This window comes from Carcharodon carcharias, chromosome 8 (assembly GCF_017639515.1).
Source record: "Carcharodon carcharias isolate sCarCar2 chromosome 8, sCarCar2.pri, whole genome shotgun sequence".
Taxonomy (NCBI): domain Eukaryota; kingdom Metazoa; phylum Chordata; class Chondrichthyes; order Lamniformes; family Lamnidae; genus Carcharodon; species Carcharodon carcharias.
In genome coordinates, this window is record NC_054474.1 from 127,124,437 (window position 1) to 128,277,869 (window position 1,153,433).

At 43.7% G+C, this 1,153,433-nt stretch overlaps 4 protein-coding genes and 2 long non-coding RNA genes across 21 annotated transcripts; 2 read left to right on the forward strand and 4 right to left on the reverse strand.

Annotated features, from left to right (window-relative positions):
• Positions 1-11,163: 11,163 nt before the first annotated feature.
• Positions 11,164-58,193, reverse strand: fut7 (fucosyltransferase 7). 2 transcript variants are annotated; one of them, XM_041193953.1, is made up of 2 exons: positions 58,062-58,193; positions 11,164-13,212 (listed from the first exon to the last, which is right to left on the reverse strand). In XM_041193953.1, exons 1-2 carry the CDS (start codon positions 58,096-58,098, stop codon positions 12,059-12,061), a joined length of 1,191 nt encoding a protein of 396 aa, XP_041049887.1. In that variant the 5' UTR covers positions 58,099-58,193; the 3' UTR covers positions 11,164-12,058. The 2 variants fall into 2 exon arrangements, with proteins under 2 accessions (XP_041049887.1, XP_041049884.1); XM_041193950.1 differs by lacking the exon at positions 58,062-58,193 and adding an exon at positions 44,686-44,797.
• A 195,201-nt stretch (positions 58,194-253,394) lies between these two features.
• abca2 (ATP-binding cassette, sub-family A (ABC1), member 2) lies at positions 253,395-845,698 on the forward strand. Of its 11 annotated transcripts, none has more exons than XM_041193236.1 (50): positions 253,395-253,716; positions 432,986-433,079; positions 433,241-433,243; positions 448,549-448,660; positions 478,169-478,332; positions 494,171-494,292; positions 533,850-533,954; positions 550,858-551,040; positions 571,445-571,663; positions 575,077-575,393; positions 585,753-585,912; positions 616,736-616,864; positions 624,327-624,494; positions 626,534-626,630; positions 638,544-638,717; positions 642,140-642,242; positions 649,121-649,235; positions 655,978-656,168; positions 659,246-659,396; positions 662,811-663,015; positions 684,100-684,264; positions 692,756-692,936; positions 693,302-693,514; positions 696,268-696,464; positions 703,205-703,387; positions 708,086-708,261; positions 712,227-712,347; positions 713,523-713,804; positions 733,261-733,476; positions 733,637-733,739; positions 736,092-736,420; positions 740,858-741,071; positions 753,220-753,325; positions 756,411-756,522; positions 769,468-769,528; positions 771,009-771,183; positions 772,825-772,940; positions 784,230-784,377; positions 789,037-789,160; positions 792,977-793,109; positions 794,713-794,833; positions 795,878-796,056; positions 796,239-796,380; positions 798,315-798,449; positions 803,315-803,418; positions 810,123-810,215; positions 811,104-811,206; positions 828,445-828,582; positions 830,997-831,203; positions 843,176-845,698. In XM_041193236.1, exons 1-50 carry the CDS (start codon positions 253,651-253,653, stop codon positions 843,209-843,211), a joined length of 7,491 nt encoding a protein of 2,496 aa, XP_041049170.1. In that variant the 5' UTR covers positions 253,395-253,650; the 3' UTR covers positions 843,212-845,698. The 11 variants fall into 11 exon arrangements, 10 of the variants coding, with proteins under 10 accessions (XP_041049170.1, XP_041049177.1, XP_041049171.1 ...); XM_041193243.1 differs by having other exon boundaries at positions 733,264-733,476; XR_005943747.1 differs by lacking the exon at positions 253,395-253,716 and adding an exon at positions 429,355-430,458 and having other exon boundaries at positions 828,429-828,582.
• LOC121280890 lies at positions 325,372-330,207 on the reverse strand. The gene is made up of 2 exons (XR_005943749.1): positions 330,103-330,207; positions 325,372-326,641 (listed from the first exon to the last, which is right to left on the reverse strand). It is a non-coding gene; the product is annotated as an uncharacterized LOC121280890 (long non-coding RNA).
• On the reverse strand, positions 427,279-441,130 carry LOC121280889. The gene is made up of 3 exons (XR_005943748.1): positions 441,056-441,130; positions 440,776-440,879; positions 427,279-428,319 (listed from the first exon to the last, which is right to left on the reverse strand). It is a non-coding gene; the product is annotated as an uncharacterized LOC121280889 (long non-coding RNA).
• A 30,739-nt stretch (positions 845,699-876,437) lies between the features above and the next one.
• Positions 876,438-905,823, forward strand: LOC121281223 (chloride intracellular channel protein 4-like). Its single transcript, XM_041194014.1, has 6 exons — positions 876,438-876,769; positions 884,931-885,040; positions 891,815-891,940; positions 896,712-896,818; positions 897,162-897,325; positions 901,962-905,823. Exons 1-6 carry the CDS (start codon positions 876,734-876,736, stop codon positions 902,121-902,123), a joined length of 705 nt encoding a protein of 234 aa, XP_041049948.1. The 5' UTR covers positions 876,438-876,733; the 3' UTR covers positions 902,124-905,823.
• Positions 905,824-908,413: 2,590 nt separating this feature from the next.
• On the reverse strand, positions 908,414-943,884 carry paxx (PAXX non-homologous end joining factor). 5 transcript variants are annotated; one of them, XM_041192936.1, is made up of 8 exons: positions 943,615-943,884; positions 941,128-941,271; positions 933,177-933,237; positions 932,092-932,141; positions 927,305-927,495; positions 920,042-920,110; positions 912,592-912,688; positions 908,414-908,680 (listed from the first exon to the last, which is right to left on the reverse strand). In XM_041192936.1, exons 2-8 carry the CDS (start codon positions 941,241-941,243, stop codon positions 908,620-908,622), a joined length of 645 nt encoding a protein of 214 aa, XP_041048870.1. In that variant the 5' UTR covers positions 941,244-941,271; positions 943,615-943,884; the 3' UTR covers positions 908,414-908,619. The 5 variants fall into 5 exon arrangements, with proteins under 5 accessions (XP_041048870.1, XP_041048875.1, XP_041048871.1 ...); XM_041192941.1 differs by having other exon boundaries at positions 941,173-941,271; positions 943,603-943,884; XM_041192937.1 differs by having other exon boundaries at positions 943,603-943,884.
• Between the last annotated feature and the right edge of the window lie 209,549 nt (positions 943,885-1,153,433).

Consider the following 1,153,433-nt stretch of genomic DNA (forward strand, 5'->3'; position numbering starts at 1 on the left):
ACATTTCCTCAAATTAGTCTTGTTGTACTTTGACCTAAATAAGCTTTAGAATTGAGTTCCCATAGTGCTGGAAAAGGCACATGTGGAGAGGCTGAAGAGCAGGTGCAAATCATGCATTCTGGTTATTGTGTCTGTAAATCTTCCTTTAATACGTCATGGACAAAAGTAAGTCTGAATCAGAGTTGCTATCAATCTTTGTGTGGGCGTAAATGTACACACAGGCACAGTTGGTATTTTAACATTTTAGCATAACATTTAACCGTCCTTTCACTCAGCGTACCAAAGGTCAAGCGGGGCGATGTTCCTAAATTGAGTGCTCTAGATTGGTCCCTAACAGATCCAGTTAGTGAGAGGGACCTATTCTTTGGTCCACTGCACAGACATAGCTGCACTCTACATTTACTAGCTAAATGGCCTCTCTTCCCTGGCTTGTGTGTGCTATTGCCTTGATATTGAGATGAAATGTACTTGGAACCTTAGACTGTTGGCTTTGTGCTCTCTGCAGACACACATTTTTGGAACATATGCCACAGAAATAGTGTGATAAGCCAAAGCAGGGGCAGCATGGCACAAAATCAATGAAATGGCACATTATTAACTGTGAAGACTGGCTTGATACAATTTATAGGCCATCAATGGCTGCCCTGATAACTCATAACCAAAAAATATCATAATTAAGTCAATAATATCCATTTAAGTTCAGAAATGTCAATGTGAACTTCAATGGCAAGGAAAGGCAGGAGGTAAAATGGCTGCTGACTCACTGCTGCTTGCTTTATACTAGGACATTATTAAGCCATCCTCAGAATCTTTCACATTTAACCATGCAAGAATAATTATCAGCCTGAGTTACCCATTCATGTCTTAGATTCTGCAGACTAACAATGTTATAACTATGGCGTTTATCTTTCAGCAATGAGGAACTGCAACTAAATGATCTCTACACTTGAACCACACTGGTCACTGCAATAACATGATTTTAGATGGGTTGTGGTTTTGGAAAGCAGGTCGTAATTGCTCTGTGTTGCTGACAAGCAGCAATCAGTAGCATTACCCTTACAACAAGAACATTTTATCTTTTGCTTGAAAGGCAGAATGAGACGAGGGTCCAAAATATTAGAAATTGCATCTAAAAAAGTCAAAAATCAAAAAACAGTTGGACTTGAGAGGCTTTTAATGTTTTCAGATTCCACAGTGAAATAAATAAATAACAAAATAACTCCTGTGTCTGCTCTACTCATCTAATTTCTAAATTACTAAATTTCTAAAGGGAGTGCAGGAGCAGAGGGACAGGGATGTATATGTGCTTAACTCATAGGAGGACAGGTTGAGAGAGAAGTTAATAAAGCGTACGGCATCCTGGGCTTTATCAATAGGAGCATAGAATAAAAACCAAGGACAATGCCCTTTAGGAAAGATGTGAAGGCATTAGAGAGAATGTAGAAAAAGATTCACGAGAATGGTTCCGGGGAACTTCAGTTACATAAGGCAACATTTTCTCCCTGTTGGGGGGTATGTGCGGGAGTGGGAGCGGGCGTAGGCGAGTGGGTTACCAATCGGTGCCCCCAATTGGGGGCGCACCGCCATTTTACGTGGGTGGGCCATTTTACGTGGGTGAGCTGTACGCTCCCTGTGCGGGCGGGTGGGGTGGGATTCCCTGAGCTGGAAGTGCACTCTTTCACACATGCATATGAAAGAGTGCACAGGTCTCCCTGAGGCAAAGTGCCACCTCAGGGAGATCACTGGAAGTTTTAATAATTTGTGGAAGTGTGAAAAAAAATTCCTGACATGTCCCCTCATGTGACACTGTCACATGAGCTGAGACATGTCAATTTCTTTTAATTCAACATCTCATAAACATTTTAATGCCCTCATGAAACATCAACCTGCCTGTGGATGAAGTTTCATGTTTTTCCAAAGGCCGCCTGGGCTCTTCGCCTGCCCACCAACCTTAAGGTTGGATGGGCAGGTCCATTCATTGGCTTAATTGCTTTTTTAAAGGCCTTAAGTGGCCTTTGACAGTTTGGTGGGCGCGCAGCCGACTCGGCTGTGCGCCCTCCAAACTAAAAACCTAAATGACATGGGGGGATGTCGGGCGTGCGTCCCAATGTTACCCTGTGTCATTTTACGCATCAGCAAGTGGGCTCTTGTTGACCGGAAGGTGCAGCCCATATACAGATTGGAGAAGTTGGGACTGTTTTCCTTGGAGAAGAGAACTTTGAGAGGAGATCTGATAAAGGTGTTCAAAATCATGAGGGCTCAGGACAGAGTAGATAGAAAGTGTTCCCACTGGTGGGAACGAGAATGAGAGGGCACATATTTAAGCTAATTGGCAAAAGGAGCAATGGAGAAATGAGGGGAAACTTTTCTCATGCAACAAATGGGTAGGATCTGCAATGCACTGCCTGAAAGTGTGGTGGAGACAGGCTCAACTGAGACATTCAAGAGGGATTAGGTTATTATCTGAAAGGGAAGGATGTGCAGGGCTATGGGGAGAAGGCAGGAGAATGGCACTAGGTGCATTGTTCATTTGAGAGCCAGCGCAGACACAATGGGCTGAATGGCCCCCTTCTGTGCTGTTACAATTCTGTGATTCTGTGAAACTAATTCTACCAGAACTCCCAGGACATGGCTGCAAGGTTGAAAGAAATTCAAGCACCTGACTAGAATTGTCAAGGTAAGAATACAGCTCTCCTACTCTCTGTGCACACCTGCACAATCTCCACATGCTACACATAAACTGTTGCAAATAGTGTTGTTGTATCACATGGGAACAATGATGGAAAGTTGGGGCTGAGTTTCTGAATTTAAGATAACTGACATAAAAACAATAGGGCAGATGAGCGAATTTTTTTAATGCAGTGAGTTGTTATGATTTGGAATGACAATTTGGTGATGGAAAGCATTTTCAATATTAACTTTCACAAGCTGATTGAATATATACATGGAAATGAAAGAGCTGGCAAGCACACGATGGGCCAAATGGTCTGCTCCTGTGCTGGAAGATTCTATGAAAATTGCTTGGTGCTGTCAGTGCTAGTGGGCCTTTGCAAGCTGGTGATGAGGCAATCCAATCCTGCTGGATTCTGTAGGCTCAAGTGGTTTAAATGGTCTGCGTACATTTGCTACACATTATGCCTTGTGCAGGCAGGGGTAGGAAGGGATGTCCACAGCAAGGGCTGATGCTCTAAACTAAAGGGATGTTCCATAGGTGCAAGATAGCGATACAACATTGCGCTTATGTTGAAAGTAGACTCTTCCACTCACATTGCTACCTGCTACATGTTGCTTGAAGCAATCGCTAGTGACCACACCACTCTTTCATGCTCATACATACCAGCATACAAAATTGGGCAGGAAGGGGTCCATCAACCCAGCTAAATGCATCCTCACCTCCCTCAAGTCTATTATCTTGTGGGAAATCCCCAGAGGAAAAAAGCCATGCTGATAGCGGGAAAAAAGTAACAGGGAAAGATTTGCCCTAACCTCTCCAGGTGATCAGAACCAGTCCAGGAGGTCACATTGATCATACACATGTTAACTGTTAATCCGCTTACCTTGAAATGGCGTGATCTCTTTCCCAGTCAAAAGAGCCAATCCAGTCTCCTCTTGAAGATATGCAGAGTCAACACCCACCACACAAGCCAGAGGGGGCATTCCAGAGTCTCACTAGTCCCTGGGAACAGAAGAATGGCCTAACATCCAGTCTATTTCTATCTTTGCATCATATAAATGCATTTTTCCCTGGTCTTCCCTAATCTGTCAAACTCGATTAATCCACTGCTAGCTAAGCAATTCATTATTTCATTATTTTGTATGTCTCCATCCAGGTCTTCTCTAATTGTTAGCTCCTCTTCTTTGAGCCTATCTGGTAGTGGTAATGTCAATGGACTAGCAACCCAGAGACCCGAGCGAATTCTCTGATGACATGGGTTTAAATCCCACCATGGCAGCTGGCGGAATTTGAATTCATTTAATGAAACCTGGAATTGAAAGCTAGTCTCAGTAATGCTAGCAGTGGATTAATTGAGTTTGACAGATTAGGGAAGACCAGGGAAAAATGTATTTATATGATGCAAAGATAGAAATAGACTGGATGTTAGGCCATTCTTCTCTTCCCAGGGACTAGTGAGACTCTGGAATGCCCCCTCTGGCTTGTGTGGTGGGTGTTGACTCTCTGCAGATCTTCAAGAGGAGACTGGACTGGCTCTTTTGACTGGGAAAGAGATCACGCCATTTCAAGGTAAGCGGATTAACTCAGTAATGATTGTCATTAAGAACCCATCTGGTTCACTAACTCCCAAGAGGCAAGGAAATCTGCCATCCCTACCTGGTCTGGCCTACATGTGACTCCAGATCCACAGCAATGTGGTTGACTCTTAACTACCCTCTGAAATGCCCTGGCAAGCCACTCAGTTCAAGGGCAATTAGGGATAGGCAATAAATGCCTGTCTTGCAGTGATGTCATGAAAGAATACATTTTTAATAAATCTGAGTAACTAAGATTATTTAAGCTAGGAATTATTATTGTAGTTCCTCTCGAAACCTTGCACAAGTGCATTGTATCATATGAGGGAACTAAATCTGAGCACAATACTTTAGATATACAGGGATGGAATAGCTTTTGACTTGTATTTGATAGTTCTATTAATAAAACCCAATATCCTGTTTACTCCACAAAGCATCCAGCTGCTAAATACAGGCCTTGTGATGTCTAAATGCACAGATTTATCAACAGGAGTAAAGCACAAGCTGACCCTCAAGAAATCAATACAGTCCCTCTGCTATTCCACTGGCTCCTTCTCCTGTATGCTTTTTTGCTCAGTGCACTCTTGTCAATTGACTCTCTAAATCTCCTTGGATTAACAGGCTTGAGTTGGTGCTTGCCAGGGGCAGAGCATTTGGAATGGGCCCTTGGCTGAGGTTTCTCTGAAGTGCCGGGAGACATAGAAATGCAATGGAGGTTCCGCTGAACAGTCTTCATGTGTAGCTTACAGGAACAAAATTGACAAGATAAAATGTTTCTGTATATGCTTTGTCAGCATTGATGGAATAATAGAATAGGGTGAAAAGAATTAACAGAAGCTGACTTTGAATGTCTTTAAGGTTAGACAGCAGCACCTGATTTCCCATTCTGTGTTCCCAATCGCAGGTAGTTTCAATATGTCAATAAGAATGATCTTGAGCAAACGTGAGCACACTGAGTCTCAGCTGGGGGTTCTTCCTGCTTTACCCAACCTCTAATCGAGCTAGTGCCAATGGAAAATTTAGGCTGGTGTCTTCTGTGGTTAACATGAACTCACTCTTCTCTTTCTGGAATAGAATGTACACTTAAAAAGGATAAAGGTATAGGGTCATGGGAATAAGGTGGGGTGGGGGGGGTGGGGGGAGGGTGGGACTAATTGAATAGCTCTTTCAAAGAGCCAGTATAGGCAGGATGGGCCAAATAGCCACCTGACAATTGGAATTGAAAGCTAGTCTCAGTAATGGTAACCATGAAACTATCATTGATTGTCATTAAGAACCCATCTGGTTCACTAACTTCCAGTAGGGAAGGAAATCTACCATCCCTACCTGGTCTGGCCTACATGTGACTCCAGATCCACAGCAATGTGGTTGACTCTTAACTGTCCTCCGAAATGGCCCAGCAAGTCACTCAGTTCAAGGGCAATTAGGGATGGGCAATAAATGCCACCATTTAGCCACCTCTGTACTGTTTGAGTCTATGAATCTTAATGTATCATACAAACATACGAATTAGGAGAGGAGTAGGTCATTCAGCCCTTGAGCCTGTTCCCCCATTTGATAAGATCATGGCTGATCTGATTGTGGCCTCAATGCCACTATCCTGCCTACTCCCGATAATCTTTGACTCTCTTGTTAGTCAAGAATCTATCAGCCTCTGCCTTAAAATATTCAATGACCCAGGCTTCACCACTCTCTGGGGAAAAGAGTTCCATATGACCCTGAGAGAAAAATTCTCTTCATCACTGTCTTAAATGGGAGGCCATTATTTTTTAAACTGTGTCCCTTAGTTCCAGTATCTCCCACAAGGGGAAATATCTTTTCAGCACCAACCCTGTCAAATTCACTCAGAATCTTATATTTTTCAATAAGATCACCTCTCATTTTTTCTAAACTCCAGTGCATACAGGCCTAACCTGTCCAACCTTATAAGATAACGCCTTCATCCCAGTCATGTGAATTAACATTCTCTGCACTGTTTCTAATGCAATTATGTCCTTTCTTAAATAAGTTGTCTCACCAATGATCTGTACAACTGTGGCAAAACATCCCTATTTTTATATTCCATTCCCCTTGCAATGAACAACAGCATTCCATTTGCCTTGCTAATCACTTGCTGTACCTTCATACTAACATTTTGTTTCATGTACAGGACACCCAGATCCCCCTGTCATCAGAGTGCTGCAATCTCTCTCCATTTAAATAATATGCTGTTTTTCTATTCTTCCTGCAAAGTGGACAAGTTCAGATTTTCCCACATTATAATCCATCTGTCAATTTTTTGCCCACTCACTTAACCTATTTATGTCACTTTGCAGACTTCTTACGTCCTCTGCTCAACATACTTTCCTTTGTGTCATCAGCAAATTTAGCATCACGCGGTATCACAATATCACATGCTGAGACTAAAAAGGGGGGCGGTGGGAATGGCGCTGACAAGCCCCAAAGCAGTGATGCATTGGGATAGCCAGGGGTCACAGAGATCAGGGCTCATTAACATCAAATATTCCAGAATCCTGCCCGTCACCTGATCGGATCCTCCACCTGGCCAGTGGAATGGATGCATGTATTTAGTGGCAGGAGCTGTGTGCTTGGTTCCTGGCAGTCAGCGTCAGAGGTGATCAAGGAGAAGGCACAGATGTCAGCACGGATCAGAGTTTTAACAAAAGCACTTTTAAAAACTTACTGTGGTCTCTTCTGGCCAGTCAGCACATCTGCATGGTGATGCTGCTGCTGGGCTGCAGTGTGGGGCTCCTCCAATGTTTAGTTTAGATCATGTCACAGTGCCCATGGCGTTAACAGACTGTGACTTTGTGGCTGTGACGTAGTCGCTCCATCTGCTTGTAGTGAGACCCTCAGCCGACTTGACAATAGGTAAAGACAAGATAGTGCCAGATGGGAATGGAGCAGCCTCAGGGTGGTGCGTCAGCTCAGCCTAGCTTTAACTGCTCCCACACTCCATTCTGAAGGGTGAAGGGGGTTAAAATCCTGTGCCAGCTTCAGCACAAGTGGAATGCCAATTATGGTTGATTTACGCTGAGTGGCCATATGACAGGCCCGATTGGGTGGTCAGTTTGGGAAGTGCTTAATTTGCGAGTAGGTTTAGTTGTGGTGGACAGGTTGCTATAGGAGCAGTGACTGCCTGGAGAGGTGATTCTGTGACCCAGCAGCCGCAGAGGGAAACACATCTCAGGAAATTCATGTAGGAAAATCATGAACTACGTCTGAGATTTCCTGAGAATCAGTTCTTGCAAACATTGGTTGACAGAATCACACTGCAAAGCACAACTGCCAAAACGACTGCCTCGTACTCTTACGCTAATGTGTTAGAGGTGGATCCTCAGCTGGCAGGTGTCAGTGTTGTATTCGCACTTCAAGCTGCAGATGTTCATTTCTATTTTTAAAAAAAACATCTTATGTTTTGTGAATACTGGGGTTTTTAAGGCAAGGGATGGAAATGCCAGTGGACTGCGTCAATTTACAATTCAAGCACCCCAGAGTCAGCCGTCCCAGGGATCCATGATCGGGCTTCCTCTACTTTGTCCCATTATTGTGTCTCAGCTCCAACGTCTGAGGAGAATCACCTACAGTACAAACGTGTCACTTTACAGCAGGACAAACAGGAGGCCCAACTCTGACGCCCACTGTGGTTGACTAGCTGGCTTTCATGGTGTACGTTGACACATGAAGAATGGCCAGTTGTGGGGGAGGGAGGTGAGGTGTCCAGTTCCCACAGAGTGATGAGTGCTGGGGAGTGAGGGAGAGGGAGAATTAATGCAAATGAAAGGGGGATATTGTTCTCTGACTCAAGTTGAATGTTCACTATTGAATTAACACCAAAAAAAGACACAAGAAGTAAAAACTCTTCCAAAAATATAATTTGTATATTTATTTATATGTATATGTATTTTTTTTATTCAGTACAACTTTCATCCTAAATAAGATACTGTTGGTTTAGCACTGAGTGAAACAATTGCACCATAAACATAGGCCAAAACATTCCGAATGTGTCAGTGAGGGATCTCGACTATGTGTACCACAAAACGGTAAGCACACAGCCAGAGAGCCCCAGGCAAGTGCAGACAACGGATCAGATTCATCGCTAGTAACGCAAACTCAGAAACCTCCCCTCCATTAGCAGACTCGGAAAAATTATCAGTTTTAGCATTGGGTTCTGCATTTAGCTCCCCCAGTTTCCCTGCTAGGAATGGTTGCTGGGCATCGGCTGCTGGACCATGGGTCTTAAGCCATAGGTGCAGGCAATAGATGCTGGGCATTGGTGTTGGGCAATGAATGATGAGCATTGGGTGCTGGGGAGGGTGGTGGCACATGGGTGCTAAACCAGGAGTGTTGGGTGTCTCTTGGTACCCTGAGTGGGCATTCTACATGAATGATAATGGTTAAATTCTAAGGACAAGTTGCATAGTCCAGGCTTGTGTTGTTTTGAGTATAGAAGATTGAGGCGTGATCTAATTGAGGTATTTAAGGTGATTAAATGATTTGATAGGGTGGAAAGAGAGAAACTATTTCCGTTGGTCAAGGAGCATTCAGGTAGACCGTTCGGAAGGAATTTAGGAAGGAACCACCTCTTCACACAAATAACTCTCTCCCCTAAATCCTGTTGAGGCAGGGAGTCATTGAAAATTGCAAAACTAAGATTGATAGCTTTTAGTTAGATGAGGATAATAAGGGTTATGGAACCAAGGTGGAGAAATTGGGTTAAGATACAGGCTTGAGGGCCTACTCCTGTTCCTATGACCATTGACCAAACATTTTGGGGGCAGTGATGTGGGGCTTCGTTCTGAACTCCTATCCTGGTTTCCCCATGGTCCACATGTATGTTTTTACAGCATTGGGTTTGCAGGGGTGTGTGGCATGTTGGGGGCAGGAGTGCAGTCACTGCAGAGCAATAAGGAGCGATAAGATTGGTTGCTTTCTTTTTTAACCAGTCCCAGGAGGCCCATGCATAATTGTAGCATTTCTATCCTGACTAAGACCAGCACATGGTGGAGCCTTCCTCTTCTGTGTAGATCAACACTGTACAGGGTAGTGCTTTTAATCATTGGCGGGGAGGGGGGAGGGGGGGGCGCAATGGAGTGGGGGGGTGGGGGTGGGGGCAGGAGTGGGAACATTCATGACGGCAGTCAAATTCAAAGGAATGGTTGGAAGGTCAAGGGCTGACGTCAGTTAGGTCCTGAACCACACCCTCTGCAAAGAACGCTCCTCGCTGGGAAAGACTATGGAGGAATTGACCCTGGTACACCTTGGAGTTTAGTATTCTTTGAAAAGTGACCATTTTGTGCTCATTAGGTTAGCAGGGAATGCCAACAGAGGAATGTGCCACTTCCCTATTTTGATTAGTGCCAAGAGCTCTTAGGTTAGGTATATTAGCAGCTAGAAGCTGAGTAAAACTCCCTGGACCGAGCCTCAGTTAAGTGCCTTGAGCCCAAGTATCCCCACTTTGACGCTTCCGTTCCCTGTTCTTGTCACCTCCATCTTGAGACTGTGTGACATGGCCGGCATTGAACATGTTGTCATTCACGCCAACAGAGCCCAGGGTAGATCAGATAAACAAGATCGCCCAATAAGGACTCTTACACAAGAGGTCTCAATGGGAGTTCTCTCACAGAGGCCAGGGTGGCCTATGCGGTGTTCATCCATTAATGGACAGAGAGGATGTGGGGTCTTAGGAGAGCATTCTCATAGTGTGAAGCTCAGCGGGGAGCACTACTTTGTACAATCTATCCTCCATAAATCTCAGCCCAAAGAGGACATGAATGCTGCCATGTTGGTTTCATTCCAAAGCCCAATTGCAGAGGTAAGAGGGAAGATTTCTTTGGACATCCCTTCACAACATCTTGGCTCATATCAGAGAATCTAGCAAGCACCCAAAGTACATCTTCATCAATTTTCATGAGAAAAAGTTGCAGAAAATATTTAAAATACAGGTTCAAGTTTGAAAAGCAACTCCATCTTCAAAACAAGAAAGATTCTCCCAGTCAGTTCTATATAACATGATATATATATATATACATATATATATTAAAAGTGCTTTAGCACACCTAAGAAAACATTGTTAGAATTTGTTAAATTTCTTCAGCTATATTAACCTAAGTGAGATGTTAAATATTGTACATATTGATTATATTACCTGTTAATGCTTTGATATGATGATGATTTTATTAATACGATATTGTATTAAGGCAGAGGAAGTGTAGCAACAAATATGCCATTGCTACCTTTTCTTCTTCCAAAGCAGGATTTCAGTCTCCTCTCCCTCACCCTCACCTGCTTCCCCTAAATTGAACCATCCATCCCCGCCGCACCCCGGCCCCACCCCAACCCCAGTGCTTCTCCCTTTGTCTCCTGCAAGTGCTGATTCACCCTGAGTTCTGGTTCTATGTTGGGTGTTAAAGTCTGGCAGTTTCATACATTAACATTTCATTGTGAGTGTAGTCAGGTTACTTTTCCCACCTATTTCCATTATTTTTAAATGTATTTCCATCCATTGTTTTATCTCTACCTTTTAGCCTATTTCGATCCCTTCCCTTCACCCCACCCCACCCCCACTAGGGCTATCTGTACCTTGCTTGTCCTGCTTTCTATCCTTAACTAGCACATTCTTTAGATAATATCACTACCTTCAACACCTCTTTGTCCTTTTGTCTGTGACATCTTTTGGCTATCTCTACCTATCACTGGCCTTCTATCCCGCTCTACCTGTCCTACTCCGCCTTAAACCAGTTTATATTTCACCTCTTTTCTATTTTTACTTAGTTCTGTTGAAGAGTCATTCGGACTCGAAACTTTAACTGTGTTCCTCTCCGCAGATGCTGCCAGACCTGCTGAGTTTTTCCAGGTATTTTTATTCTTGTTTTGGATTTTCAGCATCCGCAGTTTTTTGTTTTTATCTTTTTTGTGGCCAGGCGTGAAATTGGGCGTAATGTGATAACTCAGTGTGATCAGGATCAGTGTCCAACCACAAGCACTTATCAGGAAAGATCACTGGATAGTAGCCCAGGTTGGGAAACCTGGCTGATTTACTACAGACAATCGCATTTAAATGCTACGTGCTCAATCTGGCATCTAATTTGCATCAGTTTCTACAAATTCACTGGAAGGATCTCCAGCTTTCAAACACTGACCAAAACACTGCATAAATTCCAGCAGTTGTTGGTTTAACTGCCAAACATGGGGTTCTTGTTAGACTCATAGAATCTTACAAGACATTTGGCCCATTCTGACTGGCCTGCCCCTTTGAGAGAGCTATCCAATTAGTCCCATCTGCTCTTTCCCCTGTCCTGTAATTTTTGTCTTTAAACAGACATTTCCGCTTTTGAAAGTCACTGTTGAACCTGCTTCCAGCGCCCTTTCAAGCAGTGCATTCTAGATCATCATGATTCGCTGCATAAAAAACATTCCCCTCATCTCCATTGGCTCTTTAGTCAATTACCTTAGGTCTGTGTCCTTTAGTTACTGACCCTCCTGCTGACTGAAACTGTTCCTCCCAATCTACTCCTACCAAAGCCACATATAATTTTGAACACTTCTATTAAATCTCCCAGTAACCTTTTCTGCTCTAAGGAGAACAATCCCAAATTTGCCACTCACTGAAATCCCTCAGCCCTGCTATACATCTAGTAAATCTCCTTTCCCCCCTCTCCAAAGTGACAATCTTGAGAGATTCCTGCTTAAGCAAAATATCAAAATAGTGACATTTCAGAATAGCAACAGTAATTTTGCATTAAGTATATAAATCTACTGATTTAAAGGAACAAAATTTTATTCTATGAGGTAGATTAAAAACAAATCTCTACTGATGAAACCATGCATGTAAATTACGATATACTTTTGGCTGAGGAAGGCTATGAAATTTAGTGCAAATGTTACAAAACCTCTCTGTCCAGTCAGTGGAAACCTTGACCACATACTTTCTCCTCCAGTTGAAATACTGCTCGTATTGAGTGCTGTTCTCCCAGAGACCCATAAGGAAATTGGTCAGTTCTTTCTCGGAGGCAAAGTCATTCACGTGAATGAAGGAATCCGGTGGGACAAACTGTTCATAGTTAGCCCGCTGGGGCCCCAACACCACGGGAACAGACCCTGCCATGAAAGCATTTCTCCAGATCTTCTCTGTGATGTAGTCTTTGTGTATGGAGTTCTCAAAAGCCAGGTAAAAGGCATAGTGAGAGATGGTTGGCAGTAGCATTTCATCAGGGAGGAATTTTCTGGCTGCTTTTCCATAAATGTCTATTTTCATGTGCTTGGATAGGTTGGCATGCACCTTTGCCCTCAGACTAGTTTTGCGGTAATTGCTAACAACCCATGTTGAAATGCCAGATTTCTTAGGGATGGTGAAATTAGATGGTTGGTCACTTTCTATGAGTGTCCCATAAGGGAGGAAGATATCAGAATCTGTCCTGTAGGTCATAGTCCAGTTGAAGTAGCCATTGAGCTGATGAATCCTTTTTGTGTTAGTTGGTGACTCCAAAGATACCCAGAGCCACTTCTGGTTGGGAGGTCTTGTCCGCTTTGGCAGGTTGGAGCTTTTGACCTGAAGCTCCCTATGGTGGAACACGACGACATCTGCACGATCAAACATGGACCTGTTGCGCGTGAGAATACAATTGTCAATCGCATATAACTCCAGGCAAATGTCTTCTCTCGGAGTGAAGTCTGCACGAAATGGCCAATGCCAAACCAACACGACTAGAGACTCTTGAACCTTTATGTAGTTTTTCACTGGCCAGATCACTTGGCTGACATAACAGTTAATCACAAATTGCATGAAATATACAGACACTAATAGCAGTACCAGGATTTTGCCAGTCTTTAACATTGATAGTAAGTATACATGCACGACTGCCATGTGTTGGCTTGCCAGCGATTGAAAAGAAACTGCAGTCAAAAATTTGTAGAGGTCTTTGTACAGATATCTGTTGAATGTGAACCGCTCGTGAGCTGTCTCTGTAAGAACACATCAGGGAGATGGTGGTTAATTTGTTGTGCCACATGCGGCCTTTGAAAGTGCCAGTTTATCAGCGCTTTGAATATGTAAAGGAAGCACCTATATTTTGCACAGTTCAGCCAGAGTTCAGACTGACATGAAGATTAATCAATCACCGTATGCAAAAACATCTTTAGTTTTGCTTGCCTGTTTCAAGCTACACCCTTCAAGCTACACCCTTCACAAGGTCAATCAGGAGTATGTTAGAAAGTTAGGATTAACAAACAATCGAATTATGGAAAAAAAGCGTTTAGTTTCAAAATCAATTGAGAATGGATGTAGAAAGTTGCAGCAAAATATAAACAGAGGATGGATAATAATGCAGATTCTCCCACTGCCTGACAAATTAATTCCCTCTTCCACCCCACACCCTTACCCGAATGAGACTGGGATACAGTTCCTAACATGCCAGCTGTCCTCACCCAAGACATCAATCTTCATATCAAAGCTGAAGCTGAGGGTGTCAGCTAGATATTCCATTACGGAGGCATCACAGCTGAGTTCAATTCTGTCCTGCTGAGACCGGAGTAGGGATGCTGAGTGGAATCTCTGGTTCATTTTATTTCCTCTTTCCCACTCACACCCCTGTGCTCTCCCTCTATGGTCCAAGGTAGTGAATGGAGCTGAATGCACTGGCTGAGATCAATATACTTGTGACATATGGTAGATTGAATGCAGAACCTGGACAGTACTATCAGTGACTGAGCCTTTGAAACAGCATTGCTGTCATCCAACATGCTCAAACCAGCTTAAGATTACAATTGGTGGTGATGATTACTTTTTTAACCTTTCTCTTTAACATTCTTACTCCAGATTATGTCAGTTTTTGTATCTCAGACTGCTCTTACAGGCAAGCTCTAACACCCTGGGGCTGAAGTTGGTTGAGGTTAGTAGAAAAGTGGGCTGTTAATTCACCATAAACCCAAGTGGCAGATTGCAATGCCGGTTTAGACCAAGTTCACCCCTAGCATAGTGTTGAGTGGCTATTTTCCCCTTGAGATCTAGGTCACATCTCAGTAATGTGTGCAGGAGAATGATCAAATCTTGACTGGCAATTGTATTTAATTTAATTGTAACTGCAACTCATCTTGTTCTTTAGGCACTCTTGCTGTAAGTGCCAGCTGTAGCTATAGTTGGAGCCTCTGACTCAGAAAGTTGAGAGTTTAAGCCCCAGTCCAGTGTGTTGAGAACATAATTCAGGCTGACATTCCAGTGCAGCACTGAGGGAATGCTCCTCATTTTTGGAGGTGTTGTCCTTCAGGTGAGATCCTAAACTGAGGCCCTGTCTGTCCTTTAGGCGGATATAGAAAATCTCCTGGCATTCTTTTGAAGAATAGCAGTGGAATTTTCCCTGGCTTCACTTCAATAATTATCACTAAAACAGATTGCCCGGTCATTATCATGTTGCTGTTTGTGGAAACTTGCTGTGCACAAATTGGCTGCCACATCTCCTACAGTACGACAGTGACCACACATCAAAAAGTACTTCATTGGCTTTAAAGCTTTACACTTTTGGGGTGTCTTGAGGCCATGAAAGGCTCTATATAAATGTGGTTTCATGCTTGTTTCCAGCATTTAACAGTCACAGCATCACAATAGACCGCATTATAAGCTTAAAATATTATGCAAGTGAACAAGTGATATATTGAAACACTTATGTACTCCTTAAGGGAAAGCAAACAAAAGCAGTTAGATGTAACACGGAGCTAATCCTTTGGGATAATTTTTATCTTTATATACATGTATCACCTGTCTTTCTTGTAATTTTGACCGACTTGCGGGGCTAACTATTCTATCTTGTCTTTCCTGTGAAGTTTCCAATCCATTGGCCTCTGCAATCACCTACCCCACCCATCTCCTCCCAGGATGTGTTGTGACCAGATTTAAAGGGGCAGCGCTGCTGGTGAATACTAGACAAAACAAGAACATTTTTGGAACTGTGATCTGGGGACAGAGCCTGGACTGGGCTGCTGATTAGAAACTGCCTCAGTGAGACCCATAGTAAGAGAGAGAACACACGCCAAAGAAATATTAAATTTGTAAAAAACTGCCTACATCTGACCTTCCTTGCCTGTGTGTCTCAGTGCAATGCTAAGAGTGGCATTTACCATTTGACCTGTTAGCTATTGAACTGTACTAGAAATGACTGTGACAGTACACAGTGCCCAGCAACCATTATTTGTCTTTCAGCCCTACCTTGGTCTCACACTCTGGCATCTCTTTACCTCAGTTTGTAAAGCAAAAAAAATAGTCCAGGCTAGTTGGCAGCCACCCAAAGAGTTGTCAGGGTTGAGTCCACTCCTCATCCTTTGGGGTAACTATTGTCTTCGCTTTGTTCCAATGACCTTGTATATTCGGAAGTGGAAGGATGTTGGCAATTTCTCCCACGGGGATTGAGATTGTTCTGTGCGATATCAGTACTTAAAACATTAACTTACTTATTCTAAATGGGTCAATACCTCTGTTAAAGTGTCTGGTATGGCACAGCTGATTATGGACCTCGTGTTGAGTTGTCTAGTTCTGAGAGAAGCATAGCACTGAAGCACAAAAACTGAGCCTGTCCACATTGCTTTCATAAATATTGAGCTCCTAATTGGGGCGTTGATTTCCCAAAGTCTTGCACCACTGCTGACCATTAGAGAATTGGGACATTGAGCATCGGATACACGCTTTGTTTCATTTTCTAAATACAAATCTGGAGTCTTTTTTCGCTATTCTGTGCTACTGATCAACCTAAATCTTATTTAAATAAAGGCTTAATGAGTTCACACTGGATCTTCTGACACCAAGGGCTGAATCTTCGGTTCGGCAAGCAGGGGAGGGCCCTGCACGCCGACGGGTAAAATGACGCGTGATGGTGTCGGGTGTGCGTCCCAACATCACCGCGCATCATTCTGATCTTCAGTTTGGTAGGTGCGCACCAGAGTTGGCTGCGCACCCGCTGAACTGTCAAAGGCTTGTTCAGGCCATTAATCATCTAATTAAAATCATTGTCAGGGCTGCCTGTCTGACCTTAAGGTTGGTGGGCAGGCAAAGAGCCCAGGCAGCCTTCGCATTTCTCATGAAACCTCATCCACGGGCGGGCTGCAGTTTCATGAAGGGTTTATAAATTAAATAAAATTTTTTATTAAAATTCATAAACATGTCCCAGCTCATGTGACATTGTCACATGAGGGGACGTGTCTGCATAATTTTGTTTCTTTATTTCAAATATGTTTTGAGCTGAACTTAATCTCCCTGAGGTATGCAGCTGCCTCAGGGAGATTTCTTTCACATGCATGCGCAAAAGAGCGCAGGCCCCGACTCTCCCTCCTCCCCCCCGCCCACAAGGTGTGATGAGCGCTTCCGGTTGCGTGTCACACTGGGTGAGCCTTAATTGGCTCAACATAAAATGGCGGCAAGCAGCCGATCGCCGGTGGCTACCGGCTGTGCGCCTGCCTGTGCCTGCTCCCGCTCAACCCACCCGATGGGGAGAAAATTCTCCCCCAGGTGTGACTTGTGTTGACATTCTGAACCTCACCCTTTAAATCTAATGGAAACCAATGGAGCCTGCTTAGTAGGCCTCAAAGAGATTTATGTTAACTTCTTTCTTGCTTTGTTCTCTCAGTTGCATTTTGCTCCATGCATCCATTGGTTTTGTTGAGAAGAATGCTATTTTTGCATTTTTTTCCCTTTCCAACACTTCACCTCATTATAGGTAGTTCCTGTTTTGCTTTGATATGGCACCTTTCAAAGGGTCAAGACTGGGTTTGTGGTTCAGAGTTGAGGAAGCTCAATGAGGAAGAGGGGAATCAAGGCCCAACTATGCAGGCGTAAAGACTCCTGAAATGTTGTGGTCAGGCTTGTCGCTCACGTTGGACCTGCACATTCACCAGCCCTACAGCTGTCCCCTCAAATTCTCCATTTCTCTGTCTTTGGCCTTGTGTATCCCAACTTGCCTTCATCCCACCATTGGACTCGTGCCTTCAGCTGCGTAGAATTGCTCTGTAATTCCCTCCCTGAACCCCTTTGTCTTGCTATCTTCATTCTTAAAACCATCCTTGTTCACTAAACTTTAGGCCACCTCTCCTAATATCTTGTTTTTTGGCTTGGTATCCAGAAGGCTCTATGGAGAGAAATGATTTCTGCTGGCTATGGATTCTAGGATTACAGGGCACAGACTCAAAATTAGGGCCAGGCCTTTCAGGAGTGAAATTAGGAAACACTTTGACACAAAATTAAGGGATGATAGAAATTTGAAACTCTTGTTTGCAAATGCCAATTAATGCTCAATCAATTGTTAATTTCAAAACTGAGATTGATGGATTTTTGTTAACCAAAGGTATTAAGAGATATGGGGCAAAGAAGTTAGGTTGCAGATGAGCCATGATTTCATTAAATGGCAGAAGAAGCTCAAGGGGCTGAATGGCCTCCTGCTGTTCATATGGTCCTGTCTCTTTTTTTTAAACTACCCACCTCTGTGGGGGAATTTCTACATTTAAGTCATAGGCCTGAATTTTACGCTTCGCGCTTATGCCAAATCAGCGGGCCCAGAAGCGGACGCGGGATGTGCTTCTACACACGATCAGCCCCTGAATGCAATTCCACATTGGTTTGCCAATTAATGGCCAGCCAGCATGAAACGCAGGCTAAGAAAGCCTCCGTGCTGCTGAGGGCGGTGGTGGTGGTGGTGGTGGTGGTGGTGGTGGTGGGGGGGGGGGGGGTTGGTGTGGAGGGTGGTGGTGGTGGTGGTGTTGGTGGGAAGAGGGCAAACAATGACAAAAGTGGGGGTGCGGTGGGCGCTTCTAGCAAGCTCCCTGAAGGCAGACAGCTGCTGTGGAGCTGCCTCAGGAAGCCGCAGACCTGCTCAGATTAAATGGAAAGAAAAAAATGCACCAAACTGTGTCCATGCAGCACATTCAAGCACCTAACAGCAGAACTCAAAAAACCACAGTTCCCAGATATCCTTTTCTATTATATTTCACCATGGACTTTTTGTCCCACCCTCAGATAAAGTTTCGTTAAAATCGGGCTGCCCACCTGCCCGTTTTGTCCATGTGACAAGTGCAAAATTGCACGGGCAACGTAAAATTATGGACAACAGGGTTTTTAATGGCCTTAATTCGCCCTTTACTTGTCGGTGGGCACGGCTGTGACTACCATGTGCACCTGCCGACCTCAATATTGTTTGTGTGCGCAATGATGTTGGGACGCACACCTAACATCATTTCGCTTAATTTCACGGGCGTTCAGGTCGGACATCTGCCTGCCCAATCAACGTAAGATTCTGGCCATAATATAAATGGAAGCTGTCGTTGTGTGTGATTCCATCAGAGGACCACTGTCTAAAACACCTTCCGTTCACAAGGCGGATTGTCACATGTGCCACATGGCAGTCAGTGCACATGTACCTGGATCAGAGGTGGCTCTGCCTGTAGGAGTGATGGTTACTACAGCATGAAGCTTCCCTTTCAAACCACCCCAGGAAGTGACTGTCAGGTCAGGCAGTCTGTGCTGTTTGGTTCATAGGCAACTTGACGTTAGTCTGAAGCAACACCCTCCTCACCTATCCTCTGTTTTCAATGAGTTGCTGGTTACTTGGAGGGCAAAGCATCAGAGATGGTAGCCATGTGGGCGTGAAGGATCTTCTGATATCAGCCCTCACTGGTCTTTAAGCAGAGAAAACATTTGTGATTGCTTGAGTAGGCACACCATTTTGCCATCATCGCCACACTGCCCACATTCTGGGTAGATGGCTGTTGAGAGAACCAGGTTACCCCCTGCAGATCACACTGAGAAGCCACTGAATGGTAGATGAGGGCCTCAAGCTGGAAGCCTAAGCATTTGTACACATTTCCTCTTCCACCTCCTCTACTGCAAGGGAAGCAAGCTGTGCAACTTGTGCACAATGGAGCACGTGGGAAAGGCAATGGCTGTGCACAATGCTCAAAATGGTATCTCCCACCAAGTCAGGGAATTTTCAACTTAGGTTTGAGTTTAGCATGTATACCCCCTTAAGAAACACATGCCACAGGGAGCAGCACACTCATCTTTGCTATGTACCTTCTTCATTGGATGACAGGTACATGCCTTTACCCAACACTGACTGGTCTACAGATACCTGTTTGATTCCCCTTACTTGTTGAACTAGAGATCAATAGTTGTTCATCCTTTGTCTCTTTTAGCAATAATCTCTGGAGGTTACTAGGGCTTTGCTCTCTGTCCTGCCCTGATATTTTTTTCATGCTATTAAATGTGTGAATAAGGGGCCCAAGGCCTATTTGAGGTCTCTTCTACCAAATGAGATTGCAGTGAGTGGAACACATCCACAACAAAAGAAAATGTTAAAAAAGGGAACAATTAGAAAACATTTCTTTCAAGGTAAAATACTGCAGATCCTAGAAATCTAAAGCATAAACAGAAAAGACTGCAAATGCTTGGCAGGTCTGGCAGCATCTATGGAGAGAGAAACAGAGTTAACATTTCAGGTCAATGATCTTTCATGAGAACCTGGAAATGTTAGAGATGTTTCAGTTTTTAAGCAAATACAAAAGTACAAAGGTGGAAGGGGAGGAAAGGACAAAAGAGAAGGTAGGGTAAAAGGACAAGGCAAAATGGGGATAGTGATGGGACAAATAAAGGAACATAAGATGGGACTAGAGGAGGTCTAAAAAGCAATAGCAGAGTCATCACTAATATCTGTTGTATGAAAAAATTGGGAACAGAGGTTATGGTCCGAAATTGTTGAACTCAGTGTTGAGTCCAGAAGTGCCTTCAGTGATGGATTCTGGAAATCAAGGGTCATCCACTAAAGAGATGGTCACTTACTCCTCTGAGAAACCCAAGCAAGGATGCAGAGGAGAGGTACCACACCTGCCACAGGGCAACTCGAGTGACTACTGAGCAGGACATTGGCTTGAAGATGTGATTCAGGTGCCTGGATTGATTCCTTGGCCCCAAAGAGGGTCTCGTGCATCATGGTGGTCACAACCTGGCATTGCAGAATGAGGATGGTTGGGGGGGGGCGGGGGCGGGGAGGTGTGGAGGCTGGCCTTGAACAGCCAGGATAGAGTGGAGTGTGATGCCCCCTTGGGATAGGATATGTCCTGCTTTTTGTGTACAGGACGTACCTAGGTAATTTTCCACATTGTTGAGTAGATGCCAGTGTTGTAGCTTCATGAAACAGCTTGGCTAGGGTTGCAACTATTTCTGGAGCACAAGGCTTCAGTACTATTGCCAGAATGTTGTCAGGGCCCATAGACTTTTCAGGGTCAGTGCCTTCAGCCATTTCTTGATATCACGTGAAGTGAATTGAATTGGCTGAAGAATATCATCTGTGATGCTGGGGACCTCCAGATGAGGCTGAGATAGGTAATCCACTCGGCACTTCTTGCTAAAGATTCTTGCAAATGCTTCAGCCTTATCTTTTGCACTGATGTGCTGGGCTCCACCATCATTTAGGATGGGGATATTTGTGGAGCCTCCTCCACCTGTTAGTTGTTAAATTGTCCACCACCATTCACAATTAGGTGTGTCAAGACTGCAGAGCTTAGATCTGATCCATTGATTGTGAAATCGCTTAGTTCTGTCTATCTTTTGATGCTTATGCTTTTTGGCACGCAACTAATCCTGTGTTATAGCTTCAGCAGGTTGGGACCTCATTTTTAAGCATGCCAAATATCGCTCCTGGCATACCCTCCTACACCCTGAACCAGTGTTGATCCCCTAGCTTGGCATGGGATGTGGGTGTCACTGGCCAGGCCAGAATTTATTGCCCTTGTTCAAAGGGCATTTAAGAGTCAACCACATTGCTGTGGTTCTGGAGTCACATGTAGGATAGACCAGGTAAGGATGACAGATTTCCTTCCCTAAAGGACATTAGTAAACCAGATGGGTTTTTACGACAATCAGTAATGGTCTCATGGTTGCCATCAGACTCTGAATTTCAGATTTTTATTGAATTCAAATTTCACCATCTGCAGTGGTGGGTTTCAAACTCAGAGCAATACCCTGGGTCTCTGAAATGCTAATCAGTGACAATACCACTATGCCACCACCTCCCCAGAGTGAGGGATATGCCAGGCCATGAGGTTACAGGATGTGGTTGAGTACAATTCTGCTGCTGCTGATGGCCCACAGTGCCTCATGGATGCACAGTTTTAAGTTGCTAGATCTGAATGATTTGACAGTGGCCCCTCTGAGGATCGCTCCTCCTCAGAAGCGGGTAACTGTTCCTTGATTACAGCAGCACTCTGGTCTTGTTGCTGACCTACATAAAAGAGAAGGCAGATTCAAGGATTCTGGGCTTCCACAATGTCCTTACAACTACAGCCAGTGTAGAGATCCATGTGTCCAGTGGAGTTCACTGTAACCTGGTAGCCAAAAAATAACTTGTGCTCACAATGAGGCTACTCACTCTCTTGTGAATGCATTCTGGTCTCACCACCTGTGATGGAGCAGCTGGCATGCTGCTTTGTCAATTCTAATGCACCCTCCTCCATTGGTGTCAGGATAGCCAGATAGAGAACGCCAGCCCCAGTGTGGGCTCCTTCCTTGGCATTCTGAGCCCTTTTCTCCTGTAGCCACAGAGATTAACAATGTTAGTTGACCAGCAAATAGTAGAACAAGACATAAGCCTAGCAGCCCATGAAGGGGTTCACCCCAATGCCTCCTGCATGCGGGCACTCTGAAGCCATCCTGCCACAGTCACTACTAACAAACAAATGCCCATTGCCGGGGTTCAGCTATGCCTTTGACAGGATATGCTGCTGCCTAGCCCCATTGTCATTAAATGGATGGGCACTGCTCCCCCACCAACCTCAACCTCAGCCCCTAAGAGAAATGAGGTTGGTGGTGGGGGGGTGGGGGGGCGGGCACCTTGGCTAAACAAACAAGGTCACTCACCCACTTGCAGCACTGCAGCCAAGCTCTAGGGACAACCCCATGGGTACTGACCTCCTCTGTGACCTGCTTGGTCAGGCAGGCCAGCCTCTTCCTCCCAACCCCAGGGAAGAGGACCTCCTGTCTTTCCTGAGTAGACTGGAGGAGAGTCTGCAGGGAGGTGTCCCTGAACCATGGGGCCATTCAGGATCTTCCTTCTGTGACACTTCCAATCTCCTTATTCCTCAGGCCTTCACTGGGGCTACTATTGGTGGGACTTTGGCTCTCCAAGGTCACAGGCTTGTTCTGGGACAGCAGGGGTCTTTCCAGGGACCATTAACAGTGAGGGGAGCAGACACATTTAAAGCGGCCTGGCAAACCTAGAAATATGACATCACCTGCACCACAACCACCATCTCACTGCCTGCCTCCATTCCCTGATTGGTCATTTGCTAGGGCTGCGAATCCTTCCGGATTGGCCTGGAGTCTCCAGTAATTGAAGATCAATCTCCAAGACACTGTTGTGTGAAACCCTGGAGTAAAATCATCAGGGCGTTAAAAAAGATTTTATTTTGTCATTTTCTTTGAACATTATTCTTTACCAGATATAAATATTGAAAATGAGGGAAAAAAGGCTGTTTGGCTGACAGTCAAGCATCATCCAATTGGGCAATGAGTCTTTTTGCTTTCCAATTGGTGTAGGAAGACAGTACATCACAAGGATGGATGTCTGGACCAACTAATGGCTGGAGTGTGGGGGAAAGTCATGTGATGAAAACTCCAGGAATACATTTAATCACAGTTGACGACCTTATCGTTCCCTGCATCTTCCACTAGTAAATTGACTGGCTGGCTAAAGATTGCTTCTCCCCTGTCACTTGCTTAGCAAGCGGCAGCACCACCCACTTCTGCTCCTGCCGGTGGGACTTCAGGCTTATCCACAAAATCCAGCAGACAGAGTCATAATGGCACAGAAGGCAGCTATTTGGCCCATCAAGTCCATGCCAGCTCTCTGTAGAGTAACCCCATTTGTCCCACTCTCCTGCTCTCTCCCCTTAGCCCTGTAAGTTCTGATGTAGAGTCACCGACCTGCAACATTCACTCTGTTTCTCTTGCCTCTAATGCTGCCAGACCTGCTGAGTATTTCCAGCATTTTCCTCCTTATATCCTAAATGAAAAAGACATTGCTTTGGGCTGCCCTGGGTGCTGTATGATTCTGTGGCTGCAATCTGCACTGTGCAACTTAGCCCTGCCCTTACAAATCTCTCAACGAAAAGAAAAGCTCAACTGCAACTCAGCAAAGATTCAGGCAACTTCATAAGCATAGGGAAGAAAGATTAAATAAAAGCTATAAATGAAGAAAACTGCAGCTTGCTCTTCTCCAGAGATCATTGGGATGCCCAGAAATCTCCTGCAGCACTGAAATGCAGATCAGAACCTGAGGATGTTATTTTCCTGTTTTGTCTGAAAACGCAATCGTGGTATTTGATTAGATCTGTTATCAGTCTTCTTTGTAGGAAAAAGTAAGCGTTTAAACTCCACCCTTAACAAGCAGATCACCTCTGGCAATGTTGATGTTGGGTAAGATGTTACCTGTTGCTGACTTGCATGTGGATGGGCCAGGGCGTTCCTTCACATATTAGACTCAGGTAAACAAGTAAATGCATAAATCTCCTTTTACTGTTTGCAGCATGGATTTTGATACCAAAAAGCCAAATAATGTATGAACTAAAGAAAAGATTAAACTAATGTGCACCCTTTCCAATCTTTATCACATTGCTGCAACAATGCTTAGTGTTATCAAAATAAACTAACATAAACATTTCCATTCAGAGCTTTAATTCAAAACCTTCCTCCAGGGGGATAAATATTGGCCAGGACACAGGGCAAAACTCCCCCGTTCTTCTTTGAAATAGTGCCGTGAAATCATTTGCATCCACCTGAGAGAGCAAAGGAGCCCCAGTTAAATTATCTAATTTAAAAGATGGCTTTGACAAGATCCCACTTGGGAGGCTTATAAAGAAGGCAAATACACATGGGATGCAGGGTAATTTGATAAGGTGGATTCAAAATTGGCTTAGTTGTAGGAGACAGAGGGTGATGACAGAAGGATGCTTTAGTGACTGGAAGCCAGTGTCCAGTGGCGTACCACAGGGATCTGTGCTGGGTCCCCTACTGTTCGTCATTTATATAAACAACATAGATGACTATGTGGGGGGTAGGATTAGTAAGTTTTCGGATGACACAAAGATTGGCCGGGTGGTCAACGGTGAGGTTGAGTGTTTTGGGCTACAGGAAGATATAGACGGGATTGTCAAATGGGCAGATAAGTGACAGATGGAATTTAACCCCAAAAAGTGTGAGGAAGGAGTAATTTGACAAGGAAGTATTTAATAAACAGCATAACACTAGGAAGTTCTGAGGAATAAAGGGACCTTAGTGTGTGTGCCCATAGATCTCTGAAGGCAGAGGCGGGGGGCGGGGAGACATGTTAGTGGGGTGGTGAAAAAGGCATACAATTCAGTTCACTTGCCTTTATCAATCGAGGCATAGATTACAAAAGTAGGGAGGCCTTGTTGGAGTTGTATAGAACATTGGTGAGGCCACAGCTGGAGTACTGTGTGCGGTTCTGGTCGCCACATTATAGGAAGGATGTGATTGCACTGGAGGGGTTGCAGAGGAGATTCACCAGGATGTTGCCTGATGGCCATCTTGCTCTCTCAGGTGGATGTAAATGATTTCACGGCACTATTTCAAAGAAGAACAGGGGAGTTTTGCCCTGTGTCCTGGCAAATATTTATCCCCCTGGAGGAAGGTTTTGAATAAAAGCTCTGAATGGAAATGTTTATTTTAGTTTATTTTGATAAACGATTTAAGTTATAAAGAGAGGTCGGATAGACTTGGGTTGTTTTTGTTGGAGCAGAGAAGACTGAGGGGCAACCTGATCGAGGTGTACAAGATTATGAGGGGCATGGACAGGGTGGATAGGGAGCAGCTGTTCCCATTAGTGGAAGGGTCAGTCATGAGGGGGCACAAGGGTAAGGGGCAGGAGATTTAACGGGGATGTGAGGAAAAACTTTTTACCCAGAGGATGGTGATGGTCTGGAATGCGCTGCCTGGAAGGGTGGTGGAGGTGGATTGCCTCACATCCTTTAAAAAGTACCTGGATGCACTAGGCATGTCATAACATTCAAAGCTATGGGCCAAGTGCTGGTAAATGGGATTAGGTAGGTAGGTCAGGTGTTGCTCACATGTCAGAGCAGACTCGATGGGCCGAAGGGCCTCTTCTGCACTGTGTGATTCTGTGATTCCTCTGACAGTACAGTGCTCCCACAGTCCTGCATTGGAGTGTTAGCATAGATTTGCTGTGAGAACTTGAACCCTCAAACCTTCTGACTCATTGATGAGAATGCCCCAATGAACCAAGGCCATCAGCTTACATCTATCAGCCTTTATGCTGCCACTCAGCAGTGCCAAATTCTTTTCAATACTTAACTTTCCGTATCCTACTTTTCTCTCAAACATTTTACGACACCCTGTCACTCAACCTTCACCATCCTCCCCCCATGAACTCACCTTCTTAAGCTCTCCAAAGACTAATCATTTCTCCCCCTATGCTCCCCTCAAGTTTTATACTTCCCCAAACTATACCCTCTGCCATAACATATTGAACATCACACTCACATAACAAGGCCACCATGGTAGAGGTGTTCAAAATCATAAGGTGTCTGGACAGAGTAGATAGGGAGAAATTGCTCCCATTGGCAAAAGGATTAAAAAACAGAGGACACAAATTTAAGGTGATTGGCAAAAGCGTCAAAGGTGACATGAGGAAAAACATTTTTGTGGAGCGAGTGTTAAGGATCTGGAATGCACTGCTTGAGGGTCTAGTGGAGGCAGATTTAATCATGCCTTTCAAAAGGGAATTGATTAATTATTTGAAAAGAAAAAAATTGCAGGGTTATGGGGGAAAGGCAGGGAAGTGGGACTTGCTCAGTTGCACTTACAGAGAGCTGGCACAGATACAATGGGCCAAATGTCTGCTCCCTGTGCAACAATTCTATGAACTTAGCCACTTTGAAAATAACAAGTCTTCCACTTAAGTTCCAACTTCCTACAGAGACACACCCAGTTTGGCACACCAACCACACAAGCTTCATAAACAACCTCCTCACCCCCTCCACCCCCCCCCCCCCACCCCCACCAATACACACAAATGATGATGGGAAGATAACCTTACATAATTAGATAAAATCTTTCAGTGTACAAATTCATCTAATTATCTCCATTAAAAAACATTTCTGTTTCTTTCTGAACATTTAACCTACTTTACTTTCAATCTTTTAGTTTTCACCAATATTTCTTTGATTTTCAAGAACTGCAATATTTTCCTGCAAATCACACTTGTTTTAACTGTGGGTCAGTAATCTGCGCCCTTGCCTCTGAGTCAGAAGGATGTGGGTTCAAGTCAGACTCCAGAGACCTGAGCAAAAATAATGATTTTTTTTGTATTTTTTTCTGAAACTGACTATTGTACACCGATGTAGCTGCAAAATAGTTCTGTTTAGTTTTTCTAAAATAATTTTCAGTTACTTAAGACAGGTGATGGACTAGAGACTCATTAAAAATGCATATATTTTCTGATTTTCAGCTGTAATATGAAAATTACACCGGATTACCATTCTTAAATAGATCAAGGAATATGCTTAGACTTAGACAGCTTCCCACATCAAGCAGACACATCTGTGACCATAGCTTGCATTTCCAAGAACAGGGTATTAGTCTAAAGCCAGATGCTATAGCTTGAGGAGTACCACTGCACATCAAGTACACCTGAACAGGAGACTCTCCTGCTCTTACCACCCAACATATTGGACAGAGTTACAGGTTGCAACTCAACTTGTTTGTTTATGTTGTGAACACACTTTCCGTGACCATTAAGTCCTGGTACCAGACTTGAACCCAGAACTTCTAGCTCCACAGTAGGGACACTACCCCACTGCGCCACAAGAGCAACATACTCAATTGAAATTTAATTTAAAAATATGTTCTAAAATATTGTCTGATTTCATTCAGCAATATTCAAATGAGATTGAGCAGAAACTTGAGAAGAAAAAGAACTCGATCAATCCTGAACAAGCTTTGAACCCAAATTGAAACCTCTATGCCACATTGCTTCCCCATTGTGGGGTGGTTTATACCATAGTACTCATCTATAATAGACAGTTATACTTTGCTCTGTTATTAACACTGAAGCATTGATATCCTCCACTTATTCCTACATTCAGTGAGGCTTTGATAGAATTAAAGTAGGGCCACTTTGTAATTCTGTAGGATGTGTTCACTGACAGGTCATTCTTTATCTTTCAGCGAGGAAGCCCTGAATGAGCTGCAGCTACACTTCTCGAGTTGCTGTGACTGTTGGCCTGTCTGCTTCCTCTTCCTGCAGCTGATGCTCAGTCTCCATGGTGCTACCATTTTGGTCTCATCTCCCCCATCTCTGCTATCAAGCTGCACACCTTTCTATATTGCAAAATTGAGCAACTAGCTATGACAATGCATGTTATCATGCTGGGAGATTTTGGAAGGTCAGCCCGTTCACCTTTTCCTGTCTGCCCCACACCAACTTATCCAGGAAACTGTTTTATGCTCAATGCAGATTCTTTTTCTTGTTGTATCTCTCTCTATTGCACAATAGCGTCATGAGCTATGTAGGAAAGAGTGGTCTCCATGAAACAATCCCAGGATTTAAACACTATCTCGAAAGGTAGGAGCAATATTGGACTGTCTGAGTATAAATGGAGCATGGCAACTGGTAACAATCAGTAGAAGTAACAAGTGCCTGGAATAACTTCTGGAGCAATTTCCTTTTCCATTCATGATGAGGAGCGTCAGTGTATAAAAAGAAAGTGAGACTTGCCTGTATATAACAAAGTTCATGACGTCAGGAAGCCCAAAGCACTTTACAGCCAATTAAATATTTTTGAAGTGTAACCACTGCTGTACTGGTGAAAATGCAGCAGCCAAATAGTGCACAGCAAGATCCCTCAAACAGCAGTGTGATAAATGACCAGGTAATTTGGTTTCATTGATGTTGATTGAGGGATAAATATGTGACTACAGCTCCACACTAACGTGGTTGATCCTCCAATGACTTCTGAAGTGGCTAAGCAAACAATCCAATTGCATCAAATTGCTTCAAGAAGAAAATTCATCACCCGCCTTCTTAAGGCAATGAGGGGTCATAGGATTGTAACAAATAGGAGCAGGAGTAGGTCATTCAGCCCCTCGAGCCTGCTCTGCCATTCAATAAGATCACGGCTGATCTGATTGTGACCTTGATGCCACTCTCCCCACATAACTGTTGACGCTTTTGTCAATCAAAAATCTGTTTAACCCATCCTAGAATATATTCAATGACCCAGCCTCCACTGCTCCCCGCAGAAGAAAATTCCAAAGTCCAATGACCCCCTGAGAGAAAGAAATTCTTCTCACCTCCATCTTAAATAGGAGACCTCTTATTTTTATACTGTGCCCTCTAGTTCTGGATACCCGCACAAGGGAACACATCCTCTCAGCATCTATCCTGTCAAGTCCCTTCAGAACCTTATCTGTTTCAATAAGATCACTTCTCGTTCTTCTAAACTCCAATGAGTATAGACCTAACCTGCTCAACATTTCCTCATAAGACAACACCTTCTTCCCAGGAATCAGTCGAGCGAACCTTCTTTGAACTGCTTCCAATGCAGTTATATCCCTTCTTAAGTAAGGAGACCAAAACTGTGCACAGTACTCCATATGTGGTCTCACTAAGGTCCTGTAAAGCTGCAGCAACACTTCCTTACTTTTATTTTCCATTCCCCCTGCAAGGATGGGCAATAAGTGCCAACATCATCACAAAGCCCATATTCTGAGAAGGAATTTGAAAAAACAAAGTGCTGCATATATATATTTGCACACTGTCCAGCCAAGAGAGCCTTGGCAGTCTAATTGACTTTAATACTGCCAAAGAACTTCACTGAGCAATCAGGGTAACTGTGACAATTCGAAAATGGAAGAGGGTATTATTTCAAAACTAAATAACTGTATGCCACAAGACACTTGTAGGAGAATCCAAAACAAAGAGTCATAAAACCAAGAGACTTAATAATAAGTCTGATGGGGCAATAAGGAGAAATTTCTTTACTCAGAGAGTGGTTACAATGTGGAACTTGCTATCACAGAATGTGGTTGAGGAAAACATGCTTAGATGCTTTCAAAGGGGAAACAGAGTACAGGAGAGAAAACAGAAATTTAGTTATGGTTCCAAAGTCTCTGCACTGCATAGATCTCAGGACAATCCTAAGGCTGATCCTCAGTCTGACTTATAGGATAAGTCACCGTGGATGCTGCAATTGTCCCAGGCCTTTGAGTTACAAAGGTCACTACAGTGACCTCAGATGGAATCCATGCAGGTGAGATAATTGAATGAGGATGTCATTTGGTTGGGATGAGACTGCAACATTTACCTTAAATGTCCACTCCCTCCACAATTAGCGCCCTCTGGCTGCAGTGTATATTATCTACAGGATGCACTGCAGCAACCTGCCTAGTTGCCTGCAGCAGAAACTCCAAAACCCCCAACCTCAGCCCCCTAGAAAGACAAGTGTGGGTCATGGGAACATTATCACCTTCAGATTCTCTTCCATGCCACACACCATCCAAACTTGGAAATAATCGTTACCCTTCATCATCACTGAGTCAAGATCTTGGAACTCATTTCCAAACAACACTACTGGAACTGCAACGGTTCAAGTTGGCTGCTCACTGCCACCTTCTCATGTACAATGTGAGATGGGCAACAAATGCCACTTTTGCCAGTAATACCCATATCCCCAGAATACATTTTTAGAACAAGATGATCTCCACGGTTGGATCATCTAGCCAGCCCTCAATGCCAAAGATCACACATGAAGAATGACCATGTCTAGGTACAGAGAGTGATCTGTGCCCAGGGTACTGTATCCCATTATGGGTCAGTACCTTCAGGTGAGGTGTGATAAGGAACATGGCTGAGACTCAGCAATGAATTTGTCCTCACATAATTATGAAACTCTCTGATGTAGAAGGAAAAAAAAACAAAGTCCAGCTGAACTATACAAAGGTATAATTGTGTAGAAATAGGATGTGTCATAATTGCAGTTTCACATAATGTAAGAATGAATATTGGATTTGGCCTAGGAGACATGGGGGTTAATGAAAGAAGAAACAAATCCAGAAATACATTCCTTAATGTGACAAAGTCCCAAACCCTTGAATAATGGCAGAATTTTATACATAGTGAAGAGATTTCCTTCAGCCATTAGCTCTCAGTGACATTGTAAACATTGTGTAAAGATTTCCAGTCATTGTTATTTCAAGTAAAATTTTGCGTTCATCTAGAATATGTTATTGAATTTGCTCAGAAAAGTCAACATAAGGTCTTGTTATATTTGCAATGTTGCTGGCACATAACAGTCTTGGGAACCTTTCTCCAAGAGATGATGGTGCCATGCAATAGATATGAAACACAAGATAGCTGTCTAAGTATTTGATATATATATATATTTCTGGTAGGCACAGCATTTTCCCAATAACCCCCTTCTCCCTCTAGGACTTAAGTGCATTACTTAGGCTGATATTTCAGTCCTAAAGTGAGGATTTGAAACATAAGGTGGCCAACTCGGAATCAAGAGTGTTCCTAGCTGAGCCAAGTAAGCATTTGCAGATGCTTCATTTAATAAATAAGGGAAGTTCATTTATGCACAGACAGTGCTCAGCAGCCAAATGACCTGTTGCAAGTTGTGACGCCACTTGTTAGTCAATGCTGATCTCGCCAGCCAACTTTCATGAGGAAAGGCAAGAGATCCACCAAGCACTGTGCTGTTGAGTGGAAATTCTGGGGTAGCTGTAGGATTTAAATTCATGGAATGAGTATCCTTCATTGGAGGAGGAATGAACCAAATAGAATGGCTGTAAAAGTGAAAGGGACACAATGTTCAGCCAATTTTGGGAATGGGGAGCTGGAGATACGCTGCAGAAGGATGGAAGGAGGATGGAGAGCCTGTTTGGGGGAAGAGGGACAAAGGCCTCTCGAGGGGTGCTTGTAGCATGGTGAGAGGTGTTGGCAGTGGCTTTATGCGCTACCTATACGATCCTCCTCTGCCTTAAAATATATTTGGGCCTGTTTGCATTTAATTCTTATTATTGATCCACCATCTATCTTCAATGCCTCCCCAGGACCTATGGGATCTTGGAACACAGCTCAATCCTCCTTCAGTGTGCTTTCAATTCAAAGTACTGATTTCACAACATTCTTTGCTCTGCTTACCAATGAGCAAGGGCATCTGCTGTGCCTGACAGTCATGTGCCAGAAGAAGACAGGTCATGATGCGAGCCTGAGGGGAAACAGTGCGGGAAGCTAACAGGCCAAAGTGGCAACGAAGAGTCAGTGGGTGTCAGAGAGAGAGGGCCCGAGGAAAAACAATGCCGCAGGCCAACAGGTAAAAACAGCATATCTGAAGAAGTTCAGGGTCAGAACCCAAGTGTCAGGGATTGAGGCAAACCTATCTAAAAGTGATTTCAATACAGGGGAAGGTGCTAATTGGTGACTAGCCAATTTTTTTAGAAGTAAGTACAAGTCTTTAGTTTGTTTCTCTTAAGCCTTACTAGTCGGATAAATAGAAGCATGGTAGGATACCTCAGTCCTGTGGAGTGCATCCTATTTCATGTGAGAACTCCAGGATGCTTTTCATATCTAGGGGAACAATATTTGCAGGAAGTGTTGTCAGATGGAGCAGCTTGAGCTCTGGGTTTTGCAGCTTGAGTAGCAGTTGGCATCACTAAGGTGCATCCGCAAGGCTGAGAAGTACACGGATAGCATAATTCTGAGGTGGTCACCCCACAGCTTAAGGATGTGCAGACAAAGAGGGAATAGATGACTGCCAGACAGTTGAGGAGGAATAGACCATTAGAGCAGGAGTTCCTTGGGTGCATCTCTTAATCCAACAGGTAATCAGTTCTGAACATTGGTGGGAGCGACTGGTCATCTGGAGAGTTCAGCCAGAACCAAGTTGATGGCACCATGGGTAGCTCAGCTATATAAGGGGGCAGCAGGAATATTGAGAAAGCAATAGTGATGGATGATTCTATAGTTAAGAGGGCAGATAGGTGTTTCTGCAGCAGCAGATTTGAATCCAGGATGGTATGTTGCCTGAGAAACTGAACTGGACCAGCAATATAAATACTGTGGCTACAAGAGCAGGTCAGAGGCTAGGAATTCTTACCTCCTGACTCCCCAAAGCCTGTCCACCATCTACAAGGCACAAGTTAGGAGTGTGATGGAATACTCCCCACTTGCCTGGATGAGTGCTTCTCCAACAATACTCATGAAGCTTGACATCATCCAGGACAAAGCAGCACACTTGATTGGCACTCCATAAACAAACATTCACTCCCTTCACCACTGAGGTACTATGGCAGCAGTATGTACCATCTACAAGTTGCTGCAGCAACTCATCAAGACTCCTTCAACAGCACCTTCCGAACCTGTGACCTCTACCACCTAGAAGGACAAGGACAGCAGATGCATGGGAACATCACCACACTGGAAGTTCCCCTTCAAGCCACCATCCTAACTTGAAACTATATTGCCGTTCCTTCACTGTCGCTAGATCAAAATCCAGGAAGTCCCTCCCTAACAGCACTGTGGGTGTACCTCACGGTGCCACATGGACTGCAGCTGTTCAAGAAGGCAGCTCACCACCATCCTCTCAATGGCAATTAAGGATGGACAATAAATGCTGACCTAACCAGCAATCCCCATAAAGCATGAAATAATAAAAAACAAAAGCTAACCTTTCAGGTCAATGATGGTTCATCAGAACTGGGAAAAGTTGTTAATGTAATAGTTTTTAAACACGAGAAAGGGATAATGGAGGGTGAAAAAGAACAAAAGGGAAGGTCTGCTGTAGAGTCAAAGAACGTATTGTGTGGCACTACCACCACGCTAAATGGAATAGATTTCGAACAGACCTAGCAACTCAAGACTGGGCATCCATGAGGCACAGTGGGCCATCAGCAGCAGCAGAATTGTACTCAAATACAGTCTGTAACTTCATGGCCTGGCAAATCCCCCACTCTACCATTATCATCAAGCCAGGGGATCAACCCTGGTTCAAAGAAGAGTGCAGGAGGGCATGCCAGGAGCAGCACCAGGCATACCTAAAAAATGAGGTGTCAACCTGCTGAAGCTACAACACAGGACTACTTGTGTGCAAAACAGCAAGTAACATTCACAGCACACGTGCCAGGCAATAGCCATCTCCAACAAGAGACAATCCAGCCATCGCCCTTTAATGTTTAATGGCATTACCATCACTGAATCCCCCATTTAATCAACATCCCGGGGGTTACTATTGACCAGAAACTGAACTGGACTAGCTATATAAATACTGTGGCTACAAGAGCAGGTCAGAGGCTAGGAATCCTGCGGCAAGTAACTCACCTCCTGACTCCCCAAAGCCTGTCCACCTACTTCTACAAGGCATAAGTTAGGAGTGTGATGGAACATTCCCCACTTGCTTGGATGAGTGCAGCTCCCATAACACTCAAGAAGCTTGATACCATCCAGGACAAAGCAGCCTGCTTGACTGGCATCACATCCACAAACATTCACCCTCCACCAACGATGCACAGTAGCAGTGGTGTGTACCATTACAGGATGCACTGCAGGAATTCACCAAGGCTCCTTTGACAGCACCTTCCAAACCCACAACCACTACACCTAGAAGGCCAAGGGCAGCAGATAGATGGGAATACTACCATCTGGAAGTTCCCCTCCAAGTCACACACCATCCTGACTTGGAAATATATCGCTGTTCCTTCACTGTCGCTAGGTCAAAATCCTGGAACTCCCTCCCTAACAGCACTGTGGGTGTACCTACACCACATGGACTGCAGCGGTTCAAGAAGGCAGCTCACCACCACCTTCTCAAGGTCAACTAGGGATGGGCAAGAAATGCTGGCCCAGCCAGTGAATCCCACATCCTGTGAATTAATTTTTAAAAATGACAATGGAGTTTGTGGTGCAGGACCAAATGGAATGGTAATAGGACAAGTCATGAAACAAAAGATGTGTCTGGAGGAGTTATAAATGCCGCATGATGAACTGCTGCCGTCCAAAAGCAAAAAAAAAGGAAAATCAGAACACAAACAATTTCTGCAAAGAAAAAGGAAACAAAATGGGGCAGAGATTACAGTCTGAAATTGTTGAACTCATTACTGAATCCAGAGGGCTGTAAATAATCCTAAAAGAAAGATGAGATCCTGTTCCTCAAGCTTACTTTGAGCTTCATTGGAACACTGCAGGAGGTTGAGGTTAGAGAGGTCAGTGTGAACAAAAGGTGGAGAATTAAAATGAGAGGACACTAGGAGTTCAGGGTCATCCAGGAGATATGAACAGAGGTGCTGTCAATAAGCTGCTGCAGGTCACTCTGAGAGGAGCCAGCCGTCCTGGCCCACATTGGTACCAATAGCATAGAGAAAAAGAGAGATGAGACCTTGCAGGCAGATTTTAGAGAGCTAGGAGAGATATTAAGAAGCAAGACATCAAAGGTAGCAATTTACAGATTAATCTTGGTACCACCCACTAGTAAGTGTAAAAGTTAAAAGGCTAGTTCAGATGAATGCATGGCTGAAGAGATGGTGCAGGAGGGAGGGCTTTGGACAGAGACTTTCTTGCCAATGTCCACATTATAGTGGCCTAGAGCCTCTGGTTCTAATGGTCCCTGACCCTGTCACAGGGAAGCCGCCTCCATTGAACTGGCAGCCTCTGCGTATAGTTGGCAGGGGCGAAGGAGTGGCGGTCACATCGTCAGTAATAAAATGCCAGCGAGCTTACAAGATCATCACTAACTGTGAACTTAACAGCTTAACCGGCTAGATGCCATGGCGCAGGCAGCCAATCCTAACGCAAGCCCATCCCTGGGAACCTTCCCTGGTATTGGAAATCCGTTTAGGAGCCATGTCATTGTGGCCCCCGACCTCTGCCTCCCCTAATTTCTCAGGCTCCCAGCCCCTAATCCTGGTACGATGGGCCCAGGAAAATCCAACTCAGTAAGATGAAGCAGGAAAAGGGAATGTATGACATTTGTCGGGTTAATAATACAAGTGAGAATCAGGCATTTCAAAGGGAAAGTGAAAAAAGTAATAAGAGAGGCAAAGAGAGAGTAGAGACTGTCAATTGACAGAAAGAGTTATCTAAAAGCCTTCTATTGGCATATATATAGTAAAAGGGTAGTAAAAGGTCAGATAGGTCGCTAAGGAAACAGAAGGGGGATTTACACATGGAGGCAAAGGGCATGGTAAAGGTACTAAATGAGTGCTTTGCATCTGTCTTTACTAAGGAAGAAGGCGCTGCAAAATCATAGTGAAGGAGGAGGTAATTAAGACACTGAGTGGACTAAAATTTGACACAGCAAATGAATTAGAAAGGCTGGCTGTATTTAAAGTTGGTAAACTGCAAGGACCAGTTGAGACCTATGAGAAGATATTGAGGGAAGCAAGGGCAGAAATTGTAAAGGTACTGGCCATAATCTTCACATCCTCTTAGATACAAGGAGGGTGCCAGAGAATTGGAGAATTGCAATGCTACACCCTGGTTCAAAAAACCACGTAACAATAAACCCAGCAACTACAGGCCAGTAGGTTTAACCTCAGTGGCGGGAAAAATAATCCAGGACAAAATTAACAATCACTTGGGCAAATGTGGATAAATTAAGGAAAGCCAGCACAGATCTGTTAAAGGCAAATCGTGTTTAACTAATTCGCTTAACTTTTTGATGAGGTAGCAGAGAGGATTGATGAGAGTAATATAGTTGTTGTGGTGTGCATGGACTTCCAAAAGGCATTTGATAAAGTGCCACATAAAAGTCTTGTCAGCAAAGTTGATGCCCATGGAATAAAAGGGACAGCAGCAGCATGGATACAAAGTTTGCTGAGTGACAGGAAACAGTAGTGGTGAATGAACATTTTTCCAACTAGTGGAAGGTATATAGTGGGGTTGTCCAGTGGTCAGTACCAGGACCACTGCTCTTCTTGATCTATGTTAATGACCTGGACTTGGGAATACAGGGCACAATATCAAATTTTGCAGATGACACAAAAATTGAACATATTGTGAATTGTGAGAAAGATAGAGATAAAGTTCAAGAGGACAGAGACTGATGGAATGGGCAGACATGTGGCAGATGAAATTTAATGCAGAGAAATGTGAAGTGATACATTTTGGTTGGAAAAACATGGAGAGGCAATGTAAAATAAAAGATACAATTCTAAAGGAGGTGCAGGAAGAATGAGACCTGGGCTATTTGTGCACAAATCATTGAAGGCATAAGTGATCTTGGACTTTATAAACCAAGGCATAGAGTACAAGAGCAAAGATGTGATGACGAAACTTTATGAAGCACTGGTTTGGCCTCAAGTAGAGTATTGTAACTGACACTGGGAACCACAATTCAGGAAGGATGTGAGGGCTTTTGAAAGATCGCAGAAATGATTTATGAAAATGGTTCTAGGAGTGGGCGACTTCAGTTACAAGGATTGGATGGAGAAGTTGGTACTGTTCTCATTAGAGAAGAGAAGGTTGAGAGGAGATTTGATAGAGGTGTTCAACATCATGAGGGGGTTGGGGTGTCTGGACACCATAGATAGAGAGTCACAGAACCATAGAATTGTAGAAATGTTATGGTGCAGAACGAGGCCATTCAGCCCATCAGATCTGCGCCGGCCAAAAAGAGAAAAAAGAAACTTTCCAGCACCTGATCTGTAGCCTTGAAGGATACAACACTTCAGACACCATCCAGGTACCTTTCAAATGAGTTGAGTGTTTCAGCCTCAACCACTTGCTTAGGCAGTGAACTCCAGATACCCACCATCTTCTGGGTGAAAGAGTGTTTTCTCATGTCCCCTCTAATCCTTCTACCAATCACCTTAAATCTAAGCCCCCTGGTAATTGACCCCTCAGGTAGGGGAAACAAATCTTTCCTGTCTACCCTACCTAGGCCCCTCATAGTTTTGTGCACTTCAGTTAGGTCACTCCTTAGCCTCTCCTGTTCTAAGGAAAACAACCTCAGCCTATCCAATCTCTCCTCATAGCTGCAATTTTCAAACCCTGGCAACGTTCTTGTAAATCTCCTCTGTACCCTCTCCAGATTAATTATGTCCTTCCTGTAATATGATGACCAGAACTGTACACAAAATTGCAGCTGTGGCCTAACCAGCATTTTATACAGTTCCATCATTACATCCCTGCTTTTGTATTCAATGCCTCACCCAGTAAAGGAAAGCATTCCACATACTTTCTTGACCACCTTGTCCACCTGTCCTGCCACCTTCAAGGATCTGCGGGCATGCACTCCAAGGTCTCTCACTTCCTCGACCCCTTTCAATATCAACACATTTATTAAGCATTCCCTTGCTTTGTTTGCCCTCCCCAAATGCATTCCCTGACATTTTTCTGGATAGAATTCTATTTACCACTTCTTCGCCCACTCACCCAAACCATTGATATTATTCTGCAGTTGACAGCTATCCTCTTCACTATCATCCACATGGTCAATTTTTGTGTCATCTGCAAATTTCCCAATCATTCCTCTCATATTTAAGTCTAAATCATTAATATATACAACAAACAGCAAGGGCCCCAATCCTGAGCCCTGTGGAATGCCACTGGAAACTGTTTTCAATTCACAAAAACATCCATCAACCATTACCCTTTGTTTCCTGTCACTGAGCCAGCTTTGGATCCAACTTGCCACCTTCCCCTGTATCCCATGCGATCTCACTTCTCTGACCAGTCTGCCATGTGGGACCTTGCCAAATGCCTTACTGAAATCCATGTAGACAACATCCACTGCAATACCCTCATCAATCCTCCTTGTTACTTCCTCAAAAAATTCTATTAAGCTAGTAAGACGCGATCTTCCCCTAACAAAACCATGCTGACTATCCCTGATCAACCCGTGCCTTTATAAGTGACAGTTTATTCTGTCTCTCAGAATTGTTTCCAATAATTTGCCATCACCGATATCGGACTGACTGGCCTATAATTTTCTGGCCTATCCCTTGCACCCTTTTTAATTAATGGTACAACATTCGCAGGCCTCCAATCCTCTTGGACCTTGCCTATATATAGTAAGGATTGGAAAATTATCCTCAGAGCATCCATTATTTCCTCCCTGGCTTCCTTCAACAGCCTGGGATATAATCCATCTGACCCTGGTGACTTATCCACCTTCAAGGATGCCAGTCCCTCCAGTACACCCTCTCTCACTATGCTTATTGTATCTATTATTTCAAACTTCTCTTTAACCAGAATGTCTACATCATCCCTCTCCTTAGTGAAGACACAGAAAAAGTACTCATTGAGAACCTTGGCCACATCTTCTGCATCAGCCCACAGGTTACCATGTACATCTCTGATAGGCCCTGCCTTCTCATTAGTTATTCTCTTGCTCTTAATGTACTGGTGAAACATCTTAGGATTTTCTTTGATTTTACCTGCTAATATTTTTAGTATCCTCTCTTTGCTTTCCTAATTTCCATTTTTACTTCATCTATGTACTTTCTATACTCCTCTAGGCTTTCTGCAGCATGTCCTGTCAGTAATTTTCTTTTTCTTCTTTATCTTGGTCTGTATGCTTCTGGATAACCAGGGGGCTCTAGCTTTGGCAGTACCACCCTTTTTTGTGGGAATGTGTCTACACTGTGCCTGTAGAATCTCACTTTTGAATGCCTCCCACTGATTGGTCACAGTTTTTCCTTCTAATAGCTGTATCCAGTCCACTCTCACCAGCTCACCTCTCAGTTTTGTAAAACTTGTCTTCCCCCAATTTAGAAATTATACTCCTGTTCTATCTTTGTCCTTTTCCATAATGATTCTAAATTTAACTATATTATGGTCACTATCTCCAAAATGGTCTCCCACTGCTACTTCATCCACTTGCCCAGCTTCATTTCCTAAGTCTAAATTTGGAATTGCACCCCCTCTCATTGGGCTTTTTGCACACAGAAATCTGCCTACATATTTGCTCTTCTAATTCTCTTCCACTATTTGGGGGTCTTTGGTACACTCCTAGCAGTGTGGCTGCCCCTTTTTATTTCTGAGCTCAACTCATATGGCCTCATTTGATGCTTCATTTAGTATATCATCCCTCCTCACAGCTGTAATTGATTCCTTAACCAATAATGCCATACCCCCACATTATTTCATCCCCTTCCCTGTCCTGTCTGAAAACTCTATATCCAGGCATGTTGAGCTGCCATTTTTGCCCCTCCTTAAGCCAAGTTTCCGTTATAGCAATGATATCATGCTGCCATGTGTCTATTTGTTCCCTCAGCTCATCGGCTTTATTTACTATGCTCTTTGCACTTACATATATACCTTTTAACACTGCCAAATTCCTGTGCTGTGCACTTTTTAACCTGTGCTGCTGCTGTCTTTCAGAGTCACTCACTATTTCTCCATCTCCTATCTCCTGCTCTGAATTTCTCTCAGATTCCCAGCCCCCTGCCAATCTCGTTTAAACCTCCCCCAACAGCACTAGCAAATCTCCCTGTGAGGATATTCATCCTAGACCTGTTCAGGTGTAAACCGTCTGGCTTATACAAGTCCTATCTTATGCACAGCCAGTCCCAATGCCTCAGAAATCTGATGCCCTCCCTCCTACACCAGCTTTCCATACATGTGTTTATTCGTTCAATTCTCCTGGGGGTAATCCTGAGATTACTGCTTTAGAGGTCGTTCTTTTCAATCTCCTTCCTAGCTCCCTAAAGTCTGCTTTCAGGACCTCATCCCCTTTCCGACATAAGTCATTGCTACTGACATGGACCATGACCTCTGGCTGATCACTCTCCCCAGAAGAATGTCCTGCAGCCGCTCAGTGACATCCTTGACCCTGGCACCAGGGAGGCAACATACCATCCTGGAGTCATGTCTACAGCCACAGAAGTGCATGTTTGTTCCACTAACTAACAAATCTAACAAATCCCCTATTACTACTGCTCTTCCTCTCATCTTTCTCCTCTCTGTACAGCAGAGCTGCCTGTGGTGCCCCAAACTTGGCTCTGTCTGCACTCCTCAAAGGAGCCAACACCCTCACCGGTATCCAAAATGGAAAGCCGATTGGTGAATGGGACCTTAGGGTCTCCTGCATTAGCTGCTTAATTTTCTTGGACTGCCTGGTGGTCACCCATTCCCTTTCTGCCTCCAGGCTCCTAAGGCGCAGTGTGACCACCTCTCTGAATGTGCTATCCATGTAGCTCTCAGCCTCATGGATGCACCACAGTGACTCTAGCCGCAGCTTGAGTTCAGAAACCCGGAGCTAAGGTTCTGCAGCTGGTGACATGTCATGCGCGTGGTCATCTAGGACATTGGTAGCATCCACAACTTCCCACATATTACAGGGCACGCATTCCACATGAACGAGCTGTCCTGACATGGCTTCAATTTACTTCCCTTATGTTAACTTTATTTTACTTTGGTTTACTTATGCAACTTTATTTTACTTGGTCTCAACTTAACTTTCTTTCCCTATTGCTTGTGTTTCTTACTGAAATGTAAGTAGCCCCTTCCTTTAAAAATAATGTGTTTTTCTAATTCTCAGCTACTTGATGAGACTCCCTAACATTAGTTTCTCACCAACCAATGATCTAATGTTTCTCCTGTGAGGTTAGGTGCTAGGTGCTGCTGACTGCCTGTCCCAGGGTCCTCCTCTCACACTCTCCTCTGGGTGCTGCTTACAGCCTGTCCCAGGGTCCTCCTCTCACACTCTAGGTGCTGCTGACTTTTTTTTGGAAAAAGATACTTTTTTCATAAAATATCTGAAAGAACATTACAAAACATTTCAAAATGGTCATCACAAAAAGCACCATCATATTCAAGTTTTCCACATAGATCATGAGGTGCTTCAGTACAATCAATGAACATTACAGACATTTCAACATGGTCATTACAGACAGTCAGACAGTGCAATGGTAATTAAGTTATCTACACAAATCATGTTACACTCTGAAGTGCTTCAATACAATTGTGATACATATAGTATTCACTGCATATATTCACTGTGAGTCATACAGCCCAAGGGTTCTAAACAATTCCCAGCCCCTCAGTGCACTATGGCAGAAAGGTCTTAGACAGTGACCTTTCCCCATTGTGCCTTTGTGGCGGCTGCCCCAAGCTTTACTGTGTCCCTCAGCACGTAGTCCTGGACCTTGGAATATGCGAGTCTGCAACACTTAGTCGGGGTCAATTCTTTGCATTGGAAGACCAACAAATTTCGGGCAGACCAAAGGCCGTCTTTCACCGAGTTGATGATCCTCCAGCTGCAGTTGGTGTTGTTTCAGTGTGTATCCCTGGGAACAGCCCATAGAGCACAGAGCCCTGTGTCACAGCACTGCTTGGGATAAACCTCGACAAAAACCACTGCATCTCCCTCCAGGCCTTCTTTGAGAAGGCACAATCTACAAGGAAGTGAACAAAGGCCTCTTCCCCACCACAGCCACCTGGAAGGCAACATGTAGAGGGGGTGAGACTCCTGGTGTGTAGGAAGGATCTGACGGAGAGGGCCTTTCCCGCCACCAGCCAAGCGACTTCTTGGTGCTTGTTGGAAAGTTCTGGTGATGAGGCATTCTGTCAAATGACTTTGACAGTCTGCTTTGGGAACCATCCGACAAGATCTACCATCTCCTTTTCCCGCAGGGCCTCTAGGATGTTACATGCCAACCACTGCCTGATAGACTTGTGGTCAAGGGTGTTTTTCTGCATAATTTTTTCCATGAGGGACAGGTGGTACGGCACAGTCCAACTACTTGGAGCGTTCCGCGGCAGCGTGGCCAGACTCATCCTTCACAACACTGGGGACAGGTAGAATCTCAGCACGTAGTGACACTTGGAGTTTGCGTACCGAGGGTCTGTGCACAGCTTGATGCAGTCACATACAAATGTGGCCATCAGGATGAGGGCAATGTTGGGTATGTTCTTTCCCCCTTTATCTAGAGGCTTGTACATTGTGTCCCTGTGGACATGATCCATTTTCGACCTTCAGATAAAGTGAAAGATGGCCCGGGTGATTGCCACAGTGCAGGAGTGAGGAATGGGCCAGACCTGCGCCATGTACAGCAACAGCGAGAGTGCCTCACACCTGATGACCAGGTTCTTACCCACAAGCCCAGTTTTCTTTCCTCCATAGACACTCGCTCCTTCCAGTTTCTAACGTATGCCCCGGTCCCTCCGAACCTTATCCCCAGCACCTTGAGACAGTCTGACCTGACGGTGAAGAGGATAAAGGCTCGGTCAGCCCAGTTTCCAAAGAACATGGCCTCACTCTTGCTATGATTTACCTTGGCTCCTGAGGCCATTTTGAACTGGTCACAGATGTTGATCAGTCTGCACACCGACAGCGGATCTGAGCCGAAGACAGTGACATCGTCCATGTACAGGGAGGCTTTGGCCTGAGTGCCTCCACTGCCTGGGATCGTCACTCCGCTTATGCCTGGATCCTTCCTGATGGACTTAGCAAAGGGTTCTATGCAACACACAAACAGGACAGAGGAGAGAGACCAGCACTGCCTGATTCTAGACATAATTGGAAAGCTTTCTGATTCCCACCCATTGATTGAAACAGTGCTACTGATGTTTGTGTAGAGTAGTTGGATCCAGTTGCGGATTCCCTCCCCAAACTCTGTTTTGGACAGCACATCCACCATGTAGGTGTGTGATACTCTGTCAAAAGCCTTCTCCTGGTCCAGGCTGATGAGGCAGGTGTCCACACCCCTGTCCCGTACATAGACAACTGTAACCCTGGGTAGCGCAAGGCTGTCAGAGGTCTTCCTGCCGGGTAGAGTGCAGGTCTGGTCAGGGTGGATAAGCAACTCCAGATTAGACTTGATCCAATTGGTGATGATCTTGGACAGAATCTTATAGTCCACATTCAACAGTCGCCAATTTCTAATTTCCTCCCTTTCCCCCTTTCGCTTATAGATGTGGGTGATGATGCCTTTCCTCATGGATTCTGACATACTGCCTGTCAGAAGCATACTCTTGTACACTTCTAGCAGGTCTGGGTCAATCCAGTCCCACAGAGCTGAATACAACTTAGCCAGTAAGTCGTCGCTTCTGGGAGTCTTACTCTGCTTGAAGGACTCAAGGCCATCGTCAGTTCATCAGGAGTTAGCGATTTGTCCAGACTCTCCTGTGTACTGTCATCTAAGACCTCTGTGATAGAGGACAGGAAGGATGGGGAGGCCGTGCTGCCTGTGAGCTTCATGTCATACAATCTGGCATAAAAGGATTTGCTGATCCTCAAAATGTCAGACTGCGATGACTTTACTGAGCCATTTTCTTCCTTCAGGCTGCTGGTCACAGAGCTCTCTGTGTGTACCTTTTGGAAGAAGAAACGTGACCACGTCTCATCCTGCTCCACGGAGCGGACCTGGACTGGAAGATGATCTTGGATGCCTCCAAGGCAAAGAGTGAGGCTTGCTGGCTCTTCACTTCTTGAAGTTCCTCCTTGACATCGACCCCCATCAATTGCAGTCGGAGCAGGTTCTGCACGTTTTTCTGGAGTTGGGACATTTCCCTCTGTACCTTTCTAGCCTTCTGGAAGCCTTTAAGGTTGAAAAACTTCTTGATGTTCTCATTGATTGCTTCCCACCCATGTGTTAGGGACTCAAAGAGTTTTTGCACGGTTCCCCAATCTTTGAAAACCCTCTTGAGTTCCTCAATGCTCTCTGGGTCAGCAGTTGCATGTTCAGTTTCCATGCCCCCCTGCCAACCCTCTGGCTTTCCTGTAAGTGACAGTCAGCCAGTAGGAGGCGGTGATCAGTGAAGAACGCCGGCTTGGCGTCGATGGATCTGTCTGTGAATGCATGGGCCACAAACAGGAAGTCTATCCTGGAATGGCTAGACCCATCTGGCTATGACCAGGTGTATCTACTGGTGTGGTCTGTCTGCAGGGTTGCTGAAGATGTCATGCAGCTTGGCATCCTTTACTGTTTCCATCAGGAAATCAGGAGTCTGGACGTGGTGTCCAGTCTGCTGTAGGCCCTGCCAGACTGTCCAGCTGCATTGATGATGCAGTTGAAGTCACCACCCAGAATGACCAGCCTGGAGGTCGACAGAAGTAGTGGGAGCTACTGAAGGACCTCCAGCTGCTCGCTGTTTTGTACCGGGACATACACGTTAATTAACCGGAGTGAAGCATTCTGCTACTAGGAGGCACCCGCCCACCACCTCCTTAACCTCGAAGATGGTGAAGTTGCCTCCCCACAGCAGAATACCCAGGCTGGAGGAACGTGAGTTGTTTCCTCTTGACCATATCAGTGGCCCAAGGGGCCACCATCGTGACCATTGCCTGTAGGAGCTGAGGTGCGGCACACTCCTGCAGGAACAGCAGGTAATCCAAGGTCACAACGCATTGCATAGTAGATTTAATGCTACGCACATTAATAGATAGATCTTTATCTCTATTTTTAAAGCATTTTGTGGCTTACCAGACCTGTTAACTTTGACAGTTCCAGCCCTTTGGTCTGCTCCTGAGTAATCATAGTGTTCTCAAATTGTCTCACTTTGGATGGGCTGAGGAAACTGTCCTGAACCATGCGGTTGGAGATGTTCCACTCAAGTGACCTCGGGGGGATTCATGCAAGGAGTGAGGTTTGAATTGTTCTCTGCTGGAGAAGTCTCTCCGATCCACTCCCCCTCCGGGGTGTTGCTGTTCCCGGCTTCCCGGAGCTAGGGTGCACTGTGCGCTTCACTGCTCCCAGCTTCCTGGGGCTGGGGTGTGCTGGCCTCTTCAAGTTGAGGGCAAAGTTGGGGTACGCTGGTCTCTTTATTGTCTCCAATGTGCTGGAGCTTGGGTGCTTCCTCCTTCAGCTCCCTAGAGCTTTGCTGCTTCTTCTGTAGGTGCCGCCCTTGCCCTTCCTCACCCGAAGAGCAGCAGCCCTCGTTATCCATGTCAGATGGGAGTCACCTCTTGCCACTCATCTGTGAAGTGGCCTGTCCCTTCTTAGCCCATTCTTCTTTTTGACCCTTTTCACCAACTGCCACTCCTCCGGTTGATCGTCTGTTGGTTCCTCCTCCATTGATATGCTCTGATGAGGACTGGGAGATTCAGCAAAGGATGCAGTTGTTTGGCTGTCTGCTGCCTCAACCTTTTCCTTTGTCTTGTCTCTCTCTCTGTCTCCACCTTTATCCCATTGTGCTCGCTGGAGGCCTTGGTGGGTGGAGGGTTGCAAGAGTCCTTGGCGGTTGTGACACTCACCATTTTGCCTGCTTGCTCCTTGTTGGTTTTGGCCACCTGTGCATAAGTGAGGCAGCGTTTGGGGCAGGTCTGGTAGAGGTGGCCTGCGTTGCCACACAGGTTGCAGCACTTAGTCTGTTTGCAGTCCTTCGTCTGGTGCCCTTCCTCCCAGAGGATTGTTCCTCTGCTTACAATTCTTGCAGAGGACAGTTCTGTAGTTGGCCACCACGTGACCAGATTTGCCACATGAGCAACAAAGTTTGGGCTGCTCAGCATAGACAAGGTAGACATGGCTTCCCCCAATAGCAAATCTGGAAGGAGGATGGAGGATTGCTCCCTCACCATTCATCTTGAATATGACCTTGACCTGGCGTTTGCTGGTCCAAATCCCGAAGGCGTCTTTGACCTTGGTGCAGTTCCCAATCTTGTCAATGTACCTGGCAAGGAAGGTGAGCACATCGGCAACAGGAACATGGGGGTTGTAGAGGTGCACAGTCACCACATGGTCATGTTGTGACAGCAGAGCAAAGAGTGGCTCCACCATGAGGATTCTCATCTGTGGCTGTCTCTCTTCTCCTTGAACACCTTCAGGAATATGACACAAGCAACAACAATTTTGAAGGTCACATCGAAGTATTCAGAGCTGGGGAAGTCCAGCAGGCAGTAGATCTCCGCAGCTTCGAATCCACAGGATTCCAAAAGGATTCTCTTAATGAAGAAGGCACAGTCCATTGGTGTACCTCCTTTGCTGTCTTTCACTGTCACCCTAACGGTATTATGTACCCCTTGGTTTGGGGCTCGACAGGTTGCAGCCATCACCTCTTGAAGTTCCTGATGTTCGGCACTAAAGCTCCTTCAAAGGAGAACAACACCAAAGGGCAAAGGACTGATTCAAAAGTCTTTTTAGCTTTTCTTTTTGGACTCAATTTTCTCATTTCTAATCTGTGTGTATGTGCATTGTGTTTTTATTATTTTTTCTTGCATTAAGTAACTAATAAACTCACTCTTTCTTTGACTCAAGACAATCTGGTTAAATTGGCTCCTTTTAGAACATAAATACATTTGGACTGGGTAAAGGTATCCATGAGGGAAGGGATCCTTTTTAAATTAATCTTGTTGCAACCAACCGATGATATTGAGCAAAGAAAGGGAGCCAGTTCGTCCCTCCTCATCTGCGAGCATAACAATTTGGGGTACCTAATCTGCGAACATAACAAATTGGGAGAACCCTGCCTGGGGCCCAGTCGTACCAACAGTCAGCTGCCAAGCTTTCAATTATATTCAAAGCAGGCAAGTTGTTTCTGATTGGCCAAGGCGTTGTCATTGGGAATGAACAAGGGAATGAATGTCCCCAATCTTCTGTTAGTTGAAAAGGTGAAATTCATGAACATGTTCTTTCTACTTGCAAAGGACAAGGCTCTGCGTATGAATACATGTAGCTTCTAGCATGCATAAGTGAGCCATACTGCGAGCCAACTGATAATCTTATATTAGTTGTTCGTGTAATTCTTAGCAGAATTGGGATTGTTTAGTAAGTGCTGTCCAATTGTAGAATCTAAAGTTGGGCACTATATTCTGAGTTTTGCACGCACAGGCTGTTTGAGAAAAGTCAGTACTTTGTCTGTTACAAATAGCTGAAGGGACATGCTATTTGATTGTATCAAACCGGTGGATTGTATTCTTGTAATTCCGTCCTGATGGCTGCAAGATGAAAAGCTTCAACAGCCTGTCTCTTTTTTCAGCAATATCTCCTTATGTGGCTTGGTGTAAGGTAGAGGCAGCAGTTATTGTGAAGGATAATTAGCAATGCCACAAAGAACTTCTTCTGCCCTTCAAGCGCCCAGCATCACTTCTGAGAAACTCAAATTCCCAAATCCCCTCCCACAGGACTCTGAGCAGACAGCCTGGGTTGATCTGCGTGGAATGACAGGGCAAAGAACATATCTTATCATCCATGGCGTGGCCTCAAATTAAAAAGCATTTTCACTTCTTATTCTCATGTTAAATACTTATCGCAATGCATTTCAAAGAAAATGCGTTGTTACAGAACTGCAGTGCAACAAGACAGATGGTAAAATGTGTTGGCATTACTGGAAGAGTCAGCTCACTGTAGCAGTGAGTTTATGTTCAGCCTTGTGAGTTCATACTTAGTAAGATCTGTACCGACAAGATGTATGATTAGGAGTTGGTCGTGGATGGGGGCAAGAGGGCTAGTCAGACATTCAATAGCCTTCTGGAACATTGGAACATTCCCTCAAGTGGCTATTACTGAGCCTGCAACCTAGCTAATATTTGCTACCCAATAATGGAGGGCATCACAGCTAAGGGCGATGCCAATATCTGCACTCATTTCCTTTTTAATGAGAATGATTAGAAGATGAAACTCTTGCCCCATTTCTTCCTCCAACCCACGTATCTCTCAGCCCGGGGCTATTGAGTGAAGCTGACAGCACAGATCGACAATTTCCACTGGAATTGGATCAATGCAATGAGGACCAGGAATTGATAGCACGCAACTATCTGGTGGGACATGATTGTGCCGCACACCATTGCTTTGTTCAATAAACTATGCCACCTGGGGAACCCTTCTATTGCACTTTGATCCTCTGTACCATCTTGACTACTTATTGGCACAGAAAATCTTACAGAGTGCAGAATAAAGAACAAAGCAAGAAAGAGAGAGAATTTGTTGACCTACCACATTCACTGCCAATTGGCGACACGCGGGCATGGCCAGCAGTTCAGGCAATGCTTGCTAGCGTTTTCTGTTGCCAATATGTTGCAGCTTCTTGTCAAGTGAGAGTGAGATGCCAATCGTGCATCTCTGGCTGGCTGACGTGGCAATATCTTGCAACATTTTTCGGTGAGGAGAAAGGCAATGTGTCGAAATCATGCAGAACTGCAATATATCAAAAGGGGATTTGGGCTACAGCAGAATCAACAGGGAGTGGTGGGGGAGGGGCAGTAGTTAGCGTATGATCCAGCCAATCAGGCACCTAGATAAAAATGGGCTGTTGCCATAACATTTATGGATGAACTGCCTCTTTTAATTCTTTTTTCATTTTTATAGTTGGAAGTGACACTGAGAGTGTGAAGTTAGGCAAAGGGACAGTAGCAGGGGGTAGGGGGTTAAGGGTGACACAAACCTGAATTGAACTGGCATCTATTGGACAACCCACTGAGCTCTATTAAAGTTAAGCAAACTGAATATTGAGCACAGTTCATAACAGGCATCCATTGGAATAACAGCTTTGTGCTACTGCCCAACTCTGTTTTCTACTGCGATGTGAATTGGTTTCCACGTGTTTTACATTTATGACGGTTCCATGATGGTTTCTTTTAAGCTGTTATGACTCACCTGTGTAATGAAATGTGGAGCAGTCTTACACTGATGAGAGACAGACTTTTCAGGGTAACTGGATGATAAATCATATCATGCACACTTTCCAATGGCTGCTTTTCAAACAACATTCACAGCCTTTTTGTCCATGGTAGTCTGGCCATTGACCTCTCAGGCCATCGACCCAGCTGAATAGCTTACAGTGACACAGTGGCTTAGCAGCAATGAGTTATGGATCTCAACATAATAAGTTGGAAAATGTTGCACCAGCTTCAGTAGCATATAGCCTCTTACCGTTTTCCTGAACTGTAACACTAGGAATATGAAGCAGCCTTTAGTCTTTGCAAAATCAAACAGGAGGTGCTCTAGAATGAGAGATGCTCAAGGTCAGATTCTCCTATTGAAAAAAGACAAGGTGTCTTGCTGCCATAATGAACTAATGGTGATTGAATATCAGTCTGTAGTGGGATATAAGCTTGCGAGTACAAGGTAGTGAAGGAAAAATTTTAACCTTTACTCCCTTGACTGGGAAACCAATTAGGGCATCTTTTCTGTCTTAGGCAGTCCCTTGGGGTCAAGGATGACTTGCTTCCATTCTGGTTTGATGGGTTCTGAGATGATTGATAAATCCAATGCATGATCTGCAGACTCTGCCACATGTGGGGCAGATGGTGCCTGAAGGGTTGGGTAAATTGGTTGTATGGAGGTTTGTGCACTCTCTCCAATGCCTCGGCTTTGCCTCTGCAAGGCACTGGAGCATATACTACAATATATAACATAATACCAGAGTATAACATAGTTTTTGTAACTTGTGTTATCTTACAAATCTGTATATATCTGCAAAGTTATAGGTGTGGGTGAAGGAGTATTTTAATATAGTTCATCTTTTCTTGTTAAATAAATGTTTTATTCTTTAGTTAAAAGTTTATCAGCTGACTTCTGTGACTCTGTTCAGTAGCTACTCTCCACGTATCTAAAATAAAATAAAAGTTAGGATCTATCAAGCTGGATTCCAATCTGGGATGAGGCTTGCCCAGTAGTGACATAGCTGGGATTATAACAAAGTGGGCACTCTTGTAGGATTAGAAACACAGACAGCAGGTGATTGGGCGTGGAATAGTAATTGGTCTGGGATTATCATTCATAAAGTGGGATCTGTATACCTTATAAAGTCAGTAGGTGGTGGCACAGAGGCACTGGACATAGGAATTGGAATCGCTGTGAAGTATATTATACTGACTGGAATTTGAAAAAGCTTTGGAGGTTGCTAAGGCATTTTTACAGATGGAAGATGTAATCCTGATTGGTTCACAGAAATTATCCAAGAGTAAACTAATGGAATTGGTGGACAAACTGGGGTTAGAAGTACCTAAAGTGGTGAAAAAAGCAGACATAGTTGAGATAATAGCACAGCATTTAAAACTGGAAGGGATACTAGAGAGTTCGCATTCTCCATGGGGTGAGTCAATTGAGTTAGCTAAGATCCAGTTGTAAATGAAGCACCTTGAACATGAAAAGGAACTGAAAAAGCTTCTTGAATTAGAGGCAAAAGAAAAAGAACAAGAAAAAGAAAGAGAAGAAAAGGAAAGGGAAAGGGCATTTAGGAATATCAGGCAAGGGAGAAGGATACAGAAAGAGCGGCAAGGGAAAGAGAGAAGGAACAAGAAAGGGAATACCCGTTTAGAAGGCTGGAAGTTAAAAAGGAGATCTCCGGTGCTGAGGAAAGTTCTGATGATGAAAAATCTCAGACCCAAAGCCTAGTGTTGAGAAGTTTAAGTTTGTGCAAGCTCTCCCAAAGCTTGAGGAAAGGGATGTAGAGGCGTTCTTTATCTCATTTGAGAAGGTGGCTAAGCAAATGAAGTGGCCAAAAGAAATCTGGACATTGCTCTTACAGAGTAGGTTGGTAGGTAGAGCTCATGAGGTTTATGCTTCACTTTTGGAAGAGGTATCAGTGGATTATGATGCAGTTAAAAAAATGCTTTTCCGAGGGCATATGAATTTGATCCCTGAGGCAGACAGGCAGAAATTTCGTAATGTAAGGAAACAGCCTGGGAAAACCTATACTGCATTTGAGAGAGTAAAGCAAAATAATTTTGACCATTGGATAAGTGCATAAAAGGTAGAGACAGCGTATGAAGCTCTTAGAGAAATAATCCTCTTGGAGGAATTTAAAGATTCACTTCCTCTTGTAGTTAGAACCCATGTTGAAGACCGGAAGGTTGAAACAGCTAGACAGGCAGCAGAGATGGCAGACGATTATGGGCTGGTCCATAAATCTAAACCCTTTTTCTGTCACCTCTATAAACTAGAGAAGGATAGAAAGTGGGAAGGTGAAAGGAAGGCATGTAGCCAGGGAAGAAAAGGGACAGCTGGGAATATCCCAGCAACTCCTCCTCAGGCCAGGAATGAAGGTGCTGAGTGTGGAAGTGATATTCGGAAGCCTAAGTGTTTCCCTTGTAACAAAATGGGACATGTTTGGGCAGATTTCTGGAGATTAAATGGTAAATCTACTACAGTGGTAGCATTGCCAAAAGAATCCTCAGGAAAGGAAATGGTTGTTAAAACTGTAGCAATAGTACAGGTGAAACATGTCCCCTCAAGAACATACAGGAAAGCAGGATATGGTTCAAGGTAGTCCAGAGAATTCTTCTTTGATTACCAGTGAAGGAAGTCAGGCTATTAGAGGTTCTGGATGTTTTGTTTCAAAGGGAGAAGTCTTCCCTTACTCCTCCAACAAAATAAGTAAACAAATTAAAACTTTGAAAGATATTGGGGCAGACCAATCATTGATGATGGCTGATGATACAATTTGTATTCCAGGTAGTTTTATGAAAGAAAAGGTATTGATAAGGGATATTGATGGAATTTATGAACCTGTTTCTTTGTTTCAAGTCAATTTACAAAGCCACTTTGTAAATGGAATTGTTAGAGTGGGAATTACTCCTAAATCGCCTGTTGAAGGGGTGGATTTTATTCTGGGTAATGATTTGGCTAGTGAAAACAGTAATGTGGTGACGACTGTATTGCAGCAGGTGGTTGATCATGCTGATCAACTTCAGAAAACTACTGTCGCCAAAAATGAAATGCTTATTGCTGATAGCAAGCAATTAAAGGAAAACCTGATTAAAGTAGAAAACCAACTTTCGAGTACGAAAGAGGGGTTTGTTAATGAAAGATGAGAATTGGTGAGAGAAACTGAGAATCTGTCATGGAAAGTAAAATGCTTGACTGAGGACTTGAAACATCTAAATTATAAATTTGTAGAAGCAAACTTAACAAAGGTCAATCTTCAGTTAAAACTTGATGAACTGCAAGCATCAGAAGTCTCTATGAAATATCAGGGAAAATGCCTTGAACAAGAAAAGGAATTGTTGGTAAATCAGAATAATTGGTTGAATGCAGAATTAAAAACCAAGACTAATGAATTGTTAGAGCTTCATCATCAAAAGAGCAATGAGATTCTTGAGCTTCAATGCAAGCTGGAGAAAATGAAGGAGAAACCGTGTGGTATGGGGTGCCACAGTTGCAAAGTTGTTCCTGTGGATAAAAATTGCTTGCTGCATTGTGGTCCAGTTGAACAAAGAACTAATCCAAGTAACACCTCTGGTGTGTGAACCTCAGTAATAGGTAGTACAAAAACAACTAAAGTGCTAGCAGAATTGGAAATCAAGAATTGTCACCAATAAGGACTGAAATCGCAAAATGACTCTTCTAGGTCAATGACCAGAGATATTGACTTATAAGTGCTTGTCAGTGTTAATACACAAAGTACAGTATTGGACAGTTTGCAAAGCCTGTAGAGGAGGGGCACGATGTTTGCGGATGATGTAAGAGAGTTGAAGGGTTAGAACGTAGTATGAAATTCTACAGGGAGAACATGATTGGCATTGCTCAAAAAGAAGTGGCAAAGACCTGTTCGAAATGGGATCGTGAGAAACAACAAGATCGCAAAATGTTTAAAGATCAAACCAAGCGGGAATGCAAAACCCTTTTGTGTGAACATGGAAAACATCTCAATAACATCCTTGAAATGGCAAAAATAGATTTTGACCGGAGAAGAAATAAGATGTTAATGCAAAAAAGTACCGCGTTGGCTTTGCTAAAACAAGATTAAAATTTACTGCATTGAGTTTGGAAAACGAGCTTGAAGATGGAATTACGTCTACAGGATGATTGGGCTGTGGACTTAACTGAAACATTCTTTGCTGAGTTAAAGACTGGGAATAAGAGGAACAAAAATACTTAAGAGTTGAGTTATGATAATGCTATGATGTACAAATCCTACTAATTTTATTACATTGATTGACTTTGTTGTGCTTAAATCTTTGTAAGTGTGCAATATAACATGTAATTGTGAAAGGAGATGGAAAATTTTGTATAGTATGTAATAAGCTATTGTTAGAGGTTTATGATGATAAGTTTGTGTGAGACAGATATAAGGCTATTGTAAAGAAACCTTCACTGTTATCAAGCTTCCTTTCTTTCAAAGAAGAGGTGTTCAGAAATAGAGACAGTTTAAGTAAGTTATATTTGTATTTGTGGATGTTAGGAATGAGTTTTAGCTTTAATGTTTAAGTTTGTTTTGTACTTCTGTATTTGTGTGTTAAGAAAAGGTTAAGTTGAGTTTTAGTTTCACTTTAAAAGGTGAAACCTGGGATCGAGTTTTATTTGAGGGAGGCAGCAGGTCTAAAGCTATTTGTATGCCTGCATTTCTAATGAGTTTTACAACTCTAAGAGAAGTTAAAGCAAACATAAGAGTAGAAAAAACTGTGCTGTTACCTAGCAACAGGGGTCCAGAGAGGGAGACCCTCCCAACAGAAAAACTAAAGAGAAAGCAGTTTGAGTTCAGTTGTAAACAACTGCCAGGTAGAGACTGGAGCAGAGGGGCAGATAGCATGCCCCAAACTGAAGTTGAAGCCAAGACTCAAGAGAAGTGGGACAGGAGAGGAAACTGCAGAAACAGGAGAAAGTTGCAAGATGATCTTCTAGTCAAAGGATGGATAGGGACCTGGAAAAGGCCCTGTTAAGTGGAGTTAAGAGTGAGGAGCAGAGAAAGGTTCCAAGCTTCAACTTAAAGAAAGAAAAGCTGCAGAATGCAGATTTAAAGTGAGAAGCTGGAAGTTCCAAAGAGACAGCTGAAGGACTATAACTCTGTGCTATGGGCATGTGAAGCAGTGGTGTACTGTTGACACGGCTGAATCAGTGAGGGAGAGTGTGTGGAAGAAAGCTTGAATGCATTTGGTAACCCAGGGGAGAGGAACATTGGCAGAAGATTTCAAAGCCCTGGAGGTGGACCATTGCGGAAGACATCTGAGAGAAAGTTTCGGTTTGGGATATGATTCCAAAGCGAGTTTTTGGAGAGTGGAGATTGGAAACCCTGGTATGAAAGATGGAGTTCTGTGAGACTGATCATTGTGTAACAAGCATCTGGGGGAATTGATAAGAGATCCTTAGCATCTGTTTGGAATGGTATCTGTCACTTGGTTTCAGAGTGTGGTGCCTGACCGCAGGTTGCCAATTGGTTTACATGGACTGTGTACTTACTGTGAATATTTGAGTATAGTATAGTTTTTGTAACTTGTGCTATCCTTACAAATCTGTATATATATCTGTAAAGGTATAGGTGTAGGTGAAGGAGTATTGTAGTATAGTTCATCTTTTCTTGTTTACTAAATGTTTTATTCTTTTGTTAAAAGTTCATCAGCTGACTTCTGTGACTGTTCAGTAGCTACTCTCCACATATCTAAACAAAAAATGAAAGTTAGAATCTATCAAGTTGGGTTCCAATCTGGGACCTGGATCGTCCAGTAGTAACATCAGCTGGGATCATAGCAAAGCGGTGGGTACTCTGTAGTTTATTTTTTTTATCAGCAGAAACCTTTTGCAGAGAAAGTGAGGAGTGAATCAGGTTTTTCTGAATGTTGCCTGAAACACAGCCATTGGAAAGTACGCATGGTCTGGCTCGTCATCCAGTTACCCTGACACTCAGCCAAACAAAATAAGAACATAGGAACAGGAGCAGGCCAGTTAGCTCCTTGAGCCAGTTCCACCATTCAATGAGATCATGGCTAATCGGAAATCCCCCACTGTTCAATGGGATAATATACTGACACAAAGGGGCACTGTTCCAATGCTGGCAAAACTAAAATTTAAGCATCTGAGGATAAAGTAAAGTCATTGAATCTCGATGGTGATGTATATGCAGTAATTACGCAAACCGGTGCAATCATAGGATTTTACAGCACAGAAAGAGGCCACTCAGCCCATTGTACATGTGCCAGCTCTTTGAAAAAGCACTCTAATTTGTGCCACCCCCCTGCTTCTTCCCTAGGGTGCTGACGTTTTTTTTCCTTTTGAAGTATATCTCAAGTTTCCTTTTGAAAATTACGCTTTCCATCATGCTCTTAGATGATGCATCCCAGATGATAGCAACCTGCTGAACAAAAACTTCTCTCTTCATCTGCTCACTGGTTTAATTGCCAATTATCTTAAATCTATGTTCTGTGGTTATTGACATTCCTTCAAATAGAAACTGTTTTTCCTTATTTAGATCACATTGTGTGTTCTCATTAAGCCTCTCAAAATGTATCATTGCAGATGACTCTGGACTAAATTTAGCCTGCCATTATCCGCCCATTTCACCATTTCTGCCTATGCCCTGAAATATCACCCTCACTGCCTACTACATTTCCCAGTTTTCTGTTATAGGATCATGTAGTGTCGTAGATTACGGTACAGAAGGAGGCCATTGTCCTCTATGTCCATCGAGTCCATGTCGGTTTGCTGTAGACCAATCCAGCCAGTCCATTTCCCTGCTCTATCCCCATCGCCCTGCAAGTCTATTTCCCTCAAATACCTATTAAATTTCTTTTTGAAATCATTCATCACCTCTGCTTCACCAAGCTTGTAGTCAAAGAGCCCCAGGTCATTACCAATAGCTGCAAAGAAAGTTCTTCCCCACATCCCCACTGCATCTCTTGCTTAAAACCTTAAGTCTGAGTGCCCTCTTCCTTGTGCCTTCAAATAATGTGAACAGGTTTTCCTTGTCTATCTGGTCTACCTCTACACCACTATCAAAGCTCACCTCAATCCCCTTTGCTCCAAAGAGAACAACCCCAGCTTCTCCAATCTAACCTTGCAGCTAAAATCCTTCATCCCCAGAACCATTCCTGGTAAAATTCCTCTGCACTCTCTCAAAGCCCTTCTTAAAGAGTGGAGACCAGAACTGGACTCAATACTCTCATTGTGGCCTCACTGGTGCTTTATATAGGTTCAATATAACTTTCCTGCTTTTGTGTTCACTACTTATATTTCTGAAGTCAAAGATCCCATATGCTTTGCTAATTACTTTCTCAATATGTCCTTCCACCTTCAAAGATCTATGCACATGCACCCCCAGATCCCTCTGGCCCTGCACACTATAACACTGTGACATTAAGTCTATATTGTTTCTCCCTATCCCTTCTGCCAAAATGCTTTGCCTCACACTCCTCTGTAATAAATGCCATCTGCCACTTTTCTGCCCATTCCACCAGCCTTTCTACACCCTGTTGCAGTCACTTGGTATCATCTTCACTGTTTTCCACTTTAACAAGTTTGGTATCAATAGCAAATTTTGAAATTTTACTCTACATTCCAATATTCAAGTCACTTATATATAGCACAAAAAATAGTGGTGCTAGCACTGAACTTTGGGGAACACCGCTGTCCATCATCATCCAGTCTGAAAAATGACCATTTACTATGACTCGCTGTTTTCTGTTCTTAATTCCTTTTATGCAAGGTGACACTGAACCTCCTAGTTCATGAGCTCCAACTTTGTTAACCAGCTTTTTATGTGGTACTTTGTGAAATGATTTCTTAAAATCCACATAGACAATATCCATTGCTTTTCCTTCATCAACATTCTCTGTTACTTCATCAAAAAATTCAATGAGATTACTCAAATCCATGCTGGCTCTTCTTAATTAGCTCGAACCTCTCCAAACGCCTGCTAATTTTTCTCTCTTGGTTATTGTTTCTAAACCCTTACCCACCATTGATGTTAAAATGACCAGCCTGTGGTTACTTGAAATGTCCTTTCACCCTTTGGATGCAAGTCATCTGAACCAGGTGATATGTCCATTCTAAACATAGCCAACGTTTCCTGTACATTCTGCCTTTCTGTTTTCACCCCATTCATCTCCTCAACCGTCTCCTCAACCATCTCCACTTCTACTGATGTTTTGTCAACAGCCTCTTCCTTAGTAAATACAAAGTACCCATTAAATATTTTGGCCTTGCCCTGCACCTCTAAATATATATCACCCTCTTTTTCAGTAATAGGCTCCACTGCCCTCTTACGATTGGTTTACTATTTATATGCCGGTAGAAGATTTCTGGATTCCCCTTTGTGTTAATTGCCATTCTATTCTCATATTCTCTCTTTGCCAGTCTTATTTTCTTCTTTACTTCCCCTCTCAAATTACATTCGGCCTGGCTCTCACTTGAAGAATTCACCTGATATGTTTCATCATATTCCCTATTTTCCTCGGCATCCAATGATCCTGGCTCTAGCTCTACTTTTGTATCCACATTACTACTGCTCCTTTAATCTCCTTCACTTCAAATTTGCTAAGCAATCTATTACATGGCAATTTGTCAAACACCTCTGAAATTCCTTGTACAAAATATCAAACATATTACCCTCATCAACCTTCTCCATTATTTCTTCAGCAACAATATCAAGCTGGATTTATATAGCATCTTTGACATGGCACTAAGGCAATGCACAGGAGCATTATCAAATAACATTTGACTTTGAGCCATCTTAGATATCAGAACAGGCAATCGAAACATTGGTCAGAGGAGGTAGGTTTTAAAATGTGTCTCAAAGGAGGAGAGAAAAGTAGAGAGGTGGGTAGCTTTAGAAAGGTAATTCCAGACTTTAGGGCTTAAGAACCGAAGACACGACCACCAATGGTGGAGTCATGAAAATCAGATGAGCAAGCAACCAGAATTGGAGGTGTTCAAATATCTCAAAGGTTAGTAGGGTTGGAGGAGATTACAGAGATATGGAGGGCTGAGGCTACAGACGGATTTGAAAACCAGGATGAGAATTTTAAAATAGAGGTATTGCCAGACCAGGAGTCAATGTAGGCTCTGCCTCCATAAATAAGGCCATTGATTAGTTCCTTATTTTACTGCCCCCCACCGCTGCCCCCCCCCACCCCCACCAAACCCCTGCCCCCCCCACCCCAAAATGGTAATTTAACTGTGGTCCCTCTTGATGAGGGGTTAAATCGAGACTCACCTGCCCTTTCAGGTTGGTGTAAAAGGTTCCATGGCATTATTCAAAATTCTCTACCAGTGTCCTGGCCAACATTTATCCCTCAGTCAACCAACAAAATGGGTTAAGTATTTGTTTTCATTGCTGGTTTCCTGTGCCGAAACTGGCTTCCCCGTTCCAACAGCGACTACACTACATAAGTCCTTCATTGGCTGTTAAACACGTTATGAAAGACGCTACATAAACACACGTTTTTTCTCTTTTTCAGGGGTGTTGCAATTTCCTTTTTATTTCAAGTCATCATTAAGTACTGTACATATAATTTCATAATTGTTGAAACATGACTTTCAAGATCCTGAAACAAATTTATGTGTAACTATGATAAGTGTGCCCACAAACATCCTGTCCCTAACTACACAGCTGACTGTGCCTCCTAACTTAGTATCATCTGCAAACTTGGACATACAATTCTCTATTCCTTCAGCCAAGTTATTACTATGTATGATGGGGGCTCTTGTGTCTCAGTGGGTAGTATTCCTGCCTGTGAGCCAGAAGTTTTGGGTTCAAGTCCCACCCCAAGACTTGTTGGTTATGGGAGAAGTTTTTATGATGCAGTTCAAACAGGTTAATAATCAGCTTACTAATCCTTCTAATAAAACACATGAAATATATATCTAGTGGAAAAACTAAGCTCCCTGTGCAGATCTTGAATGAACACCACTTGTCACACCCTCCCAATCAGCATATCACTACTCTATGTTGTCTACCTTCCAAGCAATGCTATTAAGTTATGTTCAATTCCATGTGCCTTTCCTTTTGCTAATAATCTTCTGTGCAACACAATATCAAATGCTTTCTGGGAGCCAATATAAACAATTCCAGTTAACACTCCCCTGTCATAAATACACCTGTGCTGTGCTATTCTCTGCCACGTCCCTTAATATTTTATTAAAAGGAAAATAAAGACTTACATTTATATAGCACTCTTACAGCCTCAGGTCTTCCCAAAGCACTTTGGGCCTTGTGACATGGGAAAACATGGAATCTGTGCACAGCAAGTTCCCAAAATCAGCAATGAGATAATGATCACAAAATTTGTTTCAGTGATGACTGTTGAAGGATAAATGCCAGTCAGGACACCAAGAAAACTCTCTGCTCTTCTTGGAAGTAATGCCAAGGGATCTTTAACATTCACCTGAGAGGACAAATGAAGCCTCGTGTTAATGTCTCATCCTAAAGGCAGCTCCTCTGACAGCGCAGCGCTTCACACTCAGGCTTCCAGGATGGGATTAAAAACCCACAAGCTTCTGGCTCAGGCACTACAATGCTACCACTGGGCCACAGCTGATACCTATGAAGCCAATGAATGGTAGAGAAGCAAGATAATTCATTCTTTTTTAACAGACTTACCTCTTCCGGCTTGTTCAGTGGTTATCAGGATGATTAAGTTGGATATTCATCAACGATGAGCTCAGCTGTGAAGCTGGTCATGTACAGGCACACTGCACATGAGAGTAGCCCTGTTTGAAAATAAAAGCAGCAAAAGTAAAACCATCAGTGGATCTTCACTGTGAAACAGAAATAACCCTGACAAAATGACTAGGCTCACTTAACAGTGAGATAGATTGCAGCACTTAAAGCACTGAGCTGATTTAAAAGCAAAGTTAGATTCTCAACTAAACTGATAAATAGATTCTAAGTGACTACCTATTTTAATTTCAATTGGCACAGAGTGGGGAGTACTTCAGAGTTTCACTGGGGAAGCTTATATTCTGCTATTGCCTCAGGAAATGCAACACATCAAACTCCTTGAGTCTGTCAAGTACAGACTGTAGAACCGCTGCAGGTTTTATAAGCTCTGAGTGACTGCCTCCATACGTACAGCCTCCCTCCCTCATCCTAAGTCCCTGATCATCTGAGCAATGAACGTACACGCAGATGTTCAGAGCATGAAGAGAGGGTGTGTGGAGGGAAATCTCTAAAGTGCAAAACACGACTTCACAACTTTCCAGCCAAGAAGGATCCACTTCCATCCAGCCTGTTGCTGTAAAACAGATGGCTTTCAGAAGAGACTCATTTTTACAAATTAAACTGCTAGAAATGTTTCAGCTAACAGAATAGTAAAACAAGGCTTTGTGCTTTCTATAACCTGAGGATATAAAGCGCTTTACAGCCAATAAAGTGCCACTGAGGTGTAGCTGCTGTTGTAACGTAGGGAAACATGGCTGTCAAATTATACACAGCAAGATCTCTCACAATCAGATGTGAAATAAATGATCAGGCCATTTTTTTTGGTGTCGTTGGAGGGCTATATGGGTTTTGACCAGAAGACGAGGGAGGACACCCTTAGCTTTTCTTTGAATGGTAGCATGGAGCCTTTTACGTGCACTTGAGAGAGGCAGGACCTCAGTTTAACATTGAAAAGGTAGGCCTGAGTTTTTCGGATGGCAGGGTCTCCCTCGCTGCCACATCCGCAGGGAACGCATCCCCGCTGACTCCGTGCGCCCCGCAGCCATTTCACGCTCGAATGACCGTCAAGTGGTTGCAGGCGGGACGTCTGCTCCTCACCCAGGAAGCAGCCCCACCTTAGACAGCTGCCGGCCAATCCGACTGGCTGACAGCTCTCCAGCCCCTGCAGCAACAGGAGCAGCAGTGGACTGAAGAGGAACTTCAGAAAGGAGCCTGAGCCTAAGTCCCGGGCCCGGAGGACAAGATAAGTTTAAGGAGTCCCAGGCCGGGGAGGGTAGGGAAGGCCTGGGGTTACAAAAGGAGCAATCAGGATGTCAGGTAGAGGCCTGGGGGGAGGGGGAGGGGGAGGGAGAGGTCCAGCAGCCACCGGACCTTAAGGGTGGGCACCCAAAGTCTGAAGGGGGCTTCTGTTGGAGGCACCCCCCACCCCTTTCCCCCCAAGATCTTTGCCCGTTCATTTTCAGGTCTCCCCCATTCCTGGCTGATCCTCCCGCTAGCCTAAAATTTGAGGCTGTGTGGGAAATGACCCTAAATGAAGCCAATAATTGGCCAATTAGGGACACCCAGTGGGGCAAGGGTGGGTGTCCCATCTGAGGCCTTGCCCGCCCCAGCATAAAATTGCTGTGTGGTCAGCGTGGGCAGAAACCTGGAGGGGACCCTGTCCCTTTAATTTCATGCTCCCTGCTCCCCCCAAAAGCCCACCAGCGGGGGAAGCATGAAATTCAGGCCATGGTGTTTCTGGCAATGCAGCACTCCCTCAATACTACAGCAAGGTGTCAGCTTGGATTTTATGCTCAATCCTCCACAGTGGGGCCTGAACTGACAATCTTCCAACTCAACAACAACCTGCATTTAAACAGCACCTTTAATGGAGTATGATATCCAAGGTGCTTCCCAAGAGCATTATCAAACGCAATTTGAAACACAGCTACATAAGGAGATCTTAGGTCAGGTAGCCAAAAGCTTGGATGAAGAGGTAGCTTTCAAAGAGCGTCTTAAAAAGACAAAATTGTGATAGAGAAGTTGAGAGGTATAGGGAGGGAATTCCAGAACTTAGGACCTCGGCAGCTAAAGGCACAGTCACCAATGGTGGAGCGATTAAAATCAGGGATGCAGGAAAGACCAGATTTGGAGGAGCACAGATACCTCGGTAACTGTAGGGCAGGAGGAGGTCACAGAGATAGGGAGGGGTGAGGTTATGGGGAGATTTAGAAACACGGATGAGAGTAATTGGTTAGTAGTACAGAACTTGAGTATTGCTAAAAAGAGATATTTTATCAAAGCTTTTCTTCTTGCACTTGTCAGGCCAATCACAAAAATACCAATGTCAGGGGATGCAGCAACTTTATACTGCATGAGAATAGAGGGAAGGTGGTGAGAAACAGGGGCGGGGGTGGGGAGGTGGTGGGGAACAGGGGTGGGGGTGGGGTGGTGGTGGGGAACAGGGACGGGGGTGGGGGAGTGGTGGGGTGCGGGGACCTTTAGAACCAAGACCCAGCCTCAGGAAATTTCACATATGGCAGGACTGGAATCGGACAGGCTGTCCGCTCCAAGGAGCTGGGCAACCAATTTGCATATGCAAAGGCCCTATTAACGTGCATTTTATTGTGCCATTAATTGATCCCGTAGGGAGGCTGCCAGTTAAATGGAGGCGGCCCACCAGCTGCACCCCATGGGGTGGCAGGGTTTAGGGGAGGGTTGTGGTTTACAGCAAAGAGGGAGCCATGGAAGGCAGGAGCCACTGCCCCAATGATTTCCCCGGAGGATTTTCCCCTCCAGCACTCGGTCCCTCCAATGTTACAAATTTTTTCCTGCTGCTGAGTAAGTTGGGCTTGTTTTCTCTGGAGTTTAGAAGAATGAGAGGCAATCTCATTGAATATGAGAATCTGAAGGGACCAGATAGAGTAGGCACTGAAAGGTTGTTTCCATTGGTCGGGGAATCAAGAACGCAGGGGCCACACTGTCAGGGTAAGGGGCCAATCATTTAGGACTGAGATGAGGAGAAATTACTTCACTCAAAGTGTTGTGAATCTTTGGAATTCTCTACCCCAGAGGGTTGTGGATGCTTCATCGTTGTATATATTTAAAGCTGGGATAGACAGATTTTTGGTCTCTTGGGGATTTAAGGGATATGGGGAGAGGGCCGGAAAATGGAGTTGAAGCCAAAGGTCAGCCATGATCTCACTGGATGACGGAGCGGGCTTAATAGACATGTGGTCTATTGCTGCCCCCTGTTTCTTATGTTCTTGTGTTCTTCTGAAGGCCTCAAGTCTCCAGCCTGTCACAGCAATTGCCACTGGTCCTGATGATGCTGCTGAGCTACTGGTCCTCTGATTGGCCTAAACATGATGGCAACGCTGGCAGTAGCCACTTAATTGGTTGCTGCCTGTAAAAGTCAGGTGACATGCACTTCCTGCCAATCTGGAGCTGTCCTCCTGTTTGCTAAAGTTTTGCTGAAAACTGCCAAACTGGTTGCAATAAGTGTATTTCTCACAAAGCTTGCTCTTATTCAAATGGGCTCCACAAAGTTTCCTGAGTTACCTGCCTGACTACTGAAATTGTTGCTATATTGCCACTACTCGGTTATACCCAAAACATTTCACTCCTTAATGCATTTCCTTCTATTCCCACTTCCCAATCTTCAGTTTCCGCCATCCCCTGATTGAGAAGATGTAACTGTACCCTAGGACCAGGCAGTGGAGGTTTCCAACCAGCTGCTCAGCAGTGAGCCTGAATCAGAGGTTCATATGCTGTCAACTCGCACCCCACCACGGCCCAGTGAATAAGGACACCACTCCACCAGGGTCTGCTTCACTGTTTTTGAAGCGAGTCATCATAGTTGCCCAGGTCAATCAAGGTTTATAGAATGAGAAAACAGTGTCTCAAGCTTTACCTTGTGCAGGCATTGCACAATATATACTTTATGGATCTAAACAGCTGTTGAACTACCTGAGCGAAAGTCTAATAACAATACTCCCCAATCCCCTAAAGACAATAGACAAAGTTAGAGGTATCCATCTCCACAGCTGGACTGTTTAACCCTGGTCAATTCCCCTTCATATGGAATGTACACCTCAGAAACAGACTATTCAGCCCAACTGTGTTTATGCTCCATATGATTACACAGTTGGTTTTAATCACTCCCATTTCATCCAATCCCATCATCAGAAATTTCTATTCCTTTCCCCCTCATGTGTTTACCTAGTTCCCACTTAATTACTGATGATATAGTGCTCTCTACCCTATCACAAACTCACAGCTTAGAATCTCTCATGCCCTGGGGTGTACTTGATTGCCTGAATCTATCTATTCTCAGAGCCCTTACTCAAATTTACTTTGAATGAGTTATTATGCTATATGTGGAAGTTATAGTCAAAACCTCTGATTTCTTGATTTGTATAAATATGTAAGGGAAGGATCCAGAATGCAGCACCCCCAAGGTTGATAGTAAAAGGAAAGGTGCAGTATCATTTTATGATGCAGCACTGAAGGAGGCCATTTGGCCCATCATGCTGGCTCCTTGGTAGGCTCTTTGTCCAATTCATCCCATACACCTGTTCTTTATCCATATCCCTATTATATTACCCCTTCAAAGAGTCATCCAATTCCCTTTTGAATTAACCATTGAAATGCTTCCACCAGCTCTTCAGATCGTGCCTTCCAGATCATGCCGCATTAAGAAATACTTTTGCACGTTGCTTCTGGTTCTTTTGCCAATCAGTTTAAATCTCCATCCTTTATTATTGATCCTTCTGCCACTGGAAAGAGTTTCTCCTTATTTACTCTATCAAAACCATTCATGATGTGAAGATCTCAAACAAGTCTCCTCTTAACCTTTTCTGTACTGTGAACCATTCACCATTACTCTCTGTTTCTGTCCCTTACTCAGAGCCCCGTATCTAAGGCAAATTGTAAGATTGTGGCCAGAGCTTCTGCAATTTCCACCCTCACTTCCTCCAGTAATCTGGGATGCGTTCCATCAGTACCAAGTGACCTTTCTACTTTGAGAACCACCAACCTTTTAAGTACCTCCTCATTGTTTTGATCCTATCCAAAATGGCTACTACCTCCTCCTTTACTGCTATGTTGGCAGTATCATTTTCTCCAGTAAAGACAGATGTAAAGTATGAACCTAGTACCTCAGCCATGCCTCGTGCCACCACCGGAAGATCTCCATTTTTGTGCCGATTTGACCCCACCGTCCCTTTTACTGTTTACGTGTTTATAAAAGAATTCTGGATCCCCTTAGCTGCTAATCTATTGTCATTCTCTCTTTTTGTCCCTCTTGTTCCCTTTTGTGGATCTTCTATGTATAGATAAATCAGAAAATCATGATTAGATGCTTGGACTTTAATGACTTTTTTAAATTCATTCATGGGATGTAGGCTTCATTGGCTGGGCCAGCATTTATTGCCCATCCCTAATTGCCCTTGAGAAGGTGGTGGTGAGCTGTCTTCTTGAACCGCTGCAGTCCATGTGGTGTAGGTGCACCCACAGTGCTGTTAGGGAGGGAGTTCCAGGATTTTGGCCCAGCAACAGTGAAGGAACGGCGATATATTTCCAGGTCAGGATGGTGTGTGGCTTGGAGGGGAACTTCCAGGCAGTGGTGTTCCCATCTATCTGCTGCCCTTGTCCTTCTAGATGGTAACGATCATGGATTTGGAAGGTGCTGTCTAAGGATCCTTGGTGAGTTCTGAGACTGAGGGGGACAAAGAGGTTCACAGTTTTGAGGTTCTGGGAATTAATGAGTTAGAGTAAAATGAGCCTTGGTTTCAATGCGGTGAAGGTGTAGGGCCATAAGGTACTGTCTAGGCCAATAATTGACACTAACAACAAAACAGGAACTGTGATTAAAATGATGGAAAATTTTTCCATGGGAGTCTTCTTCTGAATTATTTTACGACAAAATATTTATGGTTCACCGTTTTGCTTATAGATTGTAGACATGGAAAGGGATAAGGAATTTAGTCAGTGTTTAGGGACACATTGCACATTCAACACTACTTCAGGGAGCACTCCAGAGTTCAACCTGCATTAAACCAAATTTAGATGTAGCTACAATAAACCTGTTATGTTACTTGTAAATTTGGCTATCTGTTTGGCACTAAAAACGTGTTTGTCTTCCAGTGCAAAGAATTGTCCTCAACCGAGTGTTGCAGTCTGGCACATTCCAAAGTCCAGGCCTACATGCTGAGGGATGCACCAAAGCCTAGGGTCACCAATGCAGAGGTCGCTGTCAAAGACCTTTCAGCACCAAGGGGATGGGAATTGAAAAGGCCCCTCGGGCTATATGACTGACATTAAATGTATGCAGTGAATATTACATGTATCGCAATTATATTGAAGCATCTCAGGGTGCAACATAATCTATATAGACAACTTAAATATCATTGCACTTTCTGTAACGACCATTTTGAAATGATTGTAATGTTCCTTTGATTGTATTGAATCACCTCAGTGTGCAACATGGGCCTGAATTTTTAGGTTGGTGGGTGGGGGCGATCGGTGGACCCAGGAGCAGCCGGGAAATGGACCATCAGCCGTGATTGGCCCCCAACCGCGATTTCGCACTGGCTGGCCAATTAACAGCCAGCGTGAAACGCACACTGAAAAGCTCAGCACTGCCGAGGTGGGGGCAGATGGAGGGCAGCCGTTGACATCAGCGCAGTCCCAGGCGAGAACTGACAGAAAGCTCCCCGACGGCAGAGAGCTGAAGACCTGGAAAGCGTGAAATGAAGTTTTCAAAATCAGGAAAAAAAAGTGCAAGCTTCACAATCACCCACCTCTATATATATATATATATATATTATCAAAACGCTGTCCATAGATTTTAATTTTTCTTTCATTTAATAACAGAAACCTCGCCCATGGCCTTGGATGAGGTTTCATGATAAATGCAAAGTCTGCCTGGCCGATTTGCCAACCATATGGTTGGATGGGCAACGTAAAATTAAAGACAACTGCAACTTTAATGACCTTAATTGGCCTTTTAATTTTTCCAAATTTTGTGCACACCCGCTGACCAAAACACCGCGCGAACATGGGATGACGTCGGGACACTTGTCTGACGTCATCTCGTGCAATTTTGTGTCCAGTGAGGTCGGGTGCACGCCCGCCAACCTAAAAATTCTGCCCATGGTCTAGGTAGAAAATTTGAATATTATTGCGCTTTCTGTTACGGCCAGTTTGAAATGTTTTGGAACGTTCTTTCAGGTACTTTACGGATAAAATGTATTTTTGGAAAAATATATAGTTTACTGTTTGGCCCTAAGAAGGATGACTGTAAACTGTGCATCATTGTGGTCCACACACTAAGCAACATGAACAAATGTCAAGGCTGACTGAAGTCATAACTCGGTCTGGTCTGCATTCCAGTTAACCAAGCAATTAAACTGACAATGTGTTTCCCCTTCAGAGCTTATCCATTTTGACCCCAAAGAAATGTTATTTACTTGTCCGACCACTTCCTTTAGTAAGCTATCCCAAGAATGGAGAAGACAGCGTCAGCCATTCTTGGAATGCCCATTGCTCAGGCTGTTGCTAGCGGATGTCCTGAAACCATTGAAGGTGATATTCTCACGCACCACCCTCCTTCTCACATTTTCTTCCCCCTGCATCACACAATCTCTTCTGATTTACGAGCTGCAGAAGCTGTAATTGTTCACTTCTTACAACCCTATCTCTCTGCACCACAACCCTACAGCTTTTCACCTATTTAGATATCCGAGAACTGCAGCTGAGCAGTGGTGCTGTGGAAGGAAATGGGAGAGCAGGAACACAGTCATGAGGAAGAAACACCACTAACTGTTCGCACACTTCCAGTCACCAGCTCAGACATTGTGTGTACTTTAGAGGGTAGTTAAGTGGTGGGATCAGCACTTGATGAGACACTGGGCACAAGTGGCCTGCAGCCAGAGCAGGGCAGGGTTGGGGAGGGGGGTGATGGGGAAGGAGCAAGGATACCACAGGTGCCAGCTCACTAGAGGGTGATGTCACACACGAGTTTCCTCTGGAGGTTTGAAATGAGGATTTCAGTGGGACAGCCTACAGAAGAACGGTGATGGGTTTACTTGGTGCATTAGGAAGCCTGCCAAAAAACCTGTGTTCATTATCAAGTAGCTTGGAGGTGCCTGGCACTAACAGAGCACAGGGCTATGTGCAGAGCTATGAACCCATTCTTTTCAGCATGGAAGGGGCAGCCAATATCTGGTGGACCAAACTATGATGCAGCATCAGGTGGCCAATGTCACAGCTTCCATTGCAGAATGAGGAGCAGCACCCAACGTCTGAGTGCTGCAGGGGAAGATCAGGTTGCTGTCATACAAAGTCAGATTGCTGCCACCGTGCCTGTGGATTCCTGTATGCAAAGGGACTTGCAGGATGTCACAGCAAAACCAGAAATCCAGCTGTCCTCTAACAGACTATTGGGATTGCTGAGGCCTCACCCACGAGTGCGACAGCAGCTCCACAGAGCATGAGCCTGCTGTCCTCTCTCAGGGACACAACATTGGTCCCCCAACACCTACCACTCCACCAGCGCTCTGATTGTGACCTGTCAGCTGGCCTGCCCAGACAGCATCTGCTTGGCCACGATGCAAAAATAAACATTCCAAACCAAATTTATAAAGCAAATCATTCCATATTGCATATAAAAATCAACTAATCATCCACGGGACAGGGAAAGGCACATGGAAGGCAGGCATTGAGGGGATGCACTCGGATGATTAGTTGATTTTTATATGCAATATGGAATGATTTGCTTTATAAATTTGGTTTGGAATGTTTATTTTTGCTGCTGCCTATGTTCTTATGGTGCAGTCCACAGCCGGGCCTTCCTGGGCTAGAGCCACTTGAGGTCATCCCCTGAGGTCATGAGCAGTCTCTCCCACTGAAATTCAACAGCCTTCTGCAAGCAATCCTGCAACTTCGGAGGTGGCACTGAACAGGAGCATAAGGACAGGGAAAGGCACATGGAAGACAGGCATTGAAGGGATGCACGTGGATGATTTGTTGATTTTTATATGCAATATGGAAAGATTTACTTTATAAATTTGGTTAGGAATGTTTATTTTTGCATTGTGGCCAAGCAGATGCTGCATAGTCAGTGACAGAGGAAAGGGCAGGTTGTGGGACTGTTAGCAAATGGGGAACTGGCCTTGTGGTTTCTGGTGTTGTGCTTGGTTGGATTCTTCACGTGCAGCCTGGCCAGTAAGTCTAGGCCGCTTCCTCTTCCTCCTGTTCATTGTCCCTCTCTTTCAGCTTCTCTTCCTCCTCGTCCTTCTCATATTCCTGTTCCTCAGTTGCTCACTACATAGCTGGAGACGGTGATGGTGAGGTTGTGCAGCATGCAGCAGTGCACGGAGAATCTTGACACCTGTTTTGCTGAGTGCTGCAGGGCCTCCTCTGGAGTGATCCAGGCAGCAGAAGCATTGTTTCAGCACACCAGTGTCTGCTCTAACCCGCTGCATGTAGCAGCCCAGTTTTCACTGTATGCCTGCACATGTGAGTCAATCGACCATGTCATCAATGGAAAGCCTTTGTCACCAAGTAGTCACCTTTTGGTGTGCCAAGGTCACTCAAATTCAGTGGGCACAGCGGACTGCTGCAGAACAAAGGCACCAGGACTGATGCCAGGACATGGGCATTGACCTGCATGATCCTCTACCTATTGTCACATCACCAGCTGGGCACTGAGGGGGTGAAATCCCTTTCAATTCCGGCATAGAGTTGAGTTGATGAGTGACATTGGCAGAGTGATGGGCACGCAGTCAATAGCGAGCCTGCAGTCCTGGTCGATCTGCATGGCTCGCTCCACTTGCTCCTCTCTGGCAAGAAAGGATGAAAGGTAATTAGCTCACAATGTATAGAGAGCATCAGTGACCTCCCTTACACAACAGTGGAACGCAAACTGCAAATATCTCCAGCTCCAGCCTGGGAGGAGCCAAATGCTGAAAAGTTCATCGATGTGGTTGCCTTCACTGTCACTGGCAATACAGCCTTCACCCTGCTCTAAAGTTATGGTTATGACTGCAGCAGATGACAGATTTCAGTGAGGATATCCTTACTAAAGCACAGTCCCCTCACATGATGTCCCTCTCTCAGGTTCAGATGGGAGGATTGCTCTCTGAACGTCCTGGGATGATATAGCATCCTACTGAGAGCCCTTCTCCCCTTCCTCCTTCCCTCTCTTCCTTTTTTTATTCCTTTCATGGGATGTGTGTGTCACTGGTTAGGCTGGTATTTTTATTGCCCATCCCTAATTGCCCTTGAAAAGGTGGTGGTGAGCCACCTTCTTGAACCACTGCAGTCCATGTGGCGTAGGTACACCCACAGTGCGAGTGGTTTTGATACAACTGAGTGGTTTGCTAGACCATTTCAGAGGGCAGTTAAGAGTCAACGACATTGCTGTGGTTCTGGAGTTACATGTAGGCCAGACCAGATAAGGACAGCAGATTTCCTTCCCTGAAGGACATTAGTGAACCAGATGGGCTTTTACGGCAATGGCAATGGCTTCATGGTCACTATTACCGAGATTAGCTGTTTAATTCCACATTTATTAACTGAATTTAAATTCCACCAGCTGCCATTCAAACCCATGTGCCTAGACCATTGGCCTGGGCCTCTGGATTATTAGTCCAGTGGCATTACCACTACACCACCTCCTCCCCTTGTCCTGCTCAGTGTGGCCTCTGTTCATTCTCCCATTTAAGCTGTTATCCAAGAGGAATAGATGCTAGTGCAAGAACATGTGGGAACGACAACTGAATTGGCCATAATACCAGTTTGGCTTGACCAGTTTGGATGGACCTGGACCACAATGCTGATTAACAAAGTTTATTTCCTTGGCTGTGGGACTTGTGTAATGTTGATTCAGGTATGGCTGTTGGAATGTATCTCTCAATGTTGTGAATCCTTTATACCTTTTCAATTGACTGGATGGCACCAAAATTTCATGATGTCTGCAATAAATATAGTGCAGCTTGAAAGAACTGATCTTTATAAAACTGACATTTTTATTGTTATTCAGAAACTCCTACAAATCTCTCCTGTGGCTTGCTATTTCTTTTTCTCATGTCACTGAGGTGGAATCTAGTATAAAACTGTAGGTTTGGTAGGTTAGCGCTTCTAGGAATGTTGACATTTTTCTTGAATAGATGCTGGGCATCTTCCAGCCTCCCACCAATCTTCACGTGCTAGCCTAGGCAGTGAAGGTCTGAGATAGAATCTCGCGTGACAGGAAGGCAGATTAGAGAATTAGCCATGATGACAGATGTCAGGTGGATACAACAAGAACCAGGCTGAATATAGAAGGTTCAGAGGTGAGATGAAAAAGCAAGAAAGAGAGAGACAAAGGGAGAGTATGAGAAGGGACTGGCAGCTCACATAAAAGGGAATCCAAAAGTTCTCTATAGGTATATAAATAGTAAAACAGTGGAATAAGAGGAGTGGGGCTGATTAGGGACCAAAAAAAGGCACATGGAGGCAGGGGGCATGGCTGAGGTATTAAATGAATACTTTGCATGCGTACTCTTCTTCCCTCTCTAGTGGCATGTTTGGAGGCAGGGTGGACATTTAATTAGGCACGAGGTTGCCAGGTGAACACCTTGCCACCTTCCTGCCTCCACTTCTGACTAAATTAAGTCCAGCTGGGAAGGCCCATGGTTGGCCTTCACACCCGCCACCAATTGAGACCCTTAAGTGGACAATTAATGACCATTTAAGGGCCTTATCCTGCTGCCGGTAATATTAAACCAGATACGGGCGGGCCTGATGCCAGGCAAGGAACATGACAAGTAAACCTGTGTAGGCTGTTTGTCATCTCATGGCAGGGTGGGGATGGCCCCTCCTTCAAAGGCACTCAGTGCCTGATTGAGGGACTCTGCATCTGGAAGCGTGGTGACAGTGAGAACCAGCTCTCTGCACTTGCTGCCGACCCCCTACATTCAACTATCCTGTTACCCACTCCTCACCACCCTGCTAAACCCCGCCTGGCCAACACCTAGCTTTGGCCTGGTCACTCCATGGTCCTAGGGCTCTGGTGGGTGTCATTCCATCAGCAGCCACCACTTCCCCATTGGTGCTGTTGAGCAAAGGATATGCTGGCCTTTGATTGGTCGGCAGCTGTCAGCAGGTGGAAATTTCCGCTTCCCCAGGGTTCTGATGTTGGAGAAGGCCTGGTGGGCCTTCACAAAAGGAGGCAATGCAGGTCTCTCGTCGACAAGCTAGACCCCCTCAGTTGCCTCCAGAAGTTTCCATGCACCTCGGTCTTCACCAAGAGAAAAATTGCTGCGCAGGTCACAGTGAAAGAGGAGGTAGCTCAGACATTTGAAGAGTTTAAAATTGATGAGGATGAGGTATCGGATAGGCTGCCTGTATTTACAATTGATAAGGCACAAAGACCGGATGAGATGCATCCAAGGATAGTGAGGGAAGTGAAACTGGAAATTACGGAAGCACTGGCCATAATTTTCCAGGTTTCCTTAGTGATGGGGTGGTGCTAGAGGACTGGAGGATTGAAAATTATACACCCTTGTTCAAGAAGCAACTACAGGTCTATCAGGTTAACCTCAGTGGCAGTGAAGGGCAAGGAGAGAGTGGATGAGAAACCGTACAACATCCTGGCCTTTATAGATAGGGGTATAGAGAATAAAAGCAAGAAAGTTATGTTGAACTTGAATAAAACACTGGCAGGGCCTCAATGGGAGTATTGTGTCTAGAAACGATAATTCAAGACAAGTTAATAGTCACTTGAGCAATTAAGAAAAGCCAGCATGGGTTTGTTAAGGGCAAATTGTATTTAACTAACTTGCTGGAGTTTTTTGATGAAGTAACAGAGAGGCTTGATGAGGCTAATACTGTTAAGTGGTGAACAGCATGGACGTCCAAAAGGCATTTGATACAGTGCCACACAACAGACCTGTGAGAAAAGTTACAGCTCGTGGAAAAACAGGGACAGTAGCAACATGGATTAAAAATTGTGACAGGAAACAGAATAGTACTTACTGGCTGTTTTTCAGATTGGAGGAAGGTTCCTTCCCCACTTGTGTTCGGACCTCATGCTGAATGAAACACACTGTTTGCTGCTCCTCCAATCACAGACTGTTTCCCTCACTAGTAAGCCTATCAGCTGCAAACATGGGAGAGAAAGGGCCTGTGATTGGAGGAGCAGCTCCTTGTTGAATCTTTCACTTCACTTACTGGCATTCTCAACACTGGGTTTATGGGTCGGATAGGAGGGCATGGTGGGCCAGACTGTGGACTGCGCGCCGTAGGTTGGACAAGCCTGGTGTACATGGACTTCCAAAAGGCATTTGATAAAGTGCCGCACAACAGACTTGTGAGCAAAGCTAGAGCTCATGGAATAAAACGGACAGTAACAACATGGATACACAATTGTCTGAGTAACAGGAAACAGGGAGTGATGGTTAATGGATGCTTTTAGGACAGGAGGAAAGTTTAAGTGGAGTTCTGCAGGGGTCAGTGTTAGGACCCATGTTCTTCCTGATATATATTAATGATCTAGACCCTAGTTTACAGGGAACAATTTCAAGATTTGCAAACGATATGAAACTTGGAATTATTGTGAACTGTGTGGAGGATACAATAGAACTTCAAAACGACAATGACAGGTTGGTGGAATGGGTGGACAAGAGGCCGATGAAATTTAACGCAGCAAAATGTGATATGATTCATTTCAGTAGGAAAAACATGGAGAGACAATATAAAATAAAAGATAATTTTGAAAGGGCATAGGAACAGAGGGACCTGGTGTATGTGTGCATAAACCATTGATCGTGACAGGGCAAGGAGAGAGTGGATGAGAAACTGTATAACATTCTAGCCTTTATAGATAGGGGTATAGAGAATAAAAGCATGAAAGTTATGTCAAACTTGAATAAAACACTGGTAGGGCCTCAATTAGAGTATTGTGTCCAATTCCGGGCACTCTACCACAGGAACGATGTGAAGGCATTGGGAATGGTGCAAAGATTCACAAGAATAGTTTCAGGGATGAGGAACTTCAGTTACGTAGATTGATGGATAAGTTGGGACTGTCTTCCTTGGAAAGAGAATTGAGAGAAGATTTGATAAAGATGTTCAAAGTCATGAGGGGTCAGAACAAAGTAGACAGGGAGAAACTGCTCCCATTGGTGGAAGGATTGAGAACAAAAGGGCACAGATTTAAGGTGATTAGCAAAAGAAACAAAGACAACATGAGGAAAAACTTTTTCACACAGCGAGTGGTTAGGACCTGGAATGTGCCGCCTGAGAGTGTGGTGGAAGCAGATTGAATTGAGGCATTCAGGAGGAAATTGGATCACGGTCTGACAAAGAAGAATGTGCAAGGCTACGGGGAGAAAATGGGGAGTGGAACCAAGTGAACTGCTCTTTCAGAGACCCAGCACAGACATGATGGGCCAAATGGCCTCCTTCTGTGCTGTAAACATTCTATGATTCTATGGTCAGCTCTACACAACAACCCTGATGATTCTGCTTTCTCTGCCATAACTGTGTTATTGCATTTTCAATATCTCTTTTCTTGAATTTTCTCTGTTATGTGAGTCGCCTCCACATGCTCAAATCCATGGGCTTTAGGCTGGAATGCACATGGCAAACAACCCACCTGGCTGTCCACTGTCAATATCTAGATCAGCCACTGTTGTATCACCTTCATGGCCAGATCTTCATGCATCATCATCATCACTGAGGAGGTCAAGAATAATTCCAAAATCCATTTCTCCACTGTAACCTGTCTCTTCAAATCTTCCTGTACAACACCCTAAATTCTTCTCTCAAATAGTAAATAATAGGAAATTCAGGGCCTTATTGTGTCCAAAATCAAGGCATCTACTCATTGTCTCTGACCCCTCCCTACTTTACTTAGTTTGTTCATTCCCATCCTGGCCCCGAAAACCTTGCACTCCTCAGTTTTGCCCATATCTCCTGACCTCTTATTCCAATCCATGACTGCCTCCAGTGCTGGGTTGAGAGCACACCCAGCGATACCGCACCATCCATGTTTGTCAAGATTATCAACCTCATTCTATCCACCACCTACTTCAGTAAAAGGTGTTATTTCTCCTCAAAAGGGAACACCCTGAGCCCCACCATCCTCTCTGAACAGCCAAGCCTTGATGTGCTGCAGGGATTCCCCAAGTTTCCTATTGTAACTACAGTGGGAGACCAACAGAACAGCAAGGAAAAGACTGGAGAGTTGGTATATTCGGGGAACATGAGGGCTAGAATCATCCAGCCCCATTGGCGGCAGGCGTCATGGAGGGCGGAGGGGGGGGTGGTGGTGGGGGAACAATTCGGCAGGAAGGGCAGAAATTGGTTTCATGCCAGTGTGTAATGACAGTGGGGTCATCCGATGGTGTCCGCCATGGCAGAGCAGGAATCCCGCTGAAAGCCGGCTTGAATCAGATTTGCATCCCGGTAATGGGATGCAAAGTGAGGCCTGACCGGAATCATCTCCACCCCACCATGCCCAATTTACCATTACGCCGATGTGAAAACACGCCAGCACAGAACACATCGGGGCAAGTGTGACGTTTTGAAGTCCGGGCTTACTGTTAGGGCCTTGCTCAGATAACTGACATCTGAGGAGAAGAAGATGCTAGAGTCCTACAGCTACCAGACCCTGGGGGAACACATGTGTCGCATGCTCGGTGGATTCTCATGGACATGGCTCCACCGTAAAGCAGCTCACTGAGGATGGGAGGTTTCTGTTGATGCTTCAGGTCTGCTTCAGAACATCATGGTCTTGACCATGGGCTGCTTCAGATGATTGATGAGGTGGGGGGTGTGGAAGGTCCAGCTATGAGTGGGATAGGAAGGTGTACCAGGGGTGTGAGTTTGGGAAGGGGGGGCAACGAAGTGTTGGTGGGGGTGAGGCTGGGAGGGGAGGGACAAAGGTGTCGGTGGTGGGGGGGGTGTTGAAGTTGGGAAGGAGGGACAAAGGTGTCGGCAGGGTGAGCTTGGGAGGTGGAGGAGGGAGTACGGGGGGGGAAGGGTGTAACAGGGGAGAATGCTGAAAGTGGGGAGGTAGGTATAAGGGGGGAGGAAGGTGTAAGGGAGGGAGTTTGGAGGGGGGATCATGTCTGGGGGATGGAGGGAGTTTGGAAGGGGGAAGATGTCTGGGGATGAAGGGAGTTCAGAAGGGGGAAAATGCTGGGGGAAGGTGTCTGGAGAGGGTGGGTGGGGAATTCAGAGGGTGGAAGGTGTTCAGAGGGCTGAGGTGTTTGGGGGAGAAAGGAGTGAGGATGGAGGAAAGAGTAAGGAGGGGATGACCAGGCAAGGGAGGGTCTGTGGAGTCAATGACTGCCTCCTGGGGAGCAAATTGTGTTTGGGCTTGGTAAGAGGGCATGGTGAATGTGAGAGGGGTAAGAGGGAGCTGGCAGGGTTGGAAGGCGAGTGTGTGTCAGTAATGGCTGACGGGACGGCGAGGGTGATTGGTGGGGACTGGGAGGCAGCCACGGTCCCTGGGGGTGGGAGTGGGGAGGACGGGGAGGTCAATGTGGATGGGGGTGAGTCCTCAGGAAGGTAGGGAATGTACACTTTAACTTGGACATCCTGGAAAGTCAAGGGTTCAGGTTGGTAGGTGAGGGTGGGGAGGTGGAATGTGATGTCAACGGAGCCACAGTGATGGGGGAAAGAACATGGGTGACTGGGGGAGGGGAAAGGATGGGAGAGCTGATAAGCTGCTTGATCACAACCATGGCTGTTGAAATCAAAAATGGGCAAAGCCTTGTGTTGGACAGGCACAGGCGCTGCATGGGAGTGTGGTCGGTGGGTGGGCGAAGATGCAGATCAGCTCAGATAGACAACTGAAAGGGAATCCCAGCAGGCAGCATTGAAAATGGTCGGGACAGTGAGATAAGTGTGACAGAAGAAGGCTCCATGTGTGTGGGAGAGTGCTTGTCTGAGGCTCCAAAAGACCCTGCCCCCCACAAACACACTTCTCTCTCCAGAATCACTCGTGGTCCGGCTGCGTACAACTGAACGGCTAGTCGGGGGGATGCAGTGGGAGGACCTGTGAAGCCTGTAAGTGAAGCTTAAAGACAACATTACACAATAATCAGTGACAGTGAATATATTTTGAGATTATTAAGTGACAAAATGTGTTCACCTGTGCAGCTACATATGATCAGAATTTCTTAACTTTTCTAGGCCTACCACTTCTTCTAGGTGCTGCCCTGACATCTGCAGCAGGGGTAGAGACAGCCTGTGCAATGGTTGGCTCTGTTGCCTTTGATGGCTTTGGTGTGCATCCTCTGGAGAGCCAAGACCTTGAGGCCTGGCTTGCATTGGCTGCCTTCCTGAGGGCTAGCTGCTTCCTCTGTAGTGACAGTGGACAAGGTTGAGGAGGTCACAGGCAAAGGAGCTTGGAGGGAGCGGACATCCTCTGAGATTCATGAGCGGATGACCCAGGAGCGTCCAGCTTTCTGCTCCTCCTCCCTTCAGGTGTCTGACTCCTTGAGGGGAAGGAGCACTTGGGGGGTGTCGAGGTACCCTGTTTCCCATTTGCTTTGCCACTGCAGGAACTCCCCCATGGCTACCGTGATGGAATGGAGGTCTGTGTACATCTCTGTGTTCTGCTGGACCAGGGTCTCCTTCCCATGGAGATCTGCATACACGCGCATGTGGGCACCACTTCATCAGAGAGCAGGCGGATGCACTCCTCCAACTTGTGTACCACTCCGTTAAAGGCTTCCAACAGCTCTCGGTGATGTTTCCCCTTCTTCTGCTGACTCTCCGCGATGAGTTGGAAGGCCAAATCCAGAGGTCCATCTTCTGAATCAGACCTCACAGATGTCTGTTCTCCAGCAGTTCTCTGAGTGCTGGGGAGCTCAGCTGAACCTGCTGCGGGCACATATCCATGTGGTGACCACCAGATTGTGAACCCGAGCCTGCTCTATATCTAAGCCTGACCAAGGTGTGTGCCTCTGCGCTGATGGAGGGTGTGGGTAAGCGCTGTGATGGGTCTTCCAGCTGCTTATTTCTGGCTCTTGAATGGAGGACATGTCCTCATGGCTGGAGGTGAGGACATGGATGGAGCTTAAGGACTGGCTGGCTGAGGACATCAGTCACTTGGCAGAGCTCCCAGTGATCCAAAGTAGAGATAATTAGTGCATGGCAGCAGAGTCACAAGCAGGAGAGAGAGCACTCACAGTTGCATTGAGAGAGGGGTGATGTGATGCAGGATCCTCATGTTCACCGCTGACCTCACCATCACCGCAGACACGGTCCACATCCTCACCTGTCAGCACAATGACACGTTCCTCAAATTGAATGAGGGGCCTAATTTGGGCCACTCCAGCCCTGGTCTGGGACCTCTCTGCTGATGTCAGCAGGCTTCTCCTACATGAAAACAGATGGGGAGAGTGTGAGCAGGACACATGACACTGTGTGGAATGTTTGTGTGATGAGTGGAGCCACGGACGGGATGAGGACATGAGCTTGAGAGGATATGAGCCTGATGGAGATGTGAGGGTGTGTGTGAGAGTTAGTGGTGTTGTCCCTTGAGGTGTGAGATCCCTATGGATGTGTGATGGGTTTGTGAGTGTGTGAGTTGAGTGTGATGCAGTGGTTGACTTACCGTGGCAGAAAGGATGAGAACATTCACCCTCTTCCTGCGCTGGATCGCTGACCTCCCCTGTGCTCTGGTGGTGCTGACCTCTGGTGCCACCACCTCAAAGGCCAGATTGGTGATTCTGGTGGACCTCCTGCGGGCAGAGATGGGGTAGCGGACATTGTGGCAGCCTTCACTGCATCTAGCAGGCATCCCAGAGAGACATCACTAAATTTAAGGCTGCCATCTTATTTGTTTTCAGGGCCATTTGTCGCCTGGAGCAGTCCTGGTCTGAGGACATGCAGTAGGCTGCACTCTGGTGCAATTCAAATATGGCACCTGGAGCGAGGAAGCGCTGAGCTCATGGTGCGCTGAGCAAGTTCGAGCCCGCCCACCAGTGATCTGAATGCATTATTCATGAGGCAGCACCTGTCAGGAATGGGACAATATGGCACGAAATCTGCATTGTGGCTGGCAGGAAAAAACATCATTTATCATGGCTGCTACTGCACTTTATGCAAATTTGGGGCGATTCTGTCCAAGGTCTTCACCATGTTCTTCGGTGGGTTGGGGATGATGGAGGGAGTGGGCTCCACGATCACCTACCAGCCTTGCAACTGGAAACTGGAAGAATCCTCACAGAATTTCATTATCCCTACCATCAAACGTCCTATCTAGGGCATGCCATTAACCCATAGCTTTATCCCTTCTGTGATTTATTCAAAATCCTGCCTTGTGCATAGTTAAAGCCATAAATGGCAACCTGTGTGAAGTGCTCATGAACCATGGTCTCTCCTCATTCTCCTTGCCCCCTTTGCAGTTCTCCCTTCATCAGTCACCTCCAGGGAACCAGTCTCATCAGGTTCTACACATTCTAGTTGTATCATAGATGTCACACCATAAATTTGACAGAGATGCACTCTCTGTGTGAGTTTTGCCCATCTTGAGTCGCAGTTCAAACCATTCACTCGACCTTCAGTCCATTAGCCCCCCTGTTGTCACCTTGGAGCCCGAGAAAGAAAATGGGAAATCAACATTTAGCATGGGTGAAGACCTAATCTGTGCTGTCTAAATGAGTTATGGTTTGTGGATCGCCTTTGTTGTGGTAGCTTTGACAAACTTACCACAGGAGGCTCAGGTACAGGTAACGATCGTTTATTCGAGCAATTGCAAAGGGAGAGCCATCTCAAGCAGCTTGAGGTAGCATCTACCAAATCACAAGTATACAGCTGATGTTATACACTACTGATCATGTACAAGAACATTGTTCAAATTCCAATCTTGTCAGCAGATAGGTTACATCATACATCTTCATTTACGCCGGCAGAGAGCTCTCCCCCTATCTAGGCTGGGACCATCTGTCCTTTCCTTATCTATTGAAGAGCACACTTAATCTATGTTGCTGTCATCTTCTGACTCCAATCCAGCTCCCAAGGCCTTTCTGTTGTTTGCAGGCCCTAAGGCTGTGCAAGGTTCATCTGGTAACCTTTAACTGTTAATGTGCTTGGTAGCACTGTCTGCCTGGAGATTTTAAGTGATTCACTCTGTTTCAATAAATTCTTACTGTACTTCCCCTAACACCTTCATCCTCTCTCAATGGTCTCCTCAATGGTCATACATCCACACATGGCTCCTCAGCACCAACTTATTCCTAGATTCCAGCATCGGTGGCTGTTTCCTCAGTGGGACACCCTCACTAATTTCAGCTGCCTTACTACATCAATGCCTGTTTTGAAAATCCTCCTAAATCCCACTCTCCCCTAATACTTGACCCCCACACCCCCACCAGGGCCTTGCCTTCTCAGTGTCCATTCTTGCGCACTGCCTTGGAGGTATTTTGAGACCTATTTGCACGTGTACAATATTCTCATCTTTACTCCCCTGCTCTCTGGGTTAGCACTGACCCCCAGGAGTGAGTTGAAGGAATTGGAATGTGGAAGAACAGTATCCCCTGTTATCATGGACTGTATTTGAATAGTAACAAATCACAGCTATCACGCCTCGGGACTCAGACCAATAATTTTCTTCAAGCACAGCAAAAATTAGAGAGAGATCATGTTTATTCTAGGTGTGACCACAAGTATTTACGAAAATTATTGGCAAGTGCATAACACAACACTTCCTCCTTATTTCAAATTAAAAACAGATAGTCCATCTCCAACACTTACTGGGGGAACCCAAAGTATATTCTATTCCCCTTAATCGGAGATTGTGCACTTTAAGGATAATTTTGTTTACGGGACAATCAATTGTCTTTTGTTTCTCGCTCATGGCATGCTTCTTATTGTGCAAATTATTGCTTCCTGCAATCCTCTGTTTCTGGGAACTTAAGAAACTTTGTTTCTCTGACTGTGCTGACCTCAGGCCTCCTGATGCCATGTTTCCGCTGAAAAGCAGTTTTACGCATTATTGCTTCATTCCCACTGAAGCCCTGGTTTCTGGTGTGGTTCCTCTTCATGTTATCTGCTCCCTAACAGATAGATTCCATCACACCCAGCCAAGGTGCCTCACTTTAGATTGTTAAGTATGCTCAATTTGAATCACCTTGAGCATAAGAGTATCACAGTGATTATTAGAAATCTTTTTCTCGGAACATGGATGTTGTGGGAAATTGGTAGTTATCATTTATCACCCATCGCTAGTTGCCCTAAAAAGATAGTGGTCAGTATTCTTCTTAAACCACTGTAGCCCTTTGTAGTGATGTGTTTCTACAATGCTTTTAGATAGTAAGTTCCAAGATATTGATTCAACATCAATGAAGTAATGGTGGTAAATGTATAGATCGGAACGGAATGTGACTTAGAGGGGATGTTGCAGGTAATGGTGTTTCCAATACATTGCTGCTCTTGTCTTTCCTGGTGACAGAGGTTACAGGGGATAGAGGAGCTGTTGAAGTAATCTTCGTGAGTGCTGCAGTGCATCCTGTAGATTGTACTTACTGCAGCCACAAATGGATTGTGTGGAGGGATAGGGCATTGAATTCACTGCCAGGGCTACCAGTCCAGCAAACTGCTCTATCCTAGATGATGCCAAGGTTTCTTGAGTATTGTTGCAGCTGCATCTATCCAGGCAACCAATAAACATTCCATCACATTCCTTGAGTCTGGTAGATAGTGAATAGGCTTTGGAGGTTAAAGGTAAAATACTGCAGATTCTGGAAATCTGAAACAAAAGCAGAAAATGCTGGAAAAACTCAGCAGGTCTAACAGCATCTGTGGAAAGGAAGACAGAGTTAACATTTTGAGTTTGTATGACTCTTGTTCAGAGTTAAGGAGAAGTAATAATGTGTTGAAATTTATACTGTTTAAGGGGGGTGGAGCCAGTGAAGCTGGATAGAGAGCCAGCAATAGGTGGGAGTAAAGAAGAGATGTTTCCAGCATTTTCTGTTTTTGCTTCAGATTTCCAGCATCTGCAGTATTTTGCTTGATCTTAGTGTTTAACTCACTGCCACTTCTCTTCAGGAATGCCTAACTTGAAGAAGTACCGCTCTTCTCTCTGATAGGATTTCTGTTTGTCTCTTTTGCCCTGTTCACCTTCATTGCTTTCCATTTCCCTCTTGATGTTTGACAAGGTGTTTACCAAAACTTGCTTTCACAGCCATGTTTCCTTCCTCAGTAGCTGTCTCTGTCTCTGACTTAGCCCACGTGGATTCCAACTGAAGTTCCATTCCTCATGTTTCGAACTCACCCAGGATTACAGGTATCTCTGGGACATACAATGTTCCTCGGACTGCTGTTTTCTCCGCATCCTGAGATCCACGCTCAGTGCCATCCACCACCATATGAGCACACCCGACCTCTCCCTCCAGCTGCACTGACTCACCCTATCTCAAAGCTGTCCTTATCCCCAGTTTCATTTTATTCTTTGTCTCATCCGATGCCTTAACAAGAAACTTTGTCTTTTTCTTTCAGCTGCTAAGGAACGCAAGCTCCAACAACTTATCGACTCCAACGCCCATCCAGGACCCTCCACTCCTTCCCCTCCCTCTGACCCCAATCCATCTTCTAATCCCAGCCCTTGCCGTGTATTCACCACACCTTCTAACCTTTCCCTCTCTGATGTTGAACGCTTAGTACTCAGCAAAGGACTCAGTTTCACACCCTTACGCCCTCATGTCAATGAATTCCGGGCTCTGCATGATGCTGAACTCTTGTTCCGCTGCCTTCATCTCTGTTCTCACTTCTTTAGGCAGGAGTCCTCCCTCCGCCTCCAATATTCTCCCTCCAGCTGGACCCCTCCTTCTGGCCTCTTACCTGCTCATGATCCTTTCATTGAGAACTGTTAGCGTGACATCAGCAGTCTCAATTTCTATGCACCTGTCACTCACTCTAACCTGTCTCCTTCTGAACTTGCTGCACTCCGTTCTCTTAGGTCCAACTCTGACTTTGTTATCAAACCTGCTGACAAGGGTGGTGCTGTTGTTGTCTGGTGTACTGACCTCTACCTCGCAGAGGCTGAGTGTCAACTCTCAGACACTTGCTCCTACCTCCCCCTGGACCATGACCCCACCACTGAACATCAAGCTGTTGTTTCCAGGACTGTCACTGACCTCATGTCCTCTAGAGATCTTCCCTCCACAGCTTCCAACGTCATAGTCTCCCAACCCTGGACAGCCCACTTCTATCTCCTACCCATCATCCATAAACAGGACTGATTGTGTCAACCTGTTCCTGCCCCACGGAACTCATTTCTTCCTATCTTGACTCCGTTCTCTCTCCCCTTGTCCAGTCTCTTCCCACCAACATCCACGATTCCCCTGGTACCCTACATCATATCAACAATTTCCAGTTCCCCAGCCCTAACCACCTCCTCTCATGAACCTCTAGTCCCTCTATACCTCCATCCCCCACCAGGATGGTCTGAGGGCTCTCCGCTTCTTCCTTGAACAGAGCCCCGAACAATCCCCATCCATCACCAGTCTCCTCCATTTGGCTGAACTTGTTCTCTCATTGAACAATTTCTCCTTAAACTTGTCTCACTTCCTCCAAATAAAAGGTGTGGCCATGGGTACGACACGGGCCCCAGTTATGCCTGTCTCTTTATGGGGTGTGTGGAACATTCCTTGTTCCAGTCCTACTCAGGCCCTCTCCCACAACTCTTTCTCTGGTACATCGATGTTTCAGTGCTTCTTCATGCTCTCATCTGGATCTGGAAAAATTTATAAACTTTGCTTCCAATTTCCACCCCTCCATCATTTTCACATGGTCCATCTCCAACACTTCCCTTTCCTTCCTTGACCCCTCTATCTCAATTTCTGATGATAGACTATCCACCAATATTCATTACAAACCTACTGACTCCCACAGCTACCTCTACTACAGCTCCTTACACCCTGCTTCCCCGTAAGCACTCCATCCCATTCTCTCAGTTCCTTCGCCTCCGTCGCATCTGTTCTGATGATGCCACTTGCCAAAACAGTTCCTCTGACATGTCTTCCTTCTTGTGGTTGACAGGGCCCTCAACCATGTCTGACCCATCTCCCTTGCCTCTGTCCTCACACCTTCCTCTCCCTCCCAGAACCATGATAGGGTCTCCCTTGTCCTCACTTTTCACCCCACCAGCCTCCGCATTCAAAGGATCATCCTCCGCCATTTCCGCCAACTCCAACATGATGCCACCATCAAACGCATCTTCCCTTCACCACAACCACCCACCCCCGCTGTCGGCATTCTATAGGGACCATTCCCTTCGGGACACCCTGGCCCACTCCTCCATCACCTAAAACACCTCATGCCCCTCCCACAGCACCTTCCCATGCAACCACAGAAGGTGCAGCACCTGCCCCTTTACTTCCTCTCTCCTCACCGTCCAAGGGCCCAAACATTCCTTTCAAGAGAAGCAGCATTTCACTTGCACCTCCCTCAATTTAGTCTACTGCATTCGCTGCTCCCAATGCGGTTTCCTCTACATTGGAGAGACCAAAAGCAGACTGGGTGACCGCTTTGCGGAACACCTTCGGTCTGTCCGCAAGCATGACCCAGACCTCCCTGTCGCTTGCCATTTCAACACACTACCCTGCTCTCACGCCCACATGTCCGTTCTTGGCCTGCTGCATTGCTCCAGTGAAGCTCAACGCAAACTGGAGGAACAGCACCTCATCTTCCGATTAGGCACTTTACAGCCTTCCAGGCTTAACATTGAGTTCAACAACTTCAGACCATGAATTCTGTCCTCCACCCTCCCCCCTTTTTTAATCTCTTTTTCAATATTTATTTTTATTTTCTCATTTTTACTTTTTATCCACGTATTTTTATTTTTATTTATTTTCATTTTTATTCATCATTTTATCCCCCACCTTTTATCCTATTTTCCATCTTTTTCCCCACCACCGTCCCCTCCCCCCACCTCACCCCCACAAGGACCATCTGTCACTTGTTCATGTTGTTCTTTTCAGAATGCTTACCCTTGTCCTGCTATTATCACATTCTGCTTTCTGACCTTAATGTCACCATCAGCACTTCCTTTAGCCCATACCACTACCATTAACACCTCCTTGTCCTTCAGTTCATGATATTTTTGTCAATTTCTCCTTTGCCCCCACCTATCACTGGCCTTCTATCCAGCTTCACCTGATCCACCCTCCTTAAACAGTATAAATTTCATCACATTTTTACTTCTCTTTAGCTCTGAAGAAGGTTATAGAGCCTCGAAATATTAACTCTGTTCATCTCTCCATAGGTGCTGTTAGACCTGCTGAGTTTTTCCAGCATTTTCTGATTTTGTTTCAGGCCATGGGGGTTAATCATTGAGTACACAGCACCTATCCTACTTTTGTAGTTACAGTGTCACTATGGCCATTCCAGCCTCTGCTGTAGTATAAGGGTGGTCGGCATAGCAAGGGTCAATGTGGGACTGGAGAACAGTCCCGCCCACAGTGTGATGTAAAGAGTCACATGACAAGAGACCTGAGAGAGAACAGGTTAGCACATGGAGCAGGCATGATCCAGAGACTTGTGTCAAAGTAAGCATGGAGTTAGCTCCTAGTCTGGGTTATACTCTGTACATATTTATGTAGTTAAATGTTACTAATAAACAGTTAATGTTTCAACCTTACAGGCCTCTGAACCTCTTTGTATCTGCAAGATGCCGATGGGGTGGGGTTTAGTAATGGTGGCATTGTTGAAGGTCAAGGGGTGATAGGTAGACTTTTTCTTGCCTGAGGTGACCATTACCTGATATTGGAAGCTAAGATCTGGGTATTATCCAGGTGCTGTTGTCAAGTGGCGTGGGCTGCTTCACTAACAGAGATATCATGAATGAAGCTGAATCATCAGTGAACTCCTGCTGCAAGGATGGTCTTCAATGAAGCAGCCGCTGAAGTTTGTTGGGCCAAAGACATTTCTCCAAGGAATGCCCACGTGATGCAGGAGAGCCATGCTGACTGACCTCTACAGGTCTTCTTTTGTGTCTGACCCCAATTCTTTCCTCATCCATCTGCATAGCTCTACATATCCAAGGAATAAGGTTAACAGAAAGGTCTTCACGCTGCTTGCTGCTGAATTATAAAACACTTTGCCACAAGAACGGTATAAGGCAATGACCATTATAGCTTTGAAGATGAAATGTGATAGCTAGTTGAAGCCGAGGAAGACGCAGTGCTCAGGAAAGAGCAGATGGCAAACAGCCTGCCAAAATGGTACGGGTAGAATGGTCTCCATCTATGTTATGGCTCTACACCCAGAAAGCACTCGCTTCACATTAGAGTGCTGCCAATTTCCAGAGTCCCAACTCTAGATGCATTGTAAGTGAAGGGGTCATGCTGCAGAATACAATTGCACAAGAGGGGTTTTCCTAAACTCACAGGCACAAGAGCTGACGCAGTAAGTAAAAGGGTGTGGTAACCTGTTGATGATAGCACTGTGGTCCTAATTCAGAGATCCATTACTACAAATCAATGAATCTGGTCATTTATGGGCTGGCACCAGGAGAAATGACTATGAAAGTTACTACCTTGTTTTAATTGCTTCATTAAAGTCCTGCAAGGGGTGACTGCAGACCCACAAAACTTAACTCTTGCTGCCCTTAGGGTGAGTAGTGTTGGAAAACGAATGCTGCCTTGCAGTGTGGTCAATATTAAAATAGAATTGTTGGTGTTATCCTTCTCATTAACTGACCAAATACCACCCTGTGCCCGCTGGCTGTTTCACTCCAGGATTTGAATACATAATCCAGGCCGACACTCCAGTACAGTAATGAAGGAGTGCTGCTGTGTCAGAGGTGCCAATCTTTAGGTGAAACACTAGGCTGAGGTCCTGTGTATTTCTTTCATGGAATGTGAACAGTGCTGGCAAGGACAGCGTTTATCACCCATACCTAATTTCCCTTGAGGAAAACAATGATAGTTCTTCTAGATGCTGAATATCCTGTGGCGGATGTATCAATGCATTTCTTCTGCAGTCCTAAATACACAGGAGTTCCTGAAAATATATATGTAAATGCATATCAGTGGAGAACAGCCCTCTGAGTCACATCTTCACAGGAACAGCAATCTGAAAGAGTCACACAAGGAAGTTATAAGTCAGCACAAATATAAATGGGAAATTATAACATAAACTTTGTATCACAGTTCCTGCCTTTGAACCAGACCGCCAGGAGCTAAAGAAAGAGAGTAAGTCCTGGTTTTTGTCCATTTAACATATCTCAAATAGGAAACTGACATTAGCAATATTAATAATCAAAGACAATGGAAAAGCAATTGGCGCTTTCTGGGAAGGTTTCTGTTGTAAGATGTTGCATGTTCTGTTCATTAGGTCTCACTAGGAGGTTTAGAGGCCTGTAAGATCAAACATTAACTGTTTATTGGTAACACATAATTTTCAACATATGTACAGGGCATAGCCCAAACTATGAGCTAACTCCATGCTTACTTCTACACAGGTCTCTGCATTCTCTGAGACTGACTTTGGTTTCTTATAATGTGATTCTTTACATCACAATGTGGATGGTACTGTTCTCCAGTCCCTCATTGACCCTTGCTATGCCACACCTCCTCCCAAGCTTTTTCCCAACATATTTACAGTACAATCATGCTACCCTTTCTTCCCTACTCAAGTCTCTGGCTTTATAAACTCAGACAGTCTGGAGGTTTGACAATCTTCCTGGATCTCTTTCTGGCCATGTTTGGAAGAGTGGTAGGCTCAGTTGCTTTGGGTAAGTTTTGTTGAGTTGGAGTTTAAATCTAGTATTCTGTGTTTCTGGCACTTGGTTGTCTTCATCTGATTTGCTTAAATGTATAGTAGGAGGTTTGCTTCTAGGGGTGAGAAGGAAGCTCCCCCTGTTCCGCCTGATTGTGCCTTCTGGGGTATACATCAGTATGATCTTGGCAGGTCATCATCTCTCCAGACAATCAAGCCCTCTCTTTTAGGTCCCTGATCCACAGCTTTTCACCATTGTAACTGGAGCTAGTTTCTAGCGCGGTATCTGCTATTGTAGGTGGTCACCTGCCTCTTCTGTAGGACTGTTCTCAGTCCTGGACCTTCCAGTTGTCCTTGGCTGCCAACTCTGGGATTAGTTTCTTTGGTAGCACTGGGGGTTGGGTGTGAAGTTTCTGGCCCATCAGGCCCTCTAATGGGGCCAATCCACATTGCAGCAGGGTGGGTTTATATGTTAAAAGTGCCGTTGGGAAATTTTTTCTCAAAAGGGCTTTCATGGCGCCTCTTTCTGCCTCACTGTTAGATTAACTGGTAAGGTGTTGATAAATGTAACTGATGGCAAATATTCACTTGCAAATTGTGGGCTGTGAACGGACACCACCTGGTCCATGATGCCTTGGCTCGCAAACATTTTCTTCAAGGGTCTCATGACTGCCTCTTTGGTCATCATGTGTAATTGCTTCATCTCAATCCATTGGGTGAAGTAATCTACCACGATAATTAAACACAAATAAATCCATTCCCAGCCATTCCCATGGCTTGGCAGTGAGGCTGTGAGCCATGAGGGAAGGAAAGGCTGTGAGGGCCTCAGGGGAAGGAGGGGCTGTGGGGGCCATGTGCGAAGGAGAGGCTGTGGGGCCATGAGGGGGGGAGAGGCTGTGCGGCCTAGGGGGAAGGAGAGGCTATGGGGGCTACGGGGGAAGGAGAGGCTGTGTGACCATGCGTAAAGCCATTGCTAGGATTGTTCAGCAAGGACAAGGCTATACCACCCATAGCCTCAGCAAGAATACAATGATGGACGTAGATCCTTGCAGCACGCAAGTATACTTTTGTCCGTAGGCCTGGAAATCAAATTGCAAATGCTGATGCTTGTTTGTCCTTACAAGAAAAAGATAAGGATGCCCCAGTTCCACAAGAACTAGTTTTATTGCTAAATTTCTTAGATTCTTCGCCAGTAGGTGCTCGACAGATCAGAGACTGGACACGTTGAGACCCAATCCAAAGTACGAGAACAAGTGTTTCATGGTTGGTCACAAGAGCCCAGATCTGATGAAATGAAACCATACTTTAACAGAAGACATTAAATAAGCAGCCAAGATGGTAGCTGATTGTGGGGTGCACGAGTGATTGTTCCTCCAAAGGGAAGAAAGCCATTGTTAATTAAACTACATAGTGCACATTCAGGAATTTTCCGAATGAAGACCATAGCACGCAGCTATCAATGGTGGCCTGGAATGGATGGAGAAATAGAGAGCTTGGTGAAGAATTGTGTGCAGTGTCAGTAATTGCAAAAGTTACCTTCAACAGTTCCGTTACACCCTTGCAAGTGGCCAGGAAGACCATGGGTGCGGTTATACATTGACTAAGTTGGACCTCTCATGGGAACATTGTTGTTCATTGTTGAATGCCCAATCAAAATGGATGGACATATATGAGGTGAAGTCACCAAAGTCGGCTGCTACAATTGAGAAACCAAGTCAAAGTTTTGCCATTAACGTACTACTAGAAATAGTCGTACCTGATAATAGCACAGCATTTACGAGTGCTGATGCTTTATCAGCCTCAACACTGTCACTCATGTAAAAATTTCGCCATACCACCTTCCTCAAATGGACTGGCTGAAAAAGCGATTCAAATGTTCAAGTGAGGCATGAAAAAGTTAACTGGAGATTCCATAGCAACCAAGCTAGCACGCTTTCTTTTCCATTATAAGACAACCCCTCACACAGTAACAGGTGTCACACCTGCAGTTTTTGTTTAAATGCTGTCTCAGGACGGGATTGAGCTTAATAATGCTGTATTTAGAAGGGAAGGTGGAAAGGAGACAGGGAAGTCAGAAAACTAGACACGACTGGCATAGACATGTCAGGAAACTTACTGTGGGAGACACTGTATATGTGAAGAGCTTTGGAGAAGGACCAAAGTGGTTACCGGATGAAACAAGTGCTGTATCTTACCACATGGAGGTGGAAGGCCGAATCATATGGAGACTTGTAGATCATCTAAGGAGGAGAGAAACAAATCACCAAGAATTGATTTCACCAGTGATCATGACTGGGTCAGCATTTCCTGTAGAGAGAACTCAACACAGCACAGACAAGTCTGATGTGTCAGATGTGTCTATTATACCTGCAAGAGTTGAGAAAACAGATTTTCAGGTGCCCACCAAAGAACCTGATGTTCAGACAACACCAAAAAGGGAGGTTCCTGACAAAGCATCTGAAGTTGGAGAGCTGAGGCGTTTTGTATGTATAAGGAATCCCCCAGAAAGACTGAATTTGTAAATTACTTACATGTGTAAATAATTTGCTATTTTGTGAAAATTGTGCTTGTAAATGTAAAATGTGTTTCCCAGTAAAGGGGGAGGAATGTGGTAATTATGGTTTTATGTAATGTGTAGTATACCTTTAAGAAGGATGTTATAAAGGAAGGTCACATGATCTTATGTAACCAACAGGGAGTAGCATGGGCTACCTCTGTAATCAGTAGCCTGTAGTTAGTAACCTGAAGAATGGAGATAGGGTTTGAGTTGAAAGCACACAAGTGTAGCTGCTGAATGCCATTGTAAATAAACAGAATTTGTTCTACCGAAGAAGTGTCTGCTGATCAACTCTGTCAGTTGTACCAACTCGACCATCCCACAACAAACGTGCAACCAGGATCCATAAGTCCCAACAAATTGGTGACAAGGATCTAACAGAAGATGAGGCTGCAGGTCTACAGGGGAAGGAGAGGCTGTGGAGCCATGGGGAAAGTAGGGGCTGCCGGGGCGATGGGGAAAGGGGTCTGGGTGGCCATGGGGGAAGGAGAGAGAGACTTTGGGGCCATGGGACAAGGAGAGGCCGCCAGGACCTCAGGGGAAGGAGAGAGAGAGGCTGGCGGGACCACAGATGAAGGAGAGAGAGAGAGAGATGCTACAGGGGACATAGGGGAGGGAGACATTGCGTGGGTCATGAGGCCTTGGGGAAAGAGTGAGAGAGATCATGGGACCATGGGGAGGAGAGACTGAACGTCCACAGGGAAAAGAGGCTGCTGGGTCACAAGGGAAGGAGAGGCTATGGGCCACGGGGGAAGGAGAGTTGTCATAGGTCCTGAGGGAAAACAGACTGCGGGGCCATGGGGAGTAGAGACTGTGGGGCCATGGGGTAGAGAGGTGACAGGGACCACAGGAGAATAAGAGGCTACAGGGGCCATGGTGGAATGAGAGACGGCAGGGGCCACGCCCTGAGACGCTGGCTACAAGCTCTGGCTGACAGACGCTGTGGGGCCATGGTCAGGGGCTGGGGGGTGCTGGCTGGTGTGTGAGTGAGAGGAGAGGCAGAGTGTGGGAGAGAGTGAGTGCCTGAGAGGGAGAGATTAAGTGTGTGTGAGGGAGATTTTTTTTATTCATTCACGGGATGTGGGCTTTGCTGGCTTGGGAGCAGTTATTGCCCATCCCTAATTACCCTTGAGAAGGTGGTGGTGAGCTGCCTCCTTGAGCTGCTGCAGTCCATGCAGTGTAGGTACACCCACAGTGCTGTTAGGAAGGGAGTTCCAGGATTTTGACCCAGCAACAGTGAACGAACAACGATATATTTCCAAGTCAGGATAGTTAGAGACTTGGAGAGGAACTTCCAGGTGGTGGTGTTCTAATCTATCTGCTGCCCTTGTCCTTCTAGATGGTAGTGGTCGTGGGTTTGGAAGGTGCTGTAGAAGGAGCCTTGGTGAATTCCTGCAGTGCATCTTGTAGATGGTACACACTGCAGCTACTGTGCGGTGGAGGGAATGAATGTTTGTGGATGTGATGCCAATCAAGTGGGCTGCTTTGTCCTGGACGGTGTCCAGATTCTTGAGTGTAGTAGGAGCAGCACTCATCCAGGTAAGTGGAGATTATTCCATCAAACTCCAGACTTGTGCCTTGTAGATAGTGGACAGGCTTTGGGCAGTCAGGAAGTGAGTTACTTGTCACAGGATCCCTAGCGTCTGACCTGCTCTTATAGCCACATTATTTATATGGCTAGTCCAGTTCAGTTTCTGGCCAATGGTAACCTCAGGATAAAAACAGAATTACCTGGAAAAACTCAGCAGGTCTGGCAGCATCGGCGGAGAAGAAAAGAGTTGACGTTTCGAGTCCTCATGACCCTTCGACAGTTCTGTCGAAGGGTCATGAGGACTCGAAACGTCAACTCTTTTCTTCTCCGCCGATGCTGCCAGACCTGCTGAGTTTTTCCAGGTAATTCTGTTTTTGTTTTGGATTTCCAGCATCCGCAGTTTTTTTGTTTTTATTTGGTAACCTCAGGATGTTGATTGTAGGGATTCAGTGATGATAATGCCATTCAACATCAAGGGGTGATGGTTAGCTTCCCTATTGTTGGAGATGATCTTTGCCTGACAGTTGTGTGGCGCAAATGTTACTTGCCACTTGTCAGGCAAGCCTGGATATCATCCAGGTTTTGCTGCATTTAGACATGGACTGCTTCAGTATCTAAGGAGTCGTGAATGGTGCTGAACATTGTGCAATCATCAGCGAACATTCCCACTTCTGACCTTATGATGGAAGGAAGGTCATTGATGAAGCAGCTGAAAATGGTTGGCCCCAGGACACTACCCTGAAGAACCCTTACAGCGATGTCCTGGAGCTGAGATGACTGACCCCCAACAACCACAACCATCTTCCTTTGTGCTAGGTATGACTCCAACTAGTGGAGAGTTTTCCCCCTGATTCCCAATGACTCCAGTTTTGCTAGGGCTCCTTGATGCTACACTCAGTCAAATGCAGCCTTGATGTCAAGGGCAGTCACTCTCACCTCACCTCGCGAGTTCACTTTTTTTGTCCAAGTTTGAATCAAGGCTGCAATGAAATCAGGAGCTGAATGGCCCTGGCAGAACCTAAACTGAGCATCAGTGAGCAAGTTATTGCAAAGCAAGTGCTGCTTGATAGCAGTGTTGATGACCCATTCCATTACTTTATTGATGATGAAGAGTAGACTGATGGGGCAATAATTGTTCGGGTTGGATTTGTCCTGCCTTTTTTGTACTGGACATACCTGGGCAATTTTCCACATAGACGGTTGGGAACCACTGTTGTAGCTGTACTGGAACAGCTTGGCTGGGGGCGTGGCAAGTTCTGGAGCACAAATCTTCAGTACTATTGCCGGAATATTGTCAGGGTCCATAGCCTTTGCAATATGCAGTGCCTTCAGCCGTTTCTTGATATCACGTGGAGTGAATCGAATGGGCTGAAGACTGAAGGTTGTGATGCTGGGGACTACCGGAGGAAGCCAAGATGGATCATCCACTCGGCACTTCTGGCCGAAGATTGTAGCAAATGTTTCGGCCTTATCTTTTCCACTGATGTTCTGGGCTCCTCCATCATTGAAGGTGGGGATGTTTATGGAGCCTCCTCCCCCAGTGAGTTGTTTAATTGTCCACGACTGTTCACGACTGGAAGTGGCAGGACTGCAGAGCTTAGATCTAATCCATTGGTTGTGGGATCCTTTAGCCCTGTCTACCACTTGTTGTTATGCTGTTCGGCACCTAAGTAGCCCCGTGTTATAACTTCACCAGATTGACACCTCATTTTTAGGTATGCCTGGTGCTACTCCTGTCATACCCTCCAGCACTCTTCATTGAACCAGGGTTGATCCCCTGGCTTAATGGTAATGGTAGAGTGGGACACATGCCAGGCCATGAGGTTACAGATTGTGTTTGAGTACAATTCTGCTGCCTCTGATGCCTACAGCACCTCATGGATGCCCAGTCTTGAGTTGCTAGATCTGTTCGAAACCTATCCCATTTAGCACGGTGGTTGTGCCACACAACATGATGGAGGGTATCATCAATGTGAAGGCGGGACTTTGTGTCCACAATGACTGTGCAGTGGTCACTCCTACCAATACAGTAATTTATGGTGCCTAGGTCTATGCCAGGTGGTCCGTTTGGTTTCATTCTTTATTTTGTGCCTTTGTAGCAGTTTGTTACAACTGAGTAGCTTGCTAGTCATTTCAGAGGGCAGTTAAGTGTCAACCACATTGCTGTGGGTCTGGAGTCACATGTAGGCCAGACCATGTAAGTACGATAGATTTCCTTTCCTAAAGGATTTTAGTGAATGAGATGGGTTTTTACAACAGTCAACAATGATTCCATGGTCAGCATTAGGCTTTTGATTCCAGATTTTTATTGAATTAAAATTCCACTACCTGCTGTGGTGGGATTTGAACCCAGGTCCCAAGAACATTATCCTGGGTCTCTGGATTACTAGTCCAGTGAGAATACCACAGCACATTTGCTTCCTCCCCGGAGAAAGAGAGAGTGAGTGTATGCGAGAGAGTGTGTGAAAGGTAATGTGTGTGTGCGAGAGAGAGTGTGTGTATGAGAGCAAGAGAGTATATGTAAGAGAGAGTGAGACAGCGAGAGAGTAAGTGTGGGAGAGTGGGAGAGAGAGAAAGAGTGTGTGTGAAAGAGAGAGAGAGTGTGTGTGAGAGTGAGAGTATGTATGAGAGTGAAAGTATGTGAGAGAAAGTATGTGTGTGTCTGGCTTACTCCCAGTCTCAGAATTCTCACTCACCCTCACCTCTCTACACACAAACAGATATTCACATCCACTCACACAGTGGGTGAGTTTAAATGTGTGAGCAACCTGAAACTGGGAGTGAGCCAGTCACACATACTCTGACGCATTCACTCTCTAATTTAATTTTTATTAATTACTCTTTTTTAAATTATCAATTTATTGCTTTGACATTATTTTGTTTTTGCTCAGCAAGTTTCTTTTCTTCACGCTCAAATTTTTTTGAAATTCATGTATCTTTCTGAAATATGCTCATCAGCCCCTTGAATGAGAAAAAAATGGAAATGTGCCCCCTGCCATGCAAAAATGTTGGGCAAGCCTGCTCTATACCATGGCTTAACTCCATCTTGTAAAATGGATCGATGTTGTTGGTGGATTTTGCACAGCCTGAATATTTGAATGGCCTTTTCTGGAGTCAGATCTTCTTTGGCCTGTAGTATATCTGAAAGAGCATTGTCAGCCACTCCATCTACAATTCTGCCTCTTAGGCGTTCTGACTTAAGGCCACCATTGTCACAGGCCTTCAGCCAATCTATATAATTAGTTTATAAAAGAGTCAAGTGGTTTTCCAGGCTGTTGGAAACATTTGTTGCATTTTGCTCGATCTAAAATCTTCTTGCTTAAATTAAAATATTTATCCCAGATGTATTTCAGAACATCTTCAAATTTATCTGAAGATTAATTTATTCCATGCCTCTCAATGATATCATCTGCTATTAGACCTATTGAATAAAGTAATGCATTCATTTGTTCAACTTGTGTCTTTTCATCTGAAGCTATGATGTATCTTAAAAATCTTTTTCACCAAAGTCTCCAATTTTGTTTGTTCTGGCCTTTGGATCAGTCTAATTTGGTCTGGTGATGTTGATTGGTTGTCCACGTTTGCTTTTAAGTTCAGGGGAGTACAGATTAAAAAGTTCAACTTTTAAAGATGGGACCGTAGTAGCTGTTTTTTCAAAGGTTCTTTCCATGATTTTTGGGTTTTGGCACAATGATTGCAGTCCCGACACTAAGATGATCGATTTCCTGCGGCAATTTTTAAAGTCAAGGACTTGGGCCTTTTATAGCATTATCAGGGAATTTTCAGGCAAATGATTCATGGCTTTGGCTGAGGTTTTTAAACCTTAGTGTTGTTTTTCCTCTTTCAGTGAGCTCAGCTGCCAAGTGACATGGCACTGACTCTGAACCTGGTGATTTTTGAAATGGGCTGCTCTGATTGTTTAAAGCCCTGAAGACTTTTAAAAGCTCCTTCTGGCTTCAAACTGAATTTATGCTCACCCTTGCTAAGTCCTTTAACTCTGCGATTGATGGGGATTCACAATGGGCCTCCATGTGGAGGTGGTGGTGGAGGCTATGGTGGAGTCATTAGCTGCACTGTGGATTTTTCTTCTGCCTTTCAGCTCCCAAGTCTGCAATGGAGCTTCTTTTCAGGCAATCTGCCGCTGTGTCTTCACTTCAGATACTCTTCAGTCAGGTCAGAATGCTGTTCCTTTCAGTTTTTCAGGTTTTGGATTTCTTCACTAGCTTCTCGGGGGCTCTGGGTTCTTCCATTAGCTGCCACCATGTTGTAAGATGTTATATGTTCTCTTCAGCAGGACTCACATAGAGATTCAGAGGCTTGTAAGATTGAATATTAACTGTCTATTTGTAACACATAACTATATACATATGTACACGTAATAGCCCTTCACTGTCGCTGGGTCAAAATCCTCCCTCCCTAACAGCACTGTCGGTATACCTACACCACATGGACTGCAATGGTTCAAGAAGGCAGCTCATCACCACCTTCTCAAAGGCAATTAGGGATGGGCAATAAATGCTGGCCCAGCCAGTGAAGCCCACATCCCACAAATGAATAAAAAAAAATGAGTTAACTATGCTTACTTCTACATGGGTCCTTGCATTCTCCTAGACTGACCCAGGTCTCTTGCCATGTGACTCTTTACATCACACTTTGGGCAATAATTTGTTCCAGTCCCAAATTAACCCTCGCAATGCCAAACACCCTTATACTACAATTACTGACTGTCATTTTTAACACATAGCCACAACAGAATTACAATAGAGGCTGGCGTTATAGAATGACAACATTCATATAAACCAGGCTTGCCCAACATATGGCCCATGGACCTAATGCGGTCCGCGAAGCCCCTCTACACAGGCCCCCGAGCTAATTTTCAAAATGCCAGTCAAACAGGTAAGCTGCTTCTCCAATCACAGGCTGTGTCTCTCCAAAGTTTGCTGCTGATAGGCTCACTAGTAAATGTGGGATAGAAACAATCTGTGATTGAAGGAGCAGTGATGAGTTCGGAGCCCAGGAGATGGAGGTTTGGAGGAGAGTGGACAAGGGAATGGAGGTTTATTTTAATTCATTCATGGGATGTGGGCGTTGTTGGCTAGGCCAGCATTTATTGCCAATCCCTAATTGCCCTTGTTCAGAGATGGCCCAGAGCTGGGCTCAGGCAAGTTCCTATGGAGCCCAGGCAGGCTGAAGTGGAACACAAGACAACAGGGGCAGTACCCATTGGCACTGAGTGAGTGACTGGAAACTGTGTGAGGGAGACAGAGTGTTGGTTGGGGAGGGTAGTGTTGGCAGAGAGTGTGAGGGAGAGTGGGGAGGCGTGAGAGAGTTTGTAGGGGTGTGAGATAGCATGGGGGTTGGGTGTGAGAGATTGGGAGGGGTATGAGAGAGTGTTTGGGGTGTGAGAGTGTGGGCGGGTGGGGTGTGAGAGAGTGTGGTGGTATGTGGGAGAGTGTGGGGTGGTTGTAGGAGAGTGTGGGGAGTGTGAGAGTGTAGGGGATGTGGCAGAGTATTGGAGGGGGTTTGAGAGAGTGTGGGGGGTCGTGAGAGAGACTGAGGGTGCATGAGAGAGTGTGGGGGTGTGTGAGAGAGTGTGGGGTGTGTGAGAGAGTGTGCGGGTGTGAGATTGTGGGGAGGATGTGGGAGAGTGTGGGCGGGGATGTGTGAGAGAGCGTGGGAGGGTTGTGTGAAAGTGTGGGGGTGTGTGAAAGAGTGTGGGGGGTTGTGAGAGAGTGTGGGTGGGTTGTGGGAAGGTGTGGGGGTTATGGGAGGGAGTGTGGAAGGTTGGGGTTTGAGAGATTGTGAGGGGTGTGAGAGAGTGTGAGGGAGTCTGAGAGAGTGTGGAGCGGTCTGAAGGAGTGTGGAGGGCTCTGAGGGAATGTGGGAGTGTGAGAGAGTGTGGTGGTGTGAGATAGTGTGGGGGGTGTGGAAGAGTATGGGGTGGCTTTGGGAGAGTGTGGTGGTGTGAGAATGTGGGGGTTGGTGGGAGGGGATGTGAGAGGGTGTGAGGGTTTGTGAGAGTGTGGGTGGGTTGTGGGAAGGTTTGGGGATTGTGGGAGGGAGTGTGGGGGGTTGGGGTTTGAGAGATTGTGATGGGTGTGAGAGAGTGTGAGGGAGTCTGGGAGAGTGTGGAGCGGTCTGAAGGAGTGTGGAGCGGTCTCAGGGAATATGAGGGTGTGAGAGAGTGTGGGGGGGTTTGCGAGGGAGGGAAAAAGTGTGTGGGGGAGTGTACCTACAAGGACAGAGTGTGTCCGCAAGTCTGTCTCACTTCTGGTATCAGGGTTCTCATTCACCCTCATCACCACACACCATCCTGCACTCTCATCCATTGTCACAGTGGGTGAGGGTGGCTGGGTAAGCACCCAGAGACTGAGAGTGAGCCACATATGCATACACACACACTCACCCTATTATTACTTATTGGGTAAACTCTTTGGCTCAGCGAGCAGGGGGTGGGGTCCACTCATCGAGGTGTAAAATGACGTGGGGTGATGCTGGGTTTGCGTCCTGATGCCACCGCAGGTCATTCAGATTTTCAGCCCGCCAAACTGTCAAAGGCCATTTAACAAGCAATTAAATCATTGACCTGAGCTGCCCGTCCAACCTTAAGGTTGGCGGGCAGGTGAAGAGCCCAGGCGGCCTTCGCAATTTTCGTGGAACCACATCCACAGGGAGGATTAGGTTTCATGAAAGCCTTCAAAGTGTTGGAAATTTTTTTAATTAACATTAATGGACATGTCCCAGCTCATGGGACAGTTTCACATGAGGGGACTTGTCCTTAAAAGCTTTTTTTCCCTTCATTCAATGTTTTATATGTGAAACTAATCTCCCTAAGGCAGCTCCATGCCTCAGGGAGATTTCTGTGCTCTTTCACTTGCATGCACGAAAGAGAGCACTCCCCGACTCAGCCTACTCCCCTCACCCGCGCAGGGAGCGTTCAGCACTTCCGGCACACGTCATGCTGGGCGGGCTGTCATTGGTCTGTCCATGTAAAATGGTGGCAATCAGCCTAAAGGGGGGGCCAATCGGCTGCCCGCCTGTGCCCACCCCTGCCCACGCACAAACCCCCCCGACAGGGAGAAAATTCTTCCCATTGTTATCTGGCTCAGCAATGAGTTTTTTTTCATTAAATATAAAAGCAAAATACTGTGGATGCTGGAAATCTGAGACAAAAGACAGAATTCTGAAGAAGAGTCATACGGACTCAAAACGTTAACTCCGTCTTTCTGTCCACAGATCCTGTTAGACCTGCTGAGTTTTTCCAGCATTTTCTGTTTTGTGTTTCTTTTCATACCTCAGTTTTATTTTGCATTTCATGTTCATTGTTGTGCCAAAATTTATCCGTCTGAAATCTGCTCATCAGTCCCTTGAGTGTGAAAAATTTTGAAATGTGGCTCCCAATGCAAAAAGGTTGGACAAGGCTGAAATAAACAATTCCTGACTTCTGGATTAAATTCCAGGGAGATTTGTTAGATGAGCTTCTTATTTGAGATGTGCCAGAGTAAAAGATGTGATAATGCCACTGAACTCACTCATTGTACGACTCACTATCTGCTACCGAGCATAACTAATAGAGAGAGGGCTGTAATGGATATGGAGGGGGAGTAGGACTGGAGTACAAAATCATGGCCAGTTCTCCAATGCATTACAAGGCCTCCTAATTGGCCACCTCAGCTTTTTGCTGTCCTATTAAGGATGGAAAGTGGGCTCCCGATGCTGCTGGCCCAGTCAGAGAGCTGGCAAGCTTAGAGCCTTAGCAGCCCCAAGGTGAGTGGCAGGTCAGGGATCTCCAGCGCATCTCAAGCTGGAGCTGTTCTCGGAGAAGTCAAAATTATTTGGGTCATGGCCCTGTGGCATCTTGAAGCAGAGGGGAAGTCCCTGGGGCTCATTGTTCGGGACACAAGTCCGGCCTTTCCTGATCACAGCCCCTGTGAGGGGGCACAGAAGCCTCTGGCTCTGATGGCCCCTATTACTCCTCCCTCCCTCCCTTCCCCACCCTCCACCTTAGCCTGGTGCAGGGAGGCTACCTCCATTGACCTGGAGGCCTTCGCATGTGGCAGGGGTCTTCTTCGCCAGTGACAAAGTACCAGGGCACCCCCAAAAGCAGACCTCAATGGGTTTGAAATCAACTTAATCCATGGCCTCAGCAGCTGATCTGGATTCCCGCCCACCTATGAGAAACTGCCCTGGCAGCGGGAGTGAGTCAGGGAGCCTTCCCAACCTGAATCCCCCATTATTTTCCTGGCCCCTTCTCCACCTCCAAACCCATCATTACAGGGCCAGGAACATTCAGCCCTAAGACTTCAATGTTTTCTTTAAGCTTATTGATCAGTTGACAATTTATACATCTTTTAGCCCAGATGCTCCAGGCGGCCACGCCCCTTAGGATAGGGTTTTCTGATTTGTACCATGGTCAGGAAGCTGTTACTGTGTGAGGCAGATACGAGGATTGAGAAGGTAGAAGTGGGCAAGCCTCAGCCCTTGCAATTGTCCTGCGGGTTCGAGGTTCTTGCAGCCTGTATAGATGAAAGGGAGAGCTGTAGGCTGAATGAGCAAACTGACCATGGCACTGTGGTACAGGAAGCAATTCAAGTAGGCTGAGTTGATGGGAATCTAGTCCTAGTAGGAGACAGTATGGTCAGGAGGATAAACACAGTTCTCTGCAGCTGAGAGAGTGAGTCCAGAATGTTGTGCCAACATTTGGGACATCTGCTCTGGGTTGGAGAGGAACTTGCATTGGGAAGGGGGATGATCTAGTTGTTGTGATCCATGTAGGTACCAACAACATAGGTAGGATTAGGAAAGAAGTTCTACTTAGAGAGCATGAGCAGTTAAGGACTAAATTAAAAAACAGAGCCTCAAAAGTAATAATCTCTGGATCACTACCTAAATCATGAGCAAATTGGAGTAGGATAAATAAGGTTAGAGAGTTGAATGCAGGTCTCGAAGATTGATGGGAGAAAAATGAGTTTTGATTCATGGGGCACTGTCTCCAGTATTGGGGAAAGTGGGAGCTGTACTGTGGGATGGTCTTCACCTGAACTGTTCTGGGACCAGCATTCTGGGAATTGTATAACTAGGGAGGTTGAGAGGGGTTTAAGCTAAATAGTGAGGGCGAAGGATCAAGTGAGGGAAGAAGTGATAAATTGAAGAGAGAGGGCAAGGCAAGAGAACAAGGTAGCAATAAAGGAATTGATAACCTGAGTGTGGCAGAAAGGTACAGACTTAAGATTGTGTCAGCAGATAAGGCTAGGGGTTGCGAAAATAATAAAAAGGCAGAATTAGAGGCACTCTAACTACATGCACACAGCATTTAAAACAAGGTAGATAAATTGATGGCACAAATGGAAGTAAACATGAATGATCTTGTTGCTATTATGGAGATGTGGCTGCAGGGTGACCAAGACTGGGAATTGAATGTTCAAGGGTATTCAACATTTAGGAAGGATGGGCAAAAAGGAAAAGGAGGTGGGGTAGCATGGTTAATAAAGGATGAGATCGGTACTTTAGTGAGACAGGATCTTAGGTCAGAAGATCAAGATGTAGAATCAGTTTGGATGGAGCTTAGAAACAGCTAAGTGGCACTAAACATTTGTAAGAGTTGTTTATAGGTCACCAAACAGTAATGGTAATGTAGGGCACGGTATAAATCAGGGAAATAGAGGTGCAGTTAACAAGAGCAATACAGTAATCATGGGAGTCTTCAATCTACATATAGATTAGGTAAACCTAATTAGCACTTGTGCTGTGGAAGACAAATTCCTGAGATCAATACGTGATGGTTTTCTAGAACAGAATGTTGAGAAACTAACTAGAGAACGGGTTATTTTAGATCTAGTGTTGTGCAATGAAAAAGGCCTAATTAATAACCTTGTTGAAAAACAACCACTATGGAAAAGTGACCATAATATGACAGAAATTTTCTCAAGAGTATTCCCTGGGGTTTAGAAGGATAACAGGTGACCTCTTTTAAACATACAAAATTCTTAGAGGGCTCAGCAGGGTCGATGTAGGAAGGATGTTTCACCTGTTTTCAGAATAACAGGCAGGACATTTAGGACCAAGATGAGGAAGAATTTCTTCACTCAGAGGGTGGTGAACCTTTGGAATTCTCTACCCTGAAGGGCTGTGGAAGTTCAGTCATTGAGTATATTCAGAACAGAGATGGATAGATTTCTAGTTATTAAAGATATCAAGAGATACGGGAACAGTGCAGGAAAATGCCATTGAGATAGAAGATCAGCCATGATCTATTTGAATGGCAGAGCAAGCTTGATGGGCCAAATGGCCTAGTCTTGCTCCTATTTCCTGTGTTCCTATCCAACACTAGGGTCTTAAATCTAAACAAAGGAACCAAGAAGGTATGAGGGGTAAATTAGCAGTGGTAGATTGGGAAACTACATTAAAATGTATGATGGTAGACAGGCAATGGTTAGCCTTTAAAGAATTAGTACCTGGTTTACAACAAATTTACATCTCTTTGAGGCACAAAAACCCAGCAGGAAAGGTGATCCAACCATGGCTAACAAAAGAAGTTAAAGATTGTGTTAGATCAAAGGAAGAGGTTTATATGGTTGCCAAAAAGACATAAGCCTGATGATTTTAGAATTCAGCAAAACAGAACCAAGAAACAGACAAATAAAGTAAACTAGCGAAAATATAAAACAGACTGTAAAAGCTGCTATAGTTATGTAAAAAGGGAAAAGATTAACAAAGAGAATCGTGGGCCTATTACAGGCAGAGACAGGAGAATTTATAATGGGGAACACGGAAATGGCAGAGAAACTAAATACATACTTTGTGCCTGTCTTCATAGAGGAAGATACAAAAAACTTCTTAGGAATAGTAGAGAATCCAGGGACTAGTGAGAGTGAGGAACTGAAAGAAACTAGTATTCGTAAAAAAAGTAATTAATGGGACTGAAATTCTCTCCTGAACCTGATGATTGACATCACAGGGTGTTGAAAAAGGTGACTGTAAAGATAATAGAAGCATTGGTGATTATCTTCCAAAATTCTATAGATTCTGAAACAGTTCCTGCAGATTGGAAAGTAACAAGTGTGACCCCACTGTCTAAGAAAGGAGTGAGAGAGAAAATGAGAAACTACAGACCTAGTAGCCTGATGTCAGTAGTAGGGAAAATGCTAGAATCTATTATAAAGGATGTAATAACTGGACATTTAGAAAATAATGGTCAGATTGGCTAGAGTCAATATGGATTTATGAAAAGGAAATCATGTTTGACAAATCTGTCAGAGTTTTTGAGAATGTAACTAGTAGAATAGACAAGACGGAACCAGTGGATTAGGTGACTTGGGTTTTCTGAAGGCTTTCAATAAGGTCCCACACAGGAGGTTAATAAACAAAATTAGAGCACATGGGATAGGGGGTAATATACTGGCATGGACTGAGAATTGGTTAATAGACAGAAAACAGAGACCAGGAATAAACAGGTCGTTCTCAGGTTGGCAGGCTGTGATGAATGGGGTACTGCAAGGATCATTGCTTGGGCCCTGGCTATTCAGGTGAGGTGAGAGTGACTGCCCTTGGCATCAAGGCAGCATTTGACAGAGTGTGGCATCAAGGAGCCCCAGCAAAAATGGAGTCAATGGGAATCAGGGGGAAAACTTTCCACCAGCACAAAGGAAGATGGTTATGGTTGTTGGAGGTCAGTTATCTCAGCTCCAAGACATCACTGCAGGAGTTCCTCAGGGTAGTGTCCTGGGCCCAACCATCTTCAGCTGCTTCATCAATGAGATTTCAGTTCCTTCCATCATAAGGTCAGAAGTGGGGATGTTCGCTGATTGCACAATGCTCAGCACCATGCGCGACTCCTCAGGTTCTGAAGCAGCCCATGTCCAAATGTAACAAGATCTGGGCAACATCCAGGCTTGGGCTGACAAGTGGCAAGTAACATTCACATCACACAAGTGTCAGGCAATGACCATTTCCAGCAAGAGAGAATCCAAATATCGCCCCTTGATGTTCAATGGAATTACCATCACTGAAAGCCCCACTATCAATATCCTGGGGTTACCATTGACTAGAAACTGAACTGGACTAGCCATATAAATACTGTGGCTACAAGAGCAGGTCAGAGGCTAGGAATAGTGCGATAAGTAACCCACCTCCTGACTCCCCAAAGCCTGTCCACATAAATCTACAAGGTACAAGTCAGGAGTGTGATGAAATACTCCCCACTTGCCTGGATGAGCACAGCTCCCACAACACTCAAGAAGCTGGACACCATCCAGGACAAAGTAGCCCACTTGATTGGCACAACATCCACAAATGTTCACTCCCTGCACCACCGATGCACAATAGCAGCAGTGTGTACCATCTACAAGATGCACTGCAGGAATTCACCAAGGCTGCTTAGACAGCGCCTTCCAAACCCATGACCACTGCCATCTAGAAGGACAAGGGCAGCAGATAGATGGGAACACCACTACCTAGAAGTTCCCCTCCAGGTTACTCACCATCCTGACTTGGAAATATATCGCCATTCCTTCACTGTCACTGGGTCAAAATCCTGGAATTCATTTCCCAACAGCACTGTGAGTGTAACCACACCACATGGACTGCAGCGGTTCAAGAAGGCAGCTCACTACCACCTTCTCAAGGACAACTAGGGATGGCCCAGCCAGCAAAACCCACATCCCATGAACGAATTAAAAAATATACATATAGTCAATGATTTGGATGTGGGGACCTAATGTAATATTTTTAAAGTTGCTGATGACACAAAACTAAGTGGGAATGTGAGTTGTGAGGATGATGCTAAGAGTCTTCAAGGGGATTTAGGCAGACTAAGTAAGTGGGTAAGAATATGGCAGACAGAATCTCATGTGGAAAAATGTGAAGTTACCCACTTTGGTAGGAAAAATAAAAATGTAGAGTATTTCTTAAATGGTGAGAGATTGGGAAGAGTTGATGTCCAAAGAGACCTAGATGTCCTTGTTCATAAGTCACTGAAAACTAACATGCAGGTGCAGTAAGCAATTAGGAAGCCAAGTGTAAATGGTATGTTGGCCTTTATTACAAGAGGATTTGAGTAAAGGAGTAAAGAATTATTCCTGTAATTGCATAGCGCCTTGGTGAGACTGCACCTAGAGTATTGTCTCTTTACCTGAGGAAGGATATACTCAGTGTAGAGGGAGTGCAACAAGGGTTTACCAGACTGATCCCTAGGATGGCAGGATTGTCCAATGAGAAGAGATTGAGGACTCTAGGTTGATATTCCCCAGAATTTAGAAGAATAAGAGGTGATCTCATTGAATCATGCTGGACCTGGCTCTCCAAGGTGGCCACCACCCGTCCTATGGAGACATCAGTGAGCTTGGATGTCGGAGCCATGACATCAGAGCGAATGTGGACAGACTCCTCCATCTCTCGTCCCGTTCCACTGATGGCCTCTGGCTACTCTTTTTAAGTTTGATATTCCCTTTCCTCTCTTTGAATCTCCAACATCTGTCTTTGGGACAATTACTCTGCAGGGTCCTGGTCTCCAGCAGTCCTCAGAACACCAGAGACCTCAGCTGTCACTGCCTCCGCCTGCTGTGGCCATGTGTTGGTGAGATGATCACCAGATTGTGAACCTGAGCTTACTCTAGATCTAGGACATAGCGAGACATGTGTCTCTGCACTGGTGGAGGGTGCAGATGAACACAATGATGTCGGTAGAGGGTGCAGGGCCCTCTTCCTGCTCTGAGGTGGCTGGGGGCTGGGGCTTTCTCTTATGGAGGGTGATGTTGATCTCCTCTTCTTGCTGGTGCATGGAATGAAGAAAAGAGAGAAATAATGATTGACTAGGCTGGGTCAAACATTACATATCACTAACATTCATTGTCCACATGTAGTCGCTATATAATGGATCCTTCTTCACTGGGTTGTTAGGGATGCCTGATCTTGCCTTCCACATAGGCATGGTCTGTGTCCTCCCCTGCCAGCTCTGCAGCCTGCTCCTACCTCTGGCCTTGTTTCTCTCCTTCTTGTTGTGGGCTATCTTGTTCTGCATAAAGACAAATGGACTGAATGTGAGCACTATGGATGAAAGAGAATTTCAGAAGTTTGCTTGCCTGCTGTGTGTGCTGGGCCTTTCCCAGTAAGGCATTTAGATGCCTTTTGTGCAGGATCTTAGATGAGATTGTGATGTCAAAATGACTGTCAGACTTGTCCACAAAAACTAGGACAAATCCAACCCTGCCAATTACCGTCCCATCAGTCGACCAATCATCAGCAAAGTGATGGAAGGTATTGTCAACAATGCTATCAAGCAGCATGTACTCAACAATAAACTGCTCACTGACACACAACTTGGGTTCTGCCAGGACCACTCAGCTCTTGACCTCATTACAGCCTTAGTCCGATCATGGGCAAAAGAGCAGAACTCAAGAGGTGAAGTTGAATTTAAAAACAAATTCATTCATGGGATCTGGGCTTCGCTGGCTGGGCCAGCATTTATTCCCCATCCCTAGTTGCCCTTGAGAAATTGATGGTGAGCTCTGCAGTCCATGTCTTGTAGATACAACCGCAGTGCTGTTCGGAAGGGAGTTCCAGGATTTTGACGCAGCGACAGTGAAGGAACAGTAATATATTTCCAAGTCAGGTTGTTGAGTGACTTGGAGGGGAATGTCCAGGTGGTGGTGTTCCCATCTATCTGCTGCCCTTGTTCTTCTAGATGGCCGTGGTCATGGGCTTGGAAGGTGCTGTCTAAGGAGCCTTGGTAAATCCCTGCAGTGCATCATGTAGATGGTACACACTGCTGCTACTGTGCGTCGATGGTGGAGGGAGTGAATGTTTGTGGATGGGGTGTCAGTCAAGCAGGCTGCTTTGTCCTGGCGGTGTCAAGCTTCTTGCAGGCTGTAAGAGCTACATTCATCCAGGTAAGTGGGGAATATTCCATCACACTCCTGACTTGTGCCTTGTAGATGGTGAATAGGCTTTGGGGAGACAGGAGGTGTGTTACTCATCGCAGGATTCCCAGCCTTTGACCTGCTGTTGTAGCCACAGTTTTTATATGGCTAGTCCAGTTCAGTTTCTGGTTAATGGTAACCTCCAGGATGTTGATAGTGAGGATTCAGTGTTGGTAATGCCATTGAACATCAAGGGGCGAAGGTTAGATTCTTTCTTATTGGAGATGGTCATTGCCTGACACTTGTGTGATGCAAATGTTACTTACCATGTGTCAGCCCAAGCCTGGATTTTGTCCAGGTCTTGCTGCATTTGGACATGGACTGCTTCAGTATCTGAGGAGTTATGAATGGTGCTGAACATTGTACAAACATCAGTGAACATTCCCACTTATGACCTTATGATGGAAGGAAGGTCATTGATGAAGCAGCTGAAGATGGTCACGACCCTGAGGAACTCCTGCAGTGATGTCCTGGAGCTGAGATGACTGACCTCCAACAACCACAACCATCTTCCTTTCTGCTAGGTATGATTCCAACCAATGGAGAATTTTCCCCTGATTCCCATTGACTCCAGTTTTGCTAGGGCTCCTTGATTAGTCAAATGCAGCCTTGATGTCAAGGGCAGTCACTCTCACCTCACCTCAGGAGTTCCGCTCTTTTGTCCATATACGAATCAAGGCTTTAATGAGGTCAGGAGCTGAGTGGCCCTGGCAGAACCCAAACTGGTTGCTAAGCAAGTGCTGCTTGGTAACACTGTTGATGAACCCTTCCATTACTTTACTGATGATCAAGAGTAGACTGGTGGGGCGGTAATTGGCCAGGTTGGATTTGCTCTGCTTTTTGTGTACAGGTCATACCTGGGCAATTTTCCACAAAGTCGTATAGTTGTCAGTGTTATTGCTGTATTGGAACAGATTGGCTAGGGGCACAGCAAGTTCTGGAGTACAAGTCTTCAGTACTTTTGCCGGAATATTGTCAGGGCCCATAGCCTTTGCAGTATCCAGTGCCTTCAGCCATTTCTTGATATCATGTGGAGTGAATCAAATTAGCTGAAGACTGGCATCTGTGACTTGGGGGCCTCTGCTGCAAAGTCTCAAAAAAGGCTTGAAACCGGACGGACCACATGGCATCAACCTAAGTACCAGAAACAACAATGGCAAACCTTGTCGACACTGCAAAATCTTCCTTCCTAACATATGGGGACTAGTGCCAAAATTGGGAGAGCTGTCTCACAGACTAGACAAGCAACAGCGTGAGATACTCATCCTCACGGAATCATATCTTACAGATAATGTCCCAGACACCACCATCACTGGCTATGTCCTGCCTCACCAGCAATAGGAACTGAATGTCTTGCTAGGGCATGTTCAGAGTCAACCACATTGCTGTGGGACTGGAGTCACACATAGGCCACACCAGGTAAGGTTGTGTTTTTACAACAATAGATTCATGGTCATCATTAGCCTTTTAATTCCAGATTTTTTAAAAATCAAATTCAAATTCCACCACCTGGAATCCACCAGATTCAAACCCAGGGCCCAAGAGCATTGCCCTGGGTATTTAGATTACTAGTCCAGCGATAATACCACTATGCCATTGCCTCCCCCTCAGAGTGACTGCCCTTGACATCAAGGCAACATTTGACTGATTGTGGCATCAAGGAGCCCGAGCAAAACTGGAGTCAATGGGAATTGGCAAAACTATCCACTAGGTGGAGTCATACCTAGCACAAAGGAAGACAATTGGAGGTCATTCATCTCAGTCCCAGGACATAGCTGCAGGAGCTCATCAGGTTAGTGTCCTAGGCCAAACCATCTTCAGCTGCTTCATCAATAGCCTTCCCTCCAACATAAGGTTAGAAGTAGGAATATTCGCTGATGATTGCACAATGTTCAGCACCATTCGCGGCTCCTCAGATACTGAACCAGTCCATGTCTAAATGCAGCAAGACCTGGACAACATCCAGGCTTGAGCTGATACATGGCAAGTAACATTCACGCCACACATGTGTCAGGCAATGACCATCTCCAACAACAGAGAATCTAATTATCCCCCCTTGACATTCAATGGCATTACCATTCTTGGATCCCCCACTATCAACATCCTGGGGTTACCATTGACCAGAAACTGAACTGGAACAGCCACATACATACTTGGCTAAAAGAGTAGGTCAGAGACTGGGAATTCTGTAGAGAGTAACTTACTTCCTGACTGCCCAAAGCCTGTCCACCAACAAAAGACACAAGTCTGGAGTGTGATGGAATACTTCCCACTTGCCTGGATGAGTGCCACTCCAACAACACTCAAGAAGCTTGACACTGTACAGGACCAAGCAGCCCACTTGATTGGCACTCCATCCACAAACATTCATTCCCTCCACCACTGATGCACAGTGACAGCAGTGTGTACCATCTACAAGATGCATTGCAGCAACTCACCAAGGCTCCTTCGACAGTACCATCCAAACCCATGACCTCAACTATCTAGAAGGACAAAGGCATCAGGCGCATAGGAACACCACCTCCTGGAAGTTCCCCTCCAAGCCACACACCATCCTGACTTGGAACTGTATCGCCATTCCTTCACTGTCGCTGGGAAAATGGTGGACCTCCCTCCCACCATAGCACTGTGGGTGTACCTACACCACATGGACTGCAGTGGTTCAAGAAGGCAGCTCACCACCATGCTCTCACGGGCAACTAGAAATGGGCAATAAATGCTGGCCTGGCCAGTGACATCAGGTTGTGTGAAAGAATTAAAAAACAATGCTAATGTCCCATTTGCTGATTGTGTGTGACATCCCTGTGGACTTTTAACCCTGAGAGTGCCTGATGCCCTTATGAGAGTGTGAGTTTTCAGTGAGTAGAATTTTGACATACCCTGGCAGAATGGACAAGATCATTCATCTGTTTCCTGCACTTCTTTGGACTACATGGGCTCTCACCACCTGCCTCACCCCCACCCACACCCCCAACTGGTGACCTCCTTCCAGGCTGCTGTGGTCAGAAGTGAGGGCTTCCTGCTCCCATCCTGCAGAAAGGGGACCTTTTTCTTGCCTTCCCTTGACCGCCTGGAGGAGATTCTCCAGGGAGCTATCACTGAACCGTAGGGCCGAAGATTGCTGCCTCCTCCTGGACATTTTCTTAATGGATTCTGGAGCTCCTCGCCTGCAGTGGGTGAATGGTTGTCTGGCTGCCATTTAAATCTGGCACCCGGATGTTGGAGCCTATGAGGTGATAGTGGGACGGGCCAATTCCTGCCCAACCAAGGTTTTGCATGCTCCTTGTAGATGCATAATTAATGAGCTGAACTGCGCAAGATCTCACGCTCAGCCGTCCGGCTCTCCAGTGGCGGTCATTCGAATTCCATTCCCACCACATAACTTACAGCGGAATTGTCCCAGATTTGGACTAAGTGTAGCAGCGGTGTGAGAAAGGATGTTTTACCCGCCGGCTGCAATGGCAGCTTTTCGAGCCGTATTGTCCACTTCCTGCCTCATTAACTATGCAGCCGCCGGAAACACACAAACTCGCTGGTGGGTGGCCTCTGAATCATGTGCCAAGCCATTACCTCACCGTTTCCTCACTCCATATCTAAACTGCAGCCGTGCACACAGTTCTGAATGTTTGCAGCTCAGGTCTGCACCAGTGAAGGCATGGCCCTGAAAGCCAGGAAGAGTTCAGTGACCTGTCATTGGAATGCCTTTTGGATGCCCACTGTGATGTCCTTCACCCCCACTGTGCCCGCAGGAAGTCCAGCAATCTCACCACTGTGGCTTGGGAGGTGGTGGCAGTGATGCCAATGCTGCACAGAAGAGGTTGGCCATCCAGTGCAGAAAAAGGATGAATGATCTCATCTGTGCTGCCAGGGTAAGGAAACCATCTCATCGCTCTAAACTCACACACTCACAAGCCCATCGCACATCCACTGGCATCTCACTCACTGCCAGCTCAAAGGACATCACCACTCACTTTCTCTCACACACACCCTCACATCACCACCTGGCTTCATCTCCTCTGGAGACTGCCTCCTCAGCCCTCACCACCTCGAGGCCACTTGCACAGATCAACATGTGACCTCACACACTCCCTGGGACACCCTCCTTCCCCAGTACAGCCCTTACCCTGCAGCCCCTTCCCTTGCCTGAGGCCACTTCTCCCCTTTCCCCTAGCAAGTCATAGCATTGCAGCTGATGAAAAACCACTCCCGCCATATGGTTGGTCTGGTCGGTAGGGACCTGCCCGTGAGCCCCCTAAAAGTGATGTGGTGCTGCCTGTGAAGCCTGGTGCTGATGGCCGCAAGTGCTGCCTGAAGCAAGGTAGGCAAAGAAACCTCGAAGTCCCGAGCAGAGTGCATCTTGCTGGGTGCACATTGCTTATGTACAGATATGAAACCTGCCAGCATGCAATGACGCTGACATGCCAGGATGATCCATCTTGGGGAGATGATTCCAGTGAGCAGGGCTTAAAATGAGATGCAGATGTGTGAAAATGAAGTTCCGAATTTCGGTGGCAGGAAACATGGCCTGATATTGGTAGGCAGAGCGGACGATCGCAAATTGGTTTCACGATGGCGTGAAACCTGCTTTTGGCTTTCCCACCATATTGTCTGCTCAAGCCCGCCAAGGCACCAATGACAATGGGGGTGGAAAATTCTGCCTTTAGTCTCCAGAATGGAAAATTCAGGCACTTGTTAAATTCAGGCTGAGGTCTAACTAAAATAAGAATGCAAATAGAAAACACAAAAGCAGAAATGTTTCTGATTTCTAAAGGTGTTTAAGGAAATATGCAAGTGAACGATGATAAGCTGAATGAATTTTATAAAGTTCGTCGTCACATAACAGTTCAGAAGATTCACAGTTTCTGTCCTGTCTGCGTTATGAGAGTTTAACATACAGAAGATACACATAATTTTATTGGAATAGATATTGTTAGAAACACAAATGATTTTACTATTGCACAAAGTAATACAGAAGGAGTCCGTATTGAGCAACATTATTATATTTACATACTGCAACCTGACTGAGGAAATTTATTTTATGTGTAATTGTATTTGTAAAAAAAAATCTACACTTCTCCTACTTGAATATATGTTATGGTGCACATTTTACAATACTTGCAGGTTAGTGAAAATGCTTTGAACTCCGGTTTTATACAAGATGAATGGTACTCATTGAGTGGGCTGGTTATTTGGTGCAATAGTGGTGGGTGGGGGCTAGTGGGCAGGGAGATTATTGAGGTTCTGCAATGGGTCCTAGTTAGCTTTACACAGAATATGCATTACTGTCCTGGAAAGCTGAGTGGCCTTGTTGCTTCCTTGACTTTTCATTGGTTTTCATGTGGCCTGCAAGATGCATCAACCTTTCTGCACAGGCAGCACCCATCTAGGGACAACAGGCACACACTCAGTCAGTCATAGCTGCCCAATGTGCCTTGGCTCCAGAAAGCTGACTGTTGGGGAACCAAAAATGGGTCCTGCTAAAGCAGGTTGCCTTGCCTGGGCTGGAGTCTGAAATCTCCAGCCTTAAGCATGAGAAGCATGGGGCTGCAAGTTGCTGTGGTTGTGCTGGCCTCTGAAACTACTTGCTGCTTGGATCTTGGCACCTTTAGTTGTACATGGCTTTGCAGCTAAACTCAATAGTTCCTGTTAGTCATTGACCTTTAGACCTGAAGGCTGCATAAATTACTTTAGGTGCATGTGTCTTTAAATGGTTATTCATCCTAACCCTTGTATCCCAGACATAAAGGCATCCAGTACCAGCAGCGGACAGACCAACTAAAAACTGGACTCTACAATATAAAGCTAGGCAAATGGCCAGACGATTTCTGTCATAATTATGAGAAGCCTGGGGCCGGAGGTTACTGTGGACGTGCTGGTCTCTGAAGCTACTTGCTGCTTGGACTTTGGCACCTTTGGTTGTACTTTGCTTTGCAAGTGTTACGATCCCAGCTGATGATAATACTGCACAAGTCAGATTCCAGAGTGAAGCCTGGCTTAATAGATCCTAACTTTCGTTTTAGAAACGGTGGAGGAACACACTGTGATTCAGTTTGCTGTTCTCATCAAGCTTTTTCACTTGAAATTCAACATCCTGCTCACAAACACAGGGCATTCTTGTGTGTTTTTCAGTCATGGGCTTGTGGATGAGAGGCCCCTGATGAGGTCATTTCCCTGCACGATGAGCACAGAGCGTGCTCTTTGGATGAATGTGAGCCCTGCAGCCTGCAAATTATACTTCCCCAAACAAACTATTGGGGGCGTCTTGTCCTCCAAGGGGACCAATCAGAAACCTGTCCAAAGCACTTGTGTTGCAAATTGCCACAACATTTTGTGTGCAAAATGGGAAGTCCGCCCAACCGTGTTTCATTTTAGAGCTGAGCTCCCATCAGAGGACATGTTCGTCCCATTAGTTAGTCCAAAAGCACTTTGCTGAACCACTGATTTACCTTGCACCAGCTCAACCACTGGATGGGAGTTTGCTGTGCACAAGTTAGCTGCCATGTTTCCAACATTACAACAGTGACTACACTTCAAAAAGACGATAGATACTTCATTGGCTGTAAAATGCTCTGTGACATCCAATGGTCATGAAAAATGCTATATACATGTAAGTCTGTCTTTCTTTCTAAACCTTTGTGCTGATGCAAGGTAATTCAGTGGTTTAGCAAAGTGCTTTTGGACTAACTAATGGGACGAACATGTCCTCTGACGGGAGTTCAGCTCCAAAATGAAACACGGTTGGGCGGACTTCCCATTTCTCTGGGCAGTGTGGGTGTTAGAGCGCATGAATTGCTGAAAGCCAATGACCAGTGCTGTGAGGCTATTAGACAAGACAGTGGAATTAGGCGATACTGCTGGGAATATTAAGCACAAAGTAAGAAATATTAATATGCCTCCATACAAGGCCTTTGATCAGACATCAGCCATTATTGCTCCCTCATATGGTCCTGGAAAAGGTTCGAGGGAGGGCTGCTAAGCTGAGGCCTAGTTTACCATGATAGGCTCTTTACTTTGGGACAGTGTAGAATGTGTAGTTTGATTGAGGTCTTTGATTTAATGAAAAGATTGGACTCAATCCATGTGGCTGGGCAATTTGAGTTTGAGGTTAGGCCAGTAAAATATAAAACTAAGGTAGATGTTAGGAAGTGATTCTTTCCTCAGAGAACCATCAACCTCTGTGACATGCTGCTAGCATGTGCAGCGAATGGGGATTCACTGTAAGCAATCAACCATTCCTGTATGCGGTCAACGTAACATAGGAACAGGAGTAGGCCACTCAGCCCATAAAGCTTGCATTGCCATTCAATTAGATCCTGGATGATCATCGACTTCAATGCCACTCTCCTGCACCATCTTCACATCCCTTGATACCATTGGTCTCCAGAAATCTATCAATTTCTGCCTTGAGCACGCTCAACGATTGAGCTTCCACAGTTCTTTGAGGTAGAGAATTCCAAAGATTCACCACCTTCCTCACCTCAGTCTTAAATGGCCTCCCTGTTATCCTGAGATTATGTCTGCTGGTTTTAGGCTCAGTAGCCAGGGCAAACATCTTATCTACAACCACCCTGTCACACCCTGTAAGAATTTTGTAAGCTTTAATGTGGTCACCTCTCATTCTTTGAAACTCTAGGAAATACAGACCCAGTATTCTCAATTTCTCCTTATATGGCAATCCCACCATCCCAGGGATTAACCTGGTGAACCCTTGTTGCACTCCCTCTATGGCAAGTATATCCTTTCTTAGATAAGGGGATCAAAATTCTGCACAATACCCCAGGTGAGGTCTCACCAAGGTTCTATACAATTGCAGCAAGACATTCTTACTCCTGTACTCAAATCCCCTTACAATGAAGGCCAGCATACCATTTGCCTTCCTAATTGCTTGCTGCACACTTCCCAACTTCTCACCGTTTAAGAAATACTCTGCCTTCCTGTTTTTTTTTCTCCACCAAAGTGAATAACTTCACACTTATTTACATTATATTCCATCTGCCATGTTCTAGCCCAATTCACTTAGTCTGCCCAGGTCCTCCTGACGCCTCCTTGCATCCTCCTCACAACTTACATTTCCATCCAGCTTCATATCTTCAGCAAATTTTGGAATATTACAATTGGTCTCCACATCCAAATCACTTATACGGATTGTGAACAGCCATGGACCTAGCACTGATCCTTGCGGTACCCCACTAGTAACAGCCTGCCATCCTGAGAATGATCCATTTATTCCTACTCTCTGCTTCTATAACCATTTAAAGAACATAAGAATATAATAAATCGGACCAGGAGTAGGGCCATTTAGCCCTTCAAACCCCCTCTGCCATTCAATGAGTTCATGGCTGATCTTCTACTCCAACACCATTTTCTTGCACTGTAACCCTTGAAGTTTTTAATACATAGAAATCTATCAATTCTCAGTCTTGAACTTACTCAACAATTGAGCCTCCGCAGCTCTCTGGGGCAGAGAATTCCAAATATTCGCCAGTCTCTGAGTGAAGGAATTCCTCCTCATCTCAATCTTGAATGACCTGCCCCTTATTCTGAGACTGTGTCCCCTGGCTCTAGACTCCCCCCCCCCGGCAAGGGAAACATCCTTCCTGCATCTATCCTGTTGAGCCCTGTAAGAACTTTGTATGTTTGAATGAGATCACCTCTCATCCTTCCCAACTCTAGAGAATAAAGGCCCAATCTATTTAATCTTTCCTCATAGGACAATCCCTCCATCCTTGCAATTATTTTGGTGAACATTCGTTGTGCTCTGTCTATGGCAAGTATGTTCTTCCCTAGGTAAGGAGACCAAAACTGTACACAATACACCAATTGCAGTCTCACCAAGGCTATATACAATTGAAGTAAAACATCTTTTCTCCTGTACTCAAATCCTCTTGTAATAAAGACCAAGAAGGCAAGTGGGCACTGGGGGAAATATCTTCTTGTTACTGTGGTCTCTGTTTGGGTTTTGAAATGTAATCAGTCAGATGCCACATCTGGCTTTCCATAGTCATGTGACAATGCCATGATGCTGTCTCTCTGGAAGCAGACATTTTCAGTTCAGTTCAATAAAGACCTCATATGGAGACTGACACTGAGAAGCACTATTGCCCTTAAACATGAAAAATACTGTCAGAAGTGGAGAACAAAAATTTAAGATTTAAAATCCTGCAAATGCTGCAGAGAAGACACTGAGAAACCAGACACACAGAAATGTTCAAATCTGCAAAAAGCTGCTAAAAAGGACAAAAGGAAAGCAAATACATGCCGAAGGCTGCAAGGAAAATATTCAATGTGTAACATGGCTGCATTAAACTTTCCAATCCCATCTGCCGTAGAAATGAAAGGGAATACATGGCTAAATTGGCTGTTTTTTGACTTGTAATGGCAAAACTATGAGATTGCAACAGACTTAATTAATAAGCCTGACCAATAAGAGTAACCACACTTCTAACACTGCTGGGGAGGGATGTTACAAATTGTATACCACCCTCAATCTAACCGACGATCAAAGAAAACAGATGGCAGAGATTTTGACAGTCTTGAACAAACGTTTTGAACCCCAAGTGAACATAACTTATGAACATCATTATTTCAACACTGAGGCCAGTATTTTATGACCCCACCGCAGCGTGTCTGCCCCCAGCAGATGCGCTGAGCCATTCAAATCTCCATTCAGTTTGGTGGAACTGTAATATCCCGCCAGGCAGGAGGGGCCATAAAACCCTGGCCTAGAGATCAAGGTGAAAACAAGACCATTGTGACGACATTAATGCAGTTTGCAGAATCATGTGAAATCGGACAGCTAAAAGATGATCCAGTTAAAGATCAAATAGTCTTCGACCTACAAGTCCTCTCAGTGAGAGAAAGTCTAATGAAACAGGAGAAACTTCGCTCAGGAAAGCAGTAGACGTGGGTAGAAATGCAGAGCTTGTAAAACATCAGTTAGAGCACATGGATGGCAGAGCAGAGCAGGAGATACATTATGCCGAGAGACACTCCAGGCCGTGGGAGCAGAGCAATCACAAATAAAGGGCAGGATGCAAATACCACAGAGAACATCATACAAAGGAAAAGAAGGGTTGCCCAGCGTGGGGAAAGCAGTATGTTAACTACATGAAGCAGAATCATTCTGCACACAAGTGTTTGGTGAGAAAAAAGCAAAATAAACCAATACAGATGGCCACTGGAGGGATAGCAGCAGAATTTTCCTCATTCCTCTTCATCCTACTTCACTTCACAAGTTTGCTGAAGCCGATTGTTTCTGCCCTTATTGCTGGCTGCGATAAGGTAATTCATAACATTCAGGAATCAATGCTGGACCTTTGCTGTCTGTGCATCTTCATCAAATGTGGCATGGTGCATTTATCCACTGATCTTTCAGGGGAGCTGTACTATTAACCATTCACTGACCCTGTGACGATCATCGAAGGTACTGCAACTGTGCACTCTTCTCCTCCTATAGTGCAATGTACAAGGGTGGAAGTATTGACTGACTGACAACAGATCTGATCAACATTGATAGAAAAGCAGACCTAGGCTGCTCTAGTTGCTGCATTTAGTATTGTGAGTACTGGGAGCTGACTCCCCAGCCAGACTTAATGATGTCAGCCATGGCTCAGTTGCCAGCACACTCAGGCAGAAAGCTGTGGGTTCTGAGGGAGCGTTATACTGTCAGAGGTGCCATCCCCCGAATCTGCTCTTGGATGGATGTGAAAGACCCCCAAGACACTGTTCCAAGAGCAGGAGAGTTAGCCCCAGTGCCTCGACTAACATTCATCTCTCAACCAACATCACTAAAGCAGATTATCTGCTTATTACTGCATTGCTGTTTGTGGGAGCTTGCTGTGTGTAAATTGGCTGCCACATTTCCTACATTGCAACAGTGACTACAGTTCAGAAAGCACTTCGTTGACTGTAAAAACTGCTTTGGGATGTCTGGTGGTCGTGAAGGGTACTACCTAAATACAAGTCCTTTCGCTTAAATCAGTAGTAGTATAAAAACCCCAGAAGGGAGCACATAGAGACAGACAGTTCGAAATATAGTTGAAAACGTTAATATTTCTATGTATCTGCTCAGGCAAAATGCTCACATTGTGGGCTTCGCTGCCAACTCTGGTGTTTATTGCCTATCCCTTGTTGCCCTTCAGGTGATTGTCCGCCACCACCTTGAAACAACTGCAGTCTGTGTGGGGGAGATGCTTCCACAAGGACTTTCCTGATGATTCGGTAGATTAATATGTGGCGGGGGAACAACATTGAGTCACAAGGACTAGGAACATCTCACATTTGATCCCTTCCATATACAAATTGGCCAGTCAGTCAAAATTGCCTCTCCATCTCCCATTCCAGTGCGAGTAAAATATGGTTTCAGCTCCTCTCCTGAGATGGTACCTGGTGACTTAACAGCAGCAACCACTTGCATTTATAGAGTACCTGTTAATGTAGCAAACCATCCCAAGGAAGGATATCAAACGAACAGTTTTAACACTGAGCCACATGAGATATTAGGTCATAGCTTGGTTATGTAGGCCTCCTGGGAATCGTGTGCTCACTCAGCCAGGATGAAACAGGGCTATAATGCCCACTTCTGCACCCTCTACCAGTCCAGTAATCTTTCCAATACTAGGCAGACTGGAAGCTCACTCAGATGGATGAGGTTTTGCAAAGCTAACAACTGAGCCCAAAGAACCGGACAACCTGTTTTCGCTAGTCTGCAGTGGTTTACGTTACCTTCGGTGCAGAGCCGTCTTTTACTTGGCTTGAAGCTCTTGAGGGAGGAAGCCAGCTATTGTTGGTCAGTATTTTTGTTGCCCTCTGAAGTTGCTCTGCACAGTCGAGTTTCTCTGGAAGGCATATTGGAGTTCTGCCACCACTCGAATTGCAGCTTTAAAATCTGCTGTCACAGGAGCTGAGGGCCGGCCAGCCTTGTCCTCTCTCTCCTTCATTTCTTACAATGCAGACAGTTGGCAACATGTCCAGGAAGCCCAGAGTTCACCCATACCTCCCCAGAAGTGACCACTTCCCATCTGAGACTTTCATAACCAAATATTCACCAGGCGATTGAGTTTGAAGAGCTCAAATCTTGAGCTCTTGCTGGATCCTGAGGAGTGACAGGTCCAAACTCATTTCCTCACACTACCCCCCCCCCACCCCAACTTATTCCTCCTTCCTTAACCTAGAGGTGTCAATAACCATTGTACTCTCATCACTGCCCCGACCTGTAAAGCGCTTTGGGACATCCTGACGTCATCCTCATTTGGATATAAGTACAAATCAATCTTTTCTCGAATACCTTGCTGTAATTTTCCTTTTGGGACTTTAGACATTTTCTTTTTTTTTTGCAATGTGACCTTGATCCTGCAATAACTGTTCAATTTTTTCTTGCAGTGGGTTCTGGACCTCGATGCCAAATAATCTCTTGATTTTCTCTTTCTTCGTGCATTCACTCTCCGACAACCCACATTCCCCACCCTAAAAATACAAAAGCCTCATGAGCTGGTTGGCAGGCTGGCACTGAAGCATCAGGCACATGGCACGCATGCATTCTAACCAGCTTTAATAAGCAGTAATGAACGCTGGCATGTAACAGTCTGACTGCAAACATGTAGGAAAGCATGAAACGTCTTTGTGAATGCAGCCGCTCTGAAAAGGAAGGGTGCAACGATTAGTGGCATTCTCCAGTCAGTTGTAAAAGAATGGGAACTGTTGTTTGGGTTTGGAACAGTCTTTCCCATTAACCTCAGACGGTAATGCAATCTAGTCCAATAGAATAAAGGCCTATCATTTGTATTTGTCTGACAGCCATCAAAGATCAGAGGTAGAATGAGTTGAGAGATGGTAAATATTGTTGCGTGTTGAGCTTTAATAGTGAGAGATCGCTGCTTTAATCCCGACTGCATCCTCAGCGGGTGATCCTGGTCATGGAGTGCGAATTGGTTGTCATATTCTCTCTGAGCAAACTAAGGGTTGGAATAGATCTGTCCGGCTTCTGATCCATTGCCCTCCAGAGTTTGATAGCCTGTGTATGCTTACTTTTCAAATTCACATAAGGAAGGATGGACATTTGGGTGAGATACCAATAGCTTGATCATGCTGCTGGAATGACATCTTAGCAAGAACCTATTCTTTCCGTGGAGGAGGGATAAAATGGGAGGAAATAGCCAAATGAAATAGTCACTCTCCCCTAAGTAACAAAATTAGCACTCACCTCAAACTGGGCTCATGCAGAAGCTCTTACGCAGACACTCTCAAAATAGGTGTTCAAGTAACGTTTTTCCCAAGTTTATTTTCTTATATGGATTAAACACACAAGACACAAGTCACCGCCAGTTGCACATTGTCACAGTATCTAGTGTAACAATGGAATGTAGACTCAGACCTGTGTAAAGACAGGAATACAAAATGTGCCAGACGACTTCAAAGGCCCAAAATGAGTTGCTTCACTTTGTTTTAAGCTCATGGCAGCCATGAGCAGTGCAAACCACCCCAACCTTTAACACTAATCAATGCTCTGCACCCCTCAATTTACACTTTTTAAAAATTCATTTATGGGATGTAGGCACCCTGGCTAGGCCAGCATTTATTGCCTATTGCCCTTAGGACATTTAGGAGTGAACCACATTGCTGTGGGTCTGGAGTCACATGTAGGTTAGACTGGGTAAGGATGGCAGATTTCCTTCCCCCAAAGGGGCTTAGTGAACCAGATTGGTTTTACTGACAATCAGCAATGGTTTTGTGGTCTTGTAATTCAAGATTTTTATTGAATTCAAATTTCATCATCTGCCATGGTGGGATTTGAACCCAGTTCATTACACTGGGTCTCTAGAACACTAGCGGAGTGGCAATACCACTATGCCACCACATCCCCTGAAACATGCAATGAAAAATCTATAATATTCCTCTCTTTCTCCCAGCTTTCATGGCTTCCCTGCATTTGCAATGACAAATGAGAGTGTGGATGAGTTTATAGTGCCAGCTGCAATTTAGAATGCCCCCCTCCCCTACCTCCCCATCCATCCATCTCTTTTCCACCCACCCCCAGACCCATCGCGACCTGCACAATTAATCGTCATGGGATCTCCGAATGTGACAAAAGTCTTAACTTTCCACTTATGCCTGTCACTCTACTCTTCACTTCAATTGTTGGGTCACACCCTCCATTGCCTTGTTTGGGCCAAGCTTTCTGTCATGAATAAACACACACTTTTAAGCCAGTTGCCAGAAAACAATTATCCTCTATTTTCCATCAACCAAATCACATAAGTTCGTTCTCTGCTGTTGGGCAGCTAAATTTGAGTGGTCCTCAATGGTTTGATATGGTTTTTAATACACCATGCAGGTGGAAATGTTTCAGGCCCAATCCATAGTTGGTGTTGAATCTCAGCGAGAGCAACAAGTTGGATTATAGAAATCTGCAACATGGAAGGAGGCCATTTGGCTTGTCATGCTGTGCTGGCTCTTTGAAAGAGTAGCTGTGCTTAGTCCCCTGATTTTTGTCCATAACCCTGTAAAAATTCTCGGGAACTTGTCCAACATACTTTTAAAATTATTGATGGAATCAGCTTCCAGCACTGATTCAGGTAGAACATTCTAGATTCTGACAACTCTGAGTGAAAATATTTCTCCTCGTCTCCCCTCGAGAATTTTTACCAATGATTTGGAAACCTCTGGATATTGACCCAGCAGAGCAAAGCGGCTCATCACCTTTATTCTCCCTTAGGCGCCATCTTAACTTTCTCTGCTCCAGTCCCAACTTTTCCAACCTCTCCTCATAACTGAAATCTGTTATCCCTGGCTGTTAGCTTTGCTTCTCTTGAGCCAGATTGGGGATGTAATGGGTGGAGGGGGGTGGTGGGGGGGTGGTGTGGTTGGGGAACCATTCTGAATTCCTGCTCCCAGTTCCTAGCCAGTGGCTCATTTATTCCATTGTACCTGTGTTTTTAACTAGCAGGGGGACAGGGTTGGACAGAACCTGTTGACTCATTGCCTTGGGCTCACAACAGGGAATGACTCAACGGAGCCAGATACCAGAGACCTACCATGACTAATCCAGCTCTATCCCTGCAGGAGCCAGCATCAGTGAGAGGAGGGCAGGAAATTAATTATAGATTAAGGTTGGGGGTAGGGGAGGAGAATGTATTTTTGGATGTCAGAGCGATCAAGGACCTGCTAGTGCTAAGTGCTTCCTGTAATTGTTGCACCCTTCAATACGTTTGATTTGACACAGCTCGCTACAACGAGCTGCAGTACAGAACTGTAGGCTGTGAGGCAAACAAACTACACTGATTACATCGGAGTAGACCAATGTGTTTGTAAAATCCCCAGAAATTTATAACTGGAGAACTTTTAACATGAGGAAAACGCTTGAAAAGTCACAGCAGCACTAACTGGTTGAATGATGATGTTGAGTGAGTTTATTTTACCACACTTCAGTAGCTAACAGGCCTGTCTTGTTTTTACTAACAGGAATTCCTTTTGTCCTTTTTTAAAAAGGCCTCTGGTTTTCTGTTTCTCAATATGATTGCCTAAGTATCCCATTATCTTTTGACACTCTTAATGATGTCCTCTAACCCAATGCCCAAGAAAAGTACTTTGCTGGATCCAAATGCTACACATCAATAGCTTTATCTGATCTCCTCCTCCTCCTCAATGTTTTTGTCTTGTTGAGGGAGTGATGTTCAAAAATAGACAAATTTTCATTGTAATGCAGCCCTCCAAGAATCAGCCTCTGATGTATCATCATTCATTGGCCTTCCCGCTGAATCTCATGACTTTACACTTAACTAGCCTGTCTAAGTCCCTTTAACATATTGGTCATTGACCATTACTGCCACTTATGGTTTTATACTGCTTCGACCATCTGTCCATATTGATCCTTTCCTAGTTCAACCACTTTAGCCAACATTAAAACACAGCATCAACTACACTTCACAAGTACTTCATTGGCTGTCAAGCACCTTGGGGCAAATTGATGTAGTGGTAGGCGCTATATAAATGCAAATCTTTCTATCTTCCCTCCCTCCTATGTTTCTATGGTGATGAAGAGAAATTCCTTCTTGGTTCCTAATTTTAAAAAAAGAGTGTCTATAATTAATAAAACCTTTCCAGAGCTCCTTCCTAGGATTTCCCTTTTTTGGAGTTCTGATTAGGTCAGGAAGGAATTTCATATGATAGAAGGGGAAGTGATTAAGCATGTTGGAATTCTGTGTTGTTGCCCATCCCTAATTTCCCATGAACTGAGTGGCTTGCTCAGTCATTTCAGAGTCAACCATATTGCTGTGGGCCTGGGGTCACATGTAGGCCAGACCAGGTAAAGACAGCAGATTTCCTTCCCTAAAGGAAACCCAGATGGGTTTTTGCATTAATTGATGATGGTTGTCGTGGTCACCACCTCTGGCTTCAATTCCAGATTTATTAACTGAATTCAAATTCCACCTGCTGCCGTAGTGGGATTTGAACCCACATCCTCCGAGCTTTAGCCTGGGCCTCTGGATGACAAGTGCAGTGACATCACTACTACACCACCATCTCCTTCTGTGTACAATTAGCGAACTGTGTTGGCAGGCACTAGGACCAGGAGGAAGATGTTGATGCTATTCTAGTCTTTCTAACAGTTTCCTGCCAGATGGTATATCTGGGGTTACAAGTGATTGGATAGCAATCCAAGAAGAAGAAAAGATAAAATTTCTGGGCAACTCTGAGGCAAAACAAGTTAACAATGATATAATGGGGGAGGGGCTTGCTGCCAATTGCCAGTTTCAAATTACCCTGTGATACTTGGCTTTATAAACTATGGTACAAGCAAGGAAGTTATGCTGAACCTTTATAAATCACCAGTTAGGCCACAGCTGGAGTATTGTGTCTGATTCTGGGCACCACACTTCAGGAAGGATGACAAGGCCTTGGACAGAGTGCAGAGAGCATTTACAAAAATTATACCAGGAATTCAAGACTTCAGTTGTGTTTGCAGGGGGACTGGTGTCAGGGGCATGAGAGGAGCTGAGCAGAGCAGATCAGAGAAGGTTCAAGGTAGATTGAATAAAGGTGTTCATGTTCATGAAAGGTTTTGACAGAGTAAATAAGGAGAAACTGTTTCCAATGGCAGAAGCTCAATAACAAGAGGACATAAGATTTAATGTCATTGGCAAAGGCACCAGATGATTTTTTTTTACATTAAGTTATGATTTGGAATGCGCTACCCGAAAGGGTGATGGAAACAAATTTAATAGTTATTTTCGAAAGATCTTGAACAAGTTGATGGAATGGGCTGACGTGGCAGATGAAGTTCAATGCAGAGGAATGTAAAGTGATTCATTTTGGTAGGAAGACCATGGAGAGACAATATAAAGTAAAGGGCACAGTTCTAAAGCAGTTGCAATAGCGGTATACAGTACAAGAACAAGGAGGTTATGTTGAAATAAAAACAGAAAATGCTGGAAAAACTCAGCAGCCCTGGTAGCATCTGTGGAAAGAGAAACAGAGTTAACGTTTCGAGTTCTTATGACTCCAGATCTAAAGAGAAGTAGAAATGTGCTGGATATTATACTGTTTAAGATTGGGCGGAGCAGGTGGAGCAAAATAGGTCAGCGGTAGGTGGGAGCTCAGGAGCGATGGACATCAGACAAAGGGAATGTTAATGGTAGTGGTAAGGACTAAAGAAAGTGCTGATAGTGGCATAAAGGTAAGATAGCAGAATGTGATAATAGCAGAACAAGGGTCAGCACTCTGTGAAAGAACAACATGGAACAAGTAACAGATAGCCCTGTGGAGTTGGGATGGGGGGAGGCACTGGGGGAAGAATTTTTTAAAAAAGGATTAAAAATTATTTTAAAATTATTTTAAAAAATGAATAAATAAATAAAAATAAATAATTTTTTTAAAAAAATTTTGGATTAAAATGGGGGTAAAGATGGAGGAGAGAGTTCATAGTCTGAAGTTGTTGAACTCAATGTTCAGTCTGGAAGGCTGTAAAGTGCCTAACTGGAAGATGAGGCGCTGTTCCTCCAGTTTGCGTTGAGCTTCACTGGAACATTGCAGCAGGCCAAGGATGGACATGTGGCATGAGAGCAGGGTGGTGTGTTGAAATGGCAAGCGACAGGAAGGTCTGGGACATGCTTGTGGACTGAGCGAAGGTCCTCTGTAAGTGGTCACCCAGTCGACGTTTAGTCTCCCAGCGTAGAGGAGACTGCATTGTGAGCAGCAAATACAGTAGACCAAATTGAAAGAGGTGCAAGTGGATGAAAAGTGAGGAGTGTTTGGGGCCTTGGACAGTAAGGAGGGAGGAGGTAAAGGGGCGGGTACTGCACCTACTACAATTGCATGGGAAGGGGATGAGGAGTTGGGGTGATGGAGGAGTGGACCATGGTATCACAGAGGGAATATAGTCCTTATGGAATACTGACAGGGTGAGGGGAAGATGTATTTGGTGGTGGCATCATGCTGGAGTTGGCGGAAATGTCAGAGGATGATCCTTTGAATGCGGAGACTGGTGGATGAAAAGTGAGTAAAAAGGGGACCTATTCTTGGAGGGAGGAGAAGGCATGAGGGCAGAGGTGCGGGAGGTGGGTTGGACACAGTTGAGGGCCCTGTCAACCACAGAAGGTGGGAAACCTTGGTTAAGAAAAAAGGAAGGCATGTCAGAAGCACCGTTTTGGAAGGTAGCATCATTGGAACAGATGCGGCGAAGGAACTGAGAGAATGAAATGCAGCCCTTGCAGGAAGCAGGGTGTGAGGAGCTGTAGTTGAGGTAGCTGTGGGAGTCAGTGGGCTTGTAATGAATATTGGTGGACAGTCTATCACCAGAAATGGAAACAGAGGTCCGGGAAGGGAATGTCGGAGATGGACCATGTGAAGGTGAGAGAGGGGTGGAAATTGGAAGGAAGGTAATGTTTAATTTGCATAAGACACTCATTCAGCCTCAGCTGGAGTATTGCATCCAGTTTTGGCACCGCACTTTAGGAACGATGTTAAAGCATTGGAGAGGGAACAGAAAGATTCACAAGGATGGTTCCAGGGATGAGGAACTTCAGTTAAGAAGACAGATTAGAGAAGTTAGAACTGTTTTCCTTAGAGAAAAGAAGCCTGAGAGGAGATTTGATAGAAGTATTCAAAATCATGAAGGTTCTGGACAGTGTAGATAGGGAGAAACTGTTCCTGCTTGTGAAAGGATCGAGAACGAGAGGGCACAGATTTAAAGCAGTTGGTTAAAAAGAAAGCAAAAGTAACATGAGAAAAAATCTTTTTCACACAGCAAGTGGTTACGGTTTGGAATGCACTGCCTGAGAGTGTGGTGGAGGCAGGTTCAGTTGAAGCATTCAAAAGAGAATTAGACTGTTATCTGAAAAGGAAGAATGTGCAGGGTAATGGAGGCAAGGTGGGAGAATGGCACTAGGGGAATTGCTCATTTCGAGAGCAGGTGCAGACACAATGGGCTGAATGGCCTCCTGCGCTGTAACAATTCTGTGATTCTGTGATAAGAGCCTGATGAAGAACTATATATGATGTAACAGGTTGATTCTTTCAAGTCTACAGGCGACAAATGTTCTGTGACTGTTACAATGAGACCACAGAGGGAGAGTATCAAGCAAACAAGAAATGTTGGATAGACACAGGTGCATCATGCAACATATTGACCTTCACAGACCTGTGAGAAATGGCACAACATGGCGATCTGAAAATGAAGCCTTCAAAAGTGAGTTTGAGGCTATATGATGGCATGATACCCATACTGAGAGCCCAATGCAATGGCAAGAAGAAAGATCTAGAGTTCCAGATCATAGATGGGATGGAATGGCTACTCATCTCAGCTGAAGCAAGCCTAAAGCTTGAGCTGGTAATCCTAAATGTGCCAACAGAGAAAGGGTAACAAAAGACTCTAGAGAAAGGGCAGCAAAAGGCCCCAGAGAGAAGGCAACAGAAAACCCCAGAGAGAGGAAAACAAAAGATTCCAGAGCAAGGGAAACAATATTTAAGTAAACCACAAGATGATTTGCGACCACATCAGTGCAATCAAATGCACGAGCTGAAGGTAAATGAAGCAGTTCTATAGGAAAATGTTCACATCAGAGCTGAACTGGACGATTTGAAGTGCAAGGTTCAAGCTGAGTATATATCGTTGAAAACGTACGATAAACTGAGTCTTCAATGAACCAAACTGTGCAAGGTCTGAACAAACAAATTTCAGAGACAACACAAAGGTGGAGGAGATAATGACCCTCAATTCTACAGTTGGCAACCCAAAGCGGGGATTGATAAAACTCAACCAGATGTACATCCAGGCAAAACGGCAGGCAGAAAAGGCATGCAAATAAATTGTAAACTTGAAAGACTCCTTGAAGAATCAATATGTAGCCATTGAAAAACATAAGGAGCCACTCAAAATACAAACCCTCAAAGCTTTCAACAGGAGTCAGCCCATGTGTAAACTTGGGACATATGTAAAGGAATTGCCACCTTGATCACATGTGGTAGAAATGAACAACCAAATATACTTAGATAACCGCAGGCATATGTGATCAACTAGTGAAGCTGTTCCTTCACTGCAATTAGACAGTCAGGGAAAAGGGATCTCACCAGCTGTACTGAGTACACCACCACCATCAATCCCAGAGGTCCAAGTGTCCCCAACAACCACAGTGGAACAACAGCAGTCACGAAGGCAACTTGGGCCACAGGATAAGGAACATCACCCTGATGAACAGCCAATGTCAAAGTGCATGCATTCCATTAAGAGACCTGGATGACTTAAAGACTATGTGTGCAAACCATGTGCAATAACTCACTAGTAGAACAAACAGTTGTTAATACATGAGAACAGTGGGTGTAGAGTGGTTAACCTGGGTAACTCACAGCCACACAGGATCATGCATGCAAATATGTCTTCTGTTCACTAGGAAAAGGGGGATGTCTGTATTTTTTGTTTGATACAAGAAAGAGAATGTTTGGGTTTTGAAATGTAATCTGTCTGTTGTCACATCTGGCTTTCAATTGTCATGTGACTATGCTATGAGGCTGTCTCTCTGGAAGCAGACATCTTAAGTTCAGTTCAATAAAGACCTCTCACTGAGACAGAAACTGAGAAGCACTGCTATCCTTAAACACAAAACAGTCTCCAGCAACTTGAATGGCTGCATTTGGAGACAGAGAGAAATCCTCCACAGTTTTTTTCCTAAATTAGTCTATGGTTTTACTCATTTTTTAAACTTCTCCTAGAAGATGCTCTATCTGGTGTATGGGGACGTGGATGGAGGTCAAATGCCCTCAGTTCCTATATGTCCATAATAATTATGAAAGGAAGTGAGCATAAGGGAATAATCCAAGTGAGATGGGTGTGGAGGAGAAAGCAGGATATCTCCTGCACCATTTACGGATTCCACTGCATTTCTGAAGTTATGGTGGTGGAACAGGAGAAGTTCCAAGGAAATTCAGCCCTTACAGTGTCTGAACTAGGAAGTAAGAAAAATTCAGGGGATTTACGCTGATAGCTAACCACCCAAATAATGGCTCCTGATACTTTGTGCTGGATATTGGTGTGATTGAGTCATTCACAGGCTGATTCCAAACGAGGATTTCTGATCAATAAATTTAAAATCATCCACTGCCAATGTGAATTGGAAATTCAGATGCATGAACTGTTGGTGGGTGTTGCCTATGAGTTATCAATAAGTGAAAAGGGTCACACAAAAATTAATATCAAGTGCCAACCTTTGAAGCACCAAACTGGTGTGCAGCTTCTGTGTTTTTAATCTGAGATGATTCGTCTCTCTTACTTTACTGGCTCAAAACATCCAGGTATTCGGGGGTTTAAAAGGTGTAGTGGATTTATGATGAAGTGGATATTAAAGACAAGGCATTTCACATTTCACACTTGAGGACTCTCATCAGTTGAAGCTTTAATCTAATCAGACTTTAATTAAGTCTTAAGAGAACAGCTACTTAAATTTCAACTGATTAAGTAAACCTGAATATTGAGGGCTGTTCACGGGCTGATGTGATTCAAAGGCTTATTACTGTTATTCATTTTGATTACATTTTCTTGGTGGGTTTTGATTTTCAGTTTACAAAAGTCGAAGATGAATATTCCAGTGAAAAGACTGGATGACTCATTGCCTCTGACTGCTTTTAAGCATGATGCTATTATGCTATCAGCCAATTTTAAAATCTCTTCTCACCCAGCAAACTGATTGTAGCAACTGTCAATTAGGGTAACCGTGCAATACCATTGCTTTAACTTGCATTGCACGTTAATAAGTGTGGTAACTGATTGGTTTTCAACAGTAGGATTAAAATGAATTTCTCTCCTGTCTTTGTCATCTTATTTTGGTAGTCTTTCGACCTGAAGGTTGAGATCAGTCTTTATCATGGACTACCTTGGCAATCGCTGATGGGAATATGTTTAAGAGACAATTATGGAGTGCGACTGTCCCCTGGATCTTTGCCAACTGAGTTCAACACTCATTGGCAAGCTGCCCCTTCTATTTGCATTTAGAAAACTTTAACTGCAATATTTTACTGGTGAAGGTGGATATTAATTGTGCAGTTGAGGTGGAAATATGGCTAATATTTCCTTCCATAATCTAGGAATTTTAACTTATGGTGCCCCGCCTAAGGTAAACTAAATTAGCACAACAATTTACAGTTATATAACATTTGTAACATAGAGAAATATCTCAAGGTACTTTACAGAAGAATAAAGGAACAAACACCAAATCTTAGTGAGATAGGAGAGATTTTTTGTACTTTTTCATGGGGTGTGGGCGTTGCTGGCAAGGCCAGCCTATCCCTAATTGCCATGAACTGATGGCTTGTGTTAGGGCATTTCCCAGGGCTGGTTGGCGTCAACCACATTGCTGTGGATCTGGAATCACATGTAGGCCAGACTGGGTAAGGAAGGCAGATTTCCTTCCCAAAAGGATATCAGTGAACCAGGTGGGTTTTTACATCAACCAATGATTGTTTCATGGTCACCATTGCTGATGCCTAAAGAGGTCATGACTGAAATCTGTCAACTGCTGCAGTCCTCAGAGCAGGGCAAGGATTGCATTGCCAGTGCACGTGAAGTTGAATGTGGCCTGAACATTAATGCATCTTATTCCTTCCAGTTGCTGCTGGAGTTATAAGCAATGTCTCACAGTTTGCAGTACACCACTTCATAAGGGAAGCCACTCAGGATCTCTATGGAAAGAGCGACAATATTATCTCATTCTCACTTGTCAGGACAAGTAGGCGGAGTGGCATGAGGATTTGCAAAGGTTGCAAGCTTCCACAGGGTTGAGGGTGACTTTGACTGTATGCACATTGCTTTGCATGCACCTCAGGATCTTTGCCATTTTTCTGAAGCAAATAGGATTCCACTTCCTCAATGGGCAGCTGGTGCATGACCACAGGCAGTGCATCCTGAAGGTCAATGCCCAGTATCCTGGCAGCAGTCACAATTTGTTCATTGTGTGACAATCCTCTATTTGAGCCACCATGGCAAATCAAACAGTGGCCACTGGGGGATGAAGGTTATCTACTCGTCATGGATCATGACTCTTGTCCATAACCCACAAACAATTGTATGACTGGCATGCAGTAAGAGCCATGCTGCCACAAGGAACATTATAAAGCAGACCATCATCATCCTCAAACAATGCTTTTGCTGCCTGGACCCTCCAGAGGAGCCATGAAGTACTTTGCTGAGCAGATGTCAAGGTTTCTTGTGGTCTGCTACATGTTACCCTAATGAGGGAACTGCCCTTGCCACCACCTACCAGTTGAGGAAGTGGAGAAACCAGATGAGGAAAGAAAGCTACAGGTTAGAAAGCCCTTTACTGCCCAGGTTCTACGTGATGAAATAGTGTTAATAATGAGTGATACCAGTAACCTCAGTCACACCTCCCCAACAGTCTTTAACTTTCCTCCATCACTGACCATCACATTGTCCTCGGTCCCATATTGCATAAATAAAAACTAACACAAAGTACACATTACAAACCAAATTCATAAATTAAATCATACCATGTTCCATACAAGGATTTTCAAAATTCTTTCATGGGATGTGGCTGGCGCTGCCAAGGCAGTATTTATTGCTCATCCCTAATTGCCCTGGAGAAGTTGGTAGTGAGCTGCCTTCTTGAACTACTGCAGTCCATGTGGTGCAGGTCCACCCACAGTGGTGTTAGGAAGGGAGTTCCAGGATTTTGGCCTAACGACAGTGAAGGAATGGCAATATATTTCCAAGTCAGGATGGCGAATGACTTGGAGGGGAATTTCTTTATTAAACTAACCTTATTTAACTAAAAAATTAAACTAACCACCCTTGTGCATTCCCTTACTGCCTATATTATGTGTACCTTTGCCTGTCTTATTGTTCCTATACAGTGCTACCCCTAGTGTACACAGCTGCCTTTCAGTGGTGGAGACTGCAGATGGTCTTGGAGAAGGACATTGAGCAGCTCTGGGCTTACAGATTGTGTGTAATGGAAGACAATGGCCATCAGACACTGCATCATTTTTGGCTTCCACAGATTTACTGATGGATGTAATCACTTGTTCTATGTTAGAAAGGATGGGCTCCATGTTCTGCACCAAGCTCTGTGCCAAGTTAATGGTGGACTCCTCCACACTCCTTGACATTGAATTCGAGCTTTCTGGCACGTTTCCCAGTGCAACAAACATTTGGGCATCGACACCTTCTTCTGTAGCCTGGAACATTGAAGCCCACATCCGAGTCCTCTGCAGCTGGACTAGTGTATGGCCTCACCATTCAATAAATTGGCTTCTGCTCTAATGGCTTCCCCTTGCCCTGGCTGCAGGTCATTGGTGACTGCTTTCTCATCGTGTGCAGATCCTCCCTCTATTCTGTCCTCTAATAAATGCATAGTGTCAGTATCTGAGCTGGTGGCTGCAAGAGTGAGATCAAGTGACTGTCTTCATGTTCATTGTCCTCTTCCTCTTTCTCCACTGCCTGGGCAGGTTCCAGTCCTTGAGTATCTGAAATGAAAAAGGGACAAGAACATAGCAAGAGTTGACCATACAGCCTGTCGATCCTGCTCCGCCATTCAATACCATCGTGGCTGATCTTGAGCTTCAACTCTAAGGGTTAGGTTGTGATGAGGGGAAAATAAGAAAACAGTCATAAAGATTGAGGGATGAGGGAGAAGTGGGATGGGAGAAGGAGGGTTAGGTATGTGAATGCTCTCACCATCGAATACTCCAGTGCCATTGCTGGCCACAGTCTCAGCACTGTCTTTCCCATGATTACCAGCACCATCTCCTCTTGCGGGGGTTGGATGGTGTGGGGTTAAAACATGCAGGCATGTCTCTCCCCTCCAGTTAATTCTTGCTGCCTCCTGTTGTGCAGCATTTTGTCCTGCATACGTGTCATGCAATATGTTTCGGTGTTATGGTTGGTTGAATAGTGTTACAATCCTGAACCAGACCCCCAAATTTTGGTATGATCCAGTTAGGGATCAGTAACTTTTTTGTTTAAAGTAGACAAAATTCAAAATCCCAGCTACTTACTAAGTGAATAAAGCCACAAGATTCCATGGTTTTTAATCAAACCAAAATAAACGTTACTACACAAAGTCATAACAGTAAAACAATTTACAATGTCGATCTTATGCTCTAATGTTCAGGATTAATATGAGGTAAATTTGAATTAACAAGCAAACTGTGGTCAACCACACCAGGTTGCACAGGTTGTGACCAAGACAGATCCCACAGATTTCTCAGTAACGCACTCAGACATCAGAGACTATTGTGAGTTACACAATCTTGTTAAAACTCTGCATCCCTCATGAGGGATTTCAAGTCATTTTTGAAGATCTAGCCTCTGAATTCCCTCAAAAGTCATTCCGACTTGGACTGCCTCAATGATTGCTCACATCCTTATGGTTTAATTTCTTCTCCTGAGACTGCGTTCAGCTGGCTTCCTGAGGCTGCACTCCAACACTGACTTACAGGCACAATTCCACCTCTTCAGCCACACCAAGCAGAATATCACTGCTCCGAAGGATTATTTTTGCTCCAACGGCCCACAGCATGGAGTCAACAATCTTCTGCTGGCTTTTCAGCTCTTCAGGGCTTTTCCGAGCCCTACCTGTATGGAGCCAGCACACAGCATCTACTTTGCTGCCTGGAGCCTCTTCCTTTGCTCCTCTCCCAGTCGTTCCTGTCCTCAACTGTTCCTACCAATGGTCTCATAAGACCATAAGACCAAAGAAGCAGAAATCCAGCCATTCAGCCCATCGATTCTGCTCCGCCATTCAATCATGGCTGATAAGTTTCTCAACCCCATTCTTCCCATAACCTTTGATCCCCTTAACAATCAAGAACCTATCTATCGCGTTCTTAATACACTCAGTGACCTGGCCTCCACAGCCTTCTGTGGCAATGAATTCCATGGATTCACCACTCTCTGGCTAAAGAAGTTTCTCCTCATCTCTGTTCTAAAAGGTCTTCCCTTTACTCTGAGGCTGTGCCCTCGGGTCCTAGTCTCTCCTACTAATGGAAGCATCTTCCGCACATCCACTCTATCCAGGCCTTTCAGTATTCTGTAAGTTTCAATCAGATCCCCCCTCATCCTTCTAAACTCCATAAAGTATTGACCCAGAGTCCTCAAACGTTCCTCATATGTTAAGCCTTTCATTCCTGGGATCGTTCTCGTGAACCTCCTCTGGACACTCTCCAGGGCCAGAACATCCTTCCTGAGATACGGGGCCCAAAATTGATCACAATGTTCTAAATGTGGTCTGACCAGAACCTTGTAAAGCCTCAGCAGCACATCCCTGCTTTTATATTCTAGTCCTCACGAAATAAATGCCAACATTGCATTTGCCTTCCTAACTACCGACTCAACCTGCAAGTTAACCTTAAGAGAATTCTGGACTAGGACTCCCAAGTCCCTTTGCACTCCAGATTTCTGAATTCTCTCCCCATTTAGAAAATAGTCTATGCCTCTATTCTTCCTACCAAAGTGCATGAACTCACACTTCCCCACATTGTATTCCATCTGCCACTTCTTTGCCAATTCTCCTAACCTGTCCAAATCCTTCTGCAGCCGCCCTGCCTCCTCAATACTACCTGTCCCTCCCCCTATCTTTGTATCATCTGCAAACTTAGCCAGGATGCCCTCAGTTCCTTCATCTAGATCATTAATGTATAAAATGAAAAGTTGTGGTCCTAACACTGACCACTGCGGAACTCAACTAGTCACCAGCCGCCATCCTGAGAAGGACTCCCTTATCCCCACTCTCTGCCTCCTGCCAGACAGCCAATCTTCCATCCATGCTAGCACCCTGCCTCTAACACCATGGGCTCTAATCTTACTGAGCAGCCTCCTGTGCGGCACCTTGTCAAAGGCCTTCTGGAAGTCCAAGTAGATAACATCCATTGGCTCTCCTTTGTCTAATCTACTTGTTACCTCCTCAAAGAATTCTAACAGATTTGTCAGGCATGACCTCCCCTTGATGAAACCATGCTGACTTTGCCCGATTTTACCATGCACTTCCAAGTATTCTGAAATCTCATCCTTAATAATGGTCTCTAAAATCTTACCAACGACCAAGATCAGGCTAATTGGCCTGTAATCCCTCAGACCTTTCAGTTTTCCTAGCACCTTCTCCTTGATAATGGCCTCCATACTCACCTCCGCCCCCGGACTCTCTTGAACTTTGGGGATGTTACTCGTGTCTTCCACCGTAAAGACTGACGCAAAGTACCTATTCAGTTCCTCCGCCATTTCTTTGTTCCCCACTACTACTTCTCCAGTGTCATTTTCCAGCGGCCCAATGTCCACTTTTGCCTCTCTCTTACCCTTTATATATCTAAAAAAAATTCTTGCAATCTTCTTTTATATGACTGGCTAGTTTACCCTCATATTTAATCCTCTCCCTCCTTATTTCTTTTTTAGTTGTCCTCTGTTGGTCTTTGTAGGCTTCCCAATCCCCTGGTTTCCCACTGCTCTTCACCGCATTGTATGCTTTCTCTTTAGCTTTTATGCTGTCTCTGACCTCCCTTGTCCGCCATGGTTACCTTGTCCTCCCTTTAGTATGCTCTTCTCTCGGAGGTCTCCTCCTAGTGGTTCCTTCCCCAGTGGTCTCTCTCTCCATGGGTCTTCTCCTAGGTTCTCTTTCTCTCTGTAACAGGACTCCCCTTTTTATGGTGTCAAATTTGGTCCCATGACTGCTGTTTTCACACCACACGGGTGTACTACCAATGTCCCACATGACCAAGCCCTTTAACTACAAAAAAAAACCTAGAAAGGAGCATGTGTGGCCTGTCACCCCACTGTGCTTCACACATGCCCTGGACGTCCTGGACAAACCAAGAAATGGAGTCCTCGGCTGCCACCTGGAACAATGTCAGTTAATGTTTAGTAGCAATACCTGTCAGTGTATGTCAGCTGTGAGATATGGAAGTGAGGTTTGCAACTTTGCTTAAGTGTGGTAAAGCGTATAAATGGTTACGACTGAATCTGAATTGGTAGAGATTGTTTTGGATGGGTGGTGGGCTGCAAGAATTGTGCAGTCTGTGAGGCTAGCAGTGCAGTTGGTAAGATATGGCATTTGAAGATACACTCACTGACCATGACCAATTGTGTGAGATCATTAAACTTCTTCCTTCACTGCATCCATTTTCTTGCAGATATAACCCTGGCATTGACCGTCTCCTGATTGTCTTGCTACTGCCTTTGGCAGGTGTATTTGAAGGACCTCCTCACCACCATCACCATGTCCCCCATCCTGAGGAGACAGGGTATCTCTCTCATATTCCATCTCTTCCTCCAAAACCTCCAGTGCAGTGTCTGAAAATCTTGCTGGCTGCACTCCCATTGTTGAATTTTCTCCAGCACATTTTTTGAAAATGCTCTCAGCACCTTTTCGAGCCACACTTCACCTCCCTGGTTCAGGCTGGCTTTAAGTAGCACTAGACACTTGCGATATTATTCCCCAGCTGACGCTTGCAGCCAATGATCAGTACAGGGAGTGCTGGCTGCGCACAATAATCATTCATTAAAGCGGCAGCATAAACTGAACATCCTGCCTGCATCACAGTGAGCTAGATCCTGCATCGCAATCCCTGCTTCCATTTTCAAGGGTTATTCTAGTATAATGGGTTAATAGTATGGGAATGAGTTATTGACGTGTCTCATGATGTAACAGTGACATCAGCCGTCACGTGCTGTGGACTTGATAGAGCAGCTGGAATAGTCTGTATTCAAGAGAGACGTACCTGCTCTGCAGCCCATCTTACATACAGTGTTAAGTAGTTTTGAATAACCTACCTGAGTTAGACCAGTGTTGCTCAAAATAAGATAGGCCACAAAACCACCACTCTAAACATGGTAGTGGCAGTGGTGACACCAATCTAATGACGGGTTGGTGCCATTAACAGAACACCCACAGCAAGAAAATGAAAGAAGACCTGTTAGAAGCAAGAATCTGAAAACTTACCTACTAAGGAGGTGCACTGAGATGCCCAAGGAGGCACAGGACCCAGAACTAAGGTCAATGTGATATTGGCCAGAGACATGTTAAGACCTTGAGATGGAGATAGCTCCTTGCCGGTACCCTTTACTGTATATCTGTATATAGTTACAAATAGTTAATAAAGACTTGCTGTTATCACACAGAAGACTACAAAGACTTCCTTAACATACACATTCTGTAACCAACACCATTACTACAAGCTCTTCCAAGATTGGAAGGAAGAGGATAGCCTCTCCAGCCAAGCAGGTGTGGGTGGAAGTGACCAAGGAAGCAGCAGGAGGGTGTTCCTTCCCAGCTGGAGACAGTGCACCGAGAGGATCCAGGACCTCAGGAGGCCATGACAGGTGAGTGGCATAACGCTTTCAGATGTCAAGCCCCACACTCTGACCTTCCCAGCATTCTCCTGCACCGCACCTCTCAGAACAACACACCTGGCAGCTCCACTCATTCCTCTCTCCAGGCACCTCACATTCCCAAGTGAAAAATCAACATTCATACTCATCCTCGGCCTATTGTCCTCTCCACACAAACCTTTACGAGCAACCACACCTTTCTCCTTTCTCACACTGCAGGAGAAGAGAGCACACAATTTGGCGAGAGACTGAGACCCAGGGTGGGGTTGGGAGACCCTTCCAGTGATAGACATCTGGATGGTTATTGGCACTGTGTGTCCACGTGTCCCACTGGACAGGAAGTCTTGTTCCAGGAGGTTGCAGATGTCAGCAGTGACCTTCCACAAGAGCCGGAGTCTCCTAAGGCACTGCTGCTCAGACATGTCGCGAGAGCTGATCCTCTGCCTGTAGACCCTGGGCTGGATTTTCCCATTGAAGACAGGAAACAGGGAGTAGTGTATATTTTTGTGTCAGAAACACAAAAGAAACGGTGAGAACCTGACTGAGTTTCTGATTTTACCAGGGTGAGCCCTTTACTGAGTTGGAGACAGGGTCCAATTAAATCCATTTCCAGCTACACCATTCCTGGTATTCAGGTGGAATCTAAACAGCCCAGCTCACGGCTCCGATGCCCACATAATGCCAGGCAATGCCAGGAGGTTGCACACGCTGTGAATTAGCAAGGTTCATAATGTTGTCTCCTCCCATGATCTATAACGGATTAACTTTCTTTTAATACGCTCATGGGGGGATGCGGGCATTACTGGCTAGGCCAGTGTTTATTTCCAAGATGGGCAATAAATGCTGACCTTGTTCAGAGGGCATTTAAGAATCAACCACATTGCTGTGGGTTGGAGTCACATGTAGGCCAGACCAGGTAAGGACAGCAGATTTCCTTCCCTAAAGGGCATTAGTGAACCAGATGGGTTTTTACAACAATCAGTGATAGTTTCAGGGCCATCATCAGACTTTTAATTCCAGTTTTTTTTTTGGTGAATTCAAATTTCACCACCATGGTTGGGTTTGAACACAGGTTCCCAGTGCATTACCCAGAGTCTCTAGAATACTCGTCCATGCCACCACCTCCCCCAAGTGGTAAACCTTTTAACTTTTAAATTCCATTTTTGCTTACCTTTTAGAACTTCTCCTGCCTCTGTGACATGTCCTTGCCTCCATGCAGCTGGTATGGCACAAGACAGCTACGGCCACCTTGCTGAACATGGAAAAAAACCTACTGGAAGTGAGACTTTAATGAGCCCACACTCAGGATAATTAGGTTGTTAATAGGAGGGAGGATATTCTAGGGTCTGGAAGGTGGCACTGCATAAGCTGCTCCCCTGTCATGGTCAAGGCTTGCAGTAGGCAAGTGCAGCTGAAGGTGAGTGAAGAAGTTGGCGATCACCTGTTAAGCAGTGATAGCAATCTCTGGGAGAGAAGGAGTGCTTTAGACAACATTCTTTCAATGGCTGTGGTTGGAACTCTTCAGTGCAGCCGATTAAAGTCTTTCCAGCTTGTCAGTTTCACTGAAGAAGCTCTTCCACTGAGCAGTCGGCTCGGTGACTCTGGTGAGTTGCTGACAGGTCAGGAAACAGGTTCTATGGCTGGCAAATCCAGGGTTCATTGTTGAAGCACCGCACAACTGATTTATTAACAACCTCAGCAACTAATTAATTACTTACTCGACAGACCCAAGAGGGTTCCCCACTCACCTTTAATCCCACTCCACAGAAAGCCAGCAGAGGACAGGATCATAACAGAACCCTGACCCAACGACAAATGCCAGAACCTCCCCACCTCACTTGGTTCTTAATCCACTTTCAATGGACTGGAAAAATTCTGCCAATGAACTCTGTTTCTCTGTCCAAAGGGGTTGTCAGACCTGCAAAGTATTTCCCTCATTTTATGATTTTATTTATATTTTGTATTTTAACACAACAGCAGTGAAATTTTTTGGTTTTTTTTTACTAAATAAGAAGCCAGCTAAGCTGAGCCCCTACTGTAAAGATATGTGCTGTATTGCTGATATTATTCATCATTCTGATCCTGCTGAATAAATCTATATGATCATTGAAGTCAGTTTAGTGTGGCATTACTCTGCCCCCTCCTGGAGGCAGGGAGGATCACATGAAAGCACAGACTCTACTGAAGGAGGCTCTTCCTTAATTTCCTGACCACTGGGGAAAATGCTGCTGGATATCTGGTAGGTGAAAATAGTCTTTTCAGGAAAAAGGGAGGATGGACTGGGAATTTTCTTGAATCTGTCTCTGCTCCACTGTTCTAACTTTGAGCCATAATTGCAGTGGGAATGGGGGGCTGGATTGTTCGGCTGCAAATTGGATGGGCTGGCCCTATTCGTCACTGTTCGCTCTCTTACACACACCTTCATTGTCCTCAGCCCACCCATGAGATTACTCACAACCCACACAAGCCAGCATACTTATCACCTGGCCTGGCAGGCATCCTGCTTATGCCCTCTCCATCTGTATTCATGCAGGACATGCTGATACACAACAAGAGGAAGAGGTCACAGACTGGTGGAGGAATGCCTGAAATCAAGGTCTTCATGGACTTTGAAAACAGAGCCATCCAACTGGCCGGCGAGGATCTGGACCGGTCCTGTGCTGACGGTGAGGTTAGCGGGGCTCTACCAAGTGAGGGTCCAGCAGTGCAACATCCATCAGACAACCATGCTGTGAATGGTGTGTCCTGTTTCACAGGCCACTGCCATGTACTAATTATCTCCCCTTGCTTTCGCAGGCACATCTGGGAAACAGCTGATGGAGTCCATGACCCAGGGCCGCCAATCAAGCCCCGAAGAAACCTCTGAAGAGGAAACTGGAGGCACCCTCCTTGAAGTCCTGTCACAGCGCTCACCCACACCCTCCACCAGCACAGAGACACACACCTTGGTGGGACCTAGCTTTAGAATAGCCTCGGTATCACAATCTGGTGGACACAACATACTTTCTGATCCACAGCAGGCAGCAGCAGGGACTTGCCAGGTGTCCAGCACTCGGAAGACTGCTGGAGGCCAGAGCATTGCTGAGTCCGAGTCAGATGATGAGCCTCTGGACTCGGTCATGTCACAGTTGCTGGAGCTGTAAAGGGAAACTCGGAAACATCAGGAAGGGATGTCCACTGCACTCCTCAGATTGCAAGGCACGATGGAGGAATTCGTCCGCCTTCAGTTTGAGGTGATAGCGCCAGTGATGCCAACCCACTGAGGTCAACACTGGTAGGATGCCAGCTGCCATGGAGACCTTGGTCCAGGATATCGCTGCTCAATTGCTGCTTGGGCTGAACTCCATTGCTGATGCCTAGCTGGCCTCCAACAGTGTGTACATGCAAGGGGTGCGGGGCACCTCGATCTAACTCCAGCTGCCCCTTCTCCTCAAGGAGTCAGCCAAGGGCTCTCAGGCACCCACTGGGAGGAGAGTCAGCAGGTGCACGTTCTGGGGCCATCCACCCAGGTGACTCCAGGAGTGTCCGGCCGATCCGAATCCCCTATTCCTGTGACCCCAGAGCTCCAGCTCCACAGGCCGAGGAGTGTGCCACTGCCACACAGCATGACTCTGAAAGCAGGCCAGGGCCCTCCAGGTTTCAGCACTCTAGAGGACACCCACCAAAGTCATCACAGACAGGGCGTCACAGTCAGCAGGCTGCCTCCAACTCTGCTGTGGATGTCAGGGGAGCACCAAGACGGAGCAGCAGGGTTAGGAAAGTTAAGAAGATGTAACTCTTTCAAGTACAAACACGCTTCCATCTGTTTTTTCAGATGAAGTTACATTGTTTCATAATTTTACCATTGTGAGATTTGAACTCTTGATCTTAGGGTTACAAACCCAGTACCATAACCACTTGGCTATTGCACAGCCTGGGCATGGATGTTAATCACTTGCACGTAATATTCACTATTGTCAATAAACTCCTAAGAATGTCTCCCTGCCTGTGGTTCCTTGTTCTGATGAGCAGTGTTCTTGTTACTCAGATGTGAAACCTTTCTGCACAAGATAAAGGCAGGTATCTCAGTCCAGGGCCTCTTCCCTGTGCTCTGTGCAGCCTTCAGACCAAATTGAAGTTCCAGCCTCACACTCCCTGGACACATTGGTGATGCCTGCACCTCAGATGTTCTTATCATTGCTGCCAGACTGTTGTGGGCAGGTGTCACAGAGATCCGTCATTCTCTCTGTGTTCTCTCAGCACCTTTAAGGTGGGGCTGGCCCCCATCTCTTCAGCATCTGTGACCAGTGATACTGTGCTCCTGAAGGGCTCAGGTGGCCAAAATGGATAAAGGATCAGATGCTTTTAAAGTTTCATATGACCCTGATCGCAGAGCGCAAGCGAGCTGCCCTCAGCCATACAGGAGTCAGACATTCTCAGAGGCTGTGTGAAGATCTATGGAGTGTCCTCACTACATGTCATCATCATCCTCCTGCAATCGAGTGTCTATTGGGGCCTCCATTGCATCTCCATGACAGAAGCATTCTTACAGAGGGTATGTGCACTGGCATAAGTCAGTCTGGAATCAAACATTCATAGATGCAATGTGAGGATCTATGGGGACACCTCACTTCATTCGTCATCATCCTCCACAAACCTGGCAGCTACGAGGGCCTCCTGAGTGCACCTGCCTCATCCGGCCAGTGCAAGGTCTCACCCCTGTCATCGCCGCCTTCGAGGACCTCCTCACTCTCATCCCCATCGGCGTCCTCCTCATTGGAAGAGACCTCCAGCTCCTCCATCTCCTCCTAAGCTAGCTCCTCTTCCCATTGCAGTGCCAGGTTGTAAAGGGTGCAGCAGACAACGACGATGAGTGACACCCTCTGGCTCCACCAGACTGGTCCAGGCACCGGAACCTCATCTTCAGCATCCCAATGGTCTGCTCCAACATGTTGCGAGTTACAGCATGAGCTTCATTATACCGTCGTTCTGCTGCAGTCTGAGGCCACCGCATGGACGTGATCAGCCACAGCCTCTGCGGGTAGCCATTGTCCCTGAAGAGCCAACCCTGCAGCTTCTGTGGACCCTGGGAGACATCAGGGACCTGCAACTGACTGAAAATGTAGGAGTTGTGCACACTCCCTGGAAACCATGCACACACCTGCAGGATGTGTTTGTGGAGGTCACACACAAGCTGCACATTCAGCGAGTGGAAGCCCTTGCAGTGGACATAATTGACTGCTTGTTGCCACTGAGACCTGAGTGCCACATGAGTGCAGTCAATGGCACCATGCACCTGTAGGAAACCCGAGATCTGGGCAAATCTAATCACTCTTGCAACCTGGCTCCCTTGGTCCCGGGCAAAATGCACAAATTTGTGTGCCCTTGCGAAGTTGGTATCCATGACATCATGGATACATTTGTGCGTGGAGTCTTGTGATATCCCACAGAGGTCACCTGTGGAGTCCTGAGAGGAACCACTGGCATAGAAATTCAGCACCGCTGTCAATTTCTGGCAGTGGATGCCCTCCATCTCCCTGTGGCGCCAAATCCTGCAGCAGGTGGCAGATGTGACCGACCAGTTCCCTAGACATGCACAGTCTTCAGTGACACTGGTTCACAGTCATCTGCAGGAATGAAAGGTGGTTGTCTATAGATCTGGGTCTAGCTAGGCACCGACCAGCGACGGCTCACCGTGGCTCTTCGGTGGTGTGTGCGGGAACCCCAGCCGCTCCTTCTTCCTGAGGGTGCTGCTCCTACCTCTGTGCAGCCAGGTGCCTCAGTCACCCTCTCCACGAGGCATACAGCTCATTCACCAGGCTCCATAATCCTGATGTACTCCTCCTGCAAGATGAAAGAGAGTGACATGCGGGTTAGGTTGGGTGTACTAAGCACCTGTCCTGGTTAAGTGTGAAGGCCCCTTAATGCATCCCGGAGAGTGCTGGCCATTTGGATGGCCAGAGTTTAGTGCGCTGCACTGCTGCCCCAAAACCCCACCCACCTCTGCCCCACTCCAGTTGACCGACTGGCAGCAGCTTTGCCCACTGGACTGCATGCTGTGCTCTCAGCTCATGTGCAGGCATTCTCCTAACCCGTGCTGCAAGGCTGCACTGTTAGCTTGCACCATGGGGGAGACTGGTCCATTCTGGTATGCTTATTACATTATGCAGATGGATTACAGTGAGGTACCTGATGTCCGGTGGCGGGAATCATGTCCTGCCATGGCGGGCAGAGTGGACAATTGTAAACTGGTTTCACAATGTCACGAAACCGATTTTTGGCCTTCTCACCACATTATCCGCTGATGCCACTAAACACGCCTGACACCAGCGGGCACAGAAGATTCACCCAGTGTGTGTGAGAGAGAGATTGTGTGAGATAGAGAGAGAGAGAGTGTGTGAGAGATAGAGAAAAATTGAGAGTGTGTGTGTGTGAGAGAGTGTGTGTGCGAGAGAGAGACAGTGTTTGTGAGTGTGTGTAAGAGAGAGAGATTATGTGAGAGGGAGAGAATGTGTGAGAGAGAGAAAGTGTGTGAGTGTATGTGAGGGAGAGAGTGTGTGTGAGAGAGGGGTGTTGTATGACTATGTGTGAGAGAGAGAATGTGTGTGTGAGAGAGAGTGTGTGAGAGAGTGTGTGTGAGAGAGTGTGTGAGAGAGTATGAGAGAGTGTGTGTGAGAGAGAGAGTGAGTGTGAGAGAGAGAGTGAGTGTGTGAGAGAGACAGTGTGTGTGTGTGTGTGTGAGAGAGAGACAGTGTGTAAGAATATGTGTGAGAGAGAGTGTATGTGTGAGAGTGAGAGAGAGGGTGTGTGCAAGAGAGAAAGACGGTGTGTGTGAATGTGTGCAAGAGAGAGAGTGTGTGTAAATGTGTGTGAGACAGAGAGAGAGTGTCTGTCTGGCACTTCAAGTTTCAGGGTTCTCACTTACCCTCACACCCACATACCAGCCACATTCACACCCACCTCACACAGTGGGCATGGGTGAGAATGAATGAGTGAGAGCTTTGAGACTGGGAATGAACTGGACACACACACACTCACCCTTTCATACTCTAATGGTCACCTTTATTAATTACTAAATTTTATTATTGCTTTGACTTTTGTTTGCTCAGCAATTTGTTTCTTCCTTTCTTCATACCTCAGCTGTGTTTTTGAAATTCATGTTTAATGTTGTGCCAAATAGCTCTGGTGGAGTACCGCAGGGATCAGTGCTCGGGTCCGAGCTATTCACAAATTATATCAATGATTTGGATGAGGGAACCAAATGCTAGGGAATCAAGGGTCTACTGAAAAGGAGGAATTAAAGGAAATTAGTATTACTAAAAAAACAGTGCTGGAGAAATTAATGGGACTGAAAGGCCAATAAATTTCCAGGGCCTGATAATTTACATCCCAGGGTACTAAATGAGGTGGCCATGGAAATATTGGATGCGTTGGCTGTCATCTTCCAAAATTCTGTAGATTCTGGAACAGTCCTGGAAAATTGGAGGCAAATGTAACCCCACTATTTAAAAAAGGAAGGAGAAAACAGTGAATTACAGACCAGTTAGCCTAACATCAGTATTAGGGAAAATGCTAGAGACTATTATAAAGGATGTAATAACAGGACACTTAGAAAATATCAACGGGATTAGACAAAGTCAACATGGATTTATGAAGGAGAAATCATGTTTGATGAACCTAGTGGAGTTTTTTGAGAACGTAACTAACAGAATAGATAAGGGAGAACCAGTGGATGTGGTGTATTTGGATTTTCAGAAAGCTTTTGATAAAGTCCCACATAAGAAGTTAGTGTGCAAAATTAAAGCACATGGGATTGGGGGTAATTTTTTAAAAATTCATTCACAGACTTCACTGGCTGGGCCAGCATTTATTGCCCATCCCTAGTTGCCCTTGAGAAGGTGGGCACAGTGCTGTTAGGGAAGGAGTTCAAGGGTTTTGATCCAGCAATAATGAAGGAACAGCGATATATTTCCAAGTCAGTATGGTGAGTGGCTTGAAGGAGAACTTCCAGGTGGTGGTGTTCCCATCTATCTGCTGCCCCTGTCCTTTTAGTTGGTAGTGTTCGTGGGTTTGGAAGGTGCTGTCTAAGGAGCCGTGGTGAATTCCTGCAGTGCATCTTGTAGATGGTACACACTGCTGCTACTGTGCGTCGGTGGTGGAGAGAGTGAATGTTGTGGATGTGGTGCCAGTCAAGTGGACTGCTTTGTCCTGGATGGTGTCAAGCTTCTTCAGTGTTGTAGGAGCTGTGCTCATCCAGGCAAGTGGGGATTATTCCATCACACTCCTGACTTGTGCCTTGTAGATGGTGGACAGGCTTTGGGGAGTGAGGAGGTGAGTTACTCGTCGCACAATTCCTAGCCTGTGACCTGCTCTTGTAGCCACAGTATTTATATGGCTAGTCCAGCTCAGTTTCTGGTCAGTGGTAACCCCCAGGATGTTGTTAGTAGGGATTCAATGATGGTAATGCCATTGAACATCAAGGGGCAATGGTTAGATTCTCTCTTGTTGGACATAGTCATTGCCTGACACTTGTGTGGCGTGAATATTACTTGCCACTTGTCAGCCCAAAATATATTGGCATCGATTGGGAATTGGTTAGCAGACAAGGAACAGACAGTAGAAATAAATGGGTCTTTTTCGGAGTGGCAGGCAGTGACTAGTGGGGTACCACAGTGATCAGAGCTTGGGCCCCAGCTGTTCACAATATATAACAATGATTTGGATGAGGGAACCAACTGTAATATTTCCAAGTTTGCTGACAACACAAAACTTGGTGGGAATGTGAGTGGTGAGGAGGATGTGATTTAGACATGTTGAGTGAGTGGGCAAATACATGGCAGATGCAGGATAATGTGTATAAGTGTGAAGTTATCCACTTCGATAGGAAAAACAGAATGGCAGAGTATTATTTAAATGGTGAGAGATTGGGAAATGTTGATGTACAAAGGGACCTGGGTGTCCTTGTACACCCATCAGTGAAAGCAAACATGCAGATGCAGCAAGCAGTTAAGAAGGCAAATGGTATGTCGGCCTTCATTGCAAGAGGACTTGAGTACAGGAGCAACGATGTCTTACTGCAGCTGTACAGGACTTTGGTGAGACCACACCTGGAGTATTGTGTGCAGTTTTGGTCTCCTTACCTAAGAAAGGATATACTTGCCATTGAGAGAGTGCACCAGACTGATTCCAGGGACGGTAGGATTGTTGTATGAGGAGAGATTGGGTCAACTAGGCCTGTATTCACTGGAGTTTAGAATAATGAAAGGGGATCTCATTTAAAAGTATAAAATTCTGATAGGGCTGGACAGATTGGATGCAGGGATGATGTTTCCTCTGGCTGGCGAGGTCCAGAACAAGGGGTCAGAAGGCCATTTAGGATTGAGAAGAGGAGAAACTTCTTCACTCTAGAGGGTGGTGAACCTGTGGAATTTTCTACCACAGAGGGCTGTGGAGGTCAAGTCACTGAATATATTTAAGAAGGAAATAGGTAGATTTCTAGACTCTAAAGGTGTTGAGAGGTTTGGGGAGAGAGCAGAGACATGGTGTTGAGATAGAGGATCAGCCGTGATCATATTGAATGGCGGAACAGGCTCAAAGTGCTGAATGAATACTCCTGCTTCTATTTTCTGTGTTTCTATCTATGTTTCAAACCTTACCATTCCGAAATTTACTCATCGGCCCCTTGAGTGAGAAAAAAATTGAAATGTGGCCCCTCCCACACAAAAAAGGTTGTCAAGCCTAATGTACATCATATCAACAACATTACCCCCATCAACCCTCCCTGTTACCTCATCAAAAAACTTCTGTTAGTTAAACATGATTTTCCATTAACAAACCCATGTTGGTTTTCCTTAATAAACCCACAATTTGTCGAAGTGACTATTAATTTTGTCTTGAAGTATTGTTTCTAGAAACTTTACCATCATTGAAGTTAAACTGACTCACCTTTAGTTGCTGGACTTACCTTTACCCCCTTTTTTTTAACAAGGCTGTAACATTTGCAATACTCCAATCCTCTAGCACCACCCCTGAACCTAAGGACGGCTGGAAAATTATGGCCAGTGCCTCCATGATTTACAATCTTAATTTCCTCAGTATCCTTGGATGCATCGCATCTGGTCCCAGAACTTTATCAACTTTAAGTACAGACAGCTTATCAAATACCTTCTCCTTATCAATTTTAAACCCTTCAAGTCTCTGAATTCCTCTTCTTTCACCATGACCTGTGTAACATCTTCTTCCTTGGTAAAGACAGATGCAAAGTATTCATTTAATACCTCAACTTTGCCCCCTGTCTCCATAAATCCCTTTCTGGTCCCTAATTGGCCCCACTCCTCCTTTTACCACCATTTTACTACACAAATGCATATAGAAGCCTTTTGGATTCCCCTTTATGTTCGCTGCCAACCTCTTTTCATAATCCCTCTTTCCTTCTCTTATTTGTTTTTTTAATTCCCCTCTGAACCTTTCCTTCAGCCTGTTTCTCAGTTATATTGTCCATCTGACATCTGTCAAAAGTACACTTTTTCTGCTTCATCTTAATCTCTATCTGTTTCACCATCCAGGGAGATCTGGATTTGTTTCCCTACCTTTTCCCTTCATGGGAATATACCTTGACTGTGCCTAATCTAAGTCTTTAAAGGCAGCCCATTGTTCAGTTACAGTTTTGCCTGCCAACTTTTGATTGCAGTTTATCTGTGTCTGATCCATTCTTACCCTATTGAAATTGGCTTTCCCCCATTAATTATTGTTACTCTGGATTGTTCCTTGCCCTTTTTTATAGCCAACCAAAACCTTGTGATACAATGATTACTGTCCCCTAAATGTTATCCTACTGACACTTAACCCACTTGGCCCACCTCATTACCAAGAACCAGGTCTAGCATTGCTTCCTTTCTTGTTGAACTGGAAACATACTGCTGTAGAAAATTTTCCCAGTCACACTCTAGGAACTCATGCTCCTGTCTGCCCTTTACACTACTACTATCCCAGTCCATATTCGGACAATTGAAGTCCCTCATTATAAACAGCCCAAAGGACCAATCAGTGTTCCTCCGAATAGCTCAGAAGTGGTCTTGAAACAGGCTGCTGCCTGTTGTTTGACTTTTCTGAAACTAAAAGCAGTAACTATGCAATCGGAAGAGGAGGATTGGCACATCAAGCCCACCAGCAGAAAGAGGATAAAGACATGGCAAAGGTTGCTCTGTAACTAGGAGGATTGATAGCACCCTCTCCTCAAACATGGTGAGCTGCTTTAAGGTTAGGATGTCCCTGCCAGTGTGGATTCAGTCCCCATTGGAATGTGCTTTCTCCTGAAAACACACATGAGACACGTCCAGAAGATAGCATGTGGAAGAACTGTGACCATCCTGCAACCCCACCTGTGTGTGTCCATTCCCATGCAACATATATGGGCCAGGCCTTTTAGTTTGGCGGGCACCATTTAACCAATTAACGGCCAGCCAGCGTGAAAGGCGCGCTGATATGATTAGTACTGCTAGGGTGGGGGCGGGAAGAAGGCAAGTGCTGAAGTCAACACAGGTGTGGGAGAGTGCGGAATGAAAGCTCCCTGAAGGCAGAGAGCTGCCTCAGGGAACTGAAGACTTTAAATGCAATAAATGAAGATTTTAAAAACTGAGAAAAATGCCCACAAATCAGAATCAGTCACCGGAACACATGGATGATGAAAATTCCGTCCAACCTTTTTATTTAAAAAAAATTAATATCAGAAGTCTCAACCCGCTCGTGGATGAGGTTTCCTGAAAAGTGCAAAGGCCGATTCACCCACCCACCAACTGTAATTTTGACAGGCAACAAAAATCTCAGTTAATCACTCCTTCAATGGCCTTAATAGGCCTCTTAATTGTCGGCAGGCTTGCTTCCGATTCTCGCGCATGCCCGCCAACTGAAATATTGCATGAGCGCGATGGTGTCAGGAAGCTCGTCCAATATCAACTATTTCATGCTTGAGCGGGTCGGGTGTGCGCCTGCAGGCTGAACAAAAATTCTGCCTGTGGATTTTCTGTTGATTTATCTCTGATAGTGCAAGTTATTTCAGTGCTACCTGCAACGCCATGACCTTTATTGCTCAGAGAGCAGGAGAAATGTGAGATTATCTTCATGCTGCCTCCTTGAAAGTGTACAGCACCAGGTTACAAGCCCATACTACAGACTGATGCTCGGCACTCCCTCATGCTATGGGGGAAAAGCTTCTTGTACACTCACTGTCAGTTCCCATGGCTCTGTGCCACTGTTTGCACTCTCTCAGTCACCTTCACCCAGGGATCCTGTGTCTTTAATGTTACAGGAATGTTGAGTCCTTTAGATGGTCACTTCCATTTGCATCATCTCTTTCAGCAAGATATCCAATGTTCCTTCGTCCAAAGGGGGAATTCTTCCCGAATCACTGCTTTTAACTAGCCCTTCCCCAAAGTTTATACAAAGTGATAATATCTTACATTTCATTGTATCTATAATGTAGGAAGGTGGCCTAAGATGCCACAGAGAAGGAAGGAAAAATGAATACTCAGCCTAAGGAGGAAAGGTTAGAAGAGATGAGCAAACTTTTAACTGACAATCCAGGCTTCTTGTAAACAAAATATGTTATCACTTGAAAGTATTTCCCCATCACCTTTAAATGGATAAACAAAGCTGTTCATTATCCTAGGCTGATTGCCTTCCTGGACTCCATGCACTCATTTTCCACATGGAAGGAAACCCATTAAAATTAGCAGAAGGCACAGGCTGTGCAAGATCCAATGAAGCCAGCCCTCTGTGCATTTGGCTCACACAAACAGTGACATCAATTTTAACAGGACCACAATGTTGGGTATGATGTCTTGTATTACTATCTCATATCATGTGTGCCCACTAGCTGCTCCACGTATCAACTTACGCAAGGGCATGGTGTTAAAAGGACTGTAGCCATAGGGATGGAATGGTGACTGATAGTAGATAACTAGATGGATAACTGGTTTATCAATGAAATCATCATGGCAGTAGGTGCCGAATTGTGATACAAATAAAACAATAATCATAATTCAAAGTGATAGACAATCATTTAAATAAAGGTAAAGTATAAATTAATCAAAGGATTGCACAATTACAATCATTTTAGCTTACAAATAATTACAATACATTGCAATATGTAGGTCTGCTTAATTATGAAAGGTCTTCTGGACTCTGCATTTTGTATTAAAGTCCATTGTTCATATATTGTCATGTTAAGTTCTTTAAATTCTCAATAATTTACATGTTATTTATGAATCTCATAAATTAGGGGATTGGACTGATTTGTAGCCTATTCGTTCTATATCTTATTTGTGGAGTGGTGTCTTTCTCCTTAATTATATTGCACATTTATTTTTGTGTGGTTGTGGCAAGAGATAATGAGAATGGGAGGTGGAATTCAAGAGTTTATTTTAGCAAAGTCCAGACAGAGCTTATTCCAGCTTTTGGCTAGGGAACACATATTCAGTTGCTTAACTGTGTCAGAGTAGCTTTGGAACATGTTACGGGGGATTAGTTTTAGTGCTGAAGGACTGAAAGCAAAGTGTGAGGGTGATTTTTTGATTGATACAATGTGGACTGTGGTGTTTCCTGGGACCTGTGCTAGCAGCACTTCTTTTCACTGACATGAAAATTTGCTGGCACCAAATTCGGGAGAGTAGCAAACTGTGAGAAAGAATTGAGGAGAGAGCAGGAGAGTACAGACAATTTAGTAATCTGAACAGAGAGCTGCTCCATGCAGTTGATGAAAGGAAATGTAAAGAATATTCCAAACAAAAAAAATCACTTGCAAATCCGGATCTCTCCGCATCCCCACCCCCCACCACCCCCCCACCCCACCACCTCACTTGTTTTCACCACCTTAGGCAACTTTTTCAATTTTCTTTTAGGAATAATCTGCAATTTTCTCCAATTAAACACTGGTCTGAATAGTATCAGCCCAATGGAGATGGGCTGGAAGGTGGGAGTGTCACCTAAAATGGCGACAGAAGGCATTGGAAGGGGAGCCCCTTACCGTCTTATGTCACTGCATACCCCCTGAAAAGGGCACAGCACTAATGTGCCTGGAGGCAGGCAGCCAACTGGTCAATTAGTTGCCACTTCCTGCACCTGCTGGCACTTTACTGGCCTTGTTACAGGCTGCTGCCATATGGTGCCAATGCCAGGTAAAATGTGGCAGTCTCCCACCAGGTTCCCTTCCTTTATGGCCATTCCATGGCCTGTTGGGCATTGCTCCCTGGCAGCAATAGCTGCCCCTGTGGTTCTGACGCCAATCCTAGAGGGTTCACCCCTCTGAATGTTGGGGCCTGCCAGTCTGCGCCTGGCACATTAGATGAAAAAACTTGGCTTGCCTTTGAAGATGCCTCAACGTAAATTTTCACTCTGTTTCTCCCTGCAGCCCTATCAATAGCACTGCCAAGGCTGTAAAGATGCCAGGCCTCTGATTGGGCTGCAGACTGCCATCCTCTTAACTGACCACTGCCAATAAAATGCCGCCCAGGGTCCTGTTATCCGTCCATGTGAGGCTGGGACCTCCTTTTGTCTTAGGTGACGGGGCAGCCTGGGATTTGAAAAAATTCAGTCCTTGTCTTAACTCCTATCATACACTCAGGATCTTCACGTCTGAACCTATCCCCCTCCCAGGCCAATGTCATGGGCTGAATCAAACTATTTGCAATCTCAGTGTTCTATCGGGCTGGATTTTACAAGTGCAAATCGGGTGGGTCACTCTCACTGTACTAACATAAAATAGGACATGATAATGTCTAGTCTGCAATATGATGTCATCACACCAGTCTCCAAAATTATGGAAGGCTGAGCAGGCGCAGAAATCGGAAAGCCCATCCGTCATTTTGAAACAACTAATTAACAAGTGATTGAGCAATTTTTCATGCCTGCTGCATTTTTCGAGGGTGGGCGTGAGAAAGTTTGGGAGTGTTTTACGGCAGCCATGACAAAGCAGCACAAGGATGGAAGGAAGGGCCTGCCACCATGTTGAATGTAGCCGCAGTTTCTGCTGATGAAGGTGGCAGTGTCTGTACGTTTTTTAACTCTTTTTTTGGAGCCTGCTATAAGAATTGAATAATGATTGAGAGAGCAGGGGGCCTTTAAATTTGTAACCATGACCGATATAACCCCCTGGATGCAAGACATTCCAGCCTGCCTTCCTGATTGGGTGCGGAGCCCCCCCTTCGCACTGCTGATTGGCTGCCTACTTGACAGATGGCCACTAATTGACCATCCATGTTTGGTTCACTGTGTTCAGATGACAGAGCCAGACCGAGCAGACTATAGCTTTCCATTCCACCTCCTTCCCTGCACCGATAAACATATAATCCAGCCCCATGTGTTATCTGTTTCAACACCTACATCCTAAAGAAAGCCCACCTCTTTTAGAGGAGAAGACCAAGAGGAGATTTGATAGGAGTGTTTAAAATCATCCAAGATTTAGATAGAGCAAATGAAGACTTGCTGCTAGACCGGGACATACTATTGCCATCATGGATGTGGATCTCAGCGCTCAAAGTGGCAGGCAGGCACTCGCAACACTCCAGCAATCTGCCCTCCAATCTGTGCTGAGGCCAGTGGGTGGTGCCGGGAGAGGTGGGGGGGGGGGGGGGGGGGTTTGGAACTATAAAGTACAAACCTGCAGTCCTCTCTCAGAATGATTCATGCTGCCACCACCATCACTCGTTTCATCATTATTCGTTCCTGGGACGTGGGCTTCGCTGCTTTTATTGCCCATCCCTAATTGCCCTTAAGAAGGTGGTGCTGAGCCACCTACTTGAACAACTGTAGTCCATGTGGTGTAGGTACACCCACAGTGCTGATGATTTTGTCCCAGCGACACTGAAGGAATGGTGATATATTTCCAAGTCAGGATGGTGAGTGGCTTGGAGGGGAACTAGCAGCTGGTGGTGTTCCCATGCGTCTACTGCTCTTGTCCTTCTAAGTGGTAGAGGCCGTGGGTTTGGAAGATGCTCTCGAAGGAGTTTTGGTGAGTTACTGCAGCACATCTTGTAGATGGGACACACTGCTGTTACTGTGCGTCAGTAGTGGAGTGAGTGAGTATTTGTGGATGGGATGCCAATCAGGAGGGCTCCTTTGTCCTGGATGGTGTCAAAAGTTCTGAGCTTGGGTCCTTCTGTCTTGGACTCTAGGCGTGCGACTTGGTTTTTAGACAGACTGAAGATATACCCTGGTATCTGCTTATCCCTCTAACAGTAACCCACACAGTAAGATGGGATATAGAGAAGAAACTATGGGAGCTTGTCAGAAAGTTGCTGCAATAATCATGTAGGATTTTAATCTACATGTAGACTGGGTATGTTAGATGGGCATTGGTAACCTGGATGAGGAGTTCATAGAATGTTTTTGGGATAATTTCTTGGAACAGCACATCCTGGCACCAACTGGACAGCAGACTATACTGGACCCAGCATTGTGCAAGGAGATAGAATTCATTAATGACCTCATAGTGAAGGTGCCCCTAGGTAGCAGCAATCATAATATAATTGAATTTTACATTCAGTTTGAGGGATAGAAGAGTGGGTCCAAGACTAATATTTTAAACTTAAATAAGGGCAATTGCGAGGGCACGAAAGCACAGTTAGCTAAGTGAACTGGCAAATTAGATTAAGGAATAGGTCAACATAGATGCAGTGGTGGACATTTAAGGGATACTTCAGATACACAGAATTGATACATTCCAATGAGAAAGAAAAAATCCAAGCGGAGAACCCACCATCCATAGTTAACTAAAAAAATTAAAGATGGTATCAACCTTAAAGAAAAAGCATATAGTTGCACAAAGATGGGTGGCAGGTCAGGAGATTGGACAGAGTGTAGAAAACAGCAAAGACTGACCAAAAGATTGATAAGGAGGGAAAAATTAGAGCACTAGAGAAAGCCAGCTGGAGATATAAAGGCGGATAGTTAGAGTTTCTATAGATGTTTAAAAAGGAAAAGAGTTAACAAAGTGAGTGTTGGTCCTATAGAAAGTGAGTCTGGGGAATTAATAATGGAAAATAAGAAGCAGCAGATTAATTGAACAGGTAGCTTACATTGGTCTTCATTATAGAGGATACAAGTAACATCCCAGAAATAATTATAAATCAGGAAATGGAAGGGAAGGAGAAACTCAGGAAAATTATAATCACTAGAGAAGTGGTACTGAGTAAATTGTTGGAGCCGTGGGCTTACAAGTCCCCAAGTCCTGATGGACTTCATCCTAGGGTTAAAAGAAGTGGCTAGTGAGAAAGTTGAAGCGTTGGTGTTAATTCCCCAAAATTCCCTAGATTCAGGGAAGGTTCCATTAGATTCAAGTGTTTTGAAGGAGTAACATGTGCTGTGGACAAAGGGGAACCTGTAGATGTACTGTACTTGGATTTCCAAAAGGCATTCGATAAAGTGCAACATCAAAGGTTATTGTGGAAAATAAAAACTCATGGTGTATGAGGTAACATATTAGCATGAAATGGCAGGAAAAACAAACAAGCAAAGTATTACTTAAATAGAGAATGCCTGCATAATCCTGAGGTGCAGAGGGATCTAGGTGTTCTAGTGCATGAGTCACAAAAAGTTAGCATGCAGGTCCAACAAGTAATGAGGTATATGGTGTATGAGGTAACATATTAGCATGAATAGAAGATTAGCTGGCTGGCTAAAAGCAGAGAGTATGCATAAATGGTTCTTTTTCAGATTGGCAAGATGTGACGAGTGGAGTCCCACAGGGGTCTGTGCTGGGGCCTCAAATTTTTACAATTTACATCAATGGCTTAGATGAGGGGAGTGAAGACATGGTAGCTAAATTTGCAGACAACACAAAGATAGGTAGGAAATTATGTTGTGAAGAGGACATGAGGAAGTTGCAGATGGATATAGATAGGTTGAGTAAGTGGGCAAAGATCTTGCAAATGGAGTTTAATGTGGGAAACTGTGAAGCTGTTTACTTTGGCAGGAAGAACAAAAAAGCAAAGTATTACTTAAATAGAGAATGCCTGCATAATCCTGAGGCACAGAGGGACCTAGGTGTTCTAGTGCATGAGTCACAAAAAGTTAGCATGCAGGTCCAGCAAGTAATTAAGAAGGTTAATGGAATGTTATCCTTTATTACGAGAGGAATTGAACATAAAAGTAAGGGTGTTATGCTTCAGTTATACAGGGCATTGTTGCGACTGCCTCTCAAATACTGTGTGCAGTTTTAGTCTCCTTATTTAAGGAAGGATGTAAATGCATGGGTGGCGGTTCAGAGGAGGTTTACTAGATTGATACATGGAATGAGTGGATTACCTAATGAAGAAAGGTTATACAGACTGGGCTTGTTTCCACTGGAGTTTAGAAGATTGAGAGGTGATTTGATTGAAATATACAAGATCATGAACGGCCTTGACAAGGTGGACGTGACAAAGGTGTTTCCTCTTGTGGGTGAGTCCAGAATTAGAGGGCACTGTTTTAAAATTAGGGGTTGCCCTTTTAGGACAGAGATGAGGAGAATTTATTTCTCTCAGAGGGTTGGAATTCTCTGCCTCAGAAGATGGTTGAGGCGGGATCATTGAATATTTTTAAGGCAGAGGTAGATAGATTCTTGTTAGGCAGCGAAATCAAAGGTTATTAGGGGTAGATGGGAATGCAGAAATCGAAGTACAAGAAGATCAGCAATGATCTTATTGAATGGCGGAGCAGGCTCGAGGGGCTGCATGGTCCACTCCTGTTCCTATTTCTTATGTTCTAGATTGGAAAATAGTGAATGTAACTCTTTTATTCAAAAAGGAAGGAAGATAGAAAGCAGGAAACTACTGGCCGGTTAGTTTAACATCTGTCATAGGGAATATGTTAGAAGCTATTATTAAAGATGTTATAGCAGCACACTTGGAAAATTTCAGGGTAATCAGGCAGAGTCAACATGATTTTGTGAAAGCGAAATCATGTTTAACAAATTTATTGGAATTCTTTGAAGAAGTACCTTGTGCTGTGGATGTACTGTACTTAGAATTCCAGAAGGCATTTGCTGAGGTGCCACATCAGGTTAGTGCAAAAAATAGAAGCATTTTTTTTGTGTAGGGGTTAAAATATTGGCATGGATAGAAGATTGACTAGGTAACAGGAAGCAGGGTTGACATAAATGGGTCATTTTTTGGTTGGAAATATATTGTAAGGGATCAGTGCTGGGGCCTCAACTATTTACAATTTACATAAATGACTTGGATGAAGGGACTGAAGGCATGGTTGCTAAATTTGCTGATGACACAAAGACACGTCAGGTAATAAGATGTGAAGAGGACACAAGGAGGCTTCAAAGAGATATAGATAGGCCCAGTGAGTGGGCAAAGCACTGGCAAATGGAGTATAATGTGGGAATGTGTGAAATGGTCCATTTTGGTAGGAAAAATAAAAGAGAAGCATATTATCTAAATGATGAGAGATTGTAGAGACCTGAGATGCAGAGGGATCTAGCGGTCCTCCGAACCACAAAAGACTAATATACAGGTACAGCAAGTAATTAGGAAAGCAAGTAATTAGAATATTATCATTTATCACGAGGGAGGTTGCGCTTCAGTTATGCAGGGCATTGGTGAGACCACATCTGGAGTACTGTATACAGTATCGGTCTCCTTATTTAAGGAAGGATGTAAATGCATTGGAAGCAGTTCAGCAAAGGTTTACTAGACTAATACCTGGAATGGGCAGGTTGTCATATGAGGAAAGGTTGGACAGGCTCGGCTTGTATCTGCTGGAGTTTAGAAAAGTAAGAAGTGACATGATTGAAACACATAAGGTCATGAGGGGTCTTGACAGGGTGGATGTGGAGAGGATGTTTCCCCTTGTGGGAGAATCTAGTTCCAGTGGCCAGTGTTTAAAATTAAGGGGTCACCCATTTTGGAAAGGGATGAGGATAATGTTTCTCTTTCAGAGGGTTGTGAGTCTTTGGAACTCTCTCCCTCAAAAGACAGTGGAAGTAGAGCTTTTGAATATGTTTACGCTGAGATAGATAGAGTCTTGATAAGTAAGGGAGTGAAAGGTTATGGGGGTAGATGGGAAAGTGGAGGTGAGGTTACAAATCAGATCAGCCATGATCTTATTGAATGGGGGAGCAGGCTCGAAGGGCTGAGTGGCCTACTCCTGCTCCTAATTCGTATGTTCTTATCACTTGTTTATCAGTACTACATCTAAACCGGTTACAGAGTAGGCACGTAGTTGTTAGGTATGATTCTAAGCTCTCTCTTGAGAGTCTAACACATGGCTGACTAGTATCAAAGGTACATCATCGTCAACGGTACAACATTATACATTGGTATATTCATTTATTCATGGGATATAGGCTAGGCCAGCATGAACTGCCCATCCCTAATTGCCCTTGAGAAGGCAGTGGTGAGCTGCCTTTTTGAACCGCTGCAGTCCCTGTGGTGTTGGTACACCCACAGTACTGTTAGGAAGGGAGAAACAGGGTTTTGACCCAGCGACAGTAAAGGAATGGCAATATATTTCCAAGTTATATCAAATTTCTTGAATGTCTTTGGACCTTAGTCACCCAGGCAAGTGGAGAGTATTCCATCACATTCCTGACTTGGACAGGAATTTGTGGAGTCAGGAAGTGAGTTACTCACCACAGAATTCCCAGCCTCTGACCTGCTCTTGTAGCCACAATATTTATATGCCTAATCCAGATCAGTTCAGGTAACTCCCAGGATGTTGAAAGTGAGAGATTCAGCAATGGTAATGCCATTGAATGTAAGGGGTGATGGTTTGATTCTTTCTTGTTGGAGATGGTCATTGCCTGGCACTTGTGTGGCATGAATGTTACTTGCAACTTATCACTCCAAGCCTGAAGATTGTCACATATGTACACAGACTTCTTCAGTATCTGAGGAGTTGCAAATGGTGCCAAACACTGCACAGTCATCAGCAAGCACCCCCATTCCTGACCTTATGATGGAAGGAAGGTCATTGATGAAGAAGTTGAAACTTGATTGGGCCTGGGACGCTACCCTGAGGAACTCCTGCAGTGATGTCCTGGGACCAAGATGACTGACTGCCACCAACCACAACCAATTTCCTTTGGGCTAGGTATTCAATCAGTGGAGAATTTTCCCCTTGATTCCCATTGACTTCAATTTTGCTAGGGCTCCTTAATGCTGCACTCAATCAAATGCTGCCTCGATATCAAGGCAGTCATTCTCACTTTACCTCTTGAGTTCAGCACTTTTACCCATGTTTGAACATGGTTGAAGATTGTCACAAATGCTTCAGCTTTATCTTTTGCACTGATGTGCTGGGCTCCTTCATCATTGAGGATGGGATTTTTATCACTCCTTCAGTGAGTTATTTAACTGGCTACTACCTTTCACAATTGGATGTGGCAGGACTGCAGAGCTTAGATCTGATCCATTGGTTGTGGAGTTGCTTAGTTCTGTCTATTGTTTACTGCTTCTGCTGTTCAGTATGCAAGTAGTCCTGTGTTGACAGTCATTTTTAGGTATGCCTGGTGCTGCTCCTGGCATGCCCTCCTGCACTCTTCATTGAACCAGGGTTGATCCCCTGGCTTGATGGTAATGGTTGAGTGGGGGATATGCCGAGTCATGAGGCTACAGATTGTGGTTGAATACAGATCTGCTGATGGCCCACAGCGTCTTTGTCCCAATTAATATGGTGGTAGTGCCACAGAACACGATAGGGGATATCCTTAATGTGAAGGTGGGACTTTGTCTCCACAAGGACTGTGCAGTGGTCACTTCTACTGATACTGTCATGGACAGATGTCTCTGCGACAGGTAGATGGGTGAGGATAAGGACAAGTAGGTTTTCTCTCACCACCTGCCACTGACTCAGTTTTGCAGCTATGTCCTTTAGGATGTGGCTAGCTCTTTCAGTAGTGATGCTACTGAGATATTCTTGGCGATGGACATTGGAGGTCCCCACCCAGAGTACATTCTGTGCCTTTGCTACTCTCAGTGCACCTTCCAATTGGTGTCAACATGGAGGAATACAGATTCATCAGCTCATCCGCTGAGGGAGAAGTGCATGGTAATCAGCAGGAAATTTCTTTGCCCATGTTTGACCTGATGCTATGAGACTTCTTGGGATCCGGAGTCAATGTTGAGGACTCCCAGGACAACTCCCTCCCGACTGCATACTACTGTGTCACCACTTTTGTTGGGTCTGTCCTGCCGGTGGGACAGGACATATCCAGGGGTTGTGATGGTGGTGTCTGGGAAATTGGCTGTAAAGTATAGTAGGAGGACTATGTCAGGCTGTTGCTTGACTAGTCTGTGAGGCAGCTCTCCCCATTGCTGCTGCCTTGTACCCAGTCAGCGCCAACTACTGCTGCCCATCCCAAGCTGCCTCAGGGCCCAGAGCTGCTTGATGGTGTTTTCCATGGCCACCTGCATCTCTCCCACTGAAAGCCACTAGTCTTCTACCAGCCATGCTGCAGCCACTGGGGTAAGCAGTGGGTCGGAACATTGAGACAAGCAAAGGCACTTGTCATAAAGGTACCAGGGGAATGCACAAGAGTGAGTATTTCATCTCAGTATGTATAATTGATTAAGTTGTTGTATTGAGATGTTTAGTGAATGATGGCTTTTATTGATGAATTGTTGGCCAAGGGGATGTGGTGATGGAGAGTGTGAAAATAACGTGACGGTGGCGAACAGTGGGTCCATTTTGGATGGAGAAGCAGATTCAATGGAGGAGTCTCACAATCTGATCTTTCACACTCTGTCCACTGACACAGGTCTTAGGATGCCTCCTCCCTGCCTCCTCCACGTCCTGTTCCTCTTCCTTGCAGAGCTCGCCCTCTCTGCTTCCACTGTTCCACTTCCTAGTCATGTTGCAGGCCAGGAGGGCCCCGGGTCATAGCTGGGTCAGTTAGAGCTCTCTCCTCCTGACTGGTTTTGGAAACTGGCATAAAGCTCCAAGAAACCAGCACCATTGGTGCTTCTACCAACTCTCAGCCAAAGCAAAAATTCCTCAAAAAAACCTCAGCAACAACGTGCTGAATGTTCTTTAATTCATATTGCTTCAGGAGCCAGTGAACAGGAGAATTCCTGACCTTTGGTGAGTGATGTACAAATTTGTTGTCTCTGTTACCTTTGTCCAAATTAGGAGTCTCAGCATCGTTTCAGCCGGTGAGGCTCTGTGACATCAGAATATCACCAAAATAGAACGTTCTGGAGACAACACATGATAGGCATCCTGAAAGCAATGGTAGAAATCCATGACGCCCCTTCAAATGGTGCAATGCAACCCAAATTTGCACACTTTCTTTCCAACTTTGTAAAGCCCCAGGAAACTGCTGCAGCCATAGCTCCTTTTAAACTCAACACAATCTACCGTCCCTTACTCAGAAACGTGTCAAGCTCCCCTAGGGGTGTACTCTGCATTTAACACATAGGCTTGAATTGTTCCCTCGTCGGGCGCATGCGATCAGCGGGCCCGGGAGCGGACAGGAAACGGGCCCCCGACTGCAATTGGCCCCCGACCATGATTTCACGCTGGCTGGCCAATTAACGGCCACCCCGCATGAAACGCATCTTCTGAATGGTTCAGAAGGGCCGGGTGAGGACGGAAGCCTATTGGGCACTGGGTCCAATGGCGACCCAGCGGGTGCTTTAAAACCGGCAAAGGCAGCTCCCTGTAGGCTGCCAGGGGAGAATCTGTATTCGGTTCAGAGACTGGAACGATGGCCTTACCAGTGGCAGGGAACGCCAGGCAGGAGGGCAGGTCAGGTGCACACTCGGCCCCCCATTTCTTGAACGAGTGCCTTGCAGTCCTTGTGGAGGAGATCAGTGTCAAGAGGGACACCCTCGTACCCAGGGATGGCAGGAGGATGCCACTGCACCAGACCAAAAAAAGCCTGGGAGGAGGTGGCAACCGAGGTCAGCAGCCACAATGTCGTGAGGCATACATGGGTGCTGTGCTGCGAAAGGTTCAACGGCCTGCTGTGCTCAGCAAGGATGACTACCACGTTGGAGTAGTGTTAAGGGGTGTCATTGTGGAGTAGTGTTAAGGGCTGGCCGCGCCCCCCCCACCCCCGTGGAGCTCAGGGGTGTTGGAGTCTGAGTGCCAACTGTCACTGGCACTGGAGCTGGCCAAGAGGGCGAGGCCTGGCTACTTGGTCTAAGTAACTTGCGGCTCTGCAAGGTGTTCCTCAGGTGGGGTTGGCCAGGCTGCAATGGTGCTGCAGGTAGAGAGTGGACTAATCCACACTCCTCTGTCCTTTCAGGAGAAGAGGAGCCGTAACACCATTGAGACGTCAAGGACAGGCGGAGGCCCCCCAAACCTCTTCGTTCTGATGACGTACAAAATGGATGCATTGGAGCTGGAGAGCTGCCACTCACCTTGGTCAGCAGGCCGTGGAGAGGCAGGGGTCTCTGACGAAGGTAGGAGTACAGTGCACAGAGGTAAGTGTGTCGGATCGTGCAAACATTCTCGTGTAGTCTCATCATTAATGGGAGCCTCAAACCTGGAATCCCCATTGATCATTGAAAGACGATGACACCATGATGCAGATCTCCATTGTCACACCAGGGCGCCTGGCATGCACACTGACAGTGTGATGACTTAAACTAATGCCCTTGTTCTCCTTTAGATTTACCAGCACTCGAATGCAGGACCCCGAAGAGCCACCCTTGATGCCTGAGGACCACCAGTCTTCAGATGCACCTGCATCACATCTGCTCTCTGAACCAGACACCAGTGCAGATACGAGCACTTCAGTGGGCATTAGATCGGCAGCTAGATTGTAGGTGCACAGCGGTGAGGGCACTTCACACTTGCTCGATGAGCAGGTGGAGGCAGAGAGTGCCCAGGGCGCCGGCAGTCGGAGGATCATGGGGGACCAGAACGATACTGATTCAAAGGCAGATGATGAGCCTCTGGAGTTGTCCATTAGGCAGCAGCGGGATGTGCAGGAGGATCTGGCAGAGATCCATGAAGGTCTGCTTGCCATGGTCTCCACTGTGGAGGGGTCCATGCAGAGCATGAGCACTGTGTTGACTCTAATTGCCAAGCGCACTGCCTTCTCCATTGAGAGAGCGGTGACTCTCATGGAGAGGCAGCTCCAGGGACAGAACCAGGGGTTCTGGGGTTGCGCTCAGACTTGCAAGCCCTCACACAGGCAATGACCTCAGGTGGTCAGTGCCAGTGTGGGAGATGGATGAGGCACCCAGTATCCCAGCTCGGTGCCTGTCCAGCAATGGCGAGCAGTGAGGTCCAGAGCAACCTCACTTTGGCACACAAGCTGCTTGTCATCTCTGCGGCTCCTCTCATGGTGCTCTGGATGAGGGCAGCAGTTCCTCCGCCCCTCTGCCAATGACAGTGGCACCTGATGAGGCTGCGATGATTGGGGTGATGCCAGCCGTGGCATTGGCTGCTCCCTCCCAGGCGGGGCCAGCACTGGCTCCACTGGCCAGAGGATGACTGCCAAGGCCAACAGGACGACACAGTCAGCAAGCTGCCTTCAATGCCGCTGCCAGCGGGGGTTGGGGGGGTGTGGTGGGGAGCAACAAGCCGCAGCACTCACAAACATAAATTTAAGGCACCGTGAGCACAAGAGGGACTGTTCACAGGTGATCCTCTGTTCTGCCATGTTTGTTTATATGTTTACTGGTGTGGCCATTAACACCAAATATAGTTCTGTTCATTTGTTGTGGGTCAAAATGATGTAAATCTTGCTTTTGTCTTAATGGCCTGAACATGCTTCACCGTTTTTTTGGCATAAGGTATGTCAGTATCAAATGCTGGACGTGAGTGGCACTTTATTGCACAGGCACTGAGTGGACTTTGGGTTCAAATGAAAGGATCATTTCACACATCCAGGATGGAGGTGGCAGCCCTGGCATGAGGTGGAAGCAGATCTTTGGCAGCCTAGCTGAAGGAGCGTTGGATCAAGGTGTCCCTGCATCCCTGAAGGATCCAGAGGTCTGCCTCCACATCCTCAGCATTCTCCTCACCGTGCTCCTCTTCTGCCTCACTACTGGATGCATCATCTGAAGCCTGTGGAGCTGCCTCAAAATCCTCTTCCTCCAGTGGGTGCCCCCTTGCCAGTGCCAGATTGTGGAGAGTGCAGCATTCAAACACTATCAGTGACATCTACTCTGGGGTGTGTTGTTGTGCTCTCCCTGAACGGTCCAGGCAGCAAAGTGTATCTTCAGAAGACCTATGGTTCTCTCTATCACCGCCCTTGTGGAGGCATGACTCCTATTATAACACTGTTCTGCCTCTGTTCTAGGGTGGCTGAGAGGCGTCATTAGCCACCTTTGTAACGGATCATCCTTGTCACCCAGCAGCCATCCATCCAGTCGGGCTGGAGCACAGAAGAGCCTCGGCACCTGGGAGAGTCCGAGGATATAAATGTCATGGGAGCTGCCAGGGAACCTTGCACAGACTTGCAGAATCTGTGTCTTGTGGTCACAAACCACCTAAGCATTCATCGAGTGGAAGTCCTTCCTGTTGACGAAGGCACCCGGCTGACCTGCTGGTGCCTTGATGGCCACGTGTGCAGTTGATTGCACCCTGGATGCGGGAGAACCCAGCAATCACTGCAAGCCCTCTGGCTCATTCAGCCTGACTGGCCTCGTCCATACGGTGAGGAATAAAGGTCAATACCCACCTGAACCGAGCTTCTGTCACCAGCTTGACGCAACTGTGGACTGTTGGGAGACTCCACACAGATCCCTCACTGAGCCCTGGAATGAGCCAGATGCATAGAAGGTGAGGGCCACTGTGACCTTCAGAGCCACTGGCATGGGGTGTCCACCCACACAGTCGGAGGTGATCTTAGGCAATATCATCTGACAAATTGGGGTCACGATCTCCTTGGAGAGGCAGATCCTCCTTCAGCATTGCACCTCGGACATATTGAGGTAGCTGCATCACTGCCTGTAAACCTTGGCAGCAGGATAGTGGCATCTTCTGTGGCCCCTTACGCCTTGGTCTACCTGCTGGCCCTGCGCCCCTTGTGCTTGTGCCTCTCCTCCCACAGGTCATTCCCCTGGAAGCTGCATTGGGACACGTGGCCTCCTCTTCCTCCTGCACCTTCTTCCTCCTCAGAGGAGGTGCCACCAGCGGAGACCACAAACCCTATTGCCAGGGTTACAGAAGGCCGTCTGGTGCATGGAAGGGTCCACACAGCCAAAATCCTCCAGGGGAATTAGAGGCACCAATTAGTCCTGAAATGAATCCTAGAAATGCTAAGACTGAAGCTCAGAGCAGGGATGAAGTCAAGTTCAAATAAGCAACCTGCAGCAAACTATCTCTAAACTCCTCAATACTCACACTGGCAATGCTGCTGACCCGTTTTATCCCGCCCTTGGATGAGGTTTCATTAAAAGTGGGCTGCCTGCACCAAAAGCGTGAAACTACACGGGCAACGTAAAATCACGAAAAATTGCCTTTTTAGTGGTCTTTTAATTGATGGCGCCCGCCAACCTGAAGATTGCTCGCATGCGAGATGACGTCGGGACGCTCATCGACATCATCTCGCACTATTTCACGTCCATTCGGGTTGGGATCACGCCCACCTGAGAGGCGTAAAATTCTGCCCATAGTTTGTTCCAGAGTTTGATGACTCTATGAAAATAACTGCTTGTTGGCACTCAGCCTAGCATTTTGCTTCTGATTTATAAGTGTCCCGTCTTGTCCGATCATTCCTATTAATTTCAGATAAGCCATCTAACTACACTGTATCTTGTTCCTTTATCAGTTTATCAACTTCAGGCATATCAGTGTAGATTTTAACTTTAAATGCCAGTTGTAAAATGGGCAGTAGAGGATCGGCTCCTCCTTACAAACAGCCTGATTTTCTCTTCTACTGAAGTCAGTTTTTCTACAAGGCCAATTATCTACAATCTCTAGTTTCCATAAGGTGATTGATCCACTAGTTTTCTACCTAGCAGGTGATCCACTATCATTAGTTTTTTACTCAGTTAAAGCAAAAATCTGTGTTACATCTCTCAAATTACACTAACTATTGGAGCCTATACTCACAATTAAGAGCTCTCAGTTACTGTTTCCTGAACCCATGTTGAGATTCCCTAATAAACACCATCACTCTTAATGATCCCAAATGATCCTGAATAACTCTTTTGAACATCATCCCCAATACTAAACTCAATGGGCATATTAGTCTAGGATCAACTTTCTTTCCTTTATTAAATAATGAGGCCACAATCGATGAGGTTGGGTTGGGCCCCAGTGAGCTACTGAATTTATGAGCAAGCAGCCTTCCTGTTTCCCTGAGTTCTCCAGGGTAGATTCATCAGGTCCTGCAGCGCTAGCAATGTTCTAAGCAATGACCTTGAGTAAGGTTTTCCACAGTCAGTTCTTTTGAATCAGCTACAGAGGCTGTAATTCTGGGAATGAGGCATCATCTTCAGAAGCAAACACGGATGCAAAGTGACGAGTTACTACGCCTGCCCTGTTTTTATCTTTGTACCAGCCTGTCCTGATAAATCCTCCAGCACTGTACTCTGACTTTTAATACAATTGAAGAGAGCTTCATCATCACAATTGCAGTTGTATCAATTGCTTTCTTCTTAATCTAAACGAATATTCTTGGTACAAGGTTTAGTTATCCTATTTGTTCCTATCTTCCTGGAAATTCTAGCTTATATATGCAGTGGAATATGTTTTTTAAGGTTTATTTCTCTATGAATTTCCTTTTAAACCATCTAGGTTTCACATTGCCTTGATCTTTCTTCTTCCTACCCTCCCCCCTTTCCTCACCTCTGCAGTTGCTTGAAACCTGTTACATCTCTATTTCCTTCCAGTTCTGATGAAAGGCCATTAACTTGAAATGTTGGGCTGGATATCACAGGGCAGAATATTCCCCTCACCCCCGACTAAAATGTCAGCAGGGAGACCCCCTCTCCTCAACAAAGCCCCAACTGCCCACAGCTATTTTGTGCTGGAAGCACCATTAATGGCCTCAGGTCAAGACTTCTGCTCCCATCTGAGGAGGAAGTCCCGCCTTACAGAGATGATGGCCAATCTGATTGGCTGGCGGTTCTGTGTTCCCTGCAGCGCCAGGTTCGAGTGGTGGCCACTGCTGGGACTACAGGCAGTACCCAAACAACAGGAAGTTATGGAGCCAGGCTTCAAGTGAGTCTGGGATATCAGTGGGGCCTGACTGGAAGGCCCCAGTGAGTGTGGTGAGGAGAGTGAGGGGCTGGGTTAAAGCGTGGGGGTATGACCTGGGTCTCTGATGGGCACAGGGGACCTCCAAACAAGGACCCACCTTGCCCGACACCAGCCTGCACAGTAAAAGTTGCCAGGCTACCTGCTTGACATGATCCTCCTGACCACAGGTAAAATAATGGTGGAGCAGAATGAGGCACTTAAGTGACCATTAATTCACCACTTAATGGCCTCAATATACCCAAAGGCGGGCGGGCTGCCTGACGCCTTACCCACACCCCATAAAATGGGAGACAGGTTGGGAGCGGGCAGGAATTCTGCGGAAAGGCCATGTGCTGCATTTTACAAGCACTCCGTGCCAAAACCAGCCAGTGGTGTGGGGGAGGGGGGCTTGAAAAATCCAGCCTATTATCTCCATTTCTCTCCACAGATGCTGCCTGACCTATCCCATATTTCCATTTTCTGTTTTTAAACTCAGGTTCCCAGCAGCCGCTGTATTTCATTTTGGGAAGTGGAGCAGGAGTGGAGCAGGTGTTTCTCCTGCTCCCCATGATATTAAAAACCAACACTTTGGGCAATTCTGGGTTGAAGTTCTCGTCCACTAACTTCAGTACAGAGCCTAAGCTGACATATCAGTGTAGCTACTGAGAGAGCTGCTGTCATTCAGATAAAACATTAAATTAAGGCCCTGACTGCCCTTTCTGGTGGTGCAAATGATCCCATGGCACTATTTCAAAGGAGAGCCTAGGAGTTATCTCTGTTGTTCTTGGCAATACTTATCCCTTAACCGACATTACTAAAACAAATGATCTAGCTGTTTACCTCAGTGCTGCTTGTGGGAGCTTGCTGTGTGCAATTTGCCTGCTGCGCTTCCTACACTACAAAGTAGATGTACCATAAAGGTGATGATGCTTCAAAAATTACATTGGCTGTAAAGCACCTTAGTACATCCTGAGATCATGAAAGATATTATATAAATGCAAAGTTCTTTATTTCTTAGCCTCCTTTCAGTCGGTCGGAGTTGTGCAGGGTTTGATGTAATAAGAACTGTAGGTTTGTGGTTGGTTTTATTCTCCCCATCCTCTCTTCCTTTGTGGAAATGCCTGGCCTCTGCCAGCCATCTCCTCTCTGTGACTAAACTGAGATGATATGAATGTTATAAGCCAGTCTTGACAATCCAACATTTGTCCCTGCTGTTGAAGTGGATTGCCTGAGGCCTGACACTGCAATACTGCTATGGGCAAAGAGCATAGAGGGCATGAGGACATCACAATTGCTGGCAATATCTCCATCACTCCCAGAGAAGCCCTGAACTGATACAATGAAGGATGCATTGTCCTTTACCACTTTCTCTCCCTACCCTGTGTTCTCGTCTCCCAACTTGTCAAGTTTCCTGTGTTTTCCTCCTCTTGCCATCTTGGTGCTATCTGTTTATCCACTGCCAGGCATCAGCTCAGCCATTCTTGCCCAGCAACAATAAGATAGTACTCGAGAAAATGTGGTACTGGGTGATTCACAGAGCATGAGGTAGCCAGAGGAGTGAAGGTATGCCACTTTCCCTGTGGAGGCTAAGGAGAGTGTTGTGGGACCCAGAGCATCATGCACATCACTGCAAAGAATGATATTTGAGGAACATTGTAGCTATATGCAGGTTCTGGAATCAGTTCTAAAGATATGTGCCAGCTGACAGGTGTGACTGTTGAATTTGCAATTTTCTTTTGCAGCAAGGGAAGTTTTTCTTTGCTGGGTGCACCGATGAGGAGTGTAGAAGCTTCTCTGGAACCACAGTTAATTTATTGGTGACAATAGGGGCAATTACCATGCACTGGGAACCATCCAATTCTACGATTTAAATTGGAGACTTTGGATTGTTCTGCCTTTCTTAGCCGACTTGTTACCCAGGAAAAACTAGAAGAATTAAAATCACTTCTAACTCCTGGGTAACTATAGTGCTGATCCCTCACCCACTCAACTGGACCCCCTGAGTACCCCTTGACCCCCGCCTATCCCCCCGATAACTCCCTAACTTCTCTCCCAACCTCATGATTATCCCCTACCCTCCCTCAACTACACCCCTTTTCCCCAAATGGACCTTCCAAATACCTCCCAACCCCCCTGACTACCTCTCACACCCCCGATGGCCTCCCAAACCCCCTGACTGCCCCCTACCTCCCTACTACACCCCTGCCCCCTGACTGCCCTCCTGAACCTCCCTGACTACCTCGCGCCTGACCACCCGAAACTTCTCATCGCCTGTCCACCCAACCACCTCTCAACTGACCATCCAAACCCCCCAAATGACCACCTGACCCCCCAACCCACCACCCGACCACCCGTGACTTACTCCCACCCCCAGCCCACCTCACCTGGCCTCCTCCCACCCTCCATCCTACCCACTTACCTTAAATACTTATCTTCTCCTGCTTTTCAAAGTGGATGGATCTTTAAACTTATCTGTTTTATGACAGATAGTGCTGTAAAAAGGGGATGTGGCTCCCTTTCCCCTGATGCTGCTGCCTGCACTGTAGGCCTCGGGTCCCCGCTACACTGCACTTTTCCGAGGAGGCCTGAGTCGGAAGGTTGGGTGCAAAATGTACAGCTGCATTTTAGTGTAAGTAAATAGGAGTGATTGCCATTCCTCAGTGTTCCCACCCATTATGTGCATTGATGTGCATATATGCAAAGTGATAGAAGGTCTCGTCGACAGTGCTATCAAGCGGCACTTCCTTAGACGCAACCTGCTCACTGTCGTTCAGTTTGAGTTCCGCAAAGGCCACTGAGCGCCTGACCTCTTTACAACCTCAGTTCAAACATGGTGTTGTGAGCGGTGGCCAAGTTGGTACTATTGATAGAGATGATCAACAGACACTTCTTAGGTGGAAACTTTTAGTTTTTTCACAAAGGTACTCAGCAGCAACTACACGTGTGCTTTCACTTCAAACTCTATCTCTACACTGCTAACTACTAACTACAGAGGTAGCCCGTGCTGCTCTTCTATTATGTACTAAGGATCATGTGATCTTCCTTAACAAGCATTATTCTTACAGGCACATTACACACTAAATAAAACCATAATTACCACATCCTTCATCCTTTACTCGGACATACATTTTATATTTACCAGTACAACTTTCTCAAGACAACATAATATTTACATTGGGTAAGGAATTTGCAAATTCAGTCTTTCAGGTGATTTCCTGATGCATGTAGAGCGTCTCAGTTCTACAACTTCAAATTCTTTGTCAGTGACCTCCTTTTCTAGAGTTGCCTGAACATCAGGTTCTTCGTTGGGCACTTGCAGTTCTGTATACTCAATTCTTACAGGAATATCAGACATGTCAGTCCTGGGTTGAGTATCCTCAACAGGAAATACAGACCCGGTCATGATCACTGGTGGAAACAAACCTTGGTGATTTGTTTCTCTCTTCCTCAGATGATCCACATGTCTCCATTGACCTGGCCTTCCACCTCCACATGGTAAGATAGAGGTCCAGTCACTGCATTTATTTCACCCAGTAACCACTTTGGTCCTTCTCCAAAGATCTTCACATATACCGTCTCTCCCATGGTAAATTTCCTCTCACAACTATGCCAGTCATGCCTGGTTTTCTGGCCTCTCTGACTCCTTTCCACCTTCCCCCCTACATCCAGCATTATTAAGCTCAATCTTGTCCTGCGATGGCGCTAATTCCACAGGTGTGATGCCTCTTGTGTGAGGGGTAGTCCTGTAATGGAATAGAAAGCATGCTAGCTTGGTCGTTAAGGAATCTCCAGTTAGCTTTATCATGCCTGCCTTGAATGTTTGAACCGCCCTTTCAGCCAGTCCATTTGAGGAAGGGTGGAATGGTGAAGGTTTTACGTGAGTGATACCGTTGAGGCTGATGAACCGTTGAAATTCAGCACTTGTAAATGTTGCGCCGTTATCAGATATGATCACTTCTTGTAGTATGTGAATGGCAAAACTTTGACGTAGCTTCTCAATTGTAGCAGAAGATGTTGGTTACTTAACCTCATGTATGTCCATCCATTTTGAGTGGGCATTGACAATGTGCAGAAACATTGTTCCCATGAAAGGTCCCACATAGCCACTGTGTAACCATACCCATGGTCTTGTGACCAAACATGAAGCACTTGTTCTTGTACATGGATAAGACTGGGTCTCGACTTGTCCAGTCTCTGATTTGTCGAGCACATACTGGCAATGAATCTAAGAAATTTAACAAGAAAACAAGTTCCCGTGGAACTGGGAGATCCTCATCATTTTCTTGTAAAGGCAAATGACTAAACGCATCTGCTTTTATGATTTGATCGCCAGGCCTACATATGAAAGTATACTTGTATGCTTCCAGGATTAAAGTCTTATGTTTCTGTGTCTTCTTTCTATGTGCCTTCTTCTTTCTAGCATTGATTTTAATCTCAGCCTTCTTTTCAGTTTCAATATTGGCCAGACGACTCTCAGATGCAAGCTCTACTTGAGTGAGCTCAGTGGTTGAGTCTCCCAAAATTTCATCATCCGTCTGCTTCTGGGAAAATTCTGCAATTTTTGCTTCGAAAGCCTCTTTGGCTTCATTTAGCTGATTCTTCAGCTCTTCCGTCTCTTTATTGTATTTGTTTGCTGCCTCCCGGAAAATTAAGCATTGTTGTGTCTTCTCTGCCAACTTGTCCTTCAGTTTATTCAGAGAAGTGCTGAATTCTTTCTGTTTTTCTTTGTACTTTTTCAGAGGCCCGAGGGAACTTGTAGTGTGTGAAGGTCTTTCAGCAGGTTTTCTTTTTCCTTTTGAAGGTTACTCACCTTATCTCAAACTCAGAGATAAAAACAAAAAAACTGCGGATGCTGGAAATCCAAAACAAAAACAAAAACAGAATTACCTGGAAAAACTCAGCAGGTCTGGCAGCATCGGCGGAGAAGAAAAGAGTTGACGTTTCGGGTCCTCATGACCCTTCGACAGAACTTGAGTGCCACTCAAGTTCTGTCGAAGGGTCATGAGAACTCGAAACGTCAATTCTTTTCTTCTCCGCCGATGCTGCCAGACCTGCTGAGTTTTTCCAGGTAATTCTGTTTTTGTTTTTATCTCGAACTCTGTCATCAAGTATGAACAAAGAAAGAACAAAGAAAAGTACAGCACAGGAACAGGCCCTTCGGCCCTCCAAACCTGCCCCAATCATATTGTCTGTCAAACTAAAACATTTTGCACTTCCGGGTCCGTATCCCTCTATTCCCATCCTATTCATGTATTTGTCAAGCTGCCTCTTAAATACCACTATCGTACCTGCTTCCACCACCTCCTCTGGCAGCGAATTCCAGACACTCACTACCCTCTGCATAAAAAACTTGCCCCGCACATCTTCTCTAAAGTTTTCTCCTCTCACCTTAAATCCATGTCCCCTAGTAATTGACTCTTCCACCCTGGGAAAAAAGCTTCTGACTATCTACTCTGTCCATGCCACTCATAATTTTGTAAACTTCTATCAAGTCGCCCCTCAATCTCCGTCACTCTAGTGAGAACAATCTGAGTTTCTCCAACCTCTCCTCATAGCTAATAACCTCCAGACCAGGCAGCGTCCTGGTAAACCTCCTCTGCACCCTCTCCAATGCCTCCATGTCCTTCTGGTAATGCGGTGACCAGAATTGCACGCAATATTCCAAGTGTGACCTAACCAAGGTTCTATACAGCTGCAGCATGGCTTCCCAGCTTTTATACTCAATACCGCTGCCAATGAAGGCAAGCATGCCATATGCCTCCTGACTACCTTATCCACCTGCGTTGCCACTTTCAGTGACCTGTGGACCTGTACATCCAGATCCCTCTGCCCATCGATGCACTTAAGGTTTCTGCCATTTACTGTATAATTCCTACCTGTATTAGACAATCCAAAATGCATTACCTCGCATTTGTCCAGATTAAACTCCACCTGCCATTTCTCCGCCCAAGTCTCCAACCGATCTATATCCCATTGCATCCTTTGACAATCCTCTTCACTATCTGCAACTCCTCCAATCTTAGTGTTGGCTGCAAACTTACTAATTAGCCCAGTTACATTTTCCTCCAAATCATTTATGAATACTACAAACAGCAAAGGTCCCAGCACTGATCCCTGCAGAAGACCACTAGTCACAGCTCTCCATTCAGAAAGGCACCCTTCCACTGCTACCCTCTGTCTTCTAAGACCAAGCTAATTCCGTATCCATCTTGCCAGCTCACCTCTGATCCTGTGTGACTTTACCTTCTGTACCAGTCTGCCATGAGAGACCTTGTCAAAGGCCTTACTGAAATCCATGTAGATAACATCCACTGCCCTTCCATCATCGATCATCTTTGTCACTTCCTCGAAAAACTCGATCAAGTTAGTGAGACACGACCTCCCCTTCACAAAACCATGCTGCCTCTCACTAATACTCACATTTGCTTCCAAATGGTAGTAAATCCTGTCATGAAGAATCTTCTCCAATAGTTTCCCTACCACTGACGTAAGGCTCAACGGCCTGTAATTTCCTGGATTATCCCTGCTACCCTTCTTAAATAATGGAACAACGTTGGCTATTCTCCAGTCCTCTGGGACTTCACCCATAGCCAGTGAGGATACAAAGATTTCTGAAAAGGCCACAGCAATCTCCTCCCTTGCCTCCCTCAGTACACTGGGGTGGATTCCATTTGGGGACTTAACCACCTTAATATTTTTCAAGACGCCTAACACCTCTTTTTTGATCTCAACATGATCCAGGCTATCTACACACTCTTCCCTAGACAAGTCAACCGCTAAGTCCTTCTCTTTGGTGAATACTGATGAGAAGTATTCATTTAGTATCCCTCCCATTTCTTCTGGCTCCACACACAGATTCCCACCTCTGTCGCTGAGTGGGCCTACCCATTCCCTGGCAACCCTCTTGCTTTTTACATATGTTTAAAAGGTCTTGGGATTTTCCTTAATCCTGGTTGCCAATGACTTTTCATGACTCCTTTTAGCCCTCCTGACTCCTTGCTTAAGTTTTTTCCTACTTTCTGTATATTCTCCACAGGCTTCATCTGTTCCCAGCCTTCTAGCCCTTATGAATGCTTCCCTTTTTCTTTTTGACTAAGGCCACTTAGTATGGCCAGTTTGAGTTTCTTCTGCTGTTGTTCCATGTTTTGGCTTAAGACAGCCTGCGTTTCTTCAGGTTGCTGAGTCCTTATGTATTCCTTTTCCAAAACAGGAACGCTTCCAGCTTCCTATTGGAATCTCAGTGGCCAATCAAGGTTTATCTTCCTCAGCCAATTTCGCCCTAGAAGGCTGAGTCCTCTGCCTCTCAATATCAACACTGATAGCTTTATCGATTGGCTTCCATAATGGACAGTTACACTGCTTATGCCTTTGACTTGAATGTCTTCACCCATGTATGTTTTTAACTGGCAGCTGTTTCTTTTAAGTTTAATTGATGTTCACCATTATTCAGATATCTGAAGGTATGTTCCCCAATTACTGTAGTGGAAGCTCCTGTGCCCACTTCCATTCTAACAGGTCTGCCACTTACTTTCACTGAAACAAATATTGGTTCTGTCTTTTCAACTTTCAGGTTAAAGAACGAGTAAATATCTGAATTTGTGGTTTCAGGCTGTTCCAAATTGTAGATCTCACTGGGTTTTTTCTTTGTTTAAAAGCCTACTTGAATTTTTCCTTGCACTGCCTCCTTATATGTCCATTTCTGTGATAATAATAACATTTGATTCTTTTAAATTGCCAATCATTAAAAGACTGCTTGTTTCCAGCTCTATTGAAATTATTCTTTGTTTTTGCTGCTAAGTCATTTTTCTTTTCATTTTCTGGCTAGCGGGAGCTGTTTCTCACTTCTCGACAGAGTCTTGTATTTTCGCGGCCTTTTTGGCTGGGGCTTCCAGCCCGTTGTGGGGGACGGCGCCATTTTGCATGCCCTGTATGGCATTTGAACCTCTTATTGCGCTTTCCATGGTCAGTGCCATCACTAGCACCTTCTTGAAATCCAAATTCACTTCAGACAATACTCTCTTCTGAATCGTGTCCTCATTCACACCACACATTAAATGATCTCTGAAGATGTTGTTTAGAAATGTATTGAACTCACAATGTTCTGTTAACTACTTCAAACTTGCCACAAAGCCTGCAACTGTCTCACGCAGGGCTCTATTTCTGGAGTTAAGCTTTAACCTTTGCATCATTACTGAGGGCTTTAGTTGATAATGACCCTTCACGAGATCCACCAATTCATCAACATTTTTCAAATCTGGGGCACTGGGTGCCATCAAACTTTGGATCAAGCCATAGATTTTATTCCGGCATGCACTTAAGAGGATCGCTCGCCTCTTCTCTTCCCCCGTAATCTCGTTCGCTTGGAGAAAGAAATGTAATGAGATCAATCATCCGTGTTTGGATTGAAAGGATCAATTTTTCTGAATTGCGGCATTCTGAGAGGGAATTACTTCTTTGATTTGAACGGATCGGGGCAAGGTACAGTGCTGATTTCGTTTCACTTGATTTCTTCTGTTAAACTTGTTTCATCCTCGTTGCCAGTTTGTTTTAGGATGGCTGAGTTGGTACTATTGATAGAGTTGATCAGCAGACACTTCTTAGGTGGAAACTTTTAGTTTATTTACAAAGGTTCTCAGCAGCAACTACACGTGTGCTTTCACTTCAAGCTCTATCTCTACACTACTACCACCCAACTACAGAGGTAGCCCAAGCTACTCTCCTATTGGATACTAAAGATTATGAGCTGAACTCAAGAGGTGAGGTGCAAGTGACCGTCTTTGACATCAAGGCAGCATTTGACCGAGTGTGGCATCAAGGAGCCCTAGCCCAGTGGGGAGACGGTAGCGTCGTGATATTGTTGCTGGACTAATAATTGAGAGACCCAGCGTAATGTTTTGGGGACCAAGGTTTGAATCCCACCACAGCAGATGGTGAAATTTGAATTCAATAAAAATCTAGAATTAAAGTTGGCTAATGACTGTGAAACCATCGTTGATTGTTGCAAAATCCCATCTGGTTCACTAATTCCCTTCAGGGAAGGAAACCTGCTGCCTGAATGTGTTCTGGCCTACATGTGACTCAAGACCCACTGTGATGTGGTTGACTCTCAACTGCCCTCTGAAATGGCCTAGCAAGTCACTCAGTTTCTCAAGGGCAATTAGCGAAGGGCAGTAAATGCTGTCCTAGCCAGTGATGCCCACATCCCATTAATGAATAATAAAAAAAAGCATCCTCAATCTGTCCTCATAGGACAATTCTGCCATACCTGGTGATTAGTCTGGTGAACCTTTGTTGCACTCCCTCTATAGCCAATATATCCTTCCTTAGGCAAGGAGACCAATACTGCAACATGTATCAGTTATTCTAGCATGACATTATGACCTCAATTCAACTGATGCACAGCTCAAGGACAGAAGTCAATGTGGCTAATTTGCGGCACGCAAAACTTTCCAATAAATGCACCCTGATAATGATGGCCCCATCAATACCCTTCACATCATCCATGGATATGGTTGAATGGCAATCCTTTAAAACAGAACTGGACAAGTCCCTGAAAGAACAGGACATTTCCAGTTATGGAAGCTAAGTTTTTTGTTACCTGGGGTTTTGAGGAGTTATGGGCTGCCACAGTCTCCTGGAGATAGTGTTAGAGAGCTGGAGAGGAATTTCCTAGACCTCTTCCAGAAATGTCCATTGGGTTTCCCCCTCTGCATGTTTGCTTCTTACTGGAGATTGTATAGTTTTGGGGTGTGTATGTTATCTGTAGTTGTTCTGGGTCTAGAAAGGATAGGATTGATGGACCTAATTGTCTTTTTAGCAACTTTCTCTTGGTTTGTTTCTGCACTTGTAAGCACCTCTCCATTTATTGCATCTTATTATTTTGAATTAAACCTTAATTAAAGTCAATGGGAATAAAAATTGGGAGAGAAGCAAATGTAGGCTGCCAAAAGGGGTGAAATATAAGCTGGTTAAAGGTGTCGGTGAGCGGGGGGCGGGTGGTTGGGACAAGAACAGCTGGATAGAGGACCAGTGATAGTTGGAGATAAGCAAAAGATGTCACAGACAAAAGGACAAAGAGGTGTTGAAGGTGGTGATATTGTCTAAAGGAGAGGCAGAAGCTGAGCGTCAACTCGCAGATACTTCCTCCTACCTCTCCCTGGACCATAACCCCACCACTGAACATCAAGCCATTGTTTCCAGAACTGTAACTGACCTCATCTCCTATGGAGATCTTCCTTCCAATGCGTCCAACCTGATAGTCTCCCAACCTTGGATGGCCCGCTTCTACCTCCTACCCAAAATCCACAAACAGAACTGTCCCAGCAGACCGATCGTGTTAGCCGGTTCCTGCCCCACGGAACTCATTTCTTGCTATCTTGACTCCATTCTCTCTCCCCTTGTCCAGTCCCTTCCAACCTACATCCGTGATTCTTCTCACGCCCTACATCATATCAACAATTTCCAGCTACCTGACCCCAACCGCCTCTTCTTCACCATGGACGTCCAATCCCTCTACACCTCCATCCCGCACCAGGATGGTCTGATGGCTATCCGCTTCTTCCTCAAACAGAGGCCAGAACAATCCCCATCCACCACTACTCTCCTCCGTCTGGCTGAACTTGTTCCCACACTGATCAATTTCTCCTTAAACACCTCTCACTTCCACCAAATAAAAGGTGTGGCTTTGGGTACCCGCATGGGCCCCAGCTATGCCTGTCTCTTTATGGGGTATGTGGAAGATTCCTTGTTCCAGTCCTATTCCGGCCTCCTCCCCCAACTCTTTCTCCGTACATCGATGATTACTTCGGTGCTGCTTCATGCTCTCATCTGGACCTGGAAAAATTTAATAATTTTGCTTCCAATTTCTACCCCTCCATCATTTTCACATGGTCCATCTCTGACACTTCCCTTCCCTTTCTTGACCTCTCTGTCTCAATTTCTGGTGATAGACCGTCCACCAATATCCATCACAAGCCTACTGACTCCCACAGCTATCTCGACTACAGCTCCTCACACCCCACTTCCCGTAAGGTCTCCATCCCATTCTCTCAGTTCATTCGCCTCCCTCGCATCTGTTCTGATGATGCCACTTTCAAAAACAGTTCCTCTGACATGTCCTCCTTCTTTCTTAACCGAGGTTTTCCACCCACGGTGGTTGACAAGGCCCTCAACCGTGTCCGGCCCATCTCCCACACATCCGCCCTCACACCTTCCTCTCCCTCTCAGAAACATGATAGGGTCCCCCTCGTCCTCACTTATCACCCCACCAGCCTCCGCATTCAAAGGATCATCCTCCGCCATTTCCGCCAGCTCCAACATGATGCCACCACCAAACACATCTTCCCTTCACCCCCCCGGCAGCATTCCATAAAGATCATTCCCTCAACCCCCTCCCACGGCACCTTCCCATGTAACTGCAGAAGATGCAACACCTGCCCCTTCACTTCCCCTCTCCTCACTGTCCAAGGGCCCAAACACTCATTTCAAGTGAAGCAGCATTTCACTTGCACTTCCCTCAACTTAGTCTACTGCATTTGTTGCTCCCAATGTGGTTTCCTCTACATTGGAGAGACCAAACGCAGACTGGGTGACCACTTTGCAAAACACATTTGGTCTGTCCGCAAGCATTACCCAGATCTCCCTGTCGCTTGCCATTTCAACATTCCACCCTGCTCTTATGCCCACATATCCGTCCTTGCTTGCTGCATTTTTCCAGTGAAGCTCAACACAAACTGGAGGAACAGCACCTCATCTTCCGACTAGGCACTTTACAGCCTTCCGGATTGAATACTGAGTTCAACAATTTTAGATTATGAACTCTCTCCTCCATCCCCACCCACTTTCCGATTTTTCCCCTCCTTTTTGTTTTTTCCAATAATTTATATAGATTTTTCTTTTCCCACCTATTTCCGTTGTTTTTAAATGTATTTCCATCCATTGTTTTATCTCTACCTTTTAGCCTTTTTTGATTCCTTCACCCCACCCCACCCCACCCCCACTAGGGCTATCTGTACCTTGCTCGTCCTGCTTTCTACCCTTAATTAGCACATTCCTTTAGATACCTCTTTGACCTTTTGTCTGTGACATCTTTTGGTAATGTCCAACTATCGCTGGCCCTCTATCCAGCTCTTCTTGTCCCAAACCCCCCACCCCTCCTAAACCAGCTTATATTTCACCCCTTTTCTATTTTTCCTTAGTTCTGTTGAAGAGTCATGCGGACTCAAAATGTTAACTGTGCTCCTCTCTGCAGATGCTGCCAGATCTGCTGAGTTTTTCCAGGTATTTTTGTTTTTGTGCAGAATACAATAGATCACTTATGCAATTATCAGTTACTATTGTTTAAATATTTACAGAACTGAAATACAATAGTCACCCCAAATCTGATGCCTGCAAACTTGAAATCCCACAGAGAGGGGCTTGAAGGAAACTCCCTTATCACAAAAGGTTGCGAATTGTTGTCATTCATTCCCCATTATGTGACAATGGCTTATGTCATCAAATCATTTGTGTGGATAATGGGATTATTGATTCTGTGGTCACATGACAGAAATTGGCATGAGATAACAAACATCTTATTATTCTAAGAACAACCCAGAGAAGGCACTCTGGGACAAGGGACAAGGACCTCAGAAGGGAGAGATTTCACCCTACAAAGAAAAGAATCCTACCTCGAGAAGTCACCTCAGGCAGAAAAGTAGAGCTTTTCTTGTGCCTGCATGTTATAATTTTCACTACATGGGCTTGACCACAACTTCAACTGGAAAAGCCAGAAACCCGCTGTTGCATAGATTAATCAATTGTAAGTTCATCACCGGAGACCCACACCCTCCATTTTTCCTTCAGTGAACTGAAAAAAGAATCTTTATGCCTGCAACCCTTCTGATGACCTTAATGAAGAACTAGAGTAATATTGATTTTCAGGACTTTAAGAAATATAAGCACATGTTACATCTTTATAAACCATCTTTTCTTGTGTGTGTATGTGTATGCGACTTGTGTGAATGAGAAGGGTGTTTGTTGCGATTATATTTCAAGGTTTTGTGAAAAATAAGTATTTATCCTTTTGTTTGATTTAAACTTACATGAAGACCTGTTTTGCGCCGGTTCTTAAAAGTCACAGCACTCGTGGGATTAAAACATTCTTTAACTAAAATATATCTTGTTGCAGTAAGATGAAAGGTGGGAAAAAAGGGAGAAATTATCCCACATCTCTCCCCTGTCCATAACAATATCTACACCATTTTTACTCCTGTTCAGCTGAACACTGTTACAAGAGGTTGCCCATCAAAATGCTGTGTGGCCTCTTTAATGAGTGCTGGCAGGCATTTTAAGTAGCAATCAGTCCCTTAACAATCCCCCAGTGGCCATTCCTCGCACTGACTTCAATTCAAGATGGCATCTTGCTCTAATCGTGGGCTAAACCTATGGTTTAAATTTTACCTTAACTACCTCTTTAGCTCTTAAGAGTGTTTGGCAAAAATCACACCCTGTGTGCTTTTTAAGAAGATACCACCCTCAAACTGGATTTGGACCATTTGGATCTGTGTGAATTAAATCATAAAGAAGCTGGCCAAGAAGTTCTGTTTATTTTCCTGAACACAAAGATCTGTTAACGACTACTGAACTGTCCAAGCATGAGAAATGATTGATGTATATTACTGGGCTATCAAGCAATAACCTAATTTAATAGGAATTGTCTTAGCATAAATAACACTTGGTCACCACAGGTGGCCTCAGGCATTATGATGTATATTGTAGAATTTGATATTAATTGGTCATCTTGTCTCTGTCTTGCAGATGGTCGCTTTTCAGCTCATAGGTGGCAAAGACTTGCCTTATGGGAGCTGACCTTTTACATTTGATGAAAAGAAAGAATAAATGGTGAAGCTTGAATAATTAGCTGCAGTGTCTACCAAATTATATTAAATATTACTGCATATTTTAAATTATATTTAAGATTAGAGCTAGGCTATTTAGGAGCAAAATTAGGGAGCATTTTTCACATAGAGGGTAGAAATTTAGCACTCTCTTCTCCCAAAATGGCTGTGGATGTTAAGACAATTGGAGCTGTCTTAACTGAGATAGATGTTTCTGAAGGATCAAGGGATATAGAGTTGTGGTACAGATCCAGTCACTGTCTAATTGAATGGTGGAGCAGGTCTGAGGGGCTGAATGGCCTCCTCCATTTCCTAATTTTCCTGTGTTGTTGTGAGAGTCAAACCATCTGGCATTGCGTAATGTCAATTAAGTACAGACAATGGCTTAAACTAGCCATGGAATCTTCATCATTTAGATACATCTAACATTTCTTTAATTAAATTTATTCAACGATCAGAGAATGAAAAGGCAGGGACACTCAAGTGATGCTTATTTCTGAAACGGCACCACCACAGCTAGTACTGGGCTTTGCCTTGTGACCAAAGCATTGAATGGGCATCCATCCAACATCGTCGAGTTGGAAGGGCGTAGTATCCAGAGGTCAAGGACAAGCCTTGCGTAAAATCCTATTAAGTAACAAGCCTGGGGTAGTTGCCCTGTAGGTCTAAGCTGAAAAACATTGCAATCCACCTCGTAACAAAATTTGCTCCTTTCAGCTGGGAGCTTTGGCAAGCTTTGAATAGTAATACATAACTCGCTAAAATGATTCACTGAGAATGTGCCAGTTCTTTCTAAATTGCTACTCATTAAACCGGACTCAGACGAGTGTGTGCCTAATCCATGCTGTAAGAAATACTTCATTAGAAGGTCAGTTTCAAATAATCGTGACGTAAGGCCAGGTGCTACTTACAGCTGAGTGGAGTCGTTTAATCAGATAGGGGAAAGAAACAAGTCTCTATTCAAAACCATGGGTTGGGCTTATCTTGTTGTATTTTGTATTGGTGCAGCTGAAAATAATGTAAGAATTTTAAAAGTTAATTGTAATTCTAATTTGAGTATGTTTTAGATAGTTAATTTGGCATTTAATGAAAAGTAGTTCATATGTGCAAGAATGCATAGTTATGGAAGAAATCTAATGAGCTTTATAGAATATATTTTGTATATTTATAATTTAATATAGCCAATCTCCTTTGGCATTCCACATGCATATTTTCCAAGCCAATGATAATTGGGTAGAAACCTCAGCCACTTGCTCAACACTTAACCAATTTTAAGTGGGTAGAGAATGGGCAACAACCCCACCACCAACCAGCCCCCACACCCCCGCCCCCCCCCCCCACACCCCCGCCACCCCCCCCACACTCCCACACCCCACCACCACCACCCCCACCACCCCCCCCCCCCCACCACCCCCGTCATTTTGCAGTTTGTCAGTGCTTAAATGGCGTGTTTCAGATGATCAGACCCAAGGTCAACACTGAGGTTCATGCAAATGGCATTTCAGTTGTCAGGATCATAAACATCTATATATGTGCCACCTGTTATCCCTGGACTTCAGGGAAATCTGCCATTCTGCAGAAGTTGAACAAACATAAGAACATATGAATTAGGAGTAGGAGTAGATCACTCGGCCCCTCAAGGCTGCTCCACCATTCAATAAGATCATGGTTGAATCAGATTTTAACCTTCTATTACTGCCCACCCCCGATAATCTTTCATCCCCTTGCCTATCAAGAATCTATTAAGCTCTGCCTTAAAGATACTCAATGATCCTGCCTTAACTATCTTTTGTGGAGGAGAATTCCGAAGTCTCACAACCCTCTGAGAGAATAAATTTTCCTCATCTCTGTACTAAATGGGCGACCCCCTATTTTGAAAGAGTGACCCGAAATAAGTCAAGGACTTAGTTCTTTGGAACGAGACATCATTAACTTACTTTAGGAAACCATGTGCTACTGATGGACTGGTGTTAGCATTATCAACGGTGCTTCATTGAAAAGAATGTGAGGCAAAAAAGCTCAAGACCAGGGGAATCTTGATCCCCAATGGCAGTATCTTGATCCCCAATGGCAGTGCTACACCATGCCTGACCTTCAGCCTGGCCTCATGTCTTCCTGCAACAGATTGCAAAAGTCTCTAATCACCTCCCTAATGAAGTGAAGTTTCTGAAGACACTGCTCATCTATCAAAAATGACAAAGGATTTGTGGGGCATTTAAGTATGCCCAACAAGGTAACAGTTGTTAGCTTCCCTCCTCCTCCAATGATGCCTCACTTCCCTTGGCATTCAAAACATTCTTCCTGTTTATCCTCTGCTTCCTCCAGATAAACCAAATATAAAAGTTTCCAAATGGGATCCCAATAATGTTGATGTGGTGATGATCTCCAAACAGTGGAGGAACAGCAAACATCTACCCAGGACCCCAGGAGTCTGGACAAGGGATTGGCATCCTACCGTACCTGCCTTTGGAAGGGAATTGATTGATGAACAGAGGATTTCATGAGTTATCAACCCCCTATAAGAAGGTGCACCAATGGCCTCTTTAAGTTCGGTGCAGAAATGAATGAAGGATATTTGGAACATCATGGAGGAGGTCAGCACACAGCATCATCAGAGCAAGTAGATGTATTTGGGTCAACAATTGTGTCTATCGAGTCTTATATACTTTGAAATAAGCAAGTATAGTTTCTGTTTCTAAACGCATCCTTTGCATATCCCTTTAGCTCCACAGTTTGCCTTGTGCCATCAGCCCATCTGTCGTTTCATCACTCCTATCCACCATCTTATCACAGACTTTGCTCTTTCACTGGTGCCTCCTTTTCCCTTTCCCTGGCTCTGTTGCTTAAAAGCTGCTCATCTCTAGCATCTTCCAGTTCCAATGGAAGTTCTTTGGCATAAAATGTTAACCTACACATGCTGCCAGATCTGGTGGGAGTTTCCAGCATTTTCAGATTTCAGCATCTGAAATGCTGCAGATTTGCAGCTTCTACAATATTTAGTTTTTGTCATATCTGCCACACTCTCAGCCACACTGAACAATTGCTTGGAGCTGATTTATTGTCAATCCATAATTCATAATCTTGAAAAATACTATTTGGTCTAGTTATATTTTCTGTCCTTTTACAGCATTTACTAGCATTTTGTGAGCTAGTTGCAAAGGCTTATAGCCTTATTACTGGTGGAGGGGTTAAACTGAAATAATTTTAACAAATTTGCTACTGAACCACTTAATTTACTGATGAGATTGACTTGAAAATTATGTATTTTTTAAACAATTGTAAATGAATTGGGTTATCACCTACTTCTAGCTTAAAAGGCCTAAGCTCCGGACCCAAAAACAGGCCCAAAAGCACCTTAATTTAGATCATTTCATTCATGCTTTTCTCTATTATTGTCATGACATCCCTTCTGGCAATGGATAATCAAACTGGAAAAAAGTCCCCTGCAAACTGTACATACATGTATGCATATACTCTCTCTCTCATCCTAAGTCTGTCTCTCGCCCTTTCACACACACACTTGCACTTATTCTCTCACACCCTGAATCTCTCCCACACTCATGTCCTCTCACACGTTATGTCACTGTCTCTATCTATCTATCTCACTCTCATTCTCTCAGCTTCTCATACCAGCCCACCCTGTGGCCATAATACCCTGCGACCAGGCTAATTTGGTGGACTGTGGGACTTCCGCTCCTCCTGGGGAGGAACTCACACCCTCATGGCAGTTCCCGCCCCTCCAGTAGCACCAAGAGCTCAGTAGTGGGCGCTGCCGGGACTGCAACCAGTCTCAAGAAGAAGTCCAATGGATCTCGGAATGAGTTAAGTGTGGGATATTGGGTGGGTTGGGTTAGGCCAGGTTTGCAAGGGGAGCAGGGATGGTGGATTTTGGAGAGCAGATGGTTATGAAGAAAAGGGGCGGGTACTATCTTGTTGGTGAGGGTGGGGGCTGCTCCTAATGCACAAAGGGCACCCCCCCAAAGATAACACCCTTCTGGCCCACACCAACCATATTATGGTGTGAGCAGCATATTATTGGGATCAATTGGCTTGTTAACAAGCTCAGTTGACCATTTATTATTTATTTATGGCAGGCAGGCTGATGATTTTGGCACCTGCCCACATATCATGATATGGGGATGAGCTCGGGGATGGGTGGGAAGGAGGTGGGCTGGGCACCTGCCCTATTTTGCATGCCCCCTCCTGCTGGACACACATCTGGCAGTGGCATGTAAAATCCAGCTCAATATCCCAAACACACCATTCTCTCATTCTGCTTCTTACTTTCTCACTCTCTCTCATGCGCACACACAGTGAGTCATGTGATACGCTGCTTTGTACCTGTCGGAATGTAATGTGCCATCAGTTCAAAGTGACTGAGTCAAATTCTGGTTTTATATCGATCAGCTTGTGCCACAGTGGGCGGAATCGTCCCAGATTTGCACTAAGTGCAGCAGCGAGTGGGTAAAACGACATTTTATCCACTGGCAACAATGGCAGCTTTTCACGCCATATTGTCCCAAACTCAAGAAACATGCCCTTTCCATGGCGGGCGGGCTCTTGTTCGTCCCACACAATCACCTCGCCGCTTCCTCACGCTGTGCGCCATATTTAAAGTGCAACTGCGTGCACACCTCTCAGCGCTTCCAACCCACGACTGCTGCAATGAAGACATGGCCCCAAAAGGCATAAAGCCCGTGCCCAGTTCAATGACGCATCTCTTGAGTGCCTTTTGGACACAGCGGGGGCTCGCCGTGATGTCCCCTATCCCCACTCTGGCCTCAGAATAGGCAGCGACATCACTAATCCAGCTTGGGAGAAGGTGGCAGTGGTGGTCAGCACCAATGCTCTGCAAAAGAGGACAGCTACCCTATGCCACAAGAGGATGAATAATCTCTTCCGTTCCACCAGGATAAGTCACTGTTCTCATCACTCTCAACACACACATGCACAAATCCATCACACATCCACAGGGCCCTCACTTTACTGGCAGTTCAATTCACTCTCTCACACACACCTTCATTGGGCTCATCCTATCCATTGGACCACTCACCACCCACAGTAGGAATCCAGCGGGCTGGCCTCATAATGAAATGCTGATGTATTACAATGAGGTTCCCGACGTCTGATGCTGGGAAATGTGGCCCACCATCGATGGGCTGAGTGGACAATCGTAAACTGATTTCATGCCATATTGTCCACTCACGCCGCTGAGCACATCCGACACCAATGGGCACGGATGATTTCATCCAATGAAATAGGAGTAACCTAGACCACCTACTGAGGAAGGTTAATGCTGGGATCTTAAAGAGGAATTGCTATTTTTCATTGCACTGTTAAAGGCTCATCACTTGCTTTCAATTTGGTTTTTGCCAAAAGATTTTTTGCTCTTTATGTTGGAGGTTGAAGGTTTCCCTTTAAGACTGTTTTTTTCTTTGAAGATTCATCCTAAAATAAAGTGGAAGGCTGAAAATGATTTTTCCATATTGGGATTCCCACCCTTATCATTTATTCCATAATGCTGTGTACACACATTTCTGACATATCCAAATGAGGAGATAGTCAGTCAGCAGGATGTATAGCCCCAGTGGTTGAACTCAAAAGCTGGGGTCAGATATCTTCTGTGCTTCCATTCAGGCTATATCCTGCTCCACCTCCAAAATCTCATTCTCTGGCTTCTTGTGCATTGTGAATCTCCCAATGTATCACCTAATTAACCTACTTGGCTGGCCATTGTAACTCATAAGATTCATTGTGAAGTGGGCCAATTTCTGCTGCCAAGATTCTGGCATTGGTTTCTCCCCTATCGCACTCTCCCTCTGTGCAGTACCTATCTAGCTACTGATTGCCACACGAATAAAAATGAGGAATGTAAATAGCTTCCTCCTTTATCCACTTTTCTCTGTCTGGGAGGCACATCTAAGGGTCTCACACAAGTTTAAGAAAAGAGATACTCTTTCTGATTTTGACTATTAGTTCTTAGCCAGCACAGACTGTCCATCTTCTGATCCTCCACAACATTAACTGAGAAGGTTCACAGGATCTGCTTTTGACCCGCCTCCTTCTTTCCCTCTACCTTCTTTTGTCCCTATGCTTCTTCCTTTTCCTTCACACCCTTTCCCTCCATATCCTTCTTTCTCTCCACCTCCTTCTGTCCCTCTGCTTCCTTCTGTTCCACCACCTGTAGCCTGTTCATCTTGGAAATTATGCACAATCATTTCTCCAATGACAGAATAATATTTGTTAATGTTTAATTGGACAGCTACTCCTTATAGCATTCCGTCATAAATCTCACCGTAGAACAGATGCCACTCCAGATCAATTAGTGCAGACCATAATAACCTTAAATACAAATTCTTTCTTAGAATGAGGCAAGCCCAATTGATATATTTTTGTTAGTTAAGGCCAACCAGTGTGGTTACATGGGGTTAAAATACAGATCAGCCATTATCTAACTGCATGGCGAAACAGAGTCACAGGGCTAAGATGCCTACTCAAGTTTCTAAGGTTTTTTTTAAGGTTTTTGTAGCCATCGAATCTTTGAAGAACAGTGCAAAGTAATGGAAGGGTAGGTAGGCTGATTAGGTGCCTGACAGGTGGCGATAACATGATTGCTTTGTCCATGACCACTTTGTATACCAGCTAATATGATAGTTAGTCCATTACAACTGGTGGGTTCCTACAAATCACATGGTGAGGGAGAATAAGGCAGCTGCAAGCACCCGATGTGAGTACCAAAACTCATGTTATTGTAGGAGCAGCTGGGCTCAAGCAGGTAGAGAATTGGTGAAGAAGACAACAAACTTGTTGATGGTTTGGTGGCTAAACTGACGAGAAAAGTACCCAAGCTCACTTTTCATCTTTGCAAAATGAGGTGAATTCAGCTGAGTCACTGGTTAAGGACCTTGAATTAAGCTTATGGGCGGGATTTTCTGCACCCGCCCACTGCCGGGATCTTCCGGTCCCACTGCAAGTCGATAGACTCCTGACTGGGGCACCACCTCGCCCGCAGAGGGTCCCACCCACAACGGGGCCGGAAAATCCCAGGCTATGCATAATTTAAAGAGTTAAAATTGTTTTAAAAATCAACCTGAGTTTCTGTTCTTCTCTTCATTGGGGCTATTCCTGAAAAATGTCCACCCCTGGGTCAGAGGGCAAGACCAGGGATCAGGGCTGCTGTGATGCTGTTCATGACCAAACAGCCAGCCCAAACTCAGCATCTGGGCATTTGAATCACTAACGCTGGAATTATAACCCAACCAAAAATCTGTGACCATAGGAAAAAGAGCACAAAAATTCGGAACACAGGAACAAAAGCAAGTCATCCAGGCCATTGAGCCCTGATCTGCTATTCAGTTAGACCATGGTTGATTAGTATCTCAAATCTATGTGTCAGTCTGCTTCTGTAATCCTTCAAATAATAGCCTATCAAAAATTGAAGGCCCTCAATTTTGAAACTTTCATTTATAAAAGCAAGCAAGTTTCTGGGGGAGAGAGCTCCAGATTTGCAAAACACTTTCTGTGATGTTCTTCCTGACACCACTGCTGAACAGCCTAGCACTAATTTTAAGATAATATCCCTTGTTCTTGACTCCCCTACCAGAGGGAATAGTTTCTCTCTATTTACTCGCCAACTCCTTGAGTCATCTTAAACACTTCAATTAGATCACCACTTAATCTTCTATAGTCAAAGGAATACAACCAGGAGGTGAAGGGACAGCAAAACAACAACAAAAACTCAGTCAAAGAGTGACAGAGAGAAAGTAAATTAATTATTATGAATTAAAACAGAGGCATTATATTGAGAAAACAAGTGTGATGGAGAGAGCGCAAGGACGTATGAGATTAGAGAAAATCTAACCAGTTTAAATAAAGAGATTTGGAATGTAGGAGTACATTTTCTCTGGAAGAAATTGATGCATTTACCCTGAAGTGTGGAAGAATCTCCCAGGCTCAGAGGGGCTCACAATCAATTTATTTTTTTGACATCTTATGTCAGAAAATAGCAGGGTTCTTGCCCTCATTCCTTAAGTGAGAATGGCATGAAAAGTCCACACAGTTAGAGTTTGTGGGGTTCCAAGGAAAAAAAGGATTGCTAAAGTGCTGAGGGGCTTCTAGTGACAGATTATTTAGAGCGGACTGTTCTGGTGTTTATGTTATTTATCCTGACAGATTGATTACTGATAGGCTATAAAGCATTTTGGAACAGCCTGAGGCTATGAAAGGCACCATATTGTACACATACAAAGAGTACTTTCCTCAGAGCAAAGAACGTTAAGAAGATATTAAATGGATATGTTCAAAACCATGATGGGTTTTATTAGATTAAATAAGGAGGAGCTGTTTTCAATGGTGGAAGGGTCAGTAATCAGGTCACACCAATTTAAGGTAACTGGCAAAAAGCCAGAGGTGAAATGGGAGAAGTTGCTTTTGAGGGTGAGTTATTATATTCTGGACTGCGTTGACTTAAAGGGCGGTGGAAGCAGATCCAGTAGTAACTTTCAAAAAGGAATAGGATAAATACTTGAAAGAATGAAATTTGTAAGGCTTAAAGAGCCGGGGTGCAAGTCTAATTGGATAGCTCTATTAAAGATCTAAGATTCTTTCTTTCCCCGTTTCATCCCAATTGACCCATGCCCCATGGGTGCATATGCTCAGCTTGTGATCTTCCCAGCTGTTCCCATTGTCCACTTTCACAGAATCACAGAATCACAGTGCAGTAGAGGCCCTTCAGCCCATTGAGTCTGCACCGACATGTGAGAAACACCTGACCTACCTACCTAATCCCATTTACCAGCACTTGGCCCATAGCCTTGAATGTTATGACGTGCCAAGTGCTCATCCAGGTACTTTTTAAAGGATGTGAGGCAACCCAGCTCCACCACCCTCCCAGGCAGTTAGTACATTCCAGACCAACACCACCCTCTGGGTAAAAAAGTTTTTCCTCACATCCCCCCTAAACCTCCTGTCCCTCACCTTGAACTTATGCCCCCTTGCGCCTGACCGTTCAACTAAGGGGAACAGCTGCTCTCTATTACCCTGTCAATGCCCCTCATAATCTTGTACACCTCGATCAGGTCGCCCCTCAGTCTTCTCTGCTCCAACGAAAACAACCCAAGTCTATCCAACCTCTCTTCATAACTTAAATGTTTCATCGCAGGCAACATCCTGGTGAATCTCCTCTGCACCCCCTCCAGTGCAATCACATCCTTCCTATAATGTGGTGACCAGAACTGCACACAGTGCTCCAGCTGTGGCGTCACTAAGATTCTATACAACTCCAACATGACCTCCCTACTTTTGTAATCTATGCCTCAATTGATAAAGGCAAATGTCCCATATGCCTTTTTCACTACCACACTAACATGTCCCACTGCCTTCAGAGATCTATGGACACACAGGCCAAGGTCCTTTTGTTCCTCAGAACTTCCTAGTGTCATGCCATTCATTGAATACTTCTTTGTCAAAATTACTCCTTCCAAAGTGTATCACCTCACACTTTTACGCTTAATGTTCAAAGCTTAATGTTTCTTTCCTGAAATTTACTCCTGCCGTGCAGTTCTGTAGCAGGAGAATCAAAGTCGGAAAAACTCCTCTAGAGTTCCAGCAAAAATGCTTAATGCTTCTTTTTCACCTCTGTCTAATCTGATGCGCATCTCATTCATTAAGTGCCTCACTGAAGGCTGCAGGCAGGGGTGGCATGGCTCCACAGAAAGTGCATGGAATTCAACCAGAATCATACAGACATAGGGTCGTGGGTGTCTGGATTACAGCACTATAGAACAACTCACAGGGCCAACTCTGGAGATCTCTCTATTTCCCACGTAACTTGTCCTGATCGTAAGCTCTTCCTGACCTTGATGATTTGCCAGCAAAGTTACTTGCCAGCTTCTAGGCTTATGTTTATTCCTCAGTGCTCTGTCTTCAATTATTTCCCTCTCTAACGCCTTGTAGTCTTCTGACCTGTTCCCTATCCATGTATATGACCTGGGTTATTCGAAGGCATTTTTTGAAGGATTTACCTTTTCATGAATGAAAAACTAATATTGACCTTTTAAAAATGTCTCTCTTAAAATGTGTTCAGTCTTGCCATGAAATTTTTTTGATTTTTTTCATGAGATATAGACATTTGTTGCCCATCCCTAATTGTCCTTGAACTGCTTGGCTTTGCAAGGACATTCAAGAGGGCAGGTAAGAGTCAACCACATTGCTGTGGGTCTGGAGTCACATGTAGGCCAGACTAGGTAAGGATAGCAGATTTTCTTCCAAAAAGGATATTAGTGAACCAGATGGGTTTTTATGACAATCAATGATAGTTTTCATGGTCACCATTACTGAGATTATCTTTACATTCCAGATTTATTAATTGACTTCAAATTCCACCTGCTGCCATGGGGGGACTTGAACCCTTGTGCCCAAAGCATGAGCCTGGGTCTCTGGATTATTATTCCAGTGACATGACCACTTCACCACTGTCTTGCCCAGGTTAGCAAATAATTTTTAAAAATTCTTTCACAGGATATGGGCTTCACGTGCTGGACCAGCATTTATTGCCCATCCCTGATTGCCCTTGTGGAAGTGGTGGTGAGCCACCTTCTTGAATTGCTGCAGTCCCTGTGTTGCAGGGATATCCACAGTGCTGTGAGGAAGGGAGTTCCAGGATTTTGACCTAGTAACACTGAAAGAAGGGCGACATAGTTCCAAGTCAGGATGGTGTGTGGCTTGGAAGGGAACTTGCAGGTGGTGCCGTTGTCCTCCTAGGTGGTAGAGGTGACAGGATTGGAAGGTGCTGTCGAAGGAGCCTTGGTGATTTGCTGCAGTGCATTTGTAGATGGTATATGCTACTGCCACTGTGCATTGGTGGTGGAGGGACTGAACATTGAAGATAGTGGTTGGAGTGCCAATCAAGCTGGCTGCTTTACTTCATTGGTTTAAAGCTTCTTGAGTGTTTTTGGAGACCCATACATCCAGACAAGTGGAGAGTATACCAATATGATGCTGAACATTGCGCACCATAAGTGAACTTTTCCTCTTCTGACCTTATGATGGAATGAAGGTCATTGATGAAGGAGCTGAAGATGGTTGGGCCTAGGACACTACGCTGAGGAACTCCTGCATTGATGTCCTGGGACTAAGATGGTTGATCTCCAACAATCATAACTTCTTCCTTTTTGCTAGGTATGACTCCAAGCAGCGGACAGTTTTCCTCTTGATTCCCATTGACTCCAGTTTTGCTAGGGCTCCTTGTGCCACACTCAGTCAAATGCTGTCTTGATGTCAAGGGCAGCCACCCTCACTTCACCTCTGGAGTTCAGCTCTTTTGTCCATGTTTGAACCAAGGCTGTAATGAGGTCAGGAGCTGAGTGGCCCCAGTGGAATCCAAACTGAGCATCAGTGAGCAGGTTATTGCTGAGTAAGTGCAACTTGATAACACTGTCGATGACCCCTTCCATCACTTTTCTGATGATTGAGGGTAGACTGCTGGGGTGGTAATTGGCTGCGTTGGATTTGTCCTACTTGTTGTGTACAGGACATTCCTGGGCAAATTTCTCCATTACTGGGTAAATGCGAGTGTTGTAGCTGTACTGGAACAGTTTGGCTAGGGGAAAGTTCTGGAACACAAGTCTTCAGTACTATTGTCGAAATATTGTCAGGGCCTAAAGACTTTGCAGTATCCAGTGCCTTCAGCCATTTCCTGATAGCATGTGTAGTGAATTGAATTGGCTGAAGACTGGAATCTGTGATGCTGGGGACCTCTGGAGGAGGCTGAGATGGATCAGCCACTCGGCACTTATGGCTGAAGATTGTTGCAAATGCTTCAGCTTTGTCTTTTGCACTGATGTTCTGGGCTCCCCCATCATTGAGGATGAGGTTATCTGTGGAGCCTCCTCCTCCAGTGAGTTGTTTAATTGTCCACTACCATTCACAACTGAATGCGACAGGACTGCAGAGCTTAGATCTGATCTGTTGGTTGTGGCATCACTTAGTTCTGTCTACCGCATGCTCCTTCCACTGTGGAAATGCAGGTAGTCATGTGCTGTAGCTTCATCAGATTGACACCTCATGGTGCTGTTCCTGGCATGCCCTCCTGCACTCTTCATTGAAACAGGGTTGATCCTCCGGCTTGGTGGTAATGGTGGAGTGGGGGATATGCCGGGCCATGAGGTTACAGATTGTGATTAAGTACAGTTCTACAGCTGTTGATGGCCCACAGCACATCATGGATGCCCAGTCTTGAGTTGCTAGATCTGTTTGAAATCTATCCCATTTAGCACGGTGGTGGTACTGCACAACACAATGGAGAGTATCCTCAATATAAAGATGGGACTTCATCTCCACAAAGATTGTGCAGTGGTCACTCCTACCAATGCTGTCATGGGCAGATGCATCTGTGACAGGTATATTGTTGAAGATGAGGTCAGGTATGTTTTTCCATCTTGTTGGTTCCCTCACCACCTCCACAGGCTGAGTAGCAGCTATGTCCTTTAGGACTCGGCAGCTCAGTCAGTAGAGGTGCTATTGAGCCATTCTTGGTGATGGACATTGAATTCTGCACCCTTTCACCCTCAGTGCTTCTTCCAAATGCTGTTCAAGGAGGAGGCAGGGGGGCGGGGGGTTTGGGACAGGGGGTGATTGGTGGTAAGTGGTAACCAGCAGCCTTCCTTGCTATTGTCTGACCTGGTGCAGTGAGATGTTGAGCACTCCCGGGGCAACGCCTCTCTGACTGTATATCACTGTGCCAACACCTCTGCTGGGCCTGTCCTGCCGGTGGGACAGGACACACCCAGTGATGGTGATAGTGGTGTCTGGAATATTGTTTGTAAGGTATGATTCCATGTGTATGATTATGTCAGATTGTTGCTTCACTAGCTTGTGGGTCAACTTTCTCAATTTTGGCACAAGCCCCCAGATGTTAGGAAGGAGGACCCTACCGGGCCAACAGGGCTGCGTATGCCATAGTAATTTCCGGTGCTGAGGTCAATACCAGGTGATTCAACCAGTTTCATTCCTTTTAAACTTTGTAACAGTGTGACTCAACGGAGTGGCAGAGGGGAGGCAGAGGACAGTTAAGAGGCAACCACATTGCTGTGGGTCCGGAATCACATGTAGGCCAGACCAGGTGAGGATGGCAGATTTTCTCCCCCAAAGGACATTAGTGAACTAAATGGGTATTTACAGTAATTGACAATGGTTTCATGGTCACTATTGCTGTGATTAGCTTTATATTCCAGATTTATTAGCTGAACTTAAATTCTACCAGCTACTATGATTTAAGCCCATATCCCCAGAGCATTAGCCTGAGCCTCTGGATCACTGGTCCAGTGACATTACCACTACGCCATCATCTCCCCTTAATTATTAATTACATTTTATGGGAGGTACAGAAATATTTTGTGTGGAAAACTATGCAAGCTGTCATTCAAATGTGACTGAAGCCTTGCCATAAAAATGCATTCAAAGGAGCTAAAAATACTGGGCCTGTGTCCATGAGGATATTTGTTTTTTTAAACTGGTCAAAAAACTTCAATCAAAAGACCAGAAGGATGACTTTGCTTCCTGTGCTTCACCTGAACATCTGGTCAGTATTGAGAAACTCATTCCCTAAACCTGAGTAAATCAAACTGGATTTGAGGGTCATTGGACGTATGGCCACTGTTGTGGATGGAGATTCCTTCTGGCAGAGGATTTAATGGATGGACAGAATTGAATGAGGAGACTTGACTGAGTTGTATTTACATACAATCTATAATGCCACATATAGTGTTTGCATCCAGATTACTGGTGTATTAGACCTTTATTACAGAGGAAACCCCATGCCCAGTTTGGACATACATTGTTCAACTCTCTCAAGGCAGTCTCCTGTATTTAGTTAGACTTATGCACAAAGTGGTTAGGGGCTTTTTCCTTGAGATTTCCTTTAAGTGTTGTCCCCACCTCCAGTGAGGCTAAAAGCAGAAGCATTCCTTTGAAAGTTGCTGAGACCCTCACAATCTATTCTGATCAACTTGGCTCATCTGCACATTGCAGTGGGGGTGAATAGAATTAGCAATGCCATGCCATGAATTTATTTTGCTAAGTGGAGAAACATTGTCATTGCTAAGATTAATAAACTCATAAGGGAGTGTCTCCTTGAGCTCTGAATTTACTCATCAGCATGATGAAAGTGAGTTCAATGCAAATTAACGGCCAAGTTATTTTACATGCACTGTTAATTCCATGCAACTTGACTCAATGATCTCTTATTGAGGTCTGATCTGTGAATAGTAACACAGAATAGAGCATCCAATTGTATCACAACTGTTTAGGTTTTTTTTAACCAGAAGAATTGGGCACATTAGGCTACAAATATTGCACAGTTAGTAATTACAACTGTCAAATTAGCACTTTTAAGAATCAATGAAGAACAACAATACTTGTATTCGTATAGAGCCTTCCATGACCTCAGGTCATCCCAAAGTGCTTCACAAAGTACTTTTGAAAGATAGGCACCAATGTAATCTGTTTCAGTGATGTTGGTGGAAGGAAAAGTATTGACCAGGACATCAGGGACAACTCACCTGTTCTTCAAAATAGTGCCATGCCATGGGATATTTTATGTCCAAGTGAGAGGACACATGGTTTAGCATCTTATTTGAAAGACAACACTTCCAAAAGTACACAGCGCTCCCTCAGTATTGTACTGACGCGTTAGACTATATTTTATGGTCGTGTCAAGAGTGGGCCTTGAACTCACAACCTTTTGATCCAACATGCTACTGCTGAGCCACAGATGGTACCTGAATGGAGATGGTCAGGATGCAGAATAAGCAGTGAGAGCCAATTCCTTCCTGTGCCAAAGTAGGTGTTGCACACATACTACACATGGTAGATATAAGGAAGAAAGTGTCTGATTTATAACAGTCAAAGAATGTGAAAAAAGAAACTGCCAAGTAACTTACCCAATATACATGGGTGTGAATAACAAGTGTCTTACATTAGGAATATCTTGACTTGATTTGCAATGATCTCATAAAACCATATTGTATTGGATATATTTATATCACTTTGGTGCCATTCGCAATCCGAGAAAGTTGTGGGTGTCAGTGACTAATTTCACAAGCAATATTACTCACCCAACCTTATCTTTGAATTTATAAAAGTGCAGCACGAAAGAGATAATGAGAGCATTGCATACGCTAAAAACAAGCAATGAAAATTACGTCAGGTTGTAGCTGAGTCAGCCTTTCCTCGACTATTTGAAAGTGCCTCTGAATCATGTCTGCAGCTGGAGTGCTATTTCACTTAGCAATTCCTTAGCGCCTGATGATATTTGACATAACATTCTCTTTCTAAGATTTCATCCCATTCAACTTGTACCATTCTTGAATTGCAGAACAGGATGACTTTCAATTAGTGAAAGTTGTTAGGAACCAGAGATAGTTTAAGTGCATTATATTTGTATTTATGAATGTTAGGAATGAGCTTTAGCGTTAAACTTAAGTTTATTGTGTATTTCTGCATTTGCGTGTTTAGAAAAGGGGGAACTTGAGTTTTGGTTTCACTTTAAAAGATGTATGTGTTCTAATGAGGTTTTTTGACTCTTGAAGGGAAGTTAAAAGAAACACAAGGTAGAAAAAAATTGTGCTGTTGCATAACAACAGGAGTCCAGAGAGAGGGACCCACAGAGACAGAGAAAAACAGAAAAATAGTTTCAGTTCAGTTGAAAGGAGTTGTCAGCAGAAGCAGCATAGAAAAGGGACAGATAGCAAGTCCTAAACTAAAGAACAAGCCAAAACCGGGGAGTTTTGGAGAAAGGTTCCAAGAAGACCTTTTTTTTAAAGGAAGAACAGGAATCTGGAAAAGGTCCTGTTAAGTGAAGTTAAGAATGAGGAGCAGAGGAAGGCTCCAAGCTTAAAGGGAGAAAGATGCAGGATGCTGACATAAAGCATAATAAGCTTGCGAGATGCCAGAAGATCCAAGGAGACAGCCAAAGGTTAGTGACTCCTAACCACGGACGTGTGAAGCAGTGGTATTCTGTTGGCATGGATGAGTATCTCATGGAGAGTGTGTGGAAGGCAAAGCTTGAATGTACATTACAATCTGGGGAGAGGAACATCGGAATGACAGATCAAAATCTGGGTGGTAGATCCTTGTGGAATGTATCCAAGGTGCTGATAGCGATGTAAAGGTAAGAAAGCAGAATGTGATAATAGCAGAACAAGGATAGCATTGTGTGAAAGAACAATGTGGAACAAGTAACAGATGGCCCTGTAGGGGATGGGGTGGGCAAAGGGGGCAGTGGTAGGGAATAAAAGGTAGAAAATGAAACAGAAGGGGGGATAAAAACGGGATAAAACAATGGATAAATGAATAAAAACAAAAATAAGTGGATAAAAAACAAAAATGAGTGTAGAAAAAAGGGGGATTAAAAAGGGGGTGAGGATAGAGGAGAGAGTTCATGGTCTGAATTCGTTGAACTCAGTGTTAAATCCAGAAGGCTGTGAAGTGTCTAATCGGAAGATGAGGCGCTGCTCCTCCAGTTTGCATTGGGCTTCACTGGAACATTGCAGCCAGCCAAAGATGACATGTGGGCATGAGAGCAGGATGGTGTGTTGAAATGGCAAGCAACAGGAAGCTCTGTCAAAGTCAGTGCTAAGCCAGAGGAAGCTCTGGTCAGATTGGTCCTTGAATACTGTGCTTAGTTGTGTTACAGGAGAGAGATTCAGGTGCTGGAGGGAAGATAGTGACAGAAGTCTGAGTTATAAACAATGACTGATAAAGTCTGGAGGCATCTGACAGGTGAGCTTGTATGGTATAATGAAGTTAACAAAATGGTAAAGGTCAATCTGGAAAATTATTTTACAGTAACTGTGAGAGTTGGACAAGAAGACACAAGTTGAAACTAATAAAGGTAAATTTAAGATCAACATCAGGAAGTTGTTTTTCACTCCAAGAATGATCAACACACAGAATAGCCCTAGATAGAACAGTAGAGGGAAGGAACTCTGGATTAATTTAGAAAGTAATTAATTACAGCAGTGGAAAGTGTTTAAGGTTCGCCTGGGTGGCTGAGTTAAGATGGGTCGAATAGTTTTTCTGATCCACGTTATCTTGCAACCTTGTGAAATTGCTTGCAGGACAGACCTCAAGGGAAACATTCGATGTTGAGATCCTGCCTCATCTGTGAAACTTCTTCCAATACCTAGGGCTCTTCAGTAGGATAAGTTTCCTCTTTGTAATGTCACAAAGATGTGCTGTATGGAATTAATTTGATCTCTCATCGGCCGGCTTCACATATTAAACTTTTGAAAAAAGGAACATTTCACTAATAAAACAAAGGCCTGAATCTTTCGCTTTTTGGGTGTGCGCGATTGGTGGGCTCGGAAACAGATGTGAAATGTGCTTCTGGCCGTGATCGGCCCCCGAACGTAATTTCACACTGGCCGACCAGTTAATAGCAGCCAGCGTGAAACGCGTGCTGAAAAAATCTCAGCGCTGCTGGTCGGGGGGAGCAGTTGAGGGGGGCTGGAGTGAGGGTGCGCAAAGAGGGTGGGCACTGAAAAAAGTGAGGGTGGGAGTCGGTGCTCCTAGTGAGCTCCCTGAAATGGACAGCTGCTGCGGAGCTTCCTCAGGGAGCTGCAGACCTGGACAGATTAAATGACAGGGAAAAAATGCAGCAAACTGCAAACTCTGTCTATTCAGCACATTCAAGCACCTGACAGCAGAACCCAAAAAACATCAGACCCCAGATATCTTTTTTTATTATATTTCATCCCAGACATATCATCCTATCCTGGATCGAGGTTTCAGCAAAAATGTGAAGCCGTCTGGCTGATTGGCCCATCCGGCAACCGTAAAAGTGGAAAGGGCACGTAAAATCGATTACTATTGCCTACTTAGTTGTCGGCAGGTGTACTTCCGACTGCCACGCACACTCGCTGAGCGAAATGTCGCACAATGACATCGGGACATGCACCCAAAATCTTCTTGCGCGATTTCACGCAATGTCGGGTCGGGCACACACCCGCACAACCAGCGTAGAATTCTGGCTCAAGACACTGACTTAAAATGGCTGCAAATTTGCATCTGTAGGGTCTGTGGAGGCCCAGGTTGGATGATGACTTCCTTGGCAGTGGGAAAAGCTTTCTTCCCATCACATCCAAGTGGTACAACGAACCATTCAGGAGTAAATTCCTGAGAAATTAAAAATTAATCACCCCAGCTATCACGATGTCTATGAGGAGTTGTGTGAGATATGAGCTAATCAACTTCCTTTTAGCATATACAACCAACATGAAGAGAGGATATGTGGTACAAGCTTTTGTGTGGATGCTTGAATTTGGGATGTGGCAGAGATATTCTAACTGCTGGAGTAAGTGATTGTTTTCTCACCCTCTCTCTCTATAATAGTCTATCTAAGCTTTGAATCCTGTTTTACTGAGATGACAGTGTGTCTACACCTCTAGTGCAGAGACCCTCTACTGAGAGGCATTGGATTTCTACCAGCAGTGGCCAGAATTTTACATCGCTTGGGCAGGCATGCACCCGACACGACAGCATGTGAAATAGCACAAGAAGGTATCAGGTGTTCGTCCTGACATCATCGCACATTTGCATGATATTTCACTCAGTGGTCACGTGTGGCAGTCGGAAGCGTGCCTGCTGATAATTAAGTGGGCAATTAAGCCCAATAAGGAGTCAGTTGAAAGCGGTTTTATGTGGCTCATCCACTTTTGCGTTTGGCAGATGGGCCAATCGGCCAGGCGGCCTTCACATTTTCGTTACGACCTTGACCCAGGGCAAGATGAAATTCCCCAGGTGAAATATACTAAAAGCGTCTGGGGACTGTGGTATTTTTGACTTCTGCTGTCAGGTGCATGAATGTGCTGCATAGACACAGTTTGCTGCATTTTTCCTTCCCATTTAATCTGTCCAGGTCTACAGCTCCCTCAGGCAGCTCCAAAGCAGCTGTCTGCTTTCTGGGAGTTCGCTAGAAGTGCCCACCTGCAACCCCCCTTTTCTTGGCGCCCGCCTTCTTCCCACTGCTCCCGGCAGTACCGAGCTTGTCTCAGTGTGCGTTTCACCCTGACTGCCGGTGAATTGGCCAGTCAGAGTGAAATTGCATTCAGGGGCTGATCACAGCCAGAAGCGCATTTCGCGTCCGCTTCTGGGCCCACCACTCATGTGTGCCCGATGATCGTAAGATTCAGGCCAGTGTTTCCAGAAGAAAAGGAATATACCAGCCTTGACTTTAAACCAATGGCTCCAGCTGAAGAGCCAACGCCTCTGGATACAATCAGTGAATCTTTATTGACTTTCCTTTTTTTTCAGTCTGCACTTGAACTTGACTAAGTTTAACATCTGATATCCTGTAAAGTTTTTTTTTTCCTGACTGCTTGGGGTTTGAGTAAGTGCTTGCGCACGTTAGTGAGAAGCAGGACCTATTTGTAAATTTTTAGCATTTTTACTATTTTTACACGGGTTGCTTTTAGTGTAATAAAACTAACCCCTTATTAGTTTAACTCAAGAATACCCTGTCAGGCTTAATTCATACAAGCTGCACACAGTCAAGAACATGTTGAATTTGCAATACAGCATCCTTCGGAAAATTCAAAACTTCTGCTATATCCAAACTGGGAGTGGGGAAAGAGGAAAAACAATCCATCCCTCCCCACCTGGTTGTAACAACAGTCTCCTTGGATCTGTTTTACTGTTGATAATTTTTGTCAAGTCTCAGTGGTAATGCTACACAGAATGCACAGTCCCGCTAATCATTTTGCCAACATGTCTGACTCATATTGCAAGTCACCTTTGGTCTAAATGCTGGAAGAATTATTTCAATGGCCCCAAACTATGCTTCACTAGATTTCTTCCTTTGGAATGTGTCCATTCTGCAAGCATCTGCGGGACTGCCAACAGCCAATTTTCGAGCAGGTGCTGATTGCCTTCAGGAGCCAACCTATTTTCAGCAACATCTGTGTATGAGCAACACTGTTCAGAAAATCAACAACTACTGGCTGAATTTTTCTACTTGCTGTCTCTGCTTTACGTGAAAACCTTTCTATCAATGAAGAAGTAGACGTTCGTGGTGCAGTGCACAAACAGCATGCCGCCTTGTACCTATCTATGGTACCTATCTATAAATAGTACCAATGCAGGTCAAACCACTGCTGACTGGCCCTGTCAAACTGTATTCATGCAAAGCCAAGCTGAAAGACTGCACCTGTTCATTCAGTGATACAGAAATGAAAGGCACACTAACTGATTCTGTTGATGGGCCATCCCAGATGGCATGTGGAACAATAGAGTTGCACAGAGGTTTGCTCTCTAGCTGCAGGTCTGGTTGCAGGAGCTGACACAGATCAGAAATCATGCCTTTGATGAGGCATAAACCTCTTACATGGGGGGCCCTCACTGAGGTCAAGGCAGCTGACATGTACCTGATAGTCTCCATGGCCATTGTGACAGTGTGGGAGTGGACTGGTTGTCTTGACTCTATTTAAACCCACATAAAAAGTTAGCATAAGTAATATGTTTGTTTTTACTTTATAATTAGATATGGAGTCATTTGGTGTCTTGCTGTAAACCAGAAATAAAAACAATAAAGAAAAAAAAATTAAGACCATGTAGGTTTGAATGGAGCATTTTCCTCATCTGTGTTCAAATTGAGACAGGGCAGATACTTTAGTTAGGCTGTAAAAAAGGAAAGAAATTTGAGAGGAAGAATCAAATAATTATGGGAGGAACTTACAGCAGCTGAAACTGTTGTCAGTTGTGATGGCAGCAATCCATTTGTAAGTGAGTGGGAAATCTGCCGCAACTGGTTCAGTAAAGGTTTTAATCTTTACTAAAAAACATTTTCTGCTGGCAGTTTTCCCATTAGTGGGAGGCAGGCCCTGTTTAATGCTGGGTTCAACATCTCTGCAAGCTCTTAGACAAACAAGGTCAATGCAATATTTTGCAGCAAACAGTCAGCAACCTCATTGCCTTTGGTTCTCTTTAGGCCATTGATGTGTGCATTCCTGGAAGGATTAGTATGCTGTTCACTGGGTTTCAATTCAAATTTGCATTCAGTTTGCAGTAGTTTGGTCTGCAATGGTTGCATTTTTCACATGAATTATTGCACACACATTATGTTATACTGTACCATTGTAGGTATAATTTGACAGGTCCCTGAGAGCAAAACCAGATGAAGATGTGCATTGTGGATCCTAACAGAAAACAACAGAAGTGTCAAATCAGAAACAGCAACTGCAATATCAAAATTCAAACTGCTACTCTCTCTTACATAGAACATGCAAACAGGCTGTTCAACCCTAACCATTTCTCCCGGTGTTTACACTCCACTTATGCCACCTCCCTCCCTACTTCATCTCACCCTATTAGCATGTCTTTCTATTATTTTCTCCCTCATGTACCTTTCTGGCTTCCTCTTAAATGTATCCATGCTTTTTACCTCAAGTACTTCTTGTGTTAGTGAGTTCCACACTCTAACCACTCTCTGGGTAAAGTTTCTTCTGAATTCCCTTTTCGATTTATCATATTGCCAGCTGTCTGACCAAGCACACTATGCCTTACAGCACATTTCACAGTCCACAAAGAACTGATACACATGCCTAAGGTGCTCGCATTACTCTTTGGCACTTTATTGAGGTAGCCATTAATCCATCTATTTTATTACAACAGGTCAACTCCTATCCTCTAAATAGTGCAGTTCAGTGGCTCCTCACTGGAGACATTAATTTCAATGAAAGACTCCAGTAGTTTCTGTCACACAATCCCATTGAAAAAAAAAATGTTCCTGGGATTTGAACATCACTAGTAAGGCCAGCATTTATTACCCATCCCAAATTGTCCTTGAGAGGTGGTTGATGAGCTTCCTTCTTAAACTGCTGCTGTGCATTTGGTGTAGATGACCCATAGTGCTATTAGAGAGGGAGTTCCAGGATTTTGACCCAGTGACAGTGAAAGAATGGCAATATAGTTCCAAATCAAGAAAGTGGGCAACTTGCAGGTGGTGGTGTTCCCATGCACCTGTTGCCCTTGTCCTTCTAGGTGGTGGAGGTCATGGGTTTGGAAGGTGCAGTCGAAGAAACCTTGCTGTGTTGCTTGTATTGACCAGGCATAGAGGATGAGAGAAAACTGCAAGGATAGTCATCCTAAGTGGCATCAAGTGACATAATGTGTAACACTTTCACCTTTGGGTCAGAAGGTTGTGGGTTCAAGTCCCACTCCAGGGAGAAATTTAATGCCACTTCCACCTCCCCAGGAGTGGGCTGGGAGGCAGGAGAGGCTGCCTTAAGTGGTGTTACAGACAAGGGAGAGATGGTGGGATAGTTTCCCCTTTTTAACCCCTTGAGTGCTGTGACTCTTAAGAACAGGCACAAGATAGGTTTTCTCATAAGTTTAAAAAGCAGGAAGAATAAATGTTTCTCAACACCCAAATGTATTTGCAACAGCATCCACTCACACACGCACACAAGACACACACACACACACATACACACGAAAATGGTAGTATGAAAGAGGCAGCATCCACTTAGGTTTTTTAAAAAGTCCAAAAAGTCATTATTGTGCTCAAGTCTTTCAAGGTGGAAATGGTGCAGGCCTGATGATTCTCTTATGTTTCACTGAAGTAATGGAGGTTTAAATTTCCACCGATAAAGTATCAGTGGCTTACTAGTTGCAGCAGCAGGTTTCCAGCATTGCTCCAGTCGAAATGCAGTCAAGCCCTGTAGCGAAGATTTGGTTTGCTTCTTCAAATCAGAAGGTAAAAAAGGTGAACCCCAATTCTCTGCCTGTTAGTGGACTAAAAGCAGGATCATTTCTTTGCTGGGTGGGATCTCTTCCCTCTGCATCCCTTTGTCTCCAAGACTGACTAACATGACACTGATCTCTCACTGTGTGTTGATAAACATTCCTTATTACGTGCTGCTTTCTGCCAGGTGACTGCAGTATCTGTTTTCCCAATGTCCACACAAATGGTCCCTGATGTCTTAATCATTGACACATAATTTTAGTTTTTTTAGTTTCATCTGTTTGCATCTCCTTGTGATAGAATGGGTTTCTCCTCACACCCATTCTGTGGGATTCCTTTCTGTAGCTAAGACGTCTGCAAGGCCATTGTTCAGTTATTTGGACCGTGGTGGCCATTAAATCCACATTTAATGTCCTTTCAATCAATGCCCTAAAAGGTTATTTGCATTTGACCAGACAAGCAGGAAAATTATCAGTATTATGCAGTTTCATGTACTGATAGACAAGACAGGAGGTCACTTGACCTCTCAACTCCATACTGTTTTAGCATAGATTGTCCATTCCCCGTGTTTTAAAACATAATTTTTTTTCTATAAATCCACAGGTATAAATGCATGGGCATGATGGTGACCAATTAATTTTACCAGCAGTGGAACAGCGCACAGTACATAGTGAGGCAGTCAGGATATACCTCGCAGGCTCAGGAAGGGGTGCCATCCTGACCAGGCAACCCCAGAGGCAAGTACCACCATTGCTGGAAAAGCTCCTCTACCCTCCAAAAGAACTCACCCCAGCACCAAGTCTAGCTGACTGGGCCCTGCGGGCCTGCCTACTCTCCTCTTTTCTGGGGTGTCTATTGATGCTTCTAGTCCAGGGCCTGCTGCAGTCCTAGAACTGGCCAACGCTCCAAGTGGCACTATCTGGGCTGAAGAGCTGCCCGCACTCTGATTGGCCATCAGTTCTTTGAGGTGAGAGCTTTGCCTTCAAAGGGTTGTGAACCCTGATGTCAGGCAGTCGACTGCCTGATGGCCAATTAACTTCACAGGGGCTCCCAGAAATGGTCACAGCAGGGCTGCTACCAGCTTTCCAATTGGTGGATACAGCCAAGCCATAGCCATTAAATTCAGTCTCAGGACATGAACACAAAAATCAAGGCTGATATTCCAGTGCAGTACTGAAGCAGTGCAGCACTGTCAGAGGCGCTAACTTTTGGAAGGATGTTAATCCAAGGCCCTGTCTTCCCCTGTCAGGTGGATGTGAAAGATCCCCTGACAATATCTTTCAAAGACAGTTATCCTAGCAAATATTTAACTCTTAATCAAAGTCACAAAAAGCAGTTTATTTAGTCATTATTATATTGTGGTTTGTGGGAGCTTGTTGTGTGCAAATTGCTGTTGCATTCCTTACATTACACTACAGACAAAACTTCAAAAAGTACTTCATTAGCTGAAAAGCACTTTGGAATATCCTGAGATCATGTGAGGTGTCTTTATTTTCATCAACAGGCTACTTCTGCATGTTCTGATGAAGGGTCACGGACCTGAAATGTGAACATTGGGTGGAATTTTCCGTGCCCACTGGCGTCGGACATTTTTAGCGATGTGAGCAGGTAATATGGTGAGAAGGCCAAAAATTGGTTTCATGACATTGTGAGACTAGTTTGTGATCGCCCGCTCAGCCTGTTGATGGTGGGCCGTGTTTCCTGCCATCGGACGTCAGGAACCTCATTGTAATACATCTGTATATCAATATAAGGCCAGCCCACCGGAATCATCCCCCCCGCACCCCGGATCATCCGCCCACATTGGCGTGATTGCACACCAATGTGTTCCACAACAACATATATAAGGCGTGCTCTTGGCCAGCAGCACTTTGAGGGGAACTCAGGGTCCACAGTAGCATTGCAGAGTGCGCGCGAGGGACGCCTGTTCAACTTCAAGGTTGAGACGTGTAGGAGGCATGGGGGCAAGGGCGGCCCTGAGGTTGAAGGTAGTGCACAAGCATGTGTGGGATGGGTGGAGGAAAACGGCTACGCATTTGGGACACCTTGTATAACGTGACCATTCCTCTGCACCTGAGACAGTTCAGATGCAGCCACATTGACATGTGTGGAGTCGGGCCTCTAGCTTATCTGCCCATTCAAGTAACGCAGCAGCCACCAAGTGCTCCAGAGCTTTTCACCCCTTGGGCACAGACTGCAAACTCATGAGTGTTTTAGTAGACTGCGGAATAGTTAGGCGATTGGGTATGCTGTACAATCTCCTTGTTGAAGCTGGCCGTGGAGCAGTCACTGGTGGAGGTGCTCACTGCCCCTTGCAATATCATCATCCCAGTTTGGGCCAGACTCCTCCCATGGTTCAGGCTAACAGTGCAGCCTTGCAGTGCGGGTTAGGAGAATGCCTGCGCCTGTGCTCTCAGCATGCAGTCCAACGGGCAAAGTTGCATTAATCAGTTGGGTGGAGTGGGGCGGAGGGTGGGTGGGGTTTTAGCAGCCATGCAGCGCACTATACCCTGGCCATCCAAATGGCCAGCACTCTCCGGGCTGCATAAAGGGGCCTTCAGACTTACCCAAGAGAGGCTCTTAGTACACCCATGCTAACCCATGTGTCTCTCTTTCATCCTGCAGGAGGAGTACATCAGGAGTATGGAGCCTGGTGACCTAACTGTATGCCTCAAGGCATACGGAGAGTGAAGATGATGGAGGAGAGAGTGACTGAGGCATCTAGCTGTGCAGAGGGAGGAGCTGCACCCTTTGGAAGAAGGAGCAGCTGGGGCTCCAGCACACGCCGCTGAAGAGCCACAGCAAGCCATCGCTGGTTGGTGCCTAGCTAGACGCTGCCTTTCATTCCTGCAGATGACCGACAATCAGTGTTGCTGAAGACTGCGCATGTCTAGGGAACTGGTCGATCACATCTGCCACCTGCTGCAGGATTTCGCGCCTTGGGGACAGTGAATGTGAAAGTGACCGTGGTGCTCAATTTTTACACCAGTTGCTCCTTTCAGGTCTCCACAGGCGACCTCTGTGTGATATCACAAGCCTCCACCCATAAATGCATCCATGAGGTCACGGAGGCCAGCTTTGCGAGGGCACACATTTCGCCTGGGACCAGGACAGCCAGGATGGAAGAGCGATTGGATTTGCCCAGATCTCAAATTTCCCATAGGTGCAGGATGTGATCGACTGCCCTCATGTGGCACTCAGATCTCCGTCGCAACAAAGGGTGAACTATGTCAACTGCAACCAGGGCAGCCTTCCCTCAAGTCTTCTTCCATTTGCTGAATGTGCAGCTGGTGTGTAACCACCAGAAACACATCCTGCAGGTCTGTGTACAGTTTCCAGGGACTGTGCGCGACTCCTACATTCTCAGTCGGTCACAGATCCCTGCAGTCCACAAAGGCTGTAGGGCTGGCTTCTCAGGGATAAGGGCTACCCGCAGAGGCCGTGGCTGATCACACCCGTGGGATGGCCTCAGACTGCAGCAGAACGAAGGTACAGCGAGGCTCATGCAGCAGCTCTCAACTTGGTGAAGCAAACCATCGGCGTGCTGAAAATGAGGTTCCAGTGCCTGGACTAGTCTGGTGGAGCCCTGCAATATAGTCCACAGAGGGTATCATGCATCGCCATTGCTTGCTGCGCCCTTTATAACCTGGAGTTGCAACCAGGAGAGGAACTGGATAAGGAAGAGATGGAGGAGCTGAAGGTCTCCTTCAATGAGGAGGATGCCGACAGTGATGAGGGTGAGGAGGTCCTCGAAGGTGGTGATGATGGCGATGAGGCCCACGCACTGGCCAGACAAGGCAGGTGCACTTGGCAGGTCCTCATATCTGCTAGGTTTGTAGAGAATGATGACGACATGCAGTGAAGAAATACCATAGATCATCACATTGCACCTGTGAACATTTGACCCCAGTCTGGCTTATGGCAGCGCACACCCTCTGTGAGTATGCTCCTGTCATGGAGATGCAGTGGAGGCCCTAAAAGTCACTCGAGCGCAGGAGGATGATGACGAGGTGCAGTCAGGACACTCCATAGATCTTCACATAGCCTCTGAAAATGTCTGACTCCTGTCTGGCCAAGGGCAGCTCGCTTGCACTCCATGATCAGGGTCATATCATAGAGATGCAGCCATGAAACTTTAAAAGCATCTGATCCTTTGTCAGCCCTCAGCACCTGAGCCCTTCAGGAGCACAGCGTCACTGGTCACAGACGCTGAAGAGATGGGGTCCAACCCCACCTTAAAGGTGCTGAGAGCACACAGAGAGAATGATGGAACTCTGTGGTGCCTGCCCACAACATTCTGGCAGCAATGACAAGCACCATTGTGGTGCAGGCATCACCAATGTGTCCAAGGAGAGTGAGGCCGGACCATCACTGTGGTCTGAAGGCTGCACACAGCACAGGGAAGAGGCCCTGGACCGAGACACCTGCCTTTAACTTGTGCAGAAAGGTTCCAAATCTGAGTAACAAGAATACTGCTCATCAGAACAAGGAGCCACAGGCAGGAAGACATTCTTAGAAGTTTATTGACAATAGTGAACAGCAAGTAGAAGTGATTAACATCTGTGTCCAGGCTGTGGAACTTCATCTTCTTAACCGTCCTAACCCTGACACTATGTATTCGTCCTCACAGGACATCCACAGTGGAGGTGGAAGCCGCCTGCTGACTGTGACACACTGTCTGTGATGACTTTGGCGGGTGTCCTCTGGAGGGCTGAGACTTGGAGGGCCCCTGTTTGCTTTCGGGATCTTGCTGTATGGCAGTGACACCCTCCTCGGCCTGTGGAGCTGGAGCTGCTAAGGTCACAGGAAGATGGGCCGTCACCCCCGGAGTCATCTGGGTGGATGTCACCTGCTGATCCTCCTCCCAATGGATGCCCAAGGGCCCCTGGCCAACTCCTTGAGGTGAAGGGGTAGCTGGAGTGAGATCGAGTTGCCTGGCGCCCCTCTCGCGCACACACTGTTGGAGGCCAACTATGGCATCAGTGATGGAGTTAAGCCCGCACAGCAGTGCAGGACTGATGTCCTGGACCAAGGTCTTCAATGGCAGCCACCATCTTACCAGTGTTCTTGGTGCATTGCAATGCTAGCGCTATCACCTCAGCCTGGAGGTGGGCAACTCCTCCATCATGCCTTGCAATCTGAGGAGTGCAGCAGACATCCCTTCCTGATGTTCCTGAGCTTGCCTTTGCAGCTCTACCAACTGTGACATGACCAAGTCCAGAAGCTCGTCATCTGACTCGGACTCAGCAAATTTCTGGCCTCCAGCAGTCCTCCGAGTGCTGGACCTAAAGGAAGTCCCTGCTGCCAACTGCTGTGGATCAGATCGTGCAATGTGCTCACTGAATGCGATCCCAAAGCTACTCTAAAGCTAGGCCCCGCCGAGGTGTGTGTCTCTGCGCTGGTGGAGGGCATGGGTATGCACTGTGACAGGACTCAGGAAGGCTTTCAGCAGATTTCTCTTCTGAACTTCCCTCAGGGCTTGATTGGAGGCTCTGGTTAATGGACTCAATCAGCAGTTTCCCAGATGAACCTGCAGAAGCAACGGGAGATAATTAGTCCATGGCAATGGCCTGTGAAAGAGGACACATCACTCACAGCATGGTTGTCTAATGGATGTTGCCCTGCTAGGTCCTCAATTGGTAGAACACTGCCAACCTCACCATCAGCACAGGAACAGTCCAGATCCTCGCCCGCCAGATAGAGGCTCTGTTTTTGAAATCTGTGAGGACTTTGATTTCAGGCATTCCTCCACCAGTCTGTGACCTCCCTCTGTTGTGTGCCAGCTTGTCCTGCATGAATAGAGGCGGAGAGAGTGTAAGCAGGACACCTGCCAGGCCAGATGATAAATATGTCTGGCATGTGTGGGTGTTGAGTGTTCCCATGGATGGGATGAGGACAATGATGGTGTGTGTGACAGAGTGAATGGTGATGTCCCTTGCACTGGCAGTGAGTGAGGGCCCTGTGGATGTTTGCTGGGTTTGTGAGTGTGCGAGTTGAGAGTTACAGAAAGAGTGGCTTACCCTGGTGGAACAGAAGAGATCACTCATCCTGTTGCTGTACTGGGTGGCTGTTGTCTTTTGCAGGGCATTGGCTCTGACCACCGCTGCCACCGTCTCTCAAACCCGATTCGTGATATTGCTGCCCATCCTGGGGCCAAAGCGGGGTTAGATGATATCATGGTGGGCCCCCACTGCGCCCAAGATGCACTCAAGGGATGTGCCATGAACCTGGGAGCTACAGTCTTTTTGCCTTTCAGGGACATGTCTTCTTTGCAGCAGTCCAGGGCCGGAAGCACTGAAAGGCGTGAGCTGCTGCACTTTAAATATGGCGCCCAGTGTGGATGAAACGGCGATTTGATGGTATGGCGGGTGAAGAGCCCACCCGCTGTGGAAATGGTGTGCTTCCAGGAATGCATAATTAATGTGGCGGGTTTGGGACGATACAGCGTGAAAAGCCGCCATTGCGGCCAGCGGGTGAAACATTGTTTGACCCGCCTGCTCCTGCACTTAGTGCAAACCTGGGACAACTCCACCCTTTGTTTTTCTCTCCACAGATACTGCCTGATCCATTGGGTGTCTTCCAGCATTTTCTGTTTTTATTTTTGATTTACAGTTCCAGCATCTGCAGTGTTTTCCTTTTGATTTTCTGGCGAAGTCAGCATTTGTTGCCCATCCTTAATTGCCCTTGAGAAGTTGGCAATGAGCCACCTTCTTTAACCACTGTAGCCCTTCTGATGTCCTGATACCCAGCTCAATGTACTATCTTCAAAAGGCTGTTTCAAATCCAGTTCAACTACCAGTGGAGGCACCGAAGGGACATTGAACCTAATTGTAACACCCCAGCTTTCTCCTTGACTGAAAGCAACTAACCCAGCGTGGACCAGATACGTTGAGATCAGGCTCCATATTGCTTCAGGCAATGCATTAACCCACTATTGGGGTCCTCGACTCTGTTCCACCATTCATGCCTGATTTGTAACTCAAACGTACCTTTCTTCCTTATCTGGATCCGAACCTTGGTCCTGTAACCCTTGATACCCTTACCTAACAAATATATATCAATCTCAGTTTCAAAATTATCAGCTGACATTCCCAGCCTCAGCAACTTTCTGGGAGCAAGAGTTTCAGGTTTCCACTACTCTTTGAATAAGTGCCCCCTGACCTCATTCTAATTGTAAGGTTGTGACTCCCTCCCAATGCCCCCGCCCTTCCCCACCTTTGTTCTGGACATCTCCAACAGAGGAAGTAACTTCTATCTACTCCATAAAATTATTTAATAATAGCTGTGTCAAATCTATTCTGCAATAAAGCCACAGGCAGTGTGTCCATTATTCATGTCACATAGTTTATATACGCTGTCAATTTGCAGGTGACCTCCATTTTTTGTGGTGATATCTCCTCCTGCTCAGAAAGGAGAATAAAGAATGCTGTAAAAGGGAACTAAGTACAAGCCAAAGACAAGTAGATTTGACAAATCCCTTCGTGGCTTTGGCTCTCCGTATGCTTGTAACCTCCTCCAGTGCTAGAGCCCTCCATCTCTGCGTTCCTCCAATCCTGTCCTCTTGCACATATCACAGAATTTTTACAGCACAGTAGGAGGCCACTTGGCCTGTCATCTCTGCACGAGCTCTCCAAATTAGCAATGCACCTAGTGCCATTTCCTCGCGTTTTCCCTGCAACCCTACACATTCTTCCATTTCAGATAATAATCCAGTTTTCTCTTGAATGCTTCAACTGAACCTGCCTTCGCCATGCTCACACACATATATCACCGATTTTAATCACTCCGTCACCGGTGGTCATGTTTTCAGGTGCCTAGATCCTAAACTTTGGAACTCCCTCCCTAAACCTCTCCATCTCTCTCTACCTCTCTTTCCTCTTCAAGATGCTCCTTAAAAACTAGCTCTTTGACAAAGCTTTTAACAAACTTATGTGGTTTAATGTCAAATTTTTGTTTGACATCACTCCTGTGAACCATCTCGAGGGGGTTATCTATGTTAAAGGTTCAACATGAATGCAAATTGTTCCAATTACAGAAAGCTCAGCACCGCTAACTTTGTTCAACCTTCTTACACAGGGTTATGCTCACTAGTTAAACAATCGTGTTTTATGTCACTGATGGCATGCCAAGTTTGACTGAATTGCAGATCTAATTTGATTTATTTAATCCATGAATGCAATTATTGTTGAAGCCACTGACTAATTGAAAAAGTGCAGTGATTAACTATTGGGCAGAATTACTGGTGTGTTCTCCAGAGCAAAGCCGGTGGAATTAATGTACTGCAGTGTACTAATAGTGAAGCTAACATTTTTATTCATCTTTGATATGTTCATATAAGGCCGTCTGAATGAGTTGTAATATTATTGATTATTTCTGGAATTTTTCCCACATTAAAGTGCAGCACTGCACCAGCCCTCAATATCATCAAGCTTTCTGATTTGTGTTCCCTTTCTGCATTTTGGTAAAATTAGAACCTTAAATCTGCACAATAATGTTATTCAGTGAATTCTCATTCATGTGTGAGATTTCTGCATCTTTAGTTGTTGGCTGCAATGAGTAAATTAGAGGAAACTGTTTGCACTGGCAGGAAGGTTGTTAACCAGAGGACACAGATTTAAAGTAATTAGCAAAAGAACCAGATGGGAACTGAGGAGAATTTTTTTTCACACAGCAGGTTATTATGATCTGGAATTCACTGCCTGAAAGGATGGTAGAAGTAGATTCAATGGAAACTTCCAAAAGGGAATTAGATAAATATTTGTTGCAATGCTACAGGGAAAGAGCAGTGGATGTAGACCTATATTGGCTAGCTATTTGAAAGAGCTGGCACAAGGATGATAGGCAAAACGGCCTCCTACTGCACTGTAAAATTCAATATTTTATTTAATTAATTCCTTTCTAATTCGCTTATGCGGTTTTCATGAACATCTTGGAAAAGACAAGCTAGATTGATAATCAGGGTGACAGCACTTTGATTTTTCCACTAGCTACCCAAAAAAACAAAGCCTGAATACAACAACAGCTTGCATTTACATAACACCATTAACTTAGTAAAACATCCCAATGCAATTCACAGGAGCATTATGAAACAACATTTGACACTGAACTTCATAGGGAGATATTAGGAAGGTGAGCAAAAAATTCAGTCAAAGAGATAGGTTCTAATTTTTTTTTATTCATTCATGAGATGTGGGCTTCACTGGCTGGGTCAGCATTTATTGCCCATCCTTAGTTGTCCTTGAGAAGGTGGTGGTGAGCTGCCTTCTTGAACCACTGCAGTCCAGGTGGTGTAGGTACACCCACAGTGCTGCTTGACCTAAATAGCCAAGTGATTATGGTACTGGGCTTGTAAACCCAAAATCAAGAGTTCAAATCTCACAATGGCGAACTATGAAACAATGTAACTTCATCTGAAACAGATGGAAATGGGTTTGTACTCGAAAGAGTTACATCCTGAGAATGAATAATGAAAAGATATAATACTCTGATACATTTAAAAGATTATCAAGAGTTCAAATCTCACAATGACAAACTATGAAACAATGTAAATTCATCTGAATAGGAACAGATGGAAACATGTTTGTACTCGAAAGAGTTACAACAAATTTCTAAAGGCCCCTCCGTTCTTTTCAGTGGTTGGCGGAGAGGAGGGCTGTGGCCGCAGGGGTGACCAGGATCGGGGATGTGCTGGGTGGCGGAGGACTGGGCTGGATGCTCCCACAGGAGTTGGCACGACGCGCGTCTGTGAGTGTCCAGGTTGCAGCCGATGCCATCCAAGACCTGAGAACGGTCGTGCTCGGACCCGACGTTATTTTGGGTCTTGAGGTGGCCCAGGTGCGCGGTGGTCTTCCGTCTGAACGTTCCCCTGTTCGGACAGAATTCCACATTGGCCCCAAGCCCCGAACCCTCCCTCGGGTTCTGGTGCCCCGCAATATGAGCCGCCTCGGGGACATGCCCTCCGTGCCTTTTGGCACGGCAAAGAGGGGCTTTTTGTACGGACTGCTGCTGCACACCTTCCATTTTCTCGCCCTTGTCCGTCGCCCAGACACGCCCTGGCGTGCCTTGTTGCCGTCCGGCGGCGGAGGCCCCCGATGGGAGGCCCTCTACGGAGGTGTCCTCCCCCTTTCTATCGGGGACCTGGGTTGGAGGGTGTTGCATGCAGCATTCCCCTATAATAAGAGGATGCATAGGTTCACGGACTCTCAGGACACGTGCCCTTTTTGCGGTCTTGTGGAGTCCGTGGACCATGTATACATAGGGTGTTGTAGGCTGCACTCCCTTTTTAGTTACTTGAAAAACCTTTTATTGATGTGTTGTTTGCACTTCAGCCCCACGCTCCTGATCTATGGGCACCCGGTGCGGAAGGGGGTCGGGAAGGAGGAGGGGCTTTGCTCCTGGGCCTGGCCAAGTTGGCCATTAACAGGTCCAGGCAGCGGGCGATCGACGGGGGAGTCCCGCCCGATTGTTTGTCCCTCTTCCGCGGCTACGTTCGCTGCCGGATGTCCCTGGAGAGGGAGCACGCGGTGTCTGCTGACACTCTCGAGGCCTTCCGTGCTCGGTGGGCACCGCGGGGACTGGGGTGTTTTGTTGACCCCTTTAATCACATTTTGATTTAAAGTTTGTAAGGTTCCTTTTAACTTTGTCCTTGGTTTTACAGCTGACCTGAATTAGGGGCTGTGCCTGATTTATCCCAATTTTGTTGATTTGGTTTTCATTTAAAAGATTATCAAGAGTTCAAATCTCACAAGGGCAAACTATGAAACAATGTAACTTCATCTGAATAGGAACAGATGGAAACGTGTTTGTACTCGAAAGAGTTACACCCACAGTGCTGTTAGACAGGAAGTTCCAGGATTTTGACCCAGCAACAATGAAAGGACAGTGAATATTTCCAAGTCAGGATGATGAGTGACTCGGAGGGGAAATTCCAGGTGGTGGTGTTCCCATCTATCTGCAGCCCTTGTACTTCTAGATGGTAGTGGTCGTGGGTTTGGAAGGTGCTGTCAAAGGAGCCTTGGTGAATTTCTGCAGTGCATCTTCTAGATGGTACACACTGCTGCTACTGTGTGTCAGTGGTGGAGGGAGTGAATGTTTGTGGATGTGGTGCCAATCAAGTGGGCTACTTTGACCTGGATGATGTTGAGTTTCTTGAGTGTTGTGGGAGCTGCACTCATTCAGGCAAGTGGGGAGTAGTCCATCACATTCCTGATTTGTGCCTTGTAGGTGGTAGACAGGCTTTGGGGAGTCAGGAGGTGAGTTACTCATCACAGGATTCCTAGCCTCTGACCTGCTCTTGTAGCCACAGTATTTAAATGGTTAGTCCAGTTCAGTTTCTGGTCAATGGTAATCCCCAGGATGTTGATAGTGGGGGATTTAGTGATGATAATGCCATTGAATGACAAGGGGGTGCTGGTTAGATTCTCCCTTGCTGGAAATGCTCATAGCCTGGCACTTGTGTGGTTTGAATGTTACTTGCCACTTGTCAGCCCAATCCCGGGTATTGTCCAGGTCTTGCTGCATTTGGACATGAACTGCTTCAGTATCTGAGGAGTCGCGAATGGTGCTGAACACTGTGTAATCATCGGCAAACATACCCACTTTTGTCATTATGGTGGAAGGAAGGTCATTGATGAAGCAGCTGAAGATGGTTGGGCCCAGGACTCTACCCTGAGGAACTCCTACAGTGATGCCTTGGAGCTGAGATGATTGACCTCCAACAACCATAACCATCTTCCTTTGGTTAAATATGACTCTAACCAGGGGAAGGTTTTCTCCCGATTCCCATTGACTCTTTGATGTCACACTTGGTCAAATGTGGCCTTGATGTCAAGGGCAGTCACTCTCACCTCACCTTGAGAAGCTTAGCTCTTTTACTCATGTTTGAACCAAGGCTGTAATGAGGTTAGGACCTGAATGGTCTCTGCAGAACCCAAAAACTGGGTGTCAGTGAGCAGGTTATTGCTAAGCAAGCACTGCTTTGTGGCACAGTTGATGACCCCTTCCATTACTTTACTGATGATGGGCAGTAGACTGATGTGGCCTTAATTAGCCGGGTTGGATTTGTCCTGCTTTTTGTGTACAGGACATACCTGGGCAATTTTCCACGTTGCTGGGTAGATGCCAGTGTCGTAGCTGTATTGGAACAGCTTGGCTAGGGGCATGGCAAATTCTGGAGCACAAATCTACATTACTATTGCTGGAATATTGTCAGGGCTCATAGCCTGTGCAGTATCCAGTGCCTTCAGCCATTTCTTGATATCAAGTGGAGTGAATTGAATTGGCTGAAAACTGGCATCTGTGATGCTGGGCACCTCCTGAGGAGGACAAGTTGGATCATCCATTTGGCACTTCTGGCTGAAGATTGCATATGTTTCAGCCTTATCTTTTGCACTGATGTGCTGGGCTACGTGATCATTGAGGATGGGATATTTGTGGAACCTCCTTCTCCAGTGAGTTGTTTAATTGTCCACCACCATTCGCAACTGGATGTGGCAGGACTGCAGAGCTTGGATCCGATCCATTGGTTGTGGAACCACTTAGCTCTGTCTATCACTTGTTGCTTATGCTCTTTGGCATGCAAGTAGTCCTGTGCTGTAGCTTCACTAGGTTGGCACCTCATTTTTAGGTATGCCTGGTGCTGCTCCTGGCTTGGCCTCCTGCAGTCTTCATTGAACCAGGGTTGATCCCCTGGCTTAATAGTAATGGTCGAGTGGGGGATATGCCAGGCCATGAGGTTACAGATTGTGTTCAAGTACAATGCTGCTGCTGCTGATGGCCCTCAGAGCCTCATGGATGCCCAGTCTTGAGTTACTAGATCTGTTCAAAATTTATCCCATTCAGTACAGTGGTAGTGCCACCCAACACGATGGAGGGTATCTTCAATGTGAAGGCGGGACTCCATCTCCACATGGACTGAGTGGTGGAGACGAAGTCTCGCCTTCACATTGAGGATACCCTTGATGAGCATTGTTAATGAGGAGAGAGAGATATAGACAAGCTTAAGGAGAGAATCCAGAGCCTAGGGCCTAGGTAGCTGAATGTGCCACCTTCAGCAGTGAAGAAATTAAAATCGAGGATGAGCAAGAGACCAGAATTAGGGGCTCAGTGATCTCAGAGGCTTTTTGGGCTGGAGGAGGTTACAAAGGTAGGGAGGCTTCACTGTAGAATGCACAAGAAAGATACCAAGAATACTTAAAAATCCAGAGGTAAAAGGGAGGGAGGAGCTTAAAACAGTCACAATCATTAGGGAATAGATACTGGGAAAACTAGTAGAACTAAAGGCTGCCAAGGCTCTGGACCTGGTGGCTTTCATCCTAGGGTCTTAAAAGAAATGGCTGCAGAGATAGTAGTTGCATTGGTTGTGACCTCCCAAAATTCCCAAGATTCTGGAAAGGTCCCAGTGGACTGGAAAATTGCTAATGTAACACCCCTATTAAAGAAAGGAGGGAGACAAGAAAGCAGGAAACTAGGCCAGTTAGCCTAATGTCTGTCACAGAGAAAATGCTAGAATACATTATTAAGGAGGTAATAGCAGAACGTTTAGAAAATCGTAGTACAATCAGGTAGAGTCAACTTGATTTTGTGAAAGGAAAAACTTGTTTGGCTAATTTATTAGAATTTTTTGAGTAAACACCAAGCAATGTGGATAAAGGGGAAACTGGAGATGTGCTGTACTTGGATTTCCACAGGGCATTCAACAAGGTACCACATCAAAGTTTACTACATAAAACAAGAGATTATGGGTCTGAATTTTGCGCGCATTGGGCACACACGATTGACAGGCCTAGAAGCGGATGTGAAATGTGCTTCCACCTGCGATTGGCCCCCAACCGCGATCTTACACTGGCTGGCCAATTAACAGCCAGCACGTGTGAAACGCGCCCAGATAAAGGCTCAGCACTGCCGTTGGGGTCAGGAAGAGAGCAAACGCTGACGTCACTGTTGGTGCTGAAAGGCAGACAGATGCCTCAGGGAGCTGCAGACCTCCAAATAATGAAAAAATGCATAAAAGTGCTGCAAAAAATATCCATGCAGCACAATCAAGCACCTGAAAGCAGAACTCATAAAAAAAGGTCCCCAGATATTTTTTATTTTAAATCCTAATGGAGATTTCATTCCGCCCTTGGATGAGGTTTCATCAAAAATGTAAAGACTGCCTGTCTGATTGGCGCATCGGCCAACCATAAGGTTGGACGGGTCACGAAAAGTCGCTGACAACTGGCCCGTTAATGGGCTTAATTACTCTCTTAATTGTCAGCGGGTGGTCTTCCGGCTTGCCATGGAAAATATCGTGTGAGTGCACGATGATGTCGGGATGCTCGCCCAACATCATCTCGTGCGATTTCACACCTGTTTGGGTTGGATGCATGCCTGCCCGTGAGATGTAAGGGGCAAAACATGAGCATGAATAGAAGATTGGTTAGCTAACAGGAAGCAGAGCTTAGGGATAAATGGGTCATTTTGGGGTTGACAAAATATTACTAATGCCACAGGGATCAGTGCTGAGGCCTCAACTATTTACAATCTATATCAATAACTCGGATGAAGGGACTGAATGTACGGTAACCAAATTTGCTGATGCCACAAAGATAGGTAGAAAAGTAAGTTGCCAAGGGAACATAGGAATTTAGACAGGTTAAGTGAGTGGGCAAACATTTGGCAGATGGAGTATAATGTGGGAAACTGTGAATTTGTCCACCTGGTACGAAGAATAGCAAAGCAGTATGCTATTTGAATGGAGAGGCTGCAGAATTCTATGGTACAGAGGGATCTGGGTATCCTTCTAAATGAATCACAAAAAGTTAACATGCAGATGCAACAAGTGGTTAGGAAGGCACATGGAATGTTGACGTTTATTGCAAGGGAAATCAAGTATAAAGTAGGGAAGTTATGCTCCAGTTGGACAGGGTACATCTGGAGTACTGTTTAGAGTTTTAGTCTCTTTACTTAAGAAAGGATATAATTGCTTTAGAAGTAGTTCAGGGAAGGTTCACTCAACTTATTCCTGCGATGAAGGGGTTATCTTATGAGAAAGGTTGAGCAGGTTGGGCCTATGCCCATTGGAGTTTAGAAAAATAAGAGGTGGTCTGACTGAAACATATTAAGATCCTAAGGCATCTTGATAGGGTGGATGCTGAGAGCATGTTTCACCTTGTCGGGGAGTCCAGAACCAGGGGACATAGTTTAAAAATTAAGGGTCACCCATTTAAGACTGAGATAAGGAGAATGTTTTTCCCTCAGAAGGTTGTTAGTCTGTGGAATTCTCTTACCTAGAGAGCAGTGGGAGCTGGATCATTGAACGTATTCAAGGCTGAGTTAGACAAATTATTGATCAGCAAGGGAGTTAACGGTTATTGGGGGACAGACAGGAAAGTGGAGTTGAGGCCTCAGTCAGATCAGCCATGATCTTATCGAATGGCAGAATAGGCTCGAGGGGCCGAATGGCCTACTCCTGTTCCTTTTCCTTCAGTGTGCTCTTGGCTCTTGTTATTGTTAAAACATGAAAGGTCTGAAAAATTTGTGCTATCATCTTATACACTTTCTACATATGCTCCTATAAACATAAGTCCCTCCCTAACAGCACTGTGGGCGTACCTATATCACATGGACTGCAGCAGGTAAAGAAGACAGCTCACCACTACCTTCTCAAGGGCAATTAGGGATGGGCAATAAATGCTGGTCTTGCCAGTGACACCCACATCCCGTAAATGAATTAAAAAAAACAATGATTTTAGACCCAATTGTTAGGCCAAAGGGAGACAGGACACCAGGGTCCAGCTTGCTGGGGCCCTGAGGGAAATGAAGCAGGAATTTGCCAGGGTGCTGAAAATTATACTGTAGGGCTCCACTGAATGGGCGTGTATGCCAGAGGACTGGAGTGCGGCCAATGTTTTACTCATTTCCAAAAAGGGAGGCAGAACTAATCCAGATAATTATAGAGCAAAACAAAAACAGAATTACCTGGAAAAACTCAGCAGGTCTGGCAGCATCGGCGGAGAAGAAAAGAGTTGACGTTTCGAGTCCTCATGACCCTTCGACAGAACTTGAGTTCGAGCTTAACACCTGTGTTAGGGAAACATTTAGTATCTCTAATTGAAGATAAAAATGGCTTGCATTTGGATAAAGTAGTCAGTGTAGATTTCAATAGGGACAATAGTGCTTGAAAAATTTCATAGACTTCTTTGAGGGCAACATAAATGGGGAAATGCAATGGATGTAATATATCTGGACCTTAGGAAAGCCTTTGATAAGGTACCTCATCGGAGATCACTAGAGAAGATTAAGGAGTACGGTATTGGAGGGGGATAACAAGCTGGATGAAAAATTGGTTAAAAGTCAGAAAGCAAGAGTTAAGGAGAGTTACCCAAGTGCGTTAAGTGAGTAATGGTGTTCCACAATGTTCAGCTCATAGATATTTTAAACAATATTACAACACAGATTCACCACGACACAGAAAGTACAAATATGGAGAATAATTTGAAAAATTGAGATATTTTTATATTGGAACAACACAGGTTACAGCACAATATGATAAGTATTTAAAACGAGAAAGAATGGATCAGGGTAAATACAAGCAGACTGTTTCCAGTATTTGAGGGGCCTGGAATGAGGGCATCATGGATAAGGTTAAAGGTAAGAGATTTAGAGTAGACAGAGGAGAAACATGTTCACTAACATGTTGTGATGCTGTAACATTCACTTTTAGGGTTAGTGGTTGAGGCAGAAAATACAACACTCAAGATTAGTTTGGATGGGCAGATGAAAGAAAAAGGGTTCAGATGGAACAGGTTGGATAAACATGATTATGACTTTTTGTTAATGTGGACACAGATTGGATGGGCTGAATGGCCTATTTTTTTCTGAGTACTGTATACGTTACTGGTCATCTTATTTAAGGAAAGATGTAAATGTGTTGGAAGCAGTTCAGAGGAGGTTTACCAGACTAATACCTGGAATGGGTGGGTTGTCACGAGGAAAGGTTGGACAGACTAGGCTTCAGATGAGTAAGAGCCAACTTGATTGAAATTCTTAAGATCCTGAGGGGTCTTGACAGGGTCTATGTGGAGAGGATGTTTCCTCTTGTGGGAGAATCTAGAACTGGGGGTCTCTGTTTAAAAATAAGGCATCACCCATTTAAAACAGAGATGAGGCAAAACATTTTCTCTCAGATGGCCCTGAGTCTTTGGAACTCTCTTCCTGAAAAGATGGTGGAAGCAGAGTCATTGAATATTTTTAAGGCAGAAGTGGATAGGTTCTTGGTAAGCAAGGGGTGATAGGTTATCAGGAGTAGGTGGGATGCAGATTTCAGGTTACTATCAAATCAGCCATGATCTGATTAAATGGTGGAGGAGGCTTGAGGGGCTGAATGGCCTACTCCTGATCCTTGTTTATATGTTCATGTGTGTTGTAACTATGATGTATTTCTGTGTATTTTATCTCCATGCAAGAGTCTGAGACAAAACAGCATGTACGAGAAGCAGTGCACCAAGCATCGTTATCAATGTAAATCAACAGAAAAAATTCTTATAATTATATTAGGAACATGCGTGTGGTCAGAAACAATGTCCCTTGACAACTAACTACATTGATATTGTCAATGAAAATAACAATATAGTCCATGAGTTGAATACTGTAAATACTGATGCAAAGTAATTAGAGGGGGAGGTCAGCATGTCAGAAACCCCAAGGAAATTAATAATGAATCAGGGACAGGGAGTCAGCAAAACTAACAGAAGCAAACTATTATAATAAAGAAAATAATGGCACTAAAACAGTGACACATCACGAGGACCAGATTATTTCCATCCCAGGGTTTTAAAGGAAGTTGAGAACATTGCAGATGCCCCAACTATAATCTTACAAAGTTAGCTTGATTCGGGAATGGTTCCTTGGATGAGAATATTGTGTATGTCACTTGGCTATTTAAGAAAGGTGAGAGAAGAAAACCTGGCAAATATAGACCAATAGCCTAACACCAGTTGTTGGAAAATTACTAGCGTCTATAATTAAGGATAGGGTGACTGAACATTTTGAACATTTTCAGCTGAGCAGAGAAAGCCAATATGTATTTGTAAGGGATAAGCCATATCTGACAAACCTGATTGTATGTTTTGAAGAGGTAACTAATGTAATGGACAGGAGAATGTCTGTAGATTTTATTTATATGGACCTTCAGAAGACATTTGATAAAGTCCCTGATAAGAGATGTTAAGTAAAGTTCAGCCATGATCATATTGAATGGTGGAGCAGGCTCAAAAGGCCGAATGACCTACTCCTGCTTCGATTTTCTATGTTTCTATGAAGCCCATGGAATTGAAGGCAAGTTTTATTGAGCTGATTAGAGAATTGGCTGAGTGGCAGGAGACAGAGAGTAGGGATAATGAACAGGTACACTAATTGGCAGAATGCAATTAGTTGTGTCCTGCAAGGTCTCAATTATTTACCTATTTGTTAATGGCTCAGATGTTGCGATAGAAATTTCAAATTGCCAATGACACAAATGTAGATGGCATTGTAAGCAGTGGAGATGGAAGAATAAAATTACAAAGAGACATTGATAGTTTAAGTGACTGAGATTTCAAGGTAGCAAACAAACCTGCTTGGACAACACCTGTAAACCCATGACCTCTACCACCTAGAAAAACAAGGTTAGCAGATGCATAGGAACACCACCACCTGCAAGTTCTCCCCCAAGTCTCACGCCATTCTGACTAAGAAATATATCGCTGATCCTTCACAGTCGCTGGGTCAAAATCCTGGAACTCTCTCCCTAACAGCACTGTGGACGTAACTACACCACAGGGTCTGCAGCAGTTCAAGGCAGCAGCTCACCACCACCTTCTCAAGGGGCAATTAGGGATGGGCAGCAAATGCTGGCCTAGCCAGTGACGCTCACATTCCACAAACGAAAAAGTTATGTGAAAGCATCCATTCTGAAGAAGTCATACCAGGCTCGAAACGTTGGGCGGCACTTTCCCAGATTTGCACTAAGTGCGGCAGCGGGCCGGTAAAATGATGTTTTACTGGCCTGACGTGATGGCGGGTTTTCATGCCGTATTGTCCCAAACCTGCCTCAATATTTATGCATTCCCTGGAAACACACCATTTCCATGGTGGGTGGGCTCTCATTTGTCTGCCCACCATCATCCCACCGTTGCATTATGCAGGCCGTCATGTTTAAAAGGCAGCCACCCAGCCCACCACTCATCACTACCAGGTCACCACCACCACCTGGGAGACATAGCCAGCAAAGGAAAAAAGGCTGCAGCCCCCCCCCCACCCCCGGTTTAATGAAGGGTCCCTCGAGCTGTGGAGGCCTGCCGGGATGCCCTGCACCCCCACTCTGGCTGCAGGATGGGCAGCAACGTGCCCAATTCAGCTTGGGAGGTGGTGGCACTGGCAGTCAGTGCTAATGCCCTGCAAAAGAGGACAGTGCCACAAGAGGATGAATGATATCCTCCGTTCCGCCAGGGTAAGTCAACCTTTTCATCACTCTTAACTCACACACTCACAAACCCAGCACACATCCACAGGGCCCTCACTCACTGCCAGTTCAAGGGACATCACCATTCATTCTCTCACACACACCTTCATTGTCCTCAGCCCATCCATGGGACCACTCAACACCTACACAGGCCAGGCACATCTATCACCTGGCCCAGCAGGTGTCCTGCTTACACTTTCTCCATCGCTATCCATGCAGGACAAGCTGGCACGCAACAAGAGAGAGAGGCTGCACACCAGTGGGGGAATGCCCGAAATCAAGGTCCTCTTGGACTTTAAAAACAGAGCCATCCAGCTGGCCAGTGATAATCTGGACCGGTCCTGTGCTGACGGTGAGATCGGCGCTGCTCTACCAAGTGAGGATCCAGCAGTGCAACATCCATAGACAACAATGCTGTGAGTGATGTGTCCTGTTTCACAGACCACTGTCATGCACTAGTTATCTCTCCGTGTTTTCGCAGAAACATCTGCCAAACAGCTGACAGAGTCCATGACCCAGGGCCTCCGATCAAACCCTGAAGAAACCTCCAAAGGGGAATCTGAAAGCACCCTCCCTAAAGATCCGTCGCAGCGCTCACCCACATCCTTCACCAGCGCAGAGACACACACCTCAGTGGGACCTAGCTTTAGAGTAGCCTCGGGATCACAATCTGGTGAGCACAGTGCACAGTCTGATCCACAGCAGGCAGAGGCAGGGACTTCCCAGATCCCCAGCATTCAGAGGGCTGCTGGAGGCCAGAACTTTGCTGAGTCTGAGTCAGATGGCAAGCCTCTGGACTCAGTCATGTCACAGTTGCTGGAGCTGCAAAGGCAAGCTTGGAAACATCAGGAAAGGATGCTGCGCTACTCAGATTGCAAGGCATGATGGACGAGTCCGATTGTCTTCTGGATGAGGTGATAGTGCCGGCATTGCAATGCACTGAGGTAAACGCCATGGAGACCTTGGTCCAGGACTTCGCTCCTGCACTGCTGGGCAGGCTTAACGCCATCACTGACGCCATAATTGGCCTCCAACAGTGTGTATGCAAGTGGGGTTCCAGGCAGCTCGATCTCACTCCAGCTACCCCTTTCCCTCATGTAGTCAGCCAGGGGCCCTCAGCCACCCATAGGAAGGAGGACCAGCAGGTGCACACCCCAGGTGACTCTGAGAGTGTCTGGCCCATCTGATTCCCCTCTTCCTGTGACCTCCACAGCTCCAGCTTCACAGGCCAAGGAAGGTGCCACTGCCACACAGCAGGACCCAAAAGCAGGCTGGGGCCCACTAAGCCTCGGCCCTCCAGAGGACAGCCACCAAAGTCATCACAGACAGGGCGTCACAATCAGCAGGCTGCCTCCACCTCTGCTGTGGATGTCTGGGGAGCACCAAGACGTAGTGGCAGGTTAAGAAAGCTAGGTATAAGTAGTTGCTTGTCTGGCCACAGGTGTCAATCACTTGTACATACTGTTAACTATTGTCAATAAACTCCTAAGAATGTCACCCTGCCTGTGGCTCCTTGTTCTTGTCACTCAGATGTGAAACGTTTCTGCACAAGATAAAAGGTAGTCCAGGGCCTCTTCCCTGTTCTCTGTGCTTCAGACCACAGTGATGGTCTAGCCTCAAACTCCCTGGAAACATTACTGATGCCTGCAACTCGGCGGTGCTGGTCATTGTTGCTAGATTCTAGTGGACATGTGCCACATAGTTCTCTCATACCTTCTGTGTGCTCTCAGGACATTTAAGGTGGGGCTGGCCACAATCACACCAGCGCCTGCGACCATTGATGCTGTGCACCAGCTCCTGAAGGGCTGAGGTGATGAAGCTGGACACAATATTAAATGCATCTAAAGTTTCATGACTGCAACTCTGAGATGGCCCTGATCATGGAGCACAAGCGAGCTGCCCTCGGCCAGACAGGAGTCAGACATTCTCAGATGATATGTGAAGATCTATAGAGTGTCCTCTCTGTATGTTGTCATCATCCTCCTGTGATCAGGCATCTATTAGGGCCTCCACTGCATCTCCATGACAGGAGTCTGGGAAGATTGTCCTGCAGTCAGCATCGCTGTGAAACAGTCTGGGAAGAGTGTCTTGCAGTCAGCATTGCGGTGAAGCAGTCTGGGAAGAGTGTCCTGCAGTCAGCATCGCAGTGAAGCAGTCAAGGAAAAGTGACCTGCAGTCAGCATTGCTGTGAAGCAGTCTGGGAATAGCATCCTGCAGTCAGCATCGCAGTGAAGCAGTCTGGGAAGAATGTCACTGGGGAAGCATTTTGCAGATAGTGATCATAACTCCGTTAGATTCAAGATTGTTATGGAAATGGACAAGGATGAGCCAGAAATCAGAGTTCTAAATTGGGGGAAGGCTGATTTTAATAAAATCAGATATGATTTGGCCAGAGTGGACTGGGAACAGTTACTTGTAGGTAAATCTGCGTCAGAGCAGTGGGACTCATTCAAGAAGGAAATAGGGAGAGTACAGGGCCAACATATTCCAATAAAGATAAAGGGTGGGATCAACAAATCCAGGGAACCCTGGATGTCGAGGGATATACAGGATTGGATAAAGAGAAAAGGGGAGGCTCATGGCAGATACCGAGGGCTCAAAACAGTGGAAGCCCTAGAGGAAGTTAGAATGTATAGGGGGAGCTTAAAAAGGAAATTAGGAGAGCAAAAAGGGGACATGAAAAAACATTGGCAGGTAAAATAAAGGAAAATCCAAAGTTATTTTACAAGCACATTAAGAGTAAGAGGATAACTAGGGACCATAGTGGTAATTTGTGTGTGGAGCCGGAAGACGTGGGTAGGGTTCTAAATGAATACTTTGTGTCAGTGTTCACAAGTGAGAGGAACGACATGGGTGTAGAAATCAGGCAGAAGGATTGTGATATAATTGAAGAAATTAGCATAGAAAAGGAGGAGGTTCTATGTGATCTGGCAGGCTTAAAAGTAGAAAAATCTCCAGGCCTGGATGAAATTATCCCAGGCTGTTGAGTGAGGCAAGGGAGGAGATAGCAGGGGCACTGGCAATAATTTTCAATACCTCTCTGGCCACAGAAGGTGCCAGAGGACTGGAGGACAGCCAATGTGGTACTGTTATTCAAGAAGGGAGGCAGGGATAAACCAAGGAACTACAGGCCAGTCAGTCTAACCTCAGTGGTGGGGAAACTATTGGAAGTAATTCTGAAGGACAGAATTAATCTACACTTGAAGAGCCAGGGATTAATCAAGGACAGTCAATACGGTTTTGTTGAGGGGAGGTTATGTCTGACCAATTTGATTGAATTTTTTGAAGAGTTAACCAGGTGTGTAGATGAGGGCAATGCATTTGACATAGTCTACTTGGACTTCAGTAAGGCTTTCGATAAGGTCCCGCATGGGAAACTGATAATGAAGGTAAGAGCCCGTGGGATCCAAGGCAATTTGGCAAATTGGATCCAGAATTGGCTGAGTGGCAGGAAGCAGAAGGTGATGGTCGAGGGGTGTTTTTGTGACTAGATGCCTGTGTCCAGTGGGGATCCACAGGGATCGGTGTTGGGTCCCTTGCTGTTTGTGGTATATATAAAGGATTTAGACTTGAATGTAGGAGGGTTGATCAGTAAGTTCGCGGTTGACACGAAAATTGGTGGGGTGGTAAATATTGAGGACGGTTGCCTTAGATTATAGGAGGATATAGACGGGCTGGTCAGATGGGCTGATCAGTGGCAAATGGAATTTAATCCGGATAAGTGTGAAGTTATGCACTTGAGCAGGACAAACAAGGTATGGGAATACACAATGAATGGTAGGACCCTGGGAAGTACCGTAGATCATGTATGTCCACCGGTCCCTTAAGGTAGCAAGACAGGTGGATAAGGTGGTTAAGAAGGCATATGGAATACTTGCCTTTATTAGCCGAGGCATAGAATATAAGAGCAGGGAGGTTATGCTGGAACTGTATAAAACATTGGTTAGGCCACAGCTAGATTATTGCATGCGGTTCTGGAATCTGCATTAGAGGAAGGATGTGATTGCACTAGAGAGAGTGCAGAGGAGATTTACCAGGATGTGGCCTGGGCTGGAGAGTTTTAGTTATGAGGAGAGATTGGATAGACTGGGGTTATTTTCCCTGGAGCAGAGGAGATTAAGGGGCATAGAGAGGGTAGACTGGAAGAAACTTTTCCCCTTGGTGGAGGGATCAATAACCAGGGGGCATAGATTTAAGGTACGGGGCAGGAGGTTTAGAGAGGATGTGAGGAAGAATTTTTTCACCCAGAGGGTGGTGAGAATCTGGAACTCACTGCCTGAAAGGGTGGTAGAGGCAGAAACCCTCATATCATTAAAGAAGTATTTGGATGTGCACTTGCAATGCCATGGCATACAAAGCTATGGGCTTAGTGCTGGAAAATGGGATTAGAATAGTTAGATACTTGTTTGACTGGCACAGACTCAATGGGCTGAAGGGCCTTTCTCTGTGCTGTAGACCTCTATAACTCTATAGCTCTAGAACTCTATGGCATTCTCACAGCGGCTGTTGGCGCTGCCATAAGCCAGACAGGAGTCAAATGTTTACAACTGTGATGTGAGGATCTATGGGGACACCCCACTGCATGTTGTCAGCATCCTCCACAAATCTAGCAGCTATGAGGGCCTCCCGAGCATGCCTACCTCGTCTAGCCAGTGCGACAGCTTCATCCTCGTCATCTTCATCACTGAGGACCTCTTCACCCTCATCCACACTGCTGTTCTCCTCATCCGAGGAGACCTCCAGCTCCTCCATCTCCTCCTCAGCCAGCTTGTTTCCCCATTGCAGCGCCAAGTTGTAAAGGGCGCGGCAGACGATGATGTGTGACACCCTCTGTGGACTGTATTGCAGGGCTCCACAGACCGGTACAGGCACCGGAACCTCATCTTCAGCATCCCAATGGTCTGCACAGCCAAGTTGCGAGCTGCAGCATGAGCTTCATTATACCATCATTCTGCTGCAGTCTGAGGCCATCGTACGGTGTCATCAGCCACGGCCAATGAGTGTAGCCCTTGTCCCAAGGAACCAACCCTGCAGCCTCTGTGGACCCTGGAAGACTGCAGGGATCTGCGAGCGACTCAGGATGTAGGTGTCGTGCACACTCCATGCACGCACATGGAGGATGCGTTTCTAGTGTCCACATACCAGCTGCACATTCAGCGAGTGGAAGCCCTTGCGGTTGATGAAGTCCAATGTGTGTAGCGACAGAGACCTGAGCGCCACATGAGTGCGGTCAATCACACACTGCAACTGTGGGAATCCCAAGATTTGGGCGAATCCAACGGCCCTTGCATCCTGCCTGTCCTGGTCCCAGGCAAAATGCACAAAGTTGTGTGCCACGGAGAAGATGGCATCCATGACCTCATGGATGCATTTGTGGGTGGCGGATTGTGAAATTCCACAAAGGTCACCTGAGGGGAGCCACTGGCCTAGAAATTGAGTGTCGCAGTCACTTTCACAGCCACTGGCAGTGAATGCCCTCCATGTCCCCTTGGCGCCAAGTTCTGCAGTAAGTGGCAGATATGAGGGACCAGGTCCCTAGACATGCACAGTCTTCAGCGACACTGGTTCTCAGTCATCTGCAGGAACGGCAGGCAGCACCTATAGACCCTGGGTATCACTAGGTGCTGACCAGTCACGGCTCACTGTCACTCCTGGGCAGCGTGTGCGGGAGCCCCAGCAGCCCTTCTTCCTGAGGTTGCTACCCCTGCCTTTGCACGGCCAGGAGCCTCAGTTGCTCTCTCCTCCGTCTTCTACAGTCTCTGTAGGCCATCAGGCATACAGCTGGGTCACCAGGATCCATGATCCTGACGTGGTCCTCCTGCAGCATGAAAGAGAGAGAGACGTGGTTAGCATTGGTGTACTTAGCACCTTTCCTGGCCCTGTGCAACTGCCCCTTAACACTTCCTGGGAAGTGCTGGTCACCCCTCGGATGGCCAGAGATGAGTGCATTGCATGGCTCCCTGTCAACCTGCGACATGGGAGACACTGGTCCAAACCAGGATGCTGAGATTGTAAGGGGCAGTGAGTGCCTCCAGCAGTGACTGTTACATGGCCAGCATTGGCAGGGAGATTGTACAATGTGTGCAGTCCAACTACTCCGCGGTCCAGCAAAGTGGCCACAGAATCAGTCTGTGCCAGAGTGGTGGGAGGTAAGGCCTGGAGGGCTTGGTGGCACATTGGTGCCTTCGCATTGCTTGCATGAGTGAGCAGGCTAGGAGCTTGACCCCAATCATATCACTGTGGCTGCACCTGAATTTTTTCAGCAGCAGAGGCATGGTCAGTTTATACAGGTGTCCCTACTGCGTGGCCACTTCCCTCGCTTACCCTGCCGCTTCATCTTGATTGCTTGTGTGCAGGATCCAATGCCAGGGCAGCAGTTGCCCCTGGACACCACCCCGACCCCCACCCCAAGTACAGTCGCCTCCGTGACAGAGCAGCAGTTGCCCCCGGACACCACCCACCCTCCCATGAAAACAGTCACCTCTGAGCCAGGGCGGCACTTCACCCAGGCCCCCCGGCACCCCTGAAGCCTGCAAAGCAAGACGTGACCCTGGCAAGCTGTGGAAACCAATGCTGTTCACTCACCTCAGTTCCCTCAAAGTGAAGGCCGCTAAGTGCACATCGCCTGTGTGCTGTTGTGAAACACGTCGATGTGCTTTCCTGCCGACGTTGATGGACAGGGCTCCAAAGCCTGGTGGGATGGACTTTTAATGAGATGTTGCCGTATTAAAATTAGCTCACCATCGACTGTTGGTGGGAAACACAGCCCCCGCCCCCCCATTCGGTGAACTGAGTGGACAATCGCAATCTACCTTCCTGCTGTCGTTAACCAGATCGTGCCATATTGCCCCCATGCCCACCACCTATCATGCCCACTGCCAGCAGGTATGGAAAATTCCGCCTGTTAACTCTGTTTCTCTCTCCACTGACGCTGCTAGAGCTGCTGAGTTTTCCAGTATTTTCTGCTTTTGTTTCAGATTTCCAGCATCCACAGAATTTTGCTTTTATCTCTCATTCCCTCTGTGTGCTCTCAGCACCTTTAAGGTGGGGCTGGCCCCCATTTCTTCAACATCTGTGACCAGTGACGCTGGTGATGCACCAGCTCCTGAAGGGCTCAGATGCTGAAGGCTGATACAGCATCAGATGCTTCTAAAGTTTCACGGTTGGGTCTCTATGATATGACCATGATCACGGAGCACAAGCAATCTTCCTTCGGTCAGACAGGAGTCAGACATTCTCAGAGGCTATGTGGAGATTTATGGAGTGTCCTCACTGCATGTCATCATCATCCTCCTGCAATCGAGCGACTATTAGGGCCTCCACTGCATCTCCATGACAGGAGCATTCTCACAGAGGGTATTGGCACTGCGATAAGCCAGACTGGAGTCAAATGTTCACAACTGCGATGTGAGGAACTATGGGGATACCTCACTACATGTCGTCATCATCCTCCACAAATCTAGTAGCTATGAGGGCCTCTCAAGCACGCTTGGCTTGCCTAACCAGTGTGAGGGCCTCATCCTCGTTATCGTTGCATCTGAGGACCCCTTCAGCCTCATCCCCATTGGCGTCCTCCTCATCAGAGGAGACTTGCAGCTCCTCCAATTTCTCCTCAGCCAGCTCATCTCCCCGTTGCAGCACCAGGTTGTAAAGGGCGCAGCAGATGACGACGATGCGTGACACCCTTTGTGGACTGCATTGAAGTCCTGACCGGTCCAGGCATCAGAACCTCATCTTCGGCATCCCTATGGTCTGCACCACCAAGTTGCGAGCTGCTGCATGAGCCTCATTGTATCTTCGCTCTGCTGCAGTCTGAGGCCGCCGCATGGGTGTCATCAGCCATGGCCTCTGTGGGTAGCCCTTGTCCCCAAGGAGCGAACCCTGCAGCTTCTGTGGACCCTGGAAAACTCCAGGGATCTGTGACCGACTGAGGATGTAGGCATCGTGCACATGCCCTGGAAACATGCGCGCATCTGCAGGATGCATTTCTGGTGGTCACACACCAGCTACACATTCAGTGAATGGAACCCCTTGCAGTTGATGTCATCCATCACTGTGGTCTGAAGGCTGCACACAACACAGGGAAGAGGCCCTGGACTGGGACACCTGCCTTTTATCTTGAGCAGAAAGATTTCACATCTGAGTGACAAGAACAAGGAGCCATAGGCAGGGAGACACTCTTGGGAGTTTATTGACAATAGTGAACAGTATATACAAGTGATTAACACCCGTGCCCAGGCTGTGCAACTAATCCTCCTTAACTGTCCTAAATCTGCCGCTATGTCTTGGTGCTCGCCAGACAGCCACAGCAGAGTTGGAGGCAGACTGCTGGGCGTCCTCTGGAGGGCTGAGACTTGGAGGGCCCTGGTCTGCTTTCGGGATCTTGCTGTATGGCAGTGGCACCCTCCTCAGCTGGAGCAGCGAAAGTTGCAGGAAGAGGGGAATCAGATGGGCTGGACACTCTCTATGTTACCTGGATTGATGGGCCTGGAGTGTGCACCTGGTGATCCTCCTCCCTATGGGTGCGGGGTGCCCCAGGCTGACTCCTTGTGGAGTAGGGTTATCTGGAGTGAGATCGAGCTGCCTGGCATCCCTTTCGCGCACGCACTGTTGGAGGCCAACTATGGCATCAGGGATGGAGTTGAGTTCACGCAGGTGTGCAGGAGCGAAATCCTGGACCAAGGTCTCCATGGCAGCCACCATCCTACCCGTGTTGACCTCGGTGCATTGCCATGCCAATGCTATCACCGCAGCCTGAATGTGGACGGACTCCTCCATTGTGCCTTGCAATCTGGGGAGTGCAGCCAACATCTCCTCCTGATGTTCCTGAGCTTGCCTTTGCAACTGTGACATGACTGAGTCCAGAGACTCACCATCTGACTCGGACTCAGCAAAGTTCTGGCCTCCAGCAGTCCTCCGAGTGCCAGACGCTGGCTGCTGTGGATCAGACAGTACGATGTATTCATCAGATTGTGACCGCAAGGCTAATCTAAAGTTAAGTCCCACTGAGGTGTGTGTGTCTGCTCTGGTGGAGGGTGTGGGTGAGCGCTGTGATGGGACTTCAGGGAGGGTGCATCCAGGTTCCTCATCAGAGGTTTCTTCGGGGCTTGATTAGTGGCCCTGGGTCATGGACTCCATCAGCTGTTTGGCAGATGTGCCTGTGAAAGCAAGGGGAGATAATTAGTGCATTGCAGAGGCCTGTGAAACAGAACACATCACTCAGGGTACGGTTGTCTGATGGATGTTGTACTGCCGGACCCTCATTTGGTAAAGCACCACCAACCTCATCGTCAGCACAGGACCAGTCCAGATCTTCACCAGCCAGCTGGATGGTTCTGTTTTCAAAGTCCGTGAGGACTTTGATTTCTGGCATTCCACCACAAGTCTGTGACCTCTCCCTGTTTTTGTCTGCCAGCTTGTCCTGCATGAATAGAGATGGGGAAAGTGTAATCACTCACACAGGTGAGTGATCCTATGGACAGGATGAGGACAATGAAGGTGTGTGTGAGGGAGTGAATGGTAATATCCCTTGAACCGACAGTGAGTGAAGGCCCTGAGGATGTGTGATAGTTTGTGAGTGTGTGAGTTGGGAGTGATGAGAAGTGTGACTTACCCTAGTGGAACTGAGGAGATCATTCATCCTTTTTTGGCACTGGGTGGGTAGCTGTCCTCTTTTGAAGGGCATTGGCTCTGGCCACCGTCTCCCAAGCCAGGTTTGTGCTGTTGCTGCCCATCCTGTGGCCAGAGCAGGGTTAGAGGACATCCCGGTGGGCCTCCATGGCATCAAAAAAGCACTCAAGTGCTTCACTGAACCTGGGGACTGCAGTCTTCTTCAGTTTCAGGGCCATGCAGCAGTGGTGGTCTGGAAGCACTGAGGTGTGTGCTTGCAGCTGAACTTTAAATATGTTGCCCGGCATGATGTAATGGTAGAGTGTTGGTGGGCCGGCAAATGAGAGCTCGTCTGCCATGGAAACGGCATGTTTCCTGGGAATGCATAAATAATGAAGTGGGCTTGGGACGATGCAGCGTGAAAACCCACCATTGCTGCTGGTGGGTAAAATGTCATTTTACCCACCCACTATCGCACTTAGTACAAATCTGGGAAAATTATGCCCATAGTGAAACAATGGGAATTAGCATTCCAAGGGGAAAATATGTATAAAGGAGAGAAGGCTGTTTGTGAGGGCAGGCATTCTAATATCTAACACAAGTGTGAAAAGCCTCCAGCAACTAAATATCAAGCTGTTGTCTACAAAGAACTGAAGCTGAGAAAACTCACTTTGAATTCGACTATTCATGGTATTATGTGTTACTTTGCCTGGGTCTTTTAAAATCTTTGTGTCTTACTGTTGCCTTAACAAAAGTGTAACTGGGAGTTAGATTAACTAGGGGATTTAGAAATTATCATAGTAGTAATTTGTAGATCTATGCATGTGCTTCAAATCATTTCTTCTCTTAATAAAGGTTTAAACTAGTTTTGTAAGAAACCTATAAGACTCAGTGGTCTTATGCCACTGAATTCAAGGCACGCATCTCAAAATAAATACAAATTGAAAACAGTTATGGCAGTTGTTTCAAGTTTCATTTGGGATTTGAGCAGCTCAGCATTTACCATCGGCTATGCCATAACAAAGTTGGGGACTCTTTGCGGGATATATTTGAGATTCCTTGATTGGTTTGGAGTTGGTGAATCTTCAGGTTACGAGTATGAGAAGCACTTTGAATTCAGGAGTTGGTGTGAGGCTTTTTTAAAGCAGTGAGATTGCAATATGGCTTTGGCAGTAGTCAAAACTTGTCTGGGAATTGCAATTATAACTTTGGCTGGTTTGCAGAACTAAAGTTAAGTTAATAGAATTGGCAAATAAGTTACAATTGGGATTACCTGCATGGGTAAAGAGAGCAGACATAGTTGAAGGTATAGCACAGAATTTAAAGTTGGGAGTGATACCTGACACTAATGAGTCACAGCTGGAGGTAGTGAGACTTCAGTTAGAAATGAAGAGGCTTGAATTTGAACAAGGAAAGGAACTGAAAAAACTTGAATTTGAAGCAAATGAAAAGGAAAAAGAATTGGAAATAAAGAAACTGGAATTAGAGGCAGCAGGGGTGGACATTTCAGAACCCATGCAATTTCGGTGCAACTCTTAGGGTGGATTTCCCCCTGCTCAGGGTTAATTCGACATGAGGCCTGATGCTACCCAGCAAGTGCCTGATTGCCTTGAATTGATTTCCCAAAGACAGGCAACACGGGATTCCCAGGGGTTTTCCAGAGCCGGTGATCATGTCCCCATTGCCAAGATTAAATTCCGTCCATAGGCTCTCTCTCTCCATACATAGAGAGTGAAAAATAGTGTTTAACAAAGCAAAGAAATAATTTCATGCTTGTTTCTTCTGACATACAGCTGGAAGTTTACAGATGGCCACAATGGAGTGGGAATAAAATTAATTCCAGCCTTCAACGTTTACAAGCTGTCTGCTAATCTGCAAACTCTTATCAACAATAACAAATAAACTCTAAATGATCTCTAGTCCACCAATATCTCAGTTTGAAAATTCTCAACCCTTGTGTTCAAATTCCTACCTCATCTCTCTCTATTGTTGTAACCTCCTTCCACTCTATAACATTGGGGAACTTTGTACTCCTCTAACTCTGGCCTCTTGAGTATCTCCACTTCCTTTGCTCCACCACTGATGGCCATGCCTTTAGTTAGCTAAGCCACAAGCTTTGGAATTCCATCTCCAAACCTTTTTGTCTCTCCATCTGTCCCTCTTCCTTTAGGACATTGCTTAAAACCTACCTCTTTGACCAAGCCTTTGTTCACCTGTCCCGATTTGTCTCGATCTTTTGACTGACTGTTCTCCTGTGAATGCCTTGGGGTGTATTACTACATTAGAAGGTACTATATAAATGCAAGTTGTTAGTGTTAGATGTGGTGATTTGTAACATTTCAATTTTATGCCTTTAAAGAGACAAGCCTGATACATAATTCTGCTTTGATTGCAGGATAACTCCTTATGAATTACATGGTGTAACACTTCTGTCACTTAAGAACAATATAAACATTTGACTTACTGTAATCAATGATGCAGAAGAGCAGCTACTGTAGAAAGGTTGTATGGCAAGTTTAATTATGAAAGCGAGCTTTTAATCCCACCACTTAAGGAGCAGCAGCAGCATGATTGATGGACTAGAATGAAGACAATGCAAGTTTACAAGATAAATACAGACAAAATGGTTTAGCCCAACTTAGCTCATCCATCCAGACAGAACCTGCAATCCTCCATCAGAGCATCATTCATCTGTTTCCTAAAATGATTCCAAGCTTTTTGCTTCAACAACTAATATCTATAAGAGTTATCCAATTAGTCCAATTCCCCTGCCCTTTCCTCATTGACCTGCTTCCTTTTCAAGTATTTATCCAGTTCCCTCAGCGATATGTGATACTCAGGTTTCACATATATATTAAAGTCCATTCACATTTTGAACATTCAGGAGAACTTTTGACATCAAATCTAAGTCTGGCCCTTATTAATTTGACCCTCTGCATCCTTTATGTTCTTCCTTTAAGCCCCCGTGGTTTAATTTATAAATGATGCTGGATTTACTTTTTTTATTCTGTTAATGCTATACTTGTCCTGTCTCAACTGTGTCCTTTCAAAGGTTTCATAAATTTCTCAAATCAGTTTTTAAAATTCAATCTCTGCTGCTGGGACGCAGTATACATCCTGGGTTAAAGGCTCAATTCTATCTTTCCTTTTAATATCTCTTAATGTGGATTAGAATACTTTTACTGGAGTTGCTTATTTCTATGATAATGATGACATTTATAAATAGATAAAACTCTGCTTTGCGCTGAGAAGTTTTTGTGCAACATTGAAAACATTCTTTTTATCATTGTAGTTTGCTGTTTCAGCCATTGTGTGGAGCTCTTTTTATTCTGATCTCAGCACCACTCTACACGATTCCAGGAGAATGGTCGCATTTGACTGAAAAGAAGAAATAAAATTGAGACACAGCACTGAAACAACCTTAGTTAAGCTCACAATTAATATCCTGTGTGACCATGACATTAGTACAATTTTCTTCACCATCCTTCTGACCTGACCTGCAGCCTGTGACGTGGTTGACCACAGCATCCTTCTCCAATGCCGCTCCTCCATTATCCTGTGTGGGACTGCCCTCACTTGGTTACACTTTTATCCAGTCATAGCCAATGAATCTCCTACAATGGATTGTATTCCTACCCCAACATTGTTAAATTTGGATACCTAGTGATATTCTTGGCACCTCCAGTTTCTCATCTACATAGGATTATAGAATGATGAAGAACAGAATGAGGCCATTCATCCCATCATGCCGGTGCTGACTCTTTGAAAGAGCTATCGAATTAGTCCCTCTCCCCTGTCTTTCCTCATTCCTTTTCAAGTATTTATCCAATTCCCTGAGAGATATCACTTGAAGGCATAAACTCAGGTTTCACATGTACATTGACAACATCCAGCCTCACCATCCATTTCTCTTGACCCCTCCATTGTTAGAGTACTTGTCTAAAATCCAATCTTGATGAGTTCCAATAAACACTGAGAATATAAGGTCCATTGCCTTCAGCTCCTGCGATAGGTTTTGTTCTGTAGTACAAATTCCATGACCCTCCCTGGTTACTGCCTCAGGCAGAACCAAACTGTTTGCAATGTGTCCTATTTGATCCTGAGTTGAGCTTCTGATCCAAAATGCTCTCCATCCAAAGATTCTCTGCTTTCACATTCATAATGTCAACTGTTTCCTACTCCTGCCTTAGTTTAATGTCTGCTGAAACACTTTACCATCTTTTTGTTACTTCCAGACTACACTATTTGGATGCTAACTTGGAAGGCCACGCATGGTCCATTCTTCAGAAACTTGTCCTGATGCCCATATCCTAACTCGCATCAATTCTCCCAGACCCATCACCTCTGCAATCGTTAATCTACATTGGCTCCCAGCCCACCAGTACCTCTATTTTAAAATTCTCATCATTGTGTTCAAATCCTTCCTCGGCCTCACTAGTACCTATCTCCCCAACTTCCTTCAGCCTTATAACCTTCCAAGAGCTTTGCAGCCCTCCAACCTTCATCTGCTCCCGCTGCCCCACTATCTATAAACCCTCCATAAATCTCTCCACCTCTCTATCTCTCTCCTCTATTAAGATGCTTATTAAAAGCCATGTCTTTGACCAAAATTTTAATTACTCATCCTAATACCTCCTTCTTTGGCTCATAGGTGTAAATATTTATCTGATTTTGTCTCCTATGTTCAGGTTGTACTCATACAGGAGCGCAAGTTGTTAGCATACAGGTACAGCCAGCAATTGGGAAGCAAAAGGGCATGTTGGCCTTTATTGCAAGGGGTTTGGAATACAAGAATAAAGAAGTCTTGCTACGGTGGTACAGGGCTTTGGTGAGACCACATCTAGAATACTGTGAGCAGTTTTGGTATCCATATTTAAGGAAGGAGAGACTTGCATTGAAGGCAGGAGAGCAAAGGTTCACTAGATTGGTCCCAGGGATGAAAGGGTTGTCCTATCATGAGGGGCTGAGTAAATTGGGTCCACATTCTCTGGACTTTAGTAGAATGGGAGGTGATCTCATTGAAACACTCAAGGTTCTGGGAGAGGACTGACAGGGTAGACACCAAGAGGTTGTTTCCCTGGCTTGGGAATCTAGGACATGGACTGGGATTTTCCAGCCTCACCGTGGTGACTCCCATTGAGGGGGATGCATTGGCCCAGCCAAAAGTCCATTGACATTTGGTGGGACCAGGTGATCCTGACGGTGGGGGGCACAGACAGAAAATCCTGCCCATTGGGGTACAAGATCAGAATAAGGAGCCGATCATTTCAGATTGAAATGAAAAGAAATTTCTCCACACAAATGGTTGTAAATCTTTGGAATTCTGTACCCCAAGGGTTGTGGATGCTCCATCGTTGAATATATTTAAGACAGATTTTTGGTCTCTCAGGGAATCAAGGGGTATGGGGAGTGGACGGGAAAGTGGAGTTAAAGCCAAAGATCAGCCCTAATCATATTGAATAGCGGAGCAGGCTGGATGGGCCCTGTGGTCTACTCCTGCTCATATTTCTTGTGTTCTCATCTAGATGCAGGTTGTTGCTATGGTTTGCTCCTGGGAATGCAGGATCAGTGAATTTACCCTCCGATGTAGTTTGACTTGTTGATAGGTGAAAAGAAACAAATAAATAAAAGTGCACAATGAGGCAAAATCTTGCGCCAAGCTTTCTCCTGCAAAATTCCTATTGAATAATTGGAGTGTAGATAATGAGGGCTCCACTGATTTTATTGGAATACTTAAATAGATGCAATATAACTAGAGCTAGAAGAAAAAGCTAAGTGGCTGGGTTACATTATTACTTGAGGGGGAAGAATCAGCCACTTGATTGCTGGTTTAAGCTTTCCGCTCCAAAAAAAAATCAATGCTGAACATTTGTCAGTGCACTTCCCTTTATTTTAATCTGTTTATTTAAGATACTTTTTTTCCGGACTACAAATCCTCTCCATCTAATACCATCTGGAAAAAAAAAATCACTTTTTTCCAAGTAAAAGTCTCCTGCTGGAGTCTGCAGCCACACTGAGCAGCTTCAGAGGGGAATTGATTACACAAGTAGGGAGGTTATGCTTCAGTTGTACAGGGCACTGGTGAGACAACATCTGGAGTACTGTGTACAATACTGGTCTCCTTATTTAAAAAAAGATGTAAGTGCGTTAGAAGCAGTTCAAAGAAGGCTTACTAGACTAATACCAGGAATGGGCGGGTTGTCTTATGAGGAAAGGCCGAACAAGTGAGGTTTGTATCCACTGGAATGTGAAACAGTAAGAGGCCTTTAAGATCTTGAGGGGTCTTGACAGGGATAGGATGTTTTCAGTTGTGGGAGAATCGAGAACGAGGGGGTCACTGTTTAAAATTAAGAGGTCATTCATTTAAGACAGAGATGAGCAGCAAATTTTTTCTCTCAGAGAATTGTGAGTCTTGAGAACTCTCTTCCTCAAAAGGCGGTGGAAATAGAGTCTTGGAATATTTTTAAGGCAGAGCTAGATAGATGATTAATTAACTTGGGGAGGAAAGGTTATTGGGGGTAAGCAGTAATGTGGGGTTGAGGTTACATTCAGATCAGCCATGATCTTATGGAATGGCGGAGCAGGCTCAAGGGGCTGAGTGGCCTACTCCTGCTCCTAATTCGTAAGTTTGTATGTAAGTTCGCTCAACATTTCCTGAACTACCCTTGAAATATCAACCAAGTTATTAAACCTTATTCTGTTCTGCTGCATGTGAACGTAAGAACATTAAAAATATGAGCAAGGTTAAGCTATTCAACCCCTCGAACCTGCTCCACCAGCTAATAAGATCATGACTGATCTGATTGTGGCCTTAACTCCACTTTCCTCCCTGTCCCCCCATAACTCTTGACTCCTCTGTCAATCAAAATTCTGTATAGCTAATCCATGGATATATTCAGTGACACAGGTTGGAATCATCCCAGATTTGCATAAAGTGCAGTGGCAGGAGGGGAAAAGGACATTTTACCCTCTGGCCGCAATGGCGGCTTTTAATGCCATATTGCTCCATTCCCGGCACGTCCCACCTCATCAATAATTCATTTCTGGGAAGCACACCCGGTTGCTGGCGGGAGAACTGCTGATTCGCCCGCCCCGGTGTCACCTCACACCTTCAGTAAACCAAACCCCATATTTAAAGGCCGCCCCTGCACAGAGCTAGCACTCTTCAGGGGATAGGAAGCAGCTGGGAACTGATGGTTGCCAAAGGGAGGGAACATGCTTCCCCCAAATTTAGTGATGCCTCCCTTGAGCAACTACTGGATCAAGTTGTCCTCTACCTCCGCTTTGCGCGAAGACCAACAAGCAAGGTCACCAATCCAGCATGGGAGGCGGTGGCAGTGGTGGGCAGTGCCAATGCCCTGCAAAAGAGGACAGCCACCCAGTGCTGGAAGGAGATGAATGCTCTCATCTGTTCCGCCAGGGTAACTCACTCTTCTCGTCACTCTCAACTCACACACTCACAAACCCATCACGCATCCATAGAGCCCTCACATCTCAAGGGACAACACCACTAACTCTCACACACACCCTCACATCTCCCTTAGGGTCATATCCTCTGGAACTTGTGTCCTCATCCCGTCCATGTCTCCATTCATCACATACACGTTCCACAAAGTTCCATGTGTCCTGCTCACATTCTCTGCACCTGCTTTCCTGCAGGAGAAGCTGGCTGACACCAGCAGGGAAAGGTCTCAGACCAGGGAAGGAGCGGCCCACACTAGGCCCTTCACTTACTTTGAGAAGCGTGCCATTGCGCTGTCTGGTCAAGATGTGGAACCTGCCTGCTGTGAAAGTGAGATCAGCAGCGAACACCCACGTGAGGACTCTGCACCCCATCAACTCTCTCTCAATGTAACTGTGAGTGCTCTTTCTCCTGTTTGTGCCTCTGCATCATTGCCATGCATCATTATCTCTACTTTGGTTCACAGGGAGCTCTGCCAAATGACCAACACCTTCAGCCAGCCAGTCCCTCAGCTCCATCCAGGTCCTCACCTCTAGCCATGAGGACACCTCCTCTATTGAAGAGCCGGAAATTAACAGCCTGGAAAACTTGTCACAGCACTTACCCACACCCTCCACCAGCGCAGAGAGACTCACCTCGGTGGGAGCTAGATCTAGAGCAGGCTCAGGTTCACAGTCTGGTGGTCACCGCACAGACACGTGTCTGCAGCAGGAGGAGGCACGTTCAGCCAAGCTCACTAGCACTCGGAGGACTGCTGGGGAAGAGGCATCTGTGAGTTCTGAGTCGGATGATGAGCCTCTGGATTTGGCCTTTCAACTCATCCTGGAGTGTCAGCAGAAGGTGGAGGAACATCATGCAGAGGCAGTTGGAAGCCCTCAGCAGAGCGGCTCATGAGTTGGAGGAGTGCGTCCGCCCGATCTCTGATGAAGTGGTGCCCACATGTGCACACATGGAGATCTCCATGGGTAGGATGGTGGATGACATGGAGACCCTAGTCCTGCAGAACGCGAAGATGAGTGCAGACCTGCACTCCATTGCGATAGCCATGGGTGAGTTCCTGCAGTGGCAAAGCGAGAGGGAAACTGGGCACCTCAACATCCCTCCAGGTGCTCCTTCTCCACAGAGAGTCAGGCTGGGGCCCTCACACACCTGAATGGAGGAGGAACAGCAGCTGGACACCCCTGGGTCATCCACTCAGGAATCTCAGAGGCTATCCTCTCCCTCCGAGTCCCCTTTGCCCGTGACCCCCTGAACCTCGTCCTCTGTCACTGTAGAGGGAGCAGCTGGCCCACAGGAGGATGGCCAAAGCAAGACAAATTTGTGTGACACTGCAATTCATCACTATCAAATCTGAAAAAAGGTACTGCCTAAGTAAATAGAAGTGATAAAAATGTTTGGTCATATAATTGATTTGAAGGTGACTTTTATAAGTATTGGCCTGATTGATGGAATGACTACTGAAAATGTAGCATCTTTTAAAATGCTCTTTCATGTCATTTTCTTTTTGGATGTACAGCATTTCCTGGGTAAATGTTGGGTGGTTATAGTGAGGCCCCAAGGCCTCGGCTCTCCAGAGGACCCATGCCAAAGTCGTCAGAGGCAACAGAGCCAACCATTGCACAGGCTGTCTCCACCCCTGCTGCGGATGTCAGGGCAGCACCTAGAAGTGGTAGGCCAAGAAAAGTTAAGAATTTCTGATCACAAGTGGTTACACGAGTGCACACATTTTGTCACTTTATAATCTGAAAATATATTCACTTTCACTGAGTAATGTGTAATGGTGTCTCTCAGCTTTATTTACAGGCTTTGAGAGTCCTCTTCCTGCATCTCCCCCACCCCCTCCACTATCAGTTCAGCTGCACGCAGCCAGTTCATGAGTGATTCTGCAGGGAGAAGTGTGTGTGTGTGTGGCACAGCCTTTCAGAGCCTCATACAAGCGTTGTCCCAAACACACAGAGCCTTTCTCCATCACACTCACCTCAATGTCCTGAGCTGAACTGCATCTCCGCCCACCCGCTGATCACACTCCCATGCAGTACCTGTGCCCGCCCAACATAAGGCTCCACTCACTTTCGATTTCAGAAGCATGGTCATTGTAAGGTTTGTTTTCAGCTCTCTCATCCTTTCCCCTCCCCCAGTCACCCATGTCCTTTGCCCCATCACTGTCGACCTTCTCTGGCATCACCTTCCGCCCCCTCACCATCACCTACCAACCAGAACCCTTTTCTTTCCAGAATGTCCAGGTGAACTTACATGTTCCCTATCTTCCCAGGAATCCCACCCCCATTGGCCTCCCTGACCTCCTCCTTCCCACCCTCAGGGTCTGTGTCTGCCTCCAAGTCCCCAACAACCACCCACACCATCCCTTCCAATGCTTTCTTCGCACCCTCACCCTCCCACCCTACTGACTCACTTTGCCCTCTCTCCTACTCACCATTCCCTAACATGCCTGCCTTCAGTTCACTGCCCCAGAGACTCCACAGATCCCTCCTTAGCATGTTCGCCTGGAGATTCACCATGCCCCACTCGCACCCCTCCCCCCCACCCCCCACCTCCCGCACTCCATCCTCCACCCTTACTCCCTCCTCCCCTGGATTCCTTCCCCCCTCCAGACTCTTTCCTCCCCCTGGACTGCCCCCCACCTTCCATACTGCTCCCTCCCCCTGGACCCCTTCCTCCCCCGGACTCCTTTCCTCTTCCAAACTCCTTCCCTTACAGCTTCCACACTCCCTTACACCCACCTCCTCAGTTGCCACATTCTCCACTGTTACACCCTCCTCCCTGTACTCCCTCCCCAAGTATTCCCACAGCCCCCATCTCCAATCTCCCGCCAACCCCAGTACACCTCCATCTGCCACTCACAGCTGGACCTTCCACTCTCCCCACTCAACAATCATCCGTAGCAGCCCATGACCAAGACCCTGATGTCCTGAATCAGACCTCAGACATCAACGCAGACTTCCCAGCTTCCATGAGCTGCTTCATGAGGGAGCCATGCCCATGAGAATCAACCCAGCATGCATTGCACATTCCTCCAGGGTCTGGTAGCTATAGGACTCCAGCATCTTCTGCTCCTTGGATGTCTGCAACCTGAGTAGGGAACTAACGGTAAGTCCCCTGTCTTCTGCACATCACACTTGTTAAGACATATTCTGGGCCACTGCATTTTCCCACCTATATGGGCAATAAATTTGCCGTGGATGGTAATTCCGCCGAGAGGGCTTATAATTGCATGTAGATGTATTAACATGATGTTCCTGATGTGCAGTGGTGTGAAACGCAACCTGACATTGACGGGTGCAGCAAAAGATCGCAAACTGGTTTCACAATGGCGTGAAACCGATTTTTGGCCTTCTCACCATATTGTCCGCTCATGCCCAACACCAACAGGGATGGAAAGTTCTGATCACAGTTTCCACTCCACTGATTGCTGTGGGAGAGAATTCCAAACTCTAACAAACTTATGAAAGAAGAATTTCCTTCTCATCTACATCTTAAATGGGATGTCCCTTATTTTGAAACTGTGCTCCTTAGTTCTAGATTCCCCCACAAGGGGAACATCCTCTCAGCATTTACCCTGTCAAGCCCCCTCAGAATCTTTTATGTTTCAATAAGATGGTCGTAGGTATCTGACCATTCAAGGTCGAGCATTTAAGCCCCAATAACATTGTTTAATTTTCTTGCATTGGCTCAGAGATAATGTAAGAATTCTCTTTCAACAGGTGATTAGTTTTCCTGTTTTCGCAGATCTGCTCCACTTACCCAGCTTTTTATGTTCGCGTTTAATTCCTTCAATCTCCAAAATCATACTAATTGCTTCTTGAGCCCATTTATTTTGTGTTTCAAGGGCTTTCCTCATTAACTTACTCCATTCTTTTATTATCCTGTTATTCAATATGTTCTGCCTGATGTCCCTTGTTAACCCTATCTTCCTAAGTTTAAATTGTCCCTTGCTATTTGAAACTTTCACCACTGTGAACATTTTGGCTGGATCAACTTTCTTATATCTCTCATAATGTTGAAAACTCACCTCGAGTTCATTTTTCCAAAAAACGTTAATTTTCTGAACCATTTCCTTACATCTTAAGTTGTTGATACCTGGAGTCATCGTTGTTTTTTCACTTCTGTACCCTAGAGATTGACTTAGAATAATCTCCTGGATTGAGATAAAGTATATATTTTCTATCTGAGTTATTTTCAATAACATACAGTCTACACTGATGGATCAATCAGCTAAGGATTTCTCTCTATAACTGCTACTGGGGAACTGAGCCTAAAAACTGAGCACCATTTTTTGTCAGTTTACCTCCTTCCACTCCCGAATGCTTCTTCAGTCCCACATGCACCAGCCGCCTTCCAAGTGACCGACACTTACGCCTGAATCTGATTATTCTATAGTGGAGCATCATGACCAGGTCTAACCCTGTCCTTGCCTGATGGTTATGCACTTAAGCAGTAATCACTTGATAGTGTTCAACAATAGGAAGCATATGAATGAGATCATGCAGGTATTTAACTTAATCCATCCTGAACTTCAGATGGACAACAGGGAAGTCATGAAGTGATGCCATCCATTTCTAATCCTGGCATTCTCATGGCATTTCAGCTGCATTAAGATTATAATATCTTGTATCTCTCAGAATTGTTCTATGCCATGAATACCTCAGTCTATCAAGGCTCATTTTTCATTGAGATTCATCAAACTCCAGCTTGTTTCAGATGGATTCCTGCAGTTATCCTCATGCATTTCTTGCTGAATCATTGAGATTTCTTTTAAAATTCTATCATAAGTCCCCATGATAGAAAAGAACATTAGTTAAAATACCATTGAATGTCTGATCTGTCAGTCCTTCAGAACTTCATATCTTGAAGGTAGCTGATACTTTTCATCAGAGCACGAGTGAAGCTGGCATAGCCTCAATGGGCCAAATGGCCTCCTTTTGCACTGTAACTATTCCACGATTCTACATAAATATTTTTGTTTATGATTGAACAGTGGAGCAGCAGGCAGGCTACAAAGGAATATGAAGACACTTGTGGATGAGAAAGCAGAGCATCTGTTTAATCTCCTGAGAGAAATTTCCCCTGATCCTCAAATGTAAATTAAGATTAATTTTAAGATAACCATTTAACCTGATATATGTTTTTCATGTCTTGCTTTCCTTGTCATGACACTCCCATGGTACCAGCAATTGATTTAGTGTGGAAGTGTAAGGGAATGTTTTGAAAAGATTAGGCATGTTGATAGATGGCAATATTGGGGAAATAGGACGAAGGATCACCGAGGACATCTTATATCACCAGACATGAGGGAAATAAATATCATTATTGTTACAGTTGCATCAAATGCCAATAAAACCTATAAGGAAGATGGACACTTTATTTTTTAAAAGGAGAATAAAATATGGAACATTTACCTTGACAAAATGGTATTTACAGAAACCCAAATACGATGGTTGCCCCAGACATGTTGTCTTCAAACTTGAAAGTTGATAAAGAGGGGTATGAAGCAACCACTTCATCACAAGCAGACACGAATTGTATCAAACACCCTCCATTGTGTGTCAAATTGCTTAGCCTTCAACACATTGGGTGGACAATGGAAAACATTAATGCTGTTGTTACATGACAGAAACTGGTTTGTGATATGAAATACCTGGAAGTACCTTATTAATCCATAAGGACAGGCCAGGGGAGGGCAGTCTAGACAAACGTTGGAGAGGGAGATCATTTGCCCAGCAAAAGTAAGAGCTCTGCCTTGAAAAGTCATATCAAGCAGTGAAGTGGAGCTAATTTGTTTTACCTGCAAAAATATATCTTCACAGCAGAAGATCGACCACAACTTCAAGTGGAAAAACCAAAATCTTCAACCTCCATTGTATTCAGTCAAACAAGAGAGAATTCTTCAGGTCTGCAAGATTTAAACTACCATCTTGAGGACTGACAATCAAAGTGACCTTTTTTTTTGACACTTCAATTGACCCAAGTGCATGTTACATCTTTAGAAATAATCTTTTCTTTGTGTGAATGAGGAGTGGTGTTTGTTGTATACATTTTCTTGTGTTATGAATATTATACACATAACCTTTCTTTTGATTTAAAATACAAGAATGTCTGTTTTGTGTTTGTTCTTATAAGTCACAGCACTCAAGGGGTTAAAATATTTCTTCTGTAAAATACATCTTGTTGTGGTCAGTCAATAGGTGAGAAAAAAGGAGAAATTATTCCACATCTCTCCCCCATCTGTAACGTCATGAGTACACATAACAGGTGAATTGCTTTCCAATAGATATAATACTGATTTCCCTTACATGTAATACAGAATGCTCCCTTTCAAAACTGCTGTCATTACCCCCTCCTCAAAGCACTCTTCATTCATCCATCTCTGCAAGCCATTATCCAATCACCAATCTTCTTTTCCTTTACAAACTTTTTGACTGTGTTGTTGCTTTGTGACTGTCTTTCTTCAAACTCTATGTTAAACTGAGGTCCCAAATACCCTCTCAAGCTGATGGAAAAGATAAAGTTGCACAATTTTGAGGAAGACCAAGGGAAATCTTGCAGGTGTCCTGGCCAGTATTTATCCCTCAACTAACATTACTAAAACTGATGATTTAATCATTATTTAATTGCTTCTTGTGAGATCTTACTGTGTGCAAATTGTCGCTGTATTCCCTACATTACCACAGTGACAATATTTTGAAAGTACTTCATCGGGTGTGGAGCTCTTTGAGATCATGAAACATGCTATATAAATGCATGTCTTTCTTTTGTCAATGGGTTTCTGTTTTAAACCAAATTGAAACAACTGTTATGGACAGAGGAGAGAGGCAAACCTGAACCCTTTATTTTCTCACCATCTGTCGTTTAGGTCATGTGATGTTGCCCATTAATGAGTCGGTTGCAGGGTAACACGCAGTTTCTATGCCTCTGGTCAAAATCCATTGTTTACCTTAGGAGGTAAATGGTGGTTATTAGCACCTCTGCAGGTATAACGAGTTTTGCTGGCTCTCCCTTTGTTATAGGATCAGGCTGGGGAGACAGATTGATGAATGGTCTGTGGTTTTGTTGATTATAATGCATCCTCACAATGAGTGGTGTGAGATTCCACGGGGATGAGGGTTGAGCTTTTGTCCTGTAACTGCTATTGGAAATTTTCAGAAACCATAGCTAACTTGTGAATCATGTGACCTGTAGCAGCCATATTTTGGTTCAGCAAAGTCCACTTTTTAAATAAGCAAAAAATTAAGGTTTGATTTAAACAGCTTATGATCCCTTTCATGTCTTAGGGACGTAACACAACCATAATGAAAATTATATCCTGTGTGATTTTGTCTATGGTACACAATCACTCCTCATACTAATCATCCTGTCTGCAGCCTTCAGTCCAGTTAACCACATTATCCTCCACCCATCCCCCATGCCTCTCCTCATTGTCTATTTCATCGGACTGCCCTCACTTGGGAATGCAATACTAAGGATCTGTTCAGAGGGATCTTGGGAAATGTTCCATCGCTACGGAGCAAGTTTATCCTTTATTAGAATCTCATCCATGCCATTTTCAATGGAAGACTTGCTTAATTTGATGTTCTCCTGGTCTATTATTCATCCTCAACCCTCTGCAGACTTCAACTCATCCAAAGCTCTGCTGCCTATATCTTATCTCACACCAAATGCAGCTCACCCATAACTTTATCCTTGTTGACCTCCCTTGGCCTAAATTAAATCTTAAATTTAAAATTTTCAATTTTAAATACTCTTCCTCATATTCAACTCTGTTCATGGTCTTGTCCTGTGAAAGCTCCATAACTTTGCCCAGCCCAACAATACCTTCCAGAACTATGCATTCCTCCAACTCTGGCCTCTAACACATCCCCCATTCCCTTCTCCCCACCTCTGGTGGCTGTGCCTTCAGCTGTTTATGGAATTTGGTCTCTAAATCCATCCAACTCGTTCTCCTCTTTAAGGCCTTTGTTAAAACCCACCTCTTTGACTCAACCTTTGGGCACCTTTCCTAATATCTCTTCTTTGCTCAACACCCATTTTTGTCTGATTATGCTTCTGTGAAGTAACTAGGGAAGTTTTTCTACATTAAGGGTGCCATGTAAATTCAAGTTGTTGTTGAATTATAAATTCTCAGATTTTTTTCCTTTTGTAACTTTTTTGTCCCTCTTACCCCAAGTGTGATTTGTTACATTCTTCTTTTATTTGATGTAAATGTTCCAATCATACACAAGAATTTATGAAACAATAATGTGGGTTTTTTATCTGAAGATAAGACTTCATACAGATAAATTTAACTGGGCGACTAAGGAGAGTACATCTGATCTTTACCCTGCTGCTTGCTGACTACCTGCAAGTCTTGTGATTAGTACACACATCCTGTTGAGGTGGTATTGATTGACAGTAGTTAAGATATGCACCCATAAAGGTACATGCACATTATATCACAACATGATTCTTCTTGACAGTTTCTTTTTGGCATTAGCCTTAGCTCAGTGGTAGTGTTTTTGTCTCTAAGTCAGACAATTATAGGTTCAAGCCCCACTCGAGGACACAAAATCCAGGCCGATAGTTCAGTGCGGTACTGGTGGAAGTGCTATCTTTTGGAAGAGCCACTAAACTGAAGACCCTTTTTCCCTCTCAGGTGGCTGTAAAGGATACTATGACTGCACAGTTGTTTATGTGAACTGTACACACAATTGTTATTTGCAGCCAGTGCTCTGGAATTCCCCCTTTCAATGTATAAAGCAAGGATTTGACAGCAACAGCAGCCAAAACTACTTTTATATTTGTTGATTCTGAAGATGGATGATGGAAGAATGATACTCTTATGCCAGATCCTTGAATTTACATAGAATGGTTACAGCACAGTCAGAGGCCATTTGGCCCATCATATCAGTGCCAGCTCTCAGCAAAAGCAACTCACTTATTCCTACCTTTTTCCAGTAGGCCTGCAAATCTTTTGTCTGCAGATAATGATCCAATTCCCTTCTGAAAGCCACAATTGAATCTGCCTCCATCACATTCTCAGGCAAAGCATTCCAGATCTTAACCACTCACTGCATAAAAAACATTTTCATCAAAAAATCCAAGATGGCATCCATAGATCCAGGCCACAACATGTATGTAAAAGTGCAAGTTGTCAAAGCAACTTGGACTCTTTGGTTGTGGCGGAGGGGGGGGGGGGGGTTGCTGGATGGCTGGCCTGGACCTGATTGGTGCCAATAGCAATAGGTTCTGCTATGGGACCTGTCTCCTTGCCCTACCCTTGGTGGAGATCACAGCACTGTGGGTGGGACCTGTCTTTGGGCAGAGAACTGAAGAAGATGTCAGGAAAGGTTCATTGACCAAATAGGCAATAGCTTGCTTTCTGTGTTTGTACTTAACTCAGTGGATTCAAATTTCCCACTCTTCCCAGAGACAACCCAACAGCCACTACAAGCTTTGTTGGATACTTAGTGGCTAGAAAGGCTGGTAAATTTAAGAGACAACCCCAATTGAAACAATTGAGATCGGGCTGCATTACACCCCCAACTGTACCTCCCATACTGATACCAATGCTGACACTCACTCCAGTGGCCATATGCACAAGATATTAGAGCGTGCCTGGCAAGTTGCTTATGCTCTCCAGGACCATAACTTGTAAAACTGCCAGTGGTAGAAATCAGAGAAAAAGATGGGAAATTCTTGAAAAACTGAACAAATCAGCTGCCCATCATTATCTGAAAGGGAGAAAATTTGGCTGCTTTCAGCTGCATTCTGAAGAACAGATTCAGTCCCCAAAACTTGAAATGTCTTTATTGATGCTGCCAAATTTGCAGTGCATTTCTAGCACTTCATGTGTTCAGGAGTGGAGTGACCTGTGGGATAAGATCATAAGACCATAAGACATAGGAGCAGAAATTAGGCCATTCGGCCCATCAAGTCTGCTCTGCCATTCAATCAGGGCTGATAAGTTTCTCAACCCCATTCTCCCGCCTTCTCCCCGTAACCTTTGATTCCCTTACCAATCAAGAACCTATCTATCTCGGTCTTAAATACACTCAATGACCTGGCCTCTACAGCCTTCTGTGGCAATGAATTCCATAGATTCACCACTCTCTGGCTGAAGAAGTTTCTCCTCATCTCTGTTCTAAAAGGTCTTCTCTTTACTCTGAGGCTGTGCCCTCGGGTCCTAGTCTCTCCTACTAATGGAAACATCTTCCGCACGTCCACTCTATCCAGGCCTTTCAGTATTCTGTAAGTTTCAATCAGATCCCCCCTCATCCTTCTAAACTCCATCGAGTATAGACCCAGAGTCCTCAAACATTCCTCATATGTTAAGCCTTTCATTCCTGGGATCATTCTTGTGAACCTCCTCTGGACCCTCTCCAGGGCCAGCACATCCTTCCTGAGATACGGGGCCCAAAATTGCTCACAATATTCTAAATGTGGTCTGACCAGAGCCTTATAAAGCCTCAGCAGCACATCCCTGCTTTTATATTCTAGTCCTCACGAAATAAATGCCAACATTGCATTTGCCTTCCTAACTACTGACTCAACCTGCAAGTTAACCTTAAGAGAATCCTGGACTAGGACTCCCAAGTCCCTTTGCACTCCAGATTTCTGAATTCTCTCCCCATTTAGAAAATAGTCTATGCCTCTATTCTTCCTACCAAAGTGCATGACCTCACACTTACCCATGTTGTATTCCATCTGCCACTTCTTTGCCCATTCTCCCTAACCTGTCCAAATCCTTCTGCAGCCTCCTCGCCTCCTCAATATTACCTGTCCCTCCACCTATCTGTGTAACATCTGCAAACTTAGCCAGGATGCCCTCAGTTCCTTCATCTAGATCATTAATGTATAAAGTGAAAAGTTGTGGTCCCAACACTGACCCCTGTGGAACTCCAATAGTCACCAGCCGCCATCCTGAGAAGGACCCCCTTATCCCCACTCTCTGTCTCCTGCCAGACAACCAATCTTCTATACATGCTAGTAACTTGCCTCTAACACCATGGGCTCTTATCTTACTGAGCAGCCTCCTGTGCAGCACCTTGTCAAAGGCCTTCTAGAAGTCCAAGTAGATAACATCCATTGGCTCTCCTTTGTCTAACCTACTCGTTACCTCCTCAAAAAATTCTAACAGATTTGTCAGGCATGACCTCCCCTTGATGAAACCATGCTGACTTTGCCCGATTTTACCATGCACTTCCAAGTATTCTGAAATCTCATCCTTAATAATGGACTCTAAAATCTTACCAATGACCGAGGTCAGGCTAATCGGCCTGTAATTTCCCGTCTTTTGCCTTACTCCCTTCTTAAATAGGGGGGTTACATTAGCGATTTTCCAGTCCTCTGGGCCCTCCCTGACTCCAGTGATTCCTGAAAGATTGTCACTAATGCCTCCACTCTCTTCAGCTATCTCCTTCAGAACTCTGAGGTGTAATCCATCTGATCCAGGTTATTTATCCACTTCAGACTTTTCAGTTTTCCTAGCACCTTCTCCTTGGTAATGGTCACCATACTCACCTCTGCCCCCCCGACTCTCTTGAACTTTGGGGATGTTACTCATGTCTCCCACTGTGAAGACTGGTGCAAAGTACCTATTCAGTTCCTCTGCCATTTCTTTGTTCCCCACTACTACTTCTCCAGCGTCATTTTCCAGCGGCTCAATATCCACTTTTGCCTCTCTCTTACCCTTTATATATCTAAAAAAAACTCTTGCAATCTTCTTTTATATTACTGGCTAGTTTACCCTCATATTTAATCTTCTCCCTCCATATTTCTTTTTTAGTTGTCCTCTGTTGGTCTTTGTAGGCTTCCCAATCACCTGGTTTCCCACTGCTCTTTGCTGCATTGTATGTATTTCTCTTTAGCTTTTAAGCTGCCCCTGACTTCCCTTGTCAGCCATGGTTGCCTTGTCCTCCCTTTAATATGCTTCTTCTTCCTAGGGATGAATTTTTGCTGTGTCTCCCAAATTACTCCCAGAAACTCCTGCCATTGCTGTTCCACTGTTTTTCCTGCTAGGCTCATCTCCCAGTCAATTCTGGCCAGCTCCTCCCTCATGTCAATGTAGTTGCCTTTATTCAACTGTAATACCGTTTATATCCTCTCAAATTGCAGGGTAAATTCTATCATATTATGGTCACTTCCTCCTAAGGGTTCCTTCACCTTAAGGTCCCTTATCAAGTCTGCCTCATTACAAATCACTAAATCTAGAATTGCCTGTTCCCTAGTGGGCTCCACCACAAGCTGCTCCAAAAAGCCATCTCGTAGACATTCCACAAATTCCTTTTCTTGGGATCCACTACCAACCTGATTTTCCCAGTCTACCTGCATTTTGAAATCCCCCATGATCACTGTAACCTTGCCTTTCTTACACACCTTTTCTATCTCCTGGTGTATCTTGTGCCCCACATCCTGACTACTGTTCGGAGGCCTGTACACAACTCCCATTATGGTTTTTTTTTACCTTTGCGGTTCCTCAACTCTACCCACATAGATTCTACATCATCTGACCCTACATCATTTCTTGCTATCGATTTAATTTCATTTCTTGCTAACAAAGCAACCCCAACTCCTCTGCCAACCTGCCTATCTTTTCGATAGGATGTATATCCTTGGATATTTAGCTCCCAGTCCTGATCCCTTTGCAGCCATATCTCCGTAATGCCCCCCACATCATACCTGCCAATTTCAATCTGCGCCACAAGCTCAGTTACCTTATTTTGTATACTGCATGCATTCAGATACAATACCTTCAGTCCTGTATTTCCCGTCCCCTTTCTCATTGTCGTCCCTTTATCTGATGTGCTTGAAGTTAGATTCCTAGCCCTTTCCAAACACTCTGTCCTATTTTGTGTTCTGGAGACTTTAATAGCCTCTCCTGGGCTCTCCTTTCTTTTCAGCTTTTTCATAATTTTCCATGAAGTTGATTCCCCACCCCCCCTCCCCACACCCCGACTTTCTAGTTTAAAGTCCTGCTGACCACCCTATTTACCCTTTTCACTAGAACATTGGTCCCAGATCGGTTCAGGTGGAGACCATCCCAATGGTACAGATTACTCCTGTTCCAATACTGATGCCAGTGCCCCACTAAATGGAACCCCTCTTTCCCGCACCACTCCTTTAGCCATGTGTTGACTTCCCTTATTCTTGCGTCCCTATTTTACAATGCTATAGCTACAATGTTGTTTGCAATTCTACTTTAACCTCATATGCATAATAATTATGCACACACATATACATATATAGAAACATAGACACATACAATCACTTATGTAGGTACAAACATACAGACAAATTAAGAACAGGAGTAGGCTATTTGGCCCCTCAAGCCTGCTCTGCTTTTTGATAAGATCATGATTGATCTGATTATGGCCCCAAATCCACTTTCCTGTCAACCCCCCTATATTCTTTGACTCCCCTGCCAATCAAGAAATGCATAAAGGCATGCATATATAACACACATATATATATAAACACATGCATATACAAACACACACACAATATACACACACATATATATATATGTATTTTATATATACCTCTGAGTCATAAGATTGTGGATTCAAGTCCCACTCCAGGAATTTAGCACAAAAATCAAAGCTGACACTCCAGCACAGTACTGAGGGATGACTGCACTGCCAGAGGTGCTGCCTTTCAGATGAGATGTTAAACAAGGACCTACCTGTCTGTTTTTTCGGATTAACGTAAAATATTCCAAGGCACTATTTCCAGAGGAGTAGGAGAGTTATCCCCGGGGTCCTGATCCATCCCTTAATCAACACCACTAAAGTCATCATCATGTTCATGCTTGTGGAAGCTTGCTGTGTGAAAATTGGCTGCTGTCTTTCCTACATTACAACAGTGACCACACTTCAAAAAGTACTTTGGTACATCCTGTGGTTGCGATCGATCATTGAAGGTGGCAGGACAGCTGGAGAGAGCAATTAATAAAGCACATAGTATCCTGGGCTTTATTAATAGGGGCATAGAGTACAAGAGCTGGGAGGTTATGCTGAATTTATATAAGACATTCATTAAACCTCAGCTGGAGTATTGGGTACAGTCCTAGGCGCCCCACTATAGGAATGATGTGAATACATTGGAGAGAGTGCAGTTAAAGTTTACAAGAATGGTTCCAGGGATGAGAAAGTTCAGCTATGAGGATAGATTGGGGAGGTTGGGATTGTTCTCCTTGGAGAGAACTCTAAGAGGAGATTTGATAGAGGTGTTCAAAATCATGAGGGGGCTGGACAGAGTAGATAGGGAGAAGCTGTTCCCACTTGTAAAAGGATCAAGAACAAGAGGGCACAGAGTTAAAGTGATTTGCTAAAGAAGCAAATGTGACGTGAGAAAAAACTTTATCACACAACGAGTGATTGGGGTCTTCAATGCACTAGGTCATCATGCTTATTTGGAGAGCAGGTGCAGACAATATAGGCCGAATGGCCTCCTTCTGTGCCGTTAAAATTCTGTGATTCTGTGGTAAAAACGCAATACTTTCTTCTCCATATAAACACACAAGACATTGACATATAACCACAGATATACAGACACACACATACAATATATAATAGTCAGACCTATTGAATTATTACTGAAGAAAAGTCATACAGGCTCCGAACGTTAACGCTGTTTCTCTCTCCACAGATGCCGACAGACCTGCTGAGTGTTTTCAGCATTTCCTGTTTTTATTTTATGTAATCTATAATTATGTATTGTCCCTGAGATAAATGAATATTTTTCAATGCCGAAATGATTGAGACTCACAAAGATGCAGATTCTGCACTGGACGGGGATGTAGCGCGCGCGCGCGCGCGGAACGGGAACACGGACTGAGGGTGGCGAGGGCGCGCGCGGCGGGAGCGCGGACAGTGAGAGAGAGAGAGTGTGTGTGGCGGGGGCGCGTACAGAGTGGCAAGGGCGCGCGCGCGTGGACAAAGACAGAGAGTGTGGCGAGGGCTCGTGCGCGGCGAAAGTGTGTGTGTGGCGGGGGCGCGCGCGCAGGGAGAGAGACAGGGAGAGGGTAGTGCGGGCGCGCGTGGCGGGAGCGCGGACAGCGGGAACGTGTGGCGGGGACGCGCCCAGCTGGCGCCGGGTTGGAGCTGCTGAGCCGGGGTTGTCTTTGTCTTTAAACGGGGAGAGGAGCAGGAGGAAGTGGAGGAGGGTGTCGGTGCTGGGGAGGCAGCGGGACGCTCGGGGGCAGCGATGCCGATGCTGATGTGCGGCTGCGAGTCCGGCCAGGCGCCGCTGTCAATGAGAGGACACCGACTGTGAAGCAAAACCAGGGGGGAAAGCCGCCCGGTAACCTTTCAGTGTCCGCAAGGCAGGCAGAGGCAGGCAGCAGCCATGGGCTTCCTCCACCAGCTCCATCTGTTACTGTGGAAGAACATCACCCTGAAACGCCGGAGCCCGGTGAGTGACTCCCTTCCCAAACCAAATCTAGAGAACATTCCTCCGGCTTGTAGCCCCACCACAAGGAGCTTGTATGCTAATTGTTATGATATTAGAGTGGTTTCAGCTTCCTGGTGCTTTGGGATTGTTGTGACAATCTCTCAGAGATCAGTGGTGCGATTGAAATCCTGGTCCAGGACTTTTCATTATTTGCATTGCCCCGAAGTTTCTTCCTGTTTATTGGGCCTGAGAGGCAGATTCAGTGACCAGTTACATTGTGGCAGAGCGTGCCTGGAGATACAGTTGCCTTTTACTACGCACTTGTTCGGCATGTATTCGATCGATTGGAAGCTTGAGAATGCATTTTTTGCCCATCGTCCTTAACATATAACAGAAAAGGGATTTCATTGGCACCATCTGATATAAATAATATCTTGTGCGCATTGTCTGTCTCTCAACGTGTGATGGACTAGTAACTGAATTTATACCTGTGACATAGGGTCACAGGTGTCTTTAAGGATTCTGCAGTCTTGCCCTGGACTTCAGCATTAATCCCATTCCCGGTTTAATGCTAAAATTTCAGCAGAGAAGTGATCAGACATCAGACCTTTGTAGCAGTGGATACTGAGTTAAATCTGTATTGGGTGATACATTTTAATAGATCTCCTCTTGGTATCAACAAATTGCATCTCTACAGAGGAGGACATCTAGTCTGATGATAAGGGCAGTTTCTAGGTATTTTTCAGGATGTCGAGATAGTACAAGCTGTTTGTCAATGGGCCTGACTCAGGATAATGAATGCCAAACATTTCAGTATTTTATCTCGGAAGCAGGGACAGGGAGGAGAGTTTTTGGCTTAATTACTTCTTGATACTGAAGGCCACATAAATCATATTGTAATATCTATATTAAACATGAGGGACTAATGCAGCCTGCATGCGCCAATCCACTAGTCAGTAACAGGGCAGGATCAATAAAATACCTATGAACATGCAGTATTGGAAGAGAAAATATTTGACATTTGGTAGACAATTTGCTTGTTCACTGTTGGTCTATACACTGCAGGATAACTGGGTACACAGCTAGGATCAATGCGCAATATGATAATTAAGTGTCTTTTAAATTGCTATTGAACTTGCATTTTGCAGTCGTTTTGTGATTTATATCACTTTATGGTTAGCACCTTACATCAGCTATACAACGTTTGTGTTTTAGTCAGAAGGTTGTGGGCTTAAATCCCACTTAAGAGACTTGTATGTAGTCCAGGCATTGCAGTGCAGGACTGTTGGAGTGCTTCACTGCTGAGACTGTTCTGTCTTTCGGGTGAGTCATTAAACTGACATCCCATCTGCCCACTGTCCCAGTATCCTGACGAGCATTTCTCTCTCAACCTGCTTCGCTAAAAACTTGGTTGTTTATCTCATTATTGTTTTTGGGAGCTTGCTGTGCTCAAATTGGTCCCTGTATTTCTTACATAACAATAATTCCAATTGAAAAAGTACATTATTGGAAGTTAAGCACTTTAGAACAGCCTGAGGTTGTGTAGGGCAAAATATGAATGTACATTCTTTCTTTTCTTAAGTGACAACACATTTGGTGTCCTTGATGTTACAATACCAGCTGTAGAATTAAAGAGAATGAGGGAATAGGGAGATGGAAAAATTGTTTTGGATCTAGTTCCTGCAAGTTCTAGTCCTTTCTTAGGCCATTGGAATGATATCAACACAGTAGTCACAGGCATAGTGGTAATGCCACTGGACTAGTAATCCCCCAACGGCAGCTGGTGGAATTTGAATTCAATTGATAAGTCTGGAATTGAAAGCTAGCCTCAGCAACGGTAACCGTGAAACTATCATCCATGTCTATCTGGTTCACAAATGTCCTTTAGGGAAGGAAATCTGCCATTCTTATTTGGTCTGGCTTATATGTGCCTCCAGACCCACAGAAATGTGGTTGATTCTTAACTACCCTCTGAAATGGCCTCACAAGCCAGTCAGTTCAAGGGCAATGAGGGATGCGCAACAAACTCTGGCCTTGCAGTGATGCCCACGTCCTGTGAAAGAATATATAAACACTGTTGCCTGCACATGGCTATATTTTATTTAAATGTTGAAATGTGGTTGGATGAAGGATGCCTAAAATTTTAAATTGAAGACACCTTCGCCCATTTACATGACGGTGCGAACATTAAATTGAAGATTTGTATCTGAGACCGGTGAATCTAGTGGAGCAGAGTTTGTGGTTTAAGAGATCCAACAGTAAAAACTAAAAGAGATTCTCTGTCATTTTTCTGTTGGTTTAATATTACCTTTATGTAACAATAGGAAATTATGAAGCTATTGCGAATTGAATTACAGCCCTCCCCCAGCAGCTGTATCAGCTGAACCTGTCAATGGACTACGGTATATACTGTAGTGTCAGCTGAGGCCCAGTGGATAGCATGCTTACTGCGGTTCCAGTCCAACTCCAGGCTTTCAAACACAACATGAAGCTGACACCCCGGTGCTCTGCTAAGGGTGCACTGTGCTATTGGAAGTGGTCTGCTTTGGATGATTCAGTAAACTGAGGCACTGTCTGCCTGTGGCCATAAAAGATCTGATGGCCGTTGTATAAACGAGTGGAGTCCCTCAGGAGTCTGTGCTGGGGCCTCAGCTTTTTATAATTTATATCAATGACTTAGATGACAGGAGTGAAGGCATGGTAGCTAAATTGGCAGATGACACAAAGATAGGTAGGAAAGTATGTTGTGAAGAGGACATAAGAAGGTTACAGACAGATATAGATAGGTTGAGGGAGTGGGCAAAAATCTGACAGATGGAGTATAATGTGGGAAAATGTGAAGTTGTTCATTTTGGCAAGAAGAATTAAAAAGCACTTTTTACTTAAATGGAGAACAACTGCAGAATTCTGAGGTGCAGAGGGATCTAGGTGTTCTAGTGCATGAGTCAGAAAAAGTTAATATCTCGGTACAGCACGTAATTACAAAGTTAATGGAATGTTATCCTTTATTACGAGAAGAATTGAACATAAGAATAAGGATGTTATGCTTCAGTTATACAGGGCTTTGGCGAGACCACATCTCGAATACTGTGTGCAGTTTTGCACTCCTTATTTAAGGAAGGATGTAAATGTGTTGGAGGCGGTTCAGAGGAGGCTTACTAGGCTGATGCCTGGAATGAGCGGATTGTCTTATGAGGAAAGGTTGGACAGGTTGGGCTTGTTTCCACTGGAGTTTAGAAGAGTGAGGTGTGACTTCATTGAAGTTTATAAGATTGTGAATGTCCTTAACAAGCTGGACATGGAAAGGATGTTTCCTCTTGTGAGTGAGTCCAGAACCAGGGGACACTGTTTTAAAATTAGGAGTTGCCCTTTTAGGACAGAGATGAGGAGAAATTTTTTCTCTGAGGGTTGCGCAACTTAGGAACTCTCTGCCTCATGAGGTGGTAGAGGTGGGGTCATTGAATATTTTTAAGGAGGAGGTAGATAGAATCTTGTTAGGCGAAGGAATCAAAGGTTATCGGGGTAGATGGGAATATGGAATGGGATGGCACGAATGTGAGGTTAGAAGCTCATCTTGGGGTTAAATGTTGCCAACACACTGGCTTAGCCTCAGACTATTGCCAGGGAGAGTTGAAGTCAGGAGCTAGAGAATGGAGTTTGGAGTGAGGACCATAAACAAGGGCATCAGTCTTCTGAATATTTCTTTGGAGGAAATTTCTGCTCATCCAATACTGGATGTCGGATAAGCTGTATGATAATTTAGCAACAGTGGAACAGTCGAGAGAGGTGGTGGTGAGGTAGAGCTGAGTGTCAATGACTTCAGATGTTGTCGCTGAGGGGCATAAAGATGAGAAATAGGAGGGGCCAACGATCGATCCTTGGGGGACACTAGAGGCAACAGTGCAGGAGCAGGAAGAGAAGCCATTGTAAGTAATTTTCCGGCTATGATTAGATAAATAAGAATGGAACCAGGTGAGGGCTATTCCACCCAGTTGGTTGACAGTGGAGAGGCATTGGAGGAGGATAGTGTGGTCAACCGTGTCAAAGGCTGCTGACAGGTCAAGAAGGGTGGAAAGTTTACCATTGTCACAGTCACATAGAATATCATCTGCATTCTTACATTCATATAGCATCTTTCGCAAGCCCCAGACTTCCCATAGTACCTCACAGCCAATGAAGTTTTTTTAAGTGTAGTCACTGATTTAGGAAATGTGGCAGTCTGTTTGCATACAGCACCATGATAATGAACAGATACTGTCTCTTGTAGGTGTTGGTCGAGGCTTAAAAATGAGGACACTGGGGAGAACGCCCCAATTTTCTATGTAGTAGACAGCAGTACAGTGGAATCTCCATCACTCAAACACCAACTGTGGATCATCCTGATTATCTGACAATGTTGTCATGGGACAAAGCTTTGCATGTGACATAACCTCAAAATGTTGTCCTTTGTTGTTGGGTGTTGATAAATTGTACGTGCAAGTCCAAAATTTTGGGCACCTCAATTATCAGTCACTCCAAACCATCCCGTATTGTGAGGGATAATGGCAGTTTGATCTATTGGTCTCTGTGGTTTGAAGGGAAACAATGAGCTCCAGCATTAGTGTAAATTGATTGTGGTCATTATTTCAAACAGCAACCCAAAGCAGATGTACATATGTTATTATCAGCCCATTGTTAAAATACTTGCTGTGGTCTAGTTCTTAATATACGTTAAGAACCTAAGAAGTAGAAGTAGGTGAAAAAGCCTCTTGAATTTGCGTCACCATTCAGTAAGTTCATAGCTGAACTTCTACGTAACTCTACTTTCTCACCATATCCTCAAATTTCTTGACTCCATGAGTGTCCAAAAATCTGTCAATCTTTGTCGAATATAGTCAATGACTGAGCATCCACAGCCCTCTGGAATAGAGCATTCCAAAGATTCACAATCTTCCAAGTGAAGATATTTCTCATCATAGGCTCAGCCCTTATCCTGAGACTATGGCCCCTAGTTCTAGATTCCCAAGCCAGGGGAAACAGCCTCTTAGCATTTACCCTGTCAAGTCCTATAAAAATTTATATGTTTCTATGAGATCTCCTCTTGATGTAGAGCCATTCTGGTCAATCTCTCTTCATATGACAACCCTCTCATCCCAGGAGTCAATATGCTGAAATTTTGTTGCACCCCCTCTAAGGTAAATGTAACCTTCCTTCAGTAAGGAGGCCTAAATTATACAGTACTCCAGTTGCGGTCTCACCAAAGCTCTATATAATTGCAGCCAGACTTCCTTTTTCTTATGATCCAACCCTCTTGTAATAAGGGCATCATACTATTTGCTTTCCTAATTGCTTGTTTTACCTGTATGTTAACTTTAAATGTTTCATGTACAAGAGCACCCATATCTCTTTGAATACCAATACCAATATTAACTAGTCTTTCACCTACTAAATACTAGTCTTCCTACCAAAATAGATAATTCTACATATCCCCAAATTTTACTTAGTTTTCTACCTTGCCTGCTCTTATTGTCTTTAGCTATTTGCAGCCTCTTTGAATCCTCCTCACAGCTTACATTCCCATCCAGCTTTGTATCATCAGTAAACCTGGATACATTTCACTTGATCCCCTCTTCTAAGTTATTGATGTAGAAAATTAGGGGCCATCAATATAAGATAATCACTAAGTATTCAGAAGAGATTTACTTATCTGATGAGTTATGAGAATGTGGAATTCGCTGCAGGGAATGAATGAGAAGAATGGTATAGATGTACTTAAGGGAAGGCTTGATAAGCCTATGAGGGAGGAGAATATAGAGAGTTATGCTGAGAGTTAAATGAAAAGAAATGCAATATAAATGACAACGTGGCCTGGTTGGGCCAAATGGCCTGTTTCTAGGCTGTAATTTTATGTAATTACAATAAGCATAACTTGTGCTGCTGTGTGTAGAAAGCAGAATAAAGGAATATATATGTTGTACTATTTTATGAAAAAGGTTATTGCTTTCTCAACAAAAGAATCCTGTTTGTGTCTTCAATTGAGAATCATATGCAAGAAAATAATTTTCCGTTTTTGCACCTAATAGCTTACCTATTTTGTTGTGAAAACCCTCAAAACAGTCTTGTCACCTGACTGAACAATTGTAATTCAACTGCAATATGTATTGTTTAAGTAATTTGTGATAATGTGCAAAAAAATCAACATTGCCTTTTATTGTTCCAGTTGTTTTGGAGATCTTGATATTGGGGCAAATATAAAGAATCCCAACTCACCTGACACTCTTCTGTTAATACCACGGTTGTGCTGTGTCCTGTTTGCTAAGTTGACCTCTGTTGGCTCCTTTCCACACATGACCACTTCTCCTTTGCTATTTCTTTTACACTTCTTCCTCCCTTCACCTCTGTAACCTCCTCAAGCCTTATGGGATGTGGGACACATCACCTTGCTGAATTCACTCTAGAATATCGAGAGTTCCCCCTACCCCCACCCAACCCCACCACTGTCCCCCTCTCTGTGTCGCTCTATTGGTGAGAGAGCTTTCAGCCACACTGAATTTCCCTGTTGAAAGTGTTGTGCATTATTGTTTTTTATATATTGTATTTAAAAGGGGAAGCCTTGTGGCTCAGTGAACAGTGATCCTGCCTCTGAGCTAGAAGGTCTGGGTTTGAGTCCCATACGAAGACCAGAATATTACGCTCGTTGGGTGGGCGCAAGTCTGACCTGAGCGAGCATAAAATAACGTGCGATAATGTTGGTCAAGTGTCCTGACGTCATCGCGCAATATTTCGGTTGGCGGGCAGGCACGGGAGTCGGCAGTGCGCCCACCGACAAATAAAAGGCCTATTAAGCGCATTAAAGTCATAATTGAAAGAAATTTTTCGCTGCCCGCCCAACCTTATGGGCAAGATGAGGTTTTCAACAGCTATTAGAAATTAAATAAAGAATTATACATTTCATTAATAACATGCCCCTGCTCATGTGACAGAGTCACATGAGGGGACGTGTTTTGTAACAATTTAAATTCTTTGTTTTTATTTCTAAAATGTTCGTCTCCCTGAGGCAGCTCTGTGCCTCAGGGAGCTTTTCCTGTGTGCACTTGTACACATGTGCATAAGTTGGGGTTCGCACTCCTAACCTAACCCCCCCCCCGCACAGGCAGCGCTGCAGTGCGCGTTTCATGCTGGGCAAGCCTTAATTGGCACGCCAGTGTGAAATTGTGGACTACCCTGATCGCTGGTGGCTTCCCGAATGCTCCTGCCCACCCCCGCTGAGCCCGCCCGACGGGTAAAATCCTGCCCCAGGACTTGATAGCTAAGGAACGTGCATTCATAACACAGCCAAATGGGTTGATTATCAACCTTCAAGTCCTTCCGACACATGCCAATGGCAGGCAGTATGAGTAAGAGAGATTCCTAGTCAGATAGAAAGAATGTTGGAACGTCTTACTATCCATAGCTCCAGACTATAATATGCACGTAAGAGTGAATGTTGCCATAGCAACTCAGACTCCCTGAGTGAACTGTAACACACCGCCACTATATACTGTATTTGTATAGCACTTTCTATGGCCTCAGGATACTTCCAAAATGTTTCACAATTAAAGCAATACTTTCTTTGAAATGTAATCACTGTTGTCACGTAGGAAGCATGGCAGTCAATTTGTGCACAGTAAACTTTCATGAGCTGCAATGAAATAAATGAACAGATATTCTGTGATGTTTGTTGAGGGGTAAACATTGGCTGGGACACCTGGGAAAACTCCCCTGCCCTTCTTTGAATAGATCTGTGGGTTACTTATGTCCACCCGAGAGCTCATCAACAAACAGGCAGCACCTCTGATGGTGCAACACTCCCTCAGTATTGTACTGGGGTGTCATTCTAGATGTTATGCTCAAGTCTTCAGAGTGGAACTTGAACCCACAAGCATGCATACAGATGAAAATTGTCAATGAAAATAATGCTCTACCCTGTAAAACTTCATTTCATAAAAAAACAATTTTTGATTTATTTGCACATGGCTGGAATCAGGCAACGTATTTTGTACCATCGCCTTTGTTTTCCAGTTAGGCAACAATACTTTCTAAACTTTTAAAATTATATTTTAATAAACAGGATGGGATGGGAGCACAGGAAATAGAAATGTACACTTTACACTTTACAGTCTTGAACTTTTATTGTTGTGTGATTGTACAGAACTTGAGTATTGCTGAAAAAAGAGACACGTCAAAGCTTTTCGTCTTGCACTCATCAGGACACTTTGCAAGAATACCACTTATCAGGGAAAAGCTACAATTTATACTGTATAAGGAGAGCGAGCTGATTGGTTGGCAAGTGGACTATGATTGCTAGAGGTGTTAGAATATACCATTGATGGCGACTGACAGTTAACTGCCAAGCATTGTTTGAAATTTAAACCAAGCAGCTTGACCTTGATTGGTTAAGCATTGTCCTGAGGAGTCGGGCTGCCTGGTTTAAATTTCAAACAGTGCTTGCAGTTAACTGTCAGTTGCCATTACTGGTGCATTCTCCATGGCAACACCACCAGCAAACAGAGTGCACTTGCCAACCAATCAGCACTCTCTTCTCAAGCAGTATAAATTGTTGTTTTCCTGTTATATTGGTATTCTTGCAAAGTGTCCTGATGAGTGCAAGATGAAAAACTTTGACATGTCTCTTTTTTTCAGCAGGATTTTTATCGTGATGAATTACTTTGATATTAGCCAGCCTAAGATGTCTTATACATCCCTCCATACCAAACCATTCTGCTGAGTTGTATGAACAAGGCATCATGTTGAAATTGTGGCTGGAGGATGTGGAAAGATCAACATGGTGGATTTTGCTGCTTTGGCTTTTTCACTAATACCTGATATAGGTGGTGTTGTGGATAATTCTGCAACTCCACAAGTTGCATTCCCCAGCCGACCCATTTGGCACTCTTGTTCTGTGATTATACTTTTCTTTTCATATTAAAAAATCTCTTGCAAATGCTGCAAATATAAAACAAGCCGTCAGCATTTGAAACGAGCAAAGACATTGATAACCAGTTTTCTTTTTTCAGATGCTGTTTGGAACTGTTGTCAGTTTCTTGTATTTCCTTTTTTTTTGTGAACCCATGGTATGAACATATTCATTTTTACATTTTATCCAAGTATCCTTGGTTCCACAAAAAATATGCTGCAGAAAATGTGTGCCAAACCCACTTCTTCTGAATAGAGCTTCCACTTATAGAATCATACAGCACAGGAGGCCATTTGACCCATTGTGCCAATGCTGGCTCTTTGAAAGATCTATCCAATTTGTCACAGCCCCTTGCTTTTGCATCCTAGCTGTCAAATTTGCCCCCTTCAAATATTTATCCACTTCTCCTTTGAATTATTGACTTTGCTTCCACCACCCACTCAGGCAGTGCATTCCAGATCTTAACTCTGCATAAAAAGGAATTCCCCTCATTATACCCCTCACATTTTTCTCTGTCCTCTTGTTTCTGATCTTCCTAGAAAACTGTTAAAGTTATAAACTTATCACGCACGACCAGAATGCCCTGATTGTTCAGTGAGTTTATGCAGTGTATAGTAGAGCATGATAATAATGAAGGCCTTTTCAGATTCAGTGCTGAGCCTCGACTGGGATGGTTATGTGGACATTGTAAATGACATCAGCACCCTGGGTTCTGGAGAGGAAGGACAACTGCAGTTCCTGTTTCCGTTGGCTACGCGGCAACCCTTTTGGGTAAGAGTATGTGGTCCAGTGGACTGCTTGAGGCTCATGGATAAAGAATGGACTGGTGGTAAGATAATAAAGGAAGGCCAAAACCAGTGTGACCATTGAGGACTCAATGCTTGCAGGAAAGAAAGGAACCAGAGGGGCGAATGTTGGTGGGGGGAGAGAATGAATGACGACAAGGCACTTGTACACAAGTGAAGGCATGTTCAAGGAGAATCAATCTGAATGTTTTCATTTTGTAGGAGACTGTGATGGGAGCTATTGAGAAGGAAACACATACATGGAGATGCAAGTCATTTGGTCGGACTGGTCCATGCCATTATTTATTCTCCATACCCATCTCCACTCACCCCACTTCATCTAAGCTAAATAATGCCTGCCATTCCTTTTCATAAAGATTAGTAATGGGTCAGTAACATGGGTGCTTACCCTTGTGCGGTATATGTGGAATATAGCTTACTCTTTAATTTTGTGTTGACATTGAGTAGCAGCATGTTGTGAAACTACTTTAGAATTCACCCGATTCACAATGTTGTACAGGCATCTATTGAAATGTTCTAGTTGTGTGGCATTAAATTCCTGCATTGGTGCTTTCTGCAGGGTTGGTTTGCCTCCAGTTGGCGGTCAGTCATTGTGGTATCACAGGCATGGAAAGCTCTCTCTGCTTATGTTATAGTGCTGCCTCCAGAGTCTTGGTTGCATCCAGTTCCAGCGCTGTAACATCAGAATAAGATGGCTTCACTAGATTTCACGGAAGACTGAAAGTTTTCTCAGTGCCACACCTGTTCTAATACTCTTCACGGGAATTAAATCTGGGAAGTAACCATTGAATTTGTCTTGCTGTGTGTGCATTTGCAGGCAATTCTGTGTTGCCCTCTATGCTTGAATGCTTTATGTACAGAAGATGCAGACTTGCACATGTAAAAATTAATTTGGTATTTTGGGCAAAAATGAAGAATTGATGTTCGATTAATGTACATAAAATTGTGCTTCACTGGGTCTAATGGGCCTTTCCATTTGAAGGTTATTCATTGTTCTTAGTGAGAGATTGTCCACCCTCCAGCATTCTCTGTTCTTTTCTGGCAGGCATTGGATTGTCCTGAGGCACAGTATGATCCCATGGGCAGAAAGTGGGCATCTGGCAGAAACTCACCTAGGTGGCCTTTCCTCTTGTATGTGATTGACCAGTAACATCAGTACGCAATTCCACTACATGGAGCACTGCACCTGACTCTGTCCTTGTCCAATGTTGTCGTATAGCAAGGGATATCAATATTAAAAAATCTTGACTATGCTATGATGATTATGCTGTAGAAACCCTGGCATGCTATATTGAATGCAAATGATCTGGCAGGGATGTAGTATGTGGCATTTAGTGAAGTTGTGCAGCTCCTGATTTAATATTCCTCCTGATGCTGTTGCTAAATGCTGCTGTGTTGATTTCATAATGGAGTTTTGATGGGATTCCAAATATGAGTTTAAGTAAAATGTTTTTTTTTTTCAAAACAATGATTGACCAGCAGTCGTGGGCTTTTGATCTTCATTTAAGCCAGTCTTAAGTGTAGCACATTACTTCAAGCTGTGTCTGTTTTGGAATGCTGTGTCAGACAGTCAGGTTTCTAATAAGCCATTTTGCTTATTTTCTCATTCTTTTCTTTGCTGATTGTTTTGTTTTAAGCTATGCGGGTTGATCAAACTGGAAGGACCATCATTTACCCAGCACAGCTCCACTGTCAGCCTACCTGACTTTGGGCAGCAACTGTTTAAGGTAAAGCAGGCAGCTAATCAGCTGGCTGTGCAGCACAGAGAACCACCCTGGGGCTGGTTATTGCCTGGCTGCTGATGCCAGTGGAGCCTGAGCACCGAAAGAAATGGGGGCCTTTAGTGGCACTCTCTCACTCTCTTTCTCTCCCTCTGCCAACATATGGGCTGAGTATAGAGCTGTAGAAGGCAGCAATGTGGATGTGCATTGAAAGAAAAGAACTTGTATTTATATAGTACCTTTCATAACTTCACTAGGTCCCAAAGTGCTTTACAACCAGCAAAGCACTTTTGACATGTAATATAGGAAATGCGGCAGCCAATTTGCGCACAGCAAACTCCTTGCAAACTGCAACAGGATAATGTTTTATTGATATTGGTTGAGGGACAAATATTGGTCATGACACCATGGAGAACTGCCTGTCTTCCTTAGAAACATTCTTTCATCTTCCATGCCTGCCTGAGAGGGTGGCCGGGGCTTTGGATTAAAATCTCATCCCGCGGTCCACACTGCTTGCAACATCGGTTCCAAAGTGCAACCAGTGCAACTCGATGCAGACCTGCTGGATTCACCACTGGGATTGCCACTGGTTGTATGAGGTGATGACACCAGCATACAAACAATTACATTTTCATGAATCTACAGTTTTGCTGCCAGGACAAAGACATTGGTTTTGACAATGTACATACAGAGAGAGCTGGGCATAGGGGCATTGTCATCCTGTGTTCTAACTGCAGAATCGCCAAATATAAAAGTAACTTTGATTGTTGTGCACACATTGCAAGAGTGAATTCTAGAGCACTGGCATCAACAAGCAGCTATATGTATGCAATTTGTCTCTATCTGTGGACATCCCCACTGCTGCAGAGGTGCTGCACAATGCAGCAATGGATTGATGTGCTAGCCATGGCTCAGTGGTAGCACTCCTGCCTCTCAGGCAACAGGTTGTTGTTTAAAGTCTCACACCAGACACTTGAGCACATAATCCAGGTTGATGCTGCAGCGCGGAGATGCCGTGTCTAGGATGAGACATTCTCTCTAGACCTTACACTTTGGGACATAGTGAAGTTATGAAAGGTACTATATAAATGCAAGTTCCTTCTTTTCATTGCACATCCACATTGCTGCCTTCTACAGCTCTACACTCAGCCCAGGTGTTGGCAGAGAGAAAGCGTGCCACTAAAGGCCGCCATTTACCTTTTACCAAGTGAATGTTAAAGATCCTGTTTTGAAGAAGCGCAGATATGTTATCCCCTGGTGTCCTGGCCAATGTTTATCCCCCAACCAGCATCATTGAAAAAACAGTTTTCTGGTCATTATCACATTGTTGTTTGTGAGACCTTGCAGTGTGCAAATTGGCTGCTGTGCTTCTCTACATTACAACAGTGACAACACTTCAAAAATACTTCATTGACTGTAAAGCACTTTAAGAAATCCTAAAATAAACCTGCTCTATAAATTCATTTTTGATTGTTTGTTCTTTCATCAAACCACGTCATTGACCTTACTTTAAAAGGTTTGTGCCCTCAGGATTAGGGAACCTGTTTGAACAATGCAAATATGGGGAGCACTTCGTACACCTCAGTTTCCCACAGTCTTATAGCTACAAAAAATGTCAAATGTCTCAAGGTGACCAGACGTTGTAATTCTCCATACAATGTAAAGGTGACACTAGTGCTATTACTGACTGAGGGTAAGGCTGAATTAGCAGCACAAGGAATGGTCATTTATTGTGGATGATTCAGTGATTGTCACTCTAACATTGTTAATTCGGCTCAGTCTTTCAGTCAGGTGCTTACTGTCCCCATCCATTGCTGTCAGTGCTCATAGAAATGTTTCAAAGCTCAGTACTAGTAAACAAAAACAACGTTAAGGTAAAGAGTGACACGTTATAACTTAATCATTTAATATTGAGAGGACAACCAGACAAAAGCCTGTACCTGGGGCTAGCCTTGTACAGTGAAACCTCCTAATTGTGTGCTGAAAAACCACCACCTGTGATCTATTGTGCATAGCTCCCAAACAAATTATACAAAGCGCCTGAAATAAAAACAGAATATGCTGAAAACACTTGGCAACTGTGAAGAAGAAGATAGGGTTAATGCCTCAGGTTTTCGTCAGAACTGATGTTTGTTTTTGTTGTTACATGAAATACCTCTGCATTTATTAATCAACACACTTTTATATTGCTCAGAGATAAAAACAAAAAAACTGTGGATGCTGGAAATCCAAAACAAAAACAGAATTACCTGGAAAAACTCAGCAGGTTTGGCAGCATCGAACTTCTCCGCCGATGCTGCCAGACCTGCTGAGTTTTTCCAGGTAATTCTGTTTTTGTTTTACATTGCTCTGTCTTTTCTGAGGATCAGACGCTGGCTCGGTAGGATCACCTGTTGTGTCTTTAGTTTTCTTTAAATGGGAGGATATAGTTCAGAATCAAAACCTTGAGATTTTTGGTGACACTTATGGGTTTTGCTTTCCTGTTGCAACATTTGCATCCAGGATCCAGAGGCAGCTTTTATCGATGCTGGCCCGCATGTGATCTGATTTCACCCGGAAGGTTCCAGATTCATCAGAATTTACCAATGTCAGATCCATTTTTATGACTCAGTTGAAGCGTCAGTGCTCTGTGACATATTGTAATTTACATTTATAACACTAATTTGGGTGAGGCACATTAAATATACCCGATGTTGTGTTGGGGGTCGTAGAAACATGAGTAGGATATTTGGCAGATTCAAGTAGATCATGACTGATCTGTATCTTAACTCCGCTATCTTAGCTCCATATCCTTTGATATGCTTACCTAACAAAATCTGTTCTCGCTCTTGAAAACTTCAATTGGCTTAGCAGTTTGCAGGCTTTAGGAGAGAGAATTCTACCATCCTTTGTGTGAAAAATTGCTTCCTGATTAAACTGCTGAACAGCCTAGCTCTAATTTTAAGGTTTTAGTCCCCTCATGCTTGATTTCCTCCACCAGAGGAAAGAGTTCTTCCATATTATTGAATATTTTTAACATTTTTAACACCTCAGTCAGAGCATTCCTCAATCTTCTACGTTCAAGGGAATGCAAACCAAATATTTGCAATCTTTCCTCATAATTTAACCATGTAAGCCCCAGTAGCATTTTGATGAAACCACACTGCATCTTTCCATGGCCAATATATCCTTGCTGAGATGTGGGTCCCAAAACTGAGTGCTGTTACCGTTGTATTATGTCTTTAAAGGATATACAACATCCACCTTTCTTTTTAATATCCCTTTAAGTATTGTTACAACAGTTACTCCGACTGGGACCTGACTAAGGCTTTGTACAACTGAAGGATAATGGGTTGGTTTCCAGGACTTTCTTGGGTTGTTATTACCTAGCTTCAAGTGTCTGAGAAGGAATGAGTAGAGTACAAGGTGCTATTCTGTAAGCAGAATAAGGAAACCCAGAGAGGTGACAAAGGTGTGGGTGACAATACCTGACATCTGAAATCTTTGTATAGTCTATACTTAATTCAATGTAGCGTGATTCAAATGATCTGGTTCAGTTTTGGAAATAATTTCCCATTGTGTCATGCTGTTTCCATTACTGAATTTGAATTATTGTTGTGGAGTAAACTGCAAGTAAACTGGATGTGAAAATTAGTTAGGCAATAAGTTATCAAAACTCCCCAGTTTTCTCAGCAATGATAGTATTAATTGCATGTAGACTGGGTGACAATGAATAGGTGTAACTTATTGAAGAGTTTGAACAGGAAATCTGCTGGAGATTATAATAAATAAGTGAACCTTTTCTTTCATCACATCCTGTTTTTCTCACTTTTCCTCATGCTTTAATGTAATTCTGCGAGCCTTACAACAAACTTCTGGTGCTTTCTCCAAGTGTCAATTTTTGATGTTTGATCCTTGATGCCAGCCATGATTCAGTTGGTCGCACAGTCGCTGCTGAGTCACAAGGTTGGCTGCTTGGGCCTCCTCGACCATTCAGTTAGATCATGGTTGATCTACACCTTAGCTCCAAATCACTTGATATCATTACCTAACAAAAATATTTTGTTTTTGCTCTTGAAAACTTCAATTGGCTCAAGATCCACTCCTGGACCAGAGCACAAAAATATAGATATTCTATTGCAGTGCTGAGGGTGTGCTGCACTGCCAGAGGTGCTGTCTTTTGGATGAGACATTAAACCGAGGCCCTGTCTGCTCTCTCAAGTGGATGGCAATATTTTGACAACAAGCAGGGGAATTATCCCTGGTGTTCTGGCTAATGTTTGTCACTTAAACAATATCACTAAAACAGATTTTCTGTTTGTGGGAATTTGCTGTGTGCAAATTGGCTGGTGTATTTCCTACATTATATCAGTGACGACTCTTTAAGAATGTGTCATTGGCTGTAAAGCCCTTGGGGATGCCCTGCAGTCATGGAAGGCATTTTAGAGAAGCAAGTCTTTTCATAGGTTCAAGTCCCGCACCTAGAGACCTGAGCAAAGAACCTACGTTGCTTTGGGGTGTAGCATGGAGGATGTGCTGCATTGTCTGTGATCCTGTTTTTCTACCCACTGCCCTGGTCAACATTTATCCATCAGCTGATATCTAAAAACAGATGACCTGATGATTGATTTCATTGTTGATTTGTGAGAACTTGCTGTGTGAAAATTGGCTGCCACGTTTCTTGCATCACAGCAGTAACTACATTCCAAATGTACTTCATTGACACTGTTTTGGGATGTCCTGGGTGATGAATAACCCTAAATAAATGCATGTTCTTTCTATTGCTGGTGAATATCAGCACCCTGACCACCATCTGCTTTCTGTATAGTCCCATCAAGGGAACTCCAATATGTTTTTTGATTGTAATTTTATACTTGAGTTGCATATTAGCATGACGTTTCTGTATATGTTGGACAGGAGGATTGTGCAGTTATACTGCAAAAGAGCAGTTTAAGAATTTCAATCACGTGTGACTTCTTCCACCTACAAGCTGCGGTGATTTTGCTGGTCCAAGCGTACTCAATCATTTCTACCAGTCTTGCTTTTAATTTCGCAGCCTTCCTCTTTCCCTCATTTTACAAATATACCACTCAAATATCCTACCTAAATGCTGGCTCATTGGGTGCATTTGCCACTCACTGCATGCGACCTGATTGTAAAGTCAGTAAGCCATTAGTTACAGTTTGAGGAATGTGCTGTGCTCCTGCAGATTCTTGTTGACAGCATTCTCCCTGAACAAACTCTCTATTTTGGTGCAGAAATCCTCCTGCAACCCTCAGACTCCCAGCACAGAAGGTCTATTATGTACCAGCACACAAAAACAAAAATGCATCCAGGGTATTATTTCACAGAAAGGCAAGATGTCATTTTTCTTTATTATACACACTTTTCTGGGTTTAATGTCCAGTCCACACCTGCTTCTCTGAATGACTATATAGCAGCACCCACAAGCACACTGAATACATTATACATTGGAAATTCTCTTCATTTTCTGTAGGGTGAAAGACTTCATAGTTCTGGCAATTGGAGCAGCCAATCACAGTGCATTTCTCCCTGCAGCTCTACCCTGCTTCTTGTTTCTGTTGGTGATGGGAGTGCTTTACACCATTCCATCATACCCTTTTGTAAGTAACTATGCTAAGTGAGAGGTTAATTAATATATTTTTAATATAAAGGATAAACCTTCCTCATTGGGTGGTGAAAACCTTCCATCTTTCAGTTGACATTTAATTCCTGTGACAATCATTTTATGAGATACCTCAAAAAGTCCAACAGACTGAAAACAGTGCTGTCAGTTAAAGGTAATATCAGATCTTTGCCTTGAGCTGCTTGCCCACGACACTCATCATCGTTCAACTGAGCAGGGATGCAACTTTCTGTGTAGTATCTTCGAAGGTAAAAGGTCCTTCATCATGTCTCTCCCCAATCCCCGTACTTATTCAGCCTTTCTGCTTTGACCGGTGGCTTTGTGGGGAAAGGCAAACATACCCCCATGGGTAGAATTTGGATGATTGATTCAGTAAACTGGCAGAGATATGGCTGCGAAGATGCCAATAGAAATGCAAAATATTTGCTTGCTGCTCCTTTGTACTTCCTCCCCCCTGCCCTGCTCTGCCCAGCACCCCCTCCCTCACTTTTTTTATTTTTCTTGCTGCCTTCTGTCAAGCTTTTCAGTTTCACCCTTTCCAGGTCATCAGTTGCATACAAACTGTGACAGCAGGGAGACAGTAATGCTCATCAAGACTGTAAGTACTCTGTAGACAAAAGCTAAAGAGAATGGGTGAATTTTGCCTTCACTCAATTGAATCTGAACACTTGGGGAGAATGTCATCTGGTTAGAATGTTTTTCATTTGGCAACAGGGAAGAGAAGGATCCCTGTATGGCACTGCATTGGACCTCTTGAAGAATTACATCCATCAGAGCTGTGTCCAATTGAAATAGACATGCGCTTTATATGATGATGTCTGAGTTAGGCGCTGATTAGTTAGGCTGGACTTGATTCCTGCTACATTTATTCAGGTAAAAACACAAATTGGGAAACGCTAAGGAAACATAGGACAAAGGAGCAGGAGTGGGCTATTCAGCCCTTCGAGCCTGCACCACCATTCAACAAGATCATGGCTGATCTGGTTGTGGTCTCAACTTCACTTTGCCGTTTGCCTCCCACAACCCTTGACTCCCTTGTCTATCAAACATCTGTCTAACTCTGCCTTCAGTAAATTCAATGACCCAGCTCCACTGCTTTCTGTGGAAGAGACTAACGACCCTTTGAGAGAAAAACATTCTCCTTATCTCTGTCTTAAACGGTCAACCTGTTATTCTTAAACTTGTGTCTCCTGGTTCTAGTCTCCCCCACAAGTGGATACATCTTCTCAGTATTTGCCCTTTTATGTCCCCTTAAGATCTTATATGTTTCAATAAGATCACTTCTCATGCTTCTAAGCTCAAAACTTAAAATGGTCTTCCCAAATCAAAAGGACAGTGCATTGCCTAATTCAAGGTTGCTTTTTGCTCAGGAGAAATGTCTGAATGGTCTAGTAATTCAAGTTAACCAATTTAAATAAAGTAACACAGGAGCTGTTTTTGCATGATTTTAGTTCAAATTAAGCACATTCAAATGAAGCAAATGCAGGTATGTGATTATGGGGAGAGAGCAGGCCAGTGGGATTAGTTTTGGATTGCTCCAGCAAGCTGCTGGCTAAGACATGATAGACTAAATGGTCTCTTTCTGTGCTGTAAGATTGTTTTGGTCCTATTGAATTAGAAGGTGTTCTTTGTATCTCTCAATCCAAATTAATTGAATTAATTAAGGTGGAAGAGACTTGGTTGGAGGAGATGTATATATGACATGGTTCGTGCAGCTGAAAGGGAGAATGAAATGGTCACCAGGATAGATGGGAGGTTGTACTGCTTTGATTATGCTTCATGTACAGTTTTCAAGAAGTTTGCACCAGTGAATGACGAGGGAATGTTTGAAAGGAATCTTCTGTCAGGTTTCTGATTTGTTGTCAAATGGCAACAGGAACCACAGCTTGGGCATCACATATTTCATGGCCCTCAGGAAATTTCTTGCTCAGAAAATGGGAACAAAGTTTGTTAGTTTTTATTTTGAAGCATTTATTTTGAAGCTGCTGATGGTTTACTTCCATGTTCTCATCCTGCGGTAAAATGTAAACAACACAAGGATTGTTAGTGACATAATTCAAGGTGTTTGGTGAGAATTCATTTTGATCTCTCTCTCTCTATTCCACTCTCTTTGACTCTGTCTCTCTCTTTCCTGGAATTTTTGCCTTCCAATTCCCTTGAGAAATTTTCTGTTGAATCGCTTTCTCTTTCTCATTCTTGCTCTCCCTTTTAGAATCATTACAGTACAGAAGGAAGCCATTTGGCTCATCGTGCCTGTGCTGGTTCTCTACATGAGAATTTTACCTTGTGCCATTTCTCCGCCATTTCCCCATAGCTCCACAATTTTTTCCTTTGCAGATAATGATTCAGTTTTCTTTTGAAAGCCATGATTGAATGGCCCTACCACACTCTCAGTCAGTGCATTCCAGATCCTAAACTTTCTCTACATGAAGAAGATTTTCCTCATATTGCCAGTTATCTTAAACCTATGCCTTCTGGTTCTCGATCCTTCCACCGACAGAAAACGTTCTCTCTATCTACTCTGTCCAGGCCCCTCAGAATTTTGAACACCTCCATCAAATCTCCTCTTCTCCAAAGAAGACATTCCTAACTTCTCTAATCTGTTTTAGAAACTGAAGTTCCCCATCCCTGGAACCATTCTTGTGAACCTCGTCTGCATCCTTTTTAATGCCTTTACATTGTTCTTAAAGTGTGATGCCCAAAACTGAATGTATTACTCTAGTTTAGTCTGAATCAGTGTTTATCATAACTTCCTTGCTTTTGTACTTTGTGCCCCTATTTATAAAGCCCAGGATCCTGTATGCTCTAGCAACCATTCTCTCAGCCTCTCCTGTCACCTTCAGTGATTTTTGCACATATACACCCTCTTCCTCTGTCTCGTATTTTCTTTCTCCTTCTCACTCTGTCTTCATCACTCTCATTCTTCCATTTGTCTTTGTTTCTCTTTCTGAGAAGATGGCACCAAATGTTCTGGCCACAAACTCCAATTGCTTGGAGCTAGCCATTACGTGGCCTGATGCTGCACTTCCAGTTACATTTTCACCATGTCCTGTCTCTGGGAAGGGGCTGTTCACTACTTTACATACCAGAGGTCCTCGCAATCACCAGCATTACTGTTATTAAGGAAGTAATCCCAGTCTGAATCGCTGATCATGGAACTTTATACATCAGCCTTGTCTGTTTAATGGACCTGTTTACATAAATTACCAGAGTTATACATTGGGCGTAGTTAACATACTGAGAAGTCAATTTTCTAAAATACTCTGTGAAACCATCTTAGGTATACATGATCTTTTTGTTCTGTGTGTTACATGGTAGAACGTTAAAAGCAGTTATAAAATCTGCTTGCGATAGCTAAGTGGTGCAGTGCCTACTCACGGCTGTCAGTCCAGTACACCTGAATTGATTAAAACATAAAGAGGCAGCATTGCTGTAGGAGTGGATGCATGAATGGTTGTGCTGCTCCACACGTGTCATGTGTTATGTAATAGCCATTATAGGTTGGACGTTTTTGTCTTATTAACCAAGACTGGTCAAATGTTTTGGGACTGTGTCTTTAATTTAGGGTTAAATGGAGGAATGAAGGGAGTCATGTGACATGCTCTTAAAGGCTAAAGGGTGGGTTGGAGTGGGGCAGGCCAGTTTTACTGTGAAGAAGGTGCATAATATTCACACCAGTAAACAGTGGCCCTGGCAGCTGTGCTGACGGTGGATAAGCAGTTAGTCTGCAAGTCTCAGGATGGTGTTAGGAATGTCAGGTTTTGTAAATGGTCATACTTTAAATTGTCTATTTAATTCCAAGATGGAATAGAGTTGACGGGAGCCGGGGGTGTTGGTGTGCTAAAGGCTAGCTAATTAGCACTTCTACCTGGATACAAGGTGCATGTGATTCACATTGTCACAATGATGGTTTCAAGAGGGGAAGAGTCGATAGGAAGACATTGTCCGATCAGGTTGCAGGTTTTCTTAAATATCACCAAATCTCACGCACATGGTTAGTCTGCAGGAACCTGTGTGAGAGAGAGAAAGGCAGCAAGTCTCTATTGTTAATCATGCAAGATGTGGGTGGGATCTTGGATTGAAGAGATCAAGTTCATGAGAGTTTACATGAAGCCTAGCTTTGGCAAGAGGAAGTGATCTCCAATTTGTCCCTTGCCGTAGAAGTCAGTTTGGGGAGTAGGAGTATCTGGCTGGAAAAGGGAGCTGAGAATAGCTTTGGACTGGTTTCCGGAGAATGAAGTGTCCAGTTAAGGGTCAGAGATTTTTGGTCATTTTGAATGTTAAATGGGGGATCTTTTCTTTAGCTTCGAGCATAAGTTACCTGCTTAAATAGTGTTTAGTCAATGTTGATTTTAGTTTATTCAAGTCTTGACACTTGAAACCTTGTCATGTGCTCCTTTCAAACAGCATTGGAAGTTTGAATTTTAAAAAAAAAATAGACTCTACAGCGATAGTAACACAAATGAAAGTTAAAATGATCAATCTAGCGAAACCAAGGCAGCAAATTGTCAATAGAATTAGCGTTTTGTGAGGTCATGACCTGTTGTCATGCTAAAATTCAAATGTGAGGTCAGAATCAGTTCGAGTGAACTGAGTCTTGATAACTGTTTCCAAGAAGTGTGCTTAATTTATCTTGAGGGGGAGGATGGCTTTGGATTGAGGGAAATCTTAAAAGTGGAATGTGTACCTTGATCATGTGTCCAATTACAGAATCCTGATTATTAACAACTAGCAAAATACCACTTCGACATAACAAGTAATTTATTCAGTTGTAATTGTTTGTCAAATGCAGTCTAACCTAAATGTAATTATTACTTTTATCCAATTTAAATTGAGAAATTTGGGTGAACAGTCAAGGTTCATAGCAAGATAACTCCTTCATTGGAATATGTAGGAAAAGGTGAGGTAAATTAAGAAGCAATAATGAGATGACACTAAGCTTGTATTTTTATTTACAATGCTTGAAGATTGCTTTGGAAAGATATTGCATACTAATTTGTGTGGGATAATCTCTCTTTCTGATTTTGTGACCATTCCCTAAGGTGGACCTTATGTCCTACAATCTTGAAGTTGCACCTTTTCCATAAACTGTACTTGCCCAGCTTCACGACCCTGAGGATTGCCAGGAGCCTTATTTTTTAGTAATCCATGCAATGAATTAATCAAAGTCTTGCAATGCAATATTGTTCTTTCAGAAAACAGCAGCATATCTAATACCAACCACAGTTTATACCGGTTGAAGAAACTAATATATTTCTTTATAACTTGATGGAAATATGAAGCATTAAATAATTGATTAATTACTAGTAATACAATGCCAAAATATAATAAAGCCTGTAAAAGGTTAATCACTTTTAGAAATGTGTTTGGTAACTGTTTGTATTTGTGAGAATCGGCCTATTTGACCTCTTGACCCCTGTTGATAATGGTGTTGAATGGAATTGGCTAATAATGTGGATAAGGCCAATTTTCCAGGACAAAGTCCTCCTTCACAGACAACAGAGGTTAGAATTGAACTGAAGAAAGTTCTTGTCCACCTAATTTGTTGCCAGTCAAATTTGACAAGGTTGAGATTCATTCAAAGATTTAGATTGGATTAGATAGCTTTCTTTCAGGGAGTAGTAAAAATAACATTATGGGATGAAACCTGTGAATAATTTGAGATGTGATGTGTTACAGCGTAACATACTTGAGTGGGACAGATTATGTTAGAGCTGTACTTCAAAAAGCTCTTTGCCACTGCAACCTTCCTCAGCTCATGCTTCAAAACTAATTGACAGGCATTAATTAGTCAACAACTCCATTATAATCACGAGACAACCAGGATAGCAGAAGGCGAAATGAAACTGTATAAATGAACTATAGTCCTTTTTTGTCTAGCAGTTCCTATGTTCCTATGTAACCTGAGTATATTTGGATGTCAGTTTAGCGGATTTTTCACAATTCAAACAGTGAAACAGATTTTTGCCTGTGACAGACAAAACACCTTCTGTAAGAATGTTTGTTTGTGCCTGTAAATCTTGGTTAATGTACAAATGTCAGCATATGCAAGGTGGCATGTTCACCTTGAAAGAACACAGGAGGTACAGCTGTCTCCAGGTGGAGCCGTTATCAGTTTCAAACAGGAAATGTCACCTTGCCTTCACCACCTCTGGAAAAATAAGTAGTGCCTGTTATGTCATGTTAAACTAGCTTGGATGAGTCTGTGCACTTTTGATAAAAGGAAAGATTGACAGAGGTGATGAGTTTCACAGATCTGAGAGCCTGGATTAGAATGAATTAGTGTAGGAGACTTTTGGCATGGCCGTTGATTTCTGCACCCTCACAGTTCTGAGAGAGGGAAGCTCCTGTCGGATTGTGAAGTGTAGAATGGGACCATTGGAGCAGAGGATAGTTGAACAACAATGACTGAAGTATTGATAAAGTAGAGAGTGACAGGAAAGATTGTAATTTAGTATAAATCCTGAGTTTGTTGTCTCAAGAACAAAATGTTTCTGTTCAAGGAGGAAGGTTAAAATCTGGTAATGCATGGGTACAATCTGTGAAGTCCTAAAGTGGAATGCTGGCTTGGATTCCGCCTTTCCTTGGATCAGGATTTCTATTAATGGCAGTTAAAACTGGCCAATTTGCACATTTTGGCACTGCAGATCATTTCATCATCCAAACAGTCTCCCAATCTAATCAATACTAACAGAAAAAGCTGCAAAGAAAGCTCCTGATGCGAAAGTGCTTGCACTTCTTGAATCTGCTGTCAGCTCCAAGTGGAGCTTTGAAGTAGATTCGGAGCGTGCAAATCTTTAAACACAAGACAGTTAAGGACCTGTGTTGGGAACAGGGATTGGACGTCATAGATAAAATCGGGAAATGCTGGAAATGCACAGTAGCATTTGTGGAGACAGAAATAGAGTATCAGGTTGGTGATCTTTTGATCTGTTGAAACGTTAACTCTGTATCTCTCTTCACAGATGCTGCCATGACCTGTTGACTGTTTTCAGCTTTTTCTGTTCTTAATTCAGATTTACAGCACTCGCAATATTTTGTTTCTTATGGTATTGCATATCATCAGATGTAAATTGAGGAAAGCACCCAATGCTGAAGTTGACCATCAGATGGCTATGTTTAGTTCTGGGACATTGTTTCCAATCTAATCAACCACTTGGCTTGTAGTCCTTGCATTTTAAATTGGGGAGGGAAGGATGGTGGTAGAGATGGTGTCTCCACTTTTAAACATTAAATGAAAATCGACATGTGGTCACAGCCCTATTCTACAAAATTCCTGAATGTTCCCAACTCCATGGGAATGGAATCCAGTTAAAACCTCTTGTAACAGTTGATTATATGCTCTTTCTCCTGATTCTTCCCAGGGCATATAGTATTCTTATTACAAAATCTTTTGCAATGCAGTCAGTTTGTGACATTCTTCAAAGCTGTGCTTGTATTGGAAGGAGGCACAGGTATGGGGAGATGATCTATCAGTTCTGCTGTGATGCAGTTGACTGTAGTTGCGAGTAAGGCCGGATGAAGGAGCACCTCTTGTGCTAAATCTAATTTGACTATCTTAAATCACTGTAGCAATGGACCTGATGTACAGCTAAATAATGTTTATATTATTCTTTATGGGTAAACTCTGGACCTCTGTGTGGAGATTGAATAATTCAAAGCTTCTTAAATATTTTGAAAGCAGGACACTTTTTTTTGTACTGCAGGCAACAGGAACAGGAATTGGACCATGCAGTCCTTGGAGCCTGTGCCAACATTCAACACTGTCCCCCCACCCCACACGCAAGGAAGTTATGCTAAATCTTTATAAGTCACTGGTTTGACTTCAGCAAGAGGAATTGTGTGCAGTTCCCTTTGCCACAATTCAGAAGGGACATCAGGGCCTTGCCGAGAGTATGCAAAAGGTTTTCTAGAATGGTGTCAGGGATGAGGGACTGAAGTTGTGTGGAGGGGCTGGAGAAGGTGGGATTGTTTTCCTTATAGCAGAGACAGCTAAGAGGAGATTCAGTAGTGATGTTCAAAGTTATGAAGGGTTTTGCTTGAGTAAATAAGGAGAAACTGTTTCCAGTGGCTCAAGGCTTGGTAACCAGAAAGCACAGATTTAAAATGATTACCAAAGGGCGATTGAGGAAAATTTTTTTTTTTGTGTAGCGTGTTGTAATGATGAGGTTCCTCCCATTGCACCTTCTGATCCTCTGTTCTCTACCATCTAGAAGGACAAGGGCAGCAGACATATGGGAACACCATCACCAGCAAGTTCCCCATCCAAGTCACACACCATCCTGACTCAGAAATATTTCACCATCCCTTCATTGTCGCAGGGACAAAATCCTGCAACTCCTTCCCTAACAGCACTGTGGGTGTACCAACACCACATTGACTGCAGCAGTTTAAGAGGTGACTCACCACTACCTTCTCAAGGGTAATTAGGGATGGGCAATAAACACTGGCCCAGTCAGCGAAGCCCACACTCCTTGAATGGATAAGAAAAAAAAGTATGCGCTGCCTGAAAATGTGGTGGCAACAGTTTCAGTTGTAAATTTCAAAAGGGAACTCGATTAATATTTGAAGGAGAGAAGTTTGCAGGCCAATAGGGAAAAGAGTAGGGGGAGTGGGAATAATTGGATGGCTCTTTCAAAGATCCAGAACAAGCATGATGGGCTGAATGGCCACCTTTGGTGCTGCATGTTTTTATGATTCCGTAATTTGAATGGAGAAGTTTTCTTTCTTCCTCTTGCCTGATTAAACTATTCCACTCAGCTGAAAACACCATTTGGGCTTACATCATTATCATTTGAAGGTGACCTTATAATGAAGTATTTCCTACAGCTTAGATTAGGCACATGCTTATCTGAGTCTAGTTTTATTAGTATCAATTTAGAAAGAACTGGCACATTCTCAATGAATCGTCTGAGCGAGTTATCTATTACTATTCAAAGCTTGCCAAAGCTGCCAGCTGAAAGGAGCAAACGTTTGGTATGTGCTAGAGAATCGCTTTTCAGTTTAGACCTAACAGGGCAACTCTACCAAACTTGCTACTGAATTGGATTTCTACTCGAAAGCAAGCATTTTCCTGACTATGGGAAAAGAACAGGGGAGTGAGACTAATTAGTAGCTCTTTCAGAGAGTCTGCACAGGTTGGTGGAAGAAGGGCTGCCTTCTCTGCTATGTGTTTTTATAATCCTACGGTCTGTTGAGATTCAGTACCAGCACTGGATGCCTCACAGCCAAGTGGAGAGAAGACCATGACACAAATGTGACTGTGAATGTCCCTGCTCATGTTATGCCTTGTGGGGTGAGGTGTGAGCAGTGTTGCTTAATCTTGGTGATCATTTGTGCAGTATCTGGCTTGTTTTCTGCCAGCTCCATTGAAAAAATTTCATTGTGATTTGCCTTTCTTCTTCTCTTCAATAGTTTGTGCAAGGGAATGGTGTGACTGTAAGTTTTCCCCTTCCAATTTCCAACTGGTCTGTCATGGTCACAGCTACTGTGGTTTATTTCCTAACCCTCTGCCCCAGCTTTCTCCTCTTCCTGAAGGCGCTAATTGTTTGACCATCTGTCCAGAGAGGCTGATGGATCTCCAGTACATCTTTGTACTGGAGATTCATCATCACCCACAGATAGATGATATTCTATTGCATTCTTTGGGTAGCAAATTTACTCTCTCAGCCCAAGGGGAAGCATAGTTCATTCTTGCCAGAATTGTAGATTAATGGATTCTGTCAGAATTTAGAAGAAAAAAGCTCATGATTTAGAAACATAGAAAATAGGAGCAGGAATATGTCATTCAGCCCTTCAGTATGTTCATGGCTGATCCTCTATCTCAGCGCCATACTCCCGATCTCTCCCCATACACCTTGGCACCTTTAGAGTCTGGAAATCTTATCTAATTCCTTCTTAAATGTATTCAGTGACTTGGCCTCTACAGCCCTCTGTGGAAGAAAATTCCACAGGTTCATCATCCTCTTATTGAAGAAGTTTATCCTCATCTCTATACTAAATGGCCTACTCTGTATCCTGAGACCATAACCCCTTGGTCTAGACCTCTCAGCCAGAGGAATCATCATTCCTACATCCCGTCTGTCTAGTCCTGTCAGAATTTTCTACGTTTCAGTGAGATCCCCTCTCATTCTTCTAAATTCCAGCAAATACAGGCCTAGTCGACTCAATCTCTCCTCATACAACAATCCTGTCATCCCAGGAATCAGTCTGGTGAACCTTCGCTGCACTCCCTCTATGGCTAGTATATTCTTTCTTGGGTAAGGAGACCAAAACTGCACACAGTACTCCAGGTGTGGTCTCACCAAGGCCCTGTACAGCTGCAGTAAGACATCCTTGCTCCTGTACTCAAGTCCTCTTGCAAAGAAGGTCAACATGCCATTTGCCACCTTAGCTGCTTGTTGCAGCTGTGTGCTTGCTTTCAGTAATTGGTGTACAAGGAAACCCAGATCCCTTTATACATCAACATTTCCCAATCTATCATCATTTGGATAATACTCTGCCATTCTGTTTTTCTTTCCGAAGTGGATAACTTCACACTTATCTATGTTATACTGCATCTGCCAAGTATTTGCCCATTCACTCAACCTGTCTAAATTGCGTGGAAGCCTCTTAACATGCTCCTCACCACTCACATTCCCACCAAGTTTTATGTCATCAGCAAACTTGGAAATATTACATTTGATTGTCTCATATATTGATATATATTGTGAATAGCTGGGATCCAAGCACTGATCCCCGCAGTATCCCACTAGTCATTACCTGCCATTCCGAAATGACCCATTTATTCCTACTCTTTGTTTCCTGTTTGCTAACCAATTCTCAATCCATGCCAATATATTACCCTCAGTTCTATGTGCTTTGATTTTGCACACTAACCTCTTATGTGGGACTTTATCAAAACCTTTCTGAAAATCCAAATACACCACATCCGCTGGTTCTTATTTATTCTGCTAGTTATATCCTCAAAAAACTCCAACATGTCAAACATGATTTCCCTTTCATAAATCCATGTTAACTTTGTCTAATCCCGTTGATATTTCTTAAATGTCCTGTTATCACATCCTTTATAATAGACTCTAGCATTTTCCTTAGTATTTCCTGGTGTTTCCCTCCTTTCTTTTTTAAATAGTGGGGTTACATTTGCCACTCTCCATTTTGCTGGGACTGTTCCAGAATCTACAGAATTTTGGAAGATGACAACTATTTCTATGGCCACCTTCATTAGCACCCTGGGATGTAGATTGTCGGGCCCTGGGGATTTATCAGATTTCAGTTCCATTAATTTCTCCAGCACTACTTTTTTTTAGTAATACAAATTTCCCTCAATTCTTCCTTCTCACTAGACCCTTGGTTCCCTAGTATCCCTGGGAAGTTATTTGTGTCTTCCTCCATGAAGACAGAACTAAAGTAGTTGTTTAATTGCTCTGGCACTTCCTTGTTCTCTATTATAAATTCTCCCGTTTTGGGCAGCAAGAGACCTACATTTGTTTTCACCAATCTTTTTTCTTTTTACATACTCATAGAGGCTTTTACAGTCCACTTTTATGTTCCTTGCAAGTTTATTCTCATTCTATTTTCCCCCTTCTTAATCAATTTCTTGGTCCTCCTCTGCTGAATTTTAAACTGTTCCCAATCCTCAAGCTTGTGACTTTTTCTAGCAACTTTATATGACTCCTCTTTGGATCTAATACTATCCTTAATTTCTTCTGTTAGCCATGGCTGGGCCACTTTTCCTGTAGTGTTTTTCTGCCAAAAAGGAATGTATAAATGTTGCAATGCATATTTTTGTTCCTTAAATATTAGCCATTGACTATCCGCCTTTTAATGAAGCTCCCCAATCCCAGCTCGTACCTCATACCTTTGTAGTTTGCTTTGTTTAGATTTAGAACCTAGTTTTAGATCATCCATCCTAATGAATAATTCTATCATGTTATGGTCACTGTTCTCTAAAGGACCCCGCATAACAAGATTATTAATTAACCCCGTCTCACTGAACAATACCAAATCTAGGATAGCCTGTTCCATAGTTGGTTCCTTCAATGTACTGGTCTGAAAAAACATCTTGCACACACTCCAGGGATTTATCCATCATAGTATTATTGCTAATTTGGTTTGCCCAGTCTATATGTAGATTAAAGCCACCCATGAACACTGTAGCACCCTTGTTACGTGAACCTCTAATTTCAAACATTCACTCTCTCCACTACCGACAAACAGTGGCAGCAGTATGTACCATCTACAAAATGCACTGCAGAAAATCTCCAAGGCTCCTTAGGCAGCACCTTTCAAACCCACGACTGCTACCATCTAGAAGGACAAGTTAAATGGGAACGCCACCACTATCTACCTGCAAGTTCCCCTCCAAGCCACTCACCATCCTGACTTGGAAATAAATCACCGTTCCTTCACAGTCGCTGGGGCAAAATCCTGGAACTCCCTCCCTAACAGTGCTGTGGGTGTACCTACACCACAGGGACTGCAGCGGTTCAAGAAGGCAGTTCACTACTGCTTCTCAAGGGCAATTAGGGATGGGCAATGAATGCTGGCCTAGCCAGTGACATCCACATCCTGTAAATGAATTAAAAAATGCCGTCCCTTACCTTACCATTATAGTTTGGAGGCACATAGACAATTCCCACTAATGTTTTCTGCCATTTGTTGCTTCTTAGCTCCACCCAGACTGATTCGACATCTAGATTTTCTGAGCCAATATCCTCTCTCACTATTGCACTGATTTTATCCCTAACTAACCATGCTATGCCACCTCCTTTTCCTTTTTGCCTGTCCTTCCTAAATATCGAGTACCCTTCGATACTCAGTTCTCAGCCTTGGTCACCCTGCAGCCATGTCTCTGTAATCGCAATCATATTGTACCCGTCTACATCTATTTACGTTGTTAATTCATCTACCTTATTGCGAATGCTCTGTGCATTCAGCCAAAGTGCCCTTAGACTTGTCTTTTTAACATTTTCACACATCTCTTTTTGTACTATGGCCCTATTTGCTTTTGGCCCTTGTTTCCTCTGTCTTCCACTTTTGCTTTCTACTTTTCTGTCTTTCATTCCTACCTTTGTTACCCTCTTGTGTCTGCCTGCTCAGGTTCTCATTCTCCTGCTATGCTAGTTTAAACCGTCTCCCACAGTACTAGTGAATACCCCTGTGAGGATATTGTTCTGGTCCTGCTGGGGTGCAACCCGCTCAGCTTGTTCAGGTCCTATCTTCCCCAGAATTGGTCTCAAAGCCTCAGGAATCTAAATCCTCTCTCCTACACCATCTTGCCAGCCACACATTAATCTGGTCTATTCTCCTATTCCCGATTTCGCTAGCACGTGGCATTGGGAGTAATCCTGAGACTAGTACCTTTGAGGGCCTGCTTTTTAACTTAATTCCTAACTCCTTTAATTCTGCTTTCAGAACCTCATCCTTCTTTATACCTATATCATTGGTATCAATGTGGGCCACAACCTCTGGCTGTTGACTCTACCCCTTCAGAATGTCCTGCAGCTGCTCAGTGACATCCTTGACCCTGGCACTGGGGAGGCAACATACCATCCTGGTGTCATGTCTGAGGCTGCAGAAATGTCTATTTGTTCCCTTACAATAGAATCTCCTATCGTCGTTCCTCTCCCACTCTTCTTTGCTCCCCGCTGCCCCCCATGCACCTCAGCCACTCATGGTGCCACGGACTTGGCTGTTGCTGCATTCCCCTGAGAAACCACTTCCCCCACAGTATCCAAAACGGAAAATCTGGTAGCAAGTGAGATGGATCCAGGGGACTCGTGCACTGCCTGCCTAGTGCTTTTATTCTGTCTGGCGGTTACCCATTCCCCTTCTGCCTGTGCTCTTTTTACCTGTAGTATGGCCACCTCCCTGTACGTGCTATCCATGAAGATCTCATCCTTGTGGATGCTCCCCAGTGACTCCAATTGCAGCTCCAGCTCCAAAATGCAGATTTCACTTAGCTGCAGCTGGAGATACCTCCTGCACACTTGGTTGGACATTGGCTTACTGTGTCTGCACTGGGTCCTTTACTAAAGCAATTGAAAGCTTAGCCCTTTGCTGCATTCTCTTCCTGATAGTCCTTCCAATATTTATTCACTGTTCCTGTAAAATTGCAATGACTCCCACCTCGGTTGGTCTTTGTGATATAGCTTTCTATTCAGCACCAACTCTGAAAAAAGGCATTTCTGCTAACTTCCCTTGTCACCCTCTAACAATTTTAAATTGATGATGCTTCACCACTGACTCCCCAACCAGCAGAATTAGTTTTCCCTCCTTCACACTATCAAATCCCCTCAGTTTTACTAACTTCTGTTAGACCTCTTCTGAACCTCTCTGTCTCAGTGGAAGAAAATATCCCAGTTTGTCAAGTTTCTCCTCCTAACTGGACCTTCTCATCCCTGATATTATCCTGGTGCATCTTGGCTGTACCCTCTTTATGACTTTAATCTTCCCAAAATGGCCATGGTCTGCATAATTTCCATAATTCCATTCATGCCCAAAACTGCACACAGCAGCGAAACTAAGGCCTGTCTGTAGCTTTGCTTATTTATTTGGTACATGCTGTCCTTAGAGTCTTTGTCTCCAGACCTATGTTTAAATTGTTTTTTGCTCTGTTTGTTTTCAAAATTTCTACTGTCTCGAGAGGGGCAGATGGCAGACCTGCTCTTAGACCTCTGCGAAAAGAAAAGAAGGGATGGACTTCTATTTATATAGTGCCTTTCATGAACTTAGCCTGTCTCAAAGTTCTTTACAGCCAGCTTTTGAAGTGTAGTCACTGTTGTTTTGGAGGCAGCCAATTTGTGCACTGTAAGCTCACACAAGCAGCAGTAAAATAGTGACCAGGTAAGCTGTTTTACTGATGTTGGTTGAGATATATATATCTATGATCTAGACTTGAATGTCGTGGGTTTGATTAAGAAGTTTGCAGATGATACAAAAATTGTTCGTGTGGTTGATGATGAAGAAGAAAACTATAGACTGCAGCAAGTTTTTGGTGGAGTAGTCAAGTGAATGGAACAGTGGCAAATGGTGTTCAGTCCACAGGAGTATGAGGTAATGCATTTGTGGCACTGACCAGGCGGAGGTTTGTGTACCCAAAGCATGGTATTAAGCTGAAAGGCCAGTTTAGCCGGCTTAGCCAGTTTAGCTGGAACCCCTTTCCCAACAGCATTGTGGGTGTACCTACACCACATGGGCTGTAGCAGTTCAAGAAGGCAGCTCACCACCACCTTCTCAAGGTCAGTTAGGGATGGGCAATAAATGCTGGCCGAGCCAGCGATGCTCACAGCCCATGAGAGAATAAAAATATTTAAAGGAGTTGAAACTTATGCTAGGAATGTCTGCCCAGAGGAGTGTTAAGCAGCTGGTTGCCAATGAAAATTATTCAGGACACTGCAGGGTACTTTAGTGACTAACATTTGAACTACGTCGTTTCCTAACAATGACCAGCTGATTTGGGATAAACACGTTGCAGAGGATTTAGCTCTACTTAGTTATATCATCCCTTTACTCTTCACCTACTACTGGAGATTCAAAGAGGATTTTTAAAACACATCAAGAGGCTTTCTGGGAAACTTTATCAAGACTTCACGAACATTCTGTCACCGTGTATTCCAGAAATTCCCTGAATATTTCACTTAAAAAGAGTGAATGCTGTGCTGCTCTACCTTAGTGGACACCTTACAGGAGTCACCAGGAGAAAGGGAATGCTTTGTCATTGGCATTTTGCCCAGGGTCCCCCTTGGTAGGAGGAATGGGAGGAGGACATTGGACTAGGCAGAGCAGCACCAGCTGCTGCAGGGGAGAAGGATAGGAGGGCAAGGTCAACTCAGTCGACTCCTGCAGGCAAAGGACATCCCACCTCCTCTAGACCACCTCCACCAGAACCTCCAGTGCGATTTCCGAGAACTTCCTTGTTAAGATCCCAGTTGATGTTAATACGGGACAAGTCAGATCCCAGAGTGAAATCTGGCTTGGTAGATCCTAACTTTGTTTTTTTTAAAAAAACAGAGAGGTCAGTTACTGAACACATTCACAAGAGTCTGCCAGTATAATACTAACCCAAAGCATAAAATATTTATTAAACAAGAATAAATGAACCATACTACTCTGGACAAAAAGGTTGGAAAAATTTCGATACAGATACCAGAAAATGATTCAAACTCACACTATTCCTTTTATCCCATCAACCCTTACAGACACAATCCTGCAGTGGCGGTTTACTGCTGTCTCAACACCAAGGTTTTTTGCTTGGGTCCGCTCAGTTTTCTTCCGGCGGACTTCTGAGCATTCGCTAGATGCTTTTCTTCAGATGGTACCTGTCCCTGAGACACCTAAATACTGTAATCTAAACTCACTATTACTTCAACTTCAGAGCAAACACGAGTTCCCTAAACTCAGTTCCCCTGCAGACTCGTAGGATTTCTTATTGGAGAGATTAAGCCTTCTGTCTGCACTCTCTGGAATACACACATGAACTGCCCTCCTTCTTCCCTGTCTCTCTGTGTGTCTCTGGACCCCTGTTGCTAGGCAACAGCACAGTTTTTTCTAGTTTTTTAAAAACTTCACTGAACTTCTGAGCCTTTGGTAACCCCTCTCTTCGCTTCGAGTTGCAAAACCTAATTAAAAATGCATGTATACAAACAGGGCCCCAGGCTTCCCGCCACCCAGCTCACAAAAATCTCTTAATGAAACTAAAACTGGGTTTCATCTTTCTTAACACCCAAATAGAAAATATAACTTAAACTTAAAGCTATACATTGTTCTTAACACTGTGCATCTTTCCCCTTGATCTCTGAGCCATCTTATAATGTGCTGCTGTGTGCCAGCCGGCACACTCCACACCTTCAGTGGAAATGGGTATCTCTTTCGAGTACAAACCCATTTCCATCTGTTTCAGATGAAGTTACATTGTTTCATAGTTTGCTATTGTGAGATTTGAACTCTTGATCTTGGAGTTACAAACCCAGTACCATAACCACTTGGCTATAGGTAGAGTCCGTATCCAGTGTTCCCCCAAAATTGCTTTGAATCAGCATTTCAGTGCTAAGCCGGCAGGTGTTTTAGTACCTCCAGGCAGGTTCAAATAATGGTCATCAGCAGTTAGGACAAAATTGCACACTAAAACCAGACTTTCAAACAGACAAGTTTTCTTAGCTGAAATACCTGTTTATGAACTGTTTTCACCCTTTTACCAGAATAACCCCCTATCTCTCCTATTTATAAAGCTCTTTTTAAATGCTAGCTCACTTCCTGTTTACAAGTGCATGGGTGGATAATGGTCTAATTTAGATCAAATAATTGCCACTGGGAGGAAATTGTGGTACAAATACGGTATGTCCTTAGTTAGCTTTTGCTGTTTTAACATATTGTTTGCTGCGCAACACAGTGCTGCAGTGTTACAACTGCACTTTGGAAGAAGCGGAGGGGAAATGTGGAAGATGCGTGAAGTCTGATAAAATGTTAAAAACAAAAACAGAATTACCTGGAAAAACTCAGCAGGTCTGGCAGCATCGGCGGAGAAGAAAAGAGTTGACGTTTCGAGTCCTCATGACCCTTCGAAGGGTCATGAGGACTCGAAACGTCAACTCTTTTCTTCTCCGCCGATGCTGCCAGACCTGCTGAGTTTTTCCAGGTAATTCTGTTTTTGTTTTGGATTTCCAGCATCCGCAGTTTTTTTGTTTTTATCTCTGATAAAATGTTAGTTGCCCGCTGTACGTCAAAACTGTCATTCACTCCTTTGACAAGGATAGAAAGAAGGAAAATGTGGTTAAACAGCACCAGGAAAGAGCGGCTAAGCCTAGGGAGAACACTCTTCAGCATTTTCTGCCACAGAGTGCAATCCAAATAGAATGATCCAGCAAAGAAGATGATCTATGATGAATGGCCTCCTTCTTTTGGCTTTTCAGGTATCATAGCCTCAATTTTGAGAAAACTTTGAGCATTTTTCAGGATGGCTTGCCGAAATCACCAACGGACAAACCATTGTTAGTTGGTGGATTTTATCCCCTTGTTCTGACCATGCAACCTTATTGAAGAACATGCTGCTGAAAATGAGCGGCTTCTTCCGTTCATTTCAGAGTTTTGTTTGTGCCTGGCTGTTGTGCTCATAAGATCATGAGAAATAGGAACAGGATTAGGCCATTTGGCACCTTGAGCCTGCTTTGCCATTCAATAAGTTCATTGCTGATGTGACTGGCCTGAACTCCACTTTCCTGCTTGCCCCTTAACTCTTGACTCCATTTAGATCAAAAACCTGCCTCTCACAGCCCTGAGTATATTCAATGACCCAACCTCCACTGCTCTCTGGGAAAGAGCATTCCAAAGACTAATGGCCCTCTGAGAGAAGAAATTCCTCCTCACCTCTGGCCTCCTATTTTAAAACTGGTCTCCCTAGTTCTAGATTCCTCTGTAAGGGAAACATCCTCTCAGCATCTACCTTGTCAAGCCCCCTCAGATTCTTATATGCATCAATAAGAACACCTCTCATTCTTCTAAACTCCAACGAGTATAGGTCCAAGCTGCTCAACCTTTTCTCATAAGACAGCCCCTTCACTCCAGAGAGTGGTAAATGTTCAGTATAATCCACCCAGTCTCTGTAAGTTGAAGTAGCACAGCACTAGTTCTCTTTAGCTGAAGTCTTCAGAGGATTTCAAGAATAAATGTTGATAGAGTTATGGCGAAGTTTTGATAACGTCCTAAAAAGTCTCCTGATATGTTTCCCCTTTGAACTTCCTGCAGCACCTGTTAAGAAGCACTTGGGATTCTCTGTGATAATTTATTTTTTCCCAATTAGCTGGTTGCTGTTAGAACAGTGGATTAGTTCAAGGGCTAACCCAAAAAATGCCTTCTTGCACACAGAGTACCAAAGAATACCTTTTTGTGAAAAAAGTATTCGAAGCTTGTTGTTTTGTCTGTTTATACATAAATACCAGAGGGTGCCAAGGCAACTGTAATTCATGTTCTTGCAGTGGTCATCATGGCCAGTGGCTCAGTCACCTCATGTTTAAAACACTTTGCAAAACTATTTTTTCAGATGCATGTTGGGAAAGTATTTTTTTACAGTTTTATTCTGGGATTCCATTTACAATACAGTATAAGAACTAGGAGCAGGAGTAGGCAATTCAGCCCCTCGAGCCTGCTGGCCATTCAATACGATCATGGCTGATCTCATTTTGGCCTCAACTCCAATTTCCCGCCTTCTCCCTATAACCTTTCAACCAATTACTAATTAAAAATCTATCTCCTCCTTAAATTTATTCAGCGTCCCTGCATCCACTGCACTCTGAGGTAGTGAATTCCACAGATTCATGGCCCTTTGAGAAAAGTAATTCCTCCTCATCTCTGATTTAAATCTGCCACCACTTAGCCTAAAACTATGGCCTCTCATTCTAGGATGCCTCACGAGGGGAAACATCCACTCCATGTCTACTTTGTCTATCCCCTTTAGCATCTTATATACTTCAATTAGATCTCGTCTCATCCTTCTAAACTCTAGCCAGTACAGGCCTAAAATACTCAATCTCTCATCATAAGACAAGCCCTGCATCTCTGGAATCAATCTAGTGAACCTCTTCTGAACTGCCTCCAATGCAACTACATCCTGCCTCAAGTAAGAGGACCAAAACTGTGCACATTGCTCCAGGTGCGGTCTCACCAATGCCTTGCACAGTTGCAACAACATTTCCCTATTTTTATACTCTCTTCCTTTAGCAATAAATGCCAAAATTCCATTTGCCTTCCTTATTACTTGCTGTACCTATATACTAGCTTTCAGCGATTCATGCAGGAGGACACCCAGATCCCTCTGCACTGAAGAATTCTGAAGTTTTTCTCTACTTAAATAATAAGTCGCCTTTTTATTCTTCCAACCAAAATGGATACCTAACGCTTATACACGTTAAACTCTTTCTGCCAAATTTTGGCCCATTCACCTAACCTGTCCATATCCATTTGTAAATTTCTTATTTCTTCATTACAACTTACTTTCGCACTTATTTTGATCTCATCTGCAAATTTGGTACCTCTATCCCTGAATCCAAGTCATTAATATAGATTGTAAATAGTTGGGGCCCACACTAGTTACAACTTGCCATCCAAAAAAAGACCCATTTATCCCGACTCTCTGCTTTCTGTTGGTTAGCCAATCCCCTATCCAAGCTAATATATTACCCCTAACTCCGTGTGATCTTATCTTGTGTATTAATCTTTTGTGTGGCATCTTATCAAAGGCCTTCTGGAAGTCCAGTTATACTACATCTACAGGATCCCCATTATCCACTTTGCTTGTCACATCTTCAAAGAACTCTAGCAAATTAGTATGATTGAACACCGGCCTGTTACAATGGAGGAAATACTGATAGCAAGAGGTGTGGGCAATGACCATGTCCACCACCCATCGCCCCTTGATGTTCAGTGGCATTACCATCACTGAATCCCCCACTATCAACATCCCGGGGGTCACCATTGACCAGAAACTGAACTGGACTAGCCATATAAATATACAAGAGCAGGTCAGAGACTAGGAATCCTGCGATGAGTAACTTACCTCCTGACTCCCCAAAGCCTATCCAAGGCACAAGTCAGGAGTGTGATCGAATAGTCCCCACTTGCCTGGATGAATGCAGTTCCAACAACATTCAAGAAGCTTGATACTGTCCAGGACAAAGAAGCCTGCTTGATTGGCACCACATCCACAAACATTCACCACCGACGCACAGTGGCAGCAGTGTGTACCATACACAAGATGCACTGCAGGAATTCACCAAGGCTCCTTCGACAGCACCTTCCAAACCCATGACCACTACCATCTAGAAGGACAAGGGCAGCAGACAGATGGGAACACCACCACCTGGATGTTCCCCTGCAAGTCATTCACCATCCTGACTTGGAAATATATTGCCTTTCTGTGACTTCACCATAGCTCTCTCAGCTGGGTCAAAATCCTGGAACTCCCTTTCTAACTGTGGGTGTACACAGCAGTACAAGAAGGCAGCTCGCCACCACCTTCTCAAGGGCAACTAGGGATGGGCAAGAAATGCTGGCCCAGCCAGTGAAGCCTACATCCCATGAATGAACAAAAAAACATTTTCCGTCTCTCCTGCTTCACTCTCTGCATTATTCTCAATCTATTCTGCTTTACTCCCCACACCATTCTCTATTTCTCCTGTTTTACTCTATTATTCTCTATCTCTTCTGGTTTACTGTTCACACTATGCTCCATCTATTCTGCTTTACTCTCCACGCCATTCTCTATCTCCTGGTTTACTTTCTGCACCATTCTCTATCTCTCCTGGTTTACTCACTGCACCATGCTCTATCTCTTCTGCTTTAGCCTCCACATCATTCTCTATCTCTCCTGCTTTACACTCCGCACCATTCTCTATCAGTCCTGTTTTACTCTCCCCATTATTCTCTATCTCTCCTGGCTTACTCTTCGCACTATGCTCTATCTATTCTGCTTTACTTTCCACGCCATTTTCTATCTCCTTTTTTACTTTCTGCACCATTCTCTATCTCTCCTGCTTTACTCTCCTGCCCATAATCTGCAAGAAAGACAGATTTAAATGTTTTTAATTAGTTGCATCTATGCTCATTAATAAGGATGCCAAATAAAAATGGAATGATTAATTAGCCAACATGGGTAATTTTATGAATCTCAGAACATGTTGAGTACTGACAATAATTTCCCTTGGCTTTCAGTTAGAGGGGGCAGATGTTTGTTTCTGTTTTTGTGGCGATTAACTTCCTTTGTAAATTGCAGTGTCTATGTACCAGTTGTATTGGCGTTGAGTCTTGAATAATTGGCTGTATTGCACACCAGGACAGATACTCATCAAATTGAATGCAATGCAATGGAAATACTCCCCAAAAACAGACTGCCAGGCGAATCAGTAGTTGCAATGTTCCCTGGAGCTGGTGGACTTCAAAGGTAATAGGACATAATGGAAATATTTGCCAGTGAGACAGAGTTTCTGTCATCTTTCAAGTGACCTAATGGCACTGATATTTACCAAAGGGGATGAGACGAGGCAAAAACAGAAAATCCTGGAAAAACTCAGCAGGTCTAACAGCATTTGTGGAGAGAAAAAAAAAGTTAATGTTTTGAGCCCGTATGACTCTTCTTCAGTGCTGAGACGCTATATGGGATGAGGCAAGGTATGGCCGAGTGGGTGGAAGTACGGATTACCCCAAATGTGTTGAATTTTTTCTGCAGGCTGTGTTTTAACTTGTTTCTCTAGGGGCAGAATTTCTCCCTTGTCGGGTGGGCGCGTCGGGCGGGGCCAGGAGTGGCCGTGAAACTGACCATCGCCCGCGATTGGGCTCTGACCATGATTTCACACTGGCTGGCCAATTAACGGTCAGTCCGCATGAAACGTGTGCTGGGAGCCTCAGCGCTGCCGGGGTGGGGGTGGGAGGAGTGCAAGCGCTGAGATGTGCGCATGCGTGGGGGAGCGAGCGCTCACAGCTCCCTGAAGGCACAGAGCTACCTCAGGGAGCTGACGGATTTTAAATACAAAAATAAAATTTTAACTTATAAGATAAACATGTTCCCATATGTGACTCAGTCACATGAAGAGGGACATGTGAAAAAGGATATTAAGATATCTTTATTGCTTTTTTAGTAAGTGCTGGAAACCTCATCCTGCCTGTGGATGAGATTTCGTTAAAAATGCAAAGGCCGCCTGGCCTATTCACCCGTCTGCTAACTGAACGATTGAGTGGGCGGCGAAAAATGTGGCTTAATTGATTACTTAAGGGCTTTAATAGACCTCTTAATTGTCGGCTGGCGTGCTGCCACCTCTTGCGTGTGGCCGCCGACCAAAAGATCGTGAGAGTGCGTGATGACGTCGGGACTCTCCCTCGACATCATCGCGCATTATTTCACTCCCGTTCAGGTTGGGTGTGCACCCGCCCATGGGATGAAAAATCCTGCCTTACGTTTCCTGCCTGACATCTAACCTGATTGAAAGAAGGAGTTGTGAAGAGTTAGTTTAAGTAGTATGGGGGCGGGGCTGTGGGGAGTGGGGAGGAGGGAGAGGTTGCTGGGTAGAGGGAGATGGCTGGGCTTTGGGGAGATCAGTGGTTGGACAGATTGAAGGGGGTGCCAGTAGTTTCGTGAAGAGTTGGAGGCAGCTCAGGGTGGTGGGAGACATTGGAGGGACATTTGGAGAATGTGAAAATGGGGCGAGGGCGTTGGCCAGATTGTGGGGTAGCTACAAAGGTTAACTTGTTGGATCTGGTGGAAACACTTCTCCTTCTCTTGGCCCATAAGCAGTGATGTAAAAGCACACGCTTCATGGATCACACAAAATTGTGAGTGGGCTTATCAGGGTAGCTGCTGAGAGGGTGTTTCCCTGAGTGGAGAGTCTAGAACTGGTCTCAGGTTAAGGAATTGGTCATTTAGGACTGAAATGAAAATTTTCTTCACTTAGAGGGTTGTGAAGCTTTGGAATTCTCTACCCCTTGGAGCTACGGACGCATAGTTGTTGAGTATATTCAAGATTGAAATCAATAGATTTTTTTAACTCTAAGGGAATCAAGGGATATAGGGATAGTGCGGGAGTCTGGAGTTGAGGTCAAAGATCACCTGTGATCTTATTAAATGACAGATCAAGCACAAGGGGAGCGTTGCCTACTCCTGCTCCTATTTCTTGGGTTCTTGCCTCCTTTTACCTGCCGGATTGCCTGAGGCTTAGGAACCTCAATGACTCTGGATTAAAAGGTGGGGGGAGGGGGGTGTAGGGGAGTGTGGTGGTGGTGATAGGTGATTGGGGGTAGGTGGGATGCAGATTTTGGGTTACTATCAGATCAGCCATGATCTTATTGAATAGTGGAGCAGGCTTGAGGGGCCAAATGGCCTTCTTCTGCTCCTTGTTTGTATGTTGCCAAAATTGAGGCATGCAGCCACCTTAAGAGATTTTACTGACAGTCTCCCCTCCTGAGAGCAGATTGGTTGCCTCCATCTTGTCTTATATTAAACTCCCCTCGGATATTAATCCGAGGAGTGGGTTTCAGATCCCTTTAGCTATGTCTCCAACAGCTCCAGCGCTAAATTAACTTTGTATGCTAATTTCTTCCAGAACATTTGAACGATGTTTATGGTTATGATATATGACACAAAAGAGTGTCTAGAGTCTTGAGAATCTAACCACCTAACATTGATGTCCCCTACCCAGAGGACTTTCTGTGCCCTTGCTACCTTCAGTGCTTCTTCCAAGTGTTCAACATGGAGGAGTCCTGATTCATCAGCTGAGAAGAGGGTGGGGGTGGTGGTTGGTGGCAGTGGTAGGGCATTGGTGGTAATCAACAGGAGGATTCCTTACCCATATTTAACCTGATGCCATGAGAATTCATGAGGTCTGGAGTCAACATTAAAGACTCCCAAGGCAACTCCCAGTTGACTGTATACCACTATGCACCATCTCTGGTGGATGTGTCCGGCTGGTGGGACAAGGATGGTGATTGTGGTGTCTGGGACATTGTCTGTAAGGTATGATTCGGTGAGTTTGACTACGTAAAGCTGTTGCTTGACTAGTCTGTTGGATAGCTCTCCCAATTTTGGCACAAGCCCCCAGATGTCAGTAAAGGAGGGCTTTGCACGGTTGACAGGGCTGGTTATGCTGTTGTTATTTCCAGTGCCTACGTTGATGTGGTGGGGTCTGTGCAGTTTTATTCCTTCTTGACTTTTGTGTAGTGGTTTGGCACAACTGAGTGGTTTTTAAGAGGGCATTTAAGAGTCAACTTTATTTCTGAGGCTATAGCCTTTGCATAAACTATACTATACGTGCTTCATTAAAGACATTCAAACTGTTCCTCAAGATATTATGCTTGTTATTACATTTTCTGTGGTTTGTAGCATTGGATGGGTATATGTTATCATTCATATAAAATTAATCCAAGCACCTTGCTTGCACTTTGGTAGAACCATTATGTTTTATTTGTTTTCACTAGGTCTATGCGTGTGCTTATGCTTCATAGGAGCCTCCTCCCAACCTATCAGCATATCATTCTATTCCTTTTTCCCTATTTACTTATCCAGCTTTTCCTTAAACGCATCAATGCTATTCACCTCCACTACTCATTGTGGTAGTGAATTTCACATTTGCACCACTCTCTGGATAAGGAATTTTCCTGAATTCCTCATTGGATTTATTACTGGCTATCTAATATTCATGACCCATAGCTCTGGTCTCTCAAGTGGAAGCATATTCTCTATCTCTATCTCTACACGATTAAACCCTTTCATAATCTTAAAAGGCCTTTACCAGGTCACACCACAGCCTTCTCTTTTCCAGAGATAGGAGCCCCAGCCTGTTCAGTCATTCCTGATAGTAATAACCCCTCGGATCTGTTGTCATCCTTGTAAATCTTTTCTTGCATCTGCTCCAGTATGAAAACCTTCTTTAATTTATTGGTTTTCCATTGGGCCATGCAGCTGTGGGCCAGCCCATGGCCAACCTTGGTGTTGTGTTGATACTTTGCGTTGAGGCGTTCTGGTCCCAAGTCTTCCAGCATGCAGTTTTTCCATCCTAATTAAACAGAAGCTCTTTTCCTTGAATAACTTATTTTCCTACCTTTTGATGAATTATATTTCTACTATGTGTGTCAAAGCTTGAACAGCTGCCAGCTCTAACTGTTGGCAATCTGTTCAATCTGCTAGGTCAGCACAAACGTCGATGATACAGTTCACAAGGTGTCTTTGTGCTTCCTTTAATCATGCACTTCACAAAGTTTGCTCCTTGAATCTGAGTGAATTTGCTTGTAGACATGTTTTTAGAAACAAGTATATCCTCACATTCTAGTAGTGACTGTTCCCCACTCTGTTGACTTATCCCTTCTTTGAACAGAAGGCCATTGCAAAGAGCATATCAAAATTCACTGCTTCAATTGAATTTTTAAAAAAAGTAATAAAAATTGAAAGTTTGGAGTCCTCACTGTTTTAGTGTGTGAGGCGATCTTCTGTTCTGGCTATAACTGTGGTTATAGGTGGAAAGACAGAAATAATAGTCTCCTCCTCTGTTTAATGTAGCCATTTCTTGTCGTGAAATGTGCATTTTTTCTATAATTGTACAATCATTGCAAAGTGGTTTTGCTTCATACTTTTGTTGTAGTTATATTGTTCTTCATTCCAGTGTCAGGCTGACCTTATATTCCTCTTCTTCATAAACCCTTCACTGCCTTACCCCTTTCCATCTCTTTAATTTTCTCCAGCTTTACAATGCCCCAAGCTCTCTTGTGCTGCTTCAATACCGACCTCCATTGCCCCACATTGGAAGTTGTGCCTTCAGTTGCCTAGGCCCTAAGATTTGAAATTCTTTCCCTAAACCTCTCCACGTTTCTACTTCTCTCTCTCCTCCTTTAAGACCCTTGTTAAAACCGACCTCTTCGACCAAGTGCCACACCTCCTAATTCTCTTTGTATAGCTTGGAGTCAAATTTTGTTCAATTATGCTTTTGTGAAGTTACTTTGGGTGTATTGTTATGTTTAAAAGTGCCACATAAATGCACATTTTTGTTCACAGATGGTTAATTGGACACTGAGCCAAAGAAGAAGATATTAAAATAGTGACTGAAAGTTTGCTCAAAGCAGTAGAGTTCAAGTAGGAGAGAGAAGTTTGGGGAAGGAATTTCAGGGCTTTACGGTGCTGATGGCTATAGGCACAGCCATCTAGGTGTGGTTAATGAAGTGGGGAGTGCGCAGGAAGCCAGAGTTGTAAGGATGGGCAAGGTTACAGAGTTGGGAGCAACAAGGCAATAGAAGTAATATAAGAGCACATCTGTAATATGATTATTCCAATGTCAGGCTGACAAGAGTAGTGAGATTGCCAGGAGGAGGTAGTCTCAGTCCACTTTGTTTCAGAGTTGGTTTGTATCATGATACCCTAATTTTCACTCTAGTTGGACAGTCAATACTAAACCTATACAATTTAAATGCACTACTAAACAAGCAGGTACCACCAGCTCCCCTTGCACTGGTCTGGATTTTGAGCACAATCGATGAATGGTGATGCTTTTGTAATAGTCACTTTCTAGTCAGAGAAATGGAGGAGATGATGCCAGGGAAAGGTTCACTCACTTGGTTGCATCTCCACACCTGAAAAATCTGTGCTATGGACATATGAACAATGGCAGACAGAAAAAGACCCTCTCACCCACCCAGCCTGTCCCAATGCCTTGTGCTGTCTGGGGAGAGACAAAAAAACAGATTAAAAACCCAGGCCAATTTGAAATAAAGATGTCTGAATGACTTAGGCCGTCACAGCTTGCCTCGGAAATCATTCAAGCCTTTACAAACTTTTCCAGTACCTACCTCTAGTACGAGGCGGTCTCAGCCTCAACCAGGAGCTAGTTTAGCTCCTGCCAGAAGAAATTTGATGATTTGTCATCCATCACATGAGGAAGCAGTCTATTCCAGAGGCTCACTCTTCCTTGAGGGGTCCACTTTTCACCACCTCCTGACATGGAAACAAGATCTGTTCTTAATGTAATGAACTCTACTTAAAGCTACAACTGATTATATGCCTTGAAGTTAAGGAGGTGACTGTGAGTTGCTGAATTCTGATGAGGCAATTGATGCACTAGTTGTATATTTTTCATTTAATTTGAATTGTTGCAAAGAATTTACTGGACAGATGCAAGTCATTAGACCCAATCACACCTTATGCCGATATTTATGTTTTACGTGGGCCTCTTCCCAATCGTTTACTTCATCTAGTCTTATTGACATATCCTTCTATTGCTTTTACTTACACACTGGTATAGCCTCCCTTTAAAGTTGTCCATGATATTCATCTCAATCCTGCCTTGTAGCGGGTTCCAGATTCTCAGCACTCTCTGAGGTAAAGAGTTTTTCCTGAATTCTTTATTGGATTTTTTAAATGCCTAACTTACATTTATGGTCCATAGTTTTGGTCTTTTCCACAAGTGGGAATATCAAGTGGTTCCAAACATTTTACAAATGTATTGTGCACATTCCTTTCAATCATTCATTCCATCCTAATTTAAACAAAATCCCTGGCTGGATCTGATAGTGGATTGACTGGATAATGTGTTATAGCTTAAAATCGGATAATGGACTTCATAACAAAAACAGAATTACCTGGAAAAACTCAGCAGGTCCGGCAGCATCGGCGGAGAAGAAAAGAGTTGACGTTTCGAGTCCTCATGACCCTTCGACAGAACTTCATGCTTGATTTGCAATTTTGTACGTGGGTTCTGCATGGACCAGGAATCCTATGCTTGCTGATGCTCTGTTGTCATCATTGTATGTGAGCAACTTCCCACTGGGTCAGGTGGAATCCAGATAAATGCAAATGCCATTACTGATACGTTGTGGTGATCTTAAATTCTGGGAGGTTGGCTGTATGTCGGTGAACTGATGAGTCTGACCTTGTGAGTGTTTGACTGACTGTAGCCATGCTCCTGTCTGAATCTAGTGGAGCCTAGAGCTATAGCAAGTTTATTCTCTGGGTTGAAGTTACTGCTGTTGAAAGAATGCTACTAAGTCCATAATTTCTATAGCAGTGATGTTTGCTACAGTGCAAAATTGTGACATTTGAACAGACACCAAACTCGTATACAGTGCACCTTGCTTGTAAACCTGTTAAGTGGCCTTGACCCTTCAATACAAACAATACCTGGATTAACTAGAGCCTCTGTACCATCGTAGCAACTTTCTGCTTCATATGCTGAATTCACATTTTGTGATATCCTTTGCATAATTTGTGGGGCTTTGAAAAAAATTGATCAATCCCAATAACTGACAGAAAATATAGTTAGGATATAATTGCCTGCCTCAAGGTTAGGCTTGGAAACCTGTTTAACCATTCTTTGCCTGCATGGAGGTCTTTGCAGTCGAAGAGCGATCCTATTGACTCATGAATTTCTGATTTGGTTATAGAAATGGTCAAACACGGGTGCCGTAAAACCAAATGTCAGAAGTGGGAAGAATCCATAATCATTTCTTCTGAGACTAGCTCAGTTTTACTAAACTAACTGGGTGCTGCAGATGGCAGGAACAATAGCTCTCACTTTTTTGCATGTGGGCTTGAATTCAACCCAGATTAATACTGTCAAAGTGTCCTCTTTCTGGTCATGAGAGTCCAAAGTGAAATGCATTTGAAGCAACTTAACTAGCACAAAACTGAGATGTCATAAAGATGTCGAGTGGTTTTGGGCAAATACTTTTCAATCGTTTAGCGTTGAGGAAGAGTTCTAAGAGGGAATTTATTAAAATTCAAACACTGTGCTAACTGGGGTGCTGAATGGTGATGCTGAACGTTAATGTGATAGTGCGCTGTGCAAGTAAAACAAAATCCCTTGCCTTGATGTGCACAGAAATAGAGCATAGGAGTAGACCATTCAATCCCTTAAACCAATCCTGGTGTCCGATCAGATCATGATAGATCTGTATCTCACTGCTTAATATACTTACCGAACAGACAACTATAATGTGTATTGTCAGCTTGGCTCATTAACAAACTTGCCTCTGAGTTAGAGGACTGTAGGTTTAAGCCACACTCAAGGAATCTGAGCACAAAATCTAGGCTAACATTCCAGTGCAGTACAGAGACAGTTGCTTGGGATATGACATTAAACCAAAGCCCCGTTTGCCTGTTAAGATGGGAAAAGATCCCATGCCACTATTTGAAGAAACGGATTTCTCTCCATGTCCTGGCCGCCATTGCTCCCCAATAGATCAGTTATCTCTTCTGCTGCCTGGAACATATATTTTGTGTCAGTCAGATGAATAGTTGCTGACTTGACACAGTAACTTCATTTGAAAAGGTAATATGAAGTAGATCTCTGAGGATGAGGTTCTATATGAATGTAAATTTTTGCCTAAAATGTTGGGAAATGCATAGAAAATCAGTTTAGCATTTGAAAGGGAAAGGCAGCTTAATCTTTGGGTAGAGTCCCATGATAAGCTGTGCACTTCAGATCTCTAACCTTTCTCTCTACAAGAAAAAAAGAAGCAAAAGATTGTGTTTTACAAAGAGAATAACTGGATCCTCCTGGGGCCTTGAGCTTTAAAACATTTTATAAATGGTGAGTAGCACCCTATGGGTAGTTGTAATAATTAATTACAGTTCATTGCTTTTATTTTTAATGCAGTTAATTACTACTTAGTGACCCATACCACATATTGAGCAAATAGGAGCCATGGCATCTCTGACGATGCAGAACAGATGTTCTTTGGCTTGTTTGGCTGCCTTGACTTAATTGCTCCTGTGGTGCTTTAGGATCTTTCATTCTCCGCAGAATATACAAAACTTGACCTTATAAAAAGGTAACAGGGTGAAATAAGAAGCGAATCGGGCGGGTGATTTGTTATTGCCTGTTATAACGCCATCACTGAAAGTATTCTTTCTATTAATTTGATTATTTTCTGGGGGGTGTATCTTGCTGAGCTTATGTTTAGTTTATTAGACTCTGAACATACACACACACACACACACACACACACACACACACACACACACACACACACACACACACACACCCTCCTCCACCCCCCCCCCACACACACACACACACACACACACACACACACACACACACACACACACACAATTTCTTGGAACGCTACTGCATGGTGCATAACCTGGTGCATGCTAATTTGATCATCGAGCGACATGGGAGTGGGATGGAGACCATGATTATCAATCGAATGTGGAGGAAGATACAGGGAAAGGTATGGAACTTGGGTAGGGACCCTTGAGTGTGGCATAGAAAGTTGCATCCTTTGCTAATAGCTGATGCAAAGAAAGAATTGTAATTGTGTGTTTGACACATTTGTGGGATTGTAAGAAATGGTTGTTTTACTTTTTTGGCAACCCCTTTCCTGTCCTCTCTTTTTCCTGTAGAATCTTTGCTGAGGCATTTGTTCCATGGGCATTAGTCACCCTTTAGTACCTTACTTAAGTGGACATTTGGTATCGATGAGCCTTACCAGTGCCAACCAGCTATTTGGCCAGAGTTATGTAAGCCTATTTGTGCGTTTTGTCCTTGCTTATTTTTGTGTTTTGTTGATGATGTACTTCCAGAAAGGCCAAGGAGAAAGCATTAGAAACCTCAGTAAGTATCCACAATCCCTCTTACACTTTTTTCAAGTGTCTTCTCATTTATTATTTTCCACAAATAAACCCAATGATCTAAATTTTGTTGCAATGGATCCTTTGAAATCACTGAGACTGCAGTAATTGACTGCTGGAAACTGGCATTTCTGACAGGGGCACTGCAGTTTGTTTCAGCTAGATGTATTTGTAGCTCTTGAAATGAATTGTAGAGATATACAGTTTTCCTTAAACAACCAAATCCTTATTAGAGAGAAGCACCATTAAACTGTCAATTGAGGTGCCTCTGCCCATTAATTTGCCGGACAGTATTTACCAGCGTGTACTGCATGTGCTCAGCACTGAGGTTCTTCAGAATGCTCTTGAAATTTGAGTAATATTTCCTTCTTCAAAACAAATATAGCATAGGTTAATTTATCTTTTCTAAAATTGTGAAACGTTTTGCAAATTGAATGTCATAATGGGTTTTGGGATGCTTTTATTTCATCTTTGGAGCTTGGGCTTCTAGTCACTCCAAAGAGACAAGATGCAAGTTTTGCCTTTCTGCAGCGAGTGTCTTTGGGGCAGTGTCAGTCCAGTTCCTAATGAGTTTGTGTCCTCACACACACTACGCTGTGCATAAGTGAGATGGGCAGGCAGCCTCTCACTGTGTTCGAAGGCTGGATTCTTTTCTCTAGAAAGAAGAAGACTGAGAGACATCCTGACAGAAGTTTTTAAAATTATGAAGGGATTTGAGAGAAGACATTTTAACCTGTGGGGAATCCACATCTAAGGGCCATAAATATAAAAATGTCACTAATAAATCCATTGGGGATTCAGGAAAGTGGTTAGAACGTGGAGCAGAAGAAATAGCTGAGATGAATAGCGTAGGTGCATTTAAGGGAAAAGTACATAAGCACGTGAAGGAGAAAGGAATAGAAGGTGATGTTGATAGGGTGAGATGAAGTAACATGGGAGGAGGCTCGTGTGGACCAGGTTCACCGATATAAATCTGTTGGACCTAATGACCAATTTCTGTGTTTGTAATTTTCTGTAAAATGGCAGAATGATGCTCTGATATGAACATAAGCTTTATTCTGCATCTGTCCTGTGTGAACCTGAATTTCAGTAATTTCTGGGTGCTCAGAATGAGAAAATTGTTCTCTTCCCTCAGCTCAATGAGGGCAGAGGCTGCCTGTCCATGCGTGCAGAGAAAAAAAAATCACTGTCTTCCCCACTTTAGTATAACTTTAAAAAATGTTCAGAGAAACCAATTGATTAAAGTAGATCAGTTTCTTACAACATTGGCCACAATAAAAATACATTGTAAAATTGTATAATTTTTAAATATAATTTTCCATGGGAAGACCTGCCTATTGTTGGGGAACAACCTGGCTTTGGGGGCTGACTGAAGGCAGGACACACTTAACTCCTCCCGAAGGTGAGTTAAAGATTGTAGCTCCCTCTGTCCTCGAAATCTCCCTTATCAAATCAGTCAATGTCTTACAAAAACTTGCTGGTTTAGAATAAATGGCTGAAATTATGAAGATGCACATCTAATGTAAGCATAAACCATTAAGTTTTGCTAATGTATTATGTTAATGAAAAAGAAGCATGGCACAGGAAAATGTAGAGTGGTTTGCCTGTTCTGCTTTTAACTGAAGTGGTTTACATTAGAAATGGAATGAACAAAATATGATGGAAAGCAATGAGGAATTGGAGCAAAGCCTATTAAATCATCCAGCCTATTCATCCACAGACCATGCACAATCCATTCTACCATGGAGTCCATGGAACTCACTCAACTGCCTGAAGAAATATTCTGAATTTCCCTCTGCCTTGTATCTTAGACACAAATTGGTGGAATATGTATTTAACCATGAGTTTTGCATTGTTCATCCTGTGTCTGCCTTGGTAGGACATTGCCATGATACCAGTAATTATCCTTTATGGAATTTAATTTGCTGCAATAATGGAGGGTTAGATTATCTCAGATGGCACTTACCTATCTAATCCTCAATCGTGCTCTTGACCTTGAATTTATCCTGCTCTATTAAAGAAGCCTTCTAGAACAAGTAGATGCGTGCACTTAAGTATCCACTACTTTTGCAATTGGGTTTATTAAATTCCTGTTAACTGCAGGATTATCTGTTGTAGAAGGAAATCCATTCATATACCCACTAATAGCCACAGGAAATATTCCCTCTAACCTTCACTAGCAATAATTTTGTTCCCTTACCCTTCTGTTTCTGTGTTTGAATTCCAGGTTTTATCATCCGGTTCTCTTAATTTAAAAAATAGTATCATGTTGTGTTTGTGTAGGTGCAGAATATTCTTTCACCCTGTTCCATTATTGCAGCAGGCAATGGTAATTATCAAGCTTGGCCAAGGTGCATGGACCAGCCAGTCTTTTCCTGCCTGTCATTTTCATACATAACATAGCTGCCGGAGAACTTCCTCATGCAGTGTCCGCTTGTTTCTTGAGTTAGACATTAAGCTGTTTGTTAAAGTGAGAAATGCAGGTAAAAGGCCATGGCTCATCACCAAGGTTGGAACAATTAGAAGTGAAGCTGCAGTAGATTGAAATGCAGTTGGTTTGTTGGTTGATGAGCAGCTTGGGATTTTTAAAAAAAACATGTAGATTGCAGGAAGCGAGGAAGACTTAGGAGATGCACAATTTTGAATTTGTTTTTAAAGGTGTTGCAGGAAGAGTCTTTGTGATGAACTTTGATTTTAACTTACTGAGGATGCAAAGAACGGGAAGAGCATTTAGGACAGCGTCCCAGAGGGTAAAGACAAACAGTAGAAGAAAGTTCAGAGATATCAATAAACTTAGATCCACAATTGGTCACGAATTGACATTCTATTGGCCTGATGGTGTGTCCCTTTTGCAGCTAAAGAATTGTGCCTCATCATGAATGGCAACACACTTCTGTCACTTTATTTGAGTGAATGACTTCTCAATATACATTTAATGTGGAAAGCTTAATGTCCTCACAACACAAATTTAAAAACCCTCTTTTTGTGAAGATTAAAAAGTGCTGCAGTGTCACTGTGGTGCTTGAGTGTCTACACATGAGACAGATTGATAGATATTTGCACTTCACTGACAAGGATGGTTTTCATCACTCTCCCATTAGCAGCCATGCTGTCAGCTGCCTAGGCCCTGCACTCTGAAATTTCGTTCCTAACTCTCTTCATTACTCTCCTCTGCTCATTGAAACCTTAAAGCTTTTGGATACCTGTCCTAATACGACTTTTTGGCTCGCTGTTAAATTATTGCCCGATTGATGTCTTGGGATGTTTTTATTACATTAAAAATGCTATATAAGTGCAAGTTAATTTATTTTAATTATTCATTCAAGGGATGTGTTACACTGGCAAGGCCAGGATTTTATTGAGAACTGGGTGGTGATGTGCTGCCTCGAACTGTTGCAGTCTTTGTGCTGAATTTCTTTTGTTGCAGTGGTTTGATGCTAGGCCATTTCCGGGGCAGTTAGAGTAAACCACATTGATGTGTGTCTGGAGTTGCACATAATTGTCCCTAAAGGAGATTAGTGAACCCTGGGGGCTTTTACAACAATCTGGTAATTTCATGGTCACCATTACTGATACTAGCTTTTCATTCTGGGTTTAATTAACTGAAATCATATTCACAAACTGAGATGGTGGGATTTGAGCTCATGTCTTTAGATTCTTAGTCCTGGCATCTGGAATACCAGTCCAGCAGCACAATCACTAAGCCACTATCCCTGTTAATGACTGATGAGTGGAAATAAATGGTTCAAGGGAGTTTGATGATCAAAATAAAAGTTGAGTTTTTGAAGTTATTCCCTCATTTCTGTGAATGGGTAATGTTAGAACATGTCCGATTGAGAAAGAAAATCAGATTAACAGCAAGCCAGTAATGGCCTGGCATTTTTCCAGCTTCTTTGCACAGTGATACTTCACTGCTGTCTTTAATTTAAAAAGACTCTATTTGGAATTCTACTATAATTTTCACAAATTAGTCAGTACATTAAATTTCATTAAGTAATGAAGAATAGACAATAACGCAGCATTAAAGAATCTGAAAGAGTTACTCTGCATTAATGAGAGAGTCTGCAAATTTATGTACCTATATCTGCAATTTATTAAAGATATTACACTATCTGTTAGGATCATATCTGTTTCCTGTTGTTAAGATTTAGTCATGCTTTTGTGACATTTCATCAATCATAAAATGAAACACTTGCTTCTAATACCTTTAATTGATAATGCTTGCAGCATTACTGCTCCCAACATTGAGCAGTACCCAGGCATGAGAAGCCCAGCTTGGCCCAGTATTTTGTGGGATTTCTTTTTCAATCAATTCTTGCTGTTGGCTAAATACTTCATAATAAGTTTAATATTTGCTGACATTTTTGCTTTCAACTAAATTGCTTTCCTCATTGCTAATCAAGGCCCTGTGTTGTCATCTTCAGTTCTGTGTGGGTAAAAGAGTCCCACCAGCCAAGAGGGGCAGGTTACACAAAAGAGTGAGCGAAAGCAGGCCCAGGTCCGACTAGCTGCGTGTCTCCCACACATGTCACCTGAGAAGTGTGACTTGCAGTCTTGCACAATTCCTTTCTCTGCCGCAACACCCACCACCTGCGATCAAAGAGAGAGAAAAAGAACAAAGATGCACAGATAGTCAGAAGCTCAGAAAGACATAAGTGCAGGTAAAGAAGTAACGTAAATATAAGCAGAAGAGCAAGATAGATATATAAGCAGAATGTGAGATTTACATGGAAATTACTGGAGAGAAAGAAGTTATTTGATCATGTTGGTGTTTATTGTCCACAGAAGCAGTAGTCCGGATCCGATGTGTCTGTCCAATTGACACTAGACACAAAGAAGCATTAATACAAGTGTGACAGAGGCAGTTCATTTCTCATTTGCAATGCCAAGGGAATGTCTAGCAATATAAATTGTTACAAGTAACTTGTGTTAACTGTCTGCTACACTTAGGTGGGGGGGGTGGCGACTGGGGGCTGGGGGAGGCATTGAGCACAAGAGCCACGATAACTGCCTTCAACTATTTAATGTTACAGCAACAATTAAAAATGAAGCCTTTTTTTTGCAAAAATATACTTTATTCATAAATCTTCAAAAACATTTCGAACCATTTCAAATCACCATTACAAAAATACAAACAGGTTCAATTTTTACAACATGAATCACAAGGTGTATCAGAACAAACAATGAATATTTCAATCATTGGCAGACATTCATTTTAATCTGTACAGCCTGAGGGGCTCTTTACAGTTCCCAGCCCCCCAGTGCACTGTGGCAGAAAGGTCTTAGGCAGCGACCCTTCCCCATTGCGCCTTTGCGGCGGCTGCCCCAAGCTTAACTGTGTCCCTCAGCACGTAGTCCTGGACCTTGGAATGTACCAGTCTGCAACACTCGGTCGGGGACAACACTTTGCGCTGGAAAACCAACAAGTTTCGGGCAGACCAAAGAGCGTCTTTCACCGAGTTGATGATCCTCCAGCTGCAGTTGATGTTTGTCTCGGTGTGTGTCCCTGGGAACAGCCCATAGAGCACAGAGTCCTATGTCACAGAACTGTTCGGGATGAACCTCGACAGAAACCACTGCATCTCTCTCCAGACCTTCTTCGCAAAGACACAATCTACAAGGAGGTGAACAACGGTCTCTTCCCCACCACAGCCACCTCGAGGGCAACGTGCAGAGGGGGTGAGACTCCTGGCATGTAGGAAGGATCTTACAGGGAGGGCCTTTCTCACCACCAGCCAAGCTACATCTTGGTGTTTGTTGGAAAGTTCTGGCGATGAGGCATTCTGCCAAATGACTTTGTCAGTCTGCTCAGGGAACCATCCCACAGGATCCACCCTCTCCTTTTCCCTCAGGGCCTTTAAGACGTTACGTGCCGACCACTGCCTGATGGACTTGTGGTCGAAGGTGTTTCTCTGCATAAACTTTCCCACGAGGGGCAGGTGGTACGGCACGGTCCAACTACTTGGAGCGTTCCGCGGCATCGTGGCCAGACCCATCCTTCGCAACACCGGTGACAGGTAGAACCTCAGCATGTAGTGACACTTGGTGTTTGCATACTGAGGGTTTACACACCGCTTGATGCAGCCACACACAAAGGTGGCCATCAGTATGAGGGCGATGTTGGGCACGTTTTTTCCCCCTTTATCTAGAGGCATGTACATCGTGTCCCTGCGGACATGATCCATTTTCGACCTCCAGATAAAGCGGAAGATGGCTTGGGTGATCGCCACCACACAGGAGTGTGGAATGGGCCAGACCTGCGCCACGTACAGCAACAGCGAGAGTGCCTCACACCTGATGACCAAGTTCTTACCCGCAATGGAGAGGGAGCATCGCTCCCACATGCCCAGTTTCCTTTTCACCATAGACACTCGCTCCTTCCAGTTTCTAGTGCGTGCCCTGGTCCCTCTGAACCATATCCCCAGCACCTTCAGGCCGTCAGCCCTGACAGTGAAGGGGACAAAGGATCGGTCAGCCCATTTCCCAACGAACATGGCCTCGCTCTTCCCACGATTTACCTTGGCTCCCGAGGCCAGTTCGAAATGGTTGAAGATGTGGATAAGTCTGTGCACCGACAGCGGATCCGAGCAGAAGACGGCGACGTCGTCCATGTACAGGGGGACTTTGATCTGAGTGCCTCCACTACCTGGGATCGTCACTCCTGTTATGCCCGGATCCTTCCTGATGTACTCAGCAAAGGGTTCTATGCAACACACGAAAAGAACAGGCGAGAGAGGGAGCCCTGCCTGACTCCAGATTTAATAGGAAAGCTATCTGATTCCCACCCATTGATAGAGACTGCACTACTGATGTTAGTGTAGAGCAGTTGGATCCAATTGCAAATTCCCTCCCCAAACCCCATTTTGGAGAGCACATCCACCATATAGGTGTGCGATATTCTGTCAAAGGCCTTCTTCTGATCCCGGCTGATGAGGCAGGTGTCCACACCCCTGTCCTGTACATAGGCAATCGTATCCCTGAGCAGCACGAGGCTGTCAGAGATCTTCCTGCCCGGCACAATGCAGGTCTGGTCAGGGTGGATCACCAATTCCAGAGCGGATTTGACCCTTTTGGCGATGACCTTGGACAGAATTTTATAGTCCACATTCAACAGTGAAATGGGTCGCCAATTTCTAATTTCCTCCCTTTCCCCCTTGTGCTTGTAGATGAGGGTGATAATGCCTTTCCTCATGGATTCTGACATACTGCCGGCCAGGAGCATACTCTCGTACGCTTCTAGCAGGTCCGGGCCGATCCAGTCCCACAGAGCCGAATACAACACCGCCGGCAAGCCGTCGCTTCCGGGAGTTTTACTCTTCTCGAAGGACTCAAGGGCCTCAGTCAGTTCGTCAGGAGTTAGTGCTTTGTCCAGACTCTCCCGTGTACTGTCGTCTAAGACCTCCGTGATAGAGGACAGGAAGGACTGGAAGGCCGTGCTGTCTGTGGGCTTCACGTCGTACAATCCGGCATAGAAGGATTTGCTGATCCTCAAAATGTCGGACTGTGATGACTTTACTGAGCCATCTTCTTCCTTCAGGCTGCTGGTCACAGAGCTCTCTCTGTGTACCTTTTGGAAGAAGAAACGTGAGCACGTCTCATCCTGCTCCACGGAGCGGACTCTGGAACGGAAGATGATCTTGGAGGCCTCCGAGGCAAAGGGCGAGGCTTGCTGGCTCTTCACCTCTTGGAGTTCCTCCTTGATATCGACCCCCATCGTCCGCAGCCAGAGCAGGTTCTGCATGTTTTTCTGGAGTCGGGACATTTCCTTCTGTTCCTTTCTAGCTTTCTGGACGCCTTTGAGGATGAAAAACCTCTTGATGTTTCCCTAGATTGCTTCCCACCAGTGTGTCAGTGACTCAAAGAGGGGTTTCACGGTTCTCCAACCTTTGTAATCCCTCTTGAGCTCCTCAATGTTCTCTCGGGTCAGCAGTTGCACGTTTAGCTTCCATGCCCCCCTGCCAACCCTCAGGTCCTTCTCTAAGTGACAGTCAGCCAGTAGGAGGCAGTGGTCAGAGAAGAACACCAGCTTGACGTCGGTGGATCTGACTGTGAATGCACGGGACACAAACAGGAAATCTATCCTGGAACAGACGGACCCATCAGGCCGCGACCAGGTGTATCTACGCTGCGCTCCATCTGCAGGGTTGCTGAAGACGTCGTGCAGCTTGGCATCCTTTACTGTTTCCATCAGGGATCTGGATGTAACATCCAATCTGCTGTCAGCCCTGCCGGATCGTCCAGCCGCATCGATGATGCAGTTGAAGTCACCGCCCAGAATGACCGGCCTGGAGGTCGCCAGCAGCAGTGGGAGCTGCTGAAAAACCTCCAGCTGCTCAGCCCCTTGTGACGGGGCGTAGACGTTAATTACCCGGAGTGGAGCATTCTTGTATATTACGTCTGCTACGAGGAGGCGCCCGCCCACTACCTCCTTAACCTGGGAGATGGTGAAGCTGCCTCCCCGCAGCAGAGTCCCCAGGCCGGAGGAACAAGAGTTGTTTCCTCCCGACCAGATCGATGGCCCATGGGACCACCATCGTGACCATTGCCTGTAGGAGCTGAGGTGCGGTATCGCATACTCCTGCAGAAACAACAGATCAGCTTTGACCTTGGCAAGGTAATCCAAGGTCGCAACACATCGCGTAGTAGATTTAATGCTACGCACATTTATGGATACAATCTTTACACCCATTTTAAAGCAGTTAGTCGCTTACCGAACCTGTTGTCTCTGAGAGTTCCAGACCATTGGTCTGCTCCTTCATGCCCGTGGTGTGCTCAAATTGCTTCACTTGGGATGGGCTGAGGAAAGCGTCCTGAACCTCCCCATTAGAGATGTTCTGCTCGGGTGGCATCTGGGGGTCTGTGCAGAGAGTGGGGTTTGAAATGTCCTCTGTTGGAGAAGCTTCTCCAATCCCCTCCCCCTCTAGGGCGTTGCTGCTCCCGGCTTCCCGGAGCTGGGGTGCGCTGAGCGCCTCACTGTTCCCAGATTCCTGGGTTGTGGTGCACTGGCCTTTTCGGGTTGTGGGCCAAGTTGGGGTGCGCTGGTCTCCTCATTGTCTCCAATGTTCTGGAGCTTGGGTGTGTCATCCTCCAACTCCCTAGCGTTTTGCCGCTTCTTCTGTTGGCGCCGCCCTGGCACTTCTTTGTCCTAAGAGCTGCTGCTCTTGTTATCCATGTCGGATAGGAGACGCCTCTTGACTCTTGTCTGGGAAGTGGCTTGGTTTCTTTTTAGCCCCTTCTTCCTTTTGGCTCTCTTCACCAGCTGCCACTCCCCCTACTGCTTTCCCACTGCTGCCTCCTCCTCCTCTGTTGATTCGCTCTCCTGAGGAGTGGGAGGTTCAGGGGGCAGTGCTGTTGATTGGCTGTCTGTTGCCCCAATCTTTTCCTCCACCTTGTCTCCCTCTGTGTCCTCCTTTGTCCCGTTGTTCTCCCTGGGGGCCTTGGTGGTTGGGGTGACACGAGGCATTTCTTCTGCTTCCCCCTCGTTGGCTTTGGCTGCCTGTGCATAAGTACGGCAACGTTTGGGGCAGGTCCTGTAGAGGTGACTTGCCTCGCCACACAGGTTGCAGCACTTAGCCTGTTTACAATCTTTTGTCTGGTGCCCTTCCTTTTTGCAGTTCTTGCAGAGGACAGCACTGCAGTTGGCCGCCACATGACCAGACTTGCCGCATGAGCGACAAAGTTTGGGTTGCCCAGCATAGACAAGGTACCCACGGCTTCCCCCGATAGCGAATCTGGATGGGGGGTGGAAAACGGCTCCCTTACCGTCGGTCTTGAGCGTTACCTTAACCTGGAGTTTACATGTCCAGATCCCCAAATTATCTTTAACCTCAGTGCAGCTCCCAACCTTATCGAAGTACCTGGTAAGGAAGGTGAGCACGTCAACGACAGGAACGTAGGGATTGTACAGTTGCACAGTCGCAACCCGTTCTTGATGCAACGGTAGAGCAAAAAGCGGCTCCGCCGTCAGGATCTTCATTTCTGGTAGGTCTTTCTTTTCCTCAGACACCTTCAGGAGTTTGACACAAGCTGCCACTTGCTTGAAGGTCACATCAAAGAAACCAGCGCTGGGGAAATCCTGTAGGCAGTAGATCTCCGCAGCCTCGAAACCACACAGCTTGAATAGGATCCTCTTGGTGAAGAAGGTCCTATCCATTCCTGTTCCTTGCTCGCTGCCCTTCACCATCAATTAAAAATGAAGCCAGTCATTTGACTGAGGAACTAAGGTCAGCTACTGATCCTGTGACCTGTCAGGTTTGTCTCTGTCCCTTGCTGACCTGTGAATCTCAAGGTTGCTATGACCATGTTCTTTGTTGACCTGTCACCACCCAGGTGTCTGTGACTCTGCTGTACATAGCTTAAAACCTCCTAGGTGTCAATGACCATGTTCTTCACTGACCTGTCTCCTCCCAGGTGCCTGTGAGATCCTGGCTGTGTTTGACTCTGTTCTACACTGGGCAGTGCAATGACCAATGGAGGCATCAGGGTTGTTTGTGTCTTCAATTTGTTTGTAAAAGGAATTGCTCTGGATCGTGCATTCATTAGACAGGGTTTATGATTCACCTTACTGTAGATCGTGATGTATAAGTGGACCTTTGAATCCTCCAAAAACAGGAGTCGACTTATATACTGAGTATAAAATGTCAGCCACTGATGTGGGTGTTCACCATTTTGAAGCATGAGGAAAAAACTGGTAATTCCTATTAAACTAATGTGACATGGTTTATTCAATGAATTAACTATACAAAGATGCCTTTAGCACAATCACAGCATTTTAAAATGTACAACTCTGCATTCGATGCAGAGTTCATCAAATTCGTTCTGAGTCACTTTGGCCTGGCATCATCATAAGGATCCCATTCTAGATCAGATGTGACGTTTTTGTTTTCAGAATCATCCCCCCAAAGCAAATCATCAAATCATTGTCCTCTCAGCCCATTGAATTGGATATTCCAAATTTTTTGAATGTTCTGATGACACTATTTCCCTAATAGCATCCCACGATTTGATGATGAAACCACACAAATCATCAAATGGGGCATATTTCCACTTTTTTTCTCCATCAACCATCCACTTATTCCATTTGATGCAAACATGACCCTCAAAGGGCTTATTGAAGCATGCACCCAAATGTTGAACTATGGACTTTAGACTCCCTGGTATAACTGCAATGTGGGTTTTGTTTCTTCTAAGGCAGCATCTCTTGATCTCATCAGTTATTTTGGACCTGAACATGTCCCACACTGATAAGCTCTATTTTTTTACGTAGGTCACTGAGCCGCCTATTCCACATGTTATTGATCCATATCCTCATTCATCCAACCATTAACCTCTGCAGGGAACTTGATGTTACACATGGTTTTACATTTGAAAATTACCAGAGACTTTAATCTTGTTCTGTTGGCCATGCAGTATCATCATGAATCTTGTTTTCACGTCATGCTGTTTTCAATGGAATTGTTTTCGAACCTTTTCACACCACGGTTTGGCTGTTGGGCACATCGAAATTCATGGGCATTTCATCCATGTTGCTGATGTGACTTAATGGATACTCATGTTTTTTTAGTGGGTACTCATGTTTTTGCTGTTGTCTGAGATGAACAGCTGGCAGCTGGTAACCTTGGAATTGAGGTCTCTTGGTAGTCTTTGAGTGAGCTTAGTCTTCTGCTGCAACACTATACCATTTTGTTCTATAAAGTGGCTACACCAACTAGCTATTGGTCTGAAATCTTTGCTGGACTTGGGGCTTCAGTTGGCCCACTTAACTGCATTTATGGTGATGATGTAGCCATTCCAATGATTTTCGAGGACCTCTTCCGATAGATGCTTTTCAAGACCAGTCCAGTGGCTGGTCCCTGTTCTCCTGGCGCATTTGGTCTTGAGCATCTTCTTCAGGATGGTTTCCTCCTCCTCCTATTCTTGCACCAGTTTTTTCACTAACACCAAATTCCCTCGTTGCAGCACAGCTATTTGATGCGTTAGCAAATATAACGACTTTTATCTTGAAAACAACTTTGTGCTCAATTCTTTTTGCTAGAGGATCCATTTCTGTTCATTGCTTTCCATGCCATGTGGGGTCTGCGCTGTGTGAGTGTGTCTTGAACTTCCATACACCATCTTTGCAACACAGTCTGTATTGCCTGCTTGATCCCATGTCCTGAGTTAAAGTATAAGGTAAGCAAAACATGCATTTCTGGGGTGAAAAATTGAGGCCGACTACTTTTGCGAGAATAGCATTTCGTGATGAAAAGATGCATCAACTTATATGTCGAACATATGCAAAAGCATGATTTTTTGATGCTGAAACTGAGGTCGTCTTGTATGCCAGGTTAACTTATATGCTGCGATCTACCATATGCAAAGAAAAAATCCTCTTTACTTGACTGAATCACCATTCCTAGAAGGATAATTGTCAGTGTTGTAATCAACAGCTGTGACACAGAGTGAGATGGGGTGGTTTGCTTCACTTGTCATTAGGAGGTGATATGTACTACAATAATACTGAAGAAAAAGGTGGAAAGCTGAATTCTTTTTAGTTTAATCAATAAAAAGTTTTGGAATTCACTCAGAAAACAATCAAAGCAAGCACCAAGTATAAGTACGGCAATGCTTCAGGTGGAGTCTATAAAAAAAATCATCTTGCATTGGAAAGTGCATTAGTTGCTTGTTCCGTTATTATTGTGGAGGGTACTTTCATTCTCAGAAATTGATCATGTTTGTAAGAATGTAATTGAAGGAACCTTCTTAACTGGCATCCTGTAATGGGGCAGCTGCAGGTAATCGATCCGTATGAAACACAATGCCTAAAGCATAAAATGCAATTGGAAATGTCCAATGTTTAATTAGTTTGCAAGCCCATACAAGGAGATTGGTTTATTTTACAGACTCTTCTTCCTTGAGCAGACTCTTAGGGATACAGGAACAGGCTTTGGCCATTTAGCCCCTTAAGTCTGCTCTGCCATTCAATGAGACCATGGCTGATCCATGACCAGAATCTTTATATCCCCACAAACCTTAACATCTTCAGCTAACAGAAACCTATCCAACTTGGATTTCACATTTATAATTGATCGAGCATCAACTGTATTTTTCAGGGGAGAATTCCAAACTTATCCCAACCTTTACATGTGTTTCCTAACTTGACTCTTGAAAGGTGGGGCTTTAAATTTTAGACTATGTCCCCTAGCCCTGGACTCCCTGACCAATGGAAATAGTTTTTCTCTCTCCAGCCTATTAGTTCCTGTCTTTGATCATCTCCTCACTCCTGGCCTGTTGGTGCTCTCAATGGCTCTTGCGAGCTTCCTTGGTCCTGGATCTGTGAGCTTTGGCCTGGTCAGCCAGAAACTTCTTGTAGAGGCATGCCTGACCGTTTCGTCTGAAATGAGTGCCTTTGTTATCAACCTTCATTGTCCGCGGAAGTTGAGTACTCTGATTGACTAGCTTTTACCACATTGCCAGTGTTTCATTTACTTTTTGGAGGGGGGCAGGAGGGAAGAGAAGATATAACTTGTGAAAACTAACTTTTTGTCTCTGCAGGGTGTTATTTTGCTATTGTTTTGCGTCTACCCTAACTTGTATTTTCAATGATGCTGCCAGTCCTATCCTGTTAATATAACATGTCCAATCAAACAGAATCTGTTCCTTTCATCATTTTGAATAGCTCAGTCACACTACCTTAAAGTCTACACCTCTTCAGTGAAAGAAATCCCATTTCTTTGAGCCTTTCTGAATAACTAAAACCCATAGGGCTCAGGGTTATTCTGATCCATACCCCTTTTAAGCTCAATATTCCCCACAATTCAAGGAAACCAAGCTGGGCCCATAATTTTGAAATAAGGCCTTAATTAAGCCTCTTTTAAGGCAAGTATGGTATTATTAGTTCTACATTGAATTAAGTGATACAGCTGAACACTTCATGGTTCTCCCTATGGCATTCTGACACTGATTGTGGACCTTCCGTTTTTCAGATACTAGCCTATGTTAAATAACTGACTGCTAATGCTTAGATAATGACTTACTCCTCTTCTTATACTCATGCAGATCATTGCGTGCAATCCTGGAACTCAATTAAATACACCTATCCCTTGTTTAACACTCTTAATGTGTTCCTTGAAAATGGCGTGCTAAACAAAAACATGCTCAACAAAAATCACTTTCCCATAAGAAAACATGTAATAAGGGTGGGCTACGTTCCTGATCTGTAACTTCCGAGCCCTTGCTCGCAGCGAGGACTTGGGAGAGGAGCAGCAAACGAGATAGTAAGTGGGAAGCAATGAGGGTTTGTGAAGAAGGAAATGGTGAGCGAGGGGATCAGGAAAGGTGGCAAGTGGGAGGGTCAGGAGGGAGAAGCAGCCAGAGCAAGGGAATGAAGGAAGTAGGAAGACGCAGTGAGCAAAGCAGTGGTATGTTTTAAAAAAAAATACTGAACATGCAAAGTAATTGCGCTAAAGCGATAAAGGTGTCAGCGCTATTTGGGGAACTTCCCTAATTTACAAATCTTGCTAAAACAAAAATGCGCAATTAAAAGAAATCTGTTTGAATTAGCAGTTCACACAATAAAGCTCCCATTGTGTGGGTGCAGTAAAGGCCATCAGGATCAGCAATCCAATCTTTTTCGAGTGCCTCGATCATAGTCAAGATCATTTCTGCAATGACCAATAAGGCTTCAATCCTGGTAGCCTCTCCTCCTATCAGCATTGGTGAGTTTGATCGTCTTCAGTAATGACAACATATGGAATGTCACCATTTTCTTCATTCATTCATGGGTGTGGGCATCACTGGCTAGGCCAGCATTTATTGCCCAGCCCTAATTGCCCTTGAGAAGGTGGTGGTGAGCTGCCTTCTCGAACCGCTGAAGCCCATGTGGTGTAGGTACCCCCACAGTGCTGTTAGGGAGGGAGTTCCAGGATTTTGACCCAGCGACAGTGGAGGAACGGCGATATAGTTCCAAGTCAGGATGGTGAGTGACTTGGAGGGGAACTTCCAAGTGGTGATGTTCCCACGTATCTGCTGCCCTTGTCCTTCTAGATGATAGTGGTTGTGTGTTTGGAAGGTGCTGTCTAAGGAGCCTTGGTAAATTCCTGTAGTGTTTTTTGTAGATGGTACACAAAGCTGCCACTGTGCGTTTTTGATGGAAGGAGTGAATGTTTGTGGATGGGGTGCCAGCCAAGTGGGCTGCTTTGATCTGGATGGTGTCAATCATCTTGAGTATTGTTGGAGCTGCGCTCATCCAGGCAAATGGAAAGTATTCCATCCCACTACTGACTTGTGCTTTGTGGATGGTGGACAGTCTTTGGGGAGTCAGGAGGCGAGTTGCTCGTTGCAGGATTCCTAGCCTCTGACCTGCTCTTGTAGCCGCAGTATTTATATGGCTAGTCCAGTTCAGTTTCTGGTCAATGGTAATGTTGATAATGAGGATTTCAGCGATGGTAATGCCATTGAATGTCAAGGAATGATGGTTGGATTCGCTCTTGCTTGGAGATGGTCATTGCCTGGCACTTGTGTGCCATGAATGTTACTTGCCACTTGTCATCCCAAGCCTGGATATTGTCTAGGTCTTGCTACATTTGAACATGAACTGATTCAGTATCCGAGGAGTCATGAATGTTGCTGAACAGTGTGCATCATCAGCGAACATCCCCGCTTCTGACCTTATGATGGAAGGTAGGTCATTGATGAAGCATCTGAAGATGGTTAGGCTGAGGACACTACCCTGAGGAACTCTTGCAGTGATGCCCTGGCGCTGAGATGACTGATCTCCAACAACCACAACCATCTTCCTTTGTGCTACGTATGACTCCAGCAGAGAGTTTTCCCTCTGATTCCCATTGACTAAAGTTTTGCTTGGGTTCAACACTCGGTCAGATGTTGCCTTGATGTCAAGGGCAGTCACTTTCACTTCGCCTCTGGAGTTCAGCTCTTTTGTCCATGTTTGAACCAAGGCTGTAATGAGGTCAGGTGCTGAATGGCCCTGGCGGAACCAAAACTAAGCATCGGTGAGCTGGGTATTGCTAAGCAAGTGCCACTTGATAGCACTGTTGATGACCAATTCCATCCTTTTACTGATGATTGAGAGTAGACTGATGGGGTGGTGATTGGCCAGGTTGGATTTGTCCTGCTTTTTGTGTACAGGACATACCTGGAATAGCTTGGCTAGGGGTGTGACAAGTTCTGGAGAACAAGCCTTCAGTGCTATTGCCGGATTGTTAGGATCCATAGGCTTTGCAGTATCCAGTGCCTTCAGCCGTTTCTTGATATCACGTTTAGTGAATTGAATTGGCTGAAGATTGCCACCTGTGGTGCTGGTGACCTCTGGAGCAGGCCAGGATGGATCATCCACTCGACACTTCTGGCTGAAGATTGTTGCAAATTCTTCAGTCTTGTCTTTTGCACTGATGTGCTGGGCTCCCCCATCATTGAGGATGGGAATATTTGTGGAGCCTCCTACTCTAGTGAGTTGTTTAATTGCCCACCACTGTTCACGAATGGATGTGGCAGGACTGCAAAGCTTAAACCTGATTCATTGGTTGTGGAATTAACATTGTTGAGTTGACATTTTCATCATTAATTGACATACCAGTTCAATGTGCCCTGCAGTCCCTCTATGGCCCTTGGTCACTCTGATTCCTATCATTGAGATTATAAAGGCAAACCCTGAAAGTAGGAAAAATGGAAACACAAGTTCAAATGGTGACAGGTCAATTTGTGGCTAATGATCTACTCAAGGAATGGACTTCTGGATAAGTAATGAAGGCAAAACTGGTCAGATTGTTGAAGAGAAGCTAACTCCTAAATGACTGAATGAATGATCTAAAGCAGGCTGAATAGTCTTACACATCCAGATTCATCTTGTGACTCAAAACTAGTTTTAAGATAAAGCTATTTATCTGTTAGCAACACAGAAAATTATAATTGCCTCTTTACATCTTTCCAGGTTTTAATGCCACTTCATTCTGTTTCACTTCTCAGCTCAAGGTTAGGCTGTTGAGTAATGTGTTAATTGTGTTTGCTGTCTATAGTAGTAAGTACACGTTTTTATGACTGTGGGAAGTTCATTCCTTACAACGGGAGGATTTTATAGTTATCTCGATTAAACACTCGGCCACTGCTAATATTTTGAGAGTAAATGCATCTTATTTTTTATTTCCCCTCTTCATTTACACAGACAAGCGAACAACCAGCTTCAAAGTTTCTACCAGTGCCAGCCTAAAGTCACCACTTGGTGCCTGAGAGTGGACAATGTGATGCTCCATTTCACTTCCCCTTGCTGGTTGGAAATTGCTATCTATTGATTGTTGGGCCGCACAGGGACACAACTGAAATTAGGAGCTCTGAGTGTGGCATGGATGTGTGTCCTGCTGATGCGCAAGAGTGTTAGGGCTGCAACTTGCTTAGTTGATAATTTTTAAAACACGCTTCATTGTGCACTGTTTTACACATGGCGCCTTATTGAGTTTAAGACTGAACTTCTGACCTAACTCAGTGTAGTGCACAGGTCTTTTGATGCTCGCATAGCACATAGGAGAAAAGTGGGAAAGTAGTCAGTGAACGAATCAGATAGTGTGGTGGCGTAGTTCAGCGAGCCAGTGCAAACTTGATGGGCTGTATGGCCTCCTTCTACATTGCAAAAATTCTTTGATTTTGTGGTTATGTTACTGGGCTAATATTCCAGAGAGTGCAGATTCAAACATTCATAACAGTTTGGGAATTTGAATTAATTGTGAAATAAAGATGACCATGAAGTTATCAGGTTATCGTAAAGCCCAACTAATTAACTTCAATTAAGGAAACCTACCTTCCTTATGTGTGGTCTGGCCTATATGACTGAGGCCAACACGAACGTGATTGAATATTGTGTGCAGTTTTGGTTTCCATATTTAAGGGCAGATACACTTGCATTGGTGGCAGTACAATGAAAGTTCACTAAGTTGGTCCCTGGGATGAGAGGGTTCACTCTTGATGAGAGGCTGAGAAAATTTGGCCTACTTCAGAGTTTAGAAGAATGAAACATGAAGGATTCTGAAAGGGCTTGACAGGGTATACACAGAAGTTGTTTCCACTGGCTGGGGAATCTAGGACATGGGGGCACAGTCTTGGGAAGAAGGGCTGATCATTTAGGATTGAGATGAGAAATTTCTTCACTCAGAGGGGTTGTCAATCATTAGAGGGTTGTAGATGCTCCATTGTTGAATATATCTAAGGCTGGGGATAGGCAGATTTTCGGTGTATTGGAATTGAGGGATATAAGGAACGGGCAGGAAAGTGGAGTTGAAGCCAAAGGCCAGCCATGATCATATTGAACGGTGGAGCAGGCTCGATGGGCCATCTGGTCTATTCCTGCTCCTATCTTGAGTACTTTTGTGACTCTTAACTGTCCTCTGAAGTGACTCCATTCAGCTTAATCAAACAGGGCAACTATAATGAGCAATAAATGCCGGCCTTTCTTGTGGTGCTCACATCCTGGGAATGAATTGAAAAAGCAATGCACCTGGTCAGGCACTAATGTTTGATGATTGCACCAGGGGAGAGTTTAATTTGAGGGAGGAAATGCAATTCCTCAAATGGGGAATTAAAAGAAGTGAACAGCAGGACTAAAGAATAGATGGAATGAAATTTGTGCTTAAAATGTCTGATGTGTGTTGCGTGATTTTGCTCCTTTGCCAAAATATGACTTAAAACCTTGAATGTATTTGCAGACAAATAAGTGAGACCACTGGGTATTGACCGGAACTTTATTTGAATGTTTATCTTTATAATAAAATGCAGGTGCTGTGTAACAGCTCAAATAATGTGAATGCTGAAGGGAATTAATTATAAAATTGTTCACTAGAACAAGTCTTTAATATCTGAATTTTATGACCCAACCAGTTCCATCTTGTGCTTGTTTACATTTTCCATGAGGAAGCTGTCCTATCTGAGCATCTATTGGCTGTTTAAATAAAGATTGTAAATGCTGGTGCTCCATTGCCTGCGACATCTGTAATCTTAATTTTTATTTACACTAATTGGTATCAGTCAGAATTGCTATTGTCATCGTGACTGGCTCATGACTGTCTTAACCATGCACAACACGTAGTGCCTGTATGGACCTTGATGAGCAGCACAAAGTTGCAAAAAAAAAAGCACCTTTGTTTTGTGAGCAGGTCAGCAGAGTTGTCCAGTGTTGCTTATTCTCAGTAAAGCTCCCTTTCCAGGGGAAACATCTCACAGCATCTTTTCAAAAAAGGTAGTAAAATTTGAAACTTTACCCCATGGCTCCATCAGGCTTGGACCCAAAGTGCAGCTACTATCTGTTGACTCGCAGGTAATTTGTAAGCACGGCCTTGGTGTTTAAGGCCTCAAAGCCAAATTGCTGTTAAATACTGTGTAACTTCATACAGAGGTGGATTGAGAGAGGTTGTAGACTCATAGTAGTTTCAGCTCCTGAAGTTTTTCTCTCTCCCAAGTGAAAGCCTTTGTTAGTCAATAGTTCTTCTTCTGGTGTGTGATGGGAGAATTTCACAGATGTCTGTGTTTCAGTAATCATCGTAACATCTTTTTTTTAAAACAAGAAAAATGTGTCTCACAAAACAAGTTGTGGTCCATTTTGAGAACTGAATGCTTCTGCTGTTCATGGAGATTATCTGTAAACTTTGGAATTCTCTCCCCAAACCTTTGCATCTTCATCCTTAAGACAATCTTTAAATCCTGCTTCGTTGAACAAGCATTTTGCCACCTGTCCTAATGCTGCCTCCTTGTCAATTTTGTCTGATTATGCTCTTGTGAAATGTCTTGGAATGTTTTACTATGTTGAAGGTGCTATATAAATGCGTGTCACTGTTCTAGTTTAGAATTAAATTGCTTACTAGTTCTCTTTCCCACCTTATCTAGATAAATCTCTCCATTTTCAGGAGCATGCTCCAAATGAAGAGTAAATCAGTACATTTCACTCTTTTCCATTTGTTCCTTTTTTTAAAACAAGGTGATTGTGATTTGGGGCCTTCTCAACAGCTAATTCATTTGAACTGTCTCCAGTCGTCCAATTAACCATCAAAGTTGATCCACTATTTCTAACACCGAAGCTTACAGCCAGTTTAAACAGGTTTGAGCCTTAAGATTTCTCCTGGGCATGATGCCAATGGCAACACATGCAACGAATTGCGTTTAGTGTTGACATCTTCTTGCTACTTTTTATTTGGCTTAACTCACCACCTCGCCTGTGTTTTTCCTTCTGTGTGAAGGTTGACCCTTCGCTCCCTATTGCTGTGAAGGAATAAGCCATTGATCACAACAGGAGGAGTGATCTCATGCGGATGTTGGCATGAGTTGTGGACCCAACTAACTAATTTCAAAGTAAAAAAACAGAAAATGTTGGAAACAATCAGCAGGTGAGGCAGAATCTGTGCAGAGAGAAACAGAATTACCGTTTCAGGTTGTTCACCATTTCATTAGAACTTGGAAGGTGTAGGAAAAGAACAACGTTTTGGCAAAACAGAGCCAGGGAAAAGAGATGGTGAGAGTTCGGGGCAATGGGGAACAAAAGCGAAGGGTAGGTGTGATTACTCGACAAAAGGATGACGGTGCAAGGCAAAAGGGGAAGATAATGGGATAAACATGGAAACCAAAATATGGATTCAGAGAAGGTGTAAATGGTTGCAGCACGGCCAAGAGAAAATTGGAGCAGTGTTAAGATTTGTTTTTAAACAACAAACCAGTTTGGGCTCAAATAAACGGAACTATGTATTTATAGGTTGGAAACTATAACCAGAGATTTTTAGTTGAAACAAAAATGATCTAAAGGTCAGGACAGAGCTCTCGGGTTGTCATCGCATGGTTGCTTGGCAGGATATTTGGTATTGGTGTATTTTCAAATTAAATTGGTCTCAAATTTTCGAATGTTAATTGAAATATTTTAGTCCCCTGCTTCCTTTTTATTCTATTCTGTCAGCATGTACAGAATAGCAGACAGCCACGAGCTGCACTTTTATACGTGGAAGGGATTTTTTATTGGTCCATTGGAGACTTTATTTCAAAATAATAAGTGCTATCCCTGCAGCCCAATTATGAAGAAAAAATTAGTGAGGATTTTACTTGCCCTTTTGTAGAGTAGGCTTCACACTATACTACTGATGCACAGTGGCCTTTTGTGTTGGTTTATGGTTTTTATCAATCTGCTGGCATTATTTTGGACCTCTGCTTTTTGTCCATCCACAGCCTTTCTGCACTTAGGGCGGCAACCAGGCACAATTACTTTTTAACCTTTAACCTCACGTTCTGTGTAACATCCCTGTGAAATCTATATTTTTCTTTCATTTACGCTGTGCTTTGAGTCGATGCAAAACAGGTTCTTCGGAAGGAAGTTGTATGAGAGATCGCCTGCAGTGCCTTGGGAGGAGTCACTCTCCCAATGCTTGTATTTGACACCACATGGCATTGGATATAGTGCCAGTGCAGTATGTTTAGTAAGTGTTATAGGGTTCTCTGGACTCCTGGAACACTTTCAAACCTTGTGCACACTTGATATTGATGCTTCTGTCCATGCTGTCGTAACATTTTCAAATCTAATGCCGACAGTGGGTTCTCTCTGCGCTGTTATTAGTCACCAATATTAGTCACAGTTGAATAAAATAATTACTGTTGAATACATTGCACCACAGACAATCTTAAATTGCTCTCTTTGTGTGTGTGTTATGGACAGGGGAGGGAGGCAAAACTGAACTCCTTTATTTTCTCGCTGTCTGTCAGTAAGCAGGGGTGTTTTAATTTTTGAAATAGGCTGTAATGTGTTTCCCAAACCTTTAGTTTGTGAGGTCAATTTTTAAAGTGACTCACAGCACTAGGGTTAAATTACAAGTATAGTTTAATCACACATTCGAATCCGGGGACTGGTCACAAATTCGTATGCAGGCACAATCATGATAAAGAAGATAGGAAGTTTTACAACTTTGAGTAACTTAAAAGAAAAACCACAGGCATGATATCAGTTCACGTGATTACCAGAGTCCAGTGAGGGTTCCATCTTGGAGGAACTACAGTTCAGGTTTGTTCAGTTAGCTGAAGCAGGATTTACAGAATTCCTTTAAAATTGTTGAGGATGTAGCAGGATTAGGTTGGCATATAGAAACTTGGTCTGCACAACAGGTGATGGCAGTAATCCACCAGACAAACAGGCTCTGAGAAGGCTTAGACTTGATGCAAGCTGTTGGTCAGTTGGAGTCATTTTTTGAGGTTTCCAGGCTGGAGTTTAAACAGCAGACTGAGCTGAGACTCTAGAAATGTAATGTTAAAACTTTCCAAAGGCCAGAAGCTTAGGTCATGTGATGTTGCCCATTAATGAGTCAATTGCAAGCTAACAATCAGTTTCTATGCCTCTGGTCAAAATCCATTGTGCACCTTAGGAGATTGATGGTGGCTTTTAGAGCCTCTGCAAGTATAATGAGTTACAATGGCTTTCCCTTTGTTTTAGGACCAGGCTGGGGGTGGGTTGGAGGGGTTTGCAGATTGGATGCTGGACCCTGGTTTCGTTGATTGTAATGTGTCCTCACAATGAGTGGTGTGAGATTCCACAAGGATGAGGGTTGAGCTTTTGTCCTGTAAGTGTTGGAAATTTTAAGAAACTGTAGCTAACTTGTGAATCATGCGACCTGTAGCAACCATCTTTTGGTTCAGCAAGGTCCACTTTTTAAATAAACAAAAATATAAGGTTGATTTAAACAGTTTATGATCTCTTTCATATCTTTAGGACTTGACAGTTTAGTTCTAGGTTTTCACCCTTGAACTTTCATAAAACCTTGGTTTGGTCTCAACTGAAGTATTCTGTCCAATTCTGGGCACCTCACTTTAGGAGGAATATAAAGACTTTAGAGAGGCTTCAGAAAAGATATACAAGAATTAAAGATTGATTAAAATCAACTTCTGTTATGGCCAGGGGCTGAATTAAGGCAAGTTTTACAATCAGCTGAAGTAAAATACAAAAAAACAAAAGAAAGAAAAGTAGAAAGAATAAAAAGTTCGAACGAAAATTCACAGCAGCATTGCAACCAACAGCATTACCATCAATTCACCAGGCAGTCGTATTATTATTATTATTATTATTTTGTAACTGCCTTGAGATTGTCCACCACTTAAACAATGGCCCTCTATTTGATGCGGAAAGCACTCCCCCCCACCCCAAAACACCCTAGCCAAGATCTTAGATTGGTTGGGTGGGCTCGGCGGGGGTGGTGGTGGAGCTGACCACCGCACGCGATCGGCTTGGCACCAGGATTTCACGCTGGTGGGCCAATTAAAGCTGGCCCAGTGTGGGTCGCGAGCTTTAGTGCTGAGTGCTACCTGTGCTAGCGGGGGGAGGAGGGAGAGTCGGATCCAACGCTCTTTCACGCACGCGTGCGAAAGAGCACTTCATGGAGCTGCCTCAGGGAGATTGAAGAGCTTTTTAAAGAAATTATTAAAAACATTGAAAATTTAATGAAACATGTCCCCTCACGTGGTTGTGACATATGAGATGGAATAAGTTTTTATTTTTCAAGAAAAGTTTTTATTCAATTTGTAAAAGTTTTAGGAAATCTCATCCTGCTCATGGATGAAGTTTCCTAAAAAACGTAGAGGCCGCTTTGGACTTTTCGCCTGCCCGCCAACCGTTATCACGCATCATTTTATGTTCCGGTGTGTAAGACCCGCCTCCGCACGCCGAATATAAAATTCTGCTCCCTGTTTCTTGGACACTATTGCACTCCTGCTCAATGTTGCACAGAGGGTCAAAATCGATAGTCCTTTTGAGAGTGCCTCCGCAGGCCAAGGGGTGGTGGGGGAGGGGGAATGAAGAAGTAGCTGCTGCTTGACTCTATGAGACTGGCTGCAGATAGACACCATTCTCAACGACCCAATTGGCCCGCAGAATGATGTTGGCGAACTTGAGGTCAGCGAAGGTGGTTGAGGTCGGGGCTTTGATTGCCTGGGCTATTCTGTAGCGAGTATCATGCCCCCCCCCCGCGGCCTCTTTATTTCATTCTTCATCTGCTACTGCAGGAAAGGGTCTTCACATTGGGGCATTTTTGGCTGTAAGTGAGAGCAGGTTCCAGGTCTTAGGAGTTCAGCTATGAGGATGGGTTGGAAGTGGGGTTGTTCCTCTTAGAGAAGAGAAGGTTGGGTGGCGATTTGATAGAAGTGTTCAAAATCATGAGCCGTCTAGAGTAAAGAGAGAAAAACCTCTCCATTGGAGGATGGGTCGATGAATTAAGATGAATGGCAAAAGAACCAATGATGACATGAGGAAAAGATTTTCACACAGCAAATGGTTAGGTTCTGGAATTCATTGATTGAGAGTGTGGTGGAGACAGATTCAAACATGACTTTTAAAAGGGAATAAGTGCCTTAAGTGAGAAAATTGGCAGGGCAATGGGGAAAGAGCAGGGGCGTGGGACTAGATGAGTTGGTTGCGTAGAGAACTAGTATGGACCCGATGAGCCAAATGACCACCTCCTGTGCTTAGCCAGTATATAATTCAATGATTGACTTCACGACTGGATAGCTTACATATGCTCCTTCGCTTTGTGAATGAGTGTGTCATGTTTCCTTGAATTATTCTCTTTTTCAGCTTTCTCCTTAGATGGAGGCTCCCGTTGGGCAGCCAGATGCACTGCAGAGACCAACTTCTCAGAATGGTAGTTACTGTTAGGGTTGCCAACTATTATAAATGTATTCCTGGAGGTTTCATCACAGGACTTGCCGTCACACTCCAGCCATGCATCGGCCAAGTGTCCATCCTTGCGACACACTGCCTTCCTACGGCAATTGGAAAGCAAAAAGACTTATTTCCCAATTGGATGATGCTTGACTGTCAGCCAAATAGCCCTTGACCGCCCCCCACCCCCCATTTTCGATATGTTTATACCTGGTAAAGAGAAATGTTCAAATAAAATTACAAACAAAACTCAATCCTTTATAATGTCCCTATGATTTTTCTCTGGGGTTGCACACACTGGCGTCCTGGAGATTGATCTTCAATTTCTGGGGACTCTAGGCTAATCCTGGAGGATCCGCAATCCTAGTTGTTGTGTAAGTGCAGTCTGTTCCCGCCAATTCTGAAGCAGAAATTTAATGAATGCGCCACATCCCCAAAGAATATTTATCAGCGTATAGTTTAATTTAGTAATGCATTCAAGGTTTCCCTGTTGATACCAGATGCTAGGCCCTAATTGGGTTTTGACTACCCAAAAGGGCTGTGGAAGCTCAATCATTGAGCATGCTTAAGACAGAAATCGATAGATTTCTGAATTCTAATGACATCAAGGGGTATGGGGACAGTGGGGGAAAATGGCAAAAGAGGTAGGTGATCAGCCACAACCTGTTTGAGTAGTGGAGCAGGTGCGACAGGCCAAATGGCCTACTCCTCCTTTTCCCTATGTTCTTCAACAGCAGATATAAATCACAATTCTTCCTTCTTTGAATTATTACTTTGATTTTTTTTTCATTTGACCTTCTCGAGCATTCTTCAACTACATATTAATAATTTTGTGATTTTCCATCTGTGTTTTGTGGCCGAAAACTTCAAGCAAAGATGATGAGATTACATTTGGAGCGAAATTGCACCCTGCAGTTGTAGTATGCTAATGGAAGAAAATTCAGTGAGAAAAGATGATGTGGTCCCTCTTGCACACTGAAGAAACAATGGCTGTAATTGATTTTAAAGGAAAATTCAATAATTGGCTGAAAAGAATCTTAAAATGGTATTGGGAGTGAGCAAGCTTACAATCGCATCCTTGCAGACTGACTGGCTCTTGTGAATAGATACTTTGCCTGAAAACTGATTATTAAGGCTCCATCTGTGCGTGTTCAAAATGATTTATTTTCCTTTGTCCTTTTATGGGGTGTGGGTGTCACTGGAAAGGCCAGCAATTGTTGCTCATCCCTAATTGCCCCTGAACTGAGTGGCTTGCTAGGCCATTTCAGAGGGCAGTTAAGAGTCAGCCACATTGCTGTGGACCTGGAGTCCCATGTAGGCCAAACCATGTAAGGAAGGCAGATTTCCTTCCCTAAAGGATGTTAGTGAACCAGTTTTTCATTGGTGATAGTTTCATGGGCAGCATCACTGAAACTGGCTTTCAATTCCAGATTTATTAATTGAATTTAAATTTCACCAGCTGCCATGGTGGGATTTGAACCCATGTGCCCAGAGCATTAGCCAGGGCCTCTAGGTTACTCGTCAAGTGATATTACAACTACACCACTGTCTTTCCTGATAGGGAACACTGTGCAAAACATGGAGTGGGATTACAGAAGGGGTCTTGAGGAGAAAACACTGTTGGACTGCATGGTTTGAAACACCTACTTTGATGCTGCAACATTCTGCGATTCTTAATACGCCGCGGATAGTCTTGGTTTTTTTGTTCTCCAGGGTGCGTCGGTTCTTGATTTACTAGGTGTTTCTTTTGTGCCAAAAGTGCCAGGGTCACTTGTGTATGCTCCTTCATTTTGTGACTTTGTGATTATCATGTTGAATTATTTTTCTCTTTGTCTTTCTTCCATCAGACAGATGGACACTCTTACTTGGCAGCCGGATGCATTACAGAAACCAGCAAGGCTGCTTAGATGGAAGTTTCACATGGTGGTATTGCCACAAATAACCGTTACAGAGGCCTAGAAATCATCAATAGCTAATCACATTAACTAGGTCAATGTATGAGACCTGCTTTCATATCTGCATAGTAGTTATAGAAAGGTCAATGGCAGACAAAATCCATGTACTGAATTATTGTCTCAGTATGGAGTTTGAAAAGTTCTGTGATAAAGGGCTATAACAACTTGAATTTAAGAAAGGTTAAAATATCCAGCTAGCATAAGATTTGGAGAGACAGTATAAAATAAAGGGCGAGCCTCTTAAGGAGGTGCAGGAACAGAGGGACCTCGGTGTATACGTATACAGGTCATTGAAGATGGCAGGGCATGTTGAGGGAGCAGTTAATAAAACATATGGTATCTTAGGCTTTATTAATAGGGGCATTGAGTACAAGACTTAGGAGGTCATGTTGAACTCGTGTGAGACACTATTTAGGCCTCATCTGGAGTACAGTGTCCAGTTCTGGGCACTATACTTGAGGAAGGATGTGAAGATATTGGAGAGAATACATAGGAGATTCACAAGAATGATTCCTAGGATGAAAAACTGTAGTAATGAGAATAAATTGGAGAGGTTGGGACTCTTTTCCTTGGAGAAAAGAAGGCTGAGAGGAGACTTGATAGACGTATTCAAGATCCAGAGGGGTACGGACAGGGTAAATAGTGAGAAACTGTTCCCACTCAAGAGAACACCAAGAACTAGAGGGCACAGATTCAAAATAATTGGCAAAATGAGTAAATGTGATGTGAGGAAGAATTTTTTCACCCAGAGGGTGGTTGGAGTCTGGAGCAAACTTCTTGAAAGGGTGATGGAGGCAGGTTCGATCGAGGTATTTGAAAGGGAATTGGATTGCTATCTAAAAAGAGAGAATGTGCAAGGTTATGGAGATAAGGCAGGGGAGTGGGACTAGGTGGAATGCTCTTTCAGAGAGCAAGTGCAGTCTTGATGGGCTGAATGGCCTCCTTCTGCACTGTCAAGATACTTTGCTAGTGTTGTTTTTGAAGTGATGGTCACAGATGAAGGCGGTACCGTACAGTAAATTACACTGTTGTGTTGTATCAGAAGTGATGGTGCATAGTTCTTCGTCTTAGGTTCATTAAAATTCAAGATTGAATGGTAAAGCAGTAGGCTCTTTAAAAGCTAAATACAGCAGATGCTGGAAATCTGAAATAAAATCAGAAACTGCTGGAAGTATTCAGCAGGCCTGGCAACATCAGTAGAGAGAGAAGCAGAGTTAATGGGCTGAATTTTCCTGGCCCATTTGGAGTTGGGACGGGAACCGTGAGATCTAGCAATATACTCTGGTCCAGGCAGTTAGAATCATAGAATGGCTACAGCACAGGAGGAGGCCATTTGGCCTGCCATGCCTATCCCTGCCTCTGCAAAACCTATCCGAAAACTTATTGGTTAAGCGATTTTCCTTAAGAGCTATTAGGAAACACTACCATTCACCAAAGCAAGGGAAAATTTTGAGATGCTCATAACTACATAGAATTTTATGGCCTTAGAAACAACCCATTTGACCCAGCCAAACTCTGCCTTGCTTATGCTCCTCCCATCTTACCTTCCCTAACCCTATCAATGAATCCTTGGAATCATTTCTCCTTTATGTACTTAACTAGCTTACCTTTAAATGCATCTATTCTCCTCAACCATTCCATGTGGTGGCAAGCTGCATGGGAGATAACTGCTCTGTGTCCACAAAGAGAACTATGTCCGTTTATGATCATTTTTAGTCTGATTGTATCAGCAGAGACAAGATATAGTTTTTCCAGCTAGTTTGAGAAGTGCACAGTCACAAATGTGCAAGTCACGCCTGCTTGCACTTTGAACGACAGTAAACATAATTTGGTGTTTTCATATTGAGCACTTCTGTAGTCATAGTCACTGGAGTCTTTACAACTGTGCACTGGCTTTACGTGATTATCTTGTTGCTGCAGAATTGCACAGCCACACCTTTCATGAGCTTACAATTTTGCCATTGGGATAATAGAATCAGTGGCAGAAAGGCAAGTCTTGGAGCTAGTTTATGCGCATTGTTGCTCCCTGAGCTAGAATACTGAATGTAAATAGGATCAGGGTGTTGTGGCAGCAAACTGACATCAACTGCATTTGGTAGACTCTCGGTAGGCTTCAGCTGCTTAGGGTGCTGTGCTCCTGAATCGGTCTCGAGTTGGGCTTGTTCATCACGAGCCAAACTCCTCCCATTGACCTTCCTGAGCGTCAAAGGTTATGAGATAGATAACAATAGCTTGACATTGGGTTCTGACTGAACAGTTCCTTTGTCAACTCCTAAATGTCTGATCTGATAGCAGTGCTGCAATAGTTTAAATTTGCAAACATGTGTATTTAATTAGCCAGCTGGAGTTTAGTTCTCACACAGCAGTGTTGGCTTGTACAAAGAGATGCGTAGAAACTGCAGATCTTTTTCAAAAGAAATAAAATACCCTTTTGTATATTCATTAATAGTATGTGGGTGAAGCTGGCAAAGCCACCATATTTAGTCACTCTAATTGCCCTTGAGAAGATGATGATGAGCCATCACCTTTAACTACTGCAGTCTTTGGGGGTAAAGGAGCTCCCATAGTGCTATGAGGAGGAGAGTTCCAGTGCCTTAACTGAGTGACAATGAGGTAAGGGTGATATATTTCCAAGTCGAGATGGTGTGTGACTTGGAGGGGAACTTGCAGATGGTGGTGTCCCCATGCTGCTTTGGCCCTTGTCCGTCTAAATGGTAGAGGTAATGGAGGCTTGAGGTGCTGTTGAAGAAACCCTGGTGAGTTGCTGCAGTGCATACCTGAACAATTTTCTGCTTTGCCAGGTAGATGATGTAACTAAATTGGCTAGGGGCACAAGTCTTCAAGGCTACAGCCGGGATGTTGTTGATACCCATAGCATTTGCTATAACCGGTCTGCTTAGTTTGTTCCTGATATTGCAGAATCAATTATCCCAAGGTGTATTTAATGGTGTGCGAAGAGTTGAAAATTTCCATTTTACATTGATAATATAAAATTGTGTTTATGCTAAAAAAGTTAACTCTGTGTATTACATAAATTTGGCTGGTTCCAGTCAGTCTCCCATCTTGCTGACTAGCTTGGCAAATAGCATTGAAATGTCAGGAAACCCTCAAGCCCCCAGGCAAAGTTGTGCAAATCTTTTTCTGTTGATTTCTTTACAAGCTTGTAGTATAAGAGTGTTCAGGTTAGTAAGGGTTAATGTGGGACTGGGGAAACGGCATTGCCCATGTTATAATGTAGAAAGTCACATTATGGTAGCCTGTGCGTAGAGAAAGTCTGAGAGAATTTGGCACGAAGATAGTACCTAGTGAGGGCTATACCTTAGAGATATATGTATATATTTGTGTGTTAACAATAAATAGTTTATGTTCAATCACACAAGTCTCCAGACCTCTTAGTGAGACACCAAACAACTTTACAATAAAGCTCATGCCTGCCCTGTAACCAGTAATGGGGAGAAAGAAGGATCAGAGTGTATGAAGACCAGAATTGGAAGACTGAAGGGTGTCAGAGGGGGATTTAAAACTGAAAGAGGCTGTGCACATATGGTGGGGCAAGGCCATAAGGTGAATTACTGGATGAGGATGAGGCTTCTAAATGGAATGTGGCGATAAGGAATCATTTACTGTATGCCAGGAAGGACATAGATAATGGTTGTGTTGGACAATGGCAGTTGTGTTGAATCTTCAATTCTTCTTCCAGCTGGAATTTCGACAAAGAAGCTGTTTCCAAGACACATTCTCCACTCAGTGTTAATTGTTAGGTATCCCAATTTCTGTCTGTTGCAGTTACCCCATGGCTGGTAACGATGTTGATCAAATAGTTGCCAGCTGCTTTTTCACTGGTGTTCTTCCATAGCTAATAACAGATCCTATGTAAGTGTGATGTATTTAATCATGATTTTAGCATGTTTGCAGTGGCTATACCCACTGGCTGCATGAGAGCCATGGTTCAGGACACCAATACCAAATCCATCAATGTTAATATTAATGAAGTTCTTCAGTTTTATTCCTCATCCAGTCCCTTTAATGTTATTAGATGTGCAACCTGCACAAAGTCTATATACATCTACCTCCTCTTCATATAATCTAACAGCAGCTTGAAATGTGTGGTTATTTATGTGACATACCTGATTCCCCTTTCAATGCAGCTTCATTGCCCCCTTGTTGCATAGGTTATTGAATTGTTCTGCAGTTAGCACTGCACTAATAGGGATCGGGAAAACACTGTAACATTGAATAAAACTTTGAGGGATCAGAAAAAGGTACACCATACAAAATCCAAATGGCTATGAGCATGTTTAGAAGTGCGCTAGTGTAAGTGAGGCAATTATACCATGTAGATATAGGACAACACTTGGGAGCAGGGAACATATGTGATCTCCAGCAACCCATTTCCCCATGCATATCTTATTACAAACACCAGATGTAGTCAGTGAAGAACTATGACATCCTATATGCCATAAAATGGAAGGGCTTTTATCAAATTGAATCTGGCAATATATTGCCCACTCACCATGTGAAACTCTGTTCAAATGCCTTTGTATATAGGATAATCTTTAAAATCTAAAACCTTTGACAGTTGTAATTTTGACCATGAACTTTTCTTTTTACTTTAATTTGGCAAAAACCACAAGTATTTCAGGTTGACAAACTAGCAGTCTGACCATCACATCCTCTCAATCGCCTGAAATATCTTCCTTCACCACACCGTATTGCCTGGCTCCAGAAGTGCATTTCTTAGCTCAGACCACAATGAGTTCTGTTAGCTGGGCTCCAGCATCCTGGAATGACAGAACCAGAAATACAGGCTTATTGGACCAGTGACCCTGTGCCGTTTTGAGCTTCATCTTTTTTCCAGTATCCATGCCTTTTTAAAAATTCATTCATAGGATGTGGGCATCACTGGCTAGGCCAGCATTTTTAAGAATCAAAGACATTGCTGTGGAGTCACATGTAGGCCAGACCATGTAAGGACAGCAGATTTCCTTCCCTAAAGGACATTAGTGAACCAGATGGGTTTTTTACAACAATCAGCAATGGTTTCATGGTGATCATTAGATGTTTAATTCCACATTTTTATTGAATTCAAATTTCATCACTGTGGTGGGATTTGAACCCAGGTCCCCAGAGCATTACCCTGGGTCTTTCTGGAATATTTGTCCAGGAACAATACCACTATGCCACTGTCTCCCCCTTTCCCCAATCTCTTTTTTTATTCTTCTTGTGTAAAGGTTTACTGTTAAAGGTCATTGACCTGAAACATTGACTCTGTTTCTGTCCACAAATGCTGCCTGATCTGCTGAGTATTTCCAGCAGTTTTTTTTTTATTGATGTCATTTGTTTCCTTTATAAATACAAATATCTTTGGTGCAATAACCACTTGTGTTGTAACATTCCATATTTTAACAATACATTCATATGAATCAAATTCTATTCTGATGTTTGCTCTTTCTGGGTCAATGCTACCTTCTTGATTCACCAATCAATATAAACAATCTTTCACTGTTTGCGCTCTTGAAACCATTGTAATCTAGAAAATCTCAAATCGATCAACCCTTGCACAGTTCTCTGCTCCAGTGAAAACAGTACCATTTTTTGAGCTTTTCTTCATAACCTATAACCTTTTGTTCTTTGTATAATACTCATGAATCTTTGCTGTACTCTTTCCATTCCTTCCTATAATGGGGTGCTCAGAGTTACATTGAATATTTCAGCTGCGACCAAACTAAAATCATATCACATTAAACATCACTTTCATATTATGATATACAAGTTGCTGGGAAAGCAACTTACAATACAATTTGCCTTCTTGTGGCCTGTTCTATCTGTGCTCCCATCTTTTATAGTCTCTACATCAGCACCTCCACATATCTGCTTTCCTCCACTCTGTTAAGAATTGTACAAAGGATACATACCTGACCTGTTAACTTGCCTGTGCTCTCTACTAATGATGCCTGACCTGCAAGTATTTCCAGCGTTTTTCAGTTCCTTTTTAAGAATGTAACTGTTCAAGTTATACTTACTTCCATTGTCCTTTTGTCCCAAATGTATTGCGCATTTCTCTGCATTAAACTTTGTCTGCCCACTTCCCTAACATGTCTAAGCCCTACTGTAAGATGTTGCATTCTTCCTTACACCTTGCCATGTCTCTTAATTTGGTATGCTTCAGAATTTCCTTTTGCTTATGCCCAAACTGTGATGTAAATAAAGAAACAAAACCTGCCCCTGTGGCTCACCACTGCCCACGCCCGGGCACTTTGAATCAAAACCAGTGAACACTATAGCCGGCTTCCTCTTGCCTAGCTAATTGTAAACTCTACTGCTGTACGACCTTTAATGCCGAAGGTCTTTATCTTTCTACCAAGTCTAGAAAGTGGCATTGTCGCAATTCAGTATTTTGTGGGCTTTTACTTTTTCCACATAAAGACCCAAAGGAACTGTCCTAATGTGAATTTTGAGCAGGAATTTACCTGCAGGAGTGGTTTCTTGGGGTTTCCCAGAGTGGGCTGGTTTGGTCATTCAAGGCAATGAAGTGGTATTTAAATTGGGATGGGTAGCTATTTTGCAAGGACCCAAATAATGTGCTATTCACGATTGGCTCCTGGTCGTTCAAGAAACATCTAGAACTTCATCGTTAACAGATTTCTTCGATCTCTTCCAGTTGCTGAAGGGAGACCTTTTAGGAACTAACCTGAGACTGGAAGGGAATCAGAGGGCAGCAAACTGGAAGTGTGGGACCTCGGTTGTGCTTTCCAGTTTCTGCACTGAGTGAAAGGGACCACCAAAGTGCATTAGAGTATGTGTGTCCTTTATTTTTGAAATAGTGCACAAGCAGAAGGTGAACTGTGCCTCTGTATCTCACTGGTTTGCCTCTCCTGGCTAGTGAGATACGATATTGGAGGCTGAGAACATCAGCATGCCAACAAATCTCAGAGCTGCAAAATGGCAGATCATGGGCCATGGTTCTGCATTTGGGTAAATGTTCCCACTGAGCATAAAACTATGTCCTGCCCAATTCAGAAATCGAGAATTGATGAAATGCATGATAATTGACTCCAGCAGTTTTATCCTTTCAGTGAACAAATATTAAGAATTAACATAAAATAAATTTTTCATAGAATGACACAGTATGGAAGAATGCTATTTGGTCCATTGTACCTGTACCAAACCTTTGAAAGATATATCTAATTTGTTCCAGTCCCTTGCCCTTTCCCCAAAGCCCTGCAAATATTTCTCCTCTGTGTACTTCTCCAATATCCTTTTGAAAGTAATCATTGAATCTGCTTCCATCACACTTTCAGACAGTTCATCCCAGATCATAACATCTTTCTGTGTTAAAAATGCTTCCTCGTGTCGCCTCTGGTTCTTTTGCTAATTACCTTAAATCTGTACCCTCTGGTTACCTACTTTTCTGTTGCTGAAAACAGTTTCTCCTTATTTACTCTATCACTTTAACAACTTTGAACACCTCTATTAAATTTAACCTTAATGTTCTCTGCTCCAGGAACAACAAGCCCAACTTCTCTAATCCACCTATGAAACTGAAGACTCACATCTCTGGTGTCATTCTAATAAATATCTTCTGTATCCTCTCTTGGGACCCCCTAAAGCAAGGTGCCCAGAATTGGACACAGTAGTTTTCCATTTGTTTGTGGGATGAGGATATTTTTCAGTCTGCATTAAGTTAAGGAATGGAAAATTTGCTATAATAGTATTGAATATAAATGAGGACTGAACATATGTAATGGTAATGGAAAATGTATGTGTTACTGCAGATTATAAAGAGAATTTAATTTAATAATTAGGTATAAAGGGTATTGAACCCAAATTGTATATGTATGTAGAGGATTGATTGTTGAGGACTAAGCAAAATGCACTGGGATAGGGTTTCTGAAGGGATTCTCCCAATCACCTGTCATAACATAGTTGAAAGATCGAGAGAAGACTTCCAGAAAGTCCTCTTTAATATCTTAGTGTGTGCAATCATGGCAGGGGCTGTCAAAAAGTGAGCGTACTCTTGCCTCAAAAATGAGAAGTGCATATATTTTGGCAGACATGAATTTTGGCTCCACAGTGCTCTGCTTTGGTTCTAAGATTGGGTCCAGGAGAACATTTTTGTTCCCAGCCAATGCCACTTATCAACTTCTTGAGAGACAAAAACCCATCTGCGAGGAAGCTCACTTCAGCCTTGAACATGTGACTCCACATGCTGACCCCTTAAAGGCACCTGCTTGATGGTGGATTAGGGTTGACTTAATGTCGCTTGACTACTAGGACGGTAGAAAGCAAACAAGTTGAGCCTTAGTCTCTCTTTATCTAACAATTCCGTTTTCCTATTTCATGCAAGTATCCATCAAAAGAGGCCAAAAAAAAGCAGAAGGGCATAATGCCATGGTTAATTATCATCCTTCGCACCATCTCATCACTTCAATGAGTCAGAAACTTTTGTCATTTGCTTTTTTCCCAATAATTCAATCACTAAAATGAGCCCACATCATCATTTGACTCAGAAACGTGGGCAGGGATCATTCATTTGCCTTGAGCTTATGTAAGATAACGACACAGCATTGTTCTGGTATTTAGAATGAAGGATAGTCGATTCCAGTCGAAAGCAAGTTGTAAGCATGTCTGTCCTGGTTCATAAACAATTTAGACAATGCATTTATCTGAGGCAGAGTTATGTGTGGCTCATCTTCCTGAAAGTGAATCCTATGCAGCAAGGACAACCCCTAGGTTGTGTGGTGTAATGTCAGGAAACAGTTTCACTGCCTTGTGCAAAACTGAAAAACCTGCTACAACCTTGAATTCTGGTTGAGTACAATCAGATGTAGCAAGTTTAGTTATAAATTCCTAGAACAGAACTCTCTTATATCAATTATAGATATTGTCTACGTGACTTTTTAATGTCAGTGTCAATGTAATCTTTGAGGTGGACAGTGAGCCAGCAACAGTACCTATAGTCAGCGGAAACTAAGTTCTTAAAATTGTGCTATAAGATAAAAGCGTATAAGCATTAAGCATGACAAAGTGTTAACCCATTTATGTTAAATGGGTTAATACCTAAATTGGATAGGAATTTTAGACAAAGTCTCCAATGCTATTATCCCATGGTGTTGTTTCACAATCCAAATATTCTTACTTGAAATAGAATCTTTGAAGAAGAGCAAAGGAGTTTTCTTGGTGTCTTGACTGCCATTTATCCTTCAAGTAACACTACCAAAAGAGGTAAATGGTTGACTAACTCATTGCTGTTTGTGGGATCATGCTGTGTGCAAATTGTCCACCACATTTGTCTACAATATATTAGTGATTACACTTCATTGGCTGTGAAAATTTTTGGGATGAGTCATCTTTTGTTTATTTTCTGTCCCATTACCATCTCATTTTGCCTTGCACCATCGTCCCTTTTGTCATCGAATCTCTCCTGTCATCCACCCTGTTGCAAACTTTTCCACTTGCTCTTGCCCTGCTCCCTCCTTTTCCTATCTCTGTAATTTCTTAAAACCAGTTGCATCTCTAACGTTTTCCAATTTTGCTGCAAGGTCTTTGACCTGAGATGTTATTGCTGTTTATCTCCCCACAGATGCTGTCTGACCCACTAGCTATTTCTAATATTTTCTGTTTTTATTTATTTCCCCGGAGCTTTCGTATGATATTCTGCAATTGGTCACCAGAAACTGAATAGAATATCTAATTTGCCAACTTTGTGTTCTTGGTAAGCAATTTATATCCAACCACTACCATTGCTGTGTTGAGCAGAAATTTATTATTTGATTATCAAACCATACCCCAATGCTAAGTGAAGGAAGCTTTGGTACTTTGGTCATCAACTGCCAGCTGTTTTCTGCTGAAGATTCTTCAAGTGCTCCAAAGTTAAATGTTGCTTGAAGTTTTCAGAGCAGAATGTTCCAACACATGAACCCACCTTCAAACCCCTTTTGATACAACATTCCCTCTTTTAAATGACTGCTTCCTGTGACCAGCAACAAAAGGTTTTCTGCAAACCAACTATGAAACCTGAAGCCAGTTATGGCTGCAATTGATGATTGCTGTGGCTTTAGAACTCAAATGATGTTAATCTGTTTCTGTCAGGTAAACTGCAGCTGATACTACAGAATTCTTAAATTACTTCAATAGAAAGAAGTGCCTGTAATTGATGTGAGTAGTCTTAAGGAGGAGAATTGTGAGCATTCATTGAGATTTTAGTAAATCTCATTATGCACTTGACAAGGAAATACAAGAATATCCCTGCTGCATGCAGTGGTTACTTGTAGTCAGAGCTAGCAGGGAACTTGTTTGGCTCCTGCTCCCTGTCTTCCTGCCAAAAATTGCAGAATTTTTAATATATTTTCATTATTTTAAGGTTGCTTTCTTCTTTAAAGCAGTTTGATCTTGTCAGTGCTTGAGTGCGGTGACTCAAATAAAACTGTTTCATGGCATTCCACTAGTCTGCTTAGCTTTGATTTATAGTACCTGCAGTACATCATTCGCACCTAGTTCCATTAATATTGCGTGAGGACAGAGAAGCATAACCTAGCTTTATGTCTTTGACACTCAGTTATACACTTGTTTCAGATGTGTTTTGTGGGGAGGTGGGTCAGAGCAAGGAGAAGAGCATAAAGCAGCTGTGTCCACCTTCATTGGTAATCAAAAATTGAATAGGACAAAATGTGTTCAGTAATGTCTCGTCCAGTTGATGGAACCGTTCACCTGAGACCTTTTGCTGTGATGGAGGAATCACTTGGTTGTGTAATCAGACAATGATTGATACCTTTTAAGTTGAACAGGCCACTTGTACCAGACCTCATATTAATTCTTTAAGCCTCTCCTGCCACGAGGCAAGGGTACATTTTAAGTGATAAATTAAATGAAGCCAATTTCAACTATACATCTCTTGGGTGCACTGAATAATTTGTGCAAGCTGCTGAAGCAGAAGAATTGCACCAGTGGAAGAATGCCGAAGTCATTTATTCTTTTAACTGATGAGGTTTTGAATGCTGCAAACTTGGTGCCTGCCGAATGCAGTAGGGCAGCTTTTGTTGAGGCATTTCTGGAGAGGTTGTCTGCCTCCATTTGACTGCACTTATCTAACATAGCAGCCAATACATCATTCCTAAATAGTTCCATCAGCTGAGTAAGCAAGTACCATTTTAAACTTAGTAGGACATGAAAATTGTGATACTCACCTTCCTCATTGACCTGATGTTACTTCGACTTTCTCTGGGCGTTGTGGTAAAGTTATGTTGCAAACTCTAGTTGGATGTATCCTTGGAGGTTTGATTGCATGACCTCCCTCATTGGACTGTCCCACATCCACACTCCTGCCATTACTGTACAAGTGGAAAGCTAACAGCTGATTAATTACTCAATTGGATGATTCCTTGCTGTCAGCCACTAGCCTTCTCTCTCACCTCCAATATTTTTATCTTTTTTTTTAAAATGCCCCCGATTGTTTCTTTTCATTCGGATGTGGGCATAACTGGTAAGGCTGGCATTTTTTGCACATTCCTATTTGCCCTTGAGAAGGTGGTGGTGAGCGCCCCCCAACTTCATGTAACGTCTGCTAAAAGCCATGCCATGACCAGTTGACACTTGACCAGTTCACTGACCATACCAAGAATATGTTGCCAATGAGACAGTGCATGGTTCAGGCTGCACTAACTGAGTATTTTTTAATGGTGGGTTATGCTTTCCATCTTTTGTTATTTTTTTTCCTCTCATCATCACTTCTGAGGCCATGATTGATGTGATTAGCTGATTGCTTTAGGGCAGAAAAGAATGATCTGTGTAGCAACTCGACCTGATACTTCAGCACCACCTTGCTCCCTATCTCTGTAAACTCCTCCAGGTTTACAACCCTCTGACAACTCTCTAATTCTGGCTTCTTGTACATCTCTGATTTCCTGAATCCATCATTGATGACCATGTCTTCAGTTGTCTAGACTGCCTAAACCCCCCTTCCTTTCTCTACTCCTTAAATCGATCTCTTTGACCAAGTTTTTTGTCATCTGTCCCGAACTTCTTCATATGTGGCTCATTGTCAAATGTTGCTTGGTTATACTACTGTGATCTGCCTTGGAACAATTTCCTACATTGGAGACACAATAGAAATGCAAGTTGTTATTGTACTTGTCCTTTATGCAATAACATGGCTGGGATTAACTCGATGTTGGGGCCCCGTCTAATCCATGGTATCTTCCATTGAAGCTTTGCTGTTTCTGTTGTAAACTTTTGTGTGGCACCTATGTTGTTTTGCAGTTTCCGTCATGTGATTTCAGTTACAGAAATGTTTAAATTATATATGAAAACTGCACACGTATTCCTGAAGTACTCTCTTTTTTGGCTACCCTGCCCTACCAAATTATTTTCCCTTGTTCTGTGCTCAGTTGTCCTCTCCCACTTGTAAAGCAGTCAGAGTTGTTCTTCAATGTAGAAGATGCTCTACAGATACATGGTGTTCATTTTTCTCTTGCAATTATCTCTCTCTCCAGTTGTGAGCACAGGTGAATTGCAGTCAGCTGATTTCCTAAGTCAACTGTAAATGTGCAGTATGAAGATTCGTGTAGGCTGTTGAGACCTAGGTGTACAAATGAGGTAGAGCACTGCATTCATGAGTTAGCAGCTGAGGAGTACAATACACAAACATTATTGGTCCTACCTAACAATCAGCAGCTAAAATATCCTCCTTGTTTGCTTAAAACAGTTTGTGTAGAAGACTATTCGATTACAGGAATTGGCTGTGGCTGGGAAGACAAATGGAACGTTAAGCTTTCCTTTTGAAGTCTTGAATGGCATTTTGCACCCTAGCATGTTTAGTTTTTTTGGGGGTGGGGGGTTTGGTGGTGTTGGTGGGAAATGAAGAAGGAACAAAAAATATCGGTAGGCAGTCTTCACCTTATATTTTAAACTGGATAAAACATTGGTGACAGACTGTTGGAGTCAGGTTTTAGAATGGAGATTGCCAATATCATTTTAAACATCGTACAATAGAGCAGTGGCTTTCAAACCCATTCCGCGTATGGAACCCCCTGGGGAAATATCGACACAGTCCTGCACCTCTCACTGCCCTGTCTCTATTTATGAAAACAGTAATCTCATTGCAGAAAATGCTTTTCATTAGAATACAGCAAAGACTAGCAAAAATGGAAGAACTTGGAAATAACCAAAACTAAACTAATTTCTCAGAATTTGGTGTCTGCCATGGCTGGCCTCAGATAGTTAGAAATCTGATATCCTGTTTGAAAAGTGATGCGGGGAAAGAAAGAAATTTTCATTTTTATATAGCGCCTTGCATGATCTCAGGAAGTTCTAAAGCACTTCGCAACGAATCAAGTGCTTTTGACACATAGTCATCATTGCAATGCAGGAAACATAGCAGTCAATATACACGCAAGAAGATCTCAACACGACGTGATGTTATATTGCCCAGATAATCCATGTTAGTTTAGTAGGGTGTTGAATTATAATTTTGACCAAGTGACTAGGGCTTTCAATTCTCCAAATCCAGACCTAAAAAGAACAACACATGTCCCCAGTTTCCAATTAAAACCAAATTTTGAATATGTTCCCTAGAGTTCAGTTATAATATAGGCTTGTGGGCGATTGTATATTTTCCAGTTTTTTTTGCAGTGTAAGTCCTAAAGATTACTATACCAGTACTGCACTCCTGGTCTCCTGTGCATGAATCCGTTGACTCTGTCAGCTAGATGTGGACTGTTAATGGATAATTAATTAAATTAAATTGATCATTGTGCATTGAGTGCAAGTTGTGTTAATGCTGCAGCCTGCATATTATTGTGGACACATTTACAGTGAAAGAGAATAGGATACGGTTGATAAATGGTGGAAAGCATGTTAGCCATTACCCAAGAACGATGGTTGTGAGTTGACTGGAAGATTCTGCGGGTTTGAGATGGCGAAGACTGATATTGAATAAATGGTTTGTTTATATCTTTCACTGAGAAAAGTATCTTTCCTGCTGTTGATGGACAGGATTGTATTACTCCATTTGGATTTAAACACAGTTTGTTCTTTTGTCAGTCTAGTCACTGACAGATTGGGATGAATGATGCGTGCGTAAAACATGATGCTCTAGTGTTTGTTACTCTCATTTTAGGAATCTAAGGGGAAAATTTTCAATCCCCGTGAAACCCAAAGGATATGGCACTACAGAGAATTGGTACTACAGCATTATATTCTATTTCCAATTAGTTCTTTTTTGAGCTTAGGGTTTTTCTGGGTGAATGGGATTGGTGCGTTAGCCTCATAGCACCAATTCGGGAGGCTGTTTCACTGGGGTTATGAAACTTTGCGGATCTGCATCTGAAATTTTAAAAAATGACGACATTTGATATTTTCCCTGCCTTTGACTTGGCGATGCCGTTGTTGGGGAAATGTTAAGAGCAGGAGCTATCAAAAAGTGAGACATCTTGTAGCCTTGTTGAAACTTATGGAGCTGTGTTTGTTTTCAAGAACAAGAGACATCAGTGAGGCCACATTTTTAAACCAGAAATGGCAGAGACCTGAAGGTGCTCTCAATACCGTGTTGTTCCAAGGAGCTTACTCGGGTTTCTATTGAGGAGCAACTGGCACAAAATTGGCTGCCCATGAAAGCTGCCTAAATAGATAGAAAATGGTGATTTTAAAAGATGTTCACATGATAGATAACTCTCCAGGAGGAGAGTTCTTTATTTTCAACAAGACCATCCAAAGGTTTCCAGAAAAATGTATCTTTGTACTAACACAGTCATTTATGCTTTTCTGAGAAGTTCTAACCTCATGTATCACTGGTTTGTTTGGTCTAGACCAGTATCATGGCCACAAAACTTTTGAAAGGAGAAATGCCAACTTTGAGGTTTCCCTGCCAAGATTGAATGCAGCAACAGTTTACTGGAATGGCAAAAAGCTACTGGTTGTCCTGGGATTTTAACCTTCGTCTAGGTGGCTTATGTTTGTGAATGTCTCACCTATGTGTATGTATGTAAGTATACATGCCCACGCACACACATGAAGTCTCTCTTATTTTGACAATATAGTGCCTTCTAATTTCCTGGTTAACTTCCATATACCTCTGAAGCTGGCTATTGGGCATGGGTAAAGGTGACTTCGGTCTGCTCCAATTTTCTTTTCTCTTTTTTCTTTTACCATTAAGCTTTTCTTCCCCCTCACTCATCTTTCTTGTCACTATTTTTCTCCCTTCCTTTCCTTCTCCCTCCCCCTTCCAACTTCTTCCTCTTTTCTTCCCCCTTTATTTCTGCTTCCATCTGCCCCCTCATTCCCCCACCTCATTGCTCCTCCCCACTTTCTCCCCCATTTCCCTCCCATTTTCATTCTTCCCAAGAAGGCATTGCAAATCTGTTCTGCCGGGATCATAGGGGAATGCTGAACAGTCTTGGTGTCCCTGACAACAAGAGAGGGGTGGATTGGTTGCTCCCTGTCTCTTGGGTGACAGTGTGGAAGTACAGTGTGGATATTGTGAGACTGAATGAAGGATAATTGTGGTACTTGCGTCAACCTGATGACACTTGCTGTTTACCTGTCGAGATTGGGCACTTGGGAATGGTGCTGCAGAACCAGGGGGGCTGTGCAATAGTATTCTCCAGTGTGAGTTGGTGCTTTTGGAACAGAAGAGAGAAATAAACCCTAAGGAACTGTGTATATATCATCTATCGCGGGGTGGGGGGAGAGGCGGGGGGGAATAAAGTCATAAAAGCCACATGAACGAAGACCTTTGAACAGCAAACAAGCAATTATGTTCCACCCAAACATCACACAATTTGTATGACATGGTTTTAATGAAACAGATTGCATCCGCCAAGCAATTTTATCTCCTGTTGCTTTCTATTTATGTAGACTTGGGCTGAAAGAAACTGAACTTTGCAGTATGTAGTCAAATTACTGTTGCCTGACATGTTTTTTTTATTTGATCATGGCGCATGGGCTTCACCAGGCCAGCATTTACTGCCTATCCCTAATTGCCCTTGTTCAGGGGGCATTTTTTAAGAGTTAACCACATTGTTGTGGGTCTGGAGTCTCATGTAGGCCAGACCAGGTAAGGGCAGCAGATTTCCTTCCCTAATTAGTGAACCAGATAGATTTTTACAGCAATCGGTAATGGCGGGGTTCGAACCCGGTTCCCCAGAGCATTACCCTGGGCCTCTGGATTACTAGTCCAGTGACAATACCACTATGCCATCGCCTCCCCATACTTATGATAATGACTTATTAAAACTTAGAATTTTGGACAAAGCCCAGCCACATAACTCAGACAGTACAAAACCCAATTTGAAGTTGTATGTGTAGTACTAGAGTGTTCGGGACTGTAAGGGTTAATGTGGGACTGGAGAAACAGCACTGCCCAAATTATGCTGTAGAAAGTGAGTCACATGGGAGCAGTAGAGTGTAGGAGTGAGTTTGGTAGAAATGGCCAGGACTTTACGATCCCTCCCACCCAGCGGGATATTACGGTGCCGCCGAACAGAATGGAGATTTAAATGGCTCGTCACATCCGCCGGGGGAGGGGTGACACGTCGTGGCGAGGCCGAAAACCCTGGTCGTGTTGAAGATAAAACCTGGTCAAGACTGTATCCTGTGTATATGTGTATGGTTTGTGTTATTAATAAACAGTTATTATTCAACCATACAAACCTCTGGACCCCTTCATGAGATGACACATAACCTTACAACAGTATGAAAGATATGCAGGGTATACCAAGCTTCTCAAGATGCTCCTTGAACACTGTGGGGAGGTTCCTATTTAGTAGAATGGAGGAGAATACAAAAAGAAAATGTTTTGTAATAATTTGCTTTTCTCTTTTATATTGTTCAAAATAGCAGGTACAAGCCTAATGAACAGGGACATTTCCTGGTGCCCTGAGCAATATTTCTGTGGCCAAAAAAAAAGCCACTACCATATATAATAGATTAGCCCCCAATTCTTGTCACTGCTGTGTGCAACATGGCTGCCTTTAGTACTTCAATACTTCAGTTCATTGTGCATGATATGCTTTGAGATATTTTGGAGCGTTGTAATGAGGTACTTTATAAATACAAGTATCTCTTGTTTTTCAGTTCCAGGGCAGAACTGTTCTTTCATCTTGGGAATGTTCTGGCAAAATCAAATCTGAAGAAGGCCAAGAGATTCCTTGAATCATAGAAATTTGCAGCATAGAAGGAGGCCATTTGGCCCATCATACCTGTGCTGGCTTTTTGAAACAACAAACATGCTTCATCCATAACCTTGCCCTCAAGCTACCGACCAGTTCCTTTTTAAAATTATCTCTGAAATCAGCCTTCAGCAGCTTTTCAGTTACAGTGTTCCCGGTCCTGACAATTCTCCGAATGCACAAAGTTTTTCTCAACCCATCTCTAGATCTTTTCCAATGATTTTGAATTCATGACCTCTAGTGTTGACCCATTCAACAGAGGGAATAGTTTTTTCCCTATTTACTCTGTCATAGCCTTGCATAATCTTGAAAGCCTCCGTTGGATTACATCTTAAACTTTTTTGTTTGGATATGCCCTTATTTCAAACTCTCAGGAGAGAAAGCCACAGTACATACACACTATGGGATAATGTGCAATGTCATTGTAATGTAATTGTGCAATTACATGCCTGTTACTTGCACCTAAAATATTTGGGATCGACTTAACAGATAAATTTAACTTGCATACTTTCCAATCCATAAAAAATGGAGAGGATTCCAATGTCAGGGAAAAATACAATGAGTGACTTCTTGGACTTAATGCTCATGCAATGATTTAAATGCTTGCATTTAATTTTTCAACCTGATTGTATACCAGGATTTAAAAGCCGCCTTGACAGTGTAAAAGTTAATTACATTCGCACCATTTCTTCTCATGTTGTGTCAGCTGTGGCTTAGTTGGTAGCACTATTGCCTCTGTATCACAAGGTTCAAGGTTCAAATCCCACATGAGGCTTGAACACACAAATCACCAGTGCAATACTGAGAGAACACCTTTGGATGAGATGTTAAATTGAGGTCCAATCTATCTGCTTTGTTGGATGTAAAAGATCCCATGGCACGATTTCAAAGAAAAGTGGGGAAATTACCCTTATTGTTCTGCCCAATATTTATCGCTAGCTCAGCAGCGCTAGAACAAATTTTGGATTTTTGCATCATATCATTCCCTTCTTGCCTCATAAATGACGCAGTCACGGGAAACAGTTCTCAATGCTTACACCCTGGGACTGCTCCAGTGAAGACATGGCCCCAAAAGCCAAGAAGAGTGTAGCCCCCAATTCAAGACGCATCCCTGGAATGCCTTTTGTACACCATGGAGGCCCATTGCGACTTCCTCTATCCCTGCTCTGGCTGCAGGAGGCCCATCAGTCTCACCACTCCGGAGGTGGTGGCAGTGGTTTTCAGTGCCAATGCTGTAAGTCAACCATCTCATCATTCTCAACTCACCCACTCACAAGTCCATCATACATTCACTGGCATCTCACTCACTGCCAGCTCAAGTGACATCACTACTCACTTTCTCACACACACCCTCACACCTCCTTCTGGCCTCATATCCTCTGGAGATAGCCTCCTCATCCTCATCTGGCGTAAAAAACTGAGCACTGTGGTCACTTTCACAGTGACTGGCAGTGGATGCCCTCCAAGCCCCTGTGGTGCAAAATCCTGCAGTAGCTGCCATTTGTGACCCACCAGTTCCCTAGAAATGCACAGTCTTCGGCGACACTGGCTCTTGGTCATCAGCAAGAATGACAAGCGCTGTCTATAGACCCTGGGCCTAGAGAGGCGCCTACGAGCGATGGCTCGCTGTGGATCTTCAGCTGTGTGTGCAGGAGGCCCTGCGCACCTTGATCTTTAGGATGGTTCTCCTCCCTTTGGTGAGCCAGATGCTTTTGTCGCACTCTGCTCTCTCTCTCTCCTCTGCTCACTGTAAACCATGAGGCACACCGCTAGATCCCCAGTCTCCATGATCCTGATATTCTCCTCCTGCAGGATCAAAGAGAGAGACACGAGATTTAGCATATGTGTCTTAAGGATCTCTTGGTTAAGTCTCTGGTTCCGGCTGCATCTCAAGACCCCTTCACGCACGCTGGAGAGTGCTGACCACCACTTGGATGGCCAGTGTGTAGTGTGTTTCATAGCTGTGTGAAACCCCACCCACCTCTGCCCCACTCCACTTGACCAATTGCCGGCAGCTTCGGCCGCTCAACTACATGCTGTGCTCTCAGCTCAGGTACAGGCATTCTCCTAACCCACACTGCAAGGCTGCACCATTAGCTTGAACTATGGAGGAGACTGGTCCACACCTGAATAAAGACATTGCAAGGGGCTTTGAGAGCCCCCACTAGTGACTGCTCCATGGCCACCTTTCACAAGGGGATTCTACAACTTATGCAGTCATTCAATTGCCTAAAACTCTCACTAATTTGCAGTCTGCACCCGAGGCGTGAAAAGATCTGGAGCATTTGGTGGTGCATTCATGCTTTTGCTTTGTTCGAATGGGTGAAGATGCTTCAGAGGCCCAAATCCAAGCATGTCAGTGGCGCTGGTGCTGAATGGGCTCAGCTGCGAAAGAATGCTCACTTTAGATGAGTTTTTTCACATGTGTGGCAGCATCCCTCTCCCTCCCCTGTCCCTCCCCCAATCTGGCATATACCTGTGTACTTCCGTCAGTCTGTGCTGCCTTACCCGCACTGGAGCCCTTGCCCCAGCACCGCACTGAAAGCGAGCCAGGAAAAAGCGACTTGCCTGTGCCACCCTCAAATGCCTATTCCTTGATGTCCTATGGGTGATGCCCATGACCGCGATGCAAGGCTGCATGCACGCACCTTCGAGTTCCCTTTGAACTCGTCAGGTCGCCAGGTGCACGCCTTTTAAAGGCAGTCGTGAAACTCACTGTTCTGTAGTCACGTTGACGTGGGAGGTAAATTTGAGCTGGAGGGATGATTCCAGTGTGCATCACAATGATGAGATGCAAAGGCATTAAAATTAAGTTCCTGAAGCAGGACGGTGGGAAACGAGGCCTGCCATTGATTGGTGGAGCGGACGATCGCAAACTGGTTTCATTATGGCATAAAACCAATTTTTGGCCTTCTCACCATATTGTCCACTCACGCCTACCATGACACCTGCTGCCAATGGGTGCAGAAAATTCCGGCCATTGTAGGAAAAAATGGTGCGAGTGTAACAATTCCACTGTTAGGGCAGCTTTTAAATCCTGTTATATAATCAGGTTGAAAATGAAATGCAAGCGTTTAAAAAGCTTAGTTGTCGAGGAAGTCACTTTCCATTTCCATATTTTTCCCTGATGCTGGAATCTTTCCACTTGTTATGAATTGCAAGGCGTGCAGTTTAAATTTGTGTTTTATAAATCTCAGATGTTTCAGGTACAAGTAACAGGTATGTAGTTGCATGAACCATCATGGCATATTGTGTGTAAGCTGTAGCTTTCTATCCTGAGAATCTGAATCAAGGGCGTGTCCAAACGGTTAGAAAAATCTTGTAATCCTGACCTCCATTTCTGTTTGGTGAGCTGATGTACCTGTGGAGTTGTTTGTTAACCTTAACTGCTGGAGTCAGCCACAGATGCACCAGCATGACATGTTTCCATTTTCCACACCTGCCATCACCCTGGGGCCCTTCTCAGTGAAAGTCACAACTCCTGATGCCCGGTGCTATGTGTTGTAGCTGTTGCAACTAATTCTGCATTGGTCTTTGCAGCCAATACAAAGAAGAGACATTCCTCTTGCCAGGCAGGGCTGGATGTGAATCTGAGTCCCAGAGTCAAAACCCATGGCACCACCTGATGTTCATCTAATTTCATTTTATGTTAATATTTCAATAGGATTCAGTGTTCTCTATTTCTAGTCCATAATTTTTATCCTTATTCATAATTTATGTATCGCCATCACTTGGCCTATTCTCTCAGCTCACCTGCTCAGTCTTATTTTATTGTTGCACCCTGGAAAACTGAAATGCAAATTTGCCAGGAATATCTGTTCTTGAATCAGGAATTCGAGAAACTGCAGCTGGTTTCTCCAAACCTTCAGTAAATCAAATTTAATTTGATAGAGATGCAGAGTTAATTGGACTTTGAAGTGGAACAGAACAGACATACACTGGATTTTGTGAAGAAAAATGTACTTACTTGGAAAGTATTCTGCTTCGATTATGAATATATCAGGAAGATTGCCCTATTAGAATTCTATCTGATTACTGAAAGGGTTTGGTCCATTGGAATTCTATATAATGAGCTGAAGGTCCCACAAAAGTCAAATAAATGACATGTTTTTGTGTTGTCGGTTGAGGGAGCTGCATTGGCTAGTGCACCAAGAGAATACCCTCCCCTTCTTTGAATACTGCTCTGGGATCTTCTTTACATCCTTCTGAACAAGTGGATGGTATCTTGGTTGAATGTCTCATCAGAAAAATAGCACCCTTAACAATGCTACAATTCCTCAGTCCACCTAAATGATGGTTGCGGCCTTGGTTTAACAACACTGAAATAACAGGCTAAGTTATGCGTTGAAGTGTGTAGCAGGGCTTGAATCCATATGCCTTTATAAAATAGGAGCAGAAGTAGGCCATTCAGCCCCTTGAGCCTGCTCCACCATTCAGTAAGATCAAGGCTGATCTGTTTGTGTTTCGAGTTTTACATTCCCATCTACCCCTGATAACCTTTGATTCCCTTGCCTAACCAGAATCTATCCACCTCCGCCTTAAAAATATACAATGACACCGCCCCCACCACCTTCTGAGGCAGAGAGTTCCAGAGCCGCACGACCCTCTGAGAAAAAAAAATTCTCCTCATCTCTGTTCTACAAGGGAGATCCCTAATTTTAAAATAGTGCCCCCTAGTTCCGAACTCACCCATAAGAGGAAACAACCTTTCCATGTGCATCTCGTCAAGACCATTCAGGATCTTATGTACCTCAATTAAGTCATCTCTCACTCTCCTAAACACCGGTAGACACAAGCCCAGTCTGTCCAACCTATCCTCATAAGACAACCCACTCATTCCAGGTATCAATCTAGTAAACTTCCTCTGAACTGCCATCAATACATTTACATCCTTCATTAAATAAGGAGACTAAAACTGCACACAGTATTCGAGATGTGGTCTCACCAATGCCCTTTATAACATAAGCATAACATCCTTACTTTTATGTTCAATTCCTTTCATAATATGGAACAGCATTCCATTAGCCTTCTTGATTACATGCTGTACTGCATACTAATGTTTTGTGACTCATCCATGAGAACGCCTTGGATTTCTGCAGTCATTCTCCATTTAAGTAATACTCTGCTTTTTTATTCCTCCTGCCAAAGTGAAAAAGTGAAAAACTTCACATTTCCCTACGTTATACTCCATCTGCCAGGTTTTTGTCTACTCCCTCAACTTATCTATATCCGACTGCAACCTGCTTATGTCCTCTTCAAAACATACTTTCCTACCTATCTTTGTATCATCTGCACATTTAGTTACCATGCCTTCATGCCCCTCATCTACGTCGAGGATGTAAATGTGTTGGAAGCAGTTCAGAGAAAGTTTACCAGACTAATACCTGGAATGGGTGGGTTGTTTTATGAGGAAAGGTTGGACAACCAATCTTGAATCCACAGGTGTTTACAAGGGTAAGAGGCAACTTGATTGAAATATATAAGATCCTGAGGGGTCTTGACAGGGTGGATGTGGAAAGGATGCTTCCTATTTTGGCAAAGCCTAGAGCATTTATTGCCTATCCCTAGTTGCCCTTGAGAAGGTGGTGGTGAGGGCTGCCTTCTTGAACTGCTGCAGTCCATGTGGTGTAGGTACACCCACAGTGCTGTTAGGAAGGGAGTTCCAGGATTTTGACCCAGCGACAGTAAAGGAACGGCGATATATTTCCAAATCAGGATGGTGAGTGACTTGGAGGAACTACGAAATGGTGGTATTCCCATCTATCTGCTGCCCTTGTCCTTCTAGATGGTAGTGGTCGTGGGTTTGGAAGATGCTGTCTAAAGAGTCTTGGTGAATTCCTGCAGTGCATCTTGTAGATGGCACACAATGCTGCTGCTGTGTGTCAATGCTGGAAGGAGTGAATGTTTGTGGATGTGGACAATCAAGCGGACTGCATTGTCCCGGACGGTGTCAAGCTTCTTGAGTGTTGTGGGAGCTACACTCATCCAGGCAAGTGGGGAGTATTCAATCACACTCCTGACTTGTGTCTTGTAGATGGTGGACAGGCTTTGGGGAGCCAGGAAGTGAGTTACTCATCGCATGTTTCCCAGCCTCTGACCTACTCTTGTAGCCACAGTATTTATATGGCTATTCCAGTTCCATTTCTGGTCAATGGTAACCCCCAGGATGTTGATAGAGTGGGATTCAGTGATGGTAATGCATTTGAACATCAAGGGGCGGTAGTTGGATTCTCTCTTGATGGAGATGGCCATTGCCTGACACGTGTATGGCGTGAATGTTATTTGCCATTTTTCAGTCCACGCCTGGATATTGTCCAGGTCATGCTGCATTTGGACATGGACTGCTTCAGTATCTGAGGAGTCGCAAATGGTGCTGAACATTGTGCAATCATCAGCAAACATCCACACTTCTGACCTTATGATGGAAGGAAGATTCATGAAGCAATGGAAGTTGGCTGGGCCGAGGACACTACCCTGAGGTACTCCTGCAGTGCTGTCCTGAAGCTGAGATGACCGACCTCCAACAACCACAACCATGTTTCTTTGTGCTAGGTATGGCTCCAACCAGCAGAGTTTTCCCCCTGATTCCCATTGACTCCAGGGCTCTTTGATGCCACAGTCTGTCAAATGCTGCCTTGATGTCAAGGGCAGTCACTCTCACCTCACCTCACCTCGGGAGTTCAATTCTTTTGTCCATGTTTGAACCAAAGCTGTAATAAGGTCAGGAGCCGAGTGGCCCTGGCGGAGCCCAACCTAGGTGTCAGTGAGCAGGTTATTGCTAAGCAATTGCCCCTTGATAGCACTGTTGATGACCCCTTCCATTACTTTACTGATGGTCGAGAGTAGACTGATGGGGCCGTAATTGGCTGGGTTGGATTTGTCCTGCTTTTTGTGTACAGGACATACCTGGGGCAGTTTTCCACATAGCTGGGTAGATGCCAGTGTTATAGTTGTACTGGAACAGCTTGGCTATGGGTGTGGCATGTTCTGGAGCACAAGTCTTCAGTCCTATTGCTGGAATATTGTCAAGGCCCATAGCCTTTGCAGTATCCAGTCCCTTTAGCTGTTTCTTGATATCACATGGAATGCATCAAATTGGCTCAAGACTGGCATGTGTGATGCTGGCGAGCTCCGGAGGCGGCTGAGATTTATCATCCACTCGGCACTTCTGGCTGAAGATTGTAGCAAATGCTTTAGCCTTATCTTTTGCACTGATGTGCTGGGCTCCTCCATTAATGAGGGTGGGGATGTTTGTGGAGCCTCCTCCTCCAATGAGTTGTTTAATTGTCCACCACCATTCACAAATGGATGTGGCAGGATTGCAGTGCTTAGATCTGATCCATGGATCAGATGGTGGGAGCAGAGTCTTTGAATATTTTTAAGGCAGAGGTGGATAGATAGCAACTGGGTGATAGGTTAACAGGGGGTAGGTGGGATGCAGATTTCAGGTTGCTGTCAGGTCAGCCATGATCTTATTAATTGGTGGAGCAGGCTCGAGGGGCTGAATAGCCTATCCCTGCTCCTTGTTCGTATGTTGTTTGTATGATGTAAATTGTAAAAAGTTGAGGCCCCAGTACAGACCCCTGTGGGACTTCATTTGTCACATCCTGCCAATCAGAAAAAGATTCATTCATGCATACTCTCTGCTTTCTGTCAGCCAGCCAATCTTCTGTCCATGCTAATATGTTGCCCTCTACACCATGAGCTTTTATTTTCCGCAATAACCTTTGGTGTGGCACCTTATAAAATGCCTTCTGGAAATCCAAGTACAGCACGTCTACAAGCTCCCCTTTATCCACAACACGTGCTACTCCTTCAAAGAACTTTAATAAATTGATTACACATGATTTCACTTTCACAAAACCATGCTGACCCTTCCCAATTACCTTGTGTTTTTCTAAGTGCCCAGTTATAACCTCTTTAATGATTGACTCTAACAACTGCCCCACAACAGACGTCAAGCTAACTGGCCTGTAGTTTCCTGTTTTCTGTCCCCCTCCCTTCTTGAATAGAGAGGTTATATTTGCTCTTTTCAGTCTGATGGAACCTTTCCAGATCCTAGGAAAATTAACACCAGCACATTCACAATCTCATTAGCCACCTCTTTTAAGATATAGGATGAAGTCCATCTGGACCTGGAGACTTGTCAGCCTGCAGCTGCATCAGATTGCTCAGTATTGCTTGCTTAGCGAATATAATTTCACCAAGTTCCTCTCTCCCCTCCACCTCCTGATTTACAGCTGTTACTGGAATGTTTTTTATATCCTCTGTAGTGAAGACTGAGCAAAATATTTGTTCAGTTCATCCACCATTTCTTTGGAGAGAATTTTCTCTCTGTCGGGTGGGCCAGTTGGGAGTGGGTGCGGAGCCGATCGCCGCATGCTGCCGTTTTATGTGGGTGGGCCAATTTGCACGTGCGTGAAGGAGTGCAGAAATCTCCCTGAGGCAGCTCCATGCCTCAGGGAGATTAAGTTCAGTTCAAAACATGTTTAAAGTTAAAAAAAAAATAAAATTATTCAGGCATGTCCCCTCATGTGATAGTGTCACATGAGCTGGGACATGTTTATGAACTTTAATAAGTTTTATTTAATATATAAACCCTTTATGAAACCTCATCCTGCCCGTGGATGAGGTTTCATGAGAAGTCCAAAGGCCGCCTGGCTTTTTGCCTGCCCGCCAACCTTAAGGTTGGACAGGCAGCCCTGACAATCACTTTAATTAGGTAATTAATGGCCTTAACAGGCCTTTGATAGTTCAGTGGGCGCGCAGCTGACTCTGGCGTGCGCCCGCTGAACTTAAGTTTGGAATGATGTGTGGTGACGTCGGGGACACCCGGCCGATGTCACAGCGTTTTATGCGTTGACGAGCGGGCACGGCACACTGTACGGAAGATTTTGGCCCTTATTATCTACTATTAACTTCCCATTCTCAGTCCCTAGAGGATCAAAACTCACTTTATCTACTCTTCCTGTTTAAATACCTGTAGAAACTTTTGCTATCTGTTTTTAGATTTCTAGCTAGCTTCGTCTCACACTCTAATTTGTTTCTCCTGATTAACCTTTTAGTCATTCTCTGCTGTTGTTTATATTCTGACCAATCATCTGACCTGCCATTCACCTTTGCACAGTTATATACTTTTCCTTAAGTTTGATGCTTTTCCTAACTTCTTTAGTTAACTGCGGATGGTGGGTCCTCCCTTTAGAATTTTCCTTTATAGTAGGAATATACTTATTCTGAGTATCCTGAAAAGTTCCTTAAATGTCTGTCACTGCTTCTGTATTGTTCTGTCCCTAGCCTAGTATCCAAGTTCACTTCAGCTAGTTCAGCTTTCATGCCCACATAGTTGCCTTTATTTAAGTTTAAGATACTAGTCTTAGACCCACTCTTTTCCCTTTCATACAGAATGTAAAATTAAATCATATTGTGGTTGCTGCTACGTCAGGTTGCCTTTCCTCTGAGGTCATTCATTAATCCTGTTACATTACATAATACCAAGTCTAATATAACCTGCTCTCTGGGTGGTTCCAGAATGTGCTGCTCTAACAAACTATCTCAAAAGCATTGTATGAACTCCTCATCCAGGCTACTACTGCTAACCTGATTTTTATACATAGATCAAAGTCAACCATGATTATTGCCTCCCTTTATCATAAGCAGCCAATATTTCTCCTGTATACTTTGTCCTAAAGTGCGGTTACTGTTAGGGGGCCTGTAGCCTACTCTCACTAGTGACTTCTTTCCCTTACTATTCTTCATTTCCACCCAAACTGATTCTACATCCTGATCTCCTGAGCCAAGATCATCTCGAACTATTGTACAAACGTCATCCTTGATTAACAGTGCTACCCCTCCGTCTTTACCTAGCTTCCTATTCTTCTTGAAGGTTATATACCCTTCGATATTCAAGACTCAATCCTTGTCATCCTGCAGCCATGTCTCCATAATGGCTATCGGATCATATTTACTTACTTCAATGTGTGTTATCAATTTGTTTACTTTGTTACGAATGCTATGCTCATTCAGATACAGAGCCTTTTGTTTTGTCTTTTTGTTATCTTTCTGACATCTAGTCTTGATTCCTGGTGCATTCTTAGGTTTTTTTCTCTCTGTCCCTTCCTGCCATTCTCTGACCATCATTTCCTATATTACTAATTTCCTCTCTTACCTTATCTCTACTCTTTGATACGCCACATCTTTCCATATTTGATTCCTTGCCCCCACTATTTCATTTAAAATCCCCTCTACTTCCCTAGTTGTGCAGTTCGCAAGAACACAGGTCCCAGCATTGTTCAGGTGTAGACCATCCCAACAGTACAGCCCCCACTTTCCCCAGTTCTGGTGCCAGTGCCCCATAAACCAGAACCCAATTCTTTCACACCAGTTTTTGAGTCACGTGTTCATCTCTCTAATGTTATGTGCTCTATGCTAATTTTCACGTGGCTCAGTTAATCATCCAGAGATTATAACATTTGAGGTTCTGTTTTTCAATTTAGTACCTAGCTCCTCCTACTCTCGATGCAGAACCTCTTTCCTAGTTCTACCTATGTTGTTGGCTCCTACATGGACCACGACAGCCGGATCCTCCCCCTCCCACCGCAAGTTCCTCTCCAGCCCTGAGCAGATGTCCTGAACCCTGGCACCGGGCAGACAACACGGCATCTGCACTCTCGCTCTTTGCTACAGAGAAATGTCAATCCCACTCACTATACTACCCTACTACCCCTACTACCACTACATTCTTTTTTGCTTCGCAACTTTCTGTCCATTGGAAATCTGTACAATGCGAGTGAATGGAAACAAAATTTCTCCATTGGGATTTTGTATACTGGAATAAATATGAAGGGGTTTGTTCATTGGAGCTCTTTTATATAAGAGATACAAACAGGAATGGATTTCGGCTCCATTTGGAATTTGTATGTGAAGTGAAATGGGAAAAGCTAGTACATTAAGTTCCTCTTTTGTGGAAATGAGTCACAAGGTGTTTGGCCAATTTGTGTATAATGGTGGTAATTAGAAGTAGTTTGGCATATTCTATTTCAATGCTAGGGTCTGATAAGTATTTTATATGGTGGGAGCTGTAATTGAATCTTACCTTATTGTAACTGCTGAATCTGGGAAAGCAGCTGAAAATGTCAAAGTGAGGCATAGTATACTTTGAGATGCGAAGCAGCATTCCCACAAATGCTGGAGTGTGAAAGGCAAGACATATTTACAGATGCAGTGCAAAAGCAGATTGAATTATAATGTTAGCTGTACCCACTGTTTCCAGAGGATGTGCATAAAAAACTGTTTGTTTTGCTGCAACAGTTTTTTTGGAGAGTGCAAAAACAAGGAAAGGTAAAAGCCTTGTTAAATACAGTTATATTTTTGGAAAAGGTTTACACAGTAGTTTGTTATAGTTTGGGTTGCAACTTTTACCAATTTCTTGGTGTTGAGCAACCTCTTACCAAATGCAGAGTTTGCTGACCTTTGGGAATACATCTGGGGTCATCTACTTCCTGATGTTCAGTCTGCCTACTTCCACAGACAGCAGGTGGAGGTGAGGAAGATTATAGCATGGTGAGGACTGAATTTCTCAATATTGTACAGCATGCTGGTGGTTAATTATGTCGAAATACATGTTTTCACACTCTCATTTTCTCTTCCTCTTTTGAACACAGTGATTAATGGTTAGGATGCAGTGACCACTAGCATCACTTCAGTACCTCACCCAGGTGGGTATTCTTCCCATGTTAAACTAACAGTCCCTGTTTGCCTCATCGGTAGCACTCCCACCACCTAGTCAGAAGATCGTGGGTTCATGCCTCACTCAAGACACTTGAGGACATTGTCTAGGCTGACACTATGCTGACATGTAAATACAGTACAGAAAGAGTGTTGCTCTGTTGGAGGTGGTGTTGTTTGGAGGAGATGATAAACCAAGGCCCCATCCACCTATTCAAATAGATCTCAAAGGTCACCTGGTACCATTCGAAGAAGATTTCTTCAGCAAGAACCTGGGATAATTTTTTTCAAGGTCAGTTTCTAGACCAGCCAAAATCAGGTTAACAGTAAGATGTGAACCACCCCTAACCTTACTAAAAGTAGATAACTTGTCCTTACTCAGTGATTGAACCTGGTGCTTTTCAGCTCTGAGTTGCTCTTGCTAATAATTACTAGGATTCCAAAAAGTGACACCACTGTCCGAAACTTTCTGATCAGTTTTAAGATTTGAGTAACAGTGCTTCAAAAGATTAGAAAAGGATACTGATCTAAGCATAAAAACAATCTGCCGATGGAAATGTGAATGACAGTCTAATTGTTGCAAAGCAGTACAATCGGCTCCAACTAGGATCAGCTGTTACCTTGCAGCGCTGTGTCTTTATACTGTGCCTGCACTATGATCCCTGATGTTTTGTGATTGGAAGCTGCTCAGTTGGAAATGCAGCACTCGAAAGACTGTGGTTCCTATATTGATGCTGTGTCCCAAAGCAATTTCCAATCACAGCGGGGAGAATTTCCATTTGTTAACTAATAGCCTAGCAGTTGGCAGTGTTGGCTCTAATCTGTGGAGGTATGTGGCTGATTGGCACAGAGTAAATATCTTTGCACAAGCAATTTTGTTAATATACATCTCTGTAGAGCCACCCGTCACAAGCGACTCTTGCTAGTGCTCACCCTTTGTAGTGATCGCCTTTTCGAAGTATTGCAATTTGTTGTAGCAGATTGGTACAAATGAGTGGCTTGCTCGGGCATTTCAGTCAACCGATTGTGAACAAACTACTGCAGCGGTCACTTTCTTCCACTGGTTGAGCTATGTGAACCCTATCAGTGGTTCTAACTCTCTATATGATCTTTTAATGTTTGGGTAAGAAACCATCATGATGGGAATGGATGGTGGGCGATCAAAACCACTTCCAAATTACTAGAATCCTATGTAGGGAATTAAATCTTACCTCCCTTTGAATATTGTAATCCAATGGATTGGTTGACAGGTATCCTCATGTCAGGGGAAACCTCTTTGCCCTGAGAGAGAGTTGTTAGAATGTGGAATTCGCTACCATGTTGAGATGAATAACTTACATAGGTGCATTTAAGGGGAAGTTGGGTAAGTCCATGGGGGAGAAAGGGATAGAAGTTTGTGACAGAATTAGATTGGGAGGATGCTCATGTCGAGCATAAACCCTGGCATGGTTCAGTTGGCCAAATGGCCTGTTTCTGTGCTGCACGTTCTGTGTAATTAATGCTACTGTGTTGTCTTAGGAACAGATTGAGGTGGTAAAGCATTGATCAACATCCTGGTGTAAAGCAGTTCAAAGTGACCAAATATTTAATGCAACCAAAATAGATGGGAGTCACAACAAGGAAGTAGGCCCTTACAGTTCAATCAGTCTGTGTTGATGTTTACCCACTACACAAGCAGAGAGTGCTTAAACTGGCGGACATGGTTTGATCCTTTTAACCCTGTGCCCAGTGCACTTCAATCTCATCTTTCTACCACACTGGGAGTTCAGGAAAGCATAATGGTGGGTCTGTGAAATGCTTGTAGTGGGTCCTTTCAAACACCGATATTTGTCCATAGCCTTGCCGCTCCCTATCTCTGTAATCTCCTCCAGCCCCACAACCCTCTGAGATGCCTGTGCTCCCCTAATTGTGTCCTCTTGTGTATCCCCAATTTTAATTGCTCTGCCATTGGTGGCCCCATGCTCTGGAAATCCCTCTTCAAACTTCTCTAACTGTGTACCTTGCTTTCCTCCTTTAAGACACTCCTTACAAAACCTACCTCTGTGACCAAGCTTTTGTTCATCTTACCTCATATCTCCTTATGTGGCTTGGTGTTGTACTTTGTGAAGTGCCTATTATGTTAAAGGTGCTACAGGAATATAAGTTTTGTTGTCCTACTAAGCATTAAGTTATGCAGCATTTGGGACTAAGTAACACAAGGGTGAATTTGCCACTTAAGGTGGGCATTGTTCAATTGAGATAATTGATTAAGAGCATTATACAACATTAAAATGTGTTGCCCCAGCTGCATTTTTCCCCATAGTGTCTTGGTGCCAAGCCTGGTGACAACACTGAAATTGCAATGTTTTATATTTCCCAGTATGACTGAACACCTGTGATCAAGTGTATGTGAGCTGCTTTGCTGAAGTGAAGATGATTAATAGATTTAACCTTCCCTCTTGGTCTTCAATCATCCATTTGTCCTCTATGTCAAGAATGTCTGTGCCCATGTATGTTCATTATTGCATAAGCTTATCTGTAAGATTTAACCCATTTCATCAGTCAACCTTCCCTTTCAAGTGATTGTAGTCAACACTAACCAGATTGGAGATGAAGAGAAAGTTCCAGAAACATGAAAAATGATTTATTAGCTTACATTTATGTCCTCTGTTTCACAAAAGTTTACTGTACGTTGACTTCACAAAATAACCATCTTTTCTGTTGGACAAATTAAAACCAGTAAATAACAGGGAAATATTTTTCCGATTTTTCTTCTCTCCTCCTTGGGTTATTATTGAACCTATTCAATTTGGAAATCAAATACTGAAATGAAACCAATATTTTCCATTCCTCTTAGCAAAAGAAATGATGAACAATGCCAATTTGCAATCCCCTTTCAAATTGGATTCGTAAAAGCCCCAATTCTCTCAGAGATGGAACATAAGAGGAAAAAGTAAATGATCGTTAATAAATCTTGAAACCTTAATGCCTTAAAATTCTTCTTCAAAACTGCAAAATAGTTCCTTTACTATAGCCTTGGTGAATCAGGCAAGTGTTCTGCAATAAGCAGTACTGTTTTCAGCTCTGTATCTCCCTCACTAGGGCCCAGTTTTAATAGATTTTTCAGAGCAACCTGAAGCATTCGAGATAAACTAGAATCTGCTCATTGCATAGAAACTGTCATGTTTCATTGTTAAGGAACCTCAGTCTAGGTACATAATAAAAAATGCTGGGCTAATGAATGATAAATTATTCTTAATCCTCGGCACAATGAACTTGTACCCTTCATTTTCATATTCCATCTCTGCTTGTAGTTTCCATCTGCATGTGCGGGGAATACTTCCTCCTCTCCCCAAGGGTATTCTGTTCAACCTTGTGATGGTTATAAATTATGGGTAGCCTCTTAAACTGTTTCTGTTTGGTTTGGTGGAATTGCAGAATGAAGGATTGATTTTAAAAAAAGTGCTTTATAAAGAGCAAAAGCTGACCATGCTTCTGATTCCACCACCCCGACTCGACCCTGTCTCCCCATCGAAAGCTTTTGGGCAGCCTTAATGGAAAATTACAGAACAGTATTGGTAGAGGCCAGGAGGCAGTATCTACCCTTCCATTAAAGCACTTTGATTGATACAAAGACTTAGAGGTGCAGGAATTGGGGGAAGAATCCCAAAATATCGAAAGGCCGACTATGTCTCTGTGTTTCACCTTTAGTACCATCATGATTTGGCTCTGATGAGCACAAATATCATCAGGAATAATTTCAGATGTTGTACCTTTTGCAAACTGCGTATAGTTACAGGGAGATTATTGTTTTAAGAGTGGACCTCTCATTCAGTTTCAATTCTGAAGGATAGTATACAGCTGAAACATCACCCAGTCTTTTCCCTTTCCTGATGCTGATGCAGCTTCTGAGTGCTTCCAGCAACAAAAACTTGCATTTACATAACACTTTTTATGTAACAAATGCCCCAAAGTTCTTCATGGGTGCTTATCTAATTAACTTTGAGACTGAGATATTGGGACAGATGACCAAAAGCTTGGTCAAAGAGGGAAGGTTTAAAGAGTGACTTAAAGGAGGAGAAAGAAGTGGAGAAGCTGAGAGGTTTAGAGAGGAAATTCCAGAGCTTATAGCCTTGGTAGCTGAAGGTACGGCCACCAATAGTGGAACAAATCAATTCAGGAATACACAAGAGGCCAGAAATGGATGAACTCTGAAATCTCAGAGGCTCTTAGGAGCTGGAGGAGGTTACAGAGATGGGGCGGGGCAAGGCTGTGAAGTAATTTGAACACCAGGATGAGGTATTATGAATGTGGAGTAAGTGGCCTTGATATAGAAAGGATATGATGTCACAAGCTCAGCTCAGGGTCATATAGGACACTGAGGTTGTGAACATTCTGTTCAACCTCGGACAGTGCCTGGGCGATGAAATTGTTAGATAGGGATCGGAGTTTGTTGTGGGGGCCAAAGACAGTAGTTCTGGTTTTCCCAAAATGCAATTCGAGAAAGTTTCTGCTTACCTCATACTGAATGTTGGACAAGCAACATTTCAAATCACGTGCATTGGAGACATCCAGAGGTGGTGAGGTAGAGCTGGTTGCCATCAACATACATCTGGAATCTGATGTTTATTCATAAGATATTGCTGAGCGGCAGCTTGTAAACGAGAAATAGGAGGAGGCTAAGGATAGATCCTTGGGGAAATCCAAAGATGACTCAACAGGAAGAGAAGCCATTACAGGAATCACTGGCCATAACTGGTTAGACAAGAACAGAGTCAAGTGAAGGAAGCCCCACTCAGCTGAACAACGGAGGAGGGATGATGGAGGAGGACGCTGTGGTTGACCACGTCAAAGAATGTGGACAGGTTGAGAAGGAAGGGGAAGAATATTGCATGGTGACAGACCCATAGGTTACCATTTGTGGCTCTGATTAGGGCAGTTTCAGAGCTGTGACAGGGGTGGAAACCTAATTGAAGAGGTTCAAACATGGACTTGCAGGAGAGACAGATGCAGATTTAGGAGTTTTCACCTTTATTGTAGTCTTTTATGTTGGAAGTTAACGAATGCGCTCTTTTTGGCCTCTTTGCTCCTTTCCAGTATTTTTCAGGAGAAGATGTTTTCCACATATTTGGAGAAATTACAAGGCATTAAGGGAATTTAAATATTTAAATGAATTCCTTAAGCAGACTCCTGCCCGACTAGTTAGGGTGGGTGTTGTTGCGGGGGTGGGGTGGGGGGCTGGTGGGTGGTGTGGGGGGAGGTGGTGGGATTCATTGGGGGAAAGGTAGTTCCAAAGCTGGTGAAACTTGTATTGGGAGGGAGGTCTCAATCAGTCTTCATGTGATTCATTTAAAAACAAAAATGAAACGTAACTAGGTTGTATTTGATTTTGGGAGGAAAAATAATTTTAAGTTAGCTGTTGTTAATGCCAATTCACATCCAGCGCCAGATGTGACTGTCTTCTAATCCTTTATCCCTTGTTCTCTCAACAAGTGAGATATTTACTGATTGTTAAAAACTTGCTGTGATTAACAGTCTTTCATTGTTCCTGTGGGTGTTATTGATGCATGGTGATGAGAAGAACCTTTGATGGGGGCATCGTAAAAACTGGCTGATGATTACAAAATAAAATGGAACCAACCCATGAACTTCTTAATGCATTAAAAAGGTGATTAGAGTTCGCGGTGGGGTGAAATTGGACATTTAAGTTACATGCTGAAACCTAAGCATTGAAGAATAGATAGCCAAGGATGAGTTACTATAATAAAATGAGATTTAAGACATGCATTTATATAGCGCCTTTCATAACCACTGGATGTCTCAAAGCTCTTTCTAACCAATGACCCACTTTTGAAGGGTTGTCACTGTTGTAATGCATGAAAATCGGCAGTCAATTTGCCGACAACAACTCTCACGAATAGCAATGTGATAATGACCAGGTAATCTGCTTTTTGTGATGTTGCTTGAGGGATAACTACTGGCCAGAACAACGAGAATAGGCCGGCCCCCTGCTCTTCTTCAAAATAGTGCCATGGGATCTTTTGACTTTTAAGTCTCATCCAAAAGGACAGCACCTCAGACAGTGCAGCACTCCCTCAATACTGCACTGGAGCATCAGCACAGATTTTTTTTTTAGCTTAAGCTCTGGAGTGGGACTTGAACCTAAACCTTGTGACTCAGAGGCAAGAGTGCTACCAACTGGGCCACATCTGATTCCCAGAATAAAAACCAAAGAATGTCAGAAATACTCAGCAGGTTGGGCAATATCTGTAGTATGAAAAGCCTAATGGGCTGTTAATTCTGAGCTCCCCAGACCTCTGAATCCCCCTGTCTCCGGACACCCCGATCTCCAGACCCCTGATCTCTGGACCATCCTGACTTCTGACCTCCCCCCGACCTCTGATCTCTGAGATTGTGCGAGATCAGATCGAAACAAATTTGACGTAAGTAATTGGGCATGGAGTGGCAATCCGATGCTGATTGCCACTCTGAGGAAGTTCAGGTCCAATGTTTCAGGTTGATGAACTTTTGTTCGAAGTGGTTAACCATTGGCTTACTGAGAAGGAAATTGGGATAGTTTGTGTGTGTTGTTCCTGCAGTACAAATGCCTCATATACCTGAACTTAAAGGGATTCCAGCTGGAATGTGTCCACAGACAACTCATCATGAGGGCAACATCTTATTTCTTGGATCAGTCATGACACAAAAATAAAAAGCATCACAATATAAACATTCTAAATCAAATTACAAATGAGTTAAGTCCGTATTGCAGTCAAACGTAAACTGGTCATCCCTGTACATTTCCTTATTGCCTGTCCTGTTGCTGCCACGCAGTGCTACCCAAGTGACGTGCAATGTGGCTAGTTGAAGGCTGCTGACTTTCAGTCAAAGAGACTGCAGATGGCTTTGTCGAACAACCTCAAGCAGCTCTGGCCCTAGAAGGCCAGGCTGTACATTGCACCATCTTGGCAAGGGTGGCAGCAGTCTAGGCTGGCTGGCTGACAGACTACAAGCAAGGGGAGTGGTGGGGTGACAGGATGAATGCCGCCTTCCTGAGAGAGAACAGTAGGTACGTGCTCCATGATCCCACTGCCACTCCCCCCATGGTGATGTCTCAGCATTCCCAGTATGTTGGAGGACAGATTGCTAAATGGCCATGATGCTTATCAAGCCCCTTTGCATATTGTAAACTATATGCCAGCAGTCTGAGCTTTCATGATAGCGATCTGAGCTTCTGCTGCAACACTCAGATATTGGGTGGTTGCTGCTTGTGTTGCAGTGGAAGCTGTGATGTTGTTTACCGGTCACTCCATCATGATTGGTTCCGCAAGTGTGTGAACAGAATTGGCTACCGCTTCCATGCTGGAAATGATGGGCTACAAGCTCTGCACAAAGCTCTGTGCCAAGTTAGTGCTGGACACATGTGTTCATATACATTGAACGCAGGCTTTCTAATGCATCAAGCATACGTGGTGCAAACCCATCAGTGTTCTTCAGTAGGCTGCTCAATTGAGGTGCTCATTTGTGTCCCCTGCTGCTAAACTCATCCTCAGCCCCCAGAGAGCTGGCTCCTGCATTATCCTTTCAACTTGTTATGGCTGCAGTCCACTCATGCCAAGTGCAGATCCCACCTCTAAACTATCCTCTAAATTATGTATAGCGTCAGTATCTGAACTGGTGGTTTAGAATAATGGTAGGTCTTCATTGTCAATGTGTTAATGCTTTGGTGCAGGAAGTAGGGGAAAATAGTTTAAATCATAGGAGAGTGTGGGGAGAGGGGAGGTGGGATGTGAGAAGGAGGATTGGGTATGAAGATAGCGTCACCTTTGATCGTTCCTGCCCCGCTGTTGGTCACTGCATGAGCAATGGCTGCCATAATAATGGTCAACATTGTCTCCCCCATTGGGGTTTGGATATGCCTGTGGTATGCGTCATCTTATCTTGTCAGAGAGAGGGAAGTGTGTTAGTGTTAGTGAAGGTCATACAATCTCTTTGGCTGATGTGGCTGTTATGGTTGAATATGGCAATGTGTGAAATCTGTCATCTGTGAGATGGTGTGGGAGGCTTGCAACAATGTGTGAAGGTGCAATGGAGCATATGAATGTTAGTTATGAGCCCTGATTGATGGAGATTATTGATATGTGAGCGATGTGGGTATGGTGATTTGAGTGCTGTCTGACTCTAGTGGTGCAGTTGGCATGACTACTCGTGAAAGGTCATCGAACTCCTTGCAGCACCGTATCAAGCCCAGGTTTTCGGGGCTTGACTCCAGGTATTAACCTCCATGGCTATCCGCTCCCACTACCTTTGAGTAAGTGTCTGGAGGGTCTCATGGCCTACTGCAGATACATGATATCTCTCTCTTTCTCCACCTCCTGTTCAGTTTCTGAAAACCTTGGAGCCCTCTCTCTCCTTTGTTGTGACCCTCCTCCCAGATCAGATTTGCTTCCTGCATGACCACCAGCACCTGCTTCAGCCATAATTTACCTCCTCTTGAAGCAGTGCAGGCTAGCTTTTAAGTGGTGCTAGCTACTCATGATGTTGGTCTGCTGCCGATGCATTCATATATTCGACAGCACAGTTAGCACTGGCTGGCCGTTCAAATTATTGAATAGGGCAAGAAGCACCATATAGGCATGCTGCCTGCTTCACAGTCAATAGGTGTGAGTTAATCGCATATCACTGCCTCTACGCCTGTTCTTGGGTGCTGCCCACACTGCTCCCAATGTGGTCTCCTCTACATTGGAGAGACCAAACGCAAACTGGGTGACCACTTTGTGGAACACCTTCGGTCTGTCCGCAAGCCTGACCCAGACCTTCCTGTCGCTTGCCATTTCAGCACACCATCCTGCTCTCATGCCCACATGTCTGTCCTTGACATGCTGCAATGTTCCAGTGAAGCCTAACGCAAACCAGAGGAACAGCGCCTCATCTTCTAATTAGGCACTTTACAGCCTTCCGTACTTAACACTGAGTTCAACAACTTTAGACAATGAACTCTTTCCTCTATCCTCACCCTATTTTTTAATCCCCTTTTCTCTACATTCATTTTTATTTTTTATCCACTTATTTTTATTCATTTATCCATGGCTTTATCCCCCTTTTTATCCCGCTTCTATCCCATTTTCTATACTTTTTCCCCCACTCCAAACCCAAAAGGGCCATCTGTTACTTGTTCATGTTTTTTTTTCCCCAGAGTACTGGCCTTTATTATGCTTTCTTATCTTTGCCACTATCAGCACCATTTTTTTAGCCCTTACCACTACCATTAACACCCCTCTGTCCTTTAGTTCGTAACATGTTTGTCAGTCTCTCCTTTGCCCTCCACCTATGGCTGGCCTTTTATTCAGCTTCACCTGCTCCACCTCCCTAAAACACTATGGCCAGGAATTTTCCCCTCGGCGATTTGGGGGCGGGGCCCACTCGCCGAGGGGAAAAAGACATGGGATGAGGTCAGGAGGAGCCCCTGACGTCATCCTGGTCCCTTTAAATATTCACGAAGGCAGGCGGACAGCGAAATCAGCTGTCCGCCCGCCGACCTGTCAATGGCCAATTAAGGCCATTGACAGGCCAATTAACATTATTAAATATCCTGCCTGGCCAACCTTAAGGCTGGCGGGCAGGCCAGGAGCCCCAGCGGGCTGCAGATTATTAATGAAACTTCATCCACTAGCAGGATGAAGTTTCATTACCGTTTTCAAAAAATTTAATAAATCTTATGTGTTTATTATTAACATGTTCCATCTCGTGCGACATTGTCACATGAGGGGGACATGTTAATAATTTTAATATTTCTGTATTTTTAGAGTTTACTTACTTTTCACTAAACTTCCTGAGACAGGTCTTTGCCTCAGGGAACAGTGCGCTCTTTTGTATGCATGCATGAGAGAGCACACTTTGACAGATGGGTATTCCCTCCACCCCCCGCACAGGAAGCGCATAGCATAGATTTGGCTGCCCGCCCGCCGCCGAGCCGGTGGGGCCTGCTCGCCAGCCAAGGGCTAAATTCTGCCCTATAACTTTCATCACATTTCCACTTCTCTTCAGTTCTGAAGAAGGGTCATGTGGACTCAAAATGTTAACTCTGTTTCTCTCTTCATAGATGCTGTGAGATCTGCTGAGTTTTCCTAGCATTTTCTGTTTTTGTTTCAGATTTCCAGCATTTGCAGTATTTTGCTTTTACCCACGTTAACCCCTACTGTTTCCAGATGGTTTACATATAAACTGATGGATTGGCAGGAGTCAGTTGAATTTCAGAATATCATGAAGCTAGGTTAACTGCCTATGTTATTTCCACTTAAACCAGTGAAAATACTGCTTAGCAGTACAATCTGAACTTAGTCCTTCCAAACTTGGGTTGCAGGCATAATTTCATGAGCACATAGGCTGGGCTCAGTGGACCTGCTGGTCTTTGCCTGTTCTTGAAAAGAAAAAAATACACTTGCAAGCATCACCTTGAACCATTGGATAGATAGATAGGACTACTGTTCAGGAAACTGAGAGTGCAAGGAGAGTAATAATTTGAGATATAACCTGAAGGTGCACAATATTCTGGTGGATTTCTTTTTCTGCCCATGCGTTGTTAGAATTTAGGCGAGATAATATATAATGTCATAATCAGCATTAAAAAGTCATTATCATTCTGCTGATGTGTGATCTGAATTATCTCTTTGATTCACAAGATGCCAATGAAGCTGTAGCTCCATGTGGATTTTCTAGCAAGAGAGATTGGAGCCAACCCAACTGATAAAAATCAACTGAACCGAGAAATTCAAAGATTGTCCTCCTCCCCACAGAACACAACAGAATCCTAGCAGAAACGCTTTTACACTGTCTTTAATTTATGAGTACGTTGAAGATTGTAAAAATAGGGGTAGATAGACATTGATCAAGCCTGCTGTCCTTACCCAGTCTGGCCTCTGTGCGACTCCAGACCCACAGCCATTTTTATATTCATTCATGGGGCGTGACTATCACTGGCAAGGTTGATTCTTCTCTGCGCTTTGAAATGGCCTAGCAAGTTACTCAGTTGTATCAAACTTCTACAAAAAAGTTGATTAAGAAAAAAACCGGGCAGACCACCCTGCATCATCCTGGGCATCACAAATGGCAGCAGCAACTTCCAAACCAATGACCTCTACCACCTAGCAGAACAAGGGCAGTAGATGCATGGGAACACCACCACCTGCAAGACCCCCTCCAAGCCACTCGCCACCCTGATATGGAACTATATCACCATTCCTTCATTGTGGCAGGTTCAAAATCCCAGAACTCCCTCCCTAATCGGACTGCGAACGTACCTACACCACATGGACTGCAGTGGATCGGGAAGGTGGCTCAACAATTCAAATTGTCAAGGGAAATTAGGGGTGCACATTAAATGCTGACCTTGCCAGTGATGCTCACGCCCCATGAATGAATATAAAAATGGAATGGTGCGTGATGTTAGAAGCACGGACATGTGTGCGCATTGCAATAAAATGAATAGAACGGATTGTCGCCTAAAGTTGATCACCTGAAGTTTTGCTAGATTGCTCTTAAAGAGTAAGTAAATGTGAATTAGGACTGTTGGCCAATGTGGAGGATAAATGTCAGCGTTGACTGGTTGAGCAAATGTCCTGAACCCATGTTATAAGTTCTGTGCATTTCTATGAGGGTCTCAGTACTAATCTATACTGAATCAACTGATTTTGGCTTGAAGTTCGAAGTGTACTGAGGCTAGGGAGGGCAAAACCAGCCAGGATTGCCTGTTCCTCATTCTTTTCCTGCTGGAGAGTGCTTATTTGTGGAGCAGGATGAGGGTAGGGTTGAGACCAATGGTACCATGTGGAGCTGTAACCAATATGGCTCAATAATTTCTGGAGGGTGGGGAGGGGAGGGAAAAGACAAGTCCATGATGTGGAAATTTGTTGAGGCTCACAATGGCAGAAATGGCCTTTTGGTTTACAAAATCATATATACGAAGCCTCTTACAGAAAAATCGTCCCAATGAACTGAGTATTCTGTGATCAGAAATCTGCTGTATAGTTTGGGTTGGAACTTCTTCCTTGTCTTCCATATATAAAATATTGCATTTAATCTGTAAACATCAAAAGTGATGGTGAAAAGCTCATTTGTCATTAACTTCTATTAGCCACCATAATATTTGTTTATATCATTCAGCCATTAACATACTTTGGTGAACCACAAATATTTTTAAGATGTGAAAATGCTGAGAAAGTCAAATATTTAATCTTGAGATATACAAGTTGTACAAGGACCCATATGTCTGGGTACAGTAAATGAAAGTGCGTCTTTGTATGGATGGTTATTCTAATTTTCTCCTCATTTGACAGGAGGGATGTCTGTGTCTGTGGCTCATGATGCATGTACCTTTCAGATGAGATGTTAAACCAAGGCCCCGCTTTTCTTTTTTGGTGGCCTAAAAGATCCCATGGGCACTATTTTAACAAAGAACAAAGGAGTTCTCCCCAGTTTCCTGCCCAATATTTATCCCTTAACCAGCATCACTAAAACAGATTATATGGTCATTATCACATTGGTGTTTATGGTAGCTTGCTATGCTCAAATTGTCTTGTGAATTTGCAACACTACAAAACTAAGCTCACTTCAGAAGTACTTCACCACTTCACTGGCAGAATGTAAACCTTTGCTACATCCAGATATCTAGAAGGCAGTTGAACAAAACAAAGATGTTTATTGTGACTCAGAACTGGGGCTGGTCAGTACATCTGTCAAACAGTTATTTCTCAGAACAATAATGGAAACTTGTTCTTTCTTGCTCTGCAAATAGGAATTATGACAACATAAGCAAACATTTAGTTTCATAATATGGAGTCACTGTGTTGTTGAACAAATCTAATTGTTGAAGAATTGCACATCCTTCAGCCTTCCAAATCCTGTTCCTTGGCACAACTGGAGGAATAAATTGAGAACATCTGAAATTTATCTTGGAGCAAAAAAATGCTTAAAATTGAAATTGAAATTAAAATTGAACTTACTCCTCGAGTTCTGGACAGTCAGTGTCAATTGAACTTCATCAGAATGCCTGCTGAAATTTCCCAATGTCCATTAGTGCAGAGTTCGCAGTAACCTGAGCATAAACCTGATCAATGCTTTTCTGCCATTTCTGAGATTTTCTTTGAACCTTGCATTCAAAGGCTCTTCTTCACATTGACTTGACTTTCTAACCCCTTGTGTACCATGGCGTTTAAACCAAATGACAATTCTTCTTGCTGTAGCATGTAGAACCTGTTTACGTTGTTAGAAAGTGGCAAAAAAAGAAGAGGAATAAAATACTAATTCTGAACATTTCCTGCATTGCTGAAAAAAGAGACATGCTGTCGAAGCTTTTTGTTGTGCATTCATCAGGGCAGAATTCGCGAGAATACCAATTGTAAAGGGAATAATACTGATGAGTGCAAGTCGAAAAGCTTTGACATCGTTGTCTCTTTTTTCAGCAATACTCAAGTTCAGTATTACCAAGTAACTATTTCCTGTATTACAACAATGATTGTGCTTCAGAAAGGACTTCATCAGCTTTAAAAGTGCTTTGAGACGTCTGGTCATTGTGAAAAGTGCTATATAAATGCAAGTTCAATGGCATTAATATCACTGAATCCACCGCTGTCAACATCCTGGGGGGATGCCATTGATCAGAAACTGAACTGGACTAGACATACAAATACTGTGGCTTCAAGAGAAGGCTAGGAATCCTGCAGTGGGTAACTCACCTCCTGACTCCCCAAAGCCTGTCCATTATCTACGAAGTATAGGTCAGGAGTGTGATGGAATACTCTCCACTTGCCTGGATCAGTGTAGCTCCAATAACACTCCAGAAGCTTGACAACATCCAGGACAAAGGAACCCGCTTGATTGGCATCTCACCCATAAACATTCACTCCCTCCACCACTGATGCACAATGGCAGCAGTATGTATCATCTACAAGATACACTGCAGGGACTCACTGAAGCTCCTTAGACATCACCTACCAAACCCATAAATGCTAGCGTTTAGAAGGACAAGGGCAGCGGACATGTGGGAACATCACCACCTGGAAGTTCCCCTCTAAGTCACTCATCATCCTGACTTGGAAGTATATCGCTGTTCCTTCACTGTCGTTGGGTCAAAATTCTGGAACTCCCTCTCTAACAGCACTGTGGGTGTACCTACACCACATGGGCTGTAGTGGTTCAAGAAGGCAGCTTATCACCACCTTCTCAAGGATTTAGGGATGGGCAATAAATGCTGGCCAAGCCAGCAACACCCACATTCCATAAGTGAATAAGAAAAAATTGAATTTGTATCGTAGATTTTCCAAGCGCATGCACATGGAATCCACAAAATAACTTCAATATGCAAAAATTTTAAAGATATGCACTCACCAGCAATTTTTAATGTGAATTTAATGTTCATTGGGGAGAGGGTGTGTATTTCACAGAGGCTAGATGCAACATGCAGAAATGTAAGATGCAGAGTAAACACCCAGCATTATTATCTCCAATGTTATGTACTTCAGCCTTACATTGCATTTACAAATGTTATGTTGTTGCACCTAGCCTCTTGTAAGCAAGGCAAAATTCCAAAGAATATAAAGCTAAAGAGAAGAAAGTGCTGGTGTAGTAAGCCCAGGCTACATGATGATATCCAGTGAGATGTGATTATTTTTTTTGCAAAAATATACTTTATTCATAAATCTTCAAAAACATTCTGAACCATTTCAATATCACCATTACAAAAATACAATCAGGTTCAACTTTTACAACATGAATCACAAGGTGTATCAGTACAATGAATATTACAATCATTGGCAGACATTCATTTTAAGCTGTACAGCTTGAGGGGCTCTTTACAGTTCCCAGCCCCTCAGTGTACTATGGCAGAAAGGTCTTAGGCAGCGACCCTTCCCCATTGCGCCTTTGTGGCGGCTGCCCCAAGCTTAACTGTGTCACTCAGCACGTAGTCCTGGACCTTGGAATGTGCCAGTCTGCAACACTCGGTCGGGGACAACTCTTTGCACTGGAAAACCAACAAGTTTCGGGCAGACCAAAGAGCGTCTTTCACCGAGTTGATGATCCTCCAGCTGCAGTTGATGTTTGTCTCGGTGTGTGTCTCTGGGAACAGCCCGTAGAGCACAGAGTCCTCTGTCACAGAACTGCTCGGGATGAACCTCGACAGAAACCACTGCATCTCTCTCCAGACCTTCTTCGCAAAGACACAATCTACAAGGAGGTGAACAACGGTCTCTTCCCCACCACAGCCACCTCGAGGGCAATGTGCAGAGGGGGTGAGACTCCTGGCATGTAGGAAGGATCTTACAGGGAGGGCCTTTCTCACCACTAGCCATGCTACGTCTTGGTGCTTGTTGGAAAGTTCTGGCGATGAAGCATTCTGCCAAATGACTTTGTCAGTCTGCTCAGGGAACCATCCCACAGGATCCACCCTCCTTTTCCCTCAGGGCCTTCAAGACGTTACATGCCGACCACTGCCTGATGGACTTGTGGTCAAAGGTGTTTCTCTGCATAGATTTTCCCACGAGGGACAGGTGGTACGGCACGGTCCAACTACTTGGAGCGTTCCGCGGCAGCGTGGCCAGACCCATCCTTCGTAGCACTGGGGACAGGTAGAACCTCAGCATGTAGTGACACTTGGTGTTTGCATACTGAGAGTCTACGCACAGCTTGATGCAGCCACACACAAAGGTGGCCATCAGTATGAGGGCGATGTTGGGCACGTTTTTTCCCCCTTTATCTAGAGGCTTGTACATTGCGTCCCTGCGGACACGATCCATTTTCGACCTCCAGATAAAGCGGAAGATGGCTCGGGTGATCGCCACCACACAGGAATGTGGAATGGGCCAGACCTGTGCCACGTACAGCAACAGCGAGAGTGCCTCACACCTGATGACCAGGTTCTTACCCGCAATGGAGAGGGAGCATCGCTCCCACATGCCCAGTTTCCTTTTCACCATAGACACTCGCTCCTTCCAGTTTCTAACGCGTGCCCTGGTCCCTCCGAACCATATCCCCAGCACCTTCAGGCCGTCAGCCCTGACAGTGAAGGGGACAAAGGATCGGTCAGCCCATTTCCCAACGAACATGGCCTCGCTCTTCCCATGATTTACCTTGGCTCCCGAGGCCAGTTCGAACTGGTCGCAGATGTGGATAAGTCTGTGCACCGACAGCGGATCCGAGCAGAAAATGGCGACATCATCCATGTACAGGGAGACTTTGACCTGAGTGCCTCCACTGCCTGGGATTGTCACTGCTCTTATGCCCGGATCCTTCCTGATGAACTCAGCAAAGGGTTCTATGCAACACACAAAAAGAACAGGCGAGAGAGGGCAGCCCTGCCTGACTCCAGATTTAATAGGAAAGCTATCTGATTCCCACCCATTGATAGAGACTGCACTACTGATGTTAGTGTAGAGCAGTTGGATCCAATTGCGAATTCCCTCCCCAAACCCCATTTTGGAGAGCACATTCACCATATCGGTGTGCGATATTCTGTCAAAGGCCTTCTCCTGATCCAGGCTGATGAGGCAGGTATCCACACCCCTGTCCTGTACATAGGCAATCGTATCCCTGAGCAGCGCGAGGCTGTCAGAGATCTTCCTGCCCGGCATAGTGCAGGTCTGGTCAGGGTGAATCACCAATTCCAGAGCGGATTTGACCCGATTGGCGATGACCTTGGACAGAATCTTATAGTCCACATTCAACAGTGAAATGGGTTGCCAATTTCTAATTTCCTCCCTTTTCCCCATGTGCTTGTAGATGAGGGTGATAATGCCTTTCCTCATGGATTCTGACATACTGCCGGCCAGGAGCATACTCTCGTACGCTTCTAGCAGGTCCGGGCCGATCCAGTCCCACAGAGCCGAATACAACTCCGCCGGCAAGCCGTCGCTTCCGGGAGTTTTACTCTTCTCGAAGGACTCAAGGGCCTCAGTCAGTACGTCAGGAGTTAGTGCTTTGTCCAGACTCTCCCGTGTACTGTCATCTAAGACCTCCGTGATAGAGGACAGGAAGGACTGGGAGGCCGTGCTGTCTGTGGGCTTCACGTCATACAATCCGGCATAAAAGGATTTGCTGATCCTCAAAATGTCAGACTGTGATGACTTTACTGAGCCATCTTCTTCCTTCAGGCTGCTGATCACAGAGCTCTCTCTGTGTACCTTTTGGAAGAAGAAACGTGAGCATGTCTCATCCTGCTCCACAGAGCGGACTCTGGAACGGAAGATGATCTTGGAGGCCTCCGAGGCAAAGGGCGAGGCTTGCTGGCTCTTCACCTCTTGGAGTTCCTCCTTGACATCGACCCCCATCGACTGCAGCCGGAGCAGATTCTGCATGTTTTTCTGGAGTCGGGATAGTTCCCTCTGTTCCTTTCTAGCTTTCTGGGTGCTTTTGAGGATGAAAAACCTCTTGATGTTTCCCTTGATCGCTTCCCACCAGTGTGTCAGTGACTCAAAGTGGGGTTTCATGGTTCTCCAACCTTTGTAATCCCTCTTGAGCTCATCAATGTTCTCTGGAGTCAGCAGTTTCACATTTAGCTTCCATGCCCCCCTGCCAACCCTCTGGTCTTCCTCTAAGTGACCGTCAGCCAGTAGGAGGCAGTGGTCAGAGAAGAACACCAGCTTGACGTCGGTGGATCTGACTGCGAACGCACGGGACACAAACAGGAAATCTATCCTGGAACAGACAGATCCGTCAAGCCGCGACCAGGTGTATCTACGCTGCGCTCTGTCTGCAGGGTGGCTGAAGACGTCATGCAGCTTGACATCCTTTACTGTTTCCATCAGGGATCTGGATGTAGCGTCCAATCTGCTGTCGGCCCTGCCGGATCGTCCAGCCGCATCGATGATGCAGTTGAAGTCACCGCCCAGAATGACCGGCCTGGAGGTTGCCAGCAGCAGTGGGAGCTGCTGAAAAACCTCTAGCCGCTCAGCCCCTTGTGACGGGGCGTAGATGTTAATTAACCGGAGTGGAGCATTCTTGTACATTACATCTGCTACGAGGAGGCGCCCGCCCACCACCTCCTTAACCTGGGAGATGGTGAAGTTGCCTCCCCGCAGCCGAATACCCAGGCCGGAGGAACGAGAGTCGTTTCCTCCCGACCAGATCGATGGCCCATGGGACCACCATCATGACCATTGCCTGTAGGAGCTGAGGTGCGAGATGTGATTTATAACCCATGAACTGGTTGACCCGATAACTACCTCCTAAGGTCCTCAATGTATTCTGTTTATACCATAAGGTAACATAATTACACAATTGGGCTGGCAAGTACGTAAAGGTAGATCCCAGAATGCACCGTAATATTTTGTGCTTTGATGACCTGTTAGTTACCATGTGTGGATTCAGAATGTTATAAGCTTGCCAATTATTCAGTAAAATAGTTTGAATAATGAGATTCAGTTTACTGTCATCACCACAAGTTATTAAAAATAATGCATGAAAATTGTGTAAGAAGCAGAATAACAGCAGCATAGGCGTTAATTCTGTCACCCTAGAGCGAGGTTGAGGGCCAAGTTAGAATTTGAATTGAATTGACCGTCTCCATTGCTTCAATAAATGAGGGAGGCCTAAATTGCCTCCACGCTTTATAAACCTCTTTATTTGCACCCACATTTTCTTCAGCATTGTATCTCCCACTGCGTTGGAACAGGAAGTCAGTGACGCCAATGTCATTGTGCACCCCGAACAGGAATTCGGTGCCCACTCCTTTTCAGGCGCGTGCGCGGTGCCACTGACATCATCGATGTGGGCCTGGTGAACACTCGCCACTTGCTCACCTCGCTCGCCACTCCACTTGCCATTTTGCTCGCTGTTCCACTCACTGCCTATAGACAGCGAGGGTACAGACGGCGAGTGAGAGGGAGGCAGAGAGAGGTCAGGAAGGGTTACCCAGTGAGGCAGCAAGCAGGATGGTGAGCAAACTGCCTTCACCATCCCAGGATTTTAACTGGTGCTTTAGGATTCAGTATTATGTGAGAACTGCAATCCTTAACCATGGTGAAAAAAAATGCTTTATTGATACTGCATTTGTTTAAATATCTACACATTGCTCATTATTATGGATAGTCCTATTCTTTGATGCAGACAGTTACCTGTGGCTGGCAATGATGTCATGGGCACTGTGACTGCATATCTGGTGAATGCACTCCCTGCAGTTGCAATGCTGGGCTGTACTTTGACATTTCGCATGAATGAATCGTGAGAGTGAAGGCTGGCCAAGTTACTCCAGTGTGTGGCTCTCAGGCTTCACAGCTGCATTTTTATTCTATATTACATCTTCCAAATGAATTCTCCAGATAAGAATCAAGTAAATAATTAACTTCAGTGTGTGAGAGTCCTGTATTATTTAATCTAACTTAATAAACCCCATTTGTTTTTGCTTTGTGAAAAGCTCTATCCTGCCTTTCCTGAAGTCATTGACTCAGCTTTGCCGGGCTATAGTTCTGAGCTTGCCAGTCATGTGCCAGTATCTCACTTGAATTGGCATACTTTATGTTCCTGTTTTGACGGTAGGTGTGAGCAGGTCATTAAACTGTGGTTGACATTATAGCCAAGTTCACTTCAGTTCTCAACAGGGTCACTAGACAGAGATCAGGAGCACAAATGTTGAGTAACTTACTCCCCTCTGCTTCCTCCCAAGATTTACTACTGAAGTTTATTGCCATGAGGGGTGTCTGGCATCTGATCTACCTAACGGCCTTGAACTCCTGAGATTCTTGGAAAAGTATATGACCCTTTGTTCCTTCAAAAAATGCAGAACTTTGTTCTTTGTCGGAGAATCACAGCAGGACTTAGAAATCTTATCAGGACAGTGTAGGGTCAATGTGATGCATCTGGTGTGTGGGTGAAGAGAGTTAGCATGTTTTCTGCTTTTGTCTGCTATTTTGCTTCTCATTTTCAGCCCACACTGCTGGCTAGAAACAATGTGAAAAAGAGAGCCAGATGTGTAAGTCTCTCCCGGTCAGTACACAGCTTCCCTAATGGCAGGTCATCAGCTGTGCCTCCTTATGGTGACACACACAAACTGGGTGCCTCACAGCCTCAGGCTAAAACTTCAGAGCAACTTGGAGGAAGTTGGGCCCCAGACACACACTGTGCAGGTCCACTGGCATGTGGACATGCCCTGGTGTTCATGAACCAAACTCCCAGCCATGGGTGAATAGCTCCACTGCCCTGCGGATACCTTGGAAGTGTTAAAGGCTAAGGGAGTAAACCCTGACAAAAAATCTGGAGCTGAACCCAAAGATAGACTGTTGTCTAAATATGTAATCTTTCTGGCAACTCCTGCAACTAGGCTGGTGTCAAACGTAGTGCTTTGTATTCCTTTGGACTCAACCGGGGCGGCTGAGAGGGGGATCCTGATATTTTGGCAGCCCAGGGTCTCTGTAAATTTTGCTCAGCTGGTGCCATGGTGAGAATACTCCAGTTTTGCTGCTGAGCGTTAACATGTATGGGCGACTATAGAAATGAGTGATAAACTCAACTGACTGGTGTAGAAAATGGGCGTGATAGGTTGTCTGCGACAGTGGCAGGGACCATCACGTCCTACTGGTCAGCCACCACCCACCTCAAGCTGGGCAGCCCCTGACTTATAAGGTGTTGACCTGCCAGGGTCCACCTGCTTTAATGGGTGCTTGGAACATAGGGTGGGATTTTCCAGCCCCACCCACTGTGGGATTGTCTGGTGAATCCACGTCTGGCCAGAAAATCCCAGCCATAGTCTCTGCTCAACAAGTGGTTAGGATCCATCGCACCAGGCAAACAAATGAAACAAATAAACAGAATGGAGATGCCGACTCTCTGATTGGCAAGCTGCAATGTCAGCACCATGTGCACAAGACTGACAGATGGCTTGCAGCTGGTCGATAATGTGCGTAAGAGAACCGTGATCGACATGGAACTTGATAGGCTGAACATCAACATAGTGTTCCTATGAGTGACCAGACTTGGCCAGAGCAGATCACGATCACTGAAAGAAAAATATTATACATTCATTTGGCAGGACAAGCATTTAGAGGAAACACATGAGTAAAGGTTAGGTTTCACTGCAAGAGACTCACCACCCTCGGTGACAGAAGCATCAGCTTGACATAGCCAGTAGAACAGTCCTCTGAGTCCAAATGTTGTAGATTTAAACGATGACCCTATCACACTTCAGAGATGTACCCAGGGAGTGCTACATTGTCAGAGGTGCTGCCTTTCAGATGTGTTGTTAAAGCAGAGCTCTGTGCATGTTCAGTTGGATGTAAAAGATCCCACAATTTTTGAAGAGCACATTGCTCTCATGGTGTCACTGCCAAAATTTATCTCTCTTCCAGTCTGATGAAAAGCAGATAACTTGTTATTTGCCTCCGTGTGTCCTTGCTGCCGTGTTTGTCAACATTATGTTATTACCGTAAGGGTGTTCCACCCGTGGTTTTTTTCTACCTGTTTTGTTCTTTATTCATCTCAAGCACCTTCCTCGCTCATTATCAAATTCCTTTCACTGGTTTGCTAATGATTCCACTTTCCACTTGTCAGTTTTCATCAGAACACAGTACAATTTTCAGTTATCTTGAGTGCAAAGGCTGAAATCATTACATTTAAAACTCAATTCCCTTTAATGAGACAGTGAAAACCTTGTTTCCTTCAATTCTTCAAAGGCACATCTTATTTGTTTCATAAATCTAACTAGCAGTTGCCACCTTGCCCTTAGTTGCACCTTTAATAGTTCATCTATTGACATTCATGACCTCAATCTCACTGACATCAAATTAAACTTCCATCCCTCTATTACTAAAGGTGCCATCTAGAGGCGATCTGTTCTCCATGGTACCCAAATGCTACTTTTCTCCTTGCAACTTCAGATGTTGTACAAAGACCAAACATGCATAAGATTTGAGCACTGCTTCAATATTTGGAAGGCTCTATTTTCTAATTACCCGATCACTCCTGGCCCTTTTTTCCCTCCTTCCTGCAGTTTTTAGGCTTTTTAGATTCCAACTTGCCATCATCTAGTTGCAACTTCCTATCTGTCACATTCTGACTTCCCTTATACCGATTAATAGTCTGATGGTGTCTTGCAGTACAGGGCTTTGTTTCTTCATCCTGATTTCTCGATTTTTGGAAAAATAAATTAAAAGGCTTCTTTATTGCATCACTGCCAAATTTTCCCTACATGATTTTTTTTTCTAAAAATGTATACTTTATTCATAAAATTTATAAAAAATGCACTAAATAATGGTTCAAATTTAACATTACATAAAGTGCAATACAGGTCAGTTTTTTTTTCAATGCAGTCCAAGAGCTGTCTCACTGCACTTGTCATTATAGGTTATACTTAACAATGCAAATTTCAGAGCAAACATTTTCTGGGGGGTGTGGTGCAGCTGAGTGGAAGGAAGGAGGTACCCCATTCTCCTCACCCACAACCAAGTCAGGTGTGGGCATAGAACTTAAAGGCAGCAGTCTGAGATTGAGGGTCCATTTGGGTCCAAGCAAAGATGGAGTGAAACAATTAAGGGAGAGGGACTAAGACTGATGGGGGAATGGCTTTGTTTTGACTCTTGTCAGGATTGAGTACATTATTGTGCTTTTTAAAACTGTTTTACATTCTCATTGTATGAACTTCAAAGCTTTTTAAAAAAATCTCCAATAGCAGATTTCGTTTTTTTTTTAATGTGCACATAGCACCACCCAGTACCCATAGGAAGGATGTTTCACTCGCGTGAAAATCTGAAGTGATAATTACGATAGGCGAAATAACATGTTGCAGCCAGCAACAACATTTCATTGGAGGTTGTGTCTGAAAGCTCGTTCCAGAAATTACACTACCACAGTGTAAACAAAGGCTCTCCAGTTACAAAGAGAATGTGGCAATTGATGATTAAACCAGCACAACAACAATAACAATCTGTATTTATATAGTGCCTTTAACATAATAATACATCCCAACATAATTCAGAGAGGCATTACAAACCAAAATATGACATCCAACCACATAAAGTCATAATAGGCCAGGTGGACCAAAAGCTATAGTCAAAGATGTAGGGTTTGAAGGACTGTCTTACAGGAGGTGAGCAAGGTAGAGGGATGGAAAAGTTTAAGGAGGGAATTGCAGAGTTTTAGGAGACAGGCAGCTGAGAGTGTGGCCACCAATGGTGGGACAATGGCCATTTTGAAATGTTTTGTAATGTTCTTTCAGATATTTTATGAATAAAGTATATGTTCCAAAAAAAAACAATGATGGAACAATTAAAATCAGCAATGTTCATGAGACCAGAATTAGAGGAGCACAGATATCTTGGGGGTTGTGGGGCTGGAAGAGATGGCAGAGATAGGGAGGGGCAAAGACATGGAGGGATTTGAAAGCAAGGATGAAAATAAGGTTCATTGCAAGCTGGTAGCTGTCTAATGCCTATTTATATTCTGGGGCGAGGACAGCCTACGTAACTCGCTAACAGCAACCACATGAGTTGTGTAGGTGGTGTTTGTCAGTCAAGTGCTCTCTGCCCACCTGGCCCCAGCCAAAGCTAGTATGTGCTTGCAAGCTTTGAGTTTTCTTTTCAAAAACAGAATTACCTGGACAAACTCAGCAGGTCTGGCAGCATCGGCAGAGAAGAAAAGAGTTGACGTTTCGAGTCCTTATGACCCTTCAACAGGGAGAGAAATGGCAAGTAATGAAGGTGAACAAGGCAAAAGAGAGATACAGAAATCTTGTCGCAGAGACGAACAGAACTTCTTCAAGGTAGGCATTTCTTGAAGAGCAGTGGCAGTCAATTAAACACAGAGATAAAAACAAAAATCTGCGGATGCTGGAAATCCAAAACAAAAACAGAATTACCTGGAAAAACTCAGCAGGTCTGGCAGCATCAGTGGAGAAGAAAAGAGTTGACGTTTCGAGTCCTCATGACCCTTCAACAGGAGAGAAATGGAAAGGAAAGAAGGTGAACAAGGCAAAAGAGAGATACGGAAATCTTGTCGCAGAGACGAACAGAACTTCTTCAAGGTAGGCATTTCTTGAAGAGCAGTGGCAGTCAATTAAACACAGAGATAAAAACAAAAAACTGAGGATGTTGGAAATCCAAAACAAAAACAGAATTACCTGGACAAACTCAGCAGGTCTGGCAGCATCAGTGGAGAAGAAAAGAGTTGACGTTTCGAGTCCTCATGACCCTTCAACAGGAGAGAAATGGAAAGGAATGAAGGTGAACAAGGCAAAAGAGAGATACGGAAATCTTGTCGCAGAGACGAACAGAACTTCTTCAAGGTAGGCATTTCTTGAAGAGCAGTGGCAGTCAATTAAACACAGAGATAAAAACAAAAAACTGAGGATGTTGGAAATCCAAAACAAAAACAGAATTACCTGGACAAACTCAGCAGGTCTGGCAGCATCAGTGGAGAAGAAAAGAGTTGACGTTTCGAGTCCTCATGACCCTTCAACAGGAGTTTTCTTTTATCTATAAAAACAAAAAAACTGCGGATGCTGGAAATCCAAAACAAAACCAGAATTATCTGGAAAAACTCAGCAGGTCTAGCAGCATCAGTGGAGAAGAAAAGAGTTGACGTTTCGAGTCCTAATGACCCTTCGACCGAACTGTTCAGTCTGGAATGCGCTGTCCAAGAGTCTGGCGAAGGCAGGTTCAGTCGAGTCATTCAAGAGGGAATCGGATTATTACCCGAAAAGGAAGAATGTGCAGGGCTATGGGAAGAAAGTAGGGGACCGGAACTAGTTGAATTGCTCATTCAGAAAGCCAGCACAGACATGATCGGCCAAATGATTTCCATCTGAACTGTAACAATTCTGTGATTCTGTAACTGGATATGGTAAGGGGTCGGGAGCGAGTATCATAGTTGAGACCAATGTTGTCTCTGTGAATATTGAGACATGCGTGCTTTACAACAAATGTTGCTGGGCTTTGAGCCAGATCCTAGGATCTAGGAACATAGAAAAGTAGCAATTCACCCCTTGAACCTGCTCTGCCATTTAATTAGATTGATTCTGATCTGTATCTTAACTCCATCCACCTGCCTTGGATCATTTTGTTTTTAGTTTGTCCCAAGCCCTGGGGTGCTGAGACCAACTCTAGTGTTCCTATCAAAGCCCCAACTGAGGTTGGTTAACACAGCACAGACTGGCGATCAGACCCATAGCTTTATGGTCTGTGTGTATGGCTCAACAGCGCCAATACACAGTCTATTCATTCATTGAGGATTGGGCTGCGATATTCTTTGTCAGGGTCTCCATTTCCTAAAACAAAAATATCAGTATCAACATGGTGATGTGTTATGTTCGGAGTTTCGTCAGCATTTTACAAAAAGAATTGTATCTCAGAACTTTGCTATCGCAACAGCTTCTCCCCTAATTTAATTAATGAGATTATGTGGTGCATTTGCCCAGAGATACAGATAACTGATTGCAATCTGTGTTTCAGCAGTCAGGATTCAAAACCCAAGAACCATATTCTACCTGCAAGTTGGACAAGCTGTCTGTCTATGCTAATAAAGTCCACAGACGTTTAATATAGCACTAAGCAAGCCATTATCTGTAGACTTCACACACTGTCGTCTGTGGACAGTTCTATCGATGCACCAGATAGCAGCTGCTTCTGTTTGTAAAGAGCAAGGCTGCAAACTTCAGATGCATAATGCCCCACTTTCAGCCGTATGGGAACTGTTTTGGGTCCAAATTGGTACCTATATCACTTCAGTGTGGGTCATGCCAGATATCAATTTGGGTGAGCATTACATGCATACAAACATACAAATTAAGGGCAGGAGTAGGCCATTTGGCCCTTTGAACCCGCTGCGCCGTTCAATAAGAACATGGCTGATCTGATTGTAACCTCAATTTCACATTCCTGCCCACCCCCGATAACCTTTCATCCCCTTGCTTATTAAGAATCTATCTACCTCTGCCTTAAAAATATTCAAAGACTCTGCTTTCACCGTCTTTTGAGGAAGAGAGTTCCAAAACCTCTCAAGCCTCTGAGAAGAAACATTCTCCTCATCTCTGTCTTAAATGGGCGACCCCTTATTTTTAAACAGTGACCCCTAGTTCTAGATTTTCCCACAAGATGAAACATCCTCTCCACATCCACCCTGTCAGAACCCCTCAGGATGGGGTTGCTAGGATCATGTGTCGAAAGTGTGCAGAGTAGGCTGGTCAATTTGAATATAACGCTGATTTGACTGTAGCAGTGCCATTTTGACATCCAGCTAATGCATTCTCTTAACCTTGTGCTGTGAACATGTGTTCAGCAGAAGGAAGGACCCCTGTTTCTCTTACACCTGCCCACCCCCTCCCTGACCGCCATCAATGCTATTTAAAGAGGTCATTAATTACTTTCAGGTTAGTTGCCGATTGATTTCTATTGACTGTTGCTGGGTTAGTAGAAGTGTTTAGTGGTTTGGCTATTGAATTTTGTCCCCTAATTCCCTTAAAAAAAAATTCCCTTAGGACCTGATCTAATTCAATATTTCACTTGTGTTGCTGGACATGGGATTAAGGCCTAGGGTCTCTGATAATCTGATTTTCCAAGGTATGACACCCTGATCTGTTTTGCACATCTTGCTGTGCCATTCATGTTTATCAAAGCAGCCATGTGTTTGTCTCCTCTTCCTTCTACTCAGAATCAATCACAGAATCACAGGATTTTAACGCTGAAGAAGGAGGCTATTCGGCCTATTGTGTCTGTATTGGCTCGCAAAATGAGCATTCTGACCCAGTACCATTGCCCTGCCTTTCCCCTGCGCCCCTGCACATTGTTCCTATTCAAATAATCACCTAATCATCAAATAATAATCTAAATTGTCCCCTGCACACCAAGATTTTGATCATTAATATATATCAGGAAAAGCAAGGGTCCCAATACTAACCCCTGGGGAACTCCACTACAAACCTGGCTGGCTGGTCAATTTGAATATTAATCTGCTGTACTTTGACTGTTGGTTAGAATGGGATTTAGCAGGGGATGGTGTTAGCCATTATAAAACATATGTGGAGGTTTACATTTCTTTTTGCTTTATTTTTGAGATGTGGATGGATGATGGTGACAAGGCTGCGTTTATTGGCTGTTCCTAATTGCCCTAAGGTGATGGTCATGGGACCTCTCGAACTGCTGTTGCTCTGACTCACCTCCTTTAAGACGTTCCCTAAAACCTATGCCTGGCGAAGCTTCTAGTCATCTGTCCTTATACCTCTTTATGTGACTTTTTGATAAAGCTCCTATAAAGCACCATGGGACATTTTTAACTACATTTAAAACATTGCATAAATGCAAGTTGGCATTGGTGTCTTTGTGGTTTTTATTGTAAAATTAACATTGAAGATGTGCCTTTTAAATTTAAGGTTATTTTGTCATTTACATATTGGTATATAGCAGTTTTGGGCAATAACTGAATGCATGTGAGGTCCCAAGTGAACTCCTGGGGGCTTTTAATACTTTGTGCAGGACATTAATATGCTACGAGGTGATGTGCTCTTGACTGCAAGTGGTTAATTTGAAAAAAATTAGCAACCTGAAGAGTGCAGTGATGCACAGAGTTTCTTCTTAGTTGGCCTTGCTGTGTTCTGTGTGGCTGTGCAGCTAGCAGTATAACTCCAATCTGTAGGTTGAATATCACCCTGGGAGAAATATGGAAATATTGCAGCCTGATGCTGCCATTTCAGCTGTGGCTCAGTGAGTAGCACACTCACCTTTGAGTCACAAGGTTCTGGTTTCAAGTGCCACGTAGGGCTTGAACACAAACATTAGGGCTGACACTTCAGTGCAGCACTGAGGAAGTGCAGCACTGTTGGAGGTACTACCTTTCAGATGAGATGTTAAACCAAGGTCCCACCTGCATGGATGGGTGCGTAGAGCAGGGGATTTATCCTTGGTGGCCTGACCAATATTTATCCCTCAGTTAGCATCAAAAACACAGATTATCTGCTCATTATCACATTGCTGTTTATGCAAGCTTGCTGTGCACAAATTGGTTTCCATGTTTCTTGCATTACAACAGTGACTGCACTTCAAAAGTATTTCATTGGCTGTAAAGCACTTTGAGATGTCTGGTGGTCATGAAAAGCACAATATAAATGCAAGTCTTTTTGGGAATGCTGGGCAGACTTACAAAAGCCATGGATAAAAGAAGGAATTTGCTTTTCCCTCCCCTAGAGTAATAGTAAATTATGAACAGAGTTCAGCAATTGTACATTTGACTGGAGAGTTGCTTTGCATATTTTTTCTTTCCATAGTGTCCGTCGGTGATGATGATTGACTTGCATTTTTTAACTGCTTAGCCAATGCAGAAGAGAAAAAAAATGCAAAGCTAGCAGGGATGGAAACGCCTCCAAGTTCTTGGTTCCCATGGTGACTGGAGTTTCATAAATGCTGTAGCACAGGGATGGTAATGTGAGCAGCGTGGACCAAGTAATTAGACTAATGCTCTTCGACGACTTCCAGCGCAGATTGAGCAGCAGCTCCAAGTGGCCTCTTAACAATGTGGATCATTTTGAAATACATCAGCTTCCTGGCAAGCTGCTCTCAGTGCCAGCACCTTCTACAGAAACCCAGTGAAATAGCTACCTAAATGGGCATTGATGCAAATCTGGATATTCCTTCATTGTCCCGAGATTATTTCTTTCTCGTTAAGGTTTAAAGAATGTTTTCCTTGCTTGTGCGAATCCTATTGAAATATTGTTATATGGAACCGCAGAAGGATTGCTGGTGTCCCAGTAGCTCCAGAGAAAAGAGACTGCTATTTAGAAAGATGTTTAGGAGTAAATAAACTGCAACGGTGTTAGTGTCTCTTCTTCTACATTGCACCTAGTTTGGTGAAGCTATTAAAAATGTTTTCTACGACTCTGCCCATGATACTAGATGGAACAGTGTTAGATTTTATTCTTACAGCATAGAAGGAGGCCATTTGGCCCAACATGCTCATGGCAGCACTTTGAAAGCACTGGAGTGCTCTGTTTCGATATGTTAGAAAAAATGCTCAAAATCAGCATTCATGTGTCTTGCACGTTCTTTGACGTGTTAGGGCTGAAAGGAAAACAAGGTGCCCAAAGCGTTGGGAGAGACAGATAACACTAGAGTAAGAAATAGTAAGGTGAAATCAGAGTAAGAGGGAATGCAGTAAGGTCTAAATTAAGCTTGCACAGATGGAATTTGGTAAAGAAGGTTGGTGAGCTTTGGGCATAGATAACCATTTGGGAATATGATGTTGTAACAATGATGGAGACCTGGCTCAAAAAAAGAATGGGACAGGGTACAAAATATTCCTATTTGAGGTTTTCAGAAAGGACAGGGAAGGAAAGAAAGGAGAGTTGGCAATATTGATTAGGGAGAATATTACGGTACTGGAGAGAGATGATGTTCCAGAGGGACAAAGAGAGAATTTATTTGGTTAGAAATGAGAAATAATAGAGGCACCATTGTAATGCTGGGTGTATTCTATAGGCCTTCAACTAGTGGGAAGGATGTTTTTTTATTCATTCGCGGGATGTGGGATTCACTGGCTGGGCCAGCATTTATTGCCCAATCCTAGTTGCCCTTGAGAAGGTGGTGGTGAGCTGCCTTCTTGAACTGCTGCAGTCCATGTGGTGTAGGTACACCCACAGTGCTGTTAGAGAGGGAGCTCCAGGATTTTGACTCAGCGACAGTGAAGGGATGGTGATGTATTCCCAAGTCAGGATGTTGAGTGGCTTGGAGGGGAACTTCTAGGTATGATGTTCCCATGTGTCTGCTGCCCTTGTCCTTCTTGAAGGTAATAGTCATGGGTTTGGAAGTTGCTGTGTAAGGAGGCTTGGTGAGTTCCTACAGTGCATCTTGTAGATGGTACACACTGCTGCCATTGTGAATCAGTGGTAGAGGGAGTGAATGTTTGTGGATGTGGTGCCAATCAAGCGGCCTGCTTTGTCCTGGATGGTGTCCAGCTTCTTGAGTGTTGTTGGAGCAGCACTCAACCAGGCAAGTGGGGAGTGTTCCATCCATGACTTGTGCCTTGTAGATGGTGGACAGGCTTTGGGGAGTCAGGAGGTAATATACAAGAAGAAATTTTCAAGAAAATTACAGCGAGGTGCAAAAACGATCTAGCAGTTATAATGGGGGACTTCAATTGTCTTAATATAGATAGACATATTAATAGTGTAAAGGGTGGAGAGAAAGAAGTGTTTCTGAACTGTGTTCAGTAGAATTTTCTTGATCAGAATGTTTCTGGCCCGATGAGGAATTGTCTGCTCTTACTTAATACTCAGATCTTTAATATCCACCAGCTCTTGCTCCTTGGTTAAGCATTTCATGTAAAAACATGTCACTACCTCTGTACTGCCTCGGAGTGTCAGCTTAAATCATGTGCTCAGGACCTGTAGTATTCACAAACTTCTGATTTGGGAATTAATAGTACCAGTAACTGAGTCAAAGAAAATGAATTAACATAGTAATTCCCAACTGGCTTGAAGCTTTGACTTGAAAAATTCAGCTGTACTCACCACCAGAAGTTCTCCATGACTTTACACTTTATTATTTTTCATCCAAATGGTGTTGGCCTTTGAAGAAGATCAAAAATCTCTTCTGTTCAGTGTTCAGTTTCCCAGGGTTTTAACACAGTGTTAACCTGCAAAAACAGAATTAAATAATGAAGTGCAATGTATGGATTAATTTAATATTGTATAGATTAATATATCAGGTGCTGTGGAATATTGTGTTTATTGATATTTGGATTTGGTCTGGGACAGAATGAAACTATTAGTGTGTTCAACTATGCTAGTTTTTTTTTGCCACAGTCAGTGTTTTGGAATCCTGTTCTCTTTTCATATAAGAAACTGTTTTGCATAAAGAAATGCTGAATAATTTTCCAATTGTTTATTATGTTAATAAATTTGAAAGTTTAATTGCAATTAGATGGGAGAATCAAACCAGTCAAACCAAGACCCAAAGGACATATGATATAAAGTCACTGCTGTTGCACAACCTTCATTGTGCAGAACATTCAACCTAATCACCACAGTCCAATCAGCTGTGTCTCAATGTTCAACGCTCTTGCCTCTGTGTCATGAGGTTGTGGGTTCAAGTCTCACACCAGAGACTTGAGCACATAATCCAAGCTGACACTACACTGCAGTACTAAGGGGGTGCTGCCTTGTTGAAGGTATGGTGAAACCCACTCTACAATCTAAATGGTCAGGTCCCATGGTTTGTGAGATGCTTCTAATTTGACCTTGCATTGTTGCCGCCACACAGACCAAAGTGACAGACCTGTAACCACCAGAATCTCGTAGTACTAAAATGCTTAAAGTGTTATCTTATAGCCCAGGATTGGAAGGAGGAAAGATGGTTGGGTAGTTCTTGATAGTTTACGCCAGCATTGTTGATTAATTTCAATGTGACACCGTTGAAATTGGGAATTGCTCATTGACTGGCAGTTCACCCACCAAATTAAATATCCACCCTCTCCACCACCGATGCACCATGGCTGCAGTGTGCACTATTTACAGGCTGCACTGCAGGAGATTGCCAAGGCTGTTTCAACATTACCTGCCAACCCCATAGTCTCTACTGCCTAGATGGGCAAGGACAGCAGGCACATGGGAATAGCACCACTTCACGTTTCCCTCCAAGTCACGTGCCATCATAACTTGGATATATATTGCAGTTCCATCATGGTGGTTGGATTAAAATTCTGGACTTTGCTACAATCCCAGCTGATGAAACTGGACAAGTCAGATTCCAGAGTGAAACCTAGCTTGATAGATCCTAACTTTTTCTTAGAAACCATAGAGGAAAGTTACTGAATGAACTCACAGGAATCTGCTGATGAACTTTTAACACACAGAATAAAATATTTATTTCACAAGAAAAATGAACTATATTACACTACACAAAAATGTTGGAAAGATCAATACAAACACAAGAAGACACTTCAAATTCTCACTATTCCTTTACTCCAGCAATATCTTTACAGACACATAAACCAGTGAAGAGTTATCACTAGCTCCACTCAAAGGCTTCTCACCTGAGACCAGCACAGCTACAATCGGCTTTCTTCCAGTGAATTCCTGAGCATTTGCTCGCTGCTTTTCACCCAACTTGTATCACACCCTGAGATACCCAAAAACTGCACTCCAGGCTCTCTGTTACTTCAACTGCAGAACAAACGAATTCCCCAAACTCAGTCTTCCAATCGCACCTCTGCTAAACTGATCACTTTACTGAGTTCGATAACTGACTATTCAGTTAACTACTGTCCCCTGTATCCCTTGTAGTCTTTCTTTAACAGTGAACATAGAATTCCTGTCCCCTCCCTCTGACAAATGCTGAACTCTCTCTTCTGTCATTTCTTTGTGTCTGTCCCTGGACCACTGTCACTAGGCAACAGTGAATTTGTTTTTCTTATTGTTTTTATTTTCCCTAGAAGCTCTAAACTTTTACCCCTTTTAACCCATCTCTTTAACTTCAGGGATTGTAAAACCTTATTAAAAATGTATATATACAAACAAACCAAAAGACCTGACCTTTCAGTCAGGAATCTATCCAAACTCCCTGGCACCAAGACTCACAAACAACGTAAATGAAACTGAAACCATTTTACCTTTCTTAACACACACACACACACACATATATACACACACATATATATCCAATTTATAAATTATACATTGTTTATAACAACCTCCGTACCTAACAGCTCCGTGTGAGCACCTTCACCACACAGGACTGCTGTGGTTCAAGAAGAAATCTCACCTCATAGGCAGGTAGGGATGGGCAAAAATTGCTGTCTTTGCCAACAAAACCCGTACCTCCGGAATAATTTTTTAATAATTGACTGTTTTGCATCATGAGCATCTGATAGTCTTGCCGCTGCGCTGTTATTGATCAGCTTGATGGCCACATAAAGCAAATTGCATCTACAAGTTAAAGCTAGCTGCTCCTTTTTTTCTCTCCCTCAGTGTCTCACAATACTCCTTGAGCAGGAGTGGCTGATCTGTTGTTGAGACCTCTGCCATTGGCACTTCAACTGGGAAATGCACAAGAGCAAACTATGTTGAGTCCACCAGCTCTTCTTATTTCGCTAATCAGCCTGACAAAACTGGGAGGTGACAGGGCAGAATTGTAGAAATCACCCAAGTGTTTTCAGTTGTAATGTGTGTATGTAACTTCACAAGGAGTGAAATAAGTAAAAATCCCCACTAGCCAATTTATGTAAATTTTCCTGACCTGTGATTTTTTTTTGTATTCAGTTCAGGATTTTTTTTTTAACTATCACATTGAAACATCCTTGTGAATGGACAAGACTCTGTGCAGGACACCTTAAGGTTGAGAAGAAGAGACAAATGAAGTTTGTTGATGCAAATTATTGGTTGTAAAAATTCTGAGCATTGCAGGTAAAAGGGCTGACCGAAACAGGGGAGGAAATAGTCTGGGAAAGAGATGAGTGTCTTTTAATTTCAGCACAAGCGTTGGGTGGAGGAAAACTGTTGTAGCACAGTTATTTGAAGCTTAGGAGGAACCAAAAATGAACATTCAGGATAGCGAAAATAGTTGGGGAAAAACAGTACAAAGTAAAAAGTGTGACAGCAGTAAATATGACAAAGAAGAATTTAGTGCACACGGACAGAGGTATAATTCATAATTTTCAGGATGGGGGAGTAATAGGGAGGCCCACAGTGTGCAGTCGTTATCACCATATTGGATTGGAGTTGTCTTTGTGATGAAGATATTACAGAGGAGGCCAACTAAATGGGCAACAGAGGGGAGACATCCAGGATAACTGAGAAAGCCAGGAATGTTTACACTGGAGAGAAGAATGATCAAGGTGGAGGATTCCAAGGAGAATGGATAGATTGAACCATTCTGTAGTGTTAATTGTGAAGCAATAGTTTCGAATCTGTGCTTGACAAGAGGTTGTTGGATACGTGGGAAACACAATTCTCAAGAATGGCTGATGTGGAAACTATTGGCAAATTCAAGAAGAACCTGGATTTTTCTTTTGAACAAAAGAAGGAATTCAAGGATATTAGAGAGAGTTCAAAACATTTGCTGTGCACTTCAAGACTGACCAGGTGAAGCACAGTGTTCTTTTTGGAGTCCTGTACATATCTGTGTAGTTGTGCTTGGTGGGTATTAAATGATGAGGTGAGTTGCCATTTGTATATCAAACAGACGATTGCTTCTTATAGATCATTTCAAATTGCGGTGATGTTTCGGGCTAGGTATTGGGTTGATCCATATGATTGATGGAAATACTTTCCCAGCAACCTGTCAGGTTGGTGCTGATGTTCATTGAATTTCTGATTCAAACCCTATGCAGTGACACACTGATGCCATAATGCTTTGCATGGGTCACTGTTTCTTTTGTAATTTGGTTGGTTATTTCATTGCAGTACTTATCATTCCAATCTTATTTCCTGATCCTACCTTTAGTCTCCCCTTCTCCTCTTTTAAATTTTATTAAAACATTTGTGAACTGTGAAATCACTGATTGGTACTGCAATTATATTTAACATTTCAAATGTTGAATTCTAAATGTACTCAATCACATTTTATATTTTACCTAGAGAAGACCTTATTTACACAGCATTAGAGAAATTAGACAACCATAAAACAAATACCTGAATATTGCTGAAAGAAGAGACATGCTGTTGAAGCTTTACACCATGCGCTCATCAGGACAGATGCAAGAATACAAAATCTAAAGGGAGCGACAGTACTATGAAGTGACCATTTAAATAGCTGAATGTTTCTTTCATTCTCCAGTTTTCTCACTATCTGTCCTGAAGGTGCTGATTCATACATGGTGTCAACCTTGGTTCAGTTGGTAGCATTCTCGCCACTGAGTCAGAAGGTTGTGGCTTCAAGCACCATTCCAGTGACTTGACCTAAGCTGACGCTTCAGTTCAGTACTGAGGGAGTGCTTGCTCCACTGAGGGAAGGGCTGCCTACAGACGAGACATTAAACTGAGCCACCTTCTGTTCCCTCACGTGAACATGAAAGACCCCGTAACACTATTGGAAGAAGAGCAGGGGAATGCTCCCTCATGTCCTGGCCATTTTTTACATTATAAAAAAATGTATTACTGATCATTTCTTTCATTTAAGATCTTGCAGTGTGCAGATTGGCTGGCAGGTTTTCTGCAATACAATTGACTACCCTTCAAAAGTATTTCATTGGTTGTAAAGTGCATTGGGGAGTCCTGGGGTTGTGAAAGTTGCTACCATAAATGCAATTTTTTTTCCCTTTACTGTTTTGTGGCTTGAGAGATACCTATCATTCTATGTTGCCTTGCAGGGATCGTTTTCTGTGAATGGGCCTAGATAATGATTGCACCTAAGGGGCATTATGACTGAGCCTGTATTCATCTGCCAAATGTTTGTCAGGGCCACAGGCTACCAGTGGGGAACATGGAACCCTGGTAATTTTAACTCTGCTCCACACAGGGGTGATGTGATCAAGTGGGGTATCCCCCACTGCCACTCCACTGGGATTAGATACTTGCTCAGTTTACAGATCAATCCTGGGGTTTTGTGGTCAAACTAGACAGAATACTAATTAACTAAGTGATCAGATGACTGAAACAGAATGAGGATTTTAAGTATCAAATCACCTTTCTGCCCTGACCAGGTTTTTTTTTAATCCCCTCTTGCTGGTGTAGTGCTTTGGAGTGGTTTTATGTAGGTAGTTTAACACATGATGAGTTGCTGATGTGACCTAGGAAGCTCTTCGCAACACTTTCTGATGCAGCCCACTCCCAATAATTGAGCTGTATGTAAGCAATTTTGAATTAAGAGGTGTGGGCTGTAACTGAGGTTAGAGCAGCACAGAAATGGGAGAGAATAATTTGCTGGTTCGCAAATGAGGAATTTTTGTGATCTTGAGATAGGAGAGCAAAAGGAGGACAATGTTTACTCTCTCTCTGTGGAGAATTTCCCAAAATTATGTCAGTGAATGAACATTACACACATAACCCTTTGCGATATAAGTAAATGCATTTTGTGTTGGCCAGGCAACTGTGGAAGGATGACTCAGTACAGCCTGCCATTGCTCATGAAGGGTCTTATTAATTATCATGTCTGTGCAGTGCACTGATGTGCCATATGATGCAAATTGCATCCATGCTTCTCTTGGTACCAAGTTGTCAATCTGGAATCTGGGCAGTTCCTATTGAGGAAGAGCAATCAAGCACCTGTGTCCTGGTGGCTGAGTCAAGGTCACTAGGATTGGAGTGAGGTGCAAAGCTGACTGTATGAAATTTTCACATTGGCGGCATTGACCATTGATAGTATCCTTTGAGATGAAGGTTTTGCCCTAGGCATGAGCTGTGTAACACTGGAGCCAAAGAAAGGTTTGTCGCTCATGGGCTGGAGGAGTTTGGCGTGAAGAATGAAGAGTTCAAGCACAAGAAGTGTCTTGGCTCATTATAAAATCATATTGATTTTAACGTGATTATATCCCCAATTATTGGTGACTGTGCAGCAGAGCACACATGGCAAAGGCTTAGAAGCAACTCGAGTGACTGCTTTCTGAGATAAGTAATTGAAGGGGCCAAAATGCATTAAAATCTCAGACGTGGATTACATACATGTATTTGTCTCTGTTATTTATTAGACCAAAAGGATTGATCTGTCAGAAAGTGAAATGAACCTTACTGCATTAGCACAACATAAAAATGAAGACCTCTGGTTAAAATGTGCTCCAGGGTTGACTAGAGCTAATTTACACAAAATCATTCTTCTGATGGTAAAAACAAAAAAACTGCGGATGCTGGAAATCCAAAACAAAAACAGAATTACCTGGAGAAACTCAGCAGGTCTGGCAGCATCGGCGGAGAAGAAAAGAGTTGACGTTTCGAGTCCTCATGACCCTTCGACAGAACTTGAGTTTGAGTCCAGGAAAGAGCTGAAATATAAGCTGGTTTAAGGTGTGTGTGTGGGGGGCGGAGAGATAGAGAGACAGAGAGGTGGAGGGGGGGTTTGTGGTTGTAGGGACAAACAAGCAGTGATAGAAGCAGATCATCAAAAGATGTCAACGACAATAGTACAATAGAACACATAGGTGTTAAAGTTAAAGTTGGTGATATTATCTAAACGAATGTGCTAATTAAGAATGGATGGTAGGGCACTCAAGGTATAGCTCTAGTGGGGTTTTTTTTATAATGGAAATAGGTGGGAAAAGGAAAATCTTTATAATTTATTGGAAAAAAAAGGGAAGGGGGAAACAGAAAAGGGGGTGGGGGTGGGGGAGGGAGCTCACGACCTTTTGCTGCATTGTTCCAGTGAAGCCCAACGCAAACTGGAGGAACAACACCCCATCTTCCGACTAGGGACTTTACAGCTTTCCGGACTGAATATTGAATTCAACAACTTTAGTTCGTGATCTCCCTCCCCCATCCCCACCCCCTTTTCTGTTTCCCCCTTCCCTTTTTTTTCCAATAAATTATAAAGATTTTCCTTTTCCCACCTATTTCCATTATAAAAAAAACCCCACTAGAGCTATACCTTGAGTGCCCTACCATCCATTCTTAATTAGCACATTCGTTTAGATAATATCACCAACTTTTAACTTTAACACCTATATGTTCTATTGTACGATTGTCATTGACATCTTTTGATGATCTGCTTCTATCACTGCTTGTTTGTCCCTACAACCACAAACCCCCCCTCCACCTCTCTGTCTCTCTATCTCTCCGCCCCCCACACACACACCTTAAACCAGCTTATATTTCAGCTCTTTCCTGGACTCGAACTCAAGTTCTGTCGAAGGGTCATGAGGACTCGAAACGTCAACTCTTTTCTTCTCCGCCGATGCTGCCATTCTTCTGATGGTCCTGGCTAATGTATTAGCAATCTTAACATCTGCCTGCATAACAATAGGAGGTATTTTTCTTGAAAAACAGGAGGCTTACTCTAATGATCCAAGCCTAGTACATCTCCTGGAATTTAGGATCTCCTTTGATGTTGCATCAGTGTTTCAGGAAGCTTTTCTCCTGATTTTATGTCTAAGTCCAATGGATAAGACCAAGTTGGCTCACTTGATGAGGTGGTTTTACCAGTAGCAGGATTGGAGAGACCATAGTACAACATGACCATCACAGGAAGAAAGGAGTATACAAGGGAATGAATTGTGCCTTTGTCTGTTATTATTTGCACTTTCCTCATTACTCAGTTTCTTTTGAAAAATATTCTAGCAGATTGTACATTAGAGCAGACACAGTCATTATTACATTCTCGTACTCATTTGCAGTCTTCTGAAATCAAGGAAAAGCATGAAGCACTGGGTTTCTCCTTTTCAACACAGGCAGGCACTCAGTCCTGCAGAGTGTCCCATGAAGTTAACTGAAGCCGCGACTGGTCATTTATCTCATTATCTCCCACAGCATGTGGGATCATGCTGTGTACGAATGGGCAGCCACGTTTGCCCTACATAATAATATTGACTGCACTTTATAAGAGTTTATTTGCTGTGAAGCGTTTTGGGGTTTGAAAGATGCTGTTTAAATGTGGTCTACTTTCCTGACTGTTGGTAGTAATATTTCTGGATTGTCACTGAAAGTAATACAGGATTCTAATTAATTATTTTCTTAGCCACTTGCATTCAATTAGAGAATCATATATTAAGTAGGCTTCTGGGGGGGAATTGCTGATACAGTTGCTTTGAAATTGTACCCGGCTCTTGATTTCGCATTCTGTACTATCAGTGTTCCAGAACTAACAGCAACAATGTTAATTTTCAGTGTGGGGCTGCTGGCTGCACTGAATGATCTTGTACCCAGCCCTTCACAGACCCCAGGCAAAAAGAACATTCATGTGAAATTATTTGAAACAGAGGTAATACTTTTTGGAGAATATTTATTTCTCCAAGCTTAACTACATGGGAGGGGAAAGATGATGTAATGGAGGAGTTAAATTAATGGAACTGGGCTGGCACAGACAATATGGGCCCTTCTGTGCCTTAAACTTTTTATGTTTCTATGTTAATGTACAATTGCCTTTCGATGCAGTAATTGAAAGCGTAAATTAAAGGAGCCTATGTTTGGAATTGGCTGTGAACTTAATATGGTGGAAAAAGGTAGGGGATTGTATGACAGTGGATGATCATGGCATCTGTTTTCATAATACTAAACCATTGATATGAAAGGATTAGTAAAAACCAAGGGTAAATTACCAGATATCCACAGATTGAGCTGATCTTGAATCTGTGAGGAAATGACTCGGACAAATCAGGAAGTACATGGAAAGGAAAATGCAACAAGTGTTACAACAACAACAACTAATATTTATATAGCACGTTTAAACCTCAAGGCCCTTCATATGAGTGTTATCAAATAAACAGATGGCAAGTCACTTAAGGAGATATTGGCATGGGAGTTGGTTTTAAGGATTGTTGTAAAGGATATAAGTGAGTAAAGAGGCAGAGAGGTTTAGGGAGGGAGTTCCAAAGATTAGGGTTGAGGCAGCAGGAAGCACAGCAGCTTGTGATGGAGAGATTAAAATCAGGAAGAATGCACAAGAGACCAGAATTGGAGGGACACCGAGATTTTGTAGGGCTGGCGGAGGTTACAGAAATGGGGAGGGGAAAGGCAGGGAGGGATGTGGGAAAACAGGATGTTAAGTCAAGTTGTTATTGGAGTAGGAAAAAAGTAAATAAATCATCAACTGTAAGACGAAGATTAATATCGAAAAAGGTTCTGAATCATTCAATAAAACCATTAAAAAATACACAGAGGGAAAGTACACAGATTGAATGCAAAGAAATGGGCAAGGAAAATTGGAAGTGTACAAACTTATAAACCAAATATACTTGGCTTTGAACACAGGTCAATGTTTATGTTGTGTAAATTATCCTAAGTCATCTTGACATTTTCTGTTGCCAATTGTTAGGGAAAAGAGTAAAAGGAACATTTTGGTCTATCCATAGTTAAGTATGAAAAAAAGTAAGTGATGAGGAGAGGTGGGTAGTGGAGGAGCAAAATATGACACTAGTTGTGAATATTTATTCTTCCAGCAGTGTGCATTATGGAAGATGCTCATTTTATCCCTCTTTTCCCAGTACATTTCCAATATATTTTCCCAATATCTTCCCTACACTATAAACGTGACCACACTTCAAAGAAGAAAGTACTTCATTAGCTGTAAAGAGCATTCAGGTGTTTGGTGGTCATGAAAGACCCTATATAAATGCAAGTCTTTGCTTTATTTTTCAGTAATGAGATGGGTAGGGAATTAACTCAAAACAAAAAATAATTATGGCCCATTTCAGAAATCTAAGAAAACTTAGGGTGGTATTGTGGCAAATGTTTTTTAAATGTGGAATAAGAACTCCATGCTTGAAAGATAGCAAGCCAAGTTTCCATGAACATCAAAAATGTGACTAAAGATGCTATCTTGGCAGAAAGGAAGGAAAAAACTATTGGTGTCAGTGTTGAGGAAGCAATTAAAATAATTATAATGAGAGGAAGTTTCCAAGACTGAAATTTAGGCAGGGGAATTCTTTGAGAATACAATAAAACTGATAGATGTTGTGATACATTTTCATTTTTAGAAGCCATTTGATGTCTTTCCGAGAAACTCCTGGCAGAGGTTGAACTGTTAGATTAAAGGAGGAGTTGTAAATTGAATGAAAAAATGGCTAGATAATAGATAACCAAGGACTGTGATCATAAGGATAATGATTGTTTCACTGTGACCAGCAGAATACCCTAAGGATTGATTTCAGGAGCATTGTTGCAGGGTGTTTACAGCCGACTTTGATGGAGGGTATTGCAGTTATGAAGAAAGAAAGAGAGACTTGGATTTATATCGTACATAACACACCTTTCATGACTTAAGGATGCTCTAAAATGCTTTACAGCCAATGACGTATTTTGAAGTGTAGCCGCTGTGTATTGTAACTTGTTTGATTTTAACTGGTGAATGAACAACAGCACACTCAGAATCTTGGTTATTGTCAGCTTGCATCTTGGTTTTCTGGAATGCGAGATAAATGAGAGACAATGTGAAGTCCAAATCAGGACTGTATCTATATGGATACATTTGTAACCTTGGATGAACATATTCAACACAGTGATAGGTACCCACCTTGTGGAGAAACCCAATGGACCAAAAAATAGTTCTGATTTCTGTTTCGTTTTACTGCGGCAACACCTATCTAATTGAACTAGGTAGCTATTAATATATTAAAAAAATGATAAAGTAAGAACAATACGTTAAATCCCCTTCAGGGGCTATAGACCAGCTTTTTTCAGATGTTTAGGGAGCAGTGTTTAACTTGGAGTTGCCACTGTGGTTTTGTACATTCGGTTAATGCCCCCATTAGGGTGATGTTCCATCTGGATCTTATTTTCTGCAGAAGAGCTATTAATGAGTATCTGCCATTACCACATTTTGGAAATTAGTCGACAGAGTATGGGTAAACTTACTGATCTCACTGGAGTTGAGCTTGGGAATCAGGCAGTTGTCACTGCAGCCTTGTCTGTGGTACATGCTCCTTTCAGGCACTGCTCCCAGGTGGGAGTGCACAACCAGTGAATTTAACCTTATATTTCCTGATTGTTTTCACAACACGTTAACCAGCCACTTGGCTTTTGAGTTGACTAAATTTAATACACATTCTATTTTGTATGACAGATTCCTGTAATAATAGGTGTGATAGTATGATTGGAATGTATGGTGCCAATGTCACATTTGTAACTGGGGTGAAAAAACCCAAGAAGGAAATGAGAAGGCAATTAGAAAGTAATTTAAAAAAAAAAAGCAAAATATTGATTCATCCTGCTGTTGCCATTTTACTTGTGTAACGCATGGTGCAGTTCGGCAATATGAAATTTGGCCTGTACGATCTCCTTAGGTGACCTGAGCATCCACAATGGTGGAGCATCCACAACCCTCTGGGTAGAGAATTCCAAAGGGTAACTACCCTTTGAGTGAAGAAATTTCTCTTCATCTCAGACCTAAATGATCACCCTCTTATCATGAAGCTGTGCCCCTGTGATTCTGATTCCCCGACCAGTGGAATCAATCTTTCAGCGTTTACCCTGTCAAGCCCCTTCAGAATCTTGTATGTTTGGATGAGGTCACCTCTCATTCTCCTGAACTCCAGAAAATATAGGCTCAATTTACTCAGCCTTTCATCATGGGACAACCTGTTGAGCATGTGCTGTACTGCCTCCAATGCAATACTTAAGAATACTTAAGGAAAGAGCTGAGTTGTGTGGCTGTCTGGGGGTGGGGGTGTGGGGGGGGCGGCTGTGGAAATAACCTGAGACCAACTCTGTGCTGAGAAAAGCTGTGAAGGATTTGAATTTGAAGCAGCCATCCAGTTTCAAGTCAGAAAAGTCTTTGTTTCAGAAAGCTGTCTTTTTCTGAATTTTCTTGGATTTCCATAGCAGACTGGAAGTGTTTGAGGAGTCGTGTGGTATATCTTTACTAGAGTAACAGTAGTTTTTGCCTCGGGTAATATTACTGGATTTTTTAGACTTAAAAATCTATAGGGGAATGTTGCCAAGAAAGTGTTTACTTGTGTGATCTAACCAAGCGGGGTCTTTTAGGGAGGTTTTGTAAAATTGTTTTAACTGTGTAACTTTTGTCTTGCATGCTTAGGTTTTCTTTTCTTGTTAATAAATCTTATTTTTAAAATCCCGAAAATATTACTGGAATTCTATGCTACTGGGATCAGCAGGTTTCTCCTTGTTTTCAGAATACGAAAAAAGGTTATAATCAGTGAGAGAAGTTTCCCTCTGGGATTTGGTTTGCTCAGCCAATAACACCAGCTGGGATCATAACAAGTTATATCCTTCCATAAATTCGGAGACCAAAACGTCACACAGCCTTCCAGACATGATCTCACCAAAGTCCTGTACAATTGTAGCAAGATTTCATTAAGCTCAGTGGACACTCGGCTCAAACTCCTGTCAAAATAGGGCCCTTCCCACCCGCTGTCCTGGGTGGCTGTCTGCCGTCTTCGCCCTGAATAAATTCCTAAATTGGATGGAACCTGCTTGCCTTTAAAGACACCACATGAAGTGAGTCCCAAAGTTGGTGGCAGTCAGCAGAATGACTAGGAACCAGTGTCTGTGAAGCTGGTTCATTTGCCTTACCATGCAAGACAGATATCCTGCCATTTTTAACATTGGTTTGCCTTTACTATGAGTTAATCCAATTGTGAGCCAAGCATTTGGCTGGTCCCTTTAATCCCGAACATGAAACCCAGCCAGTGCTGCATCCAAAAAATCTGAAGTCCGCATTACCATCAGAGATGTTTATGAACTACATAATACCACCCTGCACAACATTGTCAGAGATCCTGAAACGTGACTAAAAGACAATCCTACAGGAGGAGTGCTCAGAGGGTAATCAGTGCCATTTCTGTGGCTTGTCGTGTCTATCTGACAGAACACAAAATTAGCTGTTAGCTCCTCCAGATGGTTTGAGTGTGACTGCCATTCCTGAGATTGCTCCTCCAATCCCAGTGGGTATAGAATTTGCGGACACGAAGTGCGACACAGGAATCAAATGACTTCACCTATTTTAACTAATGAGATTTTTAATGGGGAATTTGGTGTGAGTGGAAGAAGAGTTCAAAATATGAATTGACTATTTCTAACTTTTTTTTTAAAACTTAAACAATCTAATTGAAGGTTGAGAATGAGAAGAGTAGTGTGAAGGCATGGTCAATCAAGAAATGGAGTGAACTTGTTTTTAAGTATTGTGTGAAGAAGCCAACCTCAATGATTAAGTTGTCGGTGAGTTTTTAGTTACAGTTCTTGCATGGTGCCCACATAAATACAGGTCTGGTAGAGTGCGAGGGAGGTCGAAGTGTGTCGATATAAGAGATCTGATTCCATAAGATACTTACAGGCAGTTGAGAATTGTGAAGGAATGGGAGAATACTGAAGGCTTTCAGAACAGCACATGGCAGAGGATGTCTCATACGTCCTCTCTATCTGTTTGGACTGGACGTGATGCATACAGAATGGGTGTTGAGCTTTGTAAAATGGTACATCTCAAATTCTTCGACTGAGGAAACCAGAAAGCAAAGAAACTCTTGGATCACTTTGTTCTTCTCCAGGTAGCATCCTTGATTGTTTGAGGGGTACTGAACCACGGGCTTATGCTGTGATTTTACTATGGGGGTGGAACTTGGAGGCAGTCCCCAAGTCTACCTCAGCCGGAATGGTGCTCAAACCATGCACTGTTTGCATTATTCTGAACCACACAGTCTAGCCAGCTAAACTGACCGGTCCCCCCGGATCACTTTATCTCTCTTTATCAGTTGTGTAGATGCTGGGCACCATTATAGAAACTAGGCAGTGTCCACTAGCTTCATCCACTGATGAATCGAGAAACTTCCTTGTAATGGGACATTGCTAGATTTATGTAGCTGCGCACATCATCTTACTGACCTGGATTTCTTTATTTGCTCCAGGCTTTACTGTTGACACAAGGTTGGGCACATGGAAGATGGGAATCTCGTCATTCATCATCTGGCTATAATGTATATATTGTGAATGATTTTTAAACATTTTTATCTAAAAGCAGTGATCATGCAACTGTGAAATTGAATTGGCAGAAATGGCACTGTTTGACTTCAAGGCACCCAGCTATTATCTGGGTTGCAGTGATTTTTTTTCCTGTTTCAAATTACAATATGTTTGTCTCATTTGCCAATGTCACCACTTTGCATCTTCATTGATCAGTGCGTATGTTCTGCTGTGATGGTTTATTAACCTATGAAGGAGGCAGTGTTCAAAAAGCAAATTCTGCAGATCTTCAGCTGTTGTGAAAGATTACCTTATATTAAAAAATGTTGTTTTATTTTATGTCCTTATTTTCCCTCTTCATGTAAAGTTACATTTTTTGTTCATTCATGGGATGTGGGCATCACTGGCTAGGGCAGTATTTATTGTCTAACCCTAATTGCCCTTGAGAAGGTGGTGGTGAGTTGCCGCCTTATACATTTGAGCAAGAAAGGCGATGGTAAATAAAAATTGCTGTGCACTTTCCAAAATCCCTTTCTTACCATCCAGCACCCGTGTCAGACTGTCTGCGGACTATGATTGCTGTTTTAGGGTGGGGAATTGTAAATTCTGGCAGGATTTTCCTGGACCAAGGGTGGCAGACAGGGAAAATGGCAGGGAGCCAGGTCAGGGAAGCTCCTGGATGCAGACCCTACTGTGGGGGTTGTTTCCCAATTTTTGAGGCTAGTGGAGCAGGAGGCTCCATATCCCAAAGAGTGATGATCACCCCTGCGGCTCTGGTGAGCCCTGCCTACCTGGCCCCTCTCAATGTAAAAATTTCACTTAACTATTTGAGTCACCCTCTCAATCTCCTACCTGCCTTAGCAGGGACCACCTCGCCGGGTGTGTTTGCTGAGACTTCAGAGCTGTTGGCCCTCCTACTGGGCCAGTAGCATCTATGCCCCGCCCAAGCCTGGAGGCATCCAATTAGAAGGCTGTTTCAGGGAAACTTGCTCAGCTGGTCCCACTGCCGGCAAGTGTGACCTCCGGAACACCATCTGGACCTGTTGTCAGGGTCCTGAAATGCGTGGTAAAAATTTGTCCTTCTATTTGTTTTTTTGTTGTAACTAAAACAAATGTGCATCACTGCAAAAAAAAAGCTTGTGTTGTGGAAAGTGGAAGTGTTCTCTATTCACTTTCAGCCCTATTTGGTCCTAACTTGAATGTTAAAATGCCACGGGAATAGACAGAAATCCGATGGTGATGGCCAGTTTAAAACTATGTCTCAATTGTGCAAGTTCTGCTGGTGTACAGAAATAGTTTTACATTTGCAAGTTCCCTTTTGGTTGAGTGCATTAAATGCACTGCCTGGAAAGGGACAGCTTTGATTCCCAACCTGTGGCTGAGTTTGTTGATTTCTGGGGTTGGGAGGGTGGGGGGTCAGAAACTGTAATTAGTTTTGGTGCCTCTGAACAAAAAGGGGTTAAAGAGTTAGAACCATAGAAACGTTATGGCACAGAAAGAGGCCATTCAGCCCACTATGTCTGAGCCACCTGAAAAAACTAGCTGCCCATTCTGATCCCACTTTCCAGCACCTGGTCTATAGCCTTGCAGGTTACAGCGCTTCAGGTGCAGACCCAGCTACCTTTTAAACGAGTTGAGGATTTCTGCCTCAACCACCAATCTGGGCAGCGAACTCCAGACACCTACCACCCTCTAGGTGAAAAAGCTTTTTCTAATATCTGCTCTAATCCGTCCACCAATCACCTTAAATCTATGCCCCCTGGTAATTGACTTCTCCACTAGGGGAAACAAGTCTTTCCTGTCTACTTTATCTAGGCCCTTCATAATTTTATACACCTTAATCGAGTCACCCCTCAGCCGCCTCTGTTCTAAGGAAAACAACTCTAGCCTACCCAAACTTTCCTCACAGCTGCAATTTTCCAGCACTGGCAACATTCTTGTAAATCTTTTCTGCACTCTCCAGAGCAGTTAAGTCCTTCCTGTGATGTTCTGAGCAGAACAGTTCTCCACTTCTGATTGTCAATCAGGCAATCCTGTGCATCCATGCATGTCTTGTGGGGATGGAATGAGGCTTGAACCACATGTCTCCTAGATCCACAAATGTAGAGCAGCCTGCTGGACGAGCTAATTGAAAGTTGCTGAGTTGTAATCCAACAAAAATTTGTACCTGTAGGAGAGGAGGGGGAAATCGGAGCGAAAAGAATGGGGATAGTGAGCTATCTCAAACTTTTAATCAGCATCAGAACCTTTCAGTTGTACCAAAGGCCTGCTTTGTGCTGCATTTGCTTTCACATTGGGGTTCACATTATTTCTTGCAACTGAGTTGTTGCTTTTCTAGTTGCTTTTCTAGTATGTCTGACTTCTGGGAGGTAAATAAGTGTGTCAAGGTTCACTTGTTAAGCAGTATACTTCCTCCCCCCTTTTTACTAAGGAGAAATGATCTGTCTTTATGTGTTGACTTTCTCTGATGTGTTGGTTGAGGTTATTGAGGGATAGTTTTGCAACTTCATATTCCTGATGGACTGCCAAATCTGCCAGCAGCGCATGTTGGAAATTTAGGCACGAGCTCTCTCCTGACCCAGTGAAATGAATGGTCAGGAGATCAGAAGCAGGGCATGCCTGCATTTTTGATATGAATTTCTGATATTTAGGACTCTTTAGTGGAGGGGTGAATGTTGGATTATTACCCTCACTATGTGTGAATATATGAGGAGGAACCAGTTGTCTTTTATCCTGTCGCACATTTGCATGGCAACCTATCAAACTGCTGTAATGTCAATCAAATTGTGGCCTTATTGTTTAGGGCCTGCAGTTTAGGTGAAAAGGTTGCACTATTTAAAGAGTTAATCTGGCACTTTGGAACCTTAGTGCTGAAACATTTTTTTAATCTAGTTTGTGGTTAGTAGTTGTCCTTGGCTGGTATGTCTGACATCAAGGTCACTGCCTGTGTTTTCTTTGAAACAGTTTCTTGCCTGTGGTCAAACCCTAAAGAAAGATCGTAACTGCTTTCATTTCCTGTCTTGTCGTTTCAGTGTTTTCTTTGGGTTTTCTCCTACAGGTTGAGTATCCTTTGTCTATAAATCCGAAAGTTGAACATATCCAAAAACCGCACCTTCTTTTTGTTGTGGTGTGGCCAAGTTGCCTATTTGTAATAGGGTTGATCTGCAGACAACTTTCTAAGTGGAACTATTAAGTTTATTTACAATACAGCCAGCAGTAACTACATGTGTGCTTTCAACTCCATCTCTATCTCTACATTAACTGTGGAGGTAGTCCGCACTGCTAATACATTGGTTTACATAGATCATGTGATCTTACATCGCAGTACTATTGTTAAAGGTACAGTCCAACATTTAACAATACCATAATTACTGCATTCTTCCCCCTTTAACTTTGCTGCACATATTGTATTTACAAGTATTTTTATCTCATGACATTTTAATATTTATACAGATCATGACATTTACAAGTTCAGTCATTCAGGTGGTTTCCTGATTCGTGTTGAACATTGCAGCTCCATGACTTCAGGTTCTTTTCCAGGATCCACCTTCTCTGGAACTGCATGAACATCAGGTACCTCAGTGACACTTGCATTTCAGTGTCTTCCACTCTGATAGAGACATCAGACATGTCAATCCTTGGTTGAGCATCTTCAACAAGAAACACTGGTTCAGTAATGATTACAGGTGGAACCATACCTTGTTGTGTTATCTCTCTTTTTCTTAAATGGTCCACATGCTTACGGGTGATCCTGCCTTCCACTTCCATGTGGTTTGATAAAGGTACGGTCACTGAACTTACTTTACCCGGTAATCACTTGCGTCCTCCACCGAAATTCTTCAGATATACTGCTTCTCCAACAGTAAAATTGTTGCTCGCGACTATGCAAATCATGCGTAGCTTTTTGGTTTCCTTGACTCTTCTCCACCTTCCCCTCCAAATTTGGATATATTAGGCTCAGACTTGTCCTAAGACAGCATGCCATCAACAATCCTGCAGATGTTGCTCCTGTCATCATGTGGGGGGTTCGCTCTGTTGTGCACAAGCTTGGTCTCCAACGAATCACCTATTAACTTCTTCATATTTGTCTACAGCATCTAGAATTTTTCCAGATGAGGCCTTGGAAGTAACTTGTACCTCTGATTTTATCTTCAGAATCTTCATCCAGCAAACTGTTGTGAGAGACTGGAATAATATCAAAGTACGCACAGTTCGATAATTTGTTTATTGCCTCCTTCGAGTGTTTATGGGTACTACCAGTCACCATTTTATTGTCTTTTTGGAAACTTCTTCCTTTTTGCCGTCTTCTTTTTACCACAGAGTTTAGTCTCATCCTTTGTTTTGACTTCACTGTGGGCCAGAGTTCTCTCAGGTGAAATCTCAGCTTGTCTTAATTCAACAGCTGAATCTCCCAAAACTTAGTTATCTGCTCGCCTTTTGGAAAGTTCTCCGATTTTTGTTTCCAAAGCCTCTTTGACTTAATTTAGGTAATTCAGCTTTTCTGTCTCTTTTTTGTACTTGTTTGCTGCCTCCTGGAAATTTGAACATTGATGTGTCTTCTCTGCCATCTGGTTCTTCAGTTTATTCAGAGAGGTGCTGAATTCTTTCTGTTTCTCTTCGCACTGTTCCAGAGCACAAACTTTTGAGGGAATCTTGTCGTGTGTGAAGGTTTTTCAACAGGTTTTCCTTTTCCTTGTGAAGGTTACTCACTTCGTCTCAAAATCTGTCATTCAGCAGTGTCTCCTTGAGTTTCTTCTGCTGTTCTTCCATGTTTTTGTTTGAGACCGACTACATTTCTTCAGGTTGATGGGTCCTGACACACTCCTCTTTCATCCTGTTGCAGCCCTTGGACTCTTCAGGCTCTTTCTGCCATACTTTGCCTTGTTCCTTTTTAAGAAATGAACTCTTCCAGCTTCCTCTTGAAATCTCACTGGCCAATCAAAGTTGATTTCCCTTAACCAGTTTCACCCTAAAAGGCTTGATCCTCTGCCTCTCAATACCACCACTGGTAGCTGTGCCAATTGGTTTCTATAATGGACAGTTACTCTGCTGATACGTTTTACTTGGATTTCTTCACCTGTGTACATTTTCAACTTGGCAGATATTTGTTCCAAGTTTAATTGATGTTCACCATTATTTAAATATCTGAAAGTGTATGCTCCAGTTACAGTAGTGGAAGCTCCCGTGTCTACTTCTATTTTTACCGGTTTACCATTCATTTGTACTGTATCAAATATTGGCTTTGTCTTCCAATTTTCATGTTGAATAATGAATAAATGTCAGAATTTATTGTTTCAGGCTCTTCTACACTGTAGATTTCATTGAGCTTCTTCTGTTGTTCGTAAGCCTGTTTAAATCTTGCTTTGCATTGCCTCACTATATGTCCACTTCTGTGACAAAAGTAGCATTCTACTTTTTTAAACTGTCAATTGCTTGAAGACTCATTGTTTCCACATTGATTAAAGTTGTTCTTCAATTTATTCTTCTAAATTATTTCTTCTTATTTTTTGGTTAGCGGGGGCTGTTTCCCACTTCGCAGTGGAGTCTTGCTTTTTTGCCCCACTTTCAGCTGACTGTTCCCGCCTGATTTGGAGTACGGCACCATTTTGCACTCCTTGTATTGCTGGTGAATCTCTTACAGCACTTTCCACGGCCAGCGCTATTTCTAACACCTTCTTAAAATCCAAATTCACTTCAGCTAGCAATCTTCTCTGAATAGTGTCTTCTTTCACACCACATACTTAAAGATCTCTGAGCATATCATTCAGAGTTTCACCGAACTCATAGTGCTCTGTTAGGTGCTTCAAATTCGCCACAAAGCTAGCAATTGTCTCACCTGGGGTTCTCTTTTGCAAGTTGAACCGGAATCTCTGCATCATGACTGAGGGCTTGGATTGAAAACACTCCTTCATGAGGTTCACTAATTCTGCGAAATTCTTTGAATCTGGGGCACTAGGTGCTGTCAAACTTCGAATCAAACTGTAGGTTTTGCCCCACAATTACTCAAGAGGATCACTCACCTCCTTCACTGTGATTTTGTTTGCTTGAAAGAAGAATGCGAGGCATTCTATATACTGAGACCAGCCATCTATGGTTAGCTCAGAGGGATCGATTATACCAAATTGTGGCATTTTGGGTGAGTATATCTTCTGTTATTCTAAAAGGACATTGATACTCACAATCGCTGGGCAAGGTACAGCACTATTTCGGATTTATCTTAATTTATTCTGATCTCATCCTCATTGCCAGTTTGTTGTAGTGTGGCCAAGTTGCCTATTTGTAACAGAGCACATCTGCAGACAACTTCCTAATTGTAAACATTGGGTTTATTTCCAATACAGCAGCAACTACACGTGTGCTTTCAACTCCATCTCTATCTCCACACTGACTGTGGAAGTAACCCACACAGCCAACACATTGGTTTGCACACAGCATGTGATCTTACATCACAGGACTATTCTTAAAGGTACAACCCACCATTTAACAAAACTATAATTACTGCACTTTTGAACCTGATCAACCTTTAGCGCAGAAATTCTAGTTGTTTGCATTTTTGTGGTGAACATGTCAAAAAGAAACTTATTACAGGTACCCTGTATTTATTATTCAGTGATACATCTTACTTTTCTAGCAATTTTATTCATTCTAGACTATAGCTGGTCTAGGTTTAGGGTATTGTAACTTAAGTTTGTATGCGGTATCTGAGAACCAAAATGACCTGAAATCCAAAGTGCAATCGGCCCCACGGGTTTCAGATAAAGGATACTCGACCTGTATATCATGTCTGCCAACACTCAGTATGGCATCACTACACCTTGGAAAAAGCGTAGGGTTGTCCACTCTGAATTGCATTTTTTCTGGAGGTTTCAAGACATGACCTGGCTGCCAGTCAAACAGCGTTTTACGCCATCTTCATTGTTTTTATAGCCAACAAGCAAAATGATCAAAGAAACCAAAAGAGAAACAACACAATATTTTATTGCACCTATGATTTCCTTCCTGACTGCTCACTGCAATTTGCAGAAGATTAAACTTTAATGAAATCTGGAGGGTTGGCAACACCAAGCGATGAAATGGCTCGCATGCTCATTGTTCAGTTGATGGTTTCAAACTGATATTTGGCTTTCATTGGTTTGATATGATCTAATGTCAATTTAATTTATTGACTTGTCACATTCAAATATCTGTTTCATCTACGAGACGGCACGAGTGTGACTGCCCCAAACTTTAGTGTGTATTAAACACAAGCACAGTTTTGACAGATCTACAGGAGACAAAACTCCATTGGATTCAGCTTGCCTGAGGGATTTGGGGAAAATTAGTTTCTGACGTCCCTCTAACATTGGAGGCTTTAGAATGGAGTTGACGCTGGTGCAGGTTCCTCTCTCTTGGTAGCCCTATCCGTACCTGCTGCAGAACACATTGGTGAGCCCAGGCTGCCCAGCTGTTCACTACGTGTGTCCACAGTTTCAGTCAAGTCAGCAGCATGTTAACGTGAAGCAACTTTGAGTCTCACTTCTCTTCTGCAGGCAGTTGAGACGCATACCTGATGGCTAATTGGAGTAGAGTGTCCCCTTATTAGGATTTAAATGGATTGTCGGTTTCGCTTTTAGGTGCACTGTTCTTAGATCATGATTGCACAGTCTGCTCTGTGCAGCTGTAGCAGAAATGGTGATGGATAGCTAGAGTCTACTATCATTTTGCGAGTTTCAGCATTTGAGATTCTCAGGAGCCTTCCAACTGAGGCTTTTTAAAATGAATACTTTAATTAAAAAAATGAGTGTTGGATTTTTCCATTTCTGCTTTTACAAAATTACAGCATTGCTTAACGAACGCCCACCAAGAATTAAAGATGTGATAGTAGGAAGTGGTTTCCTGGAGCTTGGATACGAGACCATGCGAACTATTATCCATGGTTTAGTTCCTATTCTAATTGGATTGCAGAAAGACTGGAACCTGCTGCTGAAGTTCGAAATTTCACACCGTGATGCTGCAGTTCCAAAGGATATGATGTGTTTAAGGTCATATATTCATGCTTTTTTAACCAAAGTTTGTGCAGTTCATCAGGTTGCCTGCTTTAGAGGTCTCAGTGTTTGCTGTTTGCTTAGTGAGGATTAAAATCTTTGCTAGTCAGTTGTTTAATCAGACAGAAAGCGTCTTCCTCGAGAGAAGCTGTCGAGATTTCTTCAGGATTCAGCTGAACCTAGTACAGAAGATTGGAATGAGTCAACCTTCCAGTAATCCAGTAACATAGCCAGGGAAGGTCTGGCTAATACATACCTGCCCTACCTGATCCAGCTGCCTGCCTCACTAATCGGTCTCCGGGGATTGTGAATCTTTCTATTTGACTCCAGATAGCTCTGCACACCAATGTAGTCTGCCTGTACCAAATCGAAATACTGCAAATGCTGGAAAACTGAAATAAACACAGAAATACTGGGTATGCTCAGCAGGTCAGGCAGCATCTGTGGAGAGAGAAACAGAGTTAAGGTTTCAGGTCGATGACCCTTCATCAGAACAGTTGGTATAACTGAGTAGGCAGTGGAATACTTAGCAGTTTCTCTGCTAGTGAGGCCGTAGCGAGTTAAACAAAACACTCCAGGTCAAAGAAAGAAAAAAACCTTACATTCATACAGTGCCTTTCATGACCTGAGGACATACCAAAGCACTTTACAGCTTGCAAAGTGCATTTGAAGTGTATTCACTGTTGTAACATAATGTGGCAGCCAATTTAAGAGAGTAGAGGCAGTGAGGAGAAGAGGAGGTCTTGATATTTAGACCATTGTCAGTTGTCTAGATGTAGGTTAGTGGGATTTCTCCCCTATGGGGAGAGATCGTGCAGTTCATAATGGACAAACAGAATATCTGCATATGTTGGACATATAGCTGACTGCATAAAATATATGGTTCAGTCAACTGGAGATGTCAAGTTGAATTTTCTGTGTCAATAGCGGTTTCTTCAACTACCATGAATATTTTAGACAGCGCTCTGATAGGAATGCAAAGATGTCCACTGAACTTCAAAAAAACATCTAGGCAATTGCAATTTTTCCTTCATAATTTGGTTCATGTCTAGAGAGACCATCTTTATGTTGTATAACATTAGGGTGAAGTACTGGTAGTTAGAAGAATTTAAGATGATAAATAGTGTAAATTACACAGCTTAAAAGTTTATTCGTTTATGTGTGATTTTTTTCAATCATGCTGATACTGAATAAACCTACTCATACATCATCAGTATTTCTGTGTATGTTTTTCACTGAGGTGTTTTTTTCCCCCACAAATTATATCTCCAGGGTCCAAGTTTCTGTGGATGTTTCAGATCAGTACTTTCCTGTTAGATTTGTGAAGCATTTCCTTGGCAACACAAGAAATGGACTGGTTGGGACTGCTTCACCATCAGATATTCCCACTGCCAGTCCAGGGCTTGCCTTGGGATGGCCCATCGCTGATCTAAGCTTGGTAGAAATCAGCCCAGGGGTGTGCGACACTGCATTGCAAACATCAGCAAAATATATTGAAGGTGCAGTGCTTTGCAGCATAAAAATAGTATTTAAAAATCTGACTCCATTAATTGTGTGACAAAAATGTAATATTTATGAGCCCTGCAGTTTCATTTTTGGTAATGTGTTCTATCCAATGAATAAAAATGCGATGGCAGGCTTTTAAATGTGTAACTATAGTATTTATCACAGATCTGCACATGAGTACTGAAAGCAAAATGTTATTGGTCCCGTTACTGTATATTCCGCTCATTACTCAGCCTTGCATCGCAGATATAGCCATGCTTCAATGATCTGTTGGCTGAGAACCATTAAAATCAACAGATGTATTTCCGAAGCTGGATCATCCTGTGCCCCATCAGTGGAGTCAGTGGAGTCATTTAAAAACAGCAAGTTAATCTCAAAGATCCAATGGCTTTTCTCAAGTGCTATTGCATTTTAACATTTGAGACCTTTGGATGTGTCTAGACTACACATGATGTAGCTGTGGACTGGATCTCGCTTAACAGTAATCCTGCATAACTCAAACACAGCCTGAAATTGCAGCCAGAACTAAACCTGACATCAGAGTGACACTTTCTGCAAAAGTTGGTTCAGACCTAATGTGCACAACACATATTTAGCATTGGTGCAAAGCTGAAAGCACTTTGTATGCTAAAACTTAAGAGTGTAAAGTAATTGGACCCTTAGATTAAGGCATTTCCTTATTATCACCCTCTAGCTGCTCATGAATTTGGAGACACATCAGTTATAGAACTAGAGTAAACAGCTGTGCATTATCAAAGGTTACTAAATGAGGTGGGTATGAGAAATCCTAACTTGTTTGAGGTGAAAAGGGTGAGTGTCTAGTTCTTTGCTATAAGTTGACTCTGAGATGAGCTTTTGATCACATCCACTCCATCACCAAGACTTCCAATTCCCATTGTGCAATACCGGCTATCTCTGCGCCCACCTCAGCTTCTTTGCTGCTGAAACCCTTACCCATGCCTTTGTTACCTTTAGGCTTGACTTGTACTCCTGCCTGGCCTCCCGTCTTCCACTCTCTGTAAACTTGAACTTATCGAGAACTCTGCTGCCCATATCATAAAGCACACCAAAGACTTCCCTGTGCTTGCTGATCTATATTGGCTGCTGGTCCAGCTATGACTTGATTTTAAAATTCTGATTCTTGTCTTCAAATCCCTTCATGCCCCCCCCCCCCCCCCCCATATCCCTGTAACCTCCTCCAGCTGCACAAACCCTCTGAAATATCTGTGCTCCTCCAATTCTGGCTTCCTTCGCATTCCCTGCCTCTCTACCCCTCTCGCTTCTCCCTTTTAACGCTCCTTAAAACCTGCCTCTCTGGCCAAGTTCTTTACTTACCTGCCCTCATAGCTTGGTGTCAGATTTAGCTTGATAATACTCCTGTGAAGTACCATAAGACATTTTACTATGTTAAAGGTGCTACATAAATGCAAGCTGCTGTTGTTGTTTTAGGTGTGACCAGTCAGTGTGGCTAATGTTGTTACCTTTGTAGGAATGGCAAAAAAAGCGGAAAAATAAGTGGGAACCTTTGTGTTGTAGATAAATTAGCCTGATGGAAACAGGGAGGGGACAGGGTAGTACAGGAACTTGGCAACATGAGGGAAATGGAGGCCTTGTTGATCTTAATGATAGCGTCTCATCTTCTGCAGCCTCCAACCTGACAGGCAGCCAAACTGATGGCCTGACAGGTGGACTGGAGCTGAATCACATGGAGGAGGCCCACAGTACCCTGGTAGTCAGTAGAGGCCGAAGGCTCCTGTTTGTGATTAGGTCGGGTTGAGGCCGCAGTCTTCTTGTGAGGCCTGGATGAAGTCTCCTGCTCTTCCTGGCCACCAGGAGTGCCGAAATGACCTGATCTTCAACACCAACCCTGAAAAATCAGCACCTTCCACCTCAAATCTGCTGCTGGGAACCCCACAGTGCAGGTCCACTCATTGTTAAACGTAAGTTGTGATTCCGAAGATATAATTGAGCCATGACTTTTTGAATGTTAATTTGGCTCCAGTCTGCTTCTTTTGGGCTTGATTTGTGTTCGTTAAATTTTAAATGAGTAAGAATAGAGCGTATTGGCTGCTGGGTGACTTTTTAAAATTCATTCATGAGATGTGGGCTTCGCTGGCTGGACCAGCATTTATTGTCCATCCTTAATTGCCCTTGAGAAGGTGGTGGTGAGCTGCCTTTTTGAACCGCTGCAGTCCATGTGGTGTAGGTTAACCTACAGTGCTGTTAGAAGGGAGTTCCAGGATTTTCCAGTGACAGTGAAGGAACGGCAATATATTTCCAAGTCAGGATGGTGAGTGACTTGGAGGGGAATCTCCAGATGGTGGTGTTCCCATCTATCTGCTGCCCTTGTCCTTCTAGATGGTAGTGGACATGGGTTTGGAAGGTACAGTCAAAGGACACTTGGTGAGTTTCTGCAGTGTATCTTGTATACACTGCTGCTACTGTGCATCGGTGGTGGAGGAAGTGAATATTTGTGGATGTGGTGCCAATCAAGCGGGCTGCTTTGTCCTGGACGGTGTCCAGCTTCTTGAGTGTTGTTGGAGTTGCACTCATTCAGGCCATGGGGAGTATTCCATCACACTCCTGGCTTGTGCCTTGTAGATGGTGGACAGGCTTTGGGGAGTCAGGAGCTGAGTTACTCGTCATAGGATTCCTAGCCTCTTGTAGCCAAGGTATTTATATGGCTAGTCCAGTTCAGTTTCTTAAACCAATCTTCATTTCTTCCACTGATTGGGCAGGGTTAAAATCATGGCAATTCAATCTGACATATGGATAGCAATTTTTTAACGTGGCAATTTGTATGGTTGAGAAAACTGGTCAAAAGTACAGCTTGTCACATGGTCATTGCAGTTGAATCCCTGGTGGACCAATGGGAGATAACCCTGCTGTATGCCGTGCATAGTGGCATTGGATACCTTAGACAATTGCTGGCTTCATCTCATCAGGGCTCAAGTAACATCACAAACCATGTAAAGGCATATGAGCCACAAAAGGTGGTGACTGCTGCATCTTGGTTTTTTGGACTGTTTATGTTTTCTTTGCTGTTTATTTCTTAGTACAGTAACAGTCATCACAGTGCAGAAGGGTGTGTCTGTCTTTTCACTGCTCGGGTTTATCTCATCGAAACAGATGGTAAATAGTGAAGGAATCATGATAGGATTGTTAGAATGACTAGTTGCAAAACACTCCCCAGTTCCTCCCTACAACTGCAGATACAGGTGGATGTATGAAGAGTCAACTCTCTTGTTCCCTTGGAACAGATAAAGCTTGTTGTTTGCTGAGGAGTTAATCTCTTTTGGTTGATTGCTTATACATAGAAAAGACTTTAGAGGTTGTTTCATCAGAAGCCTATTAAAAGTGAAATGACATTTCTCACCTGTCAATTGCTGCTGACTTGTGGATTTTACCTTTCTTATTAGATTGCACAACAGGATGTGGCTAGAGATAGCTGTAACCAATAACCACCTCTGAGTAATGATCTTTGGTCTTTGAACCATAAGCACATCCTTGTTGTTCTTGGCTGTGATGAACTACTTAACACAACATAGTGTACACTAATATGGATAGGATCATCAACACAGGGCAATTCAGTGCCTTTGGCATTTGAATAGTGTATTTCAGTACTGTCTGTTTGTTATTATCAATTATTACCACTGCTGCCAAAAGCGTACAAAAATGATGGGCAAGAACAGCCCAGCTGGTACTTCAAGCCTGTCCCATACTCATGGTGGCTAGAGCATCATGACCAGGCACTTCCCACTCCCCACTCTGACCTCCCTGCCCCCCAAACACCATGCAATCTCCTGAGAGAGGCAAAAAAATCCAGGGCCAACAAGGAAATAAATACTCTGGAAAGTTCTTTCCCCACTCTTTCAGATGATCAAAAGTCATCGAGGAGCACCACCAGGGAGCATGAAAGACTTAAATTGTACAACCCTGAATGGCATCCAGCAGCTGGATAGGTTGTAGTAATGGTTCTGTTCAGGCTTTTCATACCTCAGTGAAATTAAGGATGTTTTGCTTCAGTTATACAGGGCATTGGTGAGACTGCACCTTGAATATTGTGTACAGTTTTGGTCTCCTTATTTACGGAAGGATTTAACTGCATTGGATGTGGTTCAAAGGAGGTTTACTAGATTGATACCTGGAAAGAGTAGATTGTCTTATGAGGAAAGTTGGACAGGCTGGGCTAGTTTCCATTAGAGTTTAGAAAAGTGAGGGATGATTTGATTGAAGTATAAAAGATCCTGAATGGCCTTGACAAGGTGTACGTGGAAAGGATGTTTCCTTTTGTGGGTGAGTCCAGAACTAGGGGGCATTGCTTTAAAATTAGGGGTCGCCCTTTTAGGAGAGAGATGAGGAGAATTTTTTTTCTCTTTGAGGGTTGTGTGACTTTGGAACTCTTTGTCTCAGAAGGTGGTGGAGGTGGTCATCGAATATCTTTAAGGCAGAGGTAGATAGGTTCGTGTTAGACAAAGGTATCAAATGTTATTGGGGTTAGATGGGAATGTGGAAATCGAAACACGAGAAGATCAGCCATGATCTTATTGAATGGTGGGCGGACCAGGCCGAGGGGCCAAATGATCTACTCTTGTTCCTATTTCTTATGTTCTTAGTAGGGTCAAGGGTGAATAGAGGCACCCTGCAAGCTTGCCTTTAACTTACTGTCTATATTCATTTAGCTTCCTTATGCAGTTACTCTTCCAGGTAAGGGGTCTGTGTTCTTCTACAGAGAATGTTTGTCTCCATACTGTTATGGGAAGAATGGAATGGTTTGGGATAGGAATGGCATGGAAGGGATGGCAATCGAGTGATAGAATGACATGGGTTGGGGATGGCGTTGGAGAGCTGAAGCGATGATGGAATTAGTTAAGTATACTAATTTGACCTCAAATGTTTTGTGGGTCTCTGCTCATTAAGGCATATGCACTGGGCCATACTGGGTGGTATCTGACATGTACACCTCCCCTTTAATAATGAAATGAAGCTGACTTCTGAGAAAGAAAATGCGATATTATTTCAGCATGCAGGCTGTGACATTGATTTTGATAGAGATTACTGCATGGAGGGTTGCCTCTGTCCATTCTCTGATTTAGATAAATTAAGTTGGTCATGCAGAGTCAGTTCCAAATGGCTGTTATCCCATGATGCTGCTAAAGTGATATTTTCCTTGAAGTCAGAAAGCAATCTCTCTCCCTCCTCTCTCTCATCCCCTCCCCTTTCTCTCCCTGCCTCCCCCACCTACCTTCCTCTCTCCACCTCCTTCTCTCTCCCCCACCTCCGTCTCTCTCTTCTCTGCCTCTCTCTCCCCTCCCCTCCCCCTCTTTCCCCCCTCCTCTCTCCCTTCCCCCTCTTCCCCTCCCCCCTCTCCCCTCCCCCTCTCTTTCCCCCTCCCCCCTCTCCCTTTCTCTCTCTCTCCACTTCCACTCTCTTTCCCTCTCTCCTCCTGCCCCCCCCAGTCCCCTCTCCTGTCGCTCTTGTCCCCCTCTCCCCAGATAGTACAGCACTCTTTCTTAAGCCCTGCAACATGCTAGCTTTACAAAGAGAAAAACCGTATTTGACCATTTTGCCAGATTCTAATGATCTTTAGTTTCTGTGGCAACATGTTCAGAATAAATCAACATCAGGGGTGAACACACAGCGAGTACATTTTAAATTTATGAGCTTTCTCGCTGTGACTTATTCACTTCCTGGTGTGTAGAGCCCCTATTTTCCTCTATTTTGAGTCTGCTGCCGATTTCTGTAAAATGAGATGCAGATGCTGGGAGACCAGTCAACAGCTATAATTACACATTAGATATCTGAAGGTGGGGTGGCTAAAAACACTTAGTCAAAGAGCTGAGTTTTAATGGTAGTGAAGCCCAGAGGTTTAGTGAAGGAATTCTGCAGCACTGTTCTAGTCAGTTGAAGTCATGGCTACCAATGGTGGGGTGAAGGGAGAAGTTATATTTAAGAGACCAGAGTTGGTTAAGCAAAGAGTTCTCATAGGTGATAGATTGTATGTGTCATGTTTTTATAATGATATAAAGGGACCAATCACTCATAAGGGATTGTGTAAACACATTGTTGGTTCATTTGTCAAGACCAGGCACATGGGAACTTTACATATATATATCAAAAGCTTGAAGATATCAGCAGCAGAGCTGTGTAGTGTGTCTTCTTTGCTCACAGGCCAGAGTGAAACTGAGGGCAGGATTTTCTAGCCCTGCCTGCTGCCAGGATTGTCTGGTCCCAATGGAAGTCAGTGGACTTTTGGCTGGCCTATCACTTTCACCACAGTGGGTCCCGCCACAGTGAAGCCAGAAAATCCCAGCCTGAGACTGGTTCACATGACACATTTCCCTTCTAGTGATGGCTTCCCTTAAAGATATATTACAACAGTATGGCTAGTGGATGTTACAGAGTTGAGCAATATTGGCAACTAACACATCTGCATTTGATAGTTTAATGTGTGTAACATGCACTCACCACACCACTCCACCTCCACTGGCTATGTTGAAGGAGTTGATCTCAGCTGGAGTATCCAGCTCTCTTCCCCCCCCCACCCCTGTCGACACCCCCATTTTCAATATTTTTATTTCCGGCAAGGAGAAATGTTGAAAGGAAGTTTAAAAAAAAAATCTTTTTTAATGCCCCTATGATTTTTCTCCAGGCTTGCACACATCAGTGTCCTGGAGATTGATCTTCAATTCCAGGAGACTCCAGGCCAATCCTGGAGAGTTGGCAACACTACAGTGGTCCAGCATCTCCAAACTCTGAGGCCAGGATTGAGATCTTGATTGCGATTGCCACTACTGTCAAACAGCCTGCCGCCAATCTCTCACTGGGATAGACATGAAAAGTAACCACTAGGTGCAATTGTCCATGACAATCCATCAAATTGCCAACTTCAGGAGGGAACGGATGACAGTTGTAGGGGCAAAGTAATGTAATAGGTATTCTGCAATTGTCTGTGCATCTGTTCATAGCAATGCATGAAGGCTCTTGGCTTGTGGTGTCAGCATCAGTAAAATACAGCTGCACAACCTCATGTGATTGCTGAGGTGATCTAAATATGTCTGCTGACATCTTCTCTCTCTGTGGACATTGTAATGTTGCATGCACTTTATTTTTCACAAGTCATTTGAAAACTGTTATTTTCCCTTTATACTAAATGTTGATGATTACTGTAAATAAATACCGATAAGCCTCAAAGGCGGAAAGAAATATAACACGGGTTCGAGCAATCACCAGCCCGAGAATGAAATGTGTTCAGTTTATACTGGCTGGCTGAATCCAGAGATTGAGTTGTGGCCTTTAATCCACAGTGATACCAACAGGTCGCTGTGACCATTTGTGGGTCTTTTGCTGATCAAGATTTCGTGCTTCCCGCCGCTTCTTTCAAAAACAAAACCATTCAACTTTTTCTTTGGATGAATTTGCCTCAACACTATACATGAGTACAAACATCGGAAGAACATCTTTTGCTGCATACATGTAACACATCTCACTTCTCCCATCAGCTGTCCTGTAATCTCTGAGTTAGGTTGCTTCTGTGGTGCCCATCTTAAGGATAGATTTTTGTGCAGTACTCACAGACTGCCCAAATTCTCTCAGGTACAACTCTTAACACCAATGGAGAGGCTTCCAACCTACTGGCTGGGGTACATTTGAATCTAGTTCCCCTGAGGTGAATGGCTAGCCTGTTGACATGGCGCAGCATCCAGGCTTATCTCCCACTGTTCTGGTAATTCTCCCACTGTAGAAATCAGTTGGTCTTAGATTGAACCAGACCAGAGCAGACCATAATTGGACTTAAGTATCCAAACAAGGTCCAGAAGAAATGTGCAAAAGAAGGTGGACTTTAATTGGTATTGCAGCCCCTAGTGCCCCTCTGTATGTTTTCAACCTTCAAAGGTTGTCCATGGGTTTTGACTCCGACCCGTCACTTTTTTTTTATGTGGGTAATATGTTGGAAGTTTACAAAGGCAGTTTGAAGTTACCCCAACCTCCTGAGAGAATTTAATGTTGTCCTACCCATCTCATACATCTTCTTTATTGCTCTCCACTCTGATTCTTAACCATTTCAAGCCTGTTAATCTGCCTGCTGCAAAGTTCCGTTCTGGAGATATCCTTTTTTTTAATAACCAATATCTCTTTAACTCTGTCAGATTAATGCCTGATCTCAGCTGGCATTGTATGGTCATTGGCATTGGTCTCCAATCTTAAGTGTTTATAACCACCCAACTTTCTCAGGTGATTTAAGGCAGAGAGCATTTTGCATTATCTGTGGTAAGCGCTCTCACTTCTGAGTCTGAAGGTTGTGGGTACACATCCCACTTGAGAGCCTTGAGCACAAACTCTAGGTTGGCACTTCAGTGCAGCACTACCAGAATGCCGTACAGTACTGACAAGCCAGTGCTGCCTTTCAGATGAGATATTAATTCAATGTTCCATCTGTTTTCTCAGGTGAATGTAAAAGATCCCTTGGCACTATTCCAAGGAACAGCAGGGCAGTTCACTCCATTGCCCTGCCGGTATTTATCCCTATATATTGATGTTACAGCCATTGAGTTCCACATTCATTCTTGGTTCCTGACTCTTTGTTCCAGTGGCTGAATCACTTGTGCATCTGGACTGAAATACTGACTTCCTGTAATGTTGATATGTGTGTTCAACATAAAACATGTTGCTTGGAACAGGGCTGTCTTGACAGTGACACAACAATTTCCAAAATTGCACTGACACAAACACACAGCTTGCAGTCTCCGCGCTAGGTTTAATTGGTGTTCTGTTCATCCATTGGAGCATTGTTCAAGATTCCCAGCTGTTTATTCTCCCAGAAGTTTCAGCTGAATTTATTCTCAGGCAAACAATTAAACTCCTCTACTGTACTAGGATGTGCTATCTTAGTACAGCAGTAGAATTACAGGAAAGGGAGAAATTTTTGTTTGATAAAGGACTAACGTAGATTTTTTTTAAAAATTAATGGAATTAGCCATAAATGGTTTATTTTAAAATAATGTAACAAGAGTTTTTCCTCAATGAAGGAAGAAGAGTCCTAATTGGCAGGATCTGTCACTCTACTGTGTGAGTTGTATTCTTCTATGAGACATTTCACGCAAGTGTTGCTTTAGTTCATAGAAGTGTTGTATTACATTTGCTGCAGTTCTGACAGATATTTCTCTGAAATCAGATTATGTGCCAGCTTTCCTATAAGCTCAGTTGACTGTTTTGTCCTTTGGGAAATTTCGAGTTGAATCAGTTGTTATGTCAGTGACAGTGACCGTTATCACAATGCAGATTTCATCAGCAATTACTCCAAGTGATAGCTAAGTGTACTCTGGCAGAAACTCTGCCATTTTAACCACTTATAGTGTAAAATAATAGTGATAATTCAGAGCAGAAAACCATGTTTGATGCTCTGTCTGAGGTCAAGATCTCAGCCAGTGTTGAAATGTGGTAGTGCACATACACTATTGTTCCAAAACACTGCTGCAGAGTGACATTATTATTACCAAGAATCTGCCTGATAAATATTCCCTCTTCCTCTGCACTCTATCGATGATAAAGCATTCAAAGACAAAACAGGACAAGAATTCTCCATGGCTGTTGCACTTTTCTGGAATAGGGAGCAAAGTGAACTTCCCATCAGCTCCACGCACACCAGAAATCAAATATTTGTGCGTGAAGACATAACTTACCCCATAGACTATTGTAAACTTAAATACTCCTTAAACCAAAACTGGTGTCCTCACTGGATCTGTCATCCAATTAACTAATCTCTTAAGACTTGTGTTGTACAGAGGCAGAAGTGGTCCCAAATGTAATCTTAATACAAGAGTTTTATTAGACAGTAGGCTTTAGAATACTGTTACTGAGCTGTCATTAGGATTTCATTGCATTATGAGGCATGTGAAATAGCTATTCAGTGTCCACCTGAACTGGGATGGACAACCAGCAGTACAATTGTAGACTTTGCCCATTAAACTTTGGTTGTAGCATTTTGAGTTCTGTAACATTAGCTTTAAGTTACTGATGTTACTGCTTATTCCAACCTGACACTAAAGATGAGAACAATTTGACCTGATGAACTGGATGAGCAGAAACTTCTTTCAATTAAATATCGGGAAGACTGAAGCCATTGCTTTCGGTCCCATCCCCAAACTCCATTCCCTAGCTACTGGCTCCATTCTTCTCCATGGCAACAGTCTGAGATTAAGCCAGTCTCTTTGAAACCTTGGTGTAACATTGGACTCTGAGCTCAGCTTCTGCCCTCCTATTGTATTTACTAAAACTGTCGATTTCCACCTCCATAACATCACCTGACTTTGTCCCAATCTCAGATCATCATCTGAAACCCACATTCATGCCGTTGTTACCTCTAGACTCAATTATTCCAATGTATTCCTGACTGGTCTCCCACATCCTACCCTCCATAAACAAAATCATCTAAAACCTTGCTCCTTGTGTCTTAACTCCCACCAAGTCCTGTTCTCTTTACTCACTGTTGGCTGCTGGTCAATCAGCATCTTGATTTTAAAACTCTTGTCCTTATTTTCAAATCCTTCCATGGTCTTGCCCCTCCTTCTCTGTTATCGCCTCCAACTCCCAGATTTCTAGTTTCCTCTAATTCTGGCCTCTTGTGCATCTCCAATTTTAATTGCTGCACCATGGATTGTCATGGTTTCAGGTGCCTAGGCCCCAGGCTCTTGAATACCTTCTTCTGCCTCTTTACCTCACTTTGACCAAGCTTTTGGTGTTGACCTGGATTTCTGTGCTCAAGTCTCTGGCATGAGACTCAATTCCACAATCTTCAGACTCAGAGATAAGAAGGCTACCACTGATGTTGTGTCACATATTTACATCCTACACAGTCTTGGAAGTATCAGTTCATGGAGGTAACATTTTATGGGTTGATTGATTCAATGATGAGAAGAATGTAAAGCCCCATTGAATTTGAATGATACTTATCTTACAGATTGATTGTTCTAAAGAAAATTTACAGAATGAATGCAAAGATTGCAGGTTTGGGCCTGTATTGGGAAAATACTGTGCTTGAAATAATGTTATGTATTGATGGTACAGAATGCTACAAAGAGGTGATAAAAACCTCAGGCAAATGATTAGTTTCTAATCCTTATTAGGTTACAGTTAAAGAAGAAAAAGTGATGTCCAAGTTGACCTGTGGTCCCGTTTTATTGTGCATTCGTATTAGAAGTTTGGCATCGTTGAAACGCTTGCAGATGCAAACCTGCGCAGGATAAAAGTGCGAGAGAGAGACACACACACACACACACACACACACATGGATTTACCCAACTAAAAACAGAAAGTGCTGGAAAAACTCAGCCTGCCTGCCAGTATCTGTGAAGAAAGAAACAGAGTTATCATTACAAGTCCAATATGATTCTTCTTTGGAGTGATATTGGACTCAAACGTTAGGCAGGATTTTCTAGCCTCGACACCAGCAGGCATTGTCGCAGGCAGGACGGTAAAATTTGAAGAGCTGTTAAAAGTCAATGGCTTGGTGTTGGGGCTGGAAAATCCCGCCCATTAACTCTGTTTCTCTCTCCACAGATACTGTCAGATTGGCTGAGTTTTTTCAGAACTTTCAATTTTAATTTCAGATCTGCAGCTTCCCAAGCACTTTGCTTTTATTTTAGATTTACAGAATGTTTATCTCCTGGCGTGTGTGTGAAATTTGGAACTGACTCTGAAGCGGAGTGAGACAAACTCAATAGGTTGCTGGTCTCTTAATCCCTTGGATCACTGTAGTCTTGGGTTTCCTATTAGTTTGGTGTAGTGTCTATTCAATGAACCATTTGGGCTTGATTCATGGTTTGATGGATTTCTGTTTTGCTAAATTGGCTGATTTGTTGCTGGATGGTTACCCCTGTCTGTCATTTATATGACCAATGTGTTCTTAATTTTTGGTATCACACAAACGCATTTTATCTTGTCTAATGCTCTATGTTGTCCAGCCTTGGTTGTAACGTGTGCCTTGGCCATTCACTTTGTATCTGCTGTGTTCACATTCTGCATTTTCCCAGCATCCTTGACGTTCCTCAGGCTTTTGCAAGGAATGGAGAAAATGGATAGTACAAACTCAAAATATTTTGTGGTTTATTGGCTCAATAGAATCTGAACTATTGCAGTCTGTCACTTCATGACCCTATGGAAAGCAATGATGCTGAACATGAGCCAGGAGCTAAGATTCTGATGCCAGCTGCCTCTGTTGTGTTAGTGTCACTGGGGAGATGGGACCAGTAGTTCCATAAGTCCTTCTGGTTTTCAGTCTAGTTGGATGTTGTGAATAGTGCAGTTCCAAAGCAAAGACTGGATGGCCAAGATTGAGACTGTTTAGGTCTGGTGCAATAGGATAGATGTATTAGAAGAACATGAATTAGTCAGATTCAACTCATCATCCCAATTTAATAACCAGAAAAACAGGAATGCTCCTTAGTAGGACACACTAGCCTCAATTCAACCAGTGTCCTACAAGGTGAAACATCCACCAAATGAGTAAGTAAGAGAGAAAGAATGAATAAACTTGAATTCACTCCCCATAGGAGTTTAGAAGAATGAGAGGTGATTTTATTGAAACATATATAAGATTTTGAGGGGACTTCACAGGTTAGATATTGGGAGGATGTTTCCACTAGTGGGGAAGACTAGAACCGGGAGACACAGTTTAAGAATAAGAGGACTCCCTTTTCAGACGGAGATGAGAATTTTTTCTCTGAGGGTCGTTAGTCTGTGGAACTCTCTTTCCCAGAAAGCAGTGGGGGCAGGGTCATTGAATTTATTCAAAGGCTGAGTTAGACATATTTTTGATAGACAGTGGAGTCAAGGGTTATGGGAGGCAGACAGAGAAAAAGAATGTGTGAGAGAAAGAGAGCGCAAGAGACAGGGAAAATGATAAACACCCTGAATTTAAAATTTTCATCCTTGTTCTCAAACCCTCTTATTTCTGTAAACTCCTCCAATCGCACAATCCGGCTGTGCCTTCAGGCACCCAGGCTTTATACTCTGGAGTTGAAACCACAACCACATCAGCCATGATCTTTATCGAATGGCAGAACAGACTCGAGGGGCCAAAAAGGGTCTGTGTGTGTATTATATATATATGTATTTTATATATATATATATATATGTGTATATATATATATATATATATATATATATAGATTCATGATGCTGATCAGGATATCACAACATATACGGTGGTTGTCAGGAGAGACATCTTCCCCAGGAACAGCCTCTGTCATGGCAGGATCTCACATTGCACCACACAAGGAGCATGGATAATATGCCCCCCCTCTGTAGAATCAGGGCACCCCTACAATGTCTTTCACAACCTTAGGTCATCAAAAATTAGTCAATTAGGTATTCTTGAAGTGCGGTCACTGTTGCAATGTAGAGAAATTCAAAAGTAAATTTGGACAGCAAGATCCCACAAACTGCAGTGTGATAATGACCAGAGAATCTGTTTCTTTAATGACTACTCTGAACATTTAATCTGGTGGTGCTTGTATCAAAGAAAATGATTGCATTTTCATCAAGAAAGATGAAATTTAGGACCAAATTTCTTATGACAACAAGACAGACTTGAAATGCAGAGGGAACTGAAAGGTTGATTGTACAAGCCCAGTGGAGAACCACATCTCAAGTGAGCTCCGTCAGAAATAGAGCTACAAAGTTCTAGCTTCAGTTCTGCAACTCGCATTTCCTGTAAGGCTGCACCCCACAGGGACAACTGAATCACCCTGAAAATTAAACATATTTACAGGGCTAATCAACCTGTTTGTACCCACAACAAGATGATGAAATGAAGCTGGAAAATAATTAGGGACTCGAACTCAAGTTCTGTCGAAGGGTCATGAGGACTCGAAACGTCAACTCTTTTCTTCTCCGTCGATGCTGCCAGACCTGCTGAGTTTTTCCAGGTAATTCTGTTTTTGTTTTGGATTTCCAGCATCCGCAGTTTTTTTTTTGTTTTTATCTCTGGAAAATAATTGAAGTTTTTGTCCTCACTCAAGCCTGAGCTGCAGGGCCTCCTGATATTTCTAGAAGTCTTGCAAGTTAATAAGTGAAACAAGGGTTCATAGAATCAACACTGAAGGAAGCCATTTGACCCATAATCCCAAAAGCGCCATCCAATCAGTTCCATGACTCTGCTCCTTAGCTCCCCTAGACCTTCAGATTTCTCCCTCCACCCACCCTACGAAGAATACATTTAGTTCTCCCTCCTGCAAAAAAAGTCACCATTATATCTGCATATCTGCCACTGCCACCACCTCCCCTCCCCCTACCGCACTGACAGTGAATTTCAACTCACTGTATAAAATAAATCTCTCCTCATTTCTCCTCTGTTCATCTGACAGCTGCCCAAATTTGTGTTTCCCTGCTCACTAACCCTGCTGTCGCCAATAGAAACAACCTCTTCCTAGCCACTTCATCAAAACCCCCTTTCAATCTTGAAGACACCCACCAAATCTCCCCTTTCTGTTCCGAGGAGAAAAGAAAATAGAATGAAAATCTGGAATGAAAATCTGAAACACTCCTTCACAACGTCCCCAAATAAAAATTGACTAAAATATTCCGTTGGAAAAACATTATCCCTCGGATTAAAACTCTACCTGCACACCACGCATAATGTCTCATTCGCTATACCTGAAATGGTTGCTTGATCCGTAACAGCTTGTGCCATGCAGCATAAGTTTGTCACCCTCCTCTCTCTCCCCCCCACCCCCCCATCCCACACACAAACACACGGACAAGCCTTTCCACCAGCTGATTTCAGAAATCATTGCTGCTGACTCAGATGAGTCCTGTGACTCTTTGTATCATTTCATCCTGGAGATAGCAGCAAGAATATTTCCTAAAAAGCGATTATCAGGGCATTTAAATTTTTAAAATAAAGTTCGAACTGAAAATGTTAAACAAAGTCAAAAGCTCTGAGAATTTGCGAATGAGTTGAGACTTTAATGAGGGAGAGAGGTTGTGTTTGTGACATTTATAGAATTACAGAGAATGTACAACATAGGAATAGTCCATTTGGCCCAATTGATCTACACAAATATTTACCACGTGAGCCTCCTCTCATCCCTCCTAATCTCGTCCTGTAGCTGCATTTCCTTTCTCCCTCGTGTGCTTATCTAGCTACTGCTTAAATTTTTGTCAATTGGAACTCAAAATGCATTTCAAAATTAAACCAGTGATCATGATGTTTCTTTAATATGGGGGGAGGGAATTTTCCTGCATGCAAGTTCAGGAAGACAAATTAGAAAAGCTGGTAAAACAGGCAAAAGGCAAAGTCTGCCCTGGTGACCCCACCACCTGAGAGTACTCTCCAGGGTGAGAGAAGATGAGAGTATGACAACAGAGTGAATTTTGAACTTGTGGAGTCCATTGTGTAAGGGGAGTTGGATTAAAGAAGCCTGTGTGCTGATTCATCCGGGTGCAATGTCTGCATTTCTTCAACATTTCAACAAAATAATGGAATAGTTTATGACGGGGGAAGAAAGCGCTGATAATAAAGCAGCATTGTTGAAGGAAGTAATATGTAACATAAGTGAAAATTGAAATTGTTGCAAGAAGAATTGAGTAGGAATGCTGTGAATCCATTGTATGACAGGATTGTATCCACTTGCTGCTTATGATCTCTGGGCTGCTGAGGGGATTGGCTTCCAGTGGGAGAGTTAGATTGGCAGCAGGGCGTACAGTCCTGTCCCTCTCATCTCCTCCATACATTTTCTTGGGAGTCCATTTACCCTTGTTGCCTGCAAACTTTAAAGACCCAGTGATGAACATTCAGTCAGTGCGGGTATAACTACACAGAAGTTATAATAGGTTTAAAGCAGTGTTACTAAATGTAGGTAGTTACTGGGTTCTTGTAGCCTGATGCTATTTACAACCAGGAGATGGGGACCCTATAATATTCAAATGATATATTGCAGAACACAATGGTTTTTGACATCTAAAAGCACAAAGCAGCAAACATCCCTGATGCCCTGGTTAAATGAGCAAGCAAAGAAAAAGAAGAGAGAGCTTTGCATTTAAATAGCACCTTTATTAACCTTAGTGACCCAGTGTTTTATAGTCAACTAAGTACTTTTGATAAGTGTTCATTGCTGTAATGTAGGAAGCGTGGCAGCCAAATTTGCACGCAGCGAGTTCCCACAAACAACAATTATATAATGATCAGGTGATCTGTTTTTAGTTATGTTGGTTGAGGGATAAATATTAGCCAAGGGGATAACCTCCCCTGCTCTTCTTTGTAATAGTGCCACTGCATCTTTTATATCCAACTGAGAGTATAGACGGGGCCTCGGCTTAATGTCTCATCCGAGAAACCTCCAACAGTACAGAATTCCCTCGGTGGTGCCAGCTGGATTATTTGCTTAAGTCTCTGGAGTTGGACTTGAATGCTCAACTTTCTAATTGGTTCATTAGTTTGTCTGTCTTGGTCTTTTAATCAATGTTGCTGTTTGTGTACTTGGTGCATTTTGTTTCTGTTTCAGTCGGATACACCTTACGGGTGTATTAGTGTTTCATTGTGGCTGCTTTTATTTGCTCATTTTTTGATTTCCTTTTCCTGTGTTGCAGAATTCACATCTTCAGCACTTAGTCATCCGTCTGGAGAGCGGAACTGTCAGGTTCTTATATGGAATGGGAAGCACTTAAGATGTTAATTGATTGAGAGACTCTTCTAAAGGTGCAGTAGGAAAGACATATGTTAGCCTCATCTCAGGAGCAGGCAATTAGTGAATGTGTAGTGGTAGCGATTCATAAGTATGGCCTGAGGAGTTTTGGAAGCAATGGTCTTCAAGACCCATTGAATTCCACCTGTTAAATCGTGTACATCTAAAGTATGTCTTCATCTTTTTAATTCTTTTGGTCTGTGGTGTTGTGTTGCTAAGGTTCCAGATGATAGTGATAATTCAAACTGCGGTGTAGATACGGTACGTGATCATTCTGTTATTGCAACTGTAAAAGAACGGAAGAAAGAAATTGCATTTATAAAGCACCTTTCATGTCCTCAGGGCTTCCCAAAGCATATGCAGCCAATTAACTGCTTCTGAAGTGCAGCTACTGTTCTGAATTATGGCAGGCGCAGGCAATTTGTGCACAGCCAACTTCCTCGAACACTTGGATATATAAACGTGGGAAAAGATGAAAAACTTGCATTAATGTAGCACTTCTCACAACCACTGGATGTCTCTAAGTGCTTTACAGTCAATGAAGTATCTTTTTGAAATGTAGCCACTGTTGTAATTTAAGAAACGCGGAAGCCAACTTGGGTGCAGCAAGCGCCCACGAAGAGCAAAATGACAATAGCCAGATAATCTATTTTGGTGATGTTGATTGAAGGATAAATATTGGCCAGATCGTTGGAATAACTCCCCTGTTGTTCTTTGAAGTAGTCCTATGGGATATTTTGCAACCACCTGGACAGGCAGATGGGACATTGTTTTATTGCCTCAGCCGACAGTGCAGACTTCCTCAGTACTGTACTGGAGGGTCAGTCTTGTTTTTAGAACTCAAGCCCTGGAGTGGGACTTGAAACCAGAACCTTGTGACTTGGAGGGCAACTGTGAGGCTGGTTAAGGGATTAGCATTGGACACAATACCAGGACAACTTCCTACTCTTCTTTGTAAAGGGAGCTACTACATCCACCTGAACAGATGGTGCCATTATTTACCATCTAACATGTAAGGCAGCACTGTACTTAAGTGTCGGGTTGAATGATGTGCTGAAGTCTTTAGAATAGGATTTGATCCCACCTCTGACTCTGAGAAGTAGTGTGTGTTGTGACGGGTACTCTTGAGATTAGCAAAAACACTATATCCCTTGATGCCAATGTGAAGGTGTATTTGCGCATATGCAGTTTTCCTCATTGGTTGATTATATGATCTTAGTGTTGAGGGGAGGTCAGGTTTACTGCAGTGTTTTTATTAGACATATCGGATGCAAGATTTAGGCCGACCATGTGGTTTGAATGGAGGATTCCTATATACAAAAGGCAGTACCCTACAGTCAGCTGAGCACAGGAACCCGCATCACAGGACGTCCCAAATTTAGATATAAAAACAGTCTGAAAGCCAACCTTGGCGCTTGCAAGTTGGATCACAATACATGGGGAAAAAAACAACCTTGGACAGACCCAAATGGAGAAACTCTGTCATCGAGCAATTTCGACATTTGAAGAGAACAGAGTCAAGTGCCTTCAGGACAAGCGAGCATGGCACAAAGCTAATGCCTCCATCCATCCCTCCAACACTGACTTAATGTGCAATGTTTGCAATTGGTTATGCAATTGAGACTTGACCTAACATCACACATGAGATGACATCAACCTAGACTGTAAACTGGTCTTTTTCTTTGCTGACCACTCATCTGTTGAAGCAGTAGGAGAGTCCAAGATTGATTATAGTTCCACAAACCATACAGAATATGCCAGTTAACAGGATGTGGGCTTCTTACCAGGAAAAGTAATATGAACTTGATGTTGATGATTAAAGATTTATGATAGAGTAGGACAGAGGATAAATCAGGAGATAATGAGGGCATGTGAAAAAGGCAGTACATTAATCATGGGTGACTTTAATCTTCATATAGATTGGGAAAACAAATTGACAGAGATAGACACGCGCAAGAATTCATAGAGTGTATTTGGGACAGTTTCTTAGGACAATATGTTGTGAATCCAACCAGGGATCAGGCTGTTTTATATCTGGTAATGCGTAATGAGGCAGTTTTAATAAATGATCTCAGAGTAAAGGATTCCCGAGGAGACAGTGACCATAATATGGCAGAATTTTAACATTCAGTTTGAGAGTGAGAAACTTGGGTCAGAAACAACTGTGCTAAACTTAGATAAGGGTAATTGCAATGGAATGAGGGCGGAGTTGGCTGGAGTGGACTGGGAAAGGAGTTTAGCAGAAAAGATGGTTGATGAACAATTGCAGATATTTAAGAAAATAGTTCATGACTGTCAACAAAGATATATCCCAGTGAGGAAGAAGGATTCAAGAAAGGGGATAAAGCAACCATGGATAACCAGGGAACTTAAAGACAGTATCAAATTGGAAGAAAAAACGTACAATGTGGCAAAGATTAGTCAGGTAAGTCAGAGGATCGGGTAAGTTTGAAAAACCAACAAAAGATGACCAGAAAAAAAGAGGGAGAAAATAAACTTTGAGGGTAAACTAGCAAGTAATATAAAAACAGACAGTAAGAGCTTCTTTAAATATATAAATATATAAAAAGGAATAATGGGGAACCAAGAAACGGCAGAGGAGTTGAATAAATACTTTGCTTCAGTCTTCACGATAGAAGATACTAATAGCATTCCAAAAATACTAAATAATCAAGGGGCAAAATTGGGGGAGGAAATAAATACAAAAACTATTAGTAGAGAAAAAGTATTAGGGAAACTAATGGGGCTAAAAGCTGATAAGATTTACTGGACTTGATGGGTTGTACCCTAGGATATTAAAGGAAGTAGCTACAGAGATAGCAGATGCACTGGTAGTAATCTTCCAAGGACCCTTAGATTCTGGAAAAGTCCCAGAGGATTAGAGAACTGCCCATGTATCACCCTTATTCAAAAAGGGAGGAAGGCAAAAAACAGGTAACTATAGGCCAGTTAGCTTAACACCTGTCATTGAGAAAATGTTGGAGTCTATTATAAAGGATGTAATAGCAGAACATTTAGAAATACATAACCTAATCAAGCAGAGTCAGCCTGGCTTCATGAGGGGGAAATCATGCCTAACAAATTTATTAGAATTCTTTGAGGAGATAACAAGCAGGTTAGATAAAGGGGAACCAGTAGATCTAATATATTTGGCTTCCCGAAAGGTGTTCGATAACGTACCGCACATAAGGCTACTTAACAAGATAAGAGCCCATGGTGTCGGAAGTAGTATATTAGCATGGATAGAGGATTGGCTAACTAATAGAATACGGAGAGTTGGAATAAGAGGGGCATTTTTAGGATGGCAACCTGTAACTAGTGGAGTGCCACAGGAATCAGTGCTGGGGCCTTAATTATTTACAATATATACTAATGACTTAGATGAGGGAAGTGAATGTACTATCGCCAAGTTTGTGGACGACACAAAAGTAGGTGGGAAGGCAAGTGGTGAGGTTGACACAAGGAATCTACAGAGGGATATAGACAGGTTAAGTGAATGGGCAAGAACTTGGCAGACGGCATATAATGTGGGAAAATGTGAGATAATGCACTTTGGCAGGAAGAATAGAGGAGCTGAATAATAGTTAATGGAGAAAGACTGCAGAAGGCTGCAGCAGAGAGGGATTTGGGAGTCCTTGTGCATGAATCCCAAAAAGCTAACGTACAAGTTCAACAGGTAATAGGGAAGGCAAATGGAATGTTGGCCTTTATTTCAAAGGGAATGGAGTATAAAAATAGGGAAGTCTTACTAAAACTATACAAGGCACGAGTTAGACCACATCTAGAATACTGTGAACAATTTTAGTCCTCTTATCTAAGGAAAAATGGCATTGGAGGCAGTCCAGAGAAGGTTCACGAGGCTGATCCCGGGTATGGAGGAATTTCCTCATGAGGAGAGGTTGAGTAGGTTGGGCCTGTACTCATCGTAATTTAGAAGAAAGAGAGGTAACCTTATTGAAACATATAAGATTCTTAGCGGGCTTGACAGGGTAGATGCTGAGAAGTTGTTTCCCCTTGTGGGAGAGTCTAGGACCAGAGGGCATAATCTCAGGGTAAAGGGGCGCCCATTTAAAACAGAGATGAGGAGGAATTCTTTACCACAGAGGGCTATCGAGCCTGGGTATATTCAAGGCTGAGGTAGGCAGATTTTTAATCAGTAAGGGAATCAAGGGTTATGCAGAAAAGGCAGGAAAGTGGAGTTGAAGATTATCACATCAGCCATGATCTCACTGAATGGTGGAGCAGACTTGATGGGCCAAATGGCCGGCTCCTGCTCCTGCACCATATGGTCTTAATGTTTAAATTTCAAACAATGCTTGGCAGTTAACTCAGTCAGCATCACTGGTGCATTCTCCATGGCAAAGCCTCTACTAATCAACTTGCCAACCAATCAGCAATATACAGTATAATTTGTTGTTTTCCCCTTATATTGATATTCGTGCGAAATGTCCTGATTAGTGCAATACTCGAGAATAGAAGTAATGATATAGTGGAAAGTATATTAATGTGTATTAAGCATAGTATGGTATGAATAGTGGGATATAGATTAATGAGGATTAAATGTAGTAAGGGTAATGGTAATGGGGAAAGACTATTTTTGGAGATTAAGAATAGTTGTAGCATGTGGGCTGTATCATTAATACAAGGACTGCAAATGTGCATGAGTGGGAATTGTGGTCTCTGCAGTTACGGTGCCACCAAATGCAGCCTAACAAAAACCATTCTGTCAGGTCTCTCTGTGGGGTAAGAGATGAAGCTTGGATTGAAAGGCATACAGTGAGTTCCCAGCATTAGCTTTGCTAATTAATGGGAGATAATCTGGAAAGGGGAGGCATGTGGAAGAGGCACTATAAAGTCAATAGCAGGAGAAGACTCGATATGAAAGCTTGACAGTTTGAGGTATGAATAGCTTTTCCTGTACTAAATTTCATTCTCCTTTTCTTTGTTCACAGTGGGTATTGGCGTTTGAGATCTTTATACCACTGGTTCTCTTTTTCATTTTGCTGGGACTTCGTCAGAAGAAGCCAACCATTCCCGTCAAGGAAGGTATGGTATTTGGAGCATCTGATGATCTGAATGCTGTTGGAATTGTAGTAAAAATGGGATTGAATTCTTGTCGGATAGTGAAGTCCAAAATCACTTGATTTAAGAGACATATTTTGGTTGGAAGATTTGAGATTTCAGAATTTGATGGACTTGTAGATGAGTCTGTACACTTCAAGTAGAACAGGAAATGCAGAAATTCATGAATAGTTAATTTTGTCAGGAGAGTGGGGGACCCAAATGTTAGTCTTCAAACATTATTTTTCAGTAACAAAAAGCACAAAGTTATTTCGTTACCCTTGATGGTAGAATAACTAAAACTGCCATGTGTCAGTCTTTGAAGTGAGAATGAGTACGGTCAGCAGTTACGTTTTGGATGCTTCCTTCACCTTGTTAGTTGTTTATTTGGGCTCGTTCAAATGTCTTTTTTCCCTCAGTTTGCTCACTTCCTTCGCTGAAGGTGGTGTCTCGGACCAGGTTATGGTTTTGTAGACACACCTGTGACACCTCACAAAAATGGGCACATTTTCACGCGAGCTTGTGGTGAATGTTGTGAGACCATTTAACCATGATGACATTAGGTGGAGTCTGATGCTATCCTATGAAGTTCGAACATCTGAAATTTACTGCACCCCCCACCCCCACCCTGCTACCATCCACCAACTCCATTCTCTTTCAGTCATCTGCCAACTATCTGCACTCATTGCCACCTTTCCCATTCTTGAAGTCCACTTTCAAAGTGTGAACTTAAATTTAAAGATTGGAACTCATCTGGTTTGGGATAGAGGTGCTCCCAATCTCTGCCTACTTACAAGTAAGAAAACTAATAAACAGAGGGTTTATGGAACTAGGCTGGTCTGCTGCCTGCTTGGTCTGTTGTTCCCCAGACAATGGCAGGCATCATTGTTTGGTGAGATTTTGTATTCTTGAGGCTGCTTTACAACAAAAGACCTTAAAAAGTTGGTGGACAGAAAAAGGCCAGCTGGTCCCCCAAATCTGCCCCACAGTCATGATGGTTGGAGCAGGACTAGATATTTCCGACCTCCTAGCAACCATGCAGTCTACTTGAAGAGGTAAAGAGCCAGAACGAAACAGGGCCAATAAAGAGGGAAAAAAACACTGGAAGTGTTTTCTCTGATCCCTTCAGGTGACCGCGACCAGTTCAGAAGATCATATTGGCAAAGTGTACATTAATTATTAAGCCGCTTAGCTTCTATATAATGCGGCCTGTACCTCAGTCCTCCCACTTTGATGACATTATCCTAGTGTTGGTCCATTTTGATGCTTCCCCCCCGGCTCCGGTTTCTCACCCTTTCCACACTGATGCCTATAACGCAGTGATGCAGTAATGACAGCATTTGAACAACATAATTGCCTGTGGGGTTTCAGACTGGAACTAAAAACAGTCAAGTACTTATCCTTTGAGTTGGACAACTCCAATCAGAAACTATTAGTCAGTTCACTGCTTCAGTAATGATCTGCTCCAGACGCTTTTCAAACATTTAATACTGCAGGAAAATAACAAGCTAATCAGGGGGAACCAATTAGGGAATTAATTACATGCCCATTAGCCGTGAGAAGTGATTTTATTCACACTATGAGGGTCCTTTTGGGGAGGAGAGAATGAAACATATGAATGTGACAGAGTGGGATGAAGTCCTATTTCGACACAACTGGAAGGAAGAGATGATCCTCTTCACTTGAAAAAGAGGGCACTCTACTCAACACAACTAATTAATTTAATCTTGAAGAGACAGGATTCTTTTAGTGGCCTTGCATCATTCCAACACACGACCATGTTGGGGTTTTCATTCACTTGATTTTGGAATGGGCTCTTTGGAAAATTTGAAATTATAATCTGGATGTCAAATATTTGATTTTATTTTTCTTCTATATACACTTACATCTGCGTCATGATATTGAGGCAGTGAATATTTGGGTTATCAAGGACCTTAGTAAACTTTGATCATTAGCAAAAGACAAACTGCAGTATAAAAGCCATGATTGCATCAGACTATGTCTTGTGCAATTGTTTTTTGCCAAATAAAATCCAAGTGCAGAAAATGATGAACCAGGTGCAGTGGGAATTTATTGGTAAGATGCAGCTTAAGAACCCAAAGGGTGGGGGATTTTCTGTGCCTCCTGACATTCGGAGTTTTCAACCACCAGCCTGAATTCTGCAATTCCCTAACCGCCAACCACTTGTCAGAATTACTACCCGTCAACAAAATGACTGTATATAACACACTGCATCTCAGCCAATGTGACTTAAAAATCTAACTGTGATAATCAGAACATTGGGCAGGGGCTGGGAGCTGAGGAGAAATGAAGAAGGAAATTGTTCATATCAATCCTACCTTCATGTTTAGTGTAAGAAGTTTAAACTCTTTTAAAGATGTAGTTGCATCTCTGTTATGAAATACATTTAGCCAGTCCTGGGTCACTGGCCTGGAAGGTCCATTGATTGGCACTAATTATCAACCATAGAGTCATAGAGGTCTACAGCACAGTAAAGGGGGCTTGGCCTAAATAGCCAAGTGGTTATGGTACTGGGTTTGTAACCCCAAGATCAAGAGTTCAAATCTCACAATGGCAAACTATGAAACAATGTAACTTCATCTGAATAGGAACAGATGGAAACGGGTTTGTACTCGAAAGAGTTACAGCACAGTAAAAGGCCCTTCAGCCTATCGAGTCTGTGCTGGTCAAACAAGTACCTAACTAATCTAATTCCATTTTCCAGCACTAGGCCCATTGTCTTGTATGCCATGGCATCGCAAGTGCATATTCAAATACTTCTTAAATGCTATGAGGGTTTCTGCCTCTATCATCGTTTCAGGCAGTGGGTTGTAGATTCCCACCACCCTCTGGATGAAAGAATTCTTCCTCACATCTCCTTTAAACCTCCTGCCCCCTTACCTTAAATCTATGCCCCTTGGTTAGTGATCCCTCCGCTAAGGGAACAAGTTCCCTTCTGTCTACCCTTTCTATGCCACTCATAATTTTATACATCTCAATCATGTCCCCCCTCAGTCTCCTCTGCTCCAGGGAAAATAACCCCAGTCTATCCAATCTCTCCTCATAACTAAAACTCTCCAGCCCAGGCAACATCCTGGTAAAACTCTCTCTAGTGCAATCACATCCTTCCTATAATGCGGATTCCAGAACTGCACGCAACACTCCATCTGTGACCTAACCAACGTTTTATACAGTTCCAGCATAACCTCCCTACTCTTATATTCTGTGCCTCGACTAATAAAGGCAAGTATCCCATATGCCTTCTTAACCACTTTATCTACCTATCCCACTACCTTAAGGGACTGGTGGACATGCACACCAAGGTCCCTCTGATCCTTGGTACTTCTCAAGGTCCTACCATTCATTATGTATTCCTGTGCTTTGTCATTCCCAAGTGCATCACCTCACACATATCCAGATTAAATTCCATTTGCCACTGATCAGCCCACTTGACCAGCCTGTCTATATCCTCCTGTAATCTAAGGCTATCCTCCTCACTATTTACCACCCCACCAATTTTCGTATCATCCGCGAACTTACTGAACAACCCTCCTACATTCAAGACTAAATCATTTATATATACTACAAACATCAAGGGGCCCAACAGCGATCCCTGTGGAACCCACTGGACACAGGCATCCAGTCACAAAAACGCCCCTCGACCATCACCCTCTGCTTCCTGCCACTCAGCCAATTCTGGATTCAGTTTGCCAAATTGCCTTGGATCCCGTGTGCTCATACCTTCGTTATCAGTCTCCCATGTGGGACCATATCAAAAGCCTTGCTGAAGTCCAAGTAGACTACTTCAAATGCATTGTCCTCATCTACACACCTGGTCACCTCTTCAAAAAATTCAATTAAATTGGTCAGGCAAGACCTCCCCTTAACAATGCCATGTTGACTGTCCTTGATTAATCCCTGCCTCTCCAAGTATAGATTAATTTTGTCCCTCAGAATTGCTTCCAATAATTTCCCCACCACTGAGGTTAGACTGACTGGCCTGTAGTTCCCTGGTTTATCCCTTTCTGCCTTCCCCTTGATTAGAGAGGTTACCCAGCGGCTTATGAAGGAAATGGAAAAATGTCAATCAACTATGCAGCTAGGAGGTGTTCTTCTGATTCTGGGATAAAGCGGAGTGTTAGGTCAGAGCATATGGATTGTCACTTCCCATAAGCTGTTCTACAACTCATCTGGCGGGGGCTTGCTGCTGATATGTGGAAACGGTTCCATTTCTAATGCAAATTCTCTTCAACTTATTAATATAAACATTTATATGCAAGGTCAAAAAATGAAACGAATTTGGTAATATGCTCAATTAAGTTTTGGTAACATAGTGATTTGGCATGGAAAGTAAATGGCAAATTGCAGCAGTTGACTTATTAAAAATATCAACACTTGGTTAGTGGTTGACGCTAAGATGAAGGAAGTCCCAAAACTGGTCTCAACTGGGAAAGCAATAAGGGTCCGTGCAAATGTCAGCCCTTACAATGGTAAGGGCACTCCAATCCTCAGTTACTCATCCCACCACCTGTGACCACAGCAATGAAAGCTACTGCTCCCACCCCACCGCCCCCCCCCCCCCCCCCCCCCCCCCCCACCCCCCCCACCACCCACCCTCCACCATTCCCCCTGTCACCCCTCCCCACCCCCAGGAAAGCATTAAGAGACACTGCAAACCTTCCACACTCCTTACATAAGAGTAGAATCAGCCATGGTGACCCTGCTGATCGCTGTGTGCTTGTACATAGATATTAGCTGTTTGAGTGACCAGTGTCAGCTATGAGGCTTCCAAAGTAATTTTTAAAATATTCATTCATGGACATCGCTGGCTAGGCCAGCACTTATTTGCCCTTGATGTGTTCGTAGTCATTATCTAGGTCCACATATGAATGGTCACTTGGCAAAGGCAGCCATGGATTGCTGATGTCTGTGAAACTGATACTGAGTACAGGTCAGGTGAGGAGGAAGAAAAATGGAAAATATATTGAATCACTAGAGCTGATACCCTGTGACGTTTGGCCGAGGCTTTATTGTCATAGAAACTTCCAGCTCACTTCCTGCTGGTCTCTATCGGTGTGCTCTTTATGAAATAATGACCCTACGTACATGATTTTTTTATTGCAGCAATGAGTTTAATTCAATATGCAGTCATACCTATCCAATAAATTAACATGGCCCAACCCTCTGGCTCTAAATCTATGAATAGGCACCAGGTGTCGAATCAGTTATGTAAAATTATATATAATTTGCAGTACACAAACAGACCATTTTGCCCAACCGGACTAGCTGGTGTCTGTACTTAATGTGACCCTCCTCCAACCCTAATTGATTACTTTTCTACCTTTCCCTTAAAGGCAGTTACAGCACACGCTTGTCCTTGTGGTTGCGAGTTCCACATTCTAACCTCTCTTTGGGTAAAAAAGCTTCTCCTGAACTTCTTACTTGGTTTATTCATGACTATCTTACATTTATGGCCCCTAGTTCAGCAGTTTTTGTAATAAAATGAGTAATGATGAGAAAGGCCCATGGGCCCATCAAAGCATGTGAATCTAGAAAACCCGACTGATCCCCATTGGACCATTTAACTGCCTTTCAGATGACTCCAAGGTTTTTTTGCCTGGACAGTCCTAAAATTTCTATTTCAAGTATTGATTGATTACCTGTCTTGTGAACAAAAATCACTGTTAACTTTGCCTGTTCCTGTTGGAATCTGTGCCCTTTGACCCAGTTGTAGTATTTTAGTGTCCATATCAGGCGAACTGAATTGTGTGGCAGCTGTGTCTTCCTGGCATGCTACTTTACTAAGTATTTAGCAAGGCAGAATGAATCACTGTATGAACTGGGTAACAATGGCACTAGCCTTTTGCCTGTGGGACCTGAATTTAAACCCCAGTCCGTATTGATAAGATCAAAACCCACCCTGATCTTTAGTCTCAAATCAATTTATCTTCTGAGATTAACACTGAGTAGAAGGAGCTCTATTCTGTTATAAAAGTAACTTCCAAATCTTGGAAGTGTTTCATGTTAACACACAGGGTGGGATTTTCTGGCACCACCCACCGCTGAGATCGTCCGGTCCCGTCGAAAGTCAGTGGGCTTTTGGTTGGGCCACTGAATCTCCCGCGGTGGGTCCCTCCAATACCGGCCACAGTGGAAAAATTGGAAAACGTTCCATTTTCCAGTGGAAACATCCCTCACTCTAATGAACACAATATTTGTAGGGGAAATGAAGGTACCTGGTGCCCTCTGCTATCCTGCTCCCTGGCTAAATAGTTGTGTCATTGATTATTAAGCCAAGTCACTGCTGGAGGGCCAATACTGATGGGCTCTGAGCTAGTGGTGCTGGTAAAGGGGGATAAGGAGTGTTAGAAGATGATTGTAACTACAGGTTGAGTATCCGTAAATCCAAAAACTAAACATGTCCAAACGCCGCACTTTTTTTGAACCTCATTGACCTTTATAGCACTGTTTACCTTATGATTTTTGTGGTGAACATGTCAAAAAGAAACTTATTACAGGTACCCTGTATTTATTACTGAGTGATACATCTTACTTTTCTAGCCGTTTTATTTACTCTAGATTATAGCCAGCCTAGGCTTAGGCTATTGTAACTTAAGTTTGTATGCTGTGTCTGAAAACCAAAATTACCTGAAATCCAAAATGCAATCGGTCCTGAGGGTTTCGAATAAAGGATACTCGACCTCTAGCTTGTTTTTATTTACAACAAATCCCTTGACTTGTGAGTTCAATTGGAAGAAAACTGCAGTGTGCATGATTTAAAGAAGAATTACATAACTGAACCAAGGTGGGTAGAAGGAAGATGAGGTACACATCAGCCATTATCTAATTGACAGGTGGATCAGGCTCGAGTGACTAAATGGCTTCCTCTGTTCCTGTGATTCTAATGCAGTATCATTCTGCCAGCCTCATTTTTTTTGGTGCAAGGTCTAGGTTTGAAGTCTGCCCTGCTGAATCTCATTTACTGGGGATTACAGTGCATTGTCTGCATGGCCTTCAACTGACCACAGTCCCTATTGGTGGTTGGGCCAGTCATAGGGACTTGTTTTGCTCAATGCAAGCCATAAATATGGACTGCTGTGCGTTAAAGGGAAAATAAATAAGTGAAGCCAGAATAATTGGAGTAAGGGATGAGATAAGAATTTTTATGTTCCATGGTTGTCTGGTGTCAAACCAGCAATGGTGACCTTGACCCTCACACATTGTTTCTACATGTTCACTGACAATAGAGGCCATTAGGAAATGAGGGTCGGATAGGACAGGGTTCAGCATCCAATAATTCTTCATTGACCTGCATTATACTATGTTGCCAAATAAGATTTTAGTAAGTTCTAACATATAGCCACTACATTTTGTTTTCAGTTTGGAAGCAAGGTTTATTTTTTACACGATTTAACTTGCAACTTTTTATCTTTGAGTGTCAAATTTAATTACAGCTACCAAAGAATTGAAGGTTGGTTGGGAAATATCCTTTTGAATAAGGGGTAAAAAAAAGACTTGGCAAAAACCTGCCAACATTTTACAAACACTGTCCATATGGGAAATAACATAAGGTTTATTACAATGAACTAATAACTTTATTGAGGTTTGTTGACAGTTTGTTACATGTTAATACTTTTATTTACTTTGCAGGTTACATGTACAGATTGCATGCAAGAAATACCTGTTTTGTTTTTGCTCTGGTGAATTGTCTTGAATACTCTACTTTCTGTCTCTGTGTTTTGTGCTGGTTCAAAATGTGCAGACTCATTATATCACCGTACACTCCTGTAAATTTGAAAATACCCACACAATTACGTAATTGCAGCTTGGCCTGGTGTAACTTTCTTTTATAAATAGTAACTTTGAGCAGGCGTTAAGTAATTCTCCACAACGATCTCTGACAACACAGACACAAGTCAATTAGTGTGAATGTTTCAAAGATAATTTGTCAATAAACTCACTTTAATTACTACATTCTCTTGAAAACCCCAGAACCTGCTGATATTCTTCCTTCCCTTTGTCCTGCACCCCTAATATTTAAGCCTATGATGTGTAACATGGAGTCATGCAGAGTGCAGATGTAAACCCATAGACAGTTTTGCTGTATGATCACTTAGCCAGCTAACAGGGGAAGTTAGGGGATGTAAGGGCAGAGACCCTGCTCCTGCACTCTCTTGCTTGAGATTGTGAGCTGCTCCACCCAGTGGCCTCCCCTAGTAACTCATGAAATTTATTCCAACTGTGGTAAGCAGACTGGAACCTCTTCACAACTGGTTAAGGGATTTAGGATGGATATGATTTCATTCTCTCCACTTGAAGAACAAGCCTATTTTTGCCATGTTCAGTGCCAGAGGCTTAAGAGGGCACTCAAAACTAATTGTCTAACATCATCAAGATCTACATTGTTAGTAATATAAAGCCAAACAAACTGAAGCAGTGCGTGTCCATATGCAGCAAGACCTGGACGACATTCAGGCTTGGGCTGACAAGTGGCAAGTAACATTCATGCCACACAAGTGCCAGGAAATGACCATCTCCAGTGAGAGAGAATCTAGCCATCTCCCCTTGACATTCAATGCCATTACCATGCTGAAACCCCCACTATCAACATCTGGGGCTTAACATTGACCAGAAACTGAACTGGACTAGCCATATGAATACTGTGGCTACAGGAACAGTTCAGAGGCTGGGAATTCTGCAATGGGTAGCTCACTCCCTGACTCCCCAAAACCTGTCCAATATCCACAGGCACAAGTCAGGAGTATGGTGGAATACTGTCCACTTGCCTGGATGAGTGCAACTCCAACTCCAGAAGCTTGACAGGATCCAGGACAAAGCAGCCAACTTAATTGGCACCTCTTTCACCACCTTCAACATTCATTCCATCCACCACCGATGCAAAGTGGCACACTGTGTACCATCTGCGAGATGTACTGCAGCAACTCAGCAAGGCTCCTTCAACAGCACCTTCCAAACCCATGACCTCTGCCGTCTAGAAGGACAAGGGCAGCAGACATCTGGGAACACCACGAACTGCAAGTTCCCCTCCAAGCCACATGCCTTCCTGACTTGGAACTATATCTCTGTTCCTTCACTGTTGCTGGGTCAAATTCCTGGAACTCCCTTCCCAAAAGCACTGTCAGTGTACCTACACTACATGGACGGCAGCGGTTCAAGAAGACAGCACAGCACCACCCAGTCAGCGATGTCCACATCCCATGAAAAAATTAAAAATATACCCTGCCTGTGTGCTGAATTTTCCAGTATCTTTTGTCTGCAAATATTTGCCAGTTAATTTAGATATTTGGATGGCATTGTAGAAGCGCTGGCTCTTGATAAGTCTAGTTCCAGGGTATCAGGCACCATAGTACCAAGTCCAAGTGGAACTCTGGACATCTTAGCGTAAGACAGCAAATATACTTTATAATTGTTTAACCAGGACAGGTGAACAGGGGGAGGGGAAGAGGGTGTAATTATATCACAGCTGAACCTGATCCTGCCCTCACTTTAAACAAGACTATATCCCATAACCCATATGTTGTTTCTCCTCTCTGATTATCTTGATGCGGTGATGGCCCTTTGCAACATTTAGCCTATCTGTCATCAAGTTCCCTTTCGGATGATCCTACCTTTTTCATCAGCAAAACCAAAAATAGTTAATCCACGTCTGTGAAAAATTAGGGGCATATCCCATTCCTTTTGCTGCACTCCCTGCTCTAACAGTCCCTGGAGAATAGAATGGTGATGGGGTTCGCCATTTGTTCACTTCCTTGTATTAGGAAGGTGTCATAACTCACGCTTGTAGCACTCACAGGTTCTGAGTTTTTGTAATGCATTGGGCATGGCACACTATTCTAATTAGCTCAGTGTTGCAGCAGAAGGTCTCACACCATTTGTGATTGACTGACCACGTGTGCGCACACTCTCTCTCTCTCTCTCTCTCTCTCACACGGACACAACACACACACACACACACACACACACACACACACACACATTCTCTCTCTGTGGTTTGGTATTTAATGTATTCTGATGAATTCTCTGAGTTCTGAATTCATTTTAATATTTGATTTTTTATTTTTCTTTTCTCGTTGTGTGTGTTTTCTTTCTTTGTAACATCCTTTTCTTTTCACCTGTCCACCTGCTTGACTTGCTGCCATGCTGCATGCCGTCCAGTCTGTAAGTTGCTGGTTTGGATGTTTTTTCTTTAAACAAAGCAACATGGGAAAGTAGCTCAACTTTCTGCATTGCTTCGGGTTGTGATTAAATGATAATATGTCTCCTTTAACTATTAACTTGTTCAGATTAAACTGGACCTGGGGACTGATGAACGCTATCACATACTCTGCAACGCATTTGACTTCAATTTAATAAGGGCATTGCCCTTGTGGAATGATGGGTACCATTCACTAAGATTGTAAAATAAGCAGCCTGTGCTACTGAGAACAACTTTCTGTTCATTACAACCAAAAATTAAAAGTTAATCCAACTTTCAAGAGTTATTGGATGTTGTGATGCAGTGGTTAAAGTTGCTGCGACAACATAGATTCTCCCCAGCAACCAATTTGTTAGTCGTAAAGTGGAGATTTCGGACCAAGCTGAGCTTGAATGACCAGGAAACAATTCAAACCACAATGGTCCCCTTGGTCGCCTATACGAAGTGCTGAATTCCTCCCATGAGAGGATGTGTCTGTAATATTAACCAAAGCACCCTTAGTGTAAGCTAGTTTGCAGCTCGAGGTGTGTTGGAGTTACACAGCATTGGGAAAAGGCATCAAGCAGCCAACTGGGTGAGCAAATTTGCAGTGAGCGTTTTTCATCTGTGTTAAAAATAAACAAAACAGTGCTATAGGTCCTATTTTTAAAACCAAAGCAAACTGCAGAAACTTTATTAATACTAACAGTGACAAAAAAGAGAATCAGCTGGGTCGTACTCTTCCACTACTTAACCTGACAACAGTGATATTATTAGAGTGATGAGTTGTGAAATGAGCCTGGCTTTTTCAGATTTAGCCCTGCATTGGAGTACCTCAACTCTGAGCAGCCAGCATGTTTGGCAAGGGTGAGAGGCTGAAGATATCAGCAGAGAGCACCTCTGTGCTCTGTATTTATGAATCATCCTACATAAGAGAATCCTGTGCATCTAACAGCAACTGTTAGCCATGCCAAGAGATTTGGGAAATGAGGTTCGAGCAAAGATCAGCCATGACTTATTTAAGTGGCGGAACAGGCTGGAGGAGCTGAATTGCATGCTCCTGGTCCAATAAGTAGAGCTGGAGATCCTTTATTGAGAAGGGATGAGAAGGTATTGGAAAATACTCAGCTTAAATCATGCTGGAAGTGGAAAGCACTCAGGAGGTCAGGCAGCACCTGTGGAAAGCGAAACAGTTAATTGTTCAGGTCATTGACCTTTAACTCAGTTCCTCTACACATTTTCCAGCACTTACTATTTTTCTTTCAGACTTCCAACATCTACTGTATTTTATATTTTTACTCTTAAGCGAAGACTGTTTTCCCCAAAACTCTAATTCCAGATTTACCCTTTGAAAAAGGACAGGTAGAGACCTACCTTCATGGTTATGCTAAAACCTTAGTATCAAGGGAAACCACTTCACACTGTTGCTATATTTGTAGTATCCCATGGATTGGACTGAAGTATCAAAATTAGCTTTAATTAGTTTGTTGGGGTTTTTTTTGGGAATGGGGAAGGGCCAAATATCCATCAGAACTTTAACAGTGATGAACCTAGTAGCGAAGAATGGCCATGCTCTGAAGAATGTAGAACAGTAAAACATTCAATACAGAACTTCTATAAAGCAACATGCTTTTTGATGCAATATATATTCAAAATAATTTAAGAAGCAAAATAGAATACTCTGTAGTAGACACTATTTTCAAAGCTTACAAGTTATTGAAGAACAACATAATGGTTGTTACATTGGCTCATAACTCAGAGGTGTTGCTATAACCACTGACCTTCAAAAATGGCCAAGGTGGTTAAATAAACCCAATAGACCCAATGGCCAATAGAGGTGCCATTTTGGGTTGGTGGCCAATTGTTACTTGCTCACTTATGGACAGTACTTTTTTCTCCCCATTTTATAAAGATTGGTACTTGCTCATCAAGCCCTGCCCCTGTTGCATTATCCAATGAAGCAGTGAATGTTGCAGATGTGGGAGAATCTTCATCAGTTCCCGAGCATCATAACCTTCATAATCTAATGTGAAGATTACGTTAATATATTCAGCCATTGGGGATGTACTTCTGAGTGTAAACTTCATTTCAAAATTGTTGTGTTTTGGCAAGAGTGGATATTTCCAATGGCCAAGTACCTTCAAGACAAGTTAATTGGCTTGGGTCTTTAACTTAGGGTTAATGCAGAGACTCCAACGCATTGCTTCACAGAGTGAGTTGTGCTTTGTACTTCTGATTCTTCACAGTGATCTGAAGTTACAGTCCATGGTTTCAAGTTGAATCTAAAATAATGAATTAGTTTTTTGTGTTTATAATTAAATAAGCTGGAGAAAAGCATTGGAAGAGCCAATGGAGTGAAAAATTGCTTTATGAAGTAGTAGCTTAATCCAGACATTTCTCTGGTATGATTGGCAGTTTCTGATTGCCAACAGAATGCAGAGACAATTCATATTCTGAAAATTAGGAATCGTTCTGATCTGTCACCATCAAGCAAAGCTTATGGAATCAGTGTCAGGGCTCCTGATTAGCATGGCACTGGTGGGCACAATTCCACCTTGGATACATTATCATGTCTTTCTAACCCTCCTCAAACCCAACCCCATTCCAGCCAATGGCCTCCTTGTGTGCTATGTAGCTACTTAACCTTATTAAAACACAAAATTCTTAGAGGATCCGGACTGCTTCCCTGGCCTGGATTGCATTGGTGGGGTCCACATCTCCCTCCTCCCTTTGAAGACTGGTGTGCCTTACCTTACTGAGCACATGGACTCCATAGATACCTCAGTTCCTACAGAACCAAATTGGTGGTCATTTCTGTAGCAAGGAGCAACCACCTGTGGCTCTGTCCCCTTTTCATCCTTTGCCTCTTAAGGAACAGGGAGAGGTTCTGTTCCTCACAAGGCAAAGAGGAAACTCTCAAGCACAGTGGAAACTCGGTATAGCTGAGCTTCCGTGGTTTCCCAGGGTATTCTGCTGGAGTTGCAGTTGGAGACTGGCAGAGCCTCTGAGGAATTTTGGCTGCCTAAGCTTGCCAGTCAAATGAAACAATTTCTCTTGCTTCAAAGGAACAACACTTGCACTGAACTCAGGGAAATAAATATATAAAACTTATCAGATCTTTTGATGAAAGATGCAGCCTGACCTCTGAAATGCACTCATAAGCAACCTAGTGGTTTAATAGGCATTTTGAGAAAGTTAATCTGTCATTAACGTTCAGGAGATTTTAGATCGTCTACACTTTACCTAGTTAGTTCTGCAATTAAAAATAATCCTAATGCCATCTCCAATTGCTGAGGGAAGGTGGATGTATAGACCACATGTCCCTTCCAGCTTTTAATGGTTACTTATTGCTCATTGGTATGAAAGCCCTGTTATGGCTGAATATATTGCAATAATTAGTACTAATAGTAAGACGACAGTTTTGAATACATGTAAGAATTTCTTACTCCTGCATTTTCTTCTTCTGTTATGGATGTACTTGCTTTTTTAATTGTTTCACTGGGACAGTGTGTCTCTGTCTGCGTCAAGATGCTGGGTCGTAGTGGGTTTAAAGGATGGAGATGATCTAATGTTTGCAGATGCACTAATAGTCAACTGACAACTTTTCCATTTAATTCTCCACTTCCTAAAAAAAATGAGGAGCGCTCAAAGTACTCCTAATAATGGACTTGGGAATTTGAAGGGAATTATGTAGACATGTTGCCAATCTTTCCAGGTATGAGGTCAAAAGTATCATATGGCAAAATTACTAATGACATGAAAATCAATGTAACAAATTATTTCAAACACGGCTGATTCTCTGGATCTGAGATTGTCCTTCAGGTACTTTCACAAGAAGATATTTCATTATTTGTCAATGTTGATCTCAGCAGGTGACAGCTTCAAAGGGCAGACTAAAACTTTGCAGTAATGCTCAATGGAGGTAGTTCAACCAGCAATATAATTTTTGTTTACTTAACTTTTCTTTTTCTTCTCTTTGCCCTCCTCAAAATCAAATTTGGAAGCTTTTTTCCTCCATCATCTTCACATTTCCCAGCTAGTTGGGCAGGTGACAAATTCCCACTTCTTGGTCTCTGACATTCCTGTGGTGCAGTCACATTGCAGGATCAGTGTAAAGTTTTCACACCGACATTGTCTTTATGGTGTAGCTTTAGTGTGAATCCACTGTCGGGGTCCAGGCTGAAATAAGAAGGAAGCTCAGTGAGACCGTGTTGGGAGAAGGTGCCTTACACTTACTTCCCTTGAGAACATGTCCCAACCTTGATACATGTGCTCAACTGTGCAGAAATGCAGGAAATTACAACACAGAAACATGCTTGTCATATCAGCCTGTGTTGCTGTTTTTCTCCACACGAACATTACTCTCTGTCCCCCTTTCCTTCAACCACCTACTGGTATCTAACCTGTTCTTTAATGTTGGCAAGGTCTCTGCTTTCAGCACGAACTCTGGTAGTACATTTCACACCCTCACAGCGCCTATATGTTTGAAAAAAATGTTATCCTGTTCTTATCTCAAAGCTCTTGCATTTAATCTTATATCCATGAAGCCAATAAATGGTGTATTTGTTGTGCATGCCCTTGAAGAGCCCATGGTTTCTGGTGAGCCCATGTTCATTTTTGCGGGATGGTGTGGGTGCATTATTGTTATGGGCAATGTCTTTCTAGCATATAACCATTGTAAGTATCCATTATGGACAGGTGAGATTATTGTACCATAGACCCCAGTTCACCATTGAGGATATTAGTTTTGTCTTGATTCCCTTTGCAACTGAAACCATTTAGAAAGAAATCGGAAAATGGGTGCTCGTTTATGCTGACGTCATTGGACAATGCTTGTGAAAGTTTACTCTTGTCCTTACTCCATCTGTAATGTGAAAACTTGTTGAATTTTCAATTCAAATTAGTTTTTAAACAAGAACTGACTCAGCAAATCATTACTATGAGTAGCGTGATGCAAAACTATTCCTCATTTGCTGCAAGAGACACCAGGGCAGGAATTAATTAATTTGTGTGGTGTGATTACTTCATTTCATGGGATCTTATGACCTGATTCACAATCCTTTCAGACTAAAATGCAAATAGTATTACAACAAATACTGCCATGACCTTTTGACCTTTGACCTGTACTCTTTGGCCTGTAGTGGGTTTTATTAATTGCATGAAGGTGACCTTAGTCTGCTCTCGCTTTAACTGCTCTTTGAACTGTACCCTTTCCCTCTTTTCCTCGCTCCCGTCTCTTTTACTGCTGTGTCCCTTCAGCATTCTACACAGCCGCACCGCTGACGTCTGCTGGGATACTCCCTGTGATGCAGTCTCTGTGTCCTGATGGCCAGAGGGATGAATTTGGATTCCTGCAGTATTCCAACTCAACGTAAGTCAAAGTGAAGTTATTTCAAGATTCTAATGCAAGATTGTCACAGATCTGGAGGGTTTATAATTTTCCTTGAGCAAAGCCAGTCGTCATTTTTGATCAGGTAAACATCCAGTTAAAGTTTTGTGTCCTATGCCAGTATTGTTTACTAGAAATATCTAAGAACAGTCTGTGATGACTCATCAGACAAAGGATCCTCTGTGCAACAGTGCCTGGTCTTTGTGAATTGCTTGGGCGGGGAAGGATAGATATCAGCATTGTGCCAATGTCTGAGGAAGGACAGACACACTTGTGTTACTGTAACTGCCAATGATTCAGATTTGATTTAAAATACCTTCAGCGAAGAATTCCACCAGGTTGATGTGGATTTATGATTGCTTTGCTCTGCAGCCCACAAAGTAGTGTGGCTGCTCTGTGCTGCAATTGATCTGGAGTTTCCCAAACAATGAGGACTATTCACTTAACATTTCCGAATTTTCAAAAGTTACATTGGCCTCAAGTTAAAATATTAGTGCAAAAGAAGTCAATGATGCAGGCCAGCTAAAGGATTGGCTGGAAGAGCACATAGGCTGCACAAGTCCCAGATTTGAACCCTGGTCAATGCTGGGTTAGCCGAACTCAAGACAGAATAATGCACTGCTCTGAAATTGACTCCAGCACCCTTGGATTAGCAAAGAAGAAACTGGACAAGGTTCATACTACTGATCTCTAGGACCACTGCTAGATGTTTGTGCGCGTTTGGCCCAAGAATGCATGACTGTCAGCTGGGAATAGAATTGGACTTAATGGAAATGTCTTACTTTGTTGAATAGCTTTGCCAACATTCATTATTTATACTCTCATATGAAGGACAGTCACTTGAATGAGATCCCTGAGGAAGTGGGAAGGGTTTTATTAACGTTTATTGATTTTTATTTTGGATTCATAATTTCTCTCCACAGGTGCTTCTTGTCCCCATCAAGTGCAAAGTATAATCTAATATGGGGTGTATTTCAGATAGAGTATGTAGGGTTAGAATGATTTGTTTTTAGGCTGTAACAATCAATCCTGTGCCACTTAGTCTAATTCCACTCTCCTGCTCACTCCACACAAGCCATTTTATCCGCCTGCTTTCTCTGCCTAAGATGACACTCTCTGCCACTATATTCATCACCTGGCCCAATGACATAATGTTTTTACAGTACTCTAGGAAGGGAATTAATGATTGTCTCATTAGGGACCGACCTTTATTCAGCAGAGCTGCCAGGCTGCATTGAGATGTATCTGAACTGAATCATAATAGTGACCAGGATTGCCGGCCCCGTTGTGGCGGGACTTGCTATGGGAAACTCGGCAGCCCAGCCAAAAGTCCATTGACATTCGACGGGACCAGACAATCCTGGTGGCGAGTGGGGCCAAAAAATTTCGTCCAGTGACTTAAGAGCACCTCTGAGTTGGTGGTTCAGTGATTTATATTGAATTGAAATCGGTTTTTAAATCTGGACTCTGTGGGGCTGATATTTGTCTTGGTGCTATCTTGTTTTTTGGTTGGGATGGGGTGGTAGTGAGACAAAACCCCCAAACACTATCAGCTGAATTCCCACAACATTCACACCCTTTGCAGTTTTGGAGGGATCCTTGAAATAGGCATCCAGAGCTCCTGCTGTCAGCAGGAGGGTGTATTATTAATATATTTAAATTAGAACCTTGTAACGCGGCTGGGATCCCGATGTAATTTTATGTCCAAATGTACAGTGTGTATGTATGCTCCTCAAGGCACACCAAATTGGACTGAAAGGAATAGCTAGAGTGCGCTCAACAAAAGAGGGAAGAATTTTGAGTTGGATCTTTGAGGGCCCTTATTGTACTTCCACAAAAATTCCATCAGCAGTTAACTCAACTTCAGCTGTTGTTGCCTAAGAGATAGAAAGATTTGTATTTATTTAGCACCTTTCACGACCTCAGGACATCTCAAAACTTTTTATAGCAATTAAATACTTTTCAAGCTAAGTCACTGCTGTAATAGAGGGACATGTGTCAGCCAATGTATACACAGCAAGCTCCCATAAACAACAATGTGATAATGGCCAGATAAATATATCTTTGTGGTGTTGCTTTGAGGGGTAAATGTTCACTAAGTCACCGAGGAAATCTCCCCCACTCTTCTTCAAATAGTGCTGTGGGATCTTTCACAACTACCTGAGTGGGCAGATGAGGCTTCGGGTTAACATCTCATATGAAACATGGATCACCCTAAGCCGCCTACTGGAGTTGCACCTGCTTTATCTTTCTTTATTCATTTGCAGGATGTGGGTATTGCTGTCCAGGTCATCATTTATTGCCCATCCCTAATTTCCCTTGAGAAGGTGGTGGTGAGCTACCCTCTTGAATGTAACAGAGTGGCTTGCAAGCCCATTTCGGAGGGCAGTTAAGAGTCAACCACATTGCTGTAGGTCTGGAGTCACATACAGGCCAGACAAAGGAGGGACGACAGGTTCTCTTCCCTAAAGGACGTTAGTGAGCCAGGTGGGTTTTTATGACAATCCAATAGTTTCATGGACATCATTACTGATATTAGCTTTTTAATTCCGGAATTATTTAATCAGTATGAATCTAAGAATCCCAGCTGCTCTGGTGAGCTAATGTCTCTGGATCATTAGGCATCTGGATTACTAGCCCAGTAAATTAACACTCTGCTACCCCACTGAATCCTGAGACCCAATAGGCTTCTGATGTGCTTCATCAGGCAAGAGGTGGGGTTGCTCTAAACACCATCCACCTGATGAACAGAGCTTCACTATGTTTGCTCTTCATGTCCATTGTTGGGGTGTGTGCTGCTCAAGTAAATGAATCAACGTGAGTTACTGTAGCAATGACCTATTGCTAGATATTTTCAGTGCACTTCACAAATTCAACATGTATATTGAGAGGTTGTCCACTTTGGACAAGTTTGATCTATTATAAGGTGTCATATTTAAATATTTACCGCAAATTGAAAACCTGGCTAAGAGTAGTGTTGCTAATGATAGCCGTATTACATTAGAATGTAGAAATAGATCTATAGAATGCATCTGTTCTGTTGAAGGGTCATGAGGACTCGAAACGTCAACTTTTTTCTTCGCTGCCGATGCGGCCAGACCTGCTGAGTTTTTCCAGGTAATTCTGTTTTTGTCTATAGAATGCAAGCCTAAGTGACGGTGCCATTGTGCAAAGTGTTGAAGAGACGACTTGAAGTTTTGATCACTGTGCGAGGACAGAAGCTGTGCAAAATGTGTTACTTTTACACATGGTGTAAAGTAACAACAACGAGGTGCTACGTTTCAAATTAGTCAGCTTTGGATATTGTGTAAAGATGTTGAATAGTTTCTCTCCAAAAGCAAACTGAAAAGGGAGGGATGAAACATGATCCCAGTGGGTCCTTCCCCATATAATGAAGGGAACAATTGAGGTCGTGGGGAGAAAATCATTGTTTTGAACCAAGAGAAATGAACATAGGGAACCAACTGTGGGTATGGGAACCTCAAGCTCACCTAATGTAATGAACAGCTACTTCATGTTTAGAGGTCTTGGTCAAGAATGCTTGCCTCCCACCCCCACTGCTGATTTCCAGTTTCCTGGAGGGTCTGTGATGAATAGGGATGGAAAGGTACACCTTATCCCTCAACTTCTCTCACTTTCCCTGGCTATTTTCTGTTGCCACTTGTAGGAACACCAAGTCTCCTTATTCTTTTTCTCATATTTTGTGAAGTATTTTTATTTGTTAATTTCCATGGAAATTTGTAATTTGCGCATGGACTTCCAAAAGGCAGTCGATACAGTGCTATGCAACAGACTTGTGAGAAAAGCTAGAGCTCATGGAATAAAAGGGACAGTAGCAACATGGGTTAAAAAATTGGCTGAGTAATAGGAAACAGTGAGTAATGGTTAATGGATATTTTTAGGGCTGGAGGGCTGTAGTGGAGTTTCCCAGAGGTCGGTATTGAGACTTTTGTTTTTCCTGATATATATTAATGATCTAGTTCTTGGGGTGCAGGGGACAATTTCAAAGTTTGTGAATGATATGAAACTTGGAAGTATTGTAAACTGTGAGGAGGGCAGTGCAGAACTTCAAAAGAATGGGCAGATAGGTGGCCGATGACGTTCAATGCGGAGAAGTGTGACGTGATCCATTTTGGTAGGAAGAACATGGAGACACAATATAAAAATAAGAGGTACAACTCTAAAGAGTGTGCTGGAGCAGAGGGAACTGGGTATATATGTGCATAAGTCATTAAAGGTGGCAGGACAGGTGGAAAGAGCAGTTAATAAAGCATACAGTATCCTAGATTTTATTAATTGTGGCATAGAGTACAAAAACAAAAAGGTTATTGAATAGAACACTAGTTAGACCTCAGCTGGAGTACTGTGTACAGTTCTGGGGCCACACTATAGGAAGGATGTGAATGCTTTGGAGAGGGTGCAGAAGAGGTTTACTAAAAGGGTTCTAGGGATGAGGAACTTCAGTTATGAAGATAGATTAGAGAAGTTGGGACTGTTTTCCTTGGAGAGGAAAAGGCTAAGAGGAGGTTTGATGGAGGTGTTCAAAATCATTAGGGGGCTGGACAGAGTAGAGAGAGAGAAACTGTTCCCGCTTGTAAAAGGATCAAGAACGTGAGGGCACAGATTTAAAGCGATTTGCAAAAGAAGCAACTGTGGTGTGGGAAAAAAGCTTTTCACAAAACGAGTGGTTCGGGTCTGGAATGCACTGCCTGGAAGCGTGGTGGAGTTAGGTTCAATTGAGGTATTCAGGGGGGCATTAGTTGATTATTTGAATAGAAACAATGTGCAGGGTTACGGGGAAAAGGCAGGAGAATGGCACTGAGTCATAATACTCATTCGGAGAGCTGGTGCAGACAAAATGGGCCGAAAGACCTCCTTCTGCACCATAACAATTCTGTGATTCCTTTCTTACAATGCCTTATAAAGTTACGGGTTTTGCTAAACTTTCTTTTCAAATGGCTTACATTTTCTATCCTGTTGTTAGAAAGGGAAATACAAGTCAAATATCCTTTACCCGTATCCCCGAAAACCGAACATCCAAAAATCGAACTCTTTTTGAATGGCTATGCAGTTAATTTGTATGTTAATAAGGCAATGTAATGCTATGTTACAGGAGTAATTAAGTCTTAACAGGTAAGAAGTAGGGTGTGTGAGAGTTGGCAAATGGAGAAACAACCTAGTATTTGTAGACTATGGCTGGGATTTTGTTCCCCCGTTTGCAACGGGCGCATAGCAGGCGGGAGCGGCAAATATGGCGGAGGGCTAAAAATCGGTTTTATGTCGCCGTGAAACCAGCTTGTGATCGTCCGCTCCATCCAACAATGGTAGGCCATGTTTCCCGCCGTGGCACGTCAGGTATGTCATTTTAATACATTTGCATCTCATTATAAGCCCTGCTTGCTGGAATTATTCCCCCTACGCTGGATCACCAGATCAGGTTGGCATGCAATTTGAATGACATGTTTCACAACAGGATATAAGTGACGTGCACCTGGGGACCTGCACATCACTCATGACTTCGAGGTTAGTTTGGCTACATGTATTGTGCAGCGCTTGTGGTAATCAGTGCCAAGCTTCGCAGGCAACACCACATTGCTTCCAGCAGGGTGACCCGATCAAGTCTCTGTCTACCGGTTCAGCTGTAAGGCGGGGGGTGGCTTTTAATGGACTGCAGGGCTAGGCCCGTACTGGGGAACGGGGGAAAGTAGCCTCAGACAGGAGAAGGGGCTGCAGAGCTGGGGCTTACTAGGGATTGTGAATGGGAAAGGTTACACTTAGACACATGATTGAGGGGAGAGTGAGTGGGGGTATATGTTGAACAGTATAAGTAGCCTCAGGATGGGGTGGGTGAGGTCTACATGGGCCATAGACACATCCACTTCAAAATTTTCATGGGCTAACAAAGGGACATGCAGCAGAAGCACGACTGGATCAATGAAAACAGGTTGGATGGGGAGCCTGAGGGAGGGAATCCTGAACATGAAGCTCCTCTGGGATGATGGGAGGGGTTTCCATACTCTCACAGGGAGGATCCAAGCTGGTCTGGCAGTGAGAGTTCTGCACCACCATCTTCCAACCTGCAGCAATGGCTCAGTGCTAAATTAAAATGAGGAGAAGCTCTGTTGGTGAGGGCTTTGCGGGCGGATTGGGAGGGCAGCTGCATACACTGGGGGCGCTGTTTACATTGGCCACAACTGAACTGTGTATTCCCAAAAGAGGAAAGAGGCAGAGCTGATACATGTTAGGAACGTTTCAATGACAGCGCAGGGAATCAGGAAAGTGAAGCAATGATGCCCATTTATGCGAGACTAATCCCATAAAGTGGCACTAACCCTCCTCAGCTCTCACGTTCCCTCCAAGTTTTGAGTCACCAGCAAACTTGGAAATATTACATTTTGTTCCTTCATCCAAATCATTGAAGTATATTGTAAATAGCTGGGGCCTAAGCACTGATCCCTGCGGTACAACACTAGCCATCACCTGCCACACTGAAAAAGACCCGTTTATCCCTACTTTGTTTCCTGTCTGCTAGCCAAATCTCAATCCTTGCTAATATTTTACCCCCAATCCCATGTGCTTTAATTTTGCACACTAACCTCTTATGTGGGACATTATCTAAAGCTTTCTAAAAATCCAAATACACCACATCTGCTCATTCTCCCTTATCTATTCTTCTAGTTATATCCTCAAAAAGCTCCAGTCGATTTGTAAAACATGATTTCCCTTTCATAAATCTATGTTGACTTTGTGTAATCCCATTGATATTTTCTAAGTATTCTGTTATCACATCCTTTATAATAGACTTGAGCATTTTCCCTGCTATTGGGAGATCATCCATTGCTGGTGGCTTTTTTTTATTCATTCGTGGGGTGTGGATGTAGCTGGCTGGGCCAGCATTTATTGCCCATCCCTAGTTGCCCTTGAGAAGGTGGAGGTGAGCTGGCTTCTTAGACCACTGCGTCCATGTAGTGTAGGTACACCCACAGAACTGTTAGGAAGGGAGTACCAGGATTTTGCCCCAATAACAGTGAAGGAACGGCAATATATTTCCAAGTCAGGATGGTGAGTGACTTGGAGGGGAAATTTCAGGTGTTGGTATTCCCATCTGTCTGCTGCCCTCGTCCTTTTAGATGGCAGTGGTCATGGGTTTGGAAGATGCTGTTGAATGAACCTTGGTGAATTCCTGCAGTGCATCTTATAGATAGTACACTACTGCTACTGTGTGTCAGTGGTGGAGGGAATGAATGTTTTTGGATGTGGTGACAATCAAGCAGGATGCTTTGTCCTGGATGGTGTCAAGCTACTCAAGTGTTGTGGGAGCTGCGTTCATCCAGGCAAGTGGGGAGTATTACATCACGCTCTTGACTTGTGCCTTGTAGATAGTGGACAAGCTTTGGGGAGTCATGTGGTGAGTTACTCATTGCAGGATTCTTAGTCTTTGACCTGCTCTTCTAGCCACAGTATTTATGTGGCTAGCTAGTTCAGTTTCTGATCAATGGTAATCCCCAGGATGTTGATAGTGGGGAATTTAGTGATGATAATGCTATTGAATATTAAGGGGGCGATGGTTGGATTCTCTCTTGTTGGAGCTGGTTGTTGCCTAACGCTTCTGTGGCGTGAATGTTACTTGGCACTTGTCAGCCCAAGCCTGAATATTGTCCACGTCTTGCTGCATTTGGACATGGACTGTTTCAGTATTTGAGGAGTCGCAATTGGTGCTGAACATTGTGCAATCATCAGCGAACATCCCCACTTCTGACCTTATGATGGAAGGAAGGTCATTGATGGAGCAGTGGAGATGGTTGGGCCGAGGACACTATCCTGAGGAATTCCTGCAGTGATGCCCTGGAGCTGAGATGACTGACCTCCAACAACCACAACCTTCTTCCTTTGTGCTGGGTATGACTCCAACCAGTGGAAAGTTTTCCTCCTGATTCTCATTGACTCCAGTTTTGCTCAGGGTCCTTGGTGCCACACTTGGTCAAATACAGCCTCGATGTCAAGGGTAGTCACTCTCACCTCGGGAGTTCAATTCTTTTGTCCATGTTTGAACCAAGGTTGTAATGAGGTCAGGAGCTGAGTGACCCTGGCGGAACCCAAACTGGGTGTCATTGAGCAGGTTATTTGCAAAGCAGATGCTGCTTGATAGCACTGTTGATGACCCCTTCCATTACTTTACTGATTATCAAGAGTAGACTGAAGGGGGTGGTGGTGGCTGGGGGTTGGGTGGTGAGGGTGCTGGTGCTGGTGGGCGGTGAGCTTAATTGGCCAGGTTGGGTTTTTCCTGCTTTTTGTGCACTCATAATTGAACCATGGTTGATCCCCTGACTTGATGGTAATGGTAGAGTGGGGGATATGCTGGGCCATGAGGTTATAGATTGTGTTCGAATATAATTCTGCTGCTGCTAATGGCTCACAGCACCTCACGGATGCTAGATCTGTTCGAAATCTACCCCATTTAGCACGGTGGTAGTGCCACACAACACGATAGAGGGTATCCTCAATGTGAAGGCGGGACTTCACCTCCACAATGACTGTGCGGTGGTCACTCCTACCGATACTGTCATGGACGGATTTATCTGTGGCAGGCAGGTTTGTGAGTATGAGGTCAAGTATGTTTTTCCCTCTTGTTGGTTCCCTCACCACCTGCCACAGACCCAGCCTAGCATCTATGTCATTTAGGACTCGGCCAGCTTGGCCAGCAGTAGTGCTACTTAGCCACTCTTGGGCATTGAAGTCCCCTGCCCGTAGTACATCCTGCACCCTTGCTACCCCCTGCCCATGCAGCAGCCTTAAACCCCTGCAGACAGAAGGTACAATGAGGCTCATGGTGCTAGCTGAGCATTTGTTGAGCAAACCATAGGGATCCTAAAGATGCGATTCCAATGCCTGGAACACTCCCGTACAGTCCCTAGAGGGTCTCATGGATCGTCATGGTTTGCTGCATGCTGCACAACCTGACACTGCAAAGTGTGGAGGACTTGGCAGATAATGAGATGGAGGAGCTGTACATCTCCTCCGATGAGGAGTAGGGCATTGAAGAGGTGAGGGTGATGAATTTGAGGAAGCCGACGCTGCAGAGGTAGAGGTCATAACGTGGGCCAAATGGGGCAGCTGTGCGTGTGAGGCCCTGATAGCCACCAGATTCCACCAGGAGGAAGGCGAGTTGCAGTGAGCATCCTCCTGGACAAGAGTCCTTCATCATCGGTCAGCATGAGCAGCAGGGCTGCTATTCCTCTCATTTTGCCCAGGCACTTCAATATGAGAGTGGATAGTTACACATCAGGTTCACATTGTCCTGATCCTTTGAAGGATGATAAACCCTCAGCAGCATGTGTCTTTGCTGAGATAAGATGCTAACTGGAGGAGGGCGTCCTGGCATCATATGTCAGAAGGTGCTGCCTCTTCAAGTGTCTCTCCAGCATCCTAGTCGCAGTGGCAGGCTACAAGAGACAGGAGCTGTCGGTCGATCCTCAATGGTCTCATAGCTGTACGCCTTCAATATGACAAGGCTCTTTAAGGAGATCCATCTGCAGCAAATGGAACTACACCCTCTGTGTAACGTTGATGGTGAATCAGATAATTCACACATGGGCAAGGCATACGCTAACGTTCCGCTGATGTGAATCCATTTAGGGATGACTCAGTTGTCTGTAGTGAATTCTTCCAAATCACACTGACATTGGCACTCTCAGTTAGGGATCTTAGGCTGCATTTATCCTCAGCTTGATATGGATGTGGACCACCTGAGCCTGATGACATCAAACACTTGCCTGCCAGACATTAAAGGGCCTCCTCTTTAATGCTGACATTGTGCCATCATGGTCAGCCCTGGCCCTTGTCAGGTCCACAATGTGCAGACACCATGAAGCTCTCGAGGGCATGGGTCATTGCTAATAAAGGGCAGATTTCAGCTTCAGTACATCCTCGCTCCTATCCCATTGCTCCCCTCCACATTGTCTAAAGCAACGTGTGCGTTTCAAGAGCCTGCTCAAAGCGTGTAATGTCTGCCAGAAATGACCATTTGGAATTAGCATCAGTGACCTCGGCGAGTGCTCAGGTGAGGGGGACACACAGTGCTACATCCCTAGTTTGTAACAAGAACCTTGTCCCCACAATAGACACGACTGCAGGGTGAGAGATGCACAAGGTTTGGTGTTTGAGCGCCAGGACAGTAATGTGGCAGAGAGGAGTTGAGCTTTGTCATCTTGATGTGGTAACATGTCCCAACTTATTGGTGAGCTTCGCAGATTACACTCTGATAGTCGAAAATGCAGTTGGCTAACTACTCTGTTCAACAAAGAGTGCAGGAGGGCGTGTCAGGAACAGCAGAACAGGAACAGCACCAGACATACCTAAAAAAAAAAAAATGAGCTGTCAGCTGGTGAAGCTCCAACACAGGACTACTTAGGTGCAATCCCACAACCAACGGATCAGATCCAAGCTCTGCAGTCCTGCCACATCCAATCGTGAATGGCGGTGGACAATTAAATAACTCACTGGAGGAGGAGGCTCCACAAATATCCCCATCCTCAATAATGGGGAACCCCAGCACATCAGTGCAAAAGATAAGGCTGACTCTTTTGTGTAAAGTGGATGATCCATTTTGGCCTCCTCTGGACGTACCCAGCATCACAGATGCCAGTCTTCAGCCAATTCGATTCATTCCATGTGATATCAAGGAATGGCTGGAGGCACTGGGTAGTGCAAAGGCAATGGGCTCTGACAATATTCTGGCAATAATACTGAAGACGTGTGCTCCAGAACTTGTTGTGCCCCTAGCTAAGCTGTTGCAGTACAGCTATAAACACTGGCATCTACCCGGCTATGTGGAAAATTTCCCAGCTATGTCCTGTACACAAACAGCAGGACAAATCCAACCCAGCCAATTACACCTCATCAGCCTACTCTCGATCATCAGTAAAGTAATGGAAGGGGTCATCAACAGTACCATCAAGCGGCACTTGCAAAGCAAATAACCTGCTCACTGACACCCAGTTTGGGTTCTGCCAGGGCCACTCAGTCCCACTCAGTCTCTGACCTCTTTGCAGCCTTGGTTCAAACATGAACAAAAGAGCTGAACTCCCAAGGTGAGGTGAGGGTGACTGCCCTTGACATCAAGGCAGCATTTGACCGAGTGTGGCATCATGGAGCCCTAGTAAAACTGGAGTCAATGGGAATCGGGGGAAAACTCTCCACTGGCTGGAGGCATACCTAGCACAAAGGATGCTTATGGTTGTTGGAGGTCAGTCATTTCAGCTCCAGGACATCATTGCAAAAGTTCCTCAGGGTAGTGCCCTCGGCCCAACCATCTTCAGCTGCTTCATCAATGACCTTCCTTCCATCATAAGGTCAGAAGTGAGAATGTTCGCCGATGATTGCACAATGTTCAGCACCATTCACGACTCCTCAGATACTGAAGCAACCCATGTCCAAATGCAGCAAGACGTGGACAGTATCCAGGCTTGGGCTGACAAATGCCAAGTAACATTTGTGCCACACATCTGCAAGGCAATGACCATCTCCAACAAGAGAGAATTTAACCATCACCCCTTGATGTTCAATGGCATTACCATCATGGAATCCCCCACCACCAACATTCTTGGGGTTACCATTGACCAGAAGCTGAACTGGACTAGCCATATAAATACTGTGGCTACGAGAGCAGGTCAGAGGCTAGGAATCCTTGATGAATAACTCACCTCCTGATTCCCCAGAGCCTGTTCACCATCTATAAGGCACAAGTCAGGAGTGTGATGGAATACTCCTCACTTGCCTAGATGAGTACAGCACCCCCAACACTCAAGAAGCTTGACACCATCCAGGACAAAGCAGCCCACTTGATTGGCACCACATCCGCAAATATTCATCCCTCCACCACTGATGCACAGCAGTAGCAATGTGTACCATCTACAAGATTCACTGCAGGAATTCACCAAGCCCCCTTAGACAGCACCTTCCAACCCCACAACCACTACCAAATAGAAGGACAAGGCAGCAGATAGAACACCACCACTTGGAAGTTCCCCTCCAAGTTACTTACCATCCTGACTTGGAAATATATCGCTGCTCCTTCACTGTCACTGGGGCAAAATCCTGGAACTCCCTCCCTAACAGCACTGTGGGTGTACCTACACCACATGGACTGCAGTAGTTCAAGAAGGCAGCTCACCACCACCTTCTCATGGTCAACTAGGGGTGAGCAATAAATGTTGACCCAGCCTGGGAAGCCCACATCACATGAATAAATTAAAAAAAAAAGCACACTCAGGCTCTGAGTATGGGCTGATAGCATGAAAACCCTGCTGAGAGACAGAGAGCACATGGAGTTGGACAATATATGACCCTTCTTCATGTGTAAACACATCTGTCTTTGTATACTGCACTTTCACCTTTCAAAAATGCAGCCAAGATAGGAGAACACCTCTGCCTCAATCTTACACAGCCAAGAATAAACATGTTATGGCCCTGCAAAGTATGTGAACGAGGTTTCTTCCACGGTATACTCAACATTAAGATCGAGGCATCACTGATATCAAGAATGATGTGCGAAAGGGGCACATGCTGTGTGGATATAGAAGCAGACTACTTTGACAAGAAATCCTTGACAGCAACATGTGCAACAAGTGGGGGAGGGACCATGGTATTACACTTAATTGACAGCAACACAGCTCATCATAACAAAGAGATATACACAAGTGATGTGGAATGGGTGCGATTCTGTTTATAGTTGCGAACGTTGCGTACATGTTGTGAACACCTGTGCCACTGTTATGCTCCTATCATTTTCTTGATTCTCTAATCCTACTGCTCTACACCTGAGTGCATCCCTGACATCCAGAGCAGAAGTGGAGGCAGCCTGCTGACTGCTACGCCCTTTTGACCGTGATGACTTCAGCGGGCATCCTCTGGAGGGCCCCGGCCTGCTTTGGGTGTTTTGCTGTGGGGCAGGAGCACCTTCCTTGGCCTGAGGAGTTGGAGGTGATGGGGTCACAGAAAGAGGGGATTGGGATTGGTTAGACACTACTGCAGTCACCTGCATGGATGGCCCCGGGGTGTCCAGCTGTTGGTCCTCTTCCCTATGGCTGCCCGAGGACCCCTGCTGACTTCTCAAGGGTAAGAGGCAGCTGGAGTGAGATTGAGTTGCCCTGCTCCTCTTTCTTGTTGACACTGATGAATGCCACCAATGAAGTGCAGTTCCTGCAGCAGTGCAGGACCAATGTTCTGGAGGCTGTCATCCTGCCAGTGTTGACTTTGGTGTCTCGGTGCGATCACCTCAGTCTGAAAGTGGATGGGCTCCTTCATCGTACGTTGCAATCTGAAGAATGCAGCTGACATCCCTTCTTGATATTCTCTTGCTTGTCTTTGCAGCTCAAAATTGATTTGGGATTGAGTCCAGAGGCTTGCCATCTGACTTGGACTGAACTGAATCGTGGCCTCCAGGAGTCCTCTGAGTGCCGGCGACCTCGCATGTCCCTGCCTCTGCCTGTTGTTGACCATATTGTGTGCTGTGCTTACCAGATTGTGACCCTGAGTCTGTCTTAGATCTAGGTCCCATTGAGGTATGAGTCTCTGCAATGGAGGGTGAGCGCTGTGATGGGCCTTCACAGTTGCTGTGTTCTGGTTCCTCATCCGAGGTATCCTCAGGGCTGGAGCTGAAGGCCTGGCTGGCTGACGGTGTCTGGCACTTGGCAGAAGTGCCTATGAAAGGAGATATAATTAGGGCAGCCAAGTGAAAAACAGGAGGTTGTACTCACAGTAGCATGGGCTGATAGTTGATCCAGAGCAGGATCCTCATATGGGTGTTCGCCACCGACCTCACCATCGCTGTAGGCACGGTCTGTGTCCTCTCCAGTCAGCTCGATGGCCCTGTTCTCGAACTCCTTGAGGAGCTTGAGTTCCGGCACTCCATCCCGATCTGGGACGTCTCCCTGCAATTGTGCACAATCTTCTCCTGCATAAAAACGGATGGAGAGAGTGCGGCCAAGACACATGCAAGACAGATGAGAAGGATGCCTGAGTGGTGAGTGACGTCATGGACAGGGTGAGGATATGATCTGCAGAGGAGATCAAGGTGTGTCGGAGAGTGAGTGGTGATGTCCATTGAACTGGAAGTGAGTGAGATCCTTGTGAATGCCTGATGGGCTTGTGAGTGTGAGTTGAGAGTGATGAGATGGTTGACTGCCGTGGCAGCACAGATGAGATCATTCATCCCCTTTCTACACTGGATGGCTGACCTCTTCAATGGCACTGACCACTGTTGCCACCGCCTCCCAAGGTTTTGTGGCAAGATTGATGGACCTCCTGGGGCCAGAGAGGGGGTAGAGGGCATTGTGTGGGCCTGCACGGTTTCCAAAAGGCATTCCACTGAGGCATCACAAAAATGATGATGCCGTTTCCTTGGCTTTTGGGCTCATGTCTTGAGTGAAGCAGCCCTGTGCTGCAGACATTGAGAACTGTGTGCGCAGCTACACTTAAATATGGCGCTTAGAGTGAGAAAGAGGTGAGGTCACTGAGTGGTGGATGATTCAGAGGCTACCCACCAGCGATACGGCATGTTTCCCATGCCTGTATAATTAATGAGGTGGGAAGCAGACGATATAACATGTAAACCACCCATTACGGCTGATGGGAAAAACGTTGATTTTTATGCCCGCTGCTGCATTTAGTGCAATTCAGGGAAAACACCGCCCTACAGCTAGCCAAGTCTAGGCCTATTGTAATGTAAATGGATCTAGGCCTACCATAAATACAGTAGATCTGAAAACCGAAAATATCTGAATATTGAAGCATAGTCGGCCCCAAGGGTTTCGGATAAAGGACACTCGAACTGTACGTTTCGCTTCTCCTCTAATGTTTAATTTTTAAGTGTGGTTTCCCAATAAATATTTCCTAGATGTATTCTCATTGCTTCATAATCTACTTTTCTGAAACCCATTATCTTATTGTTTATTTTAACTTTGACATTATTGAATTCAGCAGTATAATGATTGTAGCGCCTTATCAACTGACTAGCTGTGCCAGATTATTGCACACTAATCCCCAGTACAGCCTCTGCTCTGGTACTCTGTTTCACTTGTGTGAGAGAATCACCTATAGCAGTCTCAGTAATTCTGTTGGTTTTCACAAACTTCCCTTTAATTGCCCCTGATCTGTCCATTGAACCCATGTGATGTTGAAATACTTGAAAATAAATACATGTCATCCTGTCTCCGTGTCTAAACAGCTGTCATCTGTGATAACATTTTCAACTCGTTGCCTTCATAATCACTTAGTTTTGGGAACATAGGTGCAGGAGTCTGCCATTCAGTCTGTTCCACCATTCAGTTAGATCAGGGCTGATCTGCATCTGAGCTCCAACTACCTACCTTGGTTCTGCATTGTATCCATTGTTGCTTCAACTGTATCCTACTGCTGTATTATTCCTGATTAGTAAAGCAACTTCTGCAATCTTTTTAGATCGGCCACCTCCCTTAGATCCAGCTCTTATCTGCCTGCTGCCAACTATTCATGTGAAAGGTTAGCTGTACTGGAGAGGAGCTGCAAATGGTTAAGGCGCAAGAAAAGTTAAAGCCAGTGGTCTTCAGCAAGATTTTCATTTCAACCACATAAATGTTGATTCAGCTCACAAAACTAGTTTTAGTAACACCTTGGGCATTACCAGCAGCATTTCTGGAATTATTCAAAATTTTAACTAAGGCATTCAAGCAATCCGTACATGCGGACAGAAAGTTAAAAGCTTTTATCCTTTATATTTTTTTGCTTCTCAGACTTAACATCTCAGATCACTCCCATAGGTGAGCTTTTTCTCCCTGTCACCTGGAATGCACATTTTCCTGTAAAGTATGTAGCAAGTCCAGCAATAGAACTGAAAACTTCTCATCACATTGGCTAACTGCACTCAAAGTTACAACAAGAGCATCCTCCCAACCTATTTCATCTAACCCTACCAGTATATCCGTCTATTCCTTCTGCCTTCATGTGTGAATATCTAACTATCCCTTAAGTGCATCAATGCTAGTCACTACAACTACTCCATGTAATAGTGTGTTCCAGATTCTAACTAGCCTCTGGGTAAAAATGTTTCCCCTGAATTTTTTTATTGGATTTATTGGTGGCTACCTTGTATTTATGACCACTAGTTTTACACTTGCCTTTAAATCCCTTAATCGTTTTAAAGACCTCTATTTGGTCATCTGTCAGGCTTCTCTTTTCTAGAGAAAAGCACCCCAGCCTGTTCATTCTTCCTTGATAGTTCTAGCCTTTCCTGGTAGTTATGCACTGTAGGAAGTTACTGGCTTAACAACCCCTCCTCAAATTGAAAGAAAAGATTGGAAGAAAACTCACAATTATTATATCTGCTTTGTGAGCTTGCAGTATAAATAGGACTAAACACAAACATGAATATTCATGTGGCAGTTATTTGCTGACCACCCATGGGGGCTCTCTGGCCTGTGGTGTTTCAGATAGGCTAAACAATATTTATAAGAAAGGTGAAGATACACTTTTCAAAAAATGACCAGGATAAATAGAATGTTATTGTTTTCATACCTTGAAATTCTTCCTTAGGAAAACTTCATTTCTGATTAACAGTTTTGACAGGTATCCACCTTAATGCCAGCTGATCAAGTACCTAGCTAGAGGCCTGTTTTCTGAAACTATTCTATCAAAACAAACTAGGTCATTTTCTGTGAGTGTACCTGGTTTACTGTGGCAGATACATCATAGGTGCAGAAATACTTCATTTATGTTATAGGTCTCATCAGCAGTTCCAGGGCCAAAATGTAAGTATTCAGACATTAAATAAAAATAAGCACAAATGGGCAAAAAGAGGACATTAAAAATTGTCATCTTTTAAACTTTCTGTTAAGTGCAAACCAGTGATTAGAACAATACTAAATAAATTTGTGTACATCAGACAGCAGATATTTGCTACCTGATGGACTATGTTACAAAATTACCCTCTTTTCCATTAGTTTATTATTACTTTTCTCATTTCAGTTTCTTTCAGCCTTTCAGTTTCATTGTGTTGTGAGCTGGGGAAGTAATTTGTTATTGGAATAATTTAGAAATTTATGCATTTTACTGTTGTCTATGAAGTGCATGCCATAGTATTAATATCAGCCTCTGTTTGCAAGTTGTGTAGCTTGTACTGGATTTGGGAATTGATGTTCAAAAATGACTGAGATACCAGTCAATAGGAATTCAGCAGCTTTGAGCTTACCCATATCTAGAGTGAAGTGCTAGGCAGCTGAGGAGATAATTAGTATTTAGTGAAGAATATTGCTTTTAATCCCACTTTGGAACTCCAGACAGACACTAAACATCAAAGTCTAAGGCTTTTTGTTTTTTCGATGCGGCCATCTTCTTCACTTTCAGGGCTATACCTTGAGTGCAGCAGTCCTGTGCTGCAGACATTGGGAACTGTGCATGCAGCTGCAGTTTAAATACGGTGCCCAGACTGACAAAGAGGTGAGGTCATGGAGTGGCAGGTGATTCAGAGGCTGCCTACCAGTGATATGGCATCTTTCCTGTGTTTGCATAATTAATGGGGTGGGAAGTGGACGATACGGCGTGTAAACCCGCCTTAGCAGCTATTGTAATGTAAGTAGGTCTAGGCCTACCAGAAATACTTGGAAGAGAAAAAATGCAGATTTTTAGAGCAGCTCATTCTGAAACAAGCCAGAGAACAGGTTATATTAGATTTGGCATTGTGTAATGTGACAGGATTAATTAATGACCTCAGAGTAAAGGCACCCCTAGGTAGCAGCAACCTCAGTATGATTGAATTTTACATCCAGTTTGAAGGGGAGAATAGTGGGTCCAAGAATAGAATTTTAAACTTAAATAAGGGCAACTATGTGGTCATGAAAGCTGAGCTAACTGAAGTTCACTTCACTAGGATACTAGGCTAGGGGATAGATCGCTTGGGAAATGCTGGCAGACGTTTAAGGGGATATTTCAGAATACTCAGAATAAGTATATTCCCATTATATAAAGAAGAATTCTAAAGGGAGGACCCACTATCTGTGGTTAACTAAAGAAATTAAGGTAAGTATGAAATTTAAGGAAAAAACATAACTGTGCAAAGATGATTGGCAGGTCAGATGATTGGACAGAATATAAAGTACGGCTGAGAATGATGAAAAGGTCAATCAGGAGAAAGAAATTAGAGTATGAGAGGAAGCTAGCTAGAAATGTAAAAATGGATAGCAAGAGTTTCTATAGGTATTTAAAAAGGAAAAAAGTAAGTAAAGTCCTCCAGAGAGTGACAGCGGTGAATTAATAGTCGATAATAAGGAAATGGCAGATGAAATGAACAAATATTTTGTTTCTGTCTTCACTATGGGGGCTACAAAAAACATTCCAATAATAGCTGTAAATCAAGAGGTGGAAGGGAGAGGGGAATTTAGTGAAACTGCAATCACCAGGGAAACGATACTGAGCAAACTGATGGAGCTGAGGTTTAACAGGTCTCTGGGTCCTGACGGACTTCATCCGTGGGTTTACAAAGAGGTGGCTAATGAGGTAGTAGATGCGTTGGAGTTAGTTTTCCAAAATCTGCTAGATTCGGGAAAGGTTCCATCAGACTGGAAAGTAGCAAATATTACCCCTCTGTTCAAGGAGAGAAGGAGGCAGAAAACAAGAAACTATAGGCCAGTTAGCTTGATATCTGTCATGGGGAAGGTGATAGAATCGGTATCTAAGGAGGTTATTGCTGGGTACTTCGAGAAACTCAAGGTAATCAGGAAGAGTCAGCATGGTTTTGTGAAAGGGAAACCACGATTAACCAATTTATTGGAGTTCTTTGAAAGGGTATCCTACACTGTGGATAAAGGGGAGCCTGTAGACGTGCTGTACTTGGATTTCCAGAAGGCATTTGATAAGGTGCCACATCAAAGGTTATTGCGGAAAATAAAAGCTCATGATGTGGGCAGTAGCATATTAGCCTGGATAGAAGACTGGCTGGCTGGCAGAACTGATTGGCAGGATGTGATGAGTGGAGTCCCGCAGGGATCTGTGTTGGGGCCTCAACTTTTTACAATTTATATCAATGACTTAGATGAGGGGAGTGAAGGCATCGTAGCTAAATGACACAAAGATAGGTAGGGAAGTATGTTGTAAAGAGGACATAAGGAGAATATAGATAGGTTAAGAGTGGGAAAAAATCTGGGAAGTGAAGTATAATGTAGAAAAATGTGAAGTTGTTCACTTTAGCAGGAAGAATAAAATAGCAGAGTATTACTTAAACAGAGAATGGCTGCAGAATTCCAAGGCGCAGAGGAATCTAGGTGTTCTAGTGCATGAGTCACAGAAAGTTAGTTAGCTGATGCAGCAGGTAATTCAGAAGGCTAATGGAATTCAATCCTTTATTATGAACATAAAAGTAAGGATGTTATGCTTCAGTTGCTCAGGGCATTGGTGAGATTATATCTTGAATATTGTGTGCAGCTTTGGTCTCTTTATTTAAGGAAGGATGTAAATGTGTTGGAGATGGTTCAGAGGAGGTTTACTAGATTGATATCTGGAATGAGCGGTTTGTCTTATGAGGAAAGATTAGACAGACTGGGCTTGTTTCCACTGCAGTTTAGAGGAGCGAGGGGGTGGCTTGGTTGAACGATATTGACAAGGTGGACATGGAAAGGATGTTTCTTGTTGTGGGTGAGTCCAGAACTAGGGGGGCACTGTTTTAAAATTAGGGGTCACCTTTTTAGGTCATAGATGAGGTGAATTTTTTTTTGTCAATGGATTGTGCGACTTTGGAATTCTCTGCCTCCAAAGGCTGTGGAGGTAGGGCCATTGACTAATTTAAAAATAGAGGTAGGTAGGTTCTTGTTATGTAAGGGAATCAAAGGTTAACGGAGGTAAATGGGAACGTGGAATTCAAAACATAAACAGATCAGCTACAATCTTATTGAATGGCAGAGCAGGCTTGAGGGGCTCCTATTTTATGGGCCGAATTTTGCCGTCGGCAAGCAGGGGGCGGGGCCCGCTTGCCGACGCGTAAAATGTCGCGGGATGACATCGGGGGAACCCCCAACGCCATCCTGCCCCATTTAAATTTTCAGGAAGGCGGGGGCACAGCCAAATCAGCTACAGGCCCGCCGACCTGCCAATGGCCAATTGAGGCCATTGACAGGATCATTGAAACAATTAAAGGACCTGCCTGTCCAACCTTAAGATTGGCGAGCAGGCCAGGAGCCCCGGCGGGAATAGAAAAAACCTGAAACCTCATCTACCGGCGGGATGAGTTTTCATGTAGGGATTTAAAAAGTTTAATAAAGTTTTAGTGTAATTAATGAACATGTCCCACCTCATATGTCATTGTCACATGACGGGGACATGTTAAAGATTTTTTTTCTATCTTTAACGTTTTTATAAGTGTCAGCAATCTCCCTGAGGCAGCACCTAGCCTCAGGGAAATGTGTGCTTTTTCATGCGCATGCGGTTGGGGAATCCCCCCGCCCGCACAGGAAACACATAGTGCTTCCCAGCAGACGCCCATGTAACTTGATGGCGGGGCCCGCTTCTCTGGCAGGGATTGGCTCCCTACTGCTGAAGATTGGGTCAGGCCTGCCCGCCTGGCAGGCAGAAAATTCTGCCCCATATGTTCATATGTTTGAATGGAGAAAAAGCAAGAGAGTAGAATTAAGTAGGTTGCTCTTCGAAAGAGCCAGTACTGATTCAATGGGCCATAGGGCCTCCTTGTGTGCTGCACTATTTTATGGTTCTGTCATTCTATAATTTTATATTAATAGTTTAAAAAATACATTGAATATACCCCCAGTTAATGTGAATTTGGATATTTCTGGGCGAAAAACAACAATTTTAAATATGAGAATATTTGGATCAAGGCTGTAACAATCTTGCTGACTCTTCATTGCAGTACTGAGGGACCACTGCTCTGTCCTTCAGATGAGACATTAAATTGAGGCCCTGTGTGACTTCGCAGATGGATGTAAAGGATCCCACAGAACTATGTTGAAGAAGAGAAGAGCAGTGTCTGCCAATAGGCCAATATCTTAATCATCATCTAAAACCGATTATTTGGTCATTATCACATGGCTGTTTGAGAAACCATGCTCTAGGCAAATTGGCTGCAACATTTCCTGCTTTGCAACAGTGACTATTCTTCTAAAGCATGAATTTAGCTGTAAAATGCTTTGGGAGGTTCTGAAGTTCTCATACGTGCTATATGATTGCAAGTTATACTATTCTTTTAGTGTTTTTTGGGGTTTGGTAATGGCGTAAACCACTTGGAATTGTTTTTGTGGTTTTTGTCTTATTACTGCATTCCTGGGAATCATGGGCTTTCTGTAGAGTGATCAACAGGAAAAATATGTTCTCTCTGATGGTTTTCACATTTTTCAAAAGGCATTTTTCACACCATTTTTGCATTTGCCAGTTCTGTTTCTGTGTAGTCTCACGGTGTGCATGCAATTTACCAGCCAAGTGATGGGCACTTGTGAAGTTTAATACATGCAACCCCTCCACCCTCCTTCATTACCTCTCTCCTGTGGTCTAGCTCTGTGGCACTGCCCTAAAGTATTTTCACTCCCACATGTTCCAAGGTAATCAACATGTCACTGGTAATGTCTTTTCATAGTCACATCATGTGTGCTGCAAGGCTTCATCTATTCCCCCATGCTGCCACTAGGTCACACCATTTATAAGGAATGCATCAGGCTCATGTATGCTGACAATTAAACCAACTTTAGCTCTCTGTCATTACTTTGACTCTTCAACCACCACTCTGCTTTCCATCTGCTTAACTGATATCAAGCCTCTAATGAACAACAATCTCCTTCAATTCAATGTTAACTTTGGTTCCTGTTTAAACCTGGGATTAAGCACAGTCTTGATGCCTCGTTTGACTTTAATCTGAGCTTCAAACCCAACATCCTTGCTGCCAGTACTGTAACATCTGGTTGTACCTCACTGCCATGGCATGCTTAAAGTCCTATATGGCAGAGAAGTAGACCGTTTGGCCCATAGAACAATCCAGTCAGACCTATTCTCCTGCTTTATCCCTGTAGCCCTTGTCAGGATCTCTGTCGAGACAAGTAACTCTTTTAAAAAAAAAAGAGATCCGAAATCCCATTTATTTACTGAAAGAATGAAGCTACGAGATTCCTCAGTTTAAAACAAAAGGAATTTTTACTATACAGGAGTCAAACAAAACAAACACTAAATACTATCTTCAGTAAGCACCTGTTCTCTAAAACCCAGAATCAGCACAAGCTAAAGACGAATGAATAGACAAATTGGGGTTGATTATAAGCTATAAATTACACGTTAAATGGCAGATACCACTAGGACATATCTTATGAATTGGCTTGGCAGTCCAGTCAGCATATATGTCATCAATCTCAGTCCCAAAGCCCTTCAAAACTCTGTCTTCCTCAGAAAAAAATTCAGCTCCACCTGTTCAAGAATTTAGCCTGATCCCCAACTGACAGCAGCGCACAACCAACCCAAGTTCCACAGGCAAAGTCTTCACCAAAATGGCAGACGTCTGCAGTACATCCTCAGCTCTACTTATAATGGCCTTGATGGCGGAGATCCACTAATGTTATCTTCAAGTAACAGAAACAGCAGCAGCTACTGTGTATTTGCCTATTCCCAGCTCCTGGACACAGCCTCCATCTTCTTCAGACTGCCTGTGATGTATCACTAGGATCATTATCTGGGCCCTGATGGCTCTGTGTCCTTTTTTATGTGATTTCAGCCAACTTAGGCCGCCCCAGAAGTTTTGATTTCCAATCTCAGTTTCAGTCTTAGTTTCCTTGGAAACTGGAAGAGTTGATTTCCTTTCTCAGTTTCTCTTTTCAGTTGGGGTCTGTCTCAAAAAATACAAGTTTTGAAACCATGGATTCCATCACACTCTGCAAATTTATTTCCTTCAAGTACCCATCCAATTTTCATGTCCTGTCTCTGGTTCCAGTATCCTTGTGGGCAGCAACTACCACGTCATTACCATTTGCTGCATAAAAGAAAGTTCTTCCTCACATTCCCCCTGCATCTCTGGCGCATAACCTTAAATCTGTGTTCCCTAGTCTTGGTACCATCAGCTAATGCAAACAGTTTTTTTCTTGTCTCCCTTATCCACTCCTATTATAGTCTTGTAGACCTCTATCAAACCCCCCCTCGATCTTTTTTTCTCCAAGGGAAACAACTTGATCTTCTCCAATTTAATCTGTAGCTAAAATCCCCCATTGCTGTAACCATTCTGGCAAATCTCTTCTGCTCCCTTTCAAGGCCTCTCACATCATTCCTTATATTTGATGTAATATATTTTATGTTACATTTTATATATGTTTCATGTTCACACTTAAATTGGTAATGGAAAACAAGGAAGCTCATTGATCATGTATTTTGTGTCATCTCCACTGTAGAAGACTTGGAAAACTTTCCAAAGACACTTAAAAATCAAGAGGTAAAGGGATGGAGGAACTTAAAACAATCAACATCTCCAGGGAAAAGGTGCTGGGAAAACTATTAGACCTAAAGGCTGACAACTCCTAGGACCAGATGGCTTGCATCGTAGGGTCTTAAAAGAAATGGCTACAGATGAGCACTTGAATGTGCTGTAAAACTCTAAGGGGAGAATTTTCTTCCCGTTGGGGGAGTTGGGCAAGAGCGGATGTGCAGCCAATTGCCACCGTTTTACGTGGGCAGGCCAATTAAGGGCTGCCCAGCGTGACATGTGCCCAGAAGCGCTCCCTGTGCGGGCTACGGGAGGGGTTGCCTGAGCCGGGGAGTGTGCTCTTTTGCGTGCATGCGCATGAAAGAGTGCAGAAATCTCCCTGAGGCACAGAGCTGCCTCAGGGAGATTAGTACTTAAAATTTTAATAAAGGAAAAAAAAACTTAAGACATGTCCCCTCATGTGAAAGTGTCACATGAGCTGAGATATGTCTATGAATGTTATTAAAAAATTTTATAAAATTTAAATACCTTCATGAAACCTCACCATGCCCGTGGATGAGGTTCCAATGATAACTGCGAAGGCCGCCTGGGTTCTTTGCTTGCCTGCCAACCTTAAGGTTGGACGGGAATCTCAGTTTACTATTTTAATTGATATTTAAATGGCCTTAATAGGCCTTTGACAGTTCGGCGGGCACACACCCGAGTCAGCTGCATGCCTGCCAAACCGAAAATCTGAATGACGCATGGTGATGTTGGGATGCATGCCCATGTCATTGCGCGTCATTTTACACGTCGGCGAATGGGTCCCGCCCCCGCTCACCACCTGAAAAATTGAATGACGGAGCAAGCCCAAAACGTTGAGTGGTGTACTCCTGCTCCTAAGCTCTATTTTTGACACAAGAACAATGTTTCCTCCTGCCGTGTGTTTTACCGTTCACAAATAGCACCTCAAGCAACCTAGATCTTATCCAGCAGCTGCACCAAGTCCAAATTTTCTCTCATCTATTTTGTTCATTTTCAGTGTCTCAGTAGTCACCTACAGATCAGGTTCAAGGTCCTTATTTTGTTTTATTTAATCTTTCATATGATGTGGATGTTGCTGGCAAAGCCAGCATTTGTTGCCCATCCATACGTGCTCTTGAGAAGGTGGTGGTCAGCCGCTGCCTTGAACTGCATGCAGATACACCCATCATGCTGTTAGGAAGGGATTTTGATGGAGCATTGGGGGAGGCAGGGGGTGTAGTTCAGCAATGACAATGTCATTGAATGTCAAAGGAGGTGATCACATTTTCTGTTCTTGGAGATGGTCATGGCCTGGCACTTAAGTGGCAAGTAATATTTGTGCCACACACCTTCTGAGGCCTGGATGTTGTCCAGGTCTGGCATGGGCTGTTTCAGTAACTGAGGAGTTGTGAGTGGTACTGAATACAGTGCAGTCATCAGCGAACATCCCCACTTCTTACCTTTATGATGGAGGGAAGGTCATTGAGGAAGCAGCTTGTCCACAAAGCTCTCCAAGTCCCGACTGATACTTATTTCTCCAGATTTTTCAGCCCTAAGTTTCCATTTAACTCTCCTCCCTCTTCTACCTCCGGCTGCCTTTTTGTCTTAGCCTCTTTTTGCTGTAGCTTTTGCTGCAGTCCTCAACTGTTTTGGCTCCTCTCTTTCGGCCATTCTACCCAGGCCCTCTCACTTACCACCTCTTTCCTCTTTCAAATTCATGCCAATCTTTTCCAGAACCCCATGTTTGAAGCTCTCCAATCAGGATTCTTCCCCTGCCACAGAATTTAAACAGTTCTTATCAAAATCAAAAATTCCATTTTTGTTCCTGCTCCTGCTCAACTTGACTACAGCCTTTGACACGGTTAACCACACCATCTTCTGCAATGCCTCTGCTCTCTAGTCCAGCTTGGAGGCACTGCATTTGCCATTCTATCCTTATTTATCCAGACATAGCCAGCGAATGATCATCAATAGTTCTGTTTCTGCACCTGCACCATTACCGCGGTGTTCCACAAAGACCTGTCCTTGACTTCCTCGTATTTTCTCATCTACTTGCTGCCCTTTGACGACATCATCAAAATGCAGCATCAGTTTCCACTTGTACGTTGATGACATCCAACTCTACCTCATCACCTCTTTCTTGGACTCGAACTCCAGTTCTGTCGAAGGGTCATGAGGACTCGAAACGTCAACTCTTTTCTTCTCCGCCGATGCTGCCAGACCTGCTGAGTTTTTCCAGGTAATTCTGTTTTTGTTTTTGTTTTGGATTTCCAGCATCTGCAGTTTTTTTGTTTTTATCTACCTCATCACTCCTCTCGACAACTCCTCTCTTTCAGTGTTGCTCAACTGTGTGTCAACATACAGTACTGGATGAGCAGAAATTTCCTGTAGCTAAGTATTGGGAGCACAAGCCATTGTTTTCGGTCCCTGTCACAAACTCCACTCCCTAGTCATTGACTTCATTTCTCACCCTGGCCATCATCTTTAGTGGAACCAGACTGCTTACAACCCTGGTGCCATATTTGACCCTGAGGTGAACTTCCGACTACAACTCTGTACCAAAGCTTTGACCAAGCTCTTGGTTATTTCCCCAGGTAGTTTGTTATGTGACTTGGCGTCAAATTTTGTTTGATAACATTCCTGTGAGGTGCTTGGTGCATTTTACTATGTTAAAAGCGTTATATAAAAACAAGTTCTTATTGTTCAAAAGCTTCTTTGCAACCTAACTCTTCCATCTTTCTTCAGGTCAACAACCTTAAACTTCCTTCCTCCCAGTCTCCCAATTTTTCTGTCTTTGTTGAGCACTTCAGGACATTTCATTCTGTTAAAGGTCCCACAGGTTATTTTATGAGAAATCTCTTGGTGCAGCAACTTGCCACATTGGGTTCAGATACAAGTCCTTCCTTGAGGCAGTCCCTTGGGAATTGGGGATAACTTGCTTCCATTCCAGTTCACTGGGTTCTAAGAAGGCCGACAAGTCCAATATGTGATCTACAGACTCTACCACGTGCAGGGAAGATGGTACTTGAAAAGTTGGGCAGATGAGATGTTTGGAGGTTGGTATGTTCTCTTTGACTCCCAACGAAGCCTCTTGATGTGTTCAGCGCCTTCCTGAATGAACCTTCTCTGTTTTGGTTGGTCACAAGCTAGGAGCTCCCATGAGTCGACGGGGATGTTTGACCTTTTCAAGGATGCTTTGAGGACATCCCTAAAGCATTTCCTCTGCCTTCCTGGGAGTCCCCTGCTGTGACTGAGTTCCGAGTAGTATAGTTGCTTTGGGAGCCTGGTGCCAGGCATACAAGTGACATGTCATGCCCAGCGGCGCTAGTTTTGAGTGATTCGTGCCTTGATTGTTGGCTTGGGAGAGAATGCTGCGTTTGGACCACTTTCCTTGATACTGGATTTGGAAGATCTTGTGAAGGCACCACAGGTGGTACTCTCCTGTGCTTTGAAGTGCCTGCTGCAGGGTGTTCATGTCTCTGAAGCAGAGAGGAGCTGCTGGGTAAACCATGAGCTTAGTCTTGGGTTTGAGATCTTGGTCCTTAAGTACTCTTTTCCTCAGTCAGTTGAAGGCTGAGCTGGCACATTGGAGGCGTGAGGAATTTCGTGATCTATGTCTACCTTCATTGAGAGGAGGCTCTTGAGATATGGAAAATGGTCACATTTTCCAGGACATCGCTGTTGATTTTAGTCTATTGGGAGAGGTGTTGTGCTTTGGAGCTGGTTGCAAGAGTACCTTAGTTTTCCGTGTTTATTTATTTAAAAATATTTTTTTAAATTCATTTACGGGATGTATTCATTTACTAGGCCAGCATTTATTGCCCATCCTTAGTTGCCCTTGAGAAGGTGGTGATGAGCAGCCTCTTGAACGGCTGCAGTCCATGTGGTGTAGGTACACCCACATTGCTGTTAGGAAGGGAGTTTTAGGATTTTGACCCAGCGACGGTGAAGGAACAGCGATATATTTCCAAGTCAGGATGGTGAGTGACTTGGTGAGTGACTTGGAGGGGAACTTTCAGGCGGTGGTGTTCCCATCTATCTGCTGCCCTTGTTCTTCTAGATGGTAGTGGTCGTGGGTTTGGAAGGTGCTGTCAAGGGAGCCTTGGTGAATTCCTGCAGTGCATCTTGTAGATGGGTCACACTGCTGCTACTGTGTGTTGATAGTGGAGGGAGTGAATGTTTGTGGATGTAATGCCAATCAAGTGGGCTGCTTTGTCTTGGACAGTGTCAAGATTCTTGAGTGCTGTGCGAGCTGTTCTTATCCAGGCAATTGGGGAATATTCCCTCACATTCCTGACTTGTGCCTTGTAGATGGCTCTCCCATTGGCTCAACTTGGCAAATTTCCAGACCATTGTGTGCACAGAGCCTGTTGCTTTCTAGTTGCTGAGGAATTAAGGGTGCAACATTTGCTGCTGTTATGGTAGATGCTAAATTTTAAGAATGAATGCAATAGTAACTGATAAAGAATATGCTATAAGTGCAATCCCCAATAGACTCTGGAACATTTTTTTCTTTCCTTTAATTAAGGCAAAAACTGCTTAACTAATTTCATAAATAAGATGTATCACTGTGACATTGTAAAGACAAAAGTTATGATTGCCTGTTTAAGTTGTAAAACCTATTGTCTAATTTTAGCAGTTTTCTTCATATAATAATTGCTTGTTTTTTAATATTTGAATTGTACTTAAGTATTCTAATTGGTTGATAAAAGATTTAAAGATGCCAGCTTGCATCAGTCACAGGTAATGAAATTTTGAGAATAACATATCAGTTTGACTTATATATTTAAGAACATAAGTTTGAAAAAATGAGATCAGGTTATTCAGTAATAGATAGTAGCCTGTTTGATAGGATCTGGAATACTGTCATTCAGTTTCATAGGATCCGGATTACAGTAAGCCAGTTTGATGAGACTCATCTCTTGCTCTTTGATTTTATAGTTACGGAGAGCAGTGATCATAGTGAGGGGGGGGCTTGTTGCTTGCTACTGTTTAAATTCTAGTAACATCAGAGAGATGTGGCCTGAGTGACCATCTAGACAAGGCCCTGACTGGACTGGCACATGCCAGGAACACCAAAGGGATCTGAAAACTATTCCATCCAAAGAACCCCTTCATCTCCTGCCTGCCAGACTCTCCTCTATGCAGTATCTCTGCGCCTCAGTTTAAAGGCTAAATCATCCAAGCATCTAGGGTTGATGGTCTATGAGTTGAAAATTTGTTGCCGACTCTTACTTCAGCATAATTTGTCCAAAAGCCACAAGAACCAATTCAATAAGACAACTGCCTTTGTTTTCATTGCCTGCAGTAGCAGCTGGTTATCACCAATATAAAATGTATTTTTATATTTTTAAAATGGCTCCCTCTTTAATTTTACCTGAGGGGAATTCCTTGAACTTAAATTATGTTTAACTTGACTGCTTTCTTAGATTAGATGATTATCATGCCCAAGTTTTCCTCTCTTAGTTTTACATAAAATATCCCCATAATAAACCATATAGATTCCCATTATTGTTTTAGAAACTCTCTGTGTTAATGTTTTTGGAGGGATTGATTGTAGGTTTGGCTTCACTTCAGCATTTCTGAAAACTCGGTGATCCAAGGATCTAAAAGATGATCCAGAAGAGACAGCTGTGAGATTGATGGTAGGATTTTTGAATTGAAGTACAAATCCTAAAATTGAGTCATTCAGCCTGCCATCTATCCAACTATCTTGTGATATGGGTACAGCAGAATTTGTTTTTCCTGTTCATTCTCGGCTCCTCATGTCTTCTTTTTGTACTCTTTGTAGCTTTTAAAAATTGATTAATGACTTGTTTAAGTTTAATTTAAATATGCAATGCTGTAGCAGTCTGAATACTGTATATTCAAACATGAAATGAAATTTATTTTATTGTGGTTGACAGAACAGTAGATTTATGAGGAATTTATAAGGAATTGCTCTTAAAGGCAGTAAAGTTGGTATTAATCTTTCAGCAAGTCAATATGCATTGGACTTTGCCACCCACATAATGGCTATCGATTTATGAGTTTTCACCATCTCTGCTGTCTCTTTGAAGGGTCACACAGCTTCTCGAGCGAATCAATGAGGTTGTGGAAGAGAGCAATCTGTTCGATCCTGATCGGCGAGGCCTTGAAGAAGAGCTGGAATCACTACGGCGTCATCTGGAATCAATGAACAACGACCCAAGCTCAGTGGAAAACCACTTCAACAGCAGTAAAGGTAAAGGGCACTTATTTTGGGTCCATCTTTTAGAAGTACAAAGTGAGAACTGTAGCAGGGTGGAGGAGGTAAACAAGTGAAGGTGCAAAGTCAGATGCTGCAATTAAATTGTGAGACTGCGTGTATTTAGGACCCCTGGGGGAAAAAGACAGAATAAGTGCCTTGGCAAAATGTAATGTCGCCTGCACGAAAAACAAACTAGCCCTTCTCAGATGTCTGTAAGCCATCATTTTTAACCTAATAGCCATTATGTCACAAACCCTATAATCATTTCCTTGCACATTTGAATGAATATATATTTTTTGTTACTTTAAGAACCAAACAGGTTAACACAGGGACAAAGAAACCCATATCAAAATTACCAAAGTAGGAATTGCACAGTTAGTTGTACAGTATTTTCCTTGGATTTTTCCAGGAGCTGAGGCAGAACAGTTTTATTATGAAAGTTGTAATCTTAAATTTTTGAGCTCATTTTCATGGTATCTGTTAGAGTGCTCATTTATTTCTACATTTAGATCCCCACAGGAAGAATGTAGTGTGTGTGTGAACGCTGTAAAGAGACTAAAAATGTTTATATTATCTCAATGTTTATATTTAATGTGATCAAGCATTGCAACACCAGCCCACTTTAAACTTTATGGGAGTCATAGAGATGAATTTCTGATGGAATTCTGTGTACACCATTTTGGTTCCTTCATACTCTAATTCCCCCAAGCTAACTTTATGGTAATTATACGAATTGCTTGATTTAAAAAAATGTTAAAATACAATTGAAGCATAGAATCTTACAGCACAAAAGGAATTGATTCATCTCATCTTGGAGGAAGCATTGAGGGTAGTATGGGCACAGAATGTACTCTGGATGGAGCACTTCAATTTCCATCACAAAGTGTGGCTCGATGGCACCACTAGTGACCAAGCTGGCCGAGTCCTGATGGACATAGCTGCCAGTCTGCGGCAGTCAGTGAGAGAAACAGTTTAAAGGAAAAACTACTTGACCTCATTGTCACTGATCTATCTGTCATAGGTGCATTTGTCTGTGACAGTATTTGAACAAGTGACCACTGCACAGCCCTTGTGGAGACAACATCCCATTTTTACATTGAGATCACCCTCCATTGTGTGCTGTGGCACTACTGCCATGTTAACTGGAATAGATTCAGAACAGGTCTACTAGCTAAAAACTGGGTATCTGTGAGACACTGTGAGCCATCATTGAATTGTATTCAACCACAATTTGTACCCTTGTGACCCAGCATACCTCTCACTTTACCATTGCTGTTAAGCCAAGGGACTAACGCTAGTTCAATGAGGAGTTTAGGAGAGCATGTTAGTAGTAGCAACAGGCATACCTAATAATGAGGTGCCACCTGCTGAAGCTACAACAGAATTACACACGTGTTAAAGAGCGAAACAGCATGCTATACACAGAGCTAAGTGATGCCACAGCAAATGAATCAGATCAAAGCTTTGCAGCCATGCCACACCCAGTCTTGAATGTTGATAGATAATTAAACAACTAATGGGAGGCAGAGTCTCCACAAATATCCCCCTCCTCAATGATGGGGAGCTCAGCGCATTAGTGCAAAAGACAAGGCTGAAACATTTGCAACCATCTTCAGCCAAAAGTGCCTCAGTCTCCTCTTGAGGTCCCCAATATCACAGTTGCCAGTCTTCTACCAATTAGATTTATATGTGATCTTAAGAAATGGCTGAAAGCTCTGGATAAAACAATGGCTACGGGCCCAGACAAAATCCTGGAAGTAGTACTGAAGACTTGAGCTCCAGAGCTACCTGCAACCATAGTCAAACTGTTCCAGTACTGGTTCCAGTAAAATGTTGGCATTTACCTGACAAAGTGGGAAAAGGCTCAGGTATGTCATGTCCACAAAAAGCAATACAGATCCTTAATCTAAGGTTCTGGAATCCCCTCCCTAAACCACTTTGCCTCTCCACCTCCATACTTTAAGACCATTTTTAAAATCTACCTCTTGATATAGCTTTTGTTCATCTCTGCTAATATCTCCTTCAGCTCGGCTTCCAGTTTTTTCATTATATTTGATGAAGCACCTTGTGATATTTCTCTGCATTCAAAAGTGCTATAAACAACAACAAGCTGTTGTTTTGTTTAAATTACTTCAGCTTATATTTAATTTTTGTAATGGAATTTGTTCTATTAATCTGAAATCTTCATGTTTTCCACTTAACAAAGATCGCAGGGTTAGATTGGTATGCCTAACGGATTTCAATATGTGCCCAATTGCTACAGGATATATTTTTAACTTTTTATTTCTGTTCACTGCGTGCTGTAAATTATGAGTTTTAGGTCTTGGGGAAGACAGTTTGCCTGTGGAAACTGTCATTTGTAATGTGTGCAGATAGAAGTCTGGGTTTGCCTCCAATTGTAACAGGTACTAATTATTCTTGGAATCACCCTTTTCATTAATATAGTTGTCGAGAACTTTCATTCCATCATACTACCTCCTGGACTCCTCTTCATACCCAGAAATAGATAGGAACTCTTTTGAATCCATTTGGAATGTGAATACTGAAAATTTAAAAAGAAAATAAATGCTGGAAATAGACCTTTGTTTATTCAAGCAGATCTAGATGAGCAGTAAACTAATGACTAAGTTTGACCATGTTCTTTCCATTCAACTCTCCTTCATTCCCTGCTCTGTCTATTTATTATTTGAGATGCCTAAGTGAAGGATCAAAGGCCGTCATAAAACAAGACCATGATTGCAATGCGTTTGAGAGAAGGATGAAATCAGGAAATACTGATTAGCAAAGAAAGATTTTTTTATTTTTATGGTACCTTTTAAAGCCTCAGAATGTCCTAAATGACTCCATAGCCAATGAAGTACTTTTTGAAGTTCTGCCTGTTATAGTGTAAGGAAATATGGCAGCCAGTTTGTGCACAGTAAGCTCCCACAAATAGCCATGTGATTCATAACAGTTTTTAGTGATGTGATTTGAGGGATAAGTATTGATAACAAGGTCAACAAAATTAGTTAAAGACTGTATTAGATCAAAGGAAGAAGTTTATAAAGTTGCCACAACATAATAAGCCTGAGAATTGGGAGCCTTTTAGAATTCAGCAAAGGAGGTCCAAGAAACTGATAAAGAAAGACAAAATAGAATATGAAAGTAAACTAGTGAGAAACATAAAAACAGACTGTAAAAGCTTATATTGGTATGTAAAAAGGTGAAGATAAGCAAAGACAAATGTGGGCCCTTTATAGGCAGAGACAGGAGAATCTATAATGGGGAATAAGGAAATGGCAGAGAAACTAAACAAATACTTTTTGTCTGTTTTCACAGAGGAAGATGCAAAAAACCTGCAGGAATACTAGAGAATCAAGGGACTAGTGAGAATGAGGAACTGAAAGAAATTTGAATCAGTAAACATGTAGTACTGGAGAACTTAATGGGACTGAAAGTTGATAAATCCCTTGTATCAAATGATCTGCATCCCAGAATGTTGAAAGTGGTGGCTATAGAGATAGTGGATGGTTGATGGTCATCTTCCAAAATTCTATAGGTTTTGGAACGGTTCCTGCAGATTGGAAGGTAGCAAATGTAACCCCACTGTTAAGAAAGGAGGTAAAGAGAAACAGGGAACTAGACCTTTAAGATAGACATCAGGAGGGAGAATGCTAGAATCTGTTCTAAAGCATGTGATAACTGAACACTTAGAAAATAATAGTAGGATGGGGCAGAGTCAACATGGATTTATGAAAGGAATATCATTTTGACAAACCTGTTAGAGTTTTTTGAGGATGTAACTAGCAGAGTAGGTAAGGGGAGACCAGTGGATGTGGTGTATATGGATATTCAGAAGGCTTTCGATAAGGTTCCACACAGGAAGTTAGGAAATAAAATTAGAGCTTGTGGAATAGGGGGTAATATACTGGCATGTATTGAGAATCGGTTAACAGACAGAAAACAGAGAGTAAGAATAAACAGGTCACTTTCAGGTTGGCAGGCTGTGACTAGTGGGGTACTGCAAGGATCAGTGATTGGGCCCCAGCTATTCACACTCTATCTCAATGATTTGGATGCAAATAGTATGTTGGCCTTTATTGCAGGACAACTTGAATACAGGAATAAAGAAGTCTTGCTGCAATTGTATAGCGCCTTGGTGACACCTGGAGTATTGTGTACAGTTTGGTTTCCTTACCTAAGGATGGATACACTTGCCATAGACAGAGTGCAACAAAGGTTCGCTAGACTGATCCCTGGGATGGCAGGATTGTCCTATGAGGAGACTGGGCCTATATTCTCTGACGTTTAGAAGAATGAGAAGTGATCTCATTGAAGCATACAAAATTCTTTCCGGGCTCAACAGGGTAGATGCAGGAAGAATGTTTCCCTTGGCTGGGGTGTCAGATAAGAAGTAAGCCATTTAGGACTGAGATGAAGGGAGTATTTCTTCACTCAGAGGGTGGTGAATCTTTTGAATTCTCTACCCAGAGGGCTGTGGAAGCTCAGTCATTGAGTATATTTAAGACCGAGATTGAAATATTTTTAGATATTAAAAATATTACGGGATATGGGGATTAAAGAGGAGCTCTTACACTCTCCGATCCTGCAATGACCACACGAGACTCAGGCCCCCTTTTAACCAGTTTTATTCAGGCATATGCCAGGGAGCCACAACCATTCCTAAGAATGGAGACCCTACTCCCAGATTGATTACATTTCATTACTGTTATACTTTTTCTTATCATAATACATTTGAGTACATTTGAATATATCCAATTGGTAACCGACATACTGGTTCCATACTAACTTTATCCTACCAAGTACATAAGCAGGTGATTTTACTTTCTAATTACTATAAAGCATGTATACATTATTATACTATCCAATAAGAGCTAAAACACACACACATGGTCCTTGGTTTTTATAACTCAGGACTGTTTATGTTTCATCAAAGCCCCCTCTTTGTCCATTGTTCATCTTCCCATATCTACACTAAAACCATTTTTTCCCTTCCCTATCTGAGAGAGGAGCGCATTTAATCTAATTTATGTCATACTTTATCTCCAGCCTGGCTCTCAAGGCTGTGCAGTGTTCACCTGGTAATGCTCAACTGTTAATATGTTTAGCAGTAATGACTGCTTGGAGATTTAAGTATGATTAGCAAATTCTTACTGTGTTTTCTTTTAATATATTTAATTTCCCCCCTAACAGGGAGAGTGCAGGAAAATGGCAATGAGATAGAAATCAGTCATGATCTAATTGATTAGCGGAGTAAGCTTGAGGAGCTGAATGGCCTTCTCCTATTTCCTATCTTCCTTTGGTCCCACGTTGACCAGGACATCATAAAAACTCCTCACCTCTTTTTCAAATAGTGCCATGGGATGTTTATGTCTGCTCTAGAAGACAAAACTGTTGTGATCTCTCTGTCCCCAATACATTTCTTCCCTTCCGCTCCCTCATTGAAAAGAGCTGTCAGCATCAGCACTTCTCAACACTTGGTTCTTTGTTCCTGCACAGATTCATGTAACAAACCCAAAGTAGCCAAGGTAACTGTGCCCCAGCATAAGTCAGTGTCTTAGGAACTGAAGGGAAGAAGGAGCTTGCATTCATATAGCATCTTGCACATTCTCAGGGCATTTCAAAGTGTTTCATGATGAAGTACTTATGAATTGCAGATGCTGTTGTTTTGTAAGTGAAAATGGCAGGCAATCTTTGCAGAGCAAATTCCCATACTACAATCCATTCTCAGTTCAAACATTTTGGTGGTTTTGGTTAAGGGATGAATGTTGACCAGGACACCTGCTATCATTAGAAAAATTGCCTTTTGAGTTTTACAACTATTTGGTACAGATGTGCCGAGCACCTTGATGTAATGTGTCATCCAAAAGATGCCGCCATCTACAATGCAGCACTGCCTCAATGGGACTATTGAAGCAATCTAGATTACATGATGATGTCCAGGAGTGAGGGTTTGAATCCATAATTGCTTGACTGAGGTTGAAAGTACCAACACTGAACTAAACTGGCACAAAGTAGCTAAGCAAAATGGTTCTTGTGGCCACTTCTGAGAATATCCCTGGCATCCAAGGGCTTGTTTCAGCAAGTTGAAGTCCTGAAGACAGATACACTTAAAAGGCAGATACACTGGAAGTATCGGGGGGCTGGCTAACTCAGTTGGCTAGCTGGCTAGCATGTGGTTCAGAATAATGCCAATGCTGTGGGTTCAATCCCCATTCTGGCTAAGGTAGACTTCGGGCCTACCTCCTTTTCCTGTCATGTGGTAAAATCATCGGCATAAGCTGTGGTTCAGCGACCTTCGAATAATCAAGGATGCTACCTGGAGAAGAAGAAAGTGGAAGCCCTATGACTTTGAGTTTCACAGGTATTGGGAGCAGGATTTATATCTTGACAGATTCTAATAAGCAAGAGTAAGTTTTAAATTCATTTATTTCTGGTAGAAGTTATGAATTTCATGGTGGTGGTCTTCATATTTATTGAAAGCTGCTATTTCACATGAATGAGATTTTTCTGTTGCTGTGCGATCGCCAAGATGCCAACAGCCACCATAAGTAGCAGTTGTGTGACTCCTGCCTTCGTGGGAGTTGAAAAACAGGCAGCACTGTGACGTCAAAACAATGGGTGGGGAGCAGGGAAAAAGAGTGATAGTATGAAGGGGGAAATGGTGGTGTAGTGATCATGTCACTGGACTAGTAATCCTGAAGCACGGCTAATACTTTGAGGACACTGGTTCAAATCCCATCCTGGTATCTGGTGGAATTTAAATTCAATTAATAAAATTGGATCTGAAAGGTAGTCTCAGTAACAGAGACCATGACATATGATTGATTGTTGTAAAACCCCATTTAATGTCCTTTAGGGAAGGAAATCTAGCATCCTTAGTCAGTCTGGCCTACCAATGACTCCAGTCCCACAGTAAGTTGCCTTTTTGACTTTCTGATTCATGCCCACATGTGCCAGTAACAATACCTGGAAGACACAGATGCAGTAAGAGAACCTTTCGAACTGTTTGGATCAATCTCTGCTCCACTGCGGTACAAAAATGCTGCTGTTGTACTCAGCCTTGTAATAATGGTTTAGGAAATAGTTCCTTTCCTTCAAGGGACTCTTGGTGCGATGACTAATCAGTTCGGGCTTAATATGTAAAGATGTTAACTGACCTTGTGGAATCCTATTGAGTTATGACATATGAGGGTTATTGATGGAATACATTCAAGAACTTCAGGCCAGCGGAGATGCACTAGTAAGTACTGTCTGTAGTGTTTGTGTGGGCAAGAGTCTTTCATAATCAACATGAAACAACAGCTCTTCTTTGCTTTGCATTAAGTTACATAGAATTTACAGCACAGAAACAGGCCATTCGGCCCTACTGGCACATGCCAGTGTTTTTAGCTCCACACAAACCACCCCCCACCCTGGATTATCGGTTTCTATTGGCACATGCTTCTGTTCCTTTCTCCCTTGCGTATTTAACTAGCACCCCCTTAAATGCATCCATGTTGTTCAACTTCATTCCATGTGGTCACGAATTCCGCATTGTAACTGCTCTCTGGGTAAAGCTAAGATACTTTGAGCTCTCTTTGCTTTGTACTGGAAACTTTGTTTAATTTAGCCGTACTGTTGTCCAATGCCCTCTGGCAAATTGCTAAGCACCCCTTGCCCACATGGAAAACTAGACAGCACAGTCCCATACTGCCGTTATCCATCTTCCCTCAACTATCTATTCATAGTGGTCACTGGACAGCGATCAAGCCAGAGTCCGGCTGATTTCTTTCTCTTTCCTGCTCCTGAGTCTTGGTATTAAGGCCAATATCAGGGCGGTATTTCAGCTGCTGCCTGAGCTGACATCGGTAAAGCTATCACTGAGTGAGGGTTGAACCTGGGACCTTTTGGTTTGTATGACTCCTCCTACACCTGATGATGCATTCGACCTCATCCTTTTTAAGAAATAACAGCAAAGAATAACAACAGTCCATGTCCAAATGCAACAACACCATTTGCGACTCCTCAGATACTGAAGCAGTCCATGTCCAAATGCAGGAAGACTTGGACAATATCCAGGCTTGGGCTGACAATTGGCAAGTAACATTCATGCCAAACAAGTGCCAGGCAATGACCATCTGCAACAAGTGAGAATCTAATCATCACCCCTTGAAATTCAATGGCAATACCATCACTGAACACCCCACTATTAATATCCTGGGGCTACCATTGACCAGAAATTGAACTGGACTAGCCATATAAATACTGTGGCTATAAGAGCAGGTCAGAGGCTAGGAATCCTGCGGCAAATAACTCACCTCCTGAGTCACCAAGCTTGCCCACCATCTACAAGACACAAGTCAGGAGTGTAATGGAATGTTTTGCTTGATTGGGCACCCCATCCACAAACATGCGCTCAAACTCACCTTTGAAATAGAGCAGTCAAATGAACTTGCTTTCCTTGACATACTAGTTGAGAAATCTGCCAGGGGTTCTCTACCTTGGTCTATCACAAGCCTCCATACACTGTTAAATACACGCTTTGATCTTCTTACAGTTTCTTGCACTATAAGATTGATCTAATCAGCAACCTCGTAAATAGGGCCCGAGCCATTTGCTCACCATGCAAGCTTGATGCTGAAATATGGCACATCAAAGGCATCTTGCAGGATAATGGCTACTCTGATCACATAATTTCATGCTGTATATTGTGTAAACTCATGAATGGGCCTAAGGCCATCACTTTCAGCCCTAAAAAGTGCCCAGTCTACCTGAGGTTACCCTGGAAGGGCAAGGTATCTCAAAAATTTGAGCAACGGTTGAAGCTAGCTGTTTCATGCTGCTACTAAGCACTAACAGGATGCTGCCATCAAGCCAAAAAGATGTTCTGCCTTTCACACAAATAAGTAATTTGTTTTATGAATTTCAGTGCCATAGTGATGCTAGGTACGTAAGCCCAAAGACAGGCAGCTCATATCAAACTGCATGCCCCTTCCACTGTTTGAAACGGGCAAGGTACAGACCGTACCTAACCACCCTGAGCTTGCAAAACTCAAGACACAGTGTCCAGCATTGGAAGTGATTCCGCGATTGGACAACATTTGCTAAATAATCCTCGTGTGCTAAAAATTACACTGACAGCCAATTTAAGATTGTCAGTCGCGCTTGCATTGTGGTGCATTTGCGTGTGCTGGAAGCTACATATATTAATACGCAGGGCCCTGCTCTTTGCAGACTGAAAGGTGTACACACATTGCATCTGTTTTAGCTAAATAAAATAACTGATAGCCATTCACTGGTTCATTCCTCAGGGCAATGCCCTAACCAATCAGTCAAGTTGCCTGGTTTAAATTTCAAACAATGCTTGGCAGTTAACTGTCAGTCACCATTAATTGGTGCATCCCTCATGGCAACACCTCTACCAATCAGAGTTCGCTTGCCAACCAATCTGAATTGTCTTCTCATACAATATAAAGCTGTTGCTTCCCCTGACATTGGTGTTCTTGCAATTGTCCTGATGAGCGTGAGACAAAAAGCTTTGAAAAATGCCTTTTTTCCAGCACGGACACACAGTGGCAGCATTGTGCACCATCTACAAGCCACACTGATAGTGGAAATTTGAGGATATACCCATTAAGAAAGGATATGCAGGCTAGGTCTCTTTTCTCTTGAAGTGACCCATTGGAAGCCTTTAGAATTCTGAAAGATTTTGATTTTGTAGACCCAGAGCAAATGTTTCCACTTGTGGGGAAGAGCAAAGTGAGAGGCTGACAATATAAGATAGCCTCCAGGAAATCGTATAGGAAATTCAAAAGTAACTTACCCAGAGAGTAATGAGAATGTGGAATTCACTAGCAGAGAGAATGGTTGAGGCGAATTGTGTAGATACAGTTAAGGGTAAGCTGTATAGGCATATGAAGGAGGAGGGAATAGAGGCTGATGCTGATAGAGTTGGATGATGAAGAATGAGAGGAGGCTTGAGTGGAGCATAAACACTGGCATGGACAGGTTGGGCTGAATGGCCTGTTTCTGTGTGTATATCTTATATAATTATATGGAATAAGTGTTTGGGAAGAATAAGGACTGGATGATTGCCCAAAAGAGAGAGAGAGAGAATATCATCCTAGATTGATTCTGTGTCCTTTCTACTGAAGGCTAGGGAACAAATTACTTATCTATGGTTGATGTGTGACATGGGGAGGTGGACTGAGTAGAGGATATGTGTATGTTATCTAACACTGAGATGATATATTACTCTTTCTTAACAGGTGTCTACTGATATTTCAGCATCCTTATCACTGACATAGGAATAATTGTAGTAGAAGGATCTGGTACCTAAAGGGTTAACATGGGACTGAATACAGTACCATCCACATAGTGATATAGGAAGACACATGACCTAGAGCTAGGGCAGTCTAGAGAGAGGTAGCAACATGTAAAGATCTAGTATGGGTCATCTCCATACCTTTACCCTCTACTGTCAATATGTGCACAGTACAGTACTGTTAAAAATGATTTATTTGAAACTTCAACAAGACTGGTGTCCAAGCAGTACACATCACAGCTAGCAACAACAAAACAGATCAATAATAGCATGGGTTTTTTTCTTGAGTTGGGTAGAGTTGGTGGCGTATTTTGCTGTCATGTTTCCTGAATTAGGTGCTTCTTGGAGTACTGGAAATTTGTTGAGCAATTGTACTGCAATGGAGTGATTGTGACCTTGTTAAATGACCGGGTATGTTCACCCTGCATTCCGCTGCTGCATCAATTAAGGAGAAAGATGTCTGGGCAGGGGAACTGTATCTTATTATTCAAATGGTGTGGCTATGATTATTCCATGAAACAGTTTGGAGAATGGAGGGTCATAATTAAGGCCAAGAAAATGAATGTGCAGTTTTCTGATTCTCATTTTAGCTATTGAAGTGAACCTGTGTATACTGAAGAAATGTAAACTGTATATCGGTACACAAGGCTATCATTCCTTATGCCAGTTATGCTTTCATAGAATTGTAGAAGCTTTTAGTTCAGAAAGAGGCTATTTGATCTGTTGTGCCTGTGATGGCTTTTTGAAAGAGCTGTCACACATAGTCCCGCAACCCTGTTTTCTGTCTGCAATTCTGTGTGCTCCTCATCTAATCTTCTAGTACCTGTCCAAATCCCTTTTAAAACTATTTATGGAATCATCTTCCAGCACCTTTTCAATTCCCTCCTGTACCTTCCATAATCTTCCTGGGTATTGACTGAACCTTCCTCCTGACATTTCTGTTTTAACTATTATTTATCTTGTCATCCAGTGTGAATTAGCTTTGGCTGCTCTACCTTTTCCTGTCAGAGGAATTTGCAAGTTTATACATGAGCAATCTCTTCCTTGGATGTACCCCATTGCTCAGTTAGAGCATTACTTTTTTAAAAATTCATACACAGGCTGGGGGCATTGCTGGCTAGGTCAGCATTTTATTGCCCTTGAGAAGGTGGTGGTGACTGTATTCTTGAACTGCTGCAGTCCATGTGTTGTAGGTACAGCCACAGTGCTGTTAGGAAGGCAGTTCCAGGATTTTGACCCAGCGACAGTAAAGGAACAGCGATATAATTCCAAGTCACGATGATGAGTGACTTGGAGGGGAACTTCAAGGTGGTGGTGTTCCCATCTATCTCCGCCCTTGTCCTTCTAGATGGAATTGATTGTGGGATTGGAAGGTGCTGTCGAAGGAGCCTTGGTGAGTTCCTGCAGTGCATCTTGTAGATGGTACACACTGCTGCTACTGTGCATCGGTGGTGGAGGGAATGATTGTCTGTAGGTGTGATGCCAATCAAGTGGGCTGCTTTGTCCAGGATGGTGTCGAAATTCTTGAGTGGTGTTGAGCTGCACTCATCCAGGCAAGTGGAGAGTATTCGATCACACTCCTGACTTGTGGCTTGTAGATGCTGGACAGGCTTTGGGGAGTCAGGAGGTGAGTTACTTGCTGCAGGATTCCTAGCTTCTGACCTGCTATTGTAGCCACAATATATAAATGGCTAGTTCCATTTAGCCTCTGGTCAATGTTCACCCCCAGGATGTTGATAGTGGGGGATTCAGTGGTGGTAATATCATTGAATATCAAGGGATAATGGTTAGATTCTCTCTCTTGTGGCGTGAATGTTACTTGTCACTTGTCAGCCCAAGCCTGGATATTGTCCAGGTGTTGCTGCATTTGGACGTGGATTGCTTCAGTATTGGAGGAGTCGCGAATAGTGCTGAACATTGTGCAATCAACAGTGTATATCCCTACTTCTGACCTGATGATGAAAGGAAGGTCATTGATGAAATAGGTGAAGATGGTTGGACCTAGGACACTACCTGAGGAACTCCTGCAATGATGTCCTGGAGCTGAGACGATTGATCTCTAACAATCACAATCATCTTCCTTTGTGCTAGGTAAACTCTCCAATCAGCGGAGAGTTTTCCCCCTGATTCCCATTGACTCAAATTTTGCAAGGGCTGCTTGATGCCACAATTGGCCAAATGCTGTCTTGGTGTCAAGGGCAGTCACTCTCACCTCATCTCTGGAGTTCAACCTATTTGTCCATGTTTGAACTGAGGCTGTAATGAGGTTAGGAGCTGAGTTGCCCTGGCGGAACCCAAACTGAGCGTCACTGAGCAGGTTATTGCTGGGCAAGTGCCGCTTGATAGCACTGTTGATGATCCCCTTCCATCATATTATGATGACCTAGAGTAGATTGATGAGGCGGTAATTGGCCAGGTTGGACTGATTTTTGTGTACAGGACATACCTGGGCAATTTTCCACATTGCTGGGTAGATATCAGTGTTGTAGCTGTACTGGAACAACTTGGCTAGGGGCATGGCACATTCTGGAGCACAAATTTTCAGTACTATGGCTGGAATGTTGTCAGGGCCCATAGCCTTTGCACTATCCAGTGTCTTCAGCCATTTCTTGATATCATTTGGAGTGAATCAAATTGGCTGAAGACTGGCATCCGTGACGCTGGGGACTTCCAGAGGAGGCCGAGATGGATCATCCGCTTGGTACTTCTGGCTGAAGATTGTTGTAAATGCTTCAGCCTTATCTTTTGCACTGATGTGCTGGGCTCCCCCATCATTGAGGGTGGGGATATTTGCGGAGCCTCTTCCTCCAGTAGGTTGTTTAATAGTCTACTACCATTCAAGATTGGATGTGACAGGACTGCAGAGCTTAGATCTGATCCGTTGGTTCCTCAATCGCTTAGCTCTGTCTATCACTTAGGCCTATTTGCATGCCAAACAGCATATGTTGTAGCTTCATCAGGTTGACACCTCATTTTTAGGTATGCCAGGTGCCACTCCTGGCATGTTCTCCTACACTCTTCATTGAACCAGGGTTGATCCCCTAGCTTGGTGGTAATGGTGGAGTGGAGGATATGATGGGCCATGAGGTTACAGATTGTGGTTGAGTACAATTCTGCTGCTGCTGATCGCCAACAGTGCCTCATGGATGCCCAGTCTTGAGTTGCTCAATCTGTTTGAAATCTATCCCATTTAGAATGGTGGGGGGTATCCTTAATATGAAAGCGGGACTTTGGCTCCACAAGGACTGTGCACTGGTCACTGCTACCAATACTGATGTGGAAAGATGCATCTGCGGCAGGCAGGTTGGTGAGAATGAGGTCAAGTACATTTTCTCTTCTTGTTGCTTCCTTCACCACTTGCCGCACTCTCAGTCTATGTCCAGCTTTGTCAGTAAAGGTGCTACCGAGCCACTTTTGGTGATGGACATTGAAGTGCCCTACCCAGAGTACATTTTGTGCTCTTTTGACCCTTGGTGATTCCTCCAAGTGGTGCTCAACATGGAGGAGCACTGATTTATCAGTTGAGAGCAGGGTTGAGGGGCAGTACATTGTAATCAGCAGGATGTTTTCTTGCCCATGTTTGACCTGATGCTATGAGACTTCATGGGGTCTGCAGTTGATGTTGAGGACTTGCAGGCAACTCCCGACTGTATACCACTGTGCTGCCACCTCTGCTGGGTCATACCCAGGGATGGCGATGGTGGTGTCTGGGACATTATCTGTCAGGCATGATTCCGTGAGTATGACTATGCAGGCTGTTGCTTGATTAGTCTGTGAGACAGCTCTCTTTGGCACTAGCCTCCAGATCCTAGTCAGGAAGACTTTGCAGGGTCAACAGAGCTGGGTTTGCCATTGTTGTTCCTGTTGCCTAGGTTGATGCCGGAAGGTCTGTCCAGTTTCATTCCTTTTAGGCTTCATAGCAGTTTGACACAAATGAGTCGCTTGCTAGGCCTTTCAGAGGGAACTTAAGAGTCAACCCCATTGCTGTTGGTCTGGAGTCACATGTAGGTCAGACCAGGTAAGGTTGCCTGATTTCCTTCCCCTTCCTTAAAGAGCATTAGTGAACCAGATGAGTTTTTACAACAATCGACAATGGTTTCATGGTCATCATCAGACTTTTAAATTACAGATTTTAATTGAATTCAAATTTCACCATCTGCCGTGGCGGGATTTGAACCTAGGTCCCAAGGGCATTATCCTGGCTCTCCGGATTACTAGTCCAGTGACGATACCATTATGCCATCACATTTTTCAATCTACCTGTGCTTGTTCTCTTTTAAAATCACTGAGCTCAGCTCTTTCCCAGTTCATCATCATTACATATGATATTTTCTCTCCCACAACTTCATTTAAACCAAATTATGCTGTGGTCACTGTTGGCAAGATGATCTGCTGCCATAACACAATCCATTTGCCTGGCTTCATTTTCCAAAAACAAACCTAGCATTGCTTCCTTCCTTCCTTCATTGAACTAAAAGCCTTTTTATCATTCACCTGGGCTTTGTGCTCAAGTAATAATAAAAACCATGTAATGCAAAGTATCAAGAGTAGTGTTTGACAAGTCTTATTGTCATAAAATACCAGTGATAGCAATAAAATATCAATGATAGCACACTTATCTCGGACTGGAAACTCGGGTGTTCAAGCCTAAAGAATTGAGCCCTTAATGTAATCTACCTACAGTGCAGTACTGAGAGAGTGTTGTACTGTTGGAGGTGCTGCTTTTCAGATGAAACTTTTAACAGAGGCTCCATCTACCTGTTCAGGTTGACATACAAAATCCCCGAGCACCATTTGAAGACCAGCAAAGGAGTTTTTCCAGTTTTGTTACAATCATTTATCCTTCAACTCATTCCACTGAAACAGATTTCATTTACCTCTCTGCTCTTTATGGAACATCGCTGTGCACCAACTGTCTGCCACATTTGTTTAGATAACTACAGTGATTACACTCCAAAAAGTAATTCAGTAACTGTGAAGAGCTGCAGGACATTCGGAGGCTGAAAATGGTACTATGTAAATGCAAGTTGTTTTCATTATTACCAAGGGTTCAGTAAATAATAGCTTCTCTATTCTAGTGTTAGCTTGTCCTTCACATTAGTGTAGCTTGATCTCCATTGTCTAGGAGGAACATGGTTGGGAAGAACACCACGTGTTACAACAATGGTCATCAAATATGGTGATATTCAGAATGTTTATTCAGCACAGCTGTTGAAGTATAAGTGAAAGCTTCGGGGCTGTTGAAGAAGCTAGTTCTCTCAAATGAAGGTAATTTTAGTCACTGCCTCCTTGTAATCAGGACTATTGTCACTCACTTATACCAAGAGTGACTTGCAGGGCTTTGACAGTCAGTTGTATAGCTAATTGAGGTGAGCAGATTAATGTAGTACAACTAAAGATGTCCCTCCTTTGTGTTGTGTTTTCTGAAGAAGGTTCTTATTTTGAATTTGATATAAATATGCAGCAACTTTCAGAGCTTAAAGCTTTGGATTTATTTATTTTGGCTATGCTCTTGTATCTTATTAGGGTTCACCCTTGGGTCAGTTGTAAAGGATCGGGATGAACTTCAGAACTTCTTGACTCACAACTTGTCCATGTCCAATGAAACAGCTGGACTTCTACTGGGATCAAGTGTCAATTTGAAGGAGGTAAGAGAAATAGGATGAAAGTGTCCAGTTGACCAGATGAATTCCAAAACCAGTATCTGTTTGGGAGTTTTATGAAAGAGGCAGGTGTATGGTCAACATACATCAGGTGTGCTGTCGTATGGAGTAAAAGGCTGTAGGAGAAAAGTAGGAGCATCAGGTTTTAATTATGGCATTTTTCTCCTGATCATCTTATGCGCTTGAATTGACCTATTTTACTCATAGATCTGAACACATTTATGATTGAGACAAGAATTCATAAATCTTTATGTTTTTGCAATAAGGGATTGTTTAAGGGAATACAGATAATCTCAAGCAAACCCATTGTAAACGAGCATTTATTTTGCTTGTGCTGTGGTATTTTTCTGAGTGGAATTATTCATTGTGTGAGGACCTAAGGTTAGAGAGATAAGAAATTGATTTAAACCCCGTTAACTAATTGTGCCAAAATTGCTGCGGATTGGAATTGGGAAAGTATTGAATAAAATGTCAGAATGACTGTCTTTTGCTATCTCTACTGCAGGCTGCAATCAAATTATTTATTTGGAGGGAAGTTGGGGTATCTCGTGCACAATTTTTTTTAACTGCTCATAGCAGAGGTGTCATGCCTAACCTTCAAACATAGCCCTTAAGACAAAATGAAATATTCTGGACATAATTTATAATGTGGATTAATTTCTTTTTAGAGAAGCTTTTTCTGATTTTCAGTTTTACACTCTGTCCTTCTGCAAGCAACCAAAGTAAATCTGGCAACTGTCAATCCAAATATTTCCTCCGCATTATGTTGGCCTGTTTCACTGCCATGATTGCAATTGTTTTTGGAGTACTGAATGAACTAAAGGGCCCTCTGTTTATTTAAGATAATACAGGTAGATCTTGACTGTGTGATAGTGTAAATCATTGATGTATACCACAAAAAGCAAGAGACAATTACTTGCTGCAGTAGTATGCAGAACTTCACTGGAAACAGCCTACTATTTCCAAAGGTCGTCAACCATTACTCTTAGCTTTGTAACACTGAACCATTTTCGATCTAACTTGCCACCTTCCCTTGAATTGCATGCGCTGCTACTTTTTGATCAGCCTCCCATGTTGATAGCCTTGCTAAAGTCCATGTAGACAATATCAAAGACCCTACCCTCCTGCTATTCCTCATTGATTCCTTTCAGCAAGTAAATCAGACGTGACCTCCGCTCAAGAGATGCATGCTGACTCCCCTTGATTAATCCATGTCTTTCTAAATGAAGATTTATACTATTCCTCAGAACTTTCCAATAATTTACCACAACCGAGATGAGGCTTATTGGCCTGTAGTTACTCAGTCTACTTTTTTCTCCCTTTTAAACAATAGAGATGGGTTCAATTTAAGTTGGTTTACTTGAACTTGGTGTTTCTGGTGTTACTTTTTTGATCCTCTGTGCCTTTTTGAACATAGCACTGGCTGTTCTTTATATGCAAGTGTATAATCTGAGATCAGCGATTAATTACAGCTTAGAATGAATCTTCTGTAGATTTTATCACTTACACATCTAAAACTAGGTATGACTTGCAAAAATACTTTTTACTAATTCAAATGTTCATTAACTTGCATTTATATATAATTCACTTACAAGGCCATTTTTATTCATTGTCATGACTTTTGGTCCCTCCCTTCTCTCATCATTTCCCATTCCCAGTTTTTTTGCCAATTGTCACAAAGTAGTTGCAGGCTCAGGTCTTTGCCCAGCAAGTTTCTGAATCTCTCTCTCAGCTCCATCAGCATCTATGCACTTATTATGGATTTAAAATGGGGAGTGGTTATAACATTCTAATGATGTGCCTGTAAGTATAATGTTTTGCCACCTAACATGCTGTGATCATCACTAAAGTCCTTTATGTCAGTTCCAACAGCAGCACTTAACATTTATCACGGTGCGTTTCATAAGGCCCATCGTACTCACATTAGGTCCCATTGATATCCATATTTTCATGTTCCCTTTTGTTCCTGGCTGGCACTCCTACCTTTAACCCTCTATTCCTAAGCTCATCCAAAACTCTGCTGCCAGTATCCTAACTCTCATCAAATCTCATTCACTCATCACTCTTGTGGTCACTGGCTTACATTGCTCCTGGTTCAAGCAATGTATTGAAATTCCCATCTTTGTGTTCAAATCCCTCGATAGTACCCCCACTCCAGCCCTCTAACATAGGCCATTTAGCCCCTCAAGCCTGTTCCATCATTCAATGAGATTACGGCTGAACTGTGACCTAACTCCATATTTTATAAAATAAATACAAAAAATGCTGTAAGAACCTCAGCGGATTAGGCAGCATCTGTGGAGAGAACAGAGTTAACATTTCAAGCCGAGGTGATCTTTCATTGGAACAACTGTTAACTCTGTTTCTCCGCACAGATGCTGCCTGATCCATTGAGGTTTTTCCAGCATTTTTTGTTTTTATTTCAGATTTCCAGTATCCACAGTATTTTGCTTTTGACCTATTTTAATATACCTGCCTTCATCCCATAACCCTTGATACGTTTGGCTAATAGAAGTCTATCAATCTCTGTTTTAAACATCTAACAAAGTTCAGCACCCTTTGCATGAAAGAGTTTTTCCTGGTTTCACCTCTGAAAGATTTGGCTCTAACCTTTTTGACTATGCCCTCTAGTTCTCGACTCACTCACTAGTGCTTTCGTTCAATGCACCTGATCCGTTCCCCTTAATATCTTGAAAACTTTGGTCAAATCAGGTATTAACATTCTAAATTCCAATCCAGTTTGTATAGTCTTCCTGGGTCTCTGCTCTCACCAATTCTGACCTCTTGTGCATCCCAATTTTCATTGCCCCACCATTGGCAGTCGCACTTTCAGCTACCTGGGCACGAAGCTCTGGAATTCCTTCCCTAAACCTCTTTACCTCCCTACCTCTCTCCTCTTGTAAGACACTCCTTAAAATCTACCTCTTTGACAAAGCTGTTGGTCATCTCTCCTTACATCTCCTTATGTGGCTCCACACCAAATTTTATCTGATAGTACTCTTGTGAAACACCTTGGGAACTCTGTAAAAGGCACAATATCATTGCAAGTTGTTTTTGCTGAGCAGTGTGGGTGCTGCTCCTGGGGCTCCCTGCCCTCATCAGTGCCTTCAGTTCAACGGCAGTATAGCTCCCACCTCTGATGCTGTCTGTCTGTTCCCTGTGAACTTCGAATAAATGGCTAGCCTGATCATTGGGCCATATGCTGCCTGCTGTCACTACTCTCACCTGATTGCTAACTGGCCTGCCCACTCCGTTCGCTGGTCTTACAGTCCTGCTGCCTTGACTCTATGCCAGTGCCAGCAACAGCTCCATGGTAACCAGAGGGAAAAGCCAGCTGTCAGAGCTGCTTCTCCCATCGCTATTGATCAGCCTTAGATTTAATTAATTTCCTAGTGAGGTTCCACTATACATTAAATTATTATTCCCAGTATATAACAAAAACCTTAAATTCATTAATTGCCTCTGCGTGTCACCATGGCAGTTCAGTAAAAAGAGCACTGAGTTATGCTGCTATAATTCAATGTAATAAAAGAAACAGTTTAATAAGTTGTATTAGATGACCCAGTGGTAAAGATACAGAAAGTAGTTGACAGAATGTATGTGAATGACTTGTATGAATATAATGTTTTTATAACCTCAGTTTATCTGAAAGCACTCTACAGCCAATGAAATACTTTTGAAGTATAGCCACTGTTGTGACATGTGTAGGATATGTGGCAACCAATTGGCAAACAGCAACGTGAAAATGACCAGATAATCTGCTTTAGTGATGTTGGCTGAGGGATAAATATTGATCAGAACATCAGGGAGAACTTCCCTGCTCTTCCTTGAAGTAACACCTGAGAGAGAGTCTCATCTGAAAGAGAGCACTTCTGGCAGTGCAGAGTGTAGGAGAGGAGATCTAAAATTTCACACACACTCCCCCAAAAAACATTGGTGAAACATTCATTTCAATCAGCAGATCAGTCAGAGTTAAACAGTTGCCATATTGCAAAAGGATGATGGGGGAAATCATGAAAAGCCATCATTAGTTTCCACAAATAGGGACTGTGACTATGCATGATGAATCACCATTAAATATTTACTTCAGTGCCAAGTGAGAGATTTTTCATCCAAGGAAGTGATTTCTTTCTCTCTCTGCTCACCATTTGTTTGTTGAACAAAAGTGGTTGTTGCATGTGGTTATGTATGATTTCTAGTTTGCAAGTCAGAAATAACTTATATTTAATGCATTCCTGGAAATGAGAGCCCACAATGTTTTTGCTACAGTGTACTATGATACTAAAAGTTGCCATAGTAAGATTTGAAAAAAACAACACAAGAAAAGACTGCAGGACTCAAGTATTGGCAAATCCCTTGTCAGTTCAGCTTCATATTCCAGATAACAGCGTTTGAGATTTCTAAGCAGCCAATGCAAGGTTTCCCATACTGGTATGATGCACACATCAACAGAAACCATGTACTGTCTGTTCATTGCAATATAAATAATGATTCTTTGCTCTAGGCTTGAAGCAGGACTGAGGAAGATTGCAAAGATCAGGCAAGTTAATGGAAGCATTTCACAACATTAATATCTATGAATGAAGCCAGGTGAAACTGATTTTAAAAATTGTGTATTTCATAGTCCAACACCACAGTAAGGAATATACCCTCTATTACATTCTGATGGAAAGCTGCTCTATTATTTAATCATAGCAATATTGTAATCTTGACACATATTCCACTTTGTGTATTCCTATTTTTCTATCAACATTTCTAATCACTTAATATTTGATGAAATCTGCATTTGAGCAACCAGTGGGGAAATGTGCATATATTGTTGTCTGCTTGCTGAATGTTCTGGTGAGTGCACTGACTTTGGTTTCAAAGCCAGTACTTTTTATGAGACCCTCCCCTAACTGAAAGAGAAACTAAAACTTCAGGTTTCTAGGAAAGTAGGTTGGTAACTTTGTATTCCTGGCTGTGATATCAGATTTTTGGGAAATCAGAATGTGACCTCAGGTTGCTAAGGAAATGCAGGCTGTTTGAATCCATAAGGAACACACACACAGCTGTTAGCGAATGCATTTCAGCAGGAAGTCAAAGCAGGCAGAGAGCTGTGTGTACGAGACAACTAAAAAGATTGAAATTTGAAGATTGTCATGAGTCGAGCTAAGGAGATTCTGCAGAAGTGCATCCTTTTGGTGATGACCACATGCCTGGAACTTGGATGGAGTAAAGCTGTTATCAGAGGGGACTTGATGACAATGTTATGTGTGAAGAAAAGGAGTAGAACTCTACCTGAGGAAGACAGAGTTGTAAAGGACTTGGTGGTTGAACATGGTGTCATATGTGCTAAGGGGACTGCCAGTAAATCCGTGAGATCTATCTTTGTTATATCAGTTATTTAAAGGTTAATTTATGGTTTCCAGTGACTACCATTTGACTGTTAGTTCATTTTTAATTTATGTTGAATTTGCCTTGATTGTAATGTAAATGTATAAAAAGTGAAAGCTTGTCCATAAGTTTCTTCCATTAGGGTCAATGGGTGATTTTGGTTCCTCTCGGTTATCGGTCTCCATGGGATCATAACAAATATCATTATACTTCATGACACAATACTGAATACATGCTGGATGGTGTTGGTTGTTATGGATGGACAATCTTAGAGTTCAGCTGCTGGGCAGGTAATTTGAAGAATAAATGCAGCATAGATTTGGGGCAGTATTTTGTTGGCTCCAGGAGTTCTGGAAAGGAAGCCTCTATGGGCCTAACGATCCTCCTGTTGGGGAGGGGAATGCCCCGTCTAATCTTCAGACCCCTGAATTTTCCATTTTTGTTTATTTACCTATTGGAGTTGAGATCTCCTGCCTGTCATAGCAACCTCCACCTTTCCTGGTGGTGCTGCTGAGGCTTCAGAGCTGCCAGCCCTTGGAGTGGGTGCTCACCCACTCTCCTTAATTGGATGATGGGCTCACAGGCAACCAATTAGGAGGCTGCCTGAGGCAGAATTGCCAAGGCAGCCCTACTCCCAACATCAGAGTCCCGAAGTCTGGGTTTAAATTCAGGCCTTTGGTTTCATAAGACCATAAGAAATATGAACAGGAATAGACCATTCGGCCCCTTGAACCTGCTCTGCCATTCAATAAGATCATGGCTGATCTTCTTGTGTTTTGATTTCCACATTCTCATCTAACCCGATAACCTTTGATTGCTTTGCCTAACAAGAATCTATCTACCTCTGCCTTAAACATATTCAATGACCCTGCCTCCACCACCACCTGAGGCAGAGAATTCCAAAGTCGCACAACCCTCTGAGGGAAAAAATTTCTCCTCATCTCTGCCCTAAAAGGGCGACCCCTAATTTTAAAGCAGTGCTCCCTAGTTCTGGACTCACCCACAAGAGGAAACATCCTTTCGAATCCACCTTATCAAGGCCGTTCAGGATCTTGTATACTTTAAGTCAACCCTCACTCTTCTAAACTTCAGTGGAAACAAGCCCAGCCTGTCCAACCTTTCCTCATAAGGCAACCCACTCATCCCAGGCTAGCCAGCCAATCTTCTATCCATGCTAATAGAGTAAACCTCCTTGAACCACCTCCAATGCATTTACATCCTTCCTTAAATAAGGAGACCAAAACTGCATGTAGTATTCGAGGTGCGATCACACCAATGTCCTGTACAACTGAAGCATAAAACCTTACTTTTATGTTTAGTAATAAAGGATAGCATTCCATTAGCCGCCTTAATTACTTGCTGTATGTGCATACTAACTTTTTGTGACTCGTGTACCAAAATACTTAGATCCCTCTGCACCTCAGAATTATGCAGCCGTTCTTCATTTTTTTTTTGTTCTTCCTGCCGTAGTGAACAACTTCCTAACTTCCCACATTAAACTCCATTTGCCAGTTCTTTGCCCACTCACTCAACCTATCTATATCCATCAGCAATCTCCATGTCCTCTTCACAGCATACATTCCTACCTATTTTTGTGTCACCTGCAAATTTAGCTACCACATCTTCACTCCCTTCATCTAAGTCATTGATGTAAATCATAAAAAGTTGAATCAGAAAAAGACCCATTTGTGCATACTCTCTGCTTTCTGCTAGCCAGCCAATCTTCTATCCATGCTAATATGTTACCCACTACACCATGCGCTTTTATTTTCCGTAATAATTTTTGATGTGGCACCTTATCAAATGCCTTCTGGAAATCCAAGTACAGTATGTCTACAGGCTCCCCTTTATCCACCACGCATATTACTCCTTCACAAAACTCCAATAAATTGGTTAAACACGATTTTCCTTTTACAAAACTATGCTGACTCTTCCCAATTACCTTGAGCTCTTCTAAGTGCCCAGCTATAACCTCCTTAATGATCGATTCTAATAACTTCCCCATGACAGACTTCAAGCTAACTGGCCTATAGATTCCTGCCTTCCCCCCTCCTTGAATGGAGAGGTTATATTTGCTACTTTCCAATCTGATGGAAACTTTCCAGAATCTGGCAAATTTTGGAAAATTAACACCAGTGCATTGGCTACCTCATTAGTTACCTCTTTTAAGACCCGAGGGTGTAATCCATCGGAATCCGGAAACTTGCCAGCCTGCAGCTCCATCAATTTGTTAAGTACCATTTCCCTAGTGATTTCAATTTCACCAAGTTCCTTTCTCCTGTTCACCTCCTGATTTGCAGCTATTACTCAAATGTTTTTTTGTATCCTCTATAGTGAACACAGAAGCAAAATATTTGTTCATTTCTTCCGCCATTTCCTTATTACCTACTATTAACTCCCAGTTGGCTCTTCAGTTTATGGGACCATTTGAAATGTTTGGGCTATAGTCAATTTTCCTTGGAGGTGTCCATGTCAAAGTGAATATTTTCACCAGTATAATACCACTCTCATCTGGTTCTGTTTCTACTGAGGGTGAAAATATTTTGCTGTGAGAGCTTGTGAACTGTTTACTACTGAGTACTCCCTGATGACAGGCCTATACAGATGCTGTGGGATAGTGAGAAGATGTTCAACAGGTGTATGTCCTTGGGCTGCTGCAGCACATGCCAGGGGTCAGACACAAATGAATCCCTCTATCGCCAGCATGGATTGTCCGAGGCTAAAATATTAACTCCAGTTCTGGCTCTTGTACCTTTCCAGTTTTGTTTGCTCCATCATCAACAGCCATGCCTTCAGCTGCCTAGGCTCTAAGGTCTCGAACTCCCTCCCTAAACCTCTCCACCTCACAACCCCTTTCTCCTCCTTTAAGTCACTTCTTAAACCCATCACTTTGATCAAGCTTTTGGTCACCTGTCCTATTATCTCTTTATGTGTCTTAGAGTTAAATTTTTGCCTGATAAATAAAACTCATTCGAATCACCTTGGGACAATCTTGCTACATTAAAGGTGCTATGTTAGTGTAAGTTGTTATATGTTGTGTTAGACTTGCTTTACAGTGGTATTAGAGTGCAAGTTCAGCAGTTTGTATTGGAATGTTAGGTAAATAGAATGGAATATAATATTGTTATATTTTATGTACTGTGTATTTTTCAGGGGGGCAGGTGAAATTGAAGGAGCGGGATTCCCTCCAGGTTCCCGCCTGCCCGGACCACACAGCAATTTTATGTTGGAATGGGCCTCGGACGGGACGCCCACCCTTTCTCCACTTGAGGCCCTTAAGCAGCCAATTATTGGCCAACAAAGAGCTGTTTGCTGCCCAGCCTCAATTTTTAGGCTGGCGGGAGAATTTACCTGGTGTGGGGTAAGCACAAAAATGAACTGGCTTAGATCTCAGGTGGGAGTGGGTGCAGGGGGGGGCATCTCCATTAGAAGCCCCTTCCTGACAGTAGGCACCGTCACACTCCCCCCTAAAGTCCAGTAGCTGCTGGACCTCCCTCTCCCCCACTGGTCTTTCTTCCCGACACCCTGCTCACCCCCATTTGCCCTTTGTGCCCCTCCGAGGCCTTCCCTACCCTCCCTGCTCTGGGACCCCTTAAACTTACCTTGTCCTTTGGTCCCGGGACTTCGGCTCAGGGATGTTGAAGCATTTCCTCTTCAGTCCACTGCAGCTTTTGTCGCTTAGGAATTGGAGAGCTGCCGGCCAATCTGATTCAAGGGTGGAATGGCTGTGGGGCACTCAGAGTCGGGAGGGGTGTGTTCCCTGCTGACTGTCTTGGATGGTGGGGTGGAAGCCCCGCTATCCGAAAAACACAGGCCAATGTTTCGAGTCCTATATGAGTCTGGAGTTCCGAAGAAGTCATATTGGACTCGAAACATTAACTCTATTTCTCTCTCCACAGCAGCCTGACCTAAGTTTTTCCAGCACTTTCTGTTTATATTTCTGATGTGTTGTGTCTTCCATTGGGACCTTATTTATAATGTAGTGCAATATTAATGAAAGGCATAAAAAATACAATTCTGCAGTGTAGAGAGCATATGCATGCAATGTTGCCTCATTGCCATGACAGTATATTATTGTTGAGCTGAATCAGAAGTTCCAACAGGAAGGTCGAAATCCATTAGCAAACAGCCTATTAGTATGATGTTGACAAAAGTAAGATGATCTTAAAACCATTGTTAATTCCCATTCTCCAGAACATTTCTTTTTGCCAGAGATGGCTCTGTGCACCAGAACATTGTGCTGTGTGAAAACTTTGATTTTCAGTATATTTAAAATCATCTGGGGTAGGGAATTCTGTTTCCCCACCTTAGTTTGATCTGAGATTTGAGGGAAACATTGACTTCAAAACTCAACTTATTCTGTTTAATCAATTATTTAACAACTCAATTATACAATCCTGTAAATCCTTAAAAGGGAAGGGTAGGGAAAACAAATCCAGAGCTCCCTAGATGGAAAAGGAGATAGAAATTAAGATAAAGAAGAAAAAGTGCGCTTATGACAGGTGTCAGTTAGAAATTACAACTGAGAACCAAGAAGAATGCAGAAGGTTTGGAAGGAGGTGAAAATGCAAATAAGGAGAGGCGAAGATGGATCCTGAGAAAAGGATGGCAGCCAACAAAAAGGGGAATCCTAAAGTCTCCTATTGGCCTGTAAATAGTAAGATGGTGGTAAAAGGAGGAGTAGGGCCGATTAGGGACCAAAAAGGGATTTACACATGGAGACAGGGGGCATGGTTGAGGTGTTAAATGAATACTTTGCATCTGCCTTTACCAAGGAACAGATGCTGCTGAGGCCACATTGACAGAGGAAGGCTCTGTGCACCAGAACATTGTGCCGTGTGAAAACTTTGATGTTCAGTATATTTAAAATCATCTGGTGTAGGGAATTCTGTTTCCCCACCTTAGTTCGATCTGAGATTTGAGGGAAACATTGACTCTGTCACTGGAAGGGTTGAAAATTGATAAGGAGGAAGTGTTGGATAAACTGTCAATACTTAAGTTAACAAGGCACCAGGACCGGATGAGATGCATCCAAGGATATTGAAGGGAAGTAAGAATGGAAATTGCAGAGACATTGGCAATAATCTTTCAGTCTTCCCCAGACTCGTAGGAGACGGGTAGGGAGGTGCCAGAGGACTGGAGTATTGCAAACATTACACTCTTGTTCAAAAAAGCTTGTAAGGATAAGCCCAGCAATTACAGACCAGTCAGTTTAACTTCGGGTGGGGAAGCTTCCAGAGAAGGTTATTCGGGATAGAATTAGTCACATGGAAATATGTGGGTTGATTAGGCAGAATCAGCATAGATTTCTAAAGGGGAAATCATGTTTAACTAACTTGCTGGAGTGTTTTGAAGAGGTAACAGAGAGGGTTGATGAGGGTAATCCTGTTATTGTGGTGTACATGGACTATCAAAAAGCATTCAATACACTGACACACAAAAGACTTATGAGAAAAGTTCTAGCTCATAGAATAAAAGGGACAGTAGCAAAATGAATATAAAATTAGCTGAGTAATAGGAAACAGAGACTAATGGTAATGGATAATTATGGGCTGGAGGAAGATTTGTAGTGGAGTTCCCCAGGGGTCGGTATTGGGACCCAAGCTTTTCCTGATCTATATTAATGATGTAGATCTTGGTGTGCAGGGGACAATTTCTAAGTTTGTGGATGATACAGAACTTAGAAGCATTGTAAACTGCGAGAAGGACAGTGTAGGATTTCAAAAGGACATAGACAAGTTGGTGGAATGAGCAGATAGGTGGCAGATGAAGTTCAATGCAGAGAATCATGAGGTAATTCATTTTGGTAGGAAGAACCTGGAGAGATAATAAAAAATAAGGGGTACAATTCTTAAGGATGTGCAGGAGCAGTGGGACTTGGGTGTATATGTGCATAGATTATTTAAGGTGGCAGGACAGGTAGGGAGAGTAGTTAATAAAGCATACAGTATCCTGGGCTTTATTAATAGGGCCCTCAACTTCTATGCATCCGGCTCTTTCCAGGTGTCAGTGGGGATCTGTGTGGAGTCTCCCAATCAGCTGTTCATAGTTGCATCAAGCTGGTGACAGAAACTCTGTTCAGACAGGAATTGACTTTAATTCATTTCTGTAAGGACAAGGCCAGCCAGACTGAGCGAGTCAGAGGCTTTGCAGCATTTGCTGGCTTCCCCCGCATCCAGGGTGCAATTGACTGAATACATGGCCATCAAGGCGCCAGCGGGTCAGCCGGGTGCCTTCATCAACAGGAAGGGATTCCACACCATAAAAATGCAGATAGTGTGCGACCATATGATGCATATTCTGCAAGTCTGTGCAAGGTTCCCGTGCTGCTGCCATGCTGTCTACATCCTGAGGTACTCCCAGGTGCCGAGGCTCTTCAGTGCTCCAGCCCGACTGGATGGATGGCTGATGGTTGACAAGGGCTATCCCTTGAAAAGGTGGCTTATGACACCTCTCAGCCACCCTAGAACAGAGGCAGAGAAGCGTTATAACAGGAGCCATGCTTCCACAAGAGCGATGATAGAGAGAACTATAGGTCTTTTGATGCCTGGACCGTTCAGGGGGAGCACTACAGTACTCCCCCAGAGCGGGTGTCACTGATAGTGGTTGCATGCTGCGTTCTCCACAATCTGACACTGGCAAGGGGGGACCCACTGGAAGAAGAGGATCTTGAGGCAGCTGCACAGGCCACAGGTGATGAATCCAGTAGTGAGTCAGAAGAGAGCACAGTGAAGAGAACACTGAGCATGTGGGGAGGCAGGGACACCAGGGATGCCTTGATCCATCGGTCCTTCAGCTAGGCTGCCAAATAAGCGCTACCACCTTGTGCCAGAGCTGCTGCCTCCATCCTGGATGTCTGAAATGACCCTTTCCTTTGAACCCAAAGTCCACTCAGTGCCTGTGCAATAAAGTCTCGAGCCACCCATGTCCAACATTGGTACCCTGCACCACATTAAATGAAAAATGCGAAGCAAACTCAAGGCCATTACGACAAAAGAAAATTTATCTCATGTTGACAGTCAAAACAAATTAACAGAACCTTCTTTGGTCTTCAACCCCATACCATTTAAAATAAGCGAAACTGAAGATCACCCATGACCAGTCCCTCTTGTGCTCATGGTACCATTAACTTACCCTTGCAAGTGCTGCGTCTTGGTGCTCCCCCCTCGATAGCACTGGCATTGGAGACATACTGATCCATGCCAACACGGTACTCACCCATCCTGAGCACAGCAGGTCATTAAACCTCTTGTGGTACTGGACCCAGGTGTGCCGCACAACATCATGGCTGCTGACCAGCGCTGCCACCTCCTCCCAAGCTCTTTTTGTAAGATGCGGTGGCCTCCTCCTTCCATCTCTGGGGACAAGAGTGTTCTTCCTGGCAACCACTTCCTCCAGGAGGACCACGAGGCACTCATCAGAAAATCGAGGGGCTGAATGCCCACCTGACCTGCTTTCCCACCTGGCATCTGCAGCCACATTTGAATCCATAATTTTTAATCTCCTGCTGACAACACCAAAGATGTCTTCATTGCCAGCAGCCTTCCAGGGCCTGACTCTGCCATTTTTAAATCGGCCGCTGGGTCACCATTGGACCTGGCGGCCGACAGGCCCCCGTCCCCGCCTGCGCCTTCCGAACCATTAGGGAGCTGCTGTTCACACTTGACAGGCCTTAATTGGCCCACCAGTGTGAAATCGCTGTCAGGGGCCAATCGCGGGCAGCTGCCCATTCCTCGGCTGCTCCTGGGCCCACCGACCATGCCTGCCTGCCAGACTCAAAATCCTGCCCGTAGAGCACAAGAGCAGGGAGGTTATGCTGAGCTTATATAAGACAGTAGTTAGACCTCAGCTGGAGTATTGGTTACAGCTATAGACGCCACACTATAGGAATGATGTGATTGCAATGGAGAGAGTGCAGAAGAGGTTTACAAGAATGGTTCCAGGGACGAAAAACTGCCGTTATGAAGATAGATTGGAGAGGTTGGGACTGTTGTCCTTGGAGAGGAGAAGGTTAAGAGGTGTTTTGATAAAAGTGTTCAAAATCATCAGGGGACTGGATTGGGTAGATGGGGAGAAACTGTTCCTGCTTGTCAAGAGATCAAGAATGAGAGGGAACAGACTTAAAGTGATTTGCAAATGAAACAAATGTGATGTGAGGAAAAAGTTTTTCACACAGTGGAGTGGTTCGAGCCGGGAATACCTGGAAGTTTGGTGGAGGCAGGTTCAAACGGGGCATTCAAGAGGCTATTAGATGATTAAATTGAAAACAATGTGCAATGATTTGGGGAAAAAGCAGGAGAATGGCACAAAATCATAATGCTCATTTGGAGAGCCGGTGCAGACATGCTGGGCCGAATGGCCTCCTTCCGCGCCGTAACAATTCTGTGATTCTGTAATGCAATGCCCGCTACAGAGGCTCTACTATAAAATTGCAATTGAATGCCCTCCAATTGCCCCAGGATACAACTTGCAATCATCTGCAAGAGGTCAGAACAGCTTGATTGTAATCTTCGAGTAGCTGACTGGATACCTTGGCTATAGCAATGAACCCCGGAGATCATTGTCTTTTTATACCCTTACAGGAGTCAAGAGTTGAACTGACATGGCTCAGTAAATTATGTTGCCCATCTAGCTGCCATGCTACTTAGTCTTTGTGGTTAGTCAATTTTGTTGAAATCTGTGGATAAAATCCATCGGTTCCCTTATCTTCTGTGTTAACCATCTCAACTGTGAAGACATGGTTTCGCTCCAACTGATATCATGGCTATGTCTTGGCCTTCATGTCTAGATAAGGTCACCCCTAGACCCTGCAGTTAGATAACGTGTTTGAAAGATGTTGTTCTTGAGCTGGTTTGCAGCTTAGTTCATTTTGCAATAATAGTGGAAAGAACATCAGAGAGATGCAATGATGTGAAGTATTACCAGTAGGATGAATGGTGTTGAAACAGCCAAAGATGAAATAGAAGGAGTTGGAAGAGTCATAGTGGACTCAACACCCAATATGTCCCAACCAATGCAAAGTCACAATCAACAAAACTACAAAGCCAATGCAGATGAATGCAAATGAGAAGAAATTGTGATCCAACTTTACAGTGTTGTGGTCAGTTTGCACTTTGAGTACTGTGTCTGATTCTGGATGACAAGTAAAGGAGGAGACACCAAGGCCCTGGAGGCAATGGAGAGAAAAGCCATGATGCTGATGCTTTATGTCAGGGGTCTGAATTGTGAGAAAAGACTTCAGTTTTTCAATCTGGAAAAGAGATATGGCTTCAAGCCAGAAAAAGGTAAATTTATGAACAAAAAGCAAAATGCTGCGGGTACTGGAGTCACGAAGCAAAAACAAAAAGTGCCTGAGCAACCCACCAGATCAGGCAGCATTTTGAAGAAAACAAAAGTCAATTGACATTTCATGTGTGAACCCTTTGCCAGAATTAATGGATTAAGCTGGGTTGAATAGCTTTCCTTGTCCATCAAGATGAACTTGATTCATTCTTGTAAGTAAAATGAGCATTGATAATGCAACTAATTCACCTGATCATCTAGTGTTGAAATATGAGCCCTTTTACTGACTTTAGTCATTGGGTGATCACTAGTTGCTGTTCTTATGTTATTGCTTATCAAGCTGCAAATGGATTTGTGGTCAAAGATTAGTCATGATCTTATTGATTAGAGAAGCAGAATCGAAGGCCCAATGGGCCTACTCCTGCTGCTATTTCTTATGCAGTTCGGTTATTAGCTTTCTGGGAGCATGGAGCTCCAGGGAAAACCAGAGGTTACAAGTGCTGATTTCCTCATTCTTGTTTATTCCACCAGACCATGTTGGAGGCCATGTTTGCACTGTTTCTATGGGAAACTTGCAGTATTCACAAGAGATTGGGACCAGAATGCTATCCAAGATGCAGAATATGTCTCTCACCTGTTTGGTTCCTATGATGAACAATTATCTAGGTAGAGTGGCTGTAACACTGTTGTAGAGCAGGTTGGTGCAACACATTTGATGGTCCAATGGGCTGGGGTCCCTTGGCTGTAGCAACAAACCCCTGAGATCACCAGCTTTTCATATCCCTTACAGTGGTCAAGAGTTGAACTGACATGACTGAGTAAAGGATGTTGCCTGTCTGGCTCCTGTGCTATTTAGTGTTGTGGTCTGAAGGGTGAATAGTATTTCTTTGCAACAACAACAATTAATATTTTTATAGCACCTTTAATATAATAAAACGTCCCAAGTGCTTCACATGTGCATTATTAAACAAACTGACACCAAGCTACATAATATTAGGTAAGATAACCAAAAGCTTGGTAAGTTTTAAGGAGAGCCTTAAAGGAGGAAAGCAAGGTAGAGAGGTGCAGAGGTGTAGGGAGAGAATTCTAAAGCTTGTCGCATAGACAACCAATGGTGGAGCAATTATAATAGGGAATGCAAAAGATGCCAGAGTTAGAGGAGCGCAGATATCTTGGCAGGTTGGAGGAGGTACAGAGATAGGGAGGGCAAGACTATGGAGGCATTTGAAACAAATATGAGAATATTAAAATCAAACCGTTGCTTGACTGGGAGCCAGTGTAGGTCAGCGAGCACAGGTGTGACAGGGAAATGGGACTTACTACGAGTTAAGAAATGGTCAGCAGAGTTTGGGATGGCCTCAGTTTACAGAGGGTAGAATGTGGGAGACAAGCCAGGAGTGCATTGGAATAATCGAGTCTAGAGGTAACAAAGACTTGAATGAAGGTTTCATTAGCAGATGAACTGAGACAGAGGGGAGGGTGCAGTCAGGCAATGTTATAGAGGAGGGAAATAGGCAGTCGTAGTGATGGCGTGAATATGAGGTTGGAAGCTCATCTCAATAAAATGCGACACCAAGGTTGCGATCAGACTGTTGCCATGGGGAGGGATGGTATTGGTAGCTAGGGAATGGCGATTGAATCGGGGACCAAAAACAATGGCTTCAGTCTTCCCAATGTTTAATTGTAATATTTAATTGCAGCTTGCATGGGAGAAAACCCTGTAACTGTGCGACTCTACACGTGGCCTAGGATAATGTGACTTGATGCTATACTTGAGTCTATTGTAGACTTTAATAGTGAAAATCCCAGGATAATTACCTTTGGGCTAATAGAACTGAAATATATTGTAGCTTAGAAAATAAAAGCCAGATGGTGCCTCCTTAAAAGCGGCTGATAGCTTTCAAAGTGAGCTGGGACCACCTGTTTATTGCATTGTTCTCCGGTTGACAGATGAAGCAAAGTGTTACCTTGTTTACAGACAGAATGTAATCACTTCTGTGTCTGCTAAATTATGCTAATAAAGTAAATTGACGTCCTTATCCATCAGATAATGGTCAATTGCTTGACATGACTACAAAAGCCATTGCAATCAATATTTGTTTTTGCCAACTAGCTGAGACCATTTAATTTATTGACAATGTGCAAAAGGCTGTTCAGAGACAGAACCAGTGGACTCTTGATCATACATGTTAAAGCATACAGTCTCTAACAAGTACGTTGGTACATTTAAGAGGTAACTTCATGAGCCAATAGAAATGGCATGAGACCTAGGTAAAATTTAAGTAACAAAGGATGCAAAAGGGTTTGATGCATGTTTTGGTTATTAAGAACAAGACTCGTTCTTTATATTTAATTATTTCAGGAATGAGAGGTTGCAGTTACGGAGATAGGCTTTAAAAATTAGGGCTTTTCTCAGAGTTGGGATGGGGTGGGGAGTGGTAGAAGTGGGGTGCTTTAATGAATGTTGACAAATTGAGAAGTTTTTAAAGGATAAATAGGAATTGTTTTGTTGCAACTACCCGGTGATGAAGTGAAATTCAGGTTTATTGCCAGCAGGAAATAGGGGGAAGTTAGAAATTGTCTTTTTTAGCAGAGGATTATTAGAAGATAGAATACTTTACAAGTAGCTTTTGAGATTGAGATTGTTACAGAGAGAATTTGATAGGTTTATGTAGAAGGAAGACTATAAAAAAATGCAGCAAAAGGGTGTTAAATGGAATTGAAACAAATATCTGGTGAAGACCTTCTAATGGCACAATTTCATCATGCCAGGTGACTCCCATCTCTGCTGTAATTTCTATTAGTTTTTTTCTTTCCTTGTTGAGGTCTCTTGTGTCATGTTTGCCAGAAGGATGGCTGGTCTGCATTATATTCATTCATTTAGAACAACAATGATATCTGTTTCTGTCCAAATTGACCCTGGTCATTGCTGGGACCACCATAAGAATGACAAATTGTCACAATTGGCAGTAGAATCCCAACAGCGGCTCTGATCCGACAAGTGTGGTTGCCTCTTGTGCAAACATGGGACCTCACTCTAAGTATTGATGGGTGCTGCCTGAAGGGAGGGTTCTTCAGTTTGGAGAAGCTTTACTGCTAGCATTCTGTACAGTATTCCTGGATTGATAATGTATGTTGTAGGAACTATTTATTCCTAGAGTCTCTGCATTAAGCATTGTGATCTACTCTGTACCTGCTTTAGTCATTAGCTCATAGAATACTGACAGTACTCTCTGACGTTAGAGCAATGTGCTCTTAGCCAGCCCAATAGACATTTTGGTTTTGCACTATGCTGTCATCAGGAGAAAGAAAAGTATTTTCTTTGCAGTTTGTCAAACAGATCTCCAGTATTGCATGACTGAGTGACTGTAGGCTTTATACAAGCTGCTTGATCGGCACCCCATCCACTTGCTTAAACATTAATTCTCTTCACCACCTGCTCACTGTAGCAACAGTGTGTCCCATCTACAAGATGTACTGCAGCAACTCTCCAAGCCTTCATCAATGGCACCTTCCAAACCCACGACCTCTTAACACCTGGAAGGACAAGGGCAACTTGCAGATATGGGAACCTGTGAGTTGCCCTCTCAGCTACGCACCATCCTGAATTGGAACTGCGGCACCACCATTTCTTCACTGTTGCTGGGCCAAAAACCTGGAGTACCCTTCCTAACAGCACTGTGGGTGCACTTACACCAGATAGACTGCAGCGGTTCAAGAAGGTGGCTCACCATCTCCTTCTGAAGGGCAATTAGAGAGAGACAACTAATGTTGGCATTGCTAATCCCATGAACGAATAAGAAAAAAAGCATCAGTTCTTGCCAACTGGAAATCTTCTCTTTTTTCCTCTTCAAGTAAGTTATGTTTTGCAAGACATTTTCTATTGTTCAACCCGAACAAACTTGGAAAATAGTGCAATAACAATGGTTGGATACAATTGGGATCATCAGTAAATACTGGACAGATTTATTATGGCTGTCAACATTTGATGAATAGTTTAATATACTTCACAAATCCATTTATAAAAACTATGGAGGGGAGGGAAGCCAATGTCAAGACTTCAATTTTTCATAAAATATATCAGATTTGGACCACCAACAACAGTATGCCTCATGTGAAACTGCATAGGCAATCTGAGGTATGAAATGCGGTTTCTGATGATTAACCAGCGCTCTTCACATTGAAGTTAACAAAGCTACAAAGTACAATTTTGTACCGAGAATGAGCTCTTCTGACTTTTGTTGTGGTCATCTGATTTCCAGGTTTTGCCGTAGAAATAATATGAGGCTGTCACTGTTCACCATTATTAAAGAGTAAATTGGACAGCAACTTCCATCAAATGCAATGCACAAGAAATCGCTGTCCAAGTTAGCCTGCTCCTCCAGAAGCTTTGCTAAGAGACTCAGCGTTGAAACACATGGAAGGTGTTGTTCACTTACCCACTAGATGCCCTCTAAACACACCAGCAAACATTAGGGCTTGTCTAATCAAGAGTAAGTGAATTTGTAATGCCATGTTAAGTAGTTGCTTGGTAGTACAGAATGGTATTCTAAATAGCTGTTTGGTAGCACAGAACTTGAGTAATGCTGAAAGAAGAAACATGTCAAAGCTTTTTGTCTTGCACTCATTAAGACACTTTGCAAGAATACCAACGTAAGGGAAAAACAACAATTTATACAGGATGTGAAGAGAGTGCTGATTGGTTGGCAAGTGGATGCAAGTGGTACAGGTGTTGCCATGGAGAATGCACCAATGATGGTGATTGACAGTTAACTGACAAGCATTGATTGAAATTTAAATGTGGCAGCTTGACCCAGATTGTTCAGGGTGTTGCCCTGAGAAATGAGTCAGCGAATAGCTGTCACTTATTTTGTTTAGCTGATGCAATGTGCAATGTGTGTACATGATCTTTCTGCCTGCAAAGAACAGGGCCCTGTGTATTAATATACGTAGCAGCCAGTGAACTCAAATGTACCACACTGCGAGTCCGACTAACAATCTTAATCTTCTTGCGAATTGTCCTAATGAGTGCAAGACAAAAGCTTTGACAACAATTCCCTTTTTTCAGCAGTAGTCATAATAAGTCTTAGTTACTTACAAACCACCTCTCTGGCTCTGAAAATTAACTGCTACAAGTATGGATGAAAAAAAATATTTTTAGCTTTATCATTTGTATCTTTTATTTCTGTCTCTTAATCAAATCTTTCCCCCCTTCACCCTCAATGCCCCACCACCTTTATTTTGTTTTCTGTACATGATTTGCCATTGAAATAAGTATTTTAACTGACATTTGTGAATTGAATCATTTTGGTGGAAGAACAAGGAGAGGTATTATAAAATAAAGAGTAGAATTCTAAAGGGAGTGAAGGGGTGAGAGACTGAGGAAGTCGGGGGTTGGAGGTTGGTATATGTGCATAAATCATTGAAGGTGGCAGAGCAGCTGAGAATTATGCAGGATCCTGAGTTTTATAAATAGGGGCATAGAGTATAAAAGCAAATAAGTTATGATAAACCAGGGTAAAGCAATGGTTCAGCCTCAACTGGAGTATTGCGTGCTGTCCTGGGGACCACCCTTTAGGAGGGATGTGAAGGAATGAGAGGATGCAGAAAAGATTCACAAAGATTGGAGAAGTCGGGACTACTTTCATTGGAGAGGAGAAGGTTGGAAGGAGATTTGTGAGTGGTGTTCAAAGCCATGAGGGATCTGGACAGAATAGATGGGGGGGGGGGAACTGTTCCCATTGGTGGAGGGATCAAGAACCAGAGGACATTGATTTAAGGTAATTGGAAAAAGAAGCAGTGAATGGTTAGGATGCACTGTCTGATAGTGTGGCAGAGGCAGCTTCAATCGTGGCTTTCAAAAGAAAATCGGATAATTATCCAAAGAGAAAAACCCTGAAGGGCAGTGGGGAAGGGGGAGTAGGAGTAGATGAGTTGCTCTTGCAGAGAGCTAGCATAGAGATGAAGGGCCAGGTCTCCTGTGTTGTCGCCGTTCTGTGTTTCTGGTTTAAACTCTGCAAGCTGATTTTTTGGGTCCTGCTGGGAGTGGGAACAGAGGCGGGGAGGGGCAGAAAATACCGGTGTGGGCTGGCATGCCAATTATTTTTCCCAATGCACTCCAAGATCCAATTAGGTGATTTAAGCCTGCTGATAACTGTTGTGGTATCTGGTTTAGTTGTGATTTCATTTAAGGAGAGTTAATCAAAGTCTAAAATGTCCTTCATTCATTTGCAAATACCCATCTGTCAACAGTCCAATTATGAATGCACAGTCCTGTAACAATTTGAAAGCTAGTTTGGGTGTGTTGCTGCTGATGCATATTATCTATCTTTTCTGATGGATGTGTCATTGCAATCACATTCTTCGTCCTCTTCATGCTGTGTGCCAACTTAGACTGCAAAAAGATGGCATTCCAGAGGATAGAAAGTTAACTGTGGTCACCTAACTGTAAGTCAATCTCAATTCCTGTCAGCTAATTTTTAATAATGATGGCAAAAACACTAATTGTGTTCACCGCTTTTCAACAATTTCCATCAATAGGTGTTAGGAATGAAAGTCATGATTCAGTTGGTAGCACTCTTGCCTCTGAGTCACGTCGTTGAGTTTAATTGCTACTCCAAAGGCTTGGAGCACAAAAATCTAGGCTGACACCCCATACTGAGGAGGTGATGCACTGTCAGAGGTGCTGCCTTTTAGATGAGACATTATAAATTGAGGACCCATCTGCCGTTAGGAAAATGTTAAAGATCGGGGAGAAGTTCATGTTGACGAATGGGAGAGTTCTCATGATATGGCCAAAAATTATCTCTCAACCTCACTAAAATATGTTATTCAGTCATTAATCTCATCACTGTGTAAATTGGCTGGAACATTTTCCTATATTACAAGGTGACTGCAGTTCAAAAAACACTTCACTGGCTGTGAATCACTGAGATTATGAAAGACACCAGGCAAAATCATCCTAGAAATCAGCAAAGTTCAATATGACAGGGAAAGCAGCGTTTGACCCGCCAGTGGTATTGGCGGATTTTTCTGCTGTATTGTGTCGCACTTTGTTTAAAAAAATGCAGAGGCACAGGTTTCACAGCGGATCACTGGCTGGGCAGCCTCTGATTCGCCTGCCCCGCCATCACCTCAGGCCTTCAGTAATCCAGATAATTTATTTAAAGGGCGCCCCTGCACAGAGCTAGCACTCTGTATAGGATTGAAAGCTGCTGCAAAGTCATGGCTGCCAAAGGGAGGAAACATGCTGCCCCAAATTTAGCAATGCCTCCCTCGAGTGCCTAATGGGTGCAGTGGAGGCCAGATGCAAAGTCCTCTACCCCTGCTCTGGGCGGAGACCAGCAAACAAGGTCACCTATCCAGCATGGGAGATGGTGACAGTAGTGGTCAGTACCAGTGTCCTGCAAAAGAGGGCAGCTACCCAGTGCCAAAACAGGATTGGCAAGGGTAAGTCACTCTGCTCATCAGTCTCTACTCACATTCATAAACCATCACACATCCACAGGGATTTCACTCACTGTCAGTTCAAGGGACATCACCATTCACTCTCTCTCTTACATACCTTTGTCTGCCCTGTGGATTGTGTCCTCATCCTGTCCGTGGCACCACTCACCACCCACACATTCCAGGCATCCTTCTCATCTGGCCTGGCAGGCATCCTGCTTACACTCTCTCCATCTGCCTTCATGCAGGACAAGCTGGCACACAACAAAAGGGAGAGGTCGCAAACTGGTGGAGGAATGCCTGACATCAAGTTCCTCACAGACATCGAAAATAGATCCAGCTGGCCGATGATGATCTGGGCCATTCCTGTGTTGATGGTGAGGTCAGCGGTGCTCAACCAAGTGAGGATCCAGCAGTGCAACATCCATCAGACAACCATGCTGTGAATTCCCCTGTTCTGCAGTCCCCTGCCATGCACTAATTATCTCTCCTTGCTTTCACAGGCACATTTGGGAAGCAGCTGAGGGGATCCACGACCCCAGGTCCTTGACTCCAGCCTGAAGACATCTCGGAAGAGAAATCTGATGACACCCTAATTGAAGACCCGTCACAGCGTTCACCCACCTTCCACCAGCTCAGAGCCACACACCATGGTGGGACCTAATTGTAGAGTAGCCTTGGGGTCACAATTTGGTGAGCACATCACACTGTCTGATCCAGTGCAGGCAGCGGCAGGTCTTCCCAGGTTTCCGGCACTTGGAGGACTGCTGGAGACCAGAAATCTGCAGAGTCTGAGTTAGATGAGGATCCTCTGGGCTCGGTCATACCTCGGTTGCTAGAGCTACAAAGACAAACTTGGGAACATCAGGAAGGGATGTCCGCCGCACTCCTCGGATTGTAAGGCACTATGGAGGAGTCCGTCTGTCTTCAGTCTGAGGTGATAGCGCCAGCATGCCAATGTACCGAGATCAACATTGGTAGGATGGTGGCTACCATGGAGACCTTGGTCCAGGACATTGGTCGTCCACTGCTGCAGGAGCTGCATTCCATAGCTGAGGCGCTTGTAGGCATCCATCAGTGTCAGCGTAAGATGAGGGTGGGACATCTCGAGCTCATTCCATTTGCTTCTCCCTCTCAAGGAGTCAGCCATGGGCTCTCGGGCACCCGAGGGAGGAGGATCAGCAGGTGCACACCCTGATGCCATCCACCCAGGTGACATCTGGAGTGTCTGGCCCACCCAAATACCCTCTTCCTGTGACCCCAACAGCTCCAGCTCCACAGGCCGGAGAAGGTGCCACTGACGCACAGCAGAGCCCCAAAAGCAGGCTGGGGCCCTCCAGGTCTCGGCCCTCCAGAGGATGCCCGTCAAGGTCATCACAGACAACAGGGCATAGCAGTCAGCAGGCCGCCTCCACCTCTGCTGTGAATGTTGGGGGAGCACCAAGACGTAGCGGCAGGGTTAGAAGGGTCAAGAAGATTTAGTTGCACAGCCTGGGAACGGGTGTTAATCACTTGTACTTAATGTTGACCATTGTAAATGTACTCCCAAGTATGTCTCCTTGTCTATGGCTCCTTGTTATGTTGAGCAGTGTTTGTGTCAGTCAGATGTGAAACCTTGTTTCCTGCACAAAATGAAGGCTCCTGTCACAATCCAGAGCCTCTCCCCTGTGCAGAGTGTAACTTTTTGAGCACAATGGTTGCCCAGCTTCAAAGTCACTGTCCAGATTATTGATGTGTGCATCTCCATGTGGCTTGTGTTTGCTGCAAGAATTTCACACCCAGTTGTCACAGGGTCCTGTGTTGTTCTCTGTGTGCTCTCAGCACCTTAGAGGCGGAGCTGTCCCCCCATCTCATCACCATCCCTGACAGGTGAAGCTGTGGTGCTGTAGAGAACAGATGATGAAGCCTGCCAGAGGATCAAGTTGTCTTAAAGTCCATGGGGCCGCTGTTTCTCAACAGCATCTCAACAATATGAGCCTTTTCACAGAGTGTATGTGCCCTCAGCCAGACAGATATCAGATGTTCTCAGATGCAATGTGAAGATCTCAGGAGTGTCCTTACTGCATCTCATCATCGTCCTTCTGGAATCTTGTGGCAATGAGGGCCTCACGACTATACCTGCCTCATCTGGCCAGTGCAGTGGCCTCATTACCTGCACCCTGACCTTCCAGCACCTCATCACCCTCATCCCCTTCGACTTCCTCCTCATCAGAGCAGAAGTGCAGCTCTTGCATTTCCTCATCATCCAGGCCCCTCCCCCCTTTGCATCACCAGGTTGTTTAGCATGCAGCAAACCGCTATGATGTGTGACACTCTCTGGGAAGTGTACTGCACTGCTCCACCAGATCTATCCAGGCACCAGTAACACTTTTTTAGGATGCCAATGGTGTGCTCAACCAAACTCTGGGTTGCAGCATGAGCCTCGTCGTAACTTCTCTCACCAGGAATCTGAGGTTGCTGCATGGGTGTCAGTAACCATGTCCTTTGTGGGTAGCCCTTGTCCCGAGGAGCCAACTCTGCATCCTGTGTGTCCCCTGGAAGATGTCAGGGATCTGAAACCTGCTGAGAATGTACGAGTTGTGGATGCTTTTGGGATATCTTGCACACACCTGCGTGACCTGTTTGTTGTGGTCGCTGAACATTGAGAGAGTGGAAGCCTTTGTGGTTCACATACTGGACAGCTTGATGCCAGGGAGATTTAAGAGCCACATGGGTGCAGTCGATGGCACCCTGCACCTGTGGGAATCCAGAAATCTGAGCATATTGCAGTGCTTTTGCTTCTAGGTTTGCCTGAACCTTGTTGAAATTGACAAAGGTGTGTGCCTTGGCAAAGAGGGTGTCCGTGACCTCCTGGATACATTCATGGGCGGAGGCTGGAGAGATCCCGCAAAGGCCCCCAATGGAACCCTGGAAGGACCTGTAGAAATTGAGCATGGCGATAACTTTAACTGCCAGTGGCAGTGGATTCCCCCTCAGCCCCCGTGGTGCCAAATCCTGCAGAAGGTGGCATAAGTACATGACCAATTCCCTTGACATGCGCAGGCGTCAGTGACACAGGTTCTCGCTCATCTGCAGGGAGCACATGCACTGTCTGTAGACCCTGGGTCTAGCGATGCGCCCACGAGTGATGGCTCTGTGGGGTTCATCCTCTCTGTGTGGAGGAGGCTGCGCTGCTCCTTGGTCTTCAGGGTTCTGCTCCTCCCTTTGGCGAGCCAGGTGCTTCCATTGCATTCTTCTCCTTCTCTCCTGCCTATTAGCAATCAGGCAGAGAATGAGATCACGGGCTCCATCTTCCTGATGATCTCCTCATTGCAGTATCAAAGAGAGAGACGCGAGGGTGAGCAGTTGTTTCCTAAGGACCACTCTTGATCAAGCCATGGCCCGTGACTGCCTCTCAAGACTCTGTAACACATGCTGGAGGGTCCAGGCCACCACATAGATGTCCAGTGTTTAGTGCACGTGATGGTTCACCATGCCCACACCCAGCACCACCTCACACCACATGACTGAGTGGTGGCAGCTTCGGCCACTTGACTGCATCCTGAACTCTCATCTCAGGTGCAGGCATTTTCCTAAACTGTACTCTAAGGCTTCGCAGTTTGTTTGTATCATGAGGGCGACTTTTCAATATCAACTGAAACATAATACAAGGGACTAGGAGCGCATCCCTCCATCAGTGTTTGATAACCACCTTTCCTAACAAGATCCTCAGGCTTGCCCAGTCGCGCAATTGTTCTGCAGCACCTTAGCACTCATTCAAGTTTGAAGTGTACGCGCAAGCGTTTAACAGTAGAGGAGCAACCATTGGCACTGTGAGGAATTGGTGCAGTTTGAGTGGGCACAATTGCTTGACTAGGCTAACTCCAAGCATGTCAATTGAGCTCAAGCTAAATGCCCTCGGCTGCGGTGGAGTGCTGGCGTGTTTTCCCATTAGCGCAGCTGTTTTCTTCCCCCCTGAGGTTGCCAGGGTCATGTCTTAGAAAGGCAGTTTTAAATCACGATGATGTGGGGGGATGATTCTGGCATATGGCCACAATAATTATCTGCAAATTTACGACAATCGAGTTCCCGGTGTTCGATGGCAGGAAACGTAGCCTTCCATTGATGGTGGCGGAGTGGGGGGGGGGGGAAACGACAATTGCGTCCTGGATTTATGTTGTCGAGAAACGCGACTAGGGCCTTCTCGGGAGACTCTCCGATCCCATCACCAAACGCTCCCACTGCAAATGGGGGTGGGGCAGACAATCCTGGCTTCTGTATCAATGCAATTCTTTCTTTTCTTTGGAAAACAAGACAGAAGCCTGGGAGAAATCCATGCTGAATGAGGTTGGGTAGTTGCAGTCCCAGACCAACCCATTTACAGCAAAAAAAAATTGGCCACAATTTAACACTGAATTCTTATCATTTTCCCTCTGATGCCTTCTCTGTCTACAATTTTGTACTATGCCCAATATAAACAGGGAATAACTACAAGATGCTTATGAGTGACAACTAAGCAGAATGATAATATTCCCTGATGAATTTCTGTGAAGACATATAATTAGTATTCTGAGAAAAGACGAAAAAAAATCCACCAAATGTAAAATTTTGATTCTAATTATAGGACACATTTTCCACGATGAAAGATATTAAAAGTATCAAAATGCTGGCACTTAAGAGATAAACTACATAATAGGCAGAAAGTTAGCCATGAGCCATTTTTCTGCCCCTAGTTTAATTCTCTATTCCCCCCACACCACAGAAATTCTTATCTATACCTCACCTAAAATTCTGGGTTGGACTTTTGCACACTGGGACCACTCTGGAGACCTTAATAACTGAAAGGTGGGACCCAGATGCGGAATTCCCGCCCCATTTCTGGCCAATACCAGGTAGGGAAAGGGCCCGGACTTAAATCACACTGGCAGGAAAGCCAAACTCAGCAAAGGCTATTTGAAAATAGCGCTATGTTTAAACAGAGCCCCATTTTCACTATTCTAGGGGGAGAGGAGACGCAAATGCTCTTGAAGGGCGGAAAATGTTTGTTTAAATGTCAGGATCTGAGTTCTTTTAAATCCCCAGCCATTTAAAGATGAAACGAAAACTAGGCTGCGGCTGTCATTTAGAGTTTGAAAAACACTCAGCTTTGATTGATGGACCATCTGGTATAGCTTAGAATAAACTGTTGCCATCTGCTCCTGCAGTTTCAGTCGAGCTTATTAATGAATTTTCCACAGGCTGTTACTACACCTGAGCCCATTATGAATACTTGGCTGAGTTTCAAAAGGTCCAAAATGCTTATCTCAGCAGGGGGCACAGCTCACATTTTGATTGACTGTTTTAAGAGACCATTAAATAATTAGCTGTCTTTGATGTGGTTACTAAAAAGAAGCTTTTTTTAAATAAGAGATTGAGCACTTCAAGGGATTTAAAACCATGAATGAGTGTTTTTTTCCTGTATCAAGTGTTTATGAATTAAAACTTGATTAGATTGTTAAAATTTTAATTTTTTCCACATGGCTCCTGTGGTCTGTCCTTACTCGATACTGGATGAATAACTATGGACGTGGAATGAGGTGGCGGGGGGGGGTGCTATGAGAAAGCATAGTGGGGGAATGGGATTACAAGGTGGCATGGGGGTTATGCAGGGCATGGAGGCTGGCACAGGAAGCTGAAGGAGTGTGAGGGATGAGGGCTAACTTGTCTAACATCTTTTAAAACTGGCACAAAATCCCAGAGAACCGAGGTGGGCCTGTAACCAGCCCGCTTTGGCACTCGCTCACCTCAGTGGCTGCCTATGATCTGCTTCTGGGATTGGCAGATCCGACTCTTTCCCAGCCCCATCTGACTGAAGTGAAAATGGTGTGAACAGGGTTTCTTTATATCAAGGCAGGCCTGTCAATTCAGAAGATTTCCCGACCCAAGCTACCCGCCTTGGTAGTGAAAATCTGACCCTATGATATCTTTTAATGTGATTGTAGTTAACCTCCGTGCCTCAACTCATCCAAAATATTGCAGCCAGCATCTTCACTCATACCCTCATTACTTTATGTTCTCCAAACACCATGTGGCCCAGAGAGTTAACTTCAAAATTCTTCTAATTGCTTTCAGACCCTTTCACTAACTCAGTCCACACCATCTTAGTGATCTGTTCCTACGTTAAGTCCCTGCATGCATTGTCTGAACAGAAAAAGAAGAACGATTGCTTTTATATAGTGCTTTTCATGGCCAGCTGATGTCTCAAAGTGCTTTACAGCCAATGAAGTACTTGTTGGAGTGTAATCACTATCGTAATGTAGGAAATGCACAGGAAATTTAGGCTCAGCAAACACCCACAAACAGCAATTTGACAATGGCCAGATAATCTGGTCTCTGTGATAGTGATTGAGGGATAATTATTGCCCAAGACACCAGGATAACTCCCCTGTTCTTCAGAATAGTGACACAAGATCTCTTACATCCACCCATGCAGGAAGGCAGATCCTCGATTGAGAGTCTCATCCAAAATATGGTACCTCTGACAGCACAGCACCCTCTTAGAGGTGCACCAGAGTGTCAGCCTTGATTTTTGTGTTCAAACGCTGGAGTGGGGCATGAACCTGGAACCTTATGATTCAGAGGCGAATGCACTGCCAACTGAGCCAAAGCTGACACTGTTCCTGTAACACTTGGTTTCTCCTTTTCTCTTGCTCTGCCCACTTTATTGTCAGTTTTGAGTTTAGCACTCAGCGCCCCACTATATTGTTTAAAAACCTCTTCAAAACCTTTCTGTTCTACCTTGTTACTGGGACCTAATCTTCCTCATTGCCCCTTTGGCCATCTTGCTGGATGTCCTTTGTTTGTTCCTCATGTGAAACATGCTAAGACTTCTTCCTGCACATGAAAAGCAGTGTGCAAATTGCAGGGTATATCATGGTCAGGGTTTCTGACATGCTTCACCATTCTCTGCTCTGATTGTGATATTCAATGTGGTACTATATTATTAGAGGAAATCAAGATGCTTCTACTAATGTAAATGGTACAATAGTATAAAATGTCGTCGGCCCAACCATTTTCAGCTGCTTCATCAATGACCTTTCTTCCATCATAAAGTCAGAAGTGGGAATGTTCACAGATGACTGCACAATGCTCAACACCATTTGTGACTCCTCAGATACTGAATCAGTTCATGTCCAAATGCAGCAAGACCTGGACAATATCTAGGTTTGGGCTGACAAGTGGCAAGTAACATTCACGCCACACAAGTGCTAGGCAATGACCATTTCCAACAAGAGAGAACCTAACCATTGCCCCTTGATATTCAGTGGCATTGCCATCGCTGAATCCCCACTATCAACATCCTGGGCATTACCATTGACCAGAAACTGAACTGGACTAGCCATATAAATACTGTGGTTACAAGAGCAGATCAGAGGCTAGGAATCCTGCAGCGAGTAAGTCATCTCCTGACTCCCCAAAGCCTGTCCAACATCTACAAGGCACAAGTCAGGAGTGTGATGGAATACTCTCCATTTGGCTGAATGACTGCAGTTCCCACAACACACAAGAAGCTTGACACTGTCCAGAACAAAGCAGCCCACTTGATTGGCACCCCATCCACAAACATTCACTCCCTCTACCACCGACGCACGGTGGCAGCAATGTGTACCATCTACAAGATGCACTGCAGGAACTCACCAAGGCTTCTTAGACAGCACCTTCCAAACCCACGGCCACTACCATCTAGAAGGACAAGGGCAGCAGTCACATGGGAACACCACTACCTGGAAGCTCCCCTCCAAGTCACTCACCATCCTGACTTGGAAATATATTGCCTTTCCTTCACTTTGACTAGGTCAAAATCCTGGAACTCCCTCCTTGACAGCACTTGAGTGTACTTACACCATGTGGACTGCAGCAGCTCAAGAAGGCAGCTCCCCACTGCCTTCTCAAGGGCAACTAGGGATGGGCAAAAAATGCTGACCGAGCCAGTGACACTCTCATCCCATGTATGAATAAGAAAAAACTGCAAATTTCTGAAACAGTTTAGGTGTCCCATTGTTTTGCATTATGCGAACACAGCTTTTATGGGGTATGAATTAGTGAGCCTGGTGGTATAGTAATGTACCTATTAGTAGAAATCCACATTAGTAATAATATCTATCAGCAGCCATATCCACTAGTAATAACACATATAGGATAATATTGTTTTGTCAAAATGGCAGTAGATGGAGATGCTCAGGGTCTGCCTCATTGAAAGCTGCGTAGGACCTGCGGCTCATACACAAAACTCTGCTTTTTGATCTTAAAATTGATCTGGTAGCTCAGGATTTACCTCAAAAATGTGTTTACTCGATACAATATCAGGCCCTTTAAATTTTCAAAATCAATCAGGTTAGTACTTGTGTTGCACAAGAGCAATTTTAATACAGAATATTCATATTAGGAGATCATTTTAACTCTCTGGGTTTTCAAATGGGAGCACATTTTTGGTTTCATTGATAGTATTAGCAGAGCAAATGGTGGCTCTGGGGGGCCTACTTGGTCATTTCCGGAAGTGCCAGTTCATTTAGTTTTTGCAGCACTTACAGCTTGGCACACCAGCTGCCACTCAGCAAGAAAAAGCACTGATCAGATTGTATCAAAATGACAGGCAGGAATCTGCTGCTGCTTAATTCATTCAAAGCAGCAGGAATTATCACTGTGCCTCTAATTGACAAGGTCATCGAAATACTTTAATGATGGTTGTTCGATGTTTACCAAATATACATCGAGTGACTGCACACTTGATTTATTGTATTTGTAGCTTTTACACATACATGCACACAACACACATTCACTCATACATGTGTACGCGCATGCACTACACACATGTGCATGCGCGCGCACTCATACACATACACAGACACATGCACATATGCGAACACATATGCACATATGCGAACACATATGCACATATGTGTGCACACGTGCACATACACACATACCTGTGTGTGCGCACACACACCCGCCCTCCATGTTAACTGTGTTCTGCACTTTTCTTTTATCCTGATGATCTTGCAGCTATTATTAGCCCAATACATGTTAGATGGCAGTTTTCTAAAACTGCTGCATAGTACATCCAGGACATTGGTTCTTAAACTCATTTCCGATGGATCAGTAATGGCATCTAGCCATCTAAATTATAATACTCATAATAAGTATTGCATGGAAAGAGTGTTTTAATAATGTTCTTAAACAAACATTTGAAAATTGAAAGCTTGTCTCAGTAATGGTGACTGTGATAACTATCATCAATTGCTGTAAAAACTCATCTGGTTCACTAATGGAAGGGAATCTACCATCCTTACCAGTCCAGGGCAATTAGGGATGGGCAGCCCTTGCCAGCGATGCCCACATCCCATGAAATAATTTAAAAACAGACAGACCCAGCTGGATGGTGCAATCACATGCACTGCCCTCCAGTTGAAGAGGCAACAGAGAAGTGGAATGGAAAAAAAAATCTTCTTGACAGATTCTAGAATAACAGGGAAATTGTGCTGTATTCCATAATACAATCAAGTAAACTCAATCTCCAGGACACTGCTTCAAGCAAAATAAAGAGAAAAACAGAGGAATTTACAAGGAGTTATTTTTTTTCATTTTCTTTGAACATTTGTTTATTAGAAATAAAAAGCATTGGAGATGAGAGTAAAGACTCTAGGTGGGGTGTTTGGAGGTGGGAGATCATGTAATTAAACCCTCCAGGATTATGTCCAATCAGAGTTGGCAATCCAACCAATGACATGTCACTTTCTGAGTCTTGGAGTGGAAGTGTGAGCAATAGAGGAGGATATCAGGAAGTGGGACTCACTGACAGCACATCACACTTTTATAATCATATAACAGAATGAGATCAGTGCAGATCCAGACTCCTGGAAAATTATCAGACATCAAAGAAGACATCAAAGAACCAGCTGAAAGACCAGATGATGTTTATTGTCATGTCAGACCATTGACTACATAAGTTAAGGATTTCATCACACTTTAAGATAATATATGCTATCAAAATTGGCTCTATATTAGTGTGCACAGCCAGCTGCTTAGTGTGAGAAAACTTTCCGTTCAGACATGGTCATAGTCAAACAACTCCCACCATTGTGCACCACTGCCGAGCAGAAAATTGAGGCCCAACTCTTCACAATTCCCTGATCTTAAGGACTGGAAAATAAACTTTTTTTTTATCAGTCCAAAATCACCAAGGAGCCTTTTGCAGTACTCCAGCCCCAGGAACTATTAAAGAGAAAACTTTTTCCACTGCCTGAGAGGGTGATACAGGCAGAAATCCTCATGACATTTAAAAAGTACTTGGATGTGCTGTTTTGAAGCACTGTAAACTACAAGGCTGAGGACAGAGAGTTGGAAAGTGGGATTAGTCTGGATGCTTCTTGCCAGCCAGCATGGACACAATGAGCTGAATTGCCTTCCCTGCTGTAAATTTTTATGATTAAGACCACACTTGACTCCCGATGTGCAAAATCTTTGGAAATTGTCCAGCAGGCATCTTTATTAAAAAAAAAGGTCTTGCATATTGAACACAGTTTGTCAATCACACATTGGAATTAGTCAAGTTTCTGTGTTACACTTGCAATAATTAGCTGAAATTATGTATTTGGAGTAACAATTCACAGCTGAATTCCTAGGGAATGTACACAACAAACTCAAGGTGAGTAGATCACAGAGTTAGAAATGAGGAACTATTTAGGACATAGAGAAATAATGAATCAAACATGAACAGTCAGGAACATCTCATAGTAAAAACAAGTAAGGGGAAATCAATCAAATCATCCCAGTTTCCTTTATAAATCCTTGAGTCACCATCTTAGTTTCTGCATGAAATTAAAATACTACTTCAATTCGTAACATAATGACAGAAATGATAAACATACAAGAAAATACATATACTTACTAATATAAAATATTCTCTGCATTCAGATGAGGTTTTGTCACAGGTTTGCACTTTTCTCCGGAGCCTGAGCCTTCAGTACATGGGTTTGCCAGTCTTATCCCTGTTAGCTGAAGAGGTACAATAAAGTGGCAGGATTCAGCTCTCAGTGCGTTCACAACTCCAAATTTTTTTTGAATATGATTGTTTGAGTAATCACAACGTGGTAACCTTCTTGTTTTTAAAACCCACCTCCTCATTCTTCACTCAATTTTATGGATGGAAGTCACTCAGGGCAAAACCACCTCAAGGAAACCATTTTGGGAACAGTGAAAGTAACCAGATTATTTTTTGTAATTAGATGTGAAAACACAGTCAAGAATAAATGATTTAATTCTATTTCAGGTACCTTCATGAGAAAAAAAATGTAGATAACTTTATTGTTTATTTAGCAAGTACGGTAGATAGGGCATGTATAACAAATCAACCATCGCCATTTAAAATTGTTTAATTTTTATATTTTAAAATGTTTTCTAAATTGTCACAATAATTGTATCTATTTTCTTTATAGTCATCCAAAAGATCAAAACAATTAACAAAAATGTCCCTAATATCAAGAGTCTATATTCTGTATTGTTATTCAAGTGTGGAGGGAAGTTCTAAATAAAAATAAGAATTGTAAATCTTTATTTAAGTTGTATCTTTAAATAACATAAAGTACGATTGCAAAGACATTTGGCCAAGAAGGGAGATGGAAACAAGATTAATCTTATAATTTATTTTTGTTATGTCATTTCATCCCAACCCACACTCTAAATCACGTTGCATTCAGACATGAATTTATTCATGTGAATGGTATAAACTTATTTATGATCCATCTGCAGTGGGTAAGGAGAATGTTGGGATCTGGACAATAAACAAAAGTAATTTACTATGTCTGAGGAGTTCCCTTTCAAACATCTTGCCAATTCCATTCAAAAGAGGTATGAACTCCCAATTCTGTACCTTCCAGCCTCTTCTCAACAGTAAAAATTTCTGAAACACTGTGAGCAATGCCATTGGATATTTAGCAATTAATGCCTTGTGCTTAGACTTGCTGTTTTCTGTTTTTCCATTTCTCCATGCCATCTGTACCTTTTTCGTACTGTTTTTACTTATCTTAACTACTTTGACATTTTCACCTTTTCCTGAACTGTGAAAAGCACATTTTTAAAAAATTAATGCTTACTTCTCCAAGAAATTCCTTCTCCAACTGGAGAAGTATAGCACTATCACCCTGTCATCATCAGGCTAATGCCACCTACTCCTGTAAAGTAAGCTGTTTCCCCACATTTGCACCCAATTCAGTCTCCGTACTGGCAATTATACAGAGACCAGGGTCCAACTGAACTCTTAATGTGGGGGTGGGCTGGGCAGTGGCATGTAGAACTCATCCCTGTTGCTTGTCATCTTGGTAACTGCATTGCTAAATGCATTGCACCATTACAATTTCCAATGTGTGATTCAGAGGGGAGTAGTGTGGAACTTTGTGTTTGATTACTGAAGTACAATGAAACTGAGCAATGAGCTCATTTATTTATTTGAAAGCCTCAACAGTAACCTTCTAACTAAATGCAAGATATTGTTTGGTCACTTGGCTTCTACATGCAGCCAGAGAATAACTTGATTGTGCATAGAACTGAATGTAAAATGCTAGTTTTATCCCCCGAGCCTGGAGAATTGACTGGACATTAGTGTGGTTTAATATCTCTTGAATTGCAATGGTGCTTTAATTTCTCCACAAATCATACTTCTGGAAACATTCCCTTTGGCCCTGGTTAAAACAGCATAAGAACTCAAACCAGTATGAAATTAACTCCCTGATTGCTTTGCCCTGTAAAATGGCAACAAAAATCAATTTCGCTGCCTTTCAGGATTCCTGCATTCTGGTCAGTTTGCAACCAAAGTATTCCTACCTGATCTTTCCTGTGTTTTGTTGAAAGACTCAGTGCAGCCAAATGAAATAGAAAGATGTTTCAATTGCGCTCGTGACTTGCTGGATAAAGAAATGCCATCTGGTTTCAGTAGGGTGCATGTGCTCATCTGGCTCTCTTCCCCTCTCCCTTATTAGGGAGGGAGGCAAACTCTGGTGGGGTTAGAAGTGTGCAAAGAGCAATTATCGTAGAAATTAAAGAGACGGGAAAACTGGCTTTAAGTCCGGTTGGAACCAATGGTGAAAAAAAAGCGTTCTCTGTTTATTGAGTGTAAAGGCTGTCTGTCAAATTGGTTTAAAACAATTTCATTTGTGACCTCCGATCACCCTGCTCTAACTTGGCCATAAACAAATGGCACATACTTGAGAGCTTAAAGGTAAACAGGAGGAGCCGTACATGATAACAAGAACGATGAAGACCACAATGTTTTTTTCATGCTGATCTGCTTATTTCTTGGCTTCTGTTTCTAACCGCACCTTTCTGGACCCGGATCAATTTTGATGATGAGATGGATAGAATTTGTCACTTTCTCACTGTGAATGACTTGATCCTGTACCAAGTTTAAGGGTTTACTGTACTATAACATCTCCGCAGTGATCACTTTAAATTCTGGCAGATACGGGCTTTAATATGTACAGATAAGTGGGGAGGGAGTGGGGGAGTGTACTGCTGGGGGTGCACAGGATGGGAACACTGAGGTTCTGCTGAATTTAACAGCATATGATCTCTTTATCACTTTGTTTCCTGTTTGGCTGCCAGCTAGATTAACAGCCCCTAGCAACTGGAGGAGATGGAGGTTTGAGAGGGGAGGCCTGACTGGCAATCAGGAGGGTGGGGAGAAGTCAGAAGGTTTTCAGGAATGTGTTTCTCCAGCAATTGCTAAGAAGGAAGGACTAGGAGAAAGTGTGGGGCAGAAATGGGGGCATGGAGAGGGTGATGGGGGCAGGCGGAGGGGGAGGTGGGTGGGTTGGGGAGACGGGAGAGATTGTGGAGTTGAGAGGCGTGGGGGGTGAGCAGGAGCAGACCATTTGCTTAAGGGGGCAGAGGGAAGCTCTCCTGGTTCACAAGCAGAGCTGTACAAAATGCTTTTCTGTTTGATCTAGCAGCTTGCTTCTCTATCTTGCTCCAGGGTTTCCAACACCCTGGGAAATTAAATTTAACCATGTTACCAATTACCCGGCAGGAACCTAATTTAAATATTATAATGAGGTGCTCCATTTCTTGAGAGCGGGACACTGACACACTACACAACGTACAGCCATAAAGATGGAGCAGGTGCAGAAGCAATGGGTCGGGGTTGTGTTACCAATTTTATTGTTAAGCACTCCCCCAGCCCCTCTCACAGTCACTATGAGCTGAGTTAAAATTTGCCCCAGAAATATATCACAGGGATGAGGGGAACCTTTCATGTCACCCTGTGCATCTTGTGCATAATCAGATTATTGCTGAATGAAGGACACATTTTGATACTTTCACTTGTGAAGCTCTACAACAACAACTTGCATTTATGTAGTGCCTTTAACATGGGTAAAACATCCTGAGAAGTTTTACAGGAACATTATGAAAGAAAGCTTAAAAGTTTACAGAGATAGGGGTAGGTGCAATGAATCTGACAATGAATTTAATTGCACCATAATTTTGATATTTAATGATCAGTTTTCTCCTTTTTTCTTCTCCCTTTTCCTGATGGTGCTGATGCATGGTGGGATATGATGGCACCTGCGTTGGCAACCTGTCGCCTTTACTCCCTTTGTTCCTTGTTTAACAGCTTAGACAGTGAGAGCCAGCAGGCTATCTGATTATATGACCCAGCCCAATCCTGCCCTCACTCCTTATTTACCCTCCTTGCTGGGATCACTGAATAATCTGTTGGAGGGCAGTGGAAACCTGGATCTAAACACTAGGATAAGAATGAGAGCAATTGGAGAACCAATTCTGATTTGGGATATGTTACAGGCAACAGAGCTTTAGGTGAACTGAAGTTTACGGAGGATGGGAAAATGGCCAGAAGAGCATTGGAATAGTTAAGTCTGCAGCTAAGAAAGGCATTGCTGAGGGTTCAAAGTTGTACATCCATGGCCAACGTCAGAAACTTGCCATTTACATGTTCTCAGCACTGGCCAATGTTCCCTCTGAGTTGTGCAGTGTTCAGTACAGGGTCTAGAGAGACAATTTTGTGAATAAACAACTTGTGGTTTTGTGAAGAAGAATTCAGAAATGCACATGAGTACAAATAACATTCTAATTTATTCAGTGAGTGATGGATTTGTGAGTATGATTGCAAAACAGTAATCAGTGAGTGGTCTCAAGTCGAGATAGATTTTACAATTTGACCATCAAATTTAGAGATGAGATCATTGTTTTATAATCACTTCATTACTGTTTTTATTAATATTCTGTAAATATTGTGTGATGTGTGTCAAGCCCTGACTGAGATCCATGCTGACAGTTGGTCAGTGTGTTTCATTTCATTAATGACGATGGTCATACTGAAGAATTAGTGATTTTAATGTCATTGCTACAAATTTATTCAACTACTATTTGCAGTTGATTCACATTGTATTGCAGCAAATATTTTAAGTACAATTTTGTTATACCCAGCTGCACAAACTTTTGTATTTAACAGAACATTTAAGCCAAACTCCAATTGATCATGCTGGCACTAGCAATTAGGACTGCATTAAAGATATGGTTTGGAGCAATTAATAGTTTAAAGTTCCAAAGGTGAAATTTTTATCCCCAGGCCACCTATTTTCTCTCAATCTTCACTTGTCTCCCAATTTGTTCCCTAATGTGAGAAAACAGGAAGATGAACTGCACCAGGCCTCTCAATGCTGCTCTCAGACCATGGGCTGAATCTTCCCTATGTTGAGCGGGCTGGGCGGGGGCGGGTGCAGAGCCGATCGCTGCCCGTGATCAGCTGCGCACCACCATTGTACGTGGGCGGGCCAATTAAGGTAACATGTGGCCGGTGGCTCTCCCGTGCTGCCTGTGCGGGCAGGGGGAGGAGGGAGAGTTGGGGCCTGCGTTCTTTCATGCATGCATGCGAAAGAGTGCAGCAATTTCCCTGAGGCACGGAGCTGCCTCAGGAAGATTAAGTTGATAAGGAAACTTTTCAATAAATGAACTGAAAAATCATTTAAACATGTTCCGTCATGTGACAGTGCCACATGAGCTGAGACATGTTTGTGCACTTTGCAAGATTTATTTAATTACTTTATAAAACCTTCAGGAAACATCATCCGGCCTGTGGATGAGGTTTCCTGAAAAACGCGAAGGCTGCTTGGGCTCTTTGCCTGCCTGCCAACCTTAAGGTTGGACGGGCAGCGCTGTTAATAACGTCAATTACTTTTTAAATGGCCTTAATAGGCCTTTGACTGTTTGGTGGGCATGCAGCCGCCTGCGGTTGGCGCCCACTGAACGCAATATCGAAATGGCGCGCGATGACATCGGGATACACACCCGATGTCATCTCTCGTTATTTTATGTGTCGGCATGTTGGGATCACCCAGCATGCCGACGGCAATATTCTGCCCAAGTTTTCAAATATGTAAGACTGGTTTAGAGTACCTTGCCCATTGGCTAACTGACTGCTTGCCCCTTTCCTTCCTTTCCCTTGTCCAATGGGTCAATGCACTTTGCTCCAGTTCAGCGCCTTTCACAAGTGACTCATTCAAGATTGGGAGCAATCTTGGGAATCACCAACAAAAATTCTGTTTCTTCCATTCCTATAGAATGGGGATTTTAGTCAATATCATTTACATCAGAATTCAGGCAAGATACTAGGATTCAAGTCTCCATGTTAGATTTGACTGGACAAGGTGTTTATTTAATAGGCTGAAATAGCCCATAGTTTGCACTGTTTCTAAAACACGTTTTGGAACCTGGATGAGGCTGAATGACACAAGTTCCCTCAATACATAAAGAAAGACTTTATAAAGCATCTTTCACAACCTCAGGACTTTACTTTTGAAGTGCAGTCACTGTTGTAATATAGTGGCAGCCAATTTGTCCGCAGCAAACTCCCAAAAAACTGTGATCTGATAAGAGATCAGTAATCTGTTTTATGATATTTATTGAGGGATAAATAATGGCCAGGGTACCTGAGAGAACTGCCCTTGCTCACCTATTGAAATAATGCTTTTACATGCACCTGAGAGAGCAGACAGAGCCTCAGTTTAATGTCTCATCTGAGGGACGGCACCTCTGACAGTGCAGCATTTCCTTAGCGCTTCACTGGAGTGTCAGCCTAGATTTTTGTACTCAAGTCTTTGGAGTGAGACTTGAACCAAAAACCTTCTGACTTAGAAGCAAGAGTGCAACCCACTGAGTGACAGCTGACATTATAAAATATTTACATGTACTGTGAATCCATAACAAAGTACATTAAATCAAAACAGCTCAGTACAGAGGATTGTTGAGTTATATTCAATGTGTATCTGATTTCATGAACTATTCATAGAAATAGGAACAATAATGGATTATCATTGTGAAAATCTATTAAGGTTACCGTTGCTTGTGTCTTTTCATAATAATCTTGTCAAACAGTTATTTTAATTAAATTGCCCTCAATTGTTTTTCAGGTATTCCGCCTTTGCTTTGGATCATATCCTTCTGCAGTGGACAGTGGACTGGACAGTGAAAGTTGGGATGCATTCAATGCTGGAGAGAAACTGCTGCGGCTCGAGGTAAGGGGGACTTCAGTTTCCATTGCAAGGCATAACTGTGAAAATGATTTCCTTCCCCATTTGAAGTTGCAGTTTTAAGAGTTGCTAAAGAATAAGAAACAAGCCCCTCCTGCTTTTTTAGGAATTATGTACTGCTCTGTTTGATTATCCCAACTTCCCTCATAATTTTATGGCATTGTGTGGGAAACAGTTAGTGACAGGACAGTGGTGAATAATGTTTGAAGCAAATGGGTTGTACAGTACCTACCATTGAGACATTTGCTGTGAGTACCGTACTGTGAGAGGGATAGTAGAGAGGAGAGGAGGTTGGCGAAATGTGTCACTTGTAGGATGACCAAACAAGAGCTTGTGAAGTTAATAACTGGGTTGCTCATTGTTGGGTAATATTAGTTTGTAATCGTAAAGAAATTGTGATGTAAATAAATTCTCTCCATCTCTCTTCACGTAGTGTCCTTTTTGTCCAAGATACAAACAGAGAAGATGTCGTAAACGCTTAGCAGGTCTGGCAGCATCTGTGGAGAGAGAAACAGAGTTAATGTTTCAAGTCCAATTTGACTCTTCTTTGGAACTGAAGGAAGGTAGAAATGTGATGGGTTTTATTCTGTTGAAATGGGGAAGAGGGAGAAAGAACAAAAGAGATCTAGGATAGGGTAGAGGGCAGGAGAGATTAAATGACAAATGCTCTTCCTCCCCACCCTTTCAACGAATAAAGCACATCATGTTAATCCTTCACAGATCCTGCCAGACCCATTGAGTATTTCCAATACTTACTGTTTTTAATTTGGATTTCCAGCAACCACGGTATTTTGCTTTTACTTTGTTGTCAGAGGGTTTCTGATCATAGCTTAGATTATGATCACTATTGGGCAAGATAATGAGGTAGGCCCCAAGAACTACCTCAACTGCTGCAGGTGTTGAACCTGCACTGTTGGTGTTATTCTGCACCACACTCTAGCCATCTAGCCAGCTGAGTTAACCGAGCCCTGTAAACAAACCACCCATTTGATTTAGTTGAATAGTGTAATGTAGCAGGAAACTTCTTCGCTGTTGTCAACTGACATCAGTGCGCCATTGAATTGCTTTGACAGCGTTCTCCTTGGTGTGCAGGATACAAGTTTGAAACAACAACAAGGCTGAGAAAACAGGGTGATATGATAGAATTGTTTAAAATTATGAAGGGGTAGGACAGATTTAATAGAAAAGATTGGTTCCAATGATTAAGGAGTCTAGAATGATGGGGTGTAGATGTTGGATTTAATCTAAGAGAAAATTAAAATGTAACATTCTTAAAATCTCTGCAAAAACATCAAAAGTGAAGGGATGAGACTCTACAATTGTAAAAGTGAATTTTCTGTGCGAGTGAGGCTGTTTGGCAGTCATTAGTACTTCTCATTGTTAAACAAGTGCTTACGCTTGTAATGATAAGGCATAACTTTCTGTGGCATGTTTACTGGGCCTTTAATCAAGTTCCTAAAAATAAGAGGGACACTAAGTGCGTGATGCTGTTTCCACAAAGCTAATGGTAGAGTGACATAACTTGGGACAGCAATTTTACAAATTAACATTTAATATCCCATCTGCTCCTCGCCTGAATTCACTGTACCAATTGCACATAAAGTACACCAAATTCTGGCCCATTCCATAAATTGGGACTTATTTTTTTACCTGTGTTAGTTTGCCATCTACAATTTGGCATTGCTCATGAAACCCAGTAAGCATTTCTACAAAATTATTTACCAGTTTGAAGAAAGGTATTTTTTCTTCTCTGGGAGAAAGATGAAAACACAATTAATGAACCTGGGAGTTTGTCCTTTTTATTTAATGGAAATCTACTGTGATCTTTGAAGATGGAGCTTGAAACTCCTTGTAAATAAAGCATTTCTACATTCCCTGCTGCTTTGTAATTCAGTAGCAATTTGTAAACTGTTGAGTCTTGCTGCTGGTGGTTAAATTTTTATTAATACATTTGAATGAAAGTCATGCAACACAAGACTGTGATGATCATACAAACTTTCTGAACACATTTATACTATAGTAGGAAATGTTGGTATGTGCTTATCATGGATGGTGCTGGAGATGAGAAAATTCTTCTGTCATTTGCACTGCAAGTGCTTGCACCAGATGTGAAGGAGCATTTACTATTCGCTAGTGGCAGTGCAGTAGGTGAAGGAATTACTGAGATTGCTTCCAGAAACACTGAGACCCAACCTGATGGAGTGGCGTTTTCTGGTTTCCGCAACAATAATGGTGACAATTTGTTTTTTACAAAGCACTGTTTATTTATTAAGTTGTCCCGAGGTGCTTCACAGAAGTATAATCAGATAGAAGCCATCAAATGAAAGGAGGAGATGTTAGGACAGATGACCAAAAGCTTGGTCAAACAGGAAGCTGTAAAGGAAGAGATAAAGGGAGGGAATTCAAGATTATGGGCCCCAGACAGCTGAAGGCACAGGTGCCAATGCTGGGGTGAAGAAAGTTGTGGAGGCCAAAGTCAGAGAATGCAGAGTTCTCAGAGGGTTGTTGGGCTGGAGGATGTTACAGAGATACGGAGAATTGAGGTCACAGAGGGATTTGAACACAAGGATGTGAACTTTAAACTTGAGGCACCCATGGAGCCAGTAGGTCAGTGGAAACACGGGTAATGGGTGAATGGGATTTAGAATAGAGGCAGCAGAAGGTTGAATGAGAGACAGGAGCACAAGTACAACAACTTAAGAACTGTCTTCAGCGGCACCAGCACTTTTTCTGTCTGTGGACAGGACTGAGGTCTCAGCTGGGCCTGGGCAGTCCAAGAACATGTGTTCCTGATCAACATTGCCTTTAGATCTTTTCTAGCCTCAGCAAACAACTCCATGTGTAGTGGGTTGTTCCTTCCAGCATTGTGGAATCTTCCCTTCAATATAAATTAGGGGAGGTTCCAGAGCTCTGGCACTGTTACAGGTCTACTGTCAGGTGAAGCAATGCTGTAGAACTGATCCTCAGCATGTGAAGAAAATTAATTGTAGCTATAATGATAAAATTCCTTCAACTACTTTGCATGGTGAGTGCACCCCTTAATTTGGCTTCAACACGCTGACAGCCTCTAACTAGCCAATTCAATTCACCTGTGGTGAAGTGAATTATCATAAATGAAACATTTTTTTTGATGTATCATTTTTAAAAATTCCATGAAAATGAATGAAAAAAACTGATCAGAGAAAGATTTTAGTATTTATTTTGAACATTTGTTAATTTTGTAAGGAATTTGGGCAGTTAGAATATCTTCCTCCTGTCAAATGTGACTGAACAGGTGGTAGCTTTTCTGCAATTGTGGAGTATATAGATGGTCATTTGTTACCCTGGAAGCTGCCAGCTAGAATGAACTTGATTCCATTCTAATTGCCATTCCTGGCAAGTTCACTGGAATGAGAGTGTATTTTTGTTGCAGTGGTGGCTGTAGTTCTTGGCTCTTTACTTCTATATTTTACTATTGTCAGGAAGAGTTGACTTCACTGAGCTACCCCTGAATCCTCAACAGTTGCAGCTTGCAGCTGTGGGCTTCCTTTGTTCTGCACGAGCTGTCTGTTAATGTTGCTATTCTGTCACAATGAAGTGAGAGCAGCTGTAATTAATTGCACAAACAGATGTTAACAGGTATGATATAGTCGGGATTACGGAGACATGGCTGCAGGGTGACCAGGGATGGGAACTGAACATCCAGGGGTATTCAGTATTTAGGAAGGACAGGCAAAAAGGAAAAGGTGGTGGAGGAGGAAATTAATGCAATAGTGATGGAAGATATTAGCCCCGACGATGTGGAATTTGTATGGGTAGAGCTGAGAAACACTAAGGGGCAAAAAATGTTAGTGGACGTTGTATATAGACCCCCAAACTGTAGTGGTGATGTTGGGAATGGCATTAAACAGGAAATTAGAGATGTGTGTAATAAAGGAACATCTGTAATTATGGGTGACTTTAATATGCATATAGATTGGGCAAATCAAATTAGTAACAATACCGTAGAGGAGGAATTCCTGGAGTGTATATGGGATGTTTTTCTGGACCAATACATTGAGGAACCAACGAGAAAACAGGCCACCCTCAACTGGGTATTGTGTAATGAGAAAGGAAGAATTGGCAATCTAATTGTGTGAGGCCCCTTGGGAATGAGGTACCATAATATGATAGAATTCTTCATCAAGATGGAGAGTGACGTCGTTGATTCTGAGACTTGGGACCTGAATCTTAATAAAGGAAATTACAATGGTATGAGGCGCGAGTTGGCTATGATGGATTGGGAAATGTTACTTAAAGGGATGACGGTGGATAGGCAATGGCAAACATTCAAAGAGCGCATGGGTGAACTGCAACAATTCTTTATTCCTGTCTGGTGCAAAAATAAAACAGGAAAGGTGGCCAAACCATGGCTTACAAGGGAAATTGGAGATAGTATTAGATGCAAGGAAGAGGCATACAAATTGGCCAGAAAAAACAACAGACCTGAGGATTGGGAGCAGTTTAGAATTCAGCAAAGGAGGACCAAGGGATTGATTAAGAAGGGGAAAATAGAGTATGAAAGTAAGCTTACAGGGAACATAAAATTTGATTGTAAAAGTTTCTATAGGTTTGTGAAGAGAAAAGGATTGGTGAAGACAAATTTAGGTCCTTTACAGTCAGAAACAGGGGAATTTATAATGGGGAACACATAAATGGCTGACCAACTAAATACATACTTTGGTTCTGTCTTCACAAAGGAGGACACTAATAACATACCAGAAATGTTGGGAAACACAGGGTTTAGAGAGGGAGGAGCTGAAAGAAATCAGTATTAGTAGGGAAATGATGTTGGAGAAATTGATGGGATTGAAGGCCGATAAATCCCTGGGGCCTGCTAATCTACATCTCAGAGTACGTAAGGAAGTGGCCCCAGAAATAGTGGATGCATTGGTGGTCATCTTCCGTGATTCTATGGACTCTGGAACAGTTCCTACAGATTGGAGGGTAGCTAATGTAACCCCACTATTTAAAAAGGGATGCAGAGAGAAAGCAGGGAATTATTGATCAGTCAGCCTGACGTTGGTAGTGGGGAACATTCTAGAGTCCATTATAAAAGATTTAATAGCTGAGCATGTGGAAAACAGTGGCAGAATCGGACAGAGTCAGCATGGATTTATGAAAGGGAAATCATGCTTGACAAATCTACTGGAATTTTTCGAGGATGTAACTAGTAGAGTTGATGAGCGGGAGCCAGTGGATGTGGTTTATTTGGACGTTCAGAAGGCTTTCGACAAAGTCTCACATAAGAGATTGGTGTGTAAAATTAAAGCGCATGGAATTGGGGGTAGTGTATTGAGATGGATAGAAAACTGGTTGGCAGACAGGAAACAAAGAGTAGGAATAAATGGGTCTTTTTCCGAATGGCAGGCAGTAACCAGTGGGGTACGGCAGGGATCGGTGCTGGGACCCCAGTTATTCACAATATATATTAATGATTTAGATGAGGGAATTAAATGTAATATCTGCAAATTTGCAGATGACACAAAGCTGGCTGGGAGGGTGAGCTGTGAGAGGGATGCAGAGATGCTTCAGTGTGATTTGGACAAGCTGAGTGAGTGGGCAAATGCATGGCAAATGCAGCATAATGTGGATAAATGTGAGGTTATCCATTTTGGTAGCAAAAACAGGAAGGCAGTCGCTGAAGGTAAGCATTGAGATGCAGCAGGCGGTAAAGAAGGCATATGGTATGTTGGCTTTCATAGCCAGAGGATTCAAGTGCAGGAACAGGGATGTCTTGCTGCAATTGTACAGGCCCTTGGTGAGACCACACCTGGAATATTATGTGCAGTTTTGATCTCCTTATCTGAGGAAGGAAGCGACTGCCTTCCTGTTTTTGCTACCAAAATGGATAACCTCACATTTATCCACATTATGCTGCATCTGCCATGCATTTGCCCATTCACTCAGCTTGTCCAAATCACACTGAAGCATCTCTGCATCCCTCTCACAGCTCACCCTCCCAGCCAGCTTTGTGTCATCTGCAAATTTGCAGATATTACATTTAATTCCCTCATCTAAATCATTAATATATATTGTGAATAACTGGGGTCCCAGCACCGATCCCTGCCGTACCCCACTGGTTACTGCCTGCCATTCGGAAAAAGACCCATTTATTCCTACTCTTCGTTTCCTGTCTGCCAACCAATTTTCTATCCATCTCAATACACTACCCCCAATTCCATGCGCTTTAATTTTACACGCCAATCTCTTATGTGAGACTTTGTCGAAAGCCTTCTGAAAGTCCAAATAAACCACATCCACTTGCTACAGAGGGAGTGCAGCGAAGGTTTACCCTGCTGATTCCTGGGATGGCAGGACTGACATATGAGGAGAGATTGAGTTGATTAGGATTATATTTGCTGGAGTTCAGAAGAATGAGGGAGGATCTCATAGAAACCGATAAAATTCTAACAGGACTAGATGCAGGAAGGATGTTCCTGATGGTGGGGGAGTGCAGAACCAGGGGTCACAGTCTGAGGATATGGGGTAGACTATTTAGGACTGAGATGAGGAGAAATTTCTTCACCTAGAGAGTGATGAGCCTGTGGAATTCATTACCACAGAAAGTAGTTGAGTCCAAATCATTGTATGCTTTCAAGAAGGAGTTAGATATAGCTTTTGAGGTGAAAGGGATCAAAGGATATGGGGAGAAAGTGGGAGCAGGCTTTTGAGTTGGATCATCAGCCATGATCATAATGAATGGCAGAGCAGGCTCGAAGGGCCGAATAGTCCACACCTGCTCCTAGTTTCTATGTTAGGGCATTATTCTTAAGTATATATAAGAACCACTTTTCACCTGTGTGGGTGGAGGAACAGAGAGTCTATATCTGTGTTCTCTGGGTTACGTGAATAAACCTGTGTTAAGGAAAGACTGGCTCCAGATTCCTCCTTTGCTCAGTGAATGAGTAGCCAGTTATTACAATGTCTGGTTGAACCATCCTAGGTAAATGTATAGGCTTGTGAGCCATTCAGAATAGAGGTTTGACCATTTATCTGTGCTGAATTTGCTGATCTCCGCTGAAATGACAATGGGGTTGCTACAGGTAACAGTACTGCAGAGACAAAGTCCCATCTTTGCATTTAGGACATCCTCCATGCTGTTGTGCGGCACTATCATTGTGCTGAGTTGGATAGATTCAGATCATATCCAGCAGCTCAAAACTCTGCATCCATGAGTTGCTGTGTTCCATCACCAGCAGCACAGTTGCATTCCACCACAATTTGTATCCTTGTGGCCTGGCATATCCCTCACTCAAATACTATCAAGCCAAGGGACTAACCTTGATTATATAAGATGTGTTGGAGAGCATTCTAGGAGCACTACCAGTAACACCTAAAACTAACGTACCAACCTAGTGAAATTGCAACACAGGACATAGATGCATACTAAACAGTGGAAGCAGCATGTATAGATGGAGTTACAGCTCTGCAGTTCTGCCATATAGAGTCATGAATGGTGGCAGATCATTAAACAACTAATGGGATGAGGAGAGTTCATAAACATTTCCATCCTGAATAATGGAGGATATCAGCATGTCAGTGTAAAAGGAAAGATTGAAGAATTTACAACTATCTTCAGCCAGAAGTGTCGAGTGGATGTCTGAGACAACTGGTCTGTTCCTCACTTCCTGTAGAACTGGCTCATGTTTAGCTATTGGAATGAATGGATAAAAACTAGACAAACAACAGTATTCTTTTGTGTGCCTTCTAATTATTTGTAATTACAGCTTTCAATTTGAATTATAATTAATGGTGGTCTCTGTTTCTTGGTTAACTTTGCGGAGGCATTTACAAGAATAAAAATGATGCAAAATGATGACCATTTTGAAGGATGGACATTGTGAAACTGCATGTCATGGCCTGGTCTCTTTAATGTCCTAAAGCAGCCTCTCAAACCTTCCATTCCCCAGTAAGAACATGCCCAATTTAGATAATCACTTTTTAACAGTCCAATTCCTCCACCCTCTCAGTCATCCTGGTTCCTCTCCTCTATGTCCTTTCAGTAGCTGTAATATCCTTTTTGTTCGATAGCAATCAGTCCTAACAGCAATCAAACTATCCATTTATGAATCGGCAGGATCGACTCGTTACTTTGGATCAATGTTGATTTTTAATAAATCCCAGTCGATCCCAGCATCTGATCTGCTTCACTTGCAGTTGACAAGCATTGTTGTAACAGCTTCAATTTATTGTCATTCAGGCCCCTGCACAATCTCTGTCATTTTGCATACGCATTATTATCTTTCACATTATCTAAGTGAAAATCCCTTCCTGGATTTTCTTCCAAATGTGAAGCATGTTGCATTTCTCTTCAATGCATTTCATCTGGTACTTGTCTACCCGATTGCCAATTAGGCTGTAACTTATCCTGTTCAGTTTTGCCGTCTACCCACTTCATTAGTATCATCTACAATTTTAACAACTGTGCTTATGCCTCCTAACCCCAGATAACTTATGAAGATGGGCGACATTACAACTCGCTCAAAATCCATTCCTATGCACAGTGTTAAAATTGGTCCTGATATTTGAATATCAGCTGCAACAGCTTTCATTTCTATAGTGCCTTCAACATAATAACACGACCCAAGGCATTTCACAGGTCTATTATCAAAGAAGATTTGACATCAAGCACATAAGGAGATATTCAAACAGATGATCAAATGTTTGATCAAAGGAATGAGTTTGAGGTGTATCTTAACTGAGGTAGAGTGGAGGAGACGTTTAGCAAGGAAATTCAAGTGCTTAGGGCTAGGCAACTAAAGGCATGGCCACTAATAGCGGAATGGTGAAAATTATGTTTATGTTGGAGCCCACAATTGGAGGAGCACAGAGATTTCTGGCTGGAAGAGGTTATAGAAATGTGGAGAGATGAGGCCATCGAGAGATTTGAAAATAAAGATGAGAATTTTAAAACCCAGAGTTTGCTGAACTCGCAGCCAGTGTAGGTTAGTGAGCACAGGGGTGATGGGTGAACGGGACTTGCATGTGAGTTTGGATATGGGCAGAAATGCTTTGGTTTAAGTTCATGTTTATGGAGCGTATAGGGTGGGAGGGAGGCCAGCTAGGAGAACATTGGAATAGTCAAGTCTTGAAGTCACACCCACTGCCTTATCCTGATCAACCTCCCTAGTCACACCCTCAAAACAAAACACTAAGTTTGATTGAAATGACTTCTTCTTTGTGATAAAAGCAAAAAACTGCGGATGCTGGAAATGCAAAACTAAAATAAAAATACCTGGAAAAACTCAGCAGGTCCGGCAGCATCTGTGGAGAGGAACACAGTTAACGTTTCGAGTCCGTATGCCTCTTCAACAGAACTAAGTAATAATCAAAAGAGGTGAAATATAAGCTGGTTTAAGATGGGGTGGGACAGTTAGAGCTGGATAGAGGGCCAGTGATAGGTGGAGATAGCCAAAAGATGTCACAGACAAAAGGACAAAGAGGTGTTGAAGGTGGTGATATTATCTAAGGAATGTGCTAATTAAGGGTAGAAAGCAGGGCAAGCAAGGTACAGATAGCCCTGGGGGTGGGGTGAAGGGAAGAGATTGAAATAGGCTAAAAGGTAGAGATAAAACAATGGATGGAAATACATTTAAAAATAATGGAAATAGGCGGGAAAAGAAAAATCTATATAAATTATTGGGAAAAAAAGGGGGGCTCGGAAAGGGGATGAGGGTGGAGGAGAGAGATCATGATCTAAAGTTGTTGAACTCAATATTGAGTCCGGAAAGCTGTAAAGTGCCTAGTCTGAAGATGAGGTGCTGTTCCTCCAGTTTGCGTTGAGCTTCATTGGAACAATGCAGCAGGCCAAAGACGGACATGTGGGCGTGAGAGCAGGGTGGAGTGTTGAAATGGCAAGCAACAGGGAGGTCTGGGTCATGCTTGCAGACAGACCGGAGGTGTTCCGCAAAGTGGTCACCCAGTCTACGTTTGGTCTCTCCAATGTAGAGGAGATCGCATTGGGTGCAACGAATGCAGTAGACTAAATTGAGGGAAGTGCAAGTGAAATGCTGCTTCACTTGAAAGGAGTGTTTGGGCCCTTGGACAGTGAGGAGAGGGGAAGTAAAGGGGCAGGTGTTGCACCTTTTGCGGTTGCATGGGAAGGTGCCGTGGGAGGGGGTTGAGGTGTAGGGGGTGATGGAGGAGTGGACCAGTGTGTCCCGGAGGGAACGATCCCTGCGGAATGCCGCCGTGGGGTGGTGAAGGGAAGATGTGTTGGTGGTGGCATCATGCTGGAGTTAGCAGAAATGGCGGAGGAAGATCCTTTGAATGCGGAGGCTGGTGGGGGGATAAGTGAGGTGATAAGTCCTCTTTGTGAACCTGTTTTGACCATCGTCCACTTGGTCACCAATTGCCACTATGAAAGCACTGCAGGGTCAGGTTGACAATGGCTTTGATCAGGCTCAGTGTTCATGTAAAATGGAGCTAGGTGTGATAGTATTTATCTGCTTGACTTGTCCACACTGAAAATGATGGCACCAGAGGGGCAGCAGCAGTTAATTTTACATTTCAAGTTCATCATTAATTTACATTTGCAGTGGCAAGGCAATTCTGCATTTGGTTGTTAAGCTGTTTGACACCTTAGCACTTAAACATAATACTCCACTGCTCGTTTCTAATTTACGGCCAGTGGTAAGTTAATATAACCTTTCAGGTAATTACGAAAATAAATCAGCTTAACAAGAAGTGAACCATTTTGACTTTTCGTGAGTCTGAATTTATCTTTGCTGAGAATGGGAGGAAAATTGAACGAACCTTTTAAGGACCCTGAGTTTGTTACTGAGGTAAAATTTGAAAGAGGCTGCTAATAGGGATCAAATTCACGCAGCAACTGAAATAGCCAGTGTCACGAAATCATACCATGGTTTTTCATTGGTATATTGAGTCTGTGGAATGGGAGTTTTACCAGCCCTTCCAATAATGATATTAATCATGAGTATTCCTTCAGACAAAAAAAAAGAAGAGTGGTAGCAGCACCAAATTGCTGTAAGTGCATCAGCCTTTCACACCTGGAGTCTGGGTTAGAGTTCAGACAGGTGGAGAAATCCTGCTCCTTGTCTGCTGCCTATAAGGATCCCACATAAAATTAGTTTGGACTGTCATGATGCAATTCTGACTGGTGCTGGGCTAACAGCAAAAATAACCACCTAATTTGGCCCTGAGTGACCAATATCAAAGGATGACTGGTGAGGGGAATGGCAAAAATTCTCCACCGCACTGTCCTGAAGTGGAAGCCAAGGCATACTGTTGTGGCAAAGTTGAACTCAACTTTACTTTGTAACTAACTCTTCTATACCAATGCTGAGTGTTTGAAAGGTTAACATAGAGGAGGTTTGTCAACTGTGGCTGGATGTACCTCTGGAGGTATCATTGCATGGTCTTCTGCCTCCAATCATCCCACTCAGTTGAGCAGCACAGAAGCAACTAATAATAAACAAAAGTGTTCAAAGAAAATAAAAATAAAAACGTAATTGTTTAATTTGCCCAGAGGAGTGTCCTGGAGACTTAATTGCTGAAGAGTTAAGCATTATTCTGGAGGGTTGGCAGCCTAAGCATAGAGGCATCTTTGCTCCATATCTAATTACTGCACATGATTTGAGAATATATGATGCTAACACGGAGTGCTTGGAATTAGCAAATGTTCCAGTCCCAGCCCCAATATCCCATAACTTGATGAGAACCGAGTTCTTGCAAAAGAAATAGCACCTATCCCTCACATTCCAGATGTCACGGTTTGTTTAGAGGGGAATTTGTCAAAGATCAATATGAAAGAAAGATGGCCACACATTTCCTAATGAGCTGGAGCTGGAAATTAGCAGGCGGTTCCATTCAGTTAATTGATGCACAGACATGAGGAATGAGGAATACTGGCTCTAACTCTTTATGGGAAGGCATATGTTCATATTACTGAAGGATTATTTGTTATTGTGTGTTGGATGTAGTTGTTCAGAAATGTTGATGCAAGCCTCTCATTGGCAATGAGAAAAAAGATAATTTTGTTTTCATTTTATTGATTTTATGTTTGACAATTGCAATAATTTTTCCTCATCACGATAATAATTGAATACAAGGAAATAAAACATGCTGTGTATGAAATGAGTCTGTTTTGTTTTTATTAAACATGCCAATTCAAACTCAAACACTTTTCTTTAAAACAAACTTTTTGACCAGTTCCAAGCGATGATGGCATGAAGGTCTGTGTGCTCCATTTTTGCACAGGAGCAAACTCCTGATCTTAAATGTGCCAGCCAGTAACCAAAAGCCCTGTACTTCCCCAAAGGAAGCAAGGGTAAAATACAGATTGGTCATTTTATTAATGGAATATTAACAACACTGTACCAACCAATGAGTTGGAGGCAGTGCGGGACTTCGAATAGGATCTACAGCAAAGAGTTTATTTTACTACAAGCAAAGTTGTTACGTAATGCAAATTATGTGGATGAATGCCAGCACAGGCACAATAGGCTGAATGGCCTCTTTCCATGCTGTACCCTTCTACGATTCTATGAAAATCAATCCCAGTCCCTTATAGCAGTGTAACCTCCAGGGGAGATTGACATCAGAGTTACCCAATCATTTCCACTTCAGCTGGGAATATTCTTGTCACTTAATGCAGCCTGCTAATATATCCTTGTGTCCTTATGAGAGAAAGTTTTGTGAGGCTCTGCTGCCTAATGCAAGCATGGATTTGAGCTCTGGCTATAAAACTCTAACCCCCAACCTCTGAACCACTTTTGTCTTGAGCAAGGCTTTGTATTTGCCACAGATCCACGTAAAATTTACTTTGTTGTATTAATAAAGTCTTGCCTTTTGATCCCTGGAGCTAGGAATGGCCCTGCCCTGCCCTCTAGCACCAATAGTTGTCTCTTATTGGCTGGCAGGATGAAGGAACTGGCAGAGTCACAGCTGTAAGGACATCCCATAGTCAGGCAGATAGTGGTTGGAATCCAGAGATGTTGAGCAGCAGGTCAGTGAAGGAGAGGTAGGCCTCAGTTGCTTCCCCAACCCCATGAATACCGTTGTCCAAAGATGTCCAATGAGTTAATAAAAACAAAATACTGTGGATGCTGGAAATCTGAAATAAAAACAGAAAATGGCAGAAAAACTCAGCAGGTCTGGCAGCATCTGTGGAGAGAGAAACAGAGTGACTCTTCTTCATAGGGACTCAAAACGTTAACTCTATTTCTGCCTCCACAAATGCTACCAGACCTGCTGAACTTTTCCAGCATTTTCTGTTTTTACTTCCAATGAGTTAATATTGGCTTTTTCAAACTTAACTCCCATTTTAAAGAAGGTGAGTTACATTATTCGCAATATGAGAAATAGAATTAATGCTTCAGGTCAATGGCCTTTCATCAAAATTGGAAGACGCCAGCGACAAGCAACGTTTCAGCAAGTATAGGGATGAGGAGAAGGGGCATTTGAGACCGTGGGAGTGGAGGCAGTGTGGGCAGGTGTTTGATGTGCAATTTCCTATTGGTACACTCTCTGGCTCTGTACTTGTTTAAAAGCTGCTCCTCTCTAAAATCTTCCAGTTCAGGTGAAAGGTTTCTGATGGACATTTTCCTTGAACACTCTGGGGTTTTAACTCTGAGGCGTGTGTGGTTTTCTTTTACATGGGATTCTGAGTCCAGAAGCCAGGCTTTGCTGTCTGTTGGGTGAGGAAGCCTTGGGAAAAAGGCCCCAGCCTAATTGCAGATAAGTTTATTGGTTGTTGAGTGGAGGGTTAATGAGTACAAGCAATGTGGGGAGGGGTCAGGGGAGAGCTGAAGAAAATGGGGTAGATCGAGGCTTGGCGAGAGTGGGGGCTGAATCATCTCAAAGGGGGGAGGGGGTGCCCAATGATTCTGGGAAGGATGGGGGTGGGAGGAGGCAGTGGAGGGGGGAGGTAATTGCAGGGCATTCGAGAGTGGTACAGGGAGTGAGATTGAAAATATGAGAGGGGGAACGGGTTGCTTACAAGGTTAGTTTGTTGGGCTTGGAGGAAGCACTTATGTTTCTCCTGATCCTATAAAGTGCTGTAAAGGCACTTATCCACCCCTCCTCACAGGTTTTACCTGACCAATTTCCTAAGTCAGTGGGGGAACCCATCCAACATGAATTAAACATAAATGAAGGCACGCAGCTTCCTTAAAATATTTCAACAACAGACCTCCTGCCTGGGATTGGATTGGTTTGTCTGCCTCTCATTCCACCTCCGTTAGAACTGGAAGTGAATGGGTTGGGTTCCTGTTTCAGACTTTTTTCAGCTTTACTTCCCATTGGACCCAAACTCACTCATTTTTGTGGTTAAAATTACGCCCATTGTATCAGGATATCGATGGTGATATACCTGCTTGCTTTCTTCATTTCTTGTTTTTCCAGCGCACATTGAATGAATTATTTTGCTAAAATCCAACATTGCCACCAGTATTTTGCCTGATTGCAACCAGTGCAACAGGCCTAGTTTGAATGTAACTACCATAGAAAAGTTACAGCACATAGAGGCCATTCAGCCTGGTCTATAGCCTTGCAATGGGAAGGTTGTGTCTTACTAATTTAATCAAATTTTTGAAGAGGTAACTAGGAGGATTGATGTAGGTAGTGTGGTGGATGTTGTCTACATGGATTTTAGTAAGGCATTTGACAAGGTCCCATATGGCAGACTGGTTGGAAAAGTAAAAGCCCATGGGATACAGGGGAATGTAGTGTGTTGGATTCAAAATTGGCTCAGCGACAGGAAACAAAGGGTAATGGTTGATGGATGTTTTTGCAAATGGAAAATGATTTCCAGTGATGTTCCACAGGGCTCAGTGTTGGGACTCTTGCTGTTTGTTGTACATATTAATGATTTGGATTTAAATATGGGTAGCATGATTGGAAAATTTGCAGATGACACAAAAATTAACTGTGTAGTTGATTGTGAAGAGGATTGTTGAACCATGCTGACTATCCCTGATTAATCCATTCCTTTCTAAGTGCCAGTTTATCCTGTGTCTCAGAATTGATTCTAATAATTTGCCCACTACCAATGTCAGACTGACCGGCCAATAATTTTCTGGCCTATCCTTCACACCCTTTTTAAATAATGGTACAACATACACAGACCTCCAATCCTCTGGTACCTCACCCGTATCTAGTGAGGGTTGGAAAATGATCTTCAGAGCATATGCTATTTCCTCCCTGGCTTCCTTTAACAGCCTGGGATACAATCCTTCCAGCCCTGGTGATTTATCCACCTTCAAGGATGACAGTCCCTCCAGTTCTTTCTCTCTCATTATGCTTATTGTATCTAATATTTCACACTTTTCCTCTTTAGCTAGAATGTCTGCATCATCCCTCACCTTACTAAAGACAGAGGCACACTGTTTATTGAGAAACCTGCCCACATCTTCTATATCCACACATATGTAGCCTTGTTCATGCCTAATAGGCCCTGGCCTTTCCTTAGTTATATCTTGCTCTTAATGTTCTGATAAAACATCTTTGGGTTTTCTTTGATTTTACCTGCCAATATATTTTCATATCCTTTCTTTGCTTTCTCAATTTAGTTAACTCCTAACCAAGTCGTCTTTGCCTCAATTTTTTAAACTCTTCTGTTCAGTAGATTCATACTGATCACCAAGAACCAACATTTATTGATTTTTGTGTAATTGTGCCAATGTTGCACATGAAGCTTAACTAATGATGGGCTGAATGGCCTGTTCTGCTGTAACAATTCTGTGATTCTGTGACAAATGAGGCGTTAGTGTTACTTAAACTTGATGGGCAAACAACAGACCAATGACTTACATCTTAATGATTTCCTGAAGGTTTTTTTTCCTGTCATTCACAATTTACTGCTTTTATTCTCAATATAATCAGCTCTTGTTGGCATCCTGATGAATGTTGCAGTTAAAACGGCAGTTTTCAGAATGAACCCACAAAAAAGAGTAGGTGGGAAACCATGTCCAGAGCTTGGTTTTGATCCCTTTCTTTCTTTCCTTCTAAATGACAGATATATTGGTAGTAATAATCAGATATTTAAATGCTTTGGAGGGGGAGCGTGTGCAATGTGTCCTTTTGAGCCCTCTGGGAAAGTTTACGTCTTCCTAGAATGTAGGATGATCAGAACCATGCTTGTAGTAATTCAGCATAAATTAATGCTGAGTGATGATCTTACTCTAAGAGGATGCAGGAGTGGTTGGCGTAGGAAACAAAAAGCAATTCATAACAAAAACAGAAGTACCTGGAAAAACTCAGCAGGTCTGGCAGCATCGGCGGAGAAGAAAAGAGTTGACGTTTCGAGTCCTCATGACCCTTCGACAGATCTGTCGAAGGGTCATGAGGACTCGAAACGTCAACTCTTTTCTTCTCCGCCGATGCTGCCAGACCTGCTGAGTTTTTCCAGGTACTTCTGTTTTTGTTTTGGATTTCCAGCATCCGCAGTTTTTTTGTTTTTATTTTTAAAAAGCAATTCATGTTGGTTTAGCAAACATTAAAGATCTAAGGTCAGTGGCGGGGAGTGGTGAAGACTCGCTTTTGAGGTCGAGCAGAGGTAGTAGTCTTGTATTTAACATGTTCCTGATCTTGTGTGGCACTGTGCAGCAAAGATGATGACCATTTGGCCCATCCTGTTTGTGCTGTTTTAGCTCTTTAAGTTCAAGAATCCCCCTAGTCCCCATACCTGGCACAGTGTACAAAACCCTGCTCCAAAATATATAATACCTGTAGCGCTAACATAATTTTGAGTTCTGATCCAGGAAAGAATAATGAGTAACTTTCAATTTCCTGCCATTTATGTCAAGATTTTTTTTCTCACTTCCAAAATGTTGCTAATGCTTATGTGGGGAAATCAGACTCAAGGGACTGCGTGATGCATTTATTGAGAGAAAGATTTGTGTTTCAGGAGCATCTACTGGGAGGCTGGAGGAAGCTGGAAGGAGGACTGATTCATAAGGCACTGAGTGACCCAGAAAAAGTGACGCACAGACAGATGCTTGTCCAGTTGTTGGCTCAGGCTCTTGGTCTGGCAGGATCCAGTAATGCCACAGACAACTATGATCCAGAGGCGCTTGTTGGAGAGATGGAGGTAATGGAAGGATGGTTCAATGATTTGGTTTCCATGTGTTTAAAAAAAATATCATTTTCTAGGAGTTAATTTACAAACTGAATATCATAGCAGATCCCACCTGGGGCTTTCATTGGGAACTGAAAGCATTATGGATTATATTACCTCTCTGAAAATGAGAAAGGTATGATAGCCTATAATAATTACAGGAATGTATGGAACCAAGTGTATTGGGGGACTAATCTGCATTATTTTCAATGGAGTAAAGGAAGTGACTTGATAAGTCACAATTTCTATAAAATTCCACACTTAACCTTGACAGAGCAGTTTGCTATCTCAGGACTCTAATTTACATAGAAAGACTTGGGAGGCAGTAAAATGTTGGGAATCGGAGCAATAATAAATCACTGCTCTAATTACAGAGCCATACATCAACTATTTTCTTTAAGCCAAGTGGTTTCTTGATGACAGGAGGCTTAATTCTATTGATCAATCATGCCAAGAGGTTTATTGTGGTTTACTTAGCTGTCACAGCACTAGATTTTTAATTCATCTCAAATCTCCTAATCTTCATTTGACCCTTTTTCCCATCCCCGCCCCTCCATTATCTCAGAATGCAAAGTATGAGTTTGAAATTCTTTAGGTAATTCCCTCCTCCAGTGAATTTTGATGGCCAAGGGGAGATGAGTTTGGGTGCATACAGGGAGTTGAATCCCCAAAAATGATACTGGGTCAGGACCCCCAACAACATCTCACCCGGAGTGGATTGAAAGTGAATGGGGAAACTCCTGTGCAGCTGTCGGTAAGGCTTTTAAATATTATAATAGGTAAATAAGTCTTATTTTAATTCTGCATTCTGGCTTCAATAGCCAGCAGACCTATTTCCTGACCCGTTAAAAACACGCCAGCATCACTGAGATGAGTGCGCAATGCAGAGATCTTCTGTGAAACTGACAGGTTGGGAAACCTTTGATCAGTGAAACTGAAGAGCTCCACCTGTGGCCAGGTGAGAGGCTGCTGTTTAAAGCACTCCTTCCCAGAGAGTGCTTTCATTGCTTGACAGGTGTTTGCCAACTTCTTGGAAAGTACTTCACCTGTCTAGCACTTCACTCACCTTCAGCTACATTTCCCTGCTTCTACGGCATGGGAGCAATGTATGCAGTTCCACCTTCCACCTCTTCTGTGGGGATAGATGGGAAGCAACACCAGCACCTGCTACCTTCTCCGCAGCCCCTCTCCACAAGGCAGGGGGGATAGACCCAGTGATCCAGCTGGAAGGCGGTGAGACCCCCAACAGAGAATCAACTCTCAATATGTCTTTTTTTTCCTTTATTCTTTCATGGGATGTGAGCTTCGCTGGCAAGGCCAGCATTTGTTGCCCATTCCTATGACCCTTGAACTGAGTGCTATTTCAGAGGCTAGTTAAGAGTCAGTCACTTTACTGCGGATCTGGAGTCGCATATAGCCCAAACCAGATAAGGATGGCAGTTTCCTTCCTTAAAGGACATCAGTGAACAATAATAATCAACTATATATATAAAACAACAATAATCGACTATAGTTTCACGGTCACCATCACTGATGCTATCTTCCAGTTCTATATTTTATTAATTGCCAGGGTGGGATTTGAACACATGTCTCCAGGGCATTTGCCTAATCCTCTGTAGTACTAGTTCAGTGACATTGCCATTACATCACCATCTCCCACTGAGCGAAAGATGCCTCAGGTAATTTGGCTGCTCACGGCAGGTCACTGCTGATATTTCAGCTTTCTGGAACAAGACCTGTCCAGTAGAGCAGGTGGGTAGGTATTGCCAGTGACTGTCAAGTTGCCTGTTACTGGAGGGCCATGCCCCTCACCGGACTCTGCCTTTCCCTGAGATTTTGTGCTCACTTCCTCTGCAAGAAGAGAATGCAGAGAGGTGTGAGTGTTCAAAGTGGCTTGTGAGGAGAGAAGGGCAACGTTTGTGGAGAGCAATTGTGAAGCACGATTGTGAGAAAACAATAGGTTAAGGGTGCGTGTGAGTGTTGGCTCTTCAGATGGAGATGTAAGGTGCTAGGGGAGAGAGGAACGAGTGGAGCTGCAAGGTGTGTTGACCCAAGGTGTGCAGTGCAGGAGGATGCTGGGAAAGTCAGAATGCAGAGCTTGGCATCTGAAAGAGTTATGCCACTCACCTGTCATGGCCTCCCGAGGCCCTGGATTCTCTTGGTACACTTTTTCCAGGTAGGAGGGTGCTGATTTCCTCGGCCGCTTCTATCCACGCTTGCTTGGTCGGCTCTCCTCTTCCTCCCATACTTGGAAGAGCTCATTTCTCTGCACCTCCTCAGAGCCTGCAGCAGGACCTCCGAGGGGACCAGGGGAGCAGCCTTCCCGGTTCTTCTCTTCATTCCTTTGGGTACTGCAGCCTCTAAAGTTTAAGTGCTGGTGACCCCTTGTAACCTATGCCATTGTCCCTTTAATTAGAAAACCTCCTGTCGAAACATTTAGAGTTGATCGCAGTCAGTCTCCTTGGTTGGTCGGGAAATCTAGAAGCGGGATGCTAATACCATGCTTCCGTTAAAGAGCCACAGCAAAGCCTGCTGGGGATTTCATTGGGTTCCTGATCTGGTAATGGCCCTGCTATATGTGCTCAAAATTACACCCAACGCCTTGGAACTCTTTTGCAGGGGGAAGTGCATGGTGAACAATGACTAAGCTGCTTGACAGCGCAAAACTGAATATGTGGTTGAAAAGATGGATGAAAAGATGGACTTTTAGAAATCTCTTAAAAACAACAAGATAGAGAGGGTGGTGCTGAGCAATAACCTGGAGTGAGGGGAGTGGAGTGTACACTGATTTGTTTAGCTGGAGTTTGCCCATATAGGGTGTGGTGAGTCTGTGGAGCAACTTGAAAATGGGGCACAGATGTTGGTTGATCTCTGAACCACAGGGAGGTGGTGGAGATGGGTAGAGATGGGAGCATCAGATATGTTAACAGGTACATGGGTATTTCTGTACGTGGGGTTAATGGGTGTGGGGGACTCTGGCCCGAATTTTCATGGAGTCATGGAAACTTCAGAGGCTTCAAACTGGTAGACAGGACCTGGACCTGGAAATCCTGCCCCCACTTCTGACATCCCATTTTTGTCAGTAGTGGAAAGAGATAGGGTATGATTCACACATGATGGAAACCTGAACTCAGCAGGGCCATTGGATCTCAGTGCTGAGTTCAAACAATCCCATTTTTGTTATAGCAAGGACTTTCCTCGCATTGTGGGAGTTACAAATTTTTAGAGTAGTTGTAAATGCGCTTGAAGGGTAGATGGGATCTGTAGAACTGTCAAGCTGTAAAGTTATCTATATACCCATCCCATTAACAAAGAATGTTTCACTGCCTGTGTCAGTGAGAGTTAAAAAAACTCAAACCATGAAGCTATTTGAATCCCCTGCCCTTGATTTTTTTAAGAATAGGCTGCCTGTGTCAGTGAGAGTTGAAAAAAAAATCTATCCTAACAGCTACATGTTGACATTACATCAAGGGATCTAATAATATGTCATCCTCAATGCTTGGCTGCGTTCCATAACTTATAATTATCTCAGGGGATGCTAAGTTCACTGTTTGATTGAAAGCTCAGAGAGGTTATTAAAGGAATGGCCATCTTTGATGCAGAGTTTTGAATACAAGTCTGTTTTTACACAGGATCAAGTACTTTAGGGGATTTAAATATTTTGAATGGGCTTTCATGAATGGCGTGTTTTACTATTGTTATAGATGTTAAGGACATTATTCTATTTCATCTTAACATGGCTCTTAAGGTCTGTACATGGTGGATATTGGGTGAGTTTGAGGTTGGAGCAACCCTACCATTTCTTTATCAGTTAGTTAATAACCTTGCTGCAGCTAATAAATTGTTATCAACACTAATGAGCCTCACTACCATTGATAAACTTTACCAATACTAATAAATTTTATTCATACTAATGAAACCCACAATACGTAATACACATTATTAGTAGTAGTAAACCTTACTTTAAAAAAAGGAAATAAGACTCACCAGTTTATTCCCTAGTTTAGGTAAGATAAATAGGAAATCCCCACCAGCCAGTAACTTACCTGCTTCCCTGTGATGCCACACCTCTCTTTTTCTTTCCAAGCAGGGGCTCTGAACCCATAGACTGGCTCCTGGTGGAATAGCTGCTTTCTGCCCTGTTGTGTTCTCGCTCCTTCCTGCCACTCTCGCGGTGAATTCTCACTGTCTCCTGTTGTGCTTTATGCCATGCTGTTTTCTTGCTGCCCCCTGCCTCTCTCTCTCTCTCTCTCCATGTTTCTCTTTTCTCCATTAAGATATTCTTTAAAACTTACTACTTTGACTAAGCTTGTGGTCATCTGCATTTATATCCCTTTATGTTGCTCAGGGTCAAATTTTGTTTGGTAACACTTTTGCCAAGTATCTTGGGACATTTTAACTTTGGTACCCGGCACTATATAAATACAAGTTGTTATTTGTTAGCTCACGAATCTCAACTACCACCACTTGTTGCCTGTGTCAGACCATTGTTTGACCCTTGGTGTGCTCAGTGAATGAGAGTCAGTTTAACAAAACAGGTGTCAATATCTGGAGGAGCTCCTAATGGAGAATCACCATTATGTCAAGTTTGCTGTGTGAGAAACACCAACCTGTTAACTGCTTTGCCCTGATTCAGTAATTGCTGTATGTTGAGGAATTAACCCTTGTGATCCAAATTTAACTTCATAACAACATCATGGAGGGTCAAGGGGGCATGGACCTCGAGCGACCCTTTCTGGGGATCAAGCAGGGCAGCATTCATGACTTTACTCGTAATTTATTGATTCTGTGTTGCAGTGTAAATGAATCACTGGGGATAGAAAAAGACCAACTCTCATGCCTACATGTCTGTCCTTGGCCTGCTGCAATGCTCCAGTGAAGCTCAACGCAAACTAGAGGAACAGCACCTCAGCTGCTGATTGGGCACTTTATAGACTTCTGGACTTAACATTGAATTCAACAACTTCAGATCATGAACTCTCTCCTCTATCCTCACACCTTTTTGATCCCTTTTTTCAAATATTTATTTTTTAATTTTTATATATATATTTTACCCACCTATTTCTATTATTATTATTTTTAAAGTTTATTTTCATTCATTGTTTTATCCTAACCTTTTAGCCTATTTTGATCTTTTCTCCCACACCGTCCCCTCTCCCCACCCCACCCCCACTAGAACCATCTGTAACTTGCTCATCCTGCTTGCTACTCTTAATGTCACCATTAGCACCTCCTTTAGGCAGTATCACCACCATCAACACCCCTTCAACCTTTTGTTTATGACATCTTTTGCAATCTCTCCTTTGCCTCCACCTATCATTGGCCTTCTATCCAGCTTCACCTGTCCCATCCCCCTCTTAAACAGTATATATTTCACCACATTTTTACTTCTCTTTAGTTCTGAAGAAGTCACACAGACTCGAAAAGTTAACTCTGTCTTTCTCTCCACAGATGCTATCAGACCTGCTGAGTTTTTCCAGCAATTTTTGTTTTTGCACCAACTTCCATATAGTGCCTTTCACAACTTTAGGGTGTCTCAAAAGTGCTTTGCAGCCAATTAAATAGTTGCTAACATGTAGAAGCAGTTGAAATGTAAGAAATTGTGGCAACCAATTTGCACAGAGCAGGGGCCGCAAACAGCAATGCGCCAATAACCAGATAATTTGTTTTTAGTGATGTTGTATATGGAATAAATGTTGACCAGGCCACCAGGGGCTGAATCACAGCTGACGCCTAGAGGGAGAGAGATTGCCTGTCACTGTCTCCTTGCCTTGTGGATCAAGCACATTAAAAAAATCATGCAAAGTCAATAATTCATTGCAAAGTCATGAATGTTGGTAACATTGTGCTGATTGGGGTCCGGGGCCTCGTGAGAGGAGTGGATATCAGAATCACAGTATTATTGTGCTGTTCTGTTTCTTTTGAAATGGGATGAATTGCTTTTGATGTTCTAAATTGTGGTGACAACTTCTCTGAGGTTATCCATGACATTTTCATCCCTCCCTGGACAGAGGTGTGTGAACCTTGGTGTTTATGACATTGCTTCAGCCTCAATCTCTATATCTGCTGGGCATGATTCACTGTTGAATACATTTGGAAGAGAAAACATTGATCTGATTTTTGCAGAGGTGGCTTAGATACCGTAAATTGCAGCTTATAAATCGATCTGAGATATAAAACAACCCTATTTTATCAATCCCAAAAATCATATTTTTACATATACTCAGAGTGTACGAGTCTGTTGTTTCGGGGGCTGGCACATAAAAGGTCAATGTGGGACTGTGTACAGTACCTCCCACACAGTGATGTAAAAGAACACATGACCCGCACCTAGGGGTCAGTATAGGGTTGGACAGAGCACTGTGTGGAAACAAGCATGGAGGCAGCTCCTAGCTTAGACTTTTACTGTACCTGTTATATAGTTTCTTGTAGTTAACAAATACTTGCTGTTGAATGACCTAAGACCATAAATACTATGAATAAGACCCACCGAACTACGCCCCAACAACTTATAACAGAGTCAACCCACCTCCTTTTTCAGCCGTGACATGTTATATTCGCATTTGTAGTCAGCCTCAATATTTCATCTCACAAATGCATGTTTTACTTACCGGCACCTTATAACTGGGCACAAGGGATCGAGGAGATGATATAGGCTGTACTGCGAAGATGCCTGGGAGTTTAAGACATGCCCACTCTTTGCATCAAATGCCACTGACACTTCAAAATAGTGACAACCCACACCCAGGCCAGCGATTCACTTTTATATTTGGTGTATAAATTGACTCCTGTTTTTGGAAGGATTCTTCGAAGCTTCAAAGGTCGACTTATATGCCAAAATCTCTGGTAGCCATGGTACAATGTTGCAGTGCAATCCCTTCTCCAATGCATTAACTTGATTGCCACCTTAATAAATCTACCACCAGCATTATGACTGTTCGTGGTTGGGACAGCAAGTTAGCTGTTATAAAGGTAGAGGTGGTAATTCTGACACTCTAGCAATTAAATTGGTTATTCCCCCAAAAACGGTTATGGGGAATCACAATGCACAGTTAACCTATGCCTACTGAGTTGAATCCATACAGCATGCTAATCTTGTGCTGCCTGCTCTTTATGGTGGTTTCTGTTTGAAGCCAAGGCTTCTCTTGCTCTTCATTGGCTGCAGGCATCAATGCAGGCCCAATATTGATATTAATTTGCTCTACTTAAAGCTAGTCTGTAGCTCTTCAAGGTGAGGTCCATTCTGGCTGGAGCAGATGCACAAAGTCATTCTACAAGTGAATCTGATGTGGAAAAGAATGAAAATGATGATGGGAAAAAGCAGATACCCAGATTTTCAGATGCTGCGCTGCACTCTCAATCTCAGCATTGAAATTACCGTCAATGTCTGTTTGCAGAAGAGAGTCCCAAACTTCTGCCACCTGGAAGGACAAGGGCAACAGACACATGGGAACACCACCTCTTGCAAATTCCCCTCCAAGTCATACACTTTCCTTGGCACTATATCACTATTCCTTCACTGTCACTGGGTCAAAATCCTGGAACTCCCTTCCTAACAGCACTGTGGGTGTATCTACACCACATCGACAGCAGCAGTTCAAAGGAAAATAGGGATTGGCAATAAATGTCAATAAATGCCAGGGACACTCACATCCCAAAAACAAATGAAAAGAGACACCTTTTCACATAGACCCTGGTTGGGGTTTTCCGGCCCCGTTGCGGGCAGGTGCCTTCGCAGGCGAGGCGGCGCCCCAGCCAGAAGTCCATTAACTTGCGCGGACCAAAAGGTCGCAGCCGCAGGTGGGTGCAGAAAATCCCGCCATCTGTATCCCACGCGTTTCCCCACCCTTTCACAATGACAGTATCCCATCCATCTCCCACCCTTTTACAGTGACAGTGCCACATCCGTCTCCCACCCTTTCACAATGACAGCGCCACATCCATCTCCCACGCTTTCACAGTGACAGCGCCACATCCATCTCCCACGCTTTCACAGTGACAGCGCCACATCCATCTCCCACACTTTCACAGTGACAGCGCCACATCCATCTCCCACGCTTTCACAGTGACAGCGCCACATCCATCTCCCACCCTTTCACAGTGACAGAGGCACATCCATCTCCCACACTTTCACAGTGACAGTACCACATCCATTTCCCACACCTTTACAGTGACAGTGCCACATCTATCTCCCACCCTATCCATTACCCCGCCCTCTCATAGCGAAATTACCCCATCCATCTCCACATCCTTTCACAGTGACAGTACCCCATCTGTTTCCCCACCTTTTCACAATGACAGTACCCTATCCACCTCCCATCCTTTCATAGCAGCATTATTCTATCTACCTCCCACCCCATCACAACAACAGTACCCCATTCATCTCCCCACCCTTTCATAAGCGAAATTATCCCATCCATCTCCACACCCTTTCACGATAACAATACTGCATCAACCTCCCCACACTTTCACAGCAACAGTATCCCATCCACCATCCTTTCACAATGACGGTACCCCATCCATCTCCCAAACTTTCATAATGACAGTCCCCATTCATCCCCATACCCTTTCATCCATCTCCCAACCTTCCACAGGCTTGTACCTTACACTAATCTCCCCTTTCATCCCAGTTCAAGTTTGTACTCTGCAAATTTTCCCCCATTAAAGCTGCTATTCTCATTCTCTGGTAATTTGTCCCCCACTACCTCCAGTTCAAGTGGGCAGGCTTCTTTCCCCCCTCTCTTTCTACTCCACGCTGGCACCTTTCCTCTCAATTAGTGCTGGCATTCTTCCTCCCCATTCCGAAATGCTTCTCCCAGATTCTCCTTCTTCCCCTAATTTTCCCTTTGCTTTCTTCTTTTGTTACCTTACCCACTTTCCCTTTTTCCTTTATTGCCACTCTCATGCTTTCTCATCTTCATTCCGCCTTTCCTATTCTCTTTATTTTTATCTTCCCCTGCCATTTAGTTGCCATTATTCCTTCATCCTGTCCCTTTAATTTCCCTTTTCCTGTTCCCTTTAATCCAATTTTCATTCCCCCACCCCCTTTCCTTCCCTGTCCCCTCAGCATCACTCCTATCTGAAGTTATACCTTGAAGATGGAGATGCGTGCTTGTATCAGAACTTGCTCCTACAGTATTCAGATGCTGGAGTCACTTCTATTAGCAGCAGGACTCACTTAGAAACTGAGAAGAGAGGTAGCTGAAACAGATTATCTTCTTTCTTTCATAGGACGTGCGTATCACTGGCAAGGTCAGTATTCGTTGATAAACTCAAATTTGCACTTGAACTGAGTAGCTTGCTAGGCTATTTCAGAGGGCAGCTAAGAGTCAACCACATTGCTGTGGGTCTGGAGTCACATGTAGGCCAGACTGGGTGAGGATGGCAGATTTCCTTCCCTAAAGGGCATTAGTGAAGCAGATGGGTTTTCACAATAACCAATGATAGTTTCATGGTCACCATTACTGAGACTAACTTTTAACTCCAGATTTATTAATTGAATTTAAATTCCCCCAGCTGTCATGGTGGGATTTGAACCCACGTCCCTCAGAATATTAGCACGGGCCTCTGGGTTACTAGTCCAGTGACATTATCACTACACCACTATCGCCCCCCAATCTGTATGTTAACAACAGTTTTGGATCTGATAGACAAGAGGATTATCTTTCTGAAGTTGGTTTACTGATGCAGGCCTTGCAGTTGTTGCCATGAAAAGGATTCCCCTGAGGCTATATCTGAAGTGGGAGATATGAAGGACTTTCATGGTTCTAATTAACTTAATCTGGTTTCAGAGGAAGCTTTCGTCAGTGTCCTGGGAGCTACTTTATATAAAACCCCACAGATACGCTTGTCAGCCCTATTTGGTGATATTCCTGGAGAATTCATCTTATTAACCCATGCTTCTATCATTGGTCACCCAACGCATCCATACTTGTGGTTCCCATTGATTCTAATGAGAAAAAACAGATACTCTTGATCTTCTGGTTGGGTGATTGTTGACTGTTAAATTAAAAATAGCCTTTTATTCCCCCATGTCCAATGTTTTTATACCTATCAAACAAAAGTTTAGAAAAAAATAAAAATGTATTAATGTTCCTATAATTTTTTGCTTAGGTTTATTTGCAGTTGCATCCTGGAGATTAATTTTTAATTCTTGGTGACTCCAGGCCAAACCTGGACGGTTGGCAACCCTTTCAGCAGTGCAAATCTACAGAATTGGCCCCCATGTTTACAGGAAGGCAGTTTATTCCCTCACCCCTTTCGCAGAATTACAGAGGCAGTTCTACAAATGCTTTTAGAGCTCACATGGGGAACCTGAATCTGCGCTGCCTATCATCTTACAGGATTATGCGATGTTAGATGGGGGGGTTGTGATAATGTCAGAGGACAAAAAGAATGGTGTTGTTACAATCAGGTGAGGAGGGTCCGAATAGCTCCCCTCTTTTCACATTCCTTGTTTGACCACAACAGAGTCTTTTAAAAGGATATGTTGCCAATTCATTGCATATTTAACTGTTTACATGCTGTGACTATAAAAGACACAGGCAGACAGGTTTCGTTGGGTTTTAATGCCCAGTTCATTATGGGCCCACATTCTGATAAAGTTGAACAATCGAAGGGATTCCACTGTGTAACTTTTTTTAGACTCTTATTTGTATGGACCTGCATGACAGAAAATCCCTGGTTGAGAATTCATCAGCTGCATTTCTCCAAACTTGTCCAGTCAATGAGGGAGAGGGAGAATATTCTGACAAGTATGTCCAGTGTAGCCAACCTACATTGTGCTGCCTCCTCAGGTTTGCTTAGCCCTTATCGTGTTTAATGAGTCCACAATACCATTATAGTAAGGGAGTTGGGCTTCTTTACCCTAAGAGGTACAGTTGGCACCTCCCTGCATTGCTTGTGTAGAGATATCATGAAAGTGTCTTGAAAGAGCAGTGGAGAGAGTTGATATTGACTTTGAAGGTGACTATGGATTGATAGTTGTCAAGATACAAGACGGTCACTTGGTTTATCAAGCAGTTGTGGCACAGGCTTTTTTTGTGGCCAGATATGTGCATGGTTATGGGATTCTAAAATTATTTCTGTGGACATGTAGTGGTGATCTATGCTCCAGAGATCTTATGCCAGTGGTACCAGAGTGATGCAGAAACTATCCCTGAGTCCAATGGTGTTTGTAGCGACTCATTAAATGTTATCTTTGTACGAGAAGTGCATCAGAAGGTAATCCAGATGGATTTTTAATCTTAACTCTTTTTGAGTCATATTTTCATCTAGACAGTTCTAAACTCAGTTTTCAACTTGCCAGCCTGGGTTAAAGCTGGGGTTGTAGCTCAACTGGCCATTTTTGGAAGCCACATGGCAATTCAATAGAATTGAAAAAAAAATTGAAAGTTTAGAAATGTAGCCATTGCTGTTCTCCTCTGTATTTCAATTTGGCTACTCAGTTGTCAACAGTGCTCTGTTCTACTGGTTTCCCACCAGTCTCAGATTTTGGATTCCCATGTCCGTTGCAAAAGATCCAAATTTCCCCTTGCCAGGCATGCCACCTTGACGGCAGTTCAATGTACAAAGAGATTCCATTTGCCTGCACCAGAAACAGGTTGGCTCGCTCCCTCCTAAACTACGCAAAATATCTAGTGGAGGTACATGAAGATGTTTCCCATTCAGGTTTGAATCTAAACACCCAAAGTTTTTTTTTAACTTTGTCCAAGTTCAAAGTTGAATGGAAACCTTTTCACTATTCTTCTCTAAATCTTCATGAAGTCATGAAAGCAGTAAAAATTTAAGTTACAACACTCAAAGTGGGGTCAGAGCACCAATACCAGCATTCTTGTGTGTGGATGGACAGCAGCAGTTCCAGAAGGCAGCTCACCACCACCTTCTCAAGGGCAACTAGGGATGGGCAATTAATGTAGGTCTAGCCAGCGAAGCTCACATCCCCTGAATAAATAATTGTAAAAAAAAGGATGCTTAAAGCACTTGTTCATGGACCGTTGAATTCAGCATTTTTGTCCAACTCACCATTGAGAGGATCCTGATATCATTTGAATTGGAATGCTATCATTTCGGTAAATACAAATATTAATTGTCGAATGATAGAGCAGGGAAATATAGATTAGAATTCAGACAAAACATCTGACCAAAGTTCATTATACAGTGAAAGATAGTTTATGCATCCCTGTAATCTTCAATGCCTGTTGTTGAGATTAACTATTCATGTGAGTTCAACATTGGTAGTAGTCAGGATAGTTCTCATTATAGTCCATTCCTCTGGGAAAGTTTCTGATACTATGAGCAGGTGTTACAGGTGAATCACCCAAAGTAGGGAAGAGATCAGAGGAGCAACCCAACCACGTCTGCTAATAAAAAGAAGTGAACTCAGGTTTAAAGTCAGGAAGGGTAGTCTGTTGAGGTAAAGACGACAATTGTTAGTTTACTGTAAGACTAATGTTGAGTTTGTCTATGTCTTCCTTCATTGAGAGGAGGCTTGAAAGATGTTGAAAATGGTCCACATTTTCCAGATCTCGCCATTGATCTAAATCATTGTCAGGGTGGTGGTGGTAGGGAGGTGTTGTGCTGTGGTAGCTTGGAAGAGGACCTTAGTTTTCCAGGTTTCTTGTGAAAGGCCCATTTTCTTATATGCGTTGGAGAAGGAGTTGACAATGACCTAGAGCTCGGTTTCTGAATGAGCGTGCACACACAAGTGTCATCTGCATATTGGAACTCAGTGTTTGAGGTTGGAGTGACTTTGGTTTTGGCGGCTTGAAGGTCCTGTCAGTTCTGTAATCTGCTATTCTGTTATCTCCACACTTGTGGGTGATTGGCTGGAGATGAGATGCAGCGTTGCAGTGAGGAAGATGGAGAAGAGAGTCGATGCAATGACACAGTCTTATTTGACCCTAGTATTCACAGCGTTAGGGCTTGTGCTAATTCCGATGGTGAGAGTCACGTTTTGCATGTCATTGTAGAGTGGGTAGAGGATGGTGACAACTTTTCAAGGGTGGTCAAATTTGAGGAGGATCCTCCATAAGCCTTCATGGTTGACAAAGTCAAAGGTTTTTGTGAGGTCGAGAAAGACCATGCACAGTGGTTAGTGCAGTTCTTTGGATTTTTCTTGGATTTGCTGCACAGTGAAGATTATGTCTGTGCAGCCTCTCGATGCATAAAAACTGTATTGCGACTCTGGAAGGAACTCTTTGGCCACTGAGAGGAGGCGACTGAGGAGGATCCTTGCAATGATCTTCCCTGTGGGGAGACACTTCTGTAGTTACCACATCTGGATTATGTTCCTTTCTTGAATATAGTCACAGTCGCAGCCTCCAATATGTCAGCTCAGCATTCAGTTGATTGAGGAAAGGAGTGTTTCAGGACCAGGTTTGCAGACCTGAGACTAAAAGTGTGGTTTACCCGGCAGCAGTGATCCTCACACTCCTAAATGCTTTCGAGACTTGGACAACCTACTGAGGGTGCCTCAAAGCACTGGAGAAGTACCATGAGTGGTTCCTTCATAAGATCCTCCAAATGAAGTGGTAAGAAAGATGGTTCCAGAGCAGCATCCTCTCCCAAGCCAACTTGCCCAGCATCGAGGTGCTAATCACTGAGAACCAGCTCCACTGCCCATATTCCTGACACCTGACTCCCGAAGCAACTGCTTTACTTGGAACTCATTCATGGCAGGGCACTCCCAGGACGACTGTAGAAACATTTTAGGCATGTCCTCAAAGTATCCCTGAAGAGGTCAAATAACCCCAGTGATTCATGGGAGTCGATCCATGGCTTGTCAACCTCAATCCTGAGGGACTGCCTAACTAGAAGAAGGACTGCCGAGTAAGCCCACGTAACTCTTGGCCTGTTGCAATGCTAGACTGACCAAAGCAAGTACTAGTTATACTTCTAACTTGCAGCATGGTTTATTATTTTCCTTATTTGCATGTGGGTAAAGTTAGAGAGGTCTGTTTATCAATGTCACTCTGTGTGTTCAGTTAGTTTCTTTTAAAAAAAAATAGCTTAAAGATTTGGATCAGGCCTTGACCTGCTTGAAGGGTTGCAGTCCATCTGCTGAAAGATTGAAGTTGTGCACTTGAGGATGTGTATAAATGACACAGTCCAGATCACAATGACATCTTATACCTATTGAATATGCAATCTTATGAACAGATATTGGACAATGCAGGCACCTACTGATGGCAACCAAGGCACAGGAATCAATTACGGGAGTGACCAGCACTAAAAGGCTATGTAAAGCTGACTTGAAATTTGTTACGTGCACCCCCCTTCACCTTCTACCAGGTGAAAGTCTTTGCAGGCATACAGCAGTGCCCTCGAGCCTAGCATCAGCCGTGATCAGTTCCAAAACTTCCCTAATGATGTGGATATATTTTGAAACAGTGTGCTTGCTGCCTGTGCCATTTCTATGATAGAAATGGGGTAATTGATTTGCTTTCCCAGCTCTCCTGAAGTGTGTGTTCCACCTTATCACACTTTCTAAACCCAGTCCCAGCCCTATATCCTATTTCGTGAAATTACGGAGAAATACCGGGAATTTAGCAGCACTTTCCCAGTCATGCATATCGTTATTTGCCAGTGAGTCGAGCTTTTAGCTTTATCTCTTTTTTACCACTAGCTAACAAGGACGCGCTGTCCCTGGAGTACTGCAGATAACTGCAGGCTGTTAATAAGTTGTCTGCTGATTTCAGTGTGCATCTCTACTGCAAAGGCAACACCATCACAGGCCCATTACCATGATAATTAGAATAATTGTGTCACATCAATAGCTGTTGTGGTTGCTGTGGCTCAGAGAAATGTCTTATTCTGGAAAATAAGAGGTTTCAACACTAACTTCCTATAGTTATGGATACTTTTGCACCTCTTTTTGTCCCTTCTGTTAATGCACTGTGGTTTTTTTCTAAAGCTGGTAAAAATCAACTGGTTTGGAGCTGCCCTGTGCTTTGGGCAGCAATGGATTGGGATATACAAACGGCATCTTCAACAAGTCAGCAATGTGGAGAGAGAAACAGTTCAGGTTACAAGCCAATGAAGTTCTGATAAAAGAAAGGTCAATCAAAAAAGTCATTGACCTGAAACATTAACTATTTCTCAATGCTGCCTGAGCATTTCCAGCATTTTCGGTTTTAATTTCAGTTTACCAGCATCTGCCATATTTTAGTTTTGTGGAGTGCAGACTTCCCTGGTACCTCGATTAATAAAATCACCATCCCAGTGTGGGGCTCTACTCCGATTCCACTACACTTTGAATAAGCTAATCTTAGTTAAGGTGGCGAGAGGGGCACTAAAAATGATCGTCAGCACCTTTGGGCTGGGGAACTGGAGAAATTGGGGAATGCTCCTTCTGCTAGTTACTGTCTGCTGATTCCTGCTGCAAAGTGTTACAGTGTGGATGTCAAGTCTGGATAAAAGTTGGCTCATATGCGAGCAAGTAGCTTGTTTGCACTCTAGGCCAATTTTCACTTTCAGCGGGTTTGGAAACTGCCAGTAGTGGATCGGTTGACATTTTACACCAGGCACAATTTTCCATGAAGAATGTATGATGGACTGCCTATCAGCTACTGCTAGTTTTTTGCCCTCACTGGAAGTGAAAATTACCCCCCTCAGTGTTACAGTTTATACATTATAATGGACGTTTGAAGATGTATCGGATTAAAGTGAGGTGATTCACCTAAATGAAAGAGAAAACCTAGATTGTCACTGTTCTCAGTCAGATATGCCAAATTGAAACAAAGTATTTGCACTTAACTATTCAAAATTTGACTTTAAAATGTAATACTTCTTCCTGGTGACGAAAAATAGTACAACCTGATCAAATATTCCTGAAATGATGCCTCAAAAAAAAGGGATCTTGGCTCCATCTTGTAATCTTGAAGGAGAGTGAAGGTGCAGTTACATTCCTCCCTATTTAAGTGACCTGGAATCTGAGAATTGAGATTGGTACACAAACCACTTCAGCTTTCAGCCATCTCTCTGGAATTCTCTCTGTAAACTCGGTCACCTAGCAACTTATCCCACCTTTATAAGTGTCTCCCAGATTCTGTCTTTGCTACTTAGCTTTCGGTCATCCCTTTAGCCTTTTCTGGTTGTTGTCTGTCTATTCTCTGCTGTGTGGTGGCCTTAAGAATACTCGAAAAATTAGAGATTCTTATCACTTGACTGGGCTTCATTTATAACAAGAAAACTGCTGCAAGATGCCATTAAGAAGATAACAGTCAAAGAGTAAACACAGTAAGTTCGTAAATAGTGTTTGGGCAAACCCAAGTTTGCATCTTGGTTACTATTAAATTGGTTCAGGAAGGAAAGACTAAGGGAAATAAGGAGTTCCATGTTGTGAAGTTCTGGGATAGATTACACACACTTTATTTACTTTAGAATGCATTTTAATAGGTAGATGCCAATTTTTTAAATAAGTTTGTCCTAGGGATCCTGGTGAGACTGGCAAAGCCGCAGTTATTTACCACCCATAGTTACCCTGGGAAAGTGAACTGCTGCAATCCATGTAGTGATGGTGTTTCCATAATTGTGTTGGGTGGGGAACTGAAGCATACCGACCTAGTGAAGATGAATTCATGGTGACATTTGTCCTAATGCTCCCCGAACAGCACTGTGGGCGTATCTGCACTGCGTGGACTGCAGCGGTTAAGGAAGGCTGCTCACCACCACCTTCTCAAGGGTAATTAGCAATGGACAATAAATGCTGGCCCAGACAATGATGCTCACATCCCATGAATGAATGAAAAAAAAATCAGGGTCATGGTGTGTGTGACTTGGGAGGAATTTGGAAATTACAGCGTTCCCATGAGCCATCTCAGTGGTAGAAGAGGGAGATGCCATCGATGAAACCTTGGCGAACTGCTTTACTCCAATAGTGATTCTCAGTATATGGGCATCACTGGCAAAGTCGGCACATATTGCACACCCATGGTTATAGCACATCATCACTTCCAAAACACAAGCTTCTGTTACATGCTCTTGTAAAGGTGCTTGTGGGTCTTCTTCTTGAACAGCTGTAGCTCTAGTAGTGAAGGTGTGCCCATATTGCTGTTAGACAGAGAGTTCCATGATTTTGGCCCAGCAACGATGAAGGAACGGCCATGTAACAGCAACATGTGATTTGGAAGTGATGATGTGCTGTATAATGTAGATGATGTGTATGAATGAATAAAGATTTCATCTATATTTTAGAGTTTGCAACTGTGTGTAAATGAATTGTGGTAAGTTAGAATCACTGTTATTTCATTACATTTTACTTCGGAGACTGAACACTACTGATATTCATTCAGCCAGCCTGCAGCTAAGCCAAATGTGCAGAACTTCAACGACAAAATAAAAATGTCACAGAAAATTTCAGCTTCAAAAGCCTGAAGAGACAAGCAAGACAAATGTATATTTTTCTTCATCTATTGTGATTGATACTATAGAGTTCATTTTTGTTTTCCTGTTAGTTTTCCCTGCCTATTTACCATTGTCAACTGTCTGTATGAGATGGAAGAGAAGGCTGCCTGGTGACGGATTCCTGGGGAGTGGCTGTGCAATTTATTTTTGTTGATATGTTGGTCAAGGACATCTGAAATAATGTAACTCTGTTCCCTGTGGGATAGTCAAATTTTGGATGATTTATGTTCATATATATTTTGCCACCCAGAGACAATGAACGTCAATAGTCATGTCATTAAAAAGAAGTTCCGTCAAAATTTCTGAACCTTTGAGCAGCCCAGATATTGTGTTTTGCATAACATGTTTGGAGCGTTTATCTTTGTTATCTGATAAAGATTGGGTTTAAGAGAAACAGCGTAATGTAATCAGTGCGCTTTTGCACATAAGTCAGCTTTATGTTTTTGAGGTCATCTATTTTAATGTTTGAACCGAAAGCCTCCCAGTCAGTAGTAACCTATATAAATCTTTAGCCTTGCATAATATTTCTGAGTTCCCTTTATTAATAATAGCTGTTACAACATCAAGCAGATTCTGTGATGAGAAAGTGGGGACAGAAAACTGATGAAACGAGAGCAGGAAACTCTATTCAGCTCTGCATCCATCTTCCCCACTCACTATTCGAAGGCCATTGGACATGACAGGGTAGCCAACAAAGCCGCCTCCCTCTTTCAGGTATCTTATCAGCGACTACCTCCTGATGGCCGGCCATTCAGTTGGATTAAATAGCCAAGTGGTTGTGGTACTGGGCTTGTAACCCCAAGATCAAGAGTTCAAATCTCACAATGGCAAACTATAAAACAATGTAACTTCATCTGAATAGGAACAGATGGAAACGTGTTTGTACTCGAAAGAGTTACATAATCTTGCATTGATTTGCTCATCTTCAAAGGGGTTTTTGTGGTGTTGCAGTAGTCTGGAAAGAGTTAAAAAGAATGACTTGCATTTAGACAGCACCTTTCCTTTCATGATCTTAGGATGCCCCAAAACACTTTACAGTTAATGAAGTATTTTCTGAAGTGTAGTCATTACTGTGCTGTTGCTAATTTACTGACAGAGAGCAGTGTGATAATGACCATATAATCTCTTCATAGGTGTTGTTTGAAGGATAAATATTGGCCAGGATGCTAGGGAAATACTGTTCTTCAAAATAGTGCCATGAAATTTTTTGCATTCACCTGAGAGGGCAGGCGGGACTTTGGTTAATGTCTCATCAGAATAACAGCGTTTCCAACAGCATAGCACTCCTTCAGTACTACACTGGAGTATCAGCCCTGATTCTGTGCTCAAGTCTCTGAAGTGTGGCTTGAACCAATTTCTTTACATTGCGAATTATGAGCTGGAATGCACTGGCTGCAAAAGTGTTGGAAGCAGATTCATTAGAAACCGTCAAAGGGGAATTGAATAAATACTTGAAAAGGAGGAATTTGCAGGGTTTGGGGGAAAGAGCAGAGGACTTGGACCAATTAGATAGTTCTTTCGTAGAGTTGGTGTAGATATGGTGGGCTGAATGACCGTTTGCATTGGTCTTTGATTCTGTGCGTCCCACTCACATTTAGTAGTGTATCTACCAGCCATCCATTTTTAACAAATAGAACATTTTACTAATGCCAGGCATGAAGTTTCAGCAGAGAATATGTGACCTCTAATTTCAGAATGAGAGCATTTCTGTCTGTAACAATCCTGCTATATATCATTTCTAAACATAAGTATCACTGATACACGAGCAAGATTGGCTATTTTGTGGGAAAACATTGCTGATGACTTGCCAAATTGAGTATTGTTAATGCAACAACCCCAGCTCACCCAGTCTCACTGAATTGATCCTGATTAGTATGGAGCTAAGTGACACCTCCAGTGGTGTCAGTTTCGCCCTCGGGGCCCTTTTTAAAAATTCAAAGGAACTCAGATCCATTCAGATCCACACACTTCATTTCAAAGCATTTCTGCCAGTCCTTGAATTTAAATTTTGACATCAGTGACAAAGCCAATCTGAAGGAGTTGCTGTTGATGTTGAGAGAAGCTGCATTTTATTCATATGGATGCAGATCTAATCACCTATTAGATTATTGCTATGGAGCTGCTTCAACTGGAAAGGATTGTGCTATACGTATCCATCAGCTCTATGCTCTCCGTCCTGCATTTCCTCCCAATCCGGCAGCTCCAAGATTTTAAAGTTCTCATCCTTGTTTTCAATCCTTCCATGGCCTCAACCCTCTTTGTTCAGTGACATTACCACTATGCCACCATCTCCTCTGATCTCCACGCTTCTCCAACTCTGACCTCTTGCTTGTCCCTGATTTTCATCACTCCACCATTGGTAGCTGTGCTTTCAGCTGGCTAGACCCTAAGCTCTGGAGATCCCTCCGTGAACAGCTTCATAAACTCTGCCTCTCCCTTCCCACCAAGATGTCCCATAAAAGGTACCCTTTTGATCACTTATCCTGATATCTCTTAATGTGGCTTAATGTCAAATTGTGTCTGAGGGTGCCCCTGTGAAGTGCCTTATTATGTTAAAGGAACTATCTAAATGAAAGTTGTTATTGTAATTTCTTCATAAATTACCTGGAGCTTGGAGTCACAAACATATTTGCTCCATATCATCTGCAAATTTAATTAATGAAGATGGTAGACTGGAATATAAGACTTAGGAGCAGAAGTAGGTCAGTTGACCCCTGCCATTCGATAAGATCATTGCTGACCTGGATATGGTCCCAAATCTACTTCCTGTTTGCTCACATTTTTTCATCCATCGACCAAGGTGCTGTGGCTCCCATTAATATTGGGTAAAGATGTATTTTCATGAATTTGCACAACTTGACAAATCAAATGTATTGTGACTTGGTTTGCTCCTCACCTTATGTAGCGAGTTGGTGCATTATTTCTGTTCTTTTCCCCCACAGCTGATGAAACTTTTGGTTCTGCTTTCTAGAATATTTTGTTCATGCCCAAAGTATTGGAATACCTGACATGTAATGATGAACAGGATGACTTGCAGAAGATCCTAGTGATCCCTGCCTCCCAGAAGGCTTGGCTAAATGGTTACCGGGCAGCTATTTGTAACACCACCACCAAAGTGCGGAAGGAGCATTTTCAGGAACTCGCCAATAAACTTAAAAGCCAAGTGGACATCCAAAAAATTGCGGACAAGGTAAGTCAAATTTAGATCTGGTCTTTGGAAAAATTTTAAACTTTATCTCTTCTTTTTTGAATCTTCCTGCTCATTCTAATGTCCTGTCATTTCCCACTGGAACAGAGGTTCCACCTTGACACGTGCCTTATGTTGCTCGATGTTGCTCGAGCACTGTAGGACGTGCTGAATAGAGGGAAGCCTGTCCTCTGAAAGTGAGAAGGGAATTGGTGTTGAAAATCTCAGCAGGATGCCTTGCTGCATCTGCTAATACAACTGCTGCAACATAGAAGTATTGGTTATTAAAGAATGCATTCACCTATGCTTCTCTTTTTTTTGGAAAGACTCCTGTTGAATTGTTTAATAAAATAGATGAAGCTTACAGAGGCATAGCATGATTTGTTAGAATAAATGAGTGTCAGGCAATTGAAGAATACCATGTTGTTGAGAACATTCAATTAAAGGGGACATGACATAGAATCACAGAGTTTTAATGGCACAGGAGGTAGCCATCGTGTCTGCACCGGTTCTCCAAATGTGCATTATGATCTAGTGCCATTGTCTTGCCTTTTCCCCGTACCCTTGCACATTTTAAAATTCAGATTATCATCTAATGCTCTCTTGAATGCTCCAGTTGAACCTGTCTCCACCACACTTACCGGCAGTGCATTCCAAACCTGAACCACTCATTGCGTGAAAAAGTTTTTTCTCACCTCACATTTGCTTCTTTTGCAAATCGCTTTAAATCTGTGCCCTCTTCAACACTGATTTGATTCCTTGTATGTTCATGAAGTGGGTTTGTAGGCATAATCATTTGGCAGTCATTGCCCCTTTTTATATAATAGTAATAGACCCAAGTAGGTAAAACAAGTTAAATATTTGAGTGACCAGATCCAAGGAGATCAGTGAGGAAATGAGGAGTGGACTTCACCTCTTGGGCCTTTATTGGTTAATCACTTTAATGTCGTAAGTGGTTCCTTTAAAGGACTGATACACTTCACGTTATTTTTCTTTCCGATTTGCCTCTCCTAGCTTGATTAGAGCTGGATGGTATTTTAGTGCATGCTGGTGCCATCAGTCATGCCTTTATAGGTCACATGTCCCTTTTAATCATTCCACTTTACCTTGAATTAAAGAGAGAGTATAAAACATAACCATCTTATAAAACATTGCACTTGTAACATCAATCTTGGCAAAAAGACATACATTTACAAATTCTCACGTCTCAAATGTATACCCTAGAATTTAAAGTGCTAATTTCACACAAAAGGTTGCAGAAGACTTATAGTCTGATGTGCTGGAGACTTTAACCCTGAAGTTCTATACAGTGTGTTGTACTGCTTTTGCACCAATGAAGGCTAAGTTGCAGCCAAGAGTCCAACATGTAAAATCTCACTAGCGCAAACCTTGTCCCACCACCCCTTTGGAGAAGCAAGTGTATGCTGAAAAGAGAGACATGTTGCCAAAGCTTTTTGTCTTGCACACATCAGGACAAACACAAGAATACCACAATGCAAACTATCACAGTTTATACTGCAGGAGAAAAGGATGCTGATTACTTGGCAACTCATCTCTGATTTGCTAAGGCATTGCCATAGAGAAAGCAAAAGGAACATGTTCAAACCTTGCACCTCTTTTGAATTACCCGAGAGCTTGGGGAGCTTATAGTTTGAAATTTGGCATTCTTCTGTTACCCTGATGAGTGCAAATCAAAAAGCTTTGGCAACATGTCTCTGTTTATAGAAGTATGTGTGTTGATGCTCTGTCACCTGGTGATCTGAGTACTTACGACTCAAAACAAACTTGGCTCCCCTGTATTTTCTGAAAAATTCACGTGGAGAATTCTGTGCATGGGAGAAATTATGAGGAAATTTCAAGGGATTCAGATAATGTAATGAATAGCAAGAGTGAAGTTGAAGTGTTTCTTGTCAACTGAACTCAGAAATTAGATTAGCTTCCCAATGAATCAATTCCACCCTGCCTCTGACTCAACCTCCTTACGATTTTGCTTACAATGCGGAAAACAAAATGAAATTTGGTCTTTAACATTGTAGACTGCTCTCTATTGACAGTCAGGGCAAGGACACCATATTGAGTTGATGTGTGGATAGTGTTGTCACTGAAACCTTAGGTTTGCAATGCAGTCATTGCAAAATTTCTGTAACTGAATCAAATTCAATAACTAATATTGCTCTGTGTGTTATTTGCTTGTGAATTGCATGTTCACACATTAGAGTATGTAAATGACAATTCCGTAATGTTTGCTGGGCCATCGTCCATTTCATAGCAAACAAGAGAGCAAGGTGACAGCTAAATAAAACCACAAAGGCAGTCGGAGATGAATTCCAGATGCACGGGTTCTTCAGTTGTTTTGATCCTGTGTGTCAAACAAGTAAAATTATTGTTCCATTTATTGGCACCCAGACACACTTGATATGCTTACAACTTAACTTGGTCATCTATTCTTCTGCGCATTATTGACTGCAGCAGCCCTTGTGGTTATTCATCATGCACAACATGTTGCAAAAGCTGGTCTAGAAATCAGAACTATCAATAACTGCTTTCAAGTGCCTTAAATTATTCTCATAATGAGGAGTTCATTCAAATAGCCATAGAATGCCCCAACCCACTTGCTTAATAACATGGCCTCAAGAAATAGTGGATAAAGCGTGGTGCGATCAGTTTGTATTTTAGCACTCCATTTCCCCACTGAGATCTTTCCCCCTACGACAGCACTTCTTTGCTGGTCTATTTTGATGTTTTTGAGCTTTCTGTTGCTATTGGATGTTGTGGAGAGGCCTGTCTGCAGACTTCACACAAGATACATAAGTAAGCAAGGAAAACTGTGAATAGCTAAATATCTAGCTGAGTTGAATTATGGATTAGACACTATATTGATTGTTTATAATGCTTTTTAAACTTTTGTCCAATTTTAAATGCAAACCTGAGACTAAAATACAACCATACTTATCCCATTGAAGGACACCTTTTGGAGAGATAAATTGGAATCAGTATTTTTCATATGATTAGTGGTCTGAAAGAAGAAATGTTGCCTGGATTTGCAAGATTTCAATTTCTGTTACTGTACTCTGGAAGTGCACGTGGTTAACAGTAGATTGCTCATAATTCAATGAAGTCCTAAGTAGTAACTTATCCTGTGGCATTTTAGTAAGCATCTGACATTAGGGAGTTTGTTTTAAAAAATACATTTAAATATGCAGAAATGGAACAGAATTGGCCATCTAACCTGGAATATCAAATCTGAAATATTAATTTACATTGACACTTAGCATCACCTTGTGGCTGATCCTTGTGTTATGTCATACACTGTGAATAACTACCATACTTGTTATAATCGTTATACTGGTTATAATCTACCATGCTGGTTATAATCTACTGCACTGTAGTGTAATTCTTTCCTTTCCTGTGTGCAGCTCAAGTTGAATGAGGTGAACAGCACAGCCATTCAGCATCACCTTCGGGCCTTACTTGAAGACCTCATTGAGGTGGAAAAAATTCTGAAAGATGTAGATGCCTTATCAGGACTTGCCAGGCTGCTCCCAAAGGGGGCCTGTGCTGGCAAAAGCCCACAAACTGCTGCCAATAATACCAGCTGGAATGGTAACTTTACAGCCGCCAATGCCACTTCTGAGGAGGGAGAGGAGCCTGAGACGGAAAACCCTCACACTCAGTTTTCAGCCTTTGTCCAGCTCTGGGCTGGTCTTCAACCAATCCTCTGTGGGAATAACAGGTAAAACTACAAGAAGACATAAGAAAAACTTTCATAACCAATTTTTGACATTCTCAATTTCTAGTTCATTCATGGGCCAAATGGTCTTTCACTAAGCATCCATCTCTCCCGAGTTGCCTTCAATTCATCTTATCGCAGGGACATTGTTGATTAATTTGCATGTCAGCATTGACCTTAACCACCACATCCCCCCCATTTCCCTTTGTACATTTGGTACTACAGACACATTCTATCCTGTGTTCTGACATGAAATAAAGTCCATTATTTAAATTATTGTATTTTGTAAAACAATTGTTTTTCTGAGACATTATCAACGCATATTAGAAAAAATGTTTTCAGTTGTGGGAGGATAGAAATTTAAGTTACTGTTTCTGTGTTTCCCTCCTAACCCATTTGAACTCTTTTGGCATGAACCTTCATTGATGAGGAGACAGATTGGAAACTCCTTTCTGACAGTGGCACTCGAGAATGGACTGCTAGGAGGTAATTCTCCTAGGTAATTCTCCCTCTGTACAGAAATCTGTGGCCTCTGTTTGCCGCCTGCACAGTAGAGTTTTTGTTAGATCAGTAAATTCCAACACAGAAAGTTGGTGAACCAAGCCCACTTCCTCCTACTTGGTGCACAGTGTGTTTGGGTCCGACCTCACTATGCCACACCTATATTCCTCCCCTTGGGAAAGCATCCCAACCCCACTCCATCCTCCCCTCCAGCCCTTCCCATGTAGAGTGCTTTTATTATTTTTATGGATTATGGGGGACAATTTTCACTGGGTGCATTAGGTGCTAAAGAGTCTCTGAGATGACCAGGATGGGATCTTACGCTGCAATGCCAGTTTAACTTGCATTTATTGCAAGACACAATTTTGATAAAGGAGTTAAAATGTCTACTAGGAATGGCCATCCAGGGGTCTCAGTTGGAGATGCTGTGCAGTACTCGTCTGAGAAGGTGTCGGGATTGTCATTCCATGCAAGCTACAATGGTTGCATTGGAAGCCATGAACTCAGTCATCAGATGCTGCATGATGTTGGGCTCCACAGGTCACAGGATAGAATTGACTAGTGCTGGAACAGATGGGTTCCATGCTTTGCATCAAGCCACAGGCCAAGTGGAGGCAAACTCTGTCATCGCCTCTAGCCATGGCCTGTAAGCTCTCAGGCTGGATGTCCATTGCAGCAAGCATTTGATTTTTCAGATCCCTCAACCTTCTTCTGAAGTTTGGCTCTGTGAGGTCCTCATCTGCAGCAAAATTAGGATATGACCATTCCTCCAGAAAGGTAGCACCCAGGTATCCCTTTCACCCCTGAGGTTATTGCCCACTAGTGCCTTGTGCATCTCAATATGAGAAACCCTATTTTACCACAGCCTCTGAATCACACATGGTGCCATTCTCTGAGTTGGCATGTGACAACAGAAGCCATTGGCGCTGTGCATTCTTCTTCATTCTTCCTCATTTTCCTCCTGCTCTTCCATTGGTGCACGAGGTGGCTGCTGCCCATCTTGTGAGTTGGAACTTGCTCCTGGGAGCCTGCAATAATTCCACTCCAAGTCACACACCATCTTGACTTGGACTATATCACCGTTCCTTCACTGTCGCTATGTCAAAACCTTGGAACTCCCTCCCGAAGATCACATGGACTGCAGCAGTTCAAGAAGGTGGCTTATCACCACTAGCTCAAGGGAAATTAGGGATAAGGAGTAAATGCTGGCCTAGCCTGCGATATACCAAGGATGAGGGGAAAAAATTCACGCTACAAATGTTAAGGACACAACGCATGTGGTTACTGTAGGAGGATGTGTGATGACACCACATGGAGCATGGGAAACAGAGCAGCATTGGGTTATTAGAGATGAGGAATAGTTGTGCATCTGTAAGGAAGCTGCTGTGACTACACACCTCGAGGTGAGATGCGCCCCCTGCTCTGCCTCTGGCCACCTTCTGTTACCATCCTGACAAACACTTCCTCCTCAAGGGAAGGGATGTCATGCAGGCCTCCCCTTCTCGGGTCCTGCTGCTGCCGTTATGTGCTATTTTTTTCTAGAAGAGAAGCAGTGGCAATAGCGCTTGTGTATTGATGGATGTGTTTGTATGTGTGATGCCTCACTTGATTGAAGAGCTATGAGACATGTCTGAAATGTAAGTGGTATCTATGAAGGATGCAGGGCATGGATGTTGGTGTGTGAATGCCAGTGTATAGTTAGATGGTGGATGAAGTGTGTTGAGGTTTGAATATTTTGGTGCAGTTAGCTGCTTGTGATATGGATTCTTACCTTGACTACCTGCATCAAGTCATTTCATCTTTTGTGGCATGGGAACCATAATCATACTACTTTTGCCTGACGGGAAAAGCTTGCAATAAGATGTCTAGTTTTGCTATTCATTTGATGGCATCCTGAGATGGGGGAGAAGATGGAGAAATGAGGTGCCTCCTGCAACAGATCTCAGTGGGAAGGTTGATGTGATACATTCCATAGTCTGAGATTCATTGCCACAATCACACTTCAGTTTGTCCCTCATCTTGCGCATTTGGAGCAGGCAATCGCATTGCCCAGGCACAGAGTGAACCCTTGAAACTCCATTTGTGGAGGAGGTATGATGTCTTTGCATGGATCCTGTTGAGTGTAGACCACTGTTTTCGAGGGAAGTTAAACCCTGGAGGCTCGATTGCTGTTGGGTCAGTGATGAGATGTTGGGGCCGAGGCTTCTGGCTGTGACTTTCAAAGCAATCTTCTTCTACATTAGCCACCTCCTCCCTGCGAGTAGAGGATATCCCTGCTGCTCTCTGCTTCTTCCGGTAGGACCTCCTGCGCCACATCGGGGAACCCGGGTGCCCTGTCTCCTGCCGTTGAGACATTGTTGCACATTGACTGCTCTTTCAGCTAGTGCTCGCCACACCCTCAGTGGAAGTGGATAAAAATGGCCTATCCAGGCGCAATGTTCAAAATCCAGCTGCCTGAAAAGCAGATATTTTTGAGATTTCAGGAGATCCTGGCACCGCTTGTGGAACAGAGTAAGCGCTGGAATGAAGGGCCCATTCCTGGGATGATCTCAGAGGACAGAATCAGCAAGAGTTGTATACACACAATACCTATGTCTATTGCAGCACTTTAAGATCTATCTCCCCCTGCCCAAGCTTCCCTGTTCTCTGGACAGGAAGCTGCATGTTCCACTGTCAGTATAGCATTGGGGTTCTCTCCGTACTTCCGATTGCAGCATTCCCTGGCTGTTTTCAGAGGAGAGGATCAGAAACCAGTCATTTCTCCCTGTCCCCATGAAGCCTATGTGAAAGAGTTGGTTGGTAATCTGTATATTTTTGATTTTCCAGGGAGCTGATTTTTGCTCCGTTATAAATTGCTGAACGGAGTCTTATTATTTAGGATAGACCCAATGTCCAAAATCCAGGAAAGTCTGAAATCTGGCATGGTCTTTGTCCCAAGGGTGCCACATTTTGGACATTATGGTCTATATATACAGTTCCAGGAAAATTGTCTTTAATAGGCACTTGAGTGTAAAAGCTGCAGTTTTTGGTTACTGAAACCACATTCAAACCATGAAAATCATCATTTAGCTTGAAAATTGCATGTTAACTCTGGACTTTCAAACACCTGTTTCTTATTAGTACAGCACCCATTTAGTGCCTGATTTCACCTTTTGGTCAAACTATGTTCCCAAGTCAGCTGCAATGTGCGTTAGTTGCTTTCTAGGCTCATTAATCACTGGACTTTGACGTGGCATTGCTTATCCTTCAGTCTCATTGCCATGCCAACCTAAATCAAGAAACTTGAAAATGTAAGTTTTTTATACCTTTTAATAGAGGGACTAAAATATTTGCCTTTGTGGTCTTTGTTAATGTTTCATCAGCCCACCTAATAGGCTGAGCCTTGTTGAGGTATTGAGGATCTCGCCTTCCTGCTGGTAAGAGGTGGTAAGAGATCCACACTGCCTCTTTTCCATAAGTCAGACAACGGTGAGACCAGTGTCAAGTCTTTCCCTGGAATTAAGACTCCGGGGGTGGAGGCCTCACCTACCAAGAACTGACAGCCAATCAGATGCTGGCAGCTCTTGTCCTCAGCAGTGCCACAGGGGAGGCGGTTGCAGGTAAAGTCCCCACTGGAGCCCTAGGATTGCGGAACAACCCAGGCCACAGGTAAGTAATATGGGAGGAAGGTGGGGTTTCACAGGGTATGGGTCGTGGGGAGAGAGGTGCAAGGGGAATCAGCAGCAAGGGCAGGGGGATGGTTCTGAGCAGGCCCCGACCACCCCCCCCTCCGCAACCGACTTCCCAATGTCAAGTCCCTCAATCAAGCACTTGAGTACCTTTCATTGAGAGACTCCCCCAACCCTGGAGGTGTTAAACTGGCCACACAGTTTTACCTGTAGTGCCTGGTACATGGTGACAGGCCCACCTGCAGTTGGTTTAATACCAGCAGTGGCAGGATGAGGCCCTTAAGTGGTCATGAATTTGCCACTTAAGGGTCTCAATTAGCGGCAGGAAGGTCGACCATGGGCCTTCCTGCCCAGAACTTAATTCTGCCAGTGGTGGGAAGGTGGCAGTGTTCAGATACACTACCTTCCCACCTAACTACATACCCCTCCCACCTCCAAGATTGCCACCAGTGAAAGCAGAAGATTCTGCTCACTGTCTCTGATAGTTTTCACTTGCTTGCAATTTATTGAAATTCTTGATGTGATGTATAATTATACAATCAGCTGTAGCTATCTTCTGGGCTACAGCGATGCCTCACTCCCCTATATCTACTTTGCAGTAACAGGCCCAGAAGTGTAAAAGTAAAAATCTCTTGTAATCTGGGCTGGGTTTCCATGTCTTCCACACATCTACTCCTTCAGTCACTCCTAAGGCTGACATGAGGGGAGGAAAGGTCTGGTTCCAATAATAAGTTGCTTTATCCTACAATAGATAAAATATACAAATGAGAGAGTCTGGTGGGAATTGCTTAACAAATGGTACAAATTTGTTTTTTTTATTTATTTATGGGATCCAGCCTTTGCTGGCTAGACCAGCATTTATTGCCCATCCCTAATTGCCCTTTAGAATATGGTGGTGAGCTGCCTTCTTGAACTGCTGCAGTCTATGTGGTGTAGGTAAACCCACAGTGCTGTTAGGGAGGGAGAATTTTGACCCAGTGACAGTGAAGGAAGAGCGATATATTTTCAAGTCACGATGGTGAGTGGCTTGGAGGGGAACTTCCACATGGTGTTCCTGTGCATCTGCTGCCCTTGTCCTTCTAGATGGTAGCGGTTGTAGATTTGGAAGGTGCTGTTGTTATGATCCCCAGCTGAAGTTACCACTGGACAAGCCTGATCCCAGTTTGGAACCCAGCTTGATCGATCCAAATTTTTATTTGTTTGTTTAGATATGTAGAGAGTGGCTACTGAACAGAGTCACAGGAGTCAGCTAATGAACTTTTAACAAAGGCATAAAAGATTTATTAAGTAAGAACAGATGAACAATATTACAATACTCCTTCGCCCACAACTATACCTTTACAGATATATACAGATTTATAAGGATAACACAAGTTACAAAAGCTATCTTATACTCTAGTGTTCACAGTAAGTACAGTCCATGTAAACCTATGGCACCCTGTGGTCAGACACACCACACTTTGAAACCAAATGACAGATGCCACCCCAGACGGATGCTATGAATCTCTCCTCAACTTCCCCCAGACGCTTGTCACACTGTGAGCCAACCAGTCTCACTGAACTCCGTCTTTCACATGAGGGTTCCAGTCTCCAGTCTCCACTCTCCCAGAACTCGCTTTGGAATCTCCCCCCACCGATGCTTTCTCTCAGGTGCCTTCTGCAAGGGTTCACCTCCAGGGTTTCGGACTCTTCTTTTGATGTTCCTCTCCTTTGGGTCACTGCATGCATTTAAGCTGTCTTCCACACATTCTCTCTCACCAACTCAGCTGTCAACAGTACAGCACTGATTCATAGGCCCCTAGCAAAGAGTTACAGACCTTCAGCCGTCTCTTTGGACCTTCTGTCCTCTTGCAAGCTGTTCTCACTTTAAAGCTGCTTTCTGCAGCTTTTGTCTCTTTAAATCTGAAGCTTGGAGCCTTTCTTTCTGCCCCTTACTCTTAACTTAACAGGACCTTTTCCAGGATCCTGTCCTTCCTTTGATGAGAAGGTCTGCTTGGGATTTGTTTCTGTTCCACTCTCCTGGATTTTGGGGTCTTTTCTTTAGCTTGGTAGTGGCTATGTGTCCCTTTTGCTCCAGTCTCTCCTCACAGCTGTCTTCAAAACCAACTGAACAGCTTCCATATCAAACTGATTTTTCTAGTTTATTTTGTGTGTGTCTGTGGAAGGGACCTGCCTCTCTGGACCACTGTTGCCAGGCAACAGTCCAGGTTTTTTTAAATCTTTTTTGTTAATTTAGCTATCACAGTCGTAAAATTCTCATTAGAAATGCAGGCACCTTTTAAACTGAAACTAAAACTCAATTTGACCTTTCTTAATGCACAGACACAGAAATACAAATCAAACTTAAACTTTAAAGCTAAAACTCATTCCTCATACCCACAAATACAAATATAACTTACTTAAACCATCTCTATTTCCTAACACTTGTAAGGAGTCTTGGGAGTTCCTGCAGTGCATCTTGTAGATGGTGTACACTGCTGCCACTGTGTGTCAGTGGTAGAGAGAGTGAAAACTTGTGGATGGGGTGCCAATCAGGTGGGCTGCTTTGTACTGGATGGTGTCAAGCTTCTTGAATGTTGTTGGAGCTGCACTCAATCAGGCAAGTGGAGAATATTCCATCACATTCCTGGCTAGTGCCCCATAGATGGACAGGTTTATGGGAGTCAGGAGGTGAGTTACTCGCTGCAGGATTACCAGCCTCTGACCTGCTCATATAGCCACAATATTTATATGGCCAGTCCAATTCAGATCCTAGTCAATGATAACCGCCAAGATATTGATAGTGAGGGATTCAGTGATGGTAATGCCATTGAATGTCAAGGAGCAAAGGTTAGATTCTCTCTTGTTGGAAATGGTAATTGCCTGGCACTTGTGTGGTGCGAATATTACTTGCCACTTGTCAGCAAAAGCCTGGATATTGTTCAGGCCTTGCTGCATTTGGACATGATCTGCTTCCGTATCTGAAGCGTCACAAATTGTGCTGAACATTGTGCAATCATCAGTGCCATTCTCAGTCAAATGCTATCTTTATGTCAAGGGCAGTCGCTCTCACCTCACCTCTGGAGTTCAGCTCCTTTGGACCTAATTTTTAATGAGGTCAGGAGCTGAGTGATCCTGGAGGAACCCAAACTGGGCATCAGTGAACAGTTTATTGCTAAGCAAGTGCCAATTGATGGCACTGTTGATGACATCACTTTATTGGCGATTGAGAATAGGCTGATGGGGTGGTAATTGGCTGGGTTGGATTTGCCCTGCTTTTTGTGTACAGGACATACCTGGGCAATTTTCCACATAGCCGGGTAGATGCCAGTGTTGTAGCTGTACTGGAAGAGCTTGATTAGGGGTGCAGTAAGTTCTGGAGCACAAGCCTTCAGTACTATTCCTGGAATATTGTCAGGATGCATAGCCTTTGCAGTATCCAGTACCTTCAGCCATTTCTTGATATCACGCGGGGTACATTGAGTCGAATTGACTGAAAACTGGCATCTGTGATGCTGGCGACCTCCGGAGGAGGCCGAGATGGATCATCCATTCAGCACTTCTGGCTGAAGATTGTTGCAAATGCTTCAGGCTTATATTTTGCACTGATGTGCTGGGTTCCCCCATCATTGAGGATGGGGATATTTGTGGAGCCTCCTCCTCCAATGAATTGTTTAACCGCCATTTATGACTGAATGTGGCAGGGCTGCAGAGTTTAGATCTGATCCATTGGTCATGGAATCACTTAGTTCTGTCTATCACTTGCTGCTTATGCTGTTTGGCACGCAAGTAGTCCTGTGTTGTAGCTTCACATGTTGACACCTTATTTTCAGGTATGCCTGGTGCTGTTCCTAGCATGCCCTCCTGCACTCTTCGTTGAAGTAGGGTTGATCCCTGGGCTTGGTGGTAATGATATGAGTGGGGGATATGCATGAGATTATAGGCTGTGGTTGAATACAGTTCTGCTGCTGCTGATTGCCCACAGTGCCTTTATTGAACTTTGTAATGCTGTGCCTGGAAGTGTGGTGGAGGCAGGTTCAATTGAGGCATTCGAGAGAGCATTGGATGATTATTTAAATAGAAACAATATGCAGGGGTATGGGGTAAAGGCAGGAGATTGGCATTAAGTTAAAATGCTCTTAGAGTCGGTGCAGACACGATGGGCCGAATGGCCTCCTCCTACACAATAACAATTCTGTGATTCTGGTAGTACCACATAACACGATGGAGGATACCCTCCATGGGAAGACAGGACTTTGTCTCCACAAGGACTGTGCGGTGGCCATTTCTACCGATACTGTTGTGGACAGACGCATCTGTGGCATGGAGATTTGTGAGGATGAGGTCAAGTATGTTTGTCCCTCTTGTTAGTTCCTTACCACCTGTCACAGACCTAGTCTAGCAGCTATGTCCATTAGGACTCAGCTAGCTTGGTCAATAGTGGTGCTACTGAGCCACTCTTGGTGAAGGACATTGAAGTCCCCCACCCAGAGTACATTTTGCACCCTTTCCACCCTCAGTGCTTCCTCCAAGTGGTGTTCAACATGGAGGAGCACTGATTCATCAGCTGTCGGAGGCGGTTGGGGGTGGGGGGGGAAGGGGAGATGGGGCAGAGGGGTGGTGGTATGAGGTAATCAGTAGGAGGTTTCCTTGCCCATGTTTCATCTGATATCGTGAGACTTCAGGGGGTCCGGAGTCAATGTCGAGGACTCCCAGGGCAACTCCCTCCTGACTGTATACCACTGTGCTTCCACTTCTGCTGGTGGGACAAGACATACTCAGGGATGGTGATGGTGGGACTGGGTCATTATCTGTAAGGTATGATTCCGTGAGTATGACTATGTCAGGCTGATGGTTGGCTAGTCTGTTGGACCGCTCTCTCAATTTTGGCACTAGCTCCTAGATGTTAGCAAGGAGGCCTTTGCAGGGTCGACATGGTTGCATTTGCTATTGTTGTTTCCGGTGCCTAACTTGATGCCAATGGTCTATCTGGTTCCATTCCTTATAGTCTTCTTCATAGTGGTTGGATACAACTGAATAGCTTGCTAGGCCAGTTCAGAGGACATTTAAGACTCAGCCACATTACTGTTTGGAGTCACATGTAGGCTAGGCCAGGTAAGGATGGCAGATTTCCTTCCTTAAAGGGCATTAGTAAACTAGATAGTTTTCTACAACAATCGCCAATGGTTTCATGGCCATCATTAGACTTTTAATTGCAGATTTTTATTGAATTCAATTTCCACCATCTGCCATGGTGGGATTCGAACCCAGGTCCCCAGAGCATTACCCTGGGTCTCCGGGTTTTTAGTCCAGCATCAATACCACTATGTCACTGCTTCCCCCCAAAATAACGGACACACGAGCATGTAACTCATTTCAGTAGGTTGTCTTGCTCAGCTTATGAGAGTGGTCTCTCTGCATCCTGTCCTACTACCTAGGATAGATGTGCATTCTGCTGCTGCTTGAGTGATGTTTATGGTGTCTGTGTTGTCATTTTTAAAAGCCTTCCTCACAGATCAATAGAGATCAAAAGGGTTTGTCAACAGCAGAGTGTTTTTCTGGATAATCAGATATGGCTAATGAATAGCCTTATTGATTTGTGTCCAGGCGAAACAACTTTCCATCTTACATATTAAATACAATTAATCAGCCAATGGATTCATGACCACTGGGGGCACTGACTTGAGAATTTAACCCCTCTCAGGCAAACTTTTTCTGAAAGCACTTTAAGACTTATGCCTAAGGTCTTAACATGGAAAAATGGCAAAAGATTCCCAACCATCTGACACATTCTTTGCTGTATTTCTTAACAATAGAAAAAAAATCACTTGTAATTATCCAAAATGTACTTGGAATATTTTTTTCTAAAGTGTGTTATCATTTCTTTTATCCTAGTTTGAACCTGTGGACTTTGATCTATGATCAATGAAACTTGCTCATTCTAAGACCGAAGTGTATATCTGTTTGTTCTCTATTGGACAACTATTGTCCTGAAGTTGTTTTCAATGGCCTCCAGATTATAAACAAAAACATTTTGTTTCAACTAGTGGCTGTAAAATAAATCTGAATTTTGTCAGAATTTTTCCAAGAACTCTTTACTGGAGTAAGTACTCCAGAATTAATTTTCATTATTGTTATTAGTAATGTGTTGCTGCTTTCCTCCTCAGGACAGATGCACACCAATTTACTTTTTTTTCTCTCTTCTTTGGTCTAGAACGATAGAACCGGAGGCCTTGAAACAGGGAAACATGAGCTCACTTGGCTTCACCAGCAAGGAGCAACGCAACCTCGGACTACTGGTGCACCTCATGACCACTAATCCCAAAATTCTTTATTCACCAGTTGGCACGGAAGTGGACAAAGTCATAGAAAAGGTAAGAGCTCAGCAAAGCCACCAACTATAACTTCAGGAAACCTAAACCCCCACATCTTCTGCTTATTCTAAGTTCTCTCAGTTGGCAAAAAGAAAGGTCCAGACTGTGTACTTAGCCATAACAGGCGTGCTGTGCTCCCAGAGTGTCATTCACAAATAATTGTACTTTGAAACACCACAGCCGTAGAATCTTACAGCACAGAGTGAGGCCATTCAAACCAATGTGACTGTGCTGGCTCTTTGGAAGAGCTGTTCAGTTAGTCCCACTGCCCTGCTCTTTCCCCATGACCCTGTTCTGTTTTCTATTTAAAGTAGGCTGTGTTTGCTGTCAACGCTGTGCATGCGCAGTTGTACTGTTTTACCCATGACATCATTGCGAGTGACGGAGTATAAACAGCCTCATATTAGCACAACACCAAATAAACAGGTACATGTTTTATCAGACTAAAATCTCAGCATTGTGTTGTCGTTTCCTGATACAAATGCCCCGTAGAATTAACTGGCCTTGATAGCACATGGGAAAAAAAACACAACTCTTAACCTGCGCCCATTAACCTTCAGTCCCAGAAGAGCGCAGAGCCAATGATTACTTTGAAATCAATGAACCATTTAACAAAATTGCTTGAACATTACAAGTGTCTGGTGTGTGAAATGAAAGAGGAAAGTTGACATTTTAAAGATTGCAAGGGTAGAGATCACAGTCAGGTTTTTGCTGGGACTGTGTCCTGCAAATAACGTAATTGGCTTTCTGCCCATGCGTGGACAAGTGCACATGTGCAGCTGGGTATTGGTGGCCATCTTGCGTTGGCAGGAGACACAGTGTTTAAAGCATAATCCCCTTCTGAAAGTTTCAATTGACTCTGCTTCTATATCCCATTCAGGCATTCATTCCAGCTCATAACAACTCGCTACATATAAATATTTCTCCCCTCTGATTCTTCTGCTAATGATCTGAAATCTGGTATCTGACTTTCCTGCCAGTGGGAACAATCCAACTGCTGTAATCCCTCTGCATAAGTGTCTTGTGGTGAGGCTTGGGACTGAGAGTTTGATGCGAGCTGTGAAAGTTCCTGTGATCTAGATGTGGAGGGGCATATGCATAATTCCAACCCTTTTCTTATTGTTCAACCTGTAGCAGATTTATAATGAAAATTGTGTTTTAAGTTTGCCCTGCGATTATTCAAAATCCAGTATACCTGTAGCATTTTGAAAGTTTAAAATAAAATTTCTTTTGCAAAGCAAAAAACCATACCAGCGCTGATTTGGTTTTGTGTGGTCACATACTGACTAAAAACCTCATGGCAGATGTGTGGCCTACATCTGGGAAGCCCACTGGTGATTTAGATATTTAAGCACCACTAGATTATTGAGTAAAATACCTGCTCAATGCTGACTACTAATTGACCAAAGTTAATAGATGCTTATCACCGAACATATGGTAAGCAGAATTAATAGAATTTTGGAGGATTACCCCTTACTAGCTGCTGATCTTTGCAGTGATAATGATTCTGATGATCAGATTGTTGCTTTGCCTGTACTGAGAAAAGAAAAATGGGAAGCGTGCTTGAAAAAGCTAATGGTGAAATTTAGAGAGGTCTGGAAGTTTTAATAGACTCGTCACTCAATATGTCCAGTGTTAGGGACAAATATCGTAGAATCAGTTAAGAAATAATTGGAGCTCGCAAAGAGGCAATGGCTTTAGAATCTTCCTGGAAGATTGACCTTAGATTCATGTGAGTTCAAGTCCCACCCCTGAGATAAGAGTATGTAATCTAGGCTGATATTCCAGAACCACACTGTCAGGGGTGCAGTCATTGGAAGAGACTTAAACCAAGGCCCTCTCAGATGCATGTAAAAGATCCCATGGCACTATTTCAGACAAGAACGGAGAGGTTTCCTTGGGTCCTGGTCACTATTTATTCCTCAGCCAAGGTTATTATCCTGTTGCTGCTGTGGCACATTGCTGTTCAAAATGGTTGCAGTTTCCTACATTTTAACAATGACTGATCTTCCAAAGTACTTAACTGTCTGTAAAGTACTTTGGGACATCCTAAGATCATGAAAGGTGCTATATAAATTAAGGCTTACCTAGTTCTTTAAGTTGGGCAATTGAACTTCCACACTTAATTGATGCATATATTAAATACTCTCTGTATTTGTGCACTACGATTTGCAGATTTTAAATGCACATACCCAACTGAATTTAACAGCATCCTAGCCAAACTGGATCACTTCAAATTTCTTTGGATTTAGTGCCTGACTCTGCTCAGCCCTTTAAAAGAGGGGGAGGGACTCATGATTGCAATGTTAAACAGGTTATTCTAGGAGATGGAAAACATTGATGGAGCGGGGGGAAATTAATGCAAAGTTAATTTTAAGCAGTAGATGAACAAAATCAGGCAGAAAAATATTCTCCGTTAGTAAGCAAAGGCTGCTGAGTGTAAGATGCTAATCATAGATGGTGACAGCTGTGATATTGATTTAAACATTGTGTGTGGGAAAGACTAACATGCCCTGCAGGCAAAATGAGTGAAATAGACCACTGCTGCATGAAATAAAAATCAATATCACATAGGGCACCAGTTGTTCTGTTCATTTGTAATTATTGAAGAGCAATAACATCAAGTTTGTTTTATTTATACTGTAGAAGCATTATGCTATGCTTGAGAAATACTAAGTAAGGTTTAAGGTTATATTTTTCAAAACACTATATACAAAAGAGCATAAAATAGATTTAATTTTTAAAATTTATGAAGTGCTTATTTAGAGGGACATTTATTACACAGTGAGGTAGAGAGCTATAATTTTACTTTTAAGACCTTTGTTCAAATCTAGCCCAGATGAATGAAATGAAAATCTCCCTGCTTGGTGAATATGATTGTTCTTGGTGGAGTGCCACAGGGATAGTGCTGGGGCCTCAACTATTTACAATTTATATCAATGACTTGGTTTAAGGGACCAAATGTATGGTAGCTAAATTTGCTGATGACACAAAGATAGGTAAGAAAGTAAGTTGTGAAGAGGACATAAGAGTCTACAAAGGAATTTAGATAGGTTAAGTGAATGGGCAAAAATCTGGCCAATGGAGTATAATGTGGGAGGATGCAAACTTGCCCAGTTTGGCAGGTAGATTAGAAAAGCAGTATAACATTTGAATGGTGACAGTCTGCAGAGCTCTATGTAACAGAGGAATCTGAACATCCTGGTACATGGACACCAAATGTTTGTTTGCAGGTGCAGGAAGTGATTAGGAAGGCAAATAAAGTGTTGGTGTTTATTGCAAGGAGAGTCGAATATAAGAGTAAGGAAGCATTGCTGCAGCTGCATAGGGACTCAGTTGCACTGCATCTGGAGTGGTGTGTACAGTTTTGGTCCCCTTTCTTAAGAAAAGAAATAACTGCATTAGAAGTAGTTCAAAGAAGGTTCACTCATCTGATTCCTGAGATGAAGGTGTTATTTTATGAGGAAAGGTTGAACAGTTGGGCCTATACCCATTGGAGTTTAGAAGAATGAGAGGTGATTTTATTGAACCATATAAGGTCCTGAGGGGATTTGATAGGGTGGATGCTGAGACGATGCTTCCCTTTGTGGGGGAGTCTAGAACCAAGGGTCGCAGTTTCAAAATTAAGGGTCCCCATTTAAGGAAGAGATAAAGAGAATATTTTTCTCTCAGAGGGCCATTAGTCTATGAAATTCTCATCCCCAGAAAGCAGTTGAGGCTGGGCCATTGAATATATCAAGGCTAAGTTAGAAAGATTTTTGATTGACAAAGGAATCAAGGATTATGGGGGAGAGAGGTGGGATGGTAGGGGGTGTGGTGGTAGAGCGCAGGCAGGAAAGTGCAGTTGAAGCCACAATCAGATCAGCCATAATCTATTGAACGTCAGACCAGGCTCAAGAGACCAAATGGCCTACTCCTACTCCTACTCCCACACCCATGTTCTTGTGGTGAAAACATTCAACTCAATTATATTTGATGTTAATCTGCAGTAGAAAATTGCAGTATTGTTGAATAGAGGGAAAACAGCCAGGCACATGGTAAGATAGGAGATTGTGTGTGTACCTCCCAATAAACATTCTCCTGGAAGATGACAAAAAGAAGGCCTTGGCCAATTTAGAAAAATATAAGTGAAATTCCTCTCTGAGCCCCAGAGACAATCAAACAAGTTCCAGGAGACTTTGTTGCCTGGGCAACACATGCCTCAGGATCTACCAGCATCTGGATGCAGTTATGCTGGCCATGTCCAATGAATTGGTGGACTTTTTTATAGTCATGCATTTCTTGTATTTTTAATTACCTGTATCTTACCCTGTGCCAATCTCTTCTTTTGTCTGATATTATGAAGATATAACTCTTTGCTTGAGTGCAGTTGCACTCCAGTACCTCACCCTGGTAGCCATTATATGCTTATGACCTTGACACTCGGTATTGACAGACTATGGTACTAAAGGGTGTTCACAGCTGAGTTCAGTCTTGTCCTCGGCTGATGTCCACACAGATGCGTTATCCACAAGTGTCACTGGGCATTGATCATGAATGGAAAATCTTGGCCACTCTTTCTTTCCCAGCCAACAGGCACTGAGGCTACAATACTCTTATTGCTGCCCCAACTAAGGTAATATATCAGAATAGATTGGAGAGCAGCCCTGGTCCTCATTGTTCTGTGCGACAAAGCTGTTTACTGAATAAACTGATTAAGCAATCAAGAGAGCTGCTGAATTATTCTGGAACAGGAGCCTATGAATTACTGAATAATGTCCTGCGTAATGTCTTTCCTGAATTTGCCAGCAGCAATTTTTATTCTGTTTTATTTTTCAGTTAAAACCTCGTGCTTTAACAGAAACTGTCCTTAAATCTCAGTGATATAATTAACACTACAATCAAGAAGGAAATCTCAAATGAAGCAATAATTAGGGGACAGGAGACTGGTTGACCTTTAGGAAAGAGAGAAATTTTATTTGTATGATATTTTTCATGATCTCACATGATCCAAAATGCAGTCACTGCACTGGAGTGTCAGCCTGGATTATGTACTTGAGTCTCAGTTGGGGGGCTTGAAGCCATAGTCTTCTAACTCAAAGGCATCGGGTACCACCAACTAAGCTAATGCCACATTGCTTAGATTCCTCCAGCCCGTCTTGACTTGTGTCTCTCCATCTGAATTGTATAGTCTAGTTTGACCCAATATTGTCATAAAATAGGTTTCTCTTGTGTCTCTTTCCTCACCTATAGCAGATGGCTAAGGGGATAATTATTTGAAGAGGAGAGAGGAAGTAGTGCTTGGAGTTCCTAATTATGACCAGGAATTCAGTACGTTGCCAAGTTGGAACCAGGAGCTGAATGTTTGTTCTGGGTTTGGGATCCTGATGTCAGGTGAATTTTCGAATCCTGATGCAGGTGTCATGATATGTTGGGTCGGCACCTGACGTCCAATGCAATTTTTAAAGAGCAAGCCAATTAGTAGCCAGAGTGCACTGTCATTGACAAGTCAAGGATGAGAAGCGTGCTCCTGTGGATGGAGGATCAATACAGGGCCCTCCAGCAATGACATACTGGCAGCCCCACTGTCTAAGGTGGGAGCTGTCAATGTAGGTGGGAGAGTGAGAATGCGCCTCAAGATGGAAACACCATCTGAAGAGATTTTCAAAATTTTGATCAGTGAAGAAGCCCAGAGCAGCCAGGCCAATCCACTGGATGCTCAGTGGCTGCACCTATGGCCTGGTGCGTGGGGTGGGCCGAGTAAGGGGTGTGGTTTCCTTGGTGGACAGATCGCTGGTGCCCCCCACCCTCTGGTCTGCCAACAGGAAGCTGTCTCTTTCCCTTGGTTGTGTTTTGGCCTCATTGGGGGTTCCACATACCGACTGTAAAATTCTAGTCAGTCTCTGCTGAGTGGCCTTAATAAGCTATTTAATTAGCCTAATGGGCTACCCATTGCTTCTGGGTGGTACTTGTTGTCTACATGATATGTAATGTGTGCCTCTATAAATAAAAGCTTGTAGGTGTATAAAGACTTGCCTCCAAATCTATCCTTCATCGCCTGACTATCTGAGTTATAATATCTGGTGGTCTTTGCCCCTTCCCAGCAGCCACTCTGACAGTGGCATGCTGTAGTAATAAGTTCAAAAGATACACTGGTTCACAAATATACTTATGTAACATTCCCTGCATCACTATCCCCAAACCTGCCAACTCCCTGTAGGGGAGAGAATGCTAGCATTCAGTGTATGCTGGTTGCCCTTTGGAACCTCTCACAAGAAGCCAGTTTCTGTGTGTAAGAAGCGGCTACGAGGGTTGGCCATTTTCCATTTGGAGAACAAGGCTGCCAATCCAATCCTGACATGAGAAAGTCCAAAGCAAGGAAAGGCCTTTCAGCCCATTAAATTGGCTTCAGCCACTAAGATAAAAGCAAAATACTGCAGATGCTGGAAACCTGAAACAAAGGTCCCCACCTATTGTGCCCACCTATCGCTGGCCTTCTATCCAGCTTCACCTGCTCCACCCCAGCCCCCTTAAACAATATAAATTTCATCACGTTTCCACTTCCTTCCAGCTCTGAAGAAGGATCGTACGGATGCAAAACGTTATCTCTGTTTCTCTTTCCACAGATGCTGCTACTCTTGCTGAGTTTTTCTGTTTTTGTTTTGTCTTTAGCCACTGTTCGTGCATGATTGTCACTTCATGGACTTTCCTTCTTCAACACCCGCTGACCTACTTTAGGGAACAGTAGCTCCCTTCCCTTAGCTTTTCTGCAGAGTGCAGGTGGAGAAATCGAGCAATGTTGTCTTAAACCTTCAGACTTGCTGATTGACAAATACTGCTTCAATCCCTGTTTGAAGATACAATTTGGCAGAGATCCTTCTTAGGTGTTTATGTGTGTGTTTGTTTGTGGGTTCCACTGATGCAGACTAGCAATTGTTAACAAAATTCCTCAATAATTTTTCTGCTTTTTATGCACCAGGGCCCTGAAGCCCTTGTAGTCTGTTTTACACTCGATAGCCTACATGAGTGCTGAAGGAAACCCAACATAGCTTCTGAAACAAGAACGTAATGCCTTCACATCATTTCAGTCAATGCTGATGATAAAAATAGGAAAAGACTTCCATTTATGTGTCATCCCTTAACATCTCAGGCATTTCAAAGCGTATTCCAACCAGCAATGAACATTAGGAGCACTGTTTTAATATAGGGATGCCAGATTCATTAAAATAACCTGGATTTGGTCAGACATATGCAGAGAACCTCATCAGAGGCTGGAACCTGTTCTTGAATTGGAATTCAGGGGACACCAAAGTTCCCATAATACATTTTCACTGATTTGTATAAGCTTTTTTTCGAGTTACACTCACACCATCCAACAAAGTGATTCACCGTTATAGACTACTCCATAAATTTCCAGATCTATTTGCATTATCCAACGCTGTTTATGATGTGGCAAAAGCCATTATAACTGGTTTCCTGAGAGATCACTTTTAATGGTACAAATAACAAAATAAAGCCTTTCGTATTATACGTTTGCCAATGACTTTGATTGGCAGCAGAGGGAGGGAAGGAGCTACTGTTAACCTCCGAGCAGCGTAGAGATCTGTCAGTTCATTTGCACAGAGGAGAGTGGAGTCAGTAATTACATTTAGCCTTTCAGAGGCTGAGAGTACTTGAATCACCAACAATGAGTTGTATACAAAAAGCAGCTAATGGGGAGCAAACACACTTGGACCGAGTACTGGAAGCAAAAGACCTCTCATCTCTTATTTTACCTTCCAGAGAGTTATCGGTATAAACGGATGCACTTGACATTAGTGAAATTTTTAAAATGCAGAACATGCTGGAAGTTAAGTGGGTGAGATTAGGGGGAAGATGAACCAAGTGTTTCTGCAAACGCTGCTACTTGCTTCAGTAAAATTCCATAAAAGGATATATGTTGAGAACTGGTGAATTGTTTAAAAAAAACCACAGTATGACATAGGGATACATAATTCGTATGAACTGATAGTGTCAGCCATGTCACAAATGAGTTAACTTGATGCACTCCATCCTCTCCTCTTATGTCTGCCTGTGTGTATGCCACTCTCTCTCTCTTCTTCCTTTCCCTATCACTGTCTTGCCATCTCTTTCTCTGTCCGCGTCTTGGTTTTTTCCTTTCCCACAACTCTTCCTCTCCTCTCAGAATCCTGTATAGTAAGTCCCTGTTTCAAGTCGCTTCAATCAGCTTTGTTGTGCTTTAACTTAAAGTGTCACATTGTGGCTTATATAGCATCATGTGACCCAATTGGCACCATTTTGGAGCGAGCGAAATGAGAGGCCTCTCCTCACACTCGAAGCTACAGCGAAGACCTTTTCTTAAAGGTCTGCAGTAGTATTGTGTTGACCGCAATACCAGTGAATACCAGCTGCGTTTACTACGTGGCCCACATTTTTTTTTTCTGCGGCTTGCTTGCCGCCTCTCTCCTGCTCACCAACCCTTCTGCTTGCCAATTCCCACCCCACCCCACCCCAAACCTCCCACTCACAATGAGGCTTTGGGAGAGGGAAGCAGCAGGCGAGAGGGTAGGTTGGGATAGGGAGAGGCGAGTAGGAGAGATGGTGCTTGGTTGGGTCAGTGTGCAGGAGGGTTGGGGACGGAAGGGGTGAGTGGGTGGATCAGAGACAGAAGTGGTGAGCAGGAGGTAAGTAGAAGGAATGATCATTTTTTTGTCTGTTTTGATCTATTTTATCTTTAAAGTTTTCTTTTCATTTCTGAATACAGGAATTTAGGAATGCACTGTATTTCAATTTAGAGTATAATGTTTAATTTTTTATCTAGTTAGAAAGATCCTACAGAACCTAACGACAACTTTTACTTTGGTTATAAGGGAAAGATCTGAATGATGTTTCACTTTAAGTTGGACTTTTCAGGAGTGCTTTTCAGAAGTGTTTGTTAATGATTATGGGGTGAATTTTCTCCCCGTCCGGGGGGGGCGGGGGGGGGAGGGGTGGCATGCAGCTGATCACCGTTCACGATCGGCTGCACGCTGCCATTTTACGTGGGTGGGCCAATTGAGGCCCACCCAGTGTGACGTACACCCGGAAACGTTGAGCACTCCCTTTGCGGGTGAAAGGAGTAGGCTGAGTCGGGGCCGGCGCTCTTTCACACATGCGTGTGAAAGAATGCAGAAATTCCCCTGAGGCACAGAGCTGCCTCAGGGAGACTAGTTGGAGTTTTAAAAATTTAAATAAAGGAAGAAAAAATGTTTTTAAGACGTGTTCCCTCATGTGACAGTGTCACATGAGCTGGGATATGTCTATGAATTGTAATGAAAACATTTATTTGAATTATAAATTATTCATGAAACCTCATCCTGCCCGTGGATGAGGTTTCATGATAAATGCGAAGGCTGCCTGGGCTCTTCGCCTGCCCGCCAACCTTAATGTTGGACAGGCAGCAATGTTAAGTATTTAAATTGATATTTAAATGGCCTTAATGGGCCTTTGACAGTTCAACGGGTGCGCAGTCGATTCCGGTGCGTGCCTGCCGAACTAAAAATCTGAATGATGCGTGACGACGTCGGTACGCACACCTGACATCACCGCGCATCATTTTACGTGTCGGCGAGTGGGCACTCCCTCCCCCCTCCCCACAGGCCGACCCGAAGATTCCGGCCTATGAACTAAATGGCTGGTGGGATGTGACAAGCTGATGAATGTTCCTTCTGTGTGTATTTTTTGCAATGTGAGATAGCCCTGTATGTTCATGTAGTTTAACAAATTAAATGGATATTTAAGCTTGCAATGCTTTTTCATAACCTATTCCTGCCTTAGTCTGAATTACTGACAGGCAGTAACACAGTGAACGCAGGATAGAATTAATTCAGCACATGGTGGAGTGCCTTAAAGGTTAAAAACAAAAAAACTGCGGATGCTGGAAATCCAAAACAAAAACAGAATTACCTGGAAAAACTCAGCAGGTCTGGCAGCATCGGCGGAGAAGAAAAGAGTTGACGTTTCGAGTCCTCATGACCCTTCGACAGAACTTGAGTTCGAGTCCAAGAAAGAGTTGAAATATAAGCTGGTTTAAGGTGTGTGGGGGGGGGCGGAGAGAGAGAGAGAGAAGTGGAGGGGGGGGTGTGGTTGTAGGGACAAACAAGCAGTGATAGAAGTAGATCATCAAAAGATGTCAACAACAATAGAACAAAAGAACACATAGGTGTTAAAGTTGGTGATATTATCTAAACGAATGTGCTAATTAAGAATGGATGGAAGGGCACTCAAGGTATAGCTCTAGTGGGGGTGGGGAGAGCATAAAAGATTTTAAAATATTAAAAATAATGTTGTTCTCAGTCATTTTAAACGATTTTCACAAAGAACTTTCAGAAAAATTGATAACTGATCATTTATACTGATTAGAAGGGTCAGTAGTGAAATAATGATTTATTAAAACGATGGTAAACCTTTTATGTTTTATGTCACCATCTTGCGGTGTTTAACAGAATTTTCTATTTTCTATTTGGAATTTTCATGATTACAGAACCCTTTTAAAAAGTCTAGAGACTGGGGCATAGAGTTTTCCATCGGTTGGACTGGTTGTTTTATGCACAATTTACATGAAACTGGCGTAACTAACACAAAAGATTGTAGAATGTTCAGCACCCCCAGGTAAATTAATCACCAATGTGCACTAATTGCACTCGTTCAGACCTTTGAAGAGGCTCCAAAAATTAAAGCTGGATATTTTGGTAGCGAGGAGCATTAGGAAAATTTTAAAACGTTTTGAATGTATTGTTTAATTTACTAAGAAACTGGCTACTGCACCCCAATCCGAGTAGTAACTGGGTCTATGCACTTTTTGGAAGTCATTTTCAGTAATTTAAAATCAGGCTACTCACAGCTGGTGGATTGGTACTGAGAGTATAAATGCTTTTTTTATGATAAATCCATTTTCAGCTGTATTAATCAAACTGCACCAGCTTACCGCTCTAAAATATAACCTGGAATTGTTGCAAGGTGTTGGGCGTAGTTTGGTCAGTCTTATTAAGGTATTCATAGTCCTAGATATTTCAGCAGTAAGTATTTATTAACCACTAGAAGCTGGGTACAGTAAAGGTGCAAGCCAGGAGCTTTCTCCATGCTTGCTTCCACACACTGCTCTGCCCAACACCATACTGACCCCTAGGTGTGGGTCATGAGTTCTGTTACATCATTGTATGGGTGGTACTGTATTCAGTCCCACGTTAACCCTTCATGTGCCAGACCCTTATACTACAGGGATATTTTAAAAAAATTATATATGTTTTAAAACATTGCCCAACTTCGCTGTTCCATGGCAGATTTTATATTCGGTGATGAGCAAATAAGTTTGAGCGGAAATTGAGGGGAATAAAACATCTTCCAGAGTGGGTGGAATTTTGTGCTGAAATCGCTGATTGTACCCCTAGTATGAAACTCTGCCTTTAAGTAATTGAATACTCATAAAAGCAACAGGATGAGATGGAACGTATATAATTCATCATTTACAACTGAGCTCTGGAGCTTTTCTAAGCTCAGCGTTGGTGGAGGCAAAGTAAGAGTTACCCGGAATCACATTGTTCCTGCTGTTGCTGCTCCCACCACCTAGTCACTGGGTCATCTGCCACTGGGTCACCTGCCACCCGGTCACTGGGTCACCTGCCACCCGGTCACTGGGTCACCTGCCACCCGGTCACTGGGTCACCCGCCATCTGGTCACTGGGTCACCAGCCACCCGGTCACTGGGTCACCCGCCATCTGGTCACTGGGTCACCAGCCACCCGGTCACTGGGTCACCAGCCACACACTGGTGTTTTAACCATATACTCACCATATTCTTCTTTGGTATCAGATGATTAAAAATATATCCCTTGATATATTTTAGGCAAAGCAAAATTATATTTTAAAAAAAGTTTTAAAATACTCTCTGGCAGCAATGGTTCATGGCAGACTTTGTGATCAGCGATGTGCAAATGAGCTTGAATGGAAATTTGGGAGTAAAAAGAAACACTTGTGAAAACGGTTGCAATTTTGAGTGCAATTTTCTGCAGGAATCATTGATTGTGATTCAAAGCGGGATAATCTATCCCCTCAGTATCTCAAAGAAGCTAAATACTATTTTGCATGAAAATGGGTTGCCCCTACTTTGCCTGTCCTGAAGGTTAACCAATAACATAGGTACACAGATACTTGGCATTCAGTGGTTTCCTGTCAGTTCACACTCTGGCATGCTTTGCCTAAGGGAAGCAGCTCAAGATAAGGCCAGTCTTTGAGCAGGCTCTTGTTGACAGAAGTTTTGAACTGTGCCAGTGTACAGCACAAAGCAGTTGCTCATTCCTAGATTGTTAACCCAGCCATAAATGTGAGGCTGAATATACTTGGGGGAGTGAAACAGGGGAATCTATAGTGGAATGTTTTGAAAATGCTACCAAAAGATTAACAAATATTTCCTAATTATTCCATTCAAAAATAAAAGCGTTGGATGCAAGTGTGGCAAAACGCCTATAAGTTGTACTCTGCTGTTGGCTCCTTTTTTATTGTTAGATCTAGCACTTGCAGGGTTGAACCTTTCAGTTCAATTATGGAAAATGCCCCATTCTGCCTGCAATGCTCATTAGGACAGAGAAGTATTGGCCTTGGTATGTGAGTGAATATTACTGCCACTGTTCTTAGAGCATGTCTGAAGTGTTTTGATGAAGAACCTGTCCCAGGAAGGGAGTACAACATTCAACTCAAATGCATGGAACTTTATAAAATACATATTTGGCAACTCAACTTGAATTTGAGAGAAAATCAAAATACTGTGGATACTGAAAATCTGAAACAAAGACAAAATAGCTGGAAAAACTCAGCAGGTTTGACAGCATCTGCGGAGAGGAATACAGTTAACGTTTCGAGTCTGTATGACTCATATGGACTCGAAACGTTAACTGCGTTCCTCTCCACAGATGCTGCCAGACCTGCTGAGTTTTTCCGGCTATTTTTGTTCGAATTTGAGAGAGATGTTTTTAATTTCCCTTGTTCTAATTTGTCTTCATAGCACTCTGAAAAATACTCTCGCTGACTTGCCCCAAACTGGCTTTTATTCAGAAGCCATCAGACATGGTGATCGGATGTAGGTTTTGTCCTTAGGTCAGTAGCAAGCCACCGTAAGCCGAATGTAAGATTAATTCTAAGTCTTGATTCAGATCTAGTTTTTCATTGAGTGTTAACCTGGGAGACATAACTTTCAATGGTTTCCGTATCTCAGGAAGCTGTAGTTGAGTACATGATTACTATAGGTTTTTTAGTTCTCATTACTATTTATCTTTTTACTGTTTGGAACATTAGTTCACCACAATCAGATATTGGGCAGAATCTTCTGAAGAGTGGCAATCGCCATCAAATTGCCACCCTGCTCCTTTTTACTTAGCCTACACGGGAGCTCCAGATTTCTCGACTGGTCTTCCGAACTGGGCTCCCTGAGAAACGTGGAGAACACCTGGCATCCTTCCCATGTACTGTTGTAGTGTTGGGGAGTCAAGTCACACCCAATTTTTACAGCACTAGCTGCTGTATTCCAGCAAGTTTAAATGCCTCTATGACAAGCTACAGAGAGAGGGTAAATGTGTAAGGTGAGTGGGTGAGGGGATAGGGCAGACTGGGGGGCTAGGGGTGGGGGTTGTAGTTGGGGGTGGAGTGTGTAGTCAAGGCGGGATGCATAGTCAGGGGTGAAGGTTGGGGAATGTAGTTGGGGTGGGCAGTAGTCTGGAATGGGGCACGTAATTGAGGGATGGTGAATGTATTCCGGTTGTGGGAGTAGTTGAGGGGTGGGGAGGTAGTCAAGGAGTCGGAGGTGGGGGGTAGTGGAGAGTCCAGTGATGAGTCGGCGGGGGGTCACTAGTATTGTTACCCAGGAGTTAGAACTAGTTTCAATCCTTCTAATTTTTCCTGTGTTCTTTTAAGTGAGTTGGAACCATCCAAAGTCTCCAACTTTAAATAGGAGTTTTGGAAGGTTCCAGATGCAGGATAATTGCCCAATGGAGGTTGAAACTTCCTGGACAATTCCAGTGGAGTCTTGGCATTGGGACTTCCAAAGGGTCCCCCAGCGCATCTTCTGGGGTTTCTCTGGGGTCTGACCATCCGGAAACCAGAAGAACTGGGCCAGGGTGTTTATTCTTCTGTCGTCCACGTTCAAGGAAATAATAAGAGATAGCAGGACATATATTGAGCAAATTGAAAAAGCTTTTTTGTTAGATACTTACAGTTACCCACAATTTGTGACAGACAAAGGTACATTCTCGTTCATAAGGAGTGAAGGCTCACCTATGGAAGTAACTCTAAACCCAAGGAAAAATGTCTAGTAAAAAACCTAATGGAAAAAAAAGAACATGCATTCACATTGTTTTTTTCGTGACCTCGGGACATCCCAAAGTGCACATCCCAAAGCCAATTCATTCATGGGATGTGGATTTCGCTGGCTAGGCCAGCATTTATTGCCCATCCCTAGTTGCTCTTGAGAATGTGCTGGTGAGCTGCCTTCTTGAACCGCTACAGTCCATGTGGTGTAGGTACACCCACGGTGCTGTTAGGAAGGGAGTTCCAGGATTTTGACCCAGCGACAATAAAGGAACAGTGATATATTTCCAAGTCAGGTTGGTGAATGACTTGGAGGGGAACTTGGTGGTGTTCCCAGCTATCTGCTGCCCTTGCCTTTCTAGATGGTTGTGGTCATGTGTTTGGAAGTTGCTGTCTTCCTTAGCCTTGGTGAATTCCTGCAGTGCATATTGTAGATGGTACACACTGCTGCTACTGTGTATCGGTGGCAGAGGGAGTGAATGTTTATAGATGTGGTGGCAATCAAGCGGGAGGCTTTGTCCTGGATGGTGTCAAGCTTCTTGAGTGTTGTAGGAGCTGCACTCACCAGGTAAGTGGGGAGTATTCCATTACACTTCTGATTTGTGTCTTGTAGATGGTGGACAGGCTTTGGGGAGTCAGGAAGTTACTCGTCGTAGGATTCCTAGCCTCTGACTTGCTTTTGTAGCCACAGTATTTATATGGCTAGTCCAGTTCAGTTTCTGGTCAGTGGTAACCCCCAGGTTGTTGATAGTGGGGGATTCAGTGATGGTAATGTCATAGAATGTCAAGGGACAATGGTTAGATTCTCTCTTGTTGGAGGTGGTCATTACTTGGCACTTGTGTGATGCATATGTTACTTGCCATTTATCAGCTCAAACCTGGATATCCTCCAGGTCTTGCTGCATTTGGACATGAACTGCTTCAGTATCTGAGGAGTCGCGCATGGTGTTGAACATTGTGCTATTATCAGCGAACATCCCCGTTTCTGACCTTATGATGGAAGGAAGTCATTGATGAAGCAGATGAAGATGGTTGGGCTGAGGACACTACCCTGAGGAACTCCAGCAGTGATGTCCTGGAGCTGAGATGACTGACCTCCAACAACCACAACCATCTTCCTTTGTGCTAGTATGACTCTAACCAGTGGAGAGTTTTCCTCCTGATTCCCATTGACTCCAGTTTTGCTAGGGCTCCTTGATGCCATATTCGGTCAAAGGTGGCCTTGAAGTCAAGGGCAGACACTTTCACCTCACCTCGGGAGTTCAGTTCTTTTGCTCATGTTTGAACCAAGGCTGTAATGAGGTCAGGAGCTGAGTGGCCCTGGCGAAACCCAAACTGGGCATCAGTGAGCAGGTTATTGCTATGCAAGTGCCGCTGATAATACTGTCGCTGACCCCTTCCATTACTTTACCAATGATTGAGAGTAGACTGGTGGGGTGGTAATTGGCCGAATTGGATTTGTCCTGCTTTTTGGGTACAGGACATACCTGGGCAATTTCCCACAGAGCTGGTTGGTGCCAGTGCTGTAGCTGCACTCAAACAGCTTGGCTAGGGGTGCGGTATGTTCTGGAGCACAAGTCTACAGTGCTATTGCTGGAATATTGTCAGGACCTATAGTCTTTGCAGTATCCAGTGCCTTCAACCATTTCTTTATATCATGTGGAATGAATTGAATTGGCTGAAGACTGGTATCTGTGATGCTCGGGATCCCCGGAGGAGGCTGAGATGGATCATCCAGTTGGGCACTTCCGGCTGAAGATTGTAGCAAATACTTCAGCCTTATCTTTTGCACTGATGTGCTGGGCTCCCCCATCATTGAGGATGGGGATATTTGGGAGTCTCCTCCTCCAGTGAGTTTTTAAATTGCCCACCACCATTCATGGCTGGATGTGGCAGGACTGCAGAGCTTAGATCTGATCCATTGGTGGTCGTGGGATCGCTTAGCTCTGTCTATCACTTGCTGCTTATGCTGTTTGGCACACAAGTAGTCCTGTGCGATAGCTTCACAGGTTGACACCTCATTTTTAGGTATGCCTGGTGCTGCTCCTGGCATACCCTCCTGCACTCTTCATTGAACCCGGGTTGATCCCCTGGCTTAGTGTTCGTGATAGAGTGGGGGATATGCCGGGCCATGAGGTTACAGATTGTGTTTGAGTACAATTCTGCTGCTGCTGCTGATGGTCCACAGCATCTTATGGATGCCCAGTCTTGAATTGCTAGATCTGTTCGAAATCTATCCCAATTAGCATGGTCATAGTGCCACACAATGGAGGGTATCCTCATTGTGAAGGCTGGACTTCATCTCCACAACAACTGTGCGGTGGTCACTCCTGCCAATACTATCATGGACAGATGCATCTGCGGCATGCAGGTTGGTGAGGATGAGGCCAAGTATGTTTTTCCCTCTTGTTGGTTCACCATCTGCCGCAGACCCAGACTAGCAGCTATGTCCTTTAGTACTCGGCTAGCTTGGTCAGTGCTGGTGCTACTGAACCACTCTTGGTGATGGACGTTGAAGTCCCCCACCCAGAGAACATTCTGCGCCCTTGCCATCCTCAGTGCTTCCTCCAAGTGGTGTTCAACATGGAGGAGCACTGATTCATCAGCTGAGGGAGGGCGGTACGTGGTAATCATCAGGAGGTTTCCGTCCATGTTTGACCTGATGCCATGAGACTTCATGGGTTCCGGAGTTGATGTTGCGGACTCCCAGGGCAACTCCCTCCCAACTGTATACCACTGTGCCGCCACCTCTGCTGGGTCTGTCCTGCTGGTGGGACAGGACATGCCCAGGGATGGTGTTGGTAGTGTTTGGGACATTATTTGTAAGATATAATTCCGTGAGGATGACTGTGTCTGACTGTCGCTTGATTAGTCTAAGACAACTCTCTCAATTTTTGTGCAAGCCCCCAATTGCTGGTAAGGAGGACTTTGCAGGGTCGACAGAGCTGCGTTTGCCATTGTCGTTTCTGGTGCCTAGGTCAATGCCGGGTAGTCCATCCGGTTTCATTCCAATTAAATCATTTAAATATAGTCACTGTTCTAATGTAGAAAACGTGACAGCCAATTTGCACACAGCAAGCTCCCACAAACAGCAATGTGATTATGACATGATAATCTTGCTTTCGTGATGTTGGTTGGCAAATAACTATTAGGAAAGCAAAATTCTGTGCATGCTGGAGATCTGAAATAAAAACAGAAAATGTTGGAAAAATGCAGCCAGTCTGGCATCATCTGTGGGAAGAGTTAATGTTTCAAGTCCAATATGACTCTTCTTCTTCTGTCCCCCAGCTGGGGGATAAATATTGTTCTTTTTTGAAATAGTGCCATAGGATCTTTTACCTGAGAATAGAGCCTTAGTTGAAAGTTTCATCCAAAATGCAGCATTCCCCGCAGTGCAACACTCCTTTAGTACTGCACTGAAGTGTCAACCTAGGTCGCTATGCTCAAATCTCTGAAGTGGGCTTGAACCATCAATCGCTGACTCAAGAGATGGGCGAGCTGCCCAGTGACTTTCTGATGATCACTAATGTCAAGCCCTGAGAATTACAGAGCCATATGTTTTGCAAAAAATAAATGTTTTGCAAGTGGAACAATTCAAACCTGCAGAGCGAAAGCATTTTTTGAGCCTATTATGTGAAACTGGTAACATTTAGGAAATGTGCGTAGGTTGCTTGAGAATGTACCAGAACTAGTAAATAAACCTGCATTAGATGCCATACAGTTTGACTTACTGAATGCATTAATGGTGTATCCCATGATAGACTTATCCTGAAATTGTATGTTCTGTAGTTAATAAAGAATAAAAGGTTGCAATCAATGATGTTGATGTTAATTGGATAGCTGTGATGTGCAGCACATGATTGGGGCCTCTGCTGCACATTCTCTTTCTAAATGATCCAGGCAAGGGTATTGAAAGTCAAATGTTTTGTCAGTAGAATTAATGACTTGTAGGAATGCAAGATGTTAAGAGAAAAAGAAAGGCAGTTGTAGATGATGTTTGATGTTGACAGAGTTTGCAAATGCTAGAACACTGAAATCAAAATTCACAATTTTGGGAATTTAGAGAAAGCTGTGTGTTCTCCTTTATCCAGAGAGTGGTTAGAATATGGAACTAATTACCACAAGGAGTAGGGGACACTAATAGTACATGTGTCTTTATGTGCCTTTATTAGATAAACACATGAAGGAGAAAGAAATTAAAGGTTCTGTTGAGTGTCCGGGATGATGAAAGTTGGGGAAGAGTGTACACAACAGCATGGACCATTTGGGCCAAATAATCTGTTTCTGTGCTGTTAACTCCATGTAATTCTATGCAAAGTACTGTACGATGGTGCTTAAATGAAGGGCTGTTGTGAAATAAAATGTGAAGAATGCGGGTCTAGTAGTTGGCTAACCACCGAGAGCTATGCAGAGTGTAGCTATTCACTAAGAATAACTAGGTTGGTTCTTAATTTATTTGAGGCACCTAGAGATGGTCAAGTTAATAAATTCCATTATGGCAATGCAGAATTTTATGGGGAGATGGAAGGCAAAAGTTGTTGAAATGAAGAAGACATTTGGTACAATTATGTGCTAGCATTTTAAAATCATACGTTTTGCCCTTATTTTTTGACTATACATTTATGTCATTACCTATAGTTATTTAGCAAATCCTAAGTTAATTGGAACACAGAGAACTAGAGTTGTTCAGACCAAATACATTCCTCAGCAGCACAGACTGTTGGGTTAGGAATTACAGAACTGCAGCACTCCAATGCCACCCAAGATGGGTGGATGTGATCATAGCATGACAAGTTTACATAGACCATTTTCATTATAAATGTGGACTTACGAACTTATAATAGATAAAAGTTAACTAGAAATGTGTGTAGATGCAAGATGTTAAAGTTATTATTGACAGACGTTTGCTCACTACCCACTCTCTGAAGTTTGGAAGAATGCGAAGTGATTTCATTGAAATACATACGGCTGTGAAGGGGGTTGACAAGGTAGATACTGTGAGGGAACCTAGAATATTAGGGCACAGTCTTCGGGATAAGGGGTCAATCATAAAAGACTGGATGAGGAAAAATTTCTTCACTCAGAGGGTTGTAAACTTTGAATTTTCCCACCCCTGAGGGTTGTGGATGCTCCATTATTGAGTATATTCACGCTGAGAGATAAATTTTTGGTGTCTCGGGAAATCAAGTGATATGGAAAGGCTAAGAAAAGTGGGACTGAGGCAAAAGATCACCCATGACCGTTTTGAATGGCAAAGCAGGTTTGAGGGACAATGTGGTCTACTGCTCCTGTTTTCTATGTTCTTACTGGTAGTGACAATGAGAGGAATATCACCTCTAGCAGGAACTACGTGTAGCTTTCAATATTTTTAGGCCCCTTTTGGGAGAGTGCTTTTCCACTTTCTCACTCAATGTTTAAGGAGGAGTGCCTTAGTATTGAATAATTATGGGGATTAATTTGGGTCCCAAAATGGTGAGCAGGAGGTGCACCACCCATCATATTTGGTAAGGACAGACAAGCAGGTACAAATAAGCGTAGCAGCTGCATCAGGCCCCCATGCTGTCTGCACTTATAGAAGTCAACTCTTGACATCGCCTACATAAAAATGAGATAAGCTGCTTCCCCAGAATCACTGCCTATCATGTTTTTAGATCTCTGACTCCCAATCCCTGGCCCTGACTCCTGGTGGCCTTCACCTCCGCCCCTCCCCCCATCCCCCAACACTTCTTCCTCCCAGCCTCAACCTGACGGCCCCCAACTCCCAATCTCTCTCCCTCCAATCCGATCCACACTTATGTTCCTCCCACCCCCAAAGCCCCAATCTCTCTCAACCATCACCCTATTGAGGCACCACTCATTTTAATTCCCCAAGGCCGTGATCACAATGCCTGCTACCAGTTGCTTACCTGTGGGCTGATGCAACACAAACAGTGGCCTGAACATGCAGCACTTACATGGATGGCCTTCGTCAGCTCCATCTTCAATATCCAGGGCTCCTCAGACATCACCATTTGTGCACTGGGTAGTTAATTGTGCAAGAGCGGGTGGACTCTGGAATGTCTCCCCAGTGTATCCAAATGAGTACTGACCACCCTGTTTTACCTAACTTAGTTGAACTGGTAAAAGAGAACCAGACATGTCTCTGTCAGAGAATGGGTAGCTGTGGGGTTGGAGTGGACAAAAAATGAGATAAAGTTAGGCCCTGATAGAGTTCCTTGATGATGGTTGGTATTGAACAGCCTTTCCTAGTTGTATTTAGTTCAGCAGTTACTTCATATCTTTTGTTGCTCTGTAACATTAAATACTGTGAACGAGTCAATAACTAATAATGCTGTTCCAATTTCTTCATTCACATACAGTTTCTCAGAAAATCCACACTTAAGTTGGATAGCTGTTTTATAATTCAGCAGTGACGGTACAGATGATGCATAAGTTGTCATTGGTACCGGCATCTTTCAGTTCTGTGGGAGTTCTCTTATCATTTGTGCTGAGGTTATGTGCTGATCGATCTCTCTGAGATTAATGAATGCTGGCTGCTTTGTCATCACTGTGGTTTGACCTGTCTTCATCTTCTGTTCTTTGCTATAATGGAAGCTTAGCTTTGTCAGCTTCACAGCATGCAATACATATGATACCAGGTGAAAATGCATTATTAGTCTTTACCAATGTATTCATCACAGAAGCACTTTGTTTGCTAGAACTACTTGGGGATATCTTGGCAATTTGAGATGCACTGTATGATTGCAGGCGAATTCAGTCTTTTATTCCTTTCTTCCTGTCCTCTCATTTCTCTCCTTCCTCCCTTCCTGCATCCCTCCCTTCCTTTCTTGCCCAATTAATCATAGCCTTGATTTGAAATCTCTACTTATTTTCAAATTCCTCTATGGCCCCGTCTCTCCCTTTCTCTGCAATCTCCTCCAGCTCCATAAACTTCCTTAATCCCCGTGCTCCTCTAGTTTTGGCCTCTTGAAAATCCCCAGTTTCAATCATACTATCATTGGTGGATGTGCGTTCAATATCTTGGGCCCTAAGCTCTGAAATTTCCTCCCTAAACTGCTCTTCTCTTTCCTCCTTTAAGACACATTTTTAACCTACCTCTTTTACCATCTTCATATGTTGCTTTATATTGTTTCTGTTAAGTACCTTTGGATGTTCTCGTATGTTAAAGTTGCAATATAAATACAAGTTGTTGTTTCCTTGCTTTCCTCTTTCCTTCTTTCATTTTCTTGTTTCTTATCCATTCTCCTGATTTTGAATATTGAAGACCAGTAAAAACAATCAAACTTGCATCTTTTGCTGCCCAACAGCGTTGACATTCCAGTTAGACATGATGGTGATAATCTATTAATGTCACACTGCAACCATTTGTGCCAGAGAAGGTACTTTGCCATTTTTGCCCCAAGCACAGTTGGACTGGTTCCAGAAAGTTGACCTTCAGAGGCTATCATTGCTATCACATTTTATCCACTGAAATCCGGCTCTTGTAATTCATAGGGAAGTATAAATGGTTACAAATTTCCTAACTCACAACTTCTGATGAAAATTAATGGGCTGGATTTAATGCAGTCCACTGTGGTGGGAAATGTGGCTGGACCCACTTAATTGCGGGAGAGTCCGCACATCAGTCCTCCCGATGTTGGGGAGACCTCACGCGATTAAGTTGGTGTCGGGAATGGGCCCATGGGGAAAACCTGCCCACTCACAGCAGGTTATCAGTTAGGCTCATCATTGAGCCAATTGACACCAATTACCCCTGAGCCCACCGTGATGTAGTATCAGCTCAGGAATTACGTGTGAGGAACATGGCTTTCCCCTACCTATCAGGTGGCCTACCAGGTTTGCCTGTATCCTCTTGGGCGGTGGGGGTGGGGAGGGTCCTTCGCTCAAAGGCACTTAGTACCCGATCAAGGAATCCAGCAACAGGTGGGGGCTGGCTGCCTCTGACCTGCTACTATCCCTCTCCCATGAACCCTGTGCGTGACCCCCATCCTACCCTCACTCACCTGTGGTCTGGGTGCCTTAGCAATCCTAGGTACCCCCCACCCGCCCATCCAGGATACATTAGCGCAACAACCACTGTTCCAGGTGGCGCTGTTTGTAATGGAGAGCTGCCAACCTCTGAAACATAGAAAATAGAAGCAGAGTAGGTCATTCGGCCTTTTAAGCCTGCTCTGCCATTTAATATGACCATGGCTGATCCTCTATTTCAACGCCATACTCTCGCTCTCTCCCCATACCACTTGATGCCTTTAGAGTCCAGAAATCTATCTATTTCCTTCTTTGATACATTCAGTGACTTGGCCTCCACAGCCTCCTGTGGTAGAGAATTCCACAAGTTCACCACCCTCTGAGTGAAGAAGTTTCTCCTCATCTCTGATTGGCTGGCAGCTCTCGGCAGCTGGGATTTCTCCCCACAGGGGTCCAGAATCCCAGTGATGGCTCGACGTTGGCCAGTTAATCCGGTCAGGCCTCCCAAACAGGAAGTGACACAGGTTTCTAGGAGCTGAACCAGCATTAATTACATTTAATTCTGCCCAGTATTCTTAAAGGCTATTTGAACCACGATCCCATGTCATCAGTGCCTTTTTATTATGGAACTACTTCAAAACTTTGTCAAATTTATAAAACTGTTATAGTTGTTATCTACGTGGGCGGAAGTCTCATATCAGCTGGACGCGCCTCTAGTGATGGACATTTGTGGACAGGAATTTAAGCCCTCCTGGTCCTTCTTGCTAATAGATCCACTAATCAAACATGGGTTGTCACACTTAATTTCAATTAACTTCATTTTTCTCATTATTGTTGTCCCCTCCCTTCTTCTCCTGAAGACACTGACCCCTTGTTTGCTTGCTTGATCACCAGTTCTCTAACAGCACTTTTTTCTAAGAATTTTGACATGACCATCAGCAGGGTAGTTAGGTGTGAGGTGGGCAGAGGAAGAGCATCACAGTTGGAACCCAACCTTGCCCTTGTCCAAAGTCCACATACGTACATTCAATGGCAGTCATTGAATAGTAATCTGGAGCGAGAGCTCTGGTCAGGATTCCTGTTTTTGATTGCTTTTGTCTCTTCTCCAGCCCCAGTGGAGATCTGCTAACTGCAGTAGTCCAGTGATTGAATCTATGACCTTTCTGATCTGTGCTCAGCTGCTTATTATCATAACCATTTCTTTTGGAGAGGGGGATGGGGCCTCCATTTTTAATGGATCAAAGAGCAGAACTTTCACAGCACACTTAGATAAAAATTTATTTCTGTTGAATCTTTTCAAAGCTTTAGGCCATGGTCTGAGATTTTGCAGGTGCTCATGTTGTTCAGTCTTCACGGTTGTATTGATGTATTAGAGGTAATTATCTGATCTTTATTGGCTTGGGGGGGTTTAATTTTGTCTGTGTTATGATTTGTGCCTGTACTTAGATCCTATTTGCATGAATTTAATTCAGGCATTACTGATTTATATTAAATGAATTAACGGTCAAATAACAAAGTTAATGAGAGTGCATTAAGCAGGCTGCTAAATACATGCACAGGAAGTTAAACCCACATCAGGAGGGAGTCCAGAAATCTGACTTTTGTATGATGCAGCACAGGTCCTGTATCTACTTTATTTAAAAGACAAGAAATGTGTTCTTGAATTGTAGTAAAGAAACAAAATGCCTTAACAGCAGCAATGTTTTAACATTCTAACATTACTGGTTGGTCCTCTGTAGTCTTATATATGTGGAACCATGATCCATTCTGGTCTTTAGGTGAAATGGTGTTCAAGGTTGGGAGCTGTTGGATCAGGGAATGCATATGTAGTTCAGTCCCCATTTTAAAGTTATGCCCTCTGTCTTTAGTTTTATTCTTTCATTATAAATTCCAATGACCATACTTACAATCAGGACTCCCAATGTAAATTTGTCACAATTTAATTGCATCAGTGTTATGACTGATGCAGTTGGTAAAGCGGAGTTATTTAAAAATCCCAGAGGGAAACTTTAAACAATTGTTATAACCTATATTTTTAAGTGTTATGTTTGAGTTGCGGATCTAAATTCAGGAATCAGACCAACAGTTCTCAAGGTTTTATATTAAACTAAATGAAATTTTATATTAATTTACACAGGTTAAAATATATAAACATGTGGCTACAAATTAATACTATCATAACTTTTAACAAATTCCCAAACTAATCTCCATTAGGGCAACAGCAACCCATAGACTTAACCAGAACCAGGCAAAGCATTTTCACCTTAAGAATTCAAAATGAGGTTCCTTTCACTTTGGTTCCTGTGGAGACAGTTGGAGGCTTACAGCTGCCTTTTGATCTCACATTGCCCCCTGCACACCCTACCACTACTGATTGAATTCAAATTCTCATTGTCTCACCAGCCTCTTTGAACTCCACCTTTTAACAATGAAACCTCTTTCATTGCACCAATTTTATTAGTAATACAAACATATTGCTTGGTACCTGCTAGATAGGTGTCATTTTTCACCCTGCTTCCTAAGTGTCCTATTTAAAAAAATGCAAATACACGCTAACTCTCTTACATATCAAAACTAGTACACACGAAAGCACCCAGACTAGCTGGCTTTAATCCAATTAAGACAGACCCACAGACTAAACCTCTATTTTAAAAGAAAAATATTTTCTAATAATATTATATACATTAAAAGCTTCATGACAATCAGTCATGGTTCTTGGTGGAAATCTCATCCCTGACTCAAAGACAAGGCTGATATTTCATTGTCATACTGAGGGAGCACCGTCTTTCCTATAAGCCATCTGACCTCCCATATCCCATGGGAGCTTTTCGAAGAAGAGCAGCAGAGTTCTCCCTGGTGTCAGGCTAATATCTGTCACTCAACTAATATCTCAAATCAAGTTTATCTGGTGATTACTACATTATTGTTTGTGAGAGCTTGCTGGGTGCAAGTTTGGCTGCCATGCTTCCTACTTTACAACAGTGACTACACATCAAAAATATTTAATTGGTTGTAAAGCACTTTGTGCAATCCTGAGTTCATGAAAGGCACTTTACAAATGCAAGTCTTTCTTTCGTTAATACACTACCCTCCATTTTTGGATACCACTTGGGTCGATACAGTCATCTCATGAATGGAAGCTGGTGAACTGCCAGTGTATTGGATAGGCAATAGTACATAACTTGTGGAGACTGAAAGTGAAGCACAGAATAGAACAAGAAAGCAAGTTTTTCTAAATCACCAAGTTATTGTTAATCAAAAAAAAGCAGAATTACCTGGAAAAACTCAGCAGGTCTGGCAGCATCGGCTGAGAAGAAAAGAGTTGACGTTTCGAGTCCTCATGACCCTTCGACAGAACAAAGTAGAAATAGGAAAGGGGTGAAATATAAGCTGGTTTAAGGTGTGTGTACACCTTAAACCAGCTTATATTTCACCCCTTTCCTATTTCTACTTTGTTCTGTCGAAGGGTCATGAAGACTCGAAACGTCAACTCTTTTCTTCTCCGCCGATGCTGCCAGACCTGCTGAGTTTTTCCAGGTAATTCTGTTTTTGTTTTGGATTTCCAGCATCCGCAGTTTTTTGTTTTTATCTAAGTTATTGTTAATGCCTGCCTAAGGTTAGAGCACAGAGAAATGCAATAAAGAGCATATTAAGCATTAATTTGTGAGAACCACTATTTGGAAAAATACTCTTAGATCCAAGGATATTTGTTATTATTTTTTCATCATGCTCACTCTCAAGCCTGAGTTGCAAACAGAATCCAACACTCCCATCTCCCCCAGCCTTGTCTTGTTTTGCTAAAAAGAAATTATTTCCACTGATTGGAATGCATGGAGGAGAAAGTTGGGAGCTTGTTAATGTACGCAGAGATATAACAAGATATGTTCAGTTGGAGCTTGTTAAATCTTAATATCGGCTGATAGAGTGCTTGGTCTTGCAATTTTGCAGCAGCAACTGTAAAAAAAAAAGTAATAAATATTTAATTTAGCTACTGGCAGAATGCAGTACTTTTATACTTCAGAAAGTGACAGGTGAGAAAGAATCATTCAGCCCAGCTCTGTAATAAAAGGCAAATTCAGTTTACTTGCAAAAAATCTCTGCCTCCATTTAATTGAATTTCCACAATGTCAAGTGTTTTAAGGAGGATTTTTTTCTTAGTTTCTAAATGTTGCAGTGTAATGGAAATAAGGCTTTGATCATCACATCAGATTCATAAAAGGCAAAACTGCAAGTGGGCAACAGTTTTCAATATCCTACTCCTGATTCACATACCAGACAGGAAAGCCTTTTTTCTTTATTTGCCAGAACTTAATTGCATTAGGATCCTTACGCAAGTGTTAAGTAAAATTGATGGCAGAATACATGCACAGCATCATTGTTAAAGGCACAAAGACTTGGGGAAAATAAAGCTTCTGTGAGCATCTATTGAACAGTGAAGGCGATAGCTAAGTAATAATTAGAACTCGGATATTGTCTACCAACTCACATTCCTTGCAACCTTGCATTTTTTATTGAAAATGCGTCTCAAAAGAGAATTTCGGAACAGATGATTGAGCATGGCAAAATTTACCAAAAATTTGCAGAACATTTTTACATGGTATCGATGACAGCAAGTGATAATTGGAGGTGTGGGTTAGTCCCAGTCAGTTTTTCTATCACTGGAGCTTCAGTCTTAGTCAAGGATTAGTCAATCCCCTGTGGTGATGCACAGGGGAAGTTGAGGCTGAGTAGGTTATCAGGTAGAGTAGCATCAGACAGCAGGAGCTAAATTTTTTAAAATATATTTGTTCATGGGATGTGGGCATTGCTGGCTAGGCCAGCATTTATTGCCCATCCCTAATTGCCCTTGTTCAGAGGGCATTTAAGAGTCAACCACATTGCTGTGGGTCTGAAGTCACATGTAGGCCAGTCTGGGTAAGGATGGCAGATTTCCTTCCCTAAAGGGCATTAGTGAACCAGATGGGTTTTTACAACAATCACTGATGGCTGCCATGGTCATCATCAGACTTTTGGTTCCAGATTTTTATCTAATTCAAATTTTACCGTCTGCCATGGTGGGATTCGAACCCAGATCATTACCATGAGTCAGTGGAATACTGGTCAGTGACAATACCACTATGCCAACACCTCCCTTAAAATGGGATCAAGGCATGAAAATGTAGGTTGGTCTCTATTTTGAAGACATACATTCTGTCCTAATTTTGTGTAATGTGTATAGTTGATGGTATTTATAGTTAAACGTGAACAATTTGGGATTCAGTGAAGGAGGGTTGATTTGTACATAGGAATATCCAGGGAGCTGGACACCACCACCGACAGGAAGGTCATAGGATATACGACACAGGAACAGAATTTGGCCCAACCAGCTATTTGCTTCACATGAGCCTCCTCCGATATCCAACTCTATAAGCGTAACTCTTCTTCCTCATATGCTTATTAATCTCAAATAGGTTTCTTCTGGATTCCCTATGGGACTATCTTATGTTGATGTCCTATGGGTTTGCTTTTTCCCTCAAATGGAAATACTCTCTGTATACTCAATCAAAACCTTTCATGATGTTAAAGACCTTTATTAGGCCAAGAAAAAAAAGACTGCCAGCCTTTACATCCCTTCCTAATAGGTATACAGTGTCATCCTTGTAAACCTTTTTTGCACCCTCTCCAGTGCCTCCGTGGCTTAGTTGGTAGCCCTCTTGTTTCTGAGCTGCAGGGTTCTAAGTTCAAGTCCCGCTCCAAGGCTTCAGCACAAAAATCAAGGCTGATGTTCCTGTGCAGCATTGGAGGAGTACTACACTGTTGGACTTTTGGATGTGACCAAGGCCCTCTCTGCACGCTTAGGTGTTTGTAAAAAATGGTACTATTTTTGAAGAAGAGGAGAGTTATCCCTGGTGTCCTGGCCAATATTTATCCCTTAATTAATATCACAAAAAACAGATTGTCTGGTCATTGTCACATTACTGTTTGTGGGAGCTTGCTGTGTGCAATTTGGCTGCTCCATTTCCCACATTGCAACACTGACTAGACTTCAAAAAGCATTTCATTGGCTGTAAATCACTTTGAGATATCTGATGGTTGTGAAAAACGCTACATAAAATGCAAGTCTTTCTTTTCCTTTTAATAGAACATGGAAGTCAAAACTGTTCAAGTGTAGTGTCCCCTACAGCTTGACCAGTTTATAAAGTCTATTTGTGTTACAAATGTGAACTTAGGAACCCATGCAAAAAGCTGACAATAGGAAGTAAGATTTTATATACAGGAAATATAGTCATCTTTAACATATTATAGATGTGCTTTAAGCTGTTAGTCATCTGCTTCTTTCCGACAGCCTAATGGTGAAGAAAATTTTCAGCTCGTACAGCTAGCCTTGCAGTCAGCATGTGGTCACATCTGCTTTGCTTCCCAGATTTCAATTCAGACCCCAATTCAAAATGGCCCTGATGAGTAGAGTGCACAGTTATTAAATGGCCATTTGGTTACTATGAGCAGAATCTTCTGGGCCTGCTAGCAGCAGGAAGTTTGACGGGTGGGGAACTTAATTTGGCGTGAGACCAAAGATCAGTTTCCCAACGGCGAGATGAACTTAAGGAATTAAGTTCTCAGGACTTTTAAAGGCGGGTCATGCTTCCCAATTAACAATGCTGGGAAGTGCTTTGCATGGATTAGCATGTTATCCATTCTCATTAAAAGGCCTGCTCACTAGAATTAAGTTCCCCTTCAAATTAAGTTCCCCACCAGTGGGAAACTAAGATGTTAACTTTTACAACTGCGTATAAGTGGCGTGGACCTGGCGAGATAGACTTCCTCCATGAATAACAGTGAGTTACTGCTGCATCATCCTCTTTGGGGAGTGTCTGTCAATGCCAGGCTATGCTTGAGACCAGGTGGTGGCAGTGCAGGTTGTGTAGAGGATGACCAAGGGAGGGAGGACGGGTTACAGGGAAAAGGTGAAGCAGTGGCTGGGCAAAGTTGGAAGGGATAGTGCAGGCAGTCCGGGTGCCCTTTAAATATGGTGCACAGACTTTCGACCTCATGAGGTAACAGCAGGGATGGTGACTTCCTGCCTGTCAGCCATGAGAATTGGTGAGTCCTTCATGGACGCGTATTTAATGAGTTGAATTGCGCGTGGTCAGCCGTTCTCTTCACCCCCGCCCCCCCCCTCCACAACATCGGAAATCACTCTCACCGAACTTAGACTCCTGAACAGAAGATTCCAGCCTATGTCACTGTTCGGCAAACAGAAAAATATAGAAGATGTACGCTTGAAACCATGCTCACGATGGTGAACAGCGAAACTGACGGGAAATTGCTGGAAGTTGTTTTGTCTACTATGGGATGTCACAATACAACAAATCTCTTGCCTTACTTATGTTGAGACATGTAAATTATTTTTGACTGGAGCTGTTTTACATTTGTTATTTGCTTGGTTGAGTGGGCAAATTTGCTTTGTGTAATCAGGTATGTGAGAATACCCTTGTGCCATTTCTGACTTCCTTCTCTCTGTGAGGGAAGTGACTGTCCTTCACTTGGAATCACTCCCCTACTAACATTACAAAGTATTATTTTTAGGGGGACCTTAAGCACACATGTCACAGAAAATCCTTTTGAAGTCAACAGCCACACGCAAATTTAGAACTTCAAAAGGTCATTGACATATTGGTGGAGTGGGCAGATAGGTGGCAGGTGAAGTTCAATGTGGAGAAGTGTGGGGTGAAACACTTTGGTACAAAGAACATGGAGAAACAGTATAAAGTAAAGGATACTATTCTAAAGGGTGTGCAGGAGCAGAGAGACCTGGGTATATATGTATATACGTAATTAAAGGGGGCAGGACAGGTAGAGAGAGTTGTTTCTAAAGCATACAGTATTTTAAGCTTCATTGATGGCCATAGAGTACAAGAGCAGGGAGGTTATGATGAACTCATATAAGACCTCAGCTGGCGTATTGTGTACAGTTCTGGGCACCACACTGTAGGAAGGATGTGAATGCATTGGAGAGAGTGCAGAATAGGTTCATGAGAATGGTTCCAGGTATGAGACATTTTAATTATGAGAAAAGTTGGGACTGTTTTCCTTGGAGAGGAGAAGGTTATAAGAGGAGATTTGATAGAAGTTTGCAAAATCATGAGGGGTCTGGACAGGGTAGATAGGGAGAAACTGTACCCTCTCGTAAATGGATCAAGAACCAGAGGCACATTTTAAAGTGTTTTGCAAAAGAAGCAAATGTGAAGTGAGAAAAAATATTTTCGCACAGTGAATGGTTAGGGCTTGGAATGCCCTGCCTGAAGGTGTGGTGGAGGCAGGTTCAATAGAGGCATTCAAGAGGGCATTGGATGATTATCTAAATAGAAACAACGTGCAGGGTTACGGGGAAAAGGCAGGAGAACGGCACTGAGTTAAAATGCTCAGAGCCGGTGCAGACACGATGGGCCGATGGGCCTCCTCCTACACCGTAACAATTCTGTGTCTCTGTGAATTCCATTCATTCTTGGAAATGCTAATTAATACATTTGCTTGTGTCTGACTCTTATATTTTTCCCAGGCCAATGAAACGTTTGCCTTTGTTGGGAATGTTACACACTATGCCACAGTCTGGCTGAATATTTCCTCGGAAATCCGGACATTCCTGGAAGATGGCAAACTACAGGATCGCATCAGTTGGCTGCAGCAGGTAGGTGCAGTTGCATCCCATATCTATTTGTAACACAGCAGGGTAAATGAAGCCAAATGGCAGACAAGATTCAATGACCTTTGTTCACATTTCTGTCAAATGGTGAATGAAGAGCAATCATTAAAATCCTTTCAGTGAGTGAAATGACTTGGGGTTGACATGAATTTATATGCTGACTTGAAAGGCATTTATATAACACACCAGCACAGATCACGTGCCCTAGTGGTAGCATTAACTTGAGCTCATCAGGCTGTCAGAATGAACCCTTTCACCAATATAAATCTATTTAGAAAAGGAACTAGGTTATCCGTTAGCATGACCAGGAGGGTTGCATATTACAAGTTTAATTGTCTTTTAAAAAACTTGGGTGCAGAAAACAGTCGCAAACAAATTTTGCATCAATCCAAGTGCATAATTTATAAGCACACTGACACCATGTGTGTTTAATCAGAGTACTTAATGATGAATTGCTTCAAGAAACAGTGTTCTGAGAGGATTTTGAAACTCAAGAATGTTATCTGCTACTTAAGATAACTGCTATGGGATCATAAAATTTAAGATTTTTTTTTTAGTGCCATATTTTATCTCTTTGTTTCTCCCCCTCACTCACAGCAGTGAGGTCTCCTTTGTAGGGAACAATTTGAAGGGCCCCAACAATCCTCCACTCTCTTCGGTTGCCTACCCGGTCTTCATGGCTGAGCCTTGATATTGAGAATGTGTGAGCTCTTTGAGCAGTGGAGACACTGCAACCAAGCCTAATTATGATCTGCCTTCACTTGCTGTGACATGCCCTTATCCATTTTCCATGTTGCGACACATGCAAGTGTCTACTACAAATATTACCACCCTCTGAAGGACCCGTCACCAGCATTAAATATCACACTCACAGGATTACCTGTAAACATAAATATACTCTCAGGGGGCCCTTGTAATAACTTCCAAAAATCACTACCCAAGGCAAACAGTCCAATCATTCCAGTTGTTAAGATGTTCAACTTGCTTCAGTATTAATAATCTCAAGTTAAAACGTCATAGTTTCTTGTGAGCATGTAATCTCGGCTGGCACACAAGTGCAGTACCCAAGAAGTGCTAAGGAAGGTGTCACCTTAGGATAAGATGTTAAACCAAGGTTGAAGCTAGATGTAAAGGATCTGACGGTGTTATTCAAGGAAAAACAAGGTTTCTCTCCCATGTGTTCTGGCAAACATTTATTCTTCAACCGACACCATAGAGAACATAGGTCATTTATCTTATTGCTGTGTGTGCAACACCGCTATGATGCCTACATTATAACACAGTTCATAAGTACTTCATCGACTGGGAAGTGCCTCTGTTTACCCTGCGGTAGTGAGGTTCTACATAAATGCAAGCCTTTCCTTCCACCTTTTTCATGTTTCTGGGGTTTTGTACGCCCTGCCGATGACCATCTCCAGAGTCTGCAATTGGCCATTTTAAAGCTAACATGTTTGTGTGTTGCCGCTTGGATTCTAAGCAATACTGAGTCTGCCACACCATTGGTCTCTAAATCTATTGCACTGAAAAAGAAAACGTGAGGACAAGTATGTTTTATTAATGCACAGGATTGTCCATTCAGGCAGATGGAAACTTCTCATCAATTAATTCAACTGTGCTACGTTGTATATATAATTTGTTCATGTTCACTGGATGTTTCCTCACGGGAAAAAGGGTCAAATGGGAGGAAAGCTCAGACCATGAGGCCAGCAACCCTAATGCAGTCCCACTAACGGGCTTGAGAGTGTAGCTAAGGCCTTGACGTAGACAACTGGCCATGAAATGTAGATGGAATAGAGAAGAAACCATGTTTAAATTGATGAGTACCAGATCTTTCTGCACATTTTTTAGAACCGTGTTACCAATGTATGCACCTTGATTCAATAAACTGGAGAATATTTCTAAATTAAGGAGCTTTGTAGTGTTGTTTTAAGAGTTGAATTCTGTAGGCCCCCCTCCCCCCCTCCCTCTCCGCCTCCCCCTCTCCCCTCCCTCCCCCTCCCTCTTCCCTCCCTCACCTTCCCCCTCCCCTCTCCCTTCCCCCTCCCCCTCCTCCCACCCCTGCCCACACTCCTTCAACCTCCCCCCACCCCTCCCCCTTCCCCTTCCCCTCCCCTGCCCCCCTCCCCTTCCCTTCCCCCTCTCCCTCCCCTTCCCCCTCCCCCCCACCATCCCCCCCCTCCTTCCCCCCTCCTTTTCTCCTCCCCTCCTCTCCCCGCTCCTCCACTCTCCTCCCTCCCGCATCCTCCTCTTCCTCCTCCCTCCCACCTCCTCTTCCTCCTCCCTCCCTCCTCCTCCTCCCTCCCGCCTCCTCCTCTTCCTCCTCCCTCCCGCCTCCTCCCCCTCTCCCCCCGCCTCCTCCCCCTCTCCCCCCGCCTCGTCCCCCTCTGCCCCACCTCCTCCTCCCTTTCCCCCGCTTCCCCCTCCCTCCCCGCCTCCTCCTCCCTCTCCCCGCCTCCTCCTCCCTCTCCCCGCCTCCTCCTCCCTCTCCCTGCCTCCTCCTCCCTCTCCCCGCCTCCTCCTCCCTCTCCCCGCCTCCTCCTCTCCTCTCCCTGCCTCCTGCTCTCCTCTCCCCGCCTCCTCCTCCCCCCACCACCTCCTCCCCCTCCAGTTCCCCTCCCCCCTCGCCCCCACTTCCCGTCCCCCTCCCCCTCCCCATCCCCTCTCCCTCGTCCCCTCTCCCCCTCCCTGTCTCCTCACCTCCTCCTCCTCGCCTCCTCCTCCCCGCCTCCACCTCCTACCACCTCCTCCTCCCCACCTCCGCCTTCTCCTCCTCCTCTCTGCCTCCACCTCCCTCCCACTGTCTCGTCCCTCTTCCGCCTCCTCCTCCCGCCTCCTCCTCTTCCTCTTCCCTCCTGCCTCCTCCTCCTCCTCCTCCCTCCTCTTCCTCCCTCCTGCCTCCTCCTCTTCCTCCCTCCTGCCTCCTCCTCCCTCCCACCTCCTCCTCTTCCTCCTGCCTCCTCCTTCTCCCTCCCACCTCCTCCTCCTTCTGCCTGAGGCGGGGGAGGAGGATGAGGCGGGGGAGGAGGATGAGGCGGGGGAGGAGGATGAGGCGGGGGAGGAGGATGAGGTGGGGGAGGAGGATGAGGCAGGGGGAGGAGGAGGCGGAGAGGCGCGAAGGAGGAGGTGGGGAGGTGGCTGGGTGGAGGTGGATGCATGGGGAGGAGGAGAGGAGGAGGCGGGGGAGGGGGAAAGGGGACGGGGGAGGTGGAGGAGGTTTTTACCTTCGGCCTTGGGGTCTGTTCTTCTCCTGGCTGCTCACTTCGCTGCTGCCTCCGCTGCTTGCTTCGCCCATGCTGAATTCCCAATTAAGCTCTGGGCCCCATCTGGTGGCAGCGGTTGGTCAGTGCTTCAGGACTGAAGTCAGTACTTCAGCTGATAGCTGCACTGCCCACACCGTGCCACTAGATGGACTCCAATTAATCCAAAAGTACTGTACCTGTATAGTGAGCGTAACGTTTAAATTGTATGCATTATTGTATCTCTTTATATTTAGGGATGCATTTTACTTAGCAAGTTATTTTAGCTAGAAATACACTGTGCTGCACACATATAGTACAGTATTTCAACTTGTACATTGTTTTTTTTCTGGGCAAGAAATGTCTGAAGGAGCTTATCTCCAGCTTTAACATTGATTCCTGTGGGAACATATGATTCACTTAAAGTTGTTTCATTTAAAGTTGCAATTCTCAGGAATGCAACCGCAACTTTAAATAAAGATCTACTGTAAAGATTGCATAGATCAGTGATTTTTTAACGCTTGTTTGAAAAGATGCTGAAGAATATTTAATAATAAATAATGGCATGCTTCTCAATACTTCCATAAAAATGTAATCCAGCCAGTGCTTCCTCAGGACTGTAATTGCAAATCATGACCAAAGTCTCCTCAAAGAAGGTTGCTGCTCGCTAAGAATCAGGGAGGGCTGAGAATTACTGACTGACAGCAAGTTGCAGCATTTCCACATCAAACCGCATGTAGGGTTTAAAGTTGAGAAAGGACTTCATCCCATGCTTCTGAAGATCAAATAATTCAGATCCCCCAGCTCCTGCAATGTTGTTGGAATAATGATTCTTGCGAATCAAATTAAAATTTCTTTGATTGACTGCAACTGCAAACTTTTTCTTTGTAATTCTTCAAGGAGACAGTGTGACCGATACGAAGTATAAAAGAATGAGCAGTAATGAGCTGAAGTCATTAAATTATATAAAATATTGAATCGTTTATAGAAGGTAAACACTGATTAACAGCTGAAACTGCACCGAGTTGAAACAGATTTCTAAATTTAGAACAGCAAACAGAAATACCTTCCTCAGAGGCAAATAGACAATCAAGGTAACCAAGTCCATTCACTATGTGCACACAATGGAGTCGAACAAGAATCCTCAAGATTAAATGTAAAGAAAGGAAAAGAAAAATAAAGGAGAAAAGATAGTCACTCGTAACCTAGGAAACACGTGTCAGTTGGGTACACTCACCTCTGAATCAGGAGGCTGTGTGTTCAGTTCCCACTCTGGAGACTTGAGCACAGGAACCTCGGAGTCACCCCAGTGTTGCATTGTTGGAGTTGCTGCCTTTCAGATGAGATTTTAAACTCAGGCACCGTATGCTCTCTCAGGTGCATGCAAATGATCCCATGGCACTCCTTAAAAATCAAGGAAGTGGTGTAGTGACCAATATTGACCGTATAACCAACATCATTCAAATAGATTATCTGGTCATTGTCACATTTCTGTTTGTGGAAGCTTGCTGCGTTCAAATTGGTTGCTGTGGTTTCCTGCATTACAACAGTGACTACTCTTCAAAAGTACTTCAAAAGTGCTTTGGGACTTTTTTAAAGGTGCTTTATAAATGCTTGTCTTTTTTTAACATGACACCAGTTGGTGCACAGCAAATCCCCTTATTCAGCAATAAGATAATGACCAGTTCATCTCTTTGTTTTTAAAGAGATGCTAGTTGTGGAATAAAGATTGGCCAGGACACAGGGCAGAACTCTCCTGCTGTCTTTGAAATAGAGCAATGGGATATTTTATGTCCACTGAGAGTGCAATCAGGCCTCGGTTTAATGTCTCGTCTGAAAGATGGCACCACCAACAATGTAGTATTTCCTCAGCCCTGTTTTTAGCCTTGGTTTAGTGCTGAAGTTGTTGGAATGGGACTTGAGTGTACAACCCCCTGGCTCAGAGATGAGAGTGGTACTCACAAAGCCACAGCTGACAAAGATGACACAACTGGAATGGGAGCCAGTGCTTAGGACAGGTTCCAGGACCCATAAAACTGCAGGTCACAGATCCTGCTCATAGGTTAGAGTTCACCTTCACTACGTTGTTGGTTACTGTAAATTGCAGGAGTACTGAGGTTTTACCACCAACAGCAAATTATCAAACACAAACAGTAATGATAAAAATCATTGTGTGTGTTCACTTCAAACAATTAGAATAGAAAGAGTGAATTGTAGTCTGCTCTACCATTCCAGGATGTTCTAAAACCATCTGTGAAGGTGTTAATGTAGTTCACATGTTGTCAGATATTCTTCTCCATCTCTGGTCTAATCATAGTCATAAGATCAAAAACAGAGGGTTGAAATCTGGAATCAAAACCTGACTTAAAGAAATCTTTTGGGATTTGGTTGTGTGCCAGTGGATTTTTTACTGAGCAACTGGCTTCTTGTTTTTGGTAATAAGTGACATAATTCTGTTTGATTTCAGCTGTCACAGAATTGGATTTGAGCTTCCCAATACCTCATTCAGCACTCAAACATTCCCCATTCTGAAACTTCCAAAGCCCTTTGGGAAATTCAGCTAAGTGAGAGAAAGCTTTGCTTACCAAATGGAAATGCCAAAAATGTTTAGCTCAATGAGGAAAGCTTAAACTTGTAAAATAAGTTAAAAAGCTGATTGTTTTCATATCCTCCGTTTTGCACTTTAAATCTAAGGGGGAGGGGAGGAGGAGGGGCAGGTGTAGCATAATTTAACATTGCTGGGGATACAAACTGGGCAATAGTGGATTGAAGAGAGGTAATTGAGTGGGAGATATAATGGGTGATCGATCCATACTGTGCTCTCTGTGCCCCTGTCAAAGTTGAATTTCTTCCCCATGTTTTTTTTTAAAGCACTACTTTTTCCAGTAAATGATTCAAATAGCTTTCCTATCTCTCAAGTTAAAGCAATACCAGACTTGGTGTTCTGTGGGGAAAGCTTTGCGTCTTTAATGCCTAGAGTGGTGCCCTGATCCACAATGCCAGATGTGTGTGGATGAACACCCAAAATTATTTTGCATCAATTCAAAAAATGGTAGCACAACTGTCAGAATTGTAGGAACTTCTGAGCTCAGTTTTTATGCTTAATGAGGGCTGTTGGCTTTTAGAAATGGAATTTTTTACACTTCAGACATCTGATACCATCATCAAACAGCCCAGGGTCAGGTATAGCACAGTCAACAGCACACTAAACAATGGGCTTAGCTTCAAAAGACAGACCAGCGCGCACAGTGTGAAGATTGTTTTTCTACCACGCACACAGTGTGAAGTTTGTTTTTCTACCAGCAGTCATTATTGTGACTTTGCTGGTTGTGTGTGCGCCAATTTAATGCCAGGTTTTCTTGAATTATGAGTGCTGCTGTGCCTTCTGGACTGAGGCTTGCCCTTAAGGGAAAGCAGCATGACATCACTAAAAGGGAAGTGTGTCATGTGGTCCAGGTTCAGTTTCACTTTGGTCTGTGAGCAGAGCGCAGCACACGCAGCTCTGCTTTTGATCTCTTCAAGCTTTCTATCCATATATATATATATATATATATAATATATATTCTCATGTACCTAGTTTAAACAAATGAACCCACAATATGTTTGCATAATCCTTTGAGTGATCGGTGCTTTTATATCTATATAAAAACATGACAAGGCTATTCTATTTAAGACCCTTAAGGAGGATCCTGAGGAGAGGAGACTTTGATTGGATCAGCCTAGTCTAAACATCTAGTTCCAGAGGTGAAGCCTTGAATGTTATTTTTTTAAGCAGATCTTTTTATTGAATTTTTCTGGAAGTTGGGAAATTTGTTGACTGTCATCATTCCTCTAAATGTTGAACCAAAATGTAACCAGAAAACCATATACAATAACTGTGTCATTGGAATAATTTCAGACTTTATATGGAACAATTAAACAAAAGAATATCCTAGCAGTAAAACGGATATGGTTTACAGTCAGGATTAATGCACTAATTTTAGACAACACAGACGTAAAGGAAAACTGATGGAAAAATATACTTTCGGTGTTGACTCTGACTTCAAAACATTCACTAACCAATTAGCCTGTTGCTTTGCTGCTTGCTCACAGATATACTTTATAAGTAGCTAAGTTAAATCAAATGTAGAAGCACACAAATTGAATCTGAAGCTTATCTGAGATAGGTAAGTTGTACATTTCAAACCTTTTGCTCCTTTTTTTCTCTGCAGTTTACCTCCGATCTGAAAAAACACCCGGAAGTCTTGAACGCCTCCGATAGCGACATCATCAGGAATTTTATCAACAGCAACTTCTCCATGCCAAACTCCAGCACGTTGCTCCAACAGCTGGACACCATTGACAATGCAGCCTGCGGCTGGATCCAGTTCATGTCCAAGGTTAGGATGCATGGAGTAACTTGAACGTAGTCTAGGGAACTTTGCTGACAAACTTGCTTCCTGGAATCCTTGCGCTGTTTACACCTCTGCAATGGACACAGCAGAGCAATCTGTGCAGTTCTGTGCCCATCGAGTCTGCACCAACATGTGAGAAACACCTGACCTACCTACCTAATCCCATTTACCAGCACTTGGCCCATAGCCTTGAATGTTATGACATGCCAACTGCTCATCCAGGTACTTTTTAAAAGGATGTGAGGCAACCCACCTCCACCACCCTCCCAGGCAGTGCATTCCAGACCATCACCACCCTCTGGGTAAAAAAGTTTTTCCTCACATCCCCCCTAAACCTCCTGCCCCTCATCTTGAACTTATGCCCCTTGTGACTGACCCTTCAACTAAAGGGAACAGCTGCTCGCTATCTACCCTGTCCATGCGCTTCATAATCTTGTTGCTTTAATTTGCACAGAAAAATAATCAATTCTTGCTTCAATTTGCATTGAGAAAGAGAACTAGAAATCTATAGTGGGAATGAGTCAATAAAACCAAATTTATCTATATATTTGGCAAAATTTTAATGAAAGGCATAATGGGCTGTAACTTCCAATGGAGTGGCAATTGAGTCGGATTGTCACTCAGCTGGAAAGTACTCACCTAAAAATCTAGCCGACCCTATCCCGTCCGACCTTACAACTCAGGCCAGGCGAGATCTGGACAGGGCAGTGTGCTTCTGGGACCTATCATCGAGGACAGCTCAGTCACAGGTAAGTAAGCCACACCTCCTTTTTATGGCACTAGTTGCCGTAAACCAGATAAGTTTAAAGATCCAGCCAGGTTTAAAGGCCTTTGATGATCCAAGGAGAAGGTAAGTATATAAGCTGAGTGGGTAGGATTTGGGGAGTGGTGGGGGTTGGCGGAGGAGGTGGGTCTTATTGGGTCAGGTCTGGGGGTGTGGGGGATTGGGTCAGGTTTGGTCAGGGGCGGGGTTATTGGGTCAGGTCAGGACTGGTGTGTTGGGCCGGGTCTAGGTTGGGGGGGAGATTGGGAGTCGGGCTATTGAGGGATGCGGGTGGAGTCCCATGGGGGCAGGAGGGTAGTCCCGTGGGAGGGGTGATAGTAGCGGGATGAGGGGGAGTCCCATTGATGGTCAGGGGTGTTGGGGGAGTCCCATAGGACGTCAGTGTGGGTTTATACAATAGTTACCCATAAGCTAGAAGTGCTTCTAATTCTTCTAACTTTTTCTGGGTAACTATTGATGTAAGACAGTTGGAACCATCTGAAGTTTGTGATTTAAATTGCATTTCAGATGGTTCCTAGTTCAGGACAATTGTCCATCTGAAATTTGCACTTTCTGGACAATTGCCGTGCTAATCTTACCTGGGGGGAGCTTCTGGGGAGGGGGAGGATGGTTTCTCAGCATGTTTTTGGGGTACCCCCTAGTTACACTGACCTGGAGCTTGGAAGTTACGATCCAATATTTCAAATACTCTTCCAAATAAAGTAAAAATATGTCATTTTTTAAAATTCTTTGGGGGCCATGATGGAAAAATTAGTTGACTGGAGACATCTGTTGGCTGATGCAGCCTTTTTAAATGCTGATATTTCTTAGAAACCTTTCAACATTCGTTTATTTTTGAGGGAAAATTTATTTTGAACCCCTGGGTCATATATTAAACCCCAACTCAAACAGGAGGTGTGCACTTGCTTCCAGACCCTTACCAATGCCACTTGTAATCAGCTAGTTGGTGTACAAGGATGCCCCTGAGCTGACTCTCCCAGTCTCTTCTTCCCCAACACTCTGTTGAAGTACCTGTCCTCAGCCATGGCTCTATGATTTTCCAGAAGATGAGATTGACCTTTTCACCCTTCAGTTTCTCTCAGGAATGGGCCATTTGCCCAGTTATCATCTAAGAGCTTATAGAGTTCACCCATTGAGGGCAGGTAAGATTTAATAGCAGTTGAGGCTGGGATTTAGTCTTAACTATGTCTTTTAATCTGTTGCAATCGTTTTGATTTTGTTCATTTTGTTGTTTCTACAGGTGAGTGTGGACATCTTTAAAGGTTTCCCCAATGAGGAGAGCATAGTGAACTACACCTTAAGCCAGGCATATCAGGATAATGTCACAGTGTTTGCCAGTAAGTATTTTATACTTGTAGCTAAGTTTTGTTGGTTTAAAATTGGTTTAAAAATGATTATAGCAAAAAGTGAATATGTTACTCCTCCCTGTCATATTGCAGATATTTACATTCCTAAAAAGGCAATCCCCCTTTACCCCATGACTAGATCCATCCACATAATATAGCTGAGATTCTTCCTTTCTTTATCATTTCACGGGATGTGGACAACACTGGCAAGGCATTCATTACTCCTGCCTAATTGGTATGGAACGGAGTGGCTTAGAGGTCATTTCAGATTTCAGAGGGCAATTAAGAGTCAACCACATTGTGGTCTGGAATCACATGTAGGTCAGACTAGGTAAGGATGGCAAATTTCCTTCCCTAAATGATGTTATTGAGCCAGATGGGTTTTGATAACAATCGATGATAGTTGTCATGGTCACAGTTACTGAGATTAGCTTTATATTCCAGCCTCTGTTTTTTTATTAATTGAAGTCCCATCAGTTGCCATAGTGGGATTTGAACCCAGAGCATTAGCTTGGGCCTCTCTTCCAGTGACATTACTATTACTCCACTGTCACCCTGTCTCAGATAGATGGAAGGATAGGATGGGATGGGATAGGTGGCGGTTCTAAACTGATGGCAGCAATAGGATAGACATCCAGCACTAAAACCCAGGATTAAACTTGATTCCCCTTGTTTAATGGCACTGCATGTCAATGCTAAACCAGATTACCTGAAGGTGAGGCGAGTAGGATTTTTCAGACAGTTTGGTTGATTGTACAGAATTATGGTACATATGTTGGAAGAATTATCTCTCAATGAATAAGATTGAATGTGATCTGCTGTTGATTATTACTGGGGGAAAACTTGACCTCCTTTCATTGCAATGGAATGAGAACAGACATGTTCATCTATGAATTGTTGCAATTTTTTGTCATGTATGTTAGCAACAGGGTCATAGCTGATAGAGTACAGCGACGTAATAATCCAGGGCAGAGGCTGCAGCGAAGCCTGTCTGCAATTCCCTGTGGGGCTGACTTCAGCTGGTCATAGATCCTCCGGCCCTGATAATCCATGTGGTTTTCTTGGCCCCTGCCCTAACCACAATGGGAGACCGGAAGAACTTCAGAATTTGAAAGCTGCGATCTTTTGTTACGGTTTCAATTGAACATCTTTAGTACATCTTTCAGGTTTGTCAGTTGAAACAAGCAGTTTTTGGGGGGGAACGATTCAATATATGTTTCCCTTCATAGGGATTACATCTAGAATTATATTTAGAACAGGAGTAAATGGTCAAGATCACTTATCAATTTTGTGCATATATTAATATTAAAATTAGAATAGCAGATATGGTTTCTGATACTTGCCAGTTGAAATGCCCAATATGATGGTTTTGATAGATTAAATATGGAAAAACTGTTTTCACTGGTAGGAGGTCAGTGACTAGTGGACACAAATTTGAGGTAACTGGTAGAGGAACCAGAGGAGAGGTGAGAAGAAATTATTTTATTATGATCTGGGATGCACTGTATGAAAGAGTGGTGGAAGCAGATTCAACTATAGCTTTCATGAAGGAATTGGATAAATACTTGAAGGGGAAAAATCTTACAGGAGCAATAGATTAATTGAATCATTCTTTTAAAGAGCTGACACAGGCAGAATGGGTTGAATGGCTGCCTTCTGCGCTGTAACATTTTATGAAATGGGGTCACATTAGTCGACTGCACGCTGCTCCATTTAAATCTGACAGCGCTCACGTATGAAATGATATTTTCTGAGTGTTGTTGGAGCTGCACCTATCCAGGCAAGTCGCGCTTCCCTCCTTGAGTAACTCCGGAGGCTGTAATTGGAGCAGAATTTGGGGAGACCTGTGACCAGAAACTTTGGCACCACAGACCATGGATACAAGAGCAAAGCAGAATGGTGCTTGGCATAGAATTCAAATAATTGTTCTTTTATTTTTTAAAAAAAAGGACATAACTTCAGAAAGGGAAAATTAATTATCCTCACCCCCCACAACAAAGAACCTTGTTGAACTACAAGCCCATACGAATGGTTGCAATGTTGAGAGAACTTTTTAAATAAATGTTAAACGTTGCCATGAAGATACAAGGTCCCTGTGACAACATTCAGTGATGTCTTTACATCAGGGTGTTATCTGAAAGCGACAAACTTGCTCATCTATTTTCATCCCAGGAAACAGAGTGGGGAATCGTCCCAGATTTGCACTGAGTGTGGTAGCGTGCGGATAAAATGACAATTTACCCATCAGCTGCAATGACAGCTTTTCAGACCGTATTGTCCAAACTCGCTGCATTAATGATCCATTCCTGGGAAATACACCGTTTCCATGGCGGGTGGACTCTCATTTGCCCGCCACGCCATCATCTCGCCATATCATCATGCCAGGCACCATATTTAAAGTTCAGCCATGTCCAGGCCTTTCAGTGCTTCTAGCCCAGGACCACTGCAAAGAAGACATAGCTCTGAAAGGCAAGAAGACTGCAGCCCCCTGTTCAATGATATGTCCCTCAAACGCCTTTGGATGCAGTGGAGGCTCGCCACGATGTCCTCTACCCGCGCTCTGGCCGCAGGATGGGCAACAACATCGCTAATCTAGCTTGGGAGGCGGTGGCAGCAGTGATCAACATCTACGCCCTGCGAAAGAGGAGAGCCACCTAGTGCGGCAAAAGGATGAATGATCTCCTCCGTTCCGCCAGGGTAAGTCACTCTTCTCGTCACACTCAACTCACACACTCACAAACCTATCACACATCCACAGGGACCTCACTCACTGCCAGTTCAAAGGACATCACCATTCACTCTCACACTCACCGTCATTGTCCTTATCCCGTCCATGGGACACTCACCACCACAAGTGCAAGGCATATTTATCATCTGGCCTGGCAGGCACCCTGCTTATACTCTCTCCATCTCTATTTATGCAGGACAAGCTGGAGGGAGAGATCGCAGACTGGTGGAGGAATTTCTGAAATCAGGGTCCTGACGGACGTTGAAAACAGAGCCATCTAGCTGGCCAGCGAGGATCTGGACTGTCCCTGTGTTGATAGTGAGGTCGGTGCAGCTGTACCAAGTGAGGATCCAGCAGTGCAATAGCCAGCAGACAACCATGCTGTGAGTGATGTGTCCTGTTTCATAGGTCACTGCCATGGACTAATTATCTCCCCTGAAGAAACTTCTGAAGAGGAATCTGGAGGCACCCTCCTTGAAGTCCCATCACAGCGCTCACCCACACCCTCCACCAGCGCAGAGACACACACCTCAGGATGACCTAGCTTTAGAGTAGCCTTGGGATTAAAATCTGGTGAGCACATCTCATTTTCTGATCCATAGAAGGTGGTGCAGGGAATTCCCAGATGTCCAGCACTCGGAGGACTGCTAGAGGTCAGAAAATTGCTGAGTCTGAGTCAGATGACGAGGCTCTGGACTAGATCATGTCACAGTTGCTGGAGCTGCAAGGGCAAGCTCAGAAACATCAGGAAGGGATGTCCGCTGCACTCCTCAGATTCCAAGGTACGATGGAGGAGTCTATCCACCTTCACTCTGAAGTGATAGCACTGGCATGCCAATGCCCTGATGTCAACACTGTTAGGATGGCAGCCGCCATGGAGACCTTGGTCCAGGACATCGCTCCTGCACTGCTGCGCGGGCTCAACTCCATCGCTGAAGCTATAGTTGGCCTCCAACAGTGTGGTCACGAGAGGGGTGTGGGGCAGCTCAATCTCACTCCAGTTACCTCTTCTTCTCAAGGAGACAGCCAGGGCCCCTTGGCCACACAAAGTGAGGAGGATCAGCAGGTGCACATGCTGGAGCCATCTACCCAGGTGCCTCCGAGAGTGCCCAGTCCATCCGAATCCCTACTTCCTGTGACCCCTGCAGCTCCAGCCCCACAAGCCAAGGAAGGTGCCACTGCCACACAGCAGGCCCCTGAAAGTAGGCCGGGGCACTCCAGGTCTCGGCCTCTAGATGACGCCCATCAAGGTCATCACAGACAGGGTGTCACAGTCAGCAGGCTGCCTCCACCTTTGCTGTGGATGTCCAGGGAGAACCAACATGTAGCAGCAGGGTTAGGAAAGTTAAGAAGATGTAACTCTTTCGAGTACAAACACGTTTCCATCTGTTTCAGATGAAGTTACATTGTTTCAGAGTTTGCCATTGTGAGATTTGAATTCTTGATCTTGGGGTTACAAACCCAGTACCATAACCACTTGGCTATTTAGCCCAAGCCTAAAAATAACGCAGTATTGCTTCTGCAGACAACATGTGGTTACTAAAACCAATCAGAGGAGCAGAACTTGCAACTGCAGAAAATAGCCTTCTGGCAGCGGTGGGATTCAAAACCACGCCTCCGAGGAGACTGGAGCCTAAATCCAGCACCTTAGACCGCTCGGCCACGCTAGTACAGAGCTTTAGTTGCACAGCCTGGGCACAGGTATTAATCACTTGTATATACTGTTTACGATTGTCAATGAACTCCCAAGAATACCTCCTTGTCTATGGCTCCTTGTTTGTGTCACTTAGATGTGAAACCTTTCTGCACAGGATAAAGCCAGGTGTCTCAAACCAGGGCCTATTCCCTGTGCTTTGAGTAGCCTTCATAGCAAAGTGATGGTCGGACCTCACACTCCCTGGACAGATTACAGGTGCCTGCACCTCAACAGTGCTTTTCATTGCTGCCAGAATGTCGTAGGCAGGCGTCACAGAGTTCCGTCAATCACACTGTGTGCTGTCAGCACCTTTGAGATGGGGCTGGACCCATCTCTTCAGCATTTGTGAACAGTGACCCTGTGCTCCTGAAGAGGTCAGGTGCTGAAGGCAGACAACAGATCAGATGCTTTTAAAGTTTCACGGCTGTGTCTCTACGACGTGACCCTGATCACAGAGCGCAAGTGAGCTGCCCCCAGCCGAACAAGAGTCAAACATTCACTGAGGCTATGTGAAGATTTGTGGATTGTCCTCACTGCATTTCATCATCAACCTCCTGAAATCAAGTGACGATTAGGACCTTCATTGCGTCTCCATGACAGGAACATGTTCACAGAGGGTATGTGCGTTGCCATATGTCAGACTGGAGTTAAACATTCAGAGATGCAATGTGAGGATCTTAAAGAGCCTCCACATTGTAGCAGATATGAGGACCTCCCGAGTGCACCTGCCTCCTCTGGCTGGTGCGATGGCCTCATCGCCATCATCGTCCCTTCAAAGACCTCCACACCATCCCTGTCGACGACCTCCTCATCGGAGGAGACCTTCAGCTCCTCCATCTCCTTCTCAGCCAGCTCTTCTCCCCGTTGCAGTGCCAGGTTGTAAAGGGCTCAGCAGGCAACGATGATGTGTGACACCCTCTGTGGACTACGTTGCAGGGCTCCACCAGACCGGTCCAGGCACCGGAATCTCAGTTTCAGCCTCCCGATGGTCTGCTCCACAAAGTTGCAAGTTGCAGCATGAGCCTCATTATACCTTCACTCTGCTGCAGTCTGAGGCCTCTACGGGTAGCCCTTGTCCCCAAAGAGCCATCCCTGCAGCTTCTATGGACCCTGGAAGACTTCAGGAATCTGTGATCAACTGAGAATGTAAGAGTCGTGGACCCTCCCTGGAAACCCTGCGCAGACCTGCAGAATGCATTTATGGTGGTTGCACACCAGCTGCACATTCAGCAAATGGAAGTCCTTGCAAGTGACATAGTTGACCACATGTTGCGATGGAGATCTGAGTGCCACATGAGTGCAGTCGATGGCACTCTGTACCTGTGGAAAACCTGAGATCTGGGCAAATCCAATCGCTCTTGCATCCTGACTTTCCTGGTCCCAGGTGAAATGCACAAAGTTGTGTGCCCTCGTGACGATGGCAACTATGATCTCATGGATGCATTTCTGGTTGGAGGGTTGTGATATCTCACAGAGGTCACCTGTGGAGCTCTGAAAGGAGCCACTGGTGAAGAAATTGAGCATCACAGTCACTTTCGCGGCCACTGGCAGTGGATGCCCTCCATGGCGCCAAATCCTGCAGTAGCTGGCAGATGTGACCAATTCGTTCCCTGGACATCTTTGGCGACATTGGTTCTCAGTCATCTGCAGGAATGAAAGGCAGTGTCTATAGCCTCTGGGTCTAGCTAGGTGCCAACTCAGTGACAGCTCGCTGTGGTTCTTCAGTGGCATGTGCAAGAGCCCCTTTCGCCCCTCCTTCCAGTGGGTGCTGCCCCTCCCTCTGCCCAGCCAGGCATCTCAGTTGCTCTCTTGTTCGTCGTCTCCGCTCTCTGTACACCACGAGGCATACAGGTAGTTCATCAGGCTCCATGATGCTGATGTATTTCTCTTGCAGGATGAAAGAGAGCGACGCATGGTTAACATGGGTGTATTAAGAACCTGTCTTTGGTAAGTTTGAAGGCTCCTTAATGCATCCCGGAGCGTGCTGGCCACCACTTGGATGGCCAGAGATTAGTGCACTGCATGGCTGCCCGAAACCCCACCTTCCTCCACCTCACTCCAATCAACCTTTGCCCACTGGACTGCATGCTGTGCTCTCAACTCAGGTGCAGCATCCTCATAACCCGCACTGCATGGCTGCATTGTTAGCTTGAACCATGGAGGAGACTGGTCCAAACTGGGATGATGACATTGCAAGGGACTGTGAGCACCTCCACCAGTGACTGCTCCATGGCCAGCTTTAGCAAGGAGATTGTACAAAGTGTCCAGTAGTCCAACTGCTGTGCCGTCCACTAAAACATTCATTACTTTACTGTCTGTGCTGGAGGGGTGAAAAGCTCTGGAGCACTTGGTGGCACTTTGATGCCTCTGCATTGCTTGAGTGGTCAGATAAGCTAGAGGCCTTACACTCATCATATCAATGTGGCTGTGCCTGAACTGCTTCATCTGCAGAGGAATGGCCACTTCATACAAGGTGTCCCTAATGTGTGGCTGCTTCTCTCGCACATTCCCTCCTGCACTCTGCACATGCTTGTACGCTACCTTCAACCACAGGGCAGCCTTTGCAACACCCAACCCCCAAGTCATCTCAACCGCAGGGCAGCCTTTAACCACCCCCAAAAGTCATCTCAACCACAGGGCAGCCTTTGTCCCCCACCCCACCTTCCCCCCAAGTCGCCTCAACCACTGGACAGCCTTTGATCCCAATGTGCCTCAAACTTGAAGTCCAGCAGGCGACCCCCGCGAAGGCTCCACAATGTTACTGTGGACTCACATCCCAGTTCCCCTCTAAGTGCAGCCTGCCAAGTGCGCACCTTTTATATGCTTTATGAAACACATCAGCATGATTGGGTGGGCGGTTGATCCAGTGGGAGGGCGAGGGGGGGAATGAGCCTTATAATGATATGCTGATGTATTACAATGAGGTTCCCGATGTCCGATGGCAGTCCAAGTGGCTCGCCATTGACAGGCTGAGGGGACGATCCCAAACTGGTTTCACAATGTCATGAAACCGATTTTTGGCTGCATTGTCACATCATCCGCTCACATCACCGAACATGCCTGACGTCAGCGGACACGGATGATTCCGCTCAGAGACATTGAGGATTCCAACCAGTGAAGTGGGCAAATGAATAGCAATGTATAATGTATAGATTTTTACTTTGAAGATACGCATTCTGAGTCTGAGTCATTCTGAGAAAGAAACAAATGACCATTATTCATCCGCTCTGCTCTCTCACTCATTTCCAACTCTATTTCAAAGAGCTCCAAGTGACACTGCTGAATGAATAATTACCCTTTCTTATCTTCTTGATTGAAGAAGAATGTCTTCATTGGGAAAGACACAATGAATGGCAATGTCAAAGATTAAATATTTCTGCCTGATAAAACCACCGGTCAAGTCAAAAAGTAGGGCAGCTAGTATGATAGGTAGGGTTTACAATTCAACCACTCCTTCAGCGGACTGAATGTTTGGAGTAGATTTTCCTCCCCGAGGAAGTGAAATGTTTAAGTTTTCTTGCCAACCCATCTGATCATACAAGTCAAACCTTTAAAACATGTCCTTCAGTGTTTAGCTAGTTGACAGAACCTGAGTCAATGCTGAGACTGTGGTACTAATTTTTCAGAGTGAGATGACAATCTCGGTGATTGCTACCCCTGGCCTCCTCCTCCACCCAGACAGTTTTTGAGCACTTTTATGCTTGAGCAGTGCAACTCACTGCACCCCATAGTCTTATCAAACCTGCTAACTTGGAGACCTGCTCTCTACCTGATAATAAACAAAGTAGACAGGCACATTTACAACACTCTGGTGAAACTAGATGCAGTGCCAAGCAAGAGAAAGAACTGAATCTGAGAAGGATATGTTGGGGCTGAGCATTCAGAAAATATTATTTCATGCATAAGGGCTGTTAGATTTAAATGGAGCAGCGTGCAGTCGACTAATGTGACTCCATATCATAAAATGTTACAGCGCAGAAGGCAGTCATTCTGCCGATGTCAGCTCTTTAAAAGAATGATCCAATTAATCCATCGCTCCTGTAAGATTTTTTCCCCTCAAGTATTCCAATTCCTTTTTGAAAGAAGCTTGGAACCATCCAGGACAAAGCAGTCTGCTTGACTGGCACTCATTCCACCTCTTCAACATCCACTCCCTACTCCACTGATGCATGGTGGCATCAGTGTGTACAATCTACAAGGTGCAATGCAGCAACTTGCCAAGGCTCCTTAGACAGCACCTTCCAAAGCCCTGACTTCTATCACCTAGAAGGACAAGGGCAGCAGATGCATGGGAACACCATCAGCTGCAAGTTCCCCTCCAAGCCATTCACCATCCTTACTTGGAAATATATCGCTGCCCCTTCACTGTCACTTGGTCAAATTCCTAGAACACCCTCCCTAACAGCACTGTGGGTGTACCTACACCACATGGACTGCAGCGGTTCAAGAAGTCGGCTCACCACCACCTTCTCAAGGGCAATTAGGGATGGACAATAAAAATGCAGGCCTGGCCAATGATGCCCAAGTCCCATGAAATAATTTAAATTAGAGCAGTTTGGGGCCTAGTTTCTGTATGATCTTTCCTTCTTCCTTCCATGTGGGCTAGCTCAGCCTTATGTTTAGCACTTCCCATAGTGACACAGCCATGAATGGAGATTCGATGGAAGAACCTTATAAGCCCCATGAGGCACATAGAAGCCAGAAGCTATACGAACTGACAGTTAATATGGTAATGTTACCGAGTAATCCAGGAGGACATGGGTTCAAATTGCACCAGGGTGGCTGGTGGAATTTAAATTCAATTAATAAACCTGGAAGGTAAAGCTGGACTCAGTAATGGTGACTATGGCGACTATGATCAATTGTTGTAAAAAACCCATCTGGTTCACTAATGTCCTTTAGGGGAGGAAATCTACCATCCTTACCCAGTTTGGCCTACATGTGACTCCAGACCCACAGCAATGTAGTTGACTCTTAACTGCCCTTTGAAATGGCCTAGCAAAGCAACTCAGTTCCAAGGAAATTGGGGATGGGCAAGAAACCCTGGCTCTGCCAGTGACGCCCTTGTCCCATAAAAAACTACTTTAAAATATGGGCTTTATAGGGTCACTCGGCATGTTGGATTGTTGGTGTGTGATTATCTTGACTGTCTTGGTTTGAATGTAAATGTGATCTGGCAAGAGTGGCTTAGTTGGGTGGAGACTATTGGGGAAGGGGAAAGAAATTAATTACAATCTTTTTAGATAAAAGAAATTGAGCATGCAAAATATAGATTCTGAATTGTACTTAATATCAGCTCTTTTAAGTAAACTCATGATGGAGCTTGGCATTTACCTAGGTGACCGCTCTCCACAGGGCGTGTATGTAAAGGAATTGTCAAATGGCCTGGAACACACTGCCTCCTGAATAATCTTCCTTTCTATTTATATTTGCTTTCTGATTTTAATGCCGCTTCTAATATTTGCCAACTCCAAAGAAACATTTAATTAAATGAACAGAGAAATTGGTGCCGAATAATATCATTACTAAACACTTGCACAGATGAGTGCCACAGTTAACATTTCAGAACAATTAAAGTGAGAACCAAGACCTATTTCTCATCAGCCTTGGGTTTTTAAATCACTTGTCATAAGTGCATTGGGACGCAGCATCATCAGCCAGCTGAGCACCAATTAAAATCAGGGCTGAAATTTTATAATCACTGCCATGGGTGAAGTTAATAAATAAACCATGCAGGAAATTGCACATGGTTTCACTGAAATAATTGTTTAAAAATATGTATTTTTTCTCCATGGATCTGTGAACCCCTGCAGTTTTCATTCAGAAACAGCCTCCTGGATTTTCACCACTGAGGTGGGAAATGTGAGTTGAGAAACTTCCCGACTCGGCCCGCCCACCTCAGGAGAAAGTGCCCGCAAGGGCGGGATCTTCTTTGCCGGCTGGTGGGTGCAGGCTGGAGTCGGGGTCAGAAAGAAGTTGGAGGCAGCCACAGGGGCCGCTGGGTGCGGAGGCAGACTGTTTACTGTCTCGGTACTATGGGACTTTGTCCCAGTTAAAATAAAAACAGGCCTTCCACCCTTCACCTCCCTCACCCTTCCACACATTCCCCAGGCCTCATCCATGCCACCTCATGTCCCCCACAGACCGCTTATGGCCTCTGATTCTCCACATATCAAGGTAAGGCATTCCCACCCACCCCCTATGGCCCGTCATACTACCCATACCAAGGTAGGGACACCCAAACAAATCCTATGGTCTCTCATGACCCCCCATGCCAAGCTATGACACCGCCATGCCCATTCACCCAATATACAGTAGATAGAAGCACTGGACCCAATAGTAATAGTAGGATGCATAAAAAAAGTTTAAATAAAAGTCATTCATTGATAATTTTCCACTTTCTTAAAAAAACTTCTTACTGCATGCCAGTAAAAGTATCAATCATCCAGGCCCTTTAAAGTTTCAATAGCTGAAACTGCAGACACTTGAAACCTCTTAAACTTGTGTAAATAAACATTGTGCTTTGATAGTATAGATCAGAGAGCCCAGAACTGTCAATCAAGAAATGCTTTCTCTGGGGCTCAGGTGTTTTATAACTCTAATGGATGCCTGGCTGTCAGCTAATAATACATAACAAGGCTTGGCTGACAGCTTAGATATCCATTCCAGTTCTAAAACACCTGAAGCTCAGAGAAAACATTTGTTTGATTGTCAGCTCTGACTCCCTGATCTCTGCTGTGAATTGCACAATGTTTATTTACACAGTATTAAGAGGTTTCAAGTGCCTGTAGTTTCAGCTATTGAAACTTTAAAGGTCTGAATGATTAACACTTTTGCCCTGTAGTAAAAAGGAGTTCTGTTTAAGAAGTGGAAAATTATTGTTGGATGACTTTTTCTTAAAGCTTTCCTTTACGCATCCTACTGTCACTATAGGATTCATTGCTTCTATACAGTGTATAGCGGGTGAATGGGCATGGGAGTGTCATAGCTTGGTATGGAAGACATGAAAGAAGGTGGAGGGGAGGGCTTACTTTAGCATTAGGGGACATGGAGGGCCATAGGGAGTGGGTGAGGGATGCATCCTTTAGTATGGGGGCCACAAAGAGGACTTTTTGAACTTACTTTTTAAATGTCCCCTCATGTAGACTATGGATCGTGCTCCTTTAAGGAGCTGTGAGCCACGAGTCCTTTAAAACATGGACTGATTCCATGAAATTTGTGGAGTAGGATGTGCCAATCCCCAGAATGGAGCGGGGCAAGTTAGGAGTTCAGGGTGCAGGCTTTTGACCTGAACCAGCTCACACCCTTTATAGCCACTCCCAAAAATCGGGCAGCCTAGGAGGAGGGTTAGGAATCTCGGAATCGGGACCTGCCCACCATTTTTAAAGGGTACCCAGTTGATCCCAAGTTGATGAAAATCCAGTATTGAAATGCAGACATTTGAAATTTTCTGAACACGTACATTTATTTTACCCCTAAGGTGTGATATTTCAGACGAAGGAGGATGGCACACTGCCCCCTCACGTTATGCTGAAGATCCGCCAAAACTCCAGCTTTACAGAGAAAACCAATGAGATTCGCAGGGCCTATTGGAGGCCAGGGCCGAACACTGGAGGGAGATTCTATTTCCTGTACGGATTTGTCTGGATACAAGGTGGGTTCATTGGGGCGCATACTGTGCTTCTTAATCAGCTGTTGATTGCTCAATTTTTAATAGCTATCTCCCTACTTCATTTTTCACCTGTCTATGTTTTAGTCTGACCATGCCTTGGCCCTCTTTAACCTGTACAATTGCCACTGGTTAATGAATGCACTGTTGTGGGGAGCGTGATTTCAATTGAATCTTCCTCCACCGCACTCTCAGGCAGTGCATTCCAGACCTTAAACGCTAGCAGCATTAAGAAGTTTTTTTCATATTGCCTTTGCTTCTCCTGCCAATTTCTTTAAATCTATGTCCTTTCATTCTCGATTCTTTCATGAGTGGCTTCTCCCTACCTACTTTATCCAGACCCCTCATGATTTTTAAAATACTCTTTCGGGGCTTGTACCTTACAAAGAATAAAGTAACTACAGAACTGAAGGCTTGCTGATGGATATTTTTTTTTTGCTATTTCCCAAGGTTTGTGTGGAGTGATACATTTGGTGAATTTTGGTAAACTGCTCTGGCATTTGAGATATAAACCTCAGTTGCCAGTTTTTCCTACGTCTATTTCTACCTTCCTTTTGCTTCCTGCCATTCATCATCTCATCTATTCTCAAGTTCTTTGGGACTGCGTTTCATATTTCTTTAATTTCTCTCATTGCATCTCCTGTTATCTCATAGCAGCATCACCTCAGCCATTTAGTCCTCACCTGGTTTCCATTTAAACACCTTAGAAGTCACTTTTTTTTCTCTCATGGCTGCTTTACCACTTAAATTCTCTTTTTTTCATTTTTTAGTCCTGGTTCTAGGTAATTGCTTTCAGTTCTGTTGAAGTGTCTACAACTGAAATGTGACTGAACTTGTTCTATCTCTATTGAGTTGTGTAGTTAGTGGCAGTTAGCACTTTATTCTTCGTAAACTACTAAGCCCCTAAAAAGGCATTTTCAAAGTCATGGGGAGCCTGGACAGAGTAGATAGGGAGAAACTGTTGCCACTCATGAAAGGATTGAGAATGAGAGGGCACAGATTTAAAGTATTTGGGTGACCTGCTGAGTATTTGCAACATTTTCTGTCTGTTTGTGTTGTTCTCCCTCCCAGAAGATGTTAATCCTGTTATAGGTTAAAGCACCGCATGCTCCAGTTGACCCCCAATACCTCAAGTAGTCAATCTTCATGTTTGAGCATTAGACATCAGCAGAACATCAGAGGTCCCAATATGAAAGCAAAATACTGTGGATGCTGGAAATCTCAACCAAAAACAAAGGGGCTGGAAAAACTCAGCAGGTCTCGAGCATCTGTGGAGTGAGGAACAGAGTTAACGTTTTGAGTCCATTATGACTCTTCAGAACTGAAGAAGAAGAACCATATTAGACTCAAAAAGTTTACTCTGTTTCTCTCTCCACAGATGCTAACAGACCTGCTGAGTTTTCACAGCACCTTCTGTTTTTATTGAGCAGAAGATGTGTCCAGATGAGGTGTGAATGGCAGCTGTCTGAATGCAACAAGAATGGAAAGAAAGAAGACAAGATCGAACCAGCAGGAAAAAACATAAAGAACTAAAAGAAAGCAGAGGTTATGATCTAAAATTGTTGAACTCAATATTGAATCCAGAAGGCTGCAGAGTGCCTTACTGAAAAAAGAAGTGGTGTTCCTTGAGATTGCTTTGAGCTGTAGTGGAACACTGGAGCAGGCCAGGGGCAGAAAGGTCAGAGTGGGAGCAAGGGGTAGAATTAAAATGACAAGTGACAGGAAGCTCCAGGCTATGCTTGTGGACTGAGCGGAGGTGTCCCGCAAAGTGGTCAGTCAGCCTGCATTTGATCCCTCCAGTGTAGAGGAGACCACATCATGAACGGCAAATACTGTAAACTAAATTGAGAGAAGTACAAGTAAATCGCCTTTTCACTTGGAAGAATGTTTTGGGCCTTGGATGGTGAGAAGAGAGAAGGTAAAAGGAGAGGTGTTGCATCTCCTGTGCTTGCATGGAAAGGTACTTTTAGAAAGGGAGTTTTGGGGTGACTGCAGAATGGACCAAGGTGTCATGGAGGGAATGGCCACTTTGGAATGCTGAAAGGAGAGGGCAAGGGAAGATGTGTTTGGTGGTGGCATCACGCTGGAGGTGGCAGAAATTATGGAGGATGATCCGTCGACTATGGAAACTTACGGAGTGGAAGATGATGACAAGGGAACCCTATCGTGGTTCAGGGAGAGAGTGGATGGGGCAAATGCAGAAATGAATTAAATAGATTGGACACAGGGGATGACCCTGTCAACCACGCTGGGGGTGGGGTCTCCTTGGTTGAGGGAAAATGAAGGCATGTAAGAAACTATCGTCTGGAAGGTTACATTGTCTGAACAGATGCAATGGAGAAACTGGGAGAGTAGAATGGAGCCCTTACAGGAAGCAGGGTGTGATGAAGTATAGTCAAGGTAACTGTGGGAGTAGGTGGGTTTGTAATGAATATTAATTGACAGCCTATCCACAGAAATGGAAACAGAGAAGCCAAGGAAGGGAAGAGTTAGAGATGGACCAACTGAGGGTGAGAAAAGAGTGGGAATCGGGAGAAGATCTCCAGAGGAGGTGAGGTCAGTGACAGTCCTGAAACAATGGCTTGATGTTCAATGGTGGGGTCATAGTCCAGGGAATGTAGGAGGAAGTGTTGGAGAGTTGGCGTTTAGCCTCTGATAGGTAGAGGTCAGTACGCCAGACAACAACAGCGTCACCCTTGTCAGCAGACTTGATAATTTTAGGGTTAGGCCTGAGAGAACAAAGTGCCATAAATTCAGAAGGAGTTAGGTTGGAGTGAGTGAGGACCCAGTCTGATCCTTGCACAATGTCCATTTAATTGTGCTTTCCAGCAGGTGTTAGAATCATGGCTGATTTTGCCCCATCACCCCATTTCCTTGCCCAATCCTGCGCGCCGGGCACCGACTCCTTATGCAGCACTCTTTCCATGAGCCTGGCACCTTGATTACCTGGGATCGTGAGCAGCACCTGTAACCTTTCTTGTTTGTATGGGGGTCAAATTTGCAAAAAGAATGGTGCCTTTATCCATTGAGACATTTTGATGCAATTGGGGGACAGAACTTGGCTTAATTAAAAACAGAAAATACTGGAAATACTCGGGAGGTCAGACAACATCTTTGGGGAAAAACAGAGTTAACATTTCAGGGATCATCTACTTCCTCATCTTAAAAAGCTAATTTAGTTGGAAATTAAGCTCAATTCCTTTTACCATCATTGGGAATGCTTTCACAGCAGAGGTGTTTAGTTCAGTGGAGCTTTCAGCCTTGGCAGTGGCACTCACATTCCATGCACAGCTTCTCTATATACTTTGCTCTTTATGTAGATGGCAGCTAACTCCCAGTTATGTTTTCTTGGAAGCTTTTTTCAGATTTAATGTACTGTGATCCTTTGCCTGTCTCTTTCTCTCTAGATATGATGGAACGGGCCATTATCAACACATTTGTGGGTCATGATGTGGTGGAGCCTGGAAACTATGTCCAGATGTTTCCCTACCCTTGCTACACCAGGGATGAGTGAGTATTGGGCCAAGTTACAGCAGTACAGGAGGAGGGGGATTAACATGAAACAAACTGACTCAGGCTGGTACTGTGCAGAACTGTATCAGCATCCAAGGTTAAGTTGCATTGGTAAATGAAGAAGGGAAATGGGAACCAGGTGGGTAAGTGTGATTAGATCTATTTGCTTACATGGTAAGTGAACACTGGCAAAGACTATTTGCTTGTAACTTCCATGTGTATGATTGTTATAAAGTTTCCTTTTTAAAATTCAATTCAATATCTGTGACCTTTGACAATATATATTCCTATTTAAGTTAGAGAAGGTTTTATTTTTGTTGAAATAATCAATTTGCAAGTAATTGGCCCAGAATTTGCTGGAGATGGGCAGCTCATGGGGAAAACGAGTTAGATTAATTTTCCTGATCCACCAGATCCAGTTATTTTTGTGCTGGAGATGTGAGCTGATAATGGCCTGCGGATGTCAAGGGGCATCTGGGACCTTGGTGAAAGATGGAGCTAACAGTCTATCTCTACTTAACTACCGAGATTAAAGGTTAGAAAAAGAAACTGGAATGATAGAGCAGGAAATTAAGTGAATTAGAGTTACATCAGGTACAGTAGGATAAATAAAGAGAGAGAAAGAAAGGTTGGATTAAGAGAGAGAAAAGAGACAAAGGCAAAGTAAGAAAACAAATTTAAATTTAAAATTAGGAACAATTTACCACCTGCAGGAATGAGACTCCATAGTTTCAATTGTTCCCTTTCTTGGTGGTCAAAATTGGGAAGCATGTCAGGGCCATACATCACCTTGTTAATGGGGCCCAGAAACTGTGAAGCAGCAACCCTAACTTTCTATGGTGAGCTTAGTTCATAGTTGCAGTTCAAAAGGCATTTGATACAGTGCCACACAACAGACTTGTGAGCAAAATTCTAGGTCATGGAATAAAAGGGAAAGTAAGCACTTTGGTAAGAAATTGGCTGAGTGACAAGAAACAGAGAGTAGTGATAAATGGTTGCTTTTCAGATTGGAGGAAGATTTGTAGTGGAGTTCCCCAGGGGTCAGTGTTGGGCCCCTTGCTCTTCCTGATAAATATTAATGACCTAGACTATGGGGTGCAGGGCATGATTTCAAAATTTGAAGATGATACGAAGATTGGAAATGTTGTCAATTGAGATGGGGATAATCTTGAACTTCAGAAGGACATTAACATGTTGGTGGATTGGGCAGACAAGTGACAGATGAAAACAATAGATAAAAACAAAAAAACTGCGGATGCTGGAAATGAAGTTCAATGCAGAGAAGTGTGAGGTGTTTCATTTTGGCAGGAAAAATATGGTGAGACAGTATAAAATAAAGGGAGAGCCTCTAAAGGAGATGCAGGAGCTGAGGGACCTTGGTGAATACATACATAGGTCATTGAAGATGGCTTAGGCTTTATTAATAGGGGCATTGAGTACAAGAGTAAGGAGGTCATGTTGAACTTGTATAAGACACCAGTTAGGCCTTATCTGGGGTACTGCGTCGAGTTCTGTGCGCCATACTTGAGAAAGGATGTGAAGGCATTGGAGGGAGTACAGACGAGATTCACAAGAATGAATCCAGGGATAAAGAACTGTAGCCATGAGGATAAATTGGCGAGGTTGGGACTCTTTTTCTTGGAGAAAAGAAAGCTGAGAAGAGATTGGATAGAGGTATTTAAGATCCTGACAGAATAAATAGTGAAAAACTGTTCCCACCCAAGGGAACATCAAGAACTAGAGGACCCAAATTCAAAATAATTGGCAGAAGGAGTAAAAGTGATGTGAGGAAAAGTTTTTTCACCCAGAGGGTGTTGGAGCCTGGAACAAACTTCCTGAAAGGGTGGTAGAGGCAGGTTCGATCGAGGTATTCAAAAGGGAGTTGGATTGATACCTGAAAAGAGAGAATGTGCAAGGTTATGGGGATAAGGCAGGAGAGTGGGACTAGGTGGAATGCTCTTTCAGAGAGCCAGTGCAGACTCGATGGGCCAAATGGCATTCTTTTGCACTGTAAAGGTACGGTGATACTGTGAAATTCTTCTTAGATTAATTTGCTTTTTTGCAGGATTACAGTGGAGCAGTGCAAATTATCCCACAATTAGTGGCGATTTGCAATCCTGGTATATCGGTTTCCCCATGAAATACACACTGATTTCCCAGCAAATTTGGGTCATTATGCTGCTTTTTCACAAGTTGAATTGCTGATTCCAGACTCTCAGATTTTCTTATGTGTTCATGGGATACGGGTATCGCTAGTAAAGTCAGCATTTATTGCCCATCCCTAATTGCCCTTGATAAGGTGGTGGTGAGCTGCTTCTTGAACTGCTGCAATCCATGTAGTGTAGGTACACCCACAGTGCTGTTAGGGAGATAGTTCCAGGATTTTGACCCAGTGACAGTGAAGGAACAGCGATACATTTCCAAGTCAGGATGGTGTATGGCTTGGAGGGGAAGATGGTGGTGTTCCCATGCATCTCTGCCCTTGTCCTTCTAGGTGGTTGAGGTTGCGGGTTTGGACAGTGCTGCTCTGGGAGCTTTGGTGAGTTGCTGCAGTGCATCTTGTAGATGGTACACACTGCTGCTACTGTACATTACTGGTGAAAGACGTGAATGTTTAAGTTGATGGATGGGGTACTGATCAAACAGCCTGTTTTTTCTGGGTGATGTTGAGCTTCTTGAGTCTTGTTGAAGCTGCACTCACCCAGGCAAATTGGAAGTATTCCATCACACTCCTGACTTGTGCCTTTCAGTTGGTGGACAGGCTTTGGGGAGTCAGGAGATGAATTACTCACCTCAGAGTTCTCAACCTCTGACCTGCTCTTGTAGCCACAGTGTTTACATGACTGGTTCAGTTTCTGGTCAGTGGTGATCTCCAGGATGTTGCTGGTGGGAGATGGTTAGATTTTCTGTTGTTGGAGTTGGTCATTGCCTGGCACTTGTGCAGTGTGAAATTTGCTTGCCACTTATCAGCCCAAGCCTGGATATTGTCCAGGTCTTGCTGCATTTGGACATGGACTGCTTCAGTATTTGAGGAGTTGCAAATGGTTGAGAACATTGTGCAAACATCAGCGAACATCCCCACTTCTGACCATTTGATGGAAGCAAGGTCATTGATGAAGCAGCTGAAGCTGGTTGGGCCTAGGACACTACCCTGAGGAACTTCTGCAGCGATGTTCTGGAACTGAGATGATTGGCTTTCAAAAACCATAACCATCTTCCTGTGTGCTAGGTAACCAGTGGAGAGTTTCCTCCTGATTCCTATTTCCTTCAATTTTGCTAGGGCTCCTTGATACCACACTTGGATGAATGCTCCCTTCATGTCAAGAGCAGCCACTTTCACTGCCCCTCTTGAGCTCTTTTTTTTTTGTCCATGTTTGGACCAAGCTTGTAATGAGGTCAGGAACTGAGTGGCCCTGGTGGAACCCAAACTGAGCATCAGTGAACAGATTATTGCTGTGCCTCTTGATAGTACTATCGACAACTTCTTCCTTACTTCACTGATGATCAAGCGGAGACTGATCGGGTGGTAATTCTTTGGATTGGATTTGTCTTACTTTTTGAGGATGGGACATAGTGAGCAATTTTCCACATAGCCGGGTAGATGCCAGTATTGCAGCTGTACTGGAACAGCTTGGCTAGGGCTGCGGCTAGTTCTGGAGCACAAGTCTTATGTACTTTTGCTGGAATATTGTCAAGGCCAATGGTCTTTGCAGTATCCAGTACCTTTAGCTGTTTTTTGATATCATGTTTTCTGATATCAAATTGTCTGGCATCTGTGATGCTGGGGACCTCAGGAGGGGGCCAAGATGGATCATCCACTCAGCACTTCTGGCTGAGATGGTTGCAAATGCACCAGTCTTGCCTTTTGCAGTGATGTGCTGGGCTCTACCATCATTAAGGATGGGGTAATTTGTGGAGCCTCCTCCTCCAGTGAGTTGTTTAATTGTCCATCACCATTCACGACTGCAGGGCTTATATCTGATCTGTTCGTTGTGGGATTGCTTAGCTCTATCACATGCTGCTTTCAGCTGTTTGTATGAAGTAGCTCTGTATTATAGCTTCACCTGGTTGACACCTTATTTTGAGGTATGCCTGATGCTGCTCCTGGCATGCCCTCCTGCTGAAAGGTAATGCTCTTCAGCATGGATTAAATTGTTTGTGGGCTAGAATTAAATAAAGATTAGATGCAGAAGCATATTTACTGTCACTTGCTACTGTACCATAACTTAAACTTGGCTGCACAGTTGCTTTTGGAGAGTCCTGTGACCAAGTAAATGAGTTGGTTCTTTGACCTTTCTATAAGTGTCATCTGGCCCTGATGGGAACATTGAAGAAGGGATTCTTTCTGGTCACCACCAGTTGGTTTTGCACTCCTGATGTGTAAGTCCTTTCCCAGCCATGAGAGAAGGCCAGAATGAAACTTGTGAACCTCATGGGTGCATGGTTTTCTCTTTTTGCTGTTCAGTCTATTGTTGACACTGCCTAACAATACAATCTAGACAGCACACTGGGATTCTGGGGATAACTTAACTCTTCCTGGCAGCAGTATCGACATACGATGAATCCAATTGCTTCTCATAACTAGAGCTCTGTCTTCATTCAGACAAGGGAACAGGACAGCCTTGCCAGTGGCTTTCCCCAGTGATCATCTAATCTAAAAATATAGCATTGTTCACAGTGTGCAATGTAGTGTAAAAGAGAAGAACTTTCATTTCAGAATGATCTTTGGCGAAGGACACAGGCAATACTGTACTACTGTCTTTGTCACAATGAAGACAGAGCTGTGGTCATGAAAAACAATTAGATTCATTACCTGCTAATGCAGCTTCAAGAAATAGGCATCTATAGTGACACCATGGGCTGGATTTTCCAGCAAGCTTCAGAACCCCAGCATCAGAACCAAATGGGACTCCGAGCCTGCACTTCCTGGCAGTGTAACTGTTTCTTCAAAGAGGTGGCCTCCTTATTGGCTGCCTCTGATCTCGCCATTCACTTATGGATGGTGGGCAATGCTGCTGGTCCAATCAGAGAGCAGACAGCTCTGAAGCCTCGAAGTGACATGGGGTAAGTGTACGCTGCTGAGGCAAGTTGGAGACCAGGTGGGCACTCCAAGCACCTGGAGTCCTCTGGCTGGCCTGCACGACAGTAAGCAGATAAACAGGATCGAGGCTGGTTGTTGCATAGAGATAAAGAGGAAACTCATTTGCTGGAGTGGTCTCTGCTGTGATTGTGGCCTTTCATAGCCTTGTCCCTGCCATTAGGGCTTGGAACCCCCAACTCTGTCCCCCCTGCCTGCTGCAAGGAAGCAGCCTTTATTGAAATGCAATCTCACCATGTGGTGGGGTGGGTCACTCTCTGGTGGCAGAATGCTGATGAGGCCCACAAAATTGACCTCAATTTGCGCTTTAATCAAATTTATCTGTCTCTGTGGAGTGGACAGCTGAACGTTTATTCAGCCAGCCCTGGGAAAGCTCTCCAATGGTAGATATGCTTTAAGGAGCTGATCCGAGGCGGCTCTCCCCTAATTTCTCAATCCCCCCACTCCCCACCTCCAAGCCCATTTCCAGGAGCCTAGGAAAATCTGCCGCCTTGTGGCCTGACTTGATTTGAGATGTTCAATCACAACCTGTAAGCAACTGGGATTGATTCTATGCACATAATTTACATTATGTAACTACCCTTCACTCACTGCCTTTCTCTGGAAAAATAAGCCTGCTGTGCTCAAGTGGCTTTTTTTGCTGTAGCTTTGGCCATGTGTTTGGAGACTCTGCTGTGGTTTATGAGTAAATGAAAACCACAATTCCCACCCTGATTCCAAATCTTCGGCTGACAGTGATGTCTATATTCACTTTGTTTAGGTTAATATAACCAGTTAGCTTCCATAGAGAAGGTTGATGGTGGTGAGAGTATTCAGATATTTTCTCTGACGTGTTATGATCGCTGCAGAGACCTATAACCTTTTAGAAGAAAGAATCCCCATATGACCACAATGGCAAAAATCAAAGGACAAGATTTCACTTTTTAAAACTTTTACTGTAACAATCAAGCTAAAACCAACATAATTCAAACATGAATTAACAGAGAAATAATATTTCAATTAAAATGATAAATTTCACTTTAAACCAATACCACAAATACTCTATATGTGGCATCAAGAACACTCCTGAAGTTCCTCCCACCTTTCCGGTTGAGTTCGACTACTCGTCACCATGCCGGGTCAAATCTTTTAAAGGCCTTTGCCAACTGAGCCACTCCATCTGAGTTTTCTGGATACGATTATCGCCAGCAAAGAGTACTTCGATGAACCCTCTCTCCCTCCTGTTACCAAGTCCTGACTGCACAGATTCCCAGAGACTCCTTTATCCTAACCCTTTTATAAACCCCATTAAACAGTACAGTCAGCTCTGGTAAAACTACCTTTTCCACAGAGAGATTGCTGTTCCCCCTAACTGCCTACTGAACAGAGCAGACCCCTTCCTGGGTAAGATTCACTGCTTCTGCCACAAGAGTTTCTATGTTTTTGACCAAAACCTGACTCTCAGCTACTTGTCCATTTGACTTTTCCCTTTGCAGATCTCACCTCCATAGCAATCTAGATTACAAGAGCACTTCTCAGAAATGAGATGTTTGCCAGGAATCAGATCCCCCTTTCCTATCTGTTTCACTTGGATTCAAAGGGACATTCAATCGATAAGCTTCTTGCAAAGTTCAGCATTCATGTCAGATTTTTGGTTACCTCTCGTTGCCTCTACATGTTGGTAGATACAATGGAACAAACATTTAATTGAAGGTTGATCTATACTCATTATTGGAAATAAATCACCATAAAAAAAAGTTGTATAAACAGAAGTATCTTCCCTCCCTTTTTTGCCCAGCTTCCTGTTTGTGATTGAACACATGATGCCCCTCTGCATGGTTATTTCGTGGGTGTATTCTGTGGCCATGATGATTCAGCACATCGTCGCAGAGAAGGAACACAGACTAAAAGAGGTGAGGTTTGACAGGCAGTCGGGGAAGATCTTTTGTGGTGTACCTTAATGACCCATAATTCCTTTTATGGTAAACATTTACTGTGTGATCCATCGCAGCTGTACAAATGTGGCATGATGGTGACTGAGCCGTGGTGCAGCCCAAATTAAATTGCTTGAACTGTCATCACTCTTGACCATTTTGGATCAGCTCAGTAAAATGGCAGTTGGGTAACCTGCACAAAGATAGTTGTGTTCAGACATTTGAGACTTTACCTGGCTTTGGATCCTTGTTGTCAGATATGAAAAGGCCAAGGTGACAAGAGTAACTTCTGGTGGACTTCTGAATTATTCTGTTTCAGGGGTGTTACTATTTTGAAATCCACTCATCTGATACTGGATCAACTCCACAATACAGAAAGCAGTAAATACAACTTTTTTTGACCTAAGTAGAATATCTGTCAATTTAATGAAGATAAATGCTAGGATGGAAGAGGCTCTGTGTCCTTGACACCAACGTATTTAATTTCAGAGCCTTAACACTCCAGATGATCACTTAGGATTCCTGTTTACTTGATAGTCAACCAGGTACCAAATGCAATTCTGACTCTTTCCCATGGAGACAGAAGAAAGGAACCTCAGCAGGGATTTAGACATGTCTTCTTCTTGAGTTCTGTGCACGAAGGCAGGCCCAACCCAGAGTGCCACAACCTCCACAACCAGTAGGACAAGGAGGCAGATTCTGAATCCACACCAACTGGAACAGGGATAAAACTGCTGCAATTGGCACCAATCTGATCCACACTGGCCACCCAGACAACTGAGCCAACTGGTCCCTATGAAGTCAAAGTTGCTGCAGCAACATACATTTTTGCTTGCATGCTGTAGCCTGGAGCACTGAATGGCAGAGACTCCAATTTCTTTCCACCACAAGGCTGACCAGGAATATTTCCCACTGCTACCACCTGCCATTGGCCTATGTTGGAAGAATTTACAGGTTGATACTCAATCTGTTTGGCCACATTATGAACATACTTTCTTTGGCCATCAAGCCCTGAAGTGGAATTTGAACCCAGAGCTTCTGGCTCAGAGGCAAGGACCTACCACTGTGTCACAAACCTCCATTTAGATATTTACACATCATTGGGAGATGATTATTAGTGTTCAGGGGTGACAGATTAGAGGAAAGGATTGTAAACTGTTGTGAAGGTGAGAAAAAGAGCGAGGTGTTCAAAATCCTGATGGGTCTGCACAGGGAGAAAATTTTCCCATTCTTGAAAGGATTGAGAATGAGAGGGCACAGATTTAAAGTAATTAGTGAAATAAGCAAGAGTGATATAAGGAAAACTTTTTCAAACAGCGAGTGGTTAGAGTTTGAAATCCTCTGCCTGAGGGTGTGGTGGAGGCAAGTTCAATTCAAGCATTCAAAAGGGACTTTGAGTGTTATCTGAAAAAGAAACATGTACAGGGTTACGGGGAGAGGGTGGGAGAATGGGACTAGATGCATTGCTCATTCAGAGAGCCGGTGCAGGCACGATGGACCATGTGGCCTCCTGCACCGTACCAATTCTATGATTATCTGATACACACGACAATGGAACTTATGTGGTCTTATTCTCTCCCTCACCATCACCATCTCTTTAATTTCTGCATTCAGCGCTGTGCTCAGCTGTTCAACACACAGATCATGTGTGACTTCCATGAGCTTTTGGGAAGGTTGAATAGCACTTAGTTCCTGAAACTTTTGCTGATGCTGAATCAAGTTAATATTTGATTCACAATCGGTTCATATTTCATAAAGCACCATTAAAATGAATTTTAAATGATATCCAATATAATTTGTATTCAAATCCTGTAAATTTTTAGAATATGTTTTATAATTGTTTTATGTCTATTCATCTTGGTTCAATGTAAATGAGCCAAAACTCTTATCTACCAATGGATCTATTTCACCTTGAGTCCAAATGTCTGAAGTGTTGTTTTCCTATGACCTAATTACATTCAGATACTCCATCAACAGACCAATGTCACCTTAGGCAGATCACTACATCCAGCCAACCCATGAAAATGTACTAATTTTGTTTTGAATTGACTTTACAATCCTCAAAGAAAATTTCAACCTAATCCTCAAATCCACAATCCTGCTCCCAAAGGTAATTATTTACATGGGTGTCATTGTCATTGGTGTCTGCTGTGGCTTCGCTTGGTAGCACTTTTCATTCTGAGTCAGATGGTTATGAGTTCAAATCCCACTCCAGTGACTTGAGCATAAAACCCAGGCTGACACTCCAGCGGAGAGCTGAGACAGTTTGCATCTTTTTTCCCAAACCATCTTTTGGACAAGATGTTAAACTGAGGCCCAGTCTGCCCTCTCAGATGGAAGTAAAATATCCCATGGCTATATTCTGTAGAAGAGAGAGTTCTCCGTGGCCTCCATACCAATATTTATCCCTCAACCAACACCTCAAAACAAATGATCTGGTCGTTCATTTCATTGCTGTTGATGGAATCTTGCTACTACGCGCAAATTAACTGGTGCATTTCCTATAACTGTGACAATACTTAAAAAGTACTTAATTAGCTGTAAAGCACTTCAGGACATCCTGAGGTTGTGAAACATTTTAGTTAAATAACTGAATCAACGTCAGCACAGAGCCTTACCACATGCCTTTCATTCTCCTTGGTCACAGCATAGAGCTTTCCAGTCACTCATCCACAGGAGAGCTGTTGTGCCTGGCTTCAATACCATTTCCAGCTGTACCATATCCTAGGCTCCCAGAGTTCTCCCAAATTCACCAATTCTGAATCTAGCCAACCACAGGCTTTAGTGGCCCAGCTGTCAGATGATAAGAAACTAACTGCTCACATTGCCTCCTCACTGAGACATCACTACATCACCACTTGGGCCTGGTGCTAACAAGCATATTCTTTCTGGGTAGGGTGCTGCATTGCGAGTTGACCATGTGCCGGCCTGTCTGTTCCCAGTGCAATAGGTTCCAGATTGCTGCATGGTCATGCACACCTTACACGTCAGGGGGGGAATCATTGTCTATCATAACCTCTCGTCTGGGATAACCTATATCCCTCTGCCAGCCTGTCTTGGTAACTTCTACCATACTGGCTGCTGCCAGGCACCCAAAGAAAGTTAAGGGTACAAATGGAGTAAATCAATAAAGCCACCTGCATGAGAGGTATATAGAGTCAGTGAGAGAGAGCTGGAACATGGAAGAGACTTCCATAGAGAAGCAGACAGACTAATAAAGACTTGAGTTTGTGACCCACGGAACAATCCAGAGGCACAAAGAACCATAGAAGTAGACAAAAGGAACTGAAAAGTACTTCGGACCTGAAAAGTACTTGGTCTACCTCAAATTGTACTGAAAGGCTAAGTATTTGAAAGATTTGAACAACAAGTTAAGCAAGCTGTTTCACCTTGCTATGAGGCAGTGGCAACTCAAGTGGCATTTTCCACTAACAGGACGCTGCCCTAAAGTTTTTAAAAAAAATTCCGCCTACCATATAATTGAGCAATGCAGCGTCTGAACCTCTATGCCAGTGCGATACCAGGTACTTAGGCCGTACATCCCAATGATTGACTGATCGCATCATACAGCATGTTCCTTTGGTTGTTCGTAATAAGCAGAGTACAGACTATACTCAACCAGCCCGCACCTTCAAGACCCAAAACAATATGTCTACTGTCCGATGTGATTCTGTGATTGGGCAGCTCTTGCTGAGCAATCCTGCGTGTGCTACCAGCTACACTAATAACCAATTTAAGATAATCAGTTGAGTTCTTAACATGACTCACTTACACTTGCTAGAAGTTAAATACATCTATACACAGCGACCCAATCTCTGCAAACAAAAGGAATATGTTCAAATCTTGAGCCTTTCTTAAGTTACCCGGGAACTTGGGGAACCGAAAGTTGCCATTGCTTTCTCCATGGTAACACCTTGGCCAATCAGAGTCGACTTGCCAACCAATCAGCACCCCTTCTCTCCTGTGTTATAAATTGTCATGATCGTTTGAAATTTGGTATCATTGCATTTGTTCTGATGGCAAGACGAAAAGCTTCAGCAGCATGTCTCCCTTTTCGGTAATATTCCAGAGATTTGTCAAGAGAAATCAACTATTGGTTTATTTTATTTCTAAAAACCAATTCTTGAAGTTAAAGCTATTATAGAACAGCAGCTATAAGAATTAATATTTTATTCATAAATATAATTTCTCCATTTAGTTTTAACAAACCCATTACTAAAGAAAAAAATGGCCCAGGCAACCAGCAATGCATGTTTCATTAAGTTTGAGCTCATGAAATTTGTTTGAAATAAATGTGAATTAACGATGAAGAGAGAGATTTTCTCCAGTTGCAGAAACTGTGCTGCAGAACTGATGTGCTATGTGAATGAAATCCATCTGAGCTAAGATGGTAAATTAAAATGAGTATAACCTGAAAATCATTATGTTTCATCAGGATTTAGCCTCCTGAAATACTAAATTAAAGGTTTGCAATGAAAAATATCATGCATATTACAGACAGGTTGATAAAATGGCATTCTATATTTGAAACTTCTAAATCACACAGAACAACTTGTAATTCACTCCCAACAAAAGACACCAATTTATATCATTCTCAGTACAGTTCCCAGTCACTGGCAGCAGCCAAATTATGATATTGCTGTCCAGGTAAAGTAGATGTGGCCTAGACACCATCCATATTGTAGTATGGAACTCTTGCAATCAGGGAGAATTTTAGATTCAGGCTGTACAGTTTGCACGTTCCTGTACTCAGCTACCCCTGGAAATGGTGAAGACCGTGCAATGCCATTAGAATTGCTTATTGCACTATGTTGTTTTGTCTGCTTAAAATGGAAAGGAGAATTCAAATGTTATTTGAATCTGGTGATTTTTTTAAGCATTTATATAATTATTAGTTGTGCTTTAATAAACACAAAATTACATCAGTATAATTAAAAGCTGTTTCATCTGTCAGTCACATCAATAAGTACACCTAATCATTTGACTCAGCAAATGCAACGGTACATCTTAAAGTGATTTTCAAGGAAAATGCTCGCCTTGGCCAACTTCTGTCACAGGATGTAGGGAAATGCTGGGCATATTTTTCTTGGTTTGGTTTAAGTTTCTTGCCTTCTCTGCCTCACACCGTTCTTCTTCAGTCAGGAGGGTGAATTGGTTTGTATATTCCATGTTTGTGTGTCCTATACTGCACTGTGTAATGTACCAGCAGATGATCTATTCAGGGGGGAAAAAGGTGATTGTTTTGTTTCTCTTTATGCTGTTCTCCTGTCACAGGAAACTCTGTCACAGGTTAACTTGTGCCCTACTCCCTCATTTGTATTCCCAAGTAGTTAGTATCATTGACCTCCTCCTGAGCTGTATCATTCTTTCAGCCCATAGTGCCTGCGCTAGCTCTTTGAAAGAGCTATTCAGTAGTTGTACATTTTTTTCATAATATTTCTTCTTTGTAAAAGAATTCATGGGTTGCGCTTTGCTGTCATGCTACATGTAATGAACAGCTGCCTACTTGAAGATTTGTGCCTTGTAATAGAGGTAGCATTTCTTCAGCGCAAGCTGAGTCCCTCTGGAATTATATCACAACATTCTACCACTGAAGGTGAAAAGAAAAACCACAAATGCTGAACGCCTGAATCAAACTAGAAAATTATCAGAAATATACAGTGGGTAGAAGAGAGAAAAGACAAGTTTTCGAGGACTGCCAGCTATCAGGATATGGATCATTTAACCCATTTTTCTCTTTCTGCAGTTATTGGCCAGCTGTGTGTTTTCAACATTTTTATTCAATTCTGTCACTGGAGCTGCAAGGCTGTGTTAGCCATGTGTTGCTCATATGAAGTTCATAGGCAATCCTAGTCTGCATCTGCACAAATCATGGCAGATGCGGATATTTGATGCACAAATGGAAAGTTAAAAATTTTCCAGCGTGTGTCTGTGGTCACCCAGAACAGACCATGGAACATATTATGAGTCAGCGCATGGTTCACAAATACGAAGCAGGTATCACAACCGATGTACTCCGCTACTCCTGATGCAATTATCTGACTTAACCATCTGAATATAAAATCATAGTTGTTACTCTACTTCTGCATCAGCCATAAGAAAAGATTGTGTTACTCAATTTGTTAAAAACTGAAATACAAATTACCATTTTATGAGGATGCCTTTGTAAAGCACCTCTGTTGTTCAATAGAAATTTTAGACTCTATTGATGAGGCTATTATAAAACTATTTTAGCCACACTAACTTTAGCGACTTTAACTTTAGTAGATGACATCCTCCATACACTTGCACAATGCAGATAAATGGACTTCTTCTTCACATATATTTACATCTACCACCATTTAGTAGCAAAGGAATGTAAAGCAAAAAGTGCTCAAACACAACCGTTTGTCTAACCAATTTACAAAAAAACCCACACAAAATTTAATGGGCACATTGATATGTCTTGCAAATATCAGTGTTATGATAGCATGCTGAACAATGGTAACTATTCCTCATTTTTTTAATTTACTGATTAGAAGTAGAATTAGCCACATCTAGATTTTAAATTTGCCAGCTTTAGCTGGTGACTATTATTTTAGACAAAGCTGTTACAAAGAAACTGTTATACACGAGAGTTGGTGTTAGTGAGGAGCTGGTGAGTATTAGAGACTTAGTCTCCCTGTAGATAAATGGATGTGAACAATCTGGCTATCTTCCAATTGTGTACCTTCTCGTCCAGGTCATGAAGATGATGGGGTTGAACAATGCCGTCCACTGGGTGGCCTGGTTCATCACAGGCTTTGTACAGCTTTCCATCTCTGTGACTGCACTGACAGGCATCCTGAAATATGGCAAAGTCCTGATGCACAGCGATCCTTTTATAATCTGGCTGTTCCTCACAATCTATGGCATAGCTACCATCATGTTCTGGTGAGTGCATTAAACAGAGTTAAAGATGACTTGGGGATCAAGAATGCCACATGTCTCGTTCAAAATGTGGAACTCACAACACTCACTCATCTCCCCAAATAGACCACGAATGATGCTTTCCTTTCATCCATTGTAAACTTCTTAACTTGAGTTTCATAAATGCACAAAATGGCATAAAGGAATTTGCCTTGATTTTAACATTACAAGCTATGCCAAACTTCAACTAATTCATCTTCTTTGGCTATGTTAATCTAGCATAGGATGAAACCCTCGTCATGCCTTTTTCTGTTGTATACTGATGCTCTGGCAAGGTATGTTGTCAGTAGAGTCATAGAGGTCCACAGCACAGAAAAAGACCCTTCGGTCCATCGAGTCTGCATCGGCCAAACGAGTACCTAACTATTCTAATCCCGTTTTACAACACTAGGCTCATAACCTTGTATGCCATGGCATCGCAAGTGCACATCCAATTACTTCTTAAATATTATGAGGTTTGCTGCTTTTACCACCCTTTCAGGCAGTGAGTTCCAGATTCCCACCACCCTCTGGGTGAAAAAATTCTTTCTCATATCCCCTCTAAACCTCCTGCCCCTTACTTTAAATCTATGCCCCCTGTTTATTGATCCCTCCACCAAGGGGATATGTTCCTTCCTGTCTACCCTATCTATGCTCCTCATAATTTTAGTTATCATGTACCCCTCAATCTCCTCTGCTCCAGGGAAAATAACCCCAGTCTATCCAATCTCCCCTCATAACTAAAACTCTCCAGCCCGGGCAACATCCTGGTAAATCTCCTCTGCACTCTCTCTAGTGCAGTCACATCCTTCCTATAATGCGGATTCCAGAACTGCATGCAATACTGTAGCTGTGGCCTAACCAGCGTTTTATACAGTTCCAGCATAACCTCCCTGCTCTTATATTCTATGCCTCGACTAAAAAAAGGCAAGTATCCCATATGCCTTCTTAACGAGCTTATCTACCTGTTCTGCTACCTTAAGGGACCGGCGGACATGCATACCAAGGTCCCTCTGATCCGGGTACTTCCCAGGGTCCTACCATTTATCGTGTATTCCCATACCTTCTTTGTTCTTCCCAAGTGCATCAACTCGCACTTATCCCGATTAAATTCCATTTTCGACTGATCAGCCTATCTGACCAGCCTATCTATATCCTCCAGTAATCAAAGGCTATCCTCCTCACTATTTATCACCCCACCAATTTTCGTGTCGTCCGTGAACTTACTGATCAACCCTCCTACATTCAAGTCTAAATCCTTTATATATACCACAAACAGCAAGGGACCCAACACCGATCCCTGTGGAACCCACCAGACACAGGCATCCAGCCACAAAAACACCGCTCGACCATCACCCTCTGCTTCCTGCCACTCAGCCAATTCTGGATCCAATTAGCCAAATTGCCTTGGATCCCATGGGCTCTTACCTTCATTATCAGTCTCCCATGCGGGACCTTATCAAAAGCCTTACTGAAGTCCAAGTAGACTAAGTCAAATGCATTGCCTTCATCTACAAACCTGGCCACCTCTTCAAAAAATTCAAATTGGTCAGACATGACCTCCCCTCAACAAAACCATGCTGACTGTCCTTGATTAATCCCTGCCTCTCCAAGTGTATATTAATCCTGTCCCTCAGAATTGTTTCCAGTAGTTTCCCCGCCCCACTGAGGTTAGACTGACTGGCCTATAGTTCCCTGGTTTATTCCTTCCTCCCTTCTTGAATAACGGTACCACATTGGCTGTCCTCCAGTCCTCTAGCACTTTTCCTGTGGCCAGAGAAGTATTGAAAATTATTGCCAGTGCCCCTGCTATCTCCTCCCTTGCCTCACTCAACATCTTGGGAAACATGTCATCCGGGCCTGGAGATTTATCTACTTTTATGTCTGCCAGGCCACTTAGAACCTCCTCCCATTCTATGCTACTTTCTTTACTTATATCACAGTCCTTCTGCCTGATTTCCATACCCATGTCGTTCCTCTCACTTGTGAACACTGACACAAAGTATTCATTTAGAACCTTACCTATGTCTTCCAGCTCCACACACACATTTCCACTATTGTCCTTAATGGGCCCTACTCTTTCCCTAGTTATCCTCTTACTCTTTATGTACTTGTAAAATAACTTTGAATTTTCCTTTATTTTACCTGCCAATGTTTTTTCATGCCCCCTTTTTGCTCTCTTAATTTCCTTTTTAAGTTCCCCCTACACATTCTGTACTCCTATGGCTTCCGCTATTTTGAGCCCTCATTCTCTGCCATAAGCCTCCCTTTTTCTCTTTATCCAATCCTGTATATCCCTCGACATCCAAGTCTCCCTGGATTTGTTGCTCCCACCCTTTGTCTTTTCTGGAATATGTTGGCCCTGTACTCTCCCTGTTTCTTTCTTGAATGAGTCCCACTGCTCTGATGCAGATTTACCTAAAAGTAGTTTCTCCCAGTCCACTCTGGCCAAATCATATCTGATCTTATTAAAATCAACTGTCCTTTTTCTATTTTGTTAGTAAGATGCATCGGGAAGGGGTGGTGCCAGTTAATGTAAAATGCTGATTACTTAAGAGTTCCGCATTTTCAACCAATCAGAAAACTCCTGGGCGATCTCATGGTGAAGCGGGTGTTAAGGTCAGCGCAAGAAGTGGGGAAGTATGTGAATCTAGTGAACAGCGCTGAGGGAACATGGTGATGGTGGGAAGCTGAGACCAGCGCAAGGGCAGGCCATGGATAACAACTACTTGTGAGTTTGACAGTTTTTCGTGGTTGAGTGAGAGTGGAGCTAATGGGGAACAAGAGTGGAGCTAATGGGGAAGAAGCACCAGCTTCTGAGGAATGTGAGACAACTCCAGTCAAAAAATAGACCCAACAGAAATTCCGGTTAGTAGAGAATTCCAGTTGGTGGCCTGCCTGAAAACACACAGTTTACTGTAGTACCACACTGGGCATTACATTCACCCATGCTGCACAGCTTCTTAGTGGCATACTGGAACAAGTCAGACTTTTCCTGAGATAAAATGGCAAGCTGGTCTCGTAACTTCTGTTGCACTGACTTCTTCCTTGATCTCTTGCAGTTTCCTGATCTCTGTGGTCTACTCCAAGGCAAAGCTAGCCTCGGCGTGCGGTGGGATCATTTATTTCCTCAGCTATGTTCCGTACATGTACGTGGCTATCCGTGAGGAGGTGGCTCATGATAGGATCACCGCATTCGAGAAATGCATTGCGGTATGATATTTAAAAAAAGAGATTAATTATTTTTCTCAGTGTTGTGCTGAGTGAGTTTTCAAGAATGAAGTGTATTCACATGCTGCGTTTTGTTCAGTGAGTTAAATGTTTAACCCAACAAAATCTCAATGGTCCCTGGCCCTCTTTCCACAAATGCATGTTGAGACTTGGTAATTGTAGAAAATCATCTGATTAAGGGAACCATATTTCAGCCCAGTGCACTGGCAGTTAAACTTTTAATCCCTTGGATATTTGATATTGCAGTAAAGATTCATTAGGATCGAAAGGCAGCAAGGGTGAGAGCATTATCCTTTAGGTTTGATTGAACACAGACAGGTAAGATGTTGGCACCCCCTCAGCTGGCTGTATTGGTCCAGCATGAGGATTTTGAACCCTTTGGATGAGAGCGTTATCGATGCAGGTCAAAATTGATAAAATGGCTGCATAATTCAACATTAACTATTGCATTTGAAGAAGCCACAATGATGGCCTTGAAGATGGATCTAACTCATTTGCATAGGCACATTAGTTTTTTAAAGAGAATTCTTATGGTGGGGATTTTCCACTCCTGCAAAACTGTTCCTAGTACTTCTCTGTTAAGGCAAAAAAAAGAGTTCTGTGAGGGAAATGTTAAAGGTGTTAGAGGGCCTCGGACAGTGGCCTTTCCACATTTATCCTTTGTGGCAGCTGCCACAAACTTTAGTGCATCCCTCAGCATGTAGTCCTGGATCTTGGAGTGTGCTTGTTTGCAACGCTTGGTTGTTGACAGCCCCTTGCAGTGGAAGATCAGCAAGCTTTGGGTGACCGAAGAACATCTTTCACTACGTTGATTGTCCTCCAGCAGCAGTTATTATTTATCTTGGTGTGCATCTCTGGGAACAGCCTGTAGAGCACGCAACCCTGCATTATACAGCTGCTCAAATAAACCTCGACAAAAAAAAAACCCACTGCATTTCTTTCCAGACCTGCTGTGCAAAGGCACAATCCAGACCAAGGTAGATTAATACCAAAATCGTTAAAGTGCCCTCTGAACCTTTTACTGAAATAGGCCAGTCCTGTTTTTAATGCATGATATTCCCCTTGAGGGCAACAAGTGGAGGCTATGAGACTCCGAGCGTGCACCAAGGACCTGATGGGGAAGACCCTTGTCACCAGATTTTAATATGGCAGCATCAGATGTGCTGCAAGCTGAATTCAGACAGGCTACAGATTAGATCTTTACTAATCTACCAGGAATAAGAATCTCTGAGGATGTGTTTCCTACTCAGTGCCAGGGTAAAGGATATCTCAGGAAGGCTGGAGAGGAACGTGGAAAGAGAGGGGTTAGACCCACTTGGCATGGTCCATGTTGGAACAAACAACATAGGTAGGAACAGGGAGGAAGTTCTATTGAACAAAGTAAGGCTGTAAATTGAAAAAAAGAACCTTGAGGGTAGTAATGTCTGGGTTGCTAGGCAGAACGAATTGCAGAGTAGGAGTAAATGGTTAATTGTTCAGAGTAGCAGAAGGTGGGAATGGTGTTCCACAAGACTCAATGCTGTTCACAATTTACATTAACGGTTTGAACATTGGACTCAAACGCAATTTCTAAATTTGTGGTGTCTCCAAATTGGTGGGGATCATCAATACTGAGGAGGACTACAACAAATTACAGGAGGACATTAATCAACTCACTGATTGGGAAAATAATTAGCAATTCAACACAGATAAATTTCAGGTAGTACATTTTGGTAGGAAGAATAGGGAGGTCACTTCTTACTGGGAAGGTGCAAATCTAGCTGGGGTAGAGGAACAAAGTGATCTCGGAATACAAGTACATCAGTTGTTAAAAGTTGTGCCACAGATTTGCAAGGCTCCAGAGAAAAAAGCAAACCAAGCACTAGGCTTTATTTCTAAAGGGTTATAATTCAAAAGTAGGGAAGTTAGACTAAAGTTGAAAACAAAAATAGGTGTGATATACATACCTCGATTTCACCTCCTCTGAATCCCTTCCCTCGTCTCTTTTTACTGTGCCTGCACTTGCAGAACACATTTGCCTGAATGAGTGCAGCCCCAACAACAGTGAAGAAAGTCGACACTACCCAGGGCAAAGCAGCTGCTTGACTGGCATCCTATCCAAAAACATTCACTCCCTCCACTACCGATGCACAGTGGCAGCATTGTGTACCGTCTAAATGATGCACTGCAGGAATTCACCAAGCCTCCTTAGACAGCACAGTCCAAACCCACAACAACTACCATCTAGAAGGATAAGGACAGCAGATGCATGGGAACACCACCACCTGGAAATTCCCCTCTAAGCCACTCACATCTGGACTTGGAAATGTATCGCCATTCCTTCACTCTCACTGGGTCAAAATCCTGGAACTCCCTGCCTTGCAGCACTGTGGGTGTACAAACATCACATGGATTGCAGCAGTTCAAGAAGGCAGCTCACCACCACCTTCTCAAGGACAATTGGGAATGGGCAATAAATGCTGGCCTAGCCCATGAACAAATAAAAAAAAAACATAGGATTACATAGGCCTGTTTCTATGCCACATATCGTTTCAGCCCAACCAGTCCATGCCAGTGTTTATGCTCCACTCAAGCCTCTTCCCATTTCTTCTCATCTAAATTTACGATCACAACCATGTATTCCCCTCTCCCTCAAATGTTTGTCTTGCCTCCCCTTAGGTGCATCTGTATCATTTGCTTCAACCGTTCCCTGTAGTAGCAAGTTCCACATTCTTTCTTCTTTTCAAGTGAAGAGGTTTCTTCTAAATTCCCTATTGGATTTCTTGGTGGCTATCTTATATTGACTGTGTCTAGTTTTGACAGTAAAAGGTGACTAGGAAAGGGACCCTGAGATGAGGCAAAGCTGAGGTCAATTTTCAAACTTAATACACCTATTTTCAAATGTGCAATTGGACCCTCAAAGCCCAGCAGGGATTATGGAGGAGGTTGTCCAAAAATGCATCCCTATTGTAAAACCATGCTGGAGGGGTTTAATGATATTACTCCGGTCACTGCAGAGCTGGGTGCAGCCCAGGACTTGAGGTTTCACAAAGTTCATGCGTTTAGATCCGGATTTAGACAGAGCTAGCACCAAACTGCAGATTTGGTTGGGAGGGTGTGGGGGAAATTCTATAATGCACAGTAATCCAAGAAGCATGTTGCAGAAAGAATGAAACAACCCTTATTTAAAAACACCTCCAGCATACATTGCAAGACGCTTTGTTAGAAACACTCTTTATGATTTGCTCGGAATTATAGGATCACTATAGTCAGTCACTAATAACTTTGCTTACTGTATTAAAATAAGATGTATAATATACATATATATATATATCCAAACATATGTAATGGAACACCATAATTGTGTGATATCAAAGGCTAAGTATTGAGTACTCATGCTGCTTTTTGTACTTGCAGTCCCTCATGTCCACAACTGCATTTGGGCTTGGTTCTAAGTACTTTGCACTCTATGAGGTGGCAGGTGTTGGAATTCAGTGGCACACCTTGAATCAGTCACCAGTAGAAGGAGATGACTTCAACCTACTCCTCTCCATGGTTATGCTGATCGTCGATGCCACTGTCTATGGAGTACTAACATGGTACATCGAGGCTGTTCATCCAGGTATTTCATTCACTTCTCATATTTCTGCAAGTTTTATTTACAAGTGTCTGCAGTCATTGTATCAAAGATGGTTTGTTCTGTCTTCCTACATACGTGTTCAGTCTTTGCCTTGCTGTCACGTACTAACATACAAATTAGCATCAGGAATAGGCCATTCAGCCCTTGAGCCTGCTCTGCCATTCGATAAGATCATGGCTGATCTGATTGTAGCTTCAATTTTACTTTCCTGTCTATCCACTATACCATTTGACTCCCTTGTCAATCAAGGATCTGTCTAACTCAGCCTTAAAAATATTCAACGACCCTGCCTTCACTGATCTCTGGGAAAGAGGATTGCATAGACTAATGACCCTCTGAGAGACAAAATTTCTCCTCATTTCTGTATTAAGTGAGACACTCCTTATTTTTTAAACTGTCTCCCCAGTTCTAGTATTGCCCATAAGTGGAAATGTCCTCTCAGCACCCACCCTGTCAAATTCCCTCAGGATCTTATCTGTTTGAATAAGATCACCTCTCATTCTTCGAAACTCCAATGGATAAAGGCACAACCAACCAACCTTGCCTCGTAAAATAACCTCCTTATCCCAGGAATTAGTTGGTTGAATCTTCTCTGAACTGCTTCTAATAGAATTATATCCTTAAGTAAGGAGACCAAAACTGTACACAGTATTCCAGATGTGGTCTCACCAATGCTCTGTACAGCCGTAGCAAAATTCCCCTTGCAATAAACAGCACAGTTCCATTTTTGCCTACCTAATTACTTGCTATATCTATCACAATCTATCTAGATTCATTTCTCTTTGTCTGACTTGCTCATTGCATTCATCCATTAACAAGGTACAATATTAAGAACAACTGGGGTAATAACAAGTTCCACTTAAGAGTAAGATTGATCCATGGAATTTTTTTTTCCTGTTCCATTTTAGTAATACAGTGCCTCATTTTTGTTAATTGCATGTTATTTCTCTCATGGTCCAGTTACGTTGCTGCCCTAGAGCTTAATGTTTCTTCCTGTCATCTGACCTGCACCATTAACTATTGATGGCTAAAATTTACACAGCATTTTAAAAAATGTTGCCTTTTATCCTGAGAGGGTTGGAATACAAAATTGAGGAAGTGATGTTTCAGTTGTACAGAGCCTTGATCTATCCCCAACTGGACTGCAAGGTGAGGGTGGCACACTTCAGGAAAGGTGTATTGGCTTTGGAAGGAGCCACAGTACATTCATATGAGGTCTGGTGGGTGGCACAATGAGTTGTGACTTTGCCTCTGAGCCAGGAGTTCCAGCTTCGCATCGTACCCCAGGGCTTGATGGCCAACGAAGGTGCATTCATATCATGGCCAAGCAGGTTGAGTATCAATCTGTAAATATTTACAACACATGCAAATGGCATGCGGGAAGAGTGGGAGAGATTCCTGGTCAGCCATGTGATTGAAAGAGCGTTGGACCCTCTACCATCACTATCCAGAACCCTGGACAAAAATGCATGTAAAAGTGCATATTGCCACAGAAACGTGACTGAACTGTAGCACGCCCACCACAGTACATTCACCAGAATAGTATTTAAACTTAAATGCTTCAATTATAAGGGCCAGTTGCATAAACATGTTTCATATTGTTTTGAGATTAGAAAGTTGCAGGTTGATCTAGTTGCGATTCTTAAAATTATAAAGGGGTTCAATAGCCTAGATATATTGAAACTTCGTGGAAATCTGGAATCCCCCCTACCAAAATGCTGCTGAGGTTGGTTCAATTGAAATTTTCAAGAGTGAGATAGATTTTTTTTTCTTTGTTAGGTAAGGGGATCAAGCGATATGAAGAAATGACAGGTCAATGGCAGGTAAATAGAGTTGAGGTACAGATCAGCTAAGATCTAATTGAATGGCAGATCAAGCTTGAGAGGCTAAAGAATCAACTCATGTTTCTATGTTCCTACGAAAATCTATAAAACATAGAGTGCACTAATTAATTTTGATTCAACGGCACATACTGTCATACTCATGAGTTGCCAAGTAACAGTTCTTTAAAGCAAAGGTTCTCAACCAGCCCCCTAGGGGTCTATGAGCAGGTTTCAAGGGGGTCTGCCAAATCTTCATATTTTTGCTCAAATATATTATTATGTTGACTTCTTATTGCCTTATATTCAATAATCACTAGGATATTATCATTGTTGATGAGGTTCCCCAGATCTGATTCACTTCCTGTGGCCCGATGTAGGATTTAAAGGATTAACAGCATACTGTTCTGTCAAGGAATAAAGTCTGAGACAGATTTTGGTGTGGATGTATGGAAGAGACACAGAGCTCTGTTTGTGCAGAGGAATTCTGCTATCTGGTTGGACGAAGGATGTGATGTTATGGGTCCAGCTGGACCTTTGCCTTTCAGTATCCTATGACGTTATGGGTCAAATTTCAGGGGGAATGGATGTCACTCTTTTAACTGGTTTGTTAAATGAAACTACTAATTTCTGAACATGTCAGAGCGATGCTAAGAATATAAGCAAACATCTTACTTTGCCAAGTGCCATAATGATCGCTTTTGCTTGTGCGTTTGCAACACATTTAATTTTATTTCTACACACTTGCTTAATGCCCACACAATGATTTGCCAGTTAACCCATGTAAATGCAGTCTTGGCCTGGCTTTAAATACAATTCCAATGGTAGGGGCATTGATTTTATGGGGTCAGTTTGACAGACATGGAAGTACAATCAGTTTGATCCCTCTGGAGAGGCAGTCAAAGAAAAATACATTTTTTGTGAATAATTGGCATCACATTCCTTGAAATGAGCATTGATTCTTCGTTAAATCACGGACAGACTGAAAATATTAAACTCTAATTTTCTGCTTTAAGCTAGTAAACCACCTCCTCGAATGGTCAGTCCTACTTTGGCATCACCCCATTCAGTTCTATATATTAACTTTGAACTTTGAGAAGTTTGTTTTGACTGGTTTGGTGTCTAAGCATGTTTTCAGGTGCAAGATAAGAAATCTCAATTTACCATTGTGTGACTACTGCAAAACATGGAGATTTAAATATTTATCTAAATGGGAAAGGGAGTTTGATAGTCATACAATAGCTATGGACCATTTTAAAGTTGCAGCTTGCTAATACACATAATTTGCCCCCTTTATTTTAATAATAATGCTGCAGCTACACTTACAAAGAGAAGCAACTTTGCTAAAGATATTAGTTGCCATATATTCAGTAAAGGAGCACAATCATTAAGAATCCCAATAAACATGTTAATGCACCCTTTTGTTTCTACTTAGATTTGTAAATAAGCTTGTGAATTTTAGACATTTGAAATTATACAGATATGGTTAAATGACTGTGTTACTGCACGTCAGTTAATCTTTCCCAATGTGTACATTCTGCTTTCAATATGATAGAATTCATCAAATCTTTGCATAAATTATGCATTGTTTTCAAAATAAACTATCTAAAAATAAACAGAAAATGCTGGAAAAACTCAGCAGGTCCAGCTGCATCTGTGAAGAGAGAAACAGAGTTAATGTTTCGAGCCCACATGACTCTTTTTCAGAGCTAAAGAGAAGCAGAAATGTGATGGATTTTATATTGTTTAAGAGGGGCATGGAGCAAAATAGAAGGTCAGGGATAGGTGAGAGCTAAGGAGAGATTTGACAAAGATGTCATGGACATAAGACAAAGGGAGTGTTAATGGTAGTGTTAAAAACTAAAGAAGGTGCTGATGGTGGCGTAAAGGTAGGATAGCAGAATATCTTAAAAGGAGAACAAGGGTTAGTGCTCAGTGAAAGCACAACATAGAAACAAGCGACAGATGGCCCTGCAGGATGAAGGGGGCATGGTGTTGGGGAAAAAGGATTTAAAAAAAGATTAGATTAAAAAAGGAGTAAAGATGGAGGAGAGAGTTCATGGTCTTAAGTTGTTGAACTCAATGTTAAGTCTGGAAGGCTGTAAAGTGCCTAAATGGAAGATGAGGTGCTGTTCGTCCAGTTTGCGTTGGGCTTCACTAGAACATTACAGCTGGCCAAGGACAGACATGTGGGCATGAGAGCAGGATGGAGTGTTGAAATGGCTTCCCTATTCTTTTCCCCCGCTGCACCCCCCCCCCCCACCCCCCCCCCACACACACACACACCCACACACCCACACACACACACACACACACACACACACACACAGCCATCTGTCATTTGTTTCTAAGTTGTGCATTAACAGAGCATTGACCCTTGTTCCACAACAGGGACAGTAGCAACATGGATACAAAATTGGCTGAGGGATAGGAAACAGAGAGTAATGGGTATTTTTGTGCTTGAGGAAGGTTTGTAGTGGAGTTCCCCAGGGGTCAGTATTGGGACATTTGCTCTTCCTGATATATATAAATGATCTAGATCTTGGTGTGCATGGGAAGAATTCAAAGTTTGCTGACAACACAAAACCTGGGAGAATTGTAAACTCAGGAGGACATAGTAGAACTTCAAAAGGACATTGACACATTGGTGGAGTGGGCAGATAGGTGGCAGATGAAGTTCAATGCAGAGAAGAGTGAAGTGATACACTTTGGCACAAAGAACATGGAGAAACAGTATAAAATAAAGGATACTATTCTAAAAGGTGTGCAGGAGCAGAGAGATGTGGGTGTATATGTACATGAATCACTGAAGGTGGCAGAACTGATAGAGAGAGCTGTTTCAAAAGCATACAGTATTCTCGGTTTCATTAATAAGGGCATAGAGTTCAAGAGCAGGGAGGTTATGATGAACTTATATAAGTCACTGGTTAGACCTCAGCTGAAGTATTATGTACAGTTCTGGGTGCCACAGTATAGGAAGGGTGTGAATATTGTTGGAGAGAATGCAGAAGAGATTTATGAGAATGGTTCCAGGGATGAGACACTTTAGTTATGAGGAAAGATTGGAGAAGTTGGGACTGTTTTCCTTGGCGAGGAGAAGGTTGAGAGGAGAGTTGATAGAAGTTTTCAAAATCGTGAGGGGCCTGGACAGAGTAGATATAAAGAAACTGTTCCTGCTTGTAAACAGATCGAGAACCAGACGGCACAGTTTTAAAGTGTTTTGCAAAAGAAGCAAATGCGAGGTAAGAAAAAACTTTTTCACACAGCAAGTAGTCAGGGTTTGGAATGCACTGACTGGACGTGTGGTGGTGACAGATTCAACTGAGGCATACAAGAGGGCATTGGATGATTATCTAAAGAAACAATGTGTAGGGTTACACGGAAAAGGCAGGCGAATGGTACTAAGTTAAAATGCTCAGTGAGTTGGTGCAGACATGATGGGCCAAATAGCCTCCTTCTACACCGTAACAATGCTGTGATTCTGCGAAACAGTATAAAATCCATCACGTTTTTACTTCTCTTTAGCTCTGAAGGAGAGTCATATGGGCTCGAAACTTTAACGCTATTTCTCTCTCCATAGCTGTTATGGACATGCTGAGTTTTTCCAGCATTTTCTCATTTCATTTCGGATTTCCAGTATCCACAGTGTTTTGCTTTTATCTAGAAATAAGATTAGTTGCTTAGATCTCATATTGGTGGAGATTGTGGTGTCTGGCATGGGGAATGTTCCAGAAGTATCACTAAATAATACCAATATTCTGGTGATATTTCTTGGTCATGCAATTATTGAGTTATATTGTGGGTTTGTGTGCAGTTTCTGTGTATTTGTACCAACGTCATATACCTGTCCTTTATACATAGATTCATGATATTTCAAGAAGTAATGAGGGAGTCTTTCTTCCAGATAAACTGAAGGATTACCATTTGTACTTCGTCTGTACAAAAGTGATGGATAACTTGATAGAGTCTTGGAGCAGTGGAAGAGGCCAATTGGCCCTTTATTTAAGGAATAAATGTATGCATTGCAACATTTATACATTCCTTTCTGGTACAAAAACACAAGATGATAAGTGGCCTAACCATGAAGAACAAAAGAAGCTAAGGATAGTAGTAGGTACAAAGAGGAATCCTAAAAAGTTGCTAGAAAAAGTAGCAAGACTGAGGATTGGGAGCAGTTTAGAATTCAGCAGAGTATGAGAGTAAAATTGCAAGGAACATAAAAGCAGACTGTAAAAGCTTCTATAAGTATGTAAGAAGAAAAAGATTAGTGCAGACAAATGTAGGTCCTTTAGAGTCTGAATTGGGAGAATTTATAATAGAGAACAAGGAAATGACAGAGCAACTAAACAACTACTTTGGTTCTGTCTTCATGGAGGAAGACACAAATAACTTCCCAGAAATGCTAGACAATTGAGGATCTAGTGAGAAGGAGGATTGAAGGAAATTAGTATTACTAAAAAAATAGTGCTGAGAAATTAATGGGTCTGGAAGCCAATAAATCCCCAGGGCCTGATAATCTACATCCTAGGGCTCTAAAGGAGGTGGCCATGGAATTAGTGGATGCGTTGGTTGTCATCTTCCAAAATCCTGTAGATTCTGGAACAGTCCTGGTGGATCAGAGGGTAGCAAATGTAATCCCACTATTTAAAAAAGGAGGGAGGGAGAAAACAGGGAATTATAGACCAGTTAATCTCACAACAGTAGTACGGAAAATGCTAAAGCCTGTTATGAAGGATGTGATAACAGGACACTTAGAAAATATCAATGGGATTAGGCAAAGTCAACATGGATTTATGACAGGGATCTCATGTTTGGTGAATCTACTGGAGTTTTTTGAGGACATAACCAGCAGAATAAATATGGGAGAACAAATGGATGTGGTGTATTTGGATTTTCAGAAAACTTTTGATAAAGTCCCACATAAGAGACATAATTTTGTGTAAAATTAAAGAACATGGGGTTGGGGGTGATATATTGACATGGATTGAGAATTGGTTAGCAGACAGGAAACAGAGCGTAGGAATTAAAGGGTGTTTTTTGGAGTGGCAAGCGGTGACTATTGGGGTACCATAGGGATCAGTGTGTGGGCCCCAGCTATTCACAATATATATCAATGATTTGGATGAGGGAACCAAATGTAATATTTTCAAGTTTGCTGACGACATGAAACTTGGTGTGAATGTGAGCGATGAGGAGGGTTTTAAGAGGCTTCAAGGTGATTTAGACAAATTGAGTGAGTGGGCAAGTACATGGCAGATGCAGTATAACGTGGATAAGTCTGAAGTTATCCACTTTGGTAGGAAAAACAGAATGGCAGAGTATTATTTAAATAGTGATAGATTGGGAAATGTTGATGTATAACGGGACCTGGGTGTCCTTGTACACCAATCACTGAAAGCAAGCATGTAATTGCAACAAGTGGTTAAGATGGCAAAATCTTGTGTTGGCCTTCATTGTGAGAAGATTTGAGTACAGGAGCAGGGATGTCTTACTGCAGCTGTACAAGGCCTTGGTGAGACCACACCTGGAATATTGTGTGCAGTTTTGGTCCCCTTAATTAAAAAAGGATATACTTGCCATAGAGGGAATGCAGCGAAGTTTCACCAGACTGATTCCTGGGCTGGCAGATTTGTTGTATGAGGAGAGATTGGGCCGACTAGGCCTTTACTCACTGGAGTTTAGATGAATGAGAGGGGATCTTATTGAAACATAAAATTCTGACAGGGATGGACAGAGTCAATGCAGGGATGATGTTTCCTCTGGCTGGGAGGGGGGTGTCTAGAACAAGGGGTCACAGTCTCAGGATATGGGATAGACCATTTAGAACTGAGATGAGATGAGGAGAAACTTCTTCAATCAGAGGGTGGTGAACCTGGAGTTCTCTACCACAGAAGGTTGTGGAGGCCAAGTCACTGAATATCTTTAAGAAAGAAATAGAAAGATTTCTAGACTCTAAGGGCGTCAAAGGGTTTGGGGAGCGAGCGGGAGTATGACGCTGAGATAGAGGATCAACCATGATCATATTGAATGGCAGAGCAGGCTCGAAGGGCCGAATGCCCTACTCCTCTTATTTTCAAGTTTCTACATGTCTGTGCTGACTCTTCATTTAATTGTGTAATTAAATTTTATGTAGAAAAATACTTGTATTAGAGGGAGGCCCCAGCAGCAAAGAGTGAACCCTTACTCCAAGGAATCCACAGAGCTCAACAGTGCAACGCTACTGAGCCAAAAACTAAGAATGCCCCACATTTGACCTTTAGGGCCTGATTTTCTGTGCCCACCCGCCATTGGATCATCCAATCCCACTGAAAGTCAGCGGACCTTTGGTTGGCCTGGCGGATCCCTCCACGGCGGGGTGGGAAAGTCCCCACCTAGTCTTTACAGGCAGTGGCGGTAAGGAGGCACAGTAGTTGACCGTAATGTTCAAGTGCCATGGGAAAGACATGGAGAAAGTTCCCACTTCTGATTGCAATCCAGTGACTCCTGTTCGATAGCACATCAATGTAGATATCAGACGAGATCAGAATTACATTTGGTTACAATGCGTACCAATGTTGAATGCTCCCTATCTATGTACAGACATTAAGCAATGGCTATTTGGGTGCAGAACCTAAGTGTCTGTGGATCTGCACCTTGGGCTGAGCCTTTGGGAATGGGAAAGATACAGGAAAATTCACTGCAAGGATAAGAAAGGGAATGAGTGAGGTGTGTTTGTGGGGACAGGAAATAACAAAATAGCACAAGGAAAAGAATCTGTGAACAAAATGTAAATATTTCCTTCACACATCCTTCCCAATGTTATGATAATCAGGTTTTGGTTGCGAGATAACCAGCCAGCACACCAGAAAGAACAAATATAGTATTAATTAAGGAAATGACTTGTTAAAGACAAATTGTGTTTAATTAGCTTGATTGAGTTTTTTGGTGAGCTAACAGAGAGTACCCGCATGGGCCCCAGCTATGCCTGTCTCTTTATGGGGTATGTGGAACATTCCTTGTTGCAGTCCTACTCCGGCCCCTTTCCACAACTCTTTCTCCGGTACATCGATGATTACTTTGGTGCTGCTTCATGCTCTCGTCGGGACTTGGGAAAAATTTATTAATTTTGCTTCCAATCTCCACCCCTCCATCATTTTCACCGTGGTCCATCTCTGACACTTCCCTTCCCTTCCTTGACCTCTCTGTCTCAATCTCTGGTGATAGACTGTCCACCAATATCCATTACAAACCCACCGACTCCCACAGCTATCTCGACTACAGCTCCTCACACCCCGCTTCCTGTAAGGACTCCATCCCATTCTCTCAGTTCCTTCGCCTCCGTCGCATCTGTTCCGATGATGCTACCTTCAAAAACAGTTCCTCTGACATGTCCTCCTTCTTCCTTAACCGAGGTTTTCCACCCACGGTCGTTGACAGGGCCCTCAACCGTGTCCGGCCCATCTCCCGCGCATCCGCCCTCACGCCTTCTCCTCCCTCCCAGAAACATGATAGGGTCCCCCTTGTCCTCACTTATCACCCCACCAGCCTCCGCATTCAAAGGATCATCCTCCGCCATTTTCGCCAACTCCAGCATGATGCCACCACCAAACACATCTTCCCTTCACCCCCCTTATCGGCATTCCGTAGGGATCGCTCCCTCCGGGACACCCTGGTCCACTCCTCCATCACCCCCTACTCCTCAACCCCCTCCTATGGCACCACCCCATGCCCACGCAAAAGATGCAACACCTGCCCCTTCACTTCCTCTCTCCTCACCGTCCAAGGACCCAAACACTCCTTTCAAGTGAAGCAGCATTTCACTTGCATTTCCCCCAACTTAGTCTACTGCATTCGTTGCTCCCAATGTGGTCTCCTCTACATTGGAGAGACCAAACGTAAACTGGGCGACTGCTTTGCAGAACACCTGCGGTCTGTCCGCAAGAATGACCCAAACCTCCCTGTCGCTTGCCATTTTAACACTCCACCCTGCTCTCTTGCCCACACGTCTGTCCTTGGCTTGCTGCATTGTTCCAGTGAAGCCCAACGCAAACTGGAGGAACAACACCTCATCTTCCGATTAGGCACTTTACAGCCATCCGGACTGAATATTGAATTCAACAACTTTAGGTCGTGAGCTCCCTCCCCCATCCCCACCCCCTTTCTGTTTCCCCCTTCCTTTTTTTTTTCCAATAAATGATAAAGATTTTCCTTTTCCCACCTATTTCCATTATAAAAAAAACACCCCCACTAGAGCTATACCTTGAGTGCCCTACCATCCATTCTTAATTAGCACATTCGTTTAGATAATATCACCAACTTTAACTTTAACACCTATGTGTTCTATTGTACTATTGTCGTTGACATCTTTTGATGATCTGCTTCTATCACTGCTTGTTTGTCCCTACAACCACACCCCCCCCACCTCTCTCTCTCTCTATCTCTCCGCCCCCCCACACACACACCTTAAACCAGCTTATATTTCAACTCTTTCTTGGACTCGAACTCAAGTTCTGTCGAAGGGTCATGAGGACTCGAAACGTCAACTCTTTTCTTCTCCGCCGATGCTGCCAGACCTGCTGAGTTTTTCCAGGTAATTCTGTTTTTGTGTTAGAGAGTGTTGATGTGGGTAATGTGGTTGATGTGTTCATGGACTTTCAAAAGATTTTTGATTAAGTTCCACATAACAGGCTTGTCACCGAAGTTGAAGCTCATCGAATAAAAGGGACAAAACTGGCTGAGTGGCAGAAAGAAGAGAGTAGTGGTGACCAGTTATTTTTCAGACTGGAGGGAGGTATATAGTGGGGTTACCCATGGTGCATTTATGACTTACATTAATGACCTAGACATGCATGTACAGGGCACAGTTTGAAAATTGTATATGATACAAAACTGGGAAGCATTGTGAACTGTGAGGAGGATAATGATAGACTTCAAGAGAACATAGACAGGCTGATGGAATGGGCAGACATGTGGCAGATTAAATTTAATGCAGAGAAGCATCAGGTATACATTTTTGTGGAAGAACGAGGAGAGACAAGATAAAATAAAGCATTCAGTTCTAAACTGGGTACAGGAGCAGAGGGACCTGAGAGTATATGTGCACAGATCTTCAAAGGTGGCAGGGCAGGTTGAGCAGGCAGTTAATAAAACAGACGGGATCCTAAACTTTATAGATAGAGCCATAGAGTATAAAAGCAAGGATGTTCTGGTGAACTTTTATAAACACAAGATTACCCTCAATTGGAGTGTAATGTCCAATTCTGGGCCCCATATTTTAGGAAGGATAAGAAACACTTAATGAGGATGTAAAATGTTTTACAAGAATGGTTCTGATGATGAGGGACTTCAGTTATTTTGATAGAATCAGAGAATCACAGAATCACAGTGTAGAAGAGGCCCTTCGGCCCATTGAGTCTGCACCGACACATGAGAAACACCTGACCTACTTACCTAATCCCATTTACCAGCACTTGGCCCATCGCTTTGAATGTTATGATGTGCCAAGTGCTCATCCAGGTACTTTTTAAAGAATGTGAGGCAACCCGCCTCCACCACCCTCCCAGGCAGTGCGTTCCAGACTATCACCACCCTCTGGGTAAAAAAGTTTTTCCTCACATCCCCGCTAAACCTCCTGCCCCTCGCCTTGAACTTATGCCCCCTTCTGACTGACCCTTCAACTAAGAGGAACAGCTGCTCCCTATCCACCCTGTCCATGCCCCTTGTAATCTTGTACACCTCGATCAGTCTTCTCTGCTCCAACGAAAACAACCCAAGTCTATCCAACCTCTCTTCATAACTTAAATGTTTCATCCCTGGTGAATCTCCTCTGCACCCCCTCCAGTGCAGTCACATCCTTCCTATAATATGGTGACCAGAACTACACACAGCACTCTACCTGTCGCCTCACCAAGGTTCTATACAGCTCCAACATGACCTCCCTACTTTTGTAATCTATGCCTCGATTGATAAAGGTAAGTGTTCCATATGCCTTTTTCATCACCCCACTAACATGCCCCTCCGCCTCCAGAGATCTGTGGACACACACGCCAAGGTCCCTTTGTTCCTCAGAACTTCCTAGTGCCATGCCGTTCATTGAACACTTTCTTGTTAGGTTATTCTTTCCAAAGTGTATCACCTCACACTTTTCAGGGTTAAATTCCATCTGCCACTTATTTGCCCATTTGATCATCCTGTCTATATCTTCCTGTAGCCCAGGACACTCAGCCTCACTGTCAATCACCTGGCCAATCTTTGTGTCATCCGCAAACTTACTAATCCTATTCCCCGACATAGTCATCTATGTCGTTTAAATAAATGACGAATAATGGGGGACCCAGCACAGATCCCTGTGGTATGCCACTGGACACGGGCTTCCAGTCACTAAGGCAGTCTTCTGTCATCACCCTCTGTCTCCTACAACTAAGCCAATTTTGAATCTACCTTATCAAATTACCCTGTATCCCATGTGCATTTGCTTTCTTTATAAGTCTCCCATGTGGGACCTTATCAAAGGCGTTGCTGAAATCCATATAAACTACATCAACTGCACTACCCTCATCTACACACCTGGTCACCTCCTCAAAAAATTCATTTAAATTTGTTAGGCATGAGCTCCCTCTGACAAAGCCATGCTGACTACCCCTGGTCAAACCTTGCCTCTCCAAATAGAGATAGATACTCTTCTTCAGAACTTTCTCCAATAGTTGCCCTAGCACTGTCGTGAGACTCACTGGCCTGTAGTTCCCTGGCTTATCTCTACAACCCTTCTTAAATAGCGGAACCACATTACCTATTCTCAAGTTCTCTGGCACCTCCCCCCATGGCCAGAGAGGAATTAAAAATTTGGGTCAGAGTCCCTGCGATCTCCTCCCTTACCTCCCTCAGCGGTCTGGGACACATCATCTGGACCTGGAGATTTGTCCACTTTTAAGCCTACCAACACCTCCAATAGCTTGTCACTCCCTATATCAATTTGCTCAAGAACCTCGCAGTCTCTCTCCCCGTGAGAAGCCGTGGTTGTTCTACTTAGAGAAGGGAAGATTGAGAGGAGTTTCTAGAAGTATTCAAAATCGTTAGGTGACTCGAGTGAGTACATAGGGAGAAACTCATCAAGAACCAAAGGACGGTGATTTAATGTGAATGGCAAAAGAACCAAAGAGCTTGATGGAATTTTTTTTTTCTACGCAACCAGTGGTTAGGATGTGGAATGTACTGACCGAGAACATGGTGGAAGCAGATTCAATCGTGGTTTTCAAAAGGGAATAGGGTAAAAGACAAAAGATTTAAATATTCCTGGATACCCAATTTTCTGGGAAGATAGGAAAGGCGTAAGGTGCCAGTATTGATTAAGGAGAACATTGCAGTGCTGGAGAGAGAGAGAGAATGTCCCAGAGGGGTGAGTAACAGAATCTATTTGGCTAGAGCTATGGAACAAAGTTTCAATTACATTGCTCCGAGTAGTCTATATTCTACCAACTAGTGGGGAAGATGTAGAGGAACAAATTTGTGAGGAAATTGCAGAAAGGTGCAAGAATTATGAAGTCGTCATAATGGGGACTTTAATTGTCCAAACATAGACTGAGATAATGTTACCCGGAATGGAACGTAAACCAAAATAACCAAATTTACTGAATGACTCCCAAACAAGGAAATTACCAACATGATATTACTTCTTGTAACTTTTAGTTTAACATGAATCAGATCAAATGCAAAGTAAACATGAATCAACAAGAAAATGATATTTCAAATAAAAACGTTTATTTCCCTTCAAATAGCCAATATAACAAAAATACGTCTTCCACAACCTTAAGCATTTGCACCATTCCCTGTAAACATGTAGCACTATGTAGCTACACAGTTCCACAGTATGCTGTTGTTTATTAACGCTGGGTAGTTTAGGAGTGCTATCCAACAACAGCTTTCACCTTTGTGTTTCACGGGTACGATTATCATCAGCAAGGCACATTTCAATGGACCCTTTCTCCCTCGGGTGACAGTTCTGATGGTTCAGCTTTCCAGAGTTGCTTTTCAGCAACCAACCAATAACACCCTGGTCCATGGATTGACGAATCCTGAGAAAACACCCAGCTTTTTAGTGTCTCTGACATATTCGCACAGCTTTCCGTGTTTAGACCTTATAGCCAGCTCACGTGGTGCCTCCAAGAGCTCCTGTCTCCTTTCCTGCCAAACATATAAACTGACTTCTTCTTGAGAGAGATTTATTTCTTCTCCCCACAGGACGTAAGGGTGTTCCTCTTTCTGTCTGTGTCTGCTTTCTGTTTGTGTCTGCATCTGAGCCTTCACCCTCCAGCTTCTCTGTTTGTAGCTCTCCTTTGTGTCTGACCACACGGAATCGCTATCTTAACTTCCTTCCTGTTGTTACTGCTTCCGGGTTAAGGGTTGCCAAGTCACATGAACGAGTATTTCTTATTATCCAAGAAAATTACACTAGATTCGTTTTAAAACATCCTTAGAACAATTACAGATTTCACAGACATTTTAAAGAAACTACAAATCTTCCTTACCATACTGCTTCTGGGTCAAAGGTCATCACGGGTAGTGTTAGTGTACAGGGCAAAGAGAGGAAAGAGTTCCACATGTGTGTTCAGGAGAATTTTCTACAGCAATATGTATCCAGTCCAATGAGAAAGGAGGCATTGCTAGACTTGGGCTTTGGAAATTAGTGGGCCAAGTGAATCAATGTCAGTAGGGGACCATGATTATAGTATCATAAGGTTTAGGTTGAGTGTGGAAAAAGACAAAGATCAATTCAGAGTAAGCATAATTAACTGGGGGAAAACCAACTCCAATGATGTAAGAAGGGACCTGACTCAAATCAATTGGAATCAAAGTTTATCAGGCAAAACTGTAGTTGAACCATGGGCTGCCTTTAAAGACAGGATAGTTCAGGCAGAGTCGAGATATATTCCCATGAAGGGGAAAGGTAGGGCAAAAAAATCCAGAGTTCTCTGGATGACAAAAGAGATAGAGATTAAGATGAAGAAGAAAAAGTGTGTTTATAACAGATGTCAGGTGGATAAGATAATGGAGAACCAGGCTGAATATAGAAGGTTCAGAGGAGAATTGAAAAGCAAATAAGAGAAGCAAAGAGAAAGTATAAGAAGAGATTGGTAGCTAACATAACACAGAATTCAAAAGTCTTCTATAGGCTTATAAATAGTAAAGAAGGTGGTAAGACGTTGAGTGGAGTCAATTAGGGACCAAAAAGGGGATTTACACAGAAAGGCAGGAGGCATGACTGAGGTGTTAAATGAATACTTTGCATCTGTCTTTACCAAGGAACGAGATGCTGCACAGGTCATAGTGAAAGAGGAGGACTGAAGGGTTTTAAATTGAAAAGGAGGAGGAATTGGATAGGCTATCTGTACATGGAGTTAGATACGACACCAGTACTGGATGAGATGCATGGAAGATGCTGAGAGAAGTGAGAGCGGAAATTGCAGAGGCACAGGCCATAATTTTCCAATCTTCCTTAGACTCTGGGGTCGTAACAGAGGACAGGACAATTGCAGATATTACACCCTTGTTCAAAAAAAAGTATGAAGATAAGCTTGGCACATGCAGACCTGTCAGTTTAACCTTGGTAGTGGGGAAGCTTCTAGAAATGATACTCCAAGACAAAGTTAATAGTCACTTGGACAAATGCGGGTTAATTAGTGAAAGCTAGCAAGGATTTATTAAAGGAACATTGGCCTGAGTTTTTCAGTTGGTGTGTGGGGGCAGGCCTGACACGCCAGCGCATAAAATGATGTACAATGATATTGGGCGTGTGTCCCGACGTCACCGCGCTGTCTCGTGACATTTCGTTCGGCAGGTGCGCACTGGATTCGGCTGTGCGCCCGCTGATAGGCCTATTAAGGCCCATTAACAAATTAATTAATGTCATTGTTTACGCTGCCCGTCCAACCTTAAGGCAAGTGGCCTTCATGTTTTTTTAGGAAACCTCATTCATGAGTGGGGTGAGGTTTCCTAAAGCTTTTACCACTTAAATTTAAAAAAATTCTGAAATATAAAACCTTGTCCCATCTCAGGTGACACAGTCACATGAGGCAACATGTTTAATTAAATTTTCAAACCATTTATTTATTGCAAAAGCGCTTCAATCTCCCTGAGGCAACTTTGTGCCTCAGGGAGATTGAAGCACTCTTTTGTGCATGTGTGCAAAAGAGCACTGGCCCCGACTCTCCCTCCTCCCCCGGCCCTCACAGGTAGCGCTGAGCGCTACGGCTCATGTCTTATGCTGGACAAGCCTTAATTGACCTGTCCGTGTAAAATGGCGGCACGGAAACAATTGCAGGCAGTGGCCGGCTCTGCGACCGTTTCTGCCCACTCCCACCGAACCCGCCTGCCGACTGAAAAATTCAGGCCTTTGTGTTTAACTTGTTGGAGTTTTTTAATGAGGTAACAGAGAGGATTGATGATACTAATGCTGTTCATATGGTCTACAAGTACTTTTAAGAGGCATTTGATAAAGTGTCACACTATAGGCTTGTTAGCAAATTTAGAGTTCATGGAATAGAAGGGTCGGTAACAATATGGATATGAAATTAAAAACAAAAACAGAATTACCTGGAAAAACTCAGCAGGTCTGGCAGCATTGGCGGAGAAGAAAAGAGTTGACGTTTCGAGTCCTCGTGATCCTTCAACAGAACTGTTGAAGGGTCATGAGGACTCGAAACGTCAACTCTTTTCTTCTCTGCCGATGCTGCCAGACCTGCTGAATTTTTCCAGGTAATTCTATTTTTGTTTTGGACTTCCAGCATCCGCAGTTTTTTGTTTTTAACTCTTTGGATATGAAATTGGCTGAGGGACAGGAAAGTGAGCGATGGGTAATTGTTTTTCGGACTGGATGAAAGTTTATACTGGAGTTCCCCAAAGGTCAGTGTTAGGACCCCTGCTCTTATTGATCTTTAGATGTTGGTGTACAGGGCACAATTTTAAAACTTGCAAGTGATACAGAGCTTGGAAGTATTGTGAACTGTGAGGGGGTAGAGTAGAACTTAAAAAGGATATAAACCAGCTGGTGGAATCGGTCAAGTGGCAGGTGAAATTTGATGCAGAGAAGTATGAAGTGATTCATTTTTGTTAGAAAGAATGTGGAGAGACAATATAAAATAAAGGGTACTGTTCTAAAGGGGTGCAGGAACAGAGGGACATGGGTGTATATATAGATAAATCATTGAAGGTGGCAGGACAGGTTGATAGAGTGGTTAATAAAATATACAGCATCCTAGACTTTGGGCATAGAGTTAGATGGACAGAAAGATAAAGGATGTAAATGCATTGGAAGCAGTTCAGAGAAGGTTTACCAGACTAGTACCTGGAATAGGCAGGTTTCTTATGAGGAAAGGTTGGACAGACTAGGCGTATGTCCGCTGGAGTTTAGAAGAGTAAGAGGCGACTTGATTAAAACATGTAAGATCCTGAGGGGTCTCAACAGGATGGATGTGGAGAGGATGTTTCCTCTTGTAGAAGAATCTAGAACTAGGGGTCACTGTTTAAAAATAAGGGGCTGGTCATTTAAAACAGATGAGGTAAATTTTTTTCACTCAGAGGGTTGTAGGTCTTTGGAACTCTCTTCCTGAAAAGATGGTGGAAACAGAGTCTTTGAATGTTTTTAAGGCAGAGGTGGGTAGATTCTAGCAAAAAACTGCAGACGCTGGAAATCCAAAACAAAAACAAAAATACCTAGAAGCTGCTGCCAGACCTGCTAAGTTTTCCAGGTATTTTTGTTTTTGTAGTGGATAGATTCTTGGTAAGCAAGGGGGTGATCGGTGGGATGCAGGTTTCAGGTTATTATCAGATCAGCCATGATCTTATTAAATGGCGGAGGAGGCTCGAGGGGCTGAATGGCCAACTCCTGCTTCCTGTTCATATGTTCGTATAAAAGAGTGGGTTAGATCGAAGTTAAGCAAGTTAAACACAATGGCCTGAATTTTTCAGTCGGCGGGGGCGGTTGCACTGCCATTTTACACGGGCAGGCCAATTAAGGCCCATCCAGCATAAGATGTGAGCCGTAGCGAGCGCTACCTGTGAGAGCGGGGGGAGGAGGGAGAGTCCGGGTCAGTGCTTCTTTGAAAGAACACTTCAATCTCCTTGAGGCACGGAGCTGCCCCAAGGAGATTGAAGCGGTTTTGAAATAAATAAATGGTTTGAAAATTTAATTAAACATGGAAGTTCAGGAATCAAAAGGATTGCTAAGTACAAATAGGGAGAGAAAAATAGCCAATTATGAACATTGGAAACTAAGACCTGACAACCTTGTCCTGGCAACAATTGAAGGAGAAATTGGGAGTAAAAACAGAAGAGGCAGAAGAAAAATCTGATGGGTAGATAACAGTGAGACATGGACTGAGGGAGGCTTGGAGAAAGCCAGAGAGGAAGCAAGATGATGCCAACAGTCCCAATAAGGCTATTGTGGCAACGAACAATAGAATATAAAAACAAGGTAGTTATGTTAGACTTGTATAAAACACTGGTTCGGCATCAGCTGGTGTATAGAGTCGGTTCTGGGCGCCACACTTTAAGACGGATGTGAAAGTGATAGAGACGATAGATGAATTCTAGGGGAAACTAGATATACTCAAGAGAGAGAAAGGAATAGAAAGATATATTGGTGGGGTTAGATGAAGAAGAATGGGAGAAGGTTCGTGTGGAGCATTAATACCAGCATGGACCAGTTGGGCTGATGGTTTGTTTCTGTGCTGTAAATACTGTGCAGTACGAATTTGTGACTCCCAGTTTTGAACTCCCTACAAGTGAAAACAGCATAATTTTAAAGACTTCCATTGTTTTTTTCACTCAGAGGGTTGTGGGTACGGGAGACAAAGTGAGTGAATAGTTTCATTTCAGATGGTGTGCACTGTACATGTAGTGGAATCTCTACTGAGAAAACTTAAGAAAAAAAAGAAAGAGTTGTATTTATGTAGCACCTTTCACATCCACCAGATGTCTCAAAGCACTTTGCAGCTAAAAACGTACTCTTGAAGTGTACTCACTATTGTAATGTACTGCACGGTTGCAGATATCCCCTTACCTATGTCACTCCTCAGCCTTCCCTTTTCCAGAGAAAAGACCCCTGGTCGATTTACTCTTTCCTGATAGTTATACTCTCTCTGTACAGTTGCACTGCTTTGAGTTAGCTCTATCAGTGGTGGCAGTGCTGCTTTGCATGTGGCTGTAATTGAAGCTTGTTACTCACCTCCCTCCTCCTTTATCTTCCCGTGCTTGGTCGTTTGTGAGGAATGCCAGGAAAATGCGCAAAGTGCCATCTTGGATTTACACTTTCAGCTTTTTTTTTAAAGATTCTTGTGTTCTTATTTCTCACACCACTGCACTCCTCCTGCCTGTTAGTCATACATACTTTAAATGAAGCTCCTGCGATATAACAGAAAGCTGCAAAGAGACTTGCAAGTCAACAGCCGGGGAATCGGCTTGAAACTCAGGCGTACAGCTGACAAACAGCTGGTGCTTCACTTTCGCACTTTGTCTAGCAAACAGCTTGACTGAAGGTCTGATATGCGAGGTGCTTCCATCCGCACAACATCTGATGTTATTGAGTAATTATTTCCAGCACATTGAAGGATCTGAAAATGGCAATGATGACAATTTAATGAAGGTAATAAGCAAGTTGTCCTTTCAAGCTGCAAGTTCAGACCATCCCACTGCAGAGGCTAGAGCACCTAATCTATGCTGACATGTCAGTGCAGTGCTGAGGGATTGCTGCACTGTTGGATGTCCTGTTTTCAGATGAGATCTTAAAACGAGGCACAGTCAGCCCCCTCAGGTCAACATAAAAGATCCCACTATGCAAAGATCAGGGGAGTTATCCCTAGTGTCTCGGCTAATATTTATCCCTGAATCAACATCACAAAAACAAGTTATCTGGTTGCTTTCTTATTGCTGTTTGTGGAATTTAATTGTGTGAAAATTGCATTTCCTTTATTACAACAGTAACTACGCTTCAAAAATACTTAATTGGCTGTAAAGTGCTTTGGGATATTCTGAAGTGGTTAAATGCAAGTCCTCCCTATCTTTTCTGTCTCCTCTTACTCCCTCTCCTCTTGACCCCCTCCTCTCTACCCCCCTTCCTCCATCCCCCTTTCCCCGTCTTCACCCCCCTCCCCGCTCCCCTCCTCCTCCTCTCCTTTCCTCTCCTCTCCTCCGGCTTGTTAAGACACAGATGCCACTGTTACCAAATGATTTGAAGAAGCAGCTTCACATTTAGGAAAGTAATTTCATGGAATTTTTTTAAACAAAGGGTCTTTTGGTTGGATTGCTGATGATCAAGGTTTATGGGGAAGACTGGATGGATTTGACACTGAAAGCATTGATGAAAATCCTATCATCCTGTGAGATAAAAGCAGAACTTTATTTATTCAGTATACCGTCGTGAAATGTAATTCCCTGAGCCCCCTTGAAAATTCAGAAATCTAACGTAATGAAAAGCATCCAACCTATTCAGCCACATGAAACAACAACCCTACCAATAGTGTTTTGAAACGATCACAGATTAAATGGTTTATATTATATGCCTGAACTTCTAGAGTTGATTACAATCGAGATCATTACAATCTAGAGATCATTACAGGATGCCTGTCTTTGTTTCCAATAATGTATACTGCACTTCCCTTATTATTTTCAAGCTGCTATTGTGCTGTCAGTGTGATGCCAATTAACCAGTATACCCTGCGCTATGGATTGTTTACACACAGAGAAAGGATGGCAGTATTGTTCCTGGAAGTTACCAAGAAATGATTTGTAGTTGACTGTAATAGAATTCTATGATTAATATATAATATCATAGATCGTCTTAGAATGATGCGAAGGCAATAATCTCAGTGTCACTTTGTTCTGCTGGTATGAGAATGACCTTGAGTTCAAAGGTTGTGGATTCCAGCCCCACTGTCGACCTGGGCACATATTCTAAGTTGACACTTCAGTGTGCTACTGAGGTGCTGCCTTTTGGATTAAACTCTGTCTGCCTGCCTAATGGATGTAAAATAAGAACAGGAGCATTCCACTAGTGTTGTAACCAACATCCCTTAACACAGCACCACCAAAAGCAGATTAACTGGTCATGTAATTTGTTCTTGAACCCTTTTGGTGTACCTGTTGGCTGCTGTATTTACATATGAATGAACAATAATTATTTGGCTGTCAAGTGATTTAGGACAGCTAGAGAACACGACGTGTTCTATGTTCCTTTGTTCTTAATATATTAACCTAATTTCTCCTTCATTTCCAGGAATGTACGGACTGCCCAGACCATGGTACTTTCCATTTCAGAAATCCTATTGGTTGGGCAACGGACGAATTGAAACATGGGAATGGTCCTGGCCCTGGTCTAGAAGCAGTCGGCTCAGCATCATGGAGGATGATCAGGCCTGTGCAATGGAGAGCAGGAGGCTGGGTAACTTAACTGATTAATCTTTTTCTGCTTGCTGAGATGCTTCACTGTTTGAACAGTGTATGTTGTTCTGCATAGTAGCTTGAGATAGTAGGAAGGACTGGTACTTCAGTCCAGAGCCACATGTGCACAGAATTCAGAGAATCTGCAAAAGCAAGTGGCAACGGGAATTTGGTGAGAGTGGGAGTTTGGAGCAGAAGGGGAAGGAGGTACTAAATAATTTAAACCAAGTAAATAATCTCACGGTAAGAAGTAGAAAATGTGATGCCCTAATTAACACACACAGAGGAGCAACAGAACCAGCAGAAATTAAGGTTATTATCCAGATAAGTGTCTAGATATCCCTTTGTGGGTTTAATATCTTTAGTAGTTAGTGCTAAGCTTGGATTAGTAAGGATTTTTGTTACTGGTGTATTAAGTGCAAGTCAAAGGAATATGAGTAAAGTAATTGAACTCAAACTGTATTATGCTAATAACTGATAAACAGTTGATGTTTATCCTATAGGCTCCTATAGGACATAAATTTCGGCATGGATATTTCAGGCCAGACTGTTTTTGTGCTGTAAGTAATGGGGGTGAAATTGTTTTATGCCAGCAGCACAGAACTGATATACAGTGAATCAGCAGCTGATTTTTCACTGTGCCCAAGCCTCCTTCCACTGACGTTCACAGAAAGATAGTTAAATCTTTTTGGAGGCTCATTTTTCTGGTTTCACTGTTGCTTTTACTTGGTTTGAAATTAAAAGCCTTGCCAATATTTTCCAAGCCACTGGAAATTAAAACTGGAATGCTGAAAAATCAGCTACCACTTTGCTACGAGTCCATTTTGCATCACTGGATAGAAAAATTTCATCCTCATATTGTAATTACTAATTTAATTGAAAGAAAGCTAAATCCAGCTATTTAATAAAACTAAACCTCAGGTGACTAATTAATTCAATAAATAAGCAAAAGGTAACAGATGAATAACTAAATAAATTAGTTAATGAATAAAGTTAGCCAAGATTGGAGTATGCGGGAATTTGTTGAAAACCAATTTCTAAATCCTCGGCAAGAAATGTCTGTGCCTCATCGCATCCAGTTCAGAGTTGTTGAGCTGAAGTCTAAGCTAGAGGCACTCTGGCACATAACACTGGAGGGGAAAATGCTGGATAATTTACTGCAGAGTCCAGTCACCAGAGCAGAGCGCAGATGCAGGGAGGGTAGGCGTGATAGTCAGTTAACCCGGTAAAGGAAAGAGATTAGAGTGAATGAAGGCGATCCAGCAGACACTGCTTTTAGCCAGCAGTTACAAATTATCTGATACCTGTGAGGGTAAGGAGAAGGACTGTGAGATGGACAGCTAGAATGCTGGCCAGGGCAACATGGAGCAGGAGGCTTTCCAGGGGGCGGAGGTGTAGAGAGAGATTGTACTTATTGAGAATCCTATAATTAGGGGGATAGATAGCATTCTTTGCCTTCAGTTTGAGAGTCCCTAATTGGTGTAATTGATAACTCAAAATGGCTGGAAAAGAATTTGGAAAAGGGAAGGGCAGGATGCAGATGTTGTGCTCCATGTTGGAAGCAAAAGCTTGGAAAATCTAAGGAAGAGATCCAACTAAATGAGTGTCATGGCTTAGGAGGTAAATTTAAAAACAGGACCTCACAAGTCATAACCTTGGGATTATTACTCAAGTCACATGCAGATTGTCACTGGGACACAGTTTAGGAAAGTCAACAGCTGGCCAAAGTAGTGGCCTGGGAAGGAAGGGTTCCATTTCAGGGGATGTTGGCACCAATACTGAGTCAGGCAGAAACTGTGGCATTGGGGAATGCACCTGAACTGGGCTGCAACCATTGTTCTGGCTGAACAGATAACTAAGGCAATAAAAAAGACTTGAAACTAATAACGTGGGAGAGGGAACTGCTAGAAATTACAAAAAAGAAAGTAAAGGACAAACTAAGGGAGAAATAAGGGTAACATGAATGACAGGAGTTTGGATAAAGCTATGGAGCATAAAGATAAAATAACTACTGAAAACAAAGGGAGAGGAATAATGGATAAAAAATAAAAATTTAACCCATTGAGCACTGTATGCATTATTCAAAATGAAGTGGATGAACTGGAGGCAATAATTTGTTGAAAGGATCCAGATATAGTAAGGATACCTAAAACATGGTCACATAGAGAACAGGATTAGCAACTGAATATTGCACACTATAATACACTTAGAAAGGAAAGGAGGGGAGCAAAGCACTGCAGATGCAGGAAACCTGAAATAAAGACAGACTCAGGAGACCTGGCAGCATCTATGGGGAGAGAAATAGTTAATGTTTCAGGTCAATGAGCTTTTGTCAAAACTCTTATGGATGGAGGAGATGTTGAGTAACTATTTGTTAAAGACTAAAGATAACATAATGGCAGCAGAATAAAAAGATGTAATTAGTGATATGATAGATATGGGATCCATATGAATTGATTTAAAAGATAAGGGATCCAACACCCTTATAGAAGTGTACTATAGACCACCAAATAGTGGAAAGGAATTGGCAGAAGAAATATGTAGGCAAATCTATGAACGTAGCAGCAAGCATAGAATAATATTCATGGGAGATTTCAACTACCCACAAATAAACGGGCAGAAAGAAATAGAGAAAAGAGGAAAAGGAATTGAGTTTTTACACAGCATTTACACACCTTTCACACTCATAACTCCAGTAAGAAAAAGATCACTGCTGGATTTCTTAACGCTTAATGAACTAGAACAGATAGGAAATGTAAGAGCAGGAGAGCATCTTGGTAATAATGATCACAAAAGTTTAAGGTTCAAGATTAGCACTGAGAGTGACATCAGTAGGATAAAGTCTGAGGTAGTAGATTGGAATTGAAACAATTATGAGGAAACTAGGACAGAATGAAAGAAGGCAAAGTAGGAGAAAATCTTGAAAAATGACGAGTTAGAAAAAAATCGAGAGAAACAAAAACAATATAATTAATTATGGGGCACTGTGTTTGAATAAAGAACTAAATGGAGAATTAAATCTAAAAATAATACATAAAAGAAGTAATTAGATATTAAAGGAGAGGAGAAACTTCACAGAGAAGTTTAAAAAAACCCATCAGGAATGCAAAGAGAAGTTATAAAATCAAATTACCAAGGAATACAAAAAGAAATAATAAGGTGTTCCTAGACACACAAGTAACAGAAGGAGAGTTAAAATGGGCCAGTAAAGGATGAACAAGATGTTCCTTCCATCAAAAAATCAGAAGTGGGGACTTGCACTGATGATTGCACCATGTTCAATACCATTCGCAACTCCTCAGATTTGAAGCAGTCTGTGTCCCATACACAGCAACATTCAGGCTTGGGCTGATAAATGGCAAGTAACATTTGCGCCGCACAGGTGTCAAGTGGCAGAATCTAACCATCTCCTCTTGACATTCAATGGTAATAGGGGCACAGTACCTCAAATCTGGCTATCTGAAAACCGGCGGTGTCCGAAAACGGGACTTTTTTTAAAGTGGGCCATACAAGAATTTAAGTGTTATTAAGTGAGTAAAAAAACTTACTGCCTTGTTAAGGGAGTTGTTGCATTGGCATGGTGGTGTTCCATGTAGTTATCCTGATATTTCCCGCACTGAGTATTCAGGGCGACTCTTGACCCCACCTGACTCAGCTCCGAGAAGTTTGCGGAGTTGCTCTTTGCACAACTTCTATCTTGAGTGCTTCTCTGGTGCTCCAGTGATCCAAAATGAACACATCTTTAAGCTGTGGCCTTATTAAAGCGCCATCCAGCTTCAATGTGACTGATTTAGGGCGGAATCATCCCAGATTTTGACAAAGTGCGATGGCAAGTGGGAAATATGTTTTTTAACCTGCCGGCCGCAATGGCGGGTTTTCACCCTATACTGTCCCATTCCTGCCTTATTAATTATGCAGCCACAGAAAACACACTGTCTCGCTGGCGGGCGGCCTCTGATTTGCCCACCACACCATTACCTCACCACTTCCACACGCAGGGCGCCATAATTAAACGGCAGCCATGTGCATGCTTCTCAATGCTTGCAGCCCAGGGCTGCTCCGGTGAAGCATGGCCCCAAAAGCCAAAAAGAGTGCAGCCCCCTCGATTTAGTTATGCATCCCTGGAATGCCTTCTGGATACCGTGGAGGCCCATCGTGATGTCCTCTATCCCGCTCTGGCTGCAGGAGGCCCATCAGTCTCACCACTCTGGCTTGGGAGATGGTGGCAGAGGTGGTCAGTGCCAAGAGATTGGCCACCCAGTGCAGGAAATGGATGGATGATCTCATCTGTGTCACCAGGGTAAGGCAACCATCTCATCACTCTAAACTCTCACACTCACAAGCTCATTATATATTCACTGGCATCTCATTCACTACCAGCTCAAGGGACATCACCACTCAATCTCTCACACACACCCTCACATCTCCATCTGGCCTAATCTCCTGTGGAGACTGCCTCCTCAGCCCTCATCATCTTAAGGCAACTTGCACAGATCAACCTGTGCCCCTACACACACACTGGAATACCCCCCTTCCCCAGTACAGCCTTAGCTCTGCAACCTCTTCACTTGCCTGAGGTCACTTCTCTCCCTTCCCCAAGCAAGCCCTAACCCTGCAGCCGTTGAAAAGCCAACCCCACCAATGGCTGGTCTGGTAGGTAGGTAACTGCCTGTGAGCCCCCGTAACAGTGATGTGATGCTGCCTGTGAAGCCTGGCGCTGATTACCATGAATGCTGGTGAAGCAGGGTAGGCAAACAAATCTCAAAGTCCCAGGCAAAGTGCAGCCTGCCAAGTGCACGTCGCTTATGTACAATTGTGAATGCTGACGCGCCATGATGATCCAGCGTGGGGAGATGATCCTGGTGTACAAGGCTTATAATGAGAAAAAGTATTGAAATTAGGTTCCCGACATGTGGTGGCAGGAAACGTGGCCCGCTGTCAATGGGTGGAGCGGACGATCACAAACTGGTTTCACAATAGCATGAAACCAATTTTTGGCCTTCTCGCCATATTGTCCACTCATGGCTGCCATGACACCCAACACCAACGGGACTGGAAAATCCCAGCCTTACACTTTGACTTGTTTGCTTTCAATCTTTATCTAATTATACTCCAGGTACTGCAAAATGCCTCGGGCCTCTCAGAAAAATGGCAAGATCTGACATCCGGTAACTCTGAATCCACACACCCCCCACCCCCGACCCCTCAACACCTTGGGGTTACCATTGACCAGAAACTGAATTGGACTAGCCATATAAATACTAGGGCTAAAAGAGCAGGTCAGAGCCTAGAAATTCTGTAGCGAATAATTCACTTCCTGACTCTCTAAAGCTTGTCTACCATCTACAAGGCATAAGTCAGGAGTGTGGTGAAATACTCTCCACCTGACTGGATGAGTGCAGCTTCAGCAACACTCAAGAAGCTCGACACCATTCAGGACAAAATAGCCCCGCTTGATTAGCACCCCATCCACCAACTTGAACATTCACTTCCTCTACCTCCAACATACAGTAGCAGCGGTGTGAACCATCTACAAGATGCACTGCAGCAACTCACCAAGGCTCCTTCGACAGCACCTTCCAAATCTGTGACCTCTACCACTTAGAGGAACAAACACATGGGAACATCACCGCCTGCAAGATCCCCTCCAAGCCTCACACCATCCTGACTTGGAACTGTATTGTCCTTCCTTCATTGTCACTGGGTCAAAATCCTGGAACTCCTTCCTAACAACACTGTAGGTGTACCTGCACATGATGGACTGTAGCAGTTCAAGAAAGCCTCTCTCCATCACCTTCCCAAGGGCAAATAGGGATGGGTAACAAATACTGGCCTAGCCAGCAACATCCACAACGCTTGAAAGAATAATAAAATAAAATGACAGGTAGTAACGGAGAAATAGCAGGAGTATTGAATAAATACTTTGCTCACTTTTTACTAAAGATATTAGAACAAGAACAAAGAACAAAGTAAAGTACAGCACAGGAACAGGCCCTTCGGCCCTCCAAACCTGCGCCGATCATATTTCCCGTCAACTAAAACATTTTGCACTTCCGGGGTCCATATCCCTCTATTCCCATCCTATTCATGTATTTGTCAAGCTGCCTATTAAATGCCACTATCGCACCTGCTTCCACCACCTCCTCTGGCAGCGAATTCCAGACATTCACTACCCTCTGCATAAAAAACTTGCCCCGCACATCTCCTCTATAGTTTTCTCCTCTCACCTTAAATCTATGTCCCCCAGTAATTGACTCTTCCACCCTGGGAAAAAGCTTCTGACTATCTACTCTGTCCATGCCACTCATAATTTTGTAAACTTCTATCAAGTCGTCCCTTAATCTCCATCGCTCTAGTAAGAACAATCCAAGTTTCTCCAACCTCTCCTCATAGCTAATAACCTCCAGACCAGGCAGTATCCTGGTAAACCTCCTCTGCACCCTCTCCAATGCCTCCATATCCTTCTGGTAATGTGGCGACCAGAATTGCACGCAATATTCCAAGTGTGACCTAACCAAGATTCTATACAGCTGCAGCATGACTTCCCAGCTTTTATACTCAATACCCCTACCAATGAAGGCAAGCATGCCATATGCCCTCCTGAGTAGTTTATCAACCTGCGTTGCCACTTTCAGTGACCTGTGGACCTGTACACCCAGATCCCTCTGCCCTTCAATGCACTTAAAGGTTCTGCCATTTACTGTATAATTCCTGCCTGTATTAGAGCTTCCAAAATACATTACCTTGCGTTTGTCCAGATTAAACTCCATCTGCCATTTCTCCACCCAAGTCTCCAACCGATCTATATCCCATTGTATCCTTTGACAACCCTCTTCACTATCTGCAACTCCTCCAACCTTAGTGTCGGCTGTAAACTTACTAATTAGCCCAGTTACATTTTCCTCTAAATCATTTCTGTATACTACAAACAGCAAAGGTCCCAGCACTGATCCCTGTGGAATTCCACTAGTCACAGCTCTCCATTCAGAAAAGCACCCTTCCATTGCTATCCTCTGTCTACTATGACCAAGCCTATTCTGTATCCATCTTGCCAGCTCACCTCTGATCCCGTGCGACTTTACCTTCTGTACCAGTCTGCCATGAGGGGCCTTGTCAAAGGCCTTGTTGAAATCCATGTAGATAACATCCACTGCCCTTCCATCGTCGATCATTTTTGTCACTTCCTCAAAAAACTCGATCAGGTTAGTGAGACACGACCTCCCCTTCACAAAACCATGCTGCCTCTCACTAATACGCCACTTGCTTCCAGATAGTAGTAAATCCTGTTCACGAAGAATCTTCTCCAATAATTTCCCTACCACTGACGTAAGGCTCACCGGCCTGTAATTTCCTGGATTGTCCCTGCTATCCTTCTTAAACAATGGAACAACATTGGCCATTCTCCAGTCCTCTGGGACCTCACCCGTAGCCAGTGAGGATACAAAGATTTCTGTCAAGGCCCCTGCAATCTCCTCCCTTGCCTCCCTCAGTACTCTGGGGTAGATCCCATCTGGCCCTGGGGACTTATCCACCTTAATATTCTTCAAGATGCCTATCATCACCTCTTTTTTGATCTCAACATGATCCAGGCTATCTACAAACTCTTCCCTAGACAAATCGACCACTAAGTCCTTCTCTTTGGTGAATACTGATGAGGAGTATTCATTTAGTATCTCTCCCATTTCTTCTGGCTCCACACACAGATTCACCTCTGTCCCTGAGTGGGCTTACCCTTTCCCTGGCTACCCTCTTGCTTTTTACATATGTATAAAAGGCCTTGGAATTTTCCTTAATCCTGGTTGCCAGTGACTTTTCATGACTCATTTTAGCCCTCCTGACTCCTTGCTTAAGTTCCTTCCTACTTTCTTTATATTCTCCATGGGCTTCATCTGTTCCCAGCCTTCTAGCCCTTATGAATGCTTCCCTTTTCATTTTGACTAATCTCACAATTTCCTTCGTTATCCAAGGTTCCTGAAACTTGTCATGCTTATCCTTCATCCTAGCAGGAACATGCCGGTCCTGAATTCTTATCAACTGACGTTTGAAAGCCCCCCCACATGTCAGTTGTTGATTTGCCCTCAAATATCCGCCTCCAGTCTAGATTCCTCAGTTCCTGCTGAATATTGTTATAATTAGCCTTCCCTCAATTAAGCACCTTAATATTAATATTAATAACATAGACATTTACCACAGAATGAGTTTGAAAATAACATTACTACAGTTGGGATAAAAAGGGAGAACATAATTTACAAAGTAGTAAAACTAAAAGAGGTTGAAACCCTAGGTCTGCATGGTATGCATCCACATGTGCTCAAGGAAATTAGTAATAATTGAAGTTAGTATCAAACTGGGATGTATAGATAACACTGAGCAAGAAGGCAACATAGTGCACAAAAAACTGTAAGGTGATCCTCTTGGTTACTTGGAAAATATATCATTACATGTTATGTGTATGTCTTGCTAACCTAATTTATCATCCAAACTTCTTGCAGAAGAAACTCGTGGAATAGAGGAAGACCCAAGCCATTTGCCCCTAGTAGTGTGCATTGACAAGCTGACCAAAGTCTACAAGACTGGGAAGAAGCTGGCTTTGAATAAGCTGAGCCTCAACTTGCATGAGAACCAGGTGGTGTCATTCCTCGGACACAACGGTGCCGGCAAAACCACCACAATGTGAGTTCCAGGCTAGAAAAGCTTTCAGTTCTTTTATTATTGCCCCAAAAGGATAGTTTTCCTTGAGTCAAAATATGGCAGTTGCAAAAACTTTCAGCCAAATTTGCACAGCAATCAAAATCGGATTTGATAAAGAAGTTGAAAAAGCATTGCAGTAAAACGTTCCCCCTGGTGACTTTTGAAATTGCCTGTAATGTGCCGTGTGGTTATGTGGTTCGCACTTGGTCGTTTTTGATTGACGTGGTGCTATCAGACTGACTAAGAATAAATGTGTTGGAAGCCAAGTGGAAAAAAAAGCACTGAAATCAGAAGGGAAAACTGGAGGTTTTCACACCGAATTGCCTTAATGCATTGCTGTTTTCCAGGTCCATTCTGACAGGATTGTTCCCACCCACTGCTGGTTCAGCCACGATTTATGGGCATGATATTCGAACAGAAATGGATGAAATCCGGAAGAACCTAGGCATGTGCCCTCAGCACAATGTACTGTTTGACAAATTGACAGTGGAGGAACACCTCTGGTTTTACTCACGTTTGAAGGGAATGGCTGAGGATGAGATTCGCAAAGAAATGGACAAGTAAGCTTTATTGATGGTAATGCTTACAATTGGCTTGGATGGGTTCTGCTGGACACTTATCAAATGTGACCCATTGGGCAGGAATCATCAGTGGTGAGGAAGGAAAGAGAAGAGAAGTCATCTGTTAGCAGTAAGGAGCTTAGTGATGCAGGGTTTACAGAATTACATGGGGAATGTAGAATTGGCAAAGAGCATCAGGTCTGCTTCCCTCCCCCCATAGAGTGTGTATAATCCATCTTATTCCTTTAACCCATTCATTTACTCTCCTCATAAAATAGAATCTTACAGCACCAAAGGAGGCCATTCAGCTCATCATGTCTGGGCTGGCTGTTTGAAAGAGCTATCCATTTTGTTCCAGTCCAGCTCTTTCCCAATAACCCTGTTTTCCTGAGGCAAGATTCCCTAAGTTTTCAGTTATCATCATAAGTATAATTCTAACATCATCCTTTACTTTGCCACCATTCAGCCCAGGCCTATGTTTTAATATACAGTTTACACTTGGATTTTAATATTTGGCATCCAATGGCAAATGGTCTGCCAATACTGCTACTGTTGGATTTACTGCACATAACTATGTGTTTCTGTGTCATCCCTCCTTAGAAATATGCTGCCTTCCTAAATGGATAGTAACCCCTCGAGGTACCATCTCACAGTTGATTTTCTTTGGGTTCATCTTAGCCTTATGAAAGCAGAGCTTCCCATCATACTGGGAGAGAAAGGCAAAGAGGACGTCAAATGTTTGATCCTTCTTATTTCTTATTGCTCGATCTTAAACCAATAATCTGAATAAATATGAGATCCAGTTGAAATGAGCTGCTTTGTAGAGAGGAAAAAAAGGCATACATTTTGGAAAATAATTACAAAAGGGGCCTTTTTGAACTCATTCTTGGCGAATACTATATTTGGCTTTGTGCCTAGAGTACTTGTGATCCAGCAAAGTGATACCTTTATTGCAGCTATGTATAGCTGATTCAGAGAACCTTGAGTGGCCTGGGGCACCTGACAAACCAAACCACCACCCCTGTCCCCCATCTACCCCCCACTCCCCCCTCCGCTCACCACCAACCCCAACCCACCTTGCCCAAACCAGTGGCAGTTTGAGCAAATGTCACCTTGTTGGCTGCCTGTTGTGGTCCAATCACACTGAGCCACAGAAGTGTGAAACTTGTGACTTTTGAAATATTTGTTGCATCTGAAGCTATAGTAGCTCAAACCATCCTGAAGAAACTAAGGCTGGGATTTTCCAGCTGTGACACCAGCGGACATTGTCGCAGATGGGATGGGAAAATTTGGAGAACCGTTGACTTTTAATGGCTCTCCAAATTTTCACATTCCGCCCACGTGATGCCCACCAGTGTCAGGCTGGAAAATCCCACTCTGAGCTTCAGTATTACTGGAGTCAGCCAAAGCTGAAAAATACTCCCAAATACAATGATTCTTTTCCTGAGTATGTAAGTCATGTAGAAACATGAAAAAATAGAACATTTACACTGCAAAAGGAGGCCATTCAGCCCACCGTGTCAGTGCTGGTCACCAAAAAATCCAACCTAATCGCATTTTTCAGTTCTTAGTCCATAGCCCTATAGGTGAAGGCACCTCAAGCGCATATCCAAATATTTATAAAAAGCGTTGAGGCTTTCAGCTGCTACCACCCTTCCAGAATGTGAGTGTCAGATTGTCACCTTCCTTAGGGTGAGAAACTTTCTCCTCCACTGCTCTCTAATCCGTCTGCCAATTACTTTAAATCTGTGTCCCTTGGCTATTGACCTCTCTCCGAAAGGGAAGTAAGTCCTTCCTATGGTGGTCTTCCTAATTTAGTCCACTTCAGTTAATTAAATCTCCTCTCAGCTTCTTTGGTCCCAATTTCCTTAAGGGGCACCTAGCTGCACAACCTGGAGCTTTGAGAGAGAAATAAAGCTTAAATGTATGGTCTTACTGATTTGCACATGCCTCAATCTGCTGTTACTCTGAGCTCTTGTTGTTTTGATTGTGGGTTTAGTTACCAGTGAGACTGTAGTGGTAAGAACAATCCTAAGCTGCTAAATCCATTCATTTCAGACAGAACAAACCAGCAAGTGAGAAATAGATACACAACTAGAATGGAATTGCTTGAACTTTGTGGGCTAAATTGTCCATGCAAACTTGCTGCATGTGCTTTGCTGGCCTTGCACCAAAGTTACAGGTGTTTACAGACCTAACTGGCATAAGTGTTAACTCTTTGAATACTTCATTCTTTCTCCTATTTGACCAACTGTCTTCGCTGTGCTATCTCCTACCGCTGAATGTCACTGTAATAAAAGCAAAAAATGCTAGAAAAGCTCAGCAGGTCTGGCAGCAGCTGTGGAGAGAGAAACTGAGTTAATGTTTCGAGTCCATTTGACTCCTCTTCAGGCAATGTCACTCTGTGCTGTGCTTCATATCTCAAACTCAAATCCCCTGCCTTTCCATTGTTTCCAATTGTTGCCCTTTTTCATTTTGGGTGACGTACAAACCTTTGATTCAATATTTGCTCTTATACTCAACGTGTTTCCATACCTGAAGATGAAAAGCAAAAGTTAACAGAAAATTATAAGTGCGGTTTAGACTTCTAGGGCAGAATTTTACGTCCCCGTTTCGGTGGGGAAGGGGCTGTAAAATGTGATGAGGCATTCTAAACTTCATTGGCTTCAGTGGGAATGTAAAATCCTGCTAAAATTTCGCCCCTAGAATTTTCCTTTCCCCCACTCTTTCTTACTTTCTTGTTTTCTGTTTAGGATGATTGAAGACTTGGAACTCTCGAATAAGCGGCACTCTCTGGTGCAGACGTTGTCTGGAGGAATGAAACGCAAGTTATCCGTTGCCATCGCGTTTGTTGGGGGATCCAAAGCAGTTATCTTAGATGAACCCACAGCAGGGGTTGATCCATATGCTCGTCGAGCTATCTGGGACCTAATCCTAAAGTACAAACAAGGTGGGTATAATAGTGCACTGAATAATTCATGGCTGGTGTGTACTGAGTAATAGCCAAACTAAGTGGCAGCTGGACAACAAGAAAATAGCTGATGAAATGAAATCTTGTGTAGGCTGGAATGACACAAAGCATTTCTAAGGTACAACAAGGGAGGCGTGCATACTTCAGTATGCCAATATCAGTAAATAGCTGAGTGTACCAATACTGGCACATGCCTCATTTTACCAAAATTGATGTATTCTTCAGCAAAATAATATTGATATATCTTGAGTATTGCTGAAAGGCATACCTAAGCTTTTCGTCTTGCACTGATCAAGACATTCGCACAAATACCAATATAAGGGGGAAAACAACAATTTATACTGTATGTGAAGAGATCGCTGATTGGTTGGCAAGTGGCATTGCCATGGAGAATGCATCACTGATGGTGACTGACAGTTAACTGCCAAACATTGTTTGAAATTTAAACCAGGCAGCTTGACTCTGATTGGTCAAGGCATTGCCCTGAGGAATGAGTCAGTGAATGGCTGTCACTTATTTAGTTTAGCTGATTTCCTTACATGTCTTAATGGCCTCCATCCTGCACTCAAATTCACCTATGAAATGGAGCAGTCAAACAAACTCCCTTTCATTGATGTACTAGTTGAGAAATCTACCAGGGAATTCTCTACCACGGTCTACTGCAAGCTGGTCAACATACATGTCGGGATTCTTACAGTTCCACACAATATAAGATTGGTCTTATTGGCAACTTTATAAGTAGAGCCTGAGCCATTTGCTCACCATGAAAGCTTGATGCTGAAATAGGGCGCATCAAAGACATCCTGCAGAATAATGACTACCCTGATCAGATCATTTCACACTGCATATCACACACGCTCATGAACAGACCTAAGGCCATCACTTTCAGCCCTGAAAAGTGCCCAGTCTACCTCAGATTGCCCCAGAAAGACAAGGTATCTCAAAAATTTAAGCAACAGGTGAAGCTAGCTGTTCCTCACTGCTACTATGCAGTGGTATTCGCCACTAACAGGATGCAGCCATTAAGCCAAAAAGACGGTCTGTTTATCACACAAATGAGTAATTTGGTATGTGAATTTCAGAGCTAGTGTGATGTCAGGTGTGTTGACCGTACATCCCAAAGACTGGTGGAACATATCAAACAGCATGTCCCTTCTGTTATTCGCAATGGGCAGGGTACAGACCGTGCTGGCAAAACTCAAAACATGGTGTCGAACATTAGATGTGATTACGTGATTGGACAACATTTGCTAAATAATCATCAATGTGTTAAGAGTTATGCTGACAGCCAATTTAAGATTGTCAATCGGGCTTGCAATGTGGTGCATTTGTGTGCACTGGAAGCTGCATATATTAATACACAGGGCCCTGCTCCTTGCAGACAGAAAGAACATGTAAATACACTGTGCCAGTTTCAGCTAAACAAAATAAGTGACAGCCATTCTTCAGGGCAATGCTTTGACCAAACAGGATCAAGCTGCTTGGCTTAAATTTCAAACAATGCTTGGCAGTTAACTGTCAGTCACCATTAGTGGTGCATTCTCCATGGCAACGCCACTTGCCAAACAATCAGCACTTTTCACATACAGTATAAATTGTTGTTTTCTTGTGAGTGTCCTAATGAGTGCAAGACTTGGATATGTCTCTCTTTTCAGCAGTACTCAAGTTCGGTACTACCAAATGACTATTGGTATATCCCTCAGTATACCAATATTGATAAATCCTTCCATGCACCAATATTCTTCTTCTTAGGCAGTTCTTCGAGATCGAGGATAACATGCTTCCATTCCAGTTCGATGAGTTCTGAGATGGCTGATGTGCCAATGCGCGACCTGCGAATTCTGGCACATGAGGGCCAGATCGTGTTCAAAGGGTTGGGTAGATGGATAGTTTGGAGGTTTGCGTGCTCCCTCTAACTTCGCCTCTGCACATTCCCGATGAAGGCTCTCAATGTGTTCAGTGCCTTCCAGGATGAGCCTTCTCTATTTTGGTCGGTCACAAACCAGGGGCTCCCATGAGTCAGCAGGGATGCTTTGTCTTTTCAAGGATACTTTGAGGACACCTCTAAAACTTTTCTGCAGTTCTTTTGGGAGTCTCCTGGCGAGAAAAGCAGCTCTGAGTTAGAGTAGTTGCCTTGGGAGTCTGGTGTCAGGCATACTAATGACATGTCCCCACCAGTGGGCTGGTTTTGGGTGACTCGCACCTCGATGCTGGACAAGTTGGCTTTGGAGAGGACACTGCTACTGGACTGCCTTTCTTGTTATGGGATTTGGAGGACCTTGTGGAGGTACTGCTGGTGGTATTTTTCCATTGCTTTGAGGTGCCTGCTGTAGGTTGTCCAAGCCTCTGGAGCATATAGGAGCACGGAGATCACTGCTGCCCAGTAAACCATGACCTCAGTCTTGGTTTATGACACTGGACCTCAAATACTCTTTCCCTCTTTTTACCCTTTTTGAAGACCAGGATCTCAAACCTGACATCAGTATTGGTAATTGCCTTAGTATACCAATACTGATATTACTACAAGAACAGCTTGCACTTGTATGGTGTCTTTAACAATAGAATGTCCCAAGGCGCTTCACAAGAGTGTTATCAGACAGAACTTAATGCTGAGCTTTATACAGAGATATTGGGACAGGTGTTCAAGAGCTAGTGTCTTAATGGAGGAGAGAGAAGGAGAGAGGCGGAGAGAGAATTCTCAATCTTAGGGCCTAGGCAGCTAAAAATCTAGCTGCCAGTGATGGGGCAATTAATGTCACGGATGCTCAAGGGACCAGTTTTGGAGGAGCACAGAGATCTCAGAGAATTGTAAGGTGGAGGAGGTTACAGAGAAGAAGGAGCTAAGCACATGGAGGGAGGGAATTGAAAACAAGGATATGAATTTTAAAATCAAAACATTGCTGGATCAGGAGCCAATGTCAGTCAGCTAGCAAAGGCGGCAAGGGTGAATGGCATTTGGTGCAAGTTAGGCTTTGGACAGCATAGTTTTGGTTAAAGCCAAGTTTATGGAGGATGCTAGATGGAAGGCCAGCCAGGAGAACGTTGGAATAACTGAATCTAGAGGTAACAAAGACATGGATAAAGGTTTCAGGCACGTATGTCACCGTGTGTACCAATATGCCCCTCAGTATATCAATATTGGTACATCACACAGTATACCAACATGTATCAATCTTCAGTGTGCCAATGTTGATGCAGCTATTGGTTTGCCAATGCTGAACCCATTGAAGAGTTTTCAGCTGGCAAAGCAGCCAGTGCGTAGAGATGGCTTGAACGCTTTAATGAGCTAACAAATGGACTTTCTAATAAAGTTCTCATTAGAATCACATCGTGGTCGCAACATCACAATATGGACGCAATCTCTATGATTGCTGCAGCTAGTGACACCAATGAAGAGGTGCAAAAGTGCCAAGATGCAAAGACCAGGAAATCTCTTAGTTGATCACGAGGGGCTGAGCAGCAATACATAGGGGTATCCACCAGAATGAACACTGGCATAAAGATAGAAAATGCTGGAAATACTCAGCAAGTCAGGTAGCATCTGTGAAGAAGGAAACAGAGCTAATATTTCAGGTCTATGATGAAAGGTCACTAAACTGAAATGTTAATTCTGTTTCCCTCTTCACAGGGGCTGTCTGACCTGCTGAGCAATTCCAGCATTTTCTGTCTTTATTTCAGATTTCCAGTATCCACAGTATTTTGCTCATGTATAATGAACAATAGCAGATGGATCTGAACAAGAAGCAGCAACTGCCACAGCTCGCCAGCAGTGAACAGGCTGTTTGGGTCTGTGAAATGTACTGGACAGTTTATCCTTCTTAGATTGGCTTTAATAGCAATCAGCACAATCAGAACATCTTGAACAACAAAGGCCATAATGCAGGACCACCACCAAGCTGAGTCTACTAATGACCTGACTGCCTGTGGTACAGGGTGTCTGCTGTTAATTGTATCTGATTAGCAGAGTGATGGATATGTACAATCTGTATCATCTTTAATGCTTCTTTCGTGTTTGATTTAAAATCTAATTTATTTGGATATGAGCAAGATATCTGGGTGGTATGTGTGATTGATGTGGTGGCTTGGGTTACGTTAGGAAAAATCCAGCTGGTGGGATGAAATCTACCAATTTCAAAGCCCGTAGGAATTTGCAGCATCTTACCTCAGGCTTCTGTTTCCATCGCTCCAGAGTGTAGCAAACTTATAGAATACATTGACAATCCAACATAGAGTGTCAGACGAAACAATATTCAAGTTCTAGCTGAAAGAGTTTTGATCCTAGGTGGTGGGTTAATAGTATGGTACCATTGATGCATTTTTCCCCAAAATTGTTGATGTAAATTTAAAAAAATCCACCTGATCAATGTGAACAGATCAGCAATAAATAGATTTTGCTGCTTTTACAATGAGCACCATTTAAGGTGAGTTCGGGGTTGGGCGAGAGAGCACATTTAATCAGACTAGGTAGTGCAGGGTGAATCCCTGCCTCTGTCCCAATTGAATCTGGAGGAAGAAGGCCATTCATGTCCAGTTAAGGGCCTCAGCCCACTGCCACTGATAATCAACCAACAGCGGGCAGTCAGGCAGTCACCACGCATGGAGAATGAAAAGCAAACTTGCGATCTCCCCAGGAGCGGGGAGGGAAAGGAGGGGTTGGGGGCAGGGTGTCCCTTGTTGTCAACCACTCAGTGCCTGATCCAGGGACAACGCATAGGGGGTGGAGCACTAAAGGTCACACCCTGCTTTTTCTTCTGAACCCTTGCTGCCCCCAACTACACCACCCCATAGCCAGTGACCCCCACCCTCAATCACCTGTGGCCTGGGTCCCTTGCTGATCCTGGACTTCCAGTGGCTTTGCCTGCAATGGAGAGCAGCCAGCCTTCGCTCAGCAGCTTTTGGGTGTGGGATTTCTGTCCCCAGGTCCCTGGTTCCAGGGAAGGTCCACTGCTGGCCACTTAAGTGCCTAATTGCCACTTAATTTTTTTTTTCCTTCATTCTTTCATTGGATTTGTGTGCCACTGGAAAGGCCAGCATTTGTTGCCCATGCCTAATTCTATTTCACAATTTATAATGATTTTGATGAGGGAACTAAATGTAATATCACCAAATTTGTAGATGACATAAAGTTGGGTGGAAGGGTGAGCTGTAAGGAGGATGCAGAGATGCTTCAGTGTGATTTGGACAAGCTGAGTGAGTGGGCAAATGCATGGCTGATGCAGAATCATGTGGATAAATGTGAGGTTATCCATTTTGGTAGCAAAAACAGGAAAGCAGATTATTATCTGAATGGCTATAAATTGAGAGAGAGGAATGTGCAATGAAACCTGGGTGTCCTCATACACCAGTCGCTGAAGGTAATCATGCAGGTGCAGCAGGCGGTAAAGAAGGCAAATGGTATGTTGGCCTTCATAGCCAGAGGATTCAAGTACAGGAACAAGGATGTCTTGCTGCAATTATACAGGGCCTTGGTGAGACCGCACCTGAAATATTGTATGCAGTTTTGGTCTCCTTATCTGAGGAAGGATGTTCTTGCTATAGAGAGAGTGCAGCAAAGGTTTACCAGATTGATTCCTGGGATGGCGGGACTGACATATGAGGAGAGATTGAGTCGGTTAGGATTATATTTGCTGGAGTTCAGAAGAATGAGGGAGGATCTCATAGAAACCGATAAAATTCTAACAGGACTAGACAGGACAGGTGCAGGAAGGATGTTCCGATGGTGGGGGAGTCCAAAACCAGGGGTCACAGTCTGAGGATAAGGGATAGACCATTTAGGACTGAGATGAGGAGAAATTATCTCAGGTTAAACTTTAGTTAACAGAGAGTGGGTGAGCCTGTGGAATTCGCTACCACAGAAAGTAGTTGAGGTCAAAACATTGTATGTTTTCAAGAAGGAGTTAGATATAGTTCTTGTGACGAAAGGGATCAAAGGGTATGGGGAGAAAGCGGGAGCAGGCTATTGAGTTGGATGATCAGCCATGATCTTAATGAATGGCGGAGCAGGCTCGAAGGACCGAATGGCCTACTCCTCCTATTTTCTATGTTTCTATGTTTCTAATTACCCTTGAATTGAATGGTTTGCTAGGTCATTTCTGAGGGCAGTTAAGAGTCAGTCACATTGCTATGTGTCTGGAGTCACATGTAGGCCAGACCAGGTAAGAATGACAGATTTCCTTCCCTAAAGGACATCAGTGAACCAGGTGGCTTTTTACAACCATTGTCGATAGGTTCATGGTCACCATTACTGCGGTTAGCTTTATATTCCAGATTTATTAATTGACTTCAAAATCCATCAGCTGCTGTAATGGGATTTGAAGCCATGTACCCAGAGCATTAGACTGGGCCTATGGATTACTAGCCCAATGATATTACCACACCACTATCTCCCTACTATGGTGGGCCCTCCCCAAAGGAGACACTATGGGGCACTTGCTGGCTCACCAGCTGACAGGCGAGACCCCCGTCGATTGGATTAAATTCTACCCAATGTGTGGAGGATTCTGGATGCTGGTAACCTATCCACTGGGATACTACACCGTTAAAATCAGTGTTTGTTAAACTAAAGTTAAACTAGGGATAATTTCAAAAATTGACACAAGAGTATTGAAGTTGACCATAAATATATTTAATTTGAGTTGATTTTTAAAAGGAACCCTCGCACATGTCCCTTGTTGGAACATCACACACCATTATAAATGGATCTCTTCTGATAATTACAGGCCGGACTATCCTCCTGTCTACACATTACATGGATGAAGCTGATCTTCTCGGAGACCGCATTGCAATAATCTCACATGGAAAATTGAAGTGCTGTGGGTCGCCTCTGTTCCTCAAAAGCACCTATGGGGACGGCTACAAGCTGACAGTGGTGAAGCAGCAGCCTGACTCTCAGACTAGCCCAGGTTAGTAACGGAAGTGCTCAAACAGAAAGGCAGTGAATCTGTGCTGCTGATTGACAATCCAACCAAATTAGTGTTTCACACTGAAACTCCACTAAACCCATCCTTGGGACCTGATTGGAGTGCAGCCTGTAGTGCAGTGCTGTGACTGGGGCTTCAGTGAAGGTGTGACATTTCCATATTGTGTCCATTTGAACTGTGAAATATCCAGCAATACAATCATGAATTTTGGCTCTCCCAAGTTTGTAAAGTAAATGTGCCGCTGGTCGTTCACTGGTGGTGGGAATGATTTGAGGAGATAAATTAATAGCGCCATGCAAAAACTGTGTTGCACAAGATGTGTAATCTTTTCCCTTGTGGAGTAAGCTGGTGCTAATGGCCGAGTGACATGGCTCCTAACTAAGCCCAGAACGGTCTGCTCTGAACAGGCTTCTGTATGAAGGCCACGCTTATTAAAAGTTGACACTGCAGCAGGAACATTTTTAAGAGGGTTTTAGCTATTGTGTAGTAGGATCAGGAAATGCTAGAAATGTCCAGCATGTTCATGGACTGAATTTTCTGAAATTACCTCCTGGGGAAAGGGCGGAATCTGTAGTGGGTCAGGAACCCGATGACTGCTGGAGCTGGCCTTCCCCGGCATTAGTATCCAACCTTCAGATTCCCCAGCCAATCAAGGAGGATGGTCAAAGGATTAAGGTATCACAGCCTGGGTTTACATGGCTTAACTGGACAAAGATTTTTGGGGCTGCAGCATCTACAGGAACAGAGACGACCTGGGAAGGCTTCACCCCGGCTGTGTCACTCCTAACTGGAGGTCATGCAGCAAGATGTGAGAAGTATGAGCTCTCCCAAGGATCAGAGGTCGAGGGTAATCTCTCCAACCAAGCAGGCATGAATGGAAGTGGCTGAGGAAGTCAGCAACAGATGTGTGGTCCCTTCAACATGGAGTCAGTGCACCAATAGGATCAAGGGCCTTTGGAGGGTGGTTAAGGTGACTGGTATAATATTCAGCAGGTGCCAAACACCACACTCTGACTTGCCCAGCATTCTCCTGCACAACACTCCTCAGAACAAGACACCTTACAGATCCACTCATTCCTCTCTCCTGGCACTTCACATCCTCATCTGAACAGCATTCTCACACTCACCCTCAGCCTAATGCCCTCTCACCCCCTGTTTCACAAACGTTGTCCTTCCCTGCTACCCACACACACACTATCGCTGACATTGATAACTCTCTGATTTCTCTCCTTGCGGCAGAAGAGAGCACACAACCTCAGCAGGAAGCAGAAACTTGAAGGGCCAGTGGGGGATGTGCAGCCTGGTCCTAGGCACCTTGACAGCCACTCCCACTGTGTGTCCACCTGCCCTACTGGGAAGGAGGTCTTGTTCCAGGAGGCTGTGGATATCAGCAGCAACTTGACATGTGAGCCCGAGCTTCCTGAGGCACTGCTGCTCAGAAATGTCGAGAGAGCTGATCTTCTGCCTGTGGACTCTGTTGGGGTCTTGTCTCCTTCCAGCTCGATCCCCTGTGTCCATCGCTCTGCCCTGTAGAGAGATATGTGAATGAGGAGAAGGCAGCTGATGCTGATACTGGTGTTGGTGTTGCTTCTCATCTTGCCCCTCAGAAGAGATGGAAGGTGATGCTGCATAAGCTACTCCCTTGCCATGGTGAATGCTGGCACCATGGAAGTACAGCTAAAGGTGAGTGAAGTGCAAGTCAAATGGATGTCTTCCAAGATGCAATTACCTGCCAAGCAATGAAAGCACACTCTGAGAGAAATGGTGCTATGAACTTCAACCTCTCACCTGGCAATGGCTGCGGCTCTTCAGTTTCACTAGTCAAAGCCTTCCCAGCTTTTCACTTTCATTGAAGAAGCTCTCCTTGCTGCGCACTCGTGATGCTCACCCTGGTGAACAACTTACGTCTGGGAAACAAGTGCCCTGACTCTTAAAGCCAGGATTGAGGGTTAAAACAATAATTAATTACTTATTATAATACTGTATTTAAAGGACTTATTCGACAGGCGCTGGGAATTCCATGCTCACCTTCAATCCTGCCTGGTGAAACTCAGAAGAAGGGCGGGTTGACTGTGGGATCTGGACCTAACATCACCTTTTGGAGATTTAACTTCTTGCATGCCCCCAAGCCTGCCTCCTCTCACCTGTGAAAAATCCCCCAGTGCTTCAGGCCGATTACCTATCATTATACTGACAGAGCAGGTTATTCCTGGCTTAGGTAGAAATGACATTACTATTGACATCAGCTTGCTGCATGAAAAGGTCATTGACCTGATACCTTAACTCTGTTTCTCTCTCTGCACATGCTGCCTGACCCACCGAGTATTACCAGCACTTATATTTTCATAGAGCCATAGAATGGTTACAGCATAGAAGGAGGCAATTTGGCCCATGTTCTTGCCAGCTCTGTGTAAGAGCTATTCAGTTAGTCCTATTCCCTTGCCTTCCCCGCAGCCGTGCAGGTGATCTCTTAAATTATCTTTTCAGGTAATTATCCAGTTCCTTTTTGAAAGCTATGATTGAATCAGAGTCCACTTCACTTCCAGACTCTGCATTCCAAGTCCTAACCACTCGCTGCTTAAAAAACCTTTTCCTCATGTCGCCATTGCTTTGTTTGCCAAACATGTTAAAACAGTGTCCTCTTGTTTTCGATCTTTCAACCGATGGGAATAGTTTTTTCCTCTCTCCTCTGTCTAGACCCCTTGTGATTTTGAACAGCTCTGTGAAATCTCCTCTCAGCTTCTCTCCTTTAAGCTCCAACTTATCTGTCCTCATAACTGAAGTCTTTCATCCCCGGACCCCTTCTCGTGAATCTTTTCCGCATCCTCCCTTATGTGTTCATGTCCTTCCTAAAGTGTGGTGCCCAGAATTAGACACATTATTCCAGTTGGGACTGAACTAGTGTTTTATAAAGGTTCATCATAACTTGTTTGCTTTTACAATCTATGCCCCTATTTATTTTAAATTCTCATATCCACAGTATTTTGCTTTCGTTTTAGCTATTGTGCATCCATTTGAAGGCTAAGTTAAATTGTGAGGTAAATTCATTGATTGGCTCCCAGCGAGGAGCCTCATTTAAGGGAGGGAGAATTTTAGGATTGGCACTAGGGACATGTGGCCCTGTTCATTCAAGCATGACTTGCTGTGAGCTATGAATTTGCTCTTCTACGCAGTAGTCCCAATTGGAGATGCAAAGTGTAATTGACTGTATGAATCCTGTCTTCTGTGTTACTTAAAAAAATCATGCCGCAGGACAGATTACCAAAGAAATATTGAGCCTCAACAATATCTTACATTCCATGAAAAAAGAAAGAAAGAATTTATAGAACATTCGCTCGTTTTACCAAAAGATTTCAAATGTTTCATATAATGAATGATGTGGGGGTACCATGATTTATTTTGCAGGCACATATCTATGAATTAAGCATGTGATCAATATTCTCAAACTACTCTATCCTCAGTTCGATAGATGGATCCAAAAAGCTGGGCCTTAGTGTGACCCTTGCAGAACAAGCAAATGCTTAAGAGTAGACCTGGCACAGTGGGAGTCTAGAACAAAGGAGTATAACCTCCTCATTAGAGTTATGTCATTCAGAGTGCTGTCAGGAAACATTTTTCACACAAAGCTATAGAAATCTGGAACTCACTTTCCAAAAAACTGTTGAAGCTAGGTCAATTGAAAATTTCTAAATCAAGACTGTTAGAGTTTTGTTCGGTAAGGTAATTGTAGGATAAGGAATGAAGGTGGATAAATGGATTTAAGCTATAGATCTAGTGGAATGGCAGAACTAGCTCGATGGGCTGAATGGGCTACTCCCATTTCTATGCACCCATAATCTAGTGATGTAACTCATCGGGGATCCTCCTGGAGTTGATCTATAATCAGAATGATTTTATGATGTAAAAGTTTGATGGCTGGATTGCGGGAGTAGGTGATGAGCTTTTATTGTCCTTTGCCAAGATGGAAAAAAGAAGGGGATTGATGAGGATAATTATTGGCATCACTGAACAAAAGGAAGTTTCAGTGAGTTTATATTCAAAACAGTCATGAAAAGGCATTGGACACATCTCGGGGCAGCACTCAACCATTTATAGCACATTCAACAATATCCCATCAGTGCAAGAACATCCTGATACCAGTGACCCTAAAAAAAAATGGAGCTCCAACATTCTTCACCTGTGTTGCCTTCATAAGTATACACTATGCTGAAAGTTTCATTGTTCACTATTTTTTCTTAAATGTGTTATAAGAAGTTCCATAGAGTTACTCACAGTGATTGGGAACCCATTTTTTTTTAATTACAATATAAGTATTGTCCACAAAGTGTGATTTGGGAAGTGTTATACGAAGCAAGGGTGTCGCTTGCAAATAGAGCACACTATACACAAGACTTATAATACATTAGATATTCACTTGAGAGTGCCAAACTTGAGAATAGCTGAAGAAAGGGCATGCTGTTGAAGCTTTTCATCTTGCACTCATCAGGTCAGACGCAAATCAAATTTCAACAATTTATACTGCATCCAATCAGCACCCTTTTCTCATGCGATATAAATTGTGCTCCCTTTGAAATTTGCCATTCTTGCACCTGTCCTGATGAGTGCAAGATGAGAAGCTTCAACAGCATGTTTCTTTTTCTAGCAATATATTAAATATTTTTACCACTTTGTATCTTTTAGATTCAGACCAAGACCTCAGTCCTTCATCACGCTCCTCCTGCTTGGAGACCAAAGTCAGCCAGTTTATTAAAAAGTATGTTGTGTCCACTATACTGATCTCAGACACCAACACTGAGATATCTTACATTCTGCCATCGGAAGCCGTAAAGAAAGGATGCTTTGAGAGACTTTTCCAGGTAATGTTGTCTCCTGTTATACCCTATCCTATAATTGTCACTGAATAATTAGAAGGTAAGTTGTCTTTATAGCTAATACTTTGTCGATGTTGTCTCCTGATCTGGCACTTATTGTGTTAGGGGTGGGAGAGGAATTTTCCAGGTTATTTTTTCTCTTTATTGTCCAAGGGCTTTTTCTGCCTCTCCCAAGAGATTACGTTTTAAAAAAATCATTAACGGAATGTGAGCATCGGGGTTAGACCAGCATTTATTGCCTATTCCTAATTGTCATCGAAAATGAGGTAATAAGCCACTACCTTGAATAAAAGTGAGTAGCTTGCTAGGTCATTTCAGTTAAAAATCAACCACATAGGTCTAGAGCCACATGTAGGCCAAACTCAGTAAGGATGACAGGTTTCCTACTTGAAAGGACATTAGTGAAGGTTTTTGGAAAATTTTGCAACTTCAATGCCTGAATTACTGACACTAACTTTTTATTTCAGCTATACTAAGTTAACTGAATTTTAAAATCCCCAGCTGCTCTGGTGGAACTGAACTCAAATCTTCAGTTCACTAGTCCAGGCCAATGGATCACTCATCCACCAGCATAACCATTGTTTGTTTGAGGAAACAATTTGCTGTAGAGAGCTGTTTAAATAGATGACGTTTGCTATAATGCGCCATTTAAGTTGATGATGTTTCCTGTAGTGCACGGTTTAAATAAACTGTTTTGTTATAGTCAGTATTTAAATATATTCTGTTTGCTTTTGTGTGCTGTTTAAATAGTCTCTGATGTATTAATAGACTCTGTTTACTGTAATGTCCTATTTAAGTAGACTCTACTTGCTGATGTGTGCTGTTTAAATAGACTCTGTTTACTGTTGTGTGCCATTTATATAGTCTCTGTTTGCTGTAGTACACTGTTTAAAGGAGGCTGTGGTGTTCTAGTAGTCTAAGTAAGGAGGGATGACATCTTAGAAGGCTCCTGAAATAAAGCCACATGGTTAGAACTTAAAAATAAAAACGGAGCAATCACATTGCTGGGAGTGTACTATAGGCCCCCAAACAGTCAAAGAGAAATAGAAGAGCAGATATGTAGGCAAATTTCAGAGAAGTGTAAAAATAATAGGGTAGTAATAGTGGGGGATTTCAACTTACTCAACATTAACTGGGTTAGTCATACTGTGATAGGTTTAGAGAGAATTCTTAAAATGCATCCAGGAGAGCTTTTTAAGCCAGTACGTAGAAGGCCCTACAAGAGAGGGGGCAGTCCTGGACTTCATTTTAGGGAATGAAGCTGGGCAAGTGGTAGATGTATCAGTGTGGGAACATTTTGAAGATAGTAATCGTAACTCTGTTAGATTCAAGGTTGTTATGGAAAAGGACAAAGATGGAAATCAGAGTTCTAAATTGGGGGAAGGCTGATTTTAATAAGATCAGATATGATTTGGCCAGAGTGGATTGGGAGCAGCTAGCTTTAGGTAAATCTGCATCAGAGCAGTGGGACTCATTCAAGAAGGAAATAGGGAGAGTACAGGGCCAACATATTCCAGTAAAGACAAAGGGTGGGACCAACAAATCCAGGGAACCCTGGATGTCGAGGGATATACAGGATTGAATAAAGAGAAAAAGGGAGGCTTATGGCAGATACCGAGGGCTCAGAACAGCAGAAGCCCTAGAGGAGTATAGAATGTGTAGGGGAAAACTTAAAAAGGAAATTAGGAGAGCAAAAAGGGGGCATAAAGAAACATTGGCAGGTAAAATAAAGGAAAATCCAAAGTTATTTTACAAGCACATAAAGAGTAAGATAACTAGGGAAAGAGTAGGGCTCATTAATGTGGGAATGGTAATGTGTGTATGGAGCCGGAAGATGTAGTTAGGGTTCTAAATGAATACTTTGTGTCGGGGTTCACAAGTGAGAGGGACATCATGAAGCCAGGCAGAAGGACTGTGATATTGTTAAAGAAATTAGCATAGAAAGGGAGGAGGGTCTAAGTGGTCTGACAGACTTAAAAGTAGATAAATCTCCAGGCCCGGATGAAATTATCACAGGCTGTTGAGTGAGGCAAGGGAGGAGATAGCAGGGGCACTACCAATAATTTTCAATATCTCTCTGGCCACAGGAGAGGTGCCAGAGGACTAGAGGATAGCCAATGTGGTACCGTTATTCAAGAAGGGAGAAGGGAATAAACCAGGGAACTATAGGCCAGTCAGTCTAACCTCAGTAGTGGAGAAACTATTGGAAGCAATTCTGAGGGACAGAATTAATCTACACTTGGAGAGGCAGGGATTAATCAAGGACTGTCAGCATGGTTTTGTTAAGGGGAGGTCATGTCTGACCAATTTGAATGAATTTTTTGAAGAGGTGACCAGGTATGTAGATGAAGGCAATGCGTTTGAAGTAGTTTACTTGGACTCCAGCAAGGCTTTTGATAAGATCCTGCATGGGAGACTGATAACAAAGGTAAGAGCCCATGGGATCCAAGGCAATTTGGCAAATTGGATCCAGAATTGGCTGAGTGGCAGGAAGCAGAGGGTGATGGTCAAGGGGTGTTTTTGTGACTGGATGCTTGTGTCCGGTGGGGTTCCACAGGGATCGGTGTTGGGTCCCTTGCTGTTTGTGGTATATATAAATGATTTAGGCTTGAATGTAGGAAGGTTGATCAGTAAGTTCGCGGATGACACGAAAATTGGTGGGGTGGTAAATAATGAGGAGGATAGCCTTAGATTATAGGAGGATATGGATGGGCTGATCAGATAGGCTGATCAGTGGCAAATGGAATTTAATCTGGACAAGTATGAAGTGATGCTCTTAAGCAGGACAAACAAGGCATAGGAATACATGATGAATGGTAGGACCCTGGAAAGTACCGAGGATCAGAGGGACCTTGGTGTGCATGTCCACCGGTCCCTTAAGGTAGCGGGACAGGTGGATAAGCTTGTTAAGAAGGCATCTGGGATACTTGCCTTTATTAGCCGAGGCATGGAATATAATAGCAAGGAGGTTATGCTGGAACTGTATAAAATGCTGGTCAGGCCATAGCTAGAGTATTGCGTGCAGTTCTGGAATCCGCATTATAGGAAGGATGTGATTGCACTAGAGAGAGTGCAGAGGAGATTTACCAGGATGTTGCCTGGGCTGGAAGGTTTTAGTTATGAGGAGAGATTGGATAGACTGGGGTTATTTTCCTTGGCACTGAGGAGATTGAGGGGGGACATGATTGAGGTGTATAACATTATGAGGGGCATAGATAGGGTAGACAGGAAGGAACTTTTCCCCTTGGTGGAGGGATCAATAACCAGGGGGTATAGATTTAAGGTAAAGGGCAGGAGGTTTAGATGGGATGTGAGGAAGAATTTTTCACCCAGAAGGTGGTGGGAATCTGGAACTCACTGCCTGAAAGGGTGACAGAGGTAGAAATATTCATAACATTTAAGAAGCATATGGATGTGCACTTGCAATGCCATGGCATACAAGGCTATGGGCCTAGTGCTGGAAAATGGGATTAGAATAGTTAGGTTCTTGTTTGACTGGCGCAAACTTGATGGGCTGAAGGGCTTTTTCCTGTGCTGTAGACCTCTATGACTTTATTGCAGTAACATGGGGCTGGTATTAATATACTCCTGGGCTTTTCCATCTTTTGGCTGTAAACCTAATTTTGACCAACACAGCTTGAGTCACATAGTAGCACCATGATAACAGGAACAAGCTAAATCAAAGATCACTAAGTCTAGAAGGGAAATTTAAATGAACTAACTCAATTGCTCTACGTACCTTGCATTTTTAACATCAATGTACTCATGTAGAGTGCATGTGGGAGAGGAGAGGTAGACTGTTCAGTAACGACACCTTGTTTATACATCCTGATACAAACAATAGATTTCTCTGAGAGCTCTAGGGGGAATGCTACCTCTTGCATCGCAGCAGCATACCTTTTTCAGAAATAGATGACTGAGTAAACCCAAATAATGGTTTTCCTTGATAGGCCTTGGATCTGAACCTGGAGGACCTGAATTTGACTAGTTTTGGTTTAATGGACACCACACTGGAGGAGGTTTTTCTGAAAGTTTCTGAAGAAGATCAGTCATTGGAGAACAGTGACATAGGTAAATATGAAAGAACCAATGTGAGGCATCTTTTATTGTCCATGGATTGACTTCTTATATTTAATCTCTGTTGTTTAATAACAGTCACACAGTGCCAATTAAACAAAGAAAAATAGTTGTGAGTAGTCAAAATGGCTTCCAAATGCGATCTGGCTGCATTTATGGAGTACTTTTAATGCAAAAAATATTGTGCTTCCAAGATGCTTTGCAGTGATTCAAGGAAACTGGAGCAATCCTGTTCTTGATCTAATGAGTAGTATTAAATGGGCTTTTATTTTCCTTTTTCCCCTAATACATCTCTCTTCTGATGAAACCACTCAGTCATCCTGGGGTCTGACGATGCAGGTCCTTATTTACCCATAGCTATCTGCTGAAATGTAAGTCTCAGAGGATGGTTGAACATGAGGGGCATTCCAGTACAGTCGAAAGCTGTCATAGCCTGACATGCACAAATGTGCAATAATAGCAATCAGGAGTGAAAACTCTGGGCAATTCTTCTTTCCCAGCGCGGGTGCCAATTAAACCTGACCTTTGTAGCTTAGTACTACGATGCAAACAGAGTTATGAAGAGGAAACACCTTTGACCAATGTGTGTGTTTTCTCCACCATATAAGAGGCTTCAAAAGGGTATTGTATGTACAAGTGATGAATATATTTGGTCTCAGTCTTGGCTCAGTAGTACCCACGCTTGTCTCTGAGTCAGGAAGTTGTGAGTTCAAACCTCACACGAGAGACTTGAGCATATAATCTCGGCTGGAACTTCAATGAAGTACTGCAGTACTGAGGGAGTGCTGCACTTTCAGTAGCGCTGATTTTCAGATGAAACCAAGGTCCTGTGTGTCCTCTCTGGTGGACATAAAATATTTCAAAGAAGAACAGGGCCATTCTCTTGGTGTCTTGTCCAACATTTATCCCTCATTTTAAAAATAGTTACCTGGCAATTTATCTTTCTTCTGTGTGTGGGATCTTACTGTGTGTAATGCAGCACACTTGTGGCGTATAAGTTACAACCTAAAAACACTTCTACTCTTCACCTGATGTTTGCCTGCTCCTCCCTGCTACAAAAAAGCAGTGAAATTTGCAAAAACCAGATGAAATGTTAAAAAAGATGTATGGTAAGTGGAAATATCTGGAATGTCTCAAAACATACAAAGTTTTTTTTTGATTTCTTGAAGATGACAAAGATTCAGGGAAGGAAGCCTTGCAGACACCACAAATGAACAATAAAAATGGTCGCCACAAAGACACCCCTCCAAAAGAAGGTACAAACACTCTGAAAGTGAACGTGAGCAATTTGGTCACCTGCGCGAGGCTAAGCCAATCCCAGTCCTCTGTGCATTCCTCCTCTTCTGTTGGTTCTGTTCGAGGTGATGAGATGGGCGGTTATTCCGAATTCTATGGAGACTATGCACCGCTCTTTGACAACCTGAACGACCCAGACAACCTCAGTTTACAAGGTATGGCAAAAGCCAAAGTTAAAACTGGAATGGTGTTTTCTGTGTTTTGAGAGGTGGAAATTGGTCAAGGGAGAAGGAAGCCATAGGTGGACTTCGTTAACCTCATAGATTGAATAGCTAACTGTTTGGTTATTTCACTTCTGACTTAAGGACTGCAGCAAGCTATTTTCCCAACGTGTTGAAATTAGGGGAAGAGCACCTCAAGGATAGTGAATTTAATCCATTTTTGGTTTTCTTTTAATTTCCTATCCCTTAACGTGAAGAATAACTGTACCAAATGTTTGCTCTGGAATGACCAGTGCCATGAGAGCACTCTCCAAACTCTTTAAACTGATGCCACCATTGACTCTGGTTAGACAGCTTATCCATGCTAACAACGAAGATTTGTACACTTAATTTTAACACATAAAAACAGTTGCACACATTTTATCTCACTCATTTCTATTTTTGGCTTGGGGAACATACAACTCTTTGCCGGTTAATGGAGTTGGGAGTCGATCATTTTTAAGAATTTCATGATCAAGGAGCTGAACCTTTGCTGTGGGAATATATCACCCAGGAGACAAAATGGGTGATGCAGTGTCATGTGCTGCTGGCTTTATGTCCCACTTCTCTGAATAAATTGGAGTATGATGTATTTTAGAATTGGCTGTCAAAGGTTTCTGTATTCCTTGAAGGGTCAATGTACCTCTCCTGTCTCTAACAAACTGGGGTATAATACTGCTGCTATTGTACTCTGCTGTTCCAATCACCTATGCCATGAGGATACTAGTTAATTTGCTGTACTATCTTTTGTGTTATTTCATAGCTCTGCTTTATATAATCTTACAACACACGAGGAGATCATTGTGTTTATTCTGGCTGTGTAAAAGAACCATCCAATTAGTCTCACTCCCCTGCTCCTTCCCCAAGTCCCAACAACCCTCCTTTTCTTTCTAAGTATGTACCCTTTCCCCATCTAATTGTATTTCATGTTTCCTCAACCATAACCTGTTATAAATGATCAATGTTTTCATTGGAGTCTGCCAGTAAATCATTAAAAATGACCCCTAGGCAGGACTATTGTAGTATGAGTCTGATATGTGGGACAACTTGATCAGGAAGTGAGCTGCACTTGTTAACACCACCAACAATAACAAGCTTCAACAACATTCTGGGAACCTTTCCAACAAATTTACACATTTGCAGGATCTTTGTCCCACATTTACTTCCAGCCCATTTATGAACAAACTAAATGACACAGTAGTGTGATATAATTAAGTGGTCACAATTAAAATTGGCTTCAATTATATTGAAACATTTTTCCTATCAAACCAATGCCTGCATTAGAGAATACTCCTCTGTCTAGTTCAGAAATCTGTTATATTGCATTGGCCTGTTGGCTCTCTACCCTTGGCACAGCTCAACAGCAAGTTGGTATTTATATGCAAAATGTTACCAATATAATAATTGCCTCATTAGGTTTATAAAAACCTATTCTGTGGAGATTGACTACACAAAGTTTATAACAGGTGGAACACAAGTTCTACCATTCCACTTATTTTTTTTAACCGGAGGTGCAAGGATGTATTTTTATTCTGGTTTCCTTCAGCTGATGAAATGTAAACATTTTAAGTGAGGTCTTACAAAACTTTCAGGCTTGTAGCAGTTAAAAAAGAAACTTGAAGAAGAAGGAACTTGAAGAAAATGGGTCATAGAGACTCGAAACGTTAACTTTCTTTCTCTCTCTACCGATGCTGTCAGACCTGCTGAGTTTTTCCAACATTTTCTGTGTTTATTTGAAAAAGGAACTTGGTTGATTGAACATGTGTCAACACAATGGCTCGTAATTTCCAAGCTCCCAGCACCAAATTTATGGGGGGGTACCCCAAAGATATACGCATGACAATTGCCCAGAGCTGCACACTTCCTCTGGACAATTGCGCTGCGCTGGGAGCCATCTGAAAATGCTGTTTAAATCACAAACTTTGGATGATTCAGCTGGGGTTATACCAATAGTTGCTCAAAAAAGTTAGAAGAGTTAAAACCTCTACTAACTTCTGAGTAGATATTATAAAGACCCAGAACGACCCCACGGGACTGCCCCCAGCCACTGACCTCCAACACCCCCCAACCCCTATCCCTCGCCCTTTGACACCACCCCCCCATTACCCCCTCTCCCCCCAGACCTCTGAGCAACACCCTGGACCTTTGACCAACCCCCCCACCCCCCGGACCTACCCCGGACACCCCCACCCCACAAATCCTATGCACTTACCTTCTCCCTGGCCTGTCAATTTCCCTGGCCCTTTAAACTTACCTGCTTTACGGCAACAAGTGCCATAAAAAAGGAGGGTGTGGCCTCCCTGAATACATTGGAGCTGCACTTCGCTGGGGCCTGCAACGATGCAGGCCCCAAGCAGCTCTGGTGAACAGAAGTGACAACGTAATTTTCAAGACCAGGTAAGTAGGTATTTATTTTTTCTAATTCCTGCGGACCAGCGCTTTCCGACGCTGGCCAGAGGTTATGGCCCAATGTTAACTATTAGCTCGTTGTACAGTGCTGCATTTCATCAAAGTGGTGATCTCATTATGGTAATGTAACTGTGTTTATAACCCAACCCTGTTGGGAGATGGAGATCCAGTGCAGATTTATGAGGAGGGGAATGATGGACAATCAGAATTTAGTGCAGATGAAATGGGAACGGTGGAATTCTGGTGAAGTTGGCTTGAATGGCAGTAAAAGGGAACAGTCAAGTCTGAAAGTAAGACAGGCATGTAAGAGAGTTTTAGCAGCAAAGGGGTGGATGTAGATTGTGAAGGGGTGGATGGCAATCATGTGAAAGTTTGAAGTTTCAAAAACACTGGGGTTGATAAATATCTGTATTAATCTTGTCCTTGCCAGAAGACAGGAAGGAAAATATATGTATCTCCACATCAACCTGGCTACTTTATAAAATTATTATTTTTATTTTAAAAATGGACAAGGCTTTATCTTGACTAGCCATGACTCATACCAGAGGAATTTCTAACCTTCAGAAACCAGCAGGGACTGCATTATCTTTAAAGAGGTGCTAATGCCCTCTGTGACTGCTGACAATCAAATTCCAAAGAAATGCACCCACCTCCTTTACATTTCTAAAGCAGAGCACCACTCAACGGAGGTGATATGTCTGCAAAGGACAAAAGGGACCTTGACCCCTCTATTAAACACCTCAAGATTCCAGACCTGAGAAAATACGTCCTTTGTCCAATACCTAGGAGAAGAAGTGGGAAGTAAGTCAGATGACCTCCCACAAGCTTCTAGAACTGTAATATTGCCATGTGGAACTGAACCCAGGCAGTCTAATATTTCATCATCTAACTGGGAGCAGCAGAAAGAGTTCTGTCCAGATGAAGTGCCTGGCCCTCGTCGACACTGTGCGCTACTCGAACATTGGAACTTCTGTATCTGTGCCTTGAAGACTCATTCATCTTGATGTGCCTTCTCTCATTGTGAAAGTCCTGTTAAGCTTTGAAGGAATACGCCACTGGATTTTTGATCCTGGACTCTGGAGTCACATGAAACCATAACTCTTATTTTTATCGTGGACCTGCCCTGTACCCTTTTCTTTCCATTATCCCTCTTTCATTATGTGAGTGTAAAAAGAGGCGAATGTTGCAAAACCCTTTTCCTGCGTTTTGTGTGTGTGTAAAATAAACTAACCCTCTTATTTTACCTTATTTCAACATTGCTATGGGGTTATTAATAGAGGATTGGATCACTCCAAGCTGAAGGGTTAGGGAAAATACCCCACCACTTATAAAGGGGGGAGGAATCAGAAATCAAAGACACCTTTCTGTTTATGGATGGATAGTGAGTGGAGAAATCGGGGCTGTTTAAATTAATCTCCCTCCTCCCCGTAACAGGAATTGGGAGCTCAAGTCTAGGAAAACCCAATTTGAATTGGACCAAAGTCCAAGTTAAGAGATGAGCCAAATTAAAGATAAAATAAACCAATTAGAAACCAAAGAGGGACAATTCGGTGGCTGAAATTATCTGTCAGACAAATACAAATATCACAGCAAATTCTTTTAATCTCACATTAGGGCAACATTGGAGATTATACTACAAAGATGGGTATGGAAAAGGAAGTAATAACTAGTGAAATCCTAGCCTCCCTAAGCCAGGGACCAGTGAGATTTGTAGCCAGAAAAACACAGATAAAAGTTCCTCCTTAGGCCAAAAAGCCCAAGGTGCTCCAGATACTTTTGCAGAATTTAGACCTGAGTCCCTATCCAGAACAGATAAAAGAATCAGAACCAAAAACTGATTAGAGACCTGTATTCAAGGTCACCCTAGCCACAAAACAGGTGTTAGAGCTAGAAAGGAGGAGGCTAGAGAAAGAGTTCCAGAAAAGAGAAAGAGAGAGAAAGGGCTCACCAGGAAGAGATGCTGGAGATGAAATTAAAAGCTCCAGAAGCAGAGAGGAAATTCCAAAAGGAGATGGAAAGGAGGCAGACGGAATTAGCTATATTACGGGGAAATGACTTGATGAGGTCCCAAGCACTGTTCCTCAAGAACCCAGAACAGCCCAGAGAGGCTGGGCAACCAATATAATTTCAGCAAAACTCTGCAGAAGGCTGGAAAAAGTTCAGAGGCCCTGCAGTGGGTGAAAAAACCCGTCAGGGATGAGGTGTCTCAGGGAAAGCTACCTGGATTTAAAAAGGCTGAGATTAGGCCAGTAAAGTAAAAGAGGTCAGGAAAATGGATTTCAAAAGAGATGAAAGGAGGAGCTGAAACCGAATTGACTAGCACCTTCTTTAGTAAATTAAACAGGGAACAACGCCATTCCCAGGCAGCAAAACTAATAGTGAGGGTGCTGCCTCACACAGTCAAAGAGCCATGTGGCAGAGTAGTAGAGGCTGGCCAACCTCATGTGAGCCAGGGTGTCCCAGAGGTCATGGGACTGAATAGGGACCGACTGACCCCTACAGTAACTAAATTGGGGAAGTCATTACCCCATGAGTAGGTCCAGTCTTGCCACCACCCGAAAGGCAGAGTAAGTGTTGCAGTCAACTTCCAGGCGTTGAAAACTGGTGGGCAGTATTCAGCTGAGGAGCTGGGTGAAACAAAAAGGCTGGGATGGAAGTAGCAAAGGGTGGAGGAGATGCAGCCAAAGAGGGGCTAGTGGAACCCTTCTCTAATGGGAAAAATAGCGGCACAGAAAGTCCTTAGATCTGGCCAGCAAATTAAAAAAGGGAGCCCATACCCCTCCTGGATGAGCAAGAGGTCTGGCTGTTTGAAAACTTTCTTTTCACTTTCTGAAGAGGGATGCCAGGAAAGTCATCAAGTAGATGCTCAGTTGGTGAGGAAACTACCTTGCCCAGATGTAAAACAAAAGGAGCCAGCACCCCTGCTGGGTGAGCAGGAGGTCTGGCTACCCAAACCCGCCTTTCCAAATTTGGAGGCAGACCCGAGAGGTTCCCAAATACCCCCAGAGCTGGTGAGGAAACTGCCTCACCCAGTGGAAGAGCCACAGGGCACAGCAGCCAAAGCTAGTCCAAACCCTGTGAGCAAGGATATCCCCAAAGATACGGGATAGAATAGGAATGCAAAAAGGTCCCAAACCAGACAGAACAATTAAAAAAGAAAGAAACCTGTACCCCTGCTGGATGAACAGGTCTGGCTAGACCACACCATCTTTCCAAACTTAGAGGGAGAATAGGGAAGGTCCCAAGTGGACATGCAGATGGTGAGGGAGATGCCTCACCTAGTTGATAAGCTACAGGGCAGGGTAGCATGAGCTGGACAGCTACCTGAGGGCACTAGTATCCCAAACAAAATGGGACAAGTTGGGAACCAACCCCTCCCCAAGCTAACAACCGATCAGGGGAAAACAGTAACCCCGAATCTCCGGCACCCTTGGGAATACCACACGGGGAGTTTAAGCGCAGTTAGAACCAAATTGAACCCACAGCCCAGTCAACTGGTGAATGTCTAGCAGAGGTGGACACATCTAAGGGTAGCCAGGAGGGATCAAGTGAGAAGGAGGTTTTCCAACTTGAACCCTCGGCTGCCAGATGGGCAGACTCCGAAATTTCAAATGCCCTAGCAGCAACCCTGATCCAAGAGCAGTGGGAGGATGTGGCCACCCTGCTCGGGAAATTTAAAGAAGTTCACCAGGATCCTCTGGAGGCTATCCCCACTAGCAGTCCATGACGTGGATGTGGGAGAACCCCCATCGATACATTGAAAACCCTACCAGCTGAGCCCCAGCCAGCTAGCCCAGGTCAGGCATGAAACCCAGCACCCACTGGACCCTGATATAGGTGGAGCTGCTCCTCCACTTGAGGACAGTGGTGTTCCAGGGGACATGGAACTTGTTAGGAGAACAAGACCTCCTGCAGGCTGTTAGAACCTGTGATATCACTGTGTGGAACTGATCTAACAGGTAACAGCAGAAAGAGCTCTGAACATGTGATGCGCCTGACCCTCATCTACACTGTGAGCTACTGGAACATGGGAACTTCTGTATCTGTGCCTTTAAAGCTAATTCATCTCTACATGCCTTCTCCCATGGTGGAAGTCATTGCTTCTGGAAACTTGGATCACCCTGCAATGATTCCAGCCTGCTAACCTCTGAAGGAAAAAGCCACTGGACTTTTGATTCTGGACTCGCGTGAAACCATAACTCTTATTTTTATCATGTTGCCCTGTGCCCCTTAATTTCCCTTACCCCTCTTTGGTTGTATGAGTGCAAAAAAGTTGGACATTGCAAAATCCTTTTCCCATGTTTTGTGCACGCTTAAAATAAACTACCCCTCCTATTTTGCGGAGAGGGATACAGTTGACGTTTCGAGTCCGTAAGATCGCAAGTTAGTCTGTCCACAAGTGTGACCCAGACCTCCCTGTCTCTTGCCATTTCAACACACCACCCTGCTCTCATGTCCACATGTCCATCCTTGGCCTGCTGCATTGTTCCAGTGAAGCTCAGTGCAAACTAGAGGAATGGCACCTCATCCTTCGACTAGGCACTTTACAGTCTTCCGGACTGAATTATGAGTTCAACAATTTCAGATCATGAACTCTCTCCTCCATCTCCACCCCCTTTCCGATCCCCCTTTTTCCAATAATTTATAATTTTTTCACAGCTATATATTTTTTTTCTTTTTCCCCCTATTTTTAAATTTATTTCGATCTATTGTTTCACCTCCACCTTTTAGCCCATTTCAATCCCTTCCCCCCACCCCAGCTGCACTAGGGCCATCTGCCACTAGCTTGTTTCCCTTAATGTCCCCATTAGCACATCTTTTAGATATTGTCACCACCGTCAACACCCCTTTGTCCTTTTGTCTATGACATCTTTGGCAGTCTCTTCTTGGCCTGCACCTATCACTGGCTCCCTATCGAGCTCTCTTGTCCCAGCCCCTTCTACCAGTTTATGTTTCATCTCATTTCTATATATCTTAGTTCTGATGAAGGGTCATAAGGACTCGAAACGTCAACTGTATCCCTCTCCGCAGATGCTGTCAGACCTTCTGAGTTTTTCCAGGTATTTTTGTTTTTGTTCTAGATTTCCAGCATCCGCAGTATTTTGCTTTTACCCTTCCTATTTTATCTTATTTCAAGTTTGTTGTGGGGTTATTAATAGAGGATTGGATCACTCCAAACTGAAGGGCTGGGGAAACTACAACATCACTTATAAAGGGGGGAAATTGTAAATCAAAGACCATTTATGTTTAAGGATGGGTAGTGAGAGGAGAAATAAGGGCTGCTTAAATTAATCCTCCTCCTGTCTGTAGCAATCTAAAGACACCAAATGAATTCTTAACACCTTGATATCAACTCTTTTTCAAGGAACAGTCTGGGATGTACTGACCAATCCTGTGTCTAAGAAAACACAGAAGAAAACTGATAAATGAATAATGATTTTGGCCAAGTAATTTAATTTACTGAACAATTCTATTTTATACGTTTTAGATGTCATATAATGTTTGGCAAGTTGCTAACAATGGATTGTAAATGGAATTGCAATTACAGTACTACACAAATGATTTCACACCGTTGTGGATAATTGAAAGTGTATTTATGTCATTTGCTTCATCATGATTTATTACAGTGCAATACCACAAGTCTTTAACAAAATAGCTGTGATGCAGCATATTGTTCAGTGATTCCACGCTGGGAAATTTTTAGCCCATTCTGCATCACAATTACTTTCATTTTATCAATAAGAGAAAGAAGAACTTCTTCAGTGGTGACCTTTCCAAGATAAGAGTTTCCACCACAGGGTTTGTATGCCACCAAAACATGTGTGTATTATAGGTATAACAAAACTTGTAGCTTTATCACCCAAAGAGGTGGGTTCACACCTAAACCATACTGCTTGTTGCATCGATTATGTAAAGTGCTCAAGCTCTTGGCATTTGATGAGGTGAAAGACTTTGAGCAGGTATTATTCTGGACTTCAGGATCCTGACACTGGTCATTAAGATGCACAGGTGAAGGGCAATATTTAGTTAAGTACTTTTTATGAATTTAAAGCACTTATAAAGAAAGACATTGGGTTGGTAGTGAGGAAGCAAGCATATGTACTGCTGAGTTCTGTGAATAAACCCTTCATCAAGAAAACTATATTAGTGCCTACTTTGGGATTGAAATAACATCAACTGGGGAGTCCCAAGTCCATGCTTGCTGGCAGTGTGCCCTCTAACACAGTTTTCCCAGAGGCGGTCTCCCAATTGGCTGCTTCCGTGCTCACAGTCCAATTAAGGACATTGGCCGGACTGTCAATGCTGCAAGCCCAATCAGAGGGATGGCAGCTCTGGATCCTTGGCACCTTGGCAGCCTCACTGGGAGAGGTGGATGCTGCTGAGGTAGATTGGTGACTCCGAGGCACTTCCGAATGGAAAAATGAATAATTATTCAGCATGCGGAAGGCGGCAAATCCATTGGAGGGGAAACCCTTCTACATGGATAGTTGGGGCCACATGGTGGTCTTAGGTGCCCGTGGCCACTCCTTTGGCAGCTGGAGCCTACGATCCCCACTCCGACACCCCCCCAAGATTGCCACAGGGCGGCCACCTCCATTAAGCAGGTAGCCTCCGCATGTAGTGGGGAGGCTGTGTTACTACAAAAGAATGCCAGCAAAGTCAGAAAATGGCCCATGATTGAGGCTTTAATCTTGTAAATTGGCTTATTGGCTTCCCACCTCTTTAATGCTATGAACTGATTCACATTCCTGCCTATCCCTGGGAAACTTACCTAGCAGCAAGAATGCATCAATGGACCATCCCAGAACTATATCCTCACATTTTGCCAGCCCACCCACCTCCAAGCCCACCCCATGTGGCCAGGAAGATTCTGCCCTTTGGCCCATCTAGCTATGGGATGAATTTTACACCTCAACAAAAATACCTGTAAAAAGGGCTTAACCCACTGATTGGGTCGAAGGTTTTTAGGTAGGCAGTAAAACAATTAAAACCCAGAATAAAAACTCAAAATACTGGAAAAACTCAGCAGGTCTGACAGCATCAGTGGAGGGAGGAACAGAGGTAACTCCATCAGACTTGCTGAGTTTTTCCATCATTTTCTGTTTTTATTTCAGATTTTCAGCATCCGTAGTATTTTGCTTTTATTTTCGTTAAAATTGGCAATTCATTTAAACAATAACAGTTTACATTTATATACAGAAGCAAAATACTGCAGATGCTGGAAATCTGAAATAAAAACAGAAAATGCAGAAAATATTCAGCAGGTGAGACAACACCAAGGAACATGCAACAGAGTTAATGTTTCAGGTCAATGACCTTTCATCAGAAAAAAATATCTAGTGTTATGCATGCAATTACATAGTGCCCATACATTGTAAAAGTTTCACAGGAACCTTATTTATTTAGCAGGGACAGCTACCATTGGATAGGATAGTAAAGGGATTGATACTTAGAGGAATAATTTTCTTAAATATTATACTTTCCATCAGTTATTTATTTAAGTGGGCTTGACTGTACTATTTACCTAAATTTGTTTTACTGCATCAGCTCACTTCATCTTTGATGAAATTTTACCCTATCAACTCTCTATTAAGATATGTATAATGTACCGAATGAGTACATTTTTCTAAACATCAAGTCGAGAGGCTGACTATGAAGGCATTAACTTTTTTTTTCTTTCGTCATGGTATTTGGATGTCGGTCACAAGCCAGCATTTATTGCCCATCCCTAATTGCCCTTGTGAAAGTGGTGGTGAACTGTCTTCTTGAACCACTGCAGTCCATATGGTGTAGGTACTCCCACAGTGCTTTTACAGAGTGGGTTCCAGGATTTTGACCCAGCAACAGTGAAGGAATGGCAATTTTTTTTTTACAAATCAGAATAGTGCATGCCTGCAGAGGATCTGCAGGTGGTGGTGTTCCCATGTGTCTGCTGCCCTTCTCTTTCTAGCAGTAGAGCCATGGGTTTGGGAAGTGTTGTCGAAGAAGCCTTGGTAAGCTGCTGCTGGTATTTTGTTGATGGTACGTTCTGCTGCCACTGTGCTGGAGGGTGTTTAAGGCAGTGGATGTGAAGTCAGTCAAGTGGGCTTTTTTGTCTGGATGGAGCTTCTTGAGTGTTGTTGGAGCTGCACTAATCCAGACAAGTAGCATGTATTTCATCACACTCCTGGCTTGTGTCTTGTAGATAGTGCAATTGGGAAGTTAGGAGATGAGTTACTCGCCACAAAATTCCCAACATCTGACTTACTCGAGGGTCAGGTGAGTTTTTTGATCAGTGGTGATCCCCAGGATGTTGGTAGTGGGGGATTCATAAATGGTAACGGCATTGAATGTCAAGGGGAGATGGTTAGACTCCCCCTTGTTGGTGATGGTCCTTGCCTGGCATTTGTATGGTGCAAATTATAACCAACTCAAGCCTGAATGTTGTCTAGGTCTTGCAAACATGAACCACTTCATTTACCTGAGAAGTTGTGAATTAAATTAAAACTGTGGAATTATGAGCAAACATACTCATTTCTGACCTTAAGATGGAGGGAAGATCATATATAATTTGGCCAGAGTGGGCTGGGGGCAGCTACTTTTAGGTAAATCTGCGTCAGAGCAGTGGGACCCATTCAAGAAGGAAATAGAGAGAGTACAGTGCCAACATATTACAGTAAAGACAAAGGGTGGGACCAACAAACCCAATCCAATCCTGTATATCCCTCAACAGAGATCGGTGTTGGGTCCCTTGCTGTTTGTGGTATATATAAACAATTTAGACTTCAATGTAGGAGGGTTGATCAGTAAGTTCGCGGATGACACAAAAATTGGTGGGGTGGTAAGTAGTGAGGAGGATAGCTTTAGATTACAGGAGGATATAGATGGGCTGGTCAGATAGGCTGATCAGTGACAAATGGAATTTGATCCGGATAAGTGTGAGGGCAGGACAAACAAGGCATGGAAATACTGGTAGTGTCTCCTCTTGCAATGGCGAAACCAATGAATAAAGACAACAGGCGGCAGAGATTTTGAAAGCCTTGAGCACTTTTAACCCTGAGTGAATGTAACTTATAACGCTATGTATTCAACACTAGAGCTCAAGGAGAAAAATAACCCATTGAATGGTCCATGGCTGCAGTAACACAGCTTGCAGAATCAAGTGAATTCGGACAGCTAAAAGATGATCGGCTTACAGATCAAATAGTCTTAGGCCTATGAGATCGCTCATGAGAGAAAGTCTACTGAAAGAAGAGAGATTTATGCTCAGGAAAGTGATAGATGTGTACAGAAATGCGGAGCTTGTAAAATTTCAGTTAGAACACATGGATGACAGAGCAGAGCAGGAGATACATTATGCTAAGAGACATTCCAGGCCATAAGATCAGAGCAATCACAGACAAAGGGCAGGATGCAAATACTGCGGAGAACATCATACAAAGGAAAAGAAGGGTTGCTCAGTCTGAGGAAAGCAGTGTTTTAACTGCAAGAAACTGAATCATTTCACACACAAGTGTTTGGCGAGAATAAAGCAAAACAAGCCAATACAGATGGCCACTGAAGGGATATCATCAATAGAGCCTGATGAAGAACTATACGTACATACATATATACAAAATAAGAACTAAAGTAGGCCATTCAGCCCCTCGAGCCTATTCCACCATTCAGTAAGATAATGGCTGATCTGTTTTTGTAACATATTCTACATTCCCATCTACCCCGATAACCTTTGATTTCCTTGCCTAACAAGAATCTATCTACCTTCACCTTAAAAATATTCAACGATGCCTTCTGAGGAGAAAGTGGCAAAACCCTCAGAGAAAAAAATTCTCCTTATCTCTGCCCTAAAAGGGTGACCCCTAATTTTAAAATGGTGCCCTCTAGTTCTGCACTCACTCACAAGAGGAAACATCCTTTCCATGTCCACACTGTCGATACCGTTCAGGATCTTATATACTTCCATCAAGTCACACCCTCACTCTTCTAAACTCCAGTGGAAACAAACCCAGTCTGAGTAACCTTCCCTCAAACGACAGCCCACTCATTCCAGGGATAAATCTAGTAAACCTCCTCTGAACTCCGTATTTACATCCTTCCTTAAATAGGGAGACAAAAACTGCGCACAATATTCGAGATGTGGTCTCACTAGTGCCCTGTATAACTGAAGCATAACATCCTTACATTATGTTCAATTCCTCTCATAATAACAGATAGATGATAACAATACAACAGGTTGGTTCCATCAATTCTGTAGGTGATAAATAGTTTGTGACTGTTACTCTCCTTCTGCAGTCATCATTGTATCAAACGAATAAGAAGTGCCAGATAGACACTGCTGTGTCATGCAACATAATGACCCCCTCAAACCTGTGCAGAGTAGCTCAACATGGTGATTCAAAACTGAAGCACTTAAAAGTGAGGTTGAGGCTTTATGATGGCACAGTACTCGTACCGAGAGGGCAAATTAGTCTGAGAGCCCAAAGCAAAGGCAAGAAGGAAGATTTAGAGCTCCAGATCATAGGTGGGATGCAGCAGCCATTCATCTCAGCTGGAGCAAGTCTAAAGTTTGGACTGGTAACCCTAAATATGCCAACAGAGATTCAGTGTGAAGCAGCAGCTTGACATGATCTGGAAGTCATCAACCCAGCAGAGACGGTGAATCTGACAGACAAGTGTCTTGCTCAAATCAAGAGAACTACCCAACAAGTTGAACTCTCCAAGTGCTGCAAGAAATAATGATGAAAGGATGGCTTGAAAGCATCAAGGACACACCTGTGATCACGAGCATATTGGGCATACCAAGATGAATTGACAGCCCATGATGACGTCTTGTACAAATGAAATAGAGCCATCATCCCTAAGGAGATGAGAGGAGAGATGTTAAAGCGCATTCATGCAAGCCATCAAGGAATTGAATGGAGTCTGAGCAAGGCAAGAGAAGTGCTCTACTGGCCAAACATGAGCAATGAAATTAAACACCATATAGGCCAGTATTGTGCTTGTGACGCGTACCAAGCTAGAGAGCCATTGATGATGCATGACATCCCAGGCAGTCCATAGATGGAGCTGGGAGTAAACCTCTTTACTATAGCAGGAAATGATTATCTTGTCACTGTAGACTACTGTTCTGACGACTGGGAGTTAGACCAGCTGACTTCAATGATGACAAGAGAAATAGTAGAATGCCTGAAAGCACACTTCAGTCATTACAGCATTCCAGACATTGCGATGAGTAATAATGACCCTCAGTTCATGAGTGAAGAGTGAAAAGTTCAGCCGAGTCACAAAGGATTAAGAAATTCTACACTACACATCATCTCTACACTATCCCCAGCCGAATGGAAAGGCTGAGGCAGCAGTGAAATTCGCCAAGGTTATCATCAAGAAATCGAGCAAATCTAGCACAGATATATATAAGGCAACCTTCGAGTGGAGAAACACACGGACTGAATACATAGAAAGTAGTCCAGTCCAAAAACTAATGTCATGCCACACCTAAATGATTCTTCCAATAGCAAAAATGCTACTGAAACCAGAAGTAGTAACAGGCATGAGTGAAAAAAATCAAGGTGAAATGGCAGAAAGCCAAATTTCATTTTGACAGGAATGTCAAACCACTACCATAGGCGAGCATTGGAGAGCCAGTCAGGGTACAAACCTTCAACAGTCAACAGGAGTCAGCCAACATGGAAACTTGGGACATGAATAGAGAAATTGTCACCTCAATCGCCCAAGATGGAAGCGAACAACTAAATATACCAGTGCGACCACAGGCATATATGGACAATTAGCAAAGCTGCTCTTGCAGTGATCAGCCAGTCAGGGAGAAGTGATCTCGCCTGCTGTACTGAGTACAGAACCACCATTATTCCCAGATATCCACAGGTCCACAACAATGGAAATGGAACAGCAACAGTTACCACAGCAACAAGTACCACAGGAATGACGCTCTGCAGAAAAGGAACATCACTCAGTTGAACAGCAAATGACAATGCGTATATGTACCATTAAGAGACCTGCATGATTTAAAGACAGTGTGTGGAGTTTTACGGCCCTGTCAGGGTGAGGTATAAAATGCGGTGAGCAGTTCAAAAGTCCATTGACTATGGTGGTATCATAAAATCCCGCCGGCGTAAATTTCCTCCCTATGTATGCAATGTAGGTAGGAGATTGACTGGTAGGACAAACAGTTGTAATGCAAGAGAACAGTGGGTGTATAGTGGGTAACTTGGGTAACTCAGTTACACATGATCGTGCATGCAAATTTGCCTTTTTATTTAGGAAGAGGGGGATGTTTGTGTCTTTTGTTCATTATGAAAAAGGGGCAGTTGAGTTTTGAAATGCAACCATACTACATTTCTGATAAAACAAAAAAACTGCGGACGCTGGAAATCCAAAACAAAAACAGAATTACCTAGAAAAACTCAGCAGGTCTGGCAGCATCGGCGGAGAAGAAAAGAGTTGACGTTTCGAGTCCTCATGACCCTTTGACAGAAATTGAGTTCGAGTCCAAGAAAGAGTTGAAATATAGGGCGCATCCCTCACGCCTTCTCCTCCCTCCCAGAAACATGATAGGGTCCCCCTTGTCCTCACTTATCACCCCACCAGCCTCCGCATTCAAAGGATCATCCTCCGCCATTTCCGCCAACTCCAGCATGATGCCACCACCAAACACATCTTCCCTTCACCCCCCTTATCGGCATTCCATAGGGATCGCTCCCTCCGGGACACCCTGGTCCACTCCTCCATCACCCCCTACTCCTCAGCCCCCTCCTATGGCACCACCCCATGCCCACGCAAAAGATGCAACACCTGCCCCTTCACTTCCTCTCTCCTCACCGTCCAAGGACCCAAACACTCCTTTCAAGTGAAGCAGCATTTCACTTGCATTTCCCCCAACTTAGTCTACTGCATTCGTTGCTCCCAACGTGGTCTCCTCTACATTGGAGAGACCAAACGTAAACTGGGCGACCGCTTTGCAGAACACCTGCGGTCTGTCCGCAAGAATGACCCAAACCTCCCTGTCGCTTGCCATTTTAACACTCCACCCTGCTCTCTTGCCCACATGTCTGTCCTTGGCTTGCTGCATTGTTCCAGTGAAGCCCAACGCAAACTGGAGGAACAACACCTCATCTTCCGACTAGGCACTTTACAGCCATCTGGACTGAATATTGAATTCAACAACTTTAGGTCGTGAGCTCCCTCCCCCATCCCCACCCCCTTTCTGTTTCCCCCTTCCTTTTTTTCCCAATAAATTATAAAGATTTTCCTTTTCCCACCTATTTCCATTATTTAAAAAAAAAACCCCACTAGAGCTATACCTTGAGTGCCCTACCATCCATTCTTAATTAGCACATTCGTTTAGATAATATCACCAACTTTAACTTTAACACCTATGTGTTCTATTGTACTATTGTCGTTGACATCTTTTGATGATCTGCTTCTATCACTGCTTGTTTGTCCCTACAACCACACCCCCCCCTCCACCTCTCTCTCTATCTCTCCGCCCCCCCACACACACACCTTAAAACAGCTTATATTTCAACTCTTTCTTGGACTCGAACTCAAGTTCTGTCGAAGGGTCATGAGGACTCGAAACGTCAACTCTTTTCTTCTCCGCCGATGCTGCCAGACCTGCTGAGTTTTTCCAGGTAATTCTGTTTTTGTTTTATACTACATTTCTGATCTGCTTGCTATAGTTAAGTGACCTCTGCCATGAGGGAAGCTCTGTAAACTGCCATCTTGCAGTCGGTTCAATAATGACCTTTCACTGAGAAAACACTGAAAAGCACTGCTGCCTTTGAACGTGAAATCGGTTTCTCTCTTTTTCCCTATATTTATCTCTCTTTATTTCTCTCCCCTCCTCCCTCCTTTTCAAGAAAGATAAGGATGGCATTTATCATTTTTCCAAACCACAACTTTTTATATCTTTTCATTTTCAAATTAAGCTGCTTGATGTTGTTGTTAGCCCCATCTGGATGACCCATATTGAACAGTTCACCCTTTTAGGTGTCAATCACCTCCAACATACATGTCAGGAATTATAATGAGCCCAAGACCCTGACACATCACCAGGTGGGCTTACTCCCATATTTTAGCAGCCTTCATTGGCTAAGGAACTAAACACCTCCAGGTCAAAGTGGCAATGTTTTCAGCCTCCTGATAAGCTGTCTCCAATTTGTGATCATGTCTCCTTGGGCCTGCCACTCCGTGAGAAGCACTTTGTCTCACTGAAACAACCAGGACCTTCAGCGTTAGCTCTTTCTGTTTCCTAAAGATCGACCTAAAAACCAATCCCAATCTGAAAACACCTCAAGGCACTTTTTAGGGCATTTTTGCTACATAGGAATTGATTTTGATTATGGATGGAGTGTCAGCTTTACCACTCAGCTCAGATTGAGTAAGATGCAAGATTGTGAACAGTTTGCTCAGCATGGGAGGATGGAGTTTGTGGCATGTGGAAAGGCTGAAGACAGTGCCTTTGGTCCAATGTTGAGTTGAAAAACGTTGAGATTCTTCCAGGATTTAAAGTTGGGCAAGAAAGCTGACAAACTGAAGATGGTTGAGAGGTGGAAAGAAGTGGTGGAGAGAGATGGAGCTGGGTATCGTCTCCTTGCATGACCCTAGAGTTACATATAGTTTTTTGAGGAAAAGCACACGAATAAGGAAAAGTGGGAGGTGGGGATTGAAAAGGGAAGTCATTGATGGTATTACATTGGTTACATTCAGATGGATGATAATGAAATTGTGCGCAGATACTTACACAAGTTGAGTGTGAAGCCAAGTCCCAGATGTTATGAAAGTATAATAATTTTCAGAATGTTTTTCTGGTTTAGTGTAAAGTAGGTTTATGGGGGCGTTATGTTGTTCTGTCTGTGTGCTGATTTAATTACATCTTGTAGCCAAGCAGACTGCAAGTTGAAGTTATCAAAAGAAGTAAGATGTGGAAGTGCCTTTAATATGTTAATGAGTAAACATGGTTGGGGTCTTAGTCTATAAGGTGTAAAGGGAATTACATTTTTAGATGGAAGGGGGGATTTGGTTTTCAAAGGGATCCCTGTCCGTTTACAAATAGCTAGACAAGTAAGTTAAGGAATGTGTTTATTTTTCTCAAGGGTTACTGAAAATATATAGTGGCAACATGAAAGATTTATATTATGAGAAAGGTAAAATTCCAAAGACACATGGACAATAAGATTTACACATTAAAAGGGAGAAGCATGTATAAAGGAAAATGAAGCTATGTGTCAGAGGAAGATATTGTTAAATCTACCAGAAGTTTGATAAGCATCCAGTGTTTGTGCATTAAGGCTACTACCTACAGAAACTGAAGCTGGAGAAAGCCACTTTGAATTCCACTGTCCAGGGTATTGTGTTTAACTTGCTGGATCTGTTTAAAATCTATTTTTTTTAAACTGTTACCTTAACGGGGGGTGTAACTGGAAACCAGATTAATTAGGGGTTTTAGGAATTATTATAGTACCAATTTGTAGAACTATGTATGTGCTTGAAATCTTTTATTTAGTTAATAAATGTTTAATTTAGTTTTTTTAAAAAATCTCAAGCCTTGGTGGACTGATTGCTTCTGAATTCAGGGCCCACATCTCGAAATAAATACAAAATGCAAAACTGTTGTGATAGTGTGATCAAGTTTCCCTCGTGGATTTGATCCAACTGGCACACATCATCTGCCATGTCATAACACAGGGATGAAATAAATAGTGCACTGATCCACTTCACTGTTCACCTTTGTTAATAAATGGCACTGTATGGGGGAAGGGATATGTCATCAATGTTCAAGAGCACAGGTGAAACAATCTGAAGGTGCAAGCTACATTGAACAAATTATTTCTGTTGGTAAGTTTGCAGCTTTGAAGAATTGGATATGCATGAATGAGTGTCAACCATGACCTAACAGCTTCCCAGGTACTTGAGGGCACTTTGGTAGGTCAACAAAGTATGTTTGTCTTTTATCATTGTCCAGCCATGATCAAAGATGTCTCAGCCATGGGTTGGTTCTGTTGAAGGCAAAGGAGTGCTTAGTTTGTAGCACTTAGAATGGCAATGCACCCTAACCAGATTCAGCACTTTTGATTCCAAAAGTAAGCTTCTTTTACCTTGAAGGAAACAATCACTCATTTTTCCCCATTTGTTAACCTCTTTAGAATTCCATCTTGAACCTAAAGCTCCTCTAGTGACAGACTTCGATGACATTGGTCCAGAGTTCATTTCCCTTTTTCTCCAGGTCAGCATTTGAACTTGTTCAAAATTCTGTCTCATCAGTTACATCAATACAGCCGCTCTCTTGGATACAGGTGGAATGCTTCAGTGAGCTGTGTGATCAAAAGACACAGAAATGGAGAAGAGGTTCAGTGCTGTATAAAAGAAAAGATTTTGGTTCCCTTTCTGTCCTCCTCCCTAAATACTCACTGAATTGTGGTTGTGAGCCATACAAATCAGTCCCAGGTTTGATTCCTTTCAAACAGGATAACACTAGGGCCATTACAATTATACCGATTCCTGGGATAAGAAGAGAAAAATGGAAGAGAGTTCTCACTTCTAATTGCCATGCAGTGAAAAAGTGACCCCTCTTAGAAGCATGGATGTGCGGATATTGAATGAGGTGAAAAATGGACTGATCTCTTTGGGATATATGCCAGCAAGGAGTGAACACCTTCAGGAAAGGAGCATCAAAGATATTGGGGACAGAAGTGGAAAATTTGCAAAGTTGTAACTGCATCTTGAAAGCTGTTACTTCAATAAACAATTGTTCAAGTCAACACAGAAAGTTGCAAATATTAGTAAATATTGATGGAACAAAAGAGTCCATAAAATCAAGTATATATGGTCCAAAACATTTACCGTTTTAGGATAAAGCTGAGCAGGTGGGGAAATGTTTTTAACAAAAAGTGCCAGCAAAAAATAAGATTGAAAACTCAGATTTTCAATTGGCTGAAGTGATTTGGGAATATTCCCAAATGCTTATCACTGTTTCATGTTTTTCTCCTCTTGTCATCTACAGCAGAACCAGAACCTGACCTGAAGAGCTTTGTCCTGGAGGGTCAAGGAAGTACCAAACTGGAGGGTTCCTGGCTGAAACTGTGCCAGTTCTATGGGCTGATAGTGAAGCGTTATCACTGTGCCAAACGCAACACTAAGAGTCTTTTCTCCCAGATCCTGCTCCCAGCGTTCTTTGTGTGTGTGGCAATGACGGTGGCTCTCTCAGTCCCTGAAATAGGTACTACAATCCAAAATACATTATGTATTGACAGGTTTAAAAAACTTAATAGATATTTTTGAGTAGAGCTGAGATTTATTCTTTGGAATTGCCATATTACACGACTTCCTTTATATTTTCACCTACGGGATATTTACTGAATTTATCTCAATTTTTCCAGGTGACTTGCCTCCTCTGATTCTTTCTCCATCTCAGTACCACAATTATACCCAACCTCGAGGAAACTTTATACCATATGCAAATGAAGAGAGAAATGAGTACAGGTATGAGATTAAAGGAGACTTTTAAAACCAGTCGTTGTAGCTTAATTTATTACAAGATGTTACAGGAAATGGAGAGCATGTAGAGGTTGAGGAAGTACTGAATGAGCGATTGTTTAGGTCATCAAAGCTTGCTGCTTCTACAGACAATGCACCTTTTGCTTTATTAAGAATTGTCTTCAACTTATTTAATCTTCTGAGGGGTGTGAGCAACCTCAGCTGAAGTCTCCTGCGTTTTTTTCCTGAATTCCCAAGTAAGACTCGAGGATATCAACCTGTCATTGCAACCTTACTTTGTTCAACTGTAAATACTTACATTGTAAAAAAAAACATCTTCATTAGTCCCTGAAATGCAAGAATCTAATGTCCTGCTGGCTTCCAAAGACTGCCACTCATATGTTATATACAGAAAAGTGTGTCACCTGATAAGTAGAAAATGAACCACAATATAGCTGTTTAAACACTAGCAGAAAATCAATAGAACATATTTCATTTCAGTACAGACTTCTTAGCTGACATCTCTTTGAATAGAAATATACATATATATATATATATATATATATATATATATAAATGTAAACACTTTGCTAACCCTGTTAATGCAATCCTAAGGTTCAACCTATTCTCATGGAATTTTCAGGTGTTTATACATATATTGATGGAACCCGTAGAACTGAAAAATTGTCAGAAAGCAGCCCCACATATTTTGTTGACTGGTCTTGGGGCTGTCAGTTGACTCCTGTTCCCAGAGGCACTCGAGGGAACATAAAACCATAAGATATAGGAGCAGAAGTGGGCCATTCAGCCCATCGAGTCTGCTCCGCCATTCCATGAGATCATGGCTGATCTGATAATCCTGAACTCCACTTTCCTGCCTTTTCCCCATAACCTTTGATTCCTTTACTGATTAAAAATCTGCCTGTCTCAGCCTTGAATATACTTAACGACTCAGCCTCTACAGCCCTCTGTTGTAAAGAATTCCACAGATTCCCCACCCTCAGAGAAGAAATTCCTCTTCATCTCTGTCTTAAATGGGCGACCCCTTATTCTGAGATTACGCCCTCTGGCCCCAGACTCTCCCACAAGCAAAAACCACCTCTCAGCATCTACCCTGTCAAGCCCCCTAAGAATCTCATATGTTTCAGTAAGGCTGCCTTTCATTCTTCTGTGCTCCAATGGGTACAGGCCCAATCTACTCAACCTCTCCTCATAAGAAAATCCCTCCATACTGAGGATCAACCTACTGAACCTTCTCTGGACTGCCTCCAATGCCAGTACATCTTTCCTTAGATAAAGGAACAAAACTGTTCACCATATTCTAGGTGTGGTCTTACTAGTGCCTTGTATAGTTCTAGCAAGACTTCCTTTTTTTTTGTACTTCATTCCCTTTAAAATAAAGGCCAACATTCTATTTGCTTTCCCTATTACCTGCTGAACTTGTATGCTAGCTTCTTCACATATGAGAAAGGAAAAGAAAAGACTTGCATTTATGTAGTGCTGTTCCTGACCTTAAGAAGTCCCAAGATGCTCAACAGCTAATGATATACTATTGAATTGTAGTCACTGCATAATAAAAAAAAGGTTACCTACCCTACTGACTCTGTATTAAGGCAGATTAGTCGAGTTTCTGGTGGTGTGCGGTAGCAGTGCAGAATTTGCCCATTTTTTCTAAAAAAAAAATTTGTCAGGCTCATTTAGAGAATCAAATATAGGAATATAAAAGTACATGGCTTTCCCCCAACATTGGGATAAATGGATATTGTAGGAGCAGAGTATGAAATAATTGATTACATAAGTACTTAAGAAATAGGAACACGAGTAGACCATTTGGCCTCTCGAGACCGTTCTGCCATTCAATAATATCATGGCTGATCATCTTACGTTTCGATTTCCACATTCCCATCTAACCCCAATAACCTTTGATTCCCTTGCCTAACAAGAATCTACCTACCTCTGTCTTAAAAATATTCAATGACCCCACCTCTACCACCTTCTGAGGCAGAGGATTCCAAAGTCGCGCGACCCCCTAAGAGAAAATAATTCTCCCCATCTCTGTCCTAAAAGAGTGACCCCTAGTTCTGGACTCACCCACGAGAGGAAACATCCTTTTGACATCCACATTGTCAAGGCTGTTCAGGATCTTGTATACTTCAGTCAAATCACCCCTCACTCTCCTAAACTCCTGTGTAATTCCACACCTGATTAGTGCTTTTTTTTTGAATGGGCAGTAGTTAATTGGGAAATAATGCAACTGTATTGCATTCCGAGCAACCATGTTTTGAAGATAATTCAAAAAATATTTGGTACAAATGTGTGTTTTTGTTTGAGTATAACATTGTTTTTATTCTAACATAGGATAAAGTTATCACCTGATGCCAGCCCTCAGCAACTGACAAATACCTTCTATCTACCCTCGGGGATTGGAGCTACCTGTGTCCTGAAAACTCCGTACAACAGCACATTAGACCAGCTTGTGCAGACCCTCAATCTTTCGACCAGCGAGACCAAGATGCTGGCCTCCAAATACTTTGACTCAATGTGCCTGGACTCATTCACTCAAGGCCTCCCACTCTCGAATTTTGTCCCACTGCCCCCGTCACCTGCTCCATCAGATTTTCCTGACATGGGAATAGATGAAGGAATGCACACATGGAATTTGACAACATCACCGGTTACAATGAAAGGTGTGTATTTTAGCACGATAGAATAATGAGATCCAAATGTTTTACGGCAAGATAGCCACCTCCACTAAATTTTTCAAAATTATTTTCTATATTGAATGCAAATTTAATAGGGACACTCAAAATATACTGTATAAGAGTTTTCACCTCACCAACAGTGTCCAGAAGATTGGCCAATGTAGAAAACTTACATCGGACTTTTAGTGGCCCCTGTCCTGAGCCCGGGGTTTCAGTGCTAGAAAGAATAACACACAAAATATGAAAATGATGGTCAGAAATAAAAACAGCTGATTCATCAAACCTGCCCCATATTCCTAATGGCCAGACCATTACTGACTGAACAGTTCCTCCCTCCCTCGCCTCACAGCCGTGTTATCTCCTGGAAGAATCAGAGAAAAAAACAGAAAAAAGAGAATTCTTAGCAATTCCTCTCTTCATACTCTCCAAACCGGTTTAGGAGATCACATGATCGATTTGACCTATGTGATCACCAATCTGCAGCTGTTTGTTGTTTGGAGCCACTTTGAATTGTTGCCTGATATCTGCCCGATGTCTGATAAATACGGAAGTCACTGTAATTATGTTTCTCACAATAAAATCTCTTCTTGTTCAAGTTTTTTGTTTTTATCAGCTGGAAGCAAGATGCACATTTTTGGTTTGGACCTAACTTCAAAAATTTTTGGTGTGTCCTTGGGTGAAGCCTCAGCAACTTTGTTGACCTTTCACATAGTCAACACTATTGGTTGATTATCTGTTAGTTGGTTTATTTATCAAACATAGCATGGGAGCAATGTGCAAGCTCTGGTGAAGCAATGCCTCTGTTTTATTAAATGCCTAGGATGCCCCAGCACCTGAGAATCTTCCTCCTTCTCCCCAGTATCTCTGTTTTGAGATTTGTTTCCTCATTTCTGCCTTTCATTTCTTGTTGCAATTAAATCACTGGAAACTAGACATGAGTCAACATAAACCTTGCTTTATTGATTACATTGTGAGTAATACTTAAATAAGATAAACTTACCAATACCTTTGCTGTCACTTACTCTGATTATGAGCATCTACCTCACACACATTGGAATACTAACCCAGCATCAATCTTACCTAGGAGGACAGATCTGTTTCTCATAAGCTAAATGGTTATGATTTTATTCCCCAATCTGATAAACCAAAAATGATTGTTTTTCCTTGATGCCTTCTCTCTGAGCAAATTCTTTTTCCCCAGCTATGCCACTGTGAAGCATTGTCGGACGTTTTCCCATATTAAAGATGATATGTAAAGCAAGTTGTTGAAACTAAGCTCATGGAACATTTGTCAATCTTATAATAATATTGTTTTCAGAGCTCTGGACAAATTGACTCCAGTCATGAATACTCATTTTTCAGACTTAATGGAGGTGAAGTTGTTCTCAAATGGAAAAATAATTAGGTGGGGTGTAAAACAGGCTGCCAATTCACTATGGCCATTTTACACTCCTGCCCAAGACCAGTTTCACCCCTGCTGTCTTTTAATTCTACCCATTCCCTTATGTGTCTGGTCCACTCTCTTAAAAACGGCTATAAAATCCAGGCTCATTGTCAGTCGGTTCTGCATTTGAGAAGGATAGATAAGTGAAGGTGTCTCTCCAAAGTGATTACACTGTTGGCATCTAGAAAATCTTTTCATCATGGGTGAAACTGTCCTTTATTTATAAAACTTTATTTGAATCTTGAAGCCTTCGTCTATCAGAGTGTACCTGCAATTTCCTGTGATCAAGCCAATGGGGCTTGGAAGCTCAGGCTTTATGTCTGCATCACAACACCATTATGCAATCTAAATCTGATTTGTCATTATCTTACATGTGTTTTTGTTGAACCTGTGACTGCTTGTGGCTTTAGAGTCTTCACGCTGAAAGCAGTAGCACGCTTTTCAATTAGTCAAATTCCTGACTTAGTTGGCATTCTAACAAATAGTTTTCTTTGGCACTGCTTTTAGGATTACTTCCTCCACTACCGCCTGCCTTCACGCCGTCAGTAAGGTGACACTCTGATCAGGCTGTTCTAAAGCCTCACTTGATATTTTGTTAACTAAACATGAGGAGAATAATTTTTTTAAAAATGCGATGAACAGCCTTCAAAGAAATTATCCTGAAAATTTTGGCTGCGCACGTGAATTGCAATTAAAATAATTTCCTTGCCTGCCAGTTTTCACAAGTAGCATAATTTTAATGTCGCTGGAATAATCAGAACCAATGATATCTTTTTTATTGAAAAAGCTGTTTATGCATCTAAAACCAGATTCATAATTCTGGTTCTCTCCTGTGCAACCTGGTCAAGGAAATATCATATTGATTTATTAAAACAACTGCAGAGTACAGAGTTGTAGCAGTGTCATTCTCTGCGGTGACAGATGAGATTAGGTCCATGTCATGCCTGTAGTACATCTGGACTATGCAATTCTATTCCTATGAAATAAATCAAGTTACAAACCCAGCAACTATTTCTGTAGGTTCAGTTTATGATAACAAGGTCCTTAAACACAACGGAGACATAACATGGTGCAGCAAATTTTTCTCATGGACAGATCATGGCAAATTATCCAGTATAGTTAATACAAGTATCCACAAGATTAATAGTAAAGAAAGAAAGGAAAGAGAAAAAGAAAGAAAGTCATTATTGCAATGCAGGAAATGCAACAGAGAATTTGTCCACAGCAAGGTCCCTCAAACAGCAATGTGATAATGATTAGGATTTTTAGTGATATTGATGAAGGATAAAAACAACAACAAATTTGACTTAAATCATCCAATATTTTTTATATATGATCACCGATGAGATTAGACAAGGTCTCTGTTTAATTTAGCATCCAAAGAATGGTACCTACGGCAGTGCTGCCACTACCAACCTAAATTTTGTGCTAAAATCTATGAAGTGGGGCTTGAACTCATGACCCACGGAGAGGTGAGAGTGCTACCCACTGAACCACAGCTGACACCTTAACTAAAGGGCTTCTAAAATTTAAAGAGGCTAGCTTGGATTTTCAGGCCCGGGTAAGATTTTTTCTTGCTTGGGAAAATTGTAAGAAGCACATTTTGCCCGAATGCCATTGTGGTATATATAGAGTGTTAAAATCAAAAGATTGATGAAGCTGTTGTACTAAATTACCAGTCACCTCCATCTAAATGGGGTCCATTATCAGACACATTAGCTGTGATAAAGGAGCTCATGCAGCTTTAATACTGTCCATTTGATTGCTGCTTCACCCGGCACCTGTGACCAAGAGTTAAATGAGGCTTTAGATTACTTGAAGTCTAAATGGGAAGTTTTGAACTTCAGTAGGTCTATTAAAAGCCAAGCTGTCTTTCAAATAGATAGATGTAATACATTATTTAATTTCTTTCCCATTGCTGCCATATAGTCATTGATATGTAATCTAGATAAAAATTATATGTGCGCAACTTCTGTGCATAAAATAAAGGTGATCAAGCTGGGTGTGATCCTTGAAGAAGAAATCCCAGTGAATTATTAATACAGCATAATATTTAATTTTAAAATAGTAATATAAAAGATGAAATGCAATTGGAAGATGCCTTACTTGTCTAACTCCAGTTCAAATCCCCAATTTATGAGATTCCAGCCACATTTGGACTGATTTTCAAAGGCACATTTCAGGCTTTCATTTTCTAGAGTGGTGTCCTGGAAGTACTTTTCTGACGCCCATGTTTTTGTTACCTCCGGACTTGGTTATTCAAATACTCCCCAGGTCAGCTTCCCAACTTCCACAGTCTGTAAAATTAAACAAATCCAAAACCCTGCTGCTCCTATTTCAACTCACAAAAGTCCTATTCACCCATCACCCACCCATACATTTCTGATCTACATGAACTTCAGGTCCAGCATGCTCTGATTTTAAAATTCTCATGCTTGTGTTCAAATCATTCCATGACCTTTCTCTCCCCCTCCCTCACCATGATCACCGTAAACTCCTCCAGCCCTAGAACCCTCTGTGACCTCTGCGTTCCTCCAATTCAAGCCTCTTGTACATCACCGATTTCTTTGCCTCTTTATTGGCAGCCCGTGCCTTCGTTGACTAGACCAAGCTCTGAAATTCCTTTCCTAAACCTCTCCGCCTCACTATGTCTCTCCCCCCCTTTAAGACACTCTTTAAAACCTATCCCTTTGACTAAACTTTTGGTCACCTGTCTTAATAACTCCTAATGTGGCACAGTGCTACTTTTTGCCTGATAACACTGCTGTCAAGTGCACTGGGACGTTTTACTATCCAAAGCATTACGTAAATACATGTTGTTGATGCTGATGGGCATTCAAGCTTGAATACACAGTTACACCCATAATTGTGAGCCTGAGTTTTTATTTTAAAAAATGGATATACCACTCCGAAACATGAAGCTTGGATGTCGTCGGTTTTAACAAGCGGTAACTCTATTGACCCCCTTTCTTTTTCAGAAACATTTACATCATCTCCTTCAGTTCCACGTCCCATACACGAACCAGTTCGATGCAGCTGCTCAATGCAAGGAACAGGGTTCTCCTGCCCAAGTGGGGTTGGAGGTCACCCACCACAGAAGAAAGTAGTGACGGGTGATATTTTGGTGGATATTACAGGCCGCAATGTTTCCGAGTACATTCTGCACACTTCCGACCGCTTCCGACTTCACAGGTTTGTAGGTTTGCTGCTATGCATCTGAGCATTTATCCCTCTGCAGCAGTAGATTGTTGGTTTATGTGTTGGGCTCAGTGATTGATCCTATAAATTTATTCAGCATGTATCTTGGACAGGATGACCTGATGAGTTAGAACACAATTCTCTAATGATGATTAAATGACTGACTATGAATGCCCAGTGCCAATTGCAGAAATTCATAATGAAATATACTTGAGCAGCTTCATTACAGCTCCAGATGGGTGTGAATGCACAGTCCTAAAGCTGGCCAACAATTCAGCTTTTACTGCAATCTAGTTGAGAATCATGTACACAGAGACCATGAAGCTGCTGATATCGACTCCACATAACAATGCTCCATCCGGATCTACATGGCATGAGGTCTGTCCACCTACATAATTCATCAATGTGCTGTCGTGCATTGCACTCTCACCCTCACCCCATTCTGGATACGCCCAGCAAAGGAAATAGTTTCTCAAAAATATAGAATCATGGAATATTACAATACAGAAGGAAGCCATTTGGCCCATTGAGTTTGCACTAGCTTTTTCCGAAGAGGAATCCAGTTAATCTCTCTCCCCCATTCTTTCCTCATTTGCTTGCAATCTTTTTTTCTCTTTCAAGTATCGATTCCTTTTTTAAAACTATTGTTGTATCTGTTTCCATCACCTTATCAGGCAGTGCATTCAAAATTGCAACCACTTGTATAAGTAAATTTTTCCTCCCATTGCTTCTGGTTCTTTTGCCAATCATCTTAAATCTGTGCCCTCTGTTTGTTCACCCTTCAGCCATTGGAAGCAGTTTCTCATTATTTACTCTACCTTTAATCTTTATGATTTTGAACATCTCCATCAGATTTCCAGCTAGCCTTCTCTGCTCTAAGGGGAGCAACCTCAGCTTCTCCAGTCTATTCACGTAACTGTAATCCCTCTCCGTGGAATCATTCGATTAAATCTCTTCTGTGCCCTCTCCAAAGCCTTTACATCCTTCCTAAAATCCATCTGTTCTATCAAATCCATTTATCAGTTTGAATACCTCACCACTTTCAACCTTCAAAACTCAAACGGAATACAAGCCTCCAAATTTATGTAACCTTACCTTACAATTTAACCCTAAAAACCTTGGTATATTCTGATGGATCTCTCCTCTGCCAAACCCCCCCCCCACCACCCCACCACCCCCCCACAAGCCCCGTATATCTTTACAAAACTGAATGTAGTGCTCCAGATGGGTCCTGACCGAGGGTTTGTACAGTCGACACATCACTTCCTCACTTTTATATTCCAACCCTTTTGAGATGAAGACAAATATTCTATTAACCTTTTTGACTTTTTTTAACAATTGTATCAGCTTTTATTGGTTTGTGAACATGGACACACAATTCTGTTTGCTCCTGCAAAGTTTCCAGTTTTTCCCCGTTAAGAAAATATTCCAGCTTGTTCCTCTTGAACCCTAATTGGATAACGTCAGTTTCTCAACTCCATCTGCCAGTTTTCCACACTCACTTATACTTTCTATGCTGCATCTTTTTTTAATTCATTCATGGGATGAGTGCCGCTGGCTAGGTCAGCATTATTGCCCATCCCTAACTGCCCTTGAGAAGGTGGTGGTGAGCTGCCTGCTTGAACTGCTGCAGTCCATGTGGTGTAGGTACACCCACAGTGCTGTTAGGAAGAGAGTTTCAGTGACAGTGAAGTAAGGGTGATATAGTTCCAAGTCAAGATGGTGTGAGGTTTGGAGGAGAACTTGCAGGTGGTGGTGTTCTCATGTGTCTGCTGTCCTTGTCCTTCGAGACATCAGTGGTTGTGGGTTTGAAGGTGCTGCCTAATGAGCCTTGGTGAGTTGCTGCAGTGCATCTTGTGGATGGTACACACTGCTGCCGCTGTGCATCGGTGGTAAAAGGTCCTGGATGGTGTCAATCTTCTTGAGTGTTGTTGGAGCTGCACTCATCCAGGTAAGTGGAGAATATTCAGTCACACTCCTAACTTGTGCCTTGTAGATGGTGGACAGGTTTTGTGGAGTCAGGAGGAGAGGTACTTGCCACAGAATTCCTAGCCTCTAACCTGCCCTTGTAGCCACAGTATTTATATGGCTAGTCCAGTTCAGTTTCTGGTTAATGGTAAACCCCAGGATGTTGATAGTGGGGGATTCCGTGATGGTAATGCCATTGAATGTCAAGGGGTGATGGTTAGATTTTCTTTTGTTGGAGATGCTTGGCACTTGTATGGCATGAGTGTTACTTGCTACATGTCAGCCCAAGCCTGGATATTGCCTAGGCCTTGCTGCATTTGGACATGGGCTGCTTCAGTATCTGAGGAGTTGCAAATGATGCAGTACGTTGTGCAATCATTAGCGAACACCCCACTTCTGACCTTATGATGGAAGGAAGGTCATTGATGAAGCAGTTAAAGAAGGACACTACCCTGAGGAACTCCTGCTGTGATTTCCTGGTACCGAGATGAGTGACTTTCAACAACCACAACCATCTTCCTTTGTACTAGGTATGACTCCAACCAGCAGAGAGTTTCCCCTCTGCTTCCCATTGACTCCGGTTTTGCTAGGGCTCCTTGATGCCACACTCGGTCAAATGCTGCCTTGATGTCAAGGACAGTCACTCACACCTTACCTCGGGAGTTCAGCTCTTTTGTCCATGTTTTGACCAAGGCTGTAATGAGGTCAGGCGCTGAGTGATCCTGCCAGAACCCAAACTGAATGTCAGTGAGCAGGTTATTGCTAAGCAAATGCCACTTGATAGCACTGTTTATGACCCCTTCCATCACTTTACTGATGATCGAGAGTAGACTGATGGAGCAGTAATTGGCTGCATTGGACTTATCCTGCTTTATGCCACAGAATCACAGAATTTTAATGGCACAGAGAGAGCTCATTCAGCCCATCGTGTCTGCACCGGCTCTCAAAATGAGCATTATGACCTAGTGCCATTGCCCTGCCTTTCCCTGTACCACTGCACATTGTTTCTGTTCAAATAATCTTCCAATGCCATCTTAAATTCCTCGATTGAACCTGCCTCCACCACACTTCCAGGCAGTGCATTCCAGACCCAAACCACTTGTTGTATGAAAAAAATTTTTCTCACGTCAGGTTTGCTTCCAATGCAAATCACTTTAAATCTGTTCCCACTCGTTCTTGATTCTTTTACAAGAGGGAACAGCTTCTCCATATCTACTCTATATACAGGACATCCCTGGGCAATTTTCCACATAGCCGGGTAGATGCCAGTGTTGTAGCTGTTTTGGAACAGCTTGGCCAGGGGCGTGGCAAGTTCTGGAGCACAAGCCTTCAGTACTATTGCCAGAATATTGACAGGGCCCATTACCTTTGCAGTATCTAGTGTCTTCAGCTGTTTCTTAATATCATGTGGAATCGATTGGGGACTTCCGGAGGAGGCAGAGATGGATCATCCACTCGGCACTTCTGATTGCAAACGCTTCATCCATATCTTTTTGCACTGTTATGCTGGGTTCCCCATTGTTGAGGTTGAGGATATTTGTGGAGTCTCTTCCTCCAGTGAGTTGTTTAATTGTCCACCATCATTCATGACTGGATGTGACTGGACTGCAGAAGTTATATTTGCTCTGTCGGTTGTGGGATCGCTTAGCTCTGTCAATTGTTTGCTGCTTATGCTGTTTGGCATGCAAGTAGTCCTGGGTTGTAACTTCACCAGGTTGACACCTCAGTTTTAGATATGCCTGGTGCTGCTCTTGGCATGCCCTCCTGCGTACTTCACTGAACTACGGTTGATCCCCTGGCTTGGTGGTAATGGTAGAGTGGGGGATATGCTGGGCCATGACGCTACAGACTGTGGTTGAGTACATCTCTGCTGCTGCTGATGGCCCACAACACCTCATGGATGTTCTGCCTTGAGATGCTAGATCCATTCAAATTCTATCCAATTGAACACGATGGTAATGCCACAGAACAGGATGGAGGGCATCTTCAGTGTGAAGATGGGACTTCATCTCCAGAAGGACTGTGGGGTGGTCACTCCTACAGATACTATCTTGGGCAGATGCATCTGTGTCAGGCAGGTTGATGAGGATGAGGTCAAGTATGTTTTGCCCTCTTGTTGGTTCCCTCACCACCTGCCACAGACCCAGTCTAGCAGCTTTGTCCTTTAGGACTCAGCCAACTCAGTTTGTACTGGTGCTTCTGAGCCACTCTTGGTGATGAACATTGAAGTCCCTACCCAGAGTACACTCTGTGCCCTTGCCACCCTCAGTGCTTCCTGCAAGCGCTATTCAACATGGAAGAGTACTGATTCATTAGCTGAGGTTGGGGTGGATGAGGTATGTGGTAATCAGCAGGAGTTTGACCTGATGCCATAAGACTTCATGGGGTCCAGAGTTGATGTTGAGGAGTCCCAGTGTAACTCCCTCCCAACTGTATACCACTGTGCCGCCACCTCTGCTGGGTCTGTCTGCCAGTGGGACAGGACATATCCAGGGATGGTGTTGGTGTTATCTGGAATGTAATCTGAGGTATGATTCCGTGAGTATGACTGTCAGGCTGTTGCTTGACCAGTCTGTGAGACAGCTTTCCCAATTTTGGCACAAGCCCCAGATATTAGTAAGGAGGACTTTGCAATGTCAACATGGCTGAGTTTGCCGTTGGCATTTCCGGTGACTAGGTCAAGGCCGGGTGGACCGCCCGGTTTCATTCTTTATAGACTTTGGAGCAGTTTGATGCAACTGAGTAGCTTGCAAGGACATTTCTGATGGGATTTAAGAGTCAACCATGTTGTTGAGGGTCTGGAGTCACATGTAGGTCGACAAATGTCCTTCCCTAAAGGACATTAGTGATTCAGATGGGTTTTTACAACAATCCATAGCGGTGTCATTGTCATCATAAGTCATTTAATTCCAGATTTTCATTGAATTCACATTCCACCATCTGCCATTGTGGGACTCAGAGTATTACCCTGGGTCTCTGGATTACCACACCACTGCCTCCTGTAACTATGCAACTTACAGTGCCTCATGATCAAGTAATGTTGATTTATCTTAATTGTTTCTTGCAGTTGATGGAACACAAATTCCCTGAATCGTTACTTGGATGCCTGCACCAGCGTGTGCTGCAAAGCAAACATGGTCTACTTTAACATGGGAAGCAAAATTTTCCCTCCCTGATATCTCCCTATAGGCCATGCCTGGGAACAACACGAGTTGTTCACTTGCACTGTGGAAAGAATCCACAATTTACCTAACAATTTCTGAGACCTGAATGAGTTGGACTGAATGATCTGAATGAGCACCTTGCAACAGAGGTCTCGGCCACCAGATGGAGAGCCAGTGTCACCTCTTCTCTGCATCTTGTGCCACTCGGGCACTTGACAGGCCTTCCCCAGGGATCAAGGACCCCAAGGGCAGAAATCCCACCCGCCAAGAGCTGCTGGCCAGTCAGAGGCAGCCAGCTGTTCTGTACCTAGCAGCACCACTGGGGAAGTATTGGCTGCTGCTGGTACTACATAAGACCAAGATCTCAGCTCAAGGAAGGGTCCAGGCACAGGCGTGTGATGACGAGAAGGCAGGTGCAGAGGAGATGGGGAGGCGGATCAGTACTGAGGGCATGGGGGTCACTTTCAGCAGGCTCCCCCTGATGACAGATTCCTCGATCATGCACTGAGTGCCTTTGAACGAAGGACCTCCTCCCGGAACCTGCAAGCAAGCCCACCAGGGTTTGCTTGTTGTGCTGCCGCATGGCAAAGCCCCTTAATCCCTTGCTGGTTTAATGAATTTCCCACTTAAGAGCCTCAATTGACAGCGTGGTGGAAAGGCAGTCCACGTACCTTCCCACCACGGACTTAATCGCAGTGGGGATAGGAAAGCAATGCGGTCCCCATCTGCCGCCCTGCCATCCAATTAAATGTCCCAGGGGTGGGCACAAGATTCTGTCCTTAATGTGCAGGCTGCAAGGACACTGAATGCTAGATAGCCTCGTTGGGTGCTACATAGATGTCCCAGCAACTATAACCTTTTGAGGGAGGGAGTTCCAGGTTTTTACTGCTCTTAGTTGGGTGGGAGGTGGTGGGAGCATCTCCTGATGTTCTCCTAAATGGCCTAGCTCTAACTTTAAGATTATGTCCCCTTGGTCTTGATTTCCCTGCTATTGGAAATAATCTCCTCATATTCAACCCTATTAAATCTTTTTAACATTTTCAGTACATGGATCAGATCACCCCCCAATCTCCTATACTCAAGGAAATGCAACAAGTTTATACAATGAGTAGAGTGGAACCTTATTCCATCTGGAAATGCTTTGTGTTGAATTTAATTGCTCAAAATGGAAAAGTTATCTCCATTCCTCAGTGGTAGAATTATTTTCCATTAGAAGCACTTGGTCATTTGTTTTGAAGTAATGAGAAAGAAACTTGTAAATTGTGCATCCTTTTAAAACAAAACTATAATTCAACTGTGTGTTTTAGTGATTTTTAACAGTTGGAATATGTTAACTCAGTTAAAAATGCATAGATAGAATATATTACTTTTATGTCCATCAAAAAACGAAACCAGCATCTGATTAGATCTCATTCCAGTAAGATCTGATTATTCTTTGTATTTGCTGCATGACAGATGATAATAATGATAATACTCTCTACCCGTCTTCCTGAATTTAGCTCACATTAATTCCTCCTCCTATGTGCTATTATTTTCTCTCTAATTACCCAGGTGCAGAGCAGGGGAAAAACAGTTCCTCATAATTTCTCTACTTTTAACTGAAGATGTGTCTCAATATTTTTTCTTAAAGAGACCACTAATATAGTGACGTTACTCAGTTGAATGATACTATTGCTCTTGGCTGTGATTCTCTGCGCAGAGAAATAGAACCAGAAAATTTTGGAAATACTCAGCAGGTCAGGCAGCACCTGTAAAGGGAGAAATGGAGTTACTGTTTCCGGTCGATAACCTGGTATCAGAACTGAGAAAAGCTAGGGATGGGGCAGATTTTAGGCAAGCACAGAAACATGGAAAGAAGGGAGAGCAAAAGGGCAGGTCTCTGATAGGGCGGAAGGCAGGAGAGATTAAATGGCAAAAGGGATGATGGTGCAAGGCAAAAGAAGTTGGTAAAGTGACAAGTAAAGAAATAAAAGATGTGTCCACAGGAAGTGTGAATGGGAATCATTGCCAACAGTTGCTGTCTGAAAAAAAATAGGGGCAGAAGTTGTGATCTGAAATTGTTTAATTCTATTGAGTCTGGAAGGTTGTTAAGTGACGAATTGAAAGATGAGGCACTTGTTCCTCGAGTTTGCATCGACCTTTATTTAAACAGTGTAGGAGGCCGAGGTCAGAGTGAGAGTGGGATGCAGGATTAAAATTACAGGCAATCAGAAGCTAAGTACCATGCTTACCGACTAAACTGAGGCTTCCGACAAAATCTATCATGCAATTTGTGTTTGTTCATCCGAATATTGTGATCACATCATGAGCAGCAAATACAATATACTAAATTGAAAGAAGTACAAGTAAATCACTGTTTTATCTGGAAGGAGTGTTTCCGACCAAGGGCATTAGGAAGGGAAGGGGTAAGAGAGCAGGTATAACATCTCCTGTGCTTGCTTAGGGAAGTTGAGGTGAGAAGGGGAGGGGGCCTTAAAGGTGACTGACGAGCAGATCAGGATATCGCAAGAGAATGGACCCTTCCGAATGCTCAAAGTGGAGGGGCAGATGTGTTTAGTGGTGGCATCATGCTGGAGATGGTGGATGATCTGTTAAAGGGTGAAGCTGATGAGGTGAAAGGCTGGGGCAAGGGAAACCCTCTCATTGTTCTGGGAGGAGGGAAAGTGCGATAAGTGGAAAGGATCCAGTCAAGGGCCCTGTCAACCACCATGGGGTGGGGAGGTGGGAAATCCTTGGTTGAGGATTAAGGAAGCTATTATTAGAAGCATTGTTGTGGAAGATGGCATCGTCAGAATGTGACAGAGACAGAAAAACTGGGAGAATGAAAAAGAGTCCTTACAAGAAACAGGGTGGAAGGAAGTGTCCTGAAGGAAGCTGTGTGCCAGTGCATTTTAGTTAATATTAGTTGATAGCCTATTCCCAGAAATAGAGATGGAAGATAGGAAGGGAAGAGTCAGAGATGAGTATGTGATATCAAGGGAAGGATGGAAATTTTAAGCAAAGTTGATGAAATTTGAGTTCAGGGCAAGAGCAGGAACCATTACGGTTCTTAATGTACCAAAAAAAGAGATGTGATTGGAGACCTGAGTTGAACTGGAACAAAGAATGTTCCACATATCCCACGAAAAGACATGAATAACTGGGATCCATATGGTTTCTCATAACAGCAACTTTTATTTGGAGGAAGTGAGTGGAGTTAAAGGAGAAGTAGTTCAATGTGGGAACAAGTTCAACCAGGTGGTGGTGGATGGAGACTGGTTGAGCCTCCGTTCAAAGAAGAAGCGGAGAGCTCTCCAACTTTCCTGGTGGAGATTGAAATGTAGAGGTTGCATGTCCATGGTGAAAAGGAAATTATTAGGGCAAGGAAACTGTTAAAATTGGGAAGGGTGCTGGAAGAGACACAAATGTAGCTGGGAAGAGATGGGACAAGGGAGAAAAAATAGAGTCAAGGTGAGAAGTTCTGAGAGGCAAGAACAGGCTGAAATGGGTCTAATAGGGCAGTCCTGTTTGTGAATCTTGGGAAGGAGGTAGAGGCAGACTTTTCGGTGTTGGGAGATTGGTCATGGAGACCAAATCTATAGTGGAGGTGAAGCCAGCGACAGTCTTGGAAACCATAGTTTGATGTTCTGCGATAGGGCCATGGCCCAAGGTGGGGAAGGTGGGTGGGGATGTAGGAGAAGTGACAGAGAGTTGGTGTTCAGCTTCCACTAGATAGAGCTTGATTCACAAGACAATAGCAGAACCAACCTTGTCAGCAGGTTTGACAGTGTTAGGAATGGGCCTGACAGAACTGACTGCAGCAAGCTGAGAGGGAGATTGGTTAGATTGAATGAGGAGAGCAGAGAAATTGAGGCAGCCAATGTCACATCAGCAGTTCTCAATGATGTTATGATCCCAGCTGATAATGCTGCACAAGTCAGATCCCAGAGTGAAACCTGGCTTGATAGATCCTAACTTTTTTTAGAAACCATGGAGGAATGCTACTGAACAAATTCATAGGAGTCTGCTGATGCTTGAATAAAATATTTATTGAAGTGAGAAAAAATTAATTATATTACACCAAACGAAAAGGTTAGAAAGATCTTAATACAAGTACAAGACGACGATTCAAATTCCCACTAATCCTTTATCATACACAAACCTGTGAAGGGTTACCACTAGCTTGACACAAAGGCTTCTCTCTTGGGACTGGCACAACACCGCATGGTTTTCGTCCGGTGAATTTGCTTGCTGCTCCTCACCCACTTCATGTATCTCCCCAAGGCACCAAAAAACACACTCTGAGCTCATTGTTCCTTCAACTGCAGAGCAAACAAATGAATTCCCTAAACTGAGTCTTCCAGTAGCACCTTTGCTAAATTGATCACTTTACTGACTCCTAGAACTGATTATTCAATTAACGACTGTCCCAATAGCCTTGTAGATTTTTTTCTTAGAGAGCTTGAAATTGCTGTCTTCTCTCTCTGACACACTGAGCTTCTCCTCTCTCAGCTCCCATCTTTTTTTTGTGTCTGTCACTGGATCACTGTCACCCAGCAACAGTAAAACTTTTCTACTTTGTTTTTTCTCAGAATCACGGAACTTTCAATCCTTTTTAAGACATCTCTTTAACTTCAGGGGTTATAGAACCTCATTAAAATCTATATATACAAACAAACTCAAAAGACCTGAAGTCTTTCAGCCACAGTCTTTCCAGACTCCCAGGCACCAAGGTTCATAAACAAAACCTAAGTGAAACTGAAACCATTTTTACCTTTCTCAACACACAAATATATTTACAAATTCAACTTAAAATTATACATTGCTCATAACAATGAAAAGATCTAGAGAGGGAGAGAGGTCAGAGGGAAGGGTCCAGGTGGGGAGATAAAAGAGGCTGCTGTCCGGGATGGGGAGGACTCCTGGTCAAAAAAGTGGGTGTAGAGGTGAAGGCGGCAGAAGAAGACATCAGCGTGTGCTAATCTTGAAATTCATTGAGGTGGGGGGCCAATTGAGGCATTTGCCAGGGACTAATCATTCGAGGTCAGAGAGTATAGTGAAAACACAGCAAGGGGTAATATTGGAAGAAAGGATGGGGTCAGAGAAAAATGAAGGGAAAGAAGGATCCAGAGGGATTGTTGAAGCTTGTGAGGATCCTTGACACCAAGGAGGAAGAGAAATGTATTTTTGTTAAAGCACCACATGAGGCAAAGGATATAAAGGAACTTCAAACTTTACATCTTTGTGCTAGAGTGAGTCGGTGCACCAGAAGAAAGAGTTTGAGAGAGCGACGGTGGATGGCATTGAGCATGGATCTCAGAATGTACTGAGAGCAATAGTTTGAGGACGGCTGAATGTCTTGGAGATATTTGTAATCACAGGTGGATCCAAAACTTGACGGGTGCTATTTCATTGGGAATCCTCGTGGAATAAACCTGATCTGGAGACTCTGACTTATTCCGTCTGGATTCCAACAGAAGGGACTTGATTTAGAAAGAACACAGCAAATACAAGCTTCTGCCTCTTGGGGCTCCGAGTTTTGAACAACAGATATTAAATTTAATTTAATAATGCCTGCAAAGTCAGATAATGAGATCGATAAAGAATTAATAATCAGCTGATGCCAAATGTGGCCTGTGTCGCTGATGGATAGAGAAGAAACTTTAATGATTCACTTTGGAGCCAGATATTCAAGACGAGCTTCAGTATCGCAGTAATTTGGGGTTAGCTTAACTCAGCTGCTGGCATCCTGGCCTCTGAATTGAAAAATTATGGCTTCAAGCCTCGCTGCAGGTTTTGATCACAGTCTATGTTGAGATTTGAAACAAAACCAAAAAATGCTGGAAAATCTCAGCAGGTCCGACAGCATCTATGGAGAGAAAGACAGTTAATGAAATGTTAACTCCGTCTTTCTTTCCACAGATGCTGTCGGACCTGCTGAGTTTTTCCAGCACTTTTTGTTTTTGTTTCAGATTTCCAGCATCCACAGTATTTTGCTTTTTTCTGTGTTGATATTTCACTGTAAAGCTGAGACAATGATATGTTGCTGAAGTTGCCATCTTTTGGATAATGCAGTAAGCCATTAGTAACCAGCTGCCCAGGTGGATAGTCATGATCCCAAGGCACTACATAGCCAACCACAGGGAGTTCTCATGGTGTCCTGGCTAATATCCCTCGACCAACACCATCAAAAACAGATTACCTACTGATTGATTCGCTGCTTATGGAATCTTGCCTCGTGGACAGTGGCCCCTGCGTTTGCTTACATAACATTGACTGGATTTTTACAGTACTTCATTATTAGGGAGGAAATGTGGGATTTCCTGAGGAGATGGCATGATGCTATATAAAATAAACCTCTTCACTCTTTGTCTAAGTGAACACACTCCATTCAGAAACACAAATTCTGGTTAATGTTGTTAAATGAATTGGCGGTCAGGGATTAGGTGGAACTACTTTTGTCCTGATACCTGATCCATTTGTTTGAGCTTTTGAAAAGCAAGTGTTCATTCTATTTCCTAAATCTTTACAAACGTTGAGAAGAATTTTTCTTTCGTTGGTCAATGTTGAAAGGGGAGGCGCGGTTAGCTCAGTTGGCTAGATGGCTAGTGCATGGGTCAAACTAATGTCAACAGCACGGGGTTTGATCCCAGTTCCGGCTGAGGTAGACTTTAGGGTCTGCTTCCTCGCCTGTGCCATGGTAAAACACAGCCGTGGTTTGGCAACCCTCAAATCGAGGATGTTACTCAGAGGAGAGAAGTAGAATGCAGAAGGAACTGTTTCTCAATAACCAGTGTGATTTAATGATCAAGGAATGAAAGAGAGAGTTTAAAAACGTCCCACTAGCTAAAAAATAAATGAACTGTAGATAAATGAATATTTTTACTACTGAACCTTTGATCATCTTGAATGTTAGACCCATCAGCTCCTGAGCACCAATAATCCATGCTGACTGTTTTTGCTCATTGGGGGGAAGCCAATAATTGCCTTGTGCATCCAAGTTTCCAATTAATTTATTTTGATTTTCTCAGGTATGGAGGGCTGACATTTGGCAATGTGCTCAAATCTATCCCAGCGTCCTTCAGTACAAAGGCTGCTCCAATGGTGCGGAAGATTGCAGTGAGGAGAACTGCACAGGTAGGGCAAGAGGCTGCTTTTCTAAGGTTAATAACATATGTTGCAACAATCTGCAGTATCTTAACTACACTCGAAAACATGCAAGTAAATACATACAAATATAAAACAAGATGCTAGAGTGACAGAAGCAAACACCATTTTGTTTCAAGTTACAACATTGTGACTTTATGGCCTTGATGTTTACAGGGGTGGGGGAAGTGGTGTATTTTAGCTCACCCTTCACTGTATCTGGCACTCTGCAGCAGAGTCCTGTCGGAAGGTCCTCACCCAGGAATTTCAGGGACATGGTGATCCTGTTGAGCTGAACAGCAGGGCCTCACTTTAATAAAGGTTGCTGTAGCCCTGCCTGACCTGCTGCCTGAAATTGCTACTTGACCAACAGGCAGGAGACTGCAGCAGGTGTGGTCAGATCAGGAGGCATTTGGAAGGGAAGGGAAAGAGGGGCTTGGGAATTCCAGGGCTGGGGTTGCCCAAGGACCTGCGGGATCTACTCCAAGGCTTCTCCTGGTCCACCAGGAACTCAAACAGTGGCAATTTTTAAAAACTTACGTTGGCCCTTCCGGACAGGATTCTGCTGCAGAGTGCCAGATACAAAGCAGGCCTCCCCCTTGTCTTGCTGCATATTATGTCATGATGCCAATGTTTGCTGATGATTGCACAATGTTCAACACCATTTGCAACTCCACAGATACTGAAGCAGTCCATGTCCAAATGCAGCAAGACCTAGACAGTATCCAGGCTTGAGTTGACAAGTGGCAAGTAACATTCATGCCATAAAGTGCCAGGCAATGACCATCTCCAACAAGGGAAAACTCTAACCATCACCCCTTGACATTCAATGACACTACCATTGCTGAATCCCCAACTATCAACAGCCTGTCATTACCATTGACCATCAAATGAACGGGACTAGTCATATAAATACTATGGCTACAAGAGCAGGTCAGAGGCTAGGAATCTTGCAGCGAGTAACTCACTTCCCACCTCTGCTGACTCCCCAAAGCCTGTCCACCAACAACATGGCACAAGTCAGGAGTGCAATGTAATATTCCCCACTTGCCTGAATGAGTGCAACTCCCACAACACTCAAGAAGCTTGACACTATCTATGACAAAGCAACCTGCTTGATTGTCACATGATCCACAAACATTCACTCCCTCCACTACCAATGCACTGTGGCAGCAGTGTGTACCATCTACAAGATATATTGCAGGAACTCCACCAAAGCTCCTTAGATATCACCTTCCAAATCCAGGATCGCTATCATCTAGAAGGACAAGGACAGCAGATAGATGGGAACACCACCACCTGGAAGTCCCCTTCTAAGCCATTCACCATCCTGACTTGGAAATATGTTGCTGTTCCTTCACTGTCGCTGGGTCAAAATCCTTGAACTCCATCCCTGATAGCACTGGGTTTACCTACACCATATGGACTGCTGCGGTTCAAGAAGGCAGCTCATTACCACCTTCTCAAAGCTAATTAGGGATGGGTAATAAATTCTGGCTTAGCCAGCGATGCCCACATCCCATGAAAAAATAAAGAAAGACTGCATCAGTCTCCTCCCATATGTCATGGTGATACTCACAGAGTACAGGGTGCAGCACCCTACCTTGCTGCTTAGGACCTTATTTGGGCTATACTGCCAGACCCCTCTAAATTTATCCTGTCCCTCACCTGAGGCTCTGCTTCAGGTTGAAATGACAGTGGAACTCGCTCAACAATGGCCATGAAGGTATTAAGTGATGAGAGTTATGTAAGAAATTAACAAATGGAGTGTAGATTCATCTTACATCATGTTTGCACAACTTCTTAAAGCACTAACATCAAAACACCTGAACAGGTTGGCAAAACCAGAATAACCTGCTGGGGTAACTTTGGAAATTGTGCAAAGTACATCTTTCTTAATTGGGGCTAATTTATATTTAAAAATTGCTGATGACTGGCATCAGAAATGTCAGCAAAAAATTTATAGAAAGTGATGTGAGCAAAGAAGCAGCTAGATAGTTCCACACCCCCACTTTGGCTTGGCTTTGCCCCAATTTATGCCCATTTTGTTTGGATAAAGCTGATTGTAAAATCTGATTAAAGTTTTGCCGTGTCTAATTTGGGTTTCGACAAATAGGTAAGCAAATGATAGAAAAAACAAAGGATCACTGATCAATGAAAAACAATCTAGAGAACAAATGTCTTGGTTGAAGAAAGAAGTGCTTTTACTGAACCATTGCAAGGATACATGATAACAAGCCAAAAAAAATAGCACATTGAACCTTGGCCAGTGTCTTTTTTTCATTTACTTGACCAGAGTGATGTGACCCATTAAATGTCATGGCTTAGTAGGTGTAACTAGGCTGTACTTGGTGCAATCAGTGACACTCAGTCTTCCCATACAACTTTGTGGGGCATCAGATGTGCATAAGAAAGTAGGTGTTGCTCACAAAGTAAAGTGGTTCCTCAAAGTATATGTGCAGTGGTACCTCCGCAGGAAGCCAGCAGCCTGTGAAAAAATAGGTTTAGCACCGCTGAGTGAATAGGATGGTTTCAATTCTACACTATGATGTGGATACATTACTAGAGGGTGAAATAGTTCATCTGGAGCTGATACCATAGTACTGTGTCGCTGTTGCACTTGTTTAATTGGGTCTTGTGGAGTGCTGTAATTGGACTTGCTGTGCACCAGTTACAGTGCACCAAGATGCTGTCCTGCTCTGACCATAAGATTGGCGTGAAGCGCAAGGATTAAGCAGCAATTCCTTCATGTTTGGAGTTAACTTATAACTAAAAATATTGTCGCTGGCATTGTTGATATGGCAATTGACAGATTTCTGATTTATTGCAGAATGAAGGGTAAGAGTTAGGCCTTGCTAACTGACTTTGCTGATGGGTTGAAGGAGGCCTAATTCTATAAGTCAAACTCATGCTCATTTCACCTCCCTGAGAATCTTTCATTGCCCTTTAATAGAAGGACAACTGGAAGAAAATATATTTTGGAAGTAAAATGGAAACAGTTGCAATCTCACATTAAAACAAACGCAAAGATGAGCATTTAACTAACTCTGCCCACATCTATTTGTTATTTGTGTAGGCATTTTACAACAACAAGGGTTATCACAGCATGCCAACCTATCTGAACACCCTGAACAATGCCATTCTCCGAGCCAACCTGCCCAAGAGCAAGGGCAACCCTGCAGGATATGGTAAGCCCAAAGGATCATATGAATAAACCCTTTGAAACAGAAGTCATTCTGAAGTTAAAAGCAAAACCCTGTTGTCTCTTGCTGTTGATACAGGTGATGAACTAATGAAATTGAATATTTGGTCAGTTTGGTAAAGTCACTGATATCAGCAGTCAAATTCTGCAGATACAGATATGGTACAGTTGAATTTATTCAAGCTTCCATGATTCAGTAACTGAAGTTGTTGTATTTTGTTGAATTGTGCACAGATTTAATACAAATGTAGAATTTTCTGGAACCTCCAGGTTAAAAAATGCCCCTTTCATCTCTGGAACCTGATTCTGAATGAAGCCTAAATTGAAGATCATCCATGTCTGTTAGCTGCAAGAAAAATCACTTGAGACAGTTTTTACCTGTCTCAATGGTTACAGGTTCATAGCTCAGACCTTGCTGATTGACATTAAACTGGCAATTTCACTCAAAGACCACACAGATGGGTGTGAAAAATCAAAGTGCATGCAGCAGGAGGTTAGATTAAAATTTGTTATTGCGGAGAACCTTCACGCTGCATCTGATTTACTGCACACCCATGGTACCTGAAATGAGAGATTTTTCAGTTCTACAAAGTTGACTTTCCTTGCAGTAGCTGCAATCTAACCATTCTCCACCCCCTCCACCCTCCTTCTGGGAGAGGGCTGGCAGGTGGGAGGGCCAAGGTGACCAACCATCCTTTATTTTGTGGGATTGTCCTATATTTTTAACATTTGTCCCGCTTCCTGTACAAAATCCACAACCCCCTTAGAATGTCATTTGTCCCATATTCTGTAATCTCTGTGGCCAGAACCCTGAAATCTGGAAATAATCAGTTGTCTAGAGCTTTTTTTTCAACCGGACCCACAGTTCTCAGGCTCACCACTTGTAGCAGTGCAACAGCCCTGGATTCACTGAATTGATGCTGGCAATGCAGCTGCTTCAAACTTTGCCTTTCTGTTGATGGCTGCTCTTAAAAGTTTCGAGGAGCTGGGACTTTACCATATGGGAGTGACATAAGTCACAAGAACCAAAAAGATCTTGAATAAAGTAGTTAGAAAGGATCAAAAATGTAACTCATGCCTAACATGATGTTCAAACCAAATCAGACACCTAAACCAGGCTGATTTGCTTGACTATACACAGGCTGGTATGATACATACAAGTTTCTAAATAAAGTAAAACAAAAACAGAATTACCTGGAAAAACTCAGCAGGTCTGGCAGCATCGGCGGAAAAGAAAAGAGTTGACGTTTTGAGTCCTCATGACCCTTCGACAGAACTAAGTAGAAATAGGAAAGGAGTGAAATATAAGCTGGTTTAAGGTGTGTGTGTGTGTGTGTGTGTGTGTGTGTGTGTGTGTGTGTGTGGGGGGGGGGGGAGCGGGAGGGGGGGGGTAGGTGGGGAGAGAAGTGGAGGGGGCGTTTGGTTTGGTTGTAGGGACAAGCAAGCAGCGATAGAAGCAGATCATCAAAAGATGTCACAGACAACAGAACAAAAGAACACATAGGTGTTGAAGTTGGTGATATATATCTAAACGAATGTGCTAATTAAGAATGGATGGTAGGGAACTCAAGGTATAGCTCTAGTGGGGGTGGGGGAGCATAAAAGATTTAAAAATATTTAAAAATAATGGAAATAGGTGGGAAAAAGAAAAATCTATATAATTTATTGGAAAAAACAAAAGGAAGGGGGAAGAAACAGAAAGGGGGTGGGAATGGAGGAGGGAGGTCAAGACCTAAAGTTGTTGAATTCAATATTCAGTCCGGAAGGCTGTAAAGTGCCTAGTCGAAAGATGAGGTGTTGTTCCTCCAGTTTGCATTGGGCTTCACTGGAACAATGCAGCAAGCCAAGGACAGACATGTGGGCATTATTTCTAAATAAAGTGTTTGCTTGTTCCATGACTCTGTTATCAATTGTAGAGTAAAGGGTTAACATTAGAAACATACATGATGCTGATCTAATAATGATGTCAGATCACATGACTGAGAAATAGGCAAAATCTGGAAGGAGGAGAAGCTCCAACCTCATGTAGAGGTCCAAATGTGTAAATGCTTGCTGTAAATAAAGAGTAATTGCTTTGAGAAACCATGGACTCGAGCAGCATACTCTGGGAAAACAGACAATCCCCCAAACTGCCGTTTGGACCCCAACCACACAATGAAACATTAATCACAGCACTTTTGTGTTGTTGGAGTGGAGAAGAGGGGAAGTTAACTTTGTACTCATTATGCTATTGATATCTGTACTGCTGAATGGAAATGTCCCAACTTTTTGCATCATATCAATTATTGTTAAATCAGGTGGGCCGACCATCTCTGCTCCATTCATAGGAGGCTTGTTTATGGGGTTGTGATCTAATCTCCCAACTCACTCTTGTAATTATTATTTCTAGCTTCCAAATAATCTGCTTTAATTTCCTGACAACTCCCTTACATTTTCCCTGAGGAGGGCGGGTTAGGACAAGAGAATGTCACGGAGGGGAGCCTCGTATTCATAGCATTAATGAGAGCCCTAGAGTGTTAACAAAAGAGCTTCCACCAACGATATGGGGATAACTATGTCTCCACAACATTTTGTGCTTTCTTTTGCTGGAGATAAAATGGGCAAGATGGTGGAAGATGAAATTTAATACGGACACTTGACATTGGAAAAAAATGGGTGAATCACCGTGTGGTGCCATTGAAGAATGCTACTGAACTATATGCTGAAATAGTGTCCTGTAACTTGGAGAATATTATGGTGTACTCTGGTCAGGGCCCGCCTTTGTTTCAATTTGGTCAACTTGGCACAAGGGTAACATTTAAATCCTGGGGATAGTGCAGAGAAGTGCCAGAAGGCTCCTTCCTGTATTTATCTAGTGACCTTACAGAGCAATACCAAAGTAATGTCACTGCATTGAGACAAAATACTGTTCGTACGGAACTAATCGGTGTGCCCTTCTGAGTGTTATAGTATGCCTTTAAGGGATAGCAGCATGCCATCACTTTAAGGAAAGTGTGTTCTGTGATCCAGCCTCAGTTTCACTTCGGCATGGAGCAAAACACAGACAGCCAGCACTTCAGCTCTGATCTCCTCAAGCTTTCTGTCCATGTACATCTGTTCACATGTGCTTGTTATTAATAAACGAGCTCACCATATGAGTGCCCAATCTCTTATGAGTGATTGGTGCCTTTATATCATTATAATACACACAGCACGGTGTTTAGCAGTAGTTCCACCTAAACGACAAAATGCTCAGCGTGGCACTAAGATTAAGCACAGGTATGACATGGTGAGCAGTCTTAGATCATGCTACATGGCATAAGATGACCCTCGACATTGTAGTCAGACCACAACGGAGTCAAAGCATCGGAGAATATTGAAATTGCAGTGTGTTTTCTTTCTATTCATTGATGGATGAGGGCATCACTGGCCAAACCAGCATTTATTGCCAACCTCTAATTGCCCTTGAGAAGGTGGTGGTGAGCTGTCTTCTTGAACCGCTGCAGATCATGTGGTGTAGGTACACCCATAGTGCAGTTAGGGAGGAAGTTCCATGATTTTAACCCAGTGACAGTGAGGAACTGCGATATATTTCCAAGTCAGGATGGTGAGTGGCTTGGAGGGGAAGTTAACTTGTAGGTTGTGGTGTTCCCATGTGTCTGCTGTCCTTATCCTTCTAGATGGTAGCAGCCGTGGGTTTGGAAAGTGCTGTCTAAGGAGGCTTGATGAGTTCCTGCAGTGCATCTTGTAGATGGTACACACTGCTGCTACTGTGCATCAGTGGTAGAGGGAGTGAATGTTTGTGGGTGGGGTGTCATTCAAGCGGGCAGCTTTGCCTTGGATGGTGTCAAGCTTCTTTAGTATTGTTGTAGCTGCACTCATCGAAGCAAGTGGAGAGTATTTCATCACACTCCTGATTTGTGCCTTGTAATGGTGGACAGGCTTTGGGGAGTCAGGAGGTGAGTTACTTGCCATAGGATTCCTAGCCTCTGACCTGCTCTTGTAGCCACAGCATTTATGTGGCTAGTCCAGTTCAGTTTCTGGTTAATGGTAATCCCCAGGATGTTGATAGTGATGGATTCAGTGATGGCAATGCCATTGAACATCAAGGGGCAATGGTTAGATTATCTTTTGTTGGAGATGGTCATTGCCTGGCACTTGTGTAGCACGAATGTTACTTGCCACTTGTCAGCCCAAGCCTGGATGCTGTCCAGGCCTTGCTGCATTTGAACATGGACTGCTTCAGTATTTGAGGAGCCGCGAATGGTGAGCATTGTGCAATCATTAGCGAACATCCTCACTTCTGACCTTATAATGAAAGGAAGGTCATTAATGAAGCAACTGAAGATGGTTGGGCCGAGGACTCTACCCTGAGGAATTCCTGCAGTGATATCTTGGAGCTCAGATGACCAATCTCCAACAACCACAACCATCTCCCTTTGTGCTAGGTTTGACTCCAATCAGTGGAGAGTCTCCTGATTCTCATTGACTCCAGTTTTGCTAGGGCTCGTTGGTGCCACACTTGGTCAAATGCTGCCTTGATGTCAAAGGAAGTCACCCACACCTCACCTCTGGAGCTCAACTCTTTTATTCCTGTTTGAACCAAGACTGTAATGCAGTCAGGGGCTGAGTGGCCCTGTCAGAACCCAAACTGAGCATCAGTGAGCAGGTTATTGCTAAGCAAGTATCGCTGGATAGCACTGTTGACGGCCTCTTCCATTACTTTACTGATGATCGAGAGTAAACTGATGGAGTAGTAATTGGCCGGGTTGGGTTTATCCTGCTTTTTGTGTACAGGATGTACTTGGGAAATTTTACACACAGTCGGGTAGATGCCAGTGTTGTAGCTGTACTGGAACAGCTTGGCTAGGGGCACTGACTGCACAGAAAAGTTTTGAAACAGAGTGCAGAGATAGCACTCAAGTAAAGAACTGGTAAACAGATGATCCCTAATGGTGAGATTGCAGTGCATAGCCTTTCAGTTCAATGAGTGGGGCAGTGTGTCACGAAAACCAGAAAATGACAGTGATGTGTGCGACGAGGCGAAGAGCGGTGAATGCATGTTTCACACTGTCAATCTCATGATAAACACAGACGTTGTCACACCGTCTGAAGTGTTTGCCAAGATCCAAATTATCTGCTCTAACAAAGTTGGTAACTACTCATTATTGACCAAGATTGACTCGGGGCAAGTGCCAACATACTACCTCTGCGAATTCTAAAAGACATGTATTCATAGACATGGAAGGCCATGACAAAACCTATGGCTGTGAAACTCTCAGCATACAATAGTTCATTGATTCAATGCACAAGTTCCGTGGTCCTGGAGTGCAAGTATCAATCCTCCTGCATGCCACAGATGTTCTACATTGTGGAGCTGAAGGGCCTGGTGATCGCTGGTGTACCAGCATGCCATGACCTCACACCAGTAGTCAGACTCTACAAAGCAGATCAACTTCAGAAACTACTCCTATCACCTCAGTTCATGACATAGCATTGAAATATCCAGAATGTTTTGATAAAATTGGCAGTTTCAAGGGAGCTTCAATGTTATACTTGGAGGAGAAAGCAAATCTGTCAGCTGATCCAGCACATCTTGCACAGCATAAATACCAACAGCCACAAGAAGAAATGGTGAAAGATTCCACATTATAGAAACTGCAGAAAATCATCATGGAAGGATGCCCTGATTCAATTCAACTTGACTACAAATGTGTGCGACCATTTTGGCCTGACCGGGATGAGCTAGGCATCTCCCGGGGAGTCATTTTTAAAAGCAGGCAGGTCACCGTACCAAAATCTTCATCACTCTTACATGGGCATAGATTGGATGAGAAGACTCACAAGCAAGAGAGTCTATTGGCCGGGAATGAACAATGACATTGAAGTTATTGTCAAGAAGCGAGTCATGTCAAGAGCATTTACCAAGTCAACACAAAGAACCATTGATTTCTCATGAAGTTCCTACCCATACTTAGTCCAAAATCACATCTGACCTCGCTCATGTCCATGACACTGACTTCATCGTCATTGTCGACTACTTTACCAATTGCCCCATTATTCGACAATGCACAATACATGATGCACAGCTGTCACACGCACTCTAAGTACTATTTTCAGTTTATCTGGTGTGCCTAGATCATTACCAATAGCGGTCTGTAGTTTATTGGTAAATCATTTCAGGATATGTGAGAGAAGTGGAATACCGATCACACTACATCTTCTCCTCATTACTCTGGATCTAACATCCTAGCTGAATGAATGATTCGCATGGTGAAATCCCTAATTCTCAAATTTAGGCAAACCAATCAAGATCTACACATTACAATGCTACATCTGAGACTGACACCTGTAAATGCAACTATTCCATCACCGGCAGAGCTCATGTTCAGCAGACCAGTGTGTACCAATTTACCTATTCTTACCCATTCTACTCTCTCAGAAACCGGAGAGCAACTTTTAAAACTGCAAGAGAAGATGACCAACATGCACAATTGTGAATACAGAATTACGAAGTTTACAGTTGGGACAAGTTCGCACCCCAGGATCCCACCGAATGTATGTGCCAACAGCCAAGGTGACCAGGATTTGTTCAGAACCAAGGTTCTATGAAGCCATTACGCATAAAAGCACAACGGCAAGGCATAGCTGAGGGCAAATCAGAGCTATTCCAGTTTCTCAACCATCATGCAATCCTATTGCATCTAGGACAAGATCCAAAATGCAACCAGAATAACATCCAAGAATGACAATCCTAGATATCATTGTGTACGAATAAAAACAGCTCCTGACAAGGCTACCATTACAAGGTATGGGCATACCAGTAGATTACCCCTACATTTTAGAGACTCATAGATTCACTAGACATATACACTTATGTAATGCTAATTAGACATGAACATGTATTGTAAATAGTTATACTTGATTGAAGTGGGGGAAAGTGTCTTTGAAAAGAAAGGGGGATGTTGTAATATGCCTTTAGGGGACAGCAGCATGCCATCACTTTAAGGGAAGTGAACTGTGTGATCCAGCCTCAGTTTCATTTCAGCCTGGAGCAGAACACAGACACACAGCTCTGCAGTTGTGATGTCCACAAGCTTTCTGTCCATGTATATCTGTTTACATGTGCCATTCTTAATAAGTGAACCCACAACATATTTGCACAATCCCTTATGAGTGATTGGTGCCTTTATATCATCATAACACACACAACAGTGAGTCCCATATACTGGGGAACAGGTGCAAAATATTACAGTGCTGTTTTGGTGGGGAATAATTGAATGCCTTCATACACTATCTTTAAAGATAATTTCTTAAGTAAATAAGCAGTGAATGTTCCAAGCAGTATATTTGGACACTTGGAAGATCTGATAAATAGGAGGTGGGCTATTGAATGACTTCTTTGCAGTAATTTAAATTGATGGATCCTTAAATTTAATGAAACCATTAAAACCTAAGATTCTTTGCTTAATGATTTTTAGAAAATAAATGATGTAATGAATTAACTGTTACTAATGACAGGAAATCAGCGATAGCATTATCTGACTGCCTGTACTGCGGAGGTCAGTTGTGCTTTGAACCCAGCTGAATTTTTCACAAACTAACACTTTCAGGGGCGGGCGTGCTATGAAAGTGTGGGGATTGGCTGACTTCTTTGCAATTTTGTTCTAAAGTAACCCTTTAAATACCAGAGTCTTCACATATCTGCAACAATGACATAAGTTACTTTTGTGGGGGTGGAGAGGAGGCAATTCAAAATAAAATGAGAATCGGGAAACAGCTTATGGTGATAAAGATCCCTCATTCAACTTTGACTTTTAGTGTTTGAAACTTAACAAAAATTGTTATTACAGATGTTATGTAATAGAAAGCAGATGTGATCTATAAACACTATAAAGTACATTCAGTACAGAATGAGCTGGATTAGCACCGGGATGTGGTAGGCCTTTTGCTAAGTTGATGGTGTGATGAAGGTTCCATCTTTGAACTTACAGTGTCTGGTACCACCTCTGATGCTCGGACAAGATACCAGTGCAAGCAATGTTTTCCCAGTTTCTTTCACGTTACAGGAATCACAATTTCCTGACTGTTGAATCCGATCACTGACTTTCATCCATAAAGCTGAGATTGAGGCAGTGGGCACAGGAGGACATATAGCACTCAGTAAAAATAGAACAACTCTCTTTAACTCTCTTCCCATTGCCATGACTCTCACCTGTGAATATTATACAGAATTAGGCAGGTTGGTGTATGTTTCACGGTACCAATATTTCTCTGAATTGAGAATATGCCAGTTGGTCTGATGGTTTCTTGTGGAAATTATTTGTCCTTGCCCTGATCTGCTCAGCAACCAGCATTTTAAATGTCAATTAGACTTGTTATGCAAATTTATAGTACTGGGCAACAAACAACTGCACAGACACCAAATGCAGAAACCCAGGATTTGCCACGTTGTTACATCAGATCACTTGTCTAATCATTGGTAAACAGCTCTAACTTTGCTTTTGTGGGTTATGGAAGCCCTTAACCCCATGATATTGTGATAGACTGCAGACTGCATGTTTACCTGTTTATGGAAGTTATACATGAGTAACATGCTTCTCAAAGCATGTGAGAAGTTCCACAAAGCTGCCAAGGTAATTTATAAGTACATTCCTTGTTAATGCCTGCATGCTCCAAATCCATATATCCTTATGTAATCCTAAAAACAAGGTAACTTTAAAATAGAATGCAATTAACAATATTATAGGCTGTTGGTTCCCAGGCTGAGTTAAACAGCATTAAGCTTCTCTTACGCTGTGGCCCCTGATTAAGTATAACAGAATGTATTAAAATTTTCCACAGGCTAAGTTGCTTGAACAAGACAAGTCAGTTTTGCCAAGTTTTGTTATATTTTTCTCGTTTTTTCTTTAATGTTATATTAATCTCTCTGAGTTTCTCAGTAATAACTAACTGAATAGATAAACATCAATATATGTGCAAGTTCTTTCTTCCAGTGAGGTGGGAAACCACCATCCCCCACCCCCAATCTCAAAACCTCAACCCAACCCCGCACTCCCACTCACTGGGTCCCATGGTCAAAGTCTCCCTTATTTTATTCCTGAAGAGCTAGACACTGCGAAAGGGGAAGCGGATGTGTAAAACTGGGTGAGGTGACATGGGACCCCATGCTAATTTGCTACCCACCTCTACTGGTATTTTATCAGTGGCAGGGGAGGTGCAGAGTGGCTCATTAATTGAGTACAGGCTTCTTCCCACTACTGTTGCTTTTCTATCAGTGGCAGTGGTGCCCATTCCACGTGGCAAGCCTGCCAGGTAAACCCTGGTTGCAGGTTTGGGTGATTGGTCCCTCCTGTTTGAGCACCCTGTGCCCAACAGAGGGCCCCCCAGTTGACTCCTCCCTGACCTCCCAATCATGGCTCCCCTCCCGACACCACTGGCAAGGCCGCCCCACTTACCTTCCTGCCTGGCCTCCCCCATGGCTTTTTGTCAGGGTCTAACTGCAGTCCCAACAGTGGCCATTGCTCCCGGTGGCACTGCTGGGACTGGACAGCTCTTGGAGGCGGGACACTCTCCCACATAGTTGTGGCTTCCTTGGACATTGGAGACAGGTTCACCCTGACTTTTCAGATGGTGGGTGGGGCCACTGCCCATTGAGTACAAGTGATTACTGAACAGCAATATATTCCACTGATCAACAATTAGCTCATGGATAAAAGATTGAAATATCTTCATATAATAGAACTTTGTATTGAATTACACAGTTCTTTCTAGTGAAGTTTCCCATTTTTGTCAGTTATTGGACATAGACAACAGTCACTGAAATGTATTTATGCTTTATGTTGAAACATACAGCTGTATTTTAACTTCTCCACAATAAGCTAAATATATAGTCGAGCACAATATTAAAAAATGAGTAAAGTCAATGTGTTAAGATGTTCAGGTTTGTGTAGAGCAGTTTAGAGATATCTCAAGGACAAGGAGACTACAAGTACATCCATCCTGTCCATTCAATTATATTTGCTCCTTTCTAGAAGTATCCGTTTATTTGAGTCAAAAAGGTCTTGCAACTACTGCCCGTCTGTCCATGACACCTGAAATGAGAACCTCTGAGGTGTCGTCTATTGGGCTTACATTATGTCCAAATTTTGTCTCAATAGAGATTTCATCAGTCTACCTCCTGAAAGATAGGAGTAAATGGATGTGGGAGATTGCAGTACCCAGTTCACACAATGAGGTGTTGCATTGTTATGGAGACTGTCAAATTGAGGGTGTACTAACACTGCAGTAGTCATCATAGGAACAAGATTAAGCCATTCAGCTGCTCAATCCTGTGCTTCCATTCAGTTAGATTTTGGCTGAACTGTGTCTCAACTCCATGTGCCTTGGTACCCTTGCCTGTCAAAAACCTTTTGATTGCAATATTGAAAACTTCAATTGATCCAGCATGTGAAACCTCTAGGGAGAGAGAGTTCCAGATATCCATTACCATGTGTGTGGAAAAAGTGCTTCCTGACTTCTCTCCAGAATGCCCTAGATCTAACTTTAAGATTATTCTTGATTCCTCCACTAGCAGAAGTAGCTTTTTTGTATTTATCCTTTGAATCCCTTTGTCATTTTAAACAAGCCTGTTAGATCATCCCTGAACCTTTGAAGTTCAAGGGATTTCAAGGCAAGTTTATGCAACCTGTCCTCAAATTCAACATTTAAGCCCTGGGATCATTCTGTTAACAGAAGCCGCACAACGGTTTTCTTTTCACCTTTTGTTTATGGCCAGCACCTCCTCAACAGTTGGACTTTTCCTTGAGCAATATGCATGAAGATCCAGATTTCTGTGTTGCTGTGCAATGCAATATAGAAATTTGACACATTTATGAACAGAAAGATCCAGATGTGAGCAATATTGGGATGGTGTTGGTGACTGAATGTGTTTGTTAAAGAAGTCTTTGTGGTCTTCTGAATGATAACAGCAAGTCTTTATTAACTACTTGGAACTATATTCATATATACAGTGTAGGATACAGGCAAAGAGCTGTCTGCATGTCTATCTAGGTCTTCACACAGCTCTGTTGAACACCACTGACTCTAGGTCTAGGTCATGTGCCTTCTTACATCACTGCGTGGGCGGTATGTACTCAGTCCCACATTAATCCTGTATATGCCAGAACCTTGTACTGCAAGCAACGCTGCGGAAGATCTCTTGTCATGAAAATTAGATTGAAAAGTTGACGAAGGAGGAACCACATTTATACAATTTAAATACTGATTTATTTTTGGTTTTCTTGTCATTCAGGAATGTCAGCCTTAGACTTCCAGTAACTTTAATTCCTTTGATTTAGCAGGATTTACAGAGTGGGAACTCTATTCACCTGTACAACTAACTATGCACTATTTAAGGAATTCTTCAGGAAGCCTGGCTGCCATCAATTAAGAGTCAGTTGACTGCAGAGTAATGGTTAACTAGAATATATTGTATTGGAAAAAAACAGAAACCTAGCTTATCAGAGCTTTTAATGTATATCCTAACTTCGCTAACCATCCATGACTGGTAGCAGCAATATTAATCACAGCAATGTGGGGTATTCATTTTAACCATGAGAAACTGGTTATATGTCATGAACCTGTAAGAAGAATCTTTCTTATCCTGTGTGACTGTGGAAAAGATAAGAGAAAGACTTTGATTTATGATTAAATAAATTCCATACAGTAAAATATTTTTATGAGGGGTAGTAACTGTTGTATTGTCGGAAATGGGAACATAGTTAAAGAGGTTGAGTCGTTCTTTTCTGGCCAGTGCTGCTATGGACTGGTTTTGCCAAGTCTGGTATGAGCTGCCATATTTTCTTCCACTCTGCCTTTTCTTTGCAGTTATATCTTTTCTCAACCTGTCTGGTCAATGTCCAGATTCATATCTTGCAGTTCTATTGTATACAGAGTGACTTATAGGAAAACTTTGTGCTGTTTCAAAAAGTGAAGCATTCACATTCTCAATGATACTGCTTCAGCCATTGAAAACTTGTGTAACAGTGCCATCTATAGGCAGTAACACAACAAACCATTCCTGTTTCAAACTTCCCAAAGGAAAACAAGCAACAAATATATATTTGAAAGTATACAGAGGAATATATATTTAAAATAAAAACATGTCCCTCTTATAATCTAACAGTTCTCCTGTAGCATTGTTCAGATTGAGTCAGAGAGTGTATGCACTGATTTACAACAATCGAATAAGTCAAATATAAACTTCATAAAAATTCTGTCAATTGTCCTGTTGGAGCACTGGGAGATGAATCCGGATGTGATCTTGAACTTAATCAGCACTGAGAGATGATGGTGGGCTGGTCTTGAGCTTTGATAGTGCTGAGAGATGGTCCAGGGGTTTTGAACTTTGGTAAGCTTTGCGAGGCGGACGTGGGTGATGGAGTTGAGCATTGGAAGCACTGTGGAATCGTTCTGGATTTTATAAGCACTGGGTGATGGTCCATCACTTTCAGTTGAGATAATGCCCCTGGTACTGACAGTGCTGGGGTAGAGTTGCTGAATATGGCAACATGGAATAAGTGAGCTATTTCAGTCCGACCTTATTCTGGCAGGGAAGCTTCAGTTCTTATAGAAATGAGAACTTTTGAAATGTTATGGGGAAATGGTATGAGAAAGGATGTGTCAAAGTTGGCTGTCATGTTTTCTACTTTATAACAATAATTGCATTTCTAAAGTACTCCATCGATTGCAAAGCATTTGGGACACTCTTGTGAAAGATGCTATATAAATGCAAATCTTTGTTTTGTTTGTAACTGAAATGCCTCAAATCACAGCTGCTGAATTGAAAATATCACAGATTTGTAGCTCTTGTGTTGAGTTAGCATATAATTTAACTACACAACGTAGCTTCTGTAGTTTCAGAAGGTTTTGAAGTACTGTTTTTAATCATTGTGCTACATTTGTCTTATAGGAATCACAGTGACAAACCATCCAATGAACAAGACCAGTGCCAGCTTGTCCCTCGATTACCTGTAAGAATAAGAGTTAACATTGTATTTAATATTTAATTCTACGCTGCAGATGTTCACCATCAGAGTTCTTTTATGTTGTTTTCCGTAATGTGCACTAACTGTATCATCCCTACCTCTGGGCCAGAAGCTCCAGGTTCAAGTTCCATTTCAGGACCTGTTGGCCAAGGAAGGTGCATTGATAACATGGCCAAACAGGTTGATGATCAGCCTGTAAATCCTCCCAATATGCATGATGGCAAGTGGCAAGAGCAGGAGAGTTCCCTGGTCATCCATGCTGCAGAAGGCAATGGCAAACCACTGCAGTACTTTGCCAAGAATAATCATGGGCCAATCCAGTGGAAGTCCATGGACCCTCCTGGGGAATGTTACCTGAAGGGGAAGAGGAATGTGCACTTAATTGACTATCTCACTCGCTCAAAAAAAAAATCTCCCTTGCTGCATGGCCAGTTTAATAATGAGCCTTGCAAGGCACCCCAGTACCTGAATACATTGTGACTAATAGGGCAATGGTGCACTGTGTTAGCACTGTGCTACAGAATTGTGGGTGACAGGTTTTCCTGCACCAAACCATGCAGTTGTTCCATGCCTGTTGATAGTTGGCCACAAGAGGGAGCAGGTGCAGCTAAACTATTTTACTGATAGAAGTTATAACAATACTGAGCATGTTATTGCACATCACACTGGTGAATTATTACTGAATTATATGACGTTACAGTTTTTCCAACTCTGATGCATGGAGTTGGAGTGTCCACAAGGGCATACCTAGACGTTTGTGAGATTATCAAATTTCAATCGGCCTGTGACTGGATACATGGCCACTAGCTTCAACATGTTTTCTATATATGTTCATTTCTTTCTACATAATTACTTGCTCCATGATTAGAGGAAAAATAAAGAATTTTATGCAATGTTGGTACTGTTTTCATGTCCATAGTTGGCAATGTATTTTGGAAGTTAGGACAGTGGGTACCCAGGAGCATGTGAATATTTGTGTTGTATGTCAAGCTAGGAAAAAGTTGAAAATACTTAACACGTATTTGTGTCTGGCTCTTAAACCCTGACCTGTTATAATTTGCAGTATGTTGCATGAACAGATGGGAGACCTAAATATGAAAGCTAACCTCCCATCTACTTTGCAAAGTCACTGGAGGGCAATTCATACCAGCCACATCCCCATCAATGGGAGGCAGGGAGAATGAGAAAATTCTCTTGATCGGTACTAAAGATGAAGCAATGTCCATTTTTTCCTGTGTTGCTTAAGCTCACGATACAGCTTTGACTTCACACAAGGTGACGTCGCTGGAATGGAACATATTGGAGTGCAACAAGAATCTAAATAGAAAAGTCCTCATGGTTGGGTTTGTTTTCCCCACTAGACTAGCTCAAAGCTGCATTGTTAATCATGATTAACATGTGGTGTAACCTCTTGTCGGTGGTTTGATTTCAAGAAAAGAATTGAGAATTTCTGAATTGTGTTCAGTCTGCAGGGCACAGATGTGGTCATTGCCATCTTCATCATTGTGGCCATGTCCTTCGTCCCTGCCAGCTTTGTGGTGTTCCTGGTGGCAGAGAAGTCGACCAAAGCGAAACACCTGCAGTTTGTGAGTGGATGTGACCCTGTGATCTACTGGCTGGCCAACTACGTCTGGGACATGGTGAGAATAAATTTTGTTCTTAAGAAGGGGTGGATTTCAGCAATTTCAACATTGATCTTAAGACATCACTTTTCACTATAAAAAGCATCAATGGCAAAAAACATGCAGTGAATGTTTCACAGTGTCATGGTTGCTCCAGAGCTGCACCACTGATTCCAGAACTGGAATCCTATTCTTCATTGGGTTTACCAAATTTACCATTTCTATTGCAGCAGAGCTTCTGTTTTTTGACTCTTCTATAATTATACAGAAGTATCTTGAAGCTAACAGATAGATTCTCTCCTGTGTGAGTGTGTACAACTGTCGCAAGTATTTATTTTGATGCTCCAACTCAGAAGGACAATAAACAATCACTTTAAATATTTAAAAAATGTGCTCCATTGCCCATGTTCAAATTAGTCATAAGCCTGGAATGCTGCAAACTATCTAAATCTGTTATAGTTGAAAGGTTAATGATGTAACGTGTTGTAATGTGTTGTTCTGTGCTGTGAAATTGCAGGTTACAGGTTTTTCCTCACTGCTTCTTCTGTCGTATTCAGATTACCTGAGATATCACTTTTCCCTTCTAATATTGAATGATTATTTGGAAATTCAGTAAAACTGCATTAATATCCCTACGTGCTTTTACCACCTCCAGACTCAACAACTACGGTACTGACTTTGGTCTTGAAGACCCCAGCTTGTCCAAAACTCTTGCCATGTTTCAGTTCCATGTGAAGTTCTATTAGCCCATCAATCCTCTGCTGTTGATATGAAATGGCTCTCTGTTCCCTAATGCCTCAAGTTCCACACCCTCATTTCCAAGCTACTGCTTTCTCTACTCCTTTTAAAAACGTGTTCCTGTCCCATTTCCAGCTTTGTCCTCGTCTTCATGCCCCCTCTTCACCCTACCATTGGTAGGAATGCCTTCCGCTGCCTGGGTCCTAATATCTGCAAACCCCTCACTAGATCTTTCCACCTCTCTGTCCTCTTTAAAAAATATCTTCGAATCCAATTTGTTAACCAAGATTTTTGTTAGCTCTCCTAAATGCTGCTTCCAGGTTCAGTGTAATTTTCTACATGCCCATCAGCTTTTGGCTATCCTTTGCATTGAAGTTATTATATAAAGGCAATTTACTGAGAATCAATAATTCTTTTTCTAATACCATTATTCTTTAAATAAACAAATAATTTTCTGCCTCATATTGATGTACTTGGATCAATTTGAACTTTTGTGACTTCTTCAATTGGTTAAGTGATTGGGATTGACATGATAATGCTACCTTTCTGAGCCCTCAATGAGCAGCACTGCTCCCTAACTTTGCTCCCTAACTATTAAAATATCTTGGAGGAAGTGAAAATGGTGGTTGCAAATGGATCTGATCCACAGTGATTGATTTGCCATCACTTATACTTTAATCAATATTGTACCATAACTGAATTGAAATAACTCCCAAAAAAGACATTTTCAAAGTGCAGAATTTCACACAACACATTGTTTTATTTTTTAAACAACTGGCCTGAAATATGGATCCTAATTGTCTTAAAATCTAGTAGTTCTCAGTGTTTTCTCTTAACAGGCAAGATGAACAGCTATTGATGTTTAGTTAGTGCTTGCTCATTCACCTTTTGTTTCCCCACCCTCTGTTTCTGTATCTCCAGCTGAATTATTTGGTACCAGCGACCTGCTGCATCATCATACTCTTTGTGTTTGATCTGCCAGCCTATACTTCACCCACCAACTTCCCAGCAGTACTCTCACTCTTCTTGCTATATGGGTAAGTCAAGAGATACAGCTGTGAATTAAATACAGAAACTAAATGAACAGTAAGCCGTTTATCTCAATGTAACCCATATTCAAATATGATCTTCATAATGTTACAAATTCTGGTATCATTTTTGATTTTGCTGCCAAAATGGTGTCAGCCCCATGTTCTCGGATAGTAATCATGGTGTTACGGCTTGGATTTCGAATGGTTTCTTTTCTTTTCTAGTAGGAAAGCTCTAATCTGTGCAGGGGTAGAAGGTGCTGTGGTTGGTTCCCATTCTGTACTGAGTTGGTCAACCTCAGTAAATGGTAAGCTCCAGTTGGCCAGAGTTCCAATTCCTGTTCACTATGTGGTGTCCCCTGCTAGGAAAAGTGTGCCTGCATAAATGCTGGACAAGACTACAGTGCCCTTCCACCATGAAGTAGCCCACTGGCAATTGCTTGTTTGCTACATGTCACCATATCAAGATCCAGGAGAAATGGACACTAACAAAGCAATAAGAAGACAACCCAACCATGTCACTTTAAGTGAGCCATAACAGTTGTTATAAAATTCCCCAAAAAAAAGTTGCTGTTGTCCACCAGTCAAAGGGAGAATCTGGTATAGAAAGACCACTGTCATACTTTTAAACAGCATAGCCATGACTCTTATTCAAAGAGGCAGTACTTCCTCGTCATTCCAAAAAGAAATCCTTTGACCTTAAAGGAATTAAAAGACTCATATCTATATAATTAGGGCTTATAATTTATCTTAGAAATAAGTACTTAATATTCAGTGAATTTAGAAAGAGTTATAATGTGTTAATTTTGATTGCTTGATTTTTTTAATTTGGTGCCTTTGGGTGCAGACCTCCAAATTTTGGGTCTCCCACATGCAGCAAGGAGCCAATGAGCTGACACCCAATTATGGAATTGATTCTGCTGAATGCTAATAGGGAAATATCTGAGCTGGGAACCTTCAGCATCACAAAGTACATATTCATACATGGCCTTCATGGCCAAATAATGTAGACAAGACCAAATAGCCCTTCCCGTTTACTATTTGAGATCTCATCAAATTCTTTTTTTAATTCTTGACTGGGGATAACATGTTGTAGGCTTAGTGCCTCACCATACTGCTCCAAGAAGGAATCTGTATTAGTTATATAAGTAGCAGATGGATGAGTTTTGCAGGAAATTTATCTACTGTATAATGTATTCTGTATTATGAAATAACGAGCTACATCATAAGCAAATTTAACCTTATTAATGTAATGCAATTTCATTCTTTCAGTAATGAGGTGACCAGAACTGCACACAGCACTCAAGCTATGACCTAACTAATTAGTTTTGTATAGTTCCAGCATACCTCCCTGCTCTTTTTTCTATGGCTTGGCTAATAAATGAAAGGATTCTATTTGCCTTCTTAGCCACCTCATCAACCTGTCCTGCTACCTTCAGGGCATTCACTCCAAGGTCCCTCACTTCCTCTACACCTCTTAGTATTGTCCTATTTGTTGTGTAATCCTTTGCCTTGTTTAACCACCCCAAATGCATCATTTCACATTTCTCTGGATTGAATTCCATTTGCCACCTTTTTGGCCCACCTGAACAATCCTTTGATATCTTCTGCAGTTTACAGCAGTAGTGTATTGACACTAAGATTCATATAACACTGAAGAAGGCCATTAGGCCCATCAAGTTCCAGTCCAGCTCTTGAAGGGAATATTCAATTAGTTCCATTTCTCTATTCTTTCCCCATAATCCTACAAATTCTTCCTTTTCATGATTATATCCACTTCTCTTCGAAGGTTACTTTGAACCTGCTTTGACGAAATTTTGAAGCAGTGCATTCATATGTACAGTTTGCTGTGTACAAATTTTTTCTTCACTTCCACCCTGGATTTTTTGCCAACCATTTAAATCTGTTCTCTATGTAACTGAATCCACCCCTCACCCCCTCAAAAGGAGTTTCCCTCTCTGTGCAAGAGGAGGACCCTAGGACAGGCAGTCAGCAGCACCTGGAGGAGGGTGCAAAAGGAGGACCCTGGGACAGGCAGTCAGCAGCATCTAGAGGATCTAGCATCTAGTCTATACTCAAGTAGGAGTAAGGCATAAGATGTGTCTGGGGAGCTCATTCCCATGATTTGCACATCCTGTGCTATGTGGGAAATCCTGGATGATCCTGGTAGCTGGATGACCATGTGTGCAGGAGGTGCCTCCAACTGGAGCAACACCAGCTCTGGGTTTTGGAGCTTGAGTGGCAGCTAGGGGGTGCTACAGTGCATTCACGAGGCTGATAGTTTGTGGATAGCACATTTCAGGACGTGGCCAGCATATTTCACGATGTGGTCACCCGCAGCTTATGGAAGCGTATGCAGAGAGGGAATGGGTGACCACCAGACCGAAGAAGGGGACCAGGCAGATAGTAAGGAAATCCCCCGAGAACATCTCGCTTGCAAACCATTTCTTGGCCTTGGAAAATGGTGAGAATGAAGGTTCCTCTGTGGTGGCCAAGGCCATGGCACTGTGGGTTGTCCAGCTGCTGAGGTGGGGGGGAGGGAGAAGTGTGGAAGGGCAATATTGGTAGGGGATTCGTTAGTGAGGGGAGTAGACAGGTGCTTCTGCGGCCGTAGACGTGACTCCAGGATGGTATGTTGCCTCCCGGGTGCCAGGGTCAGGGATGTCATGGAACGGCTGCAGGGCATTCTGAAGGGGGAGGGTGAACAGCCAGAGGTCATGGTCCATGTTGAGATGAATGACATAGGAAGAAAGAGAAATGAGGTCCTGCAAGCAGACTTTAGGGAATTAGGTAGGAAATTGAAAAGCAGGACTTCAAAGGTACTAATTTCCAGATTACTCCTGGTGCCATGCAGTTGTGAGTATAGGAACAGAAGGATAGAGCAGATGAATGCGTGGCTGAAGAGATGGTGCAGGAGGGAGGGCTTTAGATTCATAGGGCATTGAGACCATTTCTGGGGGAGGTGGGACCTGTACAAGTTGGACAGGTTACATCTGATCAGGAATGGGACCAACATCCTCGCAGGGAGGTTTGCTAATGCTGTTGGGGTGAATTTAAACTAAATTGGCGGGGTGCTGGGACCCTGAAAAGTAGTTCAGAGGGGAGAGAAGCTGAGATGGAATTAGAAGTTAAAATGCTAGTAAGTGAACCTACAAGGCAGAGGAAACATAGGCTAGTTAAGAAAAAAGTGAATTTAGCAAGGCTAATTGGAATATATTTTAATGCAAGGAGCTTGAGGAATAATACAGACAAGCTGAGGGCACAGATAGGCACGTGGAAGTATGATACCATAGCTATGACCGAGATTCAGCTAAAAGGGCAAGATTGGCAGCTCAATATTCCTGGTTATAGGGTATTCAGACAATATAGAGAGGGGGATAGAAGGGGGAGGGGCTGCAATATTGATCAAGGAATCAATTAAAGCGATGAGGAGGGATGATACCTTGGAAGAATCATCAAATGAGGCCATATGGATAGAAGTAAAAAAACACAAAAGGTGCAAACACACTGTTGGTTGTGTACTCTAGGCCCCCAAACAGTCAGGGAGAGATAGAGGTTCTAATACGTAATCAAAGTTCAGAGAAGCATAAGAATAATAAGGCAGTAATAGTAGGGGATTTTAACTACCCAAATATTAACTGGGATAGTTTTAGTGTGCAAGGTAGGGAGGGAGCGAAATTCTTAAGTTGCATCCAGGAGAACCTTTTTAGCCAGTACTAGAAAGCCCAACAAGGGAGGGGGCAGTTCTAGACCTAATATTCAGAAATGAGCCTGGGCAGGTGGAAGGTGTATCAGTAGGGGAGCATTTTGGAGATAGTGACCATAACTCAGTTAGATATAGGATAACTATGGAAAAGGATAGGGTTGGGCTGGGAATAAAAGTTCTAAACTGGGGAAAGGCTAATTTTACTAAGATGAGATATGATTTGGCCCAAATGGATTGAGAGCAGCTACTTGCAGATATAAATGTATCAGAGCAGTGGGAGGCATTCAAGGAGGAAATAGTAAGAGTACAAGGCAAATATATTCCCATAAAGACAAAGGGGATGGACCAAATCTGGAGAACCCTGGATGTCAAGGGACATAAAGGTTAGGATTAAGAAAAAAAAGAGAAGCTTATGGCAGATACTGAGGGCTCAATATGGCAGAGTCCCTGAAGGAGTATAAAAAGTGCAGGAGGAACCTAAAAAGGAAATTAGGAAAGCTAAGAGAATGCATGAGAAAGCATTGGTGGGTAGAATAAAACAAAACCAAAAGGGTTTTTTAAAATATATTAAGGGCACGAGAATAACTAGAGAAAGAGTGGAGCCAATTAGGGACCATAGAGGTAATCTGTGTGTGGACCCGGAAGACATGGATACAGTCCTCAATGAATATTTTGCGTCGGTCTTCACAATGGAAAAGGACGACTCAGGTATTGACATTAGAGTGAAGGACTGTGAAATATTAAAGGAAATTAACATAGAGAGAAAGGAGGTAGTAGTGGGTTTAGCGGCCTTGAAAGTGGATAAATCCGCAGGCCTGGATGAGATGAATCCTAGGCTGTTGAGGGAGGCAAGGGAAGGGATATCAGGGGCCCTGGCAGTAATCTTCAAATCCTCTCTGGCCACAGGTGAGGCGCCAGAGGACTGCTAAGGTTGTCCCATTATTAAAAAAAGGAGGAAGTGATAGACCAGGAAATTACAGGCCAGTCAGCCTAACCTCGGCAATGGGGAAGTTACTAGAAAGAGTCCTGAGGGACAGAATGTATCTGCACTTGGACAGACATGGATTAGTCAGGGATAGTCAGCATGGATTTGTTAAAGGAAGATCATGTTTGACAAATTTGGCCAAATATTTTGAGGAGGTAACGAGGAGTGTTAATGAGGGTAAGCATTTCATGGGGTCTGCAAGGATTTTAGCAAGGCTATTGATAAAGTCCCTCATGGCAGACTGGTCAAGAAAGTAAGAGCCCATGGGATCCAAGGCAAAGTGGCATGTTGGATCCAAAATTGGCTGAGAGGCAGAAAGTAGAGCGTGATGGTAAAGAGATCTTTCTGTGATTGAAAGTCTGTTTCCAGTAGGGCTTTGCAGGGCTCGGTGCTGGGGCTGTTGCTGTTTGTGGTGTACATAAATTATTTGGATTTAAATGTAGGGGTATGATCAAGAAGTTTGCAGGTGACATGAAAATTGGTAGGGTGGTAAATAGTGAGGAGGATAGCCGTAAACTGCAGGAGGTTATTAATGGACTGGTCAGGTGGGCAGAGCACTGGCAAATGGCATTCAACCCAGAAAAGTTTGAGGTAATACACTTGGGGAGGGCTAACAAGGGAAGGGATTACAATATGAATGGTAGGATCCTGGAAATTACTGAAGATCAGAGGGACATTGGTGTGCACATCCACAGATCCCTGAAGGTAGCAGTGCAGGTAGATAAGGTGGTTAAGGAGCATATGAGATACTCACATTTATTAGCCGAGACATAGAATACAAGAGCAGGGAGTTATGCTGGAACTGTATAAAACACTGGTTAGGCCACAGCTGGGGTACTGCATGCAGTTCTGGCAACCACATTATAGGAAGGATGATTGCACTGGAGAGGATGCAGAGGAGATTTACCAGGATGCTGCCTGGACTGGAGGATCTGAACTATGAAGAAAGATTGGATAGGTTGAGGTTGTTTTCCTTGGAGCAGTGAAGGTTGAGAGGGGACCCGATAGAGGTGTGTAAGATTATGAGGGGCATAGGTAGGGTGGATAGAAAGGCACTTTTTCTATTTGTACAGGGTCAGTAACCAGGGGGCATAGATTTAAGGTAAGAGGTAGAAGGCTAAGAGGGGAGATGAGGAGAAATCTTTTCACCCAGAGGGTGGTGGGAGTCTGGAATTCACTGCCTGAAAGGGTGGTTGAGTCAGAAACTCTCATAACATTTATGAAGTATTTAGATATTCACTTGAATTGCCATAGCCTCCAGGGCTATGGGCCAAGTGCTAGAAAATGGGATTAGTGTAGTCAGATCTTTGATGACCAGCACTGACACAATGGGCTGACTGGCCTCCTCCTATGTTATAAACATTTATGATTCTATGAGTCAAACACTCTTGGGTATATTTTTAAAGATTTCCTACATGAAATCACCAAACAGAAGAAATTTTCATAAACTAACTTACAGCAGCATTGGATATTGAGATCAGATGGTTCCAACAACTCTCGTCATTGTTGGCAGGAGAAATTCTTGCAAGGAAATGTAATCAATTTTCCAAAAATAGCCTTTAAAATTCCTTTTAATTTCATTTTGATTTGATGGTTATCAGCAAAGGTAAATGCAGCTTAAACCATTTTATTTCTGAAATAGAGCGAGTAATTGAAGCACAAACATGTTTTGGGTGTGGTGGTTTGACTTTAAAACAAACCCTTCCCTGGCAAACATAAATCTGGTTCAATGGAAAGGAGTAGAATTAAAAAAACGATGTATGTGATTGGTTTCCTATGTGGAGTTACCATCAACGTGTCAGTAATTATATTGTCAAGGTCCAATAACAATCATCTTGTTGATTGGAAATTACATTGTTAAGACAACTGCATTGTTAAAACAGGTGATGAGCATTGATTCACCTATAAGTGAGTGCAGTGTAACATATGTTGTGGAAGGGACTGGGCGAGTCTGTTACACTGCAGGGCTGCCCTGAGAATAAACCAGCTTGAGGTAAAAGACTGGCTTGGATTCATTCTTTCATGACAAGCACTTATTGTGAATAATAGTTACTGAATGCTAAAAATAAACGTGACCATAGTTCAGTGAAAGCAGTGCAGTTGTCCACAGTGGTGTTGTGTGAAGCATCCAGCATGTGAGGCATAACTGTTGGATTGAACCTTAACTCAGTTTTCTTGAAGGGAGTATTTGGAGCCAGTTCAGGTGCATCCTTAATTAAGTTGGGTACTGAAAAATGACAGGCACCAATAGATCAAAATTGGATACAGTCAAAATAATACAAAGGTGAGCATATTTTGATAGCGTGCTTCATAACAACAGCAGATTTAGTGATCACTATATCCTGCTGCATTACAGCAAGGGCACGATTACTGTGCCAGCTTCCTTTCACTTTGACTCCCTTGACTCAAAAGCTGGATTCAGACTTTGATAGAACATGAAACTCCATAATCATTGGAGCTCCGTATCTCAGGGAGAGGAAACATACTGATGGAGCTATCCCTTTCATGACTCTCTAGATTGTGAGCTATTGATGGTTATGAAATCTCATTGGCAGATGCAGCAAAGGCCATGGTCCAGGTCACTTTGTATGGAGTAGGAAGAGAAAGGAGGATGTGAATCCTAAAAATGGCAGTTGTTAGATCTTAGCTTTTTTTGTATATTTGTTCATTCGTGGAATGTGGGCATCGCTGGCTAGACCAGCATTTATTGCCATACCTAATTGACCTTGAGAAGGTGGTGGTGAGCTGCCTTCTTGAACACTGCAGTCCATGTGTTTCAGGAACACCCACAGTGCTGATAGGGAGGAAGTTCCAGAATTTTGACTCTGTGACAGTGAAGGAACAGCGATTTATTTCCAAGTCAGGATGGTTTGTGGCTTGGAGGGGAACTTGCAGTTGGTAGAGGTCCCATGCATCTACTTCCCTTGTCCTTCTAGGTGGTAGAGAGCGCAGGTTTGGAAGGTGCTGTTGAAGGAGCCTTGGTGAGTTGCTGCATTGCATCTTATATATGGTATACACTGTTGCCATTGTGCATCAGAGGTGGAGGGAGTAAATGTTTAAGGTGGCTAATGGGATGGCAAACAAGCAGACCACTTTGTCCTGGTTGGTTTTCAGCTTCTTGAGTGTTATTGGAGCTGCACTCATCCAGGCATATTCCATCACACTCCTGACTTGTGCCTAGTAGATGGTGGACAGACTTTGGGGAGTCAGGAGGTGAATTACTCACCTCAGAATTCCCAGCCTCTGACCTCTTGTAGCCACATTATTTACGTGGCTGGTCCAATTGGGTTTCTGGTCATTGGTAACACCCCTGGATGTTGATGGTGAAGAATTCAGCAATGGTAATGTCAAGGGAAGATTCTCTCTCATTGGAGATGGTCATTGCTTGGCACTTGTGTGGTATAGATGTTACTTGTCACTTATCAGCACAAACCTGAATGTCATCTAGGTCTTGTTGCATATGAACCTGCTTCAGTATTTCAGGAGTCATGAATGGTGCAAACATCTCCACTTCTGACTCTATGATGGAGGGAAGGTCATTGATGAGGCAGCTGAAGATGGTTGGACCTGGGACACTACCCTAAGGAATTCCTTCTGCAATGTTCTGGGACTGAGATGATTGACCTCCAGAAAGTACAACCATCTTTCTTTGTGCTTGAATCCAACCAGTGGAGATTTTTCCTGTTTTTTTTATTCTTCCATGCGATGTGGGCGTTGCTGCCAGCATTTATTACTCATTCCTAACTGCCCTTGTTTAGACGGCATTTAAGAGTCAAATACATTGCTGTGGGTCTAGAGTCACATGTAGGCCAGACCAGGTAAGGACATTAGTGTAAATTGGGTAAAGGGCATTAGTGAACCCGATGGGTTTTTCCTGACAATTGGCAGTGGTTTTGTAGTCATCATCAGACTCTTCATTCCAGATTTTTATTGAATTCAAATTTCACCATCTGCCATGGTGGGATTCGAATCCAGGTCCCGAGCACATTACCCTGGGTCTCTAGAATACTAGTCCACAGTGATAATACCACAATGTCACCACCTTCCCCTGTCAATTCACATTGACTTCAGTTTTGCTAGGGTTCCTTGATGCCACACTTGGTCAAATGCTGCCTTGATATCAAGGGCAGTCACTCTCATCTCACCCCTTGAGTTCAGCTCTTTTTTGTCCATGTTTGGACCAAGGCTGTAATGAGGTCAGGAGTTGAGTAGCCCTGGTGGAACCAAAATTAAGCGCCAGAGAACAGGTTGTTGCTGAGTAAATGCTGCTTGATAGAACTGTCAACAACTCCTTCCATCACTGTGCTGATGATAAAGAGTCAACTGATGGGCCAGTAATTGGCCTATTCTTCAGATTGCCATTTTTTGCTGCTGCAATGCCTTTTTCTTGTGTCTTTCCTATCAAACGTTATTAATATTAGAGCTAAGTAAGAAATCACATATCATGACAGAGACATAGAGTCTAAACACTAAATAGTGACAGAATCTCTCTTCCAAATCTGTGAACAATTTGTTTATTTGTCTTAGCCCATGAACTCATCAGTATTTGCAAACACCATAGTTCACATACTATATATTTCATGTTAAGATGAGTGGAATTGTTGAAGGTTGAATAAGTCATTGGCATGCAATTGTGTGATGGGTAAAAATAGTCATCCTTTGGATAATCTGAAGTAAGGTTTAAGGATATAACCATTTTACAAAAACTTTTTAATTTAGTTTTTTGTTGATTTGAACCAATAATTTCTTCTTTTTATCACTTTGGTAAGTGCTTAATATTTATGTGTAATTTTATATAATTTAACGAAAAGAATTCTCAGATGTGAGAGAAATTAGGAGTTTAATTAGCAGTTGCTGGTGTTGGGTTGAAAGGGAGATGATAGGAGTAAATACAGCACTTTACCCTCAGAAAAAACACACATTTCTTGATTTTAAAGTGATTATCATTTCTTATCCTTCCAAATGCAAGTTGTATGTGTTTTTTTCCTAATCATTTAATACCTGCCAGTGATCTCATCAAAAATTTGCATTTAAAACCATGTGTTAGACCGTTACCCATTGCCCTTGATTGAGTAGATTTCCTCAGTTACTACAAATTACTATGGAGTTAAGCTCGTAAAGGAGATCGCCTACACCCCATCTCTTCTCCCACCTGGACTAACATTGCCTGTTTCACTCTTTCATCCAGAGCAATATCTGTAACTGAGATTATTCCACCTCCCAGCTGGATAATGGGAAAAATAATCAGGACAGTAGTTTTTAATGAGGTGCATGTCGCTACAGTCAGCCCTGGAAGAAAATAATTTTGTGCAAGTAACCTTGTACGTGCCTAAGTTGGAAAGTTCGTACTCATGGGAATTAATCAGGACCTGGGAATACTTACTGGCAGTGGGTTTGGCTTCAGTTTGTGCCAGAACAATAATTGTGTCTGAAAATTGCCCTTTGCGAAAGGAAAGGGAGGTGGTAACAGTGACATAACTTTCATTTGTTGTTCAAATTCACACCCAACACTAAATGTCACCAGATAGGTGGGGAGCCATTGTGTTGTCCGGCACAAGTTTAACCAGCATCATTGCAGAAGATTTCAAAAGTAACCCAGATACTGGGAATGCAAACTTCCCCTCTAGTGATTGATAGCAGTTTATGGCACATAATTGACCTCAAATGACAACTGTTCCAAAAGTGCCACATTGCCACTTCTGATCCTGCTAGCTTCATTCATGTCAATCTGCCTATGAATGGTCCATTAACATCACACTTAGTTTTATTGCGGGCACGGATCCAATTGGCACCCCCCATCAGGTCCGTGCTACCATTTTACGTGGGTGGGCCAATTAAGGCCCACCCAGCATGACGCGCACCCAGAAGTAGGGGGGGAGGGGATTCCCTGAGTCAGGAGTGCGTTCTTTCGTGCATGCACGCGAAAGAGCACAGAAATCTCCCTGAGGCACCGAGGTGCCTCAGGGAGGTTAGTTGTTTTAACAGTTCAGTAAAGTTGAAAAAAAATTTCTGACATGTCCCCTCATCTGAACCTGCCATATGAGCTGGGACATGAGCATTAATTTCAATAAAAAATTTTGAGAAAATTTTAAATCATTCATGAAACCTCATCCCAACCTTAAGGTTGGATGGGCAGCTCCATTAATTATTTTAATTGTTAGTTAAATGGCCTTAATAGGCCTTTGACAGTTTGGCGGGCGCGTTGCCAGCTCGGCTGCGTGCCCGCCGAACTGAAAATCTAAATGATGCGCGGTGATGTCGGGAGGCACCCCCGACATCACCTTGCGTCATTTTATGTCCTCAGTGGGCGAGCGGGCCCCGCCCCCGCTTGCCGAGCCAAAGATTCTCTCATTGGGGATTTGGTCAGCCTGGCAAATACCACCTGCCATACCATAACAGTCAGATCAAGAAGTTTCCTTTCAGGAAAAGGGGGAAAGTCAGCAGGTGGTGTCTTTTATCGCAATTGCAGAGTGTCATTAGTAAAGAGCTGCCCCATGCCTCTGAACCCTCTTGGTGGGCAACATTATGTAATGACCGAAAAGGAGAAGCACAAACTTGAAAGTAGGGACATGAACACTTACCTTTACTATTGTTGCTTGCTCCACAGTTGGTCAATCACTCCAATCATGTATCCAGCTTCCTTCTGGTTCGAGGTTCCCAGTACAGCCTATGTTTTCTTGATTGTCATCAACCTCTTCATTGGTATCACAGCGACGGTTGCCACATTCCTGCTTCAACTCTTTGAGCATGACAAGGTAGGTACTCAAGCAGTGTGAACTTATTGTATTCCTTTCTTATCCTGCTCTTTTACTTTTCCTTCAGACATATTTTCTACAATGTGCAAGTCAGAGTGCAAAAGTCAAGTGGTTGGTAACCATCTTGTGCAACTTATTTCTCAGATTATTGTCTATTGTTAGTCATTTGTAATGTTTACTATGTTGTTTCTGATGATAATGTTATTATATTTTTGGATTGTGTGCCATACCATGAATACAGCTTTTTGATGCAAAACCATTACCTTATATACTCACATAAAAGTTGACCCTCTGTTTTTTGGGTCGAAGAAACTATAATTTTTTCATGCACCTCATGGAAAAATAGACTCTAGTTTTTCAGAGATCAAAGTCCTAAAATTTTAGAGCCAAAGTATAATCCTGGAGATGTTAATGATTCATAGAACCATAGAAAAGTTATGGTGCAGAAAGAAACCATTCAGTCCATCATGCCTGCTACAGCCAAAAAAAAGGAAACAAAAAAACCAGCCACTCATTTTAATCCCACTTTCCAACACCTAGTCCATCGCCTTGCAGGTTACAACATTTCAGGTGCAGATCTAGGCACCTTTTAAATGAGTTGAGCTTTTCAGCCTCAACCAATAGTTTAGGCAGTGAATTCCAGATGCTCACCACCCCTGGGTGAATAAGTTTTTTCCTATGCCCCCTCTAATCCTTCTACCAATCACCTTAAATCTATGCCCCCTGGTAATTGATCCTTCAGTTGGGGAAACAAGTCTTTGCTGAATACCCTATCTTGGTCCCTCATAATCTTGTACACCTCAATTAGGTCACCCCTCAGCCTCCCCTGTTCTAAGGAAAACAATCCTAGCCTATCCAGTCTTTCTTTATAGATACAGTTTTCAAGCCCTGGCAACATTCTTGTGAATCTCCTCTGCACTCTCCCCAGAGCAATTATGTCCTTCCTGTAATGTGGTGACCAGATTCCGTTTCATTGTAAAAGTATATATGTTAATGAAAATAAGTACTGGTAATTAAATACTTAAAACGTTTCTACTTGTTTTTATTTATTCAAATGATTAAAGTGATCAGATTATGAATGATAATTAATATTTTTTTAGTGTTGTTCGTTTCTATTTTATTCCTTTGCAACAGTCTTTTTTGGATTTCACTTGGCCCCAAATCAAGCAGGCACATCAACCCCTGGAAAACATTACCTGTATAGAAGTCGACACCATGACTTTTGGCCTAAAAATTCGACTTTTACATGAGTATATATGGTATGGAGAACAATTGGTTTCGTTTCTGTCAATGCTTTGTTTTGGTTTAAACAATGATTGGCTGCTGCTTTCATTGCTGAACTTTAGAACTTATGTATCTGGACTGTGGCCATTACTGGCAAGGCCGCATATTATTGACCGTTCCTGGTTGCTTTAAGAAGGTGGTGGTGGTGACTAGACTTCAATAAACTGCTGTAGTTGTCGTACTGAAGGGGCTCCCACCAGGTGGACAGATTTACTGACCCAGTAGCGTGAAGATGGATCAAAACACAAATTTGAAGTGATAAATCTTGAAATACCCTTGGCTAAGGGCTGCTTCTACCATATTGAATGCAGTGTCACATTCAGCCATACATGGGCAGCACATCTACAGCAGTCACTGATTAAACAAAATGATCCAAAAGTACAAAGAAACAAACAAAATTAAAGGTATTAAATTTAATGATTCTGTGCAATCTTTTCCAAAGTTGTTTTAATCATAGTGATCTTCGTCATCTTATTAAACCAAACCTCTCCATACTCGTTTACACAGGTTTAAAAAATCTTGTGATATAATCCAAGATGTTCTCCTGATACCTTGGACAAATTCCTCCTTCATTAAACATGACCAAAAACAGATCAACTGGTCTGGCATTATATTTGCTGTTTGTAAGATTTTGCTGTGCAAAATATGCTGCTACATTTGCCTTAGCAGCAAAAGTGATAATACTCTCTTAGAAAAAACAACAGTGATCCAATTGTTTTTTTTATTCTTTCTTGGGAAGTGAACATCACTAGCAAGCCAGCATTTGTTGCTCATTCAGAATTGTCTTCAGGAGGGTGGTGGATGAGCTGCCACCTTGAACCACTGCAGTCCATGTGGTGTAGATGCACCCACAATGTTGTTAGGAAGGGAGTTTCAGGATTTTGACCCAGCGACAGTGAAGGTGCAGCAATATAGTTCCAAGTCAGGATAGTGTGTGGCTTGGAGGGGAACTTCCAATTGGTAGTGTCCCCATGCATCGGCTGCCCTTGTCCTTCTAGGTGGTGAAGGGTGCAGGTTTGGAAGGTACTGTCTAAGGAGCCTTGACGAGTTGCTGCAGTGCACCTTGTAGATGGTACACACCGCTGCTACTGTGCGTCGGTGGCGGAGGGAGGAAATGTTTAAGCTGGTGGAAGGGGCACCGATCAAGTGGACTGCTTTGTCCTGGATTGTGTTGTTGGAGCCGCACTCATCCAGGCAAGTGGAGAGTATTCCATCACACTCCTGACCTGTGCCTTTAGATGGTGGAAAAGCTTCGGGGAGTCAGGAGGTGTGTTACTCCCTGCAGAATTCCCAGCCTCTGACCGGCTCTTGTAGCCACAATATTTATTTGGCTAGTCCAGTTAAGTTTCTAGTCAATGATAGAGGATGTTAATAGTAGGTGATTCAGTGTGGTGATGCGTTTGAATATCAAGCGGAAATGGTTACATTCCCTCTTGTTGAAAATGGTCATTGCCTGACACTTAAGTGGCAAGCAACATTCATGCCTCTCATCAGCCTAAGCCTGAATGTTGTCCAGGTCTTGCTGGATGTGGACACGAACTGCTTCACTTTCTGAGGAGTCATGAATGGTACTGAGCACTATGCAATCATCAGCAAACATTCCTACTTCTGATCTTATGATGGAGGGAATGTTTTGAGATGATGAATGCAACATAGAGGGAAGAGACAAGGAGTCATCTAATAGCTCAACTGGTTAAGTAAGACCAGTTAGATCATAGGGTCATTCTCCGATCTGTGTTGGGTGTGTCAAGAGTGGAAGAGTCCCAATAGGCCTCAATCCCCTGAGATAGGGAACTGCATATTGGGTCCAGCTCCTGATCATGACCCAGTTACTCTTGTTGAAAGTAGACCAGATTTTGAGGATTGTGGTTGGCTGTGTCTCTGCATCCCTTGCGGACAGTGACTCTCTATGATAAACTATGAAATTGGGCCACTTGGGTGAGGTATCAGCAGCTTCAGGAGAGGGGGAAAGAATTATGAGGGAAGAAATGGAAAATTGCAGATGGGAGCAAGCATTAAATGAATGCTGAAAACATTCCAATTTTCTTTTATCCATGGCAATTCCTAGCTGTAAATACAAAATTAAACAAAGTTAACACAAGTGGCTTGCGGCAGAATTAGCTGAAGAGACCTCTTCAAAACTTTAGCTACATAGACAGAAAGAAAGAACTTGCATTTATGAAGCACTTTTCACTACCTCAATAACATCCCAAATCTCTGTACAACAAATGAATTTGTAGTACAAAAACAGAATTACCTGGAAAAACTCAGCAGGTCTGGCAGCATCGGCGGAGAAGAAAAGAGTTGATGTTTCGAGTCCTCATGACCCTTCGACAGAACTTGATGCTGCCAGACCTGCTGAGTTTTTCCAGGTAATTCTGTTTTTGTTTTGGATTTCCAGCATCCGCAGTTTTTTTGTTTTTAACCAAATGAATTTGTAGTCACGGTTATATTATAAGGTAAATGCCATAGCCAGTTTGCACACAGGTGCCATGAACTACAATGAGGTAATAACCAAATAATCTACTTTCATTGTTGGTTATGGGATAAATATTGGCCAGGACACAGCGGAGAACTCCCCTGCTCATCTTTGAAAAACTACATGGGACCTTTAACGTTCACCTGAGAGGACAGACGAGACCTCACCCAAAAGATGGCAATCCTAACAGTGCAGCACTCCCTCAGTACTGCACTGAAGTCTCAGCCTAATTATACATCCATGTTCCTGGACTGGGTCTTGAAACCAGATCCTTCTGACTCAGGTGGGATTGCTACCACTCAACCAAGGCTGACATGTAGCGGGACCATTAACTGGGAACAGACCTGGGATGCATAAAGTACCTTTCCCAATTCCGGAGCCTAAAACAGGTAAAAAGAGGCATTTGGTGAGCTGGGGAAGGTTGGGCATGTCAAACAGGTTACTTTTCCCATTAAACTCCTCTTCCTCCAAGACAGGGATTCTTGGTGACACTGCATCTTTAATTTAAAGGGAAAAGCTTTATTCGCCATCTGTTAAATGTAATATTATTCCTGGCCCTGGACAAAACCCTGCTGAGCAGCTGCATTCTGTGCTAGCAATATGTTTTATTGATGGAATGGAAGTGTAGGTTGGCACTCAGGTGGACCCAAGTACTGAAAATAAATGGTGGAGACAGGCAGATACACACCACCCTTAATGATAATAAAATGGTGGGTCTCCATTAAGGTATAAAATTAAGTACTACTGAGCATTTTTCAAAAAAAATTCTACTTATTCTACGCTAATTCTAGCTGTTTTTAACCAATAATGGTATTATAAAGGTCCATGCACTTATTTTGATTTGATAGAGTTGGGTGTTTCCAATGGCACTTACCTTCTCATGCTTCACTTCATAGGATCTGAAAGCTGTGAATGGCTACCTGAAATCCTGTTTCCTCATTTTCCCGAATTATAACCTGGGCCATGGACTGATGGAAATGGCCTACAACGAGTACATCAATGAATACTACGCAAAAATAGGTAAATACAAAAGCGTTACCCAGGACTATTAGTTGACCATTAAAAAGGGAAAGTAAGCATTTGGCCATTCTGTGAATCCATGCCCAGTATTGCCATTTACAGGCCTCCTTTGTAGAGCCATCTGCATTTGTTAATGGACTGTGAGATTGATATCATGGCATGGTGCAAGCAAAAGTTCATTCCAATGTCACTGATGTGATGAGAGTCAGTTGGTTTACACATTGATCCTAGAGGATTTTTTTGTATGTTCCAGTGAGTTTTTGCTCCACTGAAAGGAGCAGTAATAAAATAAAGGCAGAACTCAAGCCTCAGTTAGAACAAAGCTTAAGCATGTAAAATACATCAGAACATCAGAATTCTTAGCAAGGAGAGAAAAATGCGCCCTGAGCAGGAGAGAAGGATGTTTTGCAGGGATACAAAACAGGAAATTTTGGATGGGTATGAGGCCAGAAAATGGGGGCCAGAGGGAAGATTAGAGTGGGAGTTGCTTAAAAGGCTTTTGAAGACAGAGTGGTGTTGATGAGGTGAAGTACTTTGGGAAAGAATTCCTAAAGACATAGTTGCCATGAGTGCAAAATCGGGTTGCAGAGGGAATGGGCAACAAATGAATTATACTGGCCTCCTTATCAATGAAAACAATTGCTGCATGGAGATCAATATACTTAAAAAAAAAAAACTTTGTGTAAACTTTTTATCCATTCTCCCCTGTAAGATGTTTTTTAAAAATGTATTCTCTTCCTTTCTTGAGGTGCTAATCCTTGGTGAAACAAAATACCAGCTACCTTCTGTTGTCTCTATCAGATGACATAACCACTTGTCTTAAGGATCTTAATTTGCCCCTGCTTCTCCCGGACACTCAGGACTCACTGCAGCATCTCCTTGGTCACAGGTTCAAATTGAATGATGTACTTGGTTAGGCAAAAATAGGTTTAAGGTACAGCAGCAGATAAATAAAACAAAGTGCACTGAGAAGAAATGACTTCATTAGAGCAATTGTGCTTCATAGAAACCAAGATGTAGCTTTCTTTACGGGGTGCTGTTCAGTGTCAAACCTGCTATAAAATAATATAGCAACACTGATGCCAGGGGAAACACTGAGTCTCATCTTGGGACAGGGGTGCTTGCTCAGTCCATCTGACCTTTGGATGCCTTAACAACATCAGAATATAACCTCTTCTATACATAAAGAGAAAGTGCTGGGAAAACTCAGCAGGCGAGGCAACATTTGTGGAGCGAGAGCTAGTATTAATGTTTCTGGTCCATGCCAGAGCTGGAAGACATTACAAATTTTAAGCAAGTACCAAGGCCGGGAGATTGGAGAAGGCGAGGAAAGAACAAAAGGGAAGGTAAATGACAGGGTGGAAAGCACGAGACATTCAGTAAGCAACAGGATTCTTACCAGCAGCTGCACCTGAGAAAATGGGAGGAGTGCTTATGAACTAATATTGTTGAACTCATTGTCGAGCCCATAAGGTCTGTCGAGTGCTTAATCAAAAGAGGATGTGCTGTTTCTCGAGTTTTTGTTGAAGTTTATTATAAAGGTGGGCAGGATTTCATGGATGTCGCTGTAAAGGTCGCTGTGAAACCTGCCCTCATTCCAGCAGGCTGCCCGCAGCTATTTAGAGCCCAGAGGAGCATTAAGTGGCTAAGACAAAACTTCCACCCTATATGGGGACAAAGTCCTGCCTCTGAGAGCTGCCGGCCAACCTGATTGGGTGGCAGGTTTTTGGTCCCAGCAGCACCATCAGAAGCAGAGGCTACTGCTGGGACTGCATTCAATCACAGCACAGAAGAGTCAGTTGGCAGTGGGGTGGGTGGGGTGGTGGCAGTGGGGAGGTAGGAGTGGAGGGGTTATTCTTAGTGGGGCCAGGAGAGGAAGCAAGGGGAGGGCAATGGCTGGGATGCACAGGCCAGGTGGGAAGGAGCACCGGGTGGGGGGCACTGGAGGGCAGACCTCGGGGGTGGCCTCTGATCAGAAAAGGGGGCTTGTAATGGAGGCACCTCCCCCATGCCCCCCCCCCCTCCACCCCTTTTAGCTCAAGGCCCAAGTAGGCTTACCTGTTGAGCTTCCAACCTGTTGCCAAACTCCTCCCACCAGCTGATAAGTGGCCCTTGAGCCTCCATTGCTGCCCAAGCAGGCCTGAGACCTCACCCGCTACTCATTAAATTGTGACCAAGTCGGGGCTGCAGGAAAGGTATCCACAGAACTTTATGGCCACCGCTGCCCTCCCAGCCTGCAAAACCACCTACAGGGTGCAATAAACTTTTGCCCAGTGTAAGAGGCTGAATACAGAGAATTAAAATATCTACCATCTTAGTCTGGCCAAAATTCAGCCCAGTTAAACATTGTAGCAGTTCCTAGCCTGGAGAGGATTGTACATGAAAAGGTTCCAGCCTAGGTTGACAAAATTGCAAATGCAGACTTTTAATAACTGTATGCATATGAGGCCAATGCATCTACAGTTCTATTCAAGTCCTGTTCATGAAATGTTGAGGATATGTGGGTGCTAACATTGGCAGTTATCACTTACCAGCAAATCTCCTCTACAATATAAATGGGATGAATTTGACAGCAAGAGCATTAGTTTATATTAAACAACAATATCCAATAGGATTTAATGTATTTAGTAATATTTCTGCAATCGCAGTCAAGCAGCCTCTATATATTTTTCCCTCTATCAGTCAGGCAGCCTCTATATACTTTTCCCTCTATCATGTCATTCTATTGCAGTTTCACATTCAGAGAGAGTGTTAGCTGAGTAAAGAAAACAAAGAAATAAAAGACAAGAAGCCTGTATGTATCTTCACATATACCCTGGGCTGTGCTGTGGCCTGTGCTGTACTGTGTCAGAGTAATCTGATCGGCCTTTTCACCAGATGTCTGTCAGTCACTCATGCTTCCACCAGCCCAGCTCTGCACCTCTCACAGTCACTGCCCTAGACTTTGGTGCCAAAATAATGGTTAATTAGCTGATTGGAATCTGCGAGAGTAGAGCTCAGTGGCATAGTGATGTTCAGGTCCCAGGGCATGAAACCTCACCCAAAGGGTCAAGTAAGCAGATGACAAAGTAAGGTGTGTAATCAGGTATGTTGTTTCAGCTGGTTAAACTGTAGCAGTAAATCCGCACACATTTAACCCTTGACCCTTGCCAAACTACAACTTAATTCTGTGCAGTGGGGTGTGTCCCAATAGCGTGTATGCATTCCATTATGAGGCAAAAAGAAACTTCACTTATGAAGAATTCTCAATTGTTTGATTCAAAGACTTTATAGCGTAAGTGACAGGTTTCTATGTGAAACAAATAACTGACCAAAAAATAAACCAACAAACAGTGCAACCAGATTTCAGTGACCAACTTGATTGTTCAAGAAAAAAAAGTTGACCAATCAAGATGACACTTAGGAATACATCAGTTGGAAAAACTGCAGCCAGCAACAGTGCCACTGGTTACACTCTTGCCCATTTCAACAAGTCAGTGAAATATTCTGCACTGCTACTTCTGTGCGTTAATGGGGAGGTCACTCTCATTTCTGTCATCCCTTCGTCCTGGTCTCCTGAAGTTTCTGATTCATGTTGAGATCTAGTTCAACATTTGCTCACCCGTGTGATCATTCCACATCTAGTCAACGTGTGGGCACAGTGCCAAGCTCTCATACACAGTATTGGGCGTTAGCATCAATAGTTCAGGCCTTTTCTTGGTGAATTCGATGACTTTATTTCATTATAATTTTTTTGCAATTGAAAAATGAATAGAGTGAAGTCTGTGTATTCTGTAAAATGGGTTTAGCTCGAATGTGCATAATTTCTCCCTGCAGGCCAGTTTGGCAAAATGAAATCCCCTTTTGAATGGGACATCGTGACACGAGGCCTAGTTGCCATGACAATAGAAGGGTTTGTGGGATTCTTCATCACTATCATGTGCCAGTATAACTTCTTCAGAAAGCCACAGTAAGTATGTTTTATGTGACCATGGGGACAGGTATCATCTGTACGCCAGTGTACCATCTAGAGTTACAACTTGACAAAAAATCATTGAAGATTTTTGTGTATTTGTCAGAAAAGTGCATGAGTTACCCCCGTGATCTTCGTGGCAGTCTGATTAAATGTGTGAATTGCACACTGCTGAATATGTTCTCTTCCCCATCCTCCCCTTTGGAACTTATAAAACTCCCCTAAAACTATCATTAAAAGATACTTAGTAGCGAAGCCAAAGTTAAAAAAAGAAGAGCGCTGAGGCTGATCCTTGGTATTAAAGGCATGAATTTGGGGAAATGGCTACATATTTTTCACCTTTCAAAGGGTATCATACAGCTTTATAAGATATTTAATGGGATAGTGAAAATCAACTAAGGGTAATATGTTCAGATACACCAAGGCGACAAGAGGCCATAAATTCAAGACACATTTCTTGACAGATGGTTATGCAATGTGTGCATGGACATTTGGATTCAATGGGACAACAACAACTTGTATTTAGTTCACACTTTTAACGTAATGAAACTCATAGGAGTATTATAAAACAAAACATGACACCAGGCCACATAAAGAGATATTAGGCCAGATGGCCAAAACCTTGGCCAACGGTTTTAAGGAATGTCTTAAAGAAAAAAAGCAAGATAGAGAGGTGGAAAGGTTTAGGGAGGGTGTTCCAGAGCTTAGGGCCTAGGCAGCTGAAATCACAGCCGTCAGTGGTGGATCGGTTAAAATTATAGATACTAGAAGCCAAAATTAGATGAATGCAGATACCTTGATGGTTGTGGAACTGGAGGAGATTACAGAGGATAGGAAGGGGTAAGGACATGGAGGGATTTGAAAACAAGAATGAGAATTTTAAAGTCAAGACCTTGCTTGACTCGGAGCCAACTAGGTCAGCGAGCACAAAGGTGATAAGTGAATGGGACTTAATACAAGTTAGGGCATGGGCATCAGAGCTTTGAATGACCTCAAGTTTACAGAGGGCAAAGTTTGTTGGACTAGTCTAGACTAGAGGTAATAAAGACATGAGTGAGGATTTAAGCAACAGATGAGCTGAGATGGGTGAAGTTAGCTGATGTTAAAGAGGTGGAAATAGGCAATTTTAGTGATAGCACAAATATGGCACTGAACATGACACCAAGGTTGCCGATGGGCTTGTTTGGTCTCAAAGTTGCCAGAGAGAGGGATAGAGTCAGTAACTAGGGAATGGAGTTTGGAGTGGGGGCCAAAAACAATGGCTTCAGCCTTCCCATTATTTATTTGGAGGAATTTCTGAGCATCAATGTTGAATGTCAGATAAGCAATCTGATAATTTAACAATGTGGATGAGTTGAGCGAGGTGGCAGTGATATAGGGATATTAGACTCATTGAAGAAGTGACAGGTGCCATAGCAGGTCTGTTGTTAATTTTGTGAATGTGGACCTGAGGACTTTTGCAGCCAAACCTATATTGTGATCTCATGGCTTCTGTTGAGCAAGATACTGGTGTATAATGTGTGCACCATGATAATAAAGATATGTAATTGTGTCTGTTTTTAAGTATTTGTTTTAATTATTAATTCCTTCTGTGTAACAGACGCTTACCAGTTTCTAACAAGCCAATAGAAGATGACGATATTGATGTGGGGAATGAGAGGCGACGTGTGTTGCGAGGAGATGCAGACACCGATGTTCTTAAAATTCAGAACCTGACAAAGGTAAAACAAAGTGGAATGGGAGCTTTGAAAATTCTGTCTTTAAAAGAAAGTCTCACATTTCCACAATGCCTTTCATAGCCTGAAGGCATTCCAGGCAATGTGATAATTACTGGATAATCTGTTGTAATGATGTTGGTTGAGGGATAAGTATTCTCCAGGATACTAAGGACAGCTCCCCTCTTCTTAGAAATTGTGCTCTTTTACTTCCACCCAAGAGGGCAGACAGAGCCTCAGTTTAAAGTCTTATCTGCAGGATGGCAAGTCCGACAGGATGGAAATCTTTCTAATTCTCCTTTGAGCAGAGAATGTTGTGGCGTAGGGAGGGAGGGGAGTGGGGGTGATTCAACAGCTTGTTCAAAATCTGTAAGAGTTTTGATGGACTAAATAAGGGGACAATGTACTCTGTAGCAGTGAGTCGGTAGCCAGATGATACAGATTTAAGGTAGTTTTCAATAAATAGCAGAGGCAACATTGCAAAATTGGGAAGGAAAGGAGGTTTGAGTGGAACATTAATAAACTGGTTGGGCTGTATGACCTGTCTATGTGCTGTGTATATTCTATGTAATTCTGTGTGGCTAAATAAAAAATAAGCAGTGGTTATTTTGGTAATTATGGTTAAGAATGCACTACTTGAAAGGATGATGGAAGCAGATTCATTAATAATTTTCAAAAGGGAATTGGATAAATACTTGAAGGGAGAACATTTGCAGGGCTATGGGAGAAAGAGCATGGAAGTGGGAATAATTAGATAGTTCAAGGACCTGGCACAAACATGATGGAGTGAATAGCCTCCTTCTATGCTGCATCATTTTGTGACACAGTTGAGATAACAAGTTACCCTGGGACTGTTCTGATTATATGTAGAGTTTCAATACAATGTGATTTTTCTTCCAAAATGTTTGATTAGATCACATCTGCTAAGTTTCCAATGGGTATAGAAATTCTTAGCTAACACTTAATGCTGCCGTGAGTTCTGCTGGTTTTGTTTGATCATTAGCCAATCAGAAAAGGTGTTCAGTCTTGTTCTATCCATGACACCTACAGGTGTACAAGTCACGTAGGATGGGCCGGATCCTGGCAGTGGATCGCTTGTGTGCTGGTGTGCGTCCTGGAGAATGCTTTGGGTTACTGGGAGTGAACGGAGCTGGGAAGACAACAACATTCAAGATGCTGACAGGGGACGAGAGTACAACTGGTGGCGAGGCCTTTGTGAATGGAAACAGGTAAATGATAAGAGTTGCTTGGTACAACGAGAAAAAGAAAAACACAGTGATACATTGAGCCTTCATCAGCTTCCAGTCATCTATTCAGGGCCTGAACTTCACAGGAGAAAGTTCAGTATTCCTCACCACCATGCCAGGTGGCCCTGCATGGCATTCATTCTCCTGTGTGTTGTCTGTTTCAGTATTCTCAAGGACCTGCTAAAAGTGCAGCAGAGTATTGGGTACTGTCCACAGTTTGATGCACTTTTCGATGAGCTGACCGCCCGGGAACACATGGAGCTCTACACCAGGCTACGCGGAGTCCCCTGGAAAGATGAGGAGAGGGTAAGAGTTGGGAACAGGGTTTCAAATCAATTGTCAGTATCACATAGAATTTGTAGCACAGAAACAGGCCATTCAGACCTACTGGTTTATGCCAGCATTTATGTTTCACATGAGTATTTGTTGCTTTAATTGTGTTTAAGTTCAAGAGTTTAATGACCTACTGAACATAATGGGTCAAAATATCCTTAGGTCACTGTATTATTTATTAAAGGGAAAGGGAACTCAAACTAAATTCCTTTAGTGCAAAGTATTTTCCCAAAATCTTCTTTTTTAATAAATGGATTCTCAAGTGAGTCCACGTCAAGACCCTGACTGCAATGTAGAGAACTGTTAGTGATGTCACTGGCTTGCCCTGGAGACAAAGCCAACTCTCCTCATTGGTGCAAGAATTTTACTTGTTTTTCTAAACAACAAGCTGCACTTTTACAAATAAATACTTCTATACATAAACTTCAGGATGTACTTTAAGCAAATAAAAAATGGTCCTCTAGGTTTTCCTCTTCCATTAGTGGTCATATATATTTATGGCCGGGTTTTGCCTCAGGAATTGTATACTTGTCACAAGCCAAGTCATATGTATACACTGAAATATGAAGAATTTCTAATTCCTATGGCCTATTAAAGCTTACCAACAAAGCTGTTTATTACTGCAGTCCTTTGACGCTTTGAGGGAAACAGAACATTTGGTGTAAACTTGCGTCAAAGCAAGTTGCAGAGCAGATTTTACTGTGTAGCAGGTGTCTGTTATATGAATTTATGGTACAGAAACAGGCCATTGGGTCCAACTATTCTATATCAGTGTTTATCCTCCATACAAGCCTCCTCCCATTCTCCTTCATCTAACCCTTTCAGCATATCCTTCTATTCCTTTCTCCCACCCATGCTTACCTGGATTCCCCTAAATTCACTATGCCATTCACCTCAACTACTCCTTGTGGGAGCAAGTTCCACATTCTGACCACTTACAGGGTAAAGAAGTTACTCTTCATCATTGCACAACAATTGATTCCATTTAATTTGTGATGCCAATGGAGAGTAATCTGATGGAGGATTGCAGATGTTATTCTTAACAGAAACAGAAATCTCTCTGGCTCTCCTTTGAGCAGAGGCCTCTGCCTCCTAAACTCTGGGGTGGAAGGTAAAGAGATTTACAACTTTCTTCTTAAAACCACAAGAGGATATCTTCCTGTAGTGTTATTTCAGGGTTTGAAACCACAGCAGTTATATTATCTTCAGTGATGATTAAGTTGTACATCAAATGTGTGGAGTACAAAGATGAAGTAAATCTGCCTCAGCAGCTCCACAGGATCTATAGCATAAATAATGGGACAGATGAGACCACCTTGTGTTCCAGTCAAAATATTACCAGAACACTTTTGTTCACTCCTAGGCACCAGCTAACACACAAATAAATCTTTAAAATCTCACCAGGGTCATCATCTTTTAGATAGACATAGAGTGACGGCTTACATACTCCTAGCTATTTCTACCCTGATCCTGTTTCCCACACTATGAACATTAAATTGGCAGCTAACTACATGCTTCAGATGATGAGTAATTACCCTTTTCTTTTTCTTTCTAGGATGTGAGTTTAAATCCAGCTCAGTCATAAATATGCCCTCTAACAACTAGCTGTAATATTTCTCTGTAAGAAGACTTTGGTTGGGCATATGCCCACAACACACAGCCATCTGGAATTAGACAGTGATTGGCAAGGCCAATGTGGCTGCTGTGGAAAATGGAATAAAAATGTTAGAAAGGATGCATAATGAGGTGGTTTTGTTATTAAATATAGAGAAAAATGTTTATTAATTCGTTTATTTGACTTAGAAGAGCTTGTCACCGACATTGGTTTTAAAAATCAGTGGACAGGGATTTATTTTTCTGCTCAAAACTTAAAAGTACTTTTTACCCTCTTGACTCCATTTCTCTAGGTTATAAATTGGGCACTTGATAAACTGGAACTCACAAAATATGCGGACAAGCCTGCGGGAACATACAGTGGAGGCAACAAACGGAAGCTGTCTACTGCCATTGCTCTGATTGGCTACCCTTCTTTAATTTTCCTGGTAAGAATTACAAACAGGTTGGGCTGCAGCAGGTTGATAAGTTGTGTTTAGATTCACAAAAATATGCCAACAAGGCCGATGCACTGAGAGAGAGTACTCACAAAGTGCCTGGTTTTTTCTACTGAAACTGATACATTGTGTAAAGTTTGACAGAATTTGTCTGGATGCGGGCGTGAAATGGCATATGAGAAATCATGGTGGGTTGAGAATCTATAATAGCTTTTATAAGGAAAGTGGAAGATACTTTTTAGAGGAAGATTTGAAATGAAAGGTGTAAGAGGATGGGAGCATATTGAAGATAGCACTCTGAGGGTGTCAGTACAGACAGCAGCATGCAGATGGCAGCAGGCTATGCTGCAACATTCTAAAATATTGAGTGATCCAGGATTTGTAGTTATCCCCAAGTAGCTCAGTCATGCTCAGTTTTCGTTTATATTCCTGCTGACTTATAACTTACCTCTTCTGGTGGGACTCTGTTGTGCTATACTGACTATTTCTCCACGACCAGCAACTCATCACTATGTAAATAAGCTTCGATTCTTTGTCATACAAACTACACAAATGTTGACCCCCTTCATCACATAATTGATTCCCATTTACAATTGTTCATTGCCTTAATAGCCCATGTGAGATGTGTAATCAATAATGTAGAGATATGTCATTCAACTTTGTAATAAACCTTGTTTTCCTCACCCCTATGAGCAATGGTGTCCATTGAAGAATTCCAGTTTAATGATTCTAAAATACCAATTACCGATTCTGTCTCTCCCATGAGAATGAACATTTCATGCCAGCGTGGCTTTTCTCTCAAACAAAAGGAAGGGAATAAGCTCATTTTGTTCTGTGGTTTTGATGTTGCTTTAATTACATGCATATGTGCATCCCACAATGACAGACAGAAACTTACTGTTATGGGTCACTAGACTGCAAACTGTATTGTGTTTTTGAAAGTCCAAATCTTGCACTTGAAGATTTAGTTCACATATGTCCCTCCCAGGTGTGCAGAAACTTAGAATCATAGAGTGGAATTATAGAATCGTTACAGTAGTTTTTTAGACAAGGGATCCAAGTTTATTTACATACTGATGAGTTGCTGGTCATGGAGAAATGGTCAGTATAGCAAAGCATAACTTGCCCCCTCTGGTGGGATTCTAAGGAGGCCATTTTGCCTGTTGTCCATGCCAGCTCTCTGCAAGAGCAACTCATCTAGTCCCACTTCTCTGCCTTTACCCCATAGTCTGCAAAATTTTTTCTCTTCAGATAATTATCCAATTCTTCTTTGAAAGCTATGATTGAACCTGCCTCCAACACACTCCCAGGCAGTGCATTCCAGATTCTAATCACCAGCTGCGTAATAAAGATTTGACTCATGTTGCTCTCAGTTACTTTGCTGTTCACCTTAAATTGGTGTCCTTTGGTTCTCGATCCTTCTGCCATTGGGAACAGTTTCTCCCTACCTACCCTATTCAGACGCTCATGATTCTGAATACCTCTATCGAATCTTATCTCAACCTTCTCTTCTCCAAGGAGAACAGCCTCAGCTTCTCTAATCTATCCTTGCAACGGAAGTCCCTCAGCCTTGGAACCATTCTCATAAATATTTTCTATATACGCTCTAGTTTTCACATCCTTCCTATAAGTGTGGTGCCCAGAATTGGACACATTACTTTAGTTGGGGCTGAATCAGTGTTTTATAAAGGTTCATCATACCTCCTTGCTTTTTCATAGACAAAACTTGTCTTTACATTTCTCATGTCAGAACTCCTATGGCAGCTACACAATCCTTACAGTGCACTGTTTACCAAATGTATTACCAAGTGATCTCATTGTCCTTGGCTATTCTTTCAGCTCAGATTCAAAATTATCACCAGATATTTTCCTCAGAGGAAAATCGTGACATTAGTTCTGCAACCGTAAAGATGTATTCACAACTTCTTGAATGTTGATTGTTATTCATTGATAAAAAAAGCCCTGACCCTTCCCCTTCCCCTGTGTGACTGCTTAATTTTACTGACTTGTGGAATTAACTTGCCCTTTGAGTGGCAATATAATATTGGGAAGATTTTTTTTAAATAGCCTGTTATTATCTCATTTGGGGCCTTCATGATAAAGAGTAAGTATAGCCCAGAATGATTGAATGCCGCACTCAGCTCTCCCAACCTTTTAAGGAGGCAAAGTGAGGTGAATTACAGTAGATTCGGAGGGAAATTAAAGAATTTTCAAAACCCTTGATGACACTTCACCTTGATAAATGGGAACTTCAGCCTGCAATATTACCAACAATTAACGTAGCACCTTGAATGTAGTAAAATGCTCGCTAGCACATCATGAAAAAAATGACACCATGAGCAGATATTAGGGTACAAAAGCTTGGTCAAAGAGTTAGGTTTTAAGGAGTACCTTAAAGGAGGAAAAAGAGGGTGAGAGGTGGAGTTTTAAGAAGGGAATTCCAGAACTTAGGGCCTAGGCAACTGAAGGCACAGTCCCCAGTGATAGTGATTAAAATCGGGAATGCCCAAGAGGCCAGAATTGGAGGATTACAGATACCTTGGAGGGTTGTGGGGCCGGATGAGATTTCAGAGATAGAGAGGAGCAAAGTGATTGGAGGGATTTGAAGATAAAGATGAGAATTTTAAACTCAAGGAATTGCTTAAGCAGGAGCCAGTGTAGGTCAGCGAGCATGGGGGTGATAGGTTAACTGTGTTTGACAGGAATTAGGGCATGGAGATTTTTGAATTGTCTTAAGTTTACAAAGGATGGAAAATGAGAGGTCAGCCAGGACTGCATTAGAATAGTCAAGTATCAAGGTAACGAAGGCATGGATGAGGGTTTGAGCTGCAGATGAGCTGAGGCAGGGGTGGAATTGGGTGATTTTTCTGGAAGTAGAAATCAACAGTCTTAATGATGGTGCAGATATGTGGTTGGAAGTTCATCTTTGTCAAATGTGATGCCAAGGTTGCAAACAGCCTGCTTCAGCCTCAGACAGTTGCCAGAGAGAAGGATGGGCTCAATGGCTGGAGAACAAAGTTTGTGAAAAGACCAAAGACAACGGCTTCTGTATTCCCAATATTTAGTTGGGAACAGTACTTGATGCTGGACAAGCAGCCTGACAATTTAGGGACAGTGTCGGGAGGTGCTGGTGAGGTAGAGCTGGGTATCCCCAGGGTGCCTGTGGGGAATCTGAAACTGTTTTTAGATGTCACTGTGGAGAGCCATTGGGAAAGATGGTGTCATCAACCGTGTCAAAAGCTACAGACAGATCAGGAAGGATGAAGGCTGATGGTTTAACCTTATCAAAATCACGAATAACTTGTGTGATAATGGTAAGAGCCATTTCAATACTGCAGCAGGGGCAGAAAACTGATTAGACAGATTAAAACATAGAGTTCCTGGAAAGATGGGCACAGATTTGGGAGCCAACAACACAGTAAAGGACTTTGGAAATGAAAAGGAAGTTGGTGATGGGGCAGTTGTTAGCAAGGATGGATGGTTCCAGTGTTGTTTTGTTGAGAAGGATGATGATGGCAGATTTGAAGGAGAGGGGACAGTACCCAAGGAGAGAGAACCATTGACATTATCAACTAACATGGGGAGACAAAAAGGGAAGTTGGATGGGCAGAAGTTTCGTGAGAATAGGGCCAAGGGAATGGGAGATGAGTCTCGTGGACAAGGTGAGCTTGAAGGCTGTATGAGTGGAGAAAGGAGAGAAATTAGAGAAAGGTGTGAGTTCAGGGCTAGGGCAGGTGTCAAATCATAGAGGAAGTTTGCCCAATAGGCTAGGGAAAGGTGAGGGTACAGTGGCAAAGGCAGCTGATCAAATGGTCTCAACCTAAATAACAAAGAATCCCATAAGCTCCTCACACTTCCTGTTGGAGGTGAGGGGAGAGGGGTTAAAGAAGACGGTTTGCAGTAGAGAAAAGAAGCCCTGGGTTATCCTTGCATCCCATGATAACCCTGAAATATGGAGCAGTTTTGGTAGACAAGAGGAGGATCTTATGTGGTCGAGTTAGATCTGGTAGCGAATGGCCCAAATCAGTTGTCTATTATAAACACTCAAGTCTGATCTCTTTGGATTTAAGGGAGCAGACATGAGAGCTATTCTTGGGGAAAGGTCAGAGTAAGAGAGCGTAATGGTTTTAATTGGAACTAGGGCATCCAAGATGGAAGGGAGGGTGTGTTTGAGGAGATCAGGAACTGAAGAAACATTGTGATGAGCAGAGGTCTGAAGACTAGCATTTTGGGATTTTGAAATTGCAATTCAAAGTGAGTTGGGGTAGCTTCTTTCCAGAGGCAGACACAGAAAGTAAGGTTTGGAGAGGAAGAGGGTTGTGGATGGAGAGCACTAAAAGGGAGTGATCAGAAATGACCTTATCTGTGACTGATACGGTGTGAGTAGTTGCGTGAAATGGCAGGGTCAGGGGAGTGGCTGTGAAGATGCGCTAGGGAGTTTATATGGAGGGCGAGATTAGGGCCGTGGACTCGGAGGACAGGAAGCATGATGAATTCAATTGGAGGTTGAGAAGTTGTTCCATGCAGAGCCTGAGGGAGGATAGCAGTGAAGATATCTTGGTAAGAAAACTTTTATAGTCTATGGGTGGGTAGTAGAAAATGAGGATTTTAAGTGAAAGGCAAGAGGGGTGGGACACGGTGTGATTATCAAAGGAGGAGAAAGTGCCAGAATAGGAGGGGGACAGACCCCTCGCTCCCACACCATATTGGGCCTACATATTTGATAAATGTATATTACGCAGCTTTCCCTAGGACCCCTAGGCAACAGGCCTTGCTGCATCTGATTCTGCACATTTTCAGGGTGCAGAGGGGATTAATTTTGCACTTTGTAAATTACTGTTTCGGTTGTATTTCAGGATGAGCCAACAACAGGAATGGATCCCAAGGCACGCAGATTTTTATGGAACCTGATTCTCGATATCATAAAGACTGGACGCTCAGTGGTGCTGACATCACATAGGTGGTTTTTACGGCCTGGATTCAAATTTGCCACTGTATGTTTTCTTCACAGGAAATCCATGAGATTAGTCTCGTGAAAGAATGCACGTAGGCAGGCCAAAGAGAAATGGTGTAATGAGATGTGTGATGAAGTATTACAGCTAGAAATAAATCACAAAATGAAGGTTAAGCACCAGAAGGTGAAATCTTTGACAGAAAGGGATAACAACAGATAGTGGGCGCATAAAAAACAAAGATGTTAAAATATTGTTTGAAGGGGATGCAGTAGCAAAAAGATGGACAGAATATATAAGCGAACTGTATGATGATCCAAATTGAGGGATTCCTAAAGATATGGAGGCAAACGATGGACCAAACGTTGTGATATTAGAGGTAAAGAATGCTTTGAAATTGATGAGTATAGGAAACGCTCCGGACATAAATGAAGTAACAACAGAGTATCTGAAAGCCCTTGGAGAAACAGGAATAGAAGTGATAATAGAAATGTGTGATCAAATATATACCAAAAGATGCATTCCAAGTGACTTGAGACATTAAGTATTTATGTTACCTAAGAAACCTAAAGCAATGGAGTGCAATCATTTTAAAACTATAAGCTTACTGAGCCATCTCATTAAACTGATCTTGAAAATCATAATAGAAAGAAATAATAACATAATTGAAACAGAAATTGGTGAAACGTAGTTTGAATTTAGACCTGGAGTAGGAACAAGAAAGAGAATATTTAACCTAAGAGCAATATTTGATAAATATCTAGAAGTAAACAAGAACATATATGCTTCATATACTATGAAAAAGCGCTCGATTGTGTTTATGACCAAAAGCAAATAGATGCACTGTTGAAATGTGACATTGACAGTAAAGATGTGAAATTCATCCAGGACATATATTGGGACCAATAGGAAGCCTCAGGCTAGAAGGTGGACAATCACATGTTTCAAGTGAAGAGAGGGACATGCCAAGGCAGTGTACTGTCACCAAGATTATTTAAACTGTACACAGAACAAATATTCAGAGAATTAGATGTGCTTCCGAGGGTAAAAATTCGAGGCATGAACATAAACTTTTTTTTTATATTCGTTCATGGGTTGTGGGCATCACTGGCTAGGCCAGCATTCATTGTCAATCCCTAATTGCCCTCATTGAGAGGGCATTTAAAAGTTAATCACAAACTTGCGGTACGCTGACGGCACAGCACTACTTGCAGAATCAAAAGAAGTCCAACAAAATATCGTAGATGAAGTAAAATCTAGAAGGTTAGAAAATGGATTGAGCACGAACACTAAAAAGATAAAAACAGTGGGAGTCAGAAAGAATGCATTAGAAGAAATTAGAATGAAGTTTGAAGTGGATGGTGTCACACTGAAAAAAGTAGATAAATTTGTTTATTTAGGACAAATGACAACAGAAGATGGCTGATGTGATGCTGAAATTAGAAGAAGGCTAGAAATGAAAAATAATTTTGTGAAGGTGAAGGATGTTTAACAACAAGAAAACTGAAGCTTGTAACAAGAAAAAAACTCAAGATGTTACCTTCTATCCTGTCAGCCTCAGAAACCTGGACAATAAATAAAGACCTGTGGGGGGGGAAAAGAGGCCTTTGAAATGCGGATGCTAAGACTTGTGCTAAAAATTCCACATATAGACCATAAGATCATCAAGAGGCGCTTGAAATTGCAAGAACTAAAAGAATTCTAAAAAGTGATATTCAGAAAATAAAATGTCAGTATTTCGATCATTTGATCAGAGCTGAAAAATTACAGAGATTTCTTCTGGAGGACAAAGTGGAGGGAACAGAAAGAGGGGCCAACCTAGACATATAGTTGGATGACAGACGCCATAGAGTAGTTGTACACAAGCTACAGTGGTTGTGAGGATGGCGCAAGGCAGACGGGCATGACATACCATGAGAGCAGATCATCTGGCAAGAGTAGCTACAAGCAGCAGCAGCAGCCTCACAATTTCAAAGACATCTTTAAAGTTTCTTAAATATTGATTTTTACAGCATTTGTAGATAAAATAGCACAGACTCTTCCCCGATGCAATTGCCTAATATTACTGACCGATAGAATTAAAATACCCTTTGATTGGCAATCAAGAGGAACAGGAATTCATCGAATTATACAGCAGCGGAGGTGGCCATTCAGCCCGTCATATGTTTGTCAGCTCTTTGAAGAGTTGTTCAATTAGTACCACTTCCCTGCTCTTTTCCGATAGCCCTCCAAACCTTTCTTTTTCATGTAAATATCTTCTTAAAAATTACTGCTGAATCTGCTTCAACACCCTTTCACTGCGGGGAAAAAAATCCTGCTCATTTTCACCCTAGTTCTTTTTTGCCAATTGTTGTAAATCTGTATCCTCTTCTTATTGACCCTCCTGCCGGTTGAAACAGCTCCTATCTACCTACATTACAACTGCAAAAAATACACCACTGGCTGTAAAGAAGTTTGAAATGTCCAGTTGTCATGAACTACACTATATAAATACAAGTCTTGCTTTCTTTCATGACTCCATCAAAACTGTTTGTGCCGTAATGGCTCTATGATCTCTATGAAATCTTCCTCTTAACCTTCTCTTCTTTGAGCTTCTCTAGAGAGACCAGAAAAACTGGAATTATTATATTATTTTATGATATGTGAGTATCTTTCATCATCAGTTTAAAAAAAGCAACAAACATTAACATTTAACATTTGTTAAATGGCTAGGTTCATCAGATAAATGGAAAAATAATTGTAAGTCTTTTTCCAGAGAAGGAGATGACTTTGGGGTATTTCTAGTGTACACATTGTGATGCACACTTCAAAAACCTCTCACTGGCACACCGAAATCCAAAGAAGCTATTGTATCTGATGTAGCTTCCAAGTAATAATTCAAAATGGCTGATAGCCTAAAAGTAATCTGTTCTTTTTAGGAAACAGAGAGCTTCAAATAACATAGGTATTCTTCTAAGGAACATTCCAAATATTTGAATCATCTAGTTTTTTGGATTTTTATACTTTCTGCAAAATTACTATAATGTCACCGGCCAACTTTTGTGCAACTGGTTCTCATTGTTAAGAAAGTCGACCTCACTTAAATGTCATAATTTAATGGTTTGCTCATCAACAAATCCTCTGTCAACATTTCTGAACTGTGGAAAAATGATCTTGCAACATCGCTTTATATTCCCTTGAGGGGAGAATGCTGCACTCTTTGGTGCATTCTGGGAAGGATGGCCAATTCAGTGTCTAGCTTGTGTGAGCTTAAAGTGAAACAACAGGCTTTTGTGTTTTATGAGCGAGAAGTTCGCCGAAATACATTAGAGGGCACAATTCCCAAGTGGAATTTTAATGATATCTTTCCTTAATGCCAGCAGTGCTGTAGTCTGTGCTGTGGGTTACAAGTCCCTCAGTGCATTCAGGGAAGGGGGAAAACAGTGACATTCACTAAGAGCTAAGAAGTTGCCAGGTGAATTTGTTGACAGCAAAGTATGGTTTAACATATGTGCAGATGGACTTTATAACCCAATTTTTGAAACTGGGGAGCAGTCGTTTACAATCCATCAGTTGACTCCTCCCAGCCGTACAAAGATTTACAAGCAGGACTACAATCGGGTTCCACAGCCAAGTTAGAATGCACAACAGATGGCTCTGCGCACGCAAGAAATGGCCATCCTAGATAACACGGAAACCAACAGTGACTATTTTTTCACAAGTACAATGTTAATCAAAGTTTAAGAAACTAAAAGAAACTATTTAATTACCATTAAATGGGTTTGATTAATCAAGGTCAAAAGCTGCGTGAGCTCTGGATCCGCAGGTTGCTGCCCTAAGGAAATATCCTTTAGGATTTCAGCTTAACCCCAGAGACAGTTAAGTTGAATCCTTACCTTACCTGACTACAGCTGCACTCACAGTACTCCACCTCACCGGATGTTTTCTATGATTGACACTTTCCCTGCCCCGACTGCAAAGGGTTGATCTTATTCCACAGAGTATTTGATCACTTCTTGTTCATATTTTCATACTACCCCTATAATAGAGGGAGACTGATTTATACTGACTCAACAGGTGAAATTCCTCTATTATTCGGATTTGGAGAATTTCGTTTGTAGCCTTGCAATTTTTTTTAAAAATTTCTCTCATCAAACCTATAATTCAGAGCCTTGCCTAGAATCTTCAATCATATTTATTACCAAATATGCATCTGGTTGCCTTACAAGAGCATAAAATTTCAAAACGAGCTTAAGTTGGAATCGTATCAAAATATGATCAAACACCACAAATCACTGTTTAAGTGGTTCAGTATCTAAGCACAACTTACGGGCATTTGCATGATTATTGAACAGTGAAGGGAGAGAAGTGTTGGGAACTGTTGTACCTTGGGCAGCTGCTGCAGTGACTGTATTGTGCTGTCTCGTGAGAGGAGAGGCATATCAGGACTCAGAGCAGTCAGTGCCACATTAGGCTCAAACTAGGTGATTTATTCTGAAACTAAAACTGTTCCAGAAAAATCCAGCAGGGGGTTTGTGAAGGCAGCAAAATAACCATTGTTAAAATTCTCCCTTTCATTTAGAGCAAGAATTGACTCTTTGATAATTAATTGCAATACTGGGATATTTGAAACGTCTTAATTAAACCTGCCAGCCACTTAGTTGTCTTGATCTTATTGCCACTCCAATTTTGCTTATCCTTTGGCTACAGCTGGTATTCTAATAGTCTTTTGTGCAGGCTCGGTTTGCAAAACTGCTAGGAACAACCCAATTGTACTGTTCAACTGAGTTAAAAGTGTGTAACTGTTTTATTTAATTGAAATGCTTAGTCAGGTGCAGTTTTGTAATATTTACTCAGCACATTGTTCTTTGGGGTGAGATTGTGCCCTGTGATATTAATAACAGACATCTCCGAACATTTGTATGATTTCATTTGTCCATTATTTGAACAAGCACTAAATCCCTTTTAAAGAAAGATGTACTTTAATAGACTACCTTTCATGACATTCCTAAACGCTTTATAGCCAATCAAGTACCTACAGAATGTAGTCACTGCTGTAATGAAGGAAACGCAGCAGTAGTCAGTTTGTGTACTGCAAAGTCCCACAAACAGCAATAAAGACAGAAAATTCTGGAAATACTCAGCAGGTCAGGCCACATCTGTGGCCTGAAACAGTAGCCAGGATTTTCCGGTTGACGGATCCAGCCAAAAGCCCATTGACTTCGACGGGACTGGAAAATCCCGGCCAGAGTTAACTTTCAGATTGATGATGACCCTCGTGGGACCCACAGATTGCAATGTGATAATGACCAAATAATCTGTTTTAATTACATTGGTTAAGGAATCCATATTGACCAGGACAACAGGAAACTTTCTGCCTTGCTTTTCTTCGAAAGATGATGCCTTAGGATCTTTCATGTCCACCTGAGAGGGCAGAGGGGGCCTTGGTTTAACATTTCACCTGAAACATAGCACCTCTGACAGTACAGCACTGGAGTATTAGCCTAGATTTTATGCTCAGGTCTCTGGAGTGGAACGTGAAACTGGAACCTTGTGACTCAGGCATGAGTGCTACCACTGAACCACAACTGATAGATAAGGGTCCCTAATTAAAATAGCAGATACAGGGCTTGCATTCAAATGTATCAACACAATTCCGTACCACTGCTGTAGTGTCTCACAAGATGTGTGTATACTGAGGAGTGAAGTGGATTCAACCACCATCCTGTTGGTCTGAGACCAGAGTATCTTGAATCTAGTCAGGTCTGATTGAAAGAACATTTTGAGCTAGATGTTTGCCTTGGGCAATGATGCAAAATGGGCACTACGGGGTCAGCCACACCTTATACACAACCCCTGATATTCCATCAACTGCAGTAGGACAGGTATGGCTGATCCATTGCCACCCACCTTGGTGACTTCCAATTTTTACCCTTTCTGTAAAAGCACTGGCTGAACTGAATCCACTTGGAAATAGGTCCACATTTCAATGACAAATAAGGAAGTAAAAAAATAATTTAGTATAACGTTGACAGTCTCATTGAACCCAAGGAGATGTATTAGCAGGTGTTTGCTGAAGTTCAGGATTACTGTTCAAATAGGATTGTCAAATTTCATCAAATGCAAAACTGGAACAGGATAGCAGGATACAAATGGGAGTGGTATCATGACTGGAATTTTGAGATATACTTGACTGCTGAAAATTCATTGAAAACATAGTGATTAATGTTGCCATATCAACAGGCAGGAGGAAGCAAGGGAGAAAAGTTTTGTCTATTTTTAAAAAGTCAGATCTCCAGTTGCAATTTGATAAACATTTGCATAGCCAACTGAAAATATTATACCTGGTTCAGAAGTGAGTGGGTGATAATCTAGTGTGCATCATTTAATAGCTTTTATTTTGCATTGAAACCATTCTGTATGTGACCGGAAGGTTTTTCATGATAACATCAGGTGCCTGAAGTGGAATCCTATCATTTTTCAGTTTTGAGGCTTTCTTAATGTTAATGAGTATAAAACCTCATCCCATCCCACATCCAACCATGATAGAAGGATACAGGGCACAAGTATTGAATGTGACCTTTTCACTGCAACCCTGCTATTGTTAAATAATTTGAAAAGCCAAACTGAGCAGAAGAGAGAACATTTTTCACCATTGTTTGGTGGTGCTTTGGGAGATAATGAGATGCTGAGAAACATGTTGTATCTAATCTACCTCTTTTCATCTCTACAGCATGGAGGAGTGTGAAGCACTGTGCACAAGACTCGCCATCATGGTAAACGGACGGTTCAAGTGTCTTGGCAGCATCCAGCACCTGAAAAACCGGTAACTTGACATTCCAGCTTTTCCCAGCCCATCCTAATCAGTCAGACATTGCTAAGCCAGCTGTTCAGTGCCGTGCGCTAATCTTTCATTTAGTGGTGCTGGTTGACTTTCTTCCTTCCTTCTTTCTTTCCATATAGGGGTCACATTTTGAATCAAGTAAATGTGAATAAAATGCTCTTTACTGATTGATATCATGATACCACGTACTAGCAAGCACTCTGTCATGATTGGTATCCGCTTGAATACTATTGTAACTCTGCATTTCTGATACACGCTCTGTCACCAGTGGCACGGGCACTTAACACCACCAGCATACACTGCAACATTTCTCATCGGAAAACCTGGTGATTGTAACCTAAGCAAAAATCCAAGTACATTTGCCATTCTCTGAGAAAGATTAGTGAAGTTCTTACTGGCTGCTTTATACTTCACCAATATCACTGGGTTCTCAAAGCACAGGTCTTAAGCTACAAACCAATACTAATCTGCCAGGATTCACTTAGGGCTGCAACCAAGGAGGGGCTACTAAAGTGCAACACCCCAATAATTAGTAGTACACTGTTACCCCTAAGATGCAGCCACTTTCACCAAACCTGCTCTTCAAGAGTAGGGAAAACACCCTAAGGTGATTTCTGGAGGGGGGAAAAGATAAAAAGAGACAAAATAAATTCTCATCAGATACAAAATTCTGGTCTTATAATCAGCATTACAAGGATTTTAACTTTTAAGGAACGGAGATAATTAGGAATTTTTAATTATTCTTTGGAATAAGAAGTGAACTCTGAAACAAGCTGGGCTGGGGGAAAACATTGTAAACTCAGACTGATAGTCACCTGATTTTAAAATGGATTCAGACTGATCACCTTTTCCATCTTGCTTCTTTCCAAGGTTTGGCGATGGCTACATGATCACTGTCCGCACAAAGTCCAGCCTGTACGTGAAAGAAGTTGTCCGCTTTTTCAACAGAAATTTCCCTGAAGCAGTTCTAAAGGTATAAATTCAGCTGAAAACAATGTTATTGTTTGTGTTGTTTCCAACAGAGAACACTGACACAGTTCCATTAAAGGATTGGTGCCGTATAGGAGGTACACAAGCTCTATGCTCCTTTGTAAACCTACAGTGCAAACGTACTCATTCTGGAAGAATATGTCAGTTTTTTTGTCTGTTGGCCCAGGAGAGTTATACATTACCATTTCATTTGTTTCTTTCACACTAATTGGATGTCCTACATACCATTTCTAACTTTTCCAAAGTTTGTGGAACAGGTTTAAATCACTGATGTCAATGGACAACAAAATGATCCTCTAAAGTTGTTTGTGACATGTAGTGAATAGAATGCCCAAAATTCCATCTCAGCTTTTGTGATTTGGTGGGGCTAAGATATCTTGATTGCTTTGTTTCCTCAGCATCAAATTGGGTGGAAGTAGTTTCTGCCAGTTTGCAAGAGCAATGCATCCAAATTCATGATCGCAGTTTGATCTGCAGCCAAGCACTTCTGAAGTATAATGTGAGAAAATGTTGCAGCCAAATTGCGCATAGCAAGTTCCGATATATAGCAGTGAGATTAACTATCAGATAATGTGTGTTTTTAGCGATGTTGGTTGAAGGATAAATGTTGGCCTGGACATTCTGTTTGAATATGGGATCTCTTGTGTCCATCTGTGATGAAAAACTGACCTCATCTGAAAGATAGTACCTCCAACAGTGCAAGGTTATCTTAGTAAGTGTCAACCTTAATCATGTGCTCAAGTCTCAAAGAGGGATTTGAAGCAATGACCTTCAGAATTAGGATGCTATCACTGATCCATGTTTCGATGAGGGGCAGTGGTGTTCCTGTCCCACATCTCCTGTATTTATATTTATTATGCGCTACGGATAAAATGGGACCAGAAATATAAGGGGTACTTTTGCCAGGTTTATCTAGAGCTTTTAAAGCTGAAGACCATGGAAGTTGAACAGAAATTTCCCTAAGGCAGTTTTAAAGGTGCGAATTCAGCTGAAAACTATCTTCTTTTTATTGTCTTCATATATAAATGAAGAAGTGCGGAACACTAACACTGTCCCATTAAAAGATTGATGCCATACAGGAGGTACATGGGCCATGTGCTCCTTCACAATCCCTCTGCACAAGCATACTCATTCTGGAAGAACATCTCAGTTTGTATGTGTGTCGCATCCAGGAAATTTATGCATTACCACCTGTAGTAATTGGGTTGGTTGTCCCTCCCTCCTGTCTATCAGCCCTGGGTCGGCACTGAGGGGCGTGCTTCTTGTAGACGGAGGGCGCTAAGCGTGTAAGTTTTTTATAACACCTGTCCTCAATAAAAATTAAATTTCTCTGCACCATACCTGCTCCTACCTCAAGTTATTACAGTTGGCGACAAGGATGAAATCAGCTTATGCTGCATACTTCATCCTAGTGGCTGTGAGTGACACAAAGTTGAGAAATACTTACCGATCATTCCATTGTTCGGGAAGATTGATCCATACGATGCAGATGCAGAGGATTGCAGTCAGTATGTCAAGGGGCTCGGTTTCTATTTCATTGTGAATAAAGTTACTGTTGGGGATAACTGTAGAGCTATCCTGCTGCGTGTGTGGAAGCAAAACATGTAATGTTATCAGAAACCTGACTGCCCTGAATGCGTCCAATACTAAGTACGAGTTAGTGGAGTTTGTGAAGTTGTATTTTCAGCCAAAACCATCTGTAATTATGCAGCACTTCAAGCTCAACACGCAAATTCGTGCACCAGGAGAATCTGTCACTACCTTGGTGACAAACCTGAAACAGCTGACTGAGTACTGTGAGTTCGTTCGGGGATGCCATGAATGATATGCTGCAGGACAGACTTGTACGAGGGGTGACTGACAACGCCATACAGGGTCGTTTGCTTGCTGAATCAGATGTTGATTTTAAGCACTCTGGAACACACTCTTTCTATGGAGAGTGCCACATAAGATTCTCAGGATTTGCAGCATGTGAATAATGGTGCAGTGCACCATGTTGAGCAGAGGCCCGCCACTGAGCATAGTGTGAAAAGTGGCACGACAGATTTTCAGCCGGATTCCCTGTCTTCCACACGACAAGGTACCCATTTGCCATAGATGTGGCAGGAATCATGGAGCGGGCGTTTGCAGATTTAGCAGGGCAGAGGGTAACTATTGCTTTAAGAAAGGACACCTGGCTAGGCAGTGCAGAACAAAAAATAAACAAACTGCAAAGCAGAGAACGAACCTGTTTCAGCTACTATCGTTGGGGAGCACACGGTCAAGTAACTCAATGAGGGGAGTCAGCCATTGACATTGGAGCACACGTCTGCCAAACTGTGAACCGACACTGGGGAGCCCATTCATGTCAAAAACATTGCTGCTCTTCCAGTCTGCTACAAACAGCAGACAGCCCAGCTTCCTGTGATGGTCATAGAGGGGGAGAGGCCCAGTTTTTTCAGTTGAAATTGGCTGCAGGAAATAAAACTGGACTGGTCAGAAATATCCCATTTGAAGTCCAATGGAATTCCAGAGCTCTTGAAGAAATATGACACTGTTTTCAAGATGAATTGGGAAAACTGAAGAGCATGCAAGCTAAAATACACATCAATCGCCAGGCAACACCACATTTCTTCAGGGCCAGGCCGGTGCCTCACTCACTAAAAGGAAAAGCGGAAGCAGAGTTTTGCAAATTGGAAAACCTGGGAATAATTCAGCCTATTCCAGTTTTCTGAGTGGGCTGCACCCATCATCCCAGTTGTCAAGCTAGACCAAGCTATACGTATATGCGGTGACTACAAACTGACAGTCAACAGAGCAACAAAGTTAGACACTACCCCATTCCCAAAATCTATGACTTGTATGCCAATTTAGCAGGAGGCAAGTCATACACAAAGCTGGACATGAGTTATGCCTATCAGCAGTTGAAATTGGACAGCACAGCAAGAGAGTATTTGACGATCAAAACTCACAAAGGCCTCTACCAGTACACCCAATTACCTTTTGGATTTTTATCTGCGTACACTACTTTTCAGCGAACCATGGAGAGTTTCTTGTAGGGAATTCCACATGTGGTTATGTACTTGGATAACATTCTCATTACTAGACTGACCAAAGCTGAACATTTAGCCGACCTTGAGGAAGTGCTGAGAAGATTTATGGAAGCAGGTGTATGTTTGAAGTGAGAAAACCGCACATCCCAGGCATCTGAGGTAACACACCAGGGCCACAGAGTGGACGCTGTGGGGTTGCATCCTGTTGAAGACAAGGTCCAAGCCATTGTCATGTGACAGAACTTAAGTTGTTCCTAGAAATGATTAATTATTACAGCCATTTCTTACCTAATCTGTCCACCGTGCTTGCACCACTCCACCTGTTGCTGAAGAAGAACCACCACTGGTTCATGATGCTCACCTTAAGAAAAAGCCTTTGCAGCAGCGAAAAAACTGCTCCATTCATTTGCTTGGCAGTACATTATGACCCAGCTGAAGAGCTAGTGCTGACATGTGGTGCTTCTCCCTATGGCATAGGAGCGGTACTATCACATAAAATGGAGGACAGGTCAGTAAGGCCCACTGGCTATGTTTCAAAAACACTTTCCCAGACTGTAAAGAGTTATTCCCAACTGGAGAGAAAAGGGCTGTCGGTTGTGTTTGGTGTCAAGAAGTTTCACCAATACGTGCACGGGTGACATTTCGAAATCCTGTCCGACCATAAGCTGCTGACAGGCTTGTTCAATGAAAACAAAGCTATTCCACCTACGGCTTCAGCGAGAATCCAACATTGGGCCCTGACTCTATCAGTTTATGAGTGCACATTCATGTACCACTCTGGCTCGCATATAGCCAATGCAGACACACTCAGTCAGCTTCCATTACCAGGCAGCCCTGCCAATACACCCATTCCACAAAAGTTAGTGTTGTTGTTAAAATTTTTGGATTCATCACCTGTACATGCTAAACAGATCAAGAATTGGATGAGCAGAGACCCAGTGCTGTCAAAAGTCAAAGACTTCACTTTACAAGGCTGGCCAAGCACACTTTTATTCCAGAAACACTGAACTGAGTTGCCAGGATGGAATCTTCCTGTGGGATTCCAGAGGCATGGCCCCTTCCCAGTGCAGTCACTCTTGGCCGAGTTCCACAATGCACACCCAGGCACATCGAGGATGAAGTTGTTGGCATGTAGATATGTCTGGTAGCCAGGAATAGATGTTGACATTGAGAACATGGTTAAACACGTTACCATTTCACAGCAACACCAGAAACTACCTGTTTTAGCTCTTCCTCACCTATGGGAATGGCATAGGCATCCATGGATCAGACTGAATATTGACTGTGGGACTTCTAGGCACCATGTTCCTGTTGCTCATAGTGGCATCATGTCTATGAGATAAAAACGCCAACTTCAGCTGCAATTATTGAAAAGCTGTGTCATTCCTTTAGTATACATGGTTTGCCTGAGATTATTGAGACAGAGATTGACAATGGAACAGCTTTCACCAGTGTCGAATTTCAGACGTTCACAGACCTGAATGGTGTCTGGCACATAAAGACTGCTCCCTGGCATTCTTCGTCAAATGGTCTCACCGAAAGAGCGGTCCAGACCTTTTAAAGCCAGTGTGAAGAAGTTGTGTGGAGGCATTTTGGAGTCTCGTCTTACGTAGGCACATCTGGGAAACAATTGATGGAATCCAGGACCCAGGGCTCCCAATCAAGCCCCAAAGAAACCTCTGAAGAGGAATCTGAAGGCATCTTCATTGAAGACCCATCACAGCGCTCACCCACATCCTGCACCAGCGCAGAGACATGCACCTCGGTGGAACCGAGCTTTAGACTAGCCTCAGGATCACAATCTGGCGATCACATCACACTGCCTGATCCACAGCAGGCGGCGGCAGGGACTTCCCAGCTCCTCGGCACTCGGAGGACTGCTGGAGGCCAGAAATCTGCTGAGTCCAAGTCAGATGACGAGCCTCTGGACTTGTCATGTCTCAGTTGCTGGAGCTGCTTGGGAACACTAGGAAGAGATGTCTGCTGCACTCCTCAGATTGCAAGGCATAATGGAGGAATCTGTCGGCCTGCAGGCTGAGGTGATGGTGCGTTGGCATGGCAATGCATCAAGGTCAACACTGGTAGGATGGCAGCCATCATGGACACCTTGACCCAGGACATCGGTCCTGCATGGCTGCTCGGGCTAAACTCCATCGCTGACCCCGTAGTTGGCCTCCAACAGTGTACAGAAGAGGGGTGTGTTGGGCAGCTTGATCTCACTTCAGCTACCCCTTCTCAAGGAGTCAGCCAGGGGCCCTGGGGCACCCATAGGAAGGAGGATGAGGAGGTACACACCCCAGGACCATCCACCCTGGTGACTCTGGGAATGTCCGGCCCGTCCGAAACCCCTCTTCCTGTGACCTCAGCGGCTCCAGCTCCACAGGCTGAGGAGGGTGCCACTGACACACAGCAGGAGCCCAAGAGCAGGCCGGGGCCTCCAGGCCTCAGCCCTCCAGACGATGCCGACCAAGGTCATCACAGCGCATGGCAGTCAGCAGGCTGCCTCCACTCCGCTATGGATATCAGGGGAGCACCAAGACATAGCAGCAGGGTTAGGAAGGTTAGGAAGATGTAACTCTTTCGAGTACAAACACGTTTCCATCTGTTCCTATTCAGATGAAGTTACATTGTTTCATAGTTTGCCGTTGTGAGATTTGAACTCTTGATAATCTTTTAAATGAAAACCAAATCAACAAAATTGGGAAAAATCAGGCACAGCCCCTAATTCAGGTCAGCTGTAAAACCAAGAACAAAGTTTTAAAGGAAACTTACAAACTTTAAATCAAAATGTGATTAAAGGGGTCAACAAAACACCCCAGTCCCCGCGGTGCCCACCGAGCACGGAAGGCCTCGAGAGTGCCAGCAGACACCGCGTGCTCCTTCTCCAGGGACATCCGGCAGCGAACGTAGCCGCGGAAGAGGGACAAACAATCGGGCGGGACTCCCCCGTCGATCGCCCGCTGCCTGGACCTGTTAATGGCCAACTTGGCCAGGCCCAGGAGCAGGTTCACGAGGAGGTCCTCCTCCTTCCCGACCCCCTTCCGCACCGGGTGCCCATAGATCAGGAGCGTGGGGCTGAAGTGCAAACAAAACATCAATAAAAGGTTTTTCAAATAACTAAAAAGGGAGTGCAGCCTACAACACCCTATGTATACATGGTCCACGGACTCCACAAGACCGCAAAAAGGGCACGTGTCCTGAGAGTCCGCGAACCAATGCATCCTCTTATTATAAGGGACTGCTGCATGCAACACCCTCCAACCCAGGTCTCCGATAGAAAGGGGGAGGACACCTCCGTAGAGGGCCTCCCATCGGGGGCCTCCGCCGCCAGACGGCAACAAGGCACGCCAGGGCGTGTCCGGTCGACGGACAAGGGCGTGAAAATGGAAGGTGTGCAGGAGCAGTCCGTACAAAAAGCTCCTCTTTGCCGTGCCAAAAGGCACAGAGGGCATGTCCCCGAGGCGGCTCATATTGCGGGGCACCAGCACCCGAGGGAGGGTTCGGGGCTTGGGGCCAATGTGGAATTCTGTCCGAACAGGGGAACGCTCAGACGGAAGACCACCGCGCACCTGGGCCGCCTCAAGACCCAAAATAACGTCGGGTCCGAGCACGACCGTTCTCAGGTCTTGGATGGCATCGGCTGCGACCTGGACACTCACAGACGCGCGTTGCGCCAACTCCTGCGGGAGCATCCAGCCCAGTCCTCCGCCACCCAGCACGTCCCCGATTCTGGTCACCCCTGCGGCCACAGCCCTCCTCTCCGCCAACCACTGAAAAGGACGGAGGGGCGGATTCCTGAGCAGCGGCTCTCTGACGATAGCCGCTACTCCTGACGGGGGAGAGCTGCGTCGCGAGGCGACCACTTTCCAGACTTTGATCAGGTCCTGGTAAAAGACGGGCAACGCCTGCAAGGAGCCACCGAGGCCCAGCTGTTCTATAAACAGGAGCTGCACGTCATAATTCAGGCCGTGCACCTGACGGAGGAAATACGTCATCAGGGCACACCATCTAGGAGGAGGCTCGACGTAGAGGTATCGCTGCAGGGTCTGAAGGCGGAAAGTCGCCACCTGTGTGCGTAGGCACACTAGCGCCTGACCACCCTCCCTAAGCGGGAGACTCAGAACCTCGGCAGCGACCCAGTGCAATCTTTTGTCCCAGAAGAAGTCGACTAACAATCTCTGGATTCTTGTGACAAAGTCCGGGGGAGGGGTCAAAGTGACCAGCCGATACCACAACATGGCGGCGATCAGCTGGTTTATGACCAGAACTCGACCTCGGTAAGGTAGCACTCGGAGCAGTCCTGTCCAGCGCCGCAGGCGAGCGGTGACCCCCAGGTAGAGGAGGCTGGTCCTGCTCCAGGTGAAAGGCCTGAGCTCCTCGGGTAGGGGATCCATCTGCCACTGACCGACCAGGAGTCCAGAACATTTACCCCAGTTGATCCTGGCAGAAGAAGCGGCAGAGTAGACCTCCTGGCACTCGCGCATCCTCCGCAGGTCAGCCGGGTCACTAAACATAAGGAGCACGTCATCGGCGTAAGCCGAAAGGACCACCCCGATGCCCGGCCCGCGCAGAACCAATCCCGACAACCTCCTCCGCAAGAGGCGCAGGAAAGGCTCCACGCAGATAGAATACAACTGGCCAGACAGGGGGCAGCCCTGACGTACCCCTCTCCCAAAGCGAAGGGGCGCCGTCAGGGACCCGTTAACCTTCACTAGACACTCCGCGGCGGTGTACAGAAGTCGGATCCGGGCGACAAAATGCGTCCCGAACCCGAAAGCTCGCAGAGTTCCGAGTAAGTATTCGTGATCCACCCTGTCGAACGCCTTCTCCTGATCGAGAGACAGGAAGGCGCTCGACAGACCAGCCCTCTGGGAATGGTGGATGATGTCCCGGACCAGATGGATGTTATCATAAATGGTTCGGTCCGGGACGGTGTAGGACTGGTCAGGGTGGATCATGTGGTCCAGCACGGTGCCGAGCCGAGAAGACATGGCTCGGGCGAAGATTTTGTAGTCCGTGCTGAGGAGGGAGACCGGGCGCCAGTTTTTAAGAAGGCGGAGATCCCCCTTCTTCGGCAGCAGGGCAATCACGGCCCTGCGCCACGAAAGGGGCATCTCCCCGGTAGCAATGCTCTCCCCCAGGACCCCCGCGAAGTCGCTCCCCAAGACGTCCCAGAACGCCCTGAAGAACTCCACGGTCAGCCCGTCTAGTCCCGGGGTTTTGCCCCTAGAAAGACCGTCGAGTGCGCCGGTCAGCTCCCCCAGACTTATAGGGGAGTCGAGCTTTCCGGCGCACTCCGGGCCGACCTGCGGCACGTCCTCCCACAAAACTCTGCAAGCTTCCTCACTGGACGGATCCGGAGAGAACAGGGCAGTGTAGTAATCTCGGGCAATGGCCCTGATGCCCTCCGGATCCGAGACAAGGGATCCGTCGTCGGCCAGCAGCGTAAAGAGCTGCTTACGGACCCCGTGCCTTTTTTCCAGTGAGTAGAAGAAGGGAGAGCCGCGGTCCATCTCCTTAAGGAAACAGATCCGCGACCTCACGAACGCGCCCCGAGACCCGACCAGTTGCAGGTCCCGCAGCGCGCCCTTCCTCTCATCGTACACCGACGGCAGGGCCGGGTCCGCGTCGGGCTGACGGAGACGTGCCTCCAGGTCGAGCACCTCCTTCTCCAACTCCTCGACCCTGGATTTGCGTCTCTTTGTCGACCCCTTCGCGTACTCTTGACAGAAAACTCGGACGTGAGTCTTGCCCACGTCCCACCATAGCCTCAAGGAGGGGAAGCCGCCCCGCTTCCTTCTCTAGCCGGCCCAGAAGCGACGGAACGAGTCCAGGAACCGCTGGTCTTCCAACAACAGGTTATTAAAATGCCAGTACGCGGACCCCGTCCGAGCGCAGAACGAAGTGAGCTCCGCCCACACCAGACGGTGGTCCGTGCACGGAACCTGCTGTATAGAAGCAGCCGGAACGCAGGACACGTACGCCTTCGAAACGTAAAGGCGGTCGAGTCTGGACGCTCCGACTCCAGGTGACACAAAGGTGAACACGCTGGAGTCAGGATGGAGATTTCGCCAGACGTCCACTAAGTCGAAGGACCTGACCAGGTCCCGCAACTTACTCACACCTCGCGTGCAGTGCGGGGTACCGTGACGGTCCCGGACCCCGAGGGTGCAATTGAAATCCCCCCAGAGGACGATGCACTCGCCAGCGTCGATGGAGCCAAGATGAGTGGACACTTCTTCAAAGAAGCTCGCTTGCTGCTGCGTGCCCAGGGGAGCGTACACATTCACAAAGTGAAGCACCGCCCCCCCCCCAGACGCACAGTCAGGTGCAGCAACCGGCCTGGCACCGGCTCCTTGACCCCCAAGATCTCCGGCTGAAAATGCGGGGCCAACAAGATAGCCACCCCGCCAGAATTGGAGGCTAGGTGACTCATGTAGACCCCCCCTCGCCACTCCAGGAGCCACGTGGCTTCGTCTCCCGGAACGGTATGGGTTTCTTGCAGGAAGCACAACGCATACTTCCCGTCCCTGAGGACCGAGAAGTTCTGGAACCTGCGCTGTGCGCCCCTGCTGCCGCGGATGTTAAGGCTGGCTATAGTGGTCTTCATTGTCAAAGGTACATCAAACCTTCACCTTAAGTCATTAAAAAGAAGAAGAGGACTTTTTAGTCCTTCCTCTCCTTCAGGAGCCCAGCGAGAAACGTTTGGACCCTCCGCCGCGCGTTCCTATCCAACTCGGGAGACTTGAGAGCCTCGCGAGTGGACCAGAACACCAGCGGAAACGAATGCCACCGGTCCAAGGCCAACTGAACCCTGTCTCGGCGACCGCGGTGCCCCGACAAAAAGTCCCGGAGTTCCCTTGGGGGGATGAGGGGGGAGTCAGTAGAGGGCACCAGGGGATCCACCGCCTCGCTTGAGAGCGACTCCGCGTAATCCCCAACGCTCACCACCGACACCTCGTCCTCCTCCGGGTCGTCGCCTCCAGCTTCCGACCCCTCCCCCACATTGAGTACAGGGGCTGAGTCGGAGCTGCCAGCTGGCTCTATCTGTGCCTCGATCCCACCCCCAGGATCAAGGCCAGAGGAATCCTCTCTGGTCTCCTCTAAACTTATTGGGCCAGAGGGCAGCGGCAGTTCTGATGCCCGCTCTCCTCCCGGCACCGGGTCGTCCGGGGAGCTCAGGACAAACTCCTGACCTAAACATAGGACGCCCGGTGTCAAGGTTTGGGAGGGAGCGGGAAGGCCCTCCTTTTCGCCGCCACCCAATGACGCTTTTATATTTTTTAAATTTTCAAAGTTGCAGTCCCCCGACGAGCCAGAAGGTACCTCAGGGGTGTTAAGTGCACTGGAGATGGACACCACCTCAAGGGAGGTGCCCTCAGTGACCCCCGAGGGGTCCTGTTCAGGGGACTGCAGCAGACTGGTAGGGGGAACAGTGGTAGGGGTAGGAGTTTCGGGTTCCCCCAGAGGGCAGGGCGAGGTTTTACTGGGTGGAGACGCCACCACCTCTTCATCAGGGGAAGGGACACGCCCAACTTCTTCAGTTTGGGCGTCGCCCACTTCCTCCTCCGAAGCGTGACGTCTCTTCCGGGTCAGGCTGGGGGCTAGGGAGACCTCCATTTCCGAGGCCCCCTCCTCCTTGTCCAGCCCTCCCGGACACTCCACCCTCTGGGTTTTTGATGTTTGTTTCCCCGGCTCGGGGTCCCGCGTCTTTTCCCCGCCGGCCCCGGGAGCACGCGCAGGGACGATGCCGGGCCCAGCACTTGGCGCCTTAGCGCCCACGGACCCGGGAGCACACGCGGACATGACGCCGGGGCCGGATGATGTTTTTTCCCCCGAGCCGGTTTTTCCATGTGTTTGGGGGGTTTGGGGCGTTTCAGGGGCCGCCTCCAAATTTCGGGTCTTCCTCCGCGCCTTCTTACGGCGCGGGGGCTCTCCCCCCGCCTCACCGGCAGCCGAGATGGCAGCTGCTGCCGGGGTCGCTTCCCCTTGCGGGGAGGGAGATGGAGTGGTGGCGGGGGGAGGAGGGGCGGTGCCAGCCGCGGCCGCTTGGGTGGGGCTCGTGGCCTTGGAGGCGGGGCAGTTCTTTCTTACGTGCCCCACCTCCTTACAGGCATGGCACCGCACACCCTCCGCGGTCCAGAAGACCCGATAGGCGGTCCCCTCAAAATTAACTGAGAAGGCCCCCTCCAGGCACTCCTCCCGGGCCAAGCGGACGAAAACTTGGCGCTGGAAGGAGTACACGTGGCGGAGGGCCGAGTCTTTGAGGCCGAGCGGGACTGGTGCAACCCCTGACCTGACCTCCCCCAGCTTATTAAGGTGGGGGAGGAGGAGCCCACATGGTATAAAGGGCGGGACATTTGAAATAACAATCTTCTGGGCGGTGGCCTCAAGGGGATCCACCGCCAGAAAAGTCCCGCCCACAGTGAGCCCCTTCTGCAGGGCGAGTTGCACCACCCGCTCGGACCTCAAGAAAAAGATGGCCCTCCCATACATCTTTGAGGCCGCGACAATGGCTGAGGGGCCGACAACCCCAGCCATAGCCTTAACGCAGGCCTCAATAGTCATCTCAGGGTGAGCGTAGCATTTTACCCCGAGGGCCCTGGTGAGGAGACGGAATGGCGACAGGGCAGCGGGAGCAGCAGGAGCTGCAGAAGCAACCACCCCCGCATAAGTCTTTTTTGTAGGCCCTGCCACCGGTGACAAAGCCGCCTCCACATTAGCCCTCGAGGGCCCGGCCACAGGAGATGTTGAACTGGCTTTAAGGCCAGAGCCACGCCCACCCTGGGAAGGATTGGCCATTTTTTTTTTTAAATTATATATATTTTTTAATATATATATATTTTTTAAATATACAATGTTCCTCCCTAGGGAGGGAGGTAGTAATAACCTCCCCCTTTTGTACAGGAGAGGAGAGGAGGGAGAGGAGTGAAGGACAGGGAGGCACAGGAGGGAAAAGGGAAGAGTCCAGGTGGGTGTCTCCAGTGAAAGGTGGATGTTGGGTGGGGTGTGATGATCTTCTTGCAGGGGGAGGCGATGTCTTCACCAGCCACCGCTGGCCTTACTGGGAAAGGGCTGGGTGGGGCGGGGGGTAGCAGAATGGTGGTTTTAACCACACACCCCCCTCTCTTCCTTCCCCAAACCTTCCTGCAGTCTTCTTTCCTCCCCCTACAAAACACAGTCCTTTATTGCCCCCACCTTACACAAACAATAATGTTGGACACCCACCTAAGATGTTGTTTTTAGACACAGTCCTGGCCTCCTGGCCTTCCTGTCCTGTAGCAACAGAAGCTGTTCTTCTTCTCTCCCTCTCTCTCCTTTTGCTCCACACGGGCAGGTCCAGCAGCAGCAGCAAACACCTTCAAGTGCAGGTCCAGCAGCAGCAGCAAACACCCTCAAGTGCAGGTCCAGCAGCAGCAGCAAACACCCTCAAGTGCAGGGGCAGCAGCAGCACACAGCAGAAGCAACAACCCCAAAGGCAGCAGCAGAAACAGTTGAAACACTGAGGAGCAGCAACACTAACACCACACACCTTCTCTCCTCAGTATCAGGAAACCAACTGAATCCACAACTACCTCCACGAGATCATTAAGAAAATGAACTCTTGATCTGGGGGTTACAAACCCAGTACTATAACCACTTGGCTAGATGTAACTCTTTTGAGTACAAACCCGTTTCCATCTGTTTCAGATGAAGTTACATTGTTTCTTAGTTTGCCATTGTGAGATTTGAACTCTTGATCTTAGGGTTACAAACCCAGTACCATAACCACTTGGCTATTTAGGCCAAGCCTAAGCACAAGCTTACAATGAGATTTTGAACTCGGATTGCAAGATTCAGAGTCCAGAGTGCTCACCATTACACCATGGAATCCAGATGTCCTCTTTCGAGTACAAACCCATTTCCATCTGTTTCAGATGAAGTTACATTGTTTCATGGTTTGCCGTTGTGAGATTTGAACTCTTGATCTTGGGGTTACAAACCCAGTACCATAACCACTTGGCTAGATGTAACTCTTTCGAGTACAAACCCGTTTCCATCTGTTTCAGATGAAGTTACATTGTTTCATAGTTTGCCATTGTGAGATTTGAACCCTTGATCTTGGGGTTACAAACCCAGTACCATAACCACTTGGCTATTTAGGCCAAGCAAATCTATTAATTGAATTCAAATTCCAACAACTACCATGGTGGGATTTGAACCCATGCCTCCAGAACATTAGCCTGGGTCTCTGGATTACTAGTCCAGCAACATCACCACTACACCACCATCTCCCCCGTACAAACACGTTTCCATCTGTTTTTCAGATGAAGTTACATTGTTTCATAGTTTGCCATTGTGAGATTTGAACTCTTGATCTTGGGGTTACAAACCCAGTACCATAACCACTTGGCTAGATGTAACTCTTTCCAGTACAAACACATTTCCATCTGTTTCAGATGAAGTTACATTGTTTCATAGTCTGCCATTGTGAGATTTGAACTCTTGATAATCTTTTAAATGTGACTCTTTCGAGTACATACCCATTTCCATCTGTTTCAGATGAAGTTACATTGTTTCATAGTCTGCCATTGTGAGATTTGAACTCTTGATCTTGGGGTTACAAACCCAGTACCATTACCACTTGGCTAGATGTAATTCTTTCGAGTACGAACCCGTTTCCATCTGTTTCAGATGAAGTTACATTGTTTCATAGTTTGCCATTGTGAGATTTGAACCCTTGACCTTGGGGTTACAAACCCAGTACCATAACCACTTGGCTATGTAGGCCAAGCAAGAAGATGTAACTCTTTCAAGTACAAACCTATTTCTATCTGTTTCAGATGAAGTTACATTGTTTCATTGTTTGCCATTGTGAGATTTGAACTCTTGATCTTGGGGTTATTAACCCAGTACCATAACCACTTGGCTAGATGTAGTTACACAGCCTGGGCTTGGCTGTTAATCACTTTTACATAATGTTCACAATTGTTAATAAACTTCTAAGAATGTTTCCCTGCCTATGTCTCCATGTTCTCTTTGTGTTACTCAAATATGAAACCATTCTGTACAAGATAAATGCAGGTGTCTTAGTCCAGGGCCTCTTTCCTGTGTTTTCTGCAGACTTCAGATCAAAGTGATGGTCCGGCCTCTCACTCACTGGACACATTAGTGATGTCCGCACCTCAACGGTGTTCGTCATTGCTGCCAGACTATTGTGGGCAGGCACCACAGAGTGCCATCATTCTCTCTGTGTACTCTCAGCATCTTTAAGGTGGGGCTAGCCCCATCTCATCAGCATCTGTGACCAGTGACACTGTGCTCCTGAAGGAGTCATGTTCTGAAGGCTGACAAAGGATCAGGTGCATTTAAAGTTTCATGGCTGCATCTCCATGAAGCGACTGTGATCACACAGCACAAGTGAGCTGCCCAAGGCCAGACGGGAGTCAGACATTCACAGAGGTTATGTGAAGATGTAGAAAGTGTCCTCACTGCATGTCGTCAGCATCCTCCTGGAATTGAGCGACTATCAGGGCCTCCACTGTGTCTCCATGATGAGTCTTATCACAGAGGATATGTGTGCTGCCATCAGCCAGACTGGAGCCAAATGTTCACAGATGCAATGTAGGATCTATGGTGTCACCTCACTGCGTGTTGTCATCATCCTCCACAAATATGGCAGCTATGAGGGCCTCCTGAGCATGCCTGCTTCATCTGGCCAGTACAATGGTCTCATTACCGTCATCATTGCCTTCAAGGACCTCCTCACCCTCATCCGCATTGACGTCCGTGTCATCGGAGGACATGCCCAGCTCCTCCATCACCTCTCCCCTTTGCCGTGCCAGGTTGTAACGGGCGTAGCAGGCAGCAATGATGCATGATATCCTCTGTGGACTGTATTGCAGGGCTCCACCAGATAGCCCAGGACCAGAGCCTCATTTCCAGCTTTGCGATGGTTGCTCCACCAAGGTGCAGGTTGCAGGATGAGCCTTGTTATACCTTCGCTCCGCTACAGTCTGAGGCCACCGCACTGGTGTCATCAGCCATGCCCTCTGCTGGTAGTATTTGCCCCCGAGGAGCCATCACTGCAGCCTCTGGACCCTGGAAGACGTCAGGGATCTGAGACCAACTGAGAACGTCGGAGTCATGGGCACTCCCTGGGAACTGTGCACAGACCTGCAGAATGCATTTGTAGTGGTTGCACACAAGCTGCACATTCAGAGAATGGAAGCCCTTGCCATTGACATCATTCATTGTGTGTTGCGATGGAGATCTGAGTGCCATGTGAATGCAGTCCATGGCATCCTGCATCTGTGGGAAACCCAAGATCTGGGCAAATCCATTCGGTCTTATATCCTGGCTGTCCTGGTCCTAGGTGAAATGCACTAAGTTGTTTACCCTAGCGAAGATGGCATCCATGACATCATGGTGCATTTGTGGGTGGAGGCTTGTAAGATCCCACAGAGGTCATCTGCGGAGCCCTGAAAGGAGCCATTGGCATAGAAATTGAGTGCCACTGTCACTTTCATGGTCATGGGCATTGATGCCCTCCATGTCCATTTAGCGCCAAACCTGCAGGTGTGACCGACCAGTCCCCTAGATACACAGTCTTCAGCGATGCTGTTTCTCGGCCATCTGCAGGAATGAAAGATTGCATCTATAGACCCTGTGTCTAGCTAGGTGCCAAACAGTGACAGCTTGCTGTGGCTCTCCAGAGATGCGTGCATGAGCCCCAGCCCCCCCTTCTTTCTGAGAGCACTGCTCCTCCCACTGCCCAGCCAGTCACCTCCTTCGCTCTTTTCTCATTTGTCTTCGCTCTCTGTAAGCCACGAGGCATACAGCTAGTTCACCAGGCTCCAGGCTTCTGATGTACTTCTCCTGCAGGATGAAAGAGAGAGATGCACGGGTTAGCATGGGTGTACTAAGAACTCCCCTTTGTTAAGCCTGAAGGCCCCTTCATTCATCCCAGAGTGCTGGCCACTACTCGGATGGCCAGAATTTAGTGCATGCATGGCTGCCTGAGATCTCATCCCCTCCGCCCCACTCCACCTGACCAATTAGCAGTAGCTTTGCCCATTGGACTGCATGCTGTGCTCTCAGCTCAGGCACAGGCAGTATCCTAACCCACAGTGTAAGTCTGCACTGTTAGCTTGAATCATGGGTAGACTGATTGAAATTGGGATGCTGACATTGCAAGGAACTGAGAGCACCCTTACCAGTGACTGCTCCATGGCCAGCTTTGGCGATGAGATTGTGCAACGTGCCTAGTTATCCATCAGTTCTGCAGTCCACTCATATGCTCATTAATTTGAAGGCTGTGCCCGAGGGGTGAAAAGCGCTGGAGCATTTGGTGGCACTTTGCCTCTGCATTGCTTGGGTGGGCAGATAAGCTAGAGGCTTGATTCCATGCATGTCAATGTGGCTGCGTCTGAACTGTCTCAGCTGTGGAGGAATGGTCACTTCATACAAGTTTCCCTAATACTTGGCCACTCCCCCTCCCCCACCCACCTCCCATGTGCTTGTGTACTACTATCAACTGCAGTGCAGCACTTGCCCCCCCACCCAAGTTGCCTCAACTGCAATGCAACCCTTGCCCCCCCACCCCCAAGTCTCCTCAACTGCAGGGCAGCCCTTGCCCCGGCACCTTGCCAGCCAGCCGGGAACAAGAGACTTGCCTGTGCTCTCACCTGAATGCACTGTGCCTCAACCTTGAAGTCCAGCAGGCAACCCTGGCGAGCGCTCTGCAACGCTACTGTGCACTCACCTCTGTGTTCCCCTCAAACTGCAGCCTGCAAAGTGCATGCCTTATGTATGCTATTTTGAAACACGTCAGCATGCAATCACGCCAAGATGCTCAGATGATCCAGCATTGGCTGACGATGCTGGCGAGCTAGGCTTTTAATTGTATGCAGATACATGACACTGAGGTTCCTGACTTCCGATGGCAGGAAACGTGGACTGCCATTTACAGGCAGAACTGACAATTGCAAACTGGTTTCACGATGTCGTGAAACCGATTTCTGGCCTTCTCGCTATATTGGCCGTCACACTGCCAAACGCACCCAACACCAAAGCGCACGAATTCCACCCTGCATCTGTTTATTTGTGATTACATTTTGCTCCAGTGCTGGAGTTGGGACCCAATTTTGTGAAGTTGCTATCACAGCAATAGACTCATACTAATCTGATGCAGACTTCTTTTGTTCTAGGAGAGACACCATACCAAAGTGCAGTATCAGCTGAAGTCAGAAAACATCTCGCTGGCCCAGGTTTTCAGTAAGATGGAGCAAGTAGTCGACGTATTAGGAATTGAAGATTATTCTGTCAGTCAAACCACACTGGACAATGTAAGTAAATCCTGCAGCATCTGGAGAACAAGGGTAATTATAGTTTGTGAATCCCTGGCAAGGATCTCTTCATAATGCAAAACCTAGTTAACATGTTTGCAAATAAATAGGTGACATACATCAGTCAAAAGCATGAAAACATTTAGGATGTCATTTTTACGTTTTGTGTAGCCACTGCCACAGGTGCAACATGAATCTTGCCACCAGAGCAATTGAAGTTTGGTGTGTTCCTTTAAAATTCACCATCAGATATGATTCATTAAGCTTCCACATCAGTAACCACACATTCTGAGATGTTCTGCATTACCACGTAGCATGTAAATTCCGATAATGCAGACACCATTAAGCCCTCTTAAAATGACACTTGGCTAAGTCAAAGGAAAGTGTAAGAAAAGTGTATCTCACAAAGGATTATGGTTGATTTTCTGTTTTTGTGGTTGAAGTGACAAACCAGCTGCTATTGCAGTTTATAACATCTTACAATGCTGTCTACACATTGGTGTTGCCATTTGGTATTATCAATTTGGAGAAATAGTAGTAGCAATAAGAAAGACAGGCAATCATTTATGTAGTGCCTTATCTCAATAAAGGGCTCTCACTTGTGCTTTATAGGCTTATCCATTTTTCAAATATGTGAGCAATATACCATAAATGACCATTCATCATTTTTCTTTCTTAGTCATTGATCAACTTGACCAAGACACTAGGAAAAATAATGTAGCATCTATCTATCTGAATAGGCAGGGAAAACGTTGGTTCATTGTCTTACCCAAAGGACAGCAGGAGTGCCAGCCTGGGGTATGAGCTCAAGCTCTGGTGCAGAACCTTCTGACCCAGAGGCAAAACTGCTACCATTAAGATAGTGTCACATTGGAAATAAGGATAGCCAGTCTGCATCATTGGAGGGGATTATCATTCTGTACCATTAATAGAATTTAAACTGTATAGATATATATTGGTGTACACAGTTATAGATAAACATTGTCATTTTTCTGTAATACCCAGTAGACTTCATAGCTCTACCACTCGTTGTTTACCATTTTCAGTTTATTGGAATGACTAAATTTGTTTTTTCAGTCCTAAGGAATAGGACATTGAAAAATCAATCAGACTTGGCTGCTGTTTTGTGCTTTAGAATTTTTTTATAAAATTCTTGAGAAAGCCAAGTCTCTATCACTGGGTATTTCTGGCCAACAGTTAACTGGCTTCAGGTCAGGCAGGCTCAGACTTGTCCACCTCACAGCTTTAAAATAAAGTGCTGCAGGGTTCAATCGGGGTAAGATGAGGTTAGTTGCCAAGGAGACTTGAACCATGGATTGGAAGAAGTGGGAGCAGGGAAATTTTAATTAAAAATATTCCATTGTTAAAGCATTTGAACCTCATGATGAATAATGTAGATTGGATGACAAAGGTTCTTGGAATACAATCCTTAGACTTCATTTGAGGCCAGTCTAAACAGATAAGATGAAAGTCTTTCTAGTCTTCTTCTTGGGAAAGCTTATAACACCCTGTTAACAATTCAGTGAAAAGAAAATTGTGCCCATGATTAAGCATAAAATCTCACTTAGGAATATAGAAAGCCTAGCTATTGCAGAAAAATAACATTTGCGCTGGCATTCTGTGCTCTTCTGTACATGGCATTGCGCACTGCTGGGGAAGAGTGAGGCTCTCTAGATTTGACTCCTGAGAGGCCTGAGCCAGAAGCCAAAGCGACAAAACAGTGTTGCATTCCTACCATTGATTTTCCACCTGTTACTGAGCACAATGTGGCTAACACCCATTGTTGGTATCAACCATTTCCAGACAGGAACTCAGTGTAGCATTTTCTATTGCCACACCAAATGTCCTGTGAACGCTCTAAGTGTCATGGCAAATCGTGACCAGTTTTGTCCTCTGTGCTGACACCTGCAAAGATTTGCCTTGAACATGCTCAATCTCATTTCATGGAGGATACCTTGAGCCAGCAGTGAGAGATGTCCAGCCAGTTGACTAAACCTGTTTCAGACTAAGATCTCAAAGTTCAACAACTAACATGCTCCCACAAATAGTTTTCCTTGCACTGTCATAGTTGCTTTTTATTTGGAAAATTTCCTGAAGCTTTCAACTGAAAGGCTAGCAAGTATGCAGCTGAAATACTCATGCAAGGAAGACATCTGGATTTGAAGTTCAGCCTTCAATTGCATTAGATAGCTCTAGAATTCCCTGCATAAAACTTTCTGCCTCTCTAGCTCTATCCTCCTTTAACGTGCTTCTTAAAACCTAACTCTTTGACCAAGCATTTAGTGACCTATCCTAAATGTCCCCTCTTTTGGCTTGATATCACGTTTTGCTCGGTTAAGCATCCCTGATAAAGACGCTGCATAGATGCAAATTGTTGTTATTGAGAGGTTCTTCTACTTTGTCGATCATTGCAGGTGTTTGTAAACTTTGCAAAGAAGCAGAGCGACAACCTGGAGCAGCAGGAAACTGTCAGCACAGGGAGCGTGCAGTCACCGATCAAGCGTATCCTCAGTCTGCTGCGGCCGAGGGGCACCACGACAGAACTACAGGCCCTGACTGTTGAAGAGCCCGAAGAGTTAGAGAGTGATGACGAAGGGCTAATCAGCTTCGAGGAGGAGCGTGTAAGTACCGCATGCAATTGAGATTAAAGGACTCAACGTGCTATGTCCCTGCTGTTCCCAAAAGTCTACCCAAACCATCCATTGTAAGATGAGGACAACACTCCAAAGTTTCTCTTCATCAAACCCTCCAGTTACGTTTGCTGGCATCATAAGTAAATTCTCTATCTGTTGTCCCTATTTCAACCAGAAGGTGCCTATGAGATGTTGGTCCACTGCTCTATTGCTGTCATTTGGTACTTGTCCTTTCCAACAGTAGTTTTGATTCCCATCACTAATTATACATCCCTTGACCCCTATCCCTCAGCCTTGTATCTATCCAGCGGGAGCCAGGACATGCACTGGTCTGGTGCAACTGGGGTTTCCACCACCTTTTAGAAATCTACCTGACTAGGAAGGAATCCAAGAGAGGGTATATCCCATGTATAAGCCAATCGTCCATGCCACCAACTTTAGCTCCAAACAGGGATAGAAATATCTATTTTTCTATGCTAGCTCTGGTTTCAACTGTTGACTGCTGCGAGATTGTGGAGATTTTTATCCTTGGAGTACAACAAAGCTTTTTATTGCTCAGAAATTTGCGTCATTGGTAGCCCACAAGCAAGTTCCTCTGAAAACAGCGTCATTTTTTTTGTAGCAAGTCAGAGCCAGACGACCAAAATATATTTTGCCAATTTGGTTTCTGCTTGTGGCCCTTGGAAAACTTAAATGAAACATGGGTGGTTTCCACAGATTCATGGGCAGAGAGAGGTCAGCTTAAATTCACACACTCAAATTGCAATTAGGAAAAGTAGATCTGAGGTGGCCAAGGCACATGCCTGTCACCAGTCCAACTGTTTTCTACCTGTCAGGAAGATATAATAATTTTCATAATGTTATTTGGAATTTATTGTAGCGTAATAGTGGGGCCTGTGTCTACATGTGTGTGATCTGAAGGCTTTGCTGTAAGAAGAGAAGCTAGGTTTGAAATGCTAAATAGGTAAACATGGGTGAAGTTTTAGAATGTGAGGTCTAATGGGGACATTTGCATTTTTAAATGAACCAGAGTAGCTTGAATTCAAAAGAGGGAGTGAAATGTTTCACCTAGCCAAAAGAAGTTTAAAAAAAAAATGTTTATTTTTCCTAAAGATTATTGGTAAAATTGGTACTATGATAGATTTTTATTATTAGAGAAGTTAAGCCCAAAGACCTAGTGAAACAATGGGAATTTGTATTCAAAGGGGAAAATATGTATAAAGGAGAGAAGGCTGTGTGCAAGGGAAGGAATTCTAAGATCTAACAAGTGTGATAAGCCTCCAACCTCTAAGCCTCAAGTTGTTGTATACACGAACTGAAGTGAAGAAAACTCACTTTGAATTCGACTGTTCAGGGTATTGTGATATTTTTCCTGAGCCTTTTTAAAATCGATTGCCTTAACAAAGGTATTACTTGATGTTAGATTAATTAGGGGAGCTAGGAGTTAACATAATAGTAATTTGTAGACCGATGTATGCGCTTTAATTATCTCTTTTTATTAATAAATGTTTAATTTAGTTTTTAAAAAAACTTTAACCCTTGGTGGCCTTCTTTTTACTGAATCTAAAGCCCGCATCTCATAATAAACATAATTTGAAAGTAGTTGTGGCAGCTACTTCACGTTTCTCTCCGGGATTTGTGCAGCTTGACATTTACCATCCGCCTGCCATAACAAAATTGGGGGCTTGTCCGGGATATATTTGAAATGCCTTGATTGGTTTGGAGCTAATGAATCTTAAGGTGACGAGTACAAGAAGCACTTTGAATTCAGGATTTGGTGTGAGGGATTTTTAAAGTGATGAGACTGCAAAAATAGCTAAAACTTTTTGGAGGTAGAAACTATAACTCTGATTGGATTGCAAAAAGCATCTAAGGGTAAATTAAGAGAGTTGGCGGATAAGTTGCAATTGAGGTTACCAGTAGGGGCAAAGAAAGCAGACATAGTTGAAATGATAGCACAGCATTTAAAGTTGGAAGTGATATCTGACACTAGTGAGTCACAGCTGGAGGTAGTAAGACTTCTGTTATGAATGATGAAAATTGAACTTGAACAAGCAAAGGAACTGGAAAAATTTGAATTAGAGACAAAGGAAAAAGAAAAGGAAAGAAAAACGGCATTTCAAACGGAGCAAGCAGAAAGGCAGAAGAAAGAAAAGAAGCTGGATCTGGAATTCCAGGCAAGAAATAAGGATAAAGAAAGAGAGGCAAGGGAAAGAGAGAAGGAATGAGAAAGGGAATACCAGCTTAAAAGGCAGGAAGTTAAAAAAGAGATCTCAGATTCTGAAGAAAGTTCTAATGATGAAAAAAATACTTTACCCTAAAACCCAGTGGGGAAATGTTTAAATTTGAACAAGCTCTTCCAAAGTTTAAGGAAAGGGATGTTGAAACATTCTTTATTTCATTTGAGAAGATAGCTGAACAGATGAATTGGCCCAGGAAAACTGGACATTGTTGTTATAATCCAGGTTGGTGGGTAGAGCACATGAGGTTTATGTCAGAAGAAATGTCAGTGAACTATGATGTGATTTAAAAAAACTATTTTGGGTGCATATGAGTTGGTTCTTGAGGCATACAGGCAAAAATTTAGGAATATGAGAAAACAGCCTAGGCAAACTTATATTGAGTTTGAGAGAGTAAAACAAAGTAATTTTGACCAGTGAATATAAGTGTTAAAGATAGAGACAACATATGCAGCTCTTAGAGAAGTAATTCTTTTGGAAGACTTTAAAGATTTAATTCCTTCAATAGTGAGTACTCATGTGGAGGAACAGAGGGTAAAGGCAGGAAAACATCAGCAGAGATGGCTGATGATAATGAGTTAGTTCATAGAGCTAAACCTTTTTCTCATCACCCTTTTAAATCAGAAAAGGATAGAAAGTTGGAAAGTGAAAGGAAGGTGGGTATTCGGGGAAGAGAAGGAGTAGGTGGAAATTCGCAGGAAGTTTCTTAGAATAAAAAGGAAGATGCTAAGGGTAGAAGTGACACTCGAAGATTGAGGTGTTTTATTCTAATAAAGTTGGACACATGGGAAGCATTATCCTGTCGGCGAGCGTGGGGGGGTGGGGGGGGTGCGGCGGGGGGCCAGGGGGCGACGTCACCGCGTGTCATTTAGATCTTCAGTTTGGTGGGTGCACAGCCGAGTCAGCTACGCACCCGCCGAACTGTCAAAGGCCTATTAAGGCCTGTTTAAAAACTAATTTAAACAATTAAATGAGCTGCCTTCCAACCTTAAGACTGGCGGGCAGGCGAAGAGCCCAGGCAGCTTTCGCATTTTTCATGAAACCTCATCCACGGGCAGGATGAGGTCTCATGAAGTGTTTTAAAATTCAATAAAAATTATTTTAAAAATTCATTCATGTCACAGCTCACGTGACACTTCCACATGAGGGGACGTATTTTAAAAGTTTTTTTTCCCCTTTATTTAAATTTTAAAACATTTTCGCATGCGCAAGAGAGCACAGGCCCCGACTCGGAATCCCCCCGCCCGCACAGGGAGCACTCATCGCTTCTGGGTGAGAGTCACACTGGGTGGGTCTTAATTGGCCTGCCCACGTAAAATGGCAGTGCGGCCCCAATCGGGGGCGCCAATCGGGTTTGTGCTCACCCCTGCCTGCCCCCGCACAACCCCACCAATGGGGGGGAAAACTTTTCCCACCAAGTCAGTGTGTTGGAAATTGCAGGAAAAACCTATTGGGACTATTGGGCTACAGAAAAGTTCTAGAAGTAAAAGTACTGTGGATTCTGAGATTCAGGCACAGGAAAAACCTATGGTTTGTGTGCAGGTAAAACAGGAAGAATCAGTGATAGGTAAGGAAGTGGGAATGTGTTCACAAGTTACCCAAGGGAATCTTGAGGAGCAGGTTGCAAAAATGTTTTAAGATTTTGTATGTGAAGGGAAGTCTTTCCATGTGTACGGGGTGGAGTAGATAAAGATGTTAAAATTTTAAGATACACTAGGGCTAGTCAATCCTTAATGTTGTGGGCTGGTGACATTAGCTGTTCAGAGGGAGTATTGCAGGAACAAGTGATAATAAGTGGGGTTCATGGAGATGCTAAACCTATTCCATTGTGGAAGGTAAATTTAAAAAGCAAGTGGAAAACAGGTGAGGTGATTGTTGGACTAGTGGAAAAATTGCCTGTTGCAGGGGTTCAATTTATTTTTGGTAATGATATAGCTGGGTCACAGATGTGGGTTGAGCAACCTTAGAAGCATTTTCAACAGAGTGCTGCAGAGAGGGCATCCTGGATTGTTTCCAGATTGTGTGATAATAAGATCACAGGCACATAGGTTGAAACAAGAAAAACAGGGAGTTCAAAGGCAGAGAGAAGGTGTGGAAGTCCAATTAGCTGGCACTGTGTTTGATAACATTTTTCAGGAACAAAGACTGGAACACAATGCAACTGAGATATTTAACTCAAGGCAGTTGGCAGAGTTACAGAAAAAGGATTTGCAAATAAAGCAGTCATATCAAATAGTTTATTCAGAAATAGAGGCAAAATGTATCTCAGAATGTTATTACCTTAAAAGTAACGTTTTAATGAGGAAATGGCCGTATCGTGTTTCAGCAAATGAGAGCTAGAGGGAGATGCATCAGATTGTAATACCATTTAGACATAGAAATGAGATTCTGATAATTGCTGATGAAAGTCCCATGGTGGGGGGCATTTGGGAATTAGGCATCAGGCGAAAATACAAAATCATTTTTATTGGCCTGAATTTCCTAGGGATATAGTCAAATTCTGTAGGTGATAGGGAAACCGCAGTGATTAAGTGGCACCTTTAATTCCAATTCCAGCATTTGAAGAACCTTTTACTAGGGTCATGATTAATTATGTAGGACCCGTCCCTAATTTTAAAAATGGGATCTGTACTTACTGACAATAATGGATGTGCATACAAGGTTTCCTGAAGCAATACCTTTGAGAAATATGACAACAAAGAAAATTGTGGAAGCGTTAATTAATTTTTTTTACAAGATATGGTTTACCTAAGGAAATGCAATCAGATCAGGGTTCAACTTTCATGTCACAGCTGTTTAAGGAAGTAATGAACAGTTTGGGGATAAACAATTTAAGTCAACAGCTTACCATCCTGTGTCACAAGGGGCTTTGGAAAGATGGCAGCAAACTTTAAAAACTATGAGGGCACATAGTCAGGATTATCCATAGGATTGGGATAGGGGGATTCCATTCTTGTTATTTGCTATTAGGGATTCTTCTAATGCATTGACTGGTTTTAGTCCTTTTGAACTAGTTTATGGTCATGAGGTTAAGGGACGACTGAAACTTTTTCATGAGAAATTGGTGGGTCAAGATTCAGAAACGTCTCTCCTGGGTTATTTATCAAACTTTTTATGGCACAGCTGGTGGTAAATGCTATGTCGTTCAAATCCCAGAGGGAAACTTGAGACAACTGCCACAACTAATTTTTCAATTTGTATGTTTCAAGATGCCGTCTTTGAATTCAGTAGTAATAAGAACACTGAGCTTTACAGGTTTTTACAGAACTAGGTTAAACATTTATGGAGGGATGGGAACCTGAGCAGGGAGACAGAGAAGGAGGAAGCAAGGATAGAAACAAAAGACAGAAAAGAAAGAAGCAAAAGTGGAAGGCAGAAAAAACAAGGGTGAAAAACAAATGGGGTCATAGTGCAAAATAAAGCTAAGATGACTAACAAGGATAAAAAGATAAGTCTAAAGGCATTGAATCTTAATGTGTGGAGCATTCACAATAAGGTAGATGAATTAACAGCGCAAATAGATATAAACGGTTATGACATAGTTGCAATTATAGAGACATGACTACCGGGTGACCAAGGATGGGAACTGAACCTCCAGGGGAATTAAAAATTTAGGAAGGACAGACAAATAGGGAAAGGAGACGGGGTAGCATTGCTGGTAAAGGAGGAAATCAATACAATAGTGAGGAAGGATATTGGCTCAGAAAATCATGATGTGGAATCTGTTTGGGTGGAGATAAGGAACACCAAGGGGCAGAAAACTAACAATATTACTGTGGAGGAGGATTCCTTGGAGTGTGTACGTGCTGGCTCTTTAGATCAATACATTGAGGAACCAACTAGAAAGCAGGCTATCTTGGGTATTGTGCAATGAGAGAGGATTAATTAACCATCTTATTGTGTGGTGTCCCTTGGGGAAAAGCAACCGTAAAATGATGGAATTGTTCATTAGGATAGAGAGTGAAGAAGTTGAATCCGAAACTAGGGCCTTGAATCTAAATAAAGGGAACTAGGAGGGTATGAGGCGCGAGTTGGCAATGATGGATTGGGGAACATTACTAAGAGGCTTGACAGTGGATAGGCAATGACTAATATTTAAGGATTGTATGCATGAATCACAACAATTATTCATTCCTACCTGGTGCAAAAATAAAACAAGAAAGGTGGCTCAACTATGGCTTACAAAAGAAATTAGATCCGAAGAGGTGATGTATAAAATTGCCAGAAACTGCAGCAAGCCTGAGGATTGGGTGCAGTTTGGAATTCAGCAAAAGTGGACATAAAGGTTGATCAAGAAGGAGAAAATGGAATATGAGAGTAAACTTTCAAGGAACATAAAAACTGACTGTAAAAGCTTCTATAAATATGTGAAGAGAAAAAGATTAGCAATGACAAACATAGGTCCCTTACAGTCAGAAACAGGGGAAACTATAATGGGGGACAAAGAAATGGCAGAAGAAATGAACACATATTTTGATTCTGTCCTCACAAAAGAGGACACACATAGGGCAGAATTTTCTGCCTGCTGGTCGGGTGGGCCTGACCCAATCTCCAGCGGGTGGGGAGCCAGTCCCCACTGGAGAAGCGAATCCCGCTGCCGTTTTACATGGGCGGGCCAATTAAGGCCCGCCCAGCGTGATGTCTGCCGGGAAGCGCTATGCACTTCTGGTGTGGGTGGTGGGGGCATTCCTCAAAAGCGAGAGTGCACTCTTTCACACATGCGCACAAAAGAGCGCACATTTCCCTTAGGCTAAGTGTTGCCTCAGGAAGATCGCTGACAGTTTTAATAATGTTAAAAATAGAAAAAAAAATCCTTAAAATGTCCCCCTCAAGTGACAATGTCACATGAGATGGGACATGTTCATTAATTACACTAAAACTTTATTAAACTTTTTAAATCCCTACATGAAACTTCATCCCGCCGGTGGATAAGGTTTCATGTTTTTTCTATTCCCCACCGGAGCTGCTGGCCTGTCCGCCAACCTTAAGGTTGGACGGGCAGGTCCTTTAATTGTTTCAATGATCCAGTCAATGGCCTCAATTGGCCATTGACAGGTCAGCGGGCCCGCAGCTGATATTGCTGTGGGCCCGCCTTCCTGAAAATTTAAATGGGGCAGGATGACGTCGGGGGTTCCTCCTGTGTCATTTTATGCATCGGTGAGCGGGCCCCGCCCCCTGCTCGCCGACGGCAAAACTCAGCCCATAATTTCCCAGAAATGTTAGGGAGGGTCTAGTGAGAGGGAGGAATTGAAGAAAATCAGTATTAGTAAAAAAAAAAATGGTGCTCAAGAAATTAATGGGGTTAAAGGCTGAAAAATCCCCAGGGCCTAATGATCTACCTCCCAGAGTACTAAAGGAAATGGCTCTCAGAATATTGGATGTATTGGTGGTCATCTTCCAAAATTCTATAGACTCTGAAGCAGTTCCCACAGATTGGGGAGTATCATTGTAACCCCACTATTTAAAAAGAAAGGGAGAGAAAAAAACAGAGAATTACAGACCAGTTGGCCTAACATCAGTACTGGGGAAAATGCTAGTCTATTATAAAAGACGTGGTAACAGAACACTTTGAAAGCATTAACAGAATTAGACAAAGTCAGCATGAGTTTATGAAAGGGAAATCATGCTTAACTAATCTACTGGAGATTTTTGAGGATGTAACTAGTAGAATAGATAAGGGAGAACAAAGATTGACTTGTTGAAAGGATATTGGTGAGTACCGTTTTCAGAGACAGCAAAGAAGATATCAGCTTTTGTGATTCCATATGGACTATATCAGTTTAAAGTCATGCTGTTTGGCTTGAAAAATGCACCTGCAACATTTCAAAGACTGACAAAGTAATTGCAGGTCTGAACAATTGTGCTGTTTATTTGATGACTCGATAGCTTTCAGTCAGATGTGGGAGGAGCATTTACAGCATCTGAAAGAATTGTTTGCTCAATTACAAGAAACCAATTTGGTGATGAGCTTGGCTAAACGTGATTTTGCAAAAGCGCAAGTTACATATCTAGGCCATACCATTGGGCATGGTAAGGTGACTCCGAGAGATGTGAAAGTCAAGGCTATCGTGGATTTCTCAGTGCCTACATCAAAGCGAGAAGTTTTGAGATTTCTAGGCATGAATGGGTTTTACTGGAAATTTGTATCAAATTTTAGCAGTGTGGTTGCACCATTGACTGAACTATTAAAAAAAAGAAGTTTCAATCGACACAGGAGTGTCAGAAGGCATTTGATAGTTTGTAAACTGTATTAACTCCAACGCCAATTTTGGCAGTATCCAATTACGGCAAGCAATTTAAGTTGGCCACTGACGCAAGCGATATAGGCATTGGGGCCATATTGTTACAAGAAAAAGACACTGGAATTGAAAAACCGTTGGATATTTTTCATGACAGCTGATGTAACACTGTCACATGAGGGGGCATGTTTCAATAATTTTTTACTTTTATTTATAAAAAAATGTTTTATTATCAACTTAATCTCCCTGAGGCAGCTCTGTGCCTCAGGGAGATTGCAGCACTCTTTTGTACGCATGCACGAAAGAGCCGACTCTCCCTCCTTCCCCTGCCCGTACAAGTAGCACTGAGCGCTACCAGCCGTGCATTATGCTAGGTGGCCCTTAATTGGCCAGCTGCGTAAAATGGCACGCAGCCAATCGCAGGTGGCGATCGGCTCCACGCCCGCCTGTGCCTGGCCCCAAATGGCCCGCCCACCAACTGAAAAATTCACCCCATGTTATCATCTCCTTATAATTATGAAGACTTACAGCTGAATCGCAATTTGACTCTTAACTGAGAATTTTTAAATGTAAATTAAAATTTCCACTAAGCCCAGAAAGAAATTCTGTTTAATATCTTTTTACCACAGCCCTTGCGCCTAACCTGAAGAATCCTACTGCCCCCTGAGTTGTGAGATCTCATCTCTAGAACTGGAAACCCTATTCGCCTCCGGTGTCAGCAATAGCACGTTGATGCATGTGGTTCCCTTCATTGGGACAATGCATACTAACCCTACCACCAGACATAGATCCCTGAGCATAAGAACCCTACCACCAGACATAGATCCCTGAATTCAAACGTCCTATTTGCCTTTCTGACTAAAACTGCTATTCTGTTGTGAAGTAATTCTGAATTGTGGGGAATTCTAGAGCATCCACATCAACCAATTCCAGCCAGTGTTAGGAATGATCAAATGTACTTTACTAAACAGGCTAACAAAAGGTGGAGAGGCAGGAATGACAACTTAACAAACATCCTAGTGGCTTCAAAGAGCTGGCCTGGTTCCCCCAAAATCTGTCAACTCAAAAGTGCTTCTCGCGTGTGAAGTCAAGTCATTTAGCAGGCTTTGTATCTTCTGTGCTAAACATTCCGTTATTTGTATTAGAGGAAATATCGGTATATTTAAGGCCAAAGGAAAAATCCAATTATGAAAGGCACAATATTAGTGACTTATGTCTGGGAGGAAAGGGTAGGATTGGCAAATTGAATATTTCCCCAGAAATAATGGATTTTTACATTAAAATTAATAGATTTTATATTATACTTTTTAATTGTTTTTAAGTTGATAAACAAAGCACCACTTGGATTGTTAATAGACCAGGCAGGCCATCATTCAGACCAAGCATTGTCCCAACAGTCACTCTCTCATACCTAACCCTTCATGTCCTCAGTGTATGGGGATAGTGCAGCCCACCTTACCACCCATCATTTCACAGAGAATCTCTCCTCTCCTCCAACCTTACCAGTTCATACAGACTCTCCCCCCCCTCCCTTCTGTTCAACCTGGAGCTCTTCAAACATTGCAACCCTCTGAAGCTGGCACACTACTCGCAACCCTCTCGTATTTAATCTTGCACACTCCTCTCCATCAATGCTGGAGCATTTCTGTCTCTCGCAACTGAACCGTAGCATTCCTAGTTTCTATCCAATCTTCCTCCCAATGTACTAGATGTAGGGGGGGTCCAAAACAAGTGTTGTAATGGGTTATAATCTCAGACTTAGAGCTAGGCCATTCACGGATGATGTCAAGAAGTATTTGTTCACACAAAGGATTGTGCAAATCTGCAAATCTTCCCCCCAAAAATAATCTATTGATGCATGATCAATTGGAAAATTTCAAAACTGAGATTGATAGATTTTTGCTAAGCAAAGGTAATAAGGGATAAGGAGCCAAAGCAGGTAAATGGAGTTAAGATACAGATCAACCAGTAGAGTGGTGGAAAGGGCTTGAGGGGCTGAATGGCCCCCTCCTGTTCCCAGGTACCTTTTGCAGCTACTACCCCCATCCTTCTCAAATAGATTGAAGAAGTTGGGACTGTTTTCCTTGGAGAAGAGAAGGTTGAGAGGAAATTTGAGAGAGGTGTTCAAAATTATGAGGCTTCTTGAGAGAGTAGATAGGGAGAAACTGTTCCCATCGGTGGAAGGATCGAGAACAAGAGGGCATGGATTTAAAGTAATTGGCAAAAGAAGCAATGGTGACATGAGGAAAATGTTTTTACAAAGTTAGTGGTTATAATCTGAATGCACTGCCTGAGAGTGTGATGGGGGCAGATTTAATTGAGGTATTCAAGAGAAAATTGGATTATTATCTGAAAAGGATGAATGTGCAGGGCTGTGGGAAGAAGACAGGGGAGTGGCACTAGGAAATTACTGCTACGGAGAGCTGGCACAGATATGACAGGCCGAATAGCCTCCTCCTGTGCTGTAACAGTTCTGTGATTCTGAGAGTATCGCCCATTAAGAGAAGTTTTGATAGAGGTGTTCAAAATCATGAAGGGTTTTAATAGAGTAAAAACGGAGAAATTGTTTCCAATGACAGAAGAGTTGGCAACCAGCAGACACAGATTTAAGGTAATTGACATCAGAGCCAGAGGTGAGATGAGCTATTTGCCGTGACCTGGAATATATTGCCTCAAAAGGTGGTGGAATAGATTCTGTAGTAACTTGCAAAAGAGAAGTGGTTAAATCCTTGAGGGAGAGAAAGTTACAAAGCCATGAGAAAAGAACAGGGAGTGGGACTAATTAGATAACTCTTTCAAAGAGCCAGAACAGGCAGGCTGGGCTGAATGTCCACCTTCTGCACAGTAAGAGCCTGTGATTTTTACTTGCTCCTTTCATCTATTGCCTCCTTTCTTCTCCTCTTGAGTTCTACCCAACCACCCTCCTCCTCCCTCGCGCCCAGCCTCCCTGGCCCCCAAAACTTGCTCCTACTTGAGGTGCTATTTGCTAACGGACAGGATTGCAGCATCTTGGATACTATAAGTGGGAACAATCCCTATCATAACAGTGGAAACGAGAGTGAGAAGCGACAGGGTCCCATTCTAGTGTGTTAGGGACCAGACTCTAGAGAAGTGAGATTAGGTCAGAAGGGCCTGCCACTACAAATGCTGGTGCACTAACCAGGCGGCCATGACTGTCACCATGAAATGGTATGTATGGAGAGGAAGACAGATAGACAAATGTATATACCAGTAAACTGGATTCATGAACCATATGCTAAATCACTGCATTCTCACAGAGCTGTTGGTGTCTGGAGATATGCTGCTGTCCATAGTAGAAAAGAAGTGTCCCATCATGATGTTCCAGCTGCCATGCTTTGGGACAGACTTGATGGACCAGCTGGTCTTGCCTGCCCGTTAAACTTATCTGTTCAAAAGTATGATTTTATTGCGTGATTCTCGATGGATATCATCTGATGTTTTTTTCCTTCTCTTTCTTCAGGCTCAGCTTTCATTCAACACGGACACACTGTGCTGAGTGGATGAAATCCCATGAAGATTTCAATTGCTGACGACCGTGTACAGGACTTTTGAGAACTTTGCATCATCCTAGCACAAGACTAAAGGCAGTGCTGGGAAAAGGGGGTAGGGGATAAGGTGGTGGAAATGACCATCTGTGTGGTCAATAGTTCCTTCGAGTTGAAGTAATTCTTCGGAGGAGACATTAAACCCATTAACCAACAGAGAACGCTGCTTCGATGGTGCGAGCGGTTTTGGTACCCATGCATTGCTTCTGGGTCGTTTTGGCGAAGTAGATCTCCAATGAACATTGAGTGTTGCATTTTATTTAATGCAGAGCTGTTTTATTTTGGTGCACTGTCAAAGACATAGTGTATAATACCTGTCTGCTTTGTATTGGAATATTTAAAAATTATTTTTAAAAGTGTAGAAGTGAAGAGCAAATAATTAGGGTCCTTATTTTCAATTACAAAAGCATTGTAAACACTCAGATATTTAAGCCTTGTCATTGCAACAAATGCATGAAATTATCCAATATATCCAGGGTCCATATGGCCTATAAGCTGTACAATGAAATCCAGACTACAAATTAGGCCTAACCTTGAAAAACTTAAGTGCAACACCATTTAGTGTACATAACAGTAACTCAAATGCTAAGAGCGAGCTTGAATTACTATTAGTGTTTGTTGGACAGTAACCTGGTACGTTATAGGGAGGGACTGATGGCAGTCCAGCTTTCGTTAAATGATTAGGATTTATAATTTCAGATTGAAAAAAAGACATGATCTGAGCAATGTTCTAGAAATTAGAATTTGCTTATAATTTTTCAAATTCTATTTCTAGAAAAATACATATGTAAGTGCATTTTTGCCCCTTTGACTAAAACCAACATGACTATTTATAAATAAGACATATCATTAGAATTTTTTGAGCCCACCCATGTGCTATGGCTTAGATTTTCGAAACAAAGCAAGGGCAAACCAAAATCTTACTGTTACCCTGGTGCTAACATTGTCCCTAATTTTTCTTGCCCCGTCACCTTTCTTAGAAACCATAATAAGACCTCCATGTGCTTGGCTATTCTCTTCATGTTAACATATTATTGAAGTCAAGCGAACCCTTGACTTGATTTATTCCATCTCGCAGTGATCACTCACACCAAATAAGCAAGGAATAAAACGCTCAATGTCAACAGAACAAACTATGTGGTACAGGATAATGTATGTTATTATTTTCCAAGGATGACTTTTGTTGACTGACTGATCTTTGTCCTGAAGCGGATTTTGCAAAATGGTTCTGGCACACTTTGGATGATATATTTACTTTAATTTGTGTTTCTTTATTGTTGATCTTGTAAATGTTTCAACAGATACACGTTTGCCACAACCCATGCAAGTACCAGTTAGGCTGAAGTAAAGCACAGAAGTGTAATAGAAAACGAATGTAGGTCCTTTTGGCTATAAAATAAGATGTAATGTTCATCTAACCCTATTAAAATATTTTAAACTTTATTACACTCGAACTTCAGTGTATCCCTCAGCAGCTAACATGGATATAAATTCATATTAAAAGGAAATACTGCCATAACTTCAGACATAAGATCAAAGAACAAGCTGAGCCAAGGCTCACATGCAAGTGATGGTATGACCAGAGGAGACCTGATCTTTCCAGTTAAAGCAATGCTTCCCACTCCATTCAGAACCGTGCATGTCAAAAAATCTGAGTGTTTACAATGAGCTGCAGTACAAGGACTGTGACTTCTCTTGAAGGTGTTTTATTTAAAATAAGCATAAGCAACACAACAAAGGATGTAATTGTAACCTTAAACTGCTGTTATTAGAGGTGGACAGTCAGTACTAATGCCCCTGATTATTATAAATATTCTAAACAGAAAGCACCAAGATCTAACTCACATTTCAGATGGATGCTTTGTCTTTTTTTTTTAAATCCTAAAGCATTTCCCACAGTGATCTTAATATCAAAGTGATATTCATGTTGGCCACCAATTCTATTGAAGTGCTGAGATAAAGTGACCTGAGGTGAATGCCTGTTTCCACCTTCAATGCTTGACTGTCAGTTAGCCATATGGGTGTGACTATGTGGCTGACCCTCTCATCTGATGGTGACCTCGGATACTGGAAGCACCCAAGTACCTGGCAGACAATTGAAGCAGCCAAGAGACATAAATGAGCCTCTGATTACTGCATCTCAGTCATTCCATGGAACCGGGGAGTGCCTTTTTCTCTTTTATTTTTAAAAGCTAGTACTTTTGGTCAGTCAGAGCTTTGGAATTAAATTATGAAATTGTGGACCGGGAGGAAAGACGGCGTTTTAAGTTAATTTTTATCTTTCAGTACATCTCCATGTCAAGCTGTGCAATGAAAATAAAAAATAATCAGCAAGGATTTTTTTTTTTGTATTAATAGAACTTAACTTGCATTGTTAATTTTGACCTTACCTGAAAAGGAAGAGTTAAAAAGGTTCAATGAAAGTAACTTGAAATTTAGTCATTTTGCTTTTCTCTATTTGTTCTTTTTTCTCCAACTTTCTGCATTTTAATTTTCATTTGATTGACAATTTCTTTGCTAAAATGTGAGCAAATTATATATTTTTTTAAAGTGAACTGCTTGAACCCTGGCATTGTATTGTGCCTTTCAGCCTTGTAATATCAAATCTCACACCACACACTTCAAAACAGGGACCTGAATGTTTGGAAGGCTGCAACATGTTTGAGAAAAGGTTCTAAAAAAATTCAGCAAAAAAAACAAAGTATGAGAAAAATGGATTTCTTTATGATGCAAAAGAAGAAAATCCAATGCAAAACGAGGTAAAGAGGGGTGAGCATTCTCATTGAAACCCTTTGGAAAAAATCAAGATCCAAATAGTCACAAAACCTAACAATTCATTTCCGCATACTTATGATTTTCACTTATAACATTTCCTTCTGGGTTCCTTTATGAAATATTGATTAACAGTAGATAGTAATGGGTGTTATTGAGGGGAAAGGGGAAGAACTGGATTTTGAAGAGTCTCTGAACCCAGCAGTGTGATGCAACTGAATTAACTTGTACCTTGTTGAAGAACCCTGGACAGACATGGCTGCTTCATTTCCATTGATACTACAACCCAGCTGCCACTTAATGAGAAAAAATGTAGTGATAAAGTACTGACATCATCAACTTGGAAATGGGCATTGTGATATTAGTAAGCATAATCATTAAGAACAGCTGGACTGTTCAATATAATCTTTTCATATAATGGGGGACCTTTTAAGTTCTCTTGCCAATTGAGAGATTTTTTTTTAACAAAAGAAAATAAAGATTTCTGTTATGTTTATTCTCTACAATTCCTTTAAAATGGGTCTTCCTGCATTACCTCCAAAATAGCAAAGCCATATAACTAACAAGCCCCTTCAAAATGGGTATCAATATGCTTTTATAAAGGATTGGCCTGGTTGGTCCTAGTTCATTCTAACACAAGATGGTGATGATACAAGCCTGGTACCATGAGCATCACAAGGTAACGTAGTAATAGCATATAAACAATGCAATGATATTTACAGTAGTGCTTAATGACTATAAACCTCCATTGCTGGTCTGGGCAAATGCCCACTTCAAATTTTGGTATCAATGTACCATTCGTATTGTCTCTCACCCCTCTTAATCTTTCAGTATTGGCAGGGCCCCCAGGACCTGTCCTGAAATACAGTTCCCAGCTTCCCAAATAAAAGTATTTCAAAAAACTTTTCATCAATTTTGCCCAGTGTCTCCCTTTTCTCCAGAGCCTCATGCATTCCTGTATGTTTTTGCAAAGTTTTTCTGTGTCTGGCCTGTTGAGCTGAGCTTCTTGACCATCAGTTTGTGTGTCAGTGGAATTGTTGACGTGCCTGTTGGTGAGAGCAGTGGATGTGTTAAGTAGTGTCATATTTGCACATTTCCTGTGTGTGTCTCTTGTCTTTTATGGGGTATTTCTGACTGTTGGGCTAGAAGCACCTGCGTTGCTGTAATGTTTTCAGTTTAGGGCAATGACAGAACAGCCTGTATATCGCTCGCAAGAACAAAATAAATATTTGTTTTGTTGTATAAAACTTTGTCAGAGAGGCTTTGCCTTTTCATTTGGATTGTGAATATAAAATTGGGAATAAGAAAAGGCCTTTCACCTCATCAAGCCCACCCCATCCATTACACAACGGTGAACTTCCCCTGATACTCTACCAAGCTTTGTTGATCGCACAGGTTAAGGAATCATAAGCCCCTTCTCTTGCTGCTTAAAAAAAAATCAAGCGGTACTATATCTACCGCTGTGCTAACAATAAGGACAGATAAAGCAGCCCCAAAGTGGGCATCCATGATGTGTTGCAAACCATCAACAGCAGTAGCAGAATTATATACTGCCGCGATCTGCAATCTTATGGTCCAGCACATTCCTGACTCCTTGATTACCATCAAGCCAAATCAACTGTCAAAATGCAGAGGGTTTGCCAGGAGCAACATCAAGCATACCTTGTATTGGAGTATGAATCAGTGAAGTTACTACACAGGGTTATTAGCATGTTAAACACAAAAACAGCTGGCTACAGACAGACCTAGACAGTCCAACAATAAATGGATCAGTGGAATGTACTGTGGTCTTACCACAGTGGTTGAGAATGGAGAACGAGAAAACTAATGAGAAGAAGGTTCCTTGAACATCCCCACCTTCAACTAGGAAGGAACTTGACAGGTGAGCTTAAGAAACATGGCTGAAGTGCTAGAAAGTAGACTCATAGAAACATTATGGTGCAGAAAGAGGCCACTCAGCCCATCATGTCTTTGCCAGCCAGAAAAAGATGAATAAGAAACTAGCTGCTCATTTTAATAGTACTTTCCAGCACCTGGTCTGTAGCCTTGCAGGTTACAGAGCTTCAGATGCAGATCCAAGTACCTTTTAAATGAGTTGAGCGACTCAACCTCAACCACCAATTTATGAAGTGAATTCCAGATGCCCACCACCTGTGTGTAAAAGTTTTTCCTCATGCCCCCTCTAATCCTTCTACCAATCACCTTAAATCTATACCCCCCTCATAATTGACCCCTCAGCTAGAGGAGACAAGCCTTTCCTGTCTACCCTATCTCGGCCCCTCATAATTTTGTATGCCTCAATTAGGCCACCCCTTAGCCTCCTCTGTTCTTAGGGAAACAATCCTAGCCTAACCAACCTTTCCTTATAGCTGCAATTTTCAAGCCCTGGCAGCATTCTTGTAAATCTTCTCTGTTACAGTCGCTCCACAGCAATTATGTCCTTCCTGTAATGTGACCAGAACTATAGACAAAATTCCAGCTGTGGCCTAACCAGCGTTTTATACAGTTCCAACATTACATCACTGCTTTGGTATTCAATATCTCATTCAATAAAGGAAAGCATTCCAAATGCTTTCTTTACCATCTTATCCACCTGTCCTGCCACCTTCAGGGACCTATGAACATGCACCCCAAGGCATCTCACTTCCTCAGCCTCTCTCAAATCCTCCAATTTATTGAGTAGTCCCTTGCTTTGTTTGCCCTCCCCAAATGCGCTCCCTCATGCTTTTCAGGATTGAATTCCATTTGCCACTTTTCTGCCCACTCAATCAAATCATTGATAAAAGTCTGGAGACAAAAGCTATCCTCTTCACAATCAACTATACGGCCAATTTTTGTGTCATCTGCAAATTTCCCAATCATACTTCTCACATTTATGTCCAAATCATTAATATATACAACAAATAGCAAAGGCCCCAACACTGAGCCCTGTGGAACACCATTGGAAACCATTTTCCATTAGTGAAAACATCCATCGACCCTTTGTCGTATGTCGCTGAGCCAATTTTGGATCCAACTCGCCACCTTTCCTAGTTCCCATGGGATCTCATTTTTCTGACCAGTCTGCCATGTGGGACCTTCACAAATATCTTACTAAAAACTATGTAGACAGCATTATCCCCATCAATCCTCCTCATTACTTCCTCAAAAAATTCTAACATGTTAGTAAGATACGATCTTCCCTGACAAAACCATGCTGACTGTCCCTGATCAACCTGTGCCTTTCTAAGTGACAGTTTATCCTGTCTCTCAGTATTGATTTCAGTAATTTGCCCACCACTGAAGTCAGACTGACCAATTTATAATTTTCTAGCCTATTCCTTGCACCCTTTTTAAATATTGGTGCAACATTTGCAGACCTCCAATCCTCTGGTACCTCACCTGTATTTAGTGAGGATTGGAAAATGATCATCAGAACATCCGCTATTTCTTCCCTGGCTTCCTTTAACAGCCTGGGATATAATCCATCCAGCCCTGTTGACTTATCCACCTTCAAAGATGTCAGTCGCTTCTTTTCTCACTATGCTTATTGTATCTAATGTTTCACACTCCTCCTCATTAACTAGAATGTCTGCATCATCCCTCTCCTTAGTGAAGACAGAGACAAAGTACTCATTGAGAACCCTGCCATATCTTCAGCATCAATGCACAAATTACCATATACATCTGTGATAGGCCCTATCCTTTCCTTAGTTATTCTCTTGCTCTTAATGTACTGGCAAAACATCTTTGGGTTTTCTTTGATTTTACTGCCAATATTTTTTGTTTCCTCTCTTTGCTTTCCTAATTTCCATTTTTTACTTCACCCCTGTGCTTCCCATGCTCCCCTAGTCTTTCTACAGTATTAAGCCATTTGTGACTGTTATAAGCTTTCTTTTTATGCTTTACCTTGGCCTGTACGTGCCTGGATAACCAGGGGGCTCTAGATTTAGCAGTACCATCCTTTTTCTTTGTGGGGTAATGACTGCACAGTGTCTGTAGAATCTTGCTTTTAAATGCCTCCCATTATTTGACACTGTTTTCCCTTCTAATAGCTGCACCCAGTCCACTCTCGCCAGCTCACCTCTAAGCTTCGTAAAGTTTGTCTTGCCCCAATTTAGAACTTTCACTCTTGTTCTATCTTTGTCCTTTTCCATAATGATGCTAAATCTAACTGTATTCACATAATGTGAAGTGCCTAAATCCAAAACTGCAAACTGGGTTATTGTACTCAATGTCTTTCCAAAATGCCCACAATCATCGGTACCAATATCCTGCTTCGCCTCTTCCTCCTACTCCTCAGTTGCCTGTCATTAGCTGGTGGCAGTGGTTGTCCCCTCATGATGGCGAGTCTGTGCAGCAGGCAGAAGATAATGATGAATCTTCATGCCTATTCTGGCAAATAATGTATGGAAAAAACAGAAAAGCAACAGAAGCGTGCCAAAGGCCTGCTCTATCACGTTGCGTGTGGCAGCATGGCTTTTGTTTTACACATGACGTGAACAGGTGTGTAGGTTGTGAAATGGATTCATCAGCCAGGTAGTCAATGGGTAGCCTCTAATGCTCAATAGCCACCCTTTGGCTTGCAGTGCTGGCTCAAATAGAGATGGCACAACGCACTGCTGCAAATGAAGGCATCGTGACTGCTGCCAGGATACCAGGCATTGACCTGCACGATGTTCTTCCCAGGGTCTGGACATTGAGGAAGTGGAATCCCTTCCTCTTCCATAGGGCGGAGGTGACATGCAATGCCGATAAAATGATACCCATGCAGTCAATGGACCATGCAACATGAGGAAGCTTGCAGACCTAACAAATCTGTGTGTTTGCTTGGCCTGCTTCTCCCTAGCAAGAGAGGATGAAATGCAGTAAGCTGTCTATGTATAGAGGGTGTCAGTGACTTCCTTCACTCTTGGTCTCCCTCCCACATCCGGCTATGGGAAGCTCCCATATCCAGGCAGTCTTTTCTCTCTACTGACCACACAGAAACCGCTGTCTGTCTGCAATATTCATTAATTTGAAGGGAAGCCTGTAACCTGATCTCAAAAGTGGCATCCTCTGCCCTTCTCCCCACGGCAACGTGAAGCACATTAAGCTTGCATCTAGGTAGAAATGCTAACTAGCTATCCTTGATCCCACCTTCCGTACACCTTCGAAGTAAATGGACAGTTTGTCCATTGACAATTAGCATAGCTATTTACAACACCTTTCTGGGACTTTGGGAGACTCAGAGTAACTCGCAAACTCAGAGAATGCTGCCGTTGCATCCTTTTCTTAGCAAAACAATCTGAAGCCTTCCTTTGATCTCTAACAATCAAACCACCCCAACTTACTGTCAGGCAGACTGCAGAGTGAGACACATGACCACCTTAATTTACCTTAAATTTATAGCCACAGTCCCAAAATATAATATTCCCACAAACCTCATAAGTGTAACAAGTTGTGGCTACAGCAGATTGGTGATTTCAGATGTACTCTCATACATGGTTCCTCACTAATCTTCAGGTAGGATAATTGCTCCATGAATTTTCTACAGCATTTTTGGTGCTATGTGGTGCCCAAAATGGCATCTATGACACCTGCCAAATCTTGTGGGATGAGTCACGTGGGATCTGACCATCATGATGAGGGATTTAATTCTCCTATCTGAACAAACTGATAGCCTCCTGCCCATAACCTTCTCTCCTCCTCCTCTCTCTTCCAGCAGCTTCTGTATGGCCTCTGTTATTCTTCAAGTCATGCTGTATTTTAAGAGGAATAGATACTAGTCCACCCAAGTCTGGGAGCAACTAGTATGTGTAGAAGCCTTGAAGCTGGCCTAAATTCCTTCACGCCTGCTGCAACACTTTCTACAGACTTAGGCAAAGTTAAGTAGCTATAGAAAGCGCCAAATGCTTGTAGAATTAAAGTAACATCCAAAGGAAATCAACCAGCAACTAATCTGTTAATAGTTGATGATCTCTTGAAATATCACTGGTGGAGGAGTGGCTGGGCCTTTATTCTGCTGAACATGTGATCAGCTGTGCAAGATTAAGAGTAACATTAACTGGAGTATTGAGCTTCAAAATGGAGCCACTGGCATCAAATCAACCTTGCGCACTGGTTGCGTTCTGCCTGCTCTGCATATTTCCGCAGCTGTTCACTGCAGCCACGCCTTAAAGCCTTCCCCATATGCAGCCAGATTTTCACCATTGAGGCAGGTAGCTTGAGTTGGGAAATTTCCACAATGGCAAATGGCACAATTTTCACTCTGGGGAGACAGGTGTGGGATGGATTCAGGTCTGCCACCACCAGAGGCAAATCAGAGGTAGCCAAAGGCCCACCTCAATTCTCTGGGACTTTAGTCCATTCATTTTGTTAAATAATAGGCCTTCTAGCTCTCAGCCCCTAGACATTCCCCATGCGCCATCCATTCCAACTCATGCCCACCTATGCCATCCTAACCTTCCCATTGGGCCCTCATACCATCCACGCAAACCAATTCACCCAGTATATACACAATACAGAACCAGTTAACCCTATAGTAACAATGGCATATGTGGAAATGCTTAACAAAACAGCCATTCATAATGTTCTTTAAAAAACAGCTGTTGCAACAATCCTATAAAAGTGTCTAAAAGAACTATAAGCACTTGACACCTCTTTTTCTTGTACAAACAAACATCAAGCCAGTGATAAAATAAATCACAGCAAAAAAAGCTTGTAAATCTATCATTCAAACAATGCTTTCCTTTCTGTGCACCTGCTTTAACAAAGCAAAGCCTCGATGGAAATCTGGTCTCTCAGCTTGGCCTAAGCTTTAACATTATTTAGGTTCTGCTGTAGGATGACATAAGTTGTTTTGTTAATAGAGGAGCTGGGCACATGGTAAAATCATCAGCGAGCAGCCCCATTCATGACCTTTTGATGGCAGGAAAGTTATTACTGAAGCAGCTGAAGATGATTGGGATTGAGCACACTTCCCTGAGGAATTCCAGCAATATTTTTTTCAAATTCATTCATGAGACATGGGCTTCTGGGCCAGCATTTATTACCCATAACAAAAACAGAATTACCTGGAAAAACTCAGCAGGTCTGGCGGAGAAGAAAAGAGTTTCGAGTCCTCATGACCCTTCAACAGATCTTGAGTTCGAGTCCAAGAAAGAGTTGAAATATAAGCTGGTTTAAGGTGTGTGTGTGGGGGGCGGAGAGATAGAGAGAGAGAGAAGTGGAGGGGGGGTGGTGTGGTTGTAGGGACAAACAAGCAGTGATAGAAGCAGATCATCAAAAGTTGTCAATGACAATAGTACAATAGAACACATAGGTGTTAAAGTTAAAGTTGGTGATATTATCTAAACGAATGTGCTAATTAAGAATGGATGGCAAGGCACTCAAGGTATAGCTCTAAGGTATAGCTCAAGGTATAACTTTAACACCTATGTGTTCTATTGTACTATTGTCGTTGACATCTTTTGATGATCTGCTTCTATCACTGCTTGTTTGTCCCTACAACCACAACCCCCCCTCCACCTCTCTCTCTCTCTATCTCTCCGCTCCCCACACACACACCTTAAACCAGCTTATATTTCAACTCTTTCTTGGACTCGAACTCAAGTTCTGTCGAAGGGTCATGAGGACTCGAAACGTCAATTCTTTTCTTCTCCGCCGATGCTGCCAGACTTGCTGAGTTTTTCCAGGTAATTCTGTTTTTGTTTTGGATTTCCAGCATCTGCAGTTTTTTTGTTTTTATTTATTACCCATCCCTAGTTGCCCTTGAGAAGGTGGTGGTGAGCTGCCTTCTTGAACTGCTGCAGTCCATGTGGTGTAGGTACATCCACAGTGCTATTAGGATTTTGACACAGCGACAGTGAAGGAACGCTGATGTATTTCCAAGTCAGGATGGTGAGTAACTTGGAGGGGAACCTCCAGGTGGTGGTGTTCCCCTCTATCTGCTGCCCTTCTCCTTCCAGATGGTAGTGGCCTTGGGTTTGGAGGGTGCTGTCTAAGGAACCTTGGTGAATTCCTGCAGTGCATCTTCTAGATGGTAAACACTGCTGCTACTATGCATCGGTGGTTGAAGGACGGAATGTTTATGGATGTGGTGCCAATCAAGTGGGCTGTTTTGTCCTGGACGGTGTCCAGCTTCTTGAGTGTTATGGGAACTGTCCTCATCCAGGCAAGTGGGGACTATTCCATCACACTCCTGACTTGTGCCTTGCAGATGGTGGACAGGCTTTGGGGAGTCAGGAGGTGAGTTATTTGTCCCAGCGATGCAATGTTTCGCCTGCAATGAATAAGATCATCTCTTTTGTGTCAGGAATGATTCCACCCACTGAATAATTTTTGTCTCGATTTTCTCTTATCCCGTTTTTCCAGAACTACTTGGTGCCTTATATGGGCTTTATCCATACATATTTTCATACCCAAATGCACTGAATCCTTCATGCTTGGAAACCTGTCTTTTCTCTTTGTTGTGTATGTAGTATAAGGATCTGGCACAATAGGGTCAATGCGGGACTGAGTACAGTACTACCTACACAGTGATGTAAGAAGGCACAGAACCCAGACCCAGAGATCAGCGTGGTGTTGTACAGAGGCATGTGTATGGGGACAGCCCCTAGCTTTACCCTTTACTGTACACACTGTACTGTAAATAGTTCTAGTGGTTAATAAAGACTTAGAGTTAACCTCTGGAAGATGGGGAGGTGATGGTGATGGCACAGTAGTATTGTGGCTCCACTAGTAACCCAGAGATCCAGGGTAATGAACTGGGGACCTGGGTTTGAATCCCGCCATGGCAGATGGTGGAATTAGAATTCAATAAAAGTCTGGAATTAAAAGTCTAATGATGACCACAAAACCATTTTTGATTGTTGTAGAAACCCATCTGGTTCACTAACACCTTTTAAGGAAGGAAATCTGTCGTCCTTACCTGATCCGGCCTACATGTGACTCCAGACACACAGCAATGTGGTCAACTTTAAATGCCCTCTGAAATGGTCTAGCAAGACACTCAGTTGTATCAAACCACCACGAAGTCTCAAAAAAGAAATGAAACCCGGCGGACCAACTGGCATCAACCTAGGCACCGGAAACGACAATGGCAAAATCAGCCCTCTCTACCCTGCAAAGTCCTCCCAACTAACATCTGGGGGCTAGTGCCAAAATTGGTAGAGCTGTCTCACAGTGGTATACAGCCAGTAGGGAATTACCCTGGGAATCTTCAACTTTGACTCCAGAACCCATGAAGTCTCATGGCATCAGGTCAAACATGGGCAAGGAAATCTCCTGCTGATTGCCTCGTACTGCCCTCCCTCAGCTGATGAATCAGCGCTCCTCCATGTTGAACGCTACTTGAGGAAGCACTGAGGGTGGCAAAGGCACATATTTTACTCTGGATGTCCATCATCAATGTTGATCACCACTACTGACCGAGCTGGCTGAGTCCTAAGTGACATAGCTGCTAGACTGGGTCTGTGGCAGGTGGTGAGGGAACCAACAAGAGGCAAAAACATATTTGACCTCTTCCTCACTAACCTGCCTGCCACAGATTATCTGTCCATGGCAATATCAGTAGGAGTGACCACTGCACAGTCCTTGTGGAGACAAAGTCCCCCTTTCACATTGAGGATACCCTGTGCTGTGTGGCACTACCACCGTGCTAAATGGGATAAATTTCGAACAGATCTAACAACTCAAGATTGGGCATCCATAAGGCACTGTGGGCCATCAGCAGCAGCAGAATTGTACTCAAACACCATCTGTAACCTCATGGCCCAGCATATTCCCCACTCTACCATTACCATCAAGCCAGGGGATCAACCCTGGTTCAAAGAAGAGTGCAGGAGGGCATGCCAGGAGCAGCACCAGGCATACATAAAAATGATGTGTCAACCTGATGAAGCTACAACACAGGACTATTTGCATGCCAAACAGCATAAGCAGCAAGTGATAGAGCTAAGCAACCCCACAATCAATGGATCAGATCTAAGCTCTGCAGTCCTGCCACATCCAGCCGTGAATGATGGTGGACAATTAAACAACTCACTGGAGGAGGAGCCTCCACAAATATCCCCAACCTCAATAATGGAGGAACCCAGCACATCAATGCAAAAGACAAGACTGAAGCACCTGCTACAATCTTCAGCCAGATGTGCCGAGTAGATGATCCATCTCAGCCTCCTCAGGAGGTCCCCAGCATCACAGATGTCAGTCTTCAGCCAATTCAATTCACTCGACGTGATATCAAGAAATGGCTGAAGGCACTGGATAATGTAAAGACTATGGGGCCTGACAATATTTCGGTAACAGTACTGAAGATTTGTGTTCCAGAACTTGCCGTGCCTCTAGCCAACCTGTTCCAGTACAGCTGCAACACTGGCATCTACCCAGCTATGTGGAAAATTGCCCAGGTATATCCTGCACACAAAAAGCAGGACAAATCCAACCCAGCCAATTACGGCCCCATCAGCCTACACCAGATCATCAGTAAAGTAATGGAAGAGGTCATCAACTGTGCTATCAAGCGATACTTGCTTAGCAATAACCTGCTCACAGACGCCTAGTTTAGGTTCCGCCAGGGCCGCTCAGCTCCTGATATCATTACAACCTTGGTTCAAACATGGACAAAAGAGTTGAACACCCAAGGTAAGGTGAGAGTGACTGCCCTTGACATCAAGGCCACATTTGACCGAGTGTGGCATCAAGAAATCCTAGCAAAACTGGAGTCAATGGGAATCAGCGGGAAAACTCTCCACTGGTTGAAGTCATACCTAGCACAAAGGAAGATGGTTGTGGTTGTTGGAGGTCAGTCATCTCAGCTCCAGAACATCACTGCAGGAGTTCCTCAGTGTAGTATCCTTAGCCCAACCATCTTCAGCTGCTTCATCAATGACCTTCCTTCCATTATAAGGTCAGAAATGGGGATGTTCGCTGATGATTGCACAATGTTCAGCACAATTTGCGACTGCTCAGATACTAAAGCAGTCCATGTCCAAATGCAGCAAGACTTGGATAATATCCAGACCTGGGCTGACAAGTGACAAGTAACATTCATGCCACACAAGTGCCAGGCAATGAACATCTACAACAAGAGAGAATCTAACTGTTGCCCCTTGGTGTTCAATGGCATTGCCATCACTGAATCCCCTGCCATCAACACCCTGGGCGTTACCATTGACTAGAAACTGAACTGGACTAGCCATATAAATACTGCGGTTGCAAGAACAGATCAGAGGCTAGGAATCCTGCGTGAGTAACTCACCTCCTGTCTCCCCAAAGCCTGTCCACAAGGCACAAGCCAGGAGTGTGATGGAATACTCTCCATTTGCCTGGATGAGTGCAGCTCCCACAACACTCAAGAAGCTTGACACTATCTAGGACAAAGCAGTCCGCTTGACTGGCCACCACTTCCACAAACATTCACTCCCTCCACCAATGACGCACAGTAGCAGCAGTGTGTACCATCTAAAAGGTACACTGCAGGAATTCACCAAGGCTCCTTTGACAGCACCTTCCAAACCAATGACCACTATCACCTAGAAGCACAAGGTCAGCAGATAGATGGGAACAGCACCACCTGGAAGTTCCCCGTCAAGCTGCTCACCATCCTGACTTGGAAATATATCGCCGTTCCTTCACTGTCACTGGGTCAAAACACTGGAACTCCCTTCCTAACAGTACTTTGGGTGCACCTACAACACATGGACGGTATCGGTTCAAATAGGCACCTTCTCAAAGGCAACTAGGGATGGGCAATAAATGCTGGCCCAGCCAGCGAAGCCCACATCACGTGAAAGAATAATAAAAAAAACTTTGGCCTCAGGGAATTAAGGGAAATGGGGAGTGGAGACAAAAATGGAGTTGAAGCTGAAGATCAGCCAAAATCATATTGAATGGCAGAGGTGGCTCAATGGGCCAAATGATCTACTGCTGCTCCTATTTCTTATGTTCTTAACTGTTTTACCATGCTTTTGAAATATAGTCATGGTTGTAATGTAGGGAATGCAGCAGCCAAATTGGACAAAGCAAGGTCCCACAAACAGCAATGTGACCAGATTGTTCAGCGATGCTCCTTCTATCTGTGGGCTCTAGGTATGGTACTTGGTTAGTAGACAGACTTTATTCATACTCCGATATCTGCTTAACACTTGTTAATTAGTATTACATCTGAACAGGTTACAAAATTGGATCGTTGCTCCTAGGCATGGTGTTCCAACCTCTCTCTCTCAGGTCAAACACATGACTGACTGATGTCAGTTGTATATCATCCACATCATATATTGGCATATCCCATCTATTAAACCTTTATACTACACAGATGTTGTTTGAAGGATAAATATTGACCAGGAAAAATAGTGCCATGGGACCTTTAATATTGACCTGAGAGGGCCAATGGAGCAATTGTTTAAAATCTCATCCATAAGACAACAGCTCCAACAGTGAGAAACCAAGTTTCCGTTTTTCTTTCATATTCCTAAAGTTCTATTGCTTACTTCTATTCCAAATTAAATAAGATGGAGCTAAAAGAGCTCAATGTGTTAGACTGGAAGAAGTTGCCCCATCATTAAGGACATTCTAGCTAACTTGTTACACACAGCAACTTAAGAGGAAGAGGGTAAATAAATGAGGTGGCGGATGGTGGTAATCATAGAAGTTAGTGAAATTCAGGATATTGGAGTCATAGAATCATGGAAAGGTTTCAGTACCGGAGGAGGCCATTTGACCTGCAAGTATCCGTGCCGGCTCTCTGCACCTGGTTCCACTCCCTTGCCTTTCTTTGCAGTCCTGCAAAATATTTTCTTTTCAGATAATTATCCAATTCTTGCTTGAGAATTTTGATTGAATCTGCTTCCTCCACACTCTCAGACAGTACATTCCAGGTCCTCACACTCACTGCATAAAACCTTTTTCCTCATGTCTTCATTGCTCCTTTTGCTAATCAACTTAAGTCAGTGCCCCTGTCTCTTGATACTTCCACAAACGGAAACAGTTTCTAACCACTATATCAAGGCACCTCATGATTTTGGAATCCTCTATCAAATCTCTCCTAATCTTCTCTTCTCCAAGCCCAGTTTCTGCAATCTATCTATGCACGTAACTTAAGTTCCTTATCCCTGGAAGCATTCTCATGTAATTTCCCTGCACTGTCTCAATGGCTTCACATCCTTCCTAAAGAACAGTGTCCAGTAATTGGATACAGCACTCCAGTTGAGGCTGAGCGAGTGTCTTATACAGGCTTAACATAACTTGCTTGCTTTTGCAATGTGGGTCAACATATTTCTGCCATTTCTGAGGCAGGGCATTGGAGCTCAATATTTTGATGAACACCCTTAACTCTCAATAGTTCTTCATGCATCACTATAAGTGATGGTAGGTTTGGTAGGGACGGAGCAGAATGGGACTGAGGACACAAAATGCTCCATTGTTGTCATCAGTTCCCCTTTGTTATGGAAAATAGTCATTCCTTTCATGCTTGGAGTCATCTGTGGAGCTCTAACGTGGCTATGGAGTCCAATTCCAGAACTGGATGGCTTTCCAAAGGGTGGGCAAGGCTGATTTTGTTGGGACTGCACAGCCTTTCTAGTTGGCCTTTTGTCCTTAGCTGCCTGTGTTCTTTGCTGTTTGAAGGAAACAGTGCCACTATTTGAGATTGCTCCCCTGGTGGTTCCTTCTTGTGCACTTTGTTCCCAGTCTGTGGTGGACGTGCCACAAGCAGTCCTTGAACCTTAATCTTGACCTACCTCAAGGTGGTGTCCAAGTTTAAGTTGTGAGTACTTGATCACCTTTGGGAGTTTATCATCATTCACTCTACATGTCCACTTCATCTGAGCTGGGCTCTGGTGATGAACGCATCAATTGCAGACATTTCTGCTCTTTGAAGTACCTCAGTGTTCAGCACTTTGCCCTCCCATTTGAAGCCCATGATATTCCAAATGCATCTCATGTGGAACCAGCCCAACTGATTATTATGTCTGGAGTAAGTGATCCATGTCTCACAGCCTTTTGGGAAGGTAGGAATTGTTGCAATATGGTGCCAGCTGTGGTATCTCAATGATGAGATTTGGAGACATTTATTTAAACATAAACCATTTACTGTTAATCTTTAACTATTTACAGATCCCAGGTTACTGTCATGCATTGTGTTGTTACCTCCATGCAGGCTGCCTCCAAAGTGTTCTTTCTAGACTGTTCTCTCAGTCTGTTACCATGTGAGTCTATACTTCATACAGTTGGCAGTGCTATTCTCAAGTTCCATATTAGCCTTTACTCTGCTGAGCAGCTTAACATTACAGTGACATGCAGGCACATACAACATCCCCCTTCCTTCTCCAAACAAAACTTTCCTTTCCAATGGAGTATAACTATTTATAATGCAATCTTTACTTGCTATCCCTGCTCCTCCTTCTCAAGCCTCTGAAATTATAAATTCACATGGTCTTGAAGCTTGACAGTTCTTCCACATCTCAGCCTGTCATGTTTGGAGGAATGGAACTAGTACTCTATGTCTCTGGTACTTGGTTATCTCCATTTGATTCACTTTTCCTGCTCCTTCGAGTTGCAGTTCTCTCTATTAACAACGCATCTGCTTTTATCAGACACTCTGAGTTCATTCCATTTCTTCCACAGGGAAGTGCATTCTGTTCATTCTTAGAGTGGATTCGAATTTTCTTTCTTCGTGGTGTCCACCATGTTCTTGCTGGACGTATAAGTTTTGAAAATGGAATCTCCAATTCCACTTGTCTCACAATTCCAGCCAAACATTTGTTTGTTGTTTTATTTTCAAACCATTTTGCATGCTTATGAATTGTTTCATTCAGCTCAATGGTTTTCAGTACATCTGAGACATCCAATGCTCTTTCTCCTTCTAGTTCTTTGCTCTTCAGTGTCAGATTTACATTTTCCGATCTCATTTCTGTCTTTCCTTTTTCCGCCTGCAGCAGAATGTTGTGCTGGTCCTTCATTTTAGTTTCACTGTTGGCCAGATCTGTCTCTGGTGAAGTGTTGACTTGTTTCAGTTCTGTAATTGTGTAAGTCATGACTTCATTATCTGCTTGCAGTTTTGAAATTTCGACAGTTTTTCCTTTCAATGCCTCCTGTTTTCCATTCAACTGCTCCTTCAGCTCTTCAGCCTGTTTCTTGTAGATTTCAGCTTCTTCCTGGAATATAGAACATTATTGAATCTTCTCTGCCAGTTAGTTCTTCAGTTTGTTCAGAGTAACTTTAAATTCATTTCCTTCTCTTCGTAAGTTTCTAGAAGAATAAACTTTGTCCTAAGGAATTCTCATAGCGTGTGAAGGTCTAGCAACATGTTTTCCTTTTCTTTGCAGAGCTCACTTGCCTCATCTTGAGCTTTTCTGTAATTCAGCATAATCTCCTTGAGTTTCTTATGCTGTGCTTCCATTCTGCTGTTGAAGGCTATCTTCATTTATCCGTGTTTCTGAATGATGCATTCCTTTTACATTTGATCTTGAAGGACAATCAACCGTTTTTTGAACTGTTTATTTTCTTTTTGACTGCTTGCCAACTCACTCTGGGCATTAGTGCATCATTTTCTTGGTACGGTTAGTTCTAATACAGCTTTTTCTGAAGTAATATTCAATGTCCTTTTTAGCTCCTCATGTTTTTCCATGGCTACATATTGATTCTTGAAGGACCCTTTCAGGGTTGCAACTTCTTTTCTGCCTGCTGTTTTGCTTGACTGTACATCTGGTTGAGTTTTCCCAACTCCTGCTTTGATTTGCCAACTATGGAATTGAGGGTCAATATCTGCTCCTGCACCTTTGTGATATTTCTGAAATTTGTCTGTTCAGATCTTGAACAGCTTTGTTTATTGAAGACTTCAGGTTATCATGCATTTTCAAAGGTATATACTCAGCTTGAATCTTGCGCTTCAAATCTTCCAGTTCAGCTCTGATGCAAACATCTTTCTGTAGAACAGCTTCATTTACATTTTGCATATTTTGCTTCATTTGAGTCACTGCAGATAGTTTTTCATCATTCAAAGCCATTTGCTCACTTTGCTTTGCCATATGACTCCCTTGCTCTGGGGTCTTTAGGCTCCCTTTCTCTGGGTTGTCTGTCACCCTCTCTCTGGGACCTTTTGCTGCCCTCTCTCTGGGTGTTATGTTGCCCTCCCTCTGCAGTCTTTTGTTGCCCTCAATGCTTTTATTGGGAGTTGCCTTCTCTCTGGGGATTCTTGTTGTCCTCGGCACTTTATTCTTCCAGGGTTTGCACTCTCCACAACTGGGAGTTTAAAATATCTGTCAAACTTTAATATCTCACCATATGTTGTCCAGTATTGATCTATATGTTGGCTGCGGAGTACTTCACCAGCAAATGAACCAACGATGAATAAGCACTTATCAATTTGTATTTCTTATGATTGCTTATTTAATCTTGTAGTTCTTCCGTAAACTAAAAATGTATTTTCCTAGACTCCCATTCTTGGGTTTGGCTTAGCCCTTTCCATAGCATAAATGTATCTGGCTCTTCTAATTTTCCATCCATGATTTTCCCTTTTGTAGTTACTGCTTTAAATGTTGCTACCACTTTAAGAGCTGTCAATGCAGTAACCATTTTTTACTCTCAGGTTGTTTCTGCAGCTGTTGGTTTCTCTGTGTACATTTCCTGTGCTTTTCCCAATTTTGGTGGGCTCCCCGGCAATCACGGGCTTTTTTAAAAAACTGTCTTAAACTTTGAGATGGGAGCATTTCTTTTCTAGGTAATTCTTTCTGCTTGTTTTTACTTCTGAATAGATTTTTTGACCGTCCTGTGCTATGGGAGTTTTGGTGGGCTTGTGGTCCAATCAAGGTCTTTTTTTTAAAATTTAAAGCAACAGCACTTTGTTCTTAAAATCTGCAGGTCGCTCTGAAAAAAAATCTGCAGGTTCTGCTTAAACTTTTGACTCTGCCAGCTGATTTTTACAGGTTTTTGTTTTGAACCTTTGTTTTTTACTCAGAGCTCTCTTTTAGCTGCCCTCTGGATGCTGAGTCCTTGGGACCGCCACCTATTCTAAAATGTAATTACGGCTACTTCTTTTTTGTACTTTTGCTCACCATCTCATGAACTGTGTCCTTCAGGTTCTTGCAATTTTCTGTAATGGGCTTCCACTTTGGTGGATTCCTCACTTCTAGTCTGTAGCCTCTTCAGCTTTTTCTTCAAGTTTTCTTCTTAGATGCACATCTCTCCAGTTAGGCTTCAGTTGCTTTTAGTTTTTCACACCTTGGGATGCTGTTCTGGGTTTATGCATTTCGCTGCCACTTTTCATATCACCATGGATCACCATGTTGGATTATGATACTATCTCAGATGTGGTATCTTACAGAAGCTCCCATTGCTGCCAACCATGTCGTAATATGGTGCCAGCTGTGGTTTCTCAATGATGAGATCGTGAGACCGGTATATTTAAACATGAACCATTTATTGTTAATCTTTAACTATTTACAGATCCCAGGTTACTGTCATGCATAGTGCTGTTACCTCCATGCTGGCTGCTTCCACAGTGTTAATTCTAGGCTGTTCTCTCAGCCTATTATCATGTGACTCTATACATGACATTGTGGGTGGTGTTATTCTCCAGTCCCACATTAACCCTTGCTTTGCCGAGCACCTTTACATTACAGTGGCATACTGGCACATACAACATTATAGGACGGCTTTATATAAAAAAGTTTTGTTGTAAGTTTGATATTTCATTTCCTCCACAGTATTTTGCATAAATGGACAAATGCTGGGCTTGCGCTGGCAATGTTATCAGTCACCTCATTGCCAATGCACACATTTCTGGAGATTGTCCTTACAGGATTGGTGAAATTATCTAAAGCCTTCAGGGTTGTGTCACTGATAGTCATAGTAGGTGGAGTATAGTCAGAATTTGGTGGTGGTTGGTGGAGTACCTCCGTCTTCCTTAAGCTGATGGTTAGCCCATAAGAATTCCATAGGGTCAAGAAAATGATGGTCTGATTCAGAGGACATCCATACTTTGTGGCTGAATGTTGTAACATAAGGCTTTCGTAGCATCTTGTCTGGCAAGATGTATTTTGTGGGCTCTGAATCAAAAACATGAATATATTTTTAAAATACTTTTTTTCTCACGAGAGTAGTAAAAGAAGCAATGATTAGCCCAGCACATCTAACTGCCTGTGCATTCTTGAAGAGGATTAATTTGATTTGTCAAACCAGAAGAATTACATTGCAAAACAAAAAGATGATGAAGGTTAATACACAGGTGGCAGAACTTGTTCAAAGATATAACAGCAGATGATTGGGAAATTCCACTGCTGGATATATAAGAACCATTGTTTTTTGATACTGCAATTACTGATCTCCCTTGGCATTGCTTTAAAAATATTGGCATCGACTCTGCCTGAATCTGGCTCTCCTGACATGCTTAGGTTTAACCAGGACCTCAGAACCTCACCTCATTTAGAACATTCACAGAATTGCAGAAGCTTTACCATGCAGAAGGAGGCCATTCGGCCCATCGAGTCTGCACTGGCTTTCTGAAACAGCATCCTACCTCACGCCCTCCCCTGCCCTAAACCCATAACCTTCTTTCTTTTCAAATAGCAATCCAATTCAAACCAACCTCCACTACCCTCTCAGGTCAATTTAGTTAGAATTTCAGTGAGAACATGGGATTTTGAAATGCTTTACAGCCGCTTCAACTCAACTTAAAGTTTTGAATGACAACTTTTAAATGACCTTAGTTAATTCGCTTACTTAGTGGCTGTTCATGTTTTAAGTGCCAACATGGCATCTGTTTGATCTTTCAAGCTAAGACCTGATGAGTCCAATATGGTCGGAGCCATTGTGGTGTTCATGGAGCTGTATGTTGGCTCCACGCTGTGTGTGAATCCTTGACATAAGATGAACTATAGGGGAAGTCGAGTGTAACAGGGAAGAGGCAGAAAGTTGGAGCTGAGGCTAAGATCAAATCAGAGCAGGTCAGCTATGATCTTATGGAATGGCAGAGTAGGCTCAAGGCACCATATGATTTGCTCATGCTCCTATTTCTTATGTACTGAAGTTAAGCCTGGACTTTTCTATGCTCTGAGCCCCTCTGTGCAAATGTGATGGTAGGTAGGTTGCCAATGTTTCTTATTGGGGAGAATTTTCCAGAGGTTCCTCCCCCCAACCCACCCCACTGTGGCAGGTTTAATGGTGAGTGGGGGGAGGACAATGCGGCGCAAGCTCAAAAATCGATTTCCCGCCGGCGTAAAATGACGGTGGGATCTTCCACTCCCGGCTGCCATGATGGGTCGCAATTCCAGCAAGGGACTAGCGTGAAACCGATTTGCATCCCGCTAATGGGATGTAGATGAAAGCTGAGCTGGAATTGGCCCCCCATGGATCATCTGCGACGCCAGCGGGAAATCACGCTGAACCAACATGGCGTGTAAATGCCAGCAGTTACCCTAGGAAGGCCCTGGACAGCTCACAGAGATGAGGACAAGATGGAGGCCTCCAGCAAATTGACCCTGGAACACCACATGCAATACTGGGTGGGTGGAGCATCAGACACGTGGATCTTCTCTGTGCAGCAGCATCTAGGAGGTGGTTATACTCGACACAGCAACTCCTCTTAGGGCTTGGATCTTCAAGCAGCAACTCCTCCCAGGGTTTGGATCTTCAAGCAGCAACTCCTCCCACGGTTTGGATCTTCAAACAGCAACTCCTCCCAGGGTTTGGATCTTCAAGCAGCACTTCCTCCCAGAGTTTGGATCTTCAAGCAGTAACTTCGTGCACATGGTTCACAAGTGCCCTGGCAAAGACCTTTATCTTTCCTGCAAATGCCTCGTTCCACGGGACCTGGGGTGTCCCAAGGAAGATGGTGGGGGGAGTGGTGTGTGGGGGGCAGGTAATGGCTTAAGGATTATCACAAATAAAGACATGATTAAGATACAAGTAAACAATATTTACAAAAGTTTAATATTTGTGACAATCATAGTGCACCCGTAAAACCACTTGTGATTTCAGAATTTCTTAGTTTTACTTTCCCTACCACTTCTAAGTGCGTCCCCGACATCCACAACAGGGTGGAGGCAGCCTGCTGATCCATTGGCCCTGTTGCCTTGGATGACCTTGGCAGCCATCCTTTTCAGATCGGAGGCTTCCATTGGCTGTGCTGCTGTGGGGCAGCTGCTCTCTCTGTGATGACAGAGGATGAGGTTGAAGGGCTCACAGACAAATGGGGATTCAAAAGGGCTGGACAACCTCAGCGGCTCTTGAGTGGTGGTCCCAGGGATGTCTGACTGCCGGTCCTCCTCCCTTTGGATGCACAAAGGCCGCTACCTGACTCTTTGAGGCAAAGGGGCACCTGGAGGGAGGTCGAGGTGCCCCGTTTCCCTCTCACATAGCAACTGCAGGCACTCACCCATGGCTATAGCAATGGAGTGTAGGTCTGTGCACATCCCTGACAGAATCTGCTGGATCAGGTTCTCCATGAAGTCCACCACCTTCCCCATGGACAGCTCAATGCGTGCACAGGGCAACACCACTTCATCAGCCAGCAGGTGGTCAGACTCCTCCATTTCACGTTCCACCCTGTTGAGGGCCTCCCACATCTCTGCCTCATGTTCTTCCACCGCCTGTTGCCCCTCCAGCATCTCTTGGAAGGCAGATTCCAAGGTCCATCATCAGACTCAAACCTCGCAGATGCCTCTTCCCCAGCACTCCCCCAAGGACTCTGCCTCCTCCAATGGAATGTGAGATCCTTCCTAAACTAGAACTAATGCCCACACAGGCGTGTGTCTCTGGGCTGGTGGAGGGTGCAGCTGACTGCCCTGATGCCTCTACAGGTGCACTTTGGTCATTTGCTGCATCCTTGCTCCTCTCTGGGTTTGTGTTGGCGCTGGACAGGGCTTTCTGAGGCTCAGGTCTTGCCCTCTTCCTGGTGGCACTATAAGTGAGAGAGGAGAGAGTGAGCGACTGTTTGAGCTGCCTCCAAAATGGAGCACATTTGGCCCTAAGGTTTCTATGACATTCATGGATCCTTACTGGATGGAGACCACAAGCCAATCTCTCCATCTCCAATGACGCAGTCCTGCTCCACACCTGCCAGCTGGGGTGCCTGCTCCTCAAAGTCAGTCAGTTCTTTCAACTGTGGCTGAGCCCCTCCCATCTTCTCCCTTTCTCTACGATTATGGGATTATAGCTTAATTTATAGACTCATAGATGTTTACAGCGCAGAAGGAGGCCATTTGGCCCATGCTGGTCAACAAAGATCTGACTACACTAATCCCATTTTCCAGCGCTTGGCCCATAGCCCTGGAGGCTATGGCAACACAAGTGACTGTCTAAATACTTCTTAAATGTTATGAGAGTTTCTGATTCAACCACCCTTTCAGACAGTGAGTCCCAGACTCCCACCACCCTCTGGGTGAAAAAATTTCTCCTCAACTCCCCTCTTAGCCTTCTACTTCTTACCTTAAATCTATGACCGCTGGCTATTGACCCTCAACTAATGGAAAAAGTGTCTTCCTATCCATCCTATCTATGACCCTCATGGCCTTATACACCTCTATCAGGTCCCCTCTCAAACTTCGTTGCTCCAAGGAAAACAACCTCAACCTATCCAATCTTCCCTCATAGCTCAGGCCCTCCAGCCCAGGCAGCATCCTGGTAAATCTCATTTGCACCCTCTCCAGTGCAATCACATCCTTCCTATAACTAGTAACCAGAACTTCATCCATGCAAAGAGAGGATTGAGAGAAATTATATTTAGCATTTAATTGTATATAGCAATTTTGCGTATCTTTCTCATGCTTCCAGTCTTACAACTAAACCACTGAATTACCGTGGCATGCGATTGATGCACTGTAGTTTATCCAGCAGGGTTCTGAGCCAGGCACCCTGCTGACCATTGAGCCTTTGCAGATATAAAGATAACACTCAGAGAGGCATGTCATTTGTGGTGCTTGCTGGTGCCCTCAATGCCTGACCCCCTTCCCCCACCCACCGCTTCCCCCTTTACCTCCCCCACCCACCCTTCCAGACAGCCTCAGTGGTTTCTCCACCTGCAGGGTGGATGGACTATGAGGTATGACCTTATCACAGTGCCACTGAGGCCCATGTCCCCTGTACCATTCATTGAGGTGAGTGTGGGCAGCTGAGTGTTCACGTACCTTGGCAGAGCGGATGAGGTCATTCATCCTCTTGCAGCAGTGCAGGGCACTCTTCTAGTATACATCTTGGGCACTAACTGCCCTGGAGACTTCCCCCAATACAAGGTTTGTCTCCCTGCTCAGGCTCCTCCTCCCACTTGCTGGAATGAGGATGTTCCTCCTGGCCTCCACTTGGTGGAGGAGGACATCCAGAGAGGCATCGCTGAACTTGGGTGCCATCTCCTCAATCAGCGTAGGTGGGTAAGTTGCTGTCCGTGCACCTTTTAAATATGACACCCAGATCTGACGATGAGATGCGTACTATGCAGCCTGCCCCACTGCACAAAACATTGGGAAACCCCCGACTGCATAACTAATAAGGCCGGGGTTGCACGATGTCACGCAAATTCCCGGTGGCCTCTGCGGCAGGAAACATTCCCTGTCCCAGTCCTGGCAGTTGAAGAAGAGGGGGAGCTTGCCATGGAGTTACTATTAAACCCAACAATTATTAAAAACCTAAATATTGTTACAACCAGGTCAGGATGAGTGTAAGGACCCACCCACCCACCCCCTTTTATCGCACTCCTTGATTGATCATCACAGGTTTTTTGAAATTTATGAGAATGATTGTGCCAATTCAGTGTATATACTGGACAGTTTATGTGCTGATGGCAAAGAACTTAGTCTGACAGGCTTTCTTGAGTTTAAACACAAAAGGGGTTAGTTTTTATTGCGCTAACAACCCACCCAGCTAAAGATATAGAAAATACCCTGACTGTCAAAACACACTCACACACTCACAAGCATGCAAAATTACAAGTTATAGTAGAGGAGGTTTAGCTTTTGGCCAAATTAAGATTCAATGATAAAAGGCAAATAAATAGCGAGTCCACTGTTTATGAGCCCTTTGCTGTTGTTCATGGCTGAGGCAGCTCTTTCAATGGTAGCCCCCTTTTTTCCCCTGGAAACACTGATTTGGAATTTGAAGTCTCTTCAGAATTTCTCGGTATGTTGACCCCAGTATGATGTAAGCAAGCAGTGTTAACTTTAGCTGAAAGAGAGAGGGAGGCATGCAGCTTTGTTTCTGCTTTCAGACCTCCTAGACTGCTCTTAATCAGGATGTTACTGTCACCAAAAGGCATATTCATAATCATAGCTTTTCACAAGAAGGTTTCAGTCATGTGACAGCTGTTATTGACACACAATGGAGGGTGATCCATTTTAACGAAGGGTCTTTGATATCCCTTCGTCAAAGCTGTCAAGATGCCATCAAAACATATAGGGGTCCTTGGCACCCTCCTTTCATAATACGTTTCATTGGTCCTTTATTGTTCCTGGTAATTTCTGGGGTCAGAAAGTCTAGTTGCCTATTGTGCCTACGTTTTGGAGAGAGTTCAGACAATGGCAGATGTGAAGTCCATGAGGGGAACTGCCTATAGCCACATCTCCTGCCAAATCCACTTTCATAAGTTTCCAGACTTGGGCCAGTTTGTAGGTCAGGTGACTTCTACAGCCATTTTAAAGTCAGTGTCTTTGATTGGCAAAAGTCCTTTTACAGAAGTTAAATGTATATTTGACCAGCTGGTGAAATTAAAGATTAGTATTCCGCATGCACATAACACATTGTCGTGACAATAGGAATAGTCTCACTTATATGGGAGCTGTAGTAGTTAGCAGGTAGTGTCCCAACACCTGAACCAGAAGCTTTTGTTTCAGGTCCCACTCTAGGACTTGTTGACCACAGAAGGGGTGTCCATGACTCAATTCAATAGTTTGATAATCAGCTAGCTAATCCTTCCAACACTTCTCCACTGTTAACCAAAGACAAAAAGTTGTGTGTGGCAATGCAAAACAAGCAAACAAGCTCATTTATATTAGGTTTATTAGTTGGTCCCTTCATATCTAATTAATCGTTCATAAAAAGGCAAATGTTATCATGCAAATTGGTCCAATACCGGCAACTATTTTAAAATTAGAACTTACAGCACACAGACTGTTCAGCGCATCAAGTGTAAGCTGGTGTTTTGGCTCCACATGAGCCTCTTCCCCATGACTTCATCTCGCCCCATCTTTCAATGCCTCATGTTTCAGTACCTCATAACTAACTCCCACATAATTTACACACTGTTTAATGCATGCTCCCAAGAATATCAATGCAGATTATTATTGGGTATCATAACCTACTTAGGACTCAGAAAGAAAACTGTTTTCTGTAACCAGACCTGCTTTATTCAAAAATATCTGTTGTATACTGCTGCAAAATTGAGGTTGTTTTCAATCCTTGTGCTGCAATTGAATTCCTGACTGGGACAAACTGGTTTCTCTGCATTGTTTACAGTTTAGAAGAATACCTGAAGTTGAATTGTCTGCTTTCCTCCCACCTTTCTGCCTTTTGACTTTGGCACAGCTTCACAAACACTGAGAAGGCTCAGTCTGTTTCGGAAAGAGTCAAACCACAAAGCGCAAGCCCCTGGGTGTTGTGAACAGGGAGCAAAGTGGGTGTTATTTCTTGATCCTGTTTGTAAGTCTTCCCTTCCCACTACAAGCCACATTGTAGAATTTTACAGCATAGAGGGTGACCATTTGGCTCATCTAACCAGTGCCAGCTCTTTGAAACAGCTTTAGAATTGCTCCCAGTCCCCTGCTCTTTGCATCCTTCAAGAATATATCCTATTCCCTTTTGGAAGTAGCTATTGAATCTGTTTCCATCATTCTTTCAGGCAAAACACTACAGATCACCATAACTCACTGCATAAGAATGATTTCTTCCCATATCATCTCTGGTTCTTTTGGCAATTACTTTAAATTTGTATCCTCTGCTCTGCCAGTGGAAACATCCTTTAAAAATCTAAGTTTAGAATTGCCATTCTGCTGGTTCTTGATTTCTCAGGTTTGTTTTCCAGTCCTCACAGTGCCCTACATGATGGGACTTGGCCCTTCACACAGTTTTCGAAATTTAAATTAGCTTCTATTAAGCAAACGGCCCTCAAACAATGTGTGGGCATGAACTGTGCGCACCCCTCTATGATACAATGCACCAATACATCATCACACTGTACCACCCAATTTCCACAAGTGTTGAGCACAGTTTCTCCTAATTTATGATCTGCTTGCAATCTTAAAGGTTCAGATTTGTTGGCTCAGATTTTGCAGACAGCAACAAAGTGAGGATTCTGGCCACTGACCTCAAAGAAAATTGCCCACAAGTATCTAGCGATATCTGTGGCATGGATTTTACCTTTCCTCATTGGTACTTTGATTCTGGTGCCAAGTCCAGCAACAATGATGTCATAAAGCAAGCTAGGCAGCCAATAACACTGAATAATTCCCATTGACAGCAAACCCAGGGAGTAAAATGATTATCATTCTTTTTTTTTTCATTTTACAGAGAGTGAAATATGTGAGACATCAACATTGGATAAGGTAGAAGCTGAAATATCTGTGCCACCTGTTTGATCCCTTGTGCCCTGTTGTAAGTACATGTGTCTGGTGAGTAAAACATGCACTCTTGTGGGGTGAAAAATTGAAACTGACTGTTAATGTGAGGATGGCATGTCATGGTTGAAAGGAGGGTGGGGTCAACTTATACACAAAGTATATGCAAAACCATGATTTTGGGGGGGGGAGGGGGGGGGGGTAGGAAAAATGGGGTTGTCTTGTATCCTGGGCCAATTTATACGCTGCGATTTACAGTAATAAATGAACCTGCAATGAAAAAGCTAGTATCAGTAAAGTTGACCGTGCAACTACTTTATGAAAGAAAATCTGTTGTCCGTACCTGGCATGGCCTATATGTGATTCCAGACCCAGAGCAATGTGGTTGACACTTAATTGCCCTCAGAAATGGTTCATTAAGTTATACTATAACACTGAGTTGTATTCGGAAGGTGGTTCACTATTGCCTTCTCCAGGATAACAATAGGGATGGGCAATAAATGCTGATCTTACCAGTGAACCTACATCCCATTAATGAACAAAGAAAAAACATTTGACCAGATTGATTTTACCTCAAACCCGTAAGTAATTGTATGCAAAATACATAGGGCGGAATCGTCTCAGATTTGTACTTAAGTGCAGTAGTGAGCGGTAAAACAATATTTTACCCACCAGCCTTGATGGCGGGATTTTACACTGTATCACCTCATGGTGATGGGCAGCGGCATGACCAACCAGGCTTGGGAGGCGGTGGGAATGGTGGTCAGCACCAACACCCTTCAAAAGAGGACAGCCACCCAGTGCCGCAAGAGGATGAATGATCTCCTCCGTTCCACCAGGGTAAGTCACTCTTCTCATCTCTCTCAACTCACAAAATTACAAACCCATCACACATACACAGGGCCCTCACTCACTGCCAGCTAGTGTGACATTATCATTCACTTTCTCACACTGACCTCATCCCGTCCATGGGACCACGCACCACCCACATTTGTCAGACATACTTATCATCTGGCCTATCAAGTGGCCTGCTTACACTCTCTTCATCTCTATTCATGCAGGACAAGTTGGCACTCAACAAGAGGGAGAGGTTGCAGACCAATGGAGGAATGCCTGAAATCAAGGTCCTCACAGACTTTGAAAACACCACCATGCAGCTGGCTGGCGATGACCAGGACTGTTCCTGTGCTGACGGTGAGGTCGGTGGTGCTCTACCAAGTGAGGGTCCAGCAGTGCAACATCCATCAGACAACCATGCCGTGAGTGATGTGTCCTGTTTCTCAGGCCACTGCCATGCACTAATTGTCTCTCCTTCCTTCCGGAGGCACACCTGCCAAACAGCCGACAGAGTCCACGACACAGGGTTTCCAATCAAGACCCAAAGAAACCTCAGAAGAGGAACCTGGAGGCACCCTCTTTGAGGTCCTAACACAGCGCTCACCCACACCCTCCACCAGCGCAGAGACACACATCTCAGTGGGACCCAGTTTTAGAATAGCCTCGGGATCACAGCCTGGTGGGCAGATCACACTTTCTGACCCACAGCGGGCAGCGGCAGGGACTTCCCAGGTGTCCAGCACTCGGAGGACTGCTGGAGGCCAGAACATTGCTGAGTCTGAGTCAGATGACGAGCCTCTGGCCTTGGCCTTGTCACAGTTGCTGGAGCTGCAAAGGCAAGCTCAGAAACATCAGGATGGGATGTCCGCTGCACTCCTCAGATTGCAAGGCACACTGGAGGAGCCCGTCCACTTTCGGGCTGAGGAGATAGCGCTGGCCCATTTGAACCCTCTCTTCCTATGACCCCAGCAGCTCCAGCTCCACTGGAGGAGGGTGCCACTGCCACAAAGCAGTACGCTGAATGCAGGCTGGGGCCTACCAGGCCTCAGCCCTCCATTGGACGCCTGCCAGGCCATCACTGGCTGCCTCCACCTCCGCTGTGGATGTCTGGGGAGCACCAAGAAATAACGGCAGGATTAGGAAAGTTAAAAGGAATTAACTCGTTCAGATTCAAACAGGGGAACGTTCAGACGGAAGACCACAGCGCACCTGCGCCACCTCGAGACCCAGTATAACGTCGTGGCTGAGCGTGACCGTCCTAAGTTCTTGAATGGCATTGGCCGCGAGCTGGACGCACCAACTCCTGTGGAAGCATCCAGCCCACTCCTCCGCCACCCAGCATGTCTCCTTGGTGCCCTCTCCGAGGATTGAACTCAGGACCTTCAGATTGTGAGACTGACTATTAGGTCCTTCACTGCGCCGCCATGACACGAACATGATCACAGAGGGTATGTGCGCTGTCATATGTCAGACTGGAGTCAAACATTCACAGATGCAAGATGAGGATCTCATGGGGTCACCTCACTGGTTGTCGTCGTCATCCTCTACAAATCTAGCAGCTATGAGGGTCTCCCATGCCTGTCTGCCTCATCTGGCCAGTGCGAGGGTCTCATCCCCATCATTGCCACCTCCGAGGATCCCCTCACCCTCATTCCCATTGGTGTCCTCCTCATTCGAGGAGACCTCCATCTCCTCCACGTCCTCCTCGGCCAGTAACTATCCACGTTGCAGTGCCAGGCTGTAAAGGGCGCATTAGACGACGACGATGTGTGAAACCCTCTGTGGACTATATTGCAGGGCTCCACCAGACCAGTCCAGGCACTGGAACCTCATTTTTAGCATCCCGATGGTTTGCTCCACCAAGTTGCAAGTTGCAACATCAGCATTATCACAGCGTCGCTCTGCTGCAGTCTGAGGCCATCACACGGGTGTCATCAGCCACGTCCTCTGAGGGTAGCTCTTGTTCCCCAGGAGCCATCCCTGCAGCTTCTGTGGATCCTGGAATATGTCAGGGATCTATGACCGACAGGAAATGTAAGAGTTGTGCACACTCCTTGGAAACTGTGCGCAGACCTACAGGATGCGTTTGTGGTGGTCACACACCAGCTGCACATTCAGCGAATGGATGCCCTTGCGGTTGATGTAGTTGACCACATGTTGTGACAGAGGCTTAAGCACCATGTGGGTGCATTCGATGGCATCCTGCACTTGTGGGAAACAGAGATCTGGGCAAATCCAGTTGCTCTTGCATCCTGGCTTACTGATCTGGGCAAAATGCACAAAGTTGTGTGCACTCGTGAATATGGCACCCGTGACCTCATGGATGTATTTGTGGGTGGAAGCTTGTGATATCCCACAGGGGTCACCTGTGGAACCCTGAAAGGAGCCACTGACATAGAAATTGAGCACCGTGGTCACTTTCACAGACACTGGCAGTGGATGCCCTCCGTGTCCCTGTGGTGCCAAATCCTGCAGCAGGTGACAGATGTGACCGACCAGTTCCCTAGACATGCGCAGTTTTCACGACACTGGATCTTGGTCATCTGCAGGAATGAAAGGCAGCGTCTATAGACCCTGGGTGTCGCCAAGTGGTGACCAGCGATGACTCGCTGTGGTTCTTCAGTGGCATGTGCGGGAGCCCCAGCCGCCCCTTCTTCCTGAGGGTGCTGCTCCTCCCTCTGCGCAGACAGGCGCCTTAGTCGCTTTCTCCTCTGTCGTCTTCGCTCTCTGTAAGCCATGAGGCATACAGTTAGTTCACCAGGCTCCATGATCCTGATGTACTCCTCCTGCAGGATGAAAGAGAGAGACACATGGTTAGAACTTGTCCTGGTTAAGTGTGAAAACCCCTTAACCCACCCTGGGAGTGCTGGCCACCACTTGGATGGCCAGAGATTATTGCACTGCATAGCTGCCCGAAACCCCACGTATCTCTGGCCCATTCCACCTGACCGATTGGCAGCAACTCTGCCCATTGGACTGCATGCTGTGCTCTCAGCTCAGGCACAGGCATTCTCCTAACCCACACTGCAAGGCTGCACTGTTAGCTTGAACCATGGGGGAGACTGGTCCAAACCGGGATGCTGACATTGCAAGGGGCTGTGAGCACTTCCAGCAGTGACTGCTCCATGGAGTGGGCAGATAAGCTAGAAGCCTGACTCCAATAATATCAATGGCTGCACCTGAACTATCTCAGTTGCCGAGGAATTGTCACTTTATACAGATTTCCCTAATGCGTGGCTGCTTCTATCTCCCACCCTACCTCACACCCTGAATGCTTGTGTATTATATTCTACTGATGGGCAGCCCTAGACACCCTTCCCAAGTTACCTCAACTGCAGGGCTGCCCTTGCCCCCTCCACACCCCAAATGTGCCCCCTCAAGCTTGAAGTCCAACAGGCGACCCTGGTGAGCTCTGCACAATGTTATTGTGTCCTCACCTCTGAGTTCCCCTCAAATTGAAGCTCACCAAGTGCATGCCTTTTATATGTTGTTGTGAAACATGTTAGCGTGCTTTCCCGCCAACATGGGCAGACAATCCACCAAGGGGGGGAGCAACAATTCCAGTGGGCAGGCCTAATAATGATATGCAGACGTCTTATAATGAGGTTCCTGACATCTGATGGTGGGAAAAGCAGCCCGCCATTGGCGGGCTGAGTGGTGATCGTAAACTGGTTCACGTTGTCGTAAAACTGATCGCGCCATGTTGTCTGCTCACACCACCAAATACACCTGACACCAGTGGGCACGGAAAATCCGAGGCACATAATATGTAACACATGCAAATATAACACAATAGTTAGGGGTAACATTTCCTCAATAATATACAGTCAGCTTGGTTTACATTAAACATTATTGTAAGTATGCATACGTAAGCATGGTATGCACTAAATATTTGGTGAGATTACACCCTCTTCAAGAATCCAATATTTTATCACTTCCCCAATCATTGAATCCAGCTCTATTAACAAGTCATCCATTGTGTATAACATGAAATCTGCACTATTTGGGAGGAGAGAAACTGTCAGATAATCCCTCCCACACCCTCTCAGTTTCTGGGTGTCAGGTTGCATACACCGTACATTAAGCAAAATTGGTGTGTTTGATCGTGGAGAGCAGAAGTCACCTCTATTCCTGTGCATTTATGCCAAGACAGAGAGAGCAAATTCACCTGATCCAACAGGCATAGAGGAAACTTGCTTCCTGAAGTGTGCTCAGCCTCTGCTAAAAAGCTTCAAACTTTCTCCAGACTTGCTGGGTGTGGTCTCAAGTAAGTGTTTAAGAAGCCAGCCACGAAAGCTCAGGATTTGCTGTCAAGGTCAGCTGGTGAGTTTGAGTGCACAAGTTACAGAACACTGTAAGGAGAGAATGGCCGAGGATCCCAAGATTGAGCTGTTCATTAAGGTAAGGTTTGAGCTGGAAATATTGAAGTCTTAGGTCAAATTTTATTTCAATGGTATTTTTGAATTAAATAATTTATTGTAACTTCCTCACTTGTTTAAACTTAAAATGTCAGTCTCTGCTGTATAAATTACGCATAAGAATAATTAAACTAGCTTTGAACTAACATCAACTTTCTTTTGGTCCGTGTCTAATCTAAGGAATTCAGTTACTGTCCTCTGTCATAATTGTTTTTCACTCTGAACTTTGAATAGATGAGAATAATGAAAGACTCATGGGCTGTTCCTGCCCATCAAAAGCTCTAGTATCTTGTCTCTCATGAGATCTCAAGCAGCTTCCATTGTGGCTACTTTGATCTTTCATGTACTCCTAAGAATGTTTTTTTCCTCATATATGTTTCTTCAACTTGCTTTCCACACATTTACATGTATGTCCACTGGTCCTACCATGTTTCAATTTGAAGTAATATTCCCAATTTATTTAACCTATACCATTTAGTATTCAGCTTTAAGAGGTTCCGCCCTTACCTACATTCTTTATAAACAATACACAGAATGAGTTTCCTTTTGTGCGTTTCTTTAAGTTTCAAACTAATTCAGTTGCTGCCCTCTGCACTATATGCATATTTGTGTCATTCTGTTTATTTTTTCTTAATTACTCCACCACATAGTCCAAATGTTGAATAACATGCATTTAGCACTGTTCTGAAGACCGTTTACTGTGTCTCAATCAATTTAGTTTAGTTGTGGTGAGCATTTACACTTTATCGGGTTAAATTTGCTATTCTTTTGCCCAAAAACCAGTCTAATATAAATCCTTTCCTACATCGTCCATCTCCACTGCCCTCATGTTTTAATGGTTACACAAATTGAGTTTGTGTTTGTTTTTGACAGTAATACTGATATATTAGTGTATTGATAAGATATAGAGTGACATGTCGGAATCTATTTAAGGGGTGCAGATGACTTTTGTACATGGGATAAATAATAGATCGTGGGGACTAAATTGCAGACTGGACTTTAATCAGAATTTTGATAGATTAGGTCTGGAATAATGGATATACAGGGTGAGTTACATGCTGAGATCTAGCAAAGGGTTGATTTGACTGTAAAAGGGAAGCTTGAGTGGTTTTAGGATTAGATTGCTCTCAAGGTTTTTTCATTACATGCAGAGCTCATTATATGAGTGATATTTGATGCCAGCACCATTTGCTCAGTCAATGATTCCTGTCATTTACACCTGGTATTATGCACCCTGAAAAATTTATGTTGGCATAATTATTGCAAGCTTATCGAGAAATAAATATTGATTCCTGAGGAAATTCTGCAAGCCATGTGTTTTCAAAATGGACATTACTCTCTTTAAGGAGTCAAGACATCAATGAAATGCAGCAAAGTGCAGTCTATCAAGTGGTTTTGGATTATAATGGCAAAGACAAATTCAGAAATAAAGCAAATGTGATCAGAATGATCTTAGATCCAGAAAGAGTAAATACAGAATGTGGCCTGTAATTTAAAAGTTGCAATTGGTATAGGTTGTCGAGGTGGAAAATGATGACAGCAGATTACAATGGAGAAAGTGTGTAATCCCCATTGACTTTAACCAGTTTTAGCTACTGTCACACCAGCCTAGATCATAAATGCGGTCACTGATCACTCTTGATCTCTAGCTCTGTACTTCTGCACCCATCATCCTTGCTGCCTTCTTTGACTTTTGCTTCATTTTTAATATATTCATTCAGGGGATGTGGGTTTCACTGACTGGGCCAGCATTTATTGCCCATCCCTAGTTGCACTTGAGAAGGTGATGGTGAGCTGCCTTCTTGAACCACTGCAGTCCATATGGCATAGGTACACCCACAGTGTTGTTAGGGATGGAGTTCCAGGATTTTGACCCAGCGACAGTGAAAGAATGGGGATATATTTCCAAGTCAGGATGGTGAGTGGCTTAGAGGTGAACTTCCAGGTGGTGGTGTTCCCATCTATCTGCTGCCCTTGTCCCTCTAGATGGCAGTGGTCATGGGTTTGGAAGGTGCTGTCGAAGGACCCTTTTTGAATTCCTGCAGTGCATCTTGTAGATGGTACACACTGTGCGTCAGTGGTGGAGGGAGGGAATGTTTGTGGATGTGGTGCCAATTAAGTGGGCTGCTTTGCCCTGGATGTTGTCAAGCTTCTTGAGTGTTGTTGGAGTTGCACTCATCCAGGCAAGTGAGGAGTATTCCATCACACTCATGATTTGTGCCTTGTAGATTGCGGGAGTCAGGAGGTGAGTTACTTGTTGCAGGATTTCTAGCCTCTTACCTGCTCTTGTAGCCACAGTACTTATATGGCTAGTCCAGTTCAGTTTCTGGTCAATGGGAACCCCAAGGATGTTGACAGTGGGGGATTCAGTGATGGTTATGCCATTGAACGTCAAGGGGTGATGGTTAGATTCTCTCTTGTTGGAGATGATCATTGCCTGACTGTTCCAAATGGACTTATTGCTTGACTTATCATCTACTTGGATATGTCCCAGTTGCTCTCAAAGCTGATCCTGTTGGCTAACAACCAACATCTGACCTGATTTAATGACAACGCAACGAATTTCTGGTTATGTCAGAAGAGAATCTGATTAGAGTACCCTCTTTAATGCTTTGCAAGAGCATAATTATTCAGTGAAACCCTCACAAAAAATATCTATATGTTCAATCCTAATTATACTTCTGTCTTCCCTATCCTTCTCTGTGGCATCAGACAGATGGCACTAATTTTTTTTTGCGAGCTGTACAAAGAAGGTTTCTGAAGAACTCCTGGAGAGATTCAGAATGTAAATACCAGCTGGACTTAAAAATCCAGATGTTCTGACTGCTCCATCACCATAAATAAAAGTGAAAATGAAAGATGCAGCTGACAACAGATGATATTTATTGCTCACAGTTTCTGTCACCCTGCATCCTTCAATTTACAAAATTGCTGAGGTGTCTTTCAGGCTACCTTAGTTTGTTGAGCCTGCAGCTTTTAAAAGTTAAAGAGGGGTTTTGAGGACTAACTAGTTCAACAGGTGAGAAGGAGCAGTCAGTGCTATCGAGAATTCTCCTTGAAGGCATTAGTGAACCAGAGGGGTCTTTATGAACTATCAATGATCGTTTTGTGGTTGCCATTACTGAGGCTAGTTTTCAATTCCAGATTTATTAATTTAATTCAAATTCCACCAGCTGCAATGGTGACATTTGACCCGCCCATCCCCAGAGCCTTAACCTGGGGTTCTGGATTACTAGACCAGTGGCATCACCACTATGCCACCATCTCTCTTGAATTAGAGTTGAAGTTGCAAGTAACAACGAAAAGAGACACAGTCTTGTCAATTTTAGACAGAGTAGAAGAAGGCAAACATCTCAATGTCATCTGACATCCTGATTCAATCATTAATACATTGTTACTTTCAGCATTAGGACTGCTATAAGAAAACTGTAAATCCAGTAATAGTGGGCAGGATTTCATGATTGGTAGAATTTGTCACCCTGCCACTGAAAATGTCACTTTGAAACCTGCCCCTGGCAGACTGCACCACAGCCATTTAGCACTTGGAGGGGCAGTAAGTGGCTCAGGGCAAGCTGTGAGGCCTAGAGTTTCCTCCACATTCGCACCCAGGTACACTTGCTATCTTTTACAATCATTCGTCGGATACTTAGTCTGAACAGACCTCTGCTCACAAAAATGGCCACGCCATCTCACAGCTCTGAAACGTGAGTGTCTTCCAATTATGCTTGTTCACAACTTCAATCAACATTGCAACCAGATTTTCAGGAAACAGAGTCATTCCTGGTGCCAAATGATATAGAGAATTCCACCTTACTTCCCTTCAGTGGAGACAGCAATGCTCCATGCCCAGGCATTCAGTACCACCATTGCGGAGTTATGATTCATTGGTAGTCCTGATAGAGCAGGAGCACTTCTCTGCATTTTCTTTTGTTAATAAGAGCAGAGAGTTAGTTTTAAAACATATAAATATGTGTAGATGAATGTTTACAGTTGAAGAATACAAATATGTCCTGCTTCAAACACAAGGCTCCTTGAGATGTGGGATGTCAATGCTGGAACACTTGAAGATCAAGTGTCATCAAATTATTTCAGTTCAATATGGCAGGGTCCATTTCATCAGCCTCAGCCATGTACCTTCATCCTCCCAAACATTGATTTGGAAGTTCTTTGGTGCACAAGTGTTTCACCATTCAGCATTGACGTTCCTCTCCTTAAGGATTAAGAACTTTTCCACATCCCACACCAGCATTCCTTGTCCCCTAGCTTGCCAACTACTATTTTAAATACTTGCAGACATGATCCTGACAACTTGCCCTAGTTTGGGTTTGCTCAATCTGATTTCAAATATGTTTCTCAACACTAACAGAAGGTTGAGGAGACATTTATCACATTTGTCTGGGCAGGATTCAAATCCAGATTCCATAGTTGAAAGCATCGCCAGCCTTTCCATTGCCCTAGATTCAGCTTCCTAGTTGATCTTATTTCTCAGACAAAGCAAGCATTCATGTCCAACATAAAACTGATCAATGTACGTCTATTTGATTTTAGCTTCTTTCCTTCCGCATTTAAAATTGGCTGATCCCTTGTCAAGAAATGAGCTAATCTTGAATCAGTGCCAGGGTGCAGGTCAGAAGATTAGATTGAGTAAATTAAGTGTGACAATAGTGTGGAATGTATCAATGTAGGGCGAGGCAGAGCAGGAGAATCTGCTACTTCTGCACTCACAGCGTATACACAGCGTGTATGTAGGACAGTTAGGTCAAATTATTGAATATTTCAAGGTCCAGGACTACATGCTGAGGATGCACTAAGGCTAGGTGCAGCCACTGCAAAGGCTGGACAGGGAAAGGCCTCTTTCTAAGGTGCTCCCGACATAGTAAGCCAAGGGGCTGGAAACCCCTCGGCTGTATGCGCCAGAAAATGTTTGACATGAAATGTAAAATTACATTGTAAGATAACGTGCAATGGCAAGTGTAGTAAGGGATCTCATGTCCTGTATTGGAAGAAACTGAACAGTATTACACTTTATGTAATGTCAAATTTGAACTGTTATGTAATAAATTTCACAAATTTTATGACTAGAGCGTGCTTTGGAAAAAAATGTTAGATCATATCATGAGATTATTGTATCGAGTATTGCAAGATGATATAATAAGGTTATTGTAGAGCAGGAGGCCCAGTATCCAGCTCACTGCAACCTTTTCCATCTACCCTAGCCCTCGTCTCAATACACTTTGTCTGTTTATTTGCCCAATGCACCTACTAGTTGCCCCGGAATAGGAAGCGTGTTGCTTTTATTGAATTGAATAATGGACTGGACTGGAGGACTGCTAAGGTTGACCCATGTTTAAAAAAGGGAGGAAGGGATAGGCCAGGAAATTACAGGCTAGTCAGCCTAACTTTGGTGGTGGGGAAGTTACTAGGAAGAATTCTGAGGGACAGAATATATCTGCACTTGGAGAGACATGGATTAATTGGGGGTAGTCAGCATGGATTTGTTAAGGGAAGGTCGTGTTTGACAAATTTGATTGAATATTTTTCAGGAGGTAACCAGGAGTGTTGATGAGGGTAATGCTTTTCATGGGGTCTGCATGAACTTTAGCAAGTCTCTTGATAAGGCCCCTCATGGCAGACTGGTCAAGAAAGTAAGAGCCCATGGGATCCAGGGCAAAGTGGCATGTTGGATCCAAAATTGGCTGAGAGGCAGGAAGCAGAGGGTGATGGCAGAGGGATGTTTCTGTGACTGTAAGTCTGTTTCCAGTGAGGTTCTGTAGAGCTCGGTGCTGGGGCCCTTGCTGTTTGTGGTGTTCGTAAATGACTTGGACTTAAATGTAGGGGGTATGATCAAGAAGTTTGCAGGTGACACAAAAATTGGTAGGGTGGCAAATAGTGAGGAGGACAGCCGTAAACTGCAGGAGGATATTAATGGACTAGTCAGATGGACAGAGCAGTGGCAAATGGAATTCAACTCAGAAAAATGTGAGGTAATGCACTTGGGGGAGGGCTAACAAGGCAAGGGATTACACTATGAATGGTAGGACCCTGAAAAGTACTGAAGATCAGGGGGACCTTGTTGTGCATATCCATAGACCCCTGAGGGTGACAGGGCAGGTAGATAAGGTGGTTAAGAAGGCAGATGGGATATTTGCCTTTATTAGCTAAGGCATAGAATACAAGAGCAGGGAGGTTATGCTGGAACTGTATAAAACACTGCTTAGGCCACAGCTGGAGTACTGCATGCAGTTCTGGTCACCACATTATAGGAAGGATGTGATTGCATTGGAGAAGGTGCAGATGAGATTTACCAGGATGCTGCCTGGGCTGGAGGGTCTGAGCTATGAGGAAAGATTGGATAGGCTGGGGTTGTTTACTTTGGAGCAGCAAAGGATTGAGAGGGGACCTGATAGAGGTGTATAAGATTGTGAGGGGCATAGATAGGTTGGATTGGAAGGCATTTTTTCCATTAGTAGAGGGGTCAATAACAAGGTGGCATAGATTTAAGGTAAGAGGTAGAAGGCTAAGAGGGGAGTTCAGGAGAATTTTTTTCACCCAGAGGGTGGTGGGAGTCTGGTACTCACTGCCTGAGATAGGACATGAGATAGGACATGTTTTTAATGTCAAAAGAAAGTTTTTATTTAATTTGTAATAGCTTTGGGAAACCTCATCCCGCTCGTGGATAAGGTTTCCAAAAAAATGTAAAGGCCGCTTTGCCTTTTCGCCTGCCCGCTAACCGTTAGACTGGGCAGCATAAATTTGAAATTAATTAGAAAAACTCAGCAGGTCTGGCAGCATCGGTGGAGAAGAAAAGAGTTGACATTTTGAAACGTCAACTCTTTTCTTCTCCGCCGATGCTGCCAGACCTGCTGAGTTTTTCCAGGTAATTCTGTTTTTGTTTTGGATTTCCAGCATCCGCAGTTTTTTTGTTTTTATCTTTGAAATTAATTAGTCCGTTAATGGCCTTAATAAGCCTTTCAATTATCGGCGGGCGTACAGCCGACTCCGGGTCTCATGCCCGACATCATCGCGTGTCATATTATGTTCTGGTGCATCAGGCGCACACCCGCACGCCAAATGTAAAATTCTGCCCAATGTTTCAGATTAAGGACCTTTTTACACAGTCATTGACCTGGAATGTTAACTCTGCTCCTCTCTCCACAGATGTTGCTTGACTGTCTGAGTATTTCCAGTATTTTCTGTTTTCTTAGGAATGAAGTTGTGTAACTATAGGGAGTTCTATAATCAAGCATACCAGAAGTGTTAAAGATAAAAAAGATACACCGATTCATCAAAAATCATGTGGCAAATTCATAAAGCATTGAATCATACTGGGCAGGAAACCTTCATCACATTCCTACTTCTACACTGGCTGTAAAATGCTTTGGGTTACCCTGAGAATGTGAAAGGTGATATAGAAATGTGCATTCTTTCTTTAAGGAAACTCTAAACACAAACCCACTCCCAGTTCTCTGCAAAACGTTTCCTGATAATTATTGTTGTATTATATTCTTCCTGTTGTAGGCAGTTATTCTGACCATACACTGTCCAATGTACAGCAGTTTCCAACACAACAGCATTTTATTTGGTTGTGTAACTGCCTCATACATAGCACAACTGCTGCTTCATTGACAAATTAGCATGGTACTCTTGTCCGATTTTACATCATGTTTTGACTGAAGACCTTCTTAAGGGGCCAATGTTTCATCACTGGGAAGCAAAACAACCGGTTAATTTTGTTGGAATAGCACCACGCACAAGTGATTAGGATTTAGCCAGAAAGAAACATCTTGGTGAAGACTCTGCCTCTTTACTGGATGTTTTTCCCATCGGCTGTCTCCCTTCACCAAGACTCCCCACCCCCACCCCAGACCATTCATAACCATTGAGGCTTTGGCCACTGTATCACAAAAGAATTATTCCTCAATCCCTCCATTTATTGTGCATCCCTTCTCCCTCAAAAACTCCTTTATTACCTACTTTTTTGGCCTTTAGTGCAGTCCATACAGATACAATAATGCCAGGTAACTGTAAACCAGAACTGTGCAAGAGTTGCACATTTTGAAAAAATAATAAAAAAATGCCTGTGTTTTGCACTAGCTAACTGAACGACGAGAACCCTAACTTTTGAACATCTTCTTTGTGTGCAGGCTAGTGACAATGGTGAGAGCATTGGGAACTGTCCGTTCTCCCAACGCTTGTTCATGATCCTGTGGTTAAAGAAAGTTGCTTTCACCATTAACACAGTGGATATGAAGAGGTGAGTGCTGTCTGATCTGAACTAACTGTTGATCCAAGAAACAAAGAGGCACAAGGAGATGTGACAATGAGCCACTTTGTTGCTGAATGCCATGAATGCTTGAAAGTCAACTGTGAAAGAACGGTGTTAAATTCATAACTTTGCCATCCTTCAATCACTTCTCCAACCTGCCCGTCTCATTTTTCATTACCATTGTACCCTCCCCTGAGATGTTGAACAGGGCCACATCAACATCTCTATACCAGTCATTCCTTTCAGGTTTTGCTGTTTAATTATGTAAGGATATGGTTGTTCTTTGCCAATGAAGATCAGCTTCCGCAACAATAAAAATTGTTAGAGATTGTAAAAATTATTTCAAAGCTGGTTGTGCTTAAAATTATTGAGAAGGGGTTGTTGATGGTGAAGTTTCAGCAACTGGTGTTTCTGGTTTTGTGTGGCTGATCATTCATGTGAATGTTATGTTTCTCAATTCAGTGGCCTATTGCACAAATGTTCCCATTAAATTAAGCAGTGCTTTCTTTGAATCTGGGGAAGTTATTGCTTCTTCTGCTAGATTGTATGATGCCCCTCAAAATCTGCATCTGCTTTTGCTAATTTTCTCTGTCTCCTGCTCCCTATGTCACCCTTGTTACAGACAGGGTCAGGAGAGAACTGAAACCCTTTGTACTCTTTTACTGCTGCTGTTGTTCTCTTCAGATGGTGTTCTTGTGAAGGCTGACTGAGTTTCTCTCTGGTTCTTGGATTAATAAAGTATGTGGTATCAGAAGCTAGTTTTGGTCACATGATGGAAAATTTCAGTGCCTTCCATTATGTGCATAATGGGTTGGAGCCATGGTAATTTATACCCTTTGTACTCCTTACTGTCTGTAATCAGTGTGGTTTTCGAAGAGGGAGATGTGTGTGTTTCTTAGCCCCTGGAGTGTGTAGTCAATTTAAATAATGGCAGCAAGATATTGTGGGTTTAAATAAAGAGGGTTATTTATTCAGGCATTCACCCTGAAAGCCTAAACATTTCGTCACTGACACACACACACACACACACACACGAAAGATGCAGTTCAAGAGAATAGTGCATTTTTACAAGTTATAAATAAAAGAAAAGCTTATAGTTCATGTGTTTTGCTCATCTTAGGAAAAACTGTCATTGCAGGCATGGCAAAGGCAGCATTTCACTCTGAAAGCGTGATTCAGGCAGTTTCCATAACTGTAGTCATATGTCAGGGGTTATTGTAGGATTCTGAATTATCTGAAGAGAAAATATCTGCAAGGCTACTGGGAAAAGGCAGTAGGGATGGATAGTCAGCAGGTCACAAAGTTAGCCACTTGTAGTTTATTCTTACCAGGAGATAAAGTTTCTTTATTGGTGAGCTTGGAATAGGAACCAAACTAAGAGACCTTATAGATGTAACTGTCTCCGGATTCAAAAAGGTATGGGTATATCGCCTTTTGCTGCTGCTGATGTTCCCTGCAGATGGTGTTCTTGTGTAGGCTGACTGAGTTTCTCTCTGGTTCTTGGAATAATAAAGGACTTGGTATCAGAAGCTAGTTTCAGTCACATGATGGCAAATTTCAATGCCTTACCATTTTCTGCATAATGGGTCAAAGCCAGGGTAAGTGATATACAATGGGTGAATGATTGGCAACCCATCAACATACCAGCCATGATTAGCTCACTGGAAGACTTTATTTGATATTCTATCCTCATGGCTCTGACACATTTGGCAGTCATTCTTTGTTAGATCTCTTCCATTGAGCTGGTAAGGATGGTCCCTTTGCACCTGGGAAACTCATTTGCATTTAAGAACTTTCCAGAGACATTTTCAGACATAAGTTAATCCTTTGTCTGTGCAAAAATTGCAAATGTCACCTGACCCTTGGCAGCCATCTTAACAGTCTTGTAATTGACCCTTTTTAAAAAATAAAAGACAGTGTACTGAGTGCAGCCCAGGTTTAAAGTTATGAATAGGACATGTCTTTACTGAACATGAAAACCTGGTTCATTATGTGTAAGCTTAGGCGATTAGTATTTTCAGCTGTTTCTTCGTGAGAAGTGTCACAGCTTCTCTGTCTTCACCTTGCAGGAGGTGTCACTGTTTATTAATAAGTAGCTGGACATTAGAAGGACATGTTGATTGGATGCATAGATTGGTTGCAGCACAGAAGGGGGCCATTCAGCCCCTTATGTGTATACCAGCTCTCTGCAATAGCAATTCAACTATTCCCATTGCCCTGCCTTTTCCCAGTAGCCTTGCAGATGTTTTCTCTTCAGATAATTATCCAATTCTCTTTTTAAAGCCACAATTGAATCTGCCTTCATCCTTTAGGCAGAGCATTCCAAATCCTAACCATTTGCTGTGTAAAAAGGTTTCTCCTCATATCACCTTTGATTTTTTTTCCAATCGCTTTAAATTGGCATTTTCTGGTCCTTGACCTTTCCACCAATGGGCATAGATTATTCCTATTTATTCTGTCCGGATGTGCTGTGATCTTGATGATGGAGGGTTGGAGGCAGCTCATGTAAAGCATAAACTCGGCCTGGATCACTTGAGCAAAATGGCTTGTTCCTGTGCTGAATTCTGATACTTCATGGTCCAGCCTACTGAGCTGAGGCTCAATATTCTGAGCCAGATCACTGCACTTCAACTCCTGTGAACTACTGCATGCCTCAAAGTCTATGGCCATGCCTGCATGAGGAATGCAATTGTAATATAAAATTAAAGTGACAAGGCCAAGTGATCAGATTACAGCTCTGAAAAATCATTTTAGGCTCTTGATATTTTCCCTTCCCCCCAAATCTCAACTCCACACCCACCATCCTGTTCTTTCCCTGTGTCTCCCAACAGCCCCTATCTCCCCTCCCTCCCTGCTTCAACTCTGAGCTGGCCAGGTCCCACTCTGAAACCTGTTTGTCCAATTATTCACCCCTATTCATGTGCTTGCACACGATGCTTTTGCTCTACATTCTGGTCAGTGCTGCTCTCAACTCTGGCCCTGGTCTTTGCCAGTCGGTTTCTCCACACAATCCCATTCTAGTGTTACCAACCCTCCGGGGTTGGTCTGGAGTCTCCAGGAATTGAGGATCCATCTCCAGGACACAGCTGTGTGCAACCCTGGAGAAAAAAATCATCAGGACATTAAAATTAAAAAAAATCTTTGAACATCTTTCTTTGCCAGATATAAAAATATTGAAAATGGGGGAGAGGGGGGAGGAGGGAGCGGTATGGGGTGGTGGGGGGAAGGCTGTTTGGCTGACAGTCAAGTATCATCCAATTGGGTCTTGAGTGTTTTTGTTTTCCATTTGGCGTAGGAAGGCTGTACGTCACAATGATGGATGTGTTGGTGACAAATGGCAAGAATGTAGGGGGCAAGTCATGTGATCAGACTTCCATGAATACATTCAATCACAGTTAGCAACCTTAGTCCCATGTACATAATGCTATCTCCATTTCCCTCCTGTTGGTTATAATATGGAGTGCAAGTGCAACATTGATCATTTAAATTCTCGGATTTAGTCACAGTGGATGTATTGAGGGGTAAGTATGAAATTTTGAAATGGCTGCTGGTATACAAGAATACATCTAATTTGCATAAGTAAATAAAGGTTTATGGTAAATAATGATAAATAATAACTGAAAAGAAGGACAATTATATTGAGTACAAAGACTAAGGATTGTAAGCCAATTATGAAAGGAAAAACATTCTTAAAACATATTGGAATGAAGAGCACATAAAGCATAAATGGAGGAGAGCAGAGCATATTTTTAATATTTTAAAATTGTTTTAATTCTCTGAGCAAACCCACAGAAGATCAATTGTGTAATATAGTTCAAAATATGGCTAGGTATTCAAAATGTTGTGTGTCTATCTCTATCTCCCTTTCTCTCTCTCTCTCTGTCTATCTTTGTTTCTTGCTGTGCTCCATGTCACTATTGTGTTTGATGTCAAACTCTGAGGTGCACGCTATCCCTCAATTATTTATTTTGTCACCTTGTGCCATGTTGCAATATTGCAAGTATATTAGCTTTTCTCAAAAAATGTTGTTCCAATTGGTGTAAAAATATATCAGTTACATCCAAACTGGTCTTTATGAATGAACAGGTTCCAAAAGGCTCAAATAGCTAGAGAAAGTCAATGGGAAGAAAGGGTTTTTTTCTCTCTGCTTGATTGGAATTTGAATAGTCTTAATTCAGTAATTCTTCCTGGCAAAAGGCTTGCGGTACACAACAGTTGGTGCAAATCAGAGTTGAGCTATTAAACTCTGAGAGATTACGATGACATATTCTGTGGTGTGACAAGTCACATGTCGCAGTAGTGTTATAGGAAGTGTTTTGGGGTTGATTCATGTGGTTGGAATGGTAGAGAACACTTAACTCTGAATCTGCAATGCTTCCTGTCAGCAGCTGAAAAATATTCCCTTCCTCATTTTGTGTATTTAACAAGTAAACAAGGCGAGGAGTGACCTTTTTGGCACAAGCAGTTTTTGCGCCTCAAATGTTACTTTCCCTTCACATATTTGCTTCCCCGGCATTTTCTATGGTTTGAGACTATAATTTGGAGGTTTTTTTGAACATCAGTAGTTAAATTTGACAATAAACCACAGGTCCTTTGTTAATATAGCCGAGTATTAGGCTGTGGGTGGAGGATATGTAACATGGGTGGGGTAGATGGTCACAAAATTCATGCATAAATCAGTCTGTGGCAGGTCAATGGATTTCCCTTAAGGCATAAGGTCAAAGAGTAAACAATGCTGATAGTGAGGAGCCAGGCGCCAAAAAGAAACTCGAAGTTTGGAAAGAAAAAGATCCTCAAACAAAATACCTAATTGTTGCAACAAGCAAGCAGTCAGGTAGCAAAGAAAGAACCTGCATTTTTGTTTTAATGACCTCGGGATGTCCCAAAGCATTTTGCAGGCAATTGAATACTTCTGAAGCTTAGCCACTGTTGTGATATAGGAGCAGATCTCAAAATAGTACAGGAAGAAACAACAAATGATAGGGGAGATGCATTGCATGGTTTATACAATCAGGAAGATTTGAATAAGCTGGGGCACTTTTCTCTACAAAATGGGAGGCTGAGGGGTGATAGAGGTACTTAAGATTATGAAGGATTTTGATAGACCAAAACTAGGTAAATATAAGATAGTCACTAATAATCCAATGAGAAATTCAAGAGAAACTTCCTTATCCAGGATGGTTAGAATGTGGAACCTGCTACCACAAACATTAGTTGAATTGAATAGCGCAGATGCATTTAAGGGGAAGCTAGATGAAAGTGTTGTTTTGTCAGCTATAGGAAGGGAAAGATCTGCAAAGGGCAATGTTTTTTTAAGTCTCTGGAGTTGTACAATATAGTAGTCTCCTAAAATCCTGAGAAGATACTGCCCAGGACTGAAGCCTGTGATGCGATGAGGTGAGGTGCTTATAAATTCAAAACCACATAATATTAACTAGTCAAAGGATTCTGAATTTATACTGGAATATAAGCAACTCCTGTGACTGCAGTGGCTGCCCACATAAGCCTTCTCCAGGAGAGGTGCACCAGGTCGAGTTATTGAGCATGACTCCAGCTATCACCAGAAACATTGACCTGCTATAAGGTTCAGTTTTTCAGATTAACACAGGAGGACTTTGAGAGCCGTCAAATTACAGGAAGGATGTGATCGCACTAGAGAGGGTACAGAGGAGATTTAGAAGGATGTTGCTAGGACTAGAGAATTTTAATTAACAGGAAAGATTGGATATTTTGGGGTTGTTTTCTTTGGAACAGGAACGGCTGAAGGGAGATTTAATTGAAGTGTATAGAACTTTGAGGGGCCTAGAGAGAGTGGATACGAAGGATCTATTTCCCAGAGGTCAATAACCAGGGGGTGTGCGTTTAAAGTAATTGGTAGAAGGATTAAAAGGACTAGGGAAAATCAGATAAGATTCCGCCTCCTGACTGCCCCAGTGTTCCATTGTGGAAGAGCATGTGCGGGGGATATTGGAGGACAGCAATGCACTCAGTAATCCTCCCACTCTACTTCTTGTGCTCAAAAAAACAGTAATCAGCCTCATTCACATGAATAATTAATAGCCACTTGGATGAAGTATGGGAGAGCACTGGAACCTCATGGAGTTATAGCCCAACATTAATATCTTAAGGATAGAAGATTGGGAGCTTGACAATGGAGCTTGAAAATGGGGATTAAAGAGAAGATTGAAAAAAAATTGCTGAAGGGCAGATGGATTGCATTGAATGGCGGAGCAGGCTTGTCTGATCCATACTCCTGCTCCTATTTCTTATGTTCCTAAGATAGCCAGCAAGGAGTTCATAGGAGCAGCCTCATTATTTTTAAAGATTCTCATCATGTCAGGAAGTCTCAGAGGCAGATTGAGGGTCTCTGGACATCAACAACATTGGAGGCCTCTAGGCACCCACTGTACAAATATTCCTCCCCAATCTATTAAAACAAACGTGCAGTAAAATGTATGAAGAAATAGGCCTGTAGAATGTTTACACGCTGCATTACCTAAAAAGCAAATCGTACCACAATTTACTATGCTTGGATTGCAGTTGTGTGCAGCATTTTGTCATATTTTGGGTTTGTTTTGCTGGGACATGAGCTCCGGGTGTTAATCTCTCCCCAATCTGTAGATGTGCAACTTGCCGCATACTCTCCCATCGCTTCATCCCTTTTTCCACTTTGTTTTCCGGTCACTGAATTACCTGAGCCCCAGGCTTCGCTTAGGCATTAGTGATGTCTCGAAACATAATGAATATCCATTTCCATTGCAGGAACCCACACATGTTGAAAGATATTGCACCAGGCTGTCAGCCACCTTTACTCATTTACAATGGCGAGCTCAAGACAGATAATAACAAAATTGAAGAGTTTCTGGAGGAGGTTCTCGCTCCTCCCAAGTAAGTCAAGGCTATATATCTTCTTCAGAAAATTTGTCTATTGATTAAGATTTGAATGAGATCTGACGTGACACTCTGCTGCTTTTCAGAGTTAGGAAGAAGTTAGTGGAGGGACCGTGCAGATCCAGTAACTATTAGAATTTTGCTTTGTTACCTTGGGGACATGACCAAAAATGTTTACAGGGCTACCACAGCTAATGATGACAATCAGGACTAAGAAGTCACTTATCAGAGGATGAGAAAATACAGAAAGCCCCAAGAGGAGAGGAATAAACTCAATAACCAGAGAAGTGTAGAGTCATATAGCAGAGAAGGTCATTTGGCCCATCGTTGCTGTGTTAGATTTTTGAAAAACCTACCCAACTAGCCCGAGTTCCCTGCTCTAGCCCTGGAAATTTTTACTGTTTAAGTGTATACTGGATTCCATTTTGAAATCTGTTTACTGAAACTGCATCCACTCTTCCAGATCATAAGAACTAAAAAAAATCTATCCTCCCTGGGTTCTTACCAATTACCTTAAATCAGTATCTTTTTTTCCATCTAACTTTTTCTATCTACTGTATCAAAACCTTATAATTCTGAATACTCCTAATACATCTCTCCTTAACTTACTTTGCATTAAGAAAACATTCTCAACTTCCCCTATTCTTTCCCCTATGAGAACCTATTATAAAAGGCTTGTGTCTCCACTTGTGGCTGAAAGAATTGCAGAGCCTGGGGCAAAGCTGCTGTGTCACAGTAAGTGATTTCATTGCTGAATTGTTGTTCATAGTTTCAAGAGCTCTTGTTTCTTTGACAGTGGGAGCACTTGTTGAAAATTGGTGCTGACATCAATGAAACATTGTTCAAAGTGCTGCAGGTGAACTGCAATTACCAGCCAACAAAAACTCATTACGGCTGTCTTTTTCATTTATTTTGTCTGGGTGGGTGTAACTCTTGGCTCTGATATGGGGGCACATTCGCAGTTGAAATGAAAAACTTAAAAACTTCCTTTAAAAGTTTGGATCCAGCAAAGAAACTTTCTTTCATAGCTGAACTACTCTGATTGTCAATAATTCCCATCCTTATTTCAAAATCCCTCCCTGGCTTCATCCCTCTGGATCGTCATAGCATCTTCCAGCCTCACAGTCCTCCAGATCCCGTTGCCAATTTTGGGATCTTGCGGATTCCTGATTTACATCCCTTCACCATCGTCTCTCCAAGGATTGCTCCTGTGAAGCATCTTGGGATGTTTTACTATGTTAAAGGTGCTACATGAATGAACTTGCTGACAAAGATTCAAGGACATTGCAATAAAGGAGGTTATTCTGAAATTCCGATGCAGTATCCTCCTCTAAGTTATTGCTAAATACTGTTTTGTAAAACATCTGCATATGTCCAGAGATGGAATATCACACAAACTCTTGCTCCCATGCAGTCCGAGGCCATACAGACTGTTGGGTGTGGTTCAAAGGTGCTTTATTCCATGCTGTGACCGGTTTGTCAATCCTTTAAAGGGGAGGACCCGAACATTTGCTGTTGTGAAATATATATATTTATAATTCATTCATGGGCTGTGAGCATTGCAGGCAAGGCCAGTATTTGTTGCCCATTTCTAATTTCCCTTGAGAAGATGGTGGTGAGCTGCCTTCTTGAACTACTGCAGCCCACCTGATGTAGGGACACCCACAGTGCCGTTAGGAAGGGAGTTCCAGAATTTTGGTCTGGCGACAGTGAAGGAATGGCGATATAGTGCTAAATCAGGATGATGTGTGGCATGGAGGGGAATTTGCAGTTGGTGGTGTTCATATGCATTTGCTGCCCTTGTTTTCTAGGTGGTAAATGTTGAGTGTTTGAAAAGTGCTGTGAATGGAATCTTGGTGAGTGCTGCAGTGCATCTTGAGATGGTACACGCTGCTGCCACTGTGTTTCAAAGGTCGAGGGAGTGAATGTTTATGGGTGGGGTGCCAAGGAGGCAGGCTGCTTTGTCCTGGATGGTGTCAAGCTTCTTGACAGCTGTTGGAGCTGCACTCATCCAGGCAAGTGGAGAGTCTTCTATCACACTCCTGACTTGTGCCTTGTTGATGGTGGACAGGCTTTGGGAGTCAAGAAGTGAGTTATTCTGCACAGAATTCCCAGCCTCTGACCTACTCTTGTAGTCACATGGCTGGTCCAGTTCGGTTTCTCCTCAATGGTAAATCCCCAGGATGTTGATATGGGGAATAAAGGGATGGTAATGCTGTAGGGAGATGGTTAGAGTCTCTCTTGTTGAAGATGGGCTACTTGTATCACACAAATGTCAGTCCAAGCCTGAACATTGTCCAGGCCTTATGAACACAGACTGCTTCAGTGTCTGATAAGTCTTGAATGGTACTGAACACTGTGCAATCATCAGCAGACCTCCCACCACTGACCTTATGTTGGAAGGAAGGCATTGAGGAAGCAGCTGAAGATGGTTGGGCCTAGGACACTAACCTGAGGAACGCCTGCACTGATATCCTGGGACTAAGGTGATTGGCCTCCAACAATCACAACCATCTTCCTTTGTACTAGGTATGACTCCAATCAGTGGAGAGATTTCCCCCTGATTCCCATTGACTCCAGTTTTGCTAGTGCTCCTTGATGCCACACTTGGTCAAATGCGGCCTTGATGTCAAGGGCAGTCACCCTCACCTCACCTCTTGAGTTCAGCTGTTTAGTCCAGGTTTGGACCAAGGCTGTAATGAGGTCAGGATCCCAGTGGCCCTGCATGACAGAGAGGCTCAGAAGCACAAATAAAATGGAGTAACTGCCTCAAATTGGAAAAATTGTCTTTGAATCATTTTGCAGAGAAGGAGGTCATTCAGCCCATCCAATTTGTGCTGGCTGTTTTGAAAAACAAGCCAGTTACTCTCTTTCTCCACACCCCTGCATTTTTTCTCCTTCAAGGATTTATCCAATTCCCCATTTGAAGGCTTCTGTTGAATCTGTATCCATCAATCTATCAGGCAATGTGTTCCCAGCCACAACTCTCTGTGTTAAAAAAAGTTTTCCTTACATAACGTCAGGTTCTCTTGATAATCATTATGGCCAAGATTTTCTGTTCGACGTGCAGGGGCGGGCCTGGCACACTGATGCGTAAAATGACACACGGTGATGTCGGGCGTGCGTCCCGATGTCACCACGCATCATTCCGATCTTTCATTTGGCAGGCGTGCACTGGAGTCGGCTGTGCGCCCGCTGAACTGTCAAAGGCTTATTAAGGCCATTAATAAATTTGACAGGGCTTGCCCATCCAACCTTAAAGCTGGCGGGCAGGCAAAAAGCCCAGGTTGCCTCACATTTTTCACAAAACCTCATCCACGGTCGGGATGAGGTTTCATGAAGGGTTTATTACGTTAATAAATATTTATTAAACATTTGATAAACATGTCCCAGCTCTTGTGATGCTGTGATTTTTAACTTTTTTTATTGTGAAGTTTCAAACTCAACTTAATCTTACTGAGGTAGCTCCGTGCCTCAGGGAGATTTCTGCGCTCTTTCATGCGTATGCTCCCGACCGGCCCGCCCTACAGGGAGAAAACTCTCCCCTAAAAAATCTGTGTCTTCTGGTTATTGACCCTTCAGTCACTGGAAAGAGCTTCTCTTCACTTACCCTAACTAAACCCTTTTAAATACCTCTATTAAATCTCCCCTAAACCTGGTCTGCTCCAAGGAGAACAATCATGGCTTCTCCTGTCTATCAACGCAACTATAATCCTCCATCTCTGGAATTATTCTAGTAAACCTCTGCAGTACCTGCTCCAAAATCTTCCTGCAGTATGGATTTGAGCTGTAGTTTGAAATCTAATTGTGCTGATTTATTCCAGTGGCAGTAAAGATAATTAAAGAAAACAGAAATCGCCTTAGTGTTTTTATTTTCACATGGTAGTTACTGTTGGAACGCAGCGAAATGAAACAATCAGTTTGTGGGCTGGCCAAACCCTCATAACAGAGTCAATTTAAACTCCCAATAATAACCCAGCACAGAGCAGCATATGAATGAAGTGAGCACAGTTAATGAAGACAATCACTTCTGCAAAATGGATAGCCAGAGAGGGGTTAGACAATCAGACAGTGTTTCTGGCTGTCATGGCCACTTTTCTACTCCCAGAGGGGTGAGCCTGATCCCAGAAGGAAAGGGTGACTGGAAATGTTACTTGCTGAATGAGCCATCCCATTGTTTCACCTCCTCCTCTTCTCCTGCCAGGTTGGTAAATCCATTGTGACCTGGGTCAGAATCTTTTTAGACTACCCCACCTAAAATTTAGAAGTGGGCCCTAATTGTCCTTACAACCAAGGACATTTTATAATTTGTTCTTGGATGTGAGCCTAATTGGTGAGGTCGGTATTTATTGCCCATCCCTACAGCTTCCTCAAGAAGATGGTACAGGGCCTTCTTCTTGAACTGCTGCAGTGGAAGTTTGATACAGGTGTGTAGCTTGCAAGGCCACACCAGCAGGCAATTAAGAGTCACATATAAACTAGGCTGAATAATGACAGCAGAATTGGATTGCTCTGGGTTATACCACCACCTACTGATCATTTATTTTATTGTGTGCCTTTGTACACCATAGGTCACACAGTCTCCCACTCATTTTGGTTACTGGTGCCCAACAAGGGACACTTAAGTGCATAAAAATGGCTTCTAATAAAGAGACATTAGCTTCTCCAAATCAATTTTCACCATTCAGAAACACTGAGACATGCAGCCATTTTATACATTCGTCTTCATTGACCATAAAGGGTTAGATTTGTTTCATTCTTTCCCCAGGTACCCTAGACTGAGTGTCAGATGCAAGGAATCCATGACTGCAGGTTATAGCGTCTTCCAGAAATTCTCAGCTTACATTAAGAATCCACTTCCTCAAAAGAATGAGCGTAAGTTCACCAGCTACTCACTTGAAGATTTGATATTGTAATAGTGATACACCAATTAAAGCCCGCTTTTTTGAATTGGTAGACTCATGTTTAGCTTGTTTCCAGTGAACAAAGGCAGCATCATTGCTGCTCTGATTTGGGATGGTGGGGGTTGGGGGGAGGGGGGAGGGGTGGTGAGGGAAGGGGATGGAAATCTATCCTGTTACTTTTGCTGGACCAATGTTTGACAGTGTTTGGCAAAGGCTCAGCCAATTTTTGGGCATTCAGTGGTCCTTGCTGTTGATAATGGCTGGTGTGACTGGTGACATGTTCTTGCATTGTGCTAATAGCTCTTTGTGTTCAGCTTTGGAGACATCATTCCTGAAAGCACTAGTGGAGCTAGAACAATATCTGAACACGCCACTACCACACGAAGATGGAACCTACCCATCAAAAAGGTTATTCCTGGATGGGAATGAGCTGACATTGGCTGACTGCAACCTCCTACCCAAACTCCATGTGGTTAAGGTGAGTGAAATTTTTAAGTCTTTTCCTTATCAAGAGCACCCCTCAACCAATTACGCAGAAGAGGTGCTTATTGTTCAATCTCCTCCTTGAACGAGAGGGAAAGGGTCATTCTGAACCAAGAGACCACCATAGCTCCTTCTTAATGAATTCTACTTTATCCAGCCAATGTGCAGAGAAAAAGACAAACAAAAATCCACTATGAAAACAAACTGAGGGAAAAGCAATCTTTAACACGTGACACTTCAGGCACTTTCAAATACAATCTTTTCTCTGCCCATGTCTAGTAGTGCACAAGGTAGACAGAGCACATGTTTCCACTTGCTTCCATAGCTAGTTTCTCCTGGAACAGGTGGCTAGCCTGTCACCAGAAGCTATAGCTTGCAGAATGCTACTCCATATCAATCATGCCTAACCAGGAGACTCTCCCACTCTTACCATCTGCCTTCGGAGTATTGGAAAGATTAACAAGTTGCTAATCAACGAAAACAAAAGCAGAAAATGCTGGAAAAACTCAGCAGGTCTAACAGCAGATGCTGTTGGACCTGCTGAGTTTTTCCAGCATTTTCCGTTTTTGTTTCAGATTTCCAGCATCTGCAGTATTTTGCTTTTATGATAATCAACATGTTTGGCTACATTATAAATGCAGCTACCATGGCCATCAAGTCCTGGAGTGGATTCAAACCCAGAGCTTCTGGCTTAGAGGCAGTGACGCTATCCACTGCGCCACAAGACCTCCCACATGATGCAATAAGCATTACCTAATAGACATTAATAGGTATTACAGTGCATTAATGAAATAAACTGCATAGACTAGGCTGATTGAGTACACAGGAATCAGGATGATCTAATTGAGGTGTTTAAGGTGATTAAGGATTTGATAGGGAGACAGAAAGAAACCTTTCCTCTGACGTGGGAACGCTGAATAAAGGGGCATAACCTTAAACAATTCCACTGTGATGTCAGGAGGTACTTCTTCACACAAAAATTAGAACTGTTGAGGCTGGAGGTCAATTGAAAATATCAGAGCTGAGATTGATAGATTTTTTTGCTGGGCAAGGATATCAAAGGGTATGAAACTAAGGAGGGTAACTGAAGGTATAGATCTAATTGCATGTGGAACAGGCTTGAGGGGCTGAATGGTCTAATTCCTGGATCTATGTATTTATGAAGAAGGGTCATACGGACTCGAAATGTTAACTCTTTCTTTCCACAGATGCTGTCAGACCTGCTGAGTTTTTCAGCAATTTTTGTTCTTGTTTCAGATTTCCAGCATCCGCAGTGTTTTGCTTTCAGCTATATATTTATTACTAAGGACCGTTTCACAGTATTTTTACACATTTTAGACAGACTACATTTTTAGCAATGGTTATTCAGTTGCCAGTTTATGAGCAACCAAGTAATGGCTTCTGAAAGCAATGGTTCAGCTTCATTGTGGAAAGTAGCACCTGTCGTGCAATAAAGATGCCTACGGTGTCACATGCCAGAGATTGCCTCCCTGCATTTTCACAACAAATTTTTGTTTGCTTGCACATAGGCTGGTTAAAGCAGAATTTGTTAAGAAAGAGTGGTTGTTAAATCGCCTGTTTCTCGGACCCTGCCACTGTGACTTTTCTTCTAACCTTTGACCCAGCCTGCAAGGCGGGAGGAGAGGGGACGGGAAGAGGCAGTGACTACCTAAAATAAATATATTCTCTCCAACACCACCACCCTACCCATACTGGATTCCTTTTCATGCCCTCCCAGGTCCTTTGGGGGAGATGGTGATGTAGTGGTAATGTCACTGGACTATTAACACAGAGGCCCAGGTGAATTCTCTCGGGACCTGGGTTTACCATGGCAATTAATAAATCTGGAATTGTAAAGCTAGTCTCAGTAATGGTGACCATGAAACCACCAGCGATTGTCCCAAAAAGCATCTGGTTCGCTAATGTCCTATCGGGAAGGGAAACTGCCATCCTTACCCAGTCTGGCCTACATGTGACTCCTGACCCACAGCAATGTGTAGTTGACTCTAAACTGCCCTCTGAAATGGCTGAAAAAGCCAGTCAGTTCAAGGGCAATTAGGAATGGGCAACAAATGCTGGCCTTGCCATTGCTGCTCACATCCCATGAAAGAATAAAGAAAAAAAAATCCATTCAGAAGTGAACACCATGAATTTGCCTAGAGTTACTCTGCACCATCCAATGTGTTCTGCCCCTAGGGCATGTCCTAACTGAAGTCTCACACGTGTGATTCTTGATTACTTGCTAGGGAAGAGTAGCTGAGGGATTTTCCCTCAAGGTCCATTGTTTATTTTCAGTGTAGGGCTAGGTGGGCTGCAACCAAGGCTAAAGAGTTCCAGTTTCCTTTTACAATATGGGGGGAGGGGGGAGGCACCTTCATCTATCGCAAACAAATCCTACCCACTGGGTGGCATCCTAGTATTCAAAGTTCATTCCCCCATCCTGCACTCAGTGGAAGGGCCATAGTCGGGGGGAGGTGGTAGCGTTAGTGATGGGGGCTTGAACTCTTTGCCTTCTGACTCAGAAATGGTAATGTGTCCAGGGTCATTCCATCCGAACATGAGCACCCCACTAAATCCCAGTATGTAAAGACCTGCTGGAGGCCCTGAACTCTGTTGACCCAATTTAACTGCACAGTATAGACTATGGAAACAGTGATAGCATTCAGTTAACACGTGTAGGAATGATTTGATGTGGAATCTACTATCTAGACTGAGGTTGTCATGTTCAGTGTTGGGATAAGATTAAAGGAATTTAAATTCTTCACTATTGTTGTTTCTCCATCATTAGTTTAGAACTGATAGATGTGACTGGATCATTGCTGATCAAATGGATCCCTATTAACTGCTCAGGTGAATGCAAAAGATTCCACATGGTTATTTCAAAAAAGAGCAGGTTGAGAGTTCTCCTTAGTGTCTTGGCCAACATTTATTATTCACCCAACATCATTAAAAAAAATACAGACTGTCATTTTTTCATCACTCTTTGTTGGGACCTTGTTGTACCTGAACTGGTGGTCACATTTCCTACATTACAACTGTGACTACACTTCAAAAGTCCTTCACTAACTGTAATGCACTTTGAGATGTAGGAAGTTTCTGAAAGGTGCTACATTAAAGCAAGTCTTTCTTGTACTTATTTCTGGTACTGGTTAGCATGGGATTCCCAAAATCTTTAAAGAACATACAGCTGCCTTCTCTCCCATTCCCAAGACAAGAGGATTTCAGGAAAGTAAATGTAAGGTCACAGTGAAGAATGGAAAGGTCAAACAGGCAGGCAAATTTTGTTAGAGGAAATATGTTAAAATTGGATGGAAAGTGAAACCAAGAAATAGAGCAAAGGATTGGAATGGCCAAAGATGCATTTCAAAAAATGAAACAGATTATGATCAATTCAAAATTAGTCATGAAAACAAAACTGAGAATCTGGAATGTTACATCACACCAATTTTGACAAAAAGAAGTGAGTGTTGGATGATCAGTGAAACAATGCAGAAAGGAATTGAGGCTGTAGCTTGTGGTTTTTTGAGGTGAATAATGAAGATATCTTGAAGAGGTGCTGGTAAAACCTGAGACCAAAAGAATAAGATCAGGAAGAGACAGTTGGAATTTCTCACGCACGTAATATGAAATCATGATTTAGAAAGTCTGATGCTGACAGGAAAGATCGATGGTAAAAGGGATCAAGGTAGACAAAGAATGATCTTTCTAAAGAACCTTGCAAACTGGATGAATGTATCACCAATGAAGATGATCCACAGTTCTACAGCAAGATTAACATGGAGGTCCATGGTTGCCAGTGCCCTCTTAGGGCATGGTACCTGAAGAGAGAGAAAGAAATATGGAAAAGACAATGAAAAGGGTCTTTGAAATTGGGTGCCATTCCATCTTGTTGAACCATTGAGTTAGTCTCTGAGTCATGGCCAACACCATGGGCTTGCTGTTGACCACAGTACCTTGTCCAAGGTGGTAGAAAATTCATTTGGAAAAGAAACAGACTCAGTTCTGATGGAAGATCACAGATTTGAAACATTAACTCTGTTTCCCTCTTCACAGCTGCTGCTAGACCTGCTAAGCATTTCCAGCATTTTCCATTTTTATTGGAAGCAGACTCAGTCCAGTGGATCTGCAAAACCATCACCATTTGCCTGTGATGTTTTAAGGAACCTTTATGGGCATGTGTTGCATTGCAGACTTCCTGGCGATCAGTTTATATACACATTGTCTCACTGCAAGGTTAACCTTGGGCCTTACTCTATGCACCTTAAGGAAGGTTTGATGTGCTGATGTGAAGATCCCTCACTTACCATTTGTATCTGTGTCTACATGAATTGTTTTGAAAAAAGTTTCATGCTGAACTGGGGCTGCTTCCTAAGTTGAGGGGCAGTTGAGGAAGAGAGGGAGAAGCTTGTGTGATGCATACACACATACATAAACCTATGGGGCTGTATGGTCTTTTCCTGGGCTGTAGGTTCAATATAATTTTATCATTGAGCCTCTTCATCTCTCCTGTGATCAGACAAATGTTAAAAAAGTGGGAGGGAATATACTATCTGACATAGATTGGGAAGGTTGGAGATCATGGTCATAGCCAGGTGCAGGGGCTAACTTGAGTGTATCTGATTTCTTAACAGGTTGTGTGCAAGCATTATCGGAACTTTACAATCCCAAAGCAACTTACAGGCCTGTGTAGGTACCTAAACAATGCCGAGAAACGCGAAGAGTTCATGAATTCCTGCCCCAACGAAGAGGAGATCAAGCTGGCATATCGAAATGTTGCCACGACATTAAGATAGATTTGGAGCACCAGCACTGACTAGGAGATTATCTCCACTCATGGGTCTGTTTATGCTGGAGATTAAACTAACAAGCTTTAACCCAATGCAACATTCTTGCATATATCGCCACCATCTCGTTCTGGATATTGTGTTCATTTGAAGCTTCCATTCTTAAAGGGGCACTATGGTTCACTGAGAAACTGCATATGAGAAATCTGCTACTGTGACTTATTTCTTGTAGGTCTCTTGTAATATCATCTCATTGAAGAGGAGGATTGGAGGACAGGGTCAACATTTGTATTCTGTGATATAATTCCCTAAAAATTTCAACTCCACCTAGTAATGATTTTACAGAATTTATAGTGAGTTGATATTTAGATCCTTAGCGTACTTTTAAGAGGAAGATTCAACTGATCTGAAATTTGCTCTGTATAAAGACATCCTCACAAGATGTGACTGAACTCTCTTTTACTGAATCCCTAACATTGCACCTCCCAAAGAAGTATATGTTTAATTTGAAGCCGCCAAAAACCACTTGGAGAGGCTTTTTACAAATAAATCTATATTTAATGTGAAAATTAGAGGTGACATGGATGGGAAAGTTGTTTTTTATACAGGTGTGGCCTCCAGCAGAGATGCCTCATAAGATGGTCGCTAAGGTTTGGTGGAAATACCAATGTACATTTTCTCATACAGCAACATCACTTTTGCTTTGGAAGTCCAAATACAGAGTTGGTCGTTTGGTGGGAGTCAGAGAAAATCAAAGCAAATTGAACAGATTAAGATGCGAGAGAAAGCAAAATTATGAAAGATGTGTGCCGTAACCCAAGTTAAGGCAAACTTTTCCTCTGCTTGATGGATTCCCTGTTGAATTTGTTGGACAGAAAAAGTGGTCAAAATCAATTGATCACACTAATAAAGGTCAAGTTTCCTTTATCCGAAAGCCTTGGGGCTGATTGTGTTTCAGATTTCAGAAAAGTTTGGTTTTCAGATGCTAAGTAAAGGCCTAAGCCTACTTACATTACAATGGCTGAAATCTAAGCTAGCTAAAGTCTAAAGTAAATAAAGTGACTAGAAAAGTAAGTTGTGCCACTGAATAATAAGTACAGGGTACCTGTAATAAATTCCCACCTGTGGTGCCATTCTGCTTGAAGGAGAGGATTTGCAAGGTAAACAGTGCAGGCAAACAACTAGACTTCCTGCGCTAAAGGTCGGGTGCACTCAGCGAGGTTCGTGTTGGCTCAGGTTGTGTTAGCTTGAGTCACAGACTTCCCACACTAAAGGTCGTTGAAGTTCAAAAAAAATGCAGGTTTTGGATGCATTCAGCTTTTGGATTTACGGAAAAAAGATACTCAACCTGCATAGCTATACCAAAGTAAACCAAGTCCTACATTGGCCCTATGGATAAGAGTCCTAATCAAGGAGACAGAGTGTGATTTGCTTAAGAGGGGATATATAATTACCCATCAGATTTCAGCCATTTTGTGAGTCTGTCTATTAAACACATTAAGGTACAATATAAATTATCAGTCAGAATGTTCCAGAATGTCACAGTTACAATTAATTGCTTGTGTAGTTACATTAACTTCCTGATAAGCTGTTTTATTACAGATTATGATTTGGATGCTGTTTACTTCTCTTTCCTGTAGAGTTTTATTAATTCTGGGAGAGCTGTATTAATTCTCAATGGTTAACTCCAATGAAGGATGCCAAAATACTACAGTCCATGTTCTGTTGACAAGCATAACCACCTCAAACCAGGAGAATTCCCTTTACAGCCAAATGTCAATCTTGATGATTTAAGACCCTAATCAGAATTATTTCTGTTGATGCCAAGCTTGCAGTAAGGAGGATGTCAGAGATAATTGAAAGATTTGCATTTAAATAGCACCTTTCATGACCCCAGGGCATCTTAAAACACTTCACGGTTTTCCTGTGTCTCTGATAATCAGATAGTTTAGATTTTATGGGCATGGCTATTGAATTCTTGAAGTTCAGTTCAGTTGGTGGTTGCCACCACCTGGTATTTCTGGAGGAATGAACTCTGGCCTCTTACAACCCTGAATGGTCAAAAGTCATCTTGTCTCATTCCCAATATTCCTATGAATGATAAACAGAAGTGTTAAAAAATGTGAAAGATGCACATTTTGTTAATGCTCCAATGATTTTCCTCATGGATTTGTCCAAATTCTGTGTGTAGGAGATTAATGTTCAAATCCTGAAGGATTGGCAATGCCAGTCCACTTGTGATCTGTGTGAAAGACCCATTGTATGAAATATTTCTGTATCTAGATACTGAGGCTTACTCCCTGGTCTTGCTGTTGTACCTTTATATCGCACTGAATATTAATATAAACAGTGTAGATTAATAGACTGTAGCATTGATCTGAGTTTGCAACACACATTTGCAGAAGATTGACTGCTTATAGAAGTCTGATTGCCCATGTGGTGTTTGGGATTTACTTTCTAAGGAGATTAAATTTCTAAGTGTATATAGTGTTTCATATCCCTGCTCTCTGAACTTTATATGTGGTTAGTGCATTTACCAAGAATAAGCTATCTTCATTGTTGCCTTGAATTTCATTGCCCAATGCAAAATGCTACCTTCTAGCTACTATTTATAAAGTGCTTTTCACCACAATCTCTAGTGCATGAAGAATTTCCTTCCATATTTATTGAGAATTGCTGTGGTTCCCTGTGTCTCAGTTGTAAGTGCATGTCCCACTCTAGTATAGAACTTAGCCTCTAAAGACCACTGTACCAGGTACAATCATTGATTTGTCTCATATTAACTAATCTCAGCCCTGGAAGTGTTAGGAATGCTGCAGTTAGTCTCAATGTTCCAGGGCTGGAGAGGAGTGAATAAAAAAAACACTGGGGTAATATACTATTTACTCCTGCTCCAAAGTGCCTGTGAGTGGATGTCGGATCAGGTGGCCCACCATGATCAGATTTCCTAGGTTCTTCAACAGCACCTCACAAACCCGCGAGCTCCACCACCTAAACGGACAAAGGCAGCAGACGCATACGAAAACCATCACTTCCAAGTTCCCTCCCAATCATGCACCATCCTGATTTGAACATCCATTACTCTTCCTTTATTATTGATAAGTCCAAATCCTCAAACTCCCCACCCTACAGCACCGTGGCACAACGTTCCCTCTAATCTTGTTTGGAATGCACGACCCCTTTAACTTCTTTGGTGCAGCTGCGCATGAGCAGTAACTTTATGGAATCGACTTGTACACGGCCTGAGTGGGGGACATCCGGGATGCAGCTAACAGGGAACATTGTTGTGGGAGCATCTTCACCACCTGCTTTCTTAAGGGCAGTTAGGGATAGGCAACAAATGCCAGCCTTGCCAGAGATGCTCACGTCACAAGGGTAGATAAAGAGAAGTCATTTAGGAGGGTGGTTGGTGCCAGTTTGAGACAAGGCCCTCAGTAGAAAGGGGAAGAATTTTGGAGGGGGGGAGGGATGCAAATGGTTTACAAACTAAATAATGTCACAAGTGCACTAAAAAAAACCCCTCCTTTTGAATCTTAGATTATACTCATAATACTTTGTATGATGGATATTTGTGTCACAATCTGATCTTCAGTATATATTTAAGATGCTTTGTACCATGTTTAATGGATTAACTGTTTATGAAATGATTAGTAGTGCAGTTGAATTGTTTACCTGTGAATGATTTGAATAAAACCCTGAATGAATTCCATTTCTTTCTCCTGAATTTGTTTCTGTTTATTTGTCATTTGTCAGTAATTTATATGTAAGCTGTTTAGGAGTTAACTGAAGGCCTTTCTCTCTATGTCACACCAAGGCCCAGAACGATGGAGAGCCTCTCAGTCATAGCAATAATGGCGGACAAGCCCAGAAATTCTAAGTCATGCCCCTGAACATGGCACTTCCTAGTTTCATGGGGGTGGGACGAGTGTGGCACTGGGGTTTTTACATGTGCGGTTTACAGAGGCAACTGGGCATTTAAATCTCCAGCTGCCTCCACTGAAGTGGGGTTTTGGTAGGCCAGGAATGTGAAAGCTGAAGTGCACAGATTAGGACAGGTAAGAGCAGGTCTGACCTTGGTGAATTCGCTTGGATAGCCAGAGTACCCCTTTGGAGAAATAAGGTACCCCATTGGATATGGTCCCAGGGCATCTTTGGGAGAGGTAAAGATTGTTAAAATTAAACATGACTGTGCATAAAAAATAAAGAAACTCATTGGAACTGTCAAAGGATATTAGGTGAGTTGGCATGGAGGGGTAAGGGCAAAGGGTCATGGTTGGGGGCCAGGGTTGGCATAAGTTGGCACTAAGTTGGCATAGGAGCCATAAAGGACCATGTGGAATTGCAGGGCAAAGAGGGTATGAGGGGTCATGGGGAGTGGGTAGAGGGGCATGATGAGGCATAGGTTGGCATGGATGAGGCATGAGGAGTGTGTGGGATGGATGAGAGCTGGAGGTCTGCTCAGAAGCAGGCCTTCCACCCAGCCCGCTCGCACACCCGCCAGTCCCTGCACTCCGCATTCATTCCGGGGACCCCCGTTCCAGCCAGCCCACTGTCACCCCACAACTCACTGCCCCATGTCCCCCCCAACACAGAACGGAAATCCCAACTGCGACAATTATTTTTAATGGTGAAGTTTGCAGAGCTGAGAATTCGCCCATCTCTGCACACCCGACCCGAGAGAGAAAAGCTGGGCCCAAGTAACCAGGATTTCCAAGTAAATACCGGTTAACTTAAAACTGCACAAAAACCATCTGAAGTTCTTTATTTGAAACTCCAGGTGGTAACCAACATTCATTTATTGCCCATCCCTTGAGGTGGTGGTGGTGAGATGCTTTCTTAAACTGCTGCAGTCCATGTATTGTAGGTGCACCCACAGTGCTGTTAGGGAGGGAGTTCCAGGATTTTGACCTAGCGACAGAGAAGGAACGGCAGTATATTTTCAAGTGAGGATGGTGAGTGACTGCCCTTGTCCTTCTAGATGGTAGTGGTCGTGGGTTTAGAAGGTGCTTCTAAGGAGCCTTGGAGAATTCCTGCAGTGCATCCTGAAGATGGTACACACTGCTGCTACTGTGCGTCAGTGGTGGAGGGAGTGAATGTTTGTTGATTGGTGCCAATCAAGCGGACTGCTTTGTCCTGGATGGTGTCAAGGTTCTTGTTGTGGGAGCTGCATTATCCAGGCAAGTGGGGAGTATTCCATCACACTCTTGACTTGTGCCTTGTAGATGGTGGACAGGCTTTGAGAAGTCAGGAGGTGAGTTACTCGTCACAGGATTCCTGCTCTTGTAGCCACAGTGTTTATATGGCTAGTCCAATTTAGTTCCTGGTCAATGGTAACCCCCAGGGTGTTGATAGTGGGAGATTCAGTGATGGTAATGCCATTGAATGACAAGGGGCGATGGTTAGACTCTCTCTTCTTGGAGATGGTCATTGGTTGGCACTGGTGTAGCGAATGTTACTTGCCACTCGTCAGCTCAAACTTGGATATTGTCCCGGTCTTTCTGCATGTTGACATGGACTGCTTCAGCACCTGAGGAGTCCTGAATGGTGCTGAACATTGTGCAAACATCAGCGGACATCCCCACTTCTGGCCTTATGATGGAAGGAAGGTCACTGATGAAGCAGCTGAAGGTGGTTGGGCCCATGACACTATCTTGACTTGGTGGTAATGGTAGAGTGGGGGATATGTCAGGCAATGAGGTTACAGATTGTGTTTGAGTACAATTCCACTGCTGCTGATGGTCCACTGCACCTCATGGTTGCCCAGTCTTGAGTTGCTAGATCTGTTCAAAATTCATCTCATTTAGCACGGTGGTAGTGCCACACAAGACAACGGAGGGTATCCTCAGTGTGAAGGCAGGACGTCGTCTCCACAACGACCGTGCGGTTGTTACTCCTACCGATACTGTCATGTATCTGCAGCAGGCAGGTTGGTGAGGATGAGGTCAAGTACGTTTTTCCCTCTTGCTGGTTCCCTCACCACCTTCCGCAGACCCAGTCTAGCAGCTATGTCCTTTGGGACTCGGTCAGCTTGGTCAGTAGTGGCCTCACCAAGGTTCTATACAACTGTAAAAGACCTCCCTACTTTTGTAATCTATGCCTCGATTGACAAAGGCAAGTGTCCCATATGCCTTTTTCACCACCCACTAACATGACCCTCTGTCTTCAGAGAACTATGGACACACACACCAAGGTCCCTTAGAAGTGGTATATTATGGGCAGACAATCTCCTATTGTCCGTTTAACACTATCACAACAACCCCTCTGTGTGAACAATAACATTTACACAAGAGTACATTACATACTGTGAAACAAGTTTCTTTTTAATTTCAATCTTCAATTTAAAAAGCCACATAAAAGGTCTCATTATTGTTTCTTAAACAAGCAGAGACAGCATTTCTTTTTTAAAAAATTGATATCCATCTTTGTATATAAAACATAAATTATGGTAAATGACACTTCATTATAAACACCCCCAGCGAATCCATTTTGTGCCCAATCAGGTGCTTCACTCGCTACTTTCATCAAGGCTGTTGTCCTCAAAGCTCACTCCAATGGGAGCCTTTGTTCTGAATGGAGAAGGAAAGATTCAGTTTATACAGTGACACAGAAATACAACCTTTGATGTATGCAAAGCAACATCACAACAGTGACTATGCTTCAAAAGTACTTCATTGGCTGTAAAGCACTTTAGGATGTCTGATGGTCATGAAAGGCGCTACATAAATGCAAGGGCTGGATACTTAGACCCTGTTGTGATAAGTCTATTTGGCGGGCATCATGCTGCCTGGAGCTGGGATGAGGAGGTGACAGGGCTACCCATTCACAAACTGGGGAGCCAACTGATTCAGTTGAAGGCCTCTTGAGGCACTGGGAGTTAGATAACCTGGCAGCGGCTTCCTGGTGACAAACCAGGAGGTCACTCTTCCAGGCAAGCTTAAAGGCTGGCCTGCAGAAGGGAGTCCCGCTCCACCATGGCGGCCTGGCTGCTGAAGACATTCTTAACTTAAAAGGTCAGACAGTTGAAGAGAGTGCACCTCAAAATGGAGGTGCTCCTCTCTCTCTCTCGCTTGAACTGTAGATTTCTGCTGAAGCTGAACAATTTCTCCTTCAACTCCTCTCACTTCCTCCAAATAAAAGGTGTGGCTATGGGTACCCGCATGGGCCCCAGCTATGCCTGTCTCTTTATGGGGTATCTGGAACATTCCTTGTTCCAGTCATACTCCGGCCCCCTTCCACAACTCTTTCTCCGGTACATCGATGATTACTTCGGTGCTGCTTCATGCTCTCGTCGGGACTTGGAAAAATTTATTAATTTTGCTTCCAATCTCCACCCCTCCATCATTTTCACGTGGTCCATCTCTGACACTTCCCTTCCCTTCCTTGACCTCTCTGTCTCAATCTCTGGTGATAGACTGTCCACCAATATCCATTACAAACCCACCGACTCCCACAGCTATCTCAACTACAGCTCCTCACACCCCGCTTCCTGTAAGGACTCCATCCCATTCTCTCAGTTCCTTCGCCTCCGTCGCATCTGTTCCGATGATGCTACCTTCAAAAACAGTTCCTCTGACATGTCCTCCTTCTTCCTTAACCGAGGTTTTCCACCCACAGTCGTTGACAGGGCCCTCAACCGTGTCCGGCCCATCTCCCGCGCATCCGCCCTCACGCCTTCTCCTCCCTCCCAGAAACATGATAGGGTCCCCCTTGTCCTCACTTATCACCCCACCAGCCTCCGCATTCAAAGGATCATCCTCCGCCATTTCCGCCAACTCCAGCATGATGCCACCACCAAACACATCTTCCCTTCACCCCCCTTATCGGCATTCCGTAGGGATCGCTCCCTCCGGGACACCCTGGTCCACTCCTCCATCACCCCCTACTCCTCAACCCCCTCCTATGGCACCACCCCATGCCCACGCAAAAGATGCAACACCTGCCCCTTCACTTCCTCTCTCCTCACCGTCCAAGGACCCAAACACTCCTTTCAAGTGAAGCAGCATTTCACTTGCATTTCCCCCAACTTAGTCTACTGCATTCGTTGCTCCCAATGTGGTCTCCTCTACATTGGAGAGACCAAACGTAAACTGGGCGACCGCTTTGCAGAACACCTGCGGTCTGTCCGCAAGAATGACCCAAACCTCCCTGTCGCTTGCCATTTTAACACTCCACCCTGCTCTCTTGCCCACATGTCTGTCCTTGGCTTGCTGCATTGTTCCAGTGAAGCCCAACGCAAACTGGAGGAACAACACCTCATCTTCCAACTAGGCACTTTACAGCCATCCGGACTGAATATTGAATTCAACAACTTTAGGTCGTGAGCTCCCTCCCCCATCCCCACCCCCTTTCTGTTTCCCCCTTCCTTTTTTTTCCAATAAATTATAAAGATTTTCCTTTTCCCACCTATTTCCATTATAAAAAAAAACCCCACTAGAGCTATACCTTGAGTGCCCTACCATCCATTCTTAATTAGCACATTCGTTTAGATAATATCACCAACTTTAACACCTATGTGTTCTATTGTACTATTGTCGTTGACATCTTTTGATGATCTGCTTCTATCACTGCTTGTTTGTCCCTACAACCACCCCCCCCCCACATCTCTCTCTCTCTCTATCTCTCCGCCCCCCCACACATACACCTTAAACCAGCTTATATTTCAACTCTTTCTTGGACTCAAACTCAAGTTCTGTCAAAGGGTCATGAGGACTCGAAACGTCAACTCTTTTCTTCTCCGCCGATGCTGCCAGACCTGCTGAGTTTTTCCAGGTAATTCTGTTTTTGTTTTGGATTTCTGCTGCTTCTGTGCTGGAAAGCCTCCTATTGGCCCTCCAGCTCTGAGAGCACACCCGCTGTCCTTAACTAGAAGATGAAACTCACCCCCTGCCCAGTAATTGGTCAATTCGGGGAAAATCACTGCAGATGACTGTATCCCACACAGTGCATTGTTGTGACCCCTATTTGACCCCATTGTTGGGGTTCTGGCCAAAGGGTAAAATCCTGTACCAAGTCTTTTCTTTCCCATTCTACTAGCAAAGTATATAGACGGCCAATTCTTAGCCTAGCAGGAGCTGAAAGCCTCAGGGGCCAGGTACTAAGGAAAAGGGTTATGAAGGCAAACCATCATGTGAGATGCCCTCTCTTTAGATAGACTGAAAGGTAACATCAGCTGCCATCACTAATTTTTCTTAGTACATTCTTTCATTCTTCTCTTCACTTGACATCATGAGCAATCTTCTGGGCCGTTCCGTGAACCAGAAAATATTCCTTAAATGGCGAAGAACCTTTTAAGTGTCATTGGTCTGTGACACAAGTTTTGCAACAAAAAAAGTGAGGAGTCAGCAGCACTGTGGATTAAAGACTGGCTTTTCAAATCTTGGGCTTGAGTGAAAGTCCAGCCCAGGCTGCTGTCATTAAAAGTACCAGATCCTTTGCCAAAATGCCTTTTTTTCAGTCTACCAGTGGGGTTGAGCCTACATTACAAATTGGAAGGCTCATCTGACTAACCAGGCTGATCAGAGTATGATAGCTTAATGGTTAACTTACTAGACTAACAACCCAAGGATTGTGTGTTCAAATCCCTCCCTGGCAAGTTGTGAAATTAAACTCAAGATGACATGAGAAAACTGTCAGGACTGTAATTAAAAACCCAACTAATTCAACAAATGCCCAACTGGGAAGGTAACCTACCACCTCTGCCTGGTCTGGCCTACACATCACTCCAGTTCCACACCATGGGGTTGACTCTAAGTACCCTCAGGGCAGCTAGCAATGGGTAATTAATACTGTTGTTGCCAGTGTCACCTACACCAGAACAAATAAATAAAAAAGAATTGGTAATGTCACTCAATACTAGCCCAAAGATGCTCAGTTTGGGATACAACAACTTGCATTTGGATAGCATCTTTAAATTAGTGAAACATCCCAAGATGCTTTGCAGGAGCATTATCAGACAAAAAACAGTTAAGTAGCCATGGCCTTTCTCCTGCGTATCTCTGAACCTCTATCCAACCCTACAACTCTGAGATCTCTATGCTCCTCCGATTTGTGTCTTCAGCTACTCTGGACTTCCCTCCCAAGCTTCTCCATCTCTCCTTCTTTAAGACAATTCCTTAAAACCTACCTCTTTCATCAAGTTCATCTTATCTCCTTATGTGCAGTTGGGGCCAACCTTTGATTGCTAACTCTCCTGTGCAGCGGCTAGAGATGTTGCATGTTTTAGAGGCGCTATATAAATGTAAGTTGCTGTTGTGAAATGCAAGGTGACCTTCTAAAGTTGAGGTTTGGACAGAGAAGGAGGTGTTTTATTGTGCTTTTAACTGTACTATGCCTTGGGGGGGGGCACTAATACCTGCAAAAAGAAAGTAAGAGATGAACGATATGCCACTGGGACTTGGTATACACTTCACAGGAGTTGACCCAAAGGCATTGCCAGCAAAGCCTGCCACAGCATAAAATATTGAAGGAAGCAGGTTACCTCTTACTGCCTGGATTTATCAGGGACTCTCCTGCAGGCCTCTTCTTGGCCACTGGTGAAGATTCAGGTCCATTTCCCTTCCTCATGGATTCATAGTCTACAACAAAATAGCAAAGCTAATTAATCATGGAATCACAGGATGATTAAGTGTAGGAGACCATTTTGCCCTTCATTCCTGTGCTGTCTCTTTGAAAGAGTTATCCAATTAGACCCACTGTTCATCCCAATAGTCCTGCATTTTTTTCCTTTTGAAATATTTACCCATTCCTTTTTGAAAGTTGTTATTGAATCTGCTTCCATCACTATCTCAGACAGCGCGGTCCAAATCGTGACAAGTCACTGTGTAAAAAATATTACCCTCATGGCCCCTCTGGTTCTTTTGCAAATTATATTCGATCTGTGCCCCCGGAAATGACCCTTCTCCCACTGGAAACATTTCTCCATGGCCTGAATTTTGCGTTCGAGGTTGGGTGGATGCACATAAAATTACGTGAAACCGCACTGGGCGTGCGACCTGACATCATTGCACACGCCTGCAATATTGAGGTTGGCAGACACACGTGGGAGTCAGGGCCGTACCGGCTGACAATTAAAGGACCAAGTAAAGTCATTAGAAAGCCTATTGAATGCGATTTTACATTGCCTGTGCAATTTTTAGTTCAACGCAATGACAAAACAGGAGGGCGGAATTCACGTTTTAATCATTTCCTCACCCACGGGTGGGATAAATGGCCCCCGGAGCAGCAGCACTTTCTCTGTCATTGCCAATCCTTTGCTGTGTGAGTACAGAGCTGTCTCAGAGTTCCTTGGCTTCTTGTTTGATTGTCAAGTCTGCCTTTCAACAGCTCAGGGCCTCATCTTCCCTGGAAGGGTCCCCTGAGTATTGCAGCACAATGTTCCTTCATTTTCAAGGCACTGCTCCTCTGCATCCCATCAAATGGGGAGAGTGTATTCCACTGGTGGAACCTCCTCTGAAGAGGAAGGAGGAGAGGAGGAGGAGAGGTGAGAGAGGAGGCCAGGTGCAGGTGGCCAGCGTCCCAGGGACAGAGCTTTAAGAGGAGAGGCACGGGTTCAGTCAATGCAGGGCCAGCAGGGAGGCCAAGGCGGGAGGGCATGCCGAAGACACCACTACGCAGCGTCTAGAGTGTTCAGGCAGTGCTCCAACTACCTCCAGATGTCTGAGATCTAGTGCTGCTGCAGACATTCCCTCTCCAGGGACAAAGTGACAGCAATATGTCACATGATAGGTCCAGAAATCACCTTTGACTGAGTGGGTGGATGCCCCATGCCATTGACTTTGAAGGTCACAGTGCCCCCCAACTTCTATGTCTCTGGAAATTTTCAGGGCTCAATGGGAGGGTCTGTGCGGCATTTCTCAATCAGCTGCACACAGTTGTGTCAAGCCCGTGGCTGATGCTATCTTTAGACATGTCCCCATGTTCATCCACTTCCGGACAGATGAGACAAGCCAGACAGAGAGAGCACGCAGCCATCAAGTCACCAGCAGGTGAGCCTGGAGCTTTCATAAACAGAAAGAGATTCCACTCAATGAATGTTCAGATCGTCTGTGACCACAGGACACTGATTCTCTAAGTTTGTGCCCGTTATCCTGGAACATGATGCTTATATCTTGCGGGCACTCAGGGGTACTAAGGCTGTTCATGGCTCCTGCATGAGTGGATGGATGGCTCCTGGGTGACAAAGGCTATCCCATGAAGAGGTGGCTGATGACCCCACTCAGTCACCCAAGAACTGAGGCCGAGGAAAGATACAACAAGAGTCATTTCTCCAAAGGGCAGTGGTGGAGAGGACCATTGGGCTGCTGAAGACGTGCTTCAGATGCCTGGACTGGTCAGGGGGAGCACTGCCGTATCCTCCAGAGCTTGTGCCCCTCACAGCTGTCAGGTGCTGCAGCCCGCACAACCTGGCTCTGGCAAGGGGGGACCAATGGTGGCTGATAAAAGCGAGGCAGCTCCACAGACCAGGGAGGATGACTCGAGTGATGGCTCAGAGGAAGAGCCTGAGGAGGTGCAGGGTGAGGACCTCGAGGCAAAGGACATAAACTCTCATGGAGGCAGGGACACCAGGGATGATTTGATCTAGCGAACCTTCAGCTAGTCACCTTGTCAAGCCAATGGCAGTGACTCCTTTGCTAACAATCATTAAATGAGAAGCCAACCCAGTACGTCAGCATCACACAACGCCGTACTTTTACAAACCTGTGCTACATCTGGCACCTATTGAAATCATCCAGCCAATTCAGCCCATTTAAGTCAAATAAATGTTTACGTTACCTCACCTGAACAAAGAACAAAGTACCCAATACAAGAGCCAAAATAATTAACGCAAATAATGTCACCCGTGGCACACCGCTGTTGTGCTTAAGGTGCCTTCAACTTATGTCTGTGGGCGCTGCATCTTGGTGCCCCCCACCTCCCTGATAGTGGCGCTGGAGGTAGCTGCTGACTCTGCTGCCCTGGTGGCCCTGATGACCTTGGCAGTCGTCCTCTGAGCAGGCTCGTCCTGGGAGGGTGCATCCAGCGCCAAGGCTGGGCACATGTCAGTCGTTGCAGCTCGGCTACTGGCAGAGGGGGGAGGAGCTGGTGCTCTCGTCCAGAGTGCCCTGAGAGAAGCCCATAGAGATGACATGCAGCTTGTCTGCCAGCGTGAGGTGCGTTTGCACCTCCCTGCTCACCATTAATGGACGAGGACCTAGCTGGGAGACTGGGTGCATCATCCATCCCTCACACTGACAGTGACTTCATGAGATCATTGCCAGTGTGAGGGCTTGAGTCTGCCTCTCCATGAGAGTCGCCACTCTCTCCATGGAGGAGGCTGTGCGCTCGGCAGAGTACCCACCTGACTTGCTCCCCGCCTTCCATGACCACCAGGTGCTGAGGCCATGACTCAGGACACTTCTTGAATAGCTTCCAGACAGCTCCCTCAGCCTCCCCCAACAATTCCTGGCAGCCTTTAGGGAGCTGCCTCTTCTGTTTTTGACCATCCCATCGGGTCCCCATTGGACCTGGTACCCGACGTGTTCCCAACCTCGTGCACAGGAGAAACAACCAGCAGTTGTGTTTCATGCTGGATGGGTCTGAACTTACCTGATCAAAATCCTTCAGGACTTTGAATGTTTCTATCAAATCTTCTCTTAGCCCTCTCTGCTGTAAGGAGGACACCCCCCCAGCTTCTTTAATCTCGCCATGTAACTGAAATCTTTTACCCCTGTTCCCGCTCTAGCAAATCTCCTCGGCTCTCTCTCTAAGGCCTTAACATTCTTATTAAAACGTGGCGCCCAGAACTGACCACAATGCTCCAGCAGGGGCCTGAGCTGTCTTTTAGAAAGATTTAGTTCATCTCCTTTCTTTAGTCCTCTATCTCTCCATTGATAAAGTCAAAGATCTCGTCTGCCTTTTTACCAGCCTTTCTTTGAAAACACATGTCTGTGCACTTCCAGGTTTCTCTTTTCCTGCACCCTATTTAAAATGATGCCATTTCATTTATAACAAAAACATAAATACCTAGAAAAACTCAGCAAGTCTGACAGCATCTGTGGAGAGGGATACGGTTAATGTTCCCTCTTCCTCAGAACTAAGACATATAGAAATGAGATGAAATATAAGCTGGTAGGAGGAGATGGGACAAGAGAGCTCGATAGGGGGCCAGTTATAGGTGGAGGTAAAGAAGAGACTGCCAAAGATGTCATAGACAAAAGGACAAAGGGGTGTTGACGGTGGTGATATTATCTAAAGGATGTGTTAATGGGGACATTAAGGGAAGCAAGCTAGTGGCAGATGGCCCTATGCAGGTAGGGTGGGTGGGGAAGGGAACGAAATGGGCTAAAAGGTGGAGATGAAACAATAGATCGAAATAAATTTAAAAATAGGTGGGAAAAGAAAAAAATATAAATTATTGGAAAAGGGGGGATCAGAAAGGGGGTGGGGATGGAGGAGACAGTTCATGATCTGAAATTGTTGAACTCAATATTGAGTCCGGAAGACTGTAAAGTACCTAGTTGGAAGATGAGGTGCTGTTCCTCCAGTTTGCGTTGAGTTTCACTGGAACAATGCAACAGGCCAAGGACGGACATGTGGACATGAAAGCAGGGTGGTGTGTTGAAATGGCAAGCGACAGGGAGGTCATGCTTGTGGACAGACTGAAGGTGTTCCGCAAAGCAGTCACCCAGTCTGCGTTTGGTCTCTCCAAAGTAGAGGAGACTGCATTGGGAGCAGTGAATGCAGTAGACTAAATTGAGGGAAGTACAAATCAAATGTGCTTCACTTGAAAGGAGTGTTTGGGTCCATGGACGGTGAGGAGGGGGGAAGTAAAGGGGCAGGTGTTGCACCTTCTGCGGTTGCATGGGAAGGTGCCGTTGGAAGGGATTGAGTTATACAGAGTGATGGAGGAGTGGACCAGGGTGTCCCGGAGGGAACAATCCCTGCAGAAAGCCACAAGGGAGGTGAAGGGAAGATGTATTTGGTGGTGGCATCGTGCTGGAGTTGGTGGAAATGGTGGAGGATGATCTTTTGAACGCAGAAGCTGGTGGGGTGATAAGTGAGGACAAGGGGGACTCTATCATGGAGAGGAAGGTGTGAGGGCGGATGCGCGGGAGATGGGCCGTACGTGGTTGAGGGGCCTATCAACCACCATGGGTGGAAAACCTCGCTTAAGGAAGAAGGAAAACATGTCAGAGGAACTGTTTTGGAAAGTGGCATCATCAGAACAGATGCGACGGAGGCGAAGGAACTGAGAGAATGGGATGGAGTCCTTAAAGGAAGCAGGGTGTGAGGAGATGTAGTCGAGGTAGTTGTGGGAGTCGGTAGGCCATTTCATTTATATTGCCTCTCCTCATCATTCCTACAAATATGTATCACTTTACACGCCTTAGTCTTAAATTTCATCCACCCTGGGCTGAATTTTCGCTACTGAAGCAGGGGCGAAGGTGCAGGATGGAGTTATATCTGGCAACCTCAGAAGCAGATCGGAGATGGCCACAGGCACAGCTGAGTGCCGAGGCAGGGCTATTCAAAAGGCCCACCTGGGTTTTCTTGGACTTCTTCACAGTTGTTTGCTTATATTTTAGACCCTCTAATCCTCACCCTTCACATCCCCACCCACTCTGCATGCCATCTCATGCCCTGCACTCACCTGCCGTGGCCCCTCATACTCTCTATACCAACTCATGACACTTCTAAGACTATTCTCCCAGTATACACTCTGTAAATAACCAATGAACTCTAAAGTAACAATGGCATGTGTGGAGCTGCTTAAAAAAACACACATTCATAATTTTCTTTAAAGAAAACTGCTATTGCTACAGCCTCATAAAAGTCACAATTAACTTGATCTTTAAAGTACCAATAACAGAAGCTAAATGCACTTGACATCTCCACATTTTGTGCAAATAAAGATACTGACAAAAGAGACCACAGGGAAAAATAGTTCCTGGTAACAATATCAAGCTGCCAATCAGGCAAGGTTTTCCCTTCTCCCCAACTGTTTCAATATCATGGTAATCCTTTTAAGGGAGTATGGGCTCCCAGCCAAGCCTCATTATGTATGCTTGACCAAGAGCCCAAACTGCCATACATGCAAACTTTCAACACTAGCAATGTTCTGCTATGCATAAGGAATATTAATTCCTCTATCTCCCCACTCTGAACTGTGAGAACCAGAGTCAAATAGACCTAGAAGAACACAGCATTTGATTCCCCTTCTGGGCCGTGCTGCCCGATCTCAGCGTACAACAAAAGGGATCCAAACAACTGGTCTATTAGAGAGTATGTACATGCTTTCTTTCTCAATTCATTCACGAGACTTGGGCATTGTTGCCAAGGCCAGCATGAACTGCCCTCCCTAATTGTGTTTGAGAAGGCAGCAGTTTGCCACTTCTGTGAATGGCTACAAGGATTGTTAAGAGTCAACCACATCGCTGTGGGTCTGGAGTGGCACATAGGGCAGACCAGGTAAAGATGACAGATTTCCTTTCCTAAACTACGCTGACAAACCAAATAGGTTTTTACAACAATCCAGCCATTTAAACTGGCGTTTTAACTCTTGGTTCATTTAATGAACTGAATTTAAATTACCCAGCTGCCATGATGGGATTTCAACTCATGAACCAAGATGATTAGTCCAAGCTGCTGGGTTACTGGTCTGGTAACATGACCATTATGCTATTGTACCCAACATACATGCACGAGTGTGCAAATGTATGTGTGGTGAGGACCTCCAGTAAAGCTGTCTGCTGACATTAGGAACCGCATTTTGCTGTGGACTTCAGGTCCCTAACGTCAGGGCCAAAGGGTGGGGGTTGGGGGGATAGGGGGGTTAGTCCATATTTGCTGGCAGTGAGAGTAGTGATGCAATCGTCTGGGAGGCAACCTCCTAATTGGCTGCCTCTGCGTTTGGCAGGCTCTCAATGCTGCCAACACAATCACAGGGCCAGCAGATCTGGAGCCTTGGCAGCCTCACCGGGAGAGGTGGGCGTCGCTGAGGTAGGTCAGGCACCACAAAAATGAAACAACGTCGAGGCACGCCCCGTCATTCATTAAACAACTGGAATCTTGACTGCTAAGCCAAGCAGGGTAGAGGGGAAAGCAGACTAGTCTCGGTTGTGATTGCAGCCTTTGATGAATGTAGCCCCACATTGCCTCATGGAGCCTCTGGCTCCGAAGGCCCCCTAGTCTGCCACTGGAAGGCCACCTCCAAGGAGATTGAACACAATACTGAGGCAGTGCTGCACTGTCAAAGATGCTGCCCTTTGAATGAGACGTTAAATTGAGACCCTGACTTGCCATCTCGGGTGACCCCAACTGATCCTATAGAAAAAAAGAGGAACAAGCAAGATCTCCCTGGTGCCTTGGTCAATATTTATCCCTCAATTTATATCTTTAAACAGTTTATCCGGTCATTGTCACACTCCTGTTAATGGGAGCTTGCTTTGTGCAAATTGGAAGCTGTGTTTCCTATATTATAACAGTAACTACATTTAGAAAGTAGTTAATTGACTGTAAAACCCATTGGTAAGGTTGTGAAAGACACTGTATCAATGCAAGCCTTTCTCTTTATTTTGAATCAAGGATTACCCATTGACCACTTAGACAAGTTGCTATTGGGCAAGCTATTGCTTGCAGAGCCCTTCTTCAGAGAGAATGAACATTTTCGGGGGAGTCAGTGAAAAATATAATTTTGAATCAAATCATGGCAAATGGCAGAGTGGGAACCATAGAGAAAACCTTGGACATTTATTCAGGCCCAGAGAGGTTTTTGCCTGTCTATTTACTTTCAGCTCAGGTCAATCATGGAGGCAGTGTGGTTGAAGGAAGCCAGTAAAAGAGAAAAGTAGTGACAGGCTCTTACATAAGACCAGAAAATGCAAGGAATACACAGCAATGTGTTTAGCACCTATAAAGATCCTGTATCAGAGCTTCATGACTAGTCTTACCTGATAGAAACATCCTTTGTGTTCTCTGCATCGTCTTTTCAAGGTTTAAAGCGTTGCTTTCTTCAGATGCTGCGGGGGAGAGATACAGCACTGAGCTATATGTTTAATTATTCATCACTTTAACATTAAAGAATGCCATTTATCATTCACATAACAGTCGTTAATAACATTGCCTCACAGTTCTGATTACTCGAACCAGCCACAAGGATGAGTTGGTAACAGAGTAAAGCAGCCAGCTCATTATGAAAAATAAAAGCAAAGTACTGCAGGTACTGGAAATCTGAAATGAAAACAGAAAATAATGCAAAAGCAGGTCTGGCAGCATCTGCAGACAGAGAAACAGAGTTAACGTTTTGAGTCCGTATGAAGAAGAGTCATTGGACTCAAAACGTTAACTCTGTTTCTCTCTCCACCGATGCTGCCAGGCCTGCTGAGTTTTCCATTATTTTGTTTTTATTTCAGCTCCATATGAAATAAGGTTAACGCACGTGGTGCTGCTCTGCATCTCTTCAGGGGTCAGCATGATTCAGTGGGCAGCACCTACACCCCAGAGTCAGAAGGTCGCGGGCTCGAGGCTCAATCTTGGTTGACACTGCAGTGCAGTACTGAAGAACATAATAGGAGCAGGAGTAGAACATTTAGCCCTTTGAGCCTGCTCCGTCATTCAATAAGATCATGGCTGATCTTCTGCCTCATCTCCACTTTCCTGCCCGCTCACCATATCCCTTGATTCCCTGAGAGATCAAAAGTCTATCTGTTCCAGCCTTGTATATACTCAACGATATAGCATTTTCTGGGGTAGCAAATTCCAAAGATTCACAACCCTCTGATTGAAAAGATTTCTTTTCATCTCTAAGTGATCAGCCCTTTATCCTGAGACTGCCGCCATGTTCTAGATTCCCCAGCCAGTGGAACCAACCTCTCTGTGTCTACCCTGTCAAGTCCGTTTAGAAGCTTGTACATTTAAATCAGATCACCTCGCATTCTTCTACAGACCTAAGAATATAGGCCCAATTTACTCAGCCTCTCATCATAAGTCAACCCTCTCACCCCAGGGGCCAATCTGGTGAGCCTCCACTTTACTGCAATCAATGCAAGCATCCTATTCCTCCCTCAGGTACCATGCCCTAAGTGGGCATTGGCAACCATGGACTTCCATTCGATTGGTCCATGATTATTTTTGGCAAAAGTACTGCTGTGGTTTGTTGTTGCCTTCTGAAGTATGGCTGAGCAGGAAACTCTCCTGCTCTTACCACCTGCCATCAGGTATATTCGAAGGAGTTATAGGCTGATAATCATCCTGCTTAGCCACATTATATACACACCTTCCATGGCCATCAAGCCCTGAAGTGGGACTCGAACGCAGAGTTTCTGGCCCAGAGGTAGGGATGTTACTGCTGCACCACAAGACTCCCCATTGCAAATATATACTTCCATTAATATGGAGACCAAAACTGCACATACTGTTCCAGAGGTGATCTCACCAAAGGCCTGTACAATTGTAGCAGGACATCTTTATTTTTGTACAATAAGGGACACCACACCATTGCCTATCTAATTACTTGCTGTACCTGCATACTAATTCAATGGGTTGAATTTTGTTTGGAGGCTGCAGGCCTCGGCGACACCACCAGAAGCGGGTGCCGCTTCTGCTCGAGGGTCATACAGCCAGTCAAATGGCAGCGGGTCAACCAACTCACGGGAGTCAAGGGATCCATAAAATTCAAGAGTGGAAGCAGTCAACGAGGCGCTGATAGCAGTGGCAGCTGATTGAACAGCAGGTTCTTCTGCTACATTTAAAAGGCCGTCAGTCTTGCCTGCACTGTTGCGTTGTTTTAAAGGATTGCTTGACATAGAGTGCTGAAGATGCCGGCGGAGCTGACCGGGACCCTGCTGTCACGGTAGCAGAGGGAAGGCACCAGGTGACCCATGGTTTAGTGATGTCTCCCTCCAGAGTCTCCTCTGGGCTGCAAAGGTAAGGCAGGAAGTCCCCTTCCCAAGGGACGGGAAGTAGACATTGTCCTGCCTGGCCAAGCAAGCCTGGATGGATCAATGGGTTACACCTCATGCAAAATTTGGAAATAACGTCATGAGGTCGGACTTCCAAGCGAATATGTACAGGCCACATTTTATGGTCTCCTGGAACCAACTGCTCTATCCGCAACCCAGTAATATTCTGATTTCTGTGCTCCTTGTACGAGTACCCCAAATCTCCCTAAGTACCAAGAGTAAAAGTTTTACACCTTTTAAAATATACTCTGCTTTTCTATTCTTATTACCAAAATGAATAACCTCACACTTCCCCACATTATACTCCATCTGCCAACTTGTTATCCATTGACTTAATCTGTCGATTTCTCTTTGCAGCCTCTTTGTGTGCTCCTCACAGGTTCCCACCAGCTTTGGTTCATCAGTGAGCTTGGATATTTTCTCATTCTCTTCATCTAAGTAATTAATATAGGTTGCAAATAGCTGAGGCACTGATCCTAGCGGCACTCCAATAGCTATAGTCTGCCAACTTGAAAATGTCCATTTATCCCTATCCTGCTTCCTCACCAATAATCAATCACCTACCTATGTTAATATATTATCACCAACTCTATAAGCTCTTCCCTTGCCATTAATCTTTTGTGTGATACCTTACTAAATGCCTTTTGGAAGTCCAAATATACTACATCTCCTGGGTCCCCTGTATCTACCCTACTCATTACAATCTCAAAGATCTCTAATAAATTTACCAAAAATTATTTCCCTTTTGTAAAACCGCGTTGACTCTGTCTGATCATACTATGATTTTCTAAGAGCATTAAGTCTTCCAGCATTTTCCCAATGTCAGACTAACTGGCCTTTAGTTCCCTGTTTTCTCTCTGCCTCCTTGAACAGCAGTGTTACATTTGCTAACTTCCAATCTGCTGGGACCATTCTAGTGATAAAATCAAAACACTGCAGATGCTGGAAATCTGAAATAAAAACAGAAAATGCTAGACAAACTCAGCAGGTCTGACAGCATTTGTGGAGAGAGAAACAGAGTCAATGTTTCGAGTCTGTATGACTCTTCAGAGCAGAGCAGCTCTGAAGAAGAGCCATGTAGACTCAAAACGTTAACTCTTTCTCTTTCCACAGATGCTGCTAGAAACAAGGGAGCTTTGGAAAATCATAACCAGTGCATCCACTATCTCTGCAGCAATCTGAGGATAACCAGGGAAAGAGTAGGGCCCATAAGGGACCAAGGGGGCAATCTATAGGTGGAGCCATAGGACATCGCTAGAGTGTTGAATGAATACTTCACATCTGTCTTCACCCAAGAAAATGAAGATGAAGGCATCGAACTCATGGAGAGATACTGCGAGGTTCTTAAGGCAAATTGGTATACGGAATGACAAGGTATTGGAGGTGTTGGCAGGTTTAAAGGTGGACAAATCTCCAGGTCCGGATGATGTGTCCCAGACTGCTGAGGGAGGCAAGGGAGGAGATCGCAGGGGCTGTGACCCAAATTTTTAATTCCTGTCTGGCCATGGGGGAGGTGAACAGCTAATGTGGTTCCGCTATTTAAGAAGGATTGTAGAGATAAGCCAGGGAACTACAGGCCAGTGAGTCTCATGTCAGTGGTAGGGAAACTATTGGAGAAATTTCTGAAGGAGAGCATCTATCTTCACTCGGAGAGGCAAGGTTTGATCAGGATAGTCAGCATGGCTTTGTCAGAGGGAGGTCATGCCTAACAAATTTGATTGAATTTTTTGAGGAGATGACCAGGTGTGTAGATGAGGGTAGTGCAGTTGATGTAGTTTATATGGATTTCAGCAAAGCCTTTGACAAGGTCCCACATGGGAGACTAATAAAGAAGGCAAATGCACATGGGATACACGGTAATTTGATAAGGTGCATTCAAAATTGGCTTAGCTGTAGGAGACAGAGGGTGATGACAGAAGGATGCTTTAGTGACTGGAAGCCAGTGTCCAGTGGCGTACCACAGGGATCTGTGCTCAGTCCCCTATTATTTTTCATTTACATAAATGACATAGATGGGGGGGTAGGATTAGTAAGTTTGCGGATGACACAATGATTGGCCAGGTGATTGTCTTGGGCTACAGGAAGAAATAGACGGGATGGTCAAATGGGCAGATAAGTGGTGGATGGAATTTACCCCTGAAAAGTGTGAGGTAATACATTTTGGAAGGAATAATTTGACAAGGAAGTATTCAATGAATGGCATGACACTAGGAAGTTCTGAGGAACAAAGGGACCTTGGCGTGTGTGTCCATAGATCTCTGAAGGCAGAGGGACATGTTAGTGGGGTGGTGAAAAAGGCATATGGGACACTTGCCTTTACCAATCGAGGCATAGATTACAAAAGTAGAGAGGTCATGTTGGAGTTGTATAGAACCTTGTTGAGGCCATAGCTGGAGTAGTGTGTGCAGCTCTAGTCGTCACATTATAGGAAGGATGTGATTGCACTGGAGGGGGTGCAGAGGAGATTCACCAGGATGTTGCCTGGGATGAAACATTTAATTTATGAAGAGAAGTTGGAGAGACTCGGTTGTTTTCATTGGAGCAGAGAAGACTGAGGGGTGACCCGATTGAGGTGTACAAGATTATGAAGGACATGGACAAGGTGGATAGGGAGCAGCTGTTCCCCTTAGTTGAAGGGTCAGTCACAAGGGGGCATAAGTTCAAGGTGAGGGACAGGAGGTCTAGGGGGGATGTGAGGAAAATTTTTTTTACCCAGAGGGTGGTGACAGTCTGGAATGCACTGCTTGGGAGGATGGTGGAGGCGGGTTGCCTCACATCCTTTAAAAAGTACCTGGATGAACACTTGACACATCATAATATTCAAGGCTATGGGCCAATTGCTGGTAAATGGGATTAGGTAGGGAGGTCAGGTGTGTCGATGCAGACTCGATGGGCCGAAGGGCCTCTTCTGCACTCTGATTCTGTAAATCTCTTTTAGGTCCCCAGGAAGTAGGGTCCTGGGGATTTGTTGGCATTTATTCTCTTAAGCTTCTCTAATACCTTTTCTCTGCTGATATTAATTCCTTTAAGTTCCTCACTCTTATTTGCTCCTTGGTTACTCTCTATTTCTGATATGTAATTTGTGCTTTCTGCTACAGAGGCAGACACAAACTATTTGTTTAATGTCTCCACCATTTCCTCATTCCTCATGGTAGTTTCTCTTGTGTTTACCTCTAAGGCCCAACGTTTACTTTAGCTACTCTATTTCTTATATATTTGCAAAAACTTTTACAATCCATTTTTATATTCCTGGGTAGTTTACCCTTGTATTCGATGTTTTCCTTTCTATCAATTTTTTGGTTGCCCTTTGCTGCTTTATAATTCTCTCTCAGTTCTCAGACTTATTGCTATTCTTTGCAACATTATAAGTCTCTTCTTTTAATCTAATGGCATCCTTAACTTCCCTAGTAAACCATGGATAGATCTTCCTTACTGAGTTTTTTTTTAATGGAACATATTTTTGTTGAATGTTTTGAATCAGCTCTTTAAATGTTTCCCATTGTTTATTTATTACCATCCCTTTTAGCCTATTTTTAGTCAATCAATCGTAGCCAGTTCTCCTCTCATACCTATGCAATTTGCTTTGTTTATGTTTAACGTTCTTGTTTTTGACTCAAGTATGTCATATAAACTTAGAAACTAAGAGCAGGATTAGGCCATTCGGCCCTTCAAGCCTGTTCTGCCATTCAATACGATCATGGCTGATCCTCTATCTCTACACCATATTCCTGCTTTCTCTCCACACCCCTTGAGGCCCCTAATATCCAAAAGATTATTGATTTCTTTCTTGAATATACTCAGTGACCTGGCCTCCACAGCATTCTGTGGTAGAGGATGCCACAGGTTGACCACCCTCTGAGTGAAGAAATTTTTCCTCATCTTAGTCCTAAATGTCCTAACCCGTATCCTGAGACTGTTGCTCACAAACGTAAAATGAAATTCAGTTCTGAGCCAAAATCCTTTCTTGCCACTGTTCTTATGTCATACTTTACTATCAGGGATACTTCTCCTTTTCCATTCTGCCTGTCTTTTGGAAATGCTGTGTACCCTGAAATATATTTTTCCCAACCTTGGTTCCCTTGTAACCATGTCTCTGAAGAGAATGTGCTGCACTGTTGGGGGTTCTGTTTTTCAGAAGAGACTTTAAACCGTGACCTCATCTGCCCTCTCATGTAGACACAGAAGATGTCAGAGAACTATTTTGGAGAAAACCAGATTAGTTCTCCCTGGTCTCCTGGAATATATTTATCTATCAATCAAAAGCACTAAAGAACAGATTAACTGGTTGGTCATTATCTCATTACTCTGGGTCTCTTCATCTAATTATTAACATAAATTGCAAATAGCTGAGGCTAAGTACTGATCTTTGTAGAACCTCACTAGTTACAGCCTGCAAACTTCAAAATGACCCATTTATTCCTGCTCTGTTTTCTGTCAACCAATCTTGAATCCATGCTGACATATCACCCCAATCCCAGGAGTCCAGATTTTGTGTAACAACCACTTACATGTCATCCTAATGAATACTTTTTGAAAATCCAAATATACCACATCTACTTGTTCGCCCTTATCCATCCTGCTAGTTGGGTCCTAAAAACACATTTGTCAAATACCATTTCCCTTTCATAAATCCATCTTGATTCTGCCCAATTGTATTATGATTTTCTTAGAATCCTGTGACCACATCCTTAATGCATTGGCTGAAAAACAATGTGGGACATCCTGAGGATGTAAAAGGAGCTATAGAAATGCAAGTTCTTCCTTTCACCTTGCTCAGCCAGGCCGCATGGCGCTGCTGAGAGGACACAAAGAAAAACTCGAGTGGAGTTCCTTCACACCTCCCACATGCTAATTGAAGTTAGTGACCGAGGCCAGGGAGCAGGACATCTGTATGTCATCTAGGCTGGTTGCAGTGCAGAGGGATTGGAAGGGGAATAAAAACTACTAACAAGAGCAATTAGGGACAAGGTTTACAACTGAATCTGTAGAAACGTCACTCCCTGAGGTTATTGGTATCATCTAGTTTATGGTGTGATCATTAGATTGAGTTTAAAATGCAAGCAAGTTTTTTTAAAAGGTTCTGAAGAGTTAAAACTTTGCTACTGACTAAACTAACTATCCCTGCACCCACTCACCCCCCAAAAAGGAAACAAGTCGAACTTTTCAAATACTTTTCTGTCCCCCCCCATCCCCTTCCCATCCACAATCTTTCCACAACCAAACCCCCCTCCGCCCCACCACTTGACTGCGTACCTTTCAGTTGCTTTTCTAGATGATGTACTTGATCCACCAGGTGAAACATGACAGACTGGATCTCCATCTTAGCCTCAGACATGGGCAGCTTGTAGAGGTCAAAGGTGAGCCCCAGGTCATCTTGGCTGAGTTTCAGTAATATTATGTTGTCCAGGACTGTGATGCTGACAGTGGCCTTCTGGAAAGCATCTCTGTGGGGACAGCAGAGTGAGCAGTAACGCTGATTGATCATAGCAAGCACTCAATGTTAACTTGAAATTCTCACTGACGTATATGACCCCACCCTTTCATTTTCCACACTGAGTTCTCTCCCTTGTTGACAGGACCTTCCAAATAAATAGAAGCTTAGTATTAAAATAAAATGTTTACTGAGACCAGAATGCTCCAGCCACACCAGATTAACTTTTATAGGAACAGAAGGAGATTTTTTGAGCTAGTTTCTCTATTTGGCTAGATCGTGCAATCCAGCGGTCACACCATAAACTAGATGATACCAATAACCTCAGGGAGTGATGTTTCTATAGATTCAATTGTAAATTTTGTCTGCAGTTGCTCTTGTTAGTAGTTTTTATTCTGCTTCCAATCCCTCTGCACTCTGACCAGCCCAGAGGATGGACAGATGTCCTGCTCCCTGGCTTCTGTTACTAACTTCAGTCAGTAGCATGTGGGAGGTGTGAAGGAACTCCACCCAAATTTTTCCTTGTGTCCACTCGGCAGCGCCATGTGGCGGTCTGGCTGAGCTGGGTGGAAGGAAGAACTTGCATTCCTATAGCTCCTTTCACATCCTCAGGACATCCAATGTGTTTTCCAGCCAATATATTAGGGATGTGGTCACAGGATTCTTAGAAAATCATAATACAATTGGGCAGAATCAACATGAAAGGGAAGTGGTATTTGACAAATGCATCTGAGATTTTTAGGATGCAACTAGCAGGATGGATAAGGGGCAACAATTAGATGTGGTATATTTGGATTTTCAAAAAGCATTTGATAAGGTGTCATGTAAGTTACGTAACCCCATGTAGCTCTATTTACCCACCTTCATTCTATATCCCTTACTCTCTGATTCAGTTGGTCCATTTTAGCTCCTAAATTGGCTCAGTAAGAGATTGAGCGACACAGCTTTGGAAGAACATAAGAAATAGGAGCAGGAGTAGACCACACGGCCCCTCAGGCCTGCTCTGCCATTCAAAATAATCAAGGCTGGTTTTGGGTTTCAACTCCACTTTCCCACCAGCTCCTCATATCCTCTGATTCTCTAGGAGAAATCTCTCCATCTCAGTCTTAAATAGATTCAATGATGGCGCATCCATAATCCTCTGGGTTAGAGAATGCCAAAGATTCACAACCCTTTATGTGAAGAAATTTCTCCTCATCTCAATCCTAAATGATAGGCTCTTTATCCTGAGATTGTGCCCCGTTGTTCTAGATTCCCCAGCCTGGGGAAACAACCTTTCAGTATCAATCTTGTCAAGCCCCTTCAGAATCTTATTTGTTTCAATGAGATCGCCTTTGGTCCTTTTAAACTCTAGAGAATGTGGACCCAATTTACTCAGCCTCTCATCACAGGGCAAACCCTTCATCCCAGGGACTAATCTAGTGAACCTCCGCTGTATACCGCCTCCAATGCAAGTCCTTATGATGTGGCAGATGATGTGTGCCAGGTGCATCAAATCTGCAAGGGAAAATTGGCCACGCTATCACAATGGTTTTGCAATTGCATTTATTATGAGAAGATATGTGCACCAGATTGAGAAGTAATGAGTCCACTAAGACCTTTAGAGATTTTAAAAATTAAATTAAAATATTTATTAACAAAAGAAAAGATTTCAAGTACATATGTAAGACTATAATTACTTACTACTGTAACAAATTCTAAAATTCCCAATTAACCTGATTCTCAATTACATATGCCTTTTAAGGTAACAGTCCAAAATAGATTTTAAATGTAAAAAGGAAGCCAGAAAATTATCACACTACCCACTTGACAGTGGAATTTCAAAAGTTTGTCTCCAACTTTAGTTACTAACACAGCACACTTTTGCAAAAATGGCTGGAGGCTTCCCAAAGGTTGTTTCACACACCCCTGTTAGATCTTACCTGGCAGCCCCAACATAGCCTTTCATTCTCCTTTATATATGTTTCTTTCTCTCCATTGTTGCATATGTCTTTGGAAATGCACTTTTCCTATAATATAAAACCTTTCATGTTGCCAATATTGTCAGTAACATTTGGGAAAAATAAACACACTGCTTGGCCTTGCTTATCTGGCTAGTTGTAAACATCCTAACATCCCTTTGAAATCTAAATAACTCCTTCATTTATCTAAAAAGGCAAATTTCCTTCACACCTTATATGCTAAGACAACATTCATGTTTACTCATTAGCATTTCAAGCATACTTCTACAACTAACATCTTTTGATAATTTCAAGCTTGCAGTCTACCTGACTCCAAATGTAATTAAATCACACAGACAAAACCATCTATTCTCACACCATAAACCTACTTTACAATAAATCAGAATAATATCATCTAATTATTATACTTTTGTAACAAAGTATATCCTTCCTTAAATATGGAGACCAGAATTGCACATAGTATTCCAGGTGTGGTCTTACCGAAGCCAATTGTAACAAGAGTTCTTAATTTTTATACTCCAATCCCCTTGCAATAAAGGCTAACATGTCATCTGCTTTCCTAATTGATTTCTTGCTGTGTTCCTGGTACGAGTACACCCAAGTCTCTCTGAACATCAAGATTTACAAGTTTCATGTTTTTAAAAAAATATTCTGCTTTTCTATTGTTATGACCAAATTGAATAACTTCATTTCCCCACACTATACTCCTTTCCTCCTTTGTTGCCCATTCACTTACTCTGTCTATATCTCTTTATAGTCTCTGTGTGTCCTCTTCACAGCTTGCATACCCACCTAGCTTTATATCATCAGTAAATTTAGATACACTACCCTTTTCCTCTTTGACTAAATCATTAATATCGACTGTAAATATCTGAGGCTCCAGCACTCCACTAGTCACAACCTGACAACAGGAAAATGTCCCATTTATGCCTGCTGTCTGCTTCCTGTCCATTAACCAATCCTCTGTTGATGCTAATATATCACCCCCAACTCCAAGAGCACTTATCTTTTGTATTAACCTTCTGTGTGGCACCCTATGAAAGGTCTTATGGAAATTCAAATATAGTACATCTACTGGCTCCCTTTATCTACCCTACTAGATGCATCCTCAAAAAACCGGAATAAATTTGTCAAACAGAATTTCCCTTTTGTAAAACCATATTGATTTGTTCTAATCATACTATGCTTTTCTAAGTGCATTGTTAAAACTTCCTTAATAATAGATTTCAGAATTTTACCGATGACTGATGTGCTCTATAGTTCTGTCATGCCAGGAGTCAGGAAAAGATCTTTATGTCACAATGTTACTTTCTGAGGTTTTGCAATGCATTTTTAGCTTTTCTGTTTATCTCATCTGCTTTCCTCCTCTTAATTTTAATCTCTCACTGGCTCCTCTCCCTTGGCTTAGACACTTCCTACACCCAAGCACGACCCCAAAGTTTCAGTTGATTTGTGGTTAAGCAAGTGCCTGAGAGCAGGTGCTGCAAACTCCCACTTGTTCAGGTGCCAGCACAGCTCAGTGGATATCAGTCTGAATCAGAGGGTTGGGGGTTTAAAGTCTGCTCCAGGGACATGAGCGCATAATCTAGGCTGACACTCCATAGAAGTACAGAGGGAGTGTTACATTGTTCAAGGCAAAGTCTTTCGGATAAGACATTAAACCAAATCTGCCTTCTCAGGTAAAAGACCCACCACACTATTCCCAGTTATTCCCAGTGTCCTGGCCAATATTTAACTCTCAATCAACATCAGTAAAGCAGATTATCTGGTCATTATCACGCTCCTGTTTGTGGAGCTTTTTGTGCGCAAAGTGGCAGCTGCATTTCCTGCATCACAACAGGGACTAGACTTCAAAAAGTACTTCACTGGCTCTGAAACACTTTGGGGTGACCTGAGGCATTGAAAGACGCTATATAAATACAAGTTTATCAATTATTTTTTCTCTTCCCCCTTGTGACCTGGCCCAGCATCTCCCAAGCACAGTGTGGTTCAGAGACTGGAGCCCCATTGATTATACAAGACTGAGCTGCTTCCTACTACCCAGGGTGTGTTGATGCCCCAGTTCTCTGTGCCACTTTTATAGATAGAAATGCTTTTAACCACAAGACCTATTAATGCTGAGATGATGCCAGTTCCACGGCATCATCCTTCTCCTCCATGTTCTCAACTGGTAAAATGTTTGTCGAGACAGTTTGCCTGGCATCAACAGTCAGAGCCCCAATGTAGGTGAGTAAAAGCCACCACATGGAAGATTCACGAGAAGACACATTGAATGCTGGTGGTCTGATCGAGGTGTTCAAAATGTTAAGAGGGTAGTTGCAGAGACACTACTTTCTCTGCTGGAGAAGGACAAAGGACCAGGGTCATAAAATTAGAGCTAGCCATTTAGGAGCGATATCAGGAAGTACAAACTGACTGGTGGAAATCTCCCTCAAAAGGTTGTGCTTTCTGGAGCTTTCAAGATTGAGGTGGATTTTTGTTGGATAAGGGTATCAAGGGTTATGGAATTGAGAAAAGTAAATGGAGTTGAGGTGCAGATCAGCCATGAATGACGGAGCAAGCTCAAGAGGCCAAGTGGCATACTCATGATCCTATATTCCTCAGTCATCATCAACTCTCCTTTTCCCCAAGGAGTAACAGTTACATACCTGGTTCTAGAGTGGTAATCTTCAGCAGTTTTCACCCCATGTGTGGATTTCTGTAAAAGAAAAGTAAATATTGAAATCTTCCAAAGTGCAAAGTTGAGTTTAATGACAGTGCATTGGAATGCTGGTAAATCAGGCTACAGGAGATGAAGCCAGATTAAATTGGTGGGAGAATGCGGGAAAGCAGTCACACGACCATTAAACATCCCTCAGACATCACAGGCATCCTGTAAACCCATCTCATCTGAAGGAGGTATTTGGGTCAAGAGAAACAACAATGAGTGAGCTGGGCAAAACTAATAGGATAATTTATTAGGAAAGAGCAAGAGTGTCAATATTCCTCTTTGTTGCTGCACATACTAAACTTTCACACAAATTAACCCTTCCACACAATGCAGGTTCTCAAACTTGTGACATGCTGTCATGCAGAGACACTGAGCAGAGGACAGGCTCTGAAAGAGGGATAGTTAGAATAAGAGATATGTGAGGGCCATACACACCAACAATTCACACCGAACAACTGGACTCTGCTCTGTCTTGGAGCCACATACAGTGATTTACTCATTTTTAAGCCAATAGAATCTGTCTCTGTGTGACAGCTGCCTTGGCAATGATGTGAGACCATAATTCGAACATTGGCCTCTCTTGTTCTTCCCCTTAATACCCAATAGCATCGATCATGGTGAGTTGCTGTTGCTGTTTTATAACAATCGGGATGTTATCAGCAAAGCATGATGAGTCAAGGAAAGTGTTCCAGGAAGCAAGTGTGACAATTACAGGATATATAGGAATTAGTGGAGAGACTCCAGAAACTTGTCTGATGGGGCCACCTGGTGGTCATCACCTGGAGCTACACTAACAATTCACACAACACAATTAAAAAGGAAATGTTGATCCAAAAACATTACCAAAAATCTTGACAACAGAAACTAAGGTTCATGGATCAGAGCTGTGCACTTTATGCAAGGTTTTTGCTAGCAAATAATTATAAAAACATATGACCAATTTTCAGCAGCAAAATAATACATCAATGCAATGATTCGATCAAAGTATTCCAATATTGGAAAATTAGCAGCTCTGCTACTCACATGTTCTTCCAGCTTTTGTGGACTGAAACCTGTACTCCAAACATCCACAACATTTGTAACACTGCAAAGAAAAGAGAGATAGTAGCTGTCAGTACTGTATCTTACCGAGTCATATACACAAGAATGAAATGAGAAGCTAGATTTGGGGGCATAGTGGAGCATAATGAAAGTCCTTCAACTCAAGGGCTCCATTCAGTATACAGCTCAGCGTATTGGGCTATAAGTCTCCTCTGGCAGCTGTAAAGGTTCAAAGTGAGTGTGCCTGAACTGGATGAATGGCACATGGCTGAGTTGAGTGCACAGTTGCTTCTCAGTTAGAGTCCAGAGTCCAGATGTAAATACACAGTCCAGGTTGGCGTCCCACTGCAATATTGAGGGGGTGTTGCATTGATGGAGGTCCGAATCTTTAAACCGATACCCCCTCAGTTAATATCCTGTCAATTGCATTGTTAAGGTTAAGAGAAACAGGTGGTGAGTATTAATTGTCTTTGAGCACACATAAACAGAGGATAGCTGGGGCACTGGGTGGAGTGGGGGGAGAGATGTGAGACTGAACAAGTCAATAAACTCTCTCAATAAAGAAAAGTTCTCTGTCTTGGTCTCAGCTTCACCCACCAGCTGGGATCCTATTAATACCTTCTCCCTGTTCAGGCGGACATCAAGAATCGAAAACTCGATTTAAAGAAGCGCAAGGAATTTCTCTGCTATTTTGACTCAACACGCTGCTCTTTGTGGATATAGTAGATATTGAGTAGTTACTGTATTGGTCAAAACAAAAGCAGACATGGCACATGGAAAAATAATTAGCTGGGCCAGAATTTTCTGGAGCAGGGTATCTCACGATGTTCGTGATTAGAGTTCATTCTGCACTATTTCACACAAAAGTTTTTGATGCTGTAAATGGCTCTAAATGTGAACTGATAATGGCAAGGCAAGAGGAACCAGGATCTGGGACCTTAATGATTGACAGGGCCAACAGTACATCTCCTTAAACAGTATAGTTCAAAGATTGAGAAAGAAAGAGAGGGGGAACTGAGAAGGAGGGTGAACTAGAGTCAAATCAGGTAGAAAATGATAAAATAAAGAGGGGGAAAATGAATTAAGATAGAGGGAGGAGAAAAGAGATGGAATGAAAAAATAAGAAATATAATTTAAAGAAGCTGACCTTTTCAAAATCACTAGCAACAATTCATATGTGTCCATATACAGCAAGACCTGGACAATAACCAAGTTTGGGCTGATAAGTGGCAAGTAACATTTATGCCACACAAGTGCCAATGACCATCTTTAACAAGAGAGAATCTAACCATCTCCTCTGACCGTTAATGGCATTGCCATTGCTGAATCCCCCACTATCAACATTTTGGGAGTTACCATTGATTAGAAACTGAACTGCACCAGCCATATAAATACTGTGGCTTCGGAATAGGTCAGTGGCTGGGAATCCTACAGAGAGTAACTCAGCTTCTGACTCCCCAAAGCCTGTCCACAATCTACAAGGCACAAATCAGGAGTTTGATGCAATACTCTTCACTTGCCTGGATGAGTGCAACTCCAACAACACTCAAGAAGCTTGACCCAATCCAGGGAAAACAGTCCGCTTAATTAGAACCTCACCCAAGACAAACACTCACTCCTTCCACCACTGCTGTTATCAGCTTGCATTTAGAATCAGGTTCAGTACCAAAGCTGCAGTGGCTAACACCTACAAGATGCACTGAAGCTACTCACCAAGTCTCCTTTGACAGCACTTTGCTAACTTGCAACTTCTACCACCTACAAGAAAAAGGGAATACCACGACCTGCAATCTCCCCTCTAAGCCACTCACCATCCTGACTTGGAAATATATCGCCGTTCCTTCACTGTTGAACTAGGACTCCCCTCCTAACAGCACTGTGGGTGTACCTATGCCACATGGACTGCAGAGGTATAAGAAGGTGGCTCACCACCACCTTCTCAAGGGCAACAAATCCTGGCCTGGTCAGCGATGCCCACATCCCGTGAAAGAATTTAAAAAAAAAAAATGTTTTGGGTCTGTGACTTTGCGTCTACAAGGTCACAGGCTAGAAACATTAAATCTGGATCCCTCCCCACAGATGCTACCAAACCCGCTGAATATTTCCAGCATTTTCTGTGTTTATTTCAGATCTCCAGCCTCAGCAGAATTTTGCTTTTGTACAGCAATATTCATTTGTGTCAGTCGTGTCTCAGTTGGCAGCACTCCTGCCTCAGAGTCACAAGGTTCTGGATTCAAGTCCCATTTCAAGAGCTGAAGATAAAAATCGAGGCTGATATTCCAGTGGAGTACTGAACTATAGGAGGTGCTGTTTTTCAGATTAGATGTTAAACCGAGGCCCTGTCTGCCCTCTCAGGAGGTAAAAATCCCAAGACACTATTCCAAAGAAGAACACGGTGGTTATCCCTGATTACCAGGCCAATATTTATCCCTCCATCAACATCACAAAAACAGATTAACTGATCATTGTCAGGCTGCTGCTTGTGGGAACTTGCTGTGCACAAAATGTCTGCTGCGTTTCTACATTACAACAGTGGTAATGCTTCAAAAGTACTTTGGAAGGTCCGTTGGTCATGAAAAATGCTATATAAATGCAAGGCTTTTTAAAAAATTACTCAAAAGAATGATAGTTCAGAATTTATATTGTTAACTTTCTAGGCCAGAGAGGTTGAATGGCAGTAATTAAAATTATCACATTGTTAAAAAGGGCACTTAACGCTATTAATTAATGGGCTTAACCTTTAGTGGCATGTTCGGTGAGAAGGTCGAGATGTTATTTGCATGAAGCAAATGTAGAGTGAGGTAAATTAATCAGTGCGTTCTGGAGATTCCCAACTCACAATATATCTCTTAATGTCCTAGACTTTCTGGCCGATTTGCACATTAATCATAGCATGCACTGTTATAGTTTCAGTATGTGTTAAATAAGAACAGAACTTGCATTTATATAGGGCGTGTCACAACCTTAGGACATTCTGAAGTGCTCAACAGCCAGTGAAATACTTCTGCATTGTAATCACCATTGTGATACAGGGAAATAATGCAACTAATTTGAGCACAACTGAGCGCCACAAACAGCAATAAGTTAAATGACCAGATGGTCTGTGCTGGTTGAGGAGTATATTTTGGCCAGGATATCAGGAGAAGACAGCCATGTGGTCTTTTACACCCTCCTGAGACAGCAGATGGACAGGCCTCAATTTAATGGTTCACAGAAGTTTCAGCTTAGATTTTGCAATCAAGCTGCTGAAATGTGGGTTATACCCTCGACCTTCTGAATCAGAGGCTCAAGTGCTACGACTGAGCCAAGGTTGATTCCTAAGTGCTTTGAGGTGTTTAAATGGCATAATAGGGCAATAATTAGCAGGATTATTTTTCTTAATTCTGTTTATTCCTCAAAGAATCCAGCTAAGTGTGATTACCTCTAAGTCTATGCAGGTGGCTGCTTGTGCATTGCCTGCCTCTTCAATCAATAATTCTGCCAACTCTGTGAAATTATCTTCAGTATTTTCTCCATGACTGGGGAGTCTATCATTCTCTTGCTAAAATTACTGCCATTTGCTGACTTGCCACTTCCAGGCACAGCCGCTGTATGAATGGAGCTCCTCATTTATTAACCACAGCCATTCATGCTCATTTCCTTGAGGACTCTAAGGCCTGGTCCACTTAGTCAGGTGCCTACACATATTCCAGCCTTTGAACATCTTTATTACACTTGCTTTCCTGACCTCAGTGGAACCATTCCATCCCTCAGACACACCAAGTCTTCAGTTGTGAAGAATTAATTTCAAATGCCTGCCTTTCTCCATAATAGTGAAAATTTACACCATCAATTATATTTCAGCATAGTCACACAAGAGGCAGGGAGGAGTGACAGAGATTATAGCAGAGAGGGAGGCCATTCAGACGCACTGTGCTTGTGCTAGCTCTTTGCCGAAGGCTATATATCTCCAATTTCCCTGCACCTATTCTGATCATAAATGTTAAGTGTACATCAATTGAATGTTAATTGTATTCAGGTGATGGGTAGAAATTGGAGACTCCTGCACTCATATATAGAGGAGCACCATTGGGACCTGTTGTAGAGGGTGTTGTATGTAGCAGTTTTGTGTGATTAGGAGATTAAAATAGTTCACAAACTTCCACCTGTATTTTCTGTGTGCTTTAGTCTGGCCTGTGTCTGCCCCACTTTTGTGGCTATTTCTGTGGTCAGGTGTCTCTGAAGAGGGAGCATGTGGTGTCCACTGGTATGCTTGAGGCCTTCTGCAACTAGTGGAGACTGCAGGGGCTGGAGTGCATTGTCAGCCCCAAGAACACCATTTTAGTTTAGCTAGCTAAATTTCCTTTTGAAATTTTATTTTTGTTACAGTTCCCCACAGTGGCTGTCACCACTTCTTATATTTGTTCATTGTATTGATTTATTTTTCAAAAGAGTGTAGATAGAGGAGCAGGGGTGTCCACTTGAGGTCTTCTGAGACTGGCGGACACTGCAGGGGCTGGAGTGCATCATCCATCCCCAAAATGACCTTTTAATTTGATTTGATAAGTTTCCTTTAAAAGTTTTGTCTTATTACAGTGCCCCTTTTAAGGGGCTGTCAATTAGTCCATTTTTTTTTAAATTAGTACTCAAAACAAGAAAGTATAGAAGAGCAGAGGGGTGTTTGGCCTGACTGTCTGCCCCTCCTTTTGTGGCTACATTTGTGCTTAGATGTCCCTGGAGGGAGAGCACATGGTATCTGGTGATCTGCTTAAGACCTTCTGTGGCTGGTGCGCAGAGCAAGAGCTGGAGTGTATCATCAGCCCCCAAACTGCCATTTTAATTTAATTTGTCAACTTTCTTTAGTTATGTCTTTTTGTTACAGTGCCCCTTTTAAGGGGCTATCAATTGGCTAATTAGTTTGAGTATAAAGAGAGTTAGGCCCCTTTTTAAGGGGCTGTTAATTTATTTTGGGGTTTAAAAGAGTATATAGAGGAACAGACAGAAGGAAAGGTTTTATTTGGTGGAGATGTGTGGTATGTAATGTGTGTCTCTAACTAAAAGCTTGTAAGTGAAAAATGATGAGACTATTCTGTCACCTGACTAAGTTTTAACAATAATGGAGGTGGAGAGAATGTGGGTAGATAAAGATGGGAGTGGAGGAAAAGAAATTAGAAGCAATTCAGAGCTCAGTGAGAAGGCAAGGGGGACACTGATCCTCTGGGTGTCATGTGGACCTGCACCCCTCCCCCTCCTCTGACACATAACTACTGTAACTCTTTCGAGTCATAACTATTGTAGTAAGTGGCTAGTGATAGTGACATCAATGATTCTGGGATCGGTGGACCAATAAAAAGGGGGAACTGAGTAGGCAGCCAATTATCTTAACGTGCTTTTGAGTGCCTTCTGTGGCCAATGTGGAATTGTGTATCTACATGCCTTTTCCATTAAGTTATGATGCAGGACAGGGGGGAACTGGGGGAGCAGAGAGGATGGAATATTTTATACCTGGAATGATCCCAATTGTAAGATTGTGGTATTTTACATTTTGCTTGGCCTGATAAGATTTAAAATGGTAGAGCCCCATGGGGACAGCTGTCCTACACGTAATTTCACAACAATTGTGTGATTTTCAAACTAGGTGTTGCTACATGCAGATGTGAAACCTGGAGTCCTGTGGGTGCTCCTGTAATTCTCACATGGGTATGAAATTCCTGTGGTCGATATTAATTATGTTGGGGGAGCAGGGTGTGTGTGGGGCAGGGGGGTAGGGGGTGTGGGGCACAGGGTGGGCAGGGGGTGTGCGTGGCACTGGGGGGAGCGGGATGGGGTTTTAAAAGCGTGTCAACCTTTACAGCAGGTTCTGAAAATGGAAGAGTCTTTGCAAGTGTGTCAGATTTACAGAGCCCACACGAGCATGCATTAATCTTCTTAGATCGTCCTCGCGAATGTGCCAATGTTTGCACAGCACTCTGAAAGTATGCCAAATCTTTGCAGGTGGCTCATGCATAAATATTTTCAGGCCCTCCTCCCACACAGAACAGCATGAAGAGCACTGGCATTCTCCTGAAGCTCACCCCCAGCATGCAGCTAAAAAAACAAAATGCTGAATTATCTCATCCTGAAATTATCCCCAGTCTGCGTTCCTTAAGATCTGACAGGAGTGTAGTTGTGAAAACTTTGGATGTGGTAATATCATTTTAACATTTCTGAAATTTAACTATTTTACTTAAAAATGAATTATGTAAATCATTTTGAGCATAGCTGCTACATAATTTAATGTAGTTAATCTCAAAACTAATAACATTACCACCTATCCAGAATTAGATGGGGCAGTCTGATTTTCCTGTGGTGAGCCCAGAAGTTTCTACAATGATAACTGGACGCCAGAGAGTTTAATTTTTACATTAATCCATTTCCGAGTTCCTTCTGTTTCATATATTCATTATTAGTGAGTTACTGGGGTTGTTAGCTATGATCATGGTATTGTACAGCAGAGGAGGAGGCCATTTTTGCCCATGCAGCCTTTCCAGTTCTTTGAGAGAGCTATTCAATCGGTTCCAAACCCCCTGTACTTTTCCCATAGCCTTGCAAATATTTTGTTTTTTTCCTGTATTTATCCAATGTCCTTTTGAAAGTTATCATTGAATCTGTTTCCACCACTCTAACTAACAATGCATTCCAGATCATGATGTTGGCTGTGTTAAAAATGTTTTCCTCATTTCGCTTCTGGTTCATCTGCCAATTACCTTAAATCTGTGTCCTCTGGTTGCCAACCCTTCTGCCACTGGAAACGGTTTCCTCCTTGTTTACTTAGCAAACACCTTCATAATTTTGAACAGCTCTGTCAAATCTCCCCTTAACCTTCTGTGCTTGAAGGAGAACAATCCCAACTTCTCTGTCTTTCAATCCTGGTGACATTCTAGTAAATCTCTTCTGCACTGTCTCTGAGGTCTTAACATGACCACAGCTTGAGCCTTGAGGTGACCACAGTGCTTCAGCTGGGGCCTAGCCAGTGTTTCAGAAAGCCTTAGCATAGGTTCCTTGCTTTTGTAGTCCATGCCTCTACTAATAAAACCTTTTTAAAGGTCTCTATTTGTCCTGTTACCTTCAAAGACTTGCATACATACACTCACAGTTCACTGTTTCTGAGCCGCTTTCGTATTGTGCCATTTATTCTATATTACATCTCCTCGTTCTTTCTACCAAAATGAGTCACTTTACACTTTTCTGCATTAAATTTCATCTGCCATGTGTCTGCCCATTTCACCAGTTTATCTATATTCTCCTGAAGTCTGTTTCTATCCTCCTCGTTGTTAACTATTTTCATACATATATATGTGTGTGTATATATATATATATATATATATATACACACACACAAGCAGCATTCACAACACCAACTATTACCCCATAGTTCTCTGTAGTCAGGTTGCTTAGAGTTACTGAAGTTAAATTGGAGTTTCTGAGGTTCATTGTTGCCGACGTTTTGAGGTAATTAAGAGTTATTGAGGGTATTGGAATCACTGAAGACTTTTTGTTATCTGAAGTAACAGCCAGAGAATTCTTGACATTTTTGGTTACTGGGGTTACTGAGGTTGGAAATCAGACACCTGGGGTGTGCCTAATTTCTAAAACATTATAAACTTACAGGAGTGTTTTCTTTAAAGTGACAAAAAATCCAACAGGCAATCTGTGTACTTTTTAAGTGTTTGGCTTGGTGTTATAGCTGAGTTGTACCAGGCATGATGTGATGTTTGGAAGCCTCCCTAGGGAGGCTCATACTTCTACTCAAGGTAAGACCTGACCCCAGAATTGTACTGTAACTTCCCATTAATTGGCAGCAGAACAGGACATGTGAATGGGTCTACAACTATGCCCTAGAATCCCCAGTACAGCTAGCACTGGCCAATAATGTCTTTGATTGAAACTGTTTTCTTCTCTCTTATGGCCTTACCACAGGTTGAAGCTCTGAGGGCCAGGGCGGGTATAGCAAAGGTACCTCTGGTGATTTTGAGCGAGGGTGTGGATATGCAGAGACCCTATGGAGGGCACTTGCTGAACTGCTTCCATCTTCCAGAGAGGTGATTTCTTGAAAATTCTGCACATATGATAAAGCACAGTCAGTATTTTCACATACAAACACACAGTATGGACTGTAATGTACAATAAATGCCAAAGTAATACAGACTGTAACAATTTTCACTGTATGGTGTAACAAATAAACCCAAAATAGGTAATATACACTAAGTACTAAAAGTCTGAATATATTGTAAACACTAACACAATACACCCTGTGGTGTACATCATATATTAACAAGCAGTACATACTGTAATTACATCAATACTGAAAAGACAAATAATCTTGCCAAGGACAAAATTAATTCTCACTTGGAGAATATGGGTTAATAAAGGGCAGATAGCATTGATTTGTTAAAGGCAAATCATGTCTGACTAACCTGATTGAGTTCCTTGGTGAAGTAACAAAGAGGATTGATAAAGGTAATGCAGCAAATGTTTGTTATATGAGTTTTTTAAAGGCATTTGATGATGCAACACTTGGCAGTGTAGCAAATAGTGAACAGGATGTAACAGACTTCAGGGGGACGTAGACAGACTGGGGAAATGGGCAGACACATGATGGTTTAATTTAATGTGAATAAGCGTGAAGTATGTACTTTGGGAGGAACAATGTGGCGAGGCAGTATAATGTAGATAATACTATTTTAAGAGGGGAGCAAGAACAGAGGGATCTGGGGATTGATATCTTGCAAGTGGCAGAACCACAGTTCAGAAAGTATATGTCACACTGGCTTTGTAAACAGGGGCACCGAATACAAAAACAAAATTTCACAAATCACTGGAGTACTGTGTGCAATTCTGGGTACCATAATTTAGGATGTCAAGGCTTTGGAGCAGGTACTGAAGAGGTTAACCAGGATGATATCAGGGATGAGGGAATTCAGTTATGTGGAGAAATTGGAGAAAACTGGGATTGTTCTCCTTTGAGTGGAGGAGGTAGGGGTGCCCCTCATTGGGGTGTCAAAATGATGGAGGATGTTGAGGAAGGATGTAGGGAGAAACTGTTTCCTCTGGCAAGTGGTTGCAATCAGAGGTCATAGAATTGAAAAAAAAATTGTCAAAGGAACTACAGGAGAAATCACAGAATTGTTACAGTGCAGAAGGCCATTCATGCCATTGTGTCTGTACCAGCTCTCTGAATGAACAATTCACCACTGCCATTCCCCCGCCTTCTCCCTGTATCCCTGCACATTCTTCCTTTTCAGATAACAGTCTAATTCCCTTTTGAATGCCTCGATTGAACCTGCCTCCACCACACACACAGGCAGTGAATTCCAGGTCCCAACCACTCGCTGCATGAAAAAGTTTTTCCTCAAGTCACTTTTGCTTCTTTTGCCAATTACTTTAAGTGTGTGCCCTCTCGTTCTTGATCCTTTCATGAAAGGGAACAGTTTCTCCCTCTCTACTCTGTCCAGACCCCTCATGATTTTGAATACCTCTTTCAAATCTCCTCTCAACCTTATCTTCTCCAAGGAAAACAGTCCCAACTTCTCCAATCTATGCAACTGAAGTTCCTCATCCCTAGAACCATTCTCGTGAATCTTCCCTTCACCCTCTCCAATGCCTTCACAGCCCTCCTAAAATGTGGCACCCAGAACTGGATGCAACACTTCAGTTCAGGCCCAACTAGTGCCTTATACAAGTTCAACATAACCTTCTTGCTCTTGTGCTCTATGCCGCTATTAATAAATATTAAAATAAGGAGATTTATTTTCACAGAGGGTTGTTAAGATCTGAAACACTCACTCCAACTGCAAGAGTGGTGAAAACAGACATCATAGTAACTTCCAAAGGGAAAACAGACGTAAACTTGAAGGGAACTGATAATGGAGAAAAACTGGGGAGTAGCATTGATTGGATAGCTCTTTCAAGGTGCCGGCACAGACAAACAGGCTGAATGGCCTCCTTCTGTACTTTAGGATTCTCTGTTTCTGTAATAATATGGATGGTAATGTATAGGAAGACTAACTGGGCATATCATATATATGTAATTTAAACAAATACTATAAAAAAGCAATCAGGTCACATAGCATATTGTACAGTAAATACTGTAACATAAATACTGAGCAAATACTGCAACGGAAGTACTGATGGCTAACACTAACAAATATTGACAGTATATATAGACAGTAAAATACTGTAATGTATAACTAAATATAACATTCATAGTTAATAACGTAAAACTATGTGGTATAACATACAGTAAGCACTGTAATACTGACTACTGTATAACTATATAAATAATATTGTATAATTGTGTAAAAAACTATAACATTCAGTAAACACTAATAAATACTGTTGAACTAAATACTGTAATACCGTTAATATTGTAAACAGTAAATATAACAACGTTTTAAAATACTTTGAGCGACAAGTGAAGGGCTGAGTCTGCTCTTCCGATAAACAATTACAAGGCTGATGTTCAGATATTTGGGTTTCACAATCGTTAATGATCGTAAGGTGTGTTTTAAAATGTGTGAGAATGTTTTTTTGTTCTCATTTCTCCATTTCAGTAGCCTGGTTAACACTCTCGTGTGTCGCAGTCACTGACTCAGGGTCCCAAACTGCACTAACAAGCAGCAGTCCCTCTAATGGCACTGATACTGACACCGACCTCCTCCTGTGGAGGGGAAGTGCTGGGCACCGAGCAGCCCAGACACCAATAAAACTGAGCAAGAAAACTCTCCCAGAAAAGTTCGAGTACTTTTCTTGACAGCACCACCTAGTGTTGTGGGAGTAGTGCGGGAGGCAGGTTTTTGTTTAAATTCCTCATTGTGCGATCCTCTGATTATATCGACAATGTCGGAGCGCAGAAACAGGGCATTAGCTCCATCAGCCAGGCTGGTCTAATCCCGCTTTCCTGCTTGCTCCATATACCCTGGCAGCCAATGAGGGTTTCGGAGGTAATGTTACAGGGCTGGGGTGGGGGTGGGGGATGAGGGGGTGGGGGGGTGTTGGGTGCTGAGGGGTGGATGAGGGGAGGGATGGTTTGGGAAGAAAAGCCAAATCTGGAGGAGATACCCTGGCTATGATTGGATAGGGAAGGGTTGAAGCAGGTAATGCCAGTACCACTGATCTGGATAATGAAGAATAGGTGTTGAAGGAAGATCACAAAGGCAGAGATGTCTTTTATGAAACAAAAACAAAAATAGCTGGAAAAACTCAGCAGGTCTGACAGTACCTGCGGAGAGGAACACAGTTAATGTTTTGAGTCTGTATGACTCTTCAACAGAACTAAAGAAAAATAGAAATGAGGTGATATATAAGCTGTTTGAGGGGGGTGGGATAGGTTGGGATAGATAGAAGGCCAGTAATAGGTGGAGGCAAAGAAGAGATTGCCAAAGATGTCATAGACAAAAGCACAAAGGGGTGTTGCTGGTGGTGATATTAGCTAAAGGATGTGCTAATGGTGACATTAGGGGTAGAAAGCAGGACGAGTAAGTTACTGGGGGCGGGGAAGGGATTGAAATAGGCTAAAAGATGTAGATAAAACAATGGATGGAAATAAATTAAAAATAATAATAGCAATAGGTGGGAAAAGAAAAATATATGAAAATAATATATAAATTATTAGAAAAAAATCGAACTCCAGCATGATACCACCACCAAACACATCTTCCCTTCACCCCCACCCTGTTGGCATTCCGTAGGGACCATTCTCTCTGGGACACCCTGGTCCACTCCTCCATCACCCCCTACACCTCAACCCCTCCCACGGCACCTTCCCATGCAACCGCAGAAGGTGCAACACCTGCCCCTTTACTTCCCCCCTACTCACCGTCCAAGGGCCCAAACACTCCTTTCAAGTGAAGCAGCATTTCACTTGCACTTCCCTCAATTTGGTCTACTGCATTCACTGCTCCCAAAGTGGTTTCCTCTACATTGGAGAGACCAAAAGCAAACTGGGTGACCGCTTTGTGGAACACCTTCGGTCTGTCCGCAAGCATGACCCAGATCTCCCTGTCACTTGCCATTTCAACACACCACCCTGCTCTCATGCTCACATGTCTGTCCTTGGCCTGCTGCAATGTTCCAGTGAAGCTCAACGCAAGCTGGAGGAACAGCACATTCTCTCAGTTACACCTCAGATACTAGAAACTATCTACATGACACTATTTTGAGGAAGAGCAGGAGAGCTCTCCTGGTGCCCTGGCTCACATTTATCTCTCAATCAATACCACAAAAACTGATATTTGCCCGTTGTTGCATTACTGCTCGTGGGATCTTGCTGTGCACAAATTGGCTGTCGTGTTTCCAACATGACTACAGTGACCATGCTTCAAATTGAGTTGGTTGGCTGTAAAACACTTTGGGAGGTCCTAAAGGTGCTAGACAGTGCAAGGGAATTCCTTTACTTTCTTGATAATGGATAATCCCTCTTTAGAGTACCGAATATAGGGGGTTTCGGAGGTCATGTTATGGGTGGGGTGGTGGGAAGCAGAGCCAATACTGGAAGTGCTCTGGCTATGATGGATAGGTGAAGAAGGGCAGTTGCATGCCGGATAATGAAGATTAGGCATTGGAGGAGGATGGTGTAGCTGACAGTATAAAAGATCACAGTGAGATCAAAGATGAGGAAGGTCACAATTGCAGAGAACCATTATAGCTATCAGTATAGAACAAACAGGGAATGGCAAATACATATGAACTTACGAATTAGGAGCAGGAGTGGGTCATTCGGCCCCTTGAGCCTGATCCACCATTTGATAAGATCATGGTTGATCTGACTGTAGTCTCAACTCCACCTTCACCCTATATATTATCAAGGTAAATATATATACATAAGATAAAAGCAAAATACTGTGAATGCTGGAAATCTGAAACAAAAACAGAAAATGCTGGAAAAACTCAGGAGGTCTAACAACATCTGTGGTGAGAAAAACAGAGTTAATGTTTCAAGCCCATATGACACTTCTTCAGAGCTAAAGAGTAGAAATGTGATGAAATTTATACTTATTAAAAATTATTTGTTCATATGATGTGGGTGTTACTGGTTAGGCCACCATCTATTACCTATCCCTAATTACCCTTGTTCAGGGGGCATTTAAGAGTCAACCAGATTGCTATGGGTCTGGATCACATGTAGGCCAGACCAGGTAGGGACAGCAGATTTCCTTCCTTAATGGGCATTAGTGAACCAGGTGGGTTTTCCCTGACAATTGACAATGGTTTCATGGGTCATCACCATTCTAGATTTTTATTGAATTCAAATTGCACCATCTGTCATGGTGGGATTGGAAACTGACCCCCCAGAGCATTGCTCTAGGTCTCTGGAATACTAGTCAGTGACAATACCACAACTGTAAGCAGAGGACTGGGGACTGGAGTGGAGCAGGTGAAGCTGGATAGAAGGCCAGCAATAGGTGGGGACAAAGGAGAGATTGAAGAAGATGTCATGAACTAAAGGACTAAGGGTGGGGTGGTGGTGTTATAACACTTCCCAAATGCTGTTAGACCTGCTGAGTTTTCCAGCATTTTCTGTTTTTGTTGTAAATATGTATTTCCATCACTTTTTTGATTAAAACTGTGCAGAGCTGCTATGTTTGTATTAGTTGAGAAAATGTAACAGACTTGAAGAAACTGACAGTTTGGAGGGCCGGGCAGTGTCCCAGCTATTGCGAGGGCCAACCGCAAAAAGATTAATGAGTAATTGGCCCTCCTCATGGCTACTTCTCCCAGGCGGGTCTGTCAAGAGTAGGGAGGGGGCAGCTCCCAGAGTCTGATTGGAGACTAGGGACTTATTCTCCAGGAACAAAGAGGTGGGACCGAGAGCCACCTGTCAACATGTGAAATATGTGCAATTGCTTGAGAAAGTTTGAGTACCCCGGAAAAGCAAGCTGGAGAGTCAGGATGTCGCCCTGTGTAACCTCAGTTTGTTAATTTACGCCGCATTTCCGACCTTATTTGCACCGAAACTAGCGAGTGTTACATTGAGCCCACTCGGGCTCTGTTCCACTTTGTGCAAGTTCAGAGCTCCCTAGGTCTCCGGGCCGGGAGGGGTGATTTTAATACCACGGCGGGAGAGATTAAAGACACGTCTTTTGTCTGCCAGTGACCCGGGATGTTGCGGTTTAGCCAGCTGCTGTCTGCGGAGCCGAGCTGCTTCCAGCAAACGGTGGACAATCTGGTGCTGGGACTGCACCGGGATAAGGAGAAGCTGGTCCGCTCTCTCCTCGAGGATCCCAGCAGCCAACAGCTGCTCTTAGCCCTTTGCAGGTCCCTGACCCCGGGAGAGACGCGGTGAGTATGTCAAAGCTCTCTCCATGTGTGCCAGCAGGGCGTTTGTGACAGCTTTCCTAGCAATAGACTGTGATGCTGTTTTATGTGCAGCATTTGGACTCGACAGATCGAGCACAGGACAAAGTCAATTTCTATTGTGATCATGTATTGAAATCCCTTCCTTATGGTATAGTATAATAGAATAAAGAGAAAAACCCAGTGTCAATATGAACGTGACAGGTGCGTAAGGTGTTTCTGTGCCTGTGTATTTACAAGAATGGTTCCAGAGGTCAGCAAGTTCAGCTATGAGGATAGGATAGATTGGCCAGAGGAAGGCTAAGAGGAGGGTGCTGGACAGAGTCGAGAGGAAGAAGCTGTTCCCGCTCGTAAAAGGATCAAGAACGAGAGAGCACAGATTTAAAGTGATTTGAAAAAGAAGCAAATGTGACGTGAGAAAAAAACTTTTTCACACAACCAGTGGTTTGGGTCTGGAATGCACTGTCTGGAAGTGTGGTGGAGCAGGTTCAATCGAGGCATTCAAGAGGACATTAGGTGATTGTTTCTGTTCAAATAATGTGCAGGAGTACAGGGAAAAGGCAATGGCATTGGTCACAATACTCATTTCGAGAGCCAGTGCAGACACGATGGGCTGAATGGCCTCCTCTGTGTCGTTAAAAGTCAGTGATTCTGTGATATGTTTGTTTCTGTGTCTCTATATAGGGGAGAGAGAAAAGAACTGTATGTGTAAGAGAGAAACAAGAAGTTATTGGGTAAAAATTATATCACAATACATAGAAATTCTGAAATCATTTAAGGATATTCAGCGTGACCAGCCCATGATCCTGTTTTTCCTCACACCAGCAGTGGCCTGAATGTCCTTCCTGCTCCAAAGTCCTTTATTCCCTTTTGAAACACCTGGCTAACCTGTTACGAGATGCTCCTGGATCCAGGGTGCTATTGGCCCTCCTTGCCTGCCAGGTTGCCTGACATGCACCCACCCACCAGCCCCCTTACCCAACTCCTGGTTGCCTCCCACCTTCCAGTAGTCAGCCAGCCCACCGTCTTTTGTGTCTGTTTCTGTGCTCCCAGACCTTACGATCCCTTCTTTTCTCGTCTCTGTGATTCCAGGATCATGGGTTGTCAGTGCTTCCAGACCCTGGGACCCCACCCCCAGTGCAGTGTACCTCCTGGTACTTGTACAGCGCAGCCTATCCGTACCCTTAAACCTTGATACATTACTCCCAGGACCTGGAATCCCATTGTCATTGGTGTCCCCAACTGGACCTTCTAGCTTGTTTTCAGTTTAGTTTCTCTTTTTCAGTAAGCACATCCAGGCTTGACTAACAGCACAGTGAGGTCTTTAAGATAATTAAAGGGTTCGACAGGGTAGAGATGTTGTTTTTACTTACTGATGCACTCTAAACTCGGGGCCAGAAATATCAGACAGCCACTAATAAATCCAATAGGGAATTCAGGTGAACCAGAATGTGGTTAGAGTATGAGCATCTCCACCACATGGAGTAGTTGAGGTGAATAGCATTGGTGCATTCAAAGAGAAGCTAGATTAACAAATGAGGGTGAAAGGAATAAAAGGGTATGTTGATGGGGTTACATGAAGAGGAGTAGGAGGAGGCTGGTGTGAAGCTTAAACACTGACATGGACCTGTAGAACCACATGTCTTGTTTCTGTGCTGCAAATGTAAAAAAATGTTGTCACACTTTGTGATGTCCACAGGGTAGGATCCGATGGCTCACAAGAATTGACTGGTTTGTAAAATTGAAGATAGTAAGTATATGCAGATTGCCAAGGCATTGCTCACAGTGAATCTGGGGATACACTGTTTTATGCAATAACAAATTTAATGGAAAAAAATGTTACAGGTGTGGCATTTACAGCAAACGCATACTATACTGACACTGAAGTATTTATGCATCCCTATTTGCTAATGCATATTTGAAGCAGGGTTGTCAACCGTGGTCTTGGGGGAGACTTTCCTAATGTTGACAAGGTTTTGGGTGCACATCATATTAAAACAATGGCATGGTAATGTAGAAAAACATCACTGCATTGCTTTCAAGTGTCCCTGTTCTGCTACTGCCAATATGTGGACTGCACTGTTCCCTGCACTCCTGTGTGTAATATGTTGTAATATGTTGCATCTGGTGCCCGTCGTGTTATTATACAAGATATAATACCTTGCGCTTGTTTATTGTACACAAGGCACTAATTGCTCATAAAGGATTGGGTAAACACATTGTGGGTTCATTTATGAATGCTAGATACATGAGACAGTTATACATAGTGTTACGGACCAGAGGGGAATTAATTTAAACAGCTTTGATTTCTCTTCTTGCTACCCATCCGTAAACAGAAAGATGTTTTTGATTTCTGATTTCTCCCTTCATAAGTGATGGCATATTTTCCCCAACCCTTCAGTTTGGAGTTATCTAATCCTCTATTAATAACCCCACAGTAAACTCAAGATAAGGTAAAATAAAAGGGTTGGTTTATTTTACACGCTCACCAAAACACAGGGAAAGGGGTTTCGCAACGTCCATCCCTTTTTGCACTCCTACAGCAAAAGAGGTATAAGGGAAAGAAAGGGATACAGAGCAAATCCATGATAAAACTAAGAGTAAAAGCAAAATACTGCGGATGCTGGAAAGCTGAAAAAAAATGGAAAATGCTGGAAAAACTCTGCAGGTCTGACAGAGCATCTGTGGAGAGAGAAATAAAGTTAACCTTTCGAGTCTGTATGACCCTTCTTCTGAGCTGAAGAGAAGTGGAAATGTGATGAAATGTATGCTGTTTAAAGGGGGGTGGAGCAGGTGAAGCTGGATAGAAGCCCAGCAATAAGTGGGGACAGAATGTTAATGCTCCCTTTGTCCTTTAGTTCATGACATCTTTGTCAAATCTTGTCTTTGCTCCCACCTATCACATCATATTTCCACTTCTCTTCAGCTCAGAAGAAGGATCATACAGACTCGAAACATTAACTCTGTTTCCCTCTCCACAGCGTTGTCAGATCTGCTGAGTTTTTCCAGCATTTTCTGTTTGTGATAAAAATGAGAGTTATAGTTTCACTTGAGTACAGAATCAAAAGCCCAGTAGCGTGTTCCTTCAGAAGTTAGCAGGTTGGAATTGTTGCAGGGTAATCCGACTTTCCAGAAGCGAGATCTTCCACAATGGGAGAAGGCACTTGGCAATAAATTAGTCTTCAAGGCACAGGTACAGACCTTTCACAGTGTAGATAGGGGCCAGGTCATTGACCTGGACAGAGCTCTTTCTGTTGCTGTTGGATGGTAAAATGGTAGATAGACATGAGCTGCTTGCCTGGAGCCCTGCTTCTCTCTTGAGGTCAAACAAGGGCTGAAGATAAAATTCAGGGGCTGTATGATTAAAGAAACTCAAACAGCTCAAGTCTTGGTCATGTGACAGGGTGGTTTTGGACCGAGCTATTCAGCTAATGAGGTGCCTGGTTGAAACCCGTTGTGTTTTGGAGCATGTAATGGTGGTGTCATGAGCACAACATTGGAGATTAGGTTTGGCTGGAATGTTTATACAAGTCACATTCCAGGATGATTAAATAGTCTTTGTTCCTTGGAATAACTTAGAATCTCCCAGAAATCGGCATATGATCATCTGCAGCCAATTATATCAGCCCAGCAGTTGTCCATTTTGAAAACAGGAAAAAAGAGTTGTAAAGTAGCCAGGCTGAGTTAGTTATATATAGATATTTTCCTCCCTGGCTTCTGGCCGGGACAATAAGTATAAAACCCAAAGATATCAGAGCTGTGTGTGTGTGTGCTCTGCTGAAAGCAAAAGTGAAGCTAAGACTGGATCACATGATGCATTTCCCTTCAAGTGCTGCCATGCTGACATCCCTGAAGGCATATTACAATAGTGTTGGTGTCGAAGATGGATAGTATAAGGATCCCTTGCCGCTGTTTGTGCACAAGAAAACATGTTATTCTTTTCAAGATGTGCAAATGCCACTGGGAAAACCTCGTAGCCACAATGGTGAGCAGGCTCTGGCTTATGTTGCTGAAGTTGAATCGCTATTAGGAAGAAGACAAGGGGCCGTAACCTCCAAGCTCCCCAGCATTGGATTTGGGTGCACCCTAAAGATGCCGTGGGGAATACCTGTGGGAAATTCCCAGGTAAAGGTTTGCACGGCAATTGTCCAGAAATGCTGGACAATTCCTCTGGTCTGTTGTGCTGCGCTGGGAACCATCTGAAAATACGATTTAAATCGCAAACTTCGGATGGTTCCACTGGGGTTATACCAATAGTTACCCAGAAAAAGTTAGAAGAGTTAAAACCTCTTCTTACTTCTGGGTAACTATTGTAAAGACCCAGACCAATCCCCCCATGGGACCACCCCCCCCCCCACCGCCACACACACAATCCCCGACCCACCTGGGAACTCCCCCAACCCTGACTAACCACCCCACCCCCAACGATATTCCCCACCCACTGACCCCTCATGAGATTCCCCACACCCGCACAGGACTCCTCACCCGACACCACCTCCCCCTCCCCTGCGGGCCCGACTCTTATCTCCCAACCCCTCCATGTCCAATCCACAACCCCCGAAATTCCAACCCCTGACCCACTCCCAAATGTCCAGCCTGCTGCGCCCCTACCGATGTCCGACTTCCCCCACACCACCCGAGATGTCTGACACTCGACACCCATCCCCACCTGATCTCTGAACACCCCCATCCCCAAATCCTTTTCACTTACCTCAGACGCTTACCTTCTCCCTGGTCTGTCAATTTCAATGGGACCTTTAAACTTTCCTGCTTTACGGCAGCTAGTGCTGTAAAAAAGGGGGAGTGTCCTCCTTCAATTCAAAGGTGCTGGACTTCAATGCTGGACTTCAGAGACAGCTGTGCTGCCTGAGTGCCCGGCCTGAGTTGGAAGGTCGGGCAAGACAGGCTGGAAGAAATTTGGCGTAGGTAAGTGGGCACGGAGTGGCAATCCGACACTGATTGGCATTCTGCGGAGGTTATGGCCCATGGTATCATGATATAGCATTAAATAGTGTTTGTTGTCAAGCAAGGTGCACTACGATAGACATTATGCTGTATACTGGGTCCTGCAGTTTTTGAAAATATGAACAATCGTTCTTAACTTTTAAAAATAAAACAATTTAAAACATTGTTAGGTTCCAATGGTATTGGAAAATGGTATAACTTCCCGCAATAACTGGCGCAAAATCTTTCAACCCCTCTCATTGTCCATCACTTACACCCAGGACAATTTTCATCTTAGTCCAGCCATGGTGTGAAACATTTCTAAACCAGAATCTGTTCTGTACGTTAACAACTCGGAGAGAGTGCACACCCTTTCGGCTGCACTTAATTCATGATTTTATTTGCTTCCTTCATTGCACGTAAACAAATTTTCTTCATCGCCTACCCGAAGATTTTGACATCATTCAGCGTGCGACAGTTGTTGGTCAACTTTGCTATTTCCCTTGTGATTTAAAGAAACCTGATGTCAGACCCTCTGGTTGGGATTTTCCGTTCCCGTTTGCGGAGGGCGTCATGGCGGGCGGGAGTGGAAGGTATCATGAGAAGGTGAAAAATCGGTTTTACGGCATTGTAAAACCAGTTTGCAATTGTGTGCTGCGGCCTTCGATGGTGGGCCGCATTTCCCACCATGGCACGTCGGGAATGTCATTTCAATACTTTTGCATCTCATTATAAGGATCATTTCCCCCCCACACTGGATCATTCGGGCACATTGGCGTGAAATTAGAATGACATGTTTCACAGCGGTATATAAGCGACGTGCACTTGGTGACCTGCACCTTGCTCATGACTTCGAAGTTACTTCACCTACCTTAAATCGTGCAGCGCTTGTGGTAAGCAGTGCCAGCGGGGTGTCAGAGGCAAGTCTCTATCTACCAGAACAGCGGTAAGGCAGGTGGCTTTAAAGGGCTGCAGGGTTAGGGCTGTACTGGGGGGTACGAGTGGGGAAGGTTGCAAACAGACACATGTCTGGGGGGGTGGGTGTGGGGGATTAGCGTCCACAGCGCCAGGATGGGGAGAGACTATGTAACAGATTGGCATAGGCCTCTTGGGGCCAGAATGGAGGAACGCTGAGGGAAGACGCGCTTCAGTTTACACTGTTGAGCTTGCAAAGACTGTCCTTGTCTCAGTCCAGGGAGGAGGAGGGCATGTCAGTCCAATGTCAGTCGTACCCAGCATGTTGTGCACAGGGCGTTGTTGTAATATCACGCGTCTCAGTCTGTGGGATTTCTAACATCACACAGGGCTGCAGATGGCACATTCAGTCAGGGTAGGCATCTGCAGCCTACAGATGAGGAGAAGGCATTGTGGGGGTAACCAATGGTGTGTGTGGGCGGATGTGGGGTATATGTGTAATTGTGCAAGTGGCCTTAAGATACGGGGGGATGAGATCCACACAGGGCATAGGCCATCCACCTCAAAATGTTCATGGGCTAACAAATGGATATCTACCACAATCATGATGGGATCAATGACTACAGAGGGAGAATTGAGAGGTCTTGGAGGGAGGGGAACATGAACATTAAGCTCCTCCAGGACACAGGGAGGGTCCAACGTGGTCTGGTAGTGAGAGTTCAGCACCGCCACCTTCCAATCTGCAGCAGTGGCGCAGTGTTAAATTAAAATGAGGAAAAGCTTTGCTGGGGAAGGTGCTGAGGGCTGATTGGAGGGCAGGTGCATGGATAAGGCGGACCGATTAAAGGGGCACCCAACTGACCTGCGCATTCCCAAATGAAGAGAGAGGCAGAGCTGAGACATGTTAGGAGCCTTTCAATGACAGTACAGGGAATCAGGAACGTGAAGCAATGATGCAGATTCATGTGAGACTAATCCCACAAGTGACACTAATCGATCTCCTTGTTTTAACCCCTTGTTCACAGTGTGGAACTACAGAGCAGGGTGACTGGATAAGCTTCAGGAGCCTGTTAGAATTCTGGCGCTGGGCAGTTCACTGAAGAGAAGCCTCAGCCCCCCCTCAAATAATCTCATTTCCTGACTAAATATTTACTCCATGTTTATTCCAAAAAATGTAGTATTAGAGTGCAGAGAATGAGGATCCCAGCACCTAGGCTGAAAGCAGCACACCCAAGCGTCAGGCCAAAGCAATGTCAGAGCAGACAGTCATGTAAAGGTGGTTGTGGGTTGGGGAGAGGGGGGGTGGGGTTGGGGGAAGCCTTCTTATGCACTCTGTTCTGGCCATCATTTCAGGGGTGAATAGTTGCTGACATGGGAACAAAGCCCTTGAACCCACATTCACTGATGAGTCATTGACAGAAAGAGGATCTTTGGAGACTAATGCTGACACTTGTCTGTTTCTCATTGATGCTGCAGAGAGGAGACCATCAGGAAGATGGAGTCTGAATTTATTGCTGCCTGCATAATCGCGTACAGGCAGGAGAGAAGAAGGAGAAGCTTGTAACTGAGGAGCAAAACCCTCAGGACAAAGGGCCAGCAGGGCCTCTTCCAGACGCGGAGGATGAGGCTCACAGATATATTGTGTGTAGGCGGCTTGCATGACTGAGGGTGTATAGAACTCACATGTCTTATCTATAGATGAGCGAGAAACAGTATTGCTGACACCTCTGCATGTCCAGGGATCTGGTGACTCACATCTGCCACATTCTCCAGGAATTGGTGCCATAGTTACTGGGAGGGCATCCATTGCCCATGGCTGTGAAAGTAATGGCCGCACTCAGCTTCTACACCACTGGGTCCTTCCAGGGCTCCACTGGGGACCTCTGCAGGATCTCTCAAGCGTCCACTGACAAATGCATACTTGAGATCACTGACACTCTTTTTGCCAAGGTCCACAATTACATCAACTTTGACAGAGATGAAGCAAGCCAGGTCGCCAGAGCACTGGGCTTTGCTGAGATTCCCAGATTCCCCAAGTGCAGGGTGCCATCAACTGCACTCATGTGGCTATAAAAGCTCCCTGGCTACAGGCACTCCAACACATAAACCAGAAAGGCTTCCGCTGGCTCAATGTACAGCTGGTCTGCAACCATAAGAAAATTATCATGCAGATTCGCGCCAGATACCCAGGAAGCGTCCATGGCTCATACATCTTGAGTAGATCACAGATCCCAGACATTTTTGAGGAACCACACAGGGTCTAGGGTTGGATCCTCAGTGACAAGATGTACCTGCAAAGGAATTGGCTGATGACGCCCTTGCGGCGGCCTCCGACTCCTGCAAAGAGAGGCCCTAGCCGGACATTGCTGCACCACACCATAGGGATCCTAAAGATGTGATTCTGATGCCTGGGCAGATCAAGAGGAGCACTCCAGTACAGTCCACAGAGGGTTTCACAGATCACTGTGGCTTGCTGCATGCTGCAAACCTGGTGCTGCAGAGGAGGGAAAGCTTGTCAGATGCCGACATGGAGAAGCTGCACGTCTCCTCCGATGAGGATGACATTAAAGGGGATGAGGGCATTGAGTTGGAGGAAGCCAAGATTGCAGGAGAAGAGGCTATGACACAGCCAGATGAGGTAGGCGTGCGTGTGAGGCCCTCATAGTCACCAGATACCATGAGGAGGAAGACGAGTTGCAATAAGTGAGAACCCTCTTGGTCATGTGCCTCCATCATGGGCCAACATTAACACCAGCGTTGCTATTCCTCTCATTTCACCCATGCACTTCAATATGGGAGTGAATAGTTACGCATGATGCTCACATCATCCTGATCCTTTGAAGGATGATGAATCCTTGGCAGCATGTGTCCTTGCTGAGATGAGGTGCTAACTGAAGGAGGGTCTCCAGCATCAGGTGTCAGATGCTGCTTATTCAAGCATGTACTCAGCATCCCAGTCACAGTGGCAGCCTACAAGAGCCAGGAGCTGTTCCACTGTCCTCAGTGGGCTTGCAGCTGTACACCTTCAATGTGACAAATCTCCTCAAGGAGATCCATCTCTAGCAATGGGACAACACACCCTGTGTAACCTCGATGGTGAAGCTGACAGGTGACACCTGGGCCAAGGCAGCCGAAGATGCTCCACAGGTGTGAATCTAATCTGGAATGACTCAATCCTCTTTTCACCTTCTCTATCATGTTAACATCCAACACTCTCAGCAATTCTGGCTTTTATCATGCATGTGAACCACCTGAGGATGATGATGTTCACCACTTGCCTTCCAGATATTATAATGCCTCCTCTTTAAGACACACATTGTGCCCTCGTGGCCAGCCCTGGGCCTTGCAATCTCCAAAATGCTCAGACACCATGAGGCCCTCAAGGTCACAAGTTGTTGCCAATAAAGAGCAGACTTCAGCTTCAGTATATCCTCGCTCCTGTCCTATTGCTCCCCACAACATTATCTAAAGCTATGATTTGCTCTTCCAGAGCCTGCTAAAGACTTTATTGACTGCCAAATATCATCATTTGCATTTAGCATCACTCATCTCAGTGAATGTTTAGCTGATGGGACACAGCGCTGCATCCCAGCGCTGTAAGACACTGAATAACACAGTGTGCAAAATACTGGACAGTTCACGAGGCAGTGAGCGAAGTTATCAAAAAGAAGCTATACTTACATTGTAGAATAGGTTGCAGTCCTAGGGCTCAGCAGATTGCAGCAGTGGTGGCCATTCTGCACTGAAGTTAAAAGCAAAAGAAGTTAAATAAAAGTTGGCTGGCAGAGTCAGAAGTTTAAGAGGAAAATCTTCAGATTAAGAAGCTGCTAAAACAAAAGACAGCTTCCTGAAAGAAAAAAACAACAGGCAGGCAGTTCAAAGGCGAGCTTCGATTGGACCATGAGCCCGCTGGGTCTCCTGGAGTTCAAGGGGAAAAGAGAAGAAATCTCCAGAGTTTAAAGCTAGCAATCGCTGTTGGGACTTTCTTTTAAAAAGAAAGAAAAGTTTTAAAAGTTTAGAAAGCTTTTTAAAAAAAAGCATGGGAAAATCAAAATCAAAAAACCGACAGGCTGCAGACAGTCCCCGAAGTTCAAAATAAGACGGACCTGCAGAGGAGCTTCAATGAAGAGTGCAGGAGGGCAATCCAGGAACAGCAGCAGGCATACCTAAAAAAGGTGTCAATCTGGTGAAGCAATAAAACAGGACTATTTGCAGGCCAAACAACTTAAGCACAAGTGATAGACAGGACGAAGCGATCCCTCAACCAACGGATCAGATCTAAGCTCTGCAGTCCTGCCAGATCCAGTCGTGAATTGTGGTGGACAATTAAATAACTCACAGCAGGAGAAGGCTTCACAAATATGCCCATCCGCAATGATGGGGGAGACCAGCACATCAGTGCAAAAGATAAGGCTGAAGTATTTGCTACAATCTTCAGCCAGAAGTGTCAAGTAGATGATCCATCTCAGCCTCCTCTGGAGGTCCCCAGCATCACAGATGCCAGTCTTCAGCCAATTCAATTCACTCCATGTGATAACAAGAAATGGCTGAAGGTACTGGATAATGCAAAGGCTATGGGCCATGACAATATTCCGGCAATAGTACTGAAGACTTGTGCTCCAGGACTTGCAGCACCCCTAGCCAAGCTGTTCCAGTAGAGCTACAACACTGGCATCTATCCGGCTATATGGAAAATTGCCCAGGTATGTCCTGTACATAAAAAGCAGGACAAAAACAACCTGGCCAATTACTGCCCCATTAGTCTTCTCTCGGTCATCAGTAAAGTAATGGAAGGGGTCATCAACAGTGCTATCAAGCGGCACTTGCTTAGCAATAACCTATTCACTTACACCCAGTTTGGGTTCCGCCAGGGCCACTCAGTTCCTGACCTCATTACAGCCTTGGTTCAAACATGGACAAAAGAGCTGAACTCCCGAGGTGAGGTGAGAGTGACTGCCCTTGACATCAAGGCCACATTTGATCAAGTGTGGCATCAAGGAGCCTGAGCAAAACAGGAGTCAATGGGAATCAGGGGGGAAACTCTCCACTGGTTGGAGTCATACCTAGCACAAAGGAAGATGGTTGTGGTTGCTGGAGGTCAGTTATCTCAGCTTCAGGACGTCACTGCAGGAGTTCCTCAGGGTAGTGTCCTCGGCCCAACCATCTTCAGCTGCTTCATCAATGATCTTCCTTCCATCATAAGGTCAGAAGTGAGGATGTTCGCTGATGATTGCAGCAAGACCTGGGCAATTATCTAGGCTTGGGATGACAAGTGGCAAGTAACATCTGTGCCACACAAGTGCCAGGCAATGACCATCTTCAAAAAGAGATTATCTAACTATCACCCCTTAATGTTCAATGGCATTACCATTGCTGAATCGCTGAATCCCCCACTTTCAACATCCTGGGGGGTTACCATTGACCAGAAACTGAACTGGACTAGCTATATAAATACTATGGCTACAAGAGTATGTCAGAGGCTAGGAATCCTGTGATGAGTAACTCACCTTCTGACTCCCTAAAGCCTGTCCACCATCTAGAAGGCATAAGTCAGGAGTATGATGGAATAGTCCCCACTTGCCTGGATGAGTGCAGCTCCCGCAACACTCAAGAAGCTTGACATTGTCCAGGACAAAGCATCCCGCTTGATTAGTACCACATCCACAAACATTCACCCCCTCCACCACTGACACGCAGTAGCAGCAGTGTGCACCATTTACAAGGTACACTGCAGGAATTCATCAAGGCTCCTGAGACAGCACCTTCCAAACCCATGACCACTACCACCTAGAAGGACAAGGACAGCAGATAGATGGGAACACCACCACCTGGAAGTTCATCTCCAAGTCACTCACCATCCTGACTTGGAAATATATTGCCATTCCTTCAATGTCACTGGGTCAAAATCCTGGAAATCTCTCCCTAACAGCACTGTGGGTGTACCTATACCACATGGACTGCAGCGGTTCAAGAAGGTAGCTCAGCACCACCTTCTCAAGGGCAGCTAGAGATGGGCAATAAATGCTGGTCCAGCCAGCGAAGCCCCCATCCCATTCCTGAATAAAAAAAAGGCAAAAAGTAAAAAACAGAAGAAATCACTGCTGTGCTTTTTAGGAAGAAATAAATTTTTAAAAGTTTTTTACAAAAAGAAGCCAAGATCGCCAGGCAGCCTGCCAAAAACACAAAAGTGTGGGAAACTCGTAGCAAAAATATCCAACAGCTGCCGACAGCCCATGTGAAAAAGAAACGGTTACCTCATTGACAGGTCTAAAAGTGGCAATGATGTTGTGGAGTATTTTAAACCAACAGTCAACACAGGACCTTGTGTTCAAACGTCAAGCAGCCTTTATTTTTTACACCAGTGGGGAGACAATCTTTACTGGTAAATGTGGAGGCTTCTCCAACAATACAGAGTTTCAAGCAGTTTATACACCGTCTGGCTGAACTTGTTCTCTCACTGAACAAGTTCTCCTTAAACTTGTCTCATTTCCTCCAAATAAAAGCTGTGGCTATGGGTACCTGCACGGGCCCCAGTTATGCTTGTCTCTTTATGGGGTATGTGGAACATTCCTTGTTTCAGTCCTACTCAGGCCCCTTCCCACAACTCTTTCTCCGGTACATCGATGACTGCTTCGGTGCTGCTTCATGCTCTCGTCAGGACCTGGAAAAATGTTTTAATTTTGCTTCCAATTTCCACCCCTCCATCATTTTCACATGATCCATCGCTGACACTTCCCTTCCCTTCCTTGACCTCTCTGTCACAATTTTTAGTGATAGACTGTCCACCAATATTCATTACAAGCCTACCAACTCCCACAGCTACCTCGACTACAGCTCCTCACACTCCGCTTCCTGTAAGGACTCCATCCCATTCTCTCAGTTCCTTCGCCTCCGTTGCATCTGTTCTGATGATGCCACTTTCCAAATCATTTCCTCTGAAATGTCTTCCTTCTTCCTTAACTGAGGTTTTCCACCCACAGTGGTTGGCAGGGCCCTCAACCGTGTCTGACCCATCTCCCGCGCATCCACCCTCACACCTTCCTCTCCCTCCCAGAACCATGCTTCACTTGAAAGAGTGTTTGGGCCCTTGGACGGTGAGGAGGGGGGAAGTCCTCACTTATCCCCCCCACCAGCCTCAGCCTCAAAGGATCATCCTCTGCCATTTCCACCAACTCCAGCATGATGCCACCACCAAACGCATCTTCCCTTCACCCCCCCCTGTCGTCATTCTGTAGGGACCGTTCCCTCTGGGATACCCTGGTCCACTCCTCCATCACCCCCTACACCTCAACCCCCTCCCACGGCACCTTCCCATGGAACCGCAGAAGGTGCAACACCTGCCCCTTTACTTCCCCCCTCCTCATTGTCCAAGGGCCCAAACACTCCTTTCAAGTGAAGCAGCATTTCACTTGCACTTCCCTCAATTTAGTCTACTGCATTCGCTGCTCCCAATGCGGTTTCCTCTACATTGGAGAGACAAAACGTAGACTGTGTGACCGCTTTGCGGAACACCTTCGGTCTGTCTGCAAGCATGACCAGGACCTCTCTGTCGCTTGCCATTTCAACACACCACCCTGCTCTCATGCCCACATGTCCATCCTTGGCCTGCTGCAAAGTTCCAGTGAAGCTCAAAGCAAACTGGAGGAACAGCACCTCATCTTCCGATTAGTTACTTTACAGCCTTCCAAACTTAACATTGAGTTCAACAACTTCAGATCATGAACTCTCTCCTCCATCCCCAACACCTTTCCGAGCCCCCTTTTTTCTAATAATTTTTTTTAACATATATTTATTTTCCCACCTATTTCTATTATTTTTGAATTTATTTCCATCCATTTTTTTATCTCCACCTTTTAGACTATTTCGATCCCTTCCCCCTACTCCACCACCACTAGGGGCATCTGTCACTTGCTCTTCCTGCTTTCTACCCTTAATGTCACCATTAGCACATTTCTTAGCTAATATCACCACCATCAACACCCCTTTGTCCTTTTGTCTATGACATCTTTGGCAATCTCTTCTTTGCCTCCACCTATCACTGGCCCTCTCTCCAGCTCCACCTGTCCCACCCCCCTCAACCAGCTTATATTTCACCTCATTTCTATTTTTCTCTAGTTCTGATCAAGAGTCATGCGGGCTCGAAACGTTAACTGTATTCCTCCCTGTAGATGCTGTCAGACCTGCTGAGTTTTCCAGCTACTTTTGTTTTTGTTTCAGATTTCCAGCATCCGCAGTATTTTGCTTTTATATACTTTTCTAATTGTGTTACACTCACAGTGCCACCCACAACAAAAACTGATACCATTAAGAAGGACTGGAATTTAGGGCATCACAACCCTGACACAGGATAAACCACCTTCGTGTAATCTAATGAAGAAATGGAGGGGGCCATTGTCAGAACCAAATGGTCCCAGACAATGTCCACTCACCCCTTTCAGGGAAGGAGAGAAATCTTTTACATAAAGATCAACTTTGGAGCCAGGGACAGCTCATCTTGGTAGGATCATTGTTTTCAGTTGTAATAATAACATCAACACTGAACAGGCCTGTCCAGAACAAACTTGATTGATCAAAGTGGATGCTAAGCACAATCATCAAGCAAGATGTCCTCAGGGGATGTGTGTTGTGATATTAAACAAAAACAAAAACAGAATTACCTGGAAAAACTCAGCAGGTCTGGCAGCATCGGTGGAGAAGAAAAGAGTTGACGTTTCGAGTCCTCATGACCCTTCGACAGAACTTGAGTTCTTGGATTCAAACTCAAGTTCTGTCGAAGGGTCATGAGGACTCGAAACGTCAACTCTTTTCTTCTCCGCCGATGCTGCCAGACCTGCTGAGTTTTTCCAGGTAATTCTGTTTTTGTTTTTGTTTTGGATTTCCAGCATCCGCAGTTTTTTTGTTTTTATCTCTGTGTTGTGATATTGTTTACTAAAACAAACTGTGTGACTCACACGTTTGCAATAAAGTTGCTTTGTTGCTTTTGCACCCAGTAAGCTTAGCGTATGGGAGTCATTTTAACCCCATAATTGCTGTATAGCTCGAAAGGCCCACTTCAGGGACATTTAAAGTGGTAACTACAAAAGAAGAAAACAGCCATGAACAGAAAATTGGACGAGACCCCAGAGAGAGGGTGACTCTGCTGAGAGCAACTCACAACTAAGTGCCAAGGGCAACAAAAGGCCCCAAATGAAGGGCAATAAAAGACCCCAGAGGGCGGGCAACTAAAGTCCCCCAAGACAGGGTGACAGACAACCCCAGAGAGAGGGAGCTAGAAGACCCCAGAGCGAGAAAGGCAGATGGCAGTGCAGAGCGAGCAGATGGCTGTAAATGAAGGAAAGCTATCTGCAATACTCAAAAGAAGCCAAATATGCAAAAAGTAAATGAAGCTACTCTGCAGGAAAATGTTTGCATAAAAGCTGAACTGGGAAATTTGAAGCGCAAGGTTCCAGCTGAGTATATACCTCTGAAAATGCATGATAAACTGAAGTCTTCAATTTTGGAAGCTGCTCGAGATCTGAACAAACAAATTTCAGAGATGACACAAAGGTGTCAGGAGGAAATAATGATCCTCAATTCCGTAGTTGGCAAATCAAAGTGGGAGTTGGGAAAACTCAACCAGATGTACAGCCAGGCAAAAAGGCAGGCAAAGAAATTTCAACCCTGAAGGAATCCTTGAAGAATCAGTATATAGCCATGAAAAAACATCAGGAGCTAAAAAGGATGTTGAATATTACTTCAGAAAAAGCTGCTATGGAACTACCTGTGGCAACAAAATGACATACTGAAGCCCAGAGTGAGTTTGCAAGAGGCCAACAAGAAAATAAAGAGTTGAAAGAACAGTTGATTGTCCTTTAAGATCAAATGCAAAAGGAATGCGTAACCATTTAGCTATATGGAGAAACGAAGACTGTCTTTGAAAACAGAATGGAAAAACAACAAAAGAAACCCAAGGAGATTATATTAAATCACAGAAAAGGTCATGGTGAAACAAGTGAATTTCGCAAAGAAAAGGAAAACCTGTTGACAGATCTTTACATGCTACAAGAATCCCTTAGGTCAAAGTTTATTCCACTGGAAAATTAGGAAGTGAGGAAAATGAATGTAACGTCATTCTGAACAAACTGATGAATGAGTTGGCTGGGAAGGCTCAGCGATATTCTATATTCTAGGAGGAAACCAAAAGCTACAAGAAACAGACTGAAGAGCTGAAGAAGCAGTTGAATGGCAAAGAGGAGGCATTGAAAGGAAAAGCTGTGAGCAGATACTGAAGCCATGAGTAGCATAATTACAGAACTGAAACAAGTGAAGACTTCACCGGAGACAGACCCGGCCAACAATGATAACAAAATGAAGCACAAGGTCAAAGCTATGCTGCAGACAAAGAAAAGGCAGAAATTATTGGAAAAGGTAACTTTTGACACTGTAGCACAAGGCACAAGAAGAAGAACAAGCTGAGCTGAATGAAAAGATTCATAAGCTTGCCAAACGATTTGAAAATAAAGCAGCAAATCATATGTTTGGCTGAAATTGTGCAACAAGTGGAAACAAAGGTTCCATTTGTGAAACATCAATGTCCAGCAAGAACATGGTGGACACCATGGGAAAAGAAAATTCGAATCCACCCTAGGAATGAACAGTGCACATTCCCCTCAGAAGGAATGGGACAAACCTATTGTGTCTAGAAAAAGCAGGCGAGTTGTTAATAAAGAGAAACATAACTCAAAGCAGTGCAAAAAGTGAATCAAATGGAGATAACCAAGTACCAGAAGCACAGAGTACTACGACCATTCCTCCAAAAGTGACAGACCGAGATTGGAAGAATGTTCAAATCTCAAGACTGTCTGAATTTATAAAGTTAGAGACTTGAGATGGATAGCAGGGATAATAAGCAAAGATTGTATTACAAACATTTATACTCCATTGGCAAGGAATATTTTCTTTGGAGAAGAAAGGGGGATGTTGCATGACATTGTACGTGCCTGCATGCCACTGTAATGTAAAGATGCTTGGCAAAGCAAGGTTTAATGTGGGACTTGAGAATTGCATCAACCACATTATGATGTTTAGAGTCACTTGGTAATAGACTGAGAGAACAATCCAGAAAGAACACTCTGGAACCAGCCTACATGGGGACAACAGCTTCATACATGACCATACTTTGGATTTGTAAATAGTCAAAGAGTAACAATAAATGGTTCATGTTTAAATATCCAAGTCTCACGACCACATCATTGAGATATCTAAAGAACCCATATTACAACAAGTTTAGTATTTGAGACCTGGTAACTACTAAAGGAAGCTAGCTGGTTGCTGTGATATCCCTATGGGCCTTATGTTCCTGTCACCAGTCACTGATGTGAGGCCGCTTTGAGCTTAGATAATGTAATATAGTTACCAGAAGTCTTGTATCTCTATGGTAATGCTGAATCCTGGTTGTTATGAAGTTATGCTGAACTTGTATAAAACACTGGCTCTGCCACAACTGGAGTGTTGTTTCTAATTCTGAGCACCACACTTTAAGAAGGACATGAAGGCCTTATGCGAGGGTGCAGTAAAGATCTACTGGAATGGTTTCAGAGAAGAGGGATTTCACTTCTGTGGATAGATTGGAGAAGCTGGGGTTATCCTCTTTAGTACTGATAAGGTGGGGAGGAGATTTAATGGACATATTCAAAATCATGAAAGGTTTAGACAGAGTAGTTAGAGAGAAACTGTTCCCATCGATAGAAGGGCCTAGAACCAGAGGTAACCGATGTAAATTTATTGAAAAAGAAGCAACACTGACATAAGGAAAAACATCTTTTGCATAGCGAATGGTGCACTACCTAAGACTGTTGTGGAGGCAGATTCAATCATTGCTTGCAGAATGGGGTTAAATAAGTACTTGAGGAGAAACAATTTGCAGGGCTACAGGAAAAGGGTGGGGAGAGGGACTAGCTGAGTTGCTTTTGCAGAGAGCCAGCACAGACACGATGATCTGAATGGCCTCCTTCTGTTCTGTAACCATTCTATAATTCTATTCCATTGTTATTCCTGATCCCCAAGTTTGAGTTTTACCTGTACTTATGGCTTACCTTCTGGTGGCTGCTGTTTGTTGACTGACCCATCTATACACTGTTTTAAAGTGCCAGTGAATCATTGGCCAGTCCTAGAGAGAAAAAATGCATTGATCAGAGGAATCGCCATATTTAGCTGCAGTGAGTGAGGAATCTGACCGAGGCTAGAATTTTCCAGCCCCATTGGCATAAGACGTCATGGTCGGGGGAGGGGGGGGTGGTGTTGGAAGAGTGGGTGGTGTGGGGGACAAGATGGCAAGAAGGCCAAAAATTGGTTTCACTCCGGTGTGAAATGACAGCAGGATCATCTGACAGTGTCCGCCATGACTGAATGCCAATCCCGCTGGAAGCCGGTGTGAACCTGATTTGCATCCCAGTAATGGGATGCAGAGTAAGGCCCGACCGGAATTGTCCCCTCACACCGGTGGGAAAACACGACGGCCCAGCACACGTCTGGACAAGTGTGGCATGCAGGAGTTGGGACTTACCATTAGGGCCTTGCTCAGACTGCGGACATCGAAGGAGCAGAAGATGCAGGAGCCCTACAGTTACCAGACCCTGGAGGAACACATGCATTGAATGCTGGGTGGATTGTCATGCACATGGCTTCATTATGTTGCAGCTCATGGAAGGTGGGAGGACTCTTCGGAACATCACGGTCTTACCCATGGACTGCTACAGATGATCATCGAAGGGGGAGAGGGAGGTCTAGTTGTGAGGAAGGTGTACTGAGGGGGTGTTGAGAGTGAAAGGTCCATGTGTGAGTGGGAGAGGAAGGTTTAGTTTAAACTGGGAGGGGAAGGTGTACCAGGGTGTGGTGTGGTGGGGGAGCGGTGGGGGACGAAGGTGTCGGGTTGGTGAGATTGGGAAGGGGGAGGAATGAGTTCGGGAGGAGGAGGGGAGAATGTGACAAGTGGGGAGGTAGGTCTAAGGGGGAAGAAGGTGTAAGGGACGAGTCCAGAGGGGGTGATGGTGTCTGGGGGAGAGAAGGGAGTCTGGGGGTTGGGGGGGAATATGTTTTGGGGGAGGAAGGAGCTCAGGGGAGGAAGGAGCTCAGAGGGGGTAAGGTGTCTAGTGGGAGGAAGGAATTCGGTGGGGAGAAGGTTCCTGCGGGGAGGAGGGAGTAAGCGTGGAGGAGGGAATATTGGAGAAGGAGGGAGTAGGGGTGCGGGAATGTCGAGGTGAACGTGCAAAGGAGGGCCTGTGGAGTGAATGACTGCCCCTGGGGAGTGAAATTAGGGTGGACATGGTAGGAGGGAACGGTTAGTATGAGAGAGGGCAGAGAGCCGGGAGGGTGAGGATGTGTCGGTAGCAGCAGATGGGATGGCGAGGATGGTTGGTGAGGACTCGGAGGCAGACACTGACCCTGGGGTGGGAAGGAGGAGTTGGGGAGGTCAATATGGATGGGGGTGGATTCTCAGGAAGGCAGGGAATGTGCACATTCAGCTGGACATTCTGGAAAGACAAGGGTTCAGTTTGGTAGATGATGATGGGGAGTTGGAAGATGATGCCGGGTTGGGGGGAGGCTGGGGGTGCGGGGGTGGACAGTGATGAGGGAGAGGACATGGGTGACTGGGGGAGGGGAAAGGATAGATGAGCTGATCAAAAACTTGACTATGATAATGGGTGTTGAAATCAGAAGTGAGTGGAGCCTCATTTTGGGTGGCCATAGTTGCTGCATGGGAGTGCATGGCGGAGATGCAGGTCAGCTCAGAAGGAAACCGAAAGAGAACCCCAGCAGGCAACATTTAAAATGCCCGGGACAGTAAAATGAATGCGTTGGATGAAGGCTCCGCATGTGTGGGAGAATGCTTGTATGAGGCTTCAAAAGGCCCTGCCACACACACGTACTTTACCCTGGCATCATTTGTGGCCTAGCTGCATGCAGCTGAACTGCTAGTGGGGGGATTGCAGTGGGCTGACTCTCAAAGCCTGTCAATGATGTTGAAAGCCAACATTACATATTATCCAGTGAAAGTGACTATACCTTTAGATTATCAAGTGTCAAAATGTGTTCACTCGTGCAGCCATGTGATCAGAATTTCTTAACTTTTCTAGGCAGATCATTTCTTCTAGGTGCTGCCCTGACATCCGCAGCAGGGGTGGAGACAGCCTGTGCAATGGTTGGCTCTGTTGCCTCTGATGACTTCGGCATGGGTCCTCTGGAGAATCGAGGCCTTGGGGGCCCGGGCTTGCTTTGGCTGTCCCCCTGTGGGCCAGATGTTCCCTCTGCAGTGACATGGGAGGAAGTTGAAGGGAACTCATAGGGACAGGACAGAGTCTGAGATTTCTGAGTGGATGACCCAAGGGTGTCCAGCTGCCACTGCTCCTCCCTTCGGTGCCCAAGGACCCCGGCCTGACTCCTTGAGGGGGAGGAGCACTCGGAGAGACATTTCCCTCTCGTGTTGCCACTGCTGGAACTCACCTATGGCTACCATGATAAGAGTGCAAGTCTGCGCATGTCTCCGCATTCTGCTAGACCAAGGTCTCCATGGTGTCCGCCATCCTCCCCATGGAGACCTCCATACGTGCACTTCATCAGACAGCAGGCGGATGCACTCCTCCGAATCATGTGCCACTCTGTTGAGGGCTTCAAACAGCTCTGCCTGATGTTCCCCTGCCTCCTGCTGACTCTTCAGGATGAGATGGAAGGCCGAATGCAGAGGGTCTTCACCTGACTCGGACCTCACAGATGCCTCTTCCCCAGCAGTCCTTCAAGTGCCGGGGAGCTCGGCTGAACCTCCCCCGTATGGCTGCAGACATGTGTCCGTGTGGTGACCACCAGGTTGTGAACCCGAGCCTGCTCTACATCTAGGTCCCACGAGATGACTGCTTCTGCACTGGTGGAGAGTGTGGGTGAGCACTGTGACAGGTCTTCCAGGCTGTTTATTTTCAGCTCTTCAGTGGAAGATGGGTCCTCTTGGCTGGAGGTGAGGACATGGATGGAGCTGAGGAACTGGCTGGCTAACGGTGTCAGTCGCTTGGCAGAGCTCCCTGTGAAGCAAAGTAGAGATAATTAGTACATAGCAATAGAGTCACAAACAGGAGAAAGAGCACTCACAGTTGCATTGAGAGAGGGATGATGTGGTGCAGGATCCTCATGTGGGTGTTCGTTGGCCTCACCGTCACCACAGGCACAGTCCATGTCCTCACTAGTCAGTGTGATGGCGCACTCCTCAAAATGAGTTAGGGGCCTGATGTGGCCCTCTCCCTGCTGCTGTGAGCCAGCTTCTCCTGCATGAAAACAGATGGAGAGAGTGTGAGCAGGACACATGACACTGAGTGGAATGTTTGTGTGGTGAGTGGAGCTATGGATGGGATGAGGACGTGAGCTCGAGAGGATATGAGCCTGATGGAGATGTGAGGGTGTGTGTGTCCCTTGAGGTATGAGTTCATACATCCACAGGATGGGCTTGGGAGTATGTGAGTTGACAGTGATGAGGTGGTTGGCTTAGTCTGGCAGGATGGATGACAGCATTCATCCTCTTCCTGAAGTGGATGGCTGACGTCCTCTGTGCTCCAGTGGCTCTGACCACTGCTAACACCACCTCTCAGTTCAGATTGATCACTCTGCTGGGCTTTCTGCGGCTAGCGCTGGGATAGAAGACATTACAGTGGCCTTCCACTGCGTCCAGCAGGCATCCCAGAGATGCGTCGCTAAATTCAGGGACTGCCATCTTCTTTCATTTCGGGACCAGCCGTTGCCTGAAGCAGTCCTGGCCTGAAGACTTGAAATAGGCTGTGTACTGGTGCACCTTAAATATGGCGCCTGGAGCGAGGACGTGTCGGGGTCACGCCGTGCCAGGCAAATCCAAGCCCGCCCACCAGCGACCCAGATTGTTTCCCTTGAATGCATTATTAATGAGGCAGGGTGTGCCAGGAATGAGATGAAACAGGGCCAAAACCTACCATTGCGGCCGGCAGGTCAAACTACTTTTTTCCCACCCACCACAGCACTTTGTTCAAATCTGGGATGAGTCTGCCCCGATAGTTCATCAAAAGCTAACCTATCACTTATCGTGGATTATATTTGGGTGCATTGAGTTCACCTGGTTGGCTTATCTAACTCTTTGATTCGATGTTTGCATTTGCTTAATGAAGGAAAAAAAGTGACGTGCCAGTCTATTGGATTGCATTGAGCTTTTATCTTGTGTTTAATGATACTCTTAACTAAATTTCACTGTAATATATTTTATTACACCCTGTTATTACCTTGCCACTGCACCTTTGTTAGAAACCAGCCATTGGGAAAAATTTAATCAAGTTTAACTGAAATGGGTTTGCTAACTGTTGATTGAGGAGCAGTGCCAGCACATTTTTTGTGGTCTCTGTGCTTTCCTACTTGATTGCACGTGGCTGTTTATTTGGTCTATAAATCAGTTGCCAAGTGTCTGACACTCTTTCGATGCAGGATCCTTCCAATATTACAACCACCTGCCTCACAGAATTCTATTAGTCATAGTCTATTTCCAAGCTATTCAAACATTCCCAACATACTAGGGGTGCTTAGCATAATGCTACCTGGTGCATGAGGAGGAATTTATTCACTCAGAGGGTGGTGATTCTTTGGAATTCTCTACCCCAGAGGGCTTTGGAAGCTCAATCTTTCAGCATGTTCACATAGAAATTGATAAATTTCTGGATATTAATAACATCAAGAGATATGGGATAGTGAGGAAAATAGCGTAAGAGGTGGATGATCAGCCATGACCTGTACATTTGAAATTTTATTAACTCATTTTGTTTTGGTGCAATTTATAAACAAATTCCATGTAAAAATTTGTGGAGGAAAGATTTTCTTTCATAGAATCCTTTTTGTTTTGGTATTTTTGTGATTATCAGGGTGAAGGATGTTGGAACTGGGAAAGGAACATTTCATTTTTCAGGCATCCACTGTTAGCATCAAGTGCTCCAAGGTCAAATCTCCTAGTTTAAAAGTAGGGCAAAGCTCTGGAGATGTCGAAAGCCTTGGCTCAGTGGTAGCACTCTTCCCTCTGAGTCATAAACTCATGGTTTCAAGTACCAGTCCAGAGACTTGTGTATATATTCAAGACTGATTCTTCAGTGCAGTACTGTTGTAGCACTGCACGGTGGGCGATGTTGCTTTTCAGATAAGGTGTTAAGCCAAGGCCCCCACTATGCTCTCAGGTGGGTGTAAACATTCCCATGGCACAATTCCAAATAAGAACAGGGGAATTTGACCTGGTGTTCTGGCAAATGCTTCTCCCTTAACCAACATCACGAAAACAGATTGTCACTTTATCCCACATTACAATGAAAGATGTACTTCATTGTCTGGAAATCACTTTGAGATGTCCTGAGGTCATATAAATCCTGTCTTTTGTTCTTTCCTTTTCACAGAACAAGAAAGCACAGAAATCAAGGCTAATTTAATAATTAACATTAACTCAAACAATATGTATAAGGGCAAGATTAGGAAATGGTTACTTCAAATGTTTAGATCCATGTAAGAAAACCATTTAAACATGTCCATCCCCTAATTCTGCTTTAACACCATGCTGGAACCCAAGAGCCGTCTCTCAAATCCAAAATTTTTCATTGCTTCTTTGACCATTACTTTGAGTCCTTGTTCATTTGTTGGGACCAGTCTATTTTGTAATTCACCAGTTTTATGTGGAGGATATGAGTGGGGGAATTAACAATGATCCCAGTTGCTACTGGATTAAGCTTAGCCTCATGTAAAACTCACTTAGTCAATTTGGACAGATAGTAAAGATCAGAGATACCACAGGTTAAAATAACTAATAAACTATATTCACAAAATGAGATTGGGATTTAAAATACAGCAATGTAAACCAATACTAAAGTATAGTCACTATGATTTGTAATGTTGGTGTTTTAGTACTTTTAGTAGTTGTTCTTCCATGGTCAGAGTAACCTGTTGGAATGAAAAGATAAAGTCTTTCATATACTGAATGTCAAAAGTTGAATACACTCCTGCAGCGTGTCCCAGTTTTTATTTTTGCAAAAAAAGTACTTTATTCATAATATATCTAAAAGAACGTTACAAAACATCTCAAAGCGGTCATTACAGAAAGTGCAATGAAATTCAAATCTTCTACATAGATCATGTTACACTCTAAGGTGCTTTAATATAAGTGTGAATGATGTAATATTTTCTATATACCGAAGAATTCTGTATAATTTCTAGCCCCTCGGTGCACTATAGGTGAAAGGCCTTAGACAGCGACCTTTCTCCATTGCATCCAAGAAGGTGTGCCTGTGAGTGAGGCAAGTAAAGAGACTGACAGACAATAGTGGAAGAGCCTCATACTTTGCAGTTGTCAAACAAGTTTGAGATGCTTGCAACCAGTGTGGACAAGTGTGAGGTCTGTAGGGTGGATGAGCAGACTGGCCATGGCACCATGGTGTGGGAAGCAGTTCAAGCAGGGGGAGCAAAAAGGAATGTAATGGTAGTAGGGGACAGTATAGTGAGGGGGATTGCAGCAAAGAGTGAGAGTGCAGATGCTGTGTTGTCTGCCTGACGCCAGGGTTCAGGATATCTGCTCAGGGCTGGAGAGGAAGTTGCAGTGGGAGGGGGAGGACCAAGTGTTCGTGGCCCATGAAGGTACCAACCTCATAGGTAGAACTAGGAAAGAGGTTCTGCATAGAGACTATGAGGAGCTAGGCACTAAATTAAAAAGCAGAATTTTAAAGGATTATTACCTGAGTCACGTGTAAATTGGCATAGGGTAAATAAAGTTAGCGAGGTGAATGCATAGCTCAAAGACTGGTGTGGGAGAAGTGGGTTCCAGTTCATGGGGCACTGGCACCAGTACTAGGGAAAGTGGGGGCTGTACCGTTGGGATGATCTACACCTGAACCATGCTGGGACCAGTGTTCTAGCAAGCCACGTAACTAGAGAAGTAGAGAGGGTTTTAAATTAAATAGTGGAGGCGAGGGATCAAATTTGGGAAGATGTGGTAAATCAAAGAGTAGAGATAGGGCAAGAGTAAGGTATTACTATGGGAAATAATAAACAGATCATGACAGGAAGTGACAGAGAGTACAAATCTAGAGTAAATCAGCAGATAAGGCTAGAGGTTACAAAAATAGTAAAAGGACACAACTAAAGGCTCTGTGTCTGATTGCATGCTGTATTCAAAACAAAACAGATGAAATGACAGCACAAACAGAAATAAATAAGTACAATTTGATATCCATTACAGTGATATGGATGCTGAATGACATATATTGAGACCTGAATATTGAAGGTTATGTGACATTTAGGAAGGACAGGAAGCTAGAAAAAGGCAGAGGGGTGGCTCTGTTAATTAATAATGGTATTAGCACATTAGAGAGGGATGACCTAAGTTCAGGAAACCAGGATGTAGAAGTGGTTTGGGTAGAGATGAGAAATGATAAAGACAACAAGTCACTTGTGAGACTGGTGTACAGGCCCCCTGACAGTAAGTACATGGTAGGACGTGGTATAAAGGTCACTTGTGGGACTGGTGTACAGGCCCCCTGACAGTAAGTACATGGTAGGAGGAAGTAATGGGAGCTTGTCAGAAAGGTACATATAGAATGGGAAAATCAGATGGGCAAATGTAGCCTCGATGAGGAAGTCATAGAATGTTTTTGGGATAGTTTCTTAGAACAGCACATTCTGGTGCCAACCAGAGAGCAGGCTATACTGGACCTGCAACAAGATAGGACTAATTACTGACCTCATAATGAAGGCACCCCTGGCTAAGAGCGATCACTATATGATTGAATTTTATATTAATTTCGAGGGAGAGAAGAGTGTGTCTAAGACTAGTATTTTAAACTTAAATAAGAGCAATTATGAGGGCATGAAAAGTGAACTGGCAAATGAGGCTAAGGGATAAGTCAATTGAAATGCAGTGGCAGACATGCATGGGGATATTTCAAAACACTCAGAATAAACGAATTCCAACGAGAAAGAAAAACTCCAAGGGTAGAACGCACCATCCGTGGTTAAATACGATAGTTAAAGATAGCATTAAACTTAAAGAAAAAGCATATAAATGTGCAAAGATGGGTAGCAGCTCAGAAGATTGGACAGAATATAAAAAACAGCAAAGAATCACCATAAGATTAATAAGGAGGGAAAAATTAGAATATGAGAGAAAGCTAGGTAGAAATATAAAGACAGATAGTAAGAGTTTCTATCAATACTTAAAAAAGAAAAGTGTTAACAAAATGAGTGTTGGTTCTATAGAAAGTGAGTCTGGGGAATTGATAATGGAAAGTAGGGAGATGGCAGATGAATTGAACAGATATTTTCCATCGGTCTTCACCATAGAAGACATAAGTAACATCCCAGAAATTGCTGTAAATCAGGAAGAGGAAGGGAGAGAGGAACTCAAGAAAATATAATGTCAAGGGAAGTGGTACTGAGCAAATTATTGGAGATGCAGATTGACAAGTCCCCAGGTCTTGATGGCCTTAATCCTAGGGTCTTAAAAGAAGTGGCTGGTGAGATAGTTGATGTATTGGTTTTAATTTTCCAAAATTCCCTAGATCCGGGGATTGGCAAATGTAACTCCTTTATTCAAAAAGGAAGGGAGACAGAAAGCAGGAAACTACAGGCCAGTTAGCTTAACATTTATCACAGAGAAAATGTTAGAAGCTATTATTAAAGACATTATTGCAAGACAGTTAGATAAATTCAAGGTAATCAGGAAGAATCAACATGGTTTTGTGAAAGGGATATCATGTTTAACCAATTTATTGGAGTTCTTTGAAGAAATACCATGTGCTGTGGATAAAGGGGAACAGGCGGATGTATTGTACTTAGATTTCCAGAAGGCATTTCATAAAGTGCTACATCAAAGGTTATTGCAGAAAATAAAAGTTCATGGTGTAGGAGGTTACATATGGATAGAAGATTGTCTAGCTAACAGGAAACATAGAGTAGGCATCAGTGGGCCTTTTCTGGCTGGTGGGATGTAACAAGTGGTGTACCACAAGAATCGGTGCTAGGGTCTCAACTGTTTACAACTTATGTTAATGACTTGGATGAAGGGACCAAAGGTATTTTTGCTAAATTTGCTGACAACACAAAGATAGGTAGGAAAGTGAGCTGTGAAGATGACATAAGGAGGCTACAAAGGGACATAGATAGTTTAAGTGAGTGGGCAAAGATCTGGCAAATGGAGTATCATGTGGGAAAATGTGAAATTGTCCATTTTGGCAGGAGTAATAAAAAAGAAGCACATTATCTAAATCAGGCTTGTCCAACCTTTTCACTCAGGGGGTCACATTTCAGATTTTCTCTTGCTCATGGACTGAAGCACCTCCGAACATATAACACTTTTGCCCTCCACAGCCCTGAACATGTACTCCCCAACCCCCAGCCCGCCAGCTCTGAGCACCAGGTCAAAATTGAAATTGAGGTCACCCGTACCTCATGTGGTCTGGGGCTCCTGAGGTTCAGGTCGACTTTACCACCGCCTCATTCCGCCAGATCCAGTCTCAACCTCCCCTCCCAGATCTGAGCACCTCCCCCGAGCTCTGTGCGCCTCCCCCCAGCTCTGAGCACCTCCCCCCAGCTCTGATCACCCCACCCCCACAGCTATGAGCATCTCCCCCAGCTCTGAGCACCCCTCGCACTCTGAGCACACTGCCCCAGCTTGAACACCTCCCACTCCCCCAAGCACCCTTGCCATCCCTAGCTCTGAGCACCCGCCCCCAGCTCTGAGCACCCCATCTCCGCAGCCAGCTCTTAGCACTGTGCACAAGGCCAGGGCATGCCCAAGCACTGTGCAGCCCTGCACCCCCTGAGCACCCTACCCCCCCCCCCCCCCCCACAACCAGCTCTGGACACCCCCTCAGCTTTGATCACCCCCATTCCCCTCCCCCCAGCTCTCAGCAATCCCTGCTCCACCCCAAGCTCTGAGCAGCCCCACAGCCTCCTGAGCATACCACCCCCCACAACTCTGAATAACCCCTGCATCCACTACAGCTCTGAGCACCCCCATTCCCCAGTTTCTCCTTCAGCTCTGAGCACCCACACTCCCTGCCCGCCCCCCTCCAGCTCTGACACCCCCACTCCCTGCCTCCCAGCTCTGGGCAACCCCTGCTTCCCCAGCCCTGAGCACTCCTGCTCCCTGCTCCCCCCTCCCTCCAGCTCTGAACACCAGCTCCCTGGTGATCCAACCTGTCACTCTGAGCTCCCTGGCCAGAAATGGAAATATTAAAAACTTACCCAGTAACTGATGGCGTGATGCTTGTCCAATCACAGGCTGATTCCACCCTACATAGGCAGCCATTGGTGAGCCTATCTGCAGCCAATCAGCACCCAGTGTAGGGTGGAACCAGCCTGTGATTGGATGAGCAGGCTCTGAGCATTTTTAAAAATTCTGTCCGGGAAGTCTTGGATAGTTGACTCCAATGACATGGAGGGCTAGGTGAAAAAGCCCCGGGAACTGCATCCAGCCCAAGGGCTAGGCCTTGGGCAAGCCTGATCTATATGGTGAGAAATCACAGAGCTCTGAGATGCAGAGGGATCTGGGTGTCCTAGTATATGAATCGCAAAAGTTTAGTATGCAGAAACAGCAGATAATTAGGAAAGCTAATTGAATGTTATCAATTATTGTGAGGAGAATTGAATACAAAAGTAGGAAGGTTACCCTTCAGTTTAACAGAGGACGAGCAAAACTACATCTGGAGTACTGTGTACAGTACTGGTCTTCTTATTTGAGGAAGGATGTAAATGCGTTGGAAACAGTTCAGAGAAGGTTTACCAGACTAATACCTGGAATGGGCAGTTGTCTAATGAGGAAAGGTTAGACAGGCTAGGCCTGTATCAGCTAGAGTTTTGAAAAATAAGAGGTGACTTGATTGAAGGGGTCTTGACAGGGTGGATGTGGAGAGGATGTTTCCTCTTGTGGGAGAATCTAGAATTAGGGGTCACTGTTTAAAAATAAGGGGTCACCCATTTAAAAAGAGATGAGTAGAATTTTTTTTCTCTCAGTGGATCATGACTTTGGAACTCTCTTCCTCAAAAGGTAGATAGATTCTTTATAAGCAAGTGGGGTGAAAGGTTGATGGGCTGCAGTTGATGTTTGTCTCGATGTGCAGCCCTGGGAGCACAGAGTCCTGTGTTACGGAACTGCTTGGGATGAACGTCGACAAAAATTGCTGCAGCTCTCTCTCCAAGCCTTCTTTGCAAAGGCACATTCCACAAGGAGGTGAACAACGGTCTCTTCCCCACCACAGCCACCTCGAGGGCAATGTGTGGCGGAGTTGAGACTCCTGGTGTGTAGGAAGGGTCGGACGGGGAGGGCCTTTCTCACCACCAGCCAAGCTACTTCTTGGTGCTTGTTGGAAAGTTCTGGCAATGAGGCATTCTGCCAAAAGACTTTGACAGTCTGTTCGGGGAACCATCTGACAGGATCCACCATCTCCTTTTCCCGCAGGGCTTCTAGGACAGTACGTGCCGACTACTGCCTGATGGACTTGTGGTCAAAGGTGTTTTTCTGCGTAATTTTTTCCATGAGGGACAGGTGGTACAGCATCGTTCAACTACTTGGAGCGTTCTGAGGCAGAGTGGCCAGACCCATCCTTCGCAACGCCGGGGACAGGTAGAACCTCAGCACATAGAGACACTTGGTGTTTGCGTACCGAGGGTCTATGCACAGCTTGATGCAGCTGCACACAAAGGTAGCCATCAGGATGAGGGTGATGTTGGGTATGTTTTTCAAAGTTGTTTTTGGATCTGCTTCCGCCTCTCCTTCAGGCAGTGCACTCCAGTTTACACCAACTTGCTCCGTAAAAAAAACCTATCCTTTTTTACCCCTGCTCTTTAACTTGAACGAAGTTCAGAGCTGAGCAGTAGCTGAGGGATTCGCAGACAGGCCTGGCTTTTATTCACTTAAACTGAAGAAAGAATGCGGATCAATTTTTTAAAATCTGAGCAAGCTGACCTATTTTGCAACTTTTGAATAGACCAGAGTCACTTTCCCATATGCCAGATGACCAGTTTTATCACGCTGTTGCATCAAAACCATGTTTGAGTCTGACTTTCCCCCATTGTGCTGTGACAGACACAGACATGCTGAAGAGAATGTCAGCATTGTGTATTGACATGTAACCGTGCTTGTGTCTGTCACTGCACAACGGGAAACTTCAAATAAACAATCCTTGAGATTGAATGGTTGGAACAAATTTCAGAGTCTGCAGGACTTGGCAGCTACACTTTGCATTTAGATGAGCTAATTATGTTAGGTCACAAAAACAAAGGCAACTAAAACCCTTTTGAGATGAAAGGAAGAAAGCCACCTTTGTAATCCTTGTTTGGCAAAAATACTGTCGTTCCTTTAAAAAGTTAACACACATTCATCATTTATGATGGTTACCTTTTGCTCTCAATTTCTTTTATAGATCTCCCACTTTTTAGTTCTGTGTTGAAAGTCGGATAACTGTTTCCTCCTTTTGCTGTTGTGATACAAGCATGCCCACTGTAGTCAATTCAAATTGATTGATGCTTTGTATGCACCTTTCTCTTCTCCCTGACCTTCTTCCTTGACAGGTTTTGTTGGGATCACTGAAGTTATGGTAAGGTGGGAGAGGTTGTTCAGTGTTAATGTACTTTGCGGGCTCTAGTCTTCATAACAGTTTTGTTTCAATGTTTAACAACAAAATTGCTTGTCTGAACACGGGCATCTTTAGCTTTAACTTGTTAACATTGTTTTAAAATATGGGGGAATTGAAAGTAACTAAATGTCTCCTGTTAATTAAATAATCTGACCAGCCTGATTCAAGCAAATGACAAATTCAACTGAAAATTTGAAATACATGGGATTAGAATTATAGATTTACAGGAAGCAAGAAATGAGGACAAACGTTACCAATTTCTTTTTCACTTCAAATATGATGGAGTTATGTTCTAATTTAATAGAGAAGGCCTTTGAAACTATTGGGAACATCAGGCCAATGTCCCACACAAGAAGAACACACTATATATGAAAAGCAAAGTCACAGCATCTGCACAGAACACATTAGTTGAAAGGCTGCAGGTGAAGCATCTTTTCTCAAAATCTGTACCTCAGAAGTGAATCAGGGATTTACCACTTGCATCCGATTTCATATATAGAATCTTGCAGCACAAAAGGAGGCCATTCAGCTCATCATGTCTGTGAGCTGTTTTGTCCCAGATCCCAGCTTCATCCCAATAATGCTGCATATTCATTCTATTTGAGTGCTTATGCAAATGTCTTTTAAAAGCTCCTACAGACGCTGATTCCACTGCCTTTTCAAGGAGTGTGTTCGAGATCATAACCCCCTATGTGAAGACATTTCTCCTTATTTCCCCTCTGGTTTTCTTGCCAATTATTTTAAATCCCTGACCTCTTATTCTCGACCCAACTGCCAAAGGAAATAGTTCCTCCTTACTCGCTCTATCAAAACCCCTCATAATGTTGAATATCTCTCCCCACCCTCTGCTCAAAGGAGAACAATCCCAGCTGCTCCAAATGCAGCAGAAAGGTTAACTAATAAATAAAGGAATGGCAGGGCTGCTTCAATCTTGACATTGCACATTTGTGCTATTTGGGAACTCCTGGAAGTTTCCTTTGTCTTGGATAACCATTGGTGTAGGAAGTGTTGTCAGTTGCAGCAGCTTGTATTCCAGGTTTCAGAACTTGAGCAACAGCTGCTGTCACTGTGGCACATCCATGAGGTTGAGAGCTTTGTGGATAGCACGTTCATAGACATGGTCATCCCACAGCTTGAGAGTATCCAGAGAGAGAGGAAGTGGGTGACCACCAGACAAGTAGAAACAGACAGGTAGTGCAGGAGACCCTGAGTGCACCCCGCTATCTGACCAGTATTCACTTCTGAATGCTGATGACAGCGATGGTTCATCTGGGACGTGCAGCCAGAGCCATGGCACTACAAGTGGCTCAGCTGTACATGTAGGTATAAGGAAGACTGGAAGAGCTATAGTGATAGGTGATTCAAAAGTTATGGAAATAGATAGGCATTTCCGTGGCCGCAGACATGAATCCAGGATGGTATGTTGCCTCCCTTGTGCCAGGATCAAGGATGTCACTGAATGGCAGCAGAGCACCCTGAGAGGGGAGGGTGAACAGCCAGCAGTTGTGGCCCACATATCTACAAACAACATAGATAAAGAGGAGTGTGGTCCTGCAGTTAGAATTTGTGAAACTAGGTAGGAAATTAGCAAACAGGACCTCAAATGTAGTAATCTCCGGATTACTCACAGTACCACATGCAAATGAGTATAGGAATAGGAGGATTATGCAGATAAATGTGTGGCTGAAAAGATGGGACACTGGGACTGCCTCTGGAGGAGATGAAACCTGTACAGACCAGATGTGTGGCACCTAAATAGAACCTGGACTGAGTTCTTTGTAGGGCATTTTGCTAGTGCGAATGAGGAGGGTTTAGACTAACTTGGCAGGGATGTAGGAACCAAGAGACAATATCAGAGAGGAATACCAAGGTATGCAGAATATTGCGAGAGATGGATAGTAGTAGGATAAAGAATAGTAATTGAACAGGTAGATTCAGAATAAGAGGGAAAGAAATAACGTTTAAATCAGGTTTACTGTGCCTGTATAAAAATACATGGAGTGTGGTAAATAAGATTCGTCAGTTACTGGCCCACATTGCCATATGATGCCATATTGCCATATGATGTGGCGATAACAGAGACCTGGCTCAAAGAAGGGCAGGACTGGGTGTTAAATATTCCTGGATACAAAGTGTTCAGGAATGATAGGAAAGTAAGGAATGGGGGAGGGTGGCAGTATTGATTAAGGAAAGCATTGCAATGCTGGAGTAAGAGGATGTCCCGGAGTGGTTGAGGACAGAATCTATTTGGCTAGGGCTAAGGAACAATAAAGGTGCAATTACATTGCTTGGTGTTGTATACAGGCCACCAACCAGTGGGAAAGATGTAGTGGAACAAGTTTGCAAGGAAATTAGAGAAAGTTGTGAAAATTATAGAGTAGTTATTATGGGGGACTTTAATTATCCAAATATAGGCTGGGATAGTATTAGTGTAAAGGGCAGTGAGGGGCAGAGATTCCCTAGAGTGTGTTCAGGAGAATTTTCTACAGTGTGTTTCCAGTCCAATGAGAAAGGAAGCATTGCTAGACCTGGTTCTTAGAAATGAGGTGAGTCAAGTGGATCATGTGCCAGTCGAGAAATATTTAGGGGACAGTGATCATTGTATCATAAGGCTTAGGCTGGTTATGGAAAAGAAGAAGGAGTAATCCAGAATAAGAATAAGTAACCAATGGAAAGCCAATTTCAATGGGGTGAGGACAGAACTGGGCCAAATAAATTGAAGTCAAAGTTTGACAGGAAAAACAGTAGCTGAAACAGTGGACTACTTTCAAAGAAGTGGTATTTTGGGCATTGTAGTCAAGGTATATTCTCTTGAAAGGGAAAGGTAGGGCAAACAAAGCCAGAGCTCCCTGGAACACAAAAGAGATAAAAATTGAGTTAAAGAAGAAAAAGTGTGCTTATATCAGATGTTAGATAGAAAATACAATTGTGAACCTGGCTGACTATAGAAGAGTCAGAGAGGAGGTGAAAAAACAAATAAGAGAAGCAAAGAGGGAGTATGAAAAGAAAGCAGCTGCCAACATAAAAGGGAATCCCAGAATCTTTATAAACATATAAATAATAAGAGAGTGGTAATAGGAGGAGTAGGGCCAATAGGGACAAAAAAAGAGATTTACACATAGAGGCAGAGGGCATGGCTGATGTTTTCAATGAATACTTAGCATCTGTCTTTACCAAGGAAGAAGATGCTGCTGAGGTCAAGCTGAAAGAGAAGTAGTTCAGACACTAGAAGGGTTTAAAATTAATAAGAAGTAAGTAATAGATAGGCTATTCATACTTAATTGTGCATAAGGTACCTGGACTGGATGAGATGCAACCAAGGATACTGAGGAAAGTGAGAGTGAAAATTGCAGAGGCAATGTCCATAATTTTCCAGTCTTCCAGACTCAAGGGTGGTGCCAGAGGATGGGAGAATTGCAAATGTTATGTCCTTGTTCAAAAAACTCTGTAAAAATAAGCCCAGCAATTACAGGCAATAGCCACATGGACAAATATGGGTTAATTAAGGAAAGTCAGCATGGATTTCTTAAGGGAAAATCATGTTTAACTAACTTGCTGGACTTTTTTGAAGAGGCAAAAGAAAGGGTTGATGAGGGCAATGTAGTTGATGTGGTGTATATGGACTTACAAACAGCGTATGATACAGTGCCACAGAACTGACAGAGCAAAGTTATAGCTCATGGAATAAAAGGGAAAGTAGCAACATGGATACAAAATTGGCTCACCGACAGGAAACAAAGATTAGTGGTTAATGGATGGTTTTCATACCGAAGGATTGTTTGTCGTGGAGTTCTCTAGGGGTCAGTATTGGGATCCTTGCTTTTCCTGATATTTATTAATGAGCTAGAGCTTGGTGTATAGGGTACAATTTCAAATGATATGAAACTTGGAAGCATTGTGAACTGTGAGGAGAATAGCGTAGAACTTCAAAAGGACATGGACAAGTTGGTGGAATGGCCAGACAAGTGACAGATGAAGTTCAATGCAGAGAAATGTGAAGTGATTCATTTTGGTAGGAGAACATGGAGAGACAATATAAAATAAAGGGCACAATTCTAAAGGAAATTCAGGAGCAGAGGGACCTGGGTGTGTAGGTGTATAAGCCATTGAAGATGGCAGGACAGTTGAGAGTGCAGTTAATAAAGCGTACAGTATCCTCAGCTTTATTAATAGGGACATAGAGTACAAGAGCAAGGAGATTATGTTGAACTTATTTTGGCCTCAGCTATAGTATGGTGTCCAGTTCTGGACACTGCACTTTAAGGAAGGATGTGAAGGCATTGGAGAAAGTGAGGAAAAGATTCATGAGAATAGTTCCAGGAGTGAGGAACTTCAGTTCGATTGAAGTTAGATTGGAGAAGTTGGGATTGTTTTCCTTGCAAAAGAGAAGGCTGAGAGAAGAATTGAGAGAAGTATTCAAAATTATGAGGAGTCCGGACAGAGTAGACAGGGAAAAACTGTTCCCACTTGTGAAAGGATCGAGAACGAGAGGGCACAGATTTAAAGTAATTAGTAAAAGAAGCAATGAAGACATTAGAAAAAAACATTTTCACAGAGCAAGTGGTTAAGGTTTGAAATTCTCTGCGTGAGAATGTGGTGGAGGCAGGTTCAATGGCAGCATTCAAAAGGAGATTCAACTGTTACCTGAAGAGGAAGAATGTTTAGGTTTATGGGGAAGGGAATGGCAATAAGCTCACTTGGTGAGTCAGTGCAGACACGATGGGCCAAATGGCCTCTTTCTGTGTTGTAATAATTCTGTGATTCTGTGATAATTCTAAAATGGAACCATTGTCTTATACTTTAGTCTGTATCTTGTGGAATTACTGATTTGCGTCTCCTTTTGAAGACTATAACCGGTAATCAGAGGAGACACACAGATGTACTCAGATCTCTGGTCTCTGAGTTTTCCCTTTCCCTTGTCTTGATTTGGCACTTTTTGATTGTCTGGTCACGGACACATATCCTTTTAACAGTCCTTGTTCAGCATTAGAAACACTGTGCCACAGTGGTGCGCTGTGATAGAAAGAAAGACTCACATTTATGTAGTGCCTTTCACAACTTCAGGACTTCCCAAAGTGCTTTACAGCCAATAAAATACTTTGAAGCCTAGTCACTATTTTAATGTATGAAATGCAGCAACCAATTCATGCACAGCAAGCTCCCACAAGCAGCAATGAGATAATCAGAAGATGAGCTTTTTTTGGGACATTGATTGAGGAATAAATGTTTATGAGCACACTAGAAAGAACTCCTGTGCTGTTCTTCAAAATAGTGCCATGGGATTTTTTTACGTCCACCTGAGAGAACAGGCCCAGGATAGTTTAATATCTCACCCAAAAGTTGGCATGTCCAATAGTGCAGCATTTCCTCAATATGGCATTGCATTGCAGGGCAGATTCTTGTTGTGGGGTTGGGAGTCTCGCTTGCCAGCTAGAGAGCTAGCAAGAGACCCACACTGCCTCTTTTCGGGAAGGCCCGCCAAACCACATGCCAATCAGGAAGTTGTGAGGCCAGCGGCGGACCTTCCCCTGGAATCAAGATCCTGGGGGCGGAAGATTCACTTGCTGAGAACTACTGGCCAATCAGAGGTTGGTAGCTCTCATGCTCAGCAGTGCCACAGGGAAGGCTGTGGCTGCTACTGGAAGGACGGGCACCAGCATCCCCTGGGTCGTGGAGGACCCAGGCCACAGATGAGTAATGTGGTGGCAGAGGTGGGGGGTGGGAATTGTAGGGAGAGGATTGCAGGGGGGGTCGGCAGCAAAGGAAGAATGGTGGCTCTCAGCAGGGTCCTTTCTCTTCCCGATGTCAAACACTCAATCAGGCACTGTGCCTTTGATTGAGGACCGCCATGCCCCTTAGAGGTGACAAGCTTCCCACACAGTTTTACCAATCTTGTATGCCATATGATGACATGTAGCTGGCTCAATAGCTGCGGCTGCAGGATGAGGCCTCTAAGGGGTCATTAATTGGCCATTTAAAGGCTTAAATCGGCTATGGGGTGGGAAGGTCGACCATGGCCTTCCCCTCTGGAACTTAATTCTGATGGAGATGGAAAGGCTGTGGGGTTCAGGTGCACTACCATCTCGCCTAAGTAAATGCCTTTCACACCTCCAAGCTCACCATCGAGAGCACAAGATTCAGCCCAAAGCACTAACTGAGACTCTCATGCTGTAATGCCTGCAGTTAGCCTTGAACTTGCAACTTCCAGACTCGGAGGTGAGCGCACTCCCAGCAGAGCCATAGCTGACACTGTGGTCAGTTTTGTGCTGCCCTTGAAAACCTGTGAGGCCAACTGTTGAAATAATGAGCATGAGGAGCCATAAATTGCCAATGAGTGTGAAGGTTATATGTAACTTTCATGCCCTCAGGGCAACCAAAAACGCTTTACAGATATGAAGAATTTTTGATGTAGTCACTGTTATGATGTATAGGAAACATGGCAGCAATGTGCAAATGGTCCCACAAACAGCAAATGTGGTTATGGGCCAAATCCTGCTGGCATGGGCAATCTTGCTATGTGGGCTGTTAGCTTTTTCCCTGCACAATTTCGATGGAATATAATTTGCACTGCAACTTGCTGGAAGCGCGAGCTGGTAATGCTGTGGCAGGGGCGTTCAGCATCTGGGATCTTAGTGAAACCCCAACATGTCTACCACCTTAATCAATGAGCTTCAAGGGTAGAGAGAGCGAAGGCTGAATTAGAGTCAAATCAGGTACAGGAAGATAAATAAAAAGAAGGAAAGATGATTGGATTAAGAGAGAGAGCAGAGAGACAGGAAAATGAAGAAAAATTAAAAAAAAGCAAAATTTTACAAATCCCTAACAGAGCAAATTAACCAGCTTTTACCTAAATTAGTAGTATTTTCCCCAACCACAGTAAACAGTACTCCAGCAAAATATTGGCTGTTATGATGCCTAGTTCTTTAGGGACCAGTTGTGTGAGAACATTCCAGACCAATTTTGTCTTGTCTGGTTGGTCCAATAGTTTATATTCTTCACTTGTCAGTAAAGGGTATAGAAGACACAGGTTTTCAGTTGATGTCAGAGAACCTTTCATGATCCCATTGATGATATTGTTGGCATGGTGAGGTGTTCCTTTATTGGAGTGACTCCCAGGGATGGAGAATGTTTGGAAATGAAATGTTCATTCAAAAAGTGTCACAGTGCCTGTCACCCGGTTTGCTAACATAACAAAACCAATTGCGCTTCAAAAGTAATCATTGGCTATAAAGCACTTTGGGACATCCAGAAGATGTGGTGAGATACAGCACAAAAGCAAATTCTTTTCTTTGCACAATCTGCATGTTTAACAGAATCAGACAAAGCGTCAGTCTGTTTCACATCTGCAAACTCTTCAAAGTTTAGAGTCTTCCAACTGAGATATAGGGCAGAATTTTGCCCTTGGTGGGCATGCGGGCCCCACCGGCTCGGTGGCGGGAGGACAGCCCACCCCCGCCACCAAAACGGGGCCCGCTGTCATTTTGAGTGAGTGGGCCAATTAAGGCCCGCCCAGCGGCCTGCCCGACAGGAAGCGCTATGCACTTCCTGTGCCGGGGTTGGGGGGGTGGGGGGGGGGCGGTGGGGGTGGGGAAGGGAATTCCCCAACTGTCAAAGTGTGCTCTTTTGCGCATGCGTGCGAAAGAGTGCACTGCTCCCTGAGACAAAGTGCTGTCTCAGGGAGATTATTGACAGTGTACAAAAGTTAAAAAATCGAGAAATAAAAATATTACTAACGTGTCCCTCTCATGTGACAATATCACACAAGATGGGACATGTTAATAAATATCACATTACATTTATTAAAGTTTTTAAAAAGGAGCATGAAACCAGTGGATGAGGTTTCTTGTATTATCAGAAGCCAGCTGGGGCTCCTGGCTTGCCTGCCAGCCTCAAGGTTAGACAGGCAGGGCCTTTAATTACTTTAATTAGCCTGTCAATGGCCTTAATTGGCCATTGACAGGTCGGCGGGTGGACAGCTGATTTCGCTGTGCGCCCGCCTTCCTGAAAATTTAAAGGGACCGGGATGACGTCGGGGCTTCCTCCTGACGTCATCCCGTGTCATTTTCCCTTCGGTGAGCGGGCCCCATTCCCAAATCGCTGACGGGAAAATTCTGGCCATAATTGCAGTTGGACTGTGCAAAGCAAAATAATCTTTGTCTTAGTGGATAGAATGTTGAACGAGATAGTGGCTTTGTGGGGTTAATGATCCTTTTGAATGTTTGTAACTCTGTTGTTTAAACTCGAATTCCACTCAACTCTCAGCCTTCAGAAGACTTCATTGCCCTTGTAAAGTTGCTTGGTGACTTTGTAGCTCTGCTTAGGAAGTCAATAAAACACCAGTAAATAATTGGCAGAATGAGATTACCATGTAAGGGAGATTGGCTGAAATTGTTTTCCTGGAAGGGCTGGGTTTTAAGATCTCCATGGATATCAGGGTATGCCTGTGTATCTCTCATAGCCCCATCATTCTGTTTTGTTGCCTCTTTTTGTTGTAGTGTCAACCATGGTTCTGTTGGTATCACTGTTTGCCTCTGATTTAGAAGGTTGTGGTTCAAGACCTACGCCAGGATTTAAGCACCCTCAAACAGCAATGAGAAGATGAGCCTTTTATCAGGAAATTGATTGAGGAATAAATATTTATGACGAGCACACCAGAAAGAACTCCTGTGCTGCTCTTCAAAATAGTGCCATGGATTCTTTACACCTACCTGAGAGAGCAGGCACAGGATAGTTTCATATCTCATCCAAACGTTGGCATGTCTGATAGTGCAGCATGGACATAAAGTCCTGTGGCACTATATTGAAGAAGAGCTGGATTGCTATCCCCAGGGTCTTGGCTAATATTTATTCCTTCATTGGTATCACAAAAGAATTCAGATTATCTGGTCATTATCACATTGCTGTTTGTAGGAGCTTTGCTGCATGCAAATTGGCTGCTGGGTTTCCTATGCTAATTGATTACACTTCAAAGGCACTTCATTGCCGCAAGGAACTTTTAAATGTCCCGAGGCTGTGAAAGGCACAATATAAATGCAAGTCTTTCTTCTTTCTTTGCTGAATAATGCAGTTGAGTTTATCCATGCAACTTTGATAGTTCAGGTGCTGTGGCACTATTGAAATCATTGTTCTAGAAGTGCCTGTGACATTCACCTCTCCCACAGATTTTCCAGGTGTCTGGCACCTGGACGACTGCTGGAGGCCAGAATGTTGCTGAGTCCAAGTCAGATGACAAGCCTCTGGATTCGGTCATGTCACAGCTCCTGGAGCTGCAGAGGCATGGAGACCTTGGTCCAGGATGTCTCTCCTTCACTGCTGCGCGGCTGAACTCCATCACTGATGCCATAGTTGGCCTCCAACAGTGTGTACGTGAAAGGGGTGCAGGGCATCCCGATCTCATTCCAGCTACCTCTTCTCCCCAAGGAGTCCTCGGGCACCCATGTGCAGGAGGGTCAGCAGGTGCAGCCCTGGGCCATCCGTCCAGGTGACTTCAGGAGTGTCCGGCCCATAGGAATCCCCTCTTCCTGTGACCTCAGCAGCTCCAGTTTCACAGGCCGAGGAGGATGCCACTGCCACACAGCTGGATGCTGAAAGCAGGCCAGGGCCCTCCAGGTCACGGCTCTCCAGAGGACACCCGCCAATGTTATCACAGACAGAGCGTAGCAGTCAGCAGGCTGCCTCCACCTCCACTGTGGATTGTGGATGTCCATGGAGCGCCAAGATGGAGCAGCATGGTTAGGAAAGTTAAGGAGAATTAGTTGCACAGCCTGGGCACAGGTGTTAAACACTTATACATAATGTTCACTTTGATAAATAAACTCCCAAGAATGTCTCCCTGTCTATGGTTCCTTGTTCTGATGAGCAGTGCTCATGTCATTCAGATGTGAAACCTTTCTGCAAAAGATGTCTCAGTCCAGGGCCTCTTCCCTGTGCTCTGCGCAGCCTTCAGACCAAAATGATGGTCTGGCCTCACACTTCCTGGACATATAAGTGATGCCTGCACCTTGGTGGTACTTGTCATTGCTGCCAGAATGTAGTTCCGTGTTTCCCTCTGTGTTTTCTCAACACCTTTAAGGTGGGGCTGGCCTCCAGCCCTTCAGCATCTGTGACCAGTGATGCTGTGCTCCTGAAGGGCTCAGGTGCTGAAGGCAGACAAAAGATCAGGCGCTTTTAAAGTTTCACGGCTGTGTCTCAACGATATGACTCTGATCACAGAGCGCAGATGAGCTGCCCTCAGCCAGACAGGAGTGAGACATTCTCAGAGGCTATGTGAAGATCTATGGATTATCTCACTGCATGTCATCATCATCATCCTCCTGCAATTGAGTGTCTATTAGGGCCTCCAGAGTATCTCCATGACAGGAGCATTATCACAGAGGGTATGTGCGCTGCCATAAGACAGATTGCCAAAGACAGACTGGAGTCAAACGTTCATAGATGAAATGTGAGGCTCTATGGCATCTCCTCACTGCATGTCATAATTATCCTCCACAGATCTAGCAGCTATGAGGGCCTCCTGAGCGTGCCTGCCTCATCTGTCCAGTGTGTGGGCCTCATCGCCATCATCGTCACCTTTGAAGACCCCCTCACCCTCATCACCATCGACACCCCCTTGTCGGAGGAGACCTCCAGCTCCTGTATCTCGTCCTCAGCCAGCTCCTCTTCTCATGCAGTGCCAGGTTGTAAAGTGCACAGCGGACGTTGACGTGTGACACCCTCTGTGGACAGTATTGCAGGGCCCACCAGACCGGTCCAGGCTCCAGGACCTCATCTTCAGCATCCCGATGGTCTGCTCCACCAAGTCGCGAGTCGCATTATACCTTCGCTCCACGATCCTGATGTACTCCTCCTGCAGGATGAAAGAGAGAGACACGGGGTTAGCATGGGTGTACTAAGAACCTGTCCTGGTTAGGTCTGAAGGCTCCTTAACACATCCTGGAGAGTACTAGACACCACTTGGGTGGCCAGAGATTAGTGCATTGCATGGCTGCCCGAAACCCTAACCACTTCTGCCCCACTCCACCTGAGCAATTGACAGCAGCTTTGCCCATTGGACTACATACTGTGCTCAGCTCAGGTGCGGGCTGCACTGTTAGCTTGAACCATGGGGAGACTGGTCCAAACCTAGATGAGACATTACAAGGGTCTGTGAGCATCTGTTATGACACAGCAATTGGTAAAGGCTGAGTTGTTTAAACCTCAGAGGGAAACTTGAACAACCTATATTTTCAATTGGCATGTTTGAGATGGAGCTCTGAATTCAGAAATAAGACCACCAAGCCTCAAAAGGTTTTTAATATAAAACTAAATTAAACATTTATTAATTTAATAACAAATTAAACACATACACATGTCTACAAATTACTATCATATTTTTTAAATAAATCCCCAAATTAATCACTCCCAAGTAATTCTCCACCAAGGCAACAGTAACCCATAGACTTTAAACAGACACCAATCAAAGTACATTTGACCTTACAAATTCAAAATGAGGTTCCTTACAATTTGGTTCCTTTGCAGACACAGTTGTAGGCTTGCAGGCTGGTTAGATCTTAACTGCCTCTGACTTATACAGACAAACTCCTTCCTGTTTATACCTAGCTTCCCCTTAGAATGTAAATTTTCCATTGTATCACCAGGCTGTAAACATTACATCTTCTAACAATAATATCCTTTCATTCCACCAATTTTATTAGTAATATAAACACAGTACTTGGCGTCTCCCAGATAGGTACAAGATTTAACCCATTCTTTTGATTGGTCCATTTAAAAATGCAAATTGCCCTTTGACACCTATGTTTCTAAACTTCTCCATGTTTATCTAATTACCATTTCAAACCTACTTCTTTCAATACATCAAAGCACTCAGACCAGCTGGCTTTAAACCAATTAAGATATCCAGAGATACACACCCCACTACAATTCTATTTAAGAAATAATTTCCAATAGCATTATAGACATTAATATTTCTTCATGACAGCACCTCCACTAGTGACTGCTCCACAGCCAGTTTTAGCAAGGAGATTGTATGATGTGCCCAGTCATATAATTGTTCTGCAGTCCACTAAAACATTCATTGGTTTGCAGTTTGTGCCCGAGGGATGAAAAGTTCTGGAGCACTCGGTGTCACTTCCATCCATCTGTGTTGCTTGAACGGGCAGATAAGCTTGAGGCCTGACTCCACAGATGTCAATGTGGCTGTGTCCGAACTGTCCCAGCTGCAGAGGAATGGTCACTTTATACAAGGTCTCCCAAATGCATGGCCGCTTCCCTCCCCCCAACCCCGCACATGCTTGTGCACTACCTTCAACTGCAGGGCAGCCCTTGCTGCACCCTCCAATGTGCCTCAACCACAAGGCAGCCCTTGCCTCCACCTCCAAGTCATCTCAACCTCGAAGTCCAACAGGTGACCTGGGCGAGTGTTGCACACGTTACTGTGTAGTCACCTCCGTGTTCCCCTCAAAGTGCAGCCTGCTATCAGCAAGCCTTATATATGCTGTTGTGGAACACGTTGGTGTGCAATCATGTCAATGTGGGCGGATGATCCGGGATGTGGGGGGGATGATTCTGGTGGGCTGGTCTTATAATGATATGCAGATGTATTACAGTGAAGTTACCGACGTCTGATGGCGAGAAACGCAGCCTGCCATTGATGGGCTGAGTGGGCGATTGCAAACTGGTTTTACAGCATCATGAAACTGATTTCTGGCCTTCTTGCCATATTGTCTGCTCATGCCACCGAGCACACCTGACGCCAGCGGGCATGGACAATTCTGCCCTCTATGCATGTCATTCTTTTTCGAGTGTGCCCCTTAGCACTGCCTGTTCTTGGCAACTCTGCATTTCCTTTGTTACAACATTTCACTTAACTTTGAAAATATTCTCACTGTAATTTTTCAGCGCTTATATCAGACTATTCAATAGCAGAAGTTTTTGCCTTATAGAATGAAGTGTTTGATTAGAAAACCCTGTTAGTAGTTGCTATATTGGGTTTGGTCCTGGGGATGGTCTGGGTTGAATTTTCGCTCCTGAGTTGGGAGCACAGAATTGGGAAAATTTCCAACTTTGCAAACCCAACTCAGGATAAAATGCCCATTCCTGGGGATCAGGTGCTAACTGAAGTCGAGCTTGCCACCCCTGGAAACGGTGTGGAGGCAGCCACAGGAATTGCTGGGTGCAGTGGTGGGCTATTTTAAAAGTCTGCCTTGGTCCTCTGGGACCTTGTCCCACCTGTAAAAAAAACAACAAAAACAGCCCTCTACCCCTCACCCCTCACCTCCCCCAATGCACTCTCCATGCCCCATCCATGCCAACTCATGCCACTTCATGTCCCTCACCCACCTCATGGTCCCTCATACCCTCTGTGCCATGCCCTTCTACCCATCCTCCATGGTCCTTTATGGCTCTTGTGCATTATTCCTGGAGATGTCACCACATGACCTGTTCCTTCCAATCACCCCATCCTCATGTCACACCACCACCCACATCAATTGGAAGTGAATAACCTTCATTACTTGACTGAAGGACGGCTGAGAATTGGCCACCTCGAATATTTTTCTTTACTAATCAATGAAATTGTTTAAAGAAAATGAAATGCCTTTCTGATTTTTCTCCTGTGCTGCTCACAACAGTGGCCTGGAGATTAATGTTTAATTCCTGGAGGCTCCAAGACAACCCTGGTGGGTTTGCAATCCAACCTCGGGGTCATTCCAGGACATAAACCACTATAAAGATTGACTGATTGCGAGCTGGCCCAATAATAAGGCTTTGTAACCAGTCACTTAGTGTTGTACAGCTGGTCTGGTTGGTTCTCCTTTACCTTATCTTTAAGAAAGTAGGATTTCGCTGAAGGGCTGTGTTTTATTGTGTGTTCGGGGTAGAACCCTCAGGACTGCTCTAGCTCTACAGTCATGCTCTTCTGTCATGGAGCTGTGTACAAGTATATCATCCATGTGGCATATTCCACTTTCCATGCCTTCTAGGGTTTGAGACATTGTTCTCTGGAAAATTTCAGGACCGGATGCAATTCCAAATGGTAATCCGTTAAAGCAATAACGAGCGAATGGTGTTATGAAGGAGGTCAGCAATGTGGATTCTTTGTCCAGAGGCAATGGCCGAAATCCACTGTTTGCATCCAACTTAGTGAACAGAGTACTCTTGGCTAGTTTGGCAAGACTCTCATCCACTGAGGCCATCGGATGGATCTCAAATTCCACTGATTTGTTTAGTTGAGTTAAATCCACACAGATTCTAATTGAGCCATTTGGCTTTTGGACTGAGACCATTCCAGAACAGCAGTTTGCCAGTATGGTTACTGGAGAGATAACCCCCTGCTGTAGCCTGTGCTCAATTTCATGATTGACTTTGTCCAAGGGTGGGTGAGAGACCTTCCTTGGTGTAAAGAGGCAAATTGGTTTAGCATCAGCTTGTAGAGTGATATGGGTACTCAATCTTCAGTTTTCTCAAGACTATTGATAATCTTGGATATTCATTCCTGAATGTATTCCTACAATGTTCACCAGCAACTTCATCAAATTTGTATATTAGCTTCAATTTTAAGCATGCCTTCCTGCTTAGCAAAGAAGATTCTTGATTCTGGATGACATTCAAAGGTTTAATGATTTCTCTATCTTTGTACTTTGATTTTTCCATATGTTGGCCTATGGGTTTCAGTGCAGTCCCACCTGGACCCTGTCATTTGATAGTTGAAGGCTGTCGTGTCATGTGCTAAAGTCATTTTACTTTGTCAGATAAGACCGAAACACCTGCTATCTAATTTAAAGTCTGTGGGGTGTCCATCTACTTCAAGTTTAATACTCCAGTATTTATTTTCTGTTTTACTTACTTCTCTGAAGAAAGGTGATTTCCTTTTTCTGTGGTTCTTCCACTTCTTATACGTGGTTTGACTTTAATATCTTTTCCCTCTTTTTGTAGGTTTTCAGAGTTTTAGTTCGGTAGACAGTTTTAAAATGTCCTATTCTTCCACAGATGTGGCACTCTGCTCCCACTCCTTGGCACTCTTTCCACTTGTGCAGGGTTTTCCCACCACACTGACAGCGTGTCAAAATGGTGGTTGATGCACTTTTCCCCCTTTTCATAGTGGCTTTGGTGTGCTTTCCCTCTTACAGCCTATATATTGAATGGCCTCACTCATTCTTTTCAATGGGGCCTCACCTCCTCCATGAACAAACGCTCTACTTTGTCTTCGGAACTCAATTTATCACTCAGTATGTCAATCTCACTGCCTTGACTAGAATTAAATCCTCCCTCATCTTCAAAAAATCTGGTAGAGCTTTATCCAGGACCCCAGCTAGCATGTGATCACAAATTAATTCATCCTTCAATATTCCATAGTCACCCTTACTCGCCTACCTTTGCCCCCATCACAATTAAAAAGGGGCCGGTAGAACCATTGGGTATCTGTTGTGCCCTTCAGTCTATTGAGGCTCTCAAGTGGCCAGTTAATAACCACTTAAGGGCCACATATTGCCATCGTGGGTATTATACCCCCTGGCTGGGTGGGGCAGTAAGCCTGGCAGCTTTGGCTGTGCGGCCGTGTCAGGCAAGGCAGGGCCCTGCGCCCATTGGAGGCAACTCCCCTCATGGTTAGCCCCTTCTTTATCCCTGTCCCCTTGCCTTCGGAAACCCAGGCCTCCACCTCCTTCACCCCTTTGCCAGGGCCTGCCAACTTGGCCCCGCACCTCAGACTTACCTGTGCTTCTTGGCGTGGTGGGACTGCCTGTAGTCCCAGTAGTGGCCATTACTCCCAGTGACACTGTTGGGATCACAGAGCTGCTGACCATCGGGTTTGCTAGAAGGTCTGCAAGGCGGGACTTCCTCCTGAGAGATGGACTGAAGTCCCATCTATTACCGCTTCTATCAGCATTAAATGTATTACAATTATGAGGTTTATGATGTTTTTGGGCTGTCTTTAAATTTATTGTTAAACAAAGGGGGCCTGGGTTCTTTGATTGTTAGAGATCATAGGAAGGCTTAGATTGTTTTATTGGGAAGAAAGCGCAAAGTATTTACATTTGGAGACTGAGTCTCCAAAGTCCCAGGAAAGTGTTGGGAATGTCAGTTTGTAAACAGTTGTGCTTAAACTGTCCTTAGATCTGAGATAGCAGAGATTTGGGCTCTCAAGGAAAGCTTGACTTCAGGTGACTTCAGGAGTGTCCGGCCCATAGGAATCCCCTCTTCCTGTGACCTCAGCAGCTCCAGTTTCACAGGCCGAGGAGGATGCCACTGCCACACAGCTGGATGCTGAAAGCAGGCCAGGGCCCTCCAGGTCACGGCTCTCCAGAGGACACCCGCCAATGTTATCACAGACAGAGCGTAGCAGTCAGCAGGCTGCCTCCACCTCCACTGTGGATTGTGGATGTCCATGGAGCGCCAAGATGGAGCAGCATGGTTAGGAAAGTTAAGGAGAATTAGTTGCACAGCCTGGGCACAGGTGTTAAACACTTATACATAATGTTCACTTTGATAAATAAACTCCCAAGAATGTCTCCCTGTCTATGGTTCCTTGTTCTGATGAGCAGTGTTCATGTCATTCAGATGTGAAACCTTTCTGCACAAGATGTCTCAGTCCAGGGCCTCTTCCCTGTGCTCTGCGCAGCCTTCAGACCAAAATGATGGTCTGGCCTCACACTTCCTGGACATATAAGTGATGCCTGCACCTTGGTGGTACTTGTCATTGCTGCCAGAATGTAGTTCCGTGTTTCCCTCTGTGTTTTCTCAACACCTTTAAGGTGGGGCTGGCCTCCAGCCCTTCAGCATCTGTGACCAGTGATGCTGTGCTCCTGAAGGGCTCAGGTGCTGAAGGCAGACAAAAGATCAGGCGCTTTTAAAGTTTCACGGCTGTGTCTCAACGATATGACTCTGATCACAGAGCGCAGATGAGCTGCCCTCAGCCAGACAGGAGTGAGACATTCTCAGAGGCTATGTGAAGATCTATGGATTATCTCACTGCATGTCATCATCATCATCCTCCTGCAATTGAGTGTCTATTAGGGCCTCCAGAGTATCTCCATGACAGGAGCATTATCACAGAGGGTATGTGCGCTGCCATAAGACAGATTGCCAAAGACAGACTGGAGTCAAACGTTCATAGATGAAATGTGAGGCTCTATGGCATCTCCTCACTGCATGTCATAATTATCCTCCACAGATCTAGCAGCTATGAGGGCCTCCTGAGCGTGCCTGCCTCATCTGTCCAGTGTGTGGGCCTCATCGCCATCATCGTCACCTTTGAAGACCCCCTCACCCTCATCACCATCGACACCCCCTTGTCGGAGGAGACCTCCAGCTCCTGTATCTCGTCCTCAGCCAGCTCCTCTTCTCATGCAGTGCCAGGTTGTAAAGTGCACAGCGGACGTTGACGTGTGACACCCTCTGTGGACAGTATTGCAGGGCCCACCAGACCGGTCCAGGCTCCAGGACCTCATCTTCAGCATCCCGATGGTCTGCTCCACCAAGTCGCGAGTCGCATTATACCTTCGCTCCACGATCCTGATGTACTCCTCCTGCAGGATGAAAGAGAGAGACACGGGGTTAGCATGGGTGTACTAAGAACCTGTCCTGGTTAGGTCTGAAGGCTCCTTAACACATCCTGGAGAGTACTAGACACCACTTGGGTGGCCAGAGATTAGTGCATTGCATGGCTGCCCGAAACCCTAACCACTTCTGCCCCACTCCACCTGAGCAATTGACAGCAGCTTTGCCCATTGGACTACATACTGTGCTCAGCTCAGGTGCGGGCTGCACTGTTAGCTTGAACCATGGGGAGACTGGTCCAAACCTAGATGAGACATTACAAGGGTCTGTGAGCATCTGTTATGACACAGCAATTGGTAAAGGCTGAGTTGTTTAAACCTCAGAGGGAAACTTGAACAACCTATATTTTCAATTGGCATGTTTGAGATGGAGCTCTGAATTCAGAAATAAGACCACCAAGCCTCAAAAGGTTTTTAATATAAAACTAAATTAAACATTTATTAATTTAATAACAAATTAAACACATACACATGTCTACAAATTACTATCATATTTTTTAAATAAATCCCCAAATTAATCACTCCCAAGTAATTCTCCACCAAGGCAACAGTAACCCATAGACTTTAAACAGACACCAATCAAAGTACATTTGACCTTACAAATTCAAAATGAGGTTCCTTACAATTTGGTTCCTTTGCAGACACAGTTGTAGGCTTGCAGGCTGGTTAGATCTTAACTGCCTCTGACTTATACAGACAAACTCCTTCCTGTTTATACCTAGCTTCCCCTTAGAATGTAAATTTTCCATTGTATCACCAGGCTGTAAACATTACATCTTCTAACAATAATATCCTTTCATTCCACCAATTTTATTAGTAATATAAACACAGTACTTGGCGTCTCCCAGATAGGTACAAGATTTAACCCATTCTTTTGATTGGTCCATTTAAAAATGCAAATTGCCCTTTGACACCTATGTTTCTAAACTTCTCCATGTTTATCTAATTACCATTTCAAACCTACTTCTTTCAATACATCAAAGCACTCAGACCAGCTGGCTTTAAACCAATTAAGATATCCAGAGATACACACCCCACTACAATTCTATTTAAGAAATAATTTCCAATAGCATTATAGACATTAATATTTCTTCATGACAGCACCTCCACTAGTGACTGCTCCACAGCCAGTTTTAGCAAGGAGATTGTATGATGTGCCCAGTCATATAATTGTTCTGCAGTCCACTAAAACATTCATTGGTTTGCAGTTTGTGCCCGAGGGATGAAAAGTTCTGGAGCACTCGGTGTCACTTCCATCCATCTGTGTTGCTTGAACGGGCAGATAAGCTTGAGGCCTGACTCCACAGATGTCAATGTGGCTGTGTCCGAACTGTCCCAGCTGCAGAGGAATGGTCACTTTATACAAGGTCTCCCAAATGCATGGCCGCTTCCCTCCCCCCAACCCCGCACATGCTTGTGCACTACCTTCAACTGCAGGGCAGCCCTTGCTGCACCCTCCAATGTGCCTCAACCACAAGGCAGCCCTTGCCTCCACCTCCAAGTCATCTCAACCTCGAAGTCCAACAGGTGACCTGGGCGAGTGTTGCACACGTTACTGTGTAGTCACCTCCGTGTTCCCCTCAAAGTGCAGCCTGCTATCAGCAAGCCTTATATATGCTGTTGTGGAACACGTTGGTGTGCAATCATGTCAATGTGGGCGGATGATCCGGGATGTGGGGGGGATGATTCTGGTGGGCTGGTCTTATAATGATATGCAGATGTATTACAGTGAAGTTACCGACGTCTGATGGCGAGAAACGCAGCCTGCCATTGATGGGCTGAGTGGGCGATTGCAAACTGGTTTTACAGCATCATGAAACTGATTTCTGGCCTTCTTGCCATATTGTCTGCTCATGCCACCGAGCACACCTGACGCCAGCGGGCATGGACGATTCTGCCCTCTATGCATGTCATTCTTTTTCGAGTGTGCCCCTTAGCACTGCCTGTTCTTGGCAACTCTGCATTTCCTTTGTTACAACATTTCACTTAACTTTGAAAATATTCTCACTGTAATTTTTCAGCGCTTATATCAGACTATTCAATAGCAGAAGTTTTTGCCTTATAGAATGAAGTGTTTGATTAGAAAACCCTGTTAGTAGTTGCTATATTGGGTTTGGTCCTGGGGATGGTCTGGGTTGAATTTTCGCTCCTGAGTTGGGAGCACAGAATTGGGAAAATTTCCAACTTTGCAAACCCAACTCAGGATAAAATGCCCATTCCTGGGGATCAGGTGCTAACTGAAGTCGAGCTTGCCACCCCTGGAAACGGTGTGGAGGCAGCCACAGGAATTGCTGGGTGCAGTGGTGGGCTATTTTAAAAGTCTGCCTTGGTCCTCTGGGACCTTGTCCCACCTGTAAAAAAAACAACAAAAACAGCCCTCTACCCCTCACCCCTCACCTCCCCCAATGCACTCTCCATGCCCCATCCATGCCAACTCATGCCACTTCATGTCCCTCACCCACCTCATGGTCCCTCATACCCTCTGTGCCATGCCCTTCTACCCATCCTCCATGGTCCTTTATGGCTCTTGTGCATTATTCCTGGAGATGTCACCACATGACCTGTTCCTTCCAATCACCCCATCCTCATGTCACACCACCACCCACATCAATTGGAAGTGAATAACCTTCATTACTTGACTGAAGGACGGCTGAGAATTGGCCACCTCGAATATTTTTCTTTACTAATCAATGAAATTGTTTAAAGAAAATGAAATGCCTTTCTGATTTTTCTCCTGTGCTGCTCACAACAGTGGCCTGGAGATTAATGTTTAATTCCTGGAGGCTCCAAGACAACCCTGGTGGGTTTGCAATCCAACCTCGGGGTCATTCCAGGACATAAACCACTATAAAGATTGACTGATTGCGAGCTGGCCCAATAATAAGGCTTTGTAACCAGTCACTTAGTGTTGTACAGCTGGTCTGGTTGGTTCTCCTTTACCTTATCTTTAAGAAAGTAGGATTTCGCTGAAGGGCTGTGTTTTATTGTGTGTTCGGGGTAGAACCCTCAGGACTGCTCTAGCTCTACAGTCATGCTCTTCTGTCATGGAGCTGTGTACAAGTATATCATCCATGTGGCATATTCCACTTTCCATGCCTTCTAGGGTTTGAGACATTGTTCTCTGGAAAATTTCAGGACCGGATGCAATTCCAAATGGTAATCCGTTAAAGCAATAACGAGCGAATGGTGTTATGAAGGAGGTCAGCAATGTGGATTCTTTGTCCAGAGGCAATGGCCGAAATCCACTGTTTGCATCCAACTTAGTGAACAGAGTACTCTTGGCTAGTTTGGCAAGACTCTCATCCACTGAGGCCATCGGATGGATCTCAAATTCCACTGATTTGTTTAGTTGAGTTAAATCCACACAGATTCTAATTGAGCCATTTGGCTTTTGGACTGAGACCATTCCAGAACAGCAGTTTGCCAGTATGGTTACTGGAGAGATAACCCCCTGCTGTAGCCTGTGCTCAATTTCATGATTGACTTTGTCCAAGGGTGGGTGAGAGACCTTCCTTGGTGTAAAGAGGCAAATTGGTTTAGCATCAGCTTGTAGAGTGATATGGGTACTCAATCTTCAGTTTTCTCAAGACTATTGATAATCTTGGATATTCATTCCTGAATGTATTCCTACAATGTTCACCAGCAACTTCATCAAATTTGTATATTAGCTTCAATTTTAAGCATGCCTTCCTGCTTAGCAAAGAAGATTCTTGATTCTGGATGACATTCAAAGGTTTAATGATTTCTCTATCTTTGTACTTTGATTTTTCCATATGTTGGCCTATGGGTTTCAGTGCAGTCCCACCTGGACCCTGTCATTTGATAGTTGAAGGCTGTCGTGTCATGTGCTAAAGTCATTTTACTTTGTCAGATAAGACCGAAACACCTGCTATCTAATTTAAAGTCTGTGGGGTGTCCATCTACTTCAAGTTTAATACTCCAGTATTTATTTTCTGTTTTACTTACTTCTCTGAAGAAAGGTGATTTCCTTTTTCTGTGGTTCTTCCACTTCTTATACGTGGTTTGACTTTAATATCTTTTCCCTCTTTTTGTAGGTTTTCAGAGTTTTAGTTCGGTAGACAGTTTTAAAATGTCCTATTCTTCCACAGATGTGGCACTCTGCTCCCACTCCTTGGCACTCTTTCCACTTGTGCAGGGTTTTCCCACCACACTGACAGCGTGTCAAAATGGTGGTTGATGCACTTTTCCCCCTTTTCATAGTGGCTTTGGTGTGCTTTCCCTCTTACAGCCTATATATTGAATGGCCTCACTCATTCTTTTCAATGGGGCCTCACCTCCTCCATGAACAAACGCTCTACTTTGTCTTCGGAACTCAATTTATCACTCAGTATGTCAATCTCACTGCCTTGACTAGAATTAAATCCTCCCTCATCTTCAAAAAATCTGGTAGAGCTTTATCCAGGACCCCAGCTAGCATGTGATCACAAATTAATTCATCCTTCAATATTCCATAGTCACCCTTACTCGCCTACCTTTGCCCCCATCACAATTAAAAAGGGGCCGGTAGAACCATTGGGTATCTGTTGTGCCCTTCAGTCTATTGAGGCTCTCAAGTGGCCAGTTAATAACCACTTAAGGGCCACATATTGCCATCGTGGGTATTATACCCCCTGGCTGGGTGGGGCAGTAAGCCTGGCAGCTTTGGCTGTGCGGCCGTGTCAGGCAAGGCAGGGCCCTGCGCCCATTGGAGGCAACTCCCCTCATGGTTAGCCCCTTCTTTATCCCTGTCCCCTTGCCTTCGGAAACCCAGGCCTCCACCTCCTTCACCCCTTTGCCAGGGCCTGCCAACTTGGCCCCGCACCTCAGACTTACCTGTGCTTCTTGGCGTGGTGGGACTGCCTGTAGTCCCAGTAGTGGCCATTACTCCCAGTGACACTGTTGGGATCACAGAGCTGCTGACCATCGGGTTTGCTAGAAGGTCTGCAAGGCGGGACTTCCTCCTGAGAGATGGACTGAAGTCCCATCTATTACCGCTTCTATCAGCATTAAATGTATTACAATTATGAGGTTTATGATGTTTTTGGGCTGTCTTTAAATTTATTGTTAAACAAAGGGGGCCTGGGTTCTTTGATTGTTAGAGATCATAGGAAGGCTTAGATTGTTTTATTGGGAAGAAAGCGCAAAGTATTTACATTTGGAGACTGAGTCTCCAAAGTCCCAGGAAAGTGTTGGGAATGTCAGTTTGTAAACAGTTGTGCTTAAACTGTCCTTAGATCTGAGATAGCAGAGATTTGGGCTCTCAAGGAAAGCTTGACTTCAGGTGACTTCAGGAGTGTCCGGCCCATAGGAATCCCCTCTTCCTGTGACCTCAGCAGCTCCAGTTTCACAGGCCGAGGAGGATGCCACTGCCACACAGCTGGATGCTGAAAGCAGGCCAGGGCCCTCCAGGTCACGGCTCTCCAGAGGACACCCGCCAATGTTATCACAGACAGAGCGTAGCAGTCAGCAGGCTGCCTCCACCTCCACTGTGGATTGTGGATGTCCATGGAGCGCCAAGATGGAGCAGCATGGTTAGGAAAGTTAAGGAGAATTAGTTGCACAGCCTGGGCACAGGTGTTAAACACTTATACATAATGTTCACTTTGATAAATAAACTCCCAAGAATGTCTCCCTGTCTATGGTTCCTTGTTCTGATGAGCAGTGTCATGTCATTCAGATGTGAAACCTTTCTGCACAAGATGTCTCAGTCCAGGGCCTCTTCCCTGTGCTCTGCGCAGCCTTCAGACCAAAATGATGGTCTGGCCTCACACTTCCTGGACATATAAGTGATGCCTGCACCTTGGTGGTACTTGTCATTGCTGCCAGAATGTAGTTCCGTGTTTCCCTCTGTGTTTTCTCAACACCTTTAAGGTGGGGCTGGCCTCCAGCCCTTCAGCATCTGTGACCAGTGATGCTGTGCTCCTGAAGGGCTCAGGTGCTGAAGGCAGACAAAAGATCAGGCGCTTTTAAAGTTTCACGGCTGTGTCTCAACGATATGACTCTGATCACAGAGCGCAGATGAGCTGCCCTCAGCCAGACAGGAGTGAGACATTCTCAGAGGCTATGTGAAGATCTATGGATTATCTCACTGCATGTCATCATCATCATCCTCCTGCAATTGAGTGTCTATTAGGGCCTCCAGAGTATCTCCATGACAGGAGCATTATCACAGAGGGTATGTGCGCTGCCATAAGACAGATTGCCAAAGACAGACTGGAGTCAAACGTTCATAGATGAAATGTGAGGCTCTATGGCATCTCCTCACTGCATGTCATAATTATCCTCCACAGATCTAGCAGCTATGAGGGCCTCCTGAGCGTGCCTGCCTCATCTGTCCAGTGTGTGGGCCTCATCGCCATCATCGTCACCTTTGAAGACCCCCTCACCCTCATCACCATCGACACCCCCTTGTCGGAGGAGACCTCCAGCTCCTGTATCTCGTCCTCAGCCAGCTCCTCTTCTCATGCAGTGCCAGGTTGTAAAGTGCACAGCGGACGTTGACGTGTGACACCCTCTGTGGACAGTATTGCAGGGCCCACCAGACCGGTCCAGGCTCCAGGACCTCATCTTCAGCATCCCGATGGTCTGCTCCACCAAGTCGCGAGTCGCATTATACCTTCGCTCCACGATCCTGATGTACTCCTCCTGCAGGATGAAAGAGAGAGACACGGGGTTAGCATGGGTGTACTAAGAACCTGTCCTGGTTAGGTCTGAAGGCTCCTTAACACATCCTGGAGAGTACTAGACACCACTTGGGTGGCCAGAGATTAGTGCATTGCATGGCTGCCCGAAACCCTAACCACTTCTGCCCCACTCCACCTGAGCAATTGACAGCAGCTTTGCCCATTGGACTACATACTGTGCTCAGCTCAGGTGCGGGCTGCACTGTTAGCTTGAACCATGGGGAGACTGGTCCAAACCTAGATGAGACATTACAAGGGTCTGTGAGCATCTGTTATGACACAGCAATTGGTAAAGGCTGAGTTGTTTAAACCTCAGAGGGAAACTTGAACAACCTATATTTTCAATTGGCATGTTTGAGATGGAGCTCTGAATTCAGAAATAAGACCACCAAGCCTCAAAAGGTTTTTAATATAAAACTAAATTAAACATTTATTAATTTAATAACAAATTAAACACATACACATGTCTACAAATTACTATCATATTTTTTAAATAAATCCCCAAATTAATCACTCCCAAGTAATTCTCCACCAAGGCAACAGTAACCCATAGACTTTAAACAGACACCAATCAAAGTACATTTGACCTTACAAATTCAAAATGAGGTTCCTTACAATTTGGTTCCTTTGCAGACACAGTTGTAGGCTTGCAGGCTGGTTAGATCTTAACTGCCTCTGACTTATACAGACAAACTCCTTCCTGTTTATACCTAGCTTCCCCTTAGAATGTAAATTTTCCATTGTATCACCAGGCTGTAAACATTACATCTTCTAACAATAATATCCTTTCATTCCACCAATTTTATTAGTAATATAAACACAGTACTTGGCGTCTCCCAGATAGGTACAAGATTTAACCCATTCTTTTGATTGGTCCATTTAAAAATGCAAATTGCCCTTTGACACCTATGTTTCTAAACTTCTCCATGTTTATCTAATTACCATTTCAAACCTACTTCTTTCAATACATCAAAGCACTCAGACCAGCTGGCTTTAAACCAATTAAGATATCCAGAGATACACACCCCACTACAATTCTATTTAAGAAATAATTTCCAATAGCATTATAGACATTAATATTTCTTCATGACAGCACCTCCACTAGTGACTGCTCCACAGCCAGTTTTAGCAAGGAGATTGTATGATGTGCCCAGTCATATAATTGTTCTGCAGTCCACTAAAACATTCATTGGTTTGCAGTTTGTGCCCGAGGGATGAAAAGTTCTGGAGCACTCGGTGTCACTTCCATCCATCTGTGTTGCTTGAACGGGCAGATAAGCTTGAGGCCTGACTCCACAGATGTCAATGTGGCTGTGTCCGAACTGTCCCAGCTGCAGAGGAATGGTCACTTTATACAAGGTCTCCCAAATGCATGGCCGCTTCCCTCCCCCCAACCCCGCACATGCTTGTGCACTACCTTCAACTGCAGGGCAGCCCTTGCTGCACCCTCCAATGTGCCTCAACCACAAGGCAGCCCTTGCCTCCACCTCCAAGTCATCTCAACCTCGAAGTCCAACAGGTGACCTGGGCGAGTGTTGCACACGTTACTGTGTAGTCACCTCCGTGTTCCCCTCAAAGTGCAGCCTGCTATCAGCAAGCCTTATATATGCTGTTGTGGAACACGTTGGTGTGCAATCATGTCAATGTGGGCGGATGATCCGGGATGTGGGGGGGATGATTCTGGTGGGCTGGTCTTATAATGATATGCAGATGTATTACAGTGAAGTTACCGACGTCTGATGGCGAGAAACGCAGCCTGCCATTGATGGGCTGAGTGGGCGATTGCAAACTGGTTTTACAGCATCATGAAACTGATTTCTGGCCTTCTTGCCATATTGTCTGCTCATGCCACCGAGCACACCTGACGCCAGCGGGCATGGACGATTCTGCCCTCTATGCATGTCATTCTTTTTCGAGTGTGCCCCTTAGCACTGCCTGTTCTTGGCAACTCTGCATTTCCTTTGTTACAACATTTCACTTAACTTTGAAAATATTCTCACTGTAATTTTTCAGCGCTTATATCAGACTATTCAATAGCAGAAGTTTTTGCCTTATAGAATGAAGTGTTTGATTAGAAAACCCTGTTAGTAGTTGCTATATTGGGTTTGGTCCTGGGGATGGTCTGGGTTGAATTTTCGCTCCTGAGTTGGGAGCACAGAATTGGGAAAATTTCCAACTTTGCAAACCCAACTCAGGATAAAATGCCCATTCCTGGGGATCAGGTGCTAACTGAAGTCGAGCTTGCCACCCCTGGAAACGGTGTGGAGGCAGCCACAGGAATTGCTGGGTGCAGTGGTGGGCTATTTTAAAAGTCTGCCTTGGTCCTCTGGGACCTTGTCCCACCTGTAAAAAAAACAACAAAAACAGCCCTCTACCCCTCACCCCTCACCTCCCCCAATGCACTCTCCATGCCCCATCCATGCCAACTCATGCCACTTCATGTCCCTCACCCACCTCATGGTCCCTCATACCCTCTGTGCCATGCCCTTCTACCCATCCTCCATGGTCCTTTATGGCTCTTGTGCATTATTCCTGGAGATGTCACCACATGACCTGTTCCTTCCAATCACCCCATCCTCATGTCACACCACCACCCACATCAATTGGAAGTGAATAACCTTCATTACTTGACTGAAGGACGGCTGAGAATTGGCCACCTCGAATATTTTTCTTTACTAATCAATGAAATTGTTTAAAGAAAATGAAATGCCTTTCTGATTTTTCTCCTGTGCTGCTCACAACAGTGGCCTGGAGATTAATGTTTAATTCCTGGAGGCTCCAAGACAACCCTGGTGGGTTTGCAATCCAACCTCGGGGTCATTCCAGGACATAAACCACTATAAAGATTGACTGATTGCGAGCTGGCCCAATAATAAGGCTTTGTAACCAGTCACTTAGTGTTGTACAGCTGGTCTGGTTGGTTCTCCTTTACCTTATCTTTAAGAAAGTAGGATTTCACTGAAGGGCTGTGTTTTATTGTGTGTTCGGGGTAGAACCCTCAGGACTGCTCTAGCTCTACAGTCATGCTCTTCTGTCATGGAGCTGTGTACAAGTATATCATCCATGTGGCATATTCCACTTTCCATGCCTTCTAGGGTTTGAGACATTGTTCTCTGGAAAATTTCAGGACCGGATGCAATTCCAAATGGTAATCCGTTAAAGCAATAACGAGCGAATGGTGTTATGAAGGAGGTCAGCAATGTGGATTCTTTGTCCAGAGGCAATGGCCGAAATCCACTGTTTGCATCCAACTTAGTGAACAGAGTACTCTTGGCTAGTTTGGCAAGACTCTCATCCACTGAGGCCATCGGATGGATCTCAAATTCCACTGATTTGTTTAGTTGAGTTAAATCCACACAGATTCTAATTGAGCCATTTGGCTTTTGGACTGAGACCATTCCAGAACAGCAGTTTGCCAGTATGGTTACTGGAGAGATAACCCCCTGCTGTAGCCTGTGCTCAATTTCATGATTGACTTTGTCCAAGGGTGGGTGAGAGACCTTCCTTGGTGTAAAGAGGCAAATTGGTTTAGCATCAGCTTGTAGAGTGATATGGGTACTCAATCTTCAGTTTTCTCAAGACTATTGATAATCTTGGATATTCATTCCTGAATGTATTCCTACAATGTTCACCAGCAACTTCATCAAATTTGTATATTAGCTTCAATTTTAAGCATGCCTTCCTGCTTAGCAAAGAAGATTCTTGATTCTGGATGACATTCAAAGGTTTAATGATTTCTCTATCTTTGTACTTTGATTTTTCCATATGTTGGCCTATGGGTTTCAGTGCAGTCCCACCTGGACCCTGTCATTTGATAGTTGAAGGCTGTCGTGTCATGTGCTAAAGTCATTTTACTTTGTCAGATAAGACCGAAACACCTGCTATCTAATTTAAAGTCTGTGGGGTGTCCATCTACTTCAAGTTTAATACTCCAGTATTTATTTTCTGTTTTACTTACTTCTCTGAAGAAAGGTGATTTCCTTTTTCTGTGGTTCTTCCACTTCTTATACGTGGTTTGACTTTAATATCGTTTCCCTCTTTTTGTAGGTTTTCAGAGTTTTAGTTCGGTAGACAGTTTTAAAATGTCCTATTCTTCCACAGATGTGGCACTCTGCTCCCACTCCTTGGCACTCTTTCCACTTGTGCAGGGTTTTCCCACCACACTGACAGCGTGTCAAAATGGTGGTTGATGCACTTTTCCCCCTTTTCATAGTGGCTTTGGTGTGCTTTCCCTCTTACAGCCTATATATTGAATGGCCTCACTCATTCTTTTCAATGGGGCCTCACCTCCTCCATGAACAAACGCTCTACTTTGTCTTCGGAACTCAATTTATCACGCAGTATGTCAATCTCACTGCCTTGACTAGAATTAAATCCTCCCTCATCTTCAAAAAATCTGGTAGAGCTTTATCCAGGACCCCAGCTAGCATGTGATCACAAATTAATTCATCCTTCAATATTCCATAGTCACCCTTACTCGCCTACCTTTGCCCCCATCACAATTAAAAAGGGGCCGGTAGAACCATTGGGTATCTGTTGTGCCCTTCAGTCCATTGAGGCTCTCAAGTGGCCAGTTAATAACCACTTAAGGGCCACATATTGCCATCGTGGGTATTATACCCCCTGGCTGGGTGGGGCAGTAAGCCTGGCAGCTTTGGCTGTGCGGCCGTGTCAGGCAAGGCAGGGCCCTGCGCCCATTGGAGGCAACTCCCCTCATGGTTAGCCCCTTCTTTATCCCTGTCCCCTTGCCTTCGGAAACCCAGGCCTCCACCTCCTTCACCCCTTTGCCAGGGCCTGCCAACTTGGCCCCGCACCTCAGACTTACCTGTGCTTCTTGGCGTGGTGGGACTGCCTGTAGTGGCCACTACTCCCAGTGACACTGTTGGGATCACAGAGCTGCTGACCATCGGGTTTGCTAGAAGGTCTGCAAGGCGGGACTTCCTCCTGAGAGATGGACTGAAGTCCCATCTATTACCGCTTCTATCAGCATTAAATGTATTACAATTATGAGGTTTATGATGTTTTTGGGCTGTCTTTAAATTTATTGTTAAACAAAGGGGGCCTGGGTACTTTGATTGTTAGAGATCATAGGAAGGCTTAGATTGTTTTATTGGGAAGAAAGCGCAAAGTATTTACATTTGGAGACTGAGTCTCCAAAGTCCCAGGAAAGTGTTGGGAATGTCAGATTGTAAACAGTTGTGCTTAAACTGTCCTTAGATCTGAGATAGCAGAGATTTGGGCTCTCAAGGAAAGCTAATTAGCATTTCTACCTAGATACAAGGCCCATGTGATTCATGTTACCATGGGGGAAGGTGCAGAGGAAGCCATTGTAAATATTAGTTTACAGGTGTTCCTAGACTATCACTGAATAGCAAAGACAGTGTTTTGAGTCTGCCCTGATCTGGGAGAGAGGAAGCAATTAGAGGTCAAACAATTATCTATATGGTTGCTGCAAAGAAAGGCAGGTGGAAGCTCACACTTGGATTGAAAAGACCAAATTTGTGGGGGAGTTAAACAAGGCTGGAAGAGTCACCTAGTTGGTCTAGAGGGAGAGTCTTTGGGAAAAGAAAACTGCACTGTGAAAGACTGTTCTAAAATTGCAGACTGAGAAAAGAAACCGGAATCACTTTGGGTTGATTCTGGGAAAATTGAATGTTTATTGTAAAAGACAGTGTAAAGTGTACTTATGATGTGTGTTTTTTCATTTAGGCTAAGAATAGAAAGGCGAGTACTCCTTTCTGTATTTTGAAGTATGAATTGCATACAAAGAAAAAATAGGGTTTCGTCAATGATACTTTCCTCGGTCATTTGTTACAGTGAAAGTATTAAAATGTGAAATCTTGTCTTGTCATTCTTTCAGCAATTAACTGGAAGTTTAATTTTTAAAAAAAATATTGGCTTCTATGGAGATGATAACAAATGGTTGTTGGGCAGCCGTCGGGGTCATGGGTGGGCTCCTCCACAGCTTTTTTTCTGAGGGGAGGCTGGGGCAGGGACTACAGCATCCCATTAAATCCAACATGGGCAGGATGTTTTAATTTGTGGGGAACTCCAAAATAGGGGATCATCAATATGCTGTAGTTACCAATAAATCCAACTGGGAATTTGGGAGAAAATTATTTAACCAGAGAGTGGTTAGAATATAGAACTCACTACCACATGGAATAGTTGAGGTGGATAGCATGTATGCATTTAAAGGTAAGAGGGGAAAAGGATTAGAAGGACGTGTTGATAGGGTGAAATGAAATAGGTTGGGAGGAGGCTTTTGTGGGGCATAAAGACCAGCACAGACTAGTCAGGCTGAATGGCCTGATTTTGTGCTGTAAATGCAATGTAACCTCTGGACCAAATGCAAGTTAATAATTTTCTCTTATGGGAATGAAATTGTATACTCGCCAACTTGCAAAATTAACACTGTCCAAACATCTATCAACAGTTTAGTTATGGGGCTTTGCCATGCTTTTTCAAAAATCCTGTAAGTACACCGAGTACAAGTAAATCCTCATTTTGTACATGAAGTGCTTGTGTTCCGCATAAATGCACATATGCACAGACCCAGACACTTCTTTCACAATCCAAAACTTGGGAGTATTTTCTCTGCCACTCCATGACAAACTGTATGTAGTAGATTGTAGCTGTTGTAGATCTCAGTCAGCCCTCTCATTGTAGCCAAGATGAATTAGAATTTGTTTACTTTGTAACTATGGGAACACTATGGGTCTTTTTGTCTGAACTCTTGCTGGCCAATTTGTACAGGTTAGGTTCTGATGTGCCTGCAAATCCGAGCAAATAGAAACTATCGCTTCTGTTCAAAGCTGTTTGGCTGTTCATTGTAAATCAGAGATGGGCTGGGGTCCCTCATTTCAAGACACAATCCACCCTTGGCCAACATTGCCACTGTCACAGTTAACATTAAGATGCCCTAACACAGTGACAAGGCTGCAACTGACTTAGTCAGGAATAAACTGATTCCCGTAAAAATTTGCCTAGAGAATATATTTGTTAATTGAAAAAACATGTAAAAAAGGATTCCTGATGATTTGAAACAATGCATTTCTATTTTATTGTGCATTAACTCTTTTACATTTTTCAAGAGAAAATTAGACCTCAAACAGCAAATAATTGGTGAATTGAATGTCTTGCTATTTAAGGAGAAATAATAGTAGCCATTGAGTTGGGGGGGTGCGGGAGGAGGATGAAAATCTCTTTTTTTATTTACTAAAATCTTTGCCCTTTATTCTATTAGCCTAACCAACCTGAAGTAATAATATTACTGCATTCTACTGCATTCGTTGCTCCCAATGCGGTTTCCTCTACATTGGAGAGACCAAACGCAAACTGGATGACTGCTTTGCAGAACACTTTCATTCTGTCTGCAAGCATTACCCAGACCTCCCTGTCGCTTGCCATTTCAACACTGCACCCTGCTCTCATGCCCACATGTCCGTCCTTAGCTTGCTGCATCGTTCCAGTGAAGCTCAATGCAAACTGGAGGAACAGCACCTCATCTTCCGACATGCACTTTACAGTTTTTTGGACTGAATATTGAGTTCAACAATTTTAGATCATGAACCCTCTCCTCCATCCCCACCCCCTTTCTGATTTTCCCCCCTCCTTTTTGTTTTTTTCCAATAATTTATATAGATTTTTCTTTTCCCACCTATTTCCATTATTTTTAAATGTATTTCCATCCATTGTTTTATCTCTACCTTTTAGCCTTTTTCGATTCCTTCACCCCACCCCACCCCCACTAGGACCATCTGTACCTTGCTTGTCCTGCTTTCTACCACATTAGCACATTCCTTTAGATAATATCACTACCTTCAACACCTCTTTGTCCTTTTGTCTGTGACATCTTTTGGTTATCTCCACCTATCACTGGCCCTCTATCCAGCTCTCTTGTCCCACCCCCCCCCCACCCCCCTTAAACCAGCTTATATTTCACCTCTTTTCTATTTTTCCTTAGTTCTGTTGAAGATTCATGCGGACTCGAAACATTAATTGTGCTCCCTTCCACAGATGCTGCCAGACCTGCTGAGTTTTTCCCAGGTATTTTTGTTTTTGTTTTTGTTAATAATATTCCAGGCCTGTCTGATCTATGCTGTTTAGTGCTTCATATATCTGAGGTCCCATCCCTTAACCTTCACGTTAGAATATGAAGCTTAACCCTTTCTCATTTTTCCTTGTATCTCATGCCTTATAAATTTGGGATCATTTTTAATCTTCTGCTGTCCCATTCCTGTGCTTATATATAACCCTTGCGAAATATGATAACCATGACTGTATACTATCCTTTAAGTGATGTCTAATCAGCTTGTACCTCCTGTGGATTTAATTGTCGCTCTTCTGTCTATGTTCTATGTTTCTATGTTTGATGTTAATTTTTTTTCCAATACAGAATGATACAGCACAGAGGGAGCCCATTCAGCCCATCATGTCTGTGTTGGCCCTTTGGAACAACTTTCAATGAATCTAACTTTCCTGCTGTTTCCCTTTAGCCCTGCAAAGTTTTCATTCCTATAGATGGGAATGAAGGCGGTGAGGTGAGGAACGTGAAAATAACAAGCCCGGCTGGTATGTCAGTTGCAGGTCCATGTACTCCTTGACATACATTTTGGAGGAATTAGTTCAGGGCCAGGGAAGGCCGGCTGCTCTCATGACTTGGGCTGGGCAGACGATTAGGCTCATTAAGAGTCTGGTTGAAGGTAAGGAAGCTGACTGAGATTTTCCAGTTTCCTGAATGATGGGGGCAGATCAACTGCCTAGCGGCAGGCATCCAATGGCAGACTGGGGTGCCAGCACTCCTGGCAGGGCTGCAGGCCTATCCTGCCAGCCTAGGTGGAGGTAGAGCTGGAGAGCACCCTGTAGAGGGATTCTTGTTGAAGCACCCTCCCAGCTACTAACCTTGTACAGCAGCTGGGCACTTCTCTGAATCTGGAAGGCCTTTATTTAGCCCTCCCCTTTGAAAGCCCACCCACCACCCTTAACTGGACAGGAAAACCATCTCCATGCCAATTAAAGGCTCATCCACTTAAAAATCCTAACTTTAATCGGTTTCCCACTGGAGGCAGTTTCTGACCCAAAAACAAACCTGGCTCATATGAACATACATACGAACATATGAATCAGGAGCAGGAGTAGGCCATTCGGCCCCTTGAGCCTGCTCCCATTCAAAAAGATCATGGTTGATCTGATTGTGGCCTCAACTCCATATTCCGCCTGCCCTCATTAACGTTTGACTCCCTTGTTAGTCAAGAATCTATTGACTCCTGCCATAAAAGTATTCATTGACCTTGCCTCCATCGCTCTCTGGGGAAGCGAGCTCCAAAGATTCATGACCATCTGAGAGAAAACAAATCTTCTCATCTCCGTCATAAATGACAGACCCCTTATTTTTAAACTGTGTCCCCCAAGTTCTAGCCTCTTCCACTAGAGGACCTCGTCAGGAACTTATATGTTTCAATAAGATCACCTCTCAATCTTCTAAAGTCCAATGGACACAGGCCCAGCCGGTCCAACCTTTCTTCATAAAATGACCTCCCCATCCCAGGTATCAGTTGAGTGAACCTTTTCTGAACTACTTCTGACACATTTATGTCCTTTCTTAAATAAGGAGACCAAAACTTTACACAGCACTCCAGATATGGTCTCACCAATGCCCTGTACAACTGTAGCAAAATTTTATTTTATATTCCATTCTGCTTGCATTAAACAACAAAATTCAATTTGCCTTTCTAATCACATGCTGTACCTACTTACTAACCTTTTGTGATTCATGTATCAGGGCATCCAGATCCCTCTGTACCTCAGAGTTCTGCAATCTCTCTTTATTTAAATAATATGCTGCTTTTCTATTATTTCAGCCAAAGTGGACAAGTTCATATTTCCCAACATTATACTCATCTGCCAATTTTTTGCCCACTCATTTTTAATCTATCTATGTTCCTTTGCAGACTCCTTATGCCCTCTTCACAACTTACTTTCCTACCTATCTTTGTGTCATCAGCAAACTTAGCAACCATACCTTCAGTCCCTTCACCTAAGCCCTTGATATAAATTGTAAATAGTTGAGGTCCCAGCACAGATCCTGGTGGCACACCACTTGTCACATCTTGCCAGCCAGAAATTGACCCATTTATGTCTTACTCTCCATTTCCTGTGAGCTAACCAATCCTCTATCCATGCTAAAATGTTACCTCTTACACCATGAGCACTTATTTTGCATAGTAATCATTAATGCAGCACCTTGTCAAGTGCCTTCTGGAAATCTAAGTACAGCACATTGACAGGTTCCTCTTTATCCACATTTTTTCTACTTCCTCAAAGAGCTTCAATAACTTAGTAAAACATGATTTCCTTTTCCTTTTCACAAAACCACATTGACTCTGCCTGATTACATTGAGATTTTTAAATGTCCTGCTGTAACTTTGTTAATAATAGATTGCAGCAATTCCCTAGAACAGATGCTAAGCTAACTGGCTTGTAGTTTCCTGATTTTTGTTTCCTTCTTTCCTTGAACAGAGGAGTCACATTCACTATTTTCCAATCTGATGGGACTTTCCCAGAATCTAGGGAATTTTAGAAAATCAAAACCAATGTATCTTCTATCTCAGAGGCCACTTCTTTTAATACTCTAGGATGAAGTTCATCAGGACCTGAGGACTTGTCAGCTTTTGATTCTAATAATTTTCTTAGTAACCTCTCCTTAGTGATTGTGATTGTTTTACGTTCCTCCCTTCCACCTCCTGATTCACAATTATTTCTTGGATGTCATTTGTATCCTCTACAGTGAAGAAAGGCACAAAACATCTGTTAATTCATCAGCCATTTAATTATTTTACATTATTAATTTTCTATTCCCACTCTCTAGATGACCAATGATCACTTTAGTTACTCTTTTTCTTTTAAAATACCTGTAGAAACTCTTACTCTCTGTTTTTAGATTTCTAGCTAGCTTTCCCTCATACTCTAATTTCTCCCTCCTTATTAATCTGTTAGTCACTCTTTTCTGTTCTTTATATTCAGTTCATTCTTCTGACGTGCCACTCATCTTTGCAGAATTACACACTTTTTCTTTTAATTTGATACTGTTACTATTGATATACAGCTCCTGCTTCCCTCCTCTGTGTCAAAAAGTCAATTCAACATGTATTAAGTGTTGTATGCTGGGGAGGAACAGGTAACTTTAGAGCTATGGGTGCCAAAGCTTTTCACCACTGGGGATTTTCCTCATCTCATGTTTGGATGTGCTGTAGACTAGTTGTTAGTGATTGATTGTGATGATTAACCAACAAAGCCATAGAAGCACTGTGGTTGCAGGAGCAAGTCAGGGGCTGGGAGTTCTGTGGAGAATAACTCACCTCCAGACTCCCCAAAGCCTGTCCATCATCTACAAGGCACAAGTCAGGAGTGTGATGGAATACTCTCCACTTGCCTGGATGAATACAGCTCCAACAAAACTCAAGAAACTTAACACCATCCAGGACAAAGCAGCCCACTTGCTTGGCACTCTATCCTCCAACTTAATCACACTCTCTTCACCATTGGTGCACATTGGCAGCAGTGTCTACCATCTATAAGATGAACTGCAGCAACTCATCAAGGCTCCTTAGACAGCACCATCCAAACCCATGACCTCTACCACCTAGAAGGACAAGGGCATCAGATGTATGAGAACACCATTACCTGCAAGTTCCCCTCCAAGGCACTCATCATCCTGACTTGGAAATATATCACTGTTCCTTGATTGTTGCTGGATATAAATCCTGGAACTCCCTTCTTAACAGCACTGTTGGTGTACCTGCACCAGATTGACTGCAGTGGTACAAGAAAGCAGCTCACTCCAGTCTTCTCAAGGGCAGTAACGGATGGGCAATAAATGTTGGCCTTGCCAGCAATGCCCACATCCCAAGAAAGAATAAATAAAAACTCCATTCTTGTTGTCTCCTGTGTCTATCAGAATGATAGATGGTGAACTGGATAGGCTGTGCTGTCCACTTTCTAGCAATTCCTATGTTCCTGTGTGCATCCTGATAAACTCATTCCAATTGCATTCCCTATTTTAGGGTCATGAAAAAATTCAACATGGATCGCATTTGTATTCTGCACTCGGGGTGCTTATTCAGATAAGAAGCAGCAAGTGTCCAGCTACTAACTCCTGTGGAACCTCATTCACCACCTTCCCTGCGCGTTTGAGTCAATGTTTGGGATCTTTAGTTCCGACTTGTACTCTGGGTACAAGGCTTTTGGCATAAGCAGTAGTAAGCTTATTAAGCAGAATAACAAGTGGTACAATAAAATGATATCTTACAAGGCGGTAGTCACAATCTGTTCTTCTGAGCACTGGCTCTGGACTCTCTGGTTCATTGAGGCACTATCTCTTGCTGTGCTCTTGTTGTTGTCATGTTTTTGTTGACCGTGGTCTATCTTCTCTCTTCTTGGTTGTGTGCTAAGGCTCCCAAGACTCCTTCTTGTGCCCTTTTTGGGTTTAGCCTTGTGCTATGTTAGGTGACTGATTAGTTTACCCTTGAGCAGGGCAAAACCACATCTCAGCCAACATGATTGGTTAATGTTATTTCATTATTGACCTGATTATTTCACCATTATTTCATTGTTGCCCATTACTGTGGACGGAATGTCCATGCCTGCTGGCGCTGGGTGTGTTTGGCGACATGAGCGGACAATATGGCAAGAAGGCCAAAACTGGTTCCATGATGTCATGAAACCAGTTTGCAATCGTCTGCTCTGCCTATCAATGGAGGGCTGCGTTTTCTACTGTCAGACATCAGGAGCTTCATTGTAATATATCTGCATATTATTATAAGCCCAGCTCGCTGGAATCATCCCCCACGCTGGATCATCTGAGCATGTTGGCGGGAAAACACACCGGTGCAGAAAACGTCTTGACAAGTGTGATGTGCAGAAGTTGGAACTTACCATCAGGATCTTGCTCACATCGCGGACATCCGAGGAGCAGAAGATGCTGGAACCCAGCAGCAACAGGATCCTGGAGGAATATCCATGGCATGCTGGCTGGATTCTGATGGACATAGCTCCACTGCGAAGCAGCTCAAGGAAGGTGGAAAGTCACTTTTGAGGGTCTGCTCATTGTCTTGGCCATGGTCTGCAATGGATGATTGTGGAAGGGTGGAGAGGAAAGCCCAGTTGTATTTGGGAGAGAAACATGTACTGAGGATTTGGAGAGGAAGGTCTAATATTGACTGGAAGAGGAATGCGTGATGGGAGGTAAGGTTGGGAGGGGAAACGAAGGTGTCAGGGGGTGAGGTTGGGAGGTGGGAATGGAGGTGCTGGGGGATGAGGTTAGGAGGCAGGAATGGAGGTGTTGGAGATGAGGTTGGGAGGCAGGAATGGAGGTGTTGTGGGGTGAGGTTGGGGGGTGGAGGAGAAGGTAACAGGGGAGAATACGGCATCTAAGGGGATAGGTGTAAGGGAGGGGAGTGGAAGGTGTAGGAGAAGAAGTTTGGAGGCGGAAAGGAGTCCGGAGAGGGGAAGGAGTCCGGAGAGGGGAAGGAGCCTGGAGAAGGGAAGGAGCCTGGAGAGGGGAAGGAGTCCGGAGAGGGGAAGGAGTCCAGAGGGGAAGGAGTCCAGAGAGGGGAAGGAATCTGGGGAGGGGAAGGAATCTGGGGAGGGGAGAGTCTGGAGAGGGGTGGAGTCTGGAGAGGGGCAGAGTCTGGAAAGGGGTGGAGTCCAGAGAGGGGAAGGAATCCAGGGGGCGGAAGGAGTCCAAGGGAGGAAGGATTCCAGAGTGGGCAAGGAGTCCAGAGGAAGGAGCAATCTTGGGGGAAGAAGGAAGGAGTCCGGAGAGGGGAAGAGTAAGGGTGGAGGAATAAGTAAGGCTGGAGGGAGGAGATGAGAAGGGGGAAGAAGTGAGGGTGGAGGAATGAGTGAGGAAAGGGAAAGAAGCAAGTCTGGAGGAAGGAGTCCTGAGAAGGGTAAGAGCAAAGGTGAAGGAAGGAGTCAGGAAGGGGGTGGGTGGAAGGAGGGAAGGAGTCTGGGTTGGGGGGGGAGAAAGAGTCCGGGTGGCGGTGGAGGAGTAATCCTGTTGGGGGAGAAGGAGTTCCAAGGTGGAGGTGGTGGAGTTCCAAGGGGAGAAGGAGCTCCAAGTTGGGTAGGAGTCTGGAGTGGGGAGGATGTCCAGGTGAATGTGCAAGGGAGGGGTCAGTGGAGTTAATGACTGCCTCATGGGGAGTGAACTGAGGTAGGAGTGAATGGTGAGGATGACTGAAGGCAGAGTGAGCCGGTAGGGTGGGAGGATGAGGGTGCAACGGTATCAGTAGAAGGGACAGTGAGGATGGTTGATGGATACTTGGACACTGGGGTGGGAAGGGGGAGGTTGGGGGCGGGGTTAATTTGGATGGGTGTGATACTTTTGGTAAGGTAGGGAACGTGCATGTTCATCTGGACATTCCCGAAAGAAAAGGGTTGTGGCTGGTAGGTTATGGTGGGGAGGGTCATTGAGGTGCCCTGTTCCCCTCTCACGCTGCCACTGCAGGAATTCACCCATGGCTACCTTGATGGAGTGCAGGTCTGCACACAATTCTGTGTTCTGCTGGAGCAGGGTCTCCATGGCTTCCACCTTACTTTCATGGAGATGTCTATACGTGCATATGTGGGCAGCACTTCATTGGAGAGCAGGCAGATGCACTCCTCCGACTCACGTGCCATTCTGTTGAGGGTTTCCAACAGCTCTGCATGATGCTCCGCTGCCTCCTGTTGCCTCTCCACAATGAGTTGGAAGGCTGAATCCAGAGGCTCGTCATCTGACTTGGACCTCACAGATGCCTCTTCCTTAACAGTTCTTCGAGTGTTGGAGGGCTTGACTGAACCTGCCTTCTCCTGCTGTGGACACGTGTCCATGTGGTGACCACCAGATTGTGAACTCGAGCCTGCTCTAGATCCAGGTCCCAGTGAAGTGTGTCTTTGCGCTGGTGGAGGGTGTGGGTAAGCGCTGTGACAAGTCTTCCAGGCTGCTTATTTCCAGCTCTTCAGTGGAGGAGGTGTCCTCTTGGCTGGAGGTGAGGACCTGGATGGAGCTGAGGGACTGGCTGGCTGTGGGTATTGGTCGCTTGGCAGAGCTTCCTGTGAACCAAAGCAGAGATCATTAGTGCATGGCAGCAGAGTCACAAACAGGAGAGGGAGCACTCACAGCTGCATTGAGAGAAGGATGAGTTGGCACAGGATCCTCATGTGGGTGTTCGCCATCGTCGCCATTGCTGCAGACATGGTCCACATCTTCACCAGTCAGCGCGACAGCATGTTCCTTAAAGTGATTGAGGGGCCTAATGTGGGATCTGGTTTTATGAAGGGGAAGGAGCTGCTGAAAGCCATCGCCTTGAGTCCAACCCCCATCCTCCCATCTCACCAGTGACCCCCATCCCTGTGGTTACCTCTCTCCAGGGATTGAGCGACGGTCCTTGGTGAAGGCCTCAGTGCAATATCGGCAGCAGTCAACACACTGCCAGTGGTGGAAAGCTGCCGGCCTCTGATTGATGAGATTGATGACTTTGGCTGAGAGGGAGGTGTGCGCTGTCTGTTGGGCCTCCTGTGGAAAGGTGACTGGGCCTTTCCACTGGTTCTCCAACCAATGCGTGGGACACCTTGCACCTCAATTTAGCCTCAGGAACCGTTGCCTGTAATGGTTTATTTTGTTTTAAAATGGAACCTCTCCCTGCTGCTGTGAGCCAGCTTCTCCTGCATGAAAACAGATGGCGAGAGCATGATCAAAACACATGGCACTGCATGGAATGTTTGTGTGGTGAGCAGAGCCACGCATGGGATGAAGACACGAGCTCCAGAGGATATGAGCCTGATGGCGATGTGAGGGTGTGTGAGTTAGTGGTGTTTTCCTTTGAGGTATGAGATCCCTGTGGATGCGTGACAGGTTTGTGAGTTTGTGAGTTGAGAGTGATGAGGTGGTTGACTTACCCTGGCAGAACGGATGAGGCCATTCTTCCTGTTGCGGCACTGGGTAGCTGTCCTCTTTTGCAGGTCCTTGGTGCTGACCACCGCTGGCACTGCCTCTTCTACTGAATTGGTGACCTTGTTTGCTGGACTTCACCCAGAGCAAGGGTAGAGGACATCATGGTGGGCCTACATGGCGTCGAAAAGGCACTCGAGGGACGTGTCACTAAACTGGGAGGGGGCTGCAGTCTTCTTGCCTTTCAGGGTCATGTCTCCTGTGCAGCAGTTCTGGGCTGGAGGCACTGAGAGGCGAGTGCTGGGCTGCACTTTTAATATGGTATCTGGCGTGATGAAGCAGCGAGGTGATAGTGTGGCGAGAGCCCACCTGCCATCGAAACGGTGTGTTTCCCGGGAATGTGTGAATAATGAAGCGGGTTTGGGATGATACGGCACAAAAAGCCGCCATGGCAACCGGCTGGAAAAATGCTCTTTTTCCCGCCTGCTACTGCACTTAATGCAAATCTGGGATGATTCCGCCCTGTATTGTTAACTTACATGACCCTCGTGCATGACATTTTTGTTTATTAAGCAGGAGATCCCTTGGCTAACTTGGTTAACATAGCATAGTTCCTTATCTTTACTCTTGTCTAATTATACAAGTTTGTTGATGAAAATTCTTCTCCAAGCTCCCAGTCAGCCTAAGGTCAGAATATTCCCTGACACAAGCTTTTACAACAGTTTGACATTTACTGTCCCCCATGCAGCGGAATCATTAAAAATCATGCCTCACTTCTCGACATTTTCCGAATTCATAATTCCATTTGAACCTATATCCCTAAAGCTGGTACTGTGCTGCTCCTGAATACTCTGTTTCTTTGTTTTAATTAGGGTTGCTCAGAGCTGGGAGAAGAAAAATGTTTTAAAAAATGTTTTTTTTCCCTTTTTTTGTTGTCTAGTTATAAAAATATTAGAGATGGGAAGAAAAGGCTTTTTGGTTAAGCAGAGTGCATGGAGGCAAGCGGGCATGTGATAAAACCTCCAGAAATACATCCACCCAGGTTTGGCAATCCTAATTGCAGTCGGTCAATTTGGGACTGTCATAACCTATGCTAGGGGTATGCCATGATTCCATCATTTAGATTGTGAAAGGTTATGGTAAAATTTGTGGACATTCTCCCTCAGTTGCAATGAAACAGTGAACTAGTGTGGGTTGGCACCATCTGTTGCTAAATCTAATTTGCTAACGGTTTTGAAATTGTTTCTACTGTGACTTCCCCCTCAATTTTTGCTGGTAATCTAATTCCCCCATCACCTCCACTGGCACTCGCGGGGCCTAGCAGGTGCTGGTGGTCCGGACGATAGAATCCTGTTGCACACGAGGAGCAGGAGTTTCTGACACTCTTGTGAGAATTGCCAAGGGTTTGCGGCAGGGTTGCAGTGGCAGAGGCTCTTTGGATTTAAAAGGGAGAGGTCGAGATGGGATTGGTGCTAATTTTCAAGTTACCGACTCCAAAATGCTTATTTACAGTGTAAAACTTGGATTGTTAACATGTATGCTTGCGTTCCTTCAACCTAAACCTTCGTATAAGTTCCATTATTTTAATTGATCTTAACATAAGGGTAATGAACTGTAGATTTGTGTCTCATCTTGCCCCCGCTTTAAATATTTTTGCTGTTACCAATGCTCCCGAACCTCCACAGTAACCAATGAACATCTCCTGACTGCAGCCAGTGTCCTGTAATTTCCCTCCATAGTTTCCTGCATCACTCCGGACATCTATCTCCAACTGAAGGGATTTGATAGTCTTCAGTCCTTTTAATGGATCAAGAACCTTGTCCTCCTTGGGAAATCCAACCAGTTTGATCATGTCTGAACCCAGGTGAATTTCAATGTTCGGTTCCCAAACTCAGCATTTTATTCTTACCATTCATGAAAGTAAAGAAAGAGCTTGCATTTCTATAGCACCTTTTAGGGCCTCAGGACATCACAAACTGCTCCACAGGCAATGGAACATTTGGTGTCGATGTTGTAATGTGGTAGCCAGTTTGCACACAGTAAGATCACGTTAACAGCAGTGAGATAAATGGCCAGGAAAGTTGTATTTAGCAACGTTGGTCCAGGGATATATATTGGCTAGGATATCAAGAAGAATGCGCTTGTTCTTTTTCAGTTAGTACCATGGGATCATTTACACCCACCCTGAGACGGCAGAACGGTGCTCCGGTTTAAGGTCTCATAAAATAATCCTAGTATTGAGTCGTACCTTGATGATGCTAAGGTGTTTATTTTTCTAATCATGATAATTATTTAGAGAAGAATAGGGGAGGCAGATAGAAGCAAGTTAATGAAATCCAATACTGCACAGATTGCTTGCTTCCTAACCTTTGGGGTCCTATTGGATAAGCAGCATTTACATAATATGAAAAGAGACAGATGGCAGGAGAGTCTCTAAACCTCGCAGATCAAGGAGTCACCGCCAAAAGAGATTAACTTGATTGCACTCACGTTGAATAAATATACTTATTTCCTGCAAGGGGTGGAATTCATGACTACTGCTTTACTAATAGCAGCTCCCAGGTGGAAACTCTGCAATTTTGAAAATGCTGGAAAATTATATGATACAGCCACGGTTGTTCAGATTGCTCCCGGCATTGAGTGAATTTTTCTTGTGACCAAACGTTTTTCTCTGGGTTATTGTTCTTCCCCGATGCAAGGGGCTTTTAGTTTTTGGCTTCAATTACTTTGGATGGCTTCACTTGAGTCTTAAATCATTGGCAAATTCTGACAGTGTTCTAACGTGTTGTTGCATAATCATTTCGGCGCTGAAGTTCATGATCTTTGATGAACAATTAATTACCATGAAACACCACCATCATCCATCAGAAATAATGCATATTCTGAGTATACATCTGGCCAATTTCACCCTTTAACGATCCATTCAGTGTTGAGCATACTTTGACTGACTGGTCATACGCGCGTAACTGAGACCAGTTGCCTTTACAGTCAGCCTTGACTCAGTGTTCTTGCCTTTAAATCAGAAGATTGTGAACTCAAGGCCAACTCCTGAGTTTTGAGCACATTATCCAGGCTGACAATCCAGTGCACTACTGTGTGAGTACTATAGTGTCGGAGATGCTGTCCTTCAAGTGTGTTATTTAACTGAGGCTGCTTCTGCTTTCTCAGCTGGACATAAAAAATAACACTATTTCAAAGACAGTATTTTGGTCTTCTGGCCAATAATTTCTCCCTATGGCAAATGCAAATTATCTGGTCTTAATTGAAGGCTACTTGTGGGCTTTTGCACTGCACAAGTTGGTTGCTGCACTTCCCACATTACAAGAGCGCCGATGCTTTGAAAATGCTTCATTGGCCTTAAAGACTTTGGGATATCCTGAGGTCATGAAAGACTCTATATAAATGTATGTTTTTCTTTCACTACTCTTCGCAGGGCAGGCTATCCAGCCTAAGCTGCATGCAAGGCTGTCGTAAATACAAACTCACTAGCGATTTATCCAAGTGGTATTTACATAGAAATGGCAGTGAACAGCAATACCGCATTTGTACATTTTACAGTCAGAGATGTTTGAGGATAGGCTAGTCAGTCGCGGGATTTGACCCACTATCTTGCTCTTTTTCTAAATTAAAATTTCAAGAGCTTACTTGTAAACACTCGTTCACGTTTTGATCACACGGGGCCTGTGGTGAGTGCCGACTGAGTTAGTTCTGGATGGACTATCCCAATTTAAGGCAGGAGGCAGAATTTTAGTCTTAGTTTGATTTGACTGAGGGAGAGGGAGGTTTTTTTGTTTGGAGACAATGTCATGGCATGGTGCCTGACAAAACACTCCTGTTGCCTTTTTTCCCTTTAATGTCCATGCTTCTCCAGTGTGGTACTTTTTGATAATTGGAAGAGGTCTTATATAGGGGAACCAGGTGGAGCATGAACAGACCTTTCCAATTTATGCCCCAACCACATATCTGTGCACTGCCATCCTCCCTACACAGTGAGACAGGCAGCCAGAGTTGTGGTAAACTCCATGCAAATGGCAGTGGGAAGGGAGGGAAGGGGGTCCACTTGCTTTTGAGCTGCCCAGCAGCCATGGGACTGGGTCTGTGTGGGGGAAGCATTGCAGTACCATGGTGCCTGTGATCTTTAAGCACAATCTGGGATATTTAGATCTGGGGAAGTGATTACAACATGTAGGAACATGTCCATTAGAGGGAGGTAAATTGTTTCTTTAAATTTATTCTTTCACGGGATGTGGCCATCACTGGCAAAGCCAACATTTATTGGTCCCCCCAATTGACCTTGAGAAGGTGGTGGTGAGCTGCCTTCTTGAACTTCTGCAGTCCGTGTGGTGTAGGTACACCCACAGTGCTGTTAGGAAGGGAGTTCTAGGATCTTGACCCAGCGACAGTGAAGGAACGGTGATATATTTCCAAGTCAGGATGGTGTGTGGTTTGGAGGGGAACTTGTAGGTGGTGATGTTCACATCTATCTGCTGCCCTTGTCCTCCTAGGTGGTAGAGGCCGTGCATTTGGAAGTTTCTGTCGAGGGCCCCTTGGGTAGTTACTATTGTATGTCTTACACATTACTGCTACTGTGTGTCAGTGATGGAGGAAGTGAATGTTTAAGGTGGTGGATGGGGTGCCAGTCAAGTGAGTTGTTTTGTCCTAGATGGTGTCGAACTTCTTGAGTGTTATTGGAGGTTTGTGGAATTATGCAGGGCCTAGTCTATGACCCTGAGTTGGCCCTCATGCATTTTGCTGGATGTAGTGGGATTCAATATGCTTCTAAACCATATGTCTTCAAACCGGTTTCATCTGGGAGATACCTGAGGGAACATGAGGTCACCTCTGTCTGGGGCTAGGAACTGACTACAATTCTACAGTCAATATTTTTTTCCCTGAATTTGTTACTAGCTTATAATTCTTTTGCCCCATGCTAATGAATGTTCTCTTCAATGGTAACTTTTCTTGAAAATCTTCGATAGCTGACATTAACTTTTGAAAGTCGAGGACAAGGGGTCCTCTGGACTGTGTCAACATTTGTGGTGGGTCTCCCACAAGAAAACCCACTGTTCCAGACACTCCCTTTGTTTGGTGAATACTTGAGCACAGCACAAATAGACATATTATTGCTTAACTCAAGGGTTTCCCAGCAGTGAGAATCACATGTGATTTGCAAATATTCAATATTTACTCAGGAGCAGGTCTAATGGCCACATCTCATTGCAAATCCATCACTGGGTAAGTGACTTTCTCCTTGATGGATTGCTCCCACATTCTGTCAGCCGTCATTATGCTGGAACAATATAGAGCAACAAATCAGTGGTTGCATGACTGGGATTATAAATGGGAGCAGGGCTGAACCATTTTATAAAAGCAGTAATGACTGTTGATGCAAAGTGCCTCACACTGAGATTAGTGAGGATAGAAAAGAGGCTTTTGGCCTTATTAACGAATTAACACATTGTTGGCATGTAGTGAGGAATTAAAAGAGCTACGGGGTGACCACTGGCTGTCTCAGAGAATGACAGCGGTATTATATTCATATAGGAACAGTGAAACAATGATTGTAATTTAGTATTTTAATCCTATAACAATGTTGAAATGGGTTTCCTTAACCATGTGATTTTAAAAATAATTTTATTGATTATTGAGCACTTAAGACATCAATAACTGCTCCAAGAATCTGCTGATGGCTTAGCTAGGTAAGAACATGAGGGGGGAGGCAGTAGAAGGATATGTGATTGGATTAGATGAAGAAAAGTAAAAGTAGGCATAATTGGAGCAAAAATACCAGCATGGACCTATTGGGCTGAATGGCCTGTTTCGTGTAGAATCCTGCATAATTTTCAAATCCTGATGTCCTGGAGATTAATCTTTAATTCATGGAGACTCAAGGTCTATCCTGGTGGGCTGGCAGCTCGAACTGTATCATTGACATTTCCATTTTCCGGATCAGCATACTATGTGTGGCTTTCCTCATGAAGTACACTGCTTGTTTTTAAATAACTTAATGATGGTGTTTTAAACAGAGCAGAGCAGAATTCAAGGTGAACATGTTAACCAGTGTGGTCAAGTTAGTACATGGAGAGTTAGGAAACTCAGTAATTAACCCGTAATTATTGGCAGTACTGAAGTTTCAAACCCTTGAACCTTGCTTCACTCATCACCAGCTAAAGGAGTCTTCCATCTCATCTTCCTGGACTTGAGTCAAACCTGGATCCAAGAGATGAAAGAATAAGGTCCATAGGATCAAAAAAGGCCCAAGGGTTGCAATACTGAAGGAGCATGTTGTGCTCTGTATTGGAAACTTCACCATAAAGGAGACAATGGACAGAATCGTCCCAGATCTGCACTAAGAGCGGTAGCGGGAGGGTAAGACCATGTTTTGCCCGCTGTCCGAAATGGCGGCTTTTCATGCTATATTGTCCCATACCTGCCGCATTAATTATGCAGTCCCAGGAAACACGCCAGTTCCATGGAGGGCGGGCTTTCATTCGCCCGCCATGCCATTACTTGCCGCTTCATCACACCCAGAGTTACGTTTAAAGTGCAGCTGTGCGCACGCCTCTCTGTGCTCTGAGCCCAATGCATGGAAGACAGGATGGCCCCAAAAGGCAAAAAGATTGCAGCCTTGCCCTTCAGTGACGTGTCCCTCAAGCGCCTTTTGAACGCAGTAGTGGCCCGCAGGATGGGCAACAGCATTACCAATTCAGCATGGGAGGCAGTGGCAGGGGTGGTCAGTGCCAATGCTCTGCAAAAGCCACCCAGCGCTGCTACAGGATGAATGGTCTCATCCATTCTGCCAGGGTAAGTCACTCTTCTCATCGCTCTCAACTCACACACTCACAAGCACATCACACATCCACAGGATCTCACACCTCATGGGGCAACTCCACTAATTCTCACACACCCCCTCACATCTCCATCAGGCTCATACAGTGGCCCACATTAGGCCCTTCAATCGCATTGAGGAGTGTGCCATCGCGCTGACTGTTGAGAATGTGAACCATGCCTATGGTGATGGTGAACCCCAGTGGCAAACATCTTTGTGAGGATCCTACACCACATCATCCCTCTGTCAATGCAACTGTGAGGGTTCTCTCTCCTGCTTTTGACTCTGCTGCCATGCATTAATTATCTCTACTTTAGCTCACAAGGAGCTCTGCCAAGCAACCGAGACCCTCAGCCAGCCAGTCCCTCAGCTCCCTCCATGTCCTCACCTCCAGCCAAGAGGGCACCTCCTCTTTTGAAGAGCTGGAAATAAGCAGCCTGGAAGACCCGTCACAGCGCTTACCCACACCCTCCAGCAGAGCAGAAACACACACCTCGGGGGGACCTAGATCTAGAGCAGGCTCGGGTTCACAATCTGGTGGTCACCGCACAGGCACATGTCTACAGCTGGAGGAGGCAGGTTCAGCTGAGCTCCCTGGCACTCGGAGGACTGCTGGGGAAGAGGCATCTGTGAGGTCCGAGTCAGATGCTAAGTCTCTGGATTCGGCCTTTCAATTCATTGTGGAGAGTCAGAAGAAGGCGTGGGAACATCACGGGAGCTGTTGGAAGCCCTCAACAAAGTAACACACGAGTTGGAGGACTGCCTGCTCTCTAATGAAGTGGTGCCCACATGTGCGCGGATGGAGGTCTGTATCGGGAGGATGGCAGACGCCATGGAGACCCTGATCCAGCAGAACGCGGTGATGTGTGCAGACCTGCATTCCATCGCGGGCGCCATGGGTGAGTTCCTGCAGTGGCAATGTGAGAGGGAATCAGAGCACCTCGATGTCCCTTCAGGTGCTCCTTCCCCTCAAGGGATCAGGCTGGGGCCCCTGGGCACCCAAAGGGAGGAGGAGCAGCAGCTAGACACCTCTGTCTGCTCCCTCCGAGTCCCCTTTGCCTGTGACCCCCTCAACCTCATCCTCTGTTACCACAGAGGGAGCAGCTGGCCAACGAGTGATTCTGGAGGGAGAAGTGTGTGTGTGTGTGTGTTGCAGGGCTATTTGGAGCCTTGTGCAAGTGATTTCTCATGCAAGCAGATCGTTCACGTATTGCACTCACCACAATGTCCTGAGCATTTTCAATGCTGCCTGCTGGGGTTCACTTTCAGTTGTCCATCTGAGCTGACCTGCATCTCCACTCGGCCATTGATCACACTCCCATGCAGCACCTGATCTCACCCACCCCGACTGTTGTTTCACTTTCGATTTAGATACCCTAGCCTTGATTTGGTTTATCGTGCACTCACCTGTCTTTCCCCTCCCCCAGTCACCCATTTCTCTTTGCCCATCACTGTTGACCCCCCCGGCATCACCTTCTGCCTCCCATCAACTACCAGCCACAACCCTTTTCCTTTGAGGATGTCCAGGTGAATGTGCACATTCCCTTCCTTTCTGAAAATCCCACCCCCATCCACATTCACCTCCCCAACCTCCTCCTTCCCACCCCCAGGATCCGTGTCTGCCTCCGGGATCCCACCAGCCACCCTCACCGTCCCTTCTACCGCTACTGTCGAACCCTCACCCTCCCACCCTACTGCCTCCCTCTGCCCTCGGTCATTCTCATCATTCCCTGGTTCCATATCTACCCTCAATTTGCTTCCCAGGAGGCAGGCATGGACACATCAGAGCCCTCTCATGCATGTTCACCTGGACACCGCCGCCCACCACCTCGGCACCCCTTCCCCCCTTAGAATCCTTTCCCCTTTAGACCCCCTTACCTCCCCTTGGAACCTCTTCCCCCCTGGACAGCAACCCCCCCTTGGTCCTCCTCCACCTACTGTACTCCCCCCTCTCACTGCCCCCCCTCCCAGCTTAGTCCTTCAGATACCCTTACTTCTTCCGCCGCCCTTAGTCCTTCCCCTTTCACAACTCCTTCCTCCAGACTTACTCCTTCCTCCAGACTTACTTCCTCCCCTCTCTGTACTCCTTCCTGTCCCAGGACTCCCTCGCTTCTCTGCACTCCTTCCTCCCCTCAGGCTCCCTCCCTTTCCACACTCCTTCCCTCCTCCAAACTCCTCCCCTTACACCTTCCACACCCCCTTACACCTACCTCCTGCTGTCCTCTTCCCTGTTATCCCCTCCTCTCCCCGTACTCCCCCCACCCCCAAACCTCCACCCTGACATCTTTGTTCCCCACTTCTGAACCTCAACTCATTCTGACACCACTTCCTCTCAGTTGATCCTCAAAATTCCTTCCCCACCCCCACCCCCATTACATCTTCCTCTCTCAAACACAGCTGGACCTTCCTCCTCTCCCCCTCGACCAACATCCCTTGTGAGCAGACCCTCAACGGAGACTTTCCAACTGCTGTGAGCTGCTTTGCAGCAGAGCCATGTCCATGAGAATCCATCCAGCATGCCATGGACGCTCCTCCAGAGTACCATTGCTGTTGGGCTCCAGCATCTCCTCCTCCTCGGATGTCCACAATGTGAACAAGGCCCTGGTAGAAAGTCCCGACTTCTGCTTGTCACATTTGTCGAGACATGTTCTGCACTGGCATGGAATCACACCGACATTTACGGACGATCAACCTGGACGGGGGGGGTGGGATGGGGGGGGGGTGGTATGCATGGGCGGGGATGGAGAGGGTGGGGGGAGCATGATTCCGGCGGGCTGGCCTTATAATGATGTGTTGTTGCTGATGTATTACAATGAGGTTCCCAATGTTCGGTGTCGGGGAACATGGCCCTCCATCAACTGACTGAGTGGACGATCGCAAACTGGTTTCACAATGTCGTGGAACCAATTTCTGGCCTTCTCGCCATATTGTCCACTCACACCGCCGAGATCACCCAACGTCAGCGGGCAGGGAAAATGCCACCCAATTTGTTTATGGATGCTACTTTTGACATTGGAGGACATCCTCTTCCACCTCTCCAGAACTAAATAGTGTAAAAGATGTAAAATCATCTCCTGTTTTTTGGCTGATGCCAGTTACTTTTATTTTGTTTTCCATCAGATTAAATCTCCTCTTTCTCTGCAAACTGCTGATGCACCTTTACCAAAGTCATCAGAAAGCACTTCTATTTGATATTCTGCAGAATAGTCCTGGATCCTAGCTGGTGAGGTACGGTTACCACCTTCTCACCTGTACCAGCCCATCAACCGCTTGCAGTGAGGTAGAGACTTAACCTTGAAGGCCTACATTCCAGCAGAAGCTGATAAAGACTGTTTTTGAATCCTATGAAAGGGAATTTTATCGTGGAATAATTTTAACTTCAATAGAATAGAAAATGGGATGAAATGTAAAGCTGCCAATTTGCTATCACTTGGTGATAAAAGTTAAAGTAGCCCCAATGTTTCACCCAGTTCTGTGATTGGGGGAGAGGAGAAGGACGAGGAGTATACTTTAATACTGAATATATTCTATCTTCCCCTTCCCACACATGAAACTCTTTAACAACAAAAAGAACAGAAATGTCGCTTGGCATACATCATCACATGCCATTTCATGCCCAGTCGGGTCGGGCGTGCACCCACCTGTCTGCTAAAAATTCTGGCCCTGCACTCAGTGCTGAATTCAAGCAGATCCCACTTTTGCTGGACCAAGGATCTTATCCTGCAGTGTGATAATTACGTGGCTTTCTAGTAAATGCGCTTGAAAGATGGAAAAGATCCATAGAACTATACAGGCGTCAAGTTATTTAAGTGCATAGCCCTTTAAAAAATTGAAAAAAGAATTGTCTGCCTCTGTCTGTGAGAGTTGAAAAAAATCTGTTCCAGCTGTTTCAGTAGCTGTTTGTCAACATAACCCTAAGTGCTATTATTATTAGCGTTATTGGTGCTTGGCTGTTTTTCACAATCTATCATTATCACTGTTGTGAGATGGTGGTGGGTTGTATTTTCACAGTTTGGTTAACAGCTCAAGGTGAGTATTAAAGGATTAGCTGCTTTTGATGTGGGTTTATGAATAGAAATGTTTGCTTTTATAAGGGATTAAGTACTTGAGGAAATTTCAATGTATTGAATAGGCTTTCATTAACGGGAGCATTTTTATATAGTGATCTCTGTAATAGATATTTAGAACTTGATTCTATTTCATCTCAACTCTGAGGTCCGCCCAAGGTAGACACTGGGTGAGTTGTGTTATGACAGCGGACTAACAGTATCAATGGGCTATGGGCAATTTGAACATTTTTAAGGAAGACCTGTGTTCTTTCTTTAAAAATAAGTACAAGTGAAGACACTAAGCAAAAATTTGCTGATAATGTGCAGTGACCACACCATGGAAAATTCCATTGTGGATTATAGTTGAACGATTAGTCCCGAGAGAACATGGAATGTCGCATCTGTTATGACCGATGCAGTTGGTAAAGTGGAGTTATTTAAAAATCCCAGAGGGAAACTTTAAACAATTGTCATGACCCATAATTTTAAGTGTTATATTTGAGGTGTGACTCTAAATTCAACAATCAGATCATCAGTTCTCGTGGTTTTACATTAAACTAAAGGAAACATTTTGTTAATTTACACAGGTTAAAAAATATATATATGCACATGGCTACAAATTACTATTATCATAACTTTTAACAAATTCCCAAACTAATCTCCATTAAGGCAACAGCATCCCATAGACTTAACCAAACACCAGGCAAAGCATTTTCACCTTACAAGTTCAAAATTAGTTTTTTTTTCGCTGTGGAGCCAGTTGGATGCTTACAGTTGCCTTTTGATCTCACATTGCCTCTGCCATGCACACCCAAAAACTGCTGAAGTTATACCTATCGCCACTGATTGAATTCAAATTCTCATTGTCTCACCAGCCTCTTTGAACTTCACCTTTTAACAATGAAACCCCTTCATAGTACCAATTTTATCAGCAATATAAACATATTGCTTGGTAGCTGCTGGAAAGGTATCATTTTTAACCTCACTTCTTGAATGCTCTATTCAAAAAATGCAAATTCATGTTATCTCTCTTACATATCAAAAATAGTACCCATCAAAGCACCTAGACTAGCTGGCTTTAATCTGATTAAGACACACTTGCAGACTAAACCTCCATTTTAAAAGAAAAATATTTTCCAAAATATTATATACATTAATAGCTTCATGACATCCCCCTCCTTATCAGAAAATGAACCATCATAATTCTAAAAGACAGCTCTATTTTAATAACCCATCTCACACTGTTTCCTATAATTATTGCACTATTACATTACCAGATGCAGGCATTAACATAACAATATATAGACAAGTCCTTGGTATCAACAGAAATCACTCCAGTTCAGTGTCCAGGTTTTTTTTTAAATGTCCCGATTTCCTTTATGCATCTGCGAACAGATTTTCTCTTCCAGAAATATGTGTAGATTAAATTGTTGTAATAATAGACTCTATCTGAAAAGCCTTGTACTTTTGTCTTGAAATTTGTCCAAAATGTTAAGGTTTATGGTTTGTATAAATGATTGTTTATGATGAATTGTTTGCAATATAAATTTCAAAATGCTGCAATGCTAACACCAAACTTAAAGGCCAGAATCTTCTGCTTGGCATGTGGGGCCTGCCCCTGCATGCCAACGCGTAAAATAACGTGTTGATGTCGGGCGTGCGTCCCGACATCACTGCACTTCATTCCGATCTTCAGTTCGGCAGGCGTGTACCGGAGTCAGCTGCACGCCTGCCGACCTGTCAAAGGCCTGTTAAGGCTGTTAATAAACTAATTGAAGTAATTGTAGGGCTGCCCATCCAACTTTAAGGTTGGTAGGCAGATAAAGAGCCCAGGTGGCCTTCGCATTTTTCATGGAAACTCATCCATGGGCAGGATGAGATTTTGTGAAGGGTTTATTAATTGAATAAAATTTTTCAAGAAAATTCATAAACCTGTCCCAGCTCGTGTGACAATGTCACATGAGGGGACATGTCTGAATAATTTTATTTATTCTTTTTTCAATTTTTGTTAATAAAATTAATCTCCCTGAGGCAGCTCTGTGCCTCAGGGAGATATCGGCACTCCTCTGCATGCATGCGCGAAAGAGTGCAGGCCTTGACTCTCCCTCCTCCTCCAGCACGCACAGGTATTGCTGAGCGCTTCCGGGTGCGCGTCACACTGGGCGGGCCTTAATTGGCCCATCCATGTAGAATGCCAGCTCGCAGCCGATTGCGGGTGAAGATCGGCTCCGCACCCGTTCCCGACCAGCCTGCCCGAGGGAGAGAAAATTCTCCCCAGTCTCTTTTTTGATCATTGAATATCTTCTCTGTTGTACATTCTATGAAAAGTACCCTATCGGTTTTTCAATTTCAGTGTCATCTTCTTGTAACAGTGCAGCCCCAATGCCTATATCACTTGCATCAATGGCTAACTTGAATTGCTTGGCATAATTGAGCATTGTCAACACTGGTGTTGTAGGTAGTACAGTTTTCAAACTATCGAATGACTCCTGACACTCCAGTGAAGCTTCTTGTTCTTTTTTAATAGCTCAGTCAATGGAGCAACCTCTTGGCTAAAATTTGGTACAAATTTCTGGTAAAACCCACGCATGCCCAGAGATCTCAAAACTTCTCTTTTCGTTTGAGGCACTGGGAAATCCATGAAAGCCTTGACTTTAGCACCTCTCTGAGCCACCTTACTATGCCTAATGGTATGGCCTAGTTATGTAACTTGTGCTTTTGCAAATTCACTTTTAGCCAAGTTCATCACCAAATTAGCTTCTTGAGTAAGTAACTCTTCCAGCGGCTGTAAATGTTCCTGACTGAAAACAATTAGATCATCAATATAAACCTCACAATTGCTTTGTCAGTCTTTGAATTGTTGCAGGTTCATTCTTTATACCAAATGGCATGACTTTAAACTGATGTTATGGTGTTATGAAAACTGATATCTCCTTTGCTGTCTCCGACAATGGTACCTGCCAATATCCTTTTAGCAAGTCAATCTTTGTGATAAATTTCAATTGTCCGACTTTCTCAATGCAATCCTCCAACCGTGGTATGGGACATGAATCCGCTTTTGTCAACACATTCACCTTTTGATAGTCCACACACAGGGCAGAATTTTGCCCTAGGTTGGTGGGCTGGCCCCACCAGGTGGATGGCGGGTGGGCAGCCAAACTCTGCTGCCGAAGCGGGCCCCGCTGCCATTTTAAGTGGGCAGGCCAATTAAGGCCCGCCCAGCGTGCTGCCCGATGGGAAGTGCTATGTGCTTCCTGTGCGGGGGGTAGGGATTCCCTATCTGTCAAAGTGCACTCTTTCGTGCATGTGTGCGAAAGAGTGCACTGGTCCCTGAGACTATGTGCTATCTCAGGGAGATCAGTGAAAGTTTTACAAACTTAAAAAATAGAAAAATAAAAAAAAATTAACATGTCCCCCTCATGTGACAATGTCACATGAGATGGGACATGTTAATAAATATCACATAAAATTTCTTAAATATTTTTAAAGGGGACATGAAACCTCATCCCGCCAGTGGATGAGGTTTTATGTTTTTACTATTGCCGCTGGGGCTCCTGGCCTGCCCACCAACCTTAAGGTTGGATGGGCAGAGCCTTTAACTACCTTAATTATCCTGTCAATGGCTTCAATTGGTCATTGATAGGTCAGCGGGCGGACAGCTGATTTCACTATCCTCCTGCCTTCCTCAATGTTTAATTGGACTGGGATGACATCGGGGGTTCCTCCTGGCATCATCCCGTGTCATTTTCCCATCGGTGAGTGGGCCCCGCCTCTAAAACTCTGATGGGAAAATTCAGGCCTCAGTCTTTGTGTTCCATCTGGTTTTGGTAGCAGTACTATAGGCGAAATCCAGTTACTGCAACTGGACTCAATGATGTCATTTTGAAGCATGAAATCAATTTATTTTTGTACTTGTGATAACTTTGCTGGATTTAATCTATAAGGTTGTTGACTCACTGAAGATGATATTTCTATGCATATATCATGTAAAGCTAAATGTGTCTTTACCAACTTATTTCCACAAATAGGTTTGTGTGACTGCAATAGCTTTTCCAAATTACTTTGACATTTGTTTCCTGCTCAGCCCTCCCTGATGGGGAGAAAATTCTCCCCATGGGTTTTAAAGTTTGATGCCATCTTTCCAAAGCTCCTTGTAACTCCAGATGATAAGCTGTTGACTTAAACTGTTTTATCCCCAAACTGTTCATTACTTCCTGAAACAGCTGTGACATGAAATTTGACCCCTGATCCCATCGTATTTTCTTAGGTAAACCATATCTTGTAAAAAATTTAATTAATTTCTCCATAATCTTCTTAGTTGTAATATTTCTTAAAGGTATCGCTTCAACCTGGTAGACACATCCATTATTGTCAATAAATACTGATTTCCACTTTTAGTCTTAGGGAGGGGTGCTACACAATCAATCATGTCCCTGGTAAAAGGTTCTTCAAATGCTGGTGTTGGGATTCCTGTTACTTGACATATATGACAGGTTCTACAGGATCTGACTACATCCCTATGCAATCCTGGCTAAAAAAATACCTCTATATCTTTTCCTGTGTTTTCCCAATCCCTAAATGTGCTCCCCCACCTTTGGAATTTCCTGAGCAATTCTCAGAATCTAATTTCTATACCCTAATGGGATAACAATCTGGTGCACCTCCCTCTGGCTTTCATTTGCTGAGACATGACCCGATTGTCATTTTCTCATTAAAATAGTCCCTCTAAGATAATAAATACATTTTGCTTTGCTTTCTGAATAAGCTTTCTGATATAACTGTTTTAATTGCAAATCATTTTTCTGTAACTCCACTTACTCCTTTGAGTTAAACACTTCAACTGAACTGTACTTCATTCCTTCCTCCTGAACAATGTTATCAAATGCAGTGCCAGCTAATTGGATTTTGACACCTTATTGCCTTGGAACGGCCTGCGGGACACCCTGGTCCACTCCTCCATCACCCCCTACTCCTCAACCCCCTCCTATGGCACCACCCCATGCCCACGCAAAAAATGCAATACCTGCCCCTTCACTTCCTCTCTCCTCACCGTCCAAGGACCCAAACACTCCTTTCAAGTGAAGCAGCATTTCACTTGCATTTCCCCCAACTTAGTCTACTGCATCCGTTGCTCCCAATGTGGTCTCCTCTACATTGGAGAGACCAAACGTAAACTGGGCGACCGCTTTGCAGAACACCTGCGGTCTGTCCGCAAGAATGACCCAAACCTCCCTGTCGCTTGCCATTTCAACACTCCACCCTGCTCTCTTGCCCACATGTCTGTCCTTGGCTTGCTGCATTGTTCCAGTGAAGCCCAACGCAAACTGGAGGAACAACACCTCATCTTCCGACTAGGGACTTTACAGCCTTCTGGACTGAATATTGAATTCAACAACTTTAGGTCGTAAGCTCCCTCCCCCATCCCCACCCCCTTTCTGTTTCCCCCTTCCCTTTTTTTTCCAATAAATTATAAAAATTTTCCTTTTCCCACCTATTTCCATTATATATATAAAAAAACCCACTAGAGCTATACCTTGAGTGCCCTACCATCCATTCTTAATTAGCACATTCGTTTAGATAATATCACCAACTTTAATTTTAACACCTATGTGTTCTATTGTACTATTGTCGTTGACATCTTTTGATGATCTGCTTCTATCACTGCTTGTTTGTCCCTACAACCACACACCCCCACCCCCCCCCTCCACCTCTTTGTCTCTCTATCTCTCCGCCCCCCACACACACACCTTAAACCAGTTTATATTTCAACTCTTTCTTGGACTCGAACGCAAGTTCTGTCGAAGGGTCATGAGGACTCGAAACGTCAACTCTTTTCTTCTCCGCCGATGCTGCCAGACCTGCTGAGTTTTTCCAGGTAATTTTGTTTTTGTTTTGGATTTCCAGCATCCGCAGTTTTTTTGTTCTTAGGCCTGCTTATCTTGTTTATTTTGTTCTTCCCCATGGGCTTTTGATCTCATTATAATGCAATCAGGAAACAATCCAGGATGTTCCTTCTGTAGCACTTCTGCTGAAAACAGTTCTACAGGCTGCTGAACAGGCATCACCCACATTTGCGATCCAGCTATATCATTACCCACAGTAAATGGGCAATTTTTGCACCACTCCAACTATAACTTCACCTGTCTTCCATCAGCTCTTTAAATTTGCCTTCCACAATGGAATAGATTTAGCATCTCCATGAACCCCACTTATTATTAGCTTCTCCAATAACACTCCCTCTGAACAACAAATATCACTATCCCACAATGTTAAGGATTGACTAGCCCTGTGTCTCTTAAAATTTTTATCATCTTTACCTATTCCACCCTGCATACATGGAATGACTTTCCCTTCACATACAAAGTCTTTAAACATTTCTGCAACCTGCTCCCCAGAATTCTCTTGAATAAATTGTGAACATAATCCGACTTCTTTACCTTTCACTGATTCTCCCTGTTTCACCTGCACACAAACTACTGATTTCTCCTGTGCTTGAACCTCAGAACCTACAGTACTTTCACTTCCAGAGCTTTTCTGTACCTCTATGATTCCTACAGATTTTTCCTGCAACCTCCAACACACTGACTTCATGTGCCCCACTTTATTACAATGAAAACACCTCAATTTTCGAATGTCACTTCTGCCTTCAGCACCTTCCTTTTTGTTCTGAGAAAAAAACTTCCTGGGAACTTCCAGCTACTCCTTCTCTTCCGTGACTACCTGCCTTCCTTTCACCTTCCCACTTTTTATCCTTTTCCAATTTGAAAGGGTGATGGAAAATAGGTTTAGCTTTATGAACTAACTCATAATCATCAACTATCTCCGCTGCTTGTCTTTCAGAATCAAACCTCTGTTCCTCCACATGAGTTCTCACTACCAAAGGGCTTGAATCTTTAAATTCTTCCAAAAGAATGACTTCCCTAAGAGCTGCATAAGTTGTCTCTATTTTGAATGCCCGTATCCATCGGTCAAAATTACTTTGTTTTACTCTTTGAAATTCAGTATAGGTTTGCCCACACTGTTTTCTCATATTCCTAAATTTCTGCCTGTATGCTTCAGGAACCAACTGATATGCACTCAAAATAGCTCTTTTCACCACATCATAATTCACTGACACTTCTTCTGAAAGCGAAGCATATACATCACGCCCCTTACCTAACAACTTAGACTGTAATGATAATGTCCAGTTTTCTTGTGGCCATTTCGTTTGTTTAGTTAGCTTCTCAAATGAAATAAAGGATGCTTCAATATCTTTTTCCTCAAACATTGGAAGAGCTTGTGCAAATTTAAACATATCCCCATGGGGTTCTACGCTAGAGATAAATCCTTCCTCACTTACTGACATTTCTTTTCTAACTGCCAATATTTTCAGTTGGAATTCTCTTTCCCTCTCTCTTTCTTTTTCCTCCTTCTCCATCTTCACAATTTCTAATTCCCTTGCTTCAAATTCAAGCTTTTTCAGATCCTTTGCTTCTTCAAATTCAAGCTTCTTCAATTGTAATTGAAGTTTCACTACTTCCAGCTGTGAGTCATTGGTGTCAGGTTTCACTTCCAACTGTAGATGCTGTGCTATACTTTTAATTATATCTGATTTCCTACCCCCCTCAGGTAACCCCAGTTTTAACTTATCTGCCAACTCTGTTAACTTACTTTTGGTTATTTTCTCCAACCCAGTCAGAATTACCTCTTCAACTCCCAGATAAGCCTTAGCAATTGCCAAAGCCATCTTGCAATCTCGCCACTTCTAAAATACCTCACCAACTCCTGAATTCAAAGAGCCTCCCATACTCGTAAGCTTAAGATTCACCAATTCCTAACCAATCAAGGAATTAGAAATGTAATTTATCCCGGCACAGCCCACACTTGTTATGACTGATGCAGTTGGTAAAGCAGAATTATTAAAAAACCCCAGAGGGAAACTTTAAAAAACAGTCATAATCAATAATTGTAAGTGTTATTTTTGAGATGCGACTCTAAATTCAGGAATCAGACCATCAGTTCTTGAGGTTTTACATTAAACTAAAGGAAACATTTTATTAATTTACTCAGGTTAAAATATACGTACACGTGGCTAAAATTACTACTATCATAACTTTTAACGAATTCCCAAACTAATCTCCATTAAGGCAACAACAACCCATAGACTTAACCAAACACCAGGCAAAGCATTTTCACCTTACAAATTCAAAATGAGGTTATTTATACTGTGGAGCCAGTTGGAGGTTTACAGCTGCCTTTTGATCTCATATTGCCTCTGCTCTGCACACCCAAAAACTGCTGGAGTTATATCTACCACCACTGATTGAATTCAAATTCTCATTGTCTCACCAGCCTCTTTGAACTTCACCTTTTAACAATGAAATCCCTTTCATTGCACCAATTGTATTAGTAATATAAACATGCTGTTAGTTGGTAGTTGCTATAAAGGTGTCAGTTTCCACCCCACTTCTTGAATGCTCTATTCAAAAAATACAAATTCACGCTATCTCTCTTACATATCAAAACTAGTACCCATCAAAGCACCCAGACCAGCTGGCTTTAATCCAATTAAGACACACCTGCAGACGCTATAAAGGTGTCAGTTTCCACCCCACTTCTTGAATGCTCTATTCAAAAAATACAAATTCACGCTATCTCTCTTACATATCAAAACTAGTACCCATCAAAGCACCCAGACCAGCTGGCTTTAATCCAATTAAGACACACCTGCAGACTAAACCTCTATTTAAAAAGAACAATATTTTCCAAAGTATTATATATATTAATAGTTTCATGACAACATCTGAAAGGTGTCATGGACTTCTTCAAACAGTGATTTGAAAGGGAGATAGGAAAGATGCAAAAGACTGAAATTTAACTTCCCATAGTTGCAGAGACAAAAAAATTCTTGCACATCTCAGCAGACATCCAAAATCCATCTCCTGTTGATTTATATCTCTGAATGTGTAAATGGTCTGGGGTGAAAGAACATGGACTCTGGGTGCGAGTCATAGTTTTTCCCTTCCAGAATACACATGGAAAAATCAGTTTTAAAGCTGAGTTGCTGGTGGGTGACTGTGTGTGACAGCAAGTAGAAGAACAAGTGCCATCCCCCTGCAGCTTGCAGGCTAGAAAATTTCACTCTCTCTCTCTCTCTTTTGCTCTCTATCTCTCTCTCTATCTTTGTGTTGTTGGAGGCAATGCTCAGCAGAAGCCACAATCTAAAGGAAATAGGACAACCTTTCAGCCACCCTGCAGAACCAAGTGTCCGCAAACTAACTGCAAAACTGCCAAAGTCAGCTCTATTGGAATCACTCAATTTAATGGCCACAATGTACCACCATATATGCCTCACAGACAAGCCAAAGACTGATTCATATTTTTAAAAATTTCTATTTGGACTCTAAACTTCTCACTTCTGATCTGCGTGAATGTGTGTTGCATTTTTATTATTTATCTCGGGTTTTAGCAACTAATAAACTTATTCTTTCTTTGACTCAAAAAAGCCTGGTTGAATTGGCTCCTTCAAAAAAATGAATACATTTGGACTGGGAAAAGGTATCCAAGGGCAGAAGGGACCCGTTTTAAATTAACCTTGTTGTGACCAAGCAGGAGGGTTGAATAAAGAAAAGGAGCCAGCTCATTCCTCCTCACCCGGGAGCAAAACAAAATTGGGTTCCTGTTCGGGAAGTTAACAAACTGGAGGGACCTCATCTGGAGATCAGTTGTAGCAGTTGGCATGGTCGGTGTAAGGGCAAAGAGTGGTGGATGGGGATCATGTCCAAATACAGCAAAATCTGGACATGTCCAGGCTTGGGCTGACAAGTGGCAAGTAACATTCGAGCCACACAAGCATCAGACAATGACCATCTCCAACAAGAGAGAATCCAACCATCACCCCTTGATATTCAATGGCATTGCCATGACTGAATCTCCCACTATCAACATCCTGAAGGTTACCATTGAACAGAAACTGAACTGGACTAGCCATATAAATACTGAGGCTACAAAGAGCAGGTCAGAGGCTAGGAATCCTGCGGCAAGTAACTCACCTCCTGGATCCCCAAAGCCTACCCATCATCTACAAGGCACAAGTCAGGAGTGTGATGGAATATTCCCCACTTGCCTGTATGAATGCAGCTCCCACAACACTCAGGAAGCTTGACACTGCCCAGGACAAAGCAGCCCGCTTGATTGGCACTACATCCACAAACATTCAGTAACTCCACCACCAATGCACAGTAGCAGTAGTGTACTATTTACAAGATGCACTGCAGGAATTCACCAAGATTCATTCAACAGCACCTTCCAAACCCATGACCACTACCATCTAGAAGGACAAGGGCAGCAGATAGATGGGAACACCACCACCTGTAAGTTCCCCTCCAAATCACTCACCATCCTCACTTGGAAATATATCACCATTCTTTCACTGCCTCCGGGTCAAAATCCAGGAAATCCCTTCCTAACAGCATTGTGGGTGTACCTACATCACATGGACTGCAACAGTTCAAGAAGGCAGCTCACTACCACCTTCTCAAGGTCAACTAGGGGTGGTCAATAAAAGCTGGTCTAGCCAGCGAAGCCCACATCCTGTGAATGAATAAAAAAAGATAGGTTGGCATAGGTTAGCACGTGTGAGCTTTGGGAGTGACTGGGGGGGTTGGTGGTAAGGGACTGTGAGGGATGAGGGTAGTCAGCCTAATATTTAATAAAATAACTGGGACAAAATTGCAGAGTTTAACAATCAACTGGGACAAAGTTGCGGGGAACCGAGGTAGCCTTTTGCCCAGACCGTTTCAGTGCTCAGGAGCCCCTGTGACCACATCTGAACCCTATCTGTCTGGGGGTGGCCAGCCCAATTCTATCCTGCACGCAAATCCCACTAATTGCCATCAACACTCAGAGCGAAAAGGCGCCATTGAAGACATTTTTTCCCAAGGTGGGTGTACCGAGCTGGGAAAATTTCCCAACTCAAGCTACCTGCCTCAGGAGCAAAGAACTGGCCCATGGTGGTTCAAGTACACAAATCTCAGGGATGATGAGCTCTAGTTATGCTATAGTTCACCATAGGGCAGCAAAGTGTAAGGGAAGATTTAATTGAATATTCCAGATTTCTAAGAAATGTTGATAAGGAGAAACTGTTTTCAGTGGTGATGGTGTTGGTAAACAGAGGGCACTGATTTAAGATAATTGCCAAGAGAACTGGGATAGGTGGGAACATTTGTTTAAGCAGGCAGTTCCTATGATTTGGAATGCAGTACCTGAGAGGTTGTCAGAAACAGTTTCAGTAGTAACTATTAAAAGGGAGTTGGATAAGGACTTGAAAAGGAAACACCTGTAGGTTTATAGGGAAAACCTGAGAGTGTGGCTAATTGGATAGCACTTACAAGGCATGATGGACTGAATGGTTTCCTCCTGTGTTGTATAATTCTATAATATAAAAAGGTCTTCTATAAAGAACAGTGCATGTACTGTTCCTTGTACCATTATGACAATAGATTACAATATGAGTGTGCATTCTCTCACTTATTTTAGCGTTTTTCTGAATGAGTATTTAGAATGGGATGTTTATGCAGTGATTTAACAGGAAAAACAGGGATCAAGTGTTAGAAAATTAATTAATTAAATTAAATATTTGACACTGCACAAAAAAAAGTTTCAAATTGAAGCAATTAGCGTGAAATAAAAGTGACCTGTTTTATTTAAAAGATGAAAGCCTAACAAATATGGCTCTTATCCTCACTAAAATGTTAATAAGACAGCTTGCGCGCTTAGATTCCAAACTTGATAAAGCCACAGATTAGCTTAATGGCTGTAGAGTATTGTTCCGTTTCAATATCTTTTGTTCTCAACGCAATGCAGCACTTTCATTTCATGTGTTCATTTGTTTCACCTCAACGCAACCGTTTTGGATTGTTCTGAGTTTTATAATTCACTCATTCGAGGCCCATGTACTCGCTCAGAGTTGTAAGAATAAGTAGGTTAAAGAGAGAAAAGTGGTAAAGACAATGGACTGGACTGTAATTTAACAGCAGGCAAAAACAATCAGAACACTTACATGGGGAAAAGAAGGAGAATTCAAAGCGAAAGGACAAAATAAACAGGCAAGGTAAAGAATCACAGTCCACTTCAAATCCTGGCAAATGCGCCAGAAAATATGTGCAGTCAAAATTTCCTTGAGCATGGTATACTTAGAGATCTGTAGAAAATCAATGTTGCACTATTAGGTTTCATTCCTTCTTCAACAGTTGCTAAATCCATATCAGCAAAAATGGCATTTATTGTACTCTATTGTCCCCCATCTCATACAAGATGGAATGTAGTTCATGACCAATGCGCATTTCATGTCCCACTGGACTACTGTAAATAATTATTTTTGTCTATCAAACTTGAGGAAATTGGGTTTTAGTTTACACAGAACAACAAACAATTGCAGAAGGTGATCCCAAAATACCAATAAAAGTCCTGAAAAAATGGTGCAATATAAAACTGAAGTGAACTTATCCAGTCACCTTGAAGCAATGGCCTTGGTTATAAACCTTTATTAAAAATTATATATGTCAGATGTATTTTGTTTTCTTTTTGAAGTGGCATCTCTTGGCCTGCCTTTCTGAGTTTGATAAGGTGGCATGTACTATTCTGACCTAGTGAAATGGCCCAACAACATGACAACATACATTTGGATAGCACCTTTAAAATGTCCTAAGGCACTTCACAGGAGAGTGATTAAACAAAATTGATTCTAAGCCAAGGAAAGAGATGTTATGGTAAGTGAGCAAAAACTTCAATAAAGAGATAGATTTTATGGAGCACCATGAAGCAGGAGAGAAAGAGAGAGGGGAGGTGAAAAGGTAGAGGGAAAGAACTCCAGAGCTTATGGCCACAGCTGAAGACACTTTTGCCAAGTGAAGGGGTGAAGGGACTCAGGGATGCACACGTGGCCAGAGTTGGAGGTTTTTAAAAATATTCTTTCCTGGGATGAGGGCATTGCTGGCAAGGCAAGCATTTGTTACCCAAAATTAACTGCCTTGGAACTGAAGTGAAGGGCTGATGAAGGTTACAGAGGGGTAGGATGAGGCCAAGGAGGAATTTGAACAAGCATATGAGGTTAGGGTGATTGAAGCAAGAGTTATTTCCAGGTACTTTAGATCCTCTCAGGAGGGCAACTCCAGTAATCCAGCTATTGATGTTTTGCACTTTTGGAGTGGATGACAATCCCCTTAGCTCCATGTGATTGTAAATATTGCTGTGTATGAGCATATGCACCCTGTGTTTCCTAATGGGTGGTATAACTTTGATTTTCTTTTTAAAGGGGCAATGTTTTTGAAAAGCAGGGAGGTAAACCTCTTTCTCTTTCAAAACGTATAGAGCAATAAATTGATGCAGGTCTCATCAAAATACATTGTCATACCATTGGACCATGGCTTTTTAAATTCATTCATGGGATGTGAGCATTGCTGGCAAAGGAGGCATTTATTGCCTTTCCCTCATTGACCTTGAGAAGATGGTGGTGAGCCATCTTCTTCAACTGTTGCAGTCTAGGTGTTGTAGGAATACCCACAGTGCCAATAGGGAGGGCGTTCCAGGATTTTGACCCATTGACAATGAAGGAACAGCAACATAGTTCCAAGTCACTGGAGTCATACTTAGCACAAAGGAAGATGGTCGTGGTTGTTGGAGGTCAATCATCTCAGTTCCAGGACATCACTGCAAGAGTTCCGCAGGGTAGTGTCCTCAGCCCAACCATCTTCAGCTACTTCATCAATGACCTTCCTTCCATCATAAGGTCAGAAGTAGGGATGTTCACTGATGATTGCACAATGTTCAGCACCATTCGCAACTCCTCAGATCTGAAGCAGTCCTTGCCCATATGCAGCAAAACCTGGACAATATCCAGGTTTGGCTGACAAGTGACAAGTAACATTCGTGCCACACGAGTGCCAGGCAATGCCCATCTCCAACAAGAGAGAATTTAACCATCGCCCCTTGACCTTACCATCACTGAATCATCCACTATGAACATCCTGGGGGGTTATCATTGACTAGAAACTTAACTGGACTAGCCATATAAATACTGTGGCTACAAGAGCAGGTCAGAGGCTAGGAATCCTGCAGCAAGTAACTCACCTCCTGACTCCCCAAAGCCTGTCCACCATCTACAAGGCACAAGTCAGGAGTATGATGGAATACTCCCCACTTGCCTGGGTGAGTGCGGCTACACCAACACTCAAGAAGCTTGACACCATCCAGGACAAAGGAGCCCGATTGATTGGCACCACATCCACAAACATTCACTCCCTCCACCATTGACGCACAGTGGCATCAGTGTGTACCATCTACAAGATGCACTGCAGGACTCACCAAGGCTCCTTAGACAGCACCTTCCAAACCCATGATCACAACCATTTAGAAGGCCAAGGGCAGCGGACACATGGGAACACCACCACCTGGGAGTTCCCCTCCAAGCCACTCATCATCCTGACTTGGAAATATTCTTTCACAGTTGCTGGGTCACAGTCTTGGAACTCCTTCCCTAAGAGCACTGTGGGTGTATCTACATGTACTGCAGCTCACCACTACCTTCTCAAGGACAATTACGGATGGGCAATAAATGCTGGCCTAGCCAGCAGTGCCCACACGCCATGAATGAATAAAATAAAGTCAGAATGGTGTGTGGCTTGAAGGGGACATTGCAGGTGGTGCTCTTCCCATGCATCTGCGGCTCTTGTCCTTTTATTTGGTAGAGGTTGCGGGTTTGGAAGGTGCTGCCGAAGGAGCCTTGGTGAGTTGCTGCAGTGCATCTCTTAGATGGTACACACTGCAGCCACTGTGCATTGATGATGGAGGGAGTGAATGCTGAAGGTGGTTCATGGGGTGCCAATCAAGTGGGTTGCTTTGTCATGGATGGTGTTGAGCTTCTTGAGTGTTGTAGGAGCTGCACTCATCCAGGCAAGTAGAGAGTATTCCATCACACTCCTAACTTGTGCCTTGTAAATGGTGGACAGGCTTTGGGGAGTCAGGAGGTGAGTTACTCGTTGCAGGATTCCCAGCCGCTGAACTGCTCTTTGTAGCCACAGTATTTATATGGTCCCATTCGGTTTCTGGTCATTGGTAAACCCAGGATGATGATAATGGTCAATTTTAAATTCCATGGTGTTCCAGCTAGTTGACACCGAGTCACTTAAGGTAGTATTGGGGCAGATGACCAAAATCTTGGTCAGAAAGGTAAGTATTAAGCTGTTAAAGGATGAAAGAGAGTTAGAGAGGTAGAGAGGTTTAGGAAGGAAATTGTCGAGCTTAGAGCCTTGGCAACTGAAACCATCACCACCAATGGTGGAGCGATTAAAATTAAAATGGAGGAGCGGAGATATTTCAGACGGCTGTAGGGCTGGAGGAGATTACAAGGATAGAGAGGGGTGAAGCCTGGAGTAATTTGAATACAAAGATGAGATCGAGCCATTACTTAACTTGATGCCAGTGTAGGTCAGCGAGCACAAGAGTCATGTTTAAATGGGACTTAGAGTGAATTATGATCCAGGCAGCTGTGCTTTGAATTACATTAAGATAAATGAGGCTAGAAAATAGGAGGCCAGTCAGGCATACATTGAAATTGTCAAGTCTAGGTGTAAGAAAGGCATGGATGAGAGTATCAGCTGCAGATGAAGTGAATCAGGTCTGGAATAGGGTGATATAATGAGGTGGAAATGTTGATGGCACCAATATTTGTTTGGAAACTCATCTTGAGATCAAACATGACATCAAAATTATGTGTTGCCTGGTTCAGCCTCAGTCACTTGCCAAGGGAAAGAATTGAGTCAGTGACTAGGGAATGGAGTTTGTGACATGGACCAAAGAGAATGGTTTTTGTCTTTCCAAAATTTTGTTGGATGACCTTTCTGCTCATCCAATACTGGATGTTGTTCAAACAACTTAGGGACAGTGGAGGGGTGGAGTGAAGTGGTGCCTTCACTGTACTTTTGGAAACTGATGCTGTGTTTTTGGATGATGTCACTGAGGGGCAGAATGGAGATAAGAAATAGGAGGGAAACCACGTAATGGAAACCGAGATAGTGCAGAATAGGGAAATCCAGCAGCAAATGGACTATTCTCTAGACCAAAAGAATACTCTCACACATAGCTTATTATGTGGGGTAAAGTGTAATCTGTAGACTGTGACGTTTTGATTATTTGTAACACCAAACCTTTCAAATGCAAGAGAGAATTGCTGATCCAATGAGCTTGGGAAGTATAGGCAGTCAATAATGGCTACCTGTAGGCACATTTGTGGATTATCCACATTCCCTCAAAAAGGAAAAAGCCATTCATTTCAGGTGACAGCCAAGGGTTCCATTTTACATTCGTAATATTTTGAAATTCCACAGTCAAAATGTTTTTTTTATCATCTTAATTCGGATGGGGTTCCTGTCAAAATTTGTGACCATGACAAGTGTAACATATGGCATCTCTGCTTCTCCAAAGCCAAGAAAAAGTAGCTAAATGCTCTTTGAAAAGTCAATGCCCCATTAAAGTTGTGAGGGAGGTAGGGTATGAACAGGAGGCTTGAAGAATTACATACCAAAGGTGTGTAGTATGAGAGAGAAATAATATGGACAGAATATGTGAAAATTATACCGAAATATGTAGAACCCATGGTAGCATGAAACTACCATCTTTAATGGTCCTACAATTATGCTCAATCACTTTAGCTTCATCTTGACACATATCTGCACTACATAATGAGCCATCCTGTACCTTATAGGTTAATAACTTTTGCTGGAGTGAGGGAGCAAAGAGTGGTATGAGTACCGAGTGTTTTGTGCACTGAGTGCTAAGTCTGGAATTTGTTGCAGAGGGGTAGGAGTTGTTACTTTTTCTATCTGTTTAAAAAAAACTTCCAGTAGCTGATGAGTGTCCTTCTGTCTTCTGCAAGCCATGGATCTGTAACTTGCTACTCTTTTAGGTAACTAAATTACGACTGATTGACTAAATTAATAAGTAAGGTTAGATAGGCATGATGGGGATGATGTGCTGTGACTACAACATGTGGGAATCTGTGGAATGCATTGCAGTCCTGGGCAACCATATCTTGGTGATTGTCTGCAACTTGCGCAACTAAAATCAGCATTGTTGAGCTGGAGTCTGACATGCAGACATTGCAGGGCATTAGAATTTTCTGGGCACTTTTTTCCAAGAGACAGTTACAGCCCTTAGGTCAGCTAGAACTTTAAGGTTGATCAAGGGACAGGAGCATATGACTGTCAGGAAGGTATGGGGATCCAGCATGTAGTGATAGGAGTCTCAGCCTATGACTTTGACCAACAGGTATGAGGTGGTTGCTACCTGTGTGGATGAGGAAAAGGACTGCAAAGTGGATGAACCAACAACCAATGATTCATGATACAGGATGCTGTTCAAGTGGGGAGAGCAAAAAGGAATGTGGTAGTCATAGGGGGCAGTATAGTCAGGGAGATAGATACTGTTCTCTACAGCCTGGACCAGCAGCTCTGAAGGTTGTATTATCTGCCTGGTGTCAGGATTAAGGGCATCTCCTCATGGTTGGTGAGGAATTTGGAGTGGGAGAAGGAGGATCCAGTTGTTGCGGTCCACGTAGGAACCAATGGCATAGGTGGAACTAGGAATGTTGTTATGCAGAGAGAGTTAGAGTTGGGGTCCAAATTAAAACACAGAACATCAAAAGTGATAATCTCTGGATTATTAACTGAGCCATGTGCCAATTGGCATAGGGTCAAGCAGATTAGAGAAATAAATTAGTGGATCAGAGCGGTATGGAAAGAAAGGGTTTTGATTCATGGGGCATTGGCACCAATATTAAGGAAAGAGGGAGATGTTCCATTGGGCTGGGACTAGTCTCCTGGTGAATCGTATAACTAGGCTTGTGGATAGGGCATTAAACCAAGGTGGGGGTGGGGGGTCAATGGGAGGATTGGGTGAAGGGAGAAATAGAAATCCAAAGAGAAAAGTCGAGGCAATACGACAACAAAGCGATGTAGGTAAAGACAAGCAGAGTGGGACAGGAAGAGACAGCAAGTGAGGTCCATTTATGGAATAATAAGAAGTTAAATAAGTTCTTTATCTGTATGTAAGAAGCATCCACAATAAGATAGATGAACTAGTCGCACAAATAGAGATAAATGGTTTAGATCTAGTTGCCATTACAGAAACATGGGGAGCTTTTTCTGGTTGGTGAGCGGGAGCGGGGCTTGCTCGCCAACATGTAAAATGGCACGGGGTGACGTCGGGCATGCGTCCCAACGTCACCCCCCGTCATTTAGATTTTCAGTTCGGTGGGCAAACTGAACTGTCGGTACTTAAAAAAAGTATTTCACCTAACTAATGAACCTGTCTGCCCAATCTCGAGATTGGCGGGCACACGAAGAGCCCACGGGCGGGATGAGGTTTCATGAGGGATTTAAAATGTGCATAAAATTTTTCAATAAAAGTAATTGACATGTCCCTGCTCATGCGACAGCTTCACATGACGGGACATGTAAGAAATGTTTCTTTCTTTAATAAGCCTTTAATAACATTTTCATACTTTGCCTCAGGACATGCGTGAAAGAGCACACTCCCGGCTCAGGGAATCCCTCCCTGCCCTCACAGGGAGCGCTCAGCGCTTCTGAGTATTGCTCCTGGACGGACCTTAAATGGCCCACCCATGTAAAATGGCTCCACACCCCCGACTGGGGGCGCTGATCGGGAACCCACCTGCCCGCCCGCCTGCTCCCACCCAACCCTCCTGAGGGGGGGAACATGCTGCCCATGGTTACAATGTGACCAAGTTTGGGAAATAAATATTCCAGGTTGCATAACATTTTGAAAAGAAGGACAGAATGGAAAAGGAGAGGTAGCCCTGATAGGATGACATAAGGACATGAGTGAGAAAGGATCTTGGCACAAAAGATCATTAAGTAGTATCAGTATGGGTGGAAATGAGGAATAGCAAGAGCCTGAAAACTCTGATGAGAGTAGTTTATAGACCTCCTAATAGTAGTTATCCATTGGAGAGAGCATTAAACAAGAAATTATTGGAGCTTGTAACAAAAGTAATATAATAATTGTGGGTTACTTTATTCTTCATATGGTTTGAACCGATCAAATTGACAAGGGTGGTCTGGGAGATGAATTTGTAGAATGATTCTGTGACAGTTTCCAGGAGCAATACGTAGTGGAACCTTGGCTATTTTTAGGTCTAGTATTGTATAATGAGGCAGAGTTAATTATTAGTATCATAGACCAGAATTTTCCAGCTGACGTGTGGATGGCGTAGCCCGCACGTCAGCACATAAAATGATGCGCGCTGATGTCAGCGTGCGCCATCGCGATATTTCGGTGGGCGAGTGTGCTCAGTTCGCCAGCCATTAATTGAAGGCCTTGTTAAGCCCCTTAAATTGCCAACTGTGTACGATCTTGAGGGGCCCTTGTGAACTTCGAGTTGGCGCGTGGGCCCAACGGGAAGGCAGGTAGGAGATGATTTAAGAAAACTTTTGCAACATCGGGATATGTGGACACAGAGGGGTTTTCATGTTTTTGACGAAGTTATAATTGATGAAAGTGTTTAAAGGTTGCCTGTGTGATTGTTTGCAGTTCTCATCGATTTCCAAGAGCTTCTTGTGTACTTTGAAACCAGTCTGCAGACAGTAATCTTTCTCAGGCCTGCAGTTTCCTGGAGGCCTCCATTTAGCCTGGGGCTATGGGTTCTGACCTTTCCACTGGAGGCAGCTCCCCTGAAGTGGAAGGGAGGGATAGAATAAGGAGTAGGCCAGGACTGGACAATCAGCCTCCAGGGGAGCCACCTTTGGGAGGCCAGGCGCAGGCACAAGGAGCGCAGGGCCAAGAGGTTGTCCAAGGTGCAAGGCTCTGCAGAAGACGCCACTATCCTGCTGCCATGGTATACAGGCGGCGAAGCAGCTACCTCAGTGACTGAGGTGCAGTGCCTCAGGCTCAGACTCTCAAGGGAGACAGTCAACGATATCCGTCAGATATAAAAACAAAAAACTGCGGATGCTGGAAATCCAAAACAAAAACAGAAATACCTGGAAAAACTTAGCAGGTCTGGCAAGAACAAAGTTGATGTTTCGAGTCCTCATGATCCTTCAACAGAACTAAGTTGAAATAGGAAATGGTTTACGGGGGAGGGGGGCCAGGAAGAAGGGGGGGATTGTTGGGACAAGCAAGCAGTGATAGGAGCAGATAACCAAAAGATGTCACAGACAAAAGAACAAAGAGGTGTTGAAGGTGATGATATTATCTAAAAGAATGTGCTAATTAAGATTGGAGAGCAGGACGAGCAAGGTAGCTCTAGTGGGGGTGGGGTGAAATAAACTATGGGTGGAATACATTTAAAAATAATGGAAATAGGTGGGAAAAGAAAAATCTATATAAATTATTGGAAAAAACAAAAGGGAGGGGGAAGAAATGGAAAGGGGGTGGGGATGGAGGAGGGAGTTCAAGATCTAAAGTTGTTGAATTCATTATTCAGTCCGGAAGGCTGTAAAGTGCCTAGTCGGAAGATGAGGTGCAGTTCCCCCAGTTTGCATTGAGCTTCACTGGAACAATGCAGCAAGCCAAGGGCAGAAATGTGGGCAAGAGAGCAGGGTGGAGTGTTAAAATGGCAAGTGACAGGGAGGTCTGGGTCATTCTTGAGGACGCACCGAAGGTGTTCTGCAAAGCAGTCGCCCAGTCTGCGTTTGGTCTCTCCAATGTAGAGGAGAACGCATTGGGAGCAACGAATACAGTAGACTAAGTTGGGGGAAATGCAAGTGAAATGCTGCTTCACTTGAAAGGAGTGTTTGGGCCTTTGGATGGTGAGGAGAGAGGAAGTGAAGGGGCGGGTGTTGCATATTTTGTGTTTGCATGGGCCGGTGCTGTAGGTGGGGTTTGAGGAGTAGGTGATGATGGAGGAGTGGACCAGGGTCTCCCGGAGGGAACAATCCCTATGGAATGCTGCCAGGGGGGTAAAGGGAAGATGTGTTTGGTGGTGGCATCATGCTGGAGTTGGCGGAAATGGCGGAGGATGATCCTTTGAATGCGGAGGCTGGTGGGGTGATAAGTGAGGACAAGGGGGACCCTATCATGTTTTTGGGAGGGAGGAGAAGGCGTGAGGGCGGATGCGCGGGAGATGGGCCGGACACGGTTGAGGGCTCTGTCAACTACCGTGGGTGGAAAACCTCGTTAAGGAAGAAGGAGGACATGTCAGAGGAACTGTTTTTGAAGGTATCATCATCAGAACAGATGCAATGGAGGCGAAGGAACTGAGAGAATGGGATGGAGTCCTTACAGGAAGCGGGGTGTGAGGAGCTGTAGTTGAGGTAGCTGTGGGAGTCGGTAGGCTTGTAATGGATATTGGTGGACAGTCTATCACCAGAAATTGAGACAGAGAGGTCAAGGAAGGGAAAGGAAGTGTCAGAGATGGACCATGTGAAAATGATGGAAGGGTGGAGATTAGAAGCAAAATTAATAAATTTTTCCAGGTCCCGATGAGAGCATGAAGCAGCAACGAAGTAATCATCGATGTACCGGAGAAAGAGTTGTGGGAGGGGGCTGGAGTAGTACTGGAACAAGGAATGTTCCACATACCCCATAAAGAGACAGGCATAGCTGGGGCCAATGAAGGTACCCATAGCCACACCTGATTGGCCCAGAGATCTCCCCTAACTGTGTGGGTGGACACCCCATGCCAGCGACTCTGAAGTTCACAGTTGCCCTCCACTTCTATGCCTCTGGCTCCTTCCAGGGCTTGGTTGGTGATCTTTAAGGTGTCTCCCAATCAGCTGTCCACACTTGTATCAAGCAGTTACAGATGCTCTGTTCAGAAGGGTATTCACCTTCTTCCACTTCCACTGCGACAGGCAAGCGAGCCTGAGGCTTTGCGGCTATTGCTGGCTTCCCCCACATCCAGGGCACAATAGACTGCACACATGTGGCCATCAAGGCGCCAGCAGGTGAGCCTGGTGCCTTTGACAACAGGAAGGGCTTCCACTCCATGAACGTGCAGATAGTGTGTGATCACAGGATGCAGATTCTACAAGTCTGTGCAAGCTCCCATGCTGCCTACAATCCTCTGACACTCCCAGGTGCTGGGGCTCTTCAGTGCCCAGGCTCGGCTGGATAGTTGGCTGGTGGGTGACAAGGGCTATCCCCTCCGAAGGTGGCTCATGATGCCACTATGCCATTTAAGAACAGAAGCTAAGCATCGGTACAATAGGAGCCATGGCACCACAAGGGCTGTGGTGGAGAGAGCCATCGGTCTTCTCAAGATGTGCTTCCGTTGCCTGGACTGCTCAGGGGGTGCACTGCAGTACCCCCCCAGATCGAGTGTCTGTCAGAGTGGTTGTCTGCTGCGCTCTGCACAATCTTGCACTGGAAAGGGGGGATGCAGTTGACGATGAAGATCTTGACGTCCTGAATAAGGCTGCACATGATGAATCCAGCAGTGCCTCAGAGGATGAGGAAGCACAGGGTGATGATGAGGGGCAGAACGATGACCCGCATTTACACCAAGGAGGCAGGGACACCCATGACAATTTAATCCAAAGAACCTTCAGCTCCACACACATGGATCAGCAGGAACAGCATGGCCTGGAACTTCCACACGTGGCACTTAGGTGCTCCATCTTCCACCTGTTCAGCTGCAAATAAGGGCTTAGTACAGAAACATCAATGTCCCCTCAAACACTCATGATAAATACGTGAAAAAGAAAAATGCACCACAAACAAAAGATCCTCAGCCATGGTTACAAAGGTGGACTTTATTTTGTCCAAAACAAAAACACACACCACTTGTTAGCGATCACAAAAATATGGGTCCCTATTCTAAGGCCAACACAAAATCACCAGTGACATACCTGTGGAGTGCCTAAGGTGCCTTATGCTTACGTTTTCAGGTGCTACGTCTGGGTGCCACCCCATTGCTCGGAGTGGCTTGAGAGACAGCCTGCTGACTCTGCTGTCCTGTTGATGACCTTGGTGGGCGTCCTCTGGCGCTTGGAGCCTGTGATGGCCCTGCCTGGGAGGGAGTGGCCAGTTCCAGAACTGGCACCTCCCCAGTTGTTGCAGCCTCAATGGAAGAAACGTTGACTGGCAGAGGAGTGGAGTTGCTGCTGCTCTCATCTGGAACACCATGAGAGGAGCTCGCAGCGACGACAGGCAGCTGTTGCACCAACATGAGGACCAAATCTACCTCCCTGCTCACCGCAGATACATGGGCACTGAGTGCTGACGCTTGGAGTCCACAACATCTCCCACAATGGAAAACACCACCTGTGGCCAGAACCGCTGTGAGGGTTTGCAGGTCAGAGTGTAACCCAATCATATTTTGGTCCATTTGGTGGAAGCCCCTCCCTATGAGAGTCGCCAATCTCTCATTGAAGGAATCTTGATGCTCTGCCCTGAGGGCGGAATCTTCATGTGCACTCTGCCTAGACTCCTCCATTGCAGAGAGCAACTGAACCATTCCCTCATGCAACCCTGCCAGATGAAATCTCACTTCCTGCTGCCTTTCCTGCAGCTACTGCAATGGAAACAATCCCAAGAGGCACGTCATCAGTGCCGGGCTCAGCATGTGCCTGGTAACCTGCAGCCCTCCGGCTGCTGGAGCCATCTCTGCCCGTACTATCTCCTTCAGCGATCGTGATGTGCCGTCTCCACTGTGACCCGGGACACTAGCTGACGGTAAAGTCCCCACCGAGGTGTGTGTGTCTGCACTGGTGCCTGGCTGGCTGAAATGATGTGCTGCAAGTTGCACTTGTTGGCCCTCAGGTGTCGTGGGGGGGGGGCCGCGGGGTCGAGGTGTGGGTCACTCTGGTGGTAATGCTGAAATTAACAACAAGGACACTGCATCAGTTAGCGTACATTCAGTTCAACCTTTCACCCCCTTCCCCCCCCCAGCCTCATAAGTCGCTCACCCTTCAAGACCCTAAGGAGACGAACATTGGTGAGTTGAAAAAGAGTCAAGAGGAGCCCCAAACATTAAACGCACATACAGACAGGCTGGTCAGATGGCCTCAGGAATGCCACATGGCATGTTATGAACCATAGGAGTGGGGAGAGTGCAGAAGTACCTGATCTGGATGCATTGTGGCCTGGATAGTTGTGGGGCTGAGGAAACATAGTAAACTGTGGCGACATTTGCCGTCAATCATAGGAGACTGAGAGGTTACATTATTGGCCTTCATTCCGTAAGGAGGGGCATAGACCGGGTGGGCAGAAGGCAATATTTTCCCTTGGCGCACGGATGAGTAACATGGTGGCATTCATCTAAGTTGAGTGCCATGAGGTTCACAGCTGAGGTGCTCAGGACCTTTTGGACAAAGTAATGTGGGGTGCACTGGCTGAAAGGGCACTGGAGAACCCAAACCCCTCAGATGAAATAAGTCTTTGGCTGTGCAACAGCGATCCAATGGCATGTTAGACCATGCTGATAGTGGTCACAAATGGGATAAGGTGACTTTGGAAGATGCAGCAACCATCAGTGGTTTGGATGGTGGGCAGACGGAGTGGATGGGATTGTGGACCTCAGATACCTGCCAGCTGGACCCCAACCTCAGCACCCCCGGCTGCCCTGGCCTCCTGACTGCTGCCTACCTCCATGGCTTGTTCTTCAAAAGATGTGAAGCGCTGTAGGAGGGCGCGCCCACCTCCAGTCCTCTGGCGTTCCCAGGCATTGTGGTGAGTTTTTGCCTGCAAAACAGAGAAAAGGATTTATTCGGGCTGCTTGCTCATGTACTCTGTACGCGCATGCCACACCCCAACCACAGTGGCCCATCTGAGGCCTCCAGCAGCTCCTGTCCACACTACTGGTGATCAGTCCCCAGAAGATAGCACGGCTAGTCCCAACCCCCTCTCCCAACACATTCGGCGTCCATCACTTTGAATATCACATGGCTCTTAGCGCCCTTGGCAAGGAAGTGCAACTAGGTGCGGTGCCAATGCCAGCGGATGGCACTTGCCCAAAACACCTTGAGGCACCACTTGCACCATCTCATTACCATCAATATGACATGTGTTGGAGTTCTGAGTATGGGTCATGCGGCCTCCCCTGCAGGTTGCCCCCAGACTACTCAAATGCCACAAAGACCAATGTATGCTATGGGGAGAACCCTTCTTCCCCTCAACCACAAAGGCTGGTGTAAGCATGGTCAGAATCCATTTGCCCACCCAGTGTGTGACAGATGCCCTCTGCAGTAATGACAGCAAGACATGGTGGGGGGTCAAAGGCTAAGGCTACCTTCTGGGGGTCAAATGGCCAGGACAGACATAGTACTCACCCTCCCAGAGTGCAGCAAATCATTGAATCATTTCCTGCCCTGTGTGCCTGTGCACCGCACATCATCATGGGCACTTACAGCGTCACCCACCTCCTCCCACACCTGGCTGATGATATGGGGGGCCCTCCTCCTCCCATCCTCCCGATACAGAAGTTGCTGACGGATGCCCACCTCTTGCAGGAGGACAGCAAGGTATGCATCGGAAAATCGGGGGGCACAGTGGCCCCCCGCTGGCCTCTCCTGCAGCCTGCCCCCCTCCTCTGCACTCGCACCTCCCTCCCTCTCTCCACAAGTGGCCATGGTGCACTGCTTCAAGCAGGCTGCCTGGCCACTCTTTATACAGGCTGCCAGCTCCCCATTGGAACCGGCAGCCTGATGCCGCCCACCCCCACGACTATCTTTCCATTCTCCACGTGAGTCGCTTACCTGTGGGGCGAGCCTTAATTGGCCCGCCCACAGAAAATGGTGGCGCAGCCTGTTTCTTCAGCGGCAATCGGCTGCTCGTCGCCACTGAGTCGGTCGGGCCCGCCTGACCGGCAAACAGAAAACTCTGCCCATAGCAAAAGATCTGCTGGGAAATATAATATAATTGAATTCCAAGTTATGTTTAGAAGTGACATATTTCAATCATAAACAAGAATTTTCAATTTTAACAAAGACAATTACATAGACATGAGGGGAGAACTGATTAAGATTGATTGGGTAAATAGATTAAAAGGTATGCTGGTAAATAAACAGTGTTAAACATTTAAAGAAACAATTTAAAATGTTCAATAAAAAAATTCCATCCCTAGCTTATTCAGGAAGTTAAAGATAGCGATAAAAACAAAAAACTGTGGATGCTGGAAATCCAAAACAAAAACAGAATTACCTGGAAAAACTTAGCAGGTCTGGCAGCATCAGCGGAAAAGAACAAAGTTGACTTTTCGAGTCCTCATGACCCTTCAACAGAACTGAGTGAAATTAGGAGAGGGGTGAAATATAAGCTGGTTTAAGATGGGGGTGGGCGGGGGGTGTGGGGGGGAGAGAAGTAGGGGGGGTGGTTGTAGGGGCAAGCAAGCAGTGATAGGAGCAGATACTCAAAAGATGTCACAGACAAAAGAACAAAGAGGTGTTGAAGGTGGTGATATTATCTAAACGAATGTGCTAATTAAGAATGGATGGCAGGACACACAAGGTACAGCTCTAGTGGGGGTGGGGTGGAATAAGACTAATCGGGCATAAAAGGTATAGATTTAAAATAATGGAAATAGGTGGGAAAAGAAAAATCTATATAAATTATTGGAAAAAACAAAAGGGAGGGGTAAGAAACGGAAATGGGGTGGGGATGGAGGAGGGAGTTCAAGATCTAAAGTTGTTGAATTCAATATTCAGTCCGGAAGGCTGTAAAGTGCCTAGTCGGAAGATGAGGTGCTGTTCCTCCAGTTTGCGTTGAGCTTCACTGGAACAATGCAGCAAGCCAAGGACAGGCCTGTGGGCAAGAGAGCAGGGTGGAGTGTTAAAATGGCAAGCGACAGGGAGGTTTGGGTCTTTCTTGCGGACAGACCGCAGGTGTTCTGCAAAGCAGTCGCCCAGTTTGCGTTTGGTCTCTCCAATGTAGAGGAGACCACATTGGAAGCAACGAATGCAGTAGACTAAGTTGGGGGAAATGCAAGTGAAATGCTGCTTCACTTGAAAGGAGTGTTTGGGCCCTTGGACGGTGAGGAGAGAGGAAGTGCCAGCCTCCGCATTCGAAGGATCATCCTCCGCCATTTCCGCCAAGTCCAGCATGATGCCACCACCAAACACATCTTCTCTTCACCCCCCTGGCGACATTCTGTAGGGACACCCTGGTCCACTCCTCCATCACCCCCCACTCCTCAAATCCCACCTACGGCACCTCCCCATGCAAATGCAAAATATGCAACACCTGCCCCTTCACTTCCTCTCTCTTCACCGTCCAAGGGCCCAAACTCTTGCATTTGCATTTACATTTCTCGCTAGCTTCCCCTCATTTTTTAATTTCTTTCTCCTGTTTAACCTTTTAGTCATTCTCAGTATGGTCAGAAAAAGTTAACAAGCTTTTATGAAAAAGAAATCATGTTTGACAAATTTGCTGGAGGTAGTAGGATGATAAGGGGGAACCAATAGATGTAGTATACTTTGATTTCCAAAAGACATTCAATGAAGTGCCACACAAAACATGCAAGATAAGAGTTAATGAAGATAGGAGCAGTACATTAGCATGTATAGAGAATTGGTAACTGACAAAAAGCAAAGAGTAGAGATAAACAGGGCATTTTCAAGTTGGCAGACTGTGACTAGTGGACTGTTGCAAGGGTCAGTGCTGGGACCTCAGCTATTTACAATCTATATTAATGACTTAGAAGAAGAGACTGAGAGTAATTATTTAAGTTTGCTGGTGATACAGAGCTAAGTGGAGTCCAAATTGTGAGGAAGACACAAAGAGTCTGTAAAGAGATATAGACAGGTTAAGTGAATGGGCAACAAGGTGGCAGATGGAGTATAATGTGGGGAAGTTTGAGGTTATTCACTTTGGCCATAAGAATAGAAAAGCAGAATATTTTTTAAAAAGGTGTGAAACTTATAAATGTTGATCTTCAGATGGACTTGTGTGTACCGTTAGAAGCTCAGAGTTCGGATACAGGTACAGCAAGCAGTGAAGTTGTGTTGTAGTCTTTTGACGTCCAAATCTTTGGAGAACAATCCAGAGACCTTGCGATTGACTATATCAAATGCTTTGGTCAGGTCGACGAATGCAATGAAAAGTTACTGGTGGCGTTCTCGACCTGTTACTTGGATTTGTTTGGCAATAAAGACCATGTCAGGTGTTCATCTATCATCTGGACTTGAAACATTAACTCTTTCTCTCCACAGATGCTGTTAGACCTACTGAGTTTTCCCAGCAATTTTTATTTTTGTTTTTGTTTCAGATTTCCAGCATCTGTATTTTGCTTTTATCTTAGAGCTAAAGCCACACTGTGTCTCTGGGAGGTTTCCCTCAGCCACAGGAAGTAGATGATGAGGAGAAAGCGTGTCAGGATTTTCCCTGCTCTGGACAAGATAGTTTCCACAGTATGATTTATCTCCCTTCCTGAAGGTAATTGCTTTGCTGTATTCCTGAAGTCTTGGTGGGAGATGTGAAACACAGAATCATAGAAGAATTGTTATCATGCAGAAGGAGGCTATTTGGCTCTCCAAATGAGCATTATAACTTAGTGCCAATCTCCTGTTTTTTTCCTTAAACCTGCACGTTGTTTCTATTTAAATAATCATCTAATGCCCTCTTGAATACCTCGATTGAATCTGCTCCACCACATTTCCAGGCAGTTCATTCTGGGCCCGAACCACTCACTGCATGAAAAAGTTTTTTCCCACATCACATTTGCTTCTTTTGTAAATCACTTTAAATCTGTGTCCTCTCATTGTCTTTTTATGAATGGGAACAATTTCTCCCTATCTACTCTATCCAGCCCCCTCATGTGACAGACGCCTTCAAACTCCAGAACAGGGTCAAACAAGGTTGCATGATAGTCCCCATGCTATCTACAATCTACCTGGTGGTGGCTATTCACCTCAGCAAAGTTCAACTGCCCTCAGGGGACAGTATTAAATATTGCCTAGATCAAAAACTCTTTAACCTTAGTCGTCTCCATGCCAAAACTAAACTGACCACCCTAGACATACATGACCTACAGTTTGAGGATGATTGCAGTGTCGTTGCCCACTCTGCACCAAATTTGCAAGCCAATCTTGATCTCTTCAATTCTGCATACAAGAAACTTGGCCTGTCCTTGAATGTTGCCAGAACAAAACTCATATATCAACCCACTCTGGGGTTGCATCTTCCGGTCAGTGAGCTTGGGGGGTGGGGCAGGGCCTGCCCACCAATGCGTAAAATGATGCAGGGTGATGTCAAGCATGTGTCCCGACATCATCCTGTGCCATTTAGATTTTCGGTTTGGTGGGCGCACAGCCGAGTCGGCTGCTCGCCTGCTGAACTGCGGCCATTTAGGGCCTTTAAAAAAAGCAATTGAGCCAATTAAATGGACCTGTCTGTCCAACCTTAAGGTTGGTGGGCAGGCGAGGAGGCCAGACGGCCTTTAGAAAATACATGAAACCTCATCCATGGGCGGGATGAGGTTTCATGAGGGATTTAAAATGTTTATAAAATATTGAAATAAAAGAAATCGACATGTCTCAGCTGATGTGAGTGTCACATGAGGGGACATGTCAGAAATTTTTTTTCACGCTTCCAAAAATTTTTAAAGCTCCCAGCGATCTCCCTGAGGCAGCGCTTTGCCTCAGGCAGACCTGTGTGCTCTTTCGTGCACATGCACACTCCCAGCTCAGGGAATTCTACCCCACCCCTGCCCCTCATAGGGAGTGCACAGCACCTCCGAGCAAACATCATGCTAGGCGGGCCTTAATTGGCCCACCCACGTAAAGTGGTGGCCCGTGCCTGCACACTCACCCTGACGGGGGGAAAATGTTACCCCTGGCCATCCAAATATTCCACCTCCCGTACATGTTGAAGGAGTGACTCTGGAATATGATCTTCACTTCCCATACCTTGGCAGTCGCCTCTCTGAAAAGGCCACTATTGTGAGGGAGGTTCAACACCGGACCAGCTGCACCAGCTCAGCCTTCTACAAACTACGGCAGTGAGCATTTGACAACAAAGACCTCCACAAGTCAACCAAAGTCCTAATACGCAGAGCAGTTGCCATCACCACACTCCTGTACTACAGTGAGACCTGGACTGTGTGTCAATAACACATAAGAGCACTAGAGAAATTCCACCAGCAGTGCCTCTGCTGCATCCTCCAGATTCAATGGGAGGTCCATCAAACAGATGCTAGCGTCCTTCTTGAAACCAGATCCACTAGTATACAGGCAGACCTTCTGCAAAATCAATTTCAGTGTCCGACTGACTGGGAGCTTGCTGCCAATCGGTCAAAATGGCAACAACTTGTCCATTAAATTGCATCATCCTCTGAGTCACAACCTCTTAATGGTGAGGCAGAGTGGTGGCAGAGATGGAACAACTTCATGGGATATCCTACCCCATGTGCCCAAAGATGAGGGTTGAGAATCACTCAGTTCAGTCACATGAAGATCCAAGGTAGAAACTCACAACCCTGAGTGGACTCCATTCTCTAATCAAGAGACAGCCACTGCCACCATCCACAGCAAGCAATTAAGAAGGCAAATGGAATATTGGTCTTTATTCAAAGGGGATTGAAGGACAAGAATAAAGAAGGCTTGCTACAATTGTACAGGGTTTTGGTGAGACCTCATCTGCAATACTGTATGCACTTTTGTTCTCTGTATTTAAGAAAGGAAATCCTTGCATTGGAGACAGTACAGTAAAGATTTATAGACTGGTCCCTGGGATTAGAAGGTTGTCCTATGATGAGAGGCTGAGTAAATTGGGTCTACGTTCTCTGGAGTTCAGGAGAATGAGAAGTGATCTCATTGAAACCTACAAGATTCTGAAGTGGTTTGACAGGGTACATACTGAGAGAAACAAAAACAGAATTACCTGGAAAAACTCAGCAGGTCTGACAGCATTGGCGGAGAAGAAAAGAGTTGATGTTTCGAGTCCTCATGACCCTTCAACAGAACTGTTGAAGGGTCATGAGGACTCGAAACGTCAACTCTTTTCTTCTCCGCCGATGCTGCCAGACCTGCTGAGTTTTTCCAGGTAATTCTGTTTTTGTTTTGGATTTCCAGCATCCGCAGTTTTTTGTTTTTATTACATACTGAGATGTTGTTTTCACTGGCTGGGGCATCTAGAATATGTGGGCACAGTGACGGGATAATGGGCAAATCATTTAGCCTGAAATGAGGAGAAATTTCTTCACTCACTCAAAGGGTTGCAAATGTTTAAATTTCTCTACCCAAGAGGGTTTTGGGTGACCCATCACTAAATATATTTAAGACAGGTTTTTAGTCTTTCAGGGAATCAAAGAATGTGGGGAGCAGGCAGGAAAGTGGAGTTGAAGCTGCAGATTGGCCATAATCATATTGAGTAATGGAGCCGGCTTGATGGATTATATGGTCTATTCCTGCTTCAATTGCTTATGTATTAATAATTTGCTCTGTTCTAATTTGCAGCCTCTGCAGTAATGTGGCGTACATACTGGGCACAATTGCAGAAAACGAGATTGGTGCTCAGTATTTGGTGACAGTGGCACAAACCCAACTGTTGGAACCTGACAATTTCCTTGGCAACCTGAATTCCATGTTAAAGTGGACAGATACTGAAGCAGTGATGAATGCTGCTGGAGCACTCTGCACAATGGTAAGATTATTCATCAGTGGTGGGCATTGGATAGGGGTATCTAGCCCAAGGATTACCAGTGTAACTTTTACATCATTCAACATCGGTATAACTTACATTAAAACAAAGCTCAGCAAAGTGTGTAAGATTATGGAATAATGTGGTCAACACATGATAGATTGAATGGAATCATGGCAGGCTACTCCCAATGTTAGTTTCTTAACAACAACTGGCTGTTTCATCACATAAGAGAAAAGTCTCACGCAATGTGCGTTGATACGTTTGTTAATGAGTTTGACCAGTCACTGACACACAAAGAACTTACTTAGCACCATCTGTAATTAGCGAGTCAGTCAGCAAGTGCTTTTCAGTTTCACAAGAAAACCTTTGACCCTTTGCACAGAATCCTATCTTGGGTTATTTGTCCAAATGATCTTTGTAAGATGATCAGTTACTTATCATAAAGCCATTGATTTCTTTTTTTTAGTTTGTACGTATAGAGAAATGAACCACCATTGTCTTTAAATCTCCTTTTCAAATGTATTTTGCATGACCCATTTCCGTCACCTTTCATCAAGCAAGCACACTGCCTCCAGGACTCTATGAAAGCTGCTCATGAACCAGTGGCTCTGAAGTGTATGACTGTGGGTTGGGATTGTTTGGCCATCAAACCAATTTTTGCCTTAGTGCAAGTTTAGGGGCCCACCTGTAACTGGCTTCTTCTCTTTCTGGTGCGATGGAACAAGAATAGGCCGTTCAGTCCCTCGAGCTTGTTCTGCTGCTTAGATAGATGAAATGGAGTGCAGCTGAGCTATCTGAGTGAAACTTGGGGTTTGGTGAGGGGGGAGTTTGGGGGAAGATGTAATTCTTTCCTTTTTCTATATTTCTCATCCCATAGAAATTGATTCTTGCTCTACTATAGGGAAAGGAGCTGGCTGTTTGGGGAGTATTTGGTAAGCAGTTACGTTCTATTCTATCCCTAAGGTTTAAAATAGTACACAAATCGGTGGTAAAGTGAATAAAATATATAAGAAAGCAACATAAATAAGTGATTAATATAATTAAGTAATTATTTAAAACACATTCAGGATGGCAGGACAGGAGATGTGTCAAGGCTGCAGCGTGTGAGAGCTCCTGGATAACATTGTGATACAGGGCAAACACGTCTGCAGTAAGTGTTTGGCTTGAGGAACTTTGGCTCAGAGTCATTGAGCTGGAGGCTGAGCTGCCGACTCTGAGACACATCAGGGAGGGGAAAAGTTACCTGGCTGTCTTATACTAGGAGGCAGTCACATCACTTGGGATAAGATTTTCTGATTTGGTCAGTGGCCAGGGACAACAGGGTGTGACTGTGAGTGAGGCAGGAAAGGGGAAATTGTCCAACAGGTTTGAGATTCCAGAACAAAAACAAAAATACCTGGAAAAACTCAGCAGGTCTGACAGCATCTGCGGAGAGGAACACAGTTAATGTTTTGAGTCCGTATGACTCTTCAACAGAACTAAAGGAAAATAGAAATGAGGTGAAATATAAGCTGTTTGAAGGGGTGTGGAACAGGTTGAGCTGGATACAGGGCCAGTGATAGGTGGAGATTGCCAAAATGTGTCAGAGACAAAAGGACAATGAGTTGTTGATGATAGTGATATTAACTAAGAAATGTGCTAATGGGGACATTATGGGTAGAAAGCTGGACGAGCAAGGGACCAATAGCCCTAGTGGGGGTGGTGTGGGGGTGGCGTGGGGGTGGGGGGGATCAAAATATGCTAGAAGGTAGAGATAAAACAATGGATGGAAATGCATTTAAAAATAATGGAAATAGGTGGGAAAAGAAATATATATAAAAATTATTGGGAAAGGGGGGATCGGAAATGGGGTGGGGATGGAGGAGAGAGTTCATGATCTAAAGTTGTTGAACTCAATATTCAGTCCAGAAGACTGTAAAGAGCCTAGTCGGAAGATGAGGTGCTGTTCCTCCAGTTTGCGTTGAGCTCCACTGGAACATTGCAGCAGGCCAAGGATGGACATGTGGGCATGAGAGCAGGGTGGAGTGTTGAAATGGCAAGCGACAGGGAGATCTGGGTCATGCTTGCGGACAGACTGAAGGTGTTCCGCAAAGCGGTCACCCAGTCTGCTTTTGGTCTCTCCAATGTAGAGGAAACCGCATAGGGAGCAGCGAATGCAGTGGACTAAAGTGAGGGAAGAGCAAGTGAAATGTTGCTTCACTTGAAAAGGGTGTTTGGGCCCTTGGACGGTGAGGAGGGGGGATGTTCTGCGGTTGCATGGGAAGGTGCCATGGGAGGGTGTTGAGGTGTAAGGGGTGATGGAGGAGTGGACCAGGGTGTCCCGGAGGGAATGATCCCTGCGGAATGCCGCCGGGGGGATGAAGGGAAGATGTGTTTGGTGGTGGCATTATGCTGGAATTGGGGGTAAAAGCGGAGGATAATCCTTTGAATGTGGAGGCTGGTGGGGTGATAAGTGAGGACAAGGGAGACCCTATCATGGTTCTCAGAGGGAGAAGAAGGTGTGAAGGTGGATGCATGGGAGATGGGCCGGACACGGTTGAGGGCCCTGTCAACCACTGTGGATGGAAAACCTCGGTTATGGAAGAAGGAAGACATGTCTGAGGAACTGCTTTTGAAAGTGGCATCATCAGAACAGATGCGATGGAGGCGAAGGAATTGAGAAAATGGGATGGAGTCCTTACAGGAAGCAGGGTGTGAGGAGCTGTAGTCAAGGTAGCCGTGCGAGTCGGTAGGCTTGTAATGAATATTGCAGCAGAGGCTGAGCGTCAACTCGCAGACACTTCCTCCTACCTCCCCCTGGACCATGACCCCACCACTGAACATCAAGCCATTGTTTCCAGGATTGTCACTGACCTCATCTCCTCTGGAGATTTTCCCTCCACAGCTTCCAACCTGATAGTCTCCCAACCTCGGATGGCCCGCTTCTACCTCCTACCCAAAATCCAAAAACAGGACTGTCCCAGCAGACCGATCGTGTCAGCCTGTTCCTGCCCCATGGAACTCGTTTCTTGCTATCTTGACTCCATTCTCTCTTCCCTTGTCCAGTCTCTTCCCACCTACATCCGCGATTCCTCTCATGCCCTAAATCATATCAACAATTTCCAGTTCCCTGGCCCCAACCGCCTCCTCTTCACCATGGACGTCCAATCCCTATTCACCTCCATTCCCACCTGGGAAGGTCTGAGGGCTCTCCGCTTCTTCCTCGAACAGAGGCCCGAACAACCCCCATCCACCACTACTCTTCTCCGTCTGGCTAAACTTGTTCTCACACTGAACAATTTCTCCTTAAACTCGTCTCACTTCCTCCAAAGAAAAGGTATGGCTATGGGTACCCGCATGGGCCCCAGTTATGCCTGTCTCTTTATGGGGTATGTGAAACATTCCTTGTTCCAGTCCTACTCAGGCCCCCTCCCACAACTCTTTCTCCGGTACATCGATGACTGCTTCGGTGCTACTTCATGCTCTCGTCTGGATCTGGAAAATTTATTAATTTTGCTTCCAATTTCCAACTCTCCATCATTTTCACATGGTCCATCACTGACACTTCCCTTCCCTTCCTTGACCTCTCTGTCTCAATTTCTGGTGATAGACTGTCCACAAATATTCATTACAAGCCTACCAGCTCCCACAGCTACCTTGACTACAGCTCCTCACACCCCGCTTCCTGTAAGGACTCCATCCCATTCTCTCAGTTCCTTTGCCTCCATCGCATCTGTTCTGATGATGCCACTTTCCAAAATGGTTCCTCTGACATGTATTCCTTCTTCCTTAACAGAGGTTTTCCACCCACACTGGTTGACAGGGCCCTCAACCATGTCCTGCCCATCTCCCACACATCTGCCCTCACACCTTCCTCTCCCTCCCAGAACCATGATATGGTCCCCCTTGTCCTCACTTATCACCCCACCAGCCTCCGCATTCAAAGGATCATTCTCCGCCTTTTCTGCCAACTCCAGCATGATGCCACCACCAAACACATCTTCCCTTCACCCCCCCCGGCAGCATTCCACAGGGATCCTTCCCTCCGGGACACCCTGGCCGAATCCTCCATCACCCCCTACACCTCAACCCCCTCCCACAGCACCTTCCAATACAACCGCAGAAGGTGCAACACCTCCTTTACTTCCCCCCTCCTCGATCTCCAAGGGCCCAAACACCCTTTTCATGTGAAGCAGCATTTCACTTGCACTTTCCTCAATTTAGTCTACTGCATTCGCTGCTCCCTATGCGGTTTCCTCTATATTGGAGAGATCAAACGGAGACTGGGTGACCGCTTTGCGGAACACCTTCGGTCTGTCCGCAAGCATGACCCAGACCTCCCTGTCGCTTGCCACTTCAACACTCCACCCTGCTTTCATGCCCACATGTCCATCCTTGGCCTGCTGCAATGTTCCAGTGAAGCTCAACGCAAACTGGAGGAACAGCACCTCATCTTCCGATTAGGTACTTCAGAGCCCTCCAGTCTGAATATTGAGTTCAACAACTTTAGATCATGAACACTCTCCTCCATCCCCACCCCATTTCCGATCCCCCTTTTTCCAATAATTTTTATATATATTTTTCTTTTCCCACCTATTTCCATTATTTTTAAATGTATTTCCATCAATTGTTTTATTGCTACCTTTTAGCCTATTTCGATCCCCCCCAACCCACCCCGCCTCCCCACGCACCCCCCCCCCCCGCCCCCCCACCCCACCCCACCCCCACTAGGGCTATCTGTCCCTTGCTTGTCTTGCTTTCTACCCTTAATGTCCCCATTAGCACATTTCTTAGCTAATATCACCACCGTCAACACCTCTTTGTCCTTTTGTCTATGACATCTTTTGGCAATTTCCACCTATCACTGGCCCTCTATCCAGCTCAACCTGTCCCACCCCCTTTCAACCAGCTCTCTTTCACCTCTTTTCCATTTTTCCTTAGTTCTGATGAAGAGTCATGTGGACTCGAAACGTTAACTGTGCCCCTCTCCACAGATGCTGTCAGACCTGCTGAGTTTTTCCAGGTATTTTTGTTTTTGTTCTAGATTTCCCGCATCCACAGTATTTTGCTTTTATCTTTGATCTGAGGTTCTCTCAGCTTGCTTGGATGAAGGTGGGGGCTGCAGGGTGTATCAGCAAACTGACAATGGCGTTGTGGTACAGGATGCCATCCAAGTGGGGGGAGCAAAAAGGAACATAGTGATAGTAAGGGACAGTATAGTGTGGGGGATTGACACTGTTCTCTGGAACAAAGTTTGAGAGTCCAGACGGCTTTGTTGCCTACCTGCTGCCAGGGTTCAGGACATCTGCTCAGTGTTGGAGAGGAACTTGCAGTGGCCGGGGGATGATCCAGTGGTCATGGTCCATGTAGGTATTGACATAGGCAGGATGAGGAAGGAGCCTCTACATAGTCAGTATGATGAGCTAGGCACCAAATGAAGAAGCAGAACCTCAAAGATAAAAATTTCTGGATTGTTACCTGAGCCACGTGCAAATTGGCATAGGACAAAAAAAATTAGAGAAATGAATGCATGGCTCAAAGACTGGTGTGGGAGAAGTGGGTTCTGCTTCGTGAGGCACTTGCACCAATACTGGGAAAAGTGGGATCTGTACCGTTGGGATGATCTACACCTGAACTGTGCTGGGGCTGGTGTCCTCACAAGCCACCTAACTAGGGAAGTGGAGAGGCCTTTAAACTAAATAATGGGTGCAAGGGATCAAATTTGGGAAGATGTGATAAACCAAAGAGTAGGGACAAAGCAAGAGAAAAAGGTACTAATATGTGAAATGATAAACAGACCATGACAGGAAGGGACAGAGAGTACAAATCTAAGAATAAATCAGTTGTTAAGGCTAGATGCTACAAAAATAATAAAAGGACAATATTAAAGGTTCTGTATCTTGATGCATGTAGTTCTTGAAACAAAACAGATGAACTGATAATGCAAACAGAAATAAATAAATACGATCTGATAGCCACCACAGAGACATGGCTACAAGATGACATAGATTGGAACCTGAATATTGAAGGCTATGTGACATTTCGGAAGGACAGGAAGTTAGGAAAAGGTGGAGGGGTGGCTCTGTTAATTAATGATGATATTAGCACATTAGAGAGGGATGACCTAAGTTCAGGAAACCAAGATGTAGGAGTAGTTTGGGTTGAACTGAGGAGTGATAAAGGCAAGAAATCACTTGTGGGAGTGGTGCAGAGGCCCCCTAATAGTAACCACATTGTAGGACACAGTATAAAGGAAGAAACAATGAGAGCTTGTCAGGACAGTACAGCAATAATCATAGGGGATTTTAATCAACATATAGACTGGAAAAAATCAGATGGGCAAAGGTAGCATAGCTGAGGAGTTCATAGAATGTTTTAAGGATAGTTTCTTAGAACAGCATGTTCTGGAGCCAATCAGAGAGCATGCTATACCAGACCTGGTATTGAGCAACGAGATAGGATTAATCGATAACCTCATAGTGAAGACACCCCTAGGCAGCAGCGATCATAATATGATTGAATTGTACATTCATTTTGAGGCAGAAATGAGCGCATCCAAAAATAGTATTTTAAACTTAAATAAGGGCAATTATGAGGGCATGAAAGCAGAGCTAGCTAAAGTGAACTGCAAATGAGGTCAATAGAAGTTCAATGGCAGACAGTTAAAGGGATATTTCAGAATACACAGAATAGATACATTCCAATGAGAAAGAAAAGTTCCAAGGGGAGGGTCCACCATCTGTGGTTAACTAAAAAAGTTAAAGACAGTATCAAACTTAAAGAAAAGCATATAATTACACGAAGACAGATGGCAAGTCAGAAGATTGGAAAGAATATAAAAAAACAGCAAAGGATGATAAAAGGATTAATATGGGAGGAAAACTTAGAGTTTGAGGGAAAGCTACTAGTGATATAAAAATGGATAGTAAGAGTTTCTATAGATATTTAAATGAGAGAAGAGTTTACAAAGTGAGCATTGGTGGTATAGAGTGTGCATCTGGGGAATTGATAATGGAAAGTAGGGAGATGGCGGATGAATTAAACAGGTATTTTGCTTTGGCCTTCACTATAAAAGACGCAAGTAACATCCTGGAAATAACTGTAAATCAGGAAATGGAAGGGAGGGAGGAACTCCAGGAAAATTACAATCACCAGAGAAATGGTATTAAGCAAATTGTTAGGGCTGCAGGATGACAAATCCTCAGGTCTGGATGGGCTTTACCCTAAGGTCTTGAAAGAAGTGGCTGGTGAGATAGTTGATGCATTGGTTTTAACTTTCCAAAATTCCTAAATTCGAGGAAGGTTCCATTGGATTGGAAAATAGCAAATGTAACTCCATTATTCAAAAAGAGATGGAGACAGAAAGTAGGAAACCACAGGCCAATTAGCCTAACATCTGTCATAGGGAAAATGTTAGAAGCTATTATTAAAGATGTTATAGCAGGACACTTAGAAAAATTCAAGGCAATCTGGCAGAGTCAACATGGTTTTATGAAAGGGAAACCATGTTTAACCAATTTATTGGAGTTCTTTGAAGGAGTCACATGTGTTTTGGATAAAGGGGAACCATTGAAAGTATAGTCTTTAGATTACAAAAAGACATTTGATAAAGTGCCACATCAAAGGTTATTGCAGAAAATAAAAGCTCATGGGGTAGGAGATAACATATTGACATGGACAGAAGATAGGCTAGCTAAGAGAAAGCAGAGAGTTGGCAAAAACGAGTCTTTTTCTGGTTGGCAGGATGTGATGAGTGGTGTGCCACAGGGATCAGTGCTGGGTCTTAACTTTTTACAATTTATGTAAATGACTTGGATGAAGGGACCCAAGGAATGGTGGCTAAATTTGCTGTCGACACAAAAAGAGGTAGGAAAATAAATTATGAAGAGGATGTAAGGAGGCGACAATGTGACATAGATAGGTTAAGTGGGTAGGAAAGCAACTGGCAAATGGAGTATATGACCAAATGTGAAATTGTTCGTTTTAGCAGGAAGACTAAAAAAGAAGTTTATTGTCTAAATGGTGAGAGATTGCAGAGCTCTGAGATTCAGAGGGATCTGGGTGTCCTAGTGCATGAAGCACACAAGGTTAGTTTGCAGATACAGCTGGTAATTAAGAAAGCTAATATAATGTTATCATTTATTATGAGAGGAATTGATTACAAAAGTAGGGAGGTTATGCTTCAGTTGTACAGGGCATTGCTGAGACCACATCTGGAGTATTGCGTACAGTGCTGGTCTCTTTATTTAAAGAAAGATGTAAATGCATTAGAAGCAGTTTGGAGAAGGTTTACTAGACTACTATCAGGAATGGGTGGGTTGTCTTATAAGGGAAGGCTGCACAGGCTAGGCTTATATCCACTGAAATGTGGAAGAGTGAGATGACTTAATTGAAACCTTTAAGATCATTAGGGGTTTTGACAGGGTGGATGTGGAGATGATGTTTCCTCTTGTGAGAGAATCTAGAACTAGAGGGTCACTGTTTAAAAATAAGGGGTCAATCATTTAAGACAGAGATGAGGAGAAATTTTTTCTCTCAGACGGTTGTGAGTTTTTGGAACTCTCTTCCTCAAAAGGGGGTGGAAGCAGAGTCTTTGAATATTTTTAAGGCAGAGCTAAATAGGTTCTTGATTAATGAGGTGGGTGAAAGGTTAATGGGAATAGGTAGGATGTGGGGTTGAGGTTACACTCAGATCACCCATGATCTTATTGTAAGGTAGAACAGTCTCGAGGGGCTGAGTGGCCAACTCCAACACCTAATTCGTAAGTTCATATGTTCTGTATCTTAACTCTCCTAATCCGCCTTCATTCTGTAACCCTTAATATGATTGCTTAGGAAAAATCTATCAGTCTCAGTTTTGACATTTTCATTTGATCTAGCCTCAGCAGCTTTTTGGGAAGAAAGAGATCCAGATTTCCAATAATCTTATGGATGTAGACGTACTTCCTGACACCGCCCCTAAACGGCCGAGCTTTGATATTAATGTTATGCCCAGGTTCTGGACTCCCCATTGGAGGAAACAGCTTTTGTCTACCTACCCTATCAATTTCTTTAACACCACCAGCAACTTACATTTATATAGCACCTTTAACATAATAAAATGGCCAAGGAACTTCAACAGGAACATAATGAAACAAAATATGCCCCTGAGCCACATGAGATATTAGGCCAAATGACCAAATGCTTGGACAAAGAGTTAAGTTTTAGGTAGACAGGCGGAGAGATGTAGGGAGTGAACTCCAGAATTTGGGGCTAAGGAAACTGGGAGTTTAGTCACCAATGGGAGAATGTTATGATCCTGTTAGAGACTGCTAACATTTAAAGAAGAAATCGGAACACCCAGTGATTAACCATCAGAATTATGCTAAAAGAGTTAAGCCTTTAAACAATAACAAAACGTTATTGTATATATGAAGAGAACTTAAACAAAGCAAGCACCACAAATTAACACTATGGCCAGAATTTTTCCCTAATTGGGCAGGCTTGGCAGGAGCGGGTGGTCGGGAAGCTGACCGCTCCGCACGATCAGCTCAGCTCCGCGATTTCATGCGGACGGGCCAATTAATTGGCTAATTGGCCTGCCCTGCATGGATCGCAAGGGGCAGTGCTGAGCGCTATCTGTGCGGACAGGGAGAGGAGGGAGAGCGGGCCTGGCGTGCAGTTTGTGCATGCGTGCAGAAGAGCGTTTCAATCTCCCTGAGGTGCATGGTGCTTCCTCAAGGAGATTGAAGAGCTTTTGAAAAATATTAATAAACATTTTTTAAAAAAGTTTTTTAAAACATGCCCCCTCATGTGACTCTGTCACATGAGCTGGGACGTGTTTTTAATTCAAAAATAAAGTTTTCAGTTCATATTTATTTGCTTTAGGAAACCTCATCCCGCTTGTGGAAGAGGTTTCCTAAAAAATGTAGAGGCCACTTTTGGCCTTTTCGCCTGCCCACCAACCGTAAGGTTGGTCGGGCAGCATTAATTTGAAATTAATTCATTCATTCGTTAATGGCTTTAATAGGCAATTGAATTGTTGGCGGGCGTGCGGCTGACTCCAGCATGTGGCCGCTGAACAGAATATCGTGCGAGTGTGCGATGTCATTGGGACACACGCCCAATGTCATCACGCCTCATATTACGCTGGACGTGCGCCCGCACGCCGAATGTAGAATTCTAGCCTATAACTTATAAAGCCTTATGCTGTAAATTCAGTTCTGCCTTTTACTTCTCCCAAGAGTTCCATTACCTTATGAAATCTTTAATGTTCATTCACTTTTCCTCTGGGACCATCCTAAAAGCCATATCACCACTCTCTGGAATTCACTCTGAATTCTCTTCAGTCTCCCAGCTATTTACCTAGGTACAAGATTTCATTGGGGTTCCTCCATTAGCTTTTGTCTAACTGACTTTCCAATTTCTTTACTGACCTCATAACTCTGGATTCTACAGCTCAAGGAGGGTCTCCCTGTGACTCTTGTGCAGTGGCTTAAAACATCGGAAACACCCTTGGTTTCCAATAGCTGCTATAATTTTAAACTGCAACTACGCTGATTACTTCCAGAATTCCAACTGCAATAAGGTTAACTGCCTTTTATTGAAGATTACTGTGGATTTCTTCCTTTGGCTTGCATCTAAACAAATCTTCCCATTGTTTTTCCTCTCACCAACTCTGTCTTACACTGAATTCCAGCTCCCAAACACAGACTGCATCATAGACGATAATCTAGTATTTATGCTACTTCATGCGTAGGTCTGGTTTTATCCCTTGACTTCCAAGGAGCTACAAGCTACATAAGATTCAAAGGCGACACAGCCTCTTAGCTGCTTCTCTCAACCAGTCTTTCCTGTTAGTTGTGCTGTAACTGAATTCACAGCGATAACTCAAAACAAAGAATCTCACTTAGCTCCACCCATCTCAATGGCAATGTGACATACACGACCTGTTCACACGTAGAAATGCAAATTTGCTACCTTTTAAGCCTAAAGCTTTCCGAATTCTGGGAAACCACATGAACAACCTATTCTTTAATGGAATAACTGCAAACGTCATGTCTCCAGTTCTTTAGCTAACTAAGCCCACCTGGTGTCTTATGATTTTACCATACTTGCTGTTAACCTCTTAAATCAACATGGTCCCAATCTTTTAAATGTAATAAACTCCAAGCTTGTTTGACTTGCATTTACTTCAGGGCTGCTTATTAGTTTCTTAACAGACAATTTTCTACAGTTAAAACTTTAATGCCTAAAACTAAAAGTTTTATTCTAAAACTTATGAATTATGAACTAGACATTCACAATGGGAACAAATAAAATTGGGATATTCAAGAGCCCAGAGCAGAAAAGATATCTCAGAGGGTTGTAGAGCTGGTGGAGATTACAGAGGTAAGGAGAGATGAGGCCATGAAGGGATTTGAAAACAAGGATGAGAATTTTAAAATCAGGATGTTGCTTGACTAGGAGCCAATGTAGGTCAGTGAGCACAGGGATGACATTTGAATGGGACTTTGAATGCAAATTAAAGGCACAGGTAGCAGAGTTTTGGATGACCTCAAATTTACGAAGGGTAGAATGTTTGAGACCAGCCAGAAGTGTATTGGAATAGTCAAGTCTGGAGTTAATGAAGGCATGAATGAGGGTTTTAGCAGCTAAGACTGGCATGAAGTCAGGCAATGTTACAGAGGTGGAAATAGGTGGCTTTAGCGATGCTGCAAATACATGGTCAGAAGCTCATCTTGGGGTCAAATATGACACCAAGGTTGTGAACAGACTGGCTTAATCTCAGACCTTTGCCAGAGAGATGGATGGAATCAATGCTTGGGAACAGAGTTTGGAACGGGGTCTTAGAACAATGGCTTCAGTCTTCCTAATATTAAATTGGAGAAAACTTAATCACCTTAAGCACCTCAATTCGATCACCCTCTAATTTTCTGTATTGGAGGGCATATAAAACTAATCCATATCTCTGACCTCACAATTTAATCCTTATATCTCTGGTATTATTCTGGTGAATCTATGCCAGACTCCCTCCAAGATGAGTATATTCTCCCTGAGATGCAATGCCCAGAGCTCGGTATGGTGGTCTAGATGCTGTCTAACCAGTGGGATAGTGGGAATGTTACTTTTGCATGGACTAAAATCTCAGCACGCATACCAAAGCTCATGCCAGTTCTTTAATTACAAATACATGTCTAATACGCTTCATCACTAATGAATAAGGTCAGAAGATGTGGGGACAGGGAAGAGGTGGTATAATGGATTGCTAGCTGGCAACAAAACAAAATGTAGGGAGTGGGAGTAAAGACTAGTTATTCAGAGTAGCACAAGATGGGAAGTGGTATTCCACAATGATCAATGCTGGAACCACTGCTGTTCACAATTGTTACAATTATGAGGTTTATAAGATTATTGTATTTTGAGACTGTAGCTTTAAATTTAGGGTGAGTGAAGTGGTCATGTGACCTGTTCTGCAGTCTGCCTGACAGTAAGCTTGGGTGATTTGATTGTTAGAGATCAAAGGAGGCTTGAAATGTTTTACTGAGAAGAATGTGTAAGATATTTATGCTTAGAGACAATAGCAGCAGTCTCTGAGCATACCGTGAGTAAACCCTGAGTCTCCCAAAATCCCAGAAACGTGATATCGGTATCGGATTGCAAACACTTGTGCTGTAAACTACCCATTTACTTCTAAAATGAAAGGGAATTGGGATCAAATATAGTTAATTAGCATTTCTATCTAGATACAAGGCTAATATGTTTCATGTTGCGATGGGAAAAAAGCAGAGGAAGCCATTTTTGAGCTAACATGACAGACTTCTCTACTAATCCATGAACTTCACAGACAGACAGTCATCATCTGTGTCTGCAGTCATCTGAGAGGCAGAGAGCAAGAGATAGAGGCAGCCAGTCCTGCACCTGAAGCAGAGAAAATGCTGACTCTATTGTTCACCAAGCAGAACTTGGGTGGGTGGGAAAACGTGGTCAAAATAAGGTGACTGAGTTTGCGAGGATTTAAGTGAGACTGGAAGATTTGCCTAGCTTTGGCTGGTGGGAAGGAATCACAGTGAAAGTCAGTTCTGGGATTAGAAGTTATCCAGCTGGGAGAGTAAAAAGGAAGCACCCCATTGGATGCTAGGAACAATGGTAGACTGCTTGCTATAAGAACTGCAATTCTGTGGAGAGTGATGTGTGATTAATATAAAGGAGAATGTATCTTTCTGTAATTTAAAGTATAAGTTGTCTACAAAAAGAAAGTAGTGTTTAATCAATAGTGTTTTTCTTAGTCATTTGTTACACTAAAAGTATTAAAATGTGATATTTTGCCATGTCATTCTTTCAGATAATAACAGGAACTTCAAATCTCTTTTTAAAAGCTATTGGTCTCTATAGAGATTGTAACACAATTTACATTAACAATTTGGACTTCTGAATCAAAAACACTATTTCTAAATTTGTAGATGACACCAATTAGAGGGAATGGTCAATACTGAGGAATGCAACAAATTATGGGACAAAATTAATAAACATGCAGAATGGGCAAATAGTTGGCAAATGAAATTCAACACAGGTAAATGTTAGGTAGTACATTTTGGTTAGGAAGAATAGGGAAGTCAATTATTACTTGGAAGATGAACATCTAGGTGGGATAGAGGAGCAAAAGGATCTCAGGGTACAAATATATCAGTTACTAAAAGTTGCACAACAGGTTGGCAAGGCCATAAAATAGCAAACTGAGCGCTAGGCTTTATTCCTAGAGGGATAGAATTGAAAAGTAGTGAAGTTATGCTAAATCTGTATTGAACCTTTATTAGACCACACTTACAGTGCTGCATGCAGTTGTGGTTACTATATTATAAAAATAATATAGATGCAGTGGAGAGGATGCAGAAAAGATTTATAAGGATGATACCAGAAGTGAGTGGGTATACATATCAGGAAAGAATTGATAGGTTGGATCTCTTTGGCAAGAAGAAGGTTGAGGGGTGACCTAATAGAGGCCTTTAAATTATGAGATGTTTTGATATAGTGGATACAGAGAGAATACTTGTTCTTGTGGGGAAGAGTGTAATAGAGGCCATCACTATAAGCTAGTCACCAAGACATCCAATTGGGAGTTCAGAAGAAACTTCTTTGCCCAAGGCATGGTGAGAATGTGGGTCTCCCTACCCAGGGAGTGGTTGAGGTGAATCGTATACATGCATTTAAGGGGAAATGAGACAAGCATATGAGAGAGAAGGGAATAGATAGTTACAATGATCAATTTAGATGAGGAAAGATGGGAGAAGGTTCATGACATCATTAACACTGGCACTGATTGGTTGGGCTGAATGATGTATTTCTGTGCCATTTGTCCTATGTAAGTCATCTCAAAAGAGAAACAAGCTTTTGAAATGCTTTGATATTTGTGTTTTGTTTTTATGTTTCAGGCCGAGACTAGTGAAGGCCGACAGTTGTTACTGAATGACTCTCACATTGAGGAGATCATGGTCAATGTGACTACTCTGCTGGACAGTATAAATGAGTGGACAGCCAGTAATGCTGCTCTGGTATTGGCGAGGATTGCTATCTGCGAGTCTGGCTCCAGGAAGCTCTTGGAGCAGTCTAATTCCAGACACACACTTTGTAAGCTGATTGCAGCCCTGGGTGTGGATGAAGCAGGTAAACATCATTCCTCTCTTCCACCTTTTACCTCTTGCCACAAGAGATGAACACACAAGATATTCACCTGTGAATAAAGTTACTTTTTAGATCCCTGGAAAGCCTTCTGTAAGTGTTATAGTGGAAAACATGTGGCTCAGGAAAGCTCATGTCATCCATTAGCTTGTGTGGAGCATAAACACTGGCACAGACCTATGGCCTAAATGGCCTGTTAATGTTAATTCTGTATAATAGTGGACTATGTACCTGCACCCCCTGTTCCTAGTATAGCAAGTTTCCAACTGTAAGCACGAGGTGAATGCATTGGAAGACACAACAGTTCTCCACACCCTACCCCAGCTACATGTGGGCGTACGTATCAGAAAATGAGTCAGCCAGGCTGCTTCTCAACATCTGTAGCAGATAACTTGAATGGCATTGACTGAGGCCCCAGTAATGCTTGCCTCTCAGTTCAGGTGCATGAAGAGAAGAAAGCTGGGTACATATAAAGGAGAAGTTCAAATAGAATGGATAGAAGTGCAGGTTGCACATTTGGGTTTTCCTGTAGATTAGTTTTTTAAGGATCAGCATGTGTCAGTTATAGGTCAGCTGGTAGAACTCCTGCTTCTGGGATTGAAAGTTGTGGGTTCAAGTCCTACTCTCGTGACTTGAGCACAATAATAGAAGCTGACCCCTCAGTGCAGTACCGGGGGCAGTGCTGCAGTGTTGGCGGTTTTGGATGAGACATTAAACTGAGGCCCTGTCTGTCCACTAAGGTGGGTGTAAAAGATTCCATGGCACTATTTTGAAGAAGAGCGGGGGAGTTCCCCCTGGTGTGCTGATCAAAATTTATCCTTCAATCAAAATCACAAATTCATAATAACAGGAACTTGCCGTGCGCAAATTGACTGAAACGTTTCCTATATTACAACAGTGACTACACTTCAAAAGTAATTCATTGGCTGTTCAGCCTGTGGTTATGACGGGTGCTATATTAATCAAGTCTTTCTTTCTCTAAATATCTCAGGCCACATATGAAGCAAACTCTCTCCCCAGAGCCTGGAGTTCACCTTTCACCTGTATCTAGGTCATTTGTATCAGTCCCTGAGTTTGAACAAAACCACATGTTCAGTTTATTTTGGCTCACTGGGTATATGTCGTAACCTCCTGTGAGTTAATTGACTTTGGAAGGTGACAGAATGAACATTTCATTAAAATCTGGCTTAGGCTGTTGGCCTAAGAGTTATTAAAGTGAGCAATAACAATGTCTTTGTGTATGTTTTATGTTAACCATTGCTGCTTAAGTTGGTAGAAAATAATGAACAGTCATTTCTGCTGTGTTAAGTTACAGTATGAATATCAATTGTGGCCTTCCCTGTTGCTGACAGTCAACAGACCCTCTCTAGCCCAACCTATTTATTTTTGGTAGCTTTAGATAGACGATTAAATTTGATGAAAGTGGGCAGAAAGGCACTTAAAAAAAAAAACCACCAGCAGAAAAGAAATTGAAATGAGGTTGCAAATCAATCATACATTCCTGGGTCTCTCATCTGGTGTCAGTCCAAAAAGATGTGCTGTCTACCACACAGTTGAGCAATGTTGTGTATGAACTTCAGTGCCGGTGCAATGTCAGTTACGTAGGCCGTAGGCCCCAGTAATTGGCTGATTAAATCAGCAGTATGTTCCTTCAGTTGTTAGTAATAGGCAATGTATAGACCATACTCAGCCAGCCCGGGCTTGCAAAATCCAAACAAAATGTCTGCTGTTAGATACAATTCTGCGGTTAGGCAGAACTTGCTGAATAATCCTGTGTGCGCTAATAGCTACACTAACAACCAATTTAAGATAATCAGCTGAGCTCATAATGTGGCTCATTTATGCTTGCTAGAAGCGACACACATTCATATGCAGGAACTTGTTCTCTGCAGACAAATGTAATGTGTTCCAGCCTTGTGGCTTTTCTGAATTACCCAGGAGCTTGGGGAATCTATGGTTCCTCATTGCTTTCCCCATGGCAATGCCTCAGCCAATCAGAGTTGACTAGCCAACCAATCAGCACCCATCTCCTGCAATATAAATTGTGGTTATTTGAACTTTGGCATTCTTGTGTTTGTCCTGATGAGTGCAAGATGAAAAGCTTCAGCAACATGTCTCCCTTATCAGCAATATTCAAGTTCTGCACTACCAAATGACTGTTTATATACACTAAGACAGAAAATGCTTTTTTCTGTCCACGTGTAGGACAGAATTTTCCCTAACCTGACACGGATGCAAGCAGGTTGGGCAGAAAATGGGGCTGAGCCCATCATTCATGACTCCCCTCATGCTGCAGAGTTTTAACTCTGCAGTGGGTTGGTGACATCACTGATTAGTTCACTGCCCAGAGGTCCAGCTTATTGAGAGCCAGGCCTTCAGCCAGATGTGGAAGTGGTCATTGACAGTCACAGAATGTGAACCCACTCCAAGAATGTGGTGTTAACCAGAGGCTGGGGGGTCCAGATCACTGATATGCAATGGGGAGGTCTGTTGGAAGAGGGGGTTGAACAAAAAGGCAACTGGCGCAGGGGTTGGTGATCAGGTGGGGATGTGGTGGATGGGAACAGCTGCGACCAAAGAGGTGGGCACAATCGGAGGTGGGGCAATTAGAGGAGAGCTGCAATCAGAGGAGGCTGCTGATTCCACGGGCTACTGGTGGTGGGCTAAATGGGGCTGGAGTTGGGTGGGGGGCGTGGGGGGGGGGGGGTGGGGGGTGGGGGGTGGGGGGGGTGGGGGGGGGTGGGGGGTGGGGGGGGTGGGGGCGGGGGTTGGGGGGCAGTTGCGGAGGAAGGAGATTTTGATGGTCTCAACTGGAAGCCTGTTGGGGCAACCAGGAGGTCAACCTCCTGAATCCTCCAGGTCCTTGCTTTGAGGAAGCTGCTGGGTTCCCCATAGCTCAAGAAGCCCAATTGGCAACTGTTAAAGCCCAAAAGCTGCTTGACCAATGTGGTGTGTGCCTCATTTTCATTTAAAGCTGCAGGCCCTCTCCTTGGGTCGAATTGGCTGTCCACCCACCTTGCAGCTTGATTAAAGCTTAGAATGGATGGGTTTGTGTAAGGAAACAGATTTATGACACTTTAACTCTCCACCCAACCCAAACACACTGTTTTTTCCAGTTAAAATTCAGCCTATTGAGTTTCCAATTCCAATCACAGTATCATTAGTTAAACTTCTAATAGTCAGTTAGTCAAGGAGCAGACCAGAAGTACATCTTTACTCACTTTCATATTTATTCACAAAGTGAAACATTACAAATATATTCCCCCTAATTCTACAAACCACTACCAGTGTCAATAACTGCCTCATAATATATGCATATGTCATTATCTAACTTAGACATGTAACCTTAATTTATACAATTAATTTTCTTGATGGGGTTGGGGAGCTGGGCTTCAGTGCATCCTCACACCAGAGAATGTATATGGCATCTGGAAAAATAAAAGGAAAAGGGAGGAAGAATGAAACTCAAGGAGGAAGAAAAACATGAGAAAAGGAATTGTCCTTTAGGTGGCACTCTGCACATAATTGCATAATGTATTTGTAAGTAATTCCATGTACACTTACTTAAACAAGGAATGAAACTGGATGGACCATCTGGCATAGACCTAGGCACTGGAAATAACAATGGCAAACTCAGACCTGTAGACACTGCAAAATCCTCCTCACTAACATCTTGGTCTTGTGCCAAAATTGGGAGAGCTGTCTCTCAGATGAGTCAAGCAACAGCCTGACATAGTCATCCTCACAGAATCATACCTTACACACCACCATTGCCGTCGCTGGGTATGTCCTTTCCCACTGGCAGGACAGACCCAGCAGAAGTGGCGGCACAGTGGTATACAGTTGGGAGGGAATTGACCTGGGAGTCCTCAACATCAACTCCAGAGCCCATGAAGTCTCATGGAATATGGTCAAACATGGGCAAGGAAACTTCCTGCCATCATGTACTGCCACCATCCCAACCCACACCCACAACCACCACTATCACCCCCCCCCATCCCCCAACCCCCACCGTCAGTTGATGAATCAGTGCTCCTCCAAGTTGAACACCATTTGGAGGAAGCACTGAGGGTGCCAAGGGTGCAGAAGCAGAATGCACTCTGGGTGGAGGCTTCAATGTCCATCACCAAGAGTGGCTTAGTAGCATGGCTATAGACCAAGCTGACCGAGTCCTTAAGGGGATAGCTGCTACACTGGGTCTGTGACAGGTGGTGAGGGAACCAATAAGAGCGAAAAACATACTTGATCACATCCTCACCAACCTGCCTGCTGGAGATGCATCTGTCCATGACAGTATTGGTAGGAGTGACCATCATACAGTCCCTGTGGAGATGAAGTCCAGTCTTCGCATTGAGGATACCCTCCATCGTGTTGTGCGGCACTACCACCATGCTAAATGGGATAGATTTAGAGTAGATCTAACAACTCAAGACTGGGCAACCATGAGGCACTATGGGTCATCATCAGCAGCAGAATTGTACTCAATCACAACATGTAACCTCATGGCCCGGCATATCTGCCACTCTATCATTACCACCAAACCAGAGGTTCAACCCTGGTTCAATGAAGAGTGCAGGAGAGCATGCCAGGAGCAGCACCAGGCATACCTAAAAATGAGGTGTCAACCAGGTGAAGCTACAACATAGGACTACTTGTCTGCCAAACGACATAAGCAGCAAGTGTAGACAGAGCTAAGTGGTCCCACAACCAACAGATCAGATCTAAGCTCTGCAGTCCTGCCACATCCAGTCGTGAATGGTGGTGGACAATTAAACAACTCACTGGAGGAGGAGGCTCCACAAATATCCCCATCCTTAATGATGAAGGAACTCAGCGCATCACTGGAAAAAATAAGGCTGAAACATTGGCAACAATCTTCAGCCAAAACACCTATTTGAAACTTTTAGCATCATTTTTGCTTTCAAGTATACTCAATGATCTCAGTTACAATTTTACATCAAGAGCTCGAATTTGGAATGAATTTGGTGTCAAATTTGATAGTGCGCTCAAAGCTGTACAGTACACTCAAACCTATATATTCAGCACGCTCAAAGCTATCCAGCGTGCTCAAAGCTATCAAATGTGCTCAGCAATCAGCATTGAAAAATACAAGGAAATTATTACTTAAGTAATATCTGAATTTATTCAGTTTTTCATTTTGTGTAAAAAAAAATCGTTCCACTATACAGTACATGCTTGAGAGCACGAGCTGATCCCCAGCAGCTCTGAATTTATTTTAATCTCAGGGTCTATACTTTCCTCTCACCCACCCCCCAGATCTCAGGATCTAAACTCTCCTCCCCTCTCCTGCCTCCAGTATCAGGGTCTAAACTCCCCTCCCCTCTCCTGCCTCCAGTATCAGGGTCCAAACTCTCCCCCATCTCTCCAGCCTCCAAACTCTCCCCCATTGTCCCTTCCATGTCAAGACTCTCTCCCGAACCCTCCCCTCCTGCCAGTCTCCAGCTCTTGGACCTCGCCGACCTTCTGGGCCTGGCCGACCTTCTGGGCCTTGGGCCTCCCGACCTCTCTTGTCTCCCCAGTGACCAGGTGGTGGGGGGAGGGGAGAGGGCCGGGGGAGGGTGGAAGGATGCCGGGGGTTTGGGGGGAGGGTGGTAGGTGGCGTGGCAGGGGGGTGTGGGCAGGGTTGTGTTCCACGAGTTGTAGGGTATGAAGAGAAACATAAAACATAAATAGGGTCTGCTTTTTCTAAAGTTAGCTCAGTTTCATCATGTTTGAAGCTACTGAAATTCAGAAATATGAAAAATAAACTCTGTGGTAATTTTTGATGTCTGATTGCTTTAGTGATGTTGCTACGCGCAAATGTTTGTGCTTTGTGGTTTGGGGCTATTGATGACATTGATGTCAGTTATGGTACTTGTGATATTAAATGATAGCTAAATGATTTCTTTTAAGCACAATTGGTACAAATGGGTGCAAATAAATGCTGTTGAATGCAAATGATGTCAAACTTTTCAGGTCGGGAAGTACCAAATGGATGATCCATCTCAGCCTACTCCAGAGGTCCCCAGCATCACAGATGCCAGTCTTCAGCCAATTTGATTCACTCACATGACATCAAGAAACGGCTGAAGGCAGTGGATACTATATAGCCCTGACAATATTCCTGCAAACTACTGAAAACTTGTGCTTCAGAACGTGCCACACCTCTAGCCAAGCTGTTCCAGTACAGCTATAACACTGGCATCTACCAAGTTACGTGGAAAATTGCCCAGGTATGTCCTGTATACAAAAAGCAGGACTAATTCAAACGGCCCAATTACTGCCCCATCAGCCTAATGATCATCTGTAAAGTAATGGAATGGGTCTCAACAGTGTTATTAAGTGGTATTTGCTTAGCAATAACCCGCTTAGTAATGTTCAGTTTGGGTTCTGTCAGGGTCACTCAGCTCCTGACCTCATTACAGCCTTGGTTCAAACATGGACAAAAAAGTTGAACTCCAGAGGTGAGGTGAGGGTGATTCCTCTTGACATCAAGGAAACATTTGACTGTGCGGTATCAAGGAGCCCTAGCAGGGAGGTTAAGCTGGAACTGTATAAAACACTGGTTGGCCATGGCTAGAGTATTGCGTGCAGTTCTGGAATCCGCATTATAGGAAGGATGTGATTGTGCTAGAGAGAGTGCAGAGGAGATTTACCAGGATGTTGCCTGGGCTGGAGAGTTTTAGTTATGAGGAGAGATTGGATAGACTGGGGTTATTTTCCCTGGAGCAGAGGAGATTGAGGGGGGACATGATTGAGGTGTATAAAATTATGGGGGGCATAGATAGGTTAGACAGGAAGGAACTTTTACCCTTGGGGCAGGGATCAATAACCAGGGAGCAGAGATTTAATGTAAGGGTTTTAGAGGGGATGTGAGGAAGAATTTTTTCACCCAAGGGTGGTGGGAATCTGGAACTCACTGCCTGAAAGGGTGGTGGAGGCAGAAACCCTCATAACATTTAAGAAATATTTGGATGTGCACTTGCGATGCCATGGCATACAGGACTATGGGCCTAGTGCCGGAAAATAGGATTAGAATAGGTAGGTACTTGTTTGCCGGGCACAGACTCGATGGGCTGAAGGGCCTTTTTCTGTGCTGTAGACCTCTTTGACTCTATGACAAAACTAGAGTCAATGGGGCTCAGGGGGAAAACTCTCCACTTGTTGGAGTGACACGAAGCACAAAGGAAGGTGTTTTGGTTGTTGGAGGTCAATCGTCTAAGTTCCGGGACATCACTGCAGGATTTCCTCAGGGTAGTGTCCTAGGCCCAACCATCTTCAGCAGATTCATCAATGACCTTCCTTCTATCATAAGGTCAGAAGTGGGGATGCTCAGCACCATTCGTGACTCCTCAGATACTGAAGCAGTCTATGTCCAAATGCAGCAAGACCTGAACAATATCCAGGCTTGGGCTGACAAGTGGCAAGTAACATTCACGCCACATAAGTGCCAGGCAATGACCATCCCCAAAAAGAGAGAATCTAATCATCGCCCCTGATATTCAATGGTATTATCATCATTGAATCCCCCACTGTCAATATCTTGGTGGTTACCATTGACCAGAAAATGAACTGAACTAGCCATATAAATTCTGTGGCTACAAGAGCAGGTCAGAGACTGGAAATCGTGCAATGAGTAACTCACCTCCTGACTCCCTAAAGCCTGCCTACCATCTACAAGGCGCAAGTCAGGAGTGTGATGGAATACTCCTCATTTGCCTGGATGATTTCAGCTCAACTAACACTCAAGAGGCTTTTCTCCTTCCAAGACAAAGCAGCCCGCTTGATTGGCAACCCATCCACAAACATTCACTCCCTCCTGCACCGACACAGTGTATCAGCAGTGTGTGCAGTCTACAAGATGCACTGCAGAAACTCACCGAGGCTACTTAGGTAACACCTTCCAAACCCACGACCACTACCACCTAGAAGGAGAAGGGCAGCAGGCATATGGAACACCACCACCTGCAAATTGCCCTCCAAGTCTCTCACCATCCTGACTTGGAAATGTATCGTCGTCCTTTCACTGTTGCTGGATTAAAATCCTTGAACTCCCTCCCTAACAGCACTGTGGGTGTAACTATACAATAGGAACTGAAGCAGTTCAAGAAGGCAGCTCACCACCACCTTCTCAAGGGCAAATAGGAATGGGCAATAAATGCTGGCCTAGCCAATTACACCCATATCCCATGAATGAAGAAAGAAAACAACAGAATAGTGCATTCTGTAACAAGAGGAATTTCATCCAGTGAAAGGTAGAAATTAATTGATGCAATAATTCAAGTAACTGGAGAGAGTTTGGGCTGGATTTTTTTGTAATCAGGTAGACGCTGCTGACCTTTAAAAATGGCAGCCGGGATCCGATTCTGGGATTCACAGCCTTATTCCTGGTTCTCCCAATTTTCAACAACACAGGATAAAGGTGCAAGTTGGTGCAGGTTGCGAGCTTGCTCCCAGCACTCCCAACATGGCTGGCTACATTGCAGGGATAGGCATTTCCTAGTACCCTGCAATTTTCATGGCGTCCATTGGTTGGCATAGCTTGCATACTGTGTGAACAGGCATGGACGTGCCATTGGAGGGCATGGAGGGTATGAGAGGCCATTGGAATTGGGGGGCAACAATTGGCAAGGGTGCATGCGTAAGACCTTTTGAACTTACCTTTCAAAAGGTTCCCTCATCCCGACTAACAAAAACATGAGTGGAAAAGCTTTAAAAAAACAGTAATTCATTTATAACTTTCTACTTTCTTAAAATGCATCTCCTTTTGCTGCAGCCCCATAAAAGTGTCTATCATCCGGGTCTTTTAAGTTTCAATAGCAGAAACTACAAGCACTTCGCATCTCTTAATTATGTGTAAGTAAACATTACGCAATTAGCAGAATAGATCAGAGTATAAAAACTTTCAGTCAAGCAATGTTTTCCCTTTGATGCAGCTGTTTCAACAGATTAATAGATGTCTCGGCTCTCAGCCAAAAATGCATACTGAGTCCTGGCTCTGTACAGAGTGGATACTGGGTGAATGGGCATGGAAGCACCATAGGTCAACATGGAGGGTAGGAAGAGCAATGGGAGTTGGGTGGAGGGCCATAGGTTGGCCATCGGGGTGTGTGTGGGAGGCATGAGGTGACATGAGTTGGTATGGATGGGGCATGGAGTGTTTGTGAAGGGTGAAGGTGTGTCTGGGGTGAGGGCTGTCTTTTTGTTTACTGTCATTATGACTGGGATGAAGTCCCAGAGTACCGAGGCAGGCCTTTTAACCAGGCTGCCTTGATATCCGGCAGTTCCTGAGTTCCTGTAGCTACCTCCAAGCTCTTTCTGGGGGTGCTGGGCCCAGCTCCAGTAATCACACACCACCTGCCCTCCCCCCCCACCCCACATCACCACCACCCCCACCACCAAACCCAGAACGAAAACCCTGTCTTTGCAGACACTTTCTCCCATGGCAGGCGTGTCGAGCTGGGAAATTTCATGACTCCTGCTACCCACCTCAAGGATTCAGGAATCTCCAGGCCATTCTCTTGCTGTTCCCAATCCAGCCTCTAGTTTACCTCAACTACAAAGATTCTTGCCTCTCCCAGGAGGTCATGTAGATCTTGGTGGGTGGGAGGAAGGGGCATTGGAGATCGCGATGTTCATTTTCACTGAGATTATACAGACCAGATTCAATGGTCCAGCTGCTCTGTTCCTTGTCGCCATTTTTGTTTGTTCATATTAAAGAGTATGATCGCTGAAATGGTGACAAGTGCACTGAGATAGGGTGTATACCCTCTTGATTACATTCTGGTTGTACGTATTGATCAGGTGATTTTTTTTCCTCCTAAAATCACACAAAATGGTGAGCCTCACATGCCAGAACAAGGTACAGCAACTTGGCTTTAGCTGGCTGGCGGATGCTGTCTGAGGCAGGAACAACCAATCATTTTCAAGGGGTAAACGTCTAAAAAATATCCAAGAAATATTGGATTTGAGTGAGAAAAGGGATTTGAGTGCAAAACTAAAGATATCTGACTGCAAATGTAAAGAATCTTGGTGACACTGCAACTAGAGTAATGTGCACAATTTTAGTCTCCTTATCTAAGGAAAGATCTACTTGCTATAGAGGGAGTGCAATGGAGGTTCACCAGACTAATTCCTGGGGTGGTGGGACTGTCTTATGAGGAGATATTGAGGAGACTGGGCCTATATTCTCTAGAATTTCGAAGAATGAAAGGTGATCTAATTAGAACTTACAAAATTTTTACAGGGATGCAGATAGGATGTTTCCCCTGGCTGGTGAGTCTAGAACCAGGGGACATAGTCTCAGAATAAGGGGCAGGCCATTTAGAACTGAGCTGAGGAAAAGTTCTTCACTTAGAGGGTGGTGAATCTTTGGAATTCTCTATCCCAGAGGGCTGTGGAAGCTCAATCATTGAGCATATTCAAAACAAGAAATCGATGGATTTCTGGTGATTAATAACATAAAGCAATATGGAGATAATGCTGCTTTTCCGTGCTGATGTAAATGATCAGCCTTGAACTAATTCAATGATGGAGCAGGTTTGAGGGGCTGAATGGACTACTCCGGTTCCTATGCTCCTAAATACTGCATACCCAAATTTGATTGTAAAGCTGCAGATAAATTGTTGTGTTCTGGTGGTTAATGTATTGATCAACAGATCTCTGCTGAATGGTTAGCAATCCAATATTTTTTGGATATTTTTAAAATGCTTATTTTGAAAATGATTGTTTGTTCCTGCCTCAGATAGCAGCCAGGCAGCTAATGGAAAGTTTCTGTATCTTCTTCCGGTGTGTGAAGCTCACCTGATAAAGGAGTTCAAGGGACATCAAGTACTAAAAATGAAGCTCCTGGGGCTTACAGCTTGTCATCTGAAGTGGAAAATGAAAACCTAACATCTTTTATAAGATGTATGGTAGGACAGTTTGGTTTTGCTTTCAACTGTATATAACTTTACTCACTTGACAGAAACTGCGGAAAAAGGTATCGAATGCATGACTGTCAGGTTGAAAGACTGATTACAATGCTACAGGATACGTATTACAAATGCATGCTTTCTATCCATTAGGAAATGGAAAAGTCCTGATTTGAGCTCCCAGCAGGTGAGCTTCGGCAATGGGAATGTGCATTTGTAAGGTTGACCTTAAAGCCTCTACAAATATATTAAATGGCAATTAACAATAGCAACATGTATTTAAATAACATATTAAAACCTCACAAGGTGCTTCAGAGGTGTAACCATTTCAGAACAGTTGATTGTAAGCAGATAAGAATTTTGTCACATCTTTAGAAAGATTTTTTCTATTTGTAAGACTGGAGCTGGTGTATAACCGGGGGATATAACACGACTGGACATCTATTGCATGGACAAATCTCTGCCAGTACATTTTGCCTGGGATCTCTGGATGTGGAGTCAGTAGATGCTCAGTATTAAGAACACAAGAATATTAAAAAAATAGGAGCATGAATAGGCCATTCTGTCCCTTGAGCCTGCTTCTCTATTCGTTAAGATCATGGTTGATCTGATTGTGGCCTTAACTCCACTTTCCTGAATTCCCTACGATAACTCTTGACTCCCTTGTAGGTCAAAAATGTGTCTAATTCAGCCTTGAAATTATTCAATGATCCAGTCTCCATTGCTCTCTGGGATACAGAAATCCAAAGAACAATGACCTCTGAGAGAAGAAATTCCCCCTCAACTCCGTCTTGAATGAGAGACCCCTTATTTTGAAACTGTGACTCTGAGTTTTAGATTCTCCCAAAAGGGGAAACATCCTTTTAACATCTAGCCTGTCAACCCCACTTAGTATCTTATGTTTTTACATAAGATCGCCTCTCATTTTCCCTAACTCTAATGAGTGCAGGTCCAACCTGATCAACTTTTCCTCATATATCAAACCCCTTAGCCCTGAATTCAACCTAATGAACCTTCTCTGAACTGCCTCTAATGCAGGAATATCCCTCTTAACTATATTTATACAGTTGCTCTCTAGTATTTATAAGCACATTAAAAAGCTGGATTGCGTTCAAGAGCCCATAAATCTCCCTAATAAACAATTTGACCTCAGAACTGCCAACCTTGGCAGATGTCTGAATTGAAAAGATAAAAGTGATCAAAAGTACATGAAAAAATACTTAGCTTTTTAAAAGAAACATTTCTGTCTCCATGTAACTGGTGTAAAACACGACAGCTGTGGAACCCCAGTTGCCTTGCAGGAAATCGGAAAACTTTCCAGAGACAGGCCTTCCATGAGCTTCCCATATTGTCAAGGAGGTTGCTAATAGGAGCAAGAGTGTTCAGTGCCCATTGCCTCCCCTGCCCTTGGGGAAAATGGCAAAATGCAGAAACAGAGGTGGGATTTTAGTCACACTGCTCAGCGGCCATTTTGTTTGAGGCTTTGCCTCCATTCTTGTCCGATTCAGGATAGGAGAATTTTAGTCCTGTGTCCTCCTCACAATTGCTTCCCTACCTATCTTTGTATCTTCAGCAAATTTGGCTACGATACACTCGATCTCTCCATCCAAGTTGTTAATATAGATTTAAATAGTTGAGGCCTCAGCACTGATCCCTGTGGCATTCCTCTAGTTACAGTCTGTCAACCTGAAAATGACCCATTTATCCTGACTCTGTTTCCTATTAGTTAGCCAATCCTCTATCGATGCTAAGATATTACTTACATTGCCATGTGTGGCACTCTATTGAATATCTTAGTTCCCCTTTAACCATCCTGCATCTTACATCCCAAAGAACCCTAATAATGTTTAAAAATTATTCATTTGTGGGACATGGGCGTCCCGGCCAGCATTTATTTCCCATCCCTAATTGCCCTTCAGAAGGTGAGCTGCCTTCTTGAATCACTGCAGTCCATGTGGTGTAGGTACACCAACAATGCTGTTAGGGAGGGAGTTCCAGGATTTTGACACAGCGGCAATGAAAGAATGACGATATATTTCCAAGTCAGGATGGTGAGTGTCTTGGAGGGGAACTTCCAGGTGGTGGTATTCCCATGTATTTGCTGCCCTTGACCTTCCAGATGGTAGTAGTGTCTAAGGAGCCTTAATATATTCCTGCAGTGCATCTTGTAGATGGTACACATTGCTGCTACTGTGCGTCAGTGGTGGAGGGAATGAATGTAGGTGAATGTGGTGCCAATTAAGTGGGCTGCTTTGTCCTGGACAATGTCAATCTTCTTGAGTGTTGTTGGAGGTACACTCATCCAGGCAAGTGGGGAATATCCCATCACACTCCTGACTTGTGCCTTGTAGATGGCAGACAGGTTTTGGTGAGTCAGGAGGTGAGTTACTCTCCGCGGAATTTCCAGTCTCTGACCTGTTCTTGTAGCCACAGTATTTATATGGCTAGTCCAGTTTAGTTTCTGGTCAACGTTAACCCCCAAGATGTTGGAAATGGGGGATTCAGCTATGGTAATGCCATTGAATGTCAAGGGGTGATGGTTAGATTCTCTCTTGTTGGAGGTAGTCATCACCTGGCACTTGTGTGGCATGAAGGTTGCTTGCCACTTGTCATCCCAAGCCTGGATACTGTCCAAGTCTTGTTGCATTTGGACATGGACTGCTTCAGTATCTGAGGAGTCACAAATGGTGCTGAACATTGTGCAATCATCAGTGAACATTCCCACCTCTGATCTTATGGATGAAGCAGCTGAAGATGGTTGGGCCTAGGACACTACCCTGAGGAACTCCTGCAGTGAAGTTCTGGAACTGAGATGATTGACCTCCAACAGCCACAACCATCTTCCTTTGTGCTAAGTATGATTCCACCAGCAGAGAGTTTTCCTCCTGATTCTTATTGACTCTAGTTTTGCCTGGGCTCCTTGAAGCCACACATGATCAAATGCTGCCTTGGTGTAAAGGGCAGTCACTGTCACCTCAGTTCTGGAGTTCAGCTCCTTTCTCCATGTTTGAATCAAGGCTCTAATGAGGTCAGGAGCTGAGTGGCCCTTGCAGAACCCAAACTGGGTATCAGTGAGCAGGTTATTGCTAAGCTGATGTGGCTTGATAGCACCGTTGATAACCGCTTCCATCATTTTACTGATGATTGAGAGTAGATTGATGGGGTGGTAATTGGCCAGGTTAAGTTTGTCCTGCTTGTTGTGGTTAGAGCATACCTGGATAGTTTTCCACATAGCCGGGTAGATGCCAGTGGTGTAGCTATGTGGTGTGGCTAGTGGTGTGTCAAGTTCTGGAGCACAAGTCTTCAGTACTATTGCTGGAATTTATCAAACATGATTTCCTTTCCATAAAACATGTTGTTTCTGCTTAATTGTACTTTATGATTTTCTAAATGCCATGTTACTACCTGCTGGTTTCCACCTTTTCCCAATGAAAGATGTTAGGCTAACTGGCCTATGGTTTCTTGTTTTCTGTCTCCTTCCTTCCTTGGATAGAGGTTTCATATTTGCAGTTTCTCAATCTGCTGGGACATTTCCAGAATCTAGAGGATTTTTGAAGATTACAACCAATGCATCCACTATCTCTATAGTCACTTCCTTTAAGACCCTAAGATGCAAGTTGTCAGGTCCAGGGGACTTGTCAGCCTTTAGTCCCATTAGTTTTCCTGGGATTTTTTTCTTTCTCTAATGATTGTGATTGCTTTAAGTTCCTTCCACCCCTTTGCCCCTTGATTTTCTGTTATTCTTGGAAAGCTTTTTGTCTTTTAGCAATGAGAACAAATGCAAAATACAGTTACACCTCGCTTAACATCGACTTACTTAATGTTATTTCACTTTCATGTTGTTCATAAAGTAATGTCAATATATCCATTTAACGTGGCCAGTTTCACTTTAACATCAATTGTGACAGATTTCCTCTTCTGTGGCCTGTCTGACCTTTCCCTGCAGTACTTCCACCCTCGCCCTCAGCCCCCTCTTCCTCCTGCTCCCCTCCACCCCTGCCTTGCTGACTCCAAGCATTGCTGAGACCCTACCATGCCTCTTGCCCTTGCTGACTACCCTCCCCTTGCTTACTCCCTTCCTTGCCTCCAAACCCCTGATCATACCTGAGTCCTTGGGGTCTTCAATGTCTGCTGCTCCTGCACCTTATTTTGCTCCTGGCTTCGCTCCTGAATGCGCACTGATTGCTGAGTTCCATCTAGTGGCAGAAGTTGATCTGTGCGGGTAGCTGGGGACTTCAGTTGCTAACTGCACCAACCAACTTCTGTCACGAGACGGAGGCTGCTCAATCTAAAAGTACTGTTTATTGAGCTGACTGCTATAATTTTTTGAAAAGAGTTTAGTTTATATATTGTATTACTTTTATATTTAGTATTGCATTTTATTTTGCAAGTTGTTTCGGCTAGGAATGCATTGTGCTGCACATGTATGGTACAGTATTTCAACGTGTACATTGTTCTTTTTCCTGGGTGAGAAATGCCCACAGGAACCTAACTCCAGCTTTAACATTGATTCACTTAAAGTCATTTCATTTAAACTTGTGATATTCTGGAATGCAACCACAACTTTAAGTGAGGACTTGCTGTACTTGTTCAAAGCCTCTGTCATTTCCTTGTTTCCCATTATTGATTCCCCAGCCTCAGTCTCTAAGAACCATCTGTTGCTTTAGCTATTCACTTCCTTTTTATATATTTGTAGAAGCTTTTACTGTTTGATTTTATATTTCTTGCTGGTTTTCTATCAAAGTCTAATTTCTCCCTCCATTTTTTGTTTAGCCATCCTTTGCTGGCTTCTAAAATTTTTCCAGTCTTCTGGCCTACCACTGATCTTCACAGCTTTGTACACATTTTCTTTCAATTTGATACCATCCTTAACTTGCTTAGTTAGCCACAGATGGTGCATCCTTCTGTAGAGTCTTTCTTTCTCAATGGAGTACACCTTTGTTGAGAGTTATGAATATCTCCTTAAATGTCTGCCATTACTTCTATGCCACCTTACCTTGTATTCTATTTTCCCAGTCCATGGTAGGCAACTCTGCCTTCATACCTTGAAATTGCCTTTAGTTAACTTTAAGGCATTAGTTTCAGACCTAATTTTCTCACCCTCAGTCTGAACCTGGAATTCTGACATGGTATGATCACTCTTGCCTAGAGGACCCTTTACTATGAGGTCATTAATTAATCATGTCTCATTGCACATTAACAGGTCTAAAATAGTCTGTTCCCTGCTTGACTCCAGAACATATTGTTCTAATATACTATCCTGAATACACTCTATGAACTCACCCTCAAGGGCACTTTACCAATTTGATTTGTCCAATCTGTATAAAGATTAAAATTACCCATGATCATTGCAGTACCTTTCTTATAAGCTCCCATTATTTCTTGATTTGTACTCAATGTTACAATGCAGTTACTATCAAAGGGCCTATAACTATCCCCACCAGTGACTTCTTTCAATTGTTATTCCTTACCTCCATTCAAACTGGTTCTACATTTTGATCTTCCGAGCCAAGACCATTTCTCATTACTGTAATGGATTACAGATCTCATCCTTTATTAATAGGGCTACCCCACTTCCTTTTTCTTTCCTTCTACCTTTCCAAGATGTCCAATTCCGTTCAATATTCAGCTTCCAGCCTTAGTAATATCTTTGTAATGGCTGTCATATCATATCATTTATTTAAGCTTCTGCTATCAAAAATCCATCTTGTTACAAATGCCGCATACATTCAGATAAAGAACTTTTAATCCTTTTTATCATTTTCCACTATTCTGATCGTATTTGCTGGTGCACACTCATATTTGTACATTCTGTTCCTTACTGTGATGCCCTGGTTATCATTCCCTGTATTACTACCCTGTTATATTGCTTTATTTTTCTTGTTAACTCTTGGATATCTTGAAGCTACAGTATGAAATTTCAGATAAGACTAAACCATAAATTACTCCTCAGTCATTTAAGAAAAAAACCTACCCTGTGGAATTTCTGGTGGGAATTCCCTTCTCCAACAGATTTTACTTCCTAAGCCCATTTGCCTGAGAGCTGCTTTCTCCTGAATTTAAGAAGCTTACTTCACTTTGACTGAGTTGAAAAGTGCACTGTCAAACCTTAATGTCCTTCGCACCCCTTTTCATTTGGGGGCTTTCTGTTGTGATGCCTTAAATGGAAAGGAATGGGCAGAGTAGGAGTGCCACATCTCTTGCATTTCATGGGAGCTCTGCATTTTCTTTCCTCATATCAGTCACTGTAATTGGAATAATATTGACTGCACTTGCACTCTTTCCCCGGTAATACCTTCTATGAAGGTACTTAAACTACAATTTTTTTCTGGGGCTGGCTTCAGAATTTACAGTAGCACTAGTGCAGAGTAGGCAGTTAATATGCTTGAATTATTGTCCTTGGTATTAAGTATTTCATTCAGCAAAGGCTGTTTAAATCAATGACTAACAAGGGAGGTTAACGCCAGAAACATGAGCAGTCTCTTGGGGTCATGATGCACTTGGGAGAAGGCCATACTGGATGAAGGCTTGAGATAAAACAGCAGCTCGAGAACCAGTTACCAAGGTGGCAGCATAAATCTAGCAACAATCTTAGTGTTTCCATTGTCTAAATCATGTTTTGCCTGGGAGACAAATAATAGGTTGGCATTACGTGCCTCCAAGCTTATTGAAATAGTCCGATTAATAGAATGCTGAAGAAAATTCTTCAGTTATCTTTCTGACCCAGCCGCTGTATGATTGAATAACACCAATCTGGCTCACACAGCTTGTGCTAGCACGGCCTGGCTTGTTTATGCTTCTGTGGCAACGCCACAGACATGGTTATTGTCAATGGAAGGTGTAGTTTGTGTGCTATGGATCAACGCAGGGATACATTGACAATTATGGATTCGCACTCTCCACATGGTGAGTCCCTGACCTTATGGGAGACGTTAACCGAGAGAGATCACGTGGAGAGAAGAATAGATGGCTCAATCATCTTCGGCTTCCACAAGCAAAGTTTCCAGTAGTCTCATATGGAGCAACATTCCTAGACCCAAAGGAGCAGAGGTTCTTTTATTCTTCCTGGCTAGGGTCAGCATATTACACAGGGAAATTCATAGATTTCTGTGAGGGAAGGGTATTAAGAGATTTTAGAACCAAGTCAGATAAATGGGGTTGCAATACAGATCAGCCACAGCTAAGTGAATGGTGGAAAAGGCTTGTGGTAACTAAATGGTCAACTTCTGTTCCTATCTCCCTAGAATCTCAATAAGGGGAAACTTATCTTCATATGGAAGGAAAAGCCTTAGTTGAAACACAGCCATTAATAGTTGAAAAATAAATGTCAAGTTAAAGCCTTGACAAGGTAAGGGGACTTTATGGAAATGACCATAGCATCTCCTTACAAGAACATTCCAATTTGGGCAGGTCCCAGTCCTCGGATATGTTTGTTGGAACTTTAGACCTTCACCACTTGTCTAAATTAACCCTTTTACCAATGATATATTAACCAAGGCAAAGAGAATGTTATAGAGTAAAGAATGCATAGCAAGAGATCTGTGAGTTAGGCTGCCATTAAAAGCAGTTTTTAATCTTTGGGATTAGATGTGGGATTGCAAAAGGTCTTTTTCCCCAGAGCTGTACCTACCTATGCTCACCATGACCTGATCTTATTTCTTCAAAATTGAGCTGGGTGTGTGCAGAGATTTTTGAACTTGGAGAGAAATGGTCCAACCTGGGTGATTGGCCACTCTGGGACATTGTGTCTAGTTATGTAGAGAGCATGGTACGCATGGAAGAAACCTCCTTTTATTAGGGCTGGGTGACCAACTAGGTCCCATACAGCAATTCTGTAATCTTGGAGTTCAAGAACTTCTTACTTTTATTAAATAGTAAATGAAAACATCTCAAGTGGTTTCATAAAATGAATTACATGGAGAACACTAGACTCTGATGCAAAGGAAAAGCAATGAAATTGATTGCCAGTTAACCTGTTTTTTGGTGAGGTATGTTAGCCAGGATGACACATAAACTTGCTGAGTTTCATTCAGCAGTATTATAAAGAATCTTACTGTCCCCATAGGAAGCTGGTGAGATTTACAGTTTAATGTCTCACCTATAAGATGACACATCTGATAATGCAGCATTGTATACCAATGACAAGCTCAATTCCTGAGGTAGAAGGCATGAACTCATAACCTTTGAATCCAAAGGCGAGAGTGCTAATTCATTATTAGTGTATTGTCTGGTTTAAAAAATACATTCAGCTTGTTATAGCATGTCAGCCTTTTTAAAGAGACCAATATCTCCCTTAACCCCACCTATCAGCCTATACACCCTGAGCAGGAGTTAGTTAAGTCATTAAAAAAAGGGCTAATTGCTCGAAACTGCGAGGATATTGACGTGTTAGGGAGAAATCAAAGGACTGATTAGATGAGACTGCAATTGGGTTTTAAAAGCTTTTAAGGGTTCGGAGGAAGAAAAAACAGTGGAGGTTAAGTGCTCCATGGTGCTGAGAAGGAAAGAACGAGACAAAGTAAGAAATAATGGGAAAAGCCCACATTTCAACACATGGAGAAGGAAGGTTACGTGGGCTAGCGTATTTGGGGAAACAAAGAAGGAAAGTTTAATTGGAGCATTGACCATCTTTGTGTAGATATAACAGAGAGACTAGAAAGTCAGAGAAGGGGAGAGAGAGAGGGAAAGGGACTCTGGACAAGAAGATCCTTTTAAACCATCGAATTGCCTCCATTCTCTACACCACTTGATTTGATTGTCCTTGATGCCACCGTTGAGTAGCTGAAGTTAGCCAACTGTTCCAATTCTAACACACTTCATCTTGATGGGCACAATTTGTGAAAGAGAAAACAGAAGATATAATTTCTAATTAGCTCTGCTGGATGTAACTCTCTCTTATTTCCCACTGTAGGTTGTGGAACAAGTGCTGCATTTGCACTTGGCCGTCTCTGTGACTCGGACACAGGTCGCAAGCAGATCCTAGACATGGAGGAGGCTCCAAGTATGGTGAGGCAACGTGTTCTTTACTTGTACCAGCAAACAGGCACCCACTGATAAGAAATAGTTTTGAGATGTTTTCAGAAAATGCTGGAAAGGCTCAGCAGGTCAGGCAGTGTCTTTGTTTTGGGAGAAATAGAGTTAATAGCTGGGATTTTTCAGACATACCATGGGTTCTGCTGTCAGGGCCAAAGGCAGGGACGATCCCGCTTTGGCGGGTGAAGGGGTCTGGGCCGCATTTTACTGGTGATAACAAATTGATTGGCTGCCGCCAGGGCTGCCATCCTATTAAGTACAGCGGCCCACCCCACCCAAGAGGGCTGGCAGCTCAGCAGCAGCACTGCTAATGGTGGCCACTACTGCGGCTGCATTGGAGGAAGAGAGTGGATCAGTGGCTGTGTGCACTCAAAGCAGCTTAAGTAGGATCTGAGGGTGCTGGGGCCATTCAGGCAAGCCGCTGCAAAGAGGATTCGGGGCTCGTCACTGAAGACATGTGGCACCGATGCCATGGTGGAGGCTGCAGCCACTGCGGGGGCCTATTCATAAGCCAAAGCATCATCAAAAGAGAGGCCCACCTCTTGAACAGGCCAGGGCTTGCATGGCTGTCTCCCCATGTGGCAATTCTCCCCACCATTGGTAAAATATTAGCAGAGGTGGGACAAGGCCCTTAATTGGCAACTTGAGTGCTTCAGTTGGGTTCCAGGTGATAGGGCCATCTGCCAGTGTTGCTGCCACTGGTAAATGGAATGGTGGCAGGAAGCCATCGAGTGCACCATCTGATATCTTTCCTGGCCACTTTGCCAACCTTCCTGCATCCGAGCCCTTAACCAAAGGTCCCGTAAAATTCAGGCCAATGTTTCAGGTGAATGGCTTTTCATCAGAACTGAAAACGTTTTCTCACAACGTTTAGAGATGTAACAGTTTTTAACCTACAGAAGCCATGAGAGTGAGGTGAAGGTGAAGAAAGGTTAAAAGGGAGGGTCTGTGATATGAAAGAAGATAGGAATGATTAAATGACGAAAGGGATGATGGTGTGAGGAAAACGGGGATGGAACAGTGAAGAAGAAACAAGTAACATCATAAAAGAATAAGTAGAGCAGCTGTAAATAACAATAGCAGAACCATTATTCAGCACCTGCTTTCTGACAAAATGGAAGCAATGTTCATGACCTGGCATTGTTGAAGTCAGTGTTGAGTCTGAAAGGTTGAAAAGTGCCTAGTTGAAAGATGGGGACTATTCCTTGAGTTGTCATTAGGATTCACTGCTACAATGTAGGACGCTGAGCACAGAGAGGTCAGAGTGGGAGTGGGACAGAGAATTAAAATAGCAAGTGACCAGAAGCTCAGAGTCATGGTGGCAAAACAGTTACCCTGTCTGTGTTTGGTTCCCTCCATGTAGAGGAAACCACATTATGAGCAACAAAATAGCATATTAAATTCAAAGAAGCTCAAGTAAGCTGCTGTTTCATCTGGAATTATGTTTGTGGGCAATGAGAAGGAAGGAGGTGAAAGGGCAGGCATTGCATCTCCTGTATTTGCATGGAAAGGTGCGGTGGGAAATGGAATGGGTGTTAAGGGTGATTGAAGAGTGGACTGGGCTATTGCCATGGGAATGAATGGTCCCTTCAGAATGCTGAAAGGGGAGGGGAAGATACGTTTAGTGGTGGCAGCACACTGAAGCTGGTGGAAGATAATCTGTTGAAAGTGGAAGCTGGTTGAATGGAAAGTGAGGGCAAGGAGGGCCCAATTGTGGCTCTAAAAGGGAGAGGAAGAGGTGACAGCAGAAATGCAGTTGAAGAAGAAGGAAGGCATATCTTTACTTGCACCATTATTACTCTCTTTTGCCTTACACCATCATCCCCTTTGTCAGTTAATAAGAGTCCTATCTTCCTCACTTCATGCCTTTCCATCTTTCTGTACTTCTTTAAAACCTGCTGAAAAGCCATCGATCTGAAACATTAATCTGTTTCTTTGCCTGACCTGCTAAGTGTTTGGAGCAATTTCCTTTTTAATTTCCAATTTCTAGCATTTTGTTTTTCACTTTTAGCTTTTGTTTTGAGTTGTTTTCATGCATTTAAACAATTGATAAAAATGGGAAGTGGATTCTCCACTTATCCAGGTCATCCCACTCATTTCAGTTTACACACAGGACTCTCCCAGATAATTTGCATTTGTCTCCTGCCCAGGTGCCAATCTGTTGCATGCCCACCTGTTGGGGCAGAAATCTGTCCATTTGTTCTTTCATCAATTCATCAAATCTGTGTTCATTATAACTGTCCTTCCATTAACAAGTCCAAATTTGAGATCTGAATGAGACATAAAGAGGAAAGCTTACTCCATTTGAAGTTAATATGGAATGTGGGACTCAAAAGCTACATACAGATTGAATCTCTTAACACTTTCTGACTGGTTAGTTCTGTCAGTAATAGGCAGTGTTCCTGAGGAATACGAGGTAGACCAAGTTTTAATATGCTGGTATGCACAACTAAGTAAACAGAGTAAAATGGCCTACATTATCTTTTTGAACCTTGTATAGATCTTTGAAAATTGATATCTACATGCAAAATGCTCAAATGCGGTTGTAATAACCTATTCCATGCTATCAGGTGTTGATCATTGCTTTATTGGTAATATTTTGTGACTATAGATTTTCTATTTCTTTTGCCATGTATGTGGAAGTGCTGTTAAACGATGATAGTTGGGCCTGAGGGAGTCAAGTAATTGTTAAGCTTGACAGGTAATGGCAGATGTTGAAAAGGACTGGAATATAAAAATAGGAGGAGGCCATTCAGCCTTTTCTGATGAGTTGAAAATTTGACCACTCAACTCCATTTACCCAACTTTGCTGCATATCCTTTGATGCCATTCCTTAAGAAAAATCTGACTATGTCAGCCTGGAAAAAATTCACTTGAACCAGCATCCTTGACCCTTTGGAAGGCAGTACATAGAAGAGGTGTGAAGAAGTGTTTCCTAATTTTATTCCTAAATTTCCAGCTCAAATTTTAAGATTGTGCCCCCCACCTCATTTCTGGATCTGTCCTTCGCACCCAAGAAAATATCTGCTAGACATTGAAAGAAAATGGAGCAAAATCCCAAATTCTGAATGCAACCAGTGAATTCACCTGCTGTGGACCCTTGATCTGGGAGAGGGTTTCAGCTCCACTGTGTTTACCAGCACAGATTTTTAACACCCTTCAATGGGTCATTTGTTAATGGATGGACCATTTGGCCATATAAGTGCACAGAATTTTTGTTTTATCAGCTTATTCTCCCATGCAGAAAAAAGTGTTTGGAATTAATGGTAAAATCAATCACTAATGCGTCAAATTCATTGATTGAGAATTGAATGCTGCCTCCGCTATGCTGCCAGCTCATTTTAAGAGTATACTTGTGTTAAATTTAATAGTGTGTTGACTTAACAGAAGATTATAAATTTCAATCATGCAAGCTCTATTAACTTTATAGCAGAGATGAGCTTTCTCATGTTTTATTTATCTCTTTCCCTTCATGTCTTGAGCTAAATCACCAAGTTAGCTGATGGGTTGCTTGCTTTGCTGTCACTGATTCTGGCATTTCAATCCATCAGGATGCAGAGAACAGGTAGTGGGCTAAGCGCTGTACTGAATAAAGTTAATGACCCGTGAGCTTCTGTCAGGAAAATATAATAATTTTCATAATGTTATTGGAATTTATTATAAAATAGGAATAGTGTGTGTCCGTGTATATGCATGTGTGTGTGTGTGTGTGTGTGTGTGTGTGTGTGTGTTTGTGTTTGACTTAATTGAATTAAAGACAGCTGGTCTGAAGGCTTTGATGTGTCAGAAGAGAAGCTAGGTTTGAAATGCTAACTAGGTAAACATGGCTGAAGTTTTAGAATCTGAGGTGTAAAGGGAACATTTGAATTTTTAAATAAATTAGACGAATTTAATTTTCAAAGAGCAGGTGACATGTGACACTTGGCCAGAAGAAGCCAAACAGTGTGTTTATTTTTCCCAAAGCTTACTGATAAAATTGACATTATGAAAGATTATTATTATTAGAAAAATGGAGTTGCAAAGACATATTGGGACAATGGGATTTATATTGAAAAGTGAGAAATCTGTACAAAGGAGATGAGCTTGTTTGTAGGAAAGAAGGAATTCTAAGATCTAACGGGCAGTATTTTCTGGTTAGCAAGTGGGGGCGGGGCCTGCTCACTGACATGTAAAATAATGCGGGGTAAAGTTGGGCGTGTGTCCTGACATCACCTCGCGTCATTTAGATTTTCAGTTTGGCGGACGCACAGCCACCGAACTCTATAAGGTCTATTAAGGCCATTAAAAAAGTAATTAAAGTGATTAATGGACCTACCCGTCCAACATTAAGGTTGGTGGGCAGGCCGGGAGCACAGGTGGGCTTCTGAAAAAACATGAAACCTCATCCACAGGCTGGATGAGGTTTCATGAGGTTATTAAAATTTGTATGAAACCTCAAAATAAAATAAATTGACATGTCCCAGCTCATGTGACAGTGGCACATGAGGGGACATGTCAGTAATTTTTTTTCTCATCTTTATTTAATGTTTCAAACCTGAGCCGATCTCCCTGAGGCAGCATTTTGCGAAAACGTGCACTCCTGGCTCAGGGAATCCCCCCCTCCCCCGTCCGTACAGGGAGTGCACAGCACTTCCTGGTGGACGTCACACTGGATGGGCCTTAATTGGCCCGCCCATGCAAAATGGCGGCATGCCCCCACCTGGAGGCGCCGATCAGAAACCCACTCGCCCGCGCCCACTCCCGCTCGCTCCCCCGATGGGGGCAAAATGTTGCCCAACAAGTGTGAAAAGCCTCCAGCCTCTAAAGCTCAAGTTGCTGTCTACATGGACTGAAGTGATGAAAGCTCACTTTGGACTCAACTGTTCAGAATATCATATTACTTTGTCTGGGCCTTTTAAAATCTATGTGTTTTACTGTTGCCTTAATGGAGGTGTAACTGGGAGTTAGATTAACTAGGGGAACTAGGAGTTATCATAGTGTTGTCATAGGTTTGTAAACCTATGTAAGATCATTTTTTTATTAATAAAGGTTTACTTTAGTTTTGTAAGAAACCTATAAGACACAGTCGTCTTAGTGCTCCTGAATTCGGGCCACGCATCTCGCAATAAATACAAATTGTAAAATAGTTGTGGCAGTTGTTTCAAGTTTCACTCTGGGATTTGAACAGCTTGGCATTTACCATCTGCTGTGCCATAACAGCTTCACCTTGGAGACTTGCCCGAAAGCCAGTGGGAAGGTGTCTCACCTTATGAAAATATGTCTCCTCCTTCTGATCCTCATGATAAAACAGTCGATGCACTTCAGACGAGAGCAATCAGACAACATTTGACACAAAGGGAGATATTAGGGCTGGTCGGTCAAAGAAATAGGTTTTAAGAAGCATCTTAACCTCTCGATCTCCCTCTCCTCCTTTAAGGGGAAGACGTCCAGAGCCTGGGGCATAGACAACCAAGAGGATGGGCACCAATGGTGGAGTGAAGACAATTGGGATGCTTAAGAGGCACCAGAGCTAGAGGAATGCAGCTGTAACTTGCTGGCTCTTTTTAGAAAAAAATAGTAAATAAGGAATACTGAGTAACTTATTTTTTTAATTCTGATTTTCTGTTCCTACTCTGTAGGAAAAGGAAAATCATTAAATGATGCAGGTAGTAAGTTTCCAACAACTGATGTAGCACCAATTGGTTTCAATAGCATATGGTGTAAATGTGCATTTTGCCCAGTACACAGTTTTAACCAGAAAACATGATGCATACTTAACAGGCTTTGTTGTACTTCAATCATTTGGAAGATTTTCTTAGATATTCTGCTTTCTTCCTGCTTCAATCTCTTATTCTTAATACACTTTATAGGGTTATGAATATAAAAACTTGAATTTACAGAGGTTAAAGAACATTTTGGAAAAAATTCTGAGCAGGCAAAATGAGAACAGAAAATGCTGGACATGCTCATCAGATCAGGCAGCATCAGTAGAGAGAGAAAAACAAAGGTCAGGATTTCACATGGTGGCACTGTCCACTGGCTGGAAAGTTGGGCAACACAGCCTCATGCAGTTCTGAGAGGCTGGAAGGGGATTTTACATCCGTCAGGCAATTTACTCCCTGCTGTCGGGGGCTCCTGCTCCTTTGAGGGATGATGTCCCCACCTGCAAAAAGCTGCTGGCCAAATGGAGGACCAGCAGCACTTCAGTCCCAACAGTGGCCATTGGAAACAGTGGCGACTTCAGGGGCTGCAACCAGGCCAGACTAGCAACGATGGAACATGCCTTGGAATGCAGGTGAGTGGGGTTGAGATCACTGGATCCAGTCATGCAGGGGAGGGCAGGAGGGCGCGTTTCTGTGGGGGCGACCCTCCTTGGGGCACAGGGTGCCTGATCAGGCATACCATGTGGTGGTCAGAACAACCCCTTAGGTGGCCCTTCATTGGCCACTTGTGGGCTTTGATTAGCCTCAGGATGGTAGGACCAACCACTACCTTCCTTGCCACTGGCAAAATGCCAGCAGCACCAGGACGGCAACAGGCACTCCACCACCCCCTGCCACTGCCATCCCACCCGATTTTTCAGCCTCACCCATCTCTCAACCCACTCCGTGAGGTCTCATGAAATCCCAGCCAGAGTTTCTCTGTGCACAGTTTCTCTGTGTCTCTTCTCCGTGCATGCTTCTCTGTGTCTCTAGACTGACATTCATCTGAAAGGTCATTGATCAGAAACGCTAAATCTGTTTCTCTCCCCGGAGTTGTTACCTGACCTGCTAAGTGTTTTCCAGCATTTTTTTCTGCTCTTGTTTCAAGTTTCCAGCAAAAACAGTATTTTGCTCTTTTCTGAGTGGATGAATCTTTTCTTGTGAAGTCTCAATTAGCTCTGAAAATGGAATGCAGTGTGATGAACTTTGACCTTCACCTTAGTGGGGGGTGGTGGCAGATACTGAGACCTCCGAGGATATGATGTTCAGCCCCAGTCTCCTGTTCCCATATTACAGGCAAGGTCTCTAATCTGAGTCACTGTCCTCTCCCTATGCAGATCATGGCACTCGAGAAGATGATGGCAAATGGGGATACTGGAGGAAGCAAAAATGCTTGCTTCGCACTGAGTTGCCTGGCAACAGACAAAGATGGCCATGCTCATATCCTGATGAACCCCGTCTTCCCAGAAATATTAAACACCTTGTGCGTGTTACTGGAATCCAAAGAGCAGGAGTCGGCTTGGTTTGCTGCCATGTATGTAACTTAAAGGAGCTTTACAACGTGTGAGCTAACTGTTTACCTAATGTATGTTTTTTTTCAATGCTTATTCGTTCTTATTGCTTTAAAATAATGTGTTTCTGTTTTTAAGACATGACTGCAGAGGATTAATATTGGGTTGACATAGAAGAAACAGTTTGTGCCAATGCAATAATTGTAATCAGTAAAAGCAATGTCAGCTGTTGAATAAATGTTTTAGCGGCCATGATATTTTGAAGAATTTTCTATTCTGTTTGATATGAGCAGCTGCAGGTGCGATGACATTTAAGTATAATGTCACAATTGGAGCTGAGTGCACCATCTGGGACAAAGCAGCCTGCTTGACTGGCACCCGATCCACCGCCTTAAATATTCAGTCCCTCCACCATCAACACACGGGGGCAGCAGTGCGCACCATCTACAAGATGCACTGCTGCAACTCACCAAGGCTCCTTGGACAGCACCTTCTAAACATGTGACCTCTAACACCTAGAAGGATAAGGGCAGCAGATACATGGGAAAACCACCATCTGCAAATCCCCCTCCAAATCACACACCGTCCTGACTTGGAAATATATCGCCATTCCTTCACTGTCGCTGGGTCAAAATCCTGGAACTCCCTCCCTAACAGCACTGTGGGTGCACCTACACCACATGGACAGCAGCAGTTCAAGAAGGCAGCTCACCACCGCTGTCTCACGGGCAATTAGGGATGGGCAATAAATGTGACCCAGCCAGTGAAGCCCATATCCCATGAACGAATAAATAAAAAAAACCTATTAGCCAGTGAAGTGTGTTTGGAAACTTAGAGCTTTTTAATGTGTCTGTAGACTATTAGCATTGAATAACCTACAAAGAAACAGTAACAGTACTCCAGCATAGATCACAATATCAGAAAGGAGGTGGGGTTGTCCCAGCCCCACTCCCAGCCATATCTTCAGCTAAAAATGACCGCTTGCACTAATTTCGAGGTGTGCTGATCTTCTAACTATCTCTTACAGAAGATGAAGGCCTCACAGGCCCAAATGACGTGGCTAACCAAGTTCCACTGTTTTTCCACAAGTTGCCCTTGTCCTTTTAGGTGTTAGAGGTCACATGTTTGGAAGGTGCTGTTGAAGGAGCCTTGGTGAGTTGCAGCAGTGCATCTTGTAGATGGTGCGCACTGCTGCCCCCGTGTGTTGATGGTGGAGGGACTGAATGCTTAAGGCGGTGGATGGGGTGCCAGTCAAGCAGGCTGCTTTGTCCCGGATGGTGCACTCAGCTCCAATTGTGACATTATACTTAAATGTCATCGCACCTGCAGCTGCTCATATCAAACAGAATAGAAAATTCTTCAAAATATCATGGCCGCTAAAACATTAATTCAACAGCCGACATTGCTTTTACTGATTACAATGATTACATTGCAGAAAGCAATGGTAACAAGTAAAGCAGGCAAGGGGTTCAGTGGCAGTGACTCGGTATTTGAATGTTCGTGAGGAATGCCATTTTAACATGGTTTTGTATTTTACAGGACACTGAAAGTGTTAGGCAGTCATCCAAAAGGGGTTGTGAAACTGAGAGAGCACCCAAAAGTATTGGCACTGTTGAAGGTAAGCAATGTCTCTGGAATTGTCTGGCAACATAGAGGCACATAATATCCTCAAACTGAAATACAATATGAGAACAAGAAGAAGAAATTCAACAATTTCCTTCTTGCGACACTGCCAAGCACCAGAAGTTAGTTGTTTTGAAATTCTGGTGCACATCTTTTGAGAAGAGTTTCCATTGATGATTCAGTGAGCTCACCCAATGTTAGCCAAGCTGTAAAGACATGTAAGGGCCAGGGTTCAATCCCATGTTTGTGCTGGGTGAGCCGATCGCAGTTCAAAGTGTGACGGCTGGTCTCATTGCTCCTGTGTCGGGGAACAGCAAATAAACAACAATTCTCACACCTGATGACTGCCTCGGGATTCCTCCTGGAAATGGGCTTATGTGGATGTTGGGTGAGTGTAGTATCAGTCTCATTTCTGACATCCTTCCTGCATGATGGTCAAAGATTTTGCTGATCCCACTCACACATAACTGTCAGTGAGGTGAGCTACCAGGAAGACTCCAGTTCCTGTGGAACTATGCTCCAGTCACAAGTCAATTTGGAAAGGGAAGAGATTGGCAAGGAAAAATTTAAAGAATGTCATGGCTCTTTATTGCAGAGCTGTAACAGGAAATATGAACAATAAATATGCATCTGTATCTACCTTATGACCCTAATTACATCTTTGACACTCTGACCTTGCTTGTGAAGGGTAACTGATTCACTACTTCTGTAGGTTTACTGAAAATGGAAACTCTTATCGGTGAGTGTGCCTTATTCCAGTTAGGCCCCAAACAGTGGAATTTCCTTCCAAACCACTTCTCTTTCCTCCTTTAATGCACCCCTTAAAATCTACATCTTGACCATGACTTTGGCCACCTGTCCTAATATCTCCTTCTTTGGCTCAGTATAGGTTTTTGTCTTATTTGAACATGCAACTGTACAAAATAAGAGCAGAAGTAGGCCATTCGGCCCCTTGAGACTGCTCCGCCATTCAATTAGGTCATGGCTGATCTGTTTGTGTTCTGAATTCTACATTTACATCTACTTCCGATAACCTTTGATTCCCTTGCTTGACAAGAATCTATCTAACACCGCTTTAAAAATATTTAGTGACCCCACCTCCCACCCGCTTCTGAGGCAGAGAGCCCTAGAACCGCACAACCCTCTGAAAGAAAAAAAAATGTCCTCATCTCCGTCCTAAAAGGGCAACCCCTAATTTTAAAACAGTATCCCCTAGCTCTCTTCTATGCTCTCGTAAAGTGTCTCAGGATATTTTGCTACACTAAAGGTACTATATAAATGCAGGTTGTAGTTGTTGGTTTTGTGATCAACCTGTGCTCTGTCAGATTTTTCTCCATTTGTGCCTGTGCTCACTCTGTCACTATCTAAAATTGGCTTCTTGAATTCCAATAAAATGGCTTTCTGAATCTAAGATTTCTCGTATCACACGCACTACAGCCTCCCTTAGAGGTTTCCTCTGCTTTAATTTGCCGGTCGATAGTTAGTGTTAAATTGCTGGAAATAACTTCAATAATCTTAAAAAGGCGCAAAGCATTTATATTACCTTCTGTTATGCTTTGAAATTTTCCTCAAACACTTACTTCAAAAGTATTTTCCGACTTTCTAGTCAACATTCAACTAGGTGAAGTGGGAGACATTTTTTTTCCATTTTCTTTCTAACTGGGTTGTTGTTGAAATTTAAATTGTCACTGACTTTTGGTAAGGGCCCAGGTCTTCCCTGGCGAGACCCAATTCCAGGATTTCTGCACCCCCCCATCACCCCCCTCCCCACCCCTCCCCAGCACCATTAATTTTCACTGGCGCAGGTAGCGAGCGAACAGTCTGCACTCCCAACCTGGCAAGTTTTGTTGCGGTGGTAGAAATCTTATGCCCCAATGCAATTTTTGTGGAGTCTGGCCAGCTTCTCAAGGACACATGGTTCATCACCACTCCGAGGAGTTGTGAATCATAGTCTGGATTCGGGAACCTTTTGAAAGGTATGTTCAAAACGTCTTACCCATACACCCTCCATGTCCACTATGCCTTGTATTTCCCCATGCCCCTTCCATGGTCCCCCTGCATTCCTCCATTTCCAGTCACCTAGTATGCACTGTGGAACCAATAAGCTATATATTAACAATGGCAGGCCTTAAAATGCACTTAAAAACATTCATTCAAAATTTGCTTTGGATAAAACTGTTGCAACTGTGAATCAAACAGAGCCATTATTGTTACAATAACTGAAGCTTTACGTTACTTCTCACCTTTTAATCTTGTCCAGATAAACATACAGTCATTGGAAGAAATAGTTCAAAGAATACATAACTTATTATAATCTCATAAATCAATCAATCAAAGCAAATGCTCCACTTCTGTGAAAACAGACCCCTGCTGAGCTAATTCATTAATGAGCCTTGGAGCTCAGCCAAAAATTCATAATGAGGCCATCTGTGAAGTGTATCAACAGGCACAGATAACCAGATATCTGTTTCTCCAGATGGCCTTATTATGAATGTGTGGCTGAACTCCAATATGGTAAAGATGTCTCACACATTACCTACCCCAGACATGTAGTTTGAGTGAGCGTATTGATGCTTAGTCATCTGGTGGCCAGGATGTGAAATGACTAGCTTTCTGGTACAATGGCCGAAACTTCCCTTATTTTATTCCCGAAGGTCATTCTGAGGAGCAGGCTATGTGGTGGGGTTGGGGCTTAGCTGTTACACCCAGCTCCTTCTGTCTCTACAGAAAGGTTTTGATTAGAAAGAAGAATTTCTGAAAGCATACATTTTGTTGGCAGCCAGAGGGACCTCTGAGCTAGACAGGCCCTACTCCAAAATGTTGGTACACAGAGTCAGTTACACACTGATCTGACACCTGCCGGGCTGCAGTGAAGAGCTTACCAATCTGAAACTCTTTCAGCTAAGATAACGTATTAAGAGAGATGGAGGGGTGGGGAAGAAGAGGGCAGATCAGATGAGTCATATTAACACAAGGCTGCTCTTAATGATTCCTGATAAACACCACAGAGTGACCATCGAGTGCCCAGGGAATGAGTCTCCAATAGCAACACATAGATATGTAACACTGGAAATCCTAGAAAGGGGTCCATTTAGATGGAAAACAGGATCACATAGGCTGGTAAGACTAAAATGTCTGTAATGTATTGGCCAGCTTTCTATTTTTCTCACTGTGTGAGCAGGACAATTGATTGTAGAGTTGTTATTGGTTGTAGTTCAGAGATGTTGACACAATCAGAGGCTGGCAGTGCAGCAGCACCAGGGGAATGGTGGCCTGCTGAAGTAGGAAGGGGCCCTGCAGCCTATACCAGGTAGGTCACAAGAAATTTGCAAAAAGATCTTTAAAATGTGCTTAATGGAGGAGAAAATCCCTCAGATCAAATCCCTGGGATCACAGGGGCTTCCTTCCCTTGAACAAAAGAAATTTGCCCTCTCTCTCCCCCACCATTGGCAAATTCAACAAAATACTGTCAGCCTAATAAAATGGTCCTTGACAGGGCATTTGAATATTCGAATGTGCTTCCAGCCTCCTTATCTGAAGCTGGTCCTGCTGTCAGTAAGATTCCCCGGCAGTGGGCCTTGGTCTGGGAACCGATCTGACACAGCTCCATTCAATTGTACCACACCCCGGCCGTGATCCCACCTCGTGTGAGCTGGCAAAATTCTTCCTTGCATTTGGCTTACTCTTGGGGCTCAAATGTGTAGTTGTCAGGCTGTGAAATGATCAGTAACCATGGCCTTGCCTAATAGTCACATAGTCCTGGGAGTTATAATACATTCTTGAGTCCTGATTTGAATTCTACTCTAAATGGACAGACTGTGGCCTGCTCCCCCACTGCTGGCAAAGATCTGCTGGAGGAAGTGGACTTCACCTTGAGAAAACTGCAGCCTCTTTCCAAGCCTTCTCCTCCACTTGTAGATGTTCTAAATATCAATTCAATTCTGATCACCTGGAGTCAGCTTATACTGGACAGCGGACTGGAGGTGACGTACAGGTAGGCAGATACTTCACAATTCAGCAAGAAATGACAGCGAAATCCTTTCCTCAAATTAGCTCGGAAATAATTCAGATGTAGCACATGCATGATAGAAAGAGCAATGATCAGTGTACATTACATATTTGTCACTCAAAATTACTCCTGATGATGTCAATCCCATCTGCGACTTGCCACTCCATTCAATCATAAACTTAATTTTATTAATGCATCAAAATAAAATTGTGACCTAAGTAACACTGAATTGGAAGCACTGAGATACTTAGGGGAGAGAAATAAAACCCTGAGGCAGGGAAGCTCTTGCACTTTGATTTGTGACATACTTTTTTCCAACTGTTACCTGGTGAATTATGTTCAATCTGACCACTCGTTTACAGCGCTTACCCTGTGCTCAGTGGCAAAATGTTGTGATTTTACCAAGGGCCTAAAAAAAACTTTCCCAATTATTCTTACTCTCCTTTGCAAAGATCTTGAAATCAGTGACCAGTCAAGTTGAGTATAGACTGGCTTCTATTTGTTCAGCGTGTTTAGAAAGAACAAGAGAGATGCATACAATTGCATTTAAAAAGTGCCTTTCATGATTCCGGGACCTCCCAAAGTGCTTCACCGCCAGTGAAGGACTTTTGAATTGTAGTCACAGTTGTAATTTAGGGACATGTAATGTAATGTCACAAAATGCTTTACAGGTCTGAACATTGGAAGGAGGGAGGTGCACAGGTGAAAAAGGTTTTAAGAAAAATATAAAACCAGGAAAGGAAATAGCGAGGCAAAGAGTTTGGGTAGGCAGTTGCAAAGGACATGACATAGGCAGCTGAAAGTCTTGCTACCGTGATATATTTATAGGAGATTTTTCAGTAACCATGGACATATTGTCATGGAGATTATTTCAGAAATCCTTTACCAGGCCTAGATGAAACTAATGTTGAGTGGTCAGCCTTTACTCCAAGCTTAATGGAGATGGTATCTATGATGAGTAACTTCAGTGCAGCATGCTTTCCCAGTTATGTGTTACTGACACATAATGTGTTGCAGAGATTCTTAGTTGCAGGCATCTTCCCTCCTGGGACCATCTAATGGTTGGTATTAATATAGATATGGTCAGTCTGCATACAATTGGGAGTCACCTCATCTTGTTGAGTTTTGGACATGGTCCCTGCTCCAGACCCCATTCCTTATCTACTGACTCCATCCCACCCCCTGGCAACAGCCTTGAGTTAATCTGTCCAGAACCTTGGGGGAGAATTGCACCTACGCACAAAAGAGTGCAGAAATCTCCCTGAGGTACAGAGCTGCCTCAGGGAGATTATTTTGATTCTTGAAAATTTTAATAAAGAAAAAAAAAATTTTAAGACATGTCCCCTCATGTCACAGCGTCACATGAGTTGAGACATGTCAATGAATTTTGTTGAAAATTTTTATTAGACTTTAAAAACCTTCATGAAACCTCATCCTGCCCGTGGATGAGGTTTCATGATAAATGCGAAGGCTGCCTGGGCTCTTCGCCTGCCCGCCAACCTTAAGGTTGGACAGGCAGCTCAGTTAATTAGTTTAATTACTATTTAAATGGTCTTAAAAGGCCTTTGACAGTACGGCTGGCATGCAGCTGGCTCCGGTGCACGCCTCAAGGTCTGAATAACGCACGGTGACGTCAGGACGCATGCCCGACATTACCTTACGTCATTTTACGCATTGGTGAGTGGGCCCTGCCCCCACTCGCCAACCCGAAGATTCTGGCCTTGGTGTCATATTTGACGTTGAGATGAGCCCTAACTCCATGTTCATGCCATCACTAAGACCACCTATTTTCACATCTGTAACTTCATCCCGTCTCAGCTCATCTCCTGTTGAACCCTCATTTATGCCTTCTAGACTCAACTATTCCAAAGCACTCCTGACTGGTCTTTCATATTCCAGACTCTGTAAACTTAAGGTCATCCAAAACTTTGCTGACCATGTCTTAACTTGCAACAAGCCCAACTCCCCTATCACCCCTGTGCTCATTGACCTGCATTGGCACCAGGTCGAGCAACATCTTGATATTAAAATTCACATCCTGGTTTTCAAATCCTTCCATAGCCTTGCCCTCCCCATCCCTGTAATCTCCTCCACCTCACAGCCCTCTGAGATATCTACATTCCTCTAATTTTGACCTCTTGAGCATCCACAGTTTTAACCATTCTACCAATGATGGCTGTGCCTTGAATTACCTAGGCCCTAAGTTCTGGAATACCCTCCCAACTCTCTACCTCACTTTCCTCCTTTAAGACACTCCTTTAAACTTACCTCTTTGACCAAGCTTTGGGTCATCTGACCAATATCTCCTTGTGTGTCTCGGTGTCCTACTTTGTTATATAATGTTCCTGTGCATTGCCTTGGGATGTTTTATTATGTTAAAGGTGCTATATACAGATAAGTTGTTGCTCTTCTATATGTCAGTGCAGATGTGAAGCTGTGCAAGTCTTTACAGGAAACAGAATTTCATTGAAACCCTATCCATAGATATCATGTTGCCTTATGATCATTCTCTGCTTGTTGCCTTACAAAATTAGACATCATTTATTAAAAGTTGTACAACTTTTATTTTAACATAAAAATATCTATTATTTTAAGGCCCTATATCTAATAATAGCTCTCTTTTCAATGGCATGGAAGGGTTAAACCAACTGGCCTTGAAGATGCTCTGATGCTCACTCTGGCAAATTACCAAAGCTTCACTGCCTTGGGCGTATTTTCATTATTCAATCTAAGCAATTCTTTTTGCTTTTTCACAATTCTCCTATTGTGTTGCTGTGTGATCAGCAAATGTTTCATGAAAGTCTCCTTCTTTTATAAAAAGAAACAATCTCCAGGCTGACATGTGAACGGGAAACTTATCAATAGCTGTTAGTGGCCTCAACCAATGGAATCTTCCTTCTTGCTGGCAGCCAACACCATTCACTTCTATGTGATAATGTTCTGGGCTCTGTTGTGTAGTCCCTTCAAATGTGAAATCCTTGAATTTAAAAGGCCACTTTGTGGGGAGGGAAACAAACAGGCAAACAGGTGGAGCACATGGGGGCAAGAGTTTAGGGCAATGACACCTTGAGAATTATCTTTACCTATTTGCTCCAAAGATGCTGAGGCCAATCATAACTTTTTGGCCTACTGCCTGAGCTAAAGTCAACTATCACTGCACTAGGGATGGATCTTGAGACATTCCTGGTTGGATAGAGCCATTAACGGAAGTATAAAGATTTCCAAAGCTACTCCAGCACCATAGCGTAAACTTGTCGATACTTTTGATGGGGAAAGGAAACGGGTGGGAAGCTTGCATTCTAATTTAGTCTTAGAAGTTGAATATAATGTAGAAATTGCTCTAAAACTAATTGTTCTTTGTTCTGTTTTGCTGTGATTTCAGCTTGTTCGATTGTAATAAACCACTGTACAAGGGCCCGGATTGCAGATATGTTTTAACAGATGTCAAACTGTGCAAAGAATATGCTTTCAGGCTCCACGTTTCCACGGAGGGAGATGATGGGCTCTACAGTGATGTTACCATGGTGACTGTCGAAGAGTCGGTGCCAAGCTGCCCACTTGATTTTCGAGTGATAGGCTGCACTCCAACGCAGCTGAAACTGGCGTGGGCTCCACCAGCAGAGCCCAATGGTGTCATTAAATGTTACCTGGTGTACAGAGGTGACAACATGATCGAATCTACTTCAGAACGCAGCTGCATAGTCAGTGGCCTCATGCCATCCAAATCCTACGGGTTCCACGTGTGTGCCTGCACGAGCAAAGGAAAGGGGGAGAAGTCCTCTCTCGCAGCGAGCACAGCTGACCCTGGTGACCATGCTCCCAGTAAACTGACCCTCAATGTTCTGGGGCGCAACGAGTTGTTCATCACCTGGGACATGCCAGAGGTGCCCCTGGGACGTCTGTTCAACTTTGAACTCTGCATGAATGGAAAGGTGGTGTACCTGGGGCCAGATCGCTCCTTCACTGCAAGACGCCTAACTGCAAACACAGAATATACCTGCACTGTCAGCGCCATCACAAGTGAAGGGAAATGTGAAAGCAAGCCAGTAATGAAGAAGACAGCCAAGGATGAGTATGTAAATACAACCAGGTACGTTGTCATGTATTGTACCAACCCATATTGGAATAAGTTAAGTTAATAGGTAAATGAGTCATTTCAGACTTTTCAATGGCTCTTCCATTGCCTTTGTAAAAGACAGAAAATATTTGAAAGAGAAAACTTTGTTTATATATCCTCTCCATCACCAAGTCTACTTATACCTTTGTAACATCACCCATCTCAACCCGAACTCAGCTCATCTGCAGCTGAAACACTCATCCATGCATTGTTAACTCTACGCTTGACTATTCCAGTACTCTCCTGGCCAGGCTCGCACCTTTCACCTTCAGTAAATTTGAGTTCATCCAAAACTTCACTGCCCGTACCCTAACTCACACCAAGTCCATTCACCCAATATCCCTGTGTTCGTTAATCTACATTGGCTGCCAATCAGGTCATTTTAAACTTTTCATTCTCATTTTCAAATTCTTCCATGGATTTGCTATCCCTGTGTCTTAAATCTCTTTCAGCCCTCCAACTCTCTGAGAGCTCAGCATAAAGTTAGCTACAATTATGCAGTCCTTCAGTTATCATTTGATCAATCATTTGACTTTTCCAAATGTACATTTGGTGACTGTTTCATTGATTACTCTTCTGCTATCAGCAAAATCCTGATGTCCCGTTCTCATCTGACCTTTCCATTTCTGATCTTTTACACTGCCTCCAACCGAACTTTACCTAGGGGCAGGATTTTTCAGTCAGTGTGCAGGGACGGGCCTGATGCGCCAACACAAAATGACGCGCAATGACATTGGATGTGTGTCCCAACATCATCGCGCTGTCTCGCGAAGTTTCATTCGGTGGGTGTGCACTGGAGTTGGCTGCGCTCCCGCCCCCATCCACCCCTGCCCCCTCCCGCCTGCTGCCTGCTGCCTGCTGCCTGCTGCCTGCCCCCTCCTGCCTGCTGCTTGCTGCCTGCCACCTGCTGCCTGCTGCCTGCTGCCTGCTGCCTGCCCCCTCCCGCCTGCTGCCTGCCGCCTGCTGCCTGCTGCCTGCTGCCTGCCCCCTCCCGCCTGCTGCCTGCTGCCTGCCGCTTGCTGCCTGCTGCCTGCTGCCTGCTGCCTGCTGCCTGCCCCCTCCCGCCTGCTGCCTGCTGCCTGCTGCCTGCTGCCTGCTGCCTGCTGCCTGCCCCCTCCCGCCTGCTGCCTGCTGCCTGCCGCTTGCTGCCTGCTGCCTGCTGCCTGCTGCCTGCTGCCTGCTGCCTGCTGCCTGCCCCCTCCCGCCTGCTGCCTGCTGCCTGCTGCCTGCTGCCTGCCCCCTCCCGCCTGCTGCCTGCTGCCTGCTGCCTGCTGCCTGCCCCCTCCCGCCTGCTGCCTGCTGCCTGCTGCCTGAAAAATTCAGGCCCTAGACTTTAGGAACAGTATTTCCTTTTTTGCCTGGTCCCTCTGGTCTAGACATTGACCTGAACTTCAGTTCTTAGTTTCTCTGCTGTTTCCCTCCTGTTGGGTTTTCCCAAACGATGTCATCTGCATGATTCATCTGCTATTTTGGAACCGTGTCTCACTTCCTCCTTCCAACGTCTTGGTTTTTGAAATTTCTCTTCACTGAAGCTCAGTTTCATGTGAATTCTGCATTGTGTGAACTATTCTACACTCCTTTCCTATATTCCTGACCTGAGTGGTCTGTTCGTCATTAGTTGGAGCTCCATGAATGCCATTGAGCAGTAGTTGACTTTTGGACCCCCCACTTGTTGTCCTTTCATTTTTGTTCTTGTGGATGTCCTGAATTGTCTCTTCTGCAACTAAAGCTCCTATCATTTCATCAAACCAGCTCTGAAGAAGACATGCATTGGGAACATTAACCTGTTTATTGTCTTTCAAATGTTGTCTAGCCTGCTGTGCAATTCTGAGCTTTTTTGATTTTACTTTGATTTGTGCATTTAGGTATTTTTTTCACCTGACATTTTCACATTACATGTTATTGTATATTACAGGACAGTGATGGCAAGACCCACCCTGACGTTACTTCAAGAAAGGGACTTAAAAGGTTTTTAGTTGCCTGGAGAGGCTAGAGAAGCTGGTGTTTTTCTCCTTAAGCAGAGGAGGTTCAGGGGAGATTTAATCAAAGCATCAAAATCATAAAGGGGTTTTGATAGAGTAGCTGGGGAAAACTGTTTCCACTGACAGGAGGGTCAATAACCAGAGGACACAAATTTAAGATAATTGTGAAAAAAATGTAGGAAGTGAGAAGATTTTTTTTACGTAATGATTTGTTGCAAGATGGAAAGCACTGTCTAAAGGAAGCAGATTCAATAACTTTCAAAAGGGAACTGGAAATATGCTAGACAAGGAAACGTAAGCTGAGCAGTGGGAAAAGAGCAGGGGTGTGGGACTAACTGATTAACTTTACCACAGAGTCAATGCAGGCACAATGGGCTGAATGGCCTCCTTCTGTGCTGTACGATTCTATTATTCTATAAACATAGCTCCCGAGGATTGTAGTGGAATAAATGGTTTAATCTGAAACTTGCAGGCACTTTGAATGACAAAGTGAGGCTAAGCATTCAATTCATCGTCCTGATTTGCTTCTTTTACAGATGTCTTTATTCCCCTGCTCGGATGAGCCAGCCGATTTCTTCACCTTCAACCAAAGATGTTTCAGAGTTAGCTGAACGGCTCAGAAGCCCCAGAACCCAATCAGGACTTCATAAAGAGCAACCCCCTGGCAAAACACCAAAAGTTCACCAAACCTTAAACAAAGGGAATCTCAAAGGAATCCATAAACATTGTGACAATGATATAATGTCCAAAACTGTTACACGACACAAGTACCGGCCTTGATCCTAACATTTTTTGAAGTAGCTTTGTGCCACTGAATTCTTATAATATCCACACACATTTAATTCCTATTTAATCTGTAACCTTATGATTGTATTAGCCAAGGTAAATGTAAGATACAGCAGAATGAATTGCAGGATTTCTTTGAAGGGCCCTTTGTTGCTTGCAATGTGCTCTACTTGTGTACAAATACAGCTGAGCAGTAGGCCCTTGCTGTGTCATGTAACAGTGAACTCAATTGTCATCAATAGACCATGATCATAGAACAGCAGTTTTTCTTTCACATGACAATGGCTACAAACAGCCAGACTTGGGGGGCCAGCATACAGAGGATTGACCTCCTGTCAGCTATTTTCCCTGTCTTAAAGGAAAATTTATGTGGCACATATATCACAAAGTTAAGGCTCTAGCTTATCAAAGAGGTGGCCCCTTGTTCAACTAACCTCACTGCATGTCTACTTATTTGCCTGGTGAGGTGTCAGTGTTGCTGGGAAGCTAATGGAGCCCTATGCAGAAAGACTTACCATGCTTTCAGCAATTGGGCTTCTCTCTCTATTAGCCAGCCTTTCTAGAGTTGGTTATGACCAACCTGAATCTCAGGGGGGACATAAAAGGTGGAAATACTACACATGGCTGAGGTTGTCTACAACATCATGCAAAAACCAAACTTTACAGCGTTTAATAATTAAACCCTCTTTATTATAACACAGTGCTGTCTCGTAGGCGACCCATTGCCAGGTCGTTAATGCACTGGCAGTGTTCAGTATCAATAAGAGCTTTGTGCAAGTACCTATCCCCTGTGAAATTAACTTGGCTTTTGTAAATTCAGATTAGATAAAATATTCCCAGTCCATGTAGCCAATTTACTATACAACCTACCCTGACTCGAGAGAGGGGAGGAGGGCCTTCTCGCTGTTGATCCAGCACAGAGGTGAGGACCTGATTTTCAGGAACCATCCCCTCCAGTCATTGTGATTGCAGCTCATAAACGAATTTCTCCAAAGAGGACTTGCTTACAGACACTAAGGGCAATAAACAATGTAACGTTAAACAGAGTTTTGACATTTTTGACAGAGTAATCAGCAACCACATAGAAAGTGTTGTCTTTCAACAAGCGCTTTCAACAAGAGTGCAGGCTGGAACCTATTCTCAATGCTCAATGTGAATACATTTTATTCAATGTCGTTCTTTCTGTAATTTTGTGCAGCCTCAACTTTCAGTTTGTGTTTTATAAAACATTTCAATTTAAAAAATGCCTTAAATATGTTGAGACATTCTTTACAGTGGTGGTTCAGGTGGCCAGTGAAGGGGCTTACTGTGGCTGAAAGAAAACAGCTGCAAATAGAGTTGGTCTGGTGCCACTGGAGTTGGTGTGCCAGTTGGTTGTGCCACTTTATGGCAAATCACAGGCTTGTCTGCCCTATTCTCCAAACAGTATTGCAGATCTCAAAGGGTTCCGATGTTGCCCTGTCATAGCTGATCTTACCCATCATATTGTCATGGAAAGAGCAGAATACATGGAGCAGCCAATTTTCTCTAGCAGTTTAAATAGGTTGTCTCTGCTCACATGGTCAAATGCCTTGGTGAGATCAATGAAATCAATCTATCGTGGTCTCCATGACATTTCTCTTGCCGCTGAATAAGAAGATCATGTCATTTGTAGATCTTTTGGTTCTGAAAGCACGCTGGGATTAGGGATAGACGCGATCAGCCACGATCTGCCTTCTGACCAGGGCAACATGGGCAAATACTTTTCCCATGATGCTCAGCAGGGTGATACCTCAATAGTTGTTGCAATCACTGAGGCTGCCATTGTTCTTGTACAGGGTCACAATATTTGCATCATGCATGTCCTGGGGCACAGCCCCCTCCCTTCAGCAGAGACAGAGAGCTGCAGGAGTGTTGGTTTCCTGAGCTTGATGAGTTCAGGTAGTATAGCATCAGCAAGTGGAGCTTTGCCCATGGCAAGTGAGTCAAAGGTTTGGCTAAACTCCCTCATTGTGGGTTCAATATCTAGCCCTGCCATGATGGGTTAGCTTTCTATGGTATTGAGAGCTTCCTTGGTGACAGTGTTCTCCCTGGAGTGCAACTCAAGGTAGTGTTCCACCCATCCTGCCAACTGTTTATTGCAGTCGGTGATGACCTCCCCTGCCTTTGTTTTCAATGGAGCTGTTCTCATTGCTGATGGGCCTGCCTTTTTGATTCCTTCACACATTCCCCTAGCATCCCCTGTGTCTAAGGACACCTAGATATTCTGACAGAGTTGTAATCAGTAGTCATTGGCCCACCACCTAGTGTAAAGTCCATTGGACTTTACTTTGAGCAGCTCTTAGTGCATTCAGAGTTTTCTCACTCAAATCGCTCTTATACTTAAGAATAAACTGCTTAAGGCTTCAATAAAAGGTTCCATCACAGTGCTAGCCTCGGACCAGCATTTTTCTGTCCCATATGTTGAGGGTGCAGTATTGTAGATGGTGTCTTGAAGTATGTTCCATTTTGTTTCAGCACTCTGTGTGAAAATTTGGAGCACACCTTTCAAATGAGTTGTGAAACTGTTGCTTTTCTCTTGGGCAGGCAGTATGGCTGGTTTTGATACAGGGACTTCATTTCTGCTTTAAATGAAGGAACTTCAAGGGTTGCATCCTAATCCTGGTGCACACCAGAGAGTAATCTGTATCACAGTCAGCGCTGTGGTAGCTGTGTGTGTCGAGAATGCTTTTCAGATTAGTGATGATTAGATCGAGCTGCTGCTAATATCCTGATCTTGGATGTTTTCAGGATACCCTGTGGCATGGTTAGGGTGTTAGTTCTACAAAGCTCATGGTAGCAGCAAAACTCAAGTCGTTTCTGTCAGTAGGCCATGATGTCCATGGCAGGAGGGCCATACCTCATGGTACATGTGCCCACTATTGTATTGAAGACCCCAGGAGATAAAGATGTCCTGGACCTCCCTCCCTAACAGCACTGAGGATGTACCTACGCTACATGGACTACAGCAGTTCAAGAAGGCAGCTCACTGCCATCTTCTCAAGGGTAACTAGGGATGGGCAATAAATGGTGGCTTAGCCAGCAACACCCATATCCCATGCATGAATATAAAAAAAATTCGGGATTGCGCTGATAGCAATGTCAATCTCCTCATACAACTGGTCTTTTGCCTTTTTAGTGGAGCACAATGTTGGAGCATAGATATTCATGAAATTATACTGGACTGGTTTGAGTTGAGAGGTGGATGAAGAGAATGCATTCGGAACCTTACAGTGAAGCCTATACTTTGCTCAACTTTTCTCTGAACACTTCCAGCTTGCCAATTGAAGAGTTGGCATCTTTCTTTTTGTTTGTTTCCTTTGTTTGCCTTATGTGATGGGTTCCATCCACTTGTTAAGCAGAGACTCTAAGTTCCAAGCACCCATTGAAGCAGATTGCCCATGGCAAGTCAGCACTTTGCTAGTAGGGGGCTACCTGACTTAAGGCAGGTAGTGGCTAACCAGTAGAACATGAACATACAAACATACGAATTAGGAGCGGGAGTAGGCCACTTGGCCCCTCAAGCCTGCTTCACTATTCAATAAGATCATGGTTGATCTGATTGTAACCTTAATCCACATTCCCACATATCCCTGATAACCTTTTGCCCCTTGCTTATCAAGAATCTATCTTTGCCTTAAAAATATTCAAAGACTCTGCTTCCACTGACTTTTGAGGAGGAGAGTTCCAAAGACTTGCTACCCTCTGAAAGAAAAAGATTCTCCTTATTGCTGTCTTAAATGGGCAACCCTTTATTTTTAAACAGTGACCCCCTAGTTCTAGATTCTCCCACAAGAGGAAACATCTTTTCCACATCCACCCTGTCAAGACCTCTCAGGATCTTATATGTTTTGATCGAGTCTCCTCTTATGCTTCTAAACTCCAGTGGATACAAGCCTATAATACACGTTCTCTATGCCAATTAAGTTGGACTTATCACTCATAACTGGTGTCCCCTGCAGTGAAACTGAAGTATCCTCTCCAGGGCACAAGCCTGGGAAAGACTCATGGAGACCCTGGGCTGCCCAAACATCAGGGTCATCCCCTCGACCTCCCTGGTTGTGTCCAAAGGAAAGCAAAGCACCACGTTAGGCACCAGTTTGGTTGCAGGAGCTGCCAGAAAGATGACATCAGTCTGCCTTTGGACTCTATCCCAGATTTTTTGTCAGGGTTTGATCCCTTAGCTTTTAACTCTCCTGGGGTATCAGCAGGGCAGTGGAGCTACTTGCCCGTAGATGGGAGTTTGGTTCATGAGTGCCAGGACATGTCCACATGCCAGTGGAGCTGGGGACCAAACTCCCTCCAAGTTCCTCTGAAGCTTTAGCCTGACGCTGTAAGGGGTCCAGTTTTGTCACAAGGAGTCACAGCTGAGGACCTGCTGATGGAGAGGCTGTGTACTGACAGGCAGAGACTTACACATTTGTCTGTCTTTTTCGCATTGTTTCTAGCCAGCAGTGTGGGTTGAAAATGAGAAGCAAACTAGCACACGAAAGCAGAAAGCATGCTAACTCTCTTCACCCACACACTAGACGCATCACATCGACCTGATGGACACACCCTACAATATATAATAAACAAAATGCATAACCTGAAAGTTCATATTAGTTTTGGCAAATATTTCATTAAAAAAAAAATTGTTAAGCTCATGAAGGTGCATTTCAGAATGGATGGATCCAGAAATTCCTGAAAGGTGCTAAAATTGTACAGTTTGCTTCTGAATTGTTCTGAAATGATTCCAAGCAAAATTGACATGGGATTAAAAAAAAAGACAATAGCAAAGCAGCATACAAGGGAATTGCTGGATCAGAACAGCTTTGAAAATTCAGAACAAAAACAGAATTACCTGGAAAAACTCAGCAGGTCTGGCAGCATCGGCGGAGAAGAAAAGAGTTGACGTTTCGAGTCCTCATGACCCTTCGACAGAACTTGAGTTCGAGTCCAGGAAAGAGCTGAAATATAAGCTGGTTTAAGGTGTGTGTGTGGGGGGGCGGAGAGATAGAGAGACAGAGAGGTGGAGGGGGTTGGTGTGGTTGTAGCGACAAACAAGCAGTGATAGAAGCAGATCATCAAAAGATGTCAACAACAATAGTACAATAGAACACATAGGTGTTAAAGTTAAAGTTGGTGATATTATCTAAACGAATGTGCTAATTAAGAATGGATGGTAGGGCACTCAAGGTATAGCTCTAGTGGGTTTTTTTTTATTTTATATAATGGAAATAGGTGGGAAAAGGAAAATCTTTATAATTTATTGGGAAAAAAAAAGAAGGGGGAAACAGAAAGGGGGTGGGGATGGGGGAGGGGACTCACGACCTAAAGTTGTTGAATTCAATATTCAGTCCGGAAGGTCTGTTTCCCCCTTCTTTTTTTTTTTCCCAATAAATTATAAAGATTTTCCTTTTCCCACCTATTTCCATTATATAAAAAAAAAACCCACTAGAGCTATACCTTGAGTGCCCTACCATCCATTCTTAATTAGCACATTCGTTTAGATAATATCACCAACTTTAACTTTAACACCTATGTGTTCTATTGTACTATTGTTGTTGACATCTTTTGATGATCTGCTTCTATCACTGCTTGTTTGTCGCTACAACCACACCAACCCCCTCCACCTCTCTGTCTCTCTATCTCTCCGCCCCCCACACACACACCTTAAACCAGCTTATATTTCAGCTCTTTCCTGGACTCGAACTCAAGTTCTGTCGAAGGGTCATGAGGACTCGAAACGTCAACTCTTTTCTTCTCCGCCGATGCTGCCAGACCTGCTGAGTTTTTCCAGGTAATTCTGTTTTTGTTTTGGATTTCCAGCATCCGCAGTTTTTTTGTTTTTATCTTTGAAAATTCAGAGCTGAGCAGCTTTGCAGCCAGGTAACCCTTTCTTTTCTCTACCAGGACATTTTATCAGTTGTGTCTCTTTTGTAGATTTTATCTTAGATTCAGATTTTTATATGCTTGTATCATTTCTCTCTCTCTTTGCTTCTTCTGCCTCCCCTTGCCCCATTTCATGTCTCCTAGATTTGGTGAGAACCCTGGTTCATGGGGTGGATGGAATTGGATGACCTATTTTCCAAACTACTGCCTACACTGCTCTTGATCGAATACTGAGATGTGAACAAAAGTAATCTGTAACTACAAAAACAGAAACAGAAATATCTGGAGAAACTCAGCGGGTCTGCCAGCATTGGCGGAGAAGAGCACAGTTGATGTTTCGAGTCCTCATGACCTTCAACAGAACAGTAAAAATAGGAAAGGGGTGAAATATAAGCTGGTTTAAGGGTGGGGGGGAGGAGAGGGGGGGGTGGTTGTTGGGTCAAGCAAGCAGTTTTAGGAGGAGATATCCATTACAAGCCTACTGACTCCCACAGCTAACTCGACTACAGCTCCTCACACCCCGCTTCATGTAAGGACTCCATTCCATTCTCTCAGTTCCTTTGCCTCTGTCGCATCTGTTCTGATGATGCTACCTTCAAAAACAGTTCCTCTAACATGTCCTCCTTCCTCCTTAACCAAGGTTTTCCACCCACGGTCGTTGACAGGGCCCTCAGCCGTGTCCGGCCCATCTCCCGTGCATCCGCCCTCACGTCTTCTCCTCCCTCCCAGAAGCATGATAGGGTCCCTCTTGTCCTCACTTATCATCCCACCAGCCTCCACATTCAAAGGATCATCCTCCGCCATTTCCGCTAACTCCAGCATGATGCCACCACCAAACACATCTTCCCTTCACTCCCCCTGTTGGCATTCCATAGGGATCGTTCCCTCTGGGACACCCTGGTCCACTCCTCCATCATCCCCTGCTCCTCAACCCTCACCTATGGCACCTCCCCATGCCCACGCAAAAGATGTAACATCTGCCCCTTCACTTCCTCTCTCCTCACTGTCCAAGGGCCCAAACACTCCTTTAAAGTGAAGCAGCATTTCACTTGCATTTCCCCCAACTTAACCTACTGTATTCGTTGCTCCCAATGCGGTCTCCTCTACATTGGAGAGACCAAATGTAAACTGGGCGACCGCTTTGCAGAACACCTGCGGTCTGTCCGCAAGAATGATCCAAACCTCCCTGCCGCTTGCCATTTTAACATTCCACCCTGCTCTCTTGCCCACATGTCTGTCCTTGGCTTGCTGCATTGTTGCCGTGAAGCCCAACGCAAACTGGAGGAACAACACCTCATCTTCCGATTAGGCACTTTACAGCCTTCCGGACTGCATATTGAATTCAACAACTTTAGATCTTGAACTCCCTCCTCCATCCCCACCCCCTTTCTGTTTCTTCCCCCTTCCTTTTGTTTTTTTTCCAATAAATTATATAGATTTTTCTTTTCCCACCTATTTCCATTATTTTTAAATATTGTTAAATCTTTTATGCTCCCCCCACCCCCACTAGAGCTATACCTTGAGTGTCCTGCCATCCATTCTTAATTAGCCCATTCGTTTAGATAATATCACCAACTTCAACACCTATGTGTTCTTTTGTTCTTTTGTCTGTGACATCTTTTGATGATCTGCTCCTATCACTGCCTGCTTGTCCCTACAACCACACCACCTCCTCCACTTCTCTCCCCCCACCCAACCCCACCCCACACCCCCCCCCAACACCTTAAACCAGCTTATATTTCACCCCTTTCCTTGGATTCACCTAGTTCTGTTGAAGGGTCATGAGGACTTGAAACGTCAACTCTTTTCTTCTCCGCCAATGCTGCCAGACCTGCTGAGTTTTTCCAGGTAATTCTGTTTTTGTAAAGGATTGAAGAAGCTGCTTTATCAAATTACCAGTCACCTCCATCTAAATGGACCTATTGTCAGACTCATTGTCTGTGTTAAAGGAGCTCATACAGCTTTAATACTGTTCACTTGATTGCAGCTTCCCTGGGCACTTGTTAAATGCAGCCTAAGTCAACATTAACTATAATTGGGAAAGTTTGACTTGCAGTAGATTTAGTGTGTTTTAAGCCTCTGGAGTGGGGCTTGAAGACAAAACCTTCTGACTCAGAGACAAGAATGCTACCTCTAAGCTAAGCTGTTACCATGAATATATTGATAGGGATGTTTGGTATTTTGGGGAGATCGGGGAAGAAACTCTGCCCCTTATACTTGATGGGGAGAAGCCCAGGAGAAGATAATCAGATACTAACTCTAGGTGGAGTTGGCTTTGTGGGCTCGTTTGCCTTTTATTGCTCTAGATTTTATCATAGATTTGAATCCTAGCCATCGTTATTTGAGCTGATTATGGTACAGCAGAACCAGGGTTGGTACAATTTACTACAATGACCCAAACTAAGGTAGCATTTCTCCTCTTGATTGCCTTGTGTGTCTATATTGGGATGGCAACAAAAGTGGCCTCGCCTGAAGTGGCACTTGCTGTCAAGCAGCCTGCTCAGGCTTATCAAGGCTAGCATATGAATAATAGCCAGTTAATGTGCTGCTGGAGGGATGATCATTAGTTGCGGAAATGAAGCCCGGTGAGGAGTCACTGCCTTCAGGACAGGAGGGAAATCTGTAGGGAGAATGATAAAGACCTTCAAAAATTGTAGGTAATTCTTTGTTGGATTGTCGCACTGCAAGCCTTAGGGGCAAAGAAAATGAGCAAGAAAATTGCATTTTCAGGCTTACACTGGCACCTGATTGAATAATAGATATGAAGACTGTAAACAGAGCAGCATGGAAAAGGTAATCAGGTCAGCAACAGGAATTCTGAGGCTGACTGATGGATTTGAGGGAATCAGCCCACATTGCGTTGTATACTTTGTCAACTCGATAATCCCGAGGGCACAGTCTTTTAAAATAACTGATCAGTTATTAGATTGCAGTTATGTATAAAGGAATGTTTAAACAAATCCAGTGAAGAAATGGATCAGAACAATATACAAATGTTCTAGTGATAAGGGTGATAAAGTTGAGAAAGCAGCAGGCTATTTTCTGATTGATTTAACACAGTGCAGTTAATCCAAAGGTAACATTGAATGTGTGTCTACAGAAACATGGGACAAGACAGTCTTGGCACCAGGAGAAATATAGAAACTGATTAGGGTCTGTCAGGACACTGGAGTGTTAATCAGAAGGGGAGACCTATTTGGACAAATATCCTTTCTCAGCATAATGGAGCTTAGTCAAGTATGGAAACAATAGAGAATAAGCCTGTAAGGCGTGCTGACCATCACAAAGCAATGTTAAAAAAAAGTATAAAGGGAGAGAGTCTGCACCTGAGCTGGGAGTTGTGTTGAATCTGCCACAGAAGGAAAAAAGACGTTGACTTCCTTCCCCAAGAATAGAGGTTAAGCACCACATCTTGTAAATTAAACTGAAATGTTCATATTGCAATGTTGCCTGGTTTTCTGGAATACTTGCCCAAATAAAGGTTAAATTGATTTCCAAATTATAAACAGCAACATTCTGCATGATTATGAACACACCGGGGAGTCTGCTTTCTCCTTTCTCAGCAAAGAGTCTGGGGGCGGCGAAACAGATGCAAACATAGAGGAAGCATGATGAAAAGACTTACACTTTTAAAGGAATATAGTTTAGAAGATTCTCAGTGGGGTGGGGTGCACCTCTTTGTTGTGAGTCACTCTGTCCTAACTATTGCAACAGCATTTGACACAGGCAGCTTATCCTTACAACAAGAGAGTGGAGCCCATAGAAAGGGACTGAATGATGGTTTGCTCAGTCTGACGAGCTGGGCCAGCCACTGACACCCAAGGAACCATTGATCTCCCTGAACCATGGGAACAGTGACATCCAAGAAAGATTGTGTACTCAATAAAGGACTGGATACACCTAACCCTGTGCTTATTCTGGAGAGGACAGGCAAAGCAGAGTAACTTCATACTGAGTGAACGCAGAAAGAAAAGGGACAGCAAGCCCCAGAGATGTAAGCTCCTCAATTGGAAAAGGTAAGCTTAGTATGTGCAAAGCTGTGCAGCATCCCATAAAGACAGAGGGCAAGACTTGTATTAACCTAACACCTTTCACAACTTCAGTTAATAAATGCTGGCCCAGCCAGCGAAGCCCACATCCCGTTAATGAATTAAAAAAAAGTACATCCCAAAGTGCTTTAAAGCCAATTAAATAATTTTTAGCAGTCATTGTTGCTAATGTGAGAAATACAGCAGCCAATCTACATGCAACAAGATCCCAGAAATAACAACATGATAATGACAAGATGGTTTGTTTTAGTGATGCTGTTGAGTGAATAAATATTTTCCAGGACACCAGGGATAACTCCCCTGCTCTTCTTCAAAATAGTGCCCTGGGATCTTTAACACCCACCTGAGAGGGCATTTTTAACCTTTCACCTTCAAAAATGCAACGCTTCCTCAGTGTTGGAGTGTCAACCTAGATGTTATGCTCAAGTCTCTTGAGTGGTTCTCTGAACCCACATCTTTTAACTCAGAGGCAAGGATGCTACCAACTGAGCCATGACCAGCATGTTATTTCAGAAGCAGGGTTGATTCTCATGTAGTCAAGGGAGTAAGTGGGCACCCAACTTCAAAGTATCTATCAGTGTCATACTGAGCTGACACTAGGAGACACAGGACAAGGGCACAATGATTTGATTCTTTGATCTCCTATTTTCTTCAGGGAGGGGGGAGGAAGAGGACCTGCAATTAGTGCTTCCTCCCACCAGCACGGTTAGGATTGGGAAACCGTTGGCTTAGAAGCTTGATTTTGTGCTGGACATGCAAATGCTGCAATGTAATCTGCCCCATAGCCTCTTCGCTTCAAGTTTTCTCATAGGAGGAGAAATTACAGGAAGGAAGGGAAAGAAATTCCTGACCATGCTCATATTCATTCGGTCATTGAAGTGCATTTAAACAATTTTCCTGTCAGGCAACTTATTTAGTGAATGGCCCTGTTTTCCCCAAGCAATATCATATGTAAAAATATCTTTAGCTATGAGGAAAGGTTGGAGAAACTTTAGCTATGAGGAGAGGTTGGAGAAACTTGGATTGTTCTCACTAGGGCGACGGAGATTGAGGGGCGACTTAATAAAAGTTTACAAAATTATCAGTGGCATGGACAGAGCAGATAGTCAGAAACTTTCTCCCAGGGTGGAAGAGTCAATTACTAGGGGACATAGATTTAAGGTGAGAGGAGAAAACTTTAGAGGAGATGTGTGAGCAAGTTTTTTACGCAGAGGGTAGTGAGTGTCTGGAATTTGCTGCTGGAGGAGGTGGTGGAAGCAGGTACGATAGTTGTGTTTAAGAGGCAGCTTGACAAATAGATAAATAGGATGGGAATAGAGGGATACGGACCCCGGAAGTGCAAAATGTTTTAGTTTGACAGGCAATATGATCAGCGCAGGCTTGGAGGGCCGAAGGGCCTGTTCCTGTGCTGTACTTTGCTTTGCTCTTTGTTCTTTGGAAATCAAACAGTGGCAGGGGATGGCCCTGAAGTAATCTCAAAATGGCCTACAAGGCCTGTCAATGCCTAAAGAACTATCATCTGTTAACATCACAGCAAATTTACAAAGTTCATCAAGGATGACCAACTGGAGGAGCCTGCATTTGTTGACGCAAGCAGCCCAACTTGAAACATGCTTCCAATGCAGTTTGGACCTAGCAAAAGATGGCACCCAATGTGTGATCTTGATATTAATAAGAGGTCTCCCCTGTTGTGTTGTTATAATGATATAGACACCAATCACTCATAAGGGATTGTGTAAACATGTTGTGGATTCACTTATTTAGATGAGGCACATGGGAATATTTACACATAGGTGGAAAGCTTGAAGACATCAGCAGCAGAACTGCATGAGCATGCTCTGCTCAAAAACAAAAGTGAAAGTAAAACTCCCCTTCCAGTGATGTCATGCTTTTACCCCTGAAAGGTACATTACAGCATCCCAACCCCCACAACCACTCCCCCACCACCCCACATTGATCTCATTTCCAGGCTATTGATTTACTGCTCTAGATATAAACAAAAACAAAGCCCCATTTTGTTATCTGTCAGTCAAGAGACTTAGGGACCATTTGTGAAATGCCCTACTGCAGCCATAGAAGGTGGGGTGAATCATCAGAGGTAATATTAAAGAATGAGATGTATTTCTGATTACCCAGCTAAATAGGTTTATTGAATATGAACAACCATGTTGGTTTTGAGCTACACCTACACAGTAATTGTGGAACTTGCAAGTGATTGCTGGAAATGAAGTCACCCCATAATTTATATTCAAACATGTATGTTTCTTCTAAGTGATTATGCTGCATGAGTAGGTTCTTCCCTGTATTTTGTTTCATCAAACTTCAGAATCAAACTTGTGTAAAGTTACAAAGCTTTAATATTTTAGTGTCTTTGCTTTTCTTTCTTTGATTAGTTCGATGTTACGTTGCTATTGTACTTCAGAAACAGCAGCTCTGTCATGGTGAGGCAAGTCAAGGACCTGCCTTTAATGATACAGATGCATCGCAGCAGGTCTCAGCAGCTCACGGCAGTCAACCCAGCCTTCATTCAGCTGTATAGTTTCATAGGTAAAACTAATGAGCAGGAAAACAGAGGATAGAAGAGTGCCAATCTCTCCGCACATATTATTGAGGGCCTTACTCATAGTTAGCATAGACTAAATTAGGAATCGGGTAATGTGAGCAAACATTGAGTATTCACACATTCTTTTCCTGTGTGAGCATTGTTACAAATACAGCATTTATAAGATTGTTATGGTTTGGGGCTGTCTTTTCAATTTAAGGTAAAATGGAGCAACGGAGGGGTCATGAATCCTTCTCTGAATTCTGCCCAATAACAAACTTGGGCACCTTAGTTGCTATGGGGACAGGAGGGGGCCAAGTCAAGAGACTTGTTAAGAAGGTGCAAGATATTTACACCTATGGACAATGGCAAGAGCATCTTTGCTGATTGCATAGACTGTTAGTCTCCAAGTCTCACAGCGAAGTGTTAGGAATGCCAGGTTTTGATAAATGGTTATACTTTTAACTATCTATTTAATTCCAAGATAGAATGCAATTGGGGGCCCAGAGGATAGCTAATTAGTATTTCTATCTGGACAAAGGCCAATGTGATTCACGTTGCCATGATGATGAACTTTGAGAGGGGAACTAGAAAGTCATTGTAGTATCGGGTTACAGAGTTTCCTAAGTGAGCCTGCAAAAATTTGAGTGCGGGATTCTCTGGTACTGCTTACCGCCAGCCTGGAAATTCCTGTCCAAAGTCAACAGACCCTTTGCTGGGCAATTAAATTTTCTGTCCCGCCCGAGAGTGAGGGAGAGGAGGAAAATGGAGGCCACCAGTCCTGCATCTGAAACAGAGAAAATGCTGACCATCCAGAACATGGGAAGGAACTCAAGTTCAGATTGAAGAGACAGAGTGCATGAGGATTTAAGGGAGGCTGGAAGATTTTCCTAAGTGTAACCTTCACAGTGAAAGTCAGTTCTGGGTTTAGCAGTCACCCAGCTGGGCAAGGAAAAAGGAAGCGAGCCCTTGGGAACAGAGATTGGCTTTGGATTCATTCTGTGATAATAAAATGTCTACTTAAGGGGCAGAGTAAAGTTTAACTGTGCTGTGGGATAGCCAGTCATGTTGAAAGTCATATGGGGGAACATTTCTATAGTTTCTGTTTAGTTACTGTTGCTTTTAGTTTGCTTGTTACAGTAAAAATTTTAAAATTTGAAATCTTGTCATGCGATCATTTCCAGTCAGTCAATGGAAATTCAAATATAATTTTAAAAGTTATTGGTGTCTACAGAGATCATAACAGTGTTAGATAAAAACAAACTGAAATGATGGTTCTGATACTAAGATGGAGGCTTTGGGTTGGAAATCCAATATTATGTGGGAAAGCCACAAGATATTTCAGTGAGCCTGTCAGTGGCTTTTTAATTCAACTAGATAATTAGTCTTTTACCTGCAGGTATGGATCTAATGTGTGGGAGTGGGCATGGTGAGGATCCACATGAAGTGATTTAAAGGGCTAGTTCAATGATGCAATTTGGAGAATTGACAAGAAGAGCGGAGGAACTGTAACAGTGAATTCCAAATGATCTCTGAAGCCTCCCTTGATGTACTGCTGAGGTCAGTGAGGAAGCATGGAGGGGTACTCTTCCCCGGCAAGGGGAGAAAGAAACCAGATGTTCTACAATAGCTGGAGGTGGCACAGGAGGTCAGCACAAGAAGCACTGTGCCAGATCCCTGGATTCACTGTAAGTGATGCTTTAATGATGTTAACAGGTCAGGAACAGTATGTACATTTGTACCAGCACCTACAATCTGCCATGCTCATCACCCCATCCCATCCACAATTAGCCTTGTCAAGCCTACTTCACCACATCAAACCTCCACCCATTTACCTTGCTGGTCCACCCATCCTTCTCTTTCTATGCACTTCATTGCATCTCCATCTGTCCAACCACCACTGCCATTTGATTATATCATTGGATGCCTCTCCCTGACACTCACCCTCACCAAATGCACTGCATCCATCAGGTGAACACATGCCAGTTACACACACTCATAGATCTCTCCTTTCTCCCCGTGCAGGGGAAAATAGCACAGGACATGTGAGAGAGGGAGAGAACCAGACATGAGCCCCTGTTGATCACATATCTCACAACTACAGAGAGGTGGGTTTGGTGATCCGTGGGGTTCCAGCATGTTGAGCCATTGGAGACGGGGAGATGGGGAGCTCCCGGCCGTCCGGTGACACAATCAAATGTCAGGAACCCACATGTCATATGGCATTCAGTCCTGTTGATTAGATTTCAACAATAACTGAAACATGATCACATTCATACTGATAAGTTGTAACATGTCTTCTTTTCTGGTACAAATTCCCATCTTTTCTCTCTGCCAGGGCCTTTGTGGATACAGCAGTAGTCAGTAGATGACATGGACAACATCATCCCTCAGAGGCAATGATTTCATCAGAGGGTGTGCAGTCACAGGACTCATTCAGAACATGAGATAATCACAGAAGCGCACTTTATTTGGGATCATTAAGACAGATATTTGGGTTTCCACCTGGTGACTCATATGTTACAAGTAGGCAAGAGAAGAAGGTGGTGGGAAGGTCAGCAGTGGAGATATCACATCAATTGACTGCACACATGTGGCCATCAAGGCGCCAGCGGGTCAGTTGGGTACCTTTGTGAACAGGAAGGGCTTCCACTCCATGAACGTGCAGATAGTGTGGTGACCACAGGATGCAGGTTCTGCAAGTCTGTGCAAGGTACCCTGGCAGCTCCCATGACGTGTATGTCCTGAGACACTCCCAGATGCCAAGGCTATTCATGGTTCCAGCCTGGCTGGATGGATGGCTGCTGGATGACAAAGGCCATCTATTGAAAAGGTGGCTCATGATGCCTCTCCGCCACCCAAGAACAGAAGCAGAGCAGAATTATAATAGGAGTCATGCCTCCACAAGGGTGGTGATAGAGAGGACCATAGATCTGCTGAAGATGAGATTCAGATGCCTGGGCCGTCCGGGCGGGCGGGGGGAGCACTTCAATACCCTCCAGAGCTTGTTTCCCTTATAGTCATTGCACGCTGTGCTCTCCAAAATCTGGTTCTGCCAAAGGGGGGACCGACTGGAGGAAGAGGATTTCAAGGCAGCTCCACAGGCCACAGATGATGCCTCCAGCGGTGGATCAGAAGAGGATCCCGGGGAAGAACACGGTGAGGGCATGAAGGCAGGCCTCTGGAACCTTCAGGGAGGCAGGGACATCAGGGAGGCCTTGATTCAATGCTCCTTCAGCTCGGCTGCCCAGGCACTGCTTCCACCTCATGTCAGGGGTGCCACCTCCTTACCAAATGTTTGAAATGAGTAATTCCAAAGTCCACTCAGTGCCTGTGCAATGAAGCTTAGAGCCCCTCACGTCTAACATTCGATACTGGCATGTCCTGCACCTACAAAACCAGTGAAGTATACTCAGGCCATTAATACAGAAGCAAAACTTACATGCTCTTGACACTCGCAGATAATAAACATAACATTATAAAGTGTTAACAGTCACACCAATAAGCAACTTAACAAATAATGGCAGAATAGAAGATCACCACATGAAAAGCCCCTCTTGTGCTCATGGTGAGTTAGAACCATAGAACCATAGAACACTACAGCACAGAAAAACAGGCCATTTGGCCCTTCTAGTCTGTGCCAAAATATTATTCCGCTAGTCCCATTGACCTGCACCCAGTCCATAACCCTCCAGATCTCTCCCATCCATGTATCTATCCAATTTATTCTTAAAATTTAAGAGTGAGCCCGCATTTACCACGTCAGATGGTAGCTTGTTCTACACTCTCACCACTCTCTGAGTGAAGAAGTTCCCCCTAATGTTCCCTCTAAACCTTTCCCCTTTTACCCTAAAGCCATGTCCTCTCGTGTTTATTTCTCTTAATCTAAGTGGAAAGAGCCTACTCGCATTTATTCTGTCTATACCCCTCATAATTTTGTAAACTTCTATCAAATCTCCCTTCATTCTTCTACGCTCCAAGGAATTAAGTCCAAACCTGTTTAATCTTTCCCTGTAACTCAACTCCTGAAGACCAGGCAACATCCTAGTAAATCTTCTCTGCACTCTTCAATCTTACTGATATCCTTCCTGTAGTTAAGTGACCAGAACTGCATACAGTACTCCAAAGTTGGCATTACCAATGTCTTATACAACCTCACCATAACATCCCAACTCCTACACTCAATACTTTGATTTATGAAGGCCAGTATGCCAAAAGCTTTCTTTACAACCCTGTCTACCTGTGATGCCACTTTCAGGGAATTACGTATCTGAACTCCCAGATCCCCTTGTTCCTCCGCACTCCTCAGTGCCCTACCATTAATTGTGTATGTCCTACCTTGGTTTGTCCTTCCAAAATGCAACACCTCACACTTTTCTGCATTAAATTCCATCTGCCATTTTCTTGCCCTTTTATCCAGTTGGTCCAGATCCCTCTGCAAGCTTTGAAAGCCTTCCTCGCTGTCCACAACGCCTCCAATCTTAGTGTCATCAGCAAACTTGCTGATCCAATTTACCACATTATCATCCAGATCATTGATATAGACAACAAACAACAATGGTCCCTGCACAGATCCCTGAGGCACGCCACTAGTCACAGGCCTCCAGTCTGAGAAGCAATCATCCACTACCACTCTCTGTTTTCTCCCACACAGCCAATTTCGAATCCAGTTTACACCCTCTCCATGGATACCAAGTGTCTGAACCTTCTGAACTTATCTCCCATGTGGGACCTTGTCAAAGGCCTTACTAAAGTCCATGTAGACAACATCCACAGCCTTTCCTTCATCTACTTTCTTGGGAACCTCCTCGAAAAACTCAACAAGGTTCGTTAAACACGACCTATCACGCACAAAGCCATGCTGACTATCCTTAATCAGCCCTTGGCTGTCCAAATAATTGTATATCTGATCTCTCAGAACACGTTCCAATAATTTACCTACTACTGACGTCAGACTCACTGGCCTGTAATTACCTGGTTTACTTTTGGAGCCTTTTTTTAAACAACGGAACAACATGACCTACCCTCCAATCGTCCGGCACCCCATCTGTGGTTAAGGATATTTTAAATATTTCTGCCAGGGCCCCTGCAATTTCTACACTAGTCTCCCTCAAGGTCAGAGGGAATATCATGTCAGGCCCGGGGGATTTATCTACCTTTATTTGCTGTAAGGCAGCAAGCACCTCCTCCTCTTTAATCTCTATATGTTCCATGACACTACTGCTTGTTTCCCTTCCTTCCTTATGCACTATGCCAGTTTCCTGAGTAAATACTGATGCAAAAAAACTTTTTAAGATCTCCCCCATCTCATGAGGATCCACACATAGACGACCACTCTGATCTTCAAGGGGACCAATTGTGTCCCTTACTATCCTTTTACTCTTAATATACTTGTAGAAACCCTTTGGGTTTACCTTCACATTATCTGCCAAAGCAACCTCATGTCTTCTTTTTGCCTTCCTGATTTCCTTCTTTGGTATTTTCTTACATTTTCTATACTCTACAAGTACCTCATTTGCTCCTTGTTGCCTATACCTGCTACACACCTCTCTCTTCTTCTTAACCAGATCGCCAATATCCCTTGAAAACCAAGGTTCCCTATGCCTGTTAACTTTGCCTTTAATCCTGACAGGAACATGCAAACTCTGCACTCTCAAAATTTCACCTTTGAAGGCCTTCCACTTACTGAACACATCCTTGCCAGAAAACACCTTTTCCCAATCCACTCTTCCTAGATCCTTTCTCATTTCTACAAAATTGACCTTTCTCCAATTTAGAATCTCAACTCGAGGACCAGACCTATCTTTATCCATAATTAACTTAAAACTGATGGTATTGTGGTCACTGGACCCAAAATGTTCGCCTACACATACTTCTGTCACTTGACCTGCCTGGTTCCTAATAGGAGATCAAGTATTGCATCCTCTCTCGTTGGCACCTCTATAGATTTAGAAAACTTTCCTGAACACTCCAAGCCATTCAGCCCTTTTACAATATGGGAGTCCCAGTCAATATGTGGAAAGTTAAAATCTCCTATTATCACAACTTTCTGTTTCTTACATCGGTCTGCTATCTCTCTACAGATTTGCTCCTCCAATTCTCTCTGACTATTGGGCGGTCTGTAATACAACCTTTTTAGTGTGGTCACATCTTTCCCGTTCCTCAGCTCCACCCATATGGCCTCTGTCGACGAGCTCTCCGGGCTGTCCTGTCTACGCACAGCTGTGATATTTTCCCTGACTAGTAATGCCACTCCTCCCCCTTTCATCCCTCCCCCTCTATCACGTCTGAAACATTGGAACCGCGGAACATTGAGCTGCCGGTCCTGCCCCTCCTGCAACCAAATCTCACTAATAGCAATAATGTCATAATCCCACATGCCAATCCATGCCCTAAGCTCATCTGCCTTTCCAACAATACTCCTTGCATCGAAATAGATGCACCTGAGAACGTTTCTATCACGTACAAACCTTTGATTTCTGTCTATACATGCATTCCTCACTTGACCTTTATCCTCTTCCACCTCACTATCTGCTCTAACACTCTGGTTCCCCTCCCCCTGCAAATCTAGTTTAAACCCCCTGGAGCAGCACTAGCAAACCTACCCGCAAGGATGTTAGTCCCCCTCCAGTTCAGGTGCAAACTGTCCTGTCGGAATAGGTTCCACTTTCCCTGGATCAGAGCCCAATTGTCCAGAAACATGAAGCCCTCCCTCCTACACTATCTCCTTAGCCACATATTTAGCTGCATTATCTTCCTACTTCTAGCCTCACTAGCACGTGGCACGGGTAGCACTCCTGAGAACGCAACCCTGGAGGTCTTGTCCTTCAACTTTGCACTTAATTCCCTAAACTCTCTTTGCAGGACCTCCTCCTCATTCCTATCCACGTCATTGTCCCTACATGGACCACGACATCTGGCTGCTCACCCTCCCTCCTGAGAATACTGAGAAGTCGATCCGAGATATCGCGGACTCTGGCACCAGGGAGGCAACAGACCATCCAGGATTCTTGATCTCTCCCACAGAAGCTCTTATCTGTCCCCCTAACTATCGAATCCCCTATCACTACTGCTCTCCTCTTTTCCCTCCTTCCTTTCTGAGCTGAGGGTCCAGTCTCGGTGCCAGAGACGCGACCACTACAACTTGTCCCTGGTAGGCTGTCCCCACCAACAGTATCCAAAACGGTATACCTATTGTTGATGGGAAAGGCCACAGAGGTGCTCTGCTCTTTCTGTCTATTCCCCTTCCCTCTCCTGACAGTCACCCAGCTTCCTGCCTCCTTACTTTTAGGGGCAACTGTCTCCCTGAAACTCCTGTCTATTACTGCCTCTGCCTCCCGAATGATCCGAAGTTCATCCAGCTCCAGCTCCCTAACTCGGTTTGTCAGGAGCTGCAGCTGGATGCATCTTTTGCAGGTATAGTCATCAGGGACAGTTGTGCTGTTCCAGACTTCCCACATGCTGTATTTGGAGCACTTGACTGCCCTAACTGCTGCCTCCATTACCTACTCCTAATTTAATTAGAGGAACTTACCCGGCCTTACCCCACTGGGAGCAAGCTCGTCCTCAGCCTCTGCTCACCGAAGCCTCTCGAGCCAAAGCCTCAAAGCTCCACTCCTTCACTGGGCCACTCACACGCTGTCCACTCCTCTTCAGCTTCCCCTCCTTTTATTTTCAATCTCCCAATCACCTCTCCTCTCACGCTGTTTTCAATCTCCCGACTGACTCTCCTCTCGCGCTGTTTTCAATCTCCAATTAAATGAAAGTTTGCGACTACTGTTTTTTGGTGCCTCTTCCACTGGCAGCGGCACTGGAGGCAGCATACCGACTCGGGTGTCATGTCAACTCTGATGACCTTGGTGGCCCTCCTCTGGACAGCAGAGCCTGCATGGCCACTGCCTGTAAGGGTGCATCCAGAGCGCCATGGCTGAGCATTCCTCAGTCATTGCAGCCTCATCAGATGGCACAGTCACTGGCAGAAGGGGGGAGAAGCTGCTGCTGCCATCCAGAGTGCCTTGAGAGGAGCTCACAGAGACAGCATGAAGCTCGTCCACCAACATGAGGCTTGTCTGGACCTCCCTGCTCGCCATTGATGGCTGGGCACCTAGCTGAGATACTAGGTGCCTCATCCATCTCTCATACTGGCAGCGCAACCCCAGAGACCCCTGACTCTGTTCCTAGAGCTGGCACACTATGAGAGTTACCACTCTCAGTGGAGGAAGCTGTGCACTCAGTGCTCAGGGTCAATGCAATACTCATGCTCCGCATGGACTCCTCCATGACTGAGACCATGGCACCCAGACCCTCAGGAATCTCCATTTCTGCCAGATCCTCTTGCACATCAAGCAGGACATCCAGCATTTGCCGGCCAATAGATGACTCCAAAGCTCGTCATCTGCCTTAGACTCAGCATGGTCCTGGTCTCCAGCAGTCCTCCCACTGCTGGCGCCCTGAGCACTCGCTGACTCCACCAGCTCCTCATTCGAGTGTGTCTTCCCCTCCCCACTGTGCACTGACATTGTAGCTGATGATCTAATGACCACTAGGTTGCTTGTCTCGTTGCTGGTGCCTGGTGCAGGGTGGGGGTGTGATGCAGGCGCACCTGATGGGCACTGGTCCTTCGGCATCAAGGGTGGCTCCTCGGGGTCCTGAAATCCTTTGCTGGAAGGCAATTCTAGGGGGGAAAAATGACCTGTCAGTGGTATCAGTCATCACACTGTCACTGTGCATGCTAGGCGCTAGTGCGACAATGGAGATCTGCATCATGATGCCATCATCTTTCAATGAACAATGGAGACTCCAGGTTTGAGGTTTCCATTGCAGATGAAACAACACAACAATGGTTACACACTTTCCCATCTATGCACTGCGCTTTTACCTTAGTCAGAGTCCCCTGCCCCTCCACAACCCATGGACTGAGCTGGACGTCGCCACTCCATCTCCAGGGCATCCATCTTGTACCTCATCAGAATCATCAGGTTTGGAGGGAGTGCTCTGCCCATTCTTGATCTCTTGCTGTTATTGTGGCTCCTCACCTCCTGAAAGGACCGAGGAGCATTGATAGTCCACTCTCTCCCTGCAGCACCATTGCAGCCTGGCCACCTGGGGAACACCTCGCAGGGCACACCTGAGTCATGGCCTTGAACCCGCAAAACAATCAAGGCCAAGCAGCCAGAGCGCACTGCCTTGGCCGGCGCCGATGTCAGTGACAGTTGGCACTCAGGCTTTTACACCCATAAGCACCACAAGGGCACCACCAGCCATTAACGCTTCTGCACACTGATCCATGCCAACTCGGTGATGAACGAAGCAGATCATTGAACCTTTTGTGGCACTGCACCCATGTGCACCACACAATGTCATGGCCATTGGCCTCGGCTGCCACCTCTGCCCATGCCTTCTTGGTCAGGTGCGGAGGCCTTCTCTTGCCATCCCTGGGTATCAAGATATTCCACCTGGCACTGACCTCCTTCACAAGGATTCCCAGACAGGCATCCGAGAACCACAGGGGACAAGTGCCCACTGGACTGGAGTGCCCAGCAGGTGCAGATGCTTTTGCTACTCCATGCAAATGTTTCTTCCTCGAACTCGACAGTTTCCTCTATGTCCCCTGGCACCCTTCAGGGAGCTGCCTCTGCTGCTTTTCAATCCCCCACCGGGTTGCCATTGGACCCTGCCCCCGACAGGCTCTCGCCCGCATTCGGCCCTTCTGACCATTGAAATTAATTGGCCACCTAGCGTGAAATTGTGTTGAAAACAGAATCATCAGATTCTACATCCGCTTCCGGATCCATCGACTTCACACGCATGCCAAATGTGAAATTCAGGCCCATGTCTTATAGGCATGAATCTCAGCACCCTTATGATTGACCCTTTGTGAGTTAATATTTCATGATAAGTCAAGACTACACAAATCCTTTAGGAACCAAATCAGCAATTCCTGAATTTCCCTGGATTTCTATCACTCTAGTTTGTTACATGCCCCTGTTTCTACTGCACAGGATGCCGTAAGAGTATTGCTAACGTTCACGACTGGCCACTCTGCTTTCTTTCTCCTCCCTTCCCCACGTGCAGGAGATGCACACAGGCTGGAACACAAAGCCAGCTGCAGGTGAGCTGAGCTGGAAAGCTAGGCTGTCTCTGATGGCGGGCCCAGTTTGGTCTGTGTTGTTACTTTGATTTGCTCAAGGTAACAATCTCAGAGAGTGGTGGTAACAGCTTTACAGCACTGTAAACCACATGAAACTTGGTGATTATTGCCTAGGAGAATAGATTTACTGTCATTTATTCACTAACAACCTCAACACAGGCTAGAGTGACAGAAACACAGGCGTCCTTTGAGGCTGCATTGCTCAAATGGGATGGTACAGGTTACTATTCAGCATGTAGACATTCAGTTTGGGAAAAATTAAATAAAATAAAGATTGAGTAATATGTATATGATGGTTAGATATGTGAATATTGGTCCCAGGTTTAGTAGTGGGCAATTAGCCTCACCACTAATTTAAAAGCATTTCCACTGTACGTTAAATCTTAACTAGCCCTAAATATTATGCTGTGCTGTATTCTCATATTACACCTGCAAGGGGAGCTGCTGCACTTAGAATTAAGTGAAACAGTATGAAGGGGAATTAGAGGACCAGTCCCTGACAACTAATGACTGAGTTACCAATGGAAGATTCTACTAGCAAATTAGGTAGCAACAAATGCAAGACTCTTTTTAAAGTAACATGGTTCTTCCATATAGTAAAGCTACCGTTATAATGATCTAAAGGCAAACTAAACCACAGCTCAATATTAATTGCAGCATATGGACATAGGGACATTAAATTGTGGCTGATAACATTTATTGGCGACTTTCTCACCTTGTGTTACTACTTCTATCACAGTGGAGTCACACCATTCACCATTGACTGTGCTTAGAGAGGTTGTCACCAATTTAAAATATATAGAAGTGCCAATTTTCCCCTGGGGGCCCCTACCAGGCTTTTGAGAGGCCCAAAATATTAGAGGAGTGCTGTATTTGTGAAGGGAAGAGGCGACTTAATTTTACTACTCCAAGCCATTCACATGGCAGTCTGGCCGGACCTGATGCTGTGACTAGGAGTTTACTGGAATCATATCTATAGTCATATCTATAGGTATGGTCTATAGCAGTGGCTCTGGCCAATGGAATCAGTGCTTTCTGTAGAGTTAACCTTACTCCCACCACCAGCCCCCGTCTCCCCTATTTCCAATCCTTCACTCCTGGGAACTCTCCCTTCTCCAGGTACAAAGCAGAGGAAACTCCACCCTGTATTGTTCAGATTGGCCAGAGAGCAGCAAGAGGTAGCCACAATTGGCCAGGGTTACAATTGGCTTGTTGAGGATATCATATTCCCCACAAGGTTGAATAGCCTGTCGACACTCAGCTGGGGAGTGGCAACGGGAGAATTTTAATCCCAAAACCTTGAATTCAACCTGCCTCAAACTTGCCCACTTCTGGTTTTAACAGAATTCAGCTGGCGCGCGGGCTACTAATCTACTTGCAGTATGTGGATTCCTCCAGTTAAATATTACAATGAGACTACATGCCTCTGATTCTTTTCCTTTTTTCCTGGGTTTAAACTGGCTGGCTGTGGCTCAGTTGTAGCACTCTTGCCTTTTAAATAGAAAGATTTCAGATTCAAGTCCCACACCAGGGCTTGAGCACAAAAATCAAGGCAGACACTCCACTGTCGTGCTGGGGAGCATTGCACTGTCATCAGTGCTGTCTTGCAGATGAGATATTAAATTGAGGCCCCATCTGGCTGTTTGCACAGACGAGCTATTTTGAAGAAGAGCAGCGGTGTTACTCCTTGGTGTCCTAGCAAAGACTTTTATCCCTCAATCAACATCACAAAAAACATATTATCTGATCATTATCACATGGCTATTTGTGGGAGCTTGCTGCGCACAAATTAGCTGCCACGTCTCCCACATTCCAGCAGTGACAGCACTTCAAAAAGCACTTCATTGGCTGTAAAGCACTTTGAGACATCCATTGATGATGAAAAACACTGTATAAATGCAACAAAAACAAAAATAAGTGGAAAAACTCAGCAGGTCCAACAGCATCTGCGGAGAGGGGCACAGCCAATGTTTCGAATCTGAATGACTCTTCTTCAGTTCTGAGTTTTTGCAGGTATTTTTGTTTTTGTTCTAGATTTCCAGCATCCGCAGTATTTTGCTTTTATCTTACCGTATAAATGCAAGTCTTGCTTTCTTTTCTCACCACCTGCACTCAATCACAAAGAAAATGGTGTCTTTAGTGAGACACTGCTGGGGAATCCTAAGCCAAGCAACTTCAGGAGAGGAGTGGATGATATTAAATGAATCGAAATCCATCATTCATTTCCCTTGTGGCAATTGGGCTATATTTGTAACCATTTCTGAATTATTTAAATACTGGCTTTTCTTGTTGAATTAGTTGTTGCATTTTCAAATAATCTACAGTGGATGTTTTTATTTTGAGGAGGTGGCTATTATTGAGTCTGCTGATTTTATGCCAGACTTCATTAGGATCTTTAATGCTGCTTTTCAGCTCGAGCTGTGAGTGCCAACAAGGGTTATTTTGCTCAATTGGAAAGTGCCTTCCTAATGTGTAAATGTGGGAAATACATGTGTTCTAAAGGCACCATATGTACGCTGAGGAGGGAGAGTGATTCATTATCTCACGGTTCTGCTCTGAAACTAGTATTTCCACTTCTCCTGGAACATTTAGTACAAAATTGAAGTCCTTTAAGCAGCTAATCATGCTGCATCCAGCTGTAGAAATTCACAGGATATCCTGTCACTACAAATCAGGTATCTTGAGGAGAACCATTCGTAGTAACCTAACAGGCCTATTATATGATCTGATGGAAGGTTTTTCTTTTCATGGACTTTGCTGCAGTATTTTATACATTTTCTTTTAAGTCAATGTATAATTTTCATCATTAGAAACTGTATGTTGGGGTCTCTCAGATGTTTGGTGGTCAGACTGTCTCCTTCCTCCACTTCCCAAAGAGCCCACAAATAATCTGAATGAAGTGAACTGTGCAGCATGTCTGGGGCAGGACTTGTGGTTTTTGGCTAATCCCACCACATCAGCACATCATTGCTGCTATGGATGGTGATGACCTTCCTCTTCTGATTTGCTGTCAAACTCACCTAACATGCCTCCCACCCTGATCTCGTAGATTTGAAAGCCTCTGAAATTTAGATAAAGGTGTATAAACACAAGAACACTCAGCCAAAACATTTGCCAGAGGGAACTGAGGCACAGCTGCAATATGTGGGCTTTAATTCAGATGGGATAAATGCAAATTTAAACACCCACACTGAAGTATGGCTCTGTCTCACCTCATGGTGCAGTTTCAGAGCCTGAGAAATCAGTGCTAGAGATATTAAGTTTAAAGGTATGCAACATTAAATTGCAAAATGCCTCATTAGTTTGTGGAAACTTGGAACATGATACTTAGATGAATACTTAGATCTTGAAGTGTTATGATCCCAGCTGATGTTAGTACTGGACAAGTCAAATCCCAGGGTGGAACCTGGCTTGATAGATGCTAACTTTTATTTTTTGTTCAGAAACATGGAGGGTGGCTAATGAACAAAGTCACAGGAGTCAGCTGATGAACTTTTGACAAAAGAATAAAACATTTATTTAATAAGTAAAGGTGAACTATATTACAATGCTCCTTCACCCACAACTATACATTTACAGATATTTATAGATTTGTAAGAATAACACAAGTTACAAAAGCTATCTTATATGCTAATGTTCACACTTAGTCCATGTAAACCAATAGGCGGCCTTTGGTCAGACACACCACAATCTGAAAGCAAGTGACAGATGTCACCCCAAGCAGATGCTATAGATCTCTCCTCAACTCCCGACCAGACGCTTGTCACACCGTGAGCCAACTAGTCTCACTGAACTCTGTCTTTCATTGAGGGTTTCCAATCTCTGCTTTCGTCGAATTCACTTTGGAATCTTCTTCCAAGCGACACTTTCGCCCAGGCAAGGGTCCACCTCCAGGGTTTTGAACTCTCCTTCTGGTTCCTCTCCCCTGGATCGCCATGTGCATTCAAGCTTTGCCTTCCATGCACAGCCTCTCAAATGCTCAGCCATGCCAACAGAATGCCATTGTTTCACATGACCATTGTAAAAAGTTATAAACTTTTGGCTGTCTTCTTGGATCTTCTGGCTTCTCATAAGCCTATTTTGCTTTAAGTCTGCACCCTGCAACTTTCTCCATTTAAGCTTGGAGCCTTCCTCTCTGCTCTTTGTTTTTGCTTCCACTGAACAGGGCCTTGTTCCAGATTCCTGTCTTTGTCCTTTGACTTAACTGTCCTCTTGGGATCTTTCCAGTCCCACTCCCTGGTTTTTGGGACTTTCTTCTTTAGTTTTTGGAACCTGCTCCAGCAGATCCCCCTCCTGTGTCCAGCTTCTCCTGTGACCTAGCTTCAGCTGAACTCAAACTGCTTTCGGTTTCTCTGTTTCACTCTGTGTGGGCCACCTGTTGCTAAGCAACAGCACAGTTTCTTCCTACCTTGTGTTTGTTTTAACTCCCCTTCAAGAGCCATAAAACTTAATTAAAATGCAGGCATCTTTTAAAATGAAATGAAAACTCAAATCCCCCCCCTTAACACACAAATACAGGAATACAAATCAAACTTAAAGCTAAAACTCACCCTTGACACCCACAAATACAAATATAACTTACTTAAACTATCTATCTAGTTCCTATCAGAAGGGACAATAAATATTTTTGCACAGCAGGATTGATCTAACTGTTTTAAAGTATGGATGTTTTGAGCAAGAAAGTAAGTGTTCTTTCTTTTGTTTTGAAGTTCCTGTTAAACTGAATACATTTTCAGCCTAATGCTGCTGAACCACACTGTTGATTTTATCAGCAATCAAGAAGTATGACCTGTACCCAAAGCTCTTCGATCATTTAAGCTGACTGGTAAGGGCTAGAGTTAAGGTGTCATACAAACATATTGAGGGAATTTTAAAGCAACACTCCCCATCTCTCCACCACATACAGAAAAAAATGGGTGGTTTGGGAGTGAGTGGATAGTAGATGTAAGTGAATTTGAGAACATGACTGCAATCTAACTCTAAGCCGCTCAACTTTCTGGGTTTAATGGAAGGTACGTTTTGATACCAACTCGCCAAAGTTGGGGCTTTAATTAACTCAGGCAGGCAGATACATATCGCAGCAATGAATGTCCTTATGAGATATTAATGAAGTATTTTTGCAATCGAATGTTACATACCTTTAAATTTACTATCTCCTGCACGGATTTCCCAGGCTCCTAAAATGCCCTGTGAGGTGAGATTGAGCCACAGTTCAGGGTGGGTATTTAAAGTTGTGTTGATCCCATCTGAATTAAAGCTCACATATTGCAGCTGGTGCCTCAGTTCCCTTTGGCAAATGTTTGGCTGAGAGTTCTTGTGTTTATACAGCTTTTTTCTAAATTTTGGTGGCTTTCAAATCTGTGAGATCAGGATGGGAGGTGTGTCGGATGAATTTGACAGCAAGGCAGAAGAGGAAGATCATCACCATCCACGGCAGCAATGATGTGTTGATGTGGTGGGATTAGCCAAAAGCCACTCCTGCACGAGTCCTTCTGCTTTTGAGTTCATAAAATGTAACAATGCTACACATAGCCTTGGGCTTCTGTTACTCTTCTCTTTTACAGTTACATTCATTTTCCACATGGATCAATTGAGGCTGGGCAGAATGTGACCCTTGCCATTGAGTCTTGCTGATGAAGCTTAACATTAATAGGTGTTGGTTGCAGATGGCGTCACTGTTAATTTCTGTTATGCAGAAATCATGCTTACATTTGAAATGTGATGCAGTTGCATTTTACTTCAGTCAACCTGGAATCAACCAGGAGAAAAAGCAGCTCAAAACATTTAATCAGTCCTACATCTGTAAATTTAGTGCTATGAAAAATTTATAATAAAGAGCATCAAGGCATTAGATGATACATCACAGTTCAGAAACTTTCAGGGTCAAATCTCTTTTGATGAAAAAATAAACAAGGGAAATTATGCAGGATAAATATCCAAATGCCGTCTACTCAATAGATTCAAAAATGTCATTAAGTTGAAACTTTTATTGAAAGAGCAGCATTCATTCACTGGCATTGTCACTGACAGAATCACTCATACTGTTATTTTCCTGTCAGTAACTCAGCTAAATACAGGTGTGATTTTGGAACTATTTTGTAAATAGTCCCCTCCTTAGTTTCTGTCTCAATTCCCCTCCCAGGCCATCTGCCCAGTCGGAGTCATATGGTCACAAGCCTCGGCAACCTATCTGATCCAGAGCTGAGCTTCACATCCGTGTCCTATTGCTCTTCAACACTATTTGCTTGCACCTCTGCAATACTGCCCAACACCATCCCTACCTCAACCCCCACTGTCACCAAAATCCTCCTCCCCATTTTTGTCACCTCTTGACTTGATTGCTCCCATTCACTCCCATGTCCTGCTTGCTATTCTCCCATCTTTCACCCTCCATAATTGAACCTTATTCAAAACTCAACCGCCTATATCTTATAATAAACCAGAAAATGCTGGGAATATTTGACAGGCCAGCCAGCATCTGTGGAGTGAAAAACAGAATTAATGTTTCAGGTCTGTTGTTGTTTCGTCGGTCCTTGAGAAGGTGATGGTTCTGATGGAAGGTCATAGACCTGAAACATTAACTCTGTGTCATGTGAGATTCAAGCACATGACTGCACCAAGGTTATAAAACAGGGATCTTTTATTCCACTGGCATTAAAATCTTAACAAACATTAATGGGAAATCTTAACTAACAGGGACAAACTATTTACAATGCATATTCATGGCCGATGCTCCAAATCCACCCGGACATTACTGAGCGCTAAACTCCTGATCTCTAATAGTCAGGTAGCAGAGTTCAGTTGGTGGAGTTCTTATTGCTAACTTCCCATGACCACATGAACCCGAATCTCTTGTCTCCTAAACACAAAGGGGATCTTCCTCTCCTCATGACATCTCAAACTCAGGGGTGCTGTCCAGGCAGTCCATCTCGGTCTCCAGCAGCTGCCACTGCCTGGCTCTCCAGCCACTGCCTCAGTCTGCCCTATTTGTGACCACGGTTCCTCAACACAGTGACTCAGCAGTCTTGAACTGCTGCTCCAGTTCCCTCTTGCAGTCCTGCTCTCTCTCTCTCCCTCCATGAGGTTTCTAGTCCTTCCTTCTTCTTCAGCCCATGCTCTGGGTTTAGGGTCCTTCCCCAGTTTGCCGAAGGCTTTGGCTTTTTTGCTGAGGGGAGCCCTCAGGGCCGACTGAATCCCGTGCTCAGAGTCCTCCAGGGCTGAAAACCTCTACTGGCAGAGGCCTATTGCCCCCCAAAGAATGTCCTGGGGCCTGGCCTTTGGCCCTGCTCCAATGTTGGAAGTCAGGACATTGAGTGCCTGCTTACCTCGCATTCTACACACTTCCTGCTTGGGAGTTGGTGTCCCGGTAACTACATAAATCACATGGTGACTGTTTGCTAAGCAATCATGTGATCAATAGGTTCAAGTGAGTTACGATAGCTAGAACATTGGAATCCACATTGGTGGCAGCATTTTCTTCATGCATCACTGATCTGGGCAAATGGGAAGGGTCGGGATGACATCTGGCATTTGGTCAAGATGATCTTCTCAGCCCCTCAACCAAACTGGCACTTTCAATGGGACCCAGGGTTTGGAATGGATCATTCACATAGGGGTTTAGGTTGGTCAAGTCTCCTGGGATCATAAGTTCAGCAGCATTTGTTCTTCATTTGCAGCCTCATTGCAGGTTATCTCTGTGTCCTCTTCCAGTACTGGGCTAGATCTCCTACACTGGATACACTCCCTGGGTTTGCAACACACAGGTCACTCCACAATTCCTCGTCACTGTCTGAGACCACCTCACTCAAACTGCTGCCCACCAACACTTCAGGTTCAGTGATGTTGTTGAGTCAACTGCTTGTCCCCACTTTATCCGACAGACTCCTGGCCTTGAGCAACCAGGGTCATGTGACCAGAAGTGGAGCATCATTGCAGACAAGAATCCCATGCAGGGAATATGGAGAGAGGATAAAGAGAGGCCCCAGAGAGAGAGGGTACAATGAGAGGGTCCAAAGAGGGAGGGTACAGGGAGATGCCCCACAAGAGAAGTCCCAGACAGGGAACAGAGACAGGGGAAAGAGACTGGTCCCAAATAAGATAAGAAAGAGGAGCAGAGAAAGACCCTCCAAGCAGAAACCAGGCTACAGTTTAAAGCAGACTTTAAAGCTTAGAGGGCTCAGGAGAAGCCCTGGCAATTGAAGTGGGCTCAGGAGAAGGCAACAGCTGTGGGCTGTTGGGGTGAAAGTACTCCTTTGGAGCAGTGGTGTCCTGATCAGTGCAGCTGAAGAGCCAAGGTGCTTCTGAGATGCTTGAGTGCAAACTCGGGGATATAGGGGAACAGAATCTTGGGAGACCAGATTGAAGCTCTGCAAGGTGGGCTGTTATTGATGCCACTGGAGTTGGAGCAACTTTTGGAGAGAATTCCAAGGTGAGATCTTTGAAGGTGAAGACTGGAACCCCTCATGAGAGAGACAGAGCTTTGGAGATTGGTTGAATCTTGGCGTTTATTGACATCTGGGTTGGTTGTTGAGAAACCCATGGAATCTGTCTTGATTGCATCTGCCATTTTTTGTGCAGTGTGGCATTTTCAACCACAGTCTGTCTGTTAAGTCATGTGTACCCAATATTAACCTGAATGTTAGAGTATAAGATAGATGTTATCATTTGTTTTATCTTTCTGACCTTATATAGTAAAGTTTATTTTTATTTGTTCAAAACTCATGGAATCTTGAGGCTTTGTTCACTGAGCAAGTTTCTTGAATCTCAAACTTTTGTCTACTTTAAACAAAAACTGAATCTTACCAAAGATTTGGGGGTCAGGCCTAGAGTCATAACAAAATTAACAACTGATCCTGCGTCAGTTGCCATTTGCAGAAGACAGTTCCAAATTTCTATCATCCTTTACATGTAAAGATGCTTCCTGACTTCAATCCTCAAAGCTCTAACTATAATGTCTAGGCTACATCCCCTATATCTGAAGCAGAAATAGTTTCTCTCTACTTAATCTATCCGTTCCCCTTAATATCATGAAAACTTTGATCAAACCACCTGTTTATTGGGTAAGATGAATTAGAGTATTGAGGCTCGTGTGCAGCATTATCACCAGCACAAACCAACTACATAAAATGACATAAAACTTGAAGCACAGAAACAGATCATTTGACCTAACTGGTACACACTGGTGTTTATGATTTCTTATCAATTGGGATGAATGGCCTGTTTTTTTAACTGTAAAATTGTATTTGTAAAGCCACAGGGTCGTGAATGTTCCACTGTTGAATACAATTAAGGCTGGGATGGATAGATTTTTGATATCTTGGCAAATTAAGGGATATGGAGAGATGGTGGGAAAATAGAATTGAAGCTGAAGATCAGCCATGATTGTACTGAATAGTGGAACAGGCTCCATGGACCATATGGTCTACTGCTGCTCCTATTTCTTTTGTTCTTGATCTTGTAAGCTCTTTTTAATTCTAGGTCAACAAGATACCTTCCCCAGCCACATTCTGAAAAGTGAACAACCAAGTGATGTTAGTCATAAGGTTTCAATGATGAAAGGTCATTGACCTGAAATATTAGACAGAATTTTACGTGCCGCAGGCAGGCGCATGCCTGACCCGATTGGGTGTAAAATAGCACGCGATGATGTCGGGCAAGCGTCCCAACATCATCGCGTACTCGCGCGATATTTTGGCTGGCGAGTGCACGTGAGAACTAGCAGCTCACCCGCCGACAATTAAGAGGCCTATTAAGGCCATTAATCAATTAACTGATTTTTTCACTGCCCATACAACCTTACGGTTGGAGGGCGGGCGAATTGTCCAGACGGCCTTTGCATTTTTGAGGAAATCTCATCCACGGGCTGGACATTAATTTAAAAAAATAATGTTTTGACAGAATTTTTATTGTGTCCACGTTATGTGAGTGAGTCCTATGTGGGGACATTTTTTCACATTTTCCACATCTTTATTCAAGGGTTTTATACTCTTCAGCTCCCAGAGGCAGCTCTCAGCTTTCAGGGAGCTTTCAGCGCATGGTCCCTTGAGCATGCGCAGACTTTGGCACTCACCCTCCTCCCACCCCCACCCTGGCAGCACTCAGCTTCTCAGCGTGCTTTTCACGCTGGCTGGCCGTCAATTGGCGTGAAATTGTGGCCGGAGGCAGACCATTTCTTGGCCGCTCCTGGGCCTGCCCGCTACGCCCGCCTGACGACCCGAAAATCCCGCCCATTAACTCTTATTCTCGTTCCGCAAATTCTACCTATTCTACCTGCATTTTTCCAGCATTTTCTTTGTTATCTTATTTTGATTCACTTATAGGGCCTGAACTCTGTGGTTGGTTTATTTGATAAACAACCATTGAGTTGCTCACACTCACCGACCCCAGCGTACTTTCTCTCATCTACTCCTCTGGTAGAAGTGAACAAGGAGTCCCAGCTCTAGAACTAAAGGCTCTTCAAGAGCTGTTTCCCGGACCTTGGTGATGTCAAATGTTGACTCCAAGCCTTGATGTGCCATTGAGGAGGAGACAATGATCCCTCTTTTCAGATGCTGCACTGCATGCCCAATATTTCAAGGGGATCTCAGGGGAAGTTTATTTCCGTGTTAAGACAATAGTGTTGCACATTTACAGAACTGGATACAAAGACAGGCTTGTGAGGTATCTAACTGCTGCCATGAAATTTTGATTGTTACTTTATTAATATTCTTCCCTGATAGGTGGGTTTATGATTGTCCAATCCCTTGCTGCATCTCCTTGCCAAACTAAAGCTCTGATTGTTTCTTTCCAATGATGGCACAACTAGACCACTCAATTTCCTGGTTTGCACTCCCCTCTGGTAAGAAAACTCAAAGAACATCATGCTCCACAATGCACTTTAGACTGGGTGAACACTTCCCCACTACCAAAAGTTAACTTCCTAGCTTGTTCTACGTGCACTGAACACTTTCAGGCAGATTCTGATGCTTGCATCATTTTTGTGCTCATCCCTGTGAGTTGAGTTCCATAATTACAGACTGTGTAGATGAAGACCATTTCCCAAGCCTGCAATTATGGTAGATCATGCGTAAATGATGACTGCTGAGTTGGACAAGGAACCCAGTTGGACACTGAATTGGCGCCTAGTTAGGTAATTGAATGGTGCACTGATTACTAAAGCTGTCACTGGATTATTCAGCTAGCCTAAACTATCATAAAAATGATATAATTTTCTTCTCAAATATGCATTCACAGTCTCACACAGTAATATACCTGACTGCTGTGTTCCACAGTGAGCATTTTTTTTAGCACTAATGTACTTGAGTAGCAGGGACTGCTTTTGCATTAATATGTCAAATGTCACTGCACAAAATGGGCAGCATTTCTATCATACCCATCTTCTATTTCCTACCAATTTTGTAGAGTATAAATATTTCAGTCAGATTCAGCTTCATCCGGTTGGTCAATCAATAAGAGAGTCTTATTTTATCAAAACTCAGAGGCTGACTAATTGGGCTAATTTGTAGCTTTTTTTTTTACACACTATTAGTGCCCCTGGAGTTTGCAAAATGGCATCCGCGGCACATGCAAGCATTTCTGATGTGGATTACAGCAGAAGGCATATTGGTGAGGATATTAATGCGGGCAGTGAATATGCAGAGTAGGCAGCTCATGACCTCCAGCTAACTTGACACCCCTGCTGCCACATTGGAGCTCGACACTCCAGCTACCACCCTTCCTTAACTTTGTATGGCTGAGGCTGCATTCAGCAGCAGGAAGGCATTCCCCACCAGTGCTACTTAAAAAGGTCATCAGCTACTTACATATTAATTGCTGGTGATTTCTTCTGTCTGTTGCTCCAATTCTGCAAGTATTTGATATTTTCTATAGCTGTTTCAAATTGCCAAAGACTACTGGGTGGGATGTGGCAGGTGCTGAAGGGCTTTTTGTAGAATTCAAGACTTCTTCACAAACCTCCAATATAAAAATAAAATACCGCAAATACTGGAAATCTGAAATAAAAACAGAAAATGCTGGAAATACTCAGCGGGTTGGGCAAAATCGGGGGAGAGAGCAACAGAGGTGGAATCATCCCAGGTTTGTTCTAAGTGCGACAGCGGGCGTGAAAAACGTTGTTTTACCCACCGGGTGCAATGGTGGGTTTTTGTGCCGTATTGTTCCCATCCTGGCAAGCCTTACCTCATGAATAATGCATTCTGGGGAAACACATCGGATCGCTGGCAGGTAGGCTTGGATTTGTCCACCACACCGTGACCTCAGCACCATACTTAAAGCTCACCAGAGCGCATACCCACTTCAAGTCTACAGACCAGGACTGCTCCAGGCGACAGACGGGCCCCCGAATTTAGTGACACCTCTCTGGGGCACCTGCTGGACGCAGTGAAGGCTGCTGCGATGTCCTCTACCCTGGCTCTGGCTGGAAGAGGTCCACCAGAATCATCAATCTGACCTGGGAGACGGTGGCAGTAGCAGTCAGCACCACCAGAGCACAGAGGAGGTCAGCCACCCAGTGCAGGAAGAGGATGAATGCTCTCATCCTTTCCGCCAGGGTAAGTCAACCATCACATCACTCTCAACTCACACTCACAAACCCATCACACAACTGCAGGGATCTCACACCTCAAGGGACTACACCACTAACTCTCACACACATCCTCAAATCTCCATCAGGCTCATATCCTCTGGAGCTCGCATCCTCATCCCGTCCATGGCTCCGATCCCCACACAAACATTCCACGCAATGCCATGCGTCCTGCTCACACTCTCTCCATCTGTTTTCATGCAGGAGAAGCTGTTCACAGCAGGGAGAGGTCCCAGGCTGGGGGTAGGTCCCTCACTCACTTTGAGGAGTGCGCCATTACACTGAGGATATGAACCATGCCTGTGGTTATGGTGAGGTCAGCTGCGAAAACCCATTTGAGGATCCTGCATCACATCATCCCTCGCTCAACGCAACTGTGAGGGCTCTTTCTCCTGCTTGTGACTCTGCTGCCTGGTACTAATTATCTCTACTCTGGATCATAGGGAGCTCTGCCAAGTGACTGACACTCTCAGCCAGCCAGTCCCTTAGCTCCTTCCAGGTCCTCACCTCCAGCCATGAGGACACCTCCTCCATTGAAGAGCTGGACATCAGCAGCCTGGAAGACCTTTCACAGTACTTATCCAACACCCTCCACCAACGCAGAGACACACACCTTGGTGGAACCTAGATTAGAACAGGCTCAGGTTCACAATCTGGTGGTCACTGCACGGACATGTGTCTGCAGCAGGAGGAAGCAGGTTCGACCGAGATCCCCGGCACTCGGAGGGGACAGCTAGGGAAGAGGCATCTGTGAGGTTGGAGTCAGATGACGAGCCTCTGGATTTGGCATTCCCACTCCTCATGGAGATCCAGCAGGAGGTGGGCGAACATCACACAGAGTTGTTGGAAGCCCTCAACAGAGTCACACACAAGTCGGAGGAGTGTGTCTGCTTGCCTTCTGATGAAGTGGTGCCCACATGAGCATGCATGGAGATTTCCATGGAGATGATGGCAGATGCCCCGGAGACCCTGGTCCAACAGAACGTGGAGATACGTGCAGACCTGCACTCCATTGCAGTAGCCATGGGTGAGTTCCTGCAGTGGCAACATGAGAGGAAAACTGGCACCTCGACATCCTTCCAGGTGTTTCTTCCCCTCATGTAGTCAGGCCGGGGCCCTCAGGCACTCAAAGGGAGGAGGAGCAGCAGCTGGACACACCAAGTTCATCCACTCAGGAATCTCAGAGGTTGTCCACTCCCTCCGAATCCCCTTTGCCTCTGACCCTTCAATCTCATCCTCTGTCACTGCAGAGGGAGCATCTGGCCCACAGGAGGACAGCCAAAGCAGGCCTTGGCTGTTCAAAGGACTTACATTAAAGGCATCAGAGGCAACAGGGCCAACCATTGCACAGGCTGTCTCCACCCCAGCTGTGGGTGTCAGGGCAGTAGCAAGAAGAAATGGTAGACCTAGAAAACTTAGGAAATTCTGATCACAAGAGGTTGCATGGGTGAACACCTTTTGTCACTTTATAATCTGAAAATATACTCACTGTCGCTGAATAATGTGTAATGTTGTGTTTAAGCTTCATTGACAGGCTTCACGAGTCCTCCCACTGCATTCCCCACTAACCCTAATGCATTACTCCTCTCCCCACCTCCACAAGCAGTTCAATTGCACACAGTCAGACCATGAGTGATTCTGGAGGGAGAAGTATGCATGTGGCAGGGTCTTGCGGAGCTTCACGCAAGCACTCTCCCACGCACACAGAGCCTTCAGGCATCACACTCATCTCACTGTCCAGAGCATTTTCAATGCTGCCTGCTGGGATTCTCTTTCAGTTGTCCACCTGAGCTGACCTGCATTTCCGCACACCCACCGATCACACTCCCATGTAGCACCTGTGTCTGTCCAACATGAGGCTCCGCTCACTTTTGATTTTGACAGCCGTGGTAGTCGGTAAGTTTCTGATCAGCTCCTCCATCCTTTCCCCTCCTCTAATCACCCTGTTCTTTCCCCCATCACTGTCAACCAACCCAGCACCACATTCCACCTCCTCACTATCATCTACCAACCTGAACCATAGTTTTTCCAGGATGTCCAGGTGAACGTGTATTTTCCCTACCTTCCTGAGGACTCATCCACATCCACACTGACCTCTCCAACTTTCTTCCAACCCCCAGGGCCTGTGTCTGCCTCTGAGCCCGACCAACCACCCTCACCATCCCTTCAACCATCATCAATTCACACTCACCCTTCCACCTTTCCGGCTCATTCTGCCCCCAGATTCTTTCCTACCACACCCACCCTCAGTTCACTCTGCAGGGGCAGTCATTGACTCCACAGACCCCTCCATTGCACGTTCACTGGGACATTCCCCCCTCTTACAACCTCCTCCACCCTTACTCCCTCTTCCCCTGCACACCCTCCACACTCCGAAATCTATTCTCCTGTCGGACACCTTCCTCCCTCCGAGCACCTTCTCCCCTCTGAACTCCTTCCCTTGCAACTTCCTCCCCCATACACCTACCTCCTCACGTGCTGCATTCTCCCCCATTACACCCTCCTCCCCCCACCCTGTACCCACTCCTCCCCCTTCCCAACATCATGCTCCCCTGATGCCTACATTCCCCCCTAATCTCAGCCTCCCCAACACCTTCATTCCACTCCAACCTTAGCCCCCGACAACTTTGTCCCCCCTTCCCAACCTCACACCCCTGCCACACCTTCGCCCCCCTTCTCCCAAACTCAGCCCTCCCCTCCCACCTGGTACGCCTTCCTCTTTCACTCACAGCTAGACCTTTCTCTCATCCCCTCACTGATCACCCATAGCAGCCCATGACAATACCGTCATGTTCTGAAGCAGACCCCAGACATCTACAGAGACCTCCACCTTCCATGAGGCGATTACACTGGAGCCATGTCCATGAGAATCCACCCACCATGTGATGCACATGTTCCTCCAGGGTCTAGGAGCTGTAGGGCTCTAGCGTCTTCTTCTCTCCTTGGATGTCCGTGATCTGAGCAAGGCCCTAAAGTTAAGTTCTGACTTCTGCACGTCTCACTTGTCCAGAGTGTTCTGAGCTGATGTGCTTTCCCACTGGTGTAACGGTAATTCTGGCATGGGGGGACGATTCTGATCGGGCCTTATTTTGCATCCGTTTACTGAGATACAAAATGAGTTCACGCCCGATTCACATTCATTGGATCATCCCGCTGTGCTTTCATGCTGGTATGAAACTGATTTGTTCCCCTCACACTGAATTGTCCCACCCTACCTGCCAAGACACCCAACACCAACGGGACCGGCCGATTCCGCCTAGAGCTAATGTTTCAGCTCAGTGGCCATGCGATCATTT

Coding starts and splice junctions, on each gene's coding strand:
- abca2 (XM_041193233.1), top strand. CDS start 430,231: ATGAGGGCGGAGTTGGCTGGAGTGGACTGGGAAAGGAGTTTAGCAGAA. Junction 656,169..659,245: donor ATAGCTACCATCATGTTCTG/GTGAGTGCATTA, acceptor GATCTCTTGCAG/TTTCCTGATCTCTGTGGTCT. Junction 696,465..703,204: donor AATCCTAAAGTACAAACAAG/GTGGGTATAATA, acceptor TGATAATTACAG/GCCGGACTATCCTCCTGTCT.
- paxx (XM_041192936.1), bottom strand. CDS start 941,243: ATGGAAGCAGTTCAGCAAGTGCCCTCCATAGGGTCTCTGCATATCCAC. Junction 933,238..941,127: donor CCTCAGAGCTTCAACCTGTG/GTAAGGCCATAA, acceptor TTTTCTTTGCAG/TGTTACAAATGTTGTGGATG. Junction 932,142..933,176: donor CACAAAAGCTGGAAGAACAT/GTGAGTAGCAGA, acceptor TTTCTTTTACAG/AAATCCACACATGGGGTGAA.
- LOC121281223 (XM_041194014.1), top strand. CDS start 876,734: ATGGCCGAGGATCCCAAGATTGAGCTGTTCATTAAG. Junction 876,770..884,930: donor AGATTGAGCTGTTCATTAAG/GTAAGGTTTGAG, acceptor CTTTGTGTGCAG/GCTAGTGACAATGGTGAGAG. Junction 885,041..891,814: donor AACACAGTGGATATGAAGAG/GTGAGTGCTGTC, acceptor TTTCCATTGCAG/GAACCCACACATGTTGAAAG.
- fut7 (XM_041193950.1), bottom strand. CDS start 44,788: ATGGTTCAGGACAGTTTCCTCAGCCCATCCAAAGTGAGACAATTTGAG. Junction 13,213..44,685: donor GGAACTGTCAAAGTTAACAG/GTCTGGTAAGCC, acceptor GTGTTCTTACAG/AGACAGCTCACGAGCGGTTC.